Source organism: Leucopleurus acutus (assembly GCF_964270905.1).
Source record: "Leucopleurus acutus genome assembly, chromosome: 10".
Taxonomy (NCBI): Eukaryota; Metazoa; Chordata; class Mammalia; order Artiodactyla; family Delphinidae; genus Leucopleurus; species Leucopleurus acutus.
In genome coordinates this window covers 88446871-89600303 of record NC_139153.1, presented here as the reverse complement: position 1 = coordinate 89600303, position 1153433 = coordinate 88446871, and the positions used below count along the sequence as shown (strand labels likewise).

At 39.8% G+C, this 1153433-nt stretch overlaps 2 protein-coding genes and 2 pseudogenes across 5 annotated transcripts; all 4 read left to right on the top strand.

Moving 5' to 3' along the window:
* Nucleotides 1–116951: 116951 nt before the first annotated feature.
* Nucleotides 116952–194020, top strand: E2F3 (E2F transcription factor 3; the record flags this gene model as incomplete). The annotated part of the gene is made up of 7 exons (XM_082847129.1): nucleotides 116952–117350; nucleotides 184934–185045; nucleotides 186274–186493; nucleotides 187815–188002; nucleotides 191038–191147; nucleotides 192454–192589; nucleotides 193758–194020. The coding sequence occupies 7 exons, from the start codon at nucleotides 116952–116954 to the stop codon at nucleotides 194018–194020; spliced, it is 1428 nt and encodes a 475-aa protein (XP_082703255.1).
* Nucleotides 194021–234131: 40111 nt separating this feature from the next.
* On the top strand, nucleotides 234132–891351 carry CDKAL1 (CDKAL1 threonylcarbamoyladenosine tRNA methylthiotransferase; the record flags this gene model as incomplete). 2 transcript variants are annotated; one of them, XM_082848483.1, is made up of 16 exons in its annotated part: nucleotides 234132–234188; nucleotides 235021–235064; nucleotides 246892–247066; nucleotides 248553–248665; nucleotides 335456–335540; nucleotides 400082–400178; nucleotides 419471–419519; nucleotides 448708–448828; nucleotides 516826–516929; nucleotides 621582–621748; nucleotides 655104–655249; nucleotides 716639–716819; nucleotides 759704–759766; nucleotides 855474–855557; nucleotides 858549–858713; nucleotides 891160–891351. In XM_082848483.1, the coding sequence occupies exons 1-16, from the start codon at nucleotides 234136–234138 to the stop codon at nucleotides 891349–891351; spliced, it is 1839 nt and encodes a 612-aa protein (XP_082704609.1). In that variant the 5' UTR covers nucleotides 234132–234135. The 2 variants fall into 2 exon arrangements, with proteins under 2 accessions (XP_082704609.1, XP_082704610.1); XM_082848484.1 differs by having other exon boundaries at nucleotides 234159–234188; nucleotides 235007–235064.
* Nucleotides 322251–322564, top strand: LOC309967084 (prothymosin alpha-like; annotated as a pseudogene). Its single transcript has one exon. The product of its transcript is annotated as a prothymosin alpha-like (transcript).
* Nucleotides 891352–1076716: 185365 nt separating the features above from the next.
* Nucleotides 1076717–1077609, top strand: LOC309967677 (large ribosomal subunit protein uL18-like; annotated as a pseudogene). The gene has a single exon. The product of its transcript is annotated as a large ribosomal subunit protein uL18-like (transcript).
* Nucleotides 1077610–1153433: the final 75824 nt, after the last annotated feature.

Genomic DNA, 1153433 nt, shown 5'->3' with positions numbered 1-1153433 from the left:
ATGTGGCTCAAATTCAAAATACCTTTTAAGATCCTTTAAAGCTTCAACACTTCTTTTTAGCACCATCTGCATAGAGGAAAAATGCCTTCGCATTACTGGATTGTACCGCACCTATTTAGAGTATTCTGTCTCAAACAGGTGTGGCCTTGGCCACACCTAAGTCTTTTTTGTGTTCAAGCCAAGTGAGAATTCTGTGGCTGGAGACCAATTCTTTCCATTTTTGGAGCTTCCTCAAGATTCGTTGAGCTACTTTTTCAAACCTAGGCTTCCTCCCACACGGATGGGCATTTAATAGAGCCTACTTTACAGGGCTGTAAAGAAATTTCTATCTTTCTCTTTTCCTTTCACTTCTTTAAATTTCATTTCATGGTCCATTGTCTTAGAAGATCCCACCTGTTCTTCAAACTTTCAAGCCAAGGCTTGAGTCATCTATTCTCTACTGGCAATTTTTGTTTATGTGTTTTTTATGTTTATGTTTAAGCTTTATGTTTAAGCTTTAAACCAAAGTTCACAACCTTGGCTATACATCAGAACCACCTGGGGGTAGGTGATAAATTACGGATGCCAGGGCTGTATTCCAGGCCAATTAAAGTGAGGTGATCCCCAGCAAGACAAAGGCAAGCTTATTCTAAAATTGATATGGAAAAGCAAAGGACTTAGAATAACTAAGACAGTTTTCAAAAAGAGGAATAAAATGGAAGGCATCACTCCAGTTGATATTAAGGCTTATATAGCTACAGTGATCCAGATAGTGTGGTAATAAAAAAAAAAGATAATGTGGTACTGATGGAAGGATAGATACACAGATCAATGGAACAGAAAAAAACCTGTGAATAGACCCACATAAATATGCCCAACTTATTTTTGACAAAGATGGAAGAGTAATTCTAGTGAGAAAGAATAGACTTTTCAAGAGATGGTGCTGGAACAACTGGACATGCATAGGCAAAAAATGAATCTCAGACTAAACCTCATGTCTTATACAAAAAATTAACTTAAAATGGATCACAGACTTAAATACAAAATATAAAACTACAAACCTTTTAGAAAAAACATAAGAGAAAATCTTCAGGACCGAGGGTTAGGTAAAGGGATCTTAGACTTGAGGCCCAGAGCATGATCCACTCAAAGTATTGAAAAATTGGATCTCATTGAAATTAAATTTTTTTACTCTGTGAAAGAACCTTATAAGAGAATAAAAAGACAAGCTACAGAGTGAGGGAAGATATTCACAAACCATATATCCTCCAAAAGAGTTGTTTCTAGAAAATATAAAGAACTCAAAACTCATGGTAAAAAGCCAACAATCCAATTTCTAAATGTGCAGAAGTCATGATGGGACATTTCACCTAAGAGGATATACAGACGGTGAACAAGCACATGAAAAGATGTTCAACATCGTTAGCAATTGGGGAACTGCAAATCAAAATCGTGAAATATCACTACACACTTACTGGAATGGCTAATTTAAAAAAAAAATGTCACCATCTAATGCTGGCAAGGATGAGGACAAACTGGACCACTCATATGTTGCTGGTGGGTATGTAAAATTGTACAGCAACTCTGGAAAATAGTTTGACAGCTTCTTATAAAACTAAGCATGTACTTACCATATGACCCAGGAATTCCACAGTTGGTCATTTATTCCAGAGAAATGAAAACTTAGGTTCACACGAAAACCTCTACATGATTGTTTATAGCAGCTTTCTTCGTAACAGCCCCAAACTGGAAACAACCCAAATATCCCTCAGTGGGTAAATAGTAAAACAGACTGTGAAACACCCATCCCATGGATACTACACAACAATAAAAGGCAGCCAACTGTTGATACATCAACAACTTAGATGGATCTCAAGGGAATTATGCTGAGTGAAAAAAGCCAACCTCAAAACATCACATACTGTGTGATTCCATCCACATAACATTCTTGAAATACCAAATTATAGGGATGGAGAACAGATCAGTGGTTGCCAGGGGTTAGAGGTGGAAGAATAACATGAGGTAGCCTTGTGGTGACGGCACAGCTCTGTATGTCGATTGTGATGGTGGTTACACAACTCTACAGGTGCTAAAATTGCATAGAAACACACACACATGCACACACAGGAGCATACTAGCACTGGTGAAATCTGAATAAGCTCTTGTAGACTGTACCAATGTCGTTTTTCTGGAGTTGATATTGTACTATACTTAATGCAAGATTATCATTGGGGGAAACTGGGTGAAGAGTACACAGAATCTCCCTGTACCTTTTTCCCAATTTCCTATGAATTTATAACTATTTCAAAGTAAAACTTTTAAGCAAAAAAAAAGTACATTAATAAAATGCTGATGCTTGACCCCTATTCCAGACAAATTAGATGAAAATTTCCTGAGGTAAGACAGGACACTAATATTTTTTAAACTCTTTCCAGATTATTCTATGGTGCATTCAAGGTTGAACCACTGTTTTAAGCAAGCATCGATTTCCAAAAATATGTAAATTACAGAGATGATAACTTGCTTTATTAAAAGAATCTTTGCTCTATGATGCTAAATTGATCACAAGCAGTCTTTCAAGAATTGAACCCTCTAAACCACTTAAGAAATCTAACTTACACATTACCTTTTAGGAACACATAGTCTAGTGTTCATGCTGAAACACACGAGCAGTCATAAGTAGCTATTGCTATAAAGAAAAAAAACCAAAATTCAAAAGGATATATGCACCCCTATGTTCATAACAGCACTATTTACAACAACCAAGACATGGAAGCAACCTAAATGTCCACCAACAGATGAATGAATAAAGAAGATGTGGTATATACACAATGGAATATTACTCAGCCATGAAAAAGAATGAAATAATGCTATTTGCAGCAACATGGATGGACCTAGAGATTAACATACTAAGTGAAGTAAGTCAGACAGAGAAAGACAAATATCAAGTGATATCACTTACATGTGAAATCTAAAAAAATGATACAAGTCAACTTATACACAAAATGGAAATAGACCCACAGACATAGAAAACAAACTTACAGCTACCAAAAGGGATAGTTGGGGTGGAGGGTAAATTAGGAGCTTGGGATTAACGTATACACTACTCTGTATAAAACAGATAACCAACAAGGACCTACTGTATAGCACAGGGAACTATACTCAATATCTTGTAATAACCTATAATGGAAAAGAATCTGAAAAAGAATATATATGTGTATGAATCACAGTGCTGCACACCTGAAACTAACACAACATTGTAAATCGACTATACTTCAATTTTTTAAAAAATCTATTGCATTCAGCTCTCTGAGAAAATGTATTTGACTAGATTATTAATTTCTCTTTATGTCTACTGCTTGAAACTGCCTGTCTCTCCAAATCAGTGTCAGCAGAGTATCACTTGACAACATTTAAACATTTGCCTTTTGTTTCAAGAATCTCAAGGGAGATTGAGAAGTAGCCCCCTGGGGCTTCAACAGTGTTAATCACGAGGGCAGATATTTTAAGGATATGAGTTGTACTGACCGGCACTAGACCCTGAGTGATAGAGCCTCCACGGATTTTTACTTTTTAGAGCATTCGTGTTATATGCAGGGCCCTCTAAATTATGGGCCCAATATCCAGGCTCCTCTTACCCTGGACTAAGGTCAGTCTGGCACACATCCCATAAAATAAGTCTCATTTTATTGTCTGTATCTCAGTTGTGCATGTGACCTGTTTGATAACCAACTTTATTTGCCATCCTGGGATCAAGGTAACTTTTGTTCTAAAAATTATGTCTGTCCACAAATGATGATATTTTATCATTGAAAGATCTCCAAAGAATATGCCAGAGACTCAAAAGAGGAATCCAAAACAATTTGAAGAGTGGCAGCATCCCTGGAATATCAGTGTAGATTCTCAAGGTAAGCTGTTACCAAATAAAAATACAGATTTGTTTGTTACATGTCTTGTCATTTTTAAATCCTACCTTGAAAACTCAGGGGTGCCTGGCTACTACCCTGCAGAAACTAGGTGAGGCTCAGAAAGCTACTGTGTTCTCTGGTTTTATGTGGGGAGTCGGAAAGATTCACACACTTTGCCGCTGCTGCCATCTTCCCCCTCTTCCATTCTTTCCATTATTTTTCTGTCAACATTATTTCACATAATTATGGTCATGAATATATACATAAAAATTGTATATTCTAACCATCAACAAACAACGTGAGAAGATAATCTACAGAATGGGAAAAAATATTTGCAATTCATGTATCTAATAAGGGGTTAATATCTGAAACATATAAATAACTCATACAACTCAATAGCAAAAAAAACAAATAACCCAATTAAGAAATAGGCAAAGGGGCTTCCCTGGTGGCGCAGTGGTTGAGAGTCCGCCTGCCGATGCAGGGGACACGGGTTTGTGCCCCGGTCTGGGAAGATCCCACATGCCGCGGAGCGGCTGGGCCCGTGAGCCATGGCCGCTGAGCCTGCGCGTCCGGAGCCTGTGCTACGCAACGGGAGAGGCCACAGCAGTGAGAGGCCCACACCGCAAAAAACAAAACAAAACAAAACAAAAATTGAAGTATATTGATTTACAATATTGTGTTACTTTCACGTGTACAGCAAAGTGATTCAGTTATATATATATATATTTTTTTTCAGATTATATTCCATTATAGGTTATTATAAGATGTTGAATATTGTTTCCTATGTTATACATAAATTCTTGTTGCTTATTGATTTTATGTATGACAGTTTGTATCTGTTAATCCCATACTCCTAATTTATCCCTTCCCCCAAACTTCCCCCTTTGATAACCATGTTTGTTTTCTGTCTGTGAGTCTGTTTCTGCTTTGTACATAGATTCATTTGCATTATTTTTTAGATTCCACATATAAGTAATATTATATAATATTTGTCTTTTCTCTGTCTGACTCAGTATGATAATCTCTAGATCCATCCATGTTGATGCAAATGGCAATATTTCATTCTTTTTATGGCTCAGTAATATTCCATTGTATATAAACCAATCATCTGTTGATGTGCATTTGGGTTATTTCTACGTCTTGGCTATTGTAAACAGTGCTGCTATGAACATAGGGGTGCATGTATCTTTTCAAATTAGAGTTTTCATCTTTTCCAGATATATGCCCAGGAGTGGGATTGCTGGATCATATGACAGCTCTATTTTTAGTTTTTTAAGAAACATCCGTATTCTTTTCCATAGCGCTGAGCCTATGATTAAAATAGGGAAACTCCTTATCTCAAAGAATGGTGTGAGGATCAAATAAGGTAATGCACACAAAGAAATGCTTAGCACGGTCACCATCTCATTGGAAGCCCTCAATCTTCCACATCAGGTGGTAAGAACACCCCTCACGCATTTCACAAATTTGCCTGAAACTGTATCTGATAGCTATGAGGAGCCCCAAGGCTAACGTACTAAATTGTACTTGGCAGAGCTGTCAAATCAAAGAATACTAGTGAGAAATCTGGACCTTTTCTAAAGTGCTTTCCCTTACCTACCATCCTTTTCCGTAAGGCCTTCTGCAGCTAAATCTCCTGCCCTCTCATCCAAAGCATACTATGAGACAGGAGGAAAAGCTAGTAGTAAAAGATGGTCAGGCATCCTAGTTGGGTATCATATACTTGGCCTTTCTTCCCCGTATCTTTGAAAATCTAAACTCGATGTGATATTTCACAAAATATTTGAGAGGTTCTCCCCAGTTTTGTGGGTAGGACACCTTTCCCAGACTCTTGGAAAAGACATTCTTTAGTCCTCCAATAGCCAAACCACCTCAGAAGGGGCCTAGCCAAACCTACTGGTAAGGGAAACCGCTCTGAGGGAAGCTGACTCAGATCCCTCCCCGCCCGGCACCCACCATGCACAATGACATCAACAGCGCATCAAGAAGCTTTGGCGATGCTAAAGAATAGACAAGTTCTTGCCCCTCCAAATTCCCCACTCCTCTTCCAGTCACTTTCCCTACCTCCACTAATTGGTTGGAAGTTCTCATCACTCTATACTGTCATTTTTGTGGTGTAATTTCCCCAGTGGTAAGTCAAAATGCTGATAGAAGAGTGGGTGTGCAGAATGATTTGATGACTTATAAAAATGATCAAGGCTTCATGAAGCCTGTGTACAGGTGTTTTATTACGAGGTATTTCAAACAGACAATAAACAAGGAAACAAGATAATGGACTCTTAGTCACCACCATCCAGATTGTTCTCATTTTCCCCATGTTTACTTCAGATGTTTTTGAGGGGATAAAATATCACAGATGTACTTGAAGGCCACTTTATACCTCTTTTGGAAGTTGCAGTTATTATTATTCTTTAAACTTTATAAATACTAGGTTGGGAGCATGGTGGTAATAAATCTGAAAACTGCATTCAAAGGTAAAGTGAAATTTTTCTTCTGTTGCTATGGGATTTAACTAGTCTTAGGGCATGTTTTCCTTCTCATTTATAGGGCCTTTTTCTCCTTCATTTTTTCAAAGAATCTCAAACCCAGAATTCAGATTCATTGTGCTATTAGGTTGTAAACAAAAAACAGATCTAAATGTGCTTTGAAATTTTTATCTGCCTTCAGTCTAAGTTATTAAAGTTTAAGATGCCCAAAGACATGCTGAAAATCTTGTGTAATTTCACAAGTTAAGATATTTGATTTTTCATTTTATTTCCCCGTAGTGTAGCCATTAGAATCGTGAATTTCCTGCAAAAATAACTGATTGCTGCTCTTGCCCAACTGAATCTCTTCCTTTTCAACTTTTTGTTCATTTCTATCAAAATCTGAATGTTTACTTATCCACAAATTTCATAACTCCGGGTGAGAGCCCTGCAAATGTCATAACTATGTATTTTTAGTTACTAAATTTTAGTTAGCATCTAAATTTTCACGTACTAGAAGACTAGACTGTCTAGAAGTTTAGAAGCTTTCTTGTTACTTTTCCAAGGACCCATCTGGAAAATCCAAACTTCCTCATCTTCCCCTTAAGTTCATTAATCAAATTATTTTTCGATAAAGTTTTATGCGCATTCTTTCAGGAGGAAATCTCCATAGACATGCACTCCCTCTCTTTCGCCACCTAGAGGTCAAAGCGTAAAACAACTCATAATCTTTCCAAGATATTTCCTTCCCAACGGTACAAAATTATCTATTTTTCCTCCAACACAGGAATTTCTGTAATACTTTCTACCACTTTTAATTTGTTCATACATTCTACCTCATACAATAGTTATTTGTGAATAAGTCTTATGTCCCCTTACAGACATTGGATATCTTAAGGGGCAGGTCTATATGTTACCCATTTCTTTTCATCTTCCATAGCATCTAACTCAATGCTTTACAAGGAGAATAATGAATGAAAGAATGAATGAACAAATAAACAAACATATCGGTTTGGGGACAGAATCTCATTCATCTCCATTCAGTCTTGGGTATATAAGAAAAGGCGACAACCATAAGAAGACACTCCCTGGCAGCATATGAAAAGAATATGACCTTGGGAATTAGATTCTTGCCTTCTCGAGTCCTAGCTCTGTCACCAGCCAATCAGGAAATTTTTGGTTAAATAACATTTTCTCTTAGACTTGCCCTCCCTTTCTCTGAAGTAAAGAGAGTAATACCTATTTTGCAATGATGTATGACTATTAAGTAATACAGCATAAGAGAAGGTGCCTTGCTCTCATAATAAATAAACAATAAAGTATACATGATTGTTCCTGGAGAGGGCACTCACTCACAGAAAGATGCAAGATCTTTCTGGGCCCAGCTCTGCCACAGGCTGACCAGCTGTGCCACCTTGAGGAAGTCATTCACCCTCTCTGGGACTCCCTCTTCTCATTAGTGAAATTGAAAAGTTGTGTGCATAATCCTTGAGGTCTCTCCCAGCTCTGTGATTAGAAAATAAATGTTTAATGTATCAACTCATTATCACAGTATGTCTGGGTTGAGGAACTCCATAATTCCTCTCTTTTTTTAAACAACAACACAGTTGACAAATTTATAGTAACCACTACTTCTAAATTTTGTTTCCCTCATGAGAAGAATAAGAATCCAACTTTAAAAACCTATGCATCTGGACATATATACACTACCAAAGTAAGGTAGATAGCTAGTGGGAAGCAGCTGCATAGCACAGGGAGATCAGCTCGGTGCTTTGTGACCGCCTGGAGGGGTGGGATAGGGAGGGTGGGAGGGAGGGAGATGCAAGAGGGAAGAGATATGGGAACATATGTATATGTATAACTGATTCACTTTGTTATAAAGCAGAAACTAACACACCATTGTAAAGCAATTATACTCCAATAAAGATGTAAAAGAAAAAACCTATGCATCTTTCAGAAAAGAATATTTAGTTGCTTTTATATAGGACACCATCCATTGAGCATATTTTTGCTTCAACATATTTCTGCTGAATGAAGGAATGAATAATACTTTAGTGGGTGTTTGCCAGAAGTTCCAAGAATGATAATTCATCTTCTCTACTAGGCTTGGTTCTTTATAAACAGCCAGCTAAGCTCTTTTTTCTCCCCAAATTGGCTTTGAGTCACTGATATGATTCACAACTTTAAAAATATAGGTTGAACCTGAAATTGCCCTGGCAGGAAATGAGCTAAGGAACACAGTACAGGTGAAAGGGAGATGCCCTCCCCCCAGAAAAAAAGATCGTTCTTCTTTTTATTTTCTAGTTCCCAATATGAAATGAGGAAATGTCAACACGTAGCTTTATTCCCATCTCTCTGATCCCATTGGTTGAAATGGTAAAATCAAAGGTGAAGTACAAAGCAATTAAATCTCTAGGATCCAACAGGCACATTTTTTTTCAGGTGTGGCTGGCCTTCCCACTGCATCCCAGATGAGTCACTTAACAGGAGCTAAGCAGAGGAAGATGAATTGACATTCTGTCAGAGAAAAGGTACGTACCAGGTCAGGTCTTGACCCACAAAGAAATCATTGATGTCACACAGAAAGATACAGACGGCAAGAGCTAAGAGATGCCTACCAGAGAGAGGTGAGGATGCTCTGGCACAGCTAGCCCTGCTGGCATCCTTTGAAAGGGAGGAGATGGCAGAGAGCAAGCAGCACAGGTGCCACTGGGAAGGAGGTCCGACTGACAGAAAGAATCAATGCACTTGTTTGTTTTAGGAAGTTCGCCTTGTTTGAAGAAGGATCCTGAAAGGTAAGAGGATGGTTTCAGTTCCCTGTTTTCAATATCCTCTCTGCAACTCAACCTTCCAGTATTATCCAGAAGCCACTTTGCCTTCTCCTGTCCTGTCTTCCCATGGATAATGGCATATTGTCATGTTTGTCCAGAAGCTTATAAAAGCGATTATCTTAGGGAAATAAACGAGACACACTGGAAGAATAGAACACTGCTAAATAGGAGTAGGGTGGTTTCAGCCCTTAGGCAAGTGCTAGGAAGTTACCTAGTGCCCACCCTACGACGTGGGCAAGAAAGGCTCCTTCCCTGGACTGCATGCTGACTCCCGCGCTTCTCGGCCCATGCCCTCCCTTCATGGCCAAAAGGACACACCAATCTGGAGCTCGTAACCTCTCTCTTGATGACACTACAGGCACCCAAAACCTTGGAATTCCCTTCCCAAATGACCCTGAGCCCTTTTTCATGTCCTGCACTGGTCTCTTCTCTGGGTCTGGCCCAAAGGCAGACAGAACAGTTAGAATACCCACTCCTAGCCCCGCGGGACAGCTGTTCGGGGGGATGGTAGAAGGTAGACAGAGCTTGTATGCAAGACTAGGGTGTCCACATGTGCCTCGTGCCACAAGGCCCTACGGTACAGGATGGAGCTAGTGATGAGAAGAGAAGAGGGGTGGCCGGGGGACGGCAGACATTCAACACTAAGTGGTCTAGGAATTCTAACTTTGACCTTGACTTCCAATCATGAAGGCACGTTAGTCAATGTACGTGGTTGGAACATATTTTATTTAGCAAGTCGTTAGCTTGGTTTAAACCTATGACTTGTGGGCTTCCGTTTGTGCTCTTGCCTGGGCCCTGTGAATATTGGGGGTTTCAATCAAAGGTTGGTTGTTTATTGCTTTTATTATGACGAGTGATTTGCAGTTTGGTCAGTAGTGAAGGATTGTTTCTTTGATACAAGTCAATTTTTCATTCCGTTAAAGGGATTGTTATGCTCTACATCCTAGAGTAATTTGTAACCTAATGTCAATAATTCATAACAACACCAGAAGAGGGGCTATAGTTTATAATGTAAAAGCAAATGAAGTTTTAAGTTTGGATTATGGTTTCAAGAAGTAATTCTAGTGACAGCTGCCCTTTTTCTTTACATTTCTAGACACTTTTTTCCTAAGTGTCTTTATGAAAGGACTTTGTGAGGTCTGAGTAGTTAGTAAATTAATGAATTTTCTGTATTTTAGTTTATTTTAAAGAGAGAGCACTACCAAAATACTTAAACATCTTTAATACTAAAAAATGTTTAGTAGATCTCAAAATTTGCACTTATTATTGCTACAGTAACTATCTTGGTGCCATGCTCACTTGCCTTGCTGTTCTACAAGTCATAAAAATACCAAATAGACACCAAAGTCTTGTTAAATGCATCCTGGCAGAGTACAGAATTCTCTTTTACAGTCTGTCTCTAACACTGTTTAAGGGACTTAGTTGCCAGGGAACCTCATTATCATAGGATCTTGCCTGTGCTCTAGTCCTAACAGCAGTCTTGGGGAACGGCATCATTGTAAACTGCCAATGACCATGAATCCAGATGTTTTGAAAGTCTTTGTGAAAAGGGGATAGGATATTTTTTACTTTTCTTAAGCTTCCTCACCATATTATTTAGGCTTTGTGTATTTAATTAATTATTTGAACTAGATATTAAATTCCATCATCTTATTGGTTTGGTCACACAATGTATAGCGGTAAAAGAATGTCCTGAAGAGGATAGAAGTTCACTCACCACCCAGATGAAACCCAACGCTATAAGGCTAATTCCCTTTCCAGTAACAAACGCCCGTAGCCCAATCCAAAGCCTTCAGGAAAAGGGGACAGATTCTCCCTCATTTCTCCCCTTCCAAAGGAGCACAGGTACCTCAGGTAAATCCTTTTACAAACCCCAGGTGTCGTTCAGGCTGCTCTTCCTTGCCCCCGGGTGCCGTGTTGCTTTCAGTCTCTCGGCAGCATCTCTTGGCCGCTAATTGCCTTGCCTTGTCAGTATAACGCCATACTGGCATTTACTCCCTGACTGCTGGAACACAGTCATGGCTGTCACAGCTAGCATCCCAGACATTCCCCTGCCAATGACATTCCTCACTCTGACCCCTGCCAGCCATCACTGACTCTACCACCACTGGCTCTATTGACCCATACTAGTTCCTTGGAGAAGCTGAGAAAAGAAGGGACATCTGGGCTATAGACTTTCTGTTGCCCAACGCAGATCCTTGACATTGCTCTTTCACTGGAGAGGTATGAGTCAAGCCAGCTACCTACCCTTTTATACAGAAAGGTCAGACAGTTCCATTCATTTTCTTTGATTAGCAGGCTGTGTAATATCCTCTCCTCCAGGACGGTCTTTTACCATCTTATAAGTCCCTTATCATAACACTTGTCTGTATCTCCTTGTATTTACTTATCCACAAGTGCTATGAGGGCAGGGATTGTATCTACCTTGCAAACTGTTACATCTCTAGCACCTGGTCCTACCACACCCTGCAAATCTTCCTTAAACTGAACTGAACCTCAAAAACTTAGGGCAAAAACTGTACAGGCATCTATCAACACTATAGTGTGTGCCTCCAGAACTTCCTCCCCAGCCATCACCTACCTTCCCAGTCCAACCACCACAAATTATGATCAAAGAGAAACCCCCTTGGTCTTCAGGCCCAGCCTCCCAGGGTCTATGCAGGTTATTTTAGATGGCTGGGTTGAATTTTTGTCTTGAGGTTTCAAAACAACTACTCAAAATTAGGGTTGTGACTAGGAGACGAGGGGAAAGCATGTTTCTGTTTGGATCTGCAAGAGACAAAGCATAATCTCCCTGCTGTGGAAACATTCTTGTCATTGAAAGGGCTTCAGCCTTCAAACCATGGCCCCACCATGGCTACCCACCTGTCTTGGTTGGGTGGTGAAAATGGCATCAGGAGAAATGTATATATAGAAATGGAATAGGAGAACAAGACATAGAAAAGGTAGGCCTACATGTTCATTCTTAACTCTTAGTCCAATAAAGTCATAATTAACTAAATTATAATTTCATTGCCCTCTAACAGGAGATAATTCTGACCTCTCTTCTGGCGTTTGGCATTTGTAAGTGACACTACTCAGCACAATTCTTATCTGAGTGTGGGATGTGACCATACCCATCAAGACAAGCCCAACCATATTACCACTCTGAGGAGATGTAAAGATTGTTCCTTGGTTTGGGACCACAGCTGTCATTTACAGAATCATAGTGACTGCATATAAATCAGCCTCTTTGACAAAGAACCTTTGTGGGTCAAGCTGTCCCCTCCTAACCACCTCGGGCATGGCTTTGGTGACAGTTCTTAGTAATCAAAAAGTAGCACTATTTAAAATTCTTCTTCAGAGGGTACTTAACAGTTTTTCTTTTTTGTCTTTCCTTAGTGTGCTATAGTTCACAAGATGGAAAATAATGATATTTTCTTACTGATAATTCATTTCAGAATAATTCAGTATCGTGATGATAGCAGGAGAGAATGGAGGAGAGTCTATTGATATAAGACCGACAGATACTGACCCCCAATGTATCATTCAACAAGCACGAATGTCTAACCAGGGTGGTGCTAGGTGGTAAGACTGTAGGAAGACACAGTCCTTGGTCTCAGGTAGCTAATAGTTTAATGTGGAGGAAAGGCTCAGGTAAACCAGCAATTGCAGCAAGTTTGCTTGGTGAATGTTATGGTAGAGTTATATCTGGGTCAGGAAGAATATTTGGAGTACAAAAAAAGGGCATCCAATCAGACTGGGGGAGGTGTTATCAGGAAATGCTTCCAAGGTTCATGTTTAAACTGAATCTTTTTTTTTTTTTTTTTTTAGGCTGTGCCACGCAGCATGCAGGATCTTAAGTTTTCCGACCAGGGATCAAACCCATCCCCCTGCATTGGGAGCTCGGAGTTTTAACCACTGGACCACCAGGGAAGTCCCTAAACTGAATATTAAAGGCCAAGTATGACATGGAGAAGATGAGGAGGGAGGAAGAGAGTAAGGGCATTCTGGGGAGAGGTCTTACTACATGCAAAAGCATGGAGGTACAAAATCTTGGTGTGTCCTGGGAACTACAAACATGGCCAGAGAAAAAGGCATGTTGCAGAATGTTGCATGATCTGGAGCCAGACCATGTAGAAGCTACTATGCTAAGCTCAGTTCAGAGGACCACAGACTGACTTAGGCTGTTCACTGTACCGCAAATGCTGCAAAGGGCAGAGAACATACCTTCCTTCTACATTTCTGTATCCTCTGTGTCTAGTACATGGTAGCCTCTCAACAGATGTGTGTTGGATAATTATATTAATTTATTAGTTAAACCCTATCACTGGAAGGAGAATACTTTTTAAATCAATTACAGGAAGGACAACTTTTATTTATAGTAGCATACAGTTACTACAAAACGAAAAAAATGTAAAATACAAAAGATGCTTTAAGTTAAAGATAATAAATTTTTTTGTTTTTTGTTTTGTAAAGATAAACAAAATTGCCAAGAAGGTCGACTCACCAAGAAAAAGAGAGAATTCAAATAAATAAAATCAGAAATGAAAGAGGGGACATTACAACTGATACCACAAAAGTACAAAGGATGATAAGGGACTACCATGAATAGCTACATGCCAACAAATTGGACAACCTAGAAGAAATAAACTCCTAGAAATATACAACCTACCAAGACTGAATCATGAGGAAACAGAAAATCTGAACAGACAATTACTAGTAAGAAGACTGAATCAGTAATCAAAAATCTCCCCCCTCAAAAAAAGTCCAGAAGCAGATAGCTTCACTGGAGAATTCTACCTAATATTTAAAGAAAAATTAATACCAATCTTTCTCAAGAAATTGAACTCATTTTACAAGGCCAGTATTACTCTGTTATCAAAACCAGACAAGCACACCACAAGAAAAGAAAATTACAGGCAATATCCCTAATGACCATAGATGCAAAAATTCTCAACAAAATCTTTGTAAGCCAAAATTAATAATACATTAAAAAGGATTATACACCATGATCAAGTGGGATTTATCCCAGGGATGCAAGGATGGTTTGACACCTACAAATCAATCAATGTGATATAACACATTAACAAAATGAAGGATAAAAATCATATGATCATCTCAACAGATGCAGAAAAAACATTTGACAAAATTCAACATGTGTTTATGATAAAAACTTTCAACAAAATGGGTTGTTCTTAAGTGAATAGACATTTTTCCAAAGCAGACATGTAGATGACCAACAGGTGCATGAAAAGATGCTCAAAATCACCAGTCATCAGAGAAATGCAAATCAAAACCACACTGAGATATCACCTTACACCTGTTAGAAGGCCATAATCAAAAAGAAATAAGTGTTGCTAAGGATGTGGAGAAAAGGGAAATTTTGTGCACGGTTGGTGGGAATTAAATTGGTGCAGCCACCTGGGAAAACAGTATGGAGGTTCCTCACAAAATTAAAAATAGAACTACCATATGATCCAGCAATCCCATTTATGGGTATTTAGCCAAAGAAAACAAAAACATTAACTTGAAAAGATTATGTATCCCCATGTTCATTGCAGCATTACAGTTGACCCTTGAGCTACCTGATGGTTAGGGGCGCTGGCCCCTACTCAGTCAAAACTTTACATTATAACTTTATAGCCAACCCTCCACATCCAAGGTTCTGCAATGGCAGATTCAACCATCTGCTGATCATGCAGTACTATAGTACATATCTGTTGAAAAAAATCCAGTACAAGTGGATCTGTGCCGTTCAAACCCATGTTGTTCGAGGGTCAACTGTATTTACAACAGCCAAGACATGGAAGCAATTTAAGTGTCCACTGATGGATGAATGGATGAAGAAAACATGGCATATATATACAATGGAGCATTCTTCAGCCACAAAAAGAAGGAAATCTTGCCATCTGCAACAACATGGATGGACCTTGAGGGCATTATGCTAAGTGAAATAAGTCAGACAGAGAAAAGTAAATACCATATGATCCTGCTTATATGTGGAATCAAAAAACCAAACTCATAGATACAGAGAACAAATTGGGGAGGGGAGCAGAAGTGGGTGAAGGTGGTCGAAAGGTACAGACTTTCAGTTATAAAATAAATGTCATGAGGATGTAATGTGTAACATGGTGCATGGTGACTGTAGTTAATAATACTGTATTGTATATTTGAAAGTTACTGGAAGAGGAGACTTTAACGTTCTTATTACACACAAAAAAAGATAACAAGAATCAGTACCTACCACAATTACTATAAAGAGTTTTAAATTCCATCAAACAGATCTCTTAAGGATGCATGGAGTTCTGGTGAGTGGCATCCTTTTCTTGTCTCATTAGTACCACAGAAAATATCTTTGCTGTGTTGTCTCATTAGCAATATCTTTGAAGTTTAAAGTGCTGTCCAAGTGTTCCTCAGAATTCTATTATTAATTTCACATAGTATGTTCCATGCACTATCTCTTAATTCGTGGCTTATCTAAAAATTCAACTTTAAACTGGATGTCCAGAATTTCATCTGTCAAATCTATATTATGGCCACATAAAAATACCGACTTAAGTTAAACAAATATCTTTTATGCTGGTCTTCACAGAGCCACTAATAAATTCTGGTAAATAATGTTTCTCTGAGAAGGAACTGAATGTGCAGTTTTTCTCAACCTTATCTGAACAAAAATTCCTTTTTTAAATGAACATTCCCAAAAGCTACTCTGAAGGGCAATTACTCAATTATCTCTGTAGTTTCAGTGTCCTATTCACTAAGTATTTCTACAGTTTCTTATTGGATTCTGAGCAAATCATTTCTCCATTTAATATCAGTAAATCATTCTTTCCAAGGGAGAGTGTGAAATCCTTAGCATGAAACACAGGGTTTTCTGCAATCTGTTATTTACCTTTCCAGCTTCACTCCCAGGTTTTCCTCATACACAATCCTACCCACGTGTCTCACTGAGCTCCCCTCCACTCTCTGAACATTCCACACTCTTTCAGACCTCAGTAGTCTTTGCATGTGTTTCGTCTTCCGGAAGTGCCCTTCTCTAGGTCCCTACCTTCTCAATGAACCATTAATCTCTTAAATGAATAAAGATGTTGCTGACCCCCCCACCGAGCAGTTAGTCATTCACTCCTTCCTCTTCTCACAACACTGGATGCATTTGTCTGTTAGTACTTACCTTCCTGTGCTATAATTATTCATTTACAGGTCTGCCCCCTTCCCCCAGTAGACAGGAAACTTTTCAAAGGCATTGCTTTATGTTATTCATCTTTGAGTTCTCAGCTCAAAGCATGGGATTTGACACATATATGCTCGATAAATGACTGGTGAATTAATGAATGAATGTAAATGTGATTTTTAAATAGAAGATTGAGGTTGTGGACCCTTCCCCTTTTTCCTCAATCCTCTCTGTTCTGCTTCTGCAGAAGACCTAGAATGACTTCCAAGAAGATAACTATTTAACAGATAGGTACCATTTTATAGAAATTGACTCAGACTTCTAATACTTTCTCTGAAAAGAATGAGAGACAATGAAATTAGGTAAATGTCTTAAAACATAGTATTTATCTATGGATCCTTGCCTTCCCATGGGTTATGATTATATGATAAATTATTTAAAACATGTTTTTCTCTAGTTACATAGTAACATATTCAAAGAGGCTTACTGGCATTCAATTAACCCTTTATCTTCCATACATGAGGTATTATTATTTTCACTTTAAGAGGCATGAAAGTATAAGAAGCCATGCCCACATGAGAGTAAACCCTCTTTGGGCATTAGTCTAAAGTTTTTGACTGATTTAACCACCTTCAGCAACCAATTAGAGACCATAAATGTTGATAGATCTATCTGATTCAGGTACCTCTCTTAAAAATATAGTGGAAAAAGAAGATGTGGTACATATATACAATGGAACATTACTCATCCATTAAAAAGAATGAAATAATGCCATTTGCAGCAACATGGATGGACTTAGAGACTCTCATACTGAGTGAAGTAAGTCAGACAGAGAAGGACAAATATTGTATGATATCACTTATATGTGGAATCTGAAAAATGGTACAAATGAACTTATTTACAAAACAGAAATAGAGTTACAGATGTAGAAAACAATCTTATGGTTCCCAGGGAGGAAGTGGGGGAGGGATAAATGGGAGACTGGGATCAACACTACTATATATAAAATAGATAATATATTATATAGATAATAAGGACCTACTGTATAGCACAGGGAACTCTTCTCAATACTCTGTAATGACCTATCTGGGAAAAGAATCTGAAAAACAGGGGATTTATGTGTATGTATAACTGATTCACTTTGCCGTATGGCAGAAAGTAACACAACATTGTAAATCAACTATACACCAGTGGAGATTTTTTAAAAATAAAAAATAAATTTTAAAAAAGTATATGAAGAATGACTTCAAAACTCAGGACTTTATAAATTCAACAAAAAGATGAACTGAGACTAATGAACCCATTATATGGAATAAACTATATACAATTTACCAACTACAGACATGTAGATAGAAGAAACAGGTGTATGTAACCTCTTCCCGACTGGAATTTGCTCTCACACAAAGTTCTAATATATGAAGATTAATTTTCCAATATATCTTCAACAACTAGGAGAATTTTACTTCAAGTATTAAAAAGTTGTGTATTCAAAGTTGGGATTCCCTCCATGAAGGAAACTGAAAGAGAGAGAATTAAAGGCAGAGAAAAGAAAAAGCAAGTAAATGGAGTAACACAAGCACAGTTATTGGTAAATAATATTTGCTGACTTGAGTTGGATCAAGATAAAGACATAGAGGCTTGAGTAATAAAGTGAAGAGAAAGATGTATTTAAAAAAAAAAACAAAGAAGCTGAGGGAAAGTAAACCCAGGCCTTAGAAACACACTATTAGGAACGAGAAGACTATGATGGGTAAAAGAGTGTCTGATAGTGAATTGATTGACATGAAGCCACCAAAGCCAGTAGGAAGCAGAGTGAGCAGAGCTGGGAGGCTGCTCAGAAACCTGGGCCTGACCGGGGGAAGCAAGCTAAGCAAGGGGGACATAGCTCTGCTCACTGGCACTTGCAGTGATGCTTTATCTCTGAGGCCTCATAGGGACCCTACAATAAAAGTGTATTTAGTTGAGAAATAAACTGTCTGGGATCATAAAATGAGAAAGACACCCTGGGATGGAGGCCCAGAAAGACACTGGACAGCCTCAGAGCCCCACTGATCATCTGGCAGGCACAGCCTTCACAGCTGCTGGCGAGCAAACAACGGTAAATGGAAAGTAACTCCACGGACCTCACAGTCTGTAACGGGCATGGACAGGATCGTGAAAAGTGTCCTTATTTAGTGTGTTGTCTTTATGGTTTTATTCTTAGTCATAGTGACAGCTAAGCCTTCGTATTCCAGATTGTTCAAGGAACTTTACGTATAAGTCATTTAATCCTATTAACGACCCCATGGAGTTGGTACGATTATTATTTTCTTTTTATAAACAAGGAAACTGATACATAGAAAGGTCACTTGGCAAGTAAGTGGTGGAGGGAGGAGCCATTGGAATCTAGTCGGTCTGACTACACACATGCACACACGTACCCCCGGGGTGAAGTTCTCATAGTAACTGTCCAGCCATCCTCCTTGGAAGGGTGCTAGGAATGACCAGGGCTGTAACTGTCAGGGCCGCCTTGTAGGGGCCGTCCCACACAAACAAGTGTCTCATGGTCATGTCTGTGCTAAGCCATCACCCGGTATAGAAGCTACGCACTCTGGCCCAAAGAAGGAACATGACCCAGGCTAGGTCAACAGAGGGCCCACGCCCTGGCCACAGTATAGTCCAATAATCCAAGTGGTGGGCATAAGAATCCCATCTGAACAGTCTGAGTCCTTCCCTAGGATCTTTCCAACTGAAATTCAGAGATAAATAGACATCTCTGGCTGCAAATCTTTCAGGATGTGACTTTGACTGTTGCTGAAGGCCACTTTTCCTACCGGGCAGAGAATGTCCATCTCTATTAACAGAGAAGGAAGCTTAAGTGGAACAGATGAGAGAGAGACAGACAGACAGACAGAGAGAGCTAACAATTTTTGGGTTCCTGGTTCCGGTCTGTGGGACCCCAGAATGACTCTAGGTCCTGTGATGGTCCTTTGAGCTACTTCCATGCTCTTCAGATAAACCACTCATTTTGTTTAACCTAGTTTGGGTTGGTTTTCTGTCACTTGCTGTTCAAAGTGTCCTGGCTAAAGACTCTTCTCTCATTTTGCATCTCCATCATCTCATCCTGGTTTCTAATCAGCTGTTGAGGAGCTTCTGAATCCCACGTGGACCACATGCCATGGTAGTCCACCTCCTGTGCAGATTCACATCTGTCCACACCACACGCTCTGTGATCTGATCCGTGGATCGCAGAGGAGATTTTGGTCATGTATACGTACAATTTTCAAAGTTTAGCTTTCGGGAACATATGTATAATACTCATATTTCCATTTCTCTAGATATCCCCATTTTAATTGTTATTGCACAAATCTAGTAAAAATGCAGAAATGCCCCAAAATTGGGGTACTTTTTCTTTCCGATGATGAAAAGCTTTAATCCTTGTCTTTAAGCAGAAAACGAGTAACTTACAGGTAAAGTGTAGACTGGAAAATTTTTTTCTAGAAGTCTGTCCCACTCTGATGATAGTCTCTGGTTGTGACAGCTGGGGTTAAAAACTGGCCGCCTCCTTCCTCTTAGGAGTTCTGTTATTTAACTATTTCATCCCTACCATATGAGCCACAGTATGACTAAATATTTTGCCTACAGTACAGCTGGTTAATAGATACGCAGCTCTTCTCTCCCTCAGTTTATATTTGAGTAGACCACACTGTCTCTACATATACACACAAAAATTGACATACTTGAAAGTATAAATAAGTGAGTCGAAGATGACAATGAAGAAAAGTTGAGATTTAATTCACCTGTATTATTTCTTCCCACAGTTTTGAATTAAGAGATATATCTTGGATTCCAGCCATCTCAGTTGGTTCTGAGTTTCTTAGATGGCTTTGTACATGATAAACCAATAGAAGTCTTTTTAAAAAATTTATTTTATTATAGTTGATTTACAATGTTGTATTAATTTCAGGTGTACAACAAAGTGATTCAGTTATATATATATATTCTTTTTCATATTCTTTTCCGTTATGGTTTATCACAGGATATTGACTACAATTCCCTGTGCTATATAGTAGGACCTTGTTGTTTATCCATTCTATATATAACAGTGTGCATCTGCTAATCCCAAACTCCCAGTCTGTCCCTCCCCCTCCACCCCCTCCCTCTTGGCAACCACAAGTGTGTTCTCTATGTCTGTGAGTCTGTTTCTGTTTTGTAGGTAAGTTCATTTTGTCATATTTTAGATTCCACATATAAGTGATATTATATGATATTTGTCTTTGTCTGGCTTACTTCACTTAGTGATCATCTCTACATCCATCCATGATGCTGCAAATGGCATTATTTCACTCATTTTTATGGCTGAGTAGTATTCCATTGTATATACGTACCACATCTTCTTTATCCATTCATCTGTCAATGAACATTTAGGTTGTTTCTATGTCGTGGCTATTGTGAATAGTGCTGCAATGAACATTGGGGTACATGTATCTTTTTGAATTAGAATTTTCTCTGAATATATGCCAAGGAGTAGGATTGCATAGCAGTTGCACCAATTTACATTCCTACCAACAGTGTAGGGGGATTCCCTGTTCTCCACACCCTCTCCAGCATTTGTTATTTGTAGACTTTTAAATGATGGCCATTCTGATGGCCAGTGTGAAGGGGTACCTCACTGTAGATTTGATTTGCATTTCTCTAATAATTAGCAATGCTGAACATCTTTTCATGTGCCTATTGCCCATCTGTATGTCTTCTTTGGAGAAATGTCTAAGTCTCCTGCCCATTTTTCCATTGGGTTATTCGTTAGGAGAAGTCTTCTCCTAACAAAGGCCATGTGTCCTTGAAGTCAACTTTCAGCATTCTCAACACGAGCACAGGAAGCTCCTGGTCCATCCCTCTCCTAGTAGATCTGAGGGCAAGCCTGCCCACCAAAGCAATCTGAAAGCTGATTCCATTTTCTGGGTGATGCAGGGGAAAAACTCTTATAATAACTTAATTAAGCTGTCAATCAATAAGCCTTTATCGAGAGCCACCTTCAGGACATTCAGGAAGGAAACTAATGTCCAAGGCAATAGCAGAGGCCAGTGATAAGGGGGTCAGCTATCCCAAAGGCTCTAAGTAAAATTGCGAAGTGGGAGAAATTTATCGGCCCTCTTCCTTTCTTTATGGTCTCTTCGCCCCTCTGTACCTATTCTTTTTCTAATATAACCAGTATTTTATGCTGACCCACCCACACCTAGACCTGCCATTCATTCATTCCTACGTGCGTGCATTTATTTATTCAATAAATATATATTGGGCAGTATGTACTCGGCACTGTTCTGGGCAGTAGTGAAATAGCAGTGAATAAACACCATTCCTGAGCCTCAGGGAGCTTATATCCTAGTGGTGGTAAACAGTGAGAAAGAAACATACAGCAGATCAGATGTTAAGTGCAGTGGAGAAAAATTAATTAGGTTAGGAGAGACAGAGAGTAGGACTGTGTGTGCTGTTTCTTATTTTATTTTTCTTATTTTAATTTTAATGTTTAACTTCATTTTTGGTCAAAGCAGGACCTACTGCAACTGTGCTATTTGGGCAGAGACACAACAGAAGGGAGGGGGTCAGACTGTGGGGATATGGGACCCTGGGCTGGGAAACCACAAATGCGAAGACCCTGAGGCCAGTGATTGCTTAGAATGTTGTAGAAACTGTCGGGCATTGGTGTGGCCGGGGTCCCAGGAGTGCGGGAGTGAAAGGGGAGCGGCCATAGCCCAAGGGCGCGGATGCGGGTGGGGTGTTCAGCTTCTCCCCCGTGTGGGATGGGAGCCGCTGAGGGGTCCTGAGCAGAAGAGTGCTCAGAAGCTGGTTTACACTTTAGCAGCATCACTGTGGCGGTGGTGTTGAGAAGAGATTGGTGGGTGTGACAAAGGCAGGGGCAGGCAGATTAACTGGAGGCCATTACATAATCCAGCAGAAGATTACGCCTTTGAGGCTGTTTTAAAAATCTTGAGGAGTCATCAGACTTTGGTTATATTTTGAAGGCAGAGTCAATGGGATTGGCTGATGGAGGAGAAAACCATTGGCTGATGGAGGAGAAAACCATAAATTATTCTATTAAGATAATAATTACTGTGGTGGAGGTTTATAGCATATAGTGGGACCACAGGGGAATCTGTGCCTCGATCTGGCTAAAATCTATGTTCTCTAATGAAATATAAATGCTATTCAACACTGTGTCCTAAGCTTCTAGGAAAGGGCCAGGTATATAAAAGGTGCTCAATAAATGTATGTTGAACTGAATTCCATTGGGATGGTTAGTAAAGGCCTCACGGAGGAGAGAGTTTTAGGCTGAGATTCTAAGGGTAAAAGGATTTTTACAGGTGACAAATGGCCCATAGGCTAAATTTATCAGCCATCCTGACACCCCTTCCTCCTCCAAATAAAATGATCTTTCCTTACTTAGTACAAACTTGGGGAAGGGGAGGAGAATTTAAATCAAAGATTTCCAAGATCTAAGATCTCTACAGCAGGAAGTATTCGAGATAGGTGTTAAGAGAAATGGGAGAATATATTTTTGATTTCGGAGTTAGAAAGAAGTCCATAAACAAAACCCAAAAGCACAAACCAAAAAGGAAAAGACTGGTTAATCTCTTGGGTATATTGAACAAAGTGGCATGACACAGAAGGGGAAAAGATAGTTAGAATATAACTGAAAAGAGATATATAAAGATATCTAATAAATCAATGAGAAAAAGACAACGATATCTAAAATGAGCAAGGGATATAAATTGTCAGCACCCAAAAAGGAATTCCAAAGGACGAATAAATGTGGAAAAGGCTTGATTACTGCTAATCAGGTAGGTACAAATTTAAACAACAGGCAGATGAGAAGCCTATCAGTTTCATTTACTTTTTCTTAGAACACGTCCTTGTGGAGCCCTTACATCACTGGTTCCGGTCTGCAAGGGTTGCTTTCTGGCAGCACATATACTGTCTTAGATTTCCCTTCCCCACGGTTCTGGGAAACCCCTTTACTTCTGTTTAGATCTTATTTCCAGGGTCTTCTGCCTACCGACTTGCTGACTGACTTTGCCTTGACAAACACAGGTTCCGTCATTAGGTTTTGAGACTCAGTGAAAGAAAAAACTCTCTGTGTTTCTCTACTCAACACACTACTCTTCATTCTCCCCAGCACACTTCTGACACCAGATGTGTGGGTTCTTTCCCCACACCAAGCAGTTCTCTAATCTTGTCTACAGCTGAGTGTCCTACAAGTTAATTCAACTCTGGGACTGTCTACCTGGGGTTAGCGAAGACCCCATAGGTCAAGGGCTCAGTTTTACAAGGCTCCTCCCTCCCACTTCAGATGCCAATCTCAAGTCCAGGTGGTTTCCCGTTCTTCTAACTGACCAGCTACAGATGGGAGGTTCCCATGACCCCCGTCCTTGGGTTCAACAATTTGCTGGAGCAGCTCACTTAGGAACACAGTTTACCTACCATATTATTGGTTTATTATAAAGGATACAACTCAGGAACACTAACAAAAAAATGTAAAAACAACACACAAATGGTAGAAAATATTTGCAAATCATATATCTAACAAGGAACATGTGATCTAGAATATATAAAGAACACTTACAACTCAACAATAAAAAGGCAAGTAAGCCAATTAAAATATTGGACAATGGATCTGAATAGACATTTCTCCAAGAAAGATATATAAATGGCCAATAAGCACAGGAAAAGTTGTTTGACATCATTTGTCAAAAGGGAAATGCAAATCAAAACCACAATGAGGGACTTCCCTGGTGGTGCAGTGGTTAAGAATCCTCCTGCCAGTGCAGGGGTGACGGGTTTGAGCCCTGGTCCGGGAAGACCCCACATGCTGCGGAGCAACTAAGCCTGTGCACCACAACTGCTGAAGTCCGCGTACCTAGAGCCCATGGTCTGCAACAAGAGAAGCCACTGCAATGAGAAGCCCACGCACTGCAATGAAGAGCAGCCCACGCTCACCACAACTAGAGAAAGCCTGTGCGCAGCAACAAAGACCCAACATAGCCAAAAATTAATTAATTTAAAAAACACACACACAATGAGATACCACTTTACAACCATTAATATGGCTAGAATCAAAAATTCAGATAGTAACACATATCGATGAGAATGTGTAGAAACTGGAACCCTTATGCACTGCTGGTGGGAATGTAAAATGCTGCAGCCACTTTGGAAAACAGTCTGGCAGTTCACCAAATGATTGAACACAGAGTTACCATACGACCCAGCAATTCCACTCCTACCTATATACCCAAGAGTAATGAAAGCACATGTCCACACAAAAACTTGTACACAAATGTTTATAGCAGCATTATTCATAATAGCCGAAAGGTGAAAACAACCCAAATGTTAATCAACTGATGAATGGGTAAACAAAATGGGTATAACCTTACAATGGAATATTGTTTGGCCACTAAACACAATGAAGTATTGATACATGTTACAACATAGATGGCCCTTGAAAACACTAAGTTAAAGAAAGCAGATACAAAGTACCACATTTTTATGATTCCATTTCTATGAAATGTTCAGAATAGGCAAATCCATCCAGACAGAAACTAGATTAGTGGTGGCCGAGGGCTGCAGAAAGGGGGAATGGGAACTGTATTAGTTTCCTAGGGCTGCCATAACAAATTACAAACTGCATAGCTTAAAACCACAGAAATTTATTCTCTCACAGTACTAGAGGCTAGAAGTCAGAAATCTTAAGCGTTAGCTGGGCCATACTCCCTCTGAAGGCTCTAGGGAAGAACGCTTCCTTGCCTCTTTCTGGATGCTGATGGCTCCCAGCAACCCTTGGCATTCCTTGGCTTGTAGCCACATCACTCTATCTCCGTCTCCCCCTTCACACAGCTTTCTTCTCTGTAGCTCTGTGTGCCCTTGTGTCTTCTGTAAGAACACTGGTTATTGAATTTAGGGCCCATGCTAATTCAGTATGATGTCATCTTAACTAATTACATATGCAAAACCTTATTTCCAAATATAGTCACATTCCAAGGTTCCAGGTAGACATGAAGTTTAAGGAGACACTATTCAACCCATTATAGGAAGTGACTGCTAACAGGTATACTGTTTCTTTTTGAGGTTATGAAAATGTCCTAAAATTGACTATGGTGATGACTGCACATATCTACAAATATACTAAAAACCATTTAACTATATACTTTAAATGAGAGAATTGTATGGTTGTGAATTATATCTCAAAAATAAAAACTATCTTTGGGGGCTTCCCTGGTGGCACAGTGGTTGAGAGTCCGCCTGCCGATGCAGGGGACACGGGTTCGTGCTCCGGTCCGGGAAGATCCCACATGCCGCGGAGCAGCTGGGCCCGTGAGCCACGGCTGCTGAGCCTGTGCGTCCGGAGCCTGTGCTCCGCAATGGGAGAGGCCACAACAGTGAGAGGCCCGCGTACTGCAAAAAAAATAAAATAAAATAAAATAAAAACTATCTTAAAAAGCAAAAAGCATTAAGATTCAACAAGCTCCCAGTAATGGAACTTCCAGAAGATGTACAGGAAGAAGAAAAATGATCTCAGCAAAAAGATATGAGGTGTAGGATGGAACAGTTACTGTGAGCTGGAAATTAAGTCCCTGAAGGTCAGAGACTTTGTTTTGTTTACTGGCTGAGTCCCTAGTTTGGAATAGATGTTCAAAAATTACACATTGGATAAATGGCTGAATTGGTAAATAGGGGCATAAATCTAAATAAATGTTTTCATTAAACAATAAATTCTAATTTTTATGATTAAAAACAAAAAAAGAAGATAAACCAAAAATAGTTGACAATAGCATGTAAGCTGGGAGAGTGTGATCAGAATTAGAGCAATGAAATGCCTTGGAATTTTTGAGGCATGGGCTAAAGATATTGATTGATTACAGACTTCGTAAATTAAATATGCATGAAAATATTTCAAAAGGAACCATTAAGAGAATAAAGAGGTTATAACTTCCTAGCTAATTGAGTAAACACTTAAGAAAAAGAGAAAGGAAGCTCACTTAATCCAATAGAGTGTTGGAAAGAAGGGAAGTACAGATAACGTGGGACAATTAGAAAGCAAAAAAGCGAGAGGACAGAAAAAAATCCAAATACATCAGAAATAGATGTACGTAGACTAAACCTTCCATTTAAAAGACAGATTGTTAGATTAAAAATAAATCCAGCTAAATGCTGCTTAAAGATACATATCTAAAACATGGGGAAAATATACATATATAATATATTTTTTATGTATTATATATGTAATTATATAGAATATATAGTACATATATTTTATAATTTATAAATATATTATACATATTTTATATATTTTAGTATGTTACATATGTAACACATATAATGTGTATTATATATTTTATATTATGTATGCTATATAGTTTTTATATATTTTATATATCATAAATATTTTGTCATATAAAAAATGTATATATATATATACATATATATATACACACACACACATACACACAAGTCCTTAACCCAAACCCTAGAACAAAATGTGTTTCAAATTCACATTAATTTTAATTTATTTTAAGAAATGAATACAGGTATATGTTACATCTGCATAACATCCCCAGTGGGGTTTGATGCAGCACTTCATAACCAAGCAGAGTAATATTTCTGAAAGAAACATTAATATTCACACTAAGTAGAATAAATAAAGACTAAACAGATTCACATCAGCACAGATCAGGTTTTGCTGCCAAATGAATTATGAAAAAAAAAAACAAACTCTTTTTTCAGAGCTTTTTGGTCTTCGGAACTGCAGATATGGAATTATAGACTTGAAGCAGCAAATATAGCCAAAAGAACTGGGATACCTGCAGTAATATCAAACCAAATAGGTTCTGAGGCAAACAACATTATTAGGGGTTACCAAATAATATTTCTAAAGTCTTCAGTTCGCCAGTAAGGTACAACAATTCTAAATTTATCTATTCTTATTGAGATAGCCTCCAAACACAAAGAAAAATGGATAGTACAATAAGGAAATTTTCGTGTACATGCAAACTAATTTCAATGTGTTATATACTCTGTTCAGTATTTCAATGTGTCTTGTCATCCCAACTAGATTACAATAAATCAGTGATGAGTGGGTGTTTTCCTTCCAAGTGAACTGTCCTTTACACTCGTGACCTCCTTTGAGCTTCATGTGCCTATGAAGTAGGAACCGGTGTGCCCTTACTGCAACAATGGAGATTAAGTAATTTGCCCAAAGTCTCCCTGATAAGTATCAGAGTTTGCATTTAAATTTAGTTCTGCTTGACTCCAAAGATCCAAGACCTTTTCAGTGGATCCTGAAATAAGCATAAAACATCATCCCCTGAGTTAGTGAAATTAAAATGGCAGCCATTATATAGCAGAATTTAAATCGCGATGGGTGATCTATACATAATATCTATCATTTTCCAGGAGGCATATTATCAAGTGTCCATGCACAGGAGACACGTTCTAAAGGCTAATACAGTCATCATCCCCCTTCATCTCCCGGAATACTGCCATTTTCTCCCTGACCTTCAGACAGCTTTGAAACGAGATGAACTCACAATCCCAAGACATTCTGAGATTTCTCAGCCTTTAACTCACATAATTCCTGTAACACAAAAATGCAGAGTTGTTTGGGTAACGAATGAATTTATAGTTTAAAATGTAAAGCCTTTTAAAACCTGTTTATAATGGGTTTTCTACTTTCATTCACAATTATCCTCCATGAAATAGAAAGAGAAAATAGTAACTAAAACCGGTGACGGGAACAGCAGTAGGCAGAAAAAGATACAGAGAAAAATAAAGTTTAGAAATAAAAACAACATATTTGTCCTTATGTTTCAAGAACACCAGAGACTACTCAAGACCGGGCGTGCTTCTCTTCACCAGGGGTATCGGAGGAAGCTCAAGACAAACCACTGCTCGTCCTGTGTCACAAAGAACGTTGGAGCAAGATGGAGACGTGCATACTCACAATCCACCACAAGAGGGCGCCCATCAAAAGGGAGTGAAAGGTCATCCTGCCCTAAATATGCACCGGAAGAGTAAATCCCTGTCTGAAAAGCTTGAGAATATTTTTATCATCAGGCGCTGCTGCTAGAATTGGTAAAACAACGATCCAAATTAAGATTTTTTCCTCCAATACTATTTTTGTGTTGTCAATCCCATTTCTGTAAAGAATTCTTAGAGATACTCTATAAAGAATGAAAACACATTTTCCTGTCTGTATGGTAAAACAGAAACCAAATGAATTGCTCAGATGAAACAATTCCAGTAAGCGTCAGTGAAAAAAACAAGTGAATTTTATTTTAGATAGACTTTACTAAAAACTGGAGACTAAAAGGGATTCAGCCTGCCTTTCCCTTTTAGAAAGGAAGGAAGGGAAGATGTGAATTTCAATTTCAATTTCTTATGAACTATTGAAGAGTGAAAAACTCGAGTTCAAATTCCAGTTTTATCTTTCAAAAGTGTTGTTAGCAGCTGTCTCAGCCTCACTGTCTCCATATCACTGGTACAGGGTTTGTCTTGGATAACTCTTTTCTTCTAATGGCTTCCACTAACAAATCCATCCTATAGATCTAATCTGTCAACCAAGAGTCTGTTAGGTGGCCAGGTGCCCAGGAGCCAAGAGGTGGTGTGTGTCCTAGAGGCCAGAAGAGTCTCTGGGATCAGGCATTTCTGTGTTTGAACACGGGCTCCACTTCTTGCTAGGTATATGTAACTTTGGATTAGTCTTTCAATATGCCTCAGCCTCTGTTTCCTTATCTGTAAAATGCGAATAATAATAGAGCATAGATAGGGATGGGGATTAAGAGGTACAAACTACTATGTGTGAAATAAATAAGCTACAAGGGTGTATTGTACAACACGGAAATACAGCCAATAGTTTATAATAACTATGAATGAAGGATACCTTTAAAAATTGTGAATCACTGGGTTGTATACCTGAAACTTATATAATATTACACATCAACTATACCTCAGTTAAAAAAAGAGGAACAATTGTAAGGACTCAATGAGATTAAATAATATAAAGCATATAGTAAAGTGCTTAGTCTAAGAATGTGCTCAATAAATGTCAGTTAAAATAATTCATTCATATTTATTGACCACCGATGCTGCGCCAGGTACCATTTTGGGTGCTCGAGACGCATCCCTGAACAAAATTCCGAATGATCCCTGACATTGGGAGTTTGCATTCTAGAGAGGAAAGGCAGATGGTAAACAACAGGCATAATGAATAAATAAAGTATGCTAGAAGGCAAGAAGGCAATCAGTGCTGTGAAAAAGAGAAGTAGAGCAAAGTATAGAGACTGGAGAGGGCAGTAGTTTTAAACAGGGAGCTGGGTAGGCCTCATTTAGAAGGTGGGGCTTGAGAAAAGAATTGGAGGTGTGGGAGATACCATGTAGCAATGGTGGGAGGAGGGGCATTTCAGGTGAAGGTAACGAGACAAAACATGGAATCTTCCCCCTTCAAACCTTCTGTCATATTTTCCCTCTTTATCAATGTTAAATTCTTCCAAGATCATAACTTTGAAATCATTTTTTAAATTCCTTTTTTGGTTCATTCTTTGTGTTCTAGCTTTTTTTCTTTTCTTTTTTTCTTTTTGGAGCCTTTGGATTTACTTTTTTCTGTCTCTGCTGTCATGACATGAACACAGATTAAGACCTGGCCCTAAGACCAAAAAAATGCCTGGTGCCCTTTTTTATAAGTTGCAAAGGTCTGTAAAGCTTCATGAAAACTGAAGATTTCTCATTTTTAGGGGCCCCTCTTTTGTCCCTGGGTATGTGCTTAATCTGCCTCTCAGATATCCAAAACGACCATCCCCCTGTGTGCATTCTTATCACCCACCTCACTTGTAGGTTAGTTCCATTGTTTTTATTTATTTCTTAGATTTTACTGAAGTATAGTTGATTTACAGTGTTGTATTAATTTCTTCTGTACAGCAAAGTGACTCAATTATACTTATATATATTCTTTTTCGTATTGTTTTCCATTATGGTTTGTCACAGGATGGATAAACAACAAGGTCCTACTGTATAGCACAGGGAACTGTATTCAATATCCTGTGACAAACCATTGTTTCTTAACTGGTCTCCCCCTGCAGTTCCTCCCAATATAATCTAGACCACACAAAGCTTTCTGATTGACCTTTCTAAGATGTTGCATTCATTTGTCATCTCTGTACTTAAGAACTTATAAAGTCTAAATTGCAACACCTGGGACTTCCCTGGTGGTCCAATGGTTAAGACTCCGTGCTTCCAGTGCAGGGGGCCCAGGTTCGATCCTTGGTCAGGGAACTAGATCCCGCACGCCGCAACTAAAAATAAAAGACCCCGCATGCCACAACTAAAGACCCAACGTGTGGCAACAAAGATCCCGCGTGCTGCAACTAAGACCCAGCACAACAAAATAAATATATTTATTTATTTAAATAAATAAATAAACTGCAACGCCTGTCCTTGTAATTATGAATAACTTGAGGTTGGAATCCTAGTTTGAAACTTCTGTTGTAGTCCCAGAAATGCTTAGCCTGGTGGATGCTACATGGAAACACTCAACACTTGTTCAATCGATTTGAAAAGAAAATTGAAAGCAAAGAAAGAGTGAAACTCACATAGCTCCAAGTCTTCCAGCTCTGAGGACCATCTTGCTTTTTTTTAAGTCTGGTTTACTGAAGCATAATTTACGTACAGTAAGATTTACTCTGCATCGTGTACAATTCTCTGCGTTTTGACAAATGCATATGGTTACATAGCCACTGTCATCCTCAAGATACAGAACAGTTAGGACACTCTACTAAAACACTCCCTGTGTCCCTTTGTAGTCAACCCCTCTCTCCGCCCCCGGCGATCATTGATCTGTTTCCTGTTCCTATAGTTTTTTTCTTTCCTACATGTCATATAAATGAAATCATCCAGTATATGACCTTTTGAGCCTGGCTTCTTTCACTTAGCATAATGTATTTGAGATTCATCCATTTTGCTTCATATACCAGTAGTCTGTTCCTTTTTCTATTGTATGGGTGGACTACAGTTTGAAGAACATTTAAACTGTTTCCAGTTTGGGGCAATTATGAATAAAGTCACTGAAATCAGTCATGTATAGGTTTTTGTGTGAACATATGTTTTCATTTTTTCTTGGATAAACATTTAGAAGTGGAATTGCTGGAGCGTGTAGTATGCTTTTAAAGGAAACGCCAAACTGTTTTCCAAAGTGGCTGTAACCATTTTCCATCCCCACCAACAATACAGGACAGTTCCAGTTGCTCCAGATTCTTAACAGCACTTGGTATTAGCCGCTTTTTCTTTATTATTTTACCAATTCTAATAGGTATATTTCATTGTGGGGTTTTTTTGTTGGTTTTTTGGGTTTTTTTGCAGTACACGGGCCTCTCACCGTTGTGGCCTCTCCCGTTGTGGAGCACAGGCTCTGGACACGCAGGCTCAGCGGCCATGGCTCACAGGGCCAGCTGCTCCGCGGCATGTGGGATCTTCCCGGACCCGGGCACAAACCCGTGTCCCCTGCATCGACAGCGGACTCTCAACCACTGCGCCACCAGGGAAGCCCTCTCATTGTGTTTTAATATGCATTAATGAAACTGTTGAGCATCTTTTCCCATGCTTACTTACCATCCATATATATTCCTTGGTGAAATATCTATTCAAATCTTTTGCTATTTTTAATTGCTTTGTTTGTTTTATTATTAAGTTTTGAGACTTCTTTATAATACTGAATACAAGGCCACTAACAAATATGCTTTGCAAATATTTTCTCCTAGTCTCTGGTTTGTCTTTTTGAAAAATGTTCATACAGTAGAGTTCACGTGGGTGTACAATTCTACATGTTTAACACACGCATGGATTCTTCTAACAATCACAAATAGGATATGGACCATGCCAGCACCCTGAAGAATTCACTCATGTCCCACTTTTGGTCAGACTCTCTCCCCACCCCAACCTCTGGCAACTTGTTCTCTGTTCCTATAGTTTTTTGGGGGGTTTTTTTGGTTTTTTTTTTTTTTTTTGCGGTACGCGGGCCTCTCTCTGCTGTGGCGTCTCCCGTTGGGGAGCACAGGCTCCGGATGCGCAGGCTCAGCGGCCATGGCTCACGGGCCCAGCCGCTCCGCGGCATGTGGGATCTTCCCGGACCGGGGCACGAACCCGTGTCCCCCGCATCGGCAGGCGGATTCTCAACCACTGCGCCACCAGGGAAGCCCTGTTCCTATAGTTTTATCTTTTCCAGTCTCCCAAGGAAATGAAATCATATACTATGGAATCTTTTGGGACTGGCTTCTTTCACATGGCATAATGCTGAGCGATGGTCTATGGTATGGATACACCACAGCTTATTTGCCCACTAAAGGACATTTAAGTTGTTTCCAGTTTTTGGCAATGAGGATTTTTGGAAAATCAGTGCATTATTCTCATGATGAATAAACACAAAATATTAGACACTGTTGAAGAAAACAGATTCAAGCAACACTGTTGGAAAAGTCGGTGAAGAAGGGATATCAGGAAAGTGGAAAGAAAGGCCACCATGGGACCAGCTCAACTAGGATAATATACCCATGGGGAATAAGAGAAACTAAAATCAGTGTGAGAAGCAGTGTGGCTCAGAAAGGCAGCCCAGGGCAACACAACTCTGCCTTGCACTTGAATGCAGGAAATGCAATTGAATGCAGAACAACTACTGACAACATTATGAAGCTATAACCATATTCAATATTTTACCTATATTTTTATAATTTTTCCTCCCTACTTCTTAGAAAATATTATAATAATTTAAAAGCCATTTGCACCAGAACAGCTAAAACCTAAATCAGAGAGAATGTTTAGAAGCCATATTGAGGAAGACATAAGGAAAAAAGTTCAGCTGAGAGCCAGCAATGAGATGCTTATTTGCTCTCTGAGCTTCCTATACATCTTTCAGGCAGGAAAATCAGTTTTTCAGGAGAGGAAAACATTTTCCTGTTACTGAATTCTCAGATAAATTTGTCACATAATTCCTTATATAGAAGACCCATGAGCAATATTGAACAGCATCATGAAAACAACAGTTTTGCCAGAGATGCAAAAATTTCTTCATAGGAAATTGCACTGTATTCCGTCTTCCACATAATCTCTCAGAACATAGTAGGTAGGAAAATTTGATGTATTCACATCTAGTTTCTCAAACATAGTCAGTGGTACCCCCGGGTCAAAATCACTTAGTGCTACTTGATACACATTCAAATTCCTAAGCTTTCTCCCAGTCCAACTAAATCAAAATTTGGATAGACAAGGCCCAGGAATCTGATACATTAAAGTTGGAAAACCACCTCTATAGAAAAATATGGCTGCTTTGGGGTTATGTAGAATGCAGAAACAGAAACGGGAGAATTTGGGGAAATGAATAATTAACATGTCCTTTAAACCATCTCTCTTGATATTAATTGCCTCCACTGTGTTTTGGCAGCCAATTAAGTGCTGCGTTCTTTGGTAAGTGCCTGGGGTGCAAACCTTCAATATTATTGACTGAACCTTGGTCATTTAAATACTTTGAAGTGTGTAAGTCTACAAAAGAAGCCGTACTATTGCTCATCTCTTGAAAAAAAAAGTCTTGATAAGCACTTTAATTTAAAAAAAAAGAGGTTGATCATATTTTAAGTTCTATTTGCCCAAACTATCTGCTGTAAGCATGTTAGCACACTGCGTGTTAGTGTCTGCACTGTCTGTCACAAATGAGACAGAAACACAAACCAGGAGGCCCTTAACTTGAAAACACCTTGCCTGAGGCATTAGTTCATGTATGTGCCAGAAAGTCATAAACTACAGTTCTTTGAAAATATTCTCGAGTTTAGATTGTGCTCCCACATTTAGTTGAGGATACTGATGTGTTACAGTCTATGTTTCATGAATCTCCTTATTCTTACTTCAGTAAGTCACTAGAGGATTTGTCAATTTTCTCTTTAAAAGCAGGATAAACAGAAGAGGTGATCCAGTGAGAAATAAGTGGAAATTGCAAGTCAAGAAAACGTACTGCGTTTATTTTATAACCCCATTTATACTTAGATTTAGCGCATGCCCAGAAGACCTTGATATACATTTATTTCCTTGGGAGAAGATGCCAGCCTTTATAACAATATCCACAGTCATTATCTGTGTCTGGCAGCAAATCACATTTGTTAAGCCCTTGTGGGCATGTGTGAATGCTTGGTGAGTTACAACACCTCTATAAGTGTTTGCATTTTAGGGGTAAAAAACCCACCATGTTCAGATTGAAAGACATATTGGAATACCTTGGATTTCTAAAACCCAAGTAAAAAAATAGGAAGACGCCTCCCACTGAAAATAACACAATATTGAACTTTAAATCCATACAATTAAAAACACCATTTTTCCTATCAGAGTATGCAGAGAAAACCAATTACCACAACCATTGTTTGCTTTGGAACGATTAGAAAAACAAAATATGTGAACATTATACTTGACTTATGATTAGATTTAACTTTCATTTCTATTTAACCCAATCCTTTTTGTCTCATGGGCTGAAAAGTTCTGTTTCTCATTCAGTACAGACCATCCTTTCTTCTCCCTACCCCTAACCTTCAACTCTCAAGGAATGCATTTCCTAGAGGAATGTTAGGTATGGTCCATGTTCTCATTTCTGCCCTGTACACTGTATTATGTATACACATAAATATATACCTGTGCTGTTTACCCATAAAGACCTTTGATTTGGCCAGTTACCCTAACACTTGATTCCTTTTCAATCATGTAGTTGATATTAGCTGGAAGTTCCCTTAGAGTACCCCAATTGTTAAACATTAAATCTTTTAAGAGTCATTCCAGGCCATTTCCTTTTCTAGTCTTTGACTCTTTCTTGAAATGACCCCTTTTAGTTCAGCCAAATGTAAACAGAACTAAATTTTAGTTCTGCTCTTACAAGACCTGTGTTTAGACTATGATTTGCTCCAGGCCAATGCTTTTCAAAGGGGGAGATTTTGATCTCTAGGAATCCTTGAAGGTAAATGATGACAAAGATCGGGAAGGCAAGATCAAAATTATATATGTACATGTATTTGTTCATCATACTTATGTTAAAGGGAAAAAAAGATTTAGATGCAAGTAAAAGGCATCTAAGCATGAAGGGCCACTTATGTAATTCAAAAATGCAAAATTATCCTATAACTCATAAATAACTTTTGAAATATTATTTCAAAATGGATTTTATTATATGGTTCTATTTATATGAAATGCCCCAAATAAGCAAATTCATAGAGACAGAAAGGAGATTGGCGGTTGCCTGGGGCTGGAGGGTGGAGACCTGGAGAAGTGGGGAGAGGCTGCTCAGGGTACAGGGCTTCTTTTGGGGATGATAAAAATGTTCTAAAACGGGGTAGTGGTGATGGTTGCACAAGTCTGTGCATATACTAAAAACCACTGAATTGTACACTCTAAAAGGGTGAATTTTATGGCTATGTGCACTGTATCCCAATAAAGTTGTTATTTTAAAACTGGATTTACATGGTTCCCATCTGACAATAAGAAGATAATAAATAATCCAATAGAAAATGGGCAAAGGATATGTATTGGAAACTCTCAGAAGAGGAACCACGATTTGGCAAATAAGAGGTTTCCCCACAAGGGGTTGGGGAAAATGCAGAACAAAACGACAATGAGATATTTAAACCCATTATAATGGCAAAAATTATAACAATTCCAAATGATAGCAGGATGTGAAAGTGAGATTCCCATACATAGCTGGTGGGAATGTAAATTGGTACAAGAGCTTTGGAGGGCAATTTGGCAACATCTCAAAGTTAAAAATAAGCATACCCTCCCACCTGGCAGTTTGGTTTCTCAGCACACTCTCACAAAACAGGGTGAAGATATATGTACAGGGACATCCATTAGTATTGTTTGTAATTGGGAAAAATGGAAACAACTCGAAGACCTACCAATAAAGGGATGGGGAATTTAACTATAGTACATATATACAATGGAATATCGTATAGCACTAAAATAAATAAGTTAGATTCACTAGGGGAAATAATGCACTTACAAAACATACCACAGAATTTTTTTAAAGAGAGATGAAATAGGAAAAATAAGATTAAGCTAAGGGTTTAATGCACAAAATGAGGTTTGGTTTACCTGTTAGTGCTGGATCACATTTGGCTCTAAAATTTTAGCAGCCAGTGCGAAAGGAAAATCTGATCAATTACAGAATCAGACTGTGATGGAAAAACACACAACCCTTCCTGACACTAAGATCAGAGGGAAATTTCCCCCAGGGTTTTCAGAAAGAGGCCACCACCTAAGGTGGATAATTAACATCCTCAATGTCATTCACCCAACCATAGAATGACCCGTATTTCCACAAAGACACATCTCCGTGCTTCAGTGTCCAAGTGTCTGGCTTTATCAGAAGATTCATTGTTGAGATCAGGGGTTAGAAACCGAGGTGCCAAAGTACTTTGCTTGGCCAGCACCATATTTAAGATTTTTTAATTTGAACGCCTTCAGGTGGCACATACATTCCTTAGAATAGCACTGTCAAATAGAACTTTCTGCAATAATAAACATGTTCTGTATCTGCACTGTCCAGTGTGGTAGCTGACAACCCTATGCAGCTACTTACTGAGTATGTGAAATGTGGCTGGTTTGACTGAGGAACAGAATTTAAATTTTATTTAATTTTAAGTAACTTTAATGTAAATAGTCACGTGTGGCTAGTGGAGACCCTATTGGGCAGTACAGCTCTAGAAAACCACGGGTCCCACCATTCTCTACTTTATTAAACCCTACCTCAAAATCACACATTTAGGTTATCTGGCCCCTAGAGGTGTTTCTGTTTGTAACTCATGTTTTAAAGTACCATGTCTCTACGGCTATATTTAAAATAGATAACCAACAAGGATCTACTGTATAGCACAGTGAACTCTGCTCAGTATTCTGTAATAACCTAAATGGGAAAAGAATTTGAAAGAAAAGAAAGAAAGAAAAGAAGAAAAAAGGAAGGAAGGAAGAAAGAAAGGAAGAAAAGAAAGAAGGAAGGAAGGAAGGAAGAAAGGGAGGGAGGACCGTGTCTCAAGGAAGGACAGATTGTTGTTTTATGGTATATCCTCTTTTGTTCATTTATTCAATAAATACTCTTCCTACATGTACCAGGTCTGTTACAGGCACAGCACTTACCATCTCAAGGGCAGCAGAGACCAATAAATCTATGACAGCCCTGCAAGGATGGGTGATGCATATGGTGGGGGAAAAGCAAGGTCCAGGGAGCACACAGGATAGTGGCATTTAACACCTAACCTGAATTTGGTGGGACAGAGAGGTGCCCTGGAAGGGAGAACTAAGAATAAGTACAAGTCAGCTGGAGTGAGGGGCAGTTCTCAGAAGAGGAAACAGCAGGACCTACTCTATGGCTTCAAAAAAGTTCACTAGAATTTAGAATGGGGGACGGATGACAGTGGAAGATTGGCAAAGGGTGAGATCATGCAGGATGTTAGAAGTGACTTTGGACTTTGTCCTGAAGGCAATAGAAAAACCACTGAAAAATTTTAAGCGGAGGAGTAGATTTCTGCCTTCTCTACATTCAGAATAAACCCGCAAGTATTACCACATGATCCAAAAATTCTACTTCTGTAGATACCCAAAAGAAATGAAAGCAGGGACTTGAACAGATACTTGTACACCCAAGTTCATAGCACCATATTTAAAATAGCCAAAAGGTGGAAACAACCCAAGTGTCCATCAACAGATGAATGGATAAACAAAGTGTGGTCTATACATAAATGGAATATTATTCATCCTTAAAAAGGAACGAAATTCTGACTCATGCTACTACATGGATGAATCTTGAAGACATTATGCTAAGTGAACAAGTCAGAGATAAAAGGACAAATATTATATGATTCCACTTATATGAGGTAACTAGAATAGTCAAATTCATAGAGACAGAAAGTTAAATGGTGGTTGCCAGGGACTTGGGGGAGGAGGGAATGGGGAGTTATTGTTTAATGGGTACAGAGATTCAATTTGGAAAGATGCAAACGTTCTAGAGATAGATGGTGGTGATGGTCACACAGCAATGTGAATGTATTTAATGCCACTGAACTGTATACTTAAAAGGAGTTAAAATGGTAAATTGTATGTTATGTATATTTTATCACAATAAAGAATAAATGAATAAAATAAAATAAACCCTTCATTAGTTCTTGCCAAAACTGTGTAAAAGCCTCCTAACTGTTCTCCCTGTGACTCTTCTTGATTCCTTATATATAGTCTATTTTCTGTTCAACAGAGAGAGTGATGGATGAAGCAGGAGTCAGGTCACCTGACTCCCCTGCTGAACACCTTTCAGTGGCTGGACTGGCCTCTCGTGATCTGGTCCCTCGTCACCTCCCTGGCCTCTTCTCCTCCAATCTCTGATGGCTGACTCTACTCCAGCCTCCCTGGCCTCTTTGAACTCACTAAGAAATCTCCCACTTTCGGGCTTTCTCATTCTGGAACATTCTTTCCTCTGATATTCACCTAGTTTGCTTCCTCACTTCCTTATGAAGGTAATATCACCCCTCAGACACCTTTCTTGATCACCCTATCTAAAAACATCCCTACCCTGCTTTCCTTGATAGAACCTACCCCCGCCCATCATTTTAGTATATATCCATCTGTTAACTTGTTTACTGTCAGTCTCTCTTGCAATGTAAGTTCCGTGAAGGCCAGGACTTAGTTTTGTGTGCTACTGAATCCCAGTCATTGGAACAGTGCTGGTCGTGGAGGAAACATTCAATAAATATCTGGCGAATAAAAGAATAATTATATTTGTGTTTTAGAAAGATTGTGAGGATAGACTGCAGTGTGGACTAGAATGGGAGATACCAGCTTGGGTGGCTGTTTCTTAATCACACAAGCAGTTAAGATGGCCCAGATGGTGGCAGGGGGTCACCAGGAGATTTGGGGAGACAGAGATATTTAGAAGAGTGAATCAAGAGGCAGGCTGGAAGGTTCATTCAAAGAAGTAGAAGACACAGAAAGAGCAGCAGGTGTGAGGGAGAAGTGAGCTCCATTTTAACTCAGTGAGTGGACTTTCTTCATAGACATGCTCAGTGGGCAGTTGTATTTCTTCAACAGAGGGATCTGGGCTAGAAACGCAGATTTGGCAGTTCATAAATATAATCTCAGTGGAAATTTTGATAACCGTTGAGCAGCAGTTAGTTGGAGGTTATACTTTTTGGATAAGTACTTAAATGTACATATTCAATGGTGCCAATTAGCTTCAGACTCATGTGCTCTCATAGTCAGCTGAGTTGGTCATATTTTTTAAACTGTAAGGAAGGAATGCAGAAAATGAAATTTCTATTTTTAAAAAAAAGTGGAGTAATGCTACTCTTTTTTTTTTTTTTTACTGTAACAGGGTCAATTTTAATGGATTATATCCAAACCTCAAGCCATATATTCTGTAATCCACCTAATTAAATATACAGATTAATGTTTGACCTTTACGGGAACATCATTATCCTTTATATTTAAAAGCGATCTCCTAATCCAACTCCGTCATTTCAAGTATGTGGAAATAATAGCCCTTGGACATTAATGACCCACCCACCTAAGGTCACACAGTTGGACGTAACAGAATCAGAACTAGAATCCAGAGTTCATATTCTGTGTCTAAGTAGTTCATAACTGTGGGCACATTGTTTAGATTTCTGTTTTGGTTTATCTTTGGAAGGATTCCTTCAAAATTGTTCATCATGAGTGCATGCAGTTTACCAATACCAAAGCTACCTGGATATCCCTCAGTGACCCACTTGTCCCACCCAGGGAACCTGTTGTCAGACACTGAGTCTTCACTCTTTATTACCTTTCTGCAAAGTTGAATACGTAGCAGGACTGCTTGAGAATAAAGATATGGGCTCCAAGGCATTCTCAGATTTCACATAACTAAAAAGTACAAGCCATTTCTGCCTTCTAGATTTAAAGTCTGGACTTTGCTACCACTCCAAGGCTTTTCTCGAATGAGTTTCTCACTTCATGGAAAAGCATTATTAGATGATGTCCCTAGGAACCAAAATCTAGTGACCGCTTGCAGCAATGAAATCTTACATTAACTGGCACAAAAACAGAAATATAGATCAATGAAACAGGATAGAAAGCCCAGAGATAAACCCACGCACATATGTTCACCTTATCTTTGATAAAGGAGGCAAGAATATACAGTGGAGAAAAGACAGCCTCTTCAACAAGTGGTGCTGGGAAAACTAGACAGCTACATGTAAAAGAATGAAATTAGAACACTCCCTAACACCATACACAAAAATAAACTCAAAATGGATTAAAGACCTAAATGTAAGCCCAGACACTATCAAACTCTTAGAGGAAAACATAGGCAGAACACTCTATGACATACATCACAGCAAGATCCTTTTTGACCCACCTCCTAGAGAAATGGAAATAAAAACAAAAATAAACAAATGGGACCTAATGAAACTTCAAAGCTTTTGCATAGCAAAGGGAACCATAAACAAGACAAAAAGACAGCCCTCAGAATGGGAGAAAGTATTTGCAAATGAAACAACTGACAAAGGATTAATCTCCAAAATTTACAAGCAGCTCATGCAGCTCAATATCAAAAAAACAAACAACCCAATCCAGAAATGGGCAGAAGACCTAAACAGACATTTCTCCAAAGAAGACCTACAGATTGCCAACAAACACATGAAAGGATGCTCAACATCACTAATCATTAGAGAAATGCAAATCAAAACTACAATGAGATATCATCTCACACTGGTCAGAATGGCCGTCATCAAAAAATCTACAAACAATAAATGCTGGAGAGGGTGTGGAGAAAAGGGAACCCTCTTGCACTGTTGGTGGGAGTGTAAATTGATACAGCCACTATGGAGAATGGAGGTTCCTTAAAAAACTACAAATAGAACTACCATATGACCCAGCAATCCCACTACTGGGCATATACCCTGAGAAAACCATAATTGAAAAAGTGTCATGTACCAAAATGTTCATTGCAGCTCTATTTACAATAGCCAGGACATGGAAGCAACCTAAGTGTCCATCAACAGATGAATGGATAAAGAAGATGTGGCACATATATACAATGGAATGTTACTCAGCCATAAAAAGAAACAAAATTGAGTTATTTGTAGTGAGGTGGATGGCCCTAGAGTCTGTCATACAGAGTGAAGTAAGTCAGAAAGAGCAAAACAAATACTGTATGCTAACATATATGTATGGAATCTAAGGAAAAAAAAAAAAGGTCAGAAGAACCTAGGGGTAAGACGTGAATAAAGACACAGACCTACTAGAGAATGGACTTGAGGATATGGGGAGGGGGAAGGGTAAGCTGGGACAAAGTGAGAGAGTGGCATGGACATGTGTACACTACCAAACATAAAATAGCTAGCTAGTGGGAAGCAGCCACATAGCACAGGGAGATCAGCTCGGTGCTTTGTGACCACCTAGAGGGGTGGGATAGGGAGGGTGGGAGGGAGGGAGACGCAAGAGGGAAGAGATATGGGAACATATGTATATGTATAACTGATTCACTTTGTTATAAAGCAGAAACTAACACACCACTGTAAAGCAATTATACTCCAATAAAGATGTTTAAAAAAAAAGAGAAATCTTACATTAGAGGCAGAATTAAGAACCATCTCAACTGTGATGGCCACTCAGTCAGAGCTGGTAATTTTTCTGACCATAGTGGAAACTACTTGTGGCAGATTCTTTAAATGGCTACCCCGAAGCCTCTCCGACCTCTCCTCCTTGCCCCGTCCTACTATGAATTCCTCACTGAAGTGCAGATGGCCAAGTGAGCCCATTCGGAACCACGAGACATAAGAAGTCTTCCCAGGCCGCTGCTGCAAAGTCAGCATGACCCTCTTCCCATTTCCCTTCCCTCCTTATGGACAGGATGGCTTGAGCTACAGCAGCTTTCTTGCATTTATGAAGGAAAAGGCCAAGGGAATCACACAATAGAGGTCCTGCCATTGTCTGACTGCTGAACCAAAACCCACCAACGCCAGATTTCTCATGTGAGAAAAAGTATTCTCTTTTTGTTTAAGCCACTGTAGATGTATGTTCTGTTTCCCACATCTAAATAGAGTTGTATTAGATTATTGAGTCTAATTATGGAGGGGTTAAGGGGGTAAGAGAAATGGGAGAATTGGGTTGTTTTAGTTTAACTAAATTGTTTTATTATTTTAATTTTTAAAAATAAATAAATACAAAAAATAATAATAATAAATAAATACAATTGTAGCCAAAACGCTAATGAAATAACTCAAATTGGAAGGGTTGGGGATGGGACGGGGACTACCAGAATATTTGTGGGCGGAACCTAGTGTGTATATATGGACACACACGATATATATATATGGTCCCCAACGCCTCCTCTCCCAATTGAGAATTATCTGTATATCATGTTTTCTTTACTAGGTGCAGTTTTATCTCTTTATACCACGAAAATCAAGCATGAAAAAGAAATGACCTAGAAAGTTGGTATCCGAAGACAACATTCGTGCACATAGGAACTTTTCTAATTTGCTAAACTCTGAATATTGCCAGCGAATTTCAGAAAATATCCTAGGAGCATGAAATTATATAAACCATTACAGACACTCTTAGACCATTTGTGAAGCTCTATAGGCCTGCACCCCCATGACCACGTGCTGAGGAGATTAGGGAAAATCTGCTTTGCCCAGTCCGGGAGTCAGGCTCCACTCTTGTCCTGACACGACCCTGTGACAGCCCACTCCCTCGTCCGTGCGGTATGCAGAGCCTCAGCTGACTAAGCAATTGCAAGCTCTGGACTCTGTTGCTATTAGTGCCTTGGCCGCATCGCTGCAAACCATCTGCCGGCTTTCCCCGAATCCATCACTCTGCAAAGATCATGGTTCAATCTATTCTACCACGGCGGGGCCAAAGCTCCCTGATTGACAATGCTAGTCAATTCAAAACTCAAGATCTTGCCAACAGGGGGTTGTTTCTTAGATCCTTTGTGGGTTTCCCCCCAGTCCTACAAATAACAGTGATAGTAGGCCTGTGAAATCCAGAGGCATTTTCTGACTTTGTAGGAAACAGCTGGGCAGATTTCTCAACAATATTTTGTCATCCTTGATTTGACCACCAGCCTGGGAAACACTGAAACGGCTGAAGTCGGCCTGTCCTGGCTCTTTTAGAACACCCCTTAGTACCCTCAGAGCTTCTTCTTCTCCCAGCTTCCTCCTGGTGACTCTCTGCCCCCCCCCGCAGAACCATCCCCTGGAAAGTCTATACACATGTGTCCCCAGCCAATCACCTGCCACACTGGGGAGAGAGGCCCTTCATGAATAACTTAGCCTAGACTTAAGGTGTTACGCCATCTGGGCACTGGCTCTTTAATAAGCACCTCAAATCCAAAGGAACGAATCTGGTGGTACTGTTTTGGGCACCAGTGACAGGCTGCTGGGAAACATTCTGCGGCAACACCAACCCCAAGCATGTCTACATCCCGCCTGCCTGCGTTAGGAAGCCTCTGCATTCTCACTCTTGTGAGGCACTTTGAGTACTCTAGCGCTTAAGAATAACAAAATAAAAATAAATACAGTCTGTACATGTTTTATTTGTCCTCTTCCTCTATCAGCTATTTCTTAAATCAAGTCATCTTTTTTCTAATGATAGGAGTTGGAAAACAGTGTCAATATTTCTGTAGTGGAAATCCTAGAAGCTCACCAAACCAGCCGACCTGTACGTACCACGCCGCCGTAACCACACACAGGAAAAATTTGTCAAAGCAAGCCAGAAAAGCAGCCCATTGGGTCACTTTCCAGTGGCCACTAAGGGCATCTGGTTGGTCTCTCTGAGCATGAATGTTCCCTACTGTGACATAGTCTATATTTTTGTTTCATGAATTAATTTCTTTGTTTACTCTATTTAATACAAATGAAACATCACCTGATTGTTCTCTCATTAAGTGCAGCATTAGACTTCCCCACTAACTCTGCAAATTATTTTTTTCAGTGATATGTGGAAGCTGGCAGAGTAAGCGATCTGTTATTTGTCCTGTTGTAGTGGCTTATGAAGAAAAAAGCATGACAATTATAAGAGCAATGTTTTGGGCACTTAAGGTTGATGTCGTAACTAATTTCAAAAGTCCTTCTGATCACAATCTCCTTTCCTACCTTCTGCCAGACCTTTTGGGTCCTGTTAAAAGAGCCTCTAAAATCATGGGAAGAGTGTTCAAAGTAATTTAAGAAAACAAACTTCACACCTTGCAAAAATAGTTCACTGGGAATTATTGGTGTCAATTCGCAACCCCAGCAGACTGCCTGGTGTGAATTTCACCTGCCACTTGTCAGTATCCCAAGGCTTGATTCAGGACAGCCCCGGGAGTCAACAGGAGACTTGTGGTAATATAATTAGAAAGGGACCCTTTGTCCCACTAGTATTTTTCTATTTCTTCCTTGCCCTCTGTAGAATGGGCTCCAAGCCTAAAAATGTTACTTCTTAGAAGAAGCCTAACAAGCAACAGGCAAATGCATTCTTGTCTGTGATGCAAAGCAAGCCCGAGCTGCTCATTCCTACTGGGATAAAAACAAACCAACATGTAAACAAAATACATTACGAGGCGTTATGAGGTCATGGATGGAAGATTGCATCTTAGAGGCTGCTTCTGTCACGTGATTGGCAGGTGCTTGAACACATCAGTTCTGTTAACCAGTCCTGCTGTGTGCCCTGCTCTCCCCCTTTTTCCCTGGGTGAGACGTCAAAGGAGGCCTCTGCTCCTCCAGGTGTGAAACAAGCACGATGATAATCTCACACGTTCGGTACATCGGTGAAGGTTGGCCTCACAGTCATGCTACTGTCTACGTCTGTGTCACTTTCCCTGCCGGTGCCCGCAAAACCCACATGGAAATCTGCAAGGGGAATTTACGTTTCTTTCTCTGTCTTGATCACAGCCTCTTTTCCTAATTCCCACTGCTGACACTGTCTCTCTAGTTCTACTCACTTCCATCTGGCTGCCAATTCCTTCCCACAAAGCCAGGTGGAATTACAACCCAACACTGCACAGTTCGAATGTGGATTCCCTATTTGTCCTATACATCCTATCTGTACTTTGATAAAATGGGAATCTTTGAACATCATAAAATGATGATTATTTGGAGTGTTACAGGTTCAAAGGTCAAAAAGAAATACAGGAGAGAGAATCTTATCCTGTTTCTTTTTTAAACTGTATGCTTCCAGTCAATCTGATAGGATTACATAGTGAAATTTTACAAGAAGTAATTTTGCCTCTATTGCCTGCTAATCTGGAAAAAATGGGGAATGATAGTGCTATGATGCAATGAATTAGCTCAGTCTTAACAATTTCCTGCTACAACTGCTTTGTTAGGTAAATGATATCCTCAAATGCTTTAAGGATTAGAAAACCCCAGTGCTGGAGGGACAAAACAGATCCGTCAAACAACGTCAACCCTGTCAACCATTTTCCTTACCTTTGCATCTGAAGGGAATTGAATTAAGTATTAATTTCGTGACGACTTTTCTTAAAGCTAGGATCAAATCATTGCTCTTCAAAAAACTTTGAGAAGTAATACATTTAACAACATAATATTTAGAGGCAGGTTTACCTGATAGTATTTACAGGCTGATCAATGAAGCTTTAGACTAATGTAGCTTCAAATCCCAGCTCTTCTACTCACCAGCTGTATGAACTTGGACAGATTAGAAAGCCTTGGTTTCCTCGTCTGAAAAAGAGGAATGAGCATTTTTGTGAGATTTGTGGCACTGTGTATATAAAAGAGACTTAGCATAAACAGTAGAGTTTCTGACTTGGGATCAGATCCTGGCATTGTTGCTTATGAGTTATGTAACCTTGACCTTGCTATGTAAATATTATAGCATCATTATAGCTTAAGTGGTGCTATGATACGCGTCTTACAAGGCTACTGTAGAATTAAATGAGACTGTATTAAAGGGGTCAGCAAACTTTTTATAGAAGTGTAAGATAGTAAATATTTTAGGCTTTGCAGGCCATGTGGTCTTTGTCACAACTACTCAGCTCCGTCCTGGTCACACAAAAGCAGCCACAGGTAATGCTGAAATGAATGAGTATGGCTGTGTTCCCATAAAATTTTACTCACAAAAACAGGTCATGAGCCAGATTTTGTCCATAGGCCATAATTTGCCAATTCCTGCTCTAGGAGATAATCAATACATGATCAAACTCTAGTAAGAAACACAATCTTTTTAATTCATGTAATTGATCATAGATGAGACAGAAAGAGAAAGAATTGAAGATGCAATCTTTCCCTAGACATCTATATGTTTTTACATAATTACTCCATGTTAGATATCCATATGAATTCTATGAACAATAATAGTGCAATAAACAATAGAGATACATGCATTCCAATGTTCATTGCAGCACTATTTTTTAAATAAATTTATTTATTTATTTATTTATGGCTGCACTGGGTCTTCGTTGCTGCGCACAGGCTTTCTCTAGTTGTGGTGAATGAGGGCTACTCTTCATTGAGGTGCGCGGGCTTCTCATTGCAGTGGCTTGTCTTTGTTGCAGAGCACGGGCTCTAGGCATGCTGGCTTCAGTAACTGTGGCACACGGGCTCAGTAGTTGTGACACATGGGCTTAGTTGCTCCGAGGCAAGTGGGATCTTCCTGGACCAGGGCTCGAATCCATGTCCCCTGAATTGGCAGGCAGATTCTTAACCACTACGCCACCAGGGAAGTTCCTGCAGCACTATTTACAACAGCCAAGGCATGGAAGCAAACTAAATGTCCACTGACAGATGAATGGATAAAGAAGATGTGATATATAATATTCCATTGTTATATATATATATGTGTGTGTGTGTGTATATATATATATATATATATATATATATATATATAAAACAATGGAATATTACTCAGCCATAAAAAGAATGAAATATTGCCTTTTGCAGAAACATGGATGGACATAGAGATTATCATACTAAGTGAAGTAAGTCAGACAGAGAAAGACAAATATCATATGGTATCACTTATATGTGGAATCTTAAAAAATGATACAAATGAACTTATTTACAAAAAAAAACAGACTCACAGATATAGAAAATAAACTTATGGTTACCAAAGGGGAAAGGTGGGGAGAGGATAAATTAAGAGTTTGGGATTAATAGATACACACCACTATATATAAAGTAAACAGTAAGGCTTCACTGTATATAGCATGGGGAACTATATTCAATATCTTGTAATAACCTATAATGGAAATAATCTGAAAAAGAATATATCTATAATCAGCTCAGTGCTTTGTGACCGCCTGGAGGGGTGGGATAGGGAGGGTGGGAGGGAGGGAGACGCAAGAGGGAAGAGATATGGGGACATATGTATATGTATAACTGATTTACTTTGCTATAAAGCAGAAACTAACACACCATTGTAAAGCAATTATACCCCAATAAATATGTTTAAAAAAAAGAATATATCTATACCTATATCTATATACCACTGAATAACTTTTCTGTACACCAGAAACTAGCACTATATTATAAATCAACTAAACTTCAATTAAAAAATGATTTAAAAATATGTTAATAGGCTGAGGCCAAATAAAGGGAGGTCATGTGGGTCGTTATAATGTATTTTTAGCCTTCATCCTGAGAGAAATGGACACCTGCCATAGGGCTTTAAGCAGGACAGTGGCAGGATGAGATTTGTGTTCCAGAAGACACAGTGGCTACAGTGTGGAGAATGGACCTGTTAGGACTCTATTGCATGGTCCAGGTGTGACGTAATGGTGGTGGAGACAGGATTGGTCGTAGGAAGGGTGGGGAAGAGTGAATGGATTGGAGAAATATTTAGAAGCTGCAATTGACATTAATGATAGATTGGTTTCTGAGAACTGGAAGGCATGGGAAAGACTGGAGTGAAAAGAGGATAACAGTCTGGGAGAAGATAAGGAGTGGATAGAGGGTCACATCATCTACTGAACTAGGGAAGAAGAACAGGTATGATTTAGGGACAAGAAGCTTCCGTTTTGCACATGTGTTGGGTGGACCCATGACATATCCAGCTGGAGAGAGCTCTTTCCATGCCTCCTCAGCTGCCCATCTCCTGCCAGCCTCCTCTGACCTGCTTCCCTCCTCTTTCCTTGTCCTCTTTCCCTCCTGAGTTTAAGGCCTCCCAACCTCAGGTCTTCAACTCCCATCAGAGGAAAAAAATAAAAATAAAAACATACTTATGAGAAGGATTGATAATGGAATTCTCCCTAGAGAAGATATTTAACAATTTCATATCAGAGTCTGAAGCATCTGCTTCTATTTGATGGTATCCACCGGTCTCAAATGTTTCCACAATGATGATTAGTTATTATGGTTCATCTTATATCTGCTGATTAAAAGTGGTCTCCAGTGGGCTCTTTCTCAGAAGACAGCAAGAAAATCACTGAAAGATGAATTCTAACTTCTTTCCTTAGAACCACCCGGGATTCTACTGACCCTGGTAGAGGTATCACACCATACTTCCATTAGATTGATGATTTTTACACAGTGTTTAGTTATGGAACCCTTTTGTCTAAGGACAGGTTCCCTAGAAACAGAAGCTGAGATGGAGATTCTTGCACAAGTGAGTTGTGGAGGACGTGCTCCTGGAGAAGAGGGGCAAGCGGGATAGGGCAGGATGGAAATGCTGAACAAGGATGTGGTCTCAGCTGGAGCCCAGCTTCAGCCTGATCCCCAGGGAGCCAGGGAGCCAATCTACACTACAGACTCAATTACCTGCTAGGCAAGGGGTCAGCCTTCTGTATCCCATCAGGTGGTCTTTGGCTGAGGGCCGCTGAGTGGGGTTGTAACCTCCAGGCAGCCCCATGCTGAGGGCAATTCTTTGGACAAGAGGGCAGTGGTGGGTCACAAGCAGCCAATATTCACAGCAGCTGGGGGATGGGTGCAGCAGACCTGGGAAAGGTAATCTAGACGGGGAACTAATGGCTTTCTTCAAACAAAATCTTACCTGGACGTCTAATAGATGTAAAGGAAAACACACACACACACACACACACACACACACACACACACACACGTGGTGCATGGCACCTTCACAGAAAAACTTTTGACTCCTCATAACCCCCAGAAGGAGAGAAAGCTCACCAGTTTCTATGAGAAATTTACAGGAGTAAATAGTAAATATTGTGTTTAAATATTTAATGTTTAAAAATGTTAGAAAAGTAACCAAATTAGATGATCATCATCATCTCAAAAAGGTATAAAGAGTTTAAAGTACACTTTTTTTTTTTTTTTTTTTTTTTTTGCGGTATGCGGGCCTCTCACTGCTGTGGCCTCTCCCTTTGCGGAGAACAGGCTCCGGACACACAGGCTCAGCGGCCATGGCTCACGGGCCCAGCCGCTCCGCGGTATGTGGGATCTTCCCAGACCGGGGCACGAACCCGTGTCCCCTGCATCGGCAGGCAGACTCTCAACCACTGCGCCACCAGGGAAGCCCTAAAGCACACTTTAGAAGCCCTATGAATGAAAGAAGAAAGAACAGCAAAAATAAATATACATTTTACAAGGAGATACAAAAAAAGAAAAAGAAAGAGTATGACTAGCTCAGTTACTAGACCCAATCCACATTGGGTACAGATTTGCTGAATTGAATGGAATTGAATTGATTATCCCTCCAAAACATCATATACTGAATGTTTTAACTTTTCCAATTCATATGTTGAAGTCTTAACCTCCAGTACCTCAGAATGTGACCTTATTTGGAGACAGGCCTCTACAGAGATAATCAAGTTAAAATGAGGTCATTAGCGGGAACACTAATCCAGTATTACTGGTATCCTTATAAAGGGGAAATTTGAACATAGACACATAAAAGGAAAACAATATGAAGACACTGGGCGAAGATAGTTATCTACAAGCCAAGGAGAGAGGCCTGGAATAGCTCCTTCCCTCACAGCCCTCAGAAGGAACGGAGCCTGCCAACACCTTGGTCTTGGACTCAGCCTCAAGAACTGTGAGATAATAAATTTCTGTTGTTTAAGCCACCCAGTCTGTGGTACTTTGTTAAGGCAGTCCCAGGAGACCAATATATATGCCAAGGAATATGTTTGGGGCAAACACTGAGGAAGCGGTTCACAAGGCTTGCCTGTTTGATTATATGGAAAATAAGAGTTGCTATCTTACTGTTTGATTTCAAAGTGAAATAAAGTCATCATAGAATAGTAAAAGTTATAGTAAACAACAAAAGCCTAAGAACACTGGAACACCATGCAAGGAAAAAATAGGCGGAAACGGAATTGTACTTTGAAACGTCAGTGTTCCACGTGACAAATCGGGAGAATCAAGATTTAACGAAGAAAGTGTGGGGTTGATTAGTATAATAAATTAGGTACAATTAAGAGATATGTAGAATCACAGAACTTAATACATGTTTTTCTAGTGTAATGAGTCATAAAAAATATCAATCAAATAAGGCACAAAAAAATTTCTTCATTCAAACAACAGCAACAAAAAAGAGATTCTACGTACCACATTCCCAAAGTAAAAAAGAGTGCAACTTGAAATAATGAACAAAAGCAGAATTGATTAAAATTTTAAATTAATTTCTTAACTAATAACCTACATCAGAGAAGAAATCTGCTACACAATTCCAATATAATTTAAACTACATATTTATATTGTGTAATACCCACATATGATCACGATATATAGAGTTTATATATGGCCGTCACAAAATTATGTAAATGCGAGTAAATGCATCAAAATAAACATAGTTGTCTTTGGGTTGTGGGACTCAGCCCTAAATTTCCTTATTTAATGAATTTTCTAAATTATCTGTTTTTTAAAAAGAAAGAAAATCATCAAGAAAAACTAGAAAAAGGAGACCTAATAAACTAAGCACAAATAAAGAAGGCAAAAGCTATAGAATCAATAACAGGAGGTTCTTGGACAATTTTTTTAAAGTGTTAATCATTGAAATAAAAGAAAGACCCGGATTAGTAACATTCTGTGCAAGAAAAAAGCTATCACAATTCAAACCCAAACTTTTTATTTCACTAAAATGGAGGACTATTATTTTCAACTGTACGTTAAACTTGATAACCAAAACAAAACGGACGACTTTTCAAAAATATAAAATATAAAAGCTAACAGAACTCGCAGAAATACAAGTTCTCATTTTGATCCGTGTAGCGTCCTAAAGAATATCTCATCAGGCTTTCTGAAAACATCTTTAAAGTACCTGTTATTCTACCCTTGAGTGAAAAATTAATAACAGGTGATTTATTATAACAGCCTTATTATAGTAGAGAAAAAAACCCCAACAGAATTAAGCAGAAAAAAATAGGAAAAGCTGTTACAATATAATGAAAAGAAAGGAGGAGAAAAGGCACCTGGCCCTCACCCTGCTAAATTTGCAGAGCTTTCAAATAACAAATAATTTTGTCACATATTGTTTCAAAAACTGAGAAAAACAGTATGTTTCAGAACTGACTTTATAAGTTAAACATGGACTTGTGTCCCAAACCTGAAGCCAATATCAAAGAAGAAAATTGTAATTATCAGCATAGATGCAAAGGAAGAAAGGGGAAAGGGGAGAGAAAGAGGAGGGGAAAAGGTGGGAGGAAGTGCGGAAGCAGGAAGGGAAAAAAATGAGATCATCTAACAAACATCTAAATACAGATGATTGCTGATGAACAAGTTAGGTTTATTCTAGGAATGCAAGGGTAATATAACACATAAAACATGATCAAGACAATCATTATATTAACAGAAAAGAGCAAAGATCATATAATTATATGAATAGGTAAAAAGAAAGTATTTGATTAAGTACAAACCATTTTCTTGATTAAAACTCTAAGAATTTTTCTTTCTTAATTTGATAAAGAGTGCATACTTGGGACTTCCCCAGTGGTCCAGTGGTTAAGACCCCGACTTCCAATGCAGGGGCCGCGGGTTCAATCCCTGGTCAGGGAACTAAGATCCCCTACGCCTGCGAGGTACGACCAAAAAAAAGAGTGCATACTTAAAACTGATAGTAGCTATCACACTTAGCACAGAACTTAGCATTAGAAATGTTCAGCTTCAAAATAGGAGTATATCAAATTTCCCTTTGTCATTACTCCTACTAAATATTGTACTAGAAAAGTCATCCATTGTTATTCTAAATAAAAGAGATGCAAATATAGACAAAGGAAAAAATAATATATGACTTTTTACAAAATATTATAAATGAGTTTCACGAAGAAGCAGGTTATAAGATCCATGCGTCTTAATTGAATTGCCGTAAATTAGTGACATACCTTAAAAAGCAGCCAGTGAAGTAGATGTATTAGATGTTTGTTCTAGAAACCAGAAAACAATGATAATCAAAAAGAATAGAAATCAGGAAAAGAGTCACTATTCATGAATATTATTGGGACCAAGAATTATACCAGGGCTTCCCTGGTGGCATAGTGGTTGAGAGTCCGTCTGCCGATGCAGGGGATGCGTGTTCGTGCCCCGGTCCGGGAGGATCCCACATGCCGCGGAGCAGCTGGGCCCGTGAGCTATGGCCGCTGAGCCTGCGCATCCGGAGCCTGTGCTCCGCAACAGGAGAGGCCACAGCAGTGAGAAGCCCGCGTACCGCAAAAAAAAAAAAAAAAAAAAAAAATTAATACCAATTACTACCTTATGTCATACAATGAAATAAAGCTTACTTTAAAAACTAGAAGTTATTAAGAGTACTACAGCTTATGGATGGTTTGTCATCACTGTTGTCAATCAAAGGTGTCAAAAGAGATCAACAAGTATATGAGAAAATGCAGCAAAACAATGTGGACAAAAGTCACGGGCTTACCATTCATTATGGCAATCAAAATTTAATAACTCTAGGATCCACCTTTTAAATTAGCTAAAATTGATTTATATCGTAAAAATCCAATACATTGGGACTGCATACAGACAGCTGTACTAACAGCTATCAAGTGGCATGTCTTTCCAGAAAGCAATTTGACAACATTTAAAAGCATTATTAAACTGTTTTGCATGTTGACAAAATAGTCAGAACTTGGAGATCTACTCTCACTCCCCTCAAAACTCCAAATTTTAGGAATAATAATTTATATAAGAATGCTCATGGCAGCAGTTTAATAGCAAGATATTACAAACAGCCCAAATGCTCAACTACGGGTAGATGCTTAAGGAGATGCCAGTAAATACTGTGCGGAGTGCTTGCTTTCTCTCTCATACCCCCTCTCAGCGAATGACAGCAACACCCACACACGAACCCCACAGAGAAGCCCAAGACTTCTTTCTTTACCGTATTGCAGCCCTTCCCCCATCTATTAGCTTCCCAACTGGTCTCAGCCTCCAGTATCATACTCCTTCAGCTCATTTTCCACAATGGTGTCAGAGTGCTAATTCTGAAACTCGAATCTACTTAAAAATCCTTTAGTGCCCATCCCTGTCTCCCCAGCTGCCCATCAAAATAAAATCCAAACAGCGTGACATCCAAAGTTCTCCAAGACCTGACTCTACCTTCCAGTTTATTTCTTCACCCTGCCCCCCCAACCCCTACACACACACACCCTGTCCTCTAACCATTTGGACCATTTTCAGTTCAACAAGTGCATCACACTGTTGACAACCTACAATGCCTTTGCCTTTGCCTGGAATGCTCTCCCCTCCCCTCTTGTCCTCCTGACACACACACCTTATCTTTCGACCTTAACTGAAGCTTCACTTCCTTATAAGTCCTTCCTCATATAGCAGGGGTGAAATGCATGTACTTCATCTCAGATATGCAAAAATGTACTCCTACATTTATTTTCTCTCACTTATATTATTCCTGCCCATGATAGGGCCAATGCCAAAATGTAATTCGGTCTCTTTGGGTTGAAAACTGTTGCTTTCAGGAAGACAGGGAAGGTTCCAGCACCTCACGAGACAATTTCTTCTCTTTCAAAGGAACTCATGCACCACCACTCCCAACAGTTCCCAAGATGACACCTGGATGCAGGGATATTACATATCTTCAATACTGTCTCAGTCTCTTCCCTGACCTTGCTGAGATATCACCTGCTTTGTCAGATCTCTGAACGTACTGAACTGGTAGCTGCTGAGATACGGTTTGTTGACCTGGTTTTTGGACATTGTGATAATAACAGGTGCAGAAATCCACGACCTCTGGCATCATCCCCATCTTCTGAAGCCTCCTCAGTCTGAGCCCAGGAGCCTTTCCAGTCTCCTGGCTGAACAGCCCTGCTCTGACATGTGTGGAGATTCTGGAATCCTCATGCCATGTGCAGGCTTTGGGCACCTGGTACCCTGCATCAGACTCATGAATTTAGATCCACCCTCTGCCAATGCCATCCTACTGTTTCTGTATCATATGGGATGTGATGATGTGATAAGCTGCCCCCAAATAATACCCAAAGAAACAAGGGATCTGCCCCAATATTCTTGGTTGCCACAAAACTACCTGGCTGCTTCTACACCCTATCCCAACCCTGAAGAGTGAGTCCAACAGTTACAACTCAAGCCTTGCCCCTCACCTCCTCTCTCCTGAGCACCTTCTCTTAGTGCTGGAATGAGTTTCTGATGTCTCTTCTTGACCTACAGGAGTTACTCACATCAATGCTTTTCAAACGTTGATGTGAACATAAATCACCTGGGGAATGCTATTAGAAAGCAGATTCTAATTCAATAGTTCTAGAATGGGGCCTGAGAGTCTGTATTTCTTACAAACTCCCAGGTGATGCCAGCCAAGCTGGTCAACCACCACTCTTTCAGGAGCCAGGCTGATCAATCCTCTTTCACTGGACTGTATTCGCTTCCCCCACTCCACTCCCCTGGGACAATAATAGCAGAGGTGGTGCATGGAAAGGAAATAGATGAGCAATGGGAAAATGTATCAGGGCGTGTTCCACAAATATCATCTCAATCACACCGACCACCATCACCTTTCCCTCTCCCACTGGAACCCTCCTGCTTCTCTGAGTGTCCTTATATGCTGTACAAATTTCAGACACTGCTCCTGTATCTGATTCTACGTGTTTCTTCCTAACTATACTATACGTTTCTTGAAAGTATAGAACAGAATTCCCAAGCTGGTGGCAAAAGGCTGCTTATGGCCACACAGACATTTTGTTTTACCTCTGCAGTGCTTTTAAAATATATGACTTGCTTGCCAAAGGCAAAGCACTGATTCTCAACTGCAACTGCACATTAAAATCACCCAGAAAACTCTCAAAATACGTCAGTGCCTGAGTCCTACCCTCTGAGCGATTCTGCCTTAGTTTAGTACAAATACATCAGTGTTTGTTTTTCAATAAATGGTTTTTTTTTGGCTGCACCGTGGGGCATGCAGAATCTTAGTTCCCCGGCCAGGGATCAAACCTGTGCCTCCTGAAGTGGAAGTGTGGAGTCTTAACCACTGGACCACCAGGGAAGTCCTTTTAATAAACTTTTTATTCTAGAACAGTGTGAGACTTAGAGAATTCCTGGAGTAGTTTCCTACGCCCCACACCCAGTTTTACCTCTTATTAACAACGTCTTATATTACCATGGTGCATTTGTTACAATTGATGAACCATATTGATACGTTATTATCAACTAACGTCATACTTTATTCAGACTTCCTTGGCTTTTTTCCCTAATGATTCTCTTCTGTTCCAGGATCCCATCCAGGACACCACATCACATTTAGTTGTTATGTCTCTTTAGGCTCCTCTTGGTCGTCAGTTTCTCAGACTTACCTTGGTTTTGGAAACTTGACAGACCTCAAGAGCAGGGTCAGGGATTTGTAGAATGATCTTCCCCTGGGATTTGTTTGATGTTTTCCTCGTGGTTAGACTACAGTAGGCATCGATATTTTTTTAGTTAATTAATTATTTATTTTTATCGAAGTATAGTTGATTTACAGTGTTGTGTTAGTTTTAGGTGTGCAGAAAAGTGATTCAGTTATACATATATATGTGTGTGTGTGTATATATATATATTCTTTTTCAGACTCTTTTCAATGATAAGTTATTACAAGATATTGAATAGAGTTCCCTGCGCTATACAGTAGGTCCTTGTTGTTTATCTATTTTATAAATAGCAGTGTCTATCTGTTAATCCCAAACTTCTAATTTATCCCCCCCTCCCTTTCCCCTTTGGTAACCGTAAGTTTGTTTTCTATGTCTGTGAGTCTATTTCCGTTTTGTAAATAAGTTCATTTGTATCACTTTTTTAGATGCCACATGTAAGTGATATCATATGATATTTGTCTTTCTTTGTCCGACTCACTTCACTTAGTATGATAACCTCTAGGTCCATCCATGTTGCCACAATGGCCTTATTTCATTTTTTATGGCTGAGTAACATTCCATTGTATATATACACCACATCTTCTTTATCTATTCATCTGTCGATGACACGATAGCCAAGACACGGTTGCTTCCATGTCTTGGCTATTGTAAACAGTGTTGCTATGAACACTGAGGTGCATGTATTGTTTTGAGGTAGAGTTTTCATCTTTTCCAGATATATAGACATCGGTATTTTTTAAAGATCCCTCAGTTATTCTAAGTCCAGCTAGTGCTAAAAAAAAAATAATTGATTTTAAGAATGTGAAGAGTTCACATGAAAGTTCAGATCTGGCTTCTCTTGACACGTGGGGAGATACGACAACACTGAGTCTGCTATCCTTCAAGGAAACCCGTTTGGCAATGAGAGGTGGTTACTGCACCCTCCAGGTCTCTGCAAATCACTTCACTATGGGCCTCCTCTCCTCACCCCCCGGGGTAGACCTTCACTTCTTATTCTTTTATGCACCGCACCTAGCACGGTCCCTGACACAAAGCACATACTCGATAAACGTTTATTAAGTAAATGAGTGACAATGAATTTATAAGGGAAAGAACATATAGTTACTGAAAATGGCAAAGCTGTGTGTTATATGATCAGATTAAAATATTGGGGCAAGATGGCCAATTGACTTACTCAACATTCATTCTCACCTACTTTCTATATTATAGAGCCTACAGTTTTTATTACGGTCACAACTACATTTCCTAGACTCCCTCACAGCTGGGTTTCCTCAGGGGAGGGTGGTCCTGAGAAACTTACTTTGGTCAACTTGGAAGGAGGAATGAAGCCACAGAAGGAGGAAGCCATGCATAGGGAGAGGGGTTTTTCTGGCAAGCACAGCAGTGGAGACACTTGGTTATTCCAAGGCCAGCAGACCTGATTGGGGCCGGGAAGCAGCAGCCAATGGAGCAGGCCAGTCCGCAGCGTGGTTCCAGAAGTTGTCCCCCAAGCAGAGCGTCCTCAATCTGCTCTTGCATTTTCCCAACAATTTCTCCACAAATGTACAGTCTGGATTCTGTCATCTTCATTTATTCATCTTGAGCGATAGAATAATTGGTCAGAAACTGCAAATTGCCTACCCTGTATCCATTCTCTTCTTCACTAACTTCTATATTTGGGAGGTGTAAATATGTCATGCTTTACAAACATGTGCTCCATTTCCATATCCCTTTGAAGAATGGATGGCCAAGGAAATGAAATGGAAGAGTGTGGACAGAGCTTCTGGGAAAGACCTACAGGCAGACCTCCAAGATATTGCAGGTTTGGTGTTAGACCACTGCAGTAAAGCAAATAGCACAATAAAGCAAGTCACACGAATCTTTTGGTTTCCCAGGGCAGCTAAAAGTTATGTTTACACTATACTGTAGCTTATGTTTACACTAGACTGTAGCCTATTAAGTGTGCAATAGCATTATGTCTTTAAAAATGTATGTACCTTGGGCTTCCCTGGTGGCGCACTGGTTGAGAGTCCACCTGCCGATGTGGGGGACATGGGTTTGTGCCCCGGTCCGGGAAGATCCCACATGCCACGGAGCGGCTGGGCCCGTGAGCCATGGCCGCTGAGCCTGCGCGTCCAGAGCCTGTGCTCTGCAACAGGAGAGGCCACAGCAGTGAGAGGCCCGCGTACCGCAAAAAAAAACCCAAAACCAAAACCAAAAAAAATGTATGTACCTTAATTTTAATATACTTGATTGCTAAAAAATGCTAACCATCATCTGAACCTTCAGCAAGTCGTAATCTTTTTGCAATAGTCTCATTAAGTCACTGATCACAGATTACCATAACCAATATAATCATAATGAACAAGTTTGAAATCTTGCAAGAACTACCAAAATGTGACACAGAGACACGAAGTGAGCAAACGCTGTTGGAAAAACGGTGATGATAGAATTGCCACAAACCTTCAATTTGCAGGGTGGGTGGCAAAGAAGCCAGTATCTGTGAAGGGCAATGAAGAGAATTGCAATAAAATGAGGTGTGCCTGTACTCGCTGGCAAGCACTCATTTGTCCTCAGACCATGCTCCAACTTGGATGAGATGTTTTTAGCACCACCTCTTTGAAGATGGAAGCCATGTGCTAAGGATGGCAGAGAAGAAAGCCAGGAGGAGGCTGGATATTGATGCCACTGTAGTGCCGTCACACCAGCCTTTGACTGCCTGCCTCTAGCCTCCTTGTTATGTGAGAGAGAAACAATAGTAGGAGCTTATAATAGTAGTAGCTTATAATAATAATAGTAGCTTATCGTGTTTAAGCTACTATTATTGGGGGCCGAGTGTGGGGGGGTCTCAGTTCCTAAGCATTTAAAGCATATCCTTCATAATAAAAATATAATGTAACAAAATATCCCACTGCAAATGAAACATTGTGAGTGTTTTTAGCTCTAGAGAAAGGTGAACTAGAAAATCAACTTGGCCTTTTCACCAGCCCAGTCTAGTCCCCTTCGAGCCATCAAAAGGCTCTCACTCTATCTTGAGAGCCAATTTAAGGTCTGGTTGTTTATCTGGGGGGTCAAGGCTGAGAAGGTGAGGGTCAAGGCTATTACCTGGCAAGGGGATTCTAATCAGCCCTTTATCCAGAGGAAGCCCTGGGGAGAAATTGACGAAGGGAAGGCGGTCAGGGCTCTGGATTCATTTGTTTATACAGAGCTTCCTAAATATTCATTGTGTGTCAACTGTATGCCAGACACGGTCTGGGAATTTAGTCCCAGCAATGAAAGAAAGATCAGGCTCTGCCCTCGGGGAGCGTGCACTCTGGTGGAGCATCTGCCAGCAAGCCGTGTTACAGAATCAGCTAAGTGGAGGTGTTTGTGCAGGTGAAAATGGGGAAGAGACCTCCGCCCAAGACAGCTCTGCAGCCTGGAATAGAGCCCCTCTCCCTTTTAGGGAGGGCTTCTCTCTCAGACCAGCTGTCACTCTCTAGTCTGCTCTCTACACTGTGATCCCAGCTGGACACACAGCTCACCAGTTTCCCTGTTACTTTGTAAATTATGGATAGGAACTCTAGCCTTCATGCTCTGGGAATGGAAGAGAGTAAAAGCTGGGGTATAGTGAGCTTGGAGAAGGGGAAGTAGAGGTCTGGTTAGATAGTTATTAAATCTTGGTTTTTAGAAGCAGAATTCGAATAGAATATACACACTGATTATAACCATTTATTTTATAATGAATACAGAACGTGACCTGCAATGTGCAAGGCACTGGATCTCACTCAGTCTTCACAGAAACACGGAGAGTGATGCACTACTATCTTCATTTTACAAATGAGATCAATGCTCAGAGAAGTTAATTATCTTGATCGGGTGCAGTAAGAAATCAAAATCGATCCATCAGACTCTAAGGTCATGTTCTTCCCACTTCACTATTCTGGTTCCTCCATACCAGCCTACAACTAAAGACCTTGGGTCCTAGAGAATATTGCCAGTCTAAGTTTTGCCGAGCAAATCTTACAAATTCTAAACATAGCCACAGCAATCACCCTGCAGGAACTGACGCTGAAGCCTGAAGTAGGCTGTCCAGCTTGGATGAGAGCACAGGAGCCAGGAATCCAGGAATCTAGTGTTTCTCAGTAATCATCTTTCTCAAGAGTACATCCAGCCAGAAGAAACATTTGACAGTACAATAAGTTGCTTTTTTTTTTTTGGTAATTTACATGACCTATTCTTGCTGTGGATGGGGGTTTAAGGCCAATTACTGCTGCCCTAAAGAGAGAAAAATATTTTCTCCTGCCATTTTCATCTTCTCAGTCTTTGATTAAGGCGGTAGGGTCTTCAGCAATATACACTGGTTAACAGAAATGCACAGACAAGGGGAAACTGGAGAAGAAAAGGAGTTGCCAGAAATTTTTTTCCAGACCACTGGATCCTCCTCAAACTAATTAGCTTGAGGTACGTAGGAAGAGAGATTGTATGTCTTATGGTCAGTAGGAGTGTAGGTTAGTCACCAACTGTTACGCTCTCCAGGCTGGGGAAACTTACCCCGCCCCCGACAGAATCTGTGGCTCTACCCCCCTCCCACTAGGAAGGTATCTCTAAATTTGTACTAACCACACGTCTGCCACCTCAGTATCAGGAATGACGTCTTTTCATCTATGTCTCTGTATCGAAACTCTGAAGTGTTGGTGGCAAAGGACAAGAAATTAATTCAAACTGGCATAAGCTAAGGGAAAGGGTGTTTTAAAAAACGAAAAAGGAAATCTATAGGAACTTTTCTATAAAATTGAAAAGTTCAAGGCTAGTACCAGACTGATAAAGCCTGGATCCAGGGGCTCAAATGCTATCTTCAGAATTCCATTTTTATCCGTCTTAGATCTGCCTCCCACGGAGTGGGTTAGGTGCTGTGTGCTGGCTCCTGGCAACTCCAGGCTCGCTTCATTCTTACTGTTATGAATCCCAGGAGAAAGATATCTTCCCGGTGCTTCCCTCTTAAATTCTGGGTTCATTCTGATTGGAGGAATCGGAGTGATTCAGCCACTTCTGAACCAATCACTAGGTAGGGGAATGCAGTGCTGTGATTGGCCAGCCCTTAGGCACATGCTTCTTCTCTGAAGCTGGGGCTGGAGACCGGAATCTAAACCACGTGGACTGAGCAAGGATGGGTGGTAATAGTTCCCTAAAAGAAATCCATGGAGTTGTTACTTGACGAAAAGGTGGAATGGATAGTAACCAAAAGAACGCATATTCCTGCAGTATTCCCACTCCCTAACACAGTGCTTGGCACGTAGTAGGAGCTCAGAAGTCTTTATTCAATTTATTGTTGACAGAGAAGGTTCTGCCTAGTGTAGACCTGTGCTCGGAGCAGTGCCTTGATTCTGGTACCCTGTGGTGTTGGTAAGTGATGCCCACCTTGGCTTTCTTTACCCGCGGCTCCTCTCCTCTGAGTTCTGACTTGACCCACACTTGATCCTGGATAATTCCCTCTGCTTCACAACATGCCTTCTACTTCCAATCATGACCAGTCTACCCTCTTTCCACCGAGGTTGAGCTCTAAGTTGCCTCCCTCTCTGGCCTTCAGAACTCAACTGGACCTGAGCTGTTCTGGGTGAGGCACGAACTGGGATGAGTGCCTGCTGCACAAGGCTGAAGGACAGGAAGTAAAAGAATGCCAGAATGGAAGTTCTGTTCTCGAGCTCCCCCATTGCATCCTCTTTCCAAGCAACCCAGGGCTTCTTTTCCACAGTTTATCTGGCTGATATCCTGAGAATAAGTCCAGGGGCCTTTCAAGATGCCAGCAGTTAGTGTCTAAATAGTTATAACTGCACTGGTAAAGTTCCATCTCAGAGTATTTTACTAATTGGCCGGGAAATATTGTGCCCTTGAAACAGTCAATAGTTAAGTCCTATGTAGCCTCTGTAAGAAGATACACTCATTTCCTGGCTGCTGTGATATTAGAGGCTACCTTCTACTCCCAAAAGAACTTGGAGTTGACTGAATCTTCTTGTATTATGAAACTCACATGCTAAGTTAGCATAACAGGATGCTAGCAATCCTCTTTGTTTTCCTACAATAATTAATTTTTCTTAAATTTCTTCCTAATTGATGCACTCATTTAAAAAATTTACAATGTATATGACAATGACCTTTATCTTAAAAATTGTGCACCAGAAGGTAAACTATCCAATTTCCTATTTTCACCACCCATATTCTTTTAAATAAACCTGACATTTAAGACAGTAATTGTAGATATGTATTCCAGTTCAGGCATCATAGATGAACCTGGAGTAACTAATAAACTTTTGATTTCTCATGCATTCCAAATAAGAACTTGAAAAAAGGGAATCATCCAGGACAGGGGATTTTAACAGGTGCCTGAGGATTTGTCTTCAAGTATGTCTTTACAGTAAGAGGAAACTGAAAGTGAAATACAGCGTAGCTTACGGTAAGGGACATATTCTATATCTGTACAGTGCACTTCTCCATAGAATGTTATCTCAGTGTTCCTTGTGACCACACGGGGAGTTGAGTAGGCAGTCAATGACTCCATTTTACAGATAAAGAAATTGAGGCACAGAATAATTGAGTTTCTCAAAGTTGCATACATTAGGGATAATGCTGGGAATAAAATCCACTCTTAATTATCAGTCTAGAACCTACTCATATTTTTAAAAGCTAAGACCCACCTAGCTTGGTTATTAACCTTTATTCCACATGCTGCTGTTCTGGCTCCCTTGAAATTCTTGTTTTCTTCTCAGATGTCAATTCTCTTCCTGGCACCAGAATCTTTTTTTTTTTTTCCCCTAATCCTTGGTTGTCTCTCAGTATGAATAGATTTCCTGTTTGTGTTCCTGAGGCTCATAAGTGCATTTATTTTACCAGCTGAGAGACATGAGCCAAAATCCTTGTGACATATGTTGAAATGCAGTTAAGCTGTTAAGTGGAGCACAAAATGTTGTAAAGTCAAAATACAAAGGTTTATGGGTGCAGAGTGTACAGGTTTTATGCTATTCAGCCCTGATTTCCAGGAGGCATGTGGCTGCCCTTCCCTGATGTAGGGCTAAATTTGACAAATTGATTTTTTTCAACCAGGGTTAAATAATGATTAATTTCCCAGGAGCATAACTTTCTTTAGGGGTTGTAGTAAAATGTCCTTGTCGTGCCCTTTCATGGTTAGGTGACAGAAACGTTGAATCTTTGGTTTTTAAATATGCTTTTGACAGCAAATGTTCAGAAAGCTTCCTAGGGCTTGCACTAAAAAAACTCTTCCTTAATCACATCACTTGTTCTTAAACATATCGCAGATTCTAAGAGGGGAAGCGTTTATTTAGCATTAATCACCTTCTAGGTGTCAGGGTCTTCTAGACACTGTTTCCCTAATCAAAAATGTATCATTGAAAATTAAGTACAGAGAATAAAGAATCAATATTTGACTGGGCTTTTGATAGGAGGATAGAAAATTTTGATTAACAGCAATGGGTTTCAGAGAGATATGGATCCAGAGCTTAGCTCTCTGCTGCCTTGGGAAAGTCAGTTGATTTCCTCTGCCTGTCTCCTCACCTATGTAACGTTGCTAATGGTACCCAATTCCTAGCACCCAAGTGGAGCTGAACCGAGCATGTAAAGCATGCTTGTTGTATGCCATGAATAGCAACTATTTGAGGGTATGCTTAAAAATTGAAAAAGGCTGTTAATTGCACTTGTGTGTATGAGAATATTCAAGGTGATTTGTCACTGATGATTGGTGATAACTTGAACTCAGCATCCCGTTCTGTTCATTTTGTGTATATTGTATAGATGAGGCACGAGGTAGCATGTCACCACGTGTCCACTTATAATTTGAACGAGTGCAGACCGTCCGGTTCCCTGATCCACGAGTGGTAGAGCTTTATGTTTCTATAGGAAATGAGAGAACTGATTTCTATCTTTACAAAGAGGGGGAGACAAGAGTTCCTTCCATTCTCTCCAGCTCACAGAAAGGTAGTGGTATATTCCCGAAGATTAGACAACTGAGCTGGTTACCTTTCTATAAGTAGAAAATCTCTGTAGATGTGATGGAATTGAATTTTATTTTTGCAAATGATCTAATTTGAAGCTCCAGAGTTAAGGCAAAAAAAAAAAAAGTCTCTCACTTACTAAAAACTGAACTAGAACTGGAACTTTCAATGTGTCTTGACACTGCTGTGGCCATAAGGTGGCTGAGCCATGAGGGCATGGATGAAACCCAAACTCAGTTTCTGTTTCATCTCTAGTTCTGTCTGGTGTATTCTGCAAATGTGCAGAAAAACCCTTTGGCCCACCTGCACCTTTTTGCAACCAGTGAGGCAGATGGAATCACCAGCAGCGACCACTAGCAGAGCTTTATTCAGGAGTTTCCAAGTCTTTGCTTCAGGTTCACTCTGCTACAGGTGTATAAAGCCCTGCAGATTCCCTGCTGATCAGATCGCTGGTGCTCATGGCATGGATGGAGCTCATCAGCGCTTTTCTGTGTGAATGGGGCCACAACCCTGGTGTTCTATTGGTGGAAGTCGGTTACCACAGTCAGACCAATAACCACCTATGAGCCACACACACACCTGCCACCAGCTGGCCTGCCTGTGAACAAGCAGCAGTATCACACCCCCATCACAAGGTCAACACCACCAGTAGGAAGCAAAACAACAGGACTCCTTCACGTTGGGGCAAGTGGGTGGTCCTACCAGAGGACGATCCTCAAACCATCATTATTGGGAACAGCAATGCTAAGTGTGTTTTAGGACGAAGGTAGGAAGAGTGAGGATGTTGAATGATTCAGGAAGCAGGAATCAGAGAGATAAGCATGAGGTCATGTTGGTTAGCTATTATTATGGTACTTTTTAAAAAAAAACCACAGAATGTACTTGTGTGTACATGACAGCCAAAAAGGTCAACTAGTATTCATTAAGCAACAGCAACAAAGTTGATCACAGTATTGAGTTGGATGAGGTTGGAAGTACCTTAGAAGTATATAAATTCCACCCATCTTTTAAGTCTTAACTTAAGTACCATGGCTTCTAAAAACCTACCAAGAGGAACCTCTCTCTCCTCTGACCTTCCATTCTATCTCTTGTCTACCAAAAGGTTTCATACTTTTTAAAGCTGTAAATATCTTTGTTGAGGAAAAAAATTCTTCACAAGCCAATATGAAAACCAGATATAAGCAGAGGCTCTGACAGAAGTGGGGATGTGCTAGCCTGAGCATCTCTCCACCGATAGCCTGAGGAACCCTGGGGTACCCTGGAACACTGTTTGAGAAATACTCGCCTCTATCATTTACTTGGCAGTTAACTGGCATACACTGTCTTATGTTTCCGCCTGATTCTTGTAGATCTGCCAACTAGATTACAAATTTCTAAAGGGCAACGATTCAAATGAAAACAACAAAACCAGCAAGAGCTAGGAGCCAGGAGGTGGAGGTTCTGGGCCTCGTGCTGTCACTCGGCAGGCCTTGCATATGAGCCCACTCAGCGTGCTGGGCCTGTAAAGGCCAAACTCGATGGTATATAAGAAATGTGACCCTGATTCCCAGTTTCCCATGATAGTCCTGGTTTCCATGTGCTGTAGACCAATTAGCTTAGTTATTTTTAGGGCCGCTTTCACTCTCAGAAGTCTCCTAATTTGGGATGATAACCCTATGACTTCCCTCTATATGCGGCCTCTTTTGGATTCATGATGGGATGCTTGTGCTTCACCTACACACTCACACCCCATCCCCACGCCCACCAGCATAGGGCTTAGGACATAACAAGGACTCAATGTATATTCAATTAATCCAGAATAAGACATAGTTATTAACCTAAAGGGGCTTGAGACCTAACTGCGGTGATGACTTACACGTATGAAGTCTCTAGAAATCAACACAGACCAGTGTGCAGTGAAGGCTGGTAAATTGAGAGACACATGAGAAGGCCCACAGCCAGGTCCCATGTTCTCAGTACTGCAGGTGGTCATTCCCATCCTAGCACGTAAGGTTTTGAACAGCAGAGCCAGGGAGAGAAGCCAGATGAGCAATGGCCAGGACCCAGACACGGGCAGACCGCCAAGTGGGAAACATGATTGGGACGACAGGGGTTACAAGGTAGTGACTTTCAGGGAAGCAGAGTGTGGGCCTGCTTAGCTGTCTGTCTGGCTGGCAGAGCTCCATAGAGTGAGGCAATCGGCAGCAATCCAGTGAGGTCCATGTGTGGATGGGCCAACAGCAGTGGGGTTACCGTGGTAGGGGAAAGCCAGGCATTGGGTCTGGACAACCCCATGCAACCACCAGCCCTGGAGAAGGGGAGTCCTGAGGCAGGAGCAGGGCATGGTGGTTTAGGCAGGAACTTTCTGAAAGTTGGGGGAAAGTGGATGCTATAATGTGGGCTGATTTGGCTAGGGGGCATGCTGGGATCTCAATGGTCGGTGAGAACTGAAAGAATGAGTTGAAAGCTGGCAGAGACCAAGCAAGAGGGATTAATTTGGTTTGGAGCATGACCCTGAGGAGAGGAGCCAGTTGTCCAAACCACAAACTAGGGTCTAACTTGCGTTGGTACCAGTGCTCGTATCTGGCAGCAGGAGCCCAATCCCTGCCTCTCCTGATAGGCAGAACCAGGCAAAATGACTGGGGCAAATCCCATGAGTTATGATAGGTCGCTGGGCAGAGCACGACTTCCCCAGGGCGATGGTTACAGTGGGTGAGGCTGAAGGTAGAGGCTTTGAGTCATGTCAAACCTTAGTAATGTTCACAGCAGCATTACTTACAATAGGCAAGATATGGAAGTAACCTAAGTGTCCATCAACAGGTGAATGGAGAGAGAAGATGTGGTGTATATGTATATATACACAATGGAATACAACTCAGCCATTAAAAAGAATGAAATTTTTCCATTTGCAACAACATGAATGGACCTGGAGGGTATTACACTAAGTGAAATAAGTCAGACAGAGAAAGAAAAATACTCTATATGATATCACTTATACGTGGAATCTAAAAAATAAAATGAATGAATATAACAAAACAGAAACAGACTCGCAGATATAGAGATCAAGCTAGTGGTTACCAGTGGGGATAGGGAAGGGAAGAGGGGCACAATAGGGCTAGCAGGTTAAGAGATACAAAACTACTATGTATAAAATAAAAAAGCTGCAAGGATATATTGTATAGCACAGGGAATAGAGCCAATATGTTATAATAACTTTAAATGGATTATAATCTATAAAAATTTTGAATCATTATGTTGTACACCTGAAACTAATACAATATTGTAAATTAACTATACCTCAATTAAAAAGTTAAAAAAAATAACAAATTTCCACACACACAAAATTTTAGACAGCAAATACAAAACTAGGTCATAAAACAAGAGTTTGATTGAGAACAGATTTTGAGTTAAAGATCCCAATGGGAGATCAGGAAACTAGAGGAAAAGGTTGAAGAGTGGAGGGTCAGGGCACACAGGACAGCTTCCAGGGCAATTTCATGAGAAAATGTGAGCCCTGATGGTGGCCTTATATGTAGCAGTCCCAACACGGGCTGACACAGATGCACTTGAGCCACTGAAAGAGGAGCTGATGATACACGGCAACACCACCTCCAGGTAGAGGTCATGCATGCAGTCGCGCAGGAGAGGGGTTCATGGTTCTGGGAGAGCCTGGCCAGCCGAGCACAAGACTCCACCTAGCGGCTGGAGGGAAGAGGTGCAGCCCCCCAGGAGAAGAGGTAGGCGAGGCCCCAGGCAGGATGTGAGGGCCTCAGCAAAGCATACTGGGAGTCAGGCTGGGGCTTCCGTCCCGGAGTAGAAGTCAGGACCCAGGACAGAAGCACAGGCACACACATTCAAGGTTAGTTGTGTAGCTGGAGTGTGTTGGACCCGCCCACGTCCACCAGATATTGGCCAGGGGCAGCAAGACGGCAGGGTGGTGGAGTCTGGCCTCTGTCTCGACTCAGACTAATTGGGGTTTTAATCTTGATTCTGCCATGAGCTGGCTGTGAGACTGTCAGCTAATTAACATCTCTGAATTGTGGTTGCCTCATCTTTAGGATGGGGATAACAACATGTACTTGGCACACGGTTGCTGTGAAGATTATGTGATGTAATGTGCGTGAAGCCCCAAGCTTGGTGCCTGGCTCCATTACAGATGCTCCGTACACAGAACTATTACTATCATTAAGACTAAATCCAAACCACACCTGTTGGGAGGGAGGCAGATGGAGCTTTTAATACACTGCCAGGTTGGTCCAGATCACCAGAGGAAATGGATGATGCCCCGAGGGACCAGGAGTGGGCTTGGTCCTACGGAAAAAGCAAGGGCTAAGTTTCTTAAAACAGGAGTTCAGGTTCAGAGAAGAATCAGCTATTGGGTACTGACTTACTGGCCTCTGTTTCCATCTCAAGGAGCACTGAGCCCACAGGCAGGGTCCAAACAACCCTTGCAGAAAGAGGGAAGGGATGTGGGATTAGGCAACCAAACAGTTCATCACTCTGGGAGCCAGTGGGCCCTGTCATCCAAAAAATATCCCCTCTCCTTAATTCAGGACCAATGGTACCTAAAATTCCACAATTCTGTATTCATATCTTTGCATTAAATATTCTTCTCCCTAGGCATAATTGTTCAAAACGTAGGCATTGCAAGATGTGGAACACACCGAGTCACTCATAGTTCATGCATCCAGACCTCAACCTGCTGGGATGCCTGCAACTCCCCCAGAGGATTCATGTGGGCACTGACCTTCTCCAGACCTGGGGCAGCCAGCTCCAGAGGAGGAGAGGAAGCATCTTTAGGACTGTGAAGACTTGGGAAGAAACTGGGAAAAGATGGAAGTTCACACAGCATTTGTTCTCTTCTTCCTGCTCACGTTGGGGTTTTATGAGACCTAGTTTCTAGATTCAGTTCTCAACAGGAGGACTACAGGCATCTGGTCATGGGCAAGATGGTCTGGAAAGGTAAGGGGCGGAACATTGTCTCCACCATTTCCTTTTTCTGGGGCCCAAACCTCTGATGGGACCTTCTTCCTTTGGTCTCCAGACTTCCCCTGAGGACTCTAATACCTTTAAGCTTTGGGCATAATCTGGCTGAGGAGGCTTTCAATTTAGGCCCCAAAGCTGCATGAGAAATGTATGAGTGTGGGAAAGGTGGGGGAGGGAGAGGGATAAATTAGGAGTTTGGGATTAACATATACACACTACTGTATATAAAGTAGATGATCAACAAGGACCTACTGTATAGCACAGGGAACTCTACTGAATATTCTGTAATAACCTAAATGGGAAAAGAATCTGAAAAAGAATAGGTATATGTATAACTGAATCACTTTGCTGTACACTTAAAACTAACACAACATTGTGAATCAACTATACTCCAGTACAAAATAAAATAAACTAAAATAAAAGTATGTGTATTGTTGGCTTGCAAAGGTAAGTTTTTGACCTGTGCTGAGCAACATACAATAACCCAAGCCACGCATGGCTCCTGAGCCCTTGAAATGTGGCTGGTCCGAACTGAGATGTGCTCCAGGTATAAGATACGCACCAGACTTCCAAGACTCATTACAGAAAGAAAAAAGAACGTAAAATGCCTCTTTAATAATTTTGTACATTGATTCCATGTTGAAATGATATCAATAATACTCAGGATATGTTGGGTTAAATAAAATGTATTACTGAAATGGATTTTTTTTTAGCTTTTTTAATGTGACTACTAATTTTTTTTAATTCCATATGTGGCTTGCGTTATGTCCTATTGGACAGCACTGTTTTAGACAAATTGATGACTTAGTTTTGTCCAAAGAGTCCCAGCCCGTGAAGGTCCAGCCACCCGCACTGTGATTAATCAGTCTGGTGAGTACCTGACCTCTGGCGATCACAGAGGGGCAGCTCATCTGGTGAGAGGGAGGGTGATGGCTCCAGGCAGGCAAAGATAACAACGTTCCCTACAGCAAAGGAAACCATCAACAAAACAAAAAGACAACTTGACTGCGAGAATATATTTGCAAGTGATATAACCAATAAGGAGTTAATATCCAAATATATAAACAGCCCATACAGCTAAATATCAAAAAAACAAACAACCCCACTTAAAAATGGGCAGAAGACCTGAATAGACAGTTTTCCAAAGAAGAAATACAGATGACCAAGACACATGGAAAGATGCTCATCATCATCAACCATCAGAGAAATGCAAATCAGAACCGCAATGAGATATCCCCTCACACCAGTCAGAATGGCCATCATCAAAAAGACCACAAATAACAAACGTTGGGGAGGAAGTGGAGAAAAGGGAACCCTTCTATGCTGTTGGTGGGAGTGTAAATTGGTGCAGCGACTAAAACAGTATGGAGGTTCCTCAAAAATCTAAAAATAGGACTACCATATAATCTTGCAATTCCACTCCAGGGTGTATATCTGAAGAAAATGAAAACATTAATTTGAAAAAATATATTCACCCCAATGTTCATAGCAGCATTATTTACAATAGCCAAGATATGGAAGCAACCTAAGTATCCATCAACAGAGGAATGGATAAAGAAGATGTGGTGCATAGATAATAGAATATTACTCAGCCATAAAAAAGAATGAAATCTTGCCATTTGAGCAACACGAATGGACCTAGGGAGTATTATGCTAAGTGAAATAAATCTGACAGAGAAAGGCAAACACCAAATGATTTCACTTATATGTGGAATGTAAAAAGCAAAGCAGATGAAGGAACGTACCAAACAGAAACAGACTCATAGATCCAGAGAACAAACAGGTGGTTACCTGCGAGGAGAAGGAAGGGGGAGGTGCGAGTTAAGGGTAGGGGATTAAGAGGTACAAACTACTAGGTATAAAATAAGTAAGCTACAGGGATATATTGTACAGCACAGGGAACATAGCCAATATTTTATAGCAACTATAAATGGACCATAATCCTTTAAAATTGTGAATCACTATGTTGTACACCTGAACTTGTATAATATTGTAAATCAACTATACCTCAAGGAAAAAGATTTTTAAAAATAACTGAACATTCCCTTTATCCCTACTGTTGGGATCCATTAAGGAAGTGCTGTCTTGCTTCTTGTCAGACACAAAGACACTTAGGCAGCAGGAGAATCTCTTTTTCCACCATCACCATCTTACGGTTCCTGCCTATGTGTTGAGAAACAGAAACTCTTAACTCTCTATTTTTTCACCAGCTGGTGCCTTGGAGGACAGGATCTCCAGTAAAACGTCTTGTGCTTTTCTCTCTCAGGGAGCTCACGACTCTGTGTTAAGACCCATCTACATCAAAAAACCTGCTTCTAGCTCCTCCTCTGAAGCTAGAAAATTAGACTTTTATTAAGACTACTAAGGACACAGACCTCACCTCATTTCTTTATTCATTCAACAAATATTTGTGTAATGTCTGCTCCATGCCCAGCATTGAAGAGCTAACAAAGCAGACCTCTGGCTCTGTCTACCAGCAACATTTGATGTGTCCATCTTGAAGTTTCCTTCTTGAAAAACTTGCTTCTTGTTGCCCCTAGACATCCCTTTTTCTTAGTTCTTCCTATTTCACTGTCCAGTCCATCTCCTTAACTAGTTCCTAACTGCCCAGATCTTTGAATCTTGGAGTTCCCTCAGTCTTCAGACCTCATCTTTTTTATCATCACAAACTCCCCAAATTATCACTCTCTTCCAATGGCTGTGAATCCAATCTGTGCTCCAACAACACCTCGTCTTCTCCATGACCAAATGCCTGGTCCCAGCCTCTCTCTTGGACCCCAGACTCATATATCCAGCTCCCCCTTCAACATTTCCACTTGGATGTGTAGTAGGATCTCAAATGTAACACATCTAAAGCTAAATTCTGGTTTCTCCCCTAAAATCTGCTCCAACTTGGTATATTGAAAACCCATTCTTCCAGTTGTTTAGGTTAAAAAAAAAAATCTTGACACCGTCCTGACTCCTATTTCTCTCACATCCCATTTCTAATGTGTCAGCAAATCCCATCAGTTCTATTTCAAAATACATCCACTTTCTGACCATTCTCTCCAACCCAACCTCTATTCCCTTGGGTCAAGCCACAGTCGTCTCATATGGGAGATTATTACAATAGTTTCCTAATAGGTCTCTGTGCTATTATCCTTGTCTTCCTATATAGTCTATTCTTGAGTCAAAAGCCAGAGTGGTCCTTGAAAAATGTAAGCAATAGCATATCATTCTCAGAACCCTCCAACACCTTCCATCTCTCTCTAAGTGAAATCCACAGTGTCTACTGCATCAACCAGGCCTACCATACTCTCCCCTGCGCTCTCCAGCCCGGCCACCCTGGTCCCTGGGCCCCTTGCTTTCCTAAAACATACCAGCCAAGCTGCTCACGCTTCAGAGGCTTCATTTGTTTATTTCTTATTTATTTTTGGCTGCGTTGGGTCTTCTTTGCTGCATGCGGGCTTTCTCTAGTTGCAGCAAGCGGGGGCTACTCTTCGTTGCGGTGCGCGGGCTTCTCATTGTGGTGGCTTCTCTTGTTGAGGAGCATGGGCTCTAGACACATGAGTTTTATTAGCTGTGGCACGAGGGTTCAGTAGTTGTGGCTCACAGGCTGTAGAGCACAGGTTCAGTAGTTGTGGCACGTGGGCTTATCTGCTCCGCAGCATGTGGGATCTTCCCGGACCAGGGCTCGAACCCATGTCCCCTGCATTGGCAGGTGGATTCTTAACCACTGCGCCACCAGGGAAGTCCCTAGAGAGGTTTTAAATTTGCTGTTGCCTCTACCTAGAAAACTCTTCTCGCAGACATGTGCATGGTTTGCTTTCTTACTTCCTTCAAGTCTCTGCTCAGATGCCACCTTCTCCAGGAGGCCTTCCCTGACCACCTCTTATAGAGTAGCACTCTGTGCCTTGCTATCCCCTTCTTCTGCTTGCTTTTTCTTCCTGATGCTCATCACCATCTGCCGTATGTTCACTTAAGTGTTAATCGCCTGCCTGCTATTAGAATGTGAGCTCTCTGACAACAGGGTGTGTATCATTTTGTTCACTGCTGTCTCACACCATCTGTTACAGCACCCAGCACGCTGTAAATGTTCATTCAATATTTGTTGAATACATGAAGGCGAAGAAATGGTTTCCTTCATGAAGATAATCATTATAAGAGGCAGATAATAAACAAGTAAAAGAATAAACACATATAATTCCAAGGGGTGGTGAGTGCGGTGAGGAAGCTAACAGGTACGGTGATGGAGAAACCACTTTAAATAGGGGGGGGTCAAGAGGGATCTTCAAAAAGAATTGGGATTAGAAGAATGAGATAGGGCCAGCCCTGGAAATGGCGGTGGAGGACCATTCTACAAGGAAAAAATAACACATTCAAATACCTTGAAGCAGGAATCTTCAAAGTTTTGAAAGTGGTCGGGGTAAAAGGAAAAATGACAAGAGATGATGCTAAAGAGGGATCCAGAGGCCAAATCATAAAGGACCTAATAGACTACGTAAGGTTTAGTTTTTTTTTTTTTGCAGTACGCGGGCCTCTCACTGCTGTGGCCTCTCCTGTTGCGGAGCACAGGCTCCGGACGCGCAGGCTCAGCGGCCATGGCTCACGGGCCCAGCCGCTCCGCGGCACGTGAGATCTTCCCAGACCGGGGCGCGAACCCGAGTCCCCTGCATCGGCAGGCGGACTCTCGACCACTGCACCACCAGGGAAGCCCTAGATTTTTTTTTAATTTTACTTTTTATTGAAGTAGAGTTGACTGATTATATTAGTTTTGGTATGGGGCATACAGATTCAGTGTTTTTGCAGATCACACTCCATTATAAGTTATTACAAGATAATGACCGTAATGCCCTATGATATACAAAATATCCTTGTTGCTTATCTATTCTAGACATAATAGTTTGTATCTCCTAATCCCATACCTCTAATTTGTCCCTCCTCCTTTCCCTCTTCCCTTTGGTAACCACTAGTTTGTTCTGTATAACCATGAGTCTGTTTCTCCCTTGCACATACATCCACTGGCATTACCTTTTAGACTCCACATACGAGGAACATCACGCACTATTTCTCTTTGGCTGACCCACTTCACCAAGCATAGTATTCTTGAGTCCATCTACGTGGCTGCAGATGGCAGAGCTTCATTCTTATTTATGGCTGAATAATATTCCATTATACATACATGTACCACATCTTCTTTATCCACTTGTCTGTTGATGGGCACTTGGGTTGCCTCCAAGTACTGTTTATTGTAAATAGCGTTGCTGTGAACATTGGGTACATGTATCCCTTCAAATAAGTTCATTTTCTGAAGATATATATCCAGGTGTGGAACTGCTGGATCATATGGTAGTTCTACTTTTGATTCTGGAGGAAGCTCCATACTGCTCTCCGTAGGGGCTGCACCAATCTACATCCCCACCAACAGTGTCCGAGGGTTCCATGTTCTCCAAACCCTTGCCAACATTTTTTCTCTCTGTTCTTTTTTTTTGTTTTTTTAAGTAATTTTATGTTTTTTTTTTTTTTTTTTTTGGCTGCTTTGGGTCTTTGTTTGCTGTGTGTGGGCTCTCTCTTTAGCTGCGGCGAACGGGGGCCACTCCTTGCTGTGGTGCACGGGCCTCTCACCGCGGTGGCCTCTCTTGCTGCAGAGCATGGGCTCCAGGCGCGCGGGCCTCAGCAGTTGCCGCACGCAGGCTCAGTAGTTGTGGTTCTTGGGCTCTAGAGCGCAGGCTCAGCCGTTGTGGCACAGGGGCTTAGTTGCTCCGTGGCATGTGGGATCCTCCCGGACCAGGGCTCAAACCTGTGTCCCCTGCACTGGGGGACCACTTAACTACTGCGCCACCAGGGAAGCCCCAATCTGTGTTCTTATGGTTATAGCCGTTTTGACAGTTGTGAGGTGATATCTCATTGTGGTTTTGATTTGCGTTTCTCTAACAATTAGTGACGTTGGGCGTATTTTCATGTGCCTGTTAGCCATCTATATGTCTTCATTGGAAAAATGACTATTCAGTCCTTTTGATCAGTTTTTAATCGAGTTCTTTGATTTGTTGACTTGTACGTGTTCTTTGTATACATTGGATATTAATCTCTTCTCAGATATATCATTTGAAAATATCTTCTCTCATTTAGTATGTAGCCTTTTCATTTTGTTGATAGGTTGCTTTGCTGTGCAAAACTTTAAAGTTTGATGTAGTCCCTTTTGTTTATTTTTTCCCCTCTCCTGAGGAGATATATGCGAGAAAATATTGCTAAGGTCCTGTGGTGCAGAGCGAGCTGGACCAGGGCTTCAGCTCAAACAGGGCAGGGAAGCACAGCGAGGCAGTCAAAGGTAACCTTCAGAGTGGAAGTGAAACAGCAGCTCTCCTGAGAACTCATACCACTGGTTTCCTAAAGTTTAGATTTTATTCACTGTTTTGTCTAAGGCAACAGCTGTCAGCAGCAAGTTGAGAGGAATATCTGAGATGGTGCCCAGAGATGGAATTTAGATTTCTGGCCCGTTACCTTAAGCTTCTTAGTTAGGAATGGAGTGGCCTTCACAAGGAGAGTGCAGACCGGTCCTCCTACAACAAAACTTCCAAGATGCTATTTCCTGTGCAGGAAGCAACAGCATCCTCTCTCTGTAAGAACCAGTCCCCACGTGCGCCAGCTCTTCTGTTATTTGGTCCCTCTTTAATGAAGTAGCCGGTTTCATCTCCCACTACAACAAAATATCACGTATGACATTTCCAGTCCAGCTGGCCTAGTCCCTATTAACTTCTCTACATCCTCACAGCTGCCGCTAGGCCTTTACTTATGCTCTTTCCCTGGAAAGAAATACCCTGTGCCTCACCCACATCTCCAAATCCCAGCTCTAGTTCTGAGACAACCAGGAGATCAGATTTATAGGCCTGGATCATGATTTCAAAATGTACTTTATTAGTGTAGAAACCTGAATAATGCTCCCTTCTGCCCCGCCCCCCCCCCCCCAAAAAAAGAGATCCACATCTTAATCTCTGGAACCTGTGAATGTTATTTCCTGTGGCTAAAACAGGACTTTGCAGATGTGTCTAAATTAAAGATCTTGACACGGGGAAATTATCCTCCACTGTCTGGGCAGGTCCTAAATGCAATCACAGGTATTTTTACGAGAGAGAAGCAGAGAGAGGAAACCTAGACAAAAAAAGGGGAAGGCAACGTAACCATGGAGGCAGAGATTGGAGTAATGCGGCTACAAGCCGTGGGACGCCAGCAGCCACCAGGAGATGCAAGAGGCAAGAAACGGAGTCTCCCCTAGAGCCTCTGGAGAGTACCTTTGACACCTGATTTCAGCCCAGTGATGCTGAGTTCAGATTTCTGGGCCTCCAGAACCGTGAGAGAATAAATTTCTGTTGTTCTAAGCTACCAAGTTTGTGGTAATATCTTACAGGAGCCACAGGAAACGAATACAATTATGCTACTCTCTACCTTGGCCTGTTGTCACTTTGGAAGGTCACATTGCTTCCCTGTCGGCTTTCCTGGTGAACTGCTAGGTAATTCCTGCTCTTCTGCCTTCCTTGATGCTACGCCCACTCATATTTATTGCATCCTAATTTCACAGGTTTATGTAGGTATGTTCTCCCTCCTGCTTTCTTCGTCATAAAGCCACATGTCCAGACTCCAGGCAAATACCTTTATGGTCTGGTGGCAGATCCAGGATGGACCGTGTTCAGCAGGCCTGGAGGCTAGTTCAGTAGTCCACGGGTGAGGTGAGGGAGTATGGACCAGTAGGTGGTTTGAGCTAGTTAGGCTGTCTTGTTTTTTTACTTTTGATAATACTGGCTGCCTGGAATTGTGATGACTAGAGACAGAAAACAAAGGTTCCAGGCATTATTGTATCCAGGGACTTGTGACCTGAAGTGAAAGGGAAGAACTAACAAAATGTAAGGGCTGAATGGCTCCAGGGCATGAAGAAAATAGAAACACAAGGTTTCAAACTTCAATCACTGGGAAGATAAATAGTAGTACTATTGACAGAAATGGAAATATTAGGACACAATGAGAGTTGGGGAGAGAAAATTATGAATTTTTTATTTTAAATGTTGAGTTTTAGGTAAGTGCAACTGGCCACTTGAAAGGTCATCTCCTACTGGGAAGTCTCCTCCTCAACTCTGGTGCTTCCAGAATCCTCTGGTTATGCCTTTATTGTACCCTGATGACCTATATCATGATTACTGGTTTTTCTGTCTTCCTAACAGTCTAACAGTCTGTGAACTCCTTAGGGGAAGAATGGGGTCTTCTTCTATCTCCAGCACCAAATAGATGCTCAATAAATAAATTTTAAATGAATTAACGAATGAGATGGAACTCAGACAAGAGGTTCTTGATGGAGCTGAAATCCTTGAAGTTTATAGCCCACTTTCATGGGTGAGAGTGGACGCCATGAAAAATAGTACAGCTAGATCTGTCATCAGTTGGGTTCTACAATAACAGGAGGTAGTTCTAGCTAAGTAGTTTTTAAACTTTAACCCAATATTCAGGTGTCAGGGATCATAATAATCAAATAAGGAAGAAGACAGGAGTCTGAGACATTATCATCCGTCTAGGGCTTTCTCGAAACTAGAAGTAATTTTTCACTAGCCAGGCAGTTCAAAGTTCACTCACCCTTATCCCAGTTGTCATGCGACCTTCTAATAAGCAGGCATCAGAGGCATAAAGATATTCTTTATGTGACGTGTCTGACTTCTGGGGACTGGTAATTATATTTTATGCCATATCAAAGATCTAGTCAGGCAGGAAGCTCTACAGGCAATATATCTTTTTGCTGGACATTTCTGCTCCTAAAAAGCGGCCAAAGGTATGGAGAATTCTTTAAAATGCATTTCAAGCACTACTGTAAAATGCTTTCCCTTATATGCCCAGCCAGATCCTTTTTGTACCTCTGTAGGCATCAATACATGGGGTCAACTTCTTCTGAATGCCAGAAGGGATAGATAATAATCCCAGCTGTTTTAGGTACTGCTCTCAACCTTCATAGCCTGGGCCTATCATTGAATTTCCCTGGGCATTTTATGATATATTGACTGAACCTAATTAAGTCAAGAACTCGCTCTCTGTATCTGCCTTAGCAGCCTCTACACAGAGCTATTCAATTCAAACAACATTTACTAAGCTACTAATAAGTACAAAGCTCTGGGCTAGACACAAAGATAAATTAGACTTGGTATTATGTACCTCAGTCACTTTCTTCATGAATAACCCAGACACATTCTTCTGGTAACCACGTTTGATGCTCCTCCATTTCTGGAGGACACGTTTAGACAGACACAAAAATATGTGGGATTGTCTCCTAGGAAAATGCGGCAACATTTTTAGGATGACCTTGGGGAGCTTTTGTTTCTTTAGCTGGAGAATCCCTTTTTTATGCTCTCATTACTTGATTTCCAGTTCCAATAGTTCCATGCCATATTACCTGGAAACTTTTGAGAACTAAGTTTCAACAACTGTGTGTGGACGCTCCTCTCCATAGGACTCTCCCTGGTACCTTAGCAAAGACTATGTGATGCTGAGTTAACATCCTTCACAATTCTTTCCCGCTCCTTTCTCCTGAGAGAGGCTAATGTTCTGACATGTCTCCACCACTGCCAAGACTCCAAGACAGGCACTCAAGGATTGGATGAGTCCAAATCTTCAGGCAGACATTGCTGCACCCTAAATTTTGATAGAAAATTCTGTTCATGGAAAATCATAGCTATTTCTCTAGAATATTATTTTACATAATATTCAAGGTAAGTGGTACTTGATTATGTGTGTGTGTGTGTGTGTGTCCAGATAGATTAGATAAATAGATAGATAGATGGTGTGTGTGTATAAACTTGTAATTTCAAACTTCATGGTTATTTTCAGAAATTTGTACCTGCAATTAGAGCAGACGACAACTAGGCAGTAAGTGCTTTGATTGCATCCCACAGGCTTCCAGACTTCAAACGTACATGTGGTTAATTTAGAAAGAAATGACCATGCTTTTCCTACACATATTAGCTTGAGAAAGTCACTTAACCTAAACCTTAGTCGCTTTTTTACAAAATGGGAATGATGATATCTGCCCTTCTGAACTTTCAAAGTGGTTTTGAGGAACGAATAGGATATTGGTAAAGCTACTTTATATAAAACAAAGGGCTCGTGATTATTATTATTCAAAAGTGTCTTCTAGACTCTTGGGTTCTTTGCTATCTGTAGACCACTAGGCAATCTAGCTATTGTGGGCATTGAAGTTGGACTTCTTTGTCTTTCCATTAAAATTACTTATAAGCTTGGACCCCAAATATCTAAGACTAGAAGTTATTCTACTCAGAAAATTCTAGAACCTTACCTGTCATTTATTCAATACATGCATTATTAATGTTCCTCTGTATCAGGAACAGAAATAGACCTTGGAGATGCTAAGACAAATAATTCAGAGTCCCTGCCTATAAAGGACTTAGAATATAACTGAAAGAAACAAATAAATGCAATAAAACTTTATAGGTACTATATAGAAGCATGTATCCTTCTCCCACACAGGAGGGAGAGGTTGAGTCTTGCCGTGGGCAGGGGTGTGTGACAAACCTTGCTTACTGCCTAGCTAACAGTCATGCTTCCCCCTTCCCCCAAACCACCACCCACTAGACAGACTTGAAGGTCAAATACTCCCTTTCTCATCCTCCCTAGCAACTAAGCATGTATGTGACACAGATGTGTCAGTGAGATACAAGAGTAAATTTGCCAGTGGTTTCTGGGGAAATGTTGCTTTCTTAATAAAAGGGCTCACGGAAGATTGTGTTTTTCACAGACGGCCACAACAATGGCTTCCACCCCTGTGCTCTTCTTACAATGTGATCGTAAATCTTCTCCCATTAAGAGATGGGGGTCGATGTCCTCTCCCCTTGATCCTGGAGTGAGCTTTGTGATTGTCTTAGCCAACAGAGCGCAGAAGTGGCACTGTGACGTCTGAGGCTAGATCATAAAATTGCCAAGCGTTTCCACCTTGCTCTGTTGAGAGACTTGCTTCTGGAAGCAAGGAAGCCCAGACCATGCCAAGAGACCACAGGGAGAGACCATGTCTAGATGCTCTGGACAATACAGTGGAGGTCCCAGCCCACAGTCAGCACCAACTATGAGACCTGTGAGTGAGGACATCTCTCAATGACTGTAGCCCCCACCAGGGAATCATGCCTAGCCTTGAGGTCTTCCTAGCTGAGACCCCAGACATGGTGGAGCAGAGGCGACCTCTCCCCACTGTGCTCTGTACAAATTCCTATACCACAGAATCTAAAAGCAAAATGAAATGTTTTTTTTTATGCTGCTTAGCTTTGGGGTGGTTTGCTTTACATCTGGAATGTGGATATAGCCAGCATGACCCTTTCTTTCTTCTTTCAGCCTTGATTCTAGGAGCTGAGCAGAGTGGGAGTGGCAGAAATCTTACAACCACTAGTGAAAACATGACCTTGGCCTTGACATTGTTGAGCTGCTGAACCAACACCCACAACTATCTATCACCAGACCTCTTGGAATGGGAGAAAAATCAATACATTCTCATTTGTTTATGCTGCTATAAGCCAGATTATCTGTTACTTATAGTTAGAAGCACCCCTGACTCACACAAGTGACCCCTACTGGTAAGATTTGGTGGATTTATGGGGGATAAAATTTGATTGTAAAATATCAACGACTGTCTAATCAGAATAAAAGTGGAGATAGCAATTGTTATCTAGTCTTCTGAGAAATCTGGCTGTGAAGAAAATGAGAGAAATGAAGTGGTAGCTACAGGGATCCTATGGGCAAATTTTATAATCCATGAGGCAATATCTAGTAGAGCCAGAGAGATGAAAAACCGGGAAGTGAACAACCTCAGCAATTATTGGTACAGTTCCACCCTACTTTGGCCCTTGCTGTCTTTAACCAGTCTCAAAGACTCTCTTGGAAACGTTAAAAACAGGGCCAGCTTCCCGGGCGTACATCCCATACAGTGGCAGAGGGCTTCATGCTTAGAAGGACCGCACATGTGATTTAATGCTCTACTGTCTCTGTCTTGAACTTCTTAATAATTTTTGAACACGGAGCGCCACATTTTCATTTTGCAGAGTCCTGCAAATAATGTAGACAGTCCTGCCTAGAAGTCTCCTGCTCCTACCACCCACTCATGTGCAGTGCTGTGAAACAACTTGGGCTTTTATTACCAATGGATTTTTGTCTTAAGGGCACTATGTTCCTCAGGTTTTAAATAACATGGCACAGGGTGTCATATAGACATGTCTTCAGATGGCCATCAAGAAAGTGGCCTTTTCCAGCTGGGAAATTTTCCAGCCCTGTGGAGTCCTGGGCCAAGTGAGCACAAGCCCAGTGAGACTCTTGTAGCTCCTGATTAAGACCCTGCCATTCAAGCCCATGGATCTCCTGCCCAGCACTTGCATCACGATGTCAAATGCACTAGCAGATCTGTGAATTAATCCCTCAAGAACTATACCCCATAATATCCAGAGAATTGGGCAGCTGAGTGGCCCACTGCTGACTAATACCTTCCCTATGACCAGCTGAAATATTCCTCCCACAGTAATTGTGAATTCTCTCGTCTATCCTTCCCATCCACCCCAGAACCACAATTGTGCCTACAGGATGAGCTCCAGGTCAATCTCTGGGACACGCTTCATGTCCCAGGGGCTTGGTACATGAAGCTCTTGTATGAAGAGCTTGGTATGAAGTCTCTGAAAAAATGCAGCTACTTAAAGGGGATCCTATATAGAAGGAATGACTTTGGTTGCCATACTCTTTATATTCTATCTCTCTAGCTGCTCAGAAGACTTCAGGATGTCTCTCAGAGGACACGGATAGCTGAAAATAGTTAAGCAAGTGATTTGATCCACTGTCACTGATGTGGATGAACAAAACACCATTCTCTCCTGCTTTTCCATGTGGAGATTCCCAGAACCTGGGACTTCACCCATTGCTTCCCAGAGACACCCCCTAAGGTGGGGCAAAGGGGACAGCAGAATATTCTGTGAGGCTGTCATTTTCAAGCCATCAGGCGTGTGCCATAACTATGGATCAGGAATTCCAGCTGCAGGGCTCATTCCCCATCTAGATAAAGGCACGGTGATCAGGTCTCCAGCCAACTGGGCTGAGCTTTAGTCCTACCAAGAATGAAAACCAGGCATGGGGGTAGGAGGTCTGTTGGGTGCATGGGCCACATATGGTAAGGGTTTGATTAGAAAGAGGGCCTGCACATCCACAAGGGTGTCCATGGCCCCATGTTCCAGAAATAAAGCAGCAGATTCTTACCAAGCTCCCTCATCCTCTCCATCAGTGGGCAAAGAGCCACTGACATACACCACCTGACCTGACTCTAATGGCTCAGGGCCTGGGGGGAATCAGATGGTCATTTCTTGCAGATGGGGATGAGTGTGGCTGTGAGTTGAGGACAGTGAAAGCAGGAGCTTACCTCCTTTCCCCTCCCCTCTCCCTGTGCTAAGGGAAAAGACTGCGATGAATTTATCCCTCCATTTTATTTTATTTTATTTTATTTTAGCGGTACGCGGGCCTCTCACTGTTGTGGCCTCTTCCTTTGTGGAGCACACGCTCCGGACACGCAGGCTCAGCGGCCATGGCTCACGGGCCCAGCCGCTCCGCGGCATGTGGGATCTTCCCGGACCAGGTCACGAACCCGTGTCCCCTGCATGGGCAGGTGGAATCTCAACCACTGTACCACCAGGGAAGCCCCTATCCCTCCATTTTTATTAGCAGGGCTCAGCAACCTTTTTTTTTTTAATTTACTTTTGGCTGTGTTGGGTTTTCGTTGCTGCACGTGGGCCTTCTCTAGTTGCAGCAAGTGGGGACTACTTTTCACTGCGGTGCACGGGCTTCTCATTGTGGCGGCTTCCCTTGTTGCAGAGCACGGACTCTAGGCACGTGGGCTTCAGTAGTTGTGGCACACGGGTTCAATAGTTGTGGCTTGCAGGCTCTAGAGCGCAGGCTCAGTAGTTGTGGTGCATGGGCTTAGTCGCTCCACGGCATGTGGGATCTTCCCGGACCAGGGATTGAACCCGTGTCCCCTGCATTGGCATGCGGATTCTTAACCACTGTGCCACCAGGGAAGCCCTCAGCAATCATTTTTTAAAAATAAAATGTAATGCTTGTTTTTTAATAAATGGCTAAGTACTAGCAGAAAACCGAAAAGCAGAAAATGGAATTCTACTCACTTAGAGGAAAAGCTGGTAAAAACCCTGCGTGTTTGATAAATATCTTCAAGACCCATTTCTATGCCCACAATAGAGAACCCCATGGTCCAATGCCCACATATCATAGCAGCCTGAAATCATTTCAGCCCAAATATCTTAGAGAGGTATATGGTCCACAAGCATACTTTTAAAAAAATCCTCTTTTTCTTCTCCCACCCAAGGTCCCACACACAACAGCTCACCTCTTGATTCTCAAAACCCTTCAGAAAATATCCTCCTAGGCCTAGCTAATGTGCCTTTCCTGTCAGTTCTCATCACAAAAGCCCAAAGGACTTCATCTGGCAAGACAGACCCTGCCATAGAGAATGAGAGAGAGAAAGAAACATATCAGGCAGGCTTCGAATTCTCCTTTGCAGGTGGAGAAAGGGGAAAGCCGAGCTCATATACACTGGTAATCATTTTCTTGTCGTATATGTGCATTTTAAAAAATGAATGTTTTTCTACATCAATCAACATTCTTCTGTGTCACGATTTTGACTAGCTTCATTGTATTCCATTGTACAGGTAAACTATAATTTCTTTAACCAAAGCACTATTTAATTGATTTCCAACTTTCACATAAGGTCTGTGATAAATTTCATTTTTATTTAAATCTTTGCACGTAACCTCAATTATTGACTTAGGATAAATATCTACAGTAGGGATTCAGATGCATTTTTGGGGCCACGTGTGTGACATGCATTGACTTAAATAACATAAGAGTGTATTTAGGGCTTCCCTGGTGGCGCAGCGGTTGAGAATCTGCCTGCCAATGCAGGGGACACAGGTTCGAGCCCTGATCTGGGAAGATCCCACATGCCACGGAGCAACTAGGCCCGTGAGTCACAACTGCTGAGCCTGCACGTCTGGAGCCTGTGCTCCACAATGAGAGGCCGTGACAGTGAGAGGCCCACACACCGTGAGGAAGAGTGGCCCCCGCTCGCTACAACTGGAGAAAGCCCTCGCACAGAAACGAAGACCCAACACAGCCATAAATAAATAAATAAATAAATTTTAAAAAATAAATAAATAAATGTACGAAAGAAAATTTAAATCGCCTATGTTCCCACCACAGTTTAGATTCTGGTATATAGCCTTTCAGACATTTCTCTAATCATATATATTTTTTTCCTTGCAGAAATTGAGTCATACTGCATATCCTGCAGTATAATTTGCCTTTTTTTTCACTTTAAATACCTTGAGAAAACTCTATGTAAATAGCAACAAGATCGAAATATAGTTTTTAATTCAGAGTAAGGAGACTCAAATGAATTACAATTAAAGATAGTGACCAGTAGAGTAATTAATCAATGTTAGAGCAAAAATTGAGTCATTGTTTCCAGACCTATAGTCCTACCCATGAATAACTTCTACCAGTATATCTGAATTTCCATCTCTTTGCCTATATACCTGTCTACCTATATACATACCTATCCAGAGCTAGCTACCTACTTTACCAGTCATGATGGACTAAGTAACGCTCCAGTAACAAACAACCCTGAAATCTCAGTGGCTTAATAAACGTATTTCTTCATCCTACCACATGTCCAATGCAGGCTGGGGAGACTCTGTTCATCTAGGCTTCTGGGAACCAGGGTAATAAATTCTCCATTCAGCCCAGCAGGGGCACAGAATATGGCAAAGCACACCCTGGTTCTCAAAGCCTCACCCAGAAGTGATGCATCTTACTTCCAAGCATAATTCATTCACCAAAGCAAATCTCATGGCAATCTAACTCCAAAAAAGTAATCCTGCCATGCAACCCTACCATGTCCCCAGAAGAACTAAAATATTTGTGAGTGGCAAGTGGCAAAGATGACACTTTGTTTTCTGGAGTTTATAAACAATTTAGTAGTAGAAATTGGGTTGGAATGGAGAATAAAATCTTTCCCGATTTGCAAATCCTTTAAGAGGATCAAATGATTTAACCATATTAGTCAGAGTTTGCATCATAATCATTTCCATTTCTATCTCAAACTATATTTTGTCCCTCCCCTAATCCTCTGTTCATCTAATACCAAACGAACCAGGAAGTAAGGGCATGGACAGCTGGCACTGGTAACTTGCACAGAAGACAATTTGGGGATATGCTAAAAAGCCCAGTGTTATTCATTCCAGGTGATCTAAAACAAATAGATATTATTATTTAAATAAATTATTTAAATAATTATTATTGAAACTGCTTTAAAAATTATCCTGAGGAATTGAATATCAATATTAGAGCCCTATCATCAGTGATTCAGACCAGGAAACTACTATGAAAATGCTACCAATAATAATATGCAGCTCTGCAACCAGTTTATTTCAAGGGTTGCCTACTGAATATATTAACTGATTAAATTTAATTGAAATTAAAATCACTTTTTAAAAAAGTGATATATAGATTATGGGAGAACTACATCTTTAGCTGTTGTATGATGCAACTAAGGTATATCAACCTGTTACATTTATTGAGGGATCCCAAGGGACCATGGCCTTGGGGAAGAGAAAGATGGACAGGGTCATCATCAGAGGGCACCTGAGCCTAGGACAAGTTGGGTACCACTGGAACCAAAGGATACAGCCCTCTGACTTAGGTGCAAGCTGAGATGGAAGCAAAGGTAGCCAGTTGAGTCATAGTGGAAGCTACGGATTTGAGGCAGACAGGTTCCAGGGATGAGACTAGACACAAACGCTCATCTATAACCAATCTTGTCAGCTCACTGGTAAATATGCATCAGGCATGGGAAAGAGCAGAAAAAGGAGAGACGATAGGACTCCAGGGACAACAGTTTGCAGTCCTTGGAAAGTGGGGCTGAGCCAGCGGTGGGCACAGCAGAGGACTCCCCGAGGCCCAGGGCAAGTCTTATTGGGATGTGGGCAGTAAAGGACTTCTGCACCTGGGGTAGCACAGGATGATGTTTCCTAGAAAAAAGCCATAAAGACACTGAAGACCAAAACTTATTGCAGAGGAAAACTCTTAGCTGCAGGCTAAGGGCTGGGCTTTCACTTCCTGGTCCTGCCTTCTGTTCACTGAGCAGCTAGGGAGGGTGAAACTGGCCTCTGTCGAATGCACACTCTCTTGCCAGACCTCGGCTACTCTGAGCAGAGAAGAGAGGGTCTCCCAGTCCTAAAAATGCAGGGGACAGGCTGAGGGAAGAGGTATAGATGGGGCGAAATTGGATTCAGAAAATGCTGCCTATCCTGCTATTGTCCAATTAGTCCACCCCCATTTTAGAGTCCAGAGGCTGTATGTTTGGTGATATATATGCAAGTTTTAATCAAGTCAGCAAGTATTCTTTTCCGTTCGATATAAGAAGCAAAATGGTTGAGCTCACTATTTTTTAATGTATCAAATATATTGGAATTTAAAAAAATATTTTTTTATAATTACAAAATTAATACATGCAAATGTAGAAATTTTTGGAAAAGCAGAGAACTGTAAAGAAAAAAATGTAAAGTAACCATAAGCTCACTGCCTGGAGATGGCTAGAGTTTAATGTTTAATATGTTAATATAATGTTTAATATATTTCCTTCTCATCTTTCTCTCTGCAATTTTTAATAATTTAGATTTGTAAAAACATTTTAAATTATATGTTATATATAATATGAACCCTATGCTTATCAATTTTAAATAAAATATGAATGTTTTTCTATGTATTAGAAAACTCCAGCACTAGCGGGTCTCTCACTGCTACGGCCTCTCCCGTTGCGGAGCACAGGCTCCGGATGCGCAGGCTCAGCGGCCATGGCTCACGGGCCCAGGCACTCCACGGCACGTGGGATCTTCCCGGACCGGGGCATGAACCCGTGTCCCCACCCGTGTCCCCTGCATCGGCAGGCGGACTGTCAACCACTGCACCACCAGGGAAGCCCTCCAACACTATTTTAATGGCTTTACATAATCTTAGTGGTTCACCAGCACTTATTCATTTTCCTATTGTTAGTCATTAAGTTCATTTCCAATATTTCATTATTATAAATTATACTGAAATGCATTCATACATATATTTCAGTATAATTTATATATATACTTATTAAACATATATATTAAATATAAATATATATAAATATGTATTAAATATAAATATATATATAAATATGCATATATGAGCATACAACATTGTCCACATTTTGAATCATTTCATTAATATAAATTCTGAAAAATGAAATCACTGAGTTAGAAGACAAACACTGAGGTAGTTTCGAAACACGACCCTGAAATTCTTTGACACTCTTCCTAGGGAGAGCTGGGGTCTATTATCCCCTCTCCTTGAGTCTCAGCAGGTTTGGGACAACTTCAACCAATAAAGTAAACAGAACTGAGGCTGTGTGGTCTCTGAAATTTGATGGCTGGATCTCTGAGCCGCCATATAAACAGCCTTGACTACCCCACGGTTGCCATGCTGTGAAGAAGCCAACCCACGTGGGGGCCAAGTAAGGCACTCCAGGGGACAGTCCTAGCCTGTGCATTACTCCAGTCCAGGCACCAAACTTGTGAGAGATCAAACCTTCTGAAGGGCAAACGCCAGTCACTGAGTCACCCCCAGCCTTCAAATCTTATCAGCTGAAGCCCCACCTGTCTTAGAACAGACAAACCATCCCCACTGCTCAAATTCCTGATTCCCAGAATCTTTGAACTTAATGAAATGATGTTTTAAGCCAAGTTTCTGGTTCATTTTTCATGCAGCAATAGTAACTGGAACAAACATTTTCAGGGTTCTTGATATATCCTGTCAATTTGTTTTCCAGGCAGCTTATAGCAATTTCGACTCCCACCTAGAGTACATGAGAACTCCCATAGCACCGCACTTGATCCACACTGACACATTTCAGAATTCATCTCTTGTTTTATCTTTAAATTTTTACTATGGAAAATGAACATTCACAAAAATGAGGAACTAATATATTAATGAGCATGTACCCATCACCTAGCTCCAATAATTCCCACTCTTATTTCATCCATCTCTGCCCCTTTCTACTCACATCTCTTATTTCTACTAGCAGAGCAGTTATATTTCTACATCACTCTTCTTATATAAAAATATATTTGCTCCTGTTGGTCACTGAAGACCAGGACTTGCCAGAAATAGCTAGATTAAACAATAAACAATGCAGTAAGAAAAGAAGATTGCTAAATACATATTAAATAGTTACAACGAGTTAGGCGCTATTTTAAATGGATCACACGTAATCACTCATTTAAGCCTCTTAGGAACTCTAAGAGGTAGGTAAAATTAATTACCATCATTCCATTTTACAGATGAGGAAATAGAGGCACAGGAAACTAAGTAACATGTTCAAGTTTGCATAGCTAGCTAGTAAGTGGTAGAGACAGAAATGGAATCCAAGCAGTCTGGCTCCAAAGCCCATGCTGATAACTACCTCACTGCTCTTGAGGGAGCCTAATTTCTGTAGCCGGTTATAGCAAATTCGTTTGTATGACACACTGAACTGATTCTCTAATCCACCATTATCCCAGTTGCTGGGGAGATATTTGAAGGTTGAAGATATATATGGTGCCATTGGACCCGATGGCTCAAGTAGAAGTATTGCTGGTTTACGAGTGGAACCTTGCAAAGAAAAAGCCAGTTTGTGGCCACCTGGAGGGGTGGGATAGGGAGGGTGGGAGGGAGACGCAAGAGGGAGGAGATAGGGGGATATATGTATAGGTATAGCTGACTCACTTTGTTATACAGCAGAAACTAACACACCAATGTAAAACAATTATACTCCAATAAAGATGTTAAAAAAAAGAAAAAGAAAAAGCTAGGCTAGGAAAAAAGGCAACTGTGTTATAGCCTAGTAAAGTCAGGGTTTCTACTGCATATGGAATAGGTCTTTTTATACTGAAAAGGAAAAAAAATACAACTTCTGGATTAATACAGTGGAATAAAGCTGCATCTTACCTAATTCCTAAGGAAATAATGGAAAAAAGTAGAAGCAAGTCCTCCAGAAATTCACCAGCAGCAATCAAATGAGGGAAGGCGCACATTCCAATGATATAAACCTTGACAAGGTGGTCCGGGAAGGACATAGATTTGGGAGTAAAGCAGGGCAGCATCTTGGTAGAGCTGCCAACCCCAATTCCTTGTGTCACAAGTTATAAAACCCTAAGCATTCTCATCAATACTCCAGATCTGCACATCGGTGTGGTTATCCTTATTTTTTCTGTTTTCTGATTGCAGGGAATGGAAATGGCTGCTGAGGTGAATTGGGTGAAAGAGTCCATTGGAACAACATGGAGGGGAAAGCTCTAGGGCTACCCTCTTAACTGGAGAAGGGATCCAAAGCCTGTGGAGATGCAGGACACCAGGTGGGATGAACTGAGAAGCACAAAGCTCGGGTTTTCCAAGAGGGCGCCAGCCTCAGCGGAGCCCCCCTACCATGCCCAGAAGGTGCAGAAAAACAGGAAACAACTGAGCCCGCCAATTTTCCAGCACCACCAGGAAACAAACTGGCCTCAGATAAGGTGGGAAGGCAGTCACAGAGTCACCCACACTCCATCAGGGCAAACAGGGGGTTTGACAGAGCTGCCCGAACTTCAGCAAGATGAAAAGACTCAGCCCTAGAAAGGAGGCACCGGTGTCTGCAGGGCTGGGAGTGGAGTAGGGGTGGAAGGAACCAACTGGAACAAAAGACAAACATGCACCGCAGCCTGCATGAAAATGTGACGCAAGGACAAGAAAGACTTGACCTTACCAGAGTGTCCGGGCAAGGCAGAGCCACGGCGGGATCAGGGCCTTCCAGAGACTGCCATAGAGAGGAGGGGTCAAGGAGAAGAGAACCAACCAGGGCGTGGCCACGTCGAGGAGAAGAGAACCAACCAGAGCGTGTCCACGTGAGACAGCCTCCGAAGGCCCAGCTGCAGAGGATTGAGACCTTATTCCTTTGTGAGATTCAAGGCAGTGAGCCAGCTCCTGCCTTAGGACCAATACTGAACCCTTCCGAAAAAAGACAGCTATTTGAGTACCACAGTGTTTTAGGTACTAAGCCCCTTTCATGTATTAAATCATTGAATTCTTACAGCAACCCTATGAGATATACTGTTATCATCCCATTTTACAGATAAAGAAATTTTACCCAAGGGCGCACAGCTGGTGAGGTGGTCTGGATCCAGAATCTATTCTCTTATCCATTAAACTCCCCTGGCTCTCCCTTACTCAAAAAAAGAAAAAAAAAAAAAGTTGAATCTTCCTCCAGAGCTGGAGAAGCCCTTGTGGTTTAATGGGTAGACCCAAGAGCTAACTGCAGCCTGCCTCATCTAGGAGGAGTTGAGCGTTTTTTTAATTTTTTCCTCCCCACTCCTATCCCTGGAAAGTAGCTCAAGGAGGAAGACATCAGCCATCCAGTGGGTTACACTTTCTTTTGCTAACAAACCTTATTTTCCAGGTAAATAACCAGGTGAAATTAATCTGATCTCTACTAAGTGTTAAGATCTTTCTCTTAGGTAAATGAAAATCCCTTCACCAACAGGTTTAGCCTCCCAGGCTGTGGACAACACCCATACATAAAACACCCACACAGGCACACACAGCTTGCAGCAGTGTTTTCACACAGACATAGTTATGACTCACAAATAACCATGGCTGAAGCATAAAGCACTCAACCAGAAGTTACATAAGCATGGATGACATCCATTTTCTACTAGAGCAGTACTAACATGAGGCATAGTGGGTTGGAGAGTCAATTAACAGAAGGCAGAAAGAGGCCATTTATTGTAATGAATTCTTGAAGGGGGGTATCTGTCTTGTAATCACTAGTCCACTGCGGGGAGTGTAGTATTTCGCCAATTAACAATAAACTCGGCGATAAGCCCAAATGTTGCTTCCAGAGAGGCATTTGGTCTGCAAACCAGTGACTCTAGAAACTTTCTCTGACTCAGTATCTCGTGTTCTAGAGTTGATTACCCTTAAATAATTCCCACATGTGAATGATTTTTTTTTTTGGTATCTCCGAGAAAGTACATAAATTGTATTAAACTCCTCAAATCAAAAATAGGAGAGGGGGACAAAGCCAGGTTCTCAGCTCAGAAGCGTAAGGGACACATGAAATGCCTACAGCATGTGGGGCAGCAAAAGCGTTTGGCCCAAACGTTGTAACTCCCTCCCTATTTAACCCTCTCTGTCTTATTTGCTCCTTGATCTTTCCCTAAAGCTGTTGATGTATGAGCATATGGAAAACTTGTCAGAATAGGAGGGGTAGAAGAAGTTGATTATTGGAGCGTTGATTATAAGAAGTATAAAGAATAGATTGTTGGATCTATTTTCTCTATTGCCCTGCTTCCAGTGATCTGTTCTCTATTATTATTAGTATTAGTATTGCTTTCTCTATGGTACACCCATCTGTTGGCACATGTAAACGTGTTAGTTGAGAAGATAAGGAGGAAGAGAGAACAAGTGACATCACATGGAGGATAGTGGCTGAAAACTGTATTGGCACCAGTAAAATTTCTTCCTCCAGTGACAAGGCTTGGTGTAGGAAATGATCTCACATCTCTGCAGGCTCTGGGGCCATCCCTGAGGCAACCATGAGTGTTTAGATTCAATTTAGAACAAGTCGGTAAGGGACTTCCCTGGTGGCGCAGTGGTTAAGAATCCACCTGCCAATGCAGGGGACATGGGTTCGGTCCCTGGTCGGGGAAGATCCCACATGCCGCAGAGCAACTAAGCCCGTGCTACTGAACCCCACGCACCCTAGAGCCCATGCACTGCAACTACTGAGCCTGCGTGCTACAACTACTGAAGCCCGCATGCCTAGAGCCCGTGCTGTGCAACAAGAGAAGCCACCGGAATAAGAAGCCCACGCACCGCAAGGAAGAGTAGCCCCTGCTTGCCGCAACTAGAGAAAGCCCGCGTGCAGCAGCAAAGACCCAACACAGCCATAAATAAATAAATAATTTAAAAAAAAAAGTCGGTGAGAACTACTACTATTTAGAATCATCAAGGGTATTTAAGTACTTGTTGTGCTACACGTACGGGGACAGAAGAACGATGTACATCAGTGGAAGAATTAGGAAGACTGAGAAAAAAAAGGACCAGCGAAAAGCAACTACACAGAAGCCAAGAAATTAGGGAGTTGGAAGAAGAGAGAGCAGAGCTAAAAGTGTCCAAATATTAGGTTTCTTGAAACGTTTTTCTCCTTTAAAAAAAAAAGTCCTTTCTGGATCCTACGTATCTCCCTTGTACTCTCCCCCAACTACTGTCTAACCACATTCTTCCTCAAGAGAAGTCCACTGTCCTTTTCCCACTCTCCACCCCGCCACTGAGTAATTCCATCGACTTCTGTAAACAAGCAAGACCCTGTGGGTCCTCCCTGGACCAACTCCTCCCCCATATCCTCTGCTGAAGCTCCTCTCTCAAGTGCCCAGATAATAGTATCTGATGCACGTTTCCTGAGTTGTTTTACAGATGAGAAAACCCCCACCACATGGAAGAAATTAACTGCTTGATGACCATGAGCACGTAGCCCTCACGCCTACTAGGGCCTAAGGATTGATCACGTTAACCCCTGTGACGCCTGTTACCTCGAGCTGATCACGTACCCTGGGACGCCGCACCCTCACCTGGCCTTTAAAAATGCTTCGTTGAAATCCATCAGGGAGGTCGGGGTTTTTGAGCACTAGCTGTCCCGGACCCTTTGCTTGGCGCCTTGGAATAAACACTGCACTTTCCTTCACCACAACGTGATGTCAGTAGATTGACTTTACTGCACGTGGGTAAGTGGACCCAAGTTTAGTTTGGTAACATTTCTCTTGTTTTAGTCACCTCTTGTCTACATGCTCAGGACTCCCAAATCTATTCCTCCTGTCTCAACCTCTACCTGAAGTTTAAGCTCATTTTTTTCGACTACTTGCTAAACAATTTCACCTGGACATCCCACAGACCCAGCTGAACTCTTTATTGACATCCCTGGTCTACAGCTTTCAGCTGGACCCAGCACTATCTAACAACTACCCACTCTGGAAGCCTGTGAGGCATCTTGGATAGTGCCTCTCCTCCAATCCTCATTTTCAATCCCTGAAACTTGCCTCTTTTGGCTCCTAAGCATTTCTCAGCTTCATCATTCCTTCTCCACACTGAGTTCACGGCATCTCTCTCCTCAACCACCACTGTGATCATCTGTTACTGGTCTCCCCTTCTCTGGTCCTGCCTCCCTCAAATCCATCCTTCCCACATTCTCAGAGTCAGCTGATTGCAAAGCTCACTCTCCTGTTTAAAACTTTTCATTTTCTGCCATTATCCATGGACACTATGGAAACAACTTAAGTGTCCATCCAAGATGAATGGATAAAGAAGACGTGTTATCAACATACAATGGAATATTATGCAGCCGTGAAAAAGAAGGAAAATTTGCCATTTGCAATAAAATGGATGAACCTTGAGGGCATTAGGCTAAGTGAAATAAGTCAGAGAAAGACAGATGTATGATCTCTCTTATTTGTGGAATCTTAAAAAAAAAAAAAGCTCATAAATACAGAAAACAGACTGGTGGTTTCCATAGGCAGGAGGTGGGTATGGGTGAAATGGGTGAAGGTGGTTAAAAGGTACAAACTTCCAGTTATAAAATAAACAAGTCCTGGGGATGTAATATACAGCATGGCAACCATAGCTAATAATACTGTGTTGCATGGGCTTCCCTGGTGGCGCAGTGGTTGGGAGTCTGCCTGCCAATGTAGGGGACACGGGTTCGAGCCCTGGTCTGGGAAGATCCCACATGCCGCAGAGCAACTAGGCCTGTGAGCCACAACGACTGAGCCTGTGCATCTGGAGCCTGTGCTCCGCAACGAGAGAGAGGCTGCGATAGTGAGAGGCCTGAGCACCGCGATGAAGAGTGGCCCCCGCTTGCCACAACTAGAGAAAGCCCTTGCACAGAAATGAAGACCCAACACAGCCAAAAATAAATAAATTAATTAATAAAAAGCTAAGCATTTGAAGCCATTTAAAATAAATAAATAAATAAATAACAATAATACTGTGTTGCATATTTGAAAGCTGCTAAGAGAGATCTTAAAAGTTATCGTCACAAGAAAATGTAACTGTGATAGGAGATATTAACTAGACTTATTGTGGTGATCATTTTGCCATATATGCAAATATCAAATCATTAAACTGTACACCTGAAACTAACATAATGTTATATGTCTATTGTATCTCAATTTTTAAAAACTGTTCACTTGCTGCCCATCATCCATTGGATAAAATTGCCATGGGCCCTCCATCATCCAGCCCCTGCCTCCCTCTTCCATCTCCTCCCAAGGTCCCCCTCCCCAAACTCCAGCAATAATGAACTTTATGAGGCTCTAATTACACATGATGCTGTTTATTCCTTCATTTCTCTGCTTATGCCCCTTCCCTGAACCTAGCTCAGCCTGACCATCTCACATGCACACTCTAAGATTCATCTCCACTTTGCTTTCTCCAAAAACCTTATCTGGTCCTTCCAGGCTAGTTTCCCTCCCAATACCTTGCACATTTTCTTAGTTCATGCAGTGAAACACTCAGAATTATGCCTAATAGTAGCTTAGAGTAATAACTCCAGTGTACGCTACACAGCTACTCCATCACATCCCACATCGTATTATAAGTGCCTGTTCTTATTTCTGTTAGATACTGCGCTCCTTGAGGACTTGCAGGATACCTTTCATTTGGCTGTCCAGATCCACTCTACCCTTCTCCCTCCTACTCTGCTCAAGGAAACTAATGTATAGACACATCAGTTGGCTTCCTCGTCCACTGGCTTCTAATTGGCTTGGAAGGGACACAGCAGGGTGAGGAGAAGGTCAGGGTATTTATTCCTCAGCTCAGTCCTCGCTAGGTTGTCATTGGCTGACTGCTCCCTTGACTGGAAGCCACACTGGACAGGAAGCATCTCTACATAGTTTCCTGGTACTTCTTCTCCTTCACCTCCCATGTTCCAGCAGCTTTGCTCGCCATCTCCCCCAGTTTCAGGCCTAAGGATGGTAAAGTGTTCCCACTGTTATTAGCTTTAGAAGACTACCCTATCCCGTGTGGTTTCCCTACACTCCGTCTACATTCTCTTCAAGTTCACCAATTTTAAATGCCATCTGTTTTTTCTACTGGGATGCTAACTGATCCAAGGATAAAGATGGGTTCTTTTTGTCTCTGAAGCCTCATATTAGGCATAGAGGCATACAGTAGGTGCTTAGTAATGACTGGGTAAATAAATGTGTCATCCTGCTGCAGTTCATCAAGTCACACCCAACTAAGTCTGAGATAACAGAAAACAGTGGTAATTAATGAACTAACTAAACTTTGGTTCAAGAGAAAATAGAAATGCTTTCAAAAGCCGAGGTGGGGGAGTAGTCTCAACAGAGGGACTTGTAATCAGTTAGGATTAGAGAAAGCAGGGATGGTCTTGATCTTCCTGGTAAATTTAGGAGAAAGGAAGTTCACCTCTGGAATTTGTAAAAGGTTGGAACGATTGATGAGAGGAATGAGATATGGAAGATATAGAAAAAAGAACTGACAATTAGCAGAGAAAGCACAGTTGACACTAGTGTTTGTATTTGTGCGTATCTATAGTATGCCTGGATACAAGAAAAGAATTCAGATAAACACTATGTTAAGCACTCCCATGGGCCAGGCATTGGAGTAGGATCTGGAAACATGGTAATGAATGAGACATAATTTCTATCTTTGAGAAGTCTGCAGTAGACAGAGGAAGACAAACACAAAAATAGATCATTTAAGGGCCACCTGGTAAGGACTATGATCTGTGGAAAGCTCCCACAGACACAGGAAGGTTTATCAACCCAGCGTGGAGGAGAGAATGGGAAAGAAGTCCAGAAAGACTTCCTGAGGAGGTGAGCTCTGAGAGGTGTCCTCAGAGAGGCAGCCAGGTGAAGAAGGGCAGCCCAGGCTTGGAGTCAGTACGGTGAGCAGAGGAGAAGGTCAGAGGGGTAGAAGCACAGGACTCATACACCCAACCCCAGACCCAAGATCCAAACACTATGACCTGCTTGGAAAACTATTGGTTTTTTGTAATTAGTTTTAATTACAAAAGATATCATTAAAACATGTCTGCAAATAATGTAAAGAAACTTAAAGAGGTTTTCAGAGTAAAAATAGAAAGTCTGCTTTCTCTTCACTATCAATTCCCCTCTGTTCCTCAGCAATAAACCTCGCTAACAACTAGGCAGGTTTCCCAAATATTCTTCTGGGTGTGATAGAATAATGTGTTGGTACATTAATCAATGTGATTTTGTCTTTGATATTTGTTTTTGTTTCTGACTTCTTTTCATAATTCTTTTTTATCTGATGACCCTTTTAGTTATACCCCCTACACACCCTACACACACACACACACGCACACACCATGAAAGCAGGACCATGAGGCAGGGGCATTGTAAGAATCAAGGCAACTCACGGCCAAAGCTTTAGATTCCAACGACCTGACATAAAAGTATTCTCAGTTCCCGAATCTTGATGTTATGTATCAACATCAAAGCCCTAAGGTATCTGGGGCTAAAAACTCATGGCATAAACAGTCATTTGCAAATAGAAAGGTTGCAGAGGCCAACTTCCCTGCCACCAGAGACTAGACAGGAAGTGGAGTGATGGAAGGGACAGGACAGAGGGGTGGGGACCTCAGGCTGAGGGGCAGGACCTGAAGCAGCCACATCTGTAGAAGAGGAGACTCCGCCTTCCTTCCCTGTGAGCAGTGGAGAGCCACCAGGAGGCCAAGGCAGTGTCTGCAGAGGGTCCAGCAGCCGCTTGAATGAGCAGAACCAAGGAACCCTTCAGCTGTTCTGGTTGCCCTCTGGCGAGGGCTTCCTATAAACAGCAGCTGGACAGCCATCAGTTGTTCAGCAGATATGATGCCTGTTTACGCCCCAGAACTTTGCCCTTTTCAAAGGCCCAGGCCATTTATAGGCCTCCAGGATGGAGGGTGGAGCCAGGATACATAAGAAGTGATGTGTGGTCAAGCAAGCTCCAGCGTCCACTTTGCGTGGCCTAACGAGAAACAGCTGGCCTCCCTGCTGCCTGGACAGAGGGGACCACAGCCCAACGGACGTCTGTACAGAGATGCAGATTATTGTTTAACACTCACCTTACATTCCATAATTTCATACTTTTAACTTTCAACACCCAGAACAGTAAGGTCAAAGTAAATCCTCAATAAATATTTGCTGAATAATTGAACGATATATGGGTGATCTTTCCATATAGAATGTATGGATTTCCATTATTCTTTCTATTGGCCGCTCAGTATTCTATCATATGATATAATCTATTTAACTGTTTCCCTACTAACAGACATTTCAGCAAGCATATTCCTGTAGGCTAGATACAGAGTGCAACTGTTGAACCAAAGTATGTAGACATTTTGATAGATACTGCCAAATCGTCCTCCAAAAAGATATGCCAATTTATGCTTGTAGCAAAGGCATATGATATGAGAGCCAATGTTGACTGAGAGTTTATTGTACCCAAGGCACAAATATTCTGCATGGATTGATTTTCTGATTCCTTCAAATAGCCCTTTAAGATAGGTCTTATCTTCATTTTATATATTTAGAAACTAAAGCATAGACAAGTCAAATAATTTGACCAAAGTCATGGATTAGTAAATTGGACTCCAGAGCATATGTCCATGTGCCTCTCTAAGGGAGGGTATCTATTTCCCCACACCTTTATTAATAACAGGGGTTTATGCATTTTTGTCAACTTCATGAGATAATGTATGTGAGCATACTATATGAGCTCTGAAGTAGACGTAAAGGATAAAACCTTAGAAAGTTGACTCCACGTGGCTACCTCTCCAGTAGAGCCAGTTTTTAATATTTTTGTGACTGAAAGAAAAGTCCTGCTGTTCTTGCTGACAGTGTAAGAGTATTGGTGAGGGGTCTGATTCGGAGACAGCAGAATCACTGTACCTAGTCACAACAGAAATGGATTTATCATTGCTATCTAAGCTTAAGGAATTTCCAAGAGGGACGAGACCAAGTGTGGCAGCCACATGGCCAGAAACTATGCTGCCGGGAGAAACACCCAACCACACCAGGAGCCTGTCTAACACCAGGAAGCCTCTCAGCTGCTGCTGGTACCACTGGACACAGGACAGTTGTGCCACCACCCAGCTGCCCCGGAAGAATGAGTCTCCACCACAAGATCCTGTCTCCCCGTGGGCTGCCGGCTCATATCATTTGCTCCACCTTCTAAGTTTCTGATGGAAGCTACTGGAGTCTGCAAAGTGGATTTTTAGCTTTCTAGCCTCTGAAGTACCATCCGGAAGGGACTGAAGTGAGTTCTACACAACCGACAGATTCCACTACAAAGAAACATATACTTTTTCTCTCTAAGAGTTCAATAAAGTTTTGTCCTCTGTGAATGAGAGGGGAAAATATTTATTTATTTATAAATAAATATTATTTATAAATAAATATTATTTATAAATATCTTTATTTTTCCTGATTTAGTACTCTTGCAATTTGTCCTAAACTTGAGGGCAGCGTTATAAGTGAGAATTAGTGGCTCCAGCTATGAGAACAAAGTGAGAACTGGAAACTGGTGAAGATTTAACATTCCCAAACCAAGACAATCGATCACCTGTTTATATAGATATAATGGGGGGAATTCCCTGGCGGTCCCGTGGTTAAGACTCTGCGCTTCCACTGCAGGGGGCCCGGGTTTGATCTCTGGTCGGGGAACTAGGATCCCGCATGCCACACGGCGAGGCCGATAGATAGATAGATAGATAGATAAAGGTAGATAGAAACGTAGATAGACAGATAAATGATATAGATATAACAGTAATGGATATCTGTGGCACTGTCCCCCCAGCACTGACTTCTCTGCTTCTGAGAAGGGCTCTCCCCAGCACCACTCCTATCTACATGGCTACTATAAGACCTTCCTTGTTCATCTATGCTCTTGATAATTCTTGCATGACTACATCTCCCAGCCAAATGTGACAAAGCTAAGGGTGAGCAACTGACCCAAACCAAAATAATGAGTGCCTTTACTGGTGGTTTTGAATTTGTGACTCGGTGGTGGAACCCATAAGATATGACCCTAAAAAGCTGTTGGTAGCCCTGTCTCTTACTAGTCTGCAGTGAAAGAAATAAAGCCAATCCAATTGAGCGAAGCCACAGCCATAGACAGAGTTCCAGTAGCGTTTGAACTTCTGGTTCAAGTCGTCCCCAAGATGTACCTGCATTACAGCCTTCTTTGACTTACCATACCTGATCAAGTTTAAGACACCATCAGTTAAAAGATGCACCACTACGTTAGGTATGTATTTGATGTAAATACACTTGTAATGAAATAGTAATGTGCTATCAATTGTTAGACTCATTTCGGAGCTGTTTTTTAAAAGTGTAATGCAAATTTTAGAATCAATGAGCTAGAGTAGTTATTCAACTCTTCCTTGGCATCTAAGCAAATTCAAGTTGGCTTGCCATGACTTACAACCACAAGACTAATATATTATGGACTAACATATGTGAATATGATGCAGAGAGAAGTTCTGACCTGGGAATAAGATAATGTGAAAAACACACAGCAGTAAGTATTTCTTAAGGGAAAAATTATGTCATGTAAGAATTTTAAAGAGCATAAATTACCCTGAAAGTAAGCATGATTGCCAGTGTCCTCATTTGCTCCAGTATTACTTGGAAGCATCCAGTGACCCGTCTTGAGGTGAAGAACTAAAGACAGTAACAATCGTTTCAAGCAAGTCAATTAAGCCATTTTCCTATAATTTCAAACATAAACACAATTTCGGATATTGGTTAATATACATGAGCATCTTCTCAAGAGTGAGAGAGTCCCCAACTTCCATCCTCTTAATGTAACTAAATCATATTCTAACAACTAGTGAAGAAAGAATGATTCCAACTAAAGAAAGCTTTAAAACTCCACAAATCAGCAAACTTTTCTTTAGGAACAAAACAGTTTAGAAACTCAGATTTACCTTTGCCAGTACAGGTAACGGGCCCTATCCGAAAGGCTACAGAGATTTGCCAGCTGTTCAAGGTGGTAGTTTGAATTTATGGCACAAAACCAGAATTCATTCTTACGGGTTCAAGTGTCCTGTATCTCACTTTTATTTTAAATTTGGCTCGTGGTCTCCCGTCTGCCGTAGCGTGAGTGGCGAACTCACACAGTCTGCCAGATGGCAGAGGGAAGCCCATTAGTTATGCATCACACATCCTGATCAAAACTGAAAGAAAGTATGCTCAGATTGAGGAGGGATGCTCGAGAGCAAGGCAATGATTAGAATATTCTGTATTTCTACAGAAGATTTCACATCATCGTTGTCCATAAATAAACTCATTCTTATGATCTGCAGACCCAAATCTGGGATTGCTTCCAAAGGAACTTCTCTCATGGTTTGGGTCAAAACGCACACGTTCCTGTGATATTCATTAGAGAATGCCACAGAGCCGATGCCCTTTCAAGGTTATCTCGAGAAGTCTGAGAATTAGACTGTGAGATAATACATTAAATGTTGTGCCTTTCAGAGGAGGTCTGTTCTTTAATAGGTACTGGGGAGAAAGAAGAGGAATTCAGTTACAAAGGAAGCTTACTAGAAACTTCGAGAGAACAGGCTTGATGAAAATTAATGGGAAATGCAATGTATAAATACTGCTGATGAGAAAGATACTAAGAAGTACTCTGAAGGAGCTGAGGGACCCAAAAATGTATAGAATAATATTAACTGATTGCTTTAAGGAAAACCAATCACTGTACATATGTCCATGGAAGCCAATCCCAGCTCCATTTGGAATTGTTCTTTTGACAAGGAGCGAATGAATAACTATTTCTAATCCTCGGTTGCCCCATCTATAAAATAAGAATAAAAATACCTGTCTTTCCCCACCCACTAGGATTCTGTGAAGAAAAATGATAGAGAGAGACATTTCAAAGGCGGGAAATCTCTGTCTCAGTTGAAGAAAGGAAAAAAATCTTTCTTCCTATCCCGAACTTTCTGAAAAAGCTAGAGAAATCAACAGACATTCACTGAGCATCTGTGATAACTCCAGGTCAGCTCTGAGGGTAGCTTAGAAGACCACAAACATGCAACTGCAGCAACAGAAGTAGAGAAAATAGAATAGAAGTGGTCCAGGGTAAAGATGGCCCTCCAGTTGTGAGGGATGCAACATGTACAGTTCCTGTTCTCATGCAGTTTCTGGTCTAGTGTCCAGGGGAGCCCTGGGGCTGCAGTGTCCAAGCCTGGATCTCCATCAGAATTGCGTGGGAAGCTTCCTAAGATCAAAATCCCTGGGTGCCTCACCCAAGATCCAGTGAATTGGAGCATCTGAAATGAAGAGAGATGTGACAGGTAGAGAGGTGGTTGGATGACGACCCTGGACGTCTCATGCAAACTCGCATCAGTGTTGTTCTGCCCTTATTTACATTCAGCAAGATTTTGGTTGAATAGAGAATTCAACATCAAAAATAAAATAAGCCTTTGGTTTTGCAAAATCATAGGTCTAATGGATTTCCTCATAGACAGGAAATTATTTCAAGAAATTCTTTCATTCATTCATTCATCATTCGTTCACTCAACAGACACTTCTCGTATGCCTCTTGTGGCCCTAGGGTCTCAGCAGTGGAAAGGACAGACAAAGTCCCAGCTCTTATGAAGCTATCACCAACATAAACTGAGCATCCAGACCCCCAGCTTTTGTTTTTTCAGGTTTGATTCTTTAACTGAACCAGATGTTCTTCCCATAATTCCACACATTCCTTCTCACCCTACCCCCTTTCTGCCACCCTTTCTTCCCTCCAGAAATTCATTTCTATTTATTTGCAAACACAGATTTTAACATTTGCTCATCTGAAGTCTATTAGTCTCTGCATATTTCTGCCCTTGATTCTGAACCAGGCAGTGCAGTAAAACAAGTACGTCTGTGTAACACGTGCTTGTTCCTTGCTTCATTTTCTTCTGTTTTATATTCAGGATGACAGGAACTATATCTTGGAGCAGGATGTTTACATGTACATACCTTGGGTAGATAGGATCTGATGGGCGATGTAGACATGATCAATCGACAAATATTTATGAGACATTCCTGAACTTATAAAACAATCTCCTTATTCTCAAGAAGCGTATCAAGCTTCCTGTGATGGACAACTCAGTAAAGGTAACAGAGGCCTACTCTCTCCCTTCAGTAATGTGAGGAGAGGGGAGGAAGGATTTTCAAGGTGGCAGGCAAATTATCTCCTCTTGTAGTGCAAGGCCAAAATAATGCCTGCCTTGTATTGAACAGTTCCACATTAGGTACTGTGGGGGGGTGTGTGAGGCAAAAACAGGACTAGTGGTACCTAGAGGGATAAACTTTTCACTCTTCCTGGTGCATATCTCACCAGCTTTGCGCAGGATGAAAATAAGGGCAATTCTTGATAAAACCAACAAAAGGGAAGATGGGAAGTTGACCCTCTGAGCATCCTTTCCTCCTTTGTTCCTTCTGCTCCCCTCAAGTGGGCTTTCTCATCACCATCGCCTCATCAGCACTGCTCCCATCTTTCTGCTCCCAGAACATTGCTACCCAAGGCCCCACTGTTTGTCCCACCTCCTCGCTAGGGTATGAGGGCACAGCATTCTACCGAGCCCCCTCCTTCATTTGTCAACAGAATGAGTCCAGCTGTTCCTTGGCAGGTCCTCCCTGCTGGCTGGCCAAAGGGAGAGGATGACCTTCCCAGATAGAGAAGGACTGTTGTCCATGTGAAGAGTCTACTGATCTCTCCAACAGCCCTCCAAGCTCACATTATTGCACTTTCTCCGGTACCAAATTTAGCCTCTCTGATCCAGATTCTTTGACATTGCTGGTAAAATTTAACGGATCAAGTAAATTATTCCAGGCTAATCAGCTCATGGGAAAACAGCCATGGAGAATCTAAACACTCATCTGTTACCTGTCTCAGTGTCATCTGTGAATTATTACAACCTCTCACGACAACGTCCTGACCTTTGTTCTCTTAACCCAAGGAAATGCCTCTAAGAGAAGGAATTTCAGGCTACGGTAAAAAGGGCAGGAGATATATTAGCACTGGAGGGTCCTTCACCTCATACTATTACCTGTAGGTCACCCTCCAACACAAAACTAGTTCAACAAAGAAAATTCAGTGACCTTCTTGCAAGGACAGGAAAAAATTAATATATACTTCAAGTATTAGCCATGTTTTATACATTTTCTGCCATAGTTTAAGTTGAAAATATTTTCATAGAACCATAATGTGTAAGTAGTTCTCTGTGCATTTCCCCCAAAATAACTCAGAGTTTAAAAAAATATCCATTTTTGTAATAAAATGTTGGGAAAATAACCTTAGAGATTAAATATCAACTACTTGCTCTTAAACCAAGGACATGCCATTCACCTTTAAACCCTTACACCATCACTGAGTAACTGAAAGATACAAATCATATTGTTTCTGGTTTTTTATAAGAGCTTTGTTTTGTTTTGAGCAACTTAACATATAAACAGAAAATATTACCCTGAAGAAAAGAATGTGATCACTTTTTTTGGCAAGTAAGATGTTAGCAAAGACATTTACCTTTGTAGAATTTATTAGAAAGAAATTTACCTGCTGTATTAGTGTCCTAGGGCTGCTGTAATGTGGGATCTTAAAAAAAATGAAATTTATGTCTCGCAGTTCTGGAGGCTAGAGGTCTGAAATCATAGTGTTGGCCAGACCACGCTCCCTCTCAAAACTGTAGGGGAATCCTTCCTTGTCTTTTCCAGCTCCTGGGAGTTTTCTGGCAATCTCTGGCATTCCTCAGGTTGTATCCACACACTCCAAACTCTGCCTTCATTATCACATGACATTTTCCTTGTGTCTGTGTCTTCACATAGCCATCTTCTTATGCGGACACCAGTCTTGTTGGATTAAGGGGCCACCCTATTCCAGTATGACCTTGTTTAACTCAACTAATTATATTGCCAGTGACTCTATTTCCAAATAAGAACACATTCTGCAGTACTGGGGGTTAGGACTTCAACATATCTTTTGAGGGGGACACAATTCAAGCAATCATATCTGGAATCTGTAATTTCATTGGAGAATGACTTGGAAAGCAGGTCTTGCCCTCTGGAGAAGTTGGGTACTCGGTCTAAACCAGTGTTCCATTTTCAGAGCTATGTTATTGATATATATAGGCCACTGGCCTCCCATTTAGGGTGGTATGAGTTGTAGAAGGATCATTGAATCGAGAGTAGGAATATCTGAGTTAGAAATTCAGCTCTGCCATCTAGCAGGTGTGTGACTTTGGGCTAGGTATTTGATATCTGTAACCTTTGTGTTAGAGAGGGTAAAAATACCTAGGTTTTTCAGAAGGTTAGAAACACCTATATACCAATACTGCATAAGGCAAAGGCACCTAGCCTTGTGGATTATTGTGAATATTTTTAATTATTCAAAACAAGACTGTATTCATGTATTACTTGTAAAATTAAAATACCTTCATTAAAATGCATAAGGCTTTATAATCTGTAAAGCACTCACAAATTAAGATATTATTACATTTAATAAATCATACCCAATGTCTTAAAAAATATTAATATTCCTCCCAAAATATCTACCATTCATCTTAGATTTCACTCGAGCAAGTTAATGGCATTTGAGGCAATTGTCCAAAGCACTCCCACAATTCCATATTCCATCCCTTTCTTTTTCTTCCTCTCACCTTTCGCCTTTCCCATTTGTTCTTCTTCTGCTTTTCCTCTGTTGTTTGTTTTAGGTCTTCTTCTCCGCTCAAGGGCATTCCTAAGAGCACGCAGGATTAACAGAGGTTGCTGACCATTAACACAGAATAGGTCACATATGTGGCCTGTCCACTCAGTGCCCTGTGTTATACTCACTTCCTACTCGTCTGTGATTTCAGAGTAGTTGTGGGGAGTTCCATGCACCCCAGTGCTGTTGCACCTCAGGTGTAAGCCCAGCATCTCCCTACAGTTCTGCTTGAAGCTCTCTCCAAAGGTAAGGCAGCCTACTCAACTGGGTGCACCAGCAGCTCCAAATTACAGATAAATGAGGGACGAGAGATGCTGGGTGGATGCCTCAGTTTCCCTTCCTTTGGAGGGACAATTCTGAGACATTCTACCCAGAGGGTCCCCAGGTCATTAACAAACCCCCTTTATTGGCTTTTGCTCTTTCACTCTCACTGCTCCTTCACCCCTGCTTTCTGATATCATCTCCCAGCACCCCAATACTTATCTCAGGCTCTGGAGTCCAAACTAACACAGCACCTGATAGGCTTCAGCTTTATAAGCCTTTAGACAGGAATTATTCCATTTGAAGTAACAGAAACTCAACTCAGACTAGCTTAAGCAATGAGGGTCCTTATTAACACACATAACTGAAAAGCACAGGAGTCCAGTTTAAAGTGCACCTAGACCGAGGGGCCCTAATTATATTATTAACACTTGGATTCTTTTCTTTTTTTACTTCCATTGTCCTCTGCATTGACGTCATTCTCAGGCAGCCCCTTTCTAAATCATGATCTCTAGATGACTTAGACTTATATCTTCCCAGTTTAGAATATAGTAGAAAGAAAGAGTTCCTTTTCTCCAATAGATAGAGAAAAACAAAATCCTGAGTTGTTTCTCTGGCTTGGTTTAATCCATATGCCCACCCACGACATTTGATTCTACCTCATCTTATCTTATTATTTTTGGTGCCACGCGAGAACAGGACAAGTGAGTACCTAGAGGGGTAAATCTTTCAATTTTACTCATGGATCTCTCACCAGCTTTGGGTAGAATGAAAGTAAGGTCAACTCTAGGCAAAATCAACTAAAGGGAAAGTGACCCTCTGAGCTCCCAAGTAGGAAAACCTAAGGCTTAGAAAAGACTTACTGGCCAGGCCCAGGCCACATTCCCACTCTTGAAGTGGGGGTAAAAGTTTCCAGCTTCAAATAAATCACATGGTTCCTGGCAATGAGAAGTAGGGACCAGCAAGCAAAAGTAGCTGATGCTTTGTGTATAACTATATATGTCTCACACCCCTACAAATCCACTTACATCTATTTATCCAACAAACACTTAACAAGCATGTACTATGTGCTAAGCATCAAAAAGACAAAACTGACTAAAGAAAAATATCTACTCTCAAGATGTTCACAGTCCAGTGGAAGAGAGAAAAATAGAAAAACAATAAGAAATCAAGAGAGTATCATTTTAATTCACATGCTATGGAAAAGGAGAGAAGGAGACATCAAAGTCTGCCTGGGTTGTCTGGTCTAATTCACTAATATGTCTTACCTAAACAGGTCAGAGGTTGGAAAACTTTTTCTGGAAAGGGCCACATAGTAAATATTTTCAGCTGTGTGGTTTAAACCCTCTCCATTGCAACTACTCAACTCTGCCCTTGTAGCCATGGACAATATGGAAACAAATGTGTTTGGCTATGCTCTACTAAAACTTTATTCATGGAAACCGTACTCTGGATTTCTTTTAAGTTTTCACATGTCATAGGATATATTCTTCTTTTAATTTTTTTCGATCATTCAAAAATGTAGAAAGTATGAAAATCACTCTTAGATTTCAGGCTGTACAAAGACAGAGTGGGCCAAGTTTGGTCCGGAAGTCAGATTGCCCATCCCTGACCTAGATCATTGCCACAGTCCTGGCCACTCCAATACATTCCCCATCCTGCAGCCAGAAGAATCCTTCTAAGACCAAATGTTATCTTGTCACACATCTGTCTCAATGACTTTTCATTGCCTTCAGGATAAATTCCAAATATCTTGATCATTGTAAGTTTCTTCACAACTCCTTGCTGAACCGCTTTTATTTCCTCCAACAAACCATGCATCCCATATTCCCTGCTCCCATTCCATAGTACCTAAATAATCCCTACTCTTTCTTCTACCTATTTTTTTTTTCCTCCAAGAAACCTTCCTTAAACTCTTCCCCAAGCCTGGGTTAGGTGTCCTTAGTGTTTTGATAGCACTGTATATTGCCTCACTTCACAGCACTTATTATATATTATAATTATTATCATAGTATATAATTACAATGATACCATTATTATAATTCCCTGTTTGCTAGCCGCATCTTCAAGCTGGATGAGGACACCCTTAAGTCTATCTCTTTCTCACTTATATCTGCCATTTCTAATTTAGGGTCTGGCACAAAGTAGATCTCAACAAACATTTATTGGATAAATGAATAATATGAAGAGAGGTATCTTAGGAGGCTTTGCAGAGGAGATGTTCCACGAGCAGAGTCTTAAAAGATGAGTAACAGTTTATAATTTTGACAGGGAGTGGTAGGTATTTTTAAGCAGAGTGACAGCTAGATCAGACGTGAAAGTGGGAAAGACCATTTGCGATACTCCAGACAGTGTGGTATGGCTGGAGTTCATGCTAATTGGAAAATGATGTGAAATGAGGCTAGAGAGAGAACCTGAGAACTTGTAGGCTAAGATAAGGAATTTAGTCTTAACTCTTCAGGTAATGAGGAGCCTTAGAAGGACAGCTGGTTGAATTTACATTTTAGAACACTCTTTTACATCTCATTGCCCATGTAGATAGTCTAGATACAATTAAAGTGCCTGGGATAAAGGAGACAAGATCATTCTGGCAGTAGAGTTGACTGGAATTTGATGCCAACCTCCCATTAGGAAATAATATTGGAGTCTGCAGCAACAATGCATGTAAGAAATAAGGACCACATGAGTCAAGGAAATGATAGTGGAAACTTAGTGGAAGTGTGTATTTAAAAGAGGAAAAATTGCGAGATTGAAAATACAGAATTAGAGGAAGTCACAGCCTATAGATATATGCTGTCCGATTCACTAGCCCACACGTGGCTATTTACATTTGAATTTAAATTAATTAAAATTATATAAAACTTCAATATTCAGTTCATTCGTCACACTAGCTACATTTCATGTGATCATCAGCTATGCGTGGCTAATGGCTACTGTACTGGATAGTGCAGAATTACAGAACATTTCCATCATTATAGAAAGTTCTGTTGGACAACATTACATAGACTTAGTTGAAGTTATAGCTAAAGTCAAGATCATCCCAGGAGTTCCTCAAAAAGCTAAATATAGAACTACCATATGACCCAGAAATTCCACTGCTGGGTAGAATACAGGCACAGCTCATTTTATATTGTGCTTTGCTTTGTTGTGTTTCACAGATATCGCATTTTTACAAATTGAAGTTTTGTGGCAACACTGCATCGAACAAGTCTATCGGCACAATTCTTCAAGCAGCACTTGCTCATTTTGTGACTCTGTGTCACATTTTGGTAATTCTTGCAATATTTCAAGCCTTCCACCAACAAAAATATTATGCCTCACTAAAGGCTCAGATGATGGTTAGCATGTTTTACCAATGAAGCATTTTCAAATTAAGATATGTACGTTGTTGCTTTAGATATAATGCTATTGCACATTTAATAAACTAAAGGATAGTGTAAAGATAACTTTTATATGTGCTGGGAAAACAAAAAATGTGTGTGGCTTGCGTTATTGTGATATTCGTGTTATTATGGTGGTCTGGAACCAAACCCACAATATCTCCAAGGTATACCTGTATATTCAAAATAATTGAAAGCAGGAACTTGAACAGATATTTGTATACTAATAGTCATAGGAACATTATTCACAATAGCCAAAAGGTGGAAGCAACCTAAGAGTCCACCAACAGGTGAATGGATAAACACAATAAGTGTATACATACAATAGAATATTATTCAGCCTTAAAAAAGAAGAACATTCTGACATGCTACAACATGGATGAACCTCAAAGATACTAGGCTAAGTGAAATAATCCAGACACAAAAGGACAAATGTTATGTGATTCCACCTACATGAGCTACCTAGAGTACTCACATTCATAAAGACGAAAAGTAGAGGGCTTCCCTGGTGGCGCAGTGGTTGAGAGTCCGCCTGCCGATGCAAGGGACGCGGGTTCGTGCCCCGGTCCAGGAAGATCCCACATGCCGCGGAGCGGCTGGGCCCGTGAGCCATGGGCACTGAGCCTGCGCGTCCGGAGCCTGTGCTCCGCAACGGGAGAGGCCACAGCAGTGAGAGGTCAGCATACCGAAAAAAAAAAAAAAGTATAATAGTGATTACCAAGGACTGTGGGAAGAGGGAGATGGGGAGTTATTGTTAATGGGTGCAGAGTACTTGTTGGGAATAATAAAAAAGTTTTGGGTATAGATAATGGCAATGGTTATACAACATGTATTTAATACCACTGAATTTTACATTCACAAATGGTTAAAATGATAAATATTATGTTATGTAGATTCTACCATAATAATAATATAAAAGATTATCCAGAGAGAATGACTAGAACAGGAAAAGGGGAAAGAGATTTTTAAGGCAATAAAGAAGGAAATGAAGCCAGCAAGGAGATCCAGGAAGTCAGAGGGGTAGAATGGGAAACCAGAGGGAGTGCTGCCAAGGAAACTAAGGTGAGAAAGAAAACAGTGATTTTCTACCCACAGGCCCATTTGTGATATGCTGCCAACCATGTTCCCTATTTAAAACCCACAAGCAAGAGGTACACCCACACCACCAAGTCTGAAAAGGTAGCTTGCGACCCTCTGCTTACTCCTGTCCCAGATCTCACTCTAACCATTGTCTAAGTGAATGAAGGATCTTGATTCCACTTTTCTTCTTCGGTTTTTCAAGTTCTCTCTGAGAAACTGCGAAGAAAACAGCTCATAACTTTCCTTTCCCTTAATGCTTGTTGGAGACGTTTGCCTACGTGGCATCATTTCAATGACACTTCAGCGTGGTAGGTTCAAAACAAACGTTTAAAAAGGAAGGAAAGGTAAATCTGAATGGGCGATGAAGCAGCATCGTTCCTCAGTCTTTCCTTACTCCCACGTGAAAACAGAAAGCACGTCTAGATAGGAAAACCAAACACCACGGGCTACATTTACAACAAGACTTAGTGGCAGAGGTGCCTCCACGAATCCCAGAATATAAATGAATGTGAACGAACCACCAGCTGCCATAAGAGTTGTGTGGTATCAGTCCCCGTACATGAGGAAGAAGGAAAGACTTGGGTGGTGTTGGGTGCCTGTTGGACCTAAGAACAGGAGGAGCTCCCAGAGAGCCAGTAGATCTTCACTGGGATGTGAGTGGGCTGATGGGGCCATGGCAGCTGAAACTGAGAGGGGTTTTGCTCCCCAGAGGTAGATGACAGTAAGGGAGGGCAATAGGAAGGTCTAAAGGAACCACAGCAGTCTTATCCAACTCTCCTCAAAACTGACCCTCAGGGCTCCCTTTTCAGACAGGGAGGAAGACCAAAGAGGAACTGCTGGGGGTGGGAATCAAAATTGATCAGGACAACATGGAACCAACCTAAATGTCCATCAACGGATGAATGGATAAAGAAGATTTGGTTTATATATACAATGGAATACTACTCAGCCATGAAAAAGAATGAAATAATGCCATTTGCAGCAACATGGATGGACCTAGAGATTATCATCCTAAGTGAAGTAAGTCAGACAGAGGAAGACAAATATCATATCATATCACTTATATATGGAATCTAAAATCTAAAAATGATACAAATGAACTTATTTATAAAACAGACAGACTCACAGACATACAAACAAACTTATGATTACCAAAGGGGAAGGGGGAGGGAGTAAATTATGAGTTTGGGATTAACAGATACACACTACTATACATAAAATAGACAACCAACAAGGACTTACTATATAGCACTGGGAACTATATTTAATATCTTGTAATAGCCTATAATGGAAGAGAATGTAAAAAAAGAATATATATATATGTTATATATATATATATATATATATCTGAATCACTTTGCTGTACACCAGAAGCTAACAGAACATTGTGAATCAACTATATTTCAATATAAAATTTTTAAAAAAGAGACTTAAAAGACATATCAACATTTTTTAATGGGCAAGACTAAACTATATTTCCTGGAGATGCATATTTGGGTGACAAACTTTTTTAAAAACAAGGAAGTAAAGACTAAAAGATATTAGGCTAATGGTACTTTTAGTGGGAGGGAAGATGTTGTGATCAGGATTAGGGTAAATGAAAGGGACTTCAGGGGTGCAGGTCAAGTTCTACTTCTTGACCCGGGTCGGGGTTACAAGAGTGTTTACCTTATAATAATTCATTAATCCATGATTTGTTTTGTTTAGGTTTCTGTATCTGTATTTTTTGTTTTGATAAAAATCTGTTTCAAAACAGCAAGGAAACACACACATTTGAGATAATACCTTTTTTTTCCTTCCAGTATATTTTTTCTGAATCACATTACTTGTTAACTGAGCAGAAAGAGCTTTAGTAGAAGAGGCAATTTTCAATCACAGTACAGTCTAAATAAATAGTTACTAACAGTGGTAACATTAGTTGCCCTAAGATTCTATTAACAAGGGAGTTTTCCATGTCATCATTGCCTAGAAGCCAATTTGTAGAGCAGAGACTGCTAGGTCATGGGTGCCCGTGTGGCACTGTTTCCCAAGTGTACCACCTGCATCACAATTATCCTGCTTATAATGCATATTCCTGGACTCCAACCAGAAATTCAGATTCAGTAGATGAGATGGGCAGCAATGCTCTATGCTGTAAGTTCATCCTAGATTTATTTAAAAACACAAAAGCTCTATCTAAACAGTACCTTCCTGGTCTGGTCAAAGAACTGAAGACAAGAAACTCTACGCTGGTGCCCAAACCACTATCTATAACAATATTGGTCAATTTTCTAGGATGAGCACCTAGAAATTTTGTTATTAGTGTTTGATGTGGTAATGGCTTAAGGACATACTCCTCGTTCTTCCTAACCAGGAAAATAAAACAGAGAATGTTATTTCTATGTGGGCAACTAACTGAATTGCAATAGAAAAGACTTAGACTCAGATTAGTTTTTTCCAGACCCTAAAACTTAAAACTTTACACTCTCAATCCAATGTGACAACCAGATCTGGCTAAACTAAATTAGAGGCACAATTTAAACTTTAGATGTTCCAAAGATTTTCTGGGCTTGTGAACAGTTTCCTTAATCTCAGAAACCTATAATATTTCCATCTGAAGATTTAATATTGAATTCCCCAAAAAACTGTTTAACAGTATTGTTTCTTGGGAGTTATTTATATAGATCTTATGGATGTTGGCAAAACTGTATCCAAAATGGAAAATGAAAGCTTTTAGAGAAAACTGTAATGTCAAATTTTATACCTATAGTATGTATAATGTACATATATAAGTGTATATATGTATATGTGTGTGTGAATAAAAATTCAGAGCTTGTTATGGTAACCAGCAGGGTGAGAAGGTGTAGTAGGGGATTGGAAACACCCATCAAGTTATTAGACAGAGGGGTGGCAACGCTAGCTGTAGCAATGGGATATAATGGGCGGAAGTCCAAAGTCATACAGCTGACTGTGGCCCTCGATCTCTAGAGCATAAAGGAATTACCTGGAGGGACTTGTTAAATGAGCTTCTTGGGTCCTGCCACAGGGATTCTGATTGGTTGCGAATCTGCACTTTTATAAGCTCCTTGGGTGAGTCTGCACCGGGTGGTCAAGAAGTGATGCTTTGAAGAATCTTCAACAAGCTGGCAATAAGTTTCATCGATGTCCAGTAAGGAATCATATCTTGGCAGCAATCCAGAACAAGTGAGTAGCAGCTAAGAGGTCTGAGGTGCAGGTAGGCAGGCTAACAGACTGCATTTGTTTCTCAGGGCTGCCATAATAAATGATCGCACGCTGGGGAGCTGAAAACAACAGAAATTTATTCTATCACAGGTCTAGTGGCCAGGAGTCTGAAAGGAAAGTGTTGGCAGAGTTCCGCTCCCTCCAGAGGCTCTAGGGGAGATTCTGTTCCTTGCTTCCTCCAGCTTCCGGTGGCTGTTGGCATTCCTTGTCTTCTGCTGCTCATCCTAACCTCTGCCTCTGTCTTCATGTCTCCACGTGGCCAACTCCTCCTCTCTGTATGTCTCTCTTCTGGGTGTCTCTCTCTCTTTTTTTTTAATTCAGAGAGGAGCACGAGGCTTTATGTTTCTTTCTTTCTTTTTTATAAATTTATTTATTTTATATATTTTTGGCTGCATTGGGTCTTGGTTGCTGCACGCGGGCTTTCTCTAGTTGCGGCGAGCTGGAGCCACTCTTCGTTGTGGTGCGCGGGCTTCTCATTGCGGTGGCTTCTCTTGTTGCAGAGCGTGGGCTCTAGGCGCGCGGGGCTTCAGTAGTTGTGGCTCGTGGGCTCTAGAGCGCAGGCTCAGTAGTTGTGGCGCACGGGCTTAGTTGCTCCACAGCATGTGGGATCTTCCCGGACCAGGGCTCGAACCCATATTCCCTGCACTGGCAGGCGGATTCTTAAGCACTGTGCCACCAGGGAAGCCCCTAGGTGTCTCTTATGAGAACATTTGTCATTTGATTTAGGGTCCATCCAGATAATCCAGAATGATCTCATTTCAAGATTCTTAACTCAATTACACCTGCAAAGACCCTTTTTCCAAATAAGGTCACAACCACAGGTTCTAGAGATTAGGACAAAGACATGTTTTGGGGGGACAGGCACCACTCAAACAACAGCACAGGCCGATTCTGGGACAATTAGCTGCCTTGGGTCACTGTCAGAGCAAGGGAAAGGGTGGCAGTGATTGGCAAGAATAGTCTGGCTCTAGTGCTAGAGCAGTCTGACCTTCGTGGGAAGGTCTTGGGGACTCAGACTAAGTAACCAACCAGAAGCTGCCTATGAACAGACGAGCAGGTTAGAGTAGGATGAGCAGCAGAGCTGACTTTATTACCTTGAACTTCTGAGTCAGGATTCTATAATCCCTACTAACCAAGACACGATTGTGCTCCTACCCTGTGACAAAGCGAAGCTGCCACAGTAAGTGGACATCTGGGGCAGCATGAAGATTAGTGGCTGGGAGTCAGCTTGGACTACAAAGAGCTGCAAACCCAATCACACAAACAAGTAGAATCATAAATACCTACCACTTATTGAGCACTTGCTGTATACCTGGTAAAGTGCCATTATTATTGCCTCTTTTCATCATAATCTTGCAATACTGGTATTACAATATGGGTTCCCATTGAACATACAAGAACACAGGATTTTAAAGATTAAAGTTATATAGCCAATCAGTGGCAGAGCTAGAATTTAAACCAGATCACTCTGGCTCCAAAGCCCATTTTCTTTCTTCTAAAACATGCTACCTCTCCACAAATTAATAGCCTGCCCCAAATTTTAGTATCTTAACTTCTAACACCTCGTCTTCTCTCTTTGAACCCTTCCCACCCCATCCTGTGGTTCACTAGGCATAAAATGTCAAAACATCTGTTTCTCTATCGAATACCCTACATGAAAAATTATAACTTGGCTAAGGTAGAATGGTAAATATTCCAAAACTTTCTAAACCAGAACCACAGGTGTGAATCTAGATGGTGAACACTTGCTCCCTTGTGACTGTGTTATATCCATCTTATTGTGACCAGTGAAGAGAAGTGTGAGTTCAAGCAGAGATTCTGTGCACAGTCCCAGGTCCTAGGCTTGTCTCTAATCTTAAAATGCAGGTCTTATAATGACTGTGCATGTTGCACCATTCCCTCCTCCCACGATCCCCACAAGAGCCACCAAATGCATGCTGCCAGTGACGTTCTACAGCTGGTGATATCCAAGTAGTTACAGTACAAGTTTCCTCCATAGTGACCCACAGTGGAAAGTAACTTTGATGGAACAAGGTCAAGGAAGTTGCTAATACCTTATGCCTCTAGCCCAACCAGCAATTGATGCCCCTTGAATACCACCTAATCTGCCCTAAAGATAGTGTCAGTTTGATGACACATATCATTTATGTCAGTAAATGTTTGGCTACTGGGCCTTGGATCCTCAATTAGCTTGAGTGCAAGACCAAAATATTCCTGAGCCTGGTGCAAGGTGTAACAGTACTTTGAGTTCACCCTATTTCAGGTAACAGGACTGAAGTAGTAAGGACTCCTAGCCTGAACTGACATATCTTGTCAGGCCTTTCAGAAGACTGAGCATATGAGCTTTGAAAATTAATAATAATAAAAGTCTTGCAAAAGGGCTTGAGGTATTGCAATGCTCATCACCCAGTGAGCACCAGATCAGCAGCTATTTTGTGCAGTTCTCAGTGACCGGAACTGTAAATGATGACCTGACCTAGGTACACTTTTCCCCACAACCTGCCAGGGTCCCTTTTCCTGCTCAGTCTCACAGGCGCAATCTTCAATTTTAAGACCCATGAACACTTGCACCAACACAGAAGTCAATTTGACAATAATTTAATATTTTTCTGGTGGCAATTTCTAGTTTACTTTAAAAAATTCTTTTAAAATATTTTGGAATAGGTTTGGGTCATTGTGTCAGAGAACTTGGTAGGATACCGAAACTGTAAAGTGCTCGTGGCCAGCGTGCAGTGTTTGTTAGGAGCAAGACGTCATCGTGGGAAGCACGTACTTCTTCGGATTACTGTTTGGCGGATTAGAAACACGCAAATAAGTCCTAGGTTAGCCCAGATTAACTGCCCTGGGTGCTTCTGGGCCAGTGGGTAGGGTTTTGGGGGTGTCTGCTGGACTCAAACCAGTACTTGTGGTAAGATTTCACTCGGCAAAGCATTCGGAGTTAATTTTTACTTAAACCCCATCCAGGCTAATAACGAAGCTACCGGTAATGATCTGGAATGGTAACTAAATGGTGCCCGCAATCACGTCAGTCGAACCTTCTGCCCCCACGATTCTGTCGGCCCACATGCTTCTGTCCATCAGCCTCGGCCTCGGGATCAGCTCTCGCCGCGGCATTGGTCGGATTTCAGGAAGAGAGAAACCCGCGATTTAAAGGGCTCGGTTTCCACCTGCCAGGCGTCGTTCGCAAGGTCCAACTTGCCTTTGGCACATACTTGGGAGAATCTCTCGCTGTTGTTCACCTATTACACTGACTGGTCAAACAGAAGAGAGTTCCCGAAAGTGTCCCCTTTAGTCACCTTGACAATTTACAAAAGCGAAACTTGCGCTCTAGGTTAGATCCACACTGAGTCTGCGGGGCGCGGAGTCCCTGCCCAGGTCAGCAGTGCCCGCCCGGCTGGCGGGCGGGGACGGGGGCGGAGCCTGCACCAGGCGTGGTCTTCCGTGGGAGAGAAGGCGGACTTTACCCCCACCTCCTAAAACCCCTACTCCCTCCCAGCCAATCAAGGAAGCATATGCAAATAGGGCTCCTGTCGCCCCGGCAACCATGATGCACGGCAGCCAATGGAAACCGGCAGGTTGCTCCTGCTCCGTGATTGGGACGGAAGGAAGGAGACAGAGGCCCAATGGGCTGTGGGAACGGTCCTCGGCGGGTTGAGGGGCGGGGATATGCAAATATGGTTTGAAAAGCCGGCGGGAAATCTGAGTTTCGCGGGAGGACCTTGGCGCGTAAACCGTATCCCTTCATTCATTGTCAGCAGCAGCTTCCTGGAGCCATTTTTCAGCTGCCGGCCGCAGCACCCGTGCTGCCGCCGCCGCCTCGCAATCCATTGCATCGGCCGCCCCCGACGCCTCCATCCCCCCTCGGGGCCCGATATCCGTGCGCCCGGGACCCTCCTCTCTCCAGAGCCCCGATTATTTTTGGACCCCGGGGCCCGGGCGGTGCGGAAAAATAAAAAGAAAAGGGAGAGAAGGGGCTCGGAAGCGCCGGGCGGGGAGGAGAGAAGGAGAGACTTGGAAACTCCGACTGCAAATAATAAAGAAATTGAAAACAATACGTTAATATACCATAGCAATAAAAAGAGCAGGAGCGAGAGATGAGAAAGGGGATCCAGCCCGCCCTGGAGCAGTACCTGGTGACCGCCGGGGGTGGGGAGGGGGCGGCTGTCGTCGCCGCCGCCGCTGCAGCCTCCATGGACAAAAGGGCACTGCTAGCCAGCCCCAGCTTCCCCGCCGCCGCCACCGCCGCTGCTGCCGCCGCCCCGAGCGCGTACATCCAGATCCTCACCACGAACACTTCCACCACCTCCTGTTCCTCCTCCCTCCAAAGCGGCGCCGTCGCCGCCGGCCCCCTCCTCCCCAGTGCCCCCGGCGTGGAGCAGACCGCCGGCAGCCTCCTCTACACCACGCCGCACGGACCCTCCAGCAGAGCCGGGCTGCTGCAGCAGCCACCAGCGCTGGGACGCGGCGGCGGCGGCGGCGGCGGCGGCCCTCCGGTAATGCCCTCCCGTTCCCACCGTCCCCAGCCCGGGCGGGAGGTGGGCTCGCACCGCGCGGGGTGGTGGGCGCGCTGCGGGCCGCCCTGGGAGAGCGCGGGGCCGAGCGTCGTGGGCCTCGGCGGCTGCCCCTCCAACAAGAGTTTATTGTTAGACTTGTGTGTTGACCCCGAACCCCCGAAGGGTCTGGGGGGCTCCGCCAGGCAAGCAGGGCAGCGGGGATCGCCATGGCGCGAACCACATCAAACACTCCGAAACTTTTCGCGGCCCCCCCCTTCCTTTCCTGCACTTTTCCCTACCCCCACTCTCCCCTCCCCTCCAACTCGAAGCTTCCTCTTTCTCGGGCGTAGGAAGGGGTCACGCCCCGGATGGAGAAGGGGGTGGGGGAGGGAGTAGTGAACTGGGGAGTGGGAGACTCCAGGGGGGTGGAAACCGGGGGGCCCTGGGGGTGATGGCCGCCCGCCGGCCTCGGAGGCCCGTTGGCAGCTGGGGGTCCCTAAGGCGTGCTCGGAGTGCAGGGGCTCTGCCAGGCTGCGCTTGACACATTTTGGGATCTGTAACTGCCGGCAACAAAGGGGCTGGGGGAAGCCGAGGGGAGAGGTGGAGCTGGAAGCCGGCTGCAGGCCGGGGCGTGGGCTGTCTGGGGGTGAGGGGCTAGCGGGCGGGCACCCCGGCCTGGGCGCATCCCGGTGGTGGCAGCGGCGGCGCCCGCGTGGCCCGAGCGCCCGGGCCTGCCTCGCCGGGCCCCGGGCCTGCCCTTGACCCGCCTCTCCCCTTGCCCCTTCCTTCCCCGCCCTGTCCCCCCTCTCCGCCCTCCGGCGACGGAGGGCGGGGGCAGCCGTGTTCCCGTCCCGCCGCCTGGGTCTGTCCCTCTCCCCGGGACCCGCTGGTGACGTTTCGCACACGTGCGCGGAGGACGCGCCTGTGACTGGGGAGGAGGCGGCGGCGGGAGGGGGCGCTGGAGGGGGAGAGGGGGCACCCACTTCCTCCTGCTCGCCGGCTCCCTGGCCTGGGACGGTCCCGGCGCCCTCGCACCCGCCCCCGGAGCGGCCACCCTCCCTCTCCTCTCCCCAACCCCCTCCACGGGCGCCCGCCCTCGCCCGGCGCCGCCGGTCCGTTCGGCCCTCCGGGCCCCCTCTCCAGCCGGCCCCCCCCCACCTCCCCCCGGAGCCAGGCTGGTTTCGGAAATGCCCTTACAGCAGCAGGTTAGTGACCGGGACGGCTCGGGGGGCGCCGCCGCCGCGGGGGCACCGGATTCTGTTGGGGGTTGGAACCGTGAGGGTAGGCGGTTGAGCGGGGTTTTGGAGTGGGAACGGGGGGTTGGGTGCTCGAGGGAAATGAGTAAGCAAGAAAAATCTAACTAAGTAAATGCCCGGCCTCCGGTTCTAGGAACCTCGGGGCAGGAGTGTCCGCCCCAGGGGGTGGGTATGGTGTTTACGTGTGTGTTTTTCTAGGGGGCCGAGGGATGGGCGATCGAAAACCGGAGGGGGGCTTCTCGCCAATGGCCGAGTTGAGCTCTGCTTTCTATCTTCCTTCCCTTGTGCTGGAGGGGGAGGGGGGCGGGTCAGAGGGTAGGGTGTCTGTAGGATTCCCAGGCCACTCGCCACCCCCTCCCTTTGTCCCTGTAATTTATAAAGCGCCTTTGAGAGATGATTTAGGTCAGTATGCGGCTTCTCTTTTTGTTGATACTAGAAAGAAGTGTGGCCCGGAGGTCTTCCTCCTTTCTCCTTTTCTCTCCTTCATTCCCTTCCTCCATGCCTCCTGTCTTCACCCTCGTGGTGAGGCTCGGCCCCCACGAGGCTAGAAACGAACCAAACCCAGTTAGATTAATGGTTGGCTGATAATATCAGTCGTTGACCTCACCTTGTCTCGGCTCCGAATGGGCTGAATTTTTGAAGAATCAAGATTTTGCAGAGGTCTTTAAGAGAGTCGGCACCCAGGCAACACTTTGGGGGATGAGATGGGTTTTGGAATAATGAAAAATTTTAATTCATGACTCTTCCCAATTTCTCCTCGAGTTGGATCTTAACTGCTTTGCAGCCCCAGAGATACTTGCTAGGGATGTGTGATACCGTCTCAGTCAAAGAAGCTCATGGTGTTTTAGTGACTAGGGTCTGCCAGCAGGGGGGAAAGAGTACAGTACCTGCTTACACATAACAGTATCCAGTGTGTCGGATTCTCAGACACGAGAATATGCCACGCTTTTATTAGCATTGAATACTATTACTGACTTGACCTAAACGTGCTTGGATATATTTTAAGCATATTTGCTCCCTCAGGGTTCTGTCACTATATCATAAACCTAATCTGAAACAACCAGCTATTGACATACTTCTGGGACTTGATTCAGATTTATGGAAGGGTAGTTTTGACAATGGGAAATTGTGAGACAACCAGTTTGCTTTTTTTTTTTTTTCCTTTTGAATTTTAGCCCACCTGGGCCAGGTCTCTGAAACTGCCTAGCCAAACTTCTATGTAATTCATTGTATTTAAGTATTTAAAGTATAAAAAATTACCCTCACCACCTTTCAAGCTACTTCAAAACTTTATCCTCCTTGCCACGAGATTATTATTCCAGAATCATGAGCACTGTATATAAAGTTTGGTTTCTTTTTTTTTCTTATCAAAATTATATTAGACTTCTATTGAAGTCTTGAACTTTTGTTGATATTCTTTCCCTAAGCAGGAGGGACAGCATGGGGATGGCTAAGTGATTGGCTGAGGAAAGAGATAATTTAAACACTTTCCATCAAAGAAGAGGTTGAGAACTCCTGTTCAAGTGGCCACAGTTACAGACTCACCTGGCTCTGATTCCATGTTCTGTCTCTAGAACAACCAGGAGCATATTCTTCACCTTTTTTTTAACGTGGAAAAAAAAAAAATATATATATATATATATATATATATATATATGTATGTATCTCAGTACTACCTTACTAGCTGTAATTGCCTCTGTCATTTACAAGTCGTTGGATCTTAGGCAAATAAACTCTCACAACACAGTTTCCTCTCTTGTAAAATAGGGACAATAACAGTACGAACTTGAAAGTTCTATTTAAGGGTTAAATATGATAATGCATGTAAAACACTTAGCACAGTGCCAGGTAAATAGTAGATGCCCAATAAAATGAATATTCAGAAATTTATAATTTTTTGGAACTTAGAGAAATAATGTAAGACCATGTGCACACTGCCCCTTTGTTGACATATATGAGTAAAATGGTTAAAAGTTTTTAAAAATGATATGTAATTAACTATTTATACCTAGTTAACTTGAGTTTTTAAACCCATAAATCATGGCTCTCCTAAGAATGGATAAAATAGGGACACGTCAGTACCACAGGCCTGTGTTAGAGATGGTGGTGATGAACTGCCCCAGTATGAGCTTGTGCCTTGAGTTGTGACAAATTTAGATCAACTCATCCTCACTTTTTTGCCTCGCTCCTCCCTTGACTGCATGGACCGGCCATCTTTTGCGTGCAGCCCGTGCTTAGTGGCTTTTGTGGAACTGAACTCTTAATCATCACCATGTCAGAGACATGCACAAGATAAATTCAGCTCTAGATGGTGAACTGTTGGACATGGAAGGAGTCTAGAGAAACCAGAGTCACAAGTGCTGTATATTTTCTGGAACTGAAAGGGCTTCATTTTCTGCCTCTGCTAAAAAGAAGCTGAAATGATTTCATTACGCTTCTAGAAAGTTTGGGATCTATTAATGCAAGAGACAATGGCCTGTCACATCTGATTTAATTTAATCCAGTCATAGCATCCCACTTATTAGACTTTGGGAAGGCACCCACAATGTTTGAAATTTCCCTATAAGAATGGAGAAACCATAGGTGCTACAGCTGAGTTTCTTTCCTGTATAAATATAAAAGAAGAAAAATGCTGGGTTCCTGTGGTTCTGTAGTCAATAATCTTGCTTCTGCTGAGATAGATGGTTGGTGCCAAGTTTAAGCTAGGAGAGAATTTTTAGTCACTACATACCCCAAAATGGAAGTTTTAATATAATGCAGTGCCCAGACTCAGGCAGTACGAATAGCTCCACTATAATCAGTACCCAGGGCACCACTCTAATCATCTTCTGAAACAAAGCACCCTTAAACGTGGCTCTGTGAGCTAAGGAACCCAAGCTTGTGAACAGGAAAGGATTTTTTTTGTTGTCGTTTTTCTATAAATCGTCACCTTATGTAATACTTGGAAGGGTAGATTCTGAGACTAATGTTGTGCTGTGTAAAGCTAACATGAAAACAGAAAATAATACTCTAAGCTTAGTCATGAATAGATGATAGCACCTGGAGATTGAAAGGTTGTAGGGAAAAGTGGCTTTTATTCTCATTTCTCATAGGTATAATCCATAGTGGTCTTTTATTGCCATCCCCAAAGACACACCATCCGTACCTTTAGCCTTTTTCCAAAGGACCTGGACCCACTTGGCAACGCTTCAGATATTCATAGTTGATTTTTCTGGCCAGTTTTCTAATTTAACATGACTTAACATAGATTCCATTTGTATGTCTAGTTTACATCCACTTTCCCAGGCCGACTGACTCCAATTCCTTTTTAATCACCTACTTTCTACTAACATTTTAAACTAGGAAGAGTGAAAAATCAGCCACTGCCTGTGCTGATTAAATCACATCCCTCCTAGATGCCCATGAAACCGCCCCAAATAGTGCAAGGCAAAGAAGGTAGATTGCAGTTCTTATCAGATGCTCTGTTTCATTTTGGTTTTTAAAGAGAGGAACTTCCCTGAATTCTTTGAGGTACTAAGCATGTGGTTTAATGCATATTTTTCGTGCTTGTTAGCAGCTTAAAAGTGTTCCGGGGACTATTTACAATTGCTAAGAAGCATTTTTTCTACTAATCATTTTTCATGGGACTAAGAAGGGGAGCTAACTGGGAAAGCAGTAAGTATAGGAAACCACTAATGGTATCTCCTTCCTCCTACCCTGACCTTCTCTTTGGCTTCCAAGAGTGGCTTGGAAAATGTATCTTACACAAGGAAAAGTTATACAACAGAAGGGACAAAAAGACAACAACTGGGATGGGGGTGAGGAATCCTGGAGGGCAGGAGTAGGATTAATATAGAGGGATAACACATGCAGCTTTGGGGCCAGTAAGAAGGAAATCGGTTTATTTTCTGTTGTCGCTTTTGCTTCAGACGCTCTCCTGCCAAAGCAATGCGTTTTTAGAACTCAGAGAATGTGTAAGTTACAAGGATGCATTCTCAGTCCGCCTCCAGCCTTAACTGGGGGCCAATCTTGTTGCTGTGGCGGCCACGATCATCTACAATATAACTTTGAAGGGGAAGAGGTAAAGCCCACTGGTTGCCAGGTTGCAATCACAAAGCCTGGGCCCCTTGCTTTGCTGGAGAACCTGGTGAAACAGACCACTGCTTAGCTTTGTAAACTAAGGCCAGGGTTTATGTCAGCGGAGGTTGATAGCAGTGAGAATGGACAGCTGATGGAATAGAGAGGCGATAGGAGGAAGTAAGAATAAAAGTAATTGACTTTAGTCTGCTTTTTATTACTGTAGCCCAACCGTCTGGGGCTATTTCTAGTGTCCAGACAACATTCTTATAACTAATTCTTCTAATTAGCATAGGCAATAATTGATATTCCCAATGGTCTTTGATTAGTTTTTTTTTTTTTTCCCCCCGGTATGTGGGCCTCTCACTGTTGTGGCCTCTCCCGTTGCGGAGCACAGGCTCCGGACACGCAGGCTCAGCGGCCATGGCTCACGGGCCCAGCCACTCCATGGCATGTGGGACCTTGCCGGACTGGGACACGAACCCGGGTCCCCTGCATCGGCAGGTGGACTCTCAACCATTGCGCCACCAGGGAAGCCCCTCAATGGTCTTTGAATCGTAACATGTGAGGGCTGTAAAGCAAGAGTCATCATCTGACCCGATCCCCTTCATTTTGCAGGGGAGGAAATTAAGACCCAATGCAGTTGTTACTTACCCAAGGTCACAGGCTAACTAGTGGCAAAGCCAGAACTGAAACTGGAGACTGGAATTCTTAGAAGCAGCCCCATTTGCCAAGAGAAAGTTAACTAAGTCTCATGTACCCTATATGGGAAAATTGGGATGTGTAGAATACATTTAAGATTGCCTTCAGGAATGGTTACATTTTTAAAATAGACACATACAGAAGTGTCCTTTGAACAGTTGGCTTTAGAGTAACACCTCATTCTCAAAGGTACAAAATACGCCACGCTCCTTTAGATGTTCAATGAAAGGGAATTTTAAAAAATGGAAGGAATGACAGACTCTTATAGAAACATGATAGTAGCCTTTTTAAAGCTTTATTTGTTATTTGCAAACTTTTGTGGATATGACACTTCCAGTGCTGAAACGGTGAAACATACTTCACTGAGAATAGAACCTGAAAGGATTTTTGCCGCTCTCTTCAGGAGAAGGGCACAGTATAGCTCTGGTGTTGGAGGTTTGTCCTGGGCTGTCCACATCCTGGGTGACTGTTGTGGTTTTCAGAGGTCTTGGGGCCCTTGCCCAGTGACATGAGACCAGGTGCCCTTCCTTCAGGAAGATTGCTGGTTTAACAAAGTTTAACTCTTTCAGGGGAAGAAGTCCTCATCCCCTAAAAACCAGAACTAATTTCCTTAAAACGTCTTCTTTTACTTGTGGAATTGAGAAAGCTTAAAAATAGAATCACTTCAAGCCCTGAAGCCTAAAAGTGAAACATAATCCAATGTCGCTGTAGTTCACCAACGCGTTAGGGGCGGGGATATATGGCTTGTCTATAAACCACAAACCAGAAAGGTGCCATGTGTAGGTGCGGTCTTAGATCAGGGAGCAACTGCTGGTGAGACCTGTAGTTATCAGTGAAGCTGATCCCCCTGGAGGACTTTATGGTGGATGGAGTCCATCTCCGGGAGCAGAGGAACTGAACACCCTTGGTCCTCCCAGTCAGCTCGTGCCTGGCTCCCCAGGAGACCCTGCTGGCTTCTGCAGCACGCACCTGACTGCTGAGAAGGGCTCCCCAAGCTCTGGTCTTCAGGATCCTGAAAGTTGCAGCTCGGGACTCTGGGGGTCACAGGAGGTCAGCTCAGAGCCTATAGATTTCACCCCTCCCTTGCCCTTTTTCCACGTCTGATGCTTTGAGGCTCCAGAAATATATAACCAGAGCAGCAGCCCTGTGACCCCATACCTTCTGAGCCTTTCTGGGCCTGGCAGCCCTTAGGAGAGGTGAAGGCTTTTATGGACCTAACCCACACCCTCCACCTAAAAGGCAAACTGAAGGGCAGCCAAGTATAAGAGTCAGACGATGGGGCCTGAAGCCAGAGTGTCTGGGTTCTTATTCTGTGTGACTTTGGGCCACTCTGCTTAACCTGTGCGTCTTAATTTCCTCACCTGTAAAATGGGCAAATCCTAGTAGCTACCTCATGGGGACTGGGACGATTAAAGGAGTTCCTATTTGTAAGGTGCCTAGGCCGGTCCCTGACCCATGGGAAGGGTTCGGTAGATACGTGGTGGAATTGCCCTTTTCTTCCGTGGCTGTCTCTGGGGCCCACCCTTTGGTGGTTTAGTTTCTGAACCAGCCCTTGTGTTCATCCAGACCCAGGTTACAGCTCTAAAAGTGGCGGCGAGGAAGCAGAGGGGTGACCCACAGGGCGGTTTTCCCCCAACGTACTCTTTAGGGCCTTTGCATCTCTTCATGAGCTGTGCCTGGACTCGGGAGAGTGAGCAGAAAGATAAGTGTCGCCTTACAGTAGTCCTTTTGGCAGCGGTAGTGTCATGACGAAAATCTTTATTTCTGTGATGATCTGCGTTAATGGAGTGGCACTCTTAACATGATTTCACTTCTGTACAGCCACCCAGGGCTTAAGACTGAATGGTGGAGAGCAGGGTGTCTGAGGCGTGTGGGGCCCTGAGGGACTGGAGACGCCACTCCGTGTGCGGAGGGGAGCTACCCCCGGGCCTCCCTGGCCCCTTCTCTTCTCCCTCTCGCAGTGTCTAGTTGTTCAGTGTGTTATGCCTGTTCCTCCCACTTAGCCCTCACCTCTCCCTCTGCCTGGCTTTTAGAAGGAGGCCAGAATCACAGCCTTCACGGGCCGCTTCCGTGAATTATCCAATTAATTACAACCCTTTCCCTAGCGTTTGAGGTCCAGTGAAATCTCGCCCTTCCCGTTCTGCTCCCATTCCTCCCTACTGGGATCCTGGCACTTACGGAGGCTGCTGCTTTCCCTCCGGGGCATTTATTCGCTTGTTCCCCTCGCTGCTGCCGTCCTTCCCACCAGCCTATCAAGGACACCCCCTGCACAGAGCCTTCCCTGATTCCCCAGGCCTTGGGCCCCTCCCTTCCCATAGGACATCTTCGTCCACCTTATATCCTCATCAGTGGTGCCCTTGACTTACTCTTCCTGCAAACCCACAAGCTTCAGGAAACCAGGCTGTGGTTTTCGCGTCACGTCGTCCTTGCGATGCCTTCTCCGTTGTGGACGCTCAGATATTTGACAAGAGGCGTTGTCATCAGGCACCCACAGTGTGCTTGGCACCCCAGTCTTCCTGTTGAGGATGCAAAAGAAGTATGAAGTGTGATCCACCCACTCTTGAGTTTCATGGTCTGTTTGGGGAGACAGGCTTTAAACACAAGTTGAGTCGCAAGCAGGAGTCAAACAGGACTCATCTTGTCCTCGGTTGTACCGTGTCGACAGGATGTGCCAGCTGGACCGTGGGAATGGGCAGGCCGTGGCTCCCATGGTCACCGACCTTAGAGCACATTTGGGTGCATATTTGAATCATCTTGGCACTTTCGAGAAATACCCCCATCCAGACCTGAGTATGTTTTGAAAGTGTCCCATGTCATTCTGACGTGCACTCAATTGGAACTGCTGGACTAGGTGGACGGGGAAGGTTTGGGAGGCTGTTCGTGGCTGGGGGAAGGTCATGAGGCCAAGGTAGGAAGGCAGGAAGTGGGCTAGCATAAGGAGACCTGTTGGACTGGTGTCAATATGGGGGAATAATAGAACCTAACACTGGATACATTGGTAAAGTTGGTCTGGAATAGAGATTGCCTTCCTACAAGGGCCAGGCAGGGAATTAACTGGGGGGTATGGAAAGGTGGGGATAAGTAGTATGGGAGTTGGGCTTGAACAAAGAAGAAATGCCCTGTCAGAAGGCAGCCGAGGAGGGACCCCACCCCAGGTGATGGCTTCCAGAGAGGAAAGCGGGTCCCATTTGTTGCCAGATCTTCAATTTTCTTAAAATGCCAGAAATCTACCAGCGTTAAAATGCAGGCTCAATTAAAAAGGAAAATGTGCAAGCCAAACAAAATAGGTCTCTGGGCCAGATTTGGCTTCGGGGCTGCCACTCAGCAGTCTCTGGTCTATGGGATAATAATAGCTGATGTTTATCAAGTGCCCATGCGCGTGGAGGGCACTAAAGTAAGTGCTTTATGTGCATTAACACGTTATCCACATAACCTGTGAAGTGGGTATTATCACCACGCTTGTCCTGCACAGGAAGACGCAGACAACGAGGGCTTAAGAGGCTGCCTCAGGGCTCCACTGAGGAGAGAGGCAAGTGGAATTGAACCCAAGGAGCCTGGCTCCACAGTCTGCAGACCCCAGAAACCTGGGCCAGGTGCACTGGTACCCCATGCCGACCCTGGTACCAGCTTCTGGACTTCCAGGTCATTGCCAAGGCAAACCATCCAAAGACGAGTGACCCCAAACCCAAAGGAGGTGAAACCAAAAGCACTCCCAAGGGGCTGAGAACTTAGGGGGTCCAAGCAAGCACTGTTGCCTGGCACCAACACCACTGGGAACCAGGGTGATACGCTGGACACCCGGCCCTCAAGGGATTTACTTTACCCTATAGCAGGAAGACTTTCCATTCTGTCAGGTCTGGACCTGCCTGGAACAGGTTACCAACTGGACAGAAAGGCAGAAGTTCCCCTGGGAAGAAAAGTAGGGCATACCATTTAGAGCATGGGTGCTACAGAGCTGATGAGTCTGGAAGCAGGACAGCAACAGTGATGGTGTGAAAGGCAAGATGGAAGTGAGAGACAGGCTAAGGGAGAAAAGACATACAAGACCTTGACTCCCAAGATGGTTAGCTCCTGGGGCTGAAAGAATGGACAAGGCTGAGCTTTTCCTCCGTCAGGGTTTGCACCCTGTGGAGGGAATGGTGAGTTCGGAATGAGCTGGCTGTGAGGGAAGCCGTGGGCCACCCAGCTTTCTAAGAGGCTAGGACCCAGCCCTGGGAATGTGGTTTTGGCAACAGAGGTTGGAGTGGAGGCCTTGATGAACAGCAGCCAGCCAAGACTGGCCTCCTTAGCTTAAAAAAACAAAGAATTAAACGTGGTGCTACAAAAACCTTTCATCATTTTCATTTCTCCTTCTATAATATGAAAACGAGACAGATTCATCAGGTTGATTTGGGGGATCAATACTGTCAGGGCTCCCAGAGACGAGCCATCAGATGTTATTTATGACATACTTTCCCAGGTCTGGGCCTGGCTCCTAGCTGCTCTGAGAAAGCAGAGAGCCAGCTGGAGAGTGCTGTGCATAAGGAAAGGTCATGTAATTATGTCTTGAACTAAGATAGCTTTTTTGACCATTGTTTCCTGTGCTCTCTGATTTTGCAGATTAAAAAAAAATGTATCTTGGATATATTTTCTTAAGCCCTAGCATATTAAAGTTTAAAAATGAAAGAGCCATGTAAATTCTAAGTATCTTTATCATTGATTTTTAAACATGTAACTTGTATTTAAGCCTATTTGCAGTAACCCTTGAATTGACCAACTTTGTTGCTATGTTTGGTAGCAAGACTTGTGATCACACTAATATCGTGGTCAAGTTTTCAACCTTTTCTGTTACTGTTTTCCTTGCTAGCATCTCAGACACTCTAATCCTGGGACTGGTCTTTAGGAGGGAGGTTTTCAGCTCTGGGGACCCATGGCACGGTCGTGGGGTACGGAAGGAGCCTAGGGCTTGACATCGGGCTCCAGAAACGTGCTCTGTCGCTTAGCAGCGTGTGACCTTTCACAAATTCTATGAGCTGTAGTTACCTAAAATAGTGTTCCTGTCTCCTTCAGTGGTTGGAAGGATTAATTGAGATAAGTTTATAGGAAGTGTACTGTGTGTTCCTAACTTAGTGTGTTCACCCCGCTGCCCCTCCTCCATGGTTAGGAGTGAGTTCTCAGCATTTTTACCCATTTGAGGGAAAACAAAGTACAGGACACTTACTGAACACCCACTCTGAGCTGAATCGGTTCCCAGTATTCTGGGTGTTTCAATGACTAAGATGTTCTTCTGGCCCTCAAGGGAGGTAGGGGAGATGAAGCAAGTTCTCCAATAACTAAGACAAGATAAAAGACAGTGAAGGCTGTTAGAGAATATCGATGAAGTTTCTTAGGCATCCAACCTGGGGCGGGAGTGGGAGGGGTGGGACAGAGAAGGCTTTGTGGGGGGAGGCTGTCCTGTGCCCTGTTGGCTACTCGCTACTCTAGTGAGTAGTGAGGACTCCTCACCAGACGCCAGTAGCACCCTCCAGTTATGACAATCAAAATCGTCTCTGGACACAGAGACATTGGACACATCTGTCCAATGTCCCCCGAGTGCAAAGTCGGCCCACATGTCTCCCCCACCCCCTTCCCTGCCCTGTTGATGAACCACTGAACTAGCCCTTTATGGGGCATGCCTACCCCCCACATGGAACCCCAGCGCTGTGATTCAGTGTCCCACTCTTGAGAGATGATACAGAGAAAACAAACTCTGTGTAGCCAGCCGGAGCCGTGCCTGTTTTACGATCAGGTGTACTAGGAATGGGCCACGTGAAGCCTCTCCGTAACTTGGAGAAGAAAGGATCAAAGTCTGCAGTTCAGAGAAGGCCAGAGAAGTTTTGCATTTATCATTTACTCAACTGGGTAATTAAGAGAGACCTTCTGCTTGGGACCAGCTTCTCCATAGATAGTTAGCTGGTTTGGGAGCATCACTTCCTTTCTAACCTGTTTCCTCACCTGGTAAATGAGGAGAATCAAGGTTCTCATCTCATAGGTTGTTGTGAAAACTGAACGCCCCAAAGCATGTAAAGTGCTGGCTCTAGCTCCGGCCACATACCAAACACTCTGACGTGTTTGTTAGCATCATGTATATTATTACTGCTGTCGTTGTTGTTGCCATCCTTGTTAGCAAGTTGAGCTTCCCTTTCAGGGCAAGTTAGCTGTTAAAAGCCATTCCCTTTGTTGCTGGTGTTTCCACAACCACTTCCCTTGCTCCTCCATCCCCACGCTGGCCCCAGTTTCCAGCACGGGGCATACTGATTCATTTGACTTACTTAGCAGTTATGTGTATAGGGCACCTAGTGTATGCCAGCCCGTCCTAAGTGCTGGGGAAGCAGCAGGGTCAACACAGACAAAATCGCCTGCCTTGTGTGGCTTGGATCGTGAGTGATGCAGATATGGCCGTGTAACAAATAACCCCACCACCACCCCCCTTCCTGTCTTTGATGGATCCTGTCCTGTTTTTTTCACAACAGTGGTTCTTAAATGTGTAGTCTGGGACCAGCAACAGCACCTGGGAGCTTTTTAGAAATGCAAATTTGGGGTTCACACCCGAAACCTACTGAGTCAGAAATTCTGGGTGTGACCAGCAGCTTGGGGTTTGACAGGCCCCCCCGAGGTCTTTCTGATGCCCAGGTTTGAGAGGCACAGTTTGGGAAAAGATACCTCTCAACAAGAAAGGACTAGGGGAAGCCAAGGCCTGGATTGGGCTGTCGTGTTACGCGACAAAGAGGGTGTTGCCCATACGGTGCATTTCCAAAAACAGCAGCGCTTACAAAAGATCTTAGGTGTATCAAGACAGTTCAAAACTGGCAGTGTCCTTTGATCTCTTCTGGGCCTGGCATCCCTTTTTGAAATGGGAGGACTCTGGGAGGATCCTGTGAGCCACAGCACAGAACTCAGTAACAGACATTCTTAGCCTTCTTTGGGCTTTTCAGCATCATCCCGTGAACAGGAAAAACTGCTTCCCTCCCTTTTCTCCAGAGGCTTTTGATGTGTTTGTTTGACAATTATGTTCCTCCTTTTAATTCCTTCTCGTTTAATCGTCCTTTTATCTAGCACCAGTAAAAATCCTTATATCTATAACCGAATTGCCAGCCAGATGTACCAGGCTTCTCTGGAAATGAAATGGTTGCTCTCCTTACATGTCTGGTAATTTGGGTATTTAAATATATCGTGAAGAGTAAATGAAATGAGAGACCCTGGGCCAGCGTCCAGCCTGGAGCTGGGCACAGAGTGTCCGGCCACTTGATAAATTCCCACCCCTGTTCCCAACCCATTATGAAAACCAGTAAAGGCAATAAGTAGATACCACAGTTCTTTATGTGAAAAGCTTTCGACTACCCACAGTTTGAATGGGTATGAATAATCATCATATAAATTATAACCAAAATCATGGAATCAGAAGTTCTGATCAGTTAAAACTTAAATATATATGTAATTAAATAAACTTAGAAACTTAAAAGAAATAGATGTTACCTGATTTTTTTTTCATGAAGATGGATTTTTTTTTAAAGCCCTAATCAGATTGACAGAAATTCTTTACTTCTGCACTAGCCCAAGATTCTGCTCATACATCTAAATTGATAGATTTTTTTTTAACTCTACAAAATATTTTATTGCTTGGATGTGCGAGATAAATTTAGGAGGCAGAAGAATAAATACTGGCTTTCAAATTTCTTTGCTAGTGATACACAGAATACAAAAGGAATAGTTTCACAAGTTACAATCAGTTCAGTTTGGGATACACTGTTTGAGTATGAGTCTGAAACACCAAGAAGAGTCCTACATATAGAATTAAGTTGATTCTTTTCATGCAAAAATATCTAGCACAATATATTGATTAATCAGTATAATGCCAATTTATAATAACACCAAGTTCTCATTATATGAGTGTCATTTCCTGAACACTCTGAACTGTTACATTGACATACAGTACTTGCCCACTCCCATGCCAACATTACACTAGTTTTATTTTAAAAGTCTTGTTATTGCGTAAGTAAGTCTCCACACCTTATCACTACCACATCTTCTTCTTCCTCTTCATAATTGTCTTGGCTGTTTTGGTTCTTTTTTTTTTATATACAGCAGGTTCTTATTAGTCATCAATTTTATACACATCAGTGTATGCATGTCAATCCCAATCACACAATTCATCACACCACCACCCCGCAGCTTTCCCCCCTTTGGTGTCCATACGTTTGTTCTCTACATCTGTGTCTCTATTTCTACCCTGCAAACTGGTTCATCTATACCATTTTTCTAGGTTCCACATATATGCGTTAATATACGATATTTGTTTTTCTCTTTCTGACTTACTTCATTCTGTATGATAGTCTCTAGATCCATCCACATCTCAACAAATGACCCAATTTCATTCCTTTTTATGGCTGAGTAATGTTCCATTGTATATATGTACCATATCTTCTTTATCCATTCATCTGTCGATGGGCATTTACGTTGCTTCCATCACCTGGCTATTGTAAATAGTGCCGCAGTGAGTATTGGGGTGCAAGTTTCTTTTTTTTTTTTTCTTTTTTTTTTTGCGTTATGCGTGCCTCTCACTGTTGTCGCCTCTCCCGTTGCAGAGCACAGGCTCCGGACGCGCAGGCTCAGCGGCCATGGCCCACGGGCCCAGCCGCTCCGCAGCATGTGGGATCTTCCTGGACCGGGACACGAACCTGTGTCCCCCGCATCGGCAGGCGGACTCTCAACCACTGCGCCACCAGGGAAGCCCACATGTGTCTTTTTGAATTATGGTTTTCTCTGGGTATATGCCCAGTAGTGGGATTGCTGGATCATATGGTAATTCTATTTTTAGTTTTTTAAGAAACCTCCATACTGTTCTCCACAGTGGCTGTATCAATTTACATTCCCACCAACAGTACAAGAGGGTTCCCTTTTCTCCACACCCTGTCCAGCATTTGTTGTTTGTAGATTTTCTGATGATTCCCATTCTAACTGGTGTGAGGTGATACCTCACTGTAGTTTTGATTTGCATTTCTCTAATAGTGATGTTGAGCAGCTTTTCATGTGCCTCTTGGCCATCTGTATGTCTTCTTTGGAGAAATGTCTATTTAGGTCTTCTGCCCATTTTTGGATTGGGTTGTTTGTTTTTTCAATATTGAGCTGCATGAGCTGTTCATATATTTTGGAGATTAATTCTTTGTCCATTGATTCGTTTCCAAATATTTTCTTCCATTCTGAGGGTTGTCTTTTCGTCTTGTTTATGGTTTCCTTTGCTGTGCTAAAGCTTTTTAAGTTTCATTAGGCCCCATTTGTTTATTATTGTTTTTATTCCCATTACTCTAGGAGGTGGATCAAAAAAGATCTTGCTGTGATTTATGTCAAAGAGTGTTCTTCCTATGTTTTCCTCTAAGAGTTTTATAGTGTCCGGTCTTACATTTAGGTCTCTAATCCATTTTGAGTTTATTTTTGTGTATGGTGTTAGAGAGTGTTCTAATTTCATTCTTTTACATGTAGCTGTCCAGTTTTCCCAGCACCATTTATTGAAGAGACTGTCTTTTCTCCGTTGTATATCCTTGCCTCCTTTGTCATAGATTAGTTGACCATAGGTGTGTGGGTTTATCTCTGGGCTTTCTATCTTGTGCCATTGATCTATGTTTCTGTTTTTTGTGCCAGTACCATATTGTCTTGATTACTGTAGCTTTGTAGCACAGTCTGAAGTCAGGGAGTCTGATTCCTCCAGCTCCGTTTTTTTCCCTCAAGACTGCTTTGACTATTCGGGGTCTTTTGTGTCTCCATACAAATTTTAAGATTTTTTGTTCTAGTTCTGTAAAAAATGCCATTGGTAATTTGATAGGGATTGCATTGAATCTGTAGATTACTTTGGGTACTATAGTCATTTTCACAATATTGATTCTTCCAGCCCAAGAACATGGTATATCTCTCCATCTGTTGGTATCATCTTTAATTTCTTTCATCAGTGTCTTTTAGTTTTCTGCATACAGGTCTTTTGTCTCCCTAGGTAGGTTTATTCCTAGGTATTTTATTCTTTTTGTTGCAGTGGTAAATGGGAGTGTTTCCTTAATTTCTCTTTCAGATTTCTCATCATTGGTGTATAGGAATGCAAGAGATTTCTGTGCATTAATTTTGTATCCTGCTACTTTACCAAATTCATTGATTAGCTCTAGTAGTTTTCTGGTGGCATCTTTAGGATTCTCTATGTATAGTATCATGTCATCTGCAAACAGTGACAGTTTTACTTCTTCTTTTCCAATTTGTATTACTTTTATTTCTTTTTCTTCTCTGATTGCCGTGGCTAGGACTTCCAAAACTATGTTGAATAATAGTGGTGAGAGTGGACATCCTTGTCTTGTTCCTGATCTTAGAGGAAATGGTTTCAGTTTTTCTCCATTCAGAATGATGTTTGCTTTGGGTTTGTCGTATATGGCCTTTATTACGTTGACGTAGGTTCCCCCTATACCCACTTTCTGGAGAGTAGTTATCATAAATGGGTGTTGAATTTTGTCAAAAGCTTTTTCTGCATCTATTGAGATGATCATATGGTTTTTATTCTTCAGTTTGTTAATATGGTGTATCACATTGATTGATTTGCATATATTGAAGAATCCTTGCATCTCTGAGATAAATCCCACTTGATCATGGTGTATGATCCTTTTAATGTGTTGTTGGATTCTGTTTGCTAGTATTTTGTTGAGGATTTTTGCGTCTATATTCATCAGTGATATTGGTCTGTAATTTTCTTTTTTTGTAGTATCTTTGTCTGGTTTTGGTATCAGGAAGATGGTGGCCTCATAGGATGAGTTTGTGAGTGTTCCTTCCTCTGCAATTTTTTGGAAGAGTTTGAGCAGGATGGGTGTTAGCTCTCCTCTAAATGTTTGATGGAATTGACCTGTGAGGCCATCTGGTCCTGGACTTTTGTTTGTTGGAAGATTTTTAATCACAGTTTCAATTTCATTACGTGTGATTGGTCTGTTCATGTTTTCTATTTCTTCCTGGTTCAGTCCTGGAAGGTTATACCTTTCTCAGAATTTGTCCATTCCTTCCAGGTTGTCCATTTTATTGGCATAGAGTTGCATGTAGTAGTCTCTTAGGATGCTTTGTATTTCTGTGGTGTCTGTTGTAACTTATCCTTTATCATTTGTAATTGTATTGATTTGAGTCCTTTCCCTCTTTTTCTTGATGAGTCTGGCTAGTGGTTTATCAATTTTGTTTATCTTCTCAAAGAACCAGCTTTTAGTTTTATTGATCTTTGCTATTGTTTTCTTTGTTTCTGTTTCATTTATTTCTGCTCTGATCTTTATGATTTCTTTCCTTCTACTAACTTTGGGGTTTTTTTTTTTTTTTTTTTTTTTTTTTTTTTTTTTTTTTGCGGTACGCGGGCCTCTCACTGCTGTGGCCTCTCCCGTTGCGGAGCAGGCTCCGGACGCGCAGGCTCAGCGGCCATGGCTCACGGGCCCAGCCGCTCCGCGGCATGTGGGATATTCCTGGACCGGGGCATGAACCCACGTCCCCTGCATCGGCAGGCGGACTCTCAACCACTGCGCTACCAGGGAAGCCCTAACTTTGGGTTTTGTTTGGTCTTCTTTCTCTAGTTCCTTTAGGTGTGAGGTTAGATTGTTTATTTGAGATTTTTCTTGTTTCTTGAGGTAGGCTTGTATAGCTATAAACTTCCCTCTTAGAATTGCTTTTGCTGCATCCCATAGGTTTTGGAACGTCGTGTTTTCGTTGTCATTTGTCTATAGGTATTTTTTTATTTCCTCTTTGATTTCTTCAGTGATCTCTTGGTTATTTAGGAACGTATTGTTTAGCTTCCATGTGTTTGCGTTTTTTTCCCTGTAATTGATTTCTGATCTCATAGCGTTGTGGTCAGAAAAGATGCTTGATAAGATTTCAATTTTCTTAAATTTACTGAGGCTTGATTTGTGACCCAAGATGTCATCTCTCCTGGAGGATCTTCCATGTGCACTTGAGAAGAAAGTGTAATCTGCTGTTTTCGGATGGAATGTCCTATAAATATCAGTTAAATCTATCTGGTTATTGTGTCATTCAAAGCTTGTGTTTCTTTATTAATTTTCTGTTTGGATGATCTGTCTGTTGTTGTAGGTGAGGTGTTAAAGTCCCCCACTATGGTTGTGTTACTGTCGATTTCCTCTTTTATAGCTGTTAGCAGTTGCTTTATGTATTGAGGTGCTCCTATGTTGGGTGTATATATATTTTTAATTGTTATATCTTCTTCTTGGATTGATCCCTTCATCATTATGTAGTGTCCTTCCTTGTCTCTTGTAACTTTCTTTATTTTAAAGTCTATTTTATCTGATATGAGTATTGCTACTCCAGCTTTGTTTTGATTTCTATTTGCATGGAATATCTTTTTCCATTCCCTCACTTTCAGTCTGAATGTGTCCCTAGGTCTGAAGTGGGTCTCTTGTAGACAGCATATAAATGGGTCTTGTTTTTGTATCCATTCAGCAAGCCTGTGTCTTTTGGTTGGAGCATTTAATCCATTCACGTTTAAGGTAATTATTGATTTGTATGTTCCTATGACCATTTTCTTAATTGTTTTGGGTTTGTTTTTGTAGGTCCTTTTCTTCTCTTGTGTTTCCCACTTAGAGAAGTTCCTTTAGCATTTGTTGTAGAGCTGGTTTGGTGGTGCTGAATTCTCTTAGCTTTTGCTTGTCTGTCAAGCTTTTGATTTCTCCATCGAATCTGAATGAGATCCTTGCTGGATAGAGTAATCTTGGTTGTAGGTTCTTTCCTTTCATCACTTTAAGTATATCATGCCACTCCCTTCTGGCCTGTAGAGTTTCTGCTGAGAAATCAGCTGTTAACCTAATGGGAGTTCCCTTGTCTGTTATTTGTCATTTTTCCCTTGCTGCTTTCAATAATTTTTCTTTGTCTTTAATTTTTGCCAATTTGATTACTATGTGTCTTGGCGTGTTTCTCCTTGGGGTTATCCTGTATGGGACTCTCTGCGCTTCCTGGACTTGGGTGGCTTTCCTTTCCCCTGTGAGGGAAGTTTTTGACTATAATCTCTTCACATATTTTCTCTGGTCCTTTCTCTCTCTCTTCTCCTTCTGGGACCCCTATAATGCGAATGTTGTTGCATTTAATGTTGTCCTAGAGGTCTCTTAGGCTGTCTTCATTTCTTTTCATTCTTTTTTCTTTATTCTGTTCTGCAGCAGTGAATTCCACCATTCTGTCTTCCAGGTCATTTATCCGTTCTTCTGTCTCAGTTATTCTGCTATCGATTCCTTCTATTGTAGTTTTCATTTCAGTTATTGTATCGTCCATCTCTGTTTGTTTGTTCTTTAATTCTTCTAGGTCTTTGTTAAACATTTCTTGCATCTTCTCGATCTTTGCCTCCATTCTTTTTCTGAGGTCCTGGATCATCTTCACTATCATTATTCTGATTTTTTTTCTGAAAGGTTGCCTATCTCCACTTCATTTAGTTGTTTTTCTGGGGTTTTATCTTGTTCCTTCATCTGTTACATAGCCCTCTGCCTTTTCATCTTGTCTGCTAAATTGATAGATTCTTAATTGAATCTACCAATTGAAGAGTCATCTTCAGTTTACAAATGGTAATGAATTACTATAACGTTGATTATGTTAAAAGGAGTGTTTGGGGTGGATTGATAGTTCCTTTTGATAAAAGGCTGTGTCTTGAAAATGCATGTGGAAGATTATAAGGCTTTACTATGGCCCAGCTTTGTCCTGTTGTTCTCTTCTAAAAATGTCTCTCTGGCCATCAGTGGGCATTGCCACCCCCTTTCCCTCCACCTTCAGCCAAAACAACTTCTGGTTACAGTGACGGTTTTAAGTTTGCCATTTGTGGTTGATTATTTTATAGAAGTTGGGAAAGTAAGGCGAGCAGTACTCATTTCTTGCTTCCTGCCTTGCTCGAGAGTGAGGATCAGCTTTTCTAAGTCCTTGACTTTCAAAGTTCGCTGCTCTATATGGTACGGGTGGCTGAGGTGTGGCCCGTACATGCCACCACCTCTGAAGGTCTAACATGACTCAGCGCCTGCCATCATTTCCAAAACCAGGTCTGGGGACCAGGGTGTGGGCCTCCCCTCCGCCTTGCAGAGAGAGTAAAAGAAATTAGACTAGACTAGAGCCATGCCATCTACACAGTTGAGTTCTATAAATATTTTTTAGATAGATTGTTACATTTGACAGTAACAGGTTGATGAGCGTTGGGCTCTTTTGAGTCTTGCTTTCCCTTTGCTGTAATGTAAGAATAATGGTACAGTAGTCAGCTTATTGGCTGCCCGTTTCAGGTAAGGTAGGTCTCCGGCTCTTTTAGCACCTTGGAGAAGTGCTCTCAAAAGGACTAGATATAGACCCCAACTTCGCATGATTAGGGACTCAGATTTATTGCTCTGGGGACAATTTTGTGTAAATCGGAGTTCTGAAAGCTGATAAACTAGAATGCAAACTTACTAATTTACCATGAGAAACGTAACTGCCAAGTGGACAGTTGCAGAAATTGGTATTGCCTTGGGTTTCCGATCAGAAGGCTATTAGCTGACTCAGAATAAAGGGGTTGAGTTATCCTTTTAGTACCCTCCCACTGTGCTCACTCCTCTCTGGAGCTCATCTGCAGGGGTGGGAGTCCTGCTGGCTGTTTAAGGAACATAATTGACACTGTCATTTACTCAGGTGTCCAGTGATGACTGTTACGAAACACTGACTTTGTTGCCCCTTCCTTTCTTTTTTTTTAAGAAAAATACTTGCTTTTGGTACAACTTTGTTATTTAAAGAAATCAAAGATGGTATAAGTCAATGGACTAAAATCTGAAATACACTCTTCACTCCCTCCTGCTTCACTTTCCAGAGGTAATCACAACAACTTGGTTTGTCCCTTTTATATCCATTTGAAAATATATATTCTATATAAAGCTGCAAATTGTGGCTTGCAGTTTGTACTTAACAAGGTGTTAGACACATTTCCATTTTGGTATTAATTACACCTTGTATTGCCACCCGTTATATGGATAAGCCAGAATGTAGTTAACTCTTCCCATTTGATTGTTATTCCTAATTTTATAAACAGAGCTGCATTGAATATCCTTGTACATTTGTTTTTGTGCATGTGTGTATTTCTGAAGGCTAGATTTTTTTTTAAATTGAAGTGTAGTTGATTTACAATATTATGTTAGTTTAAAGTGTACAATACAGTGATTCAAAATTTTTATAGATTATACTACATTTCAAGTTATTATGGCATCATGAGAAAATCTACAAACAACAAATGCTGGAGAGGGTGTGGAGAAAAGGGAACCCTCTTGCACTGTTGGTGGGAATGTAAATTGGTACAGCCACTATGGAGAACAGTATGGAGGTTCCTTAGAAAACTAAAAATAGAATTACCATATGACCCAGCAGTCCCCCTACTGGACATATACCCAGAGAAAACCATAATTCAAAAAGACACATGCACCCCAATGTTCATTGCAGCACTATTTACAATAGCCAGGTCATGAAAGCAACCTAAATGCCCATCGACAGACGAATGGATAAAGAAGATGTGGTACATATATACAATGGAATATTACTCAGCCATAAAAAGGAACAAAATCGAGTCATTTGTAGAGACATGGATGGACCCAGAGACTGTCACACAAAGTGAATTAAGTCAGAAAGAAAAAAACAAATATCGTATATTACTGCATATATGTGGAATCTAGAAAAATGATACAGATGAACTGGTTTGCAAGGAAGAAATAGAGACACAGATGTAGAGAACAAACATATGAACACCAAGGGGGGAAAGCGGGGTGGGGATGAATTGGGAGATTGGGATTGACATATATACACCAATATGTGAAAAATTGATAACTAATAACCTGCTGTATAAAAAAATAAAATAAAATTCAAATATAAAAAAAGTTATTAGGTAGGCTAAATTTCTATGTGTATATTGAACTTCGATCACAGGGCACATATAGTAAAATGCTGGACAGATAAAGCCAAATTATCCCCCCAAAAAGGCCAAACTAATTGATCTTCCTCTATTTTCTCATACTCTTTCCAAGACTGGATTACGTTAGTCTTTTGCAGTTTTGCTCATGATGGTTTTGCTAGTGAAGCTAGATACTATCTCCTGATTTTTATTTTGTGTTTCCTTAATTATACTACTGTTATCACCACCACTGCTGCTATTATGACTGCTGCTGGTTAATATTTATTGAATGTTTTATGTGACAGGATTGTTTTAAGCACTTGACATGAAATTTACTAATTTAAAGTTTAACATCCCTGTGAATTTGGTATGATTATTGTTGTCATTTTACAGACGATAAAAGAGAGATGAATTAGTAAATTTGAGCATCTCTGCTCAGTTGGTATTTCTGTGAATTGCCTCTTTGAATCCTTTATCATTTTTGTTTTTAAGGCTGTTTATAGTTTTCTTACTGATTTATTGGGACTTTTCATGACTTATTGGAACTTTCCAGATACTGGACTTTCTCTGGTGTGTGCACACACGTGTGTGGTAAATATTTCTTACCAGTTTGTTACTTTTCTTTAAATTTTATCTATGAGATGTATTTCTCTGTACAGAAGTTTTGCTCATTTTTTAACATGGAAAACTACAGTCTTTAGTTGATGACTTTGGTGGCTTGTTTTGGAAAAGCCTTTCCTAATCCCCAAATTATAACCGTATTCTTTATTTCCTTCTTCTGACCTTATAATTTTATTATTTTGATATTTAACCTCTTTGGAAGGGGTTATGTGTATGTGTTAAAGATCTGACTTTATATTTTTCCCAGATGGATAGCCAGTTATACTAGTGCCATTCATTGAATGGTTCAGCATTTACGCATGAATTTGAAATGCCAGTTTTGTTGTGTGTGTGTGTGTGTGTGTGTGTACATGTGCAGGCTCATGCATGGGTCTGTGTTGATCTGTACCTGGACCTTCTAATGTGCTCTGTTGATATCTTTGTCTCTTTCTAAGGAAATAGCATCCTTCTTTAAATACAGTAGCTTTATGGTATGTTTTGCTACACATAGGGAAAATCCCGCCCCCTTTCATCTTATACTTGGTTTTTTTCATTAAAATTATAGTTTTCATTATTACATTTTTTTTACACATTCTTGCAATTGTACAGCTTGGGGTTCTGTCTCCCCCATTCACTGTCAATTTGAGGTCATAAGAAAGATAATACTTGCCTACCTTATTGAATAGTTTTGTACACTGGGAATGGCAGTGAGCATTTTACACTTGTTATTTCATCTGATAAAGCAACCCTCCCTCAGCTGTAGAGGAAGAAAGTGAGGCTCAGTGGTTAAGCAGTTTGTCCATGGCTACACTTCCAGACGGCGGTAGAGCAGTGGGTCAGGGCGTGGTTTGTACAAAGGTGAAGAAGACACAGCCCTTGACATTAAAGGAAGGGGCATTCTAGTGGGAGAGGCCACGGACACAAGAAAAGGCAACACGTGTTGACTCCCTAGTGGAGAAACAAAGGTCTGCGGTGATCCTGAGAGGGGCTTTTAAATGGGGGCAATTTTCCTCTGTGTCTAATCCATCTACCTACCAGTCTAAGCCTTCTCTTCCCTCTGGTGGTTGCCTCTTGATTCAATTTCTCTCAGGTGCCTTCTGTGGATTCTTACGGGTGAACATCAGGAAAGTAATTTTCTTTGGAGAACTTTGCCTCCCAAACAGAAGTCCAGCTGAGCTCCCATCGGGAGCCTTGGGAAAGTAATCCTATTTGGTAGTAGTAGTATATTGATTTTGTGTGTAAAACGGACCCAGAGGCCTGTGACGATGAGTCCGTTTGAAATTATAACTTAAAATATCTAACAGAATAGCTGGGCAGAAGTACCAGCCCAGAATGTAAATGATGAGATGCTTAGTGAATTTCTCGTGTGTGCAATAATTAAATTGGCAATTGGTAGGTCAAGTTTTGTTTTCGTGTCCTAAATCCTTTAATTTACCTTTTCTTCAACAATCACTGGTGTAAGGATAGAGGCATAGCTATTAAATCTTAGAGACCTTTGTAAAAATACATAGTTTTGCTTCCTTGTTTAATTAGCCCACTTTGCCCAATCTTGTACAATAAAACAGAAGGCATTTCATCAAAGAATTCTTCTTTTTATTGTATGAGTACACTCTTAATTTTGTGAAAGCTTGCAAGGTTTTCTTCCAGATTGAAAGGTAAACGTATAATTCTTTTTTTTATGTATTTAGCACTCGCTGCCCGACCTTGTTTCTTAGGTCTGCAGTTATGGCTGGTACGCCCATTCCCCGCCTCCCCGTTGCTAGTGTCTGTGCGGTCACCACCTAGTGTCGCTCCGGGATTATGACCACAGGTGGGGCTCCTGGGGCAGCACCGGTGGTGACTACGCCGGTGCCGGTAACGCTGCCATCCTGGCTTCGCCTCTGCTGACCCCGGCTTTCTCTCACTCTGAGGGCTGAAGCTTTAACTCTGCCCACTCTGTTAGCTGTCGTTCTCCACCTTTCCTTTAAAATATACTTTCACATCTTCCTTCCCTCCCCCCCACCCCAATACGACTCACTACCCTGGCCTCCTGGCTTTTTCCATTCTTGACAAATGATCTGTCCACTGTAACTGTAGCTCCGCTGTGCTGATATCTGTTGAAATTAGACCTAGAATCTAAATGTGGCTTCATGAAACGATAGGTGAGACATTTTTCTCTTTGAGTAGTCTGTGATCTACTGGCACCCCAAACCACGTACCTGCACCTTCTCCACTGTGATATTGGGGGGAAAATAGGGAAAGTGATTTAGAATTGAAAATTCTGTATAAGGCACCGTGTTGGCTGTTTCTGCATCTACAGTGAAGCCAAGGGCTGTTGGCCGCCATTGCTGCCTGCTTGCCCACCCCCGCAAGCATACTGAATGGACTTCAACCTAACTGCGTTTCCTATCTTGTAATAGGAATCAAGAACCTTCCCTTTGTTTGTTCCTACAGCTGCTTCTTGCCCTAATGAGACTTTGTAACTCAAAGCTTAAACGTTTCAGTGTGCTTTAGGGAATGAGTTACCCAAACACTTTGTATTTGGGCCTTTTTCTTTTAGAAGTTCAAAACAATAATTGGGTCCTGAAACTACTCCTGCAAAATAGGTGCGTGACAAATATGACTGTTTATGTTGGAGGCGGGCCAGACTACGCGGTGATTTCTTACATGGAACGGGAGGCCGCTTAGGAAAGAAGGATTAGCTGGGGCCTGGGCAGCACAGGGGCTTGCCATGTGGTCAGACTTCTCAGGGGGACCTGGGGCCTGGCAGAGCTCACAGCCTGAATGGGCTGGATCAGTTCTCTCGCATCTAGGCTCATTTGTTCTCTGTCAAATGTGAGTGATCTTTATGGACCCTTCTGCTCAGATCTGTGATTTTGTCCACGAAGCTACAGGGGTCCTCGGGGAGGTTTGGAAGCTCAGCGGAGCCACTCAGCTGCAACCATGCATTGGGAGTTCCACTGGAGGTGACTGGGACCTTAGCAAGAAGGGATCTTCCCACCACTCGCCACACCCCTTCCCAGCCAGACTTGAAGTCTCTCACTTCTCCTCTTTTGAAGTCCTAAGGGTTAATTATGATGTTTACTGTTTACATTTGCATTCCTGATAGTGCTTTTTCACAGTTCATTTTCTAGTCTAAGTAGATCTCAGAATCAGGGTGTGTTTCTTCTGGCCTATGAGATGGGCAGAGTTCAAGTACAGCAGGCCTAGGGGAGTGTTACAGTCATTCAGAAATCGCTGAATATCGCTGCGCGCCAGTGGCCAGGACTTTGGGCCCTGCCCTCCAACAGCTCACTGTGAACTGCCTTTAAGTTCTTGCCGCGATTCTGAGAAATACTGAGAAACGTTATTTCCGGGTTACAGGTGAGGAAACGGAATGAAGGTCAGAGACATTTAGTGACTTGTTTTTCCCCTAAGGTGAGAGAGGTGGTTAAGGGGTTAGACTTTGCAATTACTTGGGTTTAAAATCTCACGAGCTGTGGGAACTCAGGCAAGTTATTTCCCTGTTCTAGACCTCAGTTTACTCATCCGTAATGTAGGACAATTAATGGGCTGCCTCTCTGGGTGGATGGAGAGACTGAATGAAAAGGCATGTCATAGTAAGTGACCAGAACATAGAAAGTGACCAGAAGTTTAGTTCTTCCTAGATATGGTGAGCAAGTGAGAGAGATGGGACTGAAAACAGGTCTCCGGCCTAAACCTTGTGTTAGCAACAACTTCCTGTGCATAAAGAGAGTTAGAGGCATCTTTAGATAGATAGACCTATTTCATTTAATTATACTGTAAATATATTTAGAACAATTTTGATCAGCATGGATTTGGTGCAAATTTTGTTACAGTTGTTTTTTGTTTTTGTTTCTCTCTCTCTCCCCCCGACCTCTGTCTGTTATTCTAAGCTGCCCTGAAATGATATTTTTAAAAATTGCTGGGAGCTCAGGACTAGAGAGAACCAAGACACTAAATGTTCTCCTAGGCCAGTGGTTCTCAATTGGAGACAATTCTGCCCTCCTGGGAATGGACACTTGGCAATGTCTGGAGACATTTTGGGTTGTCATAACTGGGGTTGGGGGACATCTAGTGGGTAGAGGCCAGGGATGCTGTTAAGCATTGCACAACACACAGGAGGCAGCCCTCCCCATAGCAAAGGATTATCAGGCCCCAAATGTCAGTAGTGCTGCGGTTTAGAGGCTCTGCTCTCAGGTAATCCCATTCCTATTGCAGTCAAACTTCCTTCCCTTATTGCAAAGTCATATAAGTCTTTTCAAACAAGGCATACACATTTTCTAAGGTATATTGGTTTTCCATGTGAAAAATCTTCAAAGTCCTGAAAATCTAGGACCATTTCTCAAACTGTAAGGGGAGGAGGAGGTTGGAGAGGAAATTGTTCAGATCATTCTCAAGGTGTGTAAAGCTTTCAAATCCAATCAGAAATTTTCTCAACAACTTTCTTTTTTGTGTTCCCCCCGCACCCCCAGGATCACATAACCTACGTTAATGCTTTAGTTTTTGTAAGCACTAGGTAAACAGTGGCAAGCTATACAAATAAAATGTGTTCTTACTACGTTTTAATTGCTCTTTTTTATACAAATAATTTATGGCTTTTGGTTCCTACACGTTGATTTCAGGGCAATTTTAGTATTTATTTTTAAACTATTTTATTTCTCTCAAGTTGAACTACCCTAATTGTTAGAATGAGCCATCAGTTCTAAAATGCATCTTGTTTGTTAGAATAGCAGCTTGTTCTAACTAGTTATGCTTTTTTTATTTTTTTTTGCGGTACGCGGGCCTCTCACCCTTGTGGCCTCTCCCGTTGCGGAGCAGGCTCCGGACGCGCAGGCTCAGCGGCCATGGCTCACGGGCCCAGCCGCTCCGCGGCATGTGGGATCCTCCTCGACCGGGGCACGAACCCACGTCTCCTGCATCGGCAGGCGGACTCTCAACCACTGTGCCACCAGGGAAGCCCTAACTAGTTATGCTTTGAGCATGTGGTTTATTGAGGTTAAAACAGGAGCTTTCAATTTTAAGAAGAAATTTTACTTTTAAATTCTAATTTTGATAATTTCCCATTCTGGAATGTTAAGGTAGGTAGGATTGCCATATAGAATATAAGATGCCGCATTCAATTTGAATGCCAGATAAACAAGTACTTTTGGTATAAGTATGTGCCGTGCAGTATTTAGGATATACCTATAATAATAAAAAGTTATTTGCTGTTTGTTTGAAATTGTAATTCAGCTGAGTGTTCTGCATTTTTATTTGCTAAATCTGGCAACTCTAATGATAGAACTCAGAGTATCGGAAAATACCAGGAAATACCACTCATGTCTGGCATCTCCCTGCATAACTTCATCTTGGATGTTGTACTTTACAAAACTGTTAAATAGTAAGTCTCAGACAATTATTTGCCAAAAAGATGGCAATAATTTTCTGAAGGCAATTTGGAAAATTTGTTCTGCAGTCACATTCATTGGTCTTTAAGGGTAGCTTGAATAAACTAGAAGAAATCTCTCACCTGATGTTCAGAAGTGCCGTATATTGGACCGTAAAACTCCATTTCAGAGGCAAGAGCTGGATGGGAGGGAATCCTTTCTATGGCTGGGCTTCCAGGGATTACGTAGGACTTAAATGAGGTGATTATACAAAATCTAAACTCTGCTGCTCTTCATAAGTGGTAGAATTAATTCCTTTTAGAGCTGAAGGGCCAGTTACATCAAATGAAACAGGTGTATTGTAAAAGACTCAGATTGGCTTTGGAAAACAGCAAAAAAAAGCCCAACCAAAATTCTCATCTAAAAGACAGAATTTGCAAGAGTCTGCTGAAAGCGGGCATGCCCAAGTGAGTCTTCTTTAACGTTCTCTCCATCATCTACTGACACCCATATTTACCTCTCGGGAGGAAAGCAACTGTCATGGAAGCCAGCATCTTTACATCCTTGTGGCCTTGAAATGGGTCCATCGCAGGATCTTGCTGCCTTCAGCTGTTTTAAGGATGTTTTTGCCTCTGGAGGAAGAACCAGCTGTGTCAACTGTCGTCACCTAACTTCATGTTTCCTCTGGGCCCACATCACATCCCCGTGGCCCACCCTGTTTTGGGCCACCTCTGGTGCATGCAGTACTGCTTTTTGCTTTCTCCCAAGTAGCTTCTCTAGTGCCCCGGCCACACGCACTGCAGCTTACATGTCAAGGGCGCTAATATCCCTGAGGCAACCCTCCACCCCTTGGGAAAGGAAGGGGACCAGGGGGTAAATGTCCCTGCCTCTCAGAACAGTTCTGGAAGCATTCTATTGACAGATGCTTCCTGGGAGACCCCAACAGAATTAAGCCCCTGTCGCCCATGGCCATGAGCTGGTTCACACACTCTTAAATCATACACCTGCCTCATGTCCCCTGCTGTCTACTCCTGCTTCCTGGGACCACTTCCAAATAAACCACCTGCACCCAGGTCCTTGTCTCGGTTTTCGTTTTTGGAAATGTCTAACTGTAGACACCTGTTGTATTAGTTTGCTAGGGCTACCATAACAAAATACCACCAACTGGGTGGCTTTAACAACAGAAGTTTATTTTTCAGAGTTTGGAGCGTGGGAAGTCCAAGATCAAGTTTGGGTTCAATTAAGATCAGTAGGATTGGTTTCTTCTAAGGCCTCTCTCCTTGGCTTGCAGGTGGCTGCCCTCTTGCTGCCTCTTCTCATGGACCCTGTGTGTGTGGATCCTGGTGTCTCTCTGTGTGTGCAAATCTCTGCTTTTTTTTTTTTTTTTTTTTTGCGGTATGCGGGCCTCTCACTGTTGTGGCCTCTCCCCTTGCGGAGCACAGGCTCCGGACGCGCAGGCTCAGCGGCCATGGCTCACGGGCCCAGCTGCTCCGCGGCATGTGGGATCTTCCCGGACCGGGGCACGAACCCGTGTTCCCTGCATCGGCAGGCAGACTCTCAACCACTGCGCCACCAGGGAAGCCCAAATCTCCTCTTCTTATAGGGACACCAGTCATTGGATTAGGGCGCACACTAATGGTCTCATTGTAACTTAGTCACCTCTGTAAAGACGCCGTCTCTAAACTCAGGCACATTCTGAGGTACTGGCCACTAGGATTTCAACATGTGAATTTTGAGGTGGACACAATTCAGCCCATAACACCTGTGAAGAAGAAAAACTCTATCTAGAATGCAGGCTACCCCACCATAATTATTTGGTCTCAAGTTTGTGGTCGTTTTCACAAACTTTTCTGTCTTGTCTACCCTAGGACCTTAGAGAGGTGGGTCTGTGAATTTGGAGTGGAAAAAACTACATTAGTTGGCTATCTTGCTTTAAATGTAACGAGCAGCCTGTATGTGTCCTCTTCTGCCCCGTACATTCTGGAGAAGACATGCCAGGCAAGGCTGCTGCCTCAGCCTGAAGGATCTTAAAGTCTAAAGAAGAAAAAGAGACCATTAGACACACATCAGCAGAGTACAGTTTGTTTGTTTGAGACAAGCTATATGATACAGACCATAAACTTAGAAGTTGAGAGGAGATGTGCTGCTTCAGTGGGGTTGAGTTTCTTGTCCCTGAAGGGATGATCAGATTATGATAGGTAATGTTTGACTTAGGTGATTTTTGGAACTTCTGCCCTGAAATTCTCTGATTGAGAGATCAGTGTGGCCTGGAGCGTGGGAACATGTGATAGATGTAAGGAAGAAGGGAGGTTACAGTAGAAATGAACAGAGCCTCTTCTGCTTCCTCCGGGGTCTTGAAAGAGACCAGAGGGTCTGTGTGAGAGAGTGGGAGGAAACGTTGACAGGTTACGGTGAGGTCAGGTGTGTTGGAGAAGAGGGAAATGTTTTTATATGTTTGAGCAAGGGCCCCACAGCACAGAGGAAGATGTACTGGGCAGCGCTGTGTGGGAGAGAAGATGGGTCCAGGGAGGAGAGCAGCATTTTAGGGTAAGATAGGAAGTGAGAAAGGCCCGAGCCAAGCTTCTTCCTGCCTCAGAGCCTTTGCACTTGCTGTTCCCTCTGCCTGGAATGGCCTCGGCCCACATCTTCCCACCTGACCTTGGCTCCTGGTCACCACTGACACTCCAGAAAGGCCCCTGCCATCATCCAGTCTAAAATGCCCCTCCCAGCCACTCTTTATCCTCTTTTCGTGTTTTATTTTCTTCACACTAATCTCTGTCTGAAGTTAGGATCTTCACCCAGTACCTAGAATGTGGCCGGACAGTTACCAGGTGCTCCGTGAATACTTGCTAATGAAGGAAGAAAAGAACTTGATTGGGCTCCGGGACCCTGGCCATCGGGGTCGACTAGCTGTCCCACAGGCTTGGCTTTCGGTTCCTGTGCACCGAGTTGTGTGGTCTATTGCAGTGTATTAAAACCCAATATGTTAACAAGCATACGTTTATTTTCAATGGCTGGCAGTAGGTGGACTTGTTGAGATTTGGGAGGTGGGAAGGTCACTCAGTTTCCTTGACTCCTTCCTAATTTTTTTTTTTTAAGGTCACATTTACTCAGTTCAGTTCAGACATTTGCTGAGTGCCTGTCTCGTGCCGTACGTTATGCTTATTAGGTATCAGGAATCACGGGATGAATAAGACCTTAAGGACATCACAAGCCAGGGTATGGTTCTTAGCCTGGGTCCCCGAATAGAATTCTAGAGTTTCCTTCTTTCTTTTTACTACCCTGTAACTGAAAGTTAGCATTTCCTTTCATTACGAATGTAGGCAATAAACCACAGTAGTACCGGCAGTGCCTTTGAATTCGTCACCTACAGAAATCACAGATATTTTCATATCACATTACACTCGTTGGCAGGTATCTTGAAATGCTGTGTATGCTCATCACAACTTCAAAATTTTGGACCTGCAACTGGATATTTTTTATTGAATGCATTAGTAAAACACATAGATTACTGTATCATAAGTTTCTTTTTAATATTTTGTATAGCTGTATTTCAGTACAAGTGTTTCCTTTGTGATCCTGTGTACTTTATTTTAGGTATATAAAAACATTGGTCTGAGAAGGGGTTCATAGACTTCCCCAGAAGGCCAAGGGAGCTCACGGCACAAAAGAAGTTAAGAGCTTTAGTGGAATTATGTTTAAATAAATAAAAAGAGGTCCTATCGCTTTAGCTTAAATTATGATAGTAATTCCTATCAAAAATGATCCCACCCCCTGCTCTGGGCTTACTGATTCTTTTTGAGTTTTCTTCTTCCCTCCCCCAGGAGCTTGTATAATTTTGAAATGGACCTTTTTGTGAAAGATTCCTTTTCTCATAGTTTGACTGGAAGATGTACTCACCTTGACAGGACTGTAAGAGGATATTGCAAGCTTTGATGATTGAGCAGAAAAATCTTAGGACAGCTGGTCAAAACAAGCTTGTCCTGCCTTGTGGGAGGGACAGAGCTTTCCAAATGATCTTTTGGTTTAAGACCTTAATTAAAAACAGCCTAAATTCACTCGTGGCAAGAATTTATTAAAGGAAAATAACCATGAGTAAATCCCTGTTGTGGTCTAAAGAAAGGAGCGATCCAGTGGGGGTCAGGAGGCTTGAATTCTGGTGAACTCGGTGCAGGGTAGCCAAGAAACCTCGGACTGGTCACTTAACAGTTTGTGATCCATATAATTAGGGGATGGGATGGTCACTACGATCTAAGAGTCTCTGAACCTGAAGACACTATGATTTGTGGTATATTTAGGTATAGTTTAACTGTGATATCAAGATGTCAGAAGAAAAATTTACAAGTAATACATCTCAGTTTTGCTTCTCATGGGAGAAGCCACTTAGACCTTAGACCCACTAAAAGCATCTCAATGCATCAGTGGATTTTTCAGTATTACCAAAAGTGTTCTGCTTGTTCTTTCTCCAGAAAGTACATAGAGAAATGCAGGTTTCTTCCAAAATGCCTTTATTAAATTTAACCGTCGTACCTGGCAGCTTCACTTCTTTGTCTCATTTAGGATCAGAAGGGGGCCAGGTAGCTGAATATCCTTTCCCTGCCCGGACACCCCATTCACTGCTGCAAACTTTATAATGCTTGTGGGCATCCTTGGAAAGAGAGAGCACTGGGGACCAGCCACCGATAATACTGAGCAGAGCCAGTGACTTCTACTTTTCAAAATTAGCAAAGGCACACGCACATAATCAGAGCATGGCAGATGGAGAGGGGGTGGGGAATCTAGAGGGTGACCAGTTCCGAGCATAAGCAATGGAGGAGGGCCCTGGAATATGGCGCCAGAGCCAGAAGAGTTGGCACCGGCCCCGAGTGCTCTGTACAGCACTGATGGGCCGCTGGGCGTGGCCATGGATGAGTGAGGTCCTGCTGGATTATTTCAGAATATTTCATGATGGTTTTTATGTGTTCTTCCCAGCAACAGCTCTTTGAAGTAGGTGGATCCATTTTACAGAGGAAGGACTTGAGACCTAGTTTGGTTGTAACTTGCCCAAAGTCATGTAAAAAATTAAGTCAACCCTGAATGTGTGGTGACTTGAATATTGCTTGGCCTTTTGATTTGATAGCGAGACCAGACCACTTTAGCGTCATAAAAGCTGTAGAAGTTTACAAAGTCAATTTGTTAACTTAAATAAAAAGAGAGAGGGAACAATGAACGTTACTAAAATTCACTGAACTGCTGAATACCGTAATTAAAGGAATACCAGAGGTAAGAAGAATGGGCTCCTTTTGTTATTATAGAACAGTAATAATAATAGTAATAGCAATTGTTATTACAGCTCTTTCTTTGCTTGCTTTCTTGTTCCTCTCAACCGCCCCTGGGGAAAAAGAGAACTTTACCAAAACTAAGATCGTACACTAAAGAATTGTCTTTGTAAAAGAAGAATGTTTGGGTTTTCTCTTAGAACATTTACGGTAGAATGGAGATTCTAGATTTTCTTCCTCTCTCTGTACATTAGAAGCTTTCTCTCATTAGCAGCCCTTTCCCTCCTCCTCCCTTAAACAAAAGTACCAGGCAGTAGTAGGAAAGCATGAAGGCAAAGGGAACACAGTGACTGTAGTTCAATCCCTTGAATTCCAGTAAAGTTCTAATACAGACTTATATAAAAGTGTAACAAATAAGTCGAATTAGGGAGCAGGAAAAGCTTTCATACCTTTTAAAACATCAAAAATCAACATTCCCAAGTGGGATGTGCTACCGAGAAAACGAAGTCTCTTGGTTGGACGTGGCTGATACGGAAAGTAAAACCTCAGTCATTGTGAACTACAGGTGACTGGTAATTTTGAGTAGCATTTATCAGCTTTTGAAATGGCATCAATTTAAAAGGAACAGTCTTTGTCTCTAGGGCAAGACTGTTCTTATTCTGGCTTTCTGATACCCTTGATCTATCAGAAGAGTATAAAAATTGGCTGATGCAAATCCAATTTGGAAATGGAACCAAGCGGCACTCTAATCTACAGAAAACATTGAATAATTCTCGAAATGATTGTTCTGTAGTGTTCGTATATTGCTTTGCTTAGGTTGGGCAAAAGTTGGTAAAATGCATTTTAGAACTCTGTTTTTGTTTAGCTGGGGAGAGTGGAGAGCAATTGACTTGGAGAAGCATCTAGTATCCAGAAGGGAAAGAAAATCGACACTGAATTCTGAGTAGGCGTGAACAGAAAAAACTGAAGCCACTTAGCTTCACAGCCAACTTGCTGTTGAAGGGCCTTTTAGAGATTCTTTACTCAGTCCTTTCGCTTTACTGATTAGGAAACTGAGTCAGAGGAACCCCTGGCCCAGGGTCAGAGAGAGCCAGTGGGAAAGCTGCTTTCCTCATTACCACCTTCCCGTACAAACTGTGTTCTCCAGCCGTGCTGGGTTATAAGATTTATTTAATGACATGTGTTGACTCTAAGACTGTGATGGTGAATACCTCAGATTTGACTGGGTAATGTGATCTTTTTTATTTACTTTAAGTTAACTTTAGCCTGTAGCACGGTGTGTTGGAAAGGGCACTAAACTTGGATCTAGAAGACTTGGGTTCAAGTTTCAGCTTTGACCTTAGCTTTTTGCTTCAGTAATTCTGAGAGCCCTGTTTTCTTAATCCGTAAAATGGGAATAATAATACTCACCCAATCTACCCTCCACAGTTGTGAGGATTAATTAATGTGAAGGGCTTTGTAGAGTATAAAGTACTATATATAGGCATAAGGGTATTAATCTCATGTTTTGGGTGTTAGGCTAAAAAGACATATTTTCAAATTTTGCTTACTCTAATTGCATAATCATACACATTCTTCCTCTATTTTTACTCTGAGTATCTTTTTCCTTTAGAATTTCCAGATGCGCAGAATGATAGCATCTCTGTTGATCTGGCCTTTGTCTTAAGGTATATACATTCAAAGCAGTGCCTCGAGGGCAATTTGTCAGTTCTTTGGCCTATTTGAAATTTTTGATTCTTTGTTCAGCATATGAACTGCATCTTACAAGGCCATAGGACACTTTAGCAAATGTTCAGGCTCATATTGTGAAAATCCTAGCATGCGCTTCACTGGGGAAATGGAGACTTGAGTATATGGTTTGTGATAAGAGCATCACCTTAAACAACCCACCTAGGCAACACAGATTGGAAGGAGATTTGGTAATTACACTCTTTCGTTCTTCTATGAATATAGCCGGTCTGGGCAATTTGGGCACCAGAGTGAATTTTTAGGCATGAATTATCTGGTTAAGTTAGCCAGATAATTGCCAGCTGTCTCCTTTGCTCTCTGCTCTGTAGACCCCAGCCTGAATAATTGTCTTCTGTTTACTCGGGCAAGCAAGTTGCTGGTTTCCATTTTCAAACAAAAAGGAACTACATATTAGAATGGTATTTTAATTGAGCTATTTTTCCGGCTGATTCAAAGGTCCCCCACCCCTTGCCAAAGGAGTTGCCCAGATGAGAACCCACTAATTTAGTTGATTTGGGGGCTTCCCTGGTTGAGTCTGGGAAAGACTTAACTATAGTGAAAGAGATTTGGAAGTTGATGCTATGAGATTTTGTGAAATATTCAAAACTTATCTCAAGTTCTGACCAAACATTTTTCTACTAATTTTCCTAACTAAATGAAAACTGCAGCTGTATAAATAATGATTTTTGTTTGAAAATATTTCTTCCCTTGTTTTTAGAACCATCAGGGGAATTAAATTATAAATAAGTAGCAGCAAAGAACTACTTTGTCAACGGGAAACAAAATGTAAAATCGCTCAAATTTTGAACTTGTTTTAGAATGCAGACACCACCCTTCCACATGGGCTGACAAAGCAAGCTGCCCTTTCAAGAGGGAGGAAGAGGCTTACTCAGATGTTTCTTTTCGTTTGTGTGTATGTTCATCCTTATTTGCCCATTTCTCTGTTGGATCTGACTTTAATCCTGCAGTTCTTTCCTCATACTTTTAACTGATTACAAGTGCAGTGATGTGTCCCTCTGCACCCATCTTTTTTTCCTCGCATTTTTTTCTTAAAAAAAAAAAAAAGGAAAAGGAGAACTCACATTTCACTGACCTCACAAACCTCATCCTACTTAAGCATATGTAAAGAAAATACCTGAATTTATGATCAGTACTGATACTTTCCTTTCTGTATGTTTGTGTTTTGTTTATAAACTCCAGTGGAGAAAGCAGTGACCCATCATCAGCCCAGCCAGGGTGCTCTACCCAGTACTTCATCTCCTGCCGTGAAATCTCCTTATCAAAACGTTATGCGCCGTCTGGACCCTTTGTCGTACTTTCTCGAAAACTCCCATCACTGTACGTCAAGGAAATACTCACATTATTGAACTATGGGCTTCACGTATTTTGAACTCATCTTTGTTTTGGAGAGTCATTTTTCTTGTGTTCTTCATTCCGCAACTTACCCTATGCATATTTGGTGACAGGGCTATTACTGCCAAAGAAACGGTAACAATTATTTAATTCGGTTATCCAGGAAAATTATAATAACCTAGATTAATATTGTCACCATTATCTTACATTGAACATTCTTTCAGAATTACTCAGTGGAAACAAATGGTTGCTGTGAATTTTTATCTTTGCCCCAGCTTACTTTATAACTTAAGACAGTTATAAAGAGAAATATATCCATCAGTCCAAAGAAGAGAGGAGAAAATTCAGCCTTCATGTCAGGGAGAGTGAATGATTCACCCATCCACACATGGAAGGCTCAGCCCCTTTTCTGTGTCTCGGGCTTTTTAGTAGGAAGTCAGTGATACCAGTACAAAAGCCCGTTTTTCTTAGGATTTGGTCTGCTCTCTGGAACCCACCGGAGACACTGAAGTTTTCTCTCCATGATGATCTTAAATGTTGGTAGTTACCGTCTCTGTGAAAACTCATTAAGAATGAGTTCTGGGCTTCCCTGGTGGCTCAGTGGTTGAGAGTCCGCCTGCCGATGCAGGGGACACGGGTTCGTGCCCCGGTCCGGGAAGATCCCACATGCTGCGGAGCGGCTGGGCCCGTGAGCCATGGCTGCTGAGCCTGCGCGTCCGGAACCTGTGCTCCGCAGCGGGAGAGGCCACAGCAGTGAGAGGCCCGCGTAAAAAGAATGAGTTCTTTTCCTTTGGAAGGGGAGGTCACATGCTGGAGCTCACAGTGGAGCATCAGAACCGAGGATCACAAGCCTCCTGCTTTAACTCTGGTTCCCAGATTTATTTGAGCCTACTTCTGCCAGGAGTAATTTCAACGGACATCTCACAGTGTACAGATGGTCAAGGAAAGGGAAAGTGGTCAGAGGTAGGGGTGGGGAGATCCTGCAATCCAGTGAGGACACACCAGGGAAGGACCTGCAGGGGTGAAGGTATCCTTTGGGAATCCATGTTTTGTTTGTTTAGTGTGGTAAAATATATATATAAAACATAACATTGATCATTTTTAGGTGTATAATTCAGTGACATTAAGCACATTTATAATGTTGTACACCATCACCACTATTTCCAGAATTTTTTTCACCATCCCTAACAGAAACTCTGTACCCACCAAACAGTAACTCCCCTTGCCCCTCCACCCGCCAGTCCCTCATAACCACTGTTGTGCTAGTACTGTCTCTGAACTTGACTGCTCTAAGTGCCTCATATAAGTGGAACTGTAGAATATTTGTCCTTTTGTGTCTGCCTTATTCCACTTTGCATAATGTCTTTGAGGTTCATCCATGTTTTAGCATATATCATAATTTTACTCCTTTTTATGGCTGTATAATATTCCTGTGTGTGTGTGTGTGTGTGTGTGTGTGTGTGTGTGTGTGTGTACCCCAGTTTGTTTATCTGTTCATCTGTTGCTGGACTCTTGGGTTGTTTCCACCTTTGGGCTATTGTGAATAATACTGTGTAGAAGCATCTGAGTTCCTGCTTTCGATTCCTTTGTGTGGATACCCAGAAGTGGGGTTGCTGGATCATATGGTATTTCCATGTTTAACTTTTAGAGGAACCTCCAAACTGTTTTCCACAGCGGCCACACCATTTCACATTCCCACCAGCCTTGCCCAAGGGGGGAATCCTTGTTTTGACCCCTCTGAATGTCACGTAACTCGCATATGCTCACCAGGCCTCATTCCTCACTGGGTTTCCCAGGAGGAACTGTTTTTGCTGCCTGGTGAGTTAGCTTTGGCTGGGGGAAAGAGCGTTTCTGTTTTGTTACTACCTGGTTGGGTATGGCCACAACCACATGTTTATGCAGGGTAGGAAGGCTTCCTGAGCCTTGGCTCTGGGTCCTGTCTCCTGTAAAGGGAGCCAGTTGGGTGAGGGCTCACTGTGCCTCCAGAAACAGCCTGCCCTGGAGTCTTTTCATACGCCCACTAACCATCCTCTTAAGAGCTGCCGGTTCCTCTAAATGAAAAATTTATCTTGTGCGGCTTGCCCAAAGGAAAGGCTCCTCACCTGCCAGATGTTATTTTACCAATTACCTCGGTAACTTCTGTACTTTTAATTTCTTCAAGCAAAGCTGAGAATTATTTGAGTCCCCGTAACCTTCAACTTTTTACACCTTTTTATTATCATCAAGTAGTAACAGTAAATTAAGCAACCTTTAGAATTATTTGAAATGCTGTAACACCTTCAATTGTGTGTGTGGTGTGTGTGTGTGTGTGTGTACTTATATCTGGACATGATTCTTTTCCTTGATCAATGCAGGTAAAGCCTTTAGTGAACATTTAGGTTTCTCAGATAATCACTTTTATGGAAATCTCAGATCTGTTTTTTTTTATTTAATGTAACCTTTGAAACATTTGCGTGAAGTAGGTGGCTCTCGAGCACAATTCTTTTGGCGGGAGAGGAAGGGAGCATGTCTGTCAACAAGGAAAGCTGGACCTGCCCAAAAATTCCCATGCGGGTGCAATGGGGGAGAGGCCGGTGTAGGCTGGGTACCACTGCCTGCGATGGGGGGTGGGTAGGCACGAGTGGGGGTAGAGATGTCTACTTTCATTTCTGTGACTCTTTTCTCTGTAGCTGTGTCCTTCTCGGGTCCTCGTTCTTTTTCTCTTCATGGAATTATTATGTTGGATATGGACATAATTATCCCACATCCCAACTCATCATTTCCCCATACCCTCACACTTTACAAAATACACACTTTCTTAATCTGGAATCCCCAGGGTGGTGTTATTAATAATGTTTTTTTCTTCTTTTTTTGAAAACTGTAGTGCTTCAGATGCTGTGTCGGCCTGTGTGAATTCCCATGGCTTTATTGCCTATGGAACTCATTTGACAGTTTAATTGTGTGTACTGATACTGCATGTCTTCCATAAGTTAAAAGTTGGTTATTTTATTTTATTTATTTTACTTTAATTTCCTATCAACTGTTTGATCACTGTTTAGCTTGTAAGCTTTTTCGATAAAAGTTCCATATTAGTGGCCCCATGGTGTCTGTACCACATACTTATGATTTGATATGGTGCTTTCAAAAAAGAGAGATATTTTTGGGGGGGGGCTGCATCGTGCAGCATGCAGGACCTTGGTTCCCCGATCAGGGATTGAACCCGTGCCCCCTGCGTTGGGAGCGTGGAGTCCAAACCACTGGACCTCCAGGGAAGTCCCACAAAGAGATTTTTAATATTAGCTACTCACGATTCATCCCAGGTTCAGCCTCTGTGAAACAAGCTTCGTCAGATCCTTGAGATGTCCAGTGCGTTTTGCAGTAGAGCTATGTAGTTGACACCTTGAATAGATTAAAGGTTTATCCATTTCTTAGTTCATCCTTTCATAAAACAAGAACACCTGGTATCTAGTATGATCCCTAGTGGGCCCTCAAAAAATATTAGTTTCCACCTCCACCTTAACTCAACTTGTAGGTCTGTTTCTCTCTATCCCATTGCATGTGAGTTCCTTACTGCAGCTGATTCCAGAAGAAGAGGCAGGAAAGCAGTGTGAGTGCTGTCCTGGCAGTTCTGCCCAACTTGTTTACATCCTCACCCAGAAGCAAGATCCTTGGAAATGAAATGTTATGTCAAAAGAAAAAACAAAAATCAAAAACACAGAAGACACATTTTCTTTCTTAACCATTCAATTCAAGACTTTATATCAAGTCTTAGGAAATGTTGCAGAGTCAATCCAAAGGCCTTGGAAAGTCGCCCTGAGTCATGAATGGGTGTAGCTAAGGGCTGGGATATGGCATCAGGACCTCTGGGCTTTCATTCTGATGCTAAGTTCCCCGAGGGCAGGCAGCACAAGGGGACCCAGGCCCAGCACAGTTTGCCACATAATAGGTGCATGTTTCTGGAACTGCACTGCATTGGCCCTGCCACTCCTTGGGCCCTTGGACAGATCACAGCCTTCTGAGCCTCAGGTTCCTCCTCAGTCGGGGTGGGGAGTGGGGAGCAGGTCATAGTGAGTTGTTTCTTTTGTGTGAGAATGAGGGTATTTTCTCCATTTTCTTAGACATAACATTTTTTGGCAGATGTCATCTGCCATCGATCTCTCCATTTGTTTATGAAACAGTGATACCTCTTGCAATCGGGGGCTTCTTAGAGCCGAGGACTTGTTTTCTCATCCACTCTTGGAGGGAAATTGGGTATTAGAAAGACGGGTTCAAGTGGCTACTTTGCCACTTTCTAGCTGACATTGCTTCCTTATCTGTGACATAGGAGTTCCAGGAGGATAAAATGATCATTTTGAGCACCGACATCCAACTTTCAACAGAGGCTCAGTGCATGTTAACTCTAATTATTTCACCAAAAGGCTAGGAACTTACCCTTTAAAGCACGAGGAGTGCCTACATGACACATACAGGGGTTGGGTAACACCATGGGCAGCGCTTAAGGTTGGAAGCTTTGCTGACCCCTGATGTAAAATATCTCTTTCTGAATTAGGAAATGAGAAGTGAGGTTTGAAATCTACCCTCTGTCTTACTTTTGACAGGAGACGCAACATATACACTTAGAGGGAACCTAAAAAGTTAAAAGTAAGAACAACTAAATCTCAACGCCAGCAAAGCAACTTCATAAAATGTCACTGTTTTACTGCATCTTTATAAAGCAATGCAGCCACCTTGGACCCAGAAGATGTTCGTTTTTTTAAACGTCTTCCTTGGATAATATCGGGATGCAACGTGATAAGTTAGGTGAACGTAATATATTAGCTGTGGCTTCTTGTCAGGGAAAATAGGTAGGTCCTCAGAGCACAGAGGAGAGAGGAACCACCACGTTATCTTGTTGAATGTCGTTTGGAAGGGGAATAGGACCCGCCACTGCCTCGTGTTCTACAGCTTTTGACGGACTTAGGGAAAGGGCCCGGCCTCTCTTGTGAGGTTTGTTTTTTTTTTTTTCTTTTGCCCAAGGGATAAATGAGTTAAGCAGTACTGCATTATTGGTTGTGTGTGTGTGCATGTGCGTGTGGGAGAGAGAACCGCACACTGGCAGAGCTGATAAGTCTTGGCCATTTTGCTTTACATCTGACAAGCCAAGTCACTGCCTTCTCTGCTTGGGCCTCTCAACAAGGCAGCTCCCCACTGCCCCAGACGGAGACCCACAGTGATCTTCTGGGATTCTTTTTTTCCCGAATGTCAGTGATTTGCACTGATCCAGACTCCAAGGGGAAGGGACAGAATGAAATAGAGAATTTATTTTTATATTATGTCATCTCGTGCAGAGACTGCTACATAATCAGGAGTCAGAAATCGAAAGGATTAGACTGTGAAGTCATTTTGCCCACGAGTTGGGTTACAACACATTCATTCATTGTAAGCAGTCATCAACAGAAGAAGCCACTGTCGTCCCCATAATTTATTCTTGCCAGTAAATTGGGTGTTCTAGTGACAGAGTAAGCTAGCGGAATTAAGCAACCTGGCGTTCCAGTCTCTGTTCATGAGTGCCGGGAAAGACCTCTATGAGACCTCGGTATCACCACTGCGTTCAGATGAGTAAATGGAGGCCCAGAGAGGGACAGTGACTTGCCCAGGGTCACACAGTGAGTTAAGGCCCTATCAAGGACTAGAAAACAGGCGATTCTTGATACTCTGTCCTTGGATCTTTCTTCTCCACTTCCTGGTGACACAGTGGCTAGGATTTTACTCAAATTTCATTCCTGGGGGTTGATGTGAAAGGATTTTCACTTGTCCAAACCCATTCTCTTTTTCCAGGTAGATTACAGGTGGTAATTTTAGAAACTGAGCAAGGGATGCTGATAAGCTAGTTTGTTGGGTGGGCTTTTTTTTTTTTTTTTTTTTTTGGTTGGTTTGGTTGTCATGAGTGCTCTCCGTGCATAGCCTAGAAACATCTCCAGAGAAATGATAACCGGCTCTCCAGCAAGTGCTAGTGCGATGGCAGGTTCGTGCCTGCTGGCATATACCGTCCAGTAAGTTCCTGCTGCTGAGAGCCGGTACAGGAAAGGTCAGCTGACTCGCTTTCTTTCATTGAATCATGACAGAAAGTCATAGAACCATAACTCTGGTGTCTTGACATGTGCCAGAATAAGTTAAATGTGTTTGTCTTTATTTTTTAAAAAATTTTATATAACATTTATATAAGGTTTACATTAACTTTATAAATTTTATGTAGCAGCAGTCTGAACATAGAGGATGATTTTAAAATATGATATTTTAGGGACTATGTAAAAACTGGCATCTCTTCAGGGAGACGTGGAGGTACTAAAAATTTGGTTACTTTGCCTCGTTTGAATCCTCTATGTGGTGTACTTTGTACAGTATCTAAAGGTGCTTCCTGGTTTTGCGTTAGAGAAAGGACAGGTTTGAGGGCTGGGGGGAGGGTAGAGTGTAGTTCCCGTCTGATCTGGGGAATTTCATGTTCCTGAAGTCTATAATTAGGTGCTTCTGTTGGTTGTTTATTTATTAAAACAAAAGTGGGGAGAGTGCCACTGAGTGAAAAACATTCTATGGCAAACATCTGAGCGTGACTTAAAAGTATGGGCTGCAAAGAAACATAAATTCATCGGCTTAATTGGAGGAGAGTATTTATAGAAATTGAATGATACAGTAAAACTAAAAGCCTGGCTTCTTTCATCGTCAGAGACCTTTTGTAGTAAATGCTCTTCCGAAAAGCACTTGCCTGCAAAGTGGACTTTGCCACCTAACATCTGGCCTTCTAGAGGTCAGTAATTTTGGCGTAGCCCTATCACTTGACTTGTATTTACTAAGTACTTTTTTTGAGGGGAGTGCAGGGGCGGGGTTTTGAATGGTGCTGAAAACATGTGAAGAAAAAATATTCAGACACCAAAGTTTTCTCATGTTTTAAATAATACTACAATTTGATTTCAATCACTCATATAAAGGAACTTTTATAAGAAGGCTTACTTGAAAATCTTGCTCTAAGGCCTGTTCCCATCCACCCTAACCTCCTATTTCCAGTAGTTTCTTGTGAATTCTTCCATTGTTTGTGCAAACTCAAAAGATTAAATATTTTTATTTTCCTCCTTTTCTTAGAATAGAGGGCAACTGTTATGTTATTCTGCACCTTGTTTTCACATTTAATGATATACTTCGAGCCTTCCGTGTCAGAACATACAGAGCCACGTCATGATTTTTAGAGCTAAATAATATTCCATTGTATGGATGTGTCAGTTATTAAACCAGTCTCCTATGAATAATAGTCTCATAGGTTCTGTCAATCTTCTGCTGTTACAAACAAAGTTGCACGGGTATCAGCTTTATGCACGTGCAACTGTAACTGCAGAGGATAAGTTCCTACTTACTGGCGATGGTGTTGATTGCCCTTCCACCGGATTGTTTCATTTTGCTCTCTTACCAAGAACTTCTGAGAGCTTCACCAACAGAGTAAGTTTCCACACTTTGGAATTTTTGCCAATCTGATATGCAAACTATATCTCAATATGGTTTATATTTGTGTGCCTTTTTTAAAGAGTGTGAGGTCAGACATCTTATCTGTTTAAAGGCCATTTGTATTTCTTGTTTTGCAAACTGTATCTTCCTGTACTTGACTTATTCTTCTACTGGGTTGTTGGTCTTTGTCTTATTGATTTACAGAGCACTTTATGTAATAGGGAGATTAATTAACTCTGAGACCATGATATGATCTCCAAATATTTTTCTCAGTTTATCATTTTCTTTAGTCTTTGAGGTTTTGGTTTGCCACATACAGAAGTTAATTTTTATAAAACATATTTTTTTCCATTCTTTCCTTTGTGGCTTCCAGATTTTGAGTCACAGAAAGCATCCTCCTCTATCTACCTTCCACACACATGTACGAAATTGACCCATATTTTTTTGCAGAATTATGTAGATATTTTTTGTTTGTTTTACATCTCAATATTTGCTCCATTTGAGGTTTATCCTGTTTTTCTACAAAGTACAGAGTCAATTTTTTTTCCAGGTATTACTCTATGGCCCTGACCGCTTAGTGAAAAAGCCCACCTTTACACCCACTTAAATGCCACATTATGAAATAAACATTTTGTAAATGAAAAATAGCCAATATTCCTTTCTGAAACAAGAAACCGTGGGTCAACGTTTTTTCGGGGGGGGGGAAATGTTAAGGTCTTTCTCTTTTAACTTAAGACAGCTCTTTCATCTTCTCCTCCAAGCGTATCATTTGCTCACAAGTGAATGAATGAAGTTAACTGAACCCGTCTGTTCCTCTCTAAGGGAATGATAAGATTTTACCTCTTGGCATAAATCTCAAGATTTATCTTAAGACAATGTCTCGTTTCACTCAAAGTGAGTTTTCTCTTTATCACAAAGCCTGAAGCAAGACAGTAACATTTGTTACTCCAGGAGTACCATTTGTGAGCACCTGGAACAGGGGTCCTCAACATGTGGTCCTCACACCAGCAGCATCAGCATCACCTGGGAACTTGTCGGAAATGCAGATTCCCACCCTCGACCTACAGAATCACAGACCTGTGCCGTGGGGCCCAACCATCTATCTGCATTTAACAAGCCCCCTGGGTGATTCTGAGCATGGTCAAGTTTGGGACCCATGGCCTTAGAAGTTATATTTAATCTCTTAATGGAAAATTGCAACCTTATGTCAGTGCGTTTTAGGTGGACAGGTTTGGTCCTTATCTTCTTGCCATAGAAAAATGTAAAGACTGGTAGGAAATGACAACATCTGGTTCTTTGACAGTGATATTCTTAGAGTAGAAAGCTTCTCTGGATTTTTTCCGGAAGTCATAGAGATATGTCACTAGTGCTTTGGACTAGTACATCTTACATCCAAAATTCAGACAAAGTGCTTCCCTTTGTCATATAATAAAAAACCAGCAAAACTGGTTTCCATAATACGCTAGGAAGTTTTGTAGCACTGAAGACTTGTCTTACTTCTACAAAAGCATCATTGTTCCTTCTTGTCTCTTGCCCTTCTGCCTTTAAAAATAATTTGGTGTCAGAACAGAATACATATTTCCCCCGATGAGTGTTCACCACACCATAATTGTGCTTGTATTTGGCAAGGTAAGGCAGACTTCCCATAAACGGCAGTAACTTCTGAGCCTAATTGCCAACCAGGGTTTACCGTGGAGCCGTAGTTCTAAAACTTTGCTAGACGTTAGACTCACTTGCGTGGCTTTTAAAAATCTTGCCACCGTGCAGCAACATGGATGGACCTAGAGATGATCATATTAAGTGAAGTAAATCAGACAGAGAAAGGCAGATATAATATGATATCACTTATATGTGGGATCTAAAAAATGATGCAAATGCGCTCATTTACAAAACAGAAATAGACTCAGACATAGAAAACAAACTTATAGTTACCAAAGGGGATGGCGGGGGGTGAGGGGGTGGGGCTAAATTAGGAGTTTGGGATTAACATACACACACTAATATATATAAAATAGATGAACAACAAGGACCTACTGTATAGCACAGGGAACTGTATTCAATATCTTATAATAACAGCATGGAAAAGAATCTGAAAAGGAATATATATACACACATATATGTATATCTGAATCACTTTGCTGTACACCTGAGACTAACACAGCATTGTAAATTAACTATACTTCAGTTTTTTAAAACAGGTTTAAATAAACAAATATTAACATTTAAAAAAATCTTGCCACCCAGACCACACCCATATATACCTAATCAGTATCTCAGGTGGGACCCAGGCATCAGAAATTTTTGAATGTTCCAGTTGATTCCAATGTATATCCAAGTTTGGGAACAAGGATTTGTGCATTTATTTTATGGTGATTTCGGTACCACAAGGACTGTAACGGTGACCAGATATCACATGCAAGAAAATCATCCTGAAAATATCAAATACAATCTGAACAAGAAAGAGCAACTTGCTTGAAACTTAAATCACCTGCTTTTTTTGGGGGGTTGGGGTTTTTTTGTTTTGTTTTGGCTGCGTTGGGTCTTCGTTGCTTCACCTGGTCTTCCTCTAGTTGCGGCGAGCAGGGGCTACTCTTCATTGCAGTGCACGGACTTCTCATTGTGGTGGCTTCTCTTGTTGCGGAGCACAGGCTCTGTGTGTGCAGGCTTCAGTAGTTGTGGCTCGTAGGCTTCAGTAGTTGTGGCTCGCGGGCTCTAGAGCACAGGCTCAGTAGTTGTGGCTCATGTGCTTAGTTGTTCCGCGTCATGTGGGATCTTCCTGGACCAGGGGTCACACCCATGTCCCCTGCATTGGCAGGCGGATTCTTAACCATTGCGCCACCAGAGAAGTCCAAATCACCTGCTTTTTGGATGACTTTCTCATCTTTCAAAGATTCCAGGTTGTAGCATGTATTTCTCTCCGAATCCCCTGTATTTTGTTGAAATAGTCTTGCTGATTTTGTTGGCAGTGACGAAGTGCCAGGTGGGTCACTTTGGACTTTCCCATTGGTTCTGATGTCTGAGAGACGTCCCTCAGTCTCTCTCTCTCTCACAGACACACACACACACACACACACACACACACACACACACACACCCTTGCCACTCCTCAAGTTTAATGGTTGAAGGAGCTGGGGAGAGAGCAAGCCTTGTGTGTTTGGCTACGAACTAAGTCACAATCAAGAGACTTTTGGTATTCTTAAATTTCTGCTTAGGTTCTAGGATGGTTTTTGAATTATATTTTCTTTACCTTATGTTCGTAACTAATCTAGTAAAAATTTCTGGTGAATTTAGCACTTGCCAGGTTCTGGTTAGAACACTCACACTCACAAATGCAAGTGAACAAAAGAGGTGAACTTGGGCTTCCCTGGTGGCACAGTGGTTGAGAGCCCGCCTGCCGATGAAGGGGACTCAGGTTCGTGCCCCGGTCCGGGAAGATCCCACCATGCCGCGGAGTAGCTGGGCCCGTGAGCCATGGCCGCTGAGCCTGCGCGTCCGGAGCCTGTGCTCCGCAATGGGAGAGGCCACAACAGTGAGAGGCCCGCGTACCGCAAAAAAGAAAAAAGAAAAAAGAAAGAGGTGAACTTTGTTAGCAGAGAGGTTTCAGAGATGCTCACAGGCCTTGAGGCTCTGGAAAGTACTCCAGGGATTTTTCCAGTCCTCTCTTCACTATGTACAAACAAAGAAACGGAGGCTCTGCAACTTGGCCAACGTTCTTGCTGTCCCTCCACAGTCTCACAGTTAAAAAAAAATTTTTTAAGTTATATTTTGCAAACTGACAAAAAGAATGATATAGTAACATGGTGGAAATAACGCTCACTGTAATGTATCGGTTCTTGTAGTTTCTTATTTTATTCACCTTTATAAACCGCTCCGAGAATATCATCATAAAGAGCGTTCTCCTAAATTGGAATGTGATTCAAATAGCCCTGTCTCTTTTCCTCCCTACTTTTTATGAAGCAACTGCCTACACCCACACGTCTTTTAGTGAGCAAATGCAATGTGTGAGTGCGAATAGAAAAAGATTTTGTGAAAATTAATGTCATCAGTCCAGGAGTTGAAAAAAGTATCAAAGTAATTACAAGATTCATTAATCATATGTTTAATAACACTATCAGGGTTTTTTGGATTGGTTCGTTTTACTCTATAAGACTCTTTAACATCCTCAGATCGGTAAACTTTAACCGATTTGTAGAGATCAGGAAGTTTTATTTACCACACAGATAAGTTGTTTGTTATTATTTTTAATAATCAGGTACTTATTTTGCATTTGTAATGACCAATTGTAAAAAAGTTAACACCTGTAATAGGAATCTCTGGATGAATTCCCAGGGTGAGATCTCAGGCGGTTCTTTGACGTTCCGCTTGGGGTCGCCCATCAAGAAAAGCAATGCATTTCAGGTTTGTGAACTCACTTTGCCACCGCGAGATTTCCAGGCTGAGAAGCAGCGGGAGGAGGGGCAGTGGGAGGATGTGATACAGGTACAGCTTCAGAGATGAAGAGCGTGTTTGTGTTTCGTGCACCCACCTTGCCTACATCTGGAAGTAAGTTCAGTCGTTTCTCGACTTCCTGGGGGGATTGGGTCCAGGACCCACGCGGATACGAAAATCCGTGGACGCGGAACCCACTGAGACGGAGGGCTGGAGGGCGTACTGTATATAGACGGGGTGGGGGGGGTGGGGGGGGGAATTGTTCTCCAAATTGTCAGGTTTAACGAGTAATTTTTGTAATCTCTCTTTAGTCTCCCAATTAACATAACATCTATTGGGGTAACATCCAGTACCTAGAACTGTTGTAAGGTATATAGGCTAGAGGTAGTGAAAAGATAAATGGGTTAGAAAAAAACTCACTTGTAAAAAAAGGAGACAAGCTATATTGCCCCCTAAAGAAAGCCTGATTTGTTCCACCTGAGCTTAAGCCCTGTTCAGGTAAATCGCTGCTTTTCCTTTAATTACCAAGCTGCTGAATAGAGCTAGGTCCTTGCTAAACTTTATAGTTTGTTATTGATTTTCATCATTAATAAAGGTTAGCATTTATCATCATCTCCTATACAAGACACTAGTATTCTGTTTTTCAAAACTCGTTTAGATGAAAAACATTTTTCTTTGCATGTTCTTTGAATTCAGTATTATCAAGTTTGTACAGTTTTAGAGCTATTGTATCACCCCTATTCCTTCCCACATTTTTCTTTTTTAAAAAAATTTATTTATTTATTATTTATTTGGCTGTGTCGGGTCTTAGTTGTGGCACGCGGGGTCTTTGTTGCCGCACGCGGGCTACAGAGCGCTCGAGCTCAGTAGTTGCGGCCCACGGGCTTAGTTGCCCCGGGGCGTGTGGGATGTTAGTTCCCCGACCAGGGACCCATGTCCCCTGCACTGGAAGGTGGATGCTCAACCACTGGACGACCAGGGAAGTCCCCATCCCACATTTTTCATAGTATTTTTTCCTAGTATGTTTTCAAGATCTTTTTGTGTGCATCTGGGAAATGAACATGATTTCATATGTATTCATTAGCACTCACTGCCGTAGGCCTTTCTTTTGATTTTTCTTCTGTACCTCAATGGTAGTGGCTCATTATGAGGTAGAAAAAAGCTAAGACCTTGTTTTGAACCTTTATTGGGTAAGTGAGAGGCTTCTGAATCATGATCTCTATCAAAATGTTTGCCCACATTAGTATAACGGGGAGTTAAAGTCCATTTCGTGTGTTAGAACCTGGGGAGTCAAAACTGCAAAAATGAGTGGAAGAATTTGACTCCTTTCAAAGAGTTGTATTTTTTCTATTTTGATGGCTGTATTGTTTTGCCCTGTAGATCTAAAAGGAGAGGATCCATACTTTGTGTTCTCCAGATTGAGGGGTCTTTGAATCCTAGGTCAGGAGGTGCCTAATAGCAGGAATCGCTCTGCTGCTAAAGTAGCCCATTAGGGGAACCCCTACTCACCCAGCGGGGCTCCTCTGGAACCCCCCTCCCAGACCATTTCTCCATTTCCTCAGCCTTAGAAAGCTCACTAGTGGTCCTATTTGGTGAGAAATTTCTGTTCTTTATTGTTTCTTTTAAGAATGTTGAATTCTCACCTGCTGTATTAAAAAAAAAAAATTAAAAAATTAAATTAAAAAAAGAGAAGAGCATTGGCACAAGAAGAGATAATAAAAGAATATTCTTCTTCAAAAGTAAAAAAAAAGAAAGAAAGAGGAAGCCCCCAATTTCTCCTAACATTATCATTTTTTTAATTTGCCAAAAATGTTGGATACATGTATATCTATAAGTGATTCACTTTGCTGTACACCTGAAACTAACACAACATTGTAAATCAACTATACTCCAATAAATTTAAATAAATAAATAAAATAGATAGCTAGTGCAAAGCAGCCACATAGCACAGGGAGATCAGCTCTGTGCTTTGTGACCACCTAGAGGGGTGGGATACGGAGGGTGGGAGGGAGGGAGACGCAAGAGGGAAGAGATATGGGAACATATGTATATGTATAACTGATTCACTTTGTTATAAAGCAGAAACTAACACACCATTGTGTAAAGCAATTATACTCCAAGAAAGATGTTAAAATAAATAAAGCTTCTGTGATAGAAAAAAAAATGTTGAATTCTCATCTCAGAGCCAATACATGTCTTATCAGTATTACTTTATTTACTTTCCAAAGAATCCATTCTATCTTTTAAACTCTAGGAGATTTCTCAAAAATAGGTAGGTCTGTTGGTAAAATTGTCATTACAAAGGGGGTAAACTTGCCTTTTTTGTGTGTGGGTAGTGCATTTTAAATAATCCATTCCACAGAAACAAGAAGCTTCTGTGGAGGTTACTGGGGAAGAGATAATTAGAATAATGGAGGCTCTTCCATCATCTGCCCCCCATCTGGGTGTTTTAGGGTGATTCTCCCATCTCAAAAGTTGTTTAATACCATGTCTACTTTCTTGGGGATCATATGAATTGGGATCTATGTTATATTTCCCACAGTTGTTTGCTCTTTAGTGATCTAGCCAGGAAGAGCACCAGTGGGAGGAATGAACTTTACAGGGATTATCTGAAGAGACTTATTAATCCCAGGATAACCTATAAAAACCAAGGCTCCCGTATACCATTAGATGAGGAGACCACAGTCTGCCCTTTTCTACCTGCGGCTTCCGTGTTCGCAGATTCAGCCAACCTCAGATTGAAAATATTCAGGGAAAAAAATTCCAGAAAGTTCCCAAAAGCAAAGCTGGAATTTGCCATGTGCACCAGCAACTATTTACATAGCATTTACATTGTATTTACAACTGTTTACATAGCATATTAGATATTATAAGTAATCTGAGATTATTTGAAGTATACCGGAGGATGTGCATGGATTATATGCAAATACTGTGCCATTTTATATAAGGGACTTGAGCATCCTCTGATTTGGGTACCCTAGTTGGGGGTGGGGGTGGTCCTGGAACCAATCCCCTGTGGATGCCAAGAGACAATGGTGTTCTGAAGTTCTCCTGTTGCAATATATTATGTTTAATATTGTGCTTCTGAATAGGCAGTGTATCTGAGAATTGATATCACTATGTTTACATTGATTTTCTTTAAATACAAAGGAATTTTCATCTTAACGAATTAAGTGTGTTAGAGGACCCACCTTTCCTTCATTAAAATAATCTGTTTGAAAGTACATGGTAGGCATTGGATAAATGTTAGTTTCCTCTCTGGAAATTTCGGAGTTAGTTACCTAACTAGGGAAGTGGAAAGGTGATATTGTAGAAATGGTCAGTAATCCTAAAACCTGAAGTCTCCCATCCCCCCTTCCTTCCTTCTTTCCTTCCGGCCTTCCTCCCTCTCATCGGTCTGTTCTTTCATTACACTTTGTCCTTTGTCATTCTTCGCGGAGGCTTCTGTGCACCCCATCTCCCAGAAGCCCAGCCATCTCTGAACTCCTCACATTCGCTGGCCCCCACTCTTCTCACCTTTAACTTCTGGTTCCTCAGATTGTCATTTGGCCAATCCCTGGCCCCTAGGCATTTTTGTTTACAACATGTTTCCTCTGTTAATACCCTATTTTCACCAGTTTTTGAGATGAGTCACAGAGCTAGTGTATTCTCACACACCTTCTAGCAGAAGTCTATGGAGTGTATCACCTCCTGAACCCGTCACCTTCCTCCTCACTGATGGGCTTCCTTTGAGGCCTTTTCTGTGTATTTTCGACAGTGGTTATTTTTGCCTTTACAATAGGAGATCATAGGGCAAATACCGTTCTGAGTTGGTTTTTTTTCTAACTAGGTAAAGCCAAAGGTGGACCTCACCGTAAAATAATGCCGCTACGTGATGTTCCATAATGTGGGTGTATAATATTGAGTGGTTTACTTAACCATTCCCCAATTAATGGACAGCGGACATTTAGGTTTAACTTCCCCCTATTAAATATAATGCTGTAACAAAATGATTGTACTTGCCTCTCTGTGTACATGTTTTTAGTATTTCTAAATTGGTCCCCAGAAGTACAATTGTAGCATCAAAAGGATGTGTATGTTTCAAATGTTGATCATACTGCCAGATTACCCTCCAGATTGTTGGTCACATACCTACTCTTCTCTCACTAGCTGACTCCTATTCACTGTTTTAATTTTTCAAAATTTATTATAAAATGTTTCAGATACAAAGGGCAGAAAGAATAGCCCCATATACTGACATTAACAATGCAGTTGAATGCTCTTTTGTTTCCCTCTCCAATAGTCTTTTTTTATTCTTCGCTCTCTGCACTTACCCCTACTCATTCTTTAGTTCTACTTAAAATTATACCATGTACCTTATGATAATATACTTCCATTTCTTCCCTCCTGGCCTTTATGCTAGTATTGTCATGTATTTTACTTATACATATACATGATACAATTTACTATTTTTGTTTAGACAGTCAATTGTCTTTTAAAGGGATCTAAATATAATATAATGGAGGGAAAACCTCCCATATTTACCCATGTAGTTACCATTTCTGATACTCTTAATTGCTTTGTATAGATCCATATTTCCATCTGGCATAATTTCCTTCTGCTCAAGGGACTTCTTTTAATATTTCTTTTAGTGCAAGCCTACTGGTGAAAATTTTTTTTGGCTTTTGTATCTCTGAAAAAGTCTCTGTTTTGCCTGTGGATTTTGAAACATATTTTTGCTGGGTATGGAATTCTGGTTTGACAGTTTCTTTCAATGCTTTTAAAGATGTTGCTCCACTGTCTTCTAACTACATGGTTCCAAATGAGAAACCTCCCGTCCATTTATTTCTCTGTTTGTAACATGTCTTTTTTTTTTTTTTTTTTTTTTTACCCCTCTGACTGCTTTTAAGATTTTCTCTCTTTGCCACTGATTTTGAGCAATTCGATTGTGATGTGCCTTGGTATAGTTTTCTTTATATTTCTTGTGTTTGAGATTTATTGAGCTTGAATCTGTAGGTTTATGTCATTCATGTCTCTACATAACTTTTTGAACATATGGAATATAGTTGCATTAACTTTTATCTATCTACTAATTCTAATATTTGTGTCAGTTCTAGGTCAGTTTCTGTTGATGGATTTTTTTTTTTTCCCTCCTGAATATGGGTGGGATTTTCATGCTTCCTTGGAACCCTGGTAATCTCTGGTTAGATGATAATCATTGTTGGGTGCTAGACATTTTTGTACTTCTGTGAATATTCTTGAATTTTATTCTGAGATGCAGTTAAGTTTCTTAGAAACAGTTTGATCTTTCAGGTCTTGCTTTGTTGGGTGGGACCAGAGCAGTGTTTATTCAAGGGCTAATTTTGCCTCACCAATGAGACAACACCCTTCTGAGTATTCTACCCTATGCCTCATGAATTATGAGGATTTTTTTTTTTCAGTCTGAGAACAATTGTAGGAACAATGTGCCTGCAGTTTCAGGCCCTGTGGGAGCTCTAGGCACTGTTTTCTATTCCTTTCAGGAGTTTGTTTTTCCTAGCCTTGGGTAGTTTCTTCACATGCATGCACTGATCAGGGGTCTACTGAATCCAAGGTGCCTTCTGCGGATTTCCAAGTTTCTGTCTCTGAATATTCTTTCTTTTTTGGTCCTCTGTCCAAATTCTAGCTATCTTGATCTCCCCAGACTCTGAGCAAAATCTTCTCAACTCAGGGAGTGTATCAGCCTCTACCTGGGCTCCTCCTTACTGTACTACAGCCTGGAAACTCCCAGACCTCAAATACAGGATTAGAGTTTGCCACTAAATGGAAGTTGAGTGAGCAGGAAAGCAGCACTTTTTGGCCATCAGGTCAATTGTACAAGTATTGGATATTCCTGACGTGATACGACACTAGCAGATGTCAGCTTTCAGTTCTTTGTATTTCTTTTTTTTTTTTTCCCAGTATGCGGGCCTCTCACTGTTGTGGCCTCTCCCGTTGCGGAGCACAGGCTCTGGACGCGCAGGCTCAGCGGCCATGGCTCATGGGCCTAGCCGCTCCACGGCATGTGGGATCCTCCAGGACCGGGGCACGAACCCGTGTCCCCTGCATCGACAGGCGGACTCTCAACCGCTGCGCCACCAGGGAAACCCAGTTCTTTGTATTTCTTAAAGTAATATTTTACTACTTTAAGAGGGAGATCTTCAGTTGGTTCTTAGGGTCATAAGTCTTCCAAAACCATTCTTACTTCTTGAAGTCCATTTATCATGCTCCTGCACCAGGAGATAGTTTGTGAAACTATGTCCTCCAGAGCCAAGAGCCCTGTCCTTTGGAGCCTGAGTGATAAACACATGCTCTTTTTCTGAGATTTAAGGTACCAGCTGCTGTGCTGCAAGCCATTTTAGCAGCTATGCTCTGAAGTAAGCTTCTGTGAACTCAACCAGTTTAGATTCAGAACAGTTACCCTCATGTGTTAACAGTAACTCAGTGGGAGAGGGTTTACAGACAGATTTTATTGGTGCTAGTTATGAAGCAATTGAATTAATACTCTCTAAAATTGATCTGTCAAACCCATAGTAAGAATTTATTTATAGCCCTTTATTGCACCTATAAACTATCTTTTTAGTGATGAATGGTTGAGGACATAAAAAGGAGTATCTTCGTGTGTTTAATTATCATTGTTTTCCATGGATGGTGTTAGGTCCAACTATTCAGATGGATAGCTCAAATTTGCTTTTATTTTTAGTACTTGTTTCAAGTACTCACATATAACACAAAGCATGACAGAGATGTAATTTCATTAACCCAAAAGATGATTAGCTTTCTCACTTCATACAATTTTAGTGTTTGGTATGAGCAACATAGATGTCCTTTGATAAAACATAATGAAAATTTTTAAGAGGATAATGATTTATCCCATGAGTGCACAAACTGTGGCCTGCGGGCCATATCTTGTCCACTGCCTGTTTTTAAATAAAGTTTTATTGGAATACAGCCAAACCCATTCATGTGTGGGTTCTGGCTCCTTTCTTGTTACAATAGCAGAGTTGAGAGGCTACAACAGAGCTGTGTCCCACAAGGTCTAAAATATTTACTACCTGTTCTTTTACAGAAAACGTTTGCCAACTTCCTGGTTTATTGCATTGCTGTTGAAGTGAGGTAAAATCTTAAGACCAAAACTAGGAATTGGAGAGGGAAGTAGAGATTAAATAGTACTCGAGTGGGAGATTCAAGTACACTATTGCAGGGAGACATCTGAGCAGCAGAATGAGAGCCTAAGCTTCCTAACTGCCCATCACTGAATATATTTTAAATACTTTTGCCAACCTCCAAATCGGAAATTCAGATGTCTGAAGAGAAGAATTCTTAAATTCCATTTTATGGACAATAGCTACATATTTAAGACTAGCAATCATTTAAATTACAGAAGAACACATTATGAACATATGAATAAATGTAAAACTGTCTTTTAAGTTAGCGATTTAATTGCACCATTTTCCCTGCCGTTTATTTTTCTGTAAAAGCATAGAAAATTCAGACTCCGAAGGGAATAGTGAAGGGAATAATAAAGCTTAAGCATTGCATGGGGGATAAAAACCTCTTGCCCACTCTGATGTAGAGACCTCTATGACTCAGATAAAAAGGGTCATCATAGTGTTTCTTATTATTAAAAGTATTACTCATTTTTTCTTATTTCATCTGAGTAACGTTAGGTCTATGTAATTTATTAATCAGGCCTTTCTCTTAAGCTTCTTACCCATTTACTTTTAGTTTGGTATAGATAGATAGATAGATAGATAGAGAATTAGTCTGTAAAAGGTTTTCAGAGGTCTTGGCTTTTTAAGATCAACATCTAATTGTTGGGGTAGAGACTTAGGTAAGAAAGATATTAGAGCTTCAGCATTTGCAAAAGAAACAATTGCCTCTATTATTTGAGTTCATTTACTGATACAAAGTGCCAGGCACAGTGCCTTATACTTAGAGACCCATCAATACCACTTGCTGATGAATGAGAATTAAACACATAGAGGGACACTTACGGTTCAGAAAGGCAGATTGTCACACGTATTTATCTTCTTTCTCTTGAAACTCTGTGAAAACAATAGTAAACAATTTTTTTAGTCATTGAAAATAAGAGGGGGGCAACTAATGAGAACCTACTGTATAGCACAGAGAACTCTACTCAGTGATCTGTGGTGACCTAAATGGGAAGGAAATCCAAAAAAGAGGGGATATATGTATATGTATAGCTGATTCACTTTGCTGTACAGTAGAAACTAACACAACATTGTAAAGCAACTATACTCCAATAAAAATGAATTTAAGAAATAAAAGAAAATGAAAGGGGGGCTTTTCGTGGCCAAGATAATCCAACAGATCTCTGGAACACAGAGAACTGGTAGAGGAGCGGCGATCACTAAGTAGAACAGAGGAAGCCATGACCAAAGAGGGTATCGGTCGGCTCTGGAGAGTCACAGAAGCTCGTGTGACAAAACCAGAGATAAAAGGGGATTCTCATCAAGGTCTTCATGCAGAATTAACGTCCAGAAACCAGAAGAGTTTTCCCCAGACAAATAATTTTTTGAGAAATCTCAAAATAAATGGATTGGCTTCATTCTGGCACTTAAGGGCATCACCTCAACTTGAATCATACAGCTCCCAGTGGTCACTGTACTGTTTTATTCTCAAATATGTGTCTTAAAGACACAAAGCTTGGTGAGACATTTGAGAAAAGACTACACTATAGAGTGAGACCAAGATTTTTTTTTTTTGGAGGGGGGGTAGGTAGTTATGACTATGGAGAAAACAAATGAAACAAGAAACAAAAGAAGACTTTAAAAGAAATAATTAGTGGTGTTGGAGAGGCTATGCTATTCATAAAACAAGATGCTATAAAAATAGGTTGATCAGGGAGCAAAACAAATGTTCTTGGAAACTAAAAATCTAGTTTCCCATTTTTTTGTAAGTCAAGTAAAAGCTAAATTTGATGTAAGCAAGTAAGTAAATTTGATGTCAGTAAGTAGAACAACAACAAAAAAGACATGGAAAATAGAAAATAAAAGCTTTAGAGGATCAATCCAAGAGGAATAGGAATTCCAGAAAGCTTAGACCAAGACAATGAGAGGGAATGGTTTACAACATACATGTTTCTCACAGCTGAAGGCCAAGCACGTAGTTTCTAGAAGCCCATGATTTCCTCACACAGTGAGTGAGAAAACGATGCACACCTGAATACGTGTTATGAAATTTTACAATAAATGTTAAGACAGGCTTGGAAGCTTTCAGGGAGGTTAAAAATCGAATAGTTTCAAAGGAATGAGAATCTGCGGCTGCAGGTTTCTCATCATCAACACTGGATATCAAAACCCCAGGAGCAGTGCCTTCAGAGTTCTGAGGGCAACAGATGTTCAGCCTTAAATTCTTAGACAGACTATCAAATGTGAGGGTGAAATACGCATTTCAGACATATAAGGGCTCAAATTTTCTCTTCCATACTACTGTTCGGATATGTTCCAGGAAAACAATGGATTAACAGTGGGATCAGGAAACTGACTCTGTTGCAAGCAATTGAACACAACTCTGGCCAACTGAAGCAGAAAAGATGTTTATTGAAAGGATATTGGATAACTCGCTGAATTGTCAGGAAGATTAGAGAACTAGGCTTGGCAAACAGGCAGGAACAAGGAAGTATCCCTAGCCAGAACCACAGCTAAGACATCCAACCACAGCCATCACCTCCCGTCTGCTGTTTTGCAGGAGCAACTCCAGACTCCAAGTCTAGGGTGGGTGTGACTGCCTGTCCCAGCCTAGGTAGCCCTAGCCCAGGTTCCAGGGAAGCTGGGAGAGAGGATTGGGGGTCTTCAATTTCTATGGTTGATTCAAGAGGGGGGAATTCTTCCCCCACCCCTCCTGAGTTCTTTTGGCTAGTCTGATGATTAAATTGACACAAGACAGATTAACAGAGGAGGAGAAAAGACCAATTTAATTCATATGCACGGACGTCTCAGAGAAATGGGACCCCCCCCAAAGTGACCAAAGCAGACTTTATATATGATTTTTTTTTTCTTTTTTTTTTTTGCGGTACGCGGGCCTCTCACTGTTGTGGCCTCTCCCGTTGCGGAGCACAGGCTCCGGACGCGCAGGCTCAGCGGCCATGGATCACGGGCCCAGCCTCTCCGCAGCACGTGGGACCTTCCCGGACCGGGGCACGAACCCGAGTCCCCTGCATCGGCAGGCGGACTCTCAACCACTGCGCCACCAGGGAAGCCCTATATATCATTTTTAGACGAAGAAACAATTATTTGTGAAGATTTAACAAAACCAAGGGGCTTGTACTTGGGGTAGCAGACTAATGAAGAAGTAACAAAGTTTGTTTATACGGCTCCCTTAGCCTTGAATTCCCTAATTCCGATGATAAGGATGCTTTTTATACCTTCACATGGGAGATTTATTTCCCACTTTCATGGGGGACGGGGAGTCAAAAGTATTTTGGGTTTTTTTTCCAGCTGTTTCTCAAGTTTAATTCAAAATAATCATTGTGTTATTGAGGCATATTTTGGGGTGGCCTGCCCTGGGCCCAACGGTAAGAAGGTGGCTGTGCCTCCCACCAAGACTGACAAAGTGGGGAATTTCCTAACCCACAGGAGGGCAGAGAAGGTTCAGAGGCTGGGCAGTCAAATAAAATGACAAATGTCCACCTCAGGCCTCAACACTGTATGTGGTGAGGGAAAACTGCAGAATGACAGCGATGCAATGACCTGGAGAACCGTGCAGGGTCTAGACAGCAGGAGGTCCAAGAGCTTCAGGGAGAAAAAGTGGGGACTTGATAGAATATCTGATATGATGGCGAGTTGGAAAAAGTTGAAGATGTGGTGAAGGCAGACGGTGCCAACGAGCGGGAAAGACGATCGGGAAAAACTCCAAAGAAAACAAACGAACTTTACAGACAGGAAACGCGCTCTCAGCATCCTGTGTGACTCTGAGGGAGCAATATTTATGTAGTCAAAATGCACAGCACTGGCTTTTAATTTGAACAAAAATACTGATGTCACTATCGGGAGAAAGGGTGGAAGAAAGGTGGCTGTCTTATCATTGAAGGAAGTCCTCATAATAGCTAGAAATGTCTGTGTAAGCTTATTTTACTTAGAAATAGGGAGGTGACCTCCAGGAAAAATAGTAAAATGTGTTCCCTTGGCGAGGTAGATCCCTGAACTTGTGGATTTTTTTTAAAAAATCGTGCATGTATTTATTTTTAAATTATTTTTTAAGTGATATAAAAAGGAAGGCAGTCACCAGTTCATAAGTAAATGGCTTCTATTCCAAAGTTAGACATCAGTTTGAGATTCCTTTTCCTTTAGAAACATTCATATGTATGTGGTTAGATTCCCCAACCAGTCCACAAATACAAGTTAGAGTGAAGTTAAAACGCCTAGATCTGTAGTTTAAAAATCAAAAGGAGAAAAATGGTCAAGTTTGGGATCCATTCTAGTAATCCAGTGAGAAATGATGGGGGGATCTGGCTGGGACAGTGGAGCAGGCGTGGAGAGGGACACCTCTGAGAAAGGAGAATATTCAGCCCACCAACTGCTGGGTGGCTGGGATGTGGAATGTAAGGGGAGATCTCCACCAAGATAAAATGCATACTAGCTACTCCTGGTGCCAGGTTACCTCCGTCTGAGCTTCCGGCGTGCTCTTCAGTTCATCAGTTCTCTGAGATATATTGGTTTCTGATTAAGCTCCCCGCCTAACAGCTCATAGAGACGCTGCTCTTGGTAGGTTCTGAACTTGCCTATTGCTGGGGGGAAAACAACAACAGCAGCAACTCCAGAGGAGACCTCAGAACTCTTCATCTTAGGTAACCTTATATCAATGAAAGGTTGATGCTGGGGGTGTGGTTATTCGCCTGGCATGTAAGGGACCATGATTTGGCCCTTTCTTTATCCTCTGCATCAGAGCCCCCCTCCCTGCCACCAGCACCTCCAAACTGGGGCCCTTCCAAGTCTCCGTGCTTCTGGTTGTGCTTGGACAGCCTGCTTAAGGCCCCTAACTCCCACTCCCTTTTTAAATGGTTAACCAGATTGAGTTAATATATAGTCACAGCTGGAAACTAAGTATTCTTTTCTTAAAATCCTCATGCCCTAACCCACTGACCTAATGGCCAGAATCCAAGTGGGTCTCAACTGTGGTCTAGTCTCAAGCTGGACGTCCCCTCCTTTGGGTTATTTCAGTATTGCATTTAATCTGGTCCTCATTCTACTGATTTAATCTCCATTTTCCTCTATTTCCCTTCTTCCTCTGTTCAAAATACCCTGTCTCACCCTTGGCTTTGAGACAAAATGTATCGTATACCTAGTTCTTTCCCTTGCCCAGATCTATTAACTGGGGTAAAGGGAGTTTATTTTAGTGTTCACAATTTGTTAACCTACAGCCAGCATGCCTTTTTCTGGATTTAAATTTTTCCTGTGACTCAGTTGAATGGCAGATAAGAACACCACTTTCTTTCCCACCGTGAAAATAGGATGCGCATTCTGGTAGCATACCCCATTTATGTTTTGAACCCATATCCGTACACGTTGAATGGGTATAAACCACCAGACCTCTTTTGTTGAACTCCAAATGGAAAAGATTTTTGTTTTTCTTGTTATGCAAGAAACCCACACTCACTTTAAAGTGATTTAGTAATATTAAAAGTTAAGAAGAAATAAAGTCACCGTAATCCTACCACCCAAAGATTAATACTCTTAAACTGTTTGTTATATATCCTGACTTCCTTTCTTTCTATGCATATAGTTTCCCCACAGAAATAAAATTTTACTATTCACACTTTTTTAAAAAAGACTTAGATATATGGAAGTACATCATTATTAATTGCATAACATTCCATTATATAAATATACAATAACTTACTGAATTTTTCTTCTGAGATTGGGCATTTATGTTGGACATAAGTAGAAAAGTATAAATATTCAAGAAACTGGCTGTGCTGTTTTTAATAGACAAACCCTAGAAGCAACATAAATGTTCTCGGAATGTATTCCAAGAAGTGGAAGTGTTAGTTTGAAAGATATAAATTTAATATGTATATAGACATATCACTTTGTAAAACCCAACCAAATATTATACAGCTATAAACATGAAATCATTACCTCATATTTAACTTTACTTCTCAGAGATAATCTCCATTAACATTTGCTGTGGATCTTTCCAGACCTTTGTCCTCATGGATACATGGAAAATTTCATATTGAGATCTATATAGTTTTATAGTTTTTTTACCCCTATGAGATCGTATTATACATAGCCTTCTGCAACCTTAATTTTTCCCCCTTTATATTTCTTGAAAACCTTTCCAAACATGTAGGTTAATCTCTAGCGTGTGTAAATAAATATATATATATATTTAAGTATCCCCTTCACAGGTGGGTAATGTGGGAGCTTGTGATTTACCTGCCAAGAGACTTCGGGAATTTATTCCTTGGTTCATTCAAAATAAATAAGTCAGTTTGACTGAGTGCATGCCATATGTAAGGCTCTGGGAAAACTAAGTTACTTAAGACCTGAGATTGCACTCAGGTCCAGTGCAGAAACCTGGAGTATATATGTGTTATGATGGTGAAATCATGCCCCAGCTGCCCAGAAATTGCTGTGACAGCAAAGGAGGGACATCTCAATCAGTCCAGGGAAGTCGTGGTCACTGACAAATTATTTGAACAGACCCGGGTTCAATCCTGGTATCAGTGACTTATTAACTGAGACTTCAGGTAAACCCTTAACTTCTCTGCCTCAGTGCAAGATGGGTATAGGAACGCCTACCCCACAGTGCCGTCATGAATATTTATTGGGAAAGTGGTTATAGCAGAGGAGTGTTGAATGTCCATTAGTAGGTGTCTGGCTAAGTAAACAAATCATGGTATATTAATGAATACAATATTATGAAGCTCTAAAAAATAAGGTCGTTCTATGTGTACGGATAGGGACCAAACTCTGAGACATGTTATTAATAGTGTGCGGTTTGCTACCATTTGTGTAAAAAAAATTTTATAAGGTGTGGTGGTATAAAACTGTATATATATATGCTTGTATTTACCTAGACTATCTAAAAGGATATCTAAGTAACTTAGTAGTGCTTGCCTTTGAGGAAAGGAACTGGGGATCATGAGTGGGAGAAAGACACATTGTAAATCAACTATACTCCAATAAAAATTTCAAAAAGACTAAAAAGAGTGGGAGGAAGTTTTTTTTTTTTTAATGGCTATGAAACACACAGTCTGGTTTTTTATTTTTATGTTATTTATTTATTTATTTATTTATTTTATTTATTTTTGGCCGCACTGGGTCTTCGTTGCTGCTTACGGGCTTTCTCTAGTTCCAGAGATGGGGGGCTACTCTTCGTTATGGTGCGCGAGCTTCTCATTGCGGTGGCTTCTCTAGTTGCAGAGCACGGGCTCTAGGCCTGTGGGCTTCGGTAGTTGTGGCACGGGGACTCAGTAGTTGTGGCTCGCGGGCTCTAGAGCACAGGCTCGGTAGTTGTGGCGCACGGGCTCAGTTGCTCTGCGGCATGTGGGATCTTCCCGGACCAGGGATCGAACCCGTGTCCCCTGCATTGGCAGGTGAATTCTTAACCACTGCGCCACCAGGGAAGTCCCTGGGAGAAAGGTTTGCTACCCATATATATCCATTTGTGCTGTTTGAATTACCATGTGCATTTTATGTAAAGGAAAGGATTTTTTTTAAATTATGAATAAAATAAAACTTAAGTTGATCATAAAGTAAGATGGTATCAATTTAATATAACTTTTCAACTCTTTTTATATGGCAGTCTTTCACAATCATTTTATGGAGTGGTTACAAGCACGGACTTTGGAGTAGGCTTGTTTACTGGCTGTGGGGATCTTGGAAAAGTTATTTAAGAGCTCTAAACCTCCATTTTGTCCTGTAAAATAGGAAATAATAATAACAGCTATCTTATGGGGTTGTTGTAAAAATAAGATAACACAGTCAAGTGGAAAGCAATTAACCTGGCGTATGACCTACTGTAAGCACTCAGATGTTGAGTGCATTGTGGTTCATACTAAAAGCCTATATCTGGGACTCTTGGTTGTAAGTGGTAGTAATCTAACAGTTTTCTCCTACCATAAAAAGGAATTCTTCACCTCACACAAATGAAAGTCTAGTAGATCTGTCTTTGGGACTGGTAAGATCTCGTACCTCCCTTGAAGGCACTGGGATGCAGTCTCTCTCTAGCTCTTAACTCTGCTTTCTTCTCTGTGGGCTCAGTTCCCAGGTAGCTCCGGGCTTACATCCTACCAGCCTGATAACTCCCAGTGAAAAGAACCCTGTACTTTCCAACAAAAATCCCATCATTGAGTGATTCATCCTGCTTTGGTCATGGGTAAACCACCCGTAAACCAGTCACGTTCGCCAGCTGACTAGACTACACTGATTGGTGGGCCTAGGTTAAGGTGCTTACCTCTGTAACCTAGATAGTAAGGGCTAGCCTAAGATGTTGAACAGTGTCAGGCCTTTTGTTTTCAAGCCTGTTTGTTTTCAAGAGAAACCACCTGAACTAAGAACTGTGGAGAAGTTCCCCAAATGAAAAATTAGGGCAACAAATGCCAGGTAGACAGAAACCATGGATGTTCCCCTCGGCCCGCTGCTTGGCTGCCTGACGGTTACTCCTATCATTTTCATACGTACATTTTCTGAAACGCGTAACAGTGCAACTGTTCCTTGCAGAGGCATGTTGTCATAGTTGGGGCTGAGGTCCTATAGTTAGCACATACTTCCTTTCTAGTAAAAGCCACCCTTGATAATAGCTCAGGCAGATGCCCTGTGGGTGATCTATAGAGCATCACTCATGTTCGGCCTTTACTCCTGCTTAGGACCAAACGGCTGGGCCTCCTGTTAAGCACCAGATATATTAGTTGCTTTACTGGTAGGGGCCATGTAATAGGAAGGTCTGTTTATAAACAGGACAGCGCTCCGTTCAGCAAGATGTTCACACTAAGAGCAAACAAAAATTGAGATGACCGAGAGGAGATTTTTTTTTTGATTTGATTTTTTTATTGTGTTTGACTTACAATATTATTATTAGTTTTAAGTGTACATGGAACATTCTCTAGAAAGTGCTGACAGGAAAAAAAAAAATCAACCCAGAATTCTGTATCCATTGAAAATATCCTTCACAGATGAAGATGAAATGTTTTCAGAAAAAATAAAACTAAGATTATTTGTCACCAGCAGACATACACTAAAATAAAGGCTGTAGGACATTCTTCAGGCGGAGGAAAAATGACACCAGGGGATTACACATATCTTCAGGAGCCAACAAAGAACAGCAGAAAATTTGAATTCCAAGAGGAGATCTTTATCTGCGCTGGTGCTCTGTCCAGGGCAAGGGGGTGTAGGCAGAGACTACCTGCCCTGTTTAAATCCTCCCTTCTGGCTTCTTGTTTGTTTTAACAAGCATGTGTGCGCGAACACGCTAAGGTAAGCATCAAGGTAATGCTGCTTCATCATAGCACTTCCCCAAAAGGAAGTCCAGTTACAGTGCCCATCGTCAGATCTAGGACCTACAAGTACTATGTGTTCCAGTTTAGTCCCCACTCACTCAGCAGTGGAGGAAAGGTAACAGGATAACCCAACAGAAACATCCTTCTGGAAAAGAGGAAATCACACACGGTGGTCACCTCCCGGAGCATGTCATGTCCCCCACAACAGGAATAGCAGGCACTTGGAGACTTGCTGGAGATGTGGCTTGCTTGAGGCTCCAAGATGGTCACCCCGATTTCTACTCTCTGGGAGGATTTTCTGGGGCTGCCTTTCTTTCACAGCTCATTTCTTTTCGGTATGAGTCTTACAGGTTTAGGGATTGATTCACTTAAAGACTGAGGTCTCATAGGCCTTTGCTTCCTCTGGTGCCTTTCAAATGTAGTAGATTTTCTATCTAGTATTGAGATTTGTCAACTCTATGGTTTGGTGCTTGGTTACCAAAGTCACACAACCTGACTAGTTCTGGTCCTTGAAGTTAGATCGCAGTTTCTTAGCAACAGATCTTGGAATTTCCCCAGCCTACAGCACATTGCTTCCACAGGCCTTAACCTCAAAGCAATTTGAAACAGTAGCTGAGCACTGGGGAGGCACAAAGGACATGCCCCCAGGCTGCTGGCCAGTGGGTGGTTCTTTACTGAGGGTGCAGGGAGAGTGCAGGCCTTAAGGGGCCAGGAGCTCAGGGGCCCAAGCCCTTTTCCCCTTTTGCCTTCCTTCTGTGGACTTTAGCAGGGGCAGAGAGTACAGCTGTATATCTTCTTGGATTGCTTTCTACTGAGAAAAAGCCTCCAAAGCAAAGCTGTTTTCTCCTTCTCTACTTTTAGGTGAGCCTCTACAAAGCTTGACTCTATCAGTAGTAATGTACTGCAGGCCACAGGAAAGAAGTGACCAACACACCTGGCCCCTTGCTATTAGCAAGGCATGCCAGCTCCCCATTTCACTGGAGCCCGTCTTGACTCAGCCATTTCCACAGGTTGTCACATATTCCCCACACTTTCAGGAGCCCAACTCAAAGTGCTTTGAGCTAAAAGGAGACTTTATTGGCTAATGTAACTGAAAAGTCTGGGGGAGGCCAACTGCATGACCTGACCCAGAGTTTTGAATGATGGCCTCAGACCTCTTTCTCTCTGTTTCTCCACTCTGCTTTCCCCTGGGGAGGCCTCATTTCCAGGTAGCTTCCGGCTACCAGCTTATCAACCTTACTAAGAAGGCGCACCCCTTCCTACCAGTAGTTCCAGAAAAATTCCTGGGGTTGCCTTCGTTCACCCAGCTTTGGTCCTGTGCCAGAAGGACTGCAATCACTGTGGGCGAGGGGGAGGATGGAGCATAAAGACCAGCCCGGCCTGGGTCACCTGTGTGCAGCAGGCCACTCTTAGTCTGTGAGAGGGAAGGGATGCTCCCCAAAGAACAAGCAGGGAGTTTTGCCTGATGAAGCAGGAATGTTCACTGGGCCAACCAAAGCAACAGGCCCACACAAGGATTTGACAAGAGTGTTTGGGAGCAGACAATGAAATTAAGAAAGTTAATTTGCTAATTGTCATTCCTAGGCCTTTGGAGTGGTGATGCACTGCTCAGCAGAAAGATAATGTGTGCCACAAATGCAAGCCACATAGTAAAAAGATACATATATTTTCCATATATATGTACGGAAAGAGGTGAAATGATAATTTTAATAGCATCTTATTTAGTAATATTTTATAAAGCCGAAACAGCATCATTTTAACATGTAATCAACATAAAAATTATTCATGAGCTCTTTCAGCCTTTTTCGTGCTAAGTTTTGAAATCCAGTGTGTGTTTTACACGGACATCACGTGTCAGATCGGATGAGCTGCCTGTGGCTCATGGCTTCTTAGTGAACAGAACAAGTTCAGCTGATAAGTTGTTACTTCAGTTTCTATGTCATGGGGAGTTATTTTGAAATTGTGAATCTCCTCATTAGAAGCATCCGCCCTGAAATGAGCCTCAATGCACCTTGTCACGTGGGTGTCTAGTTGGTACCACCCCTGTCTGAACACCCTTCACACCCATGCAGTCAGTACTCAACAGTTACTTCTTTAATAATTACCTGGCTTCTCTCCTGGACTCTACGCAGTAGGAACCAAGGGACTCTTATCTGTCTTGCTTACCTCTGTTCCCTTCGCCCAGAGCCCAGTACATAAAAGACATGAAGTGCATATTTTTATATGAAAAATCAGATTAAAAACTTGGGTGAGAGCTTCTCGTTTGCCCAGTTTGATGACCAAATGGGGAAAGTAATCCTAGGTGAAACCCAGGATTGAGTGTTTGCGGTATTTGTTATTCTGATGAATGAGCATTTGTAGTCTGTGACCGGTTGTGTTACTATTCAATCACCCTTTCTTTCACTGAATATATATATATATATATATATATATATATATATATAGAGAGAGAGAGAGAGAGAGAGAGAGAGAGAGAGAGAGAGAGAGAGTGTGTGTGTGAGACTGAATACCTACAGAAACCCAGGCTCTGTACCAAGCCCTGCGTATACAAAGATAAATGGGAAGCAGTCCCTGCCTTAAAGGAAATGAGAAACAGATAAGTAAAATAACTCTTACATCCAGCAAGTGTTATGATACCCATAAACACAGAGTGTTTGGGGAGCACAAGGAAGGGGGTTCAACCCAGGTCAGAGATGGAGGCAGAAGCAGAGGTTTGCTGGGGAAACGTGAATTTAAGTCCCGTGATGCCTGCGGTATGCTTAGTCTCCAGCCCCATGCCTGGCACGTCTGTTGAATCAATGAGTAAATGAACGAAGTGGCCCCAGAGCCCAACCCTGAAGGATGGTTGGATTTGTCCATCTGAGCCCAGGTGGCGAGAGCTCCGCCTCCGGAGCCGGAGCCCCGGCTGGAGGGAACAGAGCCCCTGAGTGAAATGGAGGGGGCCGGCGGGGGCTGGCGCGAGCCTGTGGCGTTCGGCTTCACTTGTGATCGTCCACATGACCAGCGACCAACGACTGTCCTCTCTTATTCCAGGCAAAGCGCAGGCTGGAGCTAGGAGAAAGCGGTCAGCAGTACCTCTCAGATGGTTTAAAAACCCCCAAGGGCAAAGGAAGAGCTGCGCTCCGAAGTCCAGATAGTCCAAAAAGTAAGGATTCCGTGATCTCTTCCTGTCTTGGGTGTGAGCCTCCCAAATTTCAGAGCTTGTGGCTGAAGGGATGGCAAGGTGTGGATAATTTTGGCATGTTTGGTTCTTTTTCATTTCTGCCTGTGCCTATCCAAAAAATAAATACGATGTCTGCAGACACCCAGTGAGAGGTTTACAGAGTCCCTCCGATACCTGAATACTGACTGCAGGGGAGGCCTCTTTTGATGTGTGCAGTTTCATTTTTCAACTCAGAATACAAGCTCTTTGGCACTGTTCCATAGTCAAATCTAACTTTAACTTTCCTTCATGGACCTTACTTCAGGGACTAGGGCTAGCTGGGTGCAGGTGATGTCTATGCCAGCCTAAATCTCGAGTTCAGCGTGTGGCAGCGTAAGGATTGATTGAGACCAGTAAATTGCAGCTAGTTTCCATTTCCATCAAGCACAATCGTTGTTTCTTTTGGGAGAGAGAAAAGTAGGTTGGAAATAGCTAAATAGTCCTTTACATCTTTGGCATTTAATGCAAAGGCTAAATTAATTTAGACTTTGTCCTCTCCTAGCCCGTAGTGTATGAATTAGGCAATCCACAAATTGTGTGTCGTACTCAGTTAAACCCTTGACCTGTGCACCTATAAGAGAATAAATGCAATATTAAATGAGGACAGTTCATTCCAGAGGGATGGGGAGACTGGACTGAACGACCTTTCCAGGTATTCTTCATCTACATTATTTGAAAAGTTGGCGAACAAGTTATATACACACAGAGACGCTGGAGTCTGAAAGGGCAGTTAGGATGGGTCTGTCTGGGTCCCATCATCAAACGCTGGCGAGATTCATAGCCGGACCCCATCAAGTTAGGCTCCACGTGTGCTGATCCCATGAGGCTACAGCACTTTTTCATTCATTCAACAGATATTTTTGAGCACCTACTATGTGTGAGATACTTCACTAGACCCCAGGGAGTAGGGTAAGCCAAAGTAGAAACTACTGAGAAATGCACAGTAAAATGCTTTAATCAAACAGGAGTTTTTACTGTCCCTTCCTTTCCTAATAAAGCAATTTCATAGCTTTCTATAACTCGCCACAAACATCAGCGACAACAGCTTTGCTTCCAACACTAATACCTGGGCTGCTGGGGGAATGGGGGCTTGCTTGACTGCAAAGAAACCCTTCATTTCTTTACCTTTGCCCCTATCCCCCCACCCGCTCGGCTTTTGTTTTTCTTTAAGCTCCAAAATCTCCCTCAGAAAAAACACGGTATGATACATCACTTGGTCTGCTCACCAAGAAGTTCATTCAGCTACTGAGCCAGTCACCTGATGGGGTCTTGGATTTGAACAAGGCAGCAGAGGTGCTGAAGGTGCAAAAGAGAAGGATTTATGACATCACCAATGTACTGGAAGGCATCCACCTCATTAAGAAGAAGTCTAAAAACAACGTGCAGTGGATGTGAGTATGAGTCACGGGGCCCGCAATTCACTGGTTCTGGGGTCCTTGCAAACTGCAGAGGGGTTTCTCCCAGGCCCAACTTTCACGCCCATGCCCACACTTCATTCCTTTTCTCTCCTACTTCTCTCTCCTTCTCTCTTCCCTCCTCACCTCCTTAGCCAGAAGTTCAAAGTCTCTTTACAAAGAGACCTTCTGTTTAGATGCTGTCAGAGATAAAAGGGTTTATATTCAGTTAGCCTCAAGCAAGGGGATCCTGGGATTAAATGGAGCCCTGCATCTGTAAAGTAAAACGCTGTTCATCTGTCACCGTGATATCTGCGTGTGTGCTCACATGTGTAATCTAATAGATGCTTACACAGGTCTGTGGCTTGTCTCTAATAGGAGTTGAGAAACTATCTGTGGCTGTGTATCAACACATCTGTGTGTACGCACAGTTGTCAGGTATCTTTATTGATGGTTCTCATTGCCGATTAACTCACTTTCTGTGTAAATTAAGTCAAGGTTCCTTCTGGAAAACCGGGATGATAATGCTTGTCATCTACACACCCACGTGTATGATTAAATGTATGATAATGTCATTTGTGAATTATGGACAGAGCATCTGAACACCCAGCATATCAGAAGGAACTATGAAAGCATTATTGGAGGGAATAAATCTGTTATGGGTTGGCTTTGAAAAAAACATTACTTCAAACATGATAAAATGAACATGTACTTTTTTGGAATTTTATGACAATTCAGTGACGCATTTTAGCCTGTGGTTGAGACAAACCTGTTGGGAACTGGGTTTTGTTCTTGCGTCCAGCACATATACCTGTTTTCTTCACCGCCCTTTCCTTTTTAGTTGTTGGTATAAGACCCTCAGAAATTACCTAGGTCTTTCATGCTTTTTTTTTGGATGACGTTTGGTTGAATTTTGAACCATTCCATCTTTTTCTTCAAATTTTTCTATCTTGCTATGTCTTTCTATCCTTTTTCCCCTGTTTCTTTTCCCCCCGCTGGGAGGCATGTGGCAGGAAGGAGCCGCCTCCTTTGGCCCTTTGAATTTGAGTCTTCTGAAGAAACAGCCTCCTCTGGAGGAAAGAAACCTGAAAATAGCAGTGTTTTTTCACTTAATTTCTATGGTGTGAAAAGTGAAGGACTTTATGTATGGAAAAATATGTATAAACATTCTAATTTTAACACTTGGCTAACAAACAGTGTGACCTCCTGCATCAAGAGGGAACATTTACCCAAAGGACCGTTTCTCCCAGCCCTCCCTTTCGCCCTCTCCCCTTTGGCCTGTCGAGCAGCCATGCAGAGTCTGTGTTTGGGTTTCCAGGGGCTGCAGTCTGTCTGAGGATGGGGGCATGCTGGCCCAGTGTCAAGGCCTGTCTAAAGAAGTGACCGAGCTCAGTCAGGAAGAGAAGAAATTAGATGAACTGATCCAAAGCTGCACCCTGGACCTCAAACTGTTAACCGAGGATTCAGAGAATCAAAGATATCCTTTGTGCCACCTGTTTGGCGGGGGTTACTGCCTTCTAGACTATTTCCAGAGTTGATGATCTGACTTTTATGCACAAGGTAGAATTTTACTCATTTCATACAAGTAAGCGTGTGTGTGTGTGTGTGTGTAGGTGTGTGTTCGGTATTTATGGAATGATAGTCATTAGACTGCATCCTATCGTATCTCTTTTTTTTTTTTTTTTTTGCGGTACGCGGGCCTCTCACTGTTGCGGCCTCTGCCCTTGCGGAGCACAGGCTCCGGACACGCAGGCTCAGCGGCCATGGCTCACGGGCCCAGCCGCTCCGCGGCATGTGGGATCTTCCTGGACGGGGGCACGAACCCACGTCCCCTGCATCGGCAGGCGGACTCTCAACCACTGCGCCACCAGGGAAGCCCAGGCAACACTATTAATGAGATATGTAAGGTGTCAGTATTCATATTAATGATAACAGCAGATTCATCTTGGGCTTCCCAGGTTTTAGGTGGGTGTTAGCTGTCACTGTTGGGGTTCTCATATTCTGTTTTCTTTTCATCAGATATTGGGGGCAGTTGGAGTTTGTTGAATCTGTAATTGAACTATAGTTGAAGGAATTGAAAGAGTATAGAAGAATCGTTCTATAATTTTTAAAGCACGTTATGCTGAATCACAGCACCAAAAACTGATTTCAGAAACACCTCAAGGCCTAAGAAATCTCAGCTTATCCATTCATCCACAAACATTAGTCCTTGGAAGTAAAAATATAAAAAGCCAACTCTTGTTCTTAACTGGCTGACAATCTGTTGACCACCTGAGAACTTACTGTTCATCACCTCACTTCAGACCATAGAGGAGAGAGATTACTTCATCATGCTGATGAGAAGATTTTGCAATTTTCTCACTTATTAGTAGGAAACAAAACCAGTATTTTAAATAATCTCATCTCTGATTTTAGTTCCCCATTTATCTTCGTTAGACAGAAAATAAAATGTGACCTGCCCGGTTTCTTCTAGTGTCTCATCTCTAGTAGGCTTTCCCTTGGAGTTATGGGGACATTTATTTTCCAATTTAAGCGGTTTTTTTGGAAACTCTGATTGTTCATTTCCTGTTGGCCAAAGGATTAACCTTGTCAGCTGCTGCTTGGTGAGCTGGGGAGGAGGCGTGCAGATTGGACACCGCCCCCTCCCCCCTCCCCGTGGTGGCCAGAGTGGGCTTACACTGGAAGGAATGAGAGTAGCTTTCGTTGGGCTGCTTCCTACATTGTTTACTCGGGAGCCCCTTCGGGGAGGAGACGTGGCTGTTCCATGTGATGGGCAGCTTACAGCCTTGTCACCTACGTTAGCTTTCTCTGGTGCCTTTGTTGCAGAAAACGAAAGCTTCCTTGCAGGGGGCTGCTAACCCAAGAAGCAAATTCAGGAGGGAGCCCCGATGGAAGCACTTCTAAGTCTGTGAGATTAGAGACTATGTTTGCACAATTTATTTCCATTTGCCATCCAGTTCCGAATTTGGTACAGCTTGCTCACAAATGTGTTGAAATTTTCCTTCCTGCGGCACGTTGGGTAATTGTAGATGAGGTTTTATTTTAATAAGTGGTTGTCGAATAGCTTTTTGACAGTGGGCTGTGGAGTAAGTACCTAGTTATCAGTTTCCCCACTGTTCTCAGTAAAAATTCGTAACTGTCAGGTCTTCTGTAAAGACAGCAATTGGCTTCCTTGATGAAACAGATGATGACCTAAAACCCAGAATCCTGCGTGAGCTGTCCTGTCAAGCTCAGCACTGAAATAGCTGTTGTCTGAACTACTGAGACTTAAAGATGCTAGTCTGTGATAGGTGCCCCTAAATGTACATGCAGATTTGGGGTGAATGTGCTTTTTTCTGGACAGCAGGTTCATAGCTTCCTTCAGTTTCTAATAAAAAGCTACTAATCTAAGGGACATCATTTCCTCTAGGCTTTCTAAGTCCTATTTCTGTATTTAACATGTTAGATCACAGACTCTATTCACTACATTATATTACCTCCGGAAATGCCTTTGTTGGGTTGTGATTTGCTGTTTTATCCTAGGCATTTTTTGTAAGTTAATATGAAAAGCAACTGGCTAAAGACATTGTATGTTAATTATGGTACTCCATGCCCCTTATAAAAGAAAGCTATGCAACCTATTCTCTTGTAGTACCAAGTCAAAGCCTGTCTCTCTAAGCAAGCTAGCATGAATACTTTATCATAAAATAAGTACCATGTTCTTTCGTAATATCCTCTTAGGTTTAACTGTCAGGGCACTTTAAAGAATTGTTCAGTGCTCGGAAGTAACTACCAAGAGTACTGAAATATTATTTTACTCTCTTTTCCTAAATCATTTAGGTTGCAGATCATCTGGAAGCTGCTTTCCTCCTTGTGAACACTGAAATATTGTAGTTAATAATATCATACAGAGGGTAATCTTTCTAACAGAGAAGTAATGACACTCTTATCAGTAGGCAATATATAATCACAACCAGCCCAGGTACACTTAAGAAAACAAGCTCTCTGCCTGAGCAGTACTCGGAGTTCTTCCACTGATACATAGATTTCATTCATTCATTTGGGTGGCTGCTGACACTTTTTAATAATCAAGTAGCAGATAGAAGTTACCGGTGTTTCAACAAAATTAGGGTTAATAGGGCTTACATTTTTTCTGTGAATTGGGATCTGCCATCATTCAATTTGAGTGACAGAGTACTTCACTGGAGTTCATGCAATACCTGTGCTCCAGAGGAACCTGGTTTGAAAATCCTGACGAAATTGGGTTTCAGTTTTCTTTCAAGAGTTTATTTTAACTATTCTGTTTATGTTAATATCTTAAGTAGCCATGAACTTAGAAATGGAAAGAAAAGAGCTAGACACTTCTTTCGTTGTTCAGAATAACAACCAGAAAAGAAGATTCATGGAAGATCCCATATTTAAAGATCTAGAAGGAGAGACAGATATATTCTTCTAAGAAATAAAATACTTAAAAATTTTTCCATGCATCTATTTTGTTATCTTCATAATGGTTACATCCGAGACGATTAGTTGGAAGATTTCCTTAACGCTCATTACGTTAGCTTATGTTACATATCAAGATATTCGAAAAATTAGTGGCCTTAAAGACCAAACTGTTATAGTTGTGAAAGCCCCTCCAGAAACAAGACTTGAAGTGCCTGACCCGATAGAGGTAAGGAGATAACATCTTCGTTCATCTGTACAGATCTTTTGGGAATGCCTGGTGTTAAAGAATCATTGACTCCTGGTTAAAGTCTGTATTCTCCTAAAAGCTTGGTAGTTCTTCCCCATCTGTTGTACTTAATCCTAACTTTAAAAACATTTCAACAGTTTGATATGTATTGAGTGTCCAAAAATTCTAATTTTAACATAGCAGGGCATTCAACTCAAAGTGGTATATGGGGCCCTGTCCCTCTTGTATTTTCTCTTTCTCATAATTTGTTATATGGTAGTTCTGATCCATTTGAACCGGTGGGGAATTTTACGTGGATTACCCTGGATGTGGTCCCCACCATGGACAGAGATATAAATGTTTTAAAGTAGTTCCCTAACTTATCTTAGGACATTTTAAGAATTTATCATTTATAAAACATTTACTTTTAAGAAATCAAATGGGACTTCGGGTTAATTGATAGACTAGAATATTGTAAGAAAATAAGGAGCATAGTTTTGTGATTGCTTTCAGATATACTTTGATAACATAGGCCTAGACTATAAAAGATACTGAAATGTAGTAAAAGAATGTGTAGAAAATAAAAAGAGAATGAAATTTGCAAGCTCCCATCTAGGGTAGAGTTCTCACCTTAAATGATAATAATAGCTCTATGACCTAGATAAAGAAGAATTTTAAATATTAGTGTGCTGCATTCTCTCATTAAACTCAGTTCCTAGCACTTAAGAGTACTATTCCTCCAGTGGCTATTAAAGTTCAGCATAAAAAAAACCCTACTGTTAAGGAATAATAACATGGGAATACTGTATTTGGAACACTTAAAAGGCCTTCTAACAGTTTGCATAAAAGGAATATATATATATTTTTTAAATTCACCTCCTCTTGGCAAGGGTCAGCAAACTTTTTCTTTAAAGAGCCAGACAGTAAATGTTTTTGGCTGTGTGAGCCCTACAGTCTGTTGGGAGTATTCAACTGCCCAGCTCTGCCATCATAGCATGAAAAAAAAGAAAAGAAAAAAAAAAATATATCAGCCAGAGGCTACACACAAACAATGGGAATGGGCATGACTCTGCCAATAAAACTTTATTTGCAAAGCCAGTTACTGGACAGGATTGACCCTCGGGCTGCAGTTTGCGGACGCCCTGCTCTAGAGGATGACAGTCATTGATTGAGGTGGACTACCAGTAGAGAAACAAAAGGAACAATGAAAATTACCCTTACTTTCCATTTTTGGATGAAGATTACTATAGCTCTCATTTCCAAAAGAACTTTCTGTTTGAACTTATCTCACTTCTTCTGTTCATAGAGCCTACAAATACATTTGGCAAGTACCCAAGGACCCATTGAGGTTTATTTGTGTCCAGAAGAGACTGAAACACACAGTCCAATGAAAACGAACAACCAAGACCACAATGGGAATATCTCTAAACCCACTTCCAAAGGTAAAAATTCCACTTTTGTCATTTGGAAACTATGTTAAAAATGAAATGTGGCTAGAAGGATCCTGTATCAGAATCACAAGTCTAGGCAAGAAACAAAAATTTCTGTTATTAATGTTATTAAGGTAACATTTTTTTTCAAAAAAGTCATTCTGAATAGTTTGCAGAAGAAAATAATGATCTTCTTCAGGGCAAATGGCTCCTCCACCCACTTAATGGAGCCCCTACAGGCTTTTGCCGTCAGCAGAAACCTTTCTTTACAGTGTTTTGGAAAACCAGCGGAAGTGAGGAGTGAAGCTGTAAGCTGTCTGGGTGAATCACGAGCTACACTTGGCCGCACACCTCTGAGTGATACCGCAGAGATCATTGGAGAGGGAACTGAAAAAAGTTAGGAGAGAAGAGTCTTTTGCCAAACAAGTTTTATCCTCATTTCCCCCGCAATGTGATGGGGAGAGAATAAGGGAGGGAAACCCCAGGAAAATAAATCTAATGCATCCCTCCACTGTCCACACAGCGAGGGAAGCTTTTTTGCAGTCTTTTTGTTTTTTTCAGATTGGAGATACGCATTTAATTTTCTTCTGCTACCTACCAATATAGGAGCAAGAATAGGAATGATTTAAGTGATCAGGTCTGACTTAATATTGAGGGGGAGAAAAAAATGCTACCTCAAATGGTAAAACAAAAGACCACTTTTTTTTTTTCCACCCTAGAACTTCAAAGTGGATGTGTCTTTTTATTTGTATTTCTAGAAGTATCTTTAATAAGCTAGTTGTTCAAAAAAAGACTAAGTTAAAATCGGTGATCTCTACTAAGGAGCCAACTTTTCAGTCTGTAGGTTTTGTTTTCTTTTGTCTTTCTTTACAGAATGACTAACTGATAGCAGGACATTTTTTAGCTTGTTAGCCTCTAATCTTTGAAGCTACGTGTATTCTTGTTTGCTAACCGTCGGTATTTTAAAAGATGAGTGAGTAGACAAGAACACAGAAAGGCTTACCAGAGTCACTGCTCACAGAGCCTGTTAGCATGAGGTGATCTATACTGTAATGTCATCTAATTGTCCTTAGCAAAGAGTATGCAGGCTTTTATAACAGCAACACGTACATGCTTCCCCTAAATTAATTTGATTGTTGCCTAACTTATTTTCTTGTTTCCACCAACTTTTTCCTTTCAGACTTGGCTTCAACCAACTCAGGACATAGTGATTGCTCGATTTCTATGGCAAACCTTTCTCCTTTGGCCTCCCCAGCCAACCTTTTACAGCAGACTGAGGACCAAATTCCTTCCAACCTAGAAGGACCATTTGTGAACTTACTGCCCCCCCTGCTCCAAGAAGACTATCTCCTAAGCCTTGGGGAGGAGGAAGGCATCAGCGATCTCTTTGATGCTTACGATCTGGAAAAGCTCCCGCTGGTGGAAGACTTCATGTGTAGCTGATTATGCTTTGTGTGGACTTCCCTTATAAACCCATATTTTTTTATTATGAAACCGAACATCTGTCATGCAGTGTTGTCCCTTCCTACCTTCTTCCTCCAAGATAGTATCATGAAGTAAACTACAAACTTCAGAACAAAGCTGACATTTTAATGAATTAAAAAAAAAGAAAAAAAATGTCTAAACGCACAGTTGCAGGCGCCCTTGGGAAAGCCGTGCCTCGCCCCAGGCTCCAAAATCTCCTGGATGAGTCAGCAAGTGAGAAAATGTGCAATCAGGTGTCTCTCACCCATCCTTTTCCTCCCTCCCTCCTGGACTGGCTTGCTGTGCCTGACGGATGGGCTGTAGACTGGGGTCTGGCCACCTGGCCCACTCGCAAACAGCAATCTTCCTTAATAGCATTTCAAGCCGTGCCTTCTTCGCAGAATGCATGTCTTTGGGGTCTGCTAATTTGGAATGGAACTGCAGGAACTGTAAACTTGAAGTCATGCAAAAGTATGAAATGGATTTCTTCAGCTCTTCTTAGGAATATTTAAATTACTGTCATAATTCAGTTTAAGCTATGGACCGCATGTCCCACTAGGAGGTCAAGAGATCCTCCACAGCCTTTCAGATGAAGAAACTGTTTTCAAGTATTTGTCGCAGATACAGAAGAATAGTTGAGTTCTGCCCCTCTGAGCTGTTGTGGATTTTTCCTGTCTCCATAAACCACTTCCACTCCCCTGCCCCCAATGTATTCGTAAGTTTGAAGTTGATTTGTAGCAAATGCCTACTTTGGAGTTCTTTGTGGATTATTTTAGATTTTTTTTTTTAAGCTGCCATTTAAGCATTCCTGTGGCACCCATCACCATTTCAATTTAATTGTTTACTTTGAAGCAGTTTTTGCTAATTCAAATTATTTAAGCAGAGGTAGAGAACCTCTATTGATCAGAGCATCTAAACATGTGTGATCTAAGGTTTAACAGCCTCTGCAAGAAGCTTTGCCCCATCTTGCTTCCTTTCCCAGGAGGGGGCGCTTGGAGCCAGTGGAGCTCGCAGACAGGGGCGGCCCATCTGGAAGGAGAACCAGGTCAGATGACACAGCAGCCCCAAGGAGCAGCAGGTGTGGATCCCTCCGTCCTTGGGCTTCCCGGGCCCCCGTGACCGGGGAAAGGGCTCTCTTATACTGCACTCAGGGAGACCACTTCTCAGGATGGGGTCAGATGGAGAGGCCTCTGGGGAGAAAGACATCCCCCGTTGTGAGTAGGGTTCTATCAGTGGCATTTACTTCCGCTGGTGAGAACAGCTCCCATTCCCCTCCCGCTACGAAGGAGTGAGCTGGACCAAGGGAAGTCAGGGATGTAGAAAAAGCAGGACGGGATGCCAGGGCATCTTCCCCTTAACTCTTCAGGAATGGTGTCCCAAGTTGGAGGCTTCGTGACAGCTGCAAATCCTACCAGTTCTGTCCAAGAATGGCTTTCCCATTGGCCAGGGGGGAGATGGCCCTCTCCCGCTGGGAATGTGGCAGAGTACCTCACATCCATTCCTTGGATGCTAAAGACTGTGGGAATGAGGGAGTCATCTAAAAAACAAACCTCAACACAAAGAACAGTTAAATTGAAATGCTATGTGCCCAACACAGCGGTAGGCACATAGTAAGGCACTCGATTCACGTGTTCAATTGAATGGCAAATATATCCCTTAGGAAAAACACAAAACAAAACCGCGAAAGCCCTAGCCGGGTTAGTCTAGGTAGATTTCCACAATATGCAAAGTGGTGGTCGGGTCAAAACAATGACACCAGCACTTTAAACTATTTGTGTAGGTATGCATGGGTGTATGTTTGAGAAGAAAAACAAAGGTGCAGATCATCCTCCCTTTTCTTCTGCCTCCATCCCCACCCCCGTCGTCCCCTCATACACACACTGGACTTGGTCCGAGATGAAGCATTGGGGGGGGGGTGGGGGGGGAAGGGGGAGCTTTGTGTCAAGTGCCTACTGGAAATGCACTGTGGGGTGTTTTCCTGTATGGGAAACCATTTATGCCAAGCTTTTCCCCATTTCCCATATTTATCTCATCTGGTTAGCTGCCTCCGCTTCCAGCTTTGTGTAATTCTCTTTGCCAGCTGCACAAAAGCTGATTTTTTCCCAAAGTCTAAAGACTGAGCTCACCTGACTAGGTGTTTGTGTGTTTGGTTGAATTTCTCGTTAAACCTTTTCGTAACGTGATGCCGTATTTATTGTTTTAAAAATGAAAGGAATCCTAATAAGTCTTACAAGTTCCTTCATGCATAAGGTTTTCCCAGTTAATGGGCTTAACTGGTGTACATTAATTAGACGTCCATACTGTATTCTGTTTGCATTATTAGTCATTTTATTTTTTACATAGTATCTGGCACACAAAGTGGGTTAGTACTACAGTATTTGCGTTACTTTAAGTACTGAGTATGCAGGTTTCCTGGTACCATTGAGTTGCTGCTATTAAAGCTCACACATGAAATGGCTAAAAGTTACACGTGTGCGTATTATGACTGCGTGAGCCTTAGAAAGTAAACTGTATAAAGAGCAACACATGAGCTGTCAAACAGTGTTAGGTGTGTGTTTATATGTACAGATCTGTGCGTAGCAATCGTTTTATTTAAGTTGATACGCAGCCTACTCATATTTTCATTATCTAGCAATTTTGTACAAAAATAGCAATTAATTTGTAAACACTGCCAGAATATTTTCTAGCTGGTTTGTAATTTTTTAAGAGTGTTGTTTTGTTTTTGTTGTTGTTGTTGCGTTCTTGTGTTCATTTCTGTTGTAAGTGTAGATCTGTAAATACAATTGCAGTATTTAAAGCTTCAGCTTTCAGGAAAAAGAAAAGTAAGAACTCAGCGTGTGCATGACAACTCGTGTGTACAAGAGGAGGGATTTGAAGGAAGATGCCTTGCAGAGTGAGTCGGGTGGCAACTATCAGATTGTGGGAATTTCTTTTCCTATGGGGTACGTGATTTTGTCAAAAGTAAGTATTTCTCCCAAAATTGGGAGCAGGCAAACTACTAATCAGTTTAGCTTTGTGTTGTATGCTAGTTAAAAGAAGAAAATATGTAATATAATGTAAAAAAAAAAAAAAGCTTTTATGATGGATTTTGTAAATAGATTTGTTACAGGGTAACCTGTTCTCTAGCTGTGATCTTACCACTTCAAATGGGTGTAATTTGAATAAATTTTGTATGGTAAAGGATCAATAAAATGATTTTTTTTAAAGAGCTTAGACTTGTGGATGGATTTTCTTACTATTGTCTTATGCTCCTACATTAATTTTATTTTTAAAGACAAGCTTAGCAAGTTAAGGGGAACGTTTGAACAAAAACTCAAAACATCGTATGTCTTACCATTTAGTTGGGATTTGGGGAACATTAAGCATAAATTTTTTGAGCACCTGCGTTATGCTTGCCACTCTGGGAAGCAGAAGAACTTGCCATGTCTCTGATCACTTGGCAGAAACCACTACCAGGTATGGAGGATTTTTACACTGAGAAAGTGACAAGTCAAGTCTTATTCCTCATAAGGAGTATGAAGCCAGTAGATTCTGTTTCTCAAGATTGGTAATTACCTTCCTCGTTCTAGATTCTGTATTTCTTATAATGCCACCTGTGAACAACTTCGGATTTTTTTTGACTGCCATGTCACTCCTAACTCAGAGCTCATCATGTAAAAACTTCAAAATGTGTATCGTATACACACACACAATCAATGCACAAGAGTTAACGTACAAAAAGGAAACATCCCCTGCCGCCCCCCCGCCCCTGTCTATTCACCCCAGAGGTAACCACTATTTTCATTTTTTCTGTGTGTATCCTTCTGGTCTAGGTGTTTTCTAGGCATATATAAACACGCGTTTATATACAGTTTTTAACATAAATTGTACTTAATACATATATGTTGATGTTTAGCTTTTTTTTTCCCACTAAATAGCATCTTGGACATCTTTCCATGTTTGTACTTAGAGATCATGTTCATTCCCTTCAAAGGCTGCATAGCATTCCAGTGATTAAAATTTTATTTAATAATTTATTTACCTAGCTAATTTCCTGTTTGAAGATATTTTTGAAATAGAAAATATGTTTTATTGAATGCTTATACTATGCCAGGTACTATTTTTTTTTTAATATGGTAAAATACGCATAGCATAAAATTTACCATTAGTGACATTTAATACATGCACCATGTTGTGCAATGATCACCACTCTGGTTCCAGAACATTTTATCATCCAAAAAGGAAACCGCACACCCATGAAGCAGCCACCCCCCATCCTCTTCTAGTCCCAGCCCCTGACAACCACTAATCCGTTTTCTGTGCCTATGGATTTGCCTGTTTTGGTTATTTCCTATAAATGGAATCATACAATATGTGACCTTTCTGCTTTTTTTTCACTTAGCATTATGTCCTCAAGGTTCATTCATGTGGAAGCACGTATCAGTACCTCCTTCCTTTTTATGCCTGAATAATATCCCGTTGCATGGATACACCACATTTCCATTATCTGTCCATCAGCTGATAGACATTTGGGTTGTTTCCACTTTTTGGCTACTGGAACACCAGGTACTATTTTAAGTGCTTCATGTGAGTGCTCTGTGGTTTTTCACGGCACACGTCACTAGCTAATCCTATATACGTTATCGCTCCTCTTCTAGAATGTGAGCTCAATGAGGAGAGGTACTTTGTATTACTCACTGTTGTGCCCCCAGTTCCTAAAATAGTGCCTGGCACATAATAAGCACCTAATACATATCTAAATGAATTATTTGTATTTAGCAGATGAGTCTGAGGTTTAAGAATGTTAATTAAAAGGCAACACAGTGATATAATGAGCTCAAAGGCTTTCTCACCTCATTTTGTACCTTATACTGGACTTTTTTTTTTCACATTTTTGCGTTTTATTTTTAGTTCTGCTTGGAGTCCTGTTTTCCCAGAGTTGGAGCACCTGACTTCTGTCATCCAGCATAGCCGCTGTCATATCCAGGGGTGTGCACCTTTGGTCAGCAGGTATTCTATAGTCAAGCCAGTGATGGAAGTTGAACAAAGTAATACAAAAATGGATCCCTTCTTCCAGGTAGACTACTGAAGGTGGTGGTGGGGGGGTGGTAGGAGCTAGCAAATAAAACAAGAATTGTCCATACACAGTTGAAAAATGTAGAGAAGATGAATTTGAATCAATTGTGTAGAGCTGCATCTTTTCAAAAGGTGAATATATGACTAGGATGTGTAAACAGTTTATAATTCAGAAACTTACCTGAGTATTGTTTTAAAATGGGCTCACTCTACTCTGGGGAGAATTTAGAAATCAGTCTGTAATATTGAAATAGAAAATAAAACCATTATTAAAAAGTTAATTGTATTCCACTCATTTAATGTCCATTAAGAGAAATACCAATAGTTATTCATTTATTCGGTCACTCTTTGAATGAGCATAAAGTGATTACTATATGCCAGACACTGTTGTAGGTGCTGGAGTGCAAATGGAAAAAGACATAGATCCTATTAGCAAGAGGAAGCTTATAGTCTAGTGGGGAGAGGAACGAGTTTTAGTTAGGAGAAGTAAGTTCTGAGGGCCAGGTCTTAAGTGATTTTTTCCTTCCAAAGCCACATTTGGAAGACTTGGAAGGATAGATGGTTAGAGGCAGAATGGAAATGAAGATGTAGACTTTCTGCTGGAGAGCTTTACAAAGCAGGAAAGCTTCTGATCCAGGATGCAGGAGGGCTTTTGCAGAAGACTGCCCAGGTAGGCACAACTCAAATGTGAATAAGCCAATGGATTCATTTTCTAGGATCTAGGGAGCTGGGGAGCCTCAATCCAATCTCGACTACAACCCGGATACCGTGAAGGAAAATGACAAGATTAAATGGTAGGTCATGTCTTGGGATAAGAATGAGAATCCCTGCCCTGGCTACTTAGAATTAATCAGCTAGGAGTCAATCAGAAGTTAAAAGAAATACCATTGCGGTGCGCGGGCTTCTCATTGCAATGGTATTTCTACTCATCCCCATGTTTCATGGGTGGATGCTGTCATTATTCTGTGTCTCTGTGCACAGTAACAAATTGGGAGAGATGGAAACCATTGGAAGGCCAAGTTGGAGGACTTCTCAGTGGTTCTTTTGTCCTCAGTCTTTGATAAAAATGGATTTGCTCTGTTTAAACAGAGGAATAATCAAATTGGCAACAGCTCCTAAATAGGATGTTCCGCCTCTGCCTTGAAAGACTCAGACTTCTCTTCCTGTACAGGCTACTTTTCAGCTTTAGAAGCCTTTAAGACAGTTTTTCTGCATCATCAAATTCAGGGGCAGTTGCCTCAGCTGAAGCCTAAACTATACTGTCTCTCTCTCATCCTTGAACAGCCCTTAGCATTGTACAAGGCTTTACAGTTTACAAAGTATTTTTGTTTGCCTTGTCTCTGCATCTAAAGCCATTTGTAACTGATGGCAACAGCTGCAGAAGTAGCTAATCAATTGAAAAATGACAAACAGTATGTGGGCAGTGATATAAACAAAGGATGAAAAGCATTTAGCTTTAAGCCATACTCTGGAGACCAAGGAGCAAGAAAGAACACTGAAATTCTACAGGAGAGACCTGAAATAATGACGTCAGTAAATAAAAATTAAACCATGTCAATAAAGAGAGCATGTTTAAATGGGTTAGAGATGGGAATAGAGGTTGTATGTGCTTAGAAATGGGAGGAGACGGAACAAGACCCAAGATGCTTGAAAAGAGCCACAGCTAAATCCTATCCTTGGCAAGAAACCAAAGAACGGCTGTTCCTTTCATCAAAGAGAAGGTACCATCACCATTGATTCAAAGTTTGGTTATCTATCAAGGGAATAAAGTGGGTGCTAAAGACAGGGGCAGGCATAGGGGTGTAATGAAGGAAAGGAGACAATAGAAAGTGTGGAAATAATTCCCTTACCTGGTCCTGGGAAGGAGATAAACCAGCAATTGGGGGGAAAAATTAGTTATAAGTGAAGAAGAAAGAATTGGATAAGACTCCAGCTCTGGCAATACGGCTGATTAGATGGCCAGGAAACCCTCTCGTTAGAAAAAACCTGGATTGCACAGAGAAAAAAAAACCTTTTTAATCTTTATTGTATTGCTGAGATTACAGGGAATTCCTGAGGGCCAGAAGAATAAAAAAGAAAACTGAGCTGAAAAGAAAGTTTGAAGAGCCTGTAAATGGGAAAGACAGGTAAACCTTAGGTTGAAACCAATTTCATTTCTAATACTGTTACTGGAATTGAGAAAAAAAAGTCTTAGGCCAACAAAGAAAGAGTGAAGTACTGAACCCAAGACTCAGATTAAACCAGAGAAATTGGAAGAAGGCGCTAGTGCTCCAGGTCAGAGTCATCTGGCGTTCAGCAGAGCAAACACATATCCTTTCTGGACAAGACCTCCTTAACGTAGGACCACAGACTGTAACTACCAAATACAAGATCACAGTCACAGGTCAACAAATATATAAGGAAACAAACCAGCATTAATAGCAGAAGCAGGAAACATCAGATTTAGACCTCAAAGAATTCAAATAATGGAACTATCAGATACAGTATATAAAATAAATATGTATGAAATGCTTAAAGAAATAAAAGATGGTAACACAAAACGAGTGGTCAAGAAGAGATGATCAAAATGTGCTACACAGATTAGAAATAGAATAAAATAAAATGTTAGAAATTAAAAATAAAATTGTTGAAGAAAAGAAAAAAATGATGGCTAAACCAGCAGATTAGATACAGCTAAAAAGATCATAATAAACTGGTGTGGTAAATCTGACAAAATTACCCAGAATGTAGCACAGAAAGAAAAGGAGATGGAAAATACAAATAAATTTTAAGAAAGAGGGAGCAGGGACTGAAAAAATAATTTTTTTCTGTAAAAAATCCAGATAATAAATATTTTAGGCATTGTGGCCATAAGGTCTCTGTCAAAACTATATACTTAACTCTGCCTCTGTAGCGTGAAAGCAGCCTTAACCAGTCAGCAAATAAATGAGCGTGGCTGTGTTCCAATAAAAATTATGGATGCTAAAATTTGGTTTTCATGTGATTTTCACTTGTCATGAAATAATATTCTTCTTTTGACTTTCCCCAACCATTTTAAGAGTAAAAATTGTTCTTTAGCTCACAGGTGGTACAAAAAGAGGTGGTGAGCAGTTTCTGGTCCAACATGTGGAGGGTGGAAGTTGTCACGCCTGTCCTCACAACAAAGAAAAAAGCTGAACAATGTGAAAATCAACAACTCTCCTCAGATCTATGAGAGAATTGAGGTCCAGGACAAACTACCACCCTGAAAACCGGAGAAACGGCAAATCCAGAGAACCAGAGCTACCCAGAGCAGAAACGGCCACTGGAACCAGCAACTGGTATGAAAACCTCAAGGGTAACTGACTAGTTGTTGGGGTCTGAGTGTAGACTAGCTTGAGAAATGGAATCTCGGAGGACCCATTCTTAGGACTCCTCACACCTTCACTAGTTTTCCCTCCAGGTGGGAAATAGGGAAACAGAGATGGGGAGCAAGGATTGGATTTTTTTTTTTTTTTTTCTGTAAAGAGCCAGATAATAAATGTTTTAGGCATTGTGGGCCATCAGGAGAAGGACCTCAGGGTGAAGATCTGAGAAAATCTCCCTCATGTTTCTGGTAGGGGGAGGGGCAAGTAACTATTTTGAAATATGCTCAGACCATCTGTTCTCCTTAATAAAGGCCCGTCTTCAAGGAAAACCATTTTGCCAGAGCCTACCCCATGTGGATTTTGCCAGAGTCTTCCTGATGTAGGGGAAAGGAAATACCCAATTCCAGCCCTTTCTAGCCTTCCTGTCCCATCTAAGGGGGGAAAAAGAAGCTGAGAAGCTTGTGAAGGTCACAGCCAGAGGCAATAAAAGACTGAGATCTAATCATGGGATTACAGAACGCTTACCATTGTCCACACCTCACCACCACATTAATAGGGCTGTGTATGATCATAGGGGACTACAGTGGAAAGAAATGCAAGCCTCAGACTCTTTTTAAAAAGAAGTTTCTAGAGCTTCCCTGGTGGTACAGTGGTTGAGAGTCCGCCTGCCGGTGCAGGGGATACGGGTTCGTGCCCCGGTCCAGGAAGATCCCATGTGCCGCAGAGTGGCTGGGCCCGTGAGCCGTGGCCGCTGAGCCTGTGTGTCTGGAGCCTGTGCTCCTTAACGGGAGAGGCCGCAACAGTGAGGGGCCTGTGTACCGCAAAAAATAATAATAATAATAAATAAAATAAAAATGAGTTTCTAGTAAAACCCAAAGACAACAGGAAAGGCAAAACAATGACGCTAGAGAAAATTTTAGCCACTGACACAACAGCTACAGCAAATAGTACACACAGCCTACCTCCTAGCCAGATAAACTTAAACCTCACACTAAAGGGCTATCTACCATAGTTCCTTTTACCCAATATATAATGTCTGAATTCCAGCCAGAAATTACAAAGCTGGGAATTCCCTGACAGTCCAGTGGTTAGGACTTGGCTCTTTTGCTGTGGGGGCCTGGGTTTGATCCCTGGTTGGGGAACTAAGGTCCTGAGTGCTGCGAGGTGCAGCCAAAGAAAGAAAGAAAGAAAGAAATTACAAGGCACACTAAAAGGCAAAAACAAAGTGAGGAGACAAAGCAAGCAACAGAACCGGACTCAGGTATGGTAGAGGTTTGAGAACTATGAGACTGAGAATTTAAAATAACTGTGATTAAGATACTAAGGGCTCTAATGGAAAAAATTGACTTCCTGCAAGAATAGATGGGCAACGTAGGCAGACAGGTGGACACTCTAAGAGAGAATCAAAAGGAAAATACTAGAACTTAAAAACACAGAAACAGAAATGAAGACCATCTTTGATGGACTCATTAGTAGATTGGACATGGCCAAGGAAAGAATCAATAAGCTTGAAGATATGTCACTAGAAACTTCCTAAACTGAAAAACAAAGAGAAAAGAGAATGAAAAAAATAACAGACTATCCTAGAACAGTGGGGAAATTACAAAAGGTGTAATATGCACTTAATGGGAATACCAGAAGGAGAAGAAAGAAAGAATGAAACAGAAAAAAAACATTTACATAATAATGGCTGAGAATTTTCCAAAAGTAATGACAAACACCAAAACACAGATCCAAGAAGCTCACCAGAAACCAAGGAGGATAAAAGGTCTAGACCTAGGCATATCATATTCAAACTGCAGAAAGTCAAAGACAAAGAAGAAACCTTGGAAGAAGCTAGAGGTGGGGAGGACACCTTATCTATAAAGGAGCAAGGATAAGGATTACATTGGACTTCTCAGAAAAACCACATAAGCAAGATGAGAGTGGAGTGAAATATTTAAAGTGCTAAAAGAAAAAAAAAAGACCAATCTATAATTCTATATCCAGAGAAATTATCCTTCAAAAATCAAAGAGAAATAAAAACTTTCTCAGAAAAAATAAACATTAAGGGGATTTGTTTCCAGCAGACCTGCCTTGCAAGATATGTTAAAACAAGTTATTCAGAGAGATGGAACATGACAGAGGTCAGAAACTCAGACCTACCTAAAGAAAGGGGATTTGTTAGAGAAGTAACAAATGAAGGTAAAATAAAATATTTTATTTTTCTTACTCATAACTGAGCTAACAGATAATATATTGTTTGTTCAAGATAACAATGGCAACAATATGTTAGATGATCATAGCTTATGGATAAGTGAAATGAATGACAGAAATGTTATAAGGCATGGAAGAGAGGAGTTGAGATACTGTTAGGAGATACCTGTACTACATGTGAAGCAGAATAGTGCTACTTGAAAATGGACTCAGATTACTGAAAATTCTATGGCAAAAACTAAAAATTTTTTATAAAGTATAATTGATATGTAAGAGAGGAGAAAAATAGAATCTTACAGAATACTCACTTAAAACCAGAGAAGAGAGAAAAAAGTGGAAGACAAAAAAAGGGGGGGCAACAAATAGACAACAGTAACAAATATGGTAGATATTGATCCAACTATTTTCAATAATCACTTTAAATATCAATGGTGTAAATATACCAGTTGAAAGCAGAAACTGTCAGAGTGAAATAAAAAATAGGAGCCAACTGTGTTATTTATAAGAAATCCACTTTAAATATAAAGACAGCTAGATTAAAAGTAAAGGAATGGAGAAAGATATACCATGCAAATACTAACCAAAACAAAGTGGAGTCACTATATTAATTTCAGACAGAGCAATACCATTTGCATTAGTGCCAAAAAAAGCAAACACTTAGGCATAAACCTAATAAAATATGTGTGAGATCTACATGAGGAAAACTATGAAGCTCTGATGAAAGAAATCAAAGATCTGTATAAATGGAAAGCTATTTCATGTCCATAGATAGGAAGACTAAAAATTGTTAAGATATCAGTTCTCTCCAATTTGACCTACAGATTCAACCCAATCCTAATTAAAATCCCAGCAAGTTATTTTGTGGATATCAACAAAGAGATTGTAAATTTTATATGGAAAGGAAAAATCCCCAGCACAGCCAACATAAAACTGAAGAACAAAGTTGGAAGACACTACCCAACTTGAAGACTTACTACAAAGCTATAGTGACCAAGTCAGTATGACACTGGTAAAAGAATAGACAAATTGACCTGTGGAACAGAAAAGAGAGTCCAGAAATAGACCCACAAAAATATAGTCAACTGATCGTTGAGAAAGTAACAAAGACAATTCGATGGAGAAAGGATAGTCTTTTCAACAAATGGTGCTAGAACAATTGGACGTCCACATGCAAAAAAAAAAAAAAAAGAATCTAGACACAGCCTTTACCTCTCTCACAAAAATTAACTCCAAATTAATTATAGGCCTAAATGTGAAACACAAATCCATAAAACTTCTACAAGATAGAAGAGAAGAAAATCTAGGTCCCCGTTGGTTTGGTGATGACTTTGAGATACAACACCAAAAGCGTGATCTGTGAAAACAATATTGATAAGTTGGACACAGTTTGATATAATGGTACTGGTGCCTTATTCTTAAAATTATGTAGTGAGTTCACAGGTACTCATTTTATTATTAAGCATCAAAACTTACATTCATGCTGCACATAATTTTTTTTTAATGAATTTATTTACTTATTTATTTATTTCTGCATCGGGTCTTTGTTGCTGCACACGGGCTTTCTCTAGTTGCAGTGAGTGGGGGCTACTCTTTATTGTGGTACGTGGGCTTCTCAGAGCAGTGGCTTCTCTTGTTGCAGAGCACAGGCTCTAGGCACGTGAGCTTCAGTAGTTGTGGCACACGGGCTCAATAGTTGTGTCTCGCAGGCTCCAGAGCGAAGGCTCAGTAGTTGTGGCGCACAAGCTTAGTTGCTCCATGGCATGGTGGGATCTTCCCAGACCAGGGCTCGAACCCGTGTCCCCTGCATTGCCTGGCAGATTCTTAACTACTGCGCCACGAGGGAAGTCCATGCACATAATATTTTTGTATGTAAAATTATTACACAATTTTTTTTTAAATTTTGTGGTTGGGCCTCAAAATGTCAGAAGGATAAAGGTAAGGGATTGGCAACTGTGACAACCAACTGGTCTTTAGAGTACCAAATGTGATAGATCATTACCTGATATATAGCTGACACCATAGATTGAGCTCATCTTTTTTTTCTGTGCTGTGCACTGCAATAAAGCCTTCTGATAGATACATAAAAATAGGGAATTGGGCAGAATTAAGAGAAAGGCAAAGCTTTACAATTCATTATTTTTTTAAAAAAAGCCAAGAGTTAAATCAGAAACAGAATATTTAGAAGAGAAGCAAGGAGACAGAAAAAACTAGAATTTTACCTCAGCAGGACTATGGCGTACTTTGCTTAGCCCTTCTTTAAAGTGCTGATGTGTACAGAGTGCCAGGAACTACCCTTTATAGAAACTGCTTTTCCTCCAGGCCCCTTGTCCAGCTGAGTTCAGTTACCTTTTCAAAGGCCCCAGCCACAACTTGCTTGTGGATAGGTGCCAACAGGGTAGAGGCCGGTGAGCGCAGGTAGAGGCCAGTGAGAGCAGGCAGAGCTGAGGGGCAGGAAGCACCACTGATACTGTGTTGTGTGCCCGCCCCTTTCGTAGTAATTTCATGAAAATAGTAGGCAAAAAACCAGAGTAAGAAAGGCCCTCTGAGCCATTCTTGCTGATTTATTCTTTCTTACCTTTCTCACCTCCAAATTCCACAGCTTCTATCGTATCATCTGCTTTCTCTTACTTCTTTCCTCCCTCGGGCCCGCTGTTTGTCAGGCTATCACAATCAGTGTGAACTTGACTTCGATGCACCTGCCCAGCACTGACCTCCTACCCCTAAGCCCAAATCCCCTCCTGCCACCTAGGGCTTGTATTTGGCATCTTAGACCTTACTATTCCAATTCTGGCTATCACAGCATGCATTAATGGAAGAGCAGAGACAATCAAACAATATTGTATTCATTATTTTCTGGAAATAACCATTCAACTCAGTTTACAATCTTCTTTGGGCCTCTCCTCTTTTCTTTTTTCCCCATTTATTGTACTTTGGGGGAAATGCTACATAATCTATACATACTCTTTTCATCCTTTGTTTAGCTTTTTTTGTTTTTTTGCTTTCAAAAGAGATTTTTATTTATTATCAACATTTGGCTTGATACATGAAGGTCTAGAAGAAACCAAAAGTTATTTTTGACTTTTCATTTCAGTGATTACCTTTCAAAAATCAGAAACCCTACTATAATTGAGTAAACCCTTAAAGCAGGTTAAGATACAGGTGTGTGGATTTCTTCACTAAGGTCTCACGTTTCCTCCCAAGCAGTCAACCAATGTTCATCATTAAGCCCCATTTCCCTAGCCATCTCTCACATGTTCAATGTGGCCTCTTATACACACAAGTCCAGTGCAACCAATCCACCCATAACACACACACCAAGTCTCCAAGTCAGCCACAATGCACAACACCCTCTCAACACTCATCTGGTTGCTAATCAAGGGCCATTCTTCTTGACACTGCCTACCATCTCTTTTTCCATTTCTCCCACAATACTCACTGCTCCAAACAACAAAAGAAACAAGTTCCTTTTCCCCAACTGCAGACGAAACAGCTTCTTTAACTCTCTTCCACCCCAGCCCTCGCCCCGCTTATCCTGTACCCTGCCTTTATTATTCAGAAAGCACAGGGCCTGGTGAAATCTCACTCACCTCATGCCATACGTACCAGCACCCAGCTACGGATGAACCCAGGGCAGAAGAGCATCAAAGTCCTGCACCGGCCGTATTCAGTCACCTCATCCACCAGAGGCAGCGGCAGAGCCCAGGCCATCCTGGCTCCTTCCATACCCCGGAGACAGCGTTTCTTGTACAAAGGCAAGTCCTGTGATTCTACCCAATGGGACCAAGACTAGAAAACTGTAAACCAAGATCTCCCACGCAGTACCCACCAGCCAGCCACCCCCGAGGCCGACCCTCACTGCCCGCACCCTTGGGTCCTTGCTCTTGGCTGCCCTGACTTCCAAATTCCGTCTCCCCAGTTCTCCGCAGCCGCGCGAGGCCCCTTTGGCTTAAGTCTTCCCGACCGCCCGGAAGCCCTCCGGGCTCCCCGCATATCCCACTCGCTGGGCTCCCCGCTTGAGATCGTGGTGGTCACTCGCTGCTTTCCAAACAGACCAGGGCAGCGACCCGCCGCCTACCCGGCGCTCCCAGGCCGCTTTCGCACCTTTCCCTGCCCCCTTCTGCTGGAAGCCCCTCCCTCCCGGGTCCGTTTTCCTGCTCCCCTCCAGGCCTTGCTTCCGGTCATCCCAAGATCACTTCCGGTCGCCCTTTCTCAACCCCGCGGCTCTTAAGTGAAATCCAGGTTTCCGCTGAGCTGACTCCCCGCCTTTTGCAGCGCCCCACGGCCTGGGAACAAGGATGGGGAAAGCCCAGCTCTGGCTTGAAACCCAGACTCGCCAGGCTCCTCCAATGCCCCAGCTGCTTAGCTTCAAAAAATTACAAAGGTATTCTCTTCCTGGTGAAATCACCAGTTTTGTCTTCTTATATTTCTTTTGGCGATTATTTGACATAACTGAAATAGATAGTACTAACGCTATGTCATTTATGAAAGCTTTTGTTTTAGGATGACTGTTTGTCTTACCAGGGCAAGAAGGTGACATGACAATAGAAAAGGAAATGGAGACCACTCTGGCCTCTTCCCTCTTCTAAGTGGTCTGTACCACTCAGAGCTGCCATGCTCAGGACTGCTTGAGGGATACTGAATGAACATCACATAGAAAGCCTCAACTCTTGGGACTTCCCTGGCGGTCCAGTGGTTAAGACTTCACCTTCCAGTGCGGGGTGGGGGGGGAGGTTCGATCCCTGCATCTTCCAGTGCAGGGGGGTTGAAGGTTCGATCCCTGGTTGGGGAGCTAAGGTCCCACATGCTTTGCAGCCAAAAAAACCAAAACATAAAACAGAAGCAATATTGTAACAGATTCAATAAAGACTTTAAAAAAACGGTCCACATCAAAAAATTTTTAAAAGAAAGAAAGCCTCAACTCTTAGCATTAAGGACATAATAAAGTTCCTATTTCTTCAGTTATCAAAAATATAGTGGTTTCGGGCTTCCCTGGTGGCGCAGTGGTTGAGAGTCCGCCTGCCGATGCAGGGGACACGGGTTCGTGCCCCGGTCCGGGAAGATCCCACATGCCGCGGAGCGGCTGGGCTCGTGAGCCATGGCCGCTGAGCCTGCGCGTCTGGAGCCTGTGCTCCGCAACGGGAGAGGCCACAACAGTGAGAGGCCCACGTACCACCAAAAAAAAAAAATATAGTGGTTTCAATGTAACCTCCCAAACTTAATTATATAGCGGTGTAATTAAGGAGACTTTCCAGATGGTTCAGGAAATTTCTAACATCAGCCATGGTTATTGAACAGATTCAGCTACAATTCCCTTCTCTTGGTTCTCGATCTCAGCAACTCTCTTACTTTTACCTCACTTTTTAGCTCTAGCACCACTAAACAAAGGGCTTCTTCTAGAAATCAACATATTTGTAGATCTGAGACAGTCTACTTTTTAAAATGATTGGAGGAGAGTAGTTTAAGCTGGTTTTAAAAAAAAAATGCCTGGAGGTGTTTTGACAACACATTGCAGTGTTGAGCACTTGGCTTTCATTATGTTGTGAGTGGTAAGAGATTGATGATAAGTGCTGAGTTTCTTTTGAAACTGTAAACAGGGAGGCCGGAATGGACGAGATGTGGGAATCAGATCATACGATGACTTTTATAAAAGAGTGGTCTGTGTATATATATACATATACACATCCTATGGGTTCTGTTTTCTGGAGAACTCGACTAACGTAGCATCTGTGTAGTAGAAATCATGTCTGTGCTTCCTCCAATATCAAACCATAGGATCACAGGTGGGTCCTGTGATTATAGTACGGGACCCCTCATTTGCTAGGCTCAGCTGGCTGAATGTAGTCTCTTCTCCAGGAATTGGAATTGGGGTTAAGAGGAATTCATGTCTATTTCTTGAATGGAAGAGATGTAACCACTCAGAAGTGTTGTGTAGCCATCTTCTACATGAATTGAGTAGCAGAGGAAGCCATGGCAATTAAAGAAAAAGGAACTCCAAGTGTTAAGAGAAACGAAGATAAGAGACAGAGAGCAGTGAGTTCCACATGCTTCCTGAAGCCAGCAGCACTCTGGCCCTGAAATTCTCCTTGTAATGAATTCTTCATTGCTTAATTGGGCTTCAGTGTGTTTGTATTACTTGCAACCAGAAGATCTTAACTAATAACCTAGCATGTCAGACAGTTTGTCGGCCACTAGGGATATAGAGATTTAAAAAAAAAAAAAATGGTATGGTTCTCATCCCACCACTGCACAACTCCCCACCAAAAAACAAGTCCCTTCCTGCATGGAACCTCCAGTACCCAGGGGAGAGGTACACACGTAAGCAGATAAAGTCTACATGGTATAGTAAGTGAGGAGATACTTTGTGTTACCAGATTTAGAAAACAAAAACAAAAGCAGGAATGCCTGGTGAAATTTGAATTTCAGATAAACAATGAACACATTTTAGTGTAAGTGTTTCCCAAATATTTTATCCGGCAACCTCAGAGATAGACCGTAGACAGATGTTAGAGAAGGGGGGCGCTTAACCCAAACTAGGGTGTCTCAGAAATCTTGTTTTATTTATTTATTTACCTACCTGGTTAGTTCTTTTCTGGAGAAAGAATGCTTGGGTTGAGTTTGGAAGGATATGTAGGAGTTCACCAGGGGAAGAAAGGCAGGAAGAGTATTTGAGTGAGAAAGAAAAACAAGAGGACTAAAGGCACAGAAGCATGACACAGCAGTGTACGAGAAGGGAACTCAAGCATTTTGGCATCACCAGAGCTTAACAGTACAGGCAGTGAGATTTAAAATGTCAGGAAATGTTTAGGGATTCAGATGGTACGCTAACACGATGATTTTCCATCCCATGCATACGCCTATTGGAATGTCAGGAAAGATATTTTAAAAACAGTAATTCATAATGACACTAGAAATGCAGAAGGGCTGTAGGCAGCAGATAAAAGAGTTGAGGAATTCCTGGAAAACAGAACATTTATAGCATCACATTAGCAAAGCAACAAAATGGAGAAGCCGTAGCCAAAACACAAAGAGGAGAAAGTCACTTCAGTGACATTTCAAGGGTGAGAATGGATTTTCCTAGGGAAACCCCAAGTTTGTTGTCCATAAATAGAAAAATAGAGCCTGGACACATCATAATGACAATTACTGAAAGATCTGACTTGGAACAGCAGTATCTGTTGGATCTCCCTCCCCTCCCTATGTTCTAGCAAAGTTTGTTCCCAGAATAAAGGCCTGAGAATGTTTTTCTCAAAGCATGGCAAGGAAGGGTTAGGGTTAGAGTTAGAATTATCATGCTATTTGGGTCAGAGAGCAAAGCAAGAAGGCGCCAGAGGTAACTCTAGACTTTGGCCAAGACTATAGAGGGTGAAAGATTCCAAATTAAGGTCATGAGCACGGCTCTCTAAAGAGAGAATTGTATTTCAAAAGATAGGTAGAAGGCACCAGGTAAGAGGAAGGTATCTCCAAAACCACAAGTCACCCTCAATCTCTCTCTCTCTCTCTCTGTATATAAACAAATACATACATACATGCATATATATTATGTATGTATTATCTTTCTAAACGACAAATACTTCTTCATAACAAAACTTTTTAAAGTATGCAAAGCCATGGTTTTGCAAAATATCAAAGGTGTCTGACTTTAATAGTATTGCATCTGTCTAGATACTCAGTTGATGGACCAATCATGCTTAAATGTGTAAAAAAAATCTAATTCATAAATGATTATGTATTTATCCCATAACATTTCTTTTTCTTGACCATTTCAGATTATAATCAATATTTTCACCGAATTTGTGTTCTATTGACAGTTATTATCTGAGGGGTTAAAAATAAAATATAATTATATTTGAAATGTACAAAATTTCAATTATTTTAATCAAAATGTGTAAATTAAAGTAAATATGAAAATTACTTTTTATATAAGGTTTCAAATGTTATTTTTTCTTCTTTTTTATTATTTTTTAAATTTATTTTTGGCTGTGTTGGGTCTTCATTGCTGCACGTGGGCTTTCTTCTAGTCGCGGTGAGCGGGGGCTGCTCTTTGTTGCTCTGCGTGGGCTTCTCATTGTGGTGGCTTCTCTTGCTGTGGAACACAGGCTCTAGGCGCACGGGCTGTAGTAGTTGTGATGCGCGGGCTCAGTAGTTGTGCCTAATGGGTTCTAGAGCACAGGATCACTAGTTGTGGCGCACGGGCTTAGTTGCCCCGCGGCATGTGGGATCTTCCCAGACCAGGGCTCGAACCCGTGTCCCCTGCATTGGCAGGCAGATCCTTAACCACTGTGCCACCAGGGAAGCCCAAATGTTATTTTTTTCTAAAATGTTTTAAATTATTAAAATTAAGTGACAAACTACAAATTAAAGTTAATGAATATTGAATTTTAAAATCAAATTATTTTTAAAGCTGAAATTTAAATATAATTTTAAAAATTTATTTAATGTTATTAGTTTTAAAATAAAATACACTAAAAGCTAGTCACATATTTAGTTTTCACGGTCCATCTGGTTGCCAATAGAAAGAATCAGCATCATGCGACATGCCTAAACATGCGTGTATATGCAAATTTAAGAGTAATATGAACTATTTAATATTGGGAAATTTTATTCACCTGTCATGTACAATTGTTTCAAATGTTGAGCTAATTTAAGAGAACATTCAGATTCACAAAGGCAAGCAAGAAAATGGAAGCTGAGCCCTCTTAGAGAATAATCCTTCATTATGCAAGAATCTACTGCATCCATCTTGAGAGGAAGGATTTGTCACAATTACTAATTTGTATCTTCTCTTTCTTCAGTGTTTCTGCCTCTCAAATTCTCCCTGCTGAAACAATACCCATTTCCAAAATCGGTAGGGCACAACTCACAAACATGAGGACATTTGGACAGGATTGCCCTTTTTTTCAAGGTCACGGACATGAGGAAATGTGTTTCTCTGGGGCTTGAACAGTGTTAGCATGACAGCAGATGTTTAGGGATGCAGATGTTGCTGGGCCAGGACTGAGTGCCAGCCTGAGTGGGAAAGACACCTGTATTTTCTTTAATAATTTACTTTTGTGCAGAGTCTTTTATGCCCAAGTGTCAGAGTGTGAATGCTCCTTTTGCCACATGACCCAGCTCTCACCTGCCATCATCAAAAATAGTTTTCTGTGATCAGAACTTGAACCCACTGATAGGTAACCAGAGAATGTTATTTGGGCGTGGAAATAAGATGTTTAACCTAGGTCCACATAGCAAATATTAACAGGAAAGAAAAAAGTAAAACAAAGCAAGAACCACCAAACATCTGAGGAAAATCAACACTTTGAAAGACAGGCACGAAAGGCAACAAATAAGGGAATTAACACTAGATTACACTGTGTTCATTAGAGGAGAGACAGGCGACAGCCAGATCCTGACGGGCCGTGCTGGCCATGCTAAGGAGACTGGACTCTATGTAGCTGTCAGGGGGTCAGTGGAAGTTTCACCAGGGAAGGGCTTCTCATGTTCGTGTTGTAGACAGGTCACGGGCTGCCGTGTGAAAAACAGGTTAGAGGGGAATAAGATTAGAGGCAGGAAACTTGTTAATAGTCCAGATGGGAGTTGATGGAAGCCTGAACTAAGGCAGTGGGAGTAAAAATAAAAGAAAATTGTCTGAAAGTACTTAATATATATAATCATTAGAACATAATGACTGACTGGATAAAGAGTAAGAATAAAATCACCCAAGGGTAATATCCAGTTTTCTGGTATTTTGACTGTCTGGATCATTATGTTACTAACTGATTCAGAAAAAACAGGAGGAGAAACAGATTTGGTTAAAAGTAAAATTTAAAAAATAATAGTCATAACAATAACAGCAAATAATAATAAAGATGGATGACATTTAATGAGTTTCTACTATGTCTCTATGATTCCATTTTATTCTTTAAAATATCTACATCTATTATTAGAGTTAATGGTACAGACAGTCTGAAAGATGGACACTATTAATTAGTCCCCTTTGACAGATGAGGAAACTGAGGGGTAGGAAGGTTAAGTAACTAGCCAAAACTCACAGAGAATACCCTTAATAAACAGTGTTGCTGTTATTGTAGCAACTAGCTTATTAGGGTTGTTTCTTTTAATGTCTGCTTTAATCTATTGCCACATAACCAAATACCAAAACCTATTGGCTGAAAACAACAATAAACATTTATTATCTCATGCAGTTTCTGTGGATCAGGAAGTGGGGAGCAACTTTGTTAGGTGGATCTGGCTTCAGGGGTCTCATGAGGCTGCAGTAAAGATGTCAGCCAGGGCGGCAGTCGTCTGAAGGCTGGACTGAGACCAGAAGATTCACCTCAAGTTAGTTCACTCATGGTCAGTATGTTGGTGCTGGCTTTTGGCAGGAGGCCTCAGTCCTTCCCATGTGAACCTCTTCATAGGTTTGCTTGAGTGTCCTTATCACATGGCCACTGGCCTCCCCAGGTTGAATGATCCAAGAACGAAAAAGATGGAAGCTACACTGTTTTTATATGTCCAAGCCTTAGAAATCACACACAGTCATTTCCTTAATATCCTAGTGGTTATACAGATCAGCTGGATTCAATGTGAGGGGGAAATATATAAAGCTGAGCCTCATGGGGGTCATCTTGGACACTGGCTGCCATATGTTCTTAACCTGGCCTTGTGGCATTATGTCATCGTACCTTTCAGCAGTGCAATTCCGCTCTCAGCTCATCTGACTTAACCCACAGATAGATTTTTAGAGACAAGCATGCACTCCATACCCTTAAGGCAATCCTTTATTAATATTGAATCTGTCAACCAAGCTTTAGTCAATGTTGAGCATCAGGAAATTTGACACTGTAATCGCTGAAAGGTTCCTTGAGGCCAATGAACCTCTCTTGGTGGCTAACGGTATAGACGGGCTAGCATAGCTGATCTCTGCCCACCTCCTCTCAGGCCACTCTCTTCCCATTCATACATTCCAGTTTCACTGGCCCTTTTCCCCACCTTGGAGCCTTTGAATTTGCAGCTCTCTCTGCCTAGAATTTTTTCCCTTGCTTCCTCACACTCTCCCTCTCCTCTGGCTTCTTATTCTAGGCTTCAGTTTACACATCACTACCACAGAGAGAACTTTCCTGCTCATGTGGGATTCAGACAGAGAAATGGCCTCTCATAACTGGCAGCCCTGAACCCATCCTGCCATGAAGCAGGTGAATAGAAATCTACTCTGCGTGAGGAAGGTAGCTCCATTAGCACCCACGTGGGGAAGAAAAGGCTCTATTTTTCTTGTTATTATGAAGGATGATAAAGACAATTATTGCTACCATTTGTCAGTACTTAGAGAGCAGTTGTACCCTTGTCCTCATCTCCTTCAAGAATTCATAAAAAAAAGAGTGAATAAAAGTGACTTTATTGAAGATGTCAAGGGAAGAACGAGAAGAAAACAATCTGCAAATAAATCTCTCTTAGATTTCTCTGTTCCAAAGCAACTGATACATTTTATCCAATGTTGTGTTTTTACCAGCCAGCTCTTTCGGGGGTGGGAAGGACTTATTTGTAGAGTTGCCAACTGCTGTGGTGTAAATATTCCCAGCATGGTTGCTTTTACACTATGAACATGATGTCACTGAACACGCAGTTAGGAATAAATGCCAACAATCAGCCCTTGGGAGCCAACAGGAGCCGGCTCCAGCACGCTAATACCCCATCAGTACCAACCACGTTGATCTTTTGCTTCTTCCTCACAGATTTACCCCGTCTCTCAGCTCCTAACCATCAAACATTGTGTATCCAAACCCTCTTCAACATTCAGAAAGATAAAGGGCCTCCAGTCGGTAGGACTCACCCTCCCTAGAAGGCAGTATGTTTTGTTGGCAGAACATGACTCTTGGGATCTTAGTCATCAAAGTATTTCTTCCAAACTCATGTACTAGATCATAAGAGAAATTCAAGGGAATGTCATCTCCTCTCTCTCCTTATACGTAGGTCACCTCATTTACAATCCCCATGGCTGTCATTTGGGATATTATTATCTCAATTTTCCAATTAGGAAATTGAAGTTCAGGGACTTTAGCCGACTTTCCCAAATTCACTGAGTTAGGAAGTGGAATAACCAGGATTTGAAGTTAGGGCTGTCTGGTTCCTTGTCTGGGCTCTTGATCTCTGCCTTACATTTTGTGCACCTGTGAACCATGCTATGTTGTCAGGCCCTAGCTGGGAAGCACTGAGAGAGTTGTTTCTCAATCAGTCCCACAGCCTTCCCAGGATGTTGCTGGAGAATTACAGAATTAACACTACAACTCAAACAAATAAAGTGTTTTAAATAGGGAAATTCAGAACACTTTTCTTTTGTGTCAGTTTTGTGCAAAACACAGAGCCAGATGGGGCTGTGAATATAAACCAGGACTAAGACCTTTTCAATATTTGTAGAAAAGCAATGATTGAGTTGTTTTAGGGCAAGTCTCACAGAGTGTTTCATCTTGGGGGCAACCCAGAGGATAATTGTTAACAGAGTGTCAATATATCAGGTGAGAGCCTTAGAAAATCAGTTCGTACTCCCTAAACTCAGCTTTTGATGGACAGCATCCATTTACCCTTCTTCTTAGAGTGCTCGTTTTATTCTTGTCTCCCCAGCCTTCAGTCCAGATGCTGCAGGTGGCATTCATTCCATATCCTACTTCCAGACAGTTCATGTGGGATGAACTTTATGGCATGTGAATTTTTTCTCAATAAAGCTGTAATTTAAAAAATAGAATTCATGCGACTTAGTCTGGCTAATTAGAACATTACATTCTCCTGGCTACCATGAATTTGTTCAGGGACAGTTACATAACCTAATCAAACTAATAAAAAGAAATGAGACTTTTGCTGGGATCGTTGAAAGGCACACCTTTAAATTTTTTTTTAATTTTATTTGAATTGAATATGGGAAGATGTTTCTACAGGCAGCCATCTTGTTACCCCCATGGAGCCAGAGAATAAGCCCAACCTTTTTGAGACAAGAAATTGAAATGGCTTTTCCTGATGACATTTTGTTTAACCTTCCTCCCGGTCCAGCCTTGACTGAAGCGATATCTTAATCAAGACTTCACTAACATAAGCCAATAACTTATCTTTCTTTATATAAGCCAATCTGGATTATGCTTTCTATTATTTGCAATTAAAAAGAAGTTCTAAATGATGAAGAAATTTATACCAGAATTGGGGTGTAAAGGACACTAAACTGTAGAAACGTCTAGGTTAAGGGTAGTTTCAAGACGAGTGAAGGATCCTCTCTCCTGGGCTGGAAAGTTGGTAACTCTTAACCTTTCATATGAAGTAGGAAACAGCTGGTTGAATGACTGCCGTGTATTTTATCTTGGGACTCAGACTGTTTATTGACAAAGGATGGAACATTAGAGAACAGTGTAGAACAATGTCAGAATTTTAGAGTGTGTTGGCTATTTCTTGTGGCCTATGTTCTTATGCTCCAAAAAGGAGGCCTTAGGTTGAAAATGGTTCATCTGAAATCGAAGAGCCAGCATCAATGTTTTTAAAACACTCCTGACCCCACAGATTCTACCCAACCACCTCCCTTAATGTACTTCTTCTGCCTGAGAAAGTGGGCAATTACCATTTACAAAAAACGTGGCTGGAATGTAGGCCTGGAGCAGAATAGCCTCACCTACCCACCCCAGAACATCGTTTTGAACTCTTCAAGACAGACTTGGAGAGGAAGACCCGTAAGCTAAGGCCTGTAGAAGAACAACAGAGCACTGGAATCTGCTGCTAAGGAACAGAAGTCCATAGATCCAGTTCTAGACTCAACTAGCTGTCTGGCTTTTTATTAGCCCAGAGAATTGCATGGAAGCAAAAGCTAACTAAACTCCAAGTCTGGCAAACAAAAACTAGTGACTATTTCACGTCTAAATCTCTTGCCACACTCTTAGTTGCTAAAGAGATGTGACCTCAGGAAGGGAAATCCTCCCCAATGTCCACCTCAAATGTGGCCATGGAGGAAAAGGGACCATTTTGGCCTATTAAGAAACTCACTCCATTGCCAGGATTGGAGACCGAGACCTAGCTGTTCCTGTCCAGTAGTGTATGATGTAAATGGACTGGAGACCACTGTACGGTTTTTTTCCTACTATTCCCTTTTCCAAAGAAAGGTTGATGGAAGCTTGGTCACCAAGACAGAAGATGACTGACAGATCATGACTTCACTTTTATTTCTGATTCTCTTCTCCAGGTACTTCGGTCCTGGGTATAGAGTGTTGTGTTGGTTCTAGTTGATCAGACTAATGTCTGTAAAAGATGAAGGGGGAGCAAGCTGGGTAGTGAAAGCCTTCAGCTGACAACACTGATCATGCAAAATCTGGGTCAGTGCCATGGACGGCTCTGTAGCAAAAACTGCAGTTAGAGTCGTCTGCGCTGGACTGAAATGGCTACATATGAATAAGCCTGTCATGCTTAATTATTGCCTGGGGGAGTTGCTAAGAAAGAGCCTCCCCTCCCCTGAGAAGCTGGGGTGGGTTCTGAAGGTGCTGCTGAGGAAGCTGGTAGCTAATTGCACTCGTCCCAGCTGAGCAGCAGGTACTTTCTTGAGAGCAGACCTGCTGGTTGCTCTTCCGTGGCTGCCACAGGGTGATGACCGGTTGATTTGACTATCCTGGCAGTTTGGTTCTCTCATTACCGTGAATACTATTATATATTGGGTATGTTGGTGTGTGTGTGCGTGTGTGTGTGTGTGTGTGTGTGTGTGTGCTTGTGTTATTTTTATCATTTTAGTTGGGCTTTGCTAGATTATATGGAGTCACCCAGAGAACTTAGACATTTCAATGGAGCAACTAGACAGGACTTTGAGTTGTCTTATTTTAAGGATGGAGTGGCTGTATTTTGACTGCATATGATACTCCTGTATAGAAGTGTGGGCACGTTTTAAGCTATATGTATGGAAAGAAGGGTGTGTGGGAATGTTGAGCTGCTGAAAGGAGTGAACTGAGTAGTGAAAATCTGTTTTTCTACCCAGCACCCATTCATCATTCCAGTCTTCCTCTATGGGACCACCCTGTCCCACACCAGTCCAGGTGCTTTAGAGAGAACTTATTCCACCCTTGCCTCCAGGGGTGGGTGTGGCTCAACCAGTGCACTGCATTCCCCCTGCCTGAGGGATTCTAAGGAGAGGCACAGGACCCAGTCAGAGCCAATGATATGCAATGAGGCTTTTTTTTTTTTGAGATTGTTGAGTGAAAACTAATTTTTCTTTTTTTATGGATTTGAATATGGAAATTGGCCTGGAAACTAATGATAGAGTCTTGAGAATGAAAATGAAGTCAAGATGAATGACAGAGTCAAGATGTGGAGGGAGAAATTGGTCCTGGGTGAAATTATTTGAGGCTCTAAATCCATTTTTGCCTGAAGCATGAACCATCCTAAGATTTCAACATCCTGTTTTACTTAAGAAAATCTAGTTAGTGTGTATACACACACACATCCCACCCACACGTGTATTATGTATATACACATGCTGTTCCTTTTCTATTTTCTTCTATATCTACTGCTATATATTAAAAACGAGTTCACACTGACATCTCTAATTCAAATCCAGTACCACAGGGTTCTTCCTTATTTTCTCTGTTTTCCTATTTCTAATTCTCTTGTTAGCGAGAAACTTGGTTCCCACTGTCCTCAATATATTATTTGCTTGATGCTCTTATATGTCACCAATCTCCCACTGTGGCCACCATGCCTCTTCCCCTGTCATAGACACCCTCCTCACCCCACTTGGAATCTGACACCCCACCCCCAGCCTTGGCAGACACTACTCTTACGCTGCCAGGGCTCTGATAGTTTGTGCCAGGCTGGTACTGGTGCTGTCCTATACGGATATCCTCTTCACCCAACTCCAACTCTGACATCCTAAGTTGGGTCCCCCCTGCTGGATAGTATCCACAGTATGGATGTACCGTGGTTTGTTTAACCATTTACCTATTGAAGGACATGTTAGTTATTTCCACTGTGGGGTATTACAAATAAAGCTGCTGTGAACAGTTGTGGACATGTTTTTGTGTTAACATAGGTCTTCGTTTCTCTGGAATAAATGCCCAGGAATGCAATCGCTGGGTAAGAGCATGTTTAGTTTTTTAAGAAGCCACCAAACTCTTTTCCAGAGTAGCTCTACCACTTACCATTCTCATAGTCTAATGGTTTTTTCACCACATTGTTCAAGAAGGGCAGGGCAAGGAAGGAAGACAAGGGAAGGGAAGGAAAAGAGGAAAAGGAAGAGATAGTTGTAAACTACCACCTATATTTAAGTCTATGTCTGGTTTCTTTAATTTTTTTCTTTTGATCTAGATTTCTGTTTTCATACTATTAACATATCATTTTAATTTTAGTCTATGGAATATTCTTTTATAAGAACACTTTTCACCAGTCTTTTTAGCATTATTCTTTAATATTTTGTCCATTAAAAAATTTTAAATCCAGGTTTATTGAGGTATAATATGCGTACAATAAAATTCACCATTTTTAGTGTGTACAATTCTAAGAATTTTGACAAATGCACAAAACCGTATAACAACCACCACTATTAAGATATTGAACATTTTTAACACCTTAAAATGTTCCCTCATGCCCGTTTATAGTCAGCCCTTCCTTTACCCCCAGTTCCTGTCGGTTGATGATCTGTTTTCTGTTTCTATAGTTTAACCTTTTCCAGAATGTCATACAAATAGAATCATGTAGTATGTAGCCATTTATGTCTTTTTTCATGCAGCATATTTTTGTGTATGTTGAGGAGTTCATTCATTTTTCTTGCTGAATAATATTCCATTAAATGTATGTACCAAAGTTCAACCGTTTACTACTTGAAAGACATTGGTTTTTCTGGTATTTAAAAAAATGAATTTTATACACATTTCCTGATTTCTACAAAAATTCTTTTATGATACTAATTTCTTTCCTTTATAATTTTATATTCCTTTTTATTTGTTTGCCATGTCTGTGTTCTTGTTTCTAATTACTGTTTTTTCTCTTTATTGTGTTATATCTGTCATTTGTTGTAGTAGTCTCTTTTTAAAAAATCAGCTGTTGATTTTACTTGTGTGTTTTTGTTTTTTTTAAATATGATTTTTAAAATTTTATTTATTTATTTAATTTATTTACTTTTGGCTGCGTTGGGTCTTCCTTGCTGCATGTGTGCTTTCTCTAGTTGCGGCGATCGGGGTCTACTCTTCGCTGCGGTGCGCGGGCTTCTCATTGCAGTGGCTTTTCTTGTTGCGGAGCATGGGCTCTAGGCACGTGGGCTTCTGTAGTTATGGTTCGAGGGCTCTAGAGCGCAGGCTCAGTAGTTGTGGCGCATGGGCTTCGTTGCTCCGCCCGCGGCATGTGGGAACTTCCCGGACCAGGGCTTGAACCCTTGTCCCCTGCACTGGCAGGTGGCTTCTCAACCACTGCACCACCAGGGAAGCCCCTGTCGTGTGTTTTTAATTTCTAATTTTCTTTTCTATGCTTTTAATATTTTTTCACCCAGTGCTTAAAAAGTTTCTAAGATCTTAAATTTAATGTTTATTTAATTAACTATTAGTAATAAAAAAATTTTTTTAGTAATAAAATAATTTTAAAGCATATATTTTCTTTTTCTTTTAACTTTTTTTTTGGCCACGCTGCACAGCTTGCAGGATCTTAGTTCCCCAACCAGAGATTAAACCTGGACACCCCCCAACCCCCTCTCCCTGTAGTGGAAGCATGGAGTCCTAACCACTGGACTGCCAGGGAATTCCCAGCATATATTTTCTTCTAAGAAGAGTTTACCTGCATTTCACAGTTTTTGAGAAGTACTTTATTATTTTTTTAAATAGATTTTTATTGCATTCTTACTTTTCTCCTTGATAAGTCTATTGTTTAGGAGAATTAAATTTTTTCATGTAATTAGGGTTTTACGGTTTTATATTTTTGTTATTAATTTCTGTTCTTATCACAACTGATGGCCTGGAGAATATTATGTATGCACTATAAATAGAATTCCTGCACCTCATTTAATTTATTACAAACATCAATTAATTCTGTATTTGAAGATGTCAGGACCTTTTATACAATACTTCATCCACTCAGTCTCTCATATTGACAATGGAGAATTAAAATCTCCAGTATAATTTTGATTCTGTCAATTGCCTGTATTTCTAACAAATGCATATACACCAGGGTTTTGACACTTGGTTCACATTCTCTACCTAATTTCTGCCACTTTTCCAGGTAAATTATACATTCTATTTCTTAGTGTCAGCGTTCCTTAATCTCTACTCCAACTCTTACTTCCTTTCAACAGACCACTCTCCTGGCCACATCCTGGACCTTGTTACAGTTTGGGGCTCCTCTACCTTTGACGTCTCACTCTCAGACCACATCCTTCCCCTTGATTCCAGGCTCCCACAAAGCAACAAACTCATCTAACCATGCCTTGTAGTCTCTCAGCTCTTTTCCTTCTTCCAGTTGGATTTATCCCATTTTGTATTCTTGTTCTTCTCAATCCAATTTGACCCTCATTTTCAGCCACTTCAACTTTGTTCTCACTGGTACCTTCAATTTCTTTCCCTTCCTGTCCTTCTATTATATTTGTCCTACAAATTCCCAACCCTGGGTCAATACATTCATCTGCCTTCTCTGTCAAGACATTCATTCAGCTACTTTCAGGGGCTGCAGAATCAGTAAAGATTCTTGATTGACAATGAGAAACCAACTGGAGCTAGCTTCAAGGAAGGAAATTAACATGAATTAACATAATTAACAAATTAACATTTGTACCCACTCCAGGACTTCTCTCTTCATTTTCATCTCTGTTTCTCTCTGCCCAACAGTTCTTTCTTCTCTTATTCTCTCTCTTTGGAACACCTTTCTCTTCTCCACAGTTACATGGAAGCTCCCTTATAAGCAACTCTTCTGTTAGATGTCAAAACTGATATTGGACTCTCTTAGTCTCAATTTTGAATTCATAGGGAAAGACCTCTGATTGGACCAATTTTGGTCAGAGGTCAACTCTAGAGTGATCAATTAGGGACAGAGGGCATGGTAATGTTTTATAAAAGTGGCAGCTGGGGACTGTTGTTACCATGGGATAGTTGTTACCATGTGCTCATCCATGAACTTACGGCCAGGATTAGGATATGGTGACGGAGCTCGCCCAAGTTATATGTACTCGTAGAATCCAGTACGTATTGTGATCAGAGGAATACTAGGTTCTGATTGAACTGGTCTTGGTCACTTTCCCATTAGTAGAGGCTGAAGTAGTCCATGGCCACCTGAACCACATAGAATTAGAGTAGGTTCTTCTGGATAGAGAAAAACAATGACTATCTGATATAGTTGCTAAATGATAGATAAGGAAGCTGAGAAATTTCCTGGTGCATCTATTTATTGAAAGTTTAACATATGCAGGGCTAGGCTATGATCTGAGTAAGTTTTTACTCAGTATGTTTTCGTCGCTTTATTTGAAGTTAAAAAAAAAATCTTACTGGGCTTCCCTGGTGGCACAGTGGTTAAGAATCCTCCTGCCAACGCAGGGGACACCGGTTCGAGCCCTGGTCCGGGAAGATCCCACATGCCGTGGAGCAACTAAGCCCGTGTGCCACAACTACTGAGCCTGCGTTCTAGAGCCCGCGTGCTGCAACTACTGAAGCCCGCGCACCTAGAGCCTGTGCTCTGCAGCAAGAGAAGCCACTGCAATGAGAAGACGGCGCACCGCAACCAATGAGAAGACGGCGCACCGCAACGAAGAGTAGCCCCCACTCACCACAACCAGAGAAAGCCCGTGCGCAGCAACAAAGACCCAGTGCAGCCATAAATAAATCTATAAAAAAAAAATCTTAGAATGTTAAAAATATCCACATTCATTGCCAAATATCAATTTTTTTTCAACGTCAAATATAAATGACTTTAGATTATTTTGGATTAACCACACCATTGTTTCCCTCCATTAGCCGAGATAATCAACTAAATAAACTTACATGTATCATTTGTCTAATAAAACATCACAATTTTGTCAAAACAAGTCAACTTCAGGGAATACAGTTTTGCTCTGAGCAAATTCATTTAGGATATGAATTCTGCCCATGTTTACGTATAACATAATTAAATATATGCTTTGAAAATAAATGCTGTAATTATTCAGTGAGTGCCTTTTTTCTAAACATTTTTTTCTGCCTCCTTACAAATCATTTATTGAGAAATTAAAGAAGGTAAGTATAAGAACACAACAAAGAAGACAAAAAGTCTTGTTTCCCTTATTTTTTTCCTGGCTTGCTTTTCCTTTTGATCTCTGCTATTACTCTCCAACTGAATGGACAACAACCCCAAGGGGGTCTTTGAGAACTTTAGAATAACCAAACAATGCAAAACTGGACACTCCATCTTCTTCCTCCCCTCCTAGCTGTTACAGTTTAAACCTGGTTTCTCTGTAGCTTCAGGGAGTATATTCTCATGAAATCAGCTACTGCAAGAGTTGTTCTGTTCTCTGGTAGAGAGTTTCTGACTAGTAAAGCCCTCCGTGGCCTTTACTATTCCCATCACTCACTCTCAAAGAGATTTTCTCTCCGTGGAATTGCAAGTCTCTGAATTTCCCCTACAGATTTATCACTTGTAAGAAAGTATTTGGAAAGAGTGAGAGATATGACTAATAGAGAGCATTTAATGAATGCAGTTTTAAAAACAAAAGCCATGAGTATCTATGGTTAAAAAGAAAAAAAAAGAAAAAGAAAAAAAGGATTTTCTGTTTCCACATTTTCCTGGCAGTGACAACATTCTGATGCTTGCCAGTGAAATATATCTCCAGTATAATATTTTAGTTGACTCTTGGTCACTACTAATGTCTTATTAGAAAGCTCTAGTTTTTAAAAAGTCACATTTCTTTTTTTTTGCGGTACGCGGGCCTCTCACTGCTGTGGCCTCTCCCGTCGCAGAGCACGGGCTCCGGACACGTAGGCTCAGCGGCCATGGCTCACAGGGCCCAGCCGCTCCGAGGCACGTGGGATCTTCCTGGACACGAACCCGTGTCCCCTGCATCGGCAGGCGGACTCTCAACCACTGTGCCAGCAGGGAAGCCCAAAAGTCACATTTCTTTAAATGTGTTTTTTAAAATAACATGAGCCAAATGTATTTGATTTTTTTAAACTAGGTGAACAGCCTTTATTTATTTTCCGAATATTTATATCTCAGTTACTATGATATAATGCTTAGAGAATAGTCACTGTCCTTTCTCAGGAATATGACTTCAGCAGTTTCCCCCTCTCTGTACAATACCGTGGGTTTCCCCATCTCCAAGGGATTGTTCACATTTAGCATATCATCATGCTCTTGTTTTTCCTATCTTAAAAGAATTTTTTCCTTCCTTTTGAACCCATTTTCTCCACTGCTACAGTCCTATATTTTCACTCCTCTTTGCAGTAAATCTTCAAAGTTGTCCGTAAGTCCTATCTCCAGTTCTCTTCCCTTCCTCCCCCTTGAATCCACTTCATTCAACTTTTACTCACTCCGCTCCACCAAAACTACCCTTCCAGGTTGCTCCATTCAGTGATTTATTCTCAGCCTTCATCTTACTTGACCTATCAGCATAATTTGACAGTTGATCATTCCTTCCTCCGTGACATACTTTTATCATTTGGCTTCTGGGATACAACACTCTTAGTTTTCTTCCTACCTCACTAGTTGTTCCTTCTCAGTTTTCTTTGCTGATTCGTCTTCACCCTCATCTTAGTATTGGAGTGCCCCCAGGTCTCAGTCTTTGACCCTCTTCACTTTTTATATCAATTCTAATCTCATTTAGTGTTTTGGCTTTATATATCATCTATATGCCAGTAACTCCCAAATTTATATCTTCAGCCTAACTTTCTCACCTAAACTTCAGAATCATAATTATAACTGCCAAGTTAACAGTCCAGTTGGATGTCTCATAGATATCTCAAGTTTAATAGGTTTAAAACTGAGCTCCTGAAGTAATGCCACGCAACAGCAATGAGCTCATGTCCAGTTCCTAAATACCATTTCCCACTAAAAGGAGCCACTACTCCTTGGAGAGCTGGCTGATGCCAGGGATAGGGCAGAGAAAGTGCAAGATGAGACTAGGGCATCTTGTGGAGCCAGAAACTAAAGAAGTGCAAAAAAAAAAGCAGGAATTCCCTGGCAGTCCAGTGGTTAGGACTCGGCACTCTCACTGCCAAGGGCCCAGGTTCAATCCCTGGCGAGGGAACTAAAATCCCACAAGCCACACGGTGCAGCCAAAAAAAAAAGCAGCCATGTCAAAAGAACACAGATGCTAACCTGAAGGCCAATGGTTTGGCCAAGCTCATTTAATAATAAAAGTAGAAGGAGTAATGGAAATGGAAAATTACCATTTGTCAAATAGCACAGTAATAATTCTTGTCTACCAGAATCATTAAAGGATGCTAAAATGGTGGGCAAATACACTCTGGGAAGCAGGATACTTATATACTCTCAAAGTATCTTCCCACGAGACACTTACTAATAATAATGGGAAAAATAGTAACTTTACATTGCAGAGGCCATGTTCAAAGTACATCACTGGTAAATGAGACCTATAAACGTCATGTACCTCCCTGATATGATGGGCTGAGAGGGGCGCAGCATCACTTCTGTAGTAGTATTGCCAAAAATTCGTAACCTGAATTTAGTCATCAGCAAACATCAGACCAACTCAAATTGAGGGACATTTTACAAAATAACTGATCTGTATTCTTCAAAAGTGTCAAAGTCAGGAAAGACAAAGGAAGAATGAAGAACTGTCCTAGATTGGGTTTCATATCAATGTTAATAGTATCGTATCAATGTTAATTTCCTGGTGTTGATAATTATTCTTTGGTTATGTAAAATGTTATCATCTGGGGAAACTGGGTGAAGGTTATACATGAATTAATTGTAATAATTTTGCAACTTAAAAAAATCTAAAGTTATTTCAAAAGAAAAAAATAATAAAAGGCAAACAAATTAAGAATATACTGAAACCTGATTTCCCCCTTCTGCAATCTATTCCATCTCCATTGATAGCAATTTCATTCTTCTTATAGTCCAGGCCCAAAACTTGGAAGTCAGCATCCTTTATTTCTCTTTTTTTCTCTTATACCCTAAATCCAGTCTACAGGAAATTCTATGGGTTGCGTCCTCAAATATGTCCAGAATCTAACCACTTCTTATCACCTCCTCCTCTTGCCTCCCTAGTCCAGGATGCCGTCAGTACCTGCCTGGATTATTGCAACAGCTTTCTAACTGACATCCTCGATCCACCCCTCCTCTCAAAACCTTCTGAAGCCTCCCATTTCTTCCAGAGTAAAAGCCAGAGTTCTGACTGTGGCCCATGAGGCCACACATGATCTGGTTTTGTTCACTCTGTGACATCTTTTCCTATTTCTTACTCCATTCCAACCACTCTGACCTTCCTGCTCTCTCTCTCTCTTTTTAAAAAAATTATTTATGTATTTATTTTTCTTGTGGTATAGTTGACTTACAATACTATGTAAGTTTCAGGTGTACAACATACAAGAATTTTGATTCACAATTTTTAAAGGTTATACTCCACTTATAGTTATAAAATATGGGCTGTATTCCCTGTGTTGTACGATATATCCTCGTAGCTTATTTATTTTATACAGAGTAGTTTGTTCCTCTTAATCCCCTGCCCTTGCCCTCCCCCTCCCCCACTTCCCTCTCCCCACTGGTAACCACTAGTTTGTTCTCTAATACCTGAGTCTGTTTCTTTTTTGTTATATTAACTAGTTTTATTTTTTAGAGTCCACGTATAAGTGGTATCATATAGAGTATTTGTCTTTCTCTGTCTGACTTATTTCACTAAGCATAATAATACTCTCCAGGTCCATCCATGTTGTTGCAAATGGCAAAATTTCATTCTTTTTTATGGCTGAGTTGTATTCCATCATATATATATATCACATCTTTATCCATTCATCTGTTGATGGACCCTGCTATCTCTTGAACATGGCAGGTGTGCTCTTCCCTTAGAGGCTTTCCACTGGCTGGTCCCTTTTACTTGAATGCTCTTTCCCCACACATTCCTTTGCTAACCTTCTCATCTTTTTCAAGCTTTTGCCTAAAGGTCTTTTTCTCAATGAGCCTACCAATGTAGGCTTAAAAATTGCAAGTCCATCTTAAAAATTGCAATCCATACTCTTGGTTCTCCTTAATCTGCAGCAAATTTTTGGCCATTTTATCACCTCTGAACACAATATATAATTTTTATTTATATCATATTTATTATGTATTATCTATCTCTACCTGCTGTCATATGAACTGTTAAGAGGGCTGAGATCTTGGTCTGTTTTTTTTTTTTTTCCCCCGAGTGTTAAAACCGTCCTTGGTGCACTGTATATACTCAATAAATATATTATTATATAACTCAGTAAGTTTGTTATTTGAGTCATATATTACTGAAGGACAGAGAAAACATCATATGTCTCTTTCCCAATCAGGGAGTTAGACAATTGTTATAAATTGTTTAAAAGTTAAGAGAATATGTAAAAATAAGATGAGCCAGGACTCTTGGTTGCAAGTGAAAGAAATCCACTCAAGTTAGCTTCAGGGATAAAATGGGGGGATTTACTTGTTCACAGAACTGAAGAGCTCAGAAGTAAATCTAGCTCCAGGCATGTGGATGTAGGGGGCTTACAGCTGTCCTCAGAACTTACTGATTTCTCCCTACATCGCTCAGCTCTACTTTCCTCCGAAATAGCCTGGGTCTCAGGCAGGTGTTCTCCACGTGGTGGTCCTGGAAGTTCCAACCACAGATTCTCCCACTTGACTGAGAGCCCAGAATTCACTCTGGCCTGCCATGGGTTACCTGCCCTGAGGCAAGGGAATGTGGTGATCTCGTGGCTTTGGCCTGGGCCACAGAAACAGCCCCCAAACCACCCATAGTGAGAGTGGGAGAAGGAAAAGATACAGTTAATTACAGAAATGAGCCAAACCAATTTGTGTAAATTGATAGAATAGTTGACATTAGAAGTATAGCACTCTGACCTCTAGTGGTTAGATTACATGGAGAAAATTCAGCATTAGCCCAAAGACAACAGCAGGTTAATTTATTTCACATCATGTTTTATATAATCTTTTCTCAGTTTATTTAAGAACATCAGTGTCCTTCCCTTTTATCCTCTACATTGAAGCATTCACCTCTTTGGGGCAAATTTTCTTTTGACCGTTCTTGTATCCTTTCTTTTTTCTCTATTTCTACAATCACCATCTTTCTTCTTGGTTTCATATTTAGACCACTGTGATAATCTCCAAACTTATTTCCTTTACGAAAACAAACACCTGAAAAGCCTTGCTTAAAAACTGCTTTAGTTGTATGGTGTCCAGCTGGGGAATTATTCTGACAATTTATCAGATCCAATAAAAATCCCTGGGTCTAGCATTAATTTTCATGTGCCCCCTCATCCTTTTGTAATTAAGAAATTCCAGTTAGCTTTCCACCACATGCGGTGGGAAGCTAACATAAATAATAATATATTTGCATAATACATGTTGACCTGCTGAACTTTAGAAATTGAGAACACATACTTTTCTTATATATAATAGATTAATCCATTTTAAATTTCATTCTACTAAACTTATCTAATATTCTACACAGAAAATTTCATATACACTTACTATCATTTTTCAAGAGTGAATTAAATGCATGATTTATTTATCATAAAAAGATACGGATAGGAACAAATTTATAAGTACATTAGCTAATTACTCAAACCATAAGCTAAATCTAAAATATGTGCTCCTAAAAACAAACAAACAAAAAAAATAAGATATGTACTCTTAAATTTTTTTTTAATTAATTAATTTTTTGGTTTTTATTTTTGCGTTTGTTCTTCATTGCTGCGTGCAGGCTTTCTCTAGTTGCAGCGAGCAGGGGCTGTTCTTTGTTTTGGTGCACAGGCTTCTCATTGTGGTGGCTTCTCTTGTTGCAGAGCACAGGCTCTAGGGCACACGGGCTTCAGTAGTTGTGGCACAAAGGCTCAGTAGTTGTGGATCACAGGTTTAGTTGCTCTGTGGCATGTGGGATCTTCCCGGACCAGGGCTCGAACCTGTGTCCCCTGCACTGGCAGGTGGATTCTTAACCACTGCGCCACCAGGGAAGTCCCTGTGCTCCTAAATTTTTATAACTTTATTTTATTCTTTCTTGATTAGTGGCTGAGACGGTAAGAATTCTCTAACTTCATTATTGCCCACATTTTCTCTTCGATTTTCACTGTAAAGAATATTAAAAGATTGAGTTAATTACTCTGAAAGTTTATAGATTTTATTGCACATTTCCCTTATCATTCTTTTCTTTTTTCTCTCCAGTGTTTTTCTTTATTTGAAATTTCGCATTTTTAATGAAAGTATACCGTTTCTTTCTTCTGAAGTATAGAGTAAAAAAAAAAAAGTCCCTGAAGTCAGACTGTTTGAGCTTCAGTTTTCTCCTCTGTAAAAAGGGGATAATGAGGATAATAATAATACTCCTAATTTATAGGATTACTTACAGAGTCATTGTGATGAAAACATTTGATAATTCACATAGAGGGCTTAGGATGGTAACTGGCACACACATATAAGTTCTCAAAAAATGTTAGGTTTTACTATTATTTTATAGATTCACTGGCATTTTTAGCATGTCTTTGTATACATGAATTGGTTTGTCTACCACCAACATTTATAAAACATTTAATATTATATTGTTGGCTGAAAAAACAATAATATGGAGCGTCTATTATGAAGTTTACAATTTATTTTGAGAAACAAGGCATAAATATTTAAAATTTGTAAACAAAATGTGGTATATACATACCATGGAATATCATTTAGCCTTAAAAAGAAAGGATATTTGACATGCTACAACACGGATGAACCTCAAAGACATTATACTAAGTGAGTTAAGCCAGTAACAAAAGGACAAATACTGTATGATTCCCCTTATATGAGGAACCTATAGTAGTCAGATTCATACAGACAGAAAGTAGAATGGTGGTCATCAGGGGCTGGGGAAAGGGGGATTAGGGACTTACTGTTTAACAGGTTGAGAGTTTAAGTTTGGGGAGATGCAAGTGTTCTGGAGATGGATGGCTGCACAAAAATGTGAATGTACTCAGTGCTACTGAACTGTACACTTAAAAACAGTTAAAATGGTAAATTTTATGTTATGTATATCTTATAATAAAAAGATTTAAAATTTAAATATTCATATGAAAGAAAATATTACAGTGTAACAGATAACCCACTAAATTATAAATTATCAAATGTCATCTTATTTATAAAATGCATCCACTTATTTTTTGAATAAATAATACATCTTCATGGTCCAAAAATAAAAGGTACAAAATGATATACAGGGAAAAGCAATCTTCCTTTAGCCGCTCAGTTCCTTTTCCCAGAGACATGACTCCATTACCAATTATTTATATATTCTGCTACAGATTTTATACATGTCTAAAACTGTAGTTATAACTATAGTCATACACTCTATGCACTATGTTGCAAATTTCTTTTTCCACTTAAGAATAGATAGTGCATTAAATGCAACCTTTTTCTTTTTCAGGAGCTGTAGACACCATAAAGATATTTAACCAATTCCCTACTGAGAAGCCAGAGAGAGTTTTCAGTCTTTTGCTATTGCAAGCAATCTTTCAAAGGATAATCTGGCACATATGTCATTTTGTATAACTGTGAGCATTTCCATAAGTTAAATTCCTAGAGGTAGTGTCACTGGCTTTTCAAATAATTCAGATTAAAACTGCCTAAAGAGACAAATTTCACCAAAGAAGAACTGGTGTCAGTTGCTTTATCTCCAAACTTGGAAACTTCCTTGTATCCTCCTCTACACCTATCAATCTCTAAGTCCTGCTGATTGTACCTCCTCAGTCTCTTCTGTCCTCCCTTTTCATTTTCCCATTGCTCACAGCCAACAACTTGATTTAGGCTTTTCACTATTTTTTTCATGTGTGAAATGTTGTCCTCAAACCCATCCTCCTGAGAGAATATTCTGCTCAGACATTTTCTTGCTACCCAATACATCCAGGATTAGGTCTAATGTCTTTATTTTAGCAAACAAGGCTCACCTTAATCTGATACCTGCACTTTCCTTTCCAGCCTTCTCTGCTATCATCCAACTTTACTCTTTTTTGCTTTTATAATGTACAATAGTTTATAGTTTCAGGCCCCCATGCATTGGCCCTCACTGTCTCCCCAGCGTGGAATACCTTTGTCCATTTCCCTCACTTCACCCCTGGGGGACGTCCTGATCTCTCTGTTGTGCTCCACAGGCCTCTTGCGTTCATCTTCCATAGGGACTGCTATTCTCTACTGAAGCTATATCCTTGCAGTAGCCTGAAAGGGTGGTAGGGAGTGTCTTTCTTCTTTTCTAGCTCCAGCATCCAACAAGTGCATATCATATGGTATGCACTCAATGAAATTTGTTTGAACTTAACCAGATCTTGGGGAGAAGGGGTACAATCATTCATTGATTCAACATGTTTATTGAGAGGCTATTAAGTGCAAGATTATGAGCTAGGCAGTGGGATGACCACCAAGAAGAAGGTTATGAGCTAGGCAGTGGGATGACCATCAAGAAGAAGGGCCTACTTTTGGTCTAGTGAAAGAGATGGGGCAACATAAACACACAATTCTAATTCAGCTGCGTGAAGACTGCTGTGGACCTTAGGTCACAGTTCAGATGTTTTTTTTTGGATGAGCAAAGCGTGCCATTTTAGCTAGAGGGAAATGCACTAGGAAAGTCATTTACAAAATAAGTCAATTGCCCCAAATCACTGTGAAACCCAGAGTCACACATAATTTCGACTTCCTTTCATGGCTATTGTCTTCACTTTCTAAAGTGGAAATGCTTTTCTGGTAAACAAGGTCAGTGTCTGGGGTAAAGAATAATAAGGTGAGATAACTCATGTAAGGTAACCAGGTCAGAATCTGTATATACTCCATAAAAGTTGTCTTTCTCTGCTAAACTGCTGCTCCTAGACTGTCTTCTAAGCATTAAAACCAACCAACCAACAAACAAAAAACAACAAAAAACCTTGCTTGGTGTTAAATGATCTATATTAAGTTTAATCCAACTGTTATCTTTTTACCCTTCTTCATTTTCTTTAATATGACCTCTTTTCACAAAAGGTCGAGGAAGCTGGTAAAATGTAATGAAAAGAGCAGATTCTCTGGGAGTCCGGCAGAGTTGGGTTTAGCACAGAGGACAGTCACTACTACCAGAATCACTTTGGGCACGTAATCAAACTCCCAGTTTCCTCTTTTGTAAAATAAGTATAATAATAAATGAGGAGATAATGTTTATGGAAAGCTCTGAACACAGTACTTGACACGTAGTAAGAGCTCAGGAGAAGTTAGCTATTAAATGATTCTAAGAACTCGAGGTCTTGAAGGTATTATTTTCGTTCTGGCAACCAAAAGAATCGTTAAATGAAATCATTACTAAACCAAGTTGAACCTGAACGCGCACTTCCAGTAATTTGATCTCTCTGGGCCACCGTCTGCGAGCATGCGTAAAAAAGCGTGGCGGGACGTATGTGTCATGGCGAGCTCCATCTAAAGTCGCTGCAGTTTCCGGAGAGTGGCGTGTAGGTTCTCTTACTTTTGGCTGGCTTGTTGTTTCGTGACTGCTGGGTAAGGGTGGCGGGTGGATCAGTGTGGGGCAGAGTTTGGCCAGAGTTCCTTTTACGGCGGAGCCTTGTTTCCCCAGTTTTAGTCTTTCTCGGCAGGTTTGCTGGTTTGTTTCGCAGTTAAAAGGGAACTTAGCAGCTGAGCTGGGGGAATTGGGAGGCAGGTAGCGCTGCCAGAAGCGAGGACGGGTCTTTGGCCTTATGTGCTGCAGGGCTGTAAGGGGTATTTAAGGGAACTCGTTGCGTATTGTCAAATCTAACTTCATTCGTTTTACCACTTTCTGCGTTAGTGAGTTTGTGGGACGGGACAAGGCTTTCACAGTTACCTAGCTTTCACAGAGCTGTATCTCAGAAATTTAAACTGAAGTTGGTCTGAAGATTAGGTGTCTTGATTTTTCACGTTTCTTTCTTGTTTACTGATGAAACCTCTCTGAATCTCGGGACGATACGTGTCTTTCGTGTGTCAGGTGATGTGGATACTTACTTAATTGCCATATTTCTGTTTTGTAGTTCTCGGTATTACTTGAATCACGCAGACGTGTTGTAGGGCTGGATAGTATTTATTAACTACGGCCAGACGCTGGATCTCAGTCATAGCAAATGTGGCAGATGTTAACACACCTGGCCTAATCAGAAAGAAATTGGGAGTAATATGGAACATCATTAACCCTGATGTATAAAGTAGCCTTTTATGGAGTTTAATCCCTTTTAGGTAGTTTTAAAGAGCCCTTACCGTGGTTTTGTGAAGTTGTTGCGAGCTTGCTTTTTCTCATCAGTTTTCATTTTCCAGACTCATCTTTCAAGAAGATTTGAGACTAATTGCGAATAATCAAGGTACTCATTTATTTTAAGCCTTTTATGTTGGAGTGACGTGTTACATATTATAACGTGCAGAAAGGTAGCCTAATTTTAATTTCTTAGTGATTTTGCCACCATCATTATCTGGAAACGCCAAGATCTCCCTATCACTAAATCCAAGAAACGTTTTCATTCATTTTACTTAACTTTGCATTACCTGCATTGAGCAGCGCTGACCGTGTCCACCTCTTTCACATGCTCGCTTCCTTTTCCTTTTGTGACCCACTGATTTTCTTCTTCTCTAGTGGCTTCTTCTTGATCTCCATTATAGGCTGGTTCTCTTCCGTATGGCAGGTAAACATGGAGTTCCTTAAGGCTTGGTCCTGTCCTCTTTCCAATTAGAAGAAATTCTGTTCTCTTTCTCTGGGTGAGCTAATGCACAACCTCATCAACATTGTTGTTCTCTGTCTTTTTTATTCTAGCCATCCTAGTGTGTGTGAAGTGGTGTCTCATTGTGATTTTGATTTGTATTTTCTTGATAGCTAATGATGTTGACATCTCATCATGTTATTGGTCGTTTGTACATCTTCTTTGGAGAAATGTCTGTTCAAATCCTTTTTTCATTGGGTTATTTTTCTGTTGTTGAGTTGTAAGTGCTCTATATGTATTCTGATACCAGACCTTTATCAGACATTTGATTTGCAAATACTTTCTTCAATTGTATGAGCTCTCTTTTCACTTTCTTGATAGTGTCCTTTGAAGCGTGAAAGTCTTAAATATGAAAGTCTTACATGTAAGTCCAGTCTGTTTTCTCTTTTGTTGCTTATTCTTTTGGTGTCATAACTAAGAAACCAGTGCTTAATCTAATGTCATGAACATTTACACCTATCTTATCTTCTAAGAGTTTTGTAGCATTAGTTCTTAAATTTAGGTCTGCAATCAATTTGAGTTAATTTTTGTATGTGATGTGAAGTAGGAATCCAGCTTCATTCTTTGCATATGGCTATCCAGTTGTCCCAGCACCATTTGTTGAAAACACTACTCTTCTCCCCATTGAATTTTCTTGGCACCCTTTTTGAAAATCAGCTGACCAGGTAATACATTTTTGACAAGCATTCTGGATGATTTTTGTGAAAGAATAACTCTAGGACAGTGATTCTCAAACTGTAGTGCACATCACAGTCACCTGGAGGGCGTGTTAAAGATTGCTGAGCTTTACTCAGAGTATCTGGTTCAGTAGATTTTGGGTGGGACCCCAGACTTCTCATTTCTAACAAGTTCCCCAGTGACCCTAATTGTGCTGGTGTGGGAACCGCACTGTGAAAACTACTGGTGTAGGACTTTGGTTCACAACTGTGGCAACACATATGAGAATTACTGGAAAGTTTTAAAAAATATTGATGTCCAGGCTCCGTTCTAGCGATTGGTTCAACTAGCGAAGGGCTCAGTTGTCGGTAATTTTCCATAGCTCCTCAGGTGACTATAATGAACACTCAAGACTGAGAACCTTTGCTGTAGGAGAACAGTGGTTCTCAATCAGAGGTGTATAGTGGAATCACCTGGGCAGGTTTTACCTTCCCATCCTTAAATTCCTCTCTGGAGAATGGGGCCTGGGTATTTGCTGTTCTAAAGGCCTCCTAATAAATCACCTCTGTAAGTAACCAGCACTCTATATTATTCTCTCTTCATCATTTTCAATATCTCCTTTTTTCACTTACTGTTTTTATTTCCTTTATTAAACTTGATTTCCTCTACCTTTGAGAAGAAACTTTCTACGATCCTGTTGTTCCATTTAACTACTATCTTGTTTTCCTTTTATTCTCAAACTTTCATTATTATTCACTTAGTTAATAATTTCTGAAGGCTAACAATTCCATTTACCAGTTCGTTGGCGGTAAGAACTTAAGCTGATTAATAGTGATGAGTGAGTTTGTTCAGGTGCTTATTATATGCAGCCAGGTTTAGGAACGTCTGCATTATATATTTGTCTCTTTTGTCTCCCTAGAGTGAATTTCTGGAAATGGAATTGCTGGGCAAAAGGATATATGTGTTAAAGTTTGATATGTATTGCCAGATTGCCCTTCAGAAAGGGTATGTCAGTTTTACCATGCTTTCTGCTAACAGTTGGGTGTTTGTCAGTCTTTGTTATCAGTGGGGTAGATGGAAAATAACTCCTTGTTTAAACACATGCCCTTAATGTGTTTGAGCATTCTTTCCTATGCTTAACGGCTATTTGCATTTCTTAAGTGTGTTGCCAGTTTTGCCTTTCCCAGTTTTTTCTGGAATGTTTTTCTTTCTTAGGGTTGCCTTAGACTCTTGTATTATTTGTGCCTTGCCAATGAGGCAGAGCCATGTGGGGAGAGCTTGGTGTTGAGAGAGGGCCTAGGTTCTAATTTTAGCTCTATCAGTGGACAAATCTTTTAGCTCCTCTGGACTTCAGTTCTGTAAAATAAGAGGCTTAGCAGTGTTCCTTGCTTCCCTAACTCTGATATTGTATGTCTACTGCGGTGGACCCCTCTCATCTCTCTTCTTCCATACTGTTTCCCTTCAGTGGATCCATAAGCAATTGTGTATGGGATGTAAATATTGTGTAATTAAAAAAAATTAATATATGTCATTCAATTTATAATCCTTCAGTAGTTCTTCAGTAACATTGAAAGGCACTACCTGGTCTTAGCCTTTCTCACTTAACTTTGTTATTTCATAGAGTCATAGTTTATAGAAGAAGCCGTAGGGGTTAGGTATTTATTTCACCTTCCCACCTACTGTAAGAATTTCCTCCTATGTTACAGAAAGGCTAGCTAAATTCAGCTTAAGCAAGTGTTTATTTATCCATTCATTCAACAGATATCCTGCGCCTGCTGTGTGCTAGGCATTGTTACAGGTGTTGTAGATACAGTGGTGAAAAAGAGATGACACCCTTGTTCTCATGGCGCTTACACTGTAGTGAGAAAGACAGGTGCACTTATATACCTACCTGGAGTCAGGTAGGTAAGTGTTATGAAGAAAAATGAAGCATAAAGTGGGTTAGAGGCCGGTGAGAATGTGTGGGATGCCTAATCAGTGTGCTTATTTTAGATAGGGTGACTAGGAAAAGGCCTCTCCAAGGTGTCATTTGAGTAGAGAAGTAGGCAGCAAGGCATACGAATATCTGGGGATGATATTCAAGGCAGAGGAAGAGCAAGTGTGAGGGCCCTGAGTCAGAAGCTAGTTTGGCCTGCTCAGAGAATGTCTGAAAGATGATTATAGTTGGGGCAGAGTGGGAGGTAGCAGAGGGGGCATATTTTGTTAGACCGGGTAGTGTACAGTAAAAAGTATTTATTGAGAAGCTGCAGTGTGCTAGACAGTTCTAGGCACCACCTGGGATAAAGCAGTGAGCAAAGCACCCAAAAGCCTTTACCTCCCCCTGCCCCCCCCATCCCCCGAGACTGTATATCCTAGTAGGAAGAGATAGTAAACAAAATAATGAAGATATTTTCATGGAGGAAGAAATTTTCCTCTACCCTTCTAGGTTCTTCTGGCTGGTCTAGAATTAAACTGACAGATTAACAGGAGGCTAATCAAATGAAAGTTTAATAACATGCATACGTGGGAGAGACCCAGGCAAACAGTAACTCTCCCAAGTGGTTGAAACCGTTGCCTTAAACCCTTCTGTCTTCAGCTAAAGACAAAAGAGGATCTTGGGGTAGTGGTTTGGGACCTCAGAGGGGAGGAAGGCAGTTGCCATGCCGTGGAAAAGCAAATGTTTGGTAACAGAGGAATTTTAACAAACAGAATTTGCTAGGTTCCTCCCTGTCTGCACACGTAGTTCATACTCTAGTTATCTGTGGTGATTACTCCCTTCCTGGAACAGGTGCTCTGTTTACACTCTTTTAGGCATTTACGGGGAAGGTCAGAGTTTCTTCCTGAATCTTTTGGTCCTTGATTGTTTTCAGCTCAAAATAATCTGCGTGGCAAGCAGACATTTTGGGGTGGCAAGTTTACTCCCCTGTAATATCTAAGCAGGTGGTGAACTGCTGTGGTAAGGAAACAAGGTAGGGAAGGCGGATAGGAGGCGTGTGTACGTGGTGAGGTGGGAGTTGCTCAGGAAGACCTCACTGGTGACATGTGAACAAAGTCCCAAAGGGCTTGAAGGCATTCCAGGCAAGACGAAGACCTTGAGATGAGTGTGTGCCTGGTGGGTGTGAACTAGCCAGGATGCCCGTGTGGCTGAGTGGAGTGAGAGGGGAGAGCGGTAGGAAGTGGGGTCACAGAGGTAACAGGAAGCTGATTATGTCCTAGTAGAACTCTGTAGCAGTTTTTACTCTGGGGCTTTTTACTCTGAGATGGAATACCAAGGGAAGGTTTTGATCAGAAGCCTGAGAAGAATTTAGGTTTTAAAGGGATCTCTGGCTTACGTGCTGCAAGTGTCCTTCGGGAATTAAGGGTGACTATTACAGTAATCCAGGCAAGAGTTACTGTTGGTTTGGACCAAGAATGTAACAGTGGGTACGGTCAGAAGTAGATTCTGAATATATTTGGAAGGTCAAGCCAGCAGGCTTTTGTCGGTGGGTTGGATTTAGGGTGAAGGAAAGAGACGAGTCAGGGATGGATCCAGGATCTTTGGCCTGAGTGGGTGGAAGGTTGGGATTGCCTTAAGCGAGCTGGGGGAAGTTCTGGGAGGAGCTGGTGTGATGTTGTTGGTTGCAGGTGGGGTGAGGTGGGGAGAGAATCAGGAGTTTTGTTTTTGACCTTTTAATCTGAAATAACTATTAGACATTCAAGCAGGGTGTTGAATAGGCGGTTGGACATCTGAGCCTGAAGTTCAGGGGGGGACTGGGGCTGGTTATACAAGCAAACAGTTGGTATTGGAAGGCCTTGGGACTGGATGAGATCACCGAGGGTGTGTCTGTTAACTAGAGAAGAGAAGTCCTGTAACGGAGCCCTGGGGGCATTCCGACGTTGAGAAGTTGGAGAGTTGAGGAGGAACCAGCAAAGGAGACTTGGGGAGTGGTTGACATGGTAGGAGGAGAACTCAGAGTGTGGGATTCCAGGAGCCAGTGAAGAAGATCGCTTTAGGAGGGAATGCATGGACCGTAGTGTCAGATGCTGCAGACCGGGTCAGGCGAGATGGCTGAGAATTGACCACCGTGTACACTGTTGTGAGTCACTGAAATCAGGACAGCAGTTTTGGTGGAGTGGTCGGGGTGAAAGCCCGGTTTAGTAGAGAATGGGAGGGGGAGATTGGAGACAGTTCTTGCAAGGACTTTTCTTTTCTTTCTTTTTTTTTGCGGTACGTGGGCCTCACACTGTTGTGGCCTCTCCCATTGCAGAACACAGGCTCCGGACGTGCAGGCTCAGCGGCCATGGCTCACGGGCCCAGCCGCTCCGCGCAGCATGTGGGATCCTCCCAGACCGGGGCACGAACACGTGTCCCCTGCACCAGCAGGCGGACTCTCAACCACTGCGCCACCAGGGAAGCCCAGGAGTTTTCTTTTAAAGGAGGGAAATGTGGTGGAGTTAGTAGGTAGAGGAAGTGGGGTCCGGATAAGGTTTTTGTTTTTCAAATGGGAGAAATAACAGTATGTTTATACCCAGATAGTAATGATTCAGTAAAGAGACAATTAGTGATGATGCAAGAAGAGGAAGCATGGCTGGAATTCTGTGCTGGAGCAGGTCAGAGTAGAGGGATTGCTCTAAGGGGGGTGGGCAGTTCATTCAGTGTAACAGATTGATATGTGGGCAAAGACCCATTTCCCAGTAAGAGAATGAAGTCATCCATGTGTACAGAATATGGGAGGGGATCTGAGGGTTGGCTTCATTCAGGCCTTCTGTTTTCAGTACCGTCTGCAGCCTCATGAAGAGGAGATCTGTGAGGAATTAATTTTCAGAAAACTCCTAAGATCAGCGAGTTTAAGTTTCTTCACCGCAGCGCTTCCCAGTCTTTGCCCTACTAATGCATACTGGGAGCCTGTCTGTCTTCCCAGACGCAGACTGTCCCAAATTTATTTGACCACAGAACTGTGTCTTCACTGATAGTCAACAAATAGAACGAATTTGGGAAAGACTAGCCTAGTTCATTTCACCTCACCTATAGTTTGCTGAGTCGGCCAGGGCTCTCGTTCACAAGAACAGAAGCCCCAACTCAAATGAATTTGAGCCACAGAGGGAATTTGTTAGCTCACGTGACTGGGCAGGGCAGGGCTGCATCTGGCTGCAGGCATTGGTTGGACCCAGTTGCTCACATAATGTCAGTATTGCTCGTTGTCTCTCCAGCTCTTAGAAGGCTTTCCTGCCTTGGGTAGGTTTCTGCTTTGTGGCAGGCAAGATGGCCCCCAGTATCCTCAAGTTGACAGCCTCCTAACTTAGTCACTTCAGTGAAAGAGCAGCCAGCTCTCCTGTTAGCCCTGGCATAGAAGTTCTCGTGATGATTCTCCTTGGCTCGGCTTGTCATGTCCAAACCTGCACCAATCATTGTGGCCCAGAGGATGCATTACTCTGGCACATGGGGCTCATGTGCCATGGCTGCATCTGGGGAAGGAGGAGGCCTGTGACTGACAGTCCTACCCTGACCACGTGGTATGGGTGTTCACTATCATTTAAACAGTTCTTGACTGATTGCCATCTGGGCTATTTCTGATCTTTTGTTCTTCTAAGCAATGTAAAGCTAGCTGAGGTTTGAACACAGATTTGTCTGATTTACAGGGCCTAGTTTGTCATACTTGTAAAGAGTGCATTACAGCCAAGGGCACAAAATGAGCCTGGCTGGAAATGCTCTGTTAATGGAAAAATGGGAATCTGACAGATGAAGAGAAGGAAAATTCATCAGAAAGGCTCGAGACCAGAGGAGAGTGTAGGACCCTTAACACTGGTTTAGGCGACCCGGATGAAAGGCGGTCGTTCCGGGTGATTAAGTAGGCCGTAGAGTCTCGCACAGCACGTGGGCTCAGGCTCACCTGCCGTGGAGTCTTTGAGCTGCTTTGGGTAAGTTAGCTTCTCTGTGTTTTAGATTACTCTTCATTTTTTTTTTTATTTGGCTGTGCCACGGCTTATGGGATTTTAGTTCCCCGACCAGGGATGGAACCCAGGTCCTCGGCAGTGAGAGTGTGGAGTCCTAACCACTGGACAGCCAGGGAATTCCCTGGATTACTCTTTAAAGTGAGCATAACACCACCACCTACCTCCTGGAGTTGTTGTGAATGGTTAATGAGATGATGCTGTGAAGCCCTTGCTTCCTGTCTGGACACAGTATTAGTGGAGGTCTGCCAGTAAGTGTCCTCAAGTATCGGCAGACCTCATTTTCTTGTGCTTCGCTTTATTGTGCTTCGCAGATGTTGCCTTTTTTTGTTTTTACACATTGAAGCTTTGTGGCAGCCTGGCACCCAGCATGTCTGTTGATGCCATTTTTCCGACAGCACTTACTCTGTGTCTCTGTGCCACATTTTGGTAATCCTCGCAGTATTTCAGACTCTTTCATTATTGTTATATTTGTTATGGTGATCTGTAATCATTTATCTTTGTTACTCCTGTAATTGTTTTGGGGCACCTTGAACTACACCTGTATGAGATCGTGAACTTTATTGGTAAATGTGTGCTCCTACTTAAACCAACTGGCCCTTCCCCCATCTCTCCCCCTTTCCTCGTGCCTCCTTATTCCCTGAGACTCACCAATACTGAAATTAGGCCAGTTAATAACCTGGCAGTGGCCTCTAAGTGTCCAAGTGAAAGGAAGAATTGCGTGTCTCTCAGTTTAAATAAACTAGAAGTGATTAAGCTTAATGAGGAAGCCGAGATAGCCTGAAAGCTAGGCTTCTTGTGCCAGTTAGCCAAATTGCGAATGTAAAGGAAGAGTTCTTGAGGGATATTAAAACAGATCCTCCAGTGAACACATGGATGATAAAAAAGCAAAACAGCCTTATTGCTGATATGGAGAAAGTTTGAGTGGTGTGGATAGAAGATCAAACCAGCTGCAACGTTCCCTTAAGCCAAAGCCTAATCCTGAGCAAGGCCCTAACTCTGTTCAATTCGGTGCAGGCTGATAGAGGTGAGGAAGCTACAGAAGAAACGTTTGAAGCTAGCAGAGGTTGGTTCATGAGATTTAAGGAAAGAAGCCGTCTCCATATGTAAAAGTGCAAGGTGAAGAAGCAAGTGCTGATGGAGAAGCTGCAGCAAGTTGCCCAGAAGGTCCAGAAGATCTAGCTAAGGTAATTACAGTGGCTCAGTGCCTGCTTTCAAAACTTCAAAGGACAGACTGACTCTCTTGTCAGGGGCTAATACAGCTGGTAATGATAAGTTGAAGCCAGTGCTCATTTCCCGTTCCGGAAATCCTAGGGCCCTTAAGAATTATACTAAATCTTCCCTGCCTGTGCTCTATAAATGGAACAACAAAGCCTGGATGACAGCACATCTGTTTATGACATGGTTTACTGAATACTTTAAGCCCACTATTGAGACCTACTGCCTAGAAAAAACATTCCTTTGAAAATATTAACTGCTCATTGACAGTACACCTGGTCACCCAAGAGCTCTGATGGAGAGATACAAAGAGATTAATGTTTTTCATGCTGCCAACACAGCATCCATTCCGCAGCCCATGGGTCAAGTAGTAATTTTGACTTTCAAGTGTTACTATTGAAGAAATATATTTTATAAGGCTAAGCTGCTATAGATAGTGATTCCTCTGATGGATCTGGGCAAAGTAAGTTGAAAACCTTCTGGAAAGGATTCACCATTCTAGGGGCCATTGAGGACATTTGTGATTCATAGGAGGAGGTCAAAATTTCAACATTAACAGGAGTTTGGAACAAGTCGATTCCAACTTTCACGGATGACTTTGAGGCGTTCAAGGTTTCGTGGAGGAGATAACTGCGGATGTGGTGGAATTAGCAAGAGAACTAGAATTAGAAGTGGAGTCTGAAAATGTGACTGAATTGCTGCGATCTCATGGTAAAACGTGGATGGATGAGGAGTTGCTTCTTATGGATGAGCAAGGAAAGTGATCTCTTGAGATGGAATCTACTCCTGGTGAAGATGCTGTGAAGATTGTTGAAATGACAACAAAGGATTTAGAATATTACGTAAACTTAGTTAATAAAGCAGAGGCAAGGTTTGAGAGAATCGACTTTAATTTCAAAAGAAGCTCTACTGTGGGTAAGATGCTGTCAAACAGCATTGCATGCTTATAGAGAAAGTGTTCATGAAAGGAAGAGTCAATTGATGAGGCAGACGTCACTGTTCTCTTATTTTAAGAAATTCCCACAGCCACCCCTCTTCAGCAGCCACCACCCTGACCAGTCAGTAGCCATCAACATGGAGGCAAGACCCTCCACCAGCAAAAAGATTATAATTCTCTGAAGGCTCGGATGGTGGTTAACTTTTTTTTAGCAACAAGGTATTTTAAAATTAAGGCATATACATAGTTTTTTTAGATATAATGCTATTGCACACTTAATAGACTACAGTATAGTGTAAACATAACTTTTATGTGCACTGGAAAATCAAAAAATTCATGTGACTCCCTTTATTATGACATTCGCCTTATGGTGGTGGTCTGGAGCTGAACCTGCAGTTATCTTTGAGTTCTGCCTGCACGTTTCATTTTTCAGGTAGCTTTTTTTCTTAAGTATTTTATTTTAACATAATTGTAGATTTACTTAGTTTTAAAAATTATGTGGAGATGCTGTACACTTTACCCAGGTCTCCCCCAGAGGTAGCATCTTGCAAAACTGTAATATGTACCGTATCACAACCTGGATATCGACATGATGTGGTCAGGATGCAGAACATTTCCGTCACCACAAGGATCGCGCACACTGACCTCTCAAGTATGTTATATAAATGTAATCATACAGTAGATAACCTTTTGCACTTGGCTCTATTCACTGAACAGAATTCTCTGGCGATTCATCCAGGTTGTTACATGTGTCAATAGTTCATTCCTTTCTGTTGCTGAGTAGTATTCCATGGTATTGGATGTGCCTCAGTTTACTTAACCATTCAACCGTTGAAGGGCATCTGGGTTGTTTTCAAGTTTCAGCTCTTAGAAAGCTGCTGTAAATATTTATTTTAGGTTTTTGTGTGACTGTCTTAATATTTCTCCTGGATAAACACTTAGAAGTACAGTTGCTGGGTTGCATTGTAGTTTCATGATTAGTTAAAGAAAATGCCAAACTGTTTTCCAGAGCAGCTGTACCATTTTATATTCCCACCAGGGCTGTACGAGTGATCCAGTTTCTCCACATCCTGGCCAGCATTTAGTGTGATAGCTATGCAGTGCTATCTCATTGTGGTTTTAGTTTATATTTCTCTGATGGCTGGTCATGTTGAGTCTCTTTTCAGGTGCTTATTTTTCCCTCTGGATATCCTCTTAGGTGAAATATCTCTTTGTCTTTTGTCTATTTTCTAACTGAATTTTTTTCTTTTCTTTCTTTTTCCTTTTTTTTTACTATTCTGTTTTGAGTTCTAGATACTAGTCCTTTGTCAGATATGTAGTTTGCAAATATGTTTTTCTCAGTCTACAGCTTGACGTCTCATCTCTCAAAAGGGTCTCTTGCAGAGTAAAAGTCTTTAATTTTGGTGATGTCTGGGCTTGTTAATTTTTCTTTTTATGGATGGTGCTTTTGGTGTCAAGTCTAAAAACAACTCACTTAGTTCTAGATCCAGAAGACTTTCTCTTACGATTTTTTCTATAAGTTTATAGTTTTGTTTTACATTTTAGTCCAGGATCTATTTGAATTAAGTTTTGTATAAGGTGTGAGACTTAGGTGGTTGTTCATTTATTTGTCTATAAATGTCCAGTTGCTTGAGCAGAAATGATTGAAAAGGCTATCTTTCCTCCACTGAACTGTGTTTTGCAGTTTTGTGTTTTTTTGGTGTTTGTGTGGAGTGGAATGGTTATTGTCTAAAAGTTTTGTGTCTTATTAGGCTGCCACTTTTCTGGTTCTTTGGCAACAGAACAGGCTTTTGTTTTGTTGAGGGCTTTTATTGTCTGCACCTGTTGGCATTTCTGGGTTGCTGGCTTCTTCAGTTCCAAGTCTGGGATATAGGAGGCAAAGCAAAACCCAAGGAGCTCACCATGGTGGTGTAACTTGGGTTGCAAGGTCCCTAGCCGGTCTGCCTTCTCTCCATCTTTCAAAGTGTTCTTATGTTTACTTTACATATATGTCTGGAGTTCTAGTTGTACTTAGTGGGAGGGATAGGGAAAATATGTTTATTTCATCTTCCTGGAAGCAGTGTCCACATTTTCTTTTCTTAATTATAAAAAATTTGAACATTCAGGAAAGTAGAATTGGATAATAAACACCAACATGTCTATTTCCTAGATTTAAGAGTTGTAAATGTTTCCCTATGTCTTAATATATTTTTTATTGTTTTAAAATAAATTATAGACGTAATATTTACCTCTACATATTCAGTATGCATCTCTAAAAAATAAGATTTTAAACATAAAGACAATACTTTAATGATTTTTAGCAATATCCAAATACTATCTAATACCCAGTTCATATTCTGATTTCCCTAATTGTTCCCAAAATGTCTTACAGTTGTTTGGACAAAGTAAGACCTGATCAAGAGCATGAATTGTGTTCATATTATCTTCTAAGTATCTTTTAATCTTGAACAGTTCCTTTCCTGTTTTTTTCTCCATGACACTGATTTGTTGAAGAAATAGTTCTAGTTGAACCCTGGAATGTCCCACTATCAATAAGATTTATCTGGTGTTTCTTTTACTGTATCTCCTGTATTTTCTGTAAACTTGAAGTTAAAATCTAAAGGCTTTATTAGATTCAAGTTTGGCGAGAATATTTCACGGGTGATGTTATGTTGAACAGATTTTCTGAGGGACTCATATGCTTGAATCATTTATAACTTTTTTATGTGATAGAGAAGATGCCTTCTGAATCCTGTGATACATTCCTGGATGACATAGAAGATATTGTGTCACAAGAAGATTCAAAGCCCCAAGATAGGCATTTTGCGAGAAAGCACGTTGTTCCAAAGGTGCGAAGGCGAAATACCCAAAAATATTTGCAAGATGAAAACAGTCCACCAAGTGATAGGTAAGCTTTTCTTTTCTTTTGAAATTATATTCAGTATCATACCAGGGGAGAGGCTGGCACTACTGTATATGATATACGTAATGTCTCTTTTAAAAAAACCTTTGAGGGGCTTCCCTGGTGGCCCAGTGGTTGAGAGCTCCGCCTGCCGATGCAGGGGACGCGGGTTCGGCCCCGGTCTGGGAGGATCCCACATGCCGCAGAGCAGCTGGCCCGTGAGCCATGGCCGCTGGGCCTGCGCGTCCGGAGCCTGTGCTCCGCAGCGGGAGAGGCCACAGCAGTGAGAGGCCCGCGTACCACAAAAAAACAAAACAAAACAAAACAAAAACAACTTTGAAATTTTGAGAGGAAATGTGTAGTGTTTTTTTGTTTTGTTTTGTTTTTTGAATGGTTTTAAATTTAGCAAAGTCATTGACTAAAGAAGAAAAAGATGTCAAATTGCAAGTTTCTTAAAGGCAGGGCCTAGGGCAGTATTTGGCACAAAGATAGCTCCCCCCCTGCACCCTCCCCTGGCTGGATGTCTTTGCTGTTACAGTAGTTGGTGTGTAATTGTTACTCCCACATTAAAAATTTTATTGAATTTGTGATTCTTATGAGATAGTGGTGGTTTGGGCATTTGGTTTTTCTTAGCAAATTTACAAATACTTGTGGATCATCTAAAGGCATTGGGCACAAATAATTGTGCTGTTTACACTGTTATATTAGGTCTCTAGTGAAATTCTAATACAATGTAGCCAGAAAGGAATATGCAGTTACATAGTTTTAATATGCTTATATTTGTTTACCTAGTAAATTGTTGAGAGTTTTAATACACTTGATTATTTTGTTTGGAACAGATTCATAAGATGTATGAATTTAAAATTTGCTTATATTTTAATGAATGAAGTTTATTAAGTTTGTCCTAAACATGTCGTTAAGGTAATGTCTATTTAATTATTAATTATTAGGGCAATCCAAGTTGAAAGTCCTTTTATTTCCTTTGTAAAAATATTACATTTTTCAGAACTGTATTTTTATATATGGAATGCTTTGAATAGTGCTGTAGAGTGACAGATTTTCATTTTGATTCAGTTATTTATATCTGTAAGTTATAAAATAAAGATTGTAACTAGTATATAGTAGTCTTTAGATGTATTTAACTTTATTTGCCATTGCTGCTAGAACCATTTTCTGTGCTATTGTTATTTGTTTGTACCTTTCCAGTAGTTGAACTTAGTGGTAATATTTAGTAGTATTGAATTTAAAATACAACTCAGAGAAAAGATATTTTTTGTACAGAGTCTTAACTTAGAATCCTGTGCTGTTATTTTATCTTGTATTTAGATTTTTGGTGTAACAGCAGATTATGTATTAAGTTGGTGCATTTAATCAATAGCCTGTGAATGGATTGCAGTGAGTGAGTATTTTTGCATAATGGGCCCAGAAATTACCTAGTGCTTTTTATTTAAAAAATCCCTTAATGAGACTTTTTTTTTTAATTCATTAACAGCACTATTCCAGGCATACAGAAAATTTGGATACGGACTTGGGGTTGTTCTCATAATAATTCAGATGGAGAATATATGGCTGGACAACTAGCTGCTTATGGATATAAAATTACAGGTAATGAGATCTGTAATGTATTTTATTGATTAAATTTTTCAGAGATAAGTTTTTTAGAGATATCTTTTCTAACTTCAGCAACTAAAGGACATTTTAGCATAATTTGATGATTTTAAGGGAAAACAAAATGATACCTAATATATGTTGTCTAGATAACTACAGTTGACCCTTGAACAACACAGCTTTGAGCTGTGTGGGTCCACTTATCCGGGGACCTTTTTCAATACATACACTGTTATGTTTACAGTCCGTGGTTGGTTGAATCCTAGGATGTGGAACCCTCGGATATGGAGGACTGGCTATGGCACTTGAGGATATGCGGATTTTGGTCTCTGCCGCAGGTCCTGGAACCAATCCCCTGAACATACTTAGGGATGACTCTGTGTGTGTGTGTATAATATTAAAAAAAATTTTTATTTTGAAATAAGTTTGGACTTTCAGGAAAGTAGTAAAATTGAGAGTTTGTATATGTCCTTTATCCAGGGTCCCCTAATCTTAATATCTAACATAATTGTAGAATAATTAATAAATTGGGAAATTAGTGTTAGCACAATACTATTATCTAAACTACAAATCTTGTTTGAATTTTGTCAGGTTTCCTATTTACATCCTTTTTATGTTCCAGGATCCAATCTAGGATCTCACCTTATGTTTATTTGTAATGTCTCCTTAGTCTCCTCCAATCTGTGACAGTTGCTCAGTTTTTTCTCATCTTTTATGACTTTGACACTTCTGAAAGAAAATCGATTGTTTTGTAGAATGTCCCTCACCTTGGGTTTGTCTGATAGAGTAAGGTAATTATGATTACCTTAGATTAGAGTAAGGTAATTATGCATTTTTGGCAAGAAGAGCACAGAAGTGATATTATATCCTTCTCAGTGCATCACATCGGGCAGGGGGCTTCATGATGTTAGTACACTGCCCCTTGTCTGTCAGATTTCTCCACAGTAAAGTTACTATTTTTCTCATTGTAACTAATAAATACCCTGTGTCTCCTCAACCTCTTGCCTAGTAATTTTAGTATTCGATAATTTTAGTATCTGTTGGTGGATCTTGTCTGCAAGTTATTACTGTGATATTTGCCTAGTGGTGATTTTCTATTTTCTTCTTTTCTTCCACATTTATTAATCAGAGTCTTCTGTAAGGAAGGGCTGTCCTTTCCTCCCCATTTTATTTGTTGATATCAGTATGAACTCATGGATATTTATTTTATTCTATAGGTTATAGTTCAGAGCTATCATTATTTATTTATTTATTTTTATTTATTTATTTATTTATTTATTTATTTTTTGCGATACGCGGACCTCTCACCGTTGTGGCCTCTTCTGTTGCGGAGCACAGGCTCTGGACGCACAGGCTCAGCGGCCATGGCTCACGGGCCCAGCTGCTCCGCGGCATGTGGGATCTTCCCGGACCGGGGCATGAACCCACGTCCCCTGCATCGGCAGGCGGACTCTCACCCACTACGCCGGCAGGGAAGCCCTATTTATTTTGTTTCTTGTATTGTTCCAACTTTGGCCATAGGACCTTGTTTAGACTGGCTCCTGTGTCCTTCAAACATGCCCCCATTCCTTTTTGAGCACTTCCTTATTTTCTGGCACCACAAGATATTCTAGTGTTGTATTTTCCCTTCCCCAGCCTTGGAAGCAACCACTTTTCCAAGGAATCCTGACCCCTTTCATTAGGAGAATAGTGTGTAGAACCAGACCAGAGATCTGGGCACTAGTTGTGCTTATTGCTACTGTGAAGTATCAGTGCTTCGAGGTTCTCTCAGTGGACAGAGTTAGGGAATATATATGTATATGAACTGGCAGATACATCTGTATCTGTTTCTGTTGTATGTACAATAAATGGGAACATAATTTGAACGCTTTGTGAGAGGCAGTGAATGGCCCAATGCTTTATATGTGTTATCATGCTTAGTCCTTGTGACAAAAGGACATATTAGCATCCATTCATATAGGTGAGAATGGAGAGGTTGTTTCTTACTTTAAATCACATGGGCGGTAAAGTCTGTTGCTCCAAAACATTGCTCTTGACCACTAGTCTGTATCACATAGCACATTGCCTTTGCATGTGTAGTTGGCCTGTCCTAGCTTCAAGATGGATGTGAGGAGAAGGGCAGATTGGAAAGTTATTCCTTTCATAGCATTGTTTCCTTCAATAAGTAAGTAATTGTATGTCATTAACTCTGTTTTTGATAACTCATTCTTTTTTTAAAAAATTTATTTTTATTTATTTATTTTGGGTTGCGTTGGGGTGTTGTTGCTGCGCTCGGGCTTTCTCTAGTTGAGGTGAGCAGGGGCTGCTCTTCCTTGCGGTGCGCAGGCTTCTTATTTCGGTGGCTTCTTTTGTTGTGGAGCATGGGCTCTAGGCACGCGGGCTTCAGTAGTTGTGGCACGCGGGCTCAGTAGTTGTGGTTCATGGGCTCTAGAGCACCGGCTCAGTAGTTGTGGCGCACAGGCTTAGTTGCTCCATGGCATGTGGGATCTTCCTGGACCAGGGCTCGAACCCGTGTCCCATGCATTGGCAGGCGGATTCTTAACCACTGCGCCACCAGGGAAGTCCTGATAACTCATTCTTTAGACAGCAAAATCAGTCTTAAAACAGGTAAAAACACTCAATCTGCTTTTAGAATTACTTCTCTGTGTTCATTAGTAATTTTTGTATAATTTAGCCTGTACTTACCTTAATACATTCTGATGGTACAGTTTGAAAATTAAGAAAATAGCCTTTAAGATAACTTCCTAAATATTAAAAAAATTCAGAGCTTGACTTATCCTAGGTGATATTTAATATCTAACACATGTTAATTCATTTTAGCCTATTAGCAGGTTTTTAGTATTATAACAGTACTCTTCTATGTAAAATAAGTCTTGATGTGTTTATACAAGAATATTAAACTTTGTTATGCAAACCTAATTTTCATTTCTTATTTGGGAATAGTAAAAAGGGGAATTGGTTCCTTAATCACTTGAATGTGAAATTTATTTTTCTTGTTACTGTAGTTTCTTTCTTTTATATGCCTGTATTACTTATATGTATTTGTATTAATTTTACATACTGTGATTTTACCCACTTCAGAAATTTAGCAGTTTTAATTCTAGTCTGGCTTGCATGCAGTAGACTGTAGGACCACTTTCTTACTTGTCTAGATGCCATAGGCCCAGAAAATATAAACATTAGCTTCCTTAAAATATTTAATAAGGAAATCTCTACAGGTCTTTCATTTAGGTTAGATATATGAGTGATTTCTGGATACCTATGCCAGTGGTCTCTTTTGTTATTGTGGAATAATGGGAATTTCTAAAAATTATTATTGCTTAATAGTTTATAATATTTCATTAATCACATGTAGACCAAAAATATTTTCATTTAACTCTGTAATTGATAAGAATGAGATATATAATAGATTATGTATAATGTACACAGAAGTTACTGAAAACAGTATACAGAGAAATTCAGAAATCTCAGTTACCAATGGTAGATACTTTTACTATTTGGGGAAGAAAGAGAGATTAGATATATACTTGAAATTGCTACTTTTCTAACTGTGTGAATCTAGGAATATAGTTACTCCATAGTAAGACCTCACAGAGACTTAGAGAAGTAAATGCTTGTTCGTTGCCTCTTTCAAATCCTTTTTATTTTGAGGAAAAGGGTGGTTTATAACTTATAATGCCTGCTTGCTTCTCATTTCAAAGAATGAAACCTGCTGAGGAAAAATGATGTCATTCTCTAAAACTCAGATACCTGTTTGCATGATAGAATTAAATTAGTATTATGGAAAGCAGTTAAACTGTCCTGGTAGGTACAGTGGCTTTTTACAGAAGTATGATTTGAACACAAACATTTCATGAGTGTGTTCTTCAAGTGAGCAATTTTTATAGACTAACCCCCTCCCCCACAAATGCTGCTGCCTTGGTTATTGTTTTTGGATTATTTCTTTTGGAATGTTGGTCAATTATTTTCGTTGTCCTCATTGGTGGCGATCTTTATATCTTGAGAATATATTTAGTGTTTGAATGGTCACAGGTCGTTTGAGGCCAAATCTGATGAACAAGTATTGTGGTATGATACTCATATGTTGGGACTCTTCATTACTGTGACATAAAATAGGATACATGCTGATTTTTCTGATCTCTACATTCTAGTTTTCTTTTTCTTCTTTAAATAGAGCATGGGAACATTTAGTTTTTTTTTTTTTTAATCTCGTCTTTTCATCTCAACAAGAATCTCCTCTTGTGATAGGAAGCATAAAACTGTGTTTCAAACATCTGCCTACTAAGTGGCACTAGTTTTGATTCTGTACTAAATTGTGTGTTATCCATACAAATTAAGTAGTGTTAATTTTGTTCTTGTTTAAATCCTGAGCATTGTTTTCCTTATGTTTGAGAGTGAACTTGCATGGTTCGTTAGATTCTTTACCTTTTACAGAGATAAAGAGAAAATCTAGTTCACTCTTGTGAATTCTAAAATACTTTGGCTCCAGGTCCTGACTTTTTTAACTTGATATTATGTCAAAGTGAATGCCCAGTCATAGTTAATAACTTGCATGATAATCACATTATTTTGATAAAAGTTTTAAGCTCAATTTTCTCACTGGTAGATGCGGGAAAACTTCATCTTTTTTAATCGTTTTTCTCTGGGAACTTTCGATCATTTTTCATCCTGTTCCACTTTTGGCCTGACCTTTTCAGGTCACTTAAACTTCTTGTTTGCATTTCTTGTAGCATGTAAGTGGTAGTACTTCAACTCACATTAGTTGCAGTAATTTTTGTGAATAAATGCACTGGAGTGCTCAGTTGTATTAAGATGACCAGTCTTTTCAAAATTGCTGGCATTCTGATACTGAACAACTTAAAAATATTTTTTAGTTTTAATATTTTAGAATTTTTTTTTCTAGGACTTACTGATATTTTATATGGTCAGTGTTAAATTCAACACATCCACATATTTGTCCCTGTCTTTACTCTTCATTCCATCTTGCACCTCAGACCTTTATCTGGAATCTTTCTGCCTAAAGTACACCCTTCAAAATATTTTAGAATTTTTATGAGTGACAAATTTACAGAGACTAACGGATTTTCATAAACTTCACTTTGCTTAATTGCTTAATGATTCATATTGCCCTTTGAGATTTTGTAAAAGTTATTTTTGATAATTCATTTAGAAATAGCCTGTGTTTAAACTTTATTTTTTAAGAAAATGGGCAGATGAGTAATTACCATGAAAGCTTCACTTAAAAATCTATGTTTTTGCATTGTTGTCCCTGATTTTGAGGAAAAAACCTTTTTTTCAGATGTTGACACTGGAACATGTAAAATAATGTTGGCTCTTTTTTTGGCTGTTAAAATTCTAGTTGGTTTGGATTAAAGACATGATGTATTTTTAGCTCTTGGACAGTAGATGGCAGTATTACATTACATGATAACTGCATCTATGCCATTAATATGAAAAGTGAATTTTGTGTTACAAATAGTCTTCTAATAAAATTATTAGAAGTCATTAAATTAGTTAACACTTTATTTTATTCTGATTCATTGCTCTTTAAACTTTTTAGTAGTACTTATACAAGAGTCAGACAAATTGACCTTTTCAGAGGCAGCATGACCCGGCTCAGATACCCGCCCACCACACGTATGCTGGAGACCGCGTGTGAAATGATTCGCTCATTGCTTGCTGCTTGACATCGTCGTTGCTCTGTCGCCCTGACTGTGCTTGTTGTAGAATGCGGTCATTGTCCTTTTGCCCAGAAGAGCATATGCTAAAGTGGGAGTTTTTGAATCTGAGGACAAACATTTGATACCTTTACCATTACATTGCTTTCACACTTAACTAAAAACTAACCTTCACATAAGGTGCATCTTGAGTAATCCCCAAATCTATGAACATATATTAAGGTTAAAGAGGTTTCATATTAAAGGAGAATGGAGTAAATTACAGCACTTTAAAATTTCCCACTCATTCCCACTTTACCAGCATCAAACACATGTTTGATGGTTAATTCAGGATGCTTTGAATGTCCAGGCATCTGCAGAGACTTTCCTTTTGGTTATTCCTTCATTGTAGCTTGGTGCTTCTCAAATTTAACAGTTTCTAAGAATTCTTGTACTGTGTTATATACACAAATTCGTGTATGTCATATATATGGGTGATTTAAGGGCTTTTTGCATATGCGTGTGTGTTGTGACTATACCTCTGATCACCTAATCTGATCATTAGCTGTAACTGCTTGTACAGCTGTATCTCCACTTGCAGTGCCGCCATTCAGCTTACTTCCTCTGCTTAGAGACGGAGAGGGTGGTACCTCAGCTACTTCCTGTCTTAGGGTAATTTATCTTCTTTTTACATGTTCTCTCCCATGGTGTGTGAGTTCCTTCTGTCTTAATCATCTTTACCTTTGGCATCTCAGAGACACTGTTGCTTAGTGATGAAGAGCAGACTGTAGCCAGCTGTTAATATTGAGCCAGGCTGTAAAGCCAGCTACTGCCATGTATTAGCTTTATGGCTTTGGGCAAATGACAACACCTCTGTGCTTCAATATCCTTATTTATTTAATGAAGATGACTACAGCAGTCCTTTCTGAAGATTAAATATTACTATGTACAAACGTGTTCCATGTGTGTCTGGTATTACCATCTTCATCATCAAACTCAGTACCTGTCGCACGATAGGAATTCAGGTGTTTTTTGCATGTGCATTAGTGAACAAGTAAAAACAATATTTTGACTATAATGTATTGAAGTAGTTTTATTCTCTCTTTATAGAAGAATACAAGTTAAAGTATACTCTAAAGTTTAAATAAATGTGGCGTGTGGTATGTGTGTGAGTCCCTTGAGTTTTTCAGTAGAGTCCTATTTAGTGGCTGTCAAGTCCAGTCTTCATGGTCCTGACATGTCTCAGATAAGATCCTCGTACTATCACTTTACCTGACATGGACGCTACAAATTATATTGAATCAGAAATCTAATTTAATCCATTCTTATTAAATTGGAAGCAGTAATTGCTTTCAATTTAATGGGATTGAATTCAGTATTAGAAATTTTGATGTTCCTTCAAACATAATAAAATTCTGTTACATATATATTTCCATGTATTTGTGTGTATGCCTGTGCATTTGCAGAGAGAGAAGTGATCTTGGAGCGTTGCTTGTATTCAGATGAGTTATTTGTAGTGATTGGTAAGGGGGCATAGTACAGGGTGGCAACGAGAGTGGCACTTCCTCCTTCTTTTTTCCCTTTCTGCCCAGGGAGAAAAGCAGAGAGAATTAAAACTAAGGGCTTTTTCAAAGTGGGATTTTCATCCATTCGGAAATAGGGGAGGGAAATCAAGAGTCTCTAGAGAAGATCCAGAATGTTGTTTACTCTTGAGGGGGGCGCATCCAGCGCTCCCAGTGATGAAAAAAGAGCTGTGGGGTGAAAGGGAATCCTTTAAAAATGTATGCTTAGCATGTTCATATTCAGTCTTTCCCACTGAATCATTTTTAGAAATGGCTAGGTTTACCAATTTTTATGTCTTATACTGTGCTTTTTCTTGAATATGTTATGAACAAGAGGTGAGGCTAATTAATGAACATTTCTGAGTTAATGTCTAATTATTGCATTTGATCGTGGAGTTCTGTTTCACAGAAGATGTAGTACTTCTGGCCCATCCCTCTGGCTTGCTCTCTGCTTTTACTCTTTCAGTGTTTTCAGTAACCATTTTAGCTACCATCTTATCAGCTGTTGTCTTCTTTCTTTCTTTTTAATTGAGTGGCAGTGTGCAGTAATTTAGGATGGGTTCATTACATATTAACTGATTTTGAAGTCTGCTCCATGAAAAACTACTTGATGACTGCACTTTGAGTAAAATCCATAGTAACAAATAAATCAAAGATCATTGAGAATATTTTCTTTTTTCCATGTGAGAGCTGAGTTATTAGCTAGCTTACAAAAATAAGGGAGCTGTGAGGGTGTTCTAGAATAACTATGTTATGGTCTCATAAAAACTATTCAGGAAATCAGTGAGAGAGGTAAAAGTAGAAGACATTGAAAATGCTATACAGACACCTAAATAGGAGATCAAATTAAGGCAAAGAAGCTTTAGGGAGAATATTTGAAGCTTATCATTTCCATCTCATTTGTAGCAGCTTTTTATCTGTGTCTTAGGTAAGTTGCAAATTGCGTGCAAGCCATAAACAAGGGCTGTTTTTTTCCTGAGGAAAAAAATGAGAGAAGGCTTTGCAGTTTTCAGTGAAGGCTTTTTCTTTTAGCATAGAGGTAGGAAGAATACTGTATTAGATGAAGAGTTTTTGTGTTCGTGAAATGTAAACAACTGTGAGAGTGTAGTCAGTGTTTGTATGTTCTTCATGTAGTAATTTAAACATAAATATCTTTTCCTTGCAAGTATATACAAAAAACATTATACAAATAAAATTTTGTAAAATCTTATTGAAGAATTAATGTTGAAATTTAAAAACTAACAATTTCAAGATACTGATGATTCAACCATTCTTAACTGAGGGATATTTGAGTCAGGCATTAACATTTTCTGAGCCTCAGTTTTCTTTGAAATGAAATGGTGCTCTGCCAACCTCATAAAAATGAAATGAAAACATATAAACATGAGGTAACGTTTTAGTTTTTGAAAATATTTATGTTTTAAAATGAGTAACTCATTTATTACACCTTAATGTTATTAAATTGTAAACTGATGTTTTTTAAATTTCTTGCTTTGCTCTCTCATCACATTTAAAGATATTTTTGTACAATTTAGAAGCTCATTTCCTAAATGTACCAAAAGGTGGCACTGTTTACGTATATATAATATTTTGCTTTTTGATGAAAAATGTGTTGCATGTTTTATCTGCAAATGTATTATTAAATTGAGGTTATATTTTTTAATGTTTAATTTTCTGTTTTGTAAATGGATTTTTAATTCATGTAAGGTTTAGTAGGACCAGGTTACATTTTTTTTGGAAATGGTTTGGAAATTCAGACATTTAACAATCATCGTGTAGACATAGACTCCTGTATAATCCAATATAATTAATGGTAAAACCTTGTATTAATGTGACAGCTAATGTTTCATGGAAAACATAGTTGCTTTTGTATAGCAAAACCCATTAATTTTTTTAAGCCTCTAAAAACTATCCAGTGATTAAAACATAACAGCCATAAATAAATGATTTGTGTGGCTTTTAGGTCATACCACATAGGTTTATCCATTCTGGAATGTTACTTTATGGTAAAAGTACCTTTGAAAATTTAGAAAAATCTTTCATTGCTTGAATTTCCTACCGGCAGTAGTGAGATGAAAGGAGAATCTAGGTTCTATGAATAGCTTCTCTAGGTGAAGAATGCAAAAATTAGATAATACGAATTTGACTTGAAGTGAGGATTATTTATATAAAGGATGTGGTGCATACATTTCCCATACAGTTAGGTGAAAACCTCCCTGATTGTTTATTCATGGAGCATATTACATCCAACGTAGTTTATGACCCCAGAAGATAATACAATTAGTATATTTTTATGTCCAATAAAAGCTATCTGTAGTTGTTTTTTAATATAAACAGAATTTGTCAGTGATTTTTACTGGATGTAGAACAGCACAAAATGCTTCTGTTACTAATATAAAATGCTTGACTCTTGTTTTGGGTGTAAGATTAAAAAAATCTGAGATAATTTCAGGTGTGCTTCCACTGTTTCCTTTATTTAAAAGCAGAAAATGTTTGAAGTCAACATAACTTGTACATTTCAGTTTTTGTTATTTTTTTCTGAAGTATCCTTTTTAAGGTACTAATCCTTAGAAATAAAGAGTTAACGTCTTCCTCCATTAAAAACTCATCCTTATAACTCTGAAGTGACTGTCTCAGTTACTAAATGTATGTAGTTTGGGGGAAGTGAAGACACAATTGGCAGTTAGAGGGGTTCTTTTATGTTCATGAGAGTGTATGTGCTTATATTTAAATGTTCACTCTTACTGCTGCTTTTGTTGATGCTAGTAATAATAATACATATGTGGTTTGTCTGAATTGTTTAAAAATGCATAATTAAAGGAGGATTTGATTATTCAGCACCTGTTTCAGTAGCTAAAGACTATCACTTAGACATTTTCTTCCAATATTTGACAATTGTTCTGTGAGCTATGAATAGTGTGAAAAATTGAAGCAAAGCATTGTGACACTACAGTACTTCAGAGCCCATACTCTTAGGATATTCTTATTGTAGAGATTAATGGAGTGTTTTAATCATTTAGCAAGAAACAGATCTGTTTTTTAACCTAGGCTTTTTCTAGATGTAGAACTCTAGGGATTTGGTAAATAACAAAGATTATTTTCCTAAATGACTTTGTGTTTAGGGATTTTTGTAAGGAAATTAGAAAGTGCAAAAATGCACTCAGAATAACTTTTTTAAAAAGCATGAAACTGAGAAAGACAGCTAAGTGCCCCCAAAATGCTTTCAACAGGTCCCCATCCCCTGCTCCTCCCCAGGCTTCCCATAATGGCAAATGTGCTTCTCAGGGTAGGACCTGAAGTAGTAAAATGTGATATTATACAAGCAATATTATTTTCCTAAAATACTTAGGATTAAAAAAAATCCAATCAATCAGCATTATATATTCGTATAAAAGAAGATCTATCATGCAGATTTTGTCTGGCTCCTTTAGACGCCTTATAATAATGTGCTAATTTATGCTGGTGATCTTACCTTATGACCCTTCTGTGTGGCCTAGATATGTTAATATGTTATACCTTTTAAATTTTAGTCATCTGTGTTGGTTGAATATGCTTGTTAGTCCACAGTACCACTCACCAGTCTATGTCAAAGACTGGAAAAGTACAAGAAAAATTTATCTCAGAATCAGTTTCTTTAAGCATGCATTAGTAATGGAGGAAATTACAAAATAGACATAATTTATTTTTATTCTTTCTATAAAAAGTATACTTGGAGAGATTTTTTTTCCTTCTGATATTTAGCCCTTTATCTGAAAGTGTAATGTCCCTTTAGCTTTGCCTTGAAATTGTTGTCCCCCATTTTTGGTTCTCATCTTGATCTAAAAGACACTGATCAACTCAAATGCTTGAAAAACGTGGGGTAATTTTTAAATTAGCATACTTGGCATAACTGAGTAAGTATTTCTCAAACCTCTCTGAGCCTGTGATTCCTTGTCTGTAAAATGGGTTACAGGGTTGTTGTGAAAATTAATAAATGGTTGATAAATGTTAGCTATTATTATATTAAGTATTAATAAAGAAAAGTCACCATTATGTATGTTTTAAATTTGAGTCTCTGAAATGAATGGTAACTTAATGAAATTTAATTTAAATATGTTTTATTTATTTTAATCTATTTAAATGTCTTTTAGTTTTATGTATTTCTCTCTTGCACATCTTTTTCTTGATGGTGACTGTTAATTAGGAAATGAGGATGGGATATTGAAGTAATGTATAATAGATGGCTTCCGGTGGGGGGAACCAGTGAGGCAGAATGGAGTGATTTCATAGAAGGAATAAGGGATTAGAAGTTGGAAGATTGGAGGTCTTGCTTTAAAGGTGACATGGATTGCTAGTGAACTTACTTATCTCTGTTTTGGCTTCTTTTCTCCTTTTTTAAAAAAATGTATTTTATATTGGACTAGAGTTGATTTACAATATTGTGTTAGTTTCAGATGTACAGCAAAGTGATTCCGTTATACATAAATCTTTTTTTGACTTTTTAATTCTTGCCTGTGAAATAACCCATTTGACTGTTGCAGAAATATGAGGGTTGGGTGGGCAGGTCATGTTTTTTCACCTTTCTCTCACTCTGAAAGAGGTACAGCATCAGGTTAAGAAATATCAGGTGTGAAATCCTTCTCCAACATTTCTCATTCCATTCCTCCTTATCCCATCTCCCCCAGCACACCTCCAAAGCAGGCTTTTCCTTAACATACTATTACGACCAAGATTATCTTTATCTCTGCTTGTAGCACTCATTAGACTCTACTGGAATTATTTGTTTACATAACTTTCTCTCCTGTAAGACTGAACTTGAGTTCAGAGAGAGCCCTTTTTTCTTGTATTCTTAGTACCTATTACCATATTTGGCCTGTAATAAGCACTTGGTTCGTGTTCATTGAATGAATTTATATCAATGTTCATGTCATTCATGAGAAACAGGTAAAATTTACTGAGTGATTCCATGGAGTACAGAGGCGGTTTCTCATTTGTGTTGCCTTTACTATTAGGTGTAAACCACCGATGATTTCTTACTACCTGAAAGAATTAAATTTAGCATTTTTCTAGGTCAAGTAGTCTTTTATAAGTTTTTGAGACCCCTTTATGAGCCTGACCATAGTAAGTGGCCTTGTCGGTGCTTTACAAATGTTGTGATTCGTGGGCACCTTAAGTATAGATTTCCTGCTTAAAGTGACTGAACAGAATAGGCACATTGTTCTTTGTTAGTTTCCTCAATTGGTTCTTGTAATTTTCCTGTTTCTACTGGTGATACCTTAAGGCATCTGGCCTGTGTTGAGTATTTCTTCCTGACTCATCATTCCTTCTGCCACCTGCCAAAGAAATGCTTTTACTTTGGTCAAGAACGTTTGGCGTGAGTTAGATTTCATTATGGGTTAGGTCATGGACCCCCTGATAAGTCTAAGCGTGTCATACTAATTAGCATTGACTGGCTGCCACTAGAATGCTTAATTCTGGTGTTCTGCCTTTTAAACCTACAGGTGTTATGGAGGATGGAAAAATCCTTTATCTGAATATGAAACTAGGCACCAAATTTGAAGACTTTTCCCCCACTCCCAGTATGATTTTATTTTGTGTGAATTTCCAGTAGACCGTATTATATTTACTTTTACATAATCTTTCAGGATTGTTAGAATTTTTTCCTTAGGTATATTTAAGTCACCGCTTTTTAAGATAATTTAGAAAAGACGAATTGAGGGTTGGCAATTAGAAAGGAAGAAAAATGGCTCATAGATCGTATGTAGAGGTTTTAACCTTTCATCCTGGAAGAGAGGGATACTTTGGGGCACTAGTGCTTATCATCTTGTATCTGAGAGCTGGGAGGCAGCTGAGATCTGTGCTGGAAGGCCCCTGGGGCCCCCCCAAAATAGGAATCCTTTGCAGTAAGAAAGGAATCTATTGGACTTACAAATGTTTGGACACATTCTTAGAATGCATTTTATCTGCTGCAAGCCAAAAGAAGTTTACTCACACTTGAATGAAACTGTAGAAGGTGCAGTGTCTTTATTAGACTGTAGTAAATTTTACAGATATTGATAGGGGCTTCCATGGGTTCTTTTTCTACCTTTGGTCTCCCGGTTCTATCTTCCAATTAGATCTTAGATTCCCTCAAATATAGTCTCCTGCTACGGAAATCTTTAGAACTATTAGCCCCTTGATTGGGGAGGCACTACTTTCCACCTATATTTCTCGAAAGGGAAACGTAATAAATGTCTAGAAAGAGTTGTGTTGAGCTTAAAGAATAAGTACTAAAGGTGGGAAAAGAAGGAGAAAAACTCAACGTTAAAGCAGCATCTGTTGAGTTAGACTCTGTGCAAAGCTGACCAACTTACCTTGTGATCTTAGCCAAGCCATTTAATCCTTCAGTTTACTTATATCTCAAATGAGTGAGGTGAACTCCAGTGCTCTCTGGTTCTTTATAAATTCATTCATTCATTAGATACTCATCGTGTACCTGTGGTGCTGTGTATTCATCAGTGAACAAGGCAGATACGGGCTCATCCTTGTAAGAAGACTTCTGTTTCCCCTGTCTCTGCTGACCTGTCTTTTTCCCGTTCTTCCCTTATCTAGTAATTGGGTGGATAATGAGTAAATGAAGCAGTTTGAAATGATTAATTACAAATTTGGGGACCCTGTCTGCTTATTTATGTACAAAATGGATCAGTATTTTTTTGGGAAAAAAGAACAACTTGTAAAGACGATAGTTATATATATACGTTAAAAAGGTTATTAAAATGAAGAAGTGAGTTATCTGTTAGTGGAAATAATTGGGTGACTTAGGAGTGAGAGAAGTGAAAGAGAATGATCTTGTTTAAGTTTAGGTGTGCCAGGTATAAATGGAAAAGATTTATCCCTGACGTTGGAAAGTAATTTAAAAAAACGTATTTGAGCTTTTTGGGTGTAGTTACACTGTTGTATATGTTGAAGGTCAGATGTAATTTTTTGGGCGGCGGGGGTGGGGGGAATCTCTTTGGTTTGAGTCAGCTCTAGTGTCTTGAGCTTTATGCCTTTAGTCTGGAGAACTGAAATTTATTATCTCACAGAAGGGGAAAATAATTTGAATAGAGTTAATTGAAATGAAAGGAGTAAAATTTTTTTAAGATTTAATCTTATTTATTTCTGGCTGCATTGGGTCTTCGTTGCTGCACATGGGCTTTCTCTAGTTGTGGCGAGCAGGGGCTACTCTTCATAGTGGTGCGTGGGCTTCTCATTGCAGTGGCTTCTCTTGTTGCGGAGCACGGGCTCCAGGTGCGCGGGCTTCAGTAGTTGTGGCACGTGGGCTCAGTAGTTGTGGCTCGCGGGCTCTAGAGTGCAGGCTCAGTAGTTGTGGCCACAGGCTTAGTTGCTCCACGTCATATGGGATCTTCCGGGACCAGGGCTCGAACCCGTGTCCCTTGCATTGGCAGGCGGATTCTTAACCACTGTGCCACCAGGGATGTCTCGAAAGGAGTGAATTTCTACTTAATTAAGAAATACACTGAGACATCCAAAATGAAGAAAACTCCCATATTTGGCTTCTGGATCTAAAATGATACTCTAGTCTGTATAGGTTGGTTCAAGAGCATTTAACTCTGTTGGACGCAGCCAGGTTAGCTTTGTGGAATTCTAAACTCTGACTTTTCCCTAGATACTGACGAAAGCAACTAATTTATTGGTTATTAGGGAGCAAGGGTAAGTTCAATTTTCTCCAGACTTACGACAAATAGAGGTTGGTTCTAGCATATCTAATGCTTCAGTTTCAAGGCTACCTCTATTTGAGAGCTGTTTTGTGGAGATAACCTCGTAACACATACATTTTAATGAGTACATTACTTTTACCACCTGCTGAAGTCGACTTGGAGTGACTACTGACCTGAAGTGAATGCCTGTGTTCAATATTAATATGCCATGTCTGGATCCAGACAGCAATCTTTCATTTTGACATGCACATAGTCAAAGTAAATTAATGTTTAAAACCCGAGCACTTTAAGTTCAGTCAGTGTGTGCATTCCATAATAATCCTTCAGAAGCAGTTTACATAGAAATGCTGCGTGCTTTCTTATACTTTATTTATCATACATACAGGTCCACATTATAGTATTCGTAACAAGATTTATCCATTGCTATTTTTGTGACTCACTTGTCTTGCGGTGGCTAAAGAAATTAATTATTTTAGGATTTAGTCTTTGCATGTTTTAAATAAAATTACACTGTTTTATATATTCATGCCTGGCAAGACAGTAGCCTAATTTCAGTTATCTTATTTTTAGATTTTTTTTTTATTAACCTAGTTCCTTCCTTTATTTCTGCTCAAATCACACATTTTTGAAAGTATAGTAATTTTTAATAAACTAGGCCTGGAAATAATGCATATTTATGACTTTATGTATCAAGGATATTGCTGGAGGATTTTTCTTTTCTTCCTTACGTGCCGGTTTCTAACCTTTTATTGGTTAAAAAAACATTCATGGCAGATGTCGTAATGGGAAAATTATATTAACATTTAAGTATTAAATTAGCCTGTAGCCAGAGTTTCCTACTAATATGATGACATTTAGTGAGTTCAGGATTTTAAGGACCACACTGCACAACTCACTGTTGCACATTTCCTGTTTGCGTTTTTTGAAAAGTATGTTAGACCTGCCTTTTCAGATTGAAAATTTCCATTGTGGAATCCAATGTTGTTATTATTTTACCTTGCTTGTCAGTGTTTGTTATTTATATATTAAGAATATGTGTATAGTGACCATAATGAGAATAGTATGTGATTGGCGCCGTCTGCAAACAAGACAGTTTTCATAACACTTTTACAGCTTAATTTCAAAGAAAAATCTCAAGTTATATTTATTAGCAAACATATTTCAGCTAGGGAGTTTTTCATCCTCCAAAAAGATGGCAGATGGAAGTGAACCTAATATGTGTTAAAAGAAAATACGCTGCATTTATTTTAAATTTTATCTCTTACATCAGCATGATGCTTTTTATTTAGTCTTAGAGTTATAATAAATGCCATACTTTCGCCGTAAAAGTCAAAATTAGATTTCTTCTGTGTCCGACAGAATTAATTTTCTGTTCAGAAATAAATAAAATATTTGGTTTAGGGCACAGACCATCAAATAACAACTGTTAGATTACACTTCGTACAGTTTTAGTGTCCTGGATCTTGGATATTCCTACATCAGAAAACTATGTGCTTTACCCCTGGTACAGTGGGTTTAGATTGGATTTGGAAGCATTGTACAGAGAACACCTATTGTTTCCCTTGAATGATGTGTGCCCTACAGACGTGACCTTTGTGACCCACCGCTCTTGCAGTGGTCGTGGATTTGCACTGATTTGAGCACAGTCTTTCACTGGGTCCTGTTTTCCGTTCTCACGTGTGATGGCTGCTGGCAGAAGTAAACATCTGCCTTGTGGCCGCAGAAGGCAGTGTGACTGGCTGGTTCAGATTTACAGCACTGGCTCGTTGAGTATTATGCTGTCACTACCTGAATTAACTAGCTGTGGATAAAGTGTCTGTACCATGTGAACATGCTCATTTTTTGTTCTGCTGCGTGGGGAATTTTTGTCCTGTAAGTTTTCGTAAGAGGTTATATGAGTTTGGATTAACTGGAAAGTCAGCATTTTAGCACCACCTCTCTCCCAGAGACTTTGTTAGTGATTTCTACAAAAAGAGACGGTGTAAGAGATTATATGATCAGGCCTATTATTCCTGATCTGATTTTAATTTGCTTACTTTTATAATTTTTCTACAAAAAAACCAGACATATTCTGCCTCTAGAAGGTTAAGGAGTTTAGCTAGAACGTATGCACGTGTAGGTTTTTATGGAGTCTTAGACATCTGTACAAACACACTATAGAGTAAGTGCATTTGGTTGAAGCAGTAAGATCTCTCAGAAAGTAAGATGTTTGGAGGCCCCAGAGGTCTTGGACTATTTTGTTTGAAGCTACCCCTATACCTCCATAGATAGATGACGAGACAGACATTTTCTTTGGTGAAAAATAGTTCCCAGCCAACTCTGATATCCACTTCTTGCAGCTTTATGGACTTACTTCAGAGGGCTGGTTACTGAGAGCAAAATATGTGCATGATTACATATAATCAAGGTTAATTTTTATCAAGGGTCACCATGTTTTTGCTATGGTCTGACAGTCATGACCTACATTACAAGAGCCCTGTGGGTCTGTCTGGTGTATTTTTGCTTGATGTCTGGGTAGTTTATTTCAGATGCTTGTCAGTTTCATTATATATTATCATTTGGGGCTTTTGCTGGATTTTCAGGTATACCGTAAAAACAGTGCTCTTTGCAATTAGATTGTCATGAGGGAGCTTCTGTTTTATGGTGTGTAAACACTCTTTAATCCTGAAGGATGAGTAATTTGGGGGACACTTTCCATTTGGTTTTGTGTTATATTCACTTGGTACATTATTTTGAAATAGAATAGACTTTAGTTCTACAGCCAAGATTCCAGATTTGGTTCAGTTAATTCATTCTTTAGCTCTTCTTGGGGAAAATATTCTGGAGTTTTCAATTCAAATGCATTTTCTTTGCTCATGAAAAATCCAGATGAGTAGTTTATTTCATAGCCAGCAACTAAGTGAGATTTATAAGTCAGAAATTTACAAATTTCTTCCCCTTTTGCCAGTACAAAGGGAATGATAGACATTGTTTTTAAAAAATGTGATTTAGGACATTTTGGTAACTCAAAGACAAAACTTAATGGCAGTTAAAGCTGGGTATTTGGTTTTGTAGTTTGAAATCATATTTAATTTTGGCCATATCTATCTTAGTAGTTTAAAGGATAAACAGTTCAAACAGTAAGAAAAAAGCAGTTTGTGTTTTGTCAGTTTTCAACTTTAGATATCAGTAAATCATTGCTGTAGCCTTCTTTATCTTTTGTTTGCACAAAAAACCTGTTAGAATTATGTCTGGGGGGACCATCTGGTGTGGTTCCCAGTCTTGTCAGTGTGATAAGGGATAAGCTGTATAAACAGGGGCACCAAAAAAAAAAAAAAAAAAGAAAAGAAAAAGAAATGAAAAAGAAAAAAGCAGGCTGTTTCTAGGAAGGGAAAAGTATGGTGTGGGTTTAATTTTATAATGTACCCACAGAAAGTCATAGGATTTTGCTCATAGTCTATCAAGATTGAGGGTGTAATGTATTTATTTAGAAACCACTGGTCCATGTTATTTGAATGGTTTATCTTCACATTAATATTATATCTTCCTTTTTGATTACAGGGTTCCTATTTTGGAGGTCAGGCTTTTATAAGTTCTTTGAAAATATTTCAGTATAACTCTTGACATTGCAATGTTTTCCAGACTGTCTCTTCAGTTTTTGGGTTTCTTTTTCCTAGCTATTAATTTTTCTCTGAGTTGAATCCTCAGAAGTCATCCTATTCCTTTTTCATTTGCAATGAGGTCATGGTGCTTCATAAGGAACAAGCCAGTCATTTCCATGGCAACACATTATATCAAAACATTGCAAACCTGTCTTGCCCCTTACCTTTAAACTCTCAAGTGTAGGAAGAAGGAGTTGTGTAAGCAGTGGCATTATTCTTATAGTATATTGGATTACAGGAGGGTTGGCAGAAGGAGAGGAAAGTCAGTTAAAAAAAATTAATCTCAAAAGTACCTTAAATTCACTTAGTTATACATATGTGGGGTATGTGTGTGTGTGTGTGTGTTATGATTCACTTTATTTTGAATTAAACAGTTTTTTTAGGATGGAAAAATGAAGATTCCAAATAACTGATTTGAAGACTGATCAAATTTAGTGTTTATGAGAACAGTAAAAGAAGAAAAAGTAACTGAGTTATATTATCCATGTAAACATATTACACAGTCACTCCAGTCAAGAAAAGTCTGCCTTTGCTTAAAGGCTCTAGCACATTCCCATCAGTCATTTTGGCTTAAGGCAGTATTATTTCAGCATGAGAGTGGTACCTTGAACTTCAAAGTGAGTTCTAGAATTTTGTCAGTTTTTTTTTCCTGTGGGGAGGAGCTAGTGAGATGATGTCATTACCACTCGTTTATGGAGTGGGAGGACAGTGAGTGTTGTTGCATCGTTACTGAACATTTCATACCCTTTAATGTCAGGTATTCTGGAGCACAGGAACATTAATTTTTAATAATTAAAAGAATTAAAAATAGTTTTTATTTCCTTGTCGTATGTTTTTGCAAGATTCCCAGGGTTAGTTGGTGTGGCCTGTGAAGACGGTCAGTATAGTAAGGCTTAGTGCCTGCTGTTTGCCCCTGTCCCCTGTCTCAGGCCTACGCTGTATCTTCACCAGTCCTTACTGTAGAGTCTACCTGTTGTACTCCCGGAGCTTGCACACCTGACTCACCCCTGCTGTTGGATGGCAGGTGCTTGGGAGGCAGGAGCTTGCTTTCGGATGGATGGATGTCGCGTGGAGCAAGTGTGCAGTAAACGTTTGCTGAGAGAAGAGAGATCAGAATGAGTAGAGTTAGTTGTTTGTGATGAACCATTTTTTTTCTATGGCAAAGGTATATACTCCCATTTTTTTCCTGTGGCTATATAAAGTGAAATTGGAATATGTCCTACACACCCCTTGTGCCTTTCCAGGCCTGACACACAGCTATCACTAGAGAACTCCTCAGCCTGTCTCTTTTCCCCATTTACTTCCACTTCAGAGTAGTTAACCCTGGCAACTGTAAGCTGTCTGTTGTGGAAGAAGGAGCTGCTGGTGGGGAAGGTTTTCAAAGTCTACAGGCACTACTTGGTGGATTGCACTAAATTTTTTCATTACAAAATACTCGACAGAGAAAAAGACTAAAAGAATAAGATACAGAACAGCCATGTACTTCCAGCCCAGATTTAGAAAGAAAACATTATGGGTACAGCTAAAGCACCCTATGTATGGAGTGGGGTTAGGTGGGAGTGTATTTTTCATTCTCTCTGCCTGTTTACTCCAGAAAAGCTCCAGCCTTTAAAGGAAGTCTTCCCCTCCTCTGTGCTCTCAGAGTGCTACCCCAGGCCTATGAGCCCGCCAGTGTATTATGACCATCTGTTCAGATGTCTGTCACCTCTGCCAGGCTGGGCTTCACCTTTGTGTTCCCAGCACCACACACAATGGTGGGGATGGAATAGGTGCTCAGTAAGTGCTTGCTGCATGAATGAGTGAATGAATGAATAGGTGCAGTTCTTTTCTAACAAATGCCATTTTCATGTAGGATTCTGTTTTTGCAAAACTATTTCCTTGTCTAGCCCATAGTTATAGTGCCTTGCTGCTCTGATTTGAACAAATTGAATTAAACATAAAATCCTGTAGAACAGATGCATTTACAAGTCTCTGCTCACACAGCTGCTGGTCTGTTTAATAAAAACATAGCTATTTTGATTGAGTATTCATAGTCTTTCTTTTTGTTAACTCTGTTAGTATCGTAGTGTAGGCAGAGACTGCAAACTTTCTGAGATGAGTGGAAGAATGAGCCAGCGCTCAGAGCTGGGAGAGACAATAGGAGATGGCTGAGGTGCATGTAAATAGGAGGTGCGCTCTCAACATGAAGAATAAATAAATACATGTATTTGTCCTCCCTGGGCCGTAACTCGTAAGTTTTTGACTGCAAATTTCTCAATTATTCTAATCTTTCCTCCTCGAAATCACCTATGTTTATAACATCCCTACTCTCAATTACAAGGAGGTATTTGCTTTTTAAATTAAAAATTCAGGTATAGTTTATATCCAATAAAATGTACAGGTCTTAAGCGTTCAGTTTAAAAAATGTTTCCCATTTTGTACATCCATGTTCCACCACCCAAAGAAGATGGAGAACATTTCCATCACCCCAGGAGATTTTGTTGTGCCTCTTTCCAATCAGTCCTCCCTTTTTCTTCCCCTCTGTAGCAGGCAGTTTCTGATACTATCTGCTTGTTCTTGGGAGACATACAAACAAAATCATATGGTATGTACCCTTTTGTGTCTGGCTTCTTTTACTCAAAATAATGTTTCTGAAATTCATATTGTTGCATATATAAATTCCATTTGCTTCTGACAACAAAATGTGTACACTAAAAACCAAATAAAAATTTATTTTTACCTTAAAGCTGAGAGATTGAGTAATGCTTTTTAACGAGTATTGTTAATAGAATTAATGACAACTCACATCTATGGAGTGCCAGCCCTTATGCTAAGTGCTTTGCATGCGTTATCTTATTCAGCTGCATTCTGTGGTTATGTGTTTGTTTAGTTCTCTGTGGCAGACCTATTTGGTGAAGGACTGTCTTGTGTTGTAAAATTCGAACTGTTTTCCACAGGACCAAGCACTGTTAATGGCAGGTATTGATGAGCTAAAATATGAACCAAGAGGAAAAGCATAAAAGGGAGATGGAAAAGTGGCATGAGGTAGGAAAGAAAGCAGTGCAGTAGCGCAATTTAGATTCCCCTTTCATGACTGCAGCGAAATAGCCTTTGTATATATGAAAAATGGTCATGTTAAGACTTTTCAAAGATGCTCATAATAATATGATGCCGTTCTTTCTGTTCAGAGTTTTATCAGTCCAGCTTTGAGTTTTCATGTGTAGGTTTTGTTTTGCTTGCACTTACATAATACCTGCTATGTGCCAGACACTGTCCTAACTGCTTTACATGTATTCTCACAAATGGGCAAAGTGTGAATTTTTTCTTTTTAATTCCTGTTTTGCACATGAGGCCGCTGAGGCACTGAGAGGTTAAAAGACTGGACCAAAGTCACATAAGTCCTAAGGGTGGAGCTAGGATTCTTACCCTGGGTTAGAGTGTTTGTAAAAATTTGAAGAAAAATTCTATACACGATATTAAATTCTTAGTTTATCACAAGTTTCATTAATCCTCATTTTTAATGCTGTTCCTCACAAAACGTGGGTATTAAAGTGACTCATGTAGTGTGACAGTCAGTAATGGCAGCTGCTGTAGCACCTTCAGATTTGAGCAGATTTACAGCCAGTACGAAGTGCCTGCAGCAGTCATTGAAGTACAATCTCCAGTTTGGGTTTTATTTTACTTACGTATGATTTATACTGAATATCGTGAAATTGCAGGTTTTGCCTTTTGCAGTAAAGTACAAGTCAGTAAACAACCTTTAACACCCCAGTTTTGGTTTAGCAATTCATGGTAGTATCTAAAATGTACTTAGCTTTTACTGTGTGCTAGGAATTATTCTGAACGCTTTACATATATATTAACTTCATGTTAATCATGGTTTTCAAAAAAGTAATACTAAATCTTTTTGGGAAAATACAACAGAGCTGTCTTGCACACCCTGGGTTTGGAAAGCCCAGCACCACATCCCCAGTCCTTTTTAAAAAACATGTGCATACAGATGTATAAATGTATTTTCAAAAATAGACATACTGCAAATTTATAATTATTTCGGGGGAAGGAAGTACTTCATGTAATCTAACCGATAAAATACTCTGATTGTTTCTTTCACAAGACATTTTATATAGACCTTTTCATATATGTGAAGTAAATTTTAACATGTTACTTAACTATTCAACATATCTATGAGATACAGTACTATGTGCTGAGGGAAATGATTTTAAAAATGAAAAGATTTGGTCCTTGTCTATATTTTTTCAGTTATCGCAGGTGGCAAATACGTATGATTCCAATATAAGGCGATGCCCCAGTTTTCCCAGTGACTAGATTAAATAAAGTGTTTTGACTAATTGGAATATATAAACTGTAGGAATGAAGATGAAATTGTCATCCTTATATTAAGTTATACATACATATTTAAAATTGCATTATATGAAGTAGTTTTTAAATGTTGCCTTTCTCCCCTGGCTTTTCATGAAGCAATTTTATTTAAACACTTCGAGGGCATCTTGAACATAAGGGTTTTTTAACCCCTCCCTAAATCACTTTTTGAGTCGTCTGACACAGTTTTCAAGACTTCACTTCCATTTGACTTGTTTGAAATCCAACATATTTTGAATCTATGATGAGGACCCTGGAAATTTTCTCCCTGGTGCCTGTTCTCATAATTAAAGAACAGTTGGTTTTTTCTTTCCTCCTGGAGAAGCATATATGTTGATCTCTAAAGTGTAACCACTTATTATAATGCTTTGTAAAAAATTTGTCTTTGAAAGACTTGTTTACAGTGAAATCCAATACTTGCCAGTGTCAGGTTGTATCCCCAGGAGTTAAGTAAGGCTTAAATCCATTGCAGCTCTTTTGACCGATTCAGGTGACTTCCCTAGGCTTCCAGGGATCCTGTTGCTCGGGGTAATGTCTTCTCCAAGTGATACTGTAACTCGGAATAAGGGGGTGGAGAGAATAAGAGCTCCTGGTAAAAAGAAATACTTGGTAGGGACTTTATTAGAAGTATAAAACAGTTTTCTTCTTTCTGAGGGATAATAGTTTTGGGAAAAATAAACTGTGCCTTACATTTGGCCATTTTTTAGAAGATAGCTAACACCTTTTGGAGAGAGTGGCTAGGTTGTATTTTAGCCCACTTTTTTCTTACTGAACTTTCACCATTGCATACTTGCTTTTCCTTGCCATGAATTTGGTTCTTTTTACCTGATATTTTATTTGTACATTTCTCTGTTTCATATTACTTTGTTAGATTTTTCCCCCATTTTGTCAGATGAAGAACACTTATCACTGTTGATGTCTTCAGAACCATAAATATCTGTAACTCTTGTTTCGGGTGTTAGAGTAATGTTCTATCGCCTAAGATTCTACCAACTTGACCTCCAGTACATATTGAATGAATGAATATTCCTGGAATATTCATTCCAGGAATGAATGTTCCTGTGATCCTCGCTTGCACATTACAGCTTTGATATTTGAAATCAGAACTGTGCAGTGTGCAAAGACAAAATGCACTCTTAAAATATTTGCATGATAATCTAAAGGACAAAAACATTTAGTAGGAGTGGTGGTAGAATGTTTCCAGGATCAACACTTGAATGCTGTGGGAGAAAAAAAAATTTTTTTAATGGATGGCAGGTGGCAGAATTGAAAAACAGGTTTTTATAATGGAAATGCTAAGAGTCTTAGCTATAGTGCATGGTATTGTTGCACTAGATATAGTAGATGTATTGCATTATCTTATATAATCAGGCACTTTTGTTAGTCAAAGCTTCCCCTCCCCCCCTGCAATTAGTTTCAGCAGGCTTGCTGCAGAGAATGATTCCTCTCAACAATCTGAGCTACTTACAGAATTTTTGAGAGACTGAGGATATTATTTTATCTTTGTCAAGTTTTAACAGGTTTAATAAGCCTAAATTTATTTTATTAAAAGTACTACTTTAAGCTAGGAAAGCAATTATAGGAAACAAGTCAGATGTATTCCAGATTAGAGGGGGTATGACTTTGCCCCTCTAATGAACATCAGTAATGTTGGCTGCTTTCCTTTTTTTAATTTATTTATTTTTAATGTTACTATTTATATTTCACATTTGAGATTTGTTTTCAATACCCTTACTCTTAGAAAGGGGCTCAGGAAATTTTATTACATTTTATATAGTTGGTTTCCAATCTCATTCTTATTTTAAAATTTTGTATAATTTCTAAAGGCTTTTTGTAAATAGGGGTCTGTAGTGTCTATAAGTCCGGGAGGCTAGGAGGGGAAAGACCCCACAGCAGCTGGGTTTAGTCACGGTGAGGAAGGCACTCCATAGTATGCTTAAAGGCAAAGGAACTCAATTATATTCTAAGAAAGTAGAACCTGTTGGTCTGTTCTGAGTAACGAGAACACTGTCTGGGCGGGGTGGGGGTCAGTCGAAATAAAAGTGGGTAGTTGCCATTTGGGGATTTTAATCCAACAGGCAGGAGGCACTTTCAGCACATGCAGGCTGGAAATGTGTATCATCCTCCTCCGCCATCCTGGAGCATCGGCCTCCTGTGGGGAGGGGGGAGGGGGGTAAGCTGTGGTTTGGTGATAGCTGTGACCCCTTTTCTTCTGTGTAATGTTAAGTGTTCTCGGTACAGAACGGACTGGAAAGTCCTGCGCAAGTCAAGGTTTAAGCTGAGGTCCCTGGGTAGTTAAGTAGTTACAAGAATGTATTTGTTCAGTAGAACTCTTGAATAATTTAATGTGTGCCAGCTTGCTAGTGCTAGGGATACAACGATGACTAAAACACAGCCCATTCCTTTGAAAAGCTATCAGTCTAATGAGGCACATAACTATTTAGAACCATCAGAAGAGAATATTCACACATTCCCAATACCAAATCCACCTACCCGCATGAATTTGCTTCACCTCCCTATAGGCTCTGGTCCCTTCACTGCCCTTGATGGATGTCCATGAGCCCATCTGAGGCCATGTCTAATCACTATGCAGTCACCCCTCACCTGCTTGAGGACATTGCTCCTGCAGTTTTCTCCTTCCTCCGTTGAATTATTTTCCCTTTTTTACTGGATCATTCCTATCATCAAACATGCTATCTTAAAATAGTTTCCTTCCTTGACACCATATTTCTCTCCAACTATTCCATGTCCTTCTTCCTTTTTTGTAGGTGGCAGAAACTCCTTGTAAGCAGTTGTTTATACCTGCTGCTTCCCCTAGTTTCCCCAGCTTACTCCAGTCATGCCCCTTTACTAAAAGTACTCTTGTCCAGTTCATCAGTGACCGCTGTATGGCCAAATGCAACTGTCACGTCTTTGTGCTTGTAGTCTTTATCTGTTAGCATTTGACGTAGCTGATCACTCTTTCCTAATCGAAATACACTGACTGGGCTTCCCGGACACCACTCCGTCTTGGTTACTGGTTCTCTCTTCCCATTTCACTGGCTGTTCCTTCAGTCAGTCGTCTTTGTTGATTCATCCTCATTATTATGATATCTAAATGTTGGAGTGTCTCCAAGGTACTTTGTTTTACTTTCCCACCTGTACTAATTTGGAATTTTATAGAGCGCCTCAGCTTTTAAGTACTCTCTATATGCTGACACTTCCCTAATATATATTTCTGAATCTAATCTTGCCTTTGAACCCTGAACTCTCTGCTGTATATCATTTGACCTTGGATTTTTTTTTTTTTTTTTTTTTGCGGTACGCGGGCGTCTCACCGCTGTAGCCTCTTCCGTTGCGGAGCACAGGCTCCAGACGCGCAGGCTCAGCGGCCACGGCTCACGGGCCCAGCCGCTCCGCGGCACGTGGGATCCTCCCGGACCAGGGCACGAACCCGCGTCCCCCGCATAGGCAGGCAGAGTCTCAACCACTGCGCCACCAGGGAAGCCTGACCTTGGATTTTTAATAGACGTGTCTATTTAACATGTTTAAAACTCCTAATCTCCCCCACAAATCTGCCCCTCCATAGTCTTCCTATTTCAGTACAAGGAATCTACCTATGTCCTTTCAGTTACTTGGGCCCCGAATTTTGGAATCAAGGATAACTACTTCTGTTTTCACACCCCACATTGAATCTATCAGCAAATCCTGATGGCTCTACCTTGAAGACATCCAGAGTCCTACCATTTTGATCACCCCCACCTAGACTACCATCTTGCTCTAAATCAGTGTCATTGTGTTTTACCTAGATTATAGTAGTTGCCTGATTCATCTCCTTGCTTTCACCTGCACAGTCTGTTTTCCGCACAGCAGTCAGAGCTTCTTTGAATATCATGTTATTTTACTCTTCGGCTCAAATTTCACAATGTTGTCCAATAAAACTTTCTGCAGTAATGGAACTGTTCTGTTTTACATTGTCTGATACGGTTAAAACATTGTCTAATACAGTAGCCATTGGCCATATGTGGCTATTCAGCACTTGAAATCTGGTTAGTGCAACCAAAGAACTGAACTTTAAATTTTATTTAATTTTAATGAATTTAAATATAAATAACCACATGAGTAAAAGCCAGAGTTTTTATCATGACTTTTGAGGTGTTAGGTGAACTGAACCCTTTTTATTTCTCTGATTTCATCTCCTACTACCACTGTCATCCTAATTTTTCCTTTGAACATACGAAGTATGTGCTCACACTTGTTCCCTCTGTGTGGAATGTTCTTCCTCCAGGTATCTACTTGTTCTGATCTTACATTTCAGGCTTTGTTCAAATAAGTATTACCTTGTCAGAGAGTCTTTCCATGATTCCCCTATATAAAATAACATCCTTCCTTTCTCTCTACCTCTAATTTTCTCTATTTCCTTTGAGTAATGATCACCACCTGTTAGACTTATTTGTTTGTGATCTGTGTCTTCCTCACTAGAATATAAGTTCTGTGAGAGCAGGGGGCCTCTTGTCCCAATACAGTTGTAGCCCCAGAGCCTAGAACAGTTGTTGGCACTGAGCCAACTCCATTAACTTATTTAGTTAATGAATAAGTAATTGGAGTCAAGGTGATAAACTCTTGTTGACTTATGAATGAAGCCTTCTTATAGGTACAAAGGAATTAGTAATGACTTCAGCCTCAGGACTAGGACTACCTTCATAGAACAGTGAAATTTGAATTAGGCCTTAAGGAATGAATAGAAAATTGTCTTATTTTAGAAGAGATATTAAAATCATGTGACTTAATTAATATTTTAGTTTTACCTTGTTTTCAACAATGCTGACCTTTAGGCAACTCAGATGAGTACACGAGCTCTGTTGTGTGGTGGGCACTGTGCTGAGCCTGCTGATACAAAGAAGATTAATAAAATGTTCTTGCTTCCGTCAGGGAACTCATTGTATGTGACATAGTGGTGTCCACCGATTAGAAATAGAGTAAAATAATGAAAAGTTTAAGTTCAGCTTTTTCTATTAGCATTTTAAATGGTATGTTGATTATTTAATAAGTAAGAGATTGACATATAAAAATATGTTAAGAGAAATGTCTATTTGATTCCATCAGCACCTATAGTGACATTCCTCCTAGTAGCTGATTTGCTGCAAGCTGTTGTTGATAGGGATTATTAATTTTTTTTTTCCCCCACCTCTCTCCTCTTTTTCTCATTGTGGGATTGGGTTCTATAGAAAGCTCACCGGGACAGTAAAATTCATCAGTTGTCTGTGAACTTTCAAAAATTACAAATCTGAACTGTTAAGATTTTCATTGCAAAAGAGAAGTGCTAACTAGGTTTACATGATAATCTTGGATTGCTGCAGAATAGATACTATGTGAATACTTGATGAATTTAATGCTTTTTAAAATCGAGTATAAATAAACTGAGGCAGTGTCTTAGTACCCTTTTCCTAGCATGTTGTGGTTCATTTAGGTGTTCTGGGTGATGAATGAGTGTTTCAAAAATGCTTTCTCTTCTCCAACCCAAAGAGTATATTCCTCAAAGTCACCTTCAGCATCCCTCCCTCACCCAAGAAAACTCATCTTTCCTCCTAGCTGCCTATGTTACTCGTATTTCTTTGAGCCCACCTTTGAATTTAGGACTTGTAAAATTATAAACATTTATAAATGTTTGATCCCTGTGTCCACGGAACAGCTTTAAAAATCTTCTTTAATCTCTGAGATGAGGCAGTCAAGAGCCAGGCATCTTCGATTATGGAATCTCTTTGAAGTTTTCTTTCTATTTTGGTTTTTCCCTCTAGCACTCCTCCCTTCCGTCGCTCAGAGGTGGATTTTTTTCACTAAAACTTTTTTTTCCCCTTTTGCTTAGGTCTCTTTGGCAGTCTTTCAGAAGTTCAGAGGCAAAATTAGTAAAATTAGGCTTTGAACTTTGTTTATTGTTTTCAAACTCCACTTCTCTACTAAGATAATCTCTTGAGATAGAAAGAGATCTCCTTTTAAAATATTTTCGTCTATTTTACATGCTATTGCTGCTTCTGTTGTAGGTATAATAGCCCTAAAAACAAGCTGTTGTTTTCCTTGACTAGAAAGCTCAATTAATCAAGATGTCTTGAGTCTAGCTACTATCCAGTTTTGTTTTATAGGATTATACACTTAAGTTTTGAAATGAAAAATCTGAAATCTTACGACATGGGATTTTCTTTTGTGGTTTTCTATGAATCAAAAGCATTGGTCCAGGGAACAATATGAAAACTCTCACTACAAAGAAGGTATCTTGTTATTTTTTCACTCAGGTAGCCCCATGTGAAATTTTTGGTGGTCTTTTTGTCTCATGAATATCTACTCTCCTGCCCTGAGAAATTTGCTTTTCCTTTTGTTTTTGGATGCATATGTTTTGAATGTTCAGGGTAAATAGCATTAATCAGAGCTGTTAAAGTACATGTGTCATAATATCTTGCATATTTATGTTGGGCTTTTACTTCATTGATGGGTTTGCTTCTGCTTACTCCTTTATACTTAGTATTACACACACACACATGCGCGCGCACACACACACACACACACACACACACACACACATTCTAGTTTCATATTGCTTCCTATTTGATTTTGGATGTAATTGCTACCCTTACTGAAAGCCAGTGAAATTGAAAGCCAGTTGAAACTCTCTTTGTAAGAGAGTTTTTGTTTCTTTAATTCTGTAATTAATAATTATTGTTTCTCAAGTTTCCTTTGGCAGGTATTGTCATGGAACATTCCAGGATCCTATAATACTCCTTGTTTGATTAGAAAATTATTCACTACTTGCCTCTCAGTTCTTTAGGAAAATGGAGAGCCTCCCAGTTCACATCAGTGAGACTGAATTTCAGAAAAAGAATATACCACAAAAAATACTTATAAAATTATTTTATTAGGTGATTTTCTCTTATTTCAGTGAAATTTTAAGAATGAAGCCCAAATTTATGTTTTAGAGTTTTACAGAGTTACCCGTTGACTGTAGAATCGCATTGTGTTATTTTAGACGTTCCGAGGGGTGGTCTAGGAAAGCAGGTAAGAATGTGTCATGGCAACAGGCTGCCTAAGTCCAAGAGCCACTTCATTACTTATTGACTGTGTCACCTTGAATAAGTTGTTTAACCTCTCTGTACCCAGTTTTCTCATCTTTAAGTAGGGTGATAGTGCCTGTTCTATATGGTTGCTATGAATAATACATGAATTTAGATTAAAATATTTAGGACACTGAGAAGTGCATAAAAGTGTGTTGAGAGGAAACAGTACTGTAGTAATAGGCAGCTGCTACTGCTATTATTGTTGTTGTCCTTATTATTAGTCTTAATAGATCTGTGCCTGAATTCTTGCTTCGTCCTTGAAGAGTTATGCGACTCTCCCAGCTTACTTTACTTCACGTCTAAGTTTTCATCTTTAAAATGAAGATTATATTATGTTGTACCTAATAAAAGTCATCATGAGGCATAGAGACGCATATCTAAATGATCTACAGTGATCTACAAGCAGAGGAGGGCGCCATAACTTTATTACTGGTAGTTGTAGTATTAATATTTTTTTCTCTTGAAAACCCTGCCTGATATCTGTTTTCCTTTTTCCTGAATCTGTTGTAATGTTTCACTGCTAAATGGATATCTAGAGAGTTTCCAGAAAGAGTAATGCTTTTGGGATTCAGGAGTTTAGACAGAATTGAAATAAATGTTGCTTAATTGCCGGCTGTGAGAGAAACATTGTGGGGATCATTATACTTTCACCAGGGAGTGTGAGGATGTGAGTGCTGGGCCAACATTTCCCCCCTCCTTTATCTCCCATCTACTGTTCCTCCTCTCTGTCCAGTAATATCTGTTGTGAGGTGGTTATGACCGCTGGAGTTATGGTGCAGACACTGTGGTGCCTGCAGTGTGAATCACAGTCCTTTTATTTTAGTGTCGGCATAGGGGCCACATAAAGCTGTGAAGGCATTAAAGGATTAAATGAGTTTCAGAGGTACTGTTAGAAAGATGAAGTTGCATTTCCTTAAATTCTTACATTTGTAATGGTTACAGCTACAAAAAGCGTTGGAATAATCTGGAACCTAGGGAAGGCTGTGGTGTGGGCTAGTTTTGTAGCAGAATTTGCTTTTGCTAATGTCACATACTGATTTTCTTTTCCCCAGAAGGCAAAATTGTTTCTAAACTGGAACCTCAGCTTACTGAGCTTAATATTGATTTTGAGGGCTGTACAGTGATGACTGAAAAATAGGTTACAGCCATTTTTGAAGAGAGATTACATTTGAACTTCTGCATTAAGGATGGCACGTTCTGTGTGTCTGACACATCTTGCTGAAGCAAGTCATTAATGACTTGACCTCCTGTCACAAGCATAGACACATGTTTTAAATTCATAAATGGTGGCCCACTGAGAAATGTCTGCTGTGTTCATTAAAACATACATATGAAACTAGAATCAAATTAAACATTTCAAACAGCTCATTTTATTAACTCTTAATAATTAATTAGTTTTTAGCACTGAGAATAAAGGTAATTAAAACATATTTACTACATGCTATAAGATTTCTGCCTCAGGAAGATGAAAGGGGACATTTATTTTTCATACACTTAAACAATGGCATTTCTGCTTTTATTCTCTGGGGCTTTTGTATATAACAAAAGAACTTACTGAGTTTTTCAGATGATAAAACTATAATTGTAAAGTATCTTTAATGCTTTTAAGTCTACCTAAATTCAATTGCAGTCTGTTGGAATGCTAAAATTCCACCTTTGACTTCTGCAGTTAATAAAAAGGTATTTTCTGCTACTGCGGGGTATTGTCACATCATTTCATTTACATTTTTCTTAATCTCTGGCATGATTTATATCTTTACATAGTTTAAAATACCTAAGACATAAAAAGATTCACAGGCAAAGGTATGTTCCTATCTGAATTCCTTATTTGCTTGGTCTCATATCCTCTCCAGGTGAAAACATTGATTAGTTTCTGTGTATCCTTCCATAGTTTCAAAAATGCAAACAAATACATGTCTTTGTCACATTAAAGAAGGTAGAAATCCAGACATATAAGGTAATAGATAATAAACGTTAGATGATAACTTGGAAAGAACAAAGTCACAGTGTTGTTATACTTGGAAATCAGTTCATTCATCGTGTGTATCACCCTGCTCCCCTATTATTTCAGGTTGAGTGTACGTGTTTGCTTCATCTTCAGAATAGAAAGTTCCTGGAGAGGACCTACCCTTTCTGGAACTGTTTCTGTTTGACCCATCGTATGCAAACTTACTCAGTCATGCAAACATTGTGTGCTTTATACAAATATTACCACCTGTATTTTTTATTTGTGTTTCTCAAAGGAGTTTTTGGTAAAATTTGCATAGTGATTCTGCTCATTCAGCTTTGTATATTGTTAAGAGTTCAAATGCTGTGGATATGAAAGACTATAGTGTGTACCAAATAAAAAGGTACTGTGACAGGCAGCGTTCTCAGGATAACTCTGTCTCAGGTGTTCAAATCTAATTTGCATATTGAATCTAGACCTGTGATTATTAACCCAACTCCATTTACAGTTGATGAAAATTTGCATAAAATTGGTCTTCTAGATAGCTTAAGGTATAGTGAGCAAAATGTTAGCTCCTTATTTATGTAGCATGTGCAGCTCTGACTGTCATGATGAAAAACTAAGCACATTTGGTTTACTGACAATCTTTTCTGGAAATTAGCTGTGGTGTCATGTCACAATGTCAGAAACATGTCTGACAGTTTTTGTCTTTTCATACTGGAAATGGTGGATAGCATGTTTCAAATCCTAGAAGCTGTGCTGTGTCAGATCCTCTCTGTGGATCTTGGTAGGCAGATCATTCAGGAGAGGGGTACTATGGCTTGATGTGCTTTATAATTTTGAAAGAAATTACACGAATTTTGTTCTCTTTATGTTGGCTCTTCCTTTATTTCTGGTGTTAACTGACAACTTCACCAGTATTTGGTCTTTTTTGTTGTTGTGTAGAGAAGGTGACTCTTTTTATTAAATACTGAATGAGTGTATGCACGTGTAATGATTTACTGGAGGCAGTGAGCTTATATAAATCTTTTCAGATGAAGTTCCTGGCTATTTACAAAGGTTGATTACTTCTTAGAACAGTGATTGCCTGAGATTTGCAAAGGCAGAGGAAAATCACACCTCTTATTTTACCTTTCTCCATCTGTTAAACCTACTGTAAATATATTGGTAAGGGTGTCAGGCCATTGAATAGGCCTCTGTATTTGAACAGTTTGATCCTATCAATTTCATTGAAGTCATTATCTGTAGGACCTCAGGATGATATCACTTTCGAGGTAGTGCCTAAACAAACATCAGTCCTTAAGTGATACAATTTTATTAAAATTTTTCTCCTTTTATTATGAATAGTCTCTGTGCCTTTTAAAATAAATTTTTAATAAGATGGTAATTGAATAATAGTCAAGATATTTACTTTTACTTGTAAAGTTTTGGCTGCCTTGAACAAATCTAATGATGTCCAAAGAAACCTGAATGGATGGGTATATAAATGTAAAATATTTTGTAGCATTATTTGTACATTATTTCTGCCTAGTGTGCACCCCTTAGTGTATTTAAAATATTAGATTTGTAAAATTCACTTCATGTACAATATTAGATTAGGATGTGTGTTACGTAAAGTGAGGCATGCCTCTATGAAACCTGGTATGTTTTTTTGTTCCCAGATTCTGTGGTGGGTGTGCTGAGTGATAAACAGTCATGCTCTTAGTCACGTTGACCCTGGATCCCTTGAGGGAACTGGCAGTTTCCCTTGGATGGCATTTTGCTCAGTCTCCACTTTTCTTCCCGACTTGCTCCTCCTGTGGTCCACACTTAGGTCAGATTTCTGAGAAAACCTGTGTTATTGATGAATGCTTTGTACATGATTATAGAAGGCTCAGTACCTCTGAGAAAGAGCGGAAACACGTAATGAAATGCAAATGGTGGCAACTTGTTTAATTTTGAGTTAATGTGGGTTAATCCAATGCCATTGATCACTTGGGGGTAGCACTACTTGGGGTCCCTCTAATAAATATCATAATGATTGTTAGTTTTTCTTTTAGATAATAAATGCTTGCTCTCCTCAAACATTAATTTATTAAGTTTGAGCAAACATTTTTTTGGAGAGAGAATGGTAAATGGTGATTAAAGTTTTGGGTTTAATAAATGGAAGGAAAAGAAAAACCCTGAGAATTGATTTAAATTTGTCCTTGGAGAAGTGGGAGTGCTCAGAGCTTCTCTGGTAGTGAGCTGGTAGTTGATGGGGATCAAGATGATGACATAAGCAAAAATCTGGGCCCATCAAGCACAGGTATACTAATAACACAGAGCTTACAAGTTTGCTTTGTGCTTATTGCACTGTAGAATTGTAATGGAGGAAAGGACTCTTGACAGCACTCAACTGACACATGTAATAATATAGCTAAGAAAACCGAGGCACATGGAGAATGGAGGACGTGTGCCAAGTTACGGAACTAGTTAGTGGCAGGTTGGATTCCAGGTCTTATTTGTTTAGCTCAGCACCTTTTCCTTCGCTACTCTCCTTACTTGTTTATTGGTTATACAGAATTATTATTGGGCTACCAGATGGTTAGGTATGATCGAGAAAGGAGGTAGGAAGACCTAATGCAAAAGTTTATTTCGCAGTTCTGCTGCAGACCAGGGCTGCTGACAGTCAGTTTAGTAACAGCAGCCAGTGTGACATTGAGGGCTTGCCATATGAGAGGCACGGGGCAAAGAGCTTTACACGCACTTGCATGTAATCCTCAACAGAGATCTGTGAGGTAGATAGCATTGTTATACTATTTTGTAGATGCAAAAGTTAAGTCTTAAAGAGATGAAGTAATTTGCTAAAGATAAGTATCTACTGAGGGTAGGAGCGCAGATTTTTTTTTTTGGCTGAATTGGGTCTTCGTTGCTGCACATGGGCTTTCTTGAGTTGAGGCGAGCAGGGGCTACTCTTCCTTGCGGTGAGTGGGCTTCTCACTGTGGTGGCTTCTCTTGTTGTGGAGCACGGGCTCTAGGCTCATGGACTTCAGTAGTTGCAGCACGCGGGCTCTAGAGTGCAGGCTCAGTAGTTGTGGCACACGGGCTTAGTTGCTCCATGGCATGTGGGATCTTCCCGGACCAGGGATCGAACCTGAGTCCCCTGAATTGGCGGGCGGATTCTTAACCATTGCGCCTCCAGGGAAGTCCCAGGAGCGCAGATTTGAACTCCTCTCATCCCATTCTGCTTCCCATTGTATGTCAGTTGTATAAGGGAAGACCTTTGCAAAAATCCAAAGCCCTTTCCAGCTCTACCATCCAATGACCACTGAGTTTTAATTTCTTTTCTTTTCAATTATAATGTGAAAGTTAGCTTATTGGATCTCACTTTAGCTTCTAAGAGGCGAGACTCCTTCATGTGGTATTCCAGAAGGTCTGCCAACGCTTAGAAAGGGAGCAGTGAGGTTAGCTTGACATTTTTTGGTCCTCAGGATTTCAGACTTCCCCTCACTGGTTAGTGATTTCTTTCGGAAGTGGTTTTAAACCATCTTTAAAATGGCTTATTTACAGTCTTTTGAGGATTGATGGCAAAGGGACATGTTACTCAATTTACTCTAGCTTTGAAAATTGGAATACTTACCTGCCTTTTGTCTTTCTATATTTCCTTATTTCTAGAGACTAGTGACGGACTCAGCAGCCTCATCTGTTTGTTCCGTCATTACCCTGCGATATCAGTCACCTGGGCTGGATTTGGAGCAGTGAGGCACTTGATGCTTCTTTCTCATCTTGACCTCAAATTCCCTTTAGCCATGTTTATTGTATTCTTTTCTAATCTGAAGAAAATGGTCACACCCAGTTTCTCAAGGCGAGGAAGAAAAACTCAGTGACCATCTTTTCTCTGGGCCTCCTTTATTGCTTGGGACTATAGTCCTGTCATAGTGATGAAGTCTCAGAGGGGGATAGATTTAGGGAGTGGCATCCATTTGTTCCCACTGTGTTTGGAAACAGGGAGGGTACTATGAGCAGTGGTTGTATTCTATGATTTTTTTCCCCTCCTACTTTTCCCTTTTTCTCCTGATTATTTGCCCCCCGGCAGACACTGGTAAGAATCACAGTGCAGACATCAAGGATTTGAAGGCACATCTATGCCCTCTTCTGCAGATAATGATTCTTTGGAGAAATAGCTCCTGGCTCGTGGTGGGCCTTGCTTGAGACTGAATACGTAATCATGAGGTATCACGTGACCATGTGGCCTGAGCTTCCTACCATGAATTGGGTTTTGCCTAGCCCATTTGGCCAGAGATTGGGAATGAACAAAAGCAATCTGTTATCAAATGGAAATGGTATATAACAGACCAAATTCGGGCAGGTATGGAAGGTATAAGTATGTTGTATGGGTAGGTGGCTCCGATGCCTTCAGTGCCAACTTTTGGTCGTTGCTGCTGCTTTTTCAGTCTATTCCTATGGCCTCCTTATGATCAGTTGAGCAAAGGAGAAAAAAACTTCAACCTGGTTTACAGATGAGTCCGCATGATATGCTGGCTGTCACTCAAAAGTAGATACTGCAGCACTAAAGCCCCACTCAAGACTAACCATGAACGACAGTGATGAAGGGGCATCAGTGGGCAAACTTTGAGCAGTATATTTTGTTGCCTGCTATGTTTGGAGTGGGAGATGACCAGAGATAAAGACCTACATGGATTAATGGGCAGTTGCTGATGTTTTGTCTAGAAGGAACGGAATCTGAAGATTGGTGACAAGGAAGTCTAGGGAAGAGGTGTGTGGATGGACCACTCTGAATATTCACAGACTGTGAAGCCTGTTTCCCTTGCGAATGCCCACTGAAGGGCATCTACTGCACAGAAGGCTCTTACTAATGAGGTGGACAAAACGATGTATTCTGTGGATGTCAGTTAGCCTCTTTCTCCAGCCACCCTGGGTCTTGCTCATTTGACCTATGAAAAAGTGGCTGTTTTGGCAGGACTGGAGGGTTCATGGTTCAACAGTTCGGACTTTCTCATAACAAGGCTGACCTGGCTAATGTTATTGCTGAGCGCCTAATCTGCCAACAGCAGGTTTACCATTGAGTCTCTGACATGGCTCCGTTCTCCAAGGGAACCAGCCAGCCATCTGCTGGTGGTTGATTATACCGGACCTCCTGTATCATGGAGAGGACAAAGATTTATCTTCACTGGAATAGTCACATATTCTGCATATGAATTTGCTTTTTCATCTATAATGCTTCTGCCGACACCACCATCTGGCTTCACAGGATACTTCATCCACTGTCATGGCATTCTGTGTTGCATTGCTTCTGATCAGAGCATTCATTCCACAGCAACATAGGTGTAGAATAGGCTCCTGTCCTTGGAATTAACTGGTTTTGCCACATACCCTATTACCTGAAAGTGGCTTACCTAATTGAAAGGTGGAATGGCTTACTGAATACTCCACTGCAGCACCAGTTGAGACAGTACTATGAAAGGATGGGGTTCTGCATTATAGGATGCAATATATACTTTGAATTATATGGTTCTGTCTCTCTCGTAGTTAGAATTCATGGCTCTGGGAATCAAGGATTGAAGTGAGAGTGGCATTTCTGTTATACCTAATAACACACTTGTAGAACTTTTGCTACCTGTTTTGGGAATACTGAGCTCTGCTATTTTGGAGATCTTAGTCTCCAAGGGGAGAATGTTTCCACTAGGGGAAACAACACTGGCTCCACTGAATTGGAAGATGCAGTTACTACTTGGCCATTTTGGGGTCCTTGTGCCACTGAACCAACAGGTGGTGAAAAAAGAGGCTAACTTACTCGCCGGAGTGATCGCTCTTGATTACCAAGGGGAAATTGGGTTACTGTTATATTAGGGAGTCAAGGAGACAAAATCTGGAATCCAGGGGATTTTGGGGATGTTCCTCTTAGTATTTTTATTCACAGTAGTAAAGGTTAATGGAAAACTATGTCATCCAAAAGAGGGCAGAATGATTAATGACTCAGATCTTTTAAGAATGAAGGTTTGGGGACTTCCCTGTCGGTCCAGTGGTTAAGAGTTGGTGCTTCCACTGCAGGGGGCGTGGGTTCGGTCCCTGGTCAGTGAACTTGATCCTGCATGCCATGTGTTGCAGCCAAAAATAAAAAGAATGAATGTTTGAGTCACTCTGCCAGATAAAGAACCCAGAGCTGCTGAGATAGTTTAATCTCTAGAGCTTCAATTTTTTTTTTTTGGTTTGGTTTTGGTTTTTCAGGTCTATGCTTAATTTCTTGAACATATATAATATAGTTATAAAAACTTTTTAATGTTTCTGTCTGCCAATTGTAATGTCTGTGTTAATTCTGGGTCAGTTTTGATTTGTGGATTTTTCTCCTCATTATGGGTTTATTTTTCTTAGTTTTTGCATGCCTGGTAGTTTTTAATTAGATGCTAGACATTGTAAATTTCACCTTGTTGGATGTGGGTATTTTCGTATTCCTGTAAATATTCTTGAGCTTTGTTATGGGATCCAGTTAAGTTACTTGGAAGCAGTTTGATCCTCTTGAGCATGACCATGCTTGGTCAGAGGCTCTGCTGAGGCAAGACCCTTCTGTGTACTCTACCCAGTGTCCCATGAATCATCAAGGTCTTCCATCTGGCTGGAGAGAACAGGCATTATTCCCAACCCCGAGTGAGCTTTGGGCACTGTTAACCTCCATTCTTTTGAGATTGTTCTTTCTCTAAATTTGGCTTGTTTCCTCACATGTTTGCACTTCTCGATACTCAGCTGAGTATTTGAAGAGCACCTTCTGCAGACCTCTGGAATTCTCTTGCTTTGTAGCTTTCTTCTTTCCAGTTCTCTGTCCTGCAAATCATAGCAAACCTTGGTTTCCCGAGACCCTTAACTCTTAATTTGGATTCCTCTGGACTGTCTTGGTCAAATACAACTCAGACTGGAAACTCTGGGAGGGCAATAAGCTTGGGGCAATTGAGAACCCATCTCATTTGTATCCCCTCTCTCAGGGGTCATTCATTGTCCTTCACAGTGTGATGTTCAGTATCTTAAAAACTATTGTTTTATATAGTTTGCATGTTTTTTCGGTTGTTTCAGGTGGGAGCTTTTAGTATAGTGTTTGAGACCGCATATTCATGTAACATTTAATAGGCTAAGATTAAACAGAACAAAACATACTGATTATTTAGAAAGTAAAAGTAAACCTTTCTGCATAATGGGAGGCTGTTTTCTGTTTTTTTTTTTGCCGTACGTGGGCCTCTCACTGTTGTGGCCTCTCCCGTCGCGGAGCACAGGCTCCGAACGCGCAGGCTCAGCGGCTATGGCTCACGGGCCCAGCCGCTCCGCGGCATGTGGGATCTTCCCGGACCGGGGCACGAACCCGTGTCCCTTGCATCGGCAGGCGGACTCTCAACCACTGCGCCACCAGGGAAGCCCAGGGGCCTGTTTTTAGCCATTTATAACCACTTCTTAATCATGGCAAGATACATTGTCATTGAAGATTTGTGTGTGTCCAGAGTTTTTCTTTATAAATTGTAGAACATAGAGAAGAGAGAAAGCAGATAAGACTGACCTGATTTTCTCTGTAGGTTTGTGTTCGAAGGGAGGCTGAATGTATAGAATTTCAAGGTGATAGAGAAGGAATAGAGTTTATCTGAGCACAAAGAATCATTTGTAAATAAAGGCAGGATGAAAAAAGCAAAGAATCAAAAGAGCAGCTTTTAAAGCCCAGTATTCCTAAGGTCTTGTCTTCACGATATATTTCTGTGTTTGTTACTTATTGATTTGAGATCTGTTTTATGTATGTTGAATTTATCAGGCTGAAGGAGTTGATCCACACATGCTGCAGAAAAGTTGAGTAAGAAATGGGAGAGCAAAAAGCTAACTTTCACGAGACTTTTCGTAGAATCGACTTCACTTCAGGGTGAAAATGGCAAAACCCTGTGGCTCCCCCTGTGGTTTTGAAGGGTATTCTGGCTGTTGGTGTGCTTCTTATGAAATGAGGTTTTTATTTCTTCGGATTCTTTTTGCCTTACTCTATGCCAGGTGCTTTACATATATTATCTCATCTGTTTCTCTTGACAAATCCTGTGAGGTACTTGGCATTAATCTCATTTTAAAGGTGGAGATTTCTGAGGCATATAAGGGCTTAGGTAGTTTGTTTAAGGTCACTGCTAGTAAGTGAGCAGGGATTGTGCCTGGAACTTTGACTCATAGGCAAGTATTCTTTATACTTCATCACATGGGTTGTGTGTTCATAGCTGCTTTTTCTGAAGTTAATACATGAAGACTTTTTTCCTTGGGTAAAGAGCAAAAACTGAAGAACTGAAAGTAGTTCGTAGGTTATCTCAGTTTCTTCTGGTCACCAAATTAACATAAAAAGGGAAGTATAGACTGAGTAGCCTGTCTAACCCAGGTTTTGTGTTTTCCCTGTTCTGACTAATGTACTTTTTGTTGAAATGCCCACACTTCTTTTGTTGAAGTGGCCATATTTCTAAATAAAATAGTTACATAATTTTAAATACATATTTTAAACAGTTAATTATGCATTCTTGTAAATGATCTGTGATAGATTTTTGTATCAGACAACACTTGGAGTCATAATGTTGGTATTACAGGAGAAAGATTCAGAGAGTCCCTTTCCCAAATAAAATCATCTGATCCCAAAGCACAATTAAATAACACTATAAAAACAGAGTTATTATGACAGGGGGTGGTGGCTACCGTTTTTTCTTGAGAAGGCAGTGGTTGTAAGAATAGAGTTGAATACATGCAATGCCAGCATGTATTCTTTTGTTTAAGCCTATTGCATTATGAAGAATGTTAAATAATGGTGTACTGAGATAGCTCTTAATAGATAGCTCATAGTACTTTAAGTCTGAGTGTGTTCTCTTGTTCCTGAAATAAATTAACGTATGTGTAGTAGATATCACCATGTGGACAGACAGAAGGTTACTGAAGAACGGAGAAGTTTAGTGCTCGTCATATAAATGATATTATTGCTTCTGGTAATGTCTAAACCCTGTGGCCAAAGTTGAAAAGTTCTTGAACTAATAAAAATAATTCTCATTGTTTGATTGTGAGAGTGATATTGGCAATTGTGTACTTTTGTTTTCTTTGGTATATTCTGTATACTTCAGGAAGTCAAAAAATTTAAGAAATTGAAGATCTTCTTTTTTTAGTACTTTTTAGGTTTGTTCCTGGTTCATTGTTTGATTGTGAGAGTGATATTGGCAATTGTGTACTTTTGTTTTCTTTGGTATATTCTGTATACTTTAGGAAGTCAAAAAATTTAAGAAATTGAAGATCTTCTTTTTTTAGTACTTTTTAGGTTTGTTCCTGGTTCCAAGTAGGTATCAGTTTATATAACTGCATTGTACTATGTTTTACTCCATCTAAAAACAAACAATTAAATAAAATCCATTGTGTTATATCCTTGACAAAAACACTATTTTGTTCCTGGCATATGGTTAGTCATTAGTTGTATTCAGTACCGTACCTTCCTCATTTAATGGCACTATCTGTTAAAACTATGACTGATACCAGCAGAGAGAAAGCCAATTATTTTTTAGTTTGTGAACGTGGAGTAAACGAGAGTATGTCTGAAGTTGCCTGCAGTCAAGTACTTTACAGGTGGCTCAGTCAAACAATTGCAGCTAGTGCTACCTTGGGAAACCAGATCAGGAAAGAACATGATTTAGCGTCTTTACGTACTCTTAGCAAGGGGTAATGCGTTATAAAAAATAAATAACCCTTGATTAAGTTATTCAAAAAGATTTGCATGATATGCTTTGTTTTTAATGCTGTTAAACCACTGGTGTTTGTGGTTTGCGATTGCAGCTAGCGTGCTGAGGGTTGGAAAAGGTGTTCTCACAATGAGGCAAAAACCTTTATAAGAATGATTTTTCACAGACTAGGATTTAGGACAGTTAGGACAGTTATTTTTGTACAGTAAAATAACTCTTAAAGTTGTTAGACATTTATAAGTTGTTCCTTTTCGTGTCTATGACTCTGTTCTGAAATAAAGTTTTGCACTGCATGTGTGAGGCTATAGCATACATTACAGGCCTTGCTGGGGTTGGGGGGACACTGGTTTGTTCCTCACGGCCCTGTGTGTCGGTGGGGGCAGTAAGTGTGTGTGCTGTGACTCTTTTGCTCCCTCCATCTGGGCTCTTGGAACAGTTTTATTATTATTATTTTTTTAATAGTTTTGACTTTGAAATTACTTATGGTTGTGTTTTTGTCTGGTGTCCTCTTTACCCACCCTTCCTGCCCAGGCTCATTAAAGGACCAATAAGTAATCATCAGGTTAGGGTTTTCCATTCCTCTCTCTCCCCCTCCTTTCCCCCTTTCTCCCTTCTGTGAGTAAATCTTATCCAGATGATGAAAACAAAAATTAAGAAAATATAAAAGGTAGGGAAATATGGCAACAAAATGCAACTTTGACTTAGAATCAGTCTTAAATAATTGTGTCAGAAGAGGTCTGTGGTAGCATGACTGAACATGTTTCATACTTTTTGGAATGGGCATAATTTTTTAGACTGAAAATGATTTTCCCTCAGATCTTTGAGGCATTCTTTCCTTTTAGAATTCAGTCTATTTTTTTTAACATCTTTATTGGAGTGTAATTGCTTTACAATAATGTGTTAATTTCTGCTTTATAACAAAGTGAATCAGCGATACATACACGTATATTCCCATATCCCCTCCCTCTTGCGCCTCCCTATCCTACCCCTCTAGGTGGTCACAAAGCACCGAGCTGATCTCCCTGTGCTATGTGGCTGCTTCCCACTAGCTGTCTATTTTACATCTGGTAGTGTATATATGTCAATGACACTTTCTCACTTCATCCCAGCTTACCCTTCCCCCTCCCTGTGTCCTCAAGTCCATTCTCTACGTCCACGTCTTTATTCCTGTCCTGCCCCTAGGTTCTTCAGAACCTTTTTTTTTTTTTTTTTTTTAGATTCCATATATATGTGTTAGCATATGGTATTTGGTTTTTGCTTTCTGACTAACTTCACTCTGTATGACAGACTCTAGGTCCATCCATTTCACTACACATAACTCAATTTCGTTTCTTTTTATGACTGAGTAATATTCCATTGTATATATGTGCCACAGCTTCTTTATCCATTCATGTGTCGATGGACACTTAGGTTGCTTCCATGTCCTGGCTATTGTAAATAGAGCTGCAGTGAACATTGTGGTACATGACTTGTTTTGAATTATGGTTTTCTCAGGGTATATGTCCAGTAATGGGATTGCTGGGTCGTATGGTAGTTCTATTTTTAGTTTTTTAAGGAACCTCCATACTGTTCTCCATAGTGGCTGTATCAATTTACATTCCCACCAACAGTGCAATCTCCACACCCTCTCCAGCATTTATTGTTTGTAGATTGTTTGATGATGGCCATTCTGACCAGTGTGAGATGATACCTCAATGTAGTTTTGATTCGCATTTCTCTAATGATAGTGATGTTGAGCATCCTTTCATGTGTTTGTTGGCAATCTGTATATCTTGTTTGGAGAAATGTCTGTTTAGGTCTTGTGCCCAATTTTAGATTAGGTTGTTTGTTTTTTTGATATTGAGCTGCATGAGCTGCTTGTAGATTTTGGAGATTAATCCTTTGTCAGTTGCTTCATTTGCAAATATTTTCTCCCATTCTGAGGGTTGTCTTTTCATCTTGTTTATGGTTTCCTTTGCTGTGCAAAAGCTTTTAAGTTTCATTAGGTCCCATTTGTTTATTTTTGTTTTTACTTCCATCTCTCTAGAAGGTGGGTGAAAAATGATCTTGCTGTGATTTCTGTCATAGAGTTTTCTGCTTATGTTTTCCTTTAAGAGTTTTATAGTGTCTGGCCTTACATTTAGGTCTTTAATCCATTTTGAGTTTATTTTTGTGTATGGTGTTAGGGCGTGTTCTAATTTCATTCTAGAATTCAGTCTAATAGTTAAGAAGTCTGATGACAATCTTTTTTTCTCTCTCTAGGTATCTTTTCTTTCTTTCTTTTATTTTATTATTTATTTTAATAAAAATATTATAAATAATATTATAATTTACTTATATAAATATAATATTTATAATCCTGTGTTGGGTATTCATTGCTGCACACGGACTTTCTCTAGTTCTGGCGAGCTGGGGCTACTCTTGGTTGCGGTGCGCGGGCTTCTCATTGCAGTGGCTTCTCTTGTTGCGGAGCATGGGCTGTAGGCACGTGGGCTCAGTAGTTGTGGCGCATGGGCTTAGTTGCTCCAAGGCATGTGGGATCTTCCCAGACCAGGGCTGAAATCCGTGTCCTTTGCATTGGCATGTGGATTCTTAACCACTGCACCACCAGGGAAGTCCCTGTAGGTATCTTTTTTTTTTTTTAGAAAACATTTAGGGCCTTATCTTTAGCCTCAGTGTGAAATATTAGAAGGGTATTTCCAGGTGTGGATGATTTTTGAGTTACCATACTTAGCACTCTGTCAGACAGAAGGTTCCTGTCTTAGCTCTAAAATGTTTTGAATTTTATTCTTTATTTCCATACCTTTATTTTCTTTGTCTTTTTCTGGCAATCCTATTATATATGTTAGTCTTTGTGGACTGAACTTCTTTGCCTTTTAACTTTACTTTCTTATTTTCTGTTTGTCTTTCTGCTGTACTTTCTGGAATTTCCTTGACAGTGATACACTAAAAAATACATGGTAACAGTTAATTTTAGTGCATATTTAAAAATCCCCCCCCAAAATAAATATCCATATATGCATTAATTATACCTAAAGAGATCTGTATTCAGCATTCCACATTTTCATGCAGATTGTTAATATACTGTTGAATTTATATATACATATACAATGTTAGTTTTGTATGCTACCGATGACCACCTCTTTATTTTATCAGCAGTAACTTCTGGGCTCATCTTTCATGCCTCTCTGGAATTTTCCCTCATTTCTTCGCTGTAGATTGCTTTCTTTTAACCACTTAACTGCCTTGGTTTTTGTTGCCTCCTTTCTAACCTGAGAAAGTATGTTAATGCGCATCTACCCACCCCAGAATAATTTTCTTCCAGTTGTGACCATTTCATCATCTTACTTTCGTGTAGAGGAAGACTGCAGGCAAACCATGCATTGTTTCTTGATAATATAGACTAGTAAATATAATGAGCAGTTGATTGTGCCTGCTACCTCTTTGGATGTAGGAGGAATTCTAATAGTCTGAATGAGAGCAAATTAGAGATTATTTTAAAGTGATAGTATCATTTTTAGGAGGCCAACTTTTTATTAGTATATTTTGGATAGGTAAGGCTTTCTTTGTGGCCCAGGACCAAGACATTTGTTTTGTATTTCAGCTTTAAACTAATAGTGTATGTAACCAAGACTCTGGTGTTTACTATTACTGTCATGTTTTTGGATTAGAGCTAGAATATTAAAAAAAAATGTTTTTGAATGGATAATTTATTCACATGGCACAAAATTCAAAAGGAACAAAAGGGTATAAAGTACTGTCTCCATCCGTTTCAACTAATAAGTCTTTCTGAAGAAATCCAGTGTTAATTAAAATTTCTCTTTCTCTCTGTAAAGGAGATGGAAGTGTAAGGATAAATGTACATACATAATCACACATACACATATATAAACATACATATGTTTTTTGCCTTCTCCTTTTACCTAAAAGCTAGCATATAATACACATGGTTTTGCACCCTTTTCATTTAACAATATGATTTGGTGATCATTTTCTACCAGTTCATTACAAATTTCATTATTTTTAAAAATTAATTAATTAATTAATTTTTGGCTGTGTTGGGTCTTCGTTTCTGTGTAAGGGCTTTCTCTAGTTGTGGCGAGCGGGGGCCACTCTTCATCGCGGTGCACGGGCCTCTCACTGTCGTGGCCTCTCTTGTTGCGGAGCACAGGCTCCAGACGCACAGGCTCAGTAGTTGTGGCTCACGGGCCTAGTTGCTCTGCCGCATGTGGGATCTTCCCAGACCAGGGCTCAAACTCGTATCCCCTTCATTGGCAGGCAGATCCTCATCCACTGCGCCACCAGGGAAGCCCGAAATTTCCTTAGTTTTTGAAGTAGTATTGTATTCTGTTTTAGAGATGTAGGATAATTTTTTTAACCATACCCTTCATTCTAGACATTCGGTAGATACTGCCAAATTGCTTCCTTTGCTAATCTGATGAATGAAAAGTGATATTTCAGTGTCTTTGCATTTCTCATAAGAGCTCTTTGTATCTTCTTTTCTGTGACCTATCCATGTCCCTTTATCATTTTTCCATTGGGTGATGCTTATTAATTTGTAGGCCATCTCTGTGGGAAAGTAATCCTTTGTGATATGATTTCCAGATTGTCCCCTTTGTTGTATTTGTTGTTTATGGTTGCTTTTGCCATGGAGAAAGTAATTATTTTTTATACAGTTGATGTTACCAGTTTTCTTTTATTCCAAGATGATGATCGTAATTCTCTCATCATTTCTGCTGTGACTTTTTTTTTTAAAGGTTCATGTCTTTTTTTAAAAAAAAAAAAAATTATTTATTTATTTATTTTTGTCTGCGTTGGGTCTTTGTTGCTGCACGCGAGCTTTCTTTAGTTGCAGCGAGTGGGGTCTACTCTTCGTTGTAGTGCACAGGCTTCTAATTGCGGTGGCTTCTCTTGTTGCGGAGCATGGGCTCTAGGTGCGCGGACTTCAGTAGTTGTGGCATGTGGGCTCAGTAGTTGTGGCTCGCGGGCTCTAGAGCACAGACTCAGTAGTTGTGGTGCACGGGCTTAGTTGCTCCGCGGCATGTGAGATCTTCCCGGACCAGAGCTCGAACCCGTGTCCTATGCATTGGCAGGTGGATTCTTAACCACTGCGCCACCAGGAAAGTCCTCTGCTGTGACTTTAATGGTTTCATTTTCCTACATTTAAATCTTTGAGCTACATGGAGTATATTTTGATTTCTGTGTAACATGTGGATCCAACCATCCCCCCTCTCCCCAGATGACTAACCAGTTCTCCTGACACTATTAACTGAATCGTTTATCTTTTCTCCTCTAATTTGAAATGCTACCTTTACCATACACTAAATTCGTAGATGCATTTGTATTTTATTTTCATATTTAAAAGTTATATTTGTTTATTGTGAAAGTTCAAACATACACACAAGTAGAAGGAATAGTTCATTGAACCCCCCATACCTATCAACAGATTGAATAATTAAGATTTACCTATCAACAGATTGAATAATTAAGATTTACCTTTCTTTCATTATTTCTGTTTCTGTTGGAGAATTTTAAAGCAATCCCAGATACTGTGTTATTTGACCCGTATGTAACTTCTGCATGCACCTCCAAAAATATGCACATTTTAAAAGATAAGTTAAATATTTGACTTTTTATTCCAAATTCAAGAGAAAAAACATTTGGGGCTAACGTTTGGTGTCTCTGTGCTTTTATTAGTAATCAGTTACTTCAGAGGGTGACATCATATTAGCCCTTGAGTTGTTTAGTATTGAGTCATCATGAAGCTTTCCTCCTGCACTGTTTTTTTTTTTTTTTTTTGGGAGGGGCCTGGCACTGTGTACCATGGGTATTGAAATGTTTTATTAGTGTAAAGGTGTCCAGATGATTTCACTAGTGGGCCACATAACGAGCAGTCTGTGTGTAGGCTACATGAATAATAAAATTGTAAGCAGTGGTTAAGTATAGCCAAATGTATGGGTGGGAGCCGGGGAGTGATACACAAGCAGTTAAGATACATCTTAATCTATTTCTGACTTGTATAGAAGGCTAGTGCTAGAAATCGTTCTTGAGAATAAGGGTGTCAGGGCATATGTCCTATTTGATTCTAGAATTGTATCACTAAAGTTAGTGCTCGGTTTCAGATGTGTCAGTTTCATGTGAGAAAATACACTTCCATGATGCCAGATGGGTACAGAATGTTTTACATAACTATATATTTCGGTTTAAGTTATATTTGTCGATTAGATTCCATGGCTAGTATGTTTCCTTTCACTTTAATCTTCTTAAAACTGAGCTAACCTAATAGGGCTTGTTCCTGATAATTCAGGTATATCCTCAGATTTATTTCCGAAGGCAGCTTCAGAAACTTACAACATGGCTCGCATTCTTGTACATCTGTAAAACTCTTTTGAAAATGATAAACCATTTTCATCAAATAGCCCTGGTATTCACCAGGGTTCACCAAATACCTTACAGTGATATAAAATGAATATAGAATTTAGTTATTATTTGCACAATTCATATATCCAGTTTGACTAGGAATTCTTCCTTTTATTTTTTGTAGAATTCTACAGTTCCTTGATTTTCTTCAGTTTCATTGTGCTTTATATGCCTTGTTATAATCTGTTACTGTCTAGTAGTCCCATAGATATTTGACTGGTTAGGTCTTCCAGAGCCCTACAATTCCCGAAAATGATCTGATAAGGCACTTTTTCATTTATCTCATTGGTTTTTACTATCTAGTCATTTGATTGAATTAAAGTCTCCATATTCTCCTTAAGCTTTTAAATATCCCCTTAATTTCTACGTGTGTTCAGCCAACTTGGGAAGGTTATAGCACAATCCCATAATGAATAATTTAGTGGAAAGCTACTCACACCTCTTATTTGACTTGAATAAACTGGTTGAATCTTTTCTCCCTTGTGGAAAGTGTAAGCAAATTATCCATGGCAGGTGTACTCAGTTTTTCCACGTTAGACAGAATTTCTCAGTTTCCTTTTGGTAGGTTTTTATCTCTATTATTAATTCATATGTGCTGGCTAAATAGATAAAACAAAGTGTGGGTTGAAAATCTTATTTCCCACATATATAAAAACATAGTTTATATTTGAGGGAAAACAAAAAACACAACCTCCTCAGTCTATTTGAGGGAAATGGTAAAATCTGGAAAAGTATTATCTAGACACCATATATTTAACAAGATTGCTAAATTTTCTGTTTTTATAAATATAACCTTCTTTTAGAACTACTAAATTTAGAATTATTGAAAATAATTCTTAGTCCAGATTCTTAAAGAATTTAAATATTTGTACCATTTGTTAAGCTTCTACAGCGTGCTGGATCTGTCCTAGTAGCAACTTCGTATATCATCTTTAACTTTGACAGCAAATCCACAAAGTAAATATTATCTGCATATCATAGATGAAGAAACCGAAGCTCTAGAGGTTAAGTATCATCGATGTTGTCACACTGCAATGTATGATGCAGTGTATGTGATTCAGTGAAGATTTAAAGCTACATTTCTGAATCCAGAGCTCTTTCCTTTCAACATTTGATGGTTTCTACTGAATTCATGAAGATGAGAAAACTAGCACAGTTAGATTTACTATACCTGTATTCCCTGCTTTTCTAACACCTATTTTAGATAGGTGTTAGGGGTGGGTTGGAGGACTTCAGATTTCAAAATTGATGAATATCTTTTCTTAACAGACTTAATTTTTTTGGACAGTTTTAAACTTAAAGAAAAATTGAGCATGTGGTACAGAGTTCATATATAGGCCCCTGTTTTCCCATGGTTTCCACTATTATTAACATTTATATTAGTATGGTATATTTATTACAATTGAGGAGCCAGTATTGATGCATTATTATTGACTAAGTCCATAGTTTATTCATATTTCCTTTGTTTTTACCTATTGTTTCATTTCTGTTCCAGGATGCCACCTAGGTTATCATATTACATTTACTTGTCATGTCTCCTTAGGCTCTACTTGCTGTGACAGTTTCTCAGATTCTTTGTTATTGAAGACCTTTACAGTTTTAAGGACTCCTGGTCATTATATATTGTAGGATGTCCCTCTACTGGAATTTGTCTGGTGTTTTTCTCATGATTAGTCCGGGAGGATGGGTTTTGCAGAGGAAGACCACAGAAGTGCCATTTTCATCACATCATATAATCATATCACATCATATCAACATGATTTATGAACATTGATGTTGACCTTGATCAGCTGCCTGAAGTAGTGTTTGTCAGGTTTCTCCACTGTAAAATTACTCCCCTGTACTCCACCCTTTCCGTACTGTGCTCTTTGGAAGGAAGTCACTTACGTGCAGCCTATACTTGAGGAGTGGGAAGTTATGTTCCCCTTCCTTTATTTTTTTAGTTAATTAATTTTTTTAAAGAATTTTTTTGTGGGGGGTGCTTCCCTGGTGGCGCAGTGGTTAAGAATCTGCCTGCCAATGCAGGGGACACGGGTTCGAGCCCTGGTGCAGGAAGATCCCACATGCCGTGGAGCAACTAAGCCCGTGCGCCACTACTGAGCCTGTGCTCTAGAGCCCGTGTGCCACAACTACTGAGCCCGTGTGCCACAACTACTGAAGCCCGTGTGCCTAGAGCCCGTGCTCCTTAACAAGAGAAGCCACCACAACGAGAAGCCTGTACACCGCAGTGAAGAGTAGCCTCCGCTCGCCACAACTAGAGAAAGCCCCACGCGCAGCAATGAAGACCCAATGCAGCCAAAAATAAATAAACAAACAAACAAATAAATAAAATACATAACATTAAAAAAAAGATTTTTTTTTGGATGTGGACCATTTTTAAAGTCTTTATTGAATTTGTTACAGTATTGCTTCTGTTTTTTTATGTTTTTTGGCCGCGAGGCATGTGGCCAGGGGATCAAACCCTCACCCCCGGCATTAGAAGGCGAAGTCTTAACCACTGGACTGCCAAGGAAGTCCCACGTTCCCTTTCCTTTAGACTGTAATATCTACATAATTCATTTGGAATTTTTCTGCATAGGAGATTTGTCTCTTCTCATTTATTAATTTATTCAGTCATTTATTTATATCACTGTGAATGCATGGATATAATTTTATACTTTAGGTTATGATCCAATACAACTTAATTTTGTTACTTAAGTTGTTCTAACTTTGGTCATTGGGAGGTTTTTCAGTTGTTCCTTTGACATATCCCCATCAGTTTCTTTTTTAATTAAAAAAAATTTTTTTTACTACTTTCTGGCACTGCAGGGTGCTCCAGGCTTATTTGTATATTTTCTGCCTCATTTCTATGTTGACTTAAAGAACGATGCAAACATAAGAGTTGTGAGTGTAAGTTTTATTCAGGGTCTTGCTGAGGACTTTAGCCTGGGAGACAGCCATTGAGCTCTGAGGAAACTGCTCTGAAGAGGTTGGGGAGAAGCCAGTTTATATATGATTTTTGGCTAGGAAATATATGCAGTGAAGCATCTATCTTGGTAAGAGATTACTGCTGACCACAAAAAAAGAGTATCTCAAGTTAATAATTTTAGTGTTTCTGTGTATGGGAAGATGCAGTAATCTGGGGTCATTGAAATTCTTCCTGAGGTATACTTCTAATTATCTATGGGGCTAATTTATCCAAAACACAGACTGCCTTACGCTGATTTTTTCATCCTGAATTCCTCCAGGGTGCACTGTCAGTCAGCAGCTGCAGTGGGTTATCAACTCACCCTTGTAGAACTGGGTGGTGAGGAACATTCTTTGTTCACCCCCAGAAGCAGCCATTTCTCCTGGGAGCCCTGGTTCCTTTTACTAGAGAGAGGTATTAGAAACCAAGATTGGGGTGCTAGGTGTATTGGTTGCCAGTGCTTATTATTTCTTGTAGACCATCTCAGATGGCAAATCAAGGAAATGCATATGTGCATACTAACCCATGTATATACACATATGTATAAATATTTCCATATGGATCTATATTAGGTTAAACATGAGTTCTTACCTATGTCTCCAGCTCTAGTTAGTATAACTCCTATTTTTAAAGTAATTAAAAAAAACATTTAACAAGTTGATGGCAGTTTTATCCTGTCCCACAACAGACACCCTTTTCTGTTGTTCAGCTTTGTTGTTTAGCTATATTTAGGTGGATTCAGTGTTCACTCCCAGTTGTTTCCTGTAAGGACTTCATTTCTATATCACTTTCATTCTTCCATGGATTATATAGCTTTTTTTATACTCAAGTTGCTCCCTTGCCCTCCAGTGTTTATCGATACTGTATTTCCTAAGTTCTCATATGTTTGAATTTTTTTTTAATAAAAATTGATTTCTATCATTGTGATATTCAGAAATTTTATCCATTCACCTTTCATCCTCATACTTTTATTTATTTATTTATTTTTTGGCTGTGTGGCATGTGGGATCTTAGTTCCCTGACCAGGGATCAAACCCATGCCCCCCTGCACTGGAAGCATGGAGTCTTAACCACCCGTAGGGAATTCCCTTATAGTACTTCTTTTTGATTTTGGATGGATAATGTGGGCAAAGGAGTGAGGGATAACACTGAGTTGATGATTGAAATATTTTGTTTTCAGTTTTATATGTTTACTCTGCTTCCAGATGACATTTAAAAAAATTTATAAAGTTTGGCCCCTTTTCAGGTTAGAACACTGGCGGTATTTTTCTTTGCTAATTTTATTTCTACTGTTTAATTCATTGAGATTTGAAAAAGATAGGTTCAGTGAGTCTGTGTTAGTTTGCCATCTTTTCCCTTGACCAACACATTTTTTCTTGAAAGCCCTTTCCACTCTGCTTTACTGCTTCCTCAAATTTACTGTTTACATTTAAGTACTATTGCAATATCTAATTGTTATCTTAGCTGTTATCTAGTACAACTCTCAATTTTTCAAGAACTTAATTAGCTATCATTTTCATTAGAAACTGACACGTTGATTTTTTTTTTTTTAATACTAATCTGAAACAGAAAGGAGACCACTTGCATTTGCCAGGCTTTTTTCAATAAAATGTTTGGTGCCTAAACATCTTTGTGGAGACTATATTGTTTTTATATGGCTTTTTTGGTGAAGAAAAATGTATATTAAAGGTGTTTTGTTGATTAGTGACCAATGAAATATAAATCTGTATATTTCCAGGGCAAAGCATAACTTCTCTTCAAATAGTTGTAGACAAGTTTTGTTGTTGAAGAAAGTCCATTCGTTTTTTAGTAACAACAGAAAAAGAGTTTAACATTGTAGTGAATTATATACCCTTATTTTAGAAGAATGATAATTTTTGAAAGATCTTAAGATAATCAGTACATAAGCTAACTTTGTAAGCCAAGAAAGCAAACTAATAAGTTTGTGCAGTGATCCATTTGGACCATGGACAGGGGAGTTTGATATAATAATATAACAGCCTGCCAACTTAGACTTACTTTGTAACTCTTAGGGTTATTCAGTGTATTAAAGGTTTTAAAATGGGATCCTTTACAGTATACTTTCCCAAACTCCGTGGGAAAGGGAAATTGCTGTGTTGTGTTCAAATCTTGTTAAAATCTTATTGCTGTAATTTACAGAAAGAGTAGTATACTGATGCAAAAATTTTTTTATGAGGTGCAAGATGCTTGCTGTATGTGTTTTACAAAGTAAATCAAGGTGGAGGTTAGTAATTAATAGGGAGGTTTTATTGATTTCTAAGCCAGGGTGCTTGACAAAAAGATAGTGCTATGTAATAGACCCTTATTTTATTCCTGATATATTTTGAAGTGCTTTTAAATACATTTGACAGCAGGAGCGTATAAGTGGTGATTAAGGTTACAGAGTCTGGAGCCAGATTGCTCAATTCAAATCCTTGTTTTATCATTTGACAATGTGTGACCTTGGCCAAGTTACTTAAGCCCAGGTTCCTCATCTGTAAAGTGGAGACAACCATGTACCTGTCTCGTGGAATTGTTGTAGGGATTGAATGAATTTATGCATATGAAACTCTGAGAGCCTGGCACAAGAATGTGCTGAATAAGTGATAGTTATGATTTATATCTATTTATATCTCATTTTTAAAAAAGGCACAATGGTTTATTAGTGTGCTTTTTTTGGGAGATTGGAGAACCGTTTCTATGCAGCTTATTATGGAATTCTTTTCTTGAAACTAGATCCTGTACAACTGGGGAGAGTTTACCACCTAATTCAAGGGGTTTGTTTTCCAAGTTTATAAGGAGGCGTTAGGTGGTTTGTGGTGAATGCTAGGATGAGGGGCTGGTCAGCTCTTGATAGAGACCACTTTTTAGGAGTGGAGTAGTAGTATTTGGATCTGAGACCCATGGGGACAGCCTCTTTTCCCTATTAGTCAATTAAGAGGACAAACTCATAGTATTTTGTCTGTTTTTGTAAGACTTTTCCTCTCTCTTGAAGTTGCTTCTTTTTATCTTCTTACTCAGGAATAGGCTAGGCAGATAATAGGGTGTCCAGCTGCTGCTCTGTCCTGTTTACAAAATATGAAAGTCCTGCCTTTGATGTACTTGGATCCCTACTTCTTTTCACCTTAATGCTCTCTTAAGAACTCACCACCACCCTAAGCCCCCCAAACCATATGAAACTGCCTATCATCTCAGATGAGAACCGAGGGCTACACTTAATTTAAAAACATCCATTTCCACATATGAAGGGAGTAGTGGGGAGGGAAAAAAGGAGAGACCTGAAAATTTGAAAATTTTTATTTTTTTATACAGCAGGTTCTTGTTAGTTATCTGTTTTATACATATTAGTGTATATATGTCAATCCCAATCTCCCAATTCATCCCACCACCACCCCTCTCCGCTACTTCCCCCCTTGGTGTACATACGTTTGTTTGAGACATGAAAATTTGAAAAGTATTTCAAATTATGAGATTACTTAGTACTAAAATTTTGTACATAAGCCTCTGTGTTTAAAATTTTGTATAGCACAGTATTTCTGCAGAGTTTATGGAATTTTTGTTTGTTTAATTGAATTTATTATATTCACATCAACAGCTGGTATTAGAGTAAGCTATAGCATAGAAATAGTTTCTTTGTAATAATGATTTTATTAAATTATTTTATTTTATTTTTTTTTTGCGGTACGCGGGCCTCTCACTGTTGTAACCTCTCCCGTTGCGGAGCACAGGCTCCGGATGCGCAGGCTCAGTGGCCATGGCTCACGGGCCCAGCCGCTCCACGGCATGTGGGATTTTCCCAGACCGGGGCACGAACCCGCGTCCCCTGCATCGGCAGGCGGACTCCCAACAACTGCGCCACCAGGGAAGCCCCTAAATTATTTTTAAAAATAAATTTATTTTTATTTTTGGCTGCATTGGGTCTTTGTTGCTGCACGTGGGCTAAGCCGTGAGCGGGGGCTACTCTTTGTTGCGGTGCCTGGGCTTCTCATTGGGTGGCTTCTCTTGTTGCAGAGCACGGGCTCTAGGCGCGCGGGCTTCAGTAGTTGTGGCAGTCAGACTCAGTAGTTGTGCCTCGCGGGCTCTAGAGCGCAGGCTCAGTAGTTGTGGCGCACGGGCTTAGTTGCTCCGCGGCATGTGGGATCTTCCTGGACCAGGGCTCGAACCCGTGTCCCCTGCATTGGCAGGCGGATTCTTAACCACCGTGCCACCAGGGAAGCCCAAAACAAAATTTTGTCTTTAATGTTTCTATGCTTTTTGGCATAGATCCTATGATTATGGTTTGTAAAATATTCCCACCTTCTTCTTCATCTGTTTTCTGAGTAGTAGCATGATTTCCTAGAATACTTAGCACACTTAATTCAAAAAGACAATATTTGTCTTTGCTATGGTTGCAATGAGATAAAACACTGACACATTCTGGTTAAAGGTATTATGGACAGTTAATTCCTAGGAAAGTTATTTCTATTAAAGCATTTTGTAAGAATAAAACCATAGATATGACTGGTATCTGTTTTTGTAACTGTAATCTAGAAGTAGTTCTACATTCTACGCCACTTCGGCAAACTTCTTTTAAATATGTTGTAAAACTTTTATTTACCTGGATTCTCTTATCTATCAAATATAAAAATGGCTGTTAGAGAAAATTTATTGGTTAACTAAGTTAAAGTGTTCAGTCGATACGCATCCTTTTACCTTTTCTGCATTGGTTAGTTAAACAAGAATTCCAGTGATGTGTATGTCGGTCTAGAATGTTTCTCACAGTTCTCACCAGGGAAATGTGTGAATTTCACTAAATTAATTGAAAAGTTTTGAATGTCTTTGTGACTTATGATAAATTCCTAAAATTGGGGCTTTCTAATGAGTCAAGTTATATGTAGGTAGTGTGTAAAAAGTCAATATATTGCTCTGAGGTACAGTTTAATAAGTGTTCAGACATATTTGGCTTAGATGCACTCTGTATTTTAACTCTCTTAAGTGATTTGTAATATTTGATCTATCTTCCCCGTGAGGTTAAGTAGAAGTAAGGCATTTACAATCAATACATTGCTTCTGGGTAGAGCATAACATAAACAGATTTGGTTGTAGTGAAGATTATAAAATATCATTGTAGAAGGAAATATAGACTGTTAAGTGAAAAAATTAAGCGAGATTTTAGAAAATTGGAATTGGGAGACTCTACATCCGTTTGACAAATATCGGCCTTTTTTTTTTTTTTTGGCTTAACCTTAAAGCCATAGCACTGTCTCCAAGACCTGCCTTTATTGTGTTCCCTGTTACCCAACCATTAAAGTCTGTTTTGAGATCTGTGTTTTCTTTGCTGCGGTTACTTTGGGCAGAGTGGGGCTTGAGAATGTGGATTGAGTATATTTTTTTCCTGCTTCTTTTATTTTGTAATTATTTAACTTGTAACTTCACTGTTACTACTTTTTTTCCCCTCCTAGACTCACTGAGTTGGAGTAGTCTTATTCAGAAGCCTCCTTCCTTTATTGTTTTTCCTGATCCTTGTGTTGTACACTGAAACTAGCTTCATTGCTTTATAAATGTTGGTGTTAGGAGAGATCATTTTCCATCTGTCTCATTTTGCAAATAAGCTTCCTGCTAGAAAGTAAGCTGGGTGGAAAGAGAGGCCTTGACTAAATCACTTTGTTTTCCCAGCACCTGGTAGAGTGCTTAACACATAGTAGTCTCTTCAAAATACATGTTGAATGGAAGAAAGGAAATTAGATCCTGAGAAGCTAAGTGAATATATGTGGGGAATGTATAACACATACTATCAAATTAATATTCATTATAAAAGTACTCCAGAAGGCTTTAGAAAGATTAGTTATTATTAGTAGTATTCATGCAACAGTAAATTGTTATTCATATTTTTAAAGAATTTATTATTAGATAACGTAACTTGTATTTAGATATGGGTGCTTTTCATTGTATGTAACAAAACACCTAGTCAACAGTGGCTTAAACTAATGAGGATTTATTTTTCTTACATGAGAAGACGTTTGGAGGTAGGGATCTTGCTTACATTGACTTAGCTGCTCAGCAGTGTCAGGGCTGTTCTGTGAGTTTCTTGGCCTTTCCTTCATGGTTGCAAGATGGTTGCTCCTGCTCTAGGCATCACCTTTCTGTCTGAGGTGCCACGAAGGGGTATGGATTGACAGCAGCATCTCTCTTTTTACCAGGAAACCAAAAACCTTCCTGGGACATCTCTAGTCATTTTATCAGGAAACCAGAAGCCTTCTTGGAAACCTTGTAGCGCAGCAGACTTCCCCTTAAGTGTTATGGCCAAAATTGATTCACATGGCCACCGTTCAGTGGAAGGAAGGCTGAGAAAGTGTGATTTAGCTTTTCCAGCTTCTGGTAGAGATGGGGGAAGGGAGAAAGAGTTTGGAAATAGGTATTGGGTTTGTTAACCAATAGTATCTTCAAAATATATCACTTTGGCTAGCCAAAATCAAAATATAGCCTTCTTCTTATGAATGCATTTTCCATGGAATACAGTTACCACGTTTCTGAGGTAGATGATACCTGTTCTCATCCACGATTGCATCTACCTCTTAGTCCAGGATGTCTGCTTGATGTGTACTTTTCTCCATCAGGTCTGGTTGTAGCTCGTCTTCTGGTGACCTAAAGCTAAAAGAGAAAATCTGTGTTCCTTGTACACCCAGAAAACTTCAGTGGATAAAGGAACAAGATAACTTTAATGAATCCTCCCACTTAAGAAGAAGGGGGAGAATTAAAAACTCAAAGTAGTCCCTGGTCCACAAAAACACCATACTATGGAAGATGCTGAAGACTTCCTGTTCTGGCAGTGGATTAAATTCCTAAGTTAATCCATCTGCTGCCCCTGTTTTATGTTCCCTGGGAGGGTCTACCTCGGTCACAAAAGTCTTGTTTACTGTGGCTGTACAAGAAGTCTTAAAATCGGGTAGACTGATTCCTCCTACTTTCTTCTTCCTTTGCAAAAATTGTTTTGGCGATTTTAGGGACTTTCCTTTTCCATATACATTTTGGGATAAGTTTGTCTGTGTCTACCAGAAACCTTGCTGGGATTTTGATAGGACTTGCATTAAACTTACAGATCAGTTTGGGGAGAATTGATATCTTTACTACACTGAGTCTTTTAATCCATGAACATGGTAAGTCTCTCCAGGGATTCGGTCTACTTTAATTTATTTCAACAAAATTTTATAATTTTCAGCATACATATCTGGTACATATTTTTTTAGATTTACACCAAAGTATTCCATTTTCGTGGAGCACTTGTATAAGTGGTATTCCTTTTGTTGATTTTTTTCACTTGTTAGTTGCTAGTGTATACAAATGGAATTGATTTTTGTTTGTGGATTTTATATTCTGTGATCAGGCAGAACTCAATTATTAGTTCTCGGAGTTTCTTTTGTAAATTTCTTGGGATTTTCTACATAGGTAATTGTGTTATCTGCAAAAAGAGACAGGCTTCCTTATGATTTGTTTGTATTTTACTTCATTTGTTTGCTTCATTGTGCTGTCTAGACCCTCTAATACTGTGTTGCATTTGAGAGGTGAGATGGGACATCCTTGCCTGGTTTTTGATCTTTCACCTTTAAGTGATATTAACTATAGAACTTTTGGTAGATATTCTGTATGTGATTGAGGAAAATACTTTCTGTTCCTAGTTTTCTGAGTGTTTTTATCACGAATGAGTGTTGGATGAATTATAGATACTTAAAAATACTATGAGGGGGGCAAATTACTCTTTTTTAGTTGGAAATATGTTAATGCATGAATAGCAGAATGATAAAGTCTTTTACCTAATACATATAGTGCTTAAGGCACCAAAGACATTTTTACCTGGCTCTGAATCAATTTCACTTATTTCTCCATATTTAAGGAAAGATTTATGAATAATTACATGTGAATTTTTTTTTGGCTTTCATTTATTTATTTTAACATCTTAATTGGAGTATAATTGCTTTACAATGTGTGTTAGTTTCTGCTGTATAACAAAGTGAATCAGCTATACATATACATATACATATACATATATGCCCATATTCCCTCCCTCTTGTGTCTCCCTCCTACCCTCCCTATCCCACCCCTCTAGGTGGTCTCGAAGCGCAGAGCTGCTCTCCCTGTGCTGTGCGGCTGCTTCCCACTAGCTGTCTATTTTACATTTGGTAGTATATATATGTCAGTGCCACTCTCTCACTTCGTCCCAGCTTACCCTTCCCCCACCCCCTCCCCATGTCCTCAAGTCGATTCTCTTCATCTGCTTCTTTATTCCTGTCCTACCCTTAGGTACTTCAGAACTTTTTTTTTTTTTTTTAGATTCCATTTATGTGTGTTAGCATACGGTATTTGTTTTTCTCTTTCTGACTTACTTCATTCTGTATGACAGACTTTAGGTCCATCCATTTCACTAAAAATAACTCAATTTCGTTTCTTTTTATGGCTGAGTAATATTCCATTGTATATATGTGCCACAGCTTCTTTATCCATTCATCTGTCGATGGACACTTAGGTTGCTTCCATGTCCTGGCTATTGTAAATAGTGCTGCAGTGAACATTTTGGTACATGACTCTTTTTGAATTATGGTTTTCTCAGGGTATATGCCCAGTAGTGGGATTGTTGGGTCGTACGGTAGTTCTATTTTTAGTTTTTTAAGGAACCTCCATACTTTTCTCCATAGTGGCTGTATTAATTTACATTCCCACCAACAGTGCAAGAGGGTTCCCTTTTCTCCACACCCTCTCCAGCATTTGTTTGTAGATTTTCTGTTGATGGCCATTCTGACCAGTGTGAGGTGATAGCTCATCGTAGTTTTGATTTGCATTTCTCTAATGATTATTGATGTTGAGCATCCTTTCATGTGTTTGTTGGCAATCTGTATATCTTCTTTGGAGAAATGTCTATTTAGATCTTATGCCCATTTTTGGCTTGGGTTGTTTGTTTTCCTGTTTGTTTGTTTTGTTTTTGCAGTACGCAGGCCTCTCACTGTTGTGGCCTCTCCCATTGCGGAGCACAGGCTCCGGATGCGCAGGCTTAGCGGCCATGGCTCACGGGCCCAGCCACTCCGCGACACATGGGATCTTCCTGGACTGGGCACAAACCCATGTCCCCTGCATCAGCAGGTGGACTCTCAACCACTGCGCCACCAGGGAAGCCCTGGGTTGTTTGTTTTTTGGATATGGAGCTGCATGAGCTGCTTGTAGATTTTGGAGATTAATCCTTTGTCAGTTGCTTCATTTGAAAATATTTTCTCGTATTCTGAGGGTTGTGTTTTCGTATTGTTTATGGTTTCCTTTGCTGTGCAAAAGCTTTTAAGTTTCATTAGGTCTCATTTGTTTATTTTTGTTTTTACTTCCATTTCTCTAGGAGGTGGGTCAAAAAGGATCTTGCTGTGATTTCTGTCATAGAGTTTTCTGCTTGTGTTTTCCTCTAAGAGTTTTATAGTGTCTGGCCTTACATTTAGGTCTCTAATCCATTTTGACTTTATTTTGGTGTATGCTGTTAGGGAGTGTTCTAATTTCATTCTTTCACATGTAGCTGTCCAGTTTTCCCAGCACCACTTATTGAAGAGGCTGTCTTTTCTCCATTGTATATTCTTGCCTCCTTTTTCAAAGATAAGGTGACCATATGTGCATGGGTTTATCTCTGGGCTTTCTATCCTGTTCCATTGATCTATATTTCCGTTCTTATGCCAATACCGTACTCTCTTGATTACTGTAGCTTTGTAATATAGTCTGAAGTCAGGGAGCCCGATTCCTCCAGCTCTGTTTTCTCTTTCTCAAGATTACTTTGGCTGTACCAGGACTTATGTGTTTCCATAAAATTGTGAAATTTTTTGTTCTAGTTTTGTGAAAGATGCCATTGGTAGTTTGATAGGGATTGTATTGAATCTGTAGATTGCTTTGGGTAGTAGAGTCATTTTCACAATGATGATTCTTCCAATCCAAGAACATGGTATATCTCTCCATCTGTTTGTATCATCTTTAATTTCTTTCATCAGTGCCTTACAGTTTTCTGCATACAGGTCTTTTCTCTCCTTAGGTATGTTTATTCCTAGGTAGTTTATTCTTTTTGTTGCAGTTGTAAACGAGAGTGTTTCCTTAATTTCTCTTTCAGATTTTTCATCATTAGTGTATACGAATGCAAGAGATTTCTGCGCATTAATTTTGTATCCTGCTACTTTACCAAATTCATTGATTAGCTGTAGTAGTTTTCTGGTAGCATCTTTAGGATTCTCTATGTATAGTATCATGTCATCTGCAAACAGTGACAGCTTTACTTCTTCTTTTCCAATTTGGATTCCTTTTATGTCTTTTTCTTCTCTGATTGCCGTGGCTAGGACTTCCAAGACTATGTTGAATAATAGTGGTGAGAGTGGACATCCTTGTCTTGTTCCTCATCTTAGAGGAAATGCTTTCAGTTTTTCACCATTGAGAATGATGTTTGCTGTGGGTTTGTCGTATATGGCCTTTATTATGTTGAGGTAGGTTCCCTCTGTGCCCATTTTCTGGAGCGTTTTTATCATAAATGGGTGTTGAATTTTGTCAGAAGCTTTTTCTGCATCTATTGAGATGATCATATGGTTTTTATTCGTCAGTTTGTTAATATGGTTTATCACATTGATTGATTTGCGTACATTGAAGCATCCTTGCATCCCTGGGATAAATCCCACTTGATCATGGTATATGATCCTTTTAATATGTTGTTGGATTCTATTTGCTAGTATTTTGTTGAGGATTTTTGCATCTATATTCATCAGTGATATTGGTCTGTAATGTTCTTTTTTTGTAGAATCTTTGTCTGGTTTTGGTATCAGGGTGATGGTGGCCTCATAGATAGAGTTTGGGAGTGTTCCTTCCTCTGAAATTTTTTGGAAGAGTTTGAGAAGAATGGGTGTTAGCTCTTCTCTAAATGTTTGACAGAAATCACCTGTGAAGCCATCAGGTCCTGGACTTTTGTTTGTTGGAAGATTTTTAATCACAGTCTCAATTTCAGTGCTTGTGATTGGTCTGTTCATATTTTCTCTTTCTTCCTGGTTCAGTCTTAGAAGGTTATACCTTTGTAAGAATTTGTCCATTTCTTCCAGGTTGTCCATTTTATTGGCATAGAGTTGCTTGTAGTAGTCTCTTACGATGCTTTGTATTTCTGCGTTGTCTGTTGTAACTTCTCCTTTTTCATTTCTAATTTTATTGATTTGAGTCCTCTCCCTCTTTTTCTTGATGAGTGTAGCTAATGGTTTATCAATTTTGTTTATCTTCTCAAAGAACCAGCTTTTAGTTTTATTGGTCTTTGCTGGTGTTTTCTTTGTTTCTACTTCATTTATTTCTGCTCTGATCTTTATGATTTCTTTCCTTCTGCTAACTTTGGGTTTTGTTTGTTCCTCTTTCTGTAGTTCCTTTAGGTGTCAGGTTAGATTGTTTATTTGAGATTTTCCTTGTTTCTTGAGGTAGACTTGTATAGCTATAAACTTCCCTCTTAGAACTGCTTTTGCTGCGTCCTGTAGGTTTTGGATCGTCGTGTTTTCATTGTCATTTGTCTCTAGGTATTTCTGGTTTCCTCAGTGATCTCTTGGTTATTTAGTAACGTATTGTTTAGCCTCCATGTGTTTGTATTTTTTACGTTTTTTTCCCCTGTAATTCATTTCTAATCTCATAGCATTTTGGTAAGAGAAGATGCTTGATATGATGTCAGTTTTCTTAAATTTACTGTGGCTTGATTTGTGACCCAAGATGTGATCTACCCTTGAGAGTGTTCGGTGCACACTTGAGAAGAAAGTGTAATCTGCTGTTTTTGGATGGAATGTACTATAAATATCAATTAAATCTATCTGGTCTATTGTGTCATTTAAAGCTTCCTTTCCTTATTTATTTTCATTTTTGATGATCTGTCCATTGGTGTAAGAAGGGTGTTAACGTTCCCTACTATGATTGTTTTACTGTCGATTTCCTCTTTTATAGCTGTTAGCAGTTGCCTTATGTATTGAGGTGCTCTTGGGTGCATATATATTTGTAATTCTTATATCTTCTTCTTGGATTGATCCCTTGATTATGTAGTGCCCTTCCTTGTCTCTTGTAACATTCTTTAGTTTAAAGTCTATTTTATCTGATATGAGTATAACTACTCTAACTTTATTTTGATTTCCATTTGCATGGAATATCTTTTTTCCATCCCCTCACTTTCAGTCTGTATGTGTTCCTAGGTCTGAAGTGAGTCTCTCGTAGACAGCGTATTTATGGGTCTTGTTTTTGTATCCATTCAGCAAGCCTGTGTCTTTTGGTTGGAGCATTTAATCCATTCACGTTTAAGGTAATTATCGATATGTATGTTCCTATGACCATTTTCTTAATTGTTTTGGGTTTGTTTTTGTAGGTCCTTTTCTTCTCTTGTGTTTCCCACTTAGAGAAGTTCCTTTAGCATTTGTTGTAGAGCTGGTTTGGTGGTGCTGAATTCTCTTAGCTTTTGCTTGTCTGTAAAGCTTTTGATTTCTCCATCGAATCTGAATGAGATCCTTGCCGGGTAGAGAAATCTTGGTTGTAGGTTCTTCCCTTTCATCACTTTAAGTATATCATGCCACTCCCTTCTGACCTGTAGAGTTTCTGCTGAGAAATCAGCTCTTAACCTCATGGGAGTTCCCTTGTATGTTATTTGTCATTTTTCCCTTGCTACTTTCAATAATTTTTGTCTTTAATTTTTGCCAATTTGATTACTGTGTGTCTCGGCATGTTTCTCCTTGGGTTTATCCTGTATGGCACTCTCTGTGCTTCCTGGACTTGGGTGTCTATTTCCTTTCCCATGTAAGGGAAGTTTTCGACTATAATCTCTTCAAATATTTTCTCAGGTTCTTTTTCTCTCTCTTCTGCTTCTGGGACCACTATAATATTAATGTTGTTGCATTTAATGTTGTCCCAGAGGTCTCTTAGGCAGTCTTCATTTCTTTTCATTCTTTTTTCTTTATTCTGTTCCGCAGGAGTGAATTCCACCATTCTGTCTTCCAGGTCACTGATCTGTTCTTCTGCCTCAGATATTCTGCTGTTGATTCCTTCTAGTGTAGTTTTCATTTCAGTTATTGTATTGTTCATTTCTGTTTGTTTGTTGTTTAATTTTTCTAGGTCTTTGTTAAACATTTCTTGCATCTTCTCAATCTTTGCCTCCATTCTTTTTCCGAGGTCCTGGATCATCTTCACTATCATTATTCTGAATTCTTTTTCTGGAAGGTTGCCTCTCTCCACTTCATTTAGTTGTTTTTCTGGGGTTTTATCTTGTTCCTTCATCTGGTACATAGCCCTCTGTGTTTTCATCTTGTCTATCTTTTTGTGACTGTTTCTTGGTCATTTAGTAGTGTATTGTTTAGCCTCCATGTGTTTGTATTTTTTACAGTTATTTTCCTGTAATGGATATCTATTCTTATAGTGTTGTAGTCGGAAAAGATAACTGATACAATTTCAGTTTTCTTAAATTGACTAAGGCTTGATTTGTGACCCAAGATATGATCTATCCTGGAAAATGTTCCATGAGCACTTGAGAAGAAAGGGTATTCTGTTGTTTTTGGATGGAATGTCCTGTAAGTATCAATTAAATCCATCTTTTTTATTGTGTCATTTAAACTTTTTGTTTCCTTATTTATTTTCATTTTGGATGATCTGTCCATTGGTGATAGTGGGGTGCTAAAGTCCCCTACTATGATTGTGTTACTGTCGATTTCCCCTTTTATGGCTGTTAGCATTTGCCTTATGTATTGAGGCGCTCCTTTGTTGGGTACATAAATATTTACAGTTGTTATATCTTCTTGTTGGATTGATCCCTTGATCAGTATGTAGTGTCCTTCTTTGTCTCTTGTAATAGTCTTTATTTAAAGTCTATTTTGTCTGATATGAAAATTGCTACTCCAGCTTTCTTTTGATTTCCATTTGCATGGAATATCTTTTTCCATCCCCTCACTTTCAGTCTGTATGTGTCCCTATGTCTGAAGTGGTTCTCTTGTAGATAGCATATGTACGGTGTTGTTTTTGTATCCTTTCAGCCAGTCTGTGTCTTTTGGTGGGAGCATTTAAGCCATTTACGTTTAAGGTAATTATCGATATGTATGTTCCTAATGACCATTTTCTTAATTATTTTGCGTTTGTTTTTGTAGGTCTTTTCCTTCTCTTGTATTTCCTGCCTAGAGAAGTTCCTTTAGCATTTGTTGTAAAGCTGCTTTGGTGGTGCTGGATTCTCTTAACTTTTGTTTGTCTGTAAAGGTTTTAATTTCTCCCTCGAATCTGAATGAGATCCTTGCTAGGTAGCGTAATCTTGGTTGTAGGTTTTTCTGTTTCATCATTTAGTTATGTCCTGCCACTCCCTTCTGGCTTGCAGAGTTCCTGCTGAAGGATCAGCTGTTAACCTTATGGGCATTCCCTTGTATTTTATTTGTTGCTTTTCCCTTGCTGCTTTTAAGATTTTTTCTTTGTATTTAATTTTTGATCATTTTATTAATATGTGTCTTGGCGTGTTTCTCTTTGGGTTTATCCTGTATGGGACTCTGTGCTTTCTGAACTTGATTGACTATCTCCTTTCCCATGTTAGGGAAGTTTTCGACTATAATCTTTTCAAATATTTTCTCAAACCCTTTCTTTTTCTCTTCTTCTTCTGGGACCCCTATAATTCAAACGTTGGTGCATTTAATATTGCCCCAGAGGTCTCTGAGACTGTCCTCAGTTCTTTTCATTCTTTTTATTCTGTTCCCTGGCAGTTATTTTCACCATTTTATCTTCCAGCTCATTTATCCGTTCTTCTGCCTGTGTTATTCTGCTATTGATTCCTTCCAGAGTATTTTTAATTTCAGTTGTTGTGTTGTTCATCACTGTCTGTTTGCTCTTTAGTTCTTCTAGATTCTTTTTAAGTGTTTCTTGTATTTTCTCTTTCTGTTTTCGAGGTTTTGGATCATCTTTTCTATCATTACTCTGAATTCTTTTTCAGGTAGGTTGCCTATTTCGTCTTCATTTATTTGGTTTTGTAGGTTTTTATCTTGTTCCTTTGTCTGTAATATATTTCTTTGTCGTTTGGTTTTTTTTTTTGTGCATGGGGCTGTATTCCTGTCTTACTGTTTGTGTGGCCTGAGGCGTCCAGCACTGCACTTTGCAGGCAGTTGGTTAGAGCCAGGTCTTGGTGCTGAGATTAGGACCTCTAGGTGGCTCCACTCTTTTTAATATTCCCTGGGGTCTGAGGTTCTCTGTTATTCCAGTGGTTTATACTCAGAGCTCACACCACAGGAGCTCGGACCTGACCTCCGGCCTGGGAGTCAAGATCCCGCCAGCTGATTGCTGGGGTTCCTCCCATCCCCATAGGTGTCTGTGGTCCCCTACCGGTGCCTGATAGGTGCCCCTAGTTGTTCGGAGACACAAATTACACATCCTCCTAGTCCAGCATCTTGACTCCACCTGTCTCTCTTTGGCTTTTAAAGTAGATTTTCCTTTAATATAGACATTTACAAAAAACCCAGTTTGCCAGTATCTTTATTGGTCCTGCCACTGACATTGTTCCCATAAAACTGATGCTTGTTTTCCTATCAGAGAAAAAATACTTCCATGTGGATAGTCATATTCCGTGTTTTTTAATGCCTTTCGTTCTCTTGCAGTTTTTTGGTGGCAGCCTTGTATTCTTATGTTGCCAAGCAGCCTGTCCCTCTAATTGCCTCTTGGTTTCAAAAAAAAAAAAAAAAAAAAAAGATGTTTACAGAAAAGTTGCAGGAGCACTACAGAAAATCTTTTCCTTTTCCTTTTCCCTTTCTAAGCCATTTGCGAGTAAGCTGTTCACTTTTGCCTCATCACCCCCAAATGCTTTAGTGTCTGTTTTCTTCCAAGTTATTGTCCAACAGAAACCACAACGCTGCCATCAAAAATGGGAATTGGCCCTCAGACCTCCGTACCATCTCTTCTTCACTCCTCACACAGGTTATCCCTATAATGTCATTTATAGCAAGAGGATTTTGCATTGAGGTGTCATGTCTCCTTAAGACTTTTGAAATCTGGACCAGTTTCTCTCTCTTTCCTTGCCTTTTTATCATTGTCATTTTTGAGGAGTACAGGCCAGTTATTGAATGATCCTCCCATGATTTGTGTTTGTCTAATGTTTCTCCTGCGTAGGTTCAAGTTAGGCATCTTTGGTAGGAATATCTTCAAAATCGATCCTCTTAGTGCCTCCTATCAAGTGACACCTGATTTGGATTTGTCCCGTTATTGGTGATGTTAACTTTGATCAGTTGATTAAGGTGATGTCTGCCAAGTGTCTGTACTGTAAGGTTATTTTTTTCCTGTTGTTAACAATGTATTTTGTGAGAGGGTTCCTTGAGCTATGTAAATTTCCTCATCAAACTTTCACCTCTCTAGAACTCCTGTACTCTGTACCTTGGTGCGGCCCTACAGAGATGGCCTCCTCACCCCTCCCGGATTCCAGTGCCCTGCGAGCACAGCCTCCTAACACCCCGCAGGGCCATCCTCCTGCGTGCATACTTTCCTCACCCTGTTTATGGTCTGACAGCAGACGCTGGGCAGCTGCCACCACCCGCTCCATGTCGCGGCCCTCGTCACCTCCATTGGGCTTGGGCTTCACGGGCCAGGCTGCCCTTACGTGCATATGCCCATCTCACTGTGCTGCAGCTCTGACACCCACTCTGGGCTGCCCCCTGCAGGGATGCCCTTCTTGCTCTTCCTGGGCGCTGAGACCCTGGGCTGGGCTGCGTGCCTTGGGGGATGCTCCTGCTCTGCTCAGGCTCTGTCATCTGGCGTCAGGCCACTTTCCTTTGTGACCGTCCCTCCCTTCTTCATTTCTTGTCCACTGATCCCCCCATGCAGAGTCACCCTCCTGTACAGATGCCTTTCTTCTCCTGCTTGTGCTCTGACAGCCTCCTCCCCTTGGATGGGCTCTGATACCACCCACCTCCCCCAGCGTGACTGCTGACCTTGCTCGGCCCCACCCCATCGCCTTGTACGCAATCAGTATGGAAGGCGGGGAGGGTGAGGGGTGCTCCAGTCTCCTCTTAGTTGTTACATTCTTATCCAGCCCCCCGACGTTTGCTTTCTCATCTCTGCTTTCTACTTCATAGCTCTTTATATGAGTATAGATAATTTATAGCATTCTAAATGTAAACTTTCTTTTCTTTCTTTTTTCAAAAAAATTAATTAATTAATTTTTATTTTTGGCTGTGTTGGGTCTTCGTTGCTGTGCACGGGCTTTCTCCAGCTGTGGTGTGTGGGCTTCTCATTGTGATGGCCTCTCCCGTTGTAGAGCACAGGCTCTAGGTGTGCGGGAATCAGTAGTTGTGGCACTCAAGCTTAGTAGTTGTAGCTCACGGGCTCTAGAGCGCAGGCTCAGTAGTTGTGGCGCACGGGCCTAGTTGCTCCATGGCATGTGGAATCTTCACAGGCCAGGGATTGAACCCATGTACCCTGCATTGGCAGGAGGATTCTCAGCCACTGCGCCACAAGGGAAGCCCTAAACTTTGTTTTCTATAGAGGAAAGTAGATGACTATAATCTGTGACTAAATGTGCGACGCTTAGTTGTTGTAGGCATCACGAAAGAAGTAATCCCTATACATGGGAGTTAAAGGCAACATTGCCATTTCCCTCAAAAGGGAAATTGATAGCGCAGATTTCAGAGTGCTTCAGTTCTCCTGTTAGAGACACAGGTCGTCCTGGCCCTGCCTCCTGGTTTCCAGTTTAGGACGCCTCTCTGCAAGTCACAACATCTTTCTATCCCTGTTTCCTCATCCATACGGTGGGAATCATAAATACTCACTTCATGGGGCTGCTGGGCAGATTAGATGAGATAAAGTACTTGAAAATGCTTCGCAAAGGGTAAAACGCTATGCGTATGTGGTTTTTTAGTTCTAATTTATTGCATAGTCCAATGGAAATCTACAGGAAATTAAGTCAAGCATTTTAATTGCACTTGTGATCTCTAGGCGAATTCCCGCTGATTCATAAGGCAGAGAGGAGGTCAGCATAGTTTTTGCTTTTCGCTACCACTTTAAGTCCATTGTTCTGTCACCATTACTCAGTCAGGCAAACACTCCTCTTTTGAAGTCCTGCCCACCCATTCTGCCTCTGAGACACATTTCCACCTCCTTGATGATTTTTACCCCTGGTGTACAGTAGTCCTCCTCACTGCGGTTCCTGGTGTCTGTCATCTTTGGTGACATCAGCATCATTGATCTTATATGAGTTCTGTCATGCGTTTACAGTTGTTTGTGGCGCAGTTCTGCTCACATAGATCACTGGATAGTATCTTAAAGTGAGCGTGTCTAATGCCAAAGTTACACTCTTTTCCTCTGACCTGCTCCTCCCTACAGCTTCCACTTACGTTACTGGTGTCACTCTTTGCATTAGCCTTGTAGGTTAGAAACCTTAAATCTTCACTCTGTCATTTCCCATATCTAATCAGTCACTGAGTTCTTTTGTTTTTACAGAAACCTCTTTCCCACTGGAGGCTTCCTTTTCCCATAATTAACAGCCTACCTCTGTCCCTTATTACCTAATCTCTGAACAGTCAATATAGCCTTCTTCAAGGCCAGTGTTAGAACCCTGGCTTGGCAGGTTCCAGCATGGGCCTCTCTTGAATAATTGGATGAAGAGAGGGGCCTTGGGGTCAAAGTCAACTCTCTGAGGGGCCAGCCCTTCCAGATGAGCCATTTGGATGCTATAGAACATGTCTCCAGAGACCTTACGAACCTCCAGATGCTTGGGATCAGGCTTGGGGAAGAAGCTCTGCCTTGTCAGGCCCAGACTCGTGTCTGAAAGCCTCTAGAATCTAGGAAGACCTGATGTTTAGAATATGAGTGCCATTATCAAAATACAGCTACTGTTAATATTTTGGTATATTTCCTTCTAATCTTTTTTTTTTAAATTTTTTACTTTTGGCCGCATTGTGTCTTTGTTGCTGCGTGTGGGCTTTCTCTAGTTGTGGCCAGCGGGGACTGCTCTTCAGTGCGGTGCGCGGGCTTCTCACTGCAGTGTCCTCTCTTCTTGCGGAGCATGGGCTCTAGGCACGCAGGCTTCAGTCGTTGTGGCTCGCGGGCTCTAGAGCACAGGCTCAGTAGTTGTGGCACATGGGCTTAGTTGCTCCGCGGCATGTGGGATCTTCCCAGACCAGGGCTTGAACCCATGTCCCCTGCATTGGCAGGTGGATTGTTAACCACTACGCCACCAGGGAAGCCCTCTAATCTATTTTTAATGCATAGGGTTTTTATTTTACTTTTTCTATAATTATATATATAAATTTCATAATGTATTAAATGAAAAAATTATTTCTGTGATAATTTTGTAAGTGTAATTAAAAAAAAAATTATCAGTACACAGTGTTCCATAGAATGAAAAGTTGCTGCGTTATTTGTTCTTGTTAGAGCAAGAAGATCCCCTGGAAGAAATATCAGATTTGCTATCAGAGCTTAACCCCAGTTTCTGCTGAAAGTAGTATTTCTCTCGAGTTAACTTTTTGATTACTGACAAGAACTCGTCTGTTTGCCCCGGAAGTTAGGTCTTGATGAGTACTCATTAGCGCACCTTTCTGCTGCCCTGATCTTTGCTACTTTGCTCATTTGTTTGTTCATTCATGCGTTTCCCCTCCCCCTCCCTTTCTTTCTTACTCTCTCTCCCTGCCCTGGCTTCCCCTCTTTGCTTCTCTCACTCCCTCCTTCCCTCTATCACTCCCTTCCCTTCCTCCCTTCTTTCCCTCCATCCACAATAAGAGCATATTTTCTTCTAAGTCCTCAGCTTGGCTCTGGGGATTTAAAGATGAATAGACAATTGAGGGACTCATACTAAGGGGGGGACACATTTATGAATCTTTACCACCACTACTAGCTCATCTGTGCACACACGGGGAGCAGTGCCTTTCTCTTTCTGAAGAGGGTAGAGAAGGCTTCCTGGGGTGATGACATGTACCTGAGTTGTGACAGGTGAGTAGGAGTTTGCTGGAGCTGGTGGGTGGAAGAGACATTTAGGCAGAGGGCACAGAAGTGAGAAGAGTGGTGATGGTGTGGCTCAAGCTTAGCTGTAGTATTTTGTTATTGTTGTTGTGTTTTTTAAGCAGTTTTATTGAGATAATGATTCTCCTACCATACACCATTTGAAGTGTACAATTAAGTAGTTTTTAGTGTATTCACAGCATTGTACATTCATCACCACAGTCAATTTAAAACATTTTCATTACCCCAAACAAACTGCTTTAGCTGTCACCCCTCAGTCCTCCTTGCTCGCTTTCCCAGACCTGGGTAATCAACATTCTGCTTTCTGTCTCTTTTGACATTTCATTTAAGTGGAATCATATGACGTGTGTTCCCTTGTGACTGACCTCTTTCACTTATCAGGTTTTCAAGGTCCATCCGTGTTAAAACATGTATCACTACTTCATTTCTTTTTATTGCCTAATGATATTCCGTCGTATGGATATACCACAATGTATTTCTCCATTCATCACCTGATGGATGTTTGGGTTTTTCCTACTTCTTGGCTATTAGGGATAATGCTGCTATGGACATCGATGTACAGTTTTTTTGTGTGGGCATATAGTTTTATTTCTCTAGGCTATACACCCAGAAAAGGAATTTCTAGATCATATGTTAACTCTATGCTTAACAATTTGAGGAACTGCCAGACTGTTAGCTATACTAATAGTCAAATTAGCCATACTATTTTACATTCTGATCAGCAGTGCATGATGGTTCTAATTTCTCTATGTTCTCGTCAACACTTGTTATTATTTCATTTTATTTATTTTTATTATAGTCATCCTAGTAGATGTGAAGTGGTAACTCCTGGTAGTTTTGATTTGCATTTTCCTGATGGGTATTGATGTTGAGCATCTTTTCATGTGATGATGATTTATTTGTATCTCTTTGGAGAAATGTCTATTCAGAGCTCTTGACCATTTTTAATCAGATTATCTGCCTTTTTTAAATCATTGAATTGTAATAATTTTTTTTTTATAAATATTCTTCTTTTTAAACCCCACATTTGTTTATTTATTTATTTATTTTTGGCTGTGTTGGGTCTTCGTTTCTGTGTGAGGGCTTTCGCTAGTTGTGGCAAGCAGGGGCCACTCTTCATTGTGGTGCGCGGGCCTCTCACTATGGCGGCCTCTCTTGTTGTGGAGCACAGGCTCCAGATACGCAGGCTCAGTAGTTGTGGCTCACGGGCCTAGTTGCTCTGCGGCATGTGGGATCTTCCCAGACCAGGGCTCCAACCCATGTCCCCTGAATTAGCAGGCAGATTCTCAACCAGTGCGCCACCAGGGAAGCCTGAAGTGTAATAATTTTTATATTGTCTCTAGTGTTTTGAAGCAAAATTAAGACTAGAATACTTTACTTCTGACTTTAAGTAGAAAATGACTCAATCAAAATTTTGAATCACCTAAAAGAAAGAAAATTTAAATCTGAAAAGCAGATTTGGAGATAGGGGATATCAATATTAATTTTTAAAAGTGGTAACATTAATATATTCCACAAGTCAAATTCTAGTTAAATGATCTTACTCGTTTTATTAAGCTAATTCTCCCTATTTCTGTGCACTGGTGTCAGATAATCAAATACTCGCTTCTCTCAGGAAGTCCCCAGCTGCTGTGACAAATGGGCAAGGTTTTCTAATCGTTTTCTAATTGATTTCTTTCCCAAATTATCCTTGAAGGCAATGGTTTTTCTTCTCTTTGTCTCTTATTCTTTGTCTCAAATTGGTAAAACATATTTGTAATTTTAGAAAGTTTGATACTGTCATTTGGGGATATTATTTATGAATCAATTGAACAGCAGTTATTGGATGCCCGCTTAGGTATACAGTTGGCGCATTTTGTTTCTCTCCGGGAGTCATAGTCAAAATATATAATATTGGTGTGGTGTGGGCATTAACAAGTCCGAATGGACACTGGCTTTAAAGTACTTCACTCAACAGTCAGTTTCATTATTCCAGTCATAGATCTTTGTTATTCTTCGTTGTACTTTGAAGTCCAGTGAACCTATGCCTAGTCCATAGCTTTATTTTTGATCTGGATCTTTCCTCCCTTGGCAGTATCCTATGGATATTTCTCTTTTGATAACCAAACTGGTAATTGTTTTGACCCAGTAAGTTTGCTGGGTCAGAATCCTAGAGGTAGCTCTGGTATTAGCAATAATAATATTCAGCAGATAACCTAAACTTCCCTTCAAGGAGATACTTCTGTATTCTAGAATTGGTCGTGGAAGTGTACCGTTCCAAGCAGATGAATCAAGTTATCGATTTGTGCTAAACAGTTGAGCATTATATGTAATCTGAATGGAAACCAGATGTTTTGCAAATTTGCTAGTGAGTGGTTTCTCTAGGTTGTTATGATTTGCTCTTTGGGTAAATAGAACTCTTTTCAATATACTACTTTTAAAATGTTTGAATCAGGAAGGAAATTTTCCATGGAATACGTGAATGTAAAGATACAATTGGACTAGTTGGCTGCTCTGAAAAGCCATCTTTTCATTGTCCCTGAGACTGGCTCCCTGTTCACTGTAGCCACAGGTCTGTATGCCTCCTCCGCAGACATGGACTCAGGCTGCTTCATTGCCAGAGTCCCCAAACTGGGGCTTTCTTTTTTGTCTGCTGCATTGGATCTCTGGTGTGCCCCACCATGTCAGACACGGCCATGGACACCAGCTCTGAGATCATCACCACGGACTTAAAGGAGAAGAAGGAAGTTGTGGAGGAGGTAGAGAGTGGAAAAGGTATACTGCTGATGGGAAGGCTAACGAGGTGGGGAACAGGAGGCTGCCAGTGAGGTGGAAGAAGGTGGGGAGCAGTGGAGGAGGGGGAAGGGGGCTGTGGGGAGGAAGAGGGTGGAGTGAAGACAAGGAGGCTGAGGCAGCTGTGGGCAGATGGGCAGCTGAAGGTGACAGGGATGACAGTGTTGACACCAAGAAGCGGAAAACTGATGAGGATGACTAGACAGCAAAAACGAAAAAGTTAAACTAAGAAGAAAGGCCACCCTGAGCCATTCAGTCCCCACTTCCTCTCTCAGAATCTAAACGTGAGTACCTTGGAGGAGAGAGGCCCCCAGGCTGCCCACTGTGGGCAGAGTCACCTGCAGGTGACGCGTGCTCCCCAGCACCCAACCAAACACACAACGTGAATTTGCAGCAGAAGAAAAAACCCCAGATCTTTCAAGGTCCTGCTTCTTTTCTTAAAGGTGACATGGAAGACAAACTTATGGTTACCAAAGAGAAAAACCGGGGTGGGGGGGGATGAATTAGGTGTTTGCTTTTAATATATACACACTACTATATGTAAAATAGATAACCAACAAGGGCCTACTATAGCACAGGGAACTATATTCAATATCTTGTAATTACCTATAATGGAAAAGAATCTGAAAAAGAATAGATTTATATATGTATCAATATGTATATATTTGTATAACTGAATCACTTTGCTGTACGTTTGAAACTAACACAACATTGTAAATCAGCTATACTTCAATTAAAAAAAAAGTGCTTTCAAAAGGAAGATTTGTTTGTATTTTAATTTGCATGTTTATTTTTGAACATACTCTTAGGGGTCAGCCGTTTTTAATGATCTTGGATGACCAGACCAGCCTTTGGAGTGTCCTCTGTCCTACTTCAGACTTTACTTGTTGTGTGACCATGTTCATTATAATCTCAAAGGAGAAAAAACAACTGGTTAGAAAAAAACCAAAGCAAAAGCAACAACAAAAACAGTCTTATTCCCAGGATGCCAGTAACTTTTTTGGGGTATGTACTTAGCTGTATTATAAGTAGTTTTATGAGATGGTTATAAAGGCCAAAGATAAAAGATTAATTTTTTCCCCTTTTTTTCTCTATGAAGTGACTTTATTTTTTTGGTCTGTTGATGTATGTGTGAAACACTGTTGTCCAACAATAAACTGGAATTTTATTTTACTGAGTTGTTCTTTAAAAAAAAAAGATACAATTATATTTTTTAAACAATTCTATTTTCTGTTTTGTAGCAAATTCTCAATAATGAATTATGTTCTCCTTAGCAAAATATAGTTGCAGCTGGCTGCCAATAGTGTGTATCTTATTCACCCAGTTTTCATTGTCCACATGTATAGATTATCCATGATAATCTAGTTAAAACAAAACAACTCTTGCTTCCCTTTGGTTCATTGATAGTTTTCGTAATTGCTGTAATGGCAGCCATAGGGAGGGAGGAGACTTACACAAGGGTGGCAGCCGTGGAGATGAATAGCAGACATATTCACATTCTTTGGAGGTAAAATCCTTTGGGAGTTGTTGGATTTGCTGCGAGAGATGGTGAGGTGAAAGGAATGATTAATGATGACTCCCAGGTTTCTGGTTTCAGCATGAGTACACCTAGAGGTACTCTTAGATCTGAGATCCCATTTATGGAGATGGGGAATTCTGGAAGATGGAAGGTTTAGTCATTTGCCTGCTGGCTCTCAGTTTCAATTCCCTGATTTCCTCTGTCCTCTGTATTGCATGGAACTGCATTTCAGTCTCCTTGCCTTTTGGCTCTTGTGGTTAGATTTGGCCAACAGGAGGCACTAATGGAAGCCTGGCGAATGGGAGTAGGGAGGAAGTAGGGTGGTTTCCTCCCACGCTTTTTGCTCTGGGTCCGGTTCCAGGAAGTGACAGTTTCATTCCGGTGGCTTCTGTCCCTATCAGACAGCTCCTCCCTTCGTTGCAGTGCTGCTTTCCGATGGGCAGCCCCTGTTGTTGCTCTTGCCCCTGCCAGTGATCACAGCTTCTGGGCTCTTCCAGTCAGTCCCTCCAGCCCTTAGGCTGATAATGGCTTCCTGCTGTTACTCATCTCCTGGTTGCTTCCCGCTTCCCCATTTGGTGAAGACATTTGGTGTCTTGGCTTTTCCATCGCCCATTAAGCACACTTCTGTATTAATTTTTCTTTATCTTAACGCCTAGAGTGGTTTCTGTTTTCCTAACTAGAACTTGAAAATTGGAGAGTTCAGTTTTGGAAATGGTCTGTGTCCAGTTCAATATTTTTTCAGTATGTTCCAGTGGAGATGTTACTAGATGAGTTGTATAGTGAGCTCAGATGGATGTCTGAACTGGGAGAATAAATTTGGCTGTCACCTCTCAGTGCACTGGTAGTACTTAAAACCGTGAGAGGTACGGTTGGAATCATCCAGTGAATAGATGACAAGGGAACCAAAATCTAGTCCTAAGGAACTCTGTCTGCTTCATGGAGGGCAGATGGGAATGGATAAAGTAGAGCAGCCAAGGAGGTAGGAGGAAAACAGGAGAGTGATGCTCTCCACAACGTAAAGAAAAAAGTGTTTGACTGCATGGTGTGCTGTCTATGGCATTTGCCGTCAGTTCCCTCGATGAAAGTGGTGTCCGGGGAATGGAGAGCGGTTGAAGGTCTTCATCAAAATGAAGTGGTGGAGGAGTGGATGGGAGGTGGCAGAGTACATCTGGTACAGACAGACACGTCTTTCCAGATGTTTGACTATGGAAGGGAGTAAAGAAATGGGAAGATAGGAGGATTAAGACAAGCTACAGTTTTTACAGTTGCTTTTTTACTTTGAAAATGCTTAATTTTTGAATAGGTTCAAAAATAAAAAGTACGTTATACGAGGAAAAAAATCTTCCTCTTGTCTCCCATCAGTCCTATTCGACTCCTTCCTCGCCATCCCAGCCATTGCTATTTGTTTCTGATGTACATCCAAAAATTTTTTTAATATGAATACAAGGAAATGTGAATATGTATTCTCAGTTTCCAGTGGTAGCATAGTGTATATATATTTTTAGTGTCTTATTTTCTTTGAACAGTGTGTCCTGGAGATCTTTTTATATTAGGACTTCGAGGTTATTCTATTTTTTTTTTCTTTTGTAAGTAGCTTATAGGAGTCTCAATTCTTTTTTTTTTTTTTTTTTGCGGTACGCGGGCCTCTCACTGTTGTGGCCTCTCCCGTTGCGGAGCACAGGCTCCGGATGCGCAGGTTCAGTGGCCATGGCTCGTGGGCCCAGCCGCTCCACGGCATGTGGGATCTTCCCGGACTGGGGCACGAACCTGTGTCCCCTGCATCAGCAGGCAGACTCTCAACCACTGCGCTACCAGGGAAGCCCAATTCTTTTTTCTTTTAATTTAATTTTTATTTTATATTAGAGTATAGTTGATTTACAATGTTGTGTTAGTTTCAGGTGTATGGCAAAGTGATTCAGTTATACATATACATTTATCCATTCTTTTTCAGATTCCTTTCCCATATAGGTTATTACAGATTATTGAGTAGAATTCCCTGTGCTATACAGTAGGTCCTTATTGATTATCTATTTTATATATAGTAGTGTATATATGTTAATCCCAAATTCCTAATTTATCTCTCCCCCCATAGGAGTCTCAATTCTGAATAAACTAAAATGTCTTTAGTCAGTCAACTTTTGCTGTTAGAAATAAAGCTGCAGTTAATGACTTTGCACCTGTGCAAGTACGTTTGTCATAGCTAAATTCTTGGAACTGCTTGGTCAGAGGATATGCATTTGCCATTTTGGGAGATCATGTCAAATTGCCTCCATAGGTGGTGGCCTAGTTTGTATTCCCACCAGCAATGCATGAGAGTGCCTGTTTCCTCATGGTTACATCAGTTCAGTGTGTTATCAAACTTTTGGGATTTTGACAATATAGGAAGTGAAGAAAAATGGGAGTTTTTTTGGGGGGTGCAGTTTTAGTTTTCATTGATTAAGAATGGGGTTCAACATCTTTTTGTATGTTCAAGAGCCATATGTGTTTCTTCCTCCGTAAACTGTTCATAGACTTTGCCTACTTTTTTCCAATTAGATTTTGGTCATCTCAACATTTGAATTTTACTTATTAGGCCTGAGGGCCTAAAGGCTCAGTGTGGCAGGAACATAGCAGCATACAAGGTGGGCTTTGGATAGAGGGGTGGGGACCAGATCACACAGTCCCCTCTAAAGTCCATTTGGTGTATTTATTGCTTCTTAGTTTACAAACCTATTTAACACCTAGAAATAGATATCCTTTTAGGGATTCTTTAGACACAGTTACTTCTGAAGTAATTATGTATAGGGATCAGCAGAGCAATTTGATCTGGAAAGAGAATGGGGGAATATTAGCAGTGTTCTGTTCTACATAGTAAGTAAACGGTCTGTCTGTCTGGCGCTCTGATTTTGATTATGACCAGGTCTGTTTCGCTATATAATTAATCTTCAGTAGTTACTGGTAGAGTTTTGCCAGCTATTATTTCTCATTTAGGAGGAAAAAATGTTCTTTTCCCTTCATACAGTAAACAGAGTTCAAGCTGACCCTTGGTTTCCTCATCTTATTTCTGTGAAGCGCTCAGCATGACTGTTTTAAAAGAACAAACTCATTATGCGTGTCATCTCCAAGCCTAAGTGCTTTCCCCAGGAGCTGCTATGTTCCACTTCACTCAGAAACATGCCGAACAGTCACCAACACTGCACAGTGGAGGAGGGGCCGTTCTTGCTATACGTATTTCAGCGTGGGAGCTAGAGATACTCTGTCAGTCTGTCTCTCTCTTTCATTTCTCCTCTTCATCTTTCCTACACCTTCTTTTTCTCCCTGTCTTCTCCCCAGCCTCCCACTCCTCCAAGCCTAGCTGGTTAAAGGGAGCATTCTTTGTCATGGATCACTTTGCTTTTATAAAATGGATTTTGAAAGCATGGTTACTCCATGCTGTGCATTTACACAGTCCCTATGAAGAACAATAAATGAAATGTGGAAGGAAAATATGAATCTGTTGACTAGAATTTTTGTTTTGCCTTTTATTGGTTTTAAGATTTTTTCAGTATGCTCCTTAAAGGTGCTTTAAAATTTTTGTATTATAGCATGCTCTATTCTCTGAGTTTTTAGTAGGCATCCAATGATCTGTATTACATAAATAAACTCCCAGCTGTGATTAAACATAATGGACATTTAAACTGTTTGGACTTGCCTTGCCTTCCAGAGTTCTGTGGTAAAAAATTCCCCCCAAATGCTGTTGGGTCCAAAATAATCAAGACTTTTCTCCCTCTTCGTTTTGTTCTTAATGAATTTTTATTTGTATCAGCTTGCCTAGCTGCCTTACTTAAATCTATGGATTTAAGTAGTTGTAAGGCTCCTCTTACTGTTTGAGGCTGCGCCTCTAGTTGACTTTCAGATGGAACAGTTGTGTAAGGTAAATGGTTTATTGTGGGTACTGTTGATATGAACCATGCCCATCTCTTCTGTAATGCCACCATTATGCAGAAGGCTGCAGGGGGAAGGGAAAATTGGTTGCTTTGAAAGTCGGCCTGTGCTCTGCAGTAATGCTCCTGCACTCGGTATTTTTTTTTTGTTTGAATTTTATTTTATTAATTTTTTTTATAGCAGGTTCTTATTAGTCATCCTTTTTTTTTTTTTTTTTTTTTTTGCGGTACGCAGGCCTCTCACTGTTGTGGCCTCTGCTGTCGCGGAGCACAGGCTCTGGACGTGCAGGCTCAGCGGCCGTGGCTCACGGGCCCAGCTGCTCCACGGCATGTGGGATCTTCCCGGACCGGGGCACGAACCCGCGTCCCCTGCATTGGCAGGCGGACCCCCAACCGCTGCGCCACCAGGGAAGCCCAGTTATCCATTTTATATGCACTCAGTATTAATTCTTTCTTTAGTTGCCTGTTTCCCACTGATAACGGATGGCCAAGAGCTGACATGTTCAACATCTTGGAAATTTTGGAAATAGCCAAACAGCTCCATTTGAAGCCTAGTTATTTGTCTTATTAGAAGTAGTATCATGAGGCAACCTCAAGGTCATGTAATACGTTTTTTACTTTGTTTTTAGGTATTGTCTATATTATTTTTGATCAAGAAGCAAAGAGCCCCTAATGAGGCATTCTAATTTCCTTAAATTTACAGTCTCTGAAGTCAGTTTGTCTGGATTTCTAATCCTGGCCCCTCTCTTACTGTGTGATTTTAGGCAAGTTACTTATCCTTTCTAAGCCTTAGATTCCCCCTCTGTAAAACTGGAGTAAAAGTTGAACCCGCCTCAAATTGGGAGGATTAAATGGGGAAAGAAAAGGAGTATGAGGTGCTTGGCTCATTGCTGGGTACATAATATGTACTCAATAATGTTAGCTATTGTCATTATTGCCAATCAGATTTTTATTACTTTGGTTTCAGAAGTAATTTATCTTGTATACATAAAGAAATAGTTTGGAAAGTAAATGCGTTTCGATTAAAACAAATAATAGTTTGTTTCTCCATCCTCACACTCAAAGTGGGTGGTGTGTCAATGACCATCATTTTCTTGATTCAGTGAGTGCAAAAGCTTTTAGCAGTGGGGAGAAAAGTCCCAGAAAATGTATATCAGGTCACTGTTTTCATGATGGATCACAGCAGGAAAATAGTTTATGTTCTTACCTTAATATGAAAGAACACTATTGATTCTGAGCCCTATGAAAAAGGAAATTAAAACAATTTTTTTAAAGGCTTGATTAGTTTTTTTTAGTTTACTTTAAATGCTGTTAGAAATTCAAACAATGAAGACAGGTAAATTAAATATTAATGTGCCCCTTCTCAGGGTTAAACTTTATAAAATTAGAAAAGTAATATCCATGCAAGTTTAAACAAAAAAAAAGAGACTATAAAAGTGCATATTAAGACAGTATTGGAGACCAGCTGAACCTTCATCTTATTTCCAAGGGCAAACACCTCAAACAGTTTCATATTTATGCTTCGAGAATTTTTGTTGTTTTACTTAGAACAGAATTTCCTCTTTTTCCATTTTAAAACACAAGTGAAATTCAAGACCTACTCTTCACCTTGCTTTCATCTGATGATATAACAAAGATTATTATAAATTAGTACTTACAGATTTATCTTGCTTTTTTAACAGCTGAATGGCATTTTAGATGCAGTCTCATAATTTATTTAACCAGTCTCCTTGTAATGGATATGTAGGCTTTCCAAGTTTTTTGCCTTGTCAGTAATCTTCCATGTGAATTTTAAAATTTATATGTGTGTACATATATATGTATATCTGTGTGTTTGTATATAACTATGTGTGTGTGGTGCAAGCATCCTACAAGCATGTGTAGGAGAAATTCTCATGCACATTTCAATTTTTGACAGCTATTCCCATGTTGCATTCCAAAGAGTTTTGTCAGAATAGACTTCGTCAACAGAGTAGAGCTTGCCAGCTTCCCCTTTCCTTTGCTAGCACTAGGTAGTACCATACTTTCTAATATTTTCCAATTTGGTATGAGCACAAAGGATCTTATTTCATTTCGCATTAAAAAATTTCAGTGAGACCAATGTACATCGGGGTAAAGTTCTAATAGAGCAAACATCTAAATGTAAAACCCTGTGTGTATTAAAATAAAACATGGGTGAATTCCTTAATAATCTGGGAGTAGAGGAAACTTTCTAATTATGACTGAAAATCTGGAAGCAGTAAGAGAAAAGTTTGATAGATTAGCAGATACAAACTATTATATATAGGATGGATAAACAACAGGGTCCTACTGTATAGCACAGGGAATTATATTCAATGTCCTGTGATAAACCATAATGGAAAAGAATATGAAAAAGAATATATATATATATATATATGTATAACTGAGTCACTTTGCTATACAGCGGAAATTAACAGAACGTTGTAAATCAACTATACTTCAGTAAAATTTAAAAAAGAGAAAAGTTTGATAAATTTGATATCCTGAATATAAAAAAGCACGAAGAAACTATAAAAAAGTAAAATAACAAGCCGGGACAAAATATTGTAACTTCTATCATAAACAAAAGATTAACATCCTCTTTGTGTGTGTGTGTATATTTGTGTATATTTGTAAATTAAAACTAGAGATTAAAATGACTATCCTGATAGAAAAATGGGCTAAAGATCTGAACAGATGGAAAACGGGGGGGGGGAACCCCCAACTCTGCAAAGGCCCTTAAACATGTGAAAAAATGCTCAACTCAGTCTTAATAAGAGAAATGCACAGTTCAAATCCCACTGGCTTCCTGTTTCTCACCGCATTGCCAGAAGTACAGAGGTTTGATAGCACACTCCATGGGTGATGCTGTGGGTAGATGGGCAGTCTCATGCATTGCTCATGGGAATGTGAAGCCATGCGCCCTTTATGGAGGGGAATTTATCCTTTGACCCAACAGTCACACCTTTTTGGACTTGATTCCACAGGTAATCCGGGAAAAATACAAAATGATATATGTACAGTGCTATTCATTGCAGCGCCATTTGAAATAATGAAAGACTGTAAGTAGTCAAATCTTGAGGTCTAGATTCCATCTGGCTAGCCTCAGATGTGTAGCTTTTTACCCCAGTACTGATACCGCAGCTCTGGCATTGGCAATATTTGGCTTATGTACAGATGATTTTCAGCTGCATGTCCCGGGTTAACAAGGACAAGTGTTGGAGGACAGGTCTCACGGTAGGTAGAATTGTTTCCTGGGTCTTCTCGAAGTCTGTGCCTCCAGTCTTGGTGCCTTCTTACTGCCTTTCCCTTCCATGGTCCTTTCTTGCCCATTTCCCTAGTCCTGTCCCCTGTGTTCTCCTCTCCCAGACACTGGAGAACCTGACATGGATGCTCTGATTAAGGCAAGAACATAAGCTGTTAACCTTCTCTTAGCAGATAGTTAACCCAGTAACCTAATTACCTACCAGCAGTAGGATGTTTGAACAGTTATTTTATTTGGGGTGATGAGGTTCTAGAAACTGCACATCTTCTGGTATTTCCTGATTGTTCTAGATGCTGCTGCTCTAAGGTAGACATGCCAAATACTAGCTTATTTCTTCTGTTTCAGATGCATCTCACCCCCACTCTGCCTCCTATATTAATGTTTGAAGTTGGGATGTATCTTAAAACTTAAAAGAACAGAGAATAATGTTCCACCTCTCTTGAAGAGCTGCGACAAATTTGGTTGTGTTTCTTATAGTTGATGGCATCTTAAAACCCAGGAAATGTGTTCATAGGGGGCAGAACATGTGGGATCACATTACTTACTGGCAAATAGCCATATACGATTTTCCTCTTCACTCCCCTTTGGTAGTGAGTTTGTTTTCTGTGTTATTTAAAAACCTTAAAAAGGCCTTTGCTGGGTGATTGTAAGTTGGCACAGAGCAAGCAAATACTCAAAATTGAGAAAGCAAAATGAAAAAGGGTGGAGGACCATCTTATTTTTTTTGGTAACAATACTAGTATTTATACAGATATCTTTCTTGAACTCTTAGCATTTAACACAATTGATTATTTCTTTTTAAAGTACTTCCTTCTCTGGATTTCTGTGACACCATGCTCCCTAGTTTTTATCCCCTTATCTTATTGGCTGTTCCTTTTCCATGTCCTTTTCTCATCTCAACTCCATCAGACCTTTGAACAACCCAATGTTCTGTCTTCTGCTTTCTCTCTCTCCTTTTCCCCCCCACCCTACATTCTCTCCTTAGGTGAGCACATCCATTCCTCTAAATTCAGGTATCTTTTTAGGGTTTAGATTCTCCCATTTGTGTCTCCAGCCTGGAGGACCCCTGTGAGCTTTGGTTTCATATGTACAAATGGCTGATCAGTATTTCTAGTTGGACATTTAATAGGGATTTCAAACAAAACATGGCCACAACAGAACTATCGATTCTCTGTTCCCCAAATCCCTGCCTTTCCAGACCTCCGTCATCTCAGTAAATGGCACCTCAGTAACTGGTGCTCAGGCCAGAATCTTTTCCACGTGTTTAGCGATCCTACATGATGCCTTCTTGCACGACTTATACCTGATCTAACAGTGAATTCTTTTAATTCTACCTCCAAAACACGCCTCCATTCACTTCTCATTCTTGCCATTGCTATAATCCCAGTCCAGGTTTCCGCGGTCTTTCTCTTACCCTTAGACCAGCGTCTCAGCTTCCAGCTGATTTCTTGCCTTTACTTTTTTCCCCACTTCTTTTGCTTTTACCCCATCTACAGACTTTTATTCACAGTGTTTCCATAATGGGATTTCTGAAGTAGGAATTAGTTCATGTTTGAAACCCAGTGGTGACTTCTCATTACTCTTAGAATAAATGTAATTTTCTTAACTTGCCAATATTATCTGGTGCCTGCCCACCTCTCAGACCTTTCTCTCCCTGGGTCCAATCACACTGGTCTTGTCTCTGTTACTGGAACATGGCAAGCTTGGGCCTGTTTCATGGCCTCTGCACTTGTGCTGTTTTCTCATTGGAATGCTCGCTCTTCTGATCTTTGCGTGGCAGATTCCTTCCCATTGTTTAAGTCTCAACTCAGATTTAAGCTTCCAAGGGAGACTTTTTTTTTTTTTTTGACACCAATTGTACTTGAACATTTGTTACTTTTTTTAAAAAAATTAATTTATTTTTGGCTGTGTTGGGTCTTCTTTTCTGTGCGAGGGCTTTCTCTAGTTGTGGCAAGCAGGGGCCTCTCACTATCGTGGCCTCTCTTGTTGCGGAGCACAGGCTCCAGACGTGCAGGCTCAGTAGTTGTGGCTCACGGGCCTAGTTGCTCCGCGGCATGTGGGATCTTCCCAGACCAGGGCTCAAACCCGTGTCCCCTGCATTAGCAGGCAGATTCTCAACTACCATGCCACCAGGGAAGCCCCCAAGGGAGACTTATTTTGACCAGCAACCCCACAATTATTCTCTGTTCAGTACTCTCTTTAATCATCTTAATATCATTGACTGGTACCTGAAATTATCTTGCTTACTTCTGTCTTTTGTTTTGGTCAGACTTCCTCTTTAAGGCTGTAAACTCCTTGAGGGTGGAAACTGGTTTCACTCTCATATCCCTAGTACTTAGAACAGAGCCTGACACATAGTAAACACATAGTAAACATGTGTTTTGATAGTTGACTGATTTATGCTCGTAAGTAGAACAATCTGTGTTAGGTCCTGGACATTCAGAGAGCAGCAGAAAAAAATGTCTTCAATATCTCTTAAATAGTAATAAAGACAGGCTGGAAAAATGAATTATTTTAATACAGAATTGTAAAGTGCAAGAATAGTCTAGACAGTCTACTGTGGGAGTGCAGAGAGGGGGCATCTCACAAACATCGAGCTGAAACTGAAGGATGAAAAGGAGTTAGCCAGGTGGATAGGCAGGGGAAAGGGGTATGAGCTGTCATTCTGTGAAGAAAATAAAGGTATTCTAGGCAGATGGAATAGTGCAAGCTTGAGGAATTTGGTTTGGTGTGCCTGGAAGGATAGATGAATATAGGGAGAAATGAATATTGCAGTTGAGGAGGTGGAGATCTGGATAGGTCTTGAATACCAATTGTAAATCACTGTAAGGTTGAAAAGGTACTATGGTCAGATTGCTACTAGAGGATTATCTTTTCGGTGGCATTGTGGGGACTAACTTGGAACTAGAAGAGGTCGGTGAATACTCGTCATTACCAAGTTTGAGCAGGCAAGTGGCGTAATCAGATTGCTGTTTTACGAAAGGCCACTCTGGCTGCTGGGTGGGAAAATAGATGACTGGGTGGGGATGGGGAGTATGAATGGAAGGAGGGAGACAAGTTAGGAGGGATCCTAGTATTCAGCTGATGTATAGTAATGAGGAGCTTTCCTTTTCAAGAATTTGTGGATCTTATCTCTTTGTAAAAAATTTACCATTTTTATAACAAAATGTTTGGGGAAAAAGTTTTGCCAAGTTACCAGAAGCTTGGATGTGCTCACCATCCCCCGCATGTAATGCTCTCACTGGAAGCTCCATTCCCAGGTGGAGAATGTACACACAGACATCCATATGTCCTTAGTTCTTCGTGTCTTTTGACCTCTGCTTCTGTTCTTGTTGAAATAACATTGAAGGTGCTGCAGTTTTCAACTTTGGTTTTCCTTTCATTGTGGTAATCCTATTTTAATGTATAAGTCCTTTTAGGCAGCAAGGCTGTGGGAATAGCATCAAGCACTTCAGGCATTTATAAATTCATTTCGAGGGACTTCCCTGGTGGTGCAGTGGTTAAGAATCCGCCTACTAATGAAGGGGACATGGGTTCGAGCCCTGGTCTGGGAAGATCCCACATGCCGCGAAGCACCTAAGCCCGTGCACCACAACTACCGAGTCTGCGCTCTACAGCCCACGAGCCACAACTACCGCAGCCTGCGTACCACAACTACTGAAGCCCTCGCGCCTAGAACCTGTGCTCTGCAACAAGAGAAGCCACCGCAATGAGAAGCCCACACACCGCAACGAAGAGTAGCCCCCGCTCACCCCAACTGGAGAAAGCCTGCGCATAGCAATGAAGACCCAGTGCAGCCATACATACATACATACATACATCTTCATTTCAATAAACGTGACCGGTTTGGTTTGGGTAATTTGTTGTGTTGCTAGTGAGTTTGTTATAGTGTATAACAGTATCTAATCAAATTAGTGAGGAATAAAAGACTCACTTTGATGTAAATCATTAACTTTTTCAAAGAAGACAAACAATATTTTTAGTAACATCTCAAGCTGAAGAATATTCAGTGTATAATACATGTGCTTGAAAAATATTAACACACAGCCTGAAAAGGGGCAATTAATTTCATATTCAGAGGTAAGATTCGGCCAGTTTCACTTTAGTTTTTGTTAGTATTAAATACTCGCAAGTATTCAAAATGTTTGAAGAAAATGCTTATCCTCTTTATATTTTAAATGAGAAGATAATAGCACAGGTTATATATTTTAATATTTATTTCTCACCAATGTTTCCATGCTGAAGCAGTTATCTACTATGCTGTAATTGGCTGTTTACTTGACTCTACCCACTAGCTCTCTCTCCTCTCCCCCTGTGGTCCCAGTGCCATCTGAGTAAGCACTTGGATACTTTTGGCTGATTAAATGTGATACTTACTTTTCTTTTTCATATTTATCTTTTTAATAGAAAATGCATCAGAGGCAGACTTATGGCTCCTGAATAGTTGTACTGTAAAAAACCCGGCTGAAGACCACTTTAGAAACTCAATTAAGTAAGTGGATGTTGATTTTTTTTCTTATCTGATGTAAGAATTAATTTTCAGGAAGTTAGCTTTTAAAAGATTCCTAACATTACAAATACTCAGTATGTTATCAACAAAAGTATGAGTTGGACTTTGGGCATTATACTGTTTTGAATTTGTCTGGTAAGGAATAAAACTTTAAGGTAGACTTTTCTAATAGGTATTTGAGTATTTGTGAAGTTAGCTAATAGGTGATTTGAATATCTGTCAAGTATTAACAACATACTTTTCTCAGGGAATCCAGTCTCTACATTTTGAAACTATCCAAAGCAGTCCTTACCTCTTTTCTCTTCCCTGTCCATTAGCACTGTTCTAATAATGCCTGGCCATCAAGAGAAGTACAGTTTATTGGGGGAGCGGGCATGTAATCCGTGGTTCTTGAATTGTTCCTCAAGTTACAGTGAAAGAAGTATCTTTTTTTCACATCTCTGAATCATACTCCACCCACTCCACCCACTTCTTACAACCTTCATTCTATAAATTATTTCCTCATTCACCTCTATTTTCATCTCTCCAACCCCATTGGTGCGTTTTCTTTGGTATTTAAACAAGCTCAGACCTACTCAGCCCCATACACCCCTTTTAGCTCTGGTCCTATTTTTCTTCTTGCCTTCCCTGAGAGACTTAAAATTTTTGGCTGTGCTGCGCAGCACGTGAGATCTTAGTTCCTGGACCAGGGATCAAACCCCCTGCAGTGGGAGCGCGGAATCTTAACCGTGGGACCGCCAGGGAAGTCCCCCGAGAGACTTGTTAAGATTTTTCATTTCCTGACTTCACTCTCAAACTCAACCCCCACCACATTGGTTTTATTGTGAAATATATCATACATAAATGAGTTTATGAAACATGTACAGTTTAAATAAGGTTAACAAACTTAACACCTAATATCTACCACCCAGCATAAGAAATAAAGCATTGCTGAAACCTTAGAAACTGCCCCGTTGTCCCTCTTTCAGTCATATCCCTGAGATGTAACCTTTATCCTGACTTTTGTGGGTCATTCCCTTCCTTTTATTAGTAAATTTATCATCTATTAAATATATCTCTAAACAATGTGTTGTTTAGTTTTGCCCTCTTTTATATTTATTGGACTTATACTGTTTGTGTTCTGAGATTTGCTTCCTTTCCTTAACATTTTGCTTTTAGATTTATCCATGTTGATGGATGTAAAATAACTGGCCATTCATAGTATTTTACTGAATGAATTTGTCACAATTTATCCATTTTATTATTGAAAGAGTTTTGAGTTTTCCCTGTGTTTTGCTTTCATGAGCACTGCTGCTCTGAATATTTTGAACATGTTTTCTGGTGCGGATGTGCAAGAGTTATTTTAGGATATGTACCTAGGAATTATTGGGTCACAGGTGTGTGCATATTCAAAGTTTTAGGTAATGATGAACTTTTCCCCCAATGGATGTACTGGCGCTCACTCCCACCAGTCATGGATGGGTGTGGTTCTCCACTCTTTGCCAGTACTTGATATGGTCAGGGTTGTAAATTTTTGCCAATCTGGTGGTGGAGATGGTATCTCAATGTGGTCTTAATTTGTGTTTCTGTGATTACTAGTGATGTTGAGCATCTTTTTATATGTTTATTTGCCATTTAGATTTTCCTTTTCTGTGAAGTGGCTCTTTAAATATATTTCCCTGTTATTTTTTTATTATTTGTTTGTGGGAATACATTAAATGTATTCTATATACTAATCCTTACATATTACATATGTTGTATCAATTGTGGCTTATCTTTCACTTTCTTTTATGGTATCTTAGGATGAAGAGAAATTCTGGCTTAAAATTTATCAACCTTTGCCTTTGGGTCCGCGCTCTTACTGTTTAAGAAGTCTTTCCTTACTCTGAAGTTAAGATATTCTATGTATTTTCTTCTAAAAATTCCATGGTTTTTACTTCTTACATTCAGGTTTATAATTCATCTGGAGTTGATTTTTTTTGGTATGATACCAGGAAGAGGATCCCATTTTATTTATTTATTTTCTGTGTAGACTCCGACTTTTTCCAGTATCATTTATTTTTTGAAAACCTGTCCTTTCTCCTTTTATCTATATATTATCCACTCTGTCATAGGCTGAGTGTCCATAGATGGTTGGGTCTGTCTGTGGGCTCTCTATTTGGTTCCACTGATCTGTTTCTTTATTTTGGTGCTTATTCTACTACTGCTTACCTGACATAGTCATAATTAGTATAGATTTATAATAAGTCTAGATGTTTGATACCACTAGTGCCTTTTTGTTCTCCAGTTTGAAGGAAGACATGTTTTTGTTTTTGAATGTGCTGTATTTAAAGTTACAGCTAAATGTTATAATAAAGTAATGGATAATATTTGATTTTTATCAAGGGTCTTCTATGTGGCAGGCACTGTTGAAAGTGCTTTACATCAATTAGATATTATCTGGTTTAATTCTTGCAGTCTACCAATGAGTTGTAGGTTCCAATTTTATTTCTGTTTTACAGATGAAGAAGCATCTGTTTTGCAGATGAAGTTCTCTAAAGCTGTTGAGTTCATAAGTGGTGGAGGTGGGATGTTAACCTAGGTAGTCTCACTAGAGCCTGTGCGATGTTAAATTTAATACCAGGTAAAGAAGTCAGATAAGCAGTTACAGAATTGAGGCAGATATCAAAGAGGCACCACTAGAGGTACAGATTTTGCATTGTTTCCATAGAAGCGATAGTTGAATATGATGGTTTCCTCAATTTAGAAATCATGGAAGGAGCAGAGAAGAGTTGTTACCTGAACGATGGTGGGAGGCTTAGGAGAGTGGTAGTGATGTGAGATGGAAGAGGGGAGTTAGGGTCATGGTTAGGACCAGAAGAAGGGAGAATTAAACCAAGAGCAGAGCAGGATGTTTACCAGGTGCTGCTTATTTTCAAAGAATGCCTTTTATGGGAAGTCTACCATGTTCCCTGATTATCTACTTTTTCTCCTATAGGAGAGGCATAAGATACAAAGATACTTTAGTGCTACTGATAGCCTCTAAGTACAAACCCCAGAGAATTCAGTTTGTGTGATTATCAATTTTAAAATGTGATTAACTGATACACTTCTAGACTGTTTCTAAAAGTTTATTTAAAAACTCAAATATAACTTGTGTCAATGGGTTTTCTTACATAAACTCTTGTGAATGCAGTTCAAGGTAATGATACGGTGTTTGAAAGATTAAGTGAGGTAATCACTTAAGATGTTTGTCATTTTAACACTGCAACACTAGTGGTAGAGAGCACAGGTTCCTTTAATGCACTATTCTGCTTGCTTGAAAGAAAATTTTAAAACAGTATTATAGGTGATTAAGTATTTTTTTAAATGGCTTTGAAAGCTTTTGCTAATCGCAGCTAGTTCTTGTTAACATACCACCTAAGCTAACGTTGGATTTGCTTCCAGAATAAATATAATCCTGTAGAAGGCACAGTAACAATTAACATTGAGAAAATGTCAAATTCAAGTGACATTTATACATTTAAAGACTTTCAGTGAAAGATTACCTAGTCTTGTCAAGCATTTTGCTTTATTTAAATGTTCCCCCCCTTTCACCACTGTCTCCTAACAAAGCAAAACAAAGAAAAATAGTTCATAAACTTTATTACACCTTCAGTCATGCGACACATTTGTCTTCTCTCAACCTCCAGCTCCATCCTTTCCCTTCAGCCTCCTCATGAGCATGCACTTTTTCCCCATGACAGTGAGGCAACATTTAAATTCAAGGAGGCCCTGACAGGGTGTTTCATCTCTCCTTGTTCAGCTGCACCTAATGCCTTATGCTCATATTCACCCATTTTCAAGATGGGCTGGGGGCTCTTTTTTCTAACCTGAACCCCCTACAAATAATGATTGCTTCACTTTGCCACTTATTTCTGAGCGTTCGCCTTAATTTCTGATCATCTGCTTTTGTCTCTCTCCCAATGTATTCTTTTTTTTCGACTGTAGAAATTTTTTTTATTGAAGTATAGTTGATTTACAATGTTGTGTTAATTAATGCTGTACAGCAAAGTGATTCAGTTATACATATATATACATTCTTTCTTTATATAATTTCCATTATGGTTTATCATAGGATATTGAACGTAGTTCTCTGTGCCATATGTATTTTTGATATTTAATAGTTGTTTGTCTATTATCAACTCATTTTATTTCTCTTGAGCTACCAGGCAGTAGGACCCTCTTGTTTTAACAGGAGAGAAGAAAGAAAACTGAGAGATTTACTATCTTTCATGTAATCAATGCATAAGATCCCAGAATTGTGAATTTGTGACAAGACAGCCAGGGCCTTTTTTTTTTTCTTCCCTTGGTGGTGGTGGTCAAAAGTATTAGTTTTGCAACTTCACAGTATAAAAAATATTGGGAGTATTATTTAACCTTGGTCACAGAGAATAACGGCTTAAAATTATTTGGAAATTTTCATTTTATACAGTAATGCTGACAGTAAATCATTCTACTTTTAAATAATTCCTTAATCTAGTCCAAGTTACATACCTGGCATGAAAGTGCATACTTGTTAATCCGTAGGCTGTACTGCTCAGTACTTTCTACTAGTTGATCTAATTACTAAGACTTTACAGTGTTTGTATTATTGATGTTCAGATTGATAAGACAGTAGGAGTTTTAAGTAGTTAAAAAGGAGTTAAGAATGACTTTTCTGGCTGCCTTTTGAACTTTGAAATGTTAAATGCTATTGCCTTTACTAATTTTGAAAAAATCTCTAATGAGGCCCATGTTTTGTGATGGCAGCCTGTTGTATGCATACTCTTTCTTCTTGAGCATTTGCCAGTTGCCCTGTCCTTGTTTTATGCATTAAACCAATTTGATTTAGACAATATGGCCTTAAACTTGAGGGGTTCTTGAGTAAACGAAAAAGATCAAAAGTTTCAAAAAAATAAAATTTGCTCTTAATGAGAGTATCAAATAAGAAAACTCCTTTGGTTAGTGCTTTATAGAAATGTGGAATCTTTTCCATGCCACCTAAAGGAGGTCATTCAGAGGCTGGTGAAGATAAACACGTCTTGTGTGTTCTATATAAATGACAGAAAGAATAGCCAGCTTGCTTTGATCATGGACTGTCAACCTCTGTTTGACCTTGTGCGTTATTAACCCAAATGGGCACTGTGGTTTAGCCACACTGATAGTAGATAGATGAGTCACTAGTTCTTTGAACCACCTTTGCCTGTAGAAATAAATGGTAATGTTGAAGGGATGGTTTAGATATCTCAGTGAAATTACTTGAAAGAACAATGGAAATATAAGGAGAAATGGACAAAGAAGAAAAGTGTATGTTGAGACAGGATAACCTGCTTTGTATTATATCTTCTGTTTAAAGGAGAGCTCTTTTTAGAAATAGCGTTCTGTTGATCAAGTAAATTATTGGATGTTCACTCCTATTATGAAAAGATTTTTTGCTTTATGTGGATTTGACTTTGAGTTCTTCATTGTAAACTGAAGTTGGGGGAGGCATCAGAATATTGTTTCAACTTGAATTTGTAAAATAAATTGCCTTCACAAAAGCTGACTTATTACGAACAGAGAAGTGCTTTCCTTTTCAGTTAGTAATTATACAGTTTAAAAAAAGAAAAAAAACTCGACTCATTCTGCTTCTAACTAGATTTGTTAGTAATCAGGTTATCTTTATTTTTTTAATTAAAAAAATTGGCATTGGGAGATAAAAAAAGAATACTAGGTTTTAGTTTGGCCTTTTTCAAGAAACAGGTTAGGTAACACAAGTTCTTTTGTTAAACTTATTTTTTAATGTTGTAGATTGTGGATTTTTTCTTAAAACTTAGATATTTTAATTTTGGCTTTTCTAGTATGAAATGGCTTTAGTTCAGTAGCACTTTTATGTTATTGTTTCAAGTGTCATTCATTGTTTGCTTTTTACCAGTCACAGTCTCATGGTTCCAGCTATCCTTTCCCACCTTAAAGGTTTCCCTCTATATGGAAAGTTAGTTCAAAATATTGTACTGTTTGACTTAATATATATTGTCAGTTAAGTTTTGTCTAAGGCTATTGTTTTTCTCCAAACAGTGCTATTTTTAACATGAGTTTACCTTTCCTCCTACCATTTCTCATCTACTTCCACTATTTAGATACTATCTGTGTGTTGATTACTCCCAAATTTCTGTTTCTGACCCTGGTCTCTCCTTCCAAGAACCAAACTTGTGCGTCCATTGTATGTCCAGCTGCTTTCTGGACTTTTCCATTTCGATGCCCCTTAAAGTTGACACTTTAAATCATCGTGGCAGAGCCTCTTCATTATCTGCCTCACCTTTTCCCCAGCTAATGTTCCTGTTCGAATTGCCTGTCTTGTTTGGTTACAAGGTCACCTATCAGATAGTCTGGGAGTTTTCTTTGACTCCCTCTTTCCCTCCCCTATTTTCCATCCTTCAGAACTGATTCTACTTCTAAAATATCTTTTCCTTCCTCCCTTTGATTCCTTCCTTCTCATTACTTTTGCCCAGTGTTGTTAGTGTTTTGTTGCTTCTTGGAACTTGCAGTGAACCACTGTGTTCTCATGTTTCATCAGATTGCCACGAACTAGACACATAGCTTTTGAATTTAATCCTTTCTCTCCATCCCTATTGCTAATGTCTTAGTTATGGTCCTCAATATCTCTTGCTCTTATATTACAGTAGAAGTTAAGCTTGTTCTCAGCTCCTTTTCTGTTCCAGTTCATGCGTTCCTCTCCTTCACACCCTGTAATGGTTCCTTCTCAGCTACATGATAAAGATATAATTTCCTAGTGTAAAAAGGTCTTTTAAAATAATCTGTTCCTTGCCTACCTCTGTGGCCTCTTTTCTCGCCACTCCTCCATAGAATTTTACTTCTTGCCTAAATTGTATGATTTTCCAGACATATAATGTGTTTGCATATGTTTTTCCTATTCCTTGGAACATGCTCTCCCTTTCCCCCAAAGGCATGCATGTGTGCATGTACATGCTCATGCGTGCCCACACACACACACACACACACACACACACACACACACACACTCATGCACCCCATGTAATTCTACTTGGCAACCTAGTCATCTTGTGGGACTCATATCAAAGGTAATGCTGTGTGCAAGGTTATCTCCCTTCTAACTCCCACCCTTTACCTCCAGGGTCCCCAGAGTTAATCACCCTCTGTTCTGTGCTACTTCTTTATCCCGTACAAACATCTATTGTTGCATATTACATTTTATTATTTGTTTACATATTTGGCTCTCTACTAGATTGTGGTCTTGAGGTCAGGTTATTGACCTCAGGAAAATCCTTTTTTATGAAGTCTTTGACCCTCTGACTCTACCATGTAATGATTTTCCTTTTCTTGGGAACAGATACCATTCATGGAGTAAGACTTGCTTGTCAGCTGTTCTGAGAAGAGACTCCCAAGGCACCTGTGAATCCCTTGTAGAAACAGGCTGTATATTTGCAAAAAGGGGAAAGAACATTCTAATTTGCAAAGATTGTACTAAAGGGCTCTCTTTTTAAGAAATCGTGCTGTTTTGCTTTTTATGTTTTGCTTATAAACTAGGAAGAAACCTGCCCCTTCTTGTCCTAAATGAGATAAGAAACTTGTGCTTGCCACTGTTGGTCCACAGTTTCTTTCCAGAGTAAAATAGTAAAAGGAGTGAGAACTGTTCTCCCTTCTTGGAGTATTGCTTGGTCTTGGCAGAAGCTCAGCTGCGAGTGGCAGGACCCTGTTCTTCTTGCCAAACTAAGTGGACTGGCTCTGCTTCAGGACCTTGGCCACTGGATTAATTGATGCATCTCATCTTGAGTCAAAGGGTAACAAAGGTGTAGATAAAAACCAGGTAGTGTTAGACCTTGTTTTAGACACACAGTTTGTACTCAACATGTGTTTGTACACTTAGGTTTTAAATGGATTGATTCTTCCTTTTTTGGGAAGAGTGCTTGGCATCATTCTGCTGTCAGGGCATCAGCAAGTCATTGCTAATGTATTATTTTGTGTTAAGTGTATTATTAATTATATAACTATATTAATATCACAACACTTGTCTTACATTTGAGTATCAGATTGTCCAGTTTCAATGAATGAGCAAAAAACATTAAAAAACACCAAAGTGGGAGAAAGAAATCAACATGGCTGTTGTGGGGTAAGAAGTAGATGTTTTGGAGAGGTTGACTTGATACAGGATCTTTGAGAGAAGAGTGGAACAGTAAGATCTATGCAGACAGTGATGTTGTCTCACTTGTTTACTGAGGGATCCTTGGTCTCTGGTACAGTGCCTGGTAAATATTTGGCACTGAGTTTTGCATTGAATTGAACGCTGATTTGATGAAGACCAAATTTCTCTGGATAAGTTGCTGTTTATGTGTTAGGTCTTCTTACTGTCTACCATATGTGAGTTCATATTATTCAAGTCTTAAGTCATGGGTCTGTTTAGTCTACTTTCTGTTGATGCTAGGACTTTGTCTTGTTTTTTCTGTGTCAGCTAGTCTGGGGTTAATGATGGTATTAGAGGAACATGCTTTCTGGAAACATAAATGAAGAGTTCTCTGTTGATTCCTAAAGTGAGGGGTGAGAGTTACATAATTCAGAGCAGATTTTGACACATTTCCTGCTACAGACTTTAGTTGTTTGTCCCCTATCCATGGAAAACATGGAGACGAATGGGAGTGCAGGGAGACTATTACATGATAAATCTCAGTGAGAAATTTGATGGGGAGTAAAGGAGAAAGTATATTTTAGGATTGAATTCCTGGTTGACTTAAAAAAAATGAAGGAATAGTTAAATTTACAGTTGTAAGATAAGTTACTTAATTTGCAAATCAGGAACAGAAAAAGCAGTTTAGATGTAATAAATCATTATAAAATGCAAAACTGAGTTTCATAGCTATCAAAAATCTTTTTGGAGAACAGTATTTTGCATATTTCATGATTACTGTTACATCAACAGTTGCTTTGTTTTTGGCATTTTAAGCAAGAGAGTAAGTGAAAGAGGTCAGAGTATTATGTACTGGCAACAGCTGGCTGATAGCATTGAATACTTATGTAATTAAATATATGTGTTGGCTGTTGTCCTAACAGCTCTGTAGGTGGAGGCCCCAGAAAGCATGCAGAAACTTGCTTCAGCAGGATTAAAGAAGAAATCAACATGATCTAAGCCTGTGCTTTCAGCCAGGAGTGATTTCCTATTGTTTTGGTTTGAAAGACATTCTTCTTATTCTTGGTGTGTGTTTTAATACAACAGCAGAGAAAAAAAGAAATGTATTTTTTTACTCCCCTTCTTGTATGCTCTAAGTGTGAAAAACATAATCTTTCTTAATTTTTGGTCACTCAGTAGTGTTGTTTATTAACTGATGACCTTTAAACCCATAGCACACAATATTAAAATATTAAATGTTAACTATTTCTGTTCCTTATTTATGGTTACAATTAGGTTTAGGTGTCCTCTGGGCCATATTAAAATAGTTACGTTGATTTTAGACAGCATTAAGGAATGGTTGTCTGTGATCATCAAAAATTGGATAAGGGGTGGCAGTGAAGGATAAACAAAATCCTCAGGTAACAACTCTGCCTTTAGTTAATAGTCTTATGTGTGGGTGCAGATTCTACTCAAAGTACCTTATGTTTACCTCTGTTACTGTTTTTATAGCTCAGGGGCTGAGGGCAGTCCTTGAGGCACCTTTGGGTACAGGCTTTGATGAGTGGATGTTACCTTTGTGGGATTAGGAAAAGATGTCAGTTCTTGTAGACACAATCCGGCACAGCTGTGTGTGGCTGCCCCTATAAATAACCCTGTATTTTAATCATATCTTCATCTGTCTGCAACCCATTTCAGAGTTCCTTAGGGACAGCCACTATGTCTTTTATCTGTATCCCAGCACCTAACACAGTGGTTGCCAATAATAATTGAACAAATGAATGAACCAACTCATGTGTTTGCTTTCTCTGTATGTTTTTTCTCCTCACCCCCCCTCCACTCCCTGCCTCTGTCAGAACAAGTGTCTTCCTCTGTAGCTTTTCACAGAACTTCTTCTGTATCTCTTTCCTATTAGATTGCATTACTTAGAAATTAAGTTCAACCCCATGTCATAGAGGACCCTCAAAGTAGAAGCTTAAATAAGATAGGGGGTTTATTTTTCTTTATATAGTGCAAAGTCCATAGTTAGGAAGTTGCTGGCTTTGGTTTACCAGCTCAAGGATGTGAGGGCAAAGTCTCTAAAGTTTTATTGATCTTTCCATTATGATATAAAATGGCTGCTACTCTTCAGCCGTCATATGTACTTTACAAAAAGGAGGAACTACCAAAAGGGACAGTGCCAGCTGAGTTGGTTCCTCCTTTAAAGGCACTTCATTGGAAGCCCCACACAGAACCCTGTGTTTGCATCTCATTGGCTGGAGCCATATTACATGACTACCTCTATTTGTAAGGGAGGCTAGGAAATGTGGTTTGTTTTCATTTGTTTTCGACTAGTCATGTTGTTGTTCCCAACAGAATTGGGGTTCTGTCAGTACTGAAGAAAGGGAGAATGCTCACTGGGTCTTAACTTGATGCCTCTGCTACAGGTTGTAGTCTTTGAGGCAAGATACGTATTTTATTTACCTTCTTCATTTATCAGGACTAGAGTATTGGATGAGATTCTCAACATATTTGTGAACCAATGACCCTTCTTACTCCTGTTTACTTTATTCAGAATGTTTAAGAAACAACACAGTTGACATTTGAGAACTTTTCTTCTTTTTGGTTACCCTGAGCTGTCTCTAATGAAGTATTGATAATAACAATAACAAAATACACTGGAGAAGCTCATGGCTTAGATGTTACATACACAAATAATAATAACAAAAAAGGATAATTGGGATTTTCACATATTTTCCACTCTTAAGATCTGCAGTGACCATATTTGAAATGGGATCTATGAGGAAAGTATATATCTCATTGTTTCTGATACTCCATTTTGTGATAACGATGATTATAAACCTGATTTAGAAACTAGAAATTTTACAAGAATTTAGACAGAAAGCAGAGTTTAAAATTATCACAGAAGGTCTTAACTAATTGGAAGAAAGGTTGAGACTTAAGTTCATTCTATAATTAACTGCTAGAAAACAGTATTTTATATAATTCTAAAAAGTTTGTTTCAGCTGAGAACAATGCTTCTTTTCACTCAGATAGAAAGTTAGTGTTTTACATTTAACTTGGAAAAAAAAAAAAGTGGAGAATTCAATGTAAGCAGTGAAAAGCTAACCAAAGGGAAGAGTCCTATAAAACTTGCTGTAGGGTTTCTGTAGGTTGGCGCCATTGGATACTATTAGAGGAAAGTTAGGAGTATCCAATCCTCATCCTAGATTGTGAACAATCTGAACATTCTGCAACAGTGTCTTTTTGTGTCCTTGCAGAGATACTCTGCTGAACCATTGTTACAAACTGCCCAGATTTATTTATGTTGTAATGGCCCATTCTTTGGTGTTTTTCTTCTTGTGGTGAGTGAGAGCGACAGAGAGAGTGTGTGTGTGAGAGAAGGAGGGGGTGGGGAGAGAGAGAGAGAGACAGAGAGAGAGAAGGAGAGGGAGACAGAGGGAGAGAGAGAGGGAGAGAGAGAGAGAGAAGGAGAGGGAGAGAGAGAGAAGGAGGGGGGGGAGAGAGAGAGAGGGGGGAGAGAGAGGGAGAGAGGGAGAAGGAGAGAGTGTGTGTGTGGGAGACAGAGGCAGAGAGGGAGGGAGGGAGGGAGGCAATGTAGATGCATTAAGAAAGAAATGACAGAATCACATGATACAAACTATTTTGGGAAAAAATACAAATTAAGGTGTATGTCAAGGCTCTCTTTTACAATATGTTTTAGAAATCAACAGCTCATCCTTCGTGCCAGCCAGTGATGTGCTTTCTAGCTCATAAATTTCTTTTCTAAGAGGGATCAGATAAGCAAGTTTATGGCAAAACTAAAACGTTTAACTTGATGCTTTCCTTAAATGCCTGTCAGTAGCTTATGATAGTTACTGAAGGGAAAGACTTGTTTTGCTTTAAATGAGAAAATGTTTTGAGTCAACTTTTTAAATAATTTTTTTGTCATCTGCAGTTGAAATATTGATTAATTTGTTCTTTTGATGTTTTTACTCCTTTAATAAATAACAAAGGTTTTGGTGTCATTGATCATTTACATTTAAAAATGATAATTTTTAAAGAAACACGAAAATAGAACTGATGGATATTCCATTGAGCAAATCCTGGGCACATGGTACCCTGAGTATATATGTTTCTTATCCCCTCATTGTCCCCCTGGCTAAATAACTTTGGGCATCTTTTAGAGCCTTAGAACTCTGTGTTAGAGGAGAACACAGATGGAGTTGAGACCCTGGGTCCTGGGAAGAAGGTGTACCTGTGTTAGAGGAGGGGGCCTTATCTCTAGTCCTAGTGGGGGTGGAGAGGAGGGTAAAAGATCTAGAATCTGAGGAGTCTTTTCTTCTCCTATAGGCCTACGGCAGTGTTTCTGAACCTTATCAGACCCAGTGATCCTTTTGTATAACAAATGTTTAGCAAAGTACCCTTTAGTAAAATTCATGAATAACATAACTTACCTATACACATTATTACAAATAACACAGTGCTCTGAATATAATTAATGTAGGGGGAAATAAACAGAAACATTGGTAATGTAATATATATTTCAAAATATAAATACTCAGGTACTAATACACCAGAAGACCTGATGAAATCACCTATTGTAGAATTACACTGAATGTGAGAGTAATGAATTCCATCTGATATGTGTATAGCCTTAACAGCTTAAATACCGACAATGACATTGCCCTAGGGATGCGCCTTAGATTCTAGGACTAGATAATGTAAATATGTTTTTTACCTACTTGAATGTTTAATAGGAGATTCAGAACTCTTGCAGGACATGTGGAGTTATTTGTACAGGACAGACATGCCTTAGAAGACACCTAGCACCTCTGACTTATGCCCACTGAATGGCAGTTACATTCTCCAAACCAGTCTCACAACCAAAAAGATTTGATAGATTTCACCCCTAGTGATTATAATTTCTGTATGGCCTGAAGCACCCAAAACAAGATTTAAAAAATCTATAGAGATTTTAAAATATATATAATATATGTGTGTATATATATATATACATATATATGAACATATAAATAAATGTATATATGAATAATATCAAAGAGCTCCATAAATGAGACAGCTTAATTAAAAAGTCTTCAAAGGGTATGAACAGGCAACTTATGGAAGAGGAAATAAGTACGAAAAGTTCATTCATCCTTACCAGTGATCAGAAAAATACAAATTAAAATGAGATACTGTTTTTTTGCTGAGTAAATTGGAGTTTTCAGTAGAACTGGTGGTCCTAAGATTTGGGGGAAATGTTTGCTCTGATATTATTGCTGGTGAGAGTCTGAATTACCACAGTCTCCTAGGAAAGTAATTTTTTGGTAAGTATAAAAATTAAAAATATGTATGCACCTTGATTTAGCAGTTCTGTGTTTTATGACCCTCTCCTATAGATATAAAAACACGTGTCTGCAAGGACAGGGATATAAAGTCATTTATTGCATCATTGTTTATAATGGCAAAAAGTGTTACAGCAAATTTGACTCTTCTATTCCTCTCTCCCTTCCTCTCTCCTTCCCTTTATCTCTCCTCCCTCTTTCTTCTTCCCTCCTTTCTTCAACTAACTGTGTACCCTGGAATAATTCCCTATGGGTGTATGTAAAAGCTTCCTTATTCTAGATTCATAGACTACTTTGTGGTCTTATTTATTTATGGATTCATAAATGTTCTATTTTATATACATGAAATATTATTTACTCATCTGTTGATGGACATTGAGTTTTTTCCTTATACTTGGCTATTATAAATATTGTTTATAAACATGCTTTGACTGGAATTTTATAGAGTATTAAACTTTTTTGTTTTAATTTGCATCTTGAAATAATGTCATACTGAAAAGTTTCAAGAACAGTGCAAAGACTTCCCATAGACCTTTCACCCAGCTTCCTCTAACGTTTAAATATCTTACATTACCATAATGCAATGATCAAACTAGGAAATTAATATTGATACAGTACTATGAACTGTTATACAGACCTTATTCAAAATTTGTCTTTTTTTTTTTTTGGTTCAGGATTCAATTTAGTATCCTACATTGCATTTAGTTGTCTTGTCACAGTCTCTTCCAATCTAGGACAGTTCTTCAGTCCGTCTTTTATGACATTGGCACTTTTGAAGAGTGCTGGTGAGTTTTGTTGTGGAATATTGCCTAATTTGAGCTTTCCTGATATTTCCTCATAATTAGATTCAGATGTTATGCATTTTATCAAGAATATAGGGAGTGGTAGGTATGTGTCCGTCTCAGTGTGTCATACCAAGGGGATTCAGGATATTGTTAAATCTTTTTTTGTTTTTTTGTTAACTTTGACATACAGTAACTAGGTGTTAAATTCATCTACTTAAGGTGGTAGCTTTCAGCTTTATGCTCTATAGTTACTATCTTCCCCTTTGTAGTTAATATGTATTTTGTGGTACTTTGGTTTTATGCATATATCCTGTTTCTCATCATGTTTTCACCATTACTTTTAGCATCCGTTGATTACTTTTGCATATAACATTTAATACTGTGGTATTTATCAAGTGATGATTTTTCCGTTGCCATCATGCCATCTGCATTAATTAATTGGAATCTTACGGTAAGGAGGAGCCGACTCTTCACCCTCCCATCTGTCTGTCTATCTTTGTAATATTGTCTTCATAGAGTCAAGGTTATTTATTTTAACCTTGGGCATAATCCCTTGCTGTCATTATTTTTACTGCTCAAATTGTTCTGGATTTGGCCAATGGAAACTCCTCTAAGTTGACTTCTTTCTGGTACCAAAGAGTCCAGGCCCATCTTGTACTTTCGTTGCTTTGGTCATCTATCTGTATATGTATTAAAAAGCATGAGGTCATACTGTGCCCTTTGATTCTATTTCAACTGCATAGGATTTATTTCTAGCCTAGCCTCCCTCCCTCCTTCCCTTCCTTCCTTCCTTCCTTCATCTTAGTTCCCCGACCAGGGTTCAAACCTGAGTCTCCTGCATTGGAAGCGCAGTCTTAACCACTGGACACCAGGCAAGTCCCCTTCCTTTTCTTATGTGTAACTTCATTCTGTAACAGTGGGAAACGCAGCTCTCAGTTTTTACAATGCATTTATGTTATTTGTTCAATCCTATTAAACATCTTAAGTCCTTTTTGTCTTGAATCTTACATTATGTGGTCAAACTGCTGCTTTCCAAAGATACTGGAATTCCCTGTTTATTATCCCCATTACTCTCTTTCCATCCTAATCCCACCTGTCTCCATTAGCTTCTAGTTTATTCTTCCTTTTTTGTACATATGAGCACAAGTCAGGTTGTGATTCTTCTATTTCTATTATGTCTTCTACGTTTATTAATTGGGCTTTTACTGTGAGGAAGAGTTGTTTTCTTCCCTGTCAATTTATTTAATCATTTATATCAGTATAGACTCATGGTTATTCTGTGGGTCATAATCCCACAGAATACATATGCAGAATTCTGTATGCGGAATCCATGTACATTTTTAAAGTCTCCCTTTGTTTTTTACTTAAATGGTAGCATATTCTAGATATTCTTTTATTCTTTACTCTTTGTAATATAGCCTGGAAACTGCATCAGTTGACAGAGGTCATCCTCATTCTTTCTTATGGCTGAATAGTAACGTCATTGAATGGCTGTAACATGGTTCATTCAGCTTGTGTGGACATTTAGGTTACTTCCAATATTTTGTAGTTCCAAACAGTGCCGTAGTAAGTAAACTTGTGCACATATATTTTTGTATTATTAGAAGTGTATCTTCAGGATGAATTTCTAGAGTGACATGGCTAGGTTGAAAGGTAAGTGAATACATAGATATTACCAAAATACTCCCCCCCCCCCAAAAAAAAAATCAGTCTCTTGGATTTTAAGTTTCCTTCTTCTGAGGGCGCATTCCTGAGATTCTCCATTTCATATTCTCTGGTTCCATTTTAGATTCAAATCCCTTCACACTCACCTTCTTTATTTTAAAAGGGTGGTTCCAGCATTATTTGGTCTCTGAATATTTCTGTCTTACAATGCTGTTGTCAGTTGTGGCTTTAGAATTAAAGTGCTCTTTTCACTTTTAATCCTTGTAGCTTGAATTCTACTTTGCTTTCTTTTGTACTCTCTTTTTATACCTTTGTCTATCCCTTTAATTTAGCCATTCTGAACTATAATACTTTGTTTAAGACGTGTCTCTTGTGTATAGAACAGAGTTGGATCTTGCTTTGTGAGCTTAAAATTTTTTTCTTCTAATAAAGAAAGCCAAGCTTCTTTACATTTGTTGATATGACTGATATATTTTGTCTCTGTGGTGATAGTTTGTGATCCTCTCTCTCTGTATAGATTATTTTTATTTGCTGTGTTTCTCTATGAGATGTATTTTTTTCCCTTAAATCAACTAAATGGTATTTAGGAATCTTCGTGTTTTTATTCTAGTAGTTACATTTGTCTTTATACCTTTTAAATGACTGTATTCCTCTTTTACCTGTTTAATCATTTACCGTCTCTTCAGTGTTCAGAGGTTAACTTCTGACTTTTGCCAACCAGTGAACTTATTTTACTTTCTCACTTCCTCTCTTTTTTCTTCACATTTTTTGCACTGTTTGTACTTTGTTACAACTTGTAACATTTGTACATTAATCTTCAGCTTTCAAAGATGAATGTCCCCACTTTTATTTTAGTCTCATATCTGCAGTTTCATGTATAAATGGATGTACCACTCTATTTTGCTGAAATTTCCGTAGTCTTCGGTTGGTGCATTAAGCTCATTCTGTAGTAGATTCTTCAAGAACGGATTATGAATTCCTGTATGTTTAAAACTGTTTTTATATAGCATTGATACTTGAAGGACAGTTTGATTGGATATAAAATCCATTATTCATTCTTTCTTTCATTGAATTTCTTAAAAAAAGCTGTTCTGTTGTTGCCTTGCATTGTGTTTTATTTTAGACAGCTCCGACCCCAGATCAGATCCCAGATTTGCTTGCCTTTGTTCATTATTTTATCTTTTTTGCCCAGAGACCTTGAGTATCTTTTCTTTATCTTTGAAGCCTAAGAGTTTACTAAGGTCTGTCTGGGAGGTGATTCTTCCCGGTTCATTATCCCAGGTATTGGGAGAATTTCAATATGTAGATTCAGATCTTCTTTTACTTCTGGAAAGTTTTCTTGGCTTCTAGTTTTAAATATTGGTTCTATTCCTTTTTTTTAAAAAAAATCTTCTGTTGGACTCCAGTTTTATGAATGTTATTCCTATTTCCTGTTTCTCTCTGACTTGGTTTTTTTAGCTTCTTTATCTCATTCTTATTATGTTGATTGTTTTACTGCATTTCTTCAATGTTCTTTATTGCATTTTTATTAGATTTTAGAATGGTTCTTTATAGTTAGGTGGGATCATTTTGGGGTGGGCTAGTTGGGAAGGCTTTTGAAAGAATAAGTCTTAATCTAGATCTCAGATGTGTTCTAGAATATTTATTCATAGTAAGAGAAGAACATTCCAGACATATCAGAAAAACACTAAATAAAAATCTTTGTATATTATATTCCTTGCCATTCCTATTGCTGCCATTCTAGTTCCAGTCCTCTTCAGGTGAGACCTAGATTATTACTTGGAATGGAAATTATAGGTGGGTAGTATTTTGTTCTGCTTGGAACTAGCTGACAAAGGGTTTGTTAAGATCAGTGGTGGTGAATAGAATAAATTAAATGACTATTTTTAAATTAGTAATTGTGAATATGAGATAAAATGAGTGGCACTGTTATCCATGGCCTGAGCCACCTTGTAGATTAGACTGCCATGTAGAGAGACCCTTTTAGCCATTTCTTCAGCAAGTATCATCCCATATCTCTTATATGTTGGACAGTGTACTAGGCACTGGGGCATGCCCCCTGTCCTCAGCTATAAATAAACCTCTTTAGAGCAGAGCTTTGTTCTGTGTTGAATGGCTTTAGAGGGAGGTTCTGGTGTAATTAAATTGTATAGTTTCTGAAAGATGAATGAATGTTGCTTTTGAAATTTATTGGAAGAACATCTTAGAATGCAAGGACGTTATCACTTATGTCAAGTTTTTAAAAAAACTTTATGATGATTGTACACTCCCATGTGTTAGTAGTTTTTAAAGATATGACATTAAATTTGAAGTTAGTTTTCTTATAAATGTGCCACATTAAGGAAACTTGAGGGTGAATTTCCTGGCAGTGTGTTAGCAATGTTTGAGTTTTTACGTTCATTGCTCAAAGTGCTACTATTCAAGGACTAGTCTTTTTCATTATTTAATTATTTCTTTATTTCTTTTAAAGATGGTTAAAACTAGACAGGTTATCACTTACCTGGAATTTTTCTTTCAATAAGCAAGACTTGATTAAGACTTAATGTTGTCTGTCACTGTCTACATCTGTGATTCTCTTTATTCTGATTGAAAAAAAACTTTGCTTTCTACATGTGGCTTTATATAGAAATCTGGCTGGACAGGGCACTTTTGGATCAAGTATTGAGCCTTAAAAAACCTTGAAAAAGATAATTGAACAAAACATCTTCTGTTTAGCAAGGTGAGGCTCTTTATAATAGGGCAATGTTTAAACCCATGTTTCTTGTTTGCTAGCTTGCAAAGGGGTATTTTGTTTGATCATCTAAGTTTTCTGATATCAGGATGTGATTTTAAGGGGAGAAAGTAACAATTTTTGATACCAGTGATGCTAAAGTTTTTAAATGCCTGGAACTAACAATCAGTATTTTGTGAGAAATGAGAAACAGGCTGGGAAGGATCCATGGTTTCAGTTTTGTTTGTTGCGTCACATTAGTTGGGGATCTTTAGCTTAAGCGTCTTTCCTGTTGGCCCGCTTTACCTCCACTGTTCAGTGTTGTCATGAATGCCTTTACAGTTCTTCTGAACGATGGCCTGTCTTTGTAGGTGAATCCCTATAAAGAACACAGGAAGTTGTTATAGCAACTCCTAAGCATGCTCTGGAGTCCAGAATGTTCCCAGGCAGCGACAGTCCTGTGCATATGCTGATCTCCGGGAAATGCAGTTCTTTCCTGCTGCTTAGTTGTGTGTCGTCCCCGGCCCATGACCGGACAGGCTTGAGCCAGTATTTGCCTGGGTCTAAATTCTGTGTTCTTTCCATTTTACTGTGCTTTACAAATTTATTAAATTCCTACTTTATGCCAGGCATTGTATTAGGGGCCAAGGACCAAAAAAATGAATAAGGCAGAGTACTGTCTTTATTTGATAGGAGAGACAGTGTGCCAGTTATCTGTTTATCATCTCTCAGCCCCCAGTTCAGCCCTCTTTGCCTTGCTTTGTGGGACTGGAACTGGACCTGGACCCAGTAGTAGTTCTCCTCTGTTAGCAGCTGCAGTCAGTAGAGGGTGCTGGTGGGAAATTGCAAGCTGTAGTAGCAGGAAAGCACCTCTCCTCTGGGTTCCAGGCCTCCTTTCTTTCTTACTCTTATTGGAAGAAGACCACCTTCTTCCTCATTCACTGCAGAGCCAGGTGTGGGTGTGTGGAAGGCCTGGTGACGTTCTGGTGACAGTACAGATCCTGCCTCCTTTCCAGGGACATTGCAGGCCATATCCCTCAGGAAACTCTGGTTCTAGCTTTACCATACCATCTGTACGTCCCCTGATCTTACATTCCTTCTCTGACTGGATAACATTTCTCTTTTATTATCCAGATCTAGCAGTGCAAGCACTTCCCTCTTGAAGTCTTCCCTGAACTTCCAGCCCAATTTACATTTTCTACCTTGCACTGCTTTGAAGCATCCTGTGTTTACCATAGTTATATCATCCTATTAGAGGGGATTGTGATTTTCAGTTGGTTTGTATTGCCCTCCTTGAAAACCGTGAGCTTTTATCTATTTCAGTGTACCCAGCACCTAGCATAGCCTCCCAGATGGTGACTGAATTGACTTCAATCTTTTATTTCGCTCTTTACCTCTTCCTTCTACCTAGTAAAACATTGTTTCTGAGGGAAAATGATAGCTATCTTTTATTGAGCAGTATGTGAAGCACATCTGTGGACTTTGTCTTATTTAATTTCTTTTAAACTTGAGGAAACAAGTATGATTAGAGGGGGCAAGTACCTTGCCCCCAGGTTTACGTGGCTAGGAAGTGATGGAGTTCGTTTTAAACCTGGGTCTGCATGTTCAGAAGATGTTAAAAGTTAAACAAGTTTTTGTATGTTTCTAATTTTTACTTTCGTTATAGTTAGTATAGATCTATTAGAGTACCATAGTAAACTAGCATTTGGTTAATTATTCCTAGTTTTATTTATACTTAGAGATTTATTTGTTAGCAGAAAATTCTAATGGATAGTGTCTTCTGCTCTTCAAAATTGGAATTAATACATGGTTCTTTCGTCTCTTACATAGTGATTTTTAGGGGATGAAAATCATGGGGTCAAAACCATAATGTCCATTTTATGACTCTTGTATAATTCTGCCTGCAAATAAATGGTGTTTTCTTTGTCATTGATTGCTGTTTTTTAAAGGTTTATATGTTGTGACATTGATTTTCAAAGTTATAGATGCTTTATCTCAGAATCATTCAGAACTGAATGATAAGGAATTCTGTTTTTATTGTATAAGGCTTATGTTTCATAAAGCTAGTCTTAGTGTTAGAAAAACAGCTGATTTTTCAGAAATATCATTGGTTGGTGATCCGTAGACTTTTAAAACAATTTTTCTTCTCAATTATTAAAAAAAAAAGGTAGCTTGTAAAATGTTTGGAAAATGCAATTTGAAAGTCACATGTATCCCTTTAGGCAGTTAACATGCTGCCTATGACTTTCCAGTCTTTATGTGTATTGGTTTCTCTTTTACATAGATGAAATTGTTTTGTGCTATTTTTGTATCCCACTTAAAAAAACACTTAAGTTTATTACTTGATTAATATTAATTTTAAATGGCTGTGTAATATTTCATTTTACGGATAGTTTATGTACATTCTTTGGCTGTTGCTTAGATTTTATCCAGTTTGTCATTCACTACAATAAATGTATTGTATCCATCAAATAAATGAACATCTCTGGGTGCAAATCTTTGAGTTCATTTCTGGCTATTGTATATTTTTATAATGTAGCTTAGATTTGCAAAGGTGGAATTTTAGGTCAAAAAATGAGCATTTCAAAAACTCTAGCTATATTTTGTCACATTACTCTCTAGAAAAAGTGTATGAGCTAGCCCCCTGTACAGCAGTGACAGAGACACGCTTCTCCCTCATGTGCTTTTGGAATTAACAAATTTTGACTTTGCTAATTTAATGGGGGTTGGGATGACAGTTCATTGTTTTAATATGTATTTCATTGATTATGAATAGAATTGAACATTTTTACATGTATTTGGGTTAGTAACCGTTTACCTTGTCTTTATTATAGACAATGTTTTTCAAGTATGCTCATATGAGCTTCTTTGTATGTTGAGAATCAGCTATAAGAGAACTTTTAAAGTCAGGACTGCTTTACTATGCTAATAAAAACAGTAATCAAGAATAAGTTTAACATTGAAATCTTGGGAGAAGGTTTTGCAGATCTAATGTGAGTTCATTTACTAATATTCCTGTGTATCCACCATGGTCTCCTTGAGTACTTTCAGCAGTGTACAAAAAAAAAGGAAATTGAAACGTAAAATAGATAGCTAGGGGGAAGCAGCAGCATAGCAGAGGGAGATCAGCTTGGTGCTTTGTGACCATCTAGAGGGGTGGGATAGGGAGGGTGGGAGGGAGGGAGATGCAAGAGGGAAGAAATATGGGGACAAATGTGTAACTGATTCACTTTGTTATAAAGCAGAAACTAACACACCATTGTAAAGCAATTATACTCCAATAAAGATGTTAAAAAAATAAAAGGAAATTGAGATTATGATATGTTATGATAATTATTTTGCCCATACGTAATGATGAATATATTTTTCAAATAAGATGAAATATATATTTCATGAAACAAATGCTGTATTACTAGACTTTTTTAAAAGTAGGAAATATCCAAGGGAATAGGAAACAGTGACTTTGAATTCTTCAGGGACTGTGGTGGGTAAGATGCTTTATGACCTAGCTCCCAAGAGGTTTTGTGGCTCTCATTGGTAAGCTGCCATTCATTGTCCCGCCTCTTGTCTTTGGCTCTCTCCAGCTTTCTTCTTGAATCTTTGGACTAGTTCCTGTGGAAAGTATGAGTTCCCAGTGGTGCCCCCTGGGCCAGGGCATCTCTGGGCCAGCAGTCCCTGAGCAGCCAGGCTGCTGAGAGCAGGTGCGTGTGCAGATGGCGTGGTGGGGCAGCCTGCCTTCTGCTTGGTGGAACTGGAGAAGGGGATTGGTCATGCAGCTTGCTCTGCATAATGGTCTGAGGCAAGGGAGCAAGTGTACCAGGCGAAGTGAAAGTCAGAGCTGGCAGAGCAAACATCCACACTTAATTTAATCTGAGTTTTATTAAACGTCCGTATTAGTACTCCTAAGCAGTGGCCTCCGCACATGCTGTTTTGCCTCCTTGCCTCCTCTCTTGCCCTGTATCTTCTGAGGGAGATGATGGTAGTAGATACAGAAAGGGCAGAAAGCAGCTGTCCAGAGTTGGAGAAGGTATTCACTTGTCAGTGCTCATAACTTAGACTGGACTCCAAGGCAGTGTAAGGGCAGCTCATTATGTGCCTCAGTCTGGCTTCTGTCTTTTCCTGTAGTTATCTCTAAAATGGAGTACACATACCCCTAAGGTAGATAAAACCCTGCATTGGGAGCTGGGTGGGAAGAAAACAGTAAAAACTTCATTTTTATCTCATACTTTAAAAATTTCTACTTCTATATATCTTTTATAAAATACACAATCAATCTGTACAGTAAGACAAGTATATAATTTATAAATAAATATGTATAAGCTGGGATGATATGCTCAAACGTTTTTTATTTTTAACTTTAAGTTTTCAAAGCATGAAGCTTTTAAATTTTGTAGGACTTTGTCTTATGGGACTTGTTGTATAGGTATGGTAACTTTTGCTTATTAATACTAGGACATTGGTGAAACCGCAGTCTTTCTTGGATGGGACTTGAACCCAGCTGCACCTCAGATTGGGATTTGAACCCCATAATCCCTGATTTAGGAGGGGACTTGAACCCACTGTCTTTTAATTGTCTTTAATTTAATCGTCTTTAACTCACCTGGTGTCAGGACTTAACTGAAGCTCGGATTCTTTTGTCTCACAGAAAGAATTCAGCTTGAGGCAAGGCCATAGGCAAAGAATGAGTTTAATAGCATAGGATGCTCGTGAGAGATGCAAGCAGGCACACAAGGAAGTGCAGCCCTGAGAACAAGGAGGGCTACATTTTTGTAATCAAAGGAAAAGTGGGGAGAGGAGAAGACCACCTTCTTCCTCATTTGGGGGTAGCTGTCATTAGTTCCTCCTTTAACCCTGTGTGGTCTAACTGGTACTGTCATGGTGCTATTTAAATCATATGTATATTAGCAAAAGGGTGGTAACATATACTAAAATATGGCAGTTCTTCTCAGGTTTCGGTATAATGTCCCCTTTCACCTATATTCCTGTCTTGGGCACAAGCAGGAATGCAACTCTTCAAGGACCATTCACTCCCTGACTTCATATAACAAGATCCAGACCCCATGTCTATTGTCTTGTGTTTTAACTATCAGGACTTGGTGGCTTGAGTGTGCCTGGAACTTGAATGCACCTGGTCTTCCTTCAAGGTAGTGTAGACTGTTGCTGGGTTACTGGGTTTTTTCCTTGAGCGGTCATTAGCTTAGGACAGTCTCCCAACCTCCCTTAAAATTCCCTTTCTGTCTTTAATCCCCTAGTGGGACTTTTAAACTAACTAATTATCCTACTCTATCCCTGTCATTGGGACATTTATATAAGACTACTGTCTACCTATTGAGAGTTTTTTGGTTTGTTTTTCCCTCAGAGTAAATCAGGCTTAATAAAGTACATATGAAGGGCATGAGCTCGAGGACAGTTCTCACTATTTCTTTGCCAGGATTTTACTCTGAATTTAAAAATGTCAAAAAGAGTAAAGGCTTCAGTGCTGGCTAGTGTGGATGCATTCTCGGGTTGTCACTCAACCTCAGAGCTCACCTGGAGTTTTGTAGCTGTTTTAGACAGCTTTCTGTTGGAGCCCCAAGCATCAGGGGCTCTTGTGAATTCTGTCTACAGCTAATAAATAGGTGTAATGATAGTAATTTGTCTCTGGTTTTCTTCATCTTTCCTTCTTTTAAATGTTTGTTTATGATGTTTGAAACCACTCTGGCCTTTTAATTTGGTATTCCACAGAATTTCTGTATGGGTCACAGAGGGGTTAGTTATTTTTGGGAACTCTGAAATTTTATTATGCTTGAGGCTTGAAAATCATGAAACCTGAAGTGAGACCATTGTAGAAAGGTTAGTGATGGGGAGTGTCAGCTGTGAGAATTTATAGTAATTCTCATTTTTGCGTTTTTTTTCTTAGGATAAATTATTTTTTGAGGCTTCCTTTTTAGTTTGAGTTGTTGCTGTTTTTCAGCAGCCCCGAACAATAAGAAAGAATAATCAAACCGTTTGGATAAATTTGGAAAAATCAGTATTTTGAGGGGTCACAACTAAGAGAAGATGGGAGCTGCCAACAGTGGTAAGAAATTAAGAAAGAGCCAGAACTGGCAAGGGATCAGATCTCAGCTGGTCTTTGTGGAGGGTGGCCCTTCCAGTTCTAAGACAGACTCTCACTTTTCTTCCTTCATTCTCATTTCCTCGACAAATATTTTAAGTCTGCAAATATTTATTGGTTTTTCTTGTTAGTCAGAAATACTAACCATTTGTGATAATTTACTGAATTGAGATAAGGTAATTCTTGTTTATGCAGTTACAGATTACTGAAATCCCTTTGAGACTAAACTTTTAGAACTACCACCTGTTAGAACTTTTTGTGTGTTTTTTATCAAGAGGAAGAACAGTCACTTTCTTGTTTTCCAGAAACAAATAGTGAAGAACAGGACAAATGACCAAATTATCTTCCCAGATAGATGTGTTTCTTCCAGGGACAAATGTTCTGTACTTAGTTTTTTTAGTTGATATACTTCATATTAGTGTACACTTAGTACTGCACACAACAGCAGTCTTACTTTCTTGCCTTTGGCTTCCCAAAAGGTCAAGACCACAGAAGTACTTTTGCCTTCTCTTGTCATGTCTCATCCATTTAATGTGGATGATTGAAGTCTAATACTGAAAGCTTTTCTTAAGACCTAGTTATACTTGAACTTGGGGTTACTTAACTCAGAAAAATTCTAGTTTAATTAACTTGTGGTTCAGAACCTGCCAGCTGCGTTCATAGGAGTCACAGTTTTTACTCTGGATGCAGGAGGAACCCCTTCAGTTCCATAGAAGGAGAAGAAAGGACATCTCTACCTGTGCATCAGGATGTCCTTCTCTGGGTTGTACAGAGTGTTCTCTGCCCCCATCTTTTGCATAGTCTCCATGTTTATATTAATTTGTTATGAAGCATCGACTCAGCAGAGGTAACAGGAACAAGAGCTACATTGATGCCAGGGCTAAAGAAGTCCTTTCTGTCTTTTTCATACAGCCCAAGAAAGTAATGAAGTATGTCATCATCCATGTACTGAAGTACATAAAAACCATATTGAAGACCTTTGTCACTGCCTTTCCCCTCTAGTGAAAAAGTAGAAAATGTTTTAAGTCCCTGTATAATGCAGAGCTGCCTCTTTTCCAGCCTGTAAGTTTGAAAGAAATAGATATAATACATATTTTTTAGGACTGTGTCTTCCTGGGGAAAAAATCAAGTTGTTCAGCGCCTTCAGAACTGGATGTTCTCATGCTTCTAGATGAAATTTGGTATTGATAGGTATGTCCAGAATTGCTTCTAAAAAGGTATCTAGGGCATTTGGCTCACCTGCCAATAACCCTTTATCTCTCAGATGAAGGGTTTGTTGTAAAACTCATCTTCTAGGACTGTTCAGGTTATAGTTCCATCCAGATGTTCATAAATACACACAGTCTTCTGTTTTAGAGCTGAGCCCAGATGTCAGGTTATACTTGGAGGAAGTGGTATTTCTATACTACCAAGGTGCTTTGGTTCTTCATATCTGCTAATTCAGTTGCCACCTGGTTTCCTGATATCTGTTCCCGCTACTTCCATCATTCTTCTGCTGTTCACTTTTTCTCTGGCCGTGCAGGTATACCCTGGACTGCCACCCATTCTTCAGGATGCTGTGTGCAGCCATCCTGGTTTTCACGGATTTTATTTTTTTATTGTGGTAAAATATACATAACATAAAATTTACTGTTTTAAACACATTTAAGTATACAGTTCAGTGGCACTAAGTACATTCAGATTGCTGTGCAACCATCACCACTGTCCATATCCAGAGCTTTTCATCTTCCCAGACTGAAACTCTGTGCCCGTTAAACACTAACTCCTTTCTCCCCTCGCCTTAGTCCCTAGTAAACACTACTCTGCTTCCTGTCTTCATGAGTTTGACTGCTCCAGGTACCTCATATAAGTGGACTCACTGAAATTTAAAAAATATATCTTAAAAGGCCACTGCCACATTTCTTGAATGTGTGGTTTAAATCACAAGTTAAGTTTGCTTTTCGTCTTCTCTTAGCTGTGGCCCCAAAGGCATTCCACGATGACTGGCCAGCTAGGAGCAAGAGAGCAAAACATGGAGGAGACCCGAGAAATCTTGGACCTTCCTCCTTTTAATAAAAACCGATCCTGAGAAGTTATCTAAAAACGAAGGCGTTCTTCCCCATATTTTTTACAGCCGTCAGTGGCAGCAGCGTTGTACTTCTGCAAAACAGGAAGGATTTCAAGTTCAGGCTTTACTTCGTCTCCAAGTCTCTAAAGATTTTAAAAGTTAGACTGTGAATTCTTTAAGAAATCAGGTAGCTAAAGGCATGTGAAATTAGTGAATAAAGTCCATTCTTAGAAAACAAAAATTAGAAGTTAGCCTCACATTTAGCAAGGACATTTGCTTTTGGTTTTCTCTCTAAAGTTAGTATATGGACATTTTAATTTGGAACTCCTTTTTAATCTCTAGCCATCATTTCATGCTTGGATTAGAGAAAAATTTGTTTTTATTTTAATAATTTTTAAAGTAAATATTTTAACAAAATTATTTATATTTTAACGAAATGTCTCTAAAGTTATTTTTATTTTTTCAATTTTATTTATTTATTTTTTATACAGCAGGTTCATATTAGCTATCTGTTTTATACATAGTAGTGTATATATGTCAATCCCAATCTCCCAATTCATCCCACCACCCCCCCCCCGCTAAAGTTATTTTTAATATAGGATATGTTAAATTGAAAGATACTGTCATGCAAGGAGAACCACAACTGATGGTTATACAGCATTTGAGTCAATGCTGTGTAACCCTTTCATTAACTTTAAGAAAGTAGTCCATGGCCCCATCTCCTGCTCATTTTCCTTCCAGCTTTCCCCAGTTAGGACTTGATCCAAAACAGAACATGCTGAAGGGTATTTTGTATGATGTGGGTACTCGGCACTTGCTTTTCATAGTGTTCATTTGTGATAAATTATAGCATTTTCCCATGTTTGCTCATGAGGATTAAAAAAAATACTGCATATTGCTTTATCAGACACTTTACTGCTGAGATGATCGTATGACCTTTAGCAGCATTTCTGGTGACTATTTAGAAAGTTATTTTTCTGTACCAGTTCATTCAGGATGAAAAAAATCACGAGAGAGGTGCAAGAGAAAGAAAAGTGTCCATTCTTCTCCCAGGTTGGATGAACTAGACACTAAAAGATATATAGTTCAAGAACTAGTGTAAAACATAGCTGAAGTAAACTGATTTTGTTTGTAAAAACCAAACCAGCTCCTCTGAGATGTGCAGATCATTCACGCCCTTGGATAAAATGGTTTGAAATCCAAAAATGCATTGTTCATCATTGCTTGAAAATAACGGCTTCTTGAAGAAAGTTTTGATTTCTGCTTTGGGTAAGGTGTTTGAAAGGTCAAGTGAATTGTATAATAGTTAAATTTTTCTCTGTTTTTAGAAGGTATGTGGTATTCATTTAGATCAAACGAGAAGGCCACTTGTTTGGGGGAAAATAGAACTTGTGTAATTTAAGGGAAGACTTATTTTAATGGAAAAAACAGTAATTGTTGGTTGACTTGATTATTCAGGGCTGGTCCTTAATGATTTCTGAGTCACAGATCATTTTAATAATCTGGTAAAAGCTAAGGACATTCTCTCTCTACCAAAAAGAAGCACATTCACAAACACATGGAAAGTTTTCATACAATTTCAGCTGGATTTCTGCAAAGCCATACATGAATGTCAAGTTAGAACATACACGGATGCCAAGTCTTTCTCTAAGGGGTGTAGTGAGTTGACGTTAAGTCAGTTTTGTCATTCACAGCACTTAGTTTTTGCCAAACAAGTTTGAGACGGGGAGCTACTTCTTTACAAGTCTCACACCACATCCTGCCACACAGAGATATGTATTAATCATTCATTAGTGAAGCAGGCTCAAAACAGTTAATGCAGTTTGTTACATAAGCTTGATTGAAGGTTCAGATCTCTGTGGTCTTAGGTCCCTTGACCAGCACTTTGTCTGGAAGGTTCATCCAGGCAAATGCAGTGACATTTCAGAAGTAGGATTCAGTTACCTTTATATTCAACATCAGACAACAGAGAATCCTCCTAAACCCGTGACTGGACACAGGACCTTCTAGAGATTAAATTTGGGGAGCTATCTCTAAGGGTAAGAGCTATGGGCCTCACTAACTCTATGCCCTGTTGATTCAGAAGTGTGTCATGTCTCTAAATTGTTTAGTCAGTCTATATGTGTCAAATACTGTTACTTTCAATAAATGAAAACCCGTTTGTGGCAAGAATCCTGCAAGTCAACAAGCTACTGTTTTTACCAGTAAAAACTCATTTCTGACGTGTAATGTACCAATTAGCAAACCCTGAGTTGTTACTTGAGATATTGATAATAGAAATATTTATAGTAGCTGTCTCTGGAATTGGGATTCTGATTAGAGTACACTGGGATTTGCGTTCCTGACTAGGGCAACTGAATGTCCCTAGACTCCAGGTTTGAACTACAGAAACTACATTCTTTATGCTCAAGTATTTTAAACTAACTGACAGACATTGTAACAGCAGGTAATAATTTGTATGCCTTCTATCAGTGAGACCCTTGTTTCATACTGGCCTGCTTTTAGTCATTTTCCTATCGGGTTGATTTTAGTCCCAGTTTTGTGGTGTTCCAGTGTGTGTCCTCATGGTCCCTGTCTCATGGTGGGGTCTCCAATGCATTGCATTGTATGTGGCTATAGTATTTTGGCTGCTGAATGAATTTTGGTTGAATGAATAATGAACATTCAAAATCCCCACTGAGCAAAACTTTAGACAATCTTTTAATTTTAGAAGAATTTTAGATTTACACAAAAGTTGTGAAGATAATGTAGAGAATTCCTGTATACCCTTCACCCAGTTTCCCATATTGTTAACGTCTTACGTCACTAGTGTTTTTGTTACAACTGAGAAATTAACATTGGTTCATGTTACTATTAACGAAACACAGTGCTTTATTCAGATTTCGCTAGTTTTCCCCCAGTGTCCTTCTTTCTGTTCCAGGATTTCATCCAGGATTGCATTTCATGATCATGTCTTCTTAGACTCTAGTCAGTGACAGTTTCTCAGACTACCCTTGTTTTTGACAGTTTTGAGGAATACTGTCTTGTAGAATGTCCTTCAATTTGGGTTTGTCTGATATTTTTCTCATATTTAGAGTGGGGTTATGGGTTTTGGGGAGGAAGATCACAGAGGTGACGTGCCACTCTCGTTATGTCATGTCAGGGGTACATGCTAAACAATTTTATTTTTAATATTTCAATCTCAGAATGGAGAGATGGAGAGAGCAAGAAGGTGAAATTTAAATGTTAGTTCTGCCATGGTAAAAATTGTGGTAAAGGTAAGGCGAGGGCACTGAATCTACAGGAAAATTTTCAACTTATCTGGGGGAATTCAGCCCTTGGTATTCCTGTCATGCATTGTGTTGTATGTTGTAGAGTTGGTAGTATCTACTTTATTTAAATGCTTGACTGATATAAATCAGAGAAATGAAAAGGCCAGTGGTATATAGATAGATATACATCAAGGCAAACTGCAATAATCTTTAAAAAGTCTCTCAAATAACCAATTTTTTGAAGTCAGAAAAATTCTTAATTTAATTTTTTTCCTTTGCGGCTATGTTTTTTTCTTTCCCTGTGTTCTTCTGCATTAGGGTTTATATTTTTCAAGCTGAGTTAATGAGATTGAGAAACATTTCAAAGCATTTGTCACCAGAGTAGTTCATCCCTTAATTAATGGCGAGGTGGTTTTGCAGACAGGTGACACACTTTAATGTATCGCAGAGACTAGTCTTGTTAGTTATTGATTAGTGGCGAATAAATTACTGCCATTTTTAATCAGAAGAAAATTTCCTTTGAGGATAATTAATCAGATTCGTGTATTTCCCAACCAGTGTAGGGTTATCATCTCTTAGAGCTACAAGAATGAACCTGCCTGCCTCTGCCCTGGATAAATTCAGGACAGAGCAGACAGGTTTCCAGGTTTGTATTTTGATCTTTACTTTTATTTAGGCAGATGAGAAGTGTACTTGCTTAAAAATTACTTCAAACTGCCTTTCCTGTTGAGTAGGTTTTGAACTACCTGCCTGACAGATGGTGTTGGAAGTAATTACTAAAATCATGTGTTTACCTGTACATGGACATGTGTTCACCAGATGCACCCTGTTTACCCAGTGCTGCTGATTTCTTAAAGAAATATACACCTTCTGGATAGAGTTGCATAACTTAGGAGAAGGAATAAAAGCTCGGCCAGCCAGAGCTCTCCATCTCTCTCAGTTGCAAAATCAGCTGTACTGAGGACCATTTACATCTGTCTCTTCATGAGTAGGCAGATTAGTTGAAAGAACCACTTTCAGATATTATTTAGCTTTCCTTCTTTTGACTGACTTAGTATTTTTATTTTACCTGTCTACTGATTTAACAAATAGCCCCCTCAACTGTATACTCAACAGTAGTAAAAGTGATCAGTCAGGCTTTAATATGATGGTATGGTTTATTATATTATTGTATTATCTGTACTCAGCATTTTAAAAAACATGTTTTCCAGATCATATGGTAAAGATATATCTATCCTCTCTATTTCTAAATTCTGATTTTGGAGGTCTGGCCTTTGGATTAAGCTTTTTTTTTTTTTTTTTAACAACTCATGGGCAATTTCTTTATTCATGAAGATTGAGAACATCTATTTTAATGTTTTATTTATTAACCATCAAACCCTAATTTATGTTTTCCACCTCATTTCTGTTTTACTTCTGCTTAAAAAAAAGTTTCAAAAACTTAATTATAGTGACCCCGCTTTTAACATGTGTGCCTTAAGTGTTCAGTTTTGAAACTTGGTACATTTCACTGTCTATAAACCTTGAGAAACAAGGAAAGTCATTGTTTCAAGATTTTGACAGGTGCAAAACTGTAAATAATTACAGGCCTGGGCAGAAACTAGAACAGAAGTTGTACAGCAGCTGGCAGGCCTGACCTGTGACAGGTCTGACCTGAGTTAAGTAGCCTAAATTTTATGGCAAGCTCAGATTTGTTTTATAGCACGAAATTCACCTTCTGCTACAAGATTCCAATGATTGAGACTAGATATCAGCTGCAAAGGGAGAAATGTATACAGAATATTGAGAAAGAAAACTGTCCATTGAGCCACCGTTTGTGTGACGTTAGGACCAGATGGAATTTTTATTTATTTTTATTTTTTTATTTTATTTTTTTTGATGGAATTTTTATAGATGAATTTTGAAACTGATTTACATGTTGACTGAAATAAATCACTCAACACCCAAGGAGGGGGGGGTGCTCTGGCTTTTTTTTCTTTTTTTTTTAATACTTTTTATGTTATCTGTTTCTAAAACATCTTGATTTTTAGTCTTAGGAACATACTTGACTTTTGTAAAGAAGAAAGCAATTTTAATTATTTATATCTTGGGAATACCTGAGTTGTACTTTTCTCGGTCTTCATAGAGAATAATGCAGATTTTTAATGGGATTTTATCACCTTCAGGTTCCATTAGGCAGTTCCCCACCTTACAATTGCCAGGTTTGTTGCTGATCCATGAACTGCCTCCCACTGCACGCAGCTTCCACCTCCATGCACCATGTTGTTACTGCTGGGGAAGATTATAATAATAGCTAACAGGAGAACATGAAGTAATATAGTTAGTAAAAACATGGTATTAGTGAAAATTAGTAAAATAAAAGTCTTGTTATGTTTTGGGCTACAGCTTTTTTGGAGGGAAGAATATAATGGCATTAAGTATGAGAGCATGATGTTATTTAATTAGTTTTACACATAATATTTTCAGGAATATATTTAATGCTTAAATGTGCACATATGGTTCATTGTGGTGTTAAGTTAAACTTTGAAAACTGCTAAAAGTTTCAGTTAGTAGAGAAATAGTGAACTTTCATTTAATGATCAACTTATAGATGAATTAACTTACGATCTTTATTGTTTTCAATTTTGGGAACATTTGAAAATAGCAGGTCTGTATTGTGGGATTCATTCGACATGTTGATTGAGTGTCTCAGGAATTAAGCAAAAACACTTAGTGACCATACATGGGCAAGGAGAGAAATAAACATTCATTGACATTTATTGAGCGGTACCAAATGCTTTTTTTTTTGCGGTACGTGGACCTCTCACTGTTGTGGCCCTTCCCTCCGTGGAGCACAGGCTCCGGCCGCGCAGGCTCAGCGGCCATGGCTCACGGGCCCAGCCGCTCGGCACGTGGGATCTTCCCGGACCAGGGCACGAACCCGTGTCTCCTGCATCGGCAGGCGGACTCTCAACCACTGTGCCACCAGGGAAGCCCCCAAATGCTCTTTTAATTCCTTGGTATACAGTAGTGAAAAAAGCAGATTTTTTGTCTTTTATGTGTTGACATTGTAGTTGGAGAAGAGAGGTAATGTGTAATTCTATGAAGAAAATGAAAGCAAGGTCTTGGGAGAGAGATTGGGGATTCTAATTTGGATAGCATGGTCAAGAAAGATTTCTCTGATAAGATGACATTTGAGCAGAGACTTAAATGAAATAAGGTAATAGCAGTGGGGATATTTGAGGAAAGACTATTCCAAGCAGAGGGAGTAGCAGTGGGATAGGAATGTGCTTGGTTGTTCAAGGAACAGCAGGGAACGGCCAGTGTGGCTGGCGGAGAAGGAGCCAGAGGAAGAAGGGTAGGAGAGGAGTTTATTTTCTTTTTTTTTTTTTTTATTTTCTACTTAATGAATGGCTCTGAATATATATATCGGGGTAAAGTCACATGGGACCAAGCTAAATTGTATATGAAATGACAGTGGTATAAAACAAGAAAATAGGGATCTGTGGAAGATGTCCCAAGACGAGAGATCAGGAAATAATAGAGTCAATTTGCTCATTGTTTCTGAAATTAAATCTCACTTGTGACTCTCCTTGTGATTTACTCTTTCAAAATGGAATTCTGCATGGTGTGGTCCATGCCCTGAGGTTTGTATAAATTGTTGAATTTATGGTGTGGCAATACCCATTACAGGGTGGCGATCCGGTTAATTTGCAGCAAAGAATATGAGGTTTGGGATAAATGGGTCAGAAAGCCTGACTAAAATGAGAATAACAATTCACATTCAATTAAAATGTGCATAGCCTGGAACAATGTTTCAGTGTAGTAGGGTTAAGGGGAGAACAGAAGTAGAATGATAATTAATAGTTGTAAATTTAATAAAAGTCAGCTTTATTCCAAGTGTTAATTGGTCAAGTTCCTGAAATTGTAGAAACACGGATCATTGTGTTTATAATTGAGAGGCATGCTAGGTAGCTGACCCCAAGTGTGAACTAATTAACTTATGGCTTGTGTAATCTGCTTTAGCAAAAGTAGATATTTAAAGATAATTGTTTTTTTTTCATTTTACGAATGACAATATTTATGTTTATGGGGTTTTAATTTATTGTAATATCACTGAGAACATTTTTATGGTGATTCTTTCAATTTTAACATAGGTATCAATAAATGAAATTTTGTTTCAGGCATAATATTATTACGTCAGCTTATTCACAAAATATAAAGAACATCATCAATCAACTGTTAAAACTCTACCATATTTAAAACAGTGCAGGTTTTTGAAATGCAGTAGTAATGATTATTGAAATGCCATACAAAGATAAGACTAATTAAATCTGTACCGTTTAGAGAAGTATTTCACCAAGAAGGCCCCTACGTGTAAACAGATTGTGTTAAAAAAAAAGTTCTTTTGAAAATACTTGCTGGAATTCAGGACTCATTTTTACCCAGGAGTAATAATATATATGGTAATTGATTTTCAGCCAAGCCCAAAATATATTAGGAATCTATATATATGTCATGGATTTTAGAGACAACTCTCGTGCAGTTTTGAGCAGATCTACTTTCTAATAAGAACCCTGTAGCTTTTCTTTTCCTTGGTGTACGTGTTTCAGCAGCACATTCCTCCTTGAGTCTGTTTAGGATTACTTGTCTATTTGTCGCGTGTGTCACTTCGTCCCCTGTGGTGGGTAAGGGGGTCTGTGTTCATAGGGTTGTTTCATGAATTGGGTCTACAGGTGAGGCAGTTATCGATGTCACCAAACATTTAATCCTGTCACTAGCTCTTCCCAGGGCAGCAGTTCTTACCCATGGGTCCCCATCCCCTTGATTCTCAGCCACAAGAAAGCTGAGGTGATGGGTAGGGCCGTGCCCCTGACTACCCATTTGCTCCCCAAGTTGTGGGACAGTAGGAGGTGGGGAATGCCAGGTGCGGTGCTGGGACCAATACCCTCTCTCTACTTAACGGTCTAAGGTGCTTCCTCTGAAGATTCCTTTGCCTTAATTCTGCTGCTAATCAGGGGATACCCACCCCCCTCCCTAGCTTTGCCTGATGCGGGGAGGCAAAGTTATTTGGGGCTGGGTGTTGGCTGGAGGGTGAATTGTGTGGTGGGGGAAAATAGGGAGGAAAGAAGAAGAATCACTCAACCTAACTTCTCTTACTTTCCATTAGACTTTCTTAGTCCTTTTTGGTAAATTTGAGGTAGTGATCAGATGCCCATAGGCTGACTCAGCCAGCTTTTGCCTACTTTCCACTCTTAAATTTCTGTTAAAAATATCCTGTAAGTCAAATTCCAGAGAAACTGGCCACACCCTTCTCCTTACTGCTGACTTTATTTCAGATATTTAACATCTTACCTTTATTTACTGACACCAGAATGTTCACTGAATTGAGCCCCCTAATTTTACAACCGAGCAAAACAGTACCATCAAATATATAACCATATTTAACTAAATATGTGTGTATCTGTATATCATTTATGTATGTTATCCAAAGTAATAAATAATCTAGGAGTATAGCATCTGTCTCACCTGCTGCTCTCTTTATGATGTGGAGGGATGAGTCACATGAGTAATTGTATTACTTGTGTAAAGTACTTGGAAGAGAGTTTCACTTGCCTAAGTCCTTTGCTGCATGTCATAAAGATGAAAAGTTTGAGCCATCTGTTACTTAAAAAAAATTACCCTAGTATACCACCTGGTGTTTAACTAGGCCTCGGGATTTGTTCCAGATACAGCACTGCTTCATTGAACAAATATTGGGGTGAGTGGTGGGTAGGGTTTGGTGATTACTTCTGCAACTTGGGAGGGGCCCTTTTCACTGAGTCTTGAACAATGTTATTTGGATCATTGTTACTTCCTATTGTGGTTTGCCTGCCGTTAAAAACAATTTTGTCTTAATTTTGAAAATTGGATATGAGGAGTAACATTACACAAAAACAACATTATACAATGATGGAGATAATGTTCTGTGCAGCATGATTTAATTTGGAGCAGTGGATGGCCACCTGCTAGGCCTTTGTTCTTGTGGCAGTCTGGCAAGTGGCCCCAGTGTTTTGGTTCTTTCGTTGTTCACGTGGCTGTTGAGATCTGCCTGGTTTAGTTGCAAACCATTAATCTGGTAGCACAGAATGATGGAATATTTGACTACTGGGTGTTTGAAGTAAGAAAACAAATCCCTTTTAAAGTTGTTATTCAGCAATCACAGAATGCTTTTATCTTGTTGATATAACATCTGAGTCTTTACATTTTATCTAGGGGTAGCTTATTCTTATCTACAACATAGAAACAGAAATCTAGTAGTATTTGGCATTATGGTAACTAGCTACCATACAGCACCTGTCTGCTTACCCACTGTGGTAGGGTAAGCCTGTAATTCAGGGACCAACCTGGGACCCTTTGAGAGTGACAGAGAGCCACTAAAAATTATAATGGGATAAGAGGCATAGACTAGGACATATGGGTACTCTATTTATAAGACATGGCCATTTTTATCATCCTCTGTGATCAGGAATAACCAAATATTCCATATGTTTTTAAGGATGATTTCTATATTTAAATTTCCTTAATTCAGGCTGGTACTGTGTCTCATACAAAGTAGGCACTAAATCAATATTTGCAAATTGAATAAATGTTTATGTTTTTAAAAAACTTGGGCTTCCCTGGTGGCGCAGTGGTTAAGAATCTGCCTGCCAATGCAGGGGACGCAGGTTCGAGCCCTGGTCCGGGAAGATCTCACATGCCACGGAGCAGCTAAGCCTGTGTGCCACAACTACTGAGCCTGCGCTCTAGAGCCCGTGAGCCACAGCTATTGAAGCCCGCGCACCTAGAGCCCGTGCTCCGCCACAAGATAAGCCACTGCAGTGAGAAGCCTGTGCACCACAATGAAGAGTAGCCCCTGGCTCGCCGCAACTAGAGAAAGCCTGTGTGCAGCAACAAAGACCTAACTCAGCCATAAACAAACAAACAACCAAACTTAAAGCTTCCTGCTATTTAAAGATATTTATATTTAAAAATGTACTTTTTTTTTTTTTTTTTTTGCGTTATGCTGGCCTCTCACTGCTGTGGCCTCTCCCATTGCGGAGCACAGGCTCCCGACGCGCAGGCTCAGCGGCCATGGCTCACTGGCCCAGCCACTCCGCAGCACGTGGGATCTTCCCGGACCGGGGCACGAACCCGTGTCCCCTGCATCGGCAGGCAGACTCTCAACCACTGTGCCACCAGGGAAGCCCAAAAATGTACATTTTAAAACAGCTTTGGGTTAAAAATCCTCTATATTTTCCCAATATTCAGGCCCAGTCTCAGACTTCCCCATAGTGATAGTACCCATTGGCCTATGATTTGAACTCTGAAACCATTTTAATATGTAGTTTATTTATTATAAAGGTAGGGAAAGCATTTAAAAATTGCAGTTGCTTATTGTTCTGTCTAAAATAATTTAAAATACATACTAAGAGAGTGAGCCGTTTAGTCAAGTGCTTATGACTTACCCCAGTAACTTATTTACTTCACCTTGTTACTTGAAGTTGTAAAACAGTTCATTGGTTACTTAACAGTTTCTTGAATTTCTTCTGACAAAATAAGGATGCCAAATTATTCAGTTTAGTTATCTGATAGTACCCAGCCAGAGACGTTCATAGGAGGATTGAAATTTTGGATAATTTTTTATGCTGAGCTTTAAGTTTGTGTTTATCACTTTAGAAATTTTCTTTGTTTTAAAAAATGTTCTCTCTCTCTATAAGCCTTAACTTATTTCATATAAGAAATAGAAAAGGGTGCAGGAATTTCTCTCCTTTCCTACATCAGATAATCAAATGGTGTTTCTTGCCCATCTGGCCATCTCATGAGATGGATTTTCAACCCTGGAATGTGGGTTGCTGTGTGGTGGGTTTTGGAAAGTCAGTTGTGGTTTAGAGACAATCTGTGATGTGGGCTGGGAACTTTAGTGTTTTCTTCTGGTCTGACATAGGTTTTTTTCTTTTCTGATTTCAAAAGAGGTGTTAGAAGATCCTGGGTTCTAAACCTTGTTAGTTGGTTTGACGTGCTATTTGTCCTAGTCTCCTTGTTTCTAATATGAAAGAGTTGAGATAGATGTTAAATTCCCATTTCTTTATTCTTTGTGTGTGTATGTGTCCTGATGATTTCATAGTCTTGTTCTTTCTCCATCTTCCCCTTTTTCTTTTCTACAATTCAGACCTGATTTTTTTTTTTTCTCTTGATCTTTCAGTTTTTTCTTCTTGTTCTCAGGTCTTGTTTCTCTGATTTTTTTTCATGTTGGTAAGAGCTCATGCAGTCTTCTTGTTTATTTCTACCCTAATTGTTCATAATATTCAGGTACTGGTCATGGTAGAACTTTCTCAGGTGCTTCCTGATTTTCGTACAGCAGAACTAAATCCACTAGGGAGATATTTATTTACTTGTTAATTATCTTACCCTTTTTCAGTGGAAGCTCCCAGGGCAGGCATTCTGCTTTGTTTACAGCGATATCCCCAGAGCCTGGAAGTATGCTTGGTGCCTAATAACTATTTAAAGAAATGCATAGAAATGCTTTAGTTTCCTGATAGTTTATTAGGTCAGATATTAATTAGGGAGAGTCTTGGAGTTCCTTTGCTTTACAGAAGACCTGAGTCTTAGCTGGTATTTGAACCGTCTGCTGAGGGGGAAAGTACTTTGGAGTGATTCTTCTCGTAATAATGTGGGGCTTACAGTCTCTTTCCTTTCTAGTGCTTGTTGTCCCCAGACTTGATTTTACTATTTTAGTTAAGGTCCTTTTTGCTGCAAGTAATAGAAATCTCAACTGAAGCTCACTTAAACAATAAGGAAGTGAATTATTCTCACAACAAGAAGTCCTGGAAAGCTTCAGAGTGAGTTGATTGCACTTTACTGTTGACATAAGAGACCCAGGTTCATTTGTTCTTTTTCCTCTTCCTTTTACATTCTTAGCGTCATCCTTAAAGCTGGTTCTTTCTGTGGTTATTAGGACAGGAGCAACGGTTGAGTCCCTATTTTACCAGTGGGAAAGAGACTGGCTTTTCCTTCTTTGAAGGCCTGAGCAAGACTTTCTGCATGTATCACTGGTCCAAATTGGCTTCAGACTACTCTTTCCTGAACATTGGCAAAGAAGATGGAAGTATAGCAATTGACTTGCACTAATCATCTCTAGTGAAATAGATGTTGGAATCAGCTCCAACACTCCCTGAGATCTCATATGAATTAACCTTTTAAAATAAATTTCTGAAGACTGTTGATTTCCTGAGTTCCAGGTTAGTACTTCCCAGAGTAATTATGTTCATAACCAAGAGGATGCTGAGTGAAGTCAACATCATCATGATAATTGCTTCATTAGGGAAATCAGTGTTTAAATTAAAAAATGTGACAATTTTGTTCTGTCTTCCCAGAGTCTAATAAGTATGTCGTGCTACAATGTTTCTATAAAGTAGAAAGTAGATATGTAAAGTCAGAACCATGATTCCCCCTTAAGTGTATTTGCACTGATAACAATTGGTATGTTTAAATTATTTAAATAAAATGAAATCTTGTTTACTAGAAAAGTGGAAAAGATAACTAGGACATAGCGAAGCTTACTTAAAAAAATAAAAAGTCAATATAAAGGCAATGTGCATCTGTCACCTTAACTTACTAAAAGGTTTTTGATTTACTTGAACATAACAGTAATGGATTATTTTTGTTTGGCCAAGAATTATCAGTAAATATTTAATGCGCAACTTGGAAGCATTATGATATTGTGGAGAAAGCACTGAATTAGGAATTGGAACCCAAATTTCTAGTTCTGATTCTGACCCTAACTACCTATATGACTTCTAGTAAAGCATTCAACCTCTATGAGCCCTCATTTCTTTATCTGTAAAAGAGTTCCCCTTTAGTTTTCTACAAATGAATTGCGCTTCAGTGGTTGAAACCATTCCTTTCCTGGGAATTTAGTGATATATCTCTTTCCTTTAGAGGTGTGACTTTTTAGTGTAATTAAGATCATATGTGATTTAAGTTTATTTGAACAAGGAGGGACAGGTAAAAACTGAATCCAAGTTGTGAGATAGATAGGTGTTCTGTCTTCAGTGCATATAGCTTATAGAAAAGAGTCTTTCTGTTCTGAAACATACATTAGAAAGGCAAGTATTTTGTAGATATATGTGCGTTACATTTTCCCAACACTTCTGGTACCTCATTAGCCAAAGATGAGCTTCTAATGATGTCTGGCATCTGGAATGATGTCACACTAATAAGTTTGTAAACAAAATTCAGATTCATGGATTCCCCAGATCAACTGTAATTCAGTAAAAAGAGGTTTGGATTTGGAGTCTTAAGAGTAGGTTGAAATCCTGGCTCAGCTAGTTGAGAAGAAAGCCTGGTAGGTAGTATAGTAGAATGAGAATATGGACACTGGAAGGTGTTTGGTTTTACCACTTACATTAATACATTGTGATGAACCAGGACATTTCAGCTTGGATACCTTTGGCTTTAAGTAGCAAAAGACTCAACCAAAAGCAGCTTGAACCGTAAGGGTTTTATGATCTCACATAATAAGAAGTCTGGAGGTTGTCAGTTCTAGTTAGATTCATTTCATGGCAACAACATCTTCTATGAAACACGGTCCTTTTGATGCTGCTGTTCTTTCTTTGTGGCAATATTGCTATAGTAGCAATAGTTTCAGGTATTATATGCACTTATGACGACAGCCAATGAAGAGAGGTATTACCCTCATAATTCTCTTCTTAGTAGAGAGGAGAATCATTCCCCATAGTGCCAACTGCATACCACTGGCTAGAATTGGATCCCAAAATCAGACCTAAAAGTTACTTACTAGCAAGGAGAATGAAAACATCATGACTGACTTAGACTATTTTTTAACCTGCCCTGGGACTTTGGGAGACTCTTTCCTGAGCACAGTGCCTCAAAGGATTGACAACAAACAAAATCAGGTCTTTGCCAGCAAGAAAAAAAGGCGTGGGTTGGGAGAAGGGATCTGAGTTGGAAAGCAATAGTGAGCATACCTTGTTTCTTAGAATCTAATAGGAGACGCACATAAACCAAGAGATTGTGATAACGGAATATGATACAGTCTATGACAGGGAAGCGTATAGGGCACTACAGCAGAACACGAGAAAAACTTAAGTCCTAAAGTTGCAGTGGTTAGAAAAGACTTTTCTGGAGGAAATGGCGTCTAAGTCGTTACCTGAAGAATGAGTGGAAATCAGGCAATTATTAGTCATTGAGCCGCGCTCCCTTTCCCCCCATTTATAAGAGGTCAAAACCTAGCCATCATGGTGTATCCAGGACTATTTTAAGAAGAATTTTAGGGCAAAAGTTGTGGATTCAATACCCAATCAGACTTAAGCCCCATTACCTATAGCTATAACAACTAATGTTCAAAATGATCTTTATTCTTCAAGTGAAAGTTACATAATAACTTTCAAAGTGCCATATATTTTTGGTATGAAACACTTTTATCTTTGTAGAAGTCTAAGAATCAGAGGACTTGGAATTGTGCTGCCGTAACCTCTTCTGTAAAAAACAACCATTACTTACCTGATGCCCTGTAGTGAGAAGTGTTTAGTAGACCAAAACCTAGGATGGCTTTCATTACTCAGGAAGCACCGGTGAGAGACCTTTCCCCGTTGATTAAAATGCAAAGCATATACAGTTGGCCCTTTGTATGGAAGGATTCCACATCTTTGGGTTTGCATCTGCGGGTTTCAATCAACTGTGGATCGAAAATATGCTGGGGGGGGTGGGGGGGGATTCCAGAAAGCTCTAAAAAGCAAAACTTAAATTAGCCTCACAGACAACTGTTTACATAGTATTTACAACTATTTACACAGCATTTACATTGTATTAGGTATCATAAGTAATCTAGAGTTGATTTAAAATATATGGGAGGATGTGTGAAGGTTATATGCAAATACTGCGCCATTTCATATAAGGGACTTGAGCGTCCTTGGATTTGGGTATCTGTGGTGTCCTGGAACTAATCCGCGCTTCGTACCGAGGAATGACTGTACCTGGGATTAACCATTCTGCTATGTTATTTTACCTTTACTTGCATTCTTTAAGCTCTTTCTTCTTGACTTTCAATTGAATTAATTAATTAATTTAGAGAGAAGACTATCAAGTGTTTTTCCTTCTTCCGATGATTAGGAAGTGAGAGTCCATTTTCTGTCCTCTACTAGTATTTTTGCATGTTTTTCTTCTCTTTAAATAATACCAGTATCTTATATTCTTTAAAACTGATACTGCTTCCTGCGCAGAGTTCACGAAGTGACTCACTTTTGGCTTCTAGTCCTTGTTCTCCACAGGCATAGACATTGTATTAGGAGATTGATACTCTGTTTTTTTTCTTGTTACTGGGAGAATGTTTGCAAGATTAACCACGTATTTCAAGTAGGAAAAGGGTGTAGTAGAGTTTACAGATAAATTCTTTTTTTTTTAACATCTTTATTGGAGTATAATTGCTTTACAGTGGTGTGTTAGTTTCTGCTGTATAACAAAGTGAATCAGTTATACGTATACATATATCCCCATATCCCCTCCTTCTTGAGCCTCCCTCCCACCCTCCCTATCCCACCCCTCTAGGTGGTCACAAAGCACCGAGCTGATCTCCCTGTGCTATGTGGCTGCTTCCCACTAGCTATCTATTTTACATTTGGTAGCGTACATATGTTCATGCCACTCTCTCACTTCGTCCCAGCTTCCCCCTCCCCTTCCCCATGTCCTCAAGTCTGTTCTCTACGTCTGCGTCTTTATTCCTGCCCTGCCCCTAGGTTCATCAGTACCGTTTTTTTTTTAGATTCCATATATATGCATTAGCATACGGCATTTGTTTTTCTCTTCCTGACTTATACAAATAAATTCTTGATGAACTAAGACTCATACAATGTACAATGGTAATTCTTAATTAAGAATTTATAATTGATATTGCCTTATGTTTTAATTTTCTCTTTCCTCATCTTGCTGAAAACAAAACAAAATCTAAGTTCAAAAATGTAATAGTTACAATTGAAATAAAAATTTCAGGCATATTCTTTATTGAGCCTTTAAAACACCTTATCACAAAATATTACAAGGTGAGTACATGGGGGAAATCAGAGTCACCTATGTGGGTTGGTCACTTGTAAAACCCAAACGTGAGAAGTATATTATCTGTATTAGCAGGCTATTTTAAAAATCCATCTGTGATACTAATTTTGATCATATATGAACTTTTAATAAAATTTACCCTCACTTCTTTAAAAAAAGAAAGAAAACCTAAGTGTAAGGAAAATGATTTATAGGATATTTATAAAGCATTTAATAGAAAAGACAGATTTTTTCCACTTGTTTTGCAGGGGGGAGATCAGGAATTCTGATTGGATCATGCTTAATTTGAGATGCTTACAAGATACCCGAGTTGATATGTTTGTATATATGAGGTTGAGGTTTGAGAGAGGTACCTGGGAATCCTTATCCTGGTATATAAAGCCATGAGACCAAAGAAGTTCACCTAGGGAATTAGGGTAGATAGAGAAGAAGACCAAGGACTAGGATCCAGCAGAGGAGGCTCAGTCGAGGTGGAAGAAAGCAGGAGAGTGTTTTGTCTCAACGGGCAAGTGAAGGATATGTTTCAAGAAGAGGGATTGATCAGCTGTGTAAGTACTGCTGAGAGATTGAGTCAGATGAAGACTGAGAATTGATCAGCTGGATTTGTCAAGAGGGAGTGAGCTGGTGGTGGTTCTTGATGAGAGTTGCAGTGGAGAGGTGGGGATATAGGACTGATTTGAGTGGACTTAAAATGGAAGGAGAGTGAGACAGAGTACAGATTGCATCTTAAAGGAGGTTTGCTATAAAGGGAAGCAGAAATGGAGCTAAAGCTGTGTGGGGAAAGGTTTAGAATCAAAGGAGAGTTTTTTTGTGTTTCTAAGATTGGATGTTACTGCGTATTTATATGCTGTTGGATATGATCCATTATAGAGGTAAAAATTGCTTAGTAGAAGGAAAGAGGGTAATTATGGGAGCAGAGTATACAAGAGGGACCGGGATCTAGCACACAAGCAGAAGCATTGGGCTTACAGGGCAGTAAGGACAGTGGATTTATTTTAACAGATGTTGGTACAGAGCAGGTAGTTTGACAGATGCAGTGGTGGAAAGAAAGAGCAGTTCTCTTCTGATTGCCTCTGTTTTTCAGTGAAATAAGAAGCGAGGTCATTTGCTGAGAACCTTAACGGAGAGAGGCCATGTTAGAGCAATATAAAATGTTTGCTTTATTTTCTAAATAATATTTAGGAAATATATTCTTCCCTTAGCTGTTGAGTTTTTGTTGTTGTTATGGTGGTTAGCAATCTATGCCCATACATTTTATTTCATCAGGGAGAACCGAATTTCACTAGGACTTGTATGGTATAAATCAGATTCTGCCCTCTCCCCTCCTACCGCCTTTTGAGGGTGGGGATTTGAAATTTAGTAACCTTATGTTTTGGTCCTTCTCCTTGTTCTAGTTCTTTAATTTTTCGGTGGTAGAGAGGGAAGATGGTTTCGTCGAGTTCAGTTATGTTTTGCAGCACCTGCTTGCTTCCAGGACTTGGGAGTAGTTGAAAATGCATTCCTAATGCAGTGAAGTGTTCCAACTTCTGAAGCTCCAGTGGCCTACCTACCCCCCTGGTGAAAGTGACCCGAGTGGAGACATGCTTTTGTTCAGGTTTTAAGTGAAGTCTTGTCCTTCTCCTTCGGTAGGTGTACAGATCTCCTGCATTTCTTCTGTTTTCTTTGAGTACTTCAGAGTATCCTTTTTGCTTTAAGTAGTAGAGACCAATGTTAACTCCTCTTTTATTCTCGTATTCCATTTTTTAGCTTGCTTCTCTGAACTTCATTTTCCTCATTTGTAAAGTAAGAATCCCTCACAGGTTCTTGAAGATTTCATGAGGCAGCATGTGATGTATGTGAAAATTGCTCTGGAAAAGCCTAAAGCAGTATAAAAAGCAAAATCCTGTTGTCATGATGATAATTTTTGTTATTCTCTAGAAGACATGGACCATCCTTTAGACTCTTGGGTTTCACCTTACAGGGGCATTCATTTCTTGTTTTCTTATTTCTTTTCTGTTAGGGACTTAACGTAGTGACTTGAGTATTATTCGAGATTTTGATGTGTGGGGTTGAAATTTGAACATTGCAAAACTGGAGGTGGGAGGAAGGAAACTGAATTTATTGCCTGCTTTCTTTTATTTTATTCTAACTTTTTAAAGCCACAAACTTTCCCTTTTACCACAGTTTTACAAACGGATACGTGAAAGCATAAACCAGAATTTAAAATATTAAAACTGAACTTTCTTCTTATATTTTCATTTGCTAATTTTCAAGTCTATTACAGATCAGCTGGGTGTAAAAAGATTGAACATACATTGCAGCTTTTTGGGAGGAATTTTCAAAGAAATTTTTCTTTTTATTCTAATTAAATAAAATTTACTAATTGAGAAAGAAAAGAATTTCTAACGATGTTATTTGCCACTGTGGTATTTTTTCTTAATCTTGGTGGCAAATGCTACCTTTTTGGGGCAGATATTTCTTACGTCAACCAAGATTTTTAGTGCTGGAATACGTATCAGGGTTCATCTTGTTTAACCATTTTCATGTATATGTGAGAAAATTAACGCTCAGAGACAAAGACGATTTGTCTTGCTGTCAATTCATGGTACAGCTGGGACCTGAATATAGGTCTCTGGACAGCGTCAGATTTTCCTTCTTGAACCGCCCTGCCACTCAAATCTCACAGTTGGGTTTGCAGAAAGAACGAGAGAAGTTGCCCATATACAGTACAGGAGAGCAGACAGAGGTGCATTCTGTGCACTCTTCATGCTTTTTAATTTTCCTGTCCTTTCAGTGGTATAAATGGTAATTAATTGCCACAAAATATAGAAAATAAACAAGTTTTGTGATGTTCTCTTGGAATGTCTTCAGTAATGATTTTGACTTACTTGGTCTTTTCAGTGTCATTCCATTTACCTCCAACAAAGATGGTCAGGGGACAACATACAGTTTTGTTTCTACAAGCGTGCATTGGGGTTCTTCCAGCTAACTGTGACATCCTGTTTACATACCACGGGTTAAAACCGCTTTCATGTGGGTTCTGAGATATAGGGAGTTTGAAAAGGCTTTAGAGATGGATACCACAGTTTTACTTCTCTTCCTCTTTTTGTTTACTGGGAAATCTCTGGTTATTTAGTTCTAGAGTATTTTTTATTAGAGATTTATTTTAACTTTGTTGTAAAATACAATGATAAGTTTTAAAATTGCAGAACAACGTATAGGTTAGGGAACTATTTTAAAGCAGAGACCCCTGTCACTGTCCCCCCAGTTCAAGAAATAAAACATTGCTAGCCACTCTGGAAACCCCTTTACGTTCCCCATCACAGTCACAGCTCTCTCCCTACCTCCACAGATGAGCACTGTCTTGACTTTTATAATAATCACTTCTGTATGGCTTTATCACCCACATTTTGTTTTTAGACAATGCAGTTAAATCTTGCCCATTTAAGAAAAAAACCTGAAGTGTATTTTAAATCTCTCTTAATCAATAGGTTCCCCTTCTAGCTCTTTCTTTTCCTTATAACTTACCTGTTGAAGAACTTGGGCCTTTTGACCTGCGAGCTCTCCGTAGTCCAGATTTTGCTGATTGCATATTCAAGTGCAGTTCAGCACCTTCCTCTGTTTTTGCTGCAAATTGGCAGCTTGTTATAGAGCCTTGGCAGGATTTTAGGTTGAATTGTATTCTTTCATTGGGAGGCTCGTAACGTGTGGTGGTTTCTCTGTTTTCGATGCTACCAGCCGTTGACGTATAACGCCGTGAGTCATTATTTCTTTGGGGTTTGGAAAATGATGACATTCTATTATATCATCTTGTCAGAGATTAGCTGTAATAATTTGATAAGGAGATGTCTCCCCTCATTAGCTATTTACTCACTGGTAGAGTTTATAGAGAAAGGCAGGATAAATTCTAGATTCCCTTATTTACCTGATTTCTAAGATAATAAATTGGATCCTATCATTCTCAGAAGGTAACTGATAGCCCCCCCCCCCCTTTTTTTTAAAGTATGATTAGAAACTCATGATTTTAAACATATTTGGGCTTCAGTCAATTGCGATTCTTACCCAAGTTCAAATTGTCCTGTCTTTGGCCACTGTGATCCCCTTCAGGTTGATTTCTGTGTCCTTTTGACATGACCCTGGTATTCTTTTTTTTTTTTCCTGGTACGCGGGCCTCTCACTGTTGTGGCCTCTCCCGTTGTGGAGCACAGGCTCTGGATGCGCAGGCTCAGCGGCCATGGCTCACGGGCCCAGCCGCTCCGCCGCATGTGGGATCCTCCCGGACCGGGGCACGAACCCGTGTCCCCTGCATTGGCAGGCGGACTCTCAACAACTGCGCCACCAGGGAAGCCCGACCCTGGTATTCTTTGATAGCTTCCTTGCTCTCAGGTGGTTTGGTAAGATGTTCCAAGCTCATCGTGTACATTTCTCATCCCAGACATGGAATCAACCATTTCTCTAAGAAGCCCTGGTTCCTTCAGTGGGAAATGGCATTTCATCGCCACACCTGGGTACTTTGCTTCTGTTGTTGGTTATTGTTCCTAGGCTTTTCCACTCTTTTCAGTGGACACATCCACACTTAAACACAACTTTTAAGATAAAATACCTCATGAGTTCATATTGACATTTCCAATTTACATTTAAGATTATAGAGTTTTACCTTAATCTCATATATTACATATATATTTCCTTCCTTCTTCACCAAGAATCCTAGTTCTCAAGAACATAGGGGATGATAGAATTAGAATTATCCCATAGTCCTCATTAGCTTTATTCCGCTTTATTTATTTATTATTTTTTTTCCTCCAACCAGTTTTATTAAAGATAACAAAGTTCTGTATACAAAGTGAGCTAAACCTGTTGCTTCAAACATGATACTTCCCTTAACTAGTGTTTTGATAAGTCAATCCATAGAGTGTCAAAAAGCAGCTTACTATAAAATTAATAGAAAAGTGCCCAATGCACATTACATGAATGGCCTAATCACTGGAACTCTGATAGTTCTGTAAGGTAATTAACGTAAGGTACAATTGAGTCTCTATAACAAGCTGCTGGAGAACTGATACGGGATGTCTTATACATACAATAGTTTCCGAATAATAATAGTACTTGTACATACATCACCAGTCATGATTACTGAAAAAATTAAAAGGATTGTTTTGCAAATGCTATATCCCCATTCTCCTCCCAGATATTTTTAATGGGAATTCTGTATCTACATTGTCAAATCATATTGTCATTACATACTCAGTTTCTCACTTTTAACCCTTATTTGATATTCATTCCATAAATAACTATGTACTTAATGCCTGCCACAGAGACCCCATGTAAATACCCTTCTAGTTATTTTTGGTGGTTTGAAGCACGTTTTAGTAGGTTCCTTAGGAAGGGCCCCTAGGAACAACAGTCTCTTAGTCGTGATATGTTGATACTACTTAGTGCTCCTTATACTGTATATCCAGTCAGTTTTGCTGGATATAAAATTCTTGGGTCACATGTTCTTTCTGGCGTAGAGCACTGGTTTCAAAGTCTGGTGGCAGTGTAATTCTTTTCCCTCCTTATAAGTAATGCGTTCTTTTTGCCTAGAAGCTCAAAGGAGTTTTTTCTTAAAGTCCAGTAATTTTATTAGAATGTGTCTTGGTGTTGGTTGTTCTTATTGTTCTGGGGTAATGTTCTCAGGTATATAGTATAATCTTCCAATATATGGACAAAACTTTTAAATTTTTTAATGTAAATTTTCTTGGATTATAATTTTTAGTATTCCCTTCCCTTGCCTTCGGGTTTCTTTTTCTTTATCAGGAACTCTTCTTATTCATATGATAGATTGTCTTTGCCTATCTTCAGTAATTGTTACTTTCTTTTGAATCCTGTGGTCTTGCTGAACTACCTTGTTAGTTCTAGTAGCTTTTTATTCCTTTAGGATTTTATCCATATTCCATCATTTCATTTGTGAAGAAACCCTTTTGATTCCTTTTCTCTGTGATTGTATGCCTTTTCTTTCCTTATGCCTTAGCAAGGGCCTCCATTATAATATTGACTAAAAGTGATAAGAATGGGCATCCTTGCCTTGTTTCTCATCTTAGGGAGAAAACATGATGTTAGCTGTAGGTTTATTATAGATATCCTTTATCAATTTGAGGAAGTTCTCTAATTTTAGTTTGCTGAGACTTTTTTCATGAATGGATTTTGAAATTTGTCAAATGCTTTTTCTGCTTTTGTTGAGATGATCATTTGGTTTTTCTTTTTCAGTGTGTTAATACAGTAAATGTGGTTCTATTTTTAGGAGCTCTGATTCTAGTTTGCTTAGGGGGTGATAGAAAGGATGATAAGATCACGATTGGCTGAGGAATGGCTTCCTTTTGAGAATATGGGAGTTCTTTCAGGTGTGGTGATTGTGGCCCTGTGGTGGCTTTAAGTCATTCGGTAACACTGCTCTGCTTACCTGGTTGCAGTGCTAATGCTCACAGGTGCACATATAAGACCTTCTACTTTTATGTTGGGAGCTGTACTTGAGGTCATAACTTGTAGGTGACTCTGGAAGCCAATTGCTGTGAGGACAGGGGACTCAAATCATTGTTTGTCCATCTTTAATTATGGAGATCAGCTTTTTCTAGGCTCCTTTCACCTTTGATTTATAGGTTTTCTTTGGAAAAGTCACTTTTTAAGTTTTACACAAATGCTCCATGACTTCGGTTACTCATGTTCCCTTTCCCATGTATAAATTATGTCTTCTCTGGAATTTTGGGAAGGCGCAGAGATGTTTCTGTTCATTTGGTCATCTCAGCTCTCTGCTGGGATCAAAGTACATAATTTGGCTTTACCTTTTTTTTTTTTTTTTTGCGGTACGCAGGCCTCTCACTGCTGTGGCCTCTCCCGTTGCAGAGCGCAGGCTCCCAACGCGCAGGCTCAGTGGCCATGGCTCACCGGCCCAGCTGCTCCGTGGCATGTGGGATCTTCCTGGACTGGGGCACGAACCCGTGTCCCCTGCATTGGCAGGCGGACTCTCAACCACTGCACCACCAGGGAAGCCCTGGCTTTACCTTTTAGAAGGTGTAAGAATATAGTAAATTTCCGCACCTATATTTTGTATTTTAAGTGAGGCACTGGTGACCGCAGCTGCTGTGGTTCCAGTTGTAACATGCTCCTCCACAGCAGTTTTTCTGCAGTAATTCTGAATGTAATTCTCTTATTTCTTTCAAGTCCCATTTCTTTTTTTTCTAGCTTCAAATTAAGGATTTTTTAATATTATTTATGTGACCATAGCAGTCTACTTTTTTTTTCATGTGTAAAAATACAGGTAATATGTAGTACCTTATTAGTTCTGAGATAAAAATGAGGGAATATCAGTCTAATAGAGTGTTGGTTTTCTCTCTTTTTCTCATATATATATATAGGTATGTATGTGTATACTCCTGTGCATTAGTAAAATCTAGTTACTTAAAGGGCCAATTAATTGATTAATTTCAGTAGAATTCAGAGAAGACTCTCCAGAGGGAAATGGAACCTTTAAATTAACCACAGATGTCAGCTAGCCTTAATAATTAAAAAAGCATCCCAAGAATGACATGCTTTGTTTCTACATATAAAGGGAAATGGATAATTAATAGGATTATACAGTTAAAGCAAACCAAATCTTTCTTTTCATCCTTAACGTATATAATTTTTCACCCCACATATTTCATACTTGCCACATAGTGATTGTTCCATAAGTATTAGTTGATTAAATAAAAATTTTTAAATTGCTGCAGTCCTCTGTGTTGTTTTTCGTGTATACATACAGCCTTTTCATAGTTTTTTCTGTTCCCTGTGGCGACAACATTGAACATGGAAGAGACACTCTGAACATGTTTCGTGTGGCTCAGAGGGAGCCTGTAGTCTCTTTCTGTATGACTCTGCTGATAATAATGAAGTAATAATGAAGAAATCCTCTCTTTAGTTTATTATGGTTTAAGTCGTGTTGGTTTAAGTCATGTTGCTAAATGGTAAATGTCATTTGCTTGGTTATTTCCGTTGATAATTTGAATTGATGTCAGTCTGACGTTGGTATCAGGGTGATGAAGTTTGTCCTTTGCTGGCATTGCAAACAGGAAAAACGTGACAGTTTTTTTTCCCTATCAAAATGGATTTTGTTTTGTACATTGATGTTGGTAAATGGGGCATTTTCACTTAGAAGACAGTGTTTGTTTCACTGAAATTGCTTTGCTTTCTGGGACTAGAGTTGAGTAGTGGCTCCAAGGTTTGTCTGTGACGAGCTATGTTGGTTGCTGCTATAAAAAAATCTTTTTTTTTCTTGTGAAGTTAAAAAAAAAAAAAGTTGTATTTGTGATCAGTACCTTTCTGAACTGAGGTCAGAGTAATTATAACTAATAGCTGTATTACTTTTCTGAAGATAAAATGAAAATTTAAAAAAAAAATTTAAAGAAAGAGTGATGGAGGGGACAAAGGAGAGAGTTGAAAGGAAAACCGTGCTGTTTAAACACTAAGAAAATTGTTCTTAAGAATATGATAGTAATTCTTATGAACTGTTTATTTGATTTGTAAAGGAGTCTGAGGACTTACCATAAAATTCAAATGTACATAAATGGTGTTGACACTAATCAAAGGTAGTTCCTCTGATTGGATTATCTGTGTTTCTGATGATGAAAAAGATGGATTCCTGCTTAGTGTTGGCCTTATTAAATTTTAAGAGACATAAGCATGGCTCTTAATCACAATTTTAGTTAATGATTGATCCAACGTTATTTCCTGTTAATTGGTTTTTCATTCGTTTATTAAATTGCAAGAGGTTTCTTGAAAATGTACTGTGAGGTGTGTAAAATGAATCATATCTAGGCATTGCCCTTAGGGAGCTTATAGTCTTGTAGGGGAGAGAAATCTATTGGAAGAGCTATTGATATATATCTATTGATATAGTATCAATACTATAGGTCAGTGCTGAAGAATTGTAAATCATTTGCCATAAGAACAGTACTGATAATTCTTTCTGAATTAGCTAGTTCAACTAGAATATGTTAAAAATAAGTTTTTTAATAGTGCCCTGAAATACTGATATTCTCTGCCTCTTGCGCCTCCAGTGAAACCTCTTGATCTGGCTGAAACGCAGTTAAGCAGCTTAACTTAGTCTCTTCTGTTGCCTCAGTTCTGTAGGTGTAAATTAGCCAAAGACACAACTGCGCAGATTCTTATCTTTTCCAGGGCACAAGTGTCTCTTGCTTGGCCACTTTTTAATTGTATTATTTTAAATAACAAAGCACTTTTCTGTTACCTCCTCCAGGGGATCAGTTTTTCCATTAACTAATGCCTCTTTGGAAAAGTGACTTTGAAAAAGATGTAAAAACCTGAAAATTTTGTTTAGGAACCTTTTATAAGCGTTTACAACAGCTTGTTACTCAGACTGTATAAGTCGGTTCTAAATTCTAATTTTTTCTGGGTCTCCCACCAGAAACCAGGTTGGGATCTAATAGTACTGTAGCTCAAATTGCATTCAGGTTGGAACTCTAAATAAGACCAAGTATGCATTTTCCTTCAGAACCTTTATCCCTGTAATCCCATTTTTTAAAAATAAATTTATTTATTTATTTATATTTATTTTTGGCTGCATTGGGTCTTCGGCTGCATTGGGTCTTCGTTGCTGCACACGAGCTTTCTCTAGTTGCGGTGAGCGGGAGCTACTCTTCGTTGCCGTGCGTGGGCTTCTCATTGCGGTGGCTTCTTGTTGCGGAGCACAGGCTCTAGGTGTGCAGGCTTAGCAGTTGTGCCTCGTGGGCTCTAGAGCACAGGCTCAGTAGTTGTGGCGCACGGGCTTAGTTGCTCCATGGCATGTGAAATCTTCCCAGACCAGGGCTCGAACCCGTGTCCTCTGCATTGGCAGGCGGATTCTTAACCACTGCGCCACCAGGGAAGTCCTGTGATCCCATTTTAAATTGGAACCAGAACTGTAAATTTCCCTCGTTCCTTGCTCAAAATATATATTCCTGTCATAATTTAATTTTGGTCTTTCTTGGTGAATGTGATAATGAGAGTAAACTATAATGAAATGTGAAAATTGGATGGTGAGTTGAATAAATGTAACAGCTGATCAGGGCATCTCTTTTCAGTGTCACTTTATTAAGGTCTTCCTATATACTGATGCACCTCGGAATTTTATTTTTAAAAAAACTTCTTTTTCCTTTCTCTCTTTGTTCCTTTCCTCTGTTGAAGGGTATTACCGTCTCAAGTGTTTGCTATGAGTAGAGTATCGGTGTTTTGATCTTAGGGAGGTGAAGTAATTACAGATTTGCTTTTCATTTTATGGGGATAATCTCCATAATAGGAATATACATGTCATATACTTTAGGTTATTTTTTTTATGTTAATCCTTTTAAGGAAGGAGTGTTTTACTTACATTAACTAGCTTATCAAGAAGAAAATAATTGATTCAAATACTAAATGCTGTGCAAGTCCTAAATGCAGTTTTTGTTTGTTTGTTTGTTTTTACATCTTTATTGGGGTATAATTGCTTTACAGTGTTGTCTTACTTTCTGCAGTACAGCAAAGTGAATCAGCTATTTGTATACATATATCCCCATATCCCCTCCTTCTTGAGCCTCCCTCCCACCCTCCCTATCCCACCCCTCTAGGTGGTGACAAAGCACTGAGCTTATCTCCCTGTGCTATGCAGCTGCTTCCCACTAGCTATCTATTTTACATTTGGTAGTGTATATATGTCAATGCTACTCTCTCACTTCCTCCCAGCCTCCCATCCCCACCGTGTCCTCAAGTCCGTTCTCTACGTCTGTATCTTTATTCCTGCCCTGCCACTAGGTTCATCGGTACCATTTTTGTAGATTCCGTATATATCTAAATGCAGTTTTAAATGTAGTGAGGTATCATATATACAGTGGTCTGATTTTCACTGGCCTCACTCATCTTACTTTGCCTTGGATCTTCAAGTTACATAAAAAAATCCACTGAACCTTACACTTCATGATGTAGGGTAGGGAAAACAATACATACATCTCTTTGTATGTATGCTCTTAGGTTCAGCAACTGGGGCATGTGAGTCAAAGTGATAAAAGACAGACTAACAGGAAAAACAAAACAAAACAGTTGTAATTATGCAAGTATGCAGGAGTTAGAACTTGGTGATTATATACCATCTTAACAAAGGGGGTAAAGAGTGGAGAAGAGTTTAGACAAAGGAAAAAGGGGCTTATTGGGGAGGTGTAAATTATGAGAAGGTGATTTGGAAATATATGATAAATAAGGCTTTTTAGTAAGCCTTGTTATGCAGGTAAGAGTCTGGTGATAAGAGCTGTCTCTGGAGTAGTTCTCTTCCTGGTACTAGAGAGGGAGACACCTTTACAAATGGAAATTTATGTCCTGCTTTTATCCAGATGGGAGAGGGGAGAGAGCTTTTTTCCTGAGTCTGCTGTTTCTTAATTGCTTTCATCTCAAAAGAATTCTTATTCCAAAGTGGCATATTTTGGGGTGGCATATTCTGGTCCCCTTAAATGAGAAAAGAAAGTTCTAGGTGAATGATAACATTACACTAGATATTATGAGGCCTACTAATCCTTTATTTGAGCCTGCAACAACTCCTCCCATTTGAACTCAGAGCACTAAAGTTATTTTGCAGCATTTCACTTAAAAAATATAATATTAAGGTATATTTTATAAAGTACATAATACATTAATATAGTACTCCATGTGTATGATTTATATACAGTTGTATGTATTTATGTATTTGAGGTCCATCTCTTTTTTTTTTTAACTGGTGGGTACCTTGATAAAAAGTTTGGTGGGGCTTCCCTGGTGGCACTGTGGTTAAGAATCCGCCTGCCAATGCAGGGGACATGGGTTTGAGCCCTGGTCCGGGAAGATCCCCCATGTTGCAGAGCCGCTAAGCCCGTGAGCCACAACTACTGAAACCCACGTGCCTAGAGCCTGTGCTCTGCAACAAGAGAAGCCACTGCTCTGAGAAGCCTGTGCACCGCGACGAAGAGGAGCCCCCGCTCACCGCAACTAGAGAAAGCCCGTGCGCAGCAACGAAGGCCCAACACAGCCAAAGATAAAAAAAATTAAATAAATTAAAAAAAAAAAGTTTGGTAACCCCTGCTCTGTAAATTTATTTATTTATTTATTTATTTATTTTTTGCGGTACGCGGGCCTCTCACTGTTGTGGCCTCTCCCATTGTGGAGCACAGGCTCCGACGCGCAGGCTCAGCGGCCATGGCTCACGGGCCCAGCCACTCCGCGACATGTGGGATCTTCCCGGACCGGGGCACGAACCCATGTCCGCTGCATCGGCAGGCGGACTCTCAACCACTGCGCCACCAGGGAAGCCCTATTTGTTCTTTTTGATGTTCTAACCTTGTACTTAAAATATTGATTTCTATGTCTGTTCAGTTTGCATATTTCAAACTTTCTTTTTCGGTCTTTTTAACTTCCTGTGTATTCCTTGAGGCACAAATTCCTCTTGGTATCCGACAGACCTCTAAGCATATATTGTACACATAATAGACACAAAATATTTCATTAATGAATTTGTGAAAATCATATATAAAATGAAGTTTTTGTTGTCATTTATTCCAGAAATTTTTGTCATGGCAGTTAGAAATGGTGGTGGTAGATTGAATAGACAAGTTAGAAATATATTGAGAAGTAACAGCTGACACAACAGAAAGAGAAGAATCAATATATGTGGCTTACTGAGGTTATTTATTATGGGGCCATACAACCTTATGGATTTGGTAAGCCCTGGCTTAGGACATCATTATATCAAGGCAAAGGGCAGTGATGGATGACTGCCAGTACTGTCTTTACTTTGACCTTGGGCAATCTGTTTACTCTTCTGATCCTCAGTTTCCTCTTTTATAAGTGAAATGATAGGGCTAGAAAATTTTGGTTGTCTCTTACAGATGTGAAATTCTATATCTACTGTGATTATTTAAGGCAATCAACTATGGGTTCAGTTAGATTCACTGTATCTTGTGTAATAAGAAATGTAAGCATGCCATGTATTTTAGAAACATTTCCTTGAGAATGGTTACATATGTTTTACCTGGCATGTAGGCCAGTGTGTAGGGAATAAAGCTTTGGGAGGTGAAAGAAGGCAAATTAGAATGAATAAGTGGAAGCTATCTAGAGGTAGAGTTTAATAAGAAGAACATATGGACAAAAACATGTGTACAGTGATTAAACAGGAAATTTTGAAGTAATGAACTTCCTGCCATTGAGGAAGTAAAGCAGAAGCCACATGACCATTTATAAGGAATATTGTAGAAAATATTAAACATTTGGGTAAAATTTATTTAACTGGGCAACCTTCCTATCCAAGAGGATGTCTGGGAATGCTGGGGAGCACTGTGAGTTTACCTGAAGTAAGTTAGGGAGGTAGATAGGGAGGAATATGGCACATAATCCTCTGAAATTGGTCTTTATCCCAACATGATGGCTCCCGAGAAGCTGGTCCCGGTGCCTTACCACAGATGCTGGGGAATCTTTGCCTTGCCCTGTTTTGGTGTCAGGCTTTTGAAAACAGTGTTATGAGTGTCTTCTTTATTTTCTTAACTCCTTATCCAACAGAGATAACTATTATTTACAATTTGGAATATTTCCTTTCAGAATCCCTGGCAGGATTCAGAGAGAAGCATCTTCCCATTCTCTGAACTTGGTTCCCTTTGGAGCATGAGGCTACCCAGGCCCACCTGGTGCTTTGTCACTGTGTTTCTTATCCTCTCGTGAGCGTGCAAGCGCAAGTCACCCATTTTCTGATTTCTGCAGGAGGTTCTTCTTCCTACTTCTTGCCATCCCTCCTGTCTTTGGTCTCTCCCCCTTCCCCCATCACTTTTTCCCCTATAGCTTTTTAAAAAAACATTTTTATACTTCTCATTGAAATTCCCTTTTCTATAATGAACCAGCCTTCTTTACGCTGTTAATCTCTTCACAGAAGTCTGTGTCCTTGTCAATTATACCTCAATGAAGCTGGGAAGAAAAAAAGTCCATGCCCTGTTCTCACCATCTTTCTTAAAGTCACAGAATCCTTTCTTCAAACAAAATATTTCGCAGACTCTTGATAGGTGGAGCAGATGAAAGCACAGTAACAGGATGTAGGAGGAAGAGGAAGTTTGTGGCCCTGCTTGCTCAGCCCCCTCTGTGTCCCTGCCCTGGTCCCTCAGGGACTTCACTGGGAGTCAGCGTTCCACAGCCCTGCATTCAGAGAATCTACCTCTCCTTCATAACTGGGTACCCTTGGGTCTCTTTCCATGGGCACATGCTTCTTCTCCCACAGGGCTGCTCGCAGCTGTCCTCACTACCTCGGCATCTCTGTTCTTCCCCTGCACGCAAAAACCTGGGTTGTAAGGCCTATTTCTTCCTTTTCTCACTAGATTGCGAGAACACCTTGAGGGTAGAGACTATCCTTTTATTTTTTTGTTCCCTTGTGTTTAGCATGTGGTGAGTGACTGAATGGTAGAATGGAAAAATAAAATGCCGAATTAATGACTTTTAAATAAATAATAGTTCTTATAGGTGAACCCAGGAACTTGTATTGCAGTAAGCACAATAAAGGAAACCTATTGAACCTGAAATCAAGTGGGAATTTCTTCACTGGTTTTATATGGCCAGTTCATCAGGGAATGGCAAGTTGTTATATCCAGATACACTTTAAAGAAATGACTGCTGTGTCCAAAAGGATTAACTATTGTACTATGGTAATCTGCCTCAGGTGCCTACTTTGCCACTGTTACTAAGTGTTGAGAAACTTTTACCCTTTGGACTCCTCTTTTCTAGTGCAATGAAGACCATTCCCCGTGTGGTAACATTCTTTCTTCTCATGGGGCATAAAATGTGCAATTACGTTTTTAGCTTTGTTGGTTAAAATGATATTCAGTATTGTGACCCTGAGATTAAACCCCAGTTACTTTGGATTAGAATGTCTCCAGACAGCCCCAGTTACCTATTTGAATATATCTGTTTGCATTGTTGTTTTAGACTGATAAATCCTATCAAGACTTAGAGTAACTTTATTTTCAACTTTTGGTGGCTCCTAGCCTAACTTTGCAAGTCTTGATAACAGTCATGTATGGAGACAGTTGCATTGTTGCTGCCAACTCTTTCCTCCTTGACTGGTTGTTCCAAAATTTAAAAGAAGGGCATCGTGGTTATGGAAATAGATCACAAACATAGATCCTTAGTTGTTTTATCTTAGATTATCTGCTGAGGTGTTTTTATGAGTTTCACATGGCTATATGCCTGCACATAAATACTTAAAATAGTGTCCTCTCACTTGAGTATTTGAATGCAGACAGTACTCACTTGCAGAGTAGTTAAGAGTGCTTGCTTTGCATAGAAACAGATTGGTTTTGACCCTTCTTCCAGTACTGCTGTTTTAAGAGGGGTATCAATATACATTTAGAAATTTAAAAATCAGATGTATATTTAAGAATACTTTTTCATAAAAGAAAATTTTGATTGAAGACTTAGATATTACTATGAGTATTTTTATATAGGTTAAATATCAATTTGCAGGAAGGATATAAGGAATAAGAGAAATGAACATGGAGAAGAAGCAACATTTCCTCTTTATCTGCTACTTATAGGGAACTGAGTTTTTCTTGATGGGTCCATGAATTTACTACTCTTCTATTAGACTGTGATTTTGTTCACAAGACTCAGGAAAACAAGAGCTGTGAAATATTAAATTGTGTTTCTACTTTGAAGACATTCAATATGTTATAATCTGTGTCAGTTTCTGTGTTGTTTTAATCAAGAAATGTTTGCTCCAATGTTCATTACACAATCAAAGCTCAAGTTTGATTTATGTTCTGAAATGTAGGATTCAAGGACTCAGGAGGTCCTGGGTGCTCATCCCAGCTCCAGCACTAAATCCACAAAGTGTGGAACTTCGGACCTCGACCATTGCACGTCTTCTTGAATATCAATTTTCTTATCTGTGAGATAATGATATTGTATCATCTTTATGCGTTTTCTATGATGCTGTGAATTTTAAGATTCTGTACAAATTATTTCTTTCATTTGGTGCCTGGCAGAAAAGGTTTCATTATGTTTTCTTTATTACTCAAGTTAATGCTGTAGACAAGGATACATCTCTGTTTTAATTTAGAAATGCGTTTCAAGAAAATATGAATGATTATATTGAATTAACTTTACATTCAGTTTTCATTTTACTATATGTGCTGCCGAAGTGAGCACTCAATTTTCATTTTACTTGACATTTCAAGGCTATCTAAAATGAAAACACGGACATTTATAGTATTTTAAAATTTCTTAAGGTATTATTCTTATCAGCATTCATATGTTGAAGGATAAGGCTTTAAAAAATATGTCTGTGCTGGGTACATTTCTAAAGAAAAAATTTTCAGGCCTTATTTCAGGCTTATGAACCTGAGCAAAGTTTACTAAACAAGAAGAACAGGATGTAAGAAAGGAATGTTTAGAACAAGAACACTCTGAGAAATTGCATTAAAACTTTTGATACTTTATTTGGTCACAGAGTGTAGCATCAATATTCCATAGCTGGGGCATGATTTTTGGCTTATAGTTCTGGTCTACCCTAGCATTTTAAAGCCAAATTCAATAAAAGCGTGAAATAATATTTTAAATAAATTATTTAAACATCTCTATTTTGAAATTTCCTCTTAATTTTCTGGTGTTCTGCTTGCTCCCTAAAATCAGTCTTGGACTGTTCTTTCATGACCTGGTCTAGTGTTGATAATGTCAGCAGAACGCTTTCCCTGGGTTGTTGTATATTGGCTATACTGTTTTCAAATATGTTATACAACTAACTATATAATGGTGACCTTGATGAAGTACGTATAAATGCTAATCATGATTATTATTGCTGTTATAGTATGGTTGGTGGTGATATTACCTTTTTTTGTTTTTGACGCTAATATTTTTTAGCCTATGGGGATGCTTCTACATTGCTAAAGAACCTTACAGTTTTGTACTCAGTAAGGATTCTCTCCACACCTTTAGGGATTGTTGCATCCACTGTCATCAACCATCACTTTGGAATACATTTCAAAAATCTACCCCCAGCTCTATTGCCAGCCAGCTGAATTGCATCCAGAGACTTGATGGGCATTAGCAGAACCTTAGACTGGGTGTGTCCTATTGGAATCTCCTTCTATCCCAGTACTCAACTTCTGCTGACAGCTAGTGGCACCACTTTTCTTTTATCTTCTTAGACTAGGGATCGGCAGCCTCTGGCCCTTGGGCCGAATCTGACCTGCTGCTTGTTTTATTTATTTATTTAATTTTTTGGCTGCGTTGGGTCTTCGTTTCTGTGCGAGGGCTTTCTCTAGTTGCGGCAAGCGGGGGGCCACTCTTCATTACCGTGCGCGGGCCTCTCACTGTCGCGGCCTCTCTTGTTGCGGAGCACAGGCTCCAGACGCGCAGGCTCAGTAGCTGTGGCTCACGGGCCTAGTTGCTCCGCGGCATGTGGGATCTTCCCAGACCAGGGCTCGAACCTGTGTCCCGTGCATTAGCAGGCAGATTCTCAACTACTGCGCCACCAGGGAAGCCCTTGGCTGCTTGTTTTTAAAAAAGTTTTATTGGAACAGAGATGTACCCATTTGTTTAAGTATTGCTCTAAGGTGGCAGAGTTAAGCAGTTACAACAGAGACCTGTGATCACCAAAGCCTGAAGTAATTTACTCTCTGGCTTTTTTTAGAAAATGTCTGTTAATCCCTGCCTCAGACTCAAAACCTTGACATCACCTTTGATTCATCCTTGGGGTTTCTCAAGTATATTCCAGCAGGAGAACTCATCTCCTTTTAACTTTTTTTTTTTTTTTAATCCCCCACACGTGTTCAGGTCCTCACATCCTTTTGCCTAGGGTATTAAATGAATTTCCCCAACCACTGGCTTCTTTTCCCCGTGTATTTCATGTTGCACCTTGCCACCAGGGTCCTGTTCTCAAAGTTTGGCTTTACTCTGTGTCCACTCTGCCACCAAAATTTAAATTTTCCCCACTGCCCACTACATTGGAGCCTGTCCAGCCTTTTTGTAAGGCTCCTTCCACAATATGAGCCCTATGTCTCCCTTATATAGAAATTCTTTCTATAATGAAATGCTTTCCCCTAACTTCCTCCCTTCTTGCCTTTGTCCGTGGTGTAACAACTGCCTGGAGCTTTTCCTGCCTCCATTTCACCCTCTCCAACTCCTGTCTCCCCTTAAAATCCTCTCAACTTTTTTCATAAAGCTTTTTACTGTATTTTTCTGTGTGCATATTCTTTGTCCCTCCATGATGTGTTGCCTGTACATCTTTCTGTCACGTTAGGGCCTTTTACTTGATGCTGTGTTGTTTATGTTCTTTTACATCTCATCTCATCTCATCCGTTATAAACCAGAGGCTCGTTGAGTGTAAAGTGCCTGTCTTCCTCTTACTGTGGTCCCTTAAACACTCACTATCATGTCTTAGACGTGCTTAATAATTAAGTAATTGAATCACATTACTGGAAGCCAGCTTTCTTTTTTTTTTTAATAAATTTATTTTATTTTTATTTATTTTTTGCTGCATTGGGTCTTTGTTGTTGCGTGCGGGCTTTCTCTAGTTGCGGCGAGCAGGGGCTACTCTTCGTTTCGGGTCGGTGCGCGGGCTTCTTACTGCGGTGGCTTCTCTTGTTGAGGAGCACGGGCTCTAGGCATGCAGGCTTCAGTTGTTGTGACTTGCGGGCTCAGTAGTTGTGGCTTGCGGGCTCTAGAGTGCATGCTCAGTAGTTGTGGTACACAGGCTTAGCTGTTCTGCGGCATGTGGGATCTTCCTGGACCAGGGCTCGAACCCGTGTCCCCTGCATTGGCAGGGAGATTCTTAACCACTGCGCCACCAGGGAAACCCTGGAAGCCAGCTTTTTAATTTGGATTTAATAATTGGTGACCTCACAGACCCTTGAACATTTGGCAGTGATTCTAGGTGCATAGCTAAAGTTTGGGAAGAAACCAGATGTTATTTCCTTGTACATGTTATTAATGTAAATGGAAAGATTTTTTTGTTTGATAAGGTATTTCACATTTACTACAAGAAAACTATTTGTGTGCAATGGTGTGCTTGGTACTGATAAAAAAAAAAAAAAAAGTAAAACCAAGTGGCGGAGCCAGGCAGTAATTCTCTTGGATATGTTAAGCAATCTACCAACGTCAGATTTTCTTGATTCTCTTAACAAGCTTTTTCAGGATTCCAAATGGAAAAGTTACACCAGAGTACTTTAAGAAGTTACGGAAGCGAAATGCTTATGGATGCTGTTAAACTAGTATTTTGTCCTCTGCCCGTTCGTTCATTTAATCATTCTCTGCACACTTCCCAGGGGTTTTGATGTGGCTGTTGATCACCCATAGCTAGTTCTGTTAACCATCCCCTGCCACCTTTTTTAGGCTTTCGGTTCTGAATTTGTAGCCTGGAAAAAGTTGACAGAAACAAAAAAGGCTGTCAGATATAGAGACTTTTCACTTCATGGTGGTGTAGTCTAAAAGTTACAAGTCTGGAAACTGGACTGCGGATTCCCTTAGCTTTCTCAGTTGGTTTCAGAAACCTAGACATTGCCCGGGGTGGGGGGCTCAGAAACACAGTTGGTGTACAAAACACAGTACCCGAGCAACCAGTGGGAAAAAGGTAACAAAGCATCACACGTCCCAAACCCACATACTTGAAGAAGAATTGAAGACTTAAAATTTTAATATAAATGGGTAAAGAATATAAATCGTTTCTAGGAAAAGTTGTTAGCTCTGCTTGGTTTACCACTGTCTTCTAGCACAGAATCAATGTTTGCTGTATGCATGTGCCCAGACAAATGATTAACACCCACATAAAATACATCCCAACTTCCTCCTAAGTAAAGAAATGCCTAATATAAAATAACCAGACATGTATACCTTTGAACCAACGTTTCTACTTCTTAGAATTTATATTAGGGAAATTTAGCATAGCTTTCGCATCTAGGTTTTTATAATCCAGAAATACTGTCTCAAATAGTCAAAGATTATCCATCCACATGTATTTGTACGTGTATGTGTGTGCATATGTCTATATGCATGTGTATTGTGAAAAAATTTGTAATAGTGAAAAATTGGAAATAACCTAAATGCCTATCAGGACACAAATAGTTAAGCTATAGTATACCCACATTGTAACCTTTATAAAGGATGAGGTTCCACTGCTGGGTGTATATCTAGGATATATAAATACTAATTCAAAGAGATATGTGCATCCCCAATGTTCTTAGCAGCATTGTTTGCAATTGCCAATATAAGGAAGCAACCTGAGTGTCCCTCAGCAACTGAATGGATAAAGAAGATGTGGTGTATAGACACACACACACACACACACACACACACACACAATGGAATACTACTCAGCCATAAAAAAGAACAAATTTGTGCCATTTGTAACAATAGGGATGGACATGGAAGCTATTATGCTAAGTGAAATAAGTCAGAGAAGGACAAATACTGTATGATATCACTTATATGTGGAATCTAAAAAATAAAACAAACTAGTGAATTTAACAAAAAATAACAGATACATAAAACAAGTGGTTACCAGTGGGGAGAAGGAAGGGGTTCGGGCAAGATAGGGGTAAGGGATTAAGAGGTACAAACTACTATGTATAAAGTTAAATAAGCTATAAGCTATTGGGGATATATTGTATAACATGGGGAATATAGCCAGTATTTTATAATAACTATAAATGGTGTATAACCTTTAAAAATTGTGAATCACTATGTTGTACACCTGTAACTTCAATAATACTTCAACTAAACTTCAATTGAAAAAATAAAATACAAAAAAAAAGGGGTGAGGCTGATCTTTAACTAAAGAAACAAAAGGAAAGATACACAAGGTGTATTGGATGGAAGTTGTAAAACAAAATATTGTTTCATCTTTGTGTATTTATAGTGAACAGAGGTCTAGTTATACATCATACCTGCATATGAGAGGGAGTGTCTGGACATAAGCATAAATATAAGTTGTAGACAGTCTCTGAGGAACAGAAGTGAGATGTGTGAATTCTCAGGATAGACGGAGTATTATACCTTCTATTTCTTACTTTTCTGTTCAATTTTTTCAATGTATATTTTACTTTTATACTAGACAAAAGACTGGGAAATCATGTATTATGTTTTAATATTAATATTTAAAATAATGAATGATTTAAAATAATTGAATGGCTAATGTCTATCTGGAAAATGTGGTTTTCAAGAACGATTTATATCCTTGAATATTCTATATAAGTAAAATTTTTTGTTTTATAATGAGGCTGTAATGAAAGACATTATCAGATTGGACTGCCATTGTGTTGTTTATGGTGTGTTAAATAGACACATAGTTCAGAAGTCTTATTATAATGCATTTTTTTGAAGCAGTTGTAAGAAAATCCTGTTTGATGCTAGATGGTCATGTTATGTTTTAGGGAACTTACGTGCACTAACATCAGTTTCCAAGGGTACGCCTGTGAGGAAAAGAATTAACACTGTTTTCTCTTCAATCTTTTAGAAAAGCTCAAGAGGAGAACAAGAAAGTAGTGCTTGCTGGATGTGTTCCTCAAGCGCAGCCTCGCCAGGACTACCTTAAAGGGCTGAGCATCATAGGGGTAAGCTTGCACCTGATAGGAAAAAAGACAGTCCTACATTGTTAAAACTTGTCATGGCTCCACATTTTATTTTCTATGTCTAGGTTATTTACAAGCTAGGTTACACTTCTGGCTGTCCTTAACATACTTTCCCTGTTGCCACGGAAACTTTGTCACGTCTGTGTAACATCTGAACCTACTGCGAAAACATGTTCTAGTTTCTCTCATTTAAAAAGAAAAAATTACACAATAAAAAGCCATAGTATGGAATTTAAGGTCGTTAATTATAACCTGGTCTTTATCTGTGTGTCCAGCACTATCTCTTGCCATATCATACTATATAGGTGTCTTTTTTGGAATGTCCCACTTCCATCTTACTCATCCCCCAAGACGTGGCTTCACCATTACCCCTTCTCTCAGCCTGACCTGACTGCTCTGCGCAGGCCTCGATAATCCTGTCTCTGGGTTCCTTTCACTTACTATGCAGTTACCTTTCATTTGATCTCTCAGCATTTCACAGAGTTGTATTTTTGGGGTTAACTTGTGTGGTTTTTTGAATACAGCCCACCTCTCTTTTTGAATTATTAGCTCCACGCTGACAGCTTTTCAGTCTTTTTGTAAACGCCCACCACGTTTCTCCAGCCTTTGCCAAGGTGCCTGAAATACAGTAGGCATCCTTTCAATCAGTGTTTGGTGACTGACTGAATGAAAGAAGCTTCCTTTTGTACTTCTGTTGTTGGTGTGCTTCTTTCCCTGTTGGGCAGTAAGTTCTGTGAAGTCAGGGGATGACTACTTCCTATAATATCTTTCTTATTCTTTGTGGACATCACTGTTCACAAATGCCCAGAGGGAGTTAGCATTCAGACAGTACTTGTTGACCAAATGGTGGTGTTTCATCCTTCCCACCATTCTGTTATAGCTGTACTCACTGTGGTTAGTAATGATCTTCTTTTAAAGAGGCTCTATTAATTTAAAAAATATATAAAAATATTGTATGCTCATAGAAAAAATTGTATGAAAAATTGGCATCTGGATTGAGACTTATTGGAGTTTTTTCCTTATTTGATGTACTATTGATAGGTTCTTTTTTTAATATAATTATAATTACCTCTGGAAGGTTTGCTGTATTTTTTTTTTTTGTTTTAGAAGATGTTGGGGGTAGGAGTTTATTAATTAATTAATTGATTAATTAATTTTTGCTGTGTTAGGTCTTCGTTTCTGTGCGAGGGCTTTCTCTAGTTGTGGCAAGCGGGGGCCAGTCTTCATCGCGGTGCGCAGGCCTCTCGCTGTGGCGGCCTCTCTTGTTGCGGAGCACAGGCTCCAGACGCGCAGGCTCAGTAGTTGTGGCTCACGGGCCTAGTTGCTCCACGGCATGTGGGATCCTCCCAGACCAGGGCTGGAACCCGTGTCCCCTGCATTAGCAGGCAGACTCTTAACCACTGCACCACCAGGGAAGCCCAATTGATAGGTTCTTATACTGTATTCTCAGTGTAGTGAACTTGTTTTCTGCTGTGAAGTCCTTGCCCCATTGGCAAATTTAATAATCTTTGAACAAACATTCTCATGTTAAACAAACAGAACCTGAATGTTTGGGAACTTTAGTTTGTTTTCACCCCTTGTCTGTTTACATTTTGATTTCTCTTGGTTTAAGGAATGAACTGAATATGGACTCCTGAGTTATCTTTTCATGTGAGACTAACTTTCTCCATAAACATAATCCTGCTGTGTTAGGGAAATAGAAAACTAGTTAGAATTCTGTTTTAGAGATAAAGCGTGGTAAAAGCTTAGAATTCATCTCAAGGAATTAAGTTCCCAGAATAGTAGAATTTCTGTAGTATGGCAGAAGTCTCTTCTCTGTGTACATTATGGTAACATTTCCCTGAACTCCACTGTGCATTGTGAAGAGCTTAGTGTATGTGAGTATATTGGGGAGATTCTCAAGATGGTGGGAGAGAGGATGCCCAGCGCTGGTGATACGGAATACTATTTTCAGGGATGATGTAAACTCGTGCGTATGGCAAATAAACATTTTTTCCCCCATTTAATCTAGCATGCTTTCTGTTTTGTCTCATTTTATTACCCTTAAAATTTTTTATATTTATTTAGCTTCTTTATAATTGGAGAAACAATACATGTTTGAAAAAGTGAATAGAAAGAAAATTCATAATCCTCTCACCCTAACACAATAATTCTCCCCTTCAGACTTTTAACCTCTGCATATTTTACTTAATTGTAATCTCAAAACTATTTTGTGTCCTTATTTTTCCATGAGATTTTATTCCATGAGCTCTTTAACCATTTTAAGTCCTGTGTTAATTTTCTGCTGAAGGGTATACCATAAGTTACTTAACTGTTCTTAATTGTTGGATATAAGTAGTTTTCTAATTTTTAGGAAATGTACATCATACAATAATGCTCATAAAGGGCTTTTTAAATTTAAGATCAGTATATTGTGAAAAGTTTCCAAAAGTAGAATTGCACTAACAATAACAACATTTTGGGGTTGTAGTTTAATTATATCTTCAGCATTTGGTATTATTACTAAAGTATAAGATTGTTCTTTGTCAACATCATTTTATAGAGCATTTTTATCTGTGGCAACTATATGACATCTATCATAACTGACACTTTATATATATAAATTATGTACAGGAGAACTGAAAATTTTGAAGAAAATTTGGAGAAGGAAACCAATATTATTTATAATTGGCATTTCGAGAGATCTATTTCTGAATATAATTGTTGAACTGCTACAAAATCAGAAACCTTCTGAAACATAGTGAGTTACAGTCAAGTAAAGAAATGAATTAGAGGCTTCCCTGGTGGCACAGTGGTTAAGAATCTACCTGCCAATGCAGGGGACATGGGTTCGAGCCCTGGTCTGGGAAGATCCCACATGCCACAGAGCAACTAAGCCTGTGAGCCCCAACTACTGAGCCTGCACTCTAGAGCCTGCGAGCGACAACTACTGAACCCGTGTGCTACAACTACTGAAGCCCGCGCGCCTAGAGCCTGTGCTCTGCAACAAGAGAAGCCACCACAATGAGAAACCCACGCACCGCAATGAAGAGTAGCCCCTGCTGCAACTAGAGAAAACCCTTGCGCAGCAATGAACATCCAACACAGCCAAAAATAAATAAATTTATTTTTTAAAAAAGAAATATATTGGTTTACACAAAGGAAAAACAATTCTGAAGTGTAAAAAAAAATATGAAGGTGTTTAAATTCATTGACTTGGGAACCTGTTTTTAGGAGGATGTTGAGAATTGTATTGCACAGTTGATTTACAGGCTGTGTGAAAACTGTTATTCCTTCACAGAATTTTCCTCACAGAGTCTCTGATGGGAGAGCGTTAATAGAAGTCGAAGGAAGACCAGCTGTAACTGTATTATGTGCTTTCACCTCCTGCTAGGATTTGTCTGTGTTGTGCCACATACAGGGAGGATGGTCTGCTCTGTTGACCAAGTGATCGAAATAAAAGGCTGCCTTTAGATGGTGAGCAAGGTACTTATTGCACACTTGAGTTAAAAAGACAAGTCTGGGGCTTCCCTGGTGGCGCAGTGGTTGGGAGTCCGCCTGCCGATGCAGGGGGCGCGGGTTCGTGCCCCGGTCCGGGAGGATCCCGCGTGCCGCGGGGCGGCTGGGCCCGTGGGCCATGGCCGCTGAGCCTGCGCGTCCGGAGCCTGTGCTCCACAACGGGAGAGGCCGCGGCAGTGAGAGGCCGCGGCAGTGAGAGGCCCGCGTACCGCAAAAAAAAAAAAGACAAGTCTGTCCCATGTTTGCAGGTGCTCCTGGAGTAAGCATTTAAGAAGATGTTTAATAAGTAAGAATGATATTTGTTACCATCATAACGTTAATTTCCACCCATATCAACCTTTAGAAATGGGACAGTTAATTTGTTTCCATAATCAGAGAGAGCAGTGTGGTGAGGGCACTTAGTAATTGGTGATTTGACTCCTGGGCTTTATATTATCATCTGTCGTAATGTCTCCTGAATCTAGTTGTGATTAATATTATCTGTGTGGTGGAACGGAGAAAGAAAATAACAGAATATCAACCAGAAGTAATACCTATCAACCTCTGGGTCCAGAAGAACTGGCTTTGGTGGCAGTAATCTGTAGGCTTCTCCCATCCGGGTTTTTTTTTATAGCAGGAGAGGAGAAAGAACAGATTTGAAAACGTATATGTGTTGGATAGAAAGACCTTTTTTTAACCAAAACGTTTTCCCTAGCATGATTAAATGAAGTTTATATCTAGAATATAAATGTATAAAAACATGAATTTATAGGTAATCAGTGCAGAATCAAGATCTTTTTCATTTTTATGGGATCTTGAAACATTTCACCTTACAGTGAAAATTTTCATTTCTCTCTTTTTTTCAAATAACATTCATTCATTCATTCATTCACTTATTTTTGGCTGCGTTGGGTCTTCATTACTGTGTGCAGGCTTTCTCTAGTTGCGGCTTGCGGGCTCTAGAGCACAGGGTCAGTAGTTGTGGTGCACGGGCTTAGGTGCTCCACGGCATGTGGGATCTTCCCGGACCAGGGCTCAAATCCGTGTCCCCTATATTGGCAGGTGGATTCTTAACCACTGCACCACCAGGGAAGTCCCTTCATTTCTCTTTTGACAAATACTTATGGTTAACTGTTCACCTTGGAAGCAGTTTTCATGCAATGTCACTTTTTTTTTTAAATCACTGCTCTTACTTGTTTACATTGGTTACTCTGTGTCTAGCTGTAGGTAGTTCCAAGATGTTGTGACTGTACCTATTGAATGCTACTTTTCTTCTCTCTAGTTTGTTTTTTGGCAGGAAAGTTTCTTATAGCATAGTCAACCAGAAAGGATGTTCTGTTTTAAAGTCTGGTAGCAAAAAAGAATAATAGACTTCAGAGCTCAGAAAGCCAGGCTTTAAATCCCAGGGCTGCCACATTATTGCTTTTTTCTATTCAGCTAGTACTTACTGAGTGCCTACTAAGTGCTAGCTACTGTTCTAGGTGCTAGGAATGCAGCGGTATATAAAATCACCAAAGATCCCTGTCCCCATAGAGCTTGCATTCTAGTTCTTGGGGAGAGAAATCTGATTTGAGCCTAGAACATCTTCAACCTTCTGGAGAGTGTGGTGGGATGGGTCCCTAGATGATGGGGAGATTGATTAGTTGGGAATTTCTCTGTAAGGTTCAGATGGAAATACACTTTGTGTCCATCAACTGGGAGTTGTGTTAGGAATAGATGGCTGAAATAGTATTTATTTGCTTGAGTTCTGCTTAAGGTAGTGTTATTTCTCAGTTCTTATAGTAGTCATTATTGATAGGCATGACATTTATTAGGAAGGTTGGTTTTTATTCTGTTACAGGAAAGCATGTTTACAGAATTGTACATTTTGTGTAGGTTTTCTGAGCTAATAAAGACTGTATCTGAAATTGGTCTTGGCATTGATTCATTAGGCTTATCTTTGTATAATATCTCTAGAAATCCTAAATAAACTGTGAATTAATAAACAGGTTGTAACATTTAAAAACATTTTTAAAACATGCAATTCAAAGCAGAATACAGTTAGATGCTGAAAATTTGTATATGACAGAACTTCCTGATGTGCCAGCTGTGAGCCCTGCAGGCAGATGCATATTTCCTTTGGACAGCTGAACAAAAGTGTGGTTTAACGCAGGTGTCCACTTATCTCAGAGACTCTTACCAGGTTGATCTGCAGTGGTTTAAACATCTTTTCAGGCAGGCTGCTCTAATCCTGAAAAGTCAGACAGCATGATGGCTCTTTCATACGTGAATGTTAATTTTGAAAATTATGTGTATAAATAAAGCAGCATTTGAAAGAGGATACGTTTTAGAACATTTCTATCATATTACTGTATTCCAGAAGGTAAATAAATTCATGAAATGGAATAATGTCACGGTAATGGTGGCATCGATATTGAGGGCAAAATTTTAGAAACTGTCCTTCTCCTATTTGTCTCTACTTCATGTCTTCTGGTATTTCTTCTTGTCATATTCCATTTTTTTTACCTTTAATTATCAAAATGGCAGTATTGTAACAGAATGACATGTAGATTTAAAAGCCCATTCATTTTTTTACCTTCCTAGATCTGTTGTTTTTACTTTTTCATGGCTTCCTCTAATTTTATCTATATGTGTATACATTTTTCACCTACTGAATTATAAAAAGGTAGTCTAGCATACTAGGAAGAGCATGGATTTAGGAGCTAGGTTACACAGGTTCATATCCCTGCTCCACCACTTATTAGCTGTGTGACCTTGTACAAGTTACTTAACCTCTCTGTGCCTCAGTTTCTTCATCATAGAATGGAGATAATAATAGAACCTAACTCTGAGTTTTGAAGGGTTAAAGTATTTAATACACATGATGTGCTTAGCATGGTCCCTGGCACATAGTTAGTGCTCTGTATTAGCATTTTTAAAAAAATTTAATTATCTTACTAGTAGAGTTAACACTGAGCACAGCTGTGTGCCTGGAATGAAACTATTTGCTAGAGATACAGAGCTGAATAAAACTTGTCTGTCCTTAAAGACAGTAAAATCTGAGGAGAGCTGCAAATAATCATGATAAATATGCATAGGGATAAAGTCTGGTGGGCACACAGAGGTTGAAACCATTCTTGACCAGGGTTTCAAAGGATGAGTAGTGGTTTGATGAATGGAGAAAGGAAACAGGGCTTTTGAGCAGAAGCAGTAATGTATCTAAGGAAAAGCATGTGTGCTTAAGGGTGCCTGGAAGGGAGAAGGAATAGCAAGAAGTGCACCCTGATTTGAGTGTAATTTGGAGGCGCTAATTTTAAGAGCTGTAGCTTGCAGTAGTGCAGATGAGTAATAAATAGGGTGGAAAGAAAGAGTTTGCATTCAGTGAAATGCTTAAGTCAGAATCAACATGACAGGGTGAAAGACTGAGGGAGGGTAGGGGTAAGATAGTGTGAAAAGGTAAGTGTCAGAAGCAGTATAATCTAGTGGTTATTTCTATATGCCCTTTATTCATTATATGTTAATTATTTTCTTGTATGTTATTGATACTAATTTTTTTGTTATTTTAAGTACAATTTATTGAAATATAATTAACATGTAATGAAATCACCTCTGATGAATTTCGTACAGAACATTTCCATTGCACCTGAAATTTCCCTTGTCTCCTTCTGTGGTCAGCTCCCCCAACTCCCACCCCCAGCAAACAGTAAACACAGTCCTCGGAAACCACTGTTCTGATTTCTGTCCCTATAGTTTTGCCTTTTTCAGAATGTCAAATAAATGGAATTATAGGCATACCTCAGAAATATTTTGGGTTTGGTTCCAGACCACTGCAATAAAGCAAACATCACAGTAAAGCAAGTCACATGATCTTTTTGCTTTTCAAGCATATATAAAAGTTGTGTTTACACCATACTGTAGTCTCTTAAGTGTGCAATAGCATTATGTCTAAAAAATATATTCATACCTTAATTTTATTTTATTTAAAAAAATATTTACTTGGCTGTGCTGGGTCTTAGTTGCGGCAAGTGGGATCTTCACTGGGGCATGCGGGATCTTTAGTTGCGGCACGCGGGATCTTTAGATGGGGGTGTGCGGGATCTAGTTCCCTGACCAGGGATCGAACCCGGGCCCCCTGCATTGGGAGCATGGAGTCTTAACCACTGGACCAGCAGGGAAGTCCCCATACCTTCATTTTAAATAATGCTTTATTATTAAAAAATGCTAAGCATCATCTGAGCCTTCAGTGAGTCACAGTCTTTTGGGGGGTGGAGGCTCTTACCTTAGTGTTGATGGCTGCTGACCGATGAGGGTGGTGATTACTGAAGAGGGGTGGCTGTGGCCGTTTCTTAAAATAAGAGAACACTGAAGTTTGCTGCATCGACTGACTCTTCCTTTCATGAACAGTTTCTCTGCAGCCTGCAGTACTATTTGGTAGCATTTTACCCACAGTAGAACTTTCAAAATTGGAGTCAGTTCTGTCAAATCCTGCTTCTTTGTCAACTAAGTTTATGTAATAGTCTAAATCCTTTTTTGTCATTTCAGTAATCAATTAAGTTTGCTGTCTTATGTGGGCGCCGTTCATGCTGCCCTAAATTAATTACAGTAGTGACATTAAAGACCACTTATCACACATCACCACAACAAATATAATAATGAAAAAGTTTGAAGTATTGTGAGGATCACCAAAATGTGACACAGAGACAGGAAGTGAGCAAATGCTGCTGGAAAAATGCTGCCAATAGACTTGCTCCATGCAGGGTTGCCACAAACCTTCAATTTATAAAAAACTCAGTATTTGGAAAGTGCTGTAAAGTGGAGTGCAATAGAATGAGGTATGCCTGTATATGTTACTTTGTTTCTTTTTTCACTTAGCATGATTCATTCAGTATTCATACATGTTGTGATTATTATTATTTTTTTAACATCTTTATTGGGGTATAATTGCTTTACAATGGTATGTTAGTTTCTGCTTTACAACAAAGTGAATCAGTTATACATATACATATATCCCCATATCTCTTCCCTCTTACATCTCCCTCCCTCCCACCCTCTCTATCCCACCCTTCTAGCTGGTCACAAAGCACCGAGCTGATTTCCCTGTGCTATGTGACTGCTTCCCACTAGCTATCTATTTTACATTTTGTTGTGATTATTAATAGTTTGTTACTTTTTATTGTATGGAATTATTTCACTGTATGGATGGATCACAGTTTGTCTATACATTTAGCAAGTTGATGGAAAGTTGTGTTGTTTCCAGTTTGGGGCTATGAAGAATAAAGCTGCTGTAAACATTCGTGCACAGGTCTTTGTGTGAATTATGTTTGCATTCTCTTGGGTGAATACCTAGGAATGGTATTGCTTGGTCATATGGTCAGCATCTGCTCAGCCTTTTAAAAATTGCCAAAGTGTTTTCCAAAACAGCTATACTATTTTGCATTTCCACCAGCAGTTCATTTGCTTCACATCTTGACCAAAGCTTGGTACTCGCAGTTTAATTTTAGCTGTTGTGCTAGGAATGAGTAGTATCTCATTGTGGTTTTAATTTGTTTTCTCTGTTGGCTAATGATGTTGAGCATATTTTCTGTGATAGTTTAATATCCATATATCTTTGATAAAGTTTTATCACCTTCCCCTCTTTTTTGGTGACCTTAAGTTAGGAAACTGTTTCTTAGGTAGCCACATACAGCTATTTCTTAGGACACAGAAGAAAAGAAATTGATAAATTGGACTTCATCAAAATTAATTCCTTTGGCTCCCCCAAAGATACTGTTAAGATGAAAAGATAAGCCAGGGATTGGGAGAAAACATTTCCAAAACACATATCTCCTAAAGGGTTTATACCAGAATATCTAAAGGACTCCTACAACTCAACAGCAGGGAATCTATTTTAACTTGGGAAAATTTGTGTGTCTCTTTATCATTATTTTTCATTGCCTTTTAAAATTTTGATATATTAGAAACTTGGAATTTGAGGGAGAGGGGAATGAGTGGGTAATTTCTCCTGTGGTTTCAAAACTTAAAATTTACGTTTCCAGGATCGAGGAACAGGTCTGATAAAGTATATATTTTTTCTTTTTCTTTTAGACCTTTTTTTTTTTTTTAATTATGGAAAGGATTTGTTCAGCTCTTCGCTCTGTCTGCAGTTTACTGTGGTGGACACTTACAAGCTCCACAAAGCCAGGGATTCTGTTTGCTATTATTTTACAGATTTACTTTTTGTTGTTTTTGCGGTGCGCGGGCCTCTCACTGCTGTGGCCTCTCCCGCTGTGGAGCACAGGCTCCGGACGCGCAGGCTCAGCGGCCATGGCTCACGGGCCCAGCCGCTCCGCGCGGCATGTGGGATCCTCCCGGACCGGGGCACGAACCCGTGTCCCCTGCATCGGCAGGCGGACTCTCAACCACTGTGCCACCAGGGAAGCCCAGCTTTACATATTTTACATTAGTTTCTGTACTTACTACAGTGTCTGGCTCAGTAAATACTTATTGAGTGAATATTTGTTAAATATGAAGTATGCATTTATTTTTTTCCATATTGTTCTCAGTTCCAGCAGCATTTATTTTTAAAATTTCCCTTCCCTCTTTGATGGTGCTCTTATCATGTTTGTTTCTTAATTAATGTATGAGTTTCACATGTCCCATAACAAATTACCAGAAACGTGGTTGGTTAAAACAACACGCATTTATTCTCTTACGATTCTGGAGATAAGTTGGGCATGGGTTTTACTGGGCTAAAATCAAGGTGTTGACAGGGCTGCATCCTTTTCTGGAGGCTCTAGGGGAGTCTTCTTCCTTGCCCTTTCCAGCTTTTAGAGGCCACCACATTCCTTGACTTGTGGCCCCCTTCTTCCATCTTTAAGACCAGCAATGCAATGCCATCTCTCTCTGACCCTTCTTCTATCTTGATCTCTCTCTCTATCCGGAGATGGGAAAGATCCTCAGCTTTTAAGGATAATCCAGGTTAATCTCATCATCTCAAGGTGTTTAATCTTAATCACACCTGCAAAGTCCATTTGCCATGGAAGGTAATTTACTCTCTGGTTCTGGGATCATGACTTGAACATCTTTGAGAGACCATTATTCTGCCTACTACATGCAACATTGTTTATTAGTTGATGTTTTACATCCCTAATGTGTATTTCTGTTTTATTCTAGTACTACTGTTTTCAACTTTAGTATTACTTTATGTATAATTTTTTACTTTATAACATGTCCTGTTATTTAATATGGCTATAATATTCTAATGTCCCAAAGAATGTTTCTCTATGTAATTGAATTTAGCATGTTGATTTTAGTTTCTTAAAGATCCCCCCCGCCAACCCCTGTGAGAAAGTTTTATAGGTATTTTAATTGGATTTAAGGGGGAAAAGTTCCTGGTACTGATCCCCATTTTGCTGGCATCCATCTAGCCTGGCCTCATCTTTCACTTAGTAATTTTTATCTCTTACTCAGTGTTCGTCACTCACTGGTACCATTCAGGTAGAAAATATGCTTTTAGTGGTGTGTGGAATGTGCTGTCATATAACTTTTGATGAAAGGGCTATTTGTACTGCTGGGGAAGAATTTTTCTCAATGAAGAGGTGAAAGAAGATGAAACTGTACTGGCAGATGAGAAAGTTTTTTTGAAAAAGTTAAACCACATGTAGCATCAAATGCTCTTTTGTGTAACATTAGTAAACTTGTTCATGGGCTTGTGAATTCAAGAAATCTGTCTTCCAGCAGAGTTAGCTAGTGCCTGCTCTGGACTTCTCCAAATTTAAGAGATTTGGAAATTGAGCTCTTCCAATACCATTTATAGAGGTAGGGACTTCCCTTAACAGCTTGAAGGCAAATTTTTTAGAGAGAAAAATATTTTTTACCATGAAGTCAGTATTGAACTTTAACCTGTCAAATGCTGATTATGGGATCAAGCTCCCATTATGGTAAAAGTGAAAAATCTGAACATGCATTTAATGGAAAAGGCTTTTTATAGTATAGTTCTTAACAGAGATAGAAAGAGAGGCATATTTTTCTTTTAAAGGTTGATAGAGTTTTTAGGTGGTTTTAAAGTGTTGGTCTGATATTTCTTAATTAGAATGAAATGACAGGTTGTCCTACTTTATTTATGTACAATCAAAATTAAGAGAGCTAATGAGAGAGTTCCTCTGTATCTATGTTGATGTGTATCTATAATTTATTAACCTTTGTTACTCTTGAAAGGATTTGAAGTGTCTTGGGATAAGATCAAGAGGTAGTAAAACCCCAGCCAGATTCATGCAAGTATAAAAAGCCTCACACCAGGTAATAGAGAAACGTGGCTAGAGAGTGCTCTTTGCACATTTTTGATAGAATTAGCCTGAGCGATGCTACTGAGATCGTTCAGTTAACCCTCCAATCACACTTCCTTTCGCAGGTAGAATATAAAGTGTAACCGGCACAACATGAGCTACAAGGTCTCACATAGCCTTTCTTCCCTGATTATCTGACCTCATCTCCTACCACGATGGCCCTCATTCGCCATCACTTCTGTCTCTCAACCCCTGTATGTGCTCTTCCCCCTGGACGTTCACGTTGGTGCTTCTGCCTTATGGTTCACGTCCCAGCATCAATGCTGCCTGTCCAGAGGTTGACCTGGACCACTGTAGCAAAATTGCCCTCTTCTCCTCCAGCCACTCCCAGATTTTATTTTCTTCATAGCATCTATCATGATAGGAAATGAACATTTTCCGTTGTTTACCTGTTTGTCTCCTCCAAATAGAATGTAAGGCCCGTGAAGCGGGGACTTGGTATTTTCACCATTAGATCCCCCGTTCCTAGAACAGTCATAGTGCTTGGTTGGTGCTTAATAGATATTTGTCAAGTGAATGCATGCACGGCAGAGGTGATTGGTGGGTGAGCGTTTGGGGGAATAGTTGTTGCCTGGTTAACTTGAAAGTCCAAGTTCAGTTGGATATTGTTTTGTGATCAGTTAGTAATGACCTCGGTGTGTAAAGGAAAAGGGAAATTCACAAAACGTGCCCCTTATGTGCCATTCCTAGATAAGATATACTAAGACCACTTGGCTAGAATTTAGCAGGATACCTTCGTGCCTTAGTTCCCTCAGCCTAGGAAATAACAGGAAGTGTCTACTGCTGAGGGATGTTCTGAGGATTAAAAGTGATGGTGCATGTGGTGTGTTAGCACGGAGCCTGGGACGTGGTAATTGCTCAAGAAATGTTAACTATCAACGGTGTCATCAGTAGTCTGGTTGCAACTTATCTAGCTGCTGGCTGTTCAGAAAAAAAGATACTTCAAGTGCATATGAAAGCTGAACTTCTGACTGCAGGACAGTATTAGCCTGTTCTCTGACGACTCTTTTATTTTAGCCTAGTTGGCAAAATTGTGTTTGAGGTGTGTGTTAGTTGCCTAGGGCTTCCTTAACACGTCACCGCAAACTGGGTAGCTGTCTTAGCCATACTCTAAACCTGCACTTTCCAGTGTGGTTGCCAAAAGCCACAGGTGAATATTTAAGTGAATTAAAATCAAAATTCAGTTCCTCAGTCACAGTTAGCTGTGTTTCCAGTACGCAGTAACTACATGTGGCTAGTGACTACCATGTTGGACAGCCCAGTGTGTAAACATTTCCGTCCTTGTAGAAAGTTCTGTTGGAGAGCACTGCTCGAAACAATTAGGAAACTTCAGAATAGCTCTTTTATTTGCTTTAGGTGGCTTTGTATAGGTTTGTTTCTTCAATATATGTTGAGTTATAAATTTGGAGTAGTTCATAATAGCTGAATAAAATATTTTTATGGGTTTCTTTTAAAAGTTCTGCAGCAGAATGACTCATTAATGTTATTTATGAATTGTTTATTCACCAACTCCTTTCTTCATTGTCAAGATCATATGGAGTCTGTAATAGAACATACCGCATGTCTTTTTTTTTCCTGTATGGTTGTAACTAAGTGCCTGAAGGACACAAGATACTGTTCTATTTATTTTATTTGAATTATATGCCAGAGACTAAGCTCTTGTGTATTCAGGGCTACAATTTATAGTGTTAATTAAGAACAGCTTTCCTTTTCTTCCCAGAATGAATTCAATATATTCCTCATTACTGTATGTGAATCTTGAGTTTGTTCTCACTCAGGACTGCTTTTTCTTCTCTCACTGCCTCCCACCCTGTTCTTTTTGCCTCCCAGCCTCTCCCTCTTCCACTTAATTCCCCCTCCCCTGACTCTTCTCTCTCTTTCTTCAGTCTCCTCTTCTTTCTTTTTTTCCTCCCACTGCTTCCTCCAGTATCCTCCTTACTAGAAATGGAAGTGACACAACATTTTCTTTAAAGCATTTAATGAACTTCCCCCCTGCTTTTTGTAATCAAATGCTTTTTTCTCTTTTTCTTAAAGTTTGGTAGAGCCTTCCTTTTGAAGTCCTGGATTCCCCCCATACCACCCAGCGATTACTGATCGGGAGTAGGCAATATCTATTTTTCTGCCTTAAAAGTGAATGTGATAATCAAGTACTTTTTCAAAGTCAGAGGATATATTTTCAGCTTGACGCATTTCAGAATTGATGCATTCACGTCAATTCTGTGTGACCATTAGGGTAAAAGAAAATCTTCATCTCTTCAACACCCACACCCATGCACACACTTTAGGTTTTATTTATTTATTTATTTATTTATTTATTTTTGCGGTATGCGGGCCTCTCACTGCTGTGGCCTCTCCTGTTGCGGAGCACAGGCTCCGGACGTGCAGGCTCAGCGGCCATGGCTCACGGGCCCAGCCGCTCCGCGCGGCATGTGGGATCCTCCCAGACCGGGGCACGAACCCGTGTCCCCTGCATCGGCAGGCGGACTCTCAACCACTGCGCCACCAGGGAAGCCCTAAAGTTTTATTTTGACATAATTTCACACTCACAGAAAAGTGGTGAAAATAAAGAATTAACATATACCATTTACCCAGATTCCCCGAATGGTAATATTTTACCAAATTTACTTATTGTTTTTATATATAGACATTTTCCTGATCCTTTTGAGAGCAAGATGTAAATGATGCCTCTTTACTTCTAAATGTCCTTATATTTAAAAAACAAGGCTATTCTCATATCACTATAGTCTAATTATAAAAATCAGGAATTTAACATTGTTAAAATACTATCAGTTAGTGTGCAGACCTTATTCAGATCTTGTTAATTGTTCCAATGTCCCTTATAGGAAGAGAAAAATCCCAGATCTAGACCCAAAGTTACATTCAGTTGTCAGGTCTCTTAAGTCTCCTTTAACTGGAACATTTCCTCAGTTTTTTCTTGAGTTTCATGACCTTGACATTAGAACATTTGACCACCCTCAACCTTTTTTTGGGGGGGATGGTGGCAGTAATAACAGCCCTTCTGACATATAATTCAAACACCACGCTATTCTCCCATTTAAGTTGTGTAATTCAGTGGTTTTTAGTATATTCACAGAGTTATGCGACCATCACCACAGTCAATTTTGTAATATTTTCATCACTCCCAAAAGAAACACAGTACTCCTTAGCAGTCCCTCTCATTTCTTTCACCACCCGTCCATAGGTAATCACTAATCTACTTTGCCTCTGAAAATTTCCCTATTATGGTCATTTCATATGCATGGAATCAGACAATATGTTGATTGGTTTTTTCCTCTGGCCTTTAACATAATGTTTTAACATTATTAATACTTCATTTCCCTTTATGGTTCAGTGGCACTTTGTTGTATGGACATGTACCACCTTTTGTTTATCTGTTCATCAGTAGATGGGACTTAGGTTGTTTCTGCCTTTTGCATATTATGAATAATGCTGTGACTGTTTGTGTACCAGTTTTGTCTGGGCATACGTTTGCATTTCTCTCGGGTATCCAACTAGGATTGGAGTTGCTGGATGATATGGTTTAATGGTTTGAGGATCTGCCAGCCTGGTTTCCAAAGGAGCAGCCCCATTTTATTGCATTCCCACTAGCGATGTGTGACGTGGGTTCCAATTTCTCTATATCCTTGCCCACATTTGTTACTGTCTGTCCTTTTGATTATAGCCATCCTAGTGGGTATGAAGTAGTATCTTATTATGGTAAAATATACACAACATAAAGTCTACTATCTTAATCAATTTTAAGTGCATAGTTCAGTGGCGTTAAATACATTCACTCTGCTGTGGAACCATCACCAGCATCCATCTCCAGAACATTTTCATCTTTCCAAACTGAAAACCTATGCATGTTAAACAGTAACTGCCCACTTCCTCCATTGTGGTTTTGATTTGCATTTATTGGTTGGTTAATGATGTTGAACATATTTTCATGTGCTTATTGGCCATTTGTATATCTTTCTTGGAGAAGTGTCTAGTCAGATCTTTTGCCCATTTTTAAATGGCTTATTTGTCTTTTTATTGAGTTCAAGTAGCGCTTTATATATTCTAGATTCAGGTCTCTTATCAGGTATATGATTTGCAAAAATTTTCTCCCATTTTCTATGTTGTCTTGTTATTTTCCTAGTAGTGTCCTTTGATGTACCAAGAGGTTTTAATTTTGATGATGTTCAGTTTGCCTTTTTTATCACTCATTCTTTTGATGTAATAGTAAGAAACTATTGTCTAATACAAGATTCACCTAGATTTATGGCTTTGTTTTCTTCCAAGAATTTTACAGTTTTAACTTACCCGCAACTTTTTAACCTGTTAACTCCTCCCTCCACATGTTATTCTGACTTTTCTCCAGGGAACCCGCTTCTTATTCAGTCCATGTGCTACGAGATTGGGTGCAATACTCCCTTTAAACTGTGATGTCTCCAACTGCATAGGAAAGCATTTTTGTTTTGGTTCCATTATTGAATTATTTTATATTGTACTTCTTTTATTCTGTCTTTTCCTCAACTGATATGTTGGTCATTCACCTACATTCACTGGGAAATTTGATCAACTCTTCCTTCCTTATCCTACCTGTATTTCTAATATCGTGGGCAATCTGAGTGTCCATATGGAATGTCTCACCAACACTCTAACCTTATTTCCTTACTTCTCAACTCCAGTGGTTATCACCTTTATCAAACTCTTTCAGCAAATTGTTCTCATGACTAGATCGTGGACCTTGCTGTTCTTCAAAAATACTAAATACCTATACCTGTACTCGGTTATAACCTCCTATTCTCTTTTCTCCTTTATCTCTCTCCATCCTCGCTCCTCTTTCCCACCCTCCCTTTCCTTTCATTCCTTCCTTCCTTCCTTCAACCCCCAGCCACTTTATTTCTCCTTTCTGGTTCTGCTTCTTCTTTATCTATCTAACCTATACTTAAAGTTTCATGTTATCCAGCATAGTTTCCTTTTTTCCATATCCTTCACATCTGTCCTGTAAATCTCTGTGCTATTTCCCCAGACTTTTGAACCTTCCTGGCACTTGTTAGATGTTTAACAAATGATGAGTGAATGAATAAATGATGGAACGAACAAACCTTGGGTCAGTCCATTTGACTGTTTCGTTCCTACATAAGATCTGCTGGGCCCTGAGGAAAATGACAGCTATACATGGAGTCATTGTTAAAAGTTCATGGTATCTAGTTTCAACTGGTATCTCAATACCGTAGCAATTTTTATGTGTTTCCAGTCTTCTCTCTCTCTCTTTGTTTTTAACCAGGTATTAAACTTTTAACAGGTATTTTAAACATCCACTCTGTTCTTATTTAACAGTATGCTTGCTCACTCATAGCAGATGAACTTGCTTCTTATTTCACTGAGAAAATTGAGGCCAACAGATGGGAATCTTGTTTAATATCCTCTTTGACTTCTACAAGAGTAATAGCATCTGTTTTCAGGCTCCCCTCCTAACCCCTTGTCTCAGAAGATGACTTGGCCCCTCTCCCATTCTGGCTTGTGTCTCTACTACCTGTGTTTTGGATCTTACCCTCTCTACTTCCTGAAGGACCTAGCTCCAACAATTTTTTCTTCTATCTTCAATTCCTTTTTATCTATGGCCTTTCTCTCCTCAGCATGTAAACTTTAAAAAAGAAAGGAAGGAAGGAAAGAAAGAATTAAATGTACTAACACATGGATACTCAATTTTTTTTTTTTTTTTTTTTTTAGCTATCAGGAGTCCTCTTTCTCTTTTTTCTACGCAGCTTTCTGTAAGAGTTGTCTGTATGAGCTGTCACCATTTTCTTATTTATGATTCATTACTACCGAACTGGGTTCATTGACCCCCCTTATTGTTAAACCAGGTATACCCATTTTAGTCTTTATGTTACTTGTCATCTCTGAAGCATTTGACACTGCTGGCTACTTCTTCCTCTCTGAACTCTCTGTTATCCTGGGTTTGATCACATTCTATAAGGAAGCCATGTGGATTCTCTTAATAAAACCAGAACTTAATGGTTCCAGTGGTTCTAGGTGGACACATCCATCTCCAGTTAGGTAGGTTTGTTTAGGACTAAGTATCTTACTTTCTCTGAGATTTACTTTGCCTTTGACAATTTCTCAGTAATTACTGTTACTACTACCATCATGCTGGGCTGAGTGGTCACAGGCAGAGCTGGCTTCAAGTGTGTTCTGTCAAGTCTTCCCTTATTTCCTATAAGGCACTGAGGCCAAAAGAATATTTCAAAGAGATGTGACATTGCATTTTAAATAAAGTGTTTTTAAAAGGTTCTTCTTGTCTCAGTTGAGTTCATTGCAACATCATTGTATAATAATGAACGATTAGGAGTGACAAAAATGCTCATCAGTAGGGGAATTCATCGCTACTGAACTGTATGAATGCATTATGTTATATCCATATGTGAGAGAGTAGGCAGCTAGTAAAATGAATGAAGTAGACCTAGATGTATTGATGATGTATAGAAAAACAAATCAAGCTGAGGTCTGTTATTTTATCTGTTATCTGTCTATCTAATAATTTGTTATGGAAGAAAACGCTACAGAACAGAATTATGTGTAAATGTTTAACACTTGGTATCTACTCATCAAACTGTTATGAGTGATTTCATCTGAGGAGTGGAAAGTGTTATGAGTTACTTTATTTCCTTTTTATATTTCTATTTTGTGATAAAACAATAATGATTTTGAGGATTTTAAATGTAGAAGAAATATCAACTTATGACCTTTTGTTACCTGTCTTGCTCTCCTTCCTCTAGCTTCTTGGGCTACAATCTTTGCTTTTTTCATTTTCCTTCCAAACTGTAGCCACTCTAACTGAATTCCCTTAGTGGGCTTCTCCTATCTGAATCCTTTTTATCCCTCAAGAGCCACCTCTGGTTCCCTGAGGAGCATTGCTGGATTACTCAGATGTGTTTTATTATCTTCCCTTTGTGTTCCCATGGTACCCTGGGAAATCTTCCTTAGTCACTTGTGTCTAGGGCAGGAGCTGTTATTTGATTTTGTATTCCACGGACCTGAGCGGGGTACCTGGCACATGGTAGAAATTCATTAAAAGGGGTTTCAGTGTTAAAATAATAAAGCATAAAATTTGGAGTAGATCTTCTTAATACCAGCATGTATCCTTTTGTGTAGGTTGTCATATTATGCTATTTTCCTTGAAGCTCTGTGTGAAGATACATGTTTTAATTAAACTGCAATTTATATCTCAGGATGTGTTGAGTTTATGTTGATAGGCTATCCTAATAGAACTCCAGGCAAGTTTATTTAAATGTAATATGATTTCTTCAATTATAATTGGAGGACAGGAGAGTGATAATTTCATACTTCATTGTAACACAAAACAATATGGAGTATTTCTTATAATATCTCCAAATGCATTAAAGAAAACTTGCATTTGTGTGCTTCGAAATGTGTTATGATAAACAAAAATTGCTGTTTCTTCTGCATGTAAATTGCTTGTCTAACAGTTTGTTTTCTTTTTAGGTTCAACAGATAGATCGTGTGGTAGAAGTTGTGGAGGAAACAATTAAAGGTAATTGTTGAAAGTCAGATAAGCACATGTATATATTATTTGAACTGTATTATAAAATACTACTTAGTTAATATTGTTAAGCATTTTTATGGAAGTTATTGTTGGACAAAAATCATAAAATTTTGTCCTTGACTGCTTTGTGCATTGGCCAATCCAATATAGGAGGCATATATTTGGTTGGCTTATAAATGTCAGGTATAGTCTTTTTAAAAAATCTTATTTTTATTTTAGCGTAAAATAGATTTAATTTGAACCTGAGATCAGGAAGACAGAATTTAATTTTAAAATAAGGAAACAGCTTTATTTTCAGTTTTATTGAGATATAATTGACATTATTTGCTTGTTTTTATAGCACATAATTAGCTGTAGTTATCCCTTCTGAAAGTGTTTTAAAAGTAGTATTCAGTTTTGATTCCTCTTCTATGTATAATTTTTGTAGTTACAGAAAATAGAATTATGCTTTGATTGTTTTATTAGCCAGTGTTCTTTGAAACAGATTCTTATTGAAGCCACTGAGGAATAAACCATTCTTAATTCTGTGGATTAATTTGTAAATATAGTCTACTTTTCTTCTGTTAGATTAGTACAAATGAAAACTGATAATATGATATTAAAATATTAAGTGAATTGAGGTTCTCACTTAAAATTTTTACCTTTTTTTTTAATAAATGGGAGTTTGTGTTTAAAAAAAAACAGTCTACTTCCATCAAATTGAGATTTTTAACCACATACTTTTCCTGCTAGCTTGTATTTACTACCTTCCACATGCCTTACATACCTTGCACATTTTGAGTCTTTAATTTATTAGGTGACCACAGAATATGAGAATTTTAGACTATACCTTAGTCTTCCTTGAAATCCTGAAATAAAATGAAATGTCACGATTAAAAATTTGTAGCAGTGATAACTTTGAATATTGTTTTTCAAACTATACCTCAACCCCATCTTGTAAGGTCTAGAAGTATCACTACTAGCATTTATTGTGCACTTACAGTGTGACAGGCACTATGCTAAGCATGGAGTAAGTCATTTAATTTTACAACAGTACTGTGAAGTACAGTGGGTACCTCCTCTGTTTTCCTCATTTTTTAGAAGAGGAAGTTGTGACATAGGGGCACACAGGTAGTAAGTGCATGGTTGGAATCTGAATCTAGGCAGTCTGATTCCGATGCCTGTTCTCTTAAATTTGACACTACGTTCATACTATACCATGATGGCTGTGCTCTCTCCCAGTTGAGAGTCACTGCCTTAACGGTTGTTCAGTTGAACTTCTTAAAGCAGTGCTTCAGGATGCTTGAGGGTATTGTCGCTTGAGTACCAGGCATATACTAGCCATTAAATACTTTTAAAAAACTGAATGACAATAAAGATCATGCAGGAGGAAATCTAGGTGACCATAGGTATGGCAGTTACTTTTCAGGTGTAACACCAGGGCATGATCTGTGAAAGAAATAAATTGATGAGCTGGACCTCATTAAAATGAAAAACTTCTGCTATGCAAAAGACAGTGTCAAGAGAATGGGAAGACAAGTCACAGGCTGGAAGAAAATATTTGCAAAAGACATACCTGATGAAGAACTGTAATCTAAAATACACAAATAACTCTCAAAACCCAACAACAGGAAAATAAGCAACCTGATTAAAAAATGGGCCAATGACCTTATCAGAAACCTCACCAAAGAAGATACACAGATGGAAAATAAGCATATGAAAAGATGCTCCACATCATATGTCATCAGGGATGACACCAACCAGCCTGTTTCCTCCAAGAGTTAGCTCATTGCTACAAATTCAGATTTGCTTGAAAGGGGCTTATTATGAATAACAAAAGATGCTCCTTTCACCCTATCACTCAGGAAATCATAAGAGTTTTAGGAGATCGATCTGTACCAAGAACTGGGGATGGTGACCAAATATGTATTTCTTATATCACAATATCACAGAAGGCCTATCACTTCCAGGTTGGGTTAATTAGGGATAGCATCTCACTGAAGAGTTTTGCTTAAGTGGGTTTATTGGAGAGACTGTAGTTGGGTTTAATTGTCATAGTCTACAGCAAGAGATGAGTTGAAGATGAAGTTGCTGTGGGTGTTCACTGGCAGGTTGGTTTGAGGGTGGGAAGATTGATGAATTAAGTCTTGGTAATACAACAGGAGAATTTCAGAGATGGGAGAAATAATTTTGTTAGATACCCTTAGTTTGCAGATGAGGAAGCTGATCCAGGAAGGGGTTAAGGGACTCATCTGAGATCTTCTTGTTAATGGAGATCTGGGCCTGTCACTGAAACTTCCATTCTTCACTTTCTTTTTCTACTGCCAAGTCTTACAAGACAGCACAAGTTAGTGAAATAATGTGGTCCTTGTAACAGTTAACTACTTGTTGGTTGTTTTTCAGTAAGTTACTTTTCTGAGACTCAGTTTTCTCAGTTTAAAATGGAGAGAATTAAATGGATAAGACTTTTGAGATACCTGGAATATACTAGGGGAAATGCATGTTAATATTTACTTCTTACTACCCCCTTAATACTTAGGGTGCAGGAGTAATCTAACTGACCTCCGATTGCAGTGATGCTCCTTTCAATCAGACTGTATATACGGCTGTCATTTTCTGGGAATATCTCACTCTCCTGTATGTGTACCTTCGGTGGCTGCCTGTTACCTACCAAACTAACTTGTGACTTCTACCTCATTCTACCATTTCCGCTTTTTCTTCCATTAATTCCATACATACACCTTTTGCTCCAGTCAACTGTACTGTTTGATATGTCTTGTATATTATTTGCAGTTTGCTTCACATTCATCTTAGGATCTTGCACAGAAGTGGATAAGTTCTGTTTCCCTCCAGATCGATTCCCCACCCTTCCGCACCTTGATGTGTGTCCATGGAGGCAGACCTGTGTGGACTGCATCCGTAGGATCCTTGCTACCTGGCATCTAGTTGGATTTCTCCAGTTAGAGGTTGGGGGTGTGACTAGAGTGTGAAATGGGAGGATTCGTTCCCCTCTCTCACTCCCTTCTTACCTGCCCATCCTAACCTGAAGGTCACAACTCCTGTCAGGTGGCCCTCTCTATTCACCTTTTTTTACGGGTTCCTGTAACTCTTCCTTTCCTTTGCTTTTTCAGGCCCAGGGGTGAAAACACACCCCATTGTTGCTAGCCTGAGAGTACTGCATTGTCTCTTGTTGGTTTTTCTACTTGCCAAGCTTTAGTAAATAGTCCCTTTATTAAAATCTCTTCAGTTATGCAGTGTGCCATCTGCTTTGCTGGGACCCTGATTGATAAATGCTCCATGGAGAAGAAGGCTGTGCCGAGGAGGGCCAGATGGAATGCAGCCTGATGAGAGGATTCTGCTGTAACTGTCTTGTTTCCACATTTGATTCCTGTTGGGCTGTCTTCATATGTCTTCCTTGAAGGGGGTTTGGACACACAGCCTCTGCCACAGCCTGTTTGCATTCTTCTTGCGGTATACCAAATAGTGTTTTTTAAAAAGGTATTAATAAGATACATTGGTGATAAAAACATTTAAATCTATTGTAATTACAAGAAAACCAAACAAAGCATATTACCTTTATATCTGTCTTGGTTGGAGCAACCTGGAGAATTTAAGATATGCTGAATGAGTTCTCACTGTTCAACACTAGTTGCCTGAAAATTCCATCCATTTATAGCATTTGCTTTAGGAGACACCATATTATAAAGACTTTAGGATTTTCTTTTGTATCATCTTGATAGTTGAACAAGATATGTAATTAAAGCTAAGGGAAGAAGTACAATATTTAAAGGATTTACCTTTTTTTTTAACATCTTTATTGGAGTATAATTGTTTTACAATGGTGTGTTAGTTTCTGCTTTATAACAAAGTGAATCAGTTATATATATACATATATCCCCATATCTCTTCCCTCTTGCATCTCCCTCCCTCCCACCCTCCCTATCCCACCCCTCTAGGTGGTCACAAAACACCGAGCTGATCTCCCTGTGCTATGCGGCTGCTTCCCACTAGCTATCTGTTTTACATTTGGTAGTGTATATATGTCCATGCCACTCTCTCACTTTGTCCCAGATTACCCTTTCCCCTCCCCGTATCCTCAAGTCCATTCTCTAGTAGGTCTGCATCTTTATTCCCATCTTGCCCCTAGGTTCTTCATGGCCGTTTTGTTGGGTTGTTTTTTAGATTCCTTATATATGTGTTAGCATACGGTATTTGTTTTTCTCTTTCTGAAGAAGTGACTTACTTCACTCTGTATGACAGACTCTAGGTCCATCCACCTCACTACAAATAACTCAATTTCATTTCTTTTTATATGGCTGAGTAATATTCCACTGTATATATGTGCCACATCTTCTTTATCCATTCATCTGTCAATGTACACTTAGGTTGCTTCCACGTCCTGGCTATTGTAAATAGAGCTGCAGTGAACATTGTGGTACATGACTCTTTTTGAATTATGGTTTCCTCAGATTATATGCTCAGTAGTGGGATTGTTGGGTCATATGGTACTCCTGTCTTTAGTTTTTTAAGGAACTTCCATACTGTTCTCCATAGTGGCTGTATCAATTTACTTTCCCACCAACAGTCCAAGAGGGTGCCCTTTTCTCCACACCCTCTCCAGCATTTATTGTTTGTAGATTTTTTGATGATGGCCATTCTGACAGGTGTGAGATGATATCTCATTGTAGTTTGACTTGCATTTCTCTAATGATTAATGCTGTTGAGCATTCGTTCATGTGTTTGTTGGCAATCTATATATCTTCCTTGGAGAAATGTCTCTTTACATCTTCTGCCCATTTTTGGATTGGGTTGTTTGTTTTTTTGATATTGAGCTCATGAGCTGCTTGTAAATTCTGTAGATTAATCCTTTGTCAGTTGCTTCAGTTGCAAATATTTTCTCCCATTCTGAGGGTTGTCTTTCCGTCTTATTTATGGTTTCCTTAGCTGTGCAAAAGCTTTTAAGTTTCATTAGGTCCCATTTGTTTATTTTTGTTTTTATTTCCATTTCTCTAGGAGGTGGGTCCAAAAGGATCTTGCTGTGATCTGTGTCATAGAGTGTTCCGCCTGTGTTGTCCTCTAAGAGTTTGATAGTTTCTGGCCTTACTTACACTGGCCTTACTTACATGTAGGTCTTTAATCCATTTTGAGTTTATTTTTGTGTATGGTGTTAGGAAGTGTTCTAATTTCATTCTTTTACATGTAGCTGTCCAGTTTTCCCAGCACCACTTATTGAAGAGGCTGTCTTTGCTCCACTGTATATTTTTGCCTCCTTTATCAAAGATAAGGTGACCATATGTGTGTGGGTTTATCTCTGGGCTTTCTATCCTGTTTCATTGATCTATATTACTGCTTTTGTGCCAGTACCATACTGATTACTGTAGCTTTGTAGTATAATCTGAAGTCAGGAAGCCTGATTCCTCCAGCTCTGTTTTTCTTTCTCAAGATTGCTTTGGCTATTTGGGGTCTTTTGTGTTTCCATACCAATTGTGAAATTTTTTGTTCTAGTTCTGTGAAAAATGCCATTGGTAGTTTGATAGGGATTGCATTGAATCTGTAGATTGCTTTGGGTAGTAGATTCATTTTCACAATGTTGATTCTTCCAATCCAAGAACACAGTATATCTCTCCATCTGTTTGGATCATCTTTAATTTCTTTCATCAGTGTCTTATAATTTTCTGCATACAGGTCTCTTGTCTCCTTAGGTAGGTTTTTTCCTAGATATTTTATTCTTTGTGTTGCAATGGTAAATGGGAGTGTTTTCTTGATTTCACTTTCAGATTTCTCATCATTAGTGTACAGGAATGCAAGAGATTTCTGTGCATTAATTTTGTATCCTGCTACTTTACCAAATTCATTGATTAGCTCTAGTAGTTTTCTGGTAGCATCTTTAGGATTCTCTATGTATAGTATCATGTTATCTGCAAACAGTGACAGCTTTACTTCTTCTTTTCTGATTTGGATTCCTTTTGTTTCTTTTTCTTCTCTGATTGCTGTGGCTAAAACTTCCAAAACAATGTTGAATAAGAGTGGTGAGAGTGGGCAACCTTGTCTTGTTCCTGATCTTAGTGGAAATGGTTTCAGTGTTTCACCATTGAGCACCATGTTGCCTGTGGGTTTGTCATATACGGCCTTTATTATGTTGAGGTAAGTCCCCTCCATGCCTACTTTCTGGAGGGTTTTTATCATAAATCGGTGTTGAATTTTGTCAAAAGTTTTCTCTGCATCTATTGAGATGATCATATGGTTTTTCTCCCTCAGTTTCTTAATATGGTGTATCACATTGATTGATTTGCGTATACTGAAGAATCCTTGCATTCCTGGGATAAACCCTACTTGATCATGGTGCATGAGCCTTTTAATGTGCAGTTGGATTCTGTTTGCTGGTGTTTTGTTAAGCATTTTTGCATCAGTGTTCATCAGTGATATTGGCCTGTAGTTTGCTTTCTTTGTGACATCTTTGTCTGGTTTTGGTATCAGGGTGATGGTGACCTCATAGAATGAGTTTGGGAGTGTTCCTCCTTCTGCTATATTTTGGAACACTTTGAGAAGGATAGGTGTTAGCTCTTCTCTAAGTGTTTGACAGAATTCTCCTGTGAAGCCATCTGGTCCTGGGCTTTTGTTTCTTGGAAGATTTTTAATCACAGTTTCAATTTCAGTGCTTGTGATTGGTCTGTTCATATTTTCTGTTTCTTCCTGGTTCAGTCTCGGAAGGTTGTGCATTTCTTCCAGGTTGTTCATTTTATTGGCGTAGAGTTGCTTGTAGTCATCTCTCATGATCCTTTGTATTTCTGCAGTGTCAGTTGTTACTTCTCCTTTTTCATTGCTAATTCTATTGATTTGAGTCTTCCGTTTTTTTCTTGATAAGTCTGGCTAATGGTTTATCAATTTTGTTTATTTTCTCAAAGAACCAGCCTTTTTTTTTTTTTTTTTTAAGAACCAGCCTTTAGTTTATTGATCTTTGCTATTGTTTCCTTCATTTCTTTTTCATTTATTTCTGATCTGATCTTTATGACTTCTTTCCTTCTGCTAACTTTGGGGTGTTTTTGTTTCTTCTTTTTCTTTTCTTATTTTTTGCTTTAGGTGTAAGGTTAGGTTGTTTATTTGAGCTGTATCTTATTTCGTAAGGTAGAATTATATTGCTATAAATTCCCTCTTAGAACTGCTTTTGCTGCATCCCATAGGTTTTGGGTCATCGTGTTTTCATTGTCATTTGTTTCCAGGTAGTTTTTGATTTCCTCTTTGATTTCTTCAGTGATCTCTTGGTTATTAAGTAGTGTATTCTTTAGCCTCCATGTGTTTGTATTTTTTACAGATTTTTTTCCTGTAATTGATACCTAGTCTCATAGCGATGTGGTCGGAAAAGATATTTGATACAATTTCAACTTTCTTAAATTTACCAAGGCTTGATTTGTGACCCAAGATATGATCTTACTGGAGAATGTTCCATGAGCACTTGAGAAGAAAGTGTATTCTGTTGTTTTTGGATGGAATGTCCTATAAATATCAATTAAGTCCATCTTGTTTAATGTATCATTTACAAGTATACATTTACAATATGTATACTTGTAAATGTATACATATTGTATATGTATACATATTGTAAATGTAAAATACATTTACAATATACATTACATAATCTCGTTAATTATTTTCATTTTGGATGATCTGTCCATTGGTGAAACTGGGGTGTTAATAAAGTCCCCTACTATGACTGTGTTACTGTTGTTTTCCCTTTTATGGCTGTTAGCATTTGCCGTATGTATTGAGGTGCTCCTGTTAGGTGCATAAATATTTACAGTTGTTATATCTTCTTCTCAGATTGATCCCTTGATCATTATGTAGTGTCCTTTGTCTCCTGTAATAGTCTTTGCTTTAAGGTCTATTTTGTCTGATATGAGAATTGCTACTCCAGCTCTCTTTTGATTTCCAGTTGCATGGAATATCTTTTTCCATCCCCTCACTTTCATTCTTTATGTGTCCCTAGGTCTGAAGTGGGTCTCTTGTAGACAGCATATATACGGGTCTTGTTTTTGTATCCATTCAGCCAGTCTGTGTCTTTTGGTTGGAGTATTTAATCTATTTACATTTAAGATAATTATCGATAGGTATGTTCCTATGACCATTTTCTTAATTGTTTTGGGTTTGTTATGGTAGGTCTTTTCCTTCTCTTGTGTTTCCTGCCTAGAGAAGTTCCTTTAGCATTTGTTGTAGAGCTGGTTTGGTGGTCCTGAATTCTCTTAGCTTTTGCTTGTCTGTAAAGCTTTTAATTTCTCCGTCATATCTGAATGAGAACCTTGCTGGGTAGAGTAATCTTGGTTGTAGGTTTTTCCCCTTCATCACTTTAAATATGTCTTGCCACTCCCTTGTGGCTTGCATAGTTTCTGCTGAAAGATCAGCTGTTAACCTTATGAGGATTCCCTTGTGTGTTATTTGTTGTTTTTCCCTTGCTGGTTTTAATATTTTTTCTTCAAATTATAATTTTTGATAGTTTGATTAATATGTGTCTGAGTGTGTTTCTCCTTGGATTTATCCTGTATGGGACTCTCTGTGCTTCCTGGACTTGATTAATTATTTCCTTTCCCATATTAGGGAAGTTTTCAACTATAATCTCTTCAATTATTTTCTCAGTCCCTTTCTTTTTCTCTTCTTCTTCTGGGACCCCTATAATTCAAATGTTGGTGCGTTTAATGTTGTCCCAGAGGTCTCTGAGACTGTCCTCAGTTCTTTTCATTCTTTTTTCTTTATTCTGCTCTGCAGTAGTTATTTCCACTATTTTATCTTCCAGGTCACTTATCTGTTCTTTTGCCTCAGTTATTCTGCTATTGATTCCTTCTAGAGAATTTTTAATTTAACTTATTGTGTTGTTCATCACTGTTTGTTTGTTCTTTAGTTCTTCTAGGTCCTTGTTAAATGTTTCTTGTATTTTCTCCATTCTGTTTCCAAGATTTTGGATCATCTTTACTATCATTATTCTGAATTCTTTTTCAGGGAGACTGCCTATTTCCTCTTCATTTGTTAGATCTGGTGGGTTTTTACCTTGTTCCTTCATCTGCTGTGTGTTTCTCTGTCTTCTCATTTTGCTTAACTTACTGTGTTTGGGGTCTCCTTTTCGCAGACTGCAGGTTCATAGTTCCCATTGTTTTTGGTGTCTGTCCCCAGTGGCTAAGGTTGGCTCAGTGGGTTGTGTAGGCTTCCTGATGGAGGGGACTAGTGCCTGTGTTGTGGTGGCTGAGGCTGCATCTTGTCTTTCTGGTGGGCAGATCCACATCTGTTGGTGTGTTTTGGGGTGTCTGTGGTATTATGATGGTTTTAGGCAGCCTCTGTGCTAATGGGTGAGGTTGTGTTCCTGTCTTGCTAGTTGTTTGGCATAGCATGTCCAGCACTGTAGCTTGCTGGTCATCGAGTGGAGCTGGGTCTTGGCATTGAGATGGAGATCTCTGGGACATTTTCGCTGTTTGATATTACATGGAGCTGGGAGGTCTCCTATGGACCAGTGTCCTGAACTTGGCTCTCCCACCTGAGAGGCACAGCCCTGACGCCTGACTGGAGCACCAAGAGCCTGATATCCACACGGCTCAGAATAAAAGGGAGAAAGAAAGGAAGAAAATAAAGTAAAATAAAATAAAGTTATTAAAATAAAAAATAATTATTAAATTTTTTTAAAGTAGTCAAAAATAAAGAGAGCAGCCAAACCCAAAAACAAATCCACCAATCATTACAAGTGCTAAAAATTATACTAAAAAAAAGAAAAAAAGAGGGACAGACAGAACCCTAGGAAAGATGGTAAAAGCAAAGCTACACAGAGAAAATCACACACAGAAGCATACACACTCACAAAAAGAGAAAAAGGGGAAAAAATATATATATTGTTGCCCCCGAAGTCCACCTCCTCAGTTTGGGATGATTCGTTGTCTATTCAGGTATTCCTCAGATGCAGGTACATCTAGTTGATTGTGGAGATTTAATCCACTGCTGCTCCTGAGGCTGCTGGGAGAGATTTCCCTTTCCCTTCTTTGTTCGCACAGCTCCTGGGGCTCAGCTTTGGATTTCGCCCCGCCTCTGTGTGTAGGCCGCCGCAGGGCGTCTGTTCTTAGCTCAGACAGGACTGGGTTAATGGAGCCGCTGATTCAGGGACTCTGGCTCACTCAGGCCGGGGTGGAGGGGGGAGGGAGGGGCACGGTGTGCGGGGCGAGCCTGCGGTGGCAGAGGCCGGTGGGACGTTGCAGCAGCCTGAGGCGCCGCGTGTTCTCCCGCGGAAGTTGTCCCTAGGTCACGGGACCCTGGCAGTGGCGGGCTGCACAGGCTCCCCAGAAGGGGGGTGTGGATAGTGACCTGTGCTCGCACACAGGCTTCTTGGTGGTGGCAGCAGCGGCCTTAGCGTCTCATGCCCATCTCTGGGGTCCACGCTGATAGCCACGGCTCGTGCCCGTCTCTGGGTCTCCTTTAAGCGGTGCTCTGAATCCCCTCTCCTGGCGCCCCAGGAAACAACGAGCCAAGAAAAAGTCTCTTGCCTCTTTGGCAAGTCCAGACTCTTCCCTGGACTCCCTCCCCGCTAGCCGTGGCACACTAACCCTCTGCAGGCTGTGTTCATGCCACCAACCCCAGTCCTCTCCCTGCGCTCCGACCGAAGCCCGACCCTGAGCTCCCAGCCCTCGGCCGCCCCGGCGGGTAAGCAGACAAGCCTCTCGGGCTGGTGAGTGCTGGTCGACACCGATCCTCTGTGCGGGAGTCTCTCCACTTTGCCCTCCGCACCCCTGTGGCTGCGCTCTCCTCTGCGGCTCCGAAGCTTCCCCCTTGCCACCCCCACCCCCCACCCCGTCTCTGCCAGTGAAGGGACTTCCTAGTGTGTGGAAACTTTTCCTCCTTCACAGCTCCCTCCCAGTTGTGCAGGTCCTATCCCTATTCTTTGTCCCTGTTTTTTCTTTTTTCTTTTGCCCTACCCAGGTACGTGGGGAGTTTCTTGCCTTTTGGGAGGTCTGAGGTCTTCTGCCAGCGTTCAGTAGGTGTTCTGTAGGAGTTGTTCCACATGTAGATGTATTTCTGATGTATTTGTGGGGAGGAAGGTGATCTCCACGTCTTACTCTTCCGCCATCGTGAAGCTCCTCCTACATTTCTTTCTTTAAAAAATACTCATATGCACCTTAGTCTTGCTTTACATGGTCATTAAAGCCCCCCCCCCCTTATTTTTTGGTATAAAAGCTTTGAAGGACATATAAATCTGGGTATTTGTTCTGATATATGTATATGAAATCCTCTAAACAAAAAACATCTTTAAAAAAGTTCTTGTCTTTGGGAAAGGTAGTCAAACCAGATATCTTAAGATAAATGATTGCAAATAAATGTTGTATATTGAAAATAGAAAAATGTTTTTATTGTTAAGTCATATTTCCTCTCTAGTCAGTCTCTAATAAAGGAGGCCTCAATTGTTTTAATATGTTTGCTGGTATTTCGTTTAGTCTGATTTCAGTTGCCTCCAGTGTTGGTAATTGAAGGCTTTCCCAGTATGGTACAATCTGCAAGTTTAATTGATTTTCCATTTCCCCTACCTTCTCAGTAATTGATGTGATCTTGGATTAGGCTGACCTAAATTCCCAGGGTGCTTCACCAAACAGCTCTTTCTTATTTAACACATTGCTATTAATCTTCACTCTGTCAGAATTGTACTTTGCATTTGATACTAATTTAGAATATAAACTTTTTGTAAATTGAGACTGTAAGGCGGAACTATCTCAAGTGTGGTTTTATCAGTGTTAATGACTTAGTAACTTCTCTTTCGATGTCTGGTGGAGATTTACTTGAAGATGTTTCTAAACTTAATGCGTAAGTGAACTGAGCTTCGATACATAGCATGGTACATCTGGGATAGTATTGAACCACAAAAGCACATCTCCTTTTTCAGTATTTGCTTTTCAATAAAATAATTTTCTTTTTCTTTTTAACATCTTTATTGGAGTATAATTGTTTCACAATGGTGTATTAGTTTCTGCTTTATAACAAAGTGAATCAGCTGTACATGTACATATATCCCCATATCTCCTTCCTCTGCAGTCTCCCTCCCACCCTCCCTATCTCAAGTGAATAAACTGGCAACATAGAGTAATTTGATGGCTCAGATGTAACTAGACAGGAAATTTAAATCTGATTTTCTCTTTTTCTTGAAAATTTTGATAATTAGAAGTATTTAATAGTTCGTTACTTTTTATTGTCCTAAAGCACAGAGCTGATTTCCCTGTGCTATGTGGCTGCTTCTCACTAGCTATCTATTTTACATTTGGTAGTGTATCCCACTCTGTCACTTCATCCCAGTTTACCCTTCCCCCTCCCCATGTCCTAAAGTCCATTCTCTATGTCTTTGTCTTTATTCCTGTCCTGCCCCTAGGTTCTTCAGAACCATTTTTTTGGTTTGTTTTTTAGATTCCATATGTATGTGTTAGCATACGGTATTTGTTTTTCTCTTTCCGACTTACTTCACTCTGTATGACAGACTCTAGGTCCATCCACCTCACTACAAATAATGCAATTTCGTTTCTTTTTATGGCTGAGTAATATTCCATTGTATATATGTGCTACATCTTTATCCATTCATCTGTCGATGGACACTTAGGTTGCTTCCATGTCCTGGCTATTGTAAAGGGTGCTGCAATGAACATTGTGGTACATGACTCTTTTTGAATTATGGTTTCCTCAGATTATATGCCCAGTAGTGGGATTGCTGGGTTTTATGATAGTTCTATTTTTAGTTTTTAAAGGAACCTCCATGCTGTTCTCCATAGTGGCTGTATCAATTTACATTCCCACCAACAGAGCAAGAGGGTTCCCTTTTCTCCACACCCTCTGCCAGCATTTATTATTTGTAGATTTTTTAATGATGGCCATTCTGACTGGTGTGAGGTGATACCTCACTGTAGTTTTGATTTGCATTTCTCTAATGATTAGTGATGTTGAAATATGCTTTGAATGGATACTCTTATGCATTATCACATTATGTAATCTCTTATGTAGTTACTATAGTCTGAATATAGTAGAAAAAGTTGTGCATTGGCTTTACATGTTGGGAACAGTTCCCAGTCTCACCGGTATAATTAGATAGGTGATAACTTCTGCCTTCTAATAACTAAAGGCGCCAGAAATTTATTGCTGTTATTTAGTTTTGTTTTTTTTCTCATGAGCCTGTTTGTTTTAAGTTTATGTTCTGTGTTAATATGTGGTTACAGGTTGGTAAACATTGCATTTTGCCACCTTCTTAGATGTGTCAGTTCATGTCCCTTTCAGTCTTCTTTCCCTTCTCCTCCTTTGTTTCCCTCAAATAACCAGTCCTCTAACTTTACTTATTTTCCTCTGTGTTTCTTATATGTTCTAGAATGAACTTATTTTTATTCACTGTATCTCTTTTACGTAGCATTTTTTCAAATCATAATAATTTTAGAAGTAAGACCAGGCAAATGTCTTTATGTCCCAAGCAGCAAAGTTCTACCATAAGACTGTAAGTTGATTTTTCACATCACTTTCTTTTATAATAGCTAGTTTGGAATAATGGCTGGCAAGGACTGTTTATTGGAGAAACCACCAATGTCTTGTCTGTATTTCTCTAACTTTATAAGTTAAATTATCGGTCCTGTTTCTAGCCACAGAAACACTAAGCAGTCCCAGAATTATTTATCTGCTCCAAAATCGCCAATAGATGCTCTCTAAAGAGTCTTCTTTAAACATTGGAAGTAGTCATGTGTATTTTATTTTTTAAAATAAAAGTAGTTAAGTAACTTTAATTTGTCAAATATTTTTCTGCCATTAAAACTTTTAAAACTCAAATAAATGCATAAATGTGTCCCCCAGGTGAATTCTGCTGTGCTGGCTTCAGACTTGTTTTATATGTTTTGGTTTGTCTTAAAGTTAATTACACTGCTTTTGTGTGTTCATCACTTATATTTCCCTTTCTGTTCAAAGATGCATTATCTTATGGTTTGCAACCAGCTTTTATTAATAATGGAATTTATTGATATGAAGACTTGGGTATTTCATTAACTTTGACTTCTTCATTCCAGAGTGCAAGTGGGGAGGGTGCATAGTGTTGAATAGTTTGTTAGGTTGATGATCGTGTTAGAGTTTGCACGTAACGCTGTTATAATGGTTCACTGGATTTGATTGTTCAAAACAAGGAGAGGAAATTACTTTAAGTTTGAACTTCTCAGGCTTCCCATGACCCAGCCCTTGTGTTAGTGGTCCCACTGATCTGTCTGGTAAAGTAGCCCCATCCTTCCTTGTTTAAATATTAACAGGGACTTGGCTGCTGTGAAGATTGCACTTACCTGTTACCTCTTTGCAAAGCTTGATTCTGCCTTGGCAGATTCCATGAAGGTGAGACTGCAAGTATTGTTGAATTCTCTAAAAATGCATTACTGTAGTCTAGAGTTTTGTGAGAACTGTTCATGTTAAAACAGTTTATAAAGTTTGAACATTTATCATGTCTGTGTATTAATAATTTCCATTGCAGGTATTTGGTATTCTCAGATATAACAATTTCTGAGTCCCACAGTTCTAATTTCTATTTATTCTAATAGGATTTATTTAGTAAACAATGACAAGTAGATCAGTTAATCCTGTTTTGAGGCTCTCATAGAAAACATTAAAATTAATATAATAAAAAATCTTTAATGTACTTAAGTTCTTCCTTTGTTGTAACTACCTTTGTAGAGAATTGGAACGCGGTGCACTGCCTTTATACTCTGCGTGCATATGTGTGGTTTACTGCATGTCTGGAGAAGCGTTAGTCTTCATTTAAAGAATCTACTATTTTTGTTTAGTAAAATATAATGAGAATAGTTGGGATGATAAACTTAGAGAAAATAATCCTAGCAGATTTATTATGTTTTTTAAATAGAGGGTGAAATTGTAGGTTGATTGTGGTATTTTCTGTTGCAGTTTGACTGTTCTTTAACATAATAGTAAATTGTATTGTATTGGTAATTCTTCTTTGGTACTTTGTAGCTGGGTTCTGTAAAAATAGAAATACAAAGTAGAAACCAGGTGATGTTAGAGGTACAGTATCTAAAACTCCAGTAGCAAAATATACATAAAAATTATGACATTTTTGAAAATTTTATTAAAAAACAAATATTGATATTTTATTGCCAGTAAAATCATATAACACAAACAAGTGAAAAAACTGGCAACATAGGGCTTCCCTGGTGGCGCAGTGGTTGAGAATCCACCTGCCAATGCAGGGGACGCGGGTTCGTGCCCCGGTCCGGGAGGATCCCGCATGCCGCTGAGCGGCTGGGCCCGTGAGTCATGGCCGCTGAGCCTGCGCGTCGGAGCCTGTGCTCTGCAACCAGAGAGGCCACAACAGTGAGAGGCCCCCGTACCGAAAAAAACCAAAAACAAAAGCAAAACCAAAAAAAAACTGGCAACATAGAGTAATTTGATGGCTCAGATGTAACTAGACAGGAAATTTAAATCTGATTTTCTCATTTTCTTGAAAATTTTGTGAATTAGAAGAATTTATTTAATGAGACTAGTTGTAGGGTGTCTTTTATTAGGTGATACCATTGACCTTTCCTTAGAAAACCTCGTATTGTTAGCACTTGGTATAGAGAAAGAATGCTCAGTTGATACAGTTTTGTATCTAATGTTTGGAGATGCACATCTTTTCTTTTAAAAGTTCATTCCATAACACTCTACAAAGCACACAGCATATGTGTAGCAGTTACTTCTGAGACTGAGAGAATAAACACTAATTTCACTTACTTATTAGTTTGGGGGTGGGGGGACTCATCTGCAGAATCTCCAGTTAGGATATCAACTATGGATGGATTTTTAAGGAGAAGTTTATCAGTACTACCGTTATAACAAGGCATACATTTTATTGAGTAATAAATAGTAACTGAAATGTCTTTGTGAAAGATGGTTTCTAACACATTAAATCTTTAGCGTAACTCTGAAAATTCAAGTGTCCCATTTCTTTAAGCTGCCCTGAAGTCTGGTGCTGTGATGGGCTAGAATCATGGATTGAGGATGTGAAGGGTTATGTTGAATTACTTGGTCTGCCGCTAACAGCGTCATGTTTAACAACCCACGCAACCTGGTTGTTCTCAGTTTCCTGGGCTGTAAATTGTATGACATGGAAGGTCCCTTCAGCTCTGACTGACATTCTAGGAGTGTTGGAGTCTGTAATATAAAACTGAGTTTCAGAGCCTGTCATTAGAATGAGACATTGACATTTTGGACAGTGATCTCTAGCAAAAGTTATTGTAATATGACTAGCTTTTTCTTGCATCCTAATCTCCACATGCCAGAGTTTGCTTTTCTTTCCCCATACCTTCTTACTTACGAAATGAATTTGAAGGCATTTGTGGCAGACATACCATGCATTTTTCTTTTGTATGTATTTGTATTCTCCAGTGAAGAGGGTCTTCAGTAAAGCACAGTTCCCTGACTCCTTTGCCTTTACTCTATTCCGTGGTAATGCCATCCTAGGTGGTGACAAGTGGTGTACTTGGAGTTTTGTGCTTCTCTAAAGCAACTTTCATTTCTACCCTGGGGCATATTTATTTTTGGGACTTTGAGGCAGGCAGTTTTCATCTTGGTGACTGGGATTGCTGGGGGGAAAAAAGTAATTTGAGAGGATTTAATGCAAGGTGTGAACATCACCTGCAGTAGTGATTCTCAAGGGTGTTTGCTTGGAGAGGGACCCTTAGCCAGAGTGGGAAGATGGCAGGGTGGCTTACCTGAACCTGGGGAAGCTGGGGGGCTTGGAGATTCTGCCATGTGGCCCTGGCCCTTCACCTAGATTCATTTGCCATGTGAGCCACTGTCACAGTGGTAAGCATCCTATCACTCAGATGTCCTGGGGTGGGAAAACAGCCATGGCTCTCTGACATCTATGCTTAGACTTACCCAGGGTCAGGTGCAGTTTCTGGTACCCTACTTATGCCTTCTTTCTCTTCCCTCATATTCATGAACTTGTATCGGAATGCAGTGAGTGATTTGAGAGGGATGACCTTGAATCTACTTTGATTTATATATTTAAAATATTAAATCATTCGCAAATCTGATTATCATTATCAATGCAATTATTTGTGACCTATTTCCTAGTTCTCCAGAGGTTTAAAAATAAATGGGATCTGACTTTATTTTACAGTGATTGAAAGTTTTAAAAATCTCCTTGCCTTCTTGCTTTTGAGAAACGTCATTAGCATTATAGGTCTTGATAAGATTACAGTTGCATTAATTATAGTAGCAACTGTAATTACCTTCTGTCTGGCTCTTTGTAGCTTACCCTTTCGTATACATTAATTCATTTGTACTCCACAGGAACCCTGGCATTACTGATTATATAGCAAGGCCTCAGTGTACTATAATTTGAAACCTATTCCTCTAATCTCAAGTTCTTTAGGTTCTGTTAAGCTGCTTACCTTGAATGGAGGGAAGTGAGAAAGTGAGACCCATTTATTGTTATCTCCATCCCTCCTGCCTATTGACTAAGGTCACGGCTCAACCATTTCTAGTTCCCTTTCATATTCTCACTTACACGTTTTGTTCCTTCATGTTTCTTGTTTCCTCTTTGATTTCTTTTTCCCTTTCCTGCTTCTCAGTTTTACTTGCCATTTTATTTTGTGGCAACATAAAAACTTTTTTTGTAAGGAGTTAATAAAGATTTGCTATATTTTTTAAAAAAAATTCTGAAAAGAATATTTTAGTCTTACCTTGCTATAAGGGTGCTTAATTTAGGAAATGAGTGAGTAAACGTATTCCTTAACTGTAAGCAAACAATAAAGAAGCTAATCAAACCAGTAAAAACCTAAAGAGATTCTGCAGAGAGAACTCTCTTGGGTGTGTTTTTTAAAGGTAATTTTGGAACGTTTTAAGGTAAGACACAGTTTATACTGTTTTTACTGTCAAATGATTAAGTCAAGAAAGTCCTTCCATGTTTTTTAAGGATATGGCCTATGTTCTAAATTCTAGTTTTGTATTTAGGCCAGATAAGTATTGAAGCTGTAATCTGAAGGATTTTGTTGTAGATAACTTTCAGTCTTTAACATTTCACAACCAACATTAATTTTAAATTCTTGAATTAAGGTTGGTTTGTTTGTTTTTCAGTGTTCAATACTGAGGTTTTGAATTAACCTTTAAAAATAATGTTTGGCCAGTCTTTTGATTAGAACTAAGAATGCATATCTCAAACCCACATAATTCCTATCTCATAAACTATGTTTAGAGGCATTTAATTTTTGAAGGTGGGATTTTTCACAGTGGAGCTCCTTTATGCCAAGTCTTAATAAATCTTTTCAGTGAATTCTGGTTTTAGCGATAGGCTGGTTTAAGAAGCAGAAGATGAACAGACGGGATTTGTAGCAAAGATCTGTGCTGGCTGTGTTAGCAGTGTTGTGTCCGGATGTACTGGGAAATCTATGCAGTTGTGTATGTAACTTGTTTCTGGCCTGCTCAGCCTCCCACACTACAGTGTCATTTCTCCTCGAAGCCTTTCCTGGTCTTTTTTTAGGAGAGCTGACCACTCTCTCATGGTGATCTACTGTCCTTAAAAACACTGATCAGACCATGTCTGACATTTCATTCCAGTTATTTGTTTACAAGTTGTTTTCCTCAAGACTGTAAGTCCCTTTAGGGCAGAAGTCATTCTGATGACTCAGGACAGAATAGGTTTTTTTTTTGGCGGGGGGGGGTTGGGTTTGGGGAGTCTTTATGTTGTATCTAAATATTAATAAAATAATATTTCAAACCTACTTCATTTTTTACTCATCTGTAGCATTTTGGAACTTCTGTTTCGGTTATGCATGTGCATTAGTGTATTGTGTTGTGATGTAAAATGTCCATTCTCTTTGTTTTTCGTACGTTTCTACACTTATTTCACTGTCTTCATTTCTCCAGAAGGGCATTGGTAATGCCAGTCACAAGGGGTTGAGGACTAAGATTGTGAATTTAAAGCCAACAAGTAAGTGCCGGATGCCCCTTCCCTGACTTCCCCCCTTTAGGTTGCCTTTATACTGCCTCCCACCGCTCCTCGGTGACACTTTATAAGGGTTTGAAGAGTTGCAGGAGGAGCTTGACATTTTCCTTCATGATCGGATGTGGGGATCTGAGCTGAGTGTGGCTTACAGGTTCCTTATTCTTGTATAGTCTTGTTCTCTCTCTCTCTCTCTTTTTTTTTTTTTTTAGGAGCTTGAATGCCATCTGTTATTAGGTCTGTTATCTCTGCTTTCATCACCTGGTGCAGTAATTTGGGGAATATGGGTTTGAGCATGAGCAGTGATTAAGTTTTTGCATTGCTGCCATGGATGCTTTACTTACTGAAACGGAAGTACTGAGTAGCTTTATGCCATAAACATTAAAGCTGGGGAGGGGGAAGGGGAAGCTGGGACAAAGTGAGAGAGTGGTGTGGACATATATACACTACCAAAGGTAAAATAGATAGCTAGTGGGAAGCAGCTGCATAGCACAGGGAGATCAGCTCGGTGCTTTGTGTCCACCTAGAGGGGTGGGATAGGGAGGGTGGGAGGGAGATGCAAGAGGGAGGGGATATGGGGATATATGTATACGTATGGCTGATTCACTTTGTTATATAGCAGAAACTGACACACCATTGTAAAGCAATTATACTCCAATAAAGATGTTAAAAAAAAACACCCCAGGGCTCCCCTGGTGGTGCAGTGGTTGAGAGTCCGCCTGCCTATACAGGGGACATGGGTTTGTGCCCCGGTCTGGGAAGATCCCACATGCCGCGGAGCGGCTGGGCCCGTGAGCCACGGCCACTGAGCCTGTGCGTCCGGAGCCTGTGCTCCGCAACGGGAGAGGCCACAGCAGTGAGAGGCCCACGTACCACAAACAAAACAAAACAAACAAACAAAAAAAACCCCAAAACATTAAAGCCTTGGAGCTACTGAAATTTAGAATTCAGGAGATGTGTGGTGACCTAAATGGGAAGGAAATCCAAAAAAGGGGATATATGTATACGTATAGCTGATTCACTTCGCTGTGTGGTAAAAACTAACGTGGCATTGTAAAGCAACTATACTTCAACACAAATTTTAAAAATAAAAAAGTAAATAAATAGAGTGTGGGGATAAAAAGAAAAGAAATATATAGAATTCAGGGGAGCCTACTGTAGCAAGACAGCCAACCACCTGAGTTCTTTTAAGGGTCAGTACTGAGGTGGAGTTAACTGATGTGCGAGTGCTTTGACTTGTGAGTATTTTGATATACACTTGATTTAGATTGTGAAAAGTAAGTTGGCACCGTATAAATCTCCCACTGTCATAAAAGGTATATCTGCTTGCAAAAGATGTAATTAATTCATAAAATTAAATGCTTCTGGTAGTTTGCCTCCAGAAGGTATTTCCATTACTATAAGAAGACATCTTGCTTATGTGGATTATTTATTTTATGTATTCTTTGTCCAGTATGATGACTTGAAAATAGTTGTCATTAGTTGTACCAACAGTGCTGTACGAATGGAAGAAAAAGTTGCCTTAGAATTCTCCATTCCAACATGTTTTCATCTTTACATCTTCCACAGTTCTGGATCATACATAAATTTCACGTCATTATAAGTATAGTGTAGATACTTTTTTGTGCAAGAAGAATTTTGATATTAAATAACCCTCAAACTTTGAGGGGATTTAAACTTTGTGTTCTGTCCCTATCTTAGCTTCCTCTCCAACCCAAAACTCTGGAAATGCATGCTGGTAACATCAGGACCTTAGTAGAGGCTCTCTTTGCTTATACTTTGATTCACGCTTTGAATTCTGTCTTTTTGGACAGTTGATTCTTACCATTCTTCTCTTATTTTAATGTTTTTTTCTAGGTGTCATTGTTCTAGTTAACATTTAAATTCTTAGTAATTGCTGAAATCTTAGTAGCTAAAATTGGCGCTTGAATTGTAATGATCTTGTGTTTTGAGTCAATTCTAGCATTTCGGGTAAAATTTTCCAACCCAGACTAGCTGCTTCTTTCACTTAACCCAGCATCTTTGTTTCACTTTGCTTTCTTCTTTTAAAATGAGAATATGTCAGGAGAGTTACTTAGTGTGACCATTAGAGAGTGCTTGCTTTCTTGGGAGGAGCTGACATATGAGGAATGACATTGAACGGAGCAGAGACAAACTTGGGCTAAATTTTTGTTTTTCTGTGTAATTAAGTAGTTAAAAAGCCTTTGGAGGCCATGCTGAGTAACAGCTCCAAGCATTTTGTAGAAAAACAGTAAACTGAGCTTTCCTTTCTAATATTCTTAAACAATATTCAAATTGATGGGGCTCTCTTAAGTGAGAATTGATGTCTGTAGTGCATGTACTCATTTTTTTGTTTTTGTTTTTGTTTGTATATCTACCAGTCTTCTCTTACCCTCTGCCCCAGCGTTGGGTTGGGTTTGCTTTTATTAGGAAGCTTTCCAGCAGGACGACCCAGAGCTTAGGGTTCAGATAGGTCTTCAGAATGTCTGTTAATAGGACTGAATTTGTGTGAAGTGAGAGCAGTTAGTAAGAGATGAAAGCAACTTGGCATGAGGCCTCTCTGGTGGTAGTGGAGGTGGGTGGTAACATATTAAGGAAACAGTGAATGGCCTTTAAAACTAGGTGAGAAGAATGAAGTATTGAAGGAAAGTCTGGCTGTTTATAGAGGCTTTAGAAGAAAAAGAAATTAAAGGAAAAAGAAACAAACAATTGGAGTCCACGTTGCCAGATTATTGGTGCTTCTATAATGTGTAATGATATTCTAAGGCTAACTTGTACAAATGACTTTAGCTTTGCGAACCAGAGGGGGAACGATTGCTTTGTATGTAGAAACATAATTTAATTAATAAATACGTATTTTGTAGGTAGTCCTGTTTCTATCAGTGTGTGTGTGTGTGTGTGTGTGTGTGTGTGTGTGTGTGTGTGCGCGCGCACACATATGTGTTTACATATATGCTTATATTACAGGGGTGGGTACTTTTCTGCTTTTGAATGACCATTATAATTGGCTTCTTGACATGTTGACAGACAGGGCTTTCTAGTATGTATGGGTGGGATGTTTTTCCTCAGCTCTAATAATGTTCAGTGCAGTTAGCACTGTGGGATTTGGGAAAGATTATTTGCTCATGAAGATCCATAAACCACACTGAATATTGATTCAACGAGTATAGCCATTATTGTACAAAATATGCCTTTTTTTGTATAGGTTTTTCAGTGTTATGAATTCACAGGTGTGCATATAATAGTGAATTATATAAAACAAACTAGCTTTTGGTTCAATATTTTGTAATATATAATAATTTTAGCTCAAAAAATAGTTTAGTAACATTCTTTACTGGATTAGATCAAATGTAAAAACGAGCACAGAATCAGGGTTTTGTAGCTGATTTATAAATAACTGCTGAAAGCCTCAGGCTTAAAATTAAATTTGGTTTAACAGGACTGAATTTTATGTGACACTTGTAAGTAACAACTTAGAGAGATGTTTATTAAAGATGGTTAATAAGCCCACTGAGACATATTTGACCATTATTTAGAGGAGATGAAATGTGAATTTACATTGAAAATGGGAAAGATAAAATCTTGGAAATAGAACATTTGAGTATGTCCCATTCTACATATAAGGCAATCTTCGTTTTTCATCCTTGGATTAAAATTGCATATTTCTATTTTAATAACTTACATCTTTATCCCTGTCTCCTCAGTGGTCTCATGTTATTATCAGTTTATCTGGTCACACTGAGCATCATTGTTCCCATCTGTTCCTATTAATACTTCCTCCTTTAATTTCTTATTACGTGTGATTGAAATGATGTAAAAACCAATATTTTCACTCTCCTTTTCTTTCAAACTCTGTTGTCCTGATTTCTTTTCTTCCTCTCCTTCTCTTCAGTCTAGCCACAAAGGGTGATGAAATCCGCAGTAGTCACAAAATAAATTGGTACTCATTGAGCAGTGTTCTTTTTCTTTCACAGTGCTAGGCATCAGTGACTAATCAGAAGGGATTGTATAGAGAAGCAGCGTGTGAGTGTCTAATGGTGGTCCTTACGGCTTGGTCCCTTCATAAGTATAGCATGTTCATTTTCAGTATAAATTTGCTCCAAAAGTTTCCTTTTTACCTTTCACATTTTTATTCCTTCAGCATGTTTCCCTGTTCCTGAGTCCTTGTTTCCTTTCCTTTTCATCCCACAGATACACCTTCTTTAAGACATCTCCTTCAGTTTTATTATTTATTCTGTCAAATTTCAGTTTGTTTTAGAGGGTAATAATATTGATAACTGCACATATAATGGGTATTGATTTGTAGTATATGTTTTTATTCTGTGGTCTATAGATTTAAGGAGTTACTTTGAAATAGCAATTCTGTTTGCAGAAGGACTTTTTAAAAAGATGGTATAACAAGTATAAAAGTTCTATTCTGCTAGTCTGTTTTTTTAAAAAATAATCATTATGTGGTTGAATTTCCTTTCTTTCATCTTTGACCAGATGTAATGAGGGACTTTTATGTTATTTCCTACTTTGTTTTTAGTGTGGTATATTTTTCAATTAAAAGAAAAACAGACTGTTGCTAGGTCTGCCACTCTTTAATGAATCATTGGATTGGAAAATAACTCATTATATCATCAGGCAGGATATGTTCCCTTATTTGCATGTAGATAGTTGGAGATGAATAATTTATCAAATGTTATTAGTACAGGCTCATATTGCTGAAGTCTCAGCAGGATATAATGAAATTTGTCTCAGGCTAGTATGAAAATAGCATGCCGTTGCGTAGTCATTATTGAACTTCTGGCATCTCTCAGAGAACTATTATGTTATCATGCCAATCTTGCTCACCTCTTCATTAACTGGACTTGTGATTGAAGAGTTCAACTTATCTTGAAAATCTGTGAAATCTGGTATGCCAAATGCTTGAGTCTAACTGTGTTTCTCCATCAGAGCAAGAATTTTCAGAATGAATGAAGTACTTAATGTTTCTTATTAAAGCGATTAGTACAAAAAAGGCCATGACTGATGGTTTTATTACTTCTGGTCCTGAAAAGCTGTCTGTACAGGAGATGTTTAAGCAGTATATCTTTCTGAAATGAGGGGTGATGAAACATACATATAATTGCTTAGAATCTTATATCTGTACTAATTACGTATTTGAAGTTATTTTAAATAATTGCTTTTAAAAAGTGGGCTTTGATTAGCTTGTGGCACGACTGCGTGAGAAGGTCAACAGATCTCCCCACAAGCAACAACAAAGCTGGACACATGGTCAGAAACAAGCCATTCTTGCGTTCTGGAAAGTGAGTAAAAGCAGTCAGCAGACTGAGAAGTGTTTATTTGTGCAAACAACTGAGCTTTGGGTGAGAACAGTGTGAGTCTGTGGTGTTTGTGCCTGGTGCTACTGCCGTTTTCCTTCCTCAGCTCTGTGGGCAAGGTTGTTCAACCAGGGCAGGGCAGGCTGTAAAAACCAGCAGCTTCACTGCTGCTCCCAAGAAGGCTCAGTTTACTTGGAGGACTGTTTGGGAAAGTGAAGATGTTTATGGCGCGTGACTGGGGGCGGGGGGTTAGGGGATGGGGTGTCTCTGGCTCTACACACCTGAAGTTGTAGACCTGTTTGGCAGGAGTGGTAGACAGACAGACTAGCCATGGATTTAGTAGAGACTTCTGGGAGGTGAGACAGAGAGAGGATGCTTGATAAGTCTTCGCAAACTGTAAAGTGATTGGACGTTGTGCACATGCACAACAGGGACCAGAGTGGGCCCAAGCTGCCTACACTTATCTGTTGGCTGGAGCTTGTATGCACATCGTGAGAAGGTGGGAGAGGACCCAAGAAAGCCCAGGAGAAAGTAAAAGGTGGGGCAGGCTTGAAAATGGCCCTAAGTTTGAATGCTCTCGTCTCATACACAGATCAATCAGCACATCGTTAGGAATCTTACTGGTTTAAGGTGTTTGAGCATATACGTGACCAGTCCTTGACTTAGCTTTGCTATGCAGATACAGAATTGACTGCTGGGAAGTGACGCTTTGGAGGGAAGAAAGCCAAAAAAGCTAAGAAAAGAGATTAATGACCATTCATTGTGGAGACATAAACTTCATAGACTGCACTTTGGGTGATTAATATGAATTGAGAGTTGCTACAATATATTAGCTAAAATTTTTAGTATTTAACAAAATATTATGATACATACAAAGAAACCAAGTATAACCACATTCAAGCGGGAAAAAAGCAGTCAGTATCGACTGTCGTTGAGCGGCCAGAAGTGTTGGATTTAGCAAAGACTTGAAAGAACTAAGTGAAACGATGTGAAAAGCATTTAAGAAAAGGATGATGATGGTGACTTGAGTACAGAATCACAAAATGATAGGAATTATAAAAGAGAACCAATAGGAAATCTGGAGTTGAAAAGTACAGTAGCTGAAATGAAAACATTCATTAGAGGGGCTCAACTGCAGATTTGAGATGGCCGAAGAAAAAAATCTGTGGATAGACCAAGGGAAATGATCTGATTTGGATAGAAGAAAAGAGGAAAAATGAAAAGGGCCTCAGAGACCATTGGGACAACATCTGGCACACCAAAAAATGTGTCACAGGAATCACAAAAGAAAAGGATACAGTGAAAAACAGCAACAGCAACAACAGTAGTTTTAAACCGTACTGGATGAAAACTTAGCAAATTTTATGAAAACCATTACTTTCAGATCCAAAAAGCTAAATGAATTCCATGTAGAGAAGTCCCAGATATCCATACCTATACACATCATAGTCATTGTAGAAAGAGAGGGAAAATCTTGACAGCATAAGAGAGAAATGACATACTGTGTACCAGAGAACAACAAGATTAATAGTCGACTTCTCACCAGAAGCACTAGAGGTCAAAGACAGTGGAGTGATATATTCAGTGCTCAAGGAACAAAACTGTCAACTAAGAATTCTGTTGATATATCCAGCAAAAGTATCCTTCACAAATGAAGCAAAATAAAGACATTTCCAAATAAAAAATTTTTTGCTAGCAGACTTGATTTACAAGAAATACTGAAGACAATTTTTCAGGCAGAAAGTGGTACCAAATGGAAATCCCCAGGAGGAAATGAAGAGTGCTGGAAGTGGTAATTATGTGGGTAAATATATAGTACTTTATAAATATATTTTTTTCACATTTTTCTTTAAAAAACATACAACTATATAAAACAACAATTGTAGCACTATATTTTAGGGTTTATACAACTATATATGTTAATATGTGTGATGGCAGTGGCACAAAGGAGAAAGAAGGAAAAGAAATGATTCTGGGACAATTGACTATCCATGTGCAAAAAGAAACTTAGACCTTTATTATACACAAAAAGTAACACAGTGTATCCTAGACCTAATTATAAGAGTGAAAACGATAAAACTTGTGGGAGAACGAAATTGAGCTATTTGTAATGAGGTGGATGGACCTAGAGTCTGTCATACAGAGTGAAGTAAGTCAGAAAGAAAAAGACAAATACCGTATGCTAACACACACATATGGAATTTAAGAAGAAAAAAAAAATGTCATGAAGAACCTAGGGGTAAGACAGGAATAAAGACGCAGACCTACTGGAGAACGGACTTGAGGATATGGGGAGGGGGAAGGGTGAGCTGTGACAGGGCGAGAGAGAGTCATGGACATATACACACTAACAAACGTAAGGTAGATAGCTAGTGGGAAGCAGCCGCATAGCACAGGGATATTGGCTCGGTGCTTTGTGACAGCCTGGAGGGGTGGGATAGGGAGGGTGGGAGGGAGGGAGACGCAAGAGGGAAGACATATGGGAACATATGTATATGTATAACTGATTCACTTTGTTATAAAGCAGAAACTAACACACCATTGTAAAGCAATTATACCCCAATAAAGATGTTAAAAAAAAAAAAAACTTGTGGAAGAAAATGTAGGAGAAATCTTTGTGCTCTTGGGCTAGGCAGAGATATGACACCCAGAGCATGAGCTGTAAAATAAAATATTGATAAGTTGAACTTCATTATATTAAAAAAAACTTTAATTTTCAAAAGATGCCATTATGAAAGTGAAACTATAAGCCACAGACTGAGAGAAAATATTTAAAAATTATATATCTCAGAAAGGTCATATAACCAGAATATGAAAAGAATTCTTATAATTCAATAATAAGACAAATGCAATAACTAAAATATTGACAAAATACTGGAATAGACATTTATATTAGTGAGGGTTCTTCAGAGAAAGAGAACCAATAGGGGTGTGTGTGTGTGTGTGTGTGTGTGTGTGTGTGTATCATGAGATGTATTATAAGGTATTGGCTCCCACCATTAAGGAGGCTGAAAATTCCCAATGTCTGTAGTCGGCAAGGTGAAGACCGTAGAGAGCTGATGTGTAGTTGCAGTCCAGGTCCAAAGGTCTGAGAATCAGGAGAGTTGTTGGTGTAAGTTACAGCTGGCAACTGGGCAGGTGCGAGACCCAAGAAGAGCTGATATTTCAGTCTTGAGTCTGAAGGCTGGAAAAGACCAGTTACTCAGCTCAGTAGTCAGACAGGAGGAGTTAGTTCCCTCTTACTCAGCATTTTTGTTCTATTCAGGTCTTTGATTAATTGGATAATGCCCACCAGTGTTAGAGAGAGCAGTGTGCTTTACTCAGTCTACTGATTGAAATGTCAGTCTCATCCAGAAACACCCTCACAGACACACCCAAAATAATGTTTGGCTAACTGTCTGGGCACCCTGTGGCCCAGGCAAGTTGACGCGTAAAAATTAACCATGACAACATTTTACCAAATGGGAATACAATTGGCTAATCACACGAAAAGGTGCTCAATATCGTTAGTCATTATGGAATGCATATTATTCATTCAAAGCACAATAATATACCACTGCATGCCCACTAGAATAGCTGTTGTCAGAAGTTACAATATGAGTGAGGTCTTGGTGATATGGAGAAACTCAAACCCTCATACATTGCTGGTGGGATATAAAATGGTAGCACTTCTTTGGAAAAGTTATTTCTTATAAAAGTGAATATAAATTTATGACATAACCCACAATTCTTTTCCTAGGAATCTGTCTAAGAGAGGTGAACACATATGTCCGCATGAAGATCTGTATTCAGATATTCATAGAAGCATTATTATAAAAGGTGTTAATTGGGAACAGTCCAAATGTTCATCAGCTGGTTGATAGATTAGCAAAATGTAATATATTTGGTATGGGAGCATGGATAGACTATAAATAAGCTTGAGAGAGTTTTGGGGGTGATGGAAATATTCTAAAAATGGGTTGTGATGATTGTACAACTGTATAAGTTTATTTAAAATCATTGAATTGTGTACTTACAATGGGTGAGTTTTACAGGATGTACTTCAGTAAAGTTATAAAAAATAATATGTATATAGAGAAAGTGATAAATATGGAAAATAATATTTAGTGAATATCAAGGAGATGGGAATTATTCTATTCTTCCAACTTTTCTGTAACTACAATTAATTCAACATTTTAATGGGTCTTAGAAGTGTTCTGATTCTTTTGTAACGTTTTAAAAAAAATAAGTTTAAAAGCTTTTGTTTGTTCTTAAAAAATCCAACCCTAGAGTGTCTTTTTTTTTTTGCGGTACGCGGGCCTCTCACTGTTGTGGTGTCTCCTGTTGAGGAGCACAGGCTCTGGACGCGCAGGCTCAGCGGCCATGGCTCACGGGCCCAGCTGCTCCGCGGCATGTGGGATCTTCCCGGACCAGGACACGAACCCGTGTCCCCTGCATCGGCAGGCGGACTCTCAACCACTGCGCCACCAAGCGAAGCCCCCCTAGAGTGTCATTTTATCTCAACTTTTTAATTCTTTACTTCTTTGATTTACAGTTTGCTTTGAGCAGATGATCTGCTTTTGCACTTGGCCTGCAGGGCCAGTGCCCAAGTGAACCCTTCCTGCTTCATATATTTACATATCTGGTCTATGTTAGGGGCCATTCGTACCTGTGGAATGACACTCTGAGGATATTTTTATTTCTCTCATCTGTGCAGTATTAATGTGCAGATATTCTAAGCAAAGCACTTTTGACTGTAGGACTTGAACACCGCTGCCTTTCCCTTTGGTAGTATTTCTTAGGTTCAGTGATCATATCTTCTCCGGGTTGTTTTTATTTGTTTTCATAAAAGAAAAAGTTAAATGCAAATATTAACACATTTGTTGAAAGCAGTAAATTAAAGTGAAGTTGTATGACTCATGCTAACGTGTTTTCTATGCTTTATTTGAAGGTCACTCTGTGAGACTGCTGGGTCAGAAAAAGGATAATGGAAAACGGTTGGGGGGAGCACGACTGGATTTGCCAAAGATTAGGAAGAATCCACTGATAGAAATCATTTCCATCAACACTGGGTAAGCTTTTCTCTAACTCATAAAATATTCAATATACTCCATGAATTTTCCTGGCTATATGACACAGAAAAGTAGTTGAATATTTCCTTGGGAAAGAAAAATCAAAAATGAATTTTTAAAAAAATCAGACATGAATATCGTTCCCTCTAAGATGTTCCCTGTATGCAGTTGCACTTATATATGCAGCAAGTGTTTTTTTCTTTGATTAACATTACTCTAACTTCTTTTTGGTAATAAACGTGGATTTTGTTTTCCAGCTCTGCCCTTGGTTAAAATCTTTTCAAGAAGAGTATTACTTCTTCTTCTTTTTTTTTTTTTTTTGCAGTACGCGGGCCACTCTTGTGGCCTCTCTCGTTGCGGAGCACAGGCTCCGGACGCGCAGGCTTAGTGGCCATGGCTCACGGGCCCAGCCGCTCCACGGCATGTGGGATCTTCCCGGACCGGGGCACGAACCCGCGTCCCCCGCATCGGCAGGTGGACTCCCAACCACTGTGCCGCCAGGGAAGCCCAAGAAGAGTATTTCATTCTGTGAAATGGTTAATACACCCATCATCTTTGACTAGTTTTTCAATAGCATTATAGTAAATATTGCCCAAGATCCTAACCATATTTTGATTATTAACTATCTGAAATGAATATTTTTAAATGTTACTTTTATGAGCCTTAAACTGAAGATGAACATCGTGACTGAATATCAAGTACTCTTTAATTGCCATGTTGGTCTGAAGTTCTGCCTGATTATAACTCCTGGTATAATCAGTCATACTTGGTTTTATTTGCGTTTGTTGAATTTGGTTCTTTTAAATAGTGACTCCATTTGAGAAAGTTACTTATTTCCCACTTTATATTATCATAGTCTGGTAATAAATTTAAATTCAAACCTCATGAAAATCCCTCCATTCATGCAGCTGCCTCACATTTCCCACAGATTTAAGCCTTCTGCTCCTTTAAAATTTTAATCTTCCTTCTCTCTTTTTAAAAATTGTCCTCCTGCCCTTTGCTTTCTTCATGATCTTTCCCACTGAGAACAGGTGAACTTAATCTTTCCTGCTCCAGCATCTTTCTACCTCTCTCCAAGCCAGTGTTGTCCTTTCCTCTTGCACTGTTGCAGCTGTGTTGTCACTGGTTGTCTTTTCTCTTGCCTTATCATCCACCTCTGGTTCATCCTCCCCACTGCTGCCAAAGACCGGGGACTGTTGAAGAAGAGATTTGGCTTTTCCCTAAAAGCCCTTGGGCACTTTCAGTTGACTTCGTGAACTTGTCCAGGACCAATGTCTGGCCTTCAGTGTGGAAGATTCATAAACCTGGACTCATCAAGCTCAGAGACTACTAGCGACTAAGTCAGAATTTAACAGTCAGAAGCGTAGCTGTCGCATTGACCGGAGAATCTGATATATCCTCTGGAGCCTGAGCCAAGTTATGGGTGTAAGGCTGTTTGCTGTTGCCTCTGTCTCAGTCACTCTTCACCTTCCTTCACATCCTGCATTGCTGCTGCTGTTGTTTTTGACGCCTGAATTCAAATTCCTATTAAAATTTCAGCATCCCTACATTTCCTTTCCTCCATATTTGCCTTATTTTCCTTTGTAACATTTCTCGGTATTGAAATAGACGTATGTCCATCTATGTTGTAATTGTCTCCCCTCACTGGCATGTAATAAGCTCCGTGAAGGTAGGGAATTGACGTTCTTTTTTATCATTGTATCCTTAGTACACAGAAGCGTGTACACAGTAGGGATTTATGTTCGCTTATGAATGTTCGCTTATGAATGAATAATTGAGTTCTGTAATTAGAAGGTTGAACGGGATCACGTTAATTTCTTGTTGCAGCACAAACTGCCTTGCAACTTGCTCAGTAATACTTGGAGTTTGGCTCAGCGTACTTTCTCCTAAACAGTGTCTTTAGAGGGGCAAAGTCTAAATGTTTCTGATAGTCTCATTTTTTAAAAAAAAACACAGGACTGATCAACTCCTTTTTGACTGGCACATTCCTTTAAGTATGTTATTGTTTTAGGGCCTGGCAAACCCTTTTGTATTAGAATCTGTTATCTTAGGATCAAGGTGACTTTGTAGCTACTTGTGACCTGCTGAGTGTCGATTTTAACTGTTTGTTTTCAAAGATACTTTATATTTTTAGTCTCCGTACTTCTCCATTTTGTCACTCCCCACCTCACACTCCAGTATTCAGTCTCACTGAACTACTTGACGTTCTCAGCCTCAAGGTCCTTCTCTCTCTTGACTCCAGGCCTGTCTGTGTGCTGTAAGGATCCCCTGGCGTGTCTTACCATTTCTCCACTTACTCGTGGGTAATCCTGCGGTACGCACTTGTGTGCCTCTTTCTTTGGGTGGCTGCTTGTCCCTCCCCTCCTGACCAGGCTAAATACCTCCATCTTTCCGTTGTGCGTCTACAACATTCCCTGTTTACCTTGATTGTGGCACTTCTCAGGATGCATAATTTATATTTTCTACCTAGTTATGAGCTTCGTGAGTTCAGAAAGTACTTCAGTTATCACTATTATTATCTCTGACTTCAGGGTCCAGTACAAAGTGAGCACTCAATAAATGTTGAATCAGTGTTGTATTTTCAAGCCACTACTAATTTATTTTGCCGTCTATTTTTCAAAATTTCCCTTAGGTAGCCATTTTAAATAGCATTAAGTTAAAATTTTTCATATATTTATAATTTGAATTTTTCTTCTCTTGGATTTAGTGTGTCTTATAATGCGGCTATAGACTTTTAAAGCTCACTGGGTATTTCCTTTCACGTTCTCATCCTCTCACATCTCTCATAGTACAGTATAGAATTGCCTCTTAGTAAATAAATTAGCAAACATTCTTTTGCTGTTACGAGCATTAATCTGTACTGTCACTCGTTGCGATAAGAGTCTCTGAACTTCTCTGACTACTAATCATTTTCCTGAATCAGTTGCAGCCTTATCACTTGTTCTCAGATGAAAGTCTCTCCATGAGTGTTTGTCGACAGTACCACTCTTAACATCTTTACCTTGAATTTTATTTTTTTTACCTCCAGTAGAGCTCATTGCTTTTTTTCATTTACATTTAAATGTTTTAAAAGAGTTCTACGGATAATTATTTCTTTCAGGCGAAAATTATCATCTCCATCAAAATCTTACACTTTTCAAAGTTTTATGGCTTTGAAATTAAATATGGATATATAAGTTTCATATAAATTTTCTATTCATCAGTTAGGGAAAGGACCCCATTTTCAGCAAGTTTTATTACATGTATTGGTAATTTAGCAAAGTTACTGTTAAACTCTACAGAGTTGTTTTGCTTTGTTACGTTTCTAACTTAAAGTGTAAAAGGAGTATATTAGTTGCTTTAGCCAAGGAAGAAGTTGAAAATTTCATATCATGCTAGATTGTGGATGAGCTGAGACCACTACTTGTTTGATCACATTGTGTATAATAAGAGTACCTTTAGTTCTATTTTTTTTTTTTTTTTTTTTTTTTTTGCGGTACGCGGGCCTCTCACTGTCGTGGCCTCTCCCGCCGCGGAGCACAGGCTCCGGACGCTCAGGCCCAGCGGCCACGGCCCACGGGCCCAGCCTCTTCACGGCATTTGGGATCCCCCCGGACCAGGGCACGAACCCGTGTCCCCCACATCGGCAGGTGAACCCTCAACCACTGCGCCACCAGGGAAGCCCAAGAGTACCTTTAGTTCTTAAATAACATTTATTTTTTCTTTCCATACTCTCAGTTTTATGTTCAGTTATTCATCCTTCTTATGTTTGCTGTATTGCATATAAAAATTTGGTCTACTCGGTTCCTTGTCTCAATTTACAACATTCTTTTTTTTTTGAGGTGAGCCTTCTGAGGTTAGCTGCCCCTTGTCCAATATCACTCTTATTTCTAGACTGTCCCTTATGGGGTAAGGACTCCCTGTAGACATGAATAGGCACATGTTTGTCTAGTAGGATGATGAGAGCTGTATGGACATGACTGAAATGCAGGAGAGAATGAAGTTAATCATTGCTAATGTATATTGAGTGCTTAATGTGGGCCAGACAGAATTCTGTGAAATGTGTATTTTTTCCTGTATTTCGTCCTCACAACAGCCTTGTGAGATTTTTCAGTAGATGAGGAAACTAAGTTACAGAGCGGTTAGGTGACTTCACCTTGTCGTGCAGCTAGTAGGTGACTGAGACTGAGGCTTATCTATTGCGCCCGTCAGACACTTTTGTGGGTTCACAGGAGCAAGGGATCATATCAAGTGTGGGAACAGAACAATCTTTGCATTATAGTGACATTTGAAATGAAATTTCAGCATCTATAGGCCACCCACATTTCTTGCTTATGGTTCCTATAGCAACCAAGCCAGGAAGGAATGAGAGCTTGGGTGCTAGTTTTGGGAAGGAAAAGCAAGGGTGGCAGTACTGTGTAATGGTTAAGAAGATGGGCTTTGGCATTCTCCAGTGGATTTATTTGTAACCATGGATTTGGAAGTTCCAAAGAGTGGTTGGAGATAGAAATACAAGGCTAAAAAGAAGCCTTAGTTGGAGGGGTGAGAGTTGAGGTCAGTGAAGGTGAATGGTCAGTGCCTGTATATAGGAAATAAGAGGAGAGAGAGGAATTATCTATGAAATAAAACAAGTCAGTGGCGAAGGTTTTATGAAAAGAAGTGTCTAACTATCAATTACTTCTGATCCCTTGAGGAGAAGTAATGCCAGGTTAGGTGAATCATTTTCGAAAGAGCCGGAAATTTGCAAACCACGTTAGAAATTAGTAGGCCTTGCTACAGGAGGACTGCTCTTTGGAGGAGTTCTGCTATAAAGTGAGAGATGTGGTCTTTAGAATACAAGGATATTTCTATCTGAGCTTGTTTAGAGGCAGAGGGGTAAGGATTAGAAATATATTGACAGGAGAAACTGTTTAAACAGGAACAGTTGTGAACATAGTTAGAAAGGTAAGTGTTGGAGAGAAAGACACCTTCATGCTTCCTCAGACATAAGAGTAAAGGATGTAAGTTTAAGTGTAGAACTTATCAGTTCATTTTTCTTAAAGGTCTTCACTGATTCAATTTAGAGAAAGGTGCTCAGTTCCTCCATGCTGTCAGGCAAAATGGAGGGTGGAGGGTTCAGTGTCCAGTCCCTTTATGTTTTGGTTAATATACTGTGGTCTCTTTTTGATTCCATTGACTTGAGATACAGCCAGTTCTCGATCAGAATCCCCCCTCCTTCCAAGGTTTGTCAGTTTTCTTCTTCCCCGATTTCCTCCCTTTGGTGGTGGTGTTCAGCTGATATTCTACACTACAGATTTTCTATAAACTGGAAGCTCTGTCTAATCTGAGATTCTAATTAAAAATTTGGCCAGAAATAATCTTGTTTCTGGGGTAAATATATGAAATTTGAAGAGTCATGCCAGAGTGTTCCATTTTTTTTCATGAAATTCGTGGAGTGAGGTCATGGTCCTGATGCACAACAGAGTAGGAAATCTGTGGATATTTATGTAGAAAAGTATCAACCAGGTGCCATGGTCAGTATAATAGGGAGTCAATATGTGCATAAAAGGAAGAAGTGAGCTGAGGTTGAAAAGCTCAGGTTTTGTCAGGGGACCCCATTTGTGTGATTGCCTTATTTTTTTTCTAGTAGTAAGAATGGAGTGTGGAGACAGAAGGAAATATAGGGGACAAAAAGTTAAAAATCAGAAAATGGGCCATAAAGAAAATCTCTGCTTCATTTTGCTGTCTCTCTCACTATCAAAGTCATCATCTTGACAATCCCTTGGCAATTTTCATTCTTCCAAAGCCAAGAGTTGGGTGCTACTCAGCAGTTCTGATATAAAGTATATCATATTTTAGATACTACTATCAGATTATCCCTAGTTTGAAGGGGTAGTCCTCCCTAGGGCTAAACACATCTTAGAAAATACCATCTGACCCTGTAATATTTTACTGATACTTTCACTTTTAAAATTTATCATCTTTCTTGTTGTTTTCCATCTGCCAGACATAAAATGATGGTATATGGGAACCTTTAAGGGGAATCTAATTTTCTTTGAGATTACATACTTGAATTTATTACATTTTTTTAAAGTATCTGTTACTTTTCCCCCTGTGACATCTTAGCTTTTGGAAAACAAACTAAGATATTACAACTTTTTTTCTATAATGTCTGGAATTTATCAGTCCCTATTCCAGGGCTAGATACATAGGTGAATGAATGAAAGAGAAGGAATGCAAATTTCTCTCATAGAAGTGAAGTAGGATCATTACTAATAACATTTTGCTATCTTTCTGGTTCTAATGATTAAAACATGAAATAATTATTAACTACATATAATCACAATGCATTTGAAAATATAATTATTATGTGCTTACCACATTACCAGGTATGGTATTAGATATTATGACATATACAAAGATAAACATTTCCCAAGTAAACAGGTAACTAACATTGACTGAAATAATCCAAAAAATCCAGCTTTAGACACAGAGTTAATTGCAGCTCCTGTATGGGGAGGATTTGGGTCTTGTTCTGTTCCACGTTCTGGGGAATGAATGCTTTTAGGTGCCAGCATGACACTGTTCATGAGAGTACACAGCAGTGACTCCTGAGACCTCTGAATGTACGCGGTGTGAGATACTCAGGTATCCTCTTACTGCCCCTCTATGAGATGTGGCAGCAACAAAGTAAAAAGGTCTTCTCCTTGACCTTTGTCATCAAACACGACTACTGCCATTGTCAGTACACGTGTGGAAAATATAAGCCTCAAATGCTATCTTTTAATGTTACTCTTTAAATTACAGCTTTCAGAAAATAACATTCTATTAAAAAAATTTGGTGGTAAAAAATTCATTGGGTTGGTCAAAAAGTTCGTTCGGGTTTTTGGTAACATCTTATGGAAAAACCCGAACGAATTTTTTGGCCAACCTGTAATTAGAAGTGTTCTTATGAAGCTTGAATTAAGTTTCCAAAAAGATCCTGTTAGAAGGTTGAATATATGCAATATCACACTTGTATTAGGGTGAATCTTTTTAACATTTTTGGAGAATAAAATTCGGGATATTTTATTTTATAATCCCTTTGAAATGACTACATGTTTAGTATATTCAATGATTCATTAACTTCTTATATCTTAGCATGGTGTCAACAAATAAGTGTTCTTTTTTTTTCCTAGTTATACTGTACTGTTCTGTTTACATGTCCTGATTGTAATAACCGTGGCACTATCCTGAATCTGCTCTCTTGAGAAAAGCTCCCTCAGCCTCGGTGCCGTCCTCAGAGACATCTATTAGGTCCTGACACCTTTTTCCAAGAGGCAGTATCTCAAGATAAAACATTTTCCAAAAAGAATTCAGCAGACTTAATAGTCACTCATTTATTTAAAAATTATTGGTCAATATCACTTTTTTATATATTGGGCACTGATGACTGTAAATTAATGTAAGTCAGTTTTGTCATGTATACTCTTAGAAGTTTTTTTGATAGACAGTAGTACCTACCAATGAGGATTAGTTGCTTCTCTACAACCCAGTTGTCAGGTTATAATGAAAGCAAGTCCCAGTCCAGAATCTGCAATAAGAGTTCATTAAGCAAGCTGGCACCGTCCACCTGTTCTTATAAGCTTGGTGAAGTCCTCTTTCTTCTTTGGGGTGATTAAATCGAACCTTGCACGAAAGTTTCACTTGAACCAGATGAGACAGTATTGTCAGCCTCAAGCAACCAGAATCCTCTACCCAATATCTAGAGTGAGGGTAAAGGAGGGACCAAGACAGAATAATATCCTTAATGGTCCAAGCCAGTGCTACCCAAAGTGTGGTCCATGGACCAGTGCCAGGTTATTAACTATTGATGACTGGTCTGTGACAAGTATAGAAATTGAGAGTAAGCATGTTAGAAACTTTTAAGATGATTTAACGTTGCTGCAATGTCTTATAATTCCTTTTCACTGTATTTTACAAAAATACTGGTTTATAAGAGGTTGGAAATAAAAATCCTGATCTGTCTCTATAGATAGTTTGAGAAACACTCGTCTCAGCTACGGTGTTGCAAAATTCTTTACCCTCTTCTGGCAAATATTTTAGCCAGTCAACTCATCTTGAATGTTACTGATTCCACCAGTGAGATCCCATTTCTACTATCTTTTATGCTATTAGGTAACCACTTGTGTCTAGTAGTTAACCACTACTTTCACAAATGAAAACTTATTTCTGTCACTTATTATGCTAATTTGCAAAGCCTCTGCTGTTGACCAAGGATAAAAGACAGCTAAAACATACCAGTAAGCTCTGGAAGGTAGCCATTCTAATTAAATACTAGCAAATTGTAGCTTAAAATAACTCACACATTTTATGTTACCCCCTTGACATTCAGTTCTTTCAAAAGTAAATTATAGAAGTCCTAACATGGCCCATGTGAAACTTGAATCTAGAGTTTATAACCGTTCTTTTGGCACATCCGTAAAATGTGTAAATAACTGCTGTTACACATTTATTATTCTTGATCTTCTGTTAGCTTACGGAGGCCAGGAAGCTTATCTCTTAGTAATGAGCCTGGAATGTGGTACCAGCCTATTCCGGAGAAGACAGTAGAGTTTATGGTACATTGGAGAGACCTCTGTGCTCTGGGTTTGGAGTCTTAGACATTGTTATTTTCTATCTGCATGACTCAAATAAACTGGGTAACTGCTAAGAGCTGACCTCTTTCGTAACATGTACTACCTACTGCATATGTAGCCTGACACATTATGGGCATTTTAATAAGTGTTTTCCTTACAATTGTGATCTTGCTATATCCTGTTCTCTACCAGCATTCTCCAAGACCCCCTCTCCCTTTCCTTTCTCTGCATCGTTTGTACTATTTAGGCCAGAAAGGTGATGGTACTAGAATTTAAAGTTAGGAGTTTATTCGATTCATCACCAGCTCCTCAATCTCCTCTTTCATTTGTTCAGTTTTGAGTGAATGTTTGACAAATAAATGAAGAAAAGTTAATCTTAGTCTCTCCTGTAGCTTTTAGAACCGTCTTGTTCACAGTATTCACTTAAGTATTTTAGTATTTCAGTAACAGCAGGGTTACTTAAATGCAGAAAAAATTTTCTGGCTGAGCTGGAGTATAATTCCAATTACTTCTCTCTGGCTATAGATGATTGTTTTGTAGAGAAAAATGTTAATTTGGACCATGAATGACGTGAAACTTATCTCAAACAATTAAATGTGTGAAATTGAAGTATTTATGTCAGTTTTGAACTTGTTACATTTTTACTTTTATCCCAAAGCTAGTTGTCCTGAAATTTGCAGCTGTTTTGATATCTTCAGTGAAATCCCCAAATACCTGTTTTCACTTAAACATTGTGCAAATAAAATTTTAAAGTAATCCTATTTTTAGTGCATTTTAAAATTTGTATTTGGGCAAGATCATTCATAAGAACAGTGGATGGCACTATTGGCTCATACCTGTGAAGTAATTATCATTAAGTTGCAGAACTTTGAAATGCAGGTTTAATAAATGCCTTTAAGTAAGTGGCCCAGTTAGAAATTTTAGACAGCATTAGCATGGGGATTTAGTCTTAAATTTTGTAAATTCTTCTTTATGTAACCATTATTTTACATAAACTTTGAAATGAATATATAACTTTTCTAGTAATTATATATAAAGAAAAGGCTGATTTTTAAAAGCCATTTCAAGTTCTAGTATGTTACAGAATATACCATTGCTGTAATTAAAAAGTGCACCTTGCTTACCATTTTTCTGGTAAACAAAATTATTTAGTTTGAGGAAGGTAGAATAACTGAGTTTGGATAAAAATCAAAATTTAAAGGTACTCAAATTTTGGCATATCATTAAAGAAGCCTTAAAGTTAATCGAGTAGAATGGTTCACACTTTTTTCAGGTTAGTTCATAGATTGTATGGTGAGGATGTACATTAGTTATAAATACTTATAGATGCTTTTATAGTTTAGAAAGTTTATTATTTTATTTCATATGTAAAAGTCTTTTATGTTTGTTATTTAAGAAAACTAAAGAGCCCTGTTTCTGGACATTCATTTATTCAACAAACATGGCTGAACATTTGTCAAGTACAGAGGATTGACAGGTACCTTCGTTTGGTGTCTGCCCTTGAGAATCCAGCAGGAGAGAGAGTAAAACAAGCAGAAAACAATTAAATTATATCATTGTAAGTACAGTAGTACAGGAGCGAACAAAGTTATTTATGAGCATGATGGATTGGGTGAGTTAAAGGAGCTTCCCTAGAAAGTAGATACTGAGGCTGTCTCTCAAAGTGTATCTCATTGGTGGGTTCAAAGGCAATCTAAGCAGGTGCCCCTCTTTGTATTGAATTGTGAAAGGCAGTGTCTTACACAGAGAATGATGAGTGGATCGGGGGTGTGTGTGTGTGTGTTTTGAATTAGGGAATGGTAGTAGAAAGGCTAGAAAGAGATAGCTTGAGATTGCCTGGGTTCAAACTTGGCCTTATCATTTTATCATTTGCTGTGTGATATTGTATAAGTTATTCAACCCCTCTGTAGATCTCAATTTTCTCATCTATAAAATGGGGATAATTATGGTGTTGTGAGAATTTAAAGAGATCATCCATTTAAAATAATTAACACAATGTCTGGCACATAATATGTGTTCAGTACAATTACTATCGAGTTTATTACTATCACAACTATGCAGAAGGCAGACCTCGGGCCTAATTAGATTGCAGTGTGCTTAAGACCACAGAGCAGTAAGTGGCAGAGTCGTAACTTAAACCACATCATCTAACCAGTTCTTTTTCCAGTAAACCACAGGTTCATTGGCTTCTAGCCCAGTTTTCTATCCTTGCGTTGGAACTGTGGTTGTTTAGTTAGTTGAAAGGAAAGCCAGTTAGAGCTAAAGTTTGATACTAATCTAGAGGTTAGCCAACTAAACCCGAAAAAGATGCTATGGGCCCCAGAATTTTACAAAGAGAAAGGAAAACATGGGCCGTCAAGTGTAGGTGGGTTGGGAGAATTTCTGCTCTTTTCTTATATTGTACTGTGTCAAATGCCTCTTAAGATGCATTAAGTTTATCCAGTGGGATGGAATCTGAATTTCCTATTACGATGTTTAAAGGATAGGACTGCCCAGTCATATAGATTTACAGATAGTTGATAAGTGTACCCTCCTGTCTGGTTGTCTTGTTTGTTTGTTTTGTTTTCTTGAGTTAGGGTGCACTTGGAGTCAGTACTTGAGTTAGGGTGGACTTGGAAGGGCACAATAGGAGTGAATGAATGGATGTTTCCAAAGAGCTGCCATCTGTCAATTTTCCCATTGCTTCAAGAAAACTTGTTTTCCAGCCATATCAGGAAGGGGAAAAAAAAACCCCAATACTTGTGTTGTCCAACTTTAAGTATAATTGGACACACATGTGATTGTGGATAAAAGCCTGTCGTTTTTTTCAGTACAAAAATAATATATATCTCATATTTATTTGTGAAACTACTTTGCTTTTATTTTGCTACATCTCAGCATGGTAGCACCAGTTGTTTTATTTTTGCCAACCCTGACAAAGCAGAATGTTTTGTTTGGCTTTTTAAAAAGGCAGCAGTGCATGTAGTTAAGACCTCATTTACTTTATCTGATGAAGTAGTCCCTGAGGAATGTGTATTTTTCTGTAAATCCACTAAAGAAACTGGGTTTAAGGCAAGGTCATCTTTTAAAATCCTGGTTTTCTATTTTTAAACAATGTATATAGCTCTGTGATTTGTAATGTGTATTTCTGCGGTTCTTTTTAGGTTGTCCTTAAAATAAATATTAATGGTGAGAGATAATACGGATTTAGGAAGATCTTTCTACCTTGTAAAGTACCTTTTATTTTTCCATTACTGCTCTTGAGGAAAACATAAACTGTCTGAAATGAGATTTTTAGTCTGTTCTCCTCCTCCCTCACTTCCTTTTCCCCATCTCTGCTTCTCTCTCTCCCCCGCCCCACATCTATAAATTTATGAGAGAACAAGGTATGTACAATGGATTTATTTATTTAGGACCAGTAGCCCTCTGACTGGAAGATATCCCCAGTCAAGATTGGTGGTTGTCTACTTTATTCATTGGTTTGTTCCCATATTTGTTTGTTTATTCTTTAGTCATTCACTCATTTATTCAACAAACATTTGCAGATACCTGTATGTATCAGATACTCTACTAAGTGCAATAAAAGAAACAAGGTTTACCTGTTTTATCACTGCCCCCATAAGTTTTTTATTACTAGCATAGTTTCGTTAACTGGTAAATAACGCTGTTTTGATCATCATGGAATATAATCATCAGGTTTTAAAAAAATACGTGTGAGACTTAGAGCTATGTACCTAGAAATGACCACAAATACAGAGAATGAATAAAACAGGACTCCTACGATATATGATGGCTGAAAATGGGCTTGTACAACAAGTAACAAGTCAGGTTGGGGGGCCTCTTTGGTAAATTGATTACCGTTGGGAATTCCATCATCCACCGTCACATACTGTTCTCACTCTGGAATTCAGGCAACCCCTGATCCTTTGAATGTTGAGTCTCTGCCTACTCTGTTAAACACCTGATTTCACTTCCAGAGAATGGAATTGTTAAGACCCCAGTTTGCTTACTCCAACTTCTTTCTCATTCTTATTTCTCCTATTAGGTTTAGTTTTTCATTTTCCTACCTTCTCAATTTTATGCAAAGTAAGAAACAAAGCAATAACAATAAAAGCAAACAAAATTTTGAAAAAAATTTTTTTTTTTTGGTGGGATCTTAGTTCCCCAAACAGGGATTGTACCCGGGCCCTCAGCAGTGAAAGCACCAAGTCCTAACTACTGACTGCCAGGGAATTCCTGAAAATTTTTAGAAAGACCTCTGTCCAGTGCTCATGAGGAGAGAGTGGGCGTGAGGTTCTGCTGGTGCTGAAAGCCAGTCTTAGTGATATTTAGTGATGCTCAATGGTTTCTACATGGCAGTTGGCAAAACGCAAGTTTTCTGTGTGAGTTGACTTGCACTTACATATTTTGTTTTTCACAGTAATATATCAAATGATGAATTTTCTTAATTTTATTGTGGCTTTGTGTCTAAAATTTCTATTTGGAATATAATTGACATAATTTAATACTCCATTAACTTTAAATTCTGTGATAGATTTTCAAAGGTGAATGATGGAATTAAGAATAGTACAGATATTTCAGTTTCTGCTTTTTTTGATTTTTAATTTATCTTATTTTTGCATATCCTAATAAAGAATCCAAATTTGATTAGGGCTTATATGTATTTTCCTGATACACTTAACAAATGCTCATTTGAAGCAGCATCAGTGTGACTTGCCTAATTTTTTTAGTTTTTTCTTTATCTTTTATGCTTACATCTTAATGGTTCCTAGACAACTTTAATTAATTGATCCTGTCATGTCTATATTTTCTGATTTCTCTTGTCTTGCAGTCTTTTTATCTTCTTTAAATTGTTGCTTTGTTCCCTTCCCATTCTCCCATCCTCTGTGTCGCCTGTCTTTTCATGAGGTGCCGTTACCATCAGGATACGTTGATGACTAGGTAGTTTGGTCTTCGGGTATCACCAATATGCTATTTTCTTCTCTACATCTGATATGGAATTACGGGTGTGTTTTTCTGGGTTTTTTTTTGTTTTTGTTTTGTTTTTTTTGGAGAGTGGACCATGGCAGAACCTTTTTCCTGAATTGAGATATAGTGACAACAGCCAGAAAGTAGCTCTTATGATCTAGACTAGATTATCCGTTCTTTTTAGAACACAATACTTCATAATTTACCTTTGTCTTTTTATTTTCTTTCTGTTCTGATGGTCTTAACTGCAATTAACTTTGACATGTCTAATTTGTACTCTTACATATTAAAAAGCATAGTTTTTCAAATATATTTCATTAGAATGAATTTACAGAAGTGGAATTATTGTGTCAAGGTTAAGAACCTTTTTATGGGTCTTGGACTATAAACTCAAATTGCTTTCCAAAGCATTGTCATTTACAATGCTAACAAGAGGGTACGTATTTTACTTCACTGTAGAGTCTTCCTTATTATTCCTGTTTTATAGAAACTGAGGTTGAAGAGATAAAATAATGTGCCCAGAGCTACCGTCTAGATTTAGATACAGCTAAAATGTGCAGCCTCGTTTATTGAATGTGAGAGGCCATTTGGCCTAGTGTTAGGAGTATAGTTCTGGAGCCAGATTTCTTGGGTCTAAATTCTGGCTCCAGTGCTTACTGTGTACCTCTGGGCAGGTTTCTATGTGTGTCAATTTCCTCATCTCTGAAGTGGGAATAATAATAAAAATAATGTGTTTCCTAGGCTTGTTGTGGAGATTAAATATATCTATATATAGCTTAGAAAAGCATCTGGTAAATATAATTACTATATAAGAGATTGTTACCATTATCACTATTATTAATTCTTTCTAAAACAACATAGGCGTTTTGGGTTATCAAATTACTGAACCATTCAGACTTTTTTTTGGAGTGGATAAACGAAAGAAAGCCAGCCAGCCAGCCAGCTAGCCAGCCAGACTAGAACCCACATCTTTGGCTTTTATATAATTATGTTTTACTAAAAGCCTCCTTATTTTGAAATACTAGATGAGAAAGAACTAGTGAAACTTAAATATGTCTATGGTAGACATATGGATTTGTCCCTTGTAACGTTTCCTTGCCAAATGTTTGGATGGGTTGTATAGCAACATGGTAGTTTGCAAAGTGAGCAGCAGTTTGATTTAAGCTATTTAGTAATGCGTTATACTGCCGAAGATCGTTTGCCAACTAATGAGAATGGTCTGAGGCCTTTATTTATAAGGGATGGAAAAAAAAAAAAACCCTTTTAATTAGGGATAGGCTTTGCAAACTATTTAATAAGTTTCTTTATTATTTGTAGCCCCATGGCCAAACACCAACTGCCCGCACACCTGCTTAATACGAATCTATTCTTGGATAATTAAAAATCCTTTTGGCAGATTTATATTTTCAGAGACTGTTAGAGCTAGAAAGAATTTCAGATATTTAAAATCTTTTTTTCATACATGATGCAACTGAGGCCCACGGGACCCAACAGCCTGAAGTCAGGTGGCCTGCCAATTGCACTCACTTTTGGAGAATTTGGTTCGTGACAAACAGAAAGAGACCCCTCTGACAGGTGGTAGACCTTCACCTTTAGGGTTTTACAGCTTGGTGGGAGGGTTAGAAGCATTTGTGGTCTGCAGGGTGTCATAAAAATGATATATTATTTTAACTTGCGTTGAACTAAATATAGATCAAAACACCAGAAAATGGTATTGCTTTGGCCGTTAATGTTTGGCAAATAAACAATGGAAAACAGTGACTCTTTCTACTAAGTGAATTGGGTTACATGGGTTAAAGAGGCTATTGAGACTTAAGATTCTCTTTTGATGTGTGAGAACCTTCACAAGAACTCCAGACTTTACATCTTCTTGTGTTCCTCTTCTGTTCACTCATTGTTTGCCTTTCCCATCAATGTTTCGGGTTCTGATCTTTACCTTACATTTATTGCTGTAGGTTTATGTGTTTGTATCCCTAACACCTAATAGTCACTAGCATACGGAAGCTCTCAAAAAATATTTTATCACTCAATAATGGTATGTTTTCATTCAAAGGGTCTCTTGCTGTTTGCTGAGTCTTGACCATGTATTCCAGCCTTTCTCAGTTTGTGCTTTCTGAGAGAATTAAACCTAAACTTACAACCCAAATGTTCTAGGCATTCACTGTGGTTAATGAATTCTCTTTTCTCCTGGGCATCTAGATTGGTAAACAGCTGTGTACCATTCTTAGGAGACTGGAGAAAATGATCAAACGTTTAGGTTATTTTTTGTAGTACTTAATTATCTCGGCACACTGGTTTAGAAAGGCTGGTTTATTCCTAATACCCTTCTGAAAGCTTACTTCTAAGAAGTGTCATCGTTGATTGACTTCATTTTGATGCCAGTGTTTTTACCCCACATTTCCTTAGGTTGCATAGACTTAAGTTTTTACTAAATGTTTTTACCCCACATTTCCTTAGGTTGCATAGACTTAAGTTTTTACTAAATGTTTTTACCCCACATTTCCTTAGGTTGCATAGACTTAAGTTTTTACTAAGGGTGGTTGCTCAGTTTGCTTTATGCTGAATAAGTTACAGAAAATTGTCTTAGTCTTTTAAAAGAACCAGCAATAAGTGTGTAATGGAGCTCTCATATTGCTGTATTTTTCTCCTGTAAAGCATATACAGCTTGAATGTCAAACTGGTCACTGCTTGGGTGAGCTTGTATGTGAGACAAGCTGGGACCATGACAACACAGGTTCTAAGGGCAGAGGAAAGAGACTAGTGGAACTAGTAGGTTGAGTATCATTAACACCAACGTGGCCACTCCAACTGACCCTTGAGAGTCAGCCCTGTTTTTAGGCATGACATCTAAGCCTAGTAACTGTCTGAGTTCTTCCCAAAGGGGGTCAGCATTAGATGTGTCAGGGCTCAGTTGTATTGTTACTGAGTTCAAGCTCATACTGCTCACCGCATGACAGGCCAGTAAATCAAGAGACGAGTTGTTGGGGAAGGAGTAGCGACTTTATTCGGAAAGCAGGCAGACCGAGAAGATGGTTGGCTTGTGCCCCAAAGAACCATCTTGCCTGAGTTAGAATGCAGGCTTCTTTTATACTAAAAGGGGAGGGAGTGAAGTCAAACATTTCCTGGTTCGGGTCGGCCTCTGAGGGGATATGTTCATTTCTTCCTCCCTGCAGTCATTCACAGGTGGGCCTGGTCAGGATGTTTCCTGTGAGCTAAACAAAGGTATTTTAGCTTAATGCTCATTACCTGGGAGGCAGGGTTCCCAGAGATGGGCCGTTATGTATAATTTAAGCTTACAGGCAACATTCCTTTAGTGATTAACTTGTAATAGAATACAAAAGCTTCTTCCCTATTACAGTATGAAAATAAAAGAAGAAATAAAACCATACCTATCCACAGATGACATGATTATTTACATAGAAAGTCCTATGGAATCTACCATAAAACACCTAGAACTCGTGAGTTTAGCAAGGATACAGTGTAAACCCACCAAAAAGCAATCCTCTTTCCATATATACTAGCAATGTACAATTGGAAACTGAAATTTTAAAAAATATTTTACACAGTAGCGCTAAGAAAAATTAATTAGGTATAATTTCTTAGGTGTAAATCTAACTAAATCATGTATAGGATCTGTATTTTGAAGACTATAAAACAGAAGGAATCAGAGAGGACCTAAAAAATAGATATATGAAGTTTATGAATTGGAAGACTCAACATAGTAAAGGTATAAATTCCCCCCAGGTTCATCTGTAGATTTAAAGTAATTTTAGTGCAAATTCCACTTGGATATTTTTTGTAGGTATGGACAAGCTAATTCTGAATTTTCATTTTATAATGGAAAGACAAAGGAACTATAGTTATCTAAAACAGTTTTGAAAAAGCACAAAATTGGAAAAATCATACCACCCTATTTTAAAACTAATTATAAAGTAGCAGCAGTCAAGGCAGTGTGGTAGTGGTAAAGGGATAGACACTTAAGTTGGTGGAAACAGCAACAGGAATAGCAAGACATAGGCCCACACAAATTGGCCAGTTGAGTTTTGACTAAGGTGCCAAGTCTTTTCAAGGGGGAAAGAAGTATTTTCATCAGAATGTGCTGGAACAAATTGAATATCCATGTGGAAAAAGAAAAAAAGCCTTGACCTAAACCATATACATATATGTATGTGTATGTATGTGTGTGTGTATATATATATGTATATATATCTCCTAAAAGGATCAACTGTCTAAATGTTAAATTTTAAAAATTATAGAAGAAAACAAAGGGAGAATATTTTTGTGACCAGACCGGTGGTTAGGCAAAGAGTTCTTTGATATGATACCCAAAGGACAATCTGTAAAAGGACAAAAGATGGACTTCATCGAAGTGAACAACTTTTGCTTTGTGACTGGCACTATTAAGAGAATAAAAAGCAAGCTGCAAACTGGGAGAAAACGTTACATACCCAAGCGGTACCAGGTGTTGATGGGGTTACGGAGCAACTGGAGTTCTTACACATCGTCGGTGGGGATGCGGAAAGGTACAGCCCCTCTGTAAAACAGCTTTTTAGTTTCCTTAAAAAGTTAACCATGGACTTACGTGACCAGTAATCCTACTTCTGGACATGAGAAGTGCAAACTTAAATTCACAGAAGAACCTGTACACAGATGTTTGTAGCAGCTCCCTTCCTAATTGTACAAAACTGAAAACAAGTCATATGTCTTTCAGGAGTTGAATGAATATACTGTGTTACATTCATCCAATGGAACACATTACCAAGCACTAAGAAAAGAATGAATGGTTGATACCCTCACCATCTTGAATGACTCTCGAAAGCATTGTGCTGAGTGGAAGAAGCCAGTCGTAAAAGGCTGTAGCTGTGTGATTTATTTATATGACATTCGAGAAAAGAGAAAACAAATGGTGATGGAGAAGAGGTCCATGAGTTCCAGTGGGTGGAGGGGGGGAAAGTGTGCCTGTTAAGGGGCAGCAAGCGCGAGTGTGCTGAGTGATGGAACTCGTCTGTGCTGTTATTGCCACGGTGGCTCCATATGTCCATATATGTGCTAAAATTCATAGAACTATGTACTCGACAAAAAATCAATTTTACTATGTGACAGTTATTTAAAAATTAATTGGCCTGTAAAGAAAAAATATATTAAGAAATGTTTAGATGGGGAGTTAAGAGATTGAATTTTGTGAAAAATTGTTTATACCTCATTTAAGTAGGAAGCAGAGTCATCTGGACAGAGTGGGAGATGGATTTGTGTCTGTATATTTGAGAAGAACTGAGCTTTGGAACAGTTGCCAAGGGTAAATGAAGCATTAGTGAGTTTATCCTCAGTACTGAATGGGATATTGTCACCTCTAGGTAATATGAGGTGAATAATGACTGTTAAATGGCAGGATTATGTCATGATTTGATCTATTAAATAAAACTTTTTAGTTACCTGGTGCCATTTCCCATTAAAGAAGACTTCCTTTCATTTTGACAATTCCTGCTGGTTGCCATTTGTTGGTCAGAAGACAACTTTCAGAAGTATTCTATTGTTGCTGGAGGTGGGAATGGGCAAGGGTGGAATTTGGTTAGAACAAAAATGTCCCAGTCACAGAATAATTTTGTTATCAAATTGGATGGCAGAGCATTGTGTTTATTATCCAGTGGCACTGTGCTAAAAGAATACAACACGCCTTGACATTACCAGAGTAAGCACTTATCACAGTATTCCCAGTTCACAGGAAAGCAGCAATCAGAAAAATTAGACAACTTAAAATGGAGTATCTGTTCCCAGCAGAATTTCTTTACAAAAGGAAAAAAATGAAAATGAGGCTGCAACCAAATGAAGTTTCTGATTAGCACTTTTATTAGCCGAGCAAAAAAAGCCACTCATCAATAGTGATTTAATTAAGTCATGTTTGATCATAGCCCTGTGTCCCGTGAAAATGAACTTTTAGATGTTAGGTGAGAACAGTTGCTCAAAGATTTGAGGACATTGGGAGCTATGTCAATAGTTAATTATAAAACAAGACAAATGATTTCATGTGGTTTTCTTTGGGACTTGATTAGTCAGCAGATGTTTCCAGTGCTTCTCAGTTGTTTATTAGAGGAACCAGTGATGAGTTTGTAGTGATGGAAGAATGAGCCTCTCTGAATAGATTGTGTCCAACAATCTACAGGTGAGAATATTTAGGCAGAAAGTAAGAAAGCACTAATTCAGTACAAGCCGAAGTGGAATCTGCCAAGATGTGTTGAAAGTCTTAGACAAGTTTACAAAGGGGAAATTGTAGGGCGTGTAAAGCACGTAGTTATTCATTGTGTTATTCAACAGTAGAAAATATTTGAGGAAAGTGTTTGAATCTTGTCATGTATTATTGAACCAGTGGTGTCGTTGGTGAACTTCATTTTTTTCTCACAAACTTAGCCTTTCTCAGTTCCATGAAATTTTGTCAGAAACTAAAGCTAAATACAGTGACTTGCCTTACTGCACAGCAGTTAGTGACTTAGCAGTGCCAAAGTTTTACTCTGATTTTTTTTGAGGTGAGGGCTGGAATTGAAATTTTTCTGAATGGGGGGAACCACTCTTAACTACTATTACTGAACACTAAGTGGCTTTGGAAATTAGGATTTGTTAAAGGTTTGATAATATATCTTAATGAAATTAAAATGAAAAGGTAAAATGGAACTTATATATAAAGCTAATACTACAGTAAATTCATTTTGTTAGCAACTAATGTTTGCATCACAAGTAATGTCCAGCTACTCTTTATGCTTCATGTGCTGTCAGGACTTAAACCAAGAAGCACACTCTCCATTCCCACCTAGATTTGTAGCAGATACATATTTTGAGCTCCAACTACCATCCTAGCAGCATTTTTTGGACCTCAGTGCCAGAGCAAAGGAAATTTCTGTACTGCAAAATCCATTTAAGTGTGCAGTGAGGAACTCCCACCTAACCTTCATTGGAAAGGATTAATCTGCCTTGTAATGAAAAGCTAAAAGGCAAATATCAAGAATAGAATTCTGTAGATGCCTTCCAGGTGGTGAATATGCTCCATTACAATCATGCTTCTGTGTTGCTGTTAGTATTTGCCATTACTGATCTGTGTGAAAAGACATTTTCAAACATAAAATAAGTAAAATCTCTTCACATATCTGTCTTAGCAGATGAACATTTTTAACTGATTTTGATGATAGGGGACAGTAACTTTGAACTGAACTTAAGTAAAATATTGTCCTCCATAAAGAGTTTCATTCTTCTCATTAATAGACTTGTATTACAAAAAAAATGTATTCTGTTACTGTATTTTGAATTTTGTCAATAAAAATCTTATGGAAATTTGTTTTCTCTTATTATATAAGTGCCTACATAATAATCTTGATATTGCCTTTTGGCCTGGAAAGCCTGGCCTGAAAAAATATTTACTGTCTTGCCCTTTATAGAAAAAATGTGCTACCCCTTTGTTAGTTGATTGAAATGTGGAAAGGGGAGTGATGGAAACAGGAGACACGATGCCTGTGGTTTCTGGTGTGACATTGCCATGATGTTCTTGCAGACAGGAGTTCAAGAGAAGAAGAGGTTTGGTGGTGAGACAAAGAAGAGTATTTGAATTTTGGACCTGTGTTTGGGATGCCTGGGGGAGATTTTCAGGAGCCAGTTGAAAATTTGGGTCTGGGTTTCAGGAGAGAAATTAGGACTAGATGTGCTGTCATTAGTATAAGTTGGTAATAAGGGTGTGGTTTTAAATGTATTTTGTATTCCTTTAGAAAACAAGTATATTTTTCTACTATGTTTTCTGTTTTGAAACAAGGCTCAGTTTTCATGGAGTTCCTGAAATACAGACTCTGGTCACTAAGTAACTACTGTTCTTTGATTTTATAGTAAGGAGGATATTTCACCTTCTCTTCTTGACTACATGATATAATTCTCTTTCATTACGTATACTTTTCATTCTCATCTAGAAGATCTTTTTTGAAGGCAAAAAGCATACGTGCATTTTGGCTCCATCAGTGTTGCTTGAAGAAAAACCACAGTGTTTTTATCAGGGGGAAAGCAAAAACTTGTTTATAGTGGAAAGCATAACAAAATCTGTGATCTTTTTGCCTGAGGACTCTTTCCAAAACAACTTACTGTAACAGACATCTAAGGTCAGTATTTCCTAATTAAGACTGTTTAGCTAGAGCTGGGGCTCCCAGTCCCAGCCATCACCCATAGGGCTGTTCCTTCCTTACACAGGGGCACCCCACACACACAACCCCACACACACCACACACACACACACATTCCCTCCTTAATGCAGTGTGTATTTCAGCTTACTAGTCAGCATCTGGGGGCCATGCCCTTTTTAGCTTAAAATAATATGCTAAGAAAAAGATGTTTTACTTCATATCACTAGTGATTTTTAAACTATTATTTTTGCCTTTTTCTGAAAAGAAATTTAGAAATCCAGTGTGCCGAATAGGAATATCTCTTCAGTAGTCAACTGTGAGCAGAGAATATACTGCATTGGTATTTTTGTATACTAGGAATAATTTGTGTACCTGGAGTACGTGAGGTGAAGCTCTGCCTGAGGAGGCAGCACACTTCTTTTTGTTCTTGTCTGCTCTCTGCAGAATGCCTCATTCTAGTGAATGCTTAGGAAATACTTGTTCGTTTGAACTCAATAAAATTATGAAAACAGAGGATTAACAATTGAAGAATAAATAAATTTAGAAAGGAGACACTTATAGATGAGTCGCTCTGGTTCCTGAAGAGTGACAGAAAATTGGGGATTGGTTTGGCTCATCCTTTTTATTTTTAGCTGACTTTTTTTCTCTTTTAAGAATGTAACTCCCTGAAGAAAGATAATATTATTTTTGTGGTCTTACGAATAGGAATTACTAAGGAATATTCACTATGTTTAGCATATGAAAATAATAAATACAAAATAGAAAGGGAAGCAGCAAGTCAGTTTAATGGTACATCTAAACTTTTAGTTAGATGTCCCTATAGACTCATAGTCATCCTTTATTTTGTATCCTATTTTTCTACCTTTTACTCTTCCACATTTCCTTTATTATTATTATTTTTTAATTTTTTTGCGGTATGCGGGCCTCTCACTATTGTGGCTCCTCCCGTTGTGGAGCACAGGCTCCGGACACGCAGGCTCAGCGGCCATGGCTCACGCGCCCAGCCACTCCACGGCATGTGGGATCCTCCCGGACCGGGGCACGAACCCGTGTCCCCTGCATCGGCAGGCGGACTCTCAACCACTGCGCCACCAGGGAAGCCCTCCTTTATTTTTTTAATTATGGAAGATTTCAAGGTGTAGAAAAGAGAGGGTAATATAATGAACCCTCAAGTACTCACCAGGCTGCAGCGATTACCAACTAATGGGCAATCCTATTATTCACCTGCCTCCCGCCCCCCCCCGCCCCCCATCCCCTTGCCTGCCCTAGCACAACTTGATTATTTTGAAGCAAGTTCCAGACAGTGTATTATTTAATTGGTAAATATATCAGTTATGTATCTCTAAAGAAAAGATCTTGTTCATTCTTTTTCCTTCCCATATTGGCGGGGGCAGGGGGAAGAGAAACCAATCTAATACCATTGTTACACCTAAAATAAAATGAATAGATTTCCTTACTATCAACAAATACCTAGTCAGTCTCAAAACTTCCAGTTGATGCCCTTGTTCATTCTTCTTCTCCATCTCCCCCAACCATCTTTACAGTTGGTTCTTTTGAATCGGGACCCAAAGGCGATGCACACACTGCTTTTGGCTGATACATCTGCACCACCACAGCACTTGGCTATGTGTCCAAGTTGGCCATCAGGCTCACAAGACTCAAGTGATTTTAATCTAATACTACTTTTATGTCAGTTCATAGAAGGACCAAGGGCAGGAGACATAACAGGTGCAACATTTTCATCTCATCAGGAAGCCTGGTCTGTCTACTCTAATATACAGCTTATTTTAGCCTTCACCTATATTGAACATTACAGCTGCCGTGGTCAAGAGCGAAGGTGTGTGGATGCCACCTTGACACAGCGTTGACTCAGACTCAGTTTTTCACTACTTTTTTAAACCGTTCGGTTAAGTAGGCCCAGCCCTGCATACCATTTCACTGAATACAGGGGCAGTTTCATGTAGCAGATGAAGCAGATATAATGTTCTGAGTTCGTCTTAACTCTGATGTTTCCAAGTAGGAGAAAAGGGACATTGAGGTCATTCCCAGGAAAGTCTGCATCAGCCCAGGCCAGTGTTAACCCTTTACTCACATGGTCTCTTATGTATTTCTTCATCTGTTGTTTGGTTTTTCTCTTTCTTTTTTAACTTAGGAAATCATTTCATTTGTCCTACAATTTCTCACATTCTGGATTTTGCTGATTATATCCTCACTGTTATTTAATATGTTTCTTTATTTCCCAGTTTCTGCTGTGAACTGGAAATTAGATCTAGAGGCTTGATCAGAGTTTAGAATTTTGGCAAGAATACTTCATAGCAGGTGGTGTGTACTTGTTATTGCATCATATCAGGAGGCTTATTTCTAGTTATCTTACTTTTGTTACTCTGTGCTGTCTTAGTCTATTTGGGCTGCTGTAACAAAATACCACTGGGTAGTTTATAAACAACAGAAATTTATTGCTCACAGCTCATGAGGCTAGGAAGTGTAAGATCAAGGCATCAGCATGGTCACCTTCTGGCCAGGGCCTTCCTCTTAATTCATAGCTGTTGCCTTCTTGCTGTGTCCTCACATGGTGGAAGGGTCAAGGGATCTCTCTGGAGCCTCAAAATTATAAGAGCACTAATCCCATTCATGAGGACCCCACCCTCATGACCTATTCACCTCCCAAAGTTCCCACCTACTAGTACCATCACCTTTGGAGGTTAGGATTTCAACATTCGAATTTTGGTGGAACATGCATTCAGACCATAGCATGAGGATTATGTTGTTAACTGAATCCAACCTATGTGAAGTTTCATCAGCTTTTTACTTACTGGTGGAAAAAAAAAGGCTAACAAAATCAGAAATATAGATCAATGGAACAGGATAGAAAGCTCAGAGATTAACCACGCACATAAAGTCACCTTATTTTTGATAAAGGAGGCAAGAATATACAATGGAGAAAAGACAGCCTCTTCAGTAAGTGGTGCTGGGAAAACTGGACAGCTACATGTAAAAGAATGAAATTAGAACACTCCCTAACACCGTACACAAAAATAAACTCAAAATGGATTAAAGACTTACGTGTAAGTAAGGCCAGACACTATCAAACTCTTAGAGGAAAACATAAGCAGGACACTGTATGACATAAATGACAGCAAGATCCTTTTTGACCCACCTCCTAGAGAAATGGAAATAAAAACAAAAATAAACAAATGGGACCTAATGAAACTTAAAAGCTTTTGCACAGCAAAGGAAGCCATAAACAAGATGAAAAGACAACCCTCAGAATGGGAGAGAATATTTGCAAACAAAGCAACTGACAAAGGATTAATCTCCAAAATTTACAAGCAGCCCATGCAGCTCAATATCAAAAAAACAACCCAATCCAAAAATGGGCAGAAGACCTAAATAGACATTTCTCCAAAGAAGATATACAGATTGCCAACAAACACATGAAAGGATGCTCAACATCACTAATCATTAGAGAAATGCAAGTCTAAACTATAATGAGGTATCTATCACCTCACACCGGTCAGAATGGCCATCATCAAAAAATCTACAAACAATAAATGCTGGAGAGAGTGTGGAGAAAAGGGAACCCTCTTGCACTGTTGGTGGGAATGTAAATTGATACAGCTACTATGTAGAACAGTATGGAGGTTCCTTAAAAAACTAAAAATAGAACTACCGTACGAGCCAGCAATCCCACTACTGGGCCTATACCCTGAGAAACCCATAATTCTAAAAGAGTCATGTACCAAAATATTCATTGTAGCTCTATTTACAATAGCCAGGACATGGAAGCAACCTAAGTGTCCATCGACAGATGAATGGATAAAGAAGATGTGGCACATATATACAATGGAATATTACTCAGCCATGAAAAGAAACGAAATTGCGTTACTTGTAGTGAGGTGGATGGACCTAGAGTCTGTCATACAGAGTGAAGTAAGTCGGAAAGAGAAAAACAAATACCGTATGCTAACACATATATATGGATTCTTAAAAAAAAAAAAAGGTTCTGAAGAACCTAGGGGCAGGACAGGAATAAAGACGCAGATGTAGAGAATGGATTTGAGGACACGGGGAGGGGAAGGGTAAGCTGGGATGAGGTGAGAGTGTGGCATGGAGATATATACACTACCAAATGTAAAAGCAATAGCTAGTGGGAAGTAGCCACATAGCACAGGGAGATCAGCTCGGTGCTTTGTGACCACCTAGAGGGATGGGTTATGGAGAGTGGGAGGGAGATGCAAGAGGGAGGAGATATGGGGATATATGTATATGTATGGCTGATTCACTTTGTTATAAAGCAGAAACTAACACACCATCGTAGAGCAATTATATTCCAATAAAGGTGTTAAAAAAAAATAAAGTCAAAAAAAGGCTAGACAGCCAGCTGCATCAGGGGTAGGCAGATATATCCTGTAGTGTGACAGATAAATATTTTAGGCATTGTGGGTCATATAAAATCCCTACTGAATAATTTTCTTTGTGTCATTTTACATCTGTTTACAAATGTAAAAGTCATTCTTAGCTCCCTGGTCATATATAAACTGTGTGAGCCAGATTTGGCTATAGTTTGTCACCCTTCGTCCTACATCCATTCTTTTTATTAAGCATTGCAAAATCATTAAATTTTAATTCTCCTACTATTGCTTCTTCACCTTTTAGTTGGAATGCCTATGAAAATAATTTTTTCCTAATTATTTGTTTACCCTGACGTACAGTTCCTGTAGAAAAGGCAGGATGAATGCCTGATTCTTTCCCTTTTAGTTACTGGCATTGGAAAAATAAGTTGGCTCCCTAGTACTCTCCAAAAGCAACTATTACATTTTGTTTTGCTTTAAATTTTTAACCAAGAACCATTACACACTTATGGATTTTTTTTTTTTTTGATGTCTTTCAAACCATTGCATGTTGGCTAGTGGAGGTTCCTTCACGTTGGGTCCTGGGTGTTTTTGCCTTGATCTCAATGATCTTTCTAGTGTACCAAGTAAAGAGTTGGACATATGCACCATCACCACAATCATAATGAACATTTCACCCCCAAAGTTTTCTCATGCTGCTTTAAAATCCAATCCTCCCTCCTTCCCTATCTACAAACAACTGATCTACTTTCTGTCACTAAGGATTAGTTCGTATTGATATTTTATAGAGTTTTATATAAATAAAATCATATAGTATGATTTTTTCTAACTTCTTTAATACTTCTTTCTAACTTCTTTAATTGTTAGATTCATTTATATTGTTGTGTATATGACAATTCATTTATTTTTATTGCTGAGCAGTACCCATGGTAGGGATATTGCAAAATTGGTTTGTCTGTTCATTTGTTGATGGATACCTGAGTTATTTATTTTCTGATTTCAAATAAAACTGCTTTGACCATTATTGTGTGAGTCTTTCCATAGACAATTGCTTTCATTTCCTCTTGGGAAATATCTAGGAGTGGATTGGCTGAACTGATTGTACCGTTTTGTCTTTCTGCTAACAGTTGGTGACAGGTGCAGTTTTCTACATTGTTTCCAACACTTGATATAGTCAATCAGTGCTAGCCATTGTAGTGAGTATGTATTTATATCTCAGTGTGGTTTTAATTTGCATTTCTCTTATGACTAATAATGTTGAATATGCATATGTCTTTTTAGGTTAGTGCCTGCTCAAATCTTTTGTCTTTTTTTATTGGCTTGTTTGGCTTACTATTCAGTGCTGAGATTTCTGTGTATATGTTGGGGACAAGTTCTTTATCTCCTATATGTATTTTCTTTCCTTTTCTTTTTCTTTTTTTTTTTTTTTTTTGCAAATATTTTTCTTCCATTATGTGATTTGTCTTTTGAACAGTTTTAAATTTTTATGAAGTCTAGGTTATTATATTTTAAAATACAATTTGTACTTTTTATTTTATTTAAGACATCTTTGTCCATCCAAGACCACTAACATTTTCTCTCTTTTTTTCCTAGAAATTCTACAGTTTTAGCTGTTACATTTAGATATATTATCCATATTTGGTTAATTTTTGCATGTTGTGTGAGGTAAGGGTTGAGGATCATTATTTTACATATGAATATACAATAGTTCCAGCACTGTTTGTTGAAAGTATCATCTTTTCCCCATGTCTTTGAACCTTCATCAATAATCAGTTGTCAATAAACGTGTGCATCTATTTCTGGGCTATCCTGTTCTACTGATCTGTATGTCTCCCTTTGCACCAGTTATACACTATGTTGATTAGTGTTGCTTGAAATCAAGTAGTTTGTCTTCCAACTTCATTGTTCTTGTGAAAAATCAATTATACTGTTGTAAATCATTTGCAGTTTTAGAAATTTTAGAATCACCTTTTCAGTTTTTACCAAAAAAAAAAAAGGCCTCTTTTATGATTTTTAATCAAATTGTATTGGATTTATAGATCATTTTGGGGAGAACTGACATCTTTACAATGTTGAATTTTCTAATCCCTGAGGATGATATATTTCTCCATTTACTTATATCTTCTTTAATGTCAGTGATGTTTTATAGTTTTTGTTAACAGGTATTACACATCTTTTGTTAAATTTATTCTTAAGTATTTTTTGGGGGGGGATGTTATTATAAATGGTATTTTAAAATATTTCAATTTCCAAATGTTCATTACTATTATATAGAAGTATAATTGATTTTTGTTTGTATCTTACCATCTTGCTAAACTTACTTATTAGGTCTAGTAGTTTTTTGTAGGTTTTTTTTAGAGTTTCTTACATAGATAATAATGTTGTCTGCAAATAAATCAGTCTTCTTTCTTTATGATCTCTAAGTCTTTAGATACTTTTTCTTGCCTTATTATACTGGCTAGGACTACTAGCCTAATGTGAAATAGAAGGATAAGAGTAGCAGCTTTTTTTTTATATATCAGGTGAAAAGTAGTGGTCTTTCACAATTCAGTATGATGTTAATTGTGGGCTTTATGTTGTTGAGGGAGTTTGCTTGCATTCCTAAATTTGCTAAGAATTTTAATCATGAATGGATGTTTAGTTTTGTCAAATGCTCTTTCTGCATTTATTGAGATGGTCATATGCATATTTTTTCTTTTTTAGTCTTAATATGGTGAATTAAATTAATAGATTTTTTTTTTTTTTTTTTTTTTTTTTTTTGCTATACGCGGGCCTCTCACTGTTGTGGCCTCTCCCGTTGCGGAGCACAGGCTCTGGACGCGCAGGCCCAGCGGCCATGGCGCGCAGGCCCAGCAGCCATGGCTCACGGGCCCAGCCGCTCTGCAGCATGTGGGATCTTCCCGGACCAGGGCACAAACCCATGTCCCCTGCATCGGCAGGCGGACTCTCAACCACTGCGCCACCAGGGAAGCCCGAAATTAATAGATTTTTGAATGTTAAACCAACTTTGCTTTACTGGTATAAATCCCCCTTGGTTATGATGTGTAATTATTTTATGCATTTTTGGATTCAATTTGCTAAAATTTTGCAATGAATTTTAAAATCTATTTTCATGGAAAATGTTGGTCTGGAGTTTTCTTGAAGTCTAGCTTTTATATCATGGAAATGCTGACCTCCATCTTTTTATTGGTATGTTTAGACCACTTACATTTAATGTGGTTATTGGTGTGTTGGATTCAATTCTCCCATTTTGCTGTTTTCTGTTCATCCCATATGTTTTGATTTCATTTGTCCTCTTCTCCTGCCTTCTTTTGCATGAAATGTGAATTTTAATTCTATCCCTTTATTTTGGTCCCATTTTCTTAGTAGTTGCTCTACACAGTTTACCGTATTTATATTTACTTCCAGGTTATACCATTTTAGATATAGGTTAAGAAACTTATAGCAATATATGATTACATCCTCTTTTCCTTCTTTATTCAATTATTGTCCTACATTTTGCTTTTTTATATATTGTAAACGACATAATAAATATTTCCTGTCACTTCAACTTGGCCAGAAGCAAAAGTCTTTTTGCCATTGTTTCATTTAGCATTCTTGCTTTGGTATTCTTGAGAATGGTTGCAGTTTTGGTTTTTGAATTCTTTGTCAGATTTCTGAATTATTGTCATGTTTGTTTCATAAGAAAAGTATTGGATAATTTTCTTATTTTCCTGTGTTTAGGAATAGTTTATGTAGCACTTGTATCAGTGGTGGAAGGAGTTTAGATTCTCTGTTTCTGCTCTAGTAATAGGGTCTTTTGTGTTCCTGTGTTTTCGGGGATCAGTTTTGCTAAATTGTATGTTTCTAGAAGGCATTCATTTTATCTAGATTTTAAAAATCATTTACATAAGTTTGTGCAGAGTAGTTTTTTATTTCTAAAAATTTCTCTGTTTTGACGGTTATTTCTTTCTTGCCCTTTCTGATTTTTGCATGTTTTTTTCTTTATGCCTTGCTTCCTGATTAGCTTATTGTTTGTACACTTTTTTTATGGAGTCACCTTTATTGGCTTTTATTCTGATTTTAAAAGTAAGCATGTTTATTGAAAAAAGGTTTAGAAAATTTGGAAGAATCACAAATAATAGGATAAAAATCAGCTACTCTACCACCCAGATATAGCCTTTGTTAACAGTTTGGTAACATTTCATATGTTAAATTAATTGCATATTAATTTAACACAATTGAGATCAGTTTTCTGTGCACATACTTGTGTTAATTTCCTAGTGCAACCATAACAAAGTACCACAAACTAGGTGGCTTAAAATAACAGAAATTTATTCTCTCACCATTCCAGAGGCCAGAAATCCAAAATCAAGGTGTAAGCATGGCCATGCACCTTCGAAACATGACTCTAATCTGTGTTCATTTTCACATGCCCTTCTTTCCTGTGTGTTTGTGTCCATATTTCCCTGTTCTTTTAAGGAATGTAGTCATTGAGTTAGGGCTCGTCCTAATCCAGTTTTAGCTCATCTTAACTTAATTATATCTGCAAAGACTCTATTTCAAATTAGGTCACTGTCACAGGTTTTGGGTGAACATAAATTTTGGGGGTACACCATTCACCCAAGTACTGTATTCTGTTATTTTCCCTTCTATTTATTTCAAGGCCTTCTTTGTACTTTTATTTTTATAAGTGAATTTTATGGTCTACTGCTGGGCACCATCAGTGCTAGAGTATATCAGCAATGTGGTGTGCTAGCAGCCAATTATACGTCCAGTTTATCCGTAGACACAAATTGCCATCATTACCTAACGAAGTGTCGTCATAGGAAAGAGAGGCAGGGCTCATGAAATTTCCTTAGAGCTTATATCCCAGTTAATTTTAGAACATGAGACTGTTCTTTCTCGTATCGTTCTTGAAAATAATTAAAATGTATTATATCTAAGTGAATAGAATGAACGTGGTGTTTTTTAAACCTGAATTAAGAATCATAAAAATGCAAATAGATTTAATCAAATTGTATCATCAGAAAACTTCAAAAAAAAATTGGTGGCTTTCAGGCTTCCCTGGTGGCGCAGTGGTTGAGAGTCCGCCTGCCGATGCAGGGGACACGGGGTCGTGCCCCGGTCCGGGAGGATCCCACATGCTGCGGAGCGGCTGGGCCCGTGAGCCATGGTCACTGAGCCTGCGCGTCCGGAACCTGTGCTCCGCAATGGGAGAGGCCACAGTAGTGAGAGGCCTGTGTACCGCAAAAAAAAAAAAAAAAAAAAAAATTGGTGGCTTGAGTGGTTTTTTTGTTGTTGTCGGTGGTGGTGGTGGTTGTTCCTGGACCCTTTTTATGATATCCATCCTGGTCCTCACATATCCTATAATATTCTCTAGTTATCTTCTGCATTTCTTTAACAAATGTTGATCTATCTCTGTTGCTATTTTTGTAACTCAAAAGTCAATGGCTTTTCCTTATGATGAATTAATAAGTATTTATTGTGTGGCTGTTTAACATGTTACATTTTAATTAGTCTAGATACAGGATTCTGGAGGGCAGGGTATGGGCAAGGACCCAACATTCTTTGAGGATAGTACGCGCAATGTACTGTGTGATATTACATGTTATTTTTGCTCATTTCTTAAAACTGACTGAAAGGTAAGTATTACACCATTTTCAATATTAGAAACATGAAGACAAAATCATATCACTAGTTATTGGTATAATTGGAACTGTAATTTAGGTCTTAATTTTCAAAATTTTGCTTATAGCACTACGGACTTAGGATTTTTCAACTTTAGGGTGGTGTGAAGGTGATACGCATTTAGTAGAAACCTTATTTCAAACTATGCATTTTGATCTTTGCCCAGGCTAGTGGAGGGAGTGCAATGCTCTCTCTCAGTGCCGGGCAACAGAGGTGAGCAGCCCCCAGCCAGCCATGCCATCATGAGGGTAAACAACTGGCACACTTACAACCAGTCCCTACCCAGACAACCATTCTGTTTTTCACTTTTCAGTACAGAATTCCGTAAATTACATGAGAGATTCAACACTTATAAAATAGGCTTTGTGTTAGATGATTTTGTCCAACTGTGCGCTAATGTAAGTGTTCTGAGCATGTTTAAGGTAGGGTAGGCGAAGCTATGAGGTTTGGTAGGTTAGGTGTATTAAATGCATATTCTCAACTTAGGATCAATTTATTGGGACATAACCTCATCGTAAGTTGAGGAAGGTCTGTAGTTCTTTTTATTAGTAAATGTACAAGCAGGGTCCAGCGTAGAGACAGAAGGTATATATAAATGTCCTCTATAAAGTCTTCTATAAGGCAACCCATTTTTAAGAGTTGAAGTGGAATTTGCTTAATTAGTTTTCTCTTTAAATTATTTAAATTCTCAGTCATATACTATCTCTTCATCATCATTATAGGTTTAAAACAATTCTCTGTCAGAAGGTTGGAGAAAGTCATGGTCAAACTGCTTTTATTTTATGCTACTGATTTGTTTTATGTTATTGGATTAAGTAATATGGGGACTTCTAGGTGTTTTAAAAACCCGTCTTAAAAGAATTGACTATTTATTGTTTTTGAAGGGTAATAATGATACGAAGTTGTCCTCCATCTCCAGCAAGCACACACGTGCACCATGTGTCTAATCAGCTTTGTGTGACCCAGGAAAGCACAGACTTACTACTGTTACACTGAGAGGTTTTATGGTTTATAGCAACAAGGAACTATATCATAGGATTTTTGTGAAAAAAATTGCTTGATCTTATAGAATGCTTTATGAAAATAATGGTATACTGGATGAACATGAGTATAACCTGAAGTGCCTGGCTCTCAAAGAAACTTCCTATTCCTGAAGAAAAGGTCTTTTACTCTTTTCCAAGCCTAGTGCCCCCACTCCCCACCCCCTATCCCATCCCTCCCATCCCCACCCCCAGCCCATCCTCATTCCCACCCCATCCACATTCCCATCCGCATCCCCATCCCCATCCGCATGAAGACTTACCAAGTAGTCATTACGTTATGGTTCATACTGTGGTGTCAGCTTTTCCCAAACTACTGAGTCATTTCTATTATGATGGCTTATTTCAGAGCTTTCACAATCTTGTTTGGTCTTGTGGGACCAGATGTTATACTGGCACAACCAAGAGTTAGATTATGGTCTTTGATAACATGTCTTAAACTTGGAGTTAGCACTATTTCTTCACCTGAGGAATGTTTCCGAATTGAATCTTATAAACTGTTCTATGATAGTAATGTCATGTGTCTCAGATTTGTACCTCAGTCATTACTCACATACTATGGAGCAATAAACTCAAATTATTATAACATTATTGAGTTGTCAGTATTTTAAATAGCAATCCAGTATCAACTAATTATCTTTTTTGTGTGAGTGTTTTGTATTTAAGAAAAGTGGTAAGGTTCTTCTCATTAAAATTAAGCTGATGTTACTTTTCTACCTCCTATACTTGAAATCAGTTACTTAAAGGAACTGTAGATCTACATTATAACCACTGAAAATAAAGAAGAGTGACTACATAATTTCCCCTTCAGGGCTTCTACTTTATAAGGCTTCATTCAGAATCAGAGTAAGATTTGTTAGAACAGATGCATTAAAATTACATAAACATTTAAGAATTCATAGTAAAATTCTTATCAATATATTATGCTGTACCAGTATGGTGCCCCTGTTGCTATGAAGTCACAGTGAGATGCTGTGGTACGCTAGGGAGGAGGGAGAGAGGCTCTTTGTTCATCCTCTTGTGACACATCTTTATGATTGCATATGTTTAGAATGTAGGTTTTATAGAATGTTTTAAAATCTTTTCGTCCTCTTACGTGTTATTAACTAATACAGGATTGTTCCTCCAGTTTGTGGATGCTGCAAGTGCTTGATTTATGCTTTATATTAAAAGACTCATTTGGTTGAACTAGAGTTAATGGTGTTTACAAGTGACTCACTTGGTCTGGTTGTTGAGAACACTTTCTGACAGTGCCATTTTCAAATGGTGTTTTCTGTAATTTTGGCCATCATGTAGCTAGCATATATTGTTGCAGAACTTTGATTTATATGTTTGCTGTTTTATTTCCCCATGTTTTGCTTGCTTAAATGTTTATGTAGAGTATATATTTTTTACCTATATTGATGGATAGTTTGTTAAAGATGACAGTCTGCTGGGCTATCCAAAAAAGTTTCAGGTAGGTTATAAGCAAACATCTCTTTTAATTTGCTAGGCAAAATAATTCGAGTGTATTTTTTGAAAACCTGATAGGTTTGCCTTGTAGGTCTCTTCTGACTCCAAGTCTGTATGAGCATAAGAATTTCGAATGTTTTGAAGAAGCGGCGGACTGTTCATTGTTGTTGGCAAATGTATTTCTTTTGGATTCATTTAGGGCTCTGCCTCCTGTATTCCTGATGGTCAGACTGATACCTGAACTTTGCTTCACCCCTTCGGTGACAGAAAACACCAACTAACTAGATACTGTCACCTGGTGACCAGGTGATCTAAATATTCATCTTATGCTGTGTTGAAAGCTTTGATCACTAAACAAATGAGATTTTTCTATACTTGAAAAAAATGCAGTGTGAAGATTTATTTAATGAATACGATTTTTTAAAATCTATTCTGCTTTACAAATGGATTTTTATTATAGAAATAGGAAGATAGCAGTAAATCCCATGTCAAAAATTTTTACTTTTCATTTTGGTTGACTATGTAAGAGAATATCTCATGGACCTTGTCTGCCCCTGTTGGTGATGCCATGAGCTGATATGGAGGCTGCTTAGTACCTGTAGTTGCCCCGGCTTCCTCTACCCAGAGAACGCTACGGGCTGAAGTCTAGGGTGTAGCCTGCCATGGGGGCCAGTGGATTCCCTCCAAGAGTCTGTGCTTGCTTTCTTTTGGTGCTTCTCAGAATTCCCAAAAGTAAGCAGAAGTTCTTAGGGATAAAAATGTGTAGACAGCATTGTCACTGCTCACAGCTCCTCACAAGTAAGGATTGTAGTAGTGCTGGCAGAAGAGGGTGTAGGCTTCTGACTCTATAATCACACCTCCTTTTGCTGCCTGTGGTTACGCCAGTACATTCAGTCTTGTTGGAGTCAAGTTGTCATGCCTGGAAGCCATTTTCTTCTTTAACGGTGGTGGTGGTGGAGGAGGATGAGGACGAGGAGGAGGAACCCTTCTGCTCTGCTTGCTGCTGAGAGTGTAGATTGGCAGCCACTTTGTCACTATATGGAAAACAGCATGGCGCTCTAGCTGTATCTACTCAGTGCTCAAAATGTGAACTTTGTAGAGGGTGTGGCACTGGTCTGACAAGGTGCATACAGAAATAGAGAGTGTTTAGAAACTTCGTCAGGTTTTTTCGTTTGTTTTGTTTTGGGCACTTTAGATTTAAGTAATATTACATTGTGTCACACCCTGTGCTTTTATGATAGCTCTTGTCAACTTTTAGAGTATGACTTGATTCTTCTTGGCAGTACTTGTGACGTGAAAGCACATCCCTTAGTGACAGGCTGTATTTACTGTAAATACTTTAAAAACTGTTGCTGCCAATACACGTCTAATTAATGAATTTTTAAATGATCCCAGGTTACAGATACTAATAACCCCAGTTGCTTATTTGTTATGACTTAATGAAAGTGTTGCCAAGTTCCGAATGTGGGCAGGCTGCGTAGAGGCCCCCAGACCTCCCGCAGCCCATTCTTATGGTATTCCTTTATGGATTTATATCTCCTCTCCATTCTATGTTTTTAGATAAATTTGGGGAGATTACTACATTACATTACATTATATTGGGGGCAAAATTAACTGCTTTCTTTTTATTCACAGAGAGGACCTGAATTTGGTCCTGGAAGAGGTGTTCTTGCAACATGTAATTATTTAATGTCCTCTTCAAACAGGATCCACATCTAAGTAGGTGTAGCAACTTTCCATCTATCTGCAGCCTTTCTCTTTTGAGTTAGAAATGGAGTTCTGGGTCAGAATTGCTCTCAGTGGAAGCCAGTCCCCTGTCCTGGTGACCTCAGCCTGGTTGTCTTGAGGAGAGTGTGGCTGTCCTGAGTTCATGTAAGTGCAGGGGAACCTGCTGAATGAAGAGTCAGTGTGACAAAAGGCTGTGACTTTTCTTCTGCCTAAATATAGTAGTTTCTCACTGTAAGATATTTCATCCTCTGATTTACAGTGTTTCTTTTTGTCTTTCTTTCTTGCTTCCTTTGTGAAACTTGCTATTTTCAGGTGTTTTGATTTGGGGGGAAGTTATAAATGGCATTGTGTATTTCGGAGAAGGTCAGGTTTAGCAGGCATCACTCATCACATGCCTATCTCCCTTTTTTATTTTTAAATGGCACACCATGTCTGACTCGCACGTGGTGTTTCTTGCTTGACCGTCTGGTGCCAGACTCTGTGTCTTTTGTTTTTAAGAGATAAACGTCTGGTGGTTTTTGTTTTTCTGTGAGACACATGTGAGTCATACTTATCACAAACTATGCCCTTCTTCCAAACCTCTAATTATTTTGGACAGCTTATCTTAATGTCTAGAAGCTAATAGGTTAAAAATTTCAACGTGTGTGTCTGTTTATAAAGGTTTGCTGAGTCATCTATACTTTTCATTCCTTTATAGATTGATACAGTTATATCTTAGTTGAGTATCTACCAATGCTGTTGGCACTAACTTTGTTTTTATACTTCTGTATTGATTGCAAAGTCAGGAAAAGACTTTTTAAAAGAAAGTATTGCTCAACCTCTGTGACTTACATCCTTCTCCGTCACGGGCAGTACCAAAAATCGAGATTTCATTTGTGTGTTTAATCCTGTGAATTACCCTCTCTAGCTCAGTGGCTTGTAGTTTTAAAAAGCAAACAATACTAATGATCAAAAAGACATCTGAAATATTTCATATAACATTATTGAAAAACTTGTTCAGCATTATCAAACTCATCTTTATTTCCCCAGTATATTATGACAGGTAGTATGTGTAATGGTTAAGAGAGTGGATGTGGAAGCCGGCCTGTCTGGGCTTACATACTACCTCCACCACTTAAATGGTTCTGTGATGTTTGTGATATTTGTCAAATCACTTTGTCTCTATGTGCCTCAGAAAAATAGGGAATGATAATAGTACCTACCTCATAAGGTTGTTTTCAGGATTAAGTTAATATATATAAAGTGCTTACAACAGTGCCTGGCCCTGCCAGGTAGGTGCATGTAAGTCTTAGCTATCATTAATCATCATTGTGATTGTCTAGTTTTACAAATGGTTTGGTAATAACAATAAGAATTTTTTATTATATATTAAAAGTATGTACTAGGATTTATGTTTTTTAAAGCTAAGAATTTCCAGTAGAAACCATTTTTATCTGTAACTCTTAAGAAATAAATTATAGCTAACCACTTTTCATTATCAAGGACTATTGCAAAGTAGTGTTTTAAACATTAAAAAAAAAAGTCCATGGAGTTGTATGTAAGACCAAGTAATGTGATTTTGCCTCTTTTAGCATTCTGTGTTCTTTTAACATTTGCTTCAGTTCCTAGTTCAAGACATAAAAACATCTGATTTTGAACAAAGTAGGGACTAAATCTTGTATGTCTTATTATCTAAAACTTAAGTTTTCATTGAGTTACTACTTAAGTTTTCTTGACTGTTGATACACTTCCACATTATTGTTTTAAATAGTCTTTTTTTATTGGGAACATTTCCTTGAACATTCACTAGAGTATCAAAAGAAGTTTTTGTTTGTGGTTGGAAAAAATGTCTTTAACCTGCCAACAGAACTTAAAATTGCATAAGAAAATGGGTGTTGATGCTGAGAAATGGTGTGTAGGCAGCAGATCTCTTGTTCTGTCTGAAAACAGTGATGAAACACAAACAACAAATGTGGAATTGCTGCTGCTCTATTTTTGTGTGGGAAAGACAACTTCAGAGTAGGAGACAACTTTCTGCTGTTTTAATACATTTTTATTATATTTAGGCGTGGGATTTTCTTGGCAATCATTATAGGGATCACGGAAAGCTAATTTCTATAAAAAGTACTGTGGTGCCTGTTTCATTATATTTGTGTTGAAATTTAGCAGTTTATAACTTGGGATTCATTGTTGATCTTTAGGTAATCTGTGAACTCTTGAAATTGTCTACAGAATTTTACTTTGTTTTTGAAGCTTTCATGGTGCATTGTTATCATTAATCAATTTTTCACTCTTTTTTAAAATTGTAGTAAGGTATATATATAACATAAAATTAACCATTTTAACCATTTTTAAGTGTACAGTTCAGTGGCATTAAGCACATTCATATTTTTGTGTAATCATCACCAATTGTCCATCTCTAGAACTTTTTGATCATCCCAACCTGAAACTCTGTACCCATTAAACAATGACTCTCCATCCCCTCCCCTGCCCCAAGCCCCTGGCAACCACCATTCAACTTCCTGTGTTTATGAACTTGACTACTCTAGTTACCTCAGATAAGTGGAATCATATAACATTTGTCCTTCTGGTTCATCCATGTTGTAGTATGTGTCAGAGTTTTATTTTTTAAGGCTGAATAACATTCTGTTGTATGTTTATGTATTTACCCATTGATAGACATTTGGGTTGTTCTACCTTTTTACTGTTGTGAATAATACTGTCATAAACATTGGTGTACAAATACCTGTTTAAGTTTCTGCTTTCAGTTCTTTTGTATATATACCCAGAAGTGGAATTGCTGGATCATATAGTAATTCTGTGTTTAATTTTTTCAGGAACCAGCTTATTGTTTTCCACACTGGCTATACCATTTTATTACCACCGTCTACAGAATTTTGTATTGTGTACATTTTTCTTGAGAATTAATTATGAGATTTCATCACAGCCTCAAAGTGAGCCATTGTCCTAGTATTTAGTAGTCCTTATCAGGTTTAATTCCTACATACCTAATACAATGAATATTGTATTACAAATATTAGTTTTATTAGGCCACCTACTTGTTTCCTCATTCCAGCAAAACTTCCTTGGGAAGATGAAATGCACGGCATTACCTTTCAACTTTAGTCACATAAGTTAACATCAAAATAGGTAACCGTAGGGCTAGGTAGACTCTTGTGTTCAAGTAGTCCTGAAGAACAGAATTATTTTTCAAGCTCACCAAAAGACTGAGATGACAAAACACAAAAAGTAACATCAAGTATTTTATCTCAGGTCCTTCTATACTGAGAGTATGGAAGTGGACTGACATTAATGATTTTGATTTCTCAGATTCATGGAAGAGACTGTGGGTCAACAAATACTACTGTGTACCTTTAAGTATATGGATAAACTGTTTTTAATGTGAATTTGATAATGAATTTATGTAAATATTTTAACAGTAGTTTTGTTATTCTTTACTTTAAAATGGATTATTATCAACCAATGACATTATCATAGGTGAACTTTTTTTTAACATAACTTTAGAATGAGGGCTAACAAAAATAAATTGATTGATTGTAGAGGTATGACTCCCTTTTCATTTTCTCCAAACAAATAAAAGAAACCCAATGACAAAGAAAGGTCCAACAATATCTTTTGTCTTATATCCCTGTAGCACTTGACAATGATTATATGAAGTCGAGCATGATAATTTGAGATACTATTCAATATTCTTCTGGTCATTATATTTTATTTCCTAAGGCAGAGAAATTGTGCCATAGAAGATTTTTTTTTTTTAATAAATGGATTTTAGAATCGTATATTTTGGGACCAAATTTAAAAATCCAGAACGAACTAAAGAAAATTGCGTATGACGTCTAATATAATAAGGCTGCGGTACAAGAAGCTGTCTCCCCCAGTGTCAGTGGTGAGGCTACCTCAATCCACCTCCTCTTCTCCCGTCAGGATTTCTGTTGTTGATGGGACTGGGGCCCATCTCAGTATTGTCTTTGGGCAGGAGAAAAGGTTGACAACAAGCAGTACAGTTAAACTGCATTTTAGGAAATATGCTTTTTTTCTTCTTCTTCTTCAAATTAATTAGCTGAATCACTGGGTCTTCGTTTCTTATTTGTAAAATGAGAGGATTGAACTAGAAGGGTGTACTTTCTGACATTCTTTCTAACTCTGATTTTCTTCTTTGTGTGTGTGGGGTGGCGAGGGAGTATGATCCTGGAGTCCTAGAAACACCCCAAATTCTGAAACCTAGCAAATTCCCCAGATCATCTTTATAGGGTTTTGATAATGTGTCTATGCTGTAATTCTTTCCTAGTTTGAAGGCAGGGACCATCCATCCTGTAAACCTCGTATCTCCTGTTATAAGGCATTTCTCAAAGTTGGCACCTAGAAAAATTGCAAATGCAAAGAAAATTGTTCAGGTTAAGGAAGGTATAAAATTATTGTGGCAGACACCATTTAATTGGTTCTTTGAAGCTCTTAATGGATTTTGGTGCATATATTGGTTATTTGCATCCATATATTTTGACTGCAGATCATAAATAATGATAATGAAATATAATGACTTGCATAATGCAAAGTTAAGAGATACACCTTAATCCAGTGGCTTTGTTTGCATTTTGCTGTGTTATTTTTGGCAACCTTCCTCTGGCTTTCAGACCCTCAAACGGTCTTGAGTGCAAACCTGTTATTTCATCATCTCTAAAAGAAAGGAGCTCTTTTTAAGAACAAAATCTTTTCCCCAATGTCTCAGTGCATTTTATTGATATGAATTTTATCCTTGTACATTTCTGAACTAATTCCAGTTTCCATAAGAATGCCATGTGCTGATTGGCTTAGTTCTGAGTTCCTGAACTCATTTATTGGAAAAGGAAAAGGGGTTTCTCTGTAATCATGCCCTACTCTAAAATTGGTGCTAGAGCTGGTTTCTCTTGGGTTTTATGGATGACATGAGGGAGGAGTCGATTCCTGAACAAAACCAGTGTTCTTTGAGGAAGGGGAGTGGGCATAAGTCCAGGGCAGAAATCTAACAACATGCCCTATAGTTCACCCTTTTCACTCCCAGACTTCCTCTTATACACGTTCTTAACTAAAATTTACCCTTCAACGGAACACCCTCACCGCCTCCCAAAACAAGGACATTTCAAAGTCTCAAACAGTTCCAAGACCAGGTCCTCTTTCTCAGGTCTGATGGAACCCCTCATGGTCTTGCAACCTAAGGCTGAAGAATAACGTCCGTATGTCTGTTCTTAATGCTGGAGCAAGAGCAGGATGACAATGATAAAAGTTCCCCTTTTTAAAGGAGGATAGTGGAAAACTACACACATTGGCCACTCTCTCATAGTCCAGGAATGGTGAGTACTCCCTATACCGGCAGGAAGTTAATTTCTTAGTCAGTGTATTTGACAGCAAGCGATTTTTACCGCTGAGCGTGTTTTCTTTATCCTTGTCTTCTGTAGCACATCTGGGATGGCCTCTGGGAAGGACTGTCCATTTGGGAACTGCAGCTTCTAGTAGCTGTCCTACAGTGGACATGACGTTCAAAGGAGGGTTGCTTCAGAGCAGTGGTTTTCAGTGTGGTCTCAGGACCAGCAGCACTGGTATGACCTGGATAGCAAGTTCTTGGCTGTCACCCCAGACCTGTTGTATCAGAATAGGGGCTCCAGCAACCTGTCCGTTAACAGAGTATTGGATCTACCGAGTTTTAGAACCAGTGACATAGACATTTAGCAGGTTTTGTGGTTTCTTTGGCAGATTAGCTCCCTGAAAATCTAAGTAGACTACTGGTCCGTTTATGGTCAGGTGCGTTTGCAGCGACCAGTCGTCCTTTCTGAGCCTCTTAGGGCGTGAAGCCTCCACCCAGGCCCTGGGACCTTAATATAAGGGCCACTGCCCCATCTTGGCCTCTGCTTGCTCCTTGCCCTTAGGCTGCATTTCAAATACGTTTTCACAATGAAGTGTATTGTCTTCTTTGTTAGGCAAGGGCAGGCCTAGTGGCTGGAGGTGCTCGGATGGACAGCTCTGGGGGTGGGGTTAGGTGTCTTCCAGGCTCCAGTCTCATCCCCAGTGGAATCTAACTCCCCAGCCTCTCTTTTCACAGACCTTAGCTTGCCTTTCACAACTTGGCTTTTTGTTTTAACCCTGCTGGAGTCCACACAACCAGACTTTTAGCTTATTGGGTTATAGAGGCAGAGAGGGCCCCTTATAGCAAAGATCCTGTTTCTCCCCTCTCTGCTTTTACCCTAAGCTTATCTTTATCTAGGCTACAAGTAAGCAACACATGTCATCGTTCTTAATTTCTGTACCGTATTAAGTTTTCTTTTACCTGAAGCAGCCAAGTAATAAATGCCTGGAGTAATCATGAAGGCCTTACTTATTAGCTCATTGCTTAAGAGCGCTGATGTTCAACTCTCCCTTTTGGGGTTAGAAACATGTGCCACGTTAACAGGGACAGGAGGCAAATGAGAAAAAGGAAGTCCTTTCTCTCTTGTTCAGCCTTCCTGTCTTCCCTCTTTTGCTCCCGGCTCTCATGGCCTCACTGGGACAAGTTTGGCAAAGCGTGGAATCTATGGACTAGTGCTCAGCAATAAAAAGCAGTGAGCTCTTGATACACTCCGCGATATGGATGAAAAAAGCCAGACAAAAAGGAGTACATACTCTTTCATTTATATAAATTTCTACAAAACTAATTTATCGTGAATACCAATTTACAGTGAAAGAAAGAACAGGTACTGGGTAGTGGGGTGGGGAGGTGACAAATGGACTGCAGGGAAAGATGACAGAGAGACACAAGAAACCTTTGGGGTTGGTGTATTTATATGTTAATACTCAGAAAATTATACATTTTAAATATGTGCAGTATATTGTATGTCAGTTTTACCTCAATAAAGCTATTAAGATTATTAATACACTTACTCATTAAAATAATACCTATTCAGCAATTAAACAGGGCCTCCTCCTACCCACTAAAAAAAAAAAAAAAAAAAACAACCAACCCCTTGAGTATTCTTAAAAGTAAAGAGGTGGGTGCAAACATTACTTCTGGCTTTTAATTAGTCTGTGTCCTGTAAACCGTTTTCAGCTTCAGTTTTCTTCTCTGAAAAACAGAGCTTTTACTACCGGCACGGAGGCTGTGAGAGGGAACGCTTTGTGTGCTTCGAGTTAACACTCTTCTCTCCTTCCTTCCTTCTTCTGAGTGTTGAAAATATAGCCCGTGGGATCCCGCTCTGGCCTCCTTTTCCTTCTGTGTAATGGAAAGGTAAGGTGAGGTTAGATTGCCCCTGGACAGGCCACATGTGCATTACTTGGTTGTGAATTTGTTGAGTAGCTGTGTCATTAGTTTGGAGATGCCCTCAAGAAATGGCAGTGGGAAAAGAAAAGCCTTGAAGTAAATCAAAAGACAGTAGCACCACCAAGGCAATCATATCTAGAAACTCAGCTGAAACTGCAGCTATTCTGTGGCAAGTCAAATGGCTTTACAGTGGAAAAGAAATAGATGCTCTTGTGCCTGTAGTACATGTTCCACTGGGGGATGCATTCGATGAGTTGTGACTTTGAAGGATGCACAGCTGTTGTAGGTTAATATTTTGTAGCTAACGAGCTACTTTTCTTGAAATAAGGACAAAATAATGTTTATTTTCTCGGCAGTTAAAAGATCCAAAAATGTAAATAGTTTCTTTTTTTCTTTAGTCTAATTAGCATAAAAGGAACATATTTTAATGATATTTTACTTTTTAAAGTTTTTTAAAATTTTATTTTTTTTAACATCTTTGTTGAAGTATAATTGCTTTACAATAGTGTGTTAGTTTCTGTTTTATAACAAAGTGATTCAGTTATACATATATGTCCCCATATCTCTTACCTCTTGCATCTCCCTCCCTCCCACCCTCCCCATCCCACCCCTCTAGGTGGTCAAAAAGCACCGAGCTGATCTCCCTGTGCTATGTAGCTGTTTCCCACTAGCTATCTATTTTACATTTGGTAGTGTATATATGTCCATGCCACTGTCTCACTTTGTCCCAGCTTACCCTTCACTCTGTATGACAGACTCTAGGTCCATCCACCTCACTACAAATAACTCAGTTTCGTTCATTTTTATGGCTGACTAATATTCCATTGTATATATGTACCACATCTTCTTTATCCATTCATCTGTTGATGGACACTTAGGTTGCTTCCATGTCCTGGCTATTGTAAATAGAGCTGCAATGAACATTTTGGTACATGACTCCTTTTGAATTATGGTTTTCTCAGGGTATATGCCCAGTAGTGGGATTGCTGGGTCATATGGTAGTTCTATTTTTAGTTTTTTAAGGAACCTCCATACTGTTCTCCATAGTGGCTGTATCAATTTACATTCCCACCAACAGTGCAAGAGCGTTCCCTTTTCTCCACACTCTCTCCAGCATTTACTGTTTGTAGATTTTTTGATGATGGCCACTCTGACTGGTGTGAGATGATATCTCATTGTAGTTTTCATTTGCATTTTTCTAATGATTAATGATGTTGAGCATTCTTTCATGTGTTTGTTGGCAATCTGTATGTCTTCTTTCGAGAAATGTCTATTTAGGTCTTCTGCCCCTTTTTGGAGTGGGTTGTTTGTTTTTTTGATATTGAGCTGCATGAGTTGTTTGTATGCTTTGGAGATTAATCCTTTGTCAGTTGCTTCATTTGCAAATATTTTCTCCCATTCTGAGGGTTGACTTTTTGTCTTGTTTTTGGTTTCCTTTGCTGTGCAAAAGCTTTTAAGTTTCATTAGGTCCCATTTGGTTATTTATGTTTTTATTTCCATTTCTCTAGGAGGTGGGTCAAAAAGGATCTTGCTGTGATTCATATCTTAGAGTGTTCTGCCTATGTTGTCCTCTAAGAGTTTGATACTGTCTGGCCTTACTTACACATAGGTCTTTAATCCATTTTGAGTTTATTTTTGTGTATGGTGTTAGGGAGTGTTCTAATTTCATTCTTTTACATGTAGCTGTCCAGTTTTCCCAGCACCACTTACTGAAGAGGCTGTCTCTTCTCCACTGTATATTCTTGCCTCCTTTATCAAAGATAAGGTGACCATATGTGCTTGGGTTTATCTCTGGGCTTTCTGTCCTGTTCCATTGATCCATATTTCTGTTTTTGTGACAGTACCATACTGTCTAGATTACTGTAGCTTTGTAGTATAGTCTCAAGTCAGGGAGCCTGATTCCTCCAGCTCCGTTTTTCTTTCTCAAGATTGCTTTGGCTATTTGGGGTCTTTTGTGTTTCCATACCAATTGTGAAATTTTTTGTTCTAGTTCTGTGAAAAATGCCAGTGGTAGTTTGATAGGGATTGCATTGAATCTGTAGATTGCTTTGGGTGGTAGAGTCATTTTCACAATGTTGATTCTTCCAATCCAAGAACATGGTATATCTCTCCATTTATTTGTATCATCTTTAATTTCTTTCATCAGTATCTTGTAATTTTCTGCATACAGGTCTTTTGTCTCCTTAGGTATGTTTATTCCTAGATATTTTATTCTTTTTGTTGCAGTGGTAAATGGGAGTGTTTTCTTAATTTCACTTTCAGATTTTTCATCATTAGTGTATAGGAATGCAATAGATTTCTGTGCATTAATTTTGTGTGCTGCTGCTTTACCAAATTCATTGATTACCTCTAGTAGTTTTCTGGTAGCATCGTTAGGATTCTCTATGTATAGTATCATGTCATCTGCAAACAGTGACAACTTTACTTCTTTTCCGATTTGGATTCCTTTTATTTCCTTTTCTTCTCTGATTACTGTGGCTAAAACTTCCAAAACTATGTTGAATAAGAGTGGTGAGAGTGGGCAACCTTGTCTTGTTCCTGATCTTAGTGGAAATGCTTTCAGTTTTTCACCATTGAGGATGATGTTGGCTGTGGGTTTGTCATATATGGCCTTTATTATGTTGAGGAAAGTTCCCTCTGTGCCTACTTTCTGGAGGGTTTTGATCATAAATGGGTGTTGAATTTTGTCGAAAGCTTTCTCTGCATCTATTGATATGATCATATGGTTTTTCTCCTTCAATTTGTTAATATGGTGTATCACGTTGATTGATTTGCGTATATTGAAGAATCCTTGCATTCCCTGTAAACCCCACTTGATCATAGTATATGATCCTTTTAATGTGCTGTTGGATTCTGTTTGCTAGTATTTGTTGAGGATTTTTGCATCTGTGTTCATCAGTGAGATTGGCCTGTAGTTTTCTTTCTTTGTGACATCTTTGTTTTGGTATCAGAGTGATGGTAGCCTCCTAGACTGAGTTCGGGACTGTTCCTCCATCTGCTGTATTTTGGAAGAGTTTGAGAATGATAGATGTTAGCTCTTCTCTAAATGTTTGATAGAATTTGCCTGTGAAGCCATGTTGTCCTTGACTTTTGTTTGTTGGAAGATTTTTAATCACAGTCTCAATTTCAGTGCTTGTGATTGGTCTGTTCATATTTTCTATTTCTTCCTGGTTCAGTCTCGGAAGGTTGTGCATTTCTAAGAATTTGTCCATTTCTTCCAGGTTGTCCATTTTATTGGCGTATAGTTGCTTGTAGTCATCTCTCATGATCCTTTGTATTTCTGCAGTGTCAGTTGTTACTTCTCCTTTTTCATTGCTAATTCTATTGATTTGAGTCTTCTCCCGTTTTTTTCTTGATAAGTCTGGCTAATGGTTTATCAATTTTGTTTATCTCTCAAAGAACCAGCTTTTAGTTTTATTGATCTTTGCTGTTGTTTCCTTCATTTCTTTTTCATTTACTTCTGATCTGATCTGTATGATTTCTTTCCTTCTGACATGGAGGTTGTTTTTGTTCTTCTTTTTCTAATTGCTTTCGGAGTAAGGTTAGGTTGTGTATTTGAGACGTTTCTTGTTTCTTAAGGTAAGCTTGTATAGCTATAAACTTCCCTCTTAGAACTGCTTTTGCTGCATCCCATAGGTTTTGGGTCATTGTGTTTTCATTGTCATTTGTTTCTAGGTATTTTTTGATTTCCTCTTCGATTTCTTCAGTGATCTCTTGGTTATTAAGTAGTGTGTTGTTTAGCGTCCATGTGTTTGTATTTCTTACACATTTTTTCCTGTAATTGATATCTAGTCTCATAGCATTGTGGTCGGAAAAGATACTTGATACGATTTCAATTTTCTTAAATTTACCGAGGCTTGATCTGTGACCCAAGGTATGATCTATCCTAGAGAATGTTCCATGAGCACTTGAGAAGAATGTGTATTCTGTTGTTTTTGGATGGAATGTCCTATAAATATCAGTTAAGTCCATCTTGTCTAATGTATCATTTAAAGCTTGTGTTTCCTTATACTTTCATTTTGGATGATCTGTCCATTGGTGAAAGTGGGGTGTTAACGTCCCCTACTATGATTGTGTTGCTGTCGATTTCCCGTTTTATGGCTGTTAGAATTTGCCTTATGTGTTGAGGTACTCCTATGTTGGGTGCATAAACATTTACAATTGTTATGTCTTCTTGGATAGATCTCTTGATCATTATGTAGTGTCCTTCTTTGTCTCTTGTAATAGTCTTTGTTTTAAAGTCTATTTTGTCTGATATGAGAATTGCTACTCCAGCTCTCTTTTGATTTCCATTTGCATGGAATATCTTTTTCCATCCCCTCACTTTCAGTCTGTATGGGTCCCTACGTCTGAAGTGGGTCTCTTGTAGACAGCATATATATGAGTCTTGTTTTTGTATCCATTCAGCCAGTCTGTGTCTTTTGGTTGGAGCATTTAATCCATTTACATTTAAGGTAATTATAGATATGGATGTTCCTATGACCATTTTCTTAATTGTTTTGGGTTTTTTATTGTAGGTCTTTTCCTTGTCTTGTGTTTCCTGCCTAGAGAAGTTCCTCAGCCTTTGTTGTAGAGCTGATTTGGTGGTGGTGAATTCTCTTAGCTTTTGCTTGTCGGTAAAGCTTTGAATTTCTCCGTCCAATCTGAATGAGATCCTTTTTGGGTAGAGTAATCTTGGTTGTAGGTTGTTCTCTTTCATCACTTTAAATATGTCCTGCCACTCCCTTTGGCTTGCAGAGTTCCTGCTGAAAGATCAACTGTTAACCTTATGGCAATTCCCTTATGTGTTAATTGTTGTTTTTCCCTTGTTGCTTTTAATATTTGTTCTTTGTATTTAATTTTTTTTTTTTTTTTTTTTTTGTGGTACAAGGGCCTCTAACTGTTGTGGCCTCTCCTGCTGCGGAGCACAGGCTCCGTATGCGCAGACTCAGCGGCCATGGCTTACGGGCCCTGCCGCTTCTCGGCATGTGGGATCTTCCCGGACCGGGGCATGAACCCGCGTCCCCTGCATTGGCAAGCAGAGTCCCAACCACTGCGCCACCAGGGAAGTCCTGTTTTTTGTATTTAATTTTTGATAGTTTGATTAATATGTGTCTTGGCGTGTTTCACCTTGGATTTATCCTGTATGGGACTCTCTGTGCTTCCTGGACTTGATTAACTATTTCCTTTTCCATATTAGGGAAGTTTTCAACTATAATCATTTCAAATATGTTCTCAGTCCCTTTCTTTTTCTCTTCTTCTTCTGGGACCCCTATAATTCAAATGTTGGTGCGTTTAATGTTGTCCCAGAGGTCTCTGAGACTGTCCTCAATTCTTTTTTCTTTATTCTGCTCTGCAGTAGTTATTTCCACTATTTTATTTTCCAGGTCACTTGTCCGTTCTTCTGCCTCAGTTATTCTGCTATTGATCTCTTCTAGAGAATTTTTAATTTCATTTATTGTGTTGTTTGTTTGCTCTTTAGTTCTTCTAGGTCCTTGTTAAAGGTTTCTTGTATTTTCTTCATTCTATTTCCAAGATTTTGGATCATCTTTACTATCATTATTCTGAATTCTTTTTCAGGTTGACTGCCTATGTCCTCTTCATTTGTTAGGTCTGGTGGGTTTTTGTGTTGCTCCTTCATCTGCTGTGTGTTTCTCTGTCTTCTCATTTTGCTTATCTTACTGTGTTTGGGGTCTTCTTTTTGCAGGCTGCAGGTTCATAGTTTCCGTTGTTTTTGGTGTCTGTCCGCAGTGGTTAAGGTTGGTTCAGTGGGTTGTGTAGGCTTCCTGGTGGAGGGGACTAGTGCCTGTGTTCTGGTGGATGAGACTGGATATTGTCTCTCTGGTGGGCAGGTCCATGTCCGGTGGTGTGTTTTGGGATGTCTGTGGCCTTATTATGATTTTAGGCAGCCTCTGTGGTAATTGATGGGGTTGTGTTCCTGTCTTGCTAGTTGTTTGGCATAGGGTGTCCAGCACTGTAGCTTGCTGGTCGTTGAGTGGAGCTGGGTGCTGGTGTTGAGATGGAGATCTCTGGGAGATTTTTGCTGTTTTATATTACGTAGAGCTGGGAGGTCTCTTGTGGACCAGTGTCCAGAAGTTGGCTCTCGCTCCTCAATGGCACAGCCCTGATGCCTGGCTGGAGCACCAAGAGCCTGTCCTCCACACGGCTCAGAATGAAAGGGAGGAAAAAAAAAAGAAAGAAAGAAAAAGAAAGAAGCTAAAATAAAATAAAGTTATTAAAAAAATAATTATTAAGAAAAAAATATTTTTAAGTAAAAAAAAAAAAATTAAAAAACGGCCAGACAGAACCCTAGGACAAATGGTAAAAGCAAAGCTATACAGACAAAATCACACACAGAAGCATACACATGCACACTCACAAAAAGAGAAAAAGGGAAAAAAATAATATTATTGCTCCTAAAGTCCACCTCCTCAATTTGGGGTGATTCGTTGTCTATTCAGGTATTCCACACATGCAGGGTACATCAAGTTGATTGTGGAGCTTTAATCCGCTGCTCCTGAGGCTTCAGGGAGTGATTTCCCTTTCTCTTCTTTGTTCGCACAGCTCCCGGGGCTGAGCTTTGGATTTGGCCCCGCCTGTGCGTGTAGGTCGCCTGAGGGCGTCTGTTTTTCTCTCAGACAGGCCGGAAGGGGTTAAAGGAGCAGCTGATTCGGGGGCTCTGGCTCACTCAGGCCGGCGGGGAGGGATGGGTACGGATGCGGGTCGAGCCTGCGGCGGCAGAGGCCAGCGTGAACTTGCACCAGCCTGAGGCGCGCCTTGCGTTCTCCCGGGAGAGTTGTCCCTGGATCCCGGGACCCTGGCAGTGACGGGCTGCACAGGCTCTCCGGAAGGGGGGTGTGGATAGTGACCTGTGCTCGCACACAGGCTTCTTGGTGGCGGCAGCAGCAGCCTTAGCGTCTCATGCCTGTCTCTGGGGTCCGCGCTTTTAGTCGCGGCTCGCGCCCGTCTCTGGAGCTCCTTTAAGCAGCGCTCTTAATCCCCTCTCCTCGTGCACCAGGAAACACAGAGGCAAGAAAAAGTCTCTTGTCTCTTCGGCAGCTCCAGACTTTTTCCCGGACTCCATCCTGCCTAGCTGTGGCGCACTAGCCCATTCAGTTTGTGTTCAAGCCGCCAGCCCCAGTCAGCTCCCAGCCCCGCCCGCCCCGGCGGGTGAGCAGACAAGCCTCTCGGGCTGGTGAGTGCTGGTTGGCACCGATCCTCCATGCAGGAATCTCTCTGCTTTGCCCTCTACACCCCTGTTGCTGCGCTCTCCTCCGTGGCTTCGAAGGTTCCCCCCTCCACCACCCGCAGTCTCCGCCTGCGAAGGGGCTTCCTCCGTAGTTTCTTTGAGAATTTACCATGTGTTATATATGTTTTAGTTGCCTTTAATATTTTTCTTTTATCATGGTGGAATTTAGATGCCTTAGGATATGATATTTGGTAATGGATATCAGAACATAGTAAAATCGTGTATATTAGTCTAGCAAATTTTGACTTTGTATATCGAAGTTGGATGATCTAGGGCTTCTTGGTTTCAAATCCTAGCCTCACACCTAATTAGTAGCCTTTAATAAGTTACTTAGCCTCATTCTGCCTAAGTTTCTTAATGTGTAAAAGAAGGTCGATAAAAACATGAACCTCACAATGTTGCTCTAAGGATTGAAAGTGATTTAATACATCTAGAGTGCTTAGTGCCTTGCAGACAGTAAGCATTGTGCAACTGTTAGCTTACTATTATTATTATGTCAGCAATAGTGTTGTGTTTTTAAGAATCTGTACTTGATGCTAACACATATATATGGAATCTAAAAAAAAATGGTTCTGATGAACCTAGGGGAGGGACAGGAGTAAAGATGCAGACATAGAGAATGGACTTGAGGACACGGGGAGGGGGAAGGGCAAGCTGGGACGAAGTGAGAGAGTGGCGTGGACATATATACACTACCAAATGTAAAATAGATAGCTAGTGGGAAGCAGCCGCGTAGCACAGGGAGATCTGCTCTGTGCTTTGTGACCACCTAGAGAGGTGGGATAGGGAGGGAGGGAGGGAGATTCAAGAGGAAGGGGATATGGGGATTATGTATACATATAGCTGAATCACTTTAATATACAGCAGAAACTAACACAACAATGTAAAGCAATTATACTCCAATAAAGATGTTAAAAAAAATCTGTACTTGAAAGATTATTTCTTTGCACACTGTATACAGATTAAACAATTTAAAATAAAATGTTTATTACTTTGGAAATCGAGTTATTGGGGAACATTGTGAGGCTTTTTAACACGTATTAGCAGATTTGTCTTCAGAAAAGTTATACTAATTTGCACTCTCATCAGCAACCTCTAGAGCCCCTGGAAATGGAATTAGTAACCCAAATTAGCATGATTTTATCTTGATAAATCTTAAAATGAACCATTTTTCCCCACTTAATCTAGAAAAAAATGTTAAATAGGACAGGAGATATTTGGAAATATAAGAAAGAATTTTCCAGTAGGATCTGTTGGAAGCCAACAAAATAAACATTTAAGGATAGGTAAGAAATCTACTCTGGGAAATACTAATAAACAGCATTTCCTATCATTTGTTTTGTACTCTTTGGGAGTTGTGGGCGCTCAGGTACCTGGTCTGATCTCCAACATTTGGATAAACTATCTTACCGTATTGCATCGGTTTATTCTTTTAAACAAAGGTAACATTCCATACCTTTGTGTCCGCCTGTATGACTAGCCCTACTGGGGAGCCAGAGGCTTCTTATGATTCACTTTTGCCTCCATCAAAGGGTGGCTTCTTTAGGATCATATGCCCCATGTGTATCCCCATCTCTTGGGAAGGAAGTTCTCCTTAACTGGTATATGGCTTTTCTGTAAAAAATTCTCCTTTAGTGTTCCCATTCGAGTTTTGTTTTTGTTTTTTGCGGTACGCGGGCCTCGCACTGTTGTGGCCTCTCCCGTTGAGGAGCACAGGCTCCGGACGCGCAGGCCCAGCGGCCATGGCCCACGGGCCCAGCCGCTCCGCGGCATGTGGGATCTTCCCGGACCGGGGCATGAACCCGCATCCCCTGCATTGGCAGGCGGACTCTCAGCCACTGCGCCACCAGGGAAGACCCATTCGAATTTTTAAATGGAAATATTTCTTCCATTTGAGGTACATTTTTCCTTCTTATCCTAATGTTTCTGAAAACAGCATGATTCTTCAGAAAGGATTAAATTCTGTATTTAATTGGGATAGCTTTTATCACTCCTTGTCCCAAAAAAGAAAGAAAAAGAGCTTTTATTGACTCAGTAGGGGTTCTTACAATCACTCAAGGAAATAGGTGTAATATGTATGAAGGAGAATGATGTACACTAAACAAACCATTGTGCACCTGAGGCTCGAGTGGGAAAAGCTTTCCTCTTGGAGGTTTTGGTGGTTGGCTTGATAGCTAGTGACTTTACATTAGGGACCTGCTGGTCCCCTCATTTTTTTTGGAGGGGGGATGCTGCCCGGCGTGACATTTAGGATCTTAGTTCCCCAACCAGGGATGGAACCTGTGACCCCTGCAGTGGAAGCACTGAGTCCTAACCACTGGACCGCCAGAGAAGTCCCTGGTCCCCTCATTTTATCTCTGATATATGGTATTTTGTCTTGGCCCTGCTTTAGATATAATTGCCAAAGGGGAGAGATAGGCATTGGCTTTTACTTATTCGATCATTATAATGCTAATTGGAATTGTAGCTCTCACATTTAGAGGATTTGTTGAGGTGAAAATGGTGAGTAATTGGGAATTCCCTGGCAGTCAAGCAGTTGGGACTCCCTGCTTTCACTGCCAGGGGCCCCGGGTTAGATCCCTGATCAGGGAAATAGAATCCCACAAGCCATGTGGTGCGGCCAAAAAAAAAAAAAAAAAGTTGGGTAATTGCATAAATGCCTAGGCTTTACTTTTCCATTTCAATTTAAAGCACCTCCTCTCTCTTCATTATGTAATTACACCATTATTTGACCCAAACAATTTATTTTCCTACACAGGTTAGAAAATTATCTGAGTTTAGCTTTCTAGTTTCAACACAGTTGAGATATAAGACTTTTTTTTTTTCTGTTCCCAGGATGTTTTGACCCATGTTCGAACAATACCTTTTATCCTAGGCGCCAAAATATGGTACCTGTTATATGTTATAGAATTAGTTTCTGCCAGTGTTTCCTGTGAGATTTCACGCCGGCAGACGTCAGCCTCCAGAGCCACTAAGGAAGCAAAAACAATACCTCTCTGCTGATACTCCTTTACTTTTCAATATAGTCTGAGGTTCATTATTCAGTTTTTTCTGTTCATTTTTTTTTTTTTGGTTGGTATAACTGTGTGTGGTTAGTCAAACTTTGAGGAGATTAACTCTTAGATAAGTCTTTGCTAGAGATCACTTCCCGTACGTTATCCTTAAGAATACTCAAAAGTGAAGATTTAGTTTTCCTTAGTTTAATAGGAGATAAGTGTTAACTATTAAGCCACAGGAAGTAAATTGTTATTTCTAATATTGAAGTAAATTGTTATTTCTAATATTATCACCAAGTAAATTTGGCTTCAACTCAGGCATATAAAAATAGTACTACGTTTTACAAATGCATATGCCTTGGTTCCATTTTTGCAGATTCTGATTCATTAAGTTTGGAAAGGGGGCCAGGTATCTGTACGTAAAAAAAAAAAAAAAGTCAAACCCAAAACACAAACTCAGAGATGCAGTGAATATTTATGAGTGGAAGTGGGGAAACTGTGTGTGTGTGTGTGTGTGTGTCTGTGTACTTGTGTGTTTGTGTTTTACATACAAATACATATCTACTTGATTATGTTACTTTAAAGAGTATTTGTTATTGCTTCTTTGACCTTACAGTATGTAAGGAATATGTCCTACATGGCAGAATTGTATTTTAAAAGGAAGAATTATATGTATATATTTATAAACCTAAATACACACATAATATATAAACATAATATATATGTAAATGTATATATGATTTACACACCCACTATATAAATAAAGTCCCCTACCATGGTAGCAGATAAGTAGTTGTCATCAGAGTTCCTATTTCTTTTTCCGCTTGGACATTCATAAGTTAATGCAGATCAGCAGCACAGAGTAACTTTGTATGGGTTCTCCAGTTCTAATGGCCAATCAGGTAGTTTTGCTTCACTAGCAAATACTATTTGGTGGCTACAGCTACCTCCACTGCTGTCTTTGAAAGGTATAGAGATAATAGCTTAGTCTTAATTGTTTGTACTGCTGTCATTGTTTTATAAAACTAAAAATAACAATGTAGGTGGAATAAAAGAAAAATTTTGGCAAAGTACGTGCTCTGTGGTTGTCCGAATTTCCTCATCTTTCACCATGCTATTTTGGTAAACACACTCAGAAAACAGTTGTTGCTGTTATGGGGGTGGGACTTTGTCCCCCAGGGAGTAAACCACTAGCTATAAATAGAACACATTGAAAATCCAACTGTGATTATTATTGTGGCTTATTAATTATATTCTATGTTTGTATCAGTTGACATGTTACTCGATTTAGGCTAATATTCAGTTAAAGCCATTTTTCTGCTATTTTTGCCTGTACCTCTTCAATTCTAAAGATTATCGTAGACCAAAGAAGACATAAAGATGGCCAAAAAGCACATGAAAAGATGCTCAACATCACTAATTATCGGAGAAATGGAAATCAGAGCTACAATGAGGTATCACCTCACACCAGGCAGAATGGCCACCATCAAAAAGTCTACAAGCAATAAATGCTGGAGAGGGTGTGGAGAAAAGAGAACCCTCCTGCGCTGTTGGAAATCCACTTCCAGAAATATAAAATGGTCAAGCACACAGTGAATCACATACATACAAGTATAACCTGTTCAGCTCAATTCAGAACTACTTGAAACTGTGTGTGTCAGATATCATCCATTTAAAGTTACTTTTCCTGTGAGAATATCAAGATTTTATTTTATGTGACTTATAGGTTATAATGTTATTATGTAAACATTCAAGGAATGGAGTGATAAATTACTCCTATGAATAATAATAGTAGCTGCTAACATTGTTGAAGTGCATTCATTGTTGAATACTACATTTAGTAACACTGAAGACTTAAAGAGAAATCAGATATTTTATTTTATATCAGATTTTTATATTTTAAAATATAAATGTATCTTATTATAATAAAAATATTAAAATTTAAAACATTTTAAAATATAAAAATATGTAAACACAATAGGGTAGTTTAGCTTTTTAAAAAAATGTCTTTACTTGGCAAAATAGAAAGTTTGCGCCCTATTTGGTTGCCAGTTTTAAGTGTGTGCATTTTAAATTTATTGCTCTGTGACATCTTAAGGTCTGGGAACTATTGATGGAAAATGTATGTTGAAAATGGATAAATGAAATCATTGGTTCTTAATGGATACTTTGGCCCTTTGATTTCTCTTGTCAGATGGTCTATTTGGTTTGGTGTACACATTGTACTGTGTTTATATCCTGCGTAGGGTCCCTGGCCTTACAGTTTTAGTCTCCAAGCTTTAGTTTCCTGTTCCCAACTGCCTGATCTTGAAGACAGGAGTGCAGATCCTTTTGCCTACCAAGATCCATGGTATCTCCCCATCCCTCTCCATTCCTGGCTTCCCTTTCCCTGCTTCATTGTATCTTTCTGGATGTGTTTCTAAGCAGGTAGAATTAATAATTGCCAGCCCATTTTCTGCTAAGCACTGCTCCCGACTCTGTAACAAAGTATTGGCTTGACATCTGGTCTGGTTCATTATGAAATCACCCATAACTGAGTATTTGTTGATATTCTAATAGTATACAAGTTACTGTGTTAGATACTACGATAGTAAGACGAGTAAGATACGTGCCTATTTTTTTAAATAAACTATGATCTGCTGTGCATTAAGCCCACAAATAATCATGTATTCTTTTTAAAAAATTTTGGTATACCACAAGTAACATAAAAGTTTCCATCGGGTTCTTCCCTGGTGGCGCAGTGGTTGAGAGTCCGCCTGCCGATGCAGGGGACACGGGTTCGTGCCCCGGTCCGGGGAGATCCCACATGCCGCAGAGCGGCTGGGCCCGTGAGCCATGGCCGCTGAGCCTGTGCGTCCGGAGCCTGTGCTCCTCAACGGGAGAGGCCACAACAGTGAGAGGCCCGCATACCGCAAAAAAAAAAAAAAAAAAAAAAAAACAGAGTTGCCATCGTAACCATTTTGCCATCTTAACCATTTTTAAGTGTACAGTTCAGTGGTATTAAATACATTCACATTGCTGTGCAGCCATCACCAACATCCAGCCCCATAAGTCTTTTTGTCTTATAAAATTGAAACTCTATACTCATTAAACAATAACTCCCCATTTTCCCCCTCTCCCCCAGGCCCTGGAAACCACCATTTTACTTTCTGTCTCTATGAATTTGACTACTCCAAGTACTTTCGTATAAGTGGAATCAAGTCTTTTTGTGACTTGCTTATTTCACTTAGCATAAAGTCCTCAAAGTTCATTCATTTTGTAGTGTATTGCAGAATGTTCTTCCTTTTAAAGGCTGAATAATATTCCATTGATTTTGCTTATCCATTCGTCCATCGATGGACACTTGGGTTGATCCCATATTTTATTGATTGTAAATAACACTGCTGTTGCCATGAATATGATTGTACAAATATTTCTTCAAGACCCTGCTTTCAGTTCTTTTGTGTATATATCTAGAAGTGGAACTGCTGGATCATATATGGTAATTCTACTTTTAATTTTCTGAGGAAACACCATACTGTATTCCACAGTGGGTACCATTTTACATTCGCACCAGCAGTGCACAAGGATTCTGGTTTCTCCACATTTTCTCCAACACTTGTTCTTTTGTTTTTTTGGTAATAGCAATCCTAATTGGTGTGAGGTGGTATCTCGTTGGAGTTTTGACTCTTATTTCCCTACTGATTCAGTGATGTTGAGTATCTTTTCATGTGCTTATTGGGCATTCATAGATCTTCTTTGGAGAAATGTCTACTCAAGTCCTTTGCCCATTTTTGAATTGGGTTGTTTGGGTTTTTGATATTGTTGTTGAGTTTTTGGAGTTCTCTATATATTCTGGGTATTATCCTTTATCAGGTGTATAGTTGGCAAATATTATCTCCAATTCTGTGGGTTGCCTTTTTACTCTGTTGATAATGATGCAAAAAATTAAAAACTTTTCCTGAAGTCCTTTGTCTGTTTTCTTAAGTTGTCTGTGCCTTTGATGTCATGTCCAAGAAATCATTGCCAAGTCCAGTGTTGTGAAGCTTTTGTCCTTTGTTTTTTTCTAAGAGGTTTATTATTTTAGGTCTTACATGTAGGTCCTTGATCCATTTTGAGTTAATTTTTGTATACAGTGTTAGGTAAAGGTCCAACTTTATTCTTTTGCATATGGCTATCTAGTTTTCCCAGCATCATTTGTTGAAAAGGCTGTCCTCATCTCATTGAATGGTCTTTACACTCTTGTCAAAAATCATCTGACCATATACAAGAGGGTTTATTTTGGGGCTCTCTGTTTTATTCCACTAGTTTATATTTCTGTGTTATGTCAATACTGCACTGTTTTAATGTAGCTTTATAGAAAGTTTTCAAAATCAGGAGCTGTGAGTCCTCCAGTTTTTTTTTTTTTTTTTTTTTTCAAGATTGTTTTGGCTGTTTGGGGTACCTTGAGATTTCATATGAATTCTGGGATAGATTTTCTATTGCTGCAAAAAATGTCATTGGAATTTTGAAAGGGATTGCACTGAATCTTTAGATCACTATGGGTAATATTGACATTTTAATGATATTAAGTCTTTTAATCTATGAATATGGGGTGTATTCCCCTTTATTTATGTCTTCTTCAATTTCTTTCAGCAGTGTTTTGTAGTTTTCATTGCATAAGTCTCACAACGCTTTGGTTAAGTTAATTCGTAGGTATTTTATTCTTTTTGATGCTATTGTAAATAGCACCATCTGCAAACAGATTCTACTTGGATGCCCCTTCTTTCTTTTACTTGCCTAATTGATCAAGCTAGAACTTCCAGTATTATGTTGAAGTGGTGAAAGTAGGCATCCTTGCCTTGTTCCTCATCTTAGAGGAAAAGCTTTCAGTTGTTTATCACTGCAAATGAGGTTCTTTGTGGGTTTTTCACATATAGCTTTTATTATGTTGAGGGAGTTCCTATTTCTAGTTTGTTGATTGTTTTTATAATGAAAACATGTTGAATTTTGTCAAATGCTTTTTTTTTACATCAATTCATATGACCATGTTTTCTTTTTTTTCTCCTTCATTCTGTTGATATGGCATTTACATTGATCGATTCACACTGTTGAACCATCCTTGCATTCCAGGAATAAATCCCACTTGGTCATGGTGTGTAGTTCTTTTAATGTGCTGCTGAATTCTGTTTGCTAGCATCTTTTTTGTTGAGGATTTTTGCATTGATATTCATAAGGGATATTGGTCTGTGGTGTTGTTTTCTTTCAGTGTCTTTGTATGGCTTGATTATCAAGGTAATCTTGCCCTCAGAGAATGAGTTCGAAAATGTTCCCTTCTGTTCAGTTTTTGGAAAAGTTTGAGAGGAATTGGTATTAGTTCTTCTCTAAATGTTTGATAGAATTCACCAGTGAAGTAATCAGGTTCAGAGCTTTTATTTGTTGGGAGATTTTTGATTACTGATTCAAGCTCTGTACTAGTTACAGATATATTCAGATTTTCTATTTCTTCATGGTTTAGTCTGGGTAGTTTTTTTGTTTCCAGGAATTTGTTCTTATCAACTAGGTAATACAATTTGTTGGTGTACAATTGTTCATGTCACTCCCTTATAATCCTTTTTATTTCTTTAGAATGAGTAGTAATATCCCACTTTCATTTCTGATTATACTAGAGTCTCCTCTTTTTTGTTTGTTTGTTTTTTGGTTTTGTGCGGTACGCGGGCCTCTCACTGTTGTGGCCTCTCCCGTTGAGGAGCACAGGCTCCGGACGCGCAGGCTCAGCGGCCATGGCTCACGGGCCCAGCCGCTCCGCGGCATGTGGGATCTTCCCGGACCAGGGCACGAACCCGTGTCCCCTGCATCGGCAGGCGGACTCTCAACCACTGCGCCACCAGGGAAGCCCTAGAGTCTCCTCCTTTTGTTCTTAGTCCATCTAGCTAAAGGTTTGTCAATTTTATTGATCTTTCTGAAGAATCAACTTTCAGTTTTGTTGATTTTCTCTTTTGTTTTTCTATTCTCTATTTTGTTTACCTTTTCTAAAATCTTTATTTCCTTCATTCTGCCAGCTTTGATTTTAGTTTATTCTTCTTTTTCTGTATGCTTACATTGTAATGTTGGGTATTGATATGAGATCTTTCTTTTTTAAGTGTTTATAGCTAGCTTTGAAATTTCCCCATAGAACTCCTTTATCTGCCTCCCATAAGTTTTGGTGTGTGGTGTTTGTTTTTGTTCATCTCGGAGTATTTTCTAATTTCTTTTGTGATTTCTTTTCTGATTCATAGGTTATTTAAAAGTGTGTTGCTTAATTTCCACAATTTTGTGAATTTTCCCTCTTCTTTTTGTTACTTATTTCTGACTTCATTCTCTTGTGGTCAGAGAAGAAACTTTGTATGATATCTATCTTTTAAAATATTTGGGGGACTTCCCTGGTAGTCCAGTGGTTAAGACTTTGCCTTCCAATACAGGGGGTGTGGGTTCGACCCCTGGTCAGGGAGCTAAGATCCCACATGCCTTTCGGCCAAAAAACCAAAAAACATAACACAGAAGCAGTATTGTAACATACTGAATAAAGACTTTAAAAAAATGGTCCACATCAAAAAAAAAATCTTAAAAAAAATAAAGTATTTGGAGTCTTAATTTGTGGTTATATGGTCTGTTCTGGAAAATGTCCTATGTTTATTTCGTTGTTGTTGGGCAATTTGCCATTCAAATCTTCCCTTGGAAGTTGCTAGCCTTCAGCTGACTCCAGAGTTCCAAAATAGTTACACCAGACAGATTCTGCCAGTGCAGTTGTTGTCTAGGTGGGGAGACAGATTCCTGGAGCTTCCCACTGTGCCATCTTCCCATAATCCTTCCCAACAATCACGTATTCTTACCTAGAGTAAGATATTGTATCTTAAGAGAAGTAGAGTACAATCAGTGATCAAAGAATTTCAGATAAGATTGATTGCATCTTTCACTTGGCCATCTATGCAACTTTGGGCTAGTTTTTAAATCCCTTTCGGCCTCACTTTCCTGTATGAAAATTAAGGATAATGATACTTATATCAAGATTGTTGTGAGGATAAATGAAACAATATAAGTGTATGGCTGAGTGTCTGGCGAGCATTCAGCAACCATCTTTTACTCTTATTAGCACCTCCCACACCCCAAATGATTTTAAAGCTTGTGATGATTTTTTTTTTTTTTTTTTTGCGGTTCGCGGGCCTCTCACTGTTGTGGCCTCTCCCGTCGCGGAGCACAGGCTCTGGATGCGCAGGCTCAGCGGATGGCTCACGGGCCCAGCCGCTCCGCGGCATGTGGGATCTTCCCGGACCGAGGCACAAACCCGTGTCCCCTGCATCGGCAGGCGGACTCTCAACCACTGCGCCACCAGGGAAGCCCTTGTGATGATTTTTATAGAGATTGATGGGTGATGGTGATAAGGATATCTCTTTCAGGTAAAGGGAATGAGAAATAAGGGTACAGAGTTTAAATATGATGGCACAAGTTTTTGAAACAAAGGATATAGCACAGCAGCTAATGGGGGTAGGATAAGGAAAAAATATAGCTGTGATTGTTTTTGAATTTTGTACAGATAGAAGGGTTAGCAGCTGGGTTCCCATACCTACCTCTGACCCCCCCCTCCCCCTCCCCCCCAGATGAAAAGGAACTCCACAAAGGGCACAATTACAGTTAAAGACAGAGGTGGTAATTATTAGAATGAATTTTTGGAGTAGGAGATTGAGATTGGAGATCGAGGCAGTAACTCAGGTGGAGAGATTTGTTACATTGGAGGAGTCCTGGCCGCAGGAAGCTTAAAGAATTTAGGATATATTCTGCTAGTTTTTCAGGTGTTATTTTTCCTTTGCTTGTTCAGGATTTTGATCTTGGCAAATAGGAATTATCATTTGAAGATCCAATCACATTTTGCTAAGAGTATCTCTTGTATTTATTTAAAAGATCAGAAAGTGTGTAATTTTCCTGGAAATACTTTAAAATACTTTAAAAACCATGATGAGGGCTCCCAATAGGCGATATTTAACAGTCACGTCTGGCACAGCCTACAGTGTGTGAACCTTCTATTTCTTGAGTGTTTGTTTTTTCTTTGCTTCAGGAGGCTTCCATATGGAAGGCCACAATATGATTTTTCCAAGGTTTTGCTCTATGAAGGGCTTATTTTGTAAAGTTTGAAGCTTTCAGAAAGATAATGCTCTGTCAACTGATTAAAAATAAATAAGGATTAAATTATGTGAGTGGCACAGAATGTTAGTTTGAAGTGTTAATGTTATTGTTAAAACAATAGTTTCTGCATATTTCAAATTATCTTTGACCCTAAGCAGAGAGAAGCAGAATCCTGAGTCACATAAGCTTTTTTTCGCCTTAAAAAAAGTGATATTAGTGTGGGTGAAACTTTAAAAGTATAACTCTGATTTTTAAATTATTCCCAAACTTCTGATATCTAAAGATGCTCTTTAGAAGAAAAGGCCTAATGTATTAAAACTTTTAATTTTTCTTTGCTTTATGTGGTTTTGGTATCAAATTGGCATGTTGTTGTGCATTTGAACCCTTTGAAATATTTTAATTTTTAATTTTAATTGTGAAAATTTATTGTTATTTCACATATTTAGTTTCTGTAATTTAAAAATATTCTACCACAGATGCTTTTTAAGACTTGAGTTATACTGCTATATTAAATGCCCAGTCTGTCTCTGCTTCTGAGGTTTTTAGTTATTTCTTGGCCTGTGGCCATATAACAACCTGTACAAAGATGAGTAGGTAGGGTGTGCTCCCTTTATCCTTCTAGCACAACAGGCTATGTCTGTTCAGGATTTTGCCTCTTCCTTGCAGTTCAACAGCCATCTCTTTTTGGTTTTGGCTTTCAACAGTCAACCCTCAAAGATCTTTTGTTTTGTGACGGTTAAAGAAACTGGCTCAGTGTTCTTACTCTTAGACAATTATTTAATTGTTTACAGATAACTGAAACTACTAAAGGTTTCTATGATGAATCCTTTTATTTTGTTGGAGGCTTGTCATGTCGAAATGATTGGTCATCATAATTCCTGGTGTTTGAGAAGATTGTTTTTAAGCCAAATAGCATCAAAAAGCTCTTTCTTTCTTTTCTGATTTTGTATTGGATATTTTTCCTGTGTATTATAACAAATATCTCTCCTTTTTAAATATAAGACATAGCAGATTTAATGCTTGATTAGTGCTGTTTTAACATGCTTATAGAAATGCTCTCTATAGAAATTTTCACTTTATTGAAATAATATGAAGTATTACTTTGGTAATTGCAGATAAGGATGAACCCATCTTATACAATAAAGAGTTTAGAACTTCAAAAGTATATCACGTCAACAACTCTGATTAACCCCAAGGGAGCAACTTAGTGAAGAATATTTTGAATTCTTAATGTACTATTTATACTTACTGACTTATTTTGATTATTATAAATGTTTCCAAATATCAGCTTGTTTTATTTAAATGTTTTAGTACGTTTTCATGAGTGATTTTCCATGGGGGGGTAATACATTTCCACCTTTATTAAGTGAGCCAGTAGGAAAACATGATTTGGTTTGATAGTTGATTTAAGTCAACCTATCAGCAACACATCTGTTCCAGAAAGTTAGGTACCCCTGGAACATGATAGTGCATAATTAATTCCTTACAGAATTGTTTAGAACAGTTGCATTAAAGTTACTGATCACTTACTAGGTGCTGGCAGTATTCTAAGTGTTTTATGTGTGTTAATTGATTTATGTTATAAATATTTAAAATACATGTTTCCCTTCTGTTTTCCTTCCCCTTCTCTAGGCTAGTGTCCCTTAAGAAAGTTATTTTTAAGAAATAGCCCAAGTTAGAAATAGTATTAGCTTTTATCGAGATTGTCCACTTAATTTATGGAGCTCTCCATTGGGAATAAGTAGTATCGAGGGTAGAGAGAGCTGATTCCTCAGAACGGTGCCGATTCAACTTGAGTGAATGGCAGTCATGAGGGGGGATCCCAGGTGAATGAATAAGGGGTCTTTTGCATTGAGCCCATCATGAAGCCACCGAGGAGAAGGACAGAGAGAGGAATCAGCTTGGAGGACCTGAGCAGTAGAATTTAAGAACCATGGCAAGACAAACAAGGTGACATATTTTGCCACAGAGCAGCAGTTGGATGAAAAACAGAACTTATAAACAACAACGGTGAAATAACTAGTTTGGGCCAGTGGATGGACAAGAAGCCTAGCCTTAGATTTCCAAAGAATAAAGGAGAGAAACAGGTTTTAAACAAACAGTTCCATACACAGGGTGATGAATACCAGCCATATCTTTGAATATATGTGTTGTATTACTTTATATCTCATGTCAGATGATTGCCTGTCTTACTATTATTTCTTATCTGCATTTGTCTATAGCTAGGATATTTGATACATATTTATTCTGGGGAGGCAGCTTGGTATGGAAACAGGAGGGAATTTGAAATTTGGCAGGCTTGTATTTGAATTTTAGCTGTTACATGTCTCAGACAAGCTACTTATCTGATTTTTCCCCCACGGTTTTACTGATACGGTTGCCATATAACATTGTGTAAGTTTAAGATGCACAGCACAATTATTTGATATATGTATATATTGTGAAATGTTTACAACAGTTTTAGTTAACATCCCTCGTTTTACATAATTACAGATTTTTTCTTGTAATGAGAACTTTTAAGTTCTGTTTTCTTAATGCTGTTGAGATATACGATACAGAATTGATAACTACAGTCACCACGCTATACATTACACCCCCAGAATTTATTTATTTTATAACTAGAGTTTATAACTTTAGACCACCTTCACCCTTTTCCCCCACCTCCCACAAATCTCACCCTCTGGTGATCAACAATATTTTCTTAGTTTCTATGAAGTTGGGTTTTTTTCAGATTTAGTATGTTTATTTTAGATTCCACATATAAGTGAGATCATACAGTATTTTTCTTTCTCTGACTCACTTATTTCAGTAAGCATAATGCCGTCAAGATCCATCCATGTTGTTGCTAATGGCAGGTTTTCCTTATTTTTAATAGCTGAATAACATCCCATTGTTTAAACGTATCACATTTTCTTCATCCATTCATTTGTTGAAGAACAGTTGGGTTGTTTCCATGTTTGGCTATTGTAGATAATGCTGCAATGAAAATGAGTTTGCAGAAACCTCTTTGAGGTAGTGATTTCATCTCCTTTGGAGATAAACCCAGAAATGGAACTGCTGGATCATATAGTAGTTCTATTTTTAATATTTTGAGGAACCTCTATACTGTTTCTCATGGTGGCAGTACCAATTTACATTCCCACCAATAGTGCACAAGGGTTCCTATTTGTCTACATCCTTGCCCGGTGTTGTTAACGCTTATCTTTTTGATAGTAGCCTTTCTATCAAGTGTGAGGTGATACTGTGGTATTGATTTGCATTTTCTTGATGATTAGTGATGTTGAGTATCTTTTCTTGTACCTGTTGGCCATTTGAATATTTTCTTTGGAGAAATGTCCATCCATATTATTTGGATGTCTTAAAATTGGATTATTATTATTTATTATTGAGGTGCATGAGTTTTTAAAAATATATTTTGTATATTAACCCCTTACCAGATATTATGAATCCCTTATTGTAGAGTAATAATCACATATTATTATGAATTTATTATGAATCAGATATATGGTTTGAAAATATTTTCTCCCATTCTGTTGGTTGCCTTTTCATTTTGTTGATTGTTTCCTTTGCTGTGCAGAAGCTTTTTAGTTTGATGCAGTCCAACTTGCTTGTTTTTGTTTCTGTTACTTGTGCTTTAGGTGTCATATCCAAAAAACTAATTGCCAAGAACAATGTCAAGGAGCTGTTTCCCTGTGTTTTCTTCTAGGAGTTTTATGGTTTCTGGACTTACATTTGTCTTTAATCCATTTTGAATTAATTCTTGTCAATTGTATAAGTTAGTGATAGTTTCATTCTTTTGCATATGAATATCCAATTTTCCCAGCACTATTTGTTGAATAGACTATCTTTTCTCCATTGAATATTCTTGTCTCCTTTGTCAAATGTTAGTTGACTGTATATGCGTGAGTTTATTCCTGGGCTCTCAATTCTTTTATGTTGGTCTATTTGCCTGTTTTTATACCAGCACCTACTGTTTTGATTACTATAGCTCTGTAATATAGTTTGAAATCAGGAACTGTGATGCCTCCAGCTTTGGTGATTTTTTTTTTTTTTCTTTCTTCAATGTCTTAAACTTCTCATTGTACAGCTCTTTCACCTTCTTGGTTACATTAATTCCTGGGTATTTTATTGTTTTTGCTGTTGTAAATGGAATCATGATTTAGTCTTGGTGGGTTGTACATTTCTAGCTTATTTATTTACTCTAGGTTGTTCAGTTAGTTGGTGTGTAGCTGTTCATAGTATACAGTATCTTATACTCCTTTGTTTTTCTGTGGAATGAGTTGTATTATCTGACTTTTTGTTAGCAGATTCTTCATCTGTAAGATGGAGATAGTAACATCAACTCTAGAAAAGTTAAATGAGATAATGTATGTAAAACATCTAGCAAAATGCCTGGTGCTCAATCAGGGCTAAACAAAAGTGAGTTACTCTCCCAAGGAGAAGCCAAAAAAAAAAAACCAGTTTTCTTTTTGCCCTTGTTATGGAACAGATGGAAATTGAAAAGAGAAGACATATAACAATTGGGAGACTGGAACCTCTATTCATAAGAGAGAGGCCACAATTTGTGTGTGTGTGTGTGTGTGTGTGTGTGTGTAAATGGCTTAGGAAGAAAGGAATGTTAGCTGTTTAAGAACATGTGGTCAGTTAAAAATCAAAATGTGTGTATTGTTTCACTTAAGAGCTCCATGCAAAAATAATTAGAAATTAAGCATTACATTGTTGCCTCCTGAGTGCAATGATTTATATGTATTTTAAAGTCATATATTAACAGAATTACACATTGGCCAGTTATAATTATTAAAAGTTGTTTTCCTCTGTTTGAAATTTTAAAGCATTTGTATAATGATGGTCTTTTAAAACCTTGCTATTTATTATAGCAGTTGAATCACTGAAGAAATGTTATTCTTTGTTTTGTTCAATGTGTTGAGCCTTATCTTTCTGGCATAAGAATATCTTGTTATATGTAATTGTTTTTCTTTAATTTTATAAGAAGAAAATTTATTTAAACTATTTTTAAATTATAAGAGTAGAACAAACATTTTAGGTTTTTTTTTAATTAATTAATTTGTTTATTTCTGGCTGCATTGGGTCTTCATTGCTGCACGTGGGCTTTCTCTAGTTGCAGCGAGCAGGAGCTACTCTTTGTTGTGGTGCACGGGCTTCTCATTGCGGTGGCTTCTCTTGTTGTGGAGCACGGGCTCTAGGCATGTGGGCTTCAGTAGTTGTGGCACACGGGCTCAGTAGTTGTGGCTTGTGGGCTCTAGAGCTCAGGCTCAGTAGTTCTGGTGCATGGGCTCAGTTGCTCTGCAGCATGTGGGATATTCCCAGACCAGGGCTCAAACCTGTGTCCCCTGCATTGGCAGGCGGATTCTTAACCACTGCGCCACCAGGGAAGTCCAACATTTTAGTTTTTAAAAAACAATTCTGTATCATGTCTGAAGTATTTTGGGAATTAATCCTATTTTTTGATTTTTTTTAAATTAATGTTGTCATTATTCTTCTTTACTTTGACTAATATAATCCCAAAGAGCATTCACTGGACATGTTTTAATATTTTTTTCTGATTTCAAGGAGTTAAAAATATTATCTGAAGATTTCTTAGGGTGTACTTTCTTATGAGAATTCTGTACTGCCTATTTATTCTTTTTTTAAAATTTTATTTATTTATTTGGCTGCATTGGGTCTTTGTTGCTGTGCGCAGGCTTTCTCTAGTTGCAGCGAGCAGGGGCTACTCTTCATTGCAGAGCACAGGCTCTAGGTGCATGGGCTTCAGTAGTTGCAGAACGTGGGCTCAGTAGTTGCAGTGTGCGGGCTCTAGGGTGTGCGGTCTTCAGTAGTTATGGCGTGCATGCTCAGTAGTTGTGGCTCGCGGGCTCCAGAGCGCAGGCTCAGTAATTCTGGCACATGGACTTAGTTTCTCCGTGGCATGTGGGATCTTTCCGGACCAGGGATCAAACCCATGTCCCCTGCATTGGCAGGCGGATTCTTAACCAGTGTGCCGCCAGGGAAGTCCCTGCCTGTTTATTCTTAAATCATTAGTTAAAAGTTAAATGAAAAGCTTTTTCATTTATGAATAATACGGTATATATAAGTGATACTAAAATTTTAGTTTTATGATAGCCAAATAAATGTCATTGGTTTTAAAAAATGTGAATCTTTAATTTGTTTTGATGAACCATTGTAAGCATTTATCATTTTTGTTTCCACATTAATGTGTGCATTTGAAGATAATATGGGATTTGTACAATCTTTCTTGAATAGTTGAAACTTAACAGAATTGCAAATTGCAGATTTCTGTGCCTGGTGGAAATAAAATAAATATGAAGCATGGTAGATACTCATTTTTTATATCTCTTACATAACCTGGCAAATGATACTAAAACAGCACGTTGGTGTATGTTTTGGATATTTTTTCCTGTGTTAAGTGTGCACTGTCTTTAAAAATTTAACTTTATTTATTGCTGTCGTTTGAACAGGTGTCTCAATGCTTGTACCTACTGCAAAACTAAACACGCCAGAGGAAATTTGGCCAGTTATCCAGTTGATGAGTTAGTAGATAGAGCCAAACAGTCTTTTCAAGGTAAGAGTTTCTAGAATTCTGTGTGATTATAGTCTTTTCAATAAATTATAATAGTCTTCTAAGTAACAGTTCACTTTAGATACATGCTTCTTTAGCTTTCTGAAGAGTTTACAAATATTTCAGCTTATCTAATAGAAGATGTTACCAGATTCAGGTTATAATATTGACATAACTCCCCTTTCACCACTCTTCTGTTTTCTTATGACTCTAAGGTAAGTGACGTATTTGGAAATTCATCACCTATCTTTATATTCCATGGAAGAGACAAAAAAATAAAAATGAAAGCCATGACCTTCTGTTGTGTGTTAATAAGACTTTTGTGGACTGAGTGAAATACTCAAGATTTCTCCCTCTTTCTTTGGTAATTCTTGGTCCATTCAGAATATAGAGCTAATAAGGGTTGCCAGGAGTTTTGGAAAGAGAAGGTAGGTTTTACTATGAGCCAGAAGAGATAACCCTGGTCATCCACAGGACTGCTGTGGGGCAGTAAATATTGGTACTGGTAGAGAGTCCTAGTGAGAACAATTTTTGTGTGGGTGGCCAGCTCCTTTTGAATCATCACTTGCTGGAAAATGTGATTGCCTAGGTATCTCTCAGCATACAGTAAGATGTATCTGTAACGCGAGTCTCAGTTGTGTTGAGTCACAGTTGTGTTGATACATAACCATAAATTGCCCCTTTTGTCTTAGCTTATAATACGTGTATATAACATTGATGTGTTTTTATAACCAACATGAGATAATCTATTGTCTCATAATCTTGTGGGTTAGTAGTTATTGGTAATGTACTTTTCCTTTTAGCAAGTAACTTGGAGAGCTACTTTCAGTACGTCACATCCTGCATCTCAGAATGTATGAGTTCCAAACAAACTTATTCAGTCTAAAGCTTTTATCAACATGAATTTGAAATGCTCTTTATAGCAGAGAGAAAAACACCCTTGATTAATCTAACACGTCTCAACAATTTTTTTTCTACCTTTATATTCTTAGCACAGTCCCCTCTTCTGTTCACATTCAGCTTGTATTGAAAGAAATAAATGGAAACTCACTGACTCTTGCAGTTGTTTGCTTTCAGAGCCAGGTAATTGTCGTATCTTAGGAAAAGTCTGGGTGGTTGTCTTTTCTGCAACATGGCTACTTTAAGGATTTTTCAGAAAGCGCATGAATTTGCACAGAAACCTACTTTATTTGAAAAATGATCCCTTTGCTGGCATTCTTACTTAGTGTTTGTTTTTCCATATATCTGTTGGATAATGGAGATGTTAAAACTATATGATCTATCTACCTAACTCTGCAAATTGGAAGGTATTCAAATTACAAATACAAGTGACTTTGCTGGTTAAGGTGAGTGATTCAAAGAATATATCAGAGGTTAGCAGTGATTTAGTGGCTATTTATAGAGAAAGTATTAGAAGAGGTTTAGTTAATACTACTTTCATCATCATCAGTAGATACGGATGTGCTTGGTTATTCCCAACCAAGGAATGTTTGCAATGTAAAGTTTTTCTTTTTTTTGAATTTTATTTTGTTTATTTTTTATACAGCAGGTTCTTATTAGTTATCTATTTTATACATATTAGTGTGTATATGTCAATCTCAGTCTCCCAGTTCATCCCACCACCACCACCACCCCGCCTGCCACTTTCCCCCCTTGGTGTCCGTATGTTTGTTCTCTACATCTGTCTCTATTTCTGCCCTGCAAACCGGTTCATCTGTACCATTTTTCTAGATTCCACATATCTGCGTTAATATACGATATTTGTTTTTCTCTTTCTGACTTTTTTCACTCTGTATGACAGTCTCTAGGTCCATCCAAGTCTTTACAAATGAGCCAGTTTCATTCCTTTTTATGGCTGAGTAATATTCCATTGTATATATGTACTACCACATCTTCTTTATCCATTCGTCTGTCAGTGGGCATTTAGGTTGCTTCCATGACCTGGCTATTGTAAATAGCGCTGTAATGAACACTGGGGTGCATGTGTCTTTTTGAATTATGGTTTTCTCTGGGTGTATGCCCAGTAGTAGGTGTAAAATTTTTCTGTTGTCTTGTTATCTGAATATTAGGGTTGAAATGGAAGGCTAGTTTTCGGACTGGCAGGCTCATTTTATTGCTATGTGGAACTGTTACTAAAATATCGAGGTCATAACTTTCTAGGTAAGCCAGTGTGTTTAGGCAATTTTAAGTCCTAAGATGCTCTTTGCCATAGGAGAGTTTGAATTCAAAACAGTGCTCTGCTGCTTACCAGCCACATGATCTGACCAAGGTACTTGACCTATATACAAGCCATGGTTTTCTCATTACTGTGACATTAAGTGTTGCTTGTTGTTTGAATTTGAGATAACTTACATGAAGTAATTGGTTGTGTCCTTATTATGAAGAAGTCATGTTACTTAAACTGAAGGAATTTAAAATAAATCCAACAAGAGAAGTCTAATTTTGAGTGAGAATATTGGAACATCTAATATTGGAACATTTAATGATTAGAATCAAAAGACAAATTTTCTTTTGCTTCTAAAATATGTCTTATGAAAAATGTCTCTACAGATAGAAACTAGTATGACAATTACCTTTTATTTTCTTAATTTGAGAATTGCAAATTCATGCTAAGGATGGTCTTATAATCTCACAATAGGAAATAGCAGTCTGTAAGCTCACATTTTAAAGACATTGAGTTAGCAGCATTGTCTTTTTTTCTGCAGAAGACATTGGGATCATAAGAGTCTTACAGGATTCCTATGTTTGAGTTTTAAAATTGCGAAGAAGGGACTTCCTTGGTGATCTAGTGGTTAAGACTCTGCTTCCACTGCAGAAGGCGCAGGTTTGATTCCTGGTCAGGGAACTAAGGTCCCTCATGCCGTGCGGCACAGCCAAAAATTTTTTTAAATAAATAAATAAATAAATAAAATTGCGAAGAATAATTATGAAGTTAAATGTAATAGAAGAAATAACCTGTTTTTCGTATTCCTGTGACTTCTGTGTAATTCATTCTTTAGTAATTCAGATATTAGGAACGTTTGGGGGGGTCAGAGCCCCTTAAATTCTACATTATACCATTATTAAATTGTCCTATAATCAGTAATAAACATTATGATTCTTTGAAAATTTACTCTAAGATGAAAAGTCTAAATATGCTGTCAGTAAATTTTAGTGCTATGTTTAAAGCCGTCCTGTCAGTGCATGTTAAATTTCCCAACTGAAAATTGCGTTTCCTTTCTTGCTTTTTCTTGAAGTTTTAAATGACTGTGTGTCACAAATACAAAGTGATTTAAAAAAAAAAACTACACCAATTGTAGAATAGGGATTACAATCCCGGTTGCCAGTCACGTGACAGACTATTACAATAAGATCACAATTTCTTTCTGAGTAGCATATTTATGAAACATTTTATATTCATAAACATTTATTTCTTAGAAGTGTAATGAGTGAAGCGACTAGGGCTAACCCATAGGCAAGGGAGCATTCAGAAGAGATTCTGAAATAACCATGACATCATTCTGAATATAAAATGGTTTCCTAAAGTACTAAAAATATACTGACTGTACATTCAGCTGCCAGGAATGAGAAAGGGAGCTCATTAACTTTTGAATGGATATCAGTAAATAAAATTGTTTATATTTTTGAATGGAAACTTTAGTTTACCTTTTGTGCAAAAAATATAGTTTATATTTCACTGGTTTCCTAGCATTTTTTTTTTTTGGACTTATCCTAGCCCCTTGACATTTTCATGGACTATTTTTACCTTCTCAGTGTGTGTATCATTTTTGTGGGCAGTTCTGCATATGAGTATAATATTTACCAGGTTAATTTCTGGGTATCATCACATTGTTCTAACAGACCATTGGGAAACCTCCCCCCTCACTTCCTCACTTATGCCAAACTTTAGGTTTTAAAATTTCCTAGTCTTTGGGGGCTGGGGTTTGACATGGTTGCATTTTAGACATCTAGAAAAACATGTCAAGCAATGACCTATACTTTGTTGGGGCCAGAATGAATTTACAAGCTAGTATTTTCTAGGATATTTGTATTGATTTTTCTCTAGCAACTAATCAATCAGTTTCAGTTGTATAAGTGATGGAGCAAACCTTTTTAAGTGTGCTGGGTGAGTGGTGTGGAAACAACACCTTTCACTGCTGTCTCTGGAATCAAAATGTAGAGATGATGGATGAGCTGTTTTTATAGCTCTCATGTGCTTTTCTAGATCTCATTTCTGTGTTGCTACTTTTTTTCTCCCTCATAAATCTGAACGTCCCCCACAAGATAAGTGGCATAAACCAGTTATGGAAAGGTAAATAAATTAAGATGAAATATTCAGGGCAAGGAGAAAATTTCTTGATGCTTAGTGATTTCAAGATTAATGTTGGAATTTTATGAAATGAATTCTGTTTTATTTCAAGACTTGCAAAGATACTGTCTATTGTGTATGAGATTAATTATGCAGTGCAGCTGGAAAACATTGCTTCCTGCCCTTTTAGATAGGAAAGGATATGAGCAATATTTGATTTTCTGGTGTATGAACTTCAGATTGTTGAGCTGTTGCATTTGACTTATCACCTTTAGCAATGAGTACTGTATATTGATTTTCATCTAAGCTTAAAAAGAGACCAATAATTGCATCCTATTAATTTATATTGGCAGTTATTTAAATGTCTTTTATTCCTTTATCTTTTCATTTGTGCTGTGTTCAAATTGAGAAATCTGTTTCTTCTATAGGATTAATAATGTTACTGTACATATTTGTTATACATTGTCAACTTCCCAAAAGGGATTTTAGGCAGCTTACATTAAATGATTGTATGTAAATAGACCATGAAAATAAAGGGTGTATGAAATGTTGTGTTATGTTTCAAGAGGGAAGATAATTATACCAACTTGAATCTTGGCTGATTGGTATATTGGTATATTGGTATCAAGTTGGTATATTCAAGTTGGTGAATCTTGGCTGTCCCAAAGAATAAGGAGATAGGGTGATTTATATAACTTGTATGAATGTATAAAAGGAAGGGTATATTTTTAAAAATTAATTAATTTATTTTTGGCTCTGTTGGTTCTTTGTTGCACATGGGCTTCTCATTGTGGTGGCTCCTCTTGTTGTGGCGGGCGGGCTTCTAGGGCACGTGGGCTTCAGTAGCTGTGGTGCGCGGACTCTCTAGTTGTGACTCGCGGGCTCTACAGCGCAGGCTCAGTAGTTGTGGCGCACGGGCTTAGTTGCTCCACAGCAAGTGGGATCTTCCTGGACCGGGGATGGAACCCCTGTCCCCTCCCTACATTGGCAGGCAGATTCTTAACCACTGCACCACCAGTGAAGTCCCAAGGATATAGTTTATAATGAGAAATCTACATGTTTCTAGGCTGTAAACACTAAGAATTATTTTCTTATATTCTTTTCTAAGAGACATTGACAAATATAATAGAAATGCCTTTAGCTGGCAGTGTGTAGAATTTTAAGATATAGTTTCTACATTGTCTTTTCTTCTGTTGATTCTTACAAATCCCCCAATATAATATTAAACTATAACTTTTAAAGACATTTTAATGGGGGGAGCTAAATAAATGTAATGTACATAATACATATAACTTGATAGGGAGATCTGATGCCTTAAAGAGCTGTTTATCAGATATTTAGTTTAAATAAGCTGAGATTAATCACTCTTATTTCAGAGAATGTTAGTTAAGGCTATCTGTGGCAGACCAGAGTATGATTTACTTGGTTCTTGCCTCTTCAGACCTTTGAGTTTCTAAGTCAGTGGTGTTCAAAGTTTTCTTAGCAATAAAGGAACTTTCTTCAGATGAATTTTGAAAAGTGAAAGCAGAACTGCCAGGATTGAAGTAGAGGTGGGGCCCTGTTTAATGAGCCCTTGCTTCTGAGGCCTTTCCTCAGAACCTTTAGGGTTTGGCCTGAATTGGCTGGTGTAGTTTAGTGTTTCTCTAGTGTATCCTTAAGTACACCAGTCCAGGGCTGGAAGATGTTTTCTTAAAGGGCCAGATCGTAAATATTTTAGGCTTTGTGTGCTACAAGGTGTCTGCTGCAACTGTTCATTTTTGTCCTTCTAGCATAAAAGCAGCTACAGACAGTACATGAATCAATGGGAGTGGCCGTGTTCGAATAAGGGTTTAATGGTCAACTTTGGAGAAAGCTAACTTAAAGTAAATGAGACGTTATTGGGAACTTCCTATTGTCTCTAATATGCTAATACACATCATAAATTCATAAGAGATGGATGTAGTCTTTAGAAACTCATGTTGATCTAGAATAGATTAGTATTATCAGTCTAGCTGTTCATTTTAGTCACGTGGAAATTTTATAAAACCAAAACCACACTGATGTCTGTGTCCCATTGCTGACTACTGCATCATCATTTCTGTGGATTGGGAGGCCCTGCATTTTCTGAAATATAGTTGATTCTAACATATAAGCCAGAGTTGAGAACTTGAATTGAGAACCACTAGTTTAGATAATTTTTTGGTTGAAGTTATTAAATGAACTGACCCTCTTGACCTCTAGAGGGATTGTGGGGAGGAAACCCTGGTTGATTAGTAAAGAATGAGCCATGTAGCACAGGGAACTCTACTCATTGCTCTGTGGTGACCTAAATGGGAAGGAAATCCAAAAAAGAGGGGATATATGTATACCTATAGCTGACTCACTTTGTTGTACAGTAGAAACTAACACAACAATAAAGCAACTATACTCCAATAAAATTTAATTAAAGAAAAAAAAAAAGAATGAGCCAGGTTAGGGAGGTTGGCAGGTCAGAACAGCGTGTTGTTCATTTGCAGACACCACCCTGCTAGTAAATGGCTGGTTTCAGAATCCAGTGGTGCTTATTTAGTGAAAAGACTCGGTGATTTTTGTTTTCTCCAGGTATCACAAAAGGGTCAGCTGGCATTTTATGAGTGTTTATTTACTGTGCTGTATGGGAATTAAAAGGGTGGAAAAGATGGGGTCCTTGTTTCCAAGGAGCTCCTCCTAGTTTAGGAGGACAGAGTAGCCAGTTGGACTAATGAGCATTAAAAGTACACAGACCCAGGAAGCAAGTCTTCAGATGGCAAAAACCATTGAGCCTTTTAACTTAAATATCTCTACATTTGGAAAACGTCCGTTATCTGTCAGGGTGGTGTCAGCAAATTGGCAGCCCTCGTGCTGCGCCTCTGCCTTCCCAACTCCAGGCATCCTTTACTGATCAACCAGGCTTTCCCCAAAGAATCCCACTTAATACAGAGTTCTTATTAGCCACTGCTTAGTATTCCAGATGAAATCCACTTGCCATCCTTAATCTTAAGGTTTATGTGATGCTAGAGGTCTATGAAAGAAAGAAACCAAACAGTGACTCTTTAACTGAAGTAACCATTGGAACTATATAGTTATTATTTTGCCATTCATTCAACAAATATTGATTGAACGTTTATTCGAAACAGTTCATATTTCTCCTGATAAGCACATGCTTTAGAAAAGCGGTGATAACAATACATTATTATAATCAGCCTTTCATTACTTCTGCCAATAAGATAGGGAGGCCAGTGGTGCGGTTTGCTTATCTCTGCTGTGGGAAACAAGGATGCAGTCCCAAGGCTGTTTTACGAAATGACATCTGTTCATAATTCTCTAAGCTTTCGTAGTTCAGAGTACATGTAATCCAAAGTACGGAAAATTTGGAGCTTCTGGGAATACGTTTTTATATCCATCCCCCACTGTTACTGGTGAGTTTTATCTTTTTTACTCTATTTTGTTCCACAAAACAACCTGCAAGAATGCAAGTAAGTATGAAAACCATATAAAATAATGAGACCTTGGGAAAGGAGATGAGGAAAGTCAAGACTTGGTGCAGCATTGGAACACGGGAAAGTAAGCCATAGTCAGATAGGCAGTTTCGACTCTGAACTTTTCTTAAAAGCTTATATAGTCTATAAGGAATAAAAACAACCCAACTTGGCATTAGATTTGCAAGAAAATTTTCACATGTGAGCTCTTATAGGGAGTACTGAGAGATGCATTAGGCCTCAACAGCATCCCTTTAACACTCAAACTCACTTACTGAGTTTCTTAAACTTGTATGTTTTGGCATTCCTTGTTAAAACTTGCAGCCGTGCCCTGTAAAGCATAACACTCTGGAAGGATTTCTTGGGAGGCTAAGACAACACATGCTAAGTATTTGGTACTCTAGTGATCTGAGCCCACTTCCATAGTCCTTGGGCACCACAAAGGAATCCTGCTGTGGAGGCTCCTAGCTTAGGGTCTGCATGCCCGAGGTTGTTTAGTGAGATGATATGTCAGAGTGCAGGAAGAAGATACTAGAATTTATATTGATCTGTATTTTCTCTTCCTTAAAAAGTTTTTTGGTGTATGTTTCCTATTGTACATAATATATTAGCACAGTAGTGCTTGAGTGTCATTAATAAATACATCTCCCTTGGGCTTCCCTGGTGGCGCAGTGGTTGAGAGTCCGCCTGCTGATGCAGGGGACGCAGGTTCGTGCCCCGGTCCGGGAAGATCCCACATGCTGCGGAGCAGCTAGGCCTGTGAGTCATGGCCGCTGGGCCTGCGCGTCCGGAGCCTGTGCTCCGCAACGGGAGAGGCCACAACAGTGAGAGGCCCGCGTACCGCAAAAAAATAAAATAAAATAAAATAAATAAATAAATACATCTCCCTGGAGATGCATTTAAAAAAATTTTTAAGCGATTCCGGAGAGTGATTTTCTACAATATGGAGACCACTGATTTAGAGGAACGAATAGCCTGCCCATTTTCCACTGGAAACCCAATTCTTTCCGCCAGCCATTTGGTTTCAGCAGGGCAGCAGAGTTCTTTGCTCTCTGTCAAGGTCCTAAGGTGCCTGTATTCTGTTTTGACTGAGTGCACATCCACCTGCTTTTGAGATCAAATAAGCAAATAATGAAGTTTGTGCCCTTTGGAGGAAACCTGAAGTACTTAACAGAGACTCTTGCCGAGCATCCACTCAGAGGCAGGCTCTTGGTCCCGCAACAAATGTTCCCGCTCTCCTTCCATCTGGGTTTCAGGTCACTGGGGGACTGAGCCAGGAGGGCATCGGGCCAGGCATGGGTGACAGTGTGTATTTGGGTTTAGTAGGTGCTCAATAAATGTTGAATGAGTGGCTAATCCTGAATTGATTATACTCGATGAAATTCCATATGCGACTTGGAACCTACAATGAAAATAAAGCCTGGAAAATCTATATTTCTAAAGTGGGCTAGAGATATTGCTTAGTTTCAGCTGCTCTTCCTTCACAATTGAGTACTGTGTCTTATAACACAGGCTTGATTTTATGATACCAGATTATCTGTGGTGGTGGCAGCTTTCCAGGATTTGCAACAGAGAAATAATTTACTTTTGGAAAGTAGTTCCTGATAGTTAACGGGTATCTGTCATTTTACCAAATGAGTATATCCGTGTAGGTCCACGTTTCTAGTTATAAATAAATATTTGCTTTGATATTTTTCTTCTATGAAACAGAATTCTGCAAACGATTTCTGGGGACAAGGGGACACAAGTTAACCAAGGGTTTGCTTTCAGAGTTTGAACTGAGGCTGATCTGTCTCTGGGATCATTTTGGTGAACTTTAAAGGCTGCAAGTTAGTTTTGGAAGGTTGTTTAATGGAATTTTAATAGCCCTGGAAAGATGTGAAAGTGATACTGCTACCTGGTGGTTTGTAAACCTGACCTTTGTGAGATGTTTTCTGGGCAGAAGTACTACTTTGTGATGCCAGCAGCTTTTATTGATTCTGCAGAGTATGCAGTTTTCTAACACTGGCTGTCAATTCATTCCAGCTGAAAAATTATTAAATTTCTTCTCCTGCTTGTGTGGATATTAAATTGCAGTAAACATACTTGCACAATGTCAGGTGCGGCAAGCACAATTTTCTGCGTGAAAAAAATGTTTGTTAGTGGGACCTTGGCTGTTCAGCAGAGGTTATAAATTTCTGTATTTCTTTTTATTTGTTGCTCTCAGTTATGCTTTTTATTTCTCTTTGTGAGTTCCAACACATTTCTTGTTATTTGTAATATAAGAAAGAAAAGTTTGATTTAGACTGCTGACTTTAAATACTATGCCCTTTAGTTCATTTCTGGTATGGGTGAGAACCTGGGGGTAAGAGGATTTAACCAGTGAAAATATAATTGGGGCAGAATGAGAAAGATCTAATGAAAGAATGTATTGAATGAAAAAGGGAAGGAATGAAGGCTTAGATGATTATATACTCCACATAGATCTTTTTGACTTGTTGAATTTTAGTTAAGGAAGGTGAGTGATGGTGAGGTAGTAATCATCTATGGAAGCGGTTCTTGAACTTTACCGTCTCTGAGAATAACCACTGGACCTTTGGGATGTGTATTTAAAATGCAAGTATCTGGCCATATTTGCTATTCAGTAGGTCTGCCATAGACCCGGGAATTTACATTTTCAAATGACTCGCTCAAAATGACCCAGGTAGAGGTGTTGTGAGGACCACTTCTAGAAACTTGTCTAGAGAACCTTCTTGATTCTCAAATACCAAGTCATTTGATCAAAATATTGAATGGAAGTGGAGAAGAAACGTACCATTTACGGTCAAGAATATCAGCATAAACAACGTAAGCTACGTAAATGGTCTTCTACATGTTCATCTTATTAGGAAATACAGATTTGATTTCTCTAAATACCGTCCTCAGTGGGTGTGAAGTGACAGACTTCAGTGGTGTGTGTGGGGACAGCAGCAGTGTTTCATGAGTCAGGCCTGATACAGAATGTGTGTGTGTGTGCATGTGCATTTGATACGGCGTGATTAGAGCTCAGAAATATGGTGGAACTCGAAAAAGTAGCCCAGGAAGTCATCAAAACAAAGAGATCTGAGTCAGAAATCAAAACCAGAGTCTGAAACCAGAAAAGTAGAGAGAAAATAAACCCAAGCACATGGGGAATAAATAGGAGAAAATCCTAGCTAATTAATTAGAATGGGCCACATTGCTTGCCACTTGCAGAGTGCTGGACTTGATTCAGGGATAAAAGGCTACGTGTGCAATGGACAAAACCCACTTTTGTCATAAACATTATTTGAAATATTTAAGCTTAGTTGATTTTACGTTTCATAATTACTTACAGATTTTATAAATACATTTTAGAATCTAAGATTTAACAAACCCAGGGAATCAACAATTCTTGTTTTCTTCTCTCTAAATACCATGTGGATAAACTATTGAAAAATCCTGGTAGATGACTGCTCCGTGAGCCTCATTGAATCACTCCTCCTAGTATTCATGCTTCGTGTAGATATACCCTTTCCACATTGACTATCTGCTTGTCATGTGTCTTGCTTCGGCCAGTGGAACATTAGAAAGCATTATGCAAGCAGAGTTTGATAAGCATTTGTATACTCGGGCTTGTTCTTATGGAATGTTGGAACCCTAAGCCACCTCGAGGGAGGTCCAGCTACCCTACTGGCAGTATCATATGGACAGAGAGATGCATAGTCAGCCCACAGATATTCTAACTGAGACTCCAGATGTGAATGAAGAAGCCATATTGAATGTTCCCACTATCACATTGATCCAAAAAAAACCTGCCCAGCTGGACCTAATCCACATTGCAGAATTAGGAGCAATAATAAATTATTGTTTTAAGCCGCTAACTTTCTGTGTAGTGTGTTTTTCAGCAATAAGTATATTTTGTTAGATATTTAAAAATATATTTTAGTATTAAAATGTCATAATGCCATTATTATATTTACAGTACCTTTTATTCCATATAATATTATTGTATATATATATTCAACAAATATATTCAAGATTGTTTTCCATTAAACTAAATATGGTGGTAATAATAGGATATGGTTTAAACAATTACTGGCATATCACCAGGAACTGTTAGCATAGAGGGAGTTAAAAATCACAGGGCCATGTAGCTTATAGTCTGCAATTTAGTAAGTAAGCCATAATATCACTGAGTGATAAGAGCAGTGATTCAGATAAGCCTTAGATACTGTGGCATTTTGGTTAAGAACAGAAAGGGTTAAATTCTGTTTCCGTAGTTTGTTAGCTCTGTGCCCTTAAGAAAACTGTTTATTCTCTCTCAGGCTTAGTTTTTCGTCTGAGAAATAGGAGTAAAGCATACTCATTAGATAATAGCATGAATATTAAACAAGATAATGTAATGCTAAATCTGATACTTTGAGAATAATAAATGGTTGCTTATTATTATTGTTGTTGTTCTTAACAATATAGTAAGAGGGCAAGAAGGAGGAAGGGGAACAGAAAAGAGAAAATGCTGTTGCCATTTTATTTTTCTTTATTTTTCTGTTCTGTGTGTATTCACATGCTTTCACATGCCCATGCCTGGCTGTTTTTAAGAAGAAACACTGGCCCGTAGATGTGCTGCTCACACTTTAAAGGGTGGACAGATTACCTGGAGATTTTGTTAGCGTGCAAATTTTGTTTCTAGAGGGTCTTGAGTGGGGCCTGAGAATTTGCGTTTTAAGTTCTCTGTTGATACTGATACTGCTGGTCCTCACGACCTTTCATATTTTAGTCTTAAATCTCCTCTTCAGCTGTCATCTCTCACCATTCATAATTTCTTCTTCAATCACACAGAATTTTTTTTTTTTTTTTACCATAACAAAAGAAATTTATTTTCTCACAATTCTGGAGGCTGAAAGTCTGAGATCAGTGTGCCAGCATGGGTGGGTTCTGGTGAGAGCCCTTTCCCTGGGTGGCAGGCAGCTTCCTTCCAGCTATGTCCTCACGTGGCCAAAAAGGAGAGAACAAGCTCTCTGAAACTCTTATTATAATGATATTAATCCCATCATAAAGGCTTCACCTTCATGATCTCATCTAAATCTTAATTACTTATGAAGGCCCCATCTCCAAATACCATCACACTGGGACTTTGGAGATTAGGGCTTCAACATATGAATTTTGGAGGGATACCAACATCCGTCTGTAACTCCCCATCTCCCTACTGAAGATACTCAGGATGAGAGACAGAAACTGGCTTGTCCATGTGGGCTTGACCAAGTGCCAGCAGAGGGGCAAAGCTGGAGCCCAACTAAATTCTCCCAATCCTGAATTCTACAATCTTGCCAAGAAAGGAAGCTTTCCATGGCCCTTCTTTCGAAGATTCTTTTACTCAACATCATTTTTCACTATTTCCTCCTGGTTTTCCTCCATTTAATTTATTTTTTTTTTATTTTTATTTTTTTAACATCTTTATTGGGGTATAATTGCTTTACAATGGTGTGTTAGTTTCTGCTTTATAACAAAGTGAATCAGTCATACATAAACATATGTTCCCATATGTCTTCCCTGTTGCGTCTCCCTCCCTCCCACCCTCCCTATCCCACCCCTCCAGGCTGTCACAAAGCACTGAGCCAATATCTCTGTGCCATGTGGCTGCTTCCCACTAGCTATCTACCTTACTACGTTTGTTAGTGTGTATATGCCCATGACTCTCTCTCGCCCTGTCACAGCTCACCCTTCCCCCTCCCCATAACCTCAAGTCCGTTCTCTAGGAGGTCTGCGTCTTTATTCCTGCTTTACCCCTAGGTTCTTCATGACATTTTTTTTCTTAAATTCCATATATATGTGTTAGCATACGGTATTTGTCTTTTTCTTTCTGACTTACTTCACTCTGTATGACAGACTCTAGGTCTATCCACCTCATTACAAATAGCTCAATTTCGTTTCTTTTTATGGCTGAGTAATATTCCATTGTATATATGTGCCACATCTTCTTTATCCATTCATCCGATGACGGGCACTTAGGTTGTTTCCATCTCCGGGCTATTGTAAATAGAGCTGCAATGAACATTTTGGTACATGACTCTTTTTGAATTTTGGTTTTCTCAGGGTATATGCCCAGTAGTGGGATTGCTGGGTCATATGGTAGTTCTATTTGTAGTTTTTTAAGGAACCTCCATACTGTTCTCCATAGTGGCTATACCAATTCACATTCCCACCAGCAGTGCAAGAGTGTTCCCTTTTCTCCACACCCTCTCCAGCATTTATTGTTTCTAGATTTTTTGATGATGGCCATTCTGACTGGTGTGAGATGATATCTCATTGTAGTTTTGATTTGCATTTCTCTAATGATTAATGATGTTGAGCATTCTTTCATGTGTTTGTTGGCAGTCTGTATATCTTCTTTGGAGAAATGTCTATTTAGGTCTTCTGCCCATTTTTGGATTGGGTTGTTTGTTTTCTTGTTATTGAGCAGCATGAGCTGCTTGTAAATTTTGGAGATTAATCCTTTGTCGGTTGCTTCATTAGCAAATATTTTCTCCCATTCTGAGGGTTGTCTTTTGGTCCTGTTTATGGTTTCCTTTGCTGTGCAAAAGCTTTGAAGTTTCATTAGGTCCCATTTGTTTATTTTTGTTTTTATTTCCATTACTCTAGGAGGTGGGTCAGAAAGGATCTTGCTGTGATTTATGTCATAGAGTGTTCTGCCTATGTTTTCCTCTAAGAGTTTGATAGTTTCTGGCCTTACATTTAGGTCTTTAATCCATTTTGAGCTTATTTTTGTGTATGGTGTTAGGGAGTGATCTAATCTCATACTTTTACATGTACCTGTCCAGTTTTCCCAGCACCACTTATTGAAGAGGCTGTCCTTTCTCCATTGTACATTACTGCCACCTTTATCAAAGATAAGGTGTCCATATGTGCATGGGTTTATCTCTGGGCTTTCTATCCTGTTCCATTGATCTATCTTTCTGTTTTTGTGCCAGTACCATACCGTCTTGATAACTGTAGCTTTGTAGTATAGTCTGAAGTCAGGGAGCCTGATTCCTCCAGTTCCTTCTTTCGTTCTCAAGATTGCTTTGGCTATTCGGGGTCTTTTGTGTTTCCATACAAATTGTGAAATTTTTTGTTCTAGTTCTGTGAAAAATGCCAGTGGTAGTTTGATAGGGATTGCATTGAATCTATAGATTGCTTTGGGTAGTAGAGTCATTTTCACAATGTTGATTCTTCCAATTCAAGAACATGGTATATCTCTCCATCTCTTTGTATCATCTTTAATTTCTTTCATCAGTGTCTTATAATTTTCTGCATACAGGTCTTTTGTCTCCTTAGGTAGGTTTATTCCTAGATATTTTATTCTTTTTGTTGCAATGGTAAATGGGAGTGTTTTCTTGATTTCACTTTCAGATTTTTCATCATTAGTATATAGGAATGTAAGAGATTTCTGTGCATTAATTTTGTATCCTGCCACTTTACCAAATTCATTGATTAGCTCTAGTAGTTTTCTGGTAGCATCTTTAGGGTTCTCTATGTATAGGATCATGTCATCTGCAAACAGTGACAGCTTTACTTCTTCTTTTCCGATTTGGATTCCTTTTATTTCCTTTTCTTCTCTGATTGCTGTGGCTAAAACTTCCAAAACAATGTTGAATAAGAGTGGTGAGAGTGGGCAACCTTGTCTTGTTCCTGATCTTAGTGGAAATGCTTTCAGTTTTTCACCATTGAGGATGATGTTTGCTGTGGGCTTGTCATATATGGCCTTTATTATGTTGAGGAAAGTTCACTCTATGCCTACTTTCTGCAGGGTTTTTATCATAAATGGGTGTTGAATTTTGTCAAAAGCTTTCTCTGCATCTATTGAGATGATCATATGGTTTTTCTCCTTCAATTTGTTAATATGGTTTATCACATTGATAGATTTGCGTATATTGAAGAATCCTTGCATTCCTGGAATAAACCCCACTTGATCATGGTGTATGATCCTTTTAATGTGCTGTTGGATTCTGTTTGCTAGTATTTTGTTGAGGATTTTTGCATCTGTGTTCATCAGTGATATTGGCCTGTAGTTTTCTTTCTTTGTGACATCCTTGTCTGGTTTTGGTATCAAGGTGATGGTGGCCTCGTAGAAGGAGTTTGGGAGTGTTCCTCCCTCTGCTATATTTTGGAAGAGTTTGAGAAGGATAGGTGTTAGCTCTTCTCTAAATGTTTGATAGAATTCGCCTGTAAAGCCATCTGGTCCTGGGCTTTTCTTTGTTGGAAGGTTTTTAATCACAGTTTCAATTTCAGTGCTTGTGATTGGTCTGTTCATATTTTCTATTTCGTCCTGATTCAGTCTTGGCAGGTTGTGCATTTCTAAGAATTTGTCCATTTCTTCCAGATTGTCCATTTTATTGGCATAGAGTTGCTTGTAGTAATCTCTCATGATCTCTTTTATCTCTGCAGTGTCAGTTGTTACCTCTCCTTTTTCATTTCTAATTCTATTGATTTGAGTCTTCTCCCTTTTTTTCTTGATGAGTCTGGCTAGTGGTTTATCTATTTTGTTTATCTTCTCAAAGAACCAGCTTTTAGTTTTATTGATCTTTGCTATTGTTTCCTTCATTTCTTTTTCATTTATTTCTGATCTGATTTTTATGATTTCTTTCCTTCTGCTAGCTTTGGGGTTTTTTTGTTCTTCTTTCTCTAATTGCTTGAGGTGCAAGGTTAGGTTGTTTATTCGAGATGTTTCCTGCTTCTTAAGGTGGGCTTGTATTGCTATAAACTTCCCCCTTAGAACTGCTTTTGCTGCATCCCACAGGTTTTGGGTCGTTGTGTCTCCATTGTCATTTGTTTCTAGGTATTTTTTGATTTCCTCTTTGATTTCTTCAGTGATATCTTCATTATTAAGTAGTGTATTGTTTAGCCTCCATGTGTTTGTATTTTTTACAGATCTTTTCCTGTAATTGATATCTAGTCTCATGGCATTGTGGTCAGAAAAGATACTTGATACAATTTCAATTTTCTTAAATTTACCAAGGCTTGATTTGTGACCTAAGATATGATCTATCCTGGAGAATGTTCCATGAGCACTTGAGAAAAATGTGTATTCTGTTGTTTTTGGATGGAGTGTCCTATAAATATCAATTAAGTCCATCTTGTTTAATGTATCATTTAAAGCTTGTGTTTCCTTATTTATTTTCATTTTGGATGATCTGTCCATGGGTGAAAGTGGGGTGTTTAAGTCCCCTACTATGAATGTGTTACTGTCGATTTCCCCTTTTATGGCTGTTAGCATTTGCCTTATGTATTGAGGTGCTCCTATGTTGGGTGCATAAATATTTACAATTGTTATATCTTCTTCTTGGATCGATCCCTTGATCATTATGTAGTGTCCTTCTTTGTCTCTTTTAATAGTCCTTATTTTAAAGTCTATTTTGTCTGATATGAGAATTGCTACTCCAGCTTTCTTTTGGCTTCCATTTGCATGGAATATCTTTTTCCATCCCCTTACTTTCAGTCTGTATGTGTCTCTAGGTCTGAAGTGGGTCTCTTGTAGACAGCATATATAAGGGTCTTGTTTTTGTATCCATTCAGCTAATCTGTGTCTTTTGGTGGGAGCATTTAGTCCATTTACATTTAAGGTAATTATCGATATGTATGTTCCTATTCCCATTTTCTAAATTGTTTTGGGTTCGTTATTATAGGTCTTTTCCTTCTCTTGTGTTTCTTGCCTAGAAAAGATCCTTTAGCATTTGGTGTAAAGCTGGTTTGGTGGTGCTGAACTCTCTCAGCTTTTGCTTGTCTGTAAAGGTTTTAATTTCTCCATCAAATCTGAATGAGATCCTTGCTGGGTAGAGTAGTCTTGGCTGCATGTTTTTCTCCTTCATCACTTTAAATATGTCCTGCCACTCCCTTCTGGCTTACAGGGTTTCTGCTGAGAGATCAGCTGTTAACCTTATGGGGATTCCCTTATGTGTTATTTGTTGTTTTTCCCTTGCTGCTTTTAATATGCTTTCTTTGTATTTAATTTTTGACAGTTTGATTAATATGTGTCTTGGCGTATTTCTCCTTGGATTTATCCTGTATGGGACTCTCTGTGCTTCCTGGACTTGATTAACTATTTCCTTTCCCATGTTAGGGAAGTTTTCAACTATAATCTCTTCAAATATTTTCTCAGTCCCTTTCTTTTTCTCTTCTTCTTCTGGAACCCCTATAATTCGAATGTTGGTGCGTTTAATGTTGTCCCAGAGGTCTCTGAGACTGTCCTCAGTTCTTTTCATTCTTTTTTCTTTATTCTGCTCTGCAGTAGTTATTTCCACTATTTTATCTTCCAGGTCACTTATCCATTCTTCTGCCTCAGTTATTCTGCTATTGATCCCATCTAGAGTACTTTTAATTTCATTTATTGTGTTGTTCATCGTTGCTTGTTTCATCTTTAGTTCTTCTAGGTCCTCGTTAACTGATTCTTGCATTTTGTCCAATCTATTGTCCATTCTATCTCCAAGATTTCGGATCAACCTTACTATCATTATTCTGAATTCTCTTTCAGGTAGACTGCCTATTTCCTCTTCATTTGTTAGGTCTGGTGCATTTTTATCTTGCTCCTTTATCTGCTGTGTGTTTTTCTGTCTTCTCATTTTGCTTATCTTACTGTGTTTGGGGTCTCCTTTTTGCAGGCTGCAGGTTCGTAGTTCCTCCTGTTTTTGATGTCTGTCTCCAGTGGCTAAGGTTGGTTCAGTGGGTTGTGTAGGCTTCCTGGTGGAGGGGACTAGTGCCTGTGTTGTGGTGGATGAGGCTGGATCTTGTCTCTCTAGTGGGCAGGTTCACGTCTGGTGGTGTGTTTGGGGGTGTCTGTGGCCTTATTATGATTTTAGGCAGCCTCTCTGCTAATGGGTGAGGTTGTGTTCCTGTTTTGCTAGTTGTTTGGCATAGGTTTTCCAGCACTGTGGTTTGCTGTTCGTTGAGTGAAGCTGGGTGCTGGTGTTAAGATGGAGGTCTCTGGGAGATTTTCGCCGTTTGATATTATGTGGAGCTGGGAGGTCTCTTGTTGATCAGTGTCCTGAAGTTGGCTCTCCTACCTCAGAGGCAGAGCCCTGCCTCCTGGCTGGAGCACCAAAAGCTTTTCATCCACACGGCTCAGGATAAAAGGGAGAAAAAGTAGAGGGAATTAGTAGAAGTATGAGGAAAGAAAGAAGGAAAGGAGGGTAGGAAGGAAGGAAGAAAGAAAGAAAGAAGCAAAGAAGGAAAGAAGGCAAGAAGGAAAGAAAGGAGGGAGGGAGGGAGGGAGGAAGGAAGGAAGGAGGGAAAGAAGGAAAAAAGACAGAAAGAAAGAAGATACAGTAAAAATAAAATAAAGTATAATAAAGTTATTGAATTAAAAAATTCTTATTTAGAAAAAAAAAAAGGGGGGACGGAAAGAACCTTAGGACAAATGTTGGCAGCAAAGCTATACAGACAAAATCTTACACAGAAGCATACACATACACCCTCACTAAAAGAGGTAAATGGGGAAAAATCCTAAATCTTGCTGTCAGAGACCACCTCCTCAATTTGGGATGATTCGTTGTCTAAAGGAGGGAAGGAAGGACGGAAAGAAAGAAAGAAAGAACGAAGGTAAAGTATAATATTGTTATTAAAATTAATTATTAAGAAAAAAAATTAAAAAAAAAAACATGGACGGATAGAACCCTAGGACAAATGGTGGAAGCAAGACTATACAGACAAGATCTCACACAGAAGCCTACACATACACACTCACAAAAAGAGGAAAAGGGAAAAAATCATAGATCTTGCTCTAAAGTCCACCTCCTCAATTTGGGATGATTGGTTGTCTATTCAGGTATTCCACAGATGCAGGGTATATCAAGTTGCTTGTGGAGCTTTAATCCGCTGCTTCTGAGGCTGCTGGGAGAGATTTCCCTTTCTCTTCTTTGTTCTCACAGCTCCCAGGGCTAAGCTTTGGATTTGGCCCTGCCACTGCGTGTAGATCGCTGGAGGGCGTCTGTTTTTTGCTCAGACAGGATGGGGTTAAAAGAGCCGCTGATTGGGGGCTCTGGCGCACTCAGGCCGGCGGGGACGGAGGGGCACAGAGTGCGGGGCGGGCCTGCGGTGGCAAAGGCCGGCGTGACTTTGCACCAGCCTGAGGTGCGCTGTGCGCTGTCCCGGGGAAGTTGTCCCTGGATCCCGGGAACCTGGCAGTGGCGGGCTGCACAGGCTCCGCGGAAGAGGGGTGTGGAGAGTGACCTGTGCTCGCACACAGGCCCCTCGATGGCGGCAGCAGCAGCCTTAACGTCTCCCGCCCGTCTCTGGATTCCGCGCTTTCAGCCGCGGCTCGCGCCCGTCTCTGGATTCCGCGCTTTCAGCCGCGGCTCGCGCCCGTCTCTGGATTCCGCGCTTTCAGCCGCGGCTCGCGCCCGTCTCTGGAGTTCCTTTAAGCAGCGTTCTTAAACCCCTCTCCTCACGCCCCAGGAAACAAAGAGGGAAGGAAAAGTCTCCTGCCTCTTCGGCAGGTGCAGGCTTTTTCCCCGGACTCCCTCCCGGCTAGCTGTGGTGCACTAACCCCTTCAGGCTATGTTCAAGCCGCCAGCCCCAGTCCTCTCCCTGCGCTCCGGCCTCAGCTCGCAGCCCCGCCCGCCCCGGCAGGTGAGCAGACAAGCCTCTCGGGCTGGTGAGTGCCGGTCGGCACCGATCCTCTGTGCGGGAATCTCTCCGCTTTGCCCTCCGCACCCGTGTGGCTGCGCTCTCCTCCGCGGCTCCGAAGCTTCCCCAATCCGCCACCCGCAGTCTCCGCCCGCGAAGGGGCTTCCTAGTGTGTGGAAACTTTTCCTCCTTCACAGCTCCCTCCCACTGGTGCAGGTGCCGTCCCTATTCTTTTGTCTCTGTTTTTTCTTTTGCCCTACCCATGTACGTGGGGAGTTTCTTGCCTTTTGGGAGGTCTGAGGTCTTCTGCCAGCCTTCAGTAGGTGTTCTGTAGGAGTTGTTCCACGCGTAGATGTATTTCTGGTGTATCTGTGGGGAGGAAGGTGATCTCCGCGTCTTACTCTTCCGCCATCTTCCGCCTTCTCCATCACACAGAATTTTTTCTTCACACATCTGTGATAGTGCTTACCAGGTGTAGTTAAAGTGACTTGTTTAAATATTTATATTCTCTACCTCCTCTGTGATCTCTGTGATAAGGACTGCTTGGGTCTTACTTATCTTGATATCACAATTAATGTTCAGTAAATGTTTTTTGATACATGCCCTTATGAGTCTCATAAATGTAGACTGGAAACTTCGTCTTTCATCTTACCTACTAGAAGTAGTAAATGTTCTCAGAACCTTTGAACCCATGAAGCTTCTCGATATCTGGCTGTGGATCCTGGAGTTTGAAGGAGTAGTCAGCCAGTATCCTTGATTGGTAATGAGAGAAACATGGATTGTTCACAGATGGAAGGTAATTTGGAGAGGATAACGTGGGTTGGGCAGAGTTCAGACTGTTTCTTTCTGTGAATATTAATGTAGACCCATACTATATCATATAAGCAAATAATGGCCAACTAGATAATATTTGAAACAAAGTGAATGTTCTGCATAGGAAATGTTGAAGAAAACTGGATTTAAAAAGATAATAGCTGTTTTCTTTGAAAAATTGGGTTGCTATGTATTATATACAAGTGAATTCATTTCTGTTTTTGTATCTATATTTGTTCGCTCTGGCTACATCTGTGCTTTATTTTTTAGATTAGAAATAATTTATATGCAATGGTCTGACCTTCATTTACAGTTGTACTGCCTTAGAGATATAATTCACTGTGTAATTAGTTTTAGTAAAAAGGGAGGGGGGTAGGAGAAGCTTGGCACTATGTTAAGTGGAGAATAATTGAATAAAGGTTTTAAAAATAATTTCTCTAACTGTATTAGCCCAGCATTTGAATGTTTCCAGCAGTATTATTTCTGCAACTAAATTTTCAAATAGTATATGCTTTGTATAAATTCATAAATCTTTCAGTGGCATGAAAATATACCTCTCCCTATGAATTTCAAAAATCTGTAAATTTTTTTGCTCTGATTGACTAACATTTTGCTTTTTGATGACTAGTTCTTGATTTAAAATGATGATGTTTAAAATAACTTACTTTTGAGTAAATACAGGAGAATGAGATTTTCTGGAGCACTTTAGCCAAGGTTAGTGTTGGATTTAATCTTAATTGTTATTACTATTATTTGTTTATTTAACAAACGTTTGTCAAGTACCTATTAAGTGGAAGATTTGTGATAGTGAAGTGCTGTTTACAGTTTACATTTTTTGTAGTGAATCCTGGAACATTTACAAGAAGCAATTTGTGATTTGTAAGTATGACTTGATAGCAGGTTATGAAGCAAAAACATATTTTTCTTCACTAAAATACAGAATTTGATAAAATATAAGTTGCTGCTTAAAAGAGTCTGGCTTGTTCAGAATAATTTATATAAAAGGAAAAATAAATGGACCCTTGGACCAGTGTATTTTAGGCAGGGCAAGATATTTCTCAGATTGGGTGTCAGCTCACTCTTGACATCTGATCACATATTCAGCCACTGTATTGCTAATTATTCTTAAATATGGACTTCAGGAAGCCAAATTGCCATCCCTAAGCAAAGAAAATTTTATTTTATAGGCTGCCTAGTATTTATTATATTCTACTACCAAAAAACATAAAATAGAACGTTTGCACATCACCGATTTTATTCTTTGTTTTATTTTCATTCTTATTTGTCATACTGATTTTTTGTGATGAATACAGACGTGATTATAAATATAATTCAGACATTATGCTCTTTTGTGGGCCCTTATATTAATAAAATTGTCTAAGAAGTGGATGTCAAATGATGTTCTTTGTACTTTTACATGTAGCTTTTCAGTTCATCCTTACATTTGCTTAGTGAATTATAGCTGCTGGTGCTTGTTGTCCCTGTTTCACTGAAGCACAGAGAGGTTACACTGCATGTCTGAAGAAGAGTGATAAAATAGAGCTTTCCTGATGGATGGGCCATTGTACTTTGCACTATAGCATGCTGCCCCTCCAGGAAGATGTTGTACTCAAATACTTGATACTGCAAATGCATTGGTTGCTATAGTGCAGTTAGTTTATTATGGTAACTGGGGTCATTTCATCAGTTGGGATCATTTTGAGAGAGGCCCTTAGTAGAATTGCAATCATAATGTTCTTGAATGGTGGCACTGACACATTTCACAGGTTTTCAGTTTCATTGGCGTCGCTGTTTCAAACCAAAAGATTAGATACCTTATAAAAACAACAGAATGCTGAAAATCAGACCCAAGCAGTAATTTTAGGTTCTAGTTACCTTAATATACTAGGAGAAAGTATTTTAATATGTGTGTCAGTAAATAGACTATATTTAAGTACATTCATTTAGTAGTTCATTAAGGTACATTTAAAACAAACTCTGCTTAATTTGTAGAAATACCTGTTCTTTTCAAGTTTGGAGATTGAAAATGTTTAAAAGAAAATAAAACTGTATTTCATAGTTTAGAAATGTACGTAAAATGAATATAGTAATGATGTTAATGATGCAGAAAGATTAGTTCTACTATATGTAACTATTACCTTGAGGCTTTGCATCCATGAAGATACTTAAAGTTTCCAGTGTACCCATCAGAGTAGCTTGATTGCCTAAAATCTGTGTTCTCCTCAGCTGCGGATTTGCATTAAATGAACTGTGAATTTTAATTTGAAATGTATTTGGAAACCAATTCCTATTAAAAAGTGGATTTGTAGCTTCAAAACTGGGTACTTCCGAAATGCCAAGTAAATCCAGTTCATCTTCAGTTGCCAGTTGTGTCTGTTTTTAATTTTAGGCAATTGCATTTGTGACCCACTCTTGTTTGGCTTTACTTTTTGAGAACCAGTGCTCCAAAGAAAGAAAAAATAAACCCACTTTTGTTCCTAGTTTATTTGCAAACCAGGTCAGACGCCCTTGATTAGCTCTCAGTTGGAGGATAATTTGAACCTTGACAGATTGAACCCAAACAGCAGGGTTTCTCTAGTCTGGCCAACAGATAGAAAAAATAAAATAAAAGCTAATTCCAGTTCACAAGCCGTACAACAGGACTGAATAAACGTGCAACTGTTAATGAATAGCTATTTCAAATATTTACAAAAGGCCCAAGAAAAAAGAAAAGATTAGCATCTTAGGCAGCTGTTCTAAGGGAGCCCTGTTAAAAATAAACATGATAAATGCTGCTCAAGAGCTAATACATCCATCAAATATCAAATACAGTCAAAGAAGAAAACAGTTTCAGAAATAAAAAACTATTAGGACTTTGGAGCATGACTATCTCGCTTTGTGGTTTACACCAGAATTTTATTTTTATTCTGGTTTAAATGTATCTTTTCTAACCCCTCAAATATTCTTAGGGATGCTGTTTTATAAATAGTCAGGTTATGGGTAAGTGAATGGAATCATCTGAGTGGTATCCATTGTGATTAAATTGGTTAGAAACTTTAAAATTCAGCTGTATATCGTTTGAATGAAGACATACTGTTAATTGTTATTTTATGGGATTGCAGATGATATAATGGTTTGAATATGACCATAATAACATTTTAGCATCATGGCAATTGTGCTAGGAAATGCTACATAAAGATGGAAATTATTACTGAAGCAGTAAGGTGTTGGTTCCCAGCACTGATTACAAGTACAGTTATTATTGTCTCTGTGTGCTTTTAACAGTGTTTCTACAAATGCATCCTAGTCTCCTCATGTAAAGTACCCTTTTAGCGCTTAGCTAAAATTAAACTGTACTTGCCATGCATTAATGACTTGTATAGTAGACTTTTGGCATTCAAGACTTACCATTTGTGTTTTAACTATTTTTTGATACTTTGAAAGTGTGGAAAGAAGCAGTTTGAATTTTCTGATGCTTGTATTTGTATTTGAGTAGCTGTGTTTCAAGGCTAAAGTGGAAGATCAAGCCATTTATCTGATGAATGAGTTTAGCCAGCAGCTCAGCATTTATTTCAGTGTGATGCAGAGTAAGTCTCTTGTAATTTTTTAGTTGTAAATGACTAAATCTTTGTTTGTGTGTCCAAGATGTCACCTAAAAGAAAGCCAATTCCTAGTGGTATAACCTTTGTGGATTTGGAGATGATCATGATCTACTGTCTTAGTAAATGAATATTTGAAAAGTTTGAAAAACTTAATTATTTTGATTTGAGGTCATTTCTAATTTGTAGAAGTGTGATTCTTTACCAGGAGTGTAGATCATTTTGTGGAAGTTCAAAAACCATGCTCCTGAATGAAGTGCAACCTGTGTGGGAGTGATGTCTGTGATGCAGATGTAGAGCAGCTTGGTCATGATCTCAACTACAAGTCAGTTCAGATATGTTGATGTATTATTAGGCCCACTGTTTGTTTTCAGGTTGGTTTCTGAACCAGTGCAGAAGTATGGCCATCCTTAGTCCCTTCTAGAGAGGGTATGTATTATTTGGGGAGACCATGGTGAAGGCTGGCAAAGAATCATGGGATGTCATTATCCGGCCATAGTGTTTCTCTGACTTCATAGTGCATTCCTCTCCAGCAGGACCTTTATGGACCCATTTCTCCTATCCCCACCCAAATTGGCACAGTTGAATGCTACATAATAACCTATCACCTGGAATAGCCTTTAGTCACCGTTAATTCATTTTTGCTCTCTAATGTAAGGGTTAGAAAATGGAAGGGATATGACTAAAGAACATAAATAAAACACATGTATGAAGGGGGCATGAATAAGTAGTAAGGGGATGAGGAAGAAAGCTAGACAAATCAGTCCTTTCTTTTGAGCCACATGTTGCTTCTGTGTAATAAACAATGTTATTATTATATTGCTGTTTAAGTCTTTGAAATATACACACTGCCTATACACACACACACAGGAGGGGAATTATATTATGATTTATACATAGAAGGAGAGCAGTATCAATTTGATATTTTTATGGTAACTTTTTTATTTGTACTTTGTTGAAGGGGTACTAAATATCACCCCCATTCTAAAAGTGGTTTTAGTGAAATCTGAAAGTGTCTGTTCCTTACTTCAGAAATACTTGCATTCAGACTCCATTGATAACACTAAATTTTCATGCTGTTCTGAAGGTATATTAGGCCCTTAAACTTAGACGCTCTTTGTACTTCATCACTGTAATTTACACACTGGCTTGGTACATTCTCTTCAAGACAGTTTGTCTTGTGCCTCCAGCTGCTCCCCAGTAGCCATTGTGCTGAATAAGCACTTATTTCAGTATGTCCTTGATACAATTAATGCAGGCATCTGCAGAAGCGGCGGCGGCGGTGGCAGCTGCAGTGCCTTATGGAAGCCAACTTCTGCTTAGCATTGTGATAAAAGAAATAGTTTTGAGCTGGAAGCTAATGTTGGCTTATTTTTAGCATAAAAAGAGTTGCACCTGCCAGGGCTAGCGGAGGACTGAGGTTTGTTGATTACACGTTCTTGTTAGTACCATTGTTATTGGTAAAATGGGGATGATGTCATCCTTATCAAACTGAATTGGCACCCTGTAGAGTGACAAATAATTTACCCTCTGCGGTTTTATCAGCATGGGCCGCATGTTAGAAGCAACCAAGTGCTGAGTTTTCACAGCTGAATGCTATGGAACTGCAGAGGTGTATGAAAATGAAAGGGATTGATACTTGTAATCAGTGCACATAGTAATGGCCAAGGTGTAATGAAACATAAGTGCACATTTAGGGTAATTATGCTGCTACCAGGTGGGGCCCTGGGGCTTTGCATGTATAGAAGCTGCTTGAGGTGGTGGATGTGCAGCGAGGAATCGTGCAGCACCATCTGTTAGATTCTCATTTTCTCATTAATTCTTCTGTCCTCTAAGTCTGGGCTACATTGACTTTGAACAGCACTTCATCTGTTCAGCATCTCATCTCATTTTAGTTGGGAGTTGCTTTCAACAGTGGTATTGATATGATGTAATTCACAGTCTCAGCTATGTGAAATATATTAAAACCAATCATCGAGTTGATTTTTTTTTTTTGAGTAAAGCTGTCTTTAGTAACATCCACATGACTATCTAATTCTAAATGATTCACCACTTTTGTCGTTATTTTTTAATAAAATAATTAAAATAGCTGTTCACATTGACTAAATGCACATTGTTCTCCAAAATGTTTTATAAATAAGATTATTTTATAAAAAATTACAAAAGTGCATATTGTAATTTTTAAAAAATTACATGTCTTATTTCTACAGGCTGATGTAATTTTTGTCTCAAATATAACAAAAATTTATTTTTCAGTCAAGCTGAGGAATAAGTTATTTGTACAACAGTATGAATATACTTAATACCCCTGAGCTATACACTTAAGAATGGTTAAAATGGTTTTTAAAAAATGATACTTGAAGTTGTATATATAGGAAAGTAAAATGCTTTAAATGTGCTAAATGAATTTTATAAATATTTTCACTAATATTAAGAAAATATTTTTAAGGCACCTAGCATAATGTTGTAGGTAGTTCACATATGACTGCTTTCTTTATTAATATGAATTTTAATATGAAAAATTTTAATACATTCATGTAACACGAAAAGTAACAATAAAGCAGCATCTAATGGCCAACTTTTTTACACCATATATTATTTTATATCAGGGTTCAGTGTATCAGAATAATTTGGGCAGTCTTCTGGACTCTCTGCTTGCATCTGACTGACATTAGATTAGCGATTTCACAATCTCTTTAATAAATACAAGTATAATATTTGTATGGTCTGAGTGGTTCTCTAAGAGCTTTCTATAAATAACAGAAATACCCCTATTTAAATTTTCCACCAGGAGAATCCCCATGCATTTTGTCATTCCATTTCCATGAATTTTTCTAAAATGGAAAACGAGAGAAAGACATATTAGCTTCTTCCAAAAACTACATGAACGCCCCCAGCTATGCCCCTGCGGTCAGTGTTTGTCAGTGGGCTTGCACAGAGGCTTGGAGAGCTTTTCTCTCAGTGACAGTGCTGCCACCTTAACATTCCCTTCGATGGATCTCAGCCTAGTAACCAGCTACCTCCAGCTCCATGGAAGGAGAGAGTTAAAAGCAATTTACTACCCAACTAACTTTTTTTTTCACGTTTATCTTGAATAAGGCTCCTAAAACATTAATAAAATGTATCTCATTTCCCCCTCCTTTCTATTATAAATTCATGTAAGGCAGCAAATTAGAAGAGGTTGAAAACTCCTTGTAAGTTATCTCTTGGGAAATTACTTGATTATTACTTAATATGTAGTGTGGTGGTGGACAGAAGGTACGTCAGCAATACTTTATTTCTCTCCTAAAGTTTACTCATTTGTATTCAGAGCATTTAAATATCAGGATTTTTTTTTTTTTTTTTTACTCTCATACATCCAACAGACATTAGCTAGATCACCTATTTACTAGGCTGTGAGCTTACCAAAGGCCAGGCAAGAGGTCAAATTATTTGAATCCTGGCTTGGCCACTAGCCAGATATGTGACTTTGAACTAGTAATTTAACCTTTCCAAGCCTCAGTCTTCTCATCTATAATCTGGAAATAAGAATTCTTTGCTTTGCACAAATTGTGAGAATGCATGGTAACGTATCTCTAACAGGGTGCCTGTGAACGGGCACTCACTGGGTGGTTGCTGCTATTACGGTTCTTTGCACTAACAAATATGATTAAGAACCTATACTCCAGTGTTTAGATTATCTTCACAGAAACCATTGCACAGGAAAACACAACAATAAGTCATCATCCTTTATTTACTAGCACAGCATATTCCTCAAAGGCAAGGGTGGACATATACCTACACAGTTCCAAGATACTTAATAGATTAGAAATGCCAACTGAAGGGTATTAATCAATTAGGAGAAATACTTACATGTATATCCCTTCTCATGATGGTATTTTTAAATACATAAGATTTTAAAAGAAAACAAATTATATTGAAATATCATCAGTGTTCAGAAAGGACATTTTTGTGATATGTGTTTCTTTATCAGTACATTAAATAGCAAGATGCAGCTATGTGTCTAATAATTTTAATAATTTCCTAATAGTGATATTTCACAATACCTGGAATAACTGTAATGTGATATGAAACTATAATTTTTATGGACAAAAATCACAGATACTGCAAATACCTGTAACTTGTTGGCATAATTGTGAAAATGCAAAAATTTGGCAAAAGATTAATGAAAACAAAGTTGTGACTTTTTTTTTCTCATTCAAGTTCGCGCATTCATTCCTTCACCCCTCAAGTGTGTCATACCTTCAGGGCTTTTGTGCCCAAAATAAGAACCCCTGGTGGAGTATAGGTAACTTTCAACAAGCTTTCCTAACAAAGGAAAAGATGTAAACAACAACGACAGAAGCTAATACACACACTTATCAACATCAACAAAATACAAAAATGACTCAGACCAGCTGGTTTGTGTTTTATTAGTCCTCGACCAAGACCCCTGATCAGTGGGCTCTTCAGTGCTACCTCTGTCCATCCCCTCCTATAACATTAGCTATGTCTTACAGTCTTATACTCAATAGTTCCTTGTTACTTATGTTTCCAAATGTACTTACTGTTTTATTTGAAGTAGAATACGAATTTTCCATGAAATCAATATAATTTCCTGTCAAATCTATCTGTGTCACAGGTCTATAACATTCACTTACTTTACAGACAAAATATCTGTCTCTTTACCTGTGAACAAAGAATGCTTAGGAACACAGTAGGCTTGGAGTTCTCAAACAATGTGGCCTGAGCTTTAGGGGATGCCTAAATTGAAATCTTGAAATTATTTTGTCCGAACAGAGAGCAACAGGAAAGCTCCAACCATATTTATTCCTCAGAGATTGTAGTTACACAGTTTTATATATCTTTAATTATAGAAGATTGTAGCCACAAGAGTATACCATATTTAAAAAATATATTCAGCAACTTGTATTATTAAAAATATTTTAATTTAAAATGTATACTTTAGAGCAGCAGTACTTTGTTTTCTTAACTCTGAAAAGCTTACTTTTCCTAATCTGCACTTTTCTGATTATAGTTTTCATTATCAAAACTGTACTCAGAACTAAGTAAAAGTAACTTAGTGAGAGTCATCAGAGTGCAGAGAAAGATGAATTTTGGCTTTTAGGATGGTGCAGGATTTTCTAGGAGGTACCTTTAATCTAGGTTTCAAAGGACATGTAGGATTTGGTAGATGGTAATGTGGGAAAGGACATTTCTATTCTAGGCTGCAGCAAAAATACGAGCAAATACTGAAGGAGTTGGACATGCGTGTTTTCGTTAGGAACACAGCGCAGTCTGGATAGCTGGGTGAATGGCGGTGATGAGTCTATAGAGGCCCAATTATTGAAGCTTTATGTCCACAGCTAAGAAGCTTAACCATTATTTTGTAATTATTGGAAGGAAATAAAATTTTTCTTTGTTAATCAGAAAGAACGTAGGAACAAATCTACATTTTAGGGAAATAATTCAGGTTGTATAATAATATGAAGGATGATTAGAAAAGGGAAAACATTGGAGAAAAATGAGATTATTAAAGGCTGTTCTGTTCAAATGATCCAGGTGAGAGACTTGAACTTGGCACTGGGAATTTTGAAAAGGATGAGTTAGAACCAAGGGATACTTTAGAATACAGATTTTTCAAAATTGGAGGGTGGAAAAAATAAACACACAGTCATAAATGACTGGAATTTGTGGTCTGATTGATTGTAAAAGGAAATGGAAATTGAAACAGGAGCATCTTGTTTTAGAGGAAAAGGCAGTTTTAGGCTTAGGCTCAGTGTAGTATTGGAAGTCTTTCTTTGTAGAAAAACATAGCTGTCCATTCCAAATTCTCATCTGGTGCTCTCTTAAAAAGTTCAAGTTTACATGAGGATTGGGGACTCAAACTTTTTTTTTTTTTTTTGCGGTATGCGGGCCTCTCACTGCTGTGGCCTCTCCCGTTGCGGAGCACAGGCTCCGGACGCGCAGGCTCAGCGGCCATGGCTCACAGGCCCAGCCGCTCCGCGGCACGTGGGATCTTCCCGGACCGGGGCACGAACCCGTGTCCTCTGCATGGGCAGGCGCACTCTCAACCACTGCGCCACCAGGGAAGCCCGGGACTCAAACTTTGAAGCAGAAAACTGAAGAGATGCCATCTGTTTTGCAGAGGTTGAGTAGGATGAGATTTAAGAAGATATCGTTGATGTGACAATTAGGAACTCATTGATTACCTGAAGAGAACAATTTCATTGGAGTAGCCATCCCCAGACCTTAGTGTGCCTAAGAATGGCCTTAGAAAGCTTGTCCGAATGTAGATTTGTTAACTCTTTATCGCAGGTCTCTAGGACTAGGGCAGTGCCTGGGAATCTGCTTTGAAAAAGCACTCAGATGATGATGATGATGATGACAGTAGCTGATATATATATATATATATATATGTATGTATATATGTGTGTATGTATGTATATGTGTGTACATGTATGACTTTTTATATGCCAGACACTGTTTTAAGTTGATGATATTTATAATCATGGTCTTATAAGAACCCTATGAGGTATGTATTGTAATCTCCCTATTTTACAAATGAGAAAACTGAATCACAAAGAGTTAAATAACTTGCCCCAATGTACACAGCCAAGAAATGGTGATTCCACAGCCTGTGATCTTGACCACCATGTTACTCCCAGTGAGTGCTGAGAATCAGTAACTTAGAGCACGGCCCATCAAAGGCAAGTGAAGGAAGACCAGTGCCCAGCCTTTCGTCTACCAGGGCCCTTAGTCATTGTATTTATTTCTGTGGGTGTTTTAAAAGGCATTGCTTTGTTTCCTGTTACAATTCTTGTAACACTGTTTTGACCTTGCTTAATTTTTAATATTCTTTGAGCCTTAAAAAATGTGAGTGACCAGGTTTCTCTTAACTTTCAAGAGGCCCTGGGCAAGTGATTGCAGAGGAAGTTGGATTGCAGTGAAATTAGTAGCTAAGGGGAGGCAAGGAAATCAAAGTAGCTAAGGTTTGGAGGTTAAGGAGTAGCACCTGGCCCAGAAGTCTGTGTAGAAGGATCTTAAGGGTGGCAGTTCCAGGTGAGGAAGCTGTGGTTTTAAAACAAGCATACTGGGCTTCCCTGGTAGCGCAGTGGTTGAGAGTCCGCCTGTCGATGCAGGGGACGCGGGTTCGTGCCCCGGTCTGGGAAGATCCCACATGCCGCAGAGCGGCTAGGCCCGTGAGCCATGGCTGCTGAGGCTGCGCGTCCGGAGCCTGTGCTCTGCAACGAGAGAGGCCACAATAGTGAGAGACCTGCGTACCGCAAAAAAAAAAAAAAAAAAAAAAATTCGCGTATATAAACCAAGCATACTGATTCCACTTAGAGTTATGCTTATTTGTACTGCCTTGAAGGACATTGGGCCAGGGATACAGAAGGAAATAATTGGGGTTGGGAGTGGGGACAGGGGGAGATTGCTAAAGCCCCATAAAAACTACCCTTTGGTGCCCCCGACTATGGAAAAAAGAATGGAAATGGTGTGGTAGATGATGAAATTGTATGGCGGGAACACTGTTTTTACATTAGGGGCTATTTACGCATGTTTCTGTATGACAAGGAAAAAGGAGATAGAAATAAAGATTTTGGTCTTACTAGAGAGATGGATCTTACGTGATGGGAGAGCAATTTCGAAGGAAATGGGAAAGGATAGTAAGGTTAGATAAGCAAAAGAACAGGAACACTTGTTACTGTGACACGAAAAGGGAAAAGGAGAGTTCATGTCAAAAAAAAAAAAAAGAAATTTTGAAGTGATGGAAGGAAGGTTAAAGACTTTCAAATGTTCTCCAGCTCTTTTAATAAGTAAGTAGCAAGGTCATCTGCTCCCAGGAATCACTGGGGATTTGAGAATGGTTGTATATCACCTGATAATTATATGTCTCTGTAGACCTTTGAAATTGGTAAGAGAAAAAATAATAGAAGCTCTTAGAAGATGTTTCAGTATTTAGATTTAAAATATTTCATCTTCACTGTTGTTTCTGAGATATGTTGGGGGGGTTGGAAGACTGATACCAGGAGGGGGCAGCAACGCTATAAGCATTTAATTTGGGTACGTATTTCCTTTCTCTGTTCACTTGGCTTTAAAAAATTAAGTAGTAATGTGTTTTCTGTCCCCATTACCTTAACTAATGAAAAAGGTAGGAGCCTATAAAACTATTTAATAGTCTTACAATTTATTAATTTACTAGTCTCACGTTGCTAAACACAGCAATTGTGGAAAGTACTGAAAATTATCCTTATATGTAATAGTTCGGTTTGAAAAATTTTGGTATGAAGTAGGCCTAATTTTGTCCCATCTCTGCGTGTGGCTTGTATAATAAGAAATTCGAAAAAAAGCTCACCAGCTTAAATAGCTTTTAAGATATAAACTGTGGGAATATAGGACTAATTGGGCTTGTTGAAAGAATTCTTAACATATAAACATTAATTTTTATTGAGCACAGACTGAATTGGAAAAGGCTAAACTTACATGTTAAAATAATTTGGCGATCTAACTGCAGATTCAAAATTTCTGAAAATGTAAATAAATTAAAATGTTAGGCAGTGTTTTGCCATCTGTAATGAATTAGCATTCCATTTTACCAGCTGCTGCTGGGGTTTTGAAGCTGACTCAGGATCTGAACACACTGGTGGGTTGGTTGCTGCTGATAAATCTGAGAACCTGTAGTTTAGACCGACCGGGCTGGACTGGTGATTAGAGAAGTCACTGCACTTTGAAGCAGCAGAGATCCTTACACTTGGGGCAGGAGGTAAGGGTATACTTTGTGTACAGATGTTACAGTACGAATGAGGAAGATGGGTACCACCACTTACTGCTAAGGGGTCAGAACATGCAGGATGTCACTACTGTTGAGCATGGAGTCATCCTTGGAGGAAAAAACTTGTACCCATCTTTTATCTAGTAGACATATTTTAGACTAACTGGCAGTATTTGTACATTGCTGGGAAATCTTATACTCTAGATTAAATTCCCTAATATTTTTTTCTTCTTGTATTTCATTTCCAAAGCTTTTATTCTGAGCCTAGAGGATATAATGATTTCTTGGAAAGAATTTGAACTTTGAAGTCAAACATACCTAGATGTGAATTCAGAGTCTGTCATTTCTTAGTTGTGTGATCTTGTCAAACAAGTTGCTTAAATCTTCTGAGCCTCAGTTTCCTCATCTGTAAAAAAGGGATGATATCTACCTGGTGGAATTGTCGGGGTGATTCTTACACCTTGGAAAGCCACTTCAGTCTGATACTGTTTCTATAGCCCTGAAAACATGGAAGTAAACGAAGAAAAACAACAGTGGCTCATATTTGGTCACTATGCCTTTCTGAGGGAATAAGCCCTAGCCAGGTATCTGTTGATTTTCCTACACCGTGTTAAGATCTGTGATACTATGAGTAGTAACCAAGAAACAGATGTGAAGGTTTAGCATTTACTCTATAATAATGTGCCTAAATGGCACTATATTCATTTCACAGATAGGAGATTACTTATATGGTTAGTAGCCTTTTATTGTTTTTTCCCTTGGTGTAGACTTATCAAAAGGACAAATGTTTACTAAAAGTTTGTTTGCTTCAGAATTGAAACATTTTGGTGTCCTAAATCCTTACATTGATAGTGTCATACAAATTCAATACATTCTGGTTCTATAAGTAGTAACACAGATTTAGAATTCAGTGTATAATCATTTTGTTTTCTTTCCTCATTGAAGAGGATACTCCATTTTAAGTGTTTTGCTTTAGCACCTTTAAGTAATGAAAACAGTTAGTTAAAAGGTTGACCAGTTCCCAGTATAACACACACACACACACACACACACACACACACACACACACACACACCTGTGAGTATTCCTCTTACCTCTTTACTATCAATCTTTTTACAAATCAATCTTGTATATATTATAAATGTATGTGCTAGCCAGAACAAGCTAAAAGTCAATACACTTATTCATTCAACACATTTATTTAGTGTATTGTATGTGCTAGGTATGGGAAGACATAGCTGTGACTGTTATAATTTCTGGCCTCATATAGCTGACATTCTAATGGGAGTGGAGGGGAGATGGTGTGGACTGCTGTAAATATAGAAGAGTAGACAAGCATTTATATTGTGATCTGATCATTGCTGTGATAGGGAAGACTAGTGTGGTTAGGGAAGCCTTCCTGCAGCCAGTGGTACAAAATATGCAACACTTCACCAAAAAATATATTTGTAACAGCAGTTAGGACTCAGGGATGTGAAAATGCCTCCCTTGTTCGATGGCCATAGTGATTCTGACCCTGACAGATTTGTGCATGCCATATGGACACCTGTGCAGTCTATGACCTGACCAATTTAGGGAATTTTTAGTTAAATATAGTGAAAGTATCCTGAGAGTTTTCAGATCTTTCTTTGTCTAAAATTTCTGTCCTGTTCCCACCATCACAGAATCTTCAGGTGTCCTCCCGGGCTGACCAGGACTGAGATGTACCGATCTGGCCATTATACAGGCCTGCCTGAGCTCACTGCCCTGGAGCAAAGACCTGTGTCATAGATTTGCTAGTGACTCACTGTGTATTACTCTGGCTGGCCCTGAGTCTGCTTCCTTAGTGGGAGTTCAGTGTGAACTCAGAGAACCTGTTTGTGACCCTAAATTGGTTCTGTGTGCATTTCTCACCGTTACTCATCCACGCATGACTCATGGCTCGGCTCTCATTTTAAACATGTGCATTGGGGTCACTCTTAATTGAGCCTTCCTTCTCTTAGAAGCAGAATGTCATACTTATCCGGTGTTGACTCAGCCCTTGAATGTTTGAAGTGTCTGTATTTGGCTTTGTGTGGTCATAATCCTAGCTCCTTAGCCTGGAAATCTAGGCCACTTGTGGTCTCTATTTCCAGCCATAGGCCTGACCACCTCACTCCCTGCTGCTCCCGTCAAGCTCACCTACTTATACTTTTCCACATGTGTTTCAAGCTTTCCCACCAAGATGATGGATCTTTGCTTACCTGGTTTTCTTCCTTCCTTCAGGCCGAGTTCAAAATGGCCACGTTGATTTTGGAATTTGAGGTGATTTCTCCAAACAGAAATAATTTCTCTCTACTCAAGACTGTCATATATCTAATAATATTTTATGTTTTTGTCCATATCCCATGTACTGTCTCATACATACAGGTTCTAAGTAAAATTTTGCTGCTGGCAAGGAATGGGGAACTAGACTTCAGTAACTGAGAACAGCAAGATTGAATGCCTTTCTTATCTGTTATCTAATAAGCTTCTCCCTGTTCCCCTGCAGACTTTGATCTCCAGCAGCCATTTCTATGCTAACCTACTCTGCCCTCATTCCTACATATATAGCAAGCAGCTTTGCACTGTTATCCTGCACTCCTTCAATTGTTGAATAAGTCAATAGATCTTTAAAGCCAACCATAACAACCCTATGTTTTTAAATACATCTCTCCCATCAGAGATTGTTTCAGTACTAAGAGGATAGAGAAGTATCTACACAGTCTTAAGACTGATGTTCAGGTGGGCTCTGCTCCCATTTTTGTAGACCCAGAAAGCCACTAGTACCACTGACAAAGCCAGGCTCCCTAAAAGGGGCAGATAACACTTTGGAAGTGGGAGGAAGGTAAGTAAGAATCTCCATGTGGTTTTAAAGTATTGGTACTCCCTGGTTAAGATGAACAGAATATACCTCTTGGGTTTAAAATGGCTCATATGTGCTTAAAAAAGCTCTCAATAAATAATATTTCCTGTCTGTTACATACAAGGTGCTTGAACAGTTTTTAAGCCATTTAATCTTCAAAACAGCTTTTTTTGGTAATTATTATTCCTGCTTTTATAAATGAAGAGCCTGCGATTCAAAGATTTATGCAGGAAGCAAAAATGTATGTCCTGGGGTCAGACTTATTGCTGTCTCTGCTTGGTGTTTTGAAATTAATTTAAACTTCATTCTCCTTTTTATCAGCAAATTCCTTCATATCATTGCTGGATTTCGAGACTTTTTGCCCCTGACCTCCTCTGACTTTTCTTACCTCTCTGGTTTTAGAAGTCATCCCTGATTCCCTGGACTTCCGGTTCCTATTCTGTGCAATAATCCCTGCTATTTGCTGCCTGTATCCTGGAGTGATATTTAGTGAGAGAATCCAACCTATCAAAACCAGGAAGTTGACAAAGTTTTTTAAACAGAACCTTTTCCTCACAGTCAATTAAAAGGTTTACCCTGACTGTCCATTTCTCAATTACAGCACAAAATTGAGATACTGGTTATCCTCTCTCTATTCCCACCCTTCCCTCATTTTCTCTTACCGTGTTTTACATCTATGTGCCTCTTGTCTTCCTCAGTTTCAGGCCTCCCCTGACTGTTATGAGCAGGGTTGTCTGCTGTGTTCTTGCCATTGCTTTCCAGTGTTTAGTTCACCAAGATAGTTGTTTTATTTTTCTCAGAGGTTGTGATTTTAGTAATTATTATTATTAAATATCTTATTATTAAAATGTTAAATATTTTATTGTTAAATAAAGATTTTTATTTTTATAAATAAATTCCATGTCTTCCACATCACACACAGAGAAGAACTCTGGGATATTTTATTATATTGGAATTTTTGTAAGTAATTTCCTTATGCATCAGCATGAAGAAGTTTGCCGAAGGCTCCAGAATACTTAGAATGGGAATGTGAGGTTAGAGTGTAAGCAGTTCTATGTATTTTATGTTATGGGTTTGTTTTCTTTCAGCTTTTACAGTATTTTAATGTGAAACCAAGATGCTATATCATAATACTGGTCTTTCTGTTATTTATACATTTCTCTGTGACCTATATATCTTATATGGGCTATATAAAGCCCCCTGAATTCATATATAATGTAGGTCTGAAAACATATTTGAAGCTCAACTATCTAAAAGTCAAATGATTGATTTATATGTTATAAAGGGGGGAGGGTTGCTAAATGAGTTCCCATGAGGCTTAAAGAAACAGATTGTAAAATTACTTATTGTTGGTTCCTGCAACACCTGAGCAACTCAGCAGGTGGGAGAACATCCACAGGTGACTTTGCTGGATGGGTTTGGGGGCTTCCTCGGCAAGGGATCACCAGCTCTCTGAGGACTTGAGGAAGTTATCCAGGCATCTTCCTTAACTACTCTTTCTCCATCTGGAACTTACGTCAGGATAAAATATATATATGTGTATATATACATATATATCCTTAAGTATAAACTATATGTATATAAAAAATGAGGATTTAATATGGTGTCCTTCCAGACAGTTGCTAAGTCTTTGTCCCATCACTATTCATTAAATAGACTAGCAATTCTCCAAGTGTGATCCCAGACCAAACAACATCAGCATCTTGGTTCTCAAACTTAAAGGAATATCACAGTCACCTAGAGGGTTTATTTAACAGATTGCTGGGCCCCGTCCCCAGACTTTATGATTCAGTGGGTCTGGAGTAGAGCTCAAGTACTTGAATTTCTTTCAAGTTCGAAGATGCTGCTGCTGCTGCTGGTCTGGGACTATACTTCAGGGATGACTGGAAAAGGGACCGTCCTTTCTCCATTGGTGTATTAGTCCTTCTTTACCATATATGTTTATAAACATATATTCTCTGTATATGGTACATAACTCTATAAACCTTCATCTTTTATTCTTTATTCTGTACATTTCTTATTAGGATTTTATTTTTAGCTTACTCTTCTTGTGAATGGATTCTCTTTTTTGGTTATGTTTTCTGTCACTTACAGATAGGCAGGCTATTGATTTTGCTATATTTATCCAGACATTTGATTGAACTTTCTTATTAATTATTAATCCTGTAGCTTTTTAGTTAGTTCTTTTGGGCTTTCTAGGTAAATAGCCATATTATCTCTTTTTCTCTTTGAATTCTGCTTGTTCTAGAAATGGCTATCTGTGAAATGCTTTTCCTTTCTGCTAGCATGTTGTTGTTATTTGTTATGGTTTTATTTCTTAAGTCCTTATTAATTTATTTTTAATGCAATCTTAAATCTATTTCTGCCTCCAAATTAAACATATTTTAAAATTTACATACTTTAAAATTCATTCTGTTTGGAAACTGTAACTGGGATTACAGTCAAGATACTAAACAGTTGTACTACTCACAAAAATGCCCTGCTTGGGGGCTTCCCTGGTGGAGCAGTGGTTGAGAGTCCGCCTGCCGATGCAGGGGACACGGGTTCGTGCCCCGGTCCGGGAAGATCCCACGTGCCGCGGAGCGGCTGGGCCCGTGAGCCATGGCCGCTGAGCCTGCGCGTCCGGAGCCTGTGCTCCACAACGGGAGAGGCCACAACAGTGAGAGGCCCGTGTACCGCAAAAAAAAAAAAAAAAAAAAAATGCCCTGCTTGTCCCTTTGCAGTCCAGACCGCTTCTCACTGCAGGCCCTGGCAACCACAAATTTTGTTTTCTGTCCCGATAGTTTTGCCTTTTCCAGAATGACATATAAATAGAGTCATACAGTATGTAGCCCTTTCAGTCTAGCTTCTTTCACTTAGCATAACATATTTAAGATTCATCCATATTGCTGCATGTTTATTCCATTTTATTGCTGAGTAGTATTCCGTTGTGTGAGCGTACCATAATTTGTTTATGGGTTCACCAGTTGGAGTGCCTTTGGGTTGTTTCCAGATTTTGGCAATTATCAATAAAGCCACTATAAAAATTCACATACAGATTTTTGTGAGATAACATCCTAAGTAGTTTCTGACTTTCCTCACCAGTTTTTCCTTTTCATGTTGTCTTTACTACTATCATGTCTTCTCATAATGGAGTCAGTGTGCTTTTGTGTGTTGTTAAGAACAAGTTTCTAAAACTGGAAAAAAAAATGTTCTTTTATTTACATTTTATGTTGATGAGAATTTGTCTCTCTTTGGCACTTTGATTTTTTTTTTTTTTTCTGTTTTGCTGCTGAAATTTTTGTTCTGTGTTTTCCTTGCTCATCCTTTGTAAGAGAGAAGTCTACAGTCATTTGTGAGGTATAGATGAAATTAGGTACTTTAAGTATTACCATGAGTTCTGACATAGATTGGTATAGGGCCCCACCTATAATTCTTCCAACAGGATCTTCTCAAATCCATATTGAAGGATAACAAAACCCAATTCTCAGTAGGTGGCTGAATGGGAAATGGAGCAGCAAGGAACTGGATTTGAGCTACAGGCATGAGCCTCTTCTCACCTTCTCTGCATGCATTGTTTTCCCAGTTGTTGCATTTTAGTCAAGACAAGGATGACTAATTCCAGGCAGCTGCCCCTTTCCCACATGTGGTAGGCAGACTTGAAATACGGTCCCCAAGATTCTCACCCTCTGCTGTGCATGCCTTACATAATTCCCTCCCTTTGAATGTAGGTGGAATCTGTGAGTATGATAGGATATTCCTCCAGTGATTTTGTAGCCACTAGCCAAAGTGGCAATTCAACATTGAAACGTGGCTGATACAAATGAGCAACTGAATATTTTTATTTATTTAATTTTCATTAATTTAAGAATAAATAGCCGTATGTGCTTGCTGACGTATTTGGAATGAAGTGTACTGATGTCTGCATCTTACTTTGAAATGCATAAAATATTAAGATGGATAGTTATGTGGGAAAGCAAGTATGGTAAAATGTTTCTATCATAGAATTTAGATGCTGGTTATATGGAGTTCATTATACAGTTATTTCAACTTTTTCTGTATATTTGAAGTTTTATAACGTGATGGGAGGAAATCTTTCAAAGTACTTTACTGGAAAATTAATTATAACCAATAAAGAAAAGTCCAGGACCAGATGGCTTCACTGGAGAATTGTACAAAACATTTCAAGAAAAATTAACACTAATCCTTCTCAGACTCTTTCAAAAATAGCAGAGGAGAGAACTTTTCCTAACTCATTCTCTGAAGCCAGCATTGTTACCCTGACACCAAAACCAGAAAAAGACATTAGGAGAAAAGAAATTACAGACCAGTATCACTAATGAATATAGATGCAGAAATCCTCAGCAAAAGTACTAGTAGATCAAATCCCACAGCATATTGGAAGGATTGGACACCACCACCAATTGGAATTCATCCCAGGAATGCAAGGGGGTGTTTAAACATAGAAAATCGATCAATGAAATACACCATATTAGATAATGAAGGGGAAAAAAATATATCATAATCTTATTTGACACAGAAAAAGCATTTGACAAAAATCCAACACCTCATTTTAATTAAAAGCACTAAAAGAAAAAATTCTAAAAATAGAAGGGAACTTCCTCAACACAATAAAGGGCGTTTATGAAAAACCCTCAACTAACATCATACTAAATGCTGAAAGACTGAAAGCTTTCCCCCTAAGATCAGGAACTTGCTTCCACGACTGCAGTTTAACATTGTACTGGAAGATCTAGCAAGAGCAATTAGAAAGGAAAAAGAAGTAAAACACACCAAAATTGGAATAGAAGAAATAAATCTTTCTTTACAGGTGATAGGATCCTATACACAGCATATACCAATGAATGTAGAAGAAAGCAACTAAAGCTAATAAATGAGCTTAGCAAAGATGTAGGTTACAAGATCAACACACAAAAAAGTCAGTTGTTTTTCTGTGTACTAGCAATGAACAATCCAAAAATGAAATTAAGAAAGCAGTTCATTTACAATAGCATCTAAAAGAATAAACACTTAGGAATATATTTAACCAAGGAAGTGAAAAAATTGTACCATGCAAACTGTGAAACATAACTGAAAAAAATGAAATAAGATATAAATAAATGGGAAAACATTCATGTTCATGGATAGAAAGACTTAATATTGCAAAGATGACAGTATTATCCAAAGCAATCTACAGATTCAACACAATACCTATCAGTATTCCTAAAGCCATTTTTGCAGATACGAAAAAGCTGATACTCAAATTCATGTGGAATTCCAAGGGGCCCTGAGTAGCAAAAGCATTTTTTAAAAAATAACAAAGTTGGAATACTCATACTTCCCAACTGCAAAACTTACTATGTGGCTACTGTGATCAAAAGAGTGTGGAACTTGCACAGGGACAGACATTCAGATCAATGGAATAGAATTGGGAGTACAGAAATAAACCCATACCTCTACGGCTAACTGATTTTTGACAAGACTATCAAGTACATTCAATGAGGTAAAAATTAGTATCTTCACCAAATGGTACTGGGACAACTGGATTCCCACATTCAGAAGAATGAAATTAGACTCCTTGCCTTATGCAAAAGAGTTAAAACAGTAAGACTCATTGTTATATAAGACTGGGAGAAGATATTCATAATACATTTATTTGACAAATGATTGCTATCCGAGATTAAGAATTCTTAAAACTCAATAATAGGAAGACAAACAACTGAATTTTAGTTTTTTAATTTTTAAAAAAATTTTAAAAAATTATGTAATTTTTAAAGGCTGCTTGCCATTTACAGTTATTACAAAATATTGGCTATGTTCCCCACATTGTGCAATATGTCCTTGAGCCTATCTTATACCCAGTAGTTTGTACCTCCCACTCTGCATCCCTATGTTGCCCCTCCCCCATCTCCCCACTGGTAACCGCTAGTTTGTTCTTTATATCTGTGAGTCTGCTTCTTTTTTGTTATATTCACCAGTTTGTTGTATTTTTTTGGATTCCACATCTGAGTGATATCATGCAGTATTTGTCTTTCTCCATCTGACTTATTTTGCTGAGCGTACATAATGCCCTCCGTGTCCATCCATGTTGCTGCAAATGGCAAAATTTCATTCTTTTTTATGGCTGAGTAGTATAGACACACACATCTTCTTTATCCATTCATCTGTTGAAGGACACTTAGGTTGCTTCCATGTCTTGGCTTTTGTAAATAATGCTGCTTTGAACATTGGGGTAGCACATGTATCTTTTCGAATTAGTGGTTTTTTTTTTTTTTTTTTTTGATATATACCCAGGAATGGAATTGCTGGGTCATATGGTAACTCTGTTTTTAGTCTGTTTATTGATTGATTGATTGCTGCATTCGGTCTTCATTTTGGCGAGTGGGGGCTACTCTTCACCGCGGTGTGCAGGCTTCTCATTGCGGTGGCTTCTCTTGTTGCTGAGCATGGGCTCTAGGCACGTGGGCTTCAGTTGTTGCAGCACGCAGGCTCAGTAGTTGTGGCGCATGGGCTTAGTTGCTCCGTGGCATGTGAGATCTTCCCATACCAGGGCTTGAACCCGTGTCAACTGTATTGGCAGGCGGATTCTAAACCACTGCACCACCAGGGAAGTCCCTATTTTGAGTTTTTTTGAGGAACCTCAGTACTGTTTTCCACAGTGGCTGTACCAATTTACATTCCTACTGACAGTGTAGGAGAGTTCCCTTGTCTCCACACCCTCGCCAAACATTTGTTTTTTGTGTTCTATTTGATTATAGCCATTCTGACAGGTGTGAGGTGATAGAACATTGTGATTTTGATTAAACAACTATATTTTTAAATGGGCAAATGATTTGAACAGATACTTCACAAAAGAAGACAATCAAATGAACTATAAGCCCATATAAAAGTGTTCAGTGTCATGAGTCATCAGGGAAATGCATTCAAATTACAGTAAGGTACTGCTGTACATTCAGTATAATCACTAAAATATAAAAGATGGACAACACTAAATGTTGGCAAGGATGTTGAGTGACTGGAACTTTCATACATTGTTGGGAATTGGGGTTTCTAACCACTTAGGAAAAGGTCTTACAGTTTTGGGGTTTTTAAAAAAATTTTTATTTTATTTTGATTCTTTTCTCTCTTTAAAAAAATTATTTACTTTTGGCTGCATTAGGTCTTCATTGTTGCGTGTAGGCTTTCTTTAGTTGCAGGGAGTGGGGGCAACTCTTCGTTGCGGTGCGTGGGCTTCTCATTGCGGTGGCTTTTCTTGTTGTGGAGCCCAGGCTCTAGGCGCACGGGCTTCAGTAGTTGTGGCTCGCGGGCTCTAGAGCACAGGCTCAGTAGTTGTGGCACACGGGTTCAGTAGTTGTGGCTCACAGGCTCTAGAGCACAGGCTTAGTCGTTGTGGCACACGGGCTCAGTAGTTGTGGCTCGCGGGCTCTAGAGCACAGGCTCAGTAGTTGTGGCACGCGGGCTTAGTTGCTCCATGGCATGTGGGATCTTCCCGGACCAGGGCTCAAACCTGTGTCTCCTGCATTGGCAGGCAGATTCTTAACCACTGCACCACCAGGGAAGCCCAGGGTCTTACAGTTTCTTTAAAAAGTAAGTGTACACTTACCTCATGATCTAGGTATTATACTCATTTACTGAAGAGAAAGGAAAACAAATGGTCACAAAAGATTTGTACGGAATGTTTATAGCCATTTTGTTCACCATAGCTAAAAAATTGGAAACATCCCATGTGTCCATCAATAGAAAAATGGATAAACAAAGTGTAGTTTATTCACACAAGGGAACATCATTTTGCAATTAAAAGGAACCACTGATAGAAGCAAAAATGGATTTATCTCAAAAAGTGCTAAGTCAAAGAATCATTACACAAAAAATACTCAGGGTGTGTTTTCCATTTACATGAACCTCTAGAACAGGCAAAACTAATCTATGGTGGGAAAATATTCAGTGTATTTGTTGCGTCTGGAATGTGGCTGGGGAGGAGGTGGTAGAGATTGATTGATTAGGTACATGGGGATCACTTTCCAGAGGAGTGCTGATGGTGTCTTGAGAGTAGCTTGCGTTCCACAGGTGGTGTATATTTGTCAAAACTCACTTAAGATCTGTGCATTTCCTTTTATGTAAATTTTGCATTAAATAAAAAAACTCTAGTTAGTGCTAAAAAAGGAAAATAATTCTAAGAATTCAGTGGCATAAAACAAAACAACGGCATGTCTTATGGGGCTGTTACTGCTGGCCTTGGGCAGTGAGAGCCTGGTGTTTTACAGCGTATTCACCATGTATCTTAAAAGCAAGTACTTTAAGCTACATCTTGATGTTTCTGACTGCTTAATTGTCAATTTGTAGACTCTAAGGAAGATGCACAAACGCCATTTATGGAAGCTTTCCTTTCTCAAGAACTTCCTTTCTAGTGATAAAATTGTCAGGACCCAGATTTGAACACTGTAAGCAGTTGTGAAGAAAAAACTGCTTGGCAATTTAAGTGGAAGAAAGTGTGCAGTAGATAATTTGATAAATTTTCAGGGATGACAGAGTATTTATAAAACGGTGTTTTTCTGTTTGTGTCCCTTGTAATTTCAAACAGTCTGATGGAAGAGGACCTTCTGGTGACAGCCAAATTTTTCTCTCCTGAACTTTCCAGAGTTTCTTTAACATTGCTTAAAATAAGAATCACCTGGAGTGTGGGTTCAAAATATATTTCCTACACTCCCCTCCTGGACATTTTGCCTCAGTGTGTCTGGATGAGAATCATGATATTTGTCTTTTTAACAAGTACATCAGGCAATTCATGTCAAATTGTTTGGGAAACACTGCTTTCAGATTGTAAGTAAAGGCATCAGACCTGAAGTCTGTAATTGTAATTCTTAGTGGTGACCAATAATAGCTTAATTATTCAGTACAACAATAATAAAATGATAAGATAATATTATTGAATGTTACACAGTTACTGTATTCCAGTCACTCTTGTGAGTGCTTTGTTTGTATTACCTTGTTTAATCCTCAGAAAAGTAGAAGGTGCTATTATTATCTCATATTACAGATGAGAAATAGGTCCAGAGAGGACAAATAATTTGCCCTTGGTCACAAAGATAGAAGGTGACAGGGTCAGACTTTAAACCCAGAGATGCTGGCTGCAGAGTCCATGCCTTACCCAGCACTTTGGCCACAAAATGGGTTGTGGAAAAAATATTTTCTTCTTTTTGAAAGTTGGAAGGAATTTTTCTCCAGTAGTGTGTTGAGGTATAATGGTAGTCCAGTGCCTCTGTGCTTCCTCTCTTATCTCCTTGCTGAGTCACTAGTGCTCGTGCCCTTGAACCGCATAGGGGTTGGAAGGCTTTGGCTTGAAGTGTGACTTGATCACTTATTAACAGCAGAACCTTGGGCCTGCCTCAGCCGTCCCTTCCTCGAGTTCCTCATACTTCCTGTGTTGGTCAGATCTCGGGAGGCGATGCCACGTGGTGTATCGCTCATCCTCCGCTCGCCTGCCGTTTCCCCCTTTGCCACCCACCCTGCTCATTCCTTATCTGCACATGGGGCTCAGCTGCGTTTTTTGATGGTCGTCTATTTTTCTTTTTTAAATTTAGTCTAATCTCCAAACTTTTTTTCTCAACTCTTTCGGTTGCTGTAGCTTCCTTTGGGTTGCTCTGGTTTTGTGTCTCTCATCTTCTTTAGCATTTTGTGACTTTTGCTTATTGTGTATCTCCATTCAAATAAATGTTTCCACACCACAACCCATGAGGAAACCTTACCCAAAAGTTGAACTCAGATTTGATTAAGGCAATGCAGAAGACGTGGGGATACAGGAAACTGCATTTCAGGGATGCAGTCAGTAAAAGCCAGCCTGAGGAACTTTACAGGAAGACACAGTTTCTTCAACAAAGAAGGGGGAGTGATAGGAAGAGAGTTGGAAGGGGAACCATACAGATGAAAGGATTTTAAAAGAAAATTGCAATGTGTGGATCCTTATTCATACATACAGTTTTTGTTTGACAGTTATAAAATTGAATACTGACGATTTAGAAAAATATTTTAAAACATTTTATCTGTGGTAATAATGAAATACTTATGGGTGAAGTGACATATCTGCAATTTGCCTCAAAAATCCCTGGGAGGGGTTGGAGGAGGGCGTGTGTGGATGGGTGGCCATGGGTCTGTATGGGTTGTATTTATTGAAGCTGATTGATAAGTACATGAGGGTTTTATTATACTATACTGTCTACTTGTATATGTATTTGAAATTTTTTATCATAAAAAGTTAAAATGAAATATGTGCTTATAATCCTTCCTTGTCTGCACAAACCTCCAGAATTAATGAAGCAGTTCTTACTTTAAAATTGATTCTTTATCAGGAGTTTTTGTTTACCTCGTACTAACTATACACTTCTACCTTGAACTGCTAAGATTTTGTTCCGGTGTTTTCTGACAGGATCTTTCTAGATAAACCAAACCTTCAGGAAGCAGTTGCCCTAAGCAACTGTCAGTAGAGTCTGATCAGATTGATTAAATTAAATGAATTCAACTGAGGCAAAGTCAAGCAGATGAGAACCTGCTGGTCTCCACTAAACATCTGCTCCTGGTGACGGGCTCACAAAGGTCAGCCTTCCTTCTTTACCTGAGCTGGATTTGAGGGAGCAGATGCAGAGTCCTTTGCTTCTTTTGTCCTGCACCTGCCTCACCTCGGGTGAGGGGGAACAGCTGTGGAAAGCAGAATAGCGTTACTCTGTAGGTGGTGGGTCTGGAACGATCCCAAATAGGGAGTTCTCTGTGCAGCCTCATTTTTACTAGCTGATGTTTTTGACTTGGCATCACAGCAGAAGCACATTAGGACATCTGAATAAGGTACTAAATTCTTTGGGATTTTGACTGGACTCAGATAATCACGATTCATTCCACTACCTGCACCGAATGCAGTTTAGAGCTTACTTCCACGAGGCATTTGCTGGCCTTTTCCTTGCCTCAGAGCAAAAGGACAGTAGGGTTCGGTGCACCTGCCTCCCTGCTGTATAACTAAACATTCTTGGCATATTCAGTTTAGGTCTCATGCCTGTAGCAACTGTTTCTTTTTTCTTTTTTTTTTTTTTTTGTTTCTTTATAATTAGAGTAAAGAGTAAGGGATATTACAGGATATGTTAAGGCTGAATTGTTTGAGTGGGGAGGGCCTGACTCGGGGGAAGATACTGTAAATTTTCTAAGGTGTGTTTGTCTCATTGCATAATTTTTATTTGTGTACAGAGTTGCACTTATGTATATTCTTTATAAGGTTTTCTGTCTGGTAGCATGTAGAGTGTATAATGGTTAAGTAATTGACTTCCTCAGTCAGATGAATCACTGTTCTCCTATTTGCTGAGTCTACATGACTTTAAATGACTTATCTAATGTCTTTTTCCTCAGTTGCCTGTCTGTAAAGTGAGGAGAGTGACAGAACTAACTTCATTGAGTTGTGGTGGGAATAAAATGAAGAAATATATGCAGAGGGCTTGGCAAGGGGTTGGGCTTGAAATAAGTGCTGCTGCTGCTGCTGATGGTGGTGGTGGAGGTGATGGTGATGACGGTGGTGGTGGTGATGATGGTGGTGGTGGTGGTGGCGATGGTGGTGGTGGTGATGGCGATGGTGGTGGTGGTGGCGATGGTGGTGGTGGTGATGGCGATGGTCGTGGTGGTGGTGATGGCGATGGTGGTGGTAGTGATGGTGATGGTGGTGGTAGTGATGGTGATGGTGATGTTGATGAGTAGGAGTAGTAGTATAGTATTATATGAGCAAAAAGATTGAGTGTATAACTTTGAACATTTCTTACTCGATTAGAAATTATTTTATGCTAGCAAAACAGACCTTGCTAAAGCATTCAAGTGATGTGATTATAAATGAAATATAAGTACATAGAAAAGAAACACGTTGCAACTATTTGGTATGTAGTTGTGTACTGAGCCCATTTTAATCAAGGTGAAAATGGAATTATTGCCAAGGATACTGATGGTTCATTTGCTTATTGGCTGCATTCTTAGTATCTAAAATGTCATTTTGGAGTCAGTCTAATACACCAGTTTCCGCTTCAGCAAATTATTGACCTCAACTATTTGATTCTTTAAAAATTCAGCTTAAGTGTATTTTTAGTCAAGTATTATTTAGTAAATTAATATACACATTCAAGAAAAATTCTTTTATTCTTACCATACCATGCAGATGGTCTTCATAAATCAACAGTGATAAATTTACCAGTGTTCGAACTTGGGAGAGTTAACCTCTGATCTTGCGTTCTGCACTCTCCTTGCTATGCTTTCGATCATGTAGGAAATAATTCTTCCAGTGGTATCAGAGGAAAGCACATTAACACCGTAAGTTTTTAAAAAGTCTTAAATTTAAGCAGGTTTTAAAAGAATTTTGAATGATGATCTTCTTTGTAAAGGCTGCTCTTCTAAATCAGAGATTCTCCATTTGGGGAAGTTGGAAGAAGGTCTTTTATTTCATGTTTGAGTGTTATAGGTGTAATAACTGACTCCACATTTATAGAGGTGAACCACTCATTTATAGAGGTAACTTATATTTCGCTAAGTTATATACTTTCTAACTTGAGTTTTGACAAATAAAAATAACACATAAAATACATAATTAATATATCAAAAACTGGTGAATCTTTCACAGAGAAAGAACAAGTGTTAGTATTGTCACATGCTCTTTAGTGTTTTTTTAAGAAATAAAATATTACAGGTAAAGTTGAAATACCCCATCATCTCCTACCAGGTTTTATTCTCCTGCTTCTCTCCCAGAAGTAACTGCTGTCATGAATTTGTTGTTTATTGTGTGTGTGTGTGTGTGTGTGTGCATGTGTGTGTCTTGTATGTTTATAATATTAAAAAATGGTTTCATACTCAAATATTTTTCAACTTTTCTCTTTTCACTCAACATTTTGTTTTATAGAGCTATCCATGTTGGTCCATATATGTGTTTCACTCATTTTAATAGCTCTATAGTATTTCATTTTATGAATTTATAATTTATTCATTTATCTGGTGACAGACATTTGGATTATCTTCAGTTACAGTGAAATCGCAATGAACATCCTTATGCTTATTTCCTTGCGTACATGTGTGGTAGATATTACCTCTAAGTGAAATCTTGGGTTAATGGATATGTTTATTTTCAGTTTTACTGGATGTTACCTCAGTGCTCTCATACAGTCCTTCCAGAAGTGTATAAGTTATTTCCATTTCTCCACATCCTTACTATTCTTTTTTAGAATTCAGAATCTGAAATTTCTATCAGAAGAATATTGTGTGTAAGCTGATAGATACATAGATAGGTAAACACAGATGCGTTTGTTCAGTAGGTATTTATCATCATTGTGTGGATAATTTCCATTAGGAGATTTCAGAATTTGCAAGTGACATCTAACGTTGGCTGTTGTGAGAGGTCAGGTAAGTCTCTGTCTCTTTAGCTTTGTTTAACTGCTGCTATTTATAATCATTCCTGGAAAGAATGGGAATGGCTTCCAATAATAACCTACCCTAGTGCAAGCGCCTGTGTGTCCAAACCGCGCCCAGGTGCATGACCAGCCAGTGGAAATATGCATGCTTTGATGGTCACTCCTTAAAACTGTGTTCCTCCGCTTTCTTTACCCCTTTTGAGGAAGCGAAAAGTCTAATTTCCCTTGCGCCACTGCAGATCCTGACATGCTGCCACTCAGAGCAGGGTCTCCAACACCATTGAGCTAAGTATGTCAAAGAAAACTTAGCATTCTGGGCATTGGCTGAAAGGGAACACTGCCAGATAAAAATTAAGAGATTGGGATTTGGGATTTGGAAATGGCTTTTTTTCTTTTGCAATCACTTTATGAAATTTAAAAATGGGATTCAGCAGAATCGATAGCAAAGTCTTCGTAAAAACAAATTAGTAAAGCAGTTATACCCCAATAAAGATGTTTAAAAAAAAAAAACAAATTAGTAAGTAAGACACTTACATTATGTCCGGTTGATGTAAAATGCGTATTTTCACAATTGCTTAGATGAGTGTTTTCCCCTCATCTAAGAGTGGAAATAAAGAGTAAAGAATATTTTAAATCAGTAATGAAAAGCAGGGATTGGGTTTTGTGGTTTAGAAATAAGTATATATAGTTGGGTTTGATTTATGAACTCATCAAATTAATGTGGTGCTTTGGTTTTTCAGTTAACGTTTCAACGTAGATTAGGTTTCTGTGCCCCATTTTTGGAGACTGAGACTGCTAGGTGGGGCAGGGACCACCAGGATGAAAACTCCATCCCTCTCCTCTCCCTACCCGTCTCAAAATAAACCTGTCTTCCAAAGAGAGCCGTGGCCTTGGAACTCTGTAGTACGTAGAACTCAATAAGGTTAAAATGGTCCTGAGTTCAGAGGATGATCTCAGAAATCATTTTTTACTCAGAGCTACTGTCTCCAAAGGAAAATAAAAAAGGCCTTTAGACTTGGAAGTTCTGTTGGTAAAAGTGAGTTTTTAAAAAAATTTCTGTTTGAAACTTGTATTTAAATGATGGATGAATATGTGTTAGGATCTGCCAGGTAGAGTGTTGAGAAGTGTGGCAGTCTTGTCTAAATGTACTTAATAATTTGGAAACTATTAAGTTTGATTGTTTCAGGATTCCTACACTACTAATATAGATTCAAAATGGTCCTAGACAATTAACGTGTTCAGCAAGCAACCAGTTTTCTGCTGGAGACATGATTCTCTTTATGGAAAAGACCACCTTCTTAGACCAAAACCCACTGAGATATAAAGGGTGGATGGGGATGAAGGCTGGGATTATACTTTTAATCTCCTAATGCCGTAAACCTTGAGATAAGGGTCGGGGGACAATTTAGGTTGTCCTAAATCCCACTGTTGGGATGAGCCTTGCTTTCCAAGAAGACCCCAATCTATACCCTTTAATTAAAGATGATTTAACTGGAGATTTTTTTAGAAAGGAGTTAAGTTAAATGAGCACCACAAGAAAATCAGCTCTCTTTTCTACCCTTTAGTTGAAATGAAGAGCCCATGAGTGGGTTTGGGACAAGGCAGGCTCAGATGAAGAATTGATTAGCATGCCATACCTCTTAAAGGGGAGGCTGTCCACTTTGTCCCACACCAGACTGAGAGTGAAGCCATGTGTCATGGCCTCTTTGACCTTAGGAATCTGGGAGCAGTCAGGTGCCTCAAGTAACGTATATCTACAATTTAGTAAAAGCAAATATATGTTAGGAAAGTCTTCCTAGAAATAACTCTAATTTTATATTTCTTTCGTACCCAGATCTTCAGTTTTATAATCAGGTGATAAGTCTGCTTTTCTAGAAAGGGACCACAATCTTATCCCAGTTATTTATGGGAAAATGATGTCTCTGTGTATAGAAGAAAGAATGGATTGAAATAAAATAAGTAATCTCTCAGTAATGGGATTTAGTTATTTTATTTTTATATTCTATAGAATTTATTACAGTGAGTGTCCAAAACCTTTCTCCCACAATCAATATGAATTAACTCCTCCCATTATAAAGTAAGTAAAAATACATAGTTGAAGCACTTAATGGTTTTAATGCTGCATAGAAGGTAAGAAGATATGTGACGGCCGTGATGTTTTTGTAGTTTATTCATTTTTCAGTTAAATGGCTGCAAAACTAATAAATCAATCTGTTTAAGATTGGATTATATGAATGACTCAGTCAAGGTCTGATGAACTGATGAAATTAAGTTTCTGAGTCTGTAGAGAAGTCCATGAAAAATGTAGTTACTCTTCAGGGTACAGTCTTGTTAATCAACAGACTTTTACCCATTTACTTCTGGGCGGAGAAGGATAACCCAGCTACTCTTGGGTGTATTTCACTTTGTGACAGTTTATGACAGCTGGGTTCTGTAATGCGGGGACACCTTGGGCTCTCTTATACTGTTTTTACTTGGTCTGAGTTTTGTTTCATTTGCTTCTGCGTATCTCAGCATTTGCCGTCCTGTACTTCTTGTCTTTCTCTGTACCTCTAGATATTCTCTTGGTCCTTAGAGGTGCATTGTTTCTGCCCCGCCCCCTCCTTTTGTCTCTCTTCGTGTTCCTGAGGATTTTGTAGCCCTCTCTAGTTGGGGTATCCCAGACGAGATTTTTAGGCGGGCTAGACCATAGTGACTGGAGCAGACTCACTAAATGTGACTCTTCCTGAGAGTGGCTTCCTGCTTAGTGTTCTTTAGCTTCTTCTCAGGAGTGAACTCATTTTTATAGGAATGTTATCATTATTCTAAAGTGGCCTACTCTTGACTAATGACTTTTTCTTGGCATCTGAAATCTAACAGATAGAAACCCAATTCCTCTTTCTAAATACTATGGATTCGATAGGACTAGGACCACCTATTGAGAGTCCTGATAAACTAAACATTATTTAAATGCTCCCATCATGAAAACTATTGAATAATGTTCTGGAAAGTCAGTCATATATATATTTTTAATTCTCTAACAATAAGATTCTGTATTTAAAATAACCTTATGATGAAACTTTTAATAAAACAATTCCCTCCTAATTATGTTTGCTCAGAATAGCTGACTGCTAAGGTTAATGGCTCCCAGCATTCCCCCTATACAAAATATTAGTGCCAAGAGTACTTTGGACATCATCTTACTAAATTCCACATTTTATTTGTATGGAAATTGAGAGCAGGAGGGGCTAAGTGACTTGTGCATGTTATATAATTATGTAACTAGTTCTAGTGAGCTCAGTACAGCCAGACACAGTCTCCTGGGATCCTTCCTCTTCCAATTCTTTAGCTACCACATGACACTACATCCTGTTAATGGGATGTTATTTTCAGGGCAGAGCGTGTCTTGTTCCTGCTGCAATGAATCTTGTTAGCAGAACGATTCTGCTTTTTAAAGCCATTTATTGGGCATATAATATCTCCAGGTATTGTGCTAAGCAATTTACATATCATTAATTTCATTTTTATTCTTACAATAACCCTGTGAAGTTGTCATTACTAACCACATTTTATTGATGAGGAAACTGAATCAAAGGGGTCCTGAGAGATACGACCAAGGTAATGCAAGTGTTTACTTTTAATGACCATGCGTGTAAGCTTGAAGCAGTGATGTTCGGTGACTAGAGATGTTGCCTGGACTCTCCGCTCTTAATACCCTAGGGAACAGTTTAAGATTTACACTTGACCTGCTGAATATTCTAGTCCTTAAATTTTACCCACAGTAACTTTTCTTCAGCAAAAGTTTGAGACTGAACAGTGCCTCCTCCCTTACCCGTATAGAATTTGGCACCTGTGCTGCCTTGGTATAGTGAGTGTGTGGCCCAACCCTTATAAAAAGTGGTAAGCAAGCATGTACATGGAATCACACTAATCGGAAATCACCGTTTTCCAAGACAAGTAGGTAAAACGGTGTTATGAAAACAATGTTTTGGGACTTCCCTGGTGGCGAAGTGGCTAAGACTCCGCGCTCCCAAGGCAGGGGGCCCAGGTTCGATCCCTGGTCAGGGAGCTAGATCCCACATGCATGCCACTACTAAGAGTTCGCATGCCACGACTAAGGAGCCCGCCTACTGCAACTAAGACCCTGTGCAGCCAAATAAATAAATAAATAATAATAAAAAGAAAAATTAAAAAAAAGAATGCTATTTAAAGAAAAAAAAAGGAAGAAAACAATGTTTTGGTATCTTCTGTTATTTAAAAGCTAGTCTCCAAACTGCTGTGGTAATGTACTTTAGTGCTGATGATTTCGCATCTTTGGCAAACTGAGATGCTCAAGGCTTATATCCTAATCGGCACAGTCACGTGGCCTCTTATGTTTTCACTTTAGATAGTGCGTGCTCTGATGCGGTATGCAGATGGAAGCACCAGCACCGTAAATCGATATTGCTAGTGGCACATAATGTATAGGCTGTTTCAGGGGAAAATGTTGCTGTTAAATTTAATGATGAGGTTGAGTGTCATTAACTGTGTGCTTATCTAAAGCGGGTCCCTCCCATCCCAGACATCTGCTCCCTTCTCAGCAATGTCACTTTTAAACAACACCTGTAGGTTAGAGTCATTTCCAACTTTCTCTTCATGGACTCACCTTGTTTTTGCTAATGGATTTCTTGGTAAAGGAGGAAAACACAAACTCTCTTTTGCAAAATACTACTGTAGCATCTCTGCCTAAGTAATGGGTTGTAGAATATAAGAGAATGGGCAGCATTCCTTAAGGAAATCTTTTATGAACGTGTGATAGAATATTTTATCATTTGTGTAGATCTTTTCCCCTGGAAGTTAAATATTAAAATTATATGGAAAATCATTGTCCTGTGGGTTTTGTGTAATCTCTAATAGTTTCAACTGCAATCATGTACTGAAAATCAGTGGGACATGTCGTCTTCCATATTCATGACGAGATATTGTCCATTGGAGCTCAGGTATTCAAATATGAGCGTTTAAGTTGCTTTTGAAATTCAGAGATGACAGCCTCACTGATGCTTGCTCTGTGTGGAGGCAGGTGCGGGGGGGAGCTAGTGTGTGAGTTCTGTGGTTTAAGAGTCAGCTGCAATGTCAAGTAGGCCTTTTGGTGATGTCCAGGTATAAAGATGGAGTCTTTATTTGTGACTCTTACCTTTTATTGCAGAGTCTGTTTTTTTCTCTTGAATTAGTGTTTAATATCACTATTCAGTTGTAGCATATGTACAAAAAATTGTATAAATCTTAAGTGTACAGTTTGATTTTTACAAACTGAAACCAAGAAACATAACATGTAACCAGCACCCAGATTAAGAAACACGGCATTCCCATCAACTCAGAAAGCAGTTTCTTATCCCCCAGTCATCTGCCCAGAGTAACTCCTTGCCTGAATTCTAATACATCGATTAGCTTTGCCTTTATAAATGGCCAGATTAAGGGTTTTGAACTTTATTTAAGAACAAAAATGGGAAGAAGTCATATGAAAAGGTTTGAGGTAGTGGCGTGACATCATCTGATTTGCATTTCTAAAAGATCAGTAGCTGCAGTGTAGAGAAGGGACCCAGAGTTTAAGTGGAGGGACCAGATAAGAGGCTATCTGATGAAATCACCTGGTGGTTTGACCTAGGTTCTTGGCAGTGGAGATGGAAAAAAATGGACAGATTCAAGATGTGTGCGTGTGTGTACACACACACACACACACATGTGCTTGCCTACACAATTGGCTAGATTAAATAAACAGAAATTAGATGTAAGACGTGAGTAGGTGGCAGGGACGGCGGCGTTAATATTTCCCAGGTTTATGGATGAGGTCTAATGTACTGAATGAGAAAGACCGGAAGAGGCAGGTGTTTGGCCGAGAAGCTCTGGAGGTCCTGTTTGGGCATGTTATTTTTAAATAGCTGTGAGCTGTCAAAGGGGGATGATCAAGGAGGTAGTTGAATACATAGCTATATCTGAAGTTTGAAAAAAAAGAGTTTGAGCTGGAGATCTGAATTTAAGAATTGCTGATACAGATTACATTTAAAACCATGGCTATTGATGAAATAAATCTCTTAGAGATGGAGTATAGAGTGAAAAGAAATGATAATATTTAAAAGGTATGGGATACAAAAAAAGGGAGGCAGAGAAAAGAAGATGCAATCCAAAAGGCAATAATGGAAGAATGGCTATTGGCAGTGGGATGACAGCAGGTCATTTAGGCAGTCCACATGGATGACACATGAAGAGTGTATAGAGGTAAAGCCCTCCTGGGAGTTGAGGAAAGTAATGATACACTCAGCTGTGATGTTAGGACTTTTGCCCATGAGTCATCCCTCTGTCTTATACTGTGGCTGTCACTATTCTATAGGCTGAATGGCACTTAGCTGTAATAGGAAGCTGCTCATTTTTGAGGGAAAACAGGCAAGTCTGAAGTTGTGGATAGAAAAGCCAAATTATTTTTAATATATCCTTTTGCCAGTCCTACTCACCAAAAGGCTCTGCCCAATTTCTATTTGAACAACCAAACTTAACCCCACCTGTTCTCTCTCCACTTAACACACACACACACACACACACACACACACACCCCTTTAATGCTGAATATCTTAATTTTGATATCAAAGCTTTTCTGAGGATGTTAGTCTTTGAAACACTAGCTCCTTTAATCTTCCCAAGCATCATTCTTTGGAGATGTGTTCTTGAGTAAAGTGCTGCTGGAATTGGTAAATGCATGTTCATTACTTTACTCAGCCTGAGTTCCTTTGAGACTTTATAATTGAGCATTCGTAATATGCATCACTTTAGAAGTCTTCAGAGACCAATCTTGATGTTCCATCTTTTAGCTTTGCTACTTTTACAGTGCCCTTCTATATTTATTGGACAAGATGAGCTGATTTTTCTGCTCCTATATCCTTTAGTATCATTGCTCAGTCATGATTGTATTTTCCATGTAGTGCACATAGCAACTGAGAAGAAGAGAGAATTCTGGTAATGAAGGTGCTGCTTCTAAATAGAAAATGTTTTATTTGGAAGAGCTTATAACCACCCCTAAGGAACAAATGAAACTCTGAATCCCCATGCAGTCATATCATAGGGCAGAGTTGGGCTTGCTTTATTTTGTTGTGATAAACATAAATCCTTTTAGGATTAGAAATTGTAGTCTCAGAAGTGACTATGGGGCTTCCCTGGTGGCGCAGTGGTTGAGAGTCCGCCTGCCGATTCAGGGGACGCGAGTTCGTGCCCCGGTCCGGGAAGACCCCACATGCCGCCGAGTGGCTGGGCCCGTGAGCCATGGCCGCTGAGCCTGCGCGTCCGGAGCCTGTGCTCCACAACGGGAGAGGCCACAACAGTGAGAGGTACGTGTACCACAAAAGAAGAAAAAGTGACTATGAAGAAAAAATAGTAATTAGGGAAACAACAGCCCTAGGCAAGTCCTCTCACCACTGTGGTCTAGAAGTTATGTATATCAGTTAAGGATCTATCAGGGGAAGCAGGACCACTGAGAGTTAGGGGATAAAGGCTTTACTGCAGGAGCTGGAGCCTCCACAGTGTGGCGGGAACTGAGGGACGCAGGTCCGGGCGGGAGACTGGCAGTGGGCTGCAGGCTGCTCCTGGTCAACAGGGTCCGCTTGGACACAATTGCTGGAAACAGAATGGAGGAGAACGAGGCGAAGCTGGAACCTGCTAGCGTTTCTGCGTCTTTTGTCAGCACCTCTAATCACAATGACCTTCATTCAGAGAGAAGTGGCTGCTGCCTCACTTCTGCTTCCAAATCTCATGTGAGCTCCTCCTTGGGCTTTAACTCAAGGACCGAACAGGGAAGGAACAAACTATCACAGGATGGAATCTGAGTAATGGGGCTCCTGAAAGTGGATATATTTTCTCTACCACTTCAAATACCAGAATTATCAAATGGCGATAAAAGAAATGGTAATGTACTTTTCACTAGAAGACAAATGACATCTTGAATATGCAAGATCAGCTTAGTAAGAATTGAGTACTGTCTGTTTATCAGATTTACATGGGCCTAAGTATAATTACTTGAAAATATTTAGCATTGATTAAAAATATCATATTTAATATAAGAATTATAAATACAAATTTAATTGAGTGATTACAATGAATTCCTTCCTCAATCTTCATTGGTAGGCAAATGAAAAGACACACTGGACCAGACATAACTCTCTCTAGATTTTAATCCTAGCTGTATTATAAACCAGCTATGTGACTTGGCATAAATATTTAATTTTTTTTATCTTTACATTATTTATGGGGATTAAAAGAAATACTGTATGTGGAAACTAAGAAGCATTATACAATCTTCAGATATTACCATGTCTTTAGGGGAAAATTTTCCTCCAGTCAACAAGAGGTTAACTTATATAGTAAACATTTTTATCCTAAGTAATGACCTTCTAATGAATAGACTCTCTGCATTACATATTAAGTCTGATTCCATTGAAGTCTGTCTCCAAGCAATTGTAATGTGACAGAATATTTTTATTAAAGTTTAAATACTCTTATTTCTTGGTTATTTTTCTAAGAGGAATCTTCACTTATGTTTTCAGTGAAAGTACTGGTTTAGCTTCATTAATAAGAAAATTATTCATTTTTGTGAATATATCCTGTGTGTCTTGTTGCTACAATATATATATCTGAAGGAGTACTAGGCATTGGATCTGTCCTAATGAATTGTCAAATTTTCTGGTTGTTTCTTCTTTGTTGTTGCTGTCTCCTTTCCTAGTAAACAAAACTATATTAAATAAAAGGTGAAACACTGTAAATTAAAATCCAAAAGCTAAAAAAAGCTGTAATGTGATAAAAACATGTGTGCATTTATCTGTGTCATTTGTGTGTATGACATGATATGTATAATGCGTTTGTTGAATTTAAGCCTCCCTAGGACAGAGTTCAAATTGCACAGAGCTCAGAAATCTTTCCAAACATCTAGTACAAGAAGAAAATTGGAGTTAGATAATCAGAATTGATGAAGGAACCAAAAGTGGGTCAGATTTTCCAAAGAATATATCATAGTTCAGCATCTCTTAGAATTAATCCAACAAGTCTTGACTCATTCACTATAATTTAGTCTTATAAACCAATGATACTTTGCTTAAAATGGCCACTAGTCATATCTAGACTATTATTGCATATGCAGTCAATGAGATTTATCTAAATGCTTTAGGTGCTTCATTGAAGATCAACTTAAAACACAGATTTTATTTTATTTTATTTATTTATTTAATTTATTTAATTTTTTTTTTGCGGTACGCAGGCCTCTCACTGTTGTGGCCTCTCCCGTTGCGGAGCACAGGCTCCGGATGCGCAGGCTCAGCAGCCGTGGCTCACGGGCCCAGCCGCTCCGCGGCATGTGGGATCTTCCCAGACCCGGGCACGAACCCGCGTCCCCTGCATTGGCAGGCGGACTCCCAACCACTGCGCCACCAGGGAAGTCCCAGATTTTATTTTAATATGGTACTTGCCCTGGTGGTTTTGTTCTGTTTTTTCCAGTGTTTGAAACATACATCAGTACTTTGAGCTGCACCCAGACCACCCACCACCTATGTGCAGTTCTGCCCTTAGATTCTCCATGTACAGGGAGAAAGATGATGTCCCCACGCAAGTGAGGTTGAGATTCCGGAGGCAGTGAGAACATGCTCTGAGGCTAGGCCTCAGGCAGAGCAAAGCTGCAGTGCCAGGAGGGGCAGAACCGCAGGTGCTCGTTTCCGCCGGGAGGTGGACTTGGTGGTGGGGCAGTCTGAGTTTAGCAACTTCAGCCTGGTGGAGTCAGCCCAGTGGGGAACAGTGTGACTCACGCAATCATCACACCTACTCCCACCTCCCCAGAAGGTAAGCATTGACTATTTGTGGTTATCAAGTCCTATTTCCTCCATTCTCATGTTCTAAATTAGAAAAATGTTTGTTATTCCCAGCTGTTTATTTCTCGATGTTGTTTTCACTTTATCATTCTTCCTCGTAGTTCTTATACTAACAGCTCTTCAACTGTTCTTTGTCCTCATCCAGCCCATTGTTTTCCAAATGTCTTTGATAAGAATCATCTTGGCTACTGGTTAAGCCTCTGGTTTTCCAGACTCTTGCCATGGAGGGTCCGATTCTGTGATGGTTTAGGTAGTGCTGCCTGACCTTGAGAGACGAGCTCAGTGTGGCAATGCATTAGAAAATGCATCCATGGGTAGGTTGCCAGCTTTAGCAAATAAAAATACAGGAGGCTCATGGGACATACTTATACTAAAAATTATTCATTGTTTATCTCAAATTCAAATTTAACTTGGTGTTTTATCTGGCAGTCCTGCCTTTGGAGAAAATAGATCTGTGCTGTAGAAGCAGCTGTTTGAACTTGTGGGCTGGGGACCAGATGAATTCTAGCCAGGAGTTAGAAATCTCTTGGACATAAAATGTAGGTGCCACTTCAAATGCTCTGCGTGTCCCCTGATTTGCTGGAGCATGGTGTTATGGGTGAAATTGCATCCCCTCCCCCAGATTCATATGTTGAAGTCCTAACCCCCAGCACCTCACCTTATTTGGTGGTAGTGTTGTTACAGAGTTAATCAAGTTAAAGTCATTAAAATGGGCCTTAATCCAGTATGACTGATGTCCTTATCAAAAGGGGAAATTTTGTTGACAGGCACTCACATACGGAGGATGCAATGTGAAGATAAAGGCAGCTATCAGGGTGTTGCCAAGGAACCCCAATGTTGCCAGTAACCACGAGAGGCTAGGAGACAGGCATCAGATTCTTTTTTACAGCTGTTGTAAGGACCCAACTGTGCCAACACCATGGTCTTAATCCTCTAGCCTCCAGAATAGGAATTTCTGTTGTTTAAGTCACTCAGTTTGTGGTACTTTGTTAGGGCAACCCTAGCAAGCTAATAAACATGCAGTACGGAAATTGTGCTGATGAACTTTCTCTTGCCTTGGTGTGGAAAATCTGTGGAATGTAGGCCTGACAACTAGCATGACCTCCATTTTCCAAATGTGAAAGTTGAAGCTCAGAGTGGTTAGATGACTTAACCCAAGCTGACACAGCAAGCCACTGGTTAAGGTATTCATATTTACCAACATTTATTAACATATAAATATGGAATAATGTTTATTACCAATAAAGTAAAAGGTAATAATAACCCTTGTAGAGTGATTGTCATGTGCCAGACACTTCATGTGCATTATCTAATTTAATCTTCAGGATAACCAGTGATTAGGCACTGTTCATGAGCTCCATTTTATGGATGAGAACTGAAGCCGAGTAAGATAAGGTGTTTGGGCACAGGCACATAGTAGCTACCAAGAGGAGGAACCAAGAATCAAGCCCAAGTTCTCTGGTTCCAAGCTCTATTCTATATTACTTCTAGACAAGAAAGATGCCAACCAGTTGTATAACTCTGCAAAGGACTAGATGAGAGTAAAGAGGCTATTTATTTAGTTGGGTTTTTTTGGCTCTAGAATTATGTATTTTGGTTCACATTCTCATTTTGATATGTGCATGTGAATTAGCAATCTTTGATGTGGGCAAGGTCACCCAAAATGCCTTTGTTCATGAGTGTTACCAAGAATTAGAAGAATGTGGTACAAGTAAGGTTTTCATCTTATTATTTACGCTCTTTTTGTTTTGTCTTTAGACCAGGATAGACATTGTCAAATTTGATTTCTCGGTATTAAATTCCTATTAATGCTTAACAGTTTCCCTACAGGGTTGCTGTCAATAAAATCTTCCTGACGCAGGAAATAAGACTTTATTTCTCTCTTCTTCTTCCTATGTCTTCCCCGACACCTGAGATTTGTGATGCAGACTTATTTCTTTGGGTTTTCACTGTAATGTGTCTCGTCCAGCATTTGAACAGTTAACGTGTGCCTAGCACATAGGAAAGGAGGATTTCTCACCAGAGGTGATTTCTGGCATGCAGAGTGTGTGGCTTCTGAGATTTATTATTTTTACGGGGTGGAGAAGTTTCTCCAGGCATTTCTGTGAATGAGAGATCAAAGTCAGATGGATCTGACAACTTTCCTCTGAGAAGGACCACCCAATAGTTTGGTAGCTCTTGTGTTTTTCTACCGCATGGTGACTGATGTTCTCATGACCCACTGCCATTTGGTTTTGAGTGAAAGTGTATGAAGAAGCCCCTGTTTGTGCTCTTGATTTTTACCAGGAAACTACTGGGTAATTTTATTGTTATTATTATTGTTTAATTCAAATTCATAAAAATTTCCAGGGTTCTTCTCCCTCCAACCCCCGCCCCCCCCCACCCACACTTCTCTTTAGCTACTATTTGTTTGTTTCCCCTTCATCTAAAGTGGAGTTCAGTGAATCCTATTTGACTCCCTGCCTGGGTGGGGAAACAGCAGGCTTTCCTAGATTGGGTCCTGGCATCAAACTAGGAGACCAGCTTCACCTTCTCTTGAGGTGAAGTTGGTCTCCTAGTTTCTGCTGATGAATAGTTTTCTCAGGGAAGTGGTGTGTTGATCTGGCCTTCAGTTCCTAACCAAGGGGAAGGCATTCAGGAGTCTAGATACATGAGGAGTAAGGTTGATGGTCTAATTTAGGAAGAGCTGAATGAGGCAGGTAATCAAGAATGAAATCAGAGGCACCTTGTGAAAAACAGATAGCCCAGCAAGCAGGATGTGAGTTGGAGGCTAACATGGTCAAACAGTTGATCTAAGAATCAAGTTTACTAGAGGAAATTTCTGAGGATCTCGCTTTCTATCTTCCCTTGTGGGAGGTCACTCCTGATTCTAAAGAGTCCATGTTTCACCCAAATGTCACCTTCTCAGGGAAATCTTCCCTGACTGTCCTCTCTAAAATAGCACCTGCCGCCACCCACACCCCCATCTTTTAATGTCTGTATAGATTCACATTTCTTCATAAGAATTATTATACATCTGTTCATTTTCTCCCTCTGTCCCACCCCAGCCCAGTGTAGATTCCAGAAGAGTTTGGACTGGATATTTTCTTACTGCTACTAACCAGAGTCTAGAACTTAGTAAATGCTCGATAGAAATTTGTTGTTGAATTTTTGAATGACTGTCTTAATGGCAGAGATATTAACACTACCTGTCTGGTCCTGCATTATTTTCTAAAACGCTACTATTTAAAACAGGTTTTAAAAGCATAATAATAGTTTTCTGTAGTTTCATGTAGCCCCCTAAAAAGGTCTTTAGTAGTCATTTGAAGTACTACCCAATTTTCCCACCTGTTTAATGTGAAGATTGTCTCACAGCTCTGGTACCACTTTGACAAAATTTACATATCATTTGTAAATCTAAAGCATTACTCATAATGCTCACCTCCAAACTCACAGTATATGACTAAACATATTTTTTACTTAGTTTACCATGGTGGTTGTAAAATTGGAAATAGGGTAATCTGTTTTACTTCTTCTTGCAGAATTTACTTGCTAAAATAATAATGGACTTTATTTTTTTATAATTTTTTTGAATTTTTATTTATTTGCTTATTTATTTATTTATGTCTGCGTTGGGTCTTCGTTGCTGTGCGTGGGCTTTCTCTAGTTTCAGTGAGCGGGGGCTACTCTTCGTTGAGGTGCGCAGGCTTCTCATTGTGGTGGCTTCTTTTGTTGCAGAGCACAGGCTCTAGGCATGCGGGCTCAGTAGTTGTGGTTCACAGGCTCTAGAGCGCAGGCTCAGTAGTCGTGGCACGCAGACCCTAGAGTGCGTGGGCTTCAGTAGTTGTGACACTTGGGCTCAGTAGTTGCGGTGCACAAGCTCTAGAGCGTGCAGGCTTCAGTACTTGTGGTGCGCAGGCTCACCAGTTACAGCTCTCAGGCTCTAGAGTGTGGGCTCAATACTTGTGGTGCATGGGCTTAGTTGCTCCATGGCATGTGAGATCTTCCTGGACCAGGGCTCGAACCTGTGTCTGCTGCATTGACAGGTGTATTCTTAACCACTGGACCACCAGGGAAGTCCCTAATGGACTTTACAATAAGGTGTTCTCACATCATATTTGCTGAATCTTTATTAAATTCTTAATCTTTTGCTAGGCAATATGCAAATATCTGAAAGAATATTAATTTATTAAAAATTGATTTACATTTTGAAAATCACAGATTATTTAATAATGGGAAAAAATTTAAAAGCAGTGATGAGAACAGATATCTCTGCTTGTTTCCTAATTTTAGGGTTCTGTATTACTCAGAGTTCTCCAGAGAAACAGAACCAGTTATACATACACACAGGCACACAAAGGTTGAGTGAGTGAGTGAGTGAGTGAGTGAATGAATGAATGAGTGATTTAAGGAATTGGCTCACATGCTTGTGGGGACTGGTAAGCCTGAAATCTGCAGGGCAGGCTGAAAATTCCAGCAGGAGGCAATGCTGCAGTCTTGAGTCTAAAGGCTATTTAAATTCTTTTCTCTTCTGGGAACCTCAGTCCTTTGTCTTAAGGGCTTCAACTGATTCGAATAGATTTACCCACATTATGGAGGGTAATGTGCTTTACTCAAAGATTTAAATGTTAATCACATCTAAAAAATACCATCATGGCAACATCTAGACTGGTGTTTGGCCAGATAACTATATACTATATAGCCTAGCCAAACTGACACAAAAATTAACCATCGCAGGTAACATATGACCCAGCAGTCCCACCTGTACATGAGTATACATGAGTGTTCATAGTGGCTTTATTTGTGATAGCTCCCAAATGGAAACAACTCAGATGTCTTTCAACAGATGAATGGATAAACAAACTGTGTTCTTACAGTGGAATGCTGCCCTCCCAGCCTTGGGAACCACTGATCGTTTTGCTGTCTCCATGCTTCTGCTTTTTCAAGAAGGTCATATAGTTGGGGGTCATATAGTATGTAGCCTTTTCACATTGGCTTCTTTCACTTATTAATATACATTTAACTTTCCTCCATGTCTTTTCATGGCTTGATAGCTCATTTCTTTTTAGTGCTGAATAATATTCCATTGTCTGGATGTAGCACACTTTATGTATCCATTTACTTACTGAAGGACATCTTAGTTGCTTCCAGGTTTGGGCAATTATGAATAAAACTGTTATAAACATCAGTGTGCAATGTTTTTTTTTGGTTGCGTTGAGTGTTAGTTGCAGCACTCAGGATCTTCCTTTGTGGCGCGCAGGCTTCTTTCTAGTTGCGGTGCATGGGCTTCTCTCTAGTTGTGATGTGTGGGTTTTCTCTCTCGAGCTGTGGCCTGCGGGGCTCTGTAGTTGTGGCACATGGGCTCCAGAGCATGTGGGCTCTGTAGTTTGTGGCACGCCGCTCTCTTGTTGAGGTGTGTGAGCTCAGTAGTTGCGGTGCGCGGGCTTAGTTGCCCTGCGGCATGTGGGATCTTAGTTTCCTGACCAGGGATTGAACCCACATCCTCTGCATTGGAAGGCGGATTCTTTACCACTGAACCAGCAGGGAGGTCTCAATGTGCAGATTTTTATGTGGACATGTTTTCAACTCCTTTGGGTAAATATCAAGGAATGTAATTGCTGGATTGTATGGTAAGGGTATGGTTAGTTTTGTAATAACCTGCCACACTATCTTCCTAAGTGGCTGTACCATTTTGCATTCCCACCAGCAGTGTATGAGAGTTCCTGTTGCTCCATGTCCTCATCAGCATTTGGTATTGTCAGTGTTCTGGAGTTTGGCCATACTAATAGGTGTGTAGTATTGTCTTATTGTTGTTTTAATTTGTATTTCCCTGATGACATATGATGCGGAACATCTTATGCTTATTTTCCATCTGTATATCTTCTTTGATGAAGCATCTGATAAGGCCTTAAGGCCTTTAGCCCTTTTTTTTTTTTTTTTTTCCGGTACATGGGCCTCTCACTGTTGTGGCCTCTCCCGTTGCGGAGCACAGGCTCCAGATGCGTAGGCTCAGCGGCCGTGGCTCACGGGCCCAGCCACTCCGTGACATGTGGGATCCTCCCGGACCGGGGCACACACCCATGTCCCCTGCATCAGCAGGCAGACTCTCAAGCACTGCGCCACCAGGGAAGCCCAGCCCATTTTTTAATTGGCTTGTTTATTTTCTTATTGTTGAGTTCTAACAGTTCTTTGTATATTTTAGATAACAGTTCTTTATCAGATATGTCTTTTGCCAATATTTTCTTCCAGTCTGTGGCTTGTCTTCTCATTCTCTTGATACTGTCTTTTGCAGAGCTGAAGTTTTTAATTTTAATTAAGTGCAGCTTCTCAGTTATTTCTTCTATTTTGCATCTAAAGAGTAATTATTATATCCAAGGTCATCTAGGTTTTCTCCTATGTTGTCTTCTAGGAGTTTTATAGTTTTGTGTTTTACATTTAGGTCTGTGATCCCTTTTGAACTAATTTTTGTGAAGAATGTGTCTGGGTTAATTTTTTTACATATGGATGTCCAGTTGTTCCAACGTCATATGTTTGAAACACTATCTTTGCTCCATCGTATTGCCTATGCTACTTTGTCAAAGGTCATTTGACTGTATTTATGTGGGTCTAGGGCTCTCTGTTCTGTTCCACTGATCTATTCTTTGATCAATACCCTGCCTTGATTGCTGTAGCTTCTTAGTAAGTCTTGAAGTTGAGTAGTGTCAGTCTTCCAACTTTGTTGTTCTTCTTCAGTGTTGTGTCGGCCATTCTGGGTCTTCTGCCTCTCCATATAAACTTTGTTTGGTGATAGCTTGCTGGGATTTTAATGGTGATTGCATTGAATCTATAGATCGATTTGGGAAGCATTGACATCTTGACCATATTGAGTCTTCCTATCCATGAACATATAGACTATCTCTCCATTTATTTAGTTCGTCTTTGATTTTATTTATCACAGTTTGTAGTTTTCCTCATATAGATCTTATACATAGATTCTTGTATTTATACCTGCATACTTCATTTTTTGGAGGTTGCTAATGTAAATGGTATTATGTTTTAAATTTCAAGCTCTACTTGTTCATTGCTGGTATATAGGAAAGTGATTGACTTTCGTTTATTAACCTTGTGTTCTGCAACCTAGCTATGACCACTTATTATTTCCAGGAGTTTTTCTGTTAGTTCTTTCAGATTTTCTACTCAGATGACTATGTTACCTGCAAGTAAAGACAGCTTAATTTCTTCCTTCTCAGTCTGTATATCTTTTATTTCCTTGTGTTTTTCTTTTACACTAGCTAGTACTTCCAATATGATGTTGAAAAAGAGCGGTGAAAGAGGTTGCCTTGTACCTGACTACACAAAGAGATTTAATGTGCCATTAAATATCATAAGCTTTACCTGATTTAAAACTTTCTCTGATAAAAGTACTGTTAAAAATGTTATTTTAAAAAGAAAAATGACAATCATAATAATCTTGAATTTTGCTGGAAGATATGATTGTAGGCTAGTTAGATTTGGGGGACTATACTCCAGTAAACAAGTCTGTCTGTTTCCCTCTAATGGGAGAATTGTAACACATGCTCCTTCTTGCACATCAAAGAAAAGCCACAAAGAAGAGTAAGACATGCTCATTCTATAATTCTGCCCACATATAAGTACTGTGAAGTTTTATGTGTGCTTCTAATCATTCTTAAGGCTTATACAGTCATCCTGCCTATCTGCAGGGATGGGTTCCAGGACTCCTGCAGACACCAAAATCTGCAGGTGCCCAAGTCCCTTATATAAAATTGCGTAGTACAGTTGGCCTTCTGTATCCGCAGTTCCACATTCACAGATTCAACCAACCGTAGATCGGTTTTGACCAATAGTTGGTTGAATTCCCGGATGCAGAGCCCCCAGATACAGTGAAGGCCCACCGTAAATGCGTATTGTTTGTTTTAGGACTTCAGCCTGGAGGTGATAATCCTCTTTCTTCCACTTCTCAGTCTCTTTTAACTCACTTACATTCTTATCCCTAAATACAGTTTTTCACATGGGAGGCTACGTAAAATGATGCTATGTTACAGAGCATTAAGAAACAGGAATCAACCCATCTTTGTTGTGTTTATCCATGCTCGATGTTGAGTTGAGCAAGAAGGTAGCCAGCACTTAGTTTTCATGGACATTCCTACCCTCTAGGATTGGCCAATAGCAATATTATGCATATCTTATCCTAGAATCCTTCACTTTGTGAGTCCGAACAAAGTGTTCATGTTACAGAGGGGGTTCCACGTGAATGCACATGTTTAATGATGAAAGTGACTTTCTGTGAGAACTCAGCAGAAACTGTTATGTCAGTAGTCATTGAGTTACTAAAGATAAAAGGAAAAAGGAAAGAGGAAAGGGAGGATTAAAGGGAACAGAATTCGCCGAGGTGTGACGTAAGTCACTAAGGGGCCTAAAGCATCAGCTGTGCCTCTACAGTTTGAAAAGGTTGAGGGTGACTAAGAGGTATTGGAAATGTTGGCACTAGGCAGTTAGGAACACTACAGATTTTCTTCTTCATTCTCTGTGATAGACTTAAATCATGATTGGAGATACTGCTGGAGCCAAACCATATTTGTTTGCTATATTTATGATTTAATTATTTGCTCTAAAACACGTCTCTTTTCCACGATGAAGGGCTGAAGACGGTTCATTTTCTTATTTATGTGGGTGTTTATTTGGTCTTAGCAATTTATAGCCTGTCCAGTTGGCATTAGTTTTGTTTGCCGGCTGCCCGGTACCTTTTGAACGCTCTTAACTCTAATCTGGGGTGTTTCCAACCTTGTGAGAACTAACTCCCCAGGATGGAACTGAGAAGACTAACCTCCTTTGCCCTAGGCCACTGGAATGTGACCTAGATTCCACCTACAAATCTAAATTCTGAAATGAGCTATTTGAGGATAGAGGCTCCATCTATAATCCGTTTTTGCTAGCCAGAGTGGCAGTAGTGGCAGCCTGCCCTTGGGGATGGCAGTGTTTACAGGGTTGAATTCCTGGTGCAGCAGAAGCACTGACGTTCTCATTAGGCCTGTTTTGTACTATGTTGTACATTGTTCTTGGAAGCTTAGTATTGAGCCTCATTCTCATTATCCTTTTAATAAACCCTTTTCTGTGTGATTACTCAGAATCAGCTGCTGTTACAACTAAGAACTTGAATGGTATCAATTCTCAGTTAACGCTGTGGAGCATCTTATTAGGGTGTCAGACTAAATTTAGCCTGGCTGTGTTTCAGTGACAGGTAAAGACAGAGGACAGGGTCTAGGCTTAGAACTTGAAAAGAATTGTACCATTTTTAGGACTAGACCTAGGAAAGTAGGCCTGTAAATGAGGAGTGATGCCTGGGTTCAAGATAAAGGTTTGAAAATACCGTATGGTAACACATATATATGGAATCTAAAAAATAAAATGGTCCTAAAGAACCTAGGGGCAGGACAGGAATAAAGACGCAGATGTAGAGAATGGACTTGAGGACACGGGGAGGGGGAAGGGGAAGCAGCTGGGACGAAGTGAGAGAGTGGCATGGACATATATACACTACCAAATGTAAAATAGATAGCTAGTGGGAAGCAGCTGCATAGCACAGGGAGATCAGCTTGTGACCACCTAGAGGGGTGGGAGGGAGACTCAAGAGGGAGGGGATATGGGGGTATATGTATACATATAGCTGATTCACTTTGTTATACAGCAGAAACTAACACAACATTGTAAAGCAATTATACTCCAATAAAGATGTTAAAAAAAAAAGAAAGAAAAAGGTAAAAGTTTGAGCCCACCATAGGAAAAGCTAACGCCAAGACAAGGTGACGGTAGAGATTGAAGTGAGTAAAGTGAATGGGATATGTTAGATTCATGCTTGATTGACACATTGAAATATGGGTAATTTTTGTCTTGGTTTTAGAAAATTTTAGATTTCAATACCTTTTTCTGATTCTGACTTCCCTTTGTCATATTTCCAAGATTTTCAAGTCTTAAAAAGTTTCGAAGATTCAGATTCTTTGTCTACCATATACAGAAGTGACTAAACCAGAATTATTTTTGCTTTTAGTATTACGTACTGCCATTCACACTTTCATTTAGTTGTTTTTCAAATAATGATGATAATTTTTCAGTTATTAGTGAGTAGTATGCCCAAGAAAGCACTTAGAATGAAAATATACTTCCAGAAATTGTGGACCTATGGAATTGTCATTCAGATACTCTTAGTAGATTTATTCCAATATTGAGAGTTTTACTTACCTTTTATAGAATGAACTACTAACTCTTAGTTTGGGAATATGGCAATCAGGAGGTAATGTTACTTTAATAATATGGTCCATACTGCTAAGTGCCTCTCTTTCTTGAGATTCAGATGGTTGTCTCAGTTAAAGCCCCTCTCATACATATGCAACTGAAAGTTTCCTTCTTAAAAATTTCTTATTAAAAAATAAAATGATAATAAAAATGGCTTACATTTATTTAGTGCTGATTGGGTCCAATCACTGTGTTATATGTTTTGTAATACATAAATGATGTATGAGCCATACAACACCCAGAAAGACAAGTTGTCATCCCTATCTTATCAAGAATGTAAGGCCCAGAGAGCTTAAGTGACTCGCTCATGGCTCTCCAGGTCTGTTTTAAGTTGATGTTTCAGAGTAAATTTTTTTTTTTTTTTTTGGCTGCACTATGAGGCATGCAGGATCTTCCCCAACCACGGATCGAACCTGTGCCCCCTGCATTGGGAGCGTGGAGTCTTAACCACTGTGCCACCAGGGAAGTCCTCAGAGTAATTTTAAATTAAACAAAAGGAGACCAAGGTGCTTTTCTTAAGAATCTCTACTTGTTACCCTAAACCTGATCTCAGAGTCTTAAGTAGAATGGCCCTGTGGCACGTCCTAGCTTATATCTTCAGAATAGTTTAACCTGTGGACCAACTTTGTGGCTTGATTTCACAGACTACTATCTTTTAAAAGCTGGCAATGACTACTAAGAATCACTTCATTTCACTCCCTATTGGTAAAGTAATTCCTCACAGATTTGAGCTGCACTTTGAACTAGTTTCCATTCTTCATGCATGGCCAAAACAGCAAAATGAGAAGAAAGTGCTGCGTGGAGAATTTAAGCCCTCTGACTTGTTTCTCAACAATTGCAGGTACCTCCACTATTTTCTTGTTTTAGGAAGGAAAAATAAGTCAAACTTTTCAACTTTTCCTCTCATACTGGGAGATGCCAGGCCTGATTTGCACTTACTTTAGGGGCCCTAATATATTTATTTGTATGCTGTTAACTGTGAATGAAGCGCCTCAGATAGATTTTCCAGAGCTGTATTACTTAAAAGCATAGGATATTTTGAATAAAGTGTAATAGGATATTTGAACAAAATTCAACCTGGTTTTGCGATAAGGGCATACATTCTGAACCAATGCGGAGAGAAGAATGACATCAGACTTCTTTCAATCCTCCCATGCTATTTGGGAAAAAACTTGGTATTTGAATAGATCATCACCCCATCAACATTCAAAGGGTTTGCTTCTCCTGCCATAATGAATCACATATTCAAAATGAAGACATAAAAGGAAGCACTGTAAAAGTTTTTTTGTATTTTAGGCTGTAAAGAAATTGTGGTTTTGAAGTTTTTCTTTCTTTACCCTCTTCAGTATTCTTGATTTTGGGAAGTTTGTGTGGGGTGATAGAGGAACTTAACAAAACAATGATCTCACCTGAGAAACACAGAAGTCAGACAGAGGGGACAGTATGGAAATGAAGATTTTAAGTCATATAATAATCTAGTAACATCTGGTAGTGTGTGTGTATGTACTGTTTTGTGAAAGATGACAGGCAAGCTGCTGTAGCGAAAGAGTGGTGAGGGTAAACTGAGGTTAAACTGAGGGTTCCTTAATTTCCCTGTGCATTGCATTCAATATTAGACTTTAATTGTTTGAGTCAAACAGCTCCAAGCTTTTTCACCCAGAAAAACAGTCTGCAGGTTGTAAGATCTGACTGAAGGCTGGGATGACAGTAGAGAATCGGGAGTTGACTTTTATGGCTTGACTTTGTTCAAGCAATAACTCTCCCTTTGGAAGCTTTTATTCATTACAAAAGTAGGTTGTTTCAGTCAGTCTAAATAATGCACAGAAGTTTCCATCATTTGTCAAATGGTTTGTAATTTCAGCTGCATCTATATACCATTTGAGCTGATATATTAAAATGAATGAATAGCATAATTTATGTTTTAGGTATATGTCTTAAGCATTAGGCACAAGAGTATTTATTAGGTGAGGGGGTATTTGACTCAAAACTGTTTTATTAAGGCAGACTAGAACTTATAAAAGAGATAAAGTAATTTTAAAAGGTATTTAGAGGGGAAAAGCATGTACATATAAACTTAGGTATTTAAGGTGTTCAAAATTCTAACAAAGAAAATTGGTTATTAACACACTGACTCGTTAAATAGTTAACTCCCTAGCTTACATTGTAAATACTACATAAGTGATGTTCCGCGTTGTACTTATTATAGAATATAGTATTATAAGAGCAAAAATCCACAATACCTTGTTTAGTAAATTTTAGGGTATATTGATTTTTACTTTGAAATGAGGATGCATTTACATATCATTTTACATCTAAATGAAGATGCATGTTATAATTGAGGGAATTTTGTAATTATTTGGAAATATTTTGTGGTGGTTTTTTCCCTTAGAAGCACACTTTATAAAGTGCGTTTTATTTTACTTTTTTCCAGTTTTATTGATATGTAATTGACATATAAGAAAAAAGGTGTATTTTACATTGTTGGTGTCTTAGATTCCATTATATATAGTTATTGTCTTTTTCTTTGGGGGCGGTTATAGTTGCTTTACAATGTTGTATTAGTTTCTGCTGTACAGTGAAGTGAAACCAGCTCTATGTGCACATATATCCCTCCCTCTTGGACCTCCCTCCCACCCCCACCCCCCAATCCCACCCATCTAGGTCACCACAGAGCACTGAGCTGAGATCCCTGTGCTACATAGCACGTTCCCACTAGCTAGCTGTAGTGTATGTATGTATGTCAGTCCCAATCTCCCAATTCATCCCCCCCTTTCCCCCAACCCGTGTCCACACGTCCATTCTCTACATCTACGTCTGTATTCCTACCCTGCAAATAGGTTCATCTGTACCACTTTTCTAGATTCCACATATATGCATTTATATACGATATTTGTTTTTCTCTAATAGACATATCTATAAATAAGAATTGTGAAGATACTAGAACCTCAACAAATAGTCAAAATATCAAGCCAATGATATTGGTTAGTAAGTACTATGACATTTTGAAGAATACTTCCAATCAATTTTGTTTCTTTCTTTTATGATAGAGTAATGGCCCATCTAAAAATGTGGAAAGAAATTAATGTTAACTATGTAGACATCAATGAAAATTTCTGCCAGTTCCATTATATTTTTCCCATAATAATTTTAGGAAGATGAACTCAAACATATTGAAGAAACTTCTGTAGAGCTCTGTTAATAGCCTGAGGATGGTTTTCTACGGATGATATCATTAGCCTGGAACAATATTGCACTTTATTTAGTAAATGGAATGAAAAGCATACAGAGGGTATTGATGCATGACATCAATATGGGAGAAATTGGTGGTGTCAAGAGAATGAAAGAATCTAAATTAACCTAGGAGATTTGGTCCAAAACATCAATAGGTGTGTAGTATGATGAACTGTAAATCGTTTCTGTAAAGAATTGAGGCTTGGCACTAACCCTGCAGGGGAGTGGGAGGTAATCTGGGCAGCTCGCTTAGATTGTGTCAAGGATATGTTGTTCTTGTCAGAGTTACCATTACTTTGGGGTAAACCATATAAGTATTGAGAAATAATCCTCTGTTACACTCTGGAGAAATTCAGTGAAAATGAGTTAGAAAAAGAGACCTCTGAGAAAAATTAAAAGAAATTGAAATGGTTTGCTTTAAACAGAAGAATCAAGAGATTAAGAGTTATAAGAAGAGGTACCAGCTGTTCTCCATTTCTATTAACAGAGAGTAAGAATAAATGGATATTAATGAGAGTGGGAAATAAGCAGGTTGGTTGTTGTAATAGTACCAGAAAGAAAAAGGAGAGCCTATCCTTAGAAATTTTGAATACAGTACGTAATTGCGCCTGGTAATAACTATGTAGTCATTTGATAAATATGTATTGAATGTCTTCCATAGAAAGGTCTAATGTTAGGTGTTGATCCCTGTTTGAAGATAAGAGACTAAACTAGGGACTAGATATACAGTGTCCTTCCTAGTTCTGTGACTTTCTTGAAAGTAGTTAGCAGGCTAAGTGAGACTTCTTGAAAAATGGAAAAACCTGTGTGGTATCCATTCAGTGAGGTAATGTATCAATATATTATGTACAGAGTCAAGAATAGAATGGTTCTATAGAGTTAGTCACCCTTTGATATCAATTAAGCTGACGTTAATATCTAAGTGTCTTTTGCATATTCCTTAAGAAATGTCAGGAGAAGCAAGAGAAGGTTAGTAATGCGGCTTCTATTTTTTGTCATTATTTACAGTGTATTATGTACACGGTGTAATCCCTCAGCCAACTTTAATTTCATAAGCTATTCGTTGTGTTTAAACAGTGCCTTTCTTATATTAAATATTTATGGCAGTCTTTGAGAAGAATACATTAAAATGACAGATGGGGGTCGTTTGAAACATTTCCTTGATTGAAGGCAAGGGACCCCCTTGTGAATTTATAGTCTGCTTTCAAAGAAAAGTTCACAGTGTCTGATAATAACCCAAAGAAGCAAGAATTCCACCAATTCCCAGCACTGTGATTTCAAAAAGCAATGGCTGCAAACAATCTTCATGCTTCAGCACCTCCCATTTTGAAATTGTTTGCAAGGGCAGTGAAGAATGATGAACAAAAGCATTTACAATTGTATTGCCTATTAATAATTCAATAAGAGTACACCTATTTTGCATTAATATTACTTTTTCATTGATTTTTATCCACAGTAACAAAGATAAGTGGAAAATCAAATCTTTGACCTATGTTGGACAAGAAGATATGTCCTAAACTCTAGAATTCTGGAACTTGAAGGATACTCTGGGAATCACATCCTAGGTTTCCTAAAGGAGGGATGAGCTTTTTTGCTTTACTATTTGCTATTTGCCTAGGTAACCAATAAGCCTGAATAATGGTTATTTATTGAAAATGTTAACCGGAAATAATGGAGGTTTTTTTTCCCCTTAAGAATGGTATCTTCTAGTTTAAACTTAGAAGAACTTTATATCTTTAATTACATTACTTTCTTTAGTAGTCATCATAAAATCTATTCTCTTTAATAGGAGCTTTGCTGAATATAAAAATTAATTGTGTGAATTTTTATTAAAATCTTAGATGGTTATTTATTAACTGTCTCATTTGACTGTTGATGATTAGGATGCTTCTTTCTTACTCTCTTTTTCTAAGCGAACAGCCTGTGTTTGATGTAAAAGGGAAATGACTGTCTCTGAAAAACTTGTTTTAGCTTTATCCAGCTATTTCATTAATGTTTCATGAGAGCTTTGAAAGTCTCTGACCAAAGAGAAATTATGACTCTTGTAGTATTGTAAGTCAGTTGCCAATCAATCAATAGCGGCTATCCTTGGTTGATAGTGATTATTTTACAGTTACACAGAAAGTAAGTATGTGTATGCGTGAGGACCATGGGCAGTCTGGTAATTTCAGACTCCCTTTAAATTTATATTTTTCAAGTTATTATCCAACGGTTATTTCGTGAGTATGTGAAGCAGCTGATTTGCTAGTGGTAAAAATTGTATATCTTTATTTTTTTAATGGTTTGTTATGTGTATGGACTGTAGCATCACATTTTAAAATATAGCTGAAGAATTCTTCCACACATGTGCTTTCAAGAATCTATGAATCCCCTAAAATATCAAGCACAGTGTTGTATGTGGCTAATTTCTGGAAAGTGAGCCATACTTTCCATCAGTGTCGAAGGCAATCTCTAACCCAAAAGAGTTGAGCTAAGTAAATAGCCTGGTCTAATCTTATTTTCCAGATGAAGAAACTGAGATCCAGCAAAATCAAGTGACTTATTTAAAGGGAGACAATATTGGAAGAGCTGCAGTTAAAATCCTTTCTCCTACCATAGACTGTCCCTGAGGTTTCCAATATTCTTTTAGAAGTTAGATGGTCAGAACCTGGAATTGAAAAAAATTATGGACCTTTTCCATACAAAAAATCTATTCAACCCCAAATAAATATGAGCTAGAGACCTGAACTTACAATATCTCAGGGATATTGTTTTGAGTTCCATCTTAACTTGAAGTTATTATCTGTAGAAGACAGCCAGTATTGATTACATTTTGTAAGAGAAAGTAATGCCTCCTCCCCTGCCCAATTTTAACCCTATATAATGGAAATGTAGCTTCTCCTTCTTCCAGCATCTGTTGAATAAATCCTGGTAGTTCCAGATAATAAGGAGGGGTCCCAGTAGACACTGGAAGGATCCTTACTTAGAGGCCCAGGCTTAGTGGGATGACCGTCCTGGGAGGATGGTGCTAACAACTGGTTTTAATATATGCAACCTACCCGTTGGTTGGGTTTTCTTTGGGGGTACTCCTGGTCTTCTTGTGGAGAGGGCACATAGAGATATTATCCCATTCGTTCTGGTAACAAAGGCTAGCCTTGGGGGCAAGGATAATAGTTACTAGTGCAGTGCAGTGTAGGAGAAAATGGTGGAGGGAACCCCAAAGAGCAGAGATGGTCTCCAGCAAGAACCATAGTAGGGAAAGTAAGATACAGTCAAGAAGGCAGTGGGATGAGGATGTTCTGAGAAGGGCAGTTACTCACAAAGAAGAAATGATAGCAGATTGGATGTTTCCTGTTTAATCTTAATCCTATTTAATTTTAATTTTTAAATTAATTAATTAATTTATTTATTCATGGCTGTGTTGGGTCTTCGTTTCTGCCTGAGGGCTCTCTCCAGTTGTGGCAAGCGGGGGCCACTCTTCATCGTGGTGTGGGGGCCTCTCACTATCGCGGCCTCTCTTGTTGCGGAGCACAGACTCCAGACTCGCAGGCTCAGTAGTTGTGGCTCATGGGCCTAGTTGCTCCGCGGCATGTGGGATCTTCCCAGACCAGGGCTCCGAATCCGTGTCCCCTGCATTGGCAGGCAGATTCTCAACCACTGCGTCACCACGGAAGCCCAATCCTATTTAATTTAAAACTAATCTTTCTAATTATTTTCATGTTTGTAGCAGTGATTTTGCTTTTTATTTAGCTTTTCATTAACATTCATAATTATTAAAATAGCTTTTTTGGGTTTCGTTTGTAGCAGGCAGGGCATGGGCTAGGTTTATTATTTTTATTTTTACTTTTTGTGGCTCACACCAGCCCTGACTGAAAGTCTGCACCTGTTCACCTGTGCAGTCACTGGCAGGTGTGTTCTTCCTCATGGGCAGGTGGGCCGCCGATGGCCCCTTCCTGCATAGCATTCAAGGACTAACTCACGTCAGTGTCTCCCACTTGGACTCCAAAGAATACAAGGACAAAAGGCCAGAGATTTGGCACCTTGTTTTTTTTGTTTGTTTGTTTTTTGGGTTTTTTTTGCGGTACGCGGGCGTCTCACTGTTGCGGCTTCTCCCGCTGCGGAGCACAGGCTCCGGACGCGCAGGCTCAGCTGCCATGGCTCACGGGCCCAGCCGCTCCGCGGCATGTGGGATCTTCCCGGACCGGGGCACGAACCCGTGTCCCCTGCATCGGCAGGCGGACTCTCAACCACTGCGCCACCAGGGAAGCCCACCTTGTTTTCTTAAAGGGTGTCAGCTCCTGGCTTATGATTTGAGTATTTGTTTAAATACTCTAAAACTGTATTTTCTTTTTTCCTTTAATTTTTAACTCATCTTCATAAAGTTCATATTCAAAAAAATTTATCAAGTTGGTTTGGATTTTCCAGATCAAAAGTGTAAGTAATTTCTGGACAAAAAGTGCCAAGAAAAGCTGCTTTAAAACAACAAATCTAATTTTAGAAAACACATAATGAGTTAAAAAGCAGACTCAAACCAAACTAATGAAAGCTATTTAAGAGAAGTCAGTTGAAGTTTCTAAGCATTTATTTCATTGCTTTTTTAACTCCTTGACTGTTAACATTATAAACGTGAATTTTAGAAAAATGAGCTTGAACTCTATATGAACTCTATAAAAAGTATTTTTTTGGGGCTTCCCTGGTGGCACAGTGGTTGGGAGTCCGCCTGCCGATGCAGGGGACGCGGGTTCGTGCCCCGGTCCGGGAGGATCCCACATGCCGTGGAGTGGCTGGGCCCGTGAGCCATGGCCGCTGAGCCTGCGTGTCCGGAGCCTGTGCTCCACGGCGGGAGGGGCTGCAGCAGTGAGAGGCCCGTGTACCGCAAAAAAAAAAAAAGTATTTTTTTCTCTTAATTAACTTTATTGTTTTTAAAGCCCTGCATCAGGCTCTATTTCTGTGCTTGGGTAGTTCCCATTTGCAAATGGGGCCATTTCTGCATATACGTCTGAACAGACTATGCCACAATTATCCTTTTTATTATAACTTGACTGTCAAAGAAGTAGTTTTCTTCTCCAAATGGAAATTCAGAGTAACTCAAATGACTTAGTAAACATACTGTCATTTCCAATTTCCAAAGGCAATGGCCCCTGGTCCAGCAAACAAAAGCCATGTTGAGACCTGAAATAGATCCATATCGCCTCATTGTTACTTTGGTATTTCACATGATAATAACAGTTGCTAGTATTCGTTGTTTACTGTGTGCCAGGCAGAGTGGGAATTGCTTTGTACGGATTGTTGCATTTATCTTTACATCACCCCCTGTGAGGTGTGGGTGTGATTATCTTCATCTCACAGCTGAGGAAACCTAAGCTCTGAGTCATGTAGTTAACTTACTCAAGGCTACCCAGCTGGCAAATGGTAGAGTCAGAATTCTAACCCAGACTCTAAGCTTGCTGTAACATGAGCATCTGTGCTATATTGATACACAGGGATGTACATTTATGTATGTGTGTGTGTGTTTCTCATTATAATTCATCTTTGAAGCCACTTCAATTTAGAGGAGTAACTATGCATAGTAATTGGCCTCGTGGGCTTCTGCTCCTGTGCTGAGTTTTTTACCGGAAAATTTGCCGTCATTGAATTGTCACAATCCAATGTCACTATGCCCACTTTGCAAACAAGACATAGAAGATTTTATGTGGTCATTGTCACTAACTAGGAAGAGGCCAACCCAGGGATTAGAACTTGGTCTTTCTTACAAATATCGTATGATATCGCTTGTATGCGGAATCTTTAAAAAAAATGATTCAGGGCTTCCCTGGTGGCGCAGTGGTTGAGAGTCCGCCTGCCGATACAGGGGACACGGGTTCGTGCCCTGGTCCAGGAAGATCCCACGTGCCGCAGAGCGGCTGGGCCTGTGAGCCATGGCCGCTGAGCCTGTGCTCTGCAATGGGAGAGGCCACAACAGTGAGAGGCCTGCGTACCGAAAAAAAAAAAAATGATTCAAATGAACTTATTTACAAAACAGAAACAGACTCATAGACTTAGAGAATGAATTTATGGTTACCAGCGGGAAAGGGTGGGGGGAGGGATAGGTTGGGAGTTTGGGATTGACAGGTACGCACTGCTATAATTAAAATTGATAACCAAGAAGGACGTACTGTATAGCATAGGGAACTCTGCTCAATATTCTGTAATAACCTAAATGAGAAAAGAATTTGAAAAAGAAGAGATACATGTATATGTGTAACTGAATCACTTTGTTGTACGCCTGAAACTAACACAACATTGTTAATTAACTATATACTCCACTATTGTAAAAAAAAAAAAAAGAAAAAAAAAGGAACTTGGTCTTTCTCAAAGCTATTTTTCTATTTCTGGTTAGGAGTATCTGGACAAGCCACCCAAAAGGATTAAAGTACAATTGAGGGGGTTTTGTTTGTTTGTTTGTTTTGTTTTGTTTTAGTGTATGATGGTATTTGTCTCTATGGCATCTGATTAGAACACTTTCTAAAAAAATATTTCCTAAATATTGGGAAAATTCATTTTGAAAAAATTTGCCCTTTACTAGAAGGTTAAATATTTGAATCATTTCCCTCCTTTCTGCCCCATCCCTTTCCTTCCTTCAGCAAATATTAGTTAAGTAGTTATTATGTGCAATGGTCATTGTATGAAGAGCTGGGAGCACCTAAAGAAAAAAGCACATTCTGACCTGTAAGAACCTACAAATGCTTTTTGAGCAGCTACTGTCTACTACTTGCTTTGAAGTTTACAAACGAAGGAGTAAAAGTTCATAAAACCTTCAGAGGATTGATTTTACAGTGCAGGTTATCTCCACGTATTTAAGATGCATCTCAGACATTGAGATCTTTCTCTGTGCTTTAGTGCCCACGCCTAACCATAAAATCTGGCCACTCTATCACATATCATCTCTCCCAGTTCTGTGTTTCTCTCACCTGTAGTGGAAAACCTGTACATCATGGTGACACACGAACCGTTTGCAAGCTCTTGTTAAGAATCCGGAGCCTCTATTCCTTTTGGAAATCAGTAATTGGGAAGTATGAAATCATAGTGTGAGTGTTAACTAAATTCAAGGAGGGAATTTGAAGTCTTTAAAAGGCGTGAAAAGGTATTTTTTTAGAATTTTGGTAATATATTTCATTGTTGTTGCCGTATACATGCATGAAGCCTAACCTAGTGTTTCTCTAAGTGTGGTTATCAGTTATCAGCAGAGTACGTGGTCTTAGGCATCAACCCACGCTTACTTCATTAGAATCTCGCCCACCCCGCTCCAAGTTTTAATACGCTTTGTGATTCTTGAGCACAGTAGTACTTGAAACCTATTTTCTTGTGGATTTTGTATGTATTTAAGCAGAAGCAGAAGAAACTCTGGTTTGAGTAAAAAAGAAATTACAGAGGGATACTCAGTGACTTGTGAGCCCTAAAGGAAGCCTCAGTAGATCTCTGTAAATGAAGTTGAAACAATGCCATCTGGCCCAAAGATGTGCCTTCCTTAACAGATGGTGGTTTCTTCAATGGTTCTGAGTAGGATGAGGTCAGAATCCCCTAACACCAGATTCCAGAGCTTGGAAAACTCCCACTTCTTAAAGAATCTAATTTTGTAACCAACACCAAAAATATTCCCTTAAAGAAAAATGGAGGGAGAGTATTTTTCTACTTAGTTCCAAAGAGACCTCTTTTTCTGATGAATTCACCTAATCCTCACAGACGCCTCCTAGGGGAGCCCAGCAAACAGTGTTAACTTTTTTCTTATATACTTGCTATGAGCCAGACCCTCTACTAGATATTTTTGTGTTATTGAATTGAACAGTTAGGTGAGATGATTATTATTTTTCCTTAAGTCAGTTAAATAACTTGCCCAAAGATACTGAGTTAATCAGCAAAGGATTTAGGAATGAAACCTTGGTTGGCTGAGTTACAAAACATGTCTTCCTAAGGCAAGAAAAATGGAAGACACAGCTTCCCACTCTGAATCCCACACACAAAAAGTTGCATCCCATGAAGCCACCATCTTTCCAAACTTAGCAGAGTAGGTTGAGTGAAAGGACTTTCTTCATCTCTCCTGAAAGAAGGGTCATCTCCTTTCTGAATTTAAGTGTTTACCTTACGCATGAGAATATAGTTCCCTTTGCCTCAGGACAATAAGTTAATTGTTTTGGTTTTAAAGGTCTTTCCTTCTGGCTCTTACAGAATTAGAATAAACAGAAGTGATGTTTTAGTCAACAGTGTTATACACCAGATAGGTGAGTGTCGATGTGAAAGCTAGATGAGAGTTGACTCTAAGACAGTGATGAGACGTTTATGAACTAAAACTAGGACTCAAAATTAAGAATGTCTCTGCAACTGTAAGTTTAGCACATTTGCCTGAATGTTATAATGTATTCACTGTAAAGTCTAGAAGCCTTATAAATATATGACTGGCAGTTGCCTTAGGCAGAAATCTTTTACTGATGTAATGAGATAAAAGTAACTAAGCTACATGTAGACTGATGGGTAATTAAATCCATGTGAAGCATTTTGTAACTAATTGCTATGTTCTAATCACAGATTGCTTTCTATTTGTCAAGGTAAGTGTATATAATTACACAGTCCTTATTTTCTTTAATCTGAAATCATCCCAGTTGGGGGAATATTTTTAAGCATTCTGAATCTTACAATATTCGGTACATTTCTTGCATAAAGATAACTTGCATATTTTATCATTTGAGGGCCTTTTATAATAAAATAGCTGTTAGGGACACTGACGGCAATTCTGTGGTCAATAGAGATTTCTACAATCTAGGTTCATTGTTCATTTTTAATTTATTTTTTAATAGTAAAGCTGGTTTGTTATTTACTGAAACCGGTAATGTTCAAAGCATTATATGGACTGTGGTGCCGATCGCAGTAGTTTGAAAAAAACAAGAATCAGTAAGTGATGTGAAAGGATTGCAATTGAAAATGGAACGGAGGATGTGGAATGGAGAATCTCACGCACGCGCTCTCAGAACAATGGAATTTAACTGAGAGAATGATTTCCCGTAAATGTCTGATTTACGGAAGACCCAGTCTTATCTCCTGTATAATATCTCCTAAACATCCGCCAAGTATCCCTCCCTATCCTTAAACCACTGAACTTACTGCTTGGACTCAGGCTGGACTTCCCCGTCTTTCCACTCCTTGCCCATAAATACAGCAGACTCCCCTGTAGCTTGCTGCAGCATGCATTTTCCAAATTGTGATTCCTCTGCTCTTCCCAAATAAACTCAATGTCTGGTAATTTGAGGTTGCCTAAATTTACCTCTTTATTTAGGTTCACCGTGGATTAAAAAATAGAATATTTTGAGTGACACAGGTAGAATAAATAAATAGCTCTGGGGGTGGGAGAGTCTCGGTATGGGAGAGCAGTACAGTTCAAGGAGTGGCTATAACTACTTGGCACATTAGAGCAGGTAGACAGCCATCTCAGGACTAGAGGGGATTTGGACACCCCCTTGAAGTACGGGTTTTTCAATACAAGTTGCCTCTGCTCCTCTGTGGCGCTAGACAGTGTGCTTCTAGGATGTAGGACCTGTGTCTTGTTCATCTTTGGTCTCTAAGCATGGTGCCTGGCATATGGATCTCATTTGGTTAACATTTGTGGAATTATTATGAATAACATGACCAAAAGGAATCAGAGATCCTTTTCTGCAGATTATCTTCATTTGTGAATGCTGCTTTCTCAGTTTCTATTTGGATAGACTTTTCTGACCTTTAAGGCATACTATAAAGCCATTGCATTGAAACAAAACAAAACACCTGTATTTAATTTACTTTACACATACTTTTTATTAAATTAAGTGTGTAACATTTTTTATTGCTAATGATTTTTAATAGCCTTGCAATTTATAATAAATATTCTTTAGCTGTGGTCTTCTCTAAGTGGTAACTATTATGAAAGGCATGGTGTTCAAAGCTGAATTGTAATATATTTGTTAAAAATCCAGATACTTCCCCCTCTTATCCTTCGCACTGTTTTTCCTGCAACTGTTAAAGCAGCCCTGTGTGGGGTACGGAATTGGGCTCCTGTAGTTGCACACCAGACGTGCTTCCTTGCCATCTCTATGGAAGAGTGTGTTGGCAGCTTCCAGGGACTGGATTCTCTCTTATTCAGATACAAGTGTTATGTTGATGCCTTTACACCACTCTTCCTTGTCCTGTAACTTCTCCTTTGTATTAGTGCATATGTAATAATAAATATAGATGTAATATATTTTATCTTCATTATATCTAAGTTTAATACCTCAGAAACATAGAATATTCTTTCCTGTTGCATGTTGACATTATCATTTTTACATCTCCCTGGCCTACTCGTTATGGTTATTTACATGATAGGCAATATCTTGTAAATATTTAACTTAAGAATATTCCATACATTTAATTTTTAAATTCTCTTCCACAGCTGTGTCAGTTTTGTTTATAAGTGCCTTAGGAAACTGGGAAGGTTCACATAGGGCTCAATGGTGACTTCCTAATAAATACTACTTTGTGATGTTAATGGCAGTACTATGACATGTTTCAAAAGGCAGTCTTTTCGCTTCCAACAGCAAATAAATATATAACATTTTTCTTCTTTATGTAGTGTGTGCAGCTTTTTATTTGAAGATGAGTTCTTCAAATCCTGTTCATTTGATGGATTTTTTTAATAAGGTGATAATTTTTAGAAGCATCCTGACATTGGCTATTTTAAATCAGGAAACTGTACTCATTGCTAAGGGAAATGGGTTCTTGATTTGCATTAGACAAAGAGTAGGTTGGGTCTGCCCTACGTAAATTTCACTCTGCACAAAGAGTAAGTTGGGTCTGCCCTATGTAAATTTCACTCTGCATTAAAGTGGTAAGCAAAGGTTTCACAGATAAACACTATTCTCCTGGTAACAAATACCCTGTCTTGATCTTATTCCTTTTAAACTTTTATTTTGAAATAAGTCTGGTCTTAGAAAACGTTGCAAAAATACTATAGAGAGGTCACAGTCTTCATCCAACTTCCTCAAGTGTTAATATTTTACATGACCATAGAACATTGATCAATAGCAGAAAATTAACATTGATGTCATACTGTTATGTAATGTATAGACCCTATTCAGCTTTCACCCATTGCCCCACTAAAATCCTTTTTCTGGTCCAGGATCCAATCCAGGACCTCATATTACATCTAGTTATGTCTCCTGAGTCTCTTCTCTTCTAGTCTGGGATAGTACCTTTGCCTTTCTTTATCTTTCATAACCTTGATATTTTTGAAGTTACTGGGCGAGTTATTTAAAAGAACCTCTCTCGATTTTGGTTCGTCTGATGTTTCCACGTTATTAAATTCAGATTATGTATTTTTGGCAAGAATACCACTGCAAATGATGTTGTGCACTTTTCAGGATATCCAGATTCGTGATGCTGAGATGCCTGATTACAGGTGGGGTTAAATTTTTTCACTTAATGAAGGTGGTATCTGCCAAGTTTCTCCACTGTGTAGTTACTGTTTTTCTCAGTTAGTAAGCATCCTATGGGGATACACGACAAGACTATGCAAATAACCTGTTTCTCCTCATACTTTTGCCCACTAACTTTAACATTCGTTGTTGATTCTTACCTCCAATGATTATTACTGCACTGTTCGCCAGTTGGTGATTTTTCTATCTTTCCTTCTGCAGTTAGTAATTGGAATTATATTATAAGGAAGAGCTGTGCTTTGTCCCCTATTTTTTTTCAAATATTTATTTATATAAGTATGGATTCATGCATATTTATTCTATACTTCAAATTCCATTACTATCATTATTTATATTACAGCTCAAATTGTCCCAGATTGGCCATTGGGAGCTTCTTCAAATTGGCTCCTGTGTTCTTTAGATATACTATGAGTTTTTTGAGCATTTTCTTCGTTTCTGGTACCAGAAAATGTTTCAGGCTTGTCTTGTACTTTACTCACCTCAGTCCTAGAATCTACCATTTCTTCAAGCATCTGTTGTTGTTTTTATGGGAGAATGGTGTTTAAACCCAAGATCTGGTCACTAGTTATGCTCACTGCTTCTGGGGTACCATCATCTGGCTTGATCTTTTACATTTCAAATGTGTGGAGTTCTGTTGGAACTGAAAAAAGTGCACTTCTAGGCTTCCCTGGTGGCGCAGTGGTTAAGAATCCACCTGCCAATGCAGGGAACACGGGTTCGAGCCCTGATCTGGGAAGATCCCACATGCCATGGAGCAGCTAAGCCCGTGTGCCACAACTGCTGAGCCTGCACACCACAACTACTGAAGCCTGCATGCCTAGATCCTGTGCTCTACAACAAGAGAAGCCACCGCAATGAGAAGCCCGCGCACCGCAACGAAGAGTAGCCCCGCTCGCCACAACTAGAGAAAGCCTGTGCAGCAACGCAGGCAAAAAAAAAATGAATTAAAAAAAAAAGTAAATAAATAAAATAAACTTTAAAAAAAAGTACACTTCTGTATATACTGATGATCTTCAAACGATTCTCTAGTGGAACTCTGCTTTTCCTCCTGTTAAAATAATGCTGTTTTCCTTTTCCTTATTTTCCTCAATATTTATTAAGTCAATGGATTGAATTATCTCAATTGTCAGTATTTTTCAGAAAACTTTTTCTCATTGTTTTTGATGGCTATCCTCTACTTGGCTGGATGTATAAAAGATGACAAATTAGTGCATAAATAGAAAACAAGTATTAACAGAAGCTCAAACAATTTATTACAATTATTTTTACAGTCTGTTCTGTTTTTTCCTGTTAAATACATATATTCAATATATCTAAGGCATCTTCTGATTGTGCAGTGTTCTGCATTTATATTTTGTGTTCTGTTTGAAATACTATGACTTTCTGGCATTCCTACCACTTAAACAAACCTGAGACCTGCACTTGTAGGCTCCTTGTTCAGTCCCACATGTTCTCATCCCCGAATCTTCTCCTTCTCTTCTGTTTCACGTGTTCCTTTCCTCCTATCTTTTTATTAATTGAATAATTCAATCAACAAATATTCATGGGATGCCCGTGAAGTCTCAGGCACTGGTCTATTGCAGGAGATACATCAGTGAACAAAACAGGTGAAAATCTCAATCTTATTGTAGCTTTCTTTCATCCTAGTTGGAGGTCGGGTAGAGAGACAATCCACAATAAACATAAATAGAAGTAAATTATAGTATGTTAGAGATATTTTTCCCCATATTTCCTTCTGCCTGCTCCTCCCTCCTGTGCTGTTCACCAAGTCATTTCTCTCCATGGATACTGTTGGAAATCTTTAAAATAAACAATGAATGAAAGAGACCCTCTCTAGGACCTCAGCTTAATCCCCAACCAGCTGAAGTCACATGAAATAATGATGGCAAGAAATTATCATTTTCCCTCATGAGGTAGTTATTTTAAAATGGCATTCTGTTCTCCTCTTAGGCTAGAGAAGAATTAACGTTCTCTTTTTAAATATTGAATATTAGCTATCTAGATTAACCTCACATAGCAGAATTTAATAAAGGTCATTGTGCTTAATTATGCTTATAGAACCACCTATTTTAAAACACACTGATTTCATTGGTTGATTTAGCTTCCAAATGTTTTGTAAAACAGAAAAAAAAAAACTTTACCAGTACTCATTTAATTATGGAGATTGTTAGTTGTCATTGAAAATTTTAATTGTAAAATGTTTCCAAAATATAGAAAACTATAGAAAACTAACACAGTTAAACACACACACACACACACACACACACACACACACACACACACACACCAATTACCAGCTGTATCAGATCCTAACATTTTATTATATTTAATTCAGACTTTTTTTTTTTATAAAGAAAGAATTTTAATGTTGAAGCCTCTTGTGTGTATCTCTCCATGATCCCATTTCACTCCTGTCTCCTCTGGAGTTAATGATTTATTGTTATTTCCATCGTTTTCTTATTCATTCTTTCTTCTTCTCCTGCCTACTTCTGGATTGAGTATTAGGATTCCATTTTTATCTCCACTATTGCCCTGTTAGCTATAACTCTTGATTGATTTACTGATTGATTGAGTGATTGTGGCTGTTCTAGGGTTTAAATACTATTCTTTAGAGTAGTGGTATGCTGGTAATGAATTCTCTCAACTTTGTCTGAAGTCTTTATTTTGCCCTTATTGGACAGATATTTTTCTATTTTCATTGAATCCAAATTCTAGTTCGGTTTTTCAGTGTTTTGAGGATGTCTCTTCATTACCTTCTGGCTTGCATAGTTTCTGACAAGAAGTTTTCTACCATTTTTATATCTCTGCCTGTGTACAATGTCATCTCCATTCTCAACTGCTTTTAAAATTCCCTCTTTTTTTTTTATTTTTTGCGGTACGCGGTCCTCTCACTGCTGTGGCCTCTCCCGTTGCGGCTCCGGACGCGCAGGCTCAGCGGCCATGGCTCACAGACCCAGCTGCTCCGCGGCATGTGGGATCTTCCCGGACTGGGGCACGAACCCGTGTCCTCTGCATCGGCAGGCGGACTCTCAATCACTGCGCCACCAGGGAAGCCCCCTCTTTATTTTTTAAAAAGAATTTTTTTATAATGTGCTTTGGTGTGGTTCTTTATTCTACTGAGGTTGATTGAGTTTTTTAAATTTTTAGTTTAGAGTTTTCATCAGATTTGGAGAAAAATCAACCATTATTTTAGGGAATCTAATTATGTATGTGTTATTCAGCTTGGTATTGTTCATTTCATGCTCATTCTCAGTGTTCTTTGCTTCTTTGCTTCATTTTGGATAGTTTCTGTTACTAGATCTTGAGCTTCATCTCTAGAAGTTCCAGTTGTGTCTTTTTCTAGAATTTTCTGTTTATTTTCTCATCATGTTCATGTTTTTTGAACATGTGAAACACATTTACAATAGCTGTTTTAAAGTCCTTGTCTGCTAATTTTATCATCTCTGTCATTTGTCACTCTGTTTCATTTGGTTGATTTTTCTCCTCATCATAACCATAGTCAGTATTTTCTTTGTTGTCTGCATGTCTGGTAATTTTTGTTTGGCTGCCAGGCATTTTGAATTTCATTTTGGATTTTGTTGTGTTCGTTTATAGTGTTTTGGACTTTGTTCTGTTTTAGAGTTAAAATATTTGAAAGTGCTTTTATTTTTTTTTTTTTTTGAGGCTTTCTTTTTAATGTCTGTTAGTATAGGTCCAGAGCAGCTTTTAGTTTAACACAAATTTTTCTCTACCACTAAGGTGGTTACCCTTCTTGAGGACTCCATCCAATAATTTGTGTATTCTGAAGTCTTTCTTTTGGTTTGTAGGACCACAAACTGTTCCTGGTCCTGTGTGACTTCAAGGAATTGTTTGTCCTACTGCTTTTCTGTGATTATTTACCCAGCCTTGGGATTTAGTTTCCTCTCTTGCATTCTCAGCCAGAAACTTGAGGGCAGCCCTCTGCTGATCTTTGGAGCTCTCAGGGAAGCCCACAATATTTCTTTTTAATTAAAATAATATGTTGTCATTAATATGGCCAGAGTCCACAGTTAATCCTGGATATTATACATTCCTCTACAGAAACAGACATATTGGTGGATATAATCTTGATTAGCATAGCTTGGTCAAGTTACAGAGCTATGTTTTGGTTATATGTTATTCTATTGTAATATATATTAAAATCACCTTCTGGGACTTCCCTGGTGGGGCAGTGGTTGAGAGTCCGCCTGCCGATGCAGGGGACACGGGTTCGTGCCCTGGTCCGGGAAGATCCCACACGCCGCCGAGCGGCTGGGCCCGTGAGCCATGGCCGCTGAGCCTGCGCGTCCGGAGCCTGTGCTCTGCAACGGGAGAGGCCACAACAGTGAGAGGCCTGTGTACCGCAAAAAAAAAAAAAAAATCACCTTCTATTAATACCATGTGCAAATGTTTGTTATGCTTTGTTCTTAGAAATTTTAAGTTGAAGAGGTAGTTGATTATTAAATCCTTGATGTCTGGGGAGTGTATCAGACCTTCCTATTCTGATTCATCTTCTTCTTCTTCTCAAGGCACAACCACCAACTTCTCCATAAAACTTCCAAACTTTTAAATATGTTTTTGTCCTAAAATTGTACTGTACCCTTTCACTATGTAGGAACAGCACTCACCTCTTTCCCCCTTTTTTACTTTTTACTCACCAGAGCATAAATGTCTTCTGATCTCTGTGACATTGTACCCAGAAAGGGCACGAGTTATCCTTCCAAGACTATTTTAACCAGCCTACTTTTTGGCCAGTTGCCAATTATAGTTAAAAAGAGTAAAACTGATCTGAATTATTCCTTTTATCATGATAGTTACTTGGTGAGTGTGTACGAGATTCTTAAGGACGAGCCTATTTTTCCTTTCCTTTTCCTGCCTCATAAGAGAGGGTTCTATTTTACTTATTTTTGTCTTTCTTTCTGAAGTTGTTGTAGTGGTTCAACGTCTTTGAAGACTCTTTGAGTTTGTGGCAAATGCTGGTTTGTTGGACGTCAGCTTCAATGATGCTAAGTGATGGGCATGGCCCAGAAGTAGTGCTTAGGCTCTGTGGGGTGAGAAGAAGTAAAAAGAAAAAGGAGAAGAGATAAAAGAATGACACCACTTCCTTTCCCTCCAGGTGCTCCCAACTGGAAAGCATAAATGTTATACTGGTCTCGGGTTCCTTTTACTTGTTTCTATTTTAATATGTGAGTCGTGTTTCATGCACTTTGGTCATTTATAATAAATTCCCCTTCCAAAAAACAGTGAAAGAAAGCAGTTTTTTTAAGTAAGACTAGACAGTGGCATTTTCTGTTATTTCTTTTCCTGTCCCTTCTTATATACCAAATCTAGTGATTTGAGAATTTTGAAACGGCTTTGAATATTCATGAGCATCAGCTTGAGAGTTTCTTAAAACATGGCGTTATTGAGCGCTTTCACTAGCAGTTATAATAGGCATTTTGCATATTCATCACATACAATAGTTAATAGGTTGTTGACGTGGAATTTTTGCTCTCTTAGCTCTACCCTGTGAGCTTGAGCCCCTTGCAACAACTTCTGTCACCAGTGGCTCCCATTTTACAATTCTTTTTCACCACACATCCCTCACCCACTTTGCCCCAACCACACGGACCACTTTGTGGTCCCTTGGGAACTATAAACATGCTCATTCTGGGTCTTTGCACTTATAATAGTCCCTGTGCTGCAAGTGCTCTTCCTTCAGATCGCTGATCTGCGTGGCTTACTACTTGGTTCACTCAGATCTCGTGTCTCGTCTCCTGAGTTGTCCTTAACTATTCCCTGTCAGCAGTAGCAATGTCCTTTCCCAACCACTTTATCACTCCTTCCTTTGATCCTACTTTCAAACATTTTATTAGCGCTTACTTTTACTTGACAATATATTCTTTATCACTCAGTTTATGGTCTCTCACTTGAATACATTTCAGGAGGGCAGAAACCTTGTCTCTAGATCTGGAACAGTGTCTGGCACATAATAATACTTAACAAATACTTGCTAGAAGAAGGATGAATGAAAGAATGAGTGATGTTATATTTGTATTAGGACACCTACTCAATGCACCTTCAAACTGAACATAAGAATGTAGTAGAAAATAGAAAACTCTATTTGCTGTTTAAATACTTAAAATATTAATTGATAATTTTTATATTCAAAGTGAAAGTTCCCTAATTATAACTACAGAATTTCGCATCCTATTTGACTGTAGATTGTGTGGAGTTCACATTTCTTTTTTTAATTTATATATTTTTTCACATCTTTACTGGAGTATAATTACTTTACAGTGTTGTGTTAGTTGCTGCTGTATAACAAAGTGAATCAGCTATACGTATACTTATATCCCCATATCTCCTCCCTCTTGTGTTTCCCTCCCACCTTCCCTATCCCACCTCTCTAGGTGGTCACAAAGCACTGAGCTGATCTCCCTGTGCTATGTGGCTGCTTCCCACTAGCTATGTATTTTACATTTGGTAGTGTATATGTGTCAGTGCCACTCTCACTCATCCCAGCTTCCCCTTCCCCCTCCCCGTGCCCTCAAGTCCATTCTCTACGTCTGCATCTTTATTCCTGTCCTGCCCCTAGGTTCTTCAGAACCGTTTTTTTCCCTTAGATTCCATATATATGGGCTAGCATACAATATTTGTTTTTCTCATTCCGACTTCACTCTGTGTGACAGACTCTAGGTCCATCCACCTCACTACAAATGAGTCAATTTCATTTCCTTTTATGGCTGAGTTATATTCCATTGTATATATGTGCCACAACTTCTTTATCCATTCATCTGTAGATGGACACTAAGGTTGCTTCCATGTCCTGGCTATTGTAAATAGAGCTGCAATGAACATTGTGGTACATGACTCTTTTTGAATTATGGTTTTCTCAGGGTATATGCCCAGTAGTGGGATTGTTCAGTCCTATGGTAGTCCTATTTTTAGTTTTTAAGAAGCCTCCATACTGTTCTCCATAGTGGCTGTATCAATTTACATTCCCACCAACAGTGCAAGAGGGTTCCCTTTTCTCCACACCCTCTCCAGCATTTATTGTTTGTAGATTTTTTGATGATGGCCATTCTGACTGGTGTGAGGTGATACCTCATTGTACTTTTGATTTGCATTTCTCTAATGATTAATGATGTTGAGCATTCTTTCACGTATTTGTTGGCAGTCTGTATATCTTCTTTGGAGAAATGTCTGTTTAGGTCTTCTGCCCATTTTTGGATTGGGTTGTTTGTCTTTTGATATTGAGCTGCATGAGCTGCTTGCATATTTTGGAGATTAATCCTTTGTCAGTTGCTTCATTTGCAAATATTTTCTCCCATTCTGAGGGTTGTCTTTTCATCTTGTGTATGGTTTCCTTTGCTGTGCAAAGCTTTTAAATTTCATTAGGTCCCAGTTGTTTATTTTTGTTTTGATTTCCCTTTCTCCAGGAGGTGGGTCAAAAAGGATCTTGCTGTGATTTATATCATAGAGTGTTCTGCCTGTGTTTTCCTCTAGGAGTTTTATAGTGTCTGGCCTTACATTTAGGTCTTTAATCCATTTTGAGTTTATTTTTGTGTATGGTGTTAGGGAGTGTTCTAATTTTCTTCTTTTACATATAGCTCTCCAGTTTCCCCATAACCACTTTTTGAAGAGGCTGTCTTTTCTCCATTGTATATTCTTGTCTCCTTTATCAAAGATATGGTGACCCTATGTATGTGGGTTTATCTCTGGGCTTTCTATCCTGTTCCACTGATCTATATTTCTGTTTTTGTGCCAGTACCATACTGTCTTAATTACTGTAATTTTGTAATATAGTCTGAAGTCAGGAAGCCTGATTCCTCCAGTTCTATTTTTCTTGCTCAAGATTGCTTTGGCTATTCAGGGTCTTTTGTATCCATACACATTGTGAAATTTTTTGATCTAGTTCTGTAAAAAATGCCAGTGGTAGTTTGATGGGGATTGCACTGAATCTTTAGATTGCTTTGGGTAGTACAGTCATTTTCACAATGTTGATTTTTCCAATCCAGGAACGTGGTGTATCTCTCCACCTTTTTATAACATCTTTAATTTCTTTCATCAGTGTCTTACAGTTTTCTGCATACAGGGCTTTTTTCATCTTAGGTAGGGTTTTTCCTAGGTATTTTAATTCTTTTTGTTGCATTGGTAAATGGGAGTGTTTCCTTAATTTCTCTTTCAGATTTTTCATCATTAGTGTATAGGAATGCAAGAGATTTCTGTGCATTAACTTTGTATCCTGCTGCTTTACCAGATTCTTGACTAGCTCTAGTAGTTTTCTGGTAGCATCTTTAGGATTCTCTATGTATAGTATCATGTCATCTGCAAACAGTGACAGTTTTACTTCTTCTTTTCTAATTTGGATTCCTTTTAGTTCTTTTTCTTCTCTGATTGCTGTGGTGAAACTTCCAAAACTATGTTGAATAATAGCGGTGAGAGTGGGCAGCCTGGTCTTGTTCCTGATCTTAGTGGGAATGGTTTCAGTTTTTCACCATTGAGAATGATGTTGGCTGTGGGTTTGTCATATATGGCCTTTATTATGTTGAGGTAAGTTCCCACTATGCCTATTTTCTAGAGAGTTTTTATCATAAATGGGTGTTGAATTTTGTCTAAAGCTTTTTCTGCATCTCTTGAGATTACCATATGGTTTTCCTCCTTCAACTTGTTAATATGGTGTATCACATTGATTGATTTGCGTATATTGAAGAATCCTGGCATTCCTGGGATAAACCCCATTTGATCATGTTGTATGATCCTTTTAATATGTTGTTGGATTTGGTTTGCTAGTATTTTGTAGAGGAGTTTTAGATCTATGTTCATCAGTGATATTGGCCTGTAGTTTTCTTTGTTTGTGACATCTCTTTCTGGTTCTGGTATCAGGGTGATTGTGGCCTCATAGAATGAGTTTGGAAATGTTCCTCCCTCTGCTATATTTTGGAAGAGTTTGAGAAGGATAGGTGTTAGCTCTTCTCTAAATATTTGATAGAATTTGCCTGTGAAGTTGCCTGTGAAGCCCTCTGGTCCTCGGCTTTTGTTTGTTGGAAGATTTTTAATCACAGTTTCAATTTCAGTGCTTGTGACTGGTCTGTTTATATTTCTGTTTCTTCCTGGTTCAGTCTTGGAAGGTTGTGCTTTTCTAAGAATTTGTCCATTTCTTCCATTTTGTCCATTTTATTGGCATATAGTTGCTTGTAGTAATCTCTCATGATCCTTTGTATTTATGCAGTGTCAGTTGTTACTTCTCCGTTTTCATTTCTAATTCTATTGATTTGAGTCTTCTCCCTTTTTTTCTTGATGAGTCTGGCTAATGCTTTATCAATTTTATCTTCTCTAAGCATCAGCTTTTAGTTTTATTGATCTTTGTTATTGTTTCCTTCATTTCTTCTTCATTTATTTCAGACCTGATCTTTATGATTTCTTTCCTTCTGCTAACTTTGGGGTTTTTGGTTCTTCTTTCTCTAATTGCTTTAGGTTAGGTTGTTTATTTGAGATGTTTCTTGTTCTTGAGGTAGGATTGTATTGCTATGAACTTCCCTCTTAGAACTGCTTTTGCTGCATCCCGTAGGTTTCGGGCTGTCATGTTTTCATTGTCATTTGTTTCTAGGTATTTTTTGATTTCCTCTTCAATTTTTTCCGTGACCACTTGGTTATTTAGTAGCGTATAGTTTAGCCTCCATATGTTTTGTTTTTTACAGTTTTTTTTCTGTAATTGATATCTAGTCTCATATAGTATTGTGGTTGGAAAAGATACTTGATATGATTTCAATTTTCTTAAATTTACCGAGGCTTGATTTGTGACCCAAGATATGATATATCCTGGAGACTGTTCTATGAGCACTTGAGAAGAAAGTTTATTCTCTTGTTTTTGGATGGAATGTCCTATAAATATCAATTAATTACATTTTGTTTAATGTGTCATTTAAAGCCTGTGTTTCCTTATTTATTTTGATTTTGGTTGATCTGTCCATTGTTGAAAATGGGGTGTTAAAGTCCCTTACTATGATTGTGTTACTGTAGATTTCACCTTTTATGGTTGTTAGCATTTGCCTTATGTATTAAGGTTCTCCTATGTTGGGTGCATAAATATTTACAATTGTTACATCTTATTCTTGGTTTGATACCTTGATCATTATATAGTGTCCTCCTTTGTCTCGTGTAATAGTGTTTATTTTAAAGTCTGTTTTGTCTGATATGAGAATTGCTACTCCAGCTTTATTTTGGTTTCCATTTGCATGGAATATCTTTTTCCATCCCCTCACTTTTGATCTGTGTGTGTCCCTTGGTTTGAAGTGGGTCTCTTGTAGACAGCGTATATACAGGTCTTGTTTTTTTATCCATTCAGCCAGTCTCTCTCTTTTGGTTGGAGCATTTAATCCATTTACATTTAAGGTAATTATCAATATGTATGTTCCTATTACCATTTTCTTAATTGTTTGGGGTTTGTTATTGTAGGTGTTTTCCTTCTCTTGTGTTTCCTGCCTAGAGAAGTTCCTTAAGCATTTGTTGTAAAGCTGGTTTGGTGGTGCTGAATTTTCTTAGCTTTTGCTGTCTGTAAAGGTTTTAATTTCTCCCTCGAATCTGAATGAGATCCTTGCTGGGTAGAGTAATACTGGTTGTAGGTTTTTCCCTTTCATCACTTTAAATATGTCCTGCCAGTCCCTTCTGGCTTGCAGAGTTTCTGCTGAAAGATCAGCTGTTAACATTATGGGGATTCCCTTGTGTGTTATTTGTTGCTTTTCCCTTGCTGCTTTTAATATTTTTTCTTTGTATTTAATTTTTGATAGTTTGATTAATATGTGTCTTGGCGTGTTTCTCCTTGGATTTATCCCGTATGGGACTCTCTGCGCTTCCTGGACTTGATTGATTGTTTCCTTTCCCATATTAGGGAAGTTTTCAACTATAATCTCTTCATATATTTTCTCAGTCCCTTTCTTTTTCTCTTCTTCTGGGATCCCTATAATTAGAATGTTTGTGCATTTAATGTTGTCCCAGAGGTCTCTGAGACTGTCTTCAATTCTTTTTTTTGTATTCTGCTCTGCAGTAGTTATTTCCATTATTTTATCTTCCAGGTCACTTATCCATTCTTCTGCCTCAGTTACTCTGCTACTGCTTCCTTCTATATAATTTTTAATTTCATTTATTGTGTTGTTCATCATTGTTTGTTTGCTCTGTAGTTCTTCTAGGTCCTTGTTAAACGTTTCTTGTATTTTCTCCATTCTGTTTCCAAGATTTTGGATCATCTTTACTATCATTACTCTGAATTCTTTTTCAGGTAGACTGCCTATTTCCTCTTCATTTGTTTGGTCTGTTGGGTTTTTCCGTTGCTCCTTCATCTGTTGTGTGTTCCTCTGTCTTCTCATTTTGCTTAACTTACTGTGTTTGGGGTCTCCTTTTCACAGGCTGCAAGTTCGTAGTTCCCGTTGTTTTTGGTGTCTGTCCCCAGTGTCTAAGGTTGGTTCAGTGGGTTGTGTAGGCTTCCTGGTGGAGGGGACTAGTGCCTGTGTTCTGGTGGATGAGGCTGGTGGGCAGCCTGTTCTGGTGGGCAGGTCCACGTCTGGTGGTGTGTTTTGGGGTGTCTGTGGCCTTATTATGATTTTAGGCAGCCTATCTGCTAATGGGTGGGGTTGTGTTCCTGTCTTGCTCTTTGTTTGGCACGTGGTGTCCAGCACTGTAGCCTGCTGGTTGTTGAGTTTAGCTGGATCTTAGCATTGAGTTGGAGATCTCTGGGAGAGCTCTTGCTGATTGATATTACATGTGGCCGGGGGGTCTCTGCAATGTCCTGAACTCGGCTCTCTCACCTCAGAGGCTCAGGCCTGACCAAGACTATGTCCGCCACACAACTTTTGGCAAGTCTGACGTCTTCTGCCAGCGTTCAGTAGGTCTTCTGTAGTTATTCCAATGTAGATGTATTTTTGATGTATTTGTGGGGAGGAAGCTGATCTCCACGTCTTAACGTCTCTACCATCTTGAAGGTCCTCTCTCTTCACACTCTTCAGTTTTGAAATGTTCCATACTCACAGATCAATCAAGGGGAATCTTAAGGGCAGATTTAGGGAAATCTTCCATTACTCCTGTTGCTAGAGGATCCACATTTCATCTGGAAAGGACATAAATCTGGCAATGTCACTTCACACCGAGCCTATCCACCTGTTTTTCCTTTGTGCTTAGTTTGTTTCATTTTCTCATAGCGGGCCCTGTGCAGAGGCCTTGCCCCTGGCCCTTCAGAGCAGAGATGCTTGTGAAACGGCTGAGCCGACACCTGAGCTTGGTATGTGTGCTGAAGCTCCTCACAGATCACTCAACTAACATGGTGCAGGCCGTGTGCAGAGACACTGTGTATGCCTGGAATTCACTTTTGAGGAAGACCTTTAGGACCGGAAAACGTTAATCATAAAAATATTCTGTTCTTGTAAATATTTAAGTTCTATTTGTTCTTCATTCTGTAGTTGAGTTCAGTGGCCAAAATAACACAAAATCTTTTGGCTTTTTAAATTTTCTTTACCCTTTAAACTATTCTGTAGCTCTTTTAAGTTTGTCATGGAATCTAGATAAATTTCTGTCCATCAACATGATCAGCTCATATTAGTCTTTTCTGAGAACAGGTACTGCATTACAGGTATGTATCCTTTCCTCTTCCTACTTCCTTTTATATATGTGTACTATTTGGACTGCTGGGAGTTGAGCCTCTTGTGCTTTCTTTTAATAATAAGGTAACATCTCTCCCCACATCCTACTGAAATACCAGAGAGTCCTTTCACAGACGCAGCCGTCTGTATTCTCTCTAGGAGTGTTTAAAAAACCCGTATATGGAGTAGAACACACTGGTATTAAGAGGATAAACTTAATCTGTTGCATTGAGGCGTATTGCAGATTTTGGAGCCTGGGGAGTCAGATACCTTGTTTTCAGAAAGTGTGTCATCATTTTATGGTGTTTAATTTGCTTTTAGCTTTCCATTGTTTCCAAATTCTTATGGAAGTATGGAAATAAACAATTTTTATGTGATTATGACCTTCAAAAAGAAATAAACAGGTTGTTTTTATTTAGCAGCAACATTATCAATTTATGCCAACAACAGTTTTTCTGAGTATGACTGTAATCACAGATGTCAGGATGCTCTGGAAATACTGTCTCTTTGTTAACTCTTATTATTCAAGCACTAAAAAAAATCATTTTAAATTTAATTGATTTATGGGTAATTGGTCCATCTGAACCTACGTGTAAGCGGAAAGTCTTACTTCTAAGTAAAAGATAGTTTTTATTCACTTGCCATGCTATCCAGTGATCACTATAGGGTAATAAGGAACTTTGAGTAAGATTGCTTAGAAGTTAAGATACTATGCAACAAACATTGCAACATTCAAGCTACATTTTCATATTTTCCAAAGAAAATTCATTTTGATATTTCCTTATTGCCTAATGCAGAACGTTGTACACTGCTGTGTATACTCCATGTGTGTGTGTGTATGCGTGTGCATACATGTATGTTTATATATACCTTTGTGGGGCCAAGGAAGAGGTGCTTGTCAAATGTTAGCTAAATTAAACTTAATTAGTCATTTTTACTAAACGCAATCTTATTAAATTGATTCATGGAACCAAAGTTTATTGAGTGCTTCCTATGTGCTAAGCACTATAATAGGTCCTAGGCATATGTGTATTAGGAAGATTTTTGCATCTCTGCCCAGAAGATGCTTGCATCCTATCAGGCGACACAATTAAACCAATAATTATAACACATCGTATTACAGAATTTTGTACAAGATACTTGGAAGCACAGGAGAGGAGCATCTGAATTAGTCTGGTTGGTCAGGAAAGTTTCCTGGAAGAGGTATTCATTATGCCAGAAGAGTGAAAGGCATTTTAGGCAGAGGGAACAGCAAATGACAAAGCATAGAGTTCTGACTATGGTGTCGTCCAGTGTTAGGTTTGCCTGCAGTAGTGGTTGTGTTGTGAGAATGTAAGGGAGAATGTTTTTGATCTTAGAAGCTATATGCTAACATATTTAGAGGTAAAGTGCCCTAATGTCTGCAACTAATTCTCAGATGGTTCAGGAAAAAAAGCAAACAAACTTGTATTTGTGGATGTGGAGAGAGTGCTCACAAATGTGACAAAATATTACTCCTGGGTTTAGGTGAAAGAGGTACAGGGATTCGTTGTACTACTCTTGAAACTTTTCTTGAAATTTAGCACTGTTCAAATAAAAAGGGGGGGGCTTCCCTGGGGGCACAGTGGTTACGAATCCGCCTACTAATGCAGGGGACACAGGTTCAAGCCCTGGTCCGGAAAGATCCCACATACTGTGGAGCAACTAAGCCCGTGCGCACAACTACTGAGCCTGTGCTCTGGAGCCCACGGGCCACAACTGCTGAAGCCCACGTGCCACAGCTACTGAAGCCCATGCACCTAGAGCCTGTGCTCCTCAACAAGAGAAATCACCACAATGAGAAGCCTGCACAGCGCAACGAAGAGTAGCCCCTGCTCACCGCAACTAGAGAAAGCCCGCGTGCAGCAACGAAGACCCAGTGCAGCCAAAAATAAATAAATTAATTAAAAAAATAAAAAATATTAAGAGGAAAAGAAAACCCTTCAGGTCACTAATAAACTTTTTTCAAAAGTTTAAAAAAGTAGTATAAACATGATATAATTGAAGATTACCTAATTAATAACTGTCTTCTATGGTGGCCTATTAATTGGGTATTTATCAGTGATAGATCATTATTCTATAAAAGATAGCCTTGACTGGATCTGCTGTGATGCTATCTTTAATAAAATTGTTATTTAAGTCCTTTTTTATCTAAATGGGAAACATAAGACCATTGAGTATCTAATAACAGGATCAGAAGGGACCAAAGGAGTTATATTGTCTAATTCACTATTAAGTGAATAAGCTAAATAGGTAGAAGGCTGCCTGTGTATATTATTACTTAGAAACATTGCCATTGAAGAAATTTCCATGACCTTTCAAATGCTTAAACAGAGGGTCATATTCATTTGTGAATTATCTAAGATTATTTTTTGAGAAGAAAGAGCCCATAAAAATCTAGTTAATATACACTGTGACCCTTAAAAGAGAGAATGGGGAATTAAGAGCAGAGAATGTAATGCATATTAAATAAACATTACAGATAATGTATAATTCATATTCCTTATTGACTATAGAAGAAAATGGATAATGAAGGCTGGGATGGATGGTGGTGAAAGACTAGGGGATGGAATTGTGGGAGGAGGGAAAGGCAAGGCTAGTAGTGGAGAGCACAAGATAGAGGAAGAGAGAGAACACATCTTCTGAGGAAGAAAGATATAGCAGACTTCGAGGTGGTTTTTTTTTTTTAATTGAAGTATAGATGGTTTACAGTGTTACGTTAGTTTCTGGTATATAGCAAAGTAATTCGGTTATACATATATATGTGTGAGAGTGTATTCTTTTTTCATATTCTTTTCCATTATGGTTTATTATGGGATATTGAATATAGTTCCCTGTGCTATACAGTAAGACCTGGTTGTTTATCTATTTTATATATAGTAGTTTGATTCTGCTAATCCCAAACTCCTATTTTATCCCTCCCCACTGCCTTTCCCCTTTGGTAACCATAAGTTTGTTCTCTCTGTCTGTGAGTCTGTTTTCTGTTTTGTAAATAAGTTAATTTGTGTCATATTTTAGATTTCACATATAAGTGATATCATATGGTATTTGTCTTTCTCTGTCTGACTTACTTCACTTAGTATGATAATCTCTGGGTCCATCCATGCTGCTGCAAATGGCATTGTTTAGCTCTTTTTTTCATGGCTGAGTAATATTCCATCGTGTATGTGTATGTACCACATCTTATCCATTTATCTGTCAAACATTTAGATTGCTTCCACATCTTGGCTATTGTAAATAGTGCTGCTATGAACATAGGGGTGCATGTATCTTCGAATTATAGTTTTCTCTGGATATACATCCAGGAGTGGGATTGCTGGGACATATGGCAACTCTATTTTTAGTTTTTTGAGAAACCTTCATTCTGTTTTCCATAGTGGCTGTACCAGTTTACATTCCCACCAACAGGGTAGGAGGATTCCCTTTTCTGCACATGAGGTGATTTTTTAAATAATTATGTTTAATTGATGTAGATTTTCTTACCATCTAGTGTTTTTTAACTATTGATCCAATTAATCACTGTTTACAGTTTTATATTATTATAATCTCTATTTTTAGAGACTCTACTCATATGGAATAATTGAAACAATTTATTATGATGGAAATTTTCCCCAGTGATAAAGCAAAGCTACCAGAGAAATATCACTTCTCTGACCAGATAAAATCAATCTTCACCCATATTTTAATTTGTTACAATGAAGCTCATACACAGGAAGAGTTATAGTGAGTCATAATCTTTTGAACTTGAGTTTTGGCGAAGTTTGGTTTTTCAGAAAGGATTTTCTTTGTTGTGAGACTATTTTACTGAGAATATGATCTTTCTTTTATTATTAACCTTTTATGTCTTCTTTATGTTTTCCATCCTCTGTCATCTCACATTACTATGAAGCAGAGATCAGAATGCAGCTGTTGTAGCTGCTCTCTATTCAGGGAAAAGTAGTGTTAGAACTGTAGGCTGATCTGTAATTACTTGGGTAAAATGATAATGGATTCCAGTAACTTAACTTTTTGAAGCGTTTTCCTTTGTAAGATGTATTTCATTTCTTCCTAGTGTTTGCTTTTTTTTAAACCAAAATTAACACAACAAAAGGATGACAGATGATCTTATGAATCTAACGTTCATTAGAAAAGTCAGATACACTGAATAATTTAAGGAACATGAACAGAAGTCAGGTAGATGAACAGTTTTAGGAAAAAGTAAGATTCCTCCTTGGATGTTTAAAAAAAGCCTCATTCCTGCCTCCTGAATTTCTCCCCACCACCTCCTTTTTTTGCATGTATTTATTACAGGCCTGGGAGTTTTTACTGGGCATTCACTTCTCTTATCTCAATTCTTCCTGCCTGCTTCTCTTTTTTATTTTCATGTGTTTGTTTTTCTGACATGTATTAGTCAAAATCCATGTTACAGTGTAGATGGGGGTCTATCTCATTGGGGTTGACATCATACCCACGTCAAGCCAGTTCAGTTCGCCCTTGATCTTGGTTTCTAAGGCTGTGTTCTCCAGTACCCATCCGCCTCCACGTCACCACTGATAGGGATGTATATGAAGTTCCCAGGATGTCTGTCAAGTGTCCCCTCACCGGCGCCTGAGTAATAGCCAGTCTTAGATCTCAGAAGTTTAATGATGAATCTGTATCTGTCATGAGCTGGAAGAGCTGCAGGGCACATAGTAGGTAAGGGCTTAATAAATGTTTGATGGATGAATAAAGAAATGAATGTGCAAAGGAATGTAGCTCATAACTGGAGTCCTTAAGGAATGAAGCTGTTTAGGCAAGCACTTCTGTCCATAAGTATAGCCAATTAAGAGTGCAGCTCAAAGCATGCCTGTGTGTCCCAATATCCATTAGTGATTACAGACGGCAGCCTTCGGTTTCCCTGGTGAATTCATATGCAAGCTGACCTGACAGGCACTGCTTGCACTATGAATAATCACAGGACTTCGGGATTCCACACTGAGCTTCACCTTTACTATGAAACGGCTTTCTGTGGCCTAACTGTGGGAGGGATCAGCTCTCATTAGAATGAACGCTTGAAATATAACCTTACAAACCTGAACTTTCTCACGTTAAGAGCAAAATCATCTTTGACAAATTTTTGGATTGAACTGGCAAGGCACAGTTCTTCTCAAGTCCAAGGATTTCACATTTTGCACATGTTTTCTTATTTCATTGTGTTTTAAACCAGGTTGCTATTATAGAGAGCATTTTAGCAGCCTTGATCTTGGAGACATCAAGACCATTATTCCTGTTGTTGCTGATGTAGTGTTACAGCTGCTTCCTCTTCATGTGATTTAATTTGAAGCTTCAGCCCACCAGGGGGCTGTTGGTCCCCACCTATGCAGCTTGAAGAGCTGGATGCTGTTTTCTGCATGGCTGTTATTCCCATTCCTATTCATAGCGATTTTTCCCCTTCTATATTCATCTAGCAACAGCAAGGCACTGTTCCAGGAACTCGCTCTCTCTACATAAGGCGTAACATGGAACCATTTGGATGGAAAAATTATAAATTAAAATTATTCTGTTCATTTAAAAATATTCATATTGTGTTGCTCAGATGCCAGTAACTGGAAAATCATGGATAATGTCCTGTTTTTATAACCTCTTTCAGAGTGTTTTAAAATCCATTTATGTTGTTACTTAGCCATCTCTTTCCTGGAGTGGATTTTGTGATAAGATTTTTTTAAAAAAGGTTGTATGAGTCCAGTGTCTGATGGCATATGTAATATTAAAATACAGATAATACCACTAATTGCAACCAGTTTTTTTCAATAGAAAAATATTTACTCCATGTACAGAGAATATTTATAAAACTACAGAGCTACAAAGGTAGCCTGTGGACATGCCAGATTATTTACTTTGAGGATAAAACTTTTTATTAAATGATTAAAACTAAGCAAAGGTTTATTAATTTCTGAAACTACATATTTAAATTAAGAAAGCCCATATATATTCATAACATTATTGATTTTCAAATACTAAAAACATCTCTAACTTTTAAAATGGAGCTGTTTTTTGATGTCTCCTGTTCTTTAATTTTGGGAAACTAATTTTATTTCTATCCTTGTATTTTCCATGTTGTCTGGGTGTGGGTGAGGACGTGCTTGTCTCAGAAAGATAGTAAAGTGGGGAAAAGTGAACATGTTTTTATGGAGGTTGGCTAGTTTGTTGATAAAGTAAATATATCTCTTCTTCTAAAGGAAAGAATAGTGACTGGAGATGTTAGCTTCATGTATTGACATATTGTTCCACCTCTGTGGAACATGTTAAAGAGAGTGAAGATCTTTCCTTTTTGCTTCTTTGTTCTATAAGTTTTAAGTTCACATTCACATAGAAGCTGTGTGTTCTATTTGTTGTCTCTCTTGGCTAGGAATATTTAGATGTATTTTTGAAATTATTCTGTTCTGTCAACTAAAGACAATTTAAAATTTTAATTTTAAGACTCTTCCTAGAAACTTCTACTTTTGGTTCAGGCTGTCTTTGTGTGCCTTGTGTGTGTGTTGAGGTTCTTCAGAAGCAACAAATCATGTTAGCATGAACAAATTTCACAGGCCCATTTCACTGTTTATTTTAGCCTTGTGAATCATTTGGCCTTTTAAAACAGGCTAATCCTTTAGTTGACTATGCCTTCAGAAAGATCTGTGTGCCCTGAAAACTTGGGTGGCTCTTGCTAACTCTGCTTTATTTATTTTAAGTAATACTAGGTGATCCAGAAGTATTTCCTTTCAATTTCTGGTAGAATGTTATTGCAGGCCGGCAATATTGGAAGTCAGGATTCTTTATAACAACAACAACATGGAAACATAGATACATTTTTATAAAGTCTGATTGATGGAAAATAGGATGCAACCTGTTCTATTTTTAGTAAACAGCTTTTTCAACACAGATGCTTAGTTGATACAGTAGCCAACTTCTTTGAATGCAGCAATATAATGCACTCTGTTCTTAATTGAATTAAGAAAACAAATTAGCATGGTTACTACAGGAGAAATGGGTACCTCATAATTAATAATTTGTGAGTCAAACTTTAACAACACTTGACATTTTCCTTGGGTCGGTGACAGACTGATTAGTGAGTTCACTGCTGATAGTACCTATTTTGTGGAGTGACTGTTTCAGTTCCGGGGCTTTTGCTATTCAATAAACTAGGTATTGTCTGTGATGGGACTAAAGCTTTAGTCTTGATCAAAGTGCTTTGGAGGAAGCATGGTTGAACTGATTGGCTGTGAATGTTAATCACTCCATAGGACGCACTGATAATTTACAGCATTGTTGTAACTCTCTGGTGTTCATAAAATGAACTTAATGACCCAGTGCCACCATGGGATAAGCTGCTTTTTCTCTGCAATTGAATACCCAGGCTGCCTGCATATCAGTGTTGAGAAATACTGCATTAAAAAGAGTGAGCAGCTGTATGATGAAGGAAACGGCTCTGCAACAGATTTGTTAATTATCTCCTTTGATTCACAGAGGGTGTTTGTGAAATATGGTTGACCAGTGAAGACACAGGGGCTTATGGCAGAGATATTGGCACCAGTCTTCCCGCACTGCTGTGGAAGCTGGTTGAAGTGATTCCGGAGGGAGCAATGCTGAGGCTTGGCATGACAAATCCGCCCTATATTTTAGAGCATCTGGAGGTAAGGAAAAGCACCCCATTTCCATGCTGACACAGAGACGAACCAATCCAGACAACGTGGCAGCCTCAGCACCATCACATGAGTTTCATTTAAAATCACTTCCACATTTTTTTTTTGTGGTCCCACGTTACCAAGAATGAATCGGGAATTTCAAGTCCCTTCTTTGTCAGTCTTCACATCTTGTTTCTGCTTCCTCACCATTAATTAATGTTGCCTAGATTTTCCAGTATTTGCCATCTTGTCCCAGTTCTTTGTTTCTTCCTTACAGCCCTTCAGTTTTCCAATGCATAAGTTTGCCTCAGTTCCTCTGTCTATAACCCTGTGTATTTCAGGACTGCTACCACGTTGCATTGATTTTGCAACCAATTGTGAACATTGCATTATCTGAACTGCTGTTAGCCCTACCAATGAGGATACTGTGCAGTGGAGTTTAAGGATGTTTTAAATTTGATTCTTTTGTCTGGCAATAGTTAGGGGAAAAATGAAATCCAGGAGACGTAGAGCTTTGTAGTCTTCCACTTGATTCTCTTGTGGTCGCTGTGAAAAAAGGAGTTATGATAATGCAAGATCCCTGGTTTTGTTTTTATACCTTCCATGGATGAACAGAGTGCCTACCCTCAAGTAACTTACCATTAAACTAGGAAAATGGACGTGTGTACAAGTAACTGTGGTACTTGATGACAAATGATACAATAAATATGCGCAAAGAATATGGACGAGGGAGCAACCATGTAAATGAAAAAGTACATGCTGGGATCCATGATGATTATTTGAGAAATAAGATTATGCTGTTAGGTCCATAGTTAAGAATAAGAAATCTAATAAGTGCTGTTGGAGAGTCATGTGCAAAGTACAGAAACAACTCACTTATGCTTTTATCAGTTGTACAGAAAAATGACATTTCAGAATTCTAAACGTTAGCAAGTATAGTGGCTGAAATTCGATGTGAATGAATATTCAAAGATTATTTCTGTTGATTTGATTTGAGGCCTATACTTGTTGAGGTTGTTGTTGAAAAGCCACCCTGCTATCAGCAACCTATTTTAGAAATTCTGAAAACAGAGTGGATCGCAATCTGATCGTTAATTATAAATATCTAATGAAGAAATTTCGCGATTTCAGTTTTGTTATTCACATTTTCCCAACCAGATCTTTTTAGTAAAGGTGTGTGATTTATATGTTAACTTTGGTACTTTGGACAGTGTGTGACTATTATGATTTGCTATTTCAAAGTAAGCCACAGGCATGTCAGTTTTTACTTAACCCTTTGACGTGGCACTTGAAAAAGCCAGTGATTCTCTGTAAAAATCAAGTCTGCTAAGAGCTATAGCAGTCTTGCTATGTTTGCAGTAAATGTGAGGTATCCATCATGAAGATCAGGAGATGTGCTGGGTATATGGTGGGTAGGAAGAGCAGTAAGCCCTGCCAACATACAGCTGATAACACCCCAGTTTCTTTGGATTTAAAAAATCTTATCAAATTTCAAGAGAACGTTAGTAGCTAGAGTCAGAGCAGTTCAGGTGGGGCTACAGTCAGAGCAGTTCAGGTGGGGAGTAAACACAAGGGGAAAAAAATCACGTATTGGCTCTGTGATGAGAAACCTAATATCTCTTGGAATAAACTCAACCCTTTAATTAATTGCAAGATTGCAGAAACCCGTGTCGCGTTTATAGCAAACCCTAATGCTCAGCATCTAAAATAGTGCTAGAGTTGTTGATCTCCGAATAGATGCTCCAGAAGAGCTGCTAAAAATCAGCAGAGGACGGTAAATGTAGCTTTACGCTTTACCTGGAAGAACACAGGTGTTTAGTTCATAGATTGTACTTAGAGTGATAGCAAGTTACAATTGTCATAAAATTACCTTTTAAAAATTCTTGCTTTTTTGGGCTTCCCTGGTGGTGCAGTGGTTGAGAGTGTGCCTGACAATGCAGGGGACACGGGTTCGTGCCCCGGTCCGGGAGGATCCGACATGCTGCAGAGTGGCTGGGCCCGTGAGCCATGGCCGCTGAGCCTGCGCGTCCGGAGCCTGTGCTACGCAGCGGGAGAGGCCACAACAGTGAGAGGCCCGCGTATCGCAAAAAAAAAAAAAAAAAAAAAAATTCTTGCTTTAAGATATCTATAATGTTGGCCTTCCCTCCTACATTCTCATTTTCATGAGGCGAGGACCTTGTCACATCTATGTGTTGATCTACCCCACCCACTAATGGCTCAATAAATGAATGAATAAAAGATGAATAAAGGAAGAGCCTTTTTCATAAAATAAATTGTAGAGCCCACTCTACCATCTTGAACTTTGAAGTCGTCTGGCCAGAAGAGGCAGCACAAGATGACAAAGTAAATGAGCTTCAAGGGTGAGAGTTTGTCCCAAAGAAAGCCACCCATTCCCCTCCACTTGATATGCAGGGAGTAGTTCCATCCTGTGGTTCCACAGCAAAGGAGAGAGCAGTCCAGAGGAAACAGAACCAAAGGAGACAAACAGACAAAGACGTGCTAGAACGAGAAAACCCAAGTATCTGGAAGCAAGAGCTTTTCAAGTCTTCCTCTGTCGCTTTGACAAGACCTGCTCACCTTGGTGGTGGTTCCCATCCTTCTCTGAGTGGCAGAGCTGCAAGCTCGCAGTGTCCTACAAACACATCCTTCTGTAACAGAAAAGGTATCTGAGCTCCACAGGCATCACTGGCTTCCAAGTGTGAAAAAGGACATTAGGGAAGAGAGCCAACTCCATGGAGCCTAACCCCGCACGCACAATGCAGCATATTTCCCCATTTTCCTCTCACTAAGCTGAGACTGCTCTGAAGAAATTACTTGACTTACCTAAAGTGCTGAAGAAAATTCATCAATAAGAAAAAAAAAAGAAGCGGGAAAAGCTGAAAACGGGGGGAAAAATAACACCAGTGAATGACAGGTGATGTTTTTTTTTAACTGCCAGGATAGAAGGAAGCCACTCTTGAAAAACTACTCTGATGGTTTAATACACTTACGGTGAGGGTTTCTGGCGAATTGTATTGGTAGGACCCAGCCTTCTTGTGTTTCTGGAAGATGCTTCACGCTACAGACTTTAATTATCGAGCACTTCACGGGGCTGTTTTCCTTCCTCTTGGTTATGTTCACTTCACATTCACCTGACTCTTGAGATTTTTCTCTTAAACTCTTTTACCAGTTTCTTTTTAATTGCACAGTTTAAAGGGGAAATCATTTAAAGGAAAATACCAACGTTTCTATCATTATTTAAACGTATGGTGTGGAAAAATAGGTCTGTTGAAAATACATTTTCTTAAATCTTCCAAGGGACAGAAGATATCACACTTAACGTAGGATGCACGTCTAACTTTTAATTGAGAGTCTAACGTTATGTGTGGCACTTTATGTAGTAGATATTGAATAAATGTGTAATGCATAAAAGGAAAGGAGGGAGAATTCTTAATCCCTAACAGGCAAAGTCAAGTATCTAATTGGAATACCTACAAACCCTATTTTTAACTTGTCACTGCCCTAAAAAACCATATGGGATTCATTTTAAATGATGACATAAGTGTCAAAGATATCTCAAACATATCTATATATATGTATACCATATATATATGGTGGGAAAACACCCTGGAATTGAAGAAACATAATTATAAGCTTATGTAATACTTATTAAATTTGGATATGAGGTAGAAACAATAGATAAAACAGTAGATTAAAAAATGTTTTACCTCATCTTAGGTCTGTAATACCTCTTCATTACCCATAGAATAAAGATAAGCTCTTTATCATGACATACGGGGTCCTTAAGACGCTTCCTCCACTACATCCCTGTTTGCTCTTCCCTTTGCTACCCTTATGAGGCCTCCTGTGTAGCCTATATTTTTTTTAACCATTTTATACTCCTGCTATTTTTACTTTAACTTTTTCCCGTTTCATACTTACCACATGATGACAGTTGTTAGTATTGAGTTAATCAGATACACTAATATTTGCTACTATTGGGTTGGCCAAAATGTCCGTTTGGGCTTTTCCGTTAAAAAAACGGGTTTTTTAATGGAAATACATATGTTGACTAATATATATGTTGACTAATATATTGCCCCTATAGTGGCACATAAGAGAGATTTTCCCTCTATGTTTGCTTTCCTGTTGATGTCGCTAAGATAATAACACTGGCGTATTCCTGTTTAATGAACTCTGACCTTCTAGGTGGAGCGGCTTGTGAATTTGATTACTCTTGAAACTACATTGCTTAGTTTTTCCCTCTGCGTTGTAGGTAGCCCACAGCTAAGGTATTAATTCAGACTGAACATAACACATATGAACCCAGCCAGGTGTGATGTGGCCAGTGACAGTGATGCAATAGCTACTGGCACCTGGGCACCAGAAGACACTGGTAACATTATTCAACACTGCTTAATAATAATCATAATAACATCAGTACAATTTATTGGGCGTTTATTATTTTCTAGAAACCATACTGCTTGCTATACACATATTATCTCTTTTCCTTCTTACAATAAGCTAGCTATATAGATAACATTATCCTTATTTTATTTATTGAGAAGCCAAGTCTTAGAAAGCTTTAATAATTGGCCAAATTACATAACTAATTAGCAGCTGAATGGGTTTCTAATCTTGTCTGACTCTAAAATGCTCTCTGCTATACTGAATCTTCCATAAAGCCAGCTCAGGTATTTCCTAGATTCCTTCCATGCTCTGTCAGACACTGTCCAGCCTATCTCTGTGGGCACTCATCATGGTGCGTCATTACTTATTTACACGTAAATCCAACAAAACTGTTACCATCTGTAGGAAGAGGCTGTATTGTTTGTCTTTGCATTTCAGTGCCTGTGATGACATGCACTTAATAAATATGTATGGAATGATGTGATGGCTCTAAGTTTAGCTGTTCTTTGACTGCATGTCTTATACATACTGAGGTGCCTTCATATCTGGGCTGAGCATCTAGTTTTGGAAGAGTTTGTGGATGGTTGTCATATGTGTTTCTCACTTATGAGTCACACTTTTGTGAAGAATTACTAGGTGGTGGAGGAGAATCCATCTAAGGGATATGCTTTATTATTTGCCCTGCTAAAATACTGTAGTGACAGATAGTATCTGTAGGACCACCTAGAGCAAATGAGCTCATTAAATGATTATTGAATTTGTAGATTATCTAGGCTTTTAGCTTCTTTCTTCTTCTTCCTGCTTCTTAGCTTTCACTGCTTTTTATAGTCTCCATCAGAGAAGTCAGCAGTGGATGGTCAAGGAGGAGAAATTAAAATCGGGCAATTTGTCTTGTTTTTCATTTTATGGGTTGGCTGGTAGGGAAAAGATATTAAAGCTGTTGACCAGAAAGGGATATGGGAATTATCTGTGGATTTTATTTATCTAAGCTATTCCGGTTCTCCTTGTGTTATGAATAATTTAAAATAGCTGTTATCTTCCTTGAAAATGCCTGTGTGTCTTAAAGTCATATCAGAATTTTAGTGCATCACTTACAGCCTGGAACAGAGAGGGCAAGTTGATTAATTTGGAGTGCAAATGCTTGTTATTAAGGACTGTTCCTACATTCAAATTATAAATAAAGCAAATTGGTTATTTTAAAATTTCTATTACTCTGTAAAATATTGCTGAGAATATTGACACTCATATTCACATTGATATGCTACATTTTATTCAGCTTGAATTAAAATGTATAAGTTCTTTAAAGATTTATATTTAGTATATTTCTGTTACTTATATGTGTTACATTGTGTAGGGTTAATCATAGTGGTATTTTAAATGTTCCATCTGTTTTTGGTTGAGAAATCTTTTAGTCACTACAAGTCAGTTTCCTGCTACCCTTGATTTTTGTATATTTACTTCTATTTAAATGACCTTATGTTCCAATCTAATAGTACATTTAGCAAAATTAATTTATCTGGTAAGACAGTAGATATATGTCAAGGACTTTTGCTGCATGGTAATTTATGAACATTAATAGTATGTTTGGCTTGGCAGACTTCTGAAAAATGCCTCATAGTTTCAAAATAATAGCAAACACAATACCTGCTGTGCTTATGTTTCATCAGAGCAATACAGAATTTCCAAATTGAAGTCAACAGTTCACATGTGTCTTTAAACTTTTTTTTTCCTTAAGGGTTATACTTTCCAGAATAATAGAAAAATGTGCAAATAGATTTTGCGCTGTTGTATACAAACTATTTCACCCTTTTGGTGAATAGAAGGACGTGCTCAGTGATTCGTTTTGAGCAATGAAATGGAAAGGGAAAATCCTTTATTTCTGCCGTCCACGCACCATAGCTTTTGCAGCTTGTCAGTGTGGTTTGTGTGACTGTTGGTACCCCGTTTCTTACTGGTTAGAATCATCAGCACTCTACTTCATTCTTAACCTGGCATTTGTGAATAGATTTCAAGAGGTCAGTGAAACCTTTAAAACTGGAGGCCAAAGCTTGTGCCTATCTGAAAATTTAGGGGGAGGAAACCATCCAATATTAAAAGGATTCATATACTTAACAAAAAGCTTAGCAGGCCTAATTATGAGAGCTGAGGGCAGCCCCCCTGGAATGGAATGGGGGTTATGCCCCAGCCCTATGTGCCAAATGACTTGACTCCTTGTGATAAACCATGAAATTTAAATGCTACTCCGCATAAGCATGATTGTGGGCTCTACCCCACATTCCACCTCTGCTCCTCCTTGGAGGGATCCGGATCTGAGCACCAGCAAAGCTTCAGTCTGGCCCTTCTACCAAAACATTTGCACCTCTGCGCCTACTTGTATCTCACCCCTTTCCATCCTGTGATCCTCACTTGTTCCCTCTTCAGGCTTCAGCTCCTAACCCCAGCGCTGCCCAAGAAGCCTCAGCTTTTCTTGAACCCAACAGCTCCTCAGAAAAACTTCCATAGCTTCTTGCTTATGACTACTGAGCTTCAGTTTGTAACGTTCTGTCTGGGTGATTAAGCCTCAGGGTAACATGCAGGCCAGAGGACCCAGAAAAGAAATGAGCTCTTAAATAGATAGACTTGATCTCAACAAATAAGTCTTTGTTGCTGTCCTCACAGCCACAGACTCATCAGTTTCATCAGGAATTTTATTTTATGCTTATCATCTCAGGTATGTTTTCGGGGGGAAATGAACTATTTTGTGCATGAATGTTTCTCATGTTGAAAATATTGGGTTTCTCTGTCTTTTGGGGGAGAACAATGGAAAATGCCTTGTTTTAAGATTCTGTTTATATGGCCAGCAATAATTTATACAGAGACCCACCATGTGGGCCTCCCTGCTGCCCTCAGTTACAATTTCTGAATTACCAGATAGCATGGATGGGAGTCTAGATCCAGCAGAGGAATATAAGTAGTCAAATTGGCTTTGGTTATCATAATACGATTTAATCCACTTTGTGATAAAAACTATCTGAACTTTGCAACCACTGATATCATCATTTTATCTCTTGCTATTGGCCTAAGTTTTTTACCAGTGAAATCCAGAGACATACCGATATTCATTGCCAAAAGAGATGATCATCTCCTGAAACGAAAAGAATGTAGGGACATAGGGATAAAATATGGGTCAAGATGATAAGTAAAAAGGCCTCAGCAAATGCTTTATAAAGAAACTGGTGTCATAGTCAAGCATCTGGAACCATGTCTGTGTCTGTGTGTGTGTGTGTGTGCACATGCGTGTGTGTGTGTATATGTATATATTGGGTTGGCCAAAAGGTTCATTTAGTTTTTTCTGTAAGAAAAAAACTTGGCTCTAGTAGCACTTAGTTTTCTTTAACTTCATCCTAAACAATTTTGTTAGATTGTATGTGACAGCTGTCATATCAGCGTGCATTAAAAAAAGACATGAAAATTGGTGAATTTTTAAAAATTTATTTATATTTTGGCTGCATTGGGTCTTTGTTGCTACCTGCGGGCTTACTCTAGTTGCAGCGAGCGGGGTCTATTCTTCGTTGCAGTGCACAGGCTTCTCATTGTGGTGGCTTCTCTTGTTGCAGAGCATGGTCTCTAGGTGCATGGGCTTCAGTAGTTGTGGCACGCAGGCTCAGTAGTTGTGGCTCGCGGGCTCTAGAGCGCAGGCTCAGTAGTTGTGGCGCACGGGCTTAGTTGCTCCTCAGCATGTGGGATCTTCCCAGACCAGGGCTCAGACCCGTGTCCCCTGCATTGGCAGCTGGATTCTTAACCACTGCGCCACCAGGGAAGTCCAAAATTAGTGAATTTTTGTGTAGCCATTTTAATATTGAGGATGAAAGAAAAAAAGCAACATTTTCGGCATATTGTGCTTTATTATTTCAAGAAAGGTGAAAATGAAATCAAAACGCAAAAAAAGATTTGTGCAATGTATGGAGAAGGTGTTATGACTGATTGAATGTGTCAAAAGTGGTTTGCAAAGTTTCATGCTGGAGATTTCTTGCTGGTTGTTGCTCCACAGTCGGGTAGACCAGTTGAAGTTGATAGCGATCAAATCAAGACATCAGTTGAGAACAATCAGTGTTATACCATGTGGGAGATGGCCGACATACTCAAAAATATCCAAATCAAGCGGTGGAAATCATTTGCACCAGCTTGGTTATGTGAATCGGTTTGATGTTTTGGTTCCAAGTAAGTTAAGTGAAAAAAACCTTCTTGACCGTATTTCTGCACGCGATTCTCTACTTAAACGTAATGAAAACGTTCTGTTTTTAAAACAAATTGTGATGGGCGATGAAAAGTGGATACTGTACAATAATGTGCAACGGAAGAGATCATGGGACAAGCAAAATGCACCACCACCAACCACACCGAAGGCCGGTCTTCATCCAACGAGGGTAATGTTGTGTATATGGTGGGATTGGAAGGGAGTCCTCTATTATGAGCGCCTTCTGGAAAACCAAACAATTAATTCCAACAAGTACTGCTCCCAATTAGACCAACTTAAAGCAGCATTTGACGAAAAGCGTCCAGAATTAGTCAACAGAAAACGCATAACCTTCCATCAGGATAACGCAAGACCACATGTTTCTTTGATGACCAGGCAAAAACTGTTACAGCTTGGCTGGGAAGTTCTGATTCATCTGCCGTATTCACCAGACACAGCACCTTCGGATTTCCACTTATTTAGGTCTTTACAAAATTCTCTTAATGCAAAAAATTTCAATTCCCTGGAAGACTGTAAAAGGCACCTGGAACAGTTCTTTGCTCAAAAAGATAAAAAGTTTTGGGAAGATGGAATTATGAAGTTGCCTGAAAAATGGCAGAAGGCAGTGGAACAAAAGGGTGAGTACGTTGTTCAATAAAGTTCTTGGTGAAAATGAAAAATGTCTTCTACTTTTACTTAAAAACTTTTACTTGGCACTTTTTGGCCAACCCAATAAGGCAGAACACTTTAATATTTCAGAATTATAATTCTAGGAAACTAGAAGGCTGGAAATTTACAAATTTTGATTGTGGCATACAAAATATTCGTGTTTCATCTTTTAGTATTCTAGTGTACATTTCAGTTTCTAAAGGAGGGCATTAGATACGTGATGGTTTAATATGCATCTTAAAAGGCGTTTCACATTGCTGTTTTCCCTGGATCCTTAATTTCACAGGAGTAGCTAAGAGGGCTTCCATGTCACCTGTTGAAATTAGTATAGTTCAAACTCCACAATACACCATCTGTGGACTTTATCTTTCTCATTAATTTAGGAAGTCAGTTATGCTCAAACCACTGAGAAAAGCCGCCTTCGACTTTCCTTCATAAGCACAGAGCATGGCTAACACATAAGGCATTCAATGTAGTTTTTTCTTTACACTTTTCTTTTGGTACTAGGATCATTTCCGTATTGATTCTTTGCTCTGATAGCCTATGAAAGACTACCCTAGGCCATTGCTAATTCAGCACTTAGTAAAATGAAATCTTCATATTTTATATCAGGTGGGTAATGGAATTTTCTCGTGATTCATGGTGTAGAACAGAAAGGTTGGTAGTGAAGTTAATGGTTCAGAGAATACTTGAGGGACATTCTGCATATTTTTCAGCAAGTAAAATGCAGTTCCTTACTTTGCTTCTGTTTATTTTTAATATACTAAATTGTTTGTTGTTTCTAGATCCAATATGCATCGGTTCTTTTTCCCACATCTTCCTTTGTCTACCACAAAAATAATCCACATAAAAATGTTAAGCTTTCAAATTTTAAGTCCAAAATTCTTTAATGTCATTTAACAGTAAATGACGATTGTGTCCTAAATTGGAAACGTAAGCATTTTTATATGATTAAGAACACCTTTATTTGTATGTGTTGAACAGAACTATCAAATTGATTATAATGGGCATGAATAGTGTATGTGTAATGAATCATTTTTAGCATCAGAGGATGCTGCATGTGGGCCAGAGAAGTCAAACTATTTAGAGTAATATTGAAAGTTCTCTAGTTATTCATTAGTTTAGGTGGAAAAAAAACTATTCGTCTCTTTTTGTAGCATGCATTTTTCTGTGTTTTTAAAGACACTGTGAAAAGTTTGCTGCTTGTAAAGCATTGTTTGACTAGAGAAAGTATTGTGGATTAGAGTGTCTCTAATATATGGCAACAAAGAAGTAACTTCCGTATTTACATGTTAAAATATATCTAAAAAGCAAACTTTACATCAATTTTTTATTATACAGTCATATGGAATGTCTGCCTAAATGCTGATCAGTTGAAATTTCAGACATTAATCTTTTCATTAATTGGCTACTATATAGCCAAGCCTTTGTCTTTCCACCTCAATAGATCCTTGTTATTTCTTCTTCCTCTATTCCTCTATTAACTGTCTTTGTATTAGTTTCCTAAGGTGGTTGTAACAAAGTACCACAAACTGGGTGGCTTAAAATAACAGAAATTTATCCTCACAGTGTGGGAGGCCAGAGGTCCCAAATCAAAGTGTTGGCAGGGTTGGTTCCTTCGGGAGGCTCTGAGGGAGAATCTGTCCCGTTCCTCTCTCCCTGCTTCTGGTGGTTGCTGGTAATTCGTGGCATTCCTTAGCTGGTAGACATATCACTGCAATCTCTGTTTCAGTGCTAACATGGTATTCTCCTCTCTCTGCGACTAAATTTCCTCTTCTTTATAAGGGCACCAGTCACTGGATTGGAGTCCACCCTAATTCAGTATGACCTCATCTAAACTTGATTACATCTGCAAAGACACTATATTTCCAAAGAAGCTCATTTTCACAGGTTCTGGGGATGATGACGTCAATGTGTCTTCTTGTGACACACAGTTCAGCCCACAACAGCCTTCTTTTGTGGTAAATAGATATTCTCTATGTGCCATTTTAATTCATATATATAATCTTTAAAATTATTTTTTTAGTGGTTACCTTAGTATCTTAATCTATAACAGTTTAGTTTATGTTAATATCAACTTTGTAACAGGATACACAAGTTTTGCCTCTATATATAGCTCAATTCCCTCTCCCCTTCTTCATGCTGATGTTATCAAACAAAGTATATCTTTGTAAAATGTACACCTATCAGCACATTCATAATTAGTGCTTTATGCAGTTGTCTTTTAAGTTAGATAAGATAGAAACAAGAACTACAAACAAAAACCACATTTATACTGTTACCTTTGTAGTTACCTTTACCTGTGCTCTTTATTTCTTCATGTGGATTGGAGTTAATGTCAATTCATTTCAGCCTGAAGGACTCCATTTAGTATTTCTAACACAGGTCTCCTAGAAAAGTATTCTCTCAGTTTTTGTTTATCGGGGCATAGCTTAACTTTTTCTTCACTTTTGAAGGATGACTTCTCTGGATACAGAATTCTTGGTTAACAGTCTTTCAGCACTTTGCATATGTCATTCCACTGCCTTGTGGCCTCTGATTTCTGATGAGATATCAACTGTTAATCTTACTGAGGATCCCTTACAGCTGATGAGATGCTTGTCTCTTGCTGTTATCAGGATTCTGTTTTTATCTTTCAGCGGTTTATGAGATAGCTAGGTATAGATCTCTTTAAGTTTATCCTACTTAGAGTTTGTAGAGCTTCTAGGTTACGTAGATTGTTTTTCTTCAGATTTCTGAGTTTTGGGCCATTATGGCTTCAAATATTTTTCTGCCTTTTTCTTTCCTTCTGGAATTCATATTATATGTATGTTGGTATGCTTGATGGTGTCCCACAGATTTCTGAGGCACTGTTAATTTTTATTCATTGTTTTTTTTTTTTCTGTTCCTCAGACCAAGTAATCTCAATTGACCTGTCTTCAAGTTTGCTGATTGTTTCTTACACCAGCTCAAGTCTCCTGCTGAGCCCCTGTAGTGAATTTTTTACTTCAGTTCTTTTACTTTTCATACCAGAATTTCTGTCTGGTTCTCCTTCATAATTTGTCTCATTATTGATATTCTTCATTCAGTGAGACATCATTCTCATGCTTTTCTTTAGTTCTTTAAACATGATTGTCTTTACTTCTTTGAACATATTTAAAATCATGATTTAAAGTCGTTGTCAAATATGTTCAGAATCTGGGCTTTTGCTGGGAGAGTGTCTATCGATTGCTTTTGTGTGTGTGTGTGTTTCACATTTTATAATTTTTTGTTGAAAACTAGACATTTAAATATACTTTTTTTTTTTTTCCTGCGGTACGCAGGCCTCTCACTGTTGTGGCCTCTCCCGCTGCGGAGCACAGGCTCCGGAAGCGCAGGCTCAGCGGCCATGGCTCACGGGCCCAGCCGCTCCGCGGTATGTGGGATCTTCCCGGACCGGGGCATGAACCCGCGTCCCCTGCATCGGCAGGCGGACTCTCAACCACTGCGCCACTAGGGAAGCCCAACATAGTTTTTGTTTGTTTGTTTGTTTTTGTTTTTTTATTTATTTTATTTATTTATTTTAATATACTTTTAAATATAATGTGGCAGCTCTGGAAATCAGATAGTCTTCTCTTGACAGGAGTTATTGTTGTTGTTGTTTGTTTAGTGACTTTTCTTAATTAATTCAGTAAAGTCTACTTTGTTATATGTGGCCAGTGAAGTCTCTATCAAATTAGCTTAGTAGTCAGCTCATGATTGGACAGAGATTTCCTTAAAACCTGGAACCAATAAGTCTGTCTTTGTGGAGGAGCCCTTTGTTCATATTGGAGCATCCTTCAGTGCTCAGGTTGCCTATACCTCCATCTTTACCTGCACTTCCTGTTTGTGTAGAACCTCAGACTTAGCCAGAGGTGAGAATTAAGGGCCTTCTCATGTCTTCACTGAACAGGTGCACAGCCTGGACATGCACACGTCCTTGTGCGTGCACATGGCCTTCTAGATTCCCAGGAACGTGTCAGTGTGTTTCAAAATCCCCTCTGGACATCACATGCCCTAGCTTTTCCTTTTATGCTTTTTGATTTGCTTATTATTTGCTCTGTTATTTGCAGCCCCAGGCAGCCATGATGTTAAGCAATTGCGATGATTATTTTTGACAAATGCCCCTGGGAAAAAAGCTTTTCTACTGGGTGAGTGCCAGGTCAGGTTAAATAAGAAAGCCATGTGAGTAGAGTCTTCCATGAAACCACTGCACAGGGCAAATACTGACAGTTTTTCTGGGAATGGGGCTTTGAAGGAGCTCCAACCCTCTTCTGCCCCCTTCAGTGGCTGCCAGACTGCTGGTTTTCACCATGATTGAAGGTTGTTGGTTTTCAAGGCTACCACAGAACTGGGAAGTGGGAGGTGAGAAAAGGGCCAGTTTAAAATGCCACATAACTTTCTGTTCTTACCAAGATTGTTCCATTTTTCTGGAATAAACACTCGTCAGATTGCTGTAAGCCTTTAGTTAATTTCCAGAGTTCTGAAAAAAATTGATTCTGACCATTTTTGTCACTGTCCTCATTGCCTTTTAGGTAGGAGAGGATTTTCAGAGGTTTTTACTCTGCCATTCCTGCTGATGTCATTAAATATTACTTATGCCTTAAAATGGGCTGCTTCTGTATGTATCAGGCCATAAGTGTATGGGGTTAGCTCAGTATTCTTCCTTAACTTTTGTGTTCCATGTCAAAGGTACCGTCAATCACTTATGGTTCCATCTGCCCTTGTAAAGCTTTTGGGGAGGAGCTCATGTCATTAGTAGGTTACTGACGCCAAAAGACCACTATTAATTGAGTCTCTCAGTGGCCCGTAACAAACGACACCCTCACAGAAAGCACAGAGATTTGGAGACTAAAACGCGCACCTCGTTAGATACTTGTAGCTGTGGGCACCGCACAGAGCAGACTGTGGCTTACGCAGACGGAACCTTGCATGTGACATTTAGTTGCTTCCCTCTCTTTCTTTATTGATTCTTTTTCTAAAAACCATACCCAATACTACTTCGTTATTTATATTCTAATAGATAGTTCAACTTCCACAGTCACTGTCTTTTATATTGTTGAAGCTACTGTAGATCTCTTCTCATGAAAATGCTTTGTTTTGGGGACTTCCCTGGCGGCCCAGTGGTTAAGACTCCATGCTTGCACTGCATGGGGCACGGGTTCGATCCGTGGTTGGGGAACTAAGATCCCACATGCTGTGTGGAGTGGCCAAAAAAAAGGAAAGAAAATGCTTTGTTTTCTTGAGAGATGGTGTCCCTGTCACTATGCCATGTTCCATCCTCTGTGTAGTCTTCCAGAAAGCTTTGCACATCAGTTGATTAGGTATTTGTTAATCAGAAAGATGTTTGCTGTCGATGCTGCTTTACTAAACTAAAAAGATATCAAACTTAGAATTAATAGCTATAGACTCTAGAGTTTGTAGAAAAACAACACTGGAAAATACTGGTAATTCGAGGATATGTAACTCCAGGAATTAAAGAGTCATTTTGAAATTTGCAGTGCATTGGTTTACTCTCATGAAAGTAAATGCAGATTTTAAAGTTCCTCAGTTTCTTTACCAACATTTTTGTTGAAGTATCTTTATGATGTTTTTATTTATTATCCTTCTAACTTAATGGGACGTGACCGTACTGAAGTGTTCACAGAAGTAGAAGACCTGAGTCTGAATCAGTTTGTCATTAATCTGGCAAATTCGTTGAATCTTGATCACTCTATTTATATTTCAGTCTTTTTAAAAAGAAACACCATTTTGAAGGGGCTGAGCTGAATGAGATAGGTTTACATTTTTTCCATTTGACCTCTAAATTCTGAGCCTTCTAAAATCTTTGCAAACTCATTTTACTTGATGTGACCTAGAACTTAAAAGAAAAAAAATAGCATTTCAAAGAATTGTTGTGCCATTCCATTGTCTGGTATTTGGTATGAAATAATCATCCCAGTACTTGCTTTGACAGTTGTATCATTTTTATATAAGCCTGTGTCAGAGAGGCCTGGAACCCAAAAGCTTTCTGTTTCTGTAGTGAGTGTGGGGAATCACTTACTGAATTTGCATCCTCTACCTAACACCTGAGAACGAAACATTTCTTTTGGATAGCATGGCCCTCCTCACTTGCAAATGCTTTTCATGTTGCAAATGATACAGTAGAAAAATGAAATCTACGGAAAACCACATCAAGAAGATCTCTCTCTTATTCAAGGAATGATTATTGCATAGACAGAGTATTCTGGTTCCCCACCTATGCCCCTGGAGAGGAATTGGGCATCATTTTGGTGGCTGGCTTCTTGAGGCCTCAGACATACCTCTAGCGTCACGCTCAGTCTCCCTGGGCTTGGGGCGCTCTCTGTTCTCTTAGGGAGCCTTTTCAAGTCTCCCAGGGCACCAGCTACTCTTCTTTTGTATACGGGCATACCTCATTTTATTGTGCTTCACAGACATGGTACTTTTTACAAATGTAAAGGTTTGTGGCAACCCTGCATTGAGCAAGTCTATCGATGCCATTTTCCCAACAGTGTGTGCTCACTTCGTGTCTCTGTGGCACATTTTGCTGACACAGAGACACATTTTAGATATTGCAAATTCTTGCAATATTTAAAACTTTTTCATTGTTATTATTTGTTATGGTGATCTGTGATCAGTGATCTCTGATAAAACTGTTTCAAAAAGATTACGACTTGCTGTAGGCTCAGACGATGAGCATTTTTTTAGCAGTAAAGTATTTTTTGGCTAAAGTATGTGCACTTTTTTAGACATAACGCTATTGCCCACTTAATAGACTACAGTATAGTATAAACATAACTTTTCCCACCCTTTTTTTGTTTTTTTCCAACTTTGAGATATAACTGATGTATAATATTGTGTAAGGTTAAGGTGTACAATGTGATGATTTGATTCAAATATATACTGTGAAATGCTTACCACAACAAGGTTAGTTAACACATCCTTCACATCACATAATTACCACTTTGTTGTTCTTGTTATGGTGAGAATATTAAGGCTCTATTCTCATAGCAACTTTTCCACTATACAATACAGTATTGTTAACTATAGTTACCATGCTGTACATTAGATCCCTAGAACTTAGTCCCTCAAAGCCCTTACTATTTCTGTAAAGAAGTTGTCAAAAGAAAGCAGGAATAACAATAACCTACTTCTGTTTCTCCATTCTTCTATGCTTCCATTCTTTGATATAGTCCTGAATGTGCGGCTGATTTGTGTGGGGCACTGAGGGAATTTTTCACATTTCTGTGGCTTTTGATGTTTTCAGATATCACCTGGGGCATAATAGCAGTTACCCTGTACAAAGAATATTAAACAATGTATCAGCAGTGCCCTATGGGATGCTATATAAATGTAAGATTTTGTCTTATCTGGATTAGATTAATAATGAATAGAACAATGAATTGGTAGAGCAATGAATTAATATCTTAGAACAATGAATTAATATCTTAGAATAGTACCTGACATACAGAAAGTACTTAATAGTTTTAGCTATTAATATTACTATTATTATATCAGAATTTTGGAATTTTACCTTAATGTATCAGATCTGAAAGTATATAACTTATTCTTTTTTTTTCTTTATGAAGGCATCTTTTGGATCAGGCAAGTGCAACTTTTAAGGATTTGCTTATCAGAAATCTCATGATTAATAGAGCAAGATGAAGTCTAGGGTCCTCATGGGGAAGGAGAAAGAGATCTAGTGAGGGAGTGAAGCAAGGCTCATTGAGGAAGTGAGAGACTTTCCAAGGTGTCTGGGGTAGGAGTGGCTTATAGGTAACTAATCACTACGAGCAGAGATAAAGGGATGCCATGATTCACCTGGGCTCTCCTGTAGTGCTGCCATCTGTCTTTTGCCCATCAGAATGTCTGTGAGAGTCATCCATGTTGTTTTGTGTGTTGGGAATTTGTTACAGGTCCATTGCTGTGAAGCGTTCCATTGTGTGAATACATCATAGTTTGTTCAGCCATTTTCCTGGTGAACGCTAGGGTGATTCCAGGTTTCAATTATTATGAATAAAGCTTACATGAACATTATCATACACGTCCTTTGGTGAACAGGTGCACTCATTTCTCTTAGGTATATACGTAGGAGTGGAATTGGTGGATCATAGGGTTGACATATGTTTGGCTTTAATAAAACTGCCCGCCATGTATGAGAGTTGCCGCTATTCTCTTAGATAGATTTTTGAATGGGAAGACCCTGCAACAGATGGCCTAGCATAATACTCCCCCTATAAGGCGAAGTGTTGGGATTGGTTGTGCGTTGGTTTTTTCCAGTAGGTACTTGATGTAATGCCTGTTCAAGAGAATGAAAAACTTCAGAATGTACAGGTGTTATGTATGTTAGATATGTTTGTATGATAGCAGATTGAATAATTGAGCCACATGTTCTGTTAGAATGCATTTTGGTGTAATTTAATCTACCTGTCATACCATACAATTTAGAAGGTTTATATTTGAGAGGACACTGTTCTGAAAATCTGAAGACCTTGGTTCCAACCCTAATTCTAGCACTATGTAACTGTGACCTTAGGCAAGTCATGTAACCCCTTTAAACCTTTGTGTTTGTGTAGAAGTAGTAGCAGTGGAAGAGGAGTTTGATATATATATCACTTAGTTTTCTCTTTCTATGATTTTTTAATAAGTCACTTAAAGTTATGTTAAATTATTACCTTATATATCTAATTAATAAATTAACATAATACATTAATTTTCATTAACTCAGAAAAGTGATTACAGACTCAAAGACATGGAAGTGACTCACATTTTAGACTACTGAGACTATAGGATTTACTAAACCAAAAATGTTCTTTTTTTAAAAAAAATTTTTATTTATTTACTTATTTTTGGCTGCGTTGGGTCTTCGTTGCCGCATGCGGCCTTTCTCTAGTTGTGGCGAGCGGGGGCTACTCTTCGTTGTTGTGTGCGGGTTTCTCATTGCGGTGGCTTCTCTCGTTGCAGAGCATGGGCTCTAGGTGCGAGGGCTTCAGTAGTTGTGGCATGTGGGCTCAGTAGTTGTGGTGCACGGGCTTAGTTGCTCCGCGGCACGTGGGATCTTCCCGGAATAGGGATCGAACCCATGTCCCCTGCTTTGGCAGGCGGATTCTTAACCACTGTGCCACTAGGGAAGTCCCCCAAAAATGTTAAGTTCTTAAAAAATAAAATGCTAACAACTTTTCTGGCCACTACTTTGGTTTTGTAATATATCACAGATGTGGCTACTCAGCTACTATGTAATCAGAATCCTAAAGGACATTCCACATATAATGTTGCAAACATTCAACTTTGGACTGGGTTTTGTAAAGTCAGCTTGAAATAGATTCAACCCGTCTGTGGCTCCTCAGATCCTACCTACACTGATTCAGAGTTTCACATGTGGCTAGTGTTTTTCTTACAGTTATTAGTAAGTGTCATGGTGTAGGGAAAAGGGCAGTCAGCTGTTTCTGTTATGATTAAAGGTAGAAGTTTCCTTTCACAGTCTTGCCGTTTCAAAATTTGATTCCTTTATTACATCCAGATGGGACTAAAGGAAGCCTTATATTGTACTTTTTCTTACTGCAGAATATATAATTACATTGAGCAATGCAAAATACCTTGTGAAAATATAAACAGGAAACAGATGTTAGGTTAGACATACAAATAACTATGAAGTTGAGCTGTTTCTGAGACTACCAGGTTTTCTTATTCTCTTTGGGCTATAAGTTACTAGTTTTATGACTGAGGGATGAAATATAGTATATTCTTTTTGAAATGGACTGTGGGAATTTATCATGTTGCACATTTTAATGTTGAATAAAAAATTAAAATGAATTTCATCATCATTTTGTTACTGGTTGTTGTTTGAGAGAGGTGACTAGTAAAATGGTTAGTGAATATGGAGTTTTTTGTTTTTTAGGATTGTAGAGTCTATGTTTGTTTAGAAGATCTCATATTTTGGACAGGAAAATGAAGATAAGTTTGGATACTAGCATAGAGTTTGAGCAGTATCATCTGTTCTTCAGCTGATTGGCCTTGTCATGTGACCTCCTTGTATCTTATTTATCTTAAAAATGGCTTTAATTTTAGGTTCCTATAATTTAGTAATACTTATCATTGATCTCTCATATTTGCAAATGATGACAAATTATTTTTGGTTAACTTCATTAAAAATTCTCCTGTATAAAAAGTAAGATGCCCATCGATGGATGAATGGATAAAGAAAGCAACAGCCTGGATGGACCTTGAGGACATTATGTTAAGTGAAATAAGACAAAGACAAATACTGTATGATCTCACTTATATGTGGAATAAAAAAAAAAAAGAGCCCATAAAAACAGAGAACAGATTGGATAGGGAAGTAAGTAGGCAGTGGGCAAAATGGGTAAAAGTGGTCAAAAGGTACAAATCTTCAGTTGTAAAATAAATAAGTCCTAGGGATGTAATGTACAGCATGGTGACTACAGTTTATAATACCGTATTATATTGTATATTAGAAAGTTGCTGAAAGAGTCTATCTTAAAAGTCCTTACCACAAGAAGAAAAACAATGTGTTGTGAGGGATGTTAACTAGACTTATGGTGGTGATCATTTTGCAATCTATACATACATCAAATCATCATGATGTATACCTGATACTAAAATGTTATATATCAATTATATCTCAAATTTTTAAAAAACGACTTTGCCAATTTTGTTTGTGGTTGTACAACCTTACAAAGTTACTCACACTGTACACTTAAAAAAGCATGAGTATAATCTTCAAGCTTAAAATGCAGAAACTTAGGTATAAACTATCTAAAGTTGAGCTTTCCCTGGAGGCACATAGGAAATCATTGAAAAAGCCAGAATGAGAATTGTGAATACTGAGTTTATAGTTTGTCTTGCTTAAACACATTGACTCTTGGTTTTACCGCTATTCAACTCAAACAAAAAGATACCAACTGTTTTTTTATATATGATGTGGCGGGTGGTGGGGGTAATTGAAATGTAGATTGTGGTAATTGCCTAGTAGAGATACAAAGCGCTTTAAATGAAAATTGAAAAGAGATGATTAGTTCTTTGTATACATTGGGAAACACAGGAGGAATTAATACACGAGGTGTGGATAGTTTTGGGTAGGCAGGAATAGCTTGGAAGTGGGGAGTTGCGTTCTAGGCTGAGGTTGACATTTAAACAAGGGTGAAAAGTCTAGAGCATGTCCCAGGCAAAACGCTATAGGTCTCTTTTAGGTGGAGATATGCTCCCTGGGAGTTGGTATATGTTGGAGGAAAAGAGAAAAGCTATCAGGGAAGATGAGATTGGAAAGAGGGCAGAATGCCAGACTAAGATGTTGGGACTTGGTTTTGCAGACCTGTGAGTGGTATTGAAACTTCTGCTTGGTGTTACCTCAAAATAATTTTCTAAAATCATGTGCCACCTCATACATTTTCTCATTGACATTGAATTTTTTTCATGCTAAGTTTAAATAGCTGCAGAAGAGGTAACCTCTGGTATATTTTAAATATAGAATTATAAAATAAAATTGTTACATCACTCTCTCAAATGTATTCAAATAAATATTAAAAAATAGGAGAATTTACATCATCCTCTTTTTTTCCCAGAATTTGAATTTCCATTTTCTCTACAGAATTCTATCTAATATATTTTTAAGCTTGAAAGTCATCTATTGATCACTCTACCACCCTTTTCTCTATCAAAATGTATATATAAATTAAAACATTATGACCGCAAGGCTCTAAATATTTTCTAAAAAACACTTTTTATCGAATTGTCATTAGATTAGTAGTAGTACACAATTCATCAAAAACAGTATAAATACTTCTTAAGCATAAATGTATAAATTTATTATAAATTCTGCTTCTAATGAAATGGATGTTGAGGGTGGCAGCCGTGGGAGCTCGTTATGTTGTTTTGAAAAAGGCAGCTTCACAAGTCCCTACTTGGTGACCTGAAGGTGTTCAGTAAAAGTGAGAGGGAGGTGTGAAAGGACACCCCGCGTGAAGCCTTGACCACAGACAAATCGGTTTTATGAAAAAGTACACATGGAAATTAAAGACCTGGACATGAATTCATTTTTAAATGACCCTTGTCTGCTAGTTTGTTTCCCTCCAGGAATACTCTGTGCCCATTTCAAGGGCCAATTTACACTATAGTTTGTAAGAAAGAAGTTGTGTGACCTGGACAGTGCGAAGTTATGCTCAGGAGGTAGATATGGCCAAATATCAGAGAATTCTGAGGGTTGAGTAGTAGAAGAAACACATAGCAACTAATGGGGTATAATGGATGAAGGTGAGAAATTCAGAGGTTTTAAAACTGATCAGGAAAAGATTGTAATGCTTCGGCAAGGATATACTGCTTTCATGTTTTTTTTTTAATTGAGCTATAATTGACATACAACTTAGTTTCAGGTATACACCATAATGATTTGATATTTGTATGTATTGTGAAATGATCACAATAAGTGATAAGAATAGGCAACCACCAATCTGTTCTCTGTATCTATGAATTCTTTTTCTTTTTTTTTTTAATTTCACATGTAAGTGAGATCATACAGCATTTGTCTTTTTCTGTCTGATTTATTTATTTCACGTAGCATAACGCCCTCAAGGTCCATCCAAGTTGTCACAAATGGCAGGATTTCCTTCTTTTTTTGGTCTGAATAATACGTATACCATTGTATACATACGCCACATTTCCTTTATCCATTCATGCACAGTGAGTTCATTTTTAAACGTCATATATATAATCAGTGCTTGGGAAAGTCATTCAATAGTTTATTAAGGGGAAAATAAACACCCAGATGGGAGTATCCCATTTGTTTTTAATTTTTAATGAGTAGTTTTAATGTATAATCCTTAAACCACTAAGGGATTGGATTTTCCTGTCTTCCTTTCACTCAGCTGAAGACATTTCATTTACTCAGGGCAGCCTCTTGGGAGAAATTTCTTCATATGGGCTGTGTTCTCCCACCTCTTGACACCGTTTCTGGAGAGACACTGAGTATTATTTGTTCAGAATAAATTATTCTTCTTACTTCACAATAATCCCAGCTCTTTCTAGATCTCCTATCTGAACTGTGCCCATTTAGGTAATTCTGTGGAGAGATTATTTAGAGTCCTTTGAGGATGGGACAAAGGAAGTGATCTGAACGTTCTATGGAGAACTGTTGCTGGTGCCATCACTTTCCACCGACATTCATTTCAGGGTTTGCGCATGTTGTTAAACTCTCTTGGACATAGTTCTCTTTTTTCCTGTCTGTCTTCTAGATTCTTGACCTCTAGCTAATTTTGAAATATTAAAAAAGACAGAGTACTTGATTTAGAAATCCTTTTTCTCACCTAAGACAGAGGGAGATACTTAGTATGTAACATGGTATCTTATATCTCTTTAATCATTGTTATTTAGATCCATCTTTATCTAGTTTTGAAGCCAGGTAAACATAATATATTAACAATATATATTTATAACATTTGATCACTGGAAAGATGAAGTTCAAGCCCTGCTCTATCTTTTGTAAAAAAAAGTACTTTAATCCTATAAAAATGGCAACATTTAAGATCTGAAAATACGTATGTATCAAATGATTGCTTCTATAACCTTAGGCACTAAGGTACATCAGATTTCTATATTTGTAGAGGCTACAGACTTTGACAGAAAAGAGGAAAATAAAAATCTTCATTTCCCTCTCTAATCTGAAGAAATCTATTTTAATTGCATAGGATTTTAACTTCCATTTGATTAAAAAATAACAACATTTAAAAAATAGCTCAAGTCTTAACAGGTAAATTTGGCTCATCACATGGAAGTTTTTCCTGATCTTTCTTTATAGTCTCTACAAGCTATCTGATCCTGTAACTTTGGAACCACAGTGCTTAAAATAGCAGCAGATTCAAATCTCAGCAAATATTCTGACTATAGGTGTTCTTAGACAAGCTAGCCCACCATGCAGTAACTGGAAATGCTTTCATTTCAGAGCCAATTAAAGAACTGACACGTGAAGCCAGTTTTGCCAAGTGAAAACAATTAAAGTAGAACAAGGAAGAAATAGGCCCCTCTTTGTTGCTTTATAAAAATTATATACCCATTTATCCGTTTGACCTCAAATTCCATATGGTTCAGTAACAAGAGTGCAAAGATCCTATTAATTTATTATATTTTAATTTCAACTAATGTAATAAGAAGCATTTAATTCATGCATTTTGAGACATTTGGAAAAAATCCACACATTTTTAATAAATCAGACATAAGGAGAATTTTGCAAACTGAAAATTTTAAACTCTTTGATTTTATTTTGGTCTTGTTTTGGAGAGACAGCTCTCCACTGCTTATTTCAAGCCCTGCTCCCAGAAATGACTTATTGTTAGTTAACACTGTCATGTGAATTAATTAGTGCCGTTCCTCAGGAATGATTTTAGATTTAGGGAGGACACATTTGTGAGACACATTTTGATGGAATGGAGTGTAAGGAAGTAAAAAATCTTTTCCTCTACCTTTCGTAGGTTCTCCAGGTGGGTTTCTGTAAGTTAGACTAGCCAAAGATAGATAAACAGAGAAAAACATAAGGTTATTAACATGTGCTTCCTGCTCATATGCATGGAAGCACCCAGCAGTCAGTAACCCCAAAGGGTGTTTAGAACTTGGGTTTATATACCATCTTATGCTAAAACCAAAGAAAAACGGATTTGTAGTTCTGAGTGAGGAAGACTAGTTATGGAAAGGTGACCAGGAAAAGTATGGTAAACAGGGATTGTTTAGAAAGGTTTGTTATGCATATTTAAGTCTTGTCTTCACCATTGATAGGAATTGTTAAAATTTTGTTCTTCCTAGTATGGAATTTCCATATTTACATCTTTTTTCCCCAAAGTTTCTACCTTTAAAAATGGAAAATTCGGGACTTCCCTGGTGACACAGTGGTTAAGAATCTGCCTGCCAATGCAGGGAACACGGGTTCAAGCCCTGGTCTGGGAAGATCCCACATGCCACGGAGCAGCTAAGCCCGTGTGCCACAACTACTGAGCCTGCACTCTAGAGCCCGTGAGCCACAACTCCTGAGCCCGTGTGCCACAACAACTGAAGCCATGCACCTAGAGCCCATGTTTGCAACAAGAGAAGCCACAGCAATGAGAAGCAAGTGCACCGCATAGAAGAGTAGCCTCTGCTCACCGCAACTAGAGAAAGCCCACACGCAGCAACGAAGACCCAATGCAGCCAAAAAAAAAAAAGATGGAAAATTTATAAATAGAAATTCCTTTTACAAAAGGAAAACAAAAGGTCCTGTTTTTAGACCTTTTCCTGAATCTGCTGGTTCTCAGTGGCCTTTAGCTCAAAATAATCCATATGCAAAAGAGACATATTTGGGGGTTGGTAACTTTTGAGAGTCAGGGTGACTGTATTTACACTCCAGTCATACCACTGTGCCTTGGACAAGGTTGTAACTTCCCTGAGTGTTAGATTCAGTAAAACTACTCTCTAGGTTTGTTCAGAAATTTAAAGGAGATAATGAGTGTTGTTACCGAGCTGAACTTGGACCTGCTCGCCTGATTGGCAGCAAAGCCAGTCTCCTGGCGTCAGGGATGAAGGAAAGTACAGCATTCGTTGCAGGGTGCCAAGCAAGGAGAATGGGCAGCTCATGCTCAAAAGACCTGAACTCCCTGATGGCTTTCAGGGAAGGATTTTTAAAGGCAGCATTTGGGGTGAGGTTTGCAGCTCATGGACTTCTCTCTGATTGGTTGGTGGTGAGGTAACAGGGTGATGTTCTGGGAATCTTTATCATCAGCCTTCTGGTTCCAGCCAGTCAGGGGCCTACTGCTTGCGATCAGCATGTAATCACCAGCCTCCACCTGGCTGTGGGTCTTAATTTCTGCAGAACAACTCAAAGATTTGTGTCAGATTGTTATGTATATCCCTTGAGGAGGAACTAGGACTCTGTTTTATCCTTAAACTGTTGTTTAAGCTCTTACTAGTTTTCTTGCTTGACTGCTTTTCCTTTGTTTCTGCATTCTCTCACTTCCATAATTAGTAACTACTTGAGTTTGCTCTTTGGAATTTGGGGGAGGCTTAGGGAACTAAAGCCTTTTTTTCTACAAACAAGAAGTGGGGGTCACAGAGGGACTTTTATACCCAGGAAGGCCCCGCCGGAGCTCTGCAGGTTTCATTGTGAATCAGCAAAATGTCTAGCACATAAGGATGCTTATCACTATTATTACTGTTACTACTGCTGCTGCACCACTTGATAGTATTGTGATTTGGAGAGTGCTGAGGGCTTTCTTCTTCCCTCTAATAATCATTCCAATTAAATGACTTCTTCTGGCCCATGTTTTTAAGAATTCCCTTACATTACAATAAATTTGGGAATGGGGAAAGAATTGCTCATACCTCTTTTCTCCTTTTACTTTCATTCTCATTTTTGTTTTTGTTTTTGAACAAAGAAATTTCTTTCAGGTCTATTTATTTTTTTTACTCTCTCATCATAGCTCCAGGGACAGAGTTACTCAAATGGTAATAACTTCTTCAGGAACGATTCTAAGGCATTTTTGCTGATTCTTATCTCTGATTCTCCTTTGTTTGTTGTTTTCATATTCACATTTCTCTCTCCTGTTATGCTAATGTGGAATGAGCCCCTTGAGTATAAATGCCTAGGTGATTTGAACCCTGCTTAGAAGAAAGGTTTACTTCTTTCATTTTTGAAGAAATTGAGCTCACACTGAATGATATATTGTTAAGAAATATTATTAACTTAATATTTTGTTCTTTGAAAATCATTTTACTTTCTCCAAGCCCACCAAACGGTATCGAATATAATTTTATAATATAATTGTTTCAAGATGGTAGTGACAGTATTGCTTTAACTATGATTTATTTTTCTCTTTCTATTTTTGTTTTTCCAAAACTTTAAAAATGAATATATATTACCTTTATAATACAGAAAAACATTCATTTTTAAAAAGAACAGTGTTTTTCATTATTTTATGTACACTAATTACCATATGCATCTTTATTTTAGAAGTATGTAACAGGTTCAGCCTATAAGATCTGTGAGTCCAACCCTCAAACAAACAATTCTCTCTTTAAAGTGATTTCAACAAATAATGTTACAGTTGGTATATTTGATAAAAGAGTAAATAGGTAGAGAATCATTAAGTGGTCCCCAAGTGTACTCCTTATTTTTCCCAAATGTACTTTTAAAGATATAATTGATATTATTAGACTGAAAGAAGCAGAACTGATATGACAGGTTACTGGATCATTTTACAAGATATACAGCCTTATGTCTTATGTGTGTTACCTGTTGACTATTTTTGAGTGTACAGTTCAGGGACATAAAGTACATTCACAGTATTATGCACCCGTCACCACTATCCATCGCTAGAGCTTTTTCATTGTCCCAAACTGTGCCCAGTAAACAATAAACTCCCCATGCCTCTCTCCCCTACTTGTCTCCATGAATGTGGCTATTCTAGGTATCTCTTGTAAGTGAGATCATGCAGTATTTGTCCTTTTGTGTCTGGCTGATTTCACTTAGTATCATGTTTTCAAAGTTCATCCCTGTTGTAGCAATGTTATGTTATTTTAAATATCTCTTTTTTAGGTAGTTTTACTCTCAATGGCAGAGCACACAGTACAGACTTCAATAGCTCTTATTTCCCTGTCCTACAGTTTTACCATGCATGCTCATACCCCAAGAGTATACAGTGTTTTTCTCTCTCTCTCCATTTCCTTGCTTAATGCCTGGTGCTTAAACAGTTAAATTACAGTTGAATGAATGAATGATTGGATAACCCAGTTGATTGATCAAAATGATTATTTTAGAGCAAATCCTACAAAGAATTCTAGCTAAAGGTCAAACATCAGTGCCTGTGTTCTAGGAAATCCTATTTCCTAGGAGTCACCTTCAATGCTCCAAAGGTCATATAGGTCAAGCTAAAATAAGATCAGAGTCATATTTCATCCATTATTTCATTAATGACACTGTAACAGCCACTAAGTCAATTACCAGCACCTACATTTACTTTCAGCCATCTAAAAATAAATTATCATTAATAGCATCAGAAAGTGAACAAGGGAGCACAAGTGGAGAACACTTCCAATCCTTATACCCCAAATGAAAAGGAGTGGATATTGTGAACAGATTCTAATTTATGTTTGATCTATAACTTAATTATAACAGGAAATTCACTTCTAAACTGCAAAGAGTTAACATTTTCAATATTTGCATTAAAATAAGTTGAGACAAAACATCTGTTCTAATTAGCTTTCATAGAAATGTTAAAAGGACTTCAGTCCCCCTTTACCATTACCACTCATCTTAGTGTCGGAGTCAATAATCAGACTTCACATTATGAAGACAAGAATATACATTAATACTAATGTCAAAATGCTAAGAGTTGTAATTATACACACATTTATGTTCATCTGATATTATCAGAGTTTTGTTTTATTTTTAAATTATTATTCTGCTCTGCTAATGCCAGGAAATCAAAAGAGTTCTTGTATCTGGATTGTTGTGATGGTTACGTGAATCTACACCTATGTTAAAATTCATGAAACTGGACACATAGAAAAAAGTCAATTTTACTGTATTAATTTTAAAATAAAATACACAAGAAAGCTAACAATAAAATCTGTTGTGATTCAAACACGATAACATGCATTGGTGTATGTTAAAAATTATGTATATATAAAGTATATATGTTTATATATATATATATATATTTAAAATATAGTTGCCCTTTTTTCCATTAAAAAAAAGACCATGTCTACCAGACACTAAAAGAACAAATCAATACCTGATCAATTTAATGGGGATAATACATGCAACCCAGTTAGACTGAGTGTTCAACTCAGACAAATTCTATTGGCTTCTCCCAAATATGACGTAAATAATTAAAGAACCCAATGGGAAGGCAGATATTAAAGATTTATTTAGAAATATTTAACTCTTACTTGTTTATGGTCTGAATATCCCAAATGATGCTAACTTTCATTTTGCACATCACGCGGTACAGAGTCGAAACAATGTTCTGGTGATTTCGCTGCTGTAGTTATGGTTGCTTGGTATGTGAAATGATGCAGCCAAACAAGTATTTATTAAACAGAAAACTGTGTTTCTGGAATGGGGATGCAAAGAACGCAGTAACCTCCTTTGCATTTTATAAACAAACATGTAAACACAACTGCCTCCTTGGATGGGGAAGCACTCACTTGTGTCCGGCACTCGACTGAGTATCGATACTTTATGGATCTCATCTGACTCCTCCCTCCACAGTGCAGGTATTTTTATTATCTCTATGGTAGATCGTATCACCGTTTACCAAATATTCTGCTTTCCCTCTCCGTGGGAGCATGAGAATATCTGCCTAGTTAAGCTCAGGAGCAGGTGTGTGACTTGCAACAACCAGTGAAATGCGGGAAGAAGGTTTAAGCCAATGATTCTCTTTTCCTCCCCCTCTTCCACATTGACAGTTTGCAAGTGGAAACAACTTGAGCAAAGCTTTATTAGCCAGTCCATGAAAGATATGTAGCATGAAGAAGAATTACATTTTTGTTGTTATAAGCCACGGAGATTTTTTTTTAATTTTTAAATTTATTTTTGGCTGCATTGAGTGTTCGTTGCTGCACACGGGCTTTCTCTAGTTGTCGCGAGCGGGGGCTACTCTTCCTTGCGGTGTGCAGGCTTTTCATTGCAGTGGCTCCTCTTTGTTGCGGAGCACGGGCTTCAGTAGTTGCAGCACGCGGGCTCAGCCACTGAGATTTTTGAGATCGTATGCTATACAGCATAACCTAATGCAACCTGCTGATACATTGTCATTTTATGAATGAAGAAAATGAACATTCGGAGACATTTAAATAATTTGTCCCCAGTGAAGAGCAGTAAATGAAATAACTAAATGTAGAACCTAAGCCTGTCAGACTGCTGAGTCCTTTTTCTTAACCAGTTTTCAATAAATACTGGAATGGAATTGTATATCAATTACAAAAGTAGAACAGGGGATGAAGAAATTAAGTGTTGTATGGGCCACAGAAAGTTCCACCCCAAATGGAGTTTAATTTTGAGTGGTAAACAAGAAATTTCCAGGCAAACTGCACCATTTTGTGAATATACTAAAAAACATTTAATTGCATACATTTTATGAGTGAATGGTATGGTATGTGAATTATATGTTAAATAAGCTATCTTTTCATGCCTAAGGGTAAATGGTATAGTTTGTCTTTTTTTTTTTTTTTTGAGGTATTTTCTTGCTTCAACATATATCTTAGATGAGCTGAAGAAAAAACATAGCGATGTTACATAAAGTTTAGCATTTTAAGTATGCAGATACAGTACTTCCTAACAAAGCTATAATCTGAGAGGGCTTTCACTGTGAATGCAGAGACATCTGAATGCAAGTATTAATATACACTGAGTGACTTTGTTCAGCTGGTAGTATATATATTCAAAACCAGGTAGAATATGATGATGAATTTGATGACTGCTGGGCAATAAAAGTGAAACTTAACATTTCTTTTAAAAATGCACCATACATAAATTGCTTTTTAAAATTAAGCCTGTTTTCATTCATTATTTTTTCTTTGCTTTTTAAGTTCATTAAAAAATCACAAATAGTGAGATGAACACCAATTTGTAATAGGGGAAAACCCCATGTGAAAACACCAGGTAGAAATACTGTTTTGTTGATCTGTTAGACATTCTCTGGTCTTTACCTATGAAATAGTCACCATCTATTTTAAGCAGCCTTGGTACATCAACCCTTAAATGAAAAATGACCATATATTAAAATAGATACTATTTCTATGCTAGTTGCTACCAGGGCTCCTTAAAACACACACATGTGCCTGCATGCACACACAGACCTACACAGGCCTGTGTGCACACATGTCTGCACACATACTTGCCTGTCTATTCAGACTCTCTTACCCAGCTCTGAGCTTAGGGTTGCTCGTGGCTGCTGTTCTTGGGCACACCATTTATAAATTATTTCCGTAAGAATGTACATTGTAATTCCAATCCAAGGCTCCAAGAGACTTTTAGAATTATAACCCATGGTGGGGCTACCTATTAAAGAATCTGATCTTTTCTTAGATATATATTTACTTACATATTCATATATAATTTTTCACTGTTATTAAACAGGCTGACTATCTGCTTGTTTACCTGCCTGAATATGTGCTCATTTACCAAATAAATGGTAACCAAATGGAGCTAATTGAAAATTTGTCTTCCTATCAAATAGCAATTATATTTTAAATCTCTCTCTTTGTATCTTGATGTAGTTTTGGCTCAGATCTGCGTTTATATGTTTGGCGGTGTACTCAGCATAGTCCTAGCCATTGCAGAGATCCAGAGAGGAGTCAAACATAATCGCAGCCCTTGTCCATCTTCCATCTGGAGATGCATGACCCATGTTGCAAAGTAGAACCAAGGAGATATTTTGGTAACACCAGGAACAGGTTGCTGAGGAATCACAGAGGAGGAAGTCATCTCTTGCACCAGAGAATCTGTAACTCTAAGCTGAACCTTAAAAATAGAGAAGAATTTTGAAAGGGGAAGTAGCCCAAAGGTTACTCTTAACCAACAGTGCTGAGAAGAGGGATCAAAGGAAAAACAAAAGAAAAAATATGTACTTTGTCTCTTTGGGGTACATTAATCTATGTTAAGTCGTGATTCTTTTAGTAGAAGAAATACAGACTTTAAATAAGGGGCAAGTTTATTTTTATTTTGTGTTCTGGTGCCCACTATTACAAAGTTGCCAAGTCTGTAGTATGAAGCTGAAGATGATTACTAGCGGGAAATCTAATTTTGAGCCAAAGGGGGAAAACCCACCAAATTTATCCTACTTGTTTGCTATTAACATTTTAATTTGAAAATTGTCATACTATAATAGGGCAGTGCTTCATCTAGTGCAGTATCCTGTTTATAGGAGAAGGCCACCCTGAGCGTTTCCAACAGAAACTGCACCCTTTCTGGCCCTGGGTCATGTTTACTGGGAACCCCTTTCAAATTTAGATTTTGCAAGTCAGTACAAGTTATCTCTCCTTCACTTACTAGGTAAGGAAACTGCCTTGTTGAAAAGCTACTCTGTTTATTGATAAAGTCCCATTCATGTGTATGAAAACGTGTTACCATGAACTTTCAATACTCTCCAGGGAAGAAGAATGTTAGATAATTTATGTATTGAGAGCCAACGTATAAGCACATACTGGATTATCTTATTTTATTTTTACAACGGCCTTGTAGCCCAGTGAGGTGGGTATTACCACTATCTCCATTCTCCAGATGAGAAAACCGAGGCACAGAGATTGAGAGTAAAATTTCATTTCACAAATTGTGTTATTTGTTAAGGTGTCATTTTTTTTTACCACAGTATGTATGTTGAAAGTTAACTAAAGCTGAGTCCTGCGCCTTTAGAAAACATATTTTTGTATAATTTGTTTTTCTCACACTGTTCAAGAATCTTGATATTCAAGTGTGAAAAACCTGAAAGACAGAGAATCTAGCAGGAGGACAACATATTTATTGTAGAGTAGGTAGTGATAAATGTTGCCCTGTATCCCACAGCCTTATTATACATGGAAGGTGTTGAGTAAGGAGATGAAGAGCCTTCTAACTAAATACCCAGCCAAGAAAAGGAACACTTTTGTGAAGGAAATCTTCAGATGATGTGTTAGCCAGTTATTTTGCTGCTAAATAAGAAATTCTTGAACTTCAGTTCCAATTTAGTAATCTATATATAACAAGGTATATCCCTATTAATTCCTGGAAGAGAAGGTCGATAAAGGATATCCATGAGTAGTATCATTTGGTTATTTGAATCTCTTAGAAGGATTTTTTAAACCAACTAAGCTGCTCCTAAGAAGATGGTTAGTTTGAGTTTGTCACTCTATTCTTCCACTTTGGTCAAAATACTAATATTATAGTCAACGGAAAGAAAATGAAGGAATGAAGGGTATGGGTGATACACATGCATGACTGAGCCCTGAATAGCTGAGAGGTGACTGTGTGGAATTAGGTGGCTCTTTGACTCCATAAGATCCTTCAAAATACTGTTCTAATGATAAAACGAGATGACAGATGTGAAAGTATGGTACAGTACTTTGTGAAAGTATGGTACAGTACCCTGAAAACTAAAAATCACTGGACACATGCAAGTTATTAAAGAGCAGTTCCTTTCTTGACATTTTTATCTCTATTGGACCTTTAGTGTTCTCTCTCTTCTCCCCCCTTTTCCCCTCCCCCTCTTTTTCTCCTTCCTTCTTCTCCCCCAACCCACTGATGGGCCATAAATTAGGCACATTTTTCTTTTTGCTCACATAAATGGTTTCCTTACCACCGTTTTCCTTTCACCGCTCTTTTTTTCTACCCACTTTGTATCCTTGGAGGAATTTAGAACAATCTCTGAATTTCCTAATTTGTTTCACTTAAACTTGCTCTCTTTAACTTTGCAACACAGATTCTTCTTTCTGCTCTTTCCTTATTTCTCTTCTTTGGAACTCCGCAGCTTAAAGGTAGATAGCAGTAGGTGACCATTGGTGAACTGGTTGGCTTCATTGTCTGATACTCTGCCTTTTGCATAGTAGATACTCAAAAATAAGTGTTTGCTAACTAGCTAGAAAAGAAACAGGTGAGTTAACAGATTTCTTTTTCTCCTTCAGCGTTAAAAAAAAAAAAGTGTTGACTTGCCCTAAATTTGGGAACTTTATTCAAGTATACAGGATTCTACAGCTTTGACCGTTTGCCTTAAATGTTGCTGCTTCTGCTGCTAATGTAACAGGGCAGAATATAACACTGCTTTGAGGGAAGGGAGGAGTGGTGTTTATCTTGAAGTATGCAAAAATCGTTTTTACTCTCTAGGCATTACATGACTTTATGTCTGTTTCGTCACCTAAGAGAGGCAATGACCGTGAGGACATAACACTTCTGTGAAATCCTCCGAAAGTCATGTTAAATTCCCAGATGTCACCCTAGAGTGATGCCGGTGGACTTTCCCTCGGGGAGCCTAGAAGATTGGTCCGTTTTCAGCTGTGTGTATTTGCTTGTACTCGTGAGAATTGATCTGAGGGCAACCATTCTCTGCTTTGTTACAGTGATTGTTTTCTCCTTCCATCTTTTTCAAGGAAATGGCAAAAATCCTTAATCACCCCCGAGTCTATGCCTTTCTGCACATACCAGTCCAGTCTGCCTCTGACACTGTGCTCATGGAAATGAAAAGAGAATACTGCGTGGCTGACTTCAAAAGAGTAGTGGATTTTCTGAAAGACAAGTAAGTCTGTTAGCATTTAAGAAATAACCATCTCCTTTTTTCTTTTAAAAGCATGTGGCAAAAATGCACTTATGGTAGCCACAATTAAAGGTACCAGAGAGAGGTGGGACTTTGGAAGCTTTCAAAGCCTTTAAGTTTTCCTTAGACACCCTTGATGTGGTTTCTTCTTGCCCCTCAGTTTTATCCACCTTGCATCTGTGCATCGCACCCCATTGATTTGTGTAGAGTTGCCAGTCTTGCTAAGGTAATGTGCATTGTGATCATTTCTGTACCTGACCTAGTAGATGAAAACTGCTTTAGCTGTGCTCTGCTTAAATCTCCTTTAATGTGGCTTTTTGAAGTTGTCAACTGATTTTGACGTGGAGGTAGGTCAAATCATGTCACTACAAAAGAGATAATTTTCTCTGAGATACCATTTTTTTGAAGAGTATCTGGGAATGTCTTTGCTTTTACACACTTATCCTTGTGGTTTTCTTGCAGAATGGGATTTATAAGGAGATTTTGGGATTCTGTTTTTTTAAAAAGTTCAAATTGCCATTGACCAAAATTAAGGCACATTTACACAATCTCAGACATGAATGATAATTTTGCTTCCACAGAAAACACTTGCAGCCTATAATTATATTCTTCAAAATCCTACTTCTCATCATCACCAAATGTTGAATGCCTTTTGTGATAATAAAAGGCAGGAAATAATGCTGGCCAAGGTCATACAGAACATTCTCGTCTGGGGCACTGTTCTCCCCACTGGGGCTGTGTCATTTATCTTGGCATATTTGTGGCCTGGGTCTTTCTACTTTCCATAATTTTTTCCCATAATCTTTTCCTCTGTTGTTTTTCTAAATTAAAATACAACTCTTTATTTCCATCTTCTTGTTTATAATTATGTACCTTTGTACCAAGTACTACGTGGCTATAATTGCTTTATACAAATTGTAAGCAATTATTTTTTCCACCTTCAATTAGTCACTTATCCTGACTACATACAGATCTTTTAAAAATCTTTTTCTTCTTCTGTTTACTTTCTCCTTCCTTCCTCATCTTCCCTTTACGTGTCTAATTTTTTTTTTTCACCTCCAGGCATTTCTTGATTATCCTAACTACCAGAAATAAAGACACTTGGTGTGCATTCAAGCAAATACAGCTAATTGTTCGAATATTCAAATCAGTGAATAGAAAATATATTTATTCTAAGATTTCATAATTATAATCGTTAAGTATATACAACTTTCAAAGTTGAAAACAGAATAATGATGGATCTCTAATACTTCCTGATCTTGAACAGAACTGAGAGCAAGGCTAAAGAATAAGAATTTTTACATTAGATGTCTGTTGTTGGCCTGTATCCCTCCTTTGCATTTATTCTAGCTTATTATAGGTAAACTTGTCTGATGTAAGAGTCCTTTTGGGCACGCTGGTGCTGGTGAATAGCATGTTTTCAGAATTGCAAATAATTGGTTACACCTGTGAAATTTCTTGCCCTTTTGCTTACTAGAGCAGTAGCAAATAATGCACACAGTCCACACCTGTTGCACAAGATTTTGCCGAGTGTAGACGTGCAGCCTGTTGTGCAGAATGGACTAGAACACTTTCCAAATAGTTGTGTTAATGTGATTCAGTGAGGTTAAGGAATCCACAGCTCCTTTCACCTCCATTTGGGTGAGTGCTGACTCAGTTGTTTGGGAAATTAATGTGGCTACTTAACTGGGCAACAATTTCCCAACAAGTTTTAGCCTTTTATGTTACTCCAAAGATGGACCTTTTAAATCTGTTGCATTTTGAACAGTTTCAACAGCATCCATGAGCTAAATAGCGGTCAAAAGATGATACCATCGAAGTATTAGAAAACAGTACTAAGCTCATTATTCTTTCTTTGGATTCTGAATTACACTGTGGCATCCATGTGACTTTTCTAGAACTATCCCAACTGTGTGGAAGGCTCCAGAACCTACCTAGGGATCGCCAGTATTTCCAGCACTGGAAATATCAGAGATCCCTGGAGAGGAAATTAGAGATGCCTGGAGAAGACAACCTATCCCACCCGTCCATCCACAATTTCAGTTTCAAGTGCCGTGACTCACTGGGATTGGAGAGTATGAGTCTAGCCAGTTAGCATCTCCAGGCGATTTAAAAAAAATTAACTCTGTACTATATATAGTTTTAGAGAGTTCATCAGAACCAAAAATTTGTATGTTTTGTCCCATCTATCCTGTTGCTTGTAAAGAATAGTATAGCCTCAATCTTGTAAGGACTCTATCATCTGACTTTACTCTCTAGTGGAAAAGTTTTCCTGTCCTCTCAGGGAAGTTCATCTATCCAGTGAATAATTTCCCAACTATGATGGACATTTAGACATAAATGAAATATTTTAAGCACTCTTCTGCTCTGACATTTGCTTACTTTTCCCTATAAAAACTAGCATAGCTTTATGCCAAACAGATTCATGATTCTTGGAAACACCAAAGTTTCAGGGGTTTCTATAGAACCACTAGTCTGGATAACTGATCCAGCATAAAATTGTTTTGTTCAGTGTTTATTAAAATTTAATACAGTATTGTCATTCTTAGAAAGAGGGTCTGATATTACCACATTGCCCTAGTTTATGCCTAACACTAAATTCATACAATGGCTCTCACTTAAAATGGTGTGTCTGGTGCTCACTCCTTCTGTTTTTTAGAAGGAGTATCAATGTGGCCCTTTTCATTTGCATCTTTTTTCCTCTGAAGCCTTTGAAGTCTTTTTTGTAATGAACCTTTAACAAACAAGAGTCTCATTTATTTATTTATTTTCTCCAGCAGTGAGAGGCTTCTCAAATATTCATGTTATGAATTTAGGGACGAGGCATTTCCTGATCTGTTTCCTCAAAAAATCCAATCTTTAAAACAACCTACAGCATTTAAGACTGAAATGCACACTATGGGATTTTACATAAAGCTGCATGCTTTTAAGCTGTTAGTTCAGTGGTGTTCATGGTGCCATGTTTCTCAAACAGTGGAGGTGAAATCTTTTTAATTAATTTTCTTTACAGTTGAAATTGGCCCCTGTTTTAGCTGGGAGCAGTAGAAGTTTACATATGAGCCAACTTGAAGCTGATTCATTATTCTCTTCAGTTGGTTGAAAGTTGGCAGCTACTCCCATAATGGCAGCTAGATTGAAGATAACCTGGTAGTGCTAGCACGTGTGGAGGCATATGGGAATGTCCTAAATCAGGCAACCTTTACAAAGAAAAGTGTCTAAATTACTTAATAAACTAATTTAAAACCGCTGGTCATGAGCAGACAATCATATGACTGAAATTATTCTATTCCAATTTATTAATCCTGTTGGAAAATTAACCAAGTCCTTTGATGTTTTTATTTAAATGGATAAGATGATTTCTTGAAATATGTAATGGGATTTATAGGGAGATGGAAGAAAACTACATAGAACAAAGCAAGAGATGCGATTCTGGTTTGAGAGAGATTTGTGTTTTTATAATTTTTAATAAATACCTCATAAATGTTACTGTTTTCATTACCTGTCACTTTACTGGCTTCTCTGTTGTCTTTTTAACATAATACTGAGATTTTAAAAAGTAGAACACTTGAATCATTTATTTTTATTTTCTTGTGTAATTTTAAAGACTTACTTCCCAACGAGAGGATTTTTCACTGTGATATATGGCAAGGATGTAATTAGGGTTCCCAGGACCTTGGGGCCTTGGACATAAACTTTAATTGGGTCCTACCCCATTTGAGCAGCGTTGAATTTGCACAGTCACTCCCCAACATAAACTGTATATTCACATATATTTTTTAAAAATGACAATATGCAGAGTTCTTTTCTCAAGAATATGTTCTAATGCTAAGTAAAAGAATCACTTAGTCCTCAAACTCACACATGAAAGTGTGAAAGAAATATGCAAGAATGTCCTATTGATAGATATGTTTTAAGAAATGAAATGGTTGGGGCTACCCTGGTGGCGCAGTGGTTGAGGGTCCGCCTGCCGATGCTAGGGGACGCAGGTTCGTGCCCCGGTCCGGGAAGATCCCACATGCCGCGGAGCGGCTGGGCCTGTGAGCCATGGCCGCTGAGCCTGCGCGTCCGGAGCCTGTGCTCCGCAGCGGGAGAGGCCACAACAGTGAGAGGCCCGCGTACCGCAAAAAAAAAAAAAAAAAGAAATGAAATGGTTTGTGAATTAAAAGACCTAACCGTTTACACAAATTATTTTGTTAAAAGTCCAGTGGACTTTTGATTTATGTTAACTAGACCTTAAACTTGGGAGACAAGGTTCTTCTCCCTCACTCAGTAAATAAAATTTGAATGAATTAATGACCAGTTTGTTTTCCTTGCAAGTTGCATGGATCTAAAGTAACTTGCACCGTACTAACGTTAGCGTCTTTGTGTTGACTTTTTTTTTTTTTTTTTTTTTTTGGTACGGGGGCCTCTCACTGTTGTGGCCTCTCCCGTTGCGGAGCACGGGCTCAGGACACACAGCCTCAGCGGCCCTGGCTCACGGGCCCAGCCGCTCTGCGGCACGTGGGATCCTCCCGGACTGGGGCACGAACCCGCGTCCCCTGCATCAGGAGGCGTACTCTCAACCACTGTGCCACCAGGGAAGCCCTGTGTTGACTTTTAATTCCATGGTATTATCTATCTCAGAATTTACCATTATCATTTGTCAGTGTACTGTGCACTTCTGGATTAATTTGTCTTGTTTCCCATACTAACCCTTTTAGCCCTGTGATATCCATTCACACACCCCTAAGTTTACTATACCCAGAGATTTCCAAGTGAAATGCCACAACCAATAACTAATGAGTACTCAGGGGTAAAGGGGAATCTTTTTGTGGGGAAAACAAACTAGAGGGGAAGTGGCAGCTTTGCAGAGAAAGTTCTGTCCTCTGACCTCTCTACTGTACGCTCAGACAGTGAAGGGGCACAAGGGCATGAAGCTGGGGTCAGTCTGGCAGGATGATTTCTCTGAGTCACAGTTTTCTCATATCATCCAGCCTGTCCTTTTCCCTACTTTTCCAATCTATCTGCAAAAAAGTCGTGCTCACTCATTAGTATCCTGAGTTCTTTTTCTTCCTTTCATTAGTCCCTGTCATCCGTGTGTCCATACTGGAGCACAATCTGATAAAAGGCAAATTACATTAAACTTGTATTTTATTCTGTTTATTTTCCCCCTCTGTCTAGTTTTATTCCTAGTGGCTTGGAAACGTAAATAGCAATATTTGTCAGAATAGAAGAAAAGAAAATTGCAAAAAAAAAAAAAAACCAGAATGATTCAACAAGGATTCAATAATTAAGTTTTCTTCCAGATGCATTCCCAGGTGTGTGTCTGTTTGCTGAATAACCACCTCCAAAATAATTTAGGCAAAACACTTCCCTCAAAGATGTTTTCTGGCTCTTTTTCATCATTCTTAATATCTTTAACTAGGTTGTTATTTTTGGAGTCCCTAGGGTCTTGTTCACGCTTTTATCTTTTGTCATATTTCTTTCTGAGGTAGTGAAGTTCTGTTCTTTTCCCTTCTCTCCCTTGCTACTTTTAAATTGTTTCAAGAGAATGAATACATATCATTGGAACAGTTATCTAGTAGAAAATCATTTACTTTTTGAACATGGTATTATATTTATATTTGGAAGATTTTGACATCATGTGCTAAATACCGTATTATTTGGGGATTACCCCAAATTTGATTAATTGGTTTGAAGGTAATTAAATTTTCTATTGATTTAGCTTTCTATTGTCCTTCTAGCCTGGTTCAGAGAGAAGTCTCATCACCACTCACCTCTTTCCACCTCCTTTTGTAATATGATTGTGTTATTCCTTCTAGGAACTGGGACGCTCCCTTCCCTTAATCCTTTGTATGTTTTCTCTACCTCAACATTTTGTTGTAAACATTAGAGTCTGTCAAGCCGTATTCTAATAGTAAGCATTTTTCCTTTCAGAGTGCTGCTTTTATTCCACAGGGCTCACATATTGTCAGGATGTTGTCACAAAAACCTTAGCAAGTATCTAGGTTAGATATTTTTAATCTGCACTTTATAGAGTGAAGGTCAGGGTTCACATGGTTAAAAAGACTTGTTGAAATCCCATAGCGACTTAATGCATAATAGGACTAGATCCTCAGTTTCTACTGTGTAACAATCTTCCAGCCCATTCTAATAATACCTGTTAATTAAATGATTCACTTTTTCATTTATCTGTTTTGTGCCCAGCGAATGGAACAATAACAATATCAATATCAATACTACTTAACATGCTAATAGTAATAAAACCAATAACTAATATTTTTGAGTTTTACTTTTGTGCCAAATACTGCTATGAAGGCATTGCATATACTAGCTTATTTAATTTTTAAGGCCCAAAGATGTTAAGTAATTTCCCCATGGTCATGCAGTTAGTGACAGAACCTTGATGAAAACTCAGGCCATGTTATTGCAGAGCCAGTACTCTGTTGTTGTTCTAATCTAAGGCATGTTGCTCTAGGGGTGGAGACAATAAGGTGGACTCAACAGATGCTGAGAAGATAAAAATTTACAGTGTGTGCTCAGAAGGGAAGATGAGGAAGGTAGGCGTGAGTGTCAAGCATGGCTCCTTGGTATCTTATCTCAAGACATAGTAGAAGAAGATGTAGTTAACCAAGATAAGGAAATGAGAAGAAGGAGGAATTTGGCTGGAAAAGATAATGGCTTTGGTTTTAGACATATTGAATCTGAAAGGCCTTTGTAGGCAATCCAGAACTGCTCCTGCAGGCTATAGAAAATGTGGGTCAAGAGCCCAGGAGGGAGATGAGGGTCTGGAGAGAAATACTTGGCAGTCATCAGCTTTTGAGGAGTAGATGAAGCCGTGGGTGATGAGATCATCCAAAAGAAAGAAAACAGGCCAAGAACAGAAGTCCAGGGAACATCAATGCTTGAGTGGTGGAAAAGGAAAAAGGATCCTGTGACAGAGGCTGAAAAGGCACAATCAAGCCAGTGTAGGAGGAGACCCAGAAGGAAATAGCACCGTGGAAGCCAAGGGCTGTTGCAGTTCTAGGGAAATGAAAATGGTAAGGGTCAAATGCCAACTGGAGTTGCCTCCTATAAGCAGACGTGGGGTAGGTGCTCTGGGTTATATGAGAAAATAAAAAGTATTGTTAGATTACTTTCTTTACCAAATACTATAAGTGTTCAAAAGCTACTGAGTTGTAGTCATGGCTAATATGAGAACAAGTCTTCCTGGTCCTTGGTTGATGGCCGCATCCTCGGTTCCTAGCACAGTGCTTGGTTTGTCCCCCTTCACCTGCATATGGTTGCACTGTGTACATGGCAACCAGGGGCACAAGAACAAGAAGCAGGGATAATGTATTTGTTGAAGAATGGCACTTACTCTGGAACCAGTAACATTAAGGCTTAGAGTAGTATTTCTCAGTCTGCTTTAATTAAAGTTCTCTTTTCATAGGCAAGAAAATCCCCTGATGTTTGCAGAGAAACTGATATGTTCCCTTTAGTGGAACATAGTACTCTGCTTTCTTAGAGATTCAGTGTTCTGTGGACCCCTGCTGGCTAATAGCTAACAATACTCATTAGACAACATTTATTGAGCATATAATGTGTCGAAAGTAATGTGCAAATTATAGAGGTTAACTCATGTAATTCTCACCGTGGCACACACGAGATAGGAAATATTATTACCCCCATTCTCCAGGTGAGGAAATTAAGGCACATAGTTAAGAGACTTGCCCCAAGTTACTGTGCTAGTAACTGGCAGATTCAGATTCAGGCTCCAGCCTGTGGTCCTCCAAACTTTATTTGTTGCTGTCATGGCATCTAGCTTTTTCAGGTAGGATAATTTTTAGAAACATTAGGGATAATGGTAATTCTCCAATTAAAAATTGTACTATACTTTTAAAGAGAAATTTTTAAAGTTTACATGCTTTCTCTTAAAAATTTAATACCTCTTTCTATAGTCAGTGTACCCTTTTTAGCTTTTACTCCCCATCCAGGTGGAGTCACTGGGTTAAGGGGGTGATAAGTTGTTTGAATGTGACCACATGGAGGAAACCTTCAAATAGAAGTAATGAGTGCCTTACCTGTAACAACATCTTTAACTGTAAGCTGTACGTTCTTCATGAAGTGTGTATATAAGTAAATAAAATGCAGTACTAATGGTTATGTGTTGCAGAGCTATCATCCTACATAACCTGCTTGTTGTAAAAACTTTGTAAGTCTTCATTTCTACCTCCTAGTTATCCTTTTCCCTAGAGCCAAGTATATTAAATATACAGCTCAAAATCCTGCTCATAAACAGCTGCAGTTCTTAGCACTGATCATATTCTCACTTGCTGCTGCATAAGGAGAGAGAACCAGTTATTGGTCACTCTTGCCTCCCCTTTCTCATCCGTGTCATCATCCTCTGATGGACATTCACTGAGTCCTCATCATTCTATCCAGGACCTTCCATTCTTAACAGAAACAACAACAAGTCAAGGGAGCATGTATAGTGCATGTAATTTTGACTGTTCTACTAGACTTTGCAGTACTACTCAAAAGGTACCAAAACTTAAGTCAGCAGCAAACAGTGGGGAAAAGACTAGATAATGTAAGCCACAATTGTTTTTAAAGTTTGAATCTCAGATTATTAAAATCTGACCAATTTAAATTCTGGAAATAAGACCAAAAAACATCACTGTGAATTAATTCCAGAGGAGCCAGAGTCTTGCATTTATTCAACTATTATTAATTGGTTATAGAATATATGTTAGCCACTTGTTAGGTGTAGAATATGAACACAGTAAAACTTGATAACTGTCTTTTAGGGACTGACATTCTTAAATCATGGAGAATATTATACAAATACTTGTAACTACAGTGTTTGGTAAGTATAGTGAAACTCTAAGGTTAATTCTGGTGTAGCGGGTAGGGGTGAGTATAAATGTTTATTATAGGCTTTCCATGAATAAGAAAGAAATACTGAATTACAGGTCTTACATGAAAACCAACCTCTTTTCCTTAGACAATTATACTTGGTAGATTTGAGTTTCTTTATGATATCATAAAACCTGCTGCTATTGAGAAAGGCTTTAACTAGCTTACACACACACAAGTATATTTATGTATATAAAACTCGAAGTTCAGTTTGTCTGTGAGTGACAGAAAAAAAGTAATGGCATAAAGAAAGTAGAAGTTTATTTTTCAGTCATGCAAATGCAGTCCAGACTAGGCAGTAGGGCTTTATAAGGCTCTGGCATATCAGGGATGCAGGCAGGCTAAAGCTTTCATCTCATGGTCCAACATGGCTGCTTGAACTCCAGCCATCAGATTTGCATTCTAGTCTGTAGGAAAGTGAGAGGCAAAGAAGAGTATGTTTTCCTTCCCTTTAAATGCTTTCTGAAAGTCACACATGTTACTTTGATTATATCCAATTGGTCAGAACTTAGTCACGTGTTTGCACTTGGCAAAAAGAAAGGCTAAGCAATGTAATTTTTATTTTGAGTCGCCTTGTTCCCATTTGTAAACAAAGGGCTCCGTTGGAAATAAGAGTAAGTGAGACAGTGGGGAGCAACTAGTAGTATCTGTCTCAGTGTTTCCCATTTGATCACTCTTCTTGCTACATACAGAACTTATCCTTTGTCTAAGAGAGATAACCCAGGCCCCATCTAGTTACCCTGTCCTACTGTACCAAGATCTATGGTTGATGCGCTACCCTTTTTAGAAGGCCCAGATGTGGCTTTCTGTGGACTGATGGCTATAAACTAAAGGGCAACCCAATAAATTCCCCATTTAAAATGGAGTAAAAATAAGATGATTATAACTTTTAAAATTCCTATTTGAAAAATGGGAGAATGTGAAGCACACATCAGCTACTATTCGCTGGATATTAACAAACCCTGCTTGGTAGAAATCATATCTTCAGTTATCCCATCTGATGAGCCCTGATTTCCCTCTGTGAGAGAAACTCCCTAGTTGATTGGCCTTCACAGCCATATCTGTGAAAGGCATTAGGGAGTCTGATCTTCTGCCTGGGTTCCAACACTTCCATGCCTGCTTTCTTCTGGTGCTGATCAGAGACATGGAAATTGCTTTAAGAGCTGTACATGATATGCAGATCATCCTGGTGTATCTTTGGCAGCCCAGTTCCCTAAAAAATTTAGTATGCTTTCATTCTGTTTGTTTCTTGTCAGTTCCATGAACAAGTGTAGTCGAAAGTCATGTCTGGGTATAGTTTTGAACCTGAAGACTCTCTTATTTATTGACCTCTGGCCTCTGTTTATCTCCCGCCTCTGAACTTACTGATGACTCCTTTCAGACCATCTGAAACTCTCTTAATCACATCACTGCCAGAGAACTGAGCCCATGTATGATGGGGCACCAGTTCTATCTTCCATGGTATTGTAGCCAGTGCTTGTGATTGCTTTGCTTGGCTTTTGCAAACCTCAAAATCACAGAATTCTCAGTCAAATTAGACCGTAATTCATAAACAGAGATTTTCTTAGAAAAGCTCTGTTTTCTTAAATCTCAGCTTGCAGCTGGCCAGTCCTAATCTGTGTTCCTTGTTGCTAAGAACAGTAAGGGGGAGCCAGCTCATATTTAAGGTTCTGAATCATTTGTTGCACTTCCACTGCTGCAGACTTAGTTAACATTTGGTCTGTCTTCCAAGGTTCAGCAGATGACAATTTGACCAAATATTTTGCAAACATATAACTTTAATTAGCTTTCCAGCCTGCAATATGGGTTTTTCCTACCTGCTGCCCAACTAAACTAATGCCATACTTTTAGGTTCTATCACATGTAGCACTCCACTTTACATACGATTGGTTTTGGCTGTGAATTACCAAAAACATAAAATAATATCTCAAAGAAGATAGTTGTGTATTGCCCTCTCGCATTTAAAGAAAAAATTTAGGAGGTAGTAATCTTGTGCTGGTGGGATTGTCCACAGCAGCAAGGACTCAGGATTCTGTCTTGTTGCTCAGCTCTCCTCAGGCTGAGTTTCTGTATCATGGTCCATAATGACTGCTTAAATCCATCCATCAAGTCTGCATTCCAGCCAACAAAAAGGAGAAAGAATTGAAGAAGTATGTACCCCTCCTCTCCTTAAAAGTTACATTCTTGGAAGTTGTACAGGACACTTAAACTTATATCTCATTGATTAGAACATGGCCATCCCTAGCTGCAAGGGAAGATGGGAAGTAATAGTTTCTTCCAGGCGTCCATGTGTCTAGCTAATAATCTATTTCTGTGGAAGATGGCGGGAATGGATACGGAGGGGTCACCAAAAATCTCTGTCACTACATGTACTTTTTTAAAAGTTCTCATGTTAAAGTTTGATAACTGCCCCTAAAAAGAGTTGAATTTGTAATCATAGTTCTAAGCATCTAATTATTTTTTCTTGGATATCATACCTTCTTTTGCACATGAACCAGCTGATATTCTTCGTTTTTTATTGTTGCTGGTGGGGTTGGTAGTTTCATTTTTTTTTAATGTACATATACTGAGACCACCTCACAAACTAAACAATATTTTGGCATATTATCAGTTGTCTATTTTGAGTGATTATCAGAAAATGCCATTTAAGACTTGAAAACTTAAAGACATTTAACGTCTTCATTTTTTTTCTAATGTCAAAAATCAGTGTTATCTCCATTTTTCTTGTCCTAGATGTCCTTTTTGTATGCATTAGCAGTTGCCTCAGCCTCATGGTGAGTCCCTTCTTGTGGTTCTGTACCTTCTAGGGCATATCCTTCTACCCACTGCTTCTATCTATCACACTAGATCAAAAAGTAAATGCAAAAGCCTTAAGTGTATTTCTCCTGCTACCATCTCCAATTCAAGATGACAGTATACTGGAGTTGGCATTCTTCCAGAATTACTAAATACTTTCATGTTAGAACAGAAGAGACAGAGAGGAGAAAATCACATTTTTCTTTTATTTGTTGGGGCAAGCTTATTTCCACCCCAGTATTTCCTCTCCATTTGTGTGGGGTTACTTGCATGATGTGCTTTTGCTTTATTTATTTTAGGTGTCTTAGATTCCTAAAGGAATTTCTTCCTTATAAACTAATCTATCTTGATCAACGAAATCAGTTGTTTCTTGTTAACAGCCTTTAAAGTGAACAGATTTCTTTTCCCTTAATTATTATTTAGAGCAAGTTGTTTTTAGTCTAACTATGTAAATAAGACCAAGCATCAAACACCTTTTAGAAAATACTGTTCTAATTCAACTGTCCAGTAATGCCTCTTTTTCATATACTTTTCCCTAATTTATTGTGATTCAATGTTTTAATTGTATCGTTGGAAAAAGTATTATTCTTTTGAGTTTTTCCTTGAAAAAATTTATTTCATTGTCTGGTTTGCTCTAACTCTTTCAACTGTTAATTCTTTTTTCTCCCTTTTAAATACTTTGTGCTTTCAAGAATCATGATATAATTAAATTTTGAAGAGTGTTTTTCTACTTATAAAAAAGTCAGAATTCATCTTAACTTTTATAGTGTAATTCCCTGAATTTTTTCTTATAGAGATAAAAGAGACTAAATTTGATGGGAAACTCTACAACATTAAGAATCCTGGTACATAGGAAGCTTTAAAAAAAAAAACTATTAAATTTTAATACATTTTCAAGCAATATTTTCATGCATAAAAGATGTATGTTTTCCCTTTCTGTAAGCTAAAATAAATCTCCATTTTTTCCCCAAATAAAACAGCAACAGAAACAAACAAATAGAAAAACAACATTTGCATAAAAACATTACATCATGACTTTTTCTCTGGATATTACTCACTGAATAATTATATTAATTTCTAATACTTACTGAGCACTTAAAAACGTCCCAGTCACTCTTCAGATTGGTTTATATATATGAACTCATTTAATTCTTACCACAACCCTGTGAAACACGTATTTTTGACAATCACATTTTAGAGATGAAGAAACCAAAGCACAGAGAACTTGAAGTTACATAGCTAGTAGGTGATGGAGAAGACTTTGAACCCTGGTTGCCTGGTACCAGAGCTAGTGCTTTTGAACTATTGTGCTGTACTATCGCACGTGCTATGCTCTGAATAAGTACTGCCCAAAAATTGGCTCGTAGACCAGTGCCTGTTTGCAACCTCTTTGTCTTTGATGTACAAGATTACTGAAGTTGAAAGTAAGCGCTTAGATTTTCTGGTAATTTAACATTCCCAAGACATCAAATTTGCGATATATTTTTTAGTAATTCACCTTAGTTGTGTTTTTAGAAATCAGTCCATAATGAATTGAAAAGAAAACTGGTTATTCTCCACAAATAGTTCAAGAAGCACTGCTCTAAGGAGAGTAGCTTTTATAGCTGTTAGGTGCTTTTAAATTCATGATTTCATTCAATTCTCACAATAACCCTGCAAGTTTATGGTGCTATTCACATGCTTTAGGTTGAAAAACTAAAGATCAGAGAAGGTACATTTGTGATGGAGCTGCGATTCAAAGCCTGGTCTTTATTCTATACAGTATAGAAACTATATTCTCCCGTCCCTGGTGACATTCATATTGAAACATATAAATTTGTTGAAGCCTTTCAAGATATTTTTTTTGTCGGTTATCTTCATGAAAGAGAACTTAGATTGAATAAGTAAGAATTTTTTTTTTTAATTTAAAGATTCTTGAAACCTGGAGAATATAAAGAGAATAATACAACCTGGTCATGTATTAATCCTTTGTTAAGATATTATTTTTATTGTGAATTATTAGAGGCAGTTCTTACTTTAAATGGATAGCGGCAACCCTAGTTTCACTTATTAAGAGATTTTTATTTTGACTTACTGGAGGCAATTGAGATCTTCTGGCTGCTGCCTCTCATGGTAATGGCAGAATGTAAGGTAGCGTTCCCTCAGTTTCCACATCTATAAAATAAAAAGGATGAGCTAAATTATTTAAAACTCCAGTCTAACTGAAGGTTTGTATCGTTTTCCCCCCTTTTCTTAGCTTTCTCCTGATGAGTTTTAGTCTTTTCTACTTTCCAATTACTCCTGTTCTCCAGAAACCCCTTGTGGAACCTGCATTTTCCTGTGCCCTCATTCCTCCTCACGGCCCACTTTCTCTGAAGAATGACCACCCAGCGGCCTGCCACCCCTCCCCGCCTTCCGTCCACTCCTTGATCCTCTGGGGTCAGGTTTTGGCCCACTCTCCTTCAGTAGGTCTACTCTTGTTAAATTCCTCGTTGCAGACTCCAGCAGGCAGTCGTCTTTCGTGCTTAATTTTCTTCTCTCTAACGTTGGCCGGCTCCCTCCTCCGTGACTCGTGAATCGGGTTCAGTGTCCGTCAGTCTTCGCCCCGCCCTTCCCCCCACCTTCACACTTGTGCATCTGTCTATCAGAATGCTTTTCAATGAGAGCGCTCCACTTGGGTGTCCCTCAAGCTCTCAGTCCCCACCTTTCACACTTACTCTTCGTGCCATTCTCTTTATCTTAGTAAAAGACCCCCCCTATCCATCCATCCAAGTCAGAAGCACAGTTTTTGTGGACTTTCCTCTCTCCTTTTAACACCCAATCTAATCTGCCACCAGGTCCCATGAGTTTGATCGCCCACATGACCTGTGTCTGACACTTTATCCCCACTCTCACTACCCTCATTGAGGAAGTTCTGTGAATTGTGTTGCCTCCTAAATCCCTTCCAGGCTCACTCCCTCCAATCTACCCTTCAATTCATTGCCAGAATGTTCTTCCTAAATATAGACCTTGTATTTTTTTAAGCAAAATTCTTCCATCGCTCCCCATCACCTTCAGTACAGGAAACAGCAGCAGTAGTCGTTTTATCGTCAGCCACTTACTGATGTGTACTGCCAGGAATGCTGCAAAGTATTTTACATGCGTAATCTCCTTACAGTTTATCTCCATTATGAGGCTTCCCCACATTGTTCTGTGCTTGTGCATGTCCCCCCCGCCAGACGCTCCCCCCACCCCGTACAACTTCATGAATGTATCTGCAGCACGTACTACAGTGCCTAAAACATAAACCCATTATATCTCTGTTGAATGAAGGATTTCTGTTGTTGTTGTCATAGGACTGATTTGTGTTGTACGATGTGGAGATTTCGAATCCTGTAGTAGAAAAGCCTACAGGAAGGACAGCAAAGGCTTTGCTGGCTAAGGCAGAATACTTGTCCCAAGTCAAGCGAGTCAGAGGCCCTGTAATGCAGCCCACCCACCTCTTTCATCATCACCTGAATGCACCAGCACTCGAGAAAGGGTGAAAATGACTGTCTTTATGCTTTGATTCAGTGCATACAGCCTACTACTAGCAGCCTCATGCCGACATGCACCATATTTTAAGGAAAAATAATTGTATCCTATAGAAAATAGCCCTGGAAAGGCAGTTCCCTTCCTAGCTCCGCTTTGTCTCATTCTTCACTGCTGACCCCTTTCACTGAAAGACAGTGATTTCATTATTGTTATTGTAAGATAGCTGGCTCTTCCAGACTATTTTATATTTCTTAAGTGATCAACCTTCACACAGCATGGTATCCTACGTTTAGCAGCAAAAACTATTCTTCTTAATTCCCTTTCTTGGGTGTTTAATTTAAAATATATAAAATTTAATTCAATTCCTCCATTCTGAGGTGTTCTGAAGGGTGTAAACTGAGATTATGAACACTTTTAGTTCAGGTTACCAATAGGAATTTGACATTTATATGAATAAGAATAATATCAAGAGTTACAAAAGCTAATATAGAATTGCAAGGGCTATCAGGCTCTGTGCTCGAGGCCATAAATTGATTGCCAGCAGGGGTCAAACAGGAGTCTCTGCTTTCTCTGTACAGTCTCCCTTGGGTAAGCCATTGCAGTATTTGGTGCACCGGCAGAAAGGGCAGAGAGAAGTTACGCCTTCTTCAAACAAGTTGCTGGAATATTCACTGCTTAAGATAGGTGTGGATTAATAGGACTTCTTACTTAGATAGCTAAATACAGAACCCAAGATTATTTTTCTAGAAATAATATCAAGCCAAGGGAAATAAATCTAACAATGTAGGCAAGTATATGCAGACAGGCTCTGTTTGGTCCACACTGTATGTTTCAAGACAGGGTTTTATATTTCTGTTTTTTGCTATAAGAGCTGCTGAGAAAAAATAAAGAAACACTGATTCCAAATGAACTAATTTGGTCCTAATTACCTGAAACAAAATGCTGAAACCAAAGTTGATCCTTAAAATATAAATATGTATATGTTGCAATTTTTGATTATGTCTCTTTATTTCATGTTACCTTAATGGAATGTATTCTTATAAAAATAAGATGTTATTAAATGTTATTAAAATATTGGAATAAGCTTCTATCTAAGTAATAGAAGTTATACTTAGATATAAAATAGAAGGATTGTCTACCCTTTTGCAAATATTATGACATTGAGTGTTTTTGATAAGGACGACGAACTCTTAGGTCAAGCAAACCTTTAATAGCCTAAAATTGAATAATACAAGTTTGTACATTATTATTACTTTTTGTTCCTTATTGTGGTAAGGGTGTCCTTTGTGAAGGTAGGAAGTGAATTCTTTTTGTTCTACATTCCCTCTCAGGTTATTTAAATGAAGTTACATCCATATGTAAACTAGATGAGTTTTCTTAGTGGCAAAAGGGAGGTTATACCTGGACTACCTTATTTTATCTCTGTTGCTTTCTCATCTGTCATGTGTCTCATTCGTTCAGTGTTTGTTTTGGTTTGGTTTTGGTTTTTAACTAATTGGTTTCTGTTGTCCTCATCACTGAGTTATTCCTTTTCTTTTCTCTCTCTCTCAGTTTTAGGAGAAACTATTTCTTCAGGTACCCATTTGTTGCAATACTGTGGATGTATTATTATTTTTTTCCTAATTAAGATCCTATGTGGTATTCTTTCTACTGCTATGTCAGGTGCTGTGGACAGAATTAGAGTTTCTAAAGGAGTTTTGTTTTGCATTAAAAAACGAACTGGAGGCTAGATGACATAAATATTAGTGGCTTAGGCTATCATTAGATATAGGAAATTTAAATAATACCTTTGCCAGAAGCCTCAGAAGTCACTCAGTTGTAGCAGTAAATAGCCCATGCTTCAGCTGTTGTACATGGTCAACTGCTGTCTTGTGCAGCGTGCATTATGGTGATTTTTTTTTTTTTTTTTTTTTTGCGGTATGCGGGCCTCTCACTGTTGTGGCCTCTCCCATTTTGGAACACAGGCTCCGGATGCGCAGGCTCAGCGGCCATGGCTCACGGGCCCAGCTGCTCCGCGGTATGTGGGATCTTCCCGGACCGGGGCACGAACCTGTGTCCCCTGCATCGGCAGGCGGACTCTCAACCACTGCGCCACCAGGGAAGCCCCCATTATGGTGATCTTTTAAAATTTTTTTCTTAATTAATTGGCTGTACATAGGAATCACCGTCCATACAGCAGTAGGCAAAATATAACCTATTTAAGCCTGTCTTTAAAAATGGTTCATATGCCGACAGGCCACTAGGAGATGCTAAGTAACAATATGGCTATTGATTTTACTTATTTCAACTAGCGTTGAGGAAAGAATCTTAAAAGTTGCTTCTAGCTTTATTATTTTTTTTTTTACCATTTTACCTTTTTTCAAAGCATTTTATTTATACAGTGGCCATTTTCTTTCCTTCTTTACCTGCTCCCCCCAAATATTTTATCTCTGAAATAAAAATGCTTCTTTAACACCAGTATCCTAAATGATATTGTTTAGAAGTTTTAGAAGCTATGGTGCTAACCTCATTAGAAACAAATGTTTCTTTCTCTTTTTTTTTTCTTTTTCTTTTATTCTTTACTCCCCCGCCAAAAAAAAAAAATTAAAGGAAAAGATATGTGGTTTTTGCCAGTTTAATTAATATGATCATGAACATGTGGAATTAGAAGGCAGCTTAGAAATCAGTCTGTTGTTCCTTGTTTTCAACCAAAGCCCAGAGAAGTTTGGGGTTTTATTTGTTTTTCCGTTTTACATATATGTAATGGCCAAGTCAATCTCTGGTTTTCTGTGGCACCGCCTGGCTGCCATGTAGAGCTCATTCTCTGAAGCTGTCAGAAGTCTATAAGTTGGTTGTATTGGAGATAGCCCCATATCTTCAACTAATTTTTGCTGTTTTTGACAGAAAGGATATCGAGCAAATTCACAGGTATTATGATTTTAAAGAAAAAAAAAGAGCCAAAGAAAAAGAATGCTAAACTTAAGTATCTTAGGAACCTCGCTTAGAGATATTCAAGTGAGGTGCTGTCTTACTTTTATTCTGAACAAGAATGTTTTGTGGGAATGATCAAAATCAGAATATTGGAGCACAGGCCTTAGGTATAAATCCTGACTGTCTTTGTCATATTGACCCAGTTACTTAACCTGTTGGACCTTGGTTTTCTTATCTGTAAAATGAGGTTAACAATACCCTTTCTTTAAGGTTGTGAGACTTAGATGAGATGATACGCATTGAGATAGACTTAGGACAGTGCTTGGTATGTACTTACTAAATGATCGCTGCTACTTTTCTTCTAGTAATAAAAACAGCAGCACAACCACAACACAGAACAGTAGTAAAGTGATACCTAAAAAATAAAAATAATTGATACATGTTATGTAGAAGCCAGTGTACATGGCTTATGCAATCTAAGATACACACAAAGTCAGTATGGAAGAAGAAGAACTCACTGAAAATACTTTTCTGTTTTATTTTCTTCTGCAAGTTTTTAGAAAATGTCCCCTTAGGTTAAAAATGTAGTTTATTTGGCAGAACTCATCCAAAAGATTGAGAAAACAGGGTGAAGATGCAACAGCTACATATTAATTAAGGTCTACTAATGTCCTAAGAATGGTTCTATGAATTGGGGGTCACATTTTTTTTTCCCAGGACCAGAGTTGCCATCACCATTTCGAGACCTTTCTCCCTTTATCCACTCCAACCCTCATTCAAGCCCCAGTTGTGCCAGTCCTCCAAGCCTTTCAGTCTTTCCTCTTCATTGTAAACTTTTGCTTTCCTGGAACACCTCACAGTCCTTTTCACTGGTAGTTAATTTTGTAGGAAGTCATTCCTGTTGAAATGTTGTTGGTCTGATAATGCCTGGAAACTTCTTTCCTAAATAAAATTTGCATTTGCCTGGGGTCTTTACTGACTTAAAGGAAAAGAAAAACTAACAGAGAATAGGTTAGGAACACTGAAGAGTCAATATGCAAGATATTTTTGTTCAGAAAATTGTATGTTTTTCTAATGGACCCACCAACACATTTTAGAAAAGATACCAGTATATGGAATAGCCCAGTCTCCCAGCACGGCCTCCTCTTTTTGAAGCTCCCAGGTGCAAAATTTAGTTGCATTTAAAAGCGGAATTTGTTCTCTTACCTCTGGATGGTGTAAAACATTATCTTGTTCCACTATTTTAAACTAAATGAAAGTATTGTCCTGAGTTGCTGCACAGGTTTGTGCCAGCCCGAGAGTTAATTTTGTGCGCTACTGAGAGGGGGCAAATTATCTTCAAGACCCCTCGTGGCCTGGCTGCTGCCCAGCGTCCTGGGAGATGTAATCAGTTTCAGTTAATTCCAAACAATAGATGTGGCGGGGACTCCAGTAAGTGGCGGGTTGACTGCACCCAAACCGTTGATTTAAGTTGTCAAGGGAGCTTGACTCATACTTAGACCCAACATCAGTTTGGGTCAGCTGACTTATCTGTAAACCATTAGCAGTAAAGGAGGCTTCTTTTGTGTGTGAGGAGGGAGGGGATGACCTCTGATCCTGCCGCCTCCACAGCCTGGCCATGAGGCTCTTTCTGTGACTTTTCATCTGCTCAGGCTTCGGCTTCTTCATACCACTCATGCCCATCACTGGTTATCCAGCCACATACATGCCTGAGGGAGATGCCAGTATATTGTGCACTTTGTGTAATTTCTATTCATTTCTGCTCATCACCACTCTTGTTGGTGATGTTTAATAAGAAGTGCATTAGTATTCACTTTATCATATGCCACATCTATATTGCACTTCTTGACTCTCGTAGGGATTCATATCTGTCCAATATATTCTAGGCTAGGGCAGGGCAGGAATTACATTGCGTCAGCATTAATCATCCTTGTTACCTTTTGATTAGATCACTCAGGTTAAATACTGGTTGGAAGAGTGATCTAAGGTTGAAAGCATGAGGGTAAATATGGGCAAAACATTAGCAGTTTGTTTTAATATGATTTTTTTTAAGTTTGAAGATAAATGTTTCTCAATTTGTAATTCAATTTTTTTTCTACCATTTGCCTTTGAAAATAAGTTGTAGCAATTTGAAGTGGAGACACAAACACAAATGGACACTTGTTAACCGGTTTGATACCAGTTTAAATTTGTTTACTCTGAGGTGATTAAAGTCTCTATATAGGTATGTTTGTTTCAGTAGGTCCTATTAAAGGATACTTTTGTTTAATGGGGAGGTACTGTAAGGAACTGGACCCCAGAGGGTAAGCCAAGGTGGCTGTAACCTCACACACCCCTGTTAGTGCCTGACTGAGTCTCAGGAAACCTTGAGGGCCATGTTGTGATATGCATTGCCTTCGTGTTCTTTCTGGAAATTAGTTTTTGGTTTAGAAAGCCAGAAAGCTCCAGCTCTTTAAGTACATAAAGTCAAGTGATTTTCTTCTTCCATACCCTTATCAGACTTTGTACCCTATCTCTTTCCCGTTATAATTTTGAAAGTCCCCAAATCATTTAAGAGATTTGCTTCTCAATCGTAAATGAGTCCATTTTCTAATGACTAGAATTTTGTCTTCTAGAGAATGTCTGCTACAGATTTCCTTAGTTTTTATTTTACTTTCCAGTTTAGGTTTCATTTATCTTAGAACAGAGTGCAAATTTTCATGAGAATAGAAGCAATAGACAGAATGGCACAATATATTTTTATTTACCATAGATCATAGCCATTTTGCTTTTCCATGGCAAAATGGGGACAAATCCATCATGGCTCTTTCATCATTTTCTGTGTCATTCACTTTAATGGGATGCATTAGTTGCTCACATAGTATGACATGGGAAAGGAAAGTTACGATTGTTTTCTTTTGGTTTACATAATATCTTCAAATGAGAGGAAACTGTCCTCATTTGAAGAATGTATCATGAATTTTAGTGTGTGGCATTTCCTTTTATATTAATTTGTAAATACATATGTAATAGAGATAGTAAAATAACAAGACATGGCAGTTCTATTTTAGCCAACAAAATAATATGATATACATATTATGTTTGTATCTGCTAGGTTGTACTTTACTGTTATGAAATGAGGATTAACTTCAGAGATGAGTCGATGAAAAGTATCAACATTAGAAGCAAATTTTTTCTGAGATAAGGTATGGAACAGTTTGACAGGTGATGTGAGTCTATGTAATTTTAACATATATTAGCAGAATTTATCTATTTATACCTGTACTCGGGAATAGAGTAGTTTACAGAGAAACATGTGAAACATAAGGTTTTTTTTTTTAAATGCAGTTGAAGAAATCAAGAGAAAGGAGAAAATTAATGTAGGAAAGATAAGATGATGCTAATGGTCAGGTTATTATTAAAAATACATGTACTCCAATCTTATGCACTTTTCAGGTTGGCTCTGGTTAATTGTCACGTGTACAATTTGTCACCCCATCCCTTCTCTTCCCCAGAATTCTTTCTGCTTTTTGGATTATTAACGTGCGCTAAGATAGTATTTTTTACAGTGTAATTAATAGTCAGACTCACTTTTTCTGATTAAGCATGCTCTTATCTACATGCTTTTCTATATGTTTTCAGTTCGTTTTTCTTTTTCTTTTTTTCAGTTCATTTTTCTTAAAGGCATACTTGTCTGCTCTAGTTTTTTTGTGTTGACTTGGTTTTGCTTGTTTATTTTTATTATAAAGTTAAGCAAGTTTTAAAGAAATGCAAAGGTGGATGAATGTTCTTGTTACCCTTCTTCGTCTAGAACTTTCAGGCCACCCCTCTGACTTCTTTCTCCATTTGGAGACATAGAGATTTTGGTCTGTTTATTTGGGGATAGGAAAGTAATGAGCAATGAAGTGGAGACGAACAAAAAGAATTCAAACTATTATTTTCTCTGGGCCTTGGAAACAAAAGTTTTAAGGGAATTATTAGACTATTTAAGCGCTCTAATCATTCTCTTTGAAATAAATGAATAGTAAACTGATTTTGTGAACCCCTGTTCCTCTTTCTAGCTGCAGAGGAATTTATCAAGAGATAGAAAGCTTCATCCCAAACTTCCCTGACAGGTTGCTCATTCATCTGCTTGCTTTTTGTTGGTTTATGTATGGACATGGAAGAACTCTGTGGAGAAAAAAGAATACAGTGAAGGTTAATTTTCAGCTATTTATATTGTTCTCTGAATTTTAGCTGAACACCTATTAGCTTGTAGTCATTTCTCTCATATCATTCTTTAGAATTTCCATGATTCAGTGTTGCCCATGTATTTATCATTTTTAGAGGTTATATAACCTGTTGGTAAGTTTACATTCCCTTCTTTACGTAGTTATTGCTCATTGTTAAACATTTGGGATGTTTTCAGTTTCTAACTATCATGTAAAGAGTTGGCTAAGAATTCCTTTCCCTTTTTTGAAGTGGAGACTGTGGAAGCAAGTGAAAATTCATTGTACAGTTGTGTGTTTTTTATTATTAGTTATTTATTTATTTTTGGCTGCGTTGGGTCTTTGTTGCTGCGTGCGGGCTTTCTCTAGTTGCAGTGAGCGGGGGCTACTCTTTGTTGCGGTGCGCGGGCTTCTCATTGCGGTGGCTTCTCTTGTTGCGGAGCACGGGCTCTGGGCGCGCGGCTTCAGTAGTTGTGGCTCACGGACTTAGTTGCTCCGTGGCTTGTGGGATCTTCCCGGACCAGGGCTCAAACCCGTGTCCCCTGCACTGGCAGGCAGATTCTTAACCACTGCACCACCAGGGAAGCCCAGCTGTTCCTTGGTATCCCTGGGGAATTGGTTCCAGGACCCCCGCAGATGTCAAAATCCATGGACGCTCAAGTCCCTTATATAAAATGGCTTAGTACTGTCGGCCCCCACGGGTTCCGTATCCTTGGATACAGATGGGCAACTGTATGTATTTGCAGCTAACATATTAATGTAAGATAATCCAAAATTATGATATAACACAGTTGTATTTTTTCAGTTCTGTAAGTAAATTATATATCCTTATGTATTCAAAATACACAGTATAATTTTGTTCATTTTACGGAATTCTTTTGAAATAGGCTGTGAAGGCATTTATTTGATTGGGAATCAAGAAAACTAGGTTTGTTGTTGTTGAATTGGAAAAACTGAGTTAATCTTTGTAGTTTGGAGTCTCGTCTTTTGATGCAGGGAGTAGACTAAGCATATGCTCTAAAGTTCACTTTTGCCTGAAACTCTACCATTTTAAAACTTAGAACACGGTTTTACTGTTTTAAATGGTTATACGTGATTATTATTATATCTTTGCTTTTATGATATATTCTTGGTCTTATCTCTAATTTACTTAATGTCGAGTCACAACCAGAAGGGCAACAACCAATAGCTTTATGATTCCCATGAGAAAAGGCAGACGTTTATAATGCTTTTTCCAGGAATTCATTTTGGAGAAAAGTGGAAACTACCCATGTGTGAAACCAAACATATGCAGTCTGAACTAAGACGTTATCAGAGAAAATGGCTTCATTTCTAGACACTTCTCTGTCTGTTATTGGACACGATTTTATACATTAGGTTGTCCATTTATAATAGCAACTGGCTGCCAGAGGGTGAACTTCAGCCTCCACTGTGTTCTCTCTCTCCTGTTCTGCATCCTTGTCATGAACTCTCATCATCTGATCTCTCCTAATTCTCCAGTCTTCCGGCTTCCCCCTGGCCTGGACCCCCTGGGCCTCTCTTTTAGTGATATTCTTTGAGGCAGCTTTGGCTTTTCTTTACTTCTAACCCTAACCCTACCACTAGCCTTGGCCCTACCACTAGCACCCACTTCTCCCCCTCCAGATTGCTAAACGTGCCTGTGGAAGTCTGGCTTTAACCTTACTAAAGGAGTCATATTTTGGGGGGTCATTGGGTGGCATTTTTTCTTTTAGGAGTCATATTTTTTAAATCTTTTTGAGCCTTCTTTGCTGTTCATCTCTGTTTTCTTTTTCAGTCTGTTTCTCCACATTCATATTAGCCACATTCAGTTTTTTTCATCTCTTTCAAGTATATTACTCCAACTTTACCTAACCTATTTGGCAGTAAAATGGTACCTCCCAACAAGTAGCACCTTAATTCCCCTCCCTGTTGAGCTCAGAATGTAGTTGTATACTGATCGGTTTCCACATCCCTCCTGCCTAAGGATTTGTCGTTCCTCACTCCCCTCTTCAGCTGGACTGATGCAAATCCTAATGGGCAGGGAGGTGAGAGGCGTGGCAGTGCCAGGTTCCCATGTCGACCATGTTTTGGAAAACAGAATCTGTGGGGGAAGAGCTGAGCAGAGTTAGCTGAAGGCTTTGGTCCGGGTGTGTGAGGTGGAGATCACTAGGCCTGGGGTGCTCGGTAGGGCCAGAGACATGAAATACAGGTGGACTGAACACAGGAACTGAGGAGGAGTCGGGGAATCCAAGAAAGGAGCAGGTGGGCCCAGGTGCTGGGGAATCTGAAGGAAGCTGGTGTGAAGGTCATCTGGGCAGAATGGAGTCACTGTGGTGAAGTAAGCCCAGGGGCTGAGTCAATGAAATACCTTGTTTAGACTATTGAAAGAACTTTTGAATAGGTCTTTTTTTCCTGACTCTGACTCACCTCTCCCATTTCCAACAATTATAATAGTTAGCATTTAAGGATTGCCTCTGTGCCCGGCAGTATCTTAGAACTGTGTGGATGTTAATTTCATTTGATCCTCCCAGCATTCAGCTAATTAGGTTTTATCCTCAGTTTGTAGGCTAAAACACACAGCCTTAAAGAGGCTCAAGATTTCTCAATAAAACTGGGCTGGGGCAGAGATGCTCAGGATCACACAGCTGTTTACCAAGTACCTGCTCGACCTCTTAACCTGGATGCCCCATTGACGGTGCAAATTCAGCTTCCAGCAGAAATCGTATCCCCTTCCCCAAGCCAGCTTTACTGATTTAAGGCTTTAGGATTTCTCTTCACTGTACTTAGGCTTTCAAAGTTGCTACAACTTAAAATTTGGAGACAGTGAACTTGATGCTCTTCTCCTCTTCGCTCCCGACATCTGGCAATTAACTGGTTGGCACCAACTCTCTGTCTCTGTCTCTGTCTCTCTCTCTTTTTTTTTTTTTTTTTTGTAATGTCGATCACTCTCTGAATGAACAAGAGAGAAAAAGGAGATAAGATGAAAGTCAGAGTAGAGAGTGTTGGAAGTCAGAGTGATGGAGGTGGTGGTGGAGAAGCACCGTTCCCTGGGAGACTTGCCTATGAAACTTCTGTTTAGGGCTTCCCTGTAGGATAAGTACGTTATGCTATGTGGGTTAAGTGCTCTAACTTCAAGGTTGTATGAAGGTAGAAGCATCAGTTTCCACTAAATCCCTTCTTTTGATGCTTTCCTGAAATCATCTGTGGAGATGTCATGATGAATTTCACTCTTTGTAATCGGGAATGCATGGCCATGGGAAAAAAATTCAAAAAGTATAAAGGGGGCTTCCCTGGTGGCGCAGTGGTTGAGAGTCCGCCTGCCGATGCAGGGGACGCGGGTTCGTGCCCCGGTCCGGGAGAATCCCACGTGCCGCGGAGCTGCTGGGCCCGTGAGCCATGGCCAATGGGCCTGCGCGTCCGGAGCCTGTGCTCCGCAGCGGGAGAGGTCACATCAGTGAGAGGCCCACGTACTGCAAAAAAAAAAAAAAGTATAAGGGGGGGCTACATTGAAAAGTAGGTCTCTCACTCCAGCCACTCAGTTTCTCCTTTTCTGGGGTATTTTTAACAGGGGGGAGTTGATTTAATTACTCCCTTAGTCCATTCTCTTTTCATTAAAGCTGACAGGGGTGTTAGTGGATGTCTAGGACTTCCCTTAGTTCATTCTTTGTGTCTTCGTTTTCTGTTACTGAGTAACAGATTACCACATATCAAGGCCCAGTCTCTTTCAGTGTATTATTTGCATGACTTTTGAATACTATTTGGAAAATGCTTCAGTGTCCCAAGGTTTCCCGAAAGTGTGGAGTCATCTAGGCCTTTATTCCTCCATTACCTGTGGTGACTTTTTTTTCTTTGTTTGCCTAGGACCATCCTGGTCTATGCCTGTTGTCCTAGCGTGTTTATTAATAGCACCACACTTTCACTCCACGTCTGTGTTTGGAGGGTAAATAACATAGATACCCTCCCCATACCATTTAGCTCCCACAGGGCACATCTTTTTCAGCTCCTTCTTTCTGTAATGCTAATGCTGTTTATACACTGACAACCCATCGACCTTAAAGCTCACACCATCACACGGTTTGTCAAATGATCAGTAAAGGAAAGGATGATTAACAGTGTGAAACACAGTAAGTAGGTCAAGTGGAATTAGGACAGAAAATAACATTCATGGATTTGCCAGAGATGAGATAATTTCATCACTGTGTTGAGGCAGGAGCCAGGTTATAGTAGGTTTTCCAGGAAGTTAACCGTGAGGAAGTAGAAGTGGCAATGATAGACTGTTCTTCCACAAGTCTGGAAAGGAAAGGAAGGAGGGAAAATATTTGGAACCAGTTAGGGGAAAGGGATGGAGGAGTCAGGCAGGACAAGCCGGGTGGGTTTGTTCCTTGGTGTAGGCGAGCCACGGTATAGAGAAGAGTATGAAGGCGCTAGAACAAGGAGCAAGCGTGACAGGAAGGCCCACCAGGGGCTCTAGAAGAACGGAACCCAGAGCACAGTTATAAAGGAAACAGTAAATGTGTTCCTCGGAACCTGGAAGAAAGATACAGAAAGTTATACCAAACTACATTGAGATATGTGGATGAAGACGGAATTCTGGTCCTGCCAGATGGTCTCCATCTTCTCTCTTAAGGAGCCAGTGTTATTTTCTGTCACCATAGTTGGTTTTGCAACTGGTACTCTTATGAGTTTCCCAGCTTTACCTCTGAGCCACCACTGTCTTATCTCTGGAGATTCTAATATCCTCTAAGTATTTTTAATAAAAAAAAAATTTGTAAAATAAAAAAGTGTTTGGAATTATACCTGTTTAATTTCAAGTAAGTGGCCAATTAAAGCAGCTCATAGATGAGCTAGTCTGATAGACTTTATTTTACAGAGATGAATACAGTTTTTTAAAGCACGTGTGTAGTTTGATCCCAAGGCTGGTCTGTACCTAACATAGCTAGCCAAATCTCTAAGGAAAACATCTGTTTTGTTATCAGGCCAACACAAACTGCCTACAAGTTCAACACATAAAAGACTTGTTCACGTGAACATAGGGTTACTTTAATACAGCTGTTCATTCATCCAAGCAAAAAATGGATAATCTAATCTCAGCAAATTATTTTTGTTATTTTTTAAATAACCAGTTTTGGTTTGACTTAATAAATATGAAGAAATAAAACATGAGCAATTGATGTATGACATTTTCCCTATGTAAACAAAAGGCTCAAGGGTACAGAATTTCATTTTAGGAATTTTATTTGTGAATTGTAAACTCAACTACTTTTAAAATCTTTTAATCTATAAATTTTACAATATGGTGGGTTTGTCTACATGGCATGTATAAAGACATAATGTCTTTTACTGGTGCTCATTTTAATGAAACAGACCAAATTGATAGCATGTTAAGTACTTTTCGTATTGAAATATTCTGTTAATGTATGTACATGTTGATGTTTGTGCTTGAGATTCAATACAGATTTTATTTCAGCATCTTTCTCTCTTTATCAACAGCAATCTTAGGCAATCATAGGAACATATCATCACAGGAACATATAATATGTAATCAACATTAAATATTGCCGAAAGAGTTAAGTTCTCAATAAGCAAGATTCTGAGACCCATGATTGGAGACTGGGCTTGTTTAAAATCTATTGAAATTCTCTTTATAGAATTATTCAGACCAAAGTGCAAGCAATCCCTGAGACAAAGCACAGCTTGCCTAGTACCCTCCTGGGAATCTCCTCTACTCTGGTACGTTTCTTTACTATTAAAAAAATTATATAGCTGCCATAGATTTTGCTTTGAACATAACTCATATTTGAGAGGAAAACTTTACTTTCATATATATTTTATACTCTTCAGGGTCATGAGAGAAGCATGTAGTGTAGGGGTCAGCAAACTTTTTTGGTAAAGGGCTAGAGAGTATTTTAGACTTTGTAGGTCAAGAAACAAAATCAAGGATAATCTATCTATCTACCACCCATTTCTAAGGGAAACCAACTTTCACAAATTTTTATTGATGAAAGTAAAAATATAATAACAATGTACTACAATACTTAAAATATTGACCTACTACTAGTAAGAATAGAATTACTTTAGTTGGATAACATTTCACTTATTGGGGTACAAAGATTAACGTTCCCTATCATCAAACTCAGTCACTAATATTCATTTGTCAATGTTGATGTCTAATGAGATTTTATGTATTTCATTTTTGAAAATATCTTTTCACACAGATACATAATGCCAAATATTGGTTTCAATTCATGACATCAGTATATCATGGGTTTTTTTTTTTTTTTTTTGAAAGAAGATGTTGGGGGTAGGAGTTTATTAATTAATTAATTAATTTTTGCTGTGTTGGGTCTTCATTTCTGTGCGAGGGCTTTCTCTAGTTGTGGCAGGCGGGGGCCACTTTTCATCGCGGTGGGGTGTGCGGGCCTCTCACTATCGCGGCCTCTCTTGTTGCGGAGCACAGGCTCCAGACGCGCAGGCTCAGTAGTTGTGGCTCACGGGCCTAGTTGCTCTGCGGCATGTGGTGTCTTCCCAGACCAGGGCTCGAACCCGTGTCCCCTGCATTAGCAGGCAGATTCTCAACCACTGTGCCACCAGGGAAGCCCCTATCATGGTTTTAATTGAACCTATTTATCATTTGGCATTTATAGAATTCTGTTAGATCCTTTTCTTGATATTTTCCTTTTATCAAATCTATCACTTCCAACTGAAGGTTGGGTGGAAGCTCCTCTCAGTTATACAACTAAATAGACTTTCAAATGTGGACATTTCCCTTGCACTTGTATTGAGATCAGAAAAATGCTGCTCAGACTATAGTTTGAGCTCAGGAAATGCATCTGCTGCAAATTTGTGTGGGGATGGAGAGCACGCTTTCACTTTTGACAGCATGGTAAGTGTATAAAGCACCTGAACATTACTTGTGATTTAAACAAGTTAGTTGTTGTTATAAATGACTTCACTGCAGTATAAGTTTTGCATAAAAGCAAAATTTGCCATGTAATAGGTTGAATTCATTACGAAACTTTATCAAATCTATAACAAAATCTAATTTTCAAGACCATTTGATAATAGTAGTTGAAGTTGTTTCTTCTTGTCAAGAAAAATTTCAGTTATCAACCTTGATCTCAAAAAATATCATGGTATAACTTTACCACTGCAAAGCCTTTGAAGTGGTATGTGGTGGGATGAGGCAAAATATTCAGCTTCTGTTGATGACAAAAGGTCATGGAATTGTTGAGAATTAAGTTCACAAGAGTGAATGAAAGTGACTACTGACACTACTGGCTCAATAACATGTAAGATTCAAATATTTCCACAGAGTACCTGCTCATCAATACCATAGGCTTTTATTCTCACAGGCTTGTAAATTTGTTTACCTAAGGCTTTTTTTGTGTTTCATACATTATTTTTACCCAGCATCAGTTACAACACATCATAGCAGATTCCACTTCAGGTTGTAATGAATTACTGTTTTCTCAACTCCTTTGAAAATATTCTTGCCTGTAGGTGTCCCATGCAGACTATTCATAGAGGTTAATTTTCAGTCACTTCAATTTTGGCATGGACTTCACTCATAAACAAAAATAACTGTGCAGTACTTGTAGCATCTGTTAATTCATCAAAGCCAAGGATCCCCTGTCAAAATCATTTACTTTGTTTTCTAGTTGACTGTTGCCATTGGTCGCAATATCTTCAACTCCGTGTGTAGAACATTGAGAAGAGGGAGGTTGTGGGAGGAGATGACCCCAAAGGAGTTAGGTTGGGTTGGACCTTACTTGCTTGCTATTCATAAAGGCTGGAGGCATATCTTCCCAGGACATTGAGGTTTTGGGGATTTTTTGTTTGTTGGGAAGGGAAGGGGAAAAAAAAAAAACAATCTCAAGGAGAAACCCAATCTGTAACAGTTAAATCTGAAGTTGCTTTGGTTGAAAAGTCAGGAGGTGGGAGACCTAGAGCCCTGTAGTCCTGAAGTGCTGCTCAAGCCCTGTCCCCTTACCCTTTCTTGCAGAAAAATTTTGAAAACACAGTTTTTAGCACAACTGGGGGGAACATGTGATAAGATGTACTTTGAGCAAAGTGCCTTTGCATTACAAGAGGAAGAGGGAGGAAACTTGTTTGATCACCTGTTACGTATTAGACACTGTTATGTATTAGCTAATAAGTCTTTTAAAGTATCTCACTTAATCCTCGTAGCAACGTAACTAGTAGATATCATCACCAATTTGTAAAATGAGGAAAAGAAGGTTCAAATCTATAGTTAGTTTTTTTTTTTTTAAGTATTGTTATTTATAGGATCTCAGCTCTTAGGAACAGTGCTATTCAATAGAGCTTTTTGCAGCGATGGTAACGTTCTGTATCTGTGCTGTCGAATATGATAGAAAGTAGCCAGATGTGGCTATAGAACACCAGAAAGGTGTCTGGTGTAACTGAGGAGCTGCATCTTAAATTTATTTGCTTTTAATTCACTTTGATTTAAGTAGGTAGATAGCATCTACTATATATTCAGAAGTTCTGCTCTAGATAACAGTCACATTCAAACTGGTTTGTTCTCCAGTGATTCTCTCTTACTTTCACTTCCTTTGAAAAATTATTATGTGGCTTATATTCATCTTAGACTGTTTTGTTAAATGTATCACATCAGTATTTGATTTCACTTATTTCAGCTAAAACAGCTGATAATCAGGCCTCGATAAAAATTATTTATGGGATTTGATTTTTCCTCCTTAAAAGGGGGACTAATGAATCTTTCACTAATTCATTAATATTTAGTCAGCACCGACTTAGTGCCAAGCACTGAGCTGGGTCCTGGGAATGTAGTGACATGTTAAGACAGTCAGTGTCCTCAAGGAACTTACCAGTCCCAGTGGAGAAAACTTAGAAATAACAAGCAATTATAATGGAATATTAGAAAATACAGAGAGTTTGGCAGCTTGGAAAAGGCACTGAATATAGTCTAAGTGCAAGGAAGTTTTCCTAGAGGAAATGCCCTTTATTTAGAGGCCTGAATAATGAGGGAGAGTTAGCTCTGCCAAACAGACTTGGAGGAGCAGTAAGGAGACGTCATGTGTGTCAGGTCTATAGCTCGAGAACATGGGGCTTCGAGGAAGGGAATGGAAGTCAGCTGGGTGGACTGTAATGCATGATGTGGAGCCCGTATGCTGTATCTACAGGGCTTAGCTGTAGGGCTCACAGCAGGGCCAAGAGGGCAGGAATGGCCGGCTGGGGGCAGCGGACAGGATAATTAGCACAAACTATAAACCTAGATGACATTTAGAATTTTAATAAAAAGCAGTTTTTCTCATAGCGGTTATTACTACACTTACTAGTTGTGCTTACTTTCATTACTATCCCTTCATGAATTAATTCAAGCTTCAGAGAATTTTTGGAACCTGTCAGTAAGAAGAACTGTAAATCTACACTTTAAGAGACTAGATATACTCTGAAAAAGCGGATTTTCCTCCTGTACCTCAGAAATCTCCTTTTTGTACAAATCTGAAATTCCTCTTAAAACGGTCCTTTTTCTTAAACTGCCCTAACATATTATATAGTACCTTAAAGGCTTATTTGAAAGATGACCAGTACATAAAGCTTTTCCCCTATCAGTTTTTTAAAATTAATTGTTATTGGAGCATAGTTGAGTTACAACGTTGTGTTAGTTTCTGCTGTTCAGCAAATTGAATCAGTTATACATATACATATACACATATCCACTGTTTTTTAGATTCTGTTCCCATATAGGTCATTACAGAGTATTGAGTAGAGTTCCCTGTGCTATACAGTAGGTCCTTGTTAGTTATCTATTTTATTTTGTTTTAAAAAAATTTATTTATCTAATTTATTTATTTTTGGCTGCGTTGGGTCTTTGTTGCTGCACGTGGGCTTTCTCTAGTTGCAGCGAGCGGGCGCTCCTCTTGGTTGTGGTGCACAAGCTTCTTATTGCAGCGGCTTCTCTTGTTGCAGAGCACAGGCTCTAGGCGCAGGGGCTTCAGTAGTTGTGGCACACGGGCTCAGTAGTTGTGGCTCACAGGCTCTAGAACGCAGACTCAGTAGTTGTGGCGCACAGGCTTAGTTGCTCCACGGCATGTGGGATCATCCCGGACCAGGGCTCGAACCCGTGTTGTCTGCATTGGCAGGTGGATTCTTAACCACTGCGCCACGAAGGAAGTCCAGTTATCTATTTCATATATAGTAGTGTGTATATGTCAATCCCAGTCTCCCAATTTATCCTTCCCCCCCTCCCCATCAGTTTTATACTTAATCTTTACTCTCCTCATCTATGAATAAAGAAAATATTAATTGTCCAGTATATCTAGCACAGGTTTAGGTAGTAGCACTACTTAAGAATGAATACTCATGAATGAGTAGATTTAGTCTCACATTCAGCTTCTTCCTTGAGAGCTGAGTCTACAGGAGTTGCTTGTACATGTATATCATGTAAAATAGTATAAATTAATTAGATATTTGTTGATAATATTGATAACTAGGAATTTCACTCAGCAATTGGTTTTCTTCTTCTCATACTGTTAACCTAATGAGTAATGGGCAGGATTTTTAGCTCACCATTAAGCTTTATGTTGATGGTGAAAAGCCAGCTTAGAAATTAGCACCTTGTAAAATATAGAGAACATTTAATTAAGGTCTCTACCTTCATACTTGTATTTTAGTATGTTTAATTTCTTGCTAAACATTGATGAACTTCATAATTCCAAGAGGATTTAATTAATTTTAACTTTTGGAAGCATGTCTGTAAAAAGTGTAATCAGAACAGTATTATGCCTTCAGAAATCACTCAGATATTTTTTCTAGGACAAATGCAAATTATGGTTGAAACGTGGGGGACCAAGCCGTATGAACTAATGTCAGTCAATAAACATGCCATATAATTTTCTCTATTTTGATGTCTTCTATTCCATTTTTTCTGTTCATGCATGATGGTTTTAATGTTTTACATGGAGGAGTTGTAAAAAATTAGTGTAGTTTCAGTGGCTGATTTTGTGCAACAAACATTAAATCAGTTCCCATGAACAGACCCCTGGTGCAACCCTTAATAAATGCAAACTTTATTTTTAGTACTGACCTTTCGTAATGTGAGCCTTGATCCGTTGAGATGCTCTTTGCTTTTGATGCATCTCCAAATCCCTTTTTTTATGCATTTTAAATCAACACACGCTTGCTCTGAATTTATGCATGTGGATAGACGGAGATGTAATTTAAACACATCTGTTCAAATATGCATTTCAGATCAACTTGGTGCCGGTTCTCATAATACGATGAAGTTTTTGACGGGTATTATATCCCTAAAGTACACACCAGATGGTATTTATTAGAGAATGAATAGAAATGAAGTTTAAAGTTGTTGAGCTTTTTGTCTTAAGTCATTCGTTTTTCAGTCATAAAACAATAATGGTCTGGAGTCCTGTGCCCTTATGATAAAGCTTTGTGTGAGACGGTTCTCTTTTAGATGAATGTCTCTTTGTCGAGTTGAGATTAAAAATATTTTTTTGTTGAGGAGTCACCAGTGCTGAGAAAGTTAGGTAAAAAAGGGATAGAGTAAATAATAGCTAGTATCTAATTATTAATAGCCTATAATTTATAAGTCGTATAAATAATGGATTTAAATAGATTAAATAGCTTCATTAAAAATCTTCACTTTAGGCATATGTCAATGAATAGTTTCAGATTTATTAAATAATATTGTTATACTTTAGAATCCTTATTTCAATGCTAAAAATGAGATTTCTTTATTAATCTTCAAAGCTAACCTTTTCCCTCCCAAATACTTGTACTAAAAATTAACTGACATATCCATAAAATGGTGGCCTAAAATTAAGATAAAGAAATTCATTGCCTGTCAGATTTACCACTTTCAGTTGTGAGTTATATCTAAGTGACTGTCATTTCAAGAAATGCAGAAAAGTATGACATAAACACACATTGTTTTTTCCTTAATTCCTTGCACCCCTCACTCTTTGAAGCATCATGCCCCCCTGTGTACCTCTGTGCACGCTCCTGCAGATGAGAAGCTGACAAGACTGCAGTGGCTTCATGAGATGATGAGCCCTTGATAGGAGAATAGTGCGTATCTCAAGGTTTTCAGAGGTTTAATAACTAGCTTTTAGCACTTATTTCTTTCACCAGAATTTATAACATTGGGAACCAGTTCCAAAGAGCTGAATCAAGGATAAGAACCAAAATCTATATATGCATGCCTTTTTCCTGCATTTGATAGGAAGCTATATTCTCATGTCTATGATCAGATGCAAGTAAACCAGACTGAGATTACTTGTGAGCTATTATTGACTTCTACAAACAACAGCACAAATAAGTCTTTTTTTTTCCCCAGAGATTTAGACAGAGGGAGTGCAAAAGGAAGGTAATGATTTGTAAGGTAACCTGCAGTTATGTTAGGTGGTAATAGAAAACGTTTTAAAATATTTGAAATAATATAATTGCTTTGTGCTGGGAACATGTACATGAATAAAAGATGTTAGCAGGTGTCCTGCTAGTATGGAATCTCATGCTGTTGTATTTATTGGAAATATGCACACCATCAGCAGATTTAAATTTGTAAAAAGTAATTGAAACAGAAGGTTTGAATAAAAAACTCAGGCTTAAAATGATGTAACTCCTTTAAACTGAATTTCCAATTTAATAAAATAGAGTTTCTGTATCCAGTTACCTTTCTATCTTAAAGTTTTCGCTATTATTCTGAAAATCATATTTTTCTGGGGATTTCAGATTTTTCCCTTTAAAATACTTTAACACATAACATAAAATAATTGCCTATAATATATGATGTGTCCTTGTGTAATTTGGTAACGGTTTTTATAGCGTTTCTAATATTTGATGATTAGGGACTTAATGTCTCTCTTGGTTATAATTTTTATGGCGAGTAGCATACAGACTTGTAAACATCTTTTTATTACTGTCGATGTACAAAGACACATTTTCTTGTTATTTTATCTTCATCAGTAAAATTTATTTTAATACAATAAATTACATGGATAACACAGTTTTAGCTTTAAATAAAGGAATAGTCATCTACTAGAGTGCAATTTGCTTTCTGGCAAAAGTGTTTTTCTTCTTTTTTATTTTTTCCTTTTGCTCTATTTTTATTCCCTTAATGTTTTGATCTGCACGAGAAATGTAGAGTCAAGGTGCTCAAGTCTTAATCCATTTTGAGACACTGTGCCTCCCTTCCAGCATTTCTTACAGTGTGGTCCTTGTGCGTATCTTTCAACTTTATCTTTTAACTTTCCTGTGCACTGTACCCCACCACCACTACCACTGTTCACCCCATCCCAGCTCCTCTGTTAACAAACACTTTTTTAAGTTGACATATGACATTATATTAGTTTCAGGTGTACAACATAATGATTCGGTATTTGTATGTATTGTAACATGATCGCCACAATAAGTCTAGTTAACATCTGTCCCCATACACAGTTACAAATTTTGTGTGTGTGTATGATGAGGACTTTTTAAAAAGATCTACTCTCTTAACAACTTTCAAATACTATAGTCACCAGGCCGTACATTATATCCCCATGAACAAACATGGTATTAGAACTGCACCATGGACTGGGAAGATAAAACCTAGATGTGACATGCTCCCAGCCCTCACTGCACTTAGAGTTCATCAGTTATACAACGAACGCTTCTATAGTGACACTGGATAGTCTGATTGGGTAACCTGGTCTGGATGCATGGTCTTACTTTCCCTTCCATTCACTTCCAGGTTTAACACCCTGGAGTCACGTTGACTCTTGTTTTTTACTGTCTCCACTCCCTTCCTCCACCACCTGCTTCCTCCAAGTCAGTCACCTGACAATCACAGATGGTCATGCCATGACTCACACTCCTTTCCCCTTTCCATATCCACTCTCACCATCCTAGTTGGGGCCATCATTATCTTGTGCTCTATCATCTCTCTCATCTAAGGCATTCTTAAGGCATTGCCAGAACCATCTCACTGATGCAGAGTTTTAAAGGCATTGCTCCGCATTGAAGCCTTTGGTAGCTCCTTTTTGCCAAACTTCAATATGCTGGTCCTAACCCCCTTTTTTAACTGGAAGTTCCACTACACCCTTTCATGCATACTGCGTCCTGTGGTGTTTGTTGTTTCTTTTTTATCTGAAGCCTTTGCTCTTGGTTTTCCTCCTGTTGAAAGTCTTACCTTCTCTCTGTGTCTGTCCAGTGTCCAATACAGGAGCCACTTGTGTCTTTTGAGCAGGTGGAATGTAGCAAGTCCAAATTGAGATCTGCTGTGAGTGTAAAATACATACCGACTTTCAAGACATAGCAAGAAAAAAAGAATAACATCTCATTAATTCTTATATTGATTGCATGTTGAAATGGTATTTTGTATATATTGTGTTAAATTAAATACTGTTAAGTTCACCTGTTTCTTTTTTAAATGTGACTACTAGAAAACTCAAAATTACGTGTCGCTCGTGTTATATTTTTATTCGTTAGTGCCACCCTATACCGTCTGCCTCTGTCCTGAGCTCATCTGCCGCGTTCATTAAAGCTACTTTCGTCTCTCTCCCCTCTGCATTTGCATCGCTGTAGGATTTATTTTCAGTGGTCACTTATTCACTGTGCAAGGGAAATATGGTTATTTATCAAGCGATAGTATGTACATTGAGTGAAGAGCTCAGAATTTGGAACCAAGATACCTGGGTTCCCATCACATTCTGACATTTACTAATTTGGTAATCTGGAGGAAGTCATTTAACCTTTCTGAGCTTCAATTTTTCTCATCTGTAAATTAGAGATATTAGTAGTACCTATCTTACGGGAGTCCTGGGAGGATTAAATGAGTTAATGTATAGAAAATAGTCAGAACACTGCCTGTCATAAAGTGTAATGTAAATGTTTTCCATAACCACTAAAATTACTGCTACTGCTTCTACTACTGCTACTGGTATATACCTGACTTATCTCTGACTGGGGTCTCTGAAGGCAGGTATAGTATCTTGCTCCCTTTATATTGCACGGTTCTAGGACATAGAAGGTCCTCCTTATATGATATTGATTAAGTTGATTATCGATTCAGTTGATAATATGGATTGAACTGAATTTTCCCTGGGAAGTTGTCAAAGCCCAAAGTGACTCTTCTGCCTACATTTTTTTCAAAAAGAGAAATTTCAGTAGAAGGGTGACCTACATGAACATTTAAAGTTCTTTCAGTCCCCCAAAATATGTGTTATAATGGTTCTTTATTCTGTTTCTTCTGGCCTTGGAGATACTTCCTAGGCAATACTCCTAGAGATACTTCCAAGACTGCCCTTCCCTCCTTTCATAAAGCATTTATACACACTTAAGGGTATGTCATGCCTGCATGTTTTCGCCGTTTGTCTCTGCACTCTCATCCTCTGAAGATCGTGCTGTTCATCGGCCCTAGTTTAGTGGTGATGTGTGCTTTTGCATTTTGCTATCTCAGTGTCATTTTCTCATGATTTTCTGTTACATTCAGTTTATGTTCACTTTTTATAAAAGTATCATCATACAATTAAAAATTGTTATTCAAGGCTGCCTGGGAAACGTGACTTATGTTCAGAAGGAAATAGCTTTGTGTAGGAGGCCTGTTGTCAGACTGCACAGACGCTGTCTTGGACCTTTAGGTATGATGAGATAGCCATTGGCTGTGTTTTACCACCTGGGGTTTCTTCACTTACTTTTTTGATCAGAAATTGATTTGTTAAAGCTGTTTGCTAAAGGGATTGCTTGCTGTAACTGGAGTTACCTGCGTAGACTGAAGTGGACTGTAGATTCTAGTGCTCACACTTTGTTTCTGTTGATTTCAGCAGATTCTACATTAGGAGGTGGCAGTCTGGGGCTCTGTGTACCTTGTCATGCCCACAATCCTCTGCAGTTTTTCCCTGTGTCCTCCCCCACCACCTCCAGTCCATGTTATTCCTGATTTCATGTTCTCTAAGGCCCATAATCCCATTTATTCCACCACCCCTCCCTTTCCCACGCTTCTCCCTTGTATTAAGCCTGGCACTGTCGGCCACATCACTGTTCACCTCCACCGGTGACTGGAAGTGCTGCACAGCCCTCCGGTGCATTCTGATTCTATTTGTTTGGCCCCTTGGTTGTAGGTATTCAGTTATCGTAGGTTGGATTGAATCAAATTGTCTTCAAATCAGGCTTTCATCTGGTAGATCTTACCACACCAATGCCTATCTGATAGACACTTACACCCTCTGTTTATGTTGGTGCTCACAGACAAAAAGTTTTGGTGGTCTAAGATCACAGCACAAACCTTTGGCACAGGCTGTGGTTCCTGAGAATTGTTCAGTTTAGCAGGTTTGAGAGGCAGCAGTTAGTGTTCAAATCCTGATTCCTCTCGTCCTGCAGATACTTTGCCTCTCGGAACCTCTGTAAAGTAATGATATCACCCCTTCTTTCTCAGAGGGGTGTTTTGATGTCGGTGAAGTAACACAGAGAAAGGAGCATTAGCACGTGACCCATTGTGGGTCTTCAGAGCCGTTAGTTGGATCTGAATTATATGGAAGACAGAGATACTTTGGGTTCTGTGCCAGGCTATGAACTGTCCAGGACTTGAAATCAAGCACCACCACAGTTATCTAAATATTCCTCAGATTCTGTTGCCAAAAATTTTGCAATCAGTGCTACTTTCTAGACCTTGCATGGTTTGGGACGTGATGTGAAGTGTTAAAAATTAACAAGATTGTTTGTTTTCTCACTGCTTCTCTGAGCCAAGGGCTAGTTCTGTCTGCTAATGTTTCTGGTGTCATGGGGGCCTATCTCTCCTCATTTTGGCGCCGCTGAAAATGTGTGTGATAAAATCTGAGCTTTCATGAATACCTTTTTGCTGGCTACTGGCACAGATATGCTATCTTGTGAGGATTTTTTCCCCTACATTTCTTTTCCTTGGCTAAAAGGATAAGTACCTGAGTAAAGCACTAGGAGTCAGAAAACATAATCCCAGACGTGCTCTCCTGTTAACGCACTCCGTGACCATGGACAAGTGACCTCATCCTCAGTGTCCTTGTTTTTTAATGTGAAAGTAATAATCGAATAACTGAGGAATGACTGAGTAGATAACGTTAAGTGGGCATTTTTGTTACGTAGTAGTTGTAGGCTCATCAGAGGGCACTCGTGCTTCTAGATGAGAGTCTCAGTCAAGCCACCCCGTGATGACACCTCAGAGTTGTTGTTTCTGAGAAAGGAGGCCTGTGGGAATAATTGTATCTGGCACTATTTGATACTCACTGCCCACCGTCGCTGGGTGGCAGATTGTCATTTAAAATCACAGGCTCTGAAAGCAGACAGATCCGGACTCTGTTGCTTATTGCTGGATGGCGTGAGGCAGGAGACTTAATATCTCTGTGCTTCTGCTGCCACATCTATGAAGTGGAGAAAATATTACCTTTCTCGGTAACTGCTTTGAGGACTAAATGAGTCAATATATGCAAAGCACTTAAAAGAATGCCTGGCTCACGGTAAGTGTTCAGTAAGGCTCAGAGAGGCTGGCGTCAGAAAATGCCACAAGATCGGCCTGGTGTTGAGCTAGTTCGTTTGTGACTAGTTATGTCTGCTGCCCTAATGATGACTTGGGAGATCTTTGTAGTATCCTGGTGTTCCCTCACGTAGTGGCTTTGTTCTTGGTTTTCGGAACGTCTCTTGGTTTAGGATCAGCTGCCATCAGCATCAAAGCAACACCCAGCAGCCCAGCACTGCTGAACCAGGGGTGTGAGCAGGCTGCCTCCGGAGAGCTGCTGTGGCTGGAGCTGAACTGGGTTACTCACTGTCGGGAAGGGCCCCAGGCTGTCCTAGGGATTGGAGAAGCGTGTCTTAGGTGGTGCTGCGTGACTGTGGAAGGCTGGGGAACAACCACTGCTGATAGACCAGCCAGGCGTGGCGTGAGACGGGATGGAATTGCCTGTTTGGAGGCAGAGATTTGGGCCAAACGGGGGATCCAAAAGGCAGCGCCATAAAAAGTAACAGGCCCTTCCCATAAAAGCTGCAGCGTTTAAGGAACAGACACATTTCATGTGATTTCTGTATGGAAAGGGCTCTCGGCCACTTGCTGCCTCTCTGCCATCGCAGCCCTCATAGACGTTGACTATCAAGAACCCTGCCGAGAACATACCATCCAGTTGATAAACGGTTTTTGAGTGATGGAACTTTCCGACTTCAAAAATACACGAGAGCAACTGTAACGTAGAATTAGAATGAAAACTCCTCTTCTGAGTCTCATAAATCTTGCTTCAACATCAAAGATTCCAGCTTGATCCCCGTTTCCCCAGATTTTAAACTGAAAGTTGCAAATGAACTCAGGTCATTTAAAATAAGCTTTGACCCCTTGTAAGTGTTTTAATTATTTCTAGAAATAAGAATTTAAGGTGAAACAACTGTTAGTGAACTAATACACTTTTTAAAAGTGCTCATTGGAGAACCGATGCCCTCACTGTAAGCAGGACAGATCAGCTCCAGTGGCCAGTGTCTGGGCAGCGTCTGTATAGCTTTTACTCCAAAGAGAAACATGTCACTTAAAAGCCCTGTGATAGCCCCTTCTCTTCCCTTGCCAGATAGATAAGGTCAGAAGTTCACTTCTCAGACTTTGAAGTAGAATGCTGAGATTGATATTAGTCAGTACTGGGATTAATTATGAATAAAGCCTATTGCTTTGTTGAGTTTATTTATCCATCATCCCTGTCTTTCTTCCCAGTTCCCCCTTGCCCATCACCTTTAATTTAGTGGACACCTTTATTGAGCCTCAACTATCTGTGAGCTGCTGCCTCCTTGCTGCAAGTGTAAGAAAATGAATATGAGCCCATCCTATTTCCACCAGGTGCTTATGGTTTATTACTAGGAGGCATAAGACAAGAAAACAAATGTGAAAGGTGCCAGGTGCCATCGTAATCCGGCTTTCACAGAGGTATGAAGGAGGAACCATGAAGTTGAGATGCTGAGAGAAAATCAGGAAAAATTTTGTCAGAGAGATGGATCATGAGGGAGGAATCGTACAGATAGGTGCTAATGGATTGTGCACCAAGATTCCTCAGGGAGAAAGTATTCTGATTTGAATTGTATCAAGAAGACTTTGGTGACAATGAAAAGATTGATTAGGGCTGCGTTTTGGAGAGCATCATATGCCCGCTGATGGCCCCCATACTCACCCTGGAGCGTCCCTGGGAGTACTTACCAAAATCAGAGTCATGATTTTGTTTGGTTGTTTAAAATAGCTTCAGGTAGTAAATATTTTTGGCTTTGTGATTGCAACTGTCACAATTACTCTGTTCTTGTAGCCAAAGCAGCCATAGTCAGTATGTAAATGAATGGGTGTGGCTGAGTCCCAGTAAAGCTTGATTTATAAAAATAGGCAATGGCTAATTTTGGCCCGTGAGCCATAGTTTGCCAACCTTTGATCTGATTTTGAGAGTAAACTGAATTTAAACAAAACAGAACATGAGTTCCACTAATAAGGGATAAAGAAAGTAATTGTGAATAATACTACTGTGTTTTGATCTGGTGGCATTTGGCATGCTGTCTCTCAGTATTTTTCCAGTATTATTTACGATGCTACTATACAACTTGCATTTTAGGATGGTATAGACTTGAAATGTGATATCAGTGAGTACCATTTCTTGATGATAATGACACTTCCATTAAAAGTAAAGATGTGCCTAATTTCTTAATTACATTGGACTGGATTTTAGAGTCAACCACCTTACGACCATATCATTTTATAAATTATTCTTCCTGAGACCTGATGTTTAGTCACCTTCCAATTATGTTTTCCTATTAAAGAATGCTATGATCTGGGTTTGAGTCACTAAAATTTCAAGTGATTTTTTTTTTCAAAGTTTAATTTTAAAGGATTTAAGCAACTTGCCCAACTTTGTAGTTTTTGCCCTGTCCTGATATTCGTTTAATTGGTTCTGCTAATGTGAATGCCCTTTCAAATATGAAAAAATAAAGCAAGAGGGAAACGTTGATTATTTCAGTAATTGGATTTTCTCTTGAATAAAATTATTTCACCCACTTTATCTTTCTGACTGAAGGGATGGGGGTGGTTGACCAATTTTCTTTCATATTATAGTCAGAAGCAGACAGAGGTATAGTCTGTTCCAGGGTATCAGAATAGCATATTGGGTTTGGTTGTAATTAATTACCGATGCTGAATATACTCTGGCCACTGCTTTCGTTCCTAAATCTAAATTTCCACTGTGTGCAAAATAATTCCATCCAGGAAGAATTCTAATTACTTTAGTAATTATCATCTTATCTCTAAATGGAATTCAGACATGTGCTGCAGTTTATGAATGTTAGAAATGTTTCATTTCCTTTTCACCTTGAGTAACAGAAAAATACACATTACGGAATCTGGCTTCATTGAACCTTATAATTCATGTCACCATAGAAACGGAAAAACTCATATAAGAATTGTGTTAACAGTACCATAGATAGTCAATACCTTCACTTTAACTGGCAATATCATAAAATGATTTTAATAACAGATGTGTAAAACTTCTGTGAAATTTAATATGGTTCCTTTTAAATATTATAACAATATTATCCAGTTTGCTTACTTTTAATTTTTAAAGCAGTATCTTTGGCCTTATGGAAGGCTTTGTGCCTATTCTAACATGTTTGCTGTGGAAAGCAAGCATGGTGTTACAGGATAAAAAACTTACTTAACATAGTACTTATTTAGTTTTTAGTTAACAGTGATGATTCATTTGATTTTTGCTTGAAGCCAAACTGTATATTCTGGATTTAAACCAGGTTTAGCAATGTAATGGATGACACGAAATTCTTTGGCGTCATCTCCATCTGCTTGGCCCCCTGTCTTTTTTTTTTTTTTCTGTCCTGTTTGACAGCCACGTTTCTTTCTGAGTTTTAGAAACACTTTTCCCCATGTACTTGATCAGTTTTATCACAGATATTTAAGTCTTTTTTTACCATTTTATTTTGTTTGTTTTGAGTTTTAATATTTTTTAATTGAAATATAGTTGACTTACAAGGTTGTATTAATTTCTGCTATACAGCAAAGTGATTCAGTTATACATACATATACATCCTTTTTTTTATATTCTTTTCCATTATGACTTATCATAGGATACTGAATATAGTTCCCTGTGCTCTACAGTAGGGCCTTGTTATTATCCATTCTCTATGTAATAGCTTACATCTGCTCACCCCAACCTCCCACTCCATCCCTCCCCCAACCCATTTTTTTTACGATTTTAAATCCCGATTTCTTAGAATTTCCAGAAATTTGAAAGCTTTAGCAAATCATTTGTCATTTTATCCATGTTCCTTCCTTGTCTGAAACATACTTTTTTACTTCAAAAAAGTAAAATTGTGCCAAATTTAAACAAAAAACCATCTGAATTTTTTTAAGCTTATTAAAAGATTTTATTACTTTCAAAGAGAAGGAATAATTTAAAAAGCTAATTGCTACTAATTTTTTCTCAGTGGGACCTTGAAAGGCTGTCTTTGTTTATAAATGTCACTTAAATTACGCTGTGAATTACATATTAACATGCAGATTCTGGCTACTACTGAAAGCAGTTTCTTCAAGCAAGTAGGTTAATCTGCTCTCTAAAGGTCAGAAATGTTATACGTCCTGCTTTGAAAAAGACCACAGCTATTTATTTGTAGGAATACGTTTATATTCTTATTGTATTCACGTTCCAAAAAAGAGGGCTGACGTTTTTCTAAACCATTTTACCATTTATTTCTAATTTTATTCTCAGAGAATGTGGTCTGTGTAAACGTGATCTCATTAAGGTAGTAGAATACTGATTATTTTGATTTAGGTCCTATTAGGAAGAAAAACTTTGCAAGCCTTTGCTACCAGAGGATATTTAGAATTCAAACCCAAACCTTTCAAGCAGATCAGTGCTATTTCCACTACTCTACCCTGGTGATTATGGAGACATTTAAAACCTGAATGGCAGAGGAGCTTCAAGATGGCCGAAGAGTAAGACGCGGAGATCACCTTCTTCCCCACAAATACATCAGAAATACATCTACATGTGGAACAACTCCTAAAGATCACCTACTGAACGCTGGCAGAAGACCTCAGACCTCCCAAAAGGCAAGAAACTCCCCCACGTACCTGGGTAGGGCAAAAGAAAAAAAGAATAAACAGAGACAAAAGAATTAGGGACGAGACCTTCACCAGTGGGAGTGAGCCGTGAAGGAGGAAAGGTTTCCGCACACTAGGAAGCCCCTTCGCGGGCGGAGACTGCGTGTGGCGGAGGGGGAAAGCTTCGGGGCCGCGGTGGAGCACAACAACAGGGGTGCGGACGGCAAAGCGGAGAGATTCCTGCAAAGAGGATCGGTGCCGAGCGGCACTCACCAGCCCGAGAGGTTTGTCTGCTCACCCGCCGGGGTGGGCGGGGGCTGGGATCTGAGGCTAGGGCTTTGGAGGTCAGAAGTCAGGGAGAGGACTGGGGTTGGCGGCCTGAACACAGCCTGAAGGGGGCTAGTGCGCCACAGCTAGCGGGGAGGTAGTCCGGGAAAAGGCCTGGACCTGCTGAGAGGCAGGAGACGTTTTCTTCCCTCTTTGTTTCGCGGTGCACGAGGAGAGGGGATTCAGAGCACCGCCTAAACGAGCTCCAGAAACAGGCACGAGCCACGGCTAAAAGCACGGACCCCAGAGACGGGCAAGAAACACTAAGGCTGCTGCTGCAGCCACCAAGAAGCCTGTGTGCGAGCACAGGTCACTATCCACACCCCTCTTCCAGGAGACTATGCAGCCCGCCACTGCCAGGGTCCCGGGATCCAGGGACAACTTCCCCGGGAGAATGCACAGCGCGCCTCAGGCTGGTGCACCGTCACGCCAGCCTCTGCCACCGCAGGTTCGCCCCGCCTCCGTACCCCTTCCTCCCCCCAGCCTGAGTGAGCCAGAGCCCCCGCATCAGCTGCTCCTTTAACCCCGTCCTGTGTGAGAGAAGAACAGACGCCCTCAGGCGACCTACACGCAGAGGCGGGTCCAAATCCAAAGCTGAACCCCCGGAGCTGTGCAAACAAAGAAGAGAAAGGGAAATCTCTCCCAGCAGCCTCAGGAGCAGCGGATTAAATCTCCACAGTCAACTAGATGTACCCTGCATCTGTGGAATACATGAACAGACAACGAATCATCCCAAACTGAGGCGGTGGACTTTGGGAGCAACAATATATATATATATGTTTCCTTTTTTCTCTTTTCCCGTGTGGATGACAGGGTGTTGGTGCTCCGACTGGGCGTCACGCCTGCGCCTCTGAGATGGGAGAGCCGAGTTCAGGACACTGGACGACCAGAGACCTCCTGGCCCCATGTAATAGCAATCGGCGAGTGCTCTCCCAGAGATCTCCATCTCAACACTAAGACCCAGCTCCACTCAACGACCGGCAAGCTCCAGTGCTGGACACCCTATGCCAAACAATTAGCAAGACAGGAACACAGCCCCACCCATCAGCAGAAAGGCTGCCTAAAATCATACGAAGTTCACAGACACCCCAAAACACACTACCAGACACGGTCCTGCCCACCAGAAAGACTAGAACCAGGCTCATCCACCAAAACACAGGAACCAGTCCCCTCCACCAGGAAGCCTACACAATCCACCGAACCAACCTTAGCCCATGGGGACAGACAACGAAAACAACGGAAACTACAAACCTGCAGCCTGTGAAAAGGAGACCCCAAACACAGTAAGTTAAGCAAAATGAGAAGACAGAGAAACACACAGCAGATGAAGGAGCAAGATAAAAACCCACCAAGACCTAACAAATGAAGAGGAAATAGGCAGTCTACCTGAAAAAGAATTCAGAATAGTGATAGTAAAGATGATCCAAAATCTTGGAAATAGAATGGAGAAAATACAAGAAACGTTTAACAAGGACCTAAAAGAACTAAAGAGCACAGAAGGAGAGATGAACAACACAATAAATGAAATTAAAAATTGTACAGAAGGGATGAATAGCAGAATAACTGAGGCAGTAGAACGGATAAGTACCTGGAAGATAAAATAATGGAAATAACTACTGCAGAGCAGAATAAAGAAAAAAGAATGAAAAGAATTGAGGACAGTGTCAAACACTTCTGGGACAACATTAAATGCACCAGCATTTGAATTATAGGGGTCCCAGAAGAAAAAGAGAAGAAGAAAGGGACTGAGAAAGTATTTGAAGAGATTATAGTTGAAAACTTACCTAATATGGGAAAGAAAACAGTTAATCAAGTCCAGGAAGGGCAGAGAGTCCCATACAGGATAAATCCAAGGAGAAACATGCCAAGACATATATTAATCAAATTATCAAAAATTAAATTCAAAGAAAAAATATTAAAAGCAGCAAGGGAAAAACAACAAATAACATACAATGGAATCCCCATAAGGGTAACAGCTGATCTTTCAGCAGAAACTCTGAAAGGCAGAATGGAGTGGCAGGACATATTTAAAGTGATGAAAGGGAAAAACCTACAACCAAGATTACTCTAACCAGCAAGGATCTCATTCAGATTTGATGGAGAAATTAAAACCTTTACAGACAAGCAAAAGCTAAGAGAATTCAGCACCACCAAATCAGCTTTACAACAAATGCTAAAGGAACTTCTCTAGGCAGGAAACACAAGGAAAGGAAAAGACCTACAATAACAAATCCAAAACATTTAAGAAAATGGTAATAGGAGCATACATATCAATAATTACCTTAAGTGTAAATGGATTAAATGCTCCAACCAAAAGACATGGACTGCCTGAATGGTTAGAAAAACAAGACCCGTATACATGCTGTCTACAAGAGACCCACTTAAGACCTAGGGACACATACAGACTGAAAGTGAGGAGATGGAAAAAGATATTCCATGGAAATGGAAATCAAAAGAAAGCAGGTGTAGCAATTCTCATATCAGACAAAATAGATTTTAAAACAAAGACTATTACAAGAGACAAAGAAAGACACTGTATAATGATCAAGGGATCAATCCAAGAAGAAGATATAACAATTGTAAATATCTATGCACCCAACATAGGAGCACCTCAATACATAAGGCAAATACTAACAGCCATAAAAGGGGAAATCGACAGTAACACAATCATAGTAGGGGACTTTAACACCCCACTTTCACCAATGGACAGATCATCCAAAATGAAAATCAGTAAGGAAACACAAGCTTTCAATGATATATTAAACAAGATGCACTTAATTGATATTTAGAGGACATTCCATCCAAACACAATAGAATACACTTTCTTCTCAAGTGCTCATGGAACATTCTCCACGACAGATCATATCTTGGGTCACAAATCAAACCTTGGTACATTGAAGAAAATTGAAATCGTATCAAGTATGTTTTCCAACCACAACAGTATGAGACTAGATGTCAATTATAAGGAAAAATCTGTAAAAAAAATACAAGCACGTGGAGGCTAAACAACACACTACTTAATAACCAAGAGATCACTGAAGAAATCAAAGAGGAAATCGAAAAATACCTAGAAACAAATGACAATGGCAACACGACGACCCAAAACCTATGGGATGCAGCAAAAGCAGTTCTAAGAAGGAAGTTTATAGCAATACAGACCTACCTCAAGAAACAAGAAACATCTTAAATAAACAACCTAACCTTACAACTAAAGCAATTAGAGAAGGAAGTACAAAAAATACCCCCAAAGTTAGCAGAATGAGACAAATCATAAAGATAAGATCAGAAATAAATGAAAAATAAATGAAGGAAACAATAGCAGAGATCAACAGAACTAAAATCTGGTTCTTTGAGAAGATAAACAAAATTGATAAACCATTAGCCAGACTCCTCAAGAAAAAAAGGGAGAAGATTCAAATCAATAGAATTAGAAATGAAAAAGGAGAAGTAACAAGTGACACTGCAGAAATACAAAGGATCATGAGAGATGACCACAAGCAACTATATGCCAATAAAATGGACAACCTGGAAGAAATGGACAAATTCTTAGAAAAGCACAACCTTCTGAGGCTGAACCAGGAAGAAATAGAAAATATAAATGGAACAATCACAAGCAGTGAAATTGAAACTGTGATTAAAAATCTTCCAAGAAACAAAAGCCCAGGACCAGATGGCTTCACAGGCGAATTCTATCAAACATTTAGAGAAGAGCTAACACCTATCCTTCTCAAACTCTTCCAAAATGTAGCAGATGGAGGAAGACTCCCAAACTCATTCTACGAGGCCACCATCACCCTAATACCAAAACCAGACAAAGATGTCACAAAGAAAGAAAATTACAGGCCAATTATCACTGATGAACATAGATGCAAATATCTTCAACAAAATACTAACAAACAGAATCCAACAGCACGTTAAAAGGATCATACACCATGATCAAGTGGGGTTTATCCCAGGAATGCAAGGATTCTTCAATATATGTAAATCAATCAGTGTGATGCACCACATTAACAAATTGAAGGAGAAAAATCATAAGATCATCTCAGTAAATGCAGAGAAAGCTTTTGACAAAATTCAACACCGATTTATGATAAAAACCTTCCAGAAAGTAGGCATAGGGGGAACTTTCCTCAACTTAATAAAGGCCATATATGACAAACCCACAGGCAACATGGTGCTCAATGGTGAAACACTGAAACCATTTCCACTAAGATCAGGAACAAGACAAGGTTGCCCACTCTCCGCACTATTATTTAACATTGTTTTGGAAGTTTTAGCCACAGCAGTCAGAGAAGAACAAGAAATAAAAGGAATCCATATCGGAAAAGAAGAAGTAAAGCTGTCACTGTTTGCAGATGACATGATACTATACATAGAGAATACTAAAGATGCTACCAGAAAACTACTAGAGCTAATCAATGAATTTATTAAAGTACCAGGATACAAAATTAATGCACAGAAATCTCTTGCATTTGTATACACTTAGGATGAAAAATCTGAAAGTGAAATTAAGGAAACACTGCCATTTACCATTGAAACAAAAAGGATGAAATACCTAGGAATAAACCTACCTAAGGAGACAAAAGACCTGTATGCAGAAAACTATAAGACACTGATGAAAGAAATTAAAGATGATATAAGGAGATGGAGAGATACACCATGTTCTTGGATTGGAAGAATCAACATTGTGAAAATGACTCTACTACCCAAAGCAATCTACAGATTCAGTGCAATCCCTGTCAAACTACCACTGGCATTCTTCAGAGAACTAGAACAAAATATTTCACAGTTGGCATGGAAACACAAAAGACCCCGAATAGCCTAAGCAATCTTGAGAAAGACAAATGGAGCTGGAGGAATCAGGCTCCCAGACTTCATACTATTCTACAATGCTGCAGTAATCAAGACAGTATGATACTGGCACAAAAACAGAAATATAGATCAATGGAACAGGATCGAAAACCCAGAGATAAACCCACACACATATGGTCACCTTATTATAGTTAAAGAAGGCAAGAATATACAATGGAGAAAAGACAGCCTCTTCCATAAGTGGTGCTGGGAAAACTGGATAGCTACATGTAAAAGAAGGAAATTAGAACACTCCCTAACACCATACACAAAAATAAACTCAAAATGGATTAAAGACCTAAATGTAAGGCCAGACACTATCAAACTCTTAGAGGAAAACATAGGCAGAACACTCTATGACAGAAATCTCAACAAGATCCTTTTTGGCCCACCCCCTAGAGTAATGGGAATGAAAACAAAAATAAACAAATGGGACCTAATGAAACTTGAAAGCTTTTGCACAGCAAAGGAAACCATAAACAAGACAAAAAGACAACCCTCAGAATGGGAGAAAGTATTTGCAAATGAAACAACTGACAAAGGATTAATCTCCAAAATTTACAAGCAGCTCATGCAGCTCAATATCAAAAAAACAAACAACCCAATCCAAAAATGGGCAGAAAACCTAAATAGACATTTCTCAAAAGAAGATATACAGATTGCCAACAAACACATGAAAGGATGCTCAACATCATTAATCATTAGAGAAATGCAAATCAAAACTACAGTGAGATATCATCTCACACCCTTCAGAATGGCCATCATCAAAAAATCAACAAACAATAAGTGCTGGGGACGGTGTGGAGAAAAGGGAACCCTTTTGCACTGTTGGTGGGAATGTAAATTGATACAGCCACTCTGGAGAACAGTATGGAGGTTCCTTAAAAAACTATAAATAGGACTACCATATGACCCAGCAATCCCACTACTGGGCACATACCTTGGGAAAACCATAATTCGAAAAGAGTCATGTACCACAGTGTTCATTGCAGAACTTTTTACAATAGCCAGGACATGGAAGCAACCTAAGTGTCCACAGGCAGATGAATGGATAAAGAAGATGTGGCACATATATACAATGGAATATTACTCAGCCATAAAAAGAAGCAAAATTGAGTTATTTGTAGTGAGGTGGATGGACCTAGAGTCTGTCATACAGAGTGAAGTAAGTCAGAAAGAGAAAAACAAGTACCCTATGCTAACACATATATATGGAATCTAAAAAAAAAATGGTCATGAAGAACCTAGGGACAGGCTGGGAAGAAAGATGCAGACCTACTAGAGAATGGACTTGAGGACACGGGGAGGGGGAAGTGTAAGCTGGGACAAAGTGAGAGAGTGGCATGGACATATATACACTACCAAATGTAAAACCGATAGCTAGTGGGAAGCAGCCACATAGCACAGGGAGATCAGCTCGGTGCTTTGTGACCACCTAAAGGGGTGGGATATGGAGGGTGGGAGGGAAAGAGATCCAAGAGGGAAGAGATATGGGTATGTACTTATATGTATAGCTGATTAACTTTGTTATAAAGCAGAAACTAACATGCCATTGTAAAGCAATTATACTCCAATAAAGATGTTATAAATAAATAAATAAAACCTAAATGGTTACCTACTAACATTTTTTTTGATCATCATCACTCATCAACAAATAGGTAGATGTAATCATTCCTATTTACAGGTGGCTCAGAGAGAGGAAGCAGTAATAGTACCACTAGAAAGAAATCAGATTTAAATCCCGACAGATTTGGGTCCCCATTTTCTAGCCACACTTTCACAGATTATCTTAGTTTCCTGAGCCTCAGGTCCCTCTTTCACAGAATAGGGATGACAACACATCCCTTCCTGGTCTGCTGTGAAGACCAAGTAAAGTGACGAATGTAAAGCATTTATAATAGCAGCTGGCGTACAGTACGTGCTTAATAGATGCCAGCTTGCTTTTGTGTTCCTTACGAGACTAACAGAAATGGGGAACAGGAGCACACCAGCTCCCTTGAACCTGGACTCTTCTCCTTCTGTTACACGCATAGCACCTATTTCTGCTACATTTCTTTTGTATCTGGTAGCGTTGGTAAGTGTTAGTAGAAAATCTTAGCAGGAGTGCATGATCAGAGTATAAAAGACACAAAAACAAAGTTGACATGACATGATCAGTTTGATATTCTTCATCACAAAAAAATTAGAAGACACTGACATTGTGAAGTGATTTATGTATAAAGTATAAGAAATTCTAAAATGCTCTAGATATGAACAATATTCCAGCTTCAGTGCCTCCTGACAAAAGTCCAAAAGTATCTAACGAAGGAATTACACCAGAACTGAGTTTGTTTCTGGAAGTCTAATTATGTTAAAAACAACTGCACAAATCAAAACTGTTCAATATAAGTTCACAACTAAAAATAAAGTAAAACTAAATAAAACTAAAAGAATAAAGTTAAAATAGCTCAGACAAGTTTTTACTTAGAAGGTAACTTAAAAGAGCAATTCTATACACAGTTTTCTGTTCGTTAAGGTTTGCTCAAGTGTGTACACCAATGAGATGAGTACCTAAGTGACACAGATAAGAGATAAGACTGATCCTTCCTTTACCATTTAGTGATTCTGTGATGATTGGCAATTTCTTCCACCTTTTTGAATCTTATTTCCCTAATGGTGCGTTCCCTATTTCCCACAGGGACAAAATAGAATCTATCTTATGTGGAGGTTGTATTAAATAAGGTGTAAGTTGTTCACATATTGCCTGGCACTTAGTATTATATAATAAATGGTAGTTGTTGTTATCATCTCTCTGACAGGGTTACAATAATAATAGCTAAAACATGTCAGGCAGTACGTAGCAGGCACTGTCCTGAGCAGCTAGTCTATATATTAACTCATTAGTCCTCTTATCTGTGAATACTTTTACTATTCTTATTTTATAGAAAAGGAAACTGAAGCATACTAGTGCTAAATAAGTAATTTGCCCAAGAGCATGCAGCTAGTTAGTGGCAGAGCCACTCAGTTACACATGGGAAGAGTTTTCTCCTAGATATCCATGTTAAAAAATTAGGGATGAACTCCCAAGCCACACCAGTCTTTCTTTGTCCTAGTGACTCATTATGGCTTTTCAACCCTTATCTAAATGTTTCAGGGCTTTTTCTGTTTTCAACTCAGGTCCTTTAAGAATTTCTTCGTAAAATTATGAAAATAAATTTAAAGCTGCTGAAAGGTGTCTTAACTTTATTTGAAGAGGTCGTATTGTTTCTCCCTAAATTTCCTCTTCGGTGTGAACAGAATGATTGCTCGTTGTCATAAATCAGGAGTTGGGAAATAAGTCCAAGTTTTCCTCCTTTTAGTCCTTCCTGATGGCAGGCTCTGAACATAATTCCCTTTCAACCTTAACCTTACCTTTTACTATCTTTGCCTTTTGCCCCTGTTTGGCCGTATTTAATTCTTGGAGTATGCTTTGTCAAAAGCTTAGCTAGTAGGACTTCTTAGAATAAAGTATGCTCTGGAGCAGGGGTTCCCAACCCCTGGCGGTCCTCGGCCTGTTGGGAATCGGGCCGCACAGACGGAGGTGAGCGACGGGCGAGCAGGGAAGCTTCATCTGCCGTTCCCCATCGCTCGCATTACCGCCTGAACCATCCCCCCCGCCGTCCCCCGCCCCCCACCCCCATCCGTGGAAAAATTCCCTTCCATGAAACTGGTCTCTGGGGCCAAAAAGGTTGGGGACCGCTGTTGTGGAGGATTGCATAACTATCTCTCTGTCTTTAGAAAGATGTTTTTTGTTCTAGTTTTGTTTCTTTCATTTTTAAGAGGGTTGCTGTGGGTATAATTCAGATACCATCCAATAAGCACCCAGTGTAAGAGTATGTTTGAAGATTTTTAGTGAATGTATACATTTGTGCAAGCATCATCACAAGTCAGTTTTAGAACGCTTTGGTTATGACAGAGTTTCCTAATGCGTGTTTGGAGTGAATCCCTGCTCCCAGGCCCAGGCAACCACTGATCAGTTTTCTGTCTCTCTAGTTTTGCTTCATGTAGAAATTTCATGTAAATGGAAGCACTAAGTAATCCTTTGTGTCTTCCTTCTTAGGATGTTTTCAGGGTTCATCCATGTTGGTGCATGTATCATTAGTTGGTTCTCTTTTATTTGTAAGTAAATTTCCATTGTATGGGTATGTCACATTTTGTTTATCCATTCACCAGTTGATAGACACTTGGACTGTTTGCAGGTTGAAGCTATTATGAAGAATGCTGCTGTAAAAATCCACATACAAGTCCTTGTGTGGACATATGTTTTAATTTCTCTTGTGTAGATAGCTAGGAGTAGACTTTCTTAGTCACAGTAAGTGTGTATTTAACTTTTCAAACAATTGCCAAACCATTTCCCAAAGTAACTGCACCATTTTAAAGTCCCACCTACGATGGATAAGGGTTCCAGTTTCTCAATATGCACATCGATGTCTGTTGTTTTCTAGTGTTTTTTCAATATAGCCATTCTCCTGAGTATGTGGCATCTTACAAGGTTTTAACTTGCATTGCCCTGATTATTAACGACTTTGGGCAATGTTTTATGCACTTATTAACTATTCATATATCTTCTTTAGTTAAGTGTTAAAATCCTTTGCCCATTGTATGGTTGTGTTGTCTTCCTGTTGGTGAGACATATACAAATGTTTTTATCAGATATATGATATGTAAATACTTTTTCCCAGTCTATGGCTTCTCTTTTTGTTTTCTTAATGGTGTATTTTCAATAAGTCCAATTTACCAGTTTATCCAGTTTTTTTTTCATACATTGTGCTTTTGGTGTTGGTGTTATAGCTAAGAAATCTTTTCCTTACTCAAGTCACAAAGATTTTCTTCTGGAAGTTTAGTAACTCTAGCTCTTACATTTATATCTATGATTCATATAGAAGTACTTTTTGTGTATAATATAAGGTAAAGTAAGGGTCTAATAAGTTTTTTTTTTGGGGGGGGGCATATGGTATCCAATTGCTCCAGCACCATTTATTGAAAACACTGTCACCTGCCCTCATGGAATTGCCTTGGCAGTTTTGTTGAAAATGAACCATAAATGTATGGGTGTATTTTTGGACTCTATGCTGTTCCACTGATCTGTCATTATACTGCTACCACACTGTCTTGATAGTGTAGCTTTGTAGTAAGTCTTTTAAGTCAGGTTCATCCATTCCACTAACTTTGTTCTTGTTCAAAATTGTTTTGGCTATTTTAGGTCCTTTGCATTTCCGTATAAATTTAGAATCAGCTTGTCAATGTTTTCTACAGAAAAACATCCTGAAATATTTTGATAGTAGTTGCACTGAATCTTTTTTCTTAATTATTTATTTATTTATTTTATTTTTAACATCTTTACTGGAGTATAATTGCTTTACAGTGTTGTGTTAGTTTCTGCTATATAACAAAGTGAATCAGCTATACGTATACATATATCCCCATATCCCCTCACTCTTGCGTCTCCCTCCCACCTTCCCTATCCCACCCCTCTTGGCAGTCACAGAGCACAGAGCTGATCTCCCTGTGCTATGTGGCTGCTTCCCACTAGCTAAATATTTTACACTTGGTAGTGTATATATGTCCATGCCACTCTCTCACTTCATCCCAGCTTCCCCTTCCCCCTCCCCGTGTCCTCAAGTCCATTCTCTACATCTGCGTCTTTATTCTTGTCCTGCCTCTAGGTTCTTCAGAACCATTTTTCTTTTTTTAGATTCCATATATATGTGTTAACATAGGGCACTTGTTTTTCTCTTTCTGACTTACTTCACTCTGTATGACAGACTCTAGGTCCATCCACCTCACTACAAATAACTCAATTTCGTTTCTTTTTATGGCTGAGTAATATTCCATTGTATCTATGTGCCACATCTTCTTTATCCATTCATCTGCCTGTGGACACTTAGGTGGCTTCCATGTCCTGGCCATTGTAAATAGTTCTGCAATGAACGTTGTGGTACATGACTCTTTTTGAATTATGGTTTTCTCCGGGTATATGCCCAGTAGTGGGATTGCTGGGTCATATGGTAGTTCTTTTTTTGCACTGAATCTTAGTATTGATTTGAAGAGACTAACCATCTTAACAACAGTATAATCTTCCAATCCATGAAAATGATATATTTTTCAATTTATTTAGCGTTCTTTTATTTCTCTCAGCAAATTTCAAGAAAGTCTTTTATCTGTTTCTATGCTCAAATTTATTCTTAAGTATTTTTATGCTATTGTGAATGGAACTGTTTTCTTGATTTCATTTTCTCATCATTCATTACTAATATAGAAAAATACAATTGATTAACAGTGTTTTGATCGTTTCAGGTGTACAGCAAAGTGATTCAGTTATACATATACCTGTAGCTGTTCTTTTTCAAATTCTTTTCCCCGTTTAGGTTGTTAAATAGTATTGAGCATAGTCACCTGTGCTATACCGTAGAAAATACAGTTGATTTTTATATGTTGATCCTTAGCTTTAGTGAACTCATTTATTCTAGTAGATTCATTAGATTCCTTAGATTTTCTATGTATGAGATTATGTTACTTGCAAAAAAAAAAGACTTTTTCCTTTTCAATGTATATGCTTTTCCTTTCTTTCTCTTGCTTTTCTGCACTGATTATAATGTTCTACTCCACTAATATTTTGAAGAAGTGAGAACAGAATTCTCTGCCTTGTTACTATTCTTAATGGAAGAGCATTTAGTCTTTCACCAATAAATATGATAATAGCTGTAGATCCTTTATTAGATTGCAGTAGTTTCCTTCTGTTCTTTCTTTGCTGAGAGTTTTTATCATGAATGGGTGCTGGACTTGTAAACTGAGTTTTCTGCATGTACTAATATCACCATGGGGTTTTTATCCTTTATTCTTTTCATATGGCTTATTGCATTAATTGATATTTGCACATCATACCAACCCTTGCATTTCTGAGATTAAAAACACGGTCATGATATACAATACTTCTTATGTGTTTTGAGGCTCACTTTGCTTATCTTCTGTTAAGAATTTTTGTCTCTGAGTTCATGAGCGTTATTGGTCTGGAATTATTTCCATCTCTTTCTCTGGTTTTCATACAGGCTGCTATTGCTGGACTTGTAAAATGAGTTTCTCATCTATTTTTGAAATAGTCTCTGGGAATTCCCTGGCAGTCCATGGTTAGGACTTGGGTCTCTCCCTGCCAGGTCCCCAGGTTCGATCCATGGTTGGGGAACTAAGATCCCGAAGCAAGCTGCATGGCCAAAAAAAAAAAAAAAGGAAAGAAATAGTCTCTGTAGGATTAGTTTTATTCTCTCTTAAATGTGAAGTCATCTGGGCCTGCATGCCTCCATTGTTTTGTGTTGTTTTCTTTGGTGACAGTATTTTGAATTACAAATTCAATTTTTGTAATAGATAAAAGGCTATGCAGATTTTCTGCTTCTTCAGTTTTTATAATTTATGCCTTTCAAAGAATTTTCCTGTTTCATCTAAGTTTTTAATTTATTGGCTTAAAATTGCTTACAATATACCCTTAGTATCCTTTTAATGTTGATAACAACTGTAGTGCTGTCCCCTCCTTCATGCCTGAAGTTGGTCATTTGTGTCTTCTCTTTTCTTCTCAGTCCACTAGTAGTTTAGTAATTTTATTAATTATTTTTAAAGGTGCACCTTACTTTTATTTTTTTCTCTCTATTTTCTATTTTATTGACTTCTTCTTTTGCCTTTATTATTTCCTTTATTTTACTTTGGGTTTGATTTGCTCCTGTTTTAAAACTTCTTAAGGTGGAAGCTTAGATTATTGTTTACCTCTTTCTAACACAGACATTTAAATCTATAAATTTCTTTCTAAGCACTGATTTAGCTGCATCCCATATATTTAGATATGGTATATTTTTATTTTCATTCCATTCAAGATACTTTTTATTCCCTTTCTACTTCCAGTTTAGCTTCCATGAAATTGTGGAGTAATTGTCCTGGAATTAATCTCTATAGGACTAAAAAATGTTTCTTTTAATCATGTGTTTTGTTTATGCCTAATAATTTTAATAGGTCTGATCCTTTTTCTGATCATTTTTACCGCTTTCTTTTGAGGCAGATAGTGTGTGTTTTAGTCTCACTTTTTTCACATGTGGAATTTGAAGCTCATAATTTATTGATCTAAAGAATGAAATAGAATCATCCTTTTTATATTTTTGCCAGTGAAACACCAAATTGCAAGTGAAAGTCTTGAGGTGTATTAAAGTACAACATTTTTTGTAGTATTTCAAATACAGTATGGCGTGTATGTATGTATGTATTTTTAGTCAAGGTGAATAATTAAGTATTTTAAGATATTTGGGGCTTTCTTAAATGCTGGCCTAGTGCCAGCAAATAGGTAGTACTCTACTTACATGTCCCTGATTGATTTTCATAACTAATCATACACCTCAATTCATATGCATAATTGGAAACTTTCTCATTAATTCCATTCCCAAGTTATTTAATGAACTCTTTTTTCAAGTAAATAGCAAGTATAAGTCAGAAAAAAATGGGTCAAGACTTCTCATATTTAAGCTAATTGGACATTTTCATTTTCATCATTCCTGCAGAATTAATACTACTATGAAAATGTAAATATAGGTCTTTTAAATCTTAAAAAGACATAATACCTAGTAATTATATTTATTAGACTCACAGCTTCAATAAATTTGTGGAAATGATCATTTTTTAAAATTTTATGGGTTCGTGCTCCGGTCCGGGAGGATCCCACATGCCGCGGAGCGGCTAGGTCCGTGAGCCATGGCCTCTGAGCCTGCGCGTCTGGAGCCTGTGCTCCACAACGAGAGAGGCGTGAGAGGCCCGCGTACCGCAAAAAAAAAAAAAAAAAAAAAATTTAGTAATTTGAAAATTCATACCGTCTCAAAAAACAGCATTTACTCACAATTAGCATATTAAATATTTGGATTAATATTCTATTTTACACCCCTTAAAATTTCCTTATAGCCACTTAAATCATATGCATGCAATTAGTTTAGAATTTGGTCCACTTCAAACATTTTTGATTTTTCTTATGAACTGAAGAGAATATTTACTAATAAGCAAATTAGCAGTATAAATATGAGATGTTTTATTTGGTTCACCTAAGGAGCCCAATTATTTTGAAGAACCTTAAGTAGCATGATTTGCATATACAAAATCAATGTATAGATGAGCTTCAATATTAAAGTGTAGTCTCTACTTTGAAAACATTTTTTGGGTGATCAGTTTATATTCTTATATACTTTGAAACTTAAACTGCTTTTACTTTTAAATACTAACTTAGGTCTTTCACGAATTCATAGTGTCCTATCCCCACCTCTGTTATTGGTCACCTTTTTGTGTAGATTATCAAATATATTTATACATTGAACATCCCCTTCCTTAACATTTATGATGACTACTGTAAAAGTTTGTCTTTTCTTTTTTGCTATGGACTTTAAGGCCAAAGTAAGCAGGTGTTACATAATACTGAACTCAACTACATTGGATCAAGAAGGATGTGGGGTGAGGCGGGGGGAGGATCAGTAAGGTACTTTCCTTTGGGAATACCCCATAATCTAGTGCCAAGTTCATTCCAATTCATAGCCTGGAACAATAACCTACTGTCTTTGCTGCAGTGTTTCACAGGCAATTTTTCAGATTTTTTTTTTTTTTCCCCTAATTTCTTAGGGGAGATGGTCTCTTCTCTGTCACTTCTGCTGTGATCCATTACTTTTATTTTTAGGTGTGGATTTCTTTTGTTCAGAAATAGTTGTAAGTCAACTGTAAAAAATTGCTAATTGAAGTTATTAACATAATTCTATTTCACATGCTTTAGTTTAGAAAATAGTCTTTTTATTTACCATTTACTGTAAAAGTATATTTTTTATGGTTTTCAACAATAATTTTGATAATTATCCTTAAAAGAGAAAAAAAAATTTTATAAAATGATAAAATTTTTTTAAATAATTTTTTTCCAAATATACTGTTGGATTTTTCTGTATGTATATTGTCTCATTTTCTATTTAGCATCAGATAGAAAAGTTCCAGACCTTGGAACTTCCCTTACTAATTAAAGTTCAGTCAAGTTAATAGCTGGGTGAGACTAAGCAGAAATCAAGAAAGAAATATTTTTTAAAATAAATTTGTCATTCTTTCACACAGAATATTGTAGCATACTTATGGAGAAACTCAATGGCCAAAGAGGAATGACTTCCAAGATGCTAACATATGGACCTGTTGAAAAACAAATGGAGCTTGTTACCCAGTCACTCTGATGAAAAGCTTTTAGTGCTTTATTCTTAAGTATTAAAGGGCAGCAAGAGTCACTATTTATTACGGCAGGTCTTAGTCATGAATGAAAGGGACCAAATCCAAGAACCCAGAGGAAATAGATACAGTTATAGTGAGCAAAGGAAAGATTGTGGATAAACTGTAATTGGTATCCTCAAAGAGTTAAGAAAAGATGTTGCATCTCTAAAAACAGTAAGCTGTGAAAAGGAAAACTGGAAAATGAGAAAGAGCTCTTAGAAATTTAAAATATGATAAACAATTAATTTTTTCAATAGAAGCATTGGAAGATAAGTAAATCTTTCAGAAAGTGTAACAAAAGCACAAGATGGAAAACAATAGTGGAGCAGCTTAGAGGGTCAATCCTGTAGTTTCAACATTCCAAGGAGAGGAGTTGCAGAGAGAGAAAAATGATTTTAAAAATAGCATAAAATTAGACCTGTAGACCATGAGTCTCCAGATTGTACCCTGTACAAATATTTCAATACTTAATCCAAGACCTACTATCATGAAATTTAAAAACATTGAAAAAAATTAGTAGCCTAAAAACTTTCAAAAAGATAGTGGGGCACTTGTAAAGAAGTTTGCATCAGAGTGGATCTGGACATCTCATCTCAACCTTGCCAACTTAAAAAAAAAAAAAAGGGAACAATAAAAAATTCTGATGGGTAATACTTTTCATTTTGGAGGGCTATGCACCCCACACTATCAGTCAGTTGTGTGTGGATTAAGACATGTTCAGAGATGCTAAAACAATAACAACAAAATTTCCCTGCCACTCTTTTTGATGAAGCTTCTGAAAGAATGCTCCAGCAGAATTAAGGAGAATAGAATAGTCAAGAATTAGGAAGACATAGGATCCAGAAAAAAAAGGGGGGGGGGGTTGGAAAGAAAACCAAGGAACCACATTCAAGGATGATAGCTGGTTCATTATGAAAGCAGCACATACTTGAAGAAAGTTAGGAGTGGCATTTCCAGAGAGAAAAATGGAACTGGTAAATTATATAGTACACTGAGAGTTTAGAAAGTAGTATTGGTTTTTGATAGAACTGATGGATCTTCTGGAAAACATTTATATAGGTACATAGAATATTAAGCAATTTTTTTTAAAAAAAGGCAATTATTAACTCTAGGAAAAATTAAACATGGCAAAAGAAAACTTATTGATAGTATACCAGTTGGCTGTGAAAGTGAACAATATCTCAGCATTTATACCAATGGAAATACTATTAACACTATCAATTTAACTAAAAATTGAGCAGTGATTATGTTGGAAGGGGAGGGATAGAGTAGTTTAAAGAGCTGAATCCTCATTGAAGTCTGCAAATATTGCCTAATAGTCAATAAGTCTAGAAATAGAATAAGCATCAATATTAAAATATGGAAGGATGAAGAAACATCTGAAATTTTTTAAAATGGGTATTTCCTGAGGATGATAGGGGGCCGTGTTTTCCATAAACTTTTAATATTTAGGGCATTTTAAAACTGTTTGCAAATGTCCCTTTCCTAAAAATTTAATTTTAAAGGAATAGTGGTATTTAAAATGTCAAGGAAATAGAATAATTATGGACTGTAGTCAACTTTGTACATTTTTGTTTTATTATTTTCTAGAGTTCCTGGAATAACTATTGCTACAGACATTATCTGTGGTTTTCCTGGAGAAACAGACCAAGATTTTCAAGAAACAGTGAAACTTGTTGAAGAGTACAAATTTCCAAGTCTCTTTATTAACCAGTTTTACCCAAGACCAGGAACTCCCGCTGCAAAAATGGAGCAAGTTCCAGCGCAAGTGGTAAGATACTTTTCTTGTAAGGTATTATATTTAGCCAGCAGCTGTAAAAATGCAGCTGTGTTGCCTGCCTTAACACAACTAGCTCATGGTATAACCAACCCTTAAGTTACGAAATACGGAATGTTTGTTCCCAGTTGGGGTCAGGGGCAGGGAGACCTTGGTACATTAAATGACCTTAGGCAACTATAATACTACCTTTTTTTTTTCTCTTGAAGAGTGAGGTTCAGATGACACGGGGAAAATTTTTTGAACTAATATCTAGTACTAACTGTTTATAGGATAAAACCTTGGGTCTTTCACAATAAGGCAAAACTTAAATATTTGTGAGCAAAGGAGGCTTCCCTGCTTCTTAAGAGATGCTTTTCATAATTTGTTACTTTCTGAGGGTCCCCTGGTTTTCCTACTTTTCCATGGTATAGATATGATGCTGTCTGTCTATTTCGGATGTGTGTTGCTTTCACAGTGAACCTCAATTTAATTTCCTCCTTACATGTTCATAGATATATTAGAATAAGATGACCTAAAATAAATGTGAAAAAATTTGAGAGCCAGTAAAGGCAAACTGTTTCCCAGAATGCCCCAGAAATTAATGACCTCAAGCAAACATTTAGTTTCTAGATTCATTGGCCCAAGATGAAAAAATGTTAGTAAGCCTTAAGAGGAAGTAAAATTTTTTTCACTGAAAATGTTCTGCCTTGTTTCTGATTACCAAAACAAATTGTGTGCTACCATTAATTTTTCGTAAACATAAAAAGAAATCAAATGAACTAATTACTTTTTATATCTAAATTACAATTTCTATTGACGTATAATTTGCATTCAGCAAAATTACCTCTTTCCAGCATATAGTTCTTTGAATTTTGATGAAAGCATTCACTAGTGTAACTGGTCCCACAATCAAGATACAGAATGGTTCCATCAGGCCCCCCTGCCAAACTCCCTTTTACTTTTTTTGTAGTTGTCTACTCTCTCCATCCCCAGCTCCTTAACAACTACTGTTCTATTGTCCTTATAGTCTAATTCATTCTTTTTTAAGCTTCTTTAATAAAAAAAGTATTTAAACTTCAAAATACCTGCAGAAAAGTGTACAGCTGTATGTTTTCATAAAGTGAATACTTCCATGTAACCCTCAGTCTGATCAAGAAATAGGACATTAGCAGTACCCCAGAGGTCCCCATCATGCCTTTCTCTTTACTATCCTCTCCTATTTCCCAACAGAAACCACTATCCCTCATTCTGACATATTAGTTTGACCTGTTTTTAAACTTCATATAAATGAAAGAATTCATCAGTGTTTGACTGTTGGGTTTTTAAGTTTAACATTGTGTTGGTGAGAGTAGTCTGTTTTTGCCAGTAGCTGTATCGCATTCATTTTCTTTGCTATATAGTATTCCATTATGCAAATCACAATTTGCCCATCCTAATGTGAAAGAAGAATTGGGTCTTTTCAACATTCCATTGTTAGTATTGCAACTAATACAGCTGTCAGCTTTCCTGCTTGTATCTTTTATTTGACTCGTGTATGTAAACATTTCTGCTGGGTGTTTAGCTAGGAGTGTAATTGCTGGATCATAGGAAATACAATTACTCTGCTCTACTAGATGCTGCCCACTAGTCTTCCCAACTAGTTGAATTTAGAGTTCTAGCGGCAGTATATCTAAAAATGCTAGTGACTCTGTATTCTTGCCAGCAGTTGGCAGTGTGTTTTTATTAGTAACCATTCTGATGGGAATGTAATGTAATCTTTTTTGGGGGGGGGCTATGTTGGGTCTTTGTTGCCACACATGGGCTTTCTCTAGTTGGGGCGAGCGGGACCTACTCTTCGTTGTGGTGCGTGTGCTTCTCATTGCGGTGGTTTCTCTTGTTGCGGAGCATGGGCTCTAGGCACGTGGGCTTCAGTAGTTGTGGCACAAGGGCTCAGTAGTTATGGTGCACGGGCTTAGTTGCTCTGCGGCATGTGGGATCTTCCCAGACCAGGGATTGAACCCGTGTCCCCTGCATAGGCAGGTGGATTCTTAACCACTGCACCACCAGGGAAATCCTGTAATGTAATCTAATTGTGGTTTTTATATCTCCCTGTCAACTATTGATACTGAATACCTTTTATATGTTTATTGGAGATTTGGATACACTTTTTCATGAAGTGCCTGTTCACACCTTTGCCTCTTTATCTCTTGGCTTACCTGTCTTGTTTGTTTCCTCCCCCGTTCCTTCCTCTGATTTATAGGAATTATTTGTGTTTTCTGAAGTCCATTGTTGGTCATGGTAATCTAAGTACCTTCCATTCTATAACCAGTCTTTGCACTCTTTTAATGGTGCCTTTTGAAGAGCATTCTTAATTTTATGTAGAATTTATCAATATTTTTCTTCTTGTTTTAGTGTTTTTTTGGGTCCTGTTTAAGATTACCTTCCCCACATTGTCATGAAGATACCCTCCCCGCAAAAGGTACTCTTAGATTTTATGATTTTGCCTTTTACTTTTAGATCTTTAATCCAGCTGGAATTTATTTTTGTTTAGATTATGAGGTACGGAGGTCAAGACTTTTTTAAAAATATAAGGATATCCATTTGAGTCATCACCACTTATGGAATACCTCATCCTTTACCCACTGCTGGGCCTGGTCACCTTTATCATAAATCAACTGTCTCTACACGTGGGTCCGTTCTGGAACACTATTCTGTTCCTTTGGTCTGTTGATTTCTCCCCAAAATCACAAAGTTAATTACTGTAGCTTTGTAATAAGTCTTGATATTGGCAGTGTAAGTATTCCAAATGTTTTTTCCTTGAAAATTGTCCTGACTATTCTTGATCCTTTGACTTTCTAAATTTGTCAACTTCCACCAAAAAATCCTGCTGGAATTTTAATTGATATTGTATTGATTCTATAGATCATTTGGGGGAAAATTGACATTGTAATAATATCAAGTTTTTCATCTTTGAATAAAATATAGCTCTTAGTTATTTTAATCTTCTTTAATTTCTCTCAATAATGATAATTTTCTGTATACAAGCCTTGCATATCATTTATTATTTTTATCCATATGTGTGTATTCCCTTGATATTATTAATCATTTTTAATTGTTACTACTATTTAGAAATAGAATTGATTTTAACATATTTACCTTTCACCCATCAACTTTGCTGAATTTATTTATTCTAATAGTTTTTCTGTAGCAATTTTTTCTTCCAGTTTTTCTGCGTATACAGTTGTATTATCTGAGGATAGTTGCAGTTTTACTTCTTCCTTTTCAATCCTCGTAACTTTTATTTCTATTGTATTGCCTGGAACTTCCAGTACACTACTGAATAAAATTGGGTAGTTTTCTCTTCTTTCCTAACTCAAGAGTGGAGTTTACAGAATTTCACCATTCAGTATAAAAGTTAACTGTAGTTTGGGGATTAGGGAAGTCCCTTTCTAAGTCCTAATTTACCGTGTGTGTGTGTGTGTGTGTGTGTGTGTGTGTGTGTGTGTGTGTGTGTGTGTGTGTGTGTGTGTGTGTAAATTAGGTAAATTATGTGTGTGCGCATGCACGCTTTAATCATGAATAGAATTAAACTTTTATCACTTTCTTTTCATCTATTGAAATAATCATATGGTTTGTGGTGTTAAGTCTGTTAATATTGTGAATTCTACTGAATGGCTTTTGAATATTTAAATCAACCTTGCATTCCTGGGATAAACTTCTCTTGGTCATGATGTATTATTTTTGATATATTATTTCAGTCAGTTTGCTCAAATTTTGTGAAGAATTTTTACATCTTTGTTCACGGAAAATTTTGATCTGTAGTTTTCTGGTAATGTCTTCTTAATTTTGGTTTCAGAGTAATGTTGGCCTCATAAAATGAGTTGGGAAGTATTCCTTCCTCTACATTTTGCTGGAAGAGTTTGTATAGTATTTCTATTATTTTCCCTTAAATACACCTAGAATTACCTAATGTATTAAGTGGAATTGTAAGATGGCCCCAGAAACTCCCTCATCCCTTCCCCCCTCATTAGGGTACATACTCGATGTAATCCCTGGGACTGTTAATTTGATATTTGCTCTACCCTTTGGTTTCTTGGTTCTGCCCTCTGAGTCATTTTTCCTTGTTCATGAAAGCAGTTTCTCAAAAACGTTGTGGCTCTTCCCTGTATTTTGCTGGAGTTTATTCCGTTAGACAAAAATCACATCAACAGATCTTTATGATATGATGCCTTCTCTACCTTAGCCCCCTGCTGAGTACTTTTCTTTGTATTTTTCCTCCTTGGAATTCCTGGAGCTTCTTTACTCTGCCCTGACCTCTTTCATCAGCTTTGGAAAATGTCAGCCATTCTCTCTCCAGGTATTTCTTTTGCTCCATTCTCTCTTTCTCTTCTCTTCTAGAATTTCAGTTATACATGTTATGATACCCAATGTCTAATTTATCCTTTTCTATATTTTTCCTTTGTTCTCTTTCTGTTTCTGGATGTTCTCTCCTCACCTCTTTTCTAGTTTCTTGCTATTCACAGTAGTGAACAGCAAGGTGAACAGCAACAGTAGCATGTGTGGTCCCTAGAGAAGCAGCACTGCTGTCCACCCATGGGGCTGCTGGAAATGCAGGCTCTCAGGCCCCACCCCATCCCAGACCTTCTCAGTCATTCTTCGTCTCCACATGATTTGTCTGTACATTAAAATTTATGAAGTGCTATTCTAGTTTACTAATCCTTTATTCATCTGTTTTTAATCTGCCATCAAACCCATAAATGGAATTTCTCATTTTAATTTTTTTACTTCTAGAATTACAATTTGATTCTTTTTTTTTATAGATTCCAGTGTTCTAGTGAAGTTCCCCATACTTTCCTCTATATTTTTTGAACATATTTAATCGGTTACCTTAAAGCCCATACTGAATTCTCCAATATCTGGATCTAATGTTGGTTTGTTTGTATTGTCGTTTTTTTCTTGATTTTGATCATTTGTCTTCTCTTTCCGTATACCTGATCATTTTTATTATACGACTACCATTGTTTATTTAAAAAAGAAACAACTATAGGGTCTAGACTGTAATGTATCTTCCTCTTGGAGTATTTAATTTTGCTTCTGCTAGACTCCAAGATAAGGACTGATTATTTGAATTGATCTGAGATTGATTTTTCAAACTATTTTTCAGCCTTTCTGAGGATTGGGTTATTTCTGGCTCGCCCTTACTTTTTGAAGGCAGGCAGGGGTGTGTTGGTTTTTAACACCTGACATTCAGCAGGAAGGGTTCTGATTTATAGCTTTTGCTGATTTCCATAGTGTAAATACTTCCACTCTTGCCAGTTTCAAATCACCACTGTGATATCACTGAACAGCACGTGAAATTGGGAGGAGATGCACATAATCATCTCTGGTGAGCTGGTAAAAAGCCTGAGCCGACATACCACCCTATGGAGCTCGTCAGGACCTCAGCTGAAATCCTGTGCTGCTTAGCAGGGCCTTTCTTTACGGCAGGTCTTCCACTCTGATTTTTGTCTCTGCAGGATCATGAGAATGCTTCAGGCTCTGCATAGTTTCTCGGCCTCTCAGCTTTTACCTGGATGCTCAGTCTCCCAGTCACTGCTTACAAATTAATAAATACCCAGAAGGGAAAAGTAGATCCACATGTTGAGCTTCTCTCCAGGATCTTAGTTCCTCAGGTTCTCACTGCGTTGGCAGCTTTTTGATGTTCAAACAGTCCATATTATAAATTTTATTCACCTTTTCTAATTGTTCTTGGCAAGATCATTGGTCTGATACAAGCTGGTTTGCCTTAGCCAGAAGCAGAACTCATTGCATAAGATCAGCTTTCAGATGCTTTTTATTTTGCTCTTTTATCTTTTAAACATAGCCCCTTAGCATCTTCCTTACATTTTTTTTAGCTTCTGTCACCCAATCCTGGCATAGCAGAACCATTTTTTTTTTTAGACGTTATATTTTAGAGCAGTTTTAGGTTCATAGCAAAATTGAGTAGAAAGTACATGGAGTTCCCATATACTCTGCCACACACACATACAACTTCCCCTGATATCAACATCCCACACCAGAGTGTGGTACGTTGGTTACGTCGATGAACCTGCATTGGGACATCATTATCACCCAAAGTCAGTAGTTTACATTTCAGTCTACATTCTTTGCATTTTGGAAATGTGTAAAAACATGTATCTACCATTATAGTATCGTACAGAATAGTTTCCCTCCTCTAAAAATTCTCTGTGCTCTACCTGTTCATCCCTCCCGTACCCCCCAACACCTGGGAACCACTGATTATTTTTACTGTATTCATAATTTTGCCTTTTCCAGAATGTCAGATAGTTGGAATCCTAGAGTGTTGTATCCTTTTCAGATTGGCTTATTTCACTTAGTAATGTACATTTATGGTTTCTCTATGTCTTTCTGTGGTTTGATAGCTCATTTCATTTTAAAACAACAGAAATTTATTGTCCAACAGTTCTGAATACTGAAGTCCAGAGGCAGGCTTCCTCTGGACCATGTAGGAAAATCCTTCCTTGCCTCTTCCAGGCTTGGGGTGGTTTGCTGCTAATCTTTTTCCTTTGCTTGTAGCTGCCTTCATTGTCACATGGTATCCCTGTGTGTGTCTGTCTTCACATGGCTATTTCTTGTAAGGACCCCAGCCATATTAGATTAGGGACCCGCCCTATTCCTCATCTCAACTCATTACATCTGCAGTGACCCTCTTTCCAAATAAGGCTGCATTTTGAGATTATGGGGGTTAGGACTTCAACATATCTTTTATGGCGGGAGATAACAACTCAATCCACACACTTCTCTAAATTTCTGTAATTATGCTCTAGGTAAAAACTAGCCTGGAAGAGTTTCATCTTTATAAAATTCAGAATCTTAAATAAAAGGAATTAAGTATTAATGATGAAACTCTTTGATGACCTGCCATCAAAGAGAGGATATATCATGTGCATTGAATCTCCCTGGTTTTCCTAAATTTATCAAAAATTAACAACTCTCTACCCTAAGGTAAGTACTTTATGAAACTGCTTACCAACTGGACATCACTAAAACACTGCTACAAAATAGATATCCATTCTTTCTTACCTAATTTGTTTCCCGTTTCCTTGCCTAAAAAATCAACAATGAAGATGGGCTCTAACCCCTTATTGGAAGAAGACCACAATATCAGTTACTTTCAAACAACACTTTTTATTCTGTCTTTAGAGCTCCTCTTAGTGAAAATATATTGTTTTCTTAGGTATATTTTATTTCCACTAAAATCAACCCCCCCCCCAAATGTTCTTCTCGGATAAATGACATGAATAATTTCAGTATACTTTTCCCTTTCCCATAACTACGTTTACATGAATCCTAGTATTAATGTAAGTAAATCCCAGTGCTTTTCATGCTTTATAGTAGAGCTCTGATAAGTGAACTAAATTTTGCGTATTTTTTAATCCTTTAAATCATCAAATGGATAAAAGCACCATACAGTTGAGTTTTGCATTTGCATAGGTGGGAGGGGCAGATTTTTTGCCAATCCTTTATTGCCTGCTGAAAAAAAAGTATAACCCTCTTAAATGATAATGAAAATAACTTAGGCAATGTATTTTCATGATCGGGATAGACTAAAATTTTTTTCTTACCTTTTGCAAGCTTATTAATTTATAAGATTTAATAGTGGAATCACTTAAGCTAATTGGGAGTGACCTTAGACTTTTAGATGAAAGGTCAAATTTGCATGTTTACATTTTCTATTTCATTGAGTCTTCCTTGAGTAGTCTTCATTAATCTTAAGTAATTCTATTAGTATTTTAAAATTATGGCTGAGGTTCTTAGTCTGCCAAGAAAAGGTAACTTAAGTTTAAAAAGTCATTTGATTCTTAGCTATCAATTCCAGACTTTGTTTTTAGAAAATTTTGATGAAAAATAATGAAGTTGTAATGAAATCTTTATTTTAAGAGGCCTATGACTTGAAAAAATAATTTTTAGGTGATGAGAGTAGCTTTGGAATTTTCATATTGGTTTAAAATGTTAAATTGTGATATTAAATCCACCTGCTTGCTTGTCTTACATCTTGGAGCTAAGATAATGTCTTTAGATATATATTAGCACAAAAGAATCATAACTCACTTACCTGCAGTTTCGAGAACATTTCCCCGAGGGATGACGAGGCCACAGGAGATGCTTCCTGCCTCAGCTCTGAGGAGTGTGGGTGCATGTTTCTGAGGCACCTGGAGGGCCATCCTTCAGATTGATCCAGGCAGCTTTGCTGGAATTGTCCCCAGTAGATTTCCCTGTGAGGGAGTGAATTTTTGCTGGAGGTATTCAAACCAAGGCCAGGTGACCACTTGGAATAGATGTTGAATAAGAAATGTTCTTGGGCTTCCCTGATGGTGCAGTGGTTGAGAGTCCACCTGCCGATGCAGGGGACACGGTTTTGTGCCCCGGTCCAGGAAGATCCCACATGCCGCGGAGTGGCTGGGCCCGTGAGCCATGGCCGCTGAACCTGCGTGTCCGGAGCCTGTGCTCCACAATGGGAGAGGCCACAACAGTGAGAGGCCCACGTACTGCAAAAAAAAAAAGGTTCTTAAATCATATGCAGGTTTAAGAACAACGACATATAATGGCTCTCCCAAATTTAGCTGCCTATAAGTTCTTTAAAAAAGCAAAACAGAGAAATAAAGCAGATAGAAAGAGCTTTGTTACTTTCTCTAAATGTTTTTAAAAGCTTGTTGTTTCTGAGTATGATCTAAAGTTTAACAACTCAGTATTTTAGAGACTATCAAGTTGCCTTAATGAAAGGAATTCTGATATTTTTGCCTTACTTGATAGTATAATTACATTATTTACACAGTCTCTGATTTTCAAATTAAAGTTTTTCCTTGGGGGAGAGGTAAAAATATTTTCAAGAGTTTTTAAACTCTAGATTGTCCATTATACTTTATTCTAAATTGATTTCCAAACATATGTCGAGGGAGGCCCCTTTTCTCAAGATTATTTTTGTTTTGACTTCTCTTTTCAAAAGGAATATTTTGGGATTCTTACACAATTGTACTCGATTCTTCCAGTGAGTCTTTTTTTTAAGTTTATTTTATTTTTATTTGTTTTTGGCTGCATTGGGTCTTTGTTGCTGCGTGTGGGCTTTCTCTAGTTGCGGTGAGCGGGGGCTGCTCTTCGTTGGGGTGCATGGGTTTCTCATTGTGGTGGCTTCTCTTGTTCCGGAGCACAGGCTCTAGGTGCACAGGCTCAGTAGCTGTGGCTCGTGGGCTGTAGAGCGCAGGCTCAGTAGCTGTGGCTTGCGGGCTGTAGAGTTCAGGCTCAGTAGTTGTGACTCATAGGCTTAGTTGCTCCGTGGCACGTGGGATCTTCCCGGACCAGGGCTCGAACGCATGTCCCCTGCATTGGCAGTTGGATTCTTAACCACTGTGCCACCAGGGAAGCCCTCCAGTGGATCTTTTAAGTTTCTTTTTTCTGGACATATCATTTCTCTTTTAATTTCCTCTTTTGGTAGAGTGTTTAGCCTGACCATAGTTTTGTTTTTAATAGATTTCAGCAGATCACCTAACAGAGTCTTTTATGATGACTGTAGTAACATTAGGCAGTATGAGCTAGATTATAATCCAGAGAGGTGGTTGGGAACAGCCTACCTACTTCATGTGAGTTTTTATACAGATGGTATTCGTTTAACAAATGGAGAATTGAATTGAATGATCTCTAAGGCCCCTTGAAACTCTTAATAACCTTTGATTCTCTATCATTTGGTTTTAAGGCCACCTTTCAAACCATGTTTAGAAATTTTAGGTGCTTTATTTTTCTAGATCATTGGCCTAAATATGTTTTTGGCATTTCCCTATTCTTTCACCTTTTACTTTACTGTGAATCCAATGACTTTTTGTTTGTGTAATCAATAAATTGAATGACTTCTTCTTGAATGTGAACTAGGAATGTTAAACATAATAATTAAATTAGTTGATTGTATGGCTCAAAATGGCGGCAATGAGACCAGCTGTGGTAGAGAGAATAATTGGCCCCCAAAGATGTCCACACCCTAATCCCCAAACCTGTGACTATGTTACCTTACAGAGTAAAAAGGACTTTGAAGATGTGATTCAGTTAAAGCATTTGAAATGGAGAAATTATTGTGGATTATCTGGGTGGGATCAGTGTAATCACAAGGGTTCTTGTAAGAGGAAGGCAGGAATGTTAAAGTTAGAGGGGGGGAGATGTAAGGCCAGAAGCAGAGATCGGAATAATATGCTTTGAAGTTCAAGGACAGGACCATGAGCTAAAAAATGCACATGTCCTCTGGAAACTGGAAAAGGTCAGGAACAGATTCTCCCTTAGACACTCCAGAAGGAACACAGCACTGCCAGCACTTTGATTTTAGCGCATGAGACCCATTTTAGGCTTCTCACTCCCAAAACTAGGAAAGAGGTAGCACTAGTGAGACCACTATTTATTTTTACTGCCACAGGTGGATTTTCTGTTTTTCTTTTTTGTTTCGTTTTGTTTTGTTTTTGAAAAGCTTGCTCCTGATTCCTCTCAGCCTAAATCATTCTTCAGAAAATCCCAACCTTCTCTCAGTGTATGCTCACCGCTCCCCCTAATTTTCTGCCCTCTGACCTCTTGCCTACCTGCCTGCCACAGAGAACTGCCTAACTTTTTATTAAGTCCTGATGTGACATTAACAAACTGAATTCCATTATCACATAAATCAGCTTTCATGTAGTCAGACCCACAGGACTAGACACGTGTAGACTGTAACTCCAGGATGGAGCCATGTTATGTTCAGGATGGTAAAGATAGGAAAAGCACAGATTTTTGTTGATACCTGAAACCCTTTTCTTATGACTCTTCTGTTAAATACAAGCCATTGTAAGAAAAAATCAGGGATGGCTATACTTTGGAACATGGATTTGTCTTGGGAATCCTAGTATTTCAAGTTTTCTAAAATAACCCAACTTTAGGACAATGAAGAGTCAGATATGATTTGAGAGCCTTGAGTTCAGTGATAGCAGTCTGAATTTGTACTTCATCGTGACCTTATAGAAAATCTTTTTTTTTTAACTTCTGTAGAAAAAAAATGCACTTAATTTGTTTCTTATGATATTTTAATTTCTTGCTTTCATTTTGGCATTTATTTTTATCCTGCTTCTTTTATGAATTTATAATCACCAAAACAGTGGGAAGATATGTGGGTATAAGTTTGTCTCTCAGATGCTGAATGGTGGTGGGTATTAGCGTTGAGAAGGACTGAGTGAATTTATATTAAATAAAGGAATATAAATTCTATCCTTTGCAAAGTCATCTTTATTATATTTTAGTCTGACTTTTTCAGTGATGATTACATGCTTTGATTTATATAAGTTTCAGAAAAGTTAGAAGGATCTACATAATTCTTTTACGCCTTTTATATGAACTTGATTTATTAAAGTTGTAATATTCAATTTGAACTCACTTTTTATTACCTTAATAACAAGTTTAGAACTGAGTAGACTTTGGAGTAACTTCTAAAGATAAAGAACCTTATGATCTATCTTATTTCTTGACCTTATTTTTTACTGTGATAACTATGGTTCATTAATAACTCCATATTTATAACCTTCCAAGGGATTTATAAGTGTAGTTCCAAGTATTAGAGCTAATGTTAAATGTGTATTTAGGTCAACAGAATATATTTGGTAATTTAATGTGACACTCTTTTCTAACTCCTGCCTCTTAGAATCATGTTTATTTCATAATTAAGGACTAACAAATCAAGTATAACCAGATAAGCATTCAAATGGATAAAACTGTTGTACTCTACTAATTACGTTCTGAGATCATATAATCTATGATGAATGTCCTGATTCTTTATTTTTGCTACTCATAATAAAGCACCTTTATAGAAGTGATATATAAGATTCAAAGGGCAGGGAAAAGAAACTTCCATTGTTTGAATGTAACACATGCCAGAATCGTATAGTCTGTGCCTTTCGTGTACTTTATCCTGTGTTATTCTTCCAACAATATTTTCAGGTATCTGGTATTATTTTTTACTTTACAGATGAGTTAGCTGAGGCTCAGAGAAGTTAAGTAAACTCGCTAAGTAACTACTAAGTGAAACGCTGGAGACTTAGACTCCATTCTTTGACTCTTTGCTCCATGCCCTTTTTTTTTTTAATAATTAATTTTTATTGGACTATGGTTGCTTTACAATGTTGTATTAGTTTCTACTGTACAGCAGAGTGAATCAACTATACATATACATATACCCCCTCTTTTTTGCATTTCCTTCCCATTTAGGTCACCACAGAAACTGAGTAGAGTTCCCTGAGCTATACAATAGGTTCTCATTAGTTATCTATTTTATACATAGTAAACAGTAAAATAAGTATTTATGCCAGAAATTCAAAATAATTTTAGAACATTTCGACCAAAAAAGTGTTGGTTTCCAAAGTTGTTTTCTGTCATAGCAGTGATTTTTTTTTATTTATAGGCCCTAGAAATTTATTTCCTAAAAATGATTTTAAACTTTACAGAAAAGTTGTAAGATTATATCTCCAGTATACCCTTTACCAAGATTTATCAGTGTTTTTAACATTTTGCTGAATTTGCTTTCTTTCAAGCAACAGACAGAGACTTAGACATAGATTTTTCCCCTGAACAATTTCAGAGTAGATTACAGACAGACATCATGCCCCTTTACCCCTTAATATTTAGTGTGTGTTTCCCCAAAACAAGGATCTTATATATAATCACAATATTGTTATCATATTCAGGAAATTTAGCGCTGGTACTGTACTTTCCCTAATCTACAGTTCAGATTCCAATTTTGTCAAGAATCCCAACAGTGTCCTTCAGAGCTGTCATTTTTCTGATGTGGGACTCAATTCAGAATCTTGTATTTAATCTCTTTAGTCCTCTTTAATCAAGACAGTTCCTCGGATTTTCTTTCTTTTTTTTTTTTCTTATTTATTTAGTATTTGACCATATTGTCTATACTTGAAAAGCCTCTGGAAAAGAAAAGAGTTAAATATCAATTGGAATTAATCCTGAAATTAAAAAAAAAAACTCACCAAAAGTCCCCATAATAGGCAGAATAATGATCCCTCAAAGATGTTCACTTCCTTTTTTTTAATTTTATTTATTTTTTTATATAGCAGTTTCTTATTAGATTTTCTTTATAGTTCATGACATATTGACAGTTTTTGAGAGTACTGGCCAGTTATTTTATGGAATGTCCCTCAATTGGGGTTTGAATTTTCCTCATGATTAAATTCATGTTATATATTTGGCCCTGTTAAACTAAGTAAATGATGTTATGTTCTTCTCAGAATGTCACATCTGGAGACACATTATGTCTTTTTGCCCCTTATTGGTGATGTTAATTTCGATCACGTGGTTAAGGTGGTGTCTGGTTTCTTCACTGTGTACTTATCTATTTTTAGCATAAGAATGTTTACTCTCAAGTATTTAATAGGATCAAAGATAGGAAGAAAAAACAGGCCTTGAAAACTCAAAAATCTTAGTGGTTTAATTCCCACTTTCAATTTTATGATAGCTTGGACTGCTACAGTTATGTATTCTAAAGGGGTCTTCTCTGGTGGCACAGTGGTTAAGAATCCACCTGCCAATGCAGGGGACACGGGTTCAAGCTCTGGTCCCGGAAGATCCCACATGCCACAGAGCAGCTAAGCCCATGCACCACAACTACTGAGGCTGTGCTCTAGAGCCCGCAAGCCACAGCTACTGAGCCTGCGTGCCTAGAGCCCATACTCCGCAACAAGAGAAACCATCGCAGTAAGTCCACACACCACAACGAAGAGTAGCCTCCGCTCACCGCAACTAGAGAAAACGCCTGCAGGCAGCAACGAAGACCCAACGCAGCCAAAAATTAATTAATTAATTATTGTAAAATTGGGATATATTTCTAAAAAAATAAAAGATTTTTCATTTCTTAGTTTAAATCTATTCTAAATCTTTCGATTTTTTTCTATCAGTTTTTTTTTTTTTTTTTTTTTTTGCAGTATGCGGGCCTCTCACTGTTGTGGCCTCTCCCGTTGTGGAGCACAGGCTCCGGACGCGCAGGCTCAGCGGCCATGGCTCACGGGCCCAGCCGCTCCGCGGCATGTGGGATCTTCCCGGACCGGGGCACGAACCCGTGTCCCCTGCATCGGCAGGCGGACTCTCAACCACTGCGCCACCAGGGAAGCCCTCTATCAGTTTTTAATCCTTAGGCTACAATAGTTTTAAACAAGATACTTTATTTTTTCCCTTTTTTTTAAATTGAAGTATAGTTGATTTATGATGTTTTAGGTGTACAATGAAGTGATGCAATTTTATGTGTATGTGTGTGTATTCTTTCTCAGATTATTTTCCATTATAGGTTATCACAAGATACTGAATACAGTTCCCTGTGCTATACAGTAAATTTTTGTTATTCGTGTATTTTATGTATAGTAGTATATGTTTGTTAATCCCAAATTACTAATTTATCCCTGCCCCCAAACAAGACACTTTATTTTTTAAATTTTTTTAAACTTTTTATTTTATATTGGAGTATCGTTGATTAACAATGTTGTGTTAGTTTCAGGTGTACTGCAAAGTGATTCAGTTATATGTGTATCTGTTCTTTTTCAAATTCTTTTCCCATTTAGGTTGTTACTTAATATTGAGTATAGAGTTCCCTGTGCTATACAGTAGGTCCTTAAACAAGATACTTTAAATTGAGTGTGCAGTGACAGAGAGGGGAAACTAAAATTGGAAAGGCAGAAAATTTGTTTCATTGAAGTGCCTGTATATTTACACAGCAATTAAGTACATGTAGAACTTTCATTCTCAAAAACTGTGCAGATCAAAAACTTGTGTGGATCAAGAGGAGCTAGGGAAATTCATGGGTGAAATATCTTTAACACTTAGGGGGAATTCACAGGTCATGGGTGACATATTTCTCCTGTAATGCTATGAGATTCACCGCTCTATCGGGATGTTACTCAGTGTCAAAGTCATACCGTGGGAGTCATACTTTCCATGTACCTTGTATTCCTTTACTGTCTTTCCTCTGGACCTTCGTTATCTGTGAAGTCAAAAAGTGTCCTCTCAAACTACTTTCTGGGTGATTTGAACTTGTTATTTTAGGACAAACAGATGTGGAGGAAGAATCCTATATGTAAATTCCAGTTGGTGGGATTAAGTTATGCTTGATTCTACTTGGAATCAAGCCCAGAAACATATGAGTGAAATCACTGGGGACATTACAGAGTTAATGCCAAGATCCAGTAATTGATGGATCTCTTCCCAACTAATTTGATATTAAATCTTAGAGAGCCCAGGAGCCCCAAGACCCCCAGGGAGCAGCCCTTTTGGTTCATTTTATGCTATTAAAATGAAAATCAGTGAGTTCTTCAAAGGTCTAGAAAGGTTATCCAAATGGATAATTTGTCAGGTACCTGAAATCCTATTCCATTAGAGAACCTAAAGACCACTGTGAAGTAGTTTAATTTGATTTATCTTCTGTTAGCAGCCAGAGTTAACAGGGACAGATTGGAAGTTGAAAGACGGCTCTCTGCCTGCACCTCTCATCAGTGTGATGTAACCACAGCAGGCATAGTGCCCATGATGACCAAAAACATGGCTCTGGGGAGTAATTTAAGTCTCTCGATCACTTTGGCGATCAGATCTGGTATTTTAAAAATTATAGTTAAAGCTACAGGTAGGATAACTTTACTTAATCTATCTGGTATCAGATAAGCTTCTATATGCCAGGAGCTGGGCTGGGTGCTCCAGGAGGTATCAAGATGATTCCTAGGCATTCCTTATTCTGAAATAGCATAATCCAGAAAGAAGAGAAAGATGGTGTAAATGGCAGTACTACAGGGCAGTGTGTCTTCACTGCTGTAGGAGTGATACAAAAGGCTGTTAACACTTAGAGGGTTGTGAGTGTGATGATCAAGGTCACTGTCAGAAACTTTTAAGCTGAGGTTTTTGCTATATGAAAGATATTAGAAGTAAGGGACAAGATGTTTCTAGAAAATGATGAGTTAGATGAGTTTAGTTCTTCTAAAATGCAGGGTTTATAGTAAATCATGAGAAGGACCTTTTAGAAGATGGATTGGGGCCAGTCAAGGGAATTCTGACTCTGTAATCACACCTAGACTCACAACCTTAGCCCCTGGGAACCTAGATAACAGTCACAAGCTGAGCCAGCAGAAGTACATCATCTGGGACTTCCCTGGCGGTCCAGTGGGTAGGACTTGGCACTTCCACTGCCGTGGCCCAGGTTCGATCCCTGGTTGGGGAACTTAGATCCTGCAAGCTGCACAGAGTGACCAGGAAAAAAAGGAAGTTCATCATCTGTAGTTAGTAGGCAACATCTGCTGTTTGGATGTTTTTGAGCAGAGGAGTGATGCAATTTCAGCAATATTGTAGGAAGATGAAATTAGGAAGAATATGCAGGATGCATCCAAGTGGAGAAAGGCTGCAGGCAGGAATTGAGAGTGTAAGGAAATAGTGTTGCCGTGAGGTGACGGTGGTGGATTTAGGAGTAGACAGAAAAGAATGAACAAGAGAGACTTTACAGGAAGAATCTGTATGCTTGTAAGCTAGAGGATGCTGGCAGCTTACACCTTGTATAATGTTCACCATGTACCAAGCACATTTTTGATGCTTTATGTGTATCAATGCATTTAATCTTCCCAACAACCCTGAGTAGCGACTGTTCTTATCCCCATTTTACATTTGAGGAAACTGAGGCACAAAGGGTATAAGTAACTCACTCAAAGTCACACAGATAGTGGTGGAGTTAGGATTTAACACCAGGCATTCTGGCTCTGTACTCTGCTTCCTAGCCATGCTATCAATAATAAATTATAGTGGCAAGGGAGAAAGAAAAGCAGTGCCTAAAATAAAGCTCTGACTTAATTAAAATACAGAATTCTCAATTTCTATTTTAAATGTATAGAATTTTAGAGCCAAATTTTTACTCATTTAAAGGCAAAATGCTTTAACCAGCGTGACAACCTTGAAGATGTAGGAATCTGTGCTCTGAGGCTTCACATGGTAAAATTATTTACCCAGTGTTTCACCCATGGAATAGATAATAGGGCCCAAATGGGTCAATAGACAGTGGCCATAGGCAGACCGCAGTGCTGCTCTAGCTATTGTAAGGCATGTCTGTAAGTGTTCAGGGTCAGAATCTGGCATTGAATCCCAGGCACCTCCCTTTGCCTTCCCAACAGTTGCCATGTTTTCTTTCACCCCCAGACCAGCTTCAGGTAAGACCCAGGGTTTAAACCCTTCATCGCTATGCCCAAACTCCTTTTTCACTTTGACTTTTTTGCTGATGTCTGTTGAAAACAGAAAAACAAAATGAAAACTTGGAGGAAGTTTACAAAGGTTAAAAAATACCATAGTCTCTCATTTTTAATTCTTAACTATCTTACTAGATCTAGATGTCGTTGTCCTAAACAAATATTTTTCAGGAAAGATTTATGTGTCTATCACTGATTAGGATGGTGTCCTGAATCTCTGTGGCCTACTGACTCTCTTGCTTATGAATTAGTAAGGTGTTACTTAACTTGACCATATCTGTCCACTTATCCTTCCATAGGTCTTGTGGATTCTTTCTCTTTAGCACTTAAGCCTAACAAAACAATGAGTAGCATAAACAGCATGAAACTGTGGGCAATTTATGTGCTCAGTCTATCAAAGACTGAGCAAGTGATGCCAGACATCATTGGAAATAGGATGAGATGGGGAAAACGGTTCTTTATTAGAACTCTTCCAAGGGAGAGGGACTGTATGTGGGTTATAACTAAAGCTATGAGAAGCCACCTGGAATGAGCCTTCAGACTCCCAAAGGATCTGCTTTGAACTGCCTCTTAAAGAGGGAGCGCCTGCTTCACTTCCTGTCTTTTGATTTGCCCAGTGGTGTGAGCAGGCTAGGACACCACTCCCTGTGTTACTGTCTTCCACCCCCTCCCATCTGGTGCTCAGCTGGCCCTCTCAGAACATCAAACATGTCAAGAATATTGACTTCCATGGACACCAACTGAGTAGTTTATAGGAGATTTTATCTATCTCTAATTCTAGGTCAGTGGTTTTTAACATTTTTTGAGAATCTGATGATACACACACACACACACACACACACACACACATATATATATATATACATGTATATATAATATTTACTACACATACATACATGCATATATGTATATACATATGCATTCTTCCCAGAAAAAAGCCAGTTTTCCCAAAAAGGTCAGTGTTTTTGGAGTATATAAATATCCTAAAGCCATCCATAATAAGGACCAGTGTGCACAGTGATTTGTGTCACCTGAATGGCTTACTGCTGTCTCAGTTTACTTCCTGTCCACAGTAGGACATTTCCTCATAGATGGCAGGCACCAACAATGAATGATTGTTGAATGGAATGAAAGACTAAATGTAGACTGACCACATAATTGCTGAAGAAGCTGCATAAAGACACTAACTTTGATAAACAGGTTCATTCATGAGAAAAACATACTTGAACATCTGGTTAGTGAACATGCTTCGTATAAAACCTAGCAGCGAAAAACAGGTCAAGAACAAAGATAGTACAGCACTTCTAGAATCTGGGCTTACAGAGATCTGAGACAGAACGAAAAAGAGACCATTATAAGATTTGTACAATATGACCTGAAACTGGAAAAGAATTCATAGAAGCAGCTTATAAATAACACTTAAATGTAATTGAAACAACACACATGATCTACAGGTTAAATAATTGGTTAGATGTTTTTTGTTGTTATTGTTTTGGGTTTGGGGAGGTATGGGAGTTCTATCAGAATGTAATCATCATTTATAATGAAAAAAGTACTGCCCGATTCCAAACAAACAACTTAAAAACAAAGTTATAGAATATAACTTGTTTAAAAGTTCGGAACTATATACCTTCATCATTTACTAATTTCTGTCATTAATGTTAGGCTCTCCAATACTGTTTTTTTGGGGCGCAACTGAAGCTGTGTTACTTAGACTCTTGAAAATTAATGATATAAAGCATGTTAAATAATACCTTCTACATTGTGGATCCTGAATTACACACTATGCAGTCTTACAATATATTGTGCTTCTGGAAATTAAAATTATAGCATTAACTTTCCTTGATTTTTTAAAATAATGAAACAAGAAAAGGATAAACTGGCCTCTTTATGAGGTCAGTAGGTGGTGAGATGAATGTTCTAAAATTCCCGTACCTTGAGGAGATTCTAGAGGAATCTGAAGTTGTGCTGGCGTTTCTTGGCCTGGGTTAGTCCATCATAGGCTTCAGAGGGTCTGGAAACCAGCTGAAGTTGTGTGGAGCAGTGGAAGAGTCTATAAGTATTTTTTTTTCCCTGGAGGAGGAATTCATTGGTTTTCGTTAGGTTCTTTTTCTTTTTAATATATTTATTTTATTTATTTATTTTTGGCTGTGTTGGGTCTTCGTTGCTGGGTACGGGCTTTCTCTAGTTGTGGAGAGCGGGGGCTACTCTTTGTTGCGGTGTGCAGGCTTCTCACTGCAGTGGCTTCTCTTGTAGCGGAGCACGGGCTCTAGGCGCGCGGGCTTCAGTATTTGTAGCTTGCGGGCTCAGAATTGTGGCTCATGAGCTGTAGAGTGCAGGCTCAGTAGTTGTGGCGCATGGGCTTAGTTGCTCCGCGGCATGTGGGATCATCCTGGACCAGGGATCGAACCTGTGTCCCCTGCATTGGCAGGCAGATTCTTAACCACTACGCCACCAGGGAAGTCCCCATTAGATTCTTAAAGGGATCCTATTCCACAAAAGGTGAAGAACCAATCATCTGTTAATATCTCAGTTTAAGAAAACATTTTAATATAGGTATTTTTTTTAATAACCTGTGTTTAAAAAAATTCAGCTGAGTAAAATTTAAGTATCTTGTTGGCTTTATTCAGTAATTCATGAATTGGGCAGCATCCAGTCTAGCAGATTGAGAGGTGGTCTGAGGAGCTTACAGTATGAAGGACTTTAATAGGCAGAAGAGAGCAGGACAAGGAAGTTTTACTGGGCAAAAAAGCAGATTGGTTATTGCAAGGTTACTTTCCTTACAACGGATGGCAGGGGCCTATCAGGCAGATGACCTCACTAATTCTGATCAGGTGATTTCTGATTCACTGGTTCAATATTCCATTTCTGGAAGAGCTGAAACTATAAATAAGTCTTGGTTTGCTGACATGAGGCTTAGCACAGACTACTCCATTTGGGGCCTGTTGCCTTGTTTTTAACACCTGTTTAATTGTTAAAATTATCAATGCTTAGTAATCTTTTAATCTTGAAGGCCTGGAAAGCGAACAGTTTAAAAGATTAAACAAAAATATTATTTAAAAATAAACTTATGGGGCTTCCCTGGTGGCACAGTGGTTGAGAGTCCGCCTGCCGATGCAGGGGACACGGGTTCGTGCCCCGGTCCGGGAAGATCCCGCATGCCGCGGAGCGGCTGGGCCCGTGAGCCATGGCCGCTGAGCCTGCGCGTCCGGAGCCTGTGCTCCGCAATGGGAGAGGCCACAACAGTGAGAGGCCCGCGTACCGCAAATAAATAAATAAATAAATAAACTTCTGTTTTCTGGTTTTTAGAAAAGATAACATTCCCGTGCCTTAAAAACTGTGCTTTCAGGCCCAGTCTTCCGTGGTAGACCCCATGTCAAGCACTCAGGTCTGATATAAGGGACCCAAGTAACCAGACGTAAGGACTTGAAACTTAATACTCTCCCATATATATATTTTTAACATCTTTTTTGGAGTATAATTGCTTTACCATGGTGTGTTAGTTTCTGCTTTATAACAAAGTGAATCAGCTATACATAGACATATGTCCCCATATCTCTTCCCTCTTGTGTCTCCCTCCCTCCCACCCTCCCTTATCCCACCCCTCTAGGTGGTCACAGAGTCTCCAGTATTTTTTAAGTGTGGGGTTGAAGGTTTTTGCCAGCCCTAACTTGTAATCACGAGGACTGCCTTTCTGATCTTTTTCTCTCAATTCCTTCAGCACTGTATGTATTAGGTTCCTATGTGCCTGACACTGCAGTGATGCACAGTGTGGCCAGGATGCTCCTCTCACGGTGCACAGGGAGGAGAACAGCAAACAAAAGTCGGCAAAATACCAGAGAGTAGCAAATTAAAATAGATTAATAGAATCAGTAATGGCTGAATGGGTCCTTTGTGATCCAAAGGCCACAAAGTTATCGCCTCTGTGGAAGTGATAAATGAATTCAGATCAGAATAGGCAGTCAGCCTTGTCAAGCTTCTAGGAAAGAAGGTTGTAGGCAGAGGGCATAGCTCACCCAATAGCCTTTGAAAGGGATGGCGTGGGAAGCAGAGGAGAGCGATGTGGCTGAAGTATCGTGGTGAGGCGGAAACTTGTAGGAAATGAAGTAGGTGAGGTGGACAAGGGTCAGATCATGTCAAACTTGATAAGCCAGGGTAAGGGATGTGAAGCAGGAGAAGCCATAAATGTAATACTAATTCTGTAAAGTAAGATTTGAGGATACTGGAATTCTTTGCTTTTGAACATAGATAGAACCAGCTGAAATTGAAATTTCTACGTGAATTGAAGTAATGGTTAGAAAACAGTAGCTAACATTGTTTTCCGATGTTGCTGTACACCGTGCCAGTGTGAAAGTCATCATCGCTCTTTGACTTTATGGAGATATATATCTAGTCATTTATGAAGAAAATTTATGAGGGTCTCATATATTTGTAGCTATAGCTACACAGACATTTGTTACACTTTAGCTTGTGATAAGATAATAAATACAAGTGATATGATTGAACTGTCCCAGTTACATTAATTGGAAGACTCATTAAGAAGTTCGCAAGCTGATAATAGGAGCTATCATTTATTGAGTGATTACTATATGCAGACACTGTACCAAGCGTTTTATTGACATTTCATCTTACCTTTATGGCTGTCCTACAAGGAATGGTATGTATATTAAGAGTATAGGTTAAGACTGTCTTTAAGTGCCAGCTAGACCAAAAGGGTAATAAGCACAACTGTAACACCTTTGATTGTTTTTTTATAACCAGAACACACAGTTTCTTCTCTCTTTGAGCACAGTCTTCAGAGAACACAGAATCTGTTGTGTTTGGAACAGCAAAGAGTTGTGGCATGCAATTTTCAAATGCCCTTTGCCAGTAGAGACTGACCTTATGCATTATGGCATTTATTTACTCATGCACAGCCTCTAGAACAAAAGAATACTACTAGTGTATCTATTAAAGAAACACAAACAGGGACTTCCCTGGTGGCGCAGTGGTTAAGAATCCGCCTGCCAGTGCAGGGGGCATGGGTTTGATCCCTGCTCCAGGAAGATCCCACGTGTTATGGAGCACCTAAGCCCATGAGCCACAACTACTGAGCCTGCGCTCTTGAGCCCGCGTGCCACAACCAGTGAGCCCGCGCACCTAGAGACCATGCTCCACAACAAGAGAAGCCACTGTAATGAGAAGCCCGTGCACCACAACAAAGAGTAGCCCCCGCTCGCCGCAACTAGAGAAAGCCCGCACACGGCAATAAGGACCCAACACAGCCAAAAATAAATTAATTAATTAAATAAATTCATTAAAAAAAGAAAAGATACACAAACAGAATACATACAAATCAGGTGAAGTGTGTACAGAACGTGTGTATTTCGAATAGCTGTTGTGTCACTGAAATTGCCAGGCACAAATTTAGTCTTGCCATTTTGTTCACACACTGGGGAAAAATTAGTTTGTTAAATGTTTCGTGTAACTGTACTTGTTTTACCAAGCTGGAAAGTTGGAGATTTTTAATTCTAGTTTTCATTACCTGAATATCAGCCTATTTTTTTCATATGGTATGCGTAGTATCTCACGACTGGAGTTTGCTTTGTTTTATAGTATCTGTACTCCTTGTATTTTTCAAGCACTATTTTGAAAACAGCTGATGTATTTCTCCATTAAAAACACAACAAAAATAAACAAGAAAAACGCAAAAACAAAATTTCTAGCATTATCTGAAACTTCTTCACTTTTATACAGTGGATTCTAATGTTAGATTATCACTTACTATGTTCTTTACATTGCTTCTTTTGTAAAAGAAGTTTATAAGTTACGTGTATATGTGTACACTAAGTGGTTTAAGGGTGTTTTTTTTAAGAGTACTAAAAATTTTTCAAAGGATAAGTTTGGCTTCAAGTTTGAAAAGAAAGTTCAAGACAGATATAATTTCATACTGTCCCAAATCCTACTAAAACTACAGTGCAGAGATTTTTATTTCAGGCGTTATTACCCTACAAGGATAAAGAAAACAGAAGAAGCAACAGCAAAGTTGCTGTGACAAGGAGATAGACAGTTGACAACTAACCTCACCACCCCAGGGAAACCTAAATACCTACCTGGTGGGGAGGAAAAGCCCAAATCCAAACTGATAATCAACTTAATGCATACCACAGCATTCTTTTTTTTTTTTTTTTTTGGCCGCACCTCATGGCATGCGGAACTTCCCCAACCAGGGATTGAACCTGTGCCCCCTGCAGTGGAAGCGCGTTGTCTTAACCACTGGACCACCAGTGAAGCCCCACAGAATTCTTAAGTGGCCCAAGAATTGGCTGGCACCTCTGGAAGGGAGAATGAGGCAGGAAGGGAGATGACTAAAAATGAAGACGATTGTTTGACAACAATTTAAGAAGCAGTTAGATTTCTCTATTTCCTCCCCAACTAAGGCTTCCAGGTAACATCCCTTCACCTACCCTGACAGAAGACGGGAGGCTTGTTCTCTGAAGGAGATACGTATTAGAGTTCTTTAGAGAAAGAAAGCCAGCAGGATGTGTATGTAGACACACACACACACACACACACACATATATATATGGAGGCTGAGAAGTCCCAAGATTGGCAGCCAGCATGCTGGAGACCCAGGGGGCCGATAAGTAGTTCCAGTTCAAGTCCAAAGGCTTGAGAACCGAGAGGGCCAATGGTATAAGTTCTAATCTTAAAGCTGACGGATTCAAGACCCAGAAAGAACCGATGTTAAAGTTCAAGTCCAGAGGCTAGGAAAGACCAATGTCCCAGCCCATCCAGTCAGGCAGGAGGAGTTCCCCCTTACTTAGGCTTTTTGTTCTATTTGGTCTTCAAGTGACTGGATAAAGCTCACCCACATTAAAGGGAGCAAATCTGCCTTACTCAGTCTACCAATTCAAATGTCAGTCTCATCCAGAAAACCCTACAGACACACCCAGAATAATGTTAGCCAAATGTCAGGGCATCCCATGGCCTAGTCAAGTTTGACACATAAAATTAACCATCACAGGAAGATGCAAGGTCTCTGGACTGGTTGCCACGGGGCACAGTTGAGGGTAAAGAAGATTCTTTCAGTATATGGACATCACATGTCTCTTTGTTCATTTAGCAGATAGAATGCTGGCAGTCATACATGCCTCTACCTTCCCAGCAAGAGTTTGGAAGAGTTTCTTTGGGAAACCTGACCAGTCCAAGACTTAAAAGATGTTGACATCAGAAGTTCCAGAATTAAACAGTCTAGCCAGATCATCCTGTAGTAAGACATTGACAAGCCCGGGCATAGGCTCAGAAATTTCAGTCAGCTTTTTAGTCCCTGTATCAGTCTCCTAGGACTGTCGTACTAAATTCCACAGACAGGTGGCTTTAAACAACAGAAATTTATTTCTCACAGTTCTGGAGTCTGGAAATCCAAGATCAAGGTGCGGGCAGGGTTGGTTTCTGGTAAGACCTCTCGCCCTGGCTTGTAGACGGCCACCTTCTCACTGGGTCCCAACATGTTCTTTTCCCTCTGAGTGTGCAGAGAGAGGGTTTTCTGTCTCTTCTTCTTATAGTCCTGTTGGATTAAGGTCCTGTCCTTATGACCTTGTTACCCTTAATTACTTCCTTAAAGGTCCTAGCTCCAAATGCTGTCACATTGAGAGTTAGGGCTTTGTCGTATGAATTTGGGGAGAGACACAGTTCAGTTCATTATAATACTTTACCGTTAAACTTGAATAGGCAATCAAAGATTACCAGACAGCTGAGGAAAGCCATTAACTGACATGAAGAATAGAGCCAAAGCAAACAAACAGAAGTGGGATGAGAGAAAGAAAGAAAAAAAAAAAAAAAGACACAGGACTGTGCAGGGAGAATAAAACTTTTTAAAATATCCTTGCTATTCTCAGAGAAATGAGAGAAGGTATTATATTCCTAAAACAAGATCAGGATGCCAAAAATAAAGATTTAGAGAGCAAGAAATATTCTTAGAAATTAAAAGCATGGTAGCAAAATGAAAAAGTCAGTAGAATTAGAAGATAAAGTAGAAGAAACCTCCAGAAAGTAGAACAAAAGGAAGCAAGATAGAAAATAGTAGGGGAATAAAAGGAAAATTAGAGGACCAATCCAGAAGGGTCCAACATTCAAATAATAGGAATTCCACAATAAGTGGACAGAGAAGGAAGGAGTTGTCAATGAAATAAGTCAAGGATATTTCCTATGACTGTAGGACATGAATTGCCAGACGGAAAGCCATCACCCTGAGCCCAGCAGTATGTATGAAAAATAGACTAAGATAAGAGAGAAAACCCAAGTCAAATTCAAAGGATCTGGAATCAGAATGGCTTCAGACTTCTTAGTGGCGCCCAGAAAACAAATGAATGATGCCTTCTCAATTCTGAAGAAAAATGTTTCCCGTCCTAGAATTTAATATCTCACCAAAGCATCAATCAGGTTCCAAGATAGCACTTTTTCAGGAGGCTTTTAGAGAATTTGGGGGCATCATTAAAACGAGAGTATGCTGAGAAAAGATATAAGACAAAGGAACAGACAGCTCAACACAGATGAGAGGCAAGCAAAATCTCCAGGACAATGGTAAATGAGAGAGCCATGAATCAGAGTTGGAGAGAAACCGGACTAAATATTTAGTCTGAGGGAAAGACTTGGAAGAAGACGAAAAGGATAGAGTATGAAAAGGATAGTGTGAATGAACTTCTTGAAGAGTGACTTAGATAAGTGGAAGAGAATTGGGGATTGTATTAGCAATAAGCGCATAGAAAATTAAGCAAATGAGAAAAGTGACCTTTTCTTTAAAACTCCAGAGAAAACAAAATATACATGAAAGGAAATATAATCATAGTTGTTACATAGCTGAATTCTAAATGGCATGTGTGTGATGTCATCATATCGGGAAGTGGGGGTGGAAAATATACAAGTAAATGGGGTGGGCAGGGGAAGGTATGAAAGCTCATCTTCCATAGTGAGAAATCAATACATAGTATTTAATACTAAAAAATTAACAATAGCAATAAAGATGTTATTTAGCAATATGATAAAAGAAAGGATAAACTTAAAAGAGTTGAAAAGTAGTTACTTCTAAGGAAGCAAAAATAGGAAAGGGCAGCTGGGAAACTGTTGAGGTTGACTCTTTTAGATTGTATGTGTGTGTAAGTGATTTTGGAAAACAACTGAAAAGATAAGCAAATGTTTCAGGGAGGTTAGGATTAAGAGAGTTGCTAGAACCAAACAACATACACAAAAAAGATTACATCAAGGCGAACTCTCCAACCTAGAAACTTGTTGAGGTACACATGAGTATAAACAGCTAGGAAGATGCTGGCATTGGAAGAGAAAAAGAACTACGAAGAACATATAGCATCCCTCTACAACTAATATGTTCATAAAGAACTTCCGACATTGCTCTGGAATTTTTTTTAAAAACAATGAAGTTTATGGTCATTTGCTCTTGGTGATAGAAGAAGCCAGTATATCCAGTCACAGGGTGAAGGGAAGGCGGCTAATTGCTGTTAAAATGCGTGGAGTGTTCAGTAAACCTTTGAGTGAATGGATGAATGCTTATCATTGAACTAGAGTTATGAACACTCTGAAAATATAAAGCACTATATAAATGTCAAAAAAGGGGTTTGGACTTTGACATTGATTGAAGTTACTTTAAGCATAACTCCTTTAAAATCATCATAGTTAGGTAGTTCACTGAGCTTCTTCTAAGGTATTCTTGTCCTTTTGCATTGTAAACATTCATGTATGTTTAAACGTACAGGCTTTTTTTTTTTCACCTCAGGATCATCTCCCAGTGAAAAAGCAGAAAGCACACAATAGTCACAATAAGTGAATGTCAGGGTCTTCTCACTTCTCAGCTCTTCCTCTTTGGAGAGAGAAAGAAAGAGAGGCAAGAGATGAGAAATTGACAGGGACACGAGAGCCTTATCCCAAGGCTGAGGAGGAAGGCCTACTCTGAGCCCTGAGAATATGCCTCAGGTGGTGGGCAGAGGCCTCCTGAGAATAGAGAGCCTGGCTGATGGGATAACAGTCCTGCAGCCTCCAAGGAGGTCTGGGATCCTGGACTTAGTAGAAGCGTCGTGTTCTGCCCATTTTCTCATTACTTAAAATGATCAGGCCTGTCATTTGGTACAGAAACCTACCCTCTCTGGGTATTTTTTCCTGCTTGTGTGAGCATGGATTAATTTCTCTGAAAGCTATTATGTAACATGAATTATGTTTAGCCGGAGCTGTCTGAAGTGTTGGAATGGGCACAGGGCAAACCTCAGCCACTTTATGTTCCTCCTGTCTTGCCCTTTCTCTAATTTCCTAGGCCTCTACCGCCCACCCACCCACCCTGCACCGTCCTTGCCAGTGGCTGAAAATATTGCTTGGCTTAGAGCCAGCCTCAGAAACTTTCATCCACTGGCTGTTTGCCTAGTAACCTTGCTCTACAACATAAAAAAAAAATCGACTGATTTCTGAAGTGACATGAGGATGAGAGAATGGAGAAGATTGAGCTGTATATTAAATTGTCTTCTGGTTATCCAGTAAAGACTCTCTGTCATAAAGGCCAAAGATAAAAAAGAAAATGTGTATGTTTAATACATGGAACAAAAATAAGTCTATTTTTGACGTAGTACTAGAGGAGAAAATAGGTCAAAAAGCCCAGCCACCCCTGAAATGAATTTTAGACTCTTATTATTGATGTGATGGGGCAGAGAGAGATATCGGTGATGGTCGAGTTGCTGATAGAAGTGATTTTTTTACAGTAGGTGCTAAATTAGATGTAGAAAGTAGGAGCATTATCAAACCCACATTGTCATGTGTGACCTTCCAGGTCCCAGTTGTGGAATCATAATAAAAACGAGTTGTGGGCTTATCTAGCGATTCAGCAGTAACTGGCACAGAACAATTTTCAAGCTTCTCTTCAAATGGGGTGATACCAGAGGTTATTTGGGGTCATGAAAGAGATGCATTGGTTTTGATCAGTTTTTAGAACTGTAGAGCCGCTTATCTGTGGGTCAGAGAAATTTAGTTTCCTCCATTCTTTTTTCATCATTTTCCCCCTTGGGTGCGATGTGGATTAGCTTCTGGAAGCCAGGATGAGGCTCTGAGCATTAATAGAGTTTGTGCAGATCCAGACTGTACAACCCTATGTATTTCACAATGTTGGGCTCCAAGCTCATTGAACGTTAGATTTAGTAAAAGCATGTTACCATCTCTCTGTAAATGAAAGGAAGAAAAGTATTTAATGACAATACAGAAAGACATAGGACTCCAGGACACTAATTAGAAAAACCCACCCCGCATTTATTTTATCCACTCGCAAAATATTATTCTCTCATAGTTACATCTCTAATATGACTTACTATTTTTACTTTTTTTCAATTATATAATTTGTCCTTACTAAAACAATTTACAGGCATCAGACGTTGTAACAATAATAAGTAGAAAAAAGTTAAATAAAACCATTTGTCCCTGCCCTCTCCCTAATTTCAAGTAGTTTATAGCATAGTAAACCTTTGAAGATAAAAATAAAGACGGTGTAGCGCATGGATGGCAGCAGATTTGTTCCCTCCACGGTTTGCTGGGTTGTGGTGATGAGCCAGACTTCGAGAGAGTTTTGACAGTGTAACTGGTAATTCTAAAATACCGCGGTGAGAATAGTTGTCACATGTTAAAGGAATTTTTTAAATTTTAGAAATAACAGTGAAACCTCTCATGCATTGGTAATGTTTATATGTATGATTGGTCTAGAAATTCTGAAATTGTGTGAAAACAAATTTTACAGGAATCAGATTAAACCCAGTTTTCTTTCCTTTGTCAAACTGCTTAGCTTCAGATTAACCACAGGGACAGGGTGGGGGAGATGGAGGACCTCGGTGGGGAGGTAATATTTATTCTTGCACAATCAGGTGTTTGGGGGTATGTTATAAAAGCTAGTATCAAATATATGGATAGCAAATCAGTTATCTGACTATATTTTGAACTGTTATTGGTTGTTTTATTTACCTATTTATTTTTAAGGTAAGAGTAATCCATGACTTTACAGCTGTTGATTTTGTCCTTTCCTAGTATTTTTCTACCTGGCAAAAGATACTGGTGTTGTCATCCCCTCTCCTGTATATAACTTGTCAGAGAAAGGAGCAAGCATTTATGAGAATGCAGATGTGCTAACACAGAACAGTTGTGCATATATATAAGTTGACTCAAAAGCGGGATCCCGTGGAAATAAGTTTCAAATTCTGGAGTTTTTACGATTATCATCTTAAAGTACCATTTATAGTTATAAAAATAATTCTGTCCAACATAAAATAAATTTGCATTTGACTTAGTAATCTGTGTACAAACCATAAACAGGTCATTCATTAGCACAGCCACTTAATAAGCAGTGTTACACCCAATGTTAATACCCAGAACTTTTGCAATTCGTTTAGCAAACATTTGGTTACTGTGTTCCTGGTTGTGGTTAAGTGTGGTAATATTTCTCCCGCTAGTTTATAAGTTCTGTTGAGTCCCGTGGCCTCATCTGACTTGCTGTCTGTCTTCACCGGTGCTTAGTATGGCCCCTGCAGCAGGATGGGCACACAGTCAGTGCAGCAAATGAATGAATAAGTGATACTATTAAACCTGAAGGTTTTTTAAAAATTTATTTTATTGGAGTGTAGTTGATTTGCAATTTTGTGTTAATTTCTGCTGTACAGCAAAGTGATTCAGTTATACACATATATACATTCTTTTTCATATTCTTTTCCATTATGATTTATCACAGGTTACTGAATATAGTTCCCTGTGCTGTACAGTAGGATCTTGTTGTCCATCCATTCTACGTATAATAGTTTGCATCTGCTAATCCCACACTCCCAATCCATCCCTTCCCACCACCTTGGCAACCACAAATCTGTTCTCTGTCTGTGAGTCTGTTTCATAGATAAGTTCATTTGTGTCATATTTAATTAATTATTAATTAACTTAGTAGTATTTTTTGGCCACATGGCATGTGGGAATCTTAGTTCCCCAGGCAGGGATCGAACCTGCACCCCCTGCATTGGAAGCACGGACTCTTAACCCCTGGACTGCCAGGGAAGTCCCTGTGTCATATTTTGGATTCCACATATAGTCGATATCATATGGTATTTGTCTTTCTCTTTCTGACTCACTTTGCTTAGTATGATAAACTCTAGGTCCATGCATGTTGCTGCAAATGGCAGTATTTCAATTTTTATGGCTGAGTAGTATTCCATTGTATAAATGTACCACCTCTTCTTTATCCGTTCCTCTATGGATGGACATTTAGGTTGCTTCCATGTCTTGGCTATTACAAATAGTGCTGCTGTGAACATAGGGATTTAATAGCTAATTTTTAAAGCTCAGAGAATGTATTTTAGATATATAGGGTGAGAATGAAGACAGAAAAACTGGTGGGAGGCTCTTATGAGGAATCGGAATAGCAGCTATCTCCTCACAGAGGAATAACCAAGGAATGCTGAGGTGACCTCAGTCCACAGAGGTACCCAAATTACTCAGGGGGCAAGTGATCAGAGTCATATAAGGTGGGGGCAGCAGGAGTCTGTAGGGAGAATGAGGACAAAGGAAGATGGGGAAGCTGAGGTTATACAAGTTGAGTGTTGTATTCACAGATAGAGAGCCTGGAGGGAAAAGGTGACTGGGGTGGCTCGTTTGAGGGTCTAGGAGGCTCAGTGAAGATTAAACCAAAATGTTGTGGGATGAAGAGGGTGGCAGCGTTTACTGAACAGCTCCCACATGCAAGGCACTTTAATAAAGCCTTGTGGAGGGAAGAGATGCTACCCAGACAACCAGGACATGGCTTCTGCCCCAAGGAGGCAGTGACACACAGGGAGAGTGGTGAAGCGAACTGTGGAAGCACATAATTTAAAGGGTTCTTTCTGTTTGGGGGAGGGGGGATCCAGCAAGAAGGATAGGATCTTTGAACTGGGCTTTTCAGAATGAATTTAATACATGGAGATGGTAGGGAAGGCATTCCAGGCCAAGGAAATAGCATTAGCAAGATGTGAACTCAAGAAAATGTGGGGTCAGCCAGGAACAAGACATTGTCTTTGGTGTTAGTGGGGAAAGTGGGCCAAAGCCCTAATGCAGTACTTAAAACTTGATTCTCTGAGCACGGGAGCCCTTGCAGGTTTTTAAAGAGGAGAGTGACAGCAGACAACCATGCGTTAGAAAACTCACTCTGGCCTTAGGACAGAGTTGGGTTAAGCATTGGTTCTAAACCCTGGCTTCATGTCAGCCTCACCTGCAAAGAGTTTTAACATTCCAAATCCCAAGCTGCACCCCAGATCAATTAAATCAGAATCTGTAATCACGGCACCCAGACATCAGTGTTCTTTCAATCCCCCTGGGATTCCAGTGTGCAGTCAGGATCGCGTGCCAATGATTTAAAGCAGGGCTTGGCAGCCTCTTTCTGTCAAGGGCCAGGTAGTAAGTATTTTTGGCTTTATGGGCCCTAGGGCTTCTGTTGGAGCCATCCCAGGCTGCCATTGTCCACAGAAGCAGCCACATGCAATATGTGAATGAATGAGCGTGGCCGTGTGCTAATAAAACTTTACGGAAATTTGAATTTCATATAATTTTCACAGGTAACCAGTATTCTTGTTCTGTGGATTTCTTTTCCCCCGCCATTTGAAAATGTAAAAACAAACTGCAGACTGCCCAAAACTAAGCAGCAAGTCATATTTGGCCCACAGACCCTATTTTGCCAGTTCTTGACTTAGAGGGTGACAATTGGACTCAGGTAGTCCAGGAAAGACAATATTACTACAGTAATCCAGATGAGAGGTCAAGTTAAGTCTCTTTTGTGGTTCGTTGGAAGGGCAGAGCGAAGATAAGTGATACTGAATTGATATTCGTAGCAACTCACGTTCTCATGTGCTACTTTGGAGCACCCGGAAGTTACTGTGCAGAGGATCTTGGAAGGAACCGTTGTGTGTGGCGTGTGGTGCTTAGGCCCCTTTGACTTCGTCTTTTTGCGGGGATTTGTTTTACATTGAAAGGCTGTTTCTTTTCCAACTACTTGTAATGGCTTTTCGTTTCGGCAACACCTAGCACCACAAACTGGTTAAGTCTCCTTCCTTAGGTGCCAGCCATGCCTTTGTTTTCAAAGAATGACCTTTCCTTGCAAACAAATGTTCTCTTTAGAAAGTAAGGTGAGCTTGATATAAGGAGATACGGCTACTTACCTTTTATTTTATCAGGTACCACTGCATTAATGCAGAATTCCCGCTTTGCATTTTCTTCCGGCATTTGTTGCTTAGTTGAGGATCTGCCAGGATAAATGGTGCCACTTCTCCTCCACCTCCCGCACTACGAAAACGAGAGGCTGATTATTGCCCCTTCATTCCACTGAGGTTACTTTAGAAACCATAAGGCCAGGGAAATGTTTCCCGCCGACACTGCTGTGCTTTAAAATCAGTGCTACGTTTCCACGTTGACCTGGTTATTTTACTTGAGCACCATTACAGTCGGGTGAACAAATTCACTCACCCATTTTCTAACGTCCCCTCTCAGAAGTCTGCTGTTTCAGTGTCTTCCAAGAATGGAGGTTATACTGGGCCCCGCACTGTGAAGATTGGAGAAACTAAAGAACGTGGTAACTCTCCTTGAATTTGCTGTAACAGGAGGGAGAGAAGGAAATTTAGGACTCCAGCCAGCAGCGTTCATTGCCATTTCCGTTATCTTGCAGATCTTACTGGAAAGTGAGAGGTGAAAAAATAAATAAAGCTTGATTTTTATTTTTCCTACCATCCTCCCAGTAGAGTTGTTTCTCGTAGAACACAGAAGTATTATATATATGTACCATATAAGGGAAAAGCAGGTGATATTTTGAAGTTTGTGTGTTTCCCTGAGTATCTTGGGGTATTTTTGATCACCAAACATACTTCACATCACTGACTTTTTTAATTGATTTCTAAATTTGGGGGTCGACTGTTTAAATTCCAGGGGCTTGTTTTTCCTTCTTCTCGGTGATCTTGAGTGATTCTCATCATCTTAGGGACACCAGCCAAAAACCTACGATATAAAAGTGAGGTTGTGATTGAGCGCTGATAACGTCAAGTGCTTTTAATTAAGCCTCTGATGTTTTATACATTGATAACAAAATAAAGGTTCAGATTTATTAAATTAGCTTTCCACTGATTTTTAAAAAGCTCCCACCACATAGGGAACTAAATATGTAAGAGCAGCCTGTTCTCTGCAGCCAAAACCTCAACGTGCCCCAGAGGAATTCCTGCATAGAGTCCATTTTTAAGTCAAGGAAGAGGTCAGGAAATAAGGCAAAGCTATAGGCATAATATGAGATTAAGAATGGGAATGCCTGATAGAATTCACAGCCCAGGATGGCAACAGCTGAAAGACAGTGTGGAACTGAGAGAGAAGAATAGACGTTAACAGTTGGAAGAGACCTTAGGGATCAGCTTGGCTAGTGGTTCCCAACTTCGGCTGCTCATAGGAAAACTCAAGAACTTTTAAATAATACACTTGAGTAGGTCCCACCGTGCCAATGAAAGCAGCATCACTAGGGATTAGGACCAGAGCATGCATATACTTCAGAGGCTCCCCAGTGATTCTAACCTGCAACCAGGGTTGAAAACCACTGGCCTAATCCAACTCCTTCATTTTACATATGAAATCTAAAGCAGATACCCGGCCCAGTAGTCAGAGAGGAATTATTTGCTTGGATTTTAACCTTAATCTTCTTGTGTCCTTATATTCCCTATGCGATCATATCCCCTCTCCCGCTTTAAATTACACCAGTAGGCTCATGACTCCCAAATCTCTCTTCTTTTTTTTTAATTGAAATATAATTGATTTATAATTTTGTGTTAATTTCTGCTGTACAGCAAAGTGATTCAGTTATACAGTACATATATATACATATTCTTTTTTATATTCTTTTCCATTATGGTTTATCACAGGATATTGAATATAGTTCCCTGTGCTATACAGTAGGACCTTGTTGTTTATCCATCCTACATATAATAGTTTCCATCTGCTAATCCCAGACTTCAAGTCCATCCCTCCCCCTTGGCAACCACAAGTCTGTTCTCTATGTCTGCGACTCTGTTTCTGTTTTGTAGATGAGTTCCGTTTTGTCATATTTTAGATTCCACATATAAGTGAGATTATATGGTATTTGTCTTTCTCTTTCTGACTTTCTTCACTTAGTATGATAAACTCTAGGTCCATCTGTATTGCTGCAAATGGCATTATTTTGGGTTTTTTTATGACTGAGTAGTATTCCGTTGTATATATGTACCACATCCTCCTTATTCATTCATCTGTTGATGGACTTTAGATTGTTTCCATGTCTTGGCTATTGTGAATAGTGCTGCTATGAACATAGAGGTGCGTGTATCTTTTTGAATTATAGTTTTGTCTGGATATATGCCCCGGAGTGGAATTGCTGGCTCATATGGCAACTCTATTTTTAGTTTTTAAGGACCTCCATACTGTTCTCCATAGTGGCTGTACCAACAGCCACTTACATTCCCACCAACAGTGTAGGAGGGTCCCCTGTTCTCCACACCCTCTCCAGCATCTGTTGTGTGTGGACTTTTTGATGGCGGCCATTCTGACCAGTGTGAGGTGGCACCTCATTGTAGTTCTGATTTGCGTTTTTCTGATAATTAGCACCACATCTGTCTTCTTAGCACCATACACTTATGTCTAACTTCTTTCAGATTAACTCTCCAAATGTCACTGTATTCAAAACTGAACTCCCTGCCCCCTCACCTCACCACTCAAACCTGCTTGTCAGTCTAGATTCCTTATCTCAGTGCAGGGTACCTCTCTCCCCTCAGCTGTCTGCGTCAGAAATCTTGGAGTCATCCTCTGCTCTCCCCTGTCGTGTACTCCTGTCTAACCAAGTGCCGCCTGTCCTGCCTCTTAGCACTTTCTCACGCCCATCCCACCTACTCCCCTTGCCGCTCGCTGCCTTTGGGATGGTGTCATTTCTGCAGAACCACTGGACCCTCTTCTCGCAGTCTTCAGCCTCTAGCCTTGCTCCCATGCTCCATCTCTAACAGCATAACAAAACTCTTTCTGCAGCTCAAATTTGATCATTTGTCACATTTCTTGCATTGTGTGCTCTAATCATTTAGCCATTTCTTTGATTCAACAAAGCTACGTCTTTTTTCTCTGCCTCAGCATTCCTATACTCGACCTACTTTCTTACAGTATAAATGGCATAATCTATCTATAGACTCAGTTCTTTTCCTTCTGCTTTTATCAAAAGCTGACCTCCCTAGTACACCGTACTATTTTCCCTCTTCAACCAAATGCTGTCCCATTTCAGACTGAGTTTAATGGGGTCCGCGTTGCCCACACGCTGACTAGGGGAACCTGCCTCTGCAGGAAGCGTAATAGAAGATCCCAGAGCTGCCTCAGCCTCCGACCACATCCTGGGGAGCCACGGCCTGCACTCTCCTCTGCAGGCTTCCTGGCTACTTCATTTCTCATCCCTGACCTCAGTGTCTCTTACTGCTTTGCTTAGTCCTTAGTCCTCACTGTGATTCTCCCAGTTCCTAGTTCTTCACCAACAACCCTTTGGATTCTCAGCCTTTGTTATTATCTTGCAACTCTTGGCTGTTTCCACCCTTTTGCCTCAGGATACAGTTCCTGAGGTGGAATGCGTGTCCTTTCCGTGTCCTGTAGTAACTGACCAGTCCTTGATCCCTAGCCGTTATCACCTGGAACTTTGACTCCAGCCTCTTGGGATGTATTTAGAGCCACAGTCTCCTAGTCCCCACGGCACCATCATTGCCCCTGCGTGACACACAGGTCAGCTATTCAGAACCTGATCGTCCAATTGGTGAGTTTCCTGGGCTCCTTATTCTCTCATTCTTACTTCGCTGCTGTGACTCGCCACTTTATCGGTTAACCGCTTCTTAGACTCTCTGCCCGAAAGGAAGCAGGAAAAAATAAGTGTGTTGAAACCCTCCTTTCTTAGCATATCATTTATACTTTAAAAAAAACAAAAACAAAAAGAACAACTTATTTTAGTGGTTGCCCTAGAATTTGCAATATACATTTACAACTAGTCCAAGTAAAAGAAATCTACTTTTACATAGGATGATAAAACTTCACAGGTAGTATGAATACCTTGTAATAACAAAATAACCCTAATTCCTTCCTCCCATCCCTTGTATCATTGCTGTAATGTATTTCACATATACTTAAGCATACATAATCAAATCCATTGTTGCTATTATTATCTGTTATCTATTAGATCAATTAAGAATAAGAAAAATAAAAATTCTTTCACTTTCACTTATTCCTTCCTCAGTGCTCTTGCTTTCTTTATGTAGATCAGATTTCTGACATATATTGTTTTCCTTTTCTGTAAAGAACTCCTTTTAACATTTCTTGCAAGGCAATCTACTGGCAGCAAATTGCCTCAGTTTGTCTGAAAAAGTCTTCATTGTTCCTTCATTTTTGAGAGATAATTTTGCAGGGTACAGAGTTCTAGGTTGGTGGATTTTTTGTTTTCTCTCAACACTTCAAATATTTCACTCCACTCTCTCCTTGCCTTCATGGTTTCTACGGAGAAGTTAAATGGAACTCTTACCTTTGTTGTCTATAGGTAATGTGTTTTTTCCCCTGTGGCTTCTTTCAGGATTTTTTTCTTTATCTTTGATTTACTGTAATTTGAAAATGATATGCCAAGGTGTAGTTTTCTTGGCATGTGTCCTGCTTGGTGTTCACTGAGCTTCCTGGATTTGTGGTTTGGTATCTGACCTTAGTTTGGGGAAATTCTCAGTCATTCTTGTTTCAAATATTTCTTCTTTTCTTTTCTCTCTTTCTTCTCCTCCTGGTCATTCCATAACCACATATGTCATACCTTTTTTAGTTATCCCACAGTCTCTGGATATTCTGTTCTCTTTTCTTTCAGTCTTTGTTCTCTGCTTTGTAGTTTTTGAGGATTCTAGCGATATATCATCCTCTAGCTCAGAGATTCCTTCCTCAGCTATGTTCAGTCTATTAATAAACCCATAAAGGCATTCTTCATTTCTGTGACATTATTTTTGATCTCTAACATTTCTTTTGGTTCTTTCTTAGGATTTCCATCTCTCTGCTTATATTGTCCATTTGTTCTTGCTGTCTGCTTTATCCATTAGAGCCCTTAGTGTATTAATCAGAATTGTTTTTGATAGTTCTAACATTTCTGTCATGTCTGGTTGTGATTTTTGCTCTATCTCTTCAAATTGTGGGTGTTCTTTGCCTTTGGCATACCTTGTGATTTTTATTGATAGTCGGATGTGATGTACTGCTTGAAAGGAACTGCCTTTAGTAATGTGGCAAGATGTGAGAGGTGGGGAAATAGTCTACATTCCTGTGATTACATCTCAGTCTTCTAGTTAGCCTAGGCCTCCGGACTGTGCACTTCTCGGTGTTTTTCTCTCCTCTTAGGTGGGATGGGATGGCTGGCGGGCTGGAGTTGGGTGTTCCATTCTCCAGGGCAGTTAGGCTCTGGTAATAATACCCTGGCAGGTTCGGCTTTGATCAGCTAGTTTCTCCAGAGGGCAGACCTTGTTAAAAACAGAGTGCACCGGTGTATTTCAAAATGGTTCCTTTTCCCTCTCCTTCTGCGGGAAGCCCAAGGGGATTTTCTCTGATATTTGCTGTGGGAACCTCATTGAGCTTCTGCTAGTAAATCTCACAACATTGTGAGGGCCCCTACTACTGAATCCCATTGGAGTCCTTAGCTCTTACAGTTGTTAGCACCGGGCCTCCAACAATCCAGCAATTATAGTTCCAGTTTTCCTGCCCCAGCATTGGTTCCCACAGGGATTCTCTCTGCCCTGGGAAGCTGCGTTCCGGTGATTGCCTGGTGGTCTCTCCAGTTGCAGGGGGGTGGAGGGGGGCAGGTGGGGGAGGGCAGTAGTTTTCCCTGAGTTTCTGGTTTTTCAGTCTTTTCAGCTTATTACTTGTGAGGACAGAGTGGTAATTTCCAAGTTCCTTACGTGCGGAACCAGAAATCAGAAGTCAGTACAATGAAACTCAAACTTGCTCTTTTGTCTCCTTACCACAAAGTATGATGAGGATTTGTTGAAACATTTATATTTTATTATAATATACCTTAAGCACATCGAACTCTCTGAAAGCTTGTAGGTTTTATCATTTTTGAGAATCCATATGTAGAAATGACATTCGTAGCGTTATTACAGTTTTACCTTATAATCACACTATTTTATTTGAGAAAACTTTAATCTACAAGTAGCGAATGGGCACAGAAAACACTGAATTCGTTTGAGGAACCAGGAGAAGTTAAATTGGTGGATACTGTTAAAACTCAGTTGATTGTGTAACTTCATGTTCAAAATACAGGTTCTCATCACATGTGGAATGTCTTTCAGATCCGAGCTCTTTTGTTACCTTTGATAAAAATTGAAATAATTACATCATCTGGAAATCTGAACTGTTGAAAATCCTCCTTTGGGGCCTTTAAATTTGTTTGGTTTTGTCTGAAAGGGAGTTTAAACATGGATATAAAAGGGGTTCATCAGTGTTTTCTGTCCTTGCAGAGTGAAATTCAGAATTCCTATAGGCGGGAAATGCCTATAGGATAGAGATCTTCAGGTGTTCAGCTTGTCAGAAATGTAGAAACTTTACCAAATTTACATACTGCCTCATCTTTTAAACCCAGCTGCAACCCACAGAGACTGCAGGACTCAGCATGTAGTTACTTTTTACCATCCTCTCATTTCTGTGGCCAGGACCTTGAGATTAATGACGAGGTGGGCTTGAAGACACCTCGTACTGTTCGCGGGGAGATGTTTGCCATGTTCATTGTACTTTGGCCACCCTCATTCCAAGTTCATCACACAACTTGTTTGACACGTTTACTTTTTGAACACTTGGAGAATTAACAGGTGGTTGCATGACTGAGATGTTTATTTTAACAGGCGAAAAAGTGGGAGGTAATTTAGACACACACTATGATGCAATAGGAAACTACCAAACTGTTCCATTTTTGGCTCAGCTTTTCGTTTCAGTTAAAACTGCTGACAGCAAGGCTCCACAGGTCTTGTAGCTTCGTATTGTTAACATTGTCTGCACGTGAGGAACTGGCTCACTAGCAGTAATGACCGTGCTTTAGTTACTCGTACACAAAACCTTCTCCTTGGCTTCAGTGCTAGAACTTAGTAAAGGGTCTCTTCTCAGAGTTTCTGCCATCCGCAGTGACGTTGTGAATACAGAAGGCTCTAAAAGCCCTACATCTATCTCAAAATGCTCTAGAAAACAACTTGTTAACATTCTCTGTCTGAATATAGAATGCCCAGAAGGCAAAATCCTACAAACAAGACGGCAAGACAGCTAATTCTTATTTTCCTTCATGTGTTCATCCTGATGTGTCAGGATATCCATTAGGGTTGATTCTTGAGCTGTCTTCATTCAGTGAGCAGAAGAAACAAGGAATTTTAGTGGACCGTTAGTTGTTCGTTTGATTTGGGGGTCAAGGGACTATTGCCAGAAGTGGCCATGGTCAGAGATAGAGATTCTAGGTGAGAGATGGCTGACTTTTTCCATAAAGGGCCGGCTAGTAAATACTTTAGGATTTATGGACTATAGGGTCTCTGTTGCAACCACTCAACTTCTGCTCTTGTAGCGTGAAAGCAGCCATAGATAATACATAAGAAAATGAGAGTGGCTGTGTTTCAATACAATTTCATTTACAAAAATGGGCAATAGGCTGGATTGGCCCAGGGGCTATCGTTTGTCAATCCCTATTCTGGATCCCAGAAGATACAGTTCTGGGCTATATGACTCTGACCTCACAGGAAAAATAGCAATGGTGTTCAGTTAACTGGACTAGTAACATATAACCTTCAGTATTCACAGCCAAGACTTTACTTCAGTTGTATGTAATACATTTGTTGTCAGAACAAAAGGGCGTGCTTTCCTCACTGTCTTCTTTTGGGGCTTAGTCTGAATAGTGTTATTTGCTTTTTATTTATACCCTACTTTCTTCCCAAAATAATAGAAGGTATATTTAGATTTTAGCTATCAAAATAAAGATATAAACTCCAAACCCACATAAAAAGGTCACATAAAAGAACCTCTGAATATTCCTTATCCACCTGCCAACTCAAGCTGGTAACTCAACCATTTTAGGGACTCATTGGTCCTTGGGACACCTCCTAGGTTGAATACTGATATGCTGCCTATTTTATCTTCTCAAGCATAATTTCCTTTCTGAAAATAAAATTTCCCCAGTGTTTTATATTGTCTCTTACCAAAGGAAGTGTTAATATCCGTCATTTTTCTTCTGATTGAAGTATAAGCCAAGAACTGTTAGACCAACTAAGTGGGTGTGTGGAAAGGAAAGAGAAAATTATAAGCTAATGAAAACTTTGGCGGGCAAGTGACCTGTTCAGAACAGATTCCAGGGCTCATAGAGCCAGGGGACTGTTTCCAAACTGTTATAGATACATCTCTGCTCTCTAGAGAAAAGGAGTGTTAGATTACTTTCGAGCCCAGTGGTCAGAAGCACAGCTCAGAGCTGGACAGAGGAGGTAGGAATTTTAGCTGAGCTGCAGGGAGAGATGACTGTTAGTGGGTGTCAGAATGTGGAAACAGGCCAAGTGAGTTGAAGGACTGCTAACTGGAATTGTGGCTCCAAAGACAGTTCTGAAGTAGGGAACTAATCTTTGGGAAAACTGTGAGTGTATACAAATGACTCTAACACAAGGTCCTAATTCATATCGGCTCTGACTGCTGAGCCAAGTAGCTGCCCAATGTCATATAGAACCTATGCCGGGGATCTGCCTAGACCTGTGGCGTAGGGGAGGTGTGACAGATGTGCTCATGAGGAGGCTGGAGTTTAAAGAAGGAAACACTTCCCTAGGAAACATGGGTACCAGGCAAGCATTAACAACATCAGAGTAGAACCTGGAACAAGATGGGGGCAGCATTAAGGACAAACAGACCACTCTCATGACGGAATTTTAAGACGTGGTAGTGGGCTAACTCTATGATGTATAAAAAATAAATACAAGAAATAAATTCTATCTTTTTTTTTTTTTTGCGGTACGCGGGCCCCTCACTGTCGTGGAGCACAGGCTCCGGACGCGCAGGCCCAGCAGCCATGGCTCACGGGCCCAGCCACTCCGTAGCACACGGGATCCCCCCAGACCGGGGCACGAACCCCGCGTCCCCTGCACTGTCAGGCGGACTCCCAACCACTGCACCACCAGGGAAGCCCAAGAAATAAATTCTATAATCAACAGCTGGGATGATGTTCAGTATCTGTTTTTAAAATATCTATTTTCTAAATTTAAAAATGTTCTCACCTTTAAACGAAAAAGAGAAATTAAGAATTTCCAACCTAAGCCACAATCCCTTCTTCTCTCTCACTCTTCATGAGAGGACACACTGGTCTAGTGTTGGGGGAGGGGGCAGCTTGACAGTTTCTGTCAAGGTAATAAACATGCATTCCACTTGATCCTGCAACCTGACTTCCATAATTTATCTTTTTTTAAAAAAATACACACACTCAAGCTGGCAAAGATGTTTGTGCAAAGATTATCATTATATTTATAAACTGAAATGCATTTCAGGAAAGAAGTTCAGATTTCAGAAGTTTTTGGATTTCATAACTCTGTCTAAGGGATTGCAGAGCTGGATATATAAGCATTTAAGTTTGGCAAGGATAAATTGTGAAGAGGAAAAAAGTAAATTTCAGAACAGTGTATACGGAATGATTCCTTTTCTTTGGAAGTAATAGTAATCAATTGTGTGTGAAGATATATGCACAGAAGGTCTGGAACCATCCACAGAATTGCTCATGGTGGCTGTGGTGGGGTGGACAGATCACAGTGGATTAGTAAACAAGCTGGTTCTTATAGTCGACTCTCATAGGAGAACCGCACACTTCGCCATTGTCACAGACACTGAGGAACAGGAGGTGGAGAAGCCCGGCTTCTTCTAATGATGACAACATCATTGGAAGTGAAGAGAGGCTTCTCTGTTCATAACTGTGGATGAGACTTACATGTCATCATTACCGATGCAATAGTTTTATGCCTAACTCAGGTATATTCATTTATTCATTAGTTTAGCAAATATTTATTGAGGGCCTACTGTGTGTGAGACACCATATATGTAACAGTGCCATATATACATATCTGTGTCACTGTATAGCAGTGACAGAGCAAAGATAGCCTCACAGCTGCAGGCTCCAGCAGACAGACCCAGGCTGTGACCAGGAAGCCTGAAGTAGGCATATTGCTTGTTTAAATGGATGCGTGCTAGTGCCTAACTCAGAGTAACTGAAGTTGGTGTTGCAATGAAATTGAAAGTGTCCTAAATATGTTTTTCTTTCTTTTCATAGTTTCTTCTTCATTTTAGTCTCTGAATTATGCATTTATTATAAATAGAGTTTTAATTATGGAACCTTCTAGAAGGAGGTTGCCTGACTGGTCTGTGACAGTGATCCACATAGCCATCAAGTGGCATTGGTTTCCGGTTATATCCATTTGTCCCAGGTTGACAGTGTAACCCCTCAGCTTGCACAAAGGAGGAATCTCTAAGTAAACAATGTTGTAAAGCAGATACATACAGACATACAGACAGACAGATACACATGTGTATATTTTTGCCATCAGCGTACTCACATGTTTGTGTTTTCTTCCACAGAAAAAGCAAAGAACAAAAGATCTTTCTCAAGTATTTCATTCTTACAATCCATATGATCACAAGGTAAGAGAAGAATGTTATTCGTGTTCCTGGGTAGTAGAAGTCCTTCTGAATGTATAGCACACTTTTCACCAGTATATAGTGGTTTTGAACTACAGTTACCAATTACATTTATATTTCAGTTTTAATTTTTTAACTCTTTATCTCTTGTAAAGAAAAGAGAAGATCTGTATTTCTGAACTAAAATAATTCTATTTTATGCATATTAAAATCTAGTTACATATCATCACTGAAATCTCAAAGACTGTGAAAAGACAGATTTGGGGGTGTTTTTTGATTGGTGGGTTTTTTCTTTCCAAACAGTGTAGTAGACGAACCTGGCTTTGGAATTGGTAGAGACAGTTGAAATATTATCTGCCAACTGTTGGTTCTCCATTGCTTCTGACAGAAACTTATGTTTCTAAATAAAAATCCTAACAAAAAGCAGCGCCGAGAATCATAACTGAAATATTCACTCCCGAGAGTTTTGCTACACAGGAGACCGAGTAGTGTAATGACCCCTGCATCCCCATCCCATAGTTTCATAGACCCATGTCCAGTCTTGTTTCATTTATACCCACACTCTCCACTTCCTGTATTTGAAGAATTCTCAAACATCTCTTCATTTATAAGTATTTCACCATATATTTGTAAAAGATAAGTTCTCTTTTAAAAAAAAACATAACTTTTAAAGAAAACGCTCAACACCACATCTTCATGGGGGGGGAATACATGAAAGTATTCTGAGACTTGTACAAAACTTCTATATCATATAAGGTTCCAGTAAATCTGTTAATTCGAGGTGATTTCAGAAGCAAACAAAACATTCGCACAGTTGAAATGCTAATATAAACTTAAATCTTTATCTATGAATCTACAAGGAGACATGTGGTAAGGATTTTTTAACTAGCCAAAATAAGTAGTGTGAAAAGTACTCTCCTCATTTGAGAATACAGAAATGTCTGGATTCAGGAGGAAAAAATTGTGCCAGTTGTTCATAGAAGTTGAAAGAATTTGAATCGCTTCTAGTGTTTCTGTAGTGAACAGTTGACTTAAGCATCAGAAATTTGTCAGAAGAGGTGTTTATATTCCACGTGACCGCGGCGATACACAAGACCAAAAATTTTATCATTTCAAGTTACATTTTTCAAGTTAAATCAGTCACTTTGCAGAATATGGCAATTGGTTTGGAAGCGATCGAGCGAGCCAGGCGTGTCTGACAACGCAGGCGCAAGGTGCAGGCTGATAAGTAGTACAAGAGCAAAAGGAATGAGATTGGCCAGATTTCTGGTGGGGAAGTTGCATTTTTTTTTTTAGACGATGCCACTTAATAAACATAAATGCAACAGTGGCTGAAGTTAACATTTAACAACAGCAACAACAAGAGGCTATGACAAATCAGAGGTTTTGCCTGACTTGTCTAAATTTTGCCCACTTCGAACATTTTTTTAATTCACAGTTAAGGGAAATTCCATTATTCTTTTATTAGAACTCTTAATGGAACTTCGCCATTCACAGCTTCTCCCAGCTTCCTCTTCATATCCTTTGTGGCACTGTATCAAAGTCACCTCAGATGATTTTGGCTTCCCTTGTGAAGACTTCATTCCTCTACAAATTAGTCATCAGGCAGTGAGGAATTGAATATAAAATGCTAGATGGAGTTCCTTTTGATCTTTGCTTTAAGATCGGTAATAAATTACTGTGAAGTAGCTGGACTGCTTGATGAGTGGGTTTTGCAGCCCCCAAGGTTCAGCCTGGGGGCGTTCTGTCTTACTGTATACCTGTAGTGAAGGGAAAGGGGAGAGTTTTCCTTCTGGCTCCCGTCCCTTACTGCCTCCTCCGGATTTTCTAAGCTCCAACCAGGCAAGGGTAACCGTGTTACTTTTAACTGTGTCTCTCGTTGGTCAGTTTCCACAAAGACTAGAATCACAGGGATTGAGTCACGTGCACAGTTTTCTCAATATTAGAATGTTCCCTTTTTCCCCATAAATAAAATAATAGAAGGTTGTGGTTCGACTTACTTTGTCATTTTCAATTACCCAATTATATTCGAACAAATTCGTTCTCTAGGCAGAAAAAACGTTAGTGTAAAACGTTTTGTAAGATGTGGTTAAAGTTGGTTTAAACATCTCATGCTCAATGAGATTTCTGGAGTGATCTTCAGGTTAAATATATACACGTGTCATAAATAAAAGCTTATATAAAGCTTATATAAAATAAAGTATAGGCTGTCTGGGATTTGCTTTAAAAAAGAATCAAAGGAGGAACGTGGGTAGGGCACAGTAAAATAAGGTTGGCCATGTGTTGATGATTATTGAAACTGAATTATTGGTTTGTAGGGGTTCATCATTCTACTCTGTGTATTTTTTTATATGATTGAAGTTTTCCATAGTAAAAATGATGCAAGAAGTAAACTAAACTCTGGTCTGCTCCCGGGAGCGAATGCCGTGATACTCTTTTCCTCTCCAGCTAAATCTTTTCAATTGTTCATTTTTCCCTTGATGTAAATTTGTACCAAAGAAGGAATACTCAGCATTTCAGTGGGTTCATTATGCTGGGTAAACTCAGAAATGCAACTCCTGTTCTAGAGTTGGCATCATTTCCTGGGGCTTCATCCCAAATTATAGTGGGTCACTTAAACGATAGCCTTGCCTGCAAGAAGCTGTTAAAACAGTTGTCATTACAAAGGGGCGTTAGTGCCACCGTCTTGTTCTCAGTGAGTCAGTTATATTTGCTCTCCTTTCCTTCTCCCCAACCAAGACTGCTCCTGCCTGACCCCAGACACAGGAAAGTCACCAGGTTAAACAAATTTGTTGTTTGAGTGAAGCCAGGTGCACTTCTTAATCATACTGTAAAGCCACTGTTTAGGTTGTAAATGGTCAGTTTGTTTTCTCTTAGGTGCTGTTGCAAAAAGCAAATAAAGCTTAGGGCAAAATGAGCATTCAAAATTAGTCTTAAGAAAAATACCTGAGTTGTTTTTTTAGACTCTAAGACAAATTTTGCTGGAGACTGGACGAATTTCATTTTGGATTGTTGTCTCTGGTCCCATGTCCATTTTTTAAAAAATTGTTTTTGGGAGTTCTCATAACACAAACTTACACAGAAAGGCTTGACCAAACCTAATTCCCATTTATCTAGCCTAATAAAAGGGAACATTGGTAAAGGGAATCCAAAGCAGCAGGTAATCTGATTGTATTTTGAACATTATATTCTTTCCTCTGTTATTTTGATAAACACATAATAAACATAGCTTGGAATTTCTGAAAACACATACTAACTACCAGGAAGATTATAGGGATAGAGGTCTTCCACTTCACAGACAGCCAACCTGGAGTTGAATTTTTCCTTTGGAGAAGTCACAGGTAAGTAGAATAGGCTATAATTAGAACACTTTTATTAAAGGTATGCAAATTAGCATATGCTTTTTATCTTTGGCCTGACGAAAATATTGCCATGCATATAAAAGATGTTTCTCTCTTTCTTATTTCCTTCCTTCCTTACTTCTTTTCTTTCTTGTTAGATTTTATCAGAATTATGTGTTTGGAGAAATCTAGGTTTATTAGCTAAACACAGATGTTTTTTATAATCTGCTATTGTAAAAAGCTACTATAAAATATGAAAATACTTGGAAAGAAAAAAGTACACAGTTCTGTTTAGATCTATAGTGGTTTTTAACATCTGCAAAATTGAATAAGTTCCTATTCCATTATTCTTTTATTAGAACTCTTAATGGAACTTAAGGGGCAGAGATTATTTAAACAAATAATCTATATGAATTAATATATACTTGACCATTAAAAGTGAGTTTTTAACAGGCTGTCACTGTTATAGTTTCTGTATTTTGTGAAGTAGGCTTCTCATTTTCTTTTAGTGACTGTTGTTGTTTTAATAATTTTCTACATTTGTAAAATGTTCTACATTTCGTACATAAATCAATGGACAAGTAGAAACATTATTATATGGCTCCTGTGTTGGTGCGATAAACTTTTCTTTGTCTTTTTGGTGACCAATTTTTTTAAATGATTTTTCTACACACATAGACATGTATCACTTGAACTGTAAACAAACTCACCTGTCCAAGAAAACAGCTGCGTGTGAATACACTTGATAAGTTAGCATGTGAATAGATAGAAAATCACTCACTCCAAGGGATTTTATGTAGCAATCTTAGCTGTCAAAAACACAACCCAGAACCTGAAAGTAAGCCAGCCTAGGCCCAGACTGTCAAAATCATCTAATTCTCTCTCCCCGCCTCATTACTTCTTCAGTTCTCCATCCACAAGCAGTCCAGTTTTTTGTTTTTTTTTAATAGTTCTAACACACATAGATGCCTGGCTTCTCAAACCACAGTCAACCCTAGCAGCAGTTAAAAAGAGGGTAGTTATTGCTTCAAGAAGTCAGAGCTCCATTAAGCAGTGGCCGCATACAAAGTGAAGGCAAGGACAAGGCCATAAAAACTCTAAGTCATTAACAGAAGGACTCTAAAAGTGCAGCTGCCCAAGTCCCCTTCATTTGGACCCAAACACCCCTGTAATACATTTTTGTAGTCCCGGAATAAAATAATTGGACCAAAATTATATCAAGAAACAGATGTTTTGTTTAAAAATAGTAATCTATTTGTACAAACTATTTTATGAATAAATTTCATTTATCTTGAAAACTCTCTTAGGAACAGCTGGTTCTTAATAAGGTTGGGTAAATGAAGTACGTATTACTATAGAGAGTGGTTTAATAAAAGAGAAATAGTGAAAGGATGGTTGAACATGTATTGGTAATTGGGTTAAGGACAGAAAATATGTGGGAGCATAAAAGATGAGAAGAGTAGAATCAGTCTTACCCCAAATTATTCATTCATATAATTAGACACTGTAAAAATATTAAAGCCTTTGAGAATTATTATAAGATATTTTTATCCTAAAGATTACTCTAGGCGTAACTTGAGTGAATACTTGTAAGCAGTGAATCAGTACAATGCATTTTTAACTGAAGTATTAAGTGTACAAAAAAAGTTGATATGTATTTCTCTTATCCACCCTTCTAAGACTACCTCAAGAACTGTCGTGAATACAGCCACTTGTGGGAATTCATCTCTCCTAGTGCACAGTGAGCTATATAATAAAAAATGTAAAATTATATTTTCTGCGGCTTCATTTGGGCAGAAGCCCAATCTATTTCAGAAGTCTTGGGGCAGAAAAAGTCTTCAGTTATACAACCCCCTTTCCTCCCTTAAGAGATTAGTAGTCTCTATGACATCAGGTTTCATAAATACATATATCATACCTTAAGCAGAAGGGACAGTTTCGTTTCAGAAAATCATGTATTGATTTACATTTCTCCATTAATCAAATATATCTAGTGATTTAAGATAAAAGTTACTTTATCCAGCTCTTTATGTTTGAAGAATAATGGCCATTTGACTCCATCCTCAGGCAGCTACAATACTGTCAAACCTTCCCCATCCCCTGTGCTTTGAGTAACGTCATGCCGCAGCAGAGTGCTGTGGGTTGCGCTTTAGAGAGGGAGATGCAGACTTGGATTGTTGCCTGCTGGCCCTGTTGAGCTTTGAGCTATCTGCTGTCTGGAAACAGCAAATTCAGTTTTTAATGGATCCAGCCCTCTACGATAGCCAGATTTTCATGGCACATGCAGAGAAAGAGACAAGTTATTGATTTGGCATGTTTTTGCCATGCTTAAAACAGTTCTCTGCAGCACGTTGGCCAAAGCCATTTGTGCACTTACCTCCATTCCCCATCTCTGGCAAAGACTAAAAAATGTCTAAAAAGTAATTTTCGGGATGTTGCTAAGTATCAGGAGCAATTGGATTAGCTTCTAACCGTTTGAGTTCCCTTATTGTCATGTTAACATGTGTCATACTAAAACCATGCTCGGGTTATGGCCTTGAAACCCAAGGAAGTGAACGCTTCAGTAAATATTAAACCCATTTCATTGGCTCCATGAACTCCACTCTAAAGTCGGTTGAATAACTCAGCCTCAGAATAATGGACATACTGAAAAGCTCTTTCGGTGTAAAATCTGTGCTTCCCTCTCTAGGTGACCATATCATTGTTGCCAAAGAGGCAGATACAGTTCAGCTGCTTCCAGCTTCAGCAATAGGTATCTCTAGCCACGCTTTTGCTTCCTGATGAATGCCAACCTGATCCAAAAGCATTTTCCTCATTTTTAACTTCCCTCAGCTTGTGATTCAAGTTGAGTAACAGGTCATGTTTCCTTGAGCCTAACTTCGACATTGTACCTGTGTATTTTCTTCTTTTCCTTCTAACATGGCATTGTTCTAAAAATCAAACATTATTTTTTTACGTGTTGATTTAATTTACCTTGTTACTGTAAACGCAGGGATAGGTGGTATGGAAGTATGTGTAAATGGCAGAGATTGTGGTGACGTTAAAATGATATATCCAGGGACCCATAGATGTCAGAATTCTGCTCTGGCAGTTACCCTGAGGATTGACGAGGAGACTGGAATCTGATTGGACCATTATTATTATTGTTATATTATCATTATTATTAAACTACTTACAGCACACCCTGTAACTGGTAATATTCTCAAAGCTTTACATATACACATAACTCATTTAATCTGTATACCAACCCCGTAAGTACTGTTATTATCCCCTGTTTTATAGATGAGGAAACTGAGACACAGTTAAGTAACTGCTCAAGGTCACACAGCTAGTAAGTTATAGAGCATTCTAGCTCCAGAGTCCATGCCCATCACCCCTCTGCCATGAGTAGCTGCAAATCTGCTGAGTAAGAGGCTCTGATAAAGGTGGGCTGACAAACACAGCTTAAGTTCAAGGTCAGGATGGGCCTTCTTACCCTGCCTCTTTCCCTCCAACCCCTAAATCTAAATAGGCAAACTCTATGTAGAAACAGAGGTAGGAGAAGGAATAAGGAGAGAGAAAGGACAGCAACAGTCCGGGGGAAGAGTGTCAAGGATTCCATTGACTGGCCTCCCTGTAAAGCAGACAGTAAAGCAGCCAAGCTTGTGCTGACCACGGCCACCCTCACCTCCACTCTTCCCCTGTCTGATTCGTTCACCATCAGCCTGGGGCGAAGGAAACTTGATTTAAGCTGTACATCAGGGCTGCTATCATCAGAGACTAACAGATGACTGCTAAGCACTGTCGGGCACACTTTTACTCACAGAGCCCTGTTCACCGTGCTCTCCTTTCAGCTCCCCTCTGTGAGGGTGGGAATGGGGCAAGTTTCAGCCAAAGGATGGGAGTTCTTTAGGGCCAAAGCAGCAGGGGATGTCCAAGCCAGGGAAACAGAGCACGCCAGCCTAAAACCCAGAGAAAGCCCAGAGAAAGGTTGAGGAGAATCGACTGAAGTCCGGTGGAGATGAGAAAGTGGCAGCAGGGCAGGTTAGAAACTGGTAGACTGCTGTCCTGTCCCATCTGTCAGGACGCCAGCTAGCATTTGCAACTTATCTTATGGGCAGGTGGCGTCATGAGGCAAAAGTCAGAAAGTTCCCCAGGTCCTGACTAAATGTCCTATTTAGTAGCATATTCTCCTCCCTCCACCTTCCCGCCCAGCTACTCCCGGGAAATATCAGCAATAGGGGAAAACAAAGTTCATGATCAAATATTTTGCTAACATTCAGTATAAAAGTACTGATAAAAAATTAATCAAAAGAAAATCTAAAAGGCAACAGAAGCAAAAATAAACAAGTGGGACTACATGAAACTAAAAAGCTTCTGTACCGCAAAGGAAACTATCAACTAAATGAAAAGGCAACCTAGCAAATGGAAGAAAATATTTGCAAATCATATATCTGGTAAGAGCTTAATATCCAAAATATGTAAAGAATTCATACAACTCAATAGCAAAAAAACCCCACAAACAATCCAATTAAAAAGTGGGCAGAGGATCAGAATAGACATTTTACCAAAGAAGATATACAGATGACCAACAGGCGCCTGAAAAGGTGCTCAGCATCGCTAATCATCAGGGAACTGCAGATCAAAACCTCAGCGAGATATCACCTCACACCTGTCAGAACGGCCATTATCAAAAAGTCAAGCAATAAGTGTTGGCGAGGATCTGCAGAAAAGGGGACCCTTGTGCACTATTGCTGGCCATGCCTCTGTGGAAAACAGTATGGCAGTTCCTCAAAAAATTAAAAACAACTACCAAATGATCCAACAATTCCACTTCTGGGTATTTATCCAAAGAAAATAAAAACACTAACTCAACAAGATGTATACACCCCCATTGTGCATTGCAGCATTATTTATGATAGTCAAGACATGGAAACGACCTAAGTGTTCATCGACAGATGAATGGATAAGGAAAATGAGGTGTGTGTATATACACACACACACAATGGAATGTTATTTAGCCATAAAAGGGAGTCTTGCTATTTGCAGCAACATGAATGGACCTTGAGGGTATTATGCTAAGTGAAATAAGTCAGGCACAGAAAGACAAATACCGTATGATCTCACTTAAATGTGGACTCTAAAACAAAACAAAACAAACTTACAGATTAAAAAAAAAAATCAGATTGATGGTTTCCAGAGGCAGGCTGAGGCAGGTGGGAGAAATGGGTGAAGGGAGTCAAAAGGTGCAAACTTCCAGTTATAAAATAAGTCATGGAGATGCAATGTACAGCATGGCAACTATAGTTAATAATATTGTATTGTGTATTTGAAAGTCGCCAAGAGAGTAAATCTTAAAAGTTCTCATTAAAAGAAGAAAATTTTGTATATATGCTGACATGTTAACTGGGCCCATTGTGATCGTTTTGTAGTGTAGACAAATATTGAATCATTCTGTTGTACACCTGAAACTAACATAATGTATTTCAATTATACCTCAATTTAAAAATAAATAAAAAAGAAAATCTACATAGAAATGGCAGTTTCTATATTTTAAATTATTTATCAGGCCTAAAAGTATCTCAGTTTCTACTGTCATTGATTGTATACCTGCCTCTACGAAATTCACTAGCATAAGGAAGAAATCAGCAGAGGAAGGAAGAGGAACTGCATTGCACCGAGAGCCAGAGTGTGTGCGTGTACCACTCATCCCCGGGCTGCTTGCCTCTGACTGCTCCAGCAGTCACCCCCATGCTGGCCCTCGAACATCAGTCTTTGCATGCAGTTAAAACATATCACCAGTCTCTTTCCTTCTTGATACATACCTGCCCCAAACCTTTTTTCTATGTCTCACCACCAGTGGGCGCTACCACTTACCAACCTTTCCCAACAACAGACAGCTAGCACACCCTCCGCTTGATATGTTAGGCCTGTTGCATGTTGGGTTGCCAGTTAACAAATGAAAATGCAGGACACCCAGTTACATTTGAACTTCAGATAAACAGTGAGGGGTTTTTTGGTTTGTTTTTGTTTTTTAGTATAAGTATGTCCCATGCAATATATGGGACTTATTTATACTAAAAATTTATTCATTTATCAAAAAAAATTTATTTATCTGAAATTCATATGTAAGTGGGTGTTTTGTTTTTATCTGGCAACCCCAGCTGCATGTACATTACACTTTTCACTTCAGCAAATTGAGATAGATGAAAGGGAAAAGAATATCCAAAATGGAATGAAATAAAAAATGATTTTAAAACCTCCGCTGTATATAATGTGAAGGATATGAGCAAGTTTCTTCCTAACACCATCGTTGTATAATGTGCGTGGCCTCCCTGTCAAAGGCTGACACCAATGTCAGACATAGTTTTTCAAACATTCACAATTTTAATTAAGAAGATACAGCAAGTTACTCATTTAACTTTTGTTCTCTAAAATCTTACGACCGTGTTTTATCCTGGGAAACCTGTTTGGAAAATTGCTTGGAAGACACAAAGAGAAGTTAAATTAAAAAGTGCCTGTACCGGGCTTCCCTGGTGGCGCAGTGGTTGACAGTCCGCCTGCCGATGCAGGGGACACAGGTTCGTGCCCCGGTCCAGGAGGATCCCACCTTTCGCGGAGCGGGCCCGTGAGCCATGGCCGCTGAGCCTGCGCGTCCGGAGCCTGTGAGAGGCCCGCGTACCGCATTAAAAAAAAAAAAAAAAGTGCCCGTACCTTATTTTCAAGGAAGAATTTTCAACACCCCCCGGAAAAGTACACTTTGTTTCTCAGCAATACATTTTATCGTAAAATATGTTAATGACTTCTTTGTAGCTGAAGTTATTTTTATTGAGATGCACTAAAAAGCATTAATGCCAGTGATGCTTAAAGCAAGTAGTGCAGGCATCCACTAGCGAAATGAGGATGCTATTACTGATTTTTTTCGTCTCTAGCTCTGCTGCTCAAGTTTTCAGATGGTTGAAAATCCTTTGATTCGTGCAGTGTGGGTTGATGCTGTTTGCAGAGTTGGCTCCCCAGGCCTGGCCTCTGTCTTCCTCAGCACATTATTAACAGCGGCTAAAGGCCCCAGTCTTGTACCACTATACAATAATAGCCTTGGTCTTTTGTCTTCCTCTCCAGATCCTGGTGTCTAGGTCCTGCTCTTTCCCAGTTGTGGTTTATGTTCCACTGCTACACAAGCAGTTTTCTAAGTCTGTAGATGGTGGAAGACTCAAGGAGGTTTTTTCTCTACAGCTTTATCAGCACTGATGAAATACTGGCAGGGAGAAGAGATGGGAGCTTCAACTCTTTCTAATTTAATTTTAAACGATGTAGTTAACGTAGCCCCTGTACCTCTGGGGCTGTGTGCTTCCTTTCCATTGTTTTTCACTTTGTCTTTCTCCCTATCCATTCTTTGTACTCATGTTTCCTTACTATGCCACATACTTTTACATCTCTCCACCCAATTTCTCAGATGGTTTTGCTTTTTACCCTCTAGTATGTTCCTGCTTCGAGTGTATGGGGTGTAATTCTTGGGATCTTCAACCCGGTGGCATATTCTGGAGCTTACTTCCTTTCCCCTGGAGACAGTAACACAGAAAATCAACACTGGGTCCGTCCATTCTCCCTTCTTAAACCAGGGAGCTCATGTAATCCCCCTGCCCACCTCTTGTACACGTAAAGAAAAGTCTCTCTTATCCTGTTGAATTCTTACTCATCTTTCATGACCCAGTTTAAGTTTACCTTCTTTGCATCCTTTCTGATGCTCACAGAAACTTGTTGTCATGCTATCACTATGACATGCATATGTCTGTATTATTTTGAGTTGTCATGCTCTTAGAATTCAGTGCCATTCAACAATCATGAGTTTTTTCCTAAGGGGCAGGCATAAATGCTTATAACCCAATGGGGCAATAGAGGGGTTGGCAGCAAACATTGCATTGTAATTATTTTGCTCTGTTACATATGTATTGTTGATACAACTGTTTTCTCCTGTTACGCTGAGGATGTCTACAGGACAAAGATCATATCTCACTTGTCTTTTTTTCCCCTCTCCAGGGGAAGACCCTGAATGGTGGACTAGAATTTAATGTGTTGTATATATGAAGTGTGTTTCGTTCTTCTTTTGCTCTACATACCATAACTGTACAAAGCACTTACCCATTATTATCCCACAGCAAATACAAGGTGAAAACTCAGCCTTTTAATTCCCAGTTTGGTGCTCTGTCCATGTCACTACACAATCGGAATGTTCCAGTAGTAATGACCACAGCTGTGGGAGGATGCGCTAAGTTTGTTCTTGGTTTTTAATTGTAAAATAGGTAATACACGCACTTGAAACCATGCTCAAAGAAAGTGTCCCTCCTAACACTATCCTACAGATCCCTGTTCCCTCCAGAGGCAATCACTGTTTTTGGTTGTGTGTATATGCTTCTAGAGTTGTTTTCTGCATGTAGAAACACATACCTTCCTATGTGTCTTTATGTAGATACATGCCCTTTTTAATTCAGATGCTAACATACTACAAATTCTTCTCTTTTTCACTTTACAGTGTATCGTGGAGATAATTTCAATCAGTACATAAAGAGCTCCTTGCTCCTTTTTTTTTTAATGGATCTTTATTGGAGTATAGTTGCTTCACAATACTGTTAGCTTCTGTTGTACAACAGAGCGAATCAGCCATATGCCTACACATGTCCCCATATCCCCTCCCTCTTGAACCTCCCTCCCATCCTCCCTATCCCATCCCTCTAGGTCATCACCAAGCACCGAGCAGATCTCCCTGTGCTATGCTGCTGCTTCCCACCAGCCAACTATTTTACATTCGGTAGTGTATATATGTCAATGCTACTCTCACTTCGCCCCAGCTTCGCCCTCCCACCCCATGTCCTCAAGTCCATTTTCTATGTCTACCTCTTCATTCCTGCCCTGCAACTAGGTTCGTAAGCACCATTTTTTTTTCTTAGATTCCATATATATACGTTAGCATACGATATTTGTGTTTCTCTTTCTGACTTACTTCACTCGGTATGACAGACTCTAGGTCCATCCACCTCACTACAAATAACTCAATTTCGTTTCTTTTCATGACTAATATTCCATTGTATATATGTGCCACATCTTCTTTATCCATTTATCTGTCAATGGACATTTAGGTTGGTTCCATGTCCTGGCTATTGTAAATAGTGCTGCAGTGAACATTGTGGTACATGACTCTTTCTGAATTACGGTTTTCTCCAGGTATATGCCCAGCAGTGGGATTGCTGGGTCATATGGTAGTTCTAGTTTTAGTTTTTTAAGGAACCTCCATATTGTTTTCCATAGTGGTTGGATCAATTTACATTCCCACCTACAGTGCAGGAGGGTTCCCTTTTTACCACACCCTTTCCAGCATTTATTGTTTCTAGATTTTTTGATAATGGCCATTCTGACCAGCGTGAGGTGATACCTCATTGTAGTTTCGATTTTCATCTCTCTAATGATTAGTGATGTTGAGCATCTTTTCATGTGCCTCTTGGCCATCTGTGTGTCTTCCTTGGTGAAATGTCTATTTAGGTCTTCTGCCCATTTTTTTAACTGGATTGTTTGTTTTTTTGATATTTAGCTCCATGAGCTGTTTGTGTATTTTGGAGATTAATCCTTTGTCTGTTGTTTCATTTGCAAATATTTTCTGCCATTCTGAGGATTGTCTTTTTGTCTTGTTTATGTTTTCCTTTGCTGTGCAAAAGCTTTTAAGTTTAATTAAGTACCATTTGTTTATTTTTGTTTTTATTTCTGTTACTCTAGGAGGTGGGTCAAAAAAGATCTTGCTGTGGTTTATGTCAAAGAGTGTTTTTCCTGTACATTCCTCTAAGAGTTTTATAGTGTTTGGTCTTACATTTAATTAAGTCTTTAATCCATTTGGAGTTTATTTTTGTGTATGGTGTTAGGCATTGTTCTAATTTCATTGTTTTACATGTAGCTGTCCAGTTTTCCCAGCACCACTTATTAAAGAGGCTGTCTTTTCTCCATTTTATGTTCTGCCTCCTTTGTCATAAATTAGGTGCCCATATGTGTGGCTTTATCTCTGGGCATTCTATCCTGTACCATTGATCTATATTTCTCTTCTTGTGCTAGTACCATACTGTCTTGATTACTGTAGCTTTTTGGTATAGTTTGAAGTCAGGGAGTCTGATTCCTCCAGCTCCGTTTTTCTTTCTAAAGATTGATTTGGCTATTCAGGGTCTTTCCTGTTTCCATACGAATTGTAAAATTTTTTGTTCTAATTCTGTGAAGAATGCCATTGGTAGTTTGATACGGATTTCATTGAATTTACAGATTGCTTTGGGTAGTATAGTCATTTTCACAATATTGATTCTACCAGTCCAAAAACATGGTATATTTCTCCATCTGTTTATGTCATCTTTGATTTCTTTCATCAGGGTTTTATAGTTTTCTGAGTACAAGTCTTTTGCCTCCTTAGGCGGGATTATTCCTAGGTATTTTATTCTTTTTGTTGCAATGGTAAATGGGAGTGTTTCCTTAATTTCTCTTTCAGATTTTTCATCATTAGTGTATAGGAATGCAAGAGATTCCTGTGTGTTAGTTTTGTATCCTGCAACCTTACCAAATTCATTGGTTAGTTCCAGTAGTTTTCTTGTGGCATCTTTAGGATTTTCTATGTATAGTATCATGTCATTGGCAAACAGTGACAGTTTTACTTCTTCTTTTCCAATTTTGTATTCCTTTTATTTCTTTTTCATCTCTGATTGCTGTGGCTAGGACTTCCAAAACTATGCTGAATAAGAGTGATGAGAGTGGACATCCTTATCTTGTTCCTGATCTTAGTGGAAATGCTTTCAGTTTTTCACCAGAGTATGATGCTTGCTGTGTGTTTGTCATATATGACCTTTATTATGTTGAGGTAGGTTCCCTCTATGCCCATTTTCTGCAGTTTTTATCATAAATGGTGTTGCATTTTGTCAGAAGCTTTTTCTGCATCTATTGAGATGATCATATGGTTTTTATTTCTTAATTTGTTAATATGGTGTATCACATTGATTAATTTGCATATATTGAAGAATCCTTGCATTCCTGGGATAAACCCCACTTGATCATGGTGTATGATCCTTTTAATGTGCCGCTGGATTCTGTTTGCTAGTATTTTCTTGACGATTTTCGCATCTATATTCATCAGTGATATTGGCCTGTAATTTTCTTTGTTTGTGACATCTTTGTCTGGTTTTGGTATCAGGGTGATGGTGGCCTCGTAGAATGAGTTTGGGAGTGTTCCTCCCTCTGCTATATTTTAGAAGAGTTTGAGAAAGATAGGGGTTAGCCTTTTTCTAATTGTTTGATAGAATTTGCCTGTGAAGCCATCTGGTTCTGGGCCTTTTTTTTGTTGGAAGATTTCTTTTTTTTTTTTTGCGGTACGCGGGCCTCTCACTGTTGTGGCCTCTCCCGTTGCGGAGCACAGGCTCCGGACGCGCAGGCTCAGCGGCCATGGCTCACGGGCCCAGGCACTCCGCAGCATGTGGGATCTTCCCAGACCGGGGCACGAACCCGTGTCCCCTGCATCGGCAGGCGGACTCTCAACCACTGTGCCACCAGGGAAGCCCTGTTGGAAGATTTTTAATCACAGTTTTAATTTTGGTGCTTGTGATAGGTCTGTTTATATTTTCTATTTCTTCCTGGTTCCATCTTGGAAGGTTGTGCTTTTCTAAGAATTTGTTCATTTCTTCCAGGTTGTCCATTTTATTGGCATATAGTTGCTTGTAGTAATCTCTCATGATCCTTTGTATTTCTGCAGTGTCAGTTGTTACTTCTCCTTTTTCATTTCTAATTCTATCAATTTGAGTCTTCTCCCTTTTTTTCTTGAGGAGTCTGGCTAATGGTTTATCAATTTTGTTTATCTTCTCAAAGAACCAGCTTTTAGTTTTATTGATCTTTGCTATCGTTTCCTTCATTTCTTTTTCATTTATTTCTTCTCTGATCTTTATGATTTCTTTCCTTCTGCTAACTTTGGGGGTTTTTTGTACTTCTTTCTCTGATTGCTTTAGGTGTAAGGTTAGGTTGTTTATTTGAGATTTTTCTTGTTTCTTGAGGTAGGATTGTATTGCTATAAACTTTCCTCTTAGAACTGCTTTTGCTGCATCCCATAGGTTTTGGGCCATCATGTTTTCCTTGTCATTTGTTTCTAGATACTTTTTGATTTCCTCTTTGATTTCTTCAGTGATCTCTTGGTTATTTAGTAGCGTATTATTTAGCATCCATGTGTTTGTATTTTTTACAGTGTTTTTCCTGTAATTGATATCTAGTCTCATAGCATTGTGGTCAGAAAAGATACTTGATAATACGATTTTAATTTTCTTAAATTTACCAAGGCTTGATTTGTGACCCAAGATATGATCAATCCTGGAGAATGTTCCATGAGCACTTGAAAAGAAAGTGTATTCTGTTGTTTTTGGTTGGAATGTCCTATAAATATCAATTAATTCCATCTTGTTTAATGTATCAATTAAAGCTTGTGTTTCCTATTTATTTTCATTTTGGATGCTCTGTCCATTGGTGAAAGTGGGGTGTTAACATCCCCTACTATGATTGTGTTACTGTCGATATCCCCTTTTATGGCTGTTAGCATTTGCCTTATGTATTGAGGTACTCCTATGTTGGGTGCATAAATATTTACAGTTGTTATATCTTCTTCTTGGATTGATCCCTTGATCATTATGTATTGGAGTTCTTTGTGTCTTGTAATAGTCTTTATTTTAAAGTCTATTTTGTCTAATATGAGAATTGTTATTTCAGCTTTCTTTTGATTTCCATTTGCATGGAATATCTGTTTCCATCCCCTCACTTTCAGTCTCTATGTGTCTCTAGGTCTGAAGTGCTTCTCTTGTAGACAGCATATATACAGGTCTTGTTTTTGTATCCATTCAGCCAGTCTGTGCCTTTGGGTTGAAGCATTTAATCCATTTACATTTAAGGTAATTATTGATATGTATGTTCCTATTACCATTTTCTTAATTGTTTTGGGTTTGTGTTTGTAGGTCTTCCTTCTCTTGTGTTTCCTGCCTAGAGAAGTTCCTTTAGCATTTGTTGTAAAGCTGGTTTGGTGGTGCTGATTTCTCTTAACTTTTGCTTGTCTGTAAAGGCTTTAATTTCTCCGTCAAATCCAAATGAGATCCTTCCTGGGTAGAGTAATCTTGGTTTCAGGTTTTTCCCTTTCATGACTTTAAATATGTCCTGCCACTCCCTTCTAGCTGGCAGAGTTTCAGCTGAAGGTCAACTGTTAACCTTATGGGGATTCCCTTGTATGTTATTTGTTGCTTTTCCCTTGCTGCTTTTAATATTTTTTCTTTGTGTTTAATTTTTGATAGTGTGAATAATATGTGTCTTTGCATGTTTCTCCTTAGATTTATCCTGTATGAGACTCTCTGTGCTCTCTGGTCTTGATTGACTATTTCCTTTCCCATGTTAGGAAAGTTTTCATCTATAATGTCTTCAATTATTTTCTCAGTCCGTTTCTTTTTCTCCTCTTCTTCTGGGACCCCTATAATTCGAATGTTGGCACATTTAATGTTGTCCCAGAGGTCTCTGAGACTGTCCTTAATTCTTTTCATTATTTTTTCTTTATTCTTCTCTTTGGTAGTTATTTCCAGTATTTTATCTTCCAGGTCACTTATCCCTTCTTCTGCCTCAGTTATTTTGCTATTGATTCTTTCTAGACATTTTAAAATTTCATTTATTGTGTTGTTCATCATTGTTTGTTTGCCCTTTCGTTCTTCTAGGTCCTTGTTAAACGTTTCTTGTATTTTCTCCATTCTATTTCCAAGATTTTAGATCATCTTAATATCATTACTCTGAATTCTTTTTCAGGTAGACTGCTCGTTTCCTCTTCATTTGTTTGGTCTGGTGGATTTTTACCTTCTTCATCTGCTGCCTATTTCTCTGTCTTCTCATTTTGCTTAACTTAGTGTGTTTGGGGTCTTCTTTTCACAGGCTGCAAGTTTTGTAGTTCCTGTTGTATTTTGTGTCTGCCCCCAGTGGGTAAGGTTGGGTCAGTGGGTTGTATAGGCTTCTTGTGGAGGGGACTGGTGCCTGTGTTTTGGTGGATGAGGCTGGTTCTAGTCTTTCTGGTGAGCAGGATAGTGTCCGGTTGTGTGTTTTGGGGTGTCTGTGAACTTAGTATGATTTTAGGCAGCCTCTCTGCTGATGGTTGGGGCTGTGTTCCTGTCTGGCTAATTGTTTGGCATAGGGTGTCCAGTACTGTAGCTTGCTGGTTGTTGAGTGGAGCTGGGTCTTAGCGTGAGATGGAGATCTCTGGGAGAGCTCTCGCTGATTGATATTACGTGGGGCCAGGAGGTCTCTGGTGGTCCAGTGCCCTGAACTTGGCTCTCCTACCTCAGAGGCTCAGGCCTGACACCCAGCCAGGGCACCAGGACACTGTCAGCTCCACGGCATCTGACCCCCAGGAAAGCTGCTCACTGGGCGCACCACCACAGTGGGTATCCGAGTGGCTCGCTAGGAACAGGACACGATGCCACTGCTTGGCCTCGGGCACCTGAGGGACAACCTGGATGCTCCAGGGGCACCATCCAGGGCAGGTCGAGATGCTCTGTAAATGTTAATTTAAGGGCCGAACATAATTTTTTTCAAGGTCTGATTGTCTGTTCTACTCTTGACTATGTATCTCTTGAAACATCTTCTGTATTCTGTGCATACACGGAAAATGTATAAGTTTGTATGGACAAGCAGTGGTCCCACTGGATTTCCATATTTCATATTTAAAATGTATCTTTTCTATTCCCAGTTATGTTACATTTATTTAAAATTAAGGAGAATGGTTTGGAAGCAGGGTGTGCTTTCTTCTGTGTCTGAGTGAAGAGTGTGCGAGCACCTCTTAAGGGTGTGATGCCTTTTCCACACCAAAGGTTCACAAACCTGATGGCACATTAGAATCAACAGGGGTGCTTTAAAACACACTGATGCTTGGGTCCCACATGTCTGCACAAGTTGTTTGTGTCTGTGTGTGTTGCATTGCTTCCAAATGTTCTAAATGAGCAAATTATGCTAATTGACTTCATTATAAAGTTATGGGTTCCCATCTCAGCTGAGCCCTCAACCTTAATCCTTTTCTTTATCTGCACTCAGCTTTCTTTCCCATTTCTCCTGGCACTTATCCTAAACCTTTATCACTTTTCTTAGTCCTCCTGTCTCACCCCTACCTGTAGCCTGCAAGTGCACGGGCGTGCGCACATGCGCGCGCGCACACACACACACACACACACAGCCCCCTCATGAATTGGTCACAGAAGACCGAAGTCTACCATTTTGAATTTCAAGTTTTACCCACATTGTACTTAATCTGATAATGTGACATATCCCTAGGGATCCTAATTGACTTATAGGATATTTTATTTAAAGTAATATTGTGAATAACTCAACTCATGCTGACTTAAACAAAGAGACAATTTATTGGCATTCTTAACTGAACTGTCAAGGTAGATTCTTGCGTTAAGCAAGGCTTGATTCAGGACTCAAATGGAGTCACCAGTAGCTATCTTTGCTGTGTCACTTGGCAGGGTTTGATATGTCAGCCATTCTCAGACTCATCTCCGTGGAGTTAGTAGAGTAGCTATGGCAGCCCCACTCCTCACACTACCAAATACAAAGGAGAGAGAAGGCCACTGTCCTGGAAAATCCAACCAGAGTTCCATCAACGTGATTGATTTGGGTTGTGTGCACTTCCTTGAGTTGGGCGTCAGTGTGTTTATTCAATTAAGCCAGTCAGGGTTCTCACCCCAGGAGCTGTGGGTGCTGTTATTGCCCTCAGACTGTGTTGGCTACAGCATGAGGGATGAAGGGGCAGTGAATTCCCCAAGGAGTGAAAGATGAATGCAGCAAGGGCAAACAACACATGTTCACAGTCATGCACATTATCATAATGTGGTCTGTCTGTAAGGATTTCATCAACATCTGAGCAATGTATATTTAATTTGAAGTGTCATGTGTAGATATAGTAAAATTGCTGGGTCATATTGGACCGTTTTGACTTTCTGGTGAAGTGAATGCAAAAACAGAGTTATAATATGTTCTGTTTTTATAAGCAACATAAGAAATCACTCTCTGTCATTGAATTTGTTAGTTTCATATTTTTTTACAAATAGTAAAATTACTCCACTAAATATTAGAAGTATGGTATAACAGAGTCTGAAGAACTGACTTCAAATCAATGTTTGTCACTTGACTTTGGATAAGTTATTTTCTTATCTGTTAGATGCAGGTATAAGTAATACCTGTCTTATTTATCTCACAGTTATTGTGTCAAATGAAATGATATTGTATATGTTAAAGCATATAATAAAAAGGCAGAGTTAATTGTTATTTATTTCACTATCTCATAAGGTTGAGTTTACCTGACCAAAGAAAATATCATTATAATTAAAATGTAATTCTCTCTTACTAGCACATTGCCTTCATTACTTAAAACCTGTTTTGTTTTTATTTTTGGCTTTGTATAAAGCCTCAGGGTGGCTTATATAAAAAGTACAGGGCTTCCCTGGTGGCGCAGTGGTTGAGAGTTCGCCTGCCGAAGCAGGGGACGCGGGTTCGTGCCCCGGTCCAGGAGGATCCCGCATGCCGCAGAGCGGCTGGGCCCGTGAGCCATGGCCGCTGAGCCTGTGCGTCCGGAGCCTGTGCTCCGCAACGGGAGAGGCCACAACAGTGAGAGGCCCGCGTACCGAAAAAAAAAAAAAAGTACATAATATATTTTAGGACAGAATAAGAAGAACTATGTTGTTTACCCATAAAATCTGAATCATTGCTACAGTTGAGACTAAAAGCCTGGGCTTCTGGGAAGCAAAGGCAAATAGATAAACAGCTAAATGCACAGCTTTCATTTTGTAATAACAGAAAGTATATCACTCAAGAGGAGTGACAACCTTTTCTTAGGGCAAATCTCTAAATAGAATATATCCCATCAATCTTTCTGTTAAGGGGCATTGAACAGCATAATGGACTATTGTACCATAAAATTTACAAAATCCAATAAGCTTTTAAACTATTTTGTACAGTTTTGAAAAGAGAAACACTGAAGCCTGGGTTTTAAGAAGCCATTTATTAGCTGTGTGACATAGGCAGTTTGCTAAACTTCTCTGAGCCTCAGCTTTCTCAGCTCTAAAATGGAGATAAAAAAATAATACCTACCCCATGGAGTTATTATAAGGAATAAAAAAGAGAATGTATGTTGAAGAGATTGGTACAGTGCTCTCAATGTTGTACTTAATAAATGTTAGATGTTATAATAATAATTACAAATCCCATCAGTAAACTTGTATTGCTGTAATTAGATATAAGTAAAAGGATATCAGCCATGAGGTAATTTTATTGCCATTAAAGCATCCATGTGATTGGGTACTAGAAAATATCACCAGGGCCCTTCAACTAGATAAAAATCTAACCAGCTGGAAATCTAAAGGAGAAAAGTGAAAATAATTGTTTTGGTTCTCTCTGTGAACTGAGTAAAATTTTCTGTTATATATATATATTTAAAACGAGTCATTTTAGAATAGCACTGAAGTACTCCAAGATAGCATCACAGTGAAAAGCCTGTGGTGTGAAGGGTCAAAAAGCTAACTAACATGTGTGAACCCAAGGTAGACCTCATAACTCACACTTTCGCTGACAGTACCTGCCTTAGAATGCTACTTAGATGTGTGTTGGCTTATTAGCATATAGTGGCCTAGTTGATGTGGTCCAGCCATTCCTTTGTAAAAGCAGTATTGTCTTGCAGGATGCTATCTTTAAATTGTAACTCTAGTTTACCATTCCCTCCCACCACCCTCCATAAAAGTACAGGGAGAAAAAATAGAAAAAGTGTACTGATAACTCTAGAGATAACCCAAGATAAGACTACTTAGATTATTTTACATGCTAATACATTGGTGATAGGTGGTTTTTATCTTTATCCCTTAAATTGTCAAAGTAATAGGGTATATATTTAGAATCATTAATGTTAGCACTGAGAGGAACTGTAAGGTCAAATTAATACAGTTCCTTCTTTTTTCTTTCTTTTTAATTTAGATGTGGAAACCAAGGCCCACAGGGGTTAAGTTCCACAGGCAGTTAGCTAATTAATAATAAAACTATACCTTAAAGTCAGATTTGCCAACTGCTAGTCTGAGAGGCCTTTCATTTCACCACAAGGTGTTTTGGGGGGTTTTGGACATTGTTGTTTGTTTTTGTTTATAGCTGTTATTGATTTTCGGTATTTGCATTCTGCAGCATAAGAGCTCCCTTATTTCTAATTATTATGGGATTCAAAACTCCAGTGAACTCCACATTTTAGCAAACTGGACTTAACATTTTAAGCCCTCGAGGTTGACGTGAAGTTGATTTGCTCAACTGAATGTGAATTTCCAGGTTACTTGGCCAAGCATACAGATCACAAGAGAAGTTATAGTGGTAGAGTATAATAACACAACTACTGTTCTTGGGTTATGTAGACCTCTTTGAGGTTTGTATGAAAGAAAGCAACTGGAGTTGCCCTCTTCACTTCTCTACTGCTAGAAAGCCACAGAATTGGCCAGGCTGGTGGTAGGTCCTCTGTTCCCTGGAGACCTCTCCATGGCCAGCACCCAGGGGATACAGTGGTTAGCGTTGGGAAAGCAGAGCTGCGAGAGGATGGTATGACAGAAATCGCCAGTGCAAAGATGGAGAGCACCTGCCACTTAGAAGTAACTTTGATTTCTCTTTTGTAATCAGTAAGTCCTTCTCCCTGGTTTTTCCTCTGCACCAGCTGCCACAGTGGAATTCAAAGGAGTGTCTTCCCAAAGACTAATTCACCATACAGGGTGGTGCTTATGATTGTACCAGAGTTCAAAAAGCAGTCACGAAATAGTGTACTCAGTATATGCCAGTATTAGGTATCTGTGCTTCTGAATTGTCTACCTTTTATATAATATGATTTCTATAAGAGGAATGAAAGGAGTAAATATTACTTTCCTGGAAAAAGGCTTTTGACTGAGCCAGAGAAAGTTTGGATGCCTCTGGATTTTTCAAAATCTGATTTTTTTATCTGTATCGTCTGCTTTAAATATAAACATCACTGAATTTTGGGACTACTGATGGAGGACAGATAACTGCATTTTGGGGTATTTATCTCAATAATATCTAGTTATAGAAGGATGTACAGTTTCTGTATCAGTTTAATTTCCACCTCTTGTTGGACCATTTTGATGGTATGGTCTTGTATGTTTTGATCCTAACTATTTTCTTTCACACCATGCATCTTCATTACTTTGGTCTGGCCCATGTGATATGTATAGTAGAAAGTCACCAGAAACAAGTCAAAAGGAACTTGACTAACCACCCGATATTCAAGTTTCAGTAGAAGTAAAACAGAGAAACATTTCATGGGAGGGAGTTACTGAGAAAGATAAATGTTGTTCATGTCTAACACTGGAAAAATGAAATAAAATGAAAACTAGATGGCTGCTCTAAAATGCTTTTGATCAGTTCAGAACATTTAGTTATTTATGTTAAATTTTCACTAATTTGAAGTAGTTTCAAGGGAGACCTGAAACTGCATTAATCGTATCCTGAACTAAGAAAGTATAGACTTGTCTGTTTTAATATGTACCCATGTATAATGTGACATTAGTTACTAATTCAGCCTGAAAAACAGTCATAATGTATGCAAGGTCCAAATTAGTGAAAAATATTTCTTTTTAAATATTTTAAGGGAATATTTAGTTTATTCTAAAATAATAATAATAGATAATAAATAAACTTGAAAGCTTATTACTTTCAAGTAATTTTGACTAATTTCAAGTAATTAGATAAATCCAGTATTCCAAGGAGCAGTACCTTGTGATTCTTTTTATGAGTAGATAAGAGTGATACGTATTCTAAGACATCAATAAGCTTTTAAAAAGGAAATGTGGTTATTTAACCACAGAAAAATTCTTAACCTAGCTGGTAATTAAAGTAATACAAATTTAAATTATAATAAAGTATTATTTTCACCTATAAAATTACTAAGGTTTTTTAATAGAGACTACCAAGTGCTGGATGAGAATATAAATTTTAGAGCCTTAAAATTCATATCATTTAGCTCAGCAGTTCCACTTCTGAAAATCTATTCTAAGGAAATACTTCTTAAGACAGAAATACCACTTTTCACAAAAATGTTCACTGTATTATTAATGATAATAGGAGGGAGAGAGAAAAAACTCAAATGTTTGCCATTAAGGAAACTGATTATGTGGGTAAATCATAATGTGTGCAGTAGAATAATACCCGACCAATAACTATTACTTAGAATTTATAACAGTGTGAGAAATGGTCATATTGTTAGGGGAAAGATGCTAACAGAATTTTACATAAGTGTGGATGTTTTAAAACAACAAAATATTGAAGATAGAAATACCAAAAATTTCTACTTAAGGTCTTATTTATATGAATATGCATAGTCACTCCTTTTTCCATTATTGCTACAAAAGTAAAAGTAGGCTGTTCTCTTTCCAAATTATCTCACGTGTCAAGTTCTGAGGGTCATAATATAATTTTTATCTTAAAGCAGAAATGTCTTTAGATAACAGATTTAAGTTTTCCAAATATTTTTATTTCCATTAGCCTTTTAGATGTGTAGTTTTCAATATATTTAAATATCTCATTTTGCCGCACAACTCTTCTGGAAGAAGCACACATTTCCTGGAATTTTCTCTTGGCCTGCACATCTGTCTACCTCCCCCAGCTCCACAAAATTAGAATTCCGAGATGGTATTTCAGTGGCTCTGAGGAATTGGAACCTATATATTTGTTTTAATTTTTTTTTTTTTTTTTTTTTTTTTTTGGTCCTACCGTGCCTGGGGATTATTTAACATTTTCTAAGCACACATGATCCATTTACAAAGACAAAGCACCTTGTGTTTCTGTAGTTATTTTTATGTAAAGCTATTAAAGGAACAGGAAACATCTTTCGACCACCTTTCTCCCTACAACTGCCCCCAAAATAGTCATTAGTATTAAACGTAACAGAGACTAAAATTGTTTCCCATAGGTCCATGGAGAAAGGCTGCAAAGTAACACTAAAGCATTTGGGGTTATTTATAATAAAGCCTGTGTGAGAGAAACAAGATGCCAGCCCAGGCAGACAGTGGCAGCTGCTTTGTTACTACGTGGCACCGTCCCATCCTAAATCAAATGGGAAATGGATACTGTTTGACAGATACTGTCATCAGTGCAAGCATTATTAAAATAATTAAAAAGCTTCTAAATTTCTTTTTGTTAGTCCTAAGGACAGACTGTTTGCTTGTTGGGGCTTTCCCAGCTCTGATGCTCAGGGCTCCAGCGACGAATTCCTGCACCAGATTTTTTATCCAGCCAAGCCTGAGCTGTGACTTTTTAATCCCAGTGGGACAGTGCAGCTATGTTCTTGGCATTTTCTGCCTATTACCAGTGAGGGTCTGTGAACAGAATCTCCATTTGTGAGAACCTCATTGTGGAGAGCACGCAGTGGTCTTTTCATTTTGATTGATGGTTCTGGTTCTGCACCATCTGGCTTCTGATAGGCTGCATTAATCATATCCTGAACTAAGAAAGTGTAGACACGTCTGTTTAATATGTACCCATACATAATGTAACATTAGTTATTCATTCAGCTTGCAAAACAGAGTCATAATGTATGCAAGGTCTTTGTATAGTAAAACATAAATATTAATATGTGACCCATTAATGCTGTTTTTACTTGTACTAACCTCCCACTAGTACATTTGTTTATGAAGATTGAGGAATTAAGAGAAAGAAGACCATGTGCACATTTACATGAACATGTATAGTTTTGCTGATGTCTCATATGAATTTAGAGTGATGTATGCCTATAATAGTTATCTTGCCCATATTTACTTTATATATCTTTCTAACTGCCTCTTAAAATGCAGGTTAAATGTAAGCTGCAGCACAGATTCACTTTTTCTCATGTGAACTGCTTGCATCAAATGTAGGTCACCCGTTTGCTGGGGTCGCTGGGGTTGTATGTGGCCCTGCTCTTTTGTGCTGCCTCTGTCTGGGCCCACTTTTGACAAACTGTCTCCTGCTGTGTAATAACGTCCAGAAAAAAAAAGAGAGAGAGGATAGGAATTCTCAAGTCAAAGAAAGTTTGCTCCAGATTTAGGACTATCATACTTCTCAGTAGCTTAAATTTGGTTTTAGAAATTTGCTAGGACCTTTTCCAGTTAAGAGAGATTTAGTGTGCATTAATCATAATCCTTTCAGTACCTCGAGAAGGGAGGGTAAAAGAGGATTTAAATTCTCCTGGGAAGTTACCTTGTACAAAATTGCTAGAGCATATTTCTTAAGGTAGCAAATTAAAACCATAACTTCAAAAAACACATTTTATGTTTTATTAATTATGTTTTGTCCTAACAGCCCCATATTCCTTTGTGGCTACATCTTCTTATATGTGCCTTAAATTCAAAGTACGTGTTTTAATGAATTATACTCCAGAAGAATGAGTGAAGGTTAAAGCTTGTGTGCAGCAGAATGCAAAATACAGTCCACACTGTAACAGGGCTCAGTCCTGGAGGAATGGATGGGGCACAAGGCCGACGATCATGGTTTTTGTTGAGAAAGAAGTAAACTACAGTTTCTGTTTGAAATGTCATCTCATTGAGATTTAACGCGTCACATAAGTGCTATGAACAATACCAATAGAAACTATATAAAATGTCATCCATGGGTCCAAACGGACCTCCGAAGGGTTTATGCTATTACGGTAGCATGATCTATAAAGCTAAATATGAATTTTAGGGGAAGTCATTTTTAGGAGTAAAACTCATTTTTAGGAGTAAAAACAGTAACATAAAATATTCATCTCATCCATTTCTTATCTTAAAGCTATTTTTAGCTGTTTCTTCTGGTAATTTTGATCCCATTATTGCTTAATTCATTCTATTAATCGATTTTTTTAAAATACACTCAACTGCCAAGAACACTGCATTGAAAAATTAGAGAGTAGAAGTTCTATGATAAACAGGACTGTGACCATGAGAACACCAGTGTAGTTCTAAGGGATTTGTGAAAAACTCTGATTTTGCTAAGGGAAGGCAGGGTTCATGTTTTGGCTGTGCCACTCGACTAGCTGGACAGTATTGAAAATGGGTTCAAACTGGCTGGCCTATTTCCAGATTAATCCTCCGTCTAAGACGTGATAGTCTTAGTGAGCTTTTTATCTAAAAAAATATCTTCAATAACCTCAAACCTGATTTCTTATCTGGAAAATGAAGATCATCCCTGCTCTATCTACCTTTAGTGTTTGTGAGGGTTGAATGGTATAATGTGCATGTGTTAACTTTTAAATACTTTAAAAATATATGCACTGTCATTTTGTGCTGATTAAACTTTCCTGGATTTCATCTGTTATATTCATGAGAGTTTGCACAGTGATATATTCATGAGAGTTTGCACAGTGATATATTCTCGTTCTATGTCACAGTAAATTTAAGAACCAGTGAAATGATGAACACATTGCGTTTCCTGGTGCCTGGGTTCCTCTTCTTGTATAAATTCCCTCTAGAGTTTACAGCAGAGGTTGAAAACTATTTTTTCCTGTAAAGGACCATATGCTAGTGAAATACAGCATAATTTCCTTCTTCAGGCAACATCTAAACTATTGGACTGTGCTTCTTTAAAATTAAGGACATTCATCCTGAAGCTCTGACAGGAATAAAAGGGTAGGACTTTAGAGCAAAATATTTCATTAGTACAGGAAGGCGATGCCAGAAAGACAGCTTTCAAAGGCCAGTGCTTCAGTTCTCTGCCGGAGAACTGGGGCCTTGCAGAGGGAGGGCACGAACAGATGGACAAGTTACAAACTAGACAGCTTTCCCCTTCCTCCACGATTCGTCCTTAGATTTTGATTCAAAAGGCAATAAAGTCCCAGCATGCCAAATAAACCTCCTTCAAATAGTAAATACAAGAACACAAGTGGTTTTTAAATTTGTCACGTTTTAATGAATCTATTATGTTTTGGCATTATCATGAATATAAAAACATTTATATTGTTATTGAATTTTAAGCACTTTTTCATGTTGCCAGCTTGTCGGAGGGACAGCCAGACATGTGTGTGGTTCTGCAAATCGGGGAAAGTAAATGACATTCAAGGCTGCATTTTGTGTTTGCTTTGACTTTAGGTGAGATCAGGTGCCTCTCTGTATACTGAGCCAGTGTCACAGGGCAGGTTTTAATGTCTGTAAACAGTAAGTCTCGCCCTGATGGCAGCATTGTCCCCATTTAGGGACTCAGAAGTCATTATATGAAATTTTGTAAAACTCGAATTTGTTTATTCAGTCACCGTAGGCAAGGCACTGGAAACACAAAGAACAGGGTATTGTGCGGCCCCAGGTCTCGAAGCGTGGTGGGTTGAGGGGGATAGAGTTGAGCAGCTAATTTAAATTCTAACAGCCACACATAATGGCACTCATACCACTGTTATCAATTACTCTATTATAGTAATCATGCTAATAGCACACCACAGATACAGTTTAAAGGAACCACATTCTCTGAAACTTTGAAAGCACAAGGAATTCAGTACTAGCTTCATGCCTGAAGACAATTGTGGGAACCAAGACTCATTCATTATTTGATTGAGATCAGTTTATTCCTCATTCTCCTAAGACTTAAAATGCCCACACTTCTTCCCCTAAAACTCATTATTTAGAGGTTTGTCTAAATTGTCATGGCCCTTGCGCCAATTCACCAAGAGCGTAATGGTCCCAACGTACCTCTTTGGGTTTCACATCTGGCTTAAATGGAAACTAAAAACCTAGCACATACCTGTGCAAATAACTTTCCAGGGCTTTTTCCTTAATGGCACTATACTCTCATGTATTATTTCTTTTGATGCTATTTCAGATCATAAAGATAATACTGAGGAATTACTTCCTAGCTCTCTCTCCTCTACCACAAGAAATTATTTGCCCTTGTACTCTTCCCCCAAGGCCTCCAAGGTTATTGATAGTTCAGACTGATGTCTACCATTTCCATCCCCTCACCGCCACCAATTACTAATGTGTCCTGCACCATAGCCATAGACTGGAGTAAGTACACTGATTGGAATAAAAAGCGGAAAATTCTATTGGGAGGAGCTGGAGGGTGGGACAGTCATGCATTATGCAGAGTTTGTCAGCATTAATGCGAACAAAAGGTCACCAAGACTCATCTCACTTACAATAAGGAAAGAGCATTTGCTCTGTAGAATTCTACATTTCATAGCTAACCTAGTATGCTGTAATTATTTAGTTTCAAGTTGAAGATACCATTCTTGCTGAAAAAAAAAAAAAAGCTAGTTATTTTCAATAATAGTTGATCAACCTGTGTATTACTAGTTACGAGTTATTTCAGTTATTTACAACCTGTACTTGACCTTCACTGCCAAAGGTGGATTTATCATATTAAGGAAAGGAACTACTCTTATTTTCTTTTTCACAGCCTATTACCTGTTTTCAAACTACCTCTTTTCAAGAGGGCAAGCATGAAAAAGCCTTGAAATGAAAAGCACCACTTTAGCCTTGACTAAAGTCTTCTTCTAAATATATGAGATATTTATCTTTTGAAAGTCTTTTTTTTATGATTTAGGATTTTTTTTAGTAAAATGCATATAAAAATGGGAATTGGTTTTCTTTTCCAAAGCGATAATTTCATTAGAGTTCTTCATTAAAAGAACCTATTCATGGGGTAAAATGACAGCATGGTTGCCGTTTAAGCTCATTATTTTCAGATGGCAGGAAAACGAAATAATAAAAGAAAACCTCTTGCACAGTTAATATAAAGGTTAGACAAGATAGGAAGATGCTTGTCAGAATCAAATAATATATAGGCCGGGGTGTCCTTGTTTTTCCCAAGAGTAGAAAGTCTTACTGTCACAGCTATTTAGCTTTCCATTCCACATCTATTGTTTATAAACATCTCTAGAACGGCTCTGTGTGGCAGGCACATATGCCCTGTACTCCTCCCAGTTTCCTCCTTTCTCCTTTCAGTCTCATTGCAGCTTCATTCTTACTGTTTTATTCCTTTTCCCCTTTCTCCTTTTAACAAAGCAGTTCACTTTCATGTGTGTTACCGGGACCATATCTTGGTTCAAATGATGCTTGTTGCCCTTGACCCCAAAAGGTCTGGGTATTGCCATCTATATTTTGTCACGCAAAAGAAAATGATTCCTTCAAGCACATTCAGTGGCTCAGTCATAATAACCCACATTATCAGGGTGTGTGTGAGTTTGGGGGAAACCATTATTTTATCATTTCAACCACAGGCAACCACAACCCACGGTTTTTTAAATGCCCATCCTTTAAGGAACATAATTTTACTTCTAACATTTCTGTAATCCAAATTTGCCAAAACATCTGGGCAGCACAGTGAATATGAGAAAGAGCAAGTGATCTGAAATTGAAGAGAACCTGGCGTGGAATGTGCATTTTCCCCTTTCCTAGCTGTGCAACTTGGGGCGCATTTCCTAATCTATCTGACCCTCTCATTGGCCATCTGTAGATTAGGCGAACACGGTGTCTGGTTTTTGTGAGAAAGAAACCTCTCCGAACAACTGATTCATTGTGCGTAAGTACTCGTAAAGTCTCTTACCCATTTCCTTTCCCTTCCTGCTAAACAGTTACTGTTGAATATGCCCAGTAGTCCGAACACTTGGAAATACTGAATTATTGAATTTTTCATGCTTTATTTCTCACGCCTTTCCATGGCAGTTGAGAAAAATACATTGTAATGAAAACATACACACCTCACGGCTCGTCTCAGTCTAGGCCATCTTTATACATAAATTCAAAGTCCACCCCAGCCTCTTCTGGCAGTTACCTTCCCCATGCCCTGCTGCCTGACCTTCTCATTGCTCCCAAGCTACTCCCCCTCTCACTCCCTATCTCCTGTCATCCACACAGTCCAGCCGCTTGCAGTAAAGAAGGTATAAACGCAGCCATTACCAGGTATAAATGATTGAAAAGCGTCAGTACGAGAATCTCTCCCGCTATTTTCATTTTAACAAAAGAGACAAGGACTCAAGCCCAAGTATTCACTACTAATTGTTGATTCTCCTGTGTTAATGAACCTTCTTATTTTCTAACAGACTTTCTGGAACTGGTCAGTTATAATGTCCCTGAAAATTATAACTTGAAATTGGCCTTTTACCCTTGGAGAGATTACTTTTGATGACTTGTGACCCCAGCAAAGAGATCCACAAATCACTGGAAACTGCCCCTTTCAGGCAGAAGCCCATTACACTTTGTGACCACGCAGTTCAGTAAAATGCAGTGTCATCAAGGAAGAGATCTGGGAGGAAGGGGGAATGGCAGCCACAGCACGACTAGAAGTAGTTATTTCTGGTCATCAACGTGTCCTAAGAAAGACACAATAGCACTGGAGATGGTAGAGAAAAGTAACATCCACCTTCAGCGCGAGATCAGTAGTGTTGTGCCTTTTCTCAGAATCTTCACTTAGGGGAAATATATGAAAGTCTTGTTCATTATTAGGATATACGTTGCAGGCAAGAATATCTTTGTTTCTCTCAGGTAGATTAAAATTGTACCTTATTCAAAATCCCTAATAAGGGAGAGACTGGGAAGACTCACAGGTAATTGTTGGTAATCTCAGCCTTCTGCTGACTTTCTGTTTCTTACTTTGTTGTGCTCTTCTGATAGAGGATGTGGTCAGATACGAAAGATGAAGGAGAAAGAGTAAAGAGGAATCCACTGAATGGCTAAATGTTCCCATGAAACATATGAATAATACTCTGTCAAGCACTGGATTATATACCGCCTTGTGTGTTTGCTTAATTATGTCTTGGCAACTAGATTATAAATTTCTCATGGGTAGAGACTATGTCTTATATTTTCAAATGCCTTAAAGGAAACTAGGCTAGTAGTTGACATTTAATAGGTTCTAAGTAGATACTTGCTGAGTGGAATTGAATTTATGGTAAAGTTACTTATAGATTCCCTATGGAGAGGCCAGATGTAAATACTAGAGGTGTCTGATTTTTCTTTGGAAGAACTTGGACACGGCTGATGTGGTTTTCCTTGGACACACCTTTAGGACGGCACTTTAATTCAGGCCACTTGGTTCCACTGCATCTTCCTAAGAGACTCACCTACTTTTGACCAAATCATGAGTCTACCCAAGGTTCTCAACCAGGGTTGATGTCGCTCTGTGCCGGTCCTGGCGTGTGGTGCCGAGGAGCTAGGGATGCTCAGCGTCCTGAGTGTTGCACAGCACAGTCCTTCAGGCTAAAAACTTGTCGCGCTCCTTATGCCACTCGTCCCTGTCGCTAGGAAGCACTAGATTCCTTAGTTTTTCCCTTTCCACTACTCACGCCTCACGTTCACCCCTCCTGCCTCGTACACTGTGTCTAGGCTTTACTCAGCTACTTGATTCTTGATCGTGCCAAGCTCTGTCTACTTCGTTTTCTTTGCAGGTTTTGTTTCTTCTGCTCTTGTCCTACTTTCTCCTCTAGGGAATGTCTTCTAACCCGTCAGGCACCACCTCCTCCAAGAAGCCCTTGTTTGTTTCAAACCCAGACTGGGATAAGTGGCACTTTGATGTGCTTTTCGAAGCACCCTGTGCCTCCTGCCTTGACGTTTTCCCCAGTGAATTGTGGTTATGGGGTTGCTTTCTGTCTCTCTCACTAGACTGAAATCTACTTAAGAACAAGTTGGATATCCCAGGATCTCACCAAGTGCCTGACACACACTGAGCACTTCATAAAGAATTTTTTGAATGAGTGAATCAATCAATGCAATTTTCAGACAAGAATTAGTTCATTCAGCAAATATGTATTGTGTGCTTTTCATAACTAAGAAGAGCCTTGGCAGGAGGCATACGAGGATATCAGCACCACTGTCGTCATTAATGGGGAGGAAACCTTGTGCAAGGAAAGGGAAGAGATCAGGAGAAAGGATGGAAAATTACCCTTACCATGGGGCCAGCCCAGGCTTGATTCACTCAATAGCTCTAAGACCGTGTGTGGGACATGAGAGAACAAGGAGCTCAGCCCGTGCTGTTCTAGGCAAGGGCCTCAGACCCAGCCAGTCCACAAACGTATTGATCTCAAATGAGCTAACTACAGAGGTGAGAGTAAGCATTTAAGAATTAGACAAAATAGGGCCTCCCTGGTGGCGCAGTGGTTGAGAGTCCGCCTGCTGATGCAGGGGATGCAGGTTCGTGCCCCCGTCCGGGAAGACCCCACATGCCGCGGAGCAGCTGGGCCCGTGAGCCATGGCCGCTGAGCCTGCGCGTCCGGAGCCTGTGCTCCGCAACGGGAGAGGCCACAACAGTGAGAGGCCGCGTACTGCAAAAAAAAAAAAAAAAAAGAAAAGGAAAGAATTAGACAAAATAATTTACAAGTAAATTGGTTCCTGATACATCTGAAATGTTTTTCAGTAAGGAAGAAAGGAAGGAGGGAAAACATTTTGTAAGCTGCTGTTCAACACAGGTATTTGAGCATCGCTGGTGCAGGCAGTCCCAGTGTAGTGACGAGTCTGTTGCACACCAGCCTCCAAGTTGGGTGCTGACAAAGCAGGAGCTTACAGCTGATCCCTCCCTTCCTTTCTTCCCCTCCCGGCAGGGGGACTGGTTAACTTGAGACAAGTTAGAGAGGCAAGTGGTTAGAATTAGGGTCCTCTCTGAGTACCTAGAGTTCTAGGGAAGACACTAGCACCTGACCAGAGCTGCAGTACCAAGCAGAAAACCAAAAAAAAAAAAAGAAAGAAAGAAAGAAAAAAATCTGTTTATGTGGATCAAGTCAGCCTGTCAGCAGTTTCAGGAGAGCTGAGACTCCACAGAAATCGGGGTGCCCAGTTTGCACTTCAAGCAGCAGGGTTTGTGGCAGCACATCTCATTCTAACCCCTACCTCCTGGTGAGTTGGTGGCCACCAATGCACTCTGCACCCTGACAATGATTTAGCTCAAGAACTAAAGGAGGCTGCTGGATTCATAGGCTGGGAACCCTCATTGGCAGCAACTGAGCAGGTTATGGGAGGGGGTCGCTGACATGCCTAGGATATGAGGAGCATTATGCCAGGTATTACGAAGATTCAGAAATGAACAATTGTGTTGATAATTTGAACCAAAGCACAGGCAAGAATACAAATAGAATGCTTTAAGGAAAACAAGCACAAATTGTAGTAAGGCATTCTTAAAGAATAAATATGAACTGGTTTGTGTGCAAATTAAAGCAAGAAAACATTACTTTTACAAAATTATTGCAAGATGTTAGAGATGGTATTGGCAGTAGTACGTTTATTGACTGTTAAACAACAAGCAGTTATGACCCTCATAAAGATTGTTTATGCGTGGCAGGGTTGCAGTGCCACAGGATAAAACTCAAGCTTTACCTACAAGAGTTCTAACTCGTGTAGAAAAAAATCCTGCCAGACAGCATGTCTGCTTTGTTTGGAATAGAAACATAAATATCTAATTTGCCTCATTACGGAGAAGAATGCATGATCTGGGCAGCCTGAAGCCAAATGATCATTCCATCAGCTCAAAATGTAGGGAACGTAATTCATTTGCTGATTCGGCCTAATCCTTATTCGCAGATGGTGAAACAGAAATCTGTAAGTTCATATATCATTGAGTTACATTTTACTTCTTAAAAGGGAAAAACACAGTTTTGCCAGAAGATCAAAAATAAAAGCAACTAGGGTTAGGTCAGTGTACCCTGAATTGGGAAAGTCAAAAACACACACAGTAATTAACTTCTAAAAGTTTGTTTTTCTGTCAGCATTTCTCTATTTTGTAGGGGTTGTTTTGGGTTTTTTACTATTTGTGTGTGTGTCATCAAAGCAAGTGTGTCTGTAAGGATGACTGTGTCTCATGAGTGCAAGGTAGGACCATGCAAACCTTTCATAGTAGCATTTCATCCCAAAAGCTCTTCTGTTCATTTTTCTGTTGCAAAAAACGAGGGTGACTAACAGGCCACACGAAAGCTTTGTGTATGTTTTTAAACAAAATTGGCTTGATGTTATTTAAATGAGAAATTGATATTTTGTTTTTTACATTTGTCAGGCTTTTATTTTTTAGCTGGTGTCTCGCTAGATGTTTCAGTTTCCTGGTGGAGTTGTAATAAATGAAAGCAAATACATTTTTATTAAACCATAAAAATGATCAACTATGCACTCTTCTAGAGAATGCTCATGTGCAGCATAATTGTTTAATACTGTTTTCTTTCCACATTGAGTCAACCTGAAAGACTATTGATTTTACCAAACCCCGTTTCTTAATGCCATAATTCTCCAGGCCTGTGTCTCTGGGGACCCTCGTCAGGAGGGTAATTGCGTGTCTTGCTGCTCTCTGTTAAACAGCCAGTGACAGGCCGTCTGGAACAACTCAGGTCATAGAACAGTGCATTTCCCCATGCCGAACCCTCTGCTGTTCCGCCACAAAGAAGGAGCCCCCCTCGTTTATGGCTAAGTGAAGAGGGAGTTTGAAGGTGGAAAACACCAAAACTTTCATAGGCATATTGTATTCAGAAAAGACTGGAATACCATTCTATGTGAAGCTTTAATTTTGCCTTAATTTATAGAGATGTGCCCAAATAGTAATTACTATTTGTAAATTAGTAATTACTATTAGTAATTACTATTTAAATAGTAATTACTTTCATTTGTATAGTACTTTACAGAAAGCACTTTACACATGAATCTTCTCACCGCAAAGCCGTGTTCGCTTGAACAAGTTATTTCACTTCCTCAAGCCTCAGTTTTCTGATCTTTGAGAAATGGGCATAAAAATCGCGAATTGTCCTCTTACCCCCACAGAGCTGTGAAGGTCAAATGATGCAGCACTCAGTCAAGCAAGCGTTAGGTATTTTCCCTCGGCTCGAGTGAAGTCACGCACATCCGTTAACAACTGTTTTTAAAGCGACCGCTGCGCGGTAAGTCCTGTGCCATGAGCAGGGAGCCCAGTGTGATGCAGGCATTGGGAGTGGATCCCGTGATGAGGCAGGTCACACTGAATCACCTGTCATTTCTTCAAAACGAAGGAAACAAGTGCAGGCGAGCTGGGACTCCGGGGAGGAGCAGCCAGGAGAAGGCCACCACTTCCCGTATTTTCTAACGTTTCCTGTTTCGAGTATTCTTATTTGCTGTCCACCAGAGGTGGCTTCAACCACTCACGCAGAGTGGCTTCAACCACATCAGATGCGCAGGATTAGTTCTCCAGTTTCACTCGGCTTGAGCACTGGGTGGTCATGCCCCGTTGGGTTGCTTGGAGCCGTATGTATCTGAGGTCTGCAGAGGTGGGTGGCGTGGGGCTCTTGCACACACCAGACTCACAGCCTCTCTTTCCATTCTCCTTCTCAGGACAATGTCCTAACTGTTGGAAGTGTGCAGATTTTCATGTTTGTTCTTAATGATGAAGAGCAGAAAGTCTATACAATTTTTAAATTAAAGTAATAATGTAAATGTCTTCATTCACTGAACTGATCTTTTCACATTCAGAATATCTCCTTTGTAGTAACTCCTTTAAAAAAAAAAAAAAAAAGATTCCCAGAGCTTGTAACATTATTAGGAGAAGAGATTTCTTTTTTCTTCCTGTTAGTGACATCCCAGAGAATTGGAATTCTCTATTAACCCGTAGGTCAAGCATCCATCCTGACACACATCTCTTTTATTCTACCTCATTTGTAAAGGAGCAGTTTATTCTTAACTTGATTCCTAGCCTCTTTTTAGGGAGCATTCGAAGTTAATCTCAACAAAGAATAGTAATTCGGATTGGCAGTCTGTGGTATTAGGGAATAGAGTGAAATCGAGTAATCTTCTCATGAGAAGGAACCGTAGAGATCATCTTATCTAACCACTGCATTTTGCAGTGAGGCAGCCACGGCCCCGAGAAGCTAAGTGTCTGTCTGAAATCACGTGGCTGGGTTACGGCTGATGCTATAATTCGATACACTAGGCAACATAAAGAGTGATATTTCCTAAAGGTTATGGTGGACTAGAATGTAACGTTTTTTATAAAAATAAATACATGTGAAAACTGGCTTGGAGACTTCGCACTTCTAAACTGGTGCCCAATATTGTATCTTTCTACTGTCCTTAAATGGGTCTGGACTGTATGTAACACAATTGCCTAGTAAAACAAAACATATCCTCAAGTATGGCTTTGGGAGTCAGAGACCAGGCAGTTGTCTGAGCTCCAGCATGTACTTTCTGGGTCTTGGGAGTTTCCCCTGCTCGGAAATGAGGATGGCTGACGTGACCAACTATCAGCTCCATGGGGTACCATTCTTCCCTAAAAATTCCCTAAAAATATTGCAGTTGATGTCCCATAGCCCAGAGGAAAAAATGGTTTTGGTTTCAGACCCCAACCTCTCGGATCTATCCTACAAATTCCAAAGTAGGTTCAGCTCAAAATCAATATGGAAAGACTGGACTAGTCTTAACTACTCTTAACCTTCTGAGTTTTGAAGTGAGGAGGAAAATATGTAGAATTATTTCTAGAGCCTCTAGTGTTATTCCTGGGTTAGACTAGTCCCACTAAGATATTCTTGAACTCACCTTCCTACCCAGGGTGCCTTCAAAACTCTGCTCTTGTCCTATGATCGAAATAAGCGTAATTTCTCCTACACTTCCCTATCCGATCCAGGTCCAGATCCACATTTTGCGGAGCCTGCATGGCCCATCAGTAATAATGGCTGTGGGTGCCATGACCAAAGGCGCTTCAGCAAACACAGGCAGGGAGTTGATTGGGGGAAGTGTCAATGCCCTAGAACCTGCCATCCAACAAATAGTTTTTTGCTGTGACTATCTCACAAGATCCAGGTGAGGACCAACTTGGGTTCTTTTTCATACATGAAGTTATTTTTATTGAGATGCTTCTTGACATATAACAAAGAGTGACATCATTTAATACAGAGAATGCTCAACAAGGTGAAAGTCTGGAAAGTTTAGGTCTTCAACTTTATGATATATTGTTTTTTACTTTTAAATATGAGTTTCACCTTTAATCATGTGAAAAGTAGCACCATGTGAGTAACTGGCTTTCTCGCCAGACTGGCAAGTAGAGAGAGCGTGGTGGAGATTAATGGGACCTGTGGAGTTTGGAGGCCTTAGTGGACTCCCTGACAGATCAGACCATCACACAAAGGCTTAGAGCTTAAACTAATAAGAATAACAAAGCCTAACCCGCAGCTCTGTCCCCCTTATCCATTCACAGGAGCCTTGCAGGTTGTATGCGCCCAGCTCCCTAGTTAGTGCCCTGCAATGAAGACCAGCCTCTTTCCTTAGTCATGTGGATTCTGACTCTATTTTGACCTGAGAAGAAGCTAATTATGGCTTGATTTTTTTTTTGGAAAGAATGATTAATAATCACTTCCATTTAGTGGAATGTAATCTGTGGAGGCAGCATTAATGTTTTTACTACCTTATGAAGCAACATAAGGAAGAAAGGAAAAACAAAAAACCCTGTATACTCTTTTGCAACAAGCTATAAAATGATGTATTTAATCTTGAATAATTAAAGAAAAATATTTTTATTCACATAATGTTATAATCATATTGCTAATACCAGCATAATGCTTACTTTTTAACTAATTCATTTTCTCATTTGTGGCAATTGAGAAAGGTTTATTAAATCTAATGACTGTTTTAGGATTAAGTAGGGGAAAAGCATGTTCTAATTACAGGGATGGATAAAAGCAAACTAATTAACCAAAAACGTGTATTTCCTTCCTGAGGGATGTCTGGTCAGGCATATCCGAGATGAACTCGGGTTACCTAGCTCCTAAGTTTTTTAATCATGTTTTTAGATTGCATTTTTTACACCATCTGTACCATTAACACGACTGTAATTTCTGTCACAGTTGGAAGCTTCAGTTAATAAATGTTTTGTTTTGGAGGGGGAGGGGAAGCAGAGAAGAAGATGGGAATGTTTATGAATGAACCAAAGGAAGAGGGGCCTGAAATGAAATGCTGGATATTGGTGACTGGGGCTTTGGTGTTGCCCTTCCATGCCACACATTATAGCTTACGTTTACTTGGGGAAATAGTCTTAATTCATCCTTTAAAAAAAAATCTTATCTAATAGAAAGTATAATCACCAGCTAATAATAATAATAATACCTAAATAACCTCATTCATGTATAACAGTAGATACAGAAGAATAGGTAATTATTTTATGAAACTCAGAAGCATTGATTTTTCAGTGTTTTGTATATCCTGAGCAAAGCACAGGATCACAGTACTACATTCTGAGCTCCAAATAAATTATTTTATCCTTTTTTGAAAAAATTACAGGTTTTCTGGATATGCATTCGTTTTTTAGCTAGCAACTACCACCGCAGGCTTCTTTAAAGCACACTGATTATGTTTTCACAACTGGAGAGAACAATCAGAGGTTTTAAAGCATCTGATTGTAATTTCAAAGAGTGGTGGTGTACTGATAAAATGTCCGCAGGAATAGATAATAAAGTTGGGGGGCAAGGGTCGGGGGAGACAGGACACAATGCAGATTGTTGCCCAAAACCAAGTACACATACTTTTCAGAAGGAAAAGATTACCATTCATGACGAAAAAATTATAAACTCTATGAAGACCCTATTTTTAGTTAAGTCCTAGAATACTAGGATGAAATCTTACATCTGGAAGCAGAAGCGACATTAGATTTCATACTGTGAAGGAAACATCAGTATATATTGTGTGCCTGGTGTCTGCTGTGTGCTTAGGGATACAGATGATAAAGATAGGAATCTCCCTGAAGGAGCTTACAGTGTAAGCCAGCATTTGGGGGACTAGGAGTGGCAGCAAAATAGAAGTTGTGGGGCTTCCCTGGTGGCGCAGTGGTTGAGAGTCCGCCTGCCGATGCAGGGAACACGGGTTCGTGCCCCGGTCCGGGAGGATCCCACATGCCGCGGAGCGGCTGGGCCCGTGAGCCATGGCCGCTGAGCCTGCGCGTCCGGAGCCTGTGCTCCGCAGCGGGAGGGGCCACAACAGTGAGAGGCCCGCGTACCGCAAAATAAAAAAACAAAAAATAGAAGTTGTAGTAATTTACTTACAAAAAAAAGTTTTTCAGGAGAATTTTGGTAGTAGTGGAAATAGCATTTATCTGGTTGTAATAATTTGTATATACAGTGGCCTTTTGACATTTGCTGGCCATATCCTAGAGCCTTTGTGAATCCTCAGATTCCCAAACAACCTTATAGTTTATAATTACAACCCTAAATTATGCTAATAAAAGTATTTGAAAATTTAGAGTGGCACCTTCAGGCCTGTCTGAAAGAGACTGTGCACATTGGCAGTAAGAAAGCCATGTAAAGATGTAAAACACTGGGAAGTTGACTGTCTTCACTCTTAAGTGAGTCCATCCCATCTACCAATCTTGAAGTAATTTGGGAATTCCAAATCGTGTGTCACCAAAAAAGCAAATAGAAAAATGTCCTGAACATCCCAGTTCAAACGAGTAGTAAGGATCTCACACTCATTTGAAAGAATTCTCACATTAATTGTGCATTTACCAAACAGCACACACTTCCAGGAGCAAGAAAAGAAAAAAAAAGTCTGTTGGGTATTCATAAACAAGGTACACAGGTATTCCTTATTCACTGTGCTATAAAAGTCAAAACTTGCAATGATTGCTTCGAGAGCATCTGCTGGAAGCTTGGTTTCATGGCCTTCAGTCCAGGACCATGTTCTCTAGCAAGATGTTCTTTTTAACAGAATTCCACCACTGAAGGGACCGGTGCAGATATGACTTTTGTTGTAATGGAAGTTTCCCTATATAACCAAATCTTCACCCTTAAAACAAAACCTAGTTAAGATAATGAGGGCAAGTGTAGTCAGAGCCTCCATAAAGTTTGCTTGAAACTTGGCTCTTAATGTCAGTTAACCAAACACTCTTATCAATAAAACCAGTAACCTTGGAATTGATCAGATTAAGCATTCAAGTCAACTTAATATTTAAAAAGCTTTCAGATAATTGCCACAAAGCCTTATTAAATACATCAGCCCAATTTCAAGGTTGTCCTGTCAACTTCATCCTGACAGGCTTTTCCATATTCCATTGCTGGCTTTCTAACTTACTTTTCAACAGACCCAAATCAGAGTAATGAAAACAGTCAAACCGCTCATAAAATGTCACATTACTATGAGAGCACACATTATTTCTACAGATATTTCCTGTCAGTCACTAGATCACTACTCAAATGACAGCAGTGCCTGCCTGGAACATGCTTTAAAAATGACAATCCCATACTGTAAAGACTACTTCAGCAGTAAAATTTACTGATTTGTCCCTTTGATCTCAGCCTACAAAAGATACCAAATGTTACTCAGGAATAAATAAAACATTTACAGAAAAGAGGAGAAAAGGTTATATGCTTCATTTTGCTTATCAATGTCATTTCCAAGCCAACAATTTTATTAGGGGTAGGGGTATGGTGACATGCTATTTTTAGTTTGTAGGGGAGAAATGTGACATTTAGAACAAATGTCATAGCATTTCTTCAATAAAAATCCATGCTGTCAGCTGCCTAGCTCTAGAGAATTATAGAAAAGCTGTACTGAACCAAAAGAGAAGCAACAATAACTTGATTTTTAGCTTAACCCTCTCAGACCCAGGCTCAGTGTGGACCGACATTAATAACAGTTTTTGTTGTGTAGCTTGGGGACGCAGGCCTGTATTTGCACAGAGTGTTTCTTGAAAGAATCTGTTCTGTCTACTTAAGAAATGACCCTGTGTTCAACCAAAGCTTTGTGACCTGTGTATTCAGTGAACCTTGAGGAGAAGCAATTTCTTCACAAACAAAAGAAGAACTCAAATACCCACTAAAATAACTATTCTAAGACGAAAGCCAGAAAATGACTTTTTATTGACTGTAAACAACAAAAAGAGAGCAGCAAAAAACAGTAGAGGAGATAATTACTAGAATTTAATATAAAAAGAAATAGCATGTAATGAATGTAGTTCTTGTTATGGAACTTTTTTGCCCTTATCTCTCCCACTTTTTTTTGGCATCTGTTCACATTCTACCATGAAATATCTCTGGGTTGTTCTTTAACTTCTCAGGACAAGAGCCATATCTTACATTTCTCTCAATTCCCCACAGTGCCTAGCACAGTTCTTGATAAAATTATTGAACAGTTAAACCACTGGTTTGGGAAATGCGGTCCATATCTAATTTTTTAAAACTTTCTGGCTCTCCCTAGCATGCCACCGCCGCCCCCAAACACACACAGTGATGACTTTCAGGTTTTGCCATTTTTAAGGTTCAGATCCTACTCAGTCCACCCTGACTCCTTTGGGTAATAATAGTCAACTTTGCTGACAATGACCTATGCACTTTTTAAATAAGGATCGTTATTTCATTAAGTGAGAAGATGGAGACATCGGTGACTTTCTTAATGTTCTTTCCCCTTGCAAATAATCCTGTGCTTTGTTCATGATCTTTCCTTTCCTTCCTGTCTCAAAGAGGTTCCTCTCTTCCTTGACAAAGCTCTTCCTTCCCTTTGACTCTCAATCAGGTCTCTCCAGGCTTTCTTGGAATTCTGTCGTTTGTCCCCAGGAGTCTCGAGGTCTCCCCTATTCTGGGTCTTCTTCCTTTTTGCTTTCTGATGGGCCTAATAATAATCTCCACTTTAACCTGCCTTCTTCTCTAATGCTAAACATGAATGAACACTCAGTAGGTCCCAGGCATTGAGCCAGGTAATACACATGGGTATATACACTTTCAAATAAGGTAGAATCCCTTCTCTTAAATAGCTGACAACTGCCAAACCGATTCAACAGGTAATCTGTTCTTTACATCACCTCCACAATCATTCAGCAAACATTTCCTGAGTCAAATTCAAGTGACACAGTGATGGCTAATGACAGTCTTTGCTCTCAAGGATCTCATAGTGTATGCAACTCCTAGAGCCCATACCAGCTATGTGTCTCATTTTGAACTTGTACTTGTTTCCTGTCCCCAATTCTGAAGTGTATTTTATATGTATCCAGAATGCTTAATGTGGTTTTTCTTCGGTTTTGGTGGAAACATTTTGAAGGCAAAGACTATTTTTCCAAAACTGAATTTTTTTTTTAACATCTTTATTGGAATATAATTGCTTTGCAGTGGTGTGTTAGTTTCTGCCTTAAAACTGAATTGCTTTTTATCTTTCATGGTCATTGCCTAACAGGGGACCCTAACCACAGGGCCACCTCCTGCAGCCACTCAGGCTGTGGACTGTTCAGCTCCAGGGGGACCAAACACATCTCAATCTAAGTGGCTCTTGATGCTCAAGAAGTATTTTTGTTTGACTCTTGGGATGCCAGCAATTTATGAAACATTGTTTTGTTTTCTAAAAGGCATCCCTGAATCCTTTCTTTCTCCTACTCTTTTTAAACCCACCCACCCACGCAGTACATAAAGCCATGGGAATAATTCATACTCAGTGGTTCAGAAGTAGGTGATGTTTTGAAAATTCATTTTTATATGAATTAGATACATATGATTTAGTAATCTGTATATGACCCCAATTGTATTCCTAACCTGTTTTTTCTAATAGTGTTTGTTTTGTTTCGTTTTTTAACATCTTTATTGGAGTATAATTGCTTTACAATGGTTTGTTAGTTTCTGCTGTATAACAGAGTGAGTCAGCTGCATGTATACATATATCCCCATATCTCCTCCCTCTTGCATCTCCCTCCCACCCTCCCTCTCCCACCCCTATAGGTGGACACAAAGCAACGAGCTGATCTCCCTGTGCTATGCGGCTGCTTCCCACTAGCTATCTATTTTACATTTGCTGGTGTATATATGTCCATGCCACTCTCTCACTTCGTTCCAGCTTACCCTTCCCCCTCCCTGTGTCCTCAAGTCCATTCTCTATGTCTGCGTCTTTATTCCTCTCCTGCCCCTAGGTTCTTCAGAACCCTTTTTTTTAAGATTCCATATATATATGTGTTAGCATACGGTATTTGTTTTTCTCTTTCTGACTTACTTCACTCTGTATGACAGTCTCTAGATCCATGCACCTCACTGCAAATAATTTTGTTTCTTTTTTCAATTTTGTTTTTTCAATTTTGTTTCCTTTTATGGCTGAGTAATATTTCATTGTATATATCTGCCACATCTTCTTTATCCATTCATCTGTCAATGGACACTTAGGTTGTTTCCATGTCCTGGCTATTGTAAATAGAGCTGCAATGAACATTGTGGTACATGACTCTGTTTGAATTATGGTTTTCTCAGGGCATATGCCCAGTAGTGGGATTGCTGGATCGTATGGTAGTTCTATTTTTAGTTTTTTAAGGAACCTCCATACTGTTCTCCATAGTGGCTGTATCAATTTACATTCCCACCAACAGTGCAAGATGGTTCCCTTTTCTCCACACCCTCTCCAGCTTTTATTGTTTGTAGATTTTTTGATGATGGCCATTCTGACCAGTATGAGGTGATACCTCATTGTAGTTTTGATTTGCATTTCTCTAATGATTAATGACGTTGAGCATCCTTTCATGTGTTTGTTGGCAATCTGTATATCTTCTTTGGAGAAATGTCTATTTAGGTCTTCTGCCCATTTTTAGATTGGGTTGTTTGTTGTTTTGATATGGAGTTGCATGAGCTCCTTGTATATTTTGGAGATTAATCCTTTTTCAGTTGCTCTGTTTGCAAATATTTTCTCCCATTCTGAGGGTTGTCTTTTCATCTTGTTTATGGTTTCCTTTGCTGTGCAAAAGCTTTTAAGTTTCATCAGGTCCCACTTGTTTATTTTTGTTTTTATTTCCATTACTCTAGGAGGTGGATCAAAAAGGATCTTGCTGTGATCTATGTCATAGAGTGTTCTGCCTATATTTTCCTCTAAGAGTTTGATAGTTTCTGGCCTGACATTTAGGTCTTTAATCCATTTTGAGTTTATTCTTGTGTATGGTGTTAGGGAGCATTCTAATTTCAGTCTTTTACACATAGCTGTCCAGTTTTCCCAGCACCACTTATTGAAGAGGCTGTCTTTTCTCCACTGTATATTCTTGCCTCCTTTATCAAAGATAAGGTGACCATATGTGTGTGGGTTTATCTCTGGGCTTTCTGTTCTGTTCCATTGATCTATATTTCTGTTTTTTGTGCCAGTACCATACTATCTTGATTACTCTAGCTTTGTAGTATAGTCTGAAGTCAGGGAGCCTGATTCCTCCAGCTCCATTTTTCTTTCTCAAGATTGCTTTGGCTATTTGGGGTCTTTTGTGTTTCCATACAAATTGTGAAATTTTTTGTTCTAGTTCTGTGAAAAATGACATCTAATGGTGTTTTGACATGACTTTTTAACACTTGTTATATATATTGACAACCTCAATGGCAGGGTGGAGGTATGTGATTTCTTTTTATCAGTAAGCATTGTCATTTCTAACCATGGATTCTCTAATACAAAGGAAAATAATTGCTCTTGTATGGATTTATTTAAGACTATAATGAATTAACCTAATGTCATTTGAACGTGGGTTGCTTCTGCATCTATTATGATGTCAGTGAACATATGTCACATTTCTTCTGTTATGGCAGCTGTATAATCATCAATAGCAGTATTTTATATTAATCAAAATATAGGATGTCTCACCTTCATCTTTGTGTGCACATGGGGGGTTGGGGGGCGGGATGTCACTGTCTTAGCTAGGAACAGAATTCCTCTTAGGAAAGGAAATAGCTTTGTCTAGGAAACTATTTCGATAAGCAGTTTAATGGACAAAGAAAGAACCTGAGACCATGAATGAGAAGGAAAAAAGTTATGAAAGATAGAACTGAATGCTCGGCAGTAGAAAAATAGAGGGAATTTTTCTCTCACTATAAACAGAAGAAAGAGTGATTAAAGAGGGGGAAGAAGTGGGGAAATAATTAATATTCAATTAAATAAAATAATTAATAGGTGATTTGCATTTTCTTCCTGTGTGCCTTTAATCACAAAACTAAGTCAGAAGACCAGAAATTGGGAACTAGATGTGACCTTGAGAATGCAAGAACCCCAGATGTTGAAAGTCATATGGAGAAGGGCACTGTACTTTTTTTCACAAGACAAGGTGTGGAAGTTGGGAGCCTAGATCCGAAGGGGTAGGGAGACCCCAGATGACATCTTAGTTTCATATATATTCATTCCTGGTTTCCTCATCCACAAAATGGAAATAATAAAAGTGTATATATATATGGGTTGTCTTAATGATGAAATAAATTAATACAAGTGAAGAGATTAGAAAAATGCTATACGTAGTATGCACTGGATGTTGCCATATACATCGCCCACCCTCATTGTAAGCATGCATATAATAGAACATTTGGCTGTGCTTTTCATGTACATGCTTAAAGCTCAGTTACAAAGAAGTAATACATATAAAACCCATCCTAAGGAATCAAAATTGATTCAGTACCCCTTCTTTCTAACACCTTCATTTCTGCTTTAAATGTAAAGTATTTTATACTCCAAACAAATAAATGATGAGTAATTTATTATCTATATATCAGTATTATTTGGCTCCATATGTCATCATGTATTTTAAAAGACCAGAATCTTATTAGAATGTTGATATATTTTCCAATCCATATACATTTGTTCTTCAAGAGAAAAAGTTGTGCTTTGTTTCTAAAGCAGGGGTGTAACTAGGACTCATTAGACATAACTTTTAAAGTTTTAGTCATTGGGCTCTTGTCTGCATGAAATGGAAAAGCAGCTTACTTTGAAGAAGTTAGCCTCAGCGGTTGCTAAATGCTGTACTGTGTAAAATATTAAAATACAGGGGTGGTGATGTTATTTTGAGAATGTAATTACTGTGTGTTTTGATTGCTTCCTTTTAAACCTTTAGGCCATTTACTGCTGACCAATTTTGGTAGCCATTTATGTTCATGAGAATTGGTTTACCATATTGATTATAATATATCTAGAAACTTAGCTATAAAAAGACTATAATTCAAATCTAAATAATCCTCTAGAAAAACATTTCCCCCTAAGTAATTGCTTATTTTACTTAATTTTTCTCCGGAATTATTGTTTTTAATCAGTGTGTTTGGGAGGAGGTAGTAAGTGGGTAACTTGAAAAAGCTGTAATATTTAATAGTGATTTCTTTTATAGTTGGGAGGGGACTTTTGAAATAAAATATTCTGTTTTAGCTCAGCTCAAGTTGGAAATGCAAACAGGAAACATGGGAGGACAAGGGGAATCATTGTGACAGCAGGAAGGGCGAGGAACCTGACTTGAGGAGCTCGTGGAGAAGCCTGACCTCACTCAGGACATCCAGTCAATCCCCTGACTTTCTCCTCTACCTCTGGACACCTTTCCAATCTAGTCTTTTTTCTCCATTCTCATAACCTCCCATTTTTGCACTTTTTACATTTTATTGTTATTGCTTCCTTCATTTTCTGTCTTGATACAATGAAAGCTCTTTAAGAACAAGGACTGTGGGTTTCCCTGGTGGCGCAGCGGTTGAGAGTCCGCCTGCCGATGCAGGGGACACGGGTTCGTGCCCCGGTCCTGGAGGATCCCACATGCCGCGGAGCGGCTGGGCCCGTGAGCCACGGCCACTGAGCCTGTGCGTCCGGAGCCTGTGCTCCGCAACGGGAGAGGCCACAGCAGTGAGAGGCCTGCGTACCACAAAAAAAAAAAAGAACAAGGACTGTATTTGCTTACTGTATCCCTAGTGTCTAGGACATTTAGAAGGTTAATGAGTATTTGTTGAATGAGTTAGTGAATTCACTTATAAGTCACTTTGCAAGTTTGTGATTATTCACTATGTTCAAAAGACCCATTTCCCATGCCTTAGTATTTAGTCTTGCTGGGAATTAAATTCATTAAATCTGTGAGAAGGACAACCTGCCAGTATGTATCAGAGCTTTCCAAGTGTATAGAGGAATATATTGAAAGAAACAGTCATGAATTTGGGTAAACATAAATCTATGAGGAGGTTCATTGCAGAACTGTTTGTAATAATAAAATGTTAAAAAAGAAAAAAAACCCTAAATATCCGGTACTAGGTGATGGATTAATAGATATGCTACACTCACAGGATATAAGGCCATGCAGTCACTGAAAATCATGTTGTAAAGGAATATTTAATGATGGGGGAATGTTTATTGATGTGTCAAAAATGGAAACAGTATGACGAGATAACATGTATCTTTGATATCAATTTTATTAATAATCACAATATATTTGCTTAGAAAAAAATAAGACTGGTAACATACACCACAACATTAACAGTAGTTATCTCTAAGTGACAGAATCCTGGGTGATTTTCATTTTCTTTTCTGGTGGCCTTTCTGAATTTTTGGAATATTTCTAAAACAAACATGTAATGCTTTTGTAAAGAAAGGTGGAAGAAAGGAAAGTTTTCCAGTGCCATTTTGTAGGGTGATGGGACAAGCCCATGAGGAAGGGATTGAAAGGTAAGTGGAAGGTGAGGAAGGGTGACCGTGTGTACAAGGAAGAGAGAGATTGCTCAACATTTAAGAGTAGCAGCCACCAAAGAATTTGTTTGGTGGGGTTAGTAGAACTCAGAGAGCTAGAAAGGTGCAGAGAGATGCCTGGAACCAGAGGAGCAAGATCGGTATGCATACCTTTGTCATGCTTTGGCATGGAATCCTCCTAAGAGTATCAAGCCATGTGAAGTAGGTAAGAAACAGAACCCTGGTAAGCTTTGTTTAGGGGAAGGGTCTGCAGTCTGCCTGGGTGGGTTTTATTCAGCATAGGATTTAAGCACATTTTAGCCATATATTCCTTTGACTCTTAATATGTGTTTATTTATTTCTTTTTTTCTGCACCTTGTTCTTCGTTTCTGCAATGATATTTTGAGAGACAGTGGGTAGAGTGGAAAGAGATGGGCTTCTGAGCTTGGCAGAATTCGGCAGACAGGAACTTCTTACTCTTAAGGATCTTACTCTTAAGATCCTTACTCTTTCACCTCGGAGCTCTATGACCTTGGACAACTTTGCTTCGATGCTCTGAGCAAGTAGTGTTAAAATGAGGCTAATAACAAGTACCTTGCAAGGTTTTAAACAAGATAAATGTATGTAAAGTCACTAGCGCAATGCCCTTCACAGTAATAGACAGCCAATAAATGTTAGCTATTGTTCTTAAGGTTGTATTTTCTTATTCTTGCTTACACAAGCACAGTATATCTTATAATTACAAAACCACATGCTTGTGTTGATGTGTTGTTTGTAGTTTTTAAAATTTTTTTTCTTAAGTAGTGTAAAGAAAAACTAGTCTCTCCAAAGAAGATATACAGACTGCCAACAAACACATGAAAGAATGCTCAACATCACTAATCATGAGAGAAATGCAAATCAAAACTACAATGAGATATCATCTCACACCAGTCAGAATGGCCATCATCAAAAAATCTAGAAACAATAAATGCTGGAGAGGGTGTGGAGAAAAGGGAACCCTCTTACACTGTTGGTGGGAATGTAAATTGATACAGCCACTGTGGAGAACAGTATGGAGGTTCCTTAAAAAGCTACAAATAGAACTACCATATGACCCAGCCATCCCACTACTGGGCATATACCCTGAGAAAACCATAATTCAAAAAGAGTCATGTACCAAAATGTTCATTGCAGCTCTATTTACAATAGCCCAGAGATGGAAACAACCTAAGTGTCCATCATTGGATGAATGGATAAAGAAGATGTGGCACATATATACAATGGAATATTACTCAGCCATAAAAAGAGACGAAATTGAGCTATTTGTAATGAGGTGGATAGACCTAGAGTCTGTCATACAGAGTGAAGTAAGTCAGAAAGAGAGAGACAAATACCGTATGCTAACACATATATATGGAATTTAAAAAAAAAAAAAAAGTCATGAAAAACCTAGGGGTGAAACAGGAATAAAGACACAGACTTACTAGAGAATGGACTTGAGGCTATGGGGAGGGGGAAGGGTAAACGGTGACAAAGCGAGAGAGAGGCATGGACATATATACACTACCAAACGTAAGGTAGATAGCTAGTGGGAAGCAGCCGCATAGCACAGGGAGATCAGCTCGGTGCTTTGTGACCGCCTGGAGGGGTGGGATAGGGAGGGTGGGAGGGAGGGAGACGCAAGCGGGAAGAGATATGGGAATATATGTATATATATAACTGATTCATTTTGTTGTGAAGCTGAAACTAACATACCATTGTAAAGCAATTATACTCCAATAAAGATGTTAAAAAAAAAAAAAAAACTAGTCAAAATCTTTAAAAAGTTCAAATCTTCACCAGTAAAAGCAAGATGCCTTGTTGGTTCTGAGTGATCCTAACCAAAATCAATAGTGTGGTGATACTTCTGTTTCATTATGACATCTACCAGTCACCTAAACTGGCCTTCCTGAAACAAAACAGTCTTTGAGAAATGCAAGCACATCGCTCAGCCTTGTTATGGAAAACTGGCAGACACCTGGATGTGCCCAGAGGGACTGTGATTTCACTTCTCACTCCATAAGCAACATCCTTCTGTTGTGAATTAAATCTTCACAGTCAAAATCTGCGTCTGCATGTGCTTGTTTATTTGGAAAAGAAATGTTATTCAGAGGCATTTTATTTTTAGTAGTTATGGAGCAGGATGAGAGTGAGCAAGCTGAATACTGGTGTGGCGCTCTTTCCATGTGAAGGTTCCTCGCCAGCGCTGGTTTTTCTTTCTGGCTTAACTATCGTTTCCTATTACGACAAGGGACAAGTTATATTTTATACATACGTGTGAGTATGATGATTACATGTGCCGGTAACCTGTATGGATATTGTATGTATTCTGTATGTGAATTAATGTATATAATAGCTGAGGCTCTGCGTGTTAGTGAACTGGTTTCTGTTTACACAAGAAAATTTTTCTGGTTTCGCCGACCCTTACTTTATCCTAGAGGGTAAATGCTGTTCTCTTATCTCACATCCCAAGCTGAGTTCAGCATCTGGAGAAGCTTAAGGTCCCAGTGCATCAAATTATCGTGCTCAAACTGTTGTTTATTACAGTCCATTTTGTCCTGTCATTCCAGTGACAGAATGTCAAAGCTTTTCTTTCCGTTACCTTCAGCTCTCAGCATCTGCAGGGATCTGATGTGCTGTTTCTGCTTTACTCAGGGAGAAAAACTCAAATGCTCGAGATGAAGGCTACAAGACTGCAGGCACCGGTTAACCCCTTTGCTAACATAAAGCTCAGGGTGGGTTTATGCCCTGCCGTTTCCCTCCCTGGACCACAAAAGCGCACTCCATTTTATGGATACCTGGTAGTTTCTTACATATTTCCGTCACTCTTCTTTTGAGTAGCGAATAACCACAAGCAAATCATGGGTGATAGCATTCGTGATAGTATTGACAGGGTAAGTCTAGAAATTCAGTGCGCATTTCATCACTAAATGTTTCTACAACTATGTGGCCTGTAATCTGAGTGATTTAATTTGGATAAATGGGAATATTGTATCCTATAAAACTCAGTCTAGAATAGCTAAACATGCACATGAATTTCCCATTGAATGTTTAGAATCTTCAACTTCTAGCCTTTATTTTTCAATTAGAAACGTGTACCTAATTACGTATTTTTAGTTTTACATAACTGTAATCATATATATCATTATACGTGATTTGTCTTTCCAGGACGAATTTTTGTCCTGCCAAAAGATGCTTTCATTTCTAGGATAGAATGCAACTTCTCTTACTCAGATAAGAGAAAATCTGCCAGTAGTGAAAAACACCACACTGATTGCAGGCGAGCAAACATTTGTATATTTCTACTCAAACTCTCCTTTGGCCCAGGCAGCACTCTTCTCTCACCTGAACTTCATCAGTCACCTGCCGACTCATCCCTCTGCATTCATTCTTGTTTCCCTCTCAAATCTATTCATTCACCCAAGGGAAACTAGTATGCTCTTCTACACCAATAAATCTGATCATATCACTTCTCTACTTAAAACTGTACAATGACTTTCCATTCTCGCGGAAAGCCCTTTTGCGTGTGAGGCTGGATCTCTCCCCATGCTCCCCCGGCCCTCTCTGCTCCGAGCACACCTTGCCTTCTTCTTCTCCCTCAAGCAAACACCATTCCTTCTCCTGTGCTGTTCCTCTGCCTGAAATGCTCTTCCTGCCCTTCTTCACCGCATTAGCTCCTGGTCACCTTGCAGATCTCACCCCCAGAGCTTCCTCAGAGAACCTTCCCCAGACCTCTCTGACTAGGCCAGATCACCATCATGGTTACTAACAGGTGACACTCCTCTTAAACACACATCAGAGTTACCATTTTACGTTTGTGTCGTTATTTGATCATGGTTCATCTCCCTCCCTAGATTGTTAAGTTCCGTAAGAACAGGGACCATACCTGGTTTTGCTCACCGTGGTATCACTAGAGCGCAGCCCAAAGCCTGGCATACGGTACCTGCTCAGTGGAGACTTTGTAGAATTGAATAAAGACAACCATATCTGTAGTATATTCTATTTTAAGGAAGTATATCCTCAGTCAGCCTGGTTTACAGTTTTCACAGATACCCACTAGTTGTTTGTTTTTTATTGAAGTATGGTTGATTTACAAGGTTGTGTTAATTTCTGCTGTACAGCAAAGTGATTCAGCTATACATATATATACATTCTATTTTATATTCTTTTCCATTATGGTTTATCACATATCACATAGCATATTGAATGTAGTTCCCTGTGCTACACAGTAGGACCTTGTTGTTTATCCATTCTGTATATAATAGTTTGCATCTGGTAACCCCAAACTCCCAACCCATCCCTCCCTCCGTGCCTCGGCAACCACAAGTCTGTTCTTTACAGATCTCCACTCTTTTTTATTTTTACATCTTTATTGGAGTATAATTGCTTTGCAATGGTGTGTTAGTTTCTGCTCCATAACAAAAGCGAATCAGCCATACATATACACATGTTCCCATATCTCTTCCCTCTTGCGTCTCCCTCCCTCCCACCCTCCCTATCCCACCCCTCCAGGCGGTCACAAAGCACCGAGCTGATCTCCCTATGCTATGCGGCTGCTTCCCACTACCTATCTACCTTACGTTTGGTAGTGTATATATGTCCATGCCCCTCTCTCGCTTTGTCACAGCTTACCCTTCCCCCTCCCCATATCCTCAAGTCCTTTCTCTAGTAGGTCTGTGTCTTTATTCCTGTCTTACCCCTAGGTTCTTCATGACATTTTTTTTTCTTAAATTCCATATATATGTGTTAGCATACGGTATTTGTCTGTCTTTTCTGACTTACTTCACTCTGTATGACAGACTCTAGGTCTATCCACCTCATTACAAATAGCTCAATTTCGTTTCTTTTTATGGCTGAGTAATATTCCATTGTATATATGTACCACATCTTCCTTATCCATTCATCCGATGATGGACACTTACAGTGACACCTAATTCACGTAATTATCACTCTGTTGAGATCTTTCTTCTTTTGTATATTTGTTTTGTAGTCTGCAGTGTAGACTAGCCTTTTAAAAATTTTAAATCCCTGCTCCAGGCACGGTTTGAAATGCGAAAAGTTCCCTCTAGTTTCACCCAGCATGGATTGGGTTTGAGGATATGTTTCCATAAGAGACAAGAGGGGGAGATTATTGACTTCCTAGCAACTCTTGAAAAAGATCGTTCCATTGAGGCCTGATTATTTTCATATCCTGTATTTCCAGAACAAGAGATGTTTGGGGGGGAAAAAAAACCCACTGTGACACCAAATGTATAGGATTTGTTCTTGTGATTTTGGGTTACCTTTTGCTTTTGTCCATTTGGGACAGTTCTCTAAGGGAACACTTTGCTTATCTGGGCAGTAGGTAGCATATTTGTGGTCTGTAAATATTTTTGTAGATCCACTTTAAACCACATAGACCTAGGCTTGAGAGTTTCAGTGAAAGATCAGTAAGAACCTTTGGCTTTGAAATGACATCTGAGCATCCTACCTTTTCATTTTCATTCCATCTTTTGGTTTCAAGGGAAAAAAAGATTTTTTTACTCACTCTACTTTTTGGATACATCTGTGTTTTTACTTAAACAGTGGCTAATTCAGTCAAGAAAATAGCTGTTAATTAGAAAATGCAAGTTTAGGAAAAATAGGAGTCGATTATAGTACAGGAAGCCTAGGGGTTATGGTGAAGGTAGGGTCAAAGGTGGACAGAGGACATGACCTTTTGGTGTTACCAGCTTGATTTGCGTGTCACAAGTGCAGAGTAATTACCTTACCTTTCTCCTCTGAGTTAAGAGATTGTGGAAACCTTACATAAATGGGCCCATCCTCCTCCTGTACTTGACAAGGCTACATTTCTTTCTCCCCTCCAAAGATAATGTATAAGATTGACATTATCAGAAGAAAAATAATGTTGGTTGCTGTTTTTTTCTAAACAGTAGCAGATAAGCAAAGACCATTTTCTAAGTAACAGTGACTTCCTGCTTCATTAAAAGGTTATTTATGTTCTGTGGAAAAACACTATTTAAATGGTAGTTTCAACAAGCAAGTTGTATCTCTCTTTCCAATCAGTGTAGGAGATAAACTGTTAGCAGTAACGAAGAGGCGCCCACTGAACTGAGGATGTACTATTTGGAGATAAAGAACTTCGGGGTGGCTTTAATCACTTCCTGCATTTCAAGAGAATTTGTCCACTTAATATATTTATAAGAGTGATCTTAATTTCAGATTTATAATGTTTCCGAATATATGTTTTTGAATGTACACATAAAAATTAAATTTAGAGGAAAGAGTCTCAGAAACAACTCTTCTGTAAAGCTGACTATAAACTCTGCTCCTCTGTTGCTTCCATTACGGGATGGGAGGAATTAAGCAGACATAATATAACACATAAAGGAATTTATTAGGCTTTTATTAAGGCTTGATCATTTGAGTTTCAGATTTTAAATCTCAAAGGGCTCATAATTGTTGTCATTTTCTACTAAAAGCCGCATTTCGAAAGAAGTTAACCTGCGGTGGAAAAGAAAAGATGCGTTTGAATGGAAAGTACGAAGTGCTGTTTTCATTACTTCAGCACTTGAATGTGAGCGCCTGTTGTGCCTAGCGAGAGGCTTTTAATCGGTAATAAGACACTGCTTCCCTGAGTTAATTTATGCTGATATTTTCTTGAAACCGTGTTACTTGCAGGAAGTAGACATTGGAGATGGAGATGTGCCTTGGTAGGAAGGGAGAGATTGGTTTCAGACTCCAAAAATGTGAGCGACTAATTTGCCAGACCAATTTAAAATCTTAGAAAGGTTTTCAATTTGATTATTGACTCAAGAAACACACTGGGACAGTTCCAGGACTCGGCAGGGTGAATTCAGGTTTGTAACACTGAACAGCCGTCTTCTGGTTAAACAGTGTGTCCTTGCAGTTTTAACCTTTGTTTCTAAAAATTCTGTCTAAAAAATATTAGTGAGTGTGGGATCTTTGAGTCTTTAGGATCTTTTTTCTGCATATTAATTTGTTTGGTACTGAAATTCTCTCTGTGGATATTGTAAGGAACTGAACTTCCCTGACCCCACAAAATTCATTGAAATTTTGTCTCTCTGATTATGAGCCTTAATTTACTGCTTTCTCCCAAAAGTCTAGAGAACATCCGAAAGCCTTTCCTAGTGGCATGGTTGTCAGGACAACAGATAGGATATATCTGTCTCATCGTGTCTCCTTATGGATTCCTAAGTCCCCATAAAGCTGCATCTCTCTGGGGTCATGAAAGTAAACATCTCCCCAAGAGAGGCAACGTTTTAAAATGTAAGAGACCCGGGCTTCCCTGGTGGCGCAGTGGTTGGGAGTCTGCCTGCCGATGCAGGGGACACGGGTTCGTGCCCCAGTCTGGGAAGATCCCACATGCCGCGGAGCGGCTAGGCCTGTGAGCCATGGCCGCTGAGCCTGCGCGTCTGGAGCCTGTGCTCTGCAACCGGAGAGGCCACAGCAGTGAGAGGCCCGCGTACCGCAAAAAAAAAAAAAAAAAAAAAAAAAAAAAAAAAAAAATGTAAGAGACCCTAGAACTGAAAACTTTGATGGAAAAGGGATAAACGGGGCCCAGAACTGTGAGATTTATTCCACAGTTTTGCCTAGAACCAGCCCTGGCCCAAGATTTGAGTTGGATGAATTCCAGTTAATGGAGGTTTTGCTCTAAAGTTGAAAATAAAAACAAAACTGCCGGGCTCAGATGGAGCATCACATTTGTAGTTTCCCTACCCCTTGTTTGCTTTCAAGGACCGAGAATAAGACTGTTGATGTCTCATTTACTGGTGTCACACCTAAACCCATCTATTATAGTCCATCAGGGTGGACTCACTGCACACACACAGTGACATCAGGGCGTCTATCTCACAACACACAGAATGGCCTCCAATTCATGCCTGACGTAGGGGGCAAGCAAATGGCCCTTTTCGCCTCTGCTCCACTCCTCATTCGGTCCTGCCTTATGAAAAAGTTACTTCTCTGGAGGTGCCTGAAGCTGAGGCGGTGGTTTCCTGGCTCTGGTTCTGTCCACCCACTTCCTGGGGTTTGCGTAGTAATCCGTGCCGCCTCTCAGCCTTGCAGAGGCCTCACATACATCCCTCGCTGCTTTTGGTTTTTTTCTTTAAACATCTTTATTGGAGTATAATTGCTTTACAATGGTGTGTTACTTTCTACTTTATAAAAAAGTGAATCAGCTGTACAAATACATACATCCCCATATCCCCTCCCTCTTATGTCTCCCTCCCACCCTCCCTATCCCACCCCTCTAGGTGGTCACACAGCACCAATCTGATCTCCCAGTGCTATGCGGCTGCTTCCCACTAGCTAGCTATTTTACATTTGGTAGTATATTTAAGTCCATGCCACTCTCTCACTTTGTCCCAGCTTACCCTTCCCCCTCCCCAGGTCCTCAAGTTCATTCTCTACATCTGCTTCTTTATTCCTTTCTTCCTGTCCGGCCCCTAGGTTCTTCAGAACCGTTTTTTTTTTTTTTTTTCTTTTTTTAGATTCCATGTATATGTGTTAGCATACAGTATTTGTTTTTCTCAGTAAGTTTTTCTGACTTACTTCACTCTGTATGACAGACTCTAACTCCATCCACCTCACTGCAAATAACTCAGTTTTGTTCTTTTTCATGGCTGAATAATATTCCATTGTATATATGTGCCGCATCTTCTTTATCCATTCGTCTGCCAATGGACACTTAGCTTGCTTCCATGTCCTGGCTATTGTAAATAGAGCTGCAATGAACATTGTGGTACATGACTCTTTTTGAATTATGGTTTTCTCAGGGTATAGGCCCAGTAGTGGGATTGCTGGATCGTATGGTAGTTCTATTTTTACCTTTCTAAGGAACCTCCATACTGTTCTCCATAAGGGCTGTGTCAATTTACATTCCCACCAACAGTGCAAGAGGGTTCCCTTTTCTCCACACCCTCTCCAGCATTTATTGTTTGTAGATTTTTTGATGACAGCCATTCTGACCTGTGTAAGGTGAAACCTCATTGTAGTTTTGATTTGCATTTCTCTAATGATTAGTGATGTTGAGCATCCTTTCATATGTTTGTTGGCAGTCTGTATATCTTCTTTGGAGAAATGTCTATTTAGGTCTTCTGCCCATTTCTGGATTGGGTTGTTTGTTTTTTTGATATGGAGCTGCATGAGCTGCTTGTATATTTTGGAGATTAATCCTTTGTCATTTGCTTCGTTTGCAAATATTTTCTCCCATTCTGAGGGTTGTCTTTTCATCTTGTTTATGGTTTCCTTCACTCTGAAAAAGCTTTTAAGTTTCATTAGGTCCCATTTGTTTATTTTTGTTTTTATTTCCATTTCTCTAGGAGGTGGGTCAAAAAGGATCTTGCTGTGATTTATGTCATAGAGTGTTCTGCCTACGTTTTCCTCTAAGAGTTTGATAGTGTCTGGCCTGACATTTAGGTCTTTAATCCATTTTGAGTTTATTTTTGTGTATGGTGTTAGGGAGCATTCTAATTTCAGTCTTTTACACATAGCTGTCCAGTTTTCCCAGCACCACTTATAGAAGAGGCTGTCTTTTCTCCATTGTATATTCTTGCCTCCTTTATCAAAGATAAGGTGACCATATGTGTGTGGTTTATCTCTGGGCTTTCTATCCTGTTCCATTGATCTATATTTCTGTTTTTGTGCCAGTACCATACTGTCTTGATTACTGTAGCTTTGTAGTATAGTCTGAAGTCAGGGAGTCTGATTCCTCCAGCTCCGTTTTTCTTTCTCAAGATTGCTTTGGCTGTTCGGGGTCTTTTGTGTTTCCATACAAATTGTGAAATTTTTGTTCTAGTTCTTTGAAAAATGCCACTTGGAGTTTGATAGGGATTACATCAAATCTGTAGATTGCTTTGGGTAGTATAGTTAGTCATTTTCACAATGTTGTTTCTTCCAATCCAAGAACATGGTATATCTCTCCATCTGTTTGTATCATCTTTAATTTCTTTCATCATTGTCTTTTAGTTTTCTGCATACAGGTCTTTGGTCTCCTTAGGTAGGTTTATTTCTAGGTATTTTATTCTTTTTGTTGCAATGGTAAATGGAAGTGTTTCTTTAATATCTCTTTCAGATTATTCATCATTAGTGTATAGGAATGCCAGAGATTACTGTGCATTAATTTTGTATCCTGCTACTTTACCAAATTCATTGATTAGCTCTAGTAGTTTTCTGGTAGCATCTTTAGGATTCTCTATGTATAGTATCATGTTATCTGCAAACAGTGACAGCTTTACTTCTTCTTTTCCGATTTCAATTCCTTTTATTTCTTTTTCTTCTCTGATTGCTGTGGCTAAAACTTCCAAAACTGTGTTGAATAATAGTAGTGAGACTGTGCAACCTTATCTTGTTCCTAATCTTAGTGGAAATGGTTTCAGTTTTTCACCGTTGAGAATGACGTTGGCTGTGGGTTTGTCATATATGGCCTTTATTATGTTGAGGTAAGTTCCCTCTATGCCTGTGTTCTGGAGGGTTTTATCATATATGCGTGTTGAATTTTGTCCAAAGCTATTTCTGCATATATTAAGATGATCATATGGTTTTTATCCTTCAGTTTGTTAATGTGGTTTATCACATTGATTGATTTGCATATATTGAGGAATCCTTGCCTTCCTGGGGTAAACCCAACTTGATCATGGTGTGTGATCCTTTTAACCTGCTGTTGGATTCTCTTTGCTAGTATTTTTTGAGGATTTTTGTATCTATGTTCATCAGTGATATTGGCCTGTAGTTTCCTTTCTTTCTGACATCTTTGTCTGGTTTTGGTATCAGGGTGATGGTGGCCTCGTCGAATGAGTTTGGGAGTGTTCCTCCATCTGCTATATTTTCGAAGAGTTTGAGAAAGATAGGTGTTAGCTCTTCTCTAAATGTTTGATAGAATTCGCCTGTGAAGCCATCTGGTCCTGGGCTTTTGTTTCTTGGAAGATTTTTAATCACAGTCTCAATTTCAGTGCTAGTGATTGGTCTGTTTATATTTTCTATTTCTTCCTGGTTCAGTCTCGGAAGGTTGTGCTTTTCTAAGAATTTGTCCATTTCTTCCATGTTGTCCATTTTACTGGCGTATAGTTGCTTGTAGTAATCTCTCATGATGCTTTGTATTTCTGCAGTATCAGTTGTTACTTCTCCTTTTTCATTTCAAAATCTATTGATTTGAGTCTTCTCCCTTTTTTTCTTGATGAGTCTGGCTAATGGTTTACCAATTTTGTTTATTTTCTCAAAGAACCAGCTTTTAGTTTTAATGATCTTTGCTGTTGTTTCCTTCATTTCTTTTTCATTTATTTCTGATCTGATCTTTATGATTTCTTTCCCTCCGCTAACTCTGGGGTTCTTTTGTTGTTTCTCTAATTGCTTTAGGTGTAAGGTTAGGTTGTTTATTTGAGATATTTCTTGTTTCTTGAGGTATGATTTTATTGCTATAAACTTCCCTCTTCGAACTGCTTTTGCTGCATCCCATAGGTTTTGAGTCGTCGTGTTTTCATAGTCATTTGTTTCTAGGCTAATTTTTGATTTCTTCAGTGATCTCTTGGTTATTTAGTAGCATATTATTTAGCCTCCATGTGTTTGTATTTTTTACAGTGTTTTTCCTGCAGTTGATATCTAGTCTCATAGCGTTGGGGTCAGAAAAGATACCTGATAAAATTTCAGTTTTCTTAAATTTACCAAAGCTTGATTTGTGACCCACGATATGATCTATCCTGGAGAATGTTCCATGAACACTTGAGAAGAAAGTGTATTCTTTTGTATTTGGATGGAATGTCCTATTAATATCAATTAAGTCCATCTTGTTTAATGTATCATTTAAAGCTTGTGTCTTCTTATTTATTTTCATTTTGGATGATCTGTCCATTGGTGAAAATGTAGTGTTAAAGTCCCCTACTATGATTGTATTACTGTCAATTTCCCCTTTTATGGCTGTTAGCATTTGCTTTATGTATGGAGGTGCTCCTATGTTGGGTGCATAAATATTTACAATTGTTATATCTTCTTCTTGGATTGATCCCTTGATCAGTATGTAGTGTCCTTCTTTGTTGCTTGTAATAGTCTTTATTTTAAAGTCTGTTTTGTGTGATATGAGAATTATTACTCCAGCTTTCTTTTGATTTCAATTTGCATGGAATATGTTTTTCCATCCCCTCACTTTCAGTCTATATGTGTCCCTATGTCTGAAGTGGTCTCTTGTAGACAGCATATATACAGGTCTTGTTTTTGTATCCAGTCAGGCAGTCTATGTCTTTTGTTTGGAGCATTTAATCCATTTACATTTAAGGTAATTATTGATATGTACATTCCTATTACCTTATTCTTAACTGTTATGGGTTTGTTTTCAGTAGGTATTTCCTGCCTAGAGAAGTTCCTGTAGCATTTGTTGTAAACTTGGTTTGGTGGTGTTAATTTCTCCTAACTTTTGCTTCTCTGTAAAGGCTTTATGTTCTCCGATGAATCCGAATGAGATCCTTGCTGGGTAGAGTAATCTTGGTTTCAGGTTTTTTCCTTTCATCACTTTAAATATGTCCTGCCACTCCTTTCTAGCTGGCAGAGTTTCTGCTGAAGGTCAGCTGTTAACCTTATGGGGATTCCCTTGTATGTTATTTGTTGCTTTTCCCTTGCTGCTTTTAATATTTTTTCTTTGTTTTTAATTTTTGCTAGTTTGATTAATGTGTGTTTTGGCATGTTTCTCCTTGGATTTATCCTTTATGGGACTTCTGTGCTTTTGGACTTGATTGACTCTTTCCTTTCCCATGTGAGGGAAGTTTTCAGCTATAATCTCTTCAAATATTTTCTCAGACACTTTCTTTTCTTTTCTTCTGGGACCCCTATAATTCGAATATTGCTGTGTTCAGTGTCGTCCCAGAGGTCTCTGAGACTGTCCTCAATTCTTTTCATTCTTTTTTCTTTATTCTGCTCTGTGGTACTTATTTGCACTATTTTATCTTCCAGGTCACTTATCCGTCCTTCTGCCTCTGTTATTCTGCTCTTGATTCCTTCTAGAGAATTTTTTATTTCATTTATTGTGTTGTTCATCATTGTTTGTTTGCGCTTTCATTCTTCTAGTTCCTTGTTAAATGTTTCTTGTATTTTCTCCATTCTACTTCCAATATTTTGGATGATCTTTACTATCATTACTCTGAATTCTTTTTCAGGTAGACTGCCTATTTCCTCTTCATTTGTTTGGTCTGGTGGGTTTTTACCTGCTTCTTCATCTGCTCTGTGTTTCTCCGTCTTCTCATTTTGCTTAACTTACAGTGTTTGTGGTCGCCTTTTCTCAGCCTGCAGGTTCGTAGTTCCCATTGTTTTTGGTGTCTGGCCCCAGTGGCTAAGGTTGGTTCAGTGGGTTGTGTAGGCTTCCTGGTGGATGGGACTGGTGCCTGTGTTCTTTTGAATGGGGCTGGTTCTAGTCTTTCTGGTGGGCAGGACCACGTCTGGTGGTGTGTTTTGGGGTGTCTGGGAAGTTATTATGATTTTAGGCAGCCTCTGTGCTAATGGATGGGGTTGTGTTCCTGTCTTGCTAGTTGTTTGGCATAGGGTGTCCAGCACTGTAGCTTGCTTGTCGTTGAGTGGAGCTGGGTCTTAGCGTTGAGATGGAGATCTCTGGGAGAGCTTTCACCATTTGATATTACGTCTCTGGAGGTCTCTGGTGGACCAGTGTCCTGAACTTGGCTCTCCCACCTCAGAGGCACAGGCCTGACACCTGGCTGGAGCCAAGACCCTGTCAGCCACGTGGCTCAGATGTAAAGGGAGAAAAAAAAAATTAATTAAATAAAATTTTTTAAAGTTATTAAAATAAAATTTTTAAAAGTTATTAAAATAAAAAATAATTATTAAAAAATTTTTAAGTTAAAAAGTAATTTAAAAAGAAAGAAAGAAGAGAGCAACCAAAGTAAAAAACAAATCCACCCATGATAACAAGCGCTAAAAACTATACTAAGAAAAAAAAAACAAAACGCAACAGAACCCTAGGACAAATGGTAAAAACAAAGCTATACAGATAAAATCACACAAAGAAGCACACACATACACACTCACAAAAAGAGAAGAAGGAAAAATATATATCTCTGCTCCCAGAGTCCACCACCTCAATTTTGGGATGATTCGTTGTCTATTCAGGTATCCCACAGATGCAGGGTACATCAAGTTGATTGTGGAGCTTTAATCCGATGCTCTTGAGGCTGCTGGGAGAGATTTCCCTTTCTCTTCTTTGTTCGCACAGCTCCTGGGGTTCATCTGTGGATTTGGCCCCACCTGTGCATGTAGGTTGCCGGAGGTCGTCTGTTCTTTGCTCAGACAGGACGGAGTTAAAGGAGCAGCTGATTCGGGGGCTCTGGCTCACTCAGGCCGGGGAGCAGGTGGGGAGGGGTACAGAGTGCGGGGCGAGACTGCGGCGGCAGAGACCAGCATACCGTTACAGCAGCCTGAGGTACCGTGTGTTCTCCCGGGGAAGTTGTCCCTGGATCACGGGACCCTGGCAGTGGCGGGCTGCACAGGCTCCCGGGAGGGGAGGTGCGGATAGTGACCTGTGCTCGCATACAGGCTTCTTGGTGGCGGCAGCAGCAGCCTTAGCGTCTCATGCCCGTCTCTGGTTTCTGCGCTGATAGCCGCGGCTCGCGCCCGTCTCTGGAGCTCGTTTAGGTGGCGCTCTTAATCCCCTCTCCTCGCGCACCAGGAAACACAGAGGCAAGAAAAAGTCTCTTGCCTCTTCAGGAGCTCCAGACTTTTCCCTGGACTCCCTCCCGGCTAGGCGTGGTGCACTAGCCCTTTCAGGCTGTGTTCACCCCGCCAACCCCAGTCCTCTCCCTGCCATCCGACCAAAGCCCGAGCCTCAGCTCGCAGCCCCTCCCGCCCCAGTGGGTGAGCAGACAAGCCTCTCGGTCAGGTGAGTGCCGGTCGGCACCGATCCTCTGTGCGGGAATCTCTCTGCTTTGCCCTCCGCACCCCTGTTGCTGTGCTCTCCTCCGCGGCCCCAAAGCTCCCCACCTCCGCCATCCGCAGTCTCCACCCGCGAAGGGGCTTCCTAGTGTGTGGAAACCTTTCCTCCTTCACAGCTCCCTCCCACTGGTGCAGGTCCCCTCCCTATTCTTTTGTCTCTGTTTTTTCTTTTTTTTTGCCCTGCCCAGGTACGTGGGGAGTTTCTTGCCTTTTGGGAGGTCTGAGGTCTTCTGCCAGCATTCAGTAGGTGTTCTGTAGGAGTTGTTCCACATGTAGATGTATTTCTGATGTATCTGTGGCAAGGAAGGTGATCTCCACGTATTACTCTTCCGCCCTCTTGAAGGTTTCCTCCGTCGCTGCTTTAAGCTGCATCCTGGCCTCTTAGTCTTCACAGTAACACAAAACACCAGTTTGTTTGGAGCCACAAAGAGAACTGTCTGTAGTTTGGGGATATATTCTTGATTTCAAGTTGCCACCTTTTCCTCTTTCCTTGCTTCTTTTCCACCCTAGCCCCTTCCATTCTCCCTTAACGGTTCTCTAACCAAATGGCCAAAATCCTTATTCCACGGAGGCTCGTCAACCACAGACATTTGTTAGATGAATATCAGGGAAAGGTATATGGAGTTGAGTTCTTCAGCAAATCTTTTTTTTTTGCAGTACGCGGGCCTCTCACTGTTGCGGCCTCTCCCGTTGCGGAGCACAGGCTCCGGACATGCAGGCTCAGCAGCCATGGCTCACGGGCCCAGCCGCTCCACGGCATGTGGGATCTTCCCGGACCAGGGCACGAACCCATGTCCCCTGCATCGGCAGGCGGGCTCTTAACCACTGCGCCACCAAGGAAGCCCTCTAGCAAATCTTATTGTAAAGTTTGTGGTCTTAAAATGAGGCTATTGTTTTAATTACTTGGGCTTCCGGCTCCCAGTCCTGCCCCACTAGCTCTGTCTAAATTATAGTCCCAGAATGGTCTTTCCCAGTACTTAGCATTTAGTGCTGATCCAGGATAACGTTTTCACCAATCTGACTTAAGGAAAATAAGGACAATACAATACAGTACATTTAAATTCACTATTTAAAAGATTCTTTTTAAAATCCCTTTCTATTATGAAATGATTGTGGTGATAAGTATTATATTTTCAAAAAACTATGTCCCTACTTGTAAAATAAAAAGTGGTTAACCTTATAAACAAACTGGGTTGGTTTTGTTTAATAGCTTTACCCCTCCCCCTCCGCAATTTTACTAGTGTCCCTGCTCTGTCTAATACCCTACGGCACCCACCATTACCTGCAAGTCCGCATGCTTCAGCACAACGCAAAGGCCTGGACCAGCCCCTGTCTACTTCCATCGTTTCCCACCATTTCGTATTCTGAACTAAATTGGCTGGACGGCATTCATTCTTAACAGTGCTAGCCAGGTAAAAATACATCAATGATGGCATAATATAAACTGGGAAATTTATATTCATAAACAGAGTCAAACAATTCTGAGTGCCTGAGATTAGCTCAGAACGCCCTTTCCTCTTTCATGGCTTCTTTTCTGCTTGAGCCAGCTTTCCCACTTTCTGTAAACTTTAACTTTTTTTTTGGTTTGGGTTTTGTTTTTGTTTTTTTTTTTTAATTGCTGTTTTTCATAGTGGCTGCACCAATTTACATTCCCACCCGCAGTGTAGGAGGGCTTCCTTTTCTCCACACCCTCTCCAGCATTTATTATTTGTAGACTTTTTGATGATGGCCATTCTGACTGGTGTGAGGTGATACGTCACTGTAGTTTTGATTTGCATTTCTCTAATGATTAGCTATGTTGAAACCTGATTAACTTGTATTGATCCTTCAAACTTAACTACCAGCTTCACCCTCAGTGTGCCAGTCTCTGTGCCCTACACCTGTGCTTGCTACTTTCATCAAGAGCATGAACACCTATTGGAAAGAATCTCTTTCTTACATCTGTTGCCATCACTAAGCTGGAAAGTTCCACGAGGAAAGGGATCTGGCTTCTTCATCTTTGTGACCTTTGCACAAACTCTGAAGACTTTCTGAACTGAAACAAATGGAACAGACAGTTAAGATGTGGTTAATCAGAATGGAAGCAAAACTTTTTCTTTCCTCCTTCCCCAAGTGTCTCTTCAGAGGAGCAAACTTCCTTCCTGACTAAAGCCCTGTTGCATAGCAAGTGACTGTAGCTTTGGTGGCAGCAAAGATAATTTCTCACATCCCCTCCCTTCCACTTTCTGTTTCATGAGAGGGAGGGCCGCCTTGTCTTTATGTAACTTACTGGACCCTTCTGAGAATTTCGGAGCAATCACTCCACTCCTGAAATCAGCTTCTTTTTTGCCCAGCTCTCCTAAAATTTGGTGCTCCAGTGTTTGTGTGGTGGTACAGTAAAATAATAGTATGATTGTTTAGGGTTCTGAGGTCAGACTGTAAAGAGCCAATAAATACTTGATTGTTAGTTGAAATATCAGATTATTTCTATTGGCTCAAAACAGTCTAAGATGATAAGTTATTAGCTTCCTTTTAACTTTTATATTTATAAACCCCTTTTCTTTGTTTTATGGAGAAGGAAGTATTGACACTCTGGTTTCATAACCATTAGAAGAGACTAGATTAGTAAATTATTGTGCTGACATATTGTTCTCATTATAAGAATATTTTTCGTTCTATTCCATCGAAATGTGTTTCTTCAGAACTGACCACGTCCCCAGCATGTGGCACATACTGAGGGGAGAGGATGAAGAGAACACGGATCATGGCCCCAGACAGGGAGGCTCGTAGGGGTCAGCGCTGTGCATTATATGAATGGAACAATTACAGAAGAGTAGGTGGGATGCTGTCAGGGTGATAATTGCGAAGAGTGAGGGCCTTAGCTACCTGAGGACGGGGTGACTGAAGAGAAGTTTCACAAAGGAAGGGACGCCTGAGCTGAACTTAAAGGCTATTTCAATGCTTAGGGGGGCATTCTGGAAGCAGACTGCCCAGATTCATATCCTAGCTCTTCCATTTACTACCTGTGCGACCTTCAGAAAGTAAGTTAACCTGCCTGTGCTGGTAGTTTTCTCATAAGTAAATGGAGGGTAATTGTAGTACTTACTTCCCAGAATTTTTGTAAGTATTACACACATTAAATGACACGTGTTACATGCACTAAGCACTTAGAACAGTGCCTAGTGCAGAATTAGCTTTTACTACTATTAGGAGTTGACCTGAGAATTGAATTAGGGAAAAGGAGTAAATGTAGGGGTACGGATGTGTGAGAGAGCATACCAAGTTCAGGGAACCTCGTGCAGTTTTTCAACATTGCCCCAAAAGGAGGTAGTACACGTAAGAGTAAAGGGAGGTGAAAACTGTACAAGCAGATGTGATTTGGCCTTTATCCTGTAAGTGACGGGAGACCCATTAAAAGGCTTTAGGTGATTGGGTTTGGACTTTGTAAAGGATATCCTCCTGCCAGTTTTAAGGCTGGAAAAGGGAAAGCCAGGGAGAGATTGAGGATAACATAGATTGTGTAACATGCCAGGCAAGGAATGGTATAGACTTAAAGGAGTGGCAGAGGAAAGGATGCTACACTCCTCACCCAGCAGCTTTGTTAGAGGCTAATTGCTTTCATACCTTTTGATGGGCCAGGTCCTTTGATACACAGTCGTCAGCCAAATCAAACATTAGTACAAGCATATTGTCCTCATCTCAAGTTTAACTATTGAAAAACCTTTAGATGGACAGAGGCTTAGCTTTTAATAGACTAATCAAAGAGAGCATAGTGGAAAATTATTATTGGAAGTGAAAATTTTAGACTACTATGAACTATTTGGGACATGGATTTTTTAAAATAGAGGAATAATCAAACAACTCCAGTGAAGGAGAAGCTACTAAATATATGGTACCACACTTTGTCTCATATGTTGCTCCTAAACATCTGTTTACTATCTGCATCAGTACTGGTCTATTATGAGGGTGGATATGAAAGTGGAAGATGGAAAACCCAGACTACTCAGTGACTATGAGTATGTTCCTTAACCTCTGGGAGCCTTGCTTTACTTTTCGGTGTCCTGGCGATAATAGAGTCATCCCCTGGTATCCTCGGGGGATTCCAGGACACACACACACACACACACACACACACACACACACACACACACACACACACCCCATACCAAAGGGTGCTCAAATTCTTTATGTAAAAGGGCATAGTATTTGCATATAATTTACACACATCCTCCTGTATACTTGAAATCATCTCTAGATTACTTATAATACCTAATGCAGTGTAAATGCTATGCAAATAATTGTAAATACAGTGAAAATGCTATGTAAATAGTTGCCAGGCACGCAACAAATTCAAGTTTTGTTTTTTGGAACTTTCTGGAATTCTTTTTGCAAATATTTTTGGTCTGCGGTTGGTTGAATCCATAAATGCGGAACCCGCAGATACAGAAGGCCAACTGGATTTCAGATAGCTGTCATGAGAAACAAATGTGATAATGTAGGTGAGAGCCATGTGAAATAGAAAAGCGGCATTTGCCAAGCTGTGCATCTAATATGGGCTATTTTAAGCTTTTTGTTTATCCTCTGGTTCTTATAAATATGGGTTTGGTTTTAGTGGAGTTTTTGAGCCAGGTGAGAAAGAGTTTGAGTAGTGATGCTGTTAAATTTTAATTTTTGAGTTGCTTTTCCAAAGTATTTCTGCCACATGCACTGTCAGAGCTGACAGTTGACTCAATCACTTGTAATGAAAGTGCCACTAAAAGTAACCATGACTAATTCATATGAGCCATGGAAGGGCTATTTAATAAATGCCAGAAAATATTTAATTAGCTTAGAAACAAAGACAACAGCTAGTTTATAATAGATATGAGGACCTTACCTAAACAATGGCCACTCAACTCTGTCATTCTGCCTAGGTCACTAGAATTATTTAACAGTCTTAGGCCTCATTGTGATCAAGAATATGTACTCTGCTCACAACTTTATGGTCTCTGTATTCTATTCTGTGACCTTTCTCTGGCACAGTGAGAATGCTTCCTCTCAGATGACTGCTGCAAATCTTCTCAACTGATTAAGGGACCAAAATCCTGAGTATATTTACATGGATGGCCAGTTAACGGCACCTTGTCTACGTATTATTCTGTGACGTTGAAGTAAATCAGGATTGTTACAGATTCCATTTGATTTAATTTAATAAACTGTATTTACCATGAGGCTTTATGAACCTTACCCAGGGAGACACAAGGACCTGCAAGCTGATGTCAGAATATATTGGGTTGGCCAAAAAGTTCTCCTGGGTTTTTGTAATAGCTTATGGAAAAGCCCAAAAGAACTTTTTGGCCAACCCAATATGTCTGAGTCTCTGAGGACTTCTTTCATTGCCTTCTATAGATGTCTTCAGAAGCCCTTAAAACTGTTGTGTGTGACAGACGCTAGACATAGCCTAGAAGGTGCACTAGGTTAGAAACGGCTGTGCAGAGCTGGCAGCGCGTTATTGCTTGACAGTAAGTCTGAGTTGTGGTGAGGTTCTAGCCAGGATGTGTTTGAGATGTATCCATCTGTAGCCACAGATTGCAGGTAGGAAGCATGCTGACTAGTGACTTGAGTACAAAAGCAGAAGATGCAATGAAGTCAGTCAGTGTATCCTTTGAGAAGCTAATAGACAACTGGGGCTTCCCTGGTGGCACAGTGGTTAAGGATCCACCTGCCAATGCAGGCGACACAGGTTCGAGCCCTGGTCTGGGAAGATCGCACATGCCACAGAGCAACTGAGCCCGTGTGCCACAACTATTGAGCCTGAGCTCTAGAGCCCGTGAGCCACAACTACTGAGCTCTCATGCCACAGTTACTGAAGCCTGCGTGCCTAGAGCCAATGCTCCGCAACAAGAGAAGCCACCACAATAAGCCTGTGCACCGCAATGAAGAGTAGCCCCCGATCGCTGCAACTAGACGAAGCCCACGCACAGCAACAAAGACCCAACTCAGCCAAAAATAGAATAAATAAATAAATAAAATTTTAAAAAGAAAAATATAATAGACAAGTTTTCACACCAGTGAACTCAGCCTTCTACTCCTAGTGAAGAACCGAATTCCACGCAGGTAACATCCAGGCGCTCGAGCCATTTCATCAGTGATGCTTATGAAGGGCATTTGAGATTAAAGCAATATGGGATCATGATCAGGGTACTAAAGTGTCAGTCGGCCTGGAAGACAACTCATTTGAGCAGATGCTCTACAAGCAACACATGGAAGCTACAGAGAGATTAGTTTTGAGTCACTTTGGGGAAGAAGCTTTAATGCTGACATAGCTACACATGAGGACATTTTTGTGTGTAATTTTATATTTCCTTGGACTTGAAGCTGTTGTCTTACAAATCAGAAAATAATACACCACAGTTGGGAAAAGTTGATAGGAGTAATTTCAAAATAAAATGCATACCATCTGTTTCTAAGGGCTAAAGGGAATATTCTGAAACTCAATGTGATTTCAAAGAGCTATAAAAACAATTTCTAATGGGTGCATAGCCCAGGTAAATAGCAGGCTTTTAGCAGTTTTCTTTTAGGTAATATATTTACCCCCAAACCAAGAGCACTTCAGTGTTTTTCATTATCTCTCCATTTTGGTTTATTCTCTCTCTCTCTCTCTCTCTCTCTCTCTCTTCCTTTTCTCAGAGGTTCCTTTCTCCCCTCTTCCTCTTTATAAATATCCTCCTCCTCTAAAACATAAATACGTAAGTGTATTCTTCCCTGCCTGAGACAGAAGCTGATTTAATGTGGATGGACCTCTTGGGCTACAAGACAAAGTTCCAAGTCCGTGAAGACTTGTGAGAAATTCATGTGAGAGGCAAGGAAGAAATTATTTATTTAGAGAAAGGAGACACCTACACAGGATAGTTTTTAATCCCAATGAAAGTAATACGGGAAGAAACAAAATAAGATGGTCTACAAGTTGGACATTAAAAATATATAAGAGGGCTTCCCTGGTGGTGCAGTGGTTGAGAATCTGCCTGCTAATGCAGGGGACACGGGTTCGATCCCTGGTCTGGGAAGATCCCACATGCCGCGGAGCAACTAGGCCCGTGAGCCACAACTACTGAGCCTGCGCATCTGGAGCCTGTGCTCCACAACAAGAGAGGCCATGACAGTGAGAGGCCCGCGCACCGCGATGAAGAGCGGCCCCCGCTTGCCACAACTAGAGAAAGCCCTCGCACAGAAACCAAGACCCAACACAGCAAAAACAAATAAATTAATTAAAAAAAAAATATATATATATATATATATATAAGAGATTGGAATATTTTACAAAGTGCACCCCATGACAGTAATATTGATGAACAGATATTGCAAATGTTGTGCACCTGTGTCCCCACTGAGACCCTGTATTGTTTTAAAAGTGTTATTTACCAACTAGCCTAATCCTTGGTGGATTTGTCAGTCTTCTGACAGGAAGAAGAAGAAAAAACCCATGAAATTCTTGCTGAATGTAGACGAATTCATACCTACCAGTGAGAGAAGCAAAGTAATAGTGAAGACAGCTAATGATCTGTGGAACATACAAGTAAAGTTTAGTTTGTCCGATAAGATGCCTAAAGCATCCCCCCTGAGATCATCACCAGGGCCATACTGTATAGTTACAGAAGATGGACTGGTTGACCAGGAAAACATTTAATATTGTGTAAGACTGGAGTTATTAAGGGAAGATAACAGAAGTAGTTTCATTAGTCATCTTATTTCATACATATTATCTACTTAAGGACTTTTTTAGGTTTTCTTTCTTCTTCATGAAATTTGGAGCAAAAAATCATGACACTGTTTCTAAAATGTTTCTGATGCATTGAATATGTTTCACTGCTTTCACATGGAAGGTAGGGAAAACTTCCTGCCTTTTACAGAGGCTGAGAAAGTACCATAACCTACCAAAACGGGTTACATTGCTTTTAGCCAACATAATTCAGCTGTTTAGAGACTAGTAAAGTAATGGTTGGTTGGCAACTCTGTCGTTCACTGTCAATATTCTTTAAAATGGCCATTTTCATTAGATGTATTTCTGGAAGCACAATTATTAGGTTTAAGAGTACAAATGTTACTTGGTTAAGGGGTTCTTGATAAATACTGCCAAATTGCTTTCTTGAAAAGCTGACCAATGTACATTCTCACCCCAGCCTAGTCTTCAGTTTCAAAGATTAATTTGGGGGGGGGACTGATGAATGATTCTTTTAATGTGCTGTTGTATTTATTCATCTTATATTGCATCCAGATTTTCTACATCTGTACTTGAAAGTAAGAGTAGTGTGTAGCAGTGGGTCTCTTAATCTGGGGGAAGCCATGATTCATTTGAAAATCTCAGGAAAATCATGAGCCTTCCTCTCAGAACAATCAACACACCAACAAAATGCAGATTTTTCATATTTTAAGGGGACTGTGGAGAGTCTTCCCCTTAAATATTGTTGCTCCCATTATACTAAGTGCTTTGCATGGATTATTTTATTTAATCCTCACAATCTGGGGCATCACAAAGGAAAGCAACTCACTCAAAGTGGCATAACTATCACAGTTAACACTTGAACAACATGGGTTCAGCCTGCCCAGTTCCACTTGTATGTGGATTTTTTTTCCAATAAATACATCCTACAGTACTTACACGATGCACAATTGGCTGAATCGGCAGACACGGAACCGCAGATACGGAGGAAAAGCTGTAAAGTTATTCAAGGATTTTCAGCTGGTGGATCGGTGCCCCTACCCCCTGTGTTGCTCAAGGGTCAACTGTAAATGGTAAAGCTGGGATTCAAACTCCAGAACCGGTCCTCTTATCCAGGATATTATACTATATTGAGGTTAACACACCTTGTCTTTCTTCTTTTTTCACGTCATTTTGTCAGGTTTTTCTAATAAGAGTAATGCTGCCTTCCTAAAAATCTAATGGGGTAATTTGCCATATTTTTTGTGTGCTCTGAGTCTATTTCTGTAGCATGAGGTTATCTGTTTCTTAAAAGTTTAAGAGTTGACTGCTAAGAAGCTTTCTGCCTAGAGTCTTTTAAGAGGAAATTGTTCAATAACCTTTTTAATTGCTTGTATGTATATCAGTTTTTTTAAAATGTTCAGTCAATTTTTATAACACATTCCTACAATAACTACCTATGTTACTGATTTTCTTTTTCACCTTTTTAAGCATAGAGTGGTATGTGATATTCTCTTAATTAGTACCATGCCCTTTTCATTCCTCATTGTTTTCTTTCTTTCCCTTGATTGCTTTGGCTAACGTGTTGTCTGTTTCAGTATGGATTTGTTGTTGTGTTTCATTTTGTTTTTGTGAGCTCCTCCCCCCACGCACAAGCAAAACTATGCTTGAGTGATTAATTGTTCCTATTTTTATATTTTCTATTTCTGATTTTAATTGTATTCCTTTATTCTGCATTTCTTAGGGCGTGGCTGTTGTTGGGCTTGTTGTTCTTGTTTTTCAAATTGCTAAACTTCATGTTTGTTCCTTGTTCTTTTCTTCCATGTCCACTGTGTAGTGTACTGATCTTTCTTATTTTTAAGTTGATTTATTTGGAGTTTCTCTTTTCTCCTTGATCTAGTGACTGTTGAGCAAAGTGTTTTTAATTTTCATATGTATTTTCATAGGTTAATTATTATTACATTTTTAAAAATTTATTTATTTATTCTTGGCCGTGTTGGGTCTTCGTTGCTGCGCGCGGGCTTCTCATTGCGGTGGCTTCTCGTTGCGGAGCACGGGCTCTAGGCACGTGGGCTTCAGTAGTTGTGGCTCACGGGCTTAGCTGCTCCGTGGCATGTGGGATCTTCCCGGACCAGGGCTCAAACCTGTGTCCCCTGCATTGGCAGGCGGATTCTTAACCACTGCGCCACCTGGGAAGGCCTAATTATTATTAAGTTTTTAGATAATAGAATCCTAAGTTCATTCCTTCAAAAAGTTTGACCATTATAGAGAGAAATGAACATGTTGACACTCGTATGAGAAGAGAAACTTGAATTAACATTTTAAAGCCTATTCAGTTCAACAAATATTTATTGATCGCCCACTGTGTGCCAAGAGCTATGCTAGGTAGTGGGAACATGCTAGTGAAAAGATAGAAATAGTCTCCTTTCTCATGAAAGTTTTATTCTGGTAGAGAATGAAGACAAGTGCACAATTACAGGAAATACCGGAGAACTAACTGAAAAACTAAGAAGACAATTGGGTATGAGCCCAGCTACAAGATCCCATCAAAACTAAAATTAACAGAAAAGGATGGTTCAAATAAAAGTAATGGAAAAAGATCCCATTCACAATAGAAACCAAGCAAATACATGTAACAACAAATAAATCTAATAAGAAATGTACAAAATCTTTATGATAAAAACTGATATTTTTTGAAGAATATGGAAGACATATTTAAATTATAAAACATAACACAGGGCTTCCCTGGTGACGCAGTGGTTGAGAGTCCGCCTGCCGATGCAGGGGACACAGGATCGTGCCCCCATCCAGGAGGTTCCCACATGCCGCGGAGTGGCTGGGCCCGTGAGCCATGGCCGCTGAGCCTGCGCGTCCGGAGCCTGTGCTCCGCAACGGGAGAGGCCACAACAGTGAGAGGCCTGCGTACTGCAAAAAACAAAAAAACCCAGAAAAACCATAACACATTCCTGCATAGGCACTTCAATATAATGCTAATGTCAGATGTCCCCATATTATTCTATAAAGTCAATATAATCTTAATCAAAAGCCCAACAGGGTTTTTTGATAAATTTTGCTACAAAAGAGTAAATACTTCTATATAATAAGTGATAAAATTAAAAGATAAGCAACAAACCAGGGGAAAATATTTTTAATAATTATAATTCAGTAATTCAACAGAAAAATGGGCAAATGCATTCAATAGAGGTATGGGAGATGTTCTATCTCATTGGCAAGTAGGGAAATGAAAATTACACCAAAAATATTTGTTCACCTTTTATTCTGCAAAGTTTTTTGTGTTTAGTTGATAATATACCATGTTGTTGGGTATAGGAAAGAAAGTCCCGTATGCTAAATGGGAAAGTATACATTGATAAAGCCATTTTGGAGGGCAATTTCATTTTATATATGAAAATCATAGGGACTTCCCTGGTGGTGCAGTGGTTAAGAATCCACCTGCCAATGCAGGGGACACAAGTTCCAGCCCTGGTCCGGGAAGATCCCACATGCCATGGAGCAACTAAACCCATGTGCCACAGCTACTAAGCCTGTGCTCTAGAGCCTGCGAGGCACAACTACTGAGCCCGCGTGCCTAGAGCCTGTGCTCTGCAACAAGAGAAGCCACCGCAGTGAGAAGCCCACGCACTGCAGCGAAGAGTAGCCCCGCTCGCCTCAACTAGAGAAAGCCCACGTGCAGCAACGAAGACCCAATGCAGCCATAATTTAATTAATTAATTTAAAAAAGGAAAATCATAACTGTAAATATTCTTCCTTCGACCTAGTGATTCCACTTCTAGAGAAATGTTCACACACGTGTCCAGAGAGGCATGTATTGCTGTTGGTCATAGACAAAAATTGAAAACAAGCCAAATGTCTATTAATAGGGAAGTAGTTAAATAAATTATGACATTTTCATTACATGGCCTCCTGTGTACTCATTTGAAAGATAAAGTAGGGCTTTATGTGGTAACTTTCTCCTGAGCGCAGTGGGGAACAATCATAGGGTCTTAAATGGGGGCATGAGATGACCAGACTTGAGTTTTTAAAATATCTCTCTAGGTGGATTATGGGAAATGGATTAGAGAGACAGAAAATAGAGGCAAGAATCCCATTACCAGGCTGTTAATCCAGTCGAGTATTGATGGTGGCCCCATAGTATGGCAGAGCTGAAACTGTTGTTACACTGCCAAAAAGATACTCAGGTGGAAATTCATTTTGTATTCTATTTTAACGTATGTTTGTTGGGCAGCTCCTATGTACAAAGCAGCTTCCTAGGCAAGGATGATAAAGTAGGTTTCCTGACTGTAGTATCTATTTCCCAATAGGTTAAAATTATAAATCTATTAGTTTTATTGTGTGCTTTCCAAATGAGGCCTTTCATGCCCTCTTTTGAAACAGTGGAGCTCATCTAGGTGACCACGCTAGCCATTTTGTCTTGACTGTCAGGAAGCTCAGAGATGAATTCAGCGCTCAACTACAGGGACCATATAGCTTAAGTTTAGGGTAGAATTAGCTTCCACTTTTTCCTCCATAGTTTCATCTTGTATTTTCATTTTCAAAAGCTGCATGGTTAAGTGTTGTTTTTATTGTACACTGATTATCCATTGTTTAAAAACTAGACAGGTTTAAAATTACTGTTAAAAAGCAAAATTCAACTGAGTACATTTTAAAGATGTTATTGGCTTTAGTCGATGATTCATGAACCAAGCAGCATCCAATCTAGCAGATAGAAAGGAGCTTCAAGGAGCTGTACAAAATGAAAGACTTCGGTAGGCAGATGCGGGTGGAAACAAGGAAGTTATATTAGCAAAAAGCAGACTGGTTGTGGTAAGGTCACTTTCGTTCAGGGAGTGGTAGGGGTCTCCTGGGCAGGTTACCTTGCTAGTACTGACCGGATAATTCCTGATGGACTGGTTTAAGATTCCATTTCTGGAAGAGGCCAAAACTGTAATTAAGTCTTGGTTTGGTGTTGTGGGGCTTAGCATAAGTGACTCCATTAGGGGCCTATTATCTTGTTCTTAACAAAATAAATGCATTAAACTTACCATTTTGGCTGCATATTCTCCTTGATTCCCTTGGTGACTTTAAAGGTGTCATTTGATTTTTATCTCCTAAAGTTGTGAATATTTCATAATGCTTTAGCAAAGCTCGTCTAAAAAGAAACGGGCCATTTTAAATCCACAGCAAGCTACACAGAAACTGTCAGCTCCCCAAGGTTAATTAAGCATTTATAACATTACTTGAACACTGTAACTTGACTCTAAAATTGAAGAGGTAGCATATAGCATGGTAGTTAAGAGCTCAGGCTTTACAACCAGACCACCAGGTTTGAACACAGGCTGTGCCTGTCACTTAGCAACAGTGGGACCGCAGGCAGGGACTTTGTCCGTCTGGGTCTCAGACTCCTCATGAGGAGGTCCCTACTGCATGAAGTTGTTTTGAGCATTCACCTAGCTAACATCTGTAAAGCACTAGCTGTAGGTATTTGTTAAATTTTTTTTTTAAAATGTGATGAAGGTTCTTTTTTAGTGTACATCTTTAGATGGAAGAGAAGTTTATCTCATTTAAGGCTGTATGGTAAGAGGAGCACTGAAGGTTTAAAGCTTTGATTTTGATTTTTCACGCATATGCAAATATACTTCTAAAAGAAGAGAGCATTTTTCTATACATTAATCAGTTTAAAACCATAGATTGCTTTGTGAATGTTCATGCTGATTAATTTGGTGTTAACGTTGCAAGGCCAAACGGTGGAAGTGAAAAGGCTGGCATTTAAAAAGATGTGCAAATAAGACAAACGAGGGGTATGCTCAGTATGCAGCTGTCTCCCCAGTGGTGAAATTTTTAATCTGCTTGGGAGTTTTTGTAAATTACAGTCTAAATAAAGGAGTAAAAACTATTGCTTTGAATTCATGTGTATAGATAGCCCTATATGAAGGATGACATATGCACTAGAACATGAACTCTTAAGAAGCCCAAGACAGCTGAGGCAAAAGGTCTTCCTGGCCCCATGGTCTGAAAATGTCTTCACAGGATGGGATTTCATTTCTGAAAAGCAATCCTCACAATCCCCTTACTGTTAGAGAAGAATTATGATTTTGAAATCCACAATTGTGCTGTTCATTTGAAGTATTTACATAGGCAAGACTTCTTAAATTAGAATCATAGTGAAACATGATTTTTTTTTGGACTTTTGGATATTCGCAGTTAATTTAGGTAGACTTGAACAGAATGGAAATCTATAAAATACTGCCTTTTTTTCCTTAATCTTTATTTTATATTGGAGTATAGCTGACTAACAGTGTTGTATTAGTTTCAGGTGTACAGCAAAGTGATTCAGTTATACAAATACATGTATCCGTTCTTTTTCCAATTCTTTCCCCATTTAGGTTATTCCAGAATATTGAGCAGAGTTCCTTGTGCCTTGCTTTTAAAGTTAGGTCTCGGGACTTCCCTGGTGGTCCAGTGGTTAAGACTTCACCTTCCAATGCAGGGAGTGTGGGTTCGATTACTGGTTGGGGAGCTAAGATCCCACATGCCTCATGGCCAAAAAAAACCCCAAAACATAAAAAACAGAAGCAATATTGTAACAAATTCAATAAAGACTTTAAAACTGGTCCACATCAAAAAAATCTTTTTAAAAAATAAATAAAGTTAGGTCTCTTCCCTTCTACTGTGGAGAAGGTTTTTTTTTTCCCTCCACTTTAGTACACTGGCTTATTTCCATTTGGGGGATATTGATTTTTATATATCATGATAATCACTGTTTTGATAAATTGAACACACACACACCCACACACATTTTATTTTATAGAGGGTATATTTGTTATCAAATACAAGGAAGAACTAGTTCCTGTTTGTAATGATTATGAATTTTTCATAGATTTGATTTAATTACCTAATTCTATTTGGAAATTTTTTTTTTTTTTTTTTTTTTTTTGCGGTACGCGGGCCTCTCACTGCTGTGGCCTCTCCCGTTGCGGAGCACAGGCTCCGGACGCACAGGCTCAGCAGCCATGGCCCACGGGCGCAGCCGCTCTGCGGCATGTGGGATCTTCCCGGACCGGGGCACGAACCTGCGTCCCCTGCATCGGCAGGCGGACTCTCAACCACTGCGCCACCAGGGAAGCCCTATTTGGAAATTTTAATTCGTATTACTATTTTTCTACCCTCTTTTCATTAACTTCTAAAAGTGAATGCATAAAAAAAGTAGGTGTTTTGAACAAAACCAGAAGACTTGATTTCTAAAACCAAAGCCTTGATTTAAAGAGTGTGATATGATTTTCAACCTGGCTAGGTATTATTTAAGGTTTTTATCTGATCTACTTTTTCTCTTTTAGTAGCACGGCGATACATCACCTCAAAAATGCCTGCTGGATCTACTCAAACATTTGTTCTATAAGGAAATTGAAGAATCATCATTTACTGATATATTTGATGATTTTCCAAAAAGATAATGCAAGCAAACACACAGAGTAATCGTTTATTTTTGATAAAAATTTTCTCAAAGCCTAGCAACCTAACCAGAAATGTTGCATAAACCAATATGCGAAGTGACATTTTTAAATGTATTCTGTAGTATTTTAGCTGATATTTTTATATATGTTTCTTTAATTCTAAGATAGTTGGATTTTAAATATTTTCTCATTTTATAGACGGCAAGAGTGAGTAGCTTGTCCAAACCAAAGTCAGAATCTCACTTGAACTCAGCCTGTTTTGTTGTCACCCCTTGATACCCTGTCTAGTCTGTCAACTAAATAACGAAATGTCACTTAGAAGATAGGAGCAGCCAGTGTTGCAAGCACAGGACAGCAGAACAAAATGAGAGATGAAGATTCAAGGGGCAAGTACACAGTATGCAAGGCGAGGGCAGTGTACTGGAGGAGGAGTAAGATGAGAGAGAAGAGGAAACCGTCATGAAATTACATTTCTTATCATCATTCTAAACTATATGACAGCAGTTACATATATATTTAAGGATTTTTAATAATATAAAATTCTTCCACAAAGCCCCATGCCTATTTTTCTTTATAAATCCTTCACCATTTATGTTGTGATTCCACTGATAGTGGAAAAGACATCATTGTGCTGTTAATATGGATGTGCCCTGTGTAGATTTTGAACTCAAATAATGAAGAGGAGGCCACACTTTTTAGCTTTTTTAAAAAACTTGGTTTTAGTGTTAATTTTAAGTTGTATATAAGAGTTTTTAATTGAAAGAAAGGAGGGATCACATTGTCAAAGATGATCTTGTTAAGTCATTGCAGAAGGAATTAATCTGATTGAAAATGGTACCCAAAAAGGTTTCCAACCCAGGACAGCTTCCAGACAATAACTTACTCACTTGTACACCACCTGGGCCTCTGTAGTTATAACGGTGGTATCAGTATCACCGACAATGCATTTTCATATAGCAGTTGTCACTTTCTTAAGGAATGGCACCTGCTCTCATTTAAGTGAACTAGCTGTGTTTGCATCTGACCGAGGACCCCAGAGGACCTACCCAAGCAGGTGAGAGCTCAGCTCTGGTCTCCAACCAGGTTCCCTCTTCTTTCTGTAATGCCGGGGTCACTAGCAGAGCACACAGCTTAGGGAGTGATTCCAGCCTGTCACATTTTTCTGAATTTTTACCCAAACAACATTTCAACTCAAAAAGTGTGAGAAGAGTGCTGTCACGATTAGTTTTAAAAGTTTATAAACTTATTTGCCAGTATCCGTATTATCTTTTAACCTAGGACACAGCAAGTGATAGACTCATTAGCAGGGAAGTAACTTACCTGCTGTTGGCATGGCACTGCTCACCTTTCCTCACCTCCTTTCAGGGTGAGCAAAGCCCTCAATATCTTTGCAAAGAGCGTCTGGGAATTTCAAAGACAGAGAAGGAAGTAAGGTGGTTGGGTGGGGGGCATGATGGGAAGGGGAAGAAAGAGAGAAAGAATGAGACCATAATAGAAATATTACCCAAAACAGGCTTATAAAATAAATTGCCCTGATTCAACAATTCATTATCATGGGTTTGCTTGTTAATAGTCAGATGTTTCCTTCCTTTATCAGTCTGAGGCCTTATTTAACCTCAAGACTAATGCTAACCAAAGTCACATGCTGAACTTGAAGATGCCTACTTAGGAGCAAGTAGTTTCGGGAAGGGAGGGCACTCCTACCCCCACTGCCCCCGTGTTCGCTAGGAAATGCTGGGCACGGGTGTATTTTAATAATTAGCCTTGGGCTTCCCTGGTGGCGCAGTGGTTGAGAGTCCGCCTGCCGATGCAGGGGACGCGGGTTCGTGCCCCGGTCCGGGAAGATCCCACATGCCGCGGAGCTGCTGGGCCCGTGAGCCATGGCCGCTGAGCCCGTGTGTCCGGAGCCTGTGCTCCGCAACGGGAGAGGCCACAACAGTGAGAGGCCCGCGTACCATTAAATAAATAAATAGCCTTAAATTTATTTTATATTTCTTGCCTACTGGCTTTCTGGCAAGCTGAAGAATTTGGAAGTAATTGTTTATTCATAATAATACATCTTGGTATTTTTTAAAAATCATAAATAAAATTTTTCTGAATGAATATTGTAAGCTATTAACTATCACCTCCATAAAAAGGAAATCACTCAGCTTCACCGTTATACACTATGTGACTTTGGCTAAGAGCACCACAGTGGGCCGTAGTTTCCTTGTCTGTAGAGAAAAGATAATGTCAATACCTACCCTAGAGAGTGTGTGGTGGAGAAATACGGTACGCCATTGCATCGCTGGAACAGAAGGAGTGGGGGCGGGCAGTGCTTGTGCTCTTGGTTGTGGTAGGTGCTAGAAGTAAGTAGAGAAATAATACAAAGCAGAGAACTCCAGGTGACTATTTTGAGAAAAGATCTCAATAATTTTCCATCTTTCTCTGCTAGTTAGTGAATGATAATACTGAAAATTTCTCTAACGTTTCCCATCTTTTTCTGCTTTACTCTGTTGTGCGCCAATTACAGCACCTCTTATTTTCTTATACCTCTTCTTAAGGGCCTTGTTTTGTGCTGTCTTCCAGACCCACAAATTAAGTAGCAGAGAGATGGTGCGGCATTGTAGGCTGCAGAGAACACTTGGGCTAGGAAGCTTGGTGCCTGGGAGCTGTATCTAACTCACTGTTAACCTTGAGCAAGTTACTTAAATTCTTTGTGTTTCTTGGTCTCTGAGTTAGAAACAACAAATGTATACCTGAAAACGAAAAATAGGGAACTGTTATCAACACTCCTCACCAGCGTGGTACATTTGTTACAAGTTATAAGGGAGATACATGGGAAGTCTCTGGATCCGCCTCTCAATTTTGCTATGAACATAAAACTGCTCTAAAAAAATAGTCTCTAATAAAAATAAATAAATAAGGAACTATGTGAAGTAAGATTATTACAGCTGCTATTTGTTATGAAGGTGGTAACAGAAAAATGCGTTTCTTCTATGTCCCTTGGAATAAATTCGAGAAGTAAATCCTTTGAGAATAACCTCACTGATGACTTAATTCCAGTTTACAAAAATATAAAAAACAGATAAAAAAAGATATTAAAAAAAGATATAAAAAACAGTGTGGAACAAAATAATTTAAAATATGGTTACAATCTACTGAAGGAAATATCCATGTCTTATTATAAACACATTTATAGTCTAGGTTCATAATTTAAATATTCAGGTCTCTTTTTTTTTTTACATACACAGTTATTGAAACATAAAAGCAAAATTTTTTAAATTTTTTAACTTTTAAAAATTTAAAATTTTTTAAAAAGTATCAGTGCATGACAATCTAATTGCAAAAGTATAACTATGTACTTGTTAAAAGAGCTGGTTCTGGGCTTCCCTGGTGGCGCAGTGGTTGAGAGTCCGCCTGCCAATACAGGTTCGTGCCCCGATCCGGGAAGATCCCACATGCCGCGGAGCGGCTGGGCCCGTGAGCTATGGCCGCTGAGCCTGCGCGTCCAGAGCCTGTCCTCCGCAACGGGAGAGGCCACGGCAGTGAAAGGCCCGCATACCGCAAAAAAAAAAAAAAAAAAAAAAGAGCTGGTTCTTTCATTCATTCAACATTTATTGAGCACCTGCAGTGAACCAAGCATGGTGTTGGCACTAGAGATATAGCCGCAAATAAAAGAAACAAAATCTCTGATCTCATAAAATGTAGAATCTTGTGAACTTGCATCTAGGTTATTTATTTCCCTTAAAAAATTTTTAAGGTATCAGCTTGCTCAAGGTAAGTAGGATATTTTGCCCTGCTGTAGTGCTATATGTATGTACTGTTCTTAAACTTCCCACTGTCCTATGTACTGTTTCGTAACAGAGAATTGTTTATTATTATGATTCTGATATGTTAATAAAGAAGTCCTCATTTGCAAATAACTGTTTAATATGTAATTAAGATCTGGCAGTTCTCTTAAAAATAAAGACAGTTAAAATGCATAGTCACTGGCCTGCTGTATTAAGTATGCAATTGCAAGACATTAAGTAAGGCATATCCTATTTATCACTTTTAATGAATCTTTCACCCTAGTCCCACTGTAAGCCCTTGATGGTATTCCTGTTATCCCACCCATATGCTTCTAAAGGCATTAACTGTTCATGGGTCTGTGCATGCCCCAGTATAAAATCAAAATCTCTAGTGTATTTTTGATCACATATAAGCAAGCTTAAAAAAAAAAAAAATTATCATTACCATATCCTCATTAAGATGATGGGCCCCTGACCATATCCTGATGTTTGCTTAGCAATCTGAAATTCATGTATGCAAAAGGAATTTTTCTTATCCTTTTGAAAGAAGAATGATAAATATTTATATAGGCTTAACTCTTTCAGGCAGGCACAGGATCATGTTTTAGAAGTGACAAGAAGCTGCTCAGGTTGGGGGTTTTTTTGTTGTTGTTTTTTTTAAGCATAATTCATCTTTCCAATAGCTACTGAAAAAATGAATTGTGGGTTTATCAATATTGGACAGTTATCCTCCTTTCTTCCCATTAAATATGCTTTGTCTTACCTCTCTGAAATCCTTTTGAGTCATGGCTTTGAAAAGGGAGCACAAGAGTTATCTCTGCTTTTGGGGCAGGATTCCTCAAGAGAGACGACAGCAGGCCTAGCAAGACAGCTGAGCTGGGCTCCGTAAGGTCCAGGCCCTGCAGCCTTCTGCTTTGTTAACCTGTTTAGCAACAGTCTATGTACATTAAATAATCCTGCCTCCATATGGTGTTGCTTTCTAAAACCTATGCCTATTCTGAAGCAGTAATTGGATAGAGCCCCAAGATAGTTTTCTACTTAAATTTTTCTCTTGACTCCTTCAATCAAGATATCCAGCAGAAATGTTGAACTCATGAATGTGTTTCAGCTCACAGAGCTACCTTCTATAGTAAATGAAAGATGCATGAAATTTGGGAATATACTCCTGGCGGTAACAGGAGTACTATCAGCTGTAATGCCAACAGTAATCCAGCTTTTCCAGCACATATACTGACTTCCAAAAGCTAGGTCATTAATCTGAGGACAACTCAAGATTCAAGCCAGGTAATTATTTTAATTGTTTCTTCCAGACAGGTAAACCGAATCCCCAAAATGTTACTCCCATTCATTCTTCCACAAAGCCTTGCCTTTGGCAAATGTTGTTAATCCCAGGCTATGTGTCAGCTCTGGAAGTGAAAGGAAGGAATACTGGTGATGAGACCAGTGCCAAGCTGTGCAGCAAGGGCCAGCCCCTGGCTGTGTCCATGGGACACTACTGCTGCTGCCACCACAACCACTGCCAGCAGACACTCCCTTCCCATCGTGTACTCTTAGCCTTCACTGCAGGACAGACACCTTGCTGGCCCTGCCTCCTCCATGGATATGTGGACCAGAAGTGGCCTTTCAGGTTACTGGTTTCAACCCCCTTCCCCCTTTTTTAAGATGAGGAAACTGAGGCCCCAAAGTGAAATGATTTATTTGGAGTCAAACAGCTAGTTAGTGGCTGTTGTCAGTGTGATGTCTGTGTGTCTCGGCATGTTCCTCCTTGGGTTAATCCTGTATGGGACTCTCTGCACTTCCTGGACTTGGGTGACTGTTTCCTTTCCCACATTAGGGAAGTTTTCAGCTATTATCTCAGGCCCTTTCTCTCTCCCTTCTCCTTCTGGGACCCCTATAATGTGAATGTTGGTACATTTGATGTTGTCCCAGAGGTCTCTTAAACTGTCCTCATTTCTTTCCGTTCTTTTTTCTTTATTCTGTTCCACAGCAGTGATTTCCACTGTTCTGCCTTCCAGCTCACTGATCTATTCTTCTGCCTCATTTATTGTGCTGTTGATTCCTTCCTAGTGTATTTTTCATTTCAGTTATTGTATTCTTCAGCTCTGTTTGGTTATTCTTTGTATTTTCTAACTCTTTGTTAAAAACTTCTTGTAATTTCTCACTCTGTGCATCCGTTCTTTTCCTGAGTTCTTGGATCATCTTTACAATCATTACTCTGAACTCTTTCTTGGGTGGATTGCCCATCTCCACTTCACTAAGTTGTTCTTCTGGGGCTTTATCTTGTTCCTTCGTCTGGAGAATGAAAGGCTTCTTGACTCCCTGTTTAGTACTTTTTAAGCTCTTCTCTTCTTGGCCAGGGTTCTGTCTTAAAAGAGAAGGAAATTGTACCAATGTACCCAGATACCTTTGTAAGATGTCAGACCAGTAGACTCGGACTGTGGTGATTACCAGAGATCTAGTTACTGACTGGGAATTAAAATACCAAATTGTTGTACTTTAAAAGATAAAGCAGGATAGACTTCATAATAACGTGTTGTGTTGTGTTTGAATACTACTTTTTGGCAAAACTTTAAGGTGGAAATAGGCAAGAAGGTAAAAAACAAAAACAGTGTGATCTATTAAACAGGAGAAGTGGGAGAGAGGATTTTTAAAAATTCACTCTTCCTAAAGGGTGGAAGGTGGAAACCAGCTCTTGAATGTTGAGTAGTTCACCAGAGAGAGAAGGACCTTTTAAGATTTAAGTGACTTCTCAAGTTTTATTTTAACTGTGTGCTGCCGTGTGCAGATTGTGTATAGCACCAAAATGTCTCGCCCCACGTCTGCTGCCTATGATGTGAATGACCTGAATATTCTCAAGGTCTCTCAGTTCCTGCAAGGCAGCGACTTTGCAGCAGTGTGGACAATCCAGGCACACTACATGGGTTCAGCAGGCTTTCCCAGCTACTCAGTGCATTGGCTCAGTTTTTGCTCGAGTCTCTCTAACGATTGCAGAGGTTCCTGTCCACCCCTGTGATCAACAGCTTTTCCTAGGGCAGCTCACAGACATGGCAGTATTTGGGTTTAAGTAGACTCTGTAATATTGTGTTTGGCAGGAGAGACCATTAAAAAACAAAAATCAAAGCAGCCCTCATAACTAGGTTCCTTTTTGAAAGGTTACTGATCAAAAAATATAGCTCAGAACTGGAAATTGTTTGGTTTAAATAAATGCATCCTTTTCTGTCTCCTCCCCACTCAATCCTTCCCCCAAAGTGGATTGATATGAAAAAGTACATAGGATTACTTGAAGCTTTCATCTTTCTTAGTGATCACCCTGGAAGAATATTTTTTTATCCTTGGTTTAAGTAGAATCTTTTATTCTTGGTTTAAATTGATACAACAACTACCCACGTGTTCACCGGCAACCTCAATTTCCTTGTGTTGGATTTCATATATTTTCTCGGTTGTCTATCATCAAGAGGAGATGGGGAGAGAGGATAGGTCTGAAGCAGACTGCTCTCATTTAAATTCCATGATGTATGTATGTATGTGTGTGTGTGTGTGTGCGCGCGCGTTCATGCAGACGCGCACATGTGCATGCACACGTACTCAGGGCTAATTACTGGTTGCGATAAATTTGGTCGAATTTCAATTTAGCTTCATTAACTCTGAGACAGGGTAGTAATATCAAAGGGGAAAAACAGAATAAGTGAAGAGAAACAAATAGATCATTTTCTTTAAATAAAGATATTTTAGGGGGAACTGGTATTCATTTTTTAGGTCATCATTGCTATTTCTCAATATTATATACCTATAAACCGCATAGTAGGACTTGGTGTGCTTGAAGAAGCTACATTTTCACAGCAGGAGAGGAAGCAGAATAAAGCATTGAGATGCAGGTGCACAGTAATACAAGTGGGCTCTTTCCCTGCAGCCCCAGTGCCTGGGCAAGAAAGCAGAAGCTCTCAAGCCCAGCTCTCAGGGTCTCCCAGAGCTAAGCCAAGAAGCATAGGGGCTGGGGGGGCGGGGAGCAGGAGAGCATAATTGTTATTCAGTCTTCTTTAATGAGATGTATTGCCCACTGCTGAAAGGTTGTGGCGATGTCTTTTGTTATGCTAATTAGGCACCATTAGAGCTTGGCTGTCTTTGATTTCTGCTTAATCCATTCTGCTTCCTCTGCCTCCATCCCGACTGGCAAATGGTTGAAAGATGGTGGGTGTACTGCACGTGTTATTTATTGCTCACATCTATGCTGAGTTCTCTGGTAATAGGGTTGGTAACAAAAGATTTATCTTACCGAAGGCGGTACCTATTTTGGACATTCATTTTGGCTTTTTAAAAAATGAAGTTGAGAATGGTCTGTTTCTGCCTTTTAAGTTCAAACACCATTTGCTTTTGCAGCCACACAAAATGGGAAATGACAGATTGGGAAATTTAGGTGGCCTCTTTTGGTTGCTTGGATTGCCCGAAAAACAATAAGCAAGTTGATCATGCCTTAAGCTTTTGGAGAGGCTAGGGTCGACCAGAAGAATGGAAACAAGATTAATTTAAAGGTCAAAAAGAGAACTCTAGCAGTTCAAAATTCCTACCTACCTTTAACAATTTATAGATACGTATGCATTCTTTCCTAAAATTAAAGCATTGCATTTACATGATTAGTGCAAATTTAAGGGTATTTGTGGTGAGTTTAAAAAAAATGTTTTAAATGATCAATCTGGTCCTTAAAATAGGGAAAGGGGGGATTTCTGTTAAATTTTTTTAAACTACCTAACAATGTTTTAGGGCAGCGCTGTCCAGTGGAAATGAACCATAGATGTTATTTTAAATTTTCTGGTAGCTATGCTAAAAAAAGTAAAAAACAGTTGAAATTAATTTTAATATATATTTTATTTATATATCAAATATATCATCATTTTGTTGACCTACAAGAAATAGGCTGCCATTTGTTTCTCCGATAAAAATGGGTTTATGACGGATCAACAGAGAATTGCAGTTTGGGGTCTACGACCACGGTGAGCCCCATGCAAGTCCCCACACAGCAAGGAGAGAACTCTTTTAAAGAGGGGAAAGGAACTTAGGATGGGTATAGTAAGCAAAGAGTTCACTGGAGGAACTGAGAGTTCAAAGCACTATTGTGACTCTTCATTGGCTGAGTTGTTTTGGTCTCTCATTAGCAGAGCTCTTGCCAGGAAAGAAGAGAAAGTCTTTCTTCCTCTTGGGCTCCGCAATCCTCATAAAGCACAGGACTTCCTGTTCCGGCCTCCCGACTCTAATTTCATTGAGGTTTCTGTTGATTAATTTTTACAATTTCAACATGCGTGTAATCGATATAAAAGTAATGAGCTAGTTTATACTCTTATTTAAGTTTTTGAACTCTGGTAAGGTCTTTACTCTGGTGTGTGTTTCACAGCACATCTCAATTTGGATTTGCCATGTTTCAGGTGCTCCCCAGCCACTTGTGGCTGGTGGCCACTGTACTGGATGGTGCAGCTTTAGATTAAGTCATTAATTTACCACATGCCTAAAAGCAACTGTCAGGATAAAATCCATTTTTAAAGTTATGGGTCTTCGTTGCTACGCACAGCTTTCTCTAGTTGCGGCGAGCGGGGGCTACTCTTCATTGCAGTGCACGCGCTTCTCGTTGCGGTGGCTTCTCTTGTTGCAGAACATGGGCTCTAGGTGCACGGGCTCAGTAGTTGTGGCTTGCAGGTTCTAGAGCACAGGCTCAGTAGTTGTGGCACATGGGCATAGTTGCTCTGCGGGATGTGGGATCTTCCCAGGCCAGGGCACAAACCTGTGTCCCCTGCATTGGCAGGTGGATTCTTAACCACTGCGCTATCAGGGAAGCCCTTGAACTGAATGATCTTTTAATTCCACCACCCACACAGCTCTGAATTCATAATTCAGAAAATTCACATTTAGAGCCTGCGTGCACTAGAACCTGTCCATCTTCTCCTATAAATTAGTATTTGAAAAGAAGCCTTCTTTCCCCCCAAAGAAAATTAGGTGTCCTGTGTACCACATCCACACCTTTTCTCTCCAAATGTCTGAATCTTTGAATTCTTCCAAGTCTTGTATTGTTTTGATGAAGTATGTGGTAGTATAGGAGACTGAAGGTGCCCGGTGCTCGGTGCTTTTGGAATGAGGGCTTTGGGCAACTGTGAGGTGAGTTCGCAAGTAATTACTGCACATCACTAGATTACATGAACACTCACTCTCTCTCTAAAGCTCAGCTGCCTGTCTGAGTTTGTAATTTGGATTATTTATTGTGTCATCAGTGAAAATTCTAAAGACACTTTCCAAGAAGGTAGTCTGTTTAATAGTTCTAAGATAAAAGGATGGTCACCTTTGTGCCTATGTGAAACGCTCATCAAAGAAAATTGGCCCAGACTTGCTGAGTAATGATTGATAGGGACCAATGGGAAAAGATCAGGAAGGTAGAAGCAAATGGAGGTAATTGTTCAATCTTAGAATTGAAATTTTAATTTAAAAAAGGGTTCCACATACATATCCCATACTGGCCCCACTTGGTCATCCCATTAACAAGATCTCATGAATAGATATTACTGGCAACATCTGGTTTTAGGGCTTTTGGTAGTTTTAAATGTTGAGCAGTTTCCTATACTGCCTGGGCATTGTAGAGCTTGCCTAGTGTGGGAAAAAATAGAGGTAACATACTTGCGCCAGAGTCTGTGATAAGGAAAGGCAACTTGTTTGAGTTTGTTAAGAGAATGTTCTAGAATACCAAAAATGTACAGGCAGGTAATTAAAACTTGGCTGGTTTTCAAATTGGAAGTTCAGTCAGCGCTCAGGTACAGGTTTCTAATGCTGCAAAGGGATCAGGTCAGCATTTGTCATGTAAGCATTTGCTGTCTAGAATGACTTTTAGCAGATCAGTAAAGCACTGTTACTGTACTGTTATTGTTGGCTGTCAACCAGCAGAAGAAAATGGCTTTGTTATTAAGAATGGCATTTGCCTCCAACTGGGAAGAGACTCCCTTGGGTTGCCTTTCTCTTACTGGGGTGGGCTCATGGCTAGAAGAAAACCAGCCAACAATTGAAGACAAAAGCACAAGGGCCATCGTTAGAAGAAATGTCATAGTCTTGATTTGATTCAACAGAACCACCTTGGGTCTGGTCTTTGTAACTTTCATCATTGCTTTGGGAGGAAGGACTTTCAAAAAGCCAAATTGTTTTTCAGTTTTGCTTTGGTGTTTAGGTTATTTCTGAAATGTGAATAAGGAATAATAAAGCCACTAAGATACTCATGGCAATTACTAGATAAACATAAATTAAACACTTCAGAGGTATGGATATTCTACCTTAAAGGAACATTCTTTCCCTTTTGAACACTTTTAATTCTAATAATAATTATAGCTAAAGAATGTGTGTTTCTTCACACAGAGGATAGTGTTTTTTTAAAAATCTAATAGAATGTATTTTCTGTCATTGTTTAAGAGTCGGATCCAAGTTCAGCCCCTTTCACAATGAACTGTCCCACATCTTCTCTCAGGAATCCTTAAGTAGACCAGTAAACTGATGGCAAGCATTTTGAATACGATGGACTTAGAGGCTCATTACTTGTTTTCTATGCTGTCATCATTTTTGACACACATTCCTGTGTCATGGCCCTATTTCATTATAGAATGGCGTTGTGGAGTAAGGATGATATTAAATTTTAATGTTATTGCTATTATTACTGTTGACTATTTTTAGCATAAGGATGCCTGCTTCTTTAATTCCAGCTTCTGCAGGGCCCGAAAACAGAAGTGTGCATAAACAGTCAGGAAAATTACTGTATACCGTGGAGACCCAGCCTCGCATGTTCTGCCTGTTGTGAATGATGAATCAAAATGGAAAGGTTATCATTTTCATTAGCTAGGAAAGAACAAGACCATACTTTTCTCCAAGTGTAATTACAGTGGTTCACTGGCAACATTACACTGCAGTAATTAGTCTAAAGGTGTATGTGAGGGCAGGCTTTTGCACAGACACTAGAAATATTATTTCAGAGTTTAAGGTCACAGCCTTGTGTTTAACATGTTCCAGGCAGCTTAGGGAAAAAAAAAAAAAAAAAAAAAACTAATTTGACTGGAGGTAAAGAAAGACATTTGACATTTCCCAGAGTCATGCATTCAGAAACCAGTCAGGGAGAAAAATTGTATTTTATTATCTACAATAAAAAAAAAAAAAAAAAAAAAACTTAGCTGCAGAAGTAGCATGTCAGAATATTGTATAGGATAAACATAGATAAAATTTAAGTTTATTAGGAATGTACTATAAATAATTATGAGAGCTTTTGATATGTGTGTTTTAATCTGCATTTTTCCACCTAAGGCAATTGGACAGAAAAATTAATTGCTAGAAACTTTTCAGGGGAAGCAAAATAATTCCTCTGCCTTCTTATAACTGTTTTCAAGAAATAAATATTTCTCTTACACAGGTCTTCTAATATATATCTGTCCTTGTGAACGTTTTTTGGATACTCTGAGTGGTTATATTGAATTAATTAAAATCTCTCTAACCTAACCCTTCAGAGTAAAGTGAATTGCAGTTATTTTCTAAAGCCACACCTCAGGCTTTCTGTTTAAGTAAAACAAAAGTGAGAAGAAGGGGGAAAAAAAAAACTAGTTAAAAGTAAGATTTACATAAAGTTTATACTTTAAAGCCATATATGGTTTAAAAGAAACTCTTTGCTTCTTCTAGTTCAAGGAATACTTGTACAAGTAACATTTCTTACTGGGTTAAAGGTAAAAGCCCAAGTACTCTTAATGTCTTTGTTAAATTTCAGTATTATCTGCCTGTCTTGAAGCAATTCTTTTTAGTTTCTCTCTTTAAATCCTTAAATAGCCATACAGAATATTGTTTGTTTTAGGACAAATGGAGAAATAGAATGTGCTTGAATGAACATTCATTCAGCAACCAAATTCTGTTGGAAACCCCTGCTTTTGAATGCAAGTGTGTATTTTCTGTGTGTTAGCTGGCCATATGGTTAGAACTGATGTTTCTCACCACTTCAGGCACTCGGGAAATTCGAAGCATAGATGTGACACAAATAACACAGCCAGCTGATTATGTAATGTACTGTAAAATCTACCCCCAACTTGAATTTTAAAAAAACATTGCTTTTTGTTTGTCACAGATGTTTCTCTGCTCAAGGAAAAGCCATGCACTGCAGAATCAGAGCCGTGATGTTGTACGTTTTCTGCAGCTAGCAATTAAATAGGAGACATCAAGTAGCAGGAATGCTTCCAAGACTTCTTTCTGCCACTGAGCAAATCACCGCATCTTGCTGGACCTCAGTTTCCTCTGTGAAATCAGAGATTTCTAAGCCCCCTTCATGCTCTTACCTTCTTTGTCTATTTAGGGGAATAGGGTCTTTCTTTTCTCCCTTTGTGGTTTGGAAAAAAAAAAGCATAAGAGCTTTTCTCATATCTTTTCAACAAAGCCTAGAAAGTTCTACTACACTCCTTTCATAGTGGGGGCTGTAGTTCCCATCACCTCTGTGAGATCAGCGGTAATGCAGGAACCTGTGGACTTTTTCTGTACCTTCTCTTCCTTCAGTGACCCAATCTGTGAAATGGAGGGAAGGTTTTTACAAGACTATTTCTATAGTTCATTTTTCATCAAATGTATTTATGAAGTCAGGTTAAAATGTACTAAGTGAAGTTCTGCACATCCTTGGAAAAGCTACTGTCTTCACTGACATCTGATGAATAAATTACAAAGTACATCTAGGTTGTTACAGTAGGTGCCAGGACTGACAGCCACTTTGAAAAGTCCTGACAAATGTCCTGAAAGTCAAACTTTGTAAATGGAAACTGAGTTTCCCATAAAAGTGCAGGGGTTTTTGTATTCCCAGCCCTAGTTCTTTTTTTTTTTTTTTTAAATAAATTTATTTATTTATTTTTGTCTGTGTTGGGTCTTTGTTGCTGCTCACGGCTTTCTCTAGTTGTGGCGAGCAGGGGCTACTTTCGTTGTGGTGTGCGAGCTTCTCATTGCGGTGGCTTCTCTTGCTGCAGAACACGGGCTCTAGGCACACGGGCTCAGTAGTTGCGGCACACGGGCTTAGATGCTCTGCAGCATGTGGGATCTTCCTGGATCAGGGATTGAACCCGTGTCCCCTGCATTGGCAGGCGGATTCTTAACCACTGCACCACCAGGGAAGTCCCCTAGCCCTAGTTCTTAAACTCTAAAATGCTCTAGAAATCAAAGAAGCATTTTATTTAATCAGCTATAAATTATATACCTGTAAAGAAAATCAGAAGGAAAAGAGATTATTTTAAAAAGGGGTTTGTTGGGAAGATTTTGACAGGATTCTTCGGGTTCAGGTCACTAAATAGCTTTATGAAAAACGTTGTAAATGTTTCTTTGGTGGGTATCAAGATCACGTTGTTACTTTAAGTGCAGCAAGAAAGTACCTGTAATTTGCAGAGGGCTCTCAGCATACATTTACTGTGAAAAAAGAGACAGCCTGGATTTAGAGTACCTGTTTCCTTCATCTGAAACCTTGTGAGCAGACCAAATCTACCATGAATGACGACTGAGAACTTTGGAACTGAAAGGTCCTCTAAAAATCAGAATCTACTTCCTCTTCAGCCCTGCTCACGTCTCCCCAGCTCCATGTCACTTCTTCCAAACTCTCATTTTTTTTGTGAGGAAAGCAAAGTCCCAAAATGTAGCCAAATCTCTTTTACCTTAAAAATAATCTACCCAGACCCATGTCCTCTCACCCTACTGTCCAGTTTGAATATGTGGCATTTGATGGTGTTGAATAAACCTTCTTCCTCTTCCTCTCCCCTGGGCTCTGCTAGAACTGTGCATTCCTGCTTCTGACCATTCCTTCTCCCTCCAAATAACTTCCCCTTTTCTTCCTGTGCTTGAAAGTTCCAGTTATCTTAAAATCACCCTCCAGACCGACCGACCATTCTTTGGGTTTACAGTTCCACTTGGATCTTAATCATCCCTGCTGAACAGCCATACTGTGCTACCAGTCACAAAGCTTATGGAAACCATTATTTTCAACCTCCTCTACATTCTCAAAATATATGTGTGTGTGTGTATGTATACAAATATATATATTCTATAAACTCAGGAGTTTGTTCATTTTTTTAATTACTCAAGCAATCTTGTTGTTAACTTCCTCTTCAAAGGGCTTGTCTTAAGCCAGTGATGTAACCTTGCATTCCTGCCAGAGGTTCCAGCTGTTAGGGAAGGTTCTGACAGGGATGGTGAGTAGCCCAGGAAGCCGCCTTCTCAGCAGAATGTCAGCAGAGAGTAGATGTTGCAGAATCTCAGAGAAGACGCAGTGTACACCCATCATTCTCTAAGGCAAACTGGTCCCTCTAGGGCAGTGGTCGCCAGCCTTTTTGGCACCAGGGACCAGTTTTGTGGCAGACAGTTTTTCACGGACTGGGGGGCTGTAATGCGAGCAATGGGGAGCAGCAGATGAAGCTTCACTCACTCGGCCCCCGCTCACCTCCTGCTCTGCGACCCTGTCCGTGGCCCAGGGGCTGGGGACCCCTGCTTTAGTGGATTAGCTCTGCCTTTAGCATAATAGAAAGCTGGGTGGCTGTAGTCCTAGTGGCCCAAGGGTACCTGTTGCCCTTTTTCTTCTGAAGCCCTGCTTTTTCCTCTGAGAACAGGACTTCCTTGCTGGATAGGAGAGGCATTCTTAGGTAAATCAGGATGATTATCCTAAATCTTGTTACGTGGTCTTTAACCATACTGGGTTATTGAGTGGGGCTGGGGAGAAAACACTTGGAGAGTAAGGAGGTGACTCATTTAAAAAAACATTTGAGGCTAATAATACGTTTGGCCCGTAAGTTTCCTTATTGTCACCAAGGCAAAGTTGCCTCTTCCAGAGTTCCAGCTGAAACCCACCCCCCATCCCTTAACTTCCTTGTTGTTTTTATTTATTTATTTTTATTTTTTTGGGGGGGGTGCCTCTCACTGCTGTGGCCTCTCCTGTTGCGGAGCACAGGCTCCGGACGCGCAGGCTCAGCGGCCATGGCTCACGGGCGCAGCCGCTCAGCGGCATGTGGGATCTTCCCGGACCGGGGCACGAACCCGCGTCCCCTGCATCGGCAGGCGGACTCTCAACCACTGCGCCACCAGGGAAGCCCCCCCCTTGTTGTTTTTAAGGTTATTTGAAACAGTTGATTCTCTTAAAGGTCATATTTGATCATTCACTTCATTGCAACTTCATTCTTAAAAAAAAGTTCTGCGTAGAGCATTTATTATTTGCTTTTGTTGGATTTTTTAGGGGGTGGGGATAGACTGCATCAGTTCTTCATCAAAGTCCTATCTTGCTTATGCTCACTTGTGCTCAGCAGCCTCTGGGGAACTTTAAGAGCCTCACCAATGAGACAAAATCCATAGTTGAGGGGACCAAAAGGGTGACTGGAGAGGTGTTTGCCACTATAAATTACTGCCCATGGCAATTTTCCTGAATCCCTTTGGCAAATAATAGTTAAATACTCACATGCAAATACTTCTCTGATGGTTGATGGAAAGCCCTGCCCTCTACTGTATAAACATAGCAAGTCTTTCTAACTCAATATGTATATATTACTGTCATCGTTATTCTCTCCAGATAAAATGGAATAGCCCAAAGATGATTACTACAACTGTCCACATTAATTCCAACAAGAGGAAAAAAGCGGCATACGTTTTCAGTGGCTCTGCTCTCTCGCATTGTTGTTAATTTCCTGAAAACTTAATGTTAGATGAAGTGTAATTGCAGATTTCCTTAAGAACCATTGACAGATACTTATCTTAAGTTATAAGCAACTCGCACTGTGAAATGTGTGCAAACATTCTAAGTTTCCTTCCAGAAGAATATACTTCTGTGAAACCCAATATTCATCAGTCTTTTTTAATAAACAGGGCCATTAAAGCTCAAAGTAGAAGCTGGGAGTAGTTCTTTTGTTTCTCCTTGATCTTTAAAAGAGACAATAGTGCGGGAACTTTTCACTGGTTTTCAAGGAGTGAACTAAGTTAAGTGTTTGATAAGTATCCTAGAGACCTTACAACCTTCGGCTAAGGGAGCTACATTTGAATGAGAGAGTGAAAAAGAGCAAATTATGGTGTATTTAGGTATTAGCATTGTATAATGGACAGAAGAGTTTGGTGTTTTTGTTTTTTTCTTTTTGTTAGGTGGTCTATTTAGTGCAGCTGTGTTTATGTTGCCTAAGTGGTAACTGCCTGAACATGGTGACAAGTCCCTACATATGAGAATAGGGATTTCGTTTAAAAGATCTTGCCAACATGCTTTAACATAGAGGGTTGTGTTTATCAAGTAGCAATGGCAAAAATGATTCCAGGCACAATCATCCAATACAGCTGGTTTGCTAAATCAGACATTTTGACAATGTTGTAAAAAAAAAAAAAAAAGTAATGATACTTTAAATGTTGCATTTCACAGTAGAATAAAGTTGGAAATAGTAGACTGTTTTAAAATGGTCACATTGCTTTAACCAACGTTTTGGCTGATTTAACTTCTTGGTTATTAAAAATGCATGCTTAGATCGTAAATATAGATCCTGTAGAGAATTAACAGTCCCCTATTTTTGCTGTCTTTCTCTTAAAAAAATAAAATGAATATGGGGTCATGCCTGCAACAAAAAAGAGACATTTGCCCATGACAGAGAAAACGTATATAACAAGTAAATAACTGAATTAATCAGTAATTTCAGAATTGCATGTAACGTGTGAAATGTTTAGGTACGGGGACTTAATGACTAGTTTTTAAGGCATTTTCTTTAGTGTTACATCCCTCGTAACTCAAATTAATGTTTATTACCACTTCATATTTTGCCAAAATATTTTCATGAATTTGGATTAGAAGCAGCTTGTTCTGACTTGTTTTGCAACTTTGTTTCAAGAAAAACAAAGTGATACTTAGAAGATTTTTGTATGTCTTAGAAGCCTTTAATTATCTAACTTACGTTGAAGAAGGAAATAAGATCAAGTTTTGTTTCATAGTTCTGTAAGAAAATAAGATTCCGTTCTACACTAATTTGATATTACTACATAGATAATAATGTCTTTCTGAACATTTGAATCAGTGACTCTTGCATTGGCTGTTAAGTAGCTGGCAATCTGGAGTCTACTTTAAATTCAAGGAGACACGACTTACGGCCCATAACTGTTTGGGTTGGCATTTCTTTTGGATGCTCAGGTGTTTGCCCTGATCTCTCCTGTTTTTCTCCCCTTCTCTCCACAGATTGGTGAGAGACAAAAAGTGTTAGTCACAGAAGAATCTTTTGATTCCAAGTTTTATGTTGCACACAATCGATTCTATGAGCAGGTAAGAGGTACTCCCACGTTCTTAGGGTTTCTCCAAAATGAGAAAGACTTCTAAAAGTCAATCAATTTAAGCGAAAGAGACTTAAAGCGGGGGCGGGGGTGGGGAGGGAGGTGTAGAATCTTGTCGCAGGAAGGCTATTTTATAGCATCAAGCCAACCAGGCTAACATGGGGCTTATCTCTGTGGCTTAATCTCCAGAACATGCTATACGAAGGAATAAGTGTGTTTTAGTCCCCATTCATCTTTGACAGGACCCGCCTCTGGCTTTGCGGAGTTTGGAACAGGCAATTCTCACTGCCAAAATCCCCACAGCCTGGCAACGTGGAGGGGAAAGTTCTGTCCAGAAGACAGGAAGGATGTCTGTGCCGGCGACATCAGCCTGGAAGGGCAGGGATTTCCTGTCCCTGTCACAGCACTCACACAGGCTTCTGATTGGTTGGTCTGTTGGTTGGCTTTCTTAGTTTTGTTTAGTTTCAGGTGTTTTGTTTTTTTGGGTTTGTTTTTTTTTTTTTTTAACTTCCACATTGATAAAAAACGCTGGGGGCAAAGGGAAAGGAGTCTGTTCGTTGGACTCAACTCAAGTTGGGTGAACAACTCTGGAGACCAGCATAAGGATCAAACCAACTTCACTACGAGAGTTTTCTTCGAGGCCAGCCTGAAAGGCTTCCCACTCCCTGCCCGTTAAAGTCGCGTGCTTTGCCCCACCAGCAACCAGACTTCTATTTTAGCATTTGGGATTCCATTACCCCAGGTGGTAAAGCAATTCAAGAGCGATTGAAGAAAACAGTGCCTCCTTCGGGGGCCATGGACCCTGGGAAGGGCCAAGGAGGAGGTGTAACATGCCCCTCCTGGTGAGAGACCCTCACAAGGGCACAGGGATTTCATGGGTCATCCCTGGATCGTATTCGCTTTTCTTAATATCAAGTGAGTTTTCCTACTTTTCTTTTTTTTTTTTCCTACTCTCATCAAATGACAAGTGAAATTTTTTTCTGTGGGTCACGGCTTGGGAAGGCTCTTCAGGCCAGCCTGGGCAAGTCACGTAAAGGATGGACGAGGGAAGCCGACTGCCCATGTTAGAAAGCAGGGAAGCCGGAGCCGGAGGGGCCTCCAGCATGGGGCACAGACTGGGCACTGGGTCCTCAGGGAAAGTGGGGGAGCTCTTCATGGCCCAGACCGAATGTGCCCCGTTCGGTCCCCAGTAGAGACTACAGCTGAGGATGGATTCCGAACACTCCATGTCTGAGCTGAGTCTGTCTCTTCCCCGTTTTCCACCTCAGTAATTGACTCCAGAGAGCCATTTTCCTCTTCAGGCCAAACTTCTGCTCAGCCCTCTGGAGGAGCTTGATTGTATCTTGGTTGCCTCTTTCCTCTCCTTTCTCTTGCCATCTGGGTTTTCGCCTCAGCAGGGAACTTTTTTCCCCTTCATTTTAAAGGCGATGGCATGCCTCATTAGCTGTTTCCTCCAATTTAAAGCAGTCGAGCTTTTTCCAATTATTAAAACCGGAGGGAAAAAAACACCGAGCCCTTCATTCAGATCAAGACAGCAGATCAAGGAGAGTTATTTTCCCCGAGAATAGTACCAGATCTCCCAAGGACAGTTTGCTCTAGAGATTTTCTTGTTTTATAAAAACTGATTTAAAAGGGCCTTCATATCCTGATACTAAAGCTTTTTTAGTCCATTTGCTTGCCGCGAGTAATCCACCACCCAGGTGACCTTTCTTCCTATACTTTGATGAAGCAGTGTTCTCAGTGGTCATAAAAAATCAGACTCAGAAAGACCAAGATCCGTTTCTGCCTCTCGGAGAAGCTGGCTGTGGAACTTCTGGCTCTCATCTGATTTTTCTTTCTTTCTTTCTTTTTTTTTTTTTTTGGTCTCTAAAACCAAGCATATCAAAGATTTCATAGGAACTCTTTTTCTAAAAAAAGATGACTTCCAGAAGATCGTATCTAGATATCAAAGTATTGCTGGATTAGAATTAGTCTGTTTATTTTGGATTATGACTTGAAAAGATTGGCAAGGAGCTCCAGTACTGAAATAGAAGTGTGAGGGAGACATAATACATACAAACTACCTGTAAGTCCAAGAGGAGGGGAAACATTTGCTCGAGGTAAACAAGTACCTCCGTCAGTAATCGCTAGTGGAAAGGGACCATCTGACAGTTTCCTGTGAGCCAGCCAAAGTACCCTTCAGAGGAGCTGGTTCTGCGTGGAGGTAGAACTAACAAATACATGCTTTTCATAACAGAACGAAAGAAGTGAATGGCAGCCATCAGTTAAAGGAGTCATTTAGCTCCAAACACCAAGGTTTGGGATATTGAAAAGGTGGCTTTGAAATATTCTTCCTCTTCCCCCAGAACACACACACACATGTGCACTTGCACACACACACACATATGCACCCAGACATGCGGGCCTTTATTTGAAGTGGCTGCTCAAATCCTGACTCTGACAGCAAACTTGGAAGGTATTAAAAGTATAAAGCTTTCATCAGTGTTGTCCCAGTTTTCTTCATTGCCTGGGACAGCCAAGAGTCGGATATCAAAGGCCTGTCCAAGAGTGACTGGCGGATGCCTCGGGCGGTTCCAGGCCTGCCTTCCACGTGCCCTCGGACCACAGGCATCCCACAAGGAGAAAGCGCTGTCTATAACCCCTTACCCCTCCCAGAAATGCCTTCCCTTCCTGCTAGATCCCCAGGTCCTTGAGCATCTGGAAGATAGAGCCCACTTAGGATGGGATCCCCAAAGAGAAAAAGGACATTAAGGGACAAGTGAGGAACTCTGAATAAAGTATGGACTTTAGTTAATAGTAATACACCAACATTGGCTCATTAATTGTGACACATGTATCGTACCAACATAAGACGTTAATAAGAGGGACACCGCGTCTGGGGTATACCAACTCTCTGTGCTATCTTAATAATTCTGTAAGTCTAAAGCTGTTCTAAGATAAAATTTTATTAAAAATTAAGCCTTCTCTCATTTTTTTTTTTAAGGTTTTAGTGCCAAAGAACCCCACATTCATGGGGAAAATGGTCGAAGTGAACGTTTATGAATCAGGAAAACATTTTATGAAAGGGCAGCCAGTTTCAGATGCCAAAGTATACGCGCCATCCATCAGCAAACCATTAGCAAAAGGAGAAATCTCAGGTTTAACAGAGGTGAGTAGAAGATGCTTTTCCTCTCTACCCTGCTAGTAAAACAGCCGCTCTGGAAGCACAGTGATTTCCCACCATGTTTCTGTTATCATTTATAGTTCCCTTTTTATGTATGCATGAGGCTTTAATCCTTTCTGACAGATTGAAATCTGAATTAGAAAGATGCATTTATGCTGATGCCTATAGCTTTGCTTCTCTGCCTGTGAAGGGAATAAGCTGTTTCTGCTTCTAGGCTAGAAACAGAGGGCAAAAGCCATTATTTTCAGGTGAAAGATTTAACACGGAAGATGATCTGATCCAGTATGTTTCTGTGTCAGTAGATCCTCAGTGGAAGGGGGTAAGGAAAGGATAAGTTTTGTGCTTTGCAAAGCTGTTTGTAATATAGTAAAAACGTACATACAGTTAAACAGGCATTAAACCATGTCAGTATATGTGGTTATGGTGCCTTTCTCTAGGGTGTTAGCTGAATATCTGCTTGAGTAATGTGGAGTGAAAATTAAACATTTTTTTTCTTTCTATAAAAAAGTAACCTGACCCCTATTTTATACCTTGGTAAATAAGGCTGTTTGCCAAGCTCTCTCTTACATTTCATTGAGCTACAGCTGTAAAAGCTGATGGAGTGTGAAATGAAAATGTGTATCACATTTCTAAGCATCATTTGATGTCCTTTCTTCAGCACAATTGTGAAGTGCTCCCCAAAAAAGTATATAGCGATGACTTAACATTCAGAACAATGATGAGTGATGTTTATCTGGCTATATAATTCTAAAATTGTTTAAATATATGTATTATCTTTTCACTCAAAAGAAATGTCAAGGGCATGTGAGTTAAGCTTTAGGAATCATGACAAAGAAGTTCATATTATCTATATTCTCGCTTATTGTGGTGGTGGACTCTGCAATCCAAACGTGAGTGACACCTCTCGTGAGCTTGACGAGGACATGTGAAGAATCCGTGTGTATAGCCATCTGACTGATTATGGAATGACGTAGGCCAGCCTTTGTCAAAACACTGCCAAGGGTGTCATCCTGTTCAACCAGGAGTGAACTCTCACACTTGATAAGCATAACCATTAATGTTTGCTGTTGTTTAGAAAAAAATCATACATCATACGTGGGGCTTTGGATGGATGGCCAGGAAGGAACAGTGTAATCCAGCATTTAAATTATATTGCTAGAGATTTGGCTTTTGACATGTTAACTACTACTTCAGAAATTTTTAAAGGAAGTGGCTTTTAAAATTTTTTTTCTGTTTTTCCTCACAGTGTGTTTTACAAGGTTGATTTTAAATCGCCACAGTGAAAAGGATTTTATGACAAATGGCAGTGGTGGGCAAATTATTATTTCAAGACCCTGCCTGCTTTAATTCCTTCATGTAAGCCTATTGAAAAGGGTGGTATTTTTTTTTAACATCTTTATTGGAGTATAATTGCTTTACATTGGTGTGTTAGTTGCTGCTGTATAACAAAGTGAATCAGCTATACGTATACATATATCCCTATATCCCCTCCCCCTTGTGTCTCTCTCCCACCCTCCCTATCCCACCCCTCTAGGTGGTCACAAAGCACCGAGCTGATCTCCCTGTGCTATGCAGCTGCTTCCCACTGGCTATCTATTTTACATTTGGTGGTATATATATGTCCATGCCACTCTCTCACTTCGTCCCAGCTTCCCCTTCCCCCTCCCCGTGTCCTCAAGTCCATTCTCCATGTCTGCGTCTTTATTCCTGTCCTGCCCCGAGGTCCTTCAGAACCATCTTTTTTTTAGATCCCATATATATGGGTTAGCATACGGTATTTGATTTTCTCTTTCTGACTCTGTATGACAGACTCTAGGTCCATCCAGAAAAGGGTGGTATTTTAAAACATCACATTAATAATACACAAATAAGGAGAAGCAGTGCCCTTTCACTGGTTCCTTAACTGTAGTGTTGCTTTCTAAAGGGGCAGAGCCCCATTTAAATCCTGTGAGCAGCTTTTTCCATTCTCCTCTGCCTCCCTCCAGCCTGGGAAATGGTGTCACCAGTTCTCTCAACAGCCCTCCTCTGAGCCGGCGTGACCCAAAAGCCCTATAGGTGAGATGAGGATAAAGGTCATTTGACTGCTGGCCCTGCTGGGCCTCTAGGAATTATAGTTTGATTGCATGCATTAGGCCAAAGGGTTAGGAATATTGATTTGGGCATTTACATTAAGGGAAACGTCAGGCAAGTCCTTTATCACCATTTGAGACTTCACGTAAATTAATGAACATAGCTTTACGCTTCATTATTTGTCCGCTTTTAAAGATGTGCCAAACTCGGGGTCAGAAATCCTTCCTTAATGAATTTGTCCTGGTGTTACAACTGTTTTTGCTAATGATATGAACAAAAATAAATTAAGCAGCAGGAGAACAGCTTCCATTTTTATAGGATTTAGAAGTAGATGATAGAGGTTATAATCCTGTCTCAGGCATTTTGAGTCTTTGAGTTCTGACAAAGGTGCCGGAACTCTGCAGTGGAAACAATGAGCCTCGCTCTGTGGATGAAGTGTGGCCCTGGAAGCAGTTACACCTGAGTTTGCATCTGGACTTGCCAGTCACCCTAGGCCTGTGACTCCTCTGAGCTTTAGTCTGTTAAAAGTGACAATAATGTCTGCTTCATAGGGTTGTTGAAAGGAATGTATTCAATAGTGTATGTAAACCACCTAAAACTATTTTGGGGACGTAGTAAATAGTTACTAAGTGGTTATTTCCCTTTCCCCCAAATCTAGCTTCTCTAGAAAGAGCAGACTCTGCAGATGACCGTGGTACTATCAGCTTTGGTCTTGTGATCACGCAGTGCACATTGCATTGGAGTGGGGGTGATCTATTAGGGTAATTTATTCAGCGCCAGAGACACCAATCCCGTCAGAATTTCTATCTTCTTAAATTTTCTAGGCTTTTTCTGAGTTTTTCTAGAGTAATAACCTCCTCATACACACTTTGTAAAGAAACCTAGTAAGGCCAAAGCATCTAAAGCAAAATATTGTGTAAAAAAACATTTTCCATAGTAAGTGTATTTCCTTAATTGAGAATTTTAAGATTATTCTTTAAGTATTTATCCCTATGCTACTTTGGACTTACGTTGTCTCAACTTAGGCACTGTTGACCTCTCCTGATAAAACTGGTGAGAGGTACAACAGACTAGGGGGAGAAGCACAGGCTGGGTAGGAGTTACGAGGTCTGGATTATAGGATTCTGGCATTTGCAGTAACAGACTCTTTGACCTTTTGTATATCACTTAGGTTCCCTGGACCTCGGTTGTCTCTAAGACTCTGTGATTGAAATATTTCATTTGACAAAAATGGATTGAATGCATACCCTGTGGCAGGGCTTTGAATTCTAATTCTGTTCTGTAAATATTAATAAAAATCAGGCCTTGTTATTTTCAAATAATAATAGTTACATAAATGCCCATAACATGGTGGGAAAGGAAAGCTATAGTAAAGTCAAAAGGTTACTGTCCTCTCAGAAATTATATTCTAATAAAAACAGCATATAGTAATATCTTTTTATGGTTATTAACTATTCCTCTTTTCAGTTCAGTTAGAGGGATGGAGGAAGAGAGGAAGGGGAGAGTAGGATAGAGAGACAAAATTAGTCTGGTTATTTTTAGGGAAGGTGGCAGCCAAAATGCCACCTCTAACCTAATAGGGAACATTTTAAAACAAATATCATTGAAGGGTAATTAATTTCAGAAAAAGGTTATGTAATAATTATCCAATGGAAGGCATTGTAGAGTTCAAAGAGGTAAATATAAATCAAAGAAAGGATAGATCATGCCCTTTTCAATGGAAACTGTCAGGCAACCTTGTTCTTAGGAGGAAGAAGAGATGGGAGGAAGCAGGGGACACATAAATTTTCATAGACGTTCCAGGACAGTGATTCTCAAGTGTGGTCCCCAGACTTGCAGCATCAGCAATAAATGGGAACTTGTTAAAATGCAAATTCTTGGGCCCCAGCCCAGACCTGAGCCAGAAATTCTGGGAAAGGAACCCAGTAATCTGTTTTTTAACAGGTTGTCCAGGTAATACTGATGCAGGCTGAGGTTTGAGAGCCCCTCTTTCAGGAAAATGATTCTCAACTGGGAAGGAGTGTTTGATATTTGTGAAAACAGTATGTTTAGTGAAAAGGGCCAAAAGAGTAGGAACTTGGGGGGAAAACAGTTTTACGATGTTAAGCATGATATTTTTACCATGTTCTCTCGTGGAACCTAAATCTGTGTTAACATATCCAATTTAATGTGATGATCTTTTTATACAGTTCATGTTTCTTGGAAAATTACTGTGCTGTTCAGGCTTTCCATCTGAAGAAAATCTTTGGGTAAACAGGACCTAGTGTCACCTGTACCAAGATCCATGACTATTTGATAATATGAAAAATCATCTGAGAGCTGTCATCAAAGAGCAGGACCAGAAAGCGGTTTTGCTTTAACTCTGTTCTGGAAAATTTCAAGCATGTACGAAAGTAGAGAGACTAGTATAATTATCCCACGTACTTATCGCTCACCTTTAACAATTATGTCATCTCTGCTCTTATTCACCCCCATCCCCCTCTGATTCTTTTGAAGAAAATCCCATTTACCATTTTATTTCATCAAGGTATATATCAGAAAATCTCTCTGAAAGATGAAGACTCCTTTTAAATTCAGTATCAAACCTAAAATAATTAGCATCAATTCTTTATCCAGTTCATGTCAACACAGTGTTCAAATTTTGCAGTTTTTTAAGCAGTTTTTCTGAATCAGAAGGCAAATCAGGTCCACTCATTGCAATTAGTTAGTACGTCTTGTAAGTCAGTTTTAATCTATAGGTGTTCCCTTTCTCTCTCTTTTTTTCTCTTTTTGTATTGCAGTTTATTTGTAGAAGAAACCAGGTTGTTTGTCCTGCAGCATTTCCCACAGTTTGGAATTTGCTAACTGTATCCTCTGATACAGGCTTCTCTGTTCCCCACTTGTTTTATACATTGGTAGTTAGATTTAGAGGCTTAATCAGATTCAGGTTTGAGTTTTTGACAAGCTTACTTTGTGTGATGCTGTGCGTTTCCATTATGAGGCGTAGAATGTCTGGTTGTCTCTCTTTATGTGTCAGTGGTTGATGAGCACTGCCTAGATTCATTGAGTCATTAGGGGTTTCAGAATGTGGCGTTCTAATTCTGTCTTCCCTTTCTCACTTATTAGCTAAAAGCACTTCCATGAAGAGAAACTTTGCCTTATTCATTTTTGTTTACCCTGAGGTACATTTCTGACAGGAAAGGTGAGATAAAGGCTTGATGTCTTTCTCTCTGTTGACCAGTTTTAAAACTTTGAGTTGATTCTGTAACATCCTCCAAAAGTAGCCAATGAGGGGTTTTTTAGTATTATTATAAACTTATGGATTTCGCATGTTTGATATGGTTTTATCCATTGCAGTTATTATATTTAATTGGTGCTCAAGTAGTGCATTTTTGGAGAGTGGAAGCTCTTCAAATTACCTCCTCACTCCTTTGACACAGCTCCTGAAGTCTGATAGTTTCTTTGCTTTTTGATGTGACAAGATGTTCTAGGCTCATTCTTTGCTCCAGACCTGGAATCAGCCATGTCTCTAAGGAGCCTTGGTTTCTTTTAGTTAAACAAATGATATTTAGAGCCTACAGTGTGGGCTATTTAATTGGTCATTATATTTATACCTTTCAGCAGGTAGAGCTACAAAATTCCCCCCCCCCTTTTTTTTTCAATTCATAGTAATGCTCCCATCCAGGTCAAATTCTGAAATTTTCTGTCCTGCATCTGTAACTTCTTTCTTCCATCCCAGTTCACAGTAACACAGCGTAATTATTCATTTGCTTTATCCTATAATATTCACGTAACTGCCTAATAATAACTACACCAACACTATCACCAACAATATGATTACTGAAAGCAGTTTAGGTGGTGGTGGTGGTTTTTCCACTAGTTTTGTTCATAGAGTGCATCCCACTAGGGATGTACAGGCAAAGAACGGTTCTAAAGGCACCTGAACTAATTCTCCATATAGTTATGCCAACAAATCAGTACATAAGTAGGAGTATTCATTTTCCATTTCTTTGAATTTTTAACACTTAATTTTGTTTCATAATTATGTAAAATACTTTGCAAAATCAAACCTACAAAAGTGTGTTCTGAGAAGTCCACCTTCTACTACTCCTGTCGCTTCCACCCTGTTTCCTTTCTTACCTATTTAAGGAACTGTTTTTGTTTGTTTTAGTTTTCAGTTTATTCTTCCAGTGGTTTGTCTTAACAATGTAAACATTTATATATATTACATACTTTTTATTACCTTCTTCTTAGATAAATGGTGGATACTTTTGCTATTTTCACTTAGCAATATATCTTGATGGTTACTGCCTAACTGTATATAGAAATTCAGTGAATGTTTCTAATGATTTTTCTTAGGCTGTTAAACAAAATACCTGAAACTCTATATTGCTCTAGCACCTGAGTTGAATAATATTACCCTGTATGAAACCCAATACCCTTTTGGTCAAAGAAAAGACAGACAGAATTACCTTATAGAGAGCACTGGCTCCTAGACCTACAGGAGCATAGGGCTTCCCTGGTGGCGCAGTGGTTGAGAGTCCGCCTGCCGATGCAGGGGACGCGGGTTTGTGCCCCGGTCCGGGAGGATCCCACATGCCGTGGAGCGGCTGGGCCCGTGAGCCATGGCCGCTGAGCCTGCGCGTCCGGAGCCTGTGCTCCGCAGCGGGAGAGGCCACAACAGTGAGAGGCCCGTGTACCACAAAAAAAAACAAAAAAACAAAAAACAACTTATCCAAAGTCACAAAATTAGAAGGTGGGAGAGGCAAGCCAGGATTTATTTCCCGGTCTTACCAATTTCCAAGCCTGTGTTCTTCTTTTTGAATTGTGGTAAAATACATATATAACATAAAATTTACCATCTTAACCACTTTTAAATGCACAGTTCAGTAGTGTTAAGTACATTCACAAGTTGTTCAGCCCATCTGCAGAACCCATTTGTTTCATCTTATAAAACTGAAAGCCTGTACCCACTGAACAACTCATTCAGCCCTGCCCCTGGCAACCGCCCTTCTGTCTCTGAGCTCACGTACGAGGAATCATAGCAGTATTTGTCTTTTTGTGCCTCGTTTCTTTCACTTAACGTAATGTCCTCAAGGTTCATTCCTGTTGCTGCATGTGTCAGAATTTCCTTCCTTTTGAAAGCTGAATAATATTCCATTGTGTATTTACACAACATTTTGTTTATCCATTCATCCTTCAGTGGACACTCGGGTTGTTTCCACCTTGTGGCTGTTGTGACTCACGCTCCTGTGAATGTGGTTGGACAGATATCTCTTTGAGATTTTGCTTTTAATTCTTTTGAGTATATACCCAAAAGTGGAACTGCTGGATCACATGGTAATTTTAACTTTTTTAGGAACTACCATACAGTTTTCCACAGTGGCTATACCGTTTTACATTCCCCCCAGCAGTGCACAGGGGTTCCAGTTTCTTTCATATCCTTACCAGCCCTGATTATTTTCTGGTTTTTTGGTAGTAGCCATCCTGATGGGTGTGGGATCAAGCCTGGGTTTTTAATCCCAGGCCTATACTACCTTTCCTTTTTGAGTTGCAGGAGTCTTATTTGACAACTTCTAGACAGCTGTTTCCTTTTATGTAACAGAGAAGCTTACACTAGGTACAAAAAAGGAGAGAGAAAAAATGATGAGAAAATGGACAGTATTAATCATCTCTGTGTTCTGTTAAAAGTGGTTCGAGTTGTGAGTTTACTTAGGAATACATGGGAATGTGGGCGCTGCTGCTGCTTGATAAAGACTAACCAGATTTACTGCTGAGGTTCTTTCTCCTTTTACGGCCCATGTTATAACAAATCACTTGAATCCTCCCATTTCTAGGATCGATACTTAAGAAGTCAGAGCTATTTTGTGCCTGACAGAAGAGAGGGAAGAAGAAAATTCTCTCCTAATTCTAAACTTAAAAGTAGTCAGTTTTATTCCAAAGTTTTCCTCTTATTAGTTTTATTCCTAGTCATAGAGAATTGCTTTAAAAAAAGAAGAGGTAGGGTGGCTTTGTGAGAAGAGCTCGAGGTTTGGAACCTGTCAGGTGTGGGTTCGGATTACAAGTACAATTCCCGTGATGTTGTACAGCACACTTTCTTCAGTCGGTCTCTTCCTCTGTAAAACGGGCATAACTAATTCACAGAAGATTAAATTAGATAATGTGGACAGTGTGCCCAGTGCATAGTACATATGTTAATATTTGATAAAGGGATTCAGTAAGTATACCTTTAAAAATCAGTGATTTACTGACTTCTATTTTAATATTTTTACTTTAAACTTTCTAAGTGGTACTTTGCTTCCATTGGTCGTCACTATACAACACAGTATAGCAAATAAGAACATGGATTCTGGGTTCTGATCACCTGCGTTTGAATCCTTGTTTCACCACAAGAATTAGACCTTGGGCAAGTTACTCAACCTCTCTCTACCTCAGTTCTTGCCTCTGGAAATGGGGGACATAATAGTACCCACTTCATAGGATGTACATGGAAATGGCTTAGCAATCAAGAAATGTCAGCTACTGTTACAGTAAATGTTGGCTACTGATAATAATAATTATCATTATTAATCTGTGATACATGCTAGGGCATCATTTTACTTTAAGCAATGAAGGTAAAAATTACATAATCTTTTATCATTTCAAATGTGATCGTCGCCCATTGGTTTCCTACAAAATGGCAAATGAAACCAGATTCATTTAGGGGTTCTTCCACACAGTGAGAATGACAAATTCGCAGAAAGAGGCTGAGTAACAATCTTACAGCACTGGCTGTTCTTACTGACAGGCATTTCTTCCTCTTACTCCTTATGCCCCCTTTTAAAGGAGAATATTCTAGAATGGAGACCTGGACCTACCCTGTTTCTCACAAGGGAAGGGAAGACTGCCCCAGGGTGCCTGGCTGCCACCTGTTTCTCATCAGTTGGGACTTTGATCCTAATAATGGATTCACTTGAGCAGTTAGAAAGCTCAGCACCAACATAGCCAGCTGCCCTCAGAAAGGAAGCAGAAGTTTTAAAGGGTGGCATGGTTTGCCTCATTACCAGACAAAGGGCCAGCAGGACATTCAGGTGTACTGAGTTTTATGTACAAACTATACTATATGTTCAGAGCTTTGACCCTTCGAAAAGCATTGTTAAAATGCTTTCCTCTCCATCTAACATTCATTTCCAAAACTACTGAAGTGAAAGGGTCTATTAGTTCAGGGCCAGATTTGAAAGCGCATGAAAACTGCATTCATGAGGTTAAGAAATGGCTTAACAATTAAGTTAAAACAGTTGAAAGTGGATCTAATTTCAAACAGATCAGCTAACCGTGTTAGAAGTAAATGAGGGTGTGTTCCTTCCGACTTTTCCTTCCACCCCCAAGATACTGGCTCCAATCCCGAGCAATTTTTCCTAGTTTTTTTTTTTTCCTTTTTAACTTTATATAATACTGAATTCTTCATTGCCCATATGTTAAATTGTTGTCACAATTAAAACTGTAGCACATTTAATATTTAGTCCATTTCTTCCTTTCATATGGCTTCTAATTAGTTCCATTTGCAGATCCATTAGGATGTATTTGGGTTTCACAGTCTAGATACACAGCTTTTATTCTATGCCCCTGAGCTGTATTTTACTGGGCATTACAGCTGAACTTGTATGATTATGTCAGTTCAAAAGGTCTTCAGTATGTTTGCAGTACCTTCCATGCACCAATTTGAGTACCATTCAAAGTATCATCAGAGCGAGCTGATGCTAAACAATTAGCTTTCATTTCACTTGCATCACTAACTGTACGATCACTGACGATAATTTTCCCCCTCCAGAGGTGAGGGGAATTGCATGCATCAAGGAACTAATTGTGCCTCAATGACAATAATAATAGCTGCTGTTTAGTGAGCCTCTAGTATGTGCCTTGGTGTTGAGGCTTTTTACCTGTATTACCTCCTTTTATGATTCTGGCCTGGGTTAGAGCAGCTAGAACACATGAAGTGTCCTTTTTTTTTTTTTTTTTTTTTCTTTTTTGATGTGGACCACTTTTAAAGTCTTTATTGAATTCGTTACAATATTGCTTCTGTTTTATGTTTTGGGTTTTTTGGCCACAAGGCACGTTGGGATCTTAGCTCCCTGACCAGAGATCGAACCCACACCCTCTGTACTGGAAGGTGAAGTCTTAACTACTGGGCTGCCAGGGAAGTCCCATGAAATGTTCTTTATATGGCTGTGCACACTCACAAGGAGACACCATAGGGTGGGATTGGGCAGGCACTTTCCCTTCCTCTGCATTCTTGGCCCACAGTCAGAGAAGCAGGTAGAGGGAGCTTGAGGCAAGGCCACAGGCAGACTCCCGGAGCTAGGAATGGCTGGGGGCGAGAGAAAAGAATGAGGCCCCCCAGCCTGAATTACTCTCAGATTGAACATGCAGGTAATGCCTGGCTTCTTAGGATATGTTTTAGTACTTATTGAACATGATATTATCTAAGCACCGGACTAAATATTGGAGATGGAAATAATGAATAAGGTCTCGGCCTCTGAGGAGATTTTAGTCTGAATGTTCTTTTTGTAGTACTGCTATTCTGCTGTGACCCTTTTTGGGAGGGATTGGGGTGAGAGAGAGGGTCCTCTGTGGGTGCACTAGCTGCCCGATGTGACATCATTGCTCTGGTGATTAAAGTTTTATGGGTGATTCTTACCACATCTAAGGTGTCCAGAATTGCTCTTTTGTTCTCTCATTTTGACTACGTTACTTTTCAGACTTTTTACTCAGGCATCAATTACCAGTGCCAACGTATGACCATATGTCTCGGTTTGTCTGGGATGGTCCTGGTTTATACCTGTTACCCTGGTATAATTAATAATAGTGCCCGTTTTTCATTCTCCAAAGTACCCTGGTTTGGATGATAAATTATATGGTCATCCGATCAATTCATAAAGTAGACCCAGCACTATGCCGAGCACTGCTTGGGACCAGCAGTCTTACGGTGTGATCCTTGCCCTCAAGGAGATGGAACTGTAGTTGGGAAGAGAAGACAGGTGCTTGTAAAACAAAATCCGTAATATGTAAAGTGCTAAATTGAATGACATCAGATCATAAGAGATAGGAAGATGGGAGACCTCTGTAGACTTGGGGTATCAGGGAATGTATAGGTCGGGGTTCTTTGACGACAACAGAAAACAGCTCAGTTAGTTTAAACAGAAGGGGGTTTAGAAAGGGATACTGGATCGTCCACAGAATAATTAGGGCTGTGGAGCAGACTCTCCGCTGAGTTTTCTGACAATAACACCCAAACCACGTAGAAGCTGCTGGTAAGATATGTGACCTCTGCCCCTCCTGCCCCAGCAAGTTGGAAGCCCCAAGCCCTGACTGCTTCCTCGTGAAGCTTACTTCACAATCCAGGTCTCAGACCTGTTGCATCTGAGTGTGGAGAACCGGGGTCTCAGGTTTTGTACCCTAGGGACAAAGGAGGATGGGAAGTGTTTCTTGGAATCTGTATTAGTGAGGTGAGATTTACAGTGTGGAGACTGTCAGTGTGAAGAGAGTATTCACACAGTTCCCACTACAGAGGGTTTCGTGGATGTGATGGGATTAGAACTGGACTTGGAAGGTGAGAAGGACTTAATCAGGGAAGTGAAGAAGGAGATTTTTCTCAGTGCAAAAGGAACATGAGGCAAGTGACAGAATGCACAGGAATAAATCTGGCTTTCCTTGGGCATCTGTAAGCAGATGTGGGCAATTGGGAGCAAGCGTAAAATAATGTTCATTGTGAAGAGTGGGCCCTCTGGGCTTTGAAGTAAAGTAGCACGTTACACAACAAAGCACAGGTATTAGTCCACGATAACTTAGGCTGTGCTGCAGTAACACATTAACCCTGAAATCCCATGCTTAGCACAAGAAAGGTTTATTTCCTACTCATACTACAGCACATCTGGCATCAGGGATTGTCTGCTCCACCCAGGCACTCAGGGACCCAGGTTGCCCATCTGGAGAACCAGGCTCTTCACTGCCTCTGCACAGGAGTGGCACAGGATATTTCTATTTATGTCTGTTGCCCAGAACTATTCACATGGCCCCACCCAATTTCAAGAGTTTGGGAAATACATACTTCTGTATAAATAAGATAGAGAAGATATGGGTGAATACTAGAAGTTTCTACCATGCACGTTGGCACGTTTTTGAGCCCGAGCAAAACAGTGAAAGTAGCCTGTGTGAACAAAAGTTCACAAGAGCAGGGCCACCCTGTCTCTTCTGTTCACCACCAGCTTCGGGCCATAGCACAGTGCCTGGCTCAGAGCTGGTGCTCTGTACATACTTGTTGAATGAACCTGGCTGTCACTGATACGCAGGGTGGAATAGAGGGTTTCTTGACCAGAGGCAGGGAGGTTGACAGTACGTGATAGGTTGATATCGTCTATTACTTCAACTTAGGACATTAGTATATTCTTTAAAGGCTAAAAAAATCACAGTCAAGCCACCCAACCTGCTCTTTGAAGTCATTTGACATCTTGATAAGCAGATTGCAAAAACCCCTTTTTAAACTGATGTTAATCTTGCAAATTTAAATTCTTTTCGTGGGAACTGTAGGGATGAGTACTTTTAGAGCCAGGCATGCTTCTAACCATAAATTTTCAGTCTATTTCTCCTGTCATATTCAGAGTACTAACTTTGAGTTGTGCCTAAAATAATAGAACCATGAATATCTTTGTTTTCTAACATAGTTTGCCATGTTTGAAATTTAAAGGGCTTTGGAGAAATAAATTTTCTCCTGTCCCTCAATCTCCCCAGTGTAATTCTGTAAAATTACTGAGAAACATAAATGTACAAGCCATGTGTCAAGTCAACAGTTATCTGGTAGGAAGTCAACCTATAAAAATAGGATCCAATAACTTTCAGATTTGCCACCACTTGAGAAAGAAGTCCAAAGGACAAAAAAAAGCCAAAAACTGTTGCAGATGTACCTTATCAAGGTCAGTATTTTCCTTCTAGAGGCCCCTGGCTCCCAGGGATTCTTTCCTGCAAACATCCACTTTGAAAGAATAGAGTATCCCTCAAGCACATACACTTTGTGGTCTTACTGTATAGATTTTGGAATTTTGGTTTTATCCCTTACAACTGTGTGCATTGGCTGCTCACTTACCATCTCAAGATATGTTTCCTCTTTTATAAATTGGGGATAATGGAATCTATTCCATAGGGTAGTTTTGACAGTGAAGTGAGAAAATGCATGGGAAGCACTCAGTAGTACTGGCACAGAGGAAGTGATCAGTGACTATGTGGTACGAAGTTGGTGGCATGGTGATGATCACTGAGGATTTATTTGGGCCTAGTTAACCGAGATGCTAATATCGCATCCATGACATATATACCGTGAGAAGAGGAGTTGGTCATTGGTCTTTTCAGTCATATTTATAACCAACAACAGCATTTTTTAAAGTATAGTTACCTAAAATAAATACTCTGTGATCGTGTTTCTAAGTTTCCCCTTTTCATTGACTTTGAGTGCTATTTCTTTTCTGCTGTCCTTCAGATGAGGTCAGTTCCTCTGACCAGTCACAAAGTATCCATAGTGTGGGATAGTGTTATTTGCTACAGGCTTTTTCTTTTAAATATTCTTGTAGGAGGTGGTTTTTCCATGCTCTGTACTATATAATCTGAAAATAAGCACAATCAATCTACCTAATTGGTCTCCCTGTTTCTACCCTCTATAAAAATCAGATCATGTCTTTCTTGTGCTCAAAATCTAGGGTTCCATATGACCTAGCATATGTACCCAGCAGAATTAAAAGCAGGCACTCAGATAGATACTTGCTCTGTTTGTTGCCAATTGTATTGTATGCCAGTGTTCATAGCAGCATTATTCACAATAACCAAAGGCTGGAAACAACCCAAGTGTCCATCAACAAATAACTGGATAAACAAAATGTCTTTGATACGTCGATACGTACATACAATGGAATTTTGTTCAGCCCTAAAAAGAAGTGAAGTTCTAGTACATGCTCCCGCATGGATGAACCTTGAAAACATTATGCTAAGTGAAATAAGTCAGGCACAAAAGAACAAATATTATGTGATTCCACTTGTATGCAAGATCTAGAATAGGCAAATCTGTAGAGCCAGAAAGTAGATTAGAGGTTATCAGAGGTTGGAGGTAGGAGAGTTGTTTCTTAGTAGTTACTGAGTTTTCTGTTTGGAGTGATGAAAAAGTTTTAGAAATAGATAGTGGTGATGGTTGTACAACATGGCAGATGTAATTGCCACTGAACTGTACACTTAAAAATGATTAAAATGGTAATTTTTATGTTCTATATATCTCACCACAGTAAGAAATATTTTTAAAAAGTCTCGGGTTTCCCATGACACTCAGAGTGGAAGCCAAAGGCCCTGCAGTGGCCTACAAGGCCTAGTGCCTTGCATACTCCTCCGTTGCCTCTCTGACATCATCATTTACCCTTTTCCCCCTCGAACACACTGGGCCAGCCATACTGGCCTCCATGCTCCACCTGAGATGTGAACACAGCAGGTTTGCTCCCTCAGGAGGGCCTTCCCACTTGCTAGACCCTCTGTGTGGAACGTGCTTCTGTTAGATGCCCACATATCATGTCTGTCCTCTCCCCCATTCAGGTCTCTGCTGAAGCCCACCTTATCAATGAGGCCTTCCTGAGGAGCCCTCTGTTGAATAGCGGCCCCTACCATCTGTCACACCTGGTACCCCCTCTGTCCTTACTCTGTTTCTCTCCACGGTACATCTCACCATCAGACATACCAAATATCTATGTTTCTTTGTCTCCAGCTAATACAGTGGAAGGCCCATCCATGAGGGCTGAGCTATTTTGCTTTGTTCACTCCTTTGTCCTTAATGTCTGGAATAGTGCCTGGCATAGAGCAAATGCTCACTCAGTGTCTCTTGAATGAATGAATGAGTGAATGAATATATTTGTGCTGGAGATATATGTGTATCCCTTACTTAAAAAGGATTGCAGAACCAAATATCTGGTCATCCTATATATTAGTTAGCTATTGTCACTATAAATGCCTCATATATAACAACCACAAAACCTTAGTGGGGTTCAGCTAATCTCGACTGGGCACACTCACACATCTGCAGTCAGCTGTGGGGTCTCTGAGTGGATCTTCTGATCTAGATGTGGCTGCTGACATGCCTGGTGATTCAGCTGGCAGCTGGCAGGTAGCCACAACTGGGACTACTCGGATGAATCAGCTCTGTTCCATGTGTCTCATCCTACAACAGGCTAACCTGGAAACGTCCTCATGGTAAAGGCAGAGGAACAGGAACAGCAAACAGAAATGCACAAGAGCTTTCCAAGCCTTGGCATACGGCATGTTTGATAACATGCCATTGGCCAAAGTAAGTCACGTGGCCAAGATCAGAGAAAGCACTAGGCAGTTATGTGACCGAAGGCACAGCTAGGGGAGCACGAAGAGTTGGGACCATTGCTGTATTCAGTCTGTCCCAACCTATGAAATCCTGGACTTTTTTGCTTGTGAGCTGCACATCGTTCCACCCTCTTTCTCTAGCCCCAGATAAATTACATGCTGCTTTAGCCTTTGAGCCAGTCATCCCAGCTCTACAACTCAGTGTCTTGTTTTTAGTTACTGAGTTGTGAAACGGGAAGGGTTAGATCTAGTTTTTAAAATAAAAGAAACCCCTCATTTTTCACATAAAGAATCTAAAATCTAAAAGTTAGAAGTTAAAGCTCCTCATGGTCTTCGATTAGGAAACTTCCAGTTCTCTGGAGGATGGCAGTTATTCTCTGAAGTGTATGTACTCAGCAACTCAACATTATCACCCGTAGGGCCTGTGGTAGGCAGAATAACAGCGTCCCAAAGATGCCTATGGCCTGATCCTTGGAACCTGGGAATATGTCAGGTTACATGGGAGGCAGGGGATTTAAGGGTGCAGGTGGAATTAAATTTGCTAATGAACTGACTACAGTCCTGCAGCCTGTGGAAGAAAAACCACATTCACAGAAAGACAGACAACGAAAAGGCAGAGGACTATGTACCAGATGAAGCAACAAGATAAAACCCTAGAAAAACAACTAAATGAAGTAGAGATAGGCAACCTTCCAGAAAAAGAATTCAGAATAATTATAGTGAAGATGATCCAGGACCTCAGAAAAAGAATGGAGGCAAAGATCGAGAAGATGCAATAAATATTTAACAAAGACCTAGAAGAATTAAAGAACAAACAAACAGAGATGAACAATACAATAACTGAAATGAAAAATACACTAGAAGGAATCAATGGCAGAATAACTGAGGCAGAAGAACAGATAAGTGACCTGGAAAACAGAATGGTGGAAATCACTGCCACAGAACAGAAAAAAAAAAAGAATGAAAAGAAATGAAGACAGCCTAAGAGACCTCTTGGACAACATTAAACACACAAACATTCGCATTATAGTGGTCCCAAAAGGAGAAGGGAGAGATAAAGGACCCGAGAAAATATTTGAAGAGATTATAGTCGAAAACTTCCCTAACATGGGAAAGGAAATAGCCACCCAAGTCCAGGAAGCGCAGAGTCCCAGGAAGAATAAACCCCAGGAGACACATGCTGAGACACATAGTAATCAAACTGACAAAAATTAAAGACAAAAATTATTAAAAGCAACAAGGGAAGAACAACAAATAACATACAAGGGAACTCTCATAAGGTTAACAGCTGATTTCTCAGCAGAAACTATACAAGCCAGAAGGGAGTGGCATGATATATTTAAAGTGATAAAAGGGAAGAACCTACAACCAAGATTACCCTACCTGGCAAGGATCTCATTCAGATTCAACGGAGAAATCAAAAGCTTTACAGACAAGCGAAAGCTAAGAGAATTCAGCACCACCAAATCAACTCTACAACAAATGCTAAAGGAACTTCTCTAAGTGGGAAACACAAGAGAAGAAAAGGACCTACAAAAACAAACCCAAAACAATTAAGAAAATGGTAATAGGGACATACGTATCGATAATTACCTTACACGTGAATGGATTAAATGCTCCAACCAAAAGACACAGCCTCGCTGAATGGATACGAAAACAAGGCCCATATATATGCTGTCTACAAGAGACCCACTTCAGACCTAGGGACACATACAGACTGAAAGTGAGGGGATGGAAAAAGATATTCCATGCAAATGGAAATCTAAAGAAAGCTGGAGTAGCAATACTCATGTCAGATAAAATAGACTTTAAAATAAAGAACATTACAAGAGACAAGGAAGGACACTACATAATGATCAAGGGATCAATCCAAGAAAAGATCTAATAATTATATGTGCACCCAACGTAGGAGCACCTCAATACATAAGGCAAATGCTAACAACTATAAAAGAGGGAACTGACAGTAACACAATAATAGTGGGGAACTTTAACTCCTCACTTACACCAATGGACAGATCATCCAGACAGAAAATTAATAAGGAAACACAAGCTTTAAATGACACAATAGACCAGATAGATTTAATTGATATTTGTAGGACATTCCATCCAAAAAACAGCAGATTACACTTTCTTCTCAAGTGCACATGGAACATTCTCCAGAATACATCACATCTTGGGTCACAAATCAAGCCTCGGTAATTTAAGAAAATTGCAATCATATCAAGCAATTTTCTGACCACAACGCCATGGGATTAGAAATCAATTACAGGGAAAAAAATGTAAAAAACACAAACACATGGAGACTAAACAATATGTTACTAAATAACCAAGAGATCACTGAAGAAATCAAAGAGGAAATCAAAAAATACCCAGAGACAAATGACAACAAAAACACGACAGTCCAAAACCTATGGAATGCAGCAAAAGCAGTTCTAAAAGGGAAGTTTATAGCAATACAATCCTACCTCAAGAAAAAAGAAAAATCTCAAACAATCTAACCTTACACCTAAAGGAACTAGAGAAAGAAGAACAAACAAAACCCAAAGTTAGCAGAAGGAAAGAAATCATAAAGATCAGAGCAGAAATAAATGAAATAGAAACAAAGAAAACAATAGCAAAGATCAATAAAACTAAAAGCTGGTTCTTTGAGAAGATAAACAAAATTGATAAACCTCTAGCCAGACTCTTCAAGAAGAAGAGGGAGAGGACTCAACTCAGTAAAATTAGAAATGAAAAAGGAGAAGTTACAACAGACACCGCAGAAATACAAAGCATCATAAGAGACTACTACAAGTAACTCTATGCCAGTAAAATGGATAACCTGGACGAAACGGACAAATTCTTGGAAAGGTATAACCTTCCAAGACTGAACCAGGAAGAAATAAAAAACATGAACAGACCAATCACAAGTAATGAAATTGAAACTGTGATTAAAAATCTTCCAACAAACAAAAGTGCAGGACCAGTTGGCTTCACAGGTGAACTCTGTCAAGGATTTAGAGAACAGCTAACACCATCCTTCTCAAACTCTTCCAAAAAATTGCAGAGGAAGGAACACTCCCAAGCTCATTCTGTGAGGCCACCATCACCCTGACACCAAAACCAGACAAAGATACTACAAAAAAAATTACAGACCAATATCACTGATGAACACAGATGCAAAAATCCTCAACAAAATACTAGCAAACAGACTCCAACAACACATTCAAAGGATCATACACCATGATCAAGTGGGATCTATACCAGGGATGCAAGAATTCTTCAATATACGCAAATCAATCAGTATGATACAACATATTAACAAATTGAAGAATAAAAACCATATGATCATCTCCATAGATGCAGAAAAAGCTTTTGACAAAATTCAACACCAATTTATGATCAAAACTCTCCAGAAAATGGGCATAGAGGGAACCTACCTCAACGTAATAAAGGCCGTATACAATAAACCCACAACAAACATCATTCTCAGTGGTGAAAAACTGAAAGCATTTCCTCTAAGATCAGGAACAAGACAAGGTGGTCCACTCTTGCCACTATTATTCAACATAGTTTTGGAAGTCGTAGCCATGGCAATCAGAGAAGAAAAGGAAATAAAAGGAATAGACATTGGAAAAGAAAAAGTAAAGCTGTCGCTGTTTGCAGATGACGTTACTATACATATATAATCCTAAAGATGCCACCAGGAAACTACTAAAGCTAATCAATGAATTTGGTAAAGTTGCAGGATACAAAATTAATGCACAGAAATCTCTTGCATTCCTATACACTAACAACAAAAGATCAGAAAGAGAAACTAAGGAAGCAGTCCCATTCACCACTGCAGCAAAAAGAATAAAATATCTAGGAATAAACCTACCTAAGGAGACAAAAGACCTGTATGCAGAAAACTATAAGACACTGATGAAAGAAATCAAAGATGACACAAACAGATGGACAGATATACCATGTTCTTGGATTGGAAGAATCAATATTGTAAAAATGACTCTACTACCCAAGGCAATCTACAGATTCAGTGCAATCCCTATCAGATTACCAGTGGCATTTTTTTACAGAACTAGAACAAAAAAATCTTAAAATGTGTATGGAGACACAAAAGACACCAAATGGCCAAAAAAATCTTGAGGGAAAAAATTGGAGCTGGAGGAATCAGGCTCCCTGACATCAGACCATACTGCAAAGCTACAGTAATCAAGAAAATATGGTACTGGCATGAAAACAGAAATATAGATCAGTGGAACATGATAGAAAGCCCAGAGATAAACCCATGCATCTATGGTCAACTAATCTGTGACAAAGGAGGCAAGGATATACAGTGAAGAGAAGACAGTCTCTTCAAAAAGTGGTTCTGGGAGAACTGGACAGCTACATGTAAAAGAATGAAATTAGAACACTCTAACACCATACACAAAAACCAACTCAAAATGGATTAAAGACCTAAATGTAAGACCGGACACTATAAAACTCTTAGAGGAAAACATGGGAAGAACACTCTTTGACATAAATCACAGCAAGATCTTTTTTGACCCACCTCCTAGAGTAAAGGAAATAAAAACAAAAATAAACAAATGGGACCTAATGAAACTTAAAGGCTTTCGCACAGCAAAGGAAACCATAAACAAGATGAAAAGACAACCCTCAGAATGGGAGAAAATATTTGTAAATGAATCAACGGACAAAGGATTAATCTCCAAAATATATAAACAGCTCATGCAGCTCAGTGTTAAAAAAAGAAATAAACAACCCAATCCAAAAATGGGCAGAAGACATAAATAGACATTTCTCCAAAGAAGACATACAGATGGCCCAGAGGCACGTGAAAAGGTGCTCAACATCAATAATTATTAAAGAAATGCAAATCAAAACTGCAATGAGGTATCACCTCACAATGGTTAGAATGGGCACCATCAGAAAATCTACAAACAGCAAATGCTGGAGAGGGTGTGGAGAAAAGGGAACCCTCTTGCACTGTTGATGGGAATGTAAATTAATACAGCCACTATGGAGAACAGTATGGAGGTTCCTTAAAAAACTAAAAATAGAACTACCATATGGCCCAGCAATTCCACTACTGGGCATATACCAAGAGAAAACCATAATTCAAAAGGACACATGCACCCCAATGTTCATTGCAGCACTATTTTCAATAGCCAGGTCATGGGAGCAACCTAAATGCCCACTGACAGACGAATGGATAAAGAAGATGTGGTACATATACACAGTGGAATATTACTCAGCCATAAAAAGGGATGAAATTGGGTCATTTGTAGAGACATGGGTGGACCTAGAGACTGCCATGCAGAGTGAAGTGGTGGTGGGATGAACTGGGAGATTGGGATTGACATGTGTACTCTAATATTGTATAAAATAGATAACTAACAAAAAAAGAAGTTAAACTTCAAAATAAATTTGCTAATGTACTGACATCAAAATAAAGAGGGTTCCTGGATTATCCAGGTGGGTCCAGTGACATCACAAGAGACCTTAAAAGTGAAAAGGGTCCAAGAGAATCAGAATCAGAGGGATGAGAATGCTGACTCTGCAGATGCAAGGGAGTCACAAGCCACGGAACGTAAGCTGGAAAAGGCAACGAGGTGGATTTGTCCCTAGAGCCCCCAGAAGGAGGGCGGCCCCTCACTTGATTTTAGTCCAGTGAGACCCAGTTTCTTATGGGTTGTTTGAGGTCTCGGTTCTTCGTTGGCCGTTCGTAGAAAGTCTCCTCAGTTCCTTCTCATGAGGGCTTCTGCACAGGGCAGCTCGTTTCCCCCAGAACAAGCAAGCAGAGAGAGTGAGAAAGGTAGAAGCCACAGTTCTTAGTATCCTAATTTCAGAAGGGACATCCCATCATTTATGTGGAGTGTAATTAATCAGAAGCAAGTCAGTAAGTTCAGTCCATCATCCCGGGGAAGGTGTTACACAAGGACGTGGCTGCTAGGAGGTGAGGATCGTTTGGGGCCATCTGAAAGGCTGCCTGCCATGCTTTTATAGTGATATAAATGATTAGATCTCTTAATAGTAGTCTTCTCTCAGTTATTTTAATGACTTTTGGTAGAATCATGATTTTTTATTTTTTAAAAACTGTCCATGTTCAAAGTAGAAGGGGAGAACGGGCATACCTTGGAATGGATGTTTGGAAGAACACATAATAGAACTTTGGAAGTGATAGGAAAATAGGTAGAGATGTGAACTTTTTCAGATGGCTGAGTTCAGTGTAATTACAGTGAGTATGTACCGTGTAATTTTTCTTAACTAGTTTATCTGAACTTCGCAAGATGAATAAACGTCATGGTGATCTGAAGGAAACATTTTACATGTTAGCTCATCATTTGTGAGATTCTTTGAGACAGAACAAAGCACCTGCCATCTCCTTTATTCATTTTATGCAGTTCATGGAGCTCAGTGATGCTAAAACCATATTTCCAGTGTCATTGAAAGTGATACTTAGGACGAGAGGTTTGCATTGTGATAGCAGTTAACATCACCCATGTTTTTTGTTGTTGTTGTTATTGTTATTTAAAACAAACATCTGCCAACACACCCTCATGGTTACCTATTTGGACAAAATCCTTAGGAGTAATTATTTTGAGTTGAATTGATTAAAGATTAACTTTAATGCCCCCAATTGTTATGTCCATCTGCATCCCAGTTCACAGCTTCCAGTGTACACTCCATGGAACGAGGATCGTTTCGGTTCTGGTTTAAGAGATTATCAAAAGGACTTCATTGTCAGTGAAGCATTTTGACCCGATTCACTTTTTCCTTAACTTTGCCACACCTGTGGAGCAGCTTTAGTTTGTACTAATGCTTATTTCCAGCCAGTAATTCGGAACAGATGAGTTCTGATTTCTGCCACTGTCATGAACGTTGTGATCACAGACTTCATAGTTCTAAGTGAGCCTCTTGGTCTGTGTGCACGCGCGCGTGTGTGTGTGTGTGTGTGTGTACATCTGTGGCTGATATTTAATTAGCAGAAGAGAGAACTATATACTATTAATTTGGGATCTGATTCTCTACCCTACCCGCCCCACCCCTCTTATTTTGGTAAGTGTTAACAAGTCGAAAATCAGGGAAGTGTAAGCTTCTTTGAATGGACATTTTGTGCTAGGTTCAAGAAAGATTAAGAAGGTCAAAGACGGAGACTTCCCTGGCGGTCCAGTGGTTAAGACTTCACCTTCCAATACAGGGCGTGCGGTTCGATCCCTAGTCGGGGAGCTAAGATCCCACATGCCTCGTGGCCAAAAAAAAAAAACAAAACAGAAGCAATATTGTAACAACTTCAATAAAGACGTTAAAAATGGTCCACATCAGAAGAATCTTTAAAATAAAAAAAAAGGTCAAAGAAGATGAAGGCATTCAGATAGAAGCCCACAGTGGAGGGTTGAGAAGGCATTACGGAGCCTGAGCAGTCACCTTTGTTCATCTCTCCTTACCAGGGACTCATGCAGCAGTGCGCGTTAGGGCTGCTTATGTGAATAGGTGCCTCCTTAAGTTTATATTTTAGGGATAAAATGCAATTGTGATAGAGATACCTTTCTGCTATGAAGATAATTTTGTATTCAAAGCAAACTCTTCGAAATTAGGAGATTTAGAGGTTCTTTTCGAATAGTGTACCGCGCTGCATAATGTATATTTTAAGACAATTTCCTTGTATTGATCACATATTTGGTTTCGATAGGTTTTCTGCATAGGCCATACGTTCAGGCTTGGTTGAAAAAAAGATGATTCTAAACTCTAATTTATCTAGAGTTACAAGATATCAAACAATTTTTTCTTCCTCCCTGTTAGCTTCCACTTCAAGCTGTAACAGTGCCTCTGAGCCATGAGAAAAATTTACACATAAGAAATATTTTGAATTTATTAAAAGAGGTTCAGAGCTTAAGAGTTATTTTCAGATCTCTTGAGTAGGGTGAAATCCGATCTTACAGGAAATAATTAGGTTGGGCAAGTGCCGAGCTTTGGTTTTTGGTAGGATTATTATCTCTTTCGTTTAGTGCTGTTCAGGTCAGAGGGTTGGGCATCCAGCAAGGGAGGGATCACCGAGACCACGCAGGGACACGTCAGATCTGTTCCTTTGGTGGACGTCAAGCCAAAATTATTCAGAATATAATCTGAAATGCACTTGATCGTATGGCAGACAGTTTAATAATTTATGTTTGGCCTTATTAGCAAAGCCTTGGGTTTACTCTGCTATCACCAAAATAAGATTCAAAAAACTAAGATAATAGTGATTTTTTTAGAGTGTGTGTGTGTGTTCTGGTTTAAAACTTCTTCTTTGCGATTTTAATGATCTGATAAACAAGTACACATTTGAGGTGAGGGGGAAGAGGAAAAATTACATATGAATAATTGCTGATTTAGAATTGCTCATGCCCAAAAGTGATACAGAAAAGGCTGACAGTACTGTGCTGTCATCATGTGAGTCTGTGACAGAGATTTTCAAATGTCAGTTTTCTCCCCAAATAAATAAGGTATAATTGATTCCAAGTCTAATTTGTTGATCCTGTTACATGACGATATACCAGTAATGCTAATGGACTATACGTATAACATTCTTTCCAGAGACTGCAGGAGCTAGAAAATACTACCATCTTTGGCTCAGAGATAATGGGCACTCCTAATTATGTGATATTAAGATGCTCCCAGTTTGAGAAATGTCTAGAAGTATATTGGAGAAAGGTACCTTGGCCCCTGTAATCCCGTGTCCGTCCTGGTATCCGGTAATGACACAAAGCACAGGGACAAAGTTGTCTGTCGGTCCGGGAAGGGAAGCTGGCATGTGGAATGTGATTGCTGGCCCGTGGCAACACCTGCAGGTGGCAGGGACCGAAGAATTCATTTAGAAGCTGCACTGCAAGCTGGGGAGACAGGTGGCAACTCTCTTACAGGGATGTCTTTTATTTGAGCAGAACCAGACCAACTGTTCCTCATTAAAACACATTTTGCAACACGTTCTAATATGAGCAGATCAAGTATGTGTGCATGTGGGCATGTGCGTGTGTGTGCAGAGGAAACCCGGGATGTGCCGTCCACAGGTCACGTTTACTGAGTCTCAACATGGCCCAGAGCTGCAAGACAGGTCGCGTGCGATGTCTCTGCCTGACCTGGGGCTGGCTTTCCTGGAAGGGCCTTCTCTAGGGAAACACAGAATAACACCGTCACCTCCATGTAAAGTGGAGAGAGTCTGTTTGATAGGAATCTTGATACTGGTAGTTATTTTAATAATTATTCAGTGCCTTGATTTTTCTCATTTCTTTGCATTGCACTATAAATGCATCTCTGATATGTAACTACCAGGCCAGACTTAATATGTCTAAAGCCAATCCTCTCCTCTGCTTCCACATTTACACCTACTGTCTGTAAATTGGGTGAATACTTAAAGTTGGGAGAAACTCGTGTTAACTACTTCACTGGGCGGTTGGGAGGATTAAAGGAGAGAAGGCATGGAGAATAGAGCCCTTCTGGGCACATGGGGAACATTCCAGAAACACTGCTTCTTCTACTTAGTATTTTTACACAGAGCTTGTCGTCCACCTTTCTTGCTGGATCGTTATGCCTCTGGTTCTGCACCCATGTCACAATTTATAAACATTTTTGGTGAGGAGGAACGGCAGGAGAGGCCGCTGAACAGGGTGGCTTTCTAACGTTGGAAGGGCAAGTTCATCAGCTCCCAAGAACAGGATCCTTGCAACTGTATGAAAATATGAACACAGAATGCAAAGGAACAAGTAGAAACCCAAATATCCCTTCAGAGAACGTTGATTGACCACCTTCTAGGTACCCTCCCTTTCCTTCAGGTCTGTTTCTTTTGGCTGAAAGAGCTGTGAGGAGGACCAATAAGGGTGGCCTGTTTTCTCAGCGTGTCTGGTGAGCTCCACAGAAGGAAAGGGCCTTAGAGGAGGCCCAGCCCTGGTGGCCCCTGTCTTCCTCCACCAGGGAGCTTCAGGATCAGCCGGCCATACAGGTGCCGGGAGGCGCCCTGCACCCCTCTCCTGGTAACTGTAGAGCCCAAGGCTTCCGCTGGAGTGGGTCCTCTTGTGCAGCTCGTTCAGCTCTGCGTGCACTGAGCGCACCTTCTGGTGGGACGGCGAGAGCTTGGGGGATCACACACGCCGTGAGTGCCGTGATGAGGGCCAGCCGGCAGGACACACAGCCCACAGAGTGGGAGCTCCCGGCGCATCTGGGCTGGGTGCTGGTTGAGAGAGTCGAGATCTGCCCAGTCGAGATCTGACACGTCCGTAAGAAGAGGGGCAGGGGCGCATGGTGGCTGGAGGCGAGATGGCAGGGTCAGGCGGAGAGCAGAGTCGTGGCGGTGACTGTGACTTGTTTTCTTCCTCTTTAGTTTCCTTGAAAGCAGCGTTACAGCAATATTAGGTATTGGAAGAAAAGGCAGACATAAAAAGGGCCCGTGGCACATCTGACAGGTGGATTCCTCCTTATAAATGGTGGTGTCCAAGTCTCCCTTCTTATATAGTATGGTTTTAGTTAAGAGCCTTTCCAGAAGGCTCACCCCACAGACTGAGAGCCCGGGGAGTAGGAGGTGCCAACTTCACGGCGGGCGTAGCTTCTCCCTCGCGGGTTAGAGCTGCGAGGACAGTATCCGGGACAGGACATCACCCTCCGGCACTGCTGGCAAATGCTGTGGGAGGCTCTGCCCTTCTCCGTCTTCCACGCCACACTCCTGGAATGGAGTATAATGGTGACCCTTCATCGAAACTTTCTGTATTCCTGGCACTCTGCCCAGGCTCTGGGCATGCGAATTCTAACCCTTTCAACAACATCTTAAAGTAGATACTGGTCTCCCTACCTCACAGAAGAGGTAACTAGGCCTGGAGAGCTTAAACCACTTGCCCGGGGTCACACAGCTAATAAATATCTGAACCTGGATTCGGTTTCTGGTCTGCCTTGCTATTTATTATACTGTGCCCCTCCTGAGGATATGTGTAAGAAACAAAAATAGTTTAAATTGATAAACCATATTTGCGAAGCAAATAAAATAGTGACTTTGTAATTTTACAAAAATAATATCTGAGGTAGTTTGCATATTTCCTTAGGACCATAAAATACCATGGAGTGTGTTCATCTTTTTTGAATCTTAAATGTTCAAGACACAATATATATACCTCGTTTAATCCTCATAACAACCCTGTGATGTGCAGATACTTACTCTATCTCAGGTGATTCTGTATGGAGGCAAAAGAGAGGACAGATTATTTGCCCAAGAATTCTCAGATGGAGCTGGGATTAGAGCCCAGAGCCCATGCACTTACTGCTTCCAGAACAGGTCCCATTTGTTTCTCTGGTGATAAAAGTGCCCAGGTTAAAGGCCTCTCCTTCCTTTCCCTGGCAATACATGTATAACTGCTAGAGAAGAAGGAAATAATCAGAGGTTGACTATTGTTACCATCCCAACTGTCTTTATCTTTAGCTGATTGAAATCTGATCCCTGAAGGTTCTGAACATCAAAGTTGTTTTTGGTTTGGCTTGGTTTGGTTTGGTTTTTTTGGCATGTATATGTGATGCTACTCTAATAGATGTATTACTTTAGTAGGATTTGATAAGCTGTACTTTTGAAAATTACAATATGTTTAAGAATTAGGAAGTGAGTATGTTTAGAAATTAATCAAGGGAACAATGAGATTTACAAGGGGGGAAAAGCATGTTAATCAAAGTTAACACTTTCTTAATGTGTCCTTAGTCTACTATGACTGGATAAATACGTGGGTCTTTTTGATTGAACGAAGGTCATATCCTGCTGTGTTTCTATCTGTTTTGTAAAAGGCATTTCTAAATGGAATTTGATTTCTTAAGAATTATAAATCTGAGAGTTGATGCTTAATTAGTTTTAGTAAATAATAAAATTTCTTGCATTTGTTGCATTATAGCTTGAGAGATACAAGTGTGTCTTAAATTTCAAAAATTAATGACTTGGTAATGTTTAAGAGGTTTCTGGAAGGCTCGAGCCTTCTGTTTACTTTCCAGAACTATTGACTCTGCCAGGTTTTTCTCTAAAGTCAATTGTATACGTTACTCTGCGCATGTGTGTGTCTAAACTTCATCTTGCTATTGGTTATGTATCATCACTTCACCTGTAAACCCTTTTTATTTTCATTACTGTCTAGAAATACTACATTATTTTATATTCATGAATGGTGCTTCTGACTGTGTGGAAACCATAATAGTTGTGCATTTATATGTTTGAGAATCTTGGACTTTATGAGAAAGTCCTTGTATTTCCTGTATTTCTAAATTACTTTTCCTTCAATATCACAGTGGTAGTGACAATTGAAATGTACAAAGCTAGCTGGCAACAGATCACTCTGTCATCTGAGAAACTTTTTTTCAATCTTATATTTTAAAATATATCATCAAACTCCTTTAATCAAGATGGTGAACTGGTACAGGGTGAAGATAATAAAAGAAGCACAGCATGGCAGAGACAGGCTGCATTTCCTCTCTCCTGCTGTGTCGTCAAGCTCTCACCTTGATCTTAGGGAGAATGGCAGGGTGGGCTTCTTGTGGGGCTGCGTATGGGTGCCACGGTACTCCACACGATCCTGTGATGCAGACTTGCCCCCAGGGACAGGAGAGTGGCTTGCCACCATATGGGTCAGTTATGTTCAGATGTGTTAAATGTTTGAGTGAGGGAGGGAAAAATCAGTGCCCAAGAAAGAATGACTGTGTTGAACCCAGCCACAGATAATCCACAATGCTGCTTTAATAGGTGCCTTTTATGTTTTGAGCAAAATTTTATGGCAAATGAGTTGGAAGAAACAGAGGAAGAAATTCTGTGAAACTCTTGTTAAAAGTTGAAGGGTCGTGGGGCTTCCCTGGTGGCGCAGTGGTTGAGAGTCCGCCTGCCGATGCAGGGGATGCGGGTTCGTGCCCCGGTCCGGGAAGATCCCACGCGTGCCGTGGAGCAGCTGGGCCCGTGAGCCATGGCCGCTGAGCCTGCGCGTCCGGAGCCTGTGCTCCGCGATGGGAGAGGCCACAGCAGTGAGAGGCTCGCGTACCGCAAAAAAAAAAAAAAGAAAAGAGTTGAAGGGTATTTTCAGGCTGAGAGCACAGGTACTTTACCTGTACTGCACCTTTGTGAAGCAGAATATGTTAAAAACCCAACCAAATGCTTGATGCTTTGAGACTCACCTAGTCCTGCCCGGGGCAGCCTGACCCCTGGCCCCCAACACCAGTGATCACCGAATGGCAGCTTCTGGGATTGCATGCACAGAACCAAGGTTCATTTTTCAGAACTGGGGGTGGGACAGGAGCAGATCTTCCCTGAAGCTAGTAGAGCTTAAGATTCAGGGCCTGACACTTTGAGGGGCCCCTTCCAAGGCCCTGTTCTTAATTTTGTATTGAATTTTTTTTTTTTTTAAGAGAAAGCATCAGGCCCCACAGTGTCTGGATCTGTGAACCTACTGAAGTTATTTGCAGGGTGTGAGCGAGGCTGTGTGTATATGTGCACGGATGCCTCCACAGTTTTCTGGGGGAACAGTCTGTAGTCCTCACTGCCTTCTCAAAGCCATCTGTGACTTAAAAAGGTTAAAGAACTCAGGCCTAGGAGAACTTAATCAGCCTCTTAGTTCTTGTCTTGTAAACCCAAGCCTAGGAAGTGATGGTTTAATTGCTAGAGGCAACAACTCAAGACCCTTTTACAGTTGTGCGCATCGATCACCAGAGACATAGCTAAGCGTGTTTTTGATCAGTTGTATCTCATCTGGAATACTCATCCTCATATCCGTTCATTCACTCGTTCGTTCGTTCATTCATTTCTGAACACTTGCTGAGTACCTGCTCTGTGTTTGCCGCTGTGCAGGTTCCAAGAACCCAGAGATGAATTAGGCAACCTCTCTGCTTTTGAGGAACTCACAGAGCTTCCGTTATTTTAGCTGTAGAAGGCTGCATTCTTTCCCAAGGTTGAGTGCTGTCCTTGAGACCTTGGGGCTATTTTTAACCATCAAAATGAAAGCTTGTCAACATATTCCCAGCTCCAAAATATCATGCAGAAAGCCAATCGTACTAGAGAGCGGTTTCCCAGGGTAGGTCTGGGTGCAGCCGTCACTGCTGCGGGGACCACGGCTCCGTCTGTCCAGCTGTGACCTTCTTGTCAAGGGCCCCCAGTGCAGGAACAGCAGCAGGGTGTCAGCCCAGATCCCTGAGGAGCCCAGAAGTAAATGATGGCTCGACTGCCACTGGGGTTGAGAGATTCATCCTTGTGGACAAAAGCTATATTAATTTTGCAATCAGTCTCCTATAGTCAAAGCAAGAGTTCTTCCATATCTATCACAGGCAAATATTAGCTGGTGGAAATTGGGTTGTGAAAGTTCTTCTCATTTCCCCATTCCTCTTCTTTGTCCCTCCATCACCCACTCACCTGAACTCAGCTACTGTTGATTCTACAGTAAGTGTCTGTTGTGCCCTCCTTTCCGTGCCTTCCGCCATCCTCCCAACACAGGTCCTCAGCACTCCCCGCCTCATCTGTCGCCACAGCTTGCCCCCGGATTCTCTACCCCCACCTCCCCGCTCCCCTCAATGCACCCTGCACCTTCGTGCCAGAGTTACCTTCTGTAAAGCACCGTTCCAGTGCTTCTACTGTGCATGGCGGGGCTGCCATTCCACACAGGGGCCGAAGCTGTCCCCAGATTGTTCGCGAGTGTGGAAGGAAAGAATAAGCCACGTGAAATGGTTGTTCGGAGGCATCTTGTGCTTCTGTGGCTTTCTTGCACTTCCACAGCCGCGCCTCTGGCTCGCCCCCTCCTCCCAGCCCCGCAATGTTTCTTCCATCCCGGATTCTCCTTCCCCACCCCGCCTCCATCTCTTAAAGTGTTATTCAGGTTTCAACAGGGGAGACACTGATTCTAAGGCCTGTGCATAAGCTGGAAATCTTATAGCGTGGAATCAAAATTACACGTCGAAACACTAGAACCTCCCTGAGAGTGGCCAGGTGCCCCCTGTCCCCTCCTCCCCGCACCTGCTGAGACGCATCAGGGGACAGAGACCCCCTACAGAGTCTCACCGTCATGTCTCCTAGCTCCTCGTTGTTCTCTCCAAGCAGGGTTTCCCAGCCTTTCCATGTCAGGCACATGGCACACCAGAGTGGATGCAGAGGCTGCGCGTGGGGGTGGAGCCCTGTGGCCACTCAGACCCCTTCAGGTGCCCCTTGGGGGTCGGGGCAGCCCTCCTGCAGCGGTGCGCCAGCTGGGAGTCCCTGTCCTAAGGGACGTGTTTGATGAATAAAATGGCTTCGTGGTTTTTTCCTGTGTCATTCTTCTTTTCCTGAGTAGATATGGTTGCATCCCTAAAAGTTAGATACGTCTGTGATGATTCCACTCTACATAAATTCTACCCTTCGTGAAGTCGGCCTTGATTCTCCGTAAACACTGTTTGTCTCTTTCATATAGTTTGTGTATAATCTGGAAATTTATGAACTTGGTCTGACCCTTCAAGGAAAGGAACTATAGCTTGTACGTAGCTTGGCCTACCTGGCCTATGGTAGGTGTTTGAATGTGCCTGTGTTGAAGGAGTGAGTGATAGCTTCTTCTTACATCAAACTAAAAAACTTGTGCACAGCAAAGGAGACCATCAACAAAATGAAAAGGCAACCAGCTGAATGGGAGAAAATATTTGCAAATCACATATCTGATATCTAATGAGGGGTTGATATCCAAAATATATATAAAGAACTCATACAGCTCAATAGAAAAAAAAAAATCTGATTTTAAAAATGGGCAGAGGGGCTTCCCTGGTGGCGCAGTGGTTGAGAGTCCACCTGCCGATGCAGGGGACACGGGTTCGTGCCCCGGTCCAGGAAGATCCCACATGCCACGGAGCGACTGGGCCCGTGAGCCATGGCCGCTGAGCCTGCGCGTCCGGAGCCTGTGCTCCGCAACGGGAGAGGCCACAGCAGTGAGAGGCCCGCGTACCACAAAAAAAAAAAAAAAAAAAGTGGGCAGAGGATCTGAGTAGACAGTTTACCAAAGAAGACAGACAGATGGCCAACAGATGCGCGAAAAAGTGCTCATCAGCACTGATCATCAGGGAAATGCAAATTAAAACCACAATGAGATGTAACCTCATACCTGTCACAATGGCCATCATCAAAAGAGATAAGAACTAACAAATGTTGGTGAACATATGGAGAAAAGGGAACCCTCGTGCACTGTTGGTGAGAGTGTAAATTGGTGCAGCCACTCTGGAAAACAGTATGGAGTTTCCTTAAAAAACTAAGAATAGAACCAACATATGATCCAGCAATTCTACTTCTGAGTGTTTACGCAAAGGAAACAAAAACACTAACTCAAAAAGATACATGCATCCCATGTTCACTGCAGCACTATTTACAGTAGCCAAGAGATGGAAGCAACCTAAGTGTCCATCAATGGGTGAATGGACAAGGAAGATGGGGCGTACGTATACAATGGAGTATTACTCAGCTGTAAAAGAAAAGGAAGTCTTGCCATTCACAACAACATGGATGGACCTTGAGGGCATTATGCTAAGTGAAATAAGTCAGAGAAAGACATAGAATCTAAAAAAACAAAACAAAACCGAATATATAGATGCAGAGAGCAGATTAGTGCTTGTCAGACACAGGGGGGTGGCAGGTGGGTGACAGGGGTGAAGGGAGTCAAAAGATACAAACTTCCAGTTATAATGTAAATACGTCCTGGGGATGTAACGTACAGCATGCTGCCTATAGTTAACAATACTGCATTGTATATTTGGAAGTTGGTTAGAGAGTAGACCTTAAAAGTTTTCATTACAAGGGAAAAAAATTGTAACTGTGTTGTAACTAGACTTACCGTGGTGCTCATTTCACAATGTATACAAATATTGAATCCTTATGCTGTGTACCTGAAACTAATACAATATTATATGTTAATCATATCTCAATAAAAAAATAGCTCCTTCTAGGGGTCCTGTGCTTGACTGATGTCACATTAGCGCTTTTTTTCTTATTTTGCATCCTTAATGTCTTCCGTTTTCCTCTATGTTTCTCTCTCTATAGGAATTCAGAAATAGGCTTGGGAACCACCTGAATTCAGTATCCCACACCTTGGATGCAACTCAGCAAGACTCGGCGAGTTCCAGAATGGCACTACAATTGCAAAGGCTACACCAGGACTGTACACTGAGGATGTCTGTGGTCCTGGCTCTGTTTGCTTTTCTTTTTGCTTTTTTGATCAAGGTCTGTAATTAAAACACAACTAACTGAAGCATCAGTGAAGAAGAATAATGGGTTCGATCCCTGGTTGGGGAATTAAGATCCCACGTGCTACACGGTGTGGCCTTTAAAAAATAAAATCTGTGAAGAGGAATGAATTTCTAATTAAAATCTTCAAAGAAAAGGAGAGCGACCACATCACTTCTCAAAGGGCAGTAATTTACACTGTCTCCCTGCCCTTCAGCCACACTCTTTAATGGGGCTTACCCAGTCTCAGCTTGAGTTGGACTCATTGGTTATTTGACCTAAAACCCAACAGCAGCTGCTATAGCATGTCTTTTCAATTAAGCTCCCCTTGGTTTATTTTTAGCAAGAAATGCAAGTGGTCGCATTTTCTTTAAATCACCAGTCTTCAAGTCAGAAACCTATTTGTACTGTGGGTCTGGTCACCTCTTCCTTATGTGGGAAGATTTTCCATTTTCAATAAACATTTTTACGTGTATCTTTCTCCTTATGCTTTGTTTGGGGTCCCGATGCCACTACAAACATCTTATTTTCCACAGCAGATGTGTTCCTGAAGAGTTTACATGGAAACCTGTTTCTGGAACTTGAATCCTTTCAGAACATGCAGGGAGAGCCTAGCAATTAAACGACGCCTGGCACCATCTTGAGAAGTCTGAGGAATCACCCACTTCTTTAGCTCCCGCAGACTTTCGAAGACTGGACTTGTCGAAAACAAGCTCTGCCTCTTTTCTGACATTTTCGATTGATTCCATCCACTGTCTATTTCTACCTGACATCACTGGCCATTTACTAAATGAAGTGATTTCTTCCACAATAAAAGGAATTGTTGTAGTGAGCAAGGCTCATGACTGTCAGCATTTGAATAAGTTATTTGGATCGTATAGCGCAGGGAAATCAGGCGTCCAGTCATTACCACAGGACAGTTTTCAGTTTTAAACCCCCATCCCTTTTCAGCTCTTCATTTTATCTCAGAATGTTTCAACCTCTTTTGTATCTTTTGAATCCAGATTAAAATTAAATTATAAGCCAGTGAGTTAAAAAACCAAAACAAAAAACTCTAGTATTAGTACACTTCTCCTGACCCTGCTATGTGCTTCTAAGAGGAGATCACATTTAAAATGCCAGGGTTTGCTCCTGCTTCCTCTGAGTCCTGCAGTGAGATGTCCACTTGGGATCCCCCTGTTCTGGCAGCGAGAGGAGAGAGATGTGTTGGCAGAGAATAGGAGCCTGCTGGGTGCTTCCTTTCGTGAGATATGTGCAGTCATTTCTTTATTAATAAACAGAGTGGGTTCCAGCGTGGTACTTATTTAATAAAAACCTAGCAGAAGTGGAAATGCTACCGAAAGCCTAGAGTCACACTATATAAGACATAAGAAAAGCTTTGCATCTGGGACAGATTGGAGACAGAAAGCTTTTTTTCTATTTCCACTGTCTCACTCTTTTCCTCTCACCCCCTCATCTGCTTCTTTCCTCCCCTCTAGCTCTGTACCTGTCTCTCCTCCGCTCTCGTCCCTTCAGTTTTTCTTCTGTCAGTGAGAGCGATACACCCAGCGGTCCGATAGCCCCACGGCCCCTCACCAACCATGGTGGGGATTATCAGGGATTGTTCAGCCGTACGGGATTGTCCCCGCGCCGCCGTGGCTGTTACATAACCCCAAGTAGGCTGCGACTCCACTCTGCTCTTAGGTCCAGGAAGTTTAGAAGCCCTGCAGCAGGGACCAGGTCGTACATGATAGCAGCCACCATAGTGAGGACCAGTTGGCAAGGGGGTGGCAGTGGTCTGGAGATCCAGCTTGCGTCTCCATGACCTCCTGCTAGAGGGATACGAGAGAGAAGCGTGGGTGGGCGGCAACCACTCAGTTATCTTGTAGACAGAATTCTGAATGCGACTGAGCCTGGGAGCCATAGGGGTAAGTGTGGCGTCAGCAAAGCTGTTTCCTTTGCAGCTCCTCTCCTTCCTGCCCGTAGTGTGGTGGCACATCTACCCTTCTGGGGTCAGGCCTGATGGTGTGGCCTGTTCTGGCCAGTGCAAAGGGAGTGGAAAGGTCATGTCTTTCTTTGGGGCAGACATGTTCAAATCCAGTCTGCCCTGTGTTCTTTGCACCACAGACGTCATTGTGGACACACGTGTCGGGATGAAGCTTCCTCCAGCCTGGGTCCCTGGGGGAGTGCAGGGAGAGCGCCTTCTGCCGGCGTGTACTAGACCTTGTGTAGAATAAGAAAGGAGCCTGTGCTGAGCCACTGAGCTTTGGGAGCTGTTACCAGGGCATAAGTCAGCCTCTCCTGATTCACACAGAGTCAGGCGTGGTAGGATAAACTTATCAAATGTGCTATCAGTTGACCTGCAGTTTGTAAACATAACTGTTGTTACGCTTTATATTTTCTTTTCATGTTTTTCCTTAGCACCAAAGTCTTTTCATTTTTTCTTTAATGCGGCCCTCTCTACTAAAAAGGAGACCCGTGAAGAGCTCTGTCTTCATTCATTCAGGATGCTATAACAGAATGCCATAGCCTGGGTGGCTTCTAAACAGCAGGAACGTATTTCTCACAGTTCTGGAGGCTGGAAAGTCCAAGATCAAGGCGCCAGCAATTCGGTAGCCTGTGAGGGCCCACTTTCTGGTTCACAGATGGCCGTCTTCTTGCTGCGTCCTCGTATGGTGGGAGGGGCAAAGGAGCTCTCATTCTCTCTCGTAAGGGCGTTAATCCCATTCATGAGTGCTCTACCCTCATGACCTTTCAGAGGCCTCACCTCCCACCATCACATTGGGTTTTAACATATGAATTGGCAGGGGGTGGGGAGGACAATATTCAATCTATAGCAATATCTTTTGAATACTTGGGCCAGTTTTTTCCTTAAATTCTTTATTAGAGTAAAACAAACATATGAAAGTGCACATACACGTATAAAAATACGTGCATAAATCGTAGGGTGGCAGCTTGATGCATTTTCAAAAGTGAACACATTGTAACCAGCACCAGGTAGGCTCCCCATGCGCCTTCCCAGGCACTAACTCTGTCCCCCAAAAGGTAACGACTATCTTATTTCTAATCATAGATTGGTCTGCCTGTTCCTGAACTTTACATAAATGCGGTCATACAGCAGACAGTGTCTTGTGTCCTCCTTCTTTTGCTCAACGTTGCATGTGAGAGGCATCCAGGTGGTTGTGTGTGGCAGTAGTTCCTTCACTTTCATTGCGGAATAGGATTCCGCTGTATGAATATACCACATTGTAATTATCCATCCTACTTTCGAGTTGTTTCTAATTTTTTGGCTATCAGAATAATAATGCTATAAACATGTTCTTGGGCCCACAGAGATGTGCATTTGTATGAACTTCTATCGAGAAATGGAATTGCTAAGTCAGGGCGTTTGCACACGCTGCCCTGGTGTTTGGAAAGCGTTGTACCCATTTACGTTCCTGTCAGCGGTATCTAAGAGTTTGGGTGCCATCCACTTGTTGACGTGAACTCTGCCACTCTCCCCACTGTTTCTTCTCTCTCTGTCTTTTTTTTTTTTTTTTTTTTTGCGGTACGCGGGCCTCTCACTGTTGTGGCCTCTCCCGTTGCGGAGCACAGGCTCCGGATGCGCAGGCTCAGCGGCCATGGCCCACGGGTCCAGCCGCTCCGCGGCATGTGGGATCTTTCCGGACCGGGGCACGAACCTGCGTCCCCTGCATCGGCAGACGGACTCTCAACCACTGTGCCACCAGGGAAGCCCTGAGCTTGATTTTTATGCTGTTGAAACCATAGAAGTTGAGTTAAGGAACCATGAAGGAGTTAAGGACCTGAATCAACTGGGTTCAGATCTCAGTTGTTTCCATTACAAATCTGAGGAAAATAGTATAGGGGAAGAGCATGAGATTTTTGACATCAACAAAAGTTTGGTTTAAATTTGCAGCCAGACCACTTCTTTCTGAGCCTCATCTGTAAACTAGGAACACAACTGCATTGCACTGTCATTAAAGATGAAATGAGATCACATGTATCAAGTAGTGTGTCCTAGGCACACATCCTTCCTTCCCCTTTCCATTTAAACATGAAAACCAACTTTATAAATAAGGTTAGGTGTTTTAAATTTTGTTATTAACACATGACCACCCAAAAGAATTATATGTAGGATAAAAAGATTCTTGCCTCAAGGGACTTAAAGTCTAATTTTAACAAATGCAGCAAAGGAAGAAAAATTCAAAGAAAATGGATTGCAGCTGTATTTGAGGAGATCAAATTAATGAATGCTGTGTAGCACAGATTTGGGTGGCCAATCTAAGATCAAGAAGGGCATTATTCCACGGCCAAAGATTAAAAGAGCAAAGAGATTAATAGGGAGGCCTAGAAGTCATGTCCTTCCCCACCCTACCTTGGGGTAAAAGGAAGTGCAGACACTATTATTCTTCATTAGTTTTTGGTCAATTATTTCCTACCAGTACTGTTTCCTAGAGCTCTATAGCCAAAATATCCCAACTGTGTAACAGTTGAAGCAAAGAGTTTCATGTGGTCTCTTATGGTCTTCCTAATTTATGGACATCTGAATACACTTACAAGTACTGGTGAGACAAGTGCCCAGAAAAAAAAAAATGTAGGGGGAAAAAAACCCAGAAACCTTGGATCAAGGTAAGGGAAAACTTGGAGTTCAGAAAAGCCTGAAGAACTAGGAATTTTAACTCTCGGGTTTATCTAATCTGCTTTTAATATGTGTAATTAATCATAATAACTATAGATGTTATCCCGGACTGTCCAATTCCAAGGTCCAAGCTTTTAACTTCTGTTTTTAGCCCCCAGTTTCCATAAAGAGGAATAAAACACAAGTGCTTTTTAAACAGACCTAAAGATTTTCAAATAGATGTAAAGGAAGTTGTTTACTTATGACTCAATGTATGTGGGTCCAGCCTTTGTGACCTGAGGCATACTGTCCACATAATGTATACATAAGTAATGAAGTAATGAGTCTAAGTACAGATTCCAGCTCATCTTAAATTCAGTGTTATCTCCCTCAGAAGGTCACTTTAGAATGACTCTGTTGACACTCAATCCTGAAAGAAATTCCTCATGCTATCTTGTGAATCTTTGCCCTTGCAGGAGGAATTTATGTGACATTTTACTCTTGCAAGTGTAATTTGTTTTGAAATAACCAGAAATAATTTAAACAGTGAGCGAAGCATAAGAGTGAACTAGGTATATTGGTAGGAGTCCCTGGGAAAATTCTTTTGCGGGCCTTGGTTCTCTACAGAAAAGAACTTGCGGCAAGAATTATTTTCTTTAAACCCTAGATTTTCCCCCCTGACCAGCATGAACAAAGAAAAGTCCAGGAGCAGATGGCTTCACAGGTGAATTCTACTAAACATCGAAAGAATAATAAACACCAATTCTTCTTAAACTCTTACCAAAAGATGGTAAGAGGAAGGAACACTTCCTATCTCATTCTATGAGGCCAGCATTATCCTGATATCAGAGCCAGATAAAGACACTACAAGGAAATTGCAAACTAAAATCCCCTATGAATATAAGTGCAAAAATACTCAAAATATTAACAAGTTAACTTCAACAGCATATTAAAAGGATTGTTTACCATGACCAAGTGGCATGTATACCAGGAATACAGAGTGGTGCAATATAAAACCAATCAATTTAACATCACATTAATTTACAAAGGGGGGACATGTGATCATCTCAGCTGAAACAGCAAAGACATTTGACAAAATCCAACGCCCTTTCATGACAAAACTTCTTAGAAAACTAGGAATAGAGGGGAAATTCCTCAACATGATATTTATGAAAAACCCACAGCTAATACTATACTCAGTGGTGAAAGACTGAAAGCGTCCCCCTAAGATCAGGAACAAGACAAGGAGGCCCACTTTCACAGCTGCTATTCAACATTGTACTTAGTAGTTCTAGTCAGAACTGTTAGCCAAGAAAAAGGAAGAAAAGGCATCCAAATTGGAAAGGAAGAGGTATTTGTAGATGACATGATGGTCCTGTGTATAGAGAAGTCCAAAGAATCCACAAGGCATCTACTGGAGCTAATAAACAAATTCAGCAAAGTTGTGTATTATAAGATCAGCATGCAAAAATCACTTGTTTCTTTTTGGATTGTTTCACAATCCAAAAAGAAATTCAGAAAGCAATTCCATGTACGATAGCATCTAAAAGAATTAAATACTGAGGAATAAATCTCACAAAAGAGGTAAAAGATTTGTATGCTGAAAACATTGCTGAAAGAAAATTTTACATATCTAAATACATGAAAAGATATCAGTGTTCATGGATAGGAAGACTTAACATTATTGAAATGTCAATACTACCTAAAGTGAGCTACAGGTTCAATACATTCCCTATTGAAACAGACTTCTTTGCAGAAATGGAAAAGCCAACCTTTATATTCATATGGAATTTCAAGGGATCCCAGCTAACCAAAAGAATCTTGAAAAAGAATAGATTTGAAAGAACACTTTCACTGTTCACACACACTTTCCAACTTCAAAACTTACAACATGGCTACAGCACTTGAAACAATATGGTACTGGCATAAGAACAGACATATAGATCAATAGTATAGAATAGAGATCTCAGAGAAAATTATTCCCATAATTGGCCAATTGATTTTTGATAAGAGTGCCAAGATCATTCAATACAGGAAGGACAGTTTTTTCAGCAAATGGTGTTGGGGGAACTGGATATCCACATACAAAAGAATAAAGTTGGACCTTTCCTTACCTTTCACCATATATGAAAATTAACTCAAAATGGATGAAAGACCTAAATAAAATTAAGAGTTAAAATTATAAAATTCTTAGAAGAAAACAAAACATTGGGAGAAATCCTCATGGCATTGAATTTGGCAACAATTTCATAGATGTGACACCAAAAATATAGTCAACAAAGGAAAATGTTTAGATTTCATCACAATTAAGAACTTATGTGCATCAAAGGGCACTATCAAGAAAGCAAAAAGACAGAATGGGAGAAAATATTTACAAATCATTTCTCTGACAAGAGATTCATATCCAAAATATATAAAGAACTTCTATAACTCAACAATCCAAAAGCAAACAACCCAATTTAAAGATATGCAAAGGACTTGAATAGACATTTCTCCAAATAAGTTACATGCACAGCCAATTAGGACATTTGTTCAACATCTTTAGTTATTGGGCAAATGCAAATCAAAATCATAATAAGATATTACTTCACACCCATTAGGATGGCTACCATAAAAAAAACACAAATAAGTAAATAAATAAAACCAAACCAAACAAAAAATAAAAATGTTGACAAGGATGTGGAGAAGTTGGAACCCTCACACAGTATTGATGGAAATTTAAAATGGTTCAGCCACTGTGGAAGATAGTTTGGCAGTTCTTCAAAACTGAAACCTAGAACTACTGTATGACCCAGCAATTCCACTCTTAGTTATATATCCCAAAGAATTGAAAGCAGGGACTCTAATACATATCTGTATACCAATATTCATAGCAGCATTATTTACAATAACCAAAAGGGAGAACCAACACAAATGCCCACTGATGGATGAATGCATAAACAAAATGTAGTGTATACATACAATGGACTATTACTCAGCCATAAAAAGGAGTGAAGTTCTGACACATGCAACAACACGGATGAACCTTGAAAACATTATGCTTAGAGAAATAAGCCAGACACAGAAAGACAAGTATTGTATGATACCATTATATGAGGTACCTAGAGTAGATGAATTCACAGAGACAGAAAGTAGAATAAAGGTTACCAGGAGCTGAGGAAAGGAGGAAAGGGAAGTTACTGTGTGATGGGTACAGAGTTTATGCTGGGTATGATGAAACAGTTTTACATATAGATAATGGTGATGGGTACAAAACATTGTAAATGTATTTAATGCCACTGAATCATACACTTACAAATGGTTAAAATGATCAATATTATGTTATACACATTTTACCAAAATAAAAATGGCATTGTAGTCTGAAAGTATATGGTGAATTTGAGAAACAACGTGGCTAGAGTGAAGGCTATATAAGAGAAGTGCCTAGAAATTAGACTAAAAATAAGCTCAGGTTGTGAAAAGTTTTGATCCCATTCTAAGGAATTTAGACTTTATTTGATAGTCAAGGAAGAGCCACTGTAGGCTTCTAAACGGGCTTCTGAGCATTGCAGGCTCTGAAGAGATTGTTGTCTGAAAAGATAAGCAGTGACCATCTGGAGGCAGGCCTGTTCTGTTGATGACCCAGGCCAATGGTCTCCCGTTTCCTGACCCTATACCACCACTTTCGGAAATGTACAATGTAGTCATCACTTTTCAGGGGCTGTGAAGCAAGGCTTAAGGAGAGTTAAATCTCTGTCCTTGGTTTTGAGTTTTTTATCTGCTGCCAAGCTTCAAATGTGTCCATTTCCAAGAGAACCATTAGCAAGCCTCACTTAGCCCGTTGGTGATGGTTCCTATCATTGCTGTTACTGACACTAGGGCTGCTAACATGGGGGTTTGCTTGTTTTACAGCTGTTGCTGTAACACGGAACTGGATGTGTGGGTCCCACCGTTATCTCAATTAAGAAAGCTCCTCAGTAAGAGTCAGGCTCCCGTCTTTGTAGTTCAGTGCATTTGCTCTTTAATCTTTGCTTTGTGCTGCCACACTGAGGAGCTTCTGGGGACCTAGCAACCCTCTATCCCTCCAGCACCTGCTACCTTCTCTGCTTAGCTACCGTGATTCAAATCAGCGACTCCAGCTTTCTGGATTTGATCTTCTGTATCTCAAATTCTATTAATACACCTGTTCAGTTAAGAATTCACATGCTCTATTCTCAACAAATGGATGAGAATACTTAACCAAAAAGCCACCTGGGATAACTATCTCGGGCCGTGATCTTAGAGAGCAGATGCTCCTGGCATTTTGGTTCTCTGGTTTTTGGTTTTTCAGCCAGTATGATTTCTGCAACCTTACTTGGTGTCGTTTGAGATATAAGGGAAGGGCTTCTGCCGCCATAGAGCCCTCATGGTCTACTACCCTCAATTCCAAGCTTCACAGGAAAACTCTAAATTCCTGATTATTGGCCCATTGAAGTGTTAAAACTTGTCATGTCTACAGGACCGGGAAAACTAGGCTATAATTTGGTATCAACTCCATGTTTTGGGCCTGAGTAAATAAACCTGATTCTAGCATAGTCTCTCACCCAGGAAACAGTGGTGAATAGTCAATATCATATCTCATTTGGTTCTAAATCCGAGAATAAAATCAGAAGTCAAACAGAAGATGAGATGGAGCTTGTAGAGTCTGGGTCCCCTCTAGAGAAAGTAAAGGAGCTGTTGAAATTTACTTTTAAAAACCCAAGGATGGCTTGGGTTTTGTGTCATTGAAAAGAGTGACCTGAAAGCCTCTGAAAGGTCTGCTCTAGCTGTTGCCCTGGACCTCTTCTCACCTTTCCTGTTTTTATATCTTTTTTGTCTCTGATTTTCCAACAGCTTTTCTTCTCCTACATCCCTTCCATGTGTAAGATCTCTAACCCTATTCACGCAGGATAAGATTCTCAAGCCTCCAATTTAGATCCCTCTTCTCTTTTTCCCTCTTAACACAGCATCCTCCAAGATTTTTGAGGTTAGAGAGGTTGAAAGTTCCAAAGCAGTCTGACAAAAAGCACAAGTTGGTTGGATCCCAGTCTAAAAAATTTAATCTTATCAAACCAGCTTGCCTTGGGCAATCAGAATTATACCAGCTGCAAGAACATTTGCTAGCTAGAAATGTCGTATTTCAGGTTGAAGAATATTTTTAATGCCTTTAGACACACAAATCAAAAGGGAAGTGGGGGAGGGGAGAAGCAATTTAACACCAGCTTTCCCTCACGCTATGGGGCAGAGTCAAGCTGTCTATCTGAGGAGCTGCAGTAACTCCAATTAATATTAAAAGCAAAACTTGTGGCAACCCAACATTGAAGTCACAAGTGTAAACCCCCAGAAAGTCACCACCGGCTGCCTTCTGCTAATCAGTCCTAAACAACCTGTGTTTCTCTGCAGCGTGTCAGGGAATTTAAACTTTCCTCCAGTTACTGCTGGAAATTTGAACTGAGATTTGAATAAGTTACACAGAAAAACTGTTCATTCTCAACACTTGATAAAAGATCAGGATCGCTCTGTGTCTCTCTGCTTCACCCAAGACTTGGTCTTGCTTGAAAAGCAGGAGTGGTGAACCCTGCAGGTCAGCCTAGAATAAGACAAGAGGGGCTCATAGGAACCATAGAGTTGGACCCCCTTACCTTATAGATGGCAAAACTGAGGTTAGAGGAGTTCAGTGACTTGTCTAAGATCCGCTCCTCTAGTCTGGAGCATTTCTGAACAGGAATCGCAAGTATTCTCTTTGTTATTGAGAAGCTTTGGGACTTACGTGTGTCCAGAGCTGTATCATAACTGAATGTATCTCTCGAGGCTCCGCTCAGGGCTAAGAGAATGCCTATACAGCCCGATGCCAGTTTGGGCCCAACTGCAACTGTTTCCATCCCCTGAGTTCTTCGTCCCAACCCCAGAGAAGGCAGTGGCGGTGGTGGTGACTGGGGCCACTGCGCTGAACTGACCCAGGTTCACTTTGTCTCTCCACTGGAATGGGCTTATAAAAAGTTGAGTTATAAAAAGAAACTTGAGCGGAGTTCTAAAATTCATATTCCTCACACTCCTGAGTTTATACACTCTTTGCTACAACTATGTTGTATTTAGGAATATAGTGATGACTCTTCGGGATTTTAGGCACCAGATCTGGAAGCTCTGCCTTCCCCACACCCAGAGGACCTTCGCATTTTCCTCCTAAGATTGACCCAATGGCCCCATTGACTCTCGGCCAGGTTTGGTATCTTGGATCGGGCCAGATTCCCTGCGGCAGCTTCTGACCGTTCAGTGCACACAGGTTATGGACCACCCACCAGAGTCACATAAAGCCCCAGGGGCCCAGGACTGCCCAGTGTTTCGGGGGCTGGTTTTCTCATTCCATAATTCTGTTACCATAAACATTGCTTTCATTATGTACAACTTGAAAAGATGAAACGCCCTAATTCATCTTCTGTCATAGGGCAAGTTTCTCAGCACTTAGTGGTTGGGTTAAGATTTGAGGCCTTTGTGACTGGAGCGAGGAAACGCTCTCCAAGGCCATGAGAGAATGAGGCCCAGCCACAGTAGTTGGGGTCCCTGTTAGATTGTTGGGTCTGGAACAGGCATTTAATGCTAAAATCCAGGAATGGAGATGGCAGAAGGACCTGGAATGTCACAGAAACGAGGAGAAGGGTCCTGGATGACTACTTCTGAGGAAGCTGTAGTCACTGTAATTTGCCATTATTGGTTTTTGGTTTTGTTTTGTTTTGTTTTGTTTTTTAATTTGGGCTGTGCCGTGTGGCTTACGGGATCTCAGTTCCCCGACCAGGGATTGAACCCAGGCCCCAGCAGTGAAAGCACCAAATCCTAACCACTGGACCACCAGGGAACTCCCTGACATTATCGGTTTCAGAAATCATGCTCAAGCGTTGGTTGGATTGGCACGAGAGTCAAGGCAGGTGGAAGCAGTAGCCAAAATACCTTAAAGTAAATAACATGATCATCATCATCTCCGTAGCTACATCTACGGACAGCCAGGCATTCTCCCCAGCACTTTAATATATTCGCTTATTTAATCCTCAGAGCCACTCACTCCGAACAATTATTCTAGACGAGAAGACTGAGGCACAAAGATGTGACTTGTCCAAGGTCATTAGCTGGTAAATGGCAGAGCCAAGATTATAACCTGGCAATGTGGAGCTACAGTCCTATTCTCAACCAGTTTGCTTTCCTCTCTCAAGCTAGGTGGGGGGGTGCAGAGCACACACAGATGCCCTCAGACCATGAACACAGGAGGTGCTCCAGGTAACAACGTGAGGGCACTGGGAGAAACAGAATCCCTTCTGGCTGCGGGATGAAGACTTCCTGAAGGGGAAGGACAACTCGGCAGATGTTTGGTGCTATGTACCAAGCACTGTGCTTGTCATTGGGATAAGAGAAGTGAACAGGACAGACGCCGTCTCTGCCTTTGTGAAGCTTTGGGACAATTGTAACCCAGTTACTCGAGGTAGAAAAATACAGGGCATCATCAGAGCATGGGAGGGACATCTAACCCAGACTGGGGAGGTCCATGAAGGCCTTCTGAAGAATGCTAAGTACATTGAAAGGGGCAGGCGCAGGTGTCATGAGATCGTGGGGCAAGCAAGGAGTATAAACCAGATTGCTGAACGGTGAGGGGACTTAGCCAGGCAGAGAGGTGAGATAGAATTTGGGGGAGACTGGAGTAGAAGATTGGCGGACAGGAGTACCTTTAACAGAAGTTATCCTACATGGAAGGACCTTCTGAGGGCGAGTTTTCTTTCATCCGAAGAGTGAAATATAATTCCTAAAATTTGCCCTAAAAATCATCAAACAAGGAAAAGTAAAGCCCACATCTGAATTTTTTCTAATGTCTAAAACAAGAAAGCCACAGACTGTATCTATTTAAGCAATTTTGTTTAGCTGCTCCTCTTGTCTTTCTCACCCTCTGTAGCAAAAAAAATTAAGTTCAGAACCTCTCAGTACTCAGTACTCCCCTATCTTCAGAAGGTGGCAGGTAACAAGTTTTTCCCTTTGCAGATAATTTTCTCTGTCTCTTAATGTTTTGTAATCAGATGTGGTAGCTCCAACTTCTCTTTATTCCAAACATAGCCAGGAAGGAATTTCTCAGACAATTTAACTTTTGATAGCAGGTAATTTTAATCCATTGCAAACATCAACCTGACATGGACTTGCTATCTTCATTATTTTCATTACTCTTTGGGGCCACTTACCTCCCCCATCCGTGCCCACCACTCCTTCCAGCTTTAATCTTATCATGCCATGGACCAGAAAATTTTTGGCTTATAATGATATCATTTAGCTTCATACCTTAAGTAATGAAATTTGTTTGTGAAACTCTTTATCTTAACCAAAAAAAGAGAAAAGGTTACCTTTTCTGATGGGAGGTCAGTCACCTCTGTCACACTGCTGTCTGTGCCGTTCTGTCTGAACAGCTGACAGTTTCTGTTCATTTACTTTCACTCCCCAGTTCAACCTCCCATATGGAAAGCTGGAGTGATTTTTGAATAACAGCAAGTAATATCTGATGTGGCAGCAACTGGCAACTCTGACATTGAGCTTGGCTGTGGCCATTACCCAGGATTCCTCACTTCTCCTTGAGAAGCAATTACAATTTCACAGGCTGGAATTAAAATTCCCTGTGGTCTGCAATAGAGCAACTGACACTGTCAAAGTGATTTCAGGCTGCTAATGTCTTGCTGGGGTAGAAGTAAAAAAAAAAAGAGTTCCTCCTCTTGGAAACGGAGGTCTGTCAACTTTAAAACGCGGACTCTTTGATTTGTTTTAATTCACACTGAGGTCAGTGGGCACTGCCTCCTTCCAACAAAACTTGCTAGGGCGCTAGATTGCGGAACGGGTGTTTTCATAATGATGGAGCAGAAGTAGGGTTTGGGGCAGGAAGAAGTGTTCAGACTAGCAAGGAAAATAATGAAAATGGGCCCCAGCTATTGTATAAAGCAAATGAGGATGTGGAAATAGGGACAACGTCTGAGCTCTAACCTGGGGAAGGACACAGAGGGCACATGTCCTTTATGGCGGTTCTCTGACAGGTCTTCATGGAGCTCCTCTTCTGGCCCAGCCCTGTAAGGAAGAACCAGAAGTAGTGTGTTTTATCAGAAAGCTCAGAGCTTTGGGCATTAGACCTGAGTTCCAATCCTGGCTTCTCCTCTTATTGTGTGTTCTTTCACAACAAAATTTAACTTCAAGACTCAACTTCCTTTTCTATCCAATGGGACCCATAATACCGACCTTGCAGCGTTGTGATGGATCAGATGTGAAAAGTGTTCTGCACAGTGGCCTCTCCGTAGTAGATGCTGATTAAATATTACCTGTCATTAACAAACAGAAAGACTTTGTTCGATCGTGAAGTTTCTCAAACCTCAGGACTTTTGTCACAGCCAAGTACCATCAGCAGAATTGCTTACTTAATAGTTTGCTTCCAATCACTCACTTTGGAGACTTCAATTTATCTATTTTAAAAGAAAACGTTTATTACAAATGGCAACCCTATGTCACTTGCCATGCATAGAAGGTTACCATTTTTAAAAAATGAAAAATAAAAAGTGTTAATATATCCTACTTAGCATTGCTTGAAGAAGGCTCAGGACTTGAAGCTTACAGCAGTTGGTTCAAAAAAATAAATAAATAAAACCGAAAAGAGGAGACAAGAGAAATAATAGAGAGGCATCCAAGGCATTCCTGCCCCAGTCTGAGCCTCTTCCCTTCCCTGAGGTCTCAGTCCTCCTTCCTTATCAGCTACTCACCGAGCCCTGCATTTACGGACCTGATCAATTTCCATGAGATTGCTTGTTTCATTTCCTGTAGTCCCATTCTTTCATTTGAAAAGAGAGAAAGAAGCATCTAGCGGAGAAGGGTGTCAACCCCTCTGAGTTTTTCTTTCACTCTATTCCGCAGCCCCTGATGTGAGTTTACAAGTGAAAACACATGGGTAAAACTCATTTTCTTTCTGATGAAGAAACGTGCGGCACCTGTGAATGAGAGTTGGCAGTAATCCAGTGACGCCCATTCCACTCCTGAACTTCTAGTGGTTAAGGGCCTTGATGGGGCAGAGTCAGTAAATGTTTCTCCCACACCCTGGTTTCATTCCCTCCTTCCTGAGTGCCAAGTTCTGCAACACAGGCCTGAGCAGGGACGCTTCTCGTTCATTTTCATGTTGTCCAGTTATACCCTGGGTTAGTTTCGATCTGATCAATTTTTCAAAGGAAAATTCTGAAGCAGGTCTTTTCTCTACAGCTACCAAATCACACTGTGTGGTTTTATCATCTTATTTTCCAAGTTAATCTTTATCTTTTGAAAGAGTTTTTCTAAAATTTCCCCACCAAGCCCATGTCCCTTCTGGGAATAACAAGACTTGTTTCAGCTACATTTTTAAAACTGTCCTTAATGAAAAGGTCATCTACAGATGAAAGTCCAAGGCTAGCCTTAGGGTGGCTACATCAGTATTCCTGGGACAAAGGAGAAATCAGATGATGAGAAATTTAAATTTCTACTGCAATCTTTCTACTTAGCTCCTGTGGTCACCTCTTGGGGTGCTCCGACAGCTCACATACCCCAGGTAACCAACAAAGGCCAACCCCTTGGAAAGTCTCATCTGACCATTCTCGGTTATATTGTCCACAATTTGATCCCAAAGTGAATCTAGGGGAAAATAATCACACAAAGGAATGGAAGTATTTATGACATTGAATAAAAATTCCATTTAGGAGGGAAAAAAAGGTAATAAAATTGTCCTGAAAGAAGGCATGCAAAAACAAGGAATTTACTGGGATTAAGTAATAGATGGAAAGTAATCCTTGGATTCATCTTTTATGTAGAATGATCAGTTAACATCAGGCAGTGTCTTGGGCCAGTGGTTTCCATGAGTACAGAGGTAGGACAACTATTTTTCAACTTTTCTGGGGATGACTTCCACCGTTCATTTTTAAATTGAAGTGAAATTCAGATAACATAAAAATTAACCATTTTAAAGTGAACGTTTCAGCGGCATGTAGTACACCTGCATGCTGTGCAGCCACCGCTTCTGGAAACGGTTGACTCTTGACCAACTTGGGATTAGGGGCATCCACCCTCCGTGCAGTCACATATCCCCATAAAACTTATAGTCAGTCCCCAACATCCAAGGTTGCTCTGCATCTGTAGTTCCTCCATATTCACTGTTCAACTAACTGTGGATCGTGTAGGACTATAGTATCTACTATTGAAAAAATCTGTATGTAAGTGGACCCGCACAATACAAACCCTTGTTGTTTGAGGATCAACTGTATTTCCAAAACTTTTCCATCACCAGAGACAGAAGCTCTGCACCCTAAGCAGTAACTCTTCATTTTCCCTCCCCTCAGCTCTTGGTAACCTCTGTTTTACTTTTTGTCTCTGTGAATTTTGCCCATTCTACATACCTCATATAAGTGGCATCATATAATAATTGTCCTTCTGTGTGTGGCTTATTTCACTTCACATAATGTTTTCAATCCATGTTGTAACATGTATCAGGACTTCATAATTTTTATGGTTGAATAATGTTCAATTCTATGTATACACCATGGGTTTTTTTGCCCATTCACCTGTGTTGGATGTTTGGGCTGTTTCCATCTTTTGTCTATTTTGACTAGTGTTGTTATGAATATGTGTGTACATGTATTTGTTTGAGTTCCTGTTTTCAATTCTGTTGGGTACATATGTAGGAGTGGAGTTGCTGAGTCATATGGTGATTCTATGTTTGACTTTTTGAGGAACCGTCAAACTGTTTTCTTACAAGTCCACCTTGGCAACTCATTCTGTTGGATTATGCATTTCTGTTTCCTTAGATCCTCTTAACAATCTGCTTTAAAAATTTCCTAACATATCTAGAAATTTAAAATACAACAAGCCCCACGTAGCTACTACTTACCTTCAATAGCCGTCAATGTTCTGCCACACCTGTTTCATTATTTGTCTCCACACACTACCTCACTTTGGTTTTCTGGAGCATTTTAAAACAAATACCGTACGTCATGTAATTCCCCCCCAGCCTCCACCAAAACTTAAGTATACAACTAAAAATAAAGAGCAGCGCCTTCTTACATTACCACCATAACCAAGCTAACACTAATTCTTCAATATCAACCAATAAATGGTCTATATTGACATTTCCCCAATAGTCTTAAAATACTGTCTTCCCTTTGATTTGTTTGAATCAGAATCCAAACAAGATCCAATGTATTTCATTAGTTTATATCTGAAGTGGCCTTCAAGTGGTTTTAATCTCCAGGTCAGTTGTCTTATAGAATGTTTCCACTCTGAAATGAACCGATTTCTTCCTTGTGGTGTTGTTTAAGTTCTCTCTTAAGGTTAACATTTTGTTTCTGCAACAGTGATATAGTCAATTCCTATAGTATTCGCTCTCAAGCTTTAAAACCAACCATAGTAGTCACCAGAGATGCTTTTTAAAAAATGCAGATTCTTGGCCCTTGTGCCCCTTCCCTCACACACCCCTCTGCTCCGCAGACTCTGACTGAGGAGGTCTGGGTTGCATACCAGAAATCTGCATCTTACGCACGCTCCTCAGGCAATTTGGGTGCATGTGGTCCCTAACTACACGGTAGAAGCTCACCTTTATGGTGAAGTGTGAATGGACATTTACATATTTTAAAGTCACTTTTTATTCCGCACTTGAACTGTATGTTTCAATGACCCAACCAACTAGCCGAGTGTAAGTAAGAATGTTGCTACTCTAATGCTACCCAAGATGAACCAGAAATAACCACCCAACATTCACTGTTCTGATTCAGTCACACCTTATTTACCCACAACTTAATTATCCAATGAAAGGACTAAACTCAGGTCCCCATCTGGGCCTGACAAGGTACTTATTTCCTTCGCCTTGAGGTGTATAGGGGAGGCCTGGGATAGCTGATGGGGTATCTCAGTATTTCCCCAGTATGCTGTACGATATTATCATTTTATCTGCATTTGTCATTTTTGCATATATTGGTGTGAAATAGGTCAGAAAGCATTGGAAAGGATGCTAAATCAACATCTGGCCGATCTTGTAAACTAATTTTCTCTCTCATTCTCTTTAAAATAAATAGCAGGCAATAGATAGATAATGTCAATCAGTGTGAACAGCGAATGCCTTATTCTGGACATTGATATATGCTCAATGTTCTTTTCTGAGTGTTTCTCACTAGCAGCTATAAGTGCTCAGTGGTTTTCAAGAGTTTTATATCTTTATGTGCACATCCTAATACTGGAAATACTGACGTTGTAATGTGTACTTGTGTAACAAATTATTTGGACTGTCTTAACAAAACTATGTTTACTGTTATAAAGCTATAGTGTTAACTGCCTAGCAACTATTGTTCCTTTCTTAATTTGTTAAAACACTGCCACATACAAAATTACTCGGTCAACTAATTTTGTTTAACAAATACTAATCTTGTAATTCATTTTCTATGAACATATGCAGTATTTGAACTGATGGAAAGCTTTTAAATAACTTTGGGGAAAACTTTTAAATTACCAATGGCATTTGCTTTGAATTGTGATTCACTTCTCTGGGGAGAAAATTTATTTTGTTAAGCTCTTAAAATTAATCTAATTCTCTGAAGTAACTTTTCGTAAACATCAGTATTCATATTTTATAGTTATAAAGAATAATACCTACATTAGCATTTGCTATTACTGTCCAACTATGGATTTTTGAAAGAATTGTCTGTGAGGCCCTTTAATTTATTTTAGGTTTTTTTTTTTAACAACTTTATTGGAGTATAATTACTTTACAATGCTGTGTTAGTTTCTGCTGTATAACAAAGTGAATCAGCTATACATATACATATATCCCCATATCCCCTCCCTCTTGTCTCCCTCCCACCATCCCTATCCCACCCCTCTACGTGGACACAAAGCACTGAGCTGATCTCCCTGTGCTATGCAGCTGCTTCCAACTAGCTATCTATTTTATATTCGGTAGTGTATATAGGGTCATGCCACTCTCTCACTTTGTCCCAGCTTCCCCTTCCCCCTCCCCGTGTCCTCAAGTCCATTCTCTACGTCTGCGTTTTTATTCCTGTCCTGCCCGTAGGTTCTTCAGAACAGTTTTTTGGTTTTTTTTTTAGATTCCATATATGTGTGTTAGCATATGGTATTTGTTTTTCTCTTTCTGACTTACTTCACTCTATATGACAGACTCTAGGTCCATCCACCTCAGTACAAATAACTCAATTTCATTTCTTTTTATGGCTGAGTAATATTCCATTGTATATATGTGCCACATCTTTATCCATTTATCTGTCAATGGACACTTAAGTTGCTTCCATGTCCTGGCTATTGTAAAGGGTGCTGCAATGAACATTGTGGTACATGACTCTTCTTGAATTATGGTTTTCTCAGGGTATATGCCCAGTAGTGGGATTGCTGCATCATATGGTAGTTCTATTTTTAGTTTTTTAAGGAACCTCCATACTATTCTCCATAGTGGTTGTATCAATTTACATTCCCACCAATGGTGCAAGAGGGTTCCCTTTTCTCCACACCCTCTCCAGCATTTATTGTTTGTAGATTTTTTTGATGATGGCCATTCTGACCCATGTGAGGTGATACCTCATTGTAGTTTTGATTTGCATTTCTCTAATGATTAGTGAGGTTGAGCATCCTTTCATGTGTTTGTTGGCAATCTGTATATCTTCTTTGGAGAAATGTCTATTTAGGTCTTCTGCCCATTTTTGGATTGTGTTGTTTGTTTATTTGATATTGAGCTGCATGAGCTGCTTGTAAATTTTGGAGGTTAATCCTTTGTCAGTTGCTTCATTTGCAAATATTTTCTCCCATTCTGAGGGTTGTCTTTTTGTCTTGTTTATGGTTTCGTTTGCTGTGCAAAAACTTTTAAGTTTCATTAGGTCCCATTTGATTATTTTTGTTTTTATTTCCATTTCTCTAGGAGGTGGGTCAAAAAGGATCTTGCTGTGATTTATGTCATAGAGTGTTCTTCCTATGTTTTCCTCTAAGAGTTTGACAGTGTCTGGCCTGACATTTAGGTCTTTAATCCATTTTGAGTTTATTTTTGTGTATGGTGTTAGGGAGTGTTCTAATTTCATTCTTTTATATGTAGCTGTCCAGTTTTCCCAGCACCACTTATTGAAGAGGCTGTCTTTTCTCCATTGTATATTCTTGCCTCCTTTATCAAAGATAAGATGACTATATGTACATGGGTTTATCTCTGGGCTTTCTATCCTGTTCCACTGATCTATATTTCTGTTTCTGTGCCAGTACCATAGTCTTGATTACTGTAGCTTTGTAGTATAGTCTAAAGTCAGGAAGCCTGATTCCTCCAGCTCCGTTTTTCTTTCTCAAGATTGCTTTGGCTGTTCGGGGTCTTTTGTGTTTCCATACAAATTGTGAATTTTTTTGTTCTAGTTCTGTGAAGAATGCCATTGGTAGTTTGATAGGGATTGCATTGAGTCTATAGATTGCTTTGGGTAGTAGAGTCACTTTCACAATGTTGATTCTTCCAATCCAAGAACATGGTATATCTCTCCATCTGTTTGTATCATCTTTAATTTTTTTCATCAGTGTCATAGTTTTCTGCATACAGGTCTTTTGTCTCCTTAGGTAGGTTTATTCCTAGGTATTTTATTCTTTTTGTTGCAATGGTAAATGGGAGTGTTTCCTTAATTTCTCTTTCAGATTTTTCATCATTAGTGTATAGGAATGCCAGAGATTTCTGTGCATTAATTTTGTATCCTGCTACTTTACCAAATTCATTGATTAGCTCTAGTAGTTTTCTGGTAGCATCTTTAGGATTCTCTATGTATAGTATCATGCCATCTGCAAACAGTGACAGCTTTACTTCTTCTTTTCCAATTTGGATTCCTTTTATTTCTTTTTCTTCTCTGATTGCTGTGGCTAAAACTTCCAAAACTATGTTGAATAATAGTAGTGAGACTGTGCAACCTTGTCTTGTTCCTGATCTTAGTGGAAATGGTTTCAGTTTTTCACCATTGAGAACAATGTTGGCTGTGGGTTTGTCATATATGGTCTTTATTATGTTGAGGTAAGTTCCCTCTATGCCTACTTTCTGAAGAGTTTTTATCATAAATGGGTGCTGAATTTTGTCAAAAGCTTTTTCTGCATCTACTGAATTGAGCATATGGTTTTTATCCTTCAGTTCATTAATATGTTGTATCACATCGATTGATTTATGTATATTGAAGAATCCTTGCATTCCTGGGATAAACCCCACTTGATCCTGGTGTATGATCCTTTTAATGTGCTTTTGGATTCTGTTTGCTAGTATTTTGTTGAGGATTTTTGCATCTATGTTCATCAGTGATATTGGCCTGTAGTTTTCTTTTTTTGTGACATCTTTGTCTGGTTTTGGTATCAGGGTGATGGTGGCCTCGTAGAATGAGTTTGGGAGCGTTCCTCCCTCTGCTATATTTTGGAAGTGTTTGAGAAGGATAGGTTTTAGCTCATCTCTAAATGTTTGATAGAATTCGCCTGTGACCTTTAATTTATTTAAGATGAATTCCCCCATGTGCTTTCTAAAAGGAGGATCTTTGCATCCTCCTGCAATCATTATTCCTGACATTTACAAAATAGTGAATCTTTTTCTATTCTTTTTTCTATTCATTATTAGCTTTTTTTCTAAGAGGTTTCAATACCAGCACATTTCTGATGTCATGAGTCACAGAAAATTAATTAAGAAAAAATAGAGGTCATAAGTCCACTGTCCATTCACATGAGGAAAGCACCAGGAGAAGGAGACCTTAGCTCACTGTCATTCATTCACGTACCAGAACTGTCATCCTCACAGCTGTCTGCTTTCTTTCTCCCTACACTGTGACTTACTATAACCAGTCATCTTACTATCAGAAAAAATTAGATAAAAGGAAAGAGATAAGGAGGAGAAAACTGAAAATATTGGAAAATTGGAAAAACTTTTCAATTTACTATTTAATTTCAAAAATTACTTTTGATAATTTTTTAAAGAATTTGAAATAACACACAGCAGGTCTAGAAGAATATCTCAGTTATGTCTCAATTCTTGCCACTAGCTAGAACCAACACTTATAAAACCACTCCTAAAAGACATGTATTGTTTTTAATCAAGAGGAAAGAAACCGACATATGTTTTTTTCATTTTGCTGGACACAATAATAGGCACTTTAAAGGAGTTGTCTCATTGAACATAGTTAATTGTGTTTAGAGTTATCAAATTTTGGAAATAGTTCACCAACCCATATAGAGTTGAGACAGGACCTGCTAATGTAATATGAGACAAAGACAAGTTAAAGATGATCGTATTTCCTTTAAGGAAATCCCTAGGGATGCTTGATAAAACTCAGGGAAGAAACCTAGAAGTGGAAAGGAGTTGAACTTCATAATGAAAAAACTACTGTTTACGAAGACCCAACTTTTAAAATGCCCTATATATAATGAATCCTTTTATATAGGCTCTGACAGCAAAACTGCCTTAAACCAACTTCCCCACCTAGTGGCCAGCACAGGAAGTTGTGTAAAAAACGTTCCTCGTTACAGTTTCTCTCCCTCTAGGGAAGGGTTCCTGTTTCCCTCCTGACATATCCATCCTTCCTCCTTTCTTTCTTCCCAACAGTTAATGATATCTATTATGTGCTAAGTTCTATTAAGTGATGGGAACATGAAGGTGAAAGAAACACAGTCTCATCCACAAAGAGCTAACAGTGTTGAGCAGAAAGAAAGCCACATAAAACATAACATTTTGGGGGGTGTTAAATATCCTGTGCTCAAAAATGCTAGGAAAACAATGGTTTTGTTGTTTTGCATTATATACATATATACATGCATTATATATATATATATATACCTACATATATACATATATATATGTATATATATGAAATAAATGGTGCAGTCCTTAATTCTAGAGCCATGAAGATTGGCAAGCAGCAATATCCAAGAAAATTTCACAAAGAGGCAACGGAACTAACAAGTGATGAACAAGAGGAGAAAGAAAAATCACTGTATTGTCCAAGTAGGCTATCTCTAAAATATAAATGAGCTCTGCTATGATGTTTGTTTCTTCCCACTTTGTTTTTAATTCACAGTTTCCACGTTGGCTTCCTTGTTACTTCTGCTGTGGAAACCTTCTCCTATTAGTTTATCTGGTCCCTTTCTTCTTTGGAGGGTGTGTCATCCAGTGCAGGAATATGAGGGAGAAAAAGCTTCAGCAAGTGAGGGAGGGATCGTCTCGCATACAAGAAGTCTGTGGATCAGTGGTGCGGTGGCTCCCCATATGGCTTCAGAATCCCAGATTCTTTCCAGCTCTCTGCAGCAACATTCTTAGTGTGTAGTGGTTGTGTCCTCTTGGTTATGAGATGTGTATCTAATCTGTAGCCCCCCATTTGTGCTTTAGGCAAGAATAAGGAGAAGAACAACGGCCAAAAGCACTTCTAGTGGCTTTGGCTATTTTAAAGAGTTTTTCCAGAATCCTCACTCTGTAACTGCTGCTTATGTCTCATTGGTCAGAAACATATCGTATGTCTAGTCATACTTGCAAGAAGCTGGGAAATGTAGTGTTTTAAAGCTGGGTACATTGTCACCGGAACAAAATCGGTGATCTGTTAGTGACGAATCAAGGGGAACATGCAAGTTGTGCAGGTAACTGGCAGTGAATGTCAAGACTCTTTCCAGGCTGCTGTGACTCTCCTTGAACAGTATTCCTTCCCGTGACCATCTCCTTCATCCTTGTTTGAACCCACTGCTCCCGGCTTCCATCAGGGCAGTGCTCTGCCCACGGGAATCTCCCAGGGAATGTAAAATCCCGCAGCCAGGTCACACCCCAGACCACCCCCATCTCACACTGGTTCTCAGCAATGGCTGCACATTGGAGTCACCTGAGAAGTTTTAAGAACTACTGAGAAACCTGGTGGCACCTGCAGAGAAAATAATGTAATTGCTCTGGGGAAAAGCCTGGCCAATAGGAGGCTTAATCCCAGGTGATTCTAATGTGTAGCAACGTTTGGGAACCATTGTGCTACCAGTAAGCCCCAGCCAGCAATAGCTTTTCATGCTCCCCGGGTGATTGCAGCGTGCAGTCACGCCTGAGAACCACTATACTAAAGCAGAAAGCTCATGGGTGCTGAGCTGGGAGCTGCCCTGGGTTGCCCTTCCCGTTCTTAACGGCTGGAATTTTTTTTTTTTTTTGGTGGTACGCGGGTCTCTCACTGTTGTAGCCTCTCCCGTCGCGGAGCAGGCTCCGGACGCGCAGGCTCAGCGGCCATGGCTCACGGGCCCAGCCGCTCTGTGGCATGTGGGATCCTTCCGGACCGGGGCACGAACCCAACCATGTCCCCTGCATCGGCAGGCGAACTCTTAACCACTGCGCCACCAGGGAAGCCCCACGGCTGGAATTTTGGAGTCTGTATCGCTTGGGTCTGTAGACAGACCACAGAGAGGAAGCTTTTCAGAGACAATGATTAAGAAAAAGGAATAATCTAATCTCTACAAGCTTGTAAAACACTAATCATCGGCATAGAGATTTGCGAAGGACTTTTCCATCCTTGGACATTTTTACATCTTCCATCCCTTCTCTGTGCCAAGGCCCTCTCAACAGCTAGGTGAGATTTGCACCTTTTATTTGTGGGTGGTGGGGTCGGAGATTGCTGTGGGTAGGGGGAGGCAGCAGCCCTTCTGGATTTAATGACTTTTCTTCCCGGGGCCTGTGAGTTGTTCAGACTCTTACTGGGGATTTTGTTTTCAGTGAGTTGTTGTCTGTGGTCATACTATCCTGCTAACGCTGGAAGGTTGAGAGTGCGTTGTGTTCAAAACCTGACTGCTTTGATTTTAGACGGAAATCAGAACCAACAGGAGACTGTTTTTTCCACTCATTTATCATGAATAGAAATTAATAATTTAATGTTATTGTTTCATGTATGTTTGAGCTGGATGATTTCACCTGTGGCAGAATGTATCATTTCAGAGGCCTAATTAATGATTTTAAAATGCTTTTAAAACATTTCCAGAGCTTGACCATTGGCCCAAAAGCTTGTTTTAGGGATAGGGTAAGCTAAAGCCACTTTTGAGAAACACAGTCAGTTCTACAGCAAAGATGAAGGAGGTAAGGCTGAAGACTCACCGATAAGCAGTACGAAAGGAAGTTTTGAAATTGAGAACATAGATCTGGCTGTCAGTCAAGGTGGAACCAAGTAGAGGAGAGAGTTTCTTGGATAATTCCCCATAATGTCACCCTGACACACTGCATGTATATTGGTTGTTCTTGGCATTCATCCAAAGATTTTAGAGATTGGAGTATCAAAAAGAGTTTGTTATAATAAAAGGTACTGTGTTTTAAGTACTTTTTTTGTACCAGGGGATGTTTAGGCCCATTCTGCGTATTATCTACTCCTTACAACAGCCCTTTTTACAGAAAAACAATTGAGGCTCAGGGGAGTAAATTGACTTGACCGAGGTCACCTGTGTGGTAGGTGGTAAGCAACAGAGCTGGGGTTTGAAACCAGATCTCCCCTTAAGGCATTCCTTTAATTGCATTATTTAAAGAAAGAGGAGGAGGGGAAAAGGAGAAGGAGGAAAAAATCTGAGAAAGTGTTACAGCAATCCTCAACCATCTGTGCCTAATTTTTCAAAATATTTTTATCTGATGACTCCACCTCAGCATTAGTCATTTCTTCAGCCGTGGTAAAACTGGGGAGTCGTGACAGGCCCTCACCGAGTGTGAGCTGAGTGTGTGAATGTGGTTTATGCCATCTCCTCGCCACAAAGTGAGAGTCAGTGGGACGAGAGCAGATGTGCTCAGTCCTGTAAACACACAGTTGTCCTTTTTGAAGAAAAGGACTTCTGTTTGTATCATTGTGCATCCTGTCTCTGCTGGAATGACCAATGGCAGCTAAGATTTGGAAAAGTGACAAATATGGCCTCAGCCTCTCTTTCTATGGTTCCTCCGTTATGACCGCCTTTGAATTCATACTCAGTAGGAATTTACTTCGTGCCTTCTGTGTGTCTAGCGTTATCCTGGGCGTTGTGCACATCCTAACCATAATTATCAAACCAGAAATTTATTCTAAGTTAATTTCTATTTGTAAAAATATTTTAAAGCTAAAGTTGATTTTAGGAATTGCTGTTGGCTGCCACTTGCTGACCAGATAATATCTAAACACCTTAGCTTGACTTACACAGTTCTCACCACATGCTGCCAACTGCCTTGCCAACCTAATCCCTTACCAGTCATCTCCATGGCAACTCACTCCAGCTCCTTGGAGATTTTCATTGTTTTCTGGGCCATGCTTGGTCCACTGCTGACTCTGTGCCTTTTCATATACTATGTCTTCTGTTTAGAATACCTTTCCCTCTTAACCCGTATGGTGTATTCCTATTCCTCCTTCAGAGCCTTATTGGCACATCCCCCCTCTATGAGTAAGGCCTTCCCGACTCTTAGGCAAAGTGAGTTGCTGTCTTCTGTTTTCATGACTCCGTTCCCAAAGTAAAGTAAATAAATATAAAGTCTATGACAATACTTCCTATTGAAAGGTCTCTCCCAATGGAATTTGAAAACTCCAAGGGCTGGGACTGTGTTTTATTTATCTTTACCTGTGTCATGCCTGCCTGTTGTAGGATTTCAGTAGAGGTTTTTCTGAATAAGTTAATAAAATTACACAAAATTGAAACCCTGTCAGAGAACCTAAGATGTGGGAGGGTTCATAGGGACAGGAGAGATGTTGGAAAAAATATCATTCCTAAATGTGTAACTTTGAACAGATTTGGAGTGAGATGATGAGTGTGAAGGAAATAACCAGGGCACTTAGACATGATTAAAATGAATAAATTGCATAAAATTCATAAATATAAAGAAAGTCAAAGTAGAGATGTAGTGTCTATGGACTTGAAATTATTTGTAGAGGCTTTGTGGAGGAAGTTAATTTGAAACCTGTGCTTGAAAGAGGGATGGAAGGATCTCTTTAGTTCACAGGAAAATGGTCTCAGAAAACCATTTGCATTGAGGAAAAAGAGGCATGAATCAAAAAATGTGGGTAAGCTGAGTGCCTGGTGCCTGGTAGGTCCTCAGTAGCTGCGTGATTTTGCTGGAGTGTTTGGAGTATCCACCATGTGCCCCTCATCTACACCACGTGCCCTTCATCTACTCCAACTTTCAGATAATTGAGAGCAAACACCAGCAGTCAGATGAGGAGCAGGGTTATCAGTTCATTACCCAGAGCACGCCTCTCCTGGAAAACTGTGGGCAAGGTGCCCGCCACACCCTGAAGCAAACCCCCAAACCTAAACGCCAAATGGACTTCCTGCTCCCTAAGTCTGCAAGATGGAGGCTGGTTCCCACCTCTCGAAGAGCTAGGTCTGCAACAAAGATGTTTAGTCATCAGAGAAATTCACAGTCACCTAATGAACCCAGTCGGTAGCACAACGGAGAGAGCTAGAGAGTGGAGGAGAGAACTATGGGCTCCTAAGTCAGCTTCTAGAAGCCAGACCCTGCATGCTAAGAACCACAGGGACTGGAAGAGAAGCAAGCTCACTGCCATCCTCACCAGTCTGTGAGGAGGTCTTGGGGGAGAGAGGGGAGGCAGAGACTGCTTCCTTCCCACTCCAGAACCAAAGTGACCTAACCCACTAGTGCCACACCCTCCCCGTTCTTCTTTGGAAGGGTGAGCAGAGTGTGGAAAGAGGGGCCACCTGTGTTCACCCTACACTGTTGCCTCCTCAGAAATGGGTTTAATTCCTTTCCCCTCTGTGGAAACATGGGCTGGAGGTGGGGTGGGAATAATCATTTCTGCAAAAGACATGCTGAGCAGGAGGTAAGTTTGACTGTCCTGGGGGTGGCAAAGGCTGCTACAGAAGGATGAAGAGGCTGGGGCTGTGCGTGGGTCACAGGAGCTGAAGGGGGTGGGGGCAGAGCAGAGGCTGGCTTTCACCCTGTAGCTTGGGGGCACCAGCCATGAGGAAAGGTTGTGTTGGAAGAATAGTCCTGCTTAAAGGTGGTCAGAAGAGAAGTCTCTAGAAAAGGAGGCAGGACCCATCAAGAAGTTGGAATGAGTCTGTCATCTGTCAAGGTCAGTTGCGTCAAGTCTGAACGTAGCTGGGAATGTTGGGGCCAGTTCCTCCCTTCATCCGAATTTGTGAAGGATTTGGTAAGCCCACGTGACCTTGCCGAAGGCCCTGCAGTATTAGCAGAATCAGTGTGTAAGGGCTGAAAAGGACTCGAAGACCAAGCCTCTTATTTTACAGATGAGAAAACAGAGGCCCAGAGGGATTGATTTGCTGTCAGCCTTACAGTTTGATTACTTCCTCCAAAAGCATCATCAATGTCCACAATTGTTCTGTGGTGACAATCAAAAGACTACCTTTGTCATTTTCAAAAGGTGTCAGGTTTCGGACATGAGACAAACCTTTGATTTACAAGCACGCCCCTTCACGTGACAGCCTCCTTCAGGTTCATCATTAGCTACTAAAGTTTTTAAGGACATGGAGCTGTGAAAGAAGTGTTAAACTGTGCAGTTAGTGGAAGTAGGTTGTGCTAAATTGGATATCTGTGAGAAGCTTTTTGAGCCATAAGAGTCAACATTTTTCTTTTGTTACCTTTAAAGTCTGTTTATGTGGAAGATAAGGAAAGGCCTGGCTCAGGTACTCATTACGAATTAGTGGGAGGGTTGAGCAGGAAGGAATAACAGAAAGGGGTCTGAACAGAGAACCTAGCACTTAATTTATTTTTTCTGGAATTCACTCGTCACACTAATAAGGGACCAGGCTTGATGTTGAGGACACAGTGAGGAAAGCCCTCTGTGGCTGGTGGTTCATTCTTCCTTGACCCCATGTGGGGGGTCAAGATTGAATCTCCAGATGACACTCCACAGATGGGCGTCATCAACACTCCAGCAAAACTGGAAAACAGGTTCATTCCTCTGCCATCTGTATTTTCAGGGTCTTCTTCGTAAGTGCTTAGTGTTTTCAGCCTTGTTCCCTGCTAGGGTCTCAATGTGACCCCCCAAATTCATATGTTGAATCCTATCCCCCAAAGGTGATGGTGTGTGGAGGTGGGGCTTTGGGGAGGTTATTGACTCAAGAGGGTAGGGCCCTCATGAATGGGATTAGTGTTATTTTTTTCCATCTTTATTGAGAGATATAGTTGACATATAATATTGTATAACTTTAAGGTGTACAATATGATGATTTGATACATGTTTGTGTTGTAAAATATTTACCACAATAATGTTACTTAACACATAAGTACCATTTTGTTGTTATTATGGTGAGAACATTAAAGCTCTACCCTCTAAAACTTTTCAAGTATACAATATCAATATAATATTGTTAACTATAGTCACCATGAGTACATTAGATCCCTGGAACTTATTCATAACTCAAAGTTTGTACCCTTTTGCCCAATATCTCCCTATTTCACTCACCCCTCAGCCCCTGGCAACTACTATTCTACTCTGTTTCTTTGAGTTTGATACTTTTAGATTCCACATATAAGTGAGATCACCCAATATTTGTCTTTCTCTGACTTACTTCATTTTGCATAATGCCCTCAAGGTCCATCCACATTATTGAAAACAGCAGAGTTTCTTTCCTTTTCATGGCTGAATAATATATTCCGTTTGTTTGTTCTTTCGTTCTGTCTATCTGTCTAATCTATCTGTCTGTCTATCTCACATTTTCTTTTATCCTTTCATCCTTCAGTGGACATTTAGGTTGTTTCCATGTCTCAGTTACTATGAATAATGCTGCAGTGAACATGTATGCAGGTATCTCTTCAAGATAGTGATTTTATCTTCTTTGGATGTAATACCCAGAAGTGGGACTGCTGGATCACATGGCAGTTGATTTTAATTTTGTATAGAAACTCCATACTGTTTTCCATAGTGGCTGTACCAATTTACGTTCCTACCTACAGTGCACAAGGGTTCCCTTTTTCCACACCCTTCCCAGCATTTATCTCTTGTTTTGTTTTGTTTGTTAACAGTTGTGAGGTGATGTCTCATTGTGGTTTCGATTTGCATTTCCCTGATGATTAGTGATGTTGAGCACCGTTTCATGTGCCTGTTGGCCATTTGCATGTCTTATTAGGGAAAATGTCTATTCAGATTATTTGGCCAGTTTTTAATTGGATTTTTTTTTTTTTTTTTGCTGTTGAGTCATATGAGTTCCTTGATTATTTTGGATATTAACCCCTTATCAGGCATATGATTTGCAAATATTTTTACTAATTTTGCAGGTTGCTTTTCATTTTGTTGTTTTTTTCTTTTGCTGCACAGAAACTTTTTGGTTTGATTATTGTCTCACTTGTTTATGTTTGGTTTTGTTGTGCCTTTGCTTTTGGAGTCATATCCAAATATTCATTGCCAGGATCAATGTCAAGGAGCTTTCTCCCCCTCTGTTTTCTTCTAGCAGTTTAACAGTTTCAAGTCATACATTCAAGTTCATAGTCCATTTGGAATTAATTTTTGTGAGTAGCATAAGATAGGTGTTCAATTTCATTCTTTGGCATGTTGATATCCAGTTTTCCCACCCCTGTTTATTGAAGAGACTGTCCTTTCCCCATTGTATATTGGTAGCTCCCTTGTCAAATATTAATTGACCATATAAGAATGGATTTATTTTCAAGCCCTTAATTCTGTTCTATTGGTCTGTGTATCTGGGTTTTTTGCCTGTATCATACTGTTTCGGTTACTACAGCTTTCTAATATACTTTGAAATCAGGAAATACGATGCCTTTAGCTTTGTTCTTTCTCAAGATTCCTTTGGCTATGTGGGGTCTTTTGTGGTTCCATACAAATTTTAGAATTTTTTTTCTATTTCTGTGAAAAGTATTATTGGAATTTTGGTAGGGATTGGATTGGATAGCTGGCTATGGGTAGTATACATTTTAACAATATTAACTCTTCTGATCCATGAACATGTGATGTCTTTCTATTTGTGTCTTCTTCAATTTCTTTTATCAGTGTCTTATAGTTTTCAGTATATAGATCTTTCACTTCCTTGGTTAAATTTATTCCTATGTAGTTTATTGTTTTTGATGCTATTGTAAGTGGGGTTGTTTTCTTTATTTCTTTTTCAGGTAGTTCATCGTTAATGTATAGAAATACAAGTAATTTTTTTATGTTGACTTTGTATCCTGCAATTTTACTGAATTCCTCTATTTGGCCTAACAGTTCTTTGGTGGAATCTTTAGGATTTTCTATGTAAAAGATCATGTTCTCAGCAAGCAGAGACAATTTACTTCTTCCTTTCCAATTTGGATGGCTTTAATTTCTTTTTCTTGCCTAATTGCTGTGAGTAGAACTTCTAGTACTATGTTCAATAGGAGAGTTGAGAGTTGGCAAACTTGTCTTGTTCCTGATATTAGAGGGAAAGCTTTCAACATTTCATCATTAAGTATAGTGTTAGCTGTGGACTTGTCAGGTATGGCCTATATTATGTTGAGGTATATTCCTTCTATATCCATTTTGTTGAGAATTGTTATCATGAATGGATGTTGAATTTTGTCAAATGCTTTTTCTGCATCTATTGATTATATGATCATATGATTTTTCTATTTTATTCTATTAATGTGCTGTATTTATTGGTTTGCATATGTTCAACCATCCTTGTGTTCCAGGAATACATCCTACTTGATCCTTTTAACGTGCTATTGAATTTGGTTTGCCAGTATTTTGTTGAGAATTTTTGCATCTGTATTCATCAAGGATACTGGCCTGTAGTATGCCTTTCTTGTAGCATCCTTATTTAGCTTTGGTATTAGGTATGCTGTTCTTGTACAATGAGTTTGGTAGTATTCCCTCCTCTTCAGATTTTTGGAAGAATTTGAGAAAAATTGGCATTAATTCTTCTTTAAGTATTTGGTAGAGTTCACTTGTGGAGCCATCTGTTCTGGGCTTTTCTTTTTGGGGAAGTTTGATGACTGATTCAATCTCCTTACTTGTTATTGGTCTGTTCAAATTTTCTATTTCTTCATGATTCAGACTTGGTAGGTTGTATGTTTCTAGAAATTTACCAATTTCTTCCAGGTTTGTACACCCAAAGTGGAAGCAGCCCAAATATCCATTGACAAATAAATGGGTAAACAAAATGTGGTCTATACGTACAATGAAGTATAATTCAGCCTTAAAAAGGAAGGAAATTCTGACACATGCTACTACATGGATGAACTTTGAGGACACTATGCTAAGTGACATTAAGCATTTTGTCACAGTTTGTCCTTTAGGACATTATGCTAAGCCAATCACAAAAGGACAGATGTTGTGTAATTCCTCTTATATGAGCACTCAGAGTAGTCAAATTCATAGAGATAGAAAGTAGAAAGATGTTTCCAGAGGCAGGGAGGAGGGGAGATTTGTTTCATGGGTACAGGGTTTCAGTTTTGCAAGATGAAAAAGTTTTGGAGCTTTGTTGCATGACAATGTGAATATACTTAACACTACTGAACTATACACTTAAAAATGACTAAGATCGTAAAAATTTTATGCCGTGTGTCTTTTGCTACAATTAAAAGTAAAACAAAACAAAACATATAACTCATTAAAACTGAAATGTGCAGTTAAGATTGTGGTAACTTTTTTCTATAGTGAAGGAAAATGCCTCTCAGAGTATCTCCATGGTTCCTTTTCCTTAAACCACTTAAGTTCACTTCAGTTGTGAAGCACATTTGATTCCTCTCCATATTCTCTCCCAAGGACATTTTTAAAAATTGTTTCACCCAAATGAGGGTTTTTGCAGAAGTTCTCTTGGCCCTGACGCCCAGAGGTAGTGAATTCAGTAATGAATGCCTATTGAAAATCAGTAATCATCTCAGCTTTCTTGATAAATGGAAGCATCTTTACTGTGACTTTGTACTGCAGACTCTCTCTCTCCCTCTCACCTTGGGTGGCTGGCCAACCAGTTAGCTTCAGGTTATACTAGGGCCACACCCATTCCCCTACTTACTGCCACATGCCTGCCTTTTTTTTTTTTTTTTTTTTTTTTTTGTAAATCATATCATGGATCACAGGGGCAATTGGGTGAGAATGTGGGGTGGTTAGCACCAATCAGGCAGAGCCAACCATTGGGGTTAAGAAAATATTTGTTGCATGAATGAATCAAGGCATGAATGGGACTTGAGAACGAATCTCATAGCCATGTGGAGGATGGATAGTATGACTGGCATATAAGGAGGCCTACAGCATCCTTACAGTTGGTCGTGGAGTGGGAGTCATAAGCATATAGCACAGAGTGCGTGTGGGCCTCCGCTGGCTGAGAACCACACCCTCAAACGATGAAGAGCTCACACCAAAAAATGACCCAATGGGACTTCCCTGGTGGTCCAGTGGTGAAGACTTCGCCTTCCAATGCAGGGGGTGTAGGTTCGATCCCTGGTCAGGGAGCTAAGATCCCACATGCCTTGTGGCCAAAAAACCAAAACACGAAACAGAAGCAATATTGTAACAAATTCAGTAAAGACTTTAAAAATGAGCCACATCAAAAGCAGTCTTTAGGGGAAAAAATGACACGATGCCAGTAACGCCTCATCAGCCTTTCCTGTCCAGTCAGCATCTCTCAGCTTCTCACAGGAAGGGCTTGTGGAAAAGCTGCCTCTTCCCAGCACCATTGCCAAACAGCTTCAAACAGCTCTGACACTTTGCTGTTCATCTCAGAGTTAAACTAAAGCAGCGAGGTCGCTCCTTTCTGGGACCAGCATGGCCTTTAATAGGGTTAGAGAGACATATTTCTTCTCCCTTGCCCATATTTAAATTGGGGCTTGAATCCGGTCATCTCCAAGATCCCAAGGGGAGGAAGGAAGTCTGTTTAAAGGGATGCTTGACTTTTCCATTCGCAAGGATGTTGTACTCGTTTCCTAGGGCTTCTGTAACAAATTACCTCAAATCGTGTGGCTTAAAGCAAAAACGTAGTCTCTCCCGGTCCTGGTGGCCAAGAGTCTGAAATGAAGTTGCTGGCAGGGCCACGCTCCCTCTGGAGTCTCCAGTGGTGCATCCGCTGTGCCGCTTCCTGCTTTCTGTGGCTGCGAGTGTGCTTTGACTTGGGGCTGCAGAATCCCATCTGCCTCTGTCTTCACGTGGCCTTCTCCCCTGTGTGTCTGAGTCTCTCAAACCCTCACTCTGTCTTCTTCTTATAAGCACACTAGTCATGGGATATAGGGCCCACCCAAATCCGGGATGATCTGATCTTGAGACCCTTAATTACATCTGCAAAGATTTTTCTTCCAAATAAGATCACGTTCACAGATTCTGCTGCTTAGGACTTGGACTTCTCTTTTGGAAAGTTACCATTCAACCCACTGCTGGTGAAAATGTTTCAGCTGAAATGGTGGCCGATAAGCTAAAACCTCTTTGGAGCAATGTCAGCTTAGTCCTGTTCTAACTTCCTCTGTTCTCCAGGGCTTAGGCCTCCGCAGACTGAACCCATGAACCAAATCTCATTCCTCTCTGCCACCCCTTCCCCAATCTCCTGCCAGTCTGCCTACCCGCTCCCCCCGCCCCCATTCTCTTTCCTTTAGGCAGAAAATACCCTTTTAAACACACGGGCCTGGAGAAGTGAAGCAATTTGTCAAGGTTATACAAAAAGTTAGCAGGACCCGAGTTCCAGAGTCCTAATCCAATGTCCTTTCTGAAATAGTTATTTTAAAATCGTATTGCGGCAGTTATAAAACATGGGGAGTAGAGCTTTCGAGTTAGAACATTCAGCTTCCTGCATTCCTGGCAGCCTTTCCAGGCTGTTTCCAAAGAAACTTATCAGCCTGTCAACATTCTCACCAGCCCCTCTTACCTTCCCCGTGTCACAGGCACGACAAAGTGCAGACAAACTCGCTTCGCACAACCTCCTCAGCCAATCGCTATGGAAGCGATTTCTCCCGTCCCTCGTCCAAGGCGTGTGATGGCAGCGACTTTCAGGCAGCCGAGCCGCACACAAGCTCTGTGAACTATGCTGTCAATTTTTATTTGAATCCGCCTTTATTCACAGTTTGATTTCATTTAGGATTGGCCTCACTTCCTGTTCAAATGCCAGGCCTGCGGCCTCGCACTAACTGGCAGAACTATCTAGTCATCACTACAAAGGAAGAACTCTGCCCCTGGACTCTCGCACAGGAGTTTGGCTTCTGGTTAACTCCATCTTCCTGGGCAGCTCTCCGTCCTAAAGCAACAGTCAAGAGAGAGTGACAGGGAATTTCATCTTTACTTTCTGTTTCTGGGAACGACACTGGCTTGCAAATTGTTTCTTTTTCCTTTTCTCAGGTCTGGTTTGCTTTCTCGTGTCCTTGAGGAGTAGGAATAGAGAGACCACGTTGTAGATCTCTGAAATTATAGCCCCTGTGAAAAGATCTTAAAAGGGAGATGAATAAAGTATTCTGAATCTGGCGTTTGAGTGCTTATGGAGTCAGAAAATGCGTTCTTTGGTAAAGGATTCATCTCAGGACACATGTGAAGGCTAGAAGCTGATCTTTCGGCAAATACTAAATTAAAAATGTAGTATAGGAAACAGAAATGGGGCAAAAGAAGCTCATTTCCATTACATTTTCAGTTTGGCGGCTCAGAGTGGCCAGCAGGAGCGACACCACAGCCAGGAAGGGCCAGGATGCAGCTGCTGGCTCCTGCTACCTGAGGGAACACCCCTGAAGGTCGTTCCTGGTGTTTTGCCTGTTTTCTCTGACTGACTTGATATAAAGCCACTCTAAGCGTCCGCGTCTTTGTAAAGCTCATGCACAGTTGTTGGTTGTGGCGGTTGTGTAAATCAGAGGAGTTTAAGCCTAAGAAAAGCAGCGGCAAACCCAAGATCCCATGTGAGCTAACTTGGACGCCCAGGCTTCGGGAAGGGCCAGAGGATAAAATGAGCTGGATACACACCGATTAGCACAGGCCACGGACACCAGAGCAGAGGCTGGAACCAGGTTGAAACTAAGCGAGTATGAAATGAAGCTGGGAGCAGAGGACAAAAGCAGATACGGTATCCAGATCTTTGTCTTCTTCCCATAAAGGGGCCAGGACCAGAGTACGCTGCACACATGCATATACTCAGGTTAAATCACATAGGCCCCATGAAAGGAGGCCATGCAGATTGCTGAAGTTCCCCACACTTTGCAAGCTGAAATATTACCTTCTTCTCCCAGTCTTTCCAGGTTCCTCTCACCAGTTATTCCAAATCAGCATCTTCTTCTCATCTATAACCATAAATGGGACTTTGTACCTCTCTTGAGGCACATGGAAGGGATGAAACTGAGGCTCAGAGGAATTAGGAAATTCGCTAAATTCACACAGTAAGACTCAAAGCCAGGACTCAAAACAAGTCATTCCGACTCCATGACCAGTGTCTTTTCTCTTTTGGGGGTGAGACCAATAAATATTTTACATACGTAGAGTCTGAGTTGGCCACATGGTACCCATTTGGGGATGTGCACTCAGGTAACGGTGGGTCAAGTTCTAGAGAAAAGTCTAGGCTAGCAGTGCCCATTTGGGAGGCATTTGCTTGAAAGCTGTGAGGTAATGAGAATGTGCAGGGAGAGAAAAATGAGGGAAGCCCGAAAGCTTGATGATAAGACCTAAAGGAATTCCCCAACTTAAGGAGTGAAAATGTGGACAGGCCAAAAAGATGGAGCAGTGAGAGAGGTGGGAAGAGAACCTATGGCTAGTGCCTAGGAACTCAGTTAAGAAGGAGGCAGTGGTCAAGAGGATTTAATTTGAGATAATGGTTTGCAGGAGATAAGATCCAAGAAGGGTCTATCTGAGTTAAAGTTAATGAAGCAGTTGACCTTAGAGGTCTTCAGTTAGACCTCTTTTCTGAATTCTATACTTTTTAAAAAAAATATTTATGTATGTATGTTTTGTCTGTGCCGTGCAGCATGTGAGATCTTAGTCCCCTGACCAGGGATCGAACCTGCACCCCCTGCGCTGGAAGTGCAGTCTTAACCACTGAACCGCCAGGGAAGTCCCTCTACTTGTATGTTGAAGTATTTACTCGACTTCCCCAAAGCACCTCAAATCACATATTCAGATGTCCTGAACTTATGTCTTCCTCCTTGCACTGAACTCCCCAAGTCTAATGCTCTTCCATGGTCCTTACTTCAGTGAATGTGCCTATCATCTATTCTGTATCCAAAGGTAGCTCTTGGTCACATCTTCTTCCTCACCTACTATATATAATCCAACATCTTCCTAGCTGCAAGGGAGGCTGGGAAATTGGCTGGAGTTGGCTTGGACCAGGGCTTGACAAATGTTTTCTGTGAAGGTCCAGGTAGTAAATGTTTGAGGCTTTGCAGGCTTTGCTGTCATTGCAGCTGCTCGAATCTGTCCTTGGAGTGTGAAAGCAGCCATAGACACTAAGTAAGTGAGTGGGTGGGTCTTTGTTCCAATAAAATTTTATTTACAGAAACAGGTGATGGGCTGGATTTGGCCCAGGGGTAGTTTACCAGCCTCTGGCTTAGACAAAACATAACCTGCTTCTAAGAGCTGACCACACTGGAGCTCTAAACAGTCATGGTTCTGTAGGCATGAAGTCAGTGGGGGCCGGCTATTGGTGGACCAGTAACAGTGCCTGCTATGCCTGGGCAAGGCTATTCTCTTTTCACACATGGGAACTGCCCCTTCCTATGACTAACAGCAACAAACTACCCACTGGGGGTCTTTGTTGAATCATGGAAGCTGTGGTTTTGGTTTTTAATAAAAAGTGCAGTTGAGTGTTTTCTTCCCTGACCATTACTCATTAGAAGAGTTAGTCACTAATCAGTGACTTTGGCAAAAGGACCCACCCATCCTGCAAATCATCAAATTAGAAAAATTTTAAACTGATGCTCTGGCTCTTGAAGCTTCATGGAAGGAAAACTGGGATTGAAATAGCTGGAGGGAGCTGTGAGGCCAGGACACCTGTGCTGGGGTGTATGTTAATTTGTTTGGAAATATTTATCTATGCACACATAGATGGTGCACTTGATGAGTAACTGTATTTGTGCCACACTTACGTGCTTTTTCTCCGCCTTTAATGCAATCAGTGCACATTATAGAGGATAAATATGCAAATGTTGAATAAAGCTTGAATTTTTTGATTAAAAAAGCTAAATAAGGGGAATTATAAGTACCCAATTTAACACTTTAAATAAGAAATGAAATGTTCTCCTTCATTCCCATTCATTGCCGTGGATTCTGTTGATATTCGTCATGGAACTTGATTATTTTATGCCGATCTGTTTTTAAAGCAGTTGGCTTGGGTTTTGGTGAGATCACGGGGACTGGGGTAAGTAAGGCTGGGAGGAAAATGGCTGTCTAAAGAACGACTCTTTCCCTGTCCTGGGTGATGTTGGCACACGAAGCTGCTTACGGCTTGTGTACTTGTGAAGACTTTCAGCATATAAATAGTTGGGAATTAAATTTCCAAAAGGAAGCATTTTCCCCACTCAATTTTCTCTTAATTCAGAAAAATTACTTTTAAATTGATGTAACACAGCAGCTTATAACAGTTACAGTATTCTCCTCCAGGAATAAATGCAGGCTTTCCTCTGCTCCCTTTTCAAATTGGTAAAGAAATGCTCTCTCTTCAGGCTTTGCTCTTTGTGAAGCGGAAAGCGAGCCTCTCTACTGGCTTGGGATTAAAGAGTTCACGTTGCAATCGCTTGATTATTTATTAAACACTTCCTCATGTGGGATTCAGTACTGTCCATCATTAAATTACAAAGATCCGTGCCAGGATCTTTGGAGTTCAGAATCTTCCATGGTCCATGGAGCTGGGTGATCTTGGCCAAGTGGCTGGTCATGATAGCGTAGTAATTATACCTTATAATTTTGCAGCAATTTATTCAAAGTATTTCCGCCTGTGTGTCCTTGTTTCATTTGAAACCTACCTCTGGGCCTCAGGAAGAGAATGGGTCAGGCCATTCCTGAGTCCCTTTTAGAGCTACCACTATGAGTTCAATAAGGTGTTTAAATGGGGAAGAAAAGAACGGGGTAGAGTAATGATAATTGCACCAAATGTAACCCTAATTGACATGCTAGTGTGAACATGTAGCAGGAAATCTAGTATACAATAACTAAACAATGCTTTGTCTATGCTTACCAATAAGCTCTCAAGATTTATAAAGCTTTTCACTTAAGGTTCCCTGGTTTGGTCACTTTCTACGGGAAATCCCTCCTATAGTTTTTCTTACCTCTAGTATTTTATACCAATTACTATCCTCATAGTTCAAGGCATGCAATCACATTCCAAGAATGAAATTCTTCAGAACCTGAGACCCTTCCTACGTCAATGGAGGGAGTACAAAGTGTTCAAGAAGTGACAATGGTCTGATGGCATGGGCATTACATTCATAGCAGTAGCAAAATTTTAACCCACGTCCCTTACCTGTCTTTTCTGAAATGAAAGGGCTGACAAGATGTTACATCATAATACCCACATTTAAACTCAATGTTGCTTTCATTTACACCCAAGTGAGGCAAGTATATATTAAAATTTTTTTAAATAAATGCTTCATTTTGGAATAATTCTAGATTTGCAGAAAAGTTGCAAAGATAACACACAGCTCCCATACACCCCTCACCGAGTTTCCTCTGCTGTTAACATCTTACATTATTACAGGACACTTGTCAAACCTAAGCAACCACTGATACACTATTAATGAAACTCCAGACTTTGTTTGGCTTTTACCAGTTTTAGGAAGATATTTTTAAATCTCAGATGTCTGAATCTGTGTACAGGGGTCAGCTCAGCTGTTTCAAGTTCTATGAACCTGAGCTGATGGCATTGAATCACAGAATGGCATATGAGTAAAGAATTTTAGCATCCACATAGCGCTAACCCATTTTTATAAATGAGGGAAATAAAGTCACTGGGGAAACAAAAATCACACAGGGCCAACATCACTTCAGTTGCACATGTTCTGCCCAGACAGCTCTGACTAGTGGCCTCTTAGGTCTTGGCTGCCCTTTTCTTGGTGAGAAAGAATCCTTGTGTAACACAGACACACCTTCAGGACACATTGAGTTGAAAAGTCCCTTCCATTGTAACATGCAGAGAGATCCCGATTCTCGTGGTCCTTCTAATTTGTTCAAGGAGAAATTCTATGGCAGGAGCCATGACAGAACAGGTAGGTGGAGTTTCTAAAAAGGGTGTGATTGAGGTGTACTTCCAGCTTGAAACGCTACAGCAGAGAAATGAGTCGTCCTAAAACTGTTCGGGTTTCGTGGCAGTAGGCGCTTCATTTGGGCTGTCTGTGCGGGTTAATTCTGTGGGTTAATTTCGGGTACGTGTAAGGTGGTGTGATCTTGCATGTCAACACAGAAAGGAGCGCAGGAAACACTCTGTCAACACGCATAACCATTAGTCTATCTACAGCTGATGCCTTTGAACCATCTTACTGAGTATCAGGGCAACCCAAATACATCTCTCCTTAGCAGTACAGATGGATACCAGGAAACCGAGCAGATGCATGGTAGCTAATCAGGCAGCGGCACAGCAGGCTAACGAAAAGCTAGGATTCACACGCCTTCCTGAACCTTAATTAAAGAGCTTGGTGCCTTCTTTTGTTTTATCTGTTGCCAGTGTTTGGTCTCCTATTGTGACAGCTTTTTTTTTTTTTTAAGTAATCATCCATTTGCTCTGATCATGGAATGGAGAGACAGAACAGTACTGTATCTGTGAAAGAGCAGTCATGGTGGTGGCCGCCCAAGAGTTAAGGAGCTGCTGCTTCTGCAGCTGCAAACCAGCGCTTACAAGAGCCAACTGCAAGAGAGGCCAGAGAGAGGGGGCAGGGATCCGGATCCTTCGGAACCCGTCCCACAGTCGTCTCACGTCGTGTGCAGCAGCCAGCAGAAACCAAATGTCCTTAAGGGAGAGAGCGCTGAATTACTGAGCAGGCTCTCAACAGCAAGCAAGTGGAAAAGGCATCTGCAGATTTGTGTTTCACGCCCCAGTAATAAATACAGTGTTGAGAGAAGAAATCCGTCCCAGCAAACGCACAGGGCTCGGGACAGATTCTGCTCACAGGCTCTTCCATCTTGCAGAGACTTGAGGCAGAGCTTGTTGGCTGGGCTCATTGCCCTTCCATGTGAGCTGTGGGAAGGGCGGGGGGTGGAGAAGAGATGCCTCAACTCGTAACCAGGCTTCCTGTCATGGACAGAATTGGAGAGAAGGAAGCCAAGGAAAAACTTCGCGCTGTGGAGAATGTATGAAAATGTATCTCTACACAGGGCCTCTGTTTCCCCTCCGGGCAAGCTTCTTGAGCGCAAGAACCCTCTCTTATATGCCATCCTCTCTCTAGTTCTTTGAATAGTCCCTGGTGCATAGTACTCTACTCAATATGCATCTCTTGGGTCTAGTTTTGTAGAAGCTTCTAAATGACACAGTCTCATTTGTCGCTGGAAGGCAATGGAAAGAGACATTGCATCCTAATAATCTGCACATAAAGATAGTTGGGTCCTTGGAAAGAGCACTGGATTAGAGAGACCAGAGACATCCAGAAATGAGGGCATTCAGAAGGTTTGGGCAGTGGGCCTATCTAGTGTGACTCAGCTCTGTTTTAAAACCCCCTACCATGGTGCCCCGCGTCTGGCCGTTCAGAGGAGCTGTGCGTACTCACTCATCACTAAGTGCATTCAGTCACAGTGGCCCGGGCTCAGTGACCTCATTCACTCATCCCGCAGTGCCTGCTTGACCTCAGCTCCCTGCTCCTGTGCCCTGGCCCCGGGACCACCTGGCTTCATCTTCTGGAACGTGATATCGACCTCAGGTCTGCCATGTTTGGGTGACCCACTGGACATTTCCCAGCATGCTTCTCTATAGAAGATAATAGATCTAAGATGGTGATAGAAATGAGTCTTGACATGTGTGAGTTGACACCTGGTGTTCAGTCAATTACAATTAGTAAGTTATTAAGTCAGGCCAGACTTAATAACTTGAATCTCACAGGAGACCAGCTGACGAACCACGTGGAGGATTTATGTAGCCCACATTTGGAGAAGCCCAATATGCTCTCTATCGTAGTGGAAAAAGACTGGGGAAGAAATCATTCTGTGACCCTCTTCTCTTCATCGGCTAACAGGTTTTTCTTGAAAGCATCTATCTCTAAAAACTTTTTAAATGCTTTATTATCATTACTTACTCACCTGTGAACCACAGAGTGTGGGGCTCTTAGAAGAAACATTGACATTGTATGTGAGTGAAGATTGAACTGGTTGAAGTCACCTTAATTTTCCTTTAAGATAAATCTTGAAACATATAATTTCATGTTCTTGAATTTTTGACCTATATTGTGGACCTACAATATAGGTCCTCAATACAGGATGGAAAGGATGGAAATTTTGGGTGTAGATTGGCCATTTTGACTGGACATAATAGTTGGCTGGCCTGGAGGCCCCTTGGATTCTGGAAGTCTTCAGGTCCTCAGCCTACAGCCCATGTGTTAATTTAGGTTTATTGTGCAAATATTTCTGTACTCCCAAACAACTTCAGATTTGCTAAAAAAAGAAAAAAAAAAAGCACTTCCAGAATCTGAGTGCAAGTTTGGGCCCATGTTCGTTCTATCCCCACGCACACTATCATTGATGTATCTCTGAAAGGGTAAGGCTGATTGGTTCTCAGCAGAACCTTTTGGAGAAATACACCCCTATGCACTCTCATCGGTCCTGTCATGGTATTTCTAACCTTGGTTGGGATTTGTGGTCATCATCTACCAGTGACTCAGCATTTGAGGCTACATGAGCGCGTTGAATTTGCTCCAGGGCATTTGGAAACGCGCTGGAGTCAGGAGTTGGTACAACGCTTGCGTTTTTTGTTTCTCATTCTTACCATTCAGCCAGAGACAAACAACTGAACTCCCGCTGGGTGAACGCTGACCATCACCCTGGAAGCTGAGGACAACTACATAGAATAGAGAGGTCATGGTTCCTGTCTGAGAAGAATGTAAATGGCAGAGAGAGAAACTAAAAAGGGAAAGAAGTGACAGAACCAGGTTAACGCTCCCACAGTACAGGCTCACCATTGTACTGATTTGGAAATAACCTTGCCAGAAGATTGATTCAGGGGGCATTCTACCTCTTCTAGGATACAAGGGCTTCAATTTTCCTTTTGCCACCCAGGTCTATCTGAGTCAATTGTCTTGCTAATTCATTAGACGATTTTTTTTTAAGTTGCTGAGTTAGATTTGAGCTCTAAGTTGGTGCATAATAATGTATCCCCGAGTTTAGGGCCCACAAAGGCGGTGGAGCAGGGAACCAGCTCGGGATGCTCTTCTTTTGGTCCTCCCTCCCTTGCCACCCTGACCCAGCCCCACGTGGACTGTTTATTTGGAATGTGTATGGAGTGGCAAAAAATATTAATGCGACCATTGGAATGGGATGAATAGAATACAGGGGCACAGGCCTCTTCCCCCTCTTGCCCTTCCTGCTCCCTGTCTCCAGTCTACATTTCTGTTCATCTAACCCCTCCTGACTCGACGAAACCCAGCCCCTTGGGAAATCAGGACCTCTCAGGCTTATGATGTGACTGTGTCCTGAGGGCTGTGGTTCTTTGGCTTTTTTCTTTCCTGATTGATCGGAAGACTTTTCCCACTTATCACCAGGACTGTCCCCCTCCTCACTTTCCAGATGGCTCTGCGATGCTTCAGAACCCAGGCAACTGTCCTTGGCATTCTTCCTCTGAACCTCTGCAAGGACGGCACAGCCCAGAGTTGTTTGAAGCCTTCCCTAGTATTTTGTTTTGTTTTTTAAATTTTTATTGGAGTATAGTTGCTTTACAATGTTGTGTTTCTACTGTACAGCAAAGTGAATCAGCTATCCATATACATATATCCCCTCTCTTTTGGATTTCCTTCCCATTTAGGTCACCACAGAGCACTGAGTTCCCTGTGCTATACAGTAGGTTCTCATTAGTTATCTATTTTATACATAGTATCAATACTGTATATGTGTCAATCCCCATCTCCCAATTCATCCCACCTCCCTCTTCCCCTGCTGGTATCCATACCATCGCTACATCCGGGTACCTAGTGGTTTTAAGCACAAGGAGACAAACCTGTATGCATTTCCGAAATGGTTTGGGAAGCCCAGGACAGGGCTGATTAGGGGGAGCTCGGCCCCGCGATGAGCTTGGTGCATGCCTTTCCCTTTACACAGCTGGCCCTAATATTTGCAGTGCTTGAGATTAAATGGTTGTGTGAGAACTTCCCTCTGTGATAACTAAACTGTTTCTCTGCCCAGATCTTATTTCATGAGCAAAGTTCCTATTTTTGAACATCTTCTTTATAAATATCTTGAACTCAAGGGTCTCTTAAGAGTTTCCAGGTATTTAACAGAATCTCGGGGATCCAGGCAGTGGCAGGTGGGTTAGCTATTAGAACTGTTTACGTAGTTAGGGTTCTGAAATGGAATGAGCTGGGTGCCTCAGGAGGTGATGAGTTAGCGCTTCGTGACAGTGGAAGTTAAAGCAGAGGCCAGTGAGTGTTCTCTGGATAAGATAGAACTGTCTAATGGGCACAGGCGGCAGGGCGCCCCTGAGATGGGCCCCAATGACCCCACCTCCTGGTGTGCATGCCCTATGTAATCCCGCCTTCCTAAGTGTGGGTTAGACCTAGTGAATTTCTTCTACTAAATAGAAAAAATGATGGGATATTACTTCTGATACAGGCATGCCTCGTTTTACTGCTCTTTGCTTTATTGCGTTTTCTACAGATTGAAGGTTTATGGCAATCCTTCATCACACAAGTCTATTGGTGCCCGTTTTTCAAAAGCATTTGCTTACTTCATGTTTCTGTGTCACATTGGTCATTCTCACAATATTTCAAACCTTTTCATTATTATTTGTTACAGCGATCTGTGATCAGCGATCTTGGATATTACTACTGTGACTCACTGAAGGCTTAGCATTTTTTAGCAATAGAGTATTTTTAAATTAAGGTCTGTACATTTTTTAGGCACAGTGCTATTGCACACATATTAGACTACAGTATAGTGTAAGTGTAACTTTTATATGTACTGGGAAACCAAAAGAATTTGTGTGACTCACTTTATTGCAACATTCCCTTTATTTCTGTGGTCTGGATCTGAATGCACAATATCTTCAGGGCCTGTATTACTTTGCAAACGACCATGACTCGTGTTCTGTTCATACTCCCTCTCTTGCCATCTCCTCTGCTTGCTTGATGGGGTCAGCCACCATACTGTGCGCTGGCACGTGGAGAGGCAAGGGACAGAGTAAGACCTCTGGCCAACAGCTCACGGGGAACTGAGGGCTCAGTCCAACAGCCCAGGAGGAAATGCCTTCTGCCAACAATCTCTTGAGTGCGCTGAGGACAGATTCTTCCCCAGTCAAGCCTTCCATTGACTGCGGCCCCTGCCAACACTGGGATTGCAGCCTGTGAGAGATGCTGAAAGTAGAGGACCCACGTGAGCTGCACCTGGATTCCTGACCTACAGAAACTGTGCGATGATAAACGTTGTTGTTTCAGGCCACGGAGTCTGGGAGTAATTTGTTAAGTAGAAGTAGATAACTAATCCGGCATGTTGAGTAACTGACCTCTGATATCCCTCCCGGACCTATAGGATTTTACGCGTTCTCAGGGGTTAAAAAAATGAGACTCAGAGGTATTGACTGTATTGATATCTAAGCTGTGCTTTTTTTTCCTCTCTCCTCTTTTCTTATTAAGCCCAATAAATAGTTGTGCTTATCTGTTGGGATTCATTTTTCCTTGTATTCAGGCTTGTCAGCTGGCTGAAGCCTTCTTATGCCGGCCAGAGAAAGTGAAGTAATTCAGGCAGGAGTCTTTGGAAATCCTAGGAAGTCTAGCAGGAAAAGGAAGATACCGTCTGGTAGCTAATGCAGTGTGCTTTACATGTAAAGTAAGAGTGATCACAGCTCACATAAGCAGTTCTGAGGTGTCATTGATTGCTCTGGGTCTGAGCAGTGCTTTCTAATCTAACCTCCTATTTTCACCTTTAGCACCAGGGCCCATCAGCACTGGCACTGAATGGTTCCTTTAGTCATCCATTCAAGGAGCTGCCACAATTGCGTTCTGCATAGATATATCTGTGGCCTGAATTCTACTGGCTCAGTAAGAGAATTACAGAGCTTTACTGCGACTTGAGGACGCCCCACCCAGGTTTTGCCACTACAGTCCGGAAGATCTATTACTCTGCCGGACCAGCCCACTGAGTTAATGTTTTATATTAACATTTCTAGTCTTTATTCCTAGAAACAGAGGCAAGTGTCATGCTAATGCTTGATGTTGTTGAAAGAAATAAAAGATTTAGTTTGAAATTTAGGTGATTTAAATAAAAGAAAAATCTCAGCACGGTGAACCAAATTCACCCCCTTTCTCCGCCAGGCACATGGGCGGACTTCACCATGGTGTATTTTAAACCAACAAAAGGGTCTAGAAGACAGACCCTGAGGAGTTCAATCGTGTGAAAAAGTCGTCCTGTGCTCTCAGCATATCAAGTACTTAGAACCCATTAGGAGCGAGCACACCTGCCTGTTCATGCTTCTAAATAGTGTTCTGATTGTAAATTGTGACTAGCAATTTATCTTGGGGTGGCGGTGGAGAGAGAACAAGAGACGTTGAGGGGAATGTGATGTGATGCTTGGGGGAGTGCAGCTGTCACCTTTAATATCTTGTCCCAGTGGCCTGGCGTCATGGACTATTTCAGCCTTTCAGTGTGTGCTCAGCATGGCGGTTCTTATATTCCACTTTAAATAAAGCTTCCATTTGCAGAGATTTTCACAAAATAGATTGTTATATGCCTCCTGTAACATACCAAAAATGATAGATCTAAGGGTATAGCTGAGGGAACAGAAACCCAGAGGTTAAAATCTTTTTTTTTAATTGTGATAAAATACATATAATGCAAAATTGAAAACCGTGATGAAATACATAGAACAAAAAATTGACTATTTTAGGGCTTCACTGGTGGCGCAGTGGTTGAGAGTCCGCCTGCCGTTGCAGGGGACACGGGTTCATGCCCCGGTCCAGGAAGATCCCACATGCCGCGGAGCAGCTGGGCCCGTGAGCCATGGCCACTGAGCCTGTGTGTCCGGAGCCTGTGTTCCGCAATGGGAGAGGCCACAGCAGTGAGAGGCCCGCGTACCAAAAAAAAAAAAAAAAAATTGACTATTTTAGCCATCTTAAAGTGTGCAATTGAGTCACATTTATATTTCATATAAATGGAATCATATAATATGTGGCCTTTTGTGTCTGCCTCTATCAGTATTTCATTCCTTTTTATGGTTGAATAATATTCCATTGTATGGATGTACCACACTTAGTTTATCCATTCATCAGTTGATGGACACAGATTAAATGCTTTTAACATTAATTAACAGCAACATTAACTAAAACTATGTTAAGTATCTACAGCCAATTAATAGATGACAGTATTAGTAATAATGACCATTTAGGACTAAACAAAAATGGAGTTCTTTTCTTAGACAGCACATCACAGGAATGGGCTCCTTTTTCTGAAAGCAAGATACAGGATTTCTCTCTTAAAATGCTGAGACAGAAACATACTTGAAAGATGTGATTATCTTGAAAATGGATCTTCTGACTGCCACAGGATGTTTTTATTGGTTCTGGCATTGGCAAGCTAGGGAATTACCATGGGGAAAACTTGGTCCCAGTAGCATGATTGTGGAAGACTTTTGGGAGGGTTCTAGGAGGAGGGTCCAGGAGCTCTCTCTTAGGTTATGTGTGTGTGTGTAGGCTCTGTTCCACTGCCTTTCTGGCTCGAGTTTTATCGATGTTCATGAATGATTCTGCCTCAGGTATGCAAATGATCTTCCCCTATCAGAGACATTCTTGGGTTTGGGGTTTCTGTTACTTGAGGGTCTGACCATTACCTCCAGTATGACAGGCACTGTTGAGCTTGGAAAATGGGATGGCATATAGGATGGGAGAACCCACAGCCAGAGGGCCTGGCAGTGGGTCTGAGATGGAGAGGTTGGGTTGGTGTAGGTAGAAGCCTCTCTAACCCATGTTCACACGAGGACAAAGCACTATTCTGGTGTGTAAGCGTAAACCTTGTGTTTAAACAATGAGCTGATTGGGGAACTGCTGAGGGTAGATAGACCTCACAGACGAGGGATGGGAGCACATTTTGTTCCATAGTTCACACAAATGTCAGTTTTAATCAAGTCAGCCTTGTGTATTCAGAGACTCACACCAGAGTCATCTTTCAAGATATTTCTCAAACTCCGGCAGCTGCATCAGAGGAGGAAAAAAATGCCAGCGTCTTAAATTGGGGAAGTGGGAACAGAGGTGTCAGTAATTGCGTGCTTCTTTATACCTCCTAGAGATTTTATTTAAAAACTCGTATGTATCTTTTGATTTTGAAACACATGCCTGAAGTGTTCTGCACACACCAAGCAGTTACAATTAAAATGGGTAATAAATGCTTTTACTTTTAGAAAAAATAGCCCATGCCCTTAATTAGATGACTGCGTGCACTGCACAGCATCTGTTTGCGTAGTGCTTGCCAGAAAGTCTAATGAGCAACGTTGAATACTAACGTCCTGTGTCGTCCACTGCTGCGGATCCCAGATGTGGGCTGCCACTTCCACTCCAGTTTCTAGGACTGGCATTTCTCCCTGGCCCATCTCTACAGTTATTAGGACAAAGTCCCAAATTGGCTCGTGTCTGCAAGTGAACATTGTATGAATCAAAGTCAAAGTGATTCACAGGGCTTCCCTGGTGGCGCAGTGGTTGAGAGTTCGCCTGCCGATGCAGGGGACGCGGTCAGGGAAGATCCCACATGCTGCGGAGCAGCTGGGCCCGTGAGCCGTGGCTGCTGGGCCTGCGCGTCCGGAGACTGTGCTTCGCAACAGGAGAGGCTACAGCGGTGAGAGGCCTGCATACCGCAAAAAAAAAAAGTGATTCACAAACTGAGAACATGATTTGCCGACCTGTGCAGGATGGCTTTTGAGGGAAGCTGCACTGTCTTTCTAGAAGTGTGTTATCAGAGTGCCTTGGCCACGGTAATGCAGCACATCCTGGAGTAAATGCACATGATTAAATATGACTATAAGTGGAAAAGGAAACTGACATAGAATCTGGAACACGTTAAGCGCTCAATTCATGACCCTTTATTCTAAAAGCATCAGCACAAGGCTAAGTCAGGGGACCTAGAATATTTTCCAGGTGGAAAGGGTTTAAACGACTGAAGCGTATGCCAGTCTTTTGGGCACAACCTGCCAAACATTCGTATATTTCTTTGAGACATGACCAGAAAAGTTTAGTCTGATGCCATGTGGATTCTGCACACCTCTCATGGGGAAGCTTCTGGATGAAGGCATTGAATTTGGTGAGACACTTTAAGGTGTTTCTAGAGTGCAGCTCTTCACATAGAAAACTTATCCTTTCCAAACTCCCTCCTGAGTGGGCGTCCCATCTATGTTTGACCGTCTTCACTAGCAGCATCTCACTACTCTAATTTCTGAAAATGAAACATGTGCCCTATTTGTACTTTATGCACAGGAAACTCACCAGCTGCCATTATTCCTCATAATACTCCACCAGAGTGATTGCATGACGGATCAGTTGCATTGATTGCAAATCATGGGAGGAAGGTTGCCCATAAGTTTCTTACCACTTGTATTCGTTTCCTAGGGCTACAGTAACAAAGTACCACAAAGTGGATAGCTTAAGACAACAGAAACGTATACTCTCACAGTTCTAGAGGCTAGACATCTGAAATCAGGGTGTCAGCAGGACTATACTCTCTCCGAAGGCTCTAGAGCAGGACTCTTCCCTGCTTCTTGTTGACCCTGGTGTTTCTTAGCTTGTAGATGCATCACTTCAATCTCTACCTCCTTCCAAGACTTCATGTGTCTATTAGCCTGTGTCTCTCCTCATCTTCTTTCAAGGACACCAGTCATATTGGAGGAAGGGCCCATGCTACCCCAGTATGAATTCATCCATACCTAACTGATTACATCTGCCATGACTCTATTGTCAAAGAAGATCACCTTCTGAGGTACTGGGGGTTAGGATTTCAACATATCTTGTGGGAGGACACAATTCAATCCATGACACCACTCAGTCCTTTTCCATGTTCAAGAAAGGAACTCAGCCCTGATGAATTATTAGAGAAGATGTCTCAAGAATTGTTAAAGACTAGGGAGCTATGAGGCTGTCACCTGGACCTCTTATCCCCGGTGGTATTACAGAAGGTTTTGCAAAAAGAGACAACATTGCTGATTAAATGATTGCTTGCTGAGTGTTATGACTTTATTCCCTATTAGATTTAATCCACATTAGATTTTCTTTTGTTCAATTTGAGTAGCAATGCTGCTGTGTTTGTCAACCTTTTCAAACCCATATAACTCTTTCTTTCTTTATCCTCTGTGTATCGCCAACAGCGAAACCAATTTTATTGAGCTTTGCTTTTGGAGTTTTTGTCAATAAGCATTTGATCAATTAAGTGTGTTTTGCCAACTACACGTCTGGTCTTCGTATTCTGATGCCTTCTGAGAGAGACCATGCTCCTCTGCTCCCCCTTGAGAATTGCTGCAGTAATATAAGTGGCTGTCCTTAGGGTGGGGTGAGCACAGAGCTTGCCGAAGAACTGTTCATACCCCCCTTTTTTTTTTAACATCTTTATTGGGGTATAATTGCTTTACAATGGTGTGTTAGTTTCTGCTTTATAACAAAGTGAATCAGTTATACATATACATATGTTCCCATATCTCTTCCCTCTTGTGTCTCCCTCCCTCCCACCCTCCCTATCCCACCCCTCCAGGCGGTCACAAAGCACCGAGCTGATCTCCCTGTGCTATGCGGCTGCTTCCCACTAGCTGCCTTACGTTTGGTAGTGTATATATGTCCATGCCACTCTCTCGCTTTGTCACAGCTCACCCTTCCCCCTCCCCATATCCTCAAGTCCATTCTCTAGTAGGGCTGTGTCTTTATTCCTGTCTTACCCCTAGGTTCTTCATGACATTTTTTTTCCATATCCCTTTTCTGTACCTCAGTACAACATTCCATCACGTCTGAGGACAGGTGCTCCTCTACATGATTAGTTAAGGTTTCTGCTTTGTGAGAGATGATCAGGGTGGGAGAGGGAGGGGCAGTTAGGCAGGAAATGGGGGTGAAAAGAGGGAAAGACCACCTTGGTCATCAGGATTATATGAATGACTCTGGAGGTGCCCGAGATGAGAGACATCAGTCACTTCCACATCCATGTTGCCTGAATTATTTGCCGGGAATTTCTGTGGTAGGATTCCTGGTCTCCAGGTGGAGTGGAAAGAGATAGTCCCAGATGAGGTTGGAATAAGGATACTGGTAAGTGAGAGGGTCTAGTGACAGACCCTCATGCATTCATTGGATGGTTGACTCAGAAGCTTAAGGGCAACACTGATTATAGTATATCCACCTTCCTTGTTGGTGAAATAAAAGAAAACACTACTTCCAGTTAACTACAGGCTTATCAATTATCATCAACACCATTTACCTACCTTTCTTATTGAGGCTAAATGGTTAGTTTTTGATAACAACTTTGTGAATTAATGAGACAAATCTGTGGTTTTGGGAACAGTTAACACCAGTGAGGGAAAATGTGAAAACAAATTGCTTATTCCTATGATAGTGGCAAAGTTTGCCAACTCCTGGGAACATGTGCTTCCTTTGAGAGGGCCCTGCCCACACAATTCTCAGCTCTACATACAGACGTGGTTCGCCCATTGTTGGAGAGTCGGGTATCTCCCTCTTTCAGTGACTTGGCTCTAAGGAGAAGGAAAGAGAAGAGAAGGGATGAGTGAGGCAGTAAGACTAGGAGAGCTGGGACATACTTTTCTCTTCTCCTTTGGGGATTCCATTTAAATCCTGTAGAGAAAGCATTACCCAAACCCTTAGTGTTCCTGGAAGAACAGAGAAAGTTTGCACCAGGAAAATTTGCTACATACTTAACGCGCTTTCTATTCTTGGAAGCAATGCACAGCAGGGCAGATGTGGTGGGCAACCTAGTACAGCAGAAGCTGCGAAGCCTCAGAATGGCTTCCTCCCCTTTCCATTACATTGCTTGTGACTGCAACTCCTTTTACTTTCGTGATGAGCAATTGAGAGCCCACTGGTGTTTCTCATCTACTAGGAGAAAAAAGTGTGCTAGACAGAACTGTGAAGTCAGGATTTATCTGCTGCATTAAAATATAGGAACCAACTTGTCAAATTCTCTGAGAACTAATGAGAGTTAAATTATCATAATGTGTTCTCCAAACAAAAAAATATACATATATAGTAAAAAAGCAAGAAATGTTTATTGTAGACTATTTAGAACATGCAGAAAAGCTCTAAAAAGAAAATAAAAACTGCTTGTAATCATACCACCTAGTGATAACCATTGGCATTTTGACATGTATTGTTCATGAAGACACACTCCCAATTTGGATTATATTATTCATACTGTTCAGTGTTTCCCCTTAATGATATTGTTAATGTTTTCTTAAGGTGTTAATTACTCCTTTAAAGCTGATTTTAAGTGACCAAATAATATTTCATTGCATGGTTGTGACATAATTTATCTAACCTACTTACTGGACGTTTAGCTTGTCTCCAGTTTTTCACTATGGTAAGTGATGCTACAATAAGCATCCTTGTATGAAACTGTCAGTGCAAATCCTTTCCAGATAATTGCTTTGTTGTGTTCTCTTCTGTATTTTTGCTATTTTTTCGATACGTATATATTCACTTAGCAATAGCAAGTTTAACTTGTACTTATATATTATATTAAGGAAGCTCTTGTTTTATTTGCTCCCGTTCACAAAGCAAGTGTATTTTCTATTTTAAAAGCACTTCTTAAATTGTTAGAATAAACTTAAAAAGACATTAGATTCAACTACAAGCACACCAGAGCACTGGACTGTGAATTGGTCTGCTCACAGTGCCATAACAAAATACCATAGAGTGAGTGGCTTAAACAACAGATAATTAGTTAGAAGTTTAAGATCGAGGTTCTGGTTGATTCACATTCTGGTGAGGGTCTTCCTGGCTTTGCAGATGGCCACCTTCTCTCTGGGTCCTCACATGGCCTCTTCTTGGTAAGCACATACTTATGGATAGAGAGTGAACTCTCTGGTGCCTCTTCTTATAAGAACACTAATCCTGTTGGATCAGGGCCCCACTCTTATGACCTCATTTTACCTTAGTTACTTCCTTAGAGACCCCATTTCCAAATACAGCCATACTGGGGGTTAAGGCTTTAACATGATGAATTTGCGGGGAGACGCAAACATTCAGTCCATAGCATTCAGTGCTCTGCCTGCCAGGACCACTGGGGTTGGTGATATCACTCCCACACTCTTCAGGGTGACCTGCCTCTTCCCTCCCACCTTGGCTCTCTGCTGGGAGAGTTCACACAGTTCTTTTTGGTGGCTGTCTGGCCCAGTGAAACTGAAGAGGGGGCCCACTCCTCTGAAACTGAGGGGGAAGCAGTCTTGCCCCTGAGCCTGTGTGATGGGAGTGGCAGCCCTGATGATCTCTGAATAGCCTTTGAGGTCAGTCTTCCTTTTTCTTGAATGATAGCGCATGTTAACAGCCTTCCTTCATTTTGTCCCATTTTCTCTGTTTCATTGAGTCCCAGCTGGCAATGTTTCTGCAGGTATAATCCCATCTCTGATGCTAGCTTCTGTGGAGTTGGCTGATTAAATCCATGGCTCACACCCATCCTCATGGCCTTCTCAAATGGTAGTTCACCCACACCCTCAGTGTCTTCAGAACATGCTTCTTCTTTTTTTTGCAATATGGATAGGTTGAGAATTTTCCAATTCTTCAAGCTCCGATTGCTTTCTGCTTAGCAATTCCTTGAATTTATCTCTCTCCTCTTGCATTTTACTATGGGTGAGAAGGAGAAACCAAGATGCTGCTTCCACACTTGGCTTAGAAATCTCCTCAGCTCAATATCCAATTTTATCACTTGCACGTTCTACCTTCCATGAAACACTAGAACACAGTTCAGCTAAGTTCTTTGTCACGTTGTAACAAGGACTGCCTTGTGAAACTGCCTCCAGTTTCCAGTAACCTTTCTCCTTTCTGTCTGAGGTCTCACCAGAATGGCATTGAATGTCCATATTTCTACCAACATTGTTTGTGATGATACATGTATCCTTTAGGAATATGGAGGCTTTCTCTTTAGCTCTCCTCTTTTCTTTCCGTGTGATCACCAGAATTGTCTTTAGTATCTAGATTTCTAGCAACAGTCCCTTCATAGCAATCTAAGCTTTTCCTAACATGCACCTCAAAACTCTTGCATCCTTTACCCATTACCCAGTTTCAAAGCTAGTTCTACATTTTTAGGTATTTGTTACAGTGCCACCCACTTCTTGGTACCAAAATGTGTATTAGTCTCCTTGGGCTGCCATAAGAAAATGTCATAGATAGAGTGGTTTAAACAACACAAATTTGTTTTCTCACAGTTCTAGAGATCAAGGTTCCAGCTGATTGAGTTTCTGGTGAAGACTTTCTTGCTGGCAGAGATACTTGCCTTCTCTGTGTCCTCACATGGACTTTACTCAGTATGTACGGCAAGGGTGTGGGGGTAGAGTGAGTGCACTAATAAGTGCTATGGTTTATCTTCTTATAGGGATACTAATCCTATTGAATCAGGACCCCACCCTTATGACTGTATTTAACCTTAATTATTTCTTTAGAGACCCCATCTCCAATTATAGCCATATGGGGTTAGGTTTTCAACATATGAATGTTTTAGAGGGACACAAACATTCAATCCATAACAGACCGAGATTTGTGTGTCTGTGTGTGCTTTGGGTATCACTTTTTTTTTTTTTTACATCTTTATTGGAGTATAATTGCTTTACAATGGTGTGTTAGTTTCTGCTTTATAGCAAAGTGAATCAGTTATACATATACATATATCCCCATATCTCTTCCCTCTTGCGTCTCCCTCCCTCCAACCCTCCCTATCCCACCCCTCTAGGTGGTCACAAAGCACCGAGCTGATCTCCCTGTGCTATGCGGCTGCTTCCCACTAGCTATATATTTTACATTTGGTAGTGTATATATGTCCATGCCACACTCTCACTTTGTCCCATCTTACCCTTCCCCCTCCCCGTATCCTCAAGTCCATTCTCTAGTAGGTCTGCGTCTTTATTCCTGTCTTGCCCTTAGGTTCTTCATGACCATTTTTTTGGTTTGTTTTTTAGATTCCATATATATGTGTTAGCATACGGTATTTCTTTTTCTCTTTCTGACTTACTTCACTCTGTATGACTGTCTCTAGGTCCATCCACCTCACTACAAATAACTCAGTTTTGTTTCTTTTTATGGCTGAGTAATATTCCATTGTATATATATGTGCCACATCTTCTTTATCCATTCATCTGTGATGGACACTTAGGTTGCTTCCATGTCCTGGCTATTGTAAAGTATGCTGCAAAGAATGTTGTGGTACATGACTCTTTTTGAATTATGGTTTTCTCAGGGTATATGCCCAGTAGTGGAATTGCTGGGTCGTATAGTAGTTCTATTTTTAGTTTTTTAAGGAACCTCCATACTGTTCTCCATAGTGGCTGTATCAATTTACTTTCCCACCAACAGTCCAAGAGGGTGCCCTTTTCTGCACACCCTCTCCAGCATTTATTGTTTGCAGATTTTTTGATGATGGCCATTCTGACTGGTGTGAGATGATACCTCATTGTAGTTTTGATTTGTATTTCTCTAATGATTAATGATGTTGAGCATCGTTTCATGTGTTTGTTGGCAATCTGTATATCTTCTTTGGAGAAATGTCTGTTTAGGTCTTCTGCCCATTTTTGGATTGGGTCGTTCGTTTTTTGATATTGAGCTGCATGAGCTGCTGATAAATTTTGGAGATTAATCCTTTGTCAGTTGCTTCATTTGCAAATATTTTCTCCCATTCTGAGGGTTGTATTTTCGTCTTGTTTATGGTTTCGTTTGCTGTGCAAAAGCTTTTAAGTTTCATCAGGTCCCATTTGTTTATTTTTGTTTTTGTTTCCATTTCTCTAAGAAGTGGGTCAAAAAGGATCTTGCTGTGATTTCTGTCATAGAGTGTTCTGCCTATGTTTTCCTCCAAGAGTTTGATAGTGTCTGGCCTGACATTTAGGTCTTTAATCCATTTTGAGTTTATTTTTGTGTATGCTGTTAGGGAGTGTTCTAATTTCATTCCTTTATATGTAGCTGTCCAGTTTTCCCAGCACCACTTATTTAAGAGGCTGTCTTTTCTCCATTGTATATTCTTGCCTCCTTTATCAAAGGTAAGATGACCATATGTGCGTGGGTTTATCTCTGGGCTTTCTATCCTGTTCCATTGATCTATATTTCTGTTTTTGTGCCAGTACCATACTGTCTTGATTACTGTAACTTTGTAGTATAATCTGAACTCAGGGAGCCTGATTCATCCAGCTCTGTTTTTCTTTCTCAAGATTGCTTTGGCTATTCAGGGTCTCTTGTATTTCCATACAAATTGTGAATTTTTTTGTTCTACTTCTGTGAAAAATGCCAGTGGTAGTTTGATAGGGATTGCATTGAATCTGTAGATTGCTTTGGGTAGTACAGTCATTTTCACAATGTTGATTCTTCCAATCCAAGAACATGGTATATCCATCTATTTGTATCATCTTTAATTTCTTTCATCAGTGTCTTATAATTTTCTGCATACAGGTCTTTTGTCTCCTTAGGTAAGTTTATTCCTAGGTATCTTATTCTTTTTGTTGCAATGGTAAATGAGAGTGTTTTCTTAATTTCACTTTCAGATTCTCATCATTGGTGTATAGGAATGCAAGAGATTTCTGTGCATTTATTTTGTATCCTGCTACTTTACCAAATTCATTGATTAGCTCTAGTAGTTTTCTGGTAGCATCTTTAGGATTCTCTATGTATAGTATCATGTCATCTGCAAGCAGTGACAGCTTTACTTCTTTTCCGATTTGGATTCCTTTTATTTCTTTTACTTCTCTGATTGCTGTGGCTAAAACTTTCAATGAATAGTAGTGGTGAGAGTGGGCAACCTTGTCTTCTTCCTTGTCTCAGTGGAAATTGTTTCAGTTTTTCACCATTGAGGACGATGTTGGCTGTGGGTTTGTCATATATGGCCTTTATTATGTTGAGGTAAGTTCCATCTATGCCTACTTTCTGGAGGGTTTTTATCATAAATGGGTGTTGAATTTTGTCGAAAGCTTTCTCTGCATCTATTGAGATGATCGTATGGTTTTTGTCCTTCAATTTGTTAATATGGTGTATCACATTGATTGATTTGAGTATGTTGAAGAATCCTTGCATTCCTGAAATAAACCCCACTTGATCATGGTGTATGATCCTTTTAATGTGCTGTTGGATTCTGTTTGCTGGTATTTTGTTGAGGATTTTTGCATCTGTGTTCATCAGTGATATTGCCCTGTAGTTTTCTTTCTTTGTGGCATCTTTGTCTGGTTTTGGTATCAGGGTGATGGATGCCTTGTAGAATGAGTTTGGGAGTGTTCCTTCCTCTGCTATATTTTGGAAGAGTTTGAGAAGGATAGGTGTTAGCTCTTCTCTAAATGTTTGATGGAATTCGCCTGTGAAGCCATGTTGTCCTTGCCTTTTGTTTGTTGGAAGATTTTTAATCACAGTTTCAATTTCAGTGCTTGTCATTGGTCTGTTTATATTTTCTATTTCTTCCTGGTTCTGTCTCAGAAGGTTGTGCTTTTCTAAGAATTTGTCCGTTTCTTCCAGGTTGTCCATTTTATGGGCATATAGTTGCTTGTAGAATTCTCTCGTGATCCTTTGTATTTCTGCAGTGTCAGTTGTTACTTCTCCTTTTTCATTTCTAATTCTGTCGATTTGAGTCTTCTCTCTTTTTTTCTTGATGAATCTGCCTAATGGTTTATCAATTTTGTTTATCTTCACAAAGAACCAGCTTTTTGTTTTATTGATCTTTGCTATCATTTCCTTCATTTCTTTTTCATTTATTTCTGATCTGACCTTTATGATTTCTTTCCTTCTGCTAACTTCGGGTTTTTTGTTCTTCTTTCTCTATTGCTCTAGGTGTAAGGTTAGGTTGTTTATTTGAGATGTTTCTTGTTTCTTGAGGTAGGATTGTATTGCTATAAACTTCCCTCTTAGAACTGCTTTTGCTGCATCCCATAGGTTTTGGGTCGTCGTGTTTTCATTGTCATTTGTTTCTAGGTATTTTTTGATTTCCTCTTTGATTTCTTCAGTGATCTCTTGGTTATGAAGTAGTGTATTGTTTCGCCTCCATGTGTTTGTATTTCTTACATATTTTTTCCTGTAATTGATATCTAGTCTCAGCGTTGTGGTCGCAAAAGATACTTGATATGATTTCAATTTTCTTAAATTTAGCGAGGCTTGCTTTGTGACCCAAGATATGATCTATCCTGGAGAATGTTCCATGAGCACTTGAGAAGAATGTGTATTCTGTTGTTTTGGAGGGAATGTCCTATAAATATCAATTAGGTCCATCTTGTTTAATGTATCATTTAAAGCTTGTGTTTCCTTATTTATTTTCATTTTGGATGATCTGTCCATTGGTGAAAGTGGGGTGTTAAAGTTCCCTACTATGAATGTGTCACTGTCGATGTCCCCTTTTATGGCTGTTAGCATTTGCCTTATGTATTGAGGTGCTCCTATGTTGGGTGCATAAATATTTACAAATGTTATATCTTTTTCTTGGATTGATCCCTTGATCATTACGTTGTGTCCTCCTTTGTCTCTTGTAATAGTCTTTGTTTTAAAGTCTATTTTGTCTGATATGAGAATTGCTACTCCAGCTTTCTTTTGATTTCTATTTTCATGGAATATATTTTTCTATCCACTCACTTTCAGTCTGTATGTGTCCCTAGGTCTGAAGTGGGTCTCTTGTAGGCAGTATATATACAGGTCTTGTTTTTGTATCCATTCAGCCAGTCTATGTCTTCTGGTTGGAGCCTTTAATCCATTTACATTTAAAGTAATTATCGATACGCATGTTCCTATTACCATTTTCTTAATTGTTTTGGGTTTGTTATTGTAGGTCTTTTCCTTCTCTTGTGTTTCCTGCCTAGAGACGTTCCTTTAGCGTTTGTTGTAAAGCTGATTTGGTGGTGCTGAATTCTCTTAGCTTCTGCTTATCTGTAAAGGTTTTAATTTCTCCGTCAAATCTGAATGAGATCCTTGCTGGGTAGAGTAATCTTGGTTGTAGGTTTTTCCCCTTCTTCACTTTAAATATGTCCTGCCACTCCCTTCTGGCTTGCAGAGTTTCTGCTGAAAGATCAGTTGTTAACCTTATGGGGATTCCATTGTGTGTTATTTGTTGTTTTTCCCTTGCTGCTTTTAATATTTTTTCTTTGTATTTAATTTTTCATAGTTTGATTAATATGTGTCTTGGCGTGTTTCTCCTTGGATTTATCCTGTATGGGACTCTCTGTACTTCCTGGACTTGATTAACTATTTCCTTTCCCATATTAGGGAAGTTTTCAACTATAATCTCTTCTAATATTTTCTCAGTCCCTTTCTTTTTCTCTTCTTCTTCTTCTGGGACCCCTATAATTCGAATATTGGTGTGTTCAGTGTTGTCCCAGAGGTCTCTGAGACTCTCCTCAATTCTTTTCATTCTTTTTTCTTTATTCTGCTCTGTAGTAGTTATTTCCACTCTTTTGTCTTCCAGGTCACTTATCCATTCTTCTGCCTCAGTTTTTCTGCTATTGATCCCTTCTAGAGAGTTTTTAATTTCGTTTATTGTGCTGTTAATCATTGTTTGTCTGCGCTTTGGTTCTTCTACGTCCTTGTTAAACGTTTCTTGTATTTTCTTCATTCTATTTCCAATATTTTGGATCATCTTTAATATCATTCTGAATTCTTTTTCAGGTAGACTGCCTATTTCCTCTTCATTTGTTAGGTCTGATGCGTTTTTACCTTGCTCCTTCATCTGCTGTGTGTTTCTCTGTCTTCTCATTTTGCCTAACTTACTGTGTTTGGGGTCTCCTTTTTGCAGGCTGCATGTTTATAGTTCCCTTTGTTTTTGTTGTCTGCCCCCAGTGGCTAAGGTTCGTTCAGTGGGTTCTGTAGGGTTCCTAGTGGAGGGGACTAGTGCCTGTGTTCTGGTGGATGAGGCTGGATCTTGTCTTTCTGGCGGGCAGGTCCATGGCTGGTTGTGTGTTTTGCGGTGTCTGTGACCTTATTATGATTTTAGGCAGCCTCTCTGCTAATTGGTGGTGTTATATTCCTGTATTACTAGTTGTTTGGCACAGGGTGTCCAGCACTGTAGCTTGCTGGTCATTGAGTGGAGCTGGGTCTTGGCATTGAGATGGAGATCTCTGGGAGATTTTCACTGCTTGATATTACGTGGAGCTGGGAAGTATCTGGTGGGTCAACGTCCTGAACTTGGCTCTGCCTCCTCAGAGGCACAGCCCTGGTGCCTGGGTGGAGCACTAAGAGCCTGTCATCCACACGGCTCAGAATAAAAGGGAGAAAAAAAGAAAGAATGAAAAAGATAAAATAAAATGAAATAACATAAAATAAAGTTATTAAAATAAAAGATAATTATTTAAAAAAAAGTTTTAAGTAATAAAAAAAAAGAAAGAGAGCAACCAAACCAAAAAACAAATCTACCAATGATAACAAGCGCTAAAAACTATACTAAATAAAAAAGAAAAAAAAAACAATGGACAGAGAGAACCCTAGGACAAATGGTAAAAGCAAAGCTATACAGACGAAATCACACACAGACGCATAGACATACACACTCGCAGAAAGAGCAGAAGGGAAAATATATATATATATCGTTGCTCCCAAAGTCCACCTCCTCAATTTGGGATGATTCGTTGTCTATTCAGGTATTCCACAGATGCAGGGTACATGTAGTTGATTGTGGAGCTTTAATCCACTGCTCCTGAGGCTGCTGGGAGAGATTTCCCTTTCTCTTCTTTGTTAACACAGCTCCCAGGGGTTCAGCTTTGGATTTGGCTCTGCCTCTGCGTGTAGGTCGCCTGAGGGCGTCTATTCTTCACTCAGACAGGACCGGGTTAAAGGACCGGCTGATTCGGGGGCTCTGGCTCACTCAGGCTGTGGGGGAGGGAGGGGCACGGAGTGCGGGGCGGGCCTGCAGCGGCAGAGGCCAGCATGACGTTGCACCAGCTTGAGGCACGCCGTGCGTTCTCCCAGGGAAGTTGTGCCTGGATCGCAGGACCCTGGCAGTGGTGGGCGGCACAGGCTCCCGGCGGGGGAGGTGTGGACAGTGACCTGTGCTTGCACACAGGCTTCTTGGTGGTGTCAGCAGCAGCCTTAGCGTCTCATGCCCGTCTCTGGGGTCCGCGCTGTTAGCTGCGGCTCGCGCTGGTCTCTGGAGCTCCTTTAAGCAGTGCTCTTAATCCCCTCTCCTCGTGCACCAGGAAACAAAGAGGGACGAAAAAGTCTCTTGCCTCTTCAGCAGGTCCAGACTTTTCCCGGACTCCCTCCCGGCTAGCCGTGGCGCACTAGCCCCTGCAGGCTGTGTTCACGCCGCCAACCCCAGTCCTCTCCCGGCGCTCCGACAGAAGCCGAGCCTCAGCTCCCACCCCCGCCCGCCCCGGCGGGTGAGCAGACAAGCCTCTGGGGCTGGTGAGTGCCGATCGGCACCGATCCTCTGTGCGGGAATCTCCCCGGTTTTTCCTCCGCACCCCTGTTGCTGCGCTCTCCTCCGTGGCTCCAAGGCTTCCCCCTCCGCCACCCGCAGTCTCCGCCCACGAAGGGGCTTCCTAGTGTGTGGAAACCTTTCCTCCTTCACAGCTCCCTCCCACTGGTGCAGGTCCCATCCCTATTCTTTTGTCTGTTTTTTCTTTTGCCCTGCCCAGGTACGTGGGGAGTTTCTTGCCTTTTGGGAGGTCTGAGGTCTTCTGCCAGCGTTCAGTAGGTGTTCTGTAGGAGTTGTTCCACATGTAGATGTATTTCTGATGTATTTGTCGGTGGGGGGGGAAGGTGATCTCCGCGTGTTACTCTTCCGCCATCTTGAAGCTCCTCCCAGACTGAGGTTTTGGAACTTAAATACAAGTTCCTATCTTTGTACAGCACTTTTTATCTTCCTAAAGCACTTTTATATATGTTATCCCATTTCATCTGAAATAAGTTCTATAATCTTTGTTTTCCTCAGGTTACCATCTGTAAAAATTAATTTTTTTCAAAATAATACCTGAATAGTTTTCAAAGTCAAATAATAAAGCCTTGTAACAACAGTTAAATAGCCCCTCTCTACCGACCTGTTACCCCCCCTGCAACCCTACCCTTCTAGGTCCAGAGTTTCAAAGGTAACCATGTTAATGACTTTTGAAATGTTCCTTCATATTTCTAAATACTGTGTCTATGTATTAATTGTCTATCACTGCATAATAAGTTGCCACAAACTTAGTGACTTAACATAACATACCTTTCTTAACTCAGTATTTTTGCAGGTCAGGATTCCAGCACAGCTTCACTGTGTCCTTTGCACAGGGTCTCAAAAACTGTAACCAAGATGTCAGCTGAGCTGTATTCCATTCTCGAGCTCAGAATTCTCTTCTAAGATCATGGGCTTATTGGCTGAATTCAGTTCCTTAAAACTGTAGGACTGAAGTCCCTGTGTTGCTGGCTATTGGCTGTGGCCTGCTCTCAGCCTCTCAAGGCTACCTGATATTCTTTGCCATCTGGCCCTCTCACTGCTTTCAGCAGAAAATCTCTGTTTAAAGACCTTTATCTGATTAACTCAAGTCCACCAAGGATAATCTCCTTTTGTTCACCTTGACATCAACCGACTTGGGACCTTTGCCATATTCTACTGGCCAAAAACAAGTCACAGTTTCTGCCCACACTTAAAGGGTGGGGAATATACAAGGGCATGACACATTGGGGCCACCTTAGAGTATATCTGCCACAACCTATAAACCTGTATCAGATTAATCAATTTTAAGTCTTCCTGAATTCCTTATTTGATACATAGTATTTTAGCTCTTATACCTCCCTTCCCCTCTCAATTTAGTTATATCACTTAAAAAATTAAATCCATGTCTGAAGCTTTTCTTATTACGTTATGTAAATTTGTGGTGGACATTTGTCATATTGTGTAACTGCGAAGTCTCCTTTGAACACTGTTGCTGTTTTTGAGAGATTATCTGCCTAATGAGTTCTCCCTTGAATTCCTCCATTATCATTTAGCTTCTAATGTTGCCATTGAGACCGAATTGTTCAAACTTCAGATGTGGGAGCCCTAACCCTCACTGTGATTATGTTTGGAGATATGGCTCTTAGGAGGTAATTAAGTTTAAATAAGGTCATAGAGGTGAGGTCCTAATCCGATAGGATCAGTGGCCTAACAAAAAGAGAGAGAGAGATTTCTCTTGTTTAAGCTGCCCAGTCTATGGGGTTTTGTTATGACGGCCCAAGCAGACTGACAACGTGCCCAATGCTGCTCTGACTCATGCTTCTTTGTATGTAACCTTGGTTTCTTCTCTAGAGGTGTTTAGGGTCTGTTGTTTCTAATGTTCTGAAATATGATAATGCATCTTGATGTGAGTCATTAAAAAAATTCACTTAGTGGGAATTTTCAACTTGAAGATTCAGCTTCATTTATTTCAGTTTTGGAGTTTTTCTCTTGTATTATTATATCTCCCTCATATTTTCTCTGCTCTTTCTGGAATTTCTATTATCTGGGTATTGGACATTCTTATCTAACCCTTAAATTTCTTGCCTTTTTCCTCCTGTTCTCCATTTTTATCATTTTTTTAAAGTCTGCTTTATCTTCCAACTGCAGTTTTAAATTTGTAAGTTTGGCTCTCATATTTTTAGCTTCCAGGAGCTCTTAAATGTTTCTTCTTCTTTTTCTTAAATACATCTTATTCCTGTTTCATAAATGTAATATCTTGAAATTTTCTTTGGCTTTTCTGTTGTTTTTATTTCCTCTGAGTTTTTTTGGGGGGGCAGTTATTTGTTTATAGCCATTTTGGAGGTTTTCCTCAATAAAGGCCAAGAGGAGACCAGGGTCAACTTGTTTCCCATACAGAATTCCAAACAATTTCCCTGTATTTATATCCTGTCTCTTACATATCTCCTTCAGGCTGCAACTGTCTCCAGTGAGCTTTTGTGGGTTTCTGAGATGCAAAATAGCTTATTTCTCAGCACTGTCATCCCTGCTAACTCTTCAGTTTGACTCCTCCCTCCTCTGCAAAGTATTTACCATTCCTTCATTTTCTTTCTGTCTTTATTTATTTTTATTGATTTATTTATGTGGCTTTGTCAGGCCTTAGTTCCTGCACGCAGGATCTTCGTTGAGGCAGGCGGGACCTTTCGTTGTGGCGTGCAGGCCTCTCTGTAGTTCTGGCGTGCAGGTTTTCTCTTCTTTAGTTGTGGCGTGCAGTTTCCAGAGCACATGGGCTCTGTAGTTTGTGGCACACAGGCTCTCTAGTTGAGGCGCGTGAGCTCAGTAGTTGTGGCGCGCAGGCTTAGTTGCCCTGCGGCATGTGAGATCTTTAGTTCCCTGACCAGGGATCGAACCTGCGTCCCCTGCATTGGAAGGCGGAGTCTTTACCACTGGACCACCAAGGAAGTCCCTCTTTGTGTCTTTATATGTTGTTGTTTCCATTATAATTATCTTCTGTTTTCATTAAACATAAACTTTGTGTTTCCACATCTTTATTGTTTTAGAGCGGTTTGAGGGATTATTTTCAAGAGAAGGGGGCCACAAACATGTTTACTCTACCATCTAGATCCAAAAGCACTCCAGACCATTTTAGAATGTTTTTCTACTTCCCTGGTAGGAGGGCCAGAGCTTTTGAGCCCCTTGTCAAGATAATAGAGTTTAAAGCCAGGAGAGGGACTTTGTGTATCTCACAGCAGATCGATGGATGTAGAAGAAAACTGGAAAAACTAAATCCCAACGAGGATTTTTCTGAAATGCAGAAAATGGATAAACGGTCTATTTGAATTATGGAATTTCCTGTTTGATAATGCCCATTGCTTGTAACTGGTTGGTCAAAATTAGATTTCACAGAAACATTATGTTTTGATTACAATGTTAGAATTCTACAGCAAGACATGCAATGTGATTTGAAGTCCTCAAACTCCCGAACTGTCAGACTGAATTTTTGTAAGCCATACTTGTTCACCCTTTAGGAAAACAGAAAACTTGGCAATGCTCTTCTGGCCAGAATGAAGCAGAGTGGCAGTAACCATGTCAGATTTAAACTGGGGAATGGTAAAATACTGCCACTTTCTTCAAAATAATCAACGTGAAGGCTCACATTCCCCAATGACCAGGGAGAAAGATCTGGGGCTTGGCTTTCGGCTTCTTGAGGGTTCAAAATGGTGTTCTGGTTCCTGCTCTAAAGGTTATTGAAGGAATAATATTTTTAAAATGGCTTAGTCATTTCATGTTTGTTATTTACTGAACTCCAAACAGTCTATATGGTTTGCATTAACAAGACTTCTGCAAATTGTGTGGAAGGGATTTAAAAGAGTTCTTTGACTTATAAGAAAACAAGCCCACAATTCCTGGCCCCTCGGAGTTCCTTGTGGGAGTCCTGGTGTAAAATGATCTTTTACACGCCTGGTTGGAACTATGAGTCCAATAACATCTGCATTTTTAAAAAATAAACATTTTGCATGTCGAACTGAAAATTTCTTTTTCAGCCTTTTTTTTTAGTAGTAAGTAGATTGATTTGTTGTATATGCATTCTAGTACGCAGAGAAGAATTGTCAACAGATTTAAAATACATATTTGAGGAGATTCTGTGGTGATGACTGTGTCGCTATTTTGGAGTCGGAGTTCTCCACTTTTTTTTCCCAAACATTGTTGTGTGTTAAAGGAAAATTCTCAGCTTACAGGTGCTTATGGCCAAGACAGAGTTTTCCTACAGGCAGGACCCTCCCACGTGACTTTAGGCTCTCAGAAAATGTCCCTACCTCTCCAAATAGTTTAGGACAATATTACCCTGCTAAAGTCTCTTATTCTACATCTGTAGATCCATTCTACACTTCAGCAACTTTGGGAGAAGTAACACATTTCCAAAGGCACAAATGTCCCAGACCTAATGGTGAATGTGCTTGTTGGCATGGACGTGACAGAGAGGAAAAGCTGGAAATGCCCATAAAACAGAAGGAAAGGGCTTGGTTAAAAGCAGGATTTTGTAGCAAGACAGACAACCACAAACTACTTAGCTGTCAGACTCAATTTTTAGAAGCCCAAAGCCAGAAAAGTTGCAGAGACTAATGAAGACAAACTTTTGCTACTTGTCAGTTTTGCTGAGGGCAAGACCTGCAGATGAACTAGGAACAGGAAACTTCCCTGTCATGAATGGTGAAAAGGCAGAATGACAAAGTAGCAGACCGGACCCTGGAATGTGGTTTCTCTGAACATCAGGTGAACTCTGGGTTAGAGAGGGGAACTCTTTTTTCTCCTCCACTTGCCCAGAACAAGTTCCTAGGCATATCTGGGCCTAATGAACAGGATTCCTCATCTTGACAATGCGGCTCCAATTGGGAAGAATGGGAATTATGCTGTTAGAAGTATTTGCTTACAAAGAGTTTCTAATGCTTTGTAAAGTACAACTATTTCTTTAAAAGAGTGTAAGTGACAGAAAAAAAAAATCTTAGCTAATTTGAAAGGAAGTGAGGATGGTTGTTAAAAGTAATACTTTAGAAGCAGAGTCCCAAATTCTTTGTAACTGTTTGGAGAAAAGATTCTGAGTCATGACATTCTCCAGTTTAAAAATGTTCTTTAGCTCCCCTCTACTGACCACAGTCGTTCTTTACCTATATGAGAATTCTTTTAAAAAGCTCTTCCCAGGAAAACGTGTGCATGCACACATGCACACATGTACACACACTCTTAAATTATAACTTTCAGGAGACTTTAATATGGTTTTTTTCATATGAAAAACCATGACCTACAGAAAATGTCCAGTTTCTAGCCTGCATTCTAGATCTTCCATAATTTGACCCCAATGCACTTCTTCATTAAGGAATTATTTTTTTGAGACGTGATTATGCCTGGAGAGTATGCTGCGATCTAAGCCACAGAATGTGTGATGGTCTCCAGACACTGTGCAAGGGAAGATATCATGAGGTAGAGGGCAAAGTGCTGATATGGGCATTAAGTTTTGTGACTTAACTAGTTTTGTAACTCCTAATGGTGTGACCTTGGGGGGGGTGGAAATGTCATTTAATCTTTTTGGGTCTCAGTTTCCTCATCTGCATAACTAAGAGTGGTACAATGATCTCTCTCTTTCTCATACCTCTGAGTTTTTAGACTTTATGATTCCCGGTTATCACGACCTCAAGTGGGGCCAGTCCCCCTCCCAGGAATTGTTTATCAGGCTGCTTACAATATGAGGGCATTATAGAGGTTCTAAGCCAGAGAGCATAGGACCCTGACCACCTTGTAGGGAGGCATGTCCAGGATGTATCTGAGTACAGGTCAGCTTCTGCCCCAAGTCTGTGTCTGCCTCCAATTCTCCCCTTTTCTGGTGTCCCTTTTTGTGGGTTCTTTGAGCTCTTGGCCAAAGAGTACCCACTGATTTATCTCTGGGTAGACCCAGTGTCTGTGGACTCCCTGCTGCTTTTGATTCCTCAGAGAAGTGGGTTTCCTACCTCTGATGCATTTATCTACCTGGCCCTTCCAGTTATCACATCCACTCTGGGCAGAGATGTCTTGCCCGCCTGATCAGTTGCCCTGCCCCTCTCTGCTGCTGGCTCCTGTAGCTGCCCGTATCTCAATGTGACAGTGATGTGGCCTGAGAATGGAATGACCAGCCCTTCTTAAGGGCATCTCTCTTCCTTAGTCTGCTTGGGCTGCCATTACAAAATACCATAGACTGGGTGGCTTAAACAACAGACATTTATTTCTCATGGTTTGGAGGCTGGAAGTCTGAGAGTGGAGTGCCATCAGGGTTGGGTTCTGGTGAGAGCTTTCTTCTTGGCTGGCAGATGGCTACCTCCTCACCGTGTGCTCACATGGTGGAGAGAAAGGGGGCTCTGTTCTCTCCCTTTTCTCATAAGGATACTAGTCCTATCATGGGGGTCCCATACTCATGACTTCCCAAAGCCCCATCTCCAAACACCATCACACTGGGGGTTAGGGCTTCAACAGAGGAATTGGGGGAGGGATAGAAACATTTAGTCTGCAACATTCTTCTCTCTGACTGTAGATTGAAAGAGGATAAGAAGTGACTTCCAAAGAAAAAGATAGAGTACACCTGAAACATTGTAAATCAACTATACTTCAATAAAATAGAATTCTTTAACTCAGAAAGAAATAATAGGGCTTCCCTGGTGGTGCAGTGGTTAAGAATCTGCCTGCCAATGCAGGGGACACGGGTTCAAGCCCTAGTCCGGGAAGATCCCACATGCCACGGAGCAACTAAGCCCGTGTGCTACAACTACTGAGCCTACATGCCACAACTACTGAGCCCATGTGCCACAACTACTGAAGCCCATGCACCTAGAGCCCGTGCTCCGCAACGAAGACAAGCCACTGCAATGAGAAGCCCGTGCACCTCAACAAAGAGTAGCCCCCGCTCGCCACAACTAGAGAAAGCCCTTGCACAGCAACGAAGACCCAATGCAGCCAAAAATAAATAAATAAAAAAGGAAAAAATAATAAAGTCCATTTTATCTTTAAAAAAAAGAAGAGAGAATTTGGGGCAGAGGTAGAAGAGGATTACAAGTAAGGAGCCTGAGGGTCTTCGAATTTGCATTCACCTATTATTTCCAGTGTTTGTAATTTTAGCTTTAGAGACCATTTTATGACCCTCATCCAAGCACTCTGATGAACATGTAACTTTCACACTGAAACATCTTTTCAGTTGAGAAGGGGAGTTTTTCTAGGATAAGGTTGGGCTTCATTTTGAAACAAATGGTGGTGGTAATTGAAATTGAAATTAAATTATCCTCCTCCAGGTTCTATAGAACTTCTTTTTCCTCGAAGAACCACATACAAATTTCATGCATCCTCTGGCAAAATTATGGCTGGAGACAAGTGTCTGTCATAGATGACAAAAATGTAATCTCTAAATATTTCATCCTTGGCCTCAACAGAAGCAGAGTGTTTCCATGTGGTCGCCTTTCGGACGAAGGTCAAGGTGAGCAGAGACCACCAAGCACATTTCAAGGAGGATATTAGATTTCACTGGAGCCAGGAGCTCCAAAGTGAGTTATTAGAGTTTTGTTTACTATACCCTCTGGCTATATCCTTAATTAGGTGGAACTGATAAGCTTGATAAATTTTGAACTATTGCTTTCTGTTTGCCAATAACAAAATATTACTGTGTAGGATGTTAGTTATTTTCCGCATCAGACCCCTTCTATTTTCCTGAAGATATCATTAGTTTCCATTTCAATAGGCCTTTTGTTTAGAGGGAGAAGAATGTCCTTTTTACCTTTTTTAATTAAAGCACCTTGGTGACTAATATACAATTTCTTGAGACTTTACTCTGACCCCAATCCTCTACTTCCTTCTCTTCAGGGCTCCAAGGTTTAACTCTCTCAGGTGATAATTAGATTAAGGAAAGGACTCAGACACAGGTTATTTCTTCCCAATTCTCACACATTTCTTTTTCTTTCTATTTCCTTTTTCTTTATATTTCTTCTTCCTTTCTTTCTTCCCTCCCCTTCCCTTGCCTCTCCCTTCCTCTCTTCCCCCCACCCCAATTTCTTTCTTTTTCCTTCAACGGTGAATTAAGCAGACCCTACTGTCAGGAATCTCATACCTATAAACATTATATCCCTATTATAAAATGGTAAAAAGATATATGGGCAGTATTTTAAGGAACCCCAAACCACTGGGAGTAACAGCAAGAACAACAACAAAAAAAAACCATAGAAAGCAAATATGTGTTTGTTTATGAATCAATTGCATACATAGGTTTATACATACAATTAAGCAGATAGGACATGTTGGAATATTTTTTTAGTGATGTCCTGAAACTATAATTATAATCTTAATGAAACACTTAGTCAAGTTTTAACAGGTCCAAGAATAATTATTTTACTCTTCTGTTTGGAATGCAAACTTAGACGTCTAAGAGTTCAGTTAATTATCCCACAGTTTAAAGAGTTTGAAAGTAGAAGGATTTTCTTCAAGGGTGTTGTTTAATATAGATTTAAGTCTGGGTTCAGTTTCTGCAGGCCAGAAAGATATCCTCTCGCTAACCCTGTCATTCAAATACACCTAGGAAGAATAGTCCAAGTAATCACACCTAGGAAATGAATCAGCTTATTGAGAGGTAAAGGGAAACACCTGGATGTTAGAAATGAACAGCAAACACAGCAAATGAGATTGCCAAGAATATCTGTGGGAAGGAATAAATCAACAGCTATTCAAGGATGAGGTTCATAAGTTGTTGCAAGTTACCCTCAAAACAGAAGAATGTGAAACAATAGGCTAAAATGCTCTTTCATTTTACACAGAAAGATTGGTTCTAGGAAGAGACTATTTAGGAAGATGGCATTTGAATCATTTTTGAAAAAGTTTCTGCCTTTCTGATTTATATCGGAAGTTAGACTTCTGGACAGCCTTTAGTTTCAGGATGTTTTCTGTGGTAACTAACATGTTTTCCTGTGGCTGGGCCACTTTGAGAGAAGTAGAAGAGAAGGTTGAGGTAGGGAACATATGGGAAGAAAATATCAATAAAACTAAGGGTTAGAAATGGCAAATATATGGGTAAATATAAAAGACTGTATAAATATATTTTTTCTTTCTTCCCTTATGTTCTTCAAAAGACATTTAAAATTGTATAAAGCAATAACTGCAGCCCTGTATTTTGGGTTTTATGACATATATACATGTGATATATGTGGCAATAATAACACATAGAAAGATGAAGTAAATGGAGCTCTACTGAAGCAAAATTTCTATATTTTACCAGAATTAAATCAGAATCAAACTAAAGTATATCATTAGAATTTGAGATACATACTGTTATCCCTAGAGCAACCACTACAAAAATAGCTTTTAAGAAAAGAACTTAAAAAAATATAAAGAGGAATTAAGATGGCACATTAGAACATATCTATTTAATACAAAATAAAGTGGTAAAAGAGAAATAAAGGAACAAAAAAGATAAACCAGTTTGTAGGTAAGAAATAGAGACACAGATGTAGAGAACAAACGTATGGACACCCAGGGGGAAAAGTGGCGGGTGGTGGTGGTGGTGGTGTGATGAATTGGGCGATTGGGACTGACATGTGTACACTGATATGTATAAAATGGATAACTAATAAGAACCTGCTGTATAAAAAAATAAAATTCAAAAAAAAGATGAGATATGGAAAACAGAAAAATAACAAATATAAATCCAGCCAAATCAATGATTACATTAAATTTGAGTGAACTAAACATTCCAATTAAAAGGCAGAGTTTGCCAGAATGGATTAAAAAGCAAGAACTAACAATATTCTGTCTGCAACAAATACACTTTAGAGTCAAATGCACAAATAGATTGAATGTAAAAAGGTAGAAAAAAAATACTATGCAAATAATAACCATAAGAGAGCTTGAGTGGCTATATTACTGTAAGACAAAACAGCCCTTAGTCAAAAATTATTACTAGAGACAGAGAGGGACATTTTATAATGATAAAAGAATCAATAGATGAAAAAGATATGACAGTTATAAGTGTATACGTGTGTAACCACAGTGCCTCAAGATATAGGAACCAAAAACTGACAGAAGAAATGTCAAATTGAACAGAGATTTCAATACTCCTTTTTCAATAATTAATAGAATAACTAAACAGAGAATCAGCAAAGATATAGAAGACTTGATTAACACTATCAAACTTAAATGGCCTAATGATTTATAGAACACTCCACCCAACAACAGTATAATATATTATTATTTCTTTTTTTTTTTTTTTTTTTGCGGTACGCGGGCCTCTCACCGTTGTGGCCTCTCCCATTGCGGAGCACAGGCTCCGGACGCGCAGGCTCAGCGGCCATGGCTCACAGGCCCAGCTGCTCCGCGGCATGTGGGATCTTCCCGGACCAGGGCACGAACCTGTGTCCCCTGCATCGGCAGGTGGACTCTCAACCACTGCGCCACCAGGGAATCCCAAATATATATTATTTTTAAGTACAAAAGGAATACTTTCCTGGATAGACCATATACTATGTCATAAGAATAAATTTAAAAGGATTAGAACCATTCAACCCTAACAGAATTAAAGTAGAAATCTTTCACAAGAAGAAATTTAGTAATTTCCTGTTATTTGGGAATTAACACAATTATAAATAACACATGGATCTAAGAAGACATCAAAAGGGACACTAGGAAATATTTCGAACTGAATGAAAATTAAAACAAAACATACCAAAAGTTATGGATGCAACTAGAATAGTACTTAAGAGGAAATTTATAGATTTAAATAGCTCTATGAGAAAAGAGGTTCTCAACATAATCCTCTAAGCTTCTGTAAACCAGCAAAAAAAAAACCAGCTTCTACTGTAAACCAGCAAATTAAACCCAAAGCAAACAAAAGGAAAGAAATATAAACTCAGTGAAATAGAAAGCAGAAACACAATAAAGAAACCCAATGAAATCAAAGTTACTTCTTTGAAGAGATGAAAAAAATTGATAAACCTTTACCTACACTGACCAGGAATAAAAGAGGGAAGACACAAGCCATTAAAACCAGGAATGAAAGAAGGGACATCATTGACCCTACAGAAATGGAAATAATTATAAATGGGATATTATATAACTTTATGCCAATAAATTAGACAACTTAGAAAAGATGGACAAATTCCCAGACAGGCATTAATTACCAAAGTTAACTCAAGAAAATAGAGAATCTGAACAGAAGGATAAGAAGTGTCTGAAGTAGACATTAAAAATCTTCCTACAAATAAAATCCCCCTAGTTCCAAGTGGTGAATTCTATCAGTTGTTTAGAGATGAAATAATACCATTTCTAGACAAATTCTTTCAGAAAATAGAAGAGGAAGGAACATTTCCTGACTCATTCTTTGAAGCCAGTATCACCCTGATACCAAAGCCAAACAAAGACATCACAAGAAAAGAAAACTTCAGGCCAATATTCCTCATGAACATAGATGCAAAAATCTTTTTAAACATATTAGCAAACTGAATCTAGCAACATCTGAAAAAAATGATGATACACCCATTGCCAAGTGAGATTCATCTCTGAAGTGCAAGGTTGGTTTAACATCCAAAGATCAATTAACATACCATATTGACACAGTAAAGGACCAACTCCACCACATGATAAATGATAATCATTAAACGCAGAAAAAGCATTTGGCAAATCCATCTCCCATTCATTATGAAAACTCATATTAAACAAGAAATAAAAGGGAACTTCCTTAACTTGATAAGGGGCAGGTATGAAAAATCTACAGTTAACATAATACTTAAAGTGAACTGAATGCTTTCACCATGCTCATTCAACAGCATACCAGTGGTTCTAGCTAGTGAACTAAAGCAATAAAAAGAAATCACTGGCATCTAAATTGGAGAGGAAGAAGTAAAATTGTCTTTGTTTGCAGACAACATGATCCCGTATAAAAAAATCCTAAAGAAATTACACAAAACCTACCAAAACTAATCAAGAGAGTTTAGCAGGATTCCAAGATAAAAGATCATAGTACACAAATCAATTGTTTTTCTATGTATTAGCAATAAACAATCAAAAAATGAAATTAGGGAACAATTCCATTGATAGTTGCTTCCAGAAGAATAAAATACTTTGGGGAAAAATTAGCAAGTCTCTTAAACTTAAAATGGAAAAACATTGCTGTCAGAAATTTAAGAAGATCTAAATAAGTGGAGAGACATTCCATGGTCATGAATTGGAACACTCGATATTGTTAAGATGACAACTCTCCCCAAATTTATCTATAGATTCAACGCTATCTATATCAAAATCCCATCAGGCTTTTCTTTTTTTGGGTAGGAATTGGCAAACTGATCCTAAATGTATATAAAAATGCAAAAGACCTAGGATAGCCAAAACAATTTTGAAAAAGAAGAACAAAGTTGGATGACTTACACTATCCAATTTTAAAACTCATTATGGAGGTATAGTAACTAAGACTATAGCATTGGCATAGGATAAACATACAGATCAATGGAACAAAATTTAGCATCTAAAAATAAACTTTTACATTTACGGTCTTTTTTTTTGACAGAATGCAAAGACAGATCAGTGGGAGAAAGAACAGTCTTTTCAACACATGGTTTTAAAACAATTGGCAGTTTTTTCCATAGAAAAAAAAGAAACCTCCACCTAGACCTTACACCATATGCAAAAAATGAACTTAAAGTAGATCACAGTCTCAGATGTAAGAGCTAATGCTCTGGAGGAGAACATAGGAGAAAAATCTTTGTGATATTGTGTTAGCCAATTTTTCTTAGATAAACAGCAAAGTTACCTTCAATTTAAAACTGTTGATAAATTGGACTTCATCAAGATTTAAGACTTTTGCCCTCTAAAGGCACAATTAAGAAAATAAAAAGACGTGTCACAGACTAAGAGAAAATGTTTGCAAATCTGATAGAAGACCTCTACCTAGAACACACACACACAACATATATCTTATAAGATATCTTATATCTTAGCAAATAATGTTATATATATCTTAAGTATCTTATATCGTATATATATATCTTACTTTACATCATATATTTGTGTATATGACAGAGGGCTTGTATATGGAGTGTATTGTTTTAAACTCTTACTACTAAATAATGATAAGGCAGTATCCCAGTTAAAAATTGGTGGAAAATTTAAATAACTTCACCAAAAAGATATAGAAATGGCTAATAAGTACTTGAATAGGTGCTCAACATCACTAGTTATTGGGAAAATTATAATTAAAACCACAGTAAGATACCACTAGTTATCCACTTGCATGGCTATAATCAATGTCTAACAATACCAATGAGGTATTGATGAGGATGTGAAGAAACTGGGGCCGTAATATATATATTGTTGGAAGATAGGTAAAATGGTATAGAGCCACTTAAGAAAATAATTTGACATTTTTTTAAAAAGATTAAACATAGACCTAACATACATCATTAGTATGTACACACTTAGGTATTTACCCAGGATAAATGAAAACATATTTCCATACAAAAACTTGAATATGAATACTCCTAACATCAGTATAATAGCCCCAAACTGAAAACAATTCAAATGTCCATCAGCTGGTGAAGAGACAGACAAAATGTGGTATATTCATACAATGAAATCATATTCAGCAGTAAAAAATAATGAACTATTGATACACAGTACAACATGGATGGACTTTCAAAACATTACACTAAGTGCAAAAAGTCAAGCAGGAAAGACTACATGGTTTAACTTATATGAAATAAAAATTTTAAAAAAGCACATGTATAGGACAGAAAACAGATGAGTGGTTGCCTGCGACTGGGATTGGGGGTGAGGATTGTCAGAAGTAAGGCACGAGTAACTTTCCAGAGATGTTCTAGAACTGGATCATGGTGGTGGTGTGATAATTACCCAATGATACAAATGTGCCCAAATTATCAAATTTTACATTTACAGTGAGTGAATTTTATGTAAATTATAACTCAGTAGAGCTGTTTTAAAAAATACCTTAAGATGAGATATTCATGGGCTTCCCTGTTGGCGTAGTGGTTGAGAGTCTGCCTGCCGATGCAGGGGATATGGGTTTGTGCCCCGGTCCGGGAAGATCCCACATGCTGCGGAGCGGCTGGGCCCGTGAGCCATGGCCGCTGAGCCTGTGCGTCCGGAGCCTGTGCTCCGCAACGGGAGAGGCCACAGCAGTGAGAGGCCCGCGTACCGCAAAAAAAAAAAAAAAAAAAAAAAAGATTAGATATTCATGGAAGAGCTTGCTCAGTAGAACTATCAAGAAATTTTCTAGAGAACCTACAGAATGGAAGAAAATATTTTTCAAATCATATATTTGATAAGAGATTAATATCCAAAATGTTAATTCAAGAACTCATGCAACTCAATAGCAAAAAACAAAAACAAAACCTAATTAAAAAATGGACAGAGAAACTGAATGGATATTTTTCCAAAGAAGATATACAAATGGTCAAGAGGTACGTGAAAAAGTGCTGGACATCACTAGTCATCAGGGAAATGCAAATCAAAACCACAATGAGATATACCTCACATCTGTTAAAATTGCTGTTATCAAAAACAACCCCTCCAAAAGCAAACAAAAAAAAACCTGAGAGATAACAAGTGCTGATGAGGACGTGGAGAAAATGTAACCCTTGTGTACTGTTGGTGAGAATTCAAATCGGTGCATCCTCTGTGGAAAACAGTATGGAGGTTCTTCAAAAAATTAAAAGTAGAACTACCATATGAGCCAGAAAACCTGCTTCTGGGTATACATCCAAGGGAAGTGAAAACAGTATCTTGAATAGATAAGTGCACTCAGATGTTCACTGCAGCATTATTCACAATAGCTAAGATACGGAAACAATCTTAAGTACCTGTCACAGATGAATGGATAAGAAGATGTGGTACATACATACAATGGAATATTATTCAGCCATGAGAAAGAAGGAAATCCTGCTGTTAGCGAAAACATGGATGGACCTTGAGGGCATTATGCTAGGTGAAATAAGTCAGAGAAAGACAAATACCGTATGATATTACTTATATGTGGAATCTAAAATAGCTGAACTCAGAGAGTAGAATGATGATTACCAGGAGCTGGGGGATGTGGGAAATAGGGAGATGTTTAAACTTATAATGGGTATGAATTTTCCATTATAAGATGAATTAAGTTCTGAGGATCTAACGTACAGCATGATGATTATACTTAATAATACTGTACTGTACACTTGAAAGTCGCCAAGAGAGTAAATCTTAAATGTTCCCACCACACACAAAAATACTGTAATTACATATATGTGATATGATGGAGGTGTTAGCTAATGCCGTAGTAAGTATCAAATCAACACATTGTACACCTTAAACTTACACAATGCTGTATTGTCAGTTATATCTCAGTACACCTGGAAAAAAATTTCAAATCTCCTTTTATCTCTTAGTTGGTTTTTAAAACACTTGACATAATCTGAAGTTTGTTCTGGCGTCAACCCTTATACTACAGGAAGTGGTATAGTTCGCCAACTAAGTTTCAAAATATATTGTATAATTGGGTAATTGGTACCTATGCTGATGACATATAAATTCCAAAATTCTTGTACAGAATATTTATCACCTCCTTCCAATATTTTATGAATTTCACTGTGGTTTTTAGAAATAACCTTTTGCAATTTTGTAGGAGAATATATTTAGTGGGCAATAGGAGAATTAGCTCTGTAGCCTGTAACTACTATCTCGTCCTTCTCTGAACTGGTTGAAACCGTTGTGGGCTAGCCAGGAAAAGATGTGTTGTCAGAAACAGAAGTAATTGGCCTTTCTCTGTGACTTCTTAATGGGATCTTAAATTAATGTGTATTAATGTATCCAAATTAGTGTCATTTTTTAAAGCAGTGCAAGTTTAGAAACTGAACCAAGAGATTGCTGTAACTTCTGTTGTTTTATAAAAGGGAAACTGAACCGAAGGTTGATTATAATGTGGCTAGTTTGCATGTATTGTAAGTACAATTTGTGTAGCCCATAAACTCAAGAATAATGAGATTCTAGGAGTATTCCATTAGAATCTTGACGGTGCTTCCAATGCATGAAAGATATACATATATTCTCTGCCTTGCCCCTCCATCACCCCAATGCACACAAACATATCATTTAGCGTAAAATCGTGTCTGATTTCTAAAAAATACACGTGCTAGAAATTCTATCCCAGTGGCTTCTACCACCTAATCACTCTGAGACTAAAAGCTTATTAAAACAATGTTGGTTAAATGCTTCTGTTGCTCAAACCAGTTTTGACTTTTTAAAATAAATATTGGATTGGTCGAAAAGTTCTTTCGGGTTTGTCCATAACATCTTGCGAAAAACCCGAACGAAGTTTTTGGCCAACCCAGTACAGTCAGAACTTGTCTCAGATTTTTTAAAATAGTAAAACGGACAAATCTTTGCCCTAGGAGGGTGGCTTGTTTGTTTGAAAACAATTTGTATTCTTTTAGGACCAAATTTGATGATTAAGATGGTTTATCAGGTTGGAGAATATAATTTTTAACTGGAAACGGTATATTTGGATTAAGTACTGAGGTGTTTACTTCTGTGATTTACAAACTATGTTAAGGAATGGAAGTATCTATGGATATCAGAGCATTGCTTTCTTTTACGGAGATGAGTTTTCTAGTTATGTGGAAGGAGGAAACCTTTTCATCCAGCAGTTCCCATATAATTCCGGGGAATCATAAAAATCATGTTGTCAAACTGAGTTGAAAGTTAGATACTGTGACGATATTTTCAGAATTCTTGGAGAGCTGGAGAGGGTCACAGCTCCCCTCTCCCCACAGCTGGAGAGGGTCACATGGGGCTGAAACTCCTGCTTCTCTCCCCCACCCCCTACCCCAGTCCATCTTCCATTGGGTACCAAGAGTAATCTTCTAAAATGGTAAATTAGTGTCTTCTCACTTGGAAATTTTCACTGATTCCCCCAAATCTAGAAGTTTATAACTGCTGGCCTTACTAACTTGAGTCTTAAGTCGGGTCATTCTCAAGTGTCTACAAAGCCCCATTAGGGAGGGGTGGGGGATGGCTTCATGTGAACTCAGCATGGCCCCTCTGCCTTCCTTCCTTCCAGCTGTGGCTCTCTCAGTCAGCCCTGTCTCTGTTGACATCTCCAGGGTTCTCAGAGGGGCTGCCGGGTCTCGGCTGTGGTGCCCAGGAGGTCCACCTTCTCTCCCCGTTGCTGGAGGATTTTCTCCTACAAATACCATTTGTTCACCCATCACTGGCCTTCACTCCCTTTCTCCAGCTGAAAGTGCCCTTCTCTTTGAGAGGAAAGGCCCGCTGCGGAGGGACCAGGCTCTTAAGTGAGACATTTTTGCCACTTTCCCCCAAAGCCCCTCCTCCTCCATGGCACACAGTTACTCTGGGAGAGGCAGGGATGGGGTGCGGATTTGAACCTCATACTGTATCCTGACCCCCTTTGCACTGGTGTCACTCAGGCTCCGTCACCTGCTCCAGCCCGTTCCTCCAGGTTCATCCTTGATTTGGTGAGTTTCTGTCAGCATCGTTGTTCGTCTGTCATCTGCTGGCTCCGTCCTTGACCTGCCCCATTCCCAGAGCTCATCAGTCATGTTAGTGGGTGTTCATCCCCAGTCGTGGACAGGGTGTGTGTGTGTTCTTTCTCATGGGGCTCCTGAGCCCCCTTAGAAAGCAGAGTCTGTGACTGGATAACTGTTTGATTATCCCTAAATACTCCGTAGTAATTAAGGAGACACTGACCAGAATGCCTAGCGCCCGGTGTGGGTAGGTGGGTATCAACTCTTCACAGACACAGGATCGTTTGCATCCCTCACATCAGAATTGTTCTGACTCCTCTCCACCTCCCCAGGCTTCTCCCTGTCCATCCTCCAGCCAACCTGAACTACAAGCAATTCTCTAACAGGTCATGCACTCTGCTCTTGTTCATTTATCCAAAAAGATACTTGAGCACCTACTGTGCTCTGTGATCAAGAGACAGAATGTGACAGATGAAGGTTCTAGAGGGAGAACGGAAGAGCTTACATTATAGCGGGGAAGGCGTAGAAATAAACAATAACATAAGGAAGAAAGTACCATACGGTATTGGATACTGTGAAGAAAATAAAGCACACTGACACCCCAGAGAGGGTCTGGTGAGCCCCTCATGCTGGGGACCAGGGAAGGCCTCTCTGAGGAAGTGACAGTCAATCTGAAATCGGAAGGACTTCCGTTCCCCTTGAGCACGTCTTGTATAAAATACAAATGTAGGGGAAGGTTACTGGTTTGCTAAGGCTATTGTAACAAAATTCCACAGACTGGGTGGCTTAAAGAACAGAAATGTATCTCTCAGAGTTCTGGAGGCTACGAAACCCAAGATCAAAGTGTTAGCAGGGTCAGTTTCTCCTGTGGCCTCTCTCATTAGCTTGCAGATGGCTGCCCACTTGCTGTGTCCTCACATGGTCTTTCCTCTCTCCATGCATCCCTGGTGTCTTTGTGTGTCCTAATGCCTTTTTATAAAGACACCAGTCAGATTGGATCAGGGCTCACCCTAATAGCCTCATTTTAACTTAATCACCTCTTTAAAGGCCCCGTCTTCAAGTACAGTCACATTCTGATGTACTTAGTGGCTGGGGTTAGGGCTTCAACATATGAATTTGGTAGGGGGGCAGGGGTGTGGGGAGGTGAGGTTGGGGCAGAGGACACAATTCAGCCCATAACAGCAAGTTAGGAGTCTACTGCAGAGTCTGGAGGAGAGAGGACAGAGCGTCTACTAGGAGGTAGCATGAAGTTAGAACTAGATGGATTGGGGATGTATTTTGGGGTAAAGTCAACAGGAATTAACGATTAGATGTGAGCAGTGAGGGAAAGAAGGGTGTCAAGAGTGACTCCTAGGTTCTAGCTAGAGCCACTGGATGGACAGTAGTGCCATTTGTTGGGAAGCAGGCTGCCATACCTTCCTGCAGAGAGTGTCCTGTGGCAGGAATCCCCTTTCATGTGCACCTGCCCCAATTCCTAGGCACCCTACTCTTCCGTCTTGTTCTGGCTAACTCCTTCTTTTTCTTTAAAACTTCAGCTTAAGAGTAACTTCCTCAGATAAGCCTTATCACCCTTTCTCCCCCTGCAGAGATATGCTGGGTGAGTGCCTCTCCCCTCCCCTTCCTTAGCCCTCAGTAGTTACACCTGTGCACTCACACCAGTGTCTTCTCATGGCTGGTTTGCTTGTCTGTCCCCTCCCTTAGACCATGAGGACAGCAGACCCTGTGCTGTCTTTCAGGGCCTAGAGCAGTGTCTGCCCATGGTCCACAAAGAAGGTTGAAATAAAATGAAGCTACTTGCTTGGTTTTAGTGGTCACCCTTATACCTCCCAGTTGCCACTTGACAGTGGCAAGTTTTGACATTTAGAGACTTTTTCCATGTATATCTTTCAACATTGACTGTGGCCGTGCCTCTCAAGGTCCTGATGATGTCCATTTAAATGTGTGATTATTTGAGATGGCAACATCTGGAGCAGAGGGGCATCGGGGAGAGGCCTGGAATGAGTAGAACACACTGATTATTGCTCCATCTCAGATCCCGGCTGCTTTAAAGTCTTCTCAAGTCCTTCATCGGCTGTATTGATTTAGAGAGATTTTCTTTTTTTTTTTTTTAAAGTCAGCAATTTTCTTTTTTTTTTTGTTTTAATATTTATTTATTTGACTGCATCGGGTCTCAGTTGCGGCACACGGGATCATCGTTGCGGCATGCGGGATCTTTCATTGCAGTGCTCAGGCTTCTCCAGTTGAGGCATGCGGGCTTCTCTCTAGTTGTGGCGCACGGGCTCCAGAGTGCACAGGCTCAGTAGTTGCGGTGTGCGGGCTTTGTTGCCCCGCGGCATGTGGGATCTTATTTCCCTGACCAGGGATCGAACCCGCGTCCCCTGCATTGGAAGGCAGATTCTTAACCACTGGACTGCCAGGGAAGCCCCAATTTAGAGAGATTTTCGAGCACAGTTCTCTCAACCTTGTTGGGGTTTTGCAAGTACACTCCCTTCATTTGTTTTCACAGGCGCCTTCGGTACAACATAAGAAATGCTCATATGATTCCTTTACAAATAGTGCCTCCCTTAACTTCCCCTGAATTATTTCTTACACTGCCAAATGCCTGCAGTGTAATCCAGGCAGTACAGACCCATGGATGAGCGAGCCCTTCTCTTGGCCTACACAGATTTTGTACATGGGATAGAGTGATACGCGCACCAACATGGAAATCTACCAGCACTCAGGGCTGAACTGGCAGGATTATGAGAGTGAGACCTTAAACCAGAGACGCTGTTCTCAGTTACCGGGGAGTAACCAAAAGCTGTCAGAAACACCTCTGATGGGCACTAGGCTATAGGGAAAGCCTCTCCGGTGGGTCTCTCTTCCTTGTGCTTTCTCCTTCCGTCTCCCTCTCCCTTCCACGTTTTTCTCCTGCACATGCCGCCTCACCGTTTCCCACCTCCTCTTTCTCTGTTTTCTCGCTTTCTCTCTCTCATCTGTCCCTATTGGGGAAAAATCGATGAAGAATTACTGTGCATATATCACACATCCTATACATATACGTTGTCTGTACATAGCAGAATTACATATATTGCTTGAATGTATGATGCAAAGCTTCTCATTTCCAATTTTTAATTTTAAAATGGGTAAGTTAAATATTTTATATTTTTTCTCTCTCCAAAACCTTTTTTCTTTGTTTTTAATGTGCATGTGATTCTTTCTTATTAATTTAATTTTCTTTCTAAAAATCAGTTTCCCTGCCCACCCCACCCCCTCCCTCATTCCTGCTTCAGACTGAGCAAGAAAGGAGAGGCATGAGATGAAATGTGATGTGGGGGGAGCTGAGGGGCAGGAAAACCAGATCCCAAAGAGTGGGTGCCCTTTCCCCTTTGCACTTGGCCCAGCTAGAGCTTTGGACCAAAAGCTTTATTCGAAATGGGAGCTTCGTTTTCCTCAACAAAAACAGAAAGCCATCTTTCCCGTTACAGAGGTGCTTTGCTCTTACCCAGTGGCATTTTTTCAGGGAGCGCTTGACTTGCCTGCTCAGACCTCGGTGCCGGGGAAGCCTTCTCCCAGCCACACTCTCTCTTGTGACCGCGAATGGACCAGAAAATTCTCTGAAGTGACAGGACCCTGCAGATAGAGGCTTGCTTTCTTTTGTGTGCGCATGTGTGTTATGCATAAGAAATCATTATCTTTCCATAGGCTGGGGTCATTCTCTTCCCTCTTTTACTACAGACCTATAAATTTAATTATTTGGTCACTGCGGCTTTAATTAAAACGTCTTACTTATCTTTAGAGGTTTCCTTTTTAAATTTCTAGAGATTAGGATTATCCACAGCATGTCAGCTCTTTTTATGTCCATATACTATATGGTTTCTATAATGATATAAAAATGAATTACTGAGATCCTAGAAGCTAATCATATTCTGCACTTCTCTCCTAATAATCCCAGATTACATTAATCATAAATGTCAGCAGCGTCTCTAGATGACTTCTTGACTTTTGACAAAAAGCCTTCATCTTGGCCCTTTAAATTCCAAGGTCAAGGAGAATGTAACATTCAGAATAATTATTAGCATTAGTTTACGTTGACATTTCCTCCCTGCTTCTAGTTTAACATTCCACCCAGGCAATGAGGACTAATGTCATCTTTCGATTCACTGGAGGGAATTGCCCCAATTAAACCTGACTTAAAGGCTATTGGAAACGCTGTATTAATTTGCCGTTCTTCTTTAAAATAGAAAATATTTTATGAAGGAGAATTTTCATTAAAAGCATTAAGGATTTGCCATGACATGAACAAGCAATTTTTGAGTTGACTTCTTTTCTCCCCAGGCTAGAATAATAAGCACAGTGCACCTCGGCCAGACCAGGGTCTCCCTGTCGGTGGGCATTCCATCTGGACGAGCCTCCTTTTCCTTTTAGCTCAAAGGTCATCATTACAGTTTTGTCACATCAAAAATGATTAGAGGTGCCTTTTAGAAATCCTGGCCTTTCCATGTAGCAGGGCCTTCTCCCTATATTCCTTTCCCCAAACCCCACCCTTCTCCACTTTAAAAAAAAAATGTCAAGCTAAGGTTATTGGGGCATGTTCTAAAAAGGCCTCTAATGCTACATTTGCTATTTAAGAGGGGGGTGATGAGCTACTCCCTAGAACATGAGCGTCGGGAAGATGGAGCTCTTCTCTGACTTATTCTGTGCTGTATCTCCAGCACCTGAACCGGGGTCAGGCAGGGTTTTTTTTGTTTTTTTTTTTTAATTAATTAATTTATTTTTGGCTGCGTTGGGTCTTCGTTGCTGCATGCGGGCTTCTCTAGTTGCGGCGGACAGGGGCTACTCTTCATTGCAGTGCATGGGCTTCTCATTGCGGTGGCTTCTCATTGCGGTGGCTTCTCATTGCGGTGGCTTCTCTTGTTGTGGAGCGTGGGCTGTAGGCGTGCAGGCTTCAGTAGTTGTGGCACACGGGCTCAGTAGTTGTGGCACACGGGCTCAGTAGTTGTGGCTTGCGGGCTCTAGAGCTCAGGCTCAGTAGTCGCGGTGCACAGGCTTAGTTGCTCTGCGGCATGTGGGATCTTCCCTGACCAGGGCTTGAACCCGTGTCCCCTGAATTGGCAGGCGGATTCTTAACCACTGCGCCACCAGGGAAGTCCCCAGGCAAGTATTGCTGACGTGAATGAAAGGAGGCCATGAAACACAGGGCCCGAGACTGAGCTCTGGAATCCGGACTGGGCTCAGATCCCAGTTTTGCCATCTACTGATTTCGTGCCATCTCGCGTCCACTGGCAAGCTGTGTCATCTTTCTAAGCCTTGGCGTCTTCATCTGTGAAATGGGGATAGTAGTACCAGCTCCATGGGGTTGTTGTGAGGATTAAGTGAGATAATGCTTGTAAAGTGCTTAGCTCTGGGCCTGGCAAACATTTCAGTCTTCTGAGTGAGGCAGGGTTAATACCCCGCCCTCCCTCCTTAGGTTTGTCGCCTGGCAGTTGCCCCCAGGGTGCGGGGCAAACTAAACATCCAGTTTAGCTGCCAGTCGGTTGGGGGCTTCTGCTAAATCTCTGCCATTCCCTTTCCAAGCATCTCTTGTAAAATTGTAGGACTCTAAACCCCTCCCTAGAATTCTAAGGCAAAATTCCTAATCCAATCCTGCTTGACCGGTGCCTATTCCGGCCGCCCATCTGAGCTCACTGCCTGCAGCAAGTCTGAATCTTGGGTGCTTATCTCTTTGGACTGCATTTCTGGACCTGGCTCACCTAGATCTCACCTACATCTATGCCACAGCCTCACCTTCCCTGCTGACCTGGGCAGCATCCTCTGGATTTTGCCTGTGTTAACCTGCCTGATCCCCCATCTCCTGTGACTTGTGACCTGACGTGGGACACATCCATCCTCTTACAGTCTGGCCTGACTCTTGTCCTTGTCCTTTCATACAGCCACCTGCCCCTTGGCATTCCCTGATGTCTTCACCGGCACAAAGTTCATATTGCCTTGTATTGGGGCTTGTCCTCATGTCATGTTCATTTCAGGCAGAAACATTTCTTCCCTAATGCTACTTTCTCAAATAAACAAACAAAATATTTTGAAATATTTCAGACATGCCAAAAATAAAAAGAGAAAGAAAAAATGCAGAGATAAAATAATAACCCACCACCAACATATAACAAATGTTAACACTGAGCTGTATTTGCTTCATATTTTAAAAAACTGAATGGTGCAGATACAGTCAAATCTCCTTTCCAGATCCCTTCTTGGTACCATTTTCTTCCCTTTCTCCCTCCTTGGAGGGAATCACTATGCTGAAGTTGGTCTCTTCCCTCCCGTACGTGCTTTTATACTTTCACTATGCATTTATGTGTCCATAAATTATATCCTACGTTGTTTTTGTTTTACGGTTTTATATAATTTAAAATTTTACATAGTATGCTGATTGTATCTGTTATGGGTTGAATTTTATCTCCGTAAATTCCTCTGTTGAAGTCCTAACATGCAGTACCTCAGAATGAGGCCTTATTTGGAAAAAGTACCCTTGCAGATGTGATTAGTTGAGTTACGGCATGGTCGTACTGGAGTAGGGTGAGTCCCTGTGACTGATGTCCTTATAACAGAACATCCTGGGAAGAGACAGAAACACTTACAGGGGGAAGATGAGGTGTAGACACAGGAGAACACTTTCAATAAGGCAAGGAACACCCAAGGTACCAGGAGCAGATATTCCCTCCCAGCGCTCAGACGGAATCCTGCCTACCTCTCTTTTTTTTTTTTAAGTGAACATAATATCTATTTTCATTATGAAAACATTAAATTTTGACACATTGTTTCATTGCTTTTTAAAAACCTATTATCTAACTTAAACCTACTCAGCAAAAATGCCAATAAATTATATAAACTATAGTTTGGTTCTTTTTAAAACAAGGAACATAATATGTTTTATAATAAACAATAATACTAATCTGAGTTGTATGAGCTGTTTACCTGTAATTCATTTTAATGTTTAGCTTAAAATAAAACCCAAACCAAACACATGCTAATATGTTGCTGCAGAAGTTTCTCAGAAATGCCCTCATCTTCACTGTGTACCAGCATCCTTCTGTTTCTTCCCTGAGGTACAGAATGCAGACAGATCAAGTGTCAAGGCACTCCTTCTATACTGTCCTATCCTGCTCATCTTAGGAGTGGCATTGGATGAAGGGCTGATGCTATATTATACCCCAGACCACGCTATCTTGCCTTTAATTAAATCCATTTCTTTGAAAGGAAATCATTAACTAAGAACTCCATATTGAATTCAGAAGCAATGGTTCCAACATACATTAAATCAAATGTGTTAGTACTTAAAGTCACAAATTCTGAAAAGTAAAAGTAGCAAATGCAGAACTTATATAAGTAACCAATGAACTAAGGCAAATAGCGTTACCACCACATGCCTTAAAATATTATATTTTTGGTGTCTGTAGCTCTCTGCAAATTGTATTTTGGGACAGTTCAGATGAATTTTAGTGAAAGATGTGTGTTCTGCATAAAGTTAGAGTAATAGGATTATCAACAGGGATGGCATCATTTAAAAAAATACATCAAGAGCTGTATTAGTAAACGTTCTCCGCTTGGTTTCTAAATCTGTATTTTCCGTGAGGCAAACCAAAGCGTTGTCTAAAGACTCCGTCTTCAAAGTTACAAGAGAACCTCTGTCATTCCTAGAGATTGTAAAGTTAGATGTGACCCTGTTCCTTGCCATCATCTTCATCTTTGTCATCCTCATCACCTTGGTCTCTGGATTCAAGTTCATCTTCTTCTTTAACCTCTTGATCTCGGACTCCTAGCCTCCAAAACTATGAGCAAATACATTTCTGTTGTGTAAGCCACCCAGTCTGTTCCTTTGTTACAGCAGCCTTAGCTGACTGATACAGTCTCCTTCTGCAAAGTTACTGTCTTCGTCTCAGAGGTATGCTTTCTAGGTTTAGCCATGTTGGAGTTAGCAGCCCACCAGTCCCATTTTAAATATCAAATGTGGTAAGGTTAGCTGCTTTTTAAAGAACATAGCCCAACAACACATGCAGCTCTTGTTTATTCTTTCCAATAAAAATGTACTGAGCACCAACTATGTGCTAAGCCCCAGGGGTGAGGGCAGAGCAGGGAGGGCTAGTGAGTGAGGGGGAAAGGCATTTAGGAATGAAGGGGTGTAACCTAGGGCTTTGAACATCACACCAACAGGGAAGGGCAGTGGAGAGTGCATTTGGTGGCATGAGCATCTAAGCTGGTAGCGTCTAGGGAGAAGGGGGCTATTGTTTGGAAGCATCATACTCCACAGTTGGTGAGACGCTCACTCCTCTATGGCAGGGCTTCCCACACTTCATCAGAATCCCCTGGAGGCCTTGTTAAAACACAGATTTCTCAGCCCCACTCCCAAAGTTTCTGATTCAGGTGGTCTAGATGGGGCCCAATGATGTGCATGTCTAACAAGTTCGCAGGTGATACTGGTGCTGCTGGTCCAGGGAACACACTTTGAGAACCATTCTTGCATTTGGTGACTCTAATTGGAGCTTTTGTAACTTTCTTTTTTTGGAGTTAATTTGTAGCAGGATTCAAAAATATCTGTGTCATATCTTGGGTTGTAAGATGTTTGCTCTGATTAGTCTTTTTTTTTTAAGTTTCTGGTAGGGTTTGAGAAATTTCACTTTCTGTCAGTTTCTTAGTTTGCAGTTCCCACAACATGCAGGGAGGATGGGTCCAAAGCCCACACCTGTACGTATTACAAGTTTGGGCTTTTGTTTATTTCTCCCTGGTGACCTTTGCCATTTCCCCTATTTTCCTTTGAGTTCAGCTCTCCCTCTATATTTGTAAATGTTATGTCTTATCCAACATTTGGGTATTTTTGTAACTGGAGGAATCAAGGCCACATCAGGTTCATCTTCCATGTTGCTGGCCGTTCAATATTATGTTATGAACTCCATTTAACACTTTCTTGCATCCAATTCAATTCACACTCCTCCCAATGATTTTCATAAGACAGTATCATCACCAGCAGGTTACAGATGGAAAACTAAAGATCAGAGAGTTTAAGTGATTTCCCCAGTGTCACACAGCTAATGAATTGTGGAACTTGTTCTGAAACCTAACACCAGTGCACTTTCCCTCCACTTTGGCACCTACTACAAACCTAAGTGTAATGGTAGCGTTTCTGTAAGGTATGAGAGTAATATTGTAATTCTATCGGATATAGAGTTATTTAAAAAGCCATACAATATGCTTGAAAACTCTCCAAGTTTCAAAAACACTGCTAAAATTCTTCCAAGTAAAGCTGTCAGATGCTGTCAGGAACATCCACATTTGACTGTTTCTCTTCCATGGAGCTAAAAGCATCTTTTGAGAATCTGAGAAAACTTTTTTTCCATACCATCAGTCCCATGAGACAGATTTTCATCTCTGTTTATGCCTGAAATTTAGCAGAAATCCTCTCTGTTTTCTTCTAGTAGATTCTAGTGCCAGCATCTAAAGGATTTTCCCCGGTAGTATATAATCTTGGAACTCTTTAAAGTGCATTGTGTGTTATGGAAGGAAGAATATGGAGATCTAACTTATCCATTTGGAAATAAATTTTAGGCTTAGCTTAGAAATAGATTTTAAGGTGGGTTTTCTTCTTATATCCACTGGCTTGGGTATAAAGAAGGTCCTTTCTGGAGGGGAACTTTCCAATGTGGATGCAGCTAGCAGCCGAGTTAGCTTCCTGTTTGCTGCTCTGGAATCTATAATTGTGATCTTTTGAACTGTCTTGATCTCTCACTCCCAGCCTGGGTCAAGCAAATTGCAGATTATCCTTCCAACTGGGAACTCTAGAAGGATCCTCTAGTTTCATTTAGATTCTCTCCATTTCTGTCCCATTTCCATTCACCTCCCGCCTTTTTTGTCTCAGTCTCATGTACATTTCTTGTCAACACGCTTCAGGCCCTGCCTTTCCTGAAACTCATTTCCTGGCAGGTCTCGAGAGAGCAGTAGTGGATTTGCTCTTCATTCCTGTAACCGCTCGTCTTTCTTCACATGGGCTGCTGGAGGGCCTCCCACGACATTTGCAGCCCAGCTTTTGCAATGTTCTGGACCTTACCAGGTGTGTTTCACATACTAAAATTACAGATTTCATTCTACTGTTGCCTACCCTCCTGTAAGTCTGCTCTGTTTTCCTTACTAGCCTTTTTTATTCTGTCAAAAGGAATTGTTAGGTTGGTAGGCAAAACGTTTCCAAGCCAAAAGCCTTCTCTCATGAATAGCAAAATCATTACAATTTGCTTAATTTTTAAAGTGTGTTTTATTTTCATTAAGCAATACACAAACTTGTCATAAAAAAACAACTTGTTAATGGGAATTTGTTTAATGGGTAGAGAGTTTCAACTTTGCAAAATGGGAAAGTTCTGGAGATCAGTTGCACCGTAATGTGAATACACTTAACTATATACTTAAAAATGGTTAAGGTGGTAAATTTATGTTGTGTGTGTTTTATCATGATTAAAAGAAAACGCCCAAACACCTTATCTTAAATTTTATATATTTTTGCAAGCTGTCCCAGTCCTTTTAGGAGCAAGGTGTCTGCAAATGAATATATAAGGTGTCTGTATTTCCACCATCTCATTCTGTCCTCTGGTATTGGCATACAACACCCACCTTTGCTTCTACACCCATAAGTGTTTTTTAGGGACGCAGAGCTGCAATTACAGCACATTCCTCCCTCGGCATCCACAGGAGCTTGGTTCCAGAAGTCCCCATGGTACCAAAATTGGAGGATGCTCAAGTCCCTTATGTAAAATGGCATAGTATAGTTGGCCCTCCATCCGTGGATGCAAAAGCCATGGAGACGGAAAGCAGACTGTACACATTGAAGGCGGAAGCGTCCTTCTTACTTGCCTGACAACGCTGCTTCTTTGTTGACCTTTCAGTGCCGCAAAGTAACCCTGTCCAGGCAGAGGTAGATGCTCAGGGCATGAAGCCTCCTTTTTGCTCCTTGGTGCCAGGATTATCACATTACAGTAGCACCCCCTGTCCGTGTTCTCAGGCACACGCTATGCTGTGGATAATCATGGAAAAGAAAGTTTGGGAGTAATGCCTTTGGAGTAATGTCCTCTAGCTCTGTTTTCTTCTAATTTATTAAATGTGAAAAAACAAGGTCGGGGTCAAAGCCCACGTGGTCTCCTCAGCACAAAAGGCGTTTCTCAACAAAACTGCTGGAAGCATCATGCTGACAAGAAATCATGGGGATATTATCAAAGAAACTTTGAGATGTGGTCGCTTCCAGGGAAAAAAGATGCAGCTTACACCCGCCGTGTGTCCTCCAATTATTACCTCCAGCTGCACCGTGTTGCTCGCGTGCTACCCACACACGCAGCTGGCCGTAGTGATGCCGGGAATCTGTTTAATTGTATAACGTGCTTTAAAGCTTCTCAGGGGATTCAGGTGATTATTTGAAACGGCAGGATTATTATTATTATTTTTGTAGTGGTGGAAGGGATAAAAAACATTAGAAATATAACAACACTTGGATCATTTTTGAAGTGCATCTATTTTTATTTTCTGCCTGAAACCCAAATGCTCTTGGCAAAGTCTGTCCCTGAAATGACAAATATCTTAAGTCAAGGGGTCCAAAAGAAGGCAGGGGGCCCAGTGTGCCAGAAACCAAAGCGGGAAGCAGAAATCCAGATTTGAGTATTTGACTGTGATTACCTGGATGGGTGAAGCCTTGGACAAAATAGAACTTTCTTCATGTGGGGGAAAAAAACAACAAAAACACAAGATATTTATTGCTACCGGCTTACTTCACAGTGATGCTTGGTTCCAACAGCAGCTTTGCAAAGCATGAGAAGGTACTGAGGTTTCTGCATCTGGGAGCTAAATGCTCTAGGAGTTCTTTTTCTAAACACAAAACATCTAAGCGAAAACATCCCCTGAATAATTGCTATGAAGGTCGTCAGCTTCTCAGATGGACTTTAAACGTCTGGTGGCTTACTAAGACCTTCCATTTTTCCATTCCTACTTACGTGTATTGAGGGGAAAGCAGCGGATGAAGCCACTGTATTCATCATGTACTTTTGCATTTACATCTTCTCTCCTTTACACTTATGTGGTGGATCCTTGTTTTTCTGGCTCACTTTTTGAAAGTTCTAGCCCTTGGATGTCTTCGAATAGCCAGCCTCGTTTGAACCCTGAAACGAGTTTGTTAAGCGTTCAGGATATGGGGGTGGGTGTTTTTTTTAATCTGTTTCTCAATCCTTTCTATGCCCTAGGGTATTAAACGCAGAGAATAATGGAAAATACTTACATTGTGCCAGGCACAATTCTTAGCATTTTAAATAAATTAACTCATTTAGTTTCTTGCAGAGAAGTAAACAGGCCCAGGGAGCTGCCCGTGTGTTTTCTAGGTAGTGAAAGAGCTGGGGCGGGGACCCAGGCCTCGCCCTGGTCCACTACGTTGGACACGCTGGGGATGGGCGCTCCCCCGCCCCCCGGTGATGTGCTGGGGAAGGTTCAACAACGAGTTCTCAGACAGAAAGAAGTCCTTGTTGTTAACAGCCTCTGCTGATTGCCATGGCTCCGTCCTCTCTGGGGCCCATTTCAAGCTGCCAGTGGGAACTCAGCTGGCTCCCAGACTTCCTGAAGATGGAATCATCGGCTTGCGTGAGCCAACATGAGGTGGCCCCAGGGCAGCACCTCACCGTGTGAGGGACCAAGCGAAGGACGCTCTGTGTGCCGGGTGCAGCTGCCCTGACACACATCCCTGAGACTGGCCGTCTAGGGCGGCTTTGCAGGGAGAGCTGGCTGCCTCTGCACCTGTCTCCCCAGCCCACTCGCAACTTCCGGCTTCCCTCTGTGACTGGGCAGCGCTGTGCCTGGAAGTCAGGGCCAGGCCAGCGAGGCACCCGCTCAGGTCAGGTGCAGGACAGGTGACCGCTTGCTCAGGCGACACACGGGAAAGCGAATGGCATCTTTTTGGAGGAAGAGTGAGGAGAGAAGGGCTAAGCTGCTAATGAGAAGAGATGAGGGCCACACAGAGCTGACGGGGAGCTGACGCATGCCCATCAGAGTTGCGTCCTCCTTCTCTAGGTGAGGGCCTGGGCTCGTGGGGATAACTGCCTGTACTAAGGGAGCTGTAGTTGGTTTATGGCAGATCCAGGTCTCTTGAGAAAAGGAAATTTATTTTAAGAACGTTAACAGGGATGTGTGTGAATACCTCTCCCCCAGGCTCCTTTTCACTGGTATCTAATCTTAGTTCACAGAAGGGGTGGGGGTACACCGGCATCGCACTGTCAGAGACACACAGCAGGTAGGGATGGTGGGCCTTGGTCACCAAGGGTCCACAGAGGACGATGTGGTTTGACCGCTTTCCACACTTAGGTTCAGGCTCTTACTTTGAGTCTTTGGGGACTGACCCTGTGGCATTCACATTGTGTCTCAACACAGCTTTCCTTGAGCCCCCAGACTGGGCCTGGGCTTTGCTCCATGTCCATGAGGTCCTTAGAAATAGCTTAAACCCACACGAATGGAATCAGCCCGTGAGTTTTCTGAGGGCAGGGAATGCGGAGACTTGTTTGTGTGGCTTCTGTTGGGTTTGCTCAACATGGAAAAGGGATTTGGGGTGAAACACAAGAGAAACAGAGTAGGCTTTTGTAAAATTTTAATTGTTGACTTATTTGTTTGGTTTGGGGGGGAGATGCTTTTGCTGCTAAGGGGAAATCTTCCTTGTGATCTGTTGTCAATGGCTTCTTTGTGTTCACGTTATACCAGTTAAAGCGCCACATTTCAACTCTGCTCTCTGGATTCCAGTCTTGATTTCCACTGAGAGAAAAGCCTCATTCGATTCCATATGACATTAGGGGGAAGAACTGCTCTGAGAGTGTGAGTGGGATGGGTGTGGGCCTCACCTGCAGCACAGGCCAGGGAGGCAGGAAATGACACTCTTCATCATTCCGTTCCTGCCCATGCTTCGTTCCAGCCCAGTGGCCGGGCACCTTCATCATTCCTGATGAAGCTAGATGGGCTTGTTACACCTCTCCCTGTTGCCAGAGGGTTCTCTCTGAGCTCCAGACAGAAAGATTAATGGCCCTTTGGGTCAACCCTAAAAGACAGAGGAGACAAATATACCTCATTCATGGGGAAACAAGCTCCAGGACATACATTATCTAGGAAAAATGAGGTGGCCAATGAGCTATTTCATTAGGCTTTTATCAGCTTTAGTGTTTATTGTAGGACTTTATTTGGTTTCTGCATACATATTTATGTGTATGTATATTTTTAAATATATATACATGTATAGTATATATACACACTTTATTAAAAATAAGAAGAAAGCACTAGATACTAGAATATTATTCATGAATTGCTTTTCTTATTTCAAAAGGTGGAGAAGACTGAGATAAAAGTAGGTTTAACAGAATCCAACAGCATATTAAAAGGATCATAGACCATGATCAATTGGGGTTTATCCCAGGAATGCAAGGATTCTTCAGTATATGCAAATCAATCAATGTGATACACCATATTAACAAATTGAAGGATAAAAACCATATGATCATCTCAATAGATGCAGAAAAAGCTTTAGACAAAATTCAACACCCATTTATGAGAAAAACCCTCCAGAAAGTAGGCATAGAGGGAACTTACCTCAACATAATAAAGGCCATATATGACAAACCCACAGCCAACATCATTCTCAATGGTGAAAAATTGAAACCATTTCCACTAAGATCAGGAACAAGACAAGGTTGCCCACTCTCACCACTATTATTCAACATAGTTTTGGAAGTTTTAGCCAAAGCAATCAGAGAAGTAAAAGAAATAAAAGGAATCCAAATTGGAAAAGAAGAAGTAAAACTGTCACTGTTTGCAGATGGCATGATACTATACATAGAGAATCCTAAAGACGCTACCATAAAACTACTAGAGCTAATCAATGAATTTGGTAAAGTAACAAGATACAAAATTAATGCACAGAAATCTCTGGCATTCCTATACACTAATGATCAAAAATCTGAAAGAGAAATTAAGGAAACACTCCCATTTACCACTGCAACAAAAAGAATAAAATATCTAGGAATAAACCTACCTAAGGAGACAAAAGACCTGTATGCAGAAAACTGTAAGACACTGATGAAAGAAATTAAAGATGATACAAACAGACGGAGAGATATACCATGTTCTTGGATTGGAAGAATCAACTTTGTGAAAATGACTATACTACCCAAAGCAATCTACAGATTCAGCGCAATCCCTATCAAACTACCAATGGCAGTTTTCACAGAACTGGAACAAAAAAATTCACAATTTGTATGGAAACACAAAACACCCCGAACAGCCAAAGCAATCTTGAGAAAGAAATATGGAGCTGGAGGAATCAGGCTCCCTGACTTCAGACGCTACTACAAAGATACAGTAATCAAGACAGTATGGTACTGGCACAGAAACAGAAATACAGATCAATGGAACAGGATAGAAAGCCCAGAGATAAACCCACAAACATATGGTCCCCTTATCTTTGATAAAGGAGGCAAGAATATCCAATGGAGAAAAGACAGACTCTTCAATAAGTGATGCTGGGAAAACTGGACATCTACATGTAAAGGAATGAAATTAGAACAGTCCCAAACACCATACACAAAAATAAACTCAAGATGGATTAAAGACCTAAATGTCAGGCCAGACACTATCAAACTCTTAGAGGAAAACATAGGCAGAACACTCTATGACATAAATCACAGCAAGATCCTTTTTGACCCACCTCCTAGAGAAATGGAAATAAAAACAAAAATAAACAACTGGGACCTAATAAACCTTAAAAGCTTTTGCACAGCAAAGGAAACCATAAATAAGACAAAAAGACAACCCTCAGAATGGGAGAAAATATTTGCAAATGAAGCAACTGACAAAAGATTAACCTCCAAAATTTACAAGCTGCTCATGCAGCTCAATATCAAAAAAACAAAAAACCCAATCCAAAAATGGGCAGAAGACCTAAATAGACATTTTTCCAAAGAAGATATACAGATTGCCAACAAACACATGAAAGAATGCTCAACATCATTAATCATTAGAGAAATGCAGATCAAAACTACAGTGAGGTATCACCCCACACTGGTCAGAATGGCCATCATCAAAAAATCTACAAACAATAAATGCTGGAGAGGGTGTGGAGAAAAGGGAACCCTCTTGCACTGTTGGTGGGAATGTAAATTGATACAGCCACTATGGAGAACAGTATGGGGGTTCCTTAAAAAACTAAAAATAGAACTACCATACAACCCAGCAATCCCACTACTGGGCATATACCCTGGGAAAACCATAATTCAAAAAGAGTCATGTACCACAATGTTCATTGCAACTCTATTTACAATAGCCAGGACATGGAAGCAGGCTAAGTATGCATCGACAGATGAATGGATAAAGAAGATGTGATACATACATACAATGGAATATTACTCAGCCATAAAAAGAAACGAAATTGAGTTATTTGTACTGAGGTGGATGGACCTAGAGACATTCATACAGAGTGAAGTAAGTCAGAAAGAGAAAAACAAATACCGTATGCTAATACATATATATGGAATCTAAAAAAAAAAGGTTCTGAAGATCCTAGGGGCAGGACAGGAATAAAGATGCAGTTGTAGAGAATGGACTTGAGGACACGGGGAGGGGGAAGGGTAAGGTGGGATGAAGTGAGAGAGTGGCAAGGACTTATATATACTACCAAATATAAAACAGATAGCTAGTGGGAAGCAGCCGCATAGCACAGGGAGATCAGCTCAGTGCTTTGTGACCACCTAGAGGGGTGGGATAGGGAGGGTGGGAGGGAGACGCAAGAGGGAGGAGATATGGGATATATGTATATGTATAGCTGATTCACTTTGTTATAAAGCAGAAACTAACACACCATTGTAAAGCAATTATACTCCAATAAAGATGTTAACATAAATAAAATAAAAATCTGTTTCTTACAATTCAAATAAAAAGTAGGTTTAAGCAAAAAAGATACTAAAAATCTATATTTTTAAAATCACACAAATATACCACTATTAACAGTTTGGTATATATCTTTCCAGTTATTTGTTGATGCATACAGAAACATTTCTTTAAACAATGAGGATTATATTGTGCATACACAATTATAATTACTATAACAGTGCATACACTGTTATAATTACTTTTTAAATCTTAATATGTTGTGATGATTAAACAGGATAAATTATTAAAATGTTTTAACACACTACTTAATAGTATCCACTAAATAAAAGTTAGCTGTTTTAGTCATTATTATTTTCTTTCTGTATCAAATATCAGTACCTATTTTGTTTCTAGTTATAAACAGTCCTATAATGAAAATTTCATGGACAGATCGTTACACACAGCTGTAATTATTTCTTTAATATCATTCCTTGAAGGAGAAGGGCTGGGTTGAAGGATATTCACTTATTCCTTAAGCAACTCTTTATTGAGTGTTTGCTCTTTGCCAGCAACTGTCTTAGGAACCAGAAATAACAACCAGAATAACAAGACATACTTGGTATCTGCTCTGGTGGAGCTTATACTCCAGGGAGAAAGGAAAAATAATTAAACAGTTACAGAGAATTCTGTGAAGAACAAATTCAAATTGTCAACAAACATAAAAAGATATTCAGCCTCTCCAGTAGAGAGGGAAATGCAAAGTAAAATATTAATGAGTTGTCAGTTTACACCCATTAGATTGAGAGAACTAACCAACAAACACCTAAAGGCAGCCAGAATGTGGAAGAGATGGGTTCTCAACCTTTTAAGAAAGTAATCTGGCCACAGCTATAAAAACTAAAATGCATAGCACTCCCATGGAAATAGTATTTAAGGACATACATCTGAAGAGGATCAGAATGTGCCACCCCAAAATATGCCTCTTTGGAGAAAGGATTATTTTGAGCCGGAGGAGTCACAGGAAGAACTCTCTGCCCTGCCCCTTTCTGGCTAAAGCAGGGTACAAATTTCCCTTTGTAAAGATACCCCCCCCCCCCGCCCCGTCTCATAGCAGAAAGAAGAGTGGACTGTTAGCACTGGGGACAGCACTGACTAGAGTCTGCATAAACATACCTTACAAAAATAACCTTTATCTTCCATTGGTTTTGTCCATATATTTACCTTCCTACAATTTGCCACCCCTATTAGCCCAAACTCCTTTACCTTTGTCTTGTCACTTCTCCACACTTTATCACCTTTTGTTAAAATGGTATATAAGCCCTCAGACCTAACCACTTCTTCAGGTTTCACTTCTTTACTGTGTAATAAACTTTTCTCCTGTTAATCTGTCTTTTTCAGTTTCATTCACAGTCCCCAGGAACTGAACATAAGAGGTTAGAGGAAAAGAATTTTTTTTCCCCCTCCTCTAAACATTCAACAGTGTTTATTGCATCTTTGTTCATAGTGGCAAAAAACTGGAAACAAAGAGATCAAAAGAGGAATCACGATATAGCCACTCAATGGGGGTTTTTATGCATTTGTTATTTCTTGCATGATACTATCCCATATGTGTGATATTATATATATTTATATATGTATATATGCATAAAAATTAGGAAAAATTAGATTTAGGGATATCCATAATATCTTATTAAACAAAAATTTAAAAGGAGGAAAAAAAAGTTTCAGAGTAAGAAACAGGTATGATTCACTTTCAGTGAAAAATAAGCCACCAAACTCGAATATATGTATAAGCTTGTCTATTTATATGATCAAGGAGAAATGTGTTTACAGTTACCTGGCATGGTATTAATATTGGTTACCATGGGGGGATGGGATTGGGTAGATGATTAGCTTTTTTCTTTTATACCTTATCCTGTATTACTTCTGTAAAGTATCAAATAAAGAGAATTTTAACAAGGAACAGTTTTATTACTAATAAAATACTACAGAGAAGATTGAGAGTGTTCTGGGAACTCGTAGCAGAAGCACCTAGCACTCCTCCTCCAGCTTTGATATGTCTCATCTGTCTGAAGGGCTAGGTATAGGCCAGATACTTGTCCAGGAATAAAGAGCCTATGAGGGGTGTAAGTAACAAGTTGTGGCCACAACTACCAGTTACTGTTTTTAGACTGTGTGATGTTATCCACCTGCCTAGCTGCATTTCTTGAGCTCACTGTAGTTAATGAAATAATTTTAATAAAATTTATTTATTTATTATTTCATGAATTTTTTTTATTGAAGTGTAGTTGATTTACGATGTATTAATTTCTGCTGTACAGCAAAGTGAGTCAGTTATACATATATATGCATTCTTTTTAATATTTTTTTCCATTATGGTTTATCATAGGATATTGAATATAGTTCTCTGTGACATACAATAGGACCTTGTTGTTTATCCATTCTATATATAAAAGCTTACATCTGCTCACCCCAACCTCCCACTCCATCCCTCTCCCGGCCCCCTCCCCCTTGGCAGCCATCAGTCTGTTCTCTATGTCCGTGATTCTGTTTCTGTTTCATAGATAGGTTCATTTGTGTCATATTTTAGATTCCACATAAAAGTGATATCATATGGTATTTGTCTTTCTCTTTCTGACTTACTTCATTTGGTATGATAATCTCTAGTTGTATCCATGTTGCTGCAAATGGCATTCTTTTGTTCTTTTTTATGGCTGAGTAGTATTCCACTGTGTATGTGTACCACATCTTCTTTACCCATTCATCTGTCAATGGACATTTAGGTTGTTTCCATGTCTTGGCTATTGTGAATAGTGCTGCTATGAACAAAGGGATGTATGTACCTTTTTGAATTATAGTTTCGTCTGGATATATGCCGAAGAGTGGGATTGCTGGATCATATGGTAATTCTATTTTTAGTTTTCTAAGGAACCTCCATACTGTCTTCCATAGTGGCTGCACCAGTTAACATTCCCACCAACAGTGTAAGAGGGTTCCCTTTTCTCCACACCCTCTCCAGAATCTGTTATTTGTAGACTTTTTAATGATGACCATTCTAACCAGTGTGAGGTGATACCTCATTGTAGTTTTGATTTGCATGTCTCTAATAATTAGTGATGTTGAGCATCTTTTCATGCGCCTCTTGGCTGTCTGTATTTCTTCTTTGGAGAAGTGTCTCTTTAGGTCTTCTGCCCATTTTTCAATTGGATTGTTTGTTTTTTTTTATTGTTGAGTTGTATTAGCTGTTTGTATATTTTGGAAATTAAGCCCTTGTCGGTCACATCATTTGCAAGTATTTTCTCCCATTCTGTAGGTTGTCTTCTCATTTGTTTATGGTTTCCTTTGCTGTGCAAAAGCTTGTAAGTTTGATTAGGTCCCATTTGTTTATTTTTGTTTTTATTTCTATTGCCCTGGGAGACAGACCTAAGAAAACATTGGTATGATTTATGTCAGTGAATGTTTTGCCTATGTTCTCTTCTAGGAGTTTTATGGTGTCACGTCTTATGTTTAAGTTTTTAAGCCATTTTGAGTTTATTTTAGTGTAGGGTGTGAGGGTGTGTTCTAACTTCATTGATTACATGTGGCTGTCCAACTTTCCCAGCACCACTTGCCGAAGAGACTGTCTTTTTCCCATTTTATATTCTTGCCTCCTTCGTCGAAGATTAATTGACCATAGGTGTGAGGGTTTATTTCTGGGTTCTCTATTCTGTTCCATTGATTCCTATGTCTGTTTTGAGGCACAGAATTTAAAATAAGTTATCTGTGATGCAGAAGAACAGTCAGCTTTCAACTCTGGGGCATTCCACTCTCTGGTTCCCAAGCGTTCCCTCTGTGGGTACCTTCTCTTTACCCACCTTGTAGGATTGTCAGCAGGATCCCATGAGATAAAGTAGATGAAACTGCCCAGCACAAACCTGTCACGAGGTAAATCCTCACAACGTGTTACTTGATCTGAACCTGCCCCCTCCATCTCGCAGAGCTGTCCTAAAGACCCAAGGAGGAACAGATGCGAGGATGCTTTGGAAAGTGTGAGGCATACTACCCAAGGGAGCCAGAAAGCCAGCGCTAGAGCCCGAGGGCCTGGGCAGCCGCTCCGGTTCTCAGATAGGCTCTTCGCCTACTTTCACTGCACAAAGTTGAACCAAGTTCAAGAAATTGGTGACTCGGCTAACGGCCTGGAGAATGAGGAACTGGATGAGGCAAAGTGCTTCAGAGGAATGTCTGGCACAGAGTCCTGATTTCCAGAACTGTTCAGCGCTGGCAGGTGTGAGATTGTGCAGTCACTGGAACCTTGCCAAGGAGATTCAGCGCTAACTGTGGAGTGCGGCGGGGACAGTCCCTCGTGGGCCGCATGTGGTGCTGAGAGCCAGTCACAGAAGAGGGTGTGGAGGACTCGCAGCTCCAAAAGCACCGCAGGCATCGAGGCTTGGCCGGTTGCAGAGGTGGAGTGTGCTAGCCAGCTCTGAAGGGTGGGATGAAAGTGACGAGACAAAGCTTGTCCCCTAGCATTCTTCTTATAATGCTCTGTGTGTACCAAGTGTCTCACAGCACAAGGTGAAAATATCTGAAAAGACAAGGAAAGGGGAAAAGTACTGGTTTCATATTCATGAAACTGAAGCCTTTGAATGTCATCTTTTCCCCCTGTATCCACCTAAAACACGGGAGTCCTCCCAGCCTTCTTTCAAATCCAGCTTTAATGGTGCCGCACGCTGTTTTTGTTGTTATGCTTTGACTTGAGGTAGAAATCCACTGCAGAACAATTCCCAGGCCCAGTTCTTCTGAGAGAAGAAATGGAGCTACTGTGATGGTTGGGCACCCACATGTGCCCCAGCTATGGAAGGGGAAGGAGGCAAGGGCAGCCCTGGGACTGCAGGTAGGTCATGGTCAGAGCACAGAGGTCAAAGGATGAGACTGTGACTAAAACATGTGTACTTTGCTTTTGAGTTCTGAGGTAAAAGCCTTTTCCTGGTCGGCCTCCTTTCTTACCTCCCTTTGCTCTGTGCCTTCCTGGCTTGATGACCTCATTTTCTCAAGTTAAGTCATGGTGGAAACCCTGTGAAACCCACACAAAATCCCCTCCTGTCTTCGCATCCTGTGTCCGCAGAGGTAGCCACAGATAGTCATTGGTTAACCTTTGAGTGCTTGCTATTTCTGCTGGCCCCAAACACGCAAAGACTTCGGTATAAAAATGGCAACTCAGTCGTTTCCTGGGTTTATGTAAACAAATATTCAGAAAAATGGAAGGCACTGAGTATTCAATAGCTTTTCAAAAAAAAGAATCAGTCACAAAACTGCTCTTGGTAGAAAGTCAGCTCTCTGGGGGGGATTCTAGGCTTGACTCTGCTGGTGTTTATGAGGGCAAGGAGCTTCGTTTTTCTCGTACGTAAAATAGGGCTGAATTAGGAGATTGCTGTGGTTCGTCTTCTTTCAAAAGAAAATTCTATGATTCCACGATTCTTCTGCCTCGGGCAACAGTCTGGGATCACCAGACTGAACAATATTTGGGACATACTTACTCTCAAAAATCGTTTGCTGTTTATCGGAAATTCGGACCGAACTGGGTGTTCTGTACTGTATCTGGCAACACTACTGCAGTTACATTTTCATCGGGAGGAGAACAGCTGACCCTGGTTCTGCTCCCTTGCCTGGGCAGAAGGCGGGACCCGTAGAAGGGGCCGGGGAGAACAGGCTCCCTGCCACCCTGTCCCACTGGCTCACCCCAGCCGCAGAGCAGGAGAAGGCCCCGCTGACCCACTCAACTTTTCTCATCAGGGACACAGCAAACTAAATTCTCTCTAGATCTTTTTAGGCAGAAAAGCTCAAACTTATATTTAATTTGGCCACATTTCCAATCAGCATTAACAAAACAGAACACGGTAACAACTCCTTTTCAGTGTAAGGAGACATTTTTTTTTCTTTCTCCATGGAATTAAGTTCTAGCATGTAGCCAAGGAGGTAGGTCCTCCTCGACAGAAAATCTTGGACATTGTATGCATTGGAGTAAAAGTCACTTTGTGAGGGTGATATACCCAGCACCTCAGTAAAAATAAAAGTGCTCTGAATCTAGAAGTAGGATTTGCCTTCAGAAGAAAAGAAAGATGAGATTTACATCTATGTTGCGTTTGATAGCTTATACATTTTTTTTCTTACATTGTTCGAATTAATTTTTACAAATAACCCAATGAAAGGAGTATTGTGTTAGTTCTATTTTACGGGTAAGGAATTTAGCTTAGAAATATTATATTTCTTCTCCCAAATCACCCAGGAAGTCAATGGAAGATGGGGCTTGGACCCAGGTCCTCAACCATAGTTACCTCTCTCCACTCTACTGCCCTGCCGTGTACGAACTCTTTTTGTGGAAGTCACCTATTTCTAGCGTCCCTGTGGGTTTAGAAGGAAAGTTTCAGTGCTTCTCAATGCTTTTGGCAGAATGCTAACATGCCAGTCCCTACTCAGGCCCCATTCTTCTGGGCCAGTCCAGCAAGCCAGGACAGAGGCTCTGAGAACTGGCTGATCAAAACCAGCTAGTCCGATTAGCATTATTTCAACAGATGAGGAAACTGCAGCTCAGATTGTTGAAATCAGAGCCGGCAAGCCACTGCGCACTCCCTTTCCCTCCAGTGATCAGGCCGTGCTCAGCCCGGGGGCAGCTCGGGAAATACTCAGAAAAGCTCACGTTCGGAGTAGAAATGGCTTAAGAAAAAGGACACCTGCTTCTCCTTTCTGTTGTTGATATGGGAACACATCCTGTGTGTGTGTGGTGACCTAGTGATAACTCAATTGCCATGGAATTGCCATTGGTCCAATTCACTTCTGTGGTCTCAGGATGGACAGACTAGGCTGGGTTCCAGGCATTGTTTATGTCAGGAAACTAGAAAGTTGACCAGAACTCTCATATAAGCTTCGCCATGCTGCTCTGAAAAAGATCTGCTAGTGTTAGGGGTTTGAATAGTAATGGCATAGTCTAAAATGTTTTCCTGTTGTATTTGAAAGTATTACATGCTACTGATTTTATATGTTAATTAATTAATTAGCTAATTGAGCTCCTGGAAAATAAATCACTCACAATCCCTTACATTCTGTGTGTATAACGTTTGTATTTACTTATTTATATTTTTTATACATTTACATATTTTTTGATCACTTATGGAGAAGAAGAATAAAAACTTACTGAAACCACATTGGACAAATGACTTCCAGAAAATACACACTAGCTGAGATTATGCGGTGACTTTTTAGATACTTCTTTCATCCTCATAAATAAAAAAAATCCCTTGAACAATTTTTAAAAATTATAACTGAAAGGAAACCTTCGTTGCCCAAACCTGCATCTAAAAACCTATCTCCCCAACTGCCTAAAAGCCTCATTTCTGGGCTTCCCTGGTGGCGCAGTGGTTGAGAGTCCGCCTGCCGATGCAGGGAGCACGGGTTCGTGTCCCGGTCCGGGAAGATCCCACGTGCCGCGGAGCGGCTGGGCCCGTGAGCCATGGCCGCTGAGCCTGCGCGTCTGGAGCCTGTGCTCCGCAACGGGAGAGGCCACAACAGTGAGAGGCCCTCGTACCGCAAAAAAAAAAAGAAAAAAGAAAAGAAAACCTCATTTCTTTCTAGCTGTTGACAAACAACACATATTAACATAATTGAGATAATTAATGGCAGTGCCAGGTACTGTTATCCTACAGGCTTCTGCAGTGCAAAGGCTGCCAATTTCCGCTCCCTCCTAACAGCCTGAGGGCGTGGAGATTAACACCTACAAAGTGTGGTGGCTTGAATATAGATGAGGGGAGAGAGACCGGCTGCTTCCTTTGATTAAAACATTAGAAGAATAATTATTACAATAGTGAAATGGCTTCAGCCTTCTGTTAAGATTTTTTTTTCTCTCCTCCAGTTTACTATGTATCTCTGAAACTTTCTTTTTTCTTTCCTCCATATGGCAAATTACTATCATTGAAAATCTTATGCTTCAAGTTGAGACCACTTTGTACGGATTGAGTTAGTGGTCCCCAAGACAGGGTAATTTTCACTGTTGCCGAGGAGAGGAAAATATTACTTCTGGAGAGCCAGCAGGCATTTTATTAAACAATTGTACCAGCTGGTAACAAATTATTGCCTTTATTCGAAACTACCATTTGGAAGTCGGATGCATTCATTTCAGTGGGCAGTAAGTGAGGGGACCAGCTAGGGTTCTCGTGTTGGCGGATTCCTTAGCAGGCCAGTCTAGACCCAAATCAGGACCAACGTTGAGGCTATTGGCTACTGTTTTTACATCAAGGCTGTGATTGCTTTTAACTTGGAAACTGATTCCACTGTCCCTCTTTTCTCTGTCTAAGGCTCTGGAATACTTAAGGAGGTTTAGAGAAAGGGTAATATACATACTGTGCAGAATCCAAATGTAATATTAATATATTCCTTCTTCAGTTGTGATTTCTACAAAATTATTTCATATACACTATTGCTGCAGCCACTAGGTCCCCTCTGTGGTATGAGATAAGAGACAGCCACCACATTTTTGCAAAGGACAAAGAAATGCTGGCTTTATTTCTAAAGGTCTTGTGATCCAGAACTTGGTTCTGTTCTTGGAAAAAAAAAAGCTTGGCCAAAAGTAGCCTGAGCCATGTTATCAGCTAATATCTCCATTCTGTATTTTTAGTGGGCAAATAAAATCTATCAGGACAGTGTAATTTAGAAGGGTGGAGAGAGCTGCATAATTTCCAGGGCAGGGAAAAGAGGACTGTGGTGCATTTTTGGTGGAACTGATCTGTTTTGGCAGTAACTTCCAGCTTCCTTTTTTTTTTTCCCCCCTTTGCATAGTCTCTCTCTCTCTCTTTTTTTTTAATGGAAAAGTACAGCACAAGGCCCTGAAAGTTGAGAAGTGATTACTAAGAACACTGCCTATTGCTCTTTTAGTAGAATTTGTTTTCTGCTGCCTTCTTGCTGGATACCTGTTTATTAAAAAAGTTAAGCACCTTCCTGTCAGAAACTTAATTGAATTGGACTTATTCGAATCCTGGGGAAAAAGTGCCTTTTGGTCATTTCATTCCTTCAAAATTTGCCATACCTTTTGACCAAATTGATGAAAACAAGTATGAGTTGGGAACCCAGATAATTTTCTCAACAAAATCATCCTCAGTCCTCCCCCGGAGTCCACCTTCTCCTTGTAGTTTCTCAAGGGACATAGAAATCAACTTTGGGTAAACCAGCACTTTTTTGAAGATGGTGAAAATGAGACAGAATTAGAATATTGTATTAGATTCAATGGGAGCAGGAATAGGGAAGGTCTGCACTGTAGATTCCAGACCCAGGAGGTTAGCCAGATAGAATCCCGTGTCCAAAGCGCAACTACAAAAGACGTGGTCTCACTGTTTGGAGAAGAGTGAGAGGATGGAACCGAGTTTAGTAGCATCACCTCCATTCTTTCTCTGTGCAACACAAGTCAAGTCCCAGGTGAAAGCTGGTGACCACCTCCAACTCCATTTGATTTGCAGGCTGGTTGGTCCTGTGAGGAGATGCCTTTCCTCTTCCTCTCTACCTGCAGTCCCTCCTTCTCCCCAAACAATCTCTGCCATGAAACCAAGGCAGATGCTTCTTGCCTCTTCTCCATTCACGGGAGGAGCTGAGATCAGGTCTGTGTGGCAGGGCTTGTAGGAGGTCTTATACTCGTATGAGGAGGTAGAGAGTTGTGGAAGCTCAACAGGAATATATATCTGTATGTGTGCACGTGTGCATTTGAAATTTAACTAAAAGGACATGAAAAGATTAAGTACCTGTATTCATTTCCTGGGGCTGCTGTAACAAATTGTCATGCACTGGGTGGCTTAAACCAACAGAAATTTATTCTCTTACACTTCTGAGGCTAGAAGTCCAAAAGCAAGGGGTCAGCAGGGCTGTGCTCTCTCTGAATGCTGTAGGGGAGAATCTGTTCTTTGCCACGTCCAGCCTCTCGTGACTGTTGGCATTCCTTGGCTTGTAGCCACATCACTTTAATCTCCGCCTCCACGTCACCTTTTCCTCTGTGTCTCTATGAAGGATAGTTGTCACTGGATTTAGGGCCATAATGATCTCCTCATCTCAAGACTCTTAATTACATCTGCAAAGACCTTTTTTCCAATAAGGTCATATTCACAGATTCTGGGAATTAGGAAGTGGGCATATCTTTTGGGGTCTACCATCTAGCCCACTGTAGTCCCCCAAACTGATCACTTGCTCATGGGAAAATGTTTGGAAGCAGGTGCAATATTATAGATTGGTTGATTGATTTGCATAAATGTATTTCTTTCTTTTATATGCCTAAACTTGTTCCAAAAGGTTTTAAGGTAGATGCATAAGATCATACATTGTTTATGAAGATAAATGATTTTTATTCTAGATTTGTATTATTCTTGCAGATACAAGCTATGGTCCGTGGGATTTGCATGCCCTTCTCAGGCCCTTCCAGGCACAAGGAGCGCTCATTCACAAAAGGAGAGAGAGGATATTTCTTCTACTGTCTTGCCCCTGTTCTACCAAGGACCTTGTCATCCCCATTTTGCCAAATCTGGTAAGCTTCTCGCACAAGCTCTTTCAAAGGCGATGATTCTCTACCTTTGTTCAACTGTAGACCCTCATTTACTGTTTGTTGACTCATACTCCTTAAAAGAGGTTAGGAGAGAAGTATCCTCAGCATCCCAGAATACTCCCTGGCGAGTTGGCCAGAGATGAAAAGACAGAGGAACTCAACTGACTAGCACACATTACTTTGGCCTGCAACATGCCATGCAGCCAGCAAACTCCAGTGAGACGTGGCGACCAGCCTGTAAAATGAAAACCATTCTCCCTTCTTCCATGTGCTTCTTGCCCCTATTCCCTGAAGCTCACAAGCCATTACTCTCTGCACATCTTCTCCCACAAAGGGTAGCACTCTTAGAACAGTGAGTCAGGATCCCTCTTAGGGGCCCATCATATTTTAAACCTCCCACAAATATGCCCTGGTGTGCTGGTCCCTATTCTTGGATTTAGTGATAAATGGTGAGTGAAGCCCTCATTTAGACTTGAGCCTCAGCTGTGGACTCCAGTCCTGGTTTTATAAGAGAAGCCAGCACTGGGGATTTAGGAGAATTTGTGCATTATTATTAAGACTATGCATTTTGATTCTTGTCCTGTGATTTTTCCTTGAGTATCATCCATTCCAGAATCCCGGAGGGAGAAGGGGTATTTACAGTCAGGATTCAGACATTCTTGGATTTCCAGTCACAATGCCTTCATAGTATCATCAAACCCTCTTGCAGAGGACACTCACTTCTTTGATTGGCACAATGAAATATTGTACTGATTATAATTGACATCTGGCACATTAAAAAGGAGTATTTCTTCAGAAACTATGGGCTATAACCAAACCCTGTACAGCATCTTGGCTAGGGCCTATGCCCTCTACCAAAGAGACTGTGAAGGAAAAGAGGCCCAGCCATCAATGTGGATCGTGACCAACCAGATCAGCAATTCCTCCTGAGAAGGAGAAAAAGCAGAAGCAGATATGGTATTGGGCAGGGCAAAATACATTTCCATCCCCACTTCTTTCAGTTACCTTGTTTGTATTGAACTTGGATCTAGGGTATGATGGCCCCTATTTCATTCTGTTAACACTCTGCTGGGTCAAGGTTTGATCAAAATCCACAGCCTTGGGGGAACCTTCAAGATGGCAGAGGAGTAAGATGTAGAGATCACCTTCCTCCCCACAAATACATCAAAAATACATCTACATGTGAAACAACTACAGAACACCTACTGAACGCTGGCAGAAGACGTCAGACCTCCCAAAAGGCAAAAAACTCCCCAGGTACCTGCGTAGGGCAAAAGAAGAAAGAAATAACAGAGACAGAAGAATAGGGACAGGACTTGCACCTCGGGAAGGGAGCTGTGAAGGAGGAAAAAATTCCAAACACTAGGAAGCCCCTTCACTGGTGGAGACGGGGGGTGGGCGGGGGGAAGCTTCGGAGCCACGGAGGAGAGTGCAGCAACAGGGGTGCAGAGGCAAAGCAGAGAGATTCCTGCACAGAGGATTGGTGCTGCCCAGCACTCACCAGCCCTGCTCACCCAAAGGGACGAGTGGGGCTGGGAGCTGAGGCTCGGGCTTCAGAGGTCAGATCCCAGGGAGAGGACTGGAGTTGGCTCTGTGAACACAGCCTGAAGGGGGCTAGTGCGCCACAGCTAGCCGGGAGGGAGTCCGGGAAAAAGTCTGGACCTGCTTAAGAGGCAAGAGACCATTGTTTTGGGGTGCGCAAGGAGAGGGGATTCAGAGCACCACCTAAACGAGCTCCAGAGACGGGCACAAGCCACGGCTATCATCGCGGACACCAGAGATGGGCATGAGACGCTAAGGCTGCTGCTGCCGCCACCAAGAAGCCTGTGTGCGACCACAGGTCACTGTCCACACCTCCCCTCCCAGGAGTCTGTGCAACCCGCCACTGCCAGGGTGCTGGGATCCAGGGACAACTCCCCCGGGAGAACGCACGGCGCGCCTCAGGCTGTTGCAATGTCACACTGGCCTCTGCCGCCGCAGGCTCGCCCCACATTCCATACCCCTCCTTGCCCCTGGCCAGAGTGAGCCAGAGCCCCCTAATCAGCCGCTGCTCTAACCCCGTCCTGTCTGAGCGAAGAACAGATGCCTGAGGGCGACCTACACGCAGAGGCGGGGCCAAATCCAAAGCTGAACCCCGGGAGCTGTGCGAACAAAGAAGAGAAAGGGAAATCTCTCCCAGCAGCCTCAGAAGCAGCGGATTAAATCTCCACAATCAACTTGATGTACCCTGCATCTGTGGAATACCTGAATAGAGAATGAATCAACCCAAAATTGAGGAGGTGGACTTTGGGAGCAACTGGAGACTTGGGGTTTGCTGTCTGCGGCTGACTTGTTTATGATTTTCATGTTTATCTTAGTGTAGTTTTTAGAGCTTGTTATCATTGGTGGATTTGTTTATTGGTTTTGTTGCTCTTTTCTTTTATTGCTTTTTAAAATATAATTAAAAAATTTTTAATTGTAATTATTATTTAAAAAAACTATTTTTCTTTCTTTTTTTCTCCCTTTTCTTCTGAGCTGTGTGGCTGACAGTGTCTTGGTGCTCTGGTCGGGTGTCAGGCCTGAGCCTCTGAGGTGAGAGAGCTGAGTTCAGGACGTTGGACCACCAGAGACCTCCCGACCCCACATAATATCATTTGGCGAGAGCTCTCCCAGAGATCTCTGTCTCAAATCTAAGACCCAGCTCCACTCAACAGCCAGCAAGCTACAGTGGTACATACCCTATGCCAGAAAACTAGCAAGACAGGAACACAACCCCACCCACTAGCAGAGAGGCTGCCTAAAATCATAATAAGTTGACAGACACCCCAAAACACACCACCAGATGGGGTCCTGCCCACCAGAAAGACAAGATCCAGCCTCATCCACCAGAACACAGGCACCAGTCCCCTGCACCAGGAGGCCTATACAACCCACTGAACCAACCTTACCCACTGGAAGCAGACACCAAAAACAATGGGAACTACGAACCTGCAGCCTGTGAAACGGAGACCCCCATGGAGACCCCCAAACACAGTAAATTAAGCAAAATGGGAAGACAGAGGAATATGCAGCAGATGAAGAAGCAAGGTAAAAACGCACCAGAGCAAACAAATGAAGAGGAAATAGGCAGTCTACCTCAAAAAGAATTCAGAGTAATGATAGTAAAGATGATCCAAAATCTTTGGACTAGAATGGTGAAAATACAAGAAACGTTTAAAAAGGACCTAGAAGAACGAAAGAGCAAACAAACAATGATGAACAACACAATAAATGAAATTTAAAATTCTCTAGAAGGAATCAATAGCAGAATAACTGAGGCAGAAGAATGGATAACTGACCTGGAAGATAAAATAGTGGAAATAACTACCACAGAGCAGAATAAAGAAAAAAGAATGAAAAGAATTGAGGACAGTCTCAGAGACCTCTGGGACAACATTGAATGCACCAATGTTCAAATTATAGGGGTCCCAGAAGAAGAGGAGAAAAAGAAAGGCTCTGAGAAAATATTTGAAGAGATTATAGTTGAAAACTTCCCTAACATGGGAAAGAAAATAGTAAGTCAAGTCCAGGAAACGCAGAGTCCCATACAGGGTAAATCCAAGGAGAAACACACCAAGACACATATTAATCAAACTATCAAAAAATTAACTACAAAGAAAAAATATTAAAAGCAGCAAGGGAAAAGCAACAAATAACATACAAGGGAATCCCCATAAGTTAACAGCTGACCTTCAGCAGAAACTCTGCCAGCTAGAAGGGAGTGGCAGGACATATTTAAAGTGATGAAAGGGAAAGACCTACAACCAAGACTACTCTACCCAGCAAGGATCTCATTTGGATTCGACGGAGAAATTAAAGCCTTTACAGACAAGCAAAAGTTAAGAGAAATCAGCACCACCAAACCAGCTTTACAACAAATGCTAAAGGAACTTCTCTAGGCAGGAAACACAAGAGAAGGAAAGACCTACAAAAAACAAACCCAAAACAATTAAGAAAATGGTAATAGGAACATACATATCAATAATTACCTTAAATGTAAATGGATTAAATGCTTCAACCAAAAGGCATAGACTGGCTGAATGGATACAAAAAAAAGACCTGTATATATGCTGTCTACAAGAGACCCACTTCAGACCTAGGGACACATAGAGACTGAAAGTGAGGGGATGGAAAAAGATATTCCATGCAAATGGAAATCAAAAGAAAGCTGGGGTAACAATTCTCATATCAGGCAAAATACACTTTAAAATAAAGACTATTACAAGAGACAAAGAACGACACTACATGCTGTCAAGGGATCAATCCAAGAAGAAGGTAAAACAACTTTAAATATTTATGCACCCAACATAGGAGCACCTCAATACATAAGGCAAATACAAACAGCAATAAAAGGGAAATCAAAGGTAACACAATACTAGTAGGTTACTTTAACACTCCACTTTCACCAATGGACAGGTCATCGAAAATGAAAATAAATAAGGAAACACAATCTTTAAATGACACATTATACAAGATGGAGTTAATTGATGTTTATAGGATATCCATCCCAAAACAACAGAATACACTTTCTTCTCAAGTGCTCATGGAACATTCTCCAGGATAGAGTATATCTTGGGTCACAAATCAAGCCTTGGTAAATTTAAGAAAATTAAAATCGTATCAAGTATCTTTTCTGACCACAATGCTATGAGACTAAATATCAATTACAGGAAAAACACTGTAAAAAATACAAACACATGGAATTAAACAATACACTACTTAATAACCAAGAGATCACTGAAGAAATCAAAGAGGAAATTTAAAAAATACCTAGAAACAAATGACAATGAAAACATGATGGCCCAAACTCTATGGGATGCAGCAAAAGCAGTTCTAAGAGGGAAGTTAATAGCAATACAATCCTACCTCAAGAAACAAGAAAAATCTCAAATAAACAACCTAACCTTACACCTAAAGCAATTAGAGAAAGAAGAACCAAAAAAACCCAAAGTTAGTAGAGGGGAAGAAATCATAAATATCAGATCAGAAATAAATGAAAAAGAAATGAAGGAAACGAGAAAGATCATTAAAACTAAAAGCTGGTTCATTGAAAAGGTAAACAAAATTGATAAACCACTAACCAGACTCATCAAGAAAACAAAGAGAAGACTCAAATCAACAGAAATAGAAATGAAAAAGGTGAAGTAACAACTGACACTGCAGAAATACAAAGAATCATGAGGGATTACTACAGGCAATCATACGCCAATAAAGTGGACAACTGGAAGAAATGGACAAATTCTTAGAAAAACACAACGTTCTGAGACTGAACGAGGAAGAAATAGAAAATATAAACAGACCAATCACAAGCACTGAAGTTGAAACTATGATTAAAAATCTTCCAAGAGGGCTTCCCTGGTGGCACAGTGGTTGAGAGTCCGCCTGCCGATGCAGAGGGCACGGGTTCGTGCCCCGCTCCGGGAGGATCCCACATGCCGTGGAGCGGCTGGGACCGTGAGCCATGGCCGCTGAGCCAGTGCTTCCAGAGCCTGTGCTCCGCAATGGGAGAGGCCACAGCAGTGAGAGGCCCGCATACCGCAAAAAAAAAAAAAAAAAAAAAAAAATCTTCCAAGAAACAGACGCCCAGGACCAGATGCCTTCTCAGGCAAATTCCATCAAACATTTAGAGAAGAGCTAACACTTATCCTTTTCAAACTCTTCCAAAATATAGCAGAGGGAGGAACACTCCCAAACTCATTCTATGAGGCCACCATCACCCTGATACCTAAACCAGAATAAGATGTCACAAAGAAAGAAAACTGCAGGCCAATATCACTGATGAACATAGATGTGAAAATCCTCAACAAAATACTCGCAAACAGAATCTGACAGCACATTAAAATGATCATAGACCATGATCAAGTGGGGTTTATCTCAGGAATGCAAGGATTCTTCAATATAGGCAAATCAATCAATGTGATACACCATATTAACAAACTGAAGAATAAAAACCATATGATCATCTCAATAGATGCAGAAAAAGCTTTCGAAAAAATTCAACATACATTTATGATAAAAACTCTCCAGAAAGTAGGCATAGAGGGAACTTACCTCAACTTAATAAAGGCCAAATATGACAAACCCACAGCCAACATTGTTCTCAGTGGTGAAAAACTGAAACCATTTCCTCCAAAATCAGGAACAAGACAAGGATGCCCACTCTCACCACTGTTATTGAACATCATTTTGGAAGTTTTAGCCACAGCAATCAGAGAAGTAAAAGAAATAAAAGGAATCCAAAACAGAAAAGAGGAAGTAAAGCTGTCACTGTTTGCAGATGACATGATACTATATATAGAGAATCCTAAAGATGCTACCAGAAAACTACTAGAGCTAGTCAAGAATCTGGTAAAGCAGCAGGATACAAAATTAATGCACAGAAATCTCTTACATTCCTATACACTAATGATGAAAAATCTGAAAGAGAAATTAAGGAAACACTCCCATTTACCATTGCAGCAAAAAGAATAAAATACCTAGGAATAAAACTGCCTAAGGAGACAAGAGACCTGTATGCAGAAAACTATAAGACACTGATGAAAGAAATCAAAGATGCTACAAACAGATGGAGAGATATACCATGTTCTTGGATTGGAAGAATCAACTTTATGAAAATGACTATACTACCCAAAGCAATCTACAGATTCAGTGCAATCCCTGTCAAACTACCAGTGGAGTTTTACACAGAACTAGAACAAAAAATTTCCCAATTTGTATGGAAACACAAAAGACCGTGAATAGCCAAAGCAATCTTGAGAAAGAAAAACGGAGCTGGAGGAATCAGGCTCCCTGACTTCAGACGCTACTACAAAGCTACAGTAATCAAGACAGTATGGTACTGGCACAAAAACAGAAATATAGATCAATGGAACAGGATAGAAAGCTCAGAGATAAACCCATGCACATATGGTCACCTTATTTTTGATAAAGGAGACAAAAATATACAGTGGAGCAAAGACAGCCTCTTCAATAAGTGGTGCTGGGAAAACTGGACAGCTACATGTAAAAGAATGAAACTAACACCATACAAAAATAAGCTCAAAATGGATTAAAGACCTAAATGTCAGGCCAGACACTATAAAACTCTTAGAGGAAAACTTAGGAAGAACACTCTTTGACAAAAATCACAGCAAGATCCTTTTTGACCCACCTCCTAGAGAAATGGAAATAAAGACAAAAATAAACAAATGGGACCTAATGAAACTTAAAAGCTTTTGCAAAGCAAACGAAACCATAAACAAGACGAAAAGACAACCCTCAGAATGGGAGAAAATATTTGCAAATGAAGCAACTGACAAAGGATTAATCTCCAAAATATACAAGCAGCTCATGCAGCTCCATATCAAAAAAACAAACAACCCAATCCAAAAATGGGCAGAAGACCTAAATAGACATTTCTCCAAAGAAGATATACAGATTGCCAACAAACACATGAAAGAATGCTCACCATCACTAATCATTAGAGAAATGCAGATCAAAACTACAGTGAGGTATCACCTCACACCAGTCAGAATGGCCATCATCAAAAAATCTACAAAGAATAAATGCTGAAGAGGGTGTGGAGAAAAGGGAACCCTCTTGCACTGTTGGTGGGAATGTAAATTGATACAGCCACTATGGAGAACAGTATGGGGGTTCCTTAAAAAAACTAAAAATAGAACTACCATACATCCCAGCAATCCCACTACTGGGCCTATACCCTGGGAAAACCATAATTCAAAAAGAGTCATGTACCACAATGTTCATTGCAGCACCCTTTCACAAGAGCCAGGACATGGAAGCAACCTAGGTGTCCATCATCGGATGAATGGATAAAGATGTGGCACATATATACAATGGAATATTACTCAGCCATAAAATGAAACAAAATTGAGTTTTTTGTTTTGAGTTGGATGGACCTAGAGTCTGTCATACAGAGTGAAGTAAGTGAGAAAGAGAAAAACAAATACTGTATGCTAACACATATATATGGAATCTCAAAAAAAAAAAAAAAAGGTTCTGATGAACCTTGGGGCAGGACAGGAATAAAAACACGGACATAGAGAATGGACTTGAGGACACAGGAACGGGGAAAGGTAAGCTGGGACGAAATGAGAGAGTAGCACTGACATATATACACTACCAAATGTAAAATAGATAGTGGGAAGAAGCTGCACAGCACAGGGAGATCAGCTCAGTGCTTTGTGACCACCTAGAGGGGTGGGGTAGGGAGGGTGGGAGCGAGGCCTGAGGTAGGGGATATGGGGATATATGTATATGTATAGCTGATTCACTTTGTTATAAAGTAGAAACTAACACACCATTGTAAAGCAATTATACTCCAATAAGGATGTTAAAAAAAAAATCCACAGTCTGTCTTAGGTGGGCTGCCATGGGACCTTAACCTGTCTGATAGCTCAGTCTTACATTTCTTCTCTGAAATGTCTTCTTCTCTATAGCTTGTATTTATCCTTAGTCAAGGATCTCCTAGACTCTGATCCAAGAAGCATGAGTCCTGAGAGATGTTTTGACAAGAAGAATGAAAGGGGGTCTGGCATCTAATATGTTTGGAAAACTCAGCATGCTATAATCCCCTCTTGGAGATTCATAACAAACATTAAAAGCCTCCTTAACCTTGGTTACTGTGGAGTTTTCAAGCTTAGTTGACTCCAGAAGTCTACTTTCACATAACGCCTATTAAGAGCGAGAGACACATTCTGGAAAATACTGGCCTGGTAGAAGATATTTTGGATTTTGAAACAAAAGGCCTGTGTCTGAGTCTCCTCTGTGATTTCCTAACTGTTGGCATCAGATAAGTCACTAGTGACCTCAGTTGCATTGAATATAAAATAAGTGTATATAGCACTGTCTTACCTTACGCCTACCAGGGTGGTAAGAAGCAAAGAGGTCTGTGAAAGCATTTTTAAAATTATAATGGCTGTTCAAAAATAGTTATGTATATGTAGATCTAGACCAGCACACTAAATCTGTCCCCCTTCCTGATTTTGGAAGTAAAGTTTTATTGGCACACAGCCATGTTCATTTGCTCACAGGTAGTCTATGGCTGCTGCTACACCAACGGTGGCAGAACCGAGTTCCTAAGACAGAGGCCACATGGCTTACGAAGCCCCAAATGTTTATTATTTGACCCTTTATAGAAAAAGTTCACCGACCGCTGATCTATAATAAAAGAAGTCATTTATATTCAAGGACTTGTTCTGCGTGTGGGGGAAGAGAGATGATACGGCAAAGCCCCAGCCTGGATTCTTGTCTCAGGGCACCCAGGTGGCTCTGACCCCCTCACCAGATAGATCAGGTGCTAAGGCCACCAGGACTAGCAGGAAGGTGGTGGAATAACTGCACACAGACTTTCTCTAGATAATAACTTGGGCGATGTACGTGCCTGGACACTTAAAGTAGATTGTGGAAGGTTGCCTAGTCTACCCCAAGTAGAAAGAGGGGCCAAAGAGCATGTCGCTGCAGGCCTCTGGAAGGGGCAGTTTGTCACAAAGGCATTATTGCAAATTGCAACCGAGGACATAGTGTTTCTGTGAGTGTTTAAATTCCTTAGGAACCAGAGACAGGTGTTCACTTGAAAGTGCACTTCTCAAAGGATTAGCAGAGGCCTGAAATGTCACGGTGACACTGCTTAACATTTCATCCTCAGGACCCGCCTGGTGTTTTAGGACCCCCAGGTCCCCGCCTCTCAGACTGTTGGAAACACTCAGAGAGATCAGCATTCTGCAAATCCGTCTCGGTGATTTTTCTGGAACTCGGCATCCTGAACTCAGCTGCTTTACGTTCACAGACCAAGAATGCAAACAGTGAAGCACAGCGACATTCCTGGAGGGAAGAATGCTCTCCACTTAGTCGGCGGGTGAGTAACATGATAAGAGCTTTAAGGCCAGGAGCTAGATGATGATCGTATCACTAAGACCCCTGTTTCTGGTCTCCGCGGTCATGAGCTGCTAACAGCATCTGGCGTCCGTAACTCCCGGTTGCGGAATGCTGGCAGGGCTATTTGTGGAGCCTGTCTCTGAGAGCACGCTTAAGACACCTCATACATCTGCAGCCGTCCTCCCCAGCTCATGTGGGGCGTGTGCCGTGGATCTGTGCATGACGGGGCGGGATGAAACGGGCCGGAGAGTCACCGTGACATTTCAGTGCTCCGTTCATCTTTTGGGAATTGCTCTTGAGAGTGTGTACTTACCTCTAATCCCTGACGATTTTAGAAACTCTAAGAAACAGAGTGACAATCACAGCGTGGGGGCAGACTAGCTGATTATCACTCTGCCTGTTCTCCTCTAGTAGAGTTGTCAACTTCCCTTAGCAGTTTGGAGGCAAATGGACTTTCCTTCTGCTTGGGGTTCACGGCCCTCTACAATCCGGGGACAGTCTCATTCCCCAGGACTCTCTGGCCTCCCACTGCCGGCCAGAGTGTTACTGTCCACAATATTCCACCCTCTCCCTTCTGCTCGCCTCACTCAAGCTCTTCTCTTCACCCCGCCACTCAAGCCCCATCTTCAGGAAGCCTTTCCTGACATCTCTAAGCCCTTTTATCTGAACTCCCTTGGAACGTAAGCTCTATATTGCAGTTTAACATTTAATTAGATCTTGTGATTTAGAGCCCACTTTAAATATGGATGTATTTTTACTCTCCTCTCTCCAGAAAGAAACATCCGCTTCTGGAAGGCAGAGACCATTTATTTCCTCTGACCCTCCCTCCCCACCAGTCTAAAATAGTGGTTAGCATATAGCAGTTCGTCAGTAAATGCTGTTGAAAATGAGAATTTTGAAGATAGGTTTGGGGGTCTCTCTGATTACTACATTTAGAAAAAAGAGACAGGTTTCAGAGAGATAGAGCAGCAGTGCCAGCTTCAGAGTGCTAGCCATGTTCATTCTAGGACTCAGATGCACCTGGAAGGCCAAGGGTAGGCCACCAAGACCTATTTGCATTTGATCCCAGGAGTTTCTTAGGAAGGGACTCACCCTTGGGGAAGAGAGAGTAAAGGGTCGTGATATTTGGACAAGGCCTGTAGGCCAGTGAGGGACAGAAGAGATGTATTAGTTTCCTGGGGCTGCCATAACAAAGTACCACAAATCGAGTGGTGTTAAACAACAGAAATTTGTTCTCTCACAGTTCTGGAGGGTAGAAGTCCAAAATCAAGATGTTGGCAGGTCCAAATCCTCTTTGGGAAGATCCTTCCTTGCTGCTTCCAGCTACTGGTGGCCTAAGCATTCCTTGGCTTGTGGCTTCATCACTCCGGTCTCTGCCTGTCTTCACATGGCCATCTTCCCTCTGAGTGTCCGTCTTCGCATGGGGTTCTCTCTCTTTTAAAGACACTGGGCATATAGATTAAGAGCCCACCGTAACGACCTCATCTTAATTTGATTGCATCTGCAAAGACCCTATTTCCAAATAAATTCACCTTCACAGGTACTGGGGGTTAGGACTTCAACACATCATTTTTGGGGATGTAATTCAGCCTACAACAAGAGACATCTTTAATGGAGAGTTGTGTGTTATTCTTTAATATTACTATTCCTTTCTTTAAAGTCTTTGAGAAGTCAGTAAAAGCAAATCTTTATAAACCACTGAATTTATATTCTTATATACAGTCAGCCTTCAGTATCTGCAGGTTCCACATGTGTACATTCAACCAACCACAGATCAAAAGTATTTGTAAAAAAAAGTTCCAGAAAGTTCCAAAAAGCAAAACTTGAATTTGCCTTGTGCTGGCAACTATTCACATAGCAGTTCCATTGTGTTAAGTATTGTAAGTAATCTAGAGGTGATTTAAAGTATACAGGAGGGTGTGCATAGGGTATATACAAATACTATACCATTTCAAATAAGAGACTTGAGCATCTGTGGATGTGGGGACCTTGGGGTTCCTGGAAGCAATCCCCTTGGACACCAGGGCTGACTGGCTTGGGGTTAAGTGACATACTAGTGAGGTTACGAGCGTCTTCTCCCCTTGAGAATGGAACTTGGTGGAAACTAAAAGGGCAGCCGGGTCTGGGCAGAGGAGCCCAGCCTACACCAGGGGTGGGGAAGCAGTAGGAGCAGAGGTTGCAGAAGGAGGGAGAGGCCAAGAGGACTGTCCCTAAGTGCGTGCTGAGCGGGGGAGCCAGACCTCACCGGAGACTATGGGCAACGCTCTTCCCTCCTTTTCCGCCTGCTTCTAAGCCCCCCTCCCTCCTCCAAATGTCTTCTGTGGGCTGTCTTCCTTGTTTCTCCAGCTCTCACAGTCCCGTGCTCTCTGGGCTTCACTTATACCCTTTCTTCCTTGTTCCAAGAGCCTATCAATCCATTTTATTTAAAGGAAAAAAAAGAAATGATTTTCTCCTGTAGGGAGTGTCATCTATGTCTTTATGGTTCTACTGACTCCATTTTTAACTGTGCAACTTTCAAGGAGAGTACCTTTGTCTTTACCAATGAACAACCATTGCTTGTACTTGGGAACCTATCTCATTGCCTGGTGCCAATTTCTAGAAAGTGTGAAGCCCATCCCACCCTCTGATTTCCCTCTCTGATAATGGGTAGAAGGTGGAGATGACCAGATGCTTCCAGGTGGCACAGATGCCCTCTGGCTGTAACATCTTGGAACCCCTGCCCAGAACTGTGTGGGTTAGGGCTGTGTGTACCTGTCGTTGGCTGAGCTGGCTTTTACACATCCCCAGTGAGCTCTCTCAGCCTCTTTATTTGGTCCTAGCCATCCTCTTTTCCGACATAAAACAGGAATTAGACTAATACCAGCCTCTCAGTCTTGAGGTCCTCATTTGGTGCCTTGGGGAAAATCCTGAGGTGGAAAGCTGCCCCTGTTGACGTGGACCCGCCGGTCCTGGGGCAGCTGCCCTGGGGGTGATCCCAAGGAAGGTGGCAGAAGCCAGGCTGCATCTGCGGCAACCACAGCCCTGGCGTGTCCTGCAGAGCCAGGCCTCTGGGGATCTTGTGACTGGCAATGCTAGCTGCTGCTGGTGTCAGAGCCCCTCCTAAGGGGCGGAGGGGGTGAGGAAGAGATGAGCTCACCCTTCCCCTCCCTGGCCATTCAGCTCCGAGCTGTGCCCTTTCTCACCTCCCTGTCACCCGGCCCGCATCAGGCCGGCGCTGACAGGGTAGCAGGACGCCGTGGTCACAAGCCCGCCAGCCGGACCCCACTTGATTCTTTTGCTGGGTGTGTAATCAGGGCATTAGAGGGAACTCGGCAAACAAAAAGGATAAAGCAAAGTCCTGAGATTTGGGCCAATATTTAGGAATTGAAAAAATCTTTGCTAACATGAGAGTGTCTGTTGCTGATATATTCTTGCATATGTTTGTGCTTACATATTTACTTGCAGAGGCTTAATCATTAAATCATGTTATCCCCTAAAGATGTTCTCAGCGGCAACAAATCTCTTGGCATGAGATATCATAGCAATAAAAACTACTCATGACAGGCAGGATGCTGCTGGAGTGCAGAAAACAAATTTTAAAAACTAGGTTAAAACAGTAGGAGGCATGATAATCTAGCAGAAATTAAAATGGCATCAGAGGTTGTCAAGTCTTCTTCTCCTGAATAATCACTGTTTTTAGCTCTTAATTTTTTCATGTGTAAAAGTGATGGTAACGTTACCTTTTCTCCCAGTTCCTGCCCAGAGCTTCCCCATCTTCCTCAAGTCTGGAATCAATATAATGTTTAAAAAAAAAAGAAGAAGAAGAAAGAAAAGAAAACAAATGCTTGTCATTAATTGATAGAGAAATTGATTCAATAAATTGGGTTCAGAATAAATGATAGGAATGAGGGAGAAGGAAGGAAAAAACTTTAGGGTTACAAAGCACACTTTCATGTTCTTAAAAGAGTTTCTTGTCGCATGAAATTGGCTGTGATTTTTTTAGGCTAATATCTGTTAGTCAAGATTAATAATAATATTGACAATTTGAGTGGCTGTAATACGTGTGGCAGCCTGGCAGGTGCCGTTTTTCATTAATTACTCAATCACACCAGCTCCCTGAGGAAGATGGAACACCCCCTGTTTTATAGATGAAAAAACAGTGGCTCCAAAGACCAGATGAGTTGCCTAGGGTCACGTGACTAGTGGCCATTGGAGAATGGCCAAAATACCATGCAATGAGCTGATGGAAGTATCATAGACCTTGGGTATTGATGTTCTGTGGGCTGCTCACTATATTCTAGCATCTTTACTCTCCCCTTCCCCAAGAAACCTGCTCTTGCACTGGGCCCTATGTACCTCCTGGGCTTCCAAGGCCTTAGCTAGTTACCCAAGCCCCGATACCCAGAACAAATATAGCCTTGTCCTACGGGCAAATCCGGAGACCAGGAGATTATGTCAGCGTGGCTGATGGACCAATCAATGCTCCAGTCACTCAGAGGCCTTCACGGTTCCTGGCTTTCCCTTCCCGTGCAGAGGCAGGCCGAAGGGGGACGGAAGTGATGCTGCCTCAGCTGGCAGACCCTGGGGAGTATGTGGGACCAGACTGATACCTGCCTTCACTTAGCCCTAGGGCTTTACATGTTCCAAAAGGACAGCCTGTGAGATATACAGATGTTTGTTGTTGGTTTTTTTAAATTTTTATTTTATATTGGAGTATGGTTGATTAACAGTGTTGTGTTAAGTTTCAGGTGTACAGCAAAGTGATTCAGTTATACATACACATGTATCTGTTCTTTTTTAGATTCTTTTCCCATATAGGTTATTACAGAGTACTGAGTCAAGTCCTCTGACCCACACAGTATGTCCTTGTTGATTAGAGACACTCATTTTAATCTCTGTTCTTGAGTGGTTAGTATATACTCTGACCAGGAACGCCCACCCCCCGCGTGGTCTGTTAGATCTGCAGCCCTCTCTGCTCCACAGTCCAGGTGTGTGTGTCTCCTTCAAGGCTTTGCTTCTTGGCCATCTCCATCAGCAACAGAGGCTTTGTGATTTAGCGCAGGAGACGTTGGGAAACATTTTTCCTTGTCAGGACAAGTGGTGTTTAAGATGCAGGGACTGGCTAGAGCAGTCTCCAGGCCCCTCTGCCCTTGCCCAGACGGGGCTGAAGGCTGCAGTCAGCCTGGTCACAGGTACTCCTCAGAATGGCATTTTGTGTGGCCCTGAAACAGTCACCTGATACCCACTGGAAAGTAAACTGAATCTTGCTGTTAGGGTTGAGGAATAAATACCTCAGATGAGAGTTTTCCAGAAAGTGCCTGTTGGGATGTAGAAGTAGGCAGAGGCCTGGGATTTTACTCACCTTCCAAGGACACGTGCTGTGACTGCACGGGTGCTGGGTGCCTGTTGGCTGGAAATGTTTGCCGAACCAGTCTGGGATTTACTTTCATTGTACCGTGTCCCCGGTGGTGAGTGTGTGTGTGTGCGCGTGTGCACACCTGTTACTTCACTGGTGGGCTGGAGTTGCACGCACGGGCCCGTGTGGGCTGGAAAGAGGTCAGTGTGCACATCGCTTCTCAACCCTATGTCCAGTGACATCACAAAGCAGCTTAAAATCCACCACGAAAATGAGCAAATACTACCAATCAGGGCTTTTTTCCCCCTGGGAAAGCTGGTCATTAAAACATTTTCCGAACACCACTGCCTGTAGTCTCTGGAGGCTAATTGAGAATGTCCAAATTGGTTTAGGAGAGTTTGCAACATCACTAAAATAAATCAACCTGCTTACCTCTATTGTTAATCCATAATGATGCTCGAAAAATGTTTTAATTTGTCTTATAAGAATCCTAGGGTTTTTAAATATATCTGTATTTACAAACCGGGTTTAAAAATGTTAAAAGCGACACACTTTTTATGAAATAGGAAGACAATACAAAGAAGTAAAAAAGCTGGAAATTATCACCCTTAGTTCTACCACCCAAAGATAATAATTTGTAAACATAGATATTTACAAAGTTAAGTCGCTTGACCAAGCTTTACTTTTAAGAAAGAAAACCAAAAAGAAGGGAAGCCCTCTTCTTGATTTTGTTGAAATAACCCTTATTCATCACAGAAGGCCTGTTGGAAAGGTTAATTTTCAGTCTTTCATGATCACTTAAATGAGTCACGATTCCAAAAAGAAAACCTGCTTTTCCACAAACTTAAGTTTGAAGTTGGCCCTCCCTTTGTCTTGGATTTCAGTGTTCAAAAAGTTAAGATACTGTCTGACTTCAGCGTGTTTGCTGGAGTTTTAGGGGTTATGAAAGAACAAGATAAACTGTCCTCCGAATTCTCACAGTTTGCTGCATCTGAGCTCCCTGAGAAATTGTCCTCAGCAAGGAGTTCAATCTTTGGAATCATTGAAAAACGAAGCCCCTTCTGATTGCACAATGAGAAAGTCGGAAGTAACTGTGGTGAATTCAGGGACCCACAAAGTGCAGTCATCAGGGCCTGGCCGGGTTCAGAAGCACACAACAGAGCACATTAGCTGAGATGTGTTTGCTTTGGCTCCAAGACTATTTTAGAAATAAATTAAGGATCCACATGTAATAAAAGTGGCAGGGACAAGACTCTCTCTTCTTTTTCAATAACACTTGCAACTTGTTACCCCACGTTCTGATGCTGTCACACTGCAGTTGATTTGAACCCACTGCATCTGGCACTGATTAAGTCACATGAGGACATCCGACCCCCTAACCTTATAGGGTACCACCATTATCCCTGTCCTGAAAATGCACCCGTGTGAGCTCAGCCCTGATGGTTTGTTTATAGTCATGCTTGTGACTCTTCCAGACCTGTAAGGTAATTTTTCTATTCCAGAACTTTAAGATAGGTCCGTAGCAAGAGCTGGGCAGAATATTGAAGGCTGTTGGAATTATACAGAACTTGGAATCGGGGTCCCTGCCTTCGTGTTGTCTGCCCTCTAATGGGGGATATAGGGTAAGCATCATATAAGGCCCAGCAGAACCCAGATCACAGAGCAGGTACCATAAAAGCCATTGATAAAAAAAGCTTCCTCTCACCAAGGGTGAACCTAATGTAAACTAGGGACTCTGGATAATAATGACGTTTCAGTGTAGGTTCATCAGTTGCAACAAATGTACCCCTCTGGTGTGGAATGTTGGTAGAGAGGGGGAGGCCCTGTGTATGTGGGGCAGGGAATACATGGGAACTCTCTGTACTCTCTGCTCAATTTTGCTGTGAACTGCTGTAAAAAATAAAAAAAGCTTTTAAAAAAGCTTCCATATTCAAAGGGTAGGAAGAGTCAACTACCAGAGCTATGACACTTCTGGTGGTCACATGAAAGCCAGACTCTGAGTATGGGTTCAAGGGTGCTTTGGACCCTGAGTCATTAGAAATGGGTTTTTAAAAAGGAAAGAAAGAAAAGGAGGGAGGGAGGAAGGGAGGGAGGAAGCAAGGAAAAAAGGAAGGAAGGAAGGGAGCTCATTTGAAAGACTGTTTCCAATAAACCCACCAACCATTGATTTGTAAAAGCTTTCAGTTAAAAGTAATGAGAGAGAGAGAGGGAGATGCTGCATTTTCAGTATGTTTCCTTTGAGTACATTGTTTTCAAAAGATTTAATTTATTCTTTTCAGTGTGGTACAATAGAGGGGGGAATAAAGGTTGAGCAAGGGAGACAGTCAAAGGCCAAGAGATCTGCAGTGTGACTCCTTCCTGCAAATCCACAAATCTCCAGTAAAATCTGTAAATAAAAAAGCCCTAGAAGGCCTGCCTCAAAGTAATCAGAGAACAGGCTAAGTTTTGTGTTCTGGGTGTCTTAGGGTGTAACAGGGACAGCTCCCGAGGGTTTAGGAGAGCGAAGGCAAGAGAGGAGCATGAAAGAGAATATGAGTATCAAAGGAAAAATAATTTTATTAGTGCTGGTTTTCTTAACTATGGTAATGGTCAATTTGAGGAATATTGTTACAGCCAGAAGGATCCCTCCAGTGGATATATTATACCCGAAACCTAGAAACTGCTGACATCAACACCAAAACCAGATGGTAGTTTCTAAACTGGTTTAATAATAGAATCCAGAGTTATCACACAGAAGAATTTCAACTACTAAACCAGTTTAATCTGAAATGATGCTTAGAAGGTATAACAGTGACAGAGGGGATAGCTCCAGTCATATGGGAAAGCACTCATGATCCATTCATCTTGGAAGATTATTATAGAAACAGAGAAATCACCTGGGGATTGACTGTTTATTGTTAGGCGATAAATTGAACCATGCTGGCAGGAAGTCATGACATCTGCTAAGTACTTTGAACTTGGCCAGAAAACCACATATCTCTTCTTGGTGACTCACTTCTCCAAGATGATAGGACTCACTGCTTTTCAACTTATGCATAATCAGACAAGAAAGAAGGTGGCAGGATGTTAGTATGATGCTCAAAGATACTTGTGGGAGAAACATATTATATATGTATTAACTTTCTCTTATGCTAGATGTGGAGCAGATCTGAACCATTTTTGTGTTGGGTCCATGGAGACTGGGAAGGATGATGGGGGAATGCAGGTATTTCAAGGGATGGATAATTGATCCCACACACATTCAGGGCCTCTGAGGTGGCAGGGCCATTGTGGGGTAGGGGTGGGGTTCAGTAGGCGATTACAGTGCTGAGATCCCTGTTGATAAGCTTGGCACCGAGGGAGTAGAGCCAAAGATGCGGCCACTTGACCTTGAAGGGATTATGTACACCTAGGGAAATAGTAGCAATATGACTCCCACAGGCTGAGAATCAGGCCCTCTTCCATTTTCCCAGGCCCAAAGACATGTTTTATAACCAGGCTAGTTCCAGCTGCCCAAGCATCTATATCAAAATCTACCTTCATCTGCCTCCTTCCGTATCTGCTTCCAGCCAGGTGTGATCCATTCCCATCCTTCCCTAGGGTTAAGCTCTTACTGTCCATGATATGAGACCTCTACCTGCTCCAGCTGGACTATTTAAGAACTCTTTAGCTCAGTGTTTCTCAACTGTGAGGCAAACTAGAGTCACCAGTGTTAAACCTAACTGTACTCATGGAGAGAAATTGATTATTGAATTTAGATTAAAGCATAGCCCAGGTGATTCTAACGTAGAGCCAGGGCTGAGAACCATTGCTTAGCTGAATCTACATCTGGGTTCTGGGTAGGGTTTATCTGATGCTTTTGTTGTATTGACTTCTATTGAGTTGACCTTGTATTGATTCTCCAGTCTGCCTAGGTTCTGACCTTTGATAATTTTTTGTCATGTCTCCCAACCTATTGCCTCCTTGGCCTCTGAAACTTGCATTCTCCTACGCAATCTTGTTGAATATGGCTTTTCCTGCAGAAAAACCCAATCGTATCGAGAGGCGTATTAGTAGAACCTTTGCTTCTAGAGACCAGGACATGATTTTCTGGTTCCATCTGCAGTCTCTGGCTGTGAGACATTAAAAAAGAGAACATGTGGCCAAGGGGGGCCCTGGTATCACCACCCCAAGGCTATAACAATGTGTCTTTAGGGGTCTTGCTGTCTTCATGGCTCCCCGAGATCAAGACCCAAGAACTGGAAGTTGTGTGTGTGGCTTCCAAGGTTCTCCAACTCTGAGCCAGCACTCCGATTATCGAACTTTATACATCTCACAACGGGTGGGAAAACAGGGTGATCAAAGTTCACACTTTGCCTTAGTAAAATGTCCTCCCAAATGAGGCAAATTTTTGTTCCAGAAATGCCTGGCCTCTACTTTGGGACTCTTGTGTGTTGTTTAAACTTCATCATTTCACTGTTGAGGCCACAGACAGGACAGTGGGTGGCTTCCAGAATTTAGACCAAGGTGAAACTCTCATAAACCTTTATTAGGCCTCACAAATCCCTTCCCTACTTTGTGTCTGTTATCCTGAGGCACAGGCTTGCCAGGATGACAGTTTAAAAAAAAGAGAACTTCCCACATCTCAACAGCTTTGGTTAAAACCTCCAGGAGTTCTGGTCTCTTGCAAGTGAGAGGTTAAAAACAAGTGCTTAGGAGTTGTGAACTCTTCCTTTGAAATTCTCATTTGCCTTTGAATATACATACTCTTTGTCGTAATATAGGAGAGTCACCTATATTACCCACAGCTCAGGCTGACTGGGAGAGATTTTCAGTTCTGCAAAGCTAACTTGGTGTTTCGTAGGATTATATCTTCTTTCTTAAGTCTTTTCGGGATGCAGAATACTTGGTTTTCCTGAGCTCAGGTTCTGAGATCTGACGTACCACCCCTAGGTTTTCAATCTGAAATATAGCTTTAAAAACCTGCATATAGGGCTTCCCTGTTGGCGCAGTGGTTGAGAGTCCACCTACCGATGCAGGGGACGCGGGTTCGTGCCCCGGTCCGGGAAGATCCCACATGCCGTGGAGCGGCTGGGCTCGTGAGCCATGGCCGCTGAGCCTGCGCGTCCGGAGCCTGTGCTCCGTAACGGGAGAGGCCACAGTAGTGAGAGGTCCACGTACCGCAAAAAACAACAACAACAACAAAAAAAACCCTGCATAGATATGGTGGTATTTGGAAAAACAAAAACCCAACTCCAAAATAGACTTATAAGTGAAGTTGTCCTCAAAAGGACATATATTTGCTAAGTTAGAATATTGTTTAAAGCAGCTTTATTCGTTCAATTACTCTCTGTTCATTATGCGAAGGACCTATACAATTTTAACAATAGTTTTCTAGACTTCCACTCCTTTGTAGTTATGGGTAGTGGTGCTAATTTTTCAAGAAACTGGAATGGGCATTTAAGGTATGGGTTTAGGCTGCCTGGTGAAATTCAATGAAATCAATAGGAAGCTCCTATATTTGCATTCTGAGCGTTGGAACTAAGGAGGTGTCAACACACATACATTTCCCAGTAATGAAACTTCAAGATGTGCTCCTTAATGGGAGATAATCAACTGCAATGCAAATTTAATGAACTCTGATTTTGAATTGCAAACCAAACCCAATATCCCACAGAAAATTAATCTAGTCAATAATCTCATTTGAAGCCTTAAGCTGTGAGAACCATCCCCGGTACTGACCAAATCTGCCTCTTCAGATGCTCATGGGAGGTGACCATCCTTCTCAGGTTTACTGCCTGTTCCTGCAGTATTTTCTGCATATTTCACTACTGGCTCAATGCTACCACTCTTCATCCTTAACAGGCGTGCTATCAAACTTATAGTAACCACCCCTAAAATGTTAACCTCCGTAAGACTGGGGAAAAAAAAAACAACAACTTGATCTGAGCTCATATAAAAAAAGAAAGAAAAGCTCCTTCTCAACAAAACTCCACTCCAGTTTAATGTAGGCATCCACCCCCCCCACCCCCCCCCGTGGAACAGCTCCACTATCCCCCCTCCATCCTCCATCAAGCCTTGGGGAGCTTTTCTTACTTTCCTTGAACCACAAGAATCTCCCTTGGCCCCTCTGTCTCAGAAACTGGGGCTATTTGCCCTGCATCAACTCTTCAAAGTGGAACTTCCTTCCTTGATCTCATGGCCCTTTATCCTTCAAAGGTCCCCAGAAGAGGCCACCTGCAGAGTACTCTTCTTTCCAATGTAAAACTACTTCCTGTGATTACAGGTGCTTCACCTCCCATCATGCCTTTTTAGGAGTGGCCGACAATCAGTGGGACCAGGATGTTTTTCTGGCTCTTTTGATAAGGCACCCTGGTGCCAGGCTGAGCAGGCAGCAGAATATGTAGGTCTGGAAAGTAGGAGAGAGATCACAGCTGGAGCCCTGGGTTTTGATCATCCCCACATGGAACTATTCATTGACAGAATCGCTAAGGTAAGATTCTCAGTCAAGGAGCTGGAAAATGGAAACAAAATTCCACAGCACCCTGAATCCTTTAGAAGGTGTGGATAAGCTCCATGGGGCCTGGTCTCCTGCAGGTGAAGGAGAGGAAAAAAAAAAAAGGAGAGACAAATGTAGCAACTGGAAAGCCACACCATGTAGAGAATGCTCGTGGCATAGAAAAAGGATGGGATGCAGTTTTATGCATCTTTTCTAAGTTAATGAGGAATACAGGTTATTAAGCATTTTGAAGAGTATTTTGGAAGCAAATAAAGCCTTCTGTAGAAGTTAATTTCTAAAGATTTATAGACTTGGTGCTGAACTACTGTTCTTACAGTAACTGCATAAGGGAGAAGAAGACTTAGCAATAAAGGCCTGGAAACAATAAGGCTGCCGTAGCGTGGTTGGTGTGATTTGTGGTTCACGAACCACATGTGGTGTATGCACTGGAATCAAGACTTGACGTGAGGAGAGACTTCTTCTGAAGCCACATTTGGGTTAAAGGTTATTCCCTCCCTGCCCCCCCCGCCCCCCCCCGCCCCCGCCGCCAAGTTCCTTAGAGGAGAAAGAATTGAAGGCACGCGATAAAACCCACTTTGTAAACTTTACAGTTCATTTTGTTTAAGTAATCATAGTGTGCATTGTAAACTGAATCTGGGTTGCCAGATTTAGCAAATAAAAATATGGGACACCTAGTTAAATTTGAATTTCAGGTGAACAATGAATGATTGTTCTAGTGTATATCTGTCCCGTGCAGTATCCGTTCTGGATTTTATAGGGTAACCATAAACTGAACCTAATTCTCATTAGAGTGTCATATTCAACATTCTCAACAACACCTCCTCATGAGGATCCCAGTGAAAAGCCTTCTAGGCTTCACTGTTGGCCTCTGCACTTACTGGGTGTCCTCAGTAGCTCCACCACATTGCTATTTCTCCAATTTCTCTATAAAATTTTCATTCCCTTGTGTACCAGTGGCTTCAGGAAACCCTCCAGATTCCTGCCCCCTGAACCTGCTGGATCCTTCATGTGGTTTTTCTCCTGTTGACCCTTTTCTCCTAGTTTTTTCTCTTCCTCTAGCCACTCCCCCACCACCTGGCTTTTCAGATGGTCTCTTGCTTTCCAAGATGATCCTCCCCTCATCTGTAGATGTCCTCTGCCTCACACTCCAGGCTGGGAGCCAGCCTTGCCCACTTCTAAGTGGGAGCTGATTTTGTGGGTTGTGGCCAATATGGCGCACTGCAGCCTACTTACCCCAGTTAGCAAGACCAACAGATCTGAGAGATCCTCCCTAACTATTCAAGCCTAGAATTTCATTTGGCCCACAGTGGCCAAGATGAGGAGAGAAGTCCCTCTTACAGAGTGCTGTCTCTTTAAGGCTGAGTTCTGCAAGGTTTCCACAGGGAAGGCTGCTCTCCAGGCGCTGGGGGAGTGAGGGGCCAGTTCTTAGCAATCACGTGGTTAAGGCAGAAGCACAGCTGAGAGTATTTTTACAATGTTTTATTTTATAATACTAGGATTTGGGGGGAAGGGCATTGCACAGTTTTCTTAGGAGCTCCAGACCCCAACTCAAAACCTCATTCCAAAGAGCCCTTTCGTATTTATTCACCCTGAAATAAAAAGATTTTAATTTGAGCTGACAATCTCCACATTTCATTAGCACCGAAATCAAGTAAAATCAATTCATGTCACCAGGATTGTTTATCACAGAGGAGGAATAAAAATATATATATATAACCGCATAGTGGCAGATTTCACCCAGTGGTTATAGAGAGAAGATGCCTCTCTTTGCAACTGAGGTACTCAATTCCACAGAGTACCCTGAAATTGCTCTCCCTGGTTACCTCTGTGGGGTTATCTCAGCATTTCTTGTGACCTAGAGCCCTAAGAGTTCTGGTTTTGGTCCTCTGAGGCATGTTTACCGATGCCCAGGCTGGCAGTGATAAATGCCATGTCTTTTTCGACCAGAGGTTATTTCTACCAGAGTTCTGCTCAACTCTAACAGCTCAGTAGCTGGGTATAGTTTCTGCAATGGCCCAGGGTGGGTTAGATCTGGGCAGGATGGGGGCAAGCCCCAGGAACCACTCCTAGCTAGTTAAAACATTATTTCCATGTGAGCTAATGCCATTCCTCCAGCTTTTCATGGAAACAGCTCAGAATTATCTAGCGACATCTGGAATGACTCTCTCTCTCTTTTCCCTCACAGTGTGAACACTGTCAGAGATTTTTACTTCATGTGACTATTTGCCCTGTAAATGTGGTTATCGTAGTGACTGCATTTATCCACGTGGACAAATGAGTTTGTACACGTAAAACTCTTTGGGGCTGAAGCCAAACGAGGCCCCTCTCCTTCGCCACCCTTCATTCCTTCTAGCTCACAGCTATTTTTACAGCAGCTTGAGAGTCAGGAGTTTTGGGAACAAGCCAAGTGTTTTGGGGTGTGTCTGTGCAGATTCAAAGACCTTTGGGGAAAAAAGCAGCAAAAGAAAACAATTTTCCTTTCCTTGGTTTCTAAGCATTTCTGTTCATCTACATCATGTATGTGAATGTTATGCTAAGTTGTTTTCCATTTCGGGGAATAGACTGTATTTTAATATTCTCTGTAATCTTGGTTTTCATTTCCTCGCAAGCCCTTTATTCTACTGCCAAATCGCTGACCTGTCTAACCTTTGCTGCAAGGATAAACTCTGACCTTCATGGAAATTCCACCATCTCAGGAAAGGAAAACTTTAGCTCCAGCCAGGCCTAGAATCTTGCAGTGAAAGGAAGCTGAAGTGAGATTTTTATTGGAATAGGCACTGTCAAATGGTTTATTCAAAGTGAGCATTTTAAAGAGTTTCTTTTTAAAAAAATTGTCTCCAGCATTATTGTTTTAAAATATGTAGCTTCAGATGGTGCCTGGAAGTAGGCTGTAAAAAAAAATTAGTAAAATAATAACAAACTCAGAAAAAATAAAATAATAACAAACTCAATGTTTTCTCATAGTGTACGGATCCTAAGTTCAAATCTTCAAATTTTATCATAATGACTACAGGTCTTAATATTACAAATATGAAAAGCTACTTAATCAGTTACTTAGTCTTTCTCTTCCATATCTTCCCATTTCCCTTCCCAGTTCTGAAGGGCGTTTTTAGTCACTAAATACATTGTGATATTGCTTTTCCAAACTTTTAATTCCATGGGCTATGGAGGGTTTATTGAAATGGGTGTGATTCCCAGTACTGTAGAAAAAGTATTCTTTTTGTGGGGAGGGAGCGGTAACAAGCCACACGATTACACTTACTTGCCTAAGTGTTACTTGATTGCCAGAAAGAATTTACTATTAGTCTGGGATCAAAAAGTCATTAGCCAAGATGAAAGGTGAAACAGAAGTCTGTAGTAGTTAAATTCAGCCTCTGGGTAGAGTTGTCTGCTACTGGTACAGGGACAGTGGGCCTATCCCGTGGAAGGACAGAATGGGACCATCTCTCCAGATCCAAGGTCTGAGGGGTTCTGTGGAATAGACATCACTATTAGCTGGCTGAGAAAATAAAGGTCAACAGGTAAGACACTATTAGCATGAGTCCCTTAGTGCACGTACTCTCTCACTGGTATTTCATGACCCCTCTTCCCTCCCTCAGAGGCAGGAGAAACAATGAAACAAATATCTGTATTGAGCTTCTATTATATGCTGTGAGATATTTCAAAAGGGAAAGACTGTGTTCTCACCTGGCCTTGCTAGAGAGCTAAGCCGCTTTCACATGAACTCAGAGCCTGGCAAGGACGCATCTACCTTCCAACTGAGTAGCTGGTGATATTTATGCTCTAGGATATGACATCATGATGATCAAAGCCTCCTGAGGAGTTGTTAAAAGTGCACTTCAGGGCTTCCCTGGTGGCGCAGTGGTTGAGGGTCCGCCTGCTGATGCAGGGGACACGGGTTCGTGCCCCGGTCCGGGAAGATCCCACATGCCGCCACGGCCACTGGGCCTACGCGTCCGGAGCCTGTGCTCTGCAACGGGAGAGGCCGCAACAGTGAGAGGCTCGCGTACCAAAAAAAAAAAAAAAAAAATGCACTTCATCCCCTGAGATTCTGAACTAGTCAGTAAAATACGAGGCCCAGGAATCTGCATTTTCAGGAGCACCCACAGTTCCTAGATGCAGCCAATCAAAGCTGTCCTCATTTATACCAGGCTTCATCTGTTTTTTTAAAAATGTTAGGCAGGAGAAAAGGGCTCCAGCTAAAAAGATTAGTTCCGAAACCATGCACTGAAAGATAGTCTTGAGGATTAATGGATATTTATAGATATGTATAAATATATGCATATATATAATACTAAATAGATATACTCTTTACTTATATACTAAATTTATTTAGTTTTATGTACCTTTTAATATTTTAATTATATATACACACAAAATATATATAATTAAGGTGCATATAGACACAGGTTTTATTTAAGGCTGGAAAATACTAATGCTCCTTAGTAAGGATAATTATTTTTGTACCATATGAGAATTATTTTTGGTAAAAAAATCCAGCAGGGGCTGTTTCGCAAACTCCTTTGGCTGCATTTGTTGTGAAGGCTTTCCGTGGCAGAAAGTCTCTGTGTTGTATGTATATAAGGAGGTTGTATGCGTGTGAGGAACATATATAAACTGTGTCTATTATATATAATATAAGGGAGAGGGGAAGGAGCAGAGCTCTGTACAGATTGAATTTGGCCATTTGCTCCTCCAAATGCATAAAGTACAATTGTTATAACTGATCGTGGGTGGAGGTTAAAACTCCTGAAAGAGTGGTGTCACATTCTTGATACCGACAGTTCTTTTCAAAAGCTCAGCGGCAGCCCTATTTTCAGAATTTCTAAACTGACATAGTTTTGAGGTGCCAGCTAGTTAGAGAAGACAGAATATATTAATAGACTCAGGTGGTAAGATCCAGAGGTATGACTTTAACCTTATAAATAAGATCCCTGGTTTTCAAAATCCGCCCCCCCCATCCATCTCCAGCTTCCCCACCCCTACTGACTGCTCGTCAGTTCCCAAGTTCCCATAATTGAGGACAGTGCCTTCCACTAAAAAATATCCCTGAAATACATTAACACATGGACTGCAGTGTAAGCTAAGCACAAGAAACAGACCTCAACCCTTACTCCCCAATATTCTTATTCAGTGGGTCTGGATGAGGCCAGGAATTTGCATCTTCACAAGCACCCAAGGGCTTTCTGAGGGGACGGATACTTGGACTACAGCTTGAGCCAGTCCACATTACAGCGTGCACGGCTGATGGTGGATTCCTTGTCCAGAGCAGAGGGTCCGCACTTCATGGGAAGTGCAGGGAATATACAAGCTCGGGCACACCAACACCTCCTCCATGCTTTCTCAGAAGTAGCCCTTGATAATCGTCCACACAAGACAGATGTTTACCACATAGAAACAAATGAAAAAGACTAGAAAGAGCTCTTTACCTTCTTAAGACCACTATGAGTAAGATCATATGATGGGACCATTTTTTACCGGGGGAGGAGGGTTCCAGGCCTTTAAGTTTGGAACTCAGTGCATAAATATCAGCGGCGTTTGTCCTGCAGAGCAGACGGGGCGTGGAGAATGAGCTGGAGGATGTTCCTCTGGACACCCTCCCGGGATAGCTGGGGACACACACCCTCTGTCATCCATTCTTCATCTCTCCTCCACGTACACTTGCACTTCTGAGGGCACAGACACTTCACTGTGAGGAAGACTGATTGGATGTGTGACCTGGAGTCAAGGGAGTCAGCTGGGGAGACGGCTCGGCACGAGGTTGAACTTACGGGGAGCGGCAAGGGCCTCGGAAAAACTGAGTGCACGGAAACGGGGACGGTCCTGGGTCAGAGGGACCGGCCTCCCTGGCCAAGGTGGTGATACCCAGGAAGACCTGAAGCTGACTGATCGTGATGCACGTCAATAAGAAAGTTGTAACAAAGTACAGTAGGGAGGGACCACTTTGGGTAGAAGGTTTTAGGAAGGAATAGCATCAGCTAGAAGGACCTTGAAGAAAGAAAGGGATATAGATGTCAGATGGGGGAGCCAGGGAAGGGGCGAGAGCCTGGATGCTGAAGGATGCTTGGACTCCTGTGGTCCAGTCCGTTGTCACAGATAAGGCTGAAAGGCCGGCTGGGAACAGCTGTGTGTCAGGCTAAAGGTGTGTCGGTGTGTGTCAGTGATGTGATGGAACAGGTGAGTACTGGGATCAAGCCCAGGTTTCAGGAAGATCGATCAGGAAGCAGCAGATAAGATGGACTCATGCAGGGCAAGAATGGAGTCAGACATAAAGGAGATTCTTGCCATAGTAAAGGGAAGTGTTAAGGAGGCCTGAACTAGGGCAGTGGCATTTAGGGCCTTTGGGACACTTGAACTGGCAGTGGAGCTGGACCTGGTTAGGGAAAATTACCAGTTTGGCTTTGGACCTGTTGCACTGGAGATGCCGGCAGGCTGTCCCCTTGGAGATGTCCAGCTGGCATCTGGAAAAGTGGGCCTGATGGTAGGACCACTGGGTTAGGGAACAGAACCTCAGGAGCTGCCTATGGTTAGAGACAGGAGGAGTGGGGAGGACACAGGAAAGGAGGCGTTCCCCGTGTGAGGGACTGCTGTGGTGCAGTGTGATGGGATACCGGGAATCAAAGAACCTCAAGGAAGAAGTGGCAGCAAACAGTGTCACCTGCTGCAGCAAGGCCAGGGCTGATAACCCCTGGGCTCGGGGCTACGGTTGGTGTTAGTGATGCAGGCAGAGTGCGGAGTAACTCGTAATCTAGGGTCGAAGCAGAGGAGCAGTTTATGCTTACACCAAGGGAGTAGCGTAACTGAAGGGAGGATTTTTAAAGTATTCATTCATTCCCTCATTCATTCATTCATTCATATTACTGTCAGAAAGACAGAGGTCCGTTTGTCAGGGAGGTCTAAGGAGAGAGTGCAAAGGTTGAAGATATAAACAGGCCGTGTCCGGGGAAATGGCTCAGAGAGGGTCAGAGAGGATGGAATGAAGAAAAGCATCGAGCACAGGCCTTGGCACAGGAGGGGCCCACTTTTTCTTCAGAGACAGGACGGAAGTTGCTGGTGAAGGTACAGAGGAGTTAAAAGAGAAAGGGTGTTGTTTAGTGGGTACAGAGTTTCAGTTTGGGATGATGAGAAAGCTCTGGAAATTGATGGTGAATGTACTTAATGCCACTGAATCGTACACTTACAAGTGGTGAAAATGGTAAATGTTATGTTAGCTATATTTGATCAGAGGGAGAGAAAGGGTGAGCTCAGTCTCGCAGTCAGGTAGGTAGGGAGGGTGAGTGCTGCGAGCCCCCGAGGGTGGGGATGGAGGGAGAAAAGCTGTGAGGACCCGTACCAGGTAGCACAAGAACTGGGCACCAGAATGGCCCAGGTTCAGGGGTGATGTGGGAGGTTCTCCTTTTCTTGGTAAATCTTAATTCTATCACGTCCATCCTTTGCCTAATATTTGTCAATGGTTTCCCATTTCTCTGAGGATAGAATTCTAACTCTACCAGGACCGCCCAGGCCTGGCATGAGCTGAACTCTGCTCACCTCCCTAACCCTGCCCCCCACCATTCCCCTCAGACTCCTCCCTGCAGCCACACAGGCCTTCTCAGGTTCCTGGATGGACGTGCCGGGCACACTTCCTCCTCAGGGCTTTTGCACGTGCTGTTCCCCCAGAACAGCCCCCCTCATCCTGCAGGTTTCAGCCTGGACGCCCCCTCCTGAGGAAGTGGCCTCCCTCTTCCCGCATCATCCCCGATCACAGCACCTGGTCACTTCCTTCACAGCACTTGTCACATTGGGGAACAATGTATGTATTCATGTGTCAACTTGTTCATTCACTGTCCCCCCACTAGTCTGTGAGTGTGATATCTTTCCTGTCTCTTCCCAACAAAGTGCTCTCCACACATGGTAGAGATTTGCTCGGTAAGTATTTGTTGAATGAATGAACGAATGAATAGATCAATCTCTTGACATTTTGCAACAGTGCCCAGCAGTCTGGGCACAAGAGAAAAGAAAACAGAGAGTGGTGACTACATAGGACTAGGAATGACTTTGGGGAACTTATGTGAGAAGCTGGGGGCAGGGGGAACTTACCGGATTCAAGAGAAACAGATGTATGAACCCACTAGGACCTTGAATGGACTGATTGAGATGAATGTACCCAAACAAGGAAGAGATGCAGATGCACAGGTTTATTGCATATTTGTGCCCCGCGTAGCAAACTGAGCGTGATCAGGCCAACAGACACATTAGATTCCTACCCAGATTTCCCAAGTGCCGAGATGGCCTGAAGCATCATCAGTAGTGAGAGCTGCTCTTGGGCACTTGCTCCAAAACAGTGCTTGCACTTTGCACATTAGCTCGTTTCATCCTCACAACAACCCTCCGTGGTGAGTACTTTTCTGAAGATCAGACAGTGAGCAAGATGGCAGAGTCCCCATTCAACTCAGTCCTCTCTGTCTGTGGACACTGAGGTTTAACCACTCCTAGATTGTTACCAAGTGTATGGGGTTCCACATTCACAGTCACTACTGTCAAGGAGATGATAACTTCAAAGCAATCGCAGGAGGATTGAACAGGAAGGTAAAACCCTCAGAAGGTTTACAGAAGGCATATCTTCTAGGTGCTCGTGTGAGACAAAGAGTTGGTCCCCCGCACAACATTTAATAACCAGATCACTTGCCCTGGGGCCTAACATCTTTTCTTTTGCGAAGTATTGTTTAAAAATACTTTGTCCAGAGCACACCCTTTAGTGATGACTTGATTGGAAAGCCTCTGTGGAAACGCCACCTCTTGAGTCCCACTTGCAGTCATTCTTCCTCCTTCTTTTAAAGCACCAAATGCTGTCTTTGGCACTCTGCAGATTGGACAGAAGGTTTGCCTTCAGGGGCAGAGAGTGAAAGCCATAATTTTCTGCCCCACTTAGTGCTATAGGCAATTTTCATTTTCTGTTTATAAAAATTATTAGCACCAGTAGTATAGGAGCAGCTTTTGGGGTGGAGTTTTGTTGACATTTCAGCTTGGGAGCTTGGAAGGAAAAATAAGATCAAAGTGGAGTAACATGAGGCAATGTAAATATTAGGGAAACGGCCTGGAGAGGATGGTGAAATGCCAGTCCATCTGACAGCACATTTCCAAGGAGAGCTGTATTTTCATGACCGGTTCACATGTAAATAGTCAACGGAATGGATTACTTTGGCAAAAGTGAGTTCAGAAAATCTGCTTGATAATATTCATTCAACCTGCTTTGCTTTCCTGCTGACGTCAATATTTTCCAGCAAGAGCAAGTGTTCAGAAGCCACATGGAAGGTGCGAACCCCAGGCAGGAAGCCTTCCCAGCACCAGCCTCCTCTGGGCAATGGAGAGACAGTTCCCTTTGGGATCTGCTAGCATGGCTTTGAGCTTTGGCAGTAATGGTCATGAGGCCGTAAAAAATCGATGGGTGCTGGGAGAGACCCCTGCCTCCTCCTCTCTGAGCCCATAGTGTACAAATGGTCTTATCAGTAGTAGATATTAACATACTTAAGGGTTCAACGTAGAATCACTGTTGCAAGGCAGAGGCAGTGCTGATGTCATGGCTCCGTGAATTATTTCTCCTTATTTCCATCGACCTCTGTACTGCTCTTGGAGTGACAGCACCACACGTTCGGGTAAAGTAATGTGAAGCACACAGTGAGGTGGTTTTGTAGGAGCCATAGGTTGAAAACTGCTCTAAAGGTCACTCTCTTCTTCATCAGACCACAGCTGTGTGGGAAATACATTAACCCATTAATAACCTGAGGTGGACAAGACGTACCGAGGGGGGAATGCCTGAAAAACAATACATTTTGACTGTATTCCCAAACAGTGAAGATTTCTGTTCATTCCTATGAGACTCTCACACATCACTCTGTAAACGAAGCTGATCGTGAAACTTGTGGGAAGCAGTCTGAAGTTTAAATGGGTACCCACACTCTTCTACTCACATAGAGAGACCCCTGTTTCCAAATCATGGGGATTTTAAATAGAAAGAGGTATTGGTTTTCCAGGGCTGCTGTAACAAAGTACCACAAACTGGGTGGCTTAAACAACAGAAATGCGTTGTCTCACAGTTCTGGAAGCTAGAGGATCACCAAGATCAAGGTGTCTGCACAGTTGGTTCCTGCTGGGAGCCATGAGGGAGAGTCTGTCCCAGGTCTCTCTCTTAGCTTCTGGTGGTTGCCGGCCATCTTTGGTGTTCCTGGACTTGTAGAAGCATCTCCTTGATCGCTGCCTTTATCTCCACATGGTGTTCTCTTTGTGTGCATGTGTCTGTGTCCAGATGTATCCTTTTTATAAGAATGGAAGTCATATTGGATTAAGCTTCACCCAACTCCAGTATGATCTCATTAACTAATTACATCTGCAAGGACCCTATCTGCAAATGAGGTCGTGTTCTGAGGTCCTGTGGGTTAGGACTTCAACATATGAGTTTGGGGAAAACACAATTCAATCCATAACAAAAGAGTTGGTCTCTTGAATTAGGAGCTTATTAATTAGTTTATAAGATATATAGGCTCTTGGTTTCCCCTTTTACTTTTTTTTTTTTTTTTTTTGGCTGCCCAGTTTCTTATAATAAAAGTTAGGTAAAGAGGGAAAAAATAAAGTTCAAGCCAATGTGTCTCACTTTGTGGCATGAAGCTTTGGTAACAGGATGGGGTCAAAACGAGGCTTTTAGTTCATGGTGTGTATAAGCAGCTTCCCATCACAATGATAGATAAGGGGGTGGTGGCTGAATTACGGATAAGATACCAGACCTAATTATAATGACAATGATGAAGTAAGGATTGCAATCCAACTTAAAGTTGGGAGCCATAATATTGATATGTCTTCTTGCAACAGTGCTCACTGCCATGTGATTTACTTGTCTGACACCTTCGTCAAGTGTGTATAGATGGCAGGTTCTATTCTAGGCTGACCTTGGGGAGCCCACGCTCCACAGGTTGGAGCTGGAGCATCCCTGCCTGGAGGTCCAGGACCCAGGACAGGGCTTGAAATAGGTTGTGTTTCGTTGAACAGACTGGGGCAGACTGGTGGGCTTCATACCAACAGACATGCTTGTTTGCAGGTCAAAAGGTTATGTAGCTCTTATTTAAAACAAACAAACAAACAAAAAACACACCTTTTTCTTCCCACGTCTCACCACCTCATTTTCCTTCTAACCCATTCTCAAGACCTCAGTCATGTTAGACATGCTACTTTGCCCCATCGCTCCATCTCAGTAACTTATTTTAGAGAAAATAGTTTTAACAGCTTTCTCCAAGGGAAATTATTCTGAAATTTCAACCACCAGAGTTTTTCCAGAACATTCTAAAATGCAGCAGTAACTTCTGAAGGTATCAAGGAGAAAATGTTTAGAAAACGAAATTGCATTTTGCTAATTGCCATGCTGCACAGCTCTTAGAGGGCTGTGGTGAGGATTACGGGAGCAAGGCACCAGAGTGGATTACAACACAGAGCTGACCTTTAACCACCCGGCTGAAGCTTGAAAAACAACACCAAATCCCATCTTACTAAACCATACCTGCGTCTTTTCTGGGAAATACCCCAGAATACAAGCTTGTTTGTTTTGTAAGATGGTTTCCCTTGCCTGGGAGAACAGTCCCGAAACTCAAGTCATAATGTTCTCATGCTGCACAAGCATTTTGCCTCCTCGGATTGGGCTGGAGGCCTCTTTTCCCCTTCTCCAACACACATCAAATGCTTAAGGTCATAGTTTGTCCTGGACAGGTTGTGCAATTTTAATCTTATAAATATGAAAATAAAAGACACAATTAGAGCTAAAACAGGACACTTTATTTCTAAACCAAAGGAAGCAAAAACAGCAACAGGAAAGCAAAGAACCCAATTAGGACTGTCTCTGGGGCAAATGTCCACTGGTCCCAGTTTCTTCTATTTTTCCCACCCTTTTCTCCATCCCCATCCCATCCCTCTCAGCCTTCTCGATCTTGTCTGCCTTGGTGAAGCTCTCATGTTCTGATTCAACCCCAGCTTCGGCCACTAAAGTAATGAAACTTAAAAAATAGATTTAATCTGATGTCTTTGTGACAATGCATTTTTCACTCTCAAGGATAAAGGGGACTTTGGAGTTGAGGAGATGCTTTAGCCAGTGAGTAAATTGCTGGTGGTATCGGGTAAGGTGGCCCCAGAGTGGCAGTGGCCTACTGGTACAGACCCCATTAAGAATAATGGCTAATACTTACTAAACTCTTATTGTGTGCGTGTATGAGAACTCGTTTGTATTTTATAACAGTCCATAACGACAGGTAAAATGGTTTCATTTTACAGGGGATGAATTTGAGGGGGAAAGCAGTTAAGTCACTTCACAAGTTACTCAGCTCTCCTGGCAGAGTTGGGAAACTAACCTGGGTCTTTCTGACCAAAACATTACCCATTACTCTCTATCTAATAATAACAGGACAAGAACCAGGAGAACAGGGAGGCAGAGATCTGTTTGTGATCTTAAGAGTAGAGTTACACAAGATCCAGAAGTTGGAAGTGCCAGGGAAAGTCATTAAGTTCCAGTATTTTCCATTCTTCTTCAGCCATGGGGCAGGGTGAGTGTGGTTTCTACTGTCGACAAGGCCTCAGAAAATGTTCCAACTGAGGTTTAAATATCAAATGTGTGCATAAAAAAAGGAGGAGATCCTGCCTTATGCAACCACGTGGTTGAACCTGGAGGACATTATGCTAAATGAAGTAAGCTGGTCGCACAAGGACTAATACTGCATGATTCCACTTATATGAGGAACCTAAAATACCCAAAGTCATAGAAACAGAGAGTAGAATGGTGGTTGCTGGGGACTGGGGGAAGGAGGGAATGGGGAGTTTCTGTTTAATGGCTATAAAATCTCAGTCTTACAAGATGAGGAAGTTCTGGAGATCTGCTGTGAGACGTTGAGCCTACATTTAATAACACTGTATTGTACATTAAAAATCTTATGGGGTAAGATGAAGGTAGATCTCATGCTAACTGTTCTTACCACCATAAAAACAACACCACCAAGCAACCTCAAATGCATAATGGAGCCAGTCAACCTTTTCCAGCAATAGGATGGGGGTTAGGGTGCAGGCAGCACGGGAGAAAGTCAATGATTAGATGGTGCTTGAGTGGTGGATTAGAGAGGCAAAGGGTCAGAAGAGGACACAAGGGCATGGAGGGTGCTGACAAGAGAGGATGTGCTGGAGGGCTCCAGGGTTCCACACAGGCAGATGAGGAGACAAAGCCAGTCACTTGTCTTCTCACCATTTCCTCGGCCTTTCCCTCTTGCCGGCAGCCTTCTGGTTGTAGCATAGCTTCTGTGCCAGGGAAGCTGATGTGCCTGCTTCTTAGTAGGAGGAGGATAAAGAGAGGTGTCTGCCCCCTTCTATCAGGAAAATGCTGTCAAGGACATCCCCAGCAGCGCTGTGCTTGTGTTCCATTGGCCAGACTGACTCATGGCCACCCCAGGCCAGGAAGGCTGGGAGAACCAGTAAACCAGCTGGGATTATAACTACAAGGAAGAAGAGAATGCGTGAGCGAGCCGTGTATCTGCTGCTACTATTGCTGTTCGCACCTTAGTGTAAATAACTTATCAGTTGGCTTTTTTACCTGAAAGCTGTTACTATAGGAAAGGAATTTTGGCAGGTATGTAGGACAGAAATAGACCTAAGGTGAGGAAAGGGAAGGATAGTTTCGTGTACCGTGTGCTTTAAGAACACAGGTTTCTGAGGAGTTCCAAGTGCAGATCGTTGTATAAATAGGAAGGGGCCAGGCAACTGAAGGGCCCAAGGGCCAAGTGATGGGATGGGGTGATGAAAGCAAGATGTGATGGCAGCAGTGATGAACCCAATTTATAAGTATAATTTTCCCAGGATTGACAACTCTTCTGGTGTCCCAGTTGCTAAACAACCTCTCCAATGCCTGTTTATTTGGTTTTGTTTGTTTTTGTTTTTATTGCCATGCAAACTAAACTTCACGGATGCCTGCTGTCAGTAAACCACACCCAGGACCCTTTCCAGGCCATTAAGAAAGATACTAGTGGGGCTTCCCTGGTGGCGCAGTGGTTGAGAGTCCGCCTGCCGATGCAGGGGACACGGGTTCGTGCCCCGGTCCGGGAGGATCCCACGTGCCGCGGAGCGGCTGGGTCCGTGAGCCATGGCCGCTGAGCCTGCGCGTCCGGAGCCTGTGCTCCGCAACGGGAGAGGCCACAGTAGTGAGAGGTCCACGTACTGCAAAAAAAAAAAAAAAAAAGAAAGAAAGATGCTAGCGACCTTCAGTCTACAGCACAGCTAGGGCTGCAGGTGGAGGGGTGGAAGCAGCAGACCTTCCTGTCTTTAGGTCACTTGCCTCTGGGAGTAAGCCTGGTCCTCACGGAGCTGCATGGCCTCAGGGGGATGAGGCCAGGATGAAGCTGCCTTCACTCGGCTGCAGACTCTTACTTAGTTTATCAAGAACAAGGCCAATCATGAATTAGCTCAACAGGAAGAGCCCAAAGGCGGGGGAGATCCTGAATCGTTGCCTGTAATTTCTTTTCTCTCATTTTTTTCCCAGTTAGTTTTACTTCAGTTTCATCTTGGACGTTCCTTTGGCTGCGGAGGTGTGGGCTTTCCCTGCAGTGAGGTCGGGGCACGGGGCTTGGGGAGGGTCATTTCCATTCTCGGTCTCCCCATGGATGGAGCTGCTGGCAGCTCTCAAAGGCAGACAGTGACTCTTTGTGGACACCGCAGTGGGTGACTTGCCAAAGGTCATCTACGGAGATGGGGAGAAGCTACCATCCTCGGGCGTCCCACTTGGACTTGTGGCCCACAGGAAACCCAGAGAAAGGTTTGCCCTTTTAGTGTAACTTCTGTTATCACCAGTTCAAGCATTTGGCACCGAACTGCTGGAAGATGGTTTTTTAAATTTGCCTTATTTAAAGAGATTCTATTGATGTATCATGCTGTTGTTGCTACTTCAGATTCCTAACATATGCATGAGTGATTTATGAAAATGTTTGTATCTTCTAAAATTATAATTATTGAATATTGGTATATGTTTCTCCTATGTCCTCAATTATTTCACTCCATAAAGAGCCCTGATTGCATGAACCACCCATCCCCCCTTTGAAAGTCAAGCTCTCCCTTCCAGGGTAGGTTTTTGTACCAGATAATTTGATATTACACTCTCATCCCTTTTAAACTACAATTTAAAAAAATTGAGTCAAATTTTTTAATATTTTTATTTGGAGAAAGTCACATAATGAAGACAGTTCTACTTATTTTAGATTTTTGACATTCTAGTGAGATTACCGTGTTAAAAGAGTTTAATTCATCTTCTTAATTAGCAAAACATATTTATAGGTGCTCTGTTAGACAGTGTATAAAGGAAAAAATACAGGCTTTTCTGAGAAGTAGTTTTCATTCTAAGGAATGAATTGATATTTTCTATTCAAGTCCATAAAATTAATTTCAAAGTGATTTGAAAACTACCTGTCACGCAATTGACTATTTTTAGGTTCATCTTATGGATCTTTGTAGATCCCTCCATTGTATCAGGTGCCACATGGAATTCCAGCTCTCCGTTTACTTGCTTGTCTCCTCTGCCAGCCAGTAAGCTACCAAAATGATTTTGGATGAATATATAAATGGCTGGGAGTGGGAAGGAGAGTAAAATTAAACAACTAATAATGAGTTAAAGCAATCCTTTAAAAGGCGGCAATTACTGGAACAGAAGTGCACGGTTTAACTAAAGCACAGTTGTGTTAAGATATCAGTGTAAAAACACATGGAAATATTTGCATCTTATTGCCCCCAGATTTAGTTAGGGTCCTTTTGGCAGTAGAGAATAGCAAGAGTGGAGATGAAGGTTTCATCTTCCGCCCACCAGTATTTACTTCTCCATTCAATTCACAGAAGTCCCACCATCCCTTACACCCTCACCATCGCTAGTGGGTCCTACTGCGACAGCCTCCGAGGTTGATATCCCTGGCCCCTCCGTTCAGATAACCTTTCCAAATCATGGGCCTGAATATGTCATTTCTCCTTTCAAAAACACCCAGTGCCTCCTCATCATCTTCAAAGAAAGCCAAGCATCTCAGCATGGTCTGCTGCTGGCTTCTCCTCACTCGCCCCCATCCACCACCAAATGGACCATATACGTTAGTTATTGTAAATTTCTTGCAGCCCTTGCACTCGCCATGTTGTTTCACATCTCCGTGCTTTTTGCACATGCTGTTCGCGCTGCATGGACTGTCCCTCTGCCCTTTGTCTTCCTATAATCTCATCTTCAGCTTCTAAACTGGACTCAACAGTTAAGTCCCTTGAGAGCCCTCCCTTCCTTCTCTCTCTTCCTTTGTGACTGAGTTTATCTGCTTCTCTTGTAACATCTCTTTGTCCATTATTTTGTGCATGTGGTGTTTGTTTCCTGTGCACTGGCAGGAACTGGGTCTAGTTCATCTCTGACATAAGGATTCACACATTATCTGACATGTTGCATTTGCCTGATTCATATCTGTGGGAATGACTGAGTGAAAGAGTATTTGTAGACTTTGTTGAAGAGGTAGGGTTGTGGGAGATTTTCAGATGGTGGGGATGAAAGGTTTAGAATGTCCTTGAATTCCAAGTCTATGTGGATTTAAGTTCCAAATACTGTATATTAGTTTTAGGGAAGCCTTCTTTCTAGTCCTAGAGCATTGGTTCTCAAAGTGGTATCCCCAGGTCAGCATCATCAGAGTTACCTGACACCTTGTCGGCAATGCAGATTCTCGGGCCCCGTCCCAGACCTGGGCAGGACCCAGCAATCTGTATTTTAACAAGCCCTCCAGGTGATTCTGAAACACACTTAAATTTGAGAACCACTGCCCCAGGGAATAACCACTAGTGACTCTGTTCAATTTACCTAAGTATATAAGAAGATCCCCCCCTTCAGATCTACTTTCCTTTCTTAGCCTGGGTTTCCTACATCGCTCAGTTTCTAATGGCAAAATAGAGAGTTCTAGAAGATAAGATCTAGAACATTTGGTTAACAGGAAAAGATACATCAGGAACGAAAAAGGCCTGTTTATGTTGGAGCAAGTGCATTGGCCTCAGGGTCTGCCATACCCATTGGGGAGAGGGAAGGACACAGTGGTACTTAGCAGATGGACTGTGGCTTTGAAGTCAGGGATACCTGGACAAGGATCCTACCTCCAACGCTCAGAAGCTGGCCAGCTCCTTGACCTTCGCGGGCCTTAACTCCATCAAATGTGAAAGAGGAATCACAGTCCCTATCCTCTAGGGGAATTATGAGGATCAAATGGGACACGACATATTCAGGTGCTCAACAGATGCTCGCCCCTTCTGTCCCCTACCACGTGGTAAAAGGCCTGTCCTGGGCCAGATTCACAAGGGAACGAAAGGGTACGGCTGAATCAGTCATTGCTACAATCTGAGGCAGGGCTACCCCCATGGCATTCCAGCAAGGCTGGGTGACAGAGAAACCCTGGTAGGTTGCTAGGTGAAATACAGGACACCCAGTTAAATGTGAATTTCAGATAAACGACGAGTAACTTTTTAGGTAGTACTTGTGTGTCCCCTGCCACATCTGGGACGTACACTAAACAATTGTTCTTCATTTATCTGAAGTTCACATTGAACCGGCTGGCTTGTATTTTTATTCGCTAAATCTGGCAGCTCCGACTCACCTTAGGGTAGAAGCAAGTTCCATGGCAGGCTTTCTGCCCCACTTCCTAATGTTTTAATAAAGGTCCTTCTGGGTACAACCTAATAAGGAAACTCAGCACTGGGAGATACTGGGTGATGTGGACCCGAAGGGGAGGCCCAGCCAACTGTCTTGGGAATTTGGGAGGAGGGAAGGGCCGCTGCTGAGGATTCTTGCCTCTGCCAGCAGAAGAACTGGAAGCCACCTCTTGCCCTCCCTCCCACTCCAGGCCCCTCTGGAGGTGGAGTTGTGGTCGTTGCCCCATTTCTGTGCACATGCTGCACAACTTTAAGTCAAATGAGGGATTCAAAGCCATAGCCATCCTTGTTAGGATTCGATGGTGTTTTTTCTTATTTTGCAATCTGGTATTAGTATGGTAATGGGACTCTATTAAATCTAACAAGGAGTTGGATCTTAAAGCATTTGCTTATTTCCACCCCTTTGAACGTGCTTAGCAGTCGAATTATTTAAACTAGGAAGAGCCAAGGGAGTTAGGAAGGAGGGCTGCCTGCCCCAGGCCGAGCTGGAGGAGGGTGCTAATGTGGTTATCAAGAGATCAAAGACCAAGGAGAGACTCCTTTGATCTGCTGCTTGTCAAAGTTGCAGTCAGATCTTTGAGACTCTGCATTTGGCCCCTGCCTCCTCCCCACCCTTTCTTCTTATTTCTTCTCTTTTCCTGGACACCTGGAAGTGCTAGACCCAGGCATGCCCTGGAGAAAGCCGTGTGGCTGAAGTGCTTAGGACACCAGAGACAGAACCTCTCCTCGAGGAAAACCCCTTTTCTAAATACAGTTGCTTTCATTCATCATTTTTGAGGGGAGAAAAGGTAAATGTGAAATCCCCCCAGTTATACCTGCAGATGCATGTCCCAGTGTGTGAGCTGATATGAATCAGACTGTGGTTTCAGTGCGTTTCCTTTGATACAAACAGGAAAGGTACCAATTGGCTGGGACTAACTTTGAGTTGCCTGGATTTTCCAAATGTTTGGAGTGGCGGGGCCGGGGTGGGGGGGGAGGCAGGAGGCGGGGGAACCCGGGGGAGGTCTGTCACATCTGAGCAAAGGCAGTTCCATATCCAAGCCATGTTCTACCTCTTCTGATTTCTGTGACTCTTATTTTCTAGATAACGTAGGACTACACAACCCCATTTAAGAGCCCTGCTGTGTCTTCCCCTTACCCCGAAAAGCTGCTTATCAGGGCCCTTAAGATCTTATTTATGGCAATCCTCTGAGCAGACTCGGTGTCATTCTGAGAAGTTTTTACACAACTTGTACGAGTCAGGAAAGTACAAGGATAATGGGTACATTTCTGCCGATGAGTCAAACACTTCATCCCTATCAGTCTGTGCAAGATACAGGATGTCTGTGGTTTTAACGTTTGCGTCCTTAATGGACAAGATTTGATATGTGTGTTTCCTAATCCCGAGCTATTGAAATATTGATTCTCATCCTGACCTGGCCTCCTGGGAACGGAGCCAGTCTATCTGCATCTCTGCGCTCCACATTTAGACCGTCTTCCTGCTGGCCTAGACTGTGAACACCAGGATGAGATTAGATTTGCTGGGGGTGGGGCAGCTGGGGAGGAATGTAAATCCCAGTGAAATAACTGTCTGGCCTCATTTCTATTCGACAGAATGGGGCAGCTATTCTAGACGTTTCTGGCCAGTGTTATCATGTGTTTTTACCCAAATATCCTTTTTGCCTTCTTTTCCCCGTAGGTGATTTTTTCAAATTTATTTTATTGACGTTTAGTTGATTTACAATCCTGTGTTAATTTCTGCTGCCCAGCAAAGTGATTCAGTTTTATATATATATATATATATATATCTTCTTTTTCACATTATTTTCCATTATGGTTTATTACAGGATATTGACTATAATTCCCTGTACTATACAGTAGGACCTTGTTGTCCTATTTGATTTTAATGTATACAGGCTGTCTGGTGAAAATAAGAAAAGAAATCCTAGCTAGAGAATCCATTTGAACTTCCGAATAGAATTGTCTAAAAAGTGTAAAGTATTTTACAAGGAATTCCAGAAAGATGAATAATTTATACCTCGTCGAAAATATCTTCTGACATGGAAAATATTAGAAGCCTTTCTGCTATTTGTGTGATCTTTGAGTATCGATGAAAGATGGTTTGGAACCAAGCTGTCACAGCCTGGTGCTGGGCACAGAGTCTGATGGGCTCTGACGCCATCCTATTTGAAGATGGAGGTGTGGGGAATGTGTGTGCCAAGCGACCATCCATCATCATCAGTCCAACCCCTTTCTGCCATGACGATGCTAAGAAATAGAAATAGAACAAAGGTGAACCCCAAGGAGACTAACGGGCCCTCGCACAGCATATTTAAAGTCTTCTTAAACATTGCTGACTCCCATCCTTCATCCCTCTCTCTCACACCACTTCCCCAGTTTGCACCCATGCAATCATTCACCTGGACCAGGTGATGACTTCCTACTGTGCCTCGCCTTGCGCAAGCTTGTGCCTTCCCATATTCGTCCTCCATACTATTGCCAGACTGAGGTTTTGAAGATACCCACTTGTTTACAATCCTTTAGGGGCTCCCTACTACCCAGAGTCCCATGGCCCTTTATTAACAGATACAGTCATCCATGACCTGACCCACCTCCGTCTGCAGACTTGGCTTCCTTCCAAACCTATCTTGAACTTCACCTTCCAGAAATACTGAAATGTCACGTTCCATGTTTGTCTTTGCACGTGTACTTTATTTTTCTTGGAGGTTCATTCCTTTCTCTTTTCCTTTTGGAGACTCCCCTCAAGGACATCTCCAGGAATCCTTCCGCATCTGCCACCTCTTCCTTCATTAACTTCCCTTCCTTAGCAGTACCTGTGTTTGCCTCCATCGCTGCCCTCCCCGTATCCACTGATTTCTTTTGACCCATTCATCTCCTTGACTATGCGGTGAACTCCTGGAGAGCGGGAGCAGGCCCTGTTTACCTTTGTGACTTACTCAGTGGAGCAGAGAAGGTGCTCATGAGGGGTCTTGACCGAAATTCAAGAGAGGATGCTGAGAGCAGAAACAGGAATAATAAAGGCAAAAAGAAATGGGCATCAGTAACATTTTGATTTTGCTGACAACCCTTTAAGGAAGGATTATTATCTCCATTTTATTGATGATGAAACTGAGGGTCACAGAGATTAAGTTTGGCCAAAGGTCATAGACAGCAGTTGGGGGAGCCATAACCTGAGCATGAACACCTAGAACAGCTCCAAGAAATGATCAATAAGGATCAATAAATATTTGTTGAATTGAACTGGTTGCTAGAATATCTACCAGCATTATTCCTGAGTGGGTTCATCATCAAATCACACGTAGGAAGAGAATCTTCAAAGACCATCTAGTTTCTTTCGGTAGGATTTTATCTTAATACCGATTTGATATAGTAAAATTAGGTAACAGTCCCCTGGGTTTAAATATTCATTCATTAGTTCCTTCGGCAAGTACTTATCAAGTATCTTTTATATGCCAGGCACTGTACTAACACATGGGGGTGTGATTCAGGGGAAGAAACCTGCCCCAATGAGGCTTTTCTGGAAAATAATCTGTCTAGAAAACTCCCTGTAATGATGTGGAATGAACTAACCATTGACTCACCAGTGGATGAGATACTGTACCAACCAGGCTCATAAAAATCATGCACACTAGTAGACCCAAGTCACTGAGGCCAGGAGCACTTATGAATCACCCAGGACGTCTGGATCTTTTGGGGTTTGTTAGTTGGAACAGAAAGGACTATAAGCAGCTAAGGAATTTATTGAAAAGATGAGTTGTGGGTCAGAGAACCACTAGGACAGCTGAAGGGCCAGGCTCAGGACCTGGGCAGAGTCAGAGGGAGGCAATGCATCAGCTTTTTGGCTAACATCCCTCTGCAGAATGGGCCAGTGGGGACACTGCTGCCACCTGCCAGTCCCTGTGGTCCATGGGGCTGCTGGTGCTGAATTCTGATGCCGCTGGTACCATTACCACCACTAGAAAACAATTATCCTATGTCCCCACATCTCGTTACCATCAACTTCTCTTCCTTGTGTGTACGTATACCTGGTAAGCCCTGTGCACACTTAAGTCTGTACCTTGGCTGGAAAGGATGCTGGGAATGTGGGCACCCCACCTCTGCAGCTACTATAGAGGAGCAGGGGCTATGCCTCCCCAAAAGACTTATACATAGGAGAATTCTCCAACATAGGAAGGGCATCTAGACAGAAAAACAGTATCCAGTATAGTCACTAATTTTAAATCTTAGGATTGAGGTATCTCACCAATGGCCACATCATACAATATGAAAACAAATACATATTTATCTTTGTTAACACTCCTAATTGAATTCCTGAACTGCCTTTGGTAATTAGCATCAGTGTTTTACAGAAATAGTGGTCAAAGTTTTACCACGTGCCTTTCTTTCTGGAAATAATAAAAAATGGAACAATAATATTTTGTGACAATATCTATTTTCCTCCTTCCCTTCCTCCCTTCCTCCCTTCCTCCCTTCCTCCCTTCCTCCCTTCCTTCCTTCTGAAAACACTTATCAGGTGTCTACTGTATACGAGGCACTGTGCTTGCTACTAGAAAATCAAAGACAAATAAGACGTGCTTTTTACCATCAAGTTGTCCCTAACACCATGCAGGAGAGACGGACATGAACAAAATAATTACCCCGCAATGTTAAAAGGCCTAGGATAGACATCTAAAAAGGGTTCAGTCAGGACATGAAAGGTTGTATGTTCATCTTTACCCTGTGGAATTGACAGGTTAGAAAAATCTTCAGAGACAAGGTGGTACTTGAATTGAGTCTTCAAAGATGTAAGTGGTCACCTGGAGAAAAGGCAGAGGGACATTCCAGGTGGTGGGGTGGGGGGACTCATGATGAGCGAAGAGGTCATGAAAAATTGCTGACTAGTCAGCAACTCTGAGAGCTTGGGATCGCTGGGACATAGTGTTTGGGGAGATGGCTGGTGGACTGTGTGAAATAAGACCTGAATGAAATAAAATGACAGGCGCTCCTTGCATGCAAAGGGGTTTGGAGCTTATCTTGATGGACCACAGAGCCACTGAGGGAATAACATAATCCAGTTTATATTTTCAAAAGATCAGTCTAGTGGCAGTGAGGAAAAAGATCTGGAATGGGATGAAAAACCAAGGGGCCAATTAGGAAATTATCACATCCCAGGTGGAAGATGGTATAAGATCCTATAGTACTGTCATAGCAGTGGGAACGGAAAAGAGGATATAAAATAATTTTTTAGGAGCTGGAATGTGTAGGACTGTGCATGGCTGAGGAGAAAGCTGGTGGTGCCCTTCCTTTAACAGAGAACTCAGGAGGAGGAACAGAATTTTGTTTGGGGGCGAGAGGGCTGGTTGGGAGGAGACTGAGATGACTCTATGCTTTAACCATGTTGATCATCTAGATGGAGATGTTGTGTTGGTGGCTGCATATGAAGGACGAGAGATCAGGAGAGAGATCTGGAATTAGGGTCAAAAATAAAGAGTTCCATCTCTGTAGTTACCTTACCAAGAAATCTCTAGGCTCTCCTAGTTACTAGAGAAAACCTGATAACATATATTCCCAAAGTGTGAAACTGGAAAAGTCAGGCTTAGTCTCAAAATTCCCAAGTTGGAGCTAAAGTTTGCACCTTCCTAATCTCAGAGTATTTAAAGCAAATAATACCGTATTTATTGGGAGTTGCATTTATGACAGTGGAAAAGACACTGGGTTGGCAGTCACGTCTGTGTCTTCTATGGAAACTCTACCCACTACTTACTTTGCAACGGGGGTAAATTACTCTGGACTTGATTAGTTCTTCTCTGCAAAATGAGAACTAATTGATCTCTGTAGTCCTTTTTGGTTCTAAATTAGCCTGAATGACTGGAGTCCCACCTTGGATACATATGAAGCCACATCCTTTTTTTTTTTTTTTAACATCTTTATTGGAGTATAACTGCTTTACAATGGTGTGTTAGTTTCTGCTGTATAACAGAGTGAATCAGTTATACATATACATATATCCCCATATCTCTTCCCTCTTGTGTCTCCCTCCCTCTCACCCTCCCTATCCCACCCCTCCAGGCGGTCACAAAGCACTGAGCTGATATCCCTGTGCTATGCGGCTGCTTCCCACTAGCTATCTACCTTACGTTTGTTAGTGTATATATGTCCATGCCTCTCTCTCGCTTTGTCACAGCTCACCCTTCCCCCTCCCCATATCCTCAAGTCCATTCTCTAGTAGGTCTGTGTCTTTATTCCTGTCTTACCCCTAGGTTCTTCATGACATTTTTTTTTTCTTAAATTCCATATATATGTGTTAGCATACGGTATTTGTCTTTCTCTTTCTGACTTACTTCACTCTGTATGACAGACTCTAGGTCTATCTACCTCATTACAAATAGCTCAATTTCGTTTCTTTTTATGGCTGAGTAATATTCCATTGTATATATGTGCCACATCTTCTTTATCCATTCATCCGATGATGGACACTTAGGTTGTTTCCATCTCCGGGTTATTGTAAATAGAGCTGCAATGAACATTTTGGTACATGACTCTTTTTGAATTATGGTTTTCTCAGGGTATGTGCCCAGTAGTGGGATTGCTGGGTCATATGGTAGTTCTATTTGCAGTTTTTTAAGGAACCTCCATACTGTTCTCCACAGTGGCTGTACCAATTCACATTCCCACCAGCAGTGCAAGAGTGTTCCCTTTTCTCCACACCCTCTCCAGCATTTATGATTTTTAAGTTAAATCTAGCTTGGGCCTCCAGAGATTGACAGGATACCCAGTCTCTCTAAGGGATCCAGATTACTTGGTTCTGGTAATAAACACCTCTTGGAGAGGGAGCTGCCGTATGTGACCAGTCCAGGAGGTGGCCCTCTTGTGGCTCCGTCACTGCCTTCCTGTAGACCCACGTGGTCGCCGCTCAGGGCTCCCATCCTCTCCTGCGACGATGCCATTGCTGGTCCAGATCTTTGTGCCAAGTGGCTCTTTAGGGCAGGATGATGAGCACATTCTCAGGGTCCACAGCTCTTGGTTTACATTTCCTTGCTTGGCAGTTCCCACCACCCCAGTACACCCATGTTATCCACCCTACACCAGAACCACATCTCCATCACTCTGCTCTTGTGGAGTTGGGGTTACGTTTCTAGGCTCTCCCTTTGCCATCATGCTGAGACCCCCTTTGGAGGCCCTTGGTGTCTTTTCCTGCCAGCAGACCTCAGTCAGTCTACTCCAATCCACCAGAGACTAGTTTGTGGATACCTACTTACTTTACATTTGAGTTATTCTTCCCAGAGCCATGGAAACCTCCAAGAGGACTCGCCATCTCTAGGATAGAGACGAGATTGCAAATTTGAAATAACTACCTACTTTTGTTAAGAAATAAAAGTTAACAATTCTGATTTAACCAGGCACCCATTTCACATTACACATCTCTGTAAACAATGAACAACAGTAAGAGAAGGGAGGGACCCAAAAGGAGGGACTGGGAAAGAACTCTGAGAAGTGAAACTTTTGTAGTCAGCATCCCATTAAGCAGATACAGTCCCTGGTTAGAAATCATTTTGTCAGGATCCAATTTTTCAGCTAAGGCTGCGGGAAATTCTTGTGGTGTGTGGCTAGGGGGGTGTCCATCATCACGACAGAAGGGATAGATAGCGCACAGCCACCCACCCAGCGATCAGCTCTCCGCATATGGCGGCCACATGCCCAGAACTGCCCTTCCTGCTTCTCCCAGCTTGGATACGAAAGTGAGGGCCAACCACAGACTGCCTGGGGGTGGGGGTGAGGCTGGGAGTGAGAATGTCCACCCCACAGCATCACAGAAGAGCCAGCAAGTGGGAGTGCCTCTGAGACTGCTGAGTGATTTTTCAAAGAGAAAGGGCAGCTTTGCAAACAGCGTGGGGAAAGCAAGCTGGATTGATGAGTAAGGAGGAAAACATTCTAGAAAAACATCACCATTTCTTGCACAATCAACCACTGAATATGTGTCATCAAACACGAGATCATCCTTACCTGGCAATAACACAGCTGAAATAGATCATTTAAGTAATTTTTCATTGTGACTGAGCCCAACATGGCCTTTAACTATCCCGTAACAAGAATACTGACACAGTAGCCTGAAGTACAGAAAAAGTTTATTTTCTTCATAATCCGATGAAAGTGTTGTGGGTACAGAGCCAGAGAACAGCCTCATATTGGAATTTTGGGGTGCCTTAAATTTAAAACAGCTTTTTAATTTTTTTTTTTTTTTACAGTAACTACCATCCCAGTAAACTTTTTGAGATGAAATGAAGAATTTAGGTTTCACTGGGAAATCTACATTCATCTTGAAGAGGGTTCACAATATCCTCAACTTTGTTATTCTCTGAAGGTGAGTTCTTTGAGAATTAGGATCCTGTTTTTGCTTTGTAGTCATCGCATGTGTCAAGGAAAACATTAAAGACAAAGCCACAGATTGACTTCAGCCACAACAGCCTGATGTACAGAGCATGAAATATGCAATATGTGTAACTCCTGGACCCAGCATCCTACCTAATGAAAAACCCAGGAAGGTGACTTGCTGATCCTTGGTTTCATAATTAGAAGTTTTGCAGGCACAAACCAAGTCAAGAGAAAAGGTACACTTTTATAACTAGTGGTTGCTATAATTAAAGTTATTAGTTAAGGAAGGGATATTACTCGGGGCAAAACAATCAGAAGGAAGTTTTAGCAATTAAGTCAAATTCGCTGTGGTTGTGAGGGTTTGGGTTTTTTGTCCCCCTTTCTTTCTGGAAAACAAAACAACCTCAGGCAAGTGTTCTGTACTTCTCAAAGAGCATCTTGACTCCACAGTGGCTGGAGAGCAAACAGCGAACAGTGAACTGTGCTGTTGATTCTATCAGCAGGTTAATTAAGAAAGCTGTTAGTGATGATAAAAAAAAAAAAAAAAGCCAGCACATTTTCAATTTATATTGACAAAATCCATGACCTAGGCAGAACTGATGTTTGTTCAATACTAGGAAGACATGCTAGAGGCATTTAGAGGAAAAGGCCGACACAGAAAGCTGAAAGTCCAGTACAGGATGTCCCCTACCCTATTAATAATGTTAGCAGAACTGATCGTTTGAAATTCCACGTGCTTTTCCCTCTCATATAAATTATGTAAGCGGAAGTGTTCAAGGCCTCAGATTCACTCTGAAAAACCCAGTTCACTCATAATGGAGTCGTCGTGAAATAGGGCTAGTTTGGTAGTTGGGAAACTGAGTTCTAGTCCGGGATCTGAAGCTAATGTGTTACGTGGTTTGGGGCAGTGGGTTTGACTCTGCATTTCGACTTCTAGACTATGCGTACCTTCAATACAGTCCAGTCTCAGGAGCACAGAAAACCCACCTTTCCCGTGTAGCATTTTCCATTGGGGGAAATCTGTTCACAACTCCAGCATGGGATGGTAGGAATGCATTGCCCTCAGGGCAGTGGCACTGAGTGGGACCATCCTTCTGCAGGATAGAGTCACTCCATCTGCTGCTGGGGGGCTGGGCAAAGACTGATGAGTTTGAGATGAGACCATATTGCAGGTTGTCCTATGTTTGCAAACCCTGAAGTCAGACCTTGATGAGGAAAAATCTCCCAGTTCCCTAGTTAGGCTTTTATTTCCTTGACCTTGGGGTTGGCTGTCCTGTTTCCCTTTCCATGGCCATTAGTCATTCCCCCCAGAATTTATCCCCTTGGGAACACCACAAACTGTTTCCTCATGCTACCAGCAAGTGACAAGTGCTTATGGGATTGCTTTAGGGGACATGGAAAAGGGGTAGAGGGAGTAAAAGGGTTCCTCCTAGACCTGGCATTGAGTCTTGCTCCCTGATCCCTTTCTCCCTTAGGGAGGACACTACTGGTGAATCCCCAGTTGGGACGGGCCCAGGGCAGGAGCCACCACAGAAAAGAGAAAGCGAGAGGGAAGGGACCTCTCTCAGGAGGCTCTAGCATATAAAGGAGATGTAACTGACAAACCTCTGACTGCAAATGAGGTCAGATGCACGCAACATGTTATTTTGACACAGTTACTCACCACCTCAGAGTTGAGTTAACAACATCATTTCTCACGGCCTTTTCTATCTGTCAATATTTGAGCACCTTTAGTGACTTAAGCTCTAAACTTAATCCTGTGATATTTTGGACCCTGTAAAAGTCTGGTGGTAAAAGATACAAATATTGACTCCCAAAAGTGATTTCAGAGATTTGATTGAGAAATTAAAATACACTTAAATAATCTCACTCGCTCTGGTTTATAGAAGCAAGGATATTGTGTATTTGGGTGAAGTGGCTAGATGGCGTATTGAAAAACCCAAATGAAAACGAGAAGGAGAGAGACCTTATAAGTTACATGGAAGGACCACAGGACATCCCTGGGAAGGTCTTAACAGCAAGAGTAAAATGGACAGTAGGAATTGGAATGAATAGAGTTGGAAGAACTGAGCTCAGAAAGTATAGAAGGAGACGGAAGCTCAACTTGGGGAGCTAAACACACCACGAAGTAAATAAAAGCAGAATCTCAAAACTAGGATCTATGCCAGAGGCACAGGCACGGACTCTTTATTGCTTTTAAAGGATGACAGTTGAAGTAGCATGGGACTTTATTGGTTATTTATCTCCATTCCATCCTGTTTGCACCTCAGATTTGCTTCATATGATGGTAAAGCTTAACTTGTACAGTTATTTTGACCAAATGCCAGGCAGAAGGATGGAGGAAGGGGTGCCACTAAAAATGGAAAATAAGGGAAGCTGGTGAACATTTGACATTGTTTTTTTTTTTGACAAGTAGTCATACTACTTTCAGGTACATGTGCATTTTCACAACCTCTTTCTTCTAAGCCTCTAAATATCATTCTCTGATTGTATCGTTTCCCTGCTCAAAATCCGTAAGTCTTTTCATGTCTGTGGAATGAAGTCCAGCTATCTCAGCCTGGCCCTTGTAAAAGCTCTTCATTATCCAGATCCACACGTGTTAAACTAAAATACATAGCAGACCTATGCCCATACATAGAAGGCATGTGACAAGTGTTGGTCCCCTTAGTGGATGTTAGTTTTTTCCATCTGGCATCCATTTCTTTTCCTCCTTCCTTTATCCTAAGATAACCCTTATTTTTCTTAGACCTCCCTTTATCCAACACTTGGAAATATGTCTCAGGGGAAAAGGGAGGCTCTGGTTGGTCTAAGAATAATCCAAATCCCCTTGCTAGTGACTGGTTTAGGAATGTGCTTATAACACAGTTCTGGCCAATGAGATGTGAGGAGAAGTGTGTCAGAGGCCTCTGGAAGTTTCCTTGCTTTTGAGAGGGTCTTAGGGAGAAGCGAAGTCTGTCTTTGGATGCTTTATGTTTGACTGGGTTTCCTGGAAGTAAGCCAACCCCAAGAAGAACAGAGAGATAGAAAGAACCTAGGTCATTAATGGCATCCCCAAGCTGCTGAAGCAACTACTAACTCTCAAGTCTTCCCTGCCTCTGGAGACCCTGTTATATTAAGATGATACAATTTTCTATTTTAAATCAGAGTCAGCCTTTCAGCTACTTGCAGCCAAAAGCATTGTACACAATCTTGTTCCATTTTTATTTTCTGTTTCAACCTAATTGCAATCTGGATCTTTACCACTTCAGGGTCCCCAGCCAAATGCATCTGCGCTGCTCTATAAATGCCCCTCAAACTCCCTCCCTCCCTCTACCCATCTACTGAAATCCTCACCATTAAAAACCTTATTAAAACATCATTACCCCTAAGAACTCTTTCCTGATAACCCACTCTCCTCCCAGCTGCCAGAATGTTTTCCCTTCTTCTTCGAATTCCAAAAACCCTTTCCTTACACCTCTTCAGTCATTTTTCCTATTCGGGCATCATAGTTACTCGTGTGAACGTCATGTCTTTTTCTAATTGGAAAGTCCTGGGTTGTATCATTTATAGTTTTGTAGTCACCTCCCATCTAGAATAGAGTCTGTTTTTTATATAAAGCACTTGAAATTTGTTGAAGGAATCAGATATTACTAGACTGATTTACCACCCACCCTCTGAGAACTCCATGGACACTAATTGGTGTAGTAATAAAGTAAGAACACTAATGACTCAGTTGATTCTTTAAAATGTCGCCTCCGTGTGAGAAATTTTTAAAGAATCTGGTCCCTCTAGTAGGGCGATTGAGTGAAATTTAATGATGACAATTGAATGACATTGTAAACAATAGTATCAGTTCCCTTAGAAAGCTCTTTGCATTTAAAATGCAAGAGTAAATCGCCTAAGGAGCCTGGATATGTTTTTTTCAGTTGAGTGGAACAGTCAGATGCCCAAATTTCAAAAGCAAAACGGAAACGAAAGACAGTGCAGAAATTGTGCTCCCAGCTCATCTGATGAAATATTGGCTCGTTGGATTTACAGTACTGTGACAAACCTAACGAATTAGGAAACTGACATCTTGGTTTGAGAGGAAGGCAATATATTGTACTGTTAAGCAGCAATAGAAAAATGACTCTTAAATCAGAAATCATGGGTCAATAAACTTGCATTTCTCTTTTATGGGATCTTTTAAAACAATGACATTATTTGTTGATCTCTGATCCAAGTCTGACTGTAAGGATGCAATTAAGATTGGAGAGACATTTTAACTTCATCATATTTTATTGATTTTAATTAACTTGAAATATTTTATACATGCAGAAAAACACAGACGCTAACATTTCAGACACCCCATACACCCAGCATCCTGATTTAACATGATAATATTTGGCTACATTTGTAATATTTATTTTATATTTTAGATCTCATCCTTTTGTGTGATACTCAGAATAAAGTTCTACTCAGATTTTGAATTCACTAATTCATTATGATTTTCTTGAGTTTTATTTTTAATTTAGGCAAAATTTACGTAGAGTAAAATGCACAGTAAATAAGTGTAAGTCCAATGACCTTTGACAGACCTACACATCTGTGTGTAAATAAACATCCCAATAAAGATGTACATTTTCATCACTCTAAAAAGTTTGCTCGTGCCATGTTGCAGTCAATCCCCCTCAAGAAGCACATCCTGTTCTATCACAGCAGATTATTTTTGTCTGTTCTTAAATGTCATTTAAACGAAATCATATGGTATATTCTCTTCTGTGTCTGACTTCTTCAGCATGACAAAATGGGTTTAAGATTTATCCATGTTGTCACATGTTTTAGTAGTTTTTCTCTTTAGGTTGTTTAGTAGTTTTCAATTGTATGAATATACCACAATTTCTTTGTCCATTCTTCTGCTGATGGACTTTAGGGTAAGTTTGGGATTATGCATAAAGTTGCAATGAACATTCTTGTGCATGTCTTTTGTGGATGTGTGTTTTTATTTTCTTGAGTTAAATACTGAGAATGGAATTGCTGAGTCATAGGGAGGTACATTTTTAACTTTATAGGAAGCCAACAAATTTTTTTTTCCATAGGAGTTGTACGATTTATATACCCAGCAACGGTATGAGCATGCCAATCACTGCACATTCTTGCCGGTATTTGATGGTTGTTAGTCTTTTTAATTACCATTTTTTTAGTGGAATGAGTGGCTTCTCATTGTGGTTTTAATTTGCATTTCTTTGTTGACTAGGAAAATTGAACACTCCTTCATATGTTTTTCTTTTATCATTTTAATCTACTTTGGTGAAGTGTCTAAGCATTTTGCCCATTTGAAAATAAGTTTTTCTTTCTTTTTTTTTTTTTTTTTTGGTGGTATGCGGGCCTCTCACTGTTGTGGCCTTTCCCGTTGCGGAGCACAGGCTCCGGACACGCAGGCTCAGCAGCCATGGCTCACGGGCCCAGCCGCTCCGCAGCATGTGGGATCCTCCCGGACTGGGGCACGAACCCGTGTCCCCTGCATCAGCAGGCGGGCTCTCAACCACTGCGCCACCAGGGAAGCCCTGAAAATAAGTTTTTCTTTTTTAAAATGTTAATTTGTAGTGGATTTTATGTATTTTGCATTCAAGCCCCTTGAGATATGTATATCCATCTACTTAGCTATTTATATATACATAATTTTTCTCTTGTGACTTCCCTTTGTATTTTCTTAATGGTACATTTTGATTAGTGGAAATGTTTAATTTTTATTTCTCCTTTCCTACTTTCTCTGGAGTTAATAAAATATTTTTTAGTATTCTATTTCCTCTATTGGCTTTTTAAAAAACAGCTTTATTAAGGCATATTTGACATACAATAAACTATACATATTTAAAGTGTACAATTTTATGTTTTGTCATATGTATACACCTGCAAAACCATAACCATAACCAAGATGATAAACATGTCCATCACTCCTGAAATTTCCTCAGTGCTCCTTTTATAATCTTTCTCCCCATCTCTTCTCCTCCCTGTTTTCTTTTAACCCCAGGCAGTAACTACAGATATGCTGCCACTGTAGATTAGTTTGCGTTTTTTAGAATTGTATACAAATGGAATCATACTCTATATACTCGTTTTTGTCTGGCTTCTTTCATCAGCATAATGAATTTTGGTTCATCCTTATACCTGAGTATATCAATAGTTCGTTACTTTCTATTACTGAGAAGTATTCCATTTGTTTATACATTCATCTACTGATGAACATTCGGATTGTGTTGTTTTGGGCCATTACAAATAGAATTTCTATGAACATTTGTGTGCAAGTCTTTGTATTGACACACGCTTTCTTTGTTCTTGGGTTAATATCTGGTAGTAGAATGGCTGAATCCTACAACAGGTATATGTTTAAAAAACTGTCAAACTGTTTTCCCGTGGTTGCATCATTTTATATTGCCATCATCAGTGTAGGAATGTTTCATTTACTCTACATCTTCACCAACACTGATATGGTCATTATAATTTTAGCCATTCTAATAGACATTTGTGGCATCTCATTGTGGTTTTAATGTGCATTTCCCTAATGATGAAGGTTGAACATTTTTTTAAAATTTGCTTATTTTCTTTTGCGAAGCATGTGTTCAAATCTTTTGACCATTTTTAAAAATTGGGTTATTTTCTTGTTATTGAATTTTGAGAGTTCTTCATATTTTCTGGATACAAATCTTTTATCGGACATCGTTTGCAAATATTTCTCCCAGTTTGTAGCTGGTCTTTTCATCTTCTTTGTTATCTTCTCATAAATGGCAGAAGTTTCTATTTCTGATTATGTCTAATTTATCAATTTGTCTTTTTAGGGATCTTGCTTTTGTTGTTGTATCTAAGAAATCTTTGCCTTACCCAGGGTCACAGAGGTTTTCTCCTATGTATTCTTCTATACATTTTAGAGTTTGGGTTTTATATTTAGATCTGTGACCCACTTTGAGTTAATTTTTGTATGGACAGAAGTTAACTTTTGCATATGAATACCCAATTGTGATGCAACATTTGTTGAACGTCTATTGACTTTTTAGGTATTCCTCTTTGTATTTTTTTTTTAAACTGTTGCCTTAGGGATTTTATTATGCATTCTTAATTTGTCATAGTCCACTACCACTTCATGTAAAACATGAGAACCTTGCAGTAGTATCACTCCATATGCTGCCACTCCATTCTTCATGACTTGTCATGTATTTTGCTTCTATTTACGTTATAAAAATCCACAACAAAATGTTATTATAGTTAATTTAAATGATCAATTTTGTTTTAAAGAAATTTAAAACATAAGAAAGCACGTTTTTCAAAATGTACCCACGTATTTACTAAGAGTGGTGGTAGTGACCTCTCTCTGTATAACTGAGTTTCCATCTGTTGTCATTTCTCTTCAGTCTGAAGAACTTCCTTTAAGAATTTTTTGAAGTGAGGATCTGCTTGTTATGAATTCTCTTAGCTTTCTTTTATCCAAAAAAAAATTTTTTTAACCTCATTTATTGAAGGATATTTTCACTGCCTGTTGAATTCTAGGTTGACAGTTTTCTCTCTGTGTTTTATACATACCATTAGATTGTTTTCTGACCTTCATTGTTTTCTGTGAGTAGTAGTCATTCATAATTCTTATCTTTGTCCCCTGACACACAGTGTTTTTCTTTTCCTCTGAATGCTTTATAATTTATCTTTGATTTTTAGTACTTTGTGATATGCTGAGGTATAATTTTCTTAATGTTTTTCATCAATTTGGAAAATTCTCAGATACTATTGCTTAAATATTTTTTTCTATTCTCTCTCCTCTCCTTCTTCATCTTCACTTAACCCTGTGTTAGATCATTTTATATTGTCCCACAAGTCACTGAGGCTTTGCTTTTATTTCAAAAATTTTTTTTTCATGTTCAGCAATTTGGAAAATTTCTATTGAGCTGTCTTCAAGGTCACTGATGCTTTCTTCTGTAGTGTCCAATTTACTTAATAGTAAATTGCTTATCCAGGCGATCTTTTATTTAAGATTTTATATTTTTCAGCTTAATATCCATTGGCTCATTTTATTGCTTTTATATATTGACTAAGATTCCCCATCTCTTACATCATAGTTATTCATGCTTTATTTCATATCCTTAAGGATATTTATAATAGGTGTTTTAAAATCCTCATATACTAATCCTAACATCTGGGTCTTTCAAGGTCTGTTTCCATTTTTTCTCCCTGATTCTTTGCAGGTTTAATAATTTTTTATTGCATGCTAGACATTGTAGATGATACATTATAGGGAGAAGTGATTATGTTGTCTCCCTTTAAAGGGTGATAAGTTTTGTTTTGGTGGTATTGAATAGTGACATAATTGGTAGATCTTGATCTAGTCAGACTTTGTTTTAAGGTTTCTTAGAATAGTCTATTACTATTTTTGCCCTAAGTCCTAGGGAATGGCTTTTATTCTAGGACATAAATTTCACTAAGATATGGCTTTTCTAGGGTCTCAATTGGATGCCTGATGTTTTCAGTGAGGAGTGTCCACTCTGGCTGGGCCACAATCCCAGATTCTCCAAACTCTGTGTGCTCGCTAATATCTCTGTTCAGCTCTCGGCTTCCCAGCAGCAGAACTCACAGAGTCAGGCTTTGTACATGTGCTTCTCAGTTCTTGGCCCAGGATCTGAGGGAGTGGCCATCCAGTTTTCTTGGGCCCCAGCTCTGTGTAGCTACCCCTTTCTCTGGCCACGCCCCCATGAATTTTAGCTGCCTCCAAAACACATTCTGAAGAATAGCGGCAATATGGACAGCTCTATCTTATTTCTGATTTTAACAGAAATTTCTTTAGTATTTCATTGTTAGCTTCCAGTAAATATTCTATCTTGTTTTAAAATTTTCAATTTTTATTTTACTTAGAGATTTCATCATGAATGCTTACTGAATTATATCAATTACTCTTTTGTCATATATTGGTACAGTCCTATATTTTCCCCTTAATTTATTAATGGAATAAATTATGTTATAAAATTCCTAACGCTCATTCTTAGGTTTCGGAAATAAATCCTTATTTTATACACTGATAGGTATGCTTTTCAATTTTTCAAGCCTTTAACATTTAAATGAATAAAACAGAATAATAAGCTTTAAAATACAGGGTGCTTAAAAAAATAAAAGGACAAATACTTCTTAAATTGCAGTCACTTTGCCTTAAACATACAAAGGCAAGTTGATTATTAACAGTTAAAAGAAATTTATACTGTGTCTCTCTACTTGTGCTACTAAGACAATTACATTCAGCTTTCTTGAAGTATAATTGATGACAACTGCACGTTAAAGACAATTGTCTTTGATATTGTGAAAAGAATTTAGCTGCCACTTACGAACCAAGTGACCTTGTTTAACTTACCCTCTCAGAGCTTGTTACCTTCTCTGTAAGATGGGGGTGGAAATCACACCTACCCTGCAAGGTTAACGTGAGCATTAAGTGTGATGATGGGTGGGGGTATGTTTTGAAAGTGCTAAGCTGTTGTTGGTGGTTTTTTTTTTTTCTTTTCAGAATTGCTCTACTGTATTTCTTTTCCCTCCTTTTCCCCCTCTTTTAAAACATTAAGACTTCCATGTCTTTTTAAAAGCAATTTAAAGTTCACAGCAAAATTGAGATGGAGGTACAGAGATTTCCCATATACTTCCTATCCTCACACATGCATAGTCTCCCCATTATCAACATTCCCCCACCAGAGTGATGCAGTTGTTACAAATGATGAACCTGCATTGATACATCATAATCACCCAGAGTCCATCCTTTACCTTAGGCTTCACTCTTGGTGTTGTACATTCTGTGGGTTTGAACAAAAGTATAATGACGTGTATCCACCATTATAGTATCATACAGAGTATTTTCACTGCCCTAAAACTCCTCTGTGCTCTGTCTATTCATCTCTCTCTCTCCAAACCCCTGATAACCACTGTTCTTTTATTGTCTCTTTAGTTTTGCCATGGAGTTGGGGTTTTTTAATTAATTAATTAATTATTGGCTGCGTTGGGTCTTAGTCGCGGCAAGCGGGATCTTTCATTGCAGTGCGCGGGCTCTTCATTGCAGTGGCAGAGCTTCTCTAGTTGCAGCATGCACTGTCCAGAGCACGTGGGCTCTGTAGTTACAGCATGTGGGCTCTCTAGATGTGGCACATGGACTAAGTTGCCCCGCGGCATGTGGGATCCTAGTTCCCAGACCAGGGATCGAACCGGCGTCCCCTGCATTGCAAGATGGATTCTTAACCATTGGACCACCAGGGAAGCCCCTGCCATGACTATTCTTTATTACCTGTGGTCCCCAAGGACTACACAGCTGACATGGGACATTCCTTGTTAAGGAAAGGGCGGTAGGAAGATTCTCTCTTGAGCCTTGTTGTCACTGTCCACTATTGGATTTACTGTCCTGGCTGCTGGGCAGGACCCCCAAGGGTCCTGTTATTGTTTGGAGAGGCGTAAAATGGAAGAAGAAATCCACTCTCGCTTCCTGAAAAAGAAGGAAAAAAGGAAAAGGGAAGAGAAAATTCATTTGTCCCTGAGAGGAAAAGGAGGAAAGAAATTTAAAGGAAATTCACTTCTGAAGACTAGGACTGTAGCAAAAGCAGAGTTCTCACCCTGCTTCCAGTATCCCCGTTAGGACTATTTCATTGTTTTTCCTAAAGAAATAATGGGAAATGATTTTAATACTCCAATTCAACTACCTTAACATTTAAATAAATTTTTAGAGGCAGGCTTGGAAACCTAACCATCTAAAGAATTTTTTTTAATGCATTGTATATTAAACAAGCATACAAACAAAAACCTTGCAAAGATGTTTTGTAACTTAATTCACCTTTCTGTCTCTACCCAGACACTTCATATACACCTCATCAGCTCAAGCTCGAAATGCCTGAAGACATGACAGCAATGCTTATGAGGGTTCTATTGAATGGCTGAAGAATGCTGATGAGGATCAGACATCAGGATGTATAGCAGAGGAAAGCAGCTGTTCTGTTCTGGAGCCATGGAAATGCTTTGGAATGGTTTTCGAGGAACAGTCAACAAACCTCCAGGTGAGTGTCAGATACTCAGGGCTGCCCTGACCCCAGACAATAAGAATAGCAGAGAGTTGTGGACAATTTCAGAGTTGAGGGTGTCCAGAGAAAATCCCAATAAGGCTACCCTTTGGCTAGGTGGCCAAAGTTTTACATGTACCAAAACATATTGAACAAATGTGCACATATACCCTCAGCTTGTGCCTCTGGGCAGTAAAACTATTAAATTGCAATATTAGGACTCAAGTATATTCACTTGAACTAATTTAACTTACGTTTCAGATAATGAGTCAGTTAAGTTCCTGGAATTTCGCTCCTCTTATTTTTCTTTCTTCTGAATTTACATCCTAGTTCACCTAAGAGATTTCAGTTTTCTGGGAGATCTGATTTGTCTAAAATAGATGTAAAGAGAAGCCCTCTATATTTATAACCAGACCAGAGCATGGTCAGTGGTGAGAGAAACATCCCCATGGTTCAGCTCTATAGCCCTGAAGACAGCTAAAAGAGAATTTGGGTTGATAGGCAGCTATCTGTTGATGGAATGATGCACTTAGAAGATCTTCTGCTTTCCATTTGTAATGTTATCTGTTTGGTTGGTAGCCAGTTTGTTGTGTTTCAGGAAAAATTCTGCAGAGATCAACATATGCTTCCATGTTGTCATTCTTCTGGTTTCCACAATCCAGGACATAGGCCTGCCCACTATTTCATTTGTCTCCCTTTGGAGACTCAAAATTGATTTATTAAGTTGAATTAGCTTGGGTTGATGCAAAGAAAGGTCAAAAATTGTGATGGAAAAAGGATTCAGAAATAATGGTGGAAAAAGGATTAAACAAAGCAAGCAAATCAAGATGGCAGGAGAAAAGGAAAAAAAAGGAAGAAGTGAAAATGATGATTGATGTTGCTGTTTTAACTGAGAAATTTAAAGGCTGCAAAACATTGAGAAATCAAATTAATGACCTGGAAAATAAACTCAGATTAAGAAATGTCAGATTGGAGGATAATCTTTGATGGGGTAGAAGTAGGAGAAACAATGACTGTTCCCCACCCTTACCGCCCCCCCCCCCACATGAAACATTGCAAAACTGCTTTGGGTGAATAATTTTTAATTCCTTCCACAAGCCATATCTTAATTTCGCTAAAGCTTGATGCCGTGACAGAAATCTGTAGTTTATATGTGAGATGAGAAATTCTTACAGGGAAAAGATAAATATCTTAACTTCCTTTGGCCTCTGAAGACTTTTTGTTTCTGTGGAGAAGCTGACAGAGCCACTGGCTTTGATTGTTTTTGATTATGTAGGGCTTAAACCAAAGTTGTTAAGGGTACTAAAAGGTACGAGTCAAGTGCTTATCTGGCTAACTCCAGTTATCATAACTAAGTCACCTACTCCCTTGAACTATTACCTTGATAAGTATCTTTTCAAGATTGTGCTGAATCAAAAGAATTTTTGAATAGTAAAGAGAAAAGTATTTTAGAGAGGATGTGAGAGGCAAAACAGTTTCTTTGTTCCTGATCCTACTTGGAGATTCCCAGAAATTGTTCTAGAGTCACAGTGGCTGAATGGCCTTTTTTATTAATGGCACTGGGTGTGGTGCATAATTATTACACAAATAATAGATAACGGTTGTTGACCGTCTACTCTATGCCAGACATAGTTCTAAGTGCTTTATATGTATAAATTCAGTTGGTCTGCACTACAATCAAAAGTGGTAGGTATGGGACTTCCCTGGTGGTCCAGTGGTTAAGACTCTGCACTTCCAATGCTGGGGGCACGGGTTCAATCCCTGGTCAGGGAACTAAGATCCCACATGCCATGCGGCACCACCAAAAAGAAAAAAATGGGGTAGGTATGATTAGTGTCTCCATTTTAAAGATGAGAAGAGCGAGCTGAAGAGTTAGATCATTGCCCAGGTCACCCAGCTCTTACAAAAGAGGCAGGATTCGTATTCAAGTTATCCTGGCTCCAGAATCCACCTTTTCAACCACAGTACTGTGGTTCTAAGTTATTTAAAGACACTGGGATTTTAAAAATAATCTATTTCTGGCCATGGGTGTAAAAATATATTCATGTATCCCAGGAACAGTTTTGTTAGCAAGAGGAAGTCTCTTTTTTGTTACCCGTTCATTTTAAGTCAGTTTAAATACAAAACAAGTCAGAGTTTTTGCACTGCCAAAAAGAGTACAGTAAGATGTGGAGAAAGCCAGAGAAGCACGTGTTCAGAGGGACTTTGTGTTACCTTCCTGGCCTGAATGGGATCCAGGTTGATATTTTCCTTTTTAAAAAAGATGGAGCTAAAATTTAAAGAACTGATTTTTCTTGTTTTAATTCGTTTTATTTCCTTTGACATTATGGCCTGTTTAAATTACACAGCAGCTGTGAGTGGTAAAAGAAATGCTTCAGTTCAGAGCAGAGAAGAAAGAACATGTTTTAAACCATGGAGTCAGAAGGTGAGAAACTCCCAGGTCACCAGGAGCAGAGTTACTCTCAGAAGAATGGGATGAGTTGGTGACTACACTCCTCAGCGCAACAGGAAGCGCAGCGTCTCCCAACATGATGGATCTCTCAATACCACAGCATTGGAAAGAGCCTTTGTTTTTTTCCACCCAAGGGATCATTTTGAATAGTCTCTCAAGATGTTTGAAGTGGCTATAATCTGGTCAATGTTCCTCAAAGTGTGGAGAGTACCCGTGAGGCAAAACAGAGAAGAGATTGGAAGCAGAGTGGCAGAGACGAGCCTCACTTCCAACCCATCCACTACTACACCCATCACCTTTTTCTTCCTGCCTTGCAAGGTACGATGTTGCTACCAAAGTGCAAGAAAGTGTCTTTGTGAGTTTGAGAGCTCAAACAGGTGAGGGGGAAAGGCACCTAAAGTAACAGTGGTAAGGGTTTAGAAACAATATTAAAAGCCGTGGAATTACATCACAACTCAGTAGGATGGAATTCCATCCAAAGTACTCATCTTGGAGTCCACTCCTTAGAACCAAAGGAAGGCTTAGCTTAGATCTCTATTTTCTACATTGATATTAGGAAAAAGGTATGGTTTCTTTCTTTCTACAATGTTTCCTGGCTACAGAAAAAATTAATTCCTCAAAATTTTGCGTGCAGAGAGATGGATTAAATAACCTTAAGAGTTATCTCTTCTCCAAAGAGAAGGTGTCCTTGCAATTTTATTGATTAATTTATTTGTGATATCATAGGTTAAGCCCGTATTTAATGAGAATGCTGATGGATGAAGCCATGACCGTATGGTGATTATTACAGTGGACCAAGATTCCAGATTTTGTGCTTGAAGACACGGGCAAAGCAGGTACAAGGTCTCTCAGCAGATATTTTTATTTGTGAAATGGGACAACAATTCTGGTTGCTTTTCAGTGGTGAGGATTAACGCAGTGCATGGTACTTGGCTTGACAACCTGTGAGTAGAGATTTGAGGACCTAGGTGCTGCAATGAGCACGGTATTATTATCACTTGTAATTTACTAAATTATGGAATTATGTAGAGCGGCTCCGACTGCAGATTGCACGTGAAGCCTCTGAAAGGCATTTTACTTCATGCTTTCTGGGATGGTAAAATTGTGATCAACTTTATGCAGATCCAAAACAGAGAGTAGAGTTTGGGTTAGATTTCGTATGAGACACGAGAGTTTGGATGACCCTCATTTTCAACATAGTCAATAAAATGCCAATTTACAACTGAGATGAAGAACTAAAATTCTACTGAAGATTTTTCTTCTTACAAGGTGTAGTCTGTATATATTTTCCAAAATTATGTGCTTTATGATTTTGTCATAAAATTAATGCCCATTCATTCAAATATAGAAAAATAGAAATAAATATGTCTCTCTTAAAGAGTCAAGTACCTTGACCAATTTCACAAGCAGTGACAATGGAAGCCGAGTTAGGAACCCAGGGAGTCTGATTTCCAAGCCAGTGCTATCTTTGCAACGTCACAGTTTAGAGTTTAGCTAATTTAATATTTTGCTTTTTGTTTTCACTTAACATTGTGCCAAAAGCATATTTGACGTAAAACTTTCTTAGGGGGAGGTATAACATTCTATCACGTACCCCAACAGTCTTTTTGAACATTTTAAAAAATATCTTGCGAATGTCACTATTCGGGGTGAAGATCAAGGGTTCTGGAAGGTTCGCACTGTGTGTCTGCACCCAGCTGGAAACACAGGCTTACACAACAGCCTTGCCCTCCTCTCACCTGGCTGGGGTTTTGCAGAGCCAGTAGGAGGAGGCGATGACCACACCTGTCTTTATTTCTAGGAAGTCAGACAACGGCTTAGGAGATTTTACTTGGGAGGGAGAAAGAACATTTAAGAGGAATATTTAAATCATAAGAGAAAGAAATGGAAACTTGTTTGTTGGGGATTCACTGAAGAAAGAAAGGAGAAAAATCCCATCTATCCAGCATGGTTAAAGTGGCCCTTTGCACTTAGATGAATGTATCAGGGTGTAAATTAGTTGTTTCTACGCTTTAGATCTGAAGGGAATGCAAAAAAGTCAAAAAACAAAACAAAGCAAAGGAAAAAGGATAATTCACCATAATACTCTCAAAAGCCAAAGTTGACTAACACTAGCGCCCAGGTTATTCTAAGACGCGGATTTTCTGATGACAGGACTGGGAACCCTCCGTTCCTCCTAGGTGTCCCCTCGACCTCCCGGGAGGCCTTCCGCCCACGGCCACTCTGCTCTCTCCCAGGAAGCTGTTGGCTATTCCTTCATCTGCTCTTTTCTGGGCTCCCCAGTTTCCTTCCAGCAGATCACTCCACTCCAACAAACATACAAATGTTCCTTGTCATGGATACACGTCCTATGTAGATTTACTCTATAGTTAGTGAAGTAGCAGACTCATTTTACAGTTCATAAACTAAGTTTGGATTCATGCTCAACCTCGCTACCAAAGCTTTTGCAGCTAAGAGCTGCAGCTCACATCACGTGCCCTGAGTTGCCCCTACCTCTGTGCCTATCACCCATCAGCGAGATCTGTTTTCTCTGCAGAAGCACGTGCATTGCCCCACGCCGACAATCACTGGTTTTAGCATTGGCTAATCACCAATACCGTTGTGTTAAGTGAGATTCATAGATGCTGATTGCATTTATTGCATAAATTACTTCATTATTAAAATCAGGTCATTTGAGTCCCCAAACCATTAACATGAAGGTTATTAACATAATTTCATAAGCTAATAAATCAAGCACAGGAAAAGAATTAAAGGGTTCTTAGTGATAAGTGTTTCTTCAGAGATTAAGGAACACAATTTTCTTATGCATATATTAACATTTTACGAGTGGGTTCTTGCAAGAGCAGTTTTTTCTCTCTCCATACGTGACTCACACTCTGTCTTCTTCATACTTGGCCTCTGAAACTCATTTTCAAAATTAAGGTGGTTTTTTTTTTTTCCTTTTCAAAGAACTATAAAGCAATTTTCTTTTTTTGATGATGAATGTGTAAGAATACACAGAAATTTTATTTTTTAATATCTTTATTGGAGTATAATTGCTTTACAATGGTGTGTTAGTTTCTGCTCTATAACAAAGTGAATCAGCTATAAATGTACCTGTATCCCCATATCTCCTCCCTCCTGCATCTCCCTCCCAACCTCCCTAACCCACCCCTCTGGGTGGACACAAAGCACCGAGCTGATCTCCCTGTGCTATGCGGCTGCTTCCCACCAGCTATCTGTTTTCCATTCGGTAGTGTATATATGTTCGTGCCACTCTCTCACTTTGTCCCAGCTTACCGTTCCCCCTCCCTGTGTCCTCAAGTCCATTCTCTACGTCTGCGTCTTTATTCCTGTCCTGCCCCTAGGTTCTTCAGACCTTCTTTTTTTAAGATTCCATATATATGTATTAGCTTACAGTATTTGTTTTTCTCTTTCTGACTTACTTCACTCTATATGACAGACTCTAGGTCCATCCACCTCAATACAAATAACTCAATTTCGTTTATTTTATGGCTGAGTAATATTCCATTGTATATATATGCCACATCTTCTTTATCCATTCATCTGTCGATGGACACTTAGGTTGCTTCCATGTCCTGGCTGTTGCAAATAGAGCTGCAGTGAACATTGTGGTACATGACTCTTTTTGAATTATGGTTTTCTCAGGGTATATGCCCAGTAGTGGGATTGCTGGGTCACATGGTAGTTCTATTTTTAGTTTTTAAAGGAACCTCCATACTGTTCTCCATAGTGACTGTATCAATTCGCACCAACAGTGCAAGAGGGTTCCCTTTTCTCCACACCCTCTCCAGCATTTTATTGTTCGTAGATTTTCTGATGATGGCCATTCTGACTGGTGTGAGGTGATAACTCATTGTAGTTTTGATTTGCATTTCTCTATTAATTAGTGGAGTTGAGTATTCTTTCATGTGTTTGTTGGCAATCAGTATATCTTCTTTGGAGAAATGTCTATTTAGGTCTTCTGCCCATTTTTGGATTGAGTTGTTTGTTTTTTTGATATTGAGCTGCATGAGCTGCTTGTAAATTTTGGAGATTAATCCTTTGTCAGTTGCTTCATTTGTAAATATTTTCTCCCTTTCTGAGGGTTGTCTTTTCATCTTGTTTATGGTTTGCTGTGCAAAAGCTTTTAGTTTCATTAGGTCGCATTCGTTTATTTTTGTTTTTATTTCCATTTCTCTAGGAGGTGGGTCAAAAAGGATCATGCTGTGATTTTTGTCATAGAGTGTTCTGCCTATGTTTTCCTCTAAGAGTTTGATAGTGTCTCACCTGACATTTAGGTCTTTAATCCATTTTGAGCTTATTTTTGTGTGTGGTGTTCGGGAGTGTTCTAATTTCATTCTTTTACATGTAGATGTCCAATTTTCCCAAAACCACTTATTGAAGAGGCTGTCTTTTCTCCATTGGATATTCTTGCCTCCTTTATCAAAGATAAGGTGACCATATGTTCGTGGGTTTATCTCTGGGCTTTCTATCCTGTTCCATTGATCTATATTTCTGTTTCTGTGCCAGCACCATACTGTCTTGATTACTGTAGCTTTGTAGTATAGTCTTAAGTCAGGGAGCCTGATTCCTCCAGCTCTGTTTTTCTTTCTCAAGATTGCTTTGGCTACTTGGGGTCTTTTGTGTTTCCATACAAATTGTGAAATTTTTTTGTTCCAGTTCTGTGAAAAATGCCATTGGTAGTTTGATAGGGATTGCACTGAATGTGTAGATTGCTTTGGGTCGTATAGAAATTTTCACAAAGTTGATTCTTCCAATCAAAGAACATGGTATATCTCTCCATCTGTTTGTATCATCTTTAATTTCTTTCATCGGTGTCTTATAGTTTTCTGCATACAGGTCTTTTGTCTCCTTAGGTAGGTTTATTCCTAGATATTTTATTCTTTTTGTTGCAATGGTAAATGCAGTGTTTCCTTAATATCTCTTTCAGATTTTTGATCATTAGTGTATAGGAATGCCAGAAATTTCTGTGCATTAATTTTGTATCCTGCTACTTTACCAAATTCATTGATTAGCTCTAGTAGTTTTCTGGTGGCATCTTTAGGATTATCTATGTATACTATCATGTCATCTGCAAACAGTGACAGCTTTACTTCTTCTTTTCTGTTTTGGATTCCTTTTATTCCTTTTTCTTCTGATTGCTGTGGCTAAAACTTCCAAAGCTATGTTGAATAAGAGTGGTGAGAGTGGGCAACCTTGTCTTGTTCCTGATCTTAGTGGAAATGGTTTCAGTTTTTCACCATTGAGAACGATGTTGGCTGTGGGTTTTTGATTTATGGCCTTTATTATGTTGAGGTAGTCTCCCTCTATGCCTACTTTCCGGAGGGTTTTTATCATAAATGGGTATTGAATTTTGTCGAAAGCATTTTCTGCATCTATTGAGATGGTTTTTATCCTTCAGTTTGTTAATATGGTGCATCACATTGATTGATTTGCATATATTGAAGAATCCTTGCATTCTAGGGATAAACCCCACTTGATCATGGTGTATGATCGTCTTAATGTGCTGTTGGATTCTGTTTGCTAATATTTTGTTGAGGATTTTTGCATCTATGTTCATCAATGATATTGGCTTGTAGTACTCTTTCTTTGTGACATCTTTGTCTGGTTTTGGTATCAGGGTGATGGTAGCCTTATAGAATGCGTTTGGGAATGTTCCTCCCTCTGCTATATTTTGGAAGAGTTTGAGAAGGATAGGTGTTAGCTCTTCTTTAAATGTTTGATAGAATTCGCCTGTGAAGCCATCTGGTCCTGTGCTTTTGTTTCTTGGAAGATTTTTTTTTTTTTTTTTTTTTTTGCGGTCTTGGAAGATTTTTATACACAGTCTCAATATCAGTGCTTGTGATTGGTCTGTTCATATTTTCTATTTCTTCCTGATTCAGTCTCGGAAGATTGTGCTTTTCTAAGAATTTGTCCATTTCTTCCAGGTTGTCCATTTTATTGGCATAGAGTTGCTTGTAGTAATCTCTCATGATCCTTTGTATTTCTGCAGTGTCAGATGTTGCTTCTCCTTTTTCATTTCTAATTCTATTGATTTGAGTCTTCTCCATTTTTTTCTTGATGAATCTAGCTAATGCTTTGCCAATTTTGTTTATCTTCTCAAAGAACCAGCTTTTGTTCTTATTGATCTTTGCTATTGTTTCCTTCATTACTTTTTCATTTATTTCTGATCTGATATTTATGATTTCTTTCCTTCTCCTAACTTTAGGGATTTTTGTTATTCTTTCTCTAATTGCTTTAGGTGTAAGGTTAGGTTGTTTATTTGAGATTTTTCTTGTTTCTTGAGGTAGGATTGTACTGCTATTAACTTCCCTCTTAGAACTGCTTTTGCTGCATCCCATAGTTTTTGGGTTGTCATGTTTTCATTGTCATTTGTTTCTAGGTAACTTTCGATTTCCTCTTTGATTTCTTCAGTGATCTCTTGGTTAATAGGTAGTGTATTGTTTAATTCCATGTGTTTGTATTTTTTACAGTGTTTTTTTCTGTAATTGATATCTACTCTCATATAGCATTGTGGTCAAAAAATATACTTCAAACGATTGCAATTTTCTTAAATTTACAAAGGCTTGATTTTTGATCTAAGATATGTTCTATCCTGGAGAATGTTCCCTGGGCACTTGAGAAGAAAGTGTATTCTGTTGTTTTTGCATGGAATGTCCTATAAATATCAATTAAGTCCATCTTGTTTAATGTATCAATTGAAGCTTGTGTTTCCTTATTTATTTTCATTTTGGATGATCTGTCCATTGCTGAAAGTGGGGTGTTAAAGTCCCCTACTATGATTGTGTTACTGTTGATTTCCCCTTTTATGGCTGTTAGCATTTGCCTTATGTATTGAGGTGCTCCTATGTTGGGTGCATAAATATTTACAATTGTTATATCTTCTTCTTGGACTGATCCCTTGATCATTATGTATTGGCATTCTTTGTCTCTTGTAATAGTGTTTATTTTAAAGTCTGTCTTGTCTGATATGAGAATTGCTACTCCAGCTTTCTTTTCATTTCCATTTGCGTGCAATATCTTTTTCCATCCCCTCACTTTCAGTCTGTATGTGTCCCTAGGTCTGAAGTGGGTCTCTTGTAGACAGCATATATATGGGTCTTGTTTTTTTATCCATTCAGCCAGTCTGTGTCTTTTGGTTGGAGCATTTAATCCATTTACATTTAAGGTAATTATCAATATGTATGTTCCTATTACCATTTTCTGAATTGTTTGGGGTTTGTTATTGTAGGTCTTTTCCTTCTCTTGTGTTTCCTGCCTAGAGAAGTTCCTTTAGCATTTGTTGTACAGCTGGTTTGGTGGTGCTGATTTCTCTTAGCTTTTGCTTGTCTGTAAAGGTTTTAATTTCTCCATCGAACCGGAATGAGATCCTTGCTGGGTAGAGTAATCTTGGTTGTAGGTTTTTCCCTTTCATCACTTTAAATATGTCCTGCCACTCCCTTCTGGCTTGCAGAGTTTCTGCTGAAAGATCAGCTGTTAACCTTATGGGGATTCCCTTGTATGTTTTTTGTTGTTTTTCCCCTTGCTGCTTTTAATATTTTTTCTTTGTGTTGAATTTTTGATAGTTTGATTAATATGTGTCTTGGCATGTTTCTCCTTGGATTTATCCTGTATGGGACTCTCTGTGCTTCCTGGACTTGATTGACTATTTCCTTTCCCATGTTAGGGAAGTTTTCAACTATAATCTCCTCAAATATTTTCTCAGACCCTTTCTTTTTCTCTTCTCCTTCTGGGCCCCCTATAATTCGAATGTTGGTGTGTTTAATGTTGTCCCAGAGGTCTCTGAGACTGTCCTCAATTCTTTTCATTCTTTTTTCTTTATTCTGCTCAGCAGCAGTTATTTCCTCTCTTTTATCTTCCAGGTCACTTATCCGTTCTTGTGCCTCAGTTATTCTGCTATTGATTCCTTCTAGAGAATTTTTGATTTCATTTATTGTGTTGTTCATCATTGTTTGTTTGCTCTTTCGTTATTCTAGGTCCTTGTTAAACATTTCTTGTATTTTCTCCGTTCTATTTGAAAGATTTTGGATCATCTTTACTGTCATTACTCTGAATTCTTTTTCAGGTAGACTGCCTATTTCCTCTTCATTTGTTTGGTCTGGTGGGTTTTTACCTTGCTCCTTCATCTGCTGTGTGTTTCTCTGTCTTCTCATTTTGCTTAACTTACTGTGTTTGGGGTCTCCTTTTTGCAGGCTGCAGGTCCGTAGCTCCCATTGTTTTTGGTGTCTGCCCCCAGTAGCTAAGGTTGGTTCAGTGGGTTGTGTAGGCTTCCTGATGGAGGGGACTGGTGCCTGTGGCTGAGGCTGGATATTGTCTTTCTGGTGGGCAGGACCGCGTCTGGTGGTGTGTCTTGGGGTGTCTGTGAGCTTATTATGATTTTAAGCAGCCTCTCTGCTAATGGGTGGGGGTGTGTTCCTGTCTTGCTAGTTGTTTGGCATAGGGTGTCCAGCACTGTAGCTTGCTGGTTGTTGAGTGGAGCTGGGTCTTAGCATTGAGATGGAGATCTCTGGGAGAACTTTTGCCACTTGATATTACGTGGAGCCGGGAGGTCTCTGGTGGACCAGTGTCCTGAACTCGGCTCTCCCACGTCAGCAGCATGGGTCTGACAGCAGGCAGAGCACCACGACCCGTCAGCCACACGGCTCTTTCAGATACACCTTGGATGATATGGACTCTGAAAATTCAAGTTACACCCGAGATTCCATTCCCCTGTGGTTACTCATCTGGATCACAGACATGTAGGACCTGTCTGCCCTGAGAGGCCACCTCCAGTATCTTCCCCATAAGCATCTTTGCCATAAACATATAAAGCAATTTTCAACTGAATCCATTAGCCTTCTGTGATATGCACTACCTGTAAAATTCTTTTTTCACACTTCTTAGACTGCAAAGGCTTTGGGATGCGGGGGGGAAGGCAAGGTAGAGTTGGAAGGGTAAATGCCTTGGATTAGTCTTAGGTAGTGCGATTTTCATTCTAGGTGAATTTCAAATGTATTTCTAGATTTAAGAGGTTCTAGTGAAGTTCTAATTATCTCTCTAATTACAACACATACTGAGGTTAAGCGTTATCAAATGGTGCATTAAAAATGGGTTTTATTCCCAGGCTGGATCTAATAGGGTGAAATACTGGCCTGAACACATAGAAATTGGTTCCCTCATTCATTTCACTTACCAGATTGTGAAAGATTCTGAGGGTCGGAACCATCATTATCCAGTGCAATGATGTTGCCTAGAAACGAAGATAAGTTCCAGTGTAAATTAGACTATAATAACTTTATCCTTTGTGCAATTTGTGTAATGTTTTTGGCAAATAGCAACTGATGGATCATAACTGAAATACGTAGACTGTTGTTAGCAAAGCATTACGTGTGATTGTACAGGTGAATTGAGGAAATGGGTGGGCCTACAGTTCTTTCTAAGAACAAGTGTAGTGATCACACCACACGTTTTCCTCTATAATCTTCAGTGACTACGAGTATTCCCCTGAAGAAAGCACAAACTCCCCTGGACCTCCTCCTCGCCACCTGCTTAAAACCTTTCAACAGCATCTCATTGCTCTTAGAAAAAAACATTTCTCAGCATGGCCCACAACCCCACGTAGCCTAGCCTGCCCTTATTGGTCTAGCCTCATCTCAAAGCTGGCTTTGCTATTCTGCTTGCTTTCAGTTCTTCATAAGCACTTTCCCCCTTCCCGTCACAGAGCCTTTGCACAGGTCTCCCTCTCTGATTACAATGTTCCCTGCTCTCTGAACCCATTAACTTCTATTCATTCTTCAGATCTCAACTCGAGCTACTTTCTCCAGGAAGGCTCCCCTGAGCTTTGTGATTAGGTCAGATCTTTCCTGGCTGTGATAGTACCATGAATGGCTCAATTACGTGTTTGTCACACTGCCATTTCTTAAGTTTTATCGTGTGTTTTTTTTCTACTTTAAACATGTTTACATGGTAAAAAAAAAATCAAAATGAAATAAAAACATATATACTGAGCTATCAGCTTTGATTTCTGTTCTCATTTACCCTACAACCTCTCCTTTTATAGACAAACATTTTTTTTTATTAGTTCCTTATTTATCTTTCCGGTATTTCTTTTTTGCAGGGACAAGTACAAAATATGTATCTGTTTCTCCCCTATCTGACACAAAAAATAACATACTTTATGCGTGTTCTACAACATACTTTTTCTTCCCTAACAATGTACTCTGGAGCTTATTCTATATCAAGACATAAAGAATCTCTCTCCTTTTAGAGCTGCGTAGAATTCTACTGTGAAACTCTTGCACTGTTTCTGGAACCAGTTCCTTATGCTGGCAGTTGGCTTGTTTTCAGTCTTTTACTATTACAAATAATGCTGCAATTAATAACCACATGTGCATGTCTCTGTCTTTTCCACGTGCAAGTTCTATGTAAATACCCACAGATAGGATTACTGGGTCAAAAGATAAATGCATCAGTAATTTTTTTTTTTTTTTTTTTTTTGCGGTACGCGGGCCTCTCACCGCCGCTGCCCCGCCACGGAGCATAGGCCCCGGGCGCGCAGGCTCAGCGGCCACGGCTCACGGGCCCAGCCGCTCCACGGCATGCGGGATCCTCCCGGACTGGGGCACAAACCCGCGTACCCTGCATCGGCAGGCGGACTCTCAACCACTGCGCCACCAGGGAAGCCCATACATCAGTAATTTTGATAGAAATCACCGTATTACCCTTCCTGTGGGTTGTACCACTTCCCACCTTCACCAGCAAAACATGAGTGTCCATTTCCCCACAGCTTCACCAGTCGTGTTGTTCAACTTTTGGTTGGGAGGTAAGAAATTGTACTCAGGGCAGTTTTAATGTGCCTCTGTCTTATTTTGAGTAAGGTTGAGTATCTTTTCATGTGCTTAAGGACCATTTATAGTTTTTGTGTGCATGAACTGACTGTTCATGTCTCTTTGCCCATTTTCTGTTGGGCACTTAATCTTTTCATTCCTGTTAACTAGGTGCTTTTATTAGTTGATATTAACCATTTACCTGTGATGTATGTTGCAGATATTTTCCCCAGTTTGTCATTTGTCTTATGACTTTCCATATTGTGTTTTCAGATAGATAATACCTCTCTCCTGCTAAGACACCAGGGAGGGCAAGTCCCACAGGTCTTGGGCTACCACTATGTCCCCAAATCTGTTTCTTCATCTGTAAAAAATGTGAACCTTGTTGTAGGACCCCTTCACCTCTGAAAGTCTATGATTTCATTTTCTCTTCTTACCTTTTGGTTTATTAAGGTTCCCCTGCCTTCCCTTCTCCTCTGCCAACCCCTGCCCCCGCCTTCCCCTCCCTTTGCCTCTCTGTACTTGGGCTCAGCGGTCACACATACCATTGGGAAATGTGGAAACTCACATGGTGTTACCTGAGAAGTGCCTAGAAGGGCTCCCTCCCCCATATATCCCACCTGATTTTCACGTGAAATTTCACCGTTAGTGATACATTGTCTTCTCAATTCCCACTAACTTTATTCAGGTCTCTGTAACTTCTTATCTGGACTTAAGCTGGTCTCCAAGTTGCTCTGCCTGGATCACTTCTTTTCACCCGTCAGTCTATGTGCTGCCTCCATATGACATGTCTTATAGAAGAGCTTTGATCACGGTACTTTCTAACTTTCTTGTATTGTCCATTTCTTTTATTGTTAAAGTTCCAAGTCCCTTCATGATAAGATCTCAAACTGTATTTTCAGCTGCAAGTCTCATTGTGCCATCCCTGGTCCCTTTCCTTCCATTACGTAGGCTACTCACTGTCATCCATCTCCATCCTCTTCTCAGGCTGGTCCTTCCATCTGACATGTCCTCCTTTCAACCAGGTCTGATTCTACCTACAAAATATTACCCATTTCTCATCATCCTCCTCTCAAGCTGGGATTAAACTCTGCTTTCCCGGTGCCCTCATAACAGTTTGAATAAAAGATCATACTGCATGTTTTTCTTGGAAGGAATGTTCATGGCTCTCTCTGGAGTATAACCTCTTTGAGGGTATATTTTTTCATCCTCATAGGGTCTGTAAGTAATAGTCTCTAGGGCATTTATTGCCTAGAATTGAAGCAACGCTCACTCCCAGGAACTTTAATTTTAATTTAATTTGTACAGTACTCCTGGGATGGTAGAAAGTTAGGTAAGAGTTAATTAGTTTAGCAGATTTGGTTTTTTCCTCTTAAATTATGGTTCAGTAAAATATTAGTGTATACCTTTGTGTATGGGCATGTGTGTGTATGTTTATGTGTGTGCGCACACACAAATGCCCACACCATTGCATGCTTATGGATAGGGAGTAGTGTTGAAAGAGAGGAAAGTATATAGAGGTGAGAATAGAGGGGAACTGAAGAGAACATTCTTCACTTTATGGTTTTTCCAAGGAGCAACTGCGCTCTTTCCTGAAACCATCCACCTCTTTGTCCTGCCAAATTATATCTTTCCCATCTCTTTGATTTTGGATAAAATTTATCCATGGAAACTTTTCTAGTTAACCCATAATGACCACACCCCTTGCATCTCTCTGATAGGTTAACACATTCTGCATGGATGTGTTAAGACATTCTTGAAACAGTCTAGTGTATCTTGAGGCTATCTTTTATCCATCTTATCGCCTCTTTGTCTTTCCTGAGATAGTACTTCCTAATTTAATCTTAGAGCCTTTCCAGAGGAATAGTTCATGACTCTTTGAGAGTGAAAGAATTCTGCAGGATATTTGATCTGGGTCAGACCCTAGTGCTCACCTCCATAACCCTCTCATTTAGCTGTGCCCATGGCTGCCTGGATTGAAGACTACATTGCTCCAGCCTCCCTTGCAGCTAGCTGTGGCCATATGACTAAGTTCTGGTCAGTGAGATGTAAGTAGAATTGCCACATGTAACTTCCAGAAGGGATTTTTAAAGCAAGAAGGTGCTCCCTTTTAAGCCCTCTCTCCTTTCCAGGGGAGAGGGATGTCAAAATAATGGATGAAGCTTGAGGGACCATCTTAGACTATGAGGTGTGATCCCTATGCTAAAACTGGCAGTATAGCAAGGTAGAGCTGCGTCTGTGATGATTTTCTGCTGATGCATTTCTAGATACCTGCCCCCAGTCTTCTTTTGTTTATTTATTTTAAAATTATTGATTGATTGATTTGACTGCACCGGGTCTTAGTTGCAGCACATGGGATCTTTGTTGCCACGTGCAGGATCTTCAGTTGCAGCATGCGAACTCTTAGTTGCGGCACGTGGGATCTAGTTCCCTGACCAGGGATTGAACCCAGGCCCCCTGCATTGGGAACGTGGAGTCTTAGCCACTGGACCATAGGAAGTCCCCAGGCTTCTTTTACATGAAAGAGAAGTAAGACATTTGCCTTGTGCAGGTCTTCATTATTTAAGGTTCCATTATTCACGGCCAAACCTAATCCTAACTGAATATAGTCATAAAAAAGACCAAGATCTGGAGAATTACCAACAGGCCTCACACAAGATTGACATATTAAAATCACTTTGGAGTGATAGTACCTCTCCTTATTTAAGCCATTCCCAGGAATTTGAAAGAAAGGAGCAAAAAAATTCCAGGCTGGCATGATACCACAAAAGAAACTACCCGAGAAGATTCTTGTTGAGAATGCAGTGACGTGGGCATTACATACAGTAGAGAAACTGAGCTCCAGGAAGGAAAGTGACTCTCCCTAGACCACCCACCTCGTTAGTTAGGCTCTGAACTCTCCTTCCTTGAGTTTCCTAGGCCAGTTCTCTTGCCTCAGCACATTTTATCTGCAAATTTAATCCACTCTCCATCAGGAAAATTGGTTATACCCTGGGAAACTGGGCGGAAGCAGAGTGGAATATTCATCTTAGCTATAAGGCCGTGGGTAATCAAACACTGAGCTTTCATCTACCACCCACAAAAGAGAAGTTTAGCTTTCAAAACGTCTGCAAAAAAAGTTCTTTCAAGTTGTGTCTTTCTGACTGTAGGAAATGAGTCCTGCATGAGATGATACATGATAAAACACTTTGTGTGGGGCTGAGAGGTGCAGTGGAAGGCAGTACTCTCCTGTCTTCCCTGTGGAGTTAGAAATCTCCAGGTCCCAGGAGTTGACAGGTGGACCAGTCACAGTTACAGTTACAAAGTTGTGCTTGAGATCATGAAATAGAAACATAAATATGACAAACATTTTCTTTGGTACTAGATGACAATTTCCCAGTGCACAGAGCTCTTCAGAAAACAATATTGCTATTTAAAAAGAAACAAACAAACAATATGCTGTTTCTTTCTACTAAATCTTTCAGCATATTTCTTATTCATTGCAAATTTCTAACACCTGTCTGTGTATAAAGGTGCTAAATCCGAGTTGGATATAACAAATCCTCGTATAATGGGAGTTGTGCTTTTTCAAAGGCTTTCCTCCCCGTCGTTTCAGGAAAGTTGCCTATCTTAGAATCTCAGGTTTTTAACACTGACAGAAACCTCTTAGTTCAATATATAGAGAATCTAATCCCTTCATTTATAAATGAGAAACATTGAGGTCCTAAGAGAAGAAAGATTGTGCTACAGACTAGCTCAACTAGCTCTAGGTCACAGAGCTAGCTGAAGTTTTAATAAGTATCTCTTCAACTGCTTTTAAATCTTTGCAGAACAGATTAAAAAGAAATATAGGACTTCCCTTGGTGGTGCTGTAGTTAGGCATCCACCTGCCAATGCCGGGGACACAGGTTCAAGCCCTGGTCCGGGAAGATCCCACATGCTGTGGAGCAACTTAGCCCATGCACTGCAACTACTGAGCCTGCTCTCTAGAGCCCAGGAGCCACAACTACTGAGCCCACGTGCCACAACTACTGAAGCCCGCGCACCTAGAGCCCGGGCTTCGCAACAAGAGAAGCCACCGCAATGAGAAGCCCGCGCACTGCAACGAAGAGTAGTCCCTGCTCGCCGCAACTATAGAAAGCCCGTGCACAGCAACGAAGACCCAATGCAGCCAAAGAAAAAAGTTTATTAAAGAAAAAAAAAACTTAAAAAAAAAAAAGAAATATCTTTTCTTCTGTTTTCCAAGCCACCCAGCAGTCCAGATGAGATCTCAGGTTTGGAATCATAAATATGGGACAACAAAGTACTACCGTATACAATTCAAATATTTTTCCTTTACCCTGAAAGAACAAAATGTATCATAACCATTCATTCTTTCTCACCTTTGTCGTCAGCTTTCTATGCATGGGTTGAACTGGCTTTTGTTTGCACTGAGGTGTGTGCGTGTGTGAAGATGTCATGTATTAACAGCGAATTAGGAGCATTTCAGAGCAGAGGTCGGCCTCGCTAACACAACCGAGTTTCTGTGTCACCGTGGTGCTGGATGCAGCTGCTGCTCTTAGGTGTCAACAAAGAAAGCCCAGTACAGTGGAGACGTTAGCCTAGGGCTAGAAGAAGCCTTCTGAGAGCATCCAAAGTCCTCATTTGGAGCTTGCCACGTAGCTGTGTTGGCTATTGGTCTGAGCAAACTGCTAGATGCCCGGAGGCCCCTAGTAACCCACTGCTAGCTCCCAACACCTCTTATATTTACGTGGAACAAACTACAGGCCCCCCAAAGGGGCAGCAAATACTTGTGAAAAGAGCCATAGTGCTAAGAGAAGGAGACTGAGATTGTAGCCACCACTCTGCCTCTAACTGGGTGATGTTCCCATCCCATTCGCCTGCATTGTCAAAACAGTAGTTGGCCAAGCTTTCAGTCCTCAGACAGAAGTTATCAGGAAAAAGGAAAACAATTAATGAAATAGCATGCTTTGGGGGAAGAGGAGAGAGAATGACATATTAATATAACATAACTAGAGGTGACAAAATCTGCATCTTCTATACATGGTTCATCTGATTTACCACCGACAGTACCACTAGTATATAAAATATCAAAATGATTTACTACCGGCAGTACCACTAGTATATAAAATATCAAAGTTCTGTTTGATGCATTCCAGGGAATTCAGTATTTTGCCTTTATTGAAATTGATTAGGGGGTGGTACTTTTTACTTTTCATTTCAGACATTTAGAATGAGAAGGAATTGCTTTTCTAGCTTCAACTTAAGAAAAACAGCTAATGAATTCATCAGTATTTATTCAACAACAACTCAGTTTGCACAGGCCTGTGCTCAGAGATATTGGGATTAAAGCTTGGACCTGCCTGATTCTTGGAGTACATTTTAGGCAGCATGTAATTCATACAAATGCCCTCTTGAGCACCTATTCTAGATGAAGCAAAGAAGGCTGTTTTGACGTTACTGTTTTGAGACGGCCACCTGGTAATTGCCATCTTCACTTCCTTTATTTTTCCTTCACAGGGAACACAAACATTTCAGAACTCTTGTCACTGGTGTTTAGTGAAAACTAATAGAAACTGATTGTCATACAGAACACAAAGGATATAACTGGTTTCACAATTACTTAGTGCTCCCAAAAAACAAACCATAGGGACTTCTAGCTAAACACGGCAGATAAAACAAAACAAAACAAAACATGACCGGATCTCCATTCCCTCTCGAAGCCCCACTAAGATGACAGAGAATGAAAAGGCACACATCAATAAGGACCATGGGAACAAAAGAGGAAATAGCATTATTTTGAAAGCCAGAAAGCAGATGGATGGGCAATAACTGACCGACTAGACAGGAGAAAGCTGAATGGCAAGAGCCTGTAAGAAGCAAAGCCAAAAATCTGGTTTGATGAAGCCACCGAGGCCCCAAGAGTCTCAGCAGTAGAGGCACCAGCTGCCTCCAAAGGGGTGTGGGCGAGACTGACACCAGGAGGAGTGATTAAGAATCTGTTTAAGGAATACTTGGACCTAGATTCCCTATGGTATCCTGCACCGCCAGTGACTATACCTCCTCAACTCAGTACAAGACTGAAGGTTTATTCTCAAAAGAGGTTGAGTGAGACTGCTCTGGAGGAGGGAATACTGGACACAGCTGAGGGCACTCGTGACAACTAGAAACAGGGAGGCTAAGAGGGGCATCTGCAGACCAACTAGTGGCACCGCCAGCAACATTTGACCCCCGGAATGCTGCATGTGCACTGGCAGGAGAAAGGAGCCTTCCTTTTTGGGTAAATGGATCAGCCCAGGAGACAGTGTCTACAGGCACTGGGGTAACTGTGGTAAGAGTGATGTCCACATCCTAATCCCTGAAGCCTGTGACTGTGTTAGGTGACATGGCAAAGGGGAATTAAGATAGCAGATGGCATTAAGGTTGCTCATCTGCCAGCCACAATAGGGAGAGTGTCCTGGTTATCCAGGTGGCCAGTGTCATCCCCAGGCTCTTTAGCAGTGGAAGAGAGAAGCGGAAGAGGTCAGAGTGATGTGATATGAAGAAGACTTGACCCACTGTTACTGGCTTTGAAGAGGGAAGGAGAGGGCCAAAGGTCAAGGAATACAAGTGGCTTCTAGAACCTGGAAAAGGGAAGGAAATGGACTCTTCCCTGGAGGCTCCAGAAAGGAATGCAGCCCTGCCGACAACCTAATTCTAGCCCAACAAGACGGAATCAGACAACTGACCTCCAGAACTGTAAGATGGTAAGTTTATGTTGCTTTAAGCAGCCAAGTCTGTGGTAATTTGTTACCGTTGCAATAGAAAACTAGTGCAGACACAGACTGTTGGGGGAGCCCAACGGTGAATCTCATTTGTTGCAGATCCCACGCATACTTTCATTCCTCAGACAGGAACTTTTTAGGACTTCTGCCACTAACTTTTTAGGACTTTTCTTGAAAATGGACAGCCAAGGAGTAACAGATATTTGAAGGAAGTATCTAACATAAAAGGCAAAGTTCAAAATTAATAAACACCACAGAGGGAAGAGACCATTCAGGGAGCAGAAGAAAATGTAAAAAACAAACAAAACTCTCAGAGAAATAAGAGAAGATATTGCATCCATGAAACAAGAACAGAGTGCTCTCGAAAAGGAGCATTCACAAGACTTAAAGCCCTCTTAGAATTTAAAAATATAATAGAATAAATAAATATTAGATAGAATGGTAGAGAAATAAAGTTTTAAAAACCAAAAAAGAGGTCAGTGGCAACCCATCGACATGGATCTCTGTTAAAGATATCAAGAATAGGTCTTACTTTAAGAGATACCAAGTAAAATTTAAAAGAAAACAAGAGGGTAAAATTGATTGCTATGCTCAGAAACACTTGGTACTCCAGGACAAAAGTTAAGTACAACACAACCAAATAAAGAATGATCGTCCATGTAACCAACAGAGAGATCATTTGTCAAATCTCTTATGCCTGAATAAAAGGGCATATGATCTTCTGCGGAGATAATGCTCATGAACTCGCAAAGCATGGTGTGACGGTTGGCCTGACAGATATTCTGCGGCATTCTGTCCTGGCCTCCTGCTGGCCCGCAGCCTTCTCAGTTGGTTTTACGTGGACAAGATATAAATACAATGAGGAAAGCTTTGATGGCCAGCCTGGTACCTTCACCTGCTATCGGAACTAAAATTTTGCCAGAACTATCACTGGAAATAAAGTTTTCGGGGCTCTGAGGGGAGTTGTGGCTGGAGGCTTATCAATGCCTCACAGTACCACATTGTTCCCTGGTTACGATTCAGAAAGCAGGGAATTCAGAGCAGAAGTACCTCAGAAGCACATTGTGGCTCAGAACGTTGCAGATGATGTGAGTTACCTTATGGAAGATGATGAAGGTGCTAACGAGAAACAATTCTCCCAATACATAAAGAACAACATAGCTGCAGACATGATGGAGGAGATGTACACGAAAACTGTACCACTGTATGAGAGAATCCGGCCTATCAGAAGAAGCCTAAGAAAGAAGTTAAAAAAGAAAAAAGAGTTGGAGCTGTTCCAGAATGTCTCTTGCTCAGAAGAAAGATCGAGTAGCTCAGAAGGCAAGCTGCCTCAGAGCTCAGGAGTGGACCACTGAGAGAGAAACCAAACCACAACCTTCTATGAAGATTTTTCAGATAAAGACAATAAATTTATTGACAAAGCAGTGAAAACCACCACCACCAACAAAATCCTTCGTAAAGGTAAAACAAGTGAAAACAGTTTTTAAAATAAGAGAAAATAAGATTAAAAATAATTATCTGTAAAGGATCTCCAATAGAAGTCCCATAATAAGTAGAAAAGTTATTAGATTGAGTCAACATGCAATTAGATGAATGGAAAAGGACCCCCACTGAGGTATATCATTGTCTTTTTTTCCCAGAAGTCCAGTAACAGAGATGATTCTAAAAAATTCTAGAGAAGAAAACCTGATTATGGACAAAGGATCAGGCATCAGAAGGTCTCAGAGGTCTTAAAAATAATATTGGAAGTAGAAAAGCAGCGCCTTAACAATTCTGAAGAAAATAACTTCCACCTTAGAATTTCCATCCACACTGTTAGACAGGTCTGCAGGTGGGGTAGCATTTCAAACATTCAAAGTCTCAAAAAGTTGCTGCCTATGCACCCTTTTCCAGGAACCTACTAGAGGATACCCTCCAAAATGAGGAGAAAGAAAGAGGACACCAGTAGACAAGAAAGAGGGCATTCTACAGAAGAAAGGAGCCAAGGGAACCTCAGGGTGATTACTATGAAACAGGGCCAGGGAAGACCGAGTCCAGATTGAATAGAAGGATGGAGGGATCCAGAGGGATGACTCCAAGGGGGTGGGGGAAGAAATTGATCATTCATCTGTTGTTCTTAGGAAATGTATACTTACTGCAGAGTTTGGAGCTGAATAACTGGCAAGCACATAGAAAAGCTTTAGCAAACAACTCAAAACAAGACAATTAATTACTCTGAGGAGCAGAGCAAAAATCCTCATGTAAGAAAGAAAATATAATCCTAGTTCACTATGAGATCTAGTTATAAGTAAACATCCATCATTATAATAGGGTCAATATTAAATACTCATTTAACTCTGACTGGTGATATATGATATGTCTATGGGAAAGTACCTATGTGTACGTATACTACTTGTGTGTAGTAGATTGTAAAAATGGCCACAATTTTCTTCTCCCTGTATCCTTCACGATGAGACTTCATAGCACCTCCCATCAAGAGGTGGAGTCTATTCCTCTTCTACTCAAATCCAGCTGGCCTTGTGAGAGAATGAAGTGGGAGTACCAGAAAGCCAGTTCTGAGCCTGGGCCTCAGGAAGCTGCATGTGCTTCCACTCGGGCCCCCGGGACCCTGCCCATCCTCTCTGTGAATGTGCCGGGCCTCTCCTGCTAGAGGCTGGAAGACCACGAGGAGAATGGAAGAGCCCCCCTAGCTGAGGCCACTCTGGTCAGCCAGCCCCCAGCCACCCCAGTAACTGACCACAGCTGACCATGAGCTCAGCCAAGACCAGAATTGCCCAGCCCAGTCCAGTTCAAACGGCTGATCCACAGAATTGTGAGTGCATAGAAATGGCTGGTTTAAGCCAGTACCTTTGGGAATGATTTGTTACACAGCAAAAACGAATTGATACTATGCATACGTGCGCTAGGACGTCTACAGGAGGATGTTAATGCAGTAAAGTGAAGGTTTTATGTTCTATAGTGGGAAATCATTCCATCTATCTAAATCTGAAAAAGCAAGCAACACAAGAGAAGCAGGTTGTTTAGAAACATGATGACAGAAGCAGTTGAATGGATTTTAAAATGGATATCCAGGGAATGTAAATCAGGGGTCGGGACGGATAGAGGTTTTCATTACAGGCTGTGTAGAATTGTTTGATTTTTAAAAATTAAGTACGCATTTCATTTTGATAAAACTGCAAATTAAGTGGAAAGAAAAAAGAAAAATAACTAAATTTCCCAGTTATTGGCAGTCAGCTGGTGTAGAGCATCGGCCATTGCCAGCAGTAGTCACGTGTTCAACAAACGCCCCAGCAGCTGGAGGAATTTCCTACTAACACCTTAAGCCACAACCAACCCAGTTTTCCCTTTTGATTAGTATTCAGTCTTCTAGCTTGCATACTTGTGGTGAGTACACAGTGGGAGAATAGAAAACAAAGCACATGAAAAGTTAGATGCTGAGTCGCAGACACTGCAGGTGTTCTTCACGTTGGTAGTCTCCATCCTAACAGAGTCAAATAAGGACCACAAACATCAAAACATAATGGAAAACTAGCTGCAACCAAAAGCAGGGCACGGAAAAACTGGTCACTAAAAATCATTCTGTGGTAACATTGTTGAATTGGCCTGGGGAAAAGATGGAGCAAATCCCCGTGCTCAACACAGCGAAGTGGCACTATGAACTCAAAACACACACAACTGCAGCAACAATATCTATTGTCAGACAGTCACCCTCTTCTTCCCTCCTAGTATACTTTCTGTGCTTTAAATGTACTTTTATCTTTGTAATGATTCTTTTTAAGTCAGCTTATAGAATTCTCTTTCCTCTGTTACATTGGGAGAAACTAAGTGATATTTTGAGAAGACACAGAAGGTAAAAACAAGATACTAGATTCTAAATGATGTGTTTATTAGTCAGAATAGATAGATGCTGTAGTAATGAAAGCCCCCAAGTCTCTAGGACTTAACATCACAGGCTACATCTTCAAAGTTAGGTCTTCAGAAGAACTCTGGTTATCTAATTCACTCAAGATCCGAGCTGATACACCCTGCCATGAGCACTTCCTCTCAAAGCTGACCGGAAGTGACACTCATCACTTCTGCTCGTATTTTTTTAGCCACCTTCACATGGCTGTGTCTAAATTCAAATGGGTGGGAAAATGCATTTCTACCAAGTACCCAGAAGGAGAACTGGAATATTTGTGACATATGCCAACTCAATATGCTATTCTCCCTGCTGTTCAACATAGTCATACGTCACCTAGAATATAAATGAGTTATGTGTATTTTTAATCCAAAGTATAGGAACTTTTCCTCGATGAGTTTTACTCTGGAAAATTATTGTGCTTTAGAAGCAGATGAAGGGGGAGGGCCTGGGAGGTTACATGAGGTTTGAAAGTTATGTAAAGTAATGTGGTTTCCTTTTTTTTTCTTCCTGCGGTTTAATGATGCAGCACAGTATTTGTAGACCAATCCTGGTCTTCCTCAAGTGGTTTCTATAACAAGATAATTTTCTTTCACCCGATCACTAAGCAGTTCGCTTTGGCTTCCAAGTAAAGCCTTATTTTTGCCTAAATTTTGAAGACTGTGACTATAAGGGCACACCGCTTTCTGCCTGTTTAAGAAATAATCGGGGGGCTTCCCTGGTGGCGCAGTGGTTAAGAATCCGCCTGCCAATGCACGGGACACAGGTTCGAGCCCTGGTCTGGGAAGATCCCATGTGCCACAGAATAACTAAGCCCGTGCACCACAACTACTGAGCCTGCGCTCTAGAGCCCACGAGCCAAAACTACCGAGCCCGTGAGCCACAACTACTGAAGGCTGTGCACCTAGAGCCTGTGTTGCACAGCAATAGAAGCCACCTCAATGAGAAACCCGCGCAACAAAGAGTAGCCCCCACACAGCAATGAAGATCCAATGCAAACAAACAAGAAGATTAATTAATTAATTACTTTTTTAAAAAAGAAATAATCCGAGGTGGTCTGGATGTAAAAATGCTAATGCATGCATGAGAAAACTTTATTTAAATCTCAAAGCAACAGTTGCACTTTGAGAAGGAGAGGTTCAGGTGAGCAGGGCCTGTGGATCTGGAGGATCAAAGCAGAGTTTTCAGATGAGACACTGGAGTGGGGAAGGTGGGGAGTAGGTTTCCGTCCTTGGGGACCAAGGAAGGAAACTTATTTTCCTACTGTTATTTTTGAAGAACTTCAGTGTATAAGCACTGGGCTTCTCTCTTGCATCAGGATGGAAATAGAGAAGTAGGGGTTCTAAATATTTAGCCAAAGTCCCAAAACCCTTTGATACTACAGCTTCGAATATGTCATGCATCACATCCAAGTATGGTTACACTTCCTTGCTGAAATCCAAACAACCAGGAAGCTGAAATAATCAGAACCCTTTATTGCCTGGCAGTAAGAAAATAACACATGGCAAGGAAATCAGTTGAAATCAGGCACACCTTCAAGAGAAAAGCAATTATCAGAATGTTACAGGGTCGGGACTGATCGCAGCCAAATTTCTTAACTTCTTTAAAACATGTGGCACATTCAGGCAGAAATAAACTTCGCTGAGATGAACCATTGACCACATGTGGCTCATTTGGAACTCGAAAATCTTTATTATGGAAGGTTCCATCTAGTCAGAATTATAAGCAGTAAGTTCTTTAACATGAGGCCTAAGGAGATCTGTTGTGAATATTTGTTGTGGATACTCAGACCCATAAGTATGTGCCTTAAACTTTAAACCATCTATTCAGGGTTCTGAGAGAACCCTCTAGTTCTTACTCATGAACATGCTGGTGACATGTGACAACCAGGGGTCTGAAGGAGTGATCTGAGCTGGTCTGCTAAAATCGCCTCTATGTGAGAACCTTGGGGCTAGACCACTTCCGTCTTACAGAAATATGATGCAGGACGTAAGTGTGAGCCTCAGAAGTAATTTTAATTTTTCTAATAGCTACATTAAAGAAATGTAAAAATAAACTAGCAAAATAAATTGTCATATTTTTTATTTAACCCAATATATCCAAATATTATCATTCCAACAGGTAACAATATAAGAAATTATTCATGAGGTATTTTCCATAGTGTTTTTTTTTCCCCGCTAAATCTTTTGAGATCTGGTGTATAATTTACACTGCAGGACACCTCAGCAGGGATGAACCTCCCTTCAAGAGCTCGGTAGCTACATGTGGCTAGTGGCTATCTTGTTGGATAACACAGGTCTAGATGGCTGTTAAGGACTTTGTGTTTGTCCCTCCAAAATTTATGTGTTGAAACCTAGCCCCCAATGGACGGTATCAGGAGGTGGATTTGGGATGTAATTATGTTTAGATAAGGTCATGAGGATGGAGTTCCCCCCGCCCTCACCCTGCCATGCTGGGTTAGCGTCCTTATAGGAAGAGACCAGAGCTTGTTCTCTCGGCCATGTGAGGATACAAGGGGAAGACAGCTGTTTGCAAACCAGCAAGAGGGCCCCACCAGACACCAGTTTTGCCAAAGCCTTAATCTTGGACTTCAGCCTCCAGAACTGAGAGAAATAAATGTTGTGTAAGCTCCCCCAGTCATGGTATTCTGTGATAGCAGCCTGAGCAGACTTAAGTCAGTGGCTTTGCTTTTTTCCACTATCAGTTTGAATGCCATGGTTCTCTGTCTCTGTAGTTAGAATGTAAGTATTAGAAAGGCAGGGACCAAAACTTATGCTCACAGCCGTAAATCCATTGCCTAGCACAGTGCCTGACATGAAATCAGCACCTATTGTTGAATGAATATGAGTACGTGTATGCACTCTCTGTCAGCTGTGTCCTCTTGCTTCCTGTGGTGATGGAAAGGGCAGGTAGAACACAGGCATTTCTGCTTAGTCACTTCATGCCAGTTTTGTGTGGGTACATTTGCACCTAAAGAATTGCCCAATGACAACTAAAGATATGACTTCTTTGATTTATCAAAAAAAATTATATTCGGGGGGAGGGTGAAATAGGTAAAGGGAATCAGCTGTATGATGATGGATGGAAACTAAATTCTGGGTGGTGAGCAAGCTGTAGTGTATATAGAAGTAGAAATATGATGTTGTACACGTGAAACTTATATAACGTTATAAACCAGTGTTACCTGAATAAAAAAATAAATTAAAAATTACATTCAGAATATGATTACTGTTAAATACATTGTATGAAACAGTAAACATCGTTATTGCCAATTTATCACAATGTTGGGTTAATTCAGATTCTCTACCAAGCATTCTGGAGGAATGGTAAATTTGTAATTTTGTTGTTTTGTTTCATCATATTAGGTTTTTGGATGAATCCTATTCTAATCCTGGTTAATGGAACTGTGTGCAACAAAGAGGGTAAAAGAAGCCTCAGTGATGGCCATTCTTCCCTGTAAAGACCTTTTTTTTCTCATTTAAGAGTACCATTTAGAGAATTAAAACAGGTCGCAGAGTAACACTTGAATATGAGCTAGCATAGCTGGGTCTGTTTCTTCCTCGGTACGAATGATCTCTTCTTTGTATGTATTTTCCTTTGTGTTGTTTCATCTGTGAATCTTCTTTCCCAACAACCATCTCCAAAAATGCTGATGAAATGCTGTGGAGACACCTCCACAGCAAATGATTTTCCTTTAATTCTTTCATTCTAAAACAGAGAGTTTTAGAAATTTTCTAATACCATCTCCTTTCCAGATCTTCAAGATCATCAAACTTCTTTCGGGACAGAAAATGTAGACAATGGAAATGACAAAAAATATAATAAATAAAGAGGAGGATGAGATTCGGGACATTTCCAAACAGGAAATTAAAAGCAATATGGAGTGTGCCAGGCGGTTGATTAGTAAACATATGTTATTTTTCTTGAAAAAGAAGTATTAAAGGACTTCACCTCCAGAGATTATATTTCATTGGCTCTGGTGTGGGTCCTGCTCATTGCATGTTTTTAAGTCTCATGGGTGATTTTGATGATCAACCATAGTTAAGAACCAGTGGTTTAATTTCCTATATAAATTAAAAGAGGGGGTATATAATAGGGAGATATATCCTAAAATCCGTTGTTTTTCTCTTGTGAGACCTTCTCTGGGCAAAGTGAGGTCTTGTCCAGTAGTGGGTCCTGGACGTAAATGAGGGTTAATGAGGAATACTCTGAGCTAAAGGTGAAGACAGCTAGGTTTGATTTTGTTACTGACAACCTGTCTTTAAACAAGTCATTTATTCTTGCAATCAGTTCTTCTACCTGCAAAATGGATTTTGCAAGCAATGGCCCTTACTTTATGTTTGTTGAAAATGTGATTTGAAATGTATTTAGGCTGTGGAAGTTACCTTAATTAAAACTGTTATATCAATAATTACTCATTGGTATATAAAACAAAAGATCAGACTTGCTTCTCAATATTTCCCCCCAAACATTTTCTTGCTACTTTAGTCATTGGTGGAAGATCCTTTTTATTGTTCTCATGAGAAATCATCCTAAGACTTAGTCTAAGGATGGAGGCATAGACAAACACAGCAGGATCACAGATACATAACAGAGATAGGCACAAATACACATGGTTTCTCTGATATCTAGTAAAATCTCAAATTAACACAAAATTAGTTCCAAAAAATTATTTCTTTATTGTTTTATAGTATATTTTCAAATATATGTTTTTTTTCTTATTTGGATAATATTTCATAATAATGCATAAAAATTTAAGGCATTTAAAGCATTCTTTTAATATTTTTTAAATGGTAGGGCTGATTGCAATGAGACAAAAGAAAACTGTGGTTAATAACTAAGTATGAAAACATGGCTAGTTAGAATTAATTTGCATATGTAAACTTAATGTTTCTTTTATTCAAATCGAGAAATTTGCGTAAAACTTGAAGGGCATTTCTTTTATGTCATGTTTTCATTTTGTTAAAGCTCTGGTACTTTATATATCGCAATGGCTCCAAGCAGTTATTGTTCTGATATAACAGGGTGTTATAGTGATAGCTCAAATTTTGTGGTGAATTCATTTTCGCGGAAAGCCAGTATTATATACTCCATCAAGTGTGTTTAGGATCTATCTTCAGAGAAGATAGATAGAAAAAACACATACTTACGTATCTATGTAAAATCAGAATGATCTAGAAAGATGGAAGGTAGTATCAGCCAGCATTGGGCTGTCTTGCCAAGAGGATACTTCTCTGATTGGTTTATCACTCACGAGAAGAGGCACACACGTGGAAGCCATCTCAGATCGAAGCCAGCACATATGCCTCTTGTAAAATACCACCCTCTGAGGCAGTGGAGAAAAGCGCTTTATTCCCATCCCCACCCCATTTCCTGCAACTTGTGAAGTCACAGAATTTGGGGAAATAGTGACGCTTCCTGGCCTAGATTTAGCACCATCTGGGAACTAGAATGAGCTGCCTGGTGCTGCCACCACCGCTTTCATCTGCCACATTCTCGGAAATTCATCACCCATAGGGTGCTTCTAGCCAATACAAGTCACTCTCATCCACGGGCAAGAGAAAGAAAGACTAGGAAGTGAGTCCTGCCCAAAACGTCCTCCTGGCTGCTTCTATGTGCTACCACATCCCGTGTAAAAAGGCCTTAGGCTGACTTCCAAGGCCACCAGTCATTTGGTTCCACTCTGCCTGCTTCTGTCCCCTGCCAAATTGGTCTCAGTGATCTCTGAACAGACTCCTCCCTGCCTCTGTCCTCACTGAGATTGTTGCTCTTCCCTGTTATCCTTCCAGGGGGCAGCCCAAGTCTCAAATCTCCAACAAGTCTTCCCTGATTCCTCCAGCTCACACTGCAGTTCCTCCCTTCTGACCTTACAATTTTGTCCGTAACAAGTAATTTAGAACCTAATTACATGCTAGGATGTATTGTCTTTTGACTGTTTAGTGTGTTAATTTTACTTCCCCAATTAAATTGTAAGCTCCAGGGGATAACTTTTGTGTCTAATGTCTACGTGCTAAACTCTCACTTTCCCTTTCTTCTGGTAACCATCGGAGTTCCAAGTCCTCAATAGGTGTTCAATAATTCATAGCATCTTAGAGTTGGGACTTTTAAATCCAGATAATAGATGGGCAAATAAACTCTGCTGTATTAGAGAAATAACCACTTCCATAATGCTCTGCCCTCTTCCTTCCTCCCTTCCTTCCTTCCCTCCCTCCTCCAGTCTTTCTTTTTTCCTTCCTCCTTCCCTCCCTCCTTCCTTTGCTTCCACATTTATGCTGAGTTGAAATCTCTCCACCTTTAACTTTTATTAATTTATTCATTCAACCAAGATTCTCGAGCACCTACTGGGAGGTGGACCTTGCCAGGATCTGGGGATATAAAGGTGACTATGACCTGGCTCAGTCTCCTGGGAAAGGCAAACCAGTGAACACAGGGCAATGTGAAAAGAATTATGCTGGAGGGAGGTTTAAAGTTGCTGAGAGAGCACCTACCTCCCCCTGAGGTCACAGCTTTGCAGTCTTGCAAGGTCAAAAGAGATCATTACTAAGGCTTAACTAGCATTGATTCAATTGTGAAGACCTACTACAGATTCTTAGCAGGGAAATGACTAAGGCTGACTTAAAGTCATACAAGGAAGTTTGCAAATTATGTACCAGTTGATTTTGCATCATTTTCTTGATAGAAGCCGCAATCTGAGAGAGATTGTTTTGTCACCAACTTCTGCAATTTCTAAGACATTTTATCCCTTCCTGGGTTATCATGAAGAGTAGAGGTAATGTATGTAAAGTATCTACTGCTGCAGTAATGACAATTATGAGTAAAATAAGTTTAGTATTATTGAGAGCTCACTATTACTATTGGATACTATTAGATATTAGCAGAGACAGATGCCATCTTAAGCTATTCATCATATTAGCACTTTTAATTCTCACAAAATCCCAATGTACTACTATTACGGCTGATTTATAAGTGAGAAACTGAGATTTAGAAGGTTAAGGAAGGTCACTCACTACGTGGCAAAGCTGGGATTCAAAACTGGGCAGTCTGGTGCCAGAGCCCAGCACCTGGCTTTTGCTACTATTGTCTGTAGGGCCAGGAGAACAGACATTTAAAAGAGAAACTCTTAGAAAATTCGGTACACAGGCTCTTGGTCGTTTCCAGTGGGTGGGCTAAGCAGAAGGGACAGAGGATCACGTGTGAACGCGTAAGAGGGGCGAAGTGGGGATTAAGAGGACAGCTATTGGGCTATAGCACCGTCTGTCATGGCCCAACTCACACACAAACTCCTGGGGCCCACTTGAGCTCCCAGGCAACGCCATTTCTCTTCCACACTGCTGGTCTGCTTTTAAACTTCCAGATTTCGCTTGCCTGGTTTTTAGAAACCAGGGTTCCTTTCTTGTTTTCTAATTCTGCCATCTTTACAGCAAACACACAGCAGTTTGGGAATTCTGTCTTCCCCCTCCACCCTTTCATCGTCAATTTCGACCAGGAACAGCAATAGATTCATTAGATGATAAGAGCTAAGGGCATGTTATTCCCAAACACCATGGTTTAAAGTAAAAATTACAGTTGTCCCTTGGTATCCACAGGGGACTTGTTCCAGCACCCATGCAGATACCCAGACCCAAGGACGCTCAAGTCCCTTGTATAAAATGGTGTAGTATTTGCATATAACTTATACACATCTTCCCTTATACTTTAAATCATCTCTAGATAATACCAAATACAATGTAAATGCTATGTAAGTAATTGTAAATACAATGCATATAATTTTTAGCACATGGCAAATTCAAGTTTTGCTCTTTCGGAACTTCCTGGAATTTTTTATTTTGAGTATTTTCCATCCAAGTCTAGTTGAATCTTGGGATGCGGAACCCACGGATATGAAGGGGCTACCATACTCTTTTGTTTTAGTAAAACCCCAGCTTCAGGGTACCACTGAGGACTGGTTGCCAGAACAGAGGTGAAGAAGCTTCGGGGGCTTCTGGAAAGTGGAGCTGTGTGGGGGGGGGGGGCCCTTAGGTGAAGATGAGGAGGCCATTGCAGGTGGGGTGGAAGAGAAAGGAGCGTCTGGTTTCTCTCTCACACTCCTCCCTTCGCCCCTTTTATCTATTCTGATGTCATAGACGCTGCCCTTGCCCAGCCGAGTGAGATAAGGGGTCATGCCTGACAGTAGCAGCCAGAGGGTGGTAAGGGCAAGGGGCCGGGCGGCTGCTCTAGGTCTGCTTATGAGCAAGGGACAGATAAAAACTAACTGGCCCAGTGAACTGCACTGGCCTGCATTTTTTTTTTTAACAAAATACAAATGCCCCTAAACGTTAAAATTCAAATTTTAACGTTTAGAAATTAGACATACAATGCAGAATCACTGTAGAAAAATCAGGATGACTGTTAATCTAGACAGCACTTCTTCTGATCTCTTTTTGTTACATCCAAATAGTGGAATCTGTGGTCATCTCAGCTGCCCACTCATCGTTTGTGGTTTTATGCTAACTTCAGATTTGAGGGATAATCTTAGATTTATTTATTTATTTTAAAATAAATTTATTTATTTATTATTCATTCATTGATTGGCTGCGTTGGGTCTTCGTTGCTGCACGCGGGCTTTCTCTAGTTGCGGTGAGCGGGCGCTACTCTTCGTTGCGGTGCGCGGGCTTCTCATTGCGGTGGCTTCTCTTCGTTGCTGAGCACGAGCTCTAGGCGCATGGGCTTCAGTAACTGTGGCACGCCAGCTCAGTAGTTGGCGCTCGCAGGCTCTAGAGCGCAGGCTCAGTCGTTGTGGTGCGTGGGCTTAGTTGCTCCGTGGCGTGTGGGATCTTCCCGGACCAGGGCTCGAACCCGTGTCCCCCACATTGGCAGGAGGATTCTTAACCACTGCGCCACCAGGGAAGCCCCATAATCTTAGATTTAGATCGCCCTGGGTTCATGAATATAAAGGACTTCAATAACTCCTTTACTCCTAGTCCAGGCTAGAAACAGAAAGTAGAATAAAATCTATCAAAATAAAAATAACAAGGCAAGACAAACTTTCAGAACCAGCATTTTAGTTTTTTCAATTGAATGTATTCACAGCCCATTTTCTTTCTTTCTTTCCCTTGCTCCTCCCTCCCTCCCTCCCCTCCCTTCCTTCCTTCCTTCCTTCTTTCTCTAGCCCCCTCGCCCCCATCTCTCTCCAGCAATGGTTTTGCCAACCTGTAGAGAAACGAGTAGTCTCAGGAGCATTAAATATTATAACTGATAACAGTGAACTGTGAACAGGGAGTTGGCCCAGAATTTCATACAGCTGAAGAATAATTCCATGGAGGGCTAGATAATATGAGGACAGAGGAATCCTGAAGTGATCATGGGAATTGTGTTCAGGTAACCCTGAATCCCAGAGAGCAGCTTGCAAGGAAAGTCTGAAGCTGATGACTGCTTTTTATGTGGAGAGAAAGGGAAAAGGTTATTGATTTACTGCACAAAGTTCACTCATTCCTTGGCCGGCCACTGGGCAGAGTTTCTGGGGACAGGACACCTCGGGACTGGAGTTTTGGGGATTCCATACACCACATCTATATTGTGCTAGGTGCCATGGTGGATAACAACTAGAGCTTCCTTCTTAAGGAATCATAGTCACCCCAAAGTGCCTTCTGGTTCTTGGTTTGCCAAGTAAATGTGTAGACCTGTATCCTGTCAATGTAAAGATGGGGAGGGAAATCAACAAGGGACCTAAATTCTAAGCCACGTGCCCAAAGGAAATGGTCTTCCCATAGATAAACACCATGTTTGTAATTGGAACCAAATCAACTACAAGCCTGTACTTTGCTTCTTGACTAATGGAGGTGACCTTAGGGGGAAAAAAAAGATAATTACTAGAGGCAGAATAATACAAAATTAACAATCACAGAGACCAATTTAAGGGGAAGTTCCTCCCCTGGTTCCTCTATTTGTGTATTCCACGGCTGCTTTCCCATTGCTCAAAAGGGGATTAAGAGGTGATAATGGTATGTATCCCCCTTATCAAAGTCATTAACACATTATTATTGTTGTGAGCAGGCTAGCTATTGCTTGGTCGTGGAGATGCTGCTTTAGGAGAAGAGCCTTTATTGCTCTACCAGAGATTTTTGCTGTGATGGAGAAATTCGTTTGGGGATGAATTAGCAGGTTACATTCTCTGTGACTCTTGAGTGATTTCCCAAAACCTTGTGGGTTTCTGAGAACCCCCAAGGCCATTCTGACTCTCAATTTAACCGACTTTCGAGCTGTTCACTGCCCGTCAGGGACGGAACTACCTCCTATCCATCAAATTGCACATCTATTGTACTTGAAGATTTGGCTCGAACCCCCCTATCCTTGGTACCTTCTCTGAATCTATACTCAGATAAAGACTCTACCAATTCTCCTAACATCAGCTGGTTTCTCTGCTTTGGTGAGCAAGGGCTACCATGTACACATTCACTCAGACTGCGGTCAAGTTTTGTCGTTATGTAATCTCAAACATCTTGGGAAAATGTGGGCGTATCTGCTTATGGAGCTTCTCACATTTTAAAGATATCTACAGGTTGGAGAGGAGAAGGGACAAAGGCATTCAGATTGGTTCTGAAATCTCCTAGGCTTTGTTAGGTTAGAAAATGGTCTGTATGATTTTTCTCAGATTTGTGTTTAAACTGTACGATCCTTAAGGGCAGAAGTGTATCCGATTTGTTGATCATAAACCTCCTTAGAACCAGAGTTACGGCAGCTTAAAAATAACTTCAGATGTATCCAAATAAATGTATATATTTTAAGAGTCAAATATTACTAAAGCACTTTAAAAAATAAAGATAAAACCCACAGTTATTCTCCTGCCCCACCCCCTTTACCACTAGTCCCTGCGGGTAGCTACTTTAAATTAATTTTAGCAGTTTCTTCTGGTATTTACTTCCATATTTCTAAGTCATATATGTGTCTGACTAGATCATTATTTAGTGACTATTACAGTTGGGGAGGACTTAAGTCTCCTATCCCACAACACTGCTTCCTCTTGTTCCCTTTTTCGGTTAAATCAATATTCAGGATTTATATTATTATAACTGTATAAATAATATTCTCTACTGAGCTAACATTACACTATAATTACCTTTCCTTTCTTGTACAACGTTTTGTTTTTCTTGGAGTTAATACTTGCCTTGTTTTTTCCATCAGCCAGGCTTTGTATATAACTGTCCCCAACTTTCAACAGTGTCCCCCAAACTTGCCACATAGTAATATAGAGCAGGTAATCTATCGGAGTCTAAATACCTCCTTTCTGGGACCCTTGACGTCTTTTTTGCAACCTGGACTGGTTTTTCTCTTGGGCTCCACTGTTCTCCCAGGACTTCCCTCTGCTATCATCCTGTTGATTCTCCTCGCCTCCTTCCTGTGCTGGAGCCTCTCCTTGGTTCCTTCCTGGTTTTCCTCTTTCTTTACTCCCTCATTTTGGCGGCACACCCTTCCTGAGAAAGGGTGCGTGTGAGGTAAATTTACTGAGAGCTTTCCTGCCTGAAAATATCTTTATTCTACCCTTGCATTTGTTTGATAGTTTGGCTGAAATTTGAATTCTAGGTTAAAAATAATTCTCACTCTGAATTTAAAGGCATTGCACCATTATCTTCTAGCTTCCAATGTTTCCATTCGCAAGTCTAATGTCATTCTGATCCCCCGTGATTTTTATGTGAGTGTTGTGTAGTTCTGTAGTTCTGAAATTTCAAAATGATATGCCTTGGTTGGGTCTTATTGTGTTGGTCATTAAGTGGTCCTTTTAATCTCAAGTTCCACATCCTTTTGGATCTTTTAATCTAAAGATCTATATCCTTTGGGTCTGTGAAATTTTCTTGTAGTGTTTCTTCAATAGTTTCTTTCTCGCTGTTCCCCAACCCCCCTGATTTTTCCTGTGGAACTCTTATTGGTCAGTTATTGACCCTTCTGGATTAATCTCACGTTTTCTTATCTTTTCGCTCACAAATGCCTGCTTTATCTTTTTGTTTTACGCTCTGGAAGACTTCACCTACTTTGTCTCCCAAACTTTCTACTGATATTTTAAAAATATCAGGGCCCACATTTTTAATTTCTAGGGAATTTTTCGTGTTCTAGGATTGTTCCTTTCTTTTATAGCACCTGTGCTATTTTATAGATGCAATATGTTTTTTTAACCTCTCTGCGGATGTTCAGCGTACTTTATTTGAAGTGTTCTTCTAATCCCTGCATTGTCTCTCTTCCCTCTGATTTTCTTGTTTTCTGTTTGCTGGTTTTGTCTCTGTCTTTCATGTTGGAGGTTGTCCCTCAAACCTTGTGACCCTTGGCTACAAGGGAATCACATGTGAACTGAATGCTCTGTGTGTACATAAGGCTCACCAACTGAGGGATTCACTATAGAATGACGGGGCAGTAAGCCAACATTTTTATTAGTGTAACCCTGAATTCTACAGGTCTCTTCCTTAAGCCCTTTAATTTCTCGACAGTAGGACTTTCCAAAGCTCTTTCTGGGGATTATAAACCTGGCTGTGGCCTTCTGGGTGGTAGGTGGGAGGAGGCTAGAAGAGTTTGGTGATCAGACTTTTGCTAATGGCCCCTGTTTCTCTGTCTTCTGTGCCTTGGGTCCCTGGTCCTGAGCCTGTTTGGTTCAGTTTTTTGAGAGAATAAGTCACCTGTCTCTGGAGGTGGGAGGTAGGTCATGATAAGACCTAAGGAGCTAGCTGCCTTATGTTGACTTTCAGTCACCCTTGACCTCATGCCTGTATCTTCTGCACGCCCCACACCTCCAGTTCCTGAGCCTTCCCAGAGTTCTGAAGGATGGCTAGCTTGTTCCTTATTGGGTTGCCTCTATGGGCACATAGAATCCAGCCTTTTCTGTTCTGCTTAAACTGTTATCATTCCTCCAGTACTTTTCATTATAGCAGATATTCGTTGCCATCCTCATCCACTGATGTCCTCTTTGCTGTTGTATTTCTTGTGGGTTTATACTTTTGTATTCTTTTACTGATGTGTGAGTGGGTTTCCAGGAGAAAGTGGAGATGAATATATATGTATGTATTCAATGTCTCACATTTAGTTGGATATGAATTTTGTAACTTGATTGATGATTACTTCTGAGTTATAGCTTATTTTTTAAGCGATGTCAGGCCTTATATTGATAAATGAAATCAGAGTGGGAATTTAAATATCATATTAACATAGCATTTATTTCAAGGTTAATACATACAGACCCAGTCTTCCCTTATAAATTAAACAATATGTGAAAGTTGGATGTGCTAACTAGGTTAGACCAGGACCAGGGTTTGTTTTATTCGGTTTTGTATCAACCATTCTCCTAGGAGTTAGCCCACAGACTTCTTTTTTTAATTAATTTATTTTTATTTTATTTATTTTTGGCTGCATTGGGTCTTTGTTGCTGCGCTCAGGCTTTCTCCAGTTGTGGCGAGTGGGGGCTACTCTTCGTTATGGTGCACGGGCTTCTCATTGAGGTGGCTTCTCTGTTTGCGGAGCATGGGCTCTAGGTGCACAGGCTTCAGTAGTTGTGGCACATGGGCTCAGTAGTTGTGGCTCCCAGGCTCTAGAGCACAGGCTCAGTAGTTGCAGCACACGGGCTTAGTTGCTCCGCAGCACGTGGGATCTTCCCAGACCAGGGATCAAACCCATGTCCCCTGCATTGGCAGGTAGATTCTTAACCACTGCGCCACCAGGGAAGCCCAGCCCACAGACCTTTAACGAATAAACTTAAAAACAACAACAACAACAATAATGAACTAATACAGCTGCAGTTTTCTTCTTTTCTTCAGTAAACATTTTGATGATCAACTAAGTACAATAAACTTCTGTATGAGCTGGAAATATCATGATGAAGGAAAAAGAGTCCTTAGCCTGGAGAGCTTCACAGTCTAGCGAAAGAGACTGTCAAGAAAACAGATAAATATTAGGCAATGTAATTCATCTTAGTCTAGAAATATGCACCCAATGCAATGGGAGTACCATTTCCCCCTGAAGGTGATAAAAATGCCTAGGTCAGTTTTTCTTCATACTCTTTATGTAGGATCCAAGGCTCTGGCTAGTGTGAAGGTTGGAAATGAGTCCATATAGCTATATGCTCTATCCTAGACATATAGCTATATGTGATAGATAGATGATAGATCAGATAAATAGGTAAATAGATAGATAGATGCTACATTTTAGCAGGCCCAGTACCCTAGAGGAGCATCACTAGAGATGGATAGAAGCTCTGAATACATCTTCTTCTCCTCATGGAGAGACTCCCCAGGCTACGCCCTTCAGAGTTGATCCAGTGGTGTGCATGGGTTCAAAAATTCTCCTCAGTGCTGACAAGAATCCTAGGTAGGCATTGGAAGTGATGGTATTATTACAATAATCATATCATTGTTATTATTTCTAAGCATGTCTGTGATTAATCTCTGAGGGCAGGTTGAAGTTCTTCTTCATTTCAGGAGGCCCTGTGGTGCAGTGCAAAGCATATGGTCTTTTGCAGGGGAGCTGGGTTTGAATTCCACATATTGGCTGTGTGACTTTGGTCAATTACTCAATCTTGCTACATCTAAATTTACTGCTATATCAGATTGAGATAATAATACCTAACTCCCAGATTGGTTGTATTAAATGAACAAAGCCAGATAAAGGGTTATGGGCATTTCTTGATGGGAAGTAGGTGCAGAATAAATGGTAGATATTATTTTTTCTTCCTTCGCCATCAGGGGGTGAACCTCTCAAATGGAGAGACCATATGCTCTTCTTACATGTAGCCCCACCCTTGGTGCAATGCTGGGCATGAAGTTGGCACTTACTGCATATTTAATGAATGAATGAATAAATCAAAGAATGTCTGGATTATACGAGTTGAGGTTATTTTCCTGACATATGAATCATCATCATTTGCTATTTTCTTCCTTTAGAATGTATTTTCTTAACTATTTGCTGATCCTAAGAAACCACTATTCTTTTCTGAGCTCCTGGATTACTGGATCTCTAGTGCTGCAAATAAAGCTAAGTGCTAAGTGCTGCTAAGTGCTAAGAGCTAAGTGCTAAGAGCTGCAAATAGAGCTAAGGAACACTAACATTATTTTTAAATGCCCAAATAGCACTTCAAATCCAATACCGTGGTTCGGAATGAAAAGAGGCAACAGATTGTCTCCATTCTTCATTTAAAAGACCCTTTGGCAATCACTTCCTTTGGCAGGTCTGCAGATAAGAGTCTTTGGCTGTGAGTCTCTGCAATGAGAATAAAGGGCGAGAGGAGATGGTGAGATGAAGAGTTCATGTGTCTTTTTTCTTTTTTTTTTTTTTTTAATTTTATCATGTGTCTTTTCATGCACTGGTGGCTTTCATCCACAGAGCTGGAGTGGGGCATTTCCTGTCAAATCTTCCATTCACTCTTCCATTCATGAATGCAGGATCAATGTTTGGCTAAACAGCCTTTGTCATTTTCTAGCTTGGGCAATTACATTATATTAGGGCAATTTATTTTTAAAAAGTTCTAGCCTCAGTGTCATCCTTCCCGCAGCAATCTGGGCAGCATCTGCTTTTGTTCTTCGTGGGGTCTAGGGCTCCTTGGCAGCCGGCATCTTGGACCATCGTAGAACCTCCCACCTTCTATAACTGGCATCACGCAATTTAGCTCTGAGTTTTAGTACCACCCTTTGGGTCAGCTTTGTCCTCCCAGTTATTGTTAGAAGTCCTTCGTGTGCCGAAACCATGCCTTCCCCATTTCTTTCCCACTGTGCTTGGCATCCGCCTTGCTCCGAAGGGATCTACGAGCCAGCGGCCTATGGTGTTAGTGTTTCCTTGAACTCTGCAACATCTGACTCCGTGAAACACCTTTTTAGATTAAACTCTTTTACAAGGACTTCTTTGAGCTTATGCTTTTTGATTCGCCGATATTATTGCTGATCATGTCTCTTTCATTTCTTTCCCCAGGGGAATCTCATTTACTTCCAGGGCTCTAATTATGACTTTTATGATAATGACAGCTAACCTACACACTCATCTCCACCTCTTAGGAAATTCACAATCAATACACCTAAAAGGAAATTTATTACCTTTTTGCACAAATCAGTATTCCTCTCTTTTGGAGTTTATTTGATTCTACTTTGTATTTATTTAGTTATTTTAGTATGTTTCACTTGATTTTAAACTCTCTCTCTCCAGCTATACCTGCAGATTTAAATGTATGTCTATGTGGATATCTCTATGTACATTTATCTCTATCACTTGGCCTCTGTAGATGCCTAATGAGTGTTCGATGATTTGTCTTGCTTCACTGTTCTGGCCTTTATATTTAACTCAGGTTAGGTCAGAAGGGCAGTGCTTTGAGATGAAGATCCTTCCAATCCCATGGGAAGGAGCAGATCCAGTGTGTTCTCCAGAGATGATTATAGGGCTTCAGACCAGGAAAATTAAAGTCATAAGACATAAATACACAACATTTTTAAAAAGATGATTGTATAGGGGCTTCCCTGGTGCCGCAGTGGTTGAGAGTCCGCCTGCCGATGCAGGGGACGTGGGTTCGTGCCCCGGTCCGGGAAGATCCCACATGCCGCGGAGCGGCTGGGCCCGTGAGCCACGGCCACTAAGCCTGCACCTCCGGAGCCTGGGCTCCACAACGGGAGAGGCCACAACAGTGAGAGGCCCGCGTACCGCAAAAAAAAAAAAAAAGAAGTTGATTGTATAAAGGAAACCATTAGGCCATGACAGTGCCATATCAACTCAACAGGAGTGTCTAAATTAGCTCAAGGTTGAGTTTTTGAGGCATCTGGGACTTGAGATTAGAAGAATTTTGTGCAATATTATAGGAAACATAACTTAAATCATCTTTTTCAGAATAGTCTTGGAGAATACAATTTTTCATTATTTCCAAGAGATTTCAGGTGTGGTCCTTGAAACACAAGGATAGATAGGGAGGTTGTCCTTTAAGTTCAAGAGTTATACAGACTCATCACAAGCACATGGTGGTAAGACCCCAGAACACATCATCTCCAGTGGACGCTGTCACTTCCCCGCCTAGATGAGATGGAGAAAGCCCACTGAGCGCGCTGGGCCAAGGGCAGGTTCGACCATCAAAGTGGGTCACGGCCACAGAACCTTCCCGGTGAATCTCTCCTCTTGCCTGCAACCATCTCTTGTGGTGCTTCAGATTCCCCTGTGTTTCATATGCACAGACATCCCAACCAGGCCCAGACTTACAACTGAGGGAACTGGAATCGTCCGTTTCCATTCTGAAGTGTCTCCCTGGAGCCTCCATTCTGCTCTCTGATTAGACTGGACCTCAAAACGCTAAATGTGCTTTTTCTCTGTTAGGCACTTGGAGAAGGGGCTGTGAAATGTACAGTGCAATTCATATGGCAAGAATACTTTAAAACAGTGGTTTATGGTGTCTAAGTCAGCTTATTAGTCAGCAGGGATTTCTGCTGATGGTCCTTGGGATGTCGAGTTAAGAATAGCTGGCTGCATGTCTGTGTTTTGGGCTTTGAAATGCTTTGGTTTCTTGGGCCGCATTATCGCAGACTTCACCGCATTTTCAAACAACACACATAATAAATGACGTCTCCAAGAATCCCTGTAAGGCTTACCTGGATCCCTCTCCCCTTGTTTTGCACTCCATCATCTGTTGCTTACATTTAAAAGCCTGCTGGAGACTGTTTTTCATCTAGCTCACTAGAGAGGAGTAGTTTTTCATGAAGAATTGGGTGGTTGAAGTGACTGTAATTCTTCTTCCAACGATCTTGGCACCGGAGTCAATTTTAAAATGTATACATTTAGCTGGGTTGCTTTGGCTTGCCCTATTTACGATGGTGGATTTGGGGTGAATTCTCAGGTCTGTGCATGAATTCATATGCCTCAGTGCTTTGTATTAAAACTAGCGTTTGCATCTACAAAGTCTCCAGTTAGATGCTATAATATTTAATTTAGTTGGGGAAATTAAAAACAACAAAACTTCACACATGACATTGAAATCAGAGTATATTAAGATACTCGTCTTCAGGCAGTGTTTCTCCAAGCAGTCCTATGCGACGGTAACACTGCCACATGGTTAAGTAAAAAGGCTGATGGACGTATAGATCTTTTGAGTTGAGTTAGCACAGAGTGCATTTCTCTGCTTCTTTGAGACTCATGCTGTCTGTAGCCAGACATAATTAAAAGATTAAAGAGACATTTAGAAATGTGAAGCTGGTCACTTTTTAATCAGGGAGATTGATTTTCCAATCCCAATGTGAAGGTGGAATTTTAAATAATTTATAGGGTAGAAATCAGTGGCTTGTCACAACTTGGCTAAAAGAATAAAGGCAAGGGGAAAAGAGGGACTTAATTTTTTCTTCTTCTTTAAGTGCCTTACGGAAAGGAGCATAAGAGGGAGTGAGCCGTGATTTGGTTGTTATGGATGAGATGTTTCCCAGCCTCTGTATCTCTGCTGGAAGAATGAAGATTAGTTTGGTTCCTTCCCACCCTCCTTCCTTTTCTCCCTGTGGCTGGAGGTCTGGACAAATTCTCTTGACTACTCAGCAACATTTCTCTTTTATCCTGCAGATACCAGTCAGGTTCCAATCGGGTTAAAACCAGAGTCTCCTAAAGAGGGATTGCGACTGCAGTACAGGGATGCTTCCATTAGCCAAGAGGGGCATTCCAGGGACACGTATTATCAGAAACTAAACAATCAGAGTCAGAATATAGGACGGTTAAAGGAGGGCTCCATGGGGCTACATCAGGGCACTGCTGGCATTAAAAGAAGAAGAGTCATCCGATAGTAATGTAGGTGCCAGTAATACGTGCAAGAAGATATTAAAAATGTGTTTTAGAAACCTTGGCGCTAAGGTTGATTGATTGATTGTCCGACACCAGAAGAAAGCTTGCAGGGAGCAGATGGCTAGCAGGGGCTGTTCTTTTAAGGGGATGGATTGTTCAGGAAGGATTGAGCAAAACTTCTACTCCCAGGTTGGCCAAGTTGGTAGGTCTTCCCTAAGTCAGGGGGTGTCAGGTAACAGAGGTTCACTGCTGGTCCCTTCTGTGCATACACTGATCATGACACCTCTCCTCTTCCCCAAACGAGTTTTCAAGACCAAATCAGACTTACCTTCAGACAAAGCAGTGGGCTTAGTGAAATTTTCAAATTTGGTTTGCCCTCTCTCAAGATTTCTCTGCTGCTTTTGAAGTCTAGAGCGGCTTTGCCAAAGTGGATGGTGGAATGGAGAAATCCTTTTATTCCACAAGTAGCCTATGAAGTCGTGGTTGCTGTGGATGAGTTGCTATTAAAGTGCATTGCTCGGGAACGGGAAGTAAGTGATGGCAGCTCCTTCTGTGCCAGCTCTTAGTCACCTGGTCTTGCTCTTGGGAAAGGAGGAGGTGGGATGGAGAAGAAGGTGAATAGGTGAGGGCTAAAGAGTGCACACTGTGCTGGAGGGGCGGTGGGAGGGAATTACTCTCATCAGAGGGAAGGAAATACAGAAGAGGCTAGAGAAGAAGATGGCTTCTCATGGCATCTGTCTGCCATGAATTTGGCTGGGACAGTTAGAAGCTGGGAACTGAGGCCTTCTTGCCCTCATCAAGGTCTGTCAATTAAGTTATTTATAGGAAATTTCCTCCCATAGAGCTTACTGATTAGAGGTACCACTGAAACAGAGGCCCAGAGCTTCTTAAAATGAATTGGCTAAGATTCCTAACCTTCTCCTCCTGGCTTCTGAGATGGTGATGAATAGATTAAATGTAGAGGCCAAAAACCAACTCTCCAAATAGCAGACTGTGGGGCTGGATGTAACGATGAATTTCTGAAGATGAACAACATTCAGAGCCTCTTTTTGCCTTTGTACTCTATATCCACGCTTTCCTGTTCCTGTGCAAGATGTAACTAGAAATTACTACATGACAGTTCTGTCATTTCTACAATCCTGGCTACTCACCTATAAGCCTAAAGCAGGGTTTTTCAACTGCAGCACAATTGATATTTTAGGTCAGATCATTCTTTTCTGGAAGAGGCTTTCATGTGCCTTGAAGGATGTTTAGAAGCATCCCTGGCCTCTACCCATTCAATGCCAGTAACACCCGCTCCCATCCCCTACTTGTGACAACCAAAAATGTCTCCAGATATTGCCAGTAACCCCTGGGAGGATAGGGCAAAACTGCCTACAGCTGAGAATCACTGTCTTAATCAAAACCTATAATTTATATTGAATTGGTAGGCCAATTACAAATCAGGTTGAATCCTCCCTTATTTATTAAGCTTTCCTACAAATACATAATAGATAATAAGACCACATCAGGCATGAGCCTGTGGGTTTGAGCCATACTGGAATCATTCTCTCATAATCGTTACCTACCCTGTTTACACCAGTGTTGCAATACAATCCTTAATAAGGCTCTCCGCACACAAAGTTGTATGTTACCACCTTCATTTCAACTCTCTTCCTCTTTGCCTCTCTTTGTAATTCCCCACCACCACCCTCTTAACCACCAACTGACTTAAGTACGATACCTCTTTGAAGAATGTTTTCCAAAAGGCAATGTGTACTGTAAAGGAATGATTCACTCGTGGTGGAGTTTCAGGTAGCAGGGCTCAGGTGGCCTGGGAGGGAGTTCTGCATGGGAGCCTCTCCCCTGTCCTGAAATCCTACCAGGCAGCAGCCACCCAACCCCTCTCTTTGTACGGTTGGCTCTGTCAGGGCAGATTATGTTATGAGTGTCCACTGACAACTGGCAATAGTAGTCAGGGGGTTTGGTAGCTTTGCTAGGAAACAGATCTGGTTTTGCTGTGAAGGATATTGTCTTAAAGGAAATGGAAGCTTTTTGCCCCAGGAAAGGAATAAATGCAATCAACGGTTCTTATAGGGATCCTGGTCCAAGCAGTTTTGGTCAGGTTCAGCGTGTCAGCACGCTGAACAAAAGTGTTACCACTGTAGATTATGAAATGCAGGGTCTAACTTTAATAAGGTAACCAGTAAATGTGGAAGTTCTGGGTCAATAATGGGGAATTCTGGGCTTCCCTGGTGGCGCAGTGGTTGAGAGTCCGCCTGCCGATGCAGGGACACGGGTTCGTGCCCCGGTCCGGGAAGATCCCACAAGCCGCGGAGCGGCTGGGCCCATGAGCCATGGCCGCTGAGCCTCCGCATCCGGAGCCTGTGCTCCGCAACGGGAGAGGCCACAACAGTGAGAGGCCCGCGTACTGCAAATAAATAAATAAATAAATAAAATAATGGGGAATTCTGGGTGACAGCCAAAGAAAAATTAGTATGACAGACCAACCAACAACAACCTGCAGGGTTACCATAAAGGACTCTTCACTTGAAATCTAAATGAGAACAGGTAGTATAATTTCTATCTGTGAAACTGAGGGCAATCATCAGATCCCTTAAACTATAGCTTAATTAATTAATAAAGAATATCCTGTAACCTGCCTTCACTGACTAATTGTTCTTGCAAATTGCACACCCTCCTAGCTTCACATGGCTTAGGCAATATACATCACAAGACTCCTTTAACAGCCCCCTATAGATAACACTTCTGACGTATGGATCGCTGTGGTAATGGTTGATTAAGTTGTTTTTCAGGAACTTAGAGTCAGCTGCTGTGCAGTTCGAATCTGAGCCAATTAAGACTGGCTGGGACCACCAACCCGACAACTGGGCATGCACAAGTGTCCGCTCAGTAACCTTGTGACGTCAGAGGCTCACAAACTCCACCCTCAGACATGCTAACGCCGCCATTTCCTGAACATGCAACCCATGAAAAAGCGCGTGATCCAGACAGGCCTGTGTAGAGCAGCGATTACCTCACTTTTTTCTGTACCTCCAAACACCTTATACTCTCCACCCACAAATACCCCAAGCCCCTCGCCTTGGTGAGGCGGATTGGAGACGTGTTCTGCCGTCTCCTAGTTCAGCTGCCTCGTGAGTAAACCCTTTCTCTGCTGCAAACCTCAGTGCTCAGGGTCTGGCTTGCTGCAAGTCGGGCAGATGAATTTGGTTCGGTAACGTGCACTAGCGTAGTGTTGCAAATGATGTTTGATCACTAGGTACATGTTAGGCGGGGATTCCTGTCCTAAGGGTCTTCTAGCACTTAGGCCAGCTAGAGGACGGAGTGGGCATTTGGGGCCACTGATACCTAGGTCTCTCTGAAGATGGAGCCCTGAGTAACAACCAGTCCCTCTGACAGCAAAAGTTGGTCTATTCCTTACCTTTCTGCTAGATGAATAGAGTGAAAAAGAAATGATCTTGGTGGTTTAAAAACCTCATGCTGTATATTTTGAAAAGTTTCTCCAATTACTGGAAACACAAGTGTTCATTCAAAATAATAAAATGAAACAAAACAAGATGGGATAAACTCAGAGGCAGTCCATCCCGTGCTTCTAGTTTTCTTGAACTGGGATACAGTTCCTGTTAAGAACACAGCGTCCCTGAAATCTGTAGAGCAGAGCAGGCAGGGCAGCAGCAAGCTGTGATCCATGACTGTCCAGTCTCTCCTGCTTAAATCAGCTCCTATCTGTCTTTGGAGATATGCCACCTTTCCTGTCTGTACACATGTGTTGACTCCTTCCTGAACCATTCTGAGATGTCTGGTGAAAGCTGGATCTGGCATGTAAATGCTTGCTGAGTCTCCAAGCTCTGTAACAAGTTTCCCTCCCCACATAAATGATCTGCTCAGCATAAGACTCAGGGCTGGCTGTTGCTTACTTGACTTTCAAACATTGGGTAACTCACCCCTAGGTGATCTCATTCGGTTTCAGGGTTTAAATACCATCTGTTTGCTGATGTCTCCCAACTTGCTATGTCCTCTAATCCAGAATTTTACCTGAACTCCTGCTTCTTATTTCAGGATCGCAACTGGGATGTCTCTTGGGCATCTCAAACCTCACACGTTCAGAACCTTGACCCCTGATTCCCATCCAGCAAACCTGTTCTTCCTGCAGGCTTCCGCATCTCAGCAAATGTCAACTCCACTCTTCCCCACGATCAGGCCAAAACCTTGGTATCATCCCATCCCTCATTACCCACATCTAATCCATCACAAAAGTGTTGGTTCCACCTTCAAAGAACATCAGTCCAGGATCAAGTCATTTCCTGCTGCCCCTACGTCTGTATCTGGCCCAAGCCCCGCCTTGTCTCTCACCTGGTTAAACGCAACAGCTTCCTAACTCATCTTCCTGCTTCCCCTCTTGTGCCCTTTCATCTGCTTTCTCAGCCCAGCAGCTAGAGGAGCCCTTTTTAAATTGCTGCTCTACTTAGGATCATCCAGAGTCCTCCCATCTTAGAGTCAAGCCAGTGTCTTATGGGTGAGAGGCCACAGTGATGCTCCCAGTTGCATTTCCTGCCCCTCTTCCTCTTACTCACTGTGTTCCAGACCTACCGTCCTCCTTGTTTTTCCTTAAGCCCACCTAGAATTCTTCTGCATCTGAGTCTCTGCACTTGCTGTGACTTGCCTGGACTGCTGTTTCCCTAGACAGCAGCCCGACTTCCACCCTCATTAACTTTGGGTTTCTGCTCAAATATCAGCTTACTAGTGGGGGAGTCCTTGACCCGACTGTCTAAAGCTGCACTTGGACCTTTGCTCCCCACATACACCTCTCTACCCCCTTACCTGTATTATTTTTCTCCATGGCATTCATCACTTATACTTGTATACGTACTTGTATCCTTTGTCTCTCCTACAAGGATGTAAGGTCTATGAGGGTGGGACTTCATTTTGTTCACGGCTGTGTCCCTAGGGCCTGTATCAGTGACTAATACCTTCTAGTACACGTTTGTGGAATGAATAGCACCTTTTAATTCCATTTAAATGTTACTTTTGTAGGAAGCCTTCCATGACCCTCTAAGTCTCTGTGAACCGTCCCTCCCACATCTGTCTGTGCTTTCCCTGTTGCAGTACTTCTCACACTGCAGGGTGATTTCATGGTTAATTTATTAAAAACTCCCGTAAGAGCTGTATCTTTTTCGTTGATGAATCCCCAGTAGTTGCGAAGTGGTTAGCATATCATTGACACTCATATTTGTTAAATTGCATGCAACTTATACATATTTATATGCATATATAGTATACATAATGAGACTGGATTATAATTTGAGTGAAAACTCACATAATATAGAATTAACTATTTTAAAGTATACAGTTCAGTGGTGTTTCATACATTCGCCATGTTGTGCAGTCATCACCTCTATCCAGTTCCTAAGCATCTTCATCACCCCAAGAGGAAACCCCACCCCCATTAAGCAGTCACCACCACCACCTCCCCCTCGACTCCCTCCCTCACTCCAGCCCCCGGCAACTACTCATCTTCCTTCTGTCTCTACGGATCTACCCATTCTGGATATTTCACGTAAATGGAACCCTACAATATGGGATTTGTTTTTGTCCGTGAGGTTTCAATATATGTGATGCAGAAAGTAAAGCAAGACTGTTTTTAATCCTATTGGCATGTGTAGCAATAGGTCTAACCTGTATCTCTTTCTTCCTGTCAAGTACATACCACTTGAAATGGCTAAATAAATGAATGTGAAACACTTTCTTCCAAGGTATCACTGTTATTTTACCAGAAGCCTTTTCTAGTGCAATGGCCAACCCTTCAAGCCTTCATCTTTCTCCAGCTCCCCCATCCTGTGTCTTTTATTCCATTCTCCCCCCACCCCCATAGTTCACTGTCTTCTCTCCCACCTCTTTCTTGATGCCTGCTGGGATGCAAGTATTGGCGGTAAAAGACTAAAGCTGAGGGGAACTGATGAAAATCCATAAACTCATGAGAGGTAGAGAAAATCTGTGTAAGAACTTGTTCCCCAAATCTCAGAATCTTTTTGAAGCTTAAAGGAGCTAGTTTAAGGGAAAAATAGAAAAGAAGTTCTATCTTATGTAGTAGATTGAATACATACAGAACTTGTTATCCCGGTGAAAAGATAAATAGCTTTAGGGTTTAGACAAATATACAGACAATAAATCAATAATACGCTGTTGAGAGGAAGCTGGGGAGAGGAGTTAACATCCAAGGGCAATTTCTTTCCCTCCCACAAATGCCTCCTCCCAGGGGCAGGACTGGGCTGATGGGCCCAGGGTGGGTCCCATGGTGACAGGGTTAACTGGAGCCTCCCGGACCGATCGAGTAGACTGTCTCTTCCTCGGAAATCATCCGGGAATTGCAGTCGGCTTCAGATTTTCAGAGGCAAATTTCACAAACCATCCGTTAACTTGCCCTTGGGTTGGACATTAACGTATCTCGGAGTTTGGCCTATTTCAGAACTTGGAGGTGAGAGGGTGACAGGGGAAAAGAAAGGCATGGAAACCAATACATTATTTTCCTTGTTACCAAGAATGGATTCAAATTTTGTCTTGGAGGAAGCAAAAGCAAAGGTTTTGGATTACTGTAGGTTTTCAGTAGCCCGGTTAATTAGCACGGAACACTTGAGAATTAGCTGAATAGTTTCAAAATTTTACATTTGATTAAACACCTTATTGAAGAAACACCACTTCTCTTTTACGCTTTGACATCAGCTTGTTTTTACTTTTAGACTTTTTAGTAATTTGGGGAGGGGGCCATATTAGCTTGAACCTGTCGTGTATAATTCAGTCTATTGTAATATTCCAATGCAATGGTCTGAAACTGATTTGGTCCCAAAATATTGCATTGTTTCTAGACTAATGTTAATATGTATGGTTTAAACTGGGGTATGACAAAATTTCTCTGAAACAAATAAATGAACAGTAACCAAATATTGTTTCCTTTTGCCAGTGAAAATAGCTGGCTCAGTGGATGGGCCAAAGAGAACTCAAACCAATGCAGTGAGATTTCTTTTCAAAAGCTTAGGCCTCTGAAATAAGGTGACTAGAAAAACTCAGGGGAGTTTTGAGCTCTGAAAATGAGGGTGTGCTTTTCTTTCAAAAAGAATCTGGTGAAATTTAGCGTAAAAGTGAAAATAACTTCAAGGCTTCAGGCATGATGCAGAGATTATTAATCCGAGAACAAAGGGCACTTGGCCAGTTAAAATAGTAATGATTTTAAGTAAGGACTACAACTTTCCCAGCAATGGCTGAAACCCAATTAGGTCTTTCCAACTGGAGTTGTAGTACCTTCTTCCAGATGATGCGGTTTGGCATAATACAGAATGAGTAAACATTCTTAGATGGGGAAAATATAATCAAAAGAAAATAATCTCGTAGCATAGCTTGCCCTGAGCCAGTATTAATGAGTGGGGAGGGTGCATTTGCTAGTTAAAGAGTATATGCTAAAGCCTAGGGGTAGGAGGTCCCTTGAAAAGAGATGACAAATCAGAGGACAAATGTTTTTAATTTGTGTGGTTTCCAGTAGGAAATAACTGATCAACTCACATGTGTTTGTTTAGGACCTACTTCTTGGCTAGCCCTGTGCTGGGGATTGTTGGGTCTGCAGGAACTTAGCTCATTTGGGATCCTTGCATCCCTCCTCCTCATCACCATCATCAACACAGCCACCGTGACATGAAATACGCATCAGGTACTGTGAATCTGTTATTTCGTTGAATGTTGGCAAATCCCCTGCACAGCAGATATTATTTTGCCTATTTCACAAATGGGAAAACTCCTGTTCAAAGAGATTAGACAACTTGCCCAAGGTCTTTTATCATTGGCAGAGTCCAAACCCAAAATTCTACATTTTCAGTATCTATAAATCTTATTTGAATGTACTGAATTTTTTAAAATGTATGTTAAATCTGGTTAGTTTTAGTTCTCGATTATCTGGAGGAAGTTTTAGTTCAAAGCAAAGCTGAAATTTCCTTTTTCCACAAAACAGCTTAGTTTTCCAACTATTTCCACATAACTATATTATCAGTATGTGCGACAGCTATTTAAGTCGTTTTGAAAGTCCCCTTTGGAGCTTTAAAATTATTTTTAATGTACATACATAGTAATGGAAAAGGACAGATCTTTTGTTCCCCCGAAGACATTCCCTAATAAACAAATACAGCACATCTGAAATTATTTTGTTTTTATCTTGGCTAAAGTTTATTTAAGGGATCTACATTTTTTTTTTTTTTTTTGCGGTACGCAGGCCTCTCACTGTTGTGGCCTCTCCCGTTGCGGAGCACAGGCTCCGGATGCGCAGGCTCAGCGGCCATGGCTCACGGGCCCAGCCGCTCCGCGGCATGTGGGATCCTCCCAGACCGGGGCACGAACCCGTATCCCCTGCATCAGCAGGCGGACTCTCAACCACTGCGCCACCAGGGAAGCCCCTAAGGGACCTACATATTTTTAGGGACATTTAATTCACATACCATTAAATTCACTCTTTTAAAGCATACAATTCAGTAGTTTTGAATATACTCACAAAGATGTGCGACCACCACGTTCTCACTGTTCCAGAAAGAAACCCTAGCCTATTAATGGTCACTCCCCATTCCGCCTTCACTCAGTCTCTGGCAACCACTAATCTTTTTTCTCTTTTTTTTTAACTTTTAATTTTTTAAATTTTATTGGAGTATAGTTGATTTACAATGTTGTGTTAGTTTCAGGTGTACAGCAAAGTAATTCAGTTGTACATTTATTCATTCTTTTTCAGATTCTTTACCCATATAGTTTATCACAGAATATTGAGTTCCGTGTGCTTTATAGCCAGTCCTTGTTGATTATCTATTTTATATATAGTAGTGTGTGTATGCTAATCCCAAACTCCTAATTTATCCCTCCCCGCCATGTTTCCTCTTTGGTAACTAAATTTGTTTTTGCAATCTGTGAGTCTGTTTCTGTTTTATAAATAAGTTCATTTGTATCATTTTTTAAAATTAGATTCCACATATGAGTGATATCACATGATATTTGTCTTTCTCTGTCTGACTTACTTCACTTAGCATTATAATTCCTAGGTCCGTCCACGTTGCTGCAAATAGCATTATTTCATTCTTTTTTATGGCTAATATTCCCTTGTATATATGTACCACCTCTTCTTTATCCATTCCTCTGTCGATGGACATTTAGGTAGCTTCCATGTCTTGGCTATTGTAAACAGTGCTGCAATGAACAGTGGGGTACCACAAATCTATTTTCTGTCTCTATAGATTTGCCTGTTCTGGACATTTCATATAAATGGAATCATACAATACGTGATCTTTCATGTTTGACTTTTTTCATGCAGTGTAATGTTTTCAAGGTTCATCTGTGGTATAATGTGTGAGTAATTAATTCCTTTTTATGGCTGCATAATATTCTATTGTATGGGTATACCACATTTTTTAAATATATTCGTCAGTTGATAAACATTTGGTTTGTTTCCAATTTTTGACTATTATGATAATACTTCTATGAACACTCATGAAAATGTTTTTGTGTGGAAATATGTTTTCAGTTCTCTTGCATATATACAAGAGTAAAACGGCTGGGTTGTATGGTCATTAAGTTTAACTTTTTGATGAACTGCCATACCGTTTCCTATAGCAACTGCACCATTTTACTTTCCTATCAGTAAGGTAAGAGGTTCTAATTTCCCCGCATTATACCTAATACTTGTTATTGTCTTTTAAATTTTTTAAATTATAGCTATTCTAGAAGGTGTGAGGTGGTATCTCATCACGGTTTTGATTTCCATTTCCCTAATAACTGATGATATTGAGCATCTTTACCTGTTGACCATTGTATATCTTCTCTGGGAAAATATCTATTCGGGTCCTTTGCCTATTTTTTAATTGGGCTGTTTGTCTTTTTGTTGTTGAGTTTTAAGAGTTCTTTACATATTCTGGATACTAGACCTTTATCAGATATACGATTTACAAATATTTTTTCCTATTCTGTGGATTGTCTTTGAACTTTCTTGATACTGTCCTTTGAAGTGCAAGAGTTTAAAATTTTTTCTGTTTGTGCGTTTGGTATCATGTCTAAGAAATCCTTGTCTAATGACAGATCAAAAAGACATATCTTTGTTTTCTTCTTGGAATTTTATAGTTTGCTCTTACATTTAGGTCTTTAATCTAGTGTTATATGTGGTGTGAGGTAGGGTTCCAACTTCAGCTTGTTTTTCCATCGCTAAAATGAAATGTGTTGGCAGAATAGCAGAGTGATTAAAAGCTCAGGCTCTAGCATCTAACTGCTGAGATTTAAATTCCTTTTATTTAGTTGCTAGTTGTATGATCTTAAGAAAGCACCCTATATTCTCTATGCTTCATCTTTCTCATGTAAAGAGGGATAGAGTAGTAACTATTCATTAGTCTGCATTAAAATTCAAATCAGAGAATTGTCATAAGAATTGAGTCTGTGCATTGAAGGTGCTGATGGATGGTAAGCACTGACAGATAATAAGTCATCGTCATCTCTGGCTCCATGAACTCTCTTTACATTTAGGATTATCTCAGAATCTCCTCTAGGTATAAGTTTTCAATGGCAGACTTGATAAGTGTCTCATCAAGAACAAGACTTGGATAGATTTTAATATACCTCAAATGATCCAACAGGGTTGGATGTGGGCTGAATTTATAGTTGTAGCTCACCACAAAAAGAAGCAAAGTATCTGGAGAAAGGCACTTACAATCTTCTACAGAGCTTCACGAAAATGAAGAGACTAAAGCAAGGCGAATGTATTAGTTTGCTAGGGCTGCTGTAACCAAGCACTACAAATGGACGGTTTAAACAACAGAAATTTATTTTTTCACAGTTCTGGAGGCTGTTGTGTCCAGTTTCCTCTTTTATCCTTTTTGGTGGCCCTGCCCACCACAGCCCCCTCTGGGGGGCCAGTCCTCTCATCCGGCTAGCATCAATTTGATCACACAGAAAAAGCCTAATTCCTACCAACGTGCAAGCAACTTAAAATGTTACCTGTCGATCCAATAATGGACTTCTTACCCAGGTAGTACCACCAAACTGTGAACTATTTGACTCCCAATAGGAGGAAGATCTGAAAGCCCAACTTATTTACAAAAAAGGCCGCCAGCCCTGATTTGACCTTCAGTACCCTGCCAGGAGCATGTCTTCTGCTACCAGTTGTCCCACTGATCCCTGCAAAACTAAGCTTCATGCTGCAGGGCCTGGGGTGGGGCGGGGGGGGGCTCTGACCTGTCTCTGCTGGGCCCCCCTCCACGTGAGTGGGTTCCAGTAAGAGCCAGAAGTTACTTCTTCTAGGCATGGTACATTTTGATGCAGAAGCAAAGGCAGTGATTAACTCTAACACTGATGTATTTGTGGTGAAATTCTGATATTTGCAACAAGCCAGTGAAGGCAATGCATTGGAGAGGAACACGTTTTTGCTAACTCACTGATCCTTTCAAGTAGGGCACAAACTACCTTCATACCACGTCAGTCCTACTAAGACGAAAGGTCCTTAATTTGGTAGTTTGTAGAAAATATTTACCAGGAAACTTTCAGTTCACATAACAAGAAGCTTCTAGGTAATTTAGAGTTACTTGTCTCCTAATGTGAACTCAGTATTCTTAAAAAGACAAGGCAAGGGTTAGTGCTTCCTGGGATTTGGCTTCAAGTAATTAATACACGATTGCTACCTTCAACAAGGGACTCAGGCATGGGGTAAAAGTGTTGCCTTAGGGAGACTTTTGTCAAATGGATAATTCAAAAAAGTCATTCCTTTTGAGCTTGGAGTCATTAACTCCTCTAGTTACCAACTGTGAGAGTTATGTTTGAGCTTGTCTTGAAAATTACTTAAAAAAAGGAATAGACAAGGGGCTGTTGACTTGGCTGTCACTTTATTTACACGTCTTAAGCAAGAAGCTGCATATACTTGTTTTAAGATCCGTTTGGAATCCTACTGGCACTCTCCAGTAATCTCACAGAGGAGTCTGTCTGTGTTAGAATCAGCCCCTGCTGCAGTGCGGGTCAGACTCGAAAGTTGTTACGGACCCCAGATAACTCATTCCTTTTTCTTTTTAATTCAGGAAAAGTAATATTCAAATACTTGTTCTTACATAATCATGTGAGCAGATCAATTCAAAGGAAACTCTTTTAGGACAAGCTCACTGTCCGGTACTTTGTTCAAAAAGTGATAGCTCATCAAAGTGCTGTCAGTTCTGTTGGTTCTTAGTCAATGGGATGAACATGAGGAAAGGAGAGGGAATTCCAACTCTCATAGTATTAGGGGTGTGGGGTAGGTATTTTAGTTTTTCTAGGGCTGCTGTAACAGAGTACACGGACAGGGTGGCTTAAATAACAGAAATGTATTGTCTCACATGTTTGGAAGCTGGGAAGTCTAAAATCAAGGTGTCAGCAGGGTTGGTTCCTTCTGAGGGCTGTGAGGGAAGGATCTATTCCCAGCCTCTCCTTGGCTCATAGATGGCCGTCTTCTCCCTATGTCTTCCTTCTATAAGGGCTCTGTGTCCAAATTTCTCCCTTTATAAAGACACAAGCCATATTGGATTAGGACCCATCCTAATGACTTCATTTGAACTTGCTTACCTCTATAAAGACCCTATCTCCAAATAAGTTCACATTTTAAGGTATTAGGTTAGAACATCAACATATGAATTTGGCTGGGAGGGGGATGAAATTCAGCCCATAATGTGGGGGAAGTGTGGCATTTAGTGAAAACCCATGTAAGGAGCACCCACTGCTGGTATCTGGTAGCCTCACTGATACGCTCAGTGCAAAAACAAATGCTTTCAGTGTCTCAAAAACAAACCTCCTAGAAGCAGTCAGATTAAGTTCACTGTGTTCTATTAACTAATACACAGAAGTGCCCAGGACCTTTTGGAAAGATTTTCACCACAAGGTATTAAAAGACTCGGTATTTGAAGGAACATCATTTTAATTGTCAGTGACTTTAACTCATATGTTCATACTGATTTTTCACTCACTGAGTTTTCATTCTGAATAACTGAGGTTCCTGTATTTAAAATTTTGCTGTAGCCTATTTCATTTTTATTCCAGAGGATGCCTAGGACAATATGTCTTTAGCATGGAGTAATGAAGACAATTTTAATGACACTTTTGTTAAGACTGATATATCTGCCTCTTAAAATCGGGATTACTTTGGACAGGTGACTTAACCTCTCTGTGCTTCTCTTTCCTTGTTTGTAACATAGCTTAGTAATAGAGTTGAAGAGTCAGATGAGATAATGGCAGGTAAGCTCTTAGTTTGGGACCTGGCACATAGTAGATGCTCAATAAATCGTAGCTGCTCCAACTTTATTAGAGTTTGTATCTTTATAAACCAAGATTGTGGATCAGAGGCCAGGTCTTCAGTGTCGACAGGCTGAGAGCAGGTGGGAAGGGCCACCTCTCATGAAGGGGAGCTTCCTGAGTCGGAGGGGGTACTTTATAAGCTGGGTGATGCTGAGGAGAGGGAAATGATAAAAGGTTGTGATGTGACCCACACTCCCAACATTCTGCACGTCTCCATAAACTGCACACATCACAGTATCACTGATATGACTGGACTTCCTGTGGAAGTTAGCATGAAATGGTGGTTGGCACCAATCTGGTATTAGAGTACAGGGTTGAGACAAAGAGTCAGAAGGGAGGAGAAAAAGAGGAATCCATGAGTAAATAAGAGCTGAAATTCAGAGTAGTCAACCCTTTAATCCCCTACAAATAAATAAATGATTGAGTGAAGCCCATGTTGATTATGATAAGATATATCTATTGATAGAAAATGAGAAAACTCTCCTCAATCTTGTTGCTTTCAATATTCTCTAGTATAATTAACCCCTTACTTAATTATCAATTTTCCTTCTATTCTCTTGGCTCTCTTTGGTTCTCTTGGTTGTTTGGGTTTTCATCCATATAATTAGTCTCCCTGTGTAACTTTCTCCCATACAGTGTATGCAACTATACCTATTACTTTCCCTATATTTCTGGCTGCTTTCAATCGCTTTTAGTCCAACTGGGGAGATATTGCTTAATTGTGAAGTTCACCCTGATCAGCAGACAATTCAAGACCACCCAGAATGTTCCTCTAAACCATTTTTCCAGCCTCATTTACCATCATTCCTTACATCAAACCCTTTAATCAGGGCAAATAAGTGACTTACTGTTCCCCGAGTTTCCATTTTCCATGCTGTTGGTTTTTTCTCCCTGGAATAATCCTATTTCTTTCCATCTCTTCTTCACCCTTTCCTCCCCACTTCCCACCCAATGCACACACACAAAACTGGAGCCCCCAACTTCCAGCTCAAAAAACACCACCCCTGCCCTCCCAAGAAGAAATAATTCCACTGGTTCTTCCACGGTATTTCCTTCAGATGCCATCCCACACCTCATCTAACAGGATTTTCAGTCTTAATGATTTGCATGGTGAGACTGAAGCTCCCCACTCCCCAGAGCCTAGCTCACTGCCTGACACAGAGGGGCACCTCGATACAGGTTTTAATAGAGGGAGGAATGAAGGGATGGGAGTGAATAGTAACAGGGAAAATCCCAAACATCAAATAATCCCAAAGTAATCTATATATGACTTTGGAATGTATTTTATACACACATTCAGAGAACATCAAACACAAAACTTCAAACACAGCAATGAAGCCAGCCTGTGCAGATCCCAGTTGGGTGGGGTGGCCCGGAAAAAGGGTGGGAATCCTAACAGGAAGGGAGGAACATCTCACCAGGCATCTGCCCTTTGCCAGCCTCAGTGGCTTATCTAGAAATCAGAGAGACTCCACATGACTTAGAGCTCAAGGGTATAGGGCTGGGTAATTCATAAATGACTGTAATGCCTTTGGAAATGGAAGTGCTGTGCGAATGCTAAATGATAATAGAAAATAATCATCTTCCATTATCTTCTTTAAAGATGTAAGTGACATACTCTTAAATCTAAAGTGGGTTCAAGAAACAGCAGTTAGTTTAACAGGGAGGTGCACCAAATGATCATGCAAACCCATTCAGCTTCCTAAAGGCAATTACAGTGCTGACCACCAGCCCTGAAGACAAATTACAGTAGCTAATGACAGGGAACGGTAATTAGAATGTTTTTAGAAAATTACTTGGAAACAAAATTGTCAACAAAGACCACTCAAATATAGCTGTAAACAGCTTAAATAACAGAATATTGCAGTGACCTAGGCCCCAACTGACATGAAGAAGATGTTAAACACATTCCAGGTCCCAAATCACTGTCTTCCAAGTGCTTATGTACATTGTTTTTAACCTCAGTCTTTCTGGGTCATTCTAAATGAGGTGGAGAGCCAAGTGCCCTTGAACATTCTGCTGTTTAGTAAAGTCTTATCCGGGTTCACTCATATATTCTGGATAAGTCTCCCTTTCCCCTCTCCTTTGCAGTCCTTGTTATCTTTGGCATTCGTTTCTGAAAAACATGCGCCTCACTTGGAACAAATCCATTAAAGCAAACAACCTTAAAACTTTCCCAACAGACCCCACTGCTGCAATCCGCAGGTGGCCCCGATCCTGGGGAACCCAGCTCCCAGGGCTTACAGTGCTTGCAGAGATGCTGGCGAAAGAGTTTCTTTTTAGCTATAATAGAATCTGACATTTACATATCTCAATTTTAATTCCCTGCAGACTAGTGCAGCTCAGGCCTGTGATAAGCAAGTCGGGGGATGGAGTATAGAGGAAAACAAACAGGCATGGGTAGAGGAGGGTATGGAACAGGAGACAAAGGACACCCTGAAAGCCTTGAAACTGAAACATGTTCTCATCCTGTTTCATTAGTACCAGAGCAAAACCACAGAAATTTGAGGAGGGAATTGCTTCTATAAAAAGTTGCCACTCTTTTTTTTCCAGAAAAGCTCAAGTTTAACTCCTCATTTATTGCCTATAATGGAAGACTGAGCAATTCCTTGCAGTTGTGTGTATCTGTGTGTGTTTTAAGGCAAAACAAGTACCAAAAATATTTTTTAATAAGAAACCATACTCAGTGGAATTCTTTCTGAAATGTGTATTCCACATGCTTCTCTGACTAGACAGCACCCCAAAGAGGGTAAGTGTCTTGCAATTGAGGGCTCCAATGTCATTATTAGAGCCAACTGCCATAGAAAATGCTGGAATATAGTTATGCTTGGCACCTAATATTAAATCATTTTCAAAACGTTTTAGTCCACTTTGGGGTGGTTTTCTCTACCTCTGGACTTTACTGTCAGGCTGGCAGATGTCACCATCCACTTTTCAATTTCCTGCTTCTCACATGCTATGGCCTAAAACTCTTAACTTGTTAGAATTGTGGCAAGAATGAATCTAACTGGCTCTTAGTAGGAGCCTGTGAGTTAAGTGACATTCACTGCTTGCTAGAATCCTTTTTACTTTTATCTGTCTCCTGACCACATTCCAAAGATTTGAGCTGACTGTATAAATGGGGTACCACTGAAATTAATAAAAGGTGCTAATTATAGCATAGAATTTAGGCATCTGATAGAGATTTATATGAGATACCCAGATTACACATAACTTTTGTTCAATTTTCTGGCTTTTAATTTCATATTTTCAGGATGATATGTTAACATCCTATTTATTTTTAATTTAATTTGTAAAATTTCCACTAATAGGATGAATATAATTCTATTACAGAGAATTTGTTATACAGAGAAAATAAACAACAACTCCAAAACCTGTAGTTCCTGTCACCCTAACACCACCATGCTTTGCACTTTGGTGTACTTCTTTTCCTATGCATGCTTTTCCTATGCATGCTTTTGCAGACATACTGACATTTGCTGTACACGTTTACATCCTAGATCTTTTTTTTAATTTATTGAAGTGTAGTTGATTTACAATGATTCAGGTGTACAGCAAAGTGATTCAGTTATACATGCACATAGGTACTTACTCTTTTTCAGATTCTTTTCCATTATAGGTTATTACAATATATTGAATGTAGTTCCCTCTGATATACAGTAGGTCCTTGTTGTCTATTTTATATATAGTAGTTTGTATCTGTTAATCCAGGATTCCCAATTTATCCCTCGCCCCTTTCCCTTTGGTATTTGTTTTGTAAATAAGTTTATTTGTACCATTTTTGTTTTTTAGATTCCACATATAGGTGATACCATATGATATTTTGTCTTTCTCTGACTTCACTTAGTATGATAATCTCTAGGTCCATCCATGTTGCCACATTCTTTTTTATGGTCGAGTAATATTCCATTGCATATCTATAGATAGATAGATAGACGTATATTTATCTTTTTTATCCATTCATCTGTTGATGGACATTTAGGTTGCTTCCATGTCTTGGCTCTTGTAAATAGTGCTATGAACTATTTACAAAAGATGTGTGCATCTTTTCGAATTAGAGTTTTCATCTTTTCCAGATATATGCCCAGGAGTGGGATTGCTGGATTGTATGGTAAACTCTACTTTTAGTTTTTTAAGGAATCTCTATACTGTTCTCCATAGTGGCTGCACCAATTTACATTCCCACCAACAGTGCAGGAGGGCTCCCTTTTCTCCACACCCTCGCCAGCATTTATTGCTTGTAGACTTTTTGATGGCGGCCATCCTGACTGGTGTGAGGTGATACATCATTGTAGTTTTGATTTGTATTTCTCTGATAATTAGTGATGTTAAGCATCTTTTCATGTGCCTGTTGGCCATCTGTATGTCTTTCTTGGAGAAATGTCTACTTAGATTTTCTACCCATTTTTTGATTGGGTTGTTTTGTTTTTTTGATATTGAGCTATATAAGCTGTTTGTATACTTTGGAAATGAAGCCCTTGTCAGTCACATTGTTTGCAAATATTTTCTTGCATTCCATAGGTTTTCTTTTAGTTTTGTTTATGGTTTCCTTTGCTGTGCAAAAGCTTTTAAGTTTAATTAGGTCCCATTTGTTTATTTTTGCTTTTGTTTCCATTGCTCTAGGAGAGGGATCCAAAGAAATATTGCTGTGATTTATGTCAAAGAGTGTCTGTCTGTGTTTTCCTCTAGGGGTATAGTATCCAGTCTTACATTTAGGTCTTTAATCCATTTTGTGTTTATTTTTGTATATGGTATTAAAGAATGTTCTAGTTTCATCTTTTACATGTAGCTGTTCAGTTTTCCCAGCACCACTTATTGAAGAGGCTGTCTTTTCTCCATTGTATATTCTTGCCTCCTTTGTCATAGGTTAATTGACCATAGGTGCGTGGGTTTATTTCTGGGTTTTCTATCCTGTTCCATTGATCTATGTGTCTGTTTTTGTGCCAGTACCATACTGTTTTGATGACTGTAGCTTCGTAGTATAGTCTGAGGTCAGGCAGCCTGATTCCTCCAGCTCCATTCTTCTTTTGCAAGATCGTTTTGGCTATTCAGGGTCTTTTGTGTTTCCGTACAAATTTAAAATTTTTTGTTCTAGTTCCATTGATAATTTGATAGGGATTGCATTGAATCTGTATATTGACTTAAGTAGTATAGTCATTCTGACAATACTGATTCTTCCAATGCAAGAACACCATATATCTTTCCATCTGTGTCATCGTTGATTTCTTTCATCAGCATCTTATGGTTTTTGGAGTACAGGTCTTTTGCCTCCTTTGGTAAGTTTATTCCTGGGTAATTTTATTCTTTTTGATGCGATGGTAAATGGGATTGTTTCTTTCTCTGATCTTTTTTTGTTAGTGTATAGAAATGCAACAGATTTGTGTATATTAATTTTGTATCCTGCAGCTTTACCGAATTCACTAATGAGCTCCAGTAGTTTTCTGGTGGAGTCTTTAGGATTTTCTATGTATAGCATCATGTCATCTGCAAACAATGAAAGTTTTACTTCTTCCTTTCCAATTTGGATTCCTTTATTTTTTTTTCTGATTGCTGTGGCTAGGACTTCCAAAACTATGTTGAATAAAAGTGATGAGAGCAGACATCCTTGTCTTGTTCCTGCTCTTAGAGGAAATGCTTTCAGCTTTTCACCATTATGCTATTAGCTGTGGGTTTGTCATATATGGTCTTTATTATGTTGAGGTAGGTTCTGTCCATACCCACTTTCTGGAGAGTTTTTATCATAAATGGGTGTTGAATTTTATCAAAAAGCCTTTTCTGTATCAATTGAGATGATCATATGCTTTTTATTCTTCAATTTGTTAATGTGGTATATCACATTGTTTGATTTGCAGATATTGAAAAATCCTTGCATCCCAGGGATAAATCTAAATTTTGTGGTGTATGAGCCTTTTAAAAAATTTTATTTTATTCAAATACAGTTGATTTATGATTTTGTATTAATTTCTGTTGTACAGCAAAGTGATTCAGTTATATTTACATTCTTTTTCATATTCTTTTCCATTATGGTTTATCACAGGATATTGAATATAGTTCCCTGTGCTACACAGTAGGACCCTGTTGTTTATCCATTTTAAATGTAATAGCTTGCATCTACCAACCCCAAACTCCCAGTCCATCCCTCTCCATCCCTCTCCCTCCCCACAACCAGTTGGCAGCCACAAGTCTGTTCTCTATGTCTGTGAGTCTGTTTCTGTTTCGTAGATAGGTTCATTTGTGCCATATTTTAGATTCCACATATAAGTGATTTCATATGGTATTTGTCTATTTCTCTTAGTATGATAATCTCTAGGTCCGTCCATGTTGCTGCAAATGGCATTATTTCATTCTTTTTAATGCTGAGAGTAATATTCCATTGTATATATGTACCACATCTCCTTTTTTATCCATTCATCTGTTGATGGACATTTGTTTCTATGTCTTGGCTACTGTAAATAGTGCTGTTGTAAATATAGGGGTGCATGTTATCTTTTTGAATTATGGTTTTGTCTGGGTATATGCCCAGGAGTGGGATTGCTGGATCATATAGTTATTCTATTTTTAGTTTTTTGAGGAACCTCCATACTGTTTTCCATAGTGGCTGCACCAATTTACATTCCCAGCAGTGTAAGTGGGTTCCCTTTCCTGGATGAGCCTTTTAATTGATTGTTGGATTCAGTTTCTTAGTATTCTGTTGAGGACTTTTGCGTCTGTGTTCATCAGTGATATATTGGCCTGTAATTTTCTTTTTTTGTGGTATTTCTGTCTGGTTTTGGTATCAGGGTGATGGTGGCCTCATAGAATGAGTTCAGAAGTGTACCTCTGCCTGCAATTTTTAAAAATAATTTCAGAAACAGGTGTTAACTCTTCTAAAAATATTTGGTAGAATTCACCTGTGATGCTATCCGGTCTTAGACTTTTGTTTGTTGGGAGTTTCTAAATTACTGATGAAATTTCAGTACTGGTAACTGGTCTGTTCACATTTTCTATTTCTTCCTGGTTCAGTCTTGGGAGATTGTACCTTTCTACAAATTTGTCCATTTCTTCTAGGTTGTCCATTTTATTGGCATAGAGCTGATCATAGTAGTCTCTTATGGTCCTTTGTATTTCTACATCCTGTTTTTAAAATGTATTATGTTGGGGCTTCCCTGGTGGCTCAGTGGTTGAGAGTCCGCCTGCCAATGCAGGGGACATGGGTTCGTGCCCCGGTCTGGGAAGATCCCACATGCCATGGAGCGGCTGGGCCCATGAGCCATGGCCGCTGAGCCTGTGCGTCTGGAGCCTGTGCTCCACAACAGGAGAGGCCACAACAGTGAGAGGCCCACGTACTGAAAAAAAAATAAATAAATAAAAATAAAATGTACTATCTTGTAACTATTTTCCTTGTTGCTATATATATATCTTCATGGTTATCCTTTTAATGACAGTGGATTATTCCACTGAGTATTTTCAATTTTTTACTATTATAATAACCCTGCCATAAACACCTTCCTGAACACAGCTTTTGCTTGACTGATTAACTTGGGATTTTATCCCTAGGAGTCTCTTATCCTTAGGAGTCTCAGAAGTAAAATTACTTAGAAAAAGACTATGACAATTTAGAACCAAGTCTTAGAAAAGGAAGTTTTTGGATGGGTATTGGTAACCATGGACAGCAACCGAGAGCAACTCCAAACAAGGTGGCATGAATCCCAGAGATGAGAGGTATTGGGCTAGGGAAGTGTGTTTCACAGCTCTGCTGCTATACTTCTCAAGTATACATACTGCTCTACAATGGTAACAAAGGCTTTGGAATGTTTTAAATAAGATAATGTGAAAAGCATACTTGAATCGTTGTTGAAATGTGGCAGCTATGTGGAGAAATCTGTATCATAGCAGCAGTACACCTGTGTTCAGGTTGATTCATGGGAGGGAAAGAACTACGTTGAGAGAATTCTTACATAAGGTAAGAGTTCTTTCTGGATGAACACTTAAGGCTAATGAGCAATTTCCTTATACTTTTGTCTTTACTGGATGCCACGTGAATGCACTGGGATGATTTTGGCAAGTAACAGAAGATCCAAATAAAAGCCTAAACAGGAAGGGGTTTATTATTTCGCATAACAAAAATCCATAAGGAATAATATTAATAATAATTTATTCAAGAAATAACATGAAGGACTAAGTCCTAGGTATTATGCTATGCTCTTAACGTGTATCAACTCATTTATTCCCTTATATAAAGCTCATGGTGTGTCCCCACCTTGAGATGCGGCAACTGAGGCATGGAAAGTTTAATTATTATTAAAGTTTACACAAATATTAGGTGTAAGATCCAGAATTTAAACCCAAGCTTTCCAGATCCTACTCATTTAACTATTATAATAGGACTCTTCTCAAATAGTTAATTCATTGGTTCTATAATTTCATAAATGATAGAAAACCCCAATTCAAGCATACCACTTGATTTACAGTTGGTGTACATTCTGATTGGTTGGTGCCTGTAGTGTACGGGTTTTAACTATTTGCTATATCACCCCTGGACCTAGGTAATTTCCAGCTTTCTGCTTTGCCATCTTTATCACATTGACAGTGTCTTCCTTCATGGTCGAGAGGACTTCATTAATTTGAAGAATCACAGGTATGATGTCCAGCGAAGATGAGTTAGACATTTTCTTTCTCTTTCTCTTAGAATTTATTACTTAGCTTCTTAAAAAGTATAACATACATACATAAATCTTAAACGGTCAGAGGATTTAATTCTTTTCTGGAAGGCAGAGAGCCAACACAGGTTGACCTGAAAATGTCCTAAGGGTGGGTCCTAGGCTTTGTTAGGCTTGATCTTTTCATGGTTTGTTCTGAGACTCATAGTAGAGTCGTCTGGGGTCTCAACAATAGTAGGGGCCTTCAGTCATGTTGGGCCTCAAACTTCAACCTCTGTTTTCTCATCCTCTTTGGAAACTCCAAACCTGAACTTTTTCCAGGCCAGAGAGGTCATCTCTGTGCTGGGCTGTCACTTTCTGCTCCACCTTCACTCCCCACACCATTAATGGGTAGAATGAGAGCGTCCTGATGAAGAAAAAAAAATGCAGGGCTTGTTTCAGTTTGTCCCCTCTCTCTCTAGAAATTTGGCCAAGCAAGTCCTATTTGCCTTCATTGTTCTTTTATGGCTTTCAATGGATGGTTTAAATATTTTGTTCAGCCTTCATAAGGAGGGGAAAGTCTAGCCAGAATACCCTCAACAGAATACCTCTCGAGTCCCAATGGCAGGGATTTCCTAAGTGAGTCAGTGACAAGGGGAAGAGACCATCATATATAGTTTAGACGAACGTGGGCACATGGGACATCTAAGCCAAATTGAGACTCTGTCAGAAAAAATGAGGGGAACTGGGATTCCAGACTATTTATATGATGATGGCTTTCCTTACAAGGACTATCACATGTCGGGATTATATGGGGCTCTCCACAATCTTAATCTTCTCCAGATAAACCCACCTTCTGATATAGGAGCTTCTTCTCTGCTTTGATTCTATTAGTTTAGGAGCTCCTCTGGACTGGTGCTCTGCCTCTCTTTGTATCCCAAATATAAAATGTGGCTAAAATCTAGATAAGGGAGGTTCCATTATGACTCATTTGATTTAAAATGCAAATTTCATACGTGAAACCAAAATGACATTAAAAATTGTGTTACAATGCATCACAAAACGTGAAAATAATAATTTCCTCCTCAATACCAATAACTCCAAAAGCTATTTTAAAAATTTCTATGGGAAGTTTATATTATAGAAACCTATATAAATTATTTACAATTGGTTATATGTATACTTTTGTTTTTAAAAAGTAGTTAGTTTCCTGGACAAGATGGTGGAGTAGAAGGAACTTGAGCTCACCTCCTCTCACGAGCATACCAAAGTCACAACTAACTGCTGAACGAGACTGGAACCTACCAAAAAAGATATCCTATATCCAAAGACATAAAGAAGAAACCACAGCAAGACAGTGGGAGGGGTGCACTTGTGATATAATCCCATAACCCCCCAGATGGGCAACGCACAGAGTGGAGAAAATTATATTGCAAAAGTTCTCCCACAGGAGTGAGATTTCTGAGCCCCACATCAGGCTCCCAAGCCTGGGGGGGGTCTGGCATTGGGAGAAGAAGCCCCCAGAGCATTTGGCTTTGAAGGCCAGCAGGGCTTCATTACAGGAGCTCCACAGGACTTGGGGAAACAGAGACTCCACTCTTGGAGGGTGCACACAAGGTCTCGTGTGTACCAGGACCCAAGGAAAAAGCAGTGATTTCATAGGAGCCTGGGCCACACCTACCTGCTGCTCTTAGAGGGCCTCCTGGGGAGGCAGGGGGTGGCTGTGGCTCTCTCTGGGGTCATAAAAGCTGCTGGCAGACATATCAGGGAGTGTTCATCTACTGAACTCTTGCTGGAGGCAGAGGGCCTGAGATAATATTGGAAGAGATAATAGCTGAAAACTTCCCTAACATAGGAAAGTAAACAGCCACCCAAGTCCAAGAAGTGCAGGGTGTCCCATACAGGATTAACCCAAGGAGGAACACGCCAAGACACAAAGTAATCAAACTGACAAAAATTAAAGAGAAAATATTAAAAGCAACAAGGGGAAAGCAACAAATATCATACAAGGGAATCCCAATAAGGTTATCAGCTGATTTTTCAAAAGAAACTCTGCAGGCCAGAAGGGAGTGGCATGATATATTTAAAGTGATGAAAGGGAAAAACCTACAATCAAGATTACTCTACCCAGCAAGGTAGATTTGATGGAGAAATCAAAAGCTTTACAGACAAGCAAAAGCTAAGAGAATTCAGCACCACCAAACCGGCTTTACAACAAATGCTAAAGGAACTTTTCTAGGTGGAAAGAAAAGGCCACAACTAGAAACAAGAAAATTGCAAAATGGGAAGGCTCACCAGAAATGGCAAACATACAGTAAAGGTAGGAAATCATCCACACACAAATATGATATCAAAAACAGTAATCATTAGAGGAGAGTAAAAATACAGGATATTTAAAATGCATTTGAAATTAAGAGACCAGCAACTTAAAACAATCATGTGTATATACATATGCATATGTATACACATATATATACACACACATATCTATATATACATGTGTATATATAGATATGTGTGTGTATATATGCTGCTATATCGAAACCTCATGGGAACCGCAAAACAAAAATCTATAATAGATATACACAGAAAAAAAGAAAAAGGAATCAAACAACACTAAAGATATCATCAAATCACAAGAGAACAAAAGAGGAAGAGAAGAACAAAGACCTACAAAAACAAATCCAAAACAATGAACAAAATGGCAATAAGACCAGACAGATCAATAATCACCTTAAATGTAAACAGATTAAATGCTCCTACCAAAAGACACAGACTGGCTGAATGGATACAAAAACAAGACCCATATGTATGCTGTTCACAAGAGACCCCACTTCAGATCTAGACACACATAAAGATTGAAAGTGAGAAGATGGAAAAAGGTATTCCGTGCAAATGGAAATCAAAAGAAAATGGAGTAGCAATACTCATAGCAGATGAAATAGACTCTAAAATAAAGGCTGTTACAAGAAACAAAGAAGGACATATTATCCCTTGATAATGATCAAGGGATCAATCCAAGAAGATAAACAATTGTAAATATATATGCACCCAACATAGGAGTACCTCAATATATAAGGCAAACATTAACAGACATAAAATAAGAAATTGACAGTAACACAGTAATAGTGGGGGACTTTAACACCCCACTTACATCAATGGACATATCATCCAGATAGAAAATCAATAAGGAAACACAGACCTTAAATGACACATTTCACCAGATGGACTTAATTGATATTTATAGAGCATTCCATCTGAAAGCAGCAGAATACACATTCTTTTCAAGTGCACATAGAACATTCTCCAGGATAGATCACATGCTAACACAAAGCAAGCCTCAGCAAATTTAGGAAAATTGAAATCATATCAAGCATCTTTTCCGACCACACTATGAGATTAGAAATCAACTACAAGAAAAGAAACTACAAAACCCCAGACACATGGAGGACACTATGTTTTTAAATATGCTAGTAAACAACCAATGGATCACTGAACAAATCAAAGAGGAAATTTTAAAATTACCTAGAGACAAATAACGAAAACACAACAATCCAAAATGTATGGGATGCAGCAAAAGCAGTTCAAAGAGGGAAGCTTACAGCAATACAAGCTTACCTCAGGAAACAAGAAGAATATCAAATAAACAACCTAACCTTACACATAAAGCAACTAGAGAAAGAAGAACAAACAAAACCCAAAGTTACTAGAAGGAAAGAAATCATAAAGCTCAGAGCAGAAATACAGGAAATAGAGATGAGGAAAACAATAGAACAGATCAATGAAAATAAAAGTTGGCTCTTTGAAAAGATAAAATTGATAAACCTTTAGCCAGACTCATCAAAAAAAAAAAAGTGCTGAAATCAATAAAATTAGAAATGAAAAAAGGAGAAGTTACAACTAACACTACAGAAATACAAAGGGCTATAGGAGACTATTACAAGCAACTATATGCCAATAAAATGGACAACCTAGGAAAAAATGGACAAATTCTTAGAAAGGTACAGTCTCCCAAGACTGAGCCAGGACGAAATAGAAAATACGAACAGACCAATCACCAGTACTGAAATTGAAACTGTGATTTAAAAACTTCCAACAAACAAAAGTCCAGGACTAGATGGCTTCATAGGTGAATTCTATCAAACATTTAGAGAAGAGAAACTATTCCAAAAAATTACAAAGGAAGGAACGCTCCCAAACTCATTCTATGAGGCCGCCACCACCCTGATACCAAAACCAGACAAAGATGTCACAAAGAAAGAAAACTACAGGCCAATATCACTGATGAACACAGACACAAAAATTCTCAACAAAATACTAGCAAACCAAATTCAACAACACATTAAAAGGATCATACACCAGGATCAAGTGGGATTTATCCCAGGGATGCGAGGATTTTTCAATATCTGCAAATCAGTGCAATACACATCAACAAATTGAAGAATAAAAACCATATGATCATCTCAATAGATGCAGAAAAAGCTTTTGGTAAAATTCAACACCGATTATGATAAAAAGTTTACAGAAATTGGGCATAGAGGGGACATACCTCAACGTAATAAAGGCCATAAATCACAAACCTACAGCTAACGTTAAACAGATGAAAAGCTGAAAGCATTTCCTTTAAGATCAGGAATAAGACAAGGATACCCATTCTCCCTACTTTTATTCAACATGGTTTTGCAAGTCCTAGCCCCAGCGATCAGACAAGAGAAAGAAATAAAAAGAATCCAAATTGGAAAAGAAGTAGAACTGTCACTGTTTGCAGATGACATGATACTATACATAGAAAATGCTAAAGATGCTACAAGAAAACTACTAGAGCTCATCAATGAATTCAGTAAAGTTGCAGGATACAAAATTAACACACAGAAATCTCTTACACTTCTATACACTAACAAAAGATCAGAAAGAGAAATTAAGGAAACAATTTACCATTACATCAAAAAGAATAAGATACCTAGGAATAAACCTACCTAAGGAGGCAAAAGACCTGTACTCCGAAAACTATGAGACACTGATGAAAGAAATTAAAGATGACACAAACAGTTGGAAAGATATACTGTGTTTTTGGATAGGAAGAATCAATATTGTCAAAACTATATGACCATACTCCCCCCAAGGCAACCTACATGTTCAATGCAATCCCGATCCAATTACCAATGGTATTTTTTGCAGAACTGGAACAAAAAAGTTTTTAATTTGTATGGAAACACAGAAGACCCCAAAAAGCCAAAACAATCTTGAGAAAGAAATACGGAGCTGGAGGAATCATGCTCCATGACTTCAGACTACAAAGCTATAGTAATCAAGACAGTATGGTACTGGCACAAAAACAGAAATATAGATCAATGGAGCAGGATAGAAAGTCCAGACATAAACCCACGCACCTATGGTTAACCTATGACAAAGGAGGCGAGGATATACAGCAGAGAAAAGACAGTCTCTTCAATAAGTGGTGCTGGGAAAACTGGACAGCTACATGTAAAAGAATGAAATTAGAACATTCTCTAACACCATACATACTCAAAAGTACCCCTCAAAATGAATTAAAGACCTAAGTGCAAGACCAGATACTATATACCTCCTAAAGGAAAACACAGGCAGAACACTCTTTGACATAAGTCACAGCAATATTTCTTTGGATCCGTCTCCTAGAGTAATGGAAACAAAAGCAAAAATAAACAAATGAGATCTAATTAAACTTAAAAACTTTTGCACAGCAAAGGAAGCCATAAACAAAATGAAAAGAAAACCTATGGAATGGGAGAAGATATTTGCAATTTAGGACAGACAACAGATTAATCTCCAAACAGCTCATACAGCTCAATATCAAGGGAAAAAAATCAATCAAAATATGGCCAGAAGATATAAAGACATTTCTCTAAAAAAGACATACAGATGGCCAAAAGGCACATGAAAAGATGCTCAACACCACCAATTACTAGAGAAATGCAAATCAAAACTACAATGAGGTATCACCTCACACCCGTCAGAATGGCTATCATCAAAAGGTCTACAAATAAATTCTTGAGAGAGTGTGGAGAAAAGGGACCACTCCTACACTGTTGGTGGGAATGTAAATTGGTATAGCCACTAAGAAGAACAGCATGGAGATTCCTTAAAAAACTAAAAATATAGCTACTATATGATCCAGCAGTACCACTCCTGGGCATATATCTGGAGAAAACCATAATTCGAAAAGATACATGCACCCAAATGTTCATTGCAGCACTATTTACAATAAAGACATGGAAGCAACCTAAATGTCCATCAACAGATGAATGCATAAAGAAGATCTGGTATATATACACAATAGAATATTACTCAGCCATAAAAAAGCCTGAAATAATGCCATTTGCAGCAACATGGATGGACCTAGAGATTATCATACTAAATGACATAAGCCAGAGAAAGACAAATATCATATACCACTTATATGTGGAATATAAAAACTGATGCAAGTGAACTTATGTACAAAACAGAAATAGACTCACAGACACAGAAAACAAATTTATGTTTATCAAAATGGAGGCGGGAGGATAAATTAGGAGTTTGGGATTAACATATACACACTCCTATATGTAACAGATAACCAACAAGAAACTACTGTATAGCAGAGGGAACTATACTCAGTATTTTGTAATAACCTATAAGGGAAAATAATCTAAAAAATAATTTTTATATATATATATATATATACACACACACACACATACACACACACATATATGTGTGTCTATATATAAATATATGTGTGTGTGTATATATATATATATATATATATATATAGTGAATCACGTTGCTGTACACCTGAAACACAACATTGTAAAATCAACTATACTTCAATTTTAAAAGAAGTACTTGGCCATTATAGGATGTCTGGAAAATTACAGAAATGCACAAAGAAGAAAACAAAATTAACTTCAATCTCACCATCTTGGGATATATACCTTGTTAACTTTTGGAGAATATCCATATGACATTTTTTCCCGTCTCTGTGTGTGTGCGTGCACACAATTAAAATAGTTTTAACACTGTGGGCATTTTATACTTTGAAAACAAACTCTCTGTTTAAATCTTTATTGATTTCTTTTTCTTTAAGATATAGACAAAAACTATAGTATCAGATTATCTGAATATTAGGGCTTTTCATATAATAAACACGTTGTAAAAGTGATAATTCCTTGATACTATTTTGACAGTGTTTCTCTCCATTTAAATCATATGATCCCGCAGCCTGGGAGTTTTGAAGAAAAAAATAAAATAAAATTTTATGAGAGTCAGGTCACAATGAAAACAAACAGGAATTCAAGAATCATATGTGGAGTTTCACACTGTCATGCTTATGACTTCACAGCAAACCTCTGAGATCAAATTGTGACACTTCCAGACTGAGAATCCAGAGCTCTAAACCCTCCTGTTTTATTTTGCCAACATCTGAAGAATGTTGGTGGTCTCATAAGGGAAACCTGGATAGAGAGAGGAAATAGACAACATCAGGGAATATCCTAGGAAAAGAAAAACATGATCTCCTTTCTACCAGAAAATGTAGCTGCTCAGCCCAATTAATCTTTGCTTGTGCAGCCCAGTTACTGGGGTGGGGAAAGAAAATATTAAAACTTTACTTTTATTTCTTCATTTAAAAACTTTATATTTTCTCTATATATCATATATATTAATACAGTAGGATATATGCACACTTTATAAATTAGTATGTATATTGGGGTTAACTAAAATCTGTGTATATTTACACAAAAAATATAAAATACAAAATATTTTCATGATAGGAGTACACAAAACATTTAGAGATCACGATTTATTATCCTTCAAAATCGCTTCTTTATTGGAGTCTGAGATTTTAAGTGCTGGAGAATCATATATATCCTCAATGGAAAATACACTGTTTAAAAATTTTATGTATGTCTTTTTAACAACCGAACTAATTACTGAATGGAGTCGAAGGAAGAGGACCTTCTTTCCCAACCCCTTTGCCATGCTAATGGAGAATAGATTCATTCACTCGTTCAGCATGTATTGAGTGTCACTCTTTGGAGAGCACCGTCCTGGGCACAGTGAAGGGAACAGAAAGGATTAAGACATGGTCCAGATGATAATCTATCATTCAAGGAGAAGTAAGGAGGGAGCTCTTAGTTCAGACTGGGGGTGTTGGGAAGACGGTTTCCAAGTGGGAGAGATTTCCATAGGCAAGGAATTGCCAGGCAGTCATGGATGAGGAACCGAGCAGAGCCGTGGACGTGCAGAAAGTATTTGGTCTGTCGCAGAGAGCCAGCCATTCGAAGAGACAGGATCTCAGGGTACTCAGAGTGATAGAAAGAGCTGTAGACTGGCCTGGAAAGGAGACCACTAACAGTTCTTGGAAACTGTGCTGAGTCTGAGCAAAAAGCCCTGTAAAACCATATTACCATCCCCATGTTTATACTCAGAGAAGCCTGGCCACAAGGTAAGTATAGACCAGAACTGGCTTCCAAGCTAACGTTCTTTTCACTTTTCATTTATAACTCTTAGCCATATAAAAAGAAAAATGCACCACCTCCTAGATCCATGAAAATAAAAACAAAAATAAACAAATGAGAACTAATTAAACTTAAAAGCTTTTGCACAGCAAAGGAAACCATAAACAAAATGAAAAGAAAACCCACAGAAAGGGAGAAAATATTTGCAAACAAAGCAACCGACGAGGGATTAATCTCCAAGATATACAAACAGCTTATGCAGCTCAATACCAAAAAAACAAACCGCCCAATCAAAAACTGGGTGGAAGATCTAAATAGACATTTATCCAGAGAAGACATACAGATGACCAAGTGGCACATGAAAAGATGCTCAGCATCACTAATTATTAGAGAAATGCAGATCAAAACTACAATGAGGTATCACCTCACACCAGTTAGAATGGCCACCATCAAAAAATCTACAAACAATAAATGCTAGAGAGGGTATGGAGAAAAGGGAACCCTCCTACACTGTTGGTGGGAATGTAAATTGGTACAGCCACTATGGAGAACAGCATGGAGACTCCTAAAAAAACTAAAAACAGAGCTACCATATGATCCAGCAATCCCACTCCTGGGCATATATCTGGAGAAAACTGTAATTCGAAAGGATACATGCACCCCAATGTTCATTGCAGCACTATTTACAATAGCCAGGACATGGAAGCAACCTAAATGTCCATCGACAGAGGAATGGATAAAGATGTGGTACATATATATAATGGAATGTTACTCAGCCATAAAAAAAGAACAAAATATTGCCATTTGCAGTGACATGGATTGACCTAGAGATGGTCATACTGAGTGAACTAAGACCGAGAAAGACAAATATCATATGATATCTCTCATACATGGAATCTAAAGAAATGGTACAAATGAACCTATTTACAAAACAGAAGTTGAGTCACAGATGTAGAAAACAGACTTGTGGTCACCAAGGGAGAAGAGGGGAGGGATAAATGGAGAGATTGGGATTGACATATACACACTACTATATATAGGACAACTAAGAACCTACTGAATAGCACACAGAACTCTATTCAGTACTCTGTAATGACCTACATGGGAATAGAATCTAAGAAAGAGTGGACATATGTGTATGTATAACTGACTCACTTTGCTGTACAGCAGAAACTAACATTGTAAATCAACTGTAGTCCAATTTTAAAAAAAGAAAAATGCAGTATGAAACGCTTTTCTGCTTTATTGCTTAATTGTCATGTGGGTTTAGTAGAGGTAAGTTGAAACACCTAATAAGACTGTACAGTCCTTTTCTCCTTTTATAGCATCAGTCCTTTTAAGTCAACATGTTTGAAAACTTGCTGTAGCGCTCACAACGGCAGTCATTAAAGCATGAATGACGGAGACTGAAACCTCTGTACCTCTATATCCCCAATGTCGGACATAGTGCCTGGGCCCTAGCAGGTACCTAATAAATAAGAAGGAAATAAAACCAGGTTTTCTATTTTCATTTTAAAGTCCATTAAATTTTATTTCAATCAAGGAAGTTGATTAGGGAAGCATGCACACAAATACATTTGCAATCGATTTACGTCCCTTAACTGTGGATTTGGAATTTTACTTATGAAAACTAGGGTTTTTAAATTTCCAGTTGACAACTACCTAATTGTAGTATTGGACAGAGCACAGTGACAGAAAGTATACAGGACTTACGAGTTAGACAAATTCAGGTAAAATCTTGGTTCTATGCTTTAGTTAACCATGGATTAGACTTTATTGAACCTTAGATAATTTCTGTAAATTTCAGTGTTCTCCTCTGTGACATCAGAATATTAATACTATTTTGCAGGGTCGTTGGAAGGATGAGAGGTATAAACTATGTATATATATAAAGTCTCTGTCAAATAGTAGGCACTGAGTAAGTTGTTGCTATTACTGTTATTTTCTATTTCAATTTTTAAAAACTCTGTCATACTTCCTGACAAATAGTCATTTTGTTGGATGGAATTCCAAGCTCGTGAAATCTGTGAATATGTTCTACAGCCATATAATTTTTTCAACCTGTGTACATTAAATTTAAATACAGAATAATCCTGGGTAGCTTCAGCTCAGTTGTTTCCTATCTGTGAAAATATCACCATTTATTTAATAACATGTCAGAATACTGTTAAGGCAGCCTACAGAATAGTAGTGAAATTGGGTTTAAACAAATCTGTTTATATTTAATTCTCTCCACTTACTGATAGAATGAAAAGTTTTATTAGAAAATAATCAGCGTGTGGATCTCTTTTTTCCCACATTCTCTCCACCTGCACTACATAGACCCTCTTAATCTTAGTGATCCTTTTTGAGTTGGGTTCTTAACAGATAACAATGAACTTTAAGCATAGTGTTTACTGCACTCTTCATTCTCTGGGGAAATTGATTTGATGGGAACAACAGATCTGGAGTTCCAAGCTGGGGCGATGTAGAAAATTTACAGAAAAAATAGATAACTCGGCAGAGTAAACAATATCTTTAGAGAACTTATCAATCCCTCTCCAGAAAAGGCTAGCAGAGTGATTCTCTTGCTATGTATCTTATTTTGCTAGAGACATAAATCTTAGTTATAAAATCAGTTGAGGATTCTGCCGTGCAACTTTATAAAACACATGCTTGTGACAGGACTTCCCTGGTAGTCCGGTGGGTAAAACTCTGCACTCCCAATACAGGGGACCCGAGTTCAATCCCTGGTCGGGGAACTAGATCCCACATACATGCCACAACTAAGAGTCCACATGCCGCAACTAAGAATCCACATGCCACAACTAAGTAGTCTGCACGCTGCAACTAAAACAGGTCCCGCATGCCACAATGACGATCCCACGTGCCACAACTAAGACCCTGCAAAGCCAAGTACATAAATAAATAATAAATTGATCAATTAAAAAAGGAAAAGCAGGGCTTCCCTGGTGGCGCAGTGGTTGAGAGTCCGCCTGCCGATGCAGGGGACACGGGTTCATGCCCCGGTCCGGGAGGATCCCACACGCCGCGAAGCGGCTGGGCCCGTGAGCCACGGCCACTGGGCCTGCGCGTCCGGAGCCTGTGCTCCGCAATGGGAGAGGCCACAGCAGTGAGAGGCCCGCGTACCACAAAAAAAAAAAGCAAGCAAACAAAACAAACCACATGCTTGTGTCTTAAAGTTCCTACATACCCAGAGCATCCTACTCATTCCCATTCCCTCAGGAATTTTTCATTAGAGGCTTGAGACGTGACTTAATAGGGTTCATGATCTCCATTCCGTTTTTCCTGTAAGCAGGTCTCCTAAGAGTATTAATTTACGCATTCTATCTCAACAGAGACTTTCACACTAAAAATGTCCAATTATTACCCACATAATTTTTGTCACTTATTAGTGAAGTCTCAGTTGTCAAGTCCCCCTTCACCCGAGAAGTTCGCAGGAGATGCGTTCCAGCTTCTCCACAGGCATCCTGCTGCAATTCAGCACTCTGCAAATTCTGTGTGCAAATCTCAACCTGTAGCAAACAGTACCTTTTAACCTTCCACTTCTCCATCAATAAAGACAAGTTTCGTCCTGCTTGGTAGTAGATATTTGTTCAATTCTAACAGTCCAATCTCTTTTTGCCTTTTTATCAGCCATACAAATTCCCCAAATTGTTTGCTTTTCTAGTCAAAAGCAATTAAAAAAATAAAAAAGGAAACATCCCGTATGGTAATGAGCTCTTATTTTGTGGCCAGAGTCCAGAGGTCTTTACAGAGGGTCCCTTGTAGTTTGCTGGGCCTCAGCCAGTCTCCATGGAGGAAAAGCAGAGTGGGAAGACTCTCGGCCTCTTCCCTGCTTTCCTGCTGCAGTGGAACTGGCAGCCTTCGGTCAAGGCGTGGGCCCTGCAGAACTCCACATGAGAACCCTGATTTGGGCCCATTCTCCAATGAATCCGTTTAGATATATGAGAGGTTTTCCCTGACCTTATAGGGCGATTAAGAATAGGTCCAGAGAGAAAGCAGAACAGTGATTGCCAGGGAGTGGGGGGAGAGAGAATGGGGAGTCATTGTTTAATGGGTACAGAGTTTCAGTGTTATAAGGTGAAAAGAGTTCTGGATGGTGAAGATGGTTGCACAACATTATGAATATGTTTAATACCACTGAGCTTATACTTAAAATTACTTAAGGTGGTACATTTTATGTTCTGTGTATTTTACCACAATTTTTTTTTTTTTTTTTTTTTTTTTTTTTTGCATTACGCGGGCCTCTCACTGTTGTGGCCCCTCCCACTGCGGAGCACAGGCTCCGGACGCGCAGGCTCCGCGGCCATGGCTCACGGGCCCAGCCGCTCCGTGGCATGTGGGATCTTCTCGGACCGGGGCACGAATCCGCGTCCCCTGCATCGGCAGGCGGACTCTCAACCACTGCGCCACCAGGGAAGCCCTACCACAATTTTTTTAAGTGGGGAAAAAAGAGTAAGTCCAGGGATATCACCCCACCTTGAAAGGAAACAGGCTCAGTGCACCTTCAGAGTCGGAGCAGGACAGCGCTGGCGCAAATGCCCTCGTGATCGTTCTCATCATAGTCTCCGCAGATGGCAGCTCTTGGCCTCCAGCCATTGGTCAGATTCTCAGCAGGAGTCATTACCTCTTTCCTCCCGGGGGACCCTCGGATTGGAGAGAAGAGCCGCAGGGTGGCTTGGTGACCCCAAGTCCCCACTGCTTCTCTCTGGGCTTCGTTGGACTGGCTCAGCCTCATTTCTCTCTGTGTCCAGGCCTCCATCTTCAACACAATTTGGAAACTGCTCTATCTTGGGGAACTTTCATTTCAGATGGTTTTCTACTGAGGGTGAAGGTGAGATAAGCGCTTTGATGCTCTAAAAATTCAAGTACCCCAAACTCCAAAGCTTTGGTCACCCCATGACTTTTTCCCTAAAGAGCCTCTCCTCGCAAACGTGCCAAGGGAGAGAATAGCTCTGACTTGAACTGCACGCTCTCTCCCTCCCAAGAAAGGCTCCTGAAATCAGATCTGTCAGGCTTCTGCTTCCTACCTTTCCACGGTTTCATGGAATTTCCTACACTCTTCCCATCCTCCTCCTCTGCTTTATATTTAACCTTAGCACACTCCTGACTGACTGCCTGATGTACTATGTAGTTGGAAAATGTATCTTATTATCTGTCTGCTTTTTAAAACATAAACCCCATGATGTCAGATCTTCCATCCTTTTTGTTCGTTCCTGTATCTCGGGCACCTAGAATAGTCCATGGTACATACTCCGTGCTCGGTGGACATTTGTTGAATAAATGTAAAGAAGGAACAGACTGAGGGCAGGCCCAGGGCCATTTACTGCCAGCCTGACTACCCCCAGCAAAGGAAACCCAGCTCATCCTTTCTCAGGGGCCACATGCTTCCTCTACAGTTGATCACAGGCGCCCCACAGACTCTGGTTGTGTCCCTGAAAGCCGGAAATCCGATGGATCCCCTTTTCACTGGTCAATGACCTGGTAAAGGGTGAATAGTGAGGGGGCTCTTTGTATGCGTGAACTGAGTATCTCAAGCCTCATCCTCCCGCGGAGACAAAGGAGACTATATTTACATGGAAATATAAGTCTAAGCACTCTCAGCTCCCAGCCCCTGTAACTGCAGGCCCTCGACACATCTCTATTTCTGCCATTCCACACCAACTTGGCCAAGGCACCTGCCCACCATCTCTGCTGCCAGTGCCCTCTTGAGAAAGGTCCTCAGGATGCCAACCACCTGAGCCACTTGGGGGTCTCCTCTCCTCAGGCCTGGAGCTTCTCTGGGGGCTCTGGGGGGGGGGGGGGTGGGGGGAGGAGGGCAAGCAGCTCTGCGTCTGTCTTGAGTCTTCAGTGACGACAGTTGCTTCGGGGTCTGGGTCTGTGGATTTTACGGGCAACTTCCAGGCTGGTGGGGGAGTTGGGAACTCGCTCCCTTTTCTTCTCCTTCCAGGTGCTCACGCAAAATAAACACCCCTCGACTCCCACACCCAACACAGGTGTCTCTGCAAACGGATTCTAGGGATTGGGCGCCTGGAGTCGTCACCCATGGGCCACAAGTTTCCAGCCTCTGACCTAACAGGACCCCCTGTAGCTCATCCTCATTCTATGTAGAGGGTCCCCTAGGGTGCCAGTCCACCCTCTGCTTCTGACTCAAGTTCACAGGCTGTGGATCAGGAGACAGTTCTTACTCTCCCCTGCTGGGAACACAATCCCAGCTATCTTGAGGATTTCTGGGAAAACCTGCTGCAGGTTTCTGTGCACAAACCACATCTTTCTTTCTTTCTACACATGCTGCTCATTGAAGGAAGCACAAACCAGCACAGCCCCGATGGATTTAGGGCCACTTGCCCTAAATTCAGAAATCAGTATTCTTGCACATCCCAAGTAAGAGTTCCCTGATAGAGAAAAAATATCATTCTGAAGTCATCCCCATAATTCAAAATTATGCCCTTTTCATATCTTTTCCATGCTTTTAAACCTCTCCCTTCCTCCACACAAAGCCTTGATCAATTTGTGACACCACAGGCCTTGGGTTTGAAAAATATGGATTTTAACAAACTAATGTACATCCTTCAAAAGGGAATATGCTGTTTTCAGCATCTTTTAATGATCTGGTTGTAGCTAAAAGATGCCTGTTAGATGTCACCAGTGGGAAATATTATTGTCCGAAATAACCAAAGTTCGGTGCCCACCTCTGCATCATGAAGGGCAATGGTCCTAGAGTTAGAAAGAAATCCTCAGCAGTGAGCTTCACATGCCTGCTCCCGAGACCGTGAGGTCTTAAGGCCGCTCCCAGACCCCAGCTCTCTCTGCCATTGTCTCCATGCCTTGGTCTTGCTGAGTCCCCTGTTACTTTGCACCAGGGCTTTGCACACTTACCCTACTTTGCTATCACTTTAGGACAAACAGAAGTTTGCTTAAGCTCCCAGCTTATGCTTCTCTTTAAAAACGGCTCAAAGCTGAAAAAACACCGAGGATCAACTGTTCTCAGAGGAAGAAGAAAATATGGTGGGTTTGTCACTGCCAGGAAAAGCAGCACTAAACTTTCACCCGGAATTATATACTCTCCTTTTCTAAAGGCTGTTTTTAAACACCCCGGCTGGTTCTCACACAGCAACAAGACAGTCCGCCCAAATGGGGCAGTGGGCAGCTTCTGAATCTCTTCTCCAGGAACCTGCAGGCCTCAGGCCAGTTCCAGGTGAAGTTCTTTGCTAGACAGTGGCCTGGTCTGCTGTCTTCCGGGCTCAAAGTCCACAATTTTTAAAAATAAGTGTTTCTTGTGGAAAGGGTGTTTTAAGGTTGCTGCTTTGAGAGTCTGTTTTTCCAGAAAATGTGAACTGTTTTTATTATCAAATGTCTTTTAGCCCTGTGACCTGAAACAAAGTATCACAAAGGTTTGAATGTCATAAACTTAAAAACAAAAAAACCTGCCTACCCCAGCATTTTAATAAGTGAAAATGTCAATTTGTAATTAAGGCTCAAATTTTCAGTCGCCTAAGTGGCTGACACTGATTCTACTTGGAATCACTGTTGATTTATTTATCCTGGAATAAATGCAATGCCATTATGTCTTGGTGACAACAGAAATAAGCTTTGGCCAGGTCTGTGCATAGTTTGGGGATGATGAAAATAAGTTTTGAAAGGCAATGGGCATTGCTGATTATAGATTTTTATTAGGAACAGATGTGGGGCTGTGGTTTTGAGTGGTAGACAAACTGTTATTGAAACAAGCAGCTAAGAACCATAATATCTTCTTTTTTAGGACAGAGAAATATTAACAAATTGAATTCATCATCTTTTTCTTCAAGGAGTCACCTAACCATCAAAAACAAACTCCAAGATATTTATTTATGCACATGTTGAACAGTGCACAACGAACGGGGGGACTGTTTCTGTTAACGTATCTCCAGGCTGAGGCAGCGGTTTAGAAAGTAATTATAAAGATTCCTTTACCACTGTGCTTCAGATCACTTCAATCTAAATTTGTTTATGGCTGCCCCTTTCTAACAGTTTCATCCTCTTAGGGCGTTGCAATACCGGTGCTAAGTTACATACTGTATGATCATTTTGTGTATTGCAGGCCTATTTCCCTCTTCCTTTAAGAATAAAGTGAGCATTATGGATTACTTGCCGCTCAGTTTGGGGCTGGGTCAGCTAAGGGGGAGACTTTAGCCATTACAGATTATTTCCATGTCTCTCTGCCCGCCTCTTTTGTCCCAAGTCATATATTGAGACCCCCCCCCTTTCATTTAATAACACTTCCCAGAAATGTCAAATGATGCTTCCAATCACATACCATTGGCCAGAACTTATTCAAATGTCCACACTTAGCTTCAAAGGAGTCTGGGAAATGGAGAGTTAGTCTGAGTGGCCATGGGCCAAGTTAAAGAATGAAAGGGTTCAACTTTGTAGAAGTGAAACAGGCTGGGACCTGGGACCCTTTGCTGCAGTGCTGCAATGCTTGCACCTGGACAGATGTCTCCTTGAGTACTAAAAATAACTGCGTACATGTGCAGTTGGGGCAAATTCTGGACAAGATACAAAAAAAAAACCCCAAAAGCCCAACTGCCACTTCTGAAAAGCTGGGAACAAAAGCAGAGGGTTGGGAGCAAAAGCAGGGTACTGTGCATGTGCCCTGCACACACCACCACCAAAGGGTTGGGCAAACCACCTAAGCCACGCCTCCAGCCTGACCCCTGGACACACTCCTACCCTCACCCCATACAAGGACCCAGCCCGCTGCCCCCCTCAGCAAGCAAGGGAACCTGTTTGTTCTCACTCCCCCTTGCTGCAGCAGGGGCCCCAATAAAGCCTTGCCTGAATTTCTTGTCCCGCCTCTGATCAATTTCTATTCATTAAGGAGGCCAGGAACCCTGGTTGGTAACAGAAGAAGGGGAAATGGATATTGGGATAACTAGTAGACTACACCAATGTCTTGTACCAATTTACACACCTATCATCAGGGTATGAGAGCTCCTTTTCTTACATGTTTTCATTAAAATTTGGTATTGTCAGACACTGATTTTTGTTAAGCTGATATGTACTCGTTTATTTAAAAAAAAACTTTTATATCCATATCATACTGCCATTCCCTCCCCCTCCCAGACAACCGATCTAATGTATTTAATATATATCTGTTTATATTCTGCAGGATGGGTAGTATTTGGTATGTATCTACCTTTAGTTCTTTAGTTCATAAAATGTTTGCATTATATGCCTTTTTTCACTAAGCACTGTGTTTTCAAGGTCTTGCTATGTGTGCAGCTATTCTATTGCTCTGACTGCTACATGATATTCTGTGATTTTCACCCACACATCTTACTTGTCCATCCTCTCATTGATGGACACTGAGGTTGTCTCAAATTCCCCAACATCACTCATGTCTCACAGCAAGCCTGTGTGAGGAGTATTATCGTTACAATTTTATAGATGAGAAAACTGAGGTTCAAGGAAGTTAAAAAAATTTGCCCCCAAAATTATGAGTGGTGGATTAAAGTATTATATGTTAGGTTAATTTTCCTGAAGCTGATCATTGTGTTGGGATAATATAAGAGATGTTCGTATACTTAGGAAATATACATTGAAAGATTTAGGTGTAAGGGGGCATAATGTCAGCTTAATCTGAAGTGACTCAGAAAAATATGCATATATAGAGAGAATGATAAAGCAAATGGTGCAAAACGTTAATAATTAGAGAATCTGGGTAAAGGGTATATGAGAGTTCTTTCTACTATTTTCCTAACATTTTTGTAAGTTAGAAAATGTTTCCAAATTAAATTTTTCTTAACCTCCCCCCACCCAAAAAAGAAATAAAGTTTTCTCCTTAGTTTAAAAAATAATTTGCCCCAAGTCCACAAAAACTGACATACAGATCAATGCAACAGAATAGAGCGCCTAGAAATAAACCCACACACCTACGGTCAACTAATCTTCGACAAAGCAGGCAAGAATATACAGTGAGGAAAAGACAGTGTCTTCAGCAAGTGGTGTTGGGAAAGTTGGACAGCCGCATGTAAATCAGTGAAGTTAGAACACTCCCTCACACCCTACACAAAAATAAACTCAAAATGGCTTAAACACTTAAATATAAGACATGACACCATAAAACTCCTAGGAAAGAACATAGGCAAAACATTCTCTGACATAAATCGTACCAATGTTTTCTTAGGTAACTCTCCCAAGGCAATAGAAATAAGAGCAAAAATAAACAAACGGGACCCAATCAAACTTACAAGCTTTTGCACAGCCAAGGAAACCATAAGCAAAATGAAAAGACAGCCTATGGACTGGGGGAAAATATTTGCAAGTGATGCAGCCAACAAGGGCTTAATTTCCAAAATATACAAACAGTTGATATAGCTCAATATCAAAAAAAAAAAACCCAATCAAAAAATAGGCAGAAGACCTAAATAGACATTTCTCCAAAGAAGACATACAGTTGGCCAATAGGCACATGAAAAGATGCTCAACATCACTAATTAATAGAGAAATGCAAATCAGAACTACCATGAGGTATCACCTCACACTGGTCAGGATGGCCATCATTAAGAAGTCTACAAATAACAAATGCTGGAGAGGGTGTGGAGAAAAGGGAACCCTCCCACACTGTTGGTAGGAATGTAAACTGGTGCAGCCACTATGGAGAACAGTATGTAGGTTCCTCAAAAAACTAAAAATAGAGTTGCCATATGATCCAGCAATCCCACTCCTGGGCATATATCCAGACAAAACTATAGTTTGAAAAGATACGTGCACCTCTGTGTTCATAGCAGCACTAGTTACAATAGCCAAAACATGGAAACAACCTAAATGTCCATCCACAGATGAATGGATAAAGATGTGGTTTTTGTATGTGTATGTATGTATGTATACACACACATAATGGAATACCACTCAGCCATAAAAAAGAACAAAATTTTCCTATTTGCAGCAACATGGATGGACCTAGAGATTATCATACTAAGTGAAGTAAGTCAGAAAGAGACAAATACTGTACGATATCACTTATATGTGGAATCTAAAATATGACACAAATGAACTTATCTACAAAACAGAAACAGACTCACAGACATAGAGAACAGACTTGTGGTTGCCAAGGGGAGGGAGGGTGTAGGAGGGATGGAGTGGGAGGTTGGGATTAGCAGATACAAACTATTAAATATAGGATGGATAAACAACAAGGTCCTACTGTAGAGCACAGGGAACTATATTCAACATCCTGTAAGAAACCATAGTGGAAAAGAATATGAAAAAGAATGAAAAAAATTTTAATTAAAAAATAATTGCCCCAAGTCCCATAGCTAATGTACCCTACAGCCTTAGGCTAATGGTCTCTAGAAAGAGTGCCAGAGAAAATCCACTTGTAAGTATAAAAGGTAAGCGTCTGGTGTAATTTCAGAGATTCCAGGTAAGCCTTTCTGCTCCAAAATCTCTCTTCCAATTAGCTCCAATGATGCCTCAAAGTTAAACGCAGAGATTCCTTTCTTTGACCTAATGATATCTCTCTGATGAGAAGCTTAATAGCTTATAAACCTCATTGGTTATTTATGCCTTGTGATTAACTAAGTTTTCAGCCCCTTTTCAGAGGTAAAGGACTAGGTGAGCTGTTTGGCTATTGAGGGGTTAGAGGGCAGTGTATCAGTTGGGACTGTATTCAGCTATGAATATATAAAGACAGTGGCCTCAACAGATAGAAGTTCAGTTATCCAAGTGGTTCTTAAAGGCTGGTCTCCGACCAGCGGAATCAGCAGCACCTGGGAACTTGTTTCAGGCCCCACCCCAGACCTTCTGAATCAGATACTCTGGGGGAGGGGCCCAGAAACCTGTGTTTTAATGAGCCCTCCAGATGATTAAGATGCCCACCGGAGTATGGGAACCACAGGGGTTATCCTCTCTTACAGGAAGCCCAGGGTTGAGCAGTTGGGGCTGGTACCCTGGCTCAGCAATGCTGAGGATGCCGACTGCTTCTCTCCCCCTGCTCTGACATCTTCAGCATGTGACTTTCATCTTCCTGGGAGCAAGATGTACTCTATATGCCACATCTGCATGCCAGGTAGGAAAAATGGGTGAATCCAGAATGGGTGGGGCCTTTATCTTTCCCAGACATCCTCTGCTTGTATCTCCTTGACAATAAATGACACACAGCCATGCCCGGATGCTACAGAATCTTGCTGTAAGTATGTGTTGACTGTGTACACTGCCGTGGTCCCCTTGCCCCGAAGCTGGGATTCTGTTAATAAGAGGAACGGGGGGATGGATGCTGTGTGCAGGGAAATTGGCAGGTTCTGCTATTTGCACTTAAAAGCAGAGATGGGAGATACCAAAGTAGAGCAGTAAGTGGTCAAGATGGCCTTAACCTGTGTCATAATTGTTCTGGAGGCTGGCTTAATATGGAGAGAAGAGGTCACCACCCTCTACAAGCTGGTACGCTGGAGAGAGATTGCTATTTCACCTTGAATGAACAACAGTCATTTGGGTTTGTGGCCATCAGTCCCCTCTTGTCCTCAGAGATCAAGAGACGTTCCATAATTCACAGTAACTAAATCTGAAACACTAGCCTCCGCACCAAGAATGCATTCTATCCTGCAAAACTACAGAAGCGATTAGCAGCGGGACAGAAACAGATTAAGAAAGGCTTGTTATGATGAGTTTGTTTACATGAGCTCCCTGCAGCCCAGGAGAGGGGATGATCATTTATTTTTGCTACTCGGCCTTGAGCCTGTTTTTTCCCTTGAGTATCTCTGCCTGTTGACTTACTCTCCAGCTTGGGGAGTTTTTCACTTACTTTCTAGGTGTACTTGGGAACAAGCCCCCTGATTGGAAAAAAAATAATTATCTTTATTTCAGTCCTCTCAGGGCCATCGTTTGAAAAAGGAAAGCCAGAGCTGCCTTGTCTTAAGCCTGGGGAGGCTGCAAAGTGTGAGAGAGATGCTTTACCCAGAAGTCCTCAGGCAGGCTTGCTTCCTCCAGCCTTCTGCCTGGGACGGGCAGGGCCGCCACAGCTCACTGGGGACCTTTCATGTTTCCCTGCTCCTGTGAATGGGTTGTGCCCACCAACACTACAGGTGGGTCCCGTGCAAGTGCCAAACAAGCAGCTGCACAGCCCAGGGACTTTGAGCTGTTTGCAGCTCTCCTGTCTTTGTATCCCTGCCAACTCGTACACACCTGGGACCGCACCAGCTGCCTACCTACTGCAGCCCCCTTTCCCCCATGTGACCTAATCCTCAGGACACCTGCTCCTCTCCAGGGCTTCGAGCCCCATCCCCTCCTTGCCTCAGTAAGGCCTGGGGAGGTTTGAACAAGACCTATGTTTTTCATGCCTAGAACAGTCAACTCCCACTAATTTCATGGCATATTAGGAGGGATTAAGGTTCACAGTGAAGAAAGGCTGGAGCTGACAATTAATCAGCTTGGTCATTTGGGGATCTAATTAAATTGGACCTGAGACCTTGGCTCAGAAATGGAATCAAATTCTCTCTTTGGCATGATGTGTGTTTTGGACCAGGATTACAAACACAGACTGTCCCCATCTTCCTTCTTTGCCTGTAGATGTTGGTTTGCAATTTTAAAATGCAGCAAGGGGTAAGGCAAGTACTACAGTTTGGATTTTTTTTTTTTCTTTTTTGCGGTACGCAGGCCTCTCACTGTTGTGGCCTCTCCCGTTGCAGAGCACAGGCTCCGGACGCGCAGGCTCAGCGGCCATGGCTCACGGGCCCAGCCGCTCCGCGGCATGTGGGATCCTCCCGGACCGGGGCACGAACCCGCGTCCCCTGCATCGGCAGGCGGACTCTCAACCACTGCGCCACCAGGGAAGCCCTACAGTTTGGATTTTTGAAGTGAATGCAGGGCTTCAATTCAGCGAAGAGTCATTTTGTCTTTCTTTTGTCTAAGAAGTCTCTTGGGTGCTGGGGGCAATAAGTCTGTATAATCTCAGATCCGTGTCCTCATGGAGGTCAAAGTCCAGTAAAGGATACGGAAATGCTATAAATATGACTATCTAGCACTAGGAGTATAAGAAGCTATAGAAACTATCAATTCTGACTGGGGACGGGCAATGGCTTTACAGAGGAAGTGACATTTGAGCTGACTTTTGAATGATGGGTGGTAGTTTTGTACTTCCTTCGCATAGACACTGGGGAGTGCCCTACCGTCAGGATCTTTTAATTGTGTCTGACATTTTTTTGTACCATCATTGCTCCTAACATTCTGGGCATGACTACAGTCTAAGGCTAACAGTGGCAGTCACCTTTGGAAACTGCCAACAAACATGAATAACTTTTCTGGGCCCAGCTTTTCTCGAGGAAGTAATAAATGTACCCTTGTGGCCAATGACAGTCAGCATGAACGTCTCTTTCTGGCTCCCTCACTGCCTTGTGACTTCGGGCAGGAAACATATCAATTCATTGCCCTTACAAATGTGATTTCTTTACGATGGTTGGAATTAATCAACAAATGAGTTGTAAGCACTCACTGTGTGCTCTGTACTATTCACTGCCACTTCTCTTAGTCACAAAAGTGCAGAAAAGATGAAAAATGGGAAAGAGAAAGCATGCTAATGGCAATATAAATAAAGAAACAGCCTTGCTATTCTGAAACAAATATCATTTTCAGAAGCCACTGTCGTGGCCACTAAAGGTTTTATACAGTTTGCGAGGTTCAGAATTCTACTGAGTTTTCCAGTAACTTTTAGCTGCCACCCCGGTGCACCCTTGGTTAGAGATCATTCCCCATGGTAGACTGATAGGCATCAGTGCTGCTCACCAATATTTCTGGTCCTCTTTTTGGGAACACAGAAGGTTGCATTTCTTCAGCTCCTTGAGTTTAGGCATGGCCATATGTCTTGGTTTTACCAATGTAAAGTGAGCGGACATGGCATTTCATATCTGAGTCAAATCATCTAACCACTGGTCCTCAGTTACAGGACCCTCTTCTCCTTCCTCAGTGTCATGGAAACCTACTTCCATAGGAGGCATCTTGCTGAGCCATCGAAGGAGGGATAGCTTCCCTGAAGAGTCACACAGACCTTCAGTGGCCTTTGCTTAAGTGGAAAAAAACCCTGTAGTTTCTTTTTGAAAGCCACTGAGACTTAGGGATGGCTTGGTGTTGCAGCATAACCTAGCCTCTCCTAACTTATGAGACAATGATTAACCATTACTGTGTTAACATGTAAGAGATTGGAGCAGATTAGACCACACACACCCTAGGTAGGATTGACACACAGGAGTCACCTCAAGGTATTTCTCTGTCTGCTAAGACCATTTATATACAGACCTGCAGCACATCACATAAATGATCTCACTTTACTCCTTACAAAAGCACTATGTGATAGATACTACTACCCACATTGCACAGGTGAGAGGACCAAGAATCACAACATTCAAGTAACTTGGCCAAGATCACATAAAAGTGGTCAATGTGATGCCCAAGTTCTTTCCTTTATCCTTGCCACCTCTCAGGTTGCTTATCTAGATCATTCCCTCCTGATTGTATTATTTTATCCATATTCACATAAATCTGAAGTCCACATGGACCAGGTAATTAGCTTCCCTCCTTTTTTTTTTTTTTTTTTGCAGTACGTGGGCCTCTCACTGTTGTGGCCTCTCCCGTTGTGGAGCACAGGCTCCAGCCACGCAGGTTCAGCAGCCATGGCTCAGAGGCCCAGCCACTCCGCGGCATGTGGGATCTTCCCGGATCGGGGCACAAACCTGTGTCCCCTGCATCGGCAGGCGGACTCTCAACCACTGCGCCACCAGGGAAGCCCAGCTTCCCTCTTTTTAATTGTCTCTACCCTAAATCTCTCTTGAATTCCGAATCAAGTGTCCGATGATGTCAGTTGTCAAAGAAACCAGAGAGGAGAATGTGGACAGAATGGAGCAATCTATCCCAACTTCTGGAAAAAAGCAAACCAGACAATTGGCCAATGAAGTCATGACTATGTTTGAAAACCAAGAAAGATTTTTATGTAATACACAGATGAAACAAAAAAAAAAATTAAAAGTTCTAAAAAGGTTGTTTTTCCAGAAAAGGTGACTGTAACCCAACCAAGGCATGTGTAAACACTCCTCCACTGTCAGTGATCTCCAATAAACTTTTCACAATTTCATGTAGTAATTTGTTTTGCTAGTACTCCTGACTGTGGGTAAGCTCCCCAGTTTCCCCATATTTCCATATGGCTTGCAGTCCAGCATCGGGTTGTACACGGGATAGAGTGAGGCTCTTTGAGGGCAGGGGCCATGATGATCCCATTAACTGATAGATCTCAGTGCCTAGTTTGATACCCAGCAGGCAGTAAGCCATTAGAGACATTTGGTAAACAAATAGACGAAGTTAAACAACCCGTGACCACTGATGAAGATGACAAAATAAATACAGAAATTAGAATGTGGTTTTACCAAAATGAAAGAAAGTTTTGCTTTAGCCAGTGACATGAAAGACCGTCGCCTAAGATCTGCTTGTGCAACCATAACTAAGTTGCATGGGTTTATTTGAAGTCTAAATTCAGAAATGGAAAATGATACCTCCCTGTACATTTAAGCTGAAAACCTTAGATCTTCCTGTTTCATGCATATTAATTTAATATTAATAAGAATTTTATTACTATTCTGAACATATTCCTTTGGTAAAGGCTGAACTTTAAACTGGGGGCTTTTGAGTTCCTGGGGTGCACTTCCGGTGACCCCAGAGCGGCCAGTGTGCAGGTCTGACAGACAAGAAGGAGTCAGAAGAATCTGCGAGGGGCCGTGGGGTGGACTGTTCAGAAGTGGTGCAAAGTGGATGCCTGGTTGCAGATAAAGCAAGTGCTTATTCCACAATTTTCTCTTCTTCAGCTGGGATAAAGCCATCATGATTTGTTTCGTAAGAACACTTTTCCATGAGCTTTCAGTGTATATAAAAGATCCTGGGAAAAATCCAATCTTGGGAGACAGAGACAAGATGGTGGAGTAGAAGGACGTGGACTCACCTCTTCTTACAGAAACAACAGAATCACAACTAACTGCTGAACAACCATCAAGAAAAAGACGCTGAAACCTACCAGAAAGGATACCCTACATCCAAAGACAAAAAAGAAACCACAATGAGACAGCAGGAGGGCTGCAACTGCAATAAACTCAAATCCCATACCCGCTGGGTGGTCAACCCACAAACTGGAAAATAATTATATCACAGAAGTTCTCCCACAGGAGTGAAAATTCTGAGCCCCACATCAGGCTACCCAGCCTGGGGGTGTGGCAATGGGAGGAGGAGCCCCCCAGAGAGTCTGGCTTTGATGGCCCATGGGGTTTTTGATTGCAGGAATTCCACAGGACTTGGGGGAAAAGTAACTCCACTCTTGGAGGGCACACACAAGGTCTCGTGCACACCAGGACCCAGGGCAAAAGCAGTGACCTCATTAGAGCCTGGGCCAGACCTACCTGCTAGTTTTGGAGTGTGTCCTGTGGAGGTGGGGGTGGGCAGCTTCTGCCCACTGCAGGGACAAAGTCATTGGTGGCGGTAGCTCTGGGGAGCACTCAATGGCCTAAGCCCCCTTGAAGGCCCCACCCTGCAGCCTGCAGGCCCCAGTGCTGGGACACGCCAGGCCAAACACCCAACAGGGTGGGGGCACAGCCCCACCCATCAGCAGACAGGATGCTTAAAGTCTTTTTGAACACACAGCTGCCCACTGGACACACTGCTTGACATGGCCCTGCCCCCCAGAGGGGGCAGGCACAGCTCCACTCACCAGTGGGCAGGAACTAGTCCCTCCTGCCAGGAAGCCTTGACAAGCCTCTTAGTCAGCCTCACTCACCAGGGGCCAGACAGCAGAAGCCAGAAGAACTACAGCCCTGCAGCCTGTGGAACGGAAATGGCAATCATAGAAAGTTAGACAAAATGAGATGGCAGAGGGATATTTCCCAGATGAAAAAACAAGATAAAACCCCAGAAGAACAACTAAATGAAGTGGAGATAGGCAATCTACCCAAAAAAGAATTCAGGGTAATGATAGTAAAGATGATCCAAGATCTCAGAAAAACAGTGGAGGCACAGATCGAGAAGATACAAGAAATGTTTAACAAAGACCTAAAAGAACAAACCAACAGAGATGAACAATAAGTAAAATGAAAAATACTCTAGAAGGAATCAATAGCAGATTGAGGCAGAACGGAAAAGTGAGGTGGAAGACAGAATGGTGGAAATTACTGGTGTGGAACAGAATAAAGAATGAAAAGAAATGAGGACAGTCTAAGAGACCTCTGGGACAACTCTAAATGTACCAACATTCGCATTATACAGGTCCCAGGAGGAGAAGAGAGAAAGAAAGGACCTGAGAAAATATCTGAAGAGATAATAGCTGAAAACTTCCCTAACATGGGAAAGCAAATAGTCAGCCAAGTCCAGGAAGCACAGAGAGTCCCAGTCAGGATAAACCCAAGGAGAAATACGCCAAGACACGTATTAATCAAACTGTCAAAAATTAAATACAAAGAAAAATATTAAAAGCAGCGAAGGAAAAACAACAAATAACACACAAGGGAATCCCCATAAGGTTAACAGCTGATTTCTCAGCAGAAACTCTGCAAGCCAGAAGGGTGTGGCACAATATATTTAAGCAATGAAAGGGAAAAACCTGCAACCAAGAATACTCTACATCGCAAGGCTCTCATTCAGATTCGATGGAGAAATCAAAAGCTTTACGGACAAGCAAAAGCTAAGAGAATTCAGCACCAGCAGACCAGTGTTACAACAAATGCTAAAGGAAATTCTCTAGATGGAAAAGAAAAGGCCACAACTAGAAAGAATAAAATTACAAATGGAAAAGCTCATTGGTAAAGGCAAACATACAGTAGAGGTTGGAAATCATCCTCACCCAAATATGATATCAAAACCAGCAACTGTGAGGAGGGCACAAATGCACGATATTGGAAATGCATTTGAAATTAAAAGGCCAGCAACTTAAAACAAACTTTTTTATATATAGACTGCTGTACCAAAACCTCATGTTAACCGCAAATCGAAAATCTACAATAGATACACACAAAAAACAAAAAGGAATCCAGAGGGCTTCGCTGGTGGCGCAGTGGTTGAGAGTCTGCCTGCCGATGCAGGAGACACGGGTTCGTGCCCTGGTCCAGGAGGATCCCACATGCCACGGAGCAGCTAGGCCCGTGAGCCATGGCTGCTGAGCCTGTGCGTCCGGAGCCTGTGCTCCGCAATGGGAGAGGCCACAACAGTGAGAGGCCCGCGTACCGCAAAAAAAAAAAAAGGAATCCAAACACAACACTAAATTTAGTCATCAAATCACAAAAGAGAACAAAAAAGGAAGGGAAGAAAAAGTACCTACAAAAACAAATCCAAAACATTTTTTTTTAATGGCAATAAGAACATACATTTCGATAATTACCTTAAACATGAACAGATTAAATGCTCCAACCAGAAGACAAAGACTGGCTGAATGGATACAAAGACAAGACCCGTGTATATGCTGACCCAATTCAGACCTAGAGACACATACAGACTGAAAGTGAGAGGATGGAAAAAGGCATTCCATGCAAATGGAAATCAAAAGAAAGCTGGAGTAGCAATACTCATATCAGACAAAATAGACTTTAAAATAAAGACTGTGGCTTCTATGGTGGCGCAGTGGTTGAGAGTCCACCTGTGATGCAGGGGACGCGGGTTCGTGCCCTGGTACGGGAGGATCCCAAATGCCACAGAGCAGCTGGGCCCGTGAGCCATGGCTGCTGAGCCTGTGCGTCCAGAGCCTGTGCTGTGCAACGGGAGAGGCCACAGCAGTGAGAGGCCCGCGTAATGCAAAAAAAATAAATTAAATAAAATAAAGACTGTTACAAGAGACAAGGACACTACATAATGATCAAGTGATCAATCAAAGAAGAAGATATAACCATTGTAACTATATATGCCCCCAACATAGGAGCACCTCAATATATAAGGCAAACACTAATAGCCAGAAAGGGAGAAATCAACAGTAACACAATAATAGTGGGGGACTTTAACACCCCACTTTCATCAATGGATATATAATCCAGATGGAAAATCTGTAAGGAAACACAGGGCTTAAATGACACATTACACTAGATGAACTTAACTGATATTTATAAAGCATTCCATCCAAAAGCAGCAGAATACACATTCTTTTCATTGCACATGTAACATTCTCCAGGATTGACCACATGCTGGGCCACAAAACAAGCCTTCGTAAATTTAAGAAAACTGAAATCATATCAAGCATCTTTTCCAACCACAATGCTATGAGATTAGAAATCAACTACAAGAAAAAAAACTCTAAAAAAACACAAACAGGTGGAGGCTAAACAATATGCTACTAAATAACAAATTGATCACTGAAGAAATCAAAGAGGAAATAAAAAATTACCTAGAGACAAATGAAAACGAGAGCACAATGGTCTAAAACATATGGAATGTGGCAAAAGCAGTTCTAAGAGGGAAGTTTATAGCAATACAATCTTACATGAGGAAACAAGAAAACTCACAAATAAACAACCTAACCTTACACATAAAGCAACTAGAGAAAGAAGAACAAACAAAACCCAAAGTTGGCAGAGGAAAGAAATCATAAAGATCAGAGCAGAAATAAATGAATTAGAAACAAAGAAAACAATAGAAAAGATCAATGAAACTAAAAGCTGGTTCTTTGAAAAGATAAACAAATTTGATAAACCTTCAGCCAGACTCATCAAGAAAAAAAGGGTAAGGGCTCAAATCAATAAAATTAGAAACAAAAAAGGAGAAGTTACAGTGGACTTCACAGAAATACAAAGAATCATAAGAGACTAATACTGGCAACTATATGCCAATAAAATGGACAATTTGGAAGAAATGGACAAATTCTTACAAAGGTGCAATCTCCCAGGACCAAACCAGGAAGAAATAGAAAATATGAACAGACCAATCACCAGTACTGAAATTGAAACTGTGATTAAAAATCTTCCAGCAAATAAAAGTCCAGGACTAGATGGCTTCATAGGTGAATTCTATCAAACATTTAGAGAAGAGTTAATACCTATCCTTCCAAAACTATTCCAAAAAGTTGCAGAGGAAGGGATACTCCCGAACTCAGTCTATGAGGCCACCATCACCCTGATACCAAAGCCAGACAAAAAACAGCACAAAAAAAGAAAATTACAGGCCAATATCACTGATGAACACAGACCCCAAAATCCTCAACAGAATACTAGCAATCTGAATTCAACAATACATTAAAAGGATCATACAGCAGCATCAAGTGGGATTTATACCAGGGATGCAAGGATTTTTCAATAACCACAAATCAATTTGTTGATGTGGTGTGATACACCAGATCAACAAATTGAAGAATAAAAACCATATGATCATCTCAATAGATGCAGAAAATGTCTTTGATAAAATTCAACACCCATTTATGATAAAAACTCTCCAGAAAGTTGGCATAGAAAGAACATAGCTCAACATAATAAAGGCCATATATGACAAATCTACGGCTAACATCATACTCACAGATGCAAAGCTGAAAGCATTTCCTCTAAGATCAGGAACAAGACAAGGATGTCCACTCTCACCACTTTTATTCAACATAGTTTTGAAAGTCCTAGCCATGGCAGAGAAGAAAAAGAAATAAAAGGAATCCAAATTGGAAAAGAAGAAGTAAAACTGTCATTGTCTGCAGACAACATGATACTATACATAGAAAATCCTAAAGATGCTACCAGAAAACTACTAGAGCTCATCGATGAATTTGGTAGAGTGACAGGATACAAACTTAATACACAGAAATCTGTTGCATTTCTATACACTAACAAATGAAAGATCAGAAAGAGAAATTAACCCCATTTACCATCGCATCAAAAAGAATAAAATACCTAGGAATGAACCTACCTAAGGAGGCAAAAGACCTGTACTCCAAAAACTATAAGACACTGATGAAAGAAATCGAAGATGACACAAACAGATGGAAAGATATACCACGTTCTTGGATTGGAAGAATCAATACTGTTAAAATGACTGTATTACCCAAGGCAATCTACAGATTCAATGCAATCCCTGTCAAAGTACCAATGGCATTTTTCACAGAACTAGAATTTTAAAATCTTAAAATTTGTATGGAGACACAAAAGACCCCAAATAGACAAAGCAATGTTGAGAAAGAAAAATGGAGCTGGAGGAATCAGGCTCCCTGACTTCAGACTATACTACAAAGCTACAGTCATCAAAACAGTATGGTACTGGCACAAAAACAGACACATAGATCAATGGAACAGGATAGAAAGCCCAGAAATAAGCCCATGCACCTACAGTCAATAAATCTATTGCAAAAGAAGCAAGAATATACAATGAAGAAAAGACAGTCTCTTCAATAAATGGTGCTGGGAAAACTGGACAGCTACATGTAAAAAAATGAAATTAGAACATTCTTTAACACCATACACAAAAATAAACTCAAAATGGATTAAAGACCTAAATGTAAGACTGGATACTATAAAACTCTTAGAGGAAAACATAGGCAGAACACTCTTTGACATAAGTCACAGCAATATCTTTTTTGACCTGTCTCCTAGAGTAATGGAAATAACAAAAATAAACAAGTAGAACCTAATTAAACTCAAAATTTTTGCATAGCAAAGGTAGCCATAAATAAAATGAAAAGATAACCCACATAATGGGAGAAAATATTTGCAAACGATGTGACCTGCAAGGGATTAATCTCCAAAATTTACAAACAGCTCATGCAGCTCAATATCAAAAACACAAACAACCCAATAAAAAAACGGGCAAAAGATCTAATAGACATTTCTTCAAAGAAGACATACCGATGGCCAAGAGGCACATGAAAAGATGCTCAACACCAATGCTTATTAGAGAAATGCAAATCAACCTACAAGGAGATTATCACCTCATACCAGTCAGAATGGCCATCATCAAAAAGTCTACAAGCAATAAATTCTGGAGAGGGTGTGGAGGAAAGGGAACCGTCCTGCACTGTTGGTGGGAATGTAAATTGGTACAGCCACTATGGAGAACAGTACTGAGGTTCCTTAAAAAACTAAAAATAGAGCTACCATATGATCCAGCAATCCTACTCCTGGGCATATATCTGGAGAAAAACATGGTTCAAAAGGATACATGCACCCCAATGTTCACTGCAGTGCTATTTATAATAGCCAAGACATGGAAGCCACCTAAATATCCATCGACGGATGAATGGATAAAGAAGATGTGGTACATATACAATGGAATATTATTCAGCCATTAAAAAGAATGAAATAATGCTGTTTCCGGCAATATGGATGGACCTGGAGATTATCATACCAAATGAAATAAGTTAGCGAAGACAAATATCATGTGATTTTGCTTATATGCAAAATCTTAAAAAATCATACAAATGGACTTATTGACAAAACAGAAACACACTCACAGACTTAGTGAATGAAGTTATGGTTACCAGGTGGAGAAGGGTGGGAGGGAGGGATAGACTGGGAGTTTGGGACATATACACAATGCTATATTTAAAATAGATAACCAACAAGGACCTACTGTATAGCACAAAGAACTCTGCTCAATATTCTGTAATAACCTAAATGGGAAAAGAATTTGAAAAAGAATAGATGCATGTATATGCATAACTGAATCCCTTTGCTGTACACCTGAAACTAACTCAATATTGTTAATCAACTATACTCCAATAAAAACTAAAAAATTTTTTAAAAAGTGGGGGCTTTTGAGAAGTTTGATTGGGGATGTGCTAGCATCTAGACTTGGCTTTTACAAGTGGAAACAAATGCTCATTTGAGTAATTAGTGGACATACCCTGCAAAGCAAGGTGCCGAAGTAGCAAGAGGCTGTTTGAAGAAGGGCACATTCCTCTTTTAAGTGTAATCATCTACTGGCTCAACATAACCCACTGGGCCACTAGACTGTCAGAAGTATCCATGGCTTTCAAAAACAAACTGTTCCTTATTTGGTAAGTCTAATTTCAATGTAGGTGTCATTATTCCATAGTGAAGGTAAAAGATAAAAGTCTCCAGAGAGATTTTTATCAAGTATAAATAGACCCATGTAGTAGATATTACAAAGATTCAAGATAGAGCATACACATACAAATGCATGCCATGAGCATCCAGCTCTAGGAATCTACAGCTTGCTGTGAATATGCTGGCTTTCTTTTGCATTAAGTCAACTCTGAACCCATAGCTCAATTTCCTTTCC